The 1153433-nt window shown below is 37.7% G+C and overlaps 5 protein-coding genes across 6 annotated transcripts in view; 3 read left to right on the top strand and 2 right to left on the bottom strand.

Moving 5' to 3' along the window:
• TAB3 (TGF-beta activated kinase 1 (MAP3K7) binding protein 3) overlaps positions 1–1546 on the top strand; it is a 15055-nt gene extending 13509 nt beyond the window's left edge. Inside the window, exon 6 of the mRNA XM_086469309.1 lies at positions 1057–1546. Coding sequence (XP_086325435.1) covers positions 1057–1205 — 149 coding nt within the window. The 3' untranslated portion in view covers positions 1206–1546. The remainder of the gene's footprint in view (positions 1–1056) is intronic.
• Positions 1547–42898: 41352 nt separating this feature from the next.
• GK (glycerol kinase) lies at positions 42899–76259 on the bottom strand. Its single transcript, XM_086469202.1, has 20 exons — positions 76182–76259; positions 68367–68440; positions 67614–67720; positions 66943–67020; positions 65879–65958; positions 64559–64696; positions 63940–64049; positions 63269–63335; positions 62127–62144; positions 61083–61118; positions 60387–60454; positions 58761–58803; positions 57880–57960; positions 55863–55941; positions 53925–54021; positions 52148–52232; positions 47555–47675; positions 45626–45769; positions 44557–44637; positions 42899–42990 (listed from the first exon to the last, which is right to left on the bottom strand). The coding sequence occupies exons 1-20, from the start codon at positions 76257–76259 to the stop codon at positions 42899–42901; spliced, it is 1677 nt and encodes a 558-aa protein (XP_086325328.1).
• A 33171-nt stretch (positions 76260–109430) lies between these two features.
• Positions 109431–110309, top strand: TASL (TLR adaptor interacting with endolysosomal SLC15A4). The gene has a single exon (XM_009956195.1). The coding sequence runs from the start codon at positions 109431–109433 to the stop codon at positions 110307–110309; it is 879 nt and encodes a 292-aa protein (XP_009954497.1).
• A 108890-nt stretch (positions 110310–219199) lies between these two features.
• Positions 219200–221402, top strand: NR0B1 (nuclear receptor subfamily 0 group B member 1). 2 transcript variants are annotated; one of them, XM_086468995.1, is made up of 3 exons: positions 219200–219294; positions 219331–219806; positions 221158–221402. In XM_086468995.1, exons 1-3 carry the CDS (start codon positions 219200–219202, stop codon positions 221400–221402), a joined length of 816 nt encoding a protein of 271 aa, XP_086325121.1. The 2 variants fall into 2 exon arrangements, with proteins under 2 accessions (XP_086325121.1, XP_086325052.1); XM_086468926.1 differs by having other exon boundaries at positions 219200–219806.
• A 130319-nt stretch (positions 221403–351721) lies between these two features.
• Positions 351722–1022605, bottom strand: IL1RAPL1 (interleukin 1 receptor accessory protein like 1). The gene is made up of 10 exons (XM_086468817.1): positions 1022524–1022605; positions 709618–709897; positions 637678–637864; positions 635514–635667; positions 523184–523258; positions 381080–381212; positions 378999–379144; positions 367870–368013; positions 353743–353913; positions 351722–352440 (listed from the first exon to the last, which is right to left on the bottom strand). Exons 1-10 carry the CDS (start codon positions 1022603–1022605, stop codon positions 351722–351724), a joined length of 2091 nt encoding a protein of 696 aa, XP_086324943.1.
• Positions 1022606–1153433: the final 130828 nt, after the last annotated feature.

Here is a 1153433-nt window from a genome sequence, read left to right as displayed (position 1 = left end):
CCTGCTTAGGAGGAATTTGTTGAGGCCAAGCGCTGTTCACGTGACTATGCAACTTCTGAACTGGAGAGGGTTTACATCTAAGCAAGGAGGTTGCTTTTATTTTCTTTAAGTATGTCTCTGAAGACAAACCACCTGGCACATTTATTAGCAGATGATAGCAGTGTGTGCACTTTGAATTACAAATTGCAGTCCATTTTTAGAACATAAGTTCTCTTTTAATCTTGTTTAGCAGGGGAGTATCTTAGCCTTACCTTCTAGGTATGTGTGCTAATGTTGTTTCGAATGTTAACATTTTGTAAAATGTTGTGTTTCCACATCCTGGAAGTATTTCTCGCTTTTAGTAGATAACCTGAGTCTTCATGTGGTGGTAGGAGACTTCGGAAAACTGAGTCTTTCCGTGGGTTAATACCTAATGCGTGATTTGCATTCATACTGATTTTATGAACGAAAATAGACTTTTAAGTGCTGCTTCACATACACACATACCTGCTGCAACGCCATGAGGAAGAAAAACAATCATCATCTTTTGAAGCAGGCCTACCATTTTATTTGTAGATTGTATTTTCTTCAGCCTCGATAAATGCTAGAAAAAAATGTAGAAGATATATCATCTGTCAGACTGTTTGAAGGAACTAAGTTAGAAGTAGTCTTTCACTTCAGGTAAAGTAGGGTCGTTGGAATTTAGAATTTGGTAATAGGTGCTGTACATAAACCTGTGAAGTCGTTCCTTAACAGGATTGGGTTGCAGTGCCAGTAACAAACTGTTCAGTATGTTTTAAGCTAATAAACCTTTAGTACTGGCAGTGACCTAACAGTGTATTTTTAATGTGGTATGGTTAAATGATGCTCTACAGAAGTTAAATACTTAAATATTCAGATTTCACAAACTGAATTAGAAGTGCTTTAGCAAAAGACATCTAATGTTATCTAAGTGGAAAGGTTTCGGTGTTCATTTTAAGATAGTGTTTAATGAGGTGATAAACGAGTAGTATGATCTTGCCTGTCATCCTTCTTTTCCAAATTTAGAAAAAAATGTTTTCCTTTGGCTTTTTTTAGAGCATCAAACCAGCTCCAAACAGACTCCACGGACTCAGCCAAGAGATGAAGACTTTGAAGGGGCTCCATGGAATTGTGATAGCTGCACCTTTCTAAATCACCCAGCACTAAATCGCTGTGAGCAGTGTGAAATGCCACGATACACCTGAAAATCAGAAAGGGGCTGCAATTGGGTTGAAAACAGGATCTCGAGCCGACAGCTGTAGGAGAAGGAAACATGGGGAACCTTTCAGTCCATCTGCCCGGCCTTTGCTAGTCAACAATCTTCATATTGCAAGGGGTGGGAGTAATGCGTTAAGATGTTTCTGCTTGTGCTACACTAAAAAGAAATAAATTAAGGGTGAAATTCTTCCTTATCCCATTGCAGTGAGCAAAGCAGTAAATGAAACCTGAAAATGTAAAAGGATTAATTTTGCGAAGAATGTATACAGGAAAGCAAATAACTACTGGTGTTTAGTCCTGTGGTTATAGTTACTGCTTAATAGCTGTAAAAAAAAAAAAAAAAAAAAAAAAAAAAGGAAAAAGAAAACAAAAAAAACACAACTGTTTTTTTTTTTTTTTTTTTAAAAAAAAAAAAATATCATAGGACACTTAGTAATGGTGTGAAATGTTACACTTAACCAGACAAACTGAAGAGCCAGAGCTGACTTAACCTGGCCACAGCTAGCTGGAAAACAAAGGCTCCCTGTGCTTCTAGATTGTAAGCTACTGAAAAAGAAGGCAGGTAAATGCAACAGTAAATTTTGCAATGTATAAAAAACAAGGAGAAGGGTATTTGTAATTGCTGCTTTTTTTCAGGGTAACTTATGTCTACAAAAAATTGCTGTTTGAAATAGTAACCTAAGGTGACTAAATGAGATGCTGTATGAGTGTTACAGAGAGTTTAATCGGAGGTAATTTTTTACAATCCCTTTCGCTTGTACAGTGCTCACCTGGCTGTGTCAACACTGGTAATAAACTAAGAATGAATTCTGCCGTATTACGGATGAAAATACTACTGCATGCTTTCATTAGGCCGTCGTGTTTCAAAGCTAAAAGTATGCTTTTATATACAACAATCTTCTAAGCCTGTGCTCTGTAGCAGCACAGTGACATATGCCAAACACAGACCACTCCAAATTCAGTTTGGAAGATTCAAGCTCAGCCATGATTGTGTATGAGAGGAGTTTGTACCCAGTTCCTTAGGCCTTTTCAGCTTCCAATTTGTGAAGAATTCATGATGTTTACAGCACAGAAGGTACTTTGTGCCCCAGTTCAAAGTTAGCTGAAAAGTAATTAATCAATTAGCTCTTCAGTAAAGGTTTATTTGCACATTGTTAATAAACCAGCCTGTGTAAAATAGCAGATGCCAGATCCTGAAGAATTACACACTGCATTCTTTTTGTTTTGGTCAGGAAATACTTTTGGTAGGTTGAAGAACACAAGACTTGCAACTGCAAATCATACTGGTACTTTCATGCATATGATATACTGTATTATAAAGGTGATGTTCAATTTGAATGCTTCAGGTGGCTGTAATAAAGCACTCAATACTTGTGAAATTGAACCTGGGTTTGGGCAGCTGAATGATTATGTTAACGCAACTGTGCGACTGGGTAGGATGTTCCTGTGTACTGGTCAGAAGCTGGTACAGTGCATTTGAGATTTCACGGTATACTTTTGTCAAGATTCAGAGACGCAACCGAGCACGTCAGCTGAGTTCTGGTAATTTGCTTTGCAACTGTGAGGCAAAATGTGCCAGCTAAGCCTTACCAGAGGAGAGTTAAACTACTTCGTTTTAGGTTGTTCTTAGCTCATGGCAGCCGCGTCCATATGGTCAATTACCGCGATTCACTTGATGTGTGATAATGTGTTAAGCTGTGGTAGAACAATCATGTGTCTGAATCCTTATTTAAAATCAAACAGCATTTGTAAGGGGTGGGTGGAGGAAAACTCATCTTGACTGCATTACTCAATCTGGTGTCTTCTCTCCCGGCAGTTTATAAAGAGAATGGTAAAAACCAAGCTGTGATCTTAGATGAGGAACCGATATTTTATCTGGCATTTTTCAATATGTTCTTGCACTAAATAAATCTTCAGCATAATTTTAAATAAGCTAAGAGATCTCCAGTAATCAGTGTGCACCGCTGATGAGCAGAACAAAGTCAAAGGCATCGGAGCTAGTTCCCCTTCCCCATGATTTATATTACTATGTGGGGAGTTCGTCACATGTGGAAAGGTGTAAAAAATTTCTGTCAAATGAAGTTAGGAGGCAGATATTAATTTTGTTCATGGAAGTGGATGGTCTGACAAAACCGAGATAACTAGAAAACAGATGAACAGAAGCATTATAACCCAGGATAAGCAGTGCCATTGCTATTATCAGCTGTATAATGAATTACTCAAAACAATACCAGTAACTTCATGACTTTTCTATTGTGATGCCTTTGCCTTTGTATTATTTCAATTTTCTGTTCATTTGTTCTTCTGTGGAAGTTCTAGAAGCATTTATTTTTGCTGGAATTGCAAAATGATAGCAACTGAAATGATAGTCAGCAAATGAGAGTAGGTGCATCGATACAGTTGTGCCATTTTCAGTCAGAATAGATGCTACTTTTGAAGGGGGAGGGGGATGCAATCCAGTAACTCCCTGAGCTGTAATAACCGTAAATGGAGATTTGCTGACCTTAGCCGTAGCTTCAACAGAGGACGAGAAGGAAGGCTGCCATGACAGCAAGATGCTTCTTGGAAGACAGAGTGAGTGCCATCAAATTGCAAATGAATTCCTTCGTACCAATAATTTTACTTCAGTTTTTCATTTACTCTCGTTTGTTGCTTGTGCAAAACCCCCTTCTGTTGTATTCTTTTACCTGTAAATGCCCGTCCGTACTCAGCCATTCATAGTCAAGACTTTACATGGTGCTTGAATATTTCTAGTTTGTTAGAATGTAAATTGTATTTTGAATATTGGAAAATCCATTTTCCTTCTGAAAGCAGATGACGCTGTTCACACCCCAACTGAATTGTAGATTATGCCAAAAAGATTGGTTTATGTAATATTTATTGAATGCACATGAAACCCTAATGTCAGCTGGCGTACAAAATGCACTGTATTGTATAAAACGCGTGCGTGCGCGTGTGAGTGGTGGGATGCTGATGCCAGTGTGCTGAGTTAATGCACTACTTGTGTTTTCTTTTTTTCCTTAATGACTGAGCTTTCCCTCAACCGTGCTACTAGAGTGGTAGAGTTTGTAACTGACTTGGGACATTCAGATATTCGAAATGATTTCGCTGTTCATCGACATTTTATAAAGCTTATTTTATATTTGCTGTGCTATTAAGATGAATTCCCTTTAATTATAGAATACTGCTGTAGTTCTTTAAAAGTCTGTTTAGAGTGGGGCTTGTGGAAGACGATTCAGAACATAGTAAACCAAAAGAAATCCTGAACTTTGGATCTACTTTTAATTTGATATATTAGTCTTGTTTGGGTGAAGAGGAAAGGGATGGGAAGTCAAGCAAAAGGAAGTACTTTGTAAAATGTAGTCTTAGATTGACTTGTGTATCTGTGTGTCTGTGGTATGTGTGTGTTCCCCTTGAAAAATGGGAGGTGTGGTGAAAAGGTGTAATAATTCTTAAAAGAGCTGGTCTCAGTACTTTCTGATTATGATATGCTACTAAATCACTTTTTTTAAAAAAGAAAAAACAACCCTTTTCTTTCAGTTACTTTATCTGTCCCAGCTATACATGTCTCATTTCAATTTCTAAACACTTTTACATTTAATATTGATTGTAAAACCCTTTGAAACTGAAATAAGAATACTTGAGTTGAAATGGGGACAAAAGAAAAAAACAATAAAGAATGTTTTAAAAAAAGAATGTGAGAATATTAAATATGTTAAAAACAAGCTTGTCATCAGGATGATAGTTTTTGTTTTAAAATTCAGTGGTTTACCCTAGAATGTGAAAATGACTATCCTGACGAGAAGCGGACAGCTGGACATAAACAGTTCATCAGCTTGTTTGGTACCACAGAATTTACGAGCTCTGTACTACAGTGACTCTAAACCCCGTAAAGAAAGACGACGTGCGCAGATATCGCATCTTGTAGTCAGTACTGTCTCTGTGTGCTGCTGCATTTGTTTCGTTTCAACATGTCAATATTCTCTGAAGCTAGCCATGACTGAATTTTGCCAGATTTCTTCAGTTTGGGGCTTTCGTTGCTGTTTATGTCCATAAATATTAATGCAAATATTTTTCTTGGTTTTGAATAATCAGAAATCAATGGAATTAATGCAATATTATAATCCTGGATTTTCAGTACCTTTGAAACCGATTTTAAAAAATCTGTGTTCTTGAAACTTTATTTATTTATGGTGGCACCAGTGTATCTAATCCATATTTCCTGCTGTGTGAAACCCTGTTAAATTTTTTCATTAAAAAAAGAAGACACGATCTTGTTTAATCCTGTATATATGGTGTCTACATTCTAGATTTGTGTATGCTGTGAATGAACTCAATACTAAGAGGTGAAATTGTATAAAAGCATTCAGAGGCTATGCATGCATGGTACCTCCAGAAAGTGCATACTCCGAGTTGCAGATTCCTGCAAAAATAAATTAATAAAACTAAGCAAACATCACATCCGGCATTTGTTCTTGTATGTGGTAGGAAACGTTCAAAAAGTGCAGCCGTTTTGCTCTCATAGCCTGATTGGTTTTGGCCTCCCCCCCTCCCCCGAGCCCGTAGCCATAGCAAATTTGTTTCGGGGGCTGTTGGGCTTTTCGTTTTGGTGACCCGTGAGGCTCTCGTCAGGCGGTTGCTGGGTATTGAACCGAATCCCGTTGGTGCGAGCGTGGGCAGCCTGTATCAGCAGGAGCCCCATTCGGGTGATGGATATCCTGCGCAGCCGCTGGCATAGGAGCGGGACATAGGGTGTTCGGAGTGCAAAGCTGAGCTCGTGGCTTTTGTTTTCGAATGGAAAGTTGTTGTTACCGCCGCTAGCAGATGATCACCTCTTGTCTGCAGCCTTGGTCGCAGGCGTTCCTGCTTATCCTCGGTAGCACTGAGTGCCTGGGCTGCAAAAGTCCTTCTTCTGCTCGAACCTCTTACGGAAAGGCGCTGCCCTGGGAGAGGGTGGAGAAGTTGAAATGCGTACATCAGGATGCTGGCGGTTTCTTTGTGCTGGTGTGTCTTTGTCTTCTTGGTTATCTTGGCAGCACCAGCTCACCAGAATTAAACCTCGAACGCTCTGTGGCTGCGCTGCAGCTGTATCTTGTTCACGTATGGTTTCAGTCGTTAAACACATTCTGGTCTAACACACCCACCGCAACTTTGAACTTTTGTCAGCAAGTATGTAAGAATTTAGTTGTGCGTTCCTTTTGCTAAACTGAATTTAGAAGAATTTCAGGGTAGGTCTGTATTTTAATCAAGCGTTTGGTTCTTTCACTTTAGAAATCATTGCAATTGAAACCTAATTTTTTAAAAACGTTTCAAAGCTTTAAAAAAAAGTTTAAAATTGTTAAAGTACCTGTAAAATATATTATGTTAATGGAGAGCACACAATGCCAAAAGACAGTAGATCTGACAACTGGCGGTGGCCACTATTTTGTTGTTGTGTTTCCCTGAAGTGAGGAGGACCTGCCTGATAAAGTTGGTTGATTTATTTGTAAGAATTGCTTGGTTTTGACAGTCCTGCACCATGTCTTAAACCTGTGGCGCTGGGAGAGATGATTTGTCTTCTGATCTGGTGAGTATTCCAGGAATTAACCACTGCTGCTCCTAACCTGTCAGGGTGACGTAGGCATAGTGCTGGGTAAGTACTGGGTATTCTTTAGCTGCAACCTCTGATAACTGTAAGCAAACTGTTTGGAAGGAGGTGACTTAAATAACTTCATCCCACCTAACAGCCAGCCTCAGATCATTATGCGTTAAATAGGTTACCTCATGTTTTGTGGAAAACCTTGTAAAGGTGTTAGAGAAGGGGTATGTTAATTGTTAGGTAGAGGGCCTGTGGTTGTGACGTGTTCTAGTTTGACAGTTACAGCCAGGCCAGACCTGTAAAAGCCTCTGGCAGGAGTGTCACTTTATTTCACAAAATATTCTCTCTCTCTAGAAAACAATAATGTTTTGATTTAAAAAAAGCCGAAAATATTCAAAATACATTCATAAAAACACTCAGGAGATAATTTCTTTCCAGTTAGGCAGGACTTAAAACCATACATGTATTTGCTGATTTTACAAGTTCCATGTTGAAGATTTTTGACCAATTAGTTGTCCTTTACTCCCAACTATAATGATCTTGAAGTTAACAAAGGCTCTCTTGCTAGGTTTGCTTTAAAAAAGGACTAAATACAGTTCTGTAAATACTTTGGCACAGGTTGCCCAGGGAAGCTGTGGCTGCCCCCTCCCTGGCAGTGTTCAAGGCCAGGCTGGATAGGGCTTGGAGCAACCTGGTCTGGTGGGAGGTGTCCCCCCCCATGGCAGGGGGTTGGAACGAGATGATCTTTAAGGTCCCTTCCAACCCAAAGCATTCCGTGATTCTATGATTCAGTTAACTGATTTAGAAACAAAACCAAAAAGCCTCTCAATTAAAGACATGCAACACAGTTGCTACTTAATTTTTTACCAAAAGCTTCAATTTTTTTGGAAGGGTTTCAGGAAAAAAAGTTTTCCTTTGCCCTAATTAGATTTCTGTATACGCTTTGCTTTCTTCGTGATGAACAGCTGTGGTGGCGATCATCTTTCATCACCGCAGACACTGAAGCCTAATGGATTGGCTTGGTTGCTGTTCCAGGTAACTGATTTTAACAGCCCCCCCCCCCCCCCCTTGTCTCAGTTGTTCATAAGCCAAACAGACGCGCTTCCCTTTATTTAACTGATAATGATATATGACCATGAATCTGTTGCTGATCATTATCTTTTCAAACTGAAAATGTCAAAGCTACAGCGAGTAGGTAACGAGCGGTGTGTACATTCGTACGCCTCTTCACAACACTGATACCTCAGGTCAGTGTTGTACCACACAGAAAGAACTAGATAAATACTTTATAAAGCAAATCTTAAAAACTACATGTCATTTTAAAACTTACTTGAGGCTTTGCTATTAGTTTTTAATGAAGCTGTTTGAGAAACAGACTGGCTGACTTGATCCTGTAGCCCTTCTGAGAAACTCAAGCCAATGCTGCTAGTAAGAATTGCCATCTCTGATAAAACAGCAACTGCCAGACAAATTTGCATACCTTGTTTGGTACAACTGAAGGGAAATATTTGAATTTTATTTTTTGAATATGTATGTTGGCGTTGCTTATCACATGATTGATTAAATGAAAAGCTAAGTGATCTTTGTGCAAGACATTCGCATCTAGTAGTCCATGTATTACAGTATTGAAACAGGGAACCATCAATCATACTTTCAAGAGACTCATAACAAGATCCCTTTTATTTTCAACTGCAGCAATATTAAACTTACCGACCATGACACCATGTGCCTTTTAAATGTTCTATCGTGTTTTCCCAGTTGATTGCCTTCCACTTCTAGTCTAGGATGAAATGTATCCTGCTTTGGCCAAGGAGGTTGCCCAATATTTGATGGTTCCTTAACTGAGGTTATCTAATGGATAGCAAAATTGTCCCAAATTACTAACTCTCAGATCTGTAACAGTTCTTGGTGCAAATGTTCGCCTTGTGAGCGTTGCCTTCTCTCCAGCAGTGCTTCTGTAAATGAAGCAGACTCAGAAGTGGAAAAATCTAAATAGATTAACTATGAACTTTGAAAGACAACTCTTGACTGTTGAACAGCTGTGTGCATGCAGGATCTGTCATGAAAATAATCTTCATTATTGAAAGGTTATTCTGAGATGTTTTTCCATCTGGAATAGTGTCTGATGCGACTTGCATCCCAGTGCAAGAGCTGCTGTTCATGTAGATCTTAAGTAATTCACCCCTCCGAATTTAATCTTTTGGAAAAGCAGAGAATGGGTTAACTGTATCAATGCGCTTTTCTGACTGGCCCTTTCCTAGGTTGCTAGTTAGTCCCTAAATTTGGACTATTATTTTTCCTCCTCCAGTGGGACTGATGTGCAAAGCCCTACCATTTGTGATTCTTTACAGTGTCTATTTTTTTCTAATAAATCCTTAGTAGGAATTTTATTCTTATGAGAAGTTGACTATTTCAAATCTCAGCTATGTGTTCTTGATATCTAGAACTGAGAAGCAATAGTTGTCTTTTCTTCTTCTCTTTCTGATCTACCTGGATCAATGGCAGTGTTGAGACTCCCTGCAGTCACCTGGATTAGGTCACTAATCTCAGAGCACTGCTGTGTCCTGGCACCCTCTTCCAATACACTCCCCCTCACTGGGAAGCAAATGGAATTGCCCTACTGTATTGACAAGGTGCCCACCCTACTGGGGTTACGGAAAATAGGATTATTAGGATCCAAACCGTACAACTTCAGTCCTTGTAGATCAGGGTGGGTGGATACCCTGCCTCCAGCAAGGAGACCGAGAGGCCTGTGGAGGACAACGCAAGCGCACACAACTGTGTGCCAGGGGCCAGCAGCTGGGGAGGGCGGGGGACTGGGGCAGCCCCTGGAGAGACCCCGCGTCAGCCCAGCTGCCAGGGTGCCCGTGTTGGACATGCGTATGTGCGCACTCCCGCTGACAGACCTCCATCCTGATCCCTGGGGAGGGGACTGGGGTGAGACTGCTGGTGCTGTTTGTGTTCGTGTAAGCGCTGAGCGTGTCCTCTGTGTGGATCCACGTGCCCAGCCCTTGCGTGTGTACATGTGCCTGTGGGGAGTGCACATTCAGCCCTGCTGCTGGTCTGACCTGGGGGTGCGGAGCAGCTGCAGCCTCGTCTCCATCGGGCTACAGGGTTTGGCGACTCCATACCGCTGGCAGCATGTAGCTGTAGAAATGCACTTCAGAAGGTGCAGCCATTGAAGAGAACATAGCATATAAACCCCAGGAAAAAGACATAATCATACCAATGTCAACAGAGTAATGTTATGCTAAATATGCTAAGCTGTTTAAGTGTATTCTGGTTGTGACACAAATCATCTGTCCACCAAGGAGGGAAATATAGATGTTTTCATGAGCTATAAATGTCACCAAGTGTGTGAAATTCCCATGTGGTGATGCTTGGCTTTAAAAATGAAAGCAAGTTTATTACAGCAATAAATGTAGGCCGTGTAAATGTTTCCCAGTAGTTTTCAAAACTGTTCCTTAAAACTGGAAGTGAAAGATAACCACTTTGCTCTTTTTCCAGCTCACAAATTCTACTGACATCAAATTTGTCTGAGAGAGAAACCACTTTGAAAAAAATTGCCCACCCTGACAGATGAGGAACCTGTTCCTTATCCAGAGGAATAACTTATTCTCGCCCAGAGAATAATTTTGGTTTGTCTGGTTTTTGTTAACTTCTGCAGATAAGCAGACCTTTATCAAGTCATGCTGTTCCTCAGCTGCAACACTTTTTCACCTGCCTTTGCCAGGTTCAAGTAAAGGCCTCGCTGGCCTCCTGCAGGTCATTGGTCTGATGCTGGAGACCACCTGTAACAGAGATAAATGTGTAATCTAGATAGGTTTATTAAATGTGTCATGCCAGTTTTTTATGGGAAGAGGTCACTACTTTTGCTGTTCCATTATGATTCAGAAATCCCATTGCCACCTTGGGCGCCAGTTCTCTTCATGGTCTTGGTCACCTCTCAGAGCCTCTGCTTCTCTGTCTCTGATTTTGGGGCAACCAATCAAAACTACCCATTTTGAAACAATGCTGACCCAAGTGCAGGGTATTATCGTTAAAGATGTCTGAACATGTGGTAGTACCTGTGTAATGCCTTATAGCTGACTTTTGCCTTTTTTCCATGCCTGGACAGAAGAGTATTTTGGATCTCAGTTCTACAACTGCATGTGTGGGTCCTGCTGAAGAAGTGAGGATCCTGTTTAGTATGTGTATTTTGGCAGATTAAGATTTTTAGTAACAGAATGTATGAGAAACTTCAGCTAGTTGCTACTTATACTCACAATATTCAGTATTCAGGTCTGAGAAGAGTTAGATGATGGTGAGGAACACCAAGAGTAAAATATATTGTTTCCTTCGTGTATTTATTTAAATGAAATTATGTATTCAAGGCATTGTGATTAACTTTTTATTGGTAGAGGTTATCCTTCATGGTTAAAAACACAGCTCTCAAAAGAAGAGAGTGGGGAAATTTGAGAGAAGAGCAACTTCCTCTCAACCTGAAAACATTATAGATATGCAATATTGGTCGTGCACAATGGTTATATGAGACCACAGTTACAGATTTTCTTATCTGCTTATTTGGAAGGTCTAAACAAGACTTAGCACATTAAACCCCCTTTTCAGTTTTTTAGCTTTCTAGTTTTCTGCAATTATACTAATTTGTTTTCTTGTATTGACAAACCTCATAATTACTGAACATTGGCCTATCTTTCTCTCGGTAGTTAGTTATATTGAAAAACCTGCATTGTAGAAAGTTTGCAGAAATCTAGCTAAAGCTGGGATTTTCCTTATTGCCATGGCAAGTTTTGGGACTAACGGTTGTCCTTTATTGTCACAGTGGCAACAGTGCCTTTATTCACATCCCTAACTCTTCCCAAAGTCAATGAAAAAGGGCCATGTAGAATATAGATAAGCAGGTCCTCTAGGCCTGCCTCGGAAGAGGTAAGTGCATTGCTTCTGGGAGACCCACGAGAGATGGAAAGAGAAGCAAGATGGTCAGCACATCCCAAGGGTGCCGTCGCTGGCCATGTCAGAGGTGTGCAAAAGCCGGCGTGATTTGGCCTCCTCCCCCGCGTGTTTCCCCGACCCCAGCTGTCCAGGGGCTCTCCCAGCACGAGAGCTCGAGGGCTGCTGCAAAGTTGTGTTTCCTTTCATTCAATGCTCTTCCACAAAACCTCACAGCAAGAGCATGGGGGTGGTGGCGGGGGGAGTGTGAATAAACATCATAGGGAAATAGCAGCCGTATTTTGTGCTCCAGTGCTGCTGTTCAGCAACGTCTCTCGGGTTTCTTTCCTTTTTTTCTTTCTCCTCCCTTCCTTCTGTTTGTCAATTCAAAACATCTTGATAAAAATAACAAAGTTGTGAATGTATCCCATTGTAGAAATGAGCAAACAAATCCCAATAAAAAATGTCACTTTGTACTAATTTACTGCCGGAGTGTTATGAGCTGTGGTCAATAGGGACATGACTGGAAGCTGTCCTCACTGACACTCCTTGCTCCCTAAAAATGAAAACATTCATTGGGAACGATAGCATTTACTGCCAAGGGAATATTATTAGTTTCTAGAAATACTTAGTTTGTCTTTTGTTCTTGGTATTACACTTCTGCTCCTCCCCCCACACTGTTTACTTGTTGTTTTCTCACATTGTCTGTCTGGTACAGTTGTGGGGCTGTTCCAAGTGTTTGTGCCATAGACCAAATTCAGTGCTAACCTCAGCTTGACAGATAAAGAGTATTTTTATCTCATAATTTCCTAGTGTTGGCCTAACACACTGTAGTAGATTATCTTTGACTTGCCACCATTTGAAAAATCAGAAATGAAACCTCTGCAGCAGATCAAGACTATTCATGTGCTGTAGGAAGAGATATGATCTAGATTAAAGCTCTAAATGTCACATCATCACTGAAAAAAACATGACTCCCCCCCCTTTTTTTGATTCATTGTTTAAAAAAAAAAAAAAAAGGTGTCCTGGTGTGCTGCACCAATTCTGAACAGTGCAGAAAGGCACGCTAATAGCACTAAATCTAAATGATGTAGTTTTACCCATCATCTTTGACAGACAGTATGCTGGTAAACCCCCAGATATTCCTTTAAAATGTAGCTCTTGGTTCTCAGGTTACATTTATTCCTACATTGCAGTAGCACAGGCTTTGTAACACATTAATCCCAAAGGCCTTTTCAGATTTCAGCGGTTCCCTACAAAGAACAAGGGACTGTATCAATCCAGTGCTGAAATACTGGCCCTTCCTTTCCAGAAGGAGGAGAAATGGGAGGAGAAGGAGCCAAGAACACGAGTTCTGTGGGCAGAGGAGCAGCTACAACCCGCTGCACATCCATTGGGTTTATCACTGTGACAGATTTTGAAAGCAACAAAAATACAAATTAATCTCAAATTACGTTGGTGTGATGCACGGACTTCTCAGACGTAATGGTTTGCTCGTGTTTCTTACCTTTGCAATTACTGTGTTGCTGTTGAACTGCAGCTAAATCACTGAATTCAGCAAAGAAGTGTGTGTGTGTGTACACAAATACAACGGATAATCCAGTTTACTGATAGCTTGTAGCTGGTCCCAGTGGAACTGTACACTCACCTGCATTGAATTCCTGTGTCAAAGCAATAAGAAATACATTATGGTGTTGAAACAATAGGAAATGCACCAACAGATGTAGTAAAATATGGCATTTTAGCCAGATAATTCTTGGTCTAGCTTAGCAAGTCTGAGTAAATATACTAAGCTGTATATGTTTATCTGGTTTTGAATGAAACAAATAATAATTTTGCTTAGTAATTATTTATATTTGCTTTTTCTTTTAAAGTTGTTGGTGTGGTAAATTTTAAAGCTACGTAACTTGTTGCATTGTGATTAATCTCTTAAAATCCTCCAAACTAAACCTAAAGAAGCGAGACAACAGAAGAAAGCTGTTTAACCAACATGACACAGGCACAAAAAAACCCACATCACATGAAATTTCTGCAGACACGTAATTTTAGTGGACCAAAAACATCCTAAAGTAATGCCTGCTAAATAAGTAGAGTTTAAAAAAATTGTATTTCAGGAAGAGAATATGTGTACAAGCATGTACACCACTTAGACGTTAGCTGCAAAATATCCAGGCGTTGGCATGTAATCATACAAACATCACAGCACAACTTGCAGTCAGAAGTCTTATTTTAGACAAGCTGACATCAAGAAGGCTGCCTTCTCTTATTGTTCATATACAAAGGCTGTATTTTGGTTTAAGAGCAAAAAATCCCTATCCCACCTGTTGCTTTTGTTTTCCTTTCACTGCTCTAGTCATTCAGCGGGTGCCCAGGCACCCAAACCCTGTAGCCGCAGCAACAGCACTAGGACAGGACAGTGGAGGACGGGCGTTGTGTCGGCGAGAGCCGCTGCAGGCAGTGGGCAGCTCCAGCCCACGTCTCCAGCTGCACCAGCCACCGAGTACAAAAGGGGCTTTTTGGAGGCAGTGCTCTGATGCTAAAACAAAAGGGAATTCTGACATAAGAGATTTGTGAAAATAGCAGATGTATTGCCCTGTGAAAAGTTCGGAATTACACTGTTACATGCCAAGGTGCCTTTTATAATTGGCTAGCTTTGAAAAATCACACAGTGCAATTCCAAGTGTCTGGAAAAATATAAAAAAATCAATATTAAGGCTCTACTCCAATGCCTGAGCAGTAGAAGGGATTCCAACGTAAAATTAGAAGCAAGTCCTACCTCCCTTCTGTAGCAGTCTCTTTTGCTACTCAGTAAAACCCTGGTTTTCTTGACCCTATGGATCTGGAGGTGATGTCCTGTGCCCTCTCCCACATTCGTACCCTAAGACCATCCACGAAGCTGTCAGCCCAGGCTTGACAACAGCATTACTAAAACCATGGTTATCACTATCTTGTGACTCGCAATTTGGTCAAACCCCAGAAAGCTTCACTTTCTTCCCGAGCTGCTGCCAGTTCCCTGCAGGGGTGTGACGCTGTCACCCACCCTGGGTCACCCAGGCACCTACTCTCACCCCAGCCTGGCCGGCAGCAGGGATCTCCCTCAGGCTTCTCTTTCCTTTCAGCCCTTTCATGCTGCTCCCTTCAATAGGAAACCAACAGAATAGAGGTCAGGCTTTCTTCCTTACCCCACCCCCCCCGCCCCTTTCCTTCTCATCTAACAGGCATTTAGGTTTATTCATGTATTGCTGGGGAGACTAGGTGGGGAGGTGACACCAGCAACATACTAAGCTAATGGGCAGAACCCACAGGTTGACTTCTTATATATTTTACTATTTGGGTAAATAGGAGATTTAGAGCCCCATGAGCAAACAAGGTCCCTGGGAAAAGGCTCCTTTTGAGCAAAGGCAGGCTGTCTGGGTTTGCACTGGGTGCTTTTTCTACACTTCTGAGTGCAGAAGTGCAACCTTCGGCTCCGTCAGCATGCTGAACAGCTGGTGCCGCTTCCTTTTGCTCATGTTCCTTTGGCACAATTTGCTGCAGGACCCAAGTACATATTGGTAGGAGGTTTCTTGAATTGGAAAGGGCTTGCAAGAGGTTCAGAGATTTCCTTGGTCAAAGTAATTTAAAGAAATTGAAAATATTGAAACCTTTAGGTATTGAAGCCCAAGGGAGTGATTCATATGGTCTGCTTTGCAGCATCACCCGGCTCCTGAAGGTGTTTAAAGGTCATCAGCACTTCTCCAAGTGCCCAGATACGTGCTTCTACATCCTAAAACCCACACCGGTCTGGAAAGAGACAGAAGATAGTGTAAGTGCCCAGAGAAACCTGATAAGTTGAGCAATGCGATGTTTGCATAACATCCTAAAGATTAGGTAAAAGAGGATACAGAAGCTACACTTACTATCTTGTGCAGCTCTGTGTAATTGCAGAAAAGCCAATATTTTGTCTTCTGGAAATTGAATTCCTGTGCTTAGAACATCTATAGTGTTTGTGTCCTCAGCATCTGAGACTACAGTGGGTATTGATCTATAAGCTGTGCCTGGCTAATGTTAAGGCAGTTGCAGATACACACTTGTAACATGGAAGTGCCACTCAGCAAAAGCTTTTCATTCTGAATCCTGACCAAAACAAATATATAGGGGTTAAATTTCTGGAATATGACACACTGCATCTCAATTGTGTCATTGTATAAAAGTAATTTAAATTTGCAGATAGGCAACAGATCTAGCAAGTACAGCAAATGAGGAATCTGAGGCTGACATCCTCATCTTTCTAGTGGTGCAGTGGTCAGTTTTACTTAAGCTTCATTAAGATCCATATGCCTCAGCTCCTACGCTGAGCAGATGTGCTGATATCAGCAGTCCTTCACTAGGTGCAACAAAATTACAAAGTATAAACATGCTTAGTAGCCCTTTCTTGAGGTTACCCCTGAGACTCAGCTTAAGTGATGCTTGTTTAAATATACTGGAGGAATGATAAACCTTGATGCTCCTCAAGAACAAAAGTTTCCAAACAGTTTTCTGAGAAGCTGCACCCCAAAAAAAAAGTAATGATAATAACAGGAATCCCTCGAAACGCCAGGTCTGTCTGCACACAACATAGTCTTATGATAATGCTGGTCAAAAAGAGTTCATGTACCAGCCTGAAGTAGCCTGCATATGTCTAATATCATGGCAGCCATAGGGGAGGACACTCCAGTGTAGAAAAGCAAGTCCATACTCTGTGTTTACTCAAAAAGTGCTTTCAATTAAACAGAAATGCACCACCTGCAAGGCAGAGTAGCAAATACTGATAGCGAGGCATTGGGGTGGGCGTCGATGATCAAAAAAACCCATTGCACAGGCACAATGTGATTTCAACAGTCTGACAAGAGGTAGGCTTGTTCCTTTTGGAAAGGCCAGTCATCTCAGGAGCCCTCTACCCACAGGGGTTCTCCAGCTATGACTCTGGGTCATTTGGCCAGACAAATGACCTTGAAGACTATTTTCCTTTTAAAGAAAAAATAAATTTCTTTTTAATTTCAGTCCACAAAGCCGTGTTTTGAAATGCTGAAGCTCTCTAAGGAACTGGAGCTAGCTGTCCCCCAGGCAGCTGTGCTGCCAGATCTCTTTGTAAACCTGAGGTAAGCCATAAGCCAAAGAACACCAGGAAATGTTTTCTTTCCCTTCCTCACAGCCAAGCCTACCAGACTTATCAAACAGCTCCATTAAAACTGAGCTGGGGTAAGAAAATACTTACTTTTTGAACAAAACAAGAGAAGAAAAATATTTTTGAGAAGTTAAGCAGCTGGCCTCCAAGAGGACAGCATCGAAGCCAACGCATTCCCACAATATTCGCCAGCGGCAAAGCGTTACCGCTTTCCCCACTTCAAGGGACAAACCACAGAAGCAAACATTGAGTAACTGGTCCACATTTGCACAGCATACACGTAGCAAAGCTGGGAGCTGAATCCATAACTCCTACACACATGACATAACCCCAGCCCTGATAACAGGGGCATCATGCAAGAAAATGTCATCACTGTTTTCTTAATCATTCATATAAAGTAAAATTAATACTGTACAATCCTCATCTTAGTACAAGTTATTAGACAACTGCTGAAGGAAATAATTTTGAACAAATCACAGTACTGGTTAAAAAAAACCTGCATCAACTTTCTAGGTACTATTAGGAAAATCTGCTTTACTGAAAGCCAGTATAATATGAATTAACTACTCTATGATTTACATCTGTTAACTTCTTAAAGAAAGGGTTCAATATAGGTAGCAAAAGCCTTGGAAATTAAAGAAAACATCCTTTTTGCTACATCAAAATTAGAAGCAAACAAGACTTAGCATTATTAATGTTGCACCGAGATACAGGTAAAGAAGGTAAAAGGTAATAGAAGTAAAAGAAGGTAAAGGTAAAAGGGAATAAAAGGCAAAAGATAAAAGAAAATAAAACCCTCCCTGTGGACAGATACGATATGCATTAACTTGTCCCTATTAGTTTTAATGAAATTAAAACAGCTAAATGAAAAGTCTTAGAAAACAGAGAAGAGCAATATAAAAGATGCTTGCCTTCAGTCCATTCAAATCAAGTTACTGCCCACATTGGATGTGCATTAACTCAGCCAAAAATAACTGTGAGATTGCTTGGACTGAGCCTGTGCAAAGCAGGCTCAACTGAACTATCACTTTATTACTGTTTGATGCATGAGTTTGTGCTCACAAAAAATCATGACTTCAGTACCAAGCCTGCAATGGCATTTTTCACACTTAAAGAAAAAGCCTCTTGCACAAAATTGATTTCAGTAAAAATTCTCAGGATGAGATACAAGGAGAATGTTTCAAAACCCAGCTACAAAGGGAAAAAGAGCTCCCTTCCTCTAAAAATGTTACCAAAAAATCCAGTTTGTCACAGGCATGCTGTGTTACTGCCCCGGATTAGAGCATCTGACAAAATAAACAGCAATCTCATTTCATCTGCTTATGAAACTATGAGGTCTAGATCATGACTTCATAAGAAAAATGGGCCTCGAATGTAGGAGCCTATGCTTTCCCTACACCCATTTAAAGAGAAAACAATATGTGCAATAAGATCTGTATTGAAAAAAATTCCAAACTCAGACCCATGCTCAAGGTGCCACTGGAGAAGACAGCTCCAGAGCACCTCCTCATATCTGGACCATTCCTAGTGCCAGGACCCAGAGTGAGGTGTTATCAGCCTCAACCCAGCCTTGCTTCAGTAAGTGAACAGAAGCATCTGCCTGTAAGGGTATGGCCACGGCAAGAAAATTATAGACTCATAGAAGCATTGAGGTTGGAAATGACCTTTAAGATCATGACGTCCAAACATTAACCCGACACTGCCAGGTCCACCACTAGACCATGTTCCTAAGCGCCACATCTACATTTCTTTTGAACACCTCCAGGGATGGTGACTCCACCACTTCCCTGGGCAACCTGTTCTAATGCTTGACAACCCTGGAAAGTGCACCCACTGCTCGCGTAGACATACCTCTGCAGGTGGCCAGGGCGCTGACAACTGTACACGGGTGCTGATGCAAAGAGGCACTGCAGTGAGTTGTCTGGTATGTTCGAGAAGCTGCCCCTGAATTCGTGCGGGGAAAACCCGGCACCTGGCTATATTTTAACTGAAAAGTCTATGGTTCACAGAACGGAATCAATCAGTCTGAGGCCTCAGAGAAAACACTGCTGTTTCTTTTTATCTGTGGGTTTGATCCTATAAGGTGCAGACATCTTTATCTTCCCAGCGATTGTGGTGGCAGCTGGGAAACTCAGCACCTTGCAGAGCTGGGCTGGCGGGTATAGGATGGTCCACTAACAAAAGCAAAGCTGGGCAGCAGCCCTTAACTGGGCAACCCAGTTGGTTTCGACATCCTTCTTTTTTTCACTGCTCTTTTCTCACTCATAAAAAGTCATCTGAAGGTACATGAATTTATCATATTCACATAACTCTGCCTAAAAAATGTAGAGCCACATAACGCAAGTAAAACATTTACTGAGAACTGACTAGCGCTGATTTGGATGAATCACAATTCTTAACATACTTCACAGGAATATTTATGAGAATGCAATAACGGTAGCATCCAGCATTCAATGTGCATTCTTGAAACATCTGAGTTATAGTACTTAAAGAGATTACAAGGTAGAGTAAAAAGGTATTAGACTGGAACATAAAGTTTTCTTTTATTTATAGAAGCCAATTTTATTTTACAGGAAAATACGGAATAAATCAGCTCTAACACTAGTGCAATTTCTTATTTCCAGCACTAAAACACCTCTGCAATAATGAAAATTCAGTGAAGAATATTAACAGAAAAACTCATTTTGGTGTTCAGGTGCTCAGTTCTCCTTTCAGTAAGAAGAAGCATTTTTCTGTCCACATCTTCCCCAAATTTCAATGCATCCTTTTCAATCTATTTGTTACTTGTTTTGACAGTTAGAGTGTATACTGTTGAGAAAGGTACTGTAGACAAAAGTCCAGGCAAAAGAGAGAATGAATAGCAAAATTTGGTGCCAAAATTACTTTATCTTGTAAACAAAATGACAAGGCATTTAGAATGAGGTTGAGTATCATCAAAGTAAAGAGCAAATACCTAGCAGTCCATTTATTTTCCCTTTCTTCTTATCAGAAATAACTACTGTTTTAAAATCCCTTCCTGAAGACCTATCATCTCTAGAAAAGATCAACAGAAATAATCACATCCTTCAAAATTGTTAAGAAGTTAAACTGTACAAATTAAATTTTCCCCATTTTGTGTGGCAAAAACTGTCAATCATATAAGATCCAGCAAACAACTCTCTGACTAAAAGAGAGAAGTAGATTTTTTTTTTTTTTTTCCCCAAAGAGAAAGCAGAAAAAAAACTCACAGCAGATTCTATGTAAAATATAGACATTAGGATCTGGGAGAATTTAAAAGATGCTGTGGTTGAGTTTCAGATTTGCTGTAACTCTTTCTTTTACTGCAGTTTATAGAAATATTAAAGCAGACACTCAGCACAAAACCCTTTTCATAATTCCCTATCTGCAGGGTAAGTTTGACATTTTTCCTCAAATAAAGCCTCTACACCATATTTCTTTTCTATTAACTAGGGCACTGAAACCTGAAATAAAAACTACTGAATAAATTATAGATACCGTGCTATTTTTTTAACATTCAGATCATCTTTTGCCTGGTAAAAAGAAGACCCAGTAAGGACTAAACCACTGGTGGCAGGTTTGGGTTTTTTTTTTGGGGGGGGCTAACATTCCCAGCTCCCCAAAATAACACAGAATTAGTTTGGCAAATTTAGTCTTGCTTTATTCACAGGATCCAGGTGGAGCTGTCTACTGATACCTTGTCAGATACATCCAAGCAGCATTAAGGGTTTGGCCCACTGCAATGCTGCACAGCCCTTCCTGGCACATTCCTCTTAATCTCATTCATGCAGTCAGCATTTCTAGTAAATTTAATATGAAGTGTCAAGGCTGACATTTAAAGTTCCCTAAACAATTCTTTTTTCCCCTCAACACAAGCATTTAATCTCTGTTGAGGAAAAAAGTGTTATCTGGAGCAGTTTATCATGATGTCGGTAGGCTATTAAAGGAAAAACTGAAATGAAGTTGTAAAGCAGAATGAGATAGAAGGCTTAATTTGGGGATTTCCTTGTTCTTTATATCCTACTATATGTTTCATATTCAAGGAAAATACCTTCTTCCCCATGAAGCAATAGAACTAAAAAAAAAAAGAATATAACTATAAGAAAAAATATAGTCATGAAGCAGAGAGAAATTAAAGACTGGCACCGAAGTGAACATGAGCTATTGGAAGAGAAAAAAGGATAGAGGATTTTTTTTTTTTTTTAATAAAACCCCATGCATTTAAGTTTAAAGTGTAATTAAACAGAAGGCTGGCTGGCAATGTCATACATATAAGATGTCAAATAAGCATTGCACGATGGTAAAGTGTTTTGGCTTAGTCAAGCTGTTGGATGAAATAAAGGTGGAATGTCCCAACTCTTAACATCACCAGAAATGAAGACATATCTGAATTGGCAATACCACTAGGAATAAAGTCACTCAGATGCTTACCCTTCCAGAGGCTAACCTAATCATCTACCACACTTATTTCCTAGCTAAATGTCTGATATTATGTTACAACACTGCCTGTGTTGTCCAGAACTCCTGATTTAATGATGTTAAATATTTTCATGCCTTGAAGCAATAAACAAACTCAAGTAAATGCATTAAAAAAGATACTAAAAAAAAGTTTTTGAAAAGAGAAAAAAAAATTCAATTGCAAGCAAATGCACGTTGACTCCAGCTTACTTAGACACCTCAGTGTCCAGCTAAGTAAGCAGCCTCATGGTCCATCTCCCACTGCCAACCACCTTGCCCCTCTGCAGCGGAATGTGGGGCAAGTCCAGGTGCTAACTCAGCTCACTTGAGGTCCCAACTGAGCTCCAGCAGTGACGTTCTGTGCTGAACACAAACGGGGTCAGAGCCGTGAAACTTCAGAGTACCTAAACCGGGGGCATGACATAGCTGCAAAAGAAAATACTTTCCACACTGGAGCTTGAAGGCATTTTAGTATGCTTTAGTTAGAGAACATGGTCCCCGCATCCAAGAATGTCCTCATTTGGAGAAGGAAACCAGCAGGATTCAATACCTAGTGCAGAAGCATCAGTCTCACAAGAGCTGACCACACAACTGCTGCTGCAACAAGGCTGCAGGTTGACCTTCGGCTGGCCAGTCTGTATGGGAAACCGATGAGTGAACGGTCCAAGCCCTGAAACCCCACACACAAACACAGAGGTTATGAAGTTTCCTTCAGGAAGGAGGAAATTTTTAGCCATCAGGCCACTATTTGATCAGCATATTTTCTTTTACAGCATGTCTGGTTGGTCCAGAATTTATTTATACAGGAGTCCAACACATAAATGCCATGAGTTTCACATAAATTTGTAATAAATCAGCTAACGGTGCAATGTAGGATAATGATTAACTGAAAAGCTGAAATAATAGGACTTAATAAATGATCATGTTAGGGCAGAAAAAAGCCACTTTCTTTTCAAACATAAAGGACTATGTATGAGCCCTCACAGACAGTAACAGAAACATCAGGTTTGTTGTCTGGCAGCTGGAACTGTTCCACACTATGTGGAACTAACGGTTTTCCAAAAACAAACAGTTGCTGTGACCTTGAGAAACAAATATGTAGCTTCTGAGAGTGGTAAAAAAGTCCTTAACTTTTCAGGGTTCTTCTATCTAATTCAGTAATGAACTTCTAGTGCCTTTCAAGGGAAAAATGTAACATAAAAATCAATACCGAGTTGCAGAAATTCTTGGTACCTTTCCCATTATTGATTAAACTCTTTTTAGAATTTAAGGCAATGAAATATTTATTATTTTTTCAAACTTTTTTTCTTGAAAAATTCTTAGTCTAGTTTTTCCATCCTGTCCTTACATTTACAGGTTTCGCTTTGCTTCAGGCAGTCTATATTTCAAAGAGTCTGTGATGTGAGATACACACCAAGATTTTCCCTACTTAAATTTGTTCTATCGATTTTGCTAAGTCTCCTAAAAGGACAGTCGTTTAAAAGACTGCTGAACTGGATCTGCATATTCAGTGTTCTCATTCAAGAAGGAACCCAGACCTTTTGCCCCTACTGGGGAGAAGGATTAATCGTGCAACTTGTTCCAAGTTGATTTCTTATTCTGGAAACACACCTCTACTTCTTTCTCATCAAAAGAAGCGTGGCCAGCAGATCGAGAGAGGTGATTCTGCCCCTCTAATCTGCCCTGGTGAGACCCCACCTGGATCTGTGGGGTCTGCTTCCAGCTCTGGAGCCGCCAACACAAGAAGGATGTGGACCTGTTGGAGCGGGTCCAGAGAAGGGCCACGAAAATGACCAGGGGCTGGAGCATCTCCCCTGTGAGGACAGGCTGAGACAGTTGGGGTTGTTCAGCCTGGAGAAGAGAAGGCTCCGGGGGAGACCTTATAGCGGCCTTCCAGTATCCAGGAATGCTGGGAAGGGACTGTTCACAAGGGCACATAGAGATAGGACAAGGGGCAAAGGTTTTAAGCTGGAAAAGGGTAGATTTAGGTTGCACATTAGGAAAAAGTTCTCTAATATGAGGGTGGTGGATCACTGGAACAGGCTGCCCAGAGAGGTAGTGGAAGCCCCATCTCTGGAGACATTCAAGGTCAGGCTTGATGGGGCTCTGAGCAACCTGACCTAGTTAGAGATGTCTCTGCTTATTGTAGGGGGGTTGGACTAGATGGCCGTTGGGGGTCCCTTCCAGCCCAATACATTCTATGATTCTATGATAACATTAAAACACAGTTAAACACCTTTTCTTAATGGAGACACTTCTCTGGGTCAGACCTATTCCATCCAGCACTTTGTCCTGGGTATTTTTTTTAATTGCATTTGCCTGTCCTGAAAAGACAAAGAAGAAACGGACGGTCAGTGGCAACTAAAATCCCTTCCTGTCCTTCAACTAAAAGATGTGAAAACACAAGAGGAAATACAACAAAAGAAATTACTAGACAACTTTTTATTTACAAATATTTACTCATCTTAAATCATGTTTCAATTATAAATATAATAGCGATAAACTATTCCTTCATTGTTTTTTTTTATGAGACTTTTAAGCTATCAAATGGCAAGATGCATCAACAGTTTTGTTTAGTTGCAAATCAAGGTGCCCCATATTCACAACTCATAAAGACTTATTATGGTAACTGCTCTAATTTTTATAATTCACCTTTTAAAAACTTACATAAAAATCAGCTGCAGTAGACAAAAAAACACTGAGAGCACAGGCTATGTTTTGCACTTTGCATATTCATTTTTGGATTTGTATGAAACAGTATCAAAGATCCGTACCAATTTCAAACGAGAGGTTCCACATTTACTGCTGTCCCAGCATACCAAGCTATACACTCCGTGCAATTTCAAACGGAGATGCGGTAGCAGATACCAGCAAATTGATGCTTTTGCTTCAAACTCCAGTTTCATTGCATAGAAAGGATGCAGCTGTGTTTCAGTGGTAGGTGAAAGGATCTTACAAATTGTCTGGAAAGCATTGATGTATCTTACAAAATTCAAAGGCAATAGCTTTCCTTTTCTTAAAATCAAAGTACAAATCCTTCCTCACTGTATTTAAGTACATAGCAAGCATTGAAATAAATGCTGCTCTAAGATGGGTTGAATATTTTCCCTGTGCGAGTTAATATAAGAACAAAAGCAGAATTTATGGCAACTGTTTGAGGCTTGTGCTCAGGAAGGAACAGGGTAAATCACACGTGCACTGCTGTTGTGAGAGGTCTATGTCAGGCAGAAAAGGGTGACTGGAGCAGGGGACTGACTGCTGTTGCTTCATTTCATTGTCATCACATCGTCGTCATCTCTCAACAGCAGCCCTCAACTTCGCTCCACCAACACTCGTAAAGCAGAAGGTGGAATGGGGCCCGCACCAGCCAGTGAAACCCCCCAACCTGCTCTCCACAGCCTCACCAAGTCTGTAGGATGACTGGGAAAGTGTTGCCGTGCAGTGGGAAGTGCCACCAGAGTCAGCCATGGTCAGCGGCACTGTGTGAACGTCACTTGGCTGATTTTAAATGACTCATCATGGCGTGGAATAGCAACGTTCTCATCAAAAAGTGTTTCTTGCCAGCAATTAAGTTCTGGGGCTTTAACTGTCTTTGGGGGTGTTTTACATAAGCATTGCTCATCAGCCCCATCAGGAACAGCAGAAACATAATGAAGGTTATTTTGAAACTAAAATGATCATGGAAGGAAACAAGCACTCTGGCTCAAAACTTAATCTGCAGCTGATGGGTCATCACAGTTAGTATGTAATAGATCCGTGATACAATATAAATAATATGAGTCCCACCATCCAATCTGGAAAGAACAATAATTACAAGAATTTTACATATTCATCCACGTACTCACATTTTTACTTTAAAATAGTCTGTGAACTTCTTGCATTCTAATAATGAGGCACCTTATTCACTGTTCTGTCCCCCCTCCCGAAAAAAATATCAAACTGCAATTATTCATCATGTTACAGATTAAATCCTAGACAGCAGGAAATACCATCTAATTAAAAAATAGGGAGTCAAGAAAATGAAAATCAACTATTTCACATATTACGACTGTATGAAGCACTATAGTGTAAGTTTCTCTTTTAACATCTCACGAAGGAAGGTAATGGAAAAATAATTAACTTCAAGTAGAATAGTCCTGATGTACTCACATTACTCTATATCATAGAAAAATAAAAGGTACATAGAAATAAAGAGAAGATAAGCCCTACTAGACCCAGCAGACCTTTATCTAAGAGTTGTTTTTCAAAGTACAGTTGGCAGACAAATATGCTGCCAAGTCCAACAGCACAAACACTGCATGATTTGAAAAATAGAATAATTTTTATCTTCTTGAGCTTAAGAAAAGGTGAAAACCAGAAGCTTTAAAATCTGTATATATAGAAACATACTAGCAAGTAATAATTTTAATCCAGAACTCTGGATTAAAAGAGACATAAATAAAAATAAATTATTTTAATACAAGTTTCACTGTGAAACTTGTATTAAAATAATTAAAGTTAACAATGACAATCCCATTAGGTGGAAAAGTGATCCCTAGGGAGGGAGAAAGTGGAAAAGCAAAGAACCGATGGCCAGACAACGTGCTGTAGTCCCCTGGAGGAAGGAGATAAATCCTGTATATTGCCCGTGCCCCTTAGGCTATATGCCTACCTCCATTTGGTAAATATACTGTCCCTGGGGCAGTGACGAGACATCAGGACTTTCCTTACCAGTTAAAAATCTAATAGCAACAGAGAGGTTGGTGGCAGTGAAAAACATCCACCCCTGCCCCACTGGGATGAGTGATTTCCTAATGAAGAGCTTTACCTTTCACCCCAGAATCACGTCTGTCTCCTTGAAACCCGCTTTGAGTAATAGCTGTAAATAATTAAATGCCACTGGCTGTAAATCATTTATTGACCATCTAGGAGTGCCACCAGAGCTTTTCCTGATTCTTGAATAAAGAGCAGCAGAGTCTCATATTGCCAAATGGATGGGCAGTAGTCTGGAAAAAAACGTGTGCATGCGGTGAAGGAGTGTGGCAGAACAGAGAAGAAGTTCGTCTTTAATATAATACTGGATATAGGAATATCCAGATAATACTGGATCCTGACTATATAAGGGAACAAAAAGAAGCAGGCTGACAATTCTGTTTGAGTGAGTTTCGTGACCTTTTCCAGACATACCCTCAGTAATGGCACTTTAGCTCCGGCTGGAGCTAATCCTGCAAAATCTGATCTTCACATGTCAAACTGCCCAGAATAAATCCCTTTTTGCCTGACAAAATCTCTTTCCTGGGGAGAGCAATGAACAGCACCTGTGGCAAAAGGCCAAGATATTTTTTTTCTTATTTCTCAGAAACCATCAAACTCCTTTATCTGCAAAGACAAACACAGAAAAACAGCAGGGAGGAAGGCTAGACCACATAAAAACATTTCTATTTGTCCTTTCTCCTGCCAATGGGGCACAGGAGGGAAGACGAACAGATCTGGGATAAGAGGTGGAAGATATCCCCTTGGACTGGCTGGAGGTTTTTTTGATCATTCTTGAGATTGGCTGCCTGCAGGGGAGAACAAGGTCTGGGCTGGAGGGCCAGCTCGCACTGTGCCTGGGTAGCCTGGAGCCCCTACGCTCCCCACTGCCGCTGGGTGGGGGTGGCTGCCTGCCCTCTCACACCCACCCTCTCCCCCTACACCTTCGGGGCAGAGAGGGCTGGTAGGTTACTCTGACACAGAACTACCTGCATTAAGTTATGCTCTTCGCTTAGAAATAAGTGGTGCCCGTCATGCATGAAGTGTGCATTAACCAGGAAGCATTAAAAAGGGACTGTTAAACGGGGCGTTTTAAAGGAGGAGCTACTTCTTACTTCCCTCTACTGTGTATGTAAAGAAACCAGGTGCAACACTATAGCTGTGACCCCACCAGCACGAGAGGAGCCGTCACTAGGGCTGGCAACGGCCAGGACATCATTACCCCCTGCTCGCCAGCTTCTGCCTGCCCTATCAGTGACATGCCACAGGTCAGCAGGGTTTTAAGACTAATGGACACGTATGACAACTCCCTGGTTAGCTGGCAGCGTGCGCGCTTCCTGGAGCAGCGTCAGACAACCTCCGTCATGTTATGCCAAGGGACGCGACCGATGGCTAAACCTGCAAAGAGTTACCATTGGTATTTAGTCTGAGCTGAAGTCAGAGCGCACTTGCCGAAAAAAGTCTTTTGTGAAATTTTAGTGTGCTTGGCCATCACCACCCGCTCATAGATTAACCTAAAAATTTTGCAAATTATGCAGCTTTGACAGCCTCAATGTCACGGAGCCAGGCCAGCACACAGCCTGCCTTATGCTGCAGCTGTGGCTTTTGGGGCAGATTGAGGGGAAAACAGAGGGTCTCCCGAGCTGAATGCACAGAGGGCTGCAGCCATGGTTGCAGAGCCAAGTAATGTCTATGGAAAAAGGAGGGAACATAATAAAAGATGTAAGTCCTCTTGATATAAAAGTTACAGCTCTACTTGTGGAGGAGCCAGGAGAAAGAGGGTTCAAGCACACACGATGTAGGAGATCTTCTCTCACTCTGTTTTTGCACAGGTGGTTCAGACAATGGAAGGAAACATAATCCGAAAGAAAAGAAAAATTGTTGAACATTACCCACAGGAGCCTTGCTTGTCAAAATATGGAAGGAAACCTCAGAAAATCCAGCTTCATTTTGCCAGAAAGCTGTAATTTGTAGTTAGTTAAGTGAGAACAGGGAAAACAAGGTGATGGGTCTGAAAATGGTCCAGAAGGGAGGAGAGAGGGAAGGGAAAGTGGAAGTGATGAAAGCACCACCTCCACTTTCAAGCTGTTAATGATATCCAGCTGTTTTTCACCACCGAGGACTTTACTTTCCTCCCTCTGAACGTTAAGGTAATGCATCCTATGAAACAGGAAAGGGTTTGAAGTGATTAATACCCACTCTTATGCAGAAAGCTTTTGGCATGGTGTTTCTATTCTCCGTCTCACTCCATTAGTAAAGCAGCAGAGAAAGCCATGTTGAGTAGTGTTACACAATTAATGCAATTTACACACTGGCATTTTCCATTAAGGTCCTATTGCCAGGATTTAATCATAAAACTTAGTGGTCTCCTTTTATATACTGAAATAAATTTCAATTAAAACTTTTGTAGTGTTTCAAGTCAACATCCTTTACACAATTTACTTGATAAATTTAATAAACGTGAACAGTACTCTGGACTTTTAAAATTGACTTTATTTTTGTCAAGAACTCTAGCAGGTTTCTAAATGTCGCCTGGGCAAAGCTGACTTGATGTGAATGGCTGAGTGGGAGCTGTCCTCGGCTGCCATCCTGGTTAAGGGCTCAGTCTGTGATCAAGCTACGGGTGTCTGTCACTCTGTTGTTTGACAGTGACAGCCCTGAGCGAAAGCATCCCAGACTCCTGGTGTGACCCTGGGGGAATTACCAAGCACTATCATGAGCATGGTGTCTTGCTGTCTTTGAAGGTCCAGAATTAATCCTCAAAGTCCCTGAAGTCCTCCCAAAAGCACCATCTTGCACTGCACATCAAGCACGAGTTTAGGGCAAGCTGCTGGTCCCACCGCTGTGATGCCCAAACACGAAGCGGTGGGGAAGGCGGCCCCTGCGGGCGCGTCAGGGAGGCAGTTCATACCCTGCCTGCCGGCTGCTTCCCACGGCATCTGCCGCCTCCTGCCGCTCTCCGCAAGGTTGGGTGTCAGCCCAAGCCAAGAGAGACGGTCACTCATAGCCTGTCATCTCTGCCGGGGTGCTGAAACCGTGTGGCTTCAGCCAACGTGCTCGGTTTTTAGGGGAAGCAAGGAGAACCCCACACTGTTAGATGTAACAAATACACTGAAGTGAGAATCTTTTTACTGCCTTGCGGCTGGCTGGAGCTGGCGGAGCTGGCATGTTTGGCTTGCCGTGGTACTACATGGGGGGAAGCATGATTTTGCCTCCCAGGGCTGGCTCCATGCTCCCAGGGCACTTGCACTCAATCAGGGTGATGGGATGAAGCCAAGAAGGCTTGCTGGTCTTGACAGGTTAAGAGCTAGGCTTAAATTTACACACAACTGCAGACATAGCAAACAAGATGATATCATTCATAACTAACCAGGGGTAAGAGACCCTGCCCTTTTTCTTCTCTATGCAGATAAACAATATGGTATTTAAAAAAAAAAAAAGGAAATACAGCAGAATAATGAATAACTGAGTGACATTTCCCACGCTGCAATGGTCCAGCACAACTATTAAGAAAAGGGTTACTCTTATTTTGAGTCATTTAAACACATAGGGTGTGCCCACAACAAAACAGCCAGTGAATGAAGAGAAGAAAAATAAAGGAAAAAAGACGACTGAATGGGATCCAGCACGCCAGGTTGTTACCCGACTGATTCAGCCACAGGTTACCGACAGAAGACCGGTGTCCATGGCAGTTGTTCACCCACTTACTGACGGTGGGGTTAGAAACTCCTTGGGTATCTACCAGACAAGTAGCTACGCAAGGACATAGTGTAATCTCAGTAGACATCTTAATGCCCAAAGAGATGGTCCCAGTTTAATTGTCAACAAGAATCTGCTTCCGTATGCACTGCACGAGGGCAAGAGCGTAAGTCTTAGTCTGCTGCCCATGCATGGCTTGTTTTGTGAATAAACAAAGGGCCTCTGTTTGTCATACTGCCAAGTGAGCACCTTCAATTATAATTGAATTTAGCTTTCCTGAGAAATTAACAGAGTCAACAAGTGTCTTTTTAAAAATTATACACAGATGGTGCTTTTCAGCAAAGGCAAAATATGATTAACAAAGCTCACTTGTTCAGAAAAATACAATTTATGCTTTAAAACTTTTGATCAATCAAAAGCTTCAGATTTAAAACAGACCTTACCACAACCATATAGAAGTTTATAAAAAAACTACATAATCATTTACAATTTTCTCTTAAGTCACTTGTGGCATTAACTTAATGCTAACCTAGGTGGCACTAGCAAATGATGAAAACACCAAAGAAGCAAAAGGAATGCATGTTTGTTGAAAATGAACATAATAAATATCTGTGCAAATGGCTTTTGAGTACAAAACATACCTTGCTCAAATAGTAGCAGTCCCACACATAGGGCCAGCCGTATCTAGTTACTCAACTGATCAAACACAAGTTTCATTCTTACAGTTAGGACCACTTTTCTTTAACATCTGCTCTGGTAGGAAAATGACAGTGGTGACAAATTTGGGCTTTTGTTCTTTGGAACATTTCCACTGTATGGGATGTTAGCAAAGATTAATCTAAGTAACAAAGGGGACTGGAGGAATCGATCTTGCCTGTGCACGTATCCAAATGAAGTGATACCATCACTGGCAGCTTTTTTTTTTTTTTAAACTCTTACCATTAATTCCTTTCTCATACACTTTAGAAGTTTGTCTTCACTGAAGAAAGATTACTTTTGAATAGACTGTATTTATTTTACTTGGTTTAAATTAGAAGTATTATGTGACTTGCCCTGAAAAATGAGCTATTAAAATTGCTCTGGTAAAAGTCTGGTTTAGTTCAAGCACAAGATGCCAAAGCTACGTCTGCAGAAGGATTTCTTAATGCAGAGAAATAAGATATCAGTAAATCAATTTTGCTGTGGTAATACAGAGATTTTTAGATCAGTCCCTACCTAAAATGTCAATAAAGCCAGTGAAAGCACTGCATTGCCATTATGTCTGATGTCTGTGGGTGCTAAGATATCAACCAAGCAAAGTATCCTTATACCCATGGGTAGCTCAATGGGGCCAGCAAAGGGTTACAGTGTGGGCCTGACTTCAGCACTGGAGTTGTGATGGAGAGGGAGCATTTGAATTTATACAAATGAAAGTATACAGTGCATGAAATAACTTTTTTTTTTTCCTCCTCTCCTAAATGCTGCTTTCCAGAAGCAGCACTCTGTTCTTGTCATGGTAGAAGCCAGATCCATAAAAAACCCCATAAAACCCCCTAAGTTACTACCCTGAATCCCAACAAACACCCAGTGTGTGGACTTCAGCATAACTCTTATTTAGCTCATCCCTCTGTACAGTGTTTCTTTTGAACTGTAGCTACATGGCCATCTGTCGAGAGGGAGGATTAGCTCTATAAAGGTGGGTAAGGAGTATATGCTCTGAAGAGTGTATCTTTAAAGTATGACAGTGCCTGGCATCTAGATGCATGATCACATGTGTCCTAAGACTGTCAGACATTGTCTCACTACAGTAGCAGGGCAAGGGGACTGATGGAGAAACCCAGCTTATTGCTACTGTTCTGATACAGGAATGCTGTTTACTGACACCAAGTCCAGGCTCAAAGTGACAGAATAGATATGCAAATCCAAAATAATGAACCAACAAGTGTTAGCAGCTTTCTGAACTGGTGTAAAGTGTTTGTGGGTTTTTTCAGGCCCAGAGAAGAGAGAGAGAGAGAGGTACCTTGGAGATGCCTGTGCAAAAGTTGCAGCTCAGTGTAACTTCAAGCACCACAATAGTAAGAACCCATGTCTTATGCACAAAAAATCCTTTAACTTCAAAATAAAACTAAAAACCAACCAAACAAAACAAGCAAACCAGAAAAAAAAAAGCAAACCAAAAAACCCCCCACCAAACCAAAAACGAGGCATGGATATTACCTACATCTGTTTTCTTCACTACGGAACATCAGTTCATTTCAAAGTCTAGTCAGTGTCCAATATTAAATATCCATAGAGAGAAAGAAATTACCTAATTATACTTTAATGGCTACTTTGTGCATATGGACTATTAGGTCCACGTGTAACTTCAGTACCGGAACTTCATGACTTTTAGGTGAACATTCATAGCGTTAACAATCTTAGAGGAATTCCTGTAAACAGGAATTACCACACCTCTTGTTTTTTATTTTATTATGAAAGAGCTTGCTGTCTTTCCTCATATGTGTTTAGTGCTACACATTTACTTCAAACTAGTCTGGCCATACTGATCTACAGTGTGTAAATAAATGAACTGCTCATCTGCTGATATTATCTTTGTTTCTATTGTAAGGTAGTACAGCTGTGACTCATGTTTTTGCATAAATATTTAAATTACAATTTCAACATTTTCATTTGGAGAATGCTGTACCAAATGCTGCTGTGATAGCTTCAACAGATGCTACTTTGAAAGGCAAGTGGGAATAACTTATTTTTTTCTTTTTAAATGAAACTATAACAAAATCTTCCAACAATTTCAGATACTCAAGGATATTCTGTAAACCAGTATCATCCTACTGTTATGACCTTCAACCATCCCGTTACATTGTTCTACTACTGTGTTACACTGGTTTCTAAACTGCTAAAATTCTGGTATGTTTTTTCTACCTTTCCTAAGTGCCTACCTCACACAGCAAATAATGCAGGTATGGCTTTATATTCCAACATACAGCATGCCTCATTTGCACATCAACTGGGACTTGGTATTTCACATACTCACAAATAAACAAATAACTTATTTCAAGATTAGCAAATAAAATCTTTCAGCACTATTACATGTTTAATTAATTAAATATGAATTTTACTTAACATTAAGAAGTTCGACAAACCTTGCATTTTAGACACTTGTTTGTTGGCATAATATCAGCAGTCAAACAAAAAGACTGGTAACAGCCAAAGTAGGTGATCGCATGATCCAAAATCTGTTGCTGGGTAAGACAGCCCGTGACAACTCTTGAGTGGGTAGTTTGTCAGTGAGCTGAAATGCAAACCAAGGTAAGGTACAATTTGTTTAAGGCTTTTGTATTAGGGGGTCACATAACAGAGGCATCGTGTTGCACATGAAGCGGTTCGCACCTTGTTGTAGACTAAGTAGAGTCCAAATAAGAATAGCTTGCATTGGGTATACAAACCTGTTTCCTGGGGGGAGTGTCTTAAATACGTGTCTTGAAGTTGAACTGAGACACAATAATCATTATTTAGAGAGCAATATTATAGTTACCATCTTTTATTTTGCTTCACGATGAAGACAGGGTTCTTGCACTGTCTACACTTAGCCTGTACCCAGGGCTTAACTGTAACAGTCACTCTATCACCCGACGACCCCTCACCAGCCAGGGAGGGAAAAGGAGAACAGACTCATGGGTGGAAGTGAAACAGATTTAATGAAAACACCACCACTGCCAACAGAGATACACAGAGTTATACTCAGCCAAATGAATATGCAGCTGTCACAATCAACCCAAGAGCAGTCCTTGGGAGAAACCAGAAGAGGAACAGGAGGAATCCCACAGGAGCTCCCTTTCCTTACCCAACCTTCCCCCTTTATAATGCCCATGACATTACGGTACGGGCTACACCTGTAGCTCACTCAGGTCAGCTGCCCTGGCTGGCTTGAAACTGCTAATGGCCTGCCTGGTATGGCTGGCCTAGGATTCTGTCCCAGCCAAACCAGGACATGCATGTTCCAGATAGGTCATTCTCCTCCCTTTTCCCCTTATTCCTTAAAACAAATCCAAAAAAACTTGGAAAGTATCTGATGCTTCTCCTCTCAGCAGTGTGAGAGTTCTAGAAGCTTTTCTTCTTGTTAAAGTAGTTTTTTCTACTGAAGAATCAGTTCTTTGGAATTGTACAACTGGAGAATCAATTCTCCCTGAAAAATCGAGGTTGACAAGCAGCACCGGCACATTCATTTCCTGAAAATGCTGTCCACAAAAGACTTGGAGTTAGATTCTAATTATAAGCAGATAGAGACTGAAACCATTTACATAGTTTTTCAGGTAACCTCCCTTCATAATGGGGCAGCACTTGGCTTCAGTATTTGTGGAAGAAAGGCATGTTGATACTGAAACATGCAGGGGAGGGCACTAATATTTGTGTTATGAATCCTCTCAACTGTAAGCTGACTCCTGTTGTTGGACATGGTGTGGTAATACAGAAGGAATTTCTGTGCTCATAAGAGACCATGACAAGCAGATCATGAATCTTGAGTTCCTCTGGATCAAACAGTAAGCTCTATGGCAGGTTTTCAGTACTCTGTTCACCTGCAAGACAACGTATGCAAGAAAGACGGATAGGACTGATGTAGTCAGAAAACTAGTACAAAATAAGTAGCTGAAGTGATATACCCAAAACTCCTGAGGCTGTTTATGAAGTAGCATAGGAAATGTGGGTGTTGTTGAGCATGCTGACTAACCCATCCTGTTGCCAAAACAAATAGAAGACAACTGCATTGGCTTTAGAGCTGGGAGGGAAAATGCAACAACTGGTCGCCAAAGCTGTCCTGACTCCAAGATCTTTCCAGGTTGCACAAGACCCAAGAAGTGTATCAGGAATCTAGAGCTGCTGGATCTTCAGTTCTCGGAGTGCTCTAGCCCTGCGGAAATAAAAAGTAGTGAAGCAGCAGATCCTTCCACCTGAAGAGAATGTGCCTTCAAGGATAGTCAGAGAAGAACCCCCAGCCCATGGATTTAAAGAAAAACCACCACAGGCAAAAGGAAGCGACTCCAAAGCTGATGTCTTCCCATCATAAAAATTTAAGGATCCCATATTTTTAGGTTTTGCTAACTACAATTTAACTGTGGAAGAATGTTATCCCATGCTTGAGATTTGGGCTGCTTTGTATCATCTGGTTGTACAATTCCCTGTGAAAAACTGGGTATTAGACTAAAGCAATTGGCAGTCTGAAAAACAGTCATCCTGCTTAAACTCTCACTGCAACTGCTTAAATGATTATCTCTCAAAACTAAAACAAGTAAGATAATAAGCCCACACATTAGGGCTGACTCTTCCAAAACAAATACATACATAGGATAACATAGTAATAACTCCAGTTGAATAATTTTGAAATAAACAGTGGGTTAAAACTGCTTCATACAAAGAGAACTGGTTTTATCCAAATAAACTAGCATTTCATTTTCCCTGGCCTTCGTTATCAGCTGGCTCAAGCCTTCAGCCTGTGCTGGGGACAAGCTGTGCCTGCCCTCATCACAGAATCACAGACCGGCTGAGGCAGAAGGGCACCTCTGATTGGCTGGTCCAAACCCCTGCTCAGAGCAGGGTCAGCTCTGAGACGAGGACCATGTCCCATCAGGTTTAGAGTATCTTGAAGGATGGAGGCTCCACAACCTTTCTGAGCAACCTGCTCCTGTGTGACCACCCTCAGGGTAAAAAAAAATGTTTTCTTTTGTTTGAACGGAATTTCCTGTGTCTGAGCCTGTGCCCAGTTTCCTCTCCTCTTGTCACCGGGCACCACTGAGAAAGATCTGGGTCCATGGCCTTTACTCCCCACATCAGGGATTTGCACCTGAGCTTTCTGCAAGCTGAGCAGTCCCAGACCTCTTTGATTCTCCCCTATGAGAGATGCCCGAACGTTTTAACTATCTTCATGGCCTATCACAGGACTCACTCTGGTATGTCCATGTCTCTCACGCTGGCGAGCCCAGAGCTGGACCCAGCACTGCAGATGTGCCTCACTGGGGCTGACAGAGAGGAAGGATCACCTCCCTTGACCTGCTGGTGCTGCTCTGCCTGATGCAGCCCTGGGTGCTGTTGGCCACCTTTGTTGCAATTGCTGCCTCACGTTCAACTCGGTGTCCACCAGGACCTTCTCTGCAAAGCTGCTTCCCAGTCAGTGGGCTGGCCCCCAGCATGTCCCAGTGCCTAGGGTTGTTCCTCCTAGAGGCAGGACTTGGCACTTCCCCTGGCTGAACTTCACTAGGTTCCCATCAACCCATTTCTCCAGCCTGCCGATGTCCCTCTGGACAGCAGAGGAAAATCATTCCAGTAATGTTCCTGTGCCATTTTTGAGCTTTAAAGGGCTCCTGCTCATTTGCCTGCCCTTATCTCCAGGACTGATGGGTACTACCTCCATGAATGCCAGTTGATTATAATAATAAGAAAAAAAATCATATGGGCCCTGTGCTACAGCTCGTACTGGGAGAGGATGCCAATAGCTACAGATCTAGGATTCTTCAGCTGGAGAGATTACAGCTTGTTTGGATAGAGTTCAAATAATAGATTAGACTTGTATTAGCTTTTGTTGAACAAAAATTCTTTATACATATAAATTTCTGGTACTAATTACATTAACAAAGTTCTCATCTCATAATACTCCAGCTTGATGAGTCATGAACTTTGAGTGTGCTCTCGTGCAGCGCAGCTAAGGGCAAGGCTGTTAATTTTGCCACGTGAAGGGAAGACACTAGGCTCTCACAAGCAGAGGGAGGAGTCTGATATTGAGTAATAACACGTTACCTACGATTTCTGTGCTGACACAGTATTTAAATGCCTTTTTTTGTTGTTGTTGGTTTGTTTCTGACTGTCACAACCAGTTTCAATACAGAGAACTGGAGATTTTGTTTAAGGCTACGGATGAAGGCTATATCCTTGGTGCAGTACTGGGTGCACAGAATACAACTGGGAGCTCCACGGAGACAGAACAGACAAGAATCTGGCAGGCACACTCTGTACATGCACCCTCTGCATATACACCTACCCCCACGCTGCTTTCTTAAAATAACAGAAATACCTCGCGCCCCTGGCTAGTGCCTCCAGCCAAGCTTTCTGTGTTTGATGGACATTTCCTCCCCCAGCTCATAGTGGCTTTTTAATCTGCGGCGATTTCCAGACCACGGGGTAAGAGCAAAACCCGTTTGGCGTATCAGCCCCTCCGAGCAATGCTGTCCGAGCCCTTGGGATCGAACTGTGTCACAACTGTGTTCCTTCCTGTCGTTTTAGTTGTGTTTCCTGCTTTTTTCCCCAAATATGGAGTGACTTGAGGAAATGGAATTTCTAATCTCGTCCTTGAAATTGAATGTATCACTGGAAAGCAGAGCGCGGTACCGCGCGTATTTGAGCCGTGTGTCCGAGCAAGCCAGAGCAGGGGTGGGGGTCACCTGCCCAGAGTGCCCTGGTGTTCAACACGCACCAGCGTGTACCAACGCCTCCTGTAAAAACCATTAATGAAAATGTGTCTGAAAGATAACGCGCAAGAACAAACTGACAGCTTCCATCGATTTATTTATGGCATTTTAATACCAAGTTAATGCATTTCTCAAGTAAGAATTTATAAATCTGGTAATTTATAGAAAAAATAAATCACAGCTTCACAAAAAGCTAACTTTCCACAGTTTGTCCCCTCCCCCCAACACGTAGTTTACAATGTATTTCAACTATGTTGGTAGAAAGTTAACAGTGGTGTGAAATTCTTTAAAAATATTTGCAACAGCAATTGAAAATAAAATCATGATTTTTACTCAGTGAAAAGTAATAGGAGTTGTGTTTCCCAGTAAAAGATAAGTCAGAAAAGCAGCAAAAATTCCCCCTCCTACTTGTTACGTGCTACCCTTCCCCCCCGCTGCATACGTCGCTGGCAAAGGCAACACTCCAATGTTACTTGTTCCCAGGCTCAGTACTTCAGTGTTTTTGGCAAGAAGACATACTCAGGAGTCCAGTGCCTGAGGCGTGCGCTGCCCTTGCCCTGCGTGCTCCAAAGGCTGCTGTTACTCCTATTCCTTGGGGTAAGGTGGGATTGGCAACAGGTCCTTGTAAAGCTAAGGAGTATAAAGATTTTTTTAGGGGTTCATGTCCATTTTGCACTCTTCACCTCTCCGATATAAACCAGAAACCCCAGAAATTTTAGTTGTTGCACCTCACATTTCAGTATTTATAGGAGATACAGGATTTGAGTCATGTTGCTCTATTTTCACCCGGGCACAAAAATCTCCCCTGCTGAATTTACACATGCAACCACAGAGAAGGAACATTTTTCATCCTAACTTCTTAATTAAAAGTCACATTTTCAAAGGTCATTGCACTTGATAATAAAAAGGCAATTAATATACATTTAATATTAAATATATTGTACAGACTTGAACTTCTGTGCAATCCACTGCTTCAGACAAACACATATTTAACACTTTTTAAAAATTAAGCTTCTAATCATAGTTTAACAAAGAAAAACAAAAACTTTGCTGAAGACTTTTTTTTAAGAAAAAAATCTTTATACAAAAAAAACCGCTCCCTTTAACTCCTAGTGCATTTAAACACATCTTCGAAATTCTCCATGTTGTTCCCACATTTAACCTCGCTATCCCTCTACGCTGATCTAACGACGCTACACAAGAACACATTTTCTCTGACCTAACCAGTAAGGCTGGCATTTGCCATGCTCTTGGTGCAAACAGGAAAGCTGAAGATACGATTATTGCCTTGCTCCTTTACCTGTGGAGGACAAAAAGTTTCAAAGATGACACAACTCAGTTGTCACTCACGTTGCCTGTCAATTCCAGTGGCCTGTTCCAGGTGCCAAAGTGTTTACTCTTCCAAGCCAGGGTTTTGGGCTGTCCCAGCGTGTTTTGCAACAACTTTCTGTTAAAATTATGGCCATGGAAACTGAAAGGGAGATTTTGGTCCCTGAGATACCCTAAATGAGATCAAGAACTAAAGCACTGATATTTGATTTGGAGCAGACCCTCTTTAAGGAAAGCTAAGTTAGCTTCAACTTTCAAAAGTTTAACAAATAGTCACTAAAATACCCTTAAGGAGGGTGACAGGATTTATGTAGTATTGGTTAAGAAAAGTGCATTCTACAGAGTAGTTTTAAGAGTTATCAGAGTTGCTGAGGACCACGAAGCTGTCCTGTCAATAGCATGCTGTATCAAATTTGCCTTTCCACACTAATACAAAAGCACAAGAACATGAAACATGGCATTAACCAAACCACCTATTTACTCCTGTCTCTTTAAAGGTATCGCTACAGGACTAAGTGTCTTAAATACTTTTAATGGGCAAACTGACTACGCACACCAGAAGTCAACCCCAAATTCTAAACTTTGTAATTGGTCGTTTCAACAGTACTCTATGGACCACATCAGCAACCTCTTCGTTGCCAATCTGGTGGTGATGTAGGCTACCGATAATACATCTTGAGCTAGTGTTCAAAAGGTTTGTACCATTGACGGTGTTTCAGACCAGTGGCCACTACAATAAAACATCTTTGGCAATGACAGACATATGAAAGGTAATTCACGGCAGCTGGAAGAATCGTAAGACGCCTACAAAGCTCTACAGTGCATCACTAACTTTCTACAGTGTATTGTATAAAGTACCAAAAACCCTGAAAAGTGATAGCTAAACATCTGACAGTACCTCAGAAGTCGCAGGGTTTTGTTACGCCAACTTTCTCAAACAAAGCTAGGGCTTGTGAAATTTTAGAGGATGATGTGAGATAGATATAGATAGTCCACGCAAAGGCCTCCAGTGCAGTCGGGGTTGATGGGGAAGGGAGCAGAGTAATGAAGGGCTGATGACCTAAGTTTCAGTGTACCACTGGGAGGTTACCCAAGGACTGGCAACAGACGGATTCATGAATGGATTCGGTCACACAAGTAGTATAATCACATTGGTGGTGGAATCTCTTCAGACAACAAAACAAAATGAAACAAAACAAATCAGCTGCATCCAGAGAGTCCACTAAGTAGTGTCATTTACCAGTACCTTAAACAAGAAAGAATGTGCATTAGTAACGAAGACTTTGCTCTAAAACATTAATAACACTCTATAGCACAGCCGAGCTATAACAGGAAATCAGTATAACCATCTTTTGTTTTCAATTAATGTAATTAGGTGTATCTTGTGACACCACATAAGCCAGCACTTAAGCGTGTGGGATGTGCCTATAGTAGCAGAGACCACACTATTAAGATGGGTAAATTTTTAACAAGTAGAAGAACCGAAGGAAGGCACTCTAAGCTGGTTTTTTTTTTTCTGAATACGAGTTCAGCTTTCAGAAATTTGGGAAATATTATTGCAACTAACTTGCAGAACTGCACAGTGATCCCTATATGTAAATTAGTATGGAATTTGGCAGTAACTGTCACAACACAAGGAACCAAAAAGGAAAAACAGACTTAAAAAAACCTGCAAAGGATATTTAAGCAGGAAGAATATAGTATTACTATCAGCACTGACACCTTATTCTGTGAGAATAAAGTCAAAGAACTTTATACCCCAAATGTCACATACGATCCCATACATAGCTAATCCCCCCTTTTACCTCACCCGAGGTGTGCCAATTTAAGCATGCAAAGGCATTTCTTCAAATTTGAGTAGAATAAAATAGCACTTTCAGTGAACTCCCACCCTCTCAAAAAGTAAAGCTATGGAATGTGATGAAATCTCTCAGATGTCCACTTCCAAAACTGGTGTGAAAAACTTAACAGAATCTTAGCATAAGGACACCAGTCGCTACATACAACCTGCTTTAACAGTGAAATAAACCAAAATACTGGCCCTTTCTCCCAGGCAGAGAAGAATGAAGATCATAAAATAAGGTACAAGTAATTGACCTGATTTTGACGAAATTATGAAATGAGATCAAGAAATACAGCATTGTTCTTCATATTCAGTCATCAGGTGCTGCATGAAAAGGCAGTCAGTTTAGCAGTTCTGTAAACGGGGTTTTGCCACGTTAAGTGTTCTCTGTTCTGTCACAGCAGATTTTTCCTTCGCATTTCAGTAGCTGTAAAATCATGGCCCTGCCTTACAGAGACATGTTCAACAACAGCACTGTTGCCATGCAAGACTTACTGCTGTTTCAGCACATGAAGGATGAATTCAATCCTCAGTAGATTCAATCCTCAAACCTATTATATTGATGACTGCGTAGGAGTTCCAGTGTTTCATTAAAAGATAAAATGTAACAAATTAATTAATGGAGTTCCTGTACTGAATTAGAAGGAAAGTCTGGTCAGCTAGTTCCAGATTTTAAAAGCAAAAGGATATTTACTGGAGCACATGTCTGAGGGGGAAGCAGCCCTGCTCCAATCAGCAACACAAATTCTATATATCATGCGCTACCCTACGCACAGCTGAGCAAAACTATAACCTGTGCATATCATCACTATTCATTATTCCTTTTTAGACATCATAGTTTTTTAAAACAAGCAAGAGCTGGAAATTTCTTGCAACTTCTCCTGTCCCCAAGCTTACCATGTAAATAATATATTAATATATTAGTATATAAAGTAACAACATTGGTATATATAGTAACTATATATATATATAGTAACAGCAACTATATCAATAGTTACCGTTGTCTGAAAACAAGGCCAAAGTGAGTAGAGACGAATGTGTTTTCCACTCGTGGGTCAGAAAGGCACTGACAAGCTTAGGGATGGGAGAAAAAAAGTAATTTTTTTCATGAGTTCCAGCAGTTTTATCAGTTCCAGCAAGTTTAGATATTTATATGCAGGTTACTGATTAGTTGTTTTTAAAAAGCAATAAACTCAGAATTTGCTTATCTGCCCACGTAACATTGATCTTCATATTATTTTAGGTATCCTCCTTGTGGTAAAGAACTTGACCTGGAATTAATGTTCAAGTCGCTTAGTTCAGCTTGTTAAAAATTTACCCACTTATTCACCGCTGGTTTTATTTTATTCTTCATAATCAAGACTGTTCTCATTCACAGATACATTCCAGAGTTAGTAAATCAAGGACAATCCATTTGTTTGGTTTGATTTTTGCCTAGCATTTGTTTAGTTTGATTTTAGTTCTCCTAAAAGCTCAGCCAGTCTCTTCCATGCAAGGAAAATTACAATTGAATAGTTAATTCAGGCTGAATGAGTAGAAACAAAATACAAACACATCATCACGGCAGCATGCTAGAGTCCTCAATTGTCTGTTTAATTAATGCTCCCCGCCCATCCCGCCAAAACCAAAACAAAGAAAGAAAACTAAACAACCACCCCCAAAAAGCTTACTAAGCAGCAACAATGCTATACTGTAAAATATTTTCTTTGGAATGAAATTTTGAAACACAACAACAAGAAACAAATGACATCAAACTTCTTTTTCTTACCATAAGAATATCTTAATGAAATGTCTTACTTCTGGCATAAGTAACTAACACCGTCACCCATATTAAGAACTTTCTTTTAAAATAAAACATACATTAACGGGTTGAAGATGCATCTTCATTGCCTATGCACACAAGTCCCTTTCCCCAGTTTTGCAGACAGGCTTCTTGGGGGTCTGTTCTCTTTACACAAAATGAATTCACTTATCCATCAAGATCCATGTACAAAAAGGATATTCTACAGATTTAGTAGATGAAGATTTCTAACCAGACAATAGCTCCAAGGGGACCAGAAAAATGAAAGGGGTGCACAAAGCCTTTCAAGGACAGAAGAAAAGTCTTCATTTTATTCAAACAAGATCCTCAAAATAATTTTAATCGTTAGGAGCAGAAATACAGGATAAAGGGTGGCACCTTCTTCTAACCGCAGTGCACACTGTAATGCAGCAATGCAAAACTCTGCTGGGCTGCTCCAGCCTAGATCCCTTTCATGATCGGTGTACAGCCTGCACAGCTAGTCGGAGGGAGGGGAGAGTTCAAGGTTTCATGTGCATCTAACAACTCAGAATTTCATGGCACATGAGAATGAATTCAAGAGGACATTCACTCGGTTCCCTTAGGTACCATAAGTCTAATTCACACCCTCAAACACCCGTGTGCATGAACAACAAAAAGCATCAGTCGTTTTTGCTAAAAATAAATGGAATACAAAAAACCCAAACACAAACTACTGTAGGTAGCTTTTAAAGTGATCTAGTTCAAATAATAACTAACCTGAGACGTACTTTGCTCCGATTAACATTATCATGCTACTCATAATAAAAAAACCCAAGGGCAGACTACAGAAGATACTAGTGTCACCTGATGTCATCCAGGGGAGGGTGTTTCCAGTCAAGCAAATCAAAAGAGAAATATATATATAAATTGCAATGTATGTGTTAAAAATCATATGAACAGCAAAAAGTAACAAATGTAGTGACATTTGCAGAAAAACTAAAAAAGATTATGCATAACCCCCACAATAATTCAAAACAGGCTCTCAATATAAGAGTTCAAATCCAAAGTCCACTGTTAGCACTATCTAGGTTGAGGCCATTTCTAGTATTCTTCAACCTTAAACACTCCTATAGCAGGCAGGAGACAAAGTTTCAAAGCAAGAACTAAGAAGAATAACATTTACCCCCCAGTGTCAAACCAGATAATCACTGAGGGTAAGTTTTGATAAACATATCCCTTTTCACATGGGCTGAAGAACAAGATCTAGTTTTATTTTCTGCAAGGCAGTATTTCCTATCCCTCAAAAGGAAATAAAGATACACAAGTAAGACACGCATCAAGCACTTGGGATTTTAGGATACAGAACACAGAGTTTAGACGTGCAGCTACTGAATCATGATGGACAATACTGAAGTGAATCTTGTTACTCATGCTAAGACACCTATTTCCCTTCCAAATAGCCTTGACGGAATTGTTCGTATAACCAGTGTTAAACAAAATACTTAAGCCAACATATAGGATGGTAAAAGGAAAATTTTAGCTTTAACTCTCAAGAACAAAGTAGGAGACTTTATGCAGCTTGAGGGTTGCAACTGTTGATTGTGGCAGGAGTTTACATTTTGAGGATTTGTTCCTTAGTAATTTTCATTCTAATAGTTTTTCCAACAAAAGGGAAATAGAATGAAGAAAAAGTCCATACATTATGTGTTGTAGGATGATTCACGACTAAAAATTTATCCTGAAATAGTGCTGAAATATCAATCCAAATTACAGATCATAGAAGACTGCAGGTTTTATTTAATTCAAACCTGATAGATGGAAAAAGCCCTCTACTTCAAAAGAAAGCTCTTGTTCAGTCCCTCAAAAGTGTCTGTATATTCTCTGTGTGTGAACAGTAGCTCTATGCAATTCTTCACTTTATGATAACTTCTTGCTCTTAGCCCTTGGGGGTCAAACAGATGTTGACATGGCTATCAATCCTTCCTTCCTATACAGCAAATAATAAAGGAAGTTCTAGCAAGAGAAATCACAGGATGAAAATTTTCTCCCTTGAAACATGAGGTTATACTATAAGAAAGTTTATGAAACCCCTGCATTGTCTGAGAATTGTGCTGCATCTCTTCTTCTAGGTAAGATTTTTTTCTTTTATAAACCAATGCTATCCTGCAAAACCTGCAGTTAGTCTTGATTTCATGCCTTTTTTTTTTTTTTTTCAGAGCCCTCCAAGATACTGCTTGCGCCCCCCTTTCAAGAGGAAGGCCTGTCTGTCTATTTTTCCTGCTTTGTTTCCACAGTGGTTTTAAGGACTATTTTTTAAATCATTGATCGGAATAGTCCAGAGATGGTATGACCAGAAAAGGTCAAACTCAAGATTAACTCCCTAGGCTAACTGACTAATTAATACTTGACCTGCATTAATTTCTGATTTACCGTTTGAAGCAGCTTCAGATGTCTCCCAGCCCATAGATTTCATCACAGCTTTTTTCCATCTGGCATAGCGAAATTCACTTTCTGAAATCGAAAAATCAGCCAACAGAAAAGCCTCTCAATGCATATGAATACAACTATTTAAGAAGCAAAGACCACAATATTAGCTTTCCACTCTTTTGTACAGTATAGCTTGACTGCACAGAACAACTATTATAAAATGTGGGTTTGAATTACAAAAACCACAAACCAAACTAAAACAACCTCAAACCCCACAGTTATGCACAGTAAAGAGAAATAAACCTTAAAAACCATTCTCTGCATGTTCACCAACAAGAAGATTTACAAGTAGGACAAAAATGAGGCAATTGTTATTCATGTAGAAGCTCTTCAGTGTTGAAAATACCGTCTTGAAGTAGTATTTATAGTAATAATTATAATCAAAAAGGTAAGATAAAATTCTGTACCAAAAATTAAGAAATAATTGAAAAGACAAGAATGCATTTGTCTTGCACATGTATTAATTATGTCAAGTACATGCTTTCCATCTCTAGAAGCACTTAAGAATGGATGAGAAAGAAAGTTAGCTACAAAACAATGATTAATACAGTCTTTTTAAAGCCAAAAGTGTCCCCAAAACAGTCAGTCTGTCCTTTCTACGCCTGTGAAAACTCACAAGCGCACAGGAGCTCTAGGAGGCATCCTTCTCAGTAAAAACTTTAAGATGTCTTTGGTTTTACTTGCTATAAATCAAAAGCTACTAACTGCAATGCCCAGTGCCAAGCTTCTTTCAAAAAGAAGAAAAAAAAAAAACGCCCACCACATTCCCCTGTGGAGTTATGCTGTTTTAACCATTTTCCAATTTTACCTGTCAATAAATGGACAAAACAGCAAGTGAAAACACACTTTTCTCTAAACCAAACACTACAAAGTTGATCTTCAACATTTGTCAGGATATTCTTATATAGCTGGTTTTATATCAGTATGTTAGACTGCAACAAAGAAATAACCCAATCTGTTGGACACAAAGTATTAAGTTTGCAACTTCTTAGATAATACGAAAGGGTTTTACCCTCCGGGTTGATCTGTGGTTCAAATCGTTCACATGTCACTGCTGTCAAATCTCCAGGATTCAGACTCCAAATTCCAACTCCTTCTGCAGCTCCTGCTGCCATAGCAGCTCCCAGAGCTGTTGTTTCAGGCATTGATGGCTTTACTGAAGTAAATCACAGAGAAGGCCATGATGATTTTTAATGACAGTCACCTTGATGACATCAGAACGAAAGATTTACATATATACCTAGAATGGCATGTATTTTCTACACCTACTATATGTTTCCTTTAAGTTTACAACTGCAAACCTCATTTCATTGCCATTCACATGGTTACGAGGCTACCTTCACCTAAGAGTCATCCAAGTCTTTGAGATACCTCAGATCACTACTTCCTTCAAGACTGAATGATGCAATTGCCCATTTTCACACCACATGCAGGGCTGCTGACCTCAGCTGTCAGTTTCCTTAGAGAACTCCTGTTAATATACTTTTAATATACTTTTTTTTTCTGGTCTTCTCCCTCCCTCCTCAAAGCAGTGATCACTGGCTAAGCTACCAGTCTTGTTCACATGCTCTAGATACAAATGCTTTTAATAACACAGTATTTCAAAAAGGCATCTTAAAAGAGGCTACACACCTGCACTTACCAGCTTATTCGCCCTCCACAGAAGACCATCCCACCCCCAAGATGTCAATTAACTCTGGAACTGTCTGCTTTTTTGCTTCAGGCAGAGGATCCTTTAAAATCTGATTTTATTGATCATATAATTTCATCTGCTAACTATGTATCTGCACTCACAGTATGAGCCCTGTGTATTGTGTATTATTAAAGGCAAGCTATAAAAACTCTAGAGTTAAAAACTTTCCACCGGTGTCTCACATCTATGCATAAAAGACCACATGATGTTATTCTAAATGATTTACTAGAAGCTGTGTATTAGGCAAGATTATTATGTTTATGCAGCAAATTATCAGTCTTCAGTATAGATGAAGATGTATAGCATCCTGATGTTACTCAGTGACACGCTGCATCCTTAAGAATGCTAATGTATAGCTTACAATACTCAGCAACTTGGGATCTGCTACAGGTGTTAAATTTGTCTTCAGAAAGATGCACCCTTTTCACTGATGCTGAAATGCTCCAGGTTTCAAGTGAGGTCTTTAAAGAGCTTTAGTGTATCGAAATACATCCTTCAAAAGCTAAAAACCTCCTTTTTATTATTCTAGGGGGCTTCTGTGAAAGAAAAGTTACATGACCATTTCTAAAACGGCTGCATTGCTTTCGGATCAGAATAACAGTATTCTAAACTTTCATTTGCCTCACAGAGGAACAACCCCATTGGGGTTTGTATTTCACATAATGCATGCCAAGAAAACTGGTTGCAGGATTCCCACTTTTGGTGTAACCTCTATTCCCTTTTTCGTTGCTGCTGTGGGAGGAAACAGAATGGACACTGTGTTTTGTGTGTCTTTGTTTACACTGTAAATGAAACCAAAGGTTTGTGCAGGCAAAGGGAACAGAAAAAAAAGGGTATTTCTTATTTGCTGAAATGCAAGAGTAAAACATGAGCAGCGGAGGTGCAAAGTTCTGATTTATCTCTGAGCAAGATTCTCAGGGCAAACATGTTGCAGGAGAGTATTAATTTCACTGATTTTAAATTTTTTAGATGTTTGCAAATTGATATGAAAACTTTAAAGTTCGATATCATCATAGTACTGTAATATTTCAACACAAGAAATAATTCAGTGATTCTCTATGAAAGTGCAACTCAAAACTGGATGCAAGATCTAAAAACGTTTTCTGAGAAACGCCGAACACTCTCAAGCAGTAGCAAAAGACCAGCAACAACAACAAAGCAAGTCATCCAATTTGCCCTCATTTGCCATTAGAAATCAATGCTGTTTCCAGCTTTAAAAAGAAAACAGGAGTTGTAACTTCATCTTACCTACTGGAATACAGAGAATGTCTGCTTGGAGTTGCATGAGGACTTTGTTATTGGTCATTCCTCCGTCTACTTGTAACTGATTCAGTGGTATCCCACAGTCCTTATTTATGGCATCTAAAATCTTAAGTAAGAGTAATATATATTATGATTTAATAGCAGAGAAATCCATTATACCCTCTGAGTGTTAGATCTGGATAATTCAGCATTTGCTGGAGTGTTAAGTAGTAATTTGCCTTCCCCATATATCAAAAGGGCAAAACAGAGCTAGTGACAATACAGTTGTGTTTAACGTACACCAAATGCATTCTATTTATTACAGAAATCCCAGTGTGGGAGATGTTTCTCCTCTGACACTCTATTTCTAGCCTACGTGTTGCTTATATGGTCTGAGAAGAAGAATTTTGAAGAAAAGCTGATGTCAGCCACAACACTTATCCAACCTAACAAAGGAAGAAGTAATACTGAATGGAGTCCTTTAGCTGATTACAGTTTGTCTAGATACTTCCTCTAATTCAAAGCATTAAAGAATTGAAAAAACAAAACTTGAATGGGTAATCTGGAAGACACTTCAACAGGAACTGTTGAATGTTGAACTGTTTTGAAAAAGCAGCCTCTTGAAATATTTTCAATTAGGTGTTGAAAATTAAAGAATTTTACATTACAGAGGATAGACTGCAAAAATGAACAGTGTAATTTTTTGTAAAATTATGTTTCCTTCTTTTGGGCACAGTGCATAGCTGAAAATAAACGAAAAGTGTTAAAGTGTTTGCAAGGGGTCAGTAACTAAGAGTGGAGTATTTAATTCACCAATACCTACCAACATGCTTTCCAGAGGGTTTCCTAAAAACATAAGACATGCCTCAAACCTTAGCTACTGGGAACACCACGGCATTATCCTGGTTCCTTATCAGAAAATTTTTAAAGTAACTAAAAAAACTGTCACAGGACAATTAATGGTTAAAAATTAGAAGATAAAAGGCCAGTTTTCACTGTGGCAGCATCTGTCCATGGGCCCCTGCACTGTTCAATACATTTAAAATAACCTGGAAAGGAGGATTGACAGCACGGCAGCAGTTTGCTGGCAGCGCTAAGCTAGTACTGCTCCGCACCACTTAATTCCTTCACATGAAAGAGGGGAGATTTAGATTAGATGTAAGGAAGAAATTATTCACTGTGAGTGTGGTGAGGCACTGACACAGGCTGCCCAGAGAAGCTGTGGCTGCCCCCTCCCTGGCAGTGTTCAAGGCCAGGCTGGATGGGGCTTGGAGCAACCTGGTCTGGTGGGAGGTGTCCCTGCCCTTGGCAGGGGGGTTGGAACGAGATGATCTTTAAGGTCCCTCTCAATCTAAACCATTCTGTGATTCTATGGGGATTCTATGTTTCATTTTACACTTGTCTATGCTGACTTCACATGCCTTTTGTTACCATTCAGAACTTCAGCAGTGACTCAGCTTTACACACACATTCAGTTGGAGGCTCTGGCTTTGTTTACCACTGTGCAAGAGCATGTTGGATCATATTAGGCACTCAGCAGAGATTAAAAAAAATTAAAAGAATGCTAGAAATCAGAAAGGGATGAAGAAACAAAACAAATCATGACCATGCTGCTGCTGTCTCTGTTGTACGGAGGCTGGATGAAGAGAAAGGTATCCAAGTATGTAAGTTTTGTCTAATGACAACATTGTACGGCTCTTAGAACTGAAAAACTGCCTTTTTTCCCATGCTTTCTGGAACAAAAAATGTAACAAGTGTTTGCACAAGGAAGGACTTTTTGGATAACAAGGAATAGAGACTTAGAAGGACTGGATGGCACAACAAACCAAGCAGAAAGTCCAATGAACATGAAATTTGAGGGTTCTCCTGAAGGATACAAAAGACTTCCATTTTAACTGGAATTAAAAAGAATTAACTTTGTTTCTGACAAGACAGAACTAACAATGTATCTTTGAAAAATGTACCTACATTTTAGTTGTGTCACTAGGACGTAATCTGTTAATTTAAGCATCTGGAACTTTTGCCATTGCAATAAAAGCACATTGACTAAAGTGCCAGAAAGCATTAGATCTGTTCAGACAGTTAACTTCAACCTCACTCAGTCCGAGAGCTTTACTCTCCTCCCTCCTACTCCCAGCCACATGCCCTGTCTCTCGTTCTGGTATTTGCTGCACTCCTCTGTGAGGCAGCTGAAGACATTAATCCAGCAGAAAAATAGACCAGCAAAAAGGGGGATAATTTTCTGCTGGAAAGTTCATTGAGCTGTCACGAGAGGCAACGGATGGGAGGAGGGACAAGGAAAGAGAGGAGCAGACAACAAACTAGACAATCAGTTCAGTTCCCTGTAAACTTTACTCTGATTTGTACTACCAGAATTAGAGATATATGCTACTTCCAAGCTCCTTCATGACTTTCTGAGGACTCAGAGGCTGCTAGCACAGCTTCAAAAGCAGATGTCTGAGTGAAATTTCTGTCTGCCTTTTTCCACATTAGTACTTTTTACTCTATTCTATGTCACTACAGAAACAGCAAGCTACTTTCCCCCCTCTCACACAGTTTTAGCTGGGTGTTATTTTAAAACTCATTGTTTAAGTAAGAGCAGTTTAAAAACATGCAATCAAATTAATGTTTGTCTGTTACCCTGTGGGATCTAGGGATTTCATTTTCTCCTATATCTCTATGGAACATAGGGAGTGTAAATTGGTAGTAGATGGTGATATAAACTCTAATGCTCAGAATGTACTGGTATCAACCTCTTCAGTTTGGTTGGAGGATTCATTTCTTCTGTGAGAATTTAGGTTTGCTGTTGCAGAACTCCAGGTAAGGCAACACAAGATGTAACTGGCAAGAAGTGAACCTGGATTTCACTTGGTATGTTTGCTCCTGTCTTGCCTTAACTCATTTTTGTTCCTGCACTGGAAACGACATAAGCCCTCTCTGTCATAGCAAACAATACAAATAATCACAGAATGGTTTGGGTTGGAAGGGACCTACCTTAAAGATCATCTCGTTCCAACCCCGCTGCCATGGGTAGGGACACCTTCCACCAGACCAGGTTGCTCCAAGCCCCATCCAGCCTGACCTTGAACACTGCCAGGGAGGGGGCAGCCACAGCTTCTCTGGGCAACCTGTGCCAGTGTCTCACCACCCTCACACTGAATAATTTCTTCCTTACATCTAATCTAAATCTCTCCTCTTTCAGTTTGAAACAGTTACCCCCCATCCTATCACCACACTCCCTGATCAAGAGTCCCTCCTAACCTTTCCTGCAGGCCCCCTTTAAGCACTGGAAGGCCGCTCTAAGGTCTCCCCGGAGCCTTCTCTTCTCCAGGCTGAACAACCCCAACTCTCTCAGCCTGTCCTCACAGGGGAGGTGCTCCAGCCCCCTGGTCATCTTCATGGCCCTCCTCTGGACGCACTTGAGCAGGTCCCTGTCTTCCTTACGCTGGGGGCCCCAGAGCTGAACACAGCACTGCAGGTGGGGTCTCACCAGAGTGGAGTAGAGGAGGAGAATCCCCTCCCTTGACCTGCTGGTAACACTTCTCTTGATGCAGCCCAGGATGCGATTTGCTTTCTGGGCTGCGAGCACATGTTGCTGGCTGATACTCAGTTTTTCATCCACCAGCACCCCCAAGTCCTTCTCCCCGGGGCTGCTCTCCATCCACTCATCTCCCAGCCTGTATTTGTACTTGGGATTGCCCCAACCCAGGTGCAGGACCTTGTACTTGGCTTTCTTGAACTTCATGAGGTTGGCCTGGGCCAACCTCTCCAGCCTGTCAAGGTCCCTCTGGATGGCCTCCCTTCCCTCCACCGTGTGTTGACTGCATCACACAGCTTGGTGTTGTCAGCAAGCTTGCTGAGGGTGCACTCAGTCCCACTATCCATGTCACCGACAAAGATGTTAAACAGCACCGGTCCCAGTACCAACTCCTGAGGAACACCAGTCGTCACTGGTGTCCACTCAGACATCGAGCCATTGACCATAACTCTTTGAGTGCGACCATCCAGCCAATTCCTTATCCACTGGGTGGTCCATCCGTTATATCCTTGTCTCTCCAATTTAGAGACATGGATGTTATACAGGACAGTGTCAAATGCTTTGCACAATTCCAGATAGATGACATCAGTCACTGTCCCCTTATCCATCAACGTCCGCTGTCACTCCCTTATGTTCCATGTGCCCTTACATAGTTTCCAGGAGGATCCACTCCATGATCTTGCCAGGCACAGAGGTGAAACTGACTCTGTGCCTGGCAAGATCATGGAGTGGATCCTCCTGGAAACTATGTTAGGGCACACGGAAAATAAGGAGTAGTCTCTTACACTAATGCAACTTTTTAGTTATGGCACTGGCCTTATCATTTTAATGTTTCTATGTTCTGACTCTCAAAATAGTCACAAAATACATTCACCTTAAAATGCTGATAAAAAGCAGCATTGCCACCCCAAAATAATGTACCACCCAACCCCATCATTGTAGCTAAGCCCACAGGAACAGTTTTTCAGCATCAGCACCATGTAAATCTTCTCTTCCTGAAGAGCTACAGCCCCTGTTATCATTCTATTTTACAACGAATTTAGGACCCAATTTGCCTTTACCTCTCGTGTTTGAAAGCAGACTGCTTCTAGTGCAGCAAAGGCGATGTGGTTTTTATTTGTAAACTGAGTAAGGCCACAGATAATACTGTTGGAGAGAAAAAACAAAACCCACAGTTAGGACATACTTCTTTACCAGACATACAGCATTACTCAGACCTTGGCCTTCTAATTCAAAGCTCATTCAGATCCATTGTACAAGGACTGCTTTTTAACATAAAAAAGCTAGTTTCCCTTTAATCTAAACTCTCTCATCCCTGTTTTCCTGCCAAATATCCTTTTATAGTTTCCAATCAATACATTGCCATAAATTAAAATTTTATTGCCAACCTGCATGCAGATGGGTCCATATTCACCCATACACACACAAACACACACCCAAATTCTTGTCTTCCTTTAATAAAATGAAAAGTATGATAGAGGATTATTTTTCTTTAAAAAATAATATCACCTAGCACTAAAATCTTAGTTAATTCTCTAGTGCTTTCAGTTCTTCAGGAAAAGCCCAGCTGGGTCAGTGTTGTGCTCTAAATGCTTACAATTGTTTTAAGATCTATTCTGAATATTAGTTGCTTCTGCACCTTCAAAGAGACTTTTGGATATAGAAATTATGCTACATCTAATCATGAGTAAGCTGAATTCTTTCAACGTACTCTGAACTGCAGAGCAAATAATCATCTTTTTATGCTGTCTCAGATCTGAAGAATAGTAGCGTACTACACAGAAATGCTGCCACATTTGGTACTGGATACATGATTAAAGGGAATTTTTAGTTGTTGTTACTGCAAAGATCAGCTTTTAACCATCAAAAAGTTAAGCATTGTGATCTGAAAAACTGTAAAAACACCTAACTCAAAGATTATTTTTTTTTTCTTCCTTACGTACAAAAAGTATCTAAACTCTAAAGATGAAACTACTCAAAATGTTGGGAACTAGATATTTAGATTTCTTTTCTCACTTTAGGAAAGTTATTTTACATTTAAAATTGTTATGTTTCTGTGATTCCCATGGCATGTTGTGCTTCCAGCAACAGTAGACAAGATCACAATAGCAGAAAAGACAAATAGAAGGTTATTGCTTGAACTAGTAGTTCTAACTAGTACCAGCTAGTTAAGTCTTAACAACCAGGAAAGGGACTGGAAGGAGAGAAGAAAAAGAGTGTTCAATAGACCGGAAAGAAAGCTGGACATAAGGGGAAGGAGAAGTAAGAGAAGTGAGGAGGAATTAAGTAGCCTGTATCATTTCAGATAGTGGATGCAGCAGCCATGGGAAAATGAGCTCAAAAAAAACCTAATCAGCATGAAATTCTTCACTTTCTACTTTTATTGCTTGACAGCTCACAGGTATGTAGACCTCCTCTTTCTCTTTTGTAAGATGAAAATTCTTTCAGAACCAGAAATGTGTGAAGAAAAAAAGCTGACCCCATTAGTGGCAAAACTATCTTGTACTTGTCCTCTGAAAAGTGCAACCCAGCCCAAATGTTTCCCCTGACCCCCATCCCCTTTTTTTTTTTGCAGGTGGTGGGGGAGAGGAGGTTGAGTAGCTGAACTAGCTAATCTTTCTTTTTTTCCCAGTAGCAGTTGCTGTTTTGAACAGACTAAATAGAAAAGAAAAACACTTTTGTTGAAAAACACTGTAGTTGAAGATACCACAGAGAATGATGTATCCAGACACATCAAAGGGGCAAAAAGAACAATTTCACATACCTGGAAGGGCTAGTGATAGTATTTGTAAAATCATTAAATCTCCCTGCAAATGCAGTGTTTAATCAGATCCTTACCCCCTCGCACTGGGTTCCCAGTATGGTGCATACAGTCCTGAAAATGCTGGCACAAAGTAGCAGCCATAAGAAGTCCCCACTTCCGCAGCCAGTTTTTCTAATGCACACACACAAACAGTCTTCATTTAGCTTTTCACAACTGTACCAACACTTAAATATAACACTTAAAGGTGTTATTATTTAAATGGGAAAAATATTCAGAATACGTTATGAGGCTACAAAAATAATCAAGCCACATACAACTAGAAAATACAACTAACTCTGGCACTCTGCTCCTCATTAACTAGTTGTCCGTTTGCAACAATATGAAAGGAAGATGGGGCATAGGGAGTTGTGGGAAATGTAAAATGAAAAATCAAAACTAAAAAGCAAAATCATGTACTCAATATTCTGATCTAGATTCTGGGAGGTTTTCAAAGGGTATCCTGTGGGTAAAGAATGCAACCTTCAAAGCAGTCCAAAAGGTCACACTTTACTCGCATTTAAGTCAAGGCAAGCCAGTGAAACTGGATCAAGACCAAAGGGAGTTCAGAACTAAATTCCCATTAATTTCAAATGGATTTAGAGTTCTAAATTCTCGGCTGATGCATATAATCACAAGGCCAGCCACAAGGAAATCTGAAGTTTCTTAGTAACTGAGTAATAACTTTGGATATCTGAACTCCTCAATATTAAAATATCTAGAACTGCAAAGAAAGTAATGCTAATGTGCAGCTCCTTCCTATAACAAGAAAGGAAAGGTTTTTTTTTTCTGCTTCTGTAGATTTCTTTGGTTTGCATTGATCACAGAAGCATAGCAATACAGAAAAGTAAGAAGATGTACTCAAAAAGTCTTTTTAAAATGGTACTTTTATACAGACACCACTTAAAAAAAGGAGTGAAGGGAGAAAGAAGGACACGTTCAGGGAAACAAGAAGAGATGATGAAGTCCCACATGACTTCAACAACTGACAAGATTAAAGTTCTTGAAGCTCAAACCTTCCAAAGGTCTAGTCAAACTTGTGAAGCCAAGAGGTACTGTAGTGTTTCAACAGCTGGTTAATTCATGTGACAGTAGTTTATATTCTTCTGTATGATCTGCGAAGCTTTCTTATAGAAAAACAGACTGATGTTCGAAGGTTTTCCTTAATCTTTGAAGTTTACATAAAATTTAAAAACTAAATTTTTCCACCTTTGCATAAGATATCAAACTATTAAAAATACGTAATGAATTGCTTTTTAATCCTAAATCTCATTAAATCAGTCACTTTCACATTCTTATACTTGTATGCTTCTGACTTTTTCCCCTTTTTCAAAGTTTGACATATTCCTAGTTTCTATAATGTCACACGCCAGTTTGTTTCAGCTCAGCTCAAGCAGAAAACATCAGCTACCCAAATGCTAAAGGATTACTGTATCCTTAGCCAAAACAGATTATCATCCTCCACTGTTCCTTTATGAGGCAGCTTTGCAAACTGAGGTTCCTAACTCAATGGATATGAAGCCTTCTACATAAATAGTTGCATACGTAGGGCCTCAGGTTCTCATGTTTATGACAGGAATGAGTATGTAGGTTTAGGATCAAATGCTCTTTGGGTTCTGTAACAGAGACTTAAATACTCTTGGCTCTAGAAAATTCAGTATTGTAATTGAAATCAGGAAATACACTGTTAGTGTAGTATACTATCTTCCTGAATATCTGCTTGCTAAGGAAACTACAGATTGCAACAGAACAAAGCTGACAAAGGGTTTCAAAGACTGAATTAATATGCTGTATGAAATACATTTATCAGTAAACAGTGATTTCATAGATGCAAAACAAATTGTTCAAACACAGCAAAATATATGTATCTTCTAGTTTTTCTTTACTTCAATATTTTGAGTTTTCATTCAACATTGGAGACGACATGACATCGGAAAACTCAAAAACCTGAACAGCTCCAACTTGTCACTACTCACCAACTTCCTGTGAAGTCTTAACAATACCCAGGTTGTCCCTCAGCCAACGAACAACAGCACCAGCTATCGCAACAGATCCCTGAAGGAAACAAAACCACCACCACATTAGGAGTCAACAACTGGTATCTTTGTGTTCCTTTTCACAAGACTGGAGAGGAGGGGCAGCTGCGGCCTTCAGTTGCAGGCTTACAGTCACAGCTTAAAGCTCCCCTGAGAATGCTCACAACCAAACCACAAGTTTCTTGGCAGATGGAGATTGCCATGAAAATAGCAGGCTGTCATACAGGCTCCATGTAGAAAAGGTGCATATTGCATGACTTTTTCCACAAAGGGGAGTTACCATGACATTTCCTAAGCAGTCGTCTTGTCTCTCTCCAATTCAGGTCTTCTCCTGGATATACAACTACGTGGTCCAGTAGCCTGAGCCTTCTTTTTCTGACAAATAAAGATTTTTATGCTTTGATTTTAAAAAACAAGACTGATTATGTCTAGAGTCCAAATACAAATGCCCAGAGAGACAGAAAATTAGGCACTTGCATTTGCCAGCAAAATTGCTCTGTTGCCTCAAATGGCCCTGAATGGCTCCATCAGATCATAAATGAATGGCTTGGCTCCCATCTCACTCTAAAGTCCAAATGGACTTCTCTACAAGACAGCCTCAAGTTTCAAGTACAATGGGAGCGGCATTATATTTTCAAAGTCATTGCTAGAAGGAGCAGCGGTGTTTTCTAACCAGCTGGCTATTACAGTTAGAAGCTTGACTAAAGTATTACAGTACGGGCTTGACTAAAAGAAAAGGCTGAATCCACATTTTTTGCCTCTCTGGAAAGTGTCTTCACCAGCAGATTGTAGATGATTCTAGCACGGATTCAGGAGAAAGGACACAATACCTTCTGTTGACACCATTTATTCAGACAATATCATTAAAGACTTGGAGATGTGGAAGAAGCAAAGTACACATGCACGTGTTTCAACATGCAGAAATACAAATCACTCTCAAGACAGTTCCAGTTCACGCTTTAAGAACATGGATTAAAAATAAAACAAACTTCTCAGACACCCACACAAAATGAAAACCCCAAAGTTTGCCAGAATATGGCAAATGCAAGATCCATTTTCCTTAGGGAAGGAAAAGGAAATGAACATAGCCTCCCACACCCTAGTAAAGCACTGTAAGCCACAAGCTATTCTCCCAGTGAACAAAATCCTGTGTGTTGTCTTTGTCTGTTTCACAGTGAAGACATAGGCTCCAAAACAAAAGCTCCATAACAGCAGAGAATTCAGTACGTGTGTTTCGAGAACTACTATTAGGTCAAGCCCACTAATTAACACAGACGGAAGAATCATCATTCTGTTATTCCCGACGAAGCTTTGGTGCCAAATAGGTGCTCAGCTGATCTACGCTTCAGAAGCGGAGCTTTAGAACATGAACCCTGAAGTCAAAGTAAAAATCCGAATTTCTACAGAATTTGTATGGCCTCAGAGTTATGTGGAGAACTGAGGAACTAAGTTCTGGAAGTAGGCACCTAAGTCTTAGTAGGTAAAAACCCCTCAATCGTTAGAGGATTCTTGACTCAGGAATTTGATTCAGATTTTTAAAAGTTACAAGTAAAATCCTTTACAATGAAATAAAAAGCAAAGACATTTAGTTATGACTTCTATTATGAAGATATCCAAAACACTAGCACTTTTTCCCCCTTTTCCAATTTTAGTATAAAATAAAATTTTGTTTTATTTATAACATTTATTAAAGATTTGAAAGACTGTGTAACAGAAAAAATGTTTTAGACATCATACCCTGGAACTGCAAATGATGCAATGTAGAAATATTTTTATTAGATTACATGATACAGATTGGAGACAGGGATAACCGAAACCACACGTAAGCCTTGAGGTACACAAGCTATAACACAAAGCTATTTTCATGCAACTGAAGATAACATGAGGATACTAGAAAACAGAATTAAACAAGAACATGTATCACTACAAAAAAAAAAAAAGAAATTACTGGACTTACCTCTAGTGCATAACAAACAGGTTTGTCTCTGCCCAATTTGTAAGCTATTGTGGTTAGAAGACCATGCTCAGAAAACACAGACTAAATGAGGAAAGGGGAAAGAAAAGGTAAAGCATGAACAGAGGCAGAAGATATTTAAATAAAAACATTCAAATGATAATAAAGAAAAGATAAAGCCTTCACTAAAAAAACGAAGTATGGAAAGTTTAAACAAAGTAATTTATCAGTCACTCTAAATAAACACCTAAGATAGAACACTCTGATCTCTGGTGTTACTTCTCATTTCCACAAACTACCTCAAATCTTTCCAGCAAAACCCTAGCAAAGAATCATAGAATGGCTTAGGTTGGAAGGGACCCTAGAGATCATGTAATCCAACCTCCCTGCCACGGGCAGGGGCACCTCTCAACTAGACAAGGTTGCTCAAGGCCTCATCTAATCCGGCCTTGGAGAACTGGAAGTCTTTAGAAGGAGATGGGAATAAGGAGGAAGCCAGAGCTTTGCATTATTTATTCAACTACAAAGAAACAACGGGAGAAAACAAAGGGAAGAAATAAAATAGTCAAGACAAGGAGAAAAGCATGTAGTTAACTAACACAGCACTCTGCACTTCTGGGTGAGGTTAAGAAACATACAAGGAAAGAGCAAAAAACTTGCTATGAGAAGTTCTTTTTGGAAACTTAAGGAGCTAGGAAATGGAGTCTTACTGAAACACCTTGAACAAATTATTACTTTCTATTCTTTCATACTTCAGTATGCGCTTTTCCTTATCTCTAGCAATACAATTGCTGTTAAGTTTAAGAAAGGCTAATACACAGTTGTACTCAAGAATTTAAAGAAAAATTATGTAAAAAAGTAAAGAACTAATAAATGCAACTGACCTTCTGACCTGTATTGCACAGCAAGAAACACCCTGTTCCGTACCTAGCACGAAAGCAAACGAAAGTTAAAACCAGGATGTTTAAAGGATAACTTGTTACTGCAGTACATGAATCCATGACTCCCCTGTGGAGAATCAAGGTATCACTTTTTGCCCCTTGAAGGTTATGTTATCATTAACTGATGATAAAACCATCCTCAAAAAATTGACTTAAATGCAGCCTGCAGTTCAAAAATCTAGTCCCACACCTCTCTCTCCAGCTATTTCTTGTACAATACCTGATCAAGGAGCAGATACGGCTGACAACTAAGTGTGAATTCCTCTTTGGTGTCAGTGTTTACTTACTTCAATTTAAGCCAATTAAGAAAGCTACTTCATAAAATAAATATTTCACAATATTAAATGCATGATTTTAAAGGGGTAAATTTAAGAAACTTTGCTCCTGTCACAAAGTCGAGGGTTTTCTTTAGACACGTTCAGTTCAAAAAATTGTAAAAATGCCGTATTTCTCATCTGAAGACCACATCACATATATGTGTGCATATACACACATACAAGGACACAGTTTAATAAAAGGAGTACAAAATGCTTATAATCCACTCTTAACTTATTCAAAGAAATTATGAGTTCCCTACCTTTTTTAATACCCTGAAAATTAATAGCTTTAAATAGTACTATGATTGTCTTCTGTTATATGTGGAAAGAAAAAGAGTAAAGTCATAACACAAATACGTAAAAAAAAAATTCTCACTTTTATCTTTCGGTTTATCTTGGTTTTTCTTCAAAAGGTCTCTTGTGTTATAAAAGTATTTCTTATAAAAAAGAAATTGTCACTTAATGACATTATTAATTAGAACCATGTTTATTTTACTAAAGTACAAGGCCACTAATCACTACATTTGTGTATAAATATAAAAGATAAAGTGAAGGTTAATTAGCAACAAGTATAGATTAATGTGTAATTAAATCTGTGAAAGTCCCACACTGTATATGTACCTACATGCTCAGTTAAGCACACGGTTGTAAATGGAACACTAAGTCATTTACACAGAGAGCTTTTCCTCAAATGAACGTTTGATTACACCAAGTTGCCCGATTTAACTAATCAGCTATTTTAAACAAGGGACACTAAGAGGCTGAGAAATAGGAAAAAAAAAAAAAAGTAAAAGTCTCCCTACTGAGCTAGACACAGAAGCAAAAGTAAGCACTTAACTGAAACGAACCTTTCCCATCTAGCAGTGCTGTCGGGGTTTTGTCATGCAAGTCTATGCACTCTAATGCACGCGGCCTGTATTTGTTTAACCTCAGGTCACAATTTAAATGACAATGCAACTGTTTTAATCTGTGTTTTGGAGAATTTTAAAATGAAAAACCTCCTGTCACACAAGAGATATTTCCTCACAGTGACTTTGTTCTAAAATATACCTCTCAGACTATGTGAATTTAATATCTTCACTATTTCATACAAAAGTCAGGACACTTTACTTTGTAGGTCAACACAGTCGAAAGGTAGAGCTGTAGTTATGCGATAACTACAAAAGTATTTGGCAGTTAGCTTGGAAGAGAAGATAATACTAAATTCAAAACAGAACAGTGTGTTTAGCTTACAACTTTCATAATAACTTACGTATTTTTTGCCTGCCCATCTTGAAAACACATTTGCCCAACAAGAGCAGCAGACTGGTCACCCAAGCACTGAAAAGAGGGGTATTTTTTTTTTTAGCAAGTGTCTGAACATGGATCACATTAATGAAAAACGAACATGAACAGATATATTTAACTATACTTTATTAGGAGCACACAGGTGCTTGAAAGTGAGGAAAAGTCTATAGAGACAACCTGTGCTTTTTACTACTGTTTCCTTTGTAACAACTGCAAAAGCGTTGTGCTACCTACGGTGGTCAATTTAAAGAAATCAAAATTAAAATTTACTATCTTTATGCACGTTGTATTGGAAAAAGCTGAGAATCTGCCCAACATTTCTGGATTAAGTATATACTGAACTCCTTTTATATATAAAGCAGAGCTTGCTTCCATTTTGTAACACTACTCATTTACATAGAGACCCTAAGTTTCCAACAGCACTACAGATAAGCATTAAAGCTGTCCACTGTATTTCCACAGCCAGACCTTAACTTAATAATAAAGAATCCAGCCAATTAATAATTCAACTTCAAAAGTTTACTTCATGTTTAACATGAAGTAAAAAAACCATCAGCTTAATTTGTAGCAGGATTCACCCATCTTAAAGCTTTTTCCAGGGAAGATATGTTCATGTAGTATCAAGATCTCAAACCAGAATCTGAGCTGAGGTGGGACTTACCCCGGAAATTGGTACACCTGTCAAGGCTCCAGATTTCTGATTCCCAAAAAGAGAAAGAAAAGCTCCAAATTAGCTTTCCATGACTACAATTTAAGGCAATGAAAAAGAAGCTAAACTTGTAATGCTCAAAGGAAAACAAAGAAGGGTCACGTAAGCAACATGGTTCGGTTCAGGTGTACACTGGACTTCAGCTTAATGCAGCTCATGCCTATAACACTAAAAAACAGAGAGCGGGAAGTTTACAAGTATAGTCTGTCACCTCAACAGTTTGTAACATAAATTTTCTTGACATCACAGCATACAGAAAATTAGGTTCAGTGTAAACTGTGCAGTCAGTGTCCAGTGTAAAATGCAAAAGTGCAAAATGGTAAAGTGAAAGGGCCTTGGAAAAACCGTGATTGTGATGACACTCTAAGCAAAGACAGATGCCTCATTTAAGATACAGCATTTTAAGTCTTCATATAGAATTTCTTCCAAACAGTACCACATAGTTTTCCAGTTGCATTCTTGCAATAAGTATCATGAGAAATTTTTACCCTGACGATTTTTAGTTCTTTCTTTAAATTTTCTGTGTGCAATTGTGAAAATGCATTTTCAGTGAAGCCATGCAAGTGCATTTCCAATCTGAATCTTTTTTTTTCTTTAATTCTCATTTTAATTAACTGGGTTTAAAAGAACTAAAACCCCTGCATGAATCTGATGTTTCAGTATAACAGAATGAATATTTGTAGACAGAATGGCCTGCTTTTCTCATTTATAAAATGAGACTGCTAACAGTTATTAGCCAGTAGCTGTATTTTTTACTTTAGTACAAAAAGAAACATTCAACAGCCTGCAAATTAAGGCAAACGCATAAATCAAGACTACATTTTAGAAACAACTTTGGTATGAACTGTAATTGTAATATCTCAAATTTGGAAATACCCACCAAATTTATTGGTCTCAAAGTGTGCTTTTACTAATCCTTAAGCCAATGGAAATGCACAGCATCTGAACAGAACGAGTAAGATATAGGTGGTCAGCCTAATGAAAGCTTCTACTCACCAGGCTAGGACAGATTTTCTACAGTCAGCAAAAGGAAGAAAAAGAAAAAAAATGGAAGGAAAGGGGAAAAGAAACAAAAGTTCACATTTAAAGTGACCAGCTATTCTGTTTCAGTTGCCAGCTAGTGTCTTTTTCCATTTACCTCACTCATTCAGCTTAATACAACTCACTCCCATCCAACCCTCACATTAATAAAAGTCAGTAATGACTTCTAGTGGCATGTCCATTAACACACTAGAAAAACTATTTACATTTCAGGCATGTTAGAGTTATATTTTAAATATAAAACTCGTAACTTGTCTTAATTACAGAATGCCTATATGTTCTTAGTAAACAATTGGTCAAACTACTGGGAAAACGAATGCTAAATTACAGCATCCAGTTTATCCAGTTCCGAAGCTAATAAATTAGATGCCACTGTATCAGAAGAATTGGTGCTGCATCAAATTAAACTTGAAGTCTCAGCATGATAGCAATTAATGATTTACTCCTAAGTAATATTCACAGCTGCACTGAAGGCAGTGTGATTAAAAAGACATCACAATATTCCCAAATATTTTTTTACAGAGTGCTATGTAAATAGATACAGCAAGAGAAGTTTATTTTTCAAAAAGTGATCTAAGGTGTCATTTGTGATTTTCCAGTTCACAGAAACTGACTAATCTTGCCTTCAGTTATGTGGAAACAAGATATTACACATCTTGTCCAGTCTTCTTACATCACGAAGTCTTCTATAGAGGCTTACATCTCTTCTTTTCAACGGTACAGGAAGAAAAATATTGTACTCCAAGAACAGCAATCTTGTTATTCTAAACTACTGATTATACATTGCATTCTGACGGGTAGTTTCAAAATCAATAAGTAACTAACAAAAAATCAAATATTTTTCCTTATCAAAAACCTCTCCCATCTTGTTCTGTCTATTTGATACTTAAAAGAGAAAGCAACGAATATGCAGCTTCATATAATATTATACAACAGTAGATAACAACATACTAATCATAAATCAAACAATACTGGTCTAGAAACACGATTTGTCTTAATCTATGGAAATTCTGTGAAATCTATAGTTGTATATATTATAATAAAAGATTATACATATTTTTACAAGATTAACTTCACACACACAGAAGAAAACATACCATCAGGCCATAAATCTCAGAGGAGCTTCGTACTTTTGGGAGTATTTCCATAGGAATATCAAAGAACCTGAACACAATACAAAATCATTTATATACACAGTTGGTGCTAAATCAGAAAGCATTTTGCATTTATTTTCTTAAATAAGATTAAGCTGTAAAGAAAAAAAAAAACCATAAAAGGAACTTCGATTTCCAGGGTTTAATCCATCACTATGTGTTTTTCCACTTGTTACAGTACATGACACTGAATTATGAAGTAAAACAGCATATATTTGAATATTTTGAAGACATAGCCAACTCTTTCATGTGGGAAGTCATTCCTCTTCCAACAATATCTTTATTGCAGTTAATATTGTTGTTAATAAATTTAAAATAGAGACACTATCATTGTAACTGACTTGCAAATTTGATTAAGGAATAAAGAAACCATTAAATGTCATTGCTTCCATGAACCAGTCTTCCACCTACAGAAAAAAATCTGCTACTTTTAATTAATCCAGACAATTGTAATCTGGACATATAAAGAACAATGAATCTTAATTATTAATGTTAACAGTAAGTACAACAGTAATTTCTGATCTTAGTCTAGATTAGAGATTCTTACTGAGTTTCTTCATACATCACTTATAGAATCTATTTAAATAACAGCGTTGCTGAAAAACTGAGCTTACTGGCAGAGCTCAGGATCCCATTCCAAGGAATGAATGTTGAACAACATTGTTCTGCTGGCATTGGTTACATCTGTACAGTGAACGCCTCCATTCTTCCCACCTGTCAAACTCTGAAGAAAAAAAAAATATCAACAGTATTTGCCAAGAAAAGACACAGGTTTACTTCAACAACTTACAAAAAAAGGCCTCTAAATTCACAAAGTTTTCAGATTGGGACTGGGAACTCTGGTATTTCTGCAACAACTAAAGAGGCAGACCTATCACAAAGGAACAAAGGGATGAGAGAGGTAATAAGGGTACAGGAGTACTTCCTGGATTCTTAAATTGCAAAAGGTATCTAATACACCTTTCTAAAATCCAAGATTTTTCCAAAAACATTTGGAGTGAATTTTTACAGCAACCTATAAATGGTAAACTACACATAAGCACCTAAAAAAAAATATAGCGATACAGGGACAGTAAAAGTTCATCTGGTAAGGAACTTTAATGGAATTTCTTTAGTGGCTTGTATTGACATCACTGTGATCAGCGGGCATCGTGTCACAGTACCTTGCACAGGAATTTTCATTATATGAAAATTCATTTTTAAGAGAGTGATAATAAACTCACAAATACATACCCATATAAGCCATGAATCAATAGTCCCAAACATAGCTCTTCCATCATCAACTGCTTTCCTAATCTCTTCCACATTATCCAAAAGCCACCGAAGTTTCACTGCACTAAAATAAGTGCTAAGTGGAAGACCAGTCCTAAACTGTAAAATAATAAAAAAATCATTTAAACATCATGCAAGCACCTTTTCCATGAATACTGCAGCTATATATAAAAATGGTGACAGTAAGTGAAAAAACAAAGACATAAAACTCAAGAGAAACTAAACAAACTCATTATTTAAGTAAGTACTAAGCATACAATACACAAGACTGAAAACATCAAAAACAAATGACAAGTGCATTAATGGACAAGGATCAAAGCTGATCTAAATGCAGTTCAAAGACCATTTATGCGGAAATAAGTGTTTGCAGAAGTCCTGTCTTATCTTGGTTATCTCTATGTGACCAGACAGCAAGTAATGACAATAAAAATGAGCAGCAACAGGCAGGAATAATGGAATTTGTATTCAACTAGAACTTAAAAATCAAATAAGTTTATATGTTTTTTTGACAACCATTTCCTGTCTATAAGAAATCATATAATATATAAAATATGTAATATTTATACAATCAACTAGAAGACATGGATCTGCTGAAGAAGGTCCAGAGGAGGGCCAGAAAGGTGATCAGGAGCTGGAGCACATCCCCTGTGAGGACAGGCTGAGAGAGCTGGGGTTGGAACTACATGATCTTTAAGGTCTCTTCCAACCCAAACCATTCTGAGATTCTAATAAATACAGATCAAAGAATTATGGCACCTTTTTGCAAGCATTTATTTTCCAAATTGTTATATATACACACCCATACAGAAAAAAAAAAAAAAAAGAATTAATTTGCTCTTTCTAAACTATCTTCCCAGTTCTCAGATTGATTGCAATTAATTTCAGTATTAAAGCATAAGATGAGAAAGGACAATACATTTCACATGAATAATTTTCCAAAGTTTTTTTTCTACTTGCTTTCAGCTTTTGTGTGCGTTGTTTACCTATTGCTGGATAGGCAGCACATCATTAAGTCTCACTAATGATTACTCATTTAACGTCTCTAGTGAGATATGTAAGGAGTGTTAACCACTTATTTTGAGGAAAATTAACTTTTTCCAGTCTCAGATCAGTGTACAGTATTATGCACATTTTTTTTATTATTTGACAAGCTTAGAAGGGTCTAGAAGATAAAACTGACTGACTTCGTTTTGGGAAATTTTAAGCACATTTCTCCAAAACATTATATACTGTAGCAATAAGAGTTCAGCTACTATTTAAATGTTCCAGAATCTCCCTTACCTTAAAAAAGGCTTTGTTTTTCCCTGGAATTCTTTTAAGAAGCCGTTCAACTGTTGACTGGGTTCTCAGGTCAAGCCACACTTGAATAAAATTAACAGATCAACTGATTTAATACATAAAAAGTGACATGTACAAGCTGCTTCTACAAAACTAGAGCTTTTGCCAGTAAATTCCTGTCTTTTTTAGCTTTTCAGGTAGCTGAAAGAATATTATATTGCCATTGTATTTTAAATGCACTGTTGTAAAAACTAAAAATAGTTAGATAAACTCATTTGATTTAGAAGAACAAATGATCTGAGAAATCCAACAGGATTTTCCACGTAAGAGGATATATACTTTTCTCAATCAGAACACAAGCAAATGACTAATATCACTTTGCTTACAGCAGATGACTGCCACTGAACTGAGGTTAAAACAAACAGCAGGTTGATTATTTACTACTCCTATCAAACCTTTGAACTGAAGTGCTATGTCAGAGTTATCAAGGTACAGCTGGGGTTAAGATAAAGCTGTTAACATACATTTGAATATAGAAGAGTCCTGTTTTTTCAGTGACACTATGCTAAAATAATTCTGGCAATTGACATGGCCTAAAAGAACAAATCTGGATAATTACCATTTCTCAACTGACATAATCTGAAAAGCTGAAGTAAGTTAAAAATAAAACCCCAAGTCAATAAGTATTCATTAAATCTACTTAACATGTTTTTGCTTTAAAGTTAAATCAAATGCATTCTGAAAATTTAGCAAGCTCCTTCATTTAAAAGGAAGTGATTTGGTGTAAGTCAGAGTTTCATTACATGCCAGGGATGTACAAAACCCCTCAGGAACATTGTTTTTTGTTAAAAGCACATAAAGTGATTTATTAAGTAATAATTTTAACAGAACAGTTTTTTTTTTAATTGCACCTATGTATACAAACACACAGCTTATGACACAGATATAAAATCTCAGAGAAGTTAGCAGGCTAGGCCACAATGAGATCTGCACAGGAAACTAAGAAAGCATTTTTCTACAACAAGCTCATTTTATGACATTACATATTCTGAAAGTATAGTAGTTACCAATAGCATTATAAAGAGGTTCTCCAGTTGTCTTGTCCCAAACCACTGTTGTTTCTCTCTGATTGCTGACTCCAACGGCTTCAGGACAAAATAGAAAGAAGTATCCTTTTCAGAAGGTTTGTTTTCCCCTTTTGGGGGTGAGGGAGGGAAGGGAGAGGTGAAGAGGAGGGAGGAACAGGTAAGGAGAAGAGGAAAGTAAATGGGAAATAAAAAGCTTCCAACTTTTTCTTGTTATAATCTAGAAATATTACTTCTAAAAACTCATCATTCAACTTTTGCTGCTTAACCTGTGTGCTTTAAATCTCTCTCTCTCTTTTTTTTTTTTTTTTGCTACAAACTGGGACAGCAACGACACTGACAGGGAAACTAGCTTTTCCCAAAAAGTCCTGATTTAAATTTCAGAATTTCTTCATTCATCACTTGTCTCTGTGATTTTGCAAGATTAGGTTAAGCCTAGTTTGCATATTCTGCATTGCTAATATACAAAAAAAGACTTATTTTCTCATTAGTCCTCTCAAACTGCTCTCAGTTCCAATTTAACATTGGAACAGAACTCTTGAGGCCAGGACATGCTGCCACCCTTCTGTTTACTGACTTAAAAACTAGAGAATCTGACTTGCTCAACCATGAGTATGTTAAAGCCCTCAGTTACCTTTAAATACTAGGAATACCTTTTATGTTAGTGATGTCTATGTTCAGTTGTTGCAGTTTCTCACAGGTCCTTTCCACACATTCATGGACAGACTTCAGTATTTCCTTTGGATCTTGTTCCACCCATCTTTAACAAACAGTAAAGATCAGTTAATTAAAAGGCAAAACATTACATTTAGGTAAAAAAAGATATTCTAATCTGAAAAAAACAGCTGAGCACTTTGACAATCATAACTACAAAGTACGTTTTACACGTCTAGGAAAAAGGTAATTAATTTCAAACCATTTTTAAGCAGTAAGCCATGTTTTCACAACAAAACCATCTGCAGTAAATAAAGAATTTTTTTTTATTCTATACAGAAGGCTTTGGCAGCAATCGGTAGCTCTGTTAAGAACAAACAAAGAAACCACCTCAGAGAACAAACTAAGAAATTTCTATGGACTGAGCTGAAGACTATGATTAAATTGTAAAAATGACCAGCTTTACCACTCTAAATGAGACTTTAAGTCTTGTTTAAACTTTATAGAGTTTAAATGTTAAATACGTTGATGAGTGGTCAGAGTAAACACTACGTATTTTTAGTTTATGTAACTTACATATATTGGACACCCAATGTGAGGCTTTTGATGCCATTTTTCCTACCACAGAGTCTTTTATAGCACATACTATGTTCTTAAAAATTATTAATCAACTCCAGTTTTGATCCTTCATAGATAAAAATACCTATGTTCTACCAAAATATACACAAATAAAAACCACAGACAATTCATACCCTTCTTTAGGGAATTTCTGCTGTATCTCAACTTGATGGTGACTCAAGAGCTCTGCTGTTTTCGCATTAAAAACCTGCAAATAAATTACATAACATTCTTTTCTATAAACACAGAAGTTTAAACAACAGTAAATTAACTTTTTTTTTTTGAACAAACACAGTGCCGTGATAACTGACAGTCATTTTCTATCATCAACCCAAATATCCATATAACCTGCTTTCAGATATATGATTTTTTGTAATTCAGGTAAGCAAAGAATATTTGGGTAAGCTTTGCTGTCAATTGTAACTGCTTTTTTTCTTGATGGATTGGGAAAGAACCATGTTTTTTCTTGTGGCGGTTGTAGAAATTCAACTAACGATGCATTTTAGAACATACCTCTCAGTAAAATACTCACTGCTAGCTATAATAACATTTTGTTAGATCCTGCTCTGATACTCCAATGCCAGAGCTATGCCTTTTGTTTGGTTAGCTCACTTTTAGGAAGACTGATTTGAAGAGACAAATAATCACGTGTAATTGAGAAATCACAGAAGGGATCAAACTGTGAAGAAAGAAAAAGCACCTAGGCAGAACCCAGTTTGTTTCCAAACAAACTACAAATACAGAGCCCATGAACAATCTGACAAGAATGTCACTGCAGCAACAGAATACATTACAAAAGAGGAGAACATGCAGAAAAGTTACTTACATTCAGATACACTACAATAAAAACCAGCAGAGTAGAGAATCCTGAGGACTACACTAACGGCTGTTCTCAAGGATACACAAGTCAGAGCCTCTGCCTTGCAGCAGAAGCTCAGCTAGAATACACAACGATCTTCGTTAACCACCAGTGGCAAGTTTCCAGAAGTAATCTACCACGGCCAGGCTAAGGTGATGCCTAGAAAACATCCAGCTTCATTGTACAATGAGTAAGCCAGCGTAACTGTCTGGGCAATGACAGTGTTCCTGTGAAAATGGCTCTTTCTCAATAGCACCATGCAGAATCTTTCCCTTGAAGAATATTCAGGGACCTAGAAAGCAGACTCAGGTGAACCGCAGAACATACCAGTAGGACACCACCCTATCTTTTCATGGCAAGCAGAGGAGGGTCAGATTTAGAAACCACTCTCGTGCTCAGGGTACAAAATTCAGTTATATCCACCCACTCCCTAGGACACAACTGAATGTTTTCTAGACTTCCTTGGTAATGTCTCCTCTCATTCCACAAATTTTTGGAATTTTTCTTAAAGCTTTTAATCCATAAACTCTCAACTTCATTTAGATAGTACAGTGTACTCTGAAACTATGAGAACAATTCTGATATAGAGCAGATGAAGTTCTGGTTCTCCAGTTTCTTTGAAACCTGAAAGTGTATCTTTAGAGTGAAACTTTGAAGTTTAGAAACATTCCAGTTTTGAATTAGAATCATAGAGTTATTCAGGCTGAGGGGGACTTTGAGAGATCTCTAGTACAACCTCCTGCTCAAAGCTGGGTCAGCTATGAGATTAGACTAGGTTGTTCAAGCACTTTTTCTAGACAGCTCTTGAAAACCTCCAAGGATGGCAACAGCACAACCTCTCTGGAAAATACTAAAACCCAATTTTTCCCGTCTGCTGCCCAGAAAAGAAGTCTTAAAAAGGTACATGTTCATCCTTTTCTGTTATCAGTTGGAAAGATTTCACCGAGAAAGCACTACTGTATTCTTTCTACCACATTTACTTATCTCTGTTTCATCTTGACACAAAGCTATACCAACAAAAGGCTAAGCTCTGCCCATACTACATGTTTGGAAGAAACTAGCATAATGGGATACAGGTCTTAAAACGCTATGCAACCTAGTTAATAGGAGAGATTAAGTTTTGCATGTATTCAGTGAGAGATTTTTTACTTGCAATAGCCTTTCTGCCAAAAGCATACTAACATCTACTAAGTTTATTATAAAAAGATAGAAAGCTGTATGTATCTGACCTACCAACAATGTTAAACGCCATTAGGTAATCATTCACCATTAATCATTCAGTATTCCTTGAAACAGAAGGCAGCGTGTCAGGATTCCTACTGTTAGCAGGAAATAAATAAATTCAATTAGACAAGGTCATTCACTGAACCTGGAGTGTGTGACCTGCAGATAATAAAGGGTGAAGTTCTAGCACAGCAAGGGCTTTTTGCCTCCTTCTAAGCAAGCTGTTCTAACAGCAATAAATTCTCAACAGAAGTAATAACACTAGAAATGCAGATTTTTTTCTGCTACAGATTTTTCCATGCCCATAGAGAAGAACTAGATAAACACACTTTCCTAACCCATTACAAACAAGCTTCTAACACCCTCAAGAAAAGCAGCAGACACTCCCTGTACCTCAGAGCAAAGGATTAAGAAGTTTCACTGAGAACAATACCATGTTCTACAGTGATAAAGAGAATTCTGATATCCAAAAGGATGCCAAACATAAATGAGTCATTACGTTTAAACCTAGAAAATGATAAACAAAGTAGGGAATAAACAGAACAAATGGGACCTCTCCTCCTTTCCTGCCCCCCCGCCTCCAAAACCAAGTCCGTTACCAAAAAAATCCCCGAACTATCCTTGTTTTTCTCTGACAATGGTGAGAGACATAGGTGACAGTAAGTATAAGTAAATTAGGTAAGGTCAATACATTTCTGTTGAAACAGGTTTGAAGTGTATTTCTGTCACTGCTTTCCTTCCTTTCATATCCATTAAGAACTGGTTCCAGTTTACGACACTGACCTCTCACTTCTTGTAGGGGGGAAAAAAAAAAAAAGTCAAAGTCAGTTTTGCCCTAATTTTATCAACGTTAGTCACAAAAGAATTGTCTAGGCTACTTGAACACGTAGAGCTATCTTGAACAGAGATGATTTGATGAAGGACAGTGAAAACCACCAGATATGTACTGAATTCTCTAGTGAGCAATTAAAGAAGAGAAATAAACAACATCCTCCTTCCACTCCTAACAAATTATCATACAAAGAATTAGAGCTTGAGCCTTGAATCTCAAGAGTGAAGGACAGAGGAAAGACCTACTTAGCTATGCTGTATGTAAGCCAGCAGGGAAGCACAAGGGCTGATCACTTAATTCAAGCTCTTTATAGGGTCTCTAATGTATGACATCATGTGAAGGGGTGCAAACAGCTGCATGGTATTACACTGAGTCTTTACCATCTTAGTGGAAAAGAATTCAGATCATTCAGTTGTAACAATTTTCAGAGAATGAAGAGACAAACAGAAACATAAGGCTCATGGAAGCGAGGCAAGAAGCTGCACAGCTGAAAACACAATAGCGAAAATATTTTAGAAGTAACTTTTCACGACTCTCAAACTTTGCCACGTAACTCTGCCTGCAGAAAAGCTACTGCTGTTACCCTATGCTTTATCTTCATGAGTTTCTGTTAACCCAGAACAGCTACGGCTTTGCAGGCAAACAAGCTCAGAGTTGAAGTTCTGAAATCAACCAAAATCAACCCAATTGGGGGAAGGATGACAGACAAACAATAATTCTACCTTCAGCATTTCACTAGGACTAGCAGGCAGGCAGAATTTATGAATAAGTACAGTTTAACAAGTCTAGAAATTACCTTGCTTGCAAGGCTCTTGATGAACAGACTCCCCTCCCCCCTCAAGGAGGTGCTTATGATTATGGGAATAAAAAGCAAAACTACAATGTATTTCAAGTGATAAAAGCCAAGAGTTAGGTAAAAATTGAAGTATTTGAAATATTTGTAACCCTTCTTGTTAGCCACACAATCAAGTTTTGCTTTTTCCCCAAAAGGTCACATTAATTCAGTAGAGGGGTGAAATGGATTCCCCTCTGAGGTCTAAGTTTTTCCTTATCTAAAACCAGCTTTTGTTTACTGAAAAGAATGCTCACAGTGTGATACATCTTTATTTGAATGTTTCTTCTGGAAATGAAGTAAAGGAAGAAAGAAATATTACACTGGGGTGGGAAAAGGTTTGTCTGTGGCTGACTAACACACCTAGAACTTGAAGTACTGTATATGTACTTTGCTGTATGCGTACTTCACTGAATATTTCAATTCTTGCTGTTCCTGGACAATATGCCAGAAAAATTTACCTGGCAAATACCTTTCAAGAGATCAGGCAGTAGTTCAGCTGGCCATTAGCTACTGATCCCAAAACTTGTAACAAAAGAAGTTACAGTGGATTTTTATTATATGAATCTTGACTAAAATAAAATGGAACACGAGAGATGCAAGTATTTGATGAAACTGTTTGGCAAAACATCTAGGCTGGAATTGAGTCATCTGGGTACACTTGTTTAGCCTACTCTATTTTCCTGCTTGGTATCTTTAAGAAAAGGAACCTTAAGTAATTTTACTGGTTCTCAAAGCACTGCGCTCTCCCTGGTAACTCTGAATCTGTTACCCAGCTTCCACCCAACTCAACAGAAAAACTGAGATCTGAAAAGTAATTACAGTTTATTTTGCAAAAGCAAGTAGCTTAGCAAAGAAAAGATCCAAGTTAGGATCCCCAGAGGGTAAAACTACAGCATAAGCTAAGAACTGTATGTGTGTTGTGTGTGAGAGGTAAAGATAAATAAGGAGTGACAGTAACAGAAATGCACTTAAGTTCTGGTGCTTCTTTATCATCTGTGCTCATACAGCCTCATTTACTAAGCAGGAGAATCTCTCAAAATTTATGTCCATACACAGAATAATTAATTCTGGAAGGAATCTCTGGAGGTCGTCTAGCCTATAAGCTTAAATCTAAAGTTAGACCAAGTTGTTCAGGGCCTTTTCTAGTCAGGTGTTGAGTATCTGCAAGGATGGAAATTCCACAGGCTTTCTGGGCACCTCATCCAGAGCCCCTCATAGTGAAGCATTTCTTCTATATTTATTTGAAATTTCTCTTGCTGCAACTTGTGTTCATTGCTCATTGTCTTTTTCTGTGCTTATCTGAGAAAACGCTGGCTCTGTGTTCTCTACAAACCATGGCTAGGTAGCTGAAGACACCCCTGAGACTTCCCTGTGACCAACCAACCCCTGATCTCCCAGCCTCTCCTTGCACGCCTTGTGCTGCAGCGCAGTCACCATGTTCGTGACCCTCTGCGGGATCAAGTACAGTCCTTCCACACTCTCTCTTCCTCTGCAGGGACCGAAACCAGACAGTGTCCTCGATGCTGCCTTCTGAGTGCCACACAGACACCAATAATTACTTCCTTTGATCCAGTCTGTGCTTTTCTTAATGTGGTTAATCTTCACCGTCACAAGGACACACTGCTCACTTATATTCAACTTGCTGTCCAGCAGGAATCCTGGTCCTTTTTCACCAAGCTGCTTCTTAGCCTTCCGTCCCACATGCTAAACTTCATCAAACTTCATGAAGCTTCTGCCAGATCCCTTCTCCAACTGGAATTCCAGTCAACTCCTCCCCCTGGTCTTCAGTCACCTGCAAACTTGAGAGGACATTCCAACCCATCCTCCAGGCTGTTGATGAAAATACTACAGGGTATTAGCCCTCACTACTGATAGATGTGGTAAACTGGCCACCTGTAACTGTAAATTAAGACTCTGAACTTTTGACACTATCCTTTGGCCCCAAAGGACCAGCCAGTTTTTCACCCAGACATCTTTCACCTGGTCAAAATTGTATGTCTTCCATCTTAAAAAACTAGGCAACAGTTGCACCGTACTACCGAATAGGCACGTGCAAAGTAACCAACAATTTGATTTTGACTGGTGACTTGTTGTGGATGAAAGTTGTTGGAAGCACTACAGGAAAAAAAAAATAACGTAGAGAGATGAGTGAGAAAGGTATGCAAAACAGCCAACACAGTAAAAGATTGAGAGGTAATAAGAGAGCCAAGGAAAAAATTCAGACAAGAAAAACACCACGCTACATTTTGGCTTAAAAGATTTCAAAGCAAAGCCTCTCTCTTCTAACTGTGGCAATCTCTTTCCAGCACAGAACTCTCCTGATAACGTGTTATTATCTGAATGACTGATGGGGCTTGTAGCAGATCCCTGCACCCTTTGCCCTTTTCTTCCCCCCTAAACCATGTTCTGATCTAATTCAGTGATGATGTATCCTTTTTGCTCAAATCTACATAACTTTATTATCATAATAGCTTGATCACACTGCCAAGTTTAAGACAATGCTGTATTTTGAAATGAACTGAGAGAAACTGAGATGGATACAAAAAGAATTTGAAAGTGTAACAGGCACAACACACCTTTTAAAAAAATTAAGGGAAGAATTATGGCCTCTTATTTATGTGTGTGAGGACCTAAATCCTCAAACAGAAGAAACATACCTCATGCAAACAGGAAAAACCCCCAACTGTATACAAAGCACTGATGAATGCATCTAGCGTAAGAAATTCCTTGTTAGAAGAATTTGTAAAAATACTTGCAAAACCAGCTTAAGAATATGTTTAAAGCTTGCAGTGTCTCTTTTAGTTCTACTAGTGTATCCTTTTAGGCTAAGAAAAAGTAAGCTCGGTGTAGCAGATAGAACTGATCTTCAGGTATTACAGGGAACTCTTCCAAATTCTTTTCTGAAAGGACTCCTGACTGGAATTCAAGATAACCCGCTGGTGTCATTTGTCAGTTTGAAGTTTCTCTCCGCCCCCAGATCTGCGTTTTGTCATTTGACAACCCCATGAAGGTCATGATATTGAGTCATAGTGGTAACATAGGTCAAGACAATATTCTAGTCTCCTGCTTCATGAAAGAAAATGCCCCATGAGGAAGCAAAAGAAAAAAAGAAAAAAGCAAGGGCAAGCCAAAACACTCATCTTCCCAATTCAACACCGTGCATATTTGACAACATTTTGTGTGTAGTCAGTATCTCTATTGCAGTTCCATGGTGGAAATTGCCACTGGGATCCAAGTTAAATTACCATGACTTACTGACTAGGCAACAGGATATTTGTTGAGATTTACAAGCAGGAAGTTTATATAGTAAATTTCACATATAATAACATTAGTTATTGTCTATTGCATAATATGGAAATAACTAAATCCTTTAACTAAAGGGTGCTTATATATATATATAATTAATATATTAATCATCCCAACCTTAAACAAGTTATTTCCCTCCACTGTTTAAACAGGCCCATCTTTCCTAAGGTGTACAGTTTCAGCCACCTGCTTACCTACAGCACACCGATGCACTGACACTAGGGTTGCAGCATCCAGAATTGCAGCAGTCAGCCCAACAGGCCCAAGTCGGTTTTAGAGGGGAACACAGCAAAGTCATCGCACTGCTTGAACAGCGGCTAATCACAGGCGCTGAGCTCTGTTTCTCCAGTGCCTGAGCACCTTGACCATTTGATTTCATTCAGGGCAAGGCACCCGACAGATTTAAAACGCCGTCAGCTCGAAGCAGCAGGACTTTGCAGCCCCCTCAAGCACAGCCAGAAATGCTGGCCTTCGGCTTGCGCTGGGGCCGGGCGGGCGCCGCTGGCACCGCGGCCCAGCCCGCTCCCCTCCCTTCTCCGCGGGACGCGCGGCGCCGCTCGCTCCCCAGCGCGGCGGGAAGGCGGCGGGGCTCTGCCCGCCGCGGGGACACCGCCGGCCGGCGGCTCCGCCAGCCCCGCGTCCACAGCCGCCCGCTTCTCCCGGCGGCGCGGCGGTCGCAGCCCGCGGGAGGCTGAGGGATGCCGGCCCGGGGCGGGAGCCGGGGCAGCACGGCCCTGCGCGGCCAGCTGGCCCTGCCCTTCCTCAGGGGCACAGCAAGGGGCCGGAGGGACCCCGCGGGGGTGTGGGAGAGGAACCAGCGTCTCCCCCAGGCCGCGGGGCGGCCGCCGCCTGCCCCCGCACGCCTCAGCGCCCGAGCCCCGCGACGTGCTCACCAGGAAGCGAGTGGAGCTGGTGCCCTGATCGATGGAGCCCACCAGCGGCCCCAGCACCATCCGGTCCGACGCGGCCATGAGCCCCGCTCCGCCGCCCGCCGGGTGCCCCCCCGCGATCCCTCGGCCAGCGGGTAACGGCCGCCCCGACGCTGCTGCCCGGGCAGCTCGCGGCCGGCGGCGCGTGGCTGCCGGGGTGAAGCCGACAGGAGGGGTGGGGCGGGGGGCGCTGCCGCGCGCATTGTCAGCCCGCAGCCAACCGGCGCTCGGGGCGCGGCGGGGGCGGAGAGGTTGGGGGCGGGGCCGGGAAGCGCAGGAAGTGGGCCAGCGGGGAATGGGGGGGGGGGGGGGGGGGGCGGGGTCACGTGACAAGCGGCGCGCAGCGCTCCTGGCGCCCCGCCCCGGAGCACTTGGGGTGAGGGGAGGCGGCGGGCGGCGTGGGAGGGCCCGGGTGTCCCCTCAAGGGAGCCCGCCCGCCCGCCCGCCCTCTCGGCGAGGGTCTTGGGAGGGCTGGGCGAGGCACCGGGGGAGGGAGCCTGCTGGGCGAGGGTCCGGGGCCCCGGTCTGGGGTCACTTCTGTGCTGCGGCGGCGTCCCCCGGGGCGAAACCTGTGTCGCCCGTGATGGGGGGGGGCGGGGGGGGGAGAGCGGATGGAAACCCCTCGCGGGCCCGGGCGGCTTCCCCGGTGGGGCCGGCGGCGCCGCCGCTCTGAGGCGGGATCCAGCCGCGGAGGATGAGTGCTCGGGAGGTGGCAAGGCGGGGTGTTCGCTGGAAATTTTCTGTTCAGAGCGAATTTTGCCCAGGAAGGCGTTCGAAACCCGAGTCACCATATAGTAGCCATGGCATCTGCTGAAAAAACCTTAGCGGCCCCAGAGGGCTTAGTTTCATCTTTCAAAGCTTTACCCTATGTCAGGCAAAAATATTCAGTAACTTTAAAAATGGGATCTTGATCCTCCTTTCTCTTCGTTGGTACTAGTGCTTCAAGAAAAACTGCTGCTGTTGCAAGATCTGTGACAGAATTGCAAAAGCTAATAATGCTGACTAAAGCACATGAGAAGTTACCCAGTGACAGACGTTGCCAGTAAGTCAGCCCCCACAGACACCATTAAATAGATTTGCTTCTGTTGTAACTCCCCACCAGTGGTAGTTGTCCAAACTCATCGTGTTTCGTCGGCATTGCTGCCTGAGAAGCAAACTGATTGCTGCCGGTTGGTAATGTTTTGTGTGACACCTTACCCAATACTTCTGACATACCCTTTTTCTGTTAGCACTTCAGCTGGCACCTAGGAGCCTTGGATGGGATGTGAACAGCCCTATCTGCTTGTGTGTAATAGATAGCGAAGGATTTAGTTGCAGCCCCTAATTACAAAATCTGAAATGAGACAAATACAGTTTAGTAATAAGATCCCTATTTTCAAGAGTGAGAGTAATGAAACACTGGAACCACTTACCAAATATTTTGAAGTATTCTCTATTATTCTAAAATTTTATAGCCAAGACTGGTATTTTTAATTAGAACTTAAGCTGTGGTTCAAAGATCAATTTCCTGAGGGATGTGCTGCTGCCCATAGAGAAGGATCCGCAGCATGTTGTACTAGAAGGTCATAACGATCCCCCCACCCCAGCTTTGCAAGAGACACCCACTCTACATCCTTCAGTTATCGTGGCATATGCTGCGGGCAGCTTCCACTCCACAGCAATGGGCAACAACCACAGTTGACTTGAAAAGCTTATGCAAAACTATAGCATCTCCATGTAGATTAGCAATTCAAGGAATTAATCTCATGGGATCTTAGTTAAGTCTGAATTCATTAGTATAATTGCTAGGAAAAGTGTGGTGTTTGTATTGTTTCTTTGGTTTCTTTTTAAAACTGCTGTATAGTGTTTTAACTCAAGACATGACTATTTTCAGCAAAGGCTGGAGTCTCTCAGGGTCCCAAAAGGGAGGAAGCGATATCGTGACTGATATTTACGCAAAACATGAAACACTCCTGCGCCTGTGTAAAACTTATAAAGGTCACGGAGTTACTGAAATTTTCTAGGAGGTGCAAATCTACCATTTTCTTGGGTGTCCTTTAGCAGTGCCTGTGTATTTTCGTAGACCGGGAACAGGAAGGGTGGCAGCGATAACCTGTGCCATTTCTTTAACCTGCAACAGACTTGCAAGCAAGGCAGATGGAAGGGGGAAAAAAAATACAGAGTCAGGGAGAATAGCTTACTCTTCCTAGCTCATTCAACAGTGTGTACTCTCCTTTCTTTTAGATTTCTGTTCAGTGTTTGAAGAGGAACATTTTTCCTCCGGTGGTATTTATTATACAATACATGAGTGTTACTGTTTGGCGAGTTGTTAGCACAGAGAGTGGGCACTGTCCCAAGGAAGCTGCCCGCGAGGGAAGGAAGGGTGGAGCTGTGGCTGTACCTTTACAATAAGATGGTGTGAGGTCACACTCTGCCGAGATAGTTTTAAAGGAATTAGCATCCTTTAAAGGAAGGAGCACAGATATCTGCGTGGACTAATTTCTTCTGCTTCTGGCTCGGATATCCCTGAGGCAAGTCTGCACGCTGCAGCTTAAGTTGTTAGCTATTCTACTCCCCTACTGAATAACATATAAAATGCGTTGGGGGATCAAGCTCAGATCTAGCAAGTGCTAGTTGGGAGCCTTGTATATATTATTCATTACAGAGGGAAGTTAGATATACTTACTATAACAATCTCAAGCCTGGCGGAAATAATGGAGGCTCCCATTGATTTTGGAGGGCTTCATTATCACAAAGTTAAATTTGGTTCTCCCAAATATTACGTTTACGAAGATGGTGCTTGTTTACAACTGCCTGTGCAATGCAGATTCCTGCAAATGGTGCTCTTGTTGCACATGCAGCTTTTTGACCTCTTGTTCTGCAGGCTGAACTCAAATGGAAGTTTTCTCCGCCTCTGAATATAGCCCCACTGTTATTTTGGGTATTTGAGCACATTTGAAACACCTTCATTAAGCACATAAATATTTACAATGCATTTTTCAGTGACAACATGATTTGGTTCCTAAAGAGCTAATTTCAATAGCAAATAAACCCAGTTGTTTGCTTTTGGTTTGGGTTTTTGGGGTTGGGTTTGGGTTTTTTCCCCACCTCAGCAGAATGAAGGGATGTCGGTAATTACATTCTGCTCTTTCTGGCTGATTCTTTTTTATTGGCCTCAAGTTAAGGACAAAATGTGACTGTGTCAGGCTACTCCAAGCATGTGACACAGTGTGAATTAAAGAGTGGATGCCAGAGGTCCACATGTCTTTCCCTTCCGCCTCTTGGTGACAGAGAGGGCTCCGCAGTCAAATCCTTCTCTTCCTTACTGGTGTCTGATCTTTGTGTTCCCTCAGGAAGAGCTGAAGGCAAATATTTTAGACTAGCCTGGAACAGGTGTAGGTATAAAGCATACAGTGTGGCACGGTAACGAGTCACGCTGTCACATGCACCCTTTTGCCTGCTTGGAAGATGAGTGGTATGTGTGAGAGTGTGTGTGCCTGCACACGTGGGGAAATTCAGTCTCTCTCACTGGCTCAGTGAGCAAACACAAGCAGATCATGACCTTGGCTGCCAATGCCGTTACATTTGTATAGATCATCTGCAGCACCTGCATGCAGGGAACCTTTTCACAGATCCAGAGGAAGGAGATTAGAACGAAGAGTTCTGCGTTCTGTCTCCTAGGTTTATTTTGGAAGGTGTCCACATGCAGTACTCTCACCATTTGGCAAGAACAGTTTTACTGTGAAGCCACGACCGCGGTGATGCAATGAATGTCTCGCAGGATGTGTTTTACTTCTGACCTGATATTAGACAATAGTTTTCTCTGAATGACATTTTATATTTAGAATCACTCTCTTGCTGTTCAAACCCTGAGCAAACGTTGTTGCAATTGCTGTCTTTCTGGTAGACAAAAATAAAACTTAGACTAAATGAATTCACATTTTAAAGGCAACTAATACTAAGTACTTTGAAAAGCAGTTATTAAACCAATAAATCTTTACATGCATAGTATTATTCAAATCAAAATGGGGAAATCAGAAAAAAAACGCAAGGATTTTATATAGATAAAAGTAAGCATTCTTGGGAATTAAAATGAATAATTCAGAGAAATATAAATATTCATTAGTGGTATAATAGATAGTCCGTGCTTTGAAATCCTTAATTCTGAGATACTTGGTCTTCTAGCTTCCATACAAAAATATGGCAACTTACTGCAAAATTTATTCCTGAAGGAAAATGTACACTGCATTGAAGGGCAGCATTAAAACTTAATTTTCTTTCGGTTTTATAGCAGCTGTATTTTGCTAGGGTTTTTTTACTTATTTTTATCAAATGAATTAATCTAGTTTGTGCTCCATAAACAGATGATAAGAACTATTCCCATAGACTCATTCTGTTCTTTACTTTAGCTTTCAAGTTAGCAGAGGCGAGGCACCTGCTACTCATACAGGGCATCTTTTCACATGTATCTTTTTTGCACTGGATAGTGGGTATTTCCAAAAATAAGCTTAAGTGAAATTGCTATGTATGGTAGTAGGATTAGAAAAAAAGAGAATTGCTCTAAATACTGATGTTTGACTGGTATTTTGTTTCTAAATCCTAACTCAGGATTGAAAATTTAGTGATAGACACTTCAGGCTCTGGATTCCATATGTGGTGAAGATATTAAAAACAAGAAGCAGCAGTGGAATTGTATGAGAACCCTGAGACTGTCACTACACTGGATTTAAACAAATTCTGTTAATCCTACTCTAACCTGAGCTCTTACATCATGCAGAAGAACTCAAGCAAAGAAGAAAAAAAAAATAAAATTCGAGTGAGAGGTGCCGTATGTCCACAGAGAGTACAGAAAGATAGTATTTATTAAAACATACCATCAAATATATGTTAATTTTGTGGAAATATATTTAATTATATTAAAGAAAATACATATTTAATATACTTAAGAAAATATATCCCATACTTTCGGTTTTCTGTTTCAGTTTGGCTACTGGATGCTGAATTGCTGTGCAACATCCTCAGAAAGGGCGTTGTGAATTTAGTACTGATTATTACGTAGTGGTCTAGTCATTTACTCTAGGTAATTAGATGGCCCGAGGATCCATACATTTCTTTGTCTGTGAACTTCAAAAGCTTTTGATGTATTATCTCTATAAAACCTCCTGTGGAAGGAACCTCTAGTATTTTTTTACAGATGTGGAGAAAGGCTCAGAGCAGCTTGATTACTGGCCAGTGGTCACGTAGCAAGTCTTTAGCGGAGCAGCGGTCAAGTACAGCTTTCTCTCAGGTCCAAAGGCACTGCGTTCCTTAGCTGCTGCCTTTCTCAGGAATCAGTAAGTGCATTCCTGTTGACCTCACAGAGAACAGGACTGAATAATCTAATAATAACCAGCAGAGGCAGGATTCCACAGGGTAAGCTGATCTAGCCACACATAGGTTGTAAAAGATGATGTTTTTACCACTACCGTCCTGATCCCGGCTGTGCACAGTTTCTACTTATTGTGCAATGGGTCTGGTTTTTGTTGGATCCTTTCTTGAGTTGTCTGAGCTCATTAATATGGCAGAAAACATACCCAGACAAAATAAAAGCAGATTGTTCCCTGCCAAGAAGCTGAATTGACTCACTTACTGTAATGAGTGCCAGAGCTGGTGCAAAAGCAGAGATTTCCACAGCTAGGAGCATGGGAAAGGTTAAGAGAAAGTAGGAGATGATGTAGAGGAGACTAGGGACAGCATGAAATAGTCAGCATCTGCAACCTCTTAGATTACCTCGGCTGCCCATGAACCTTCAGCCTCCATATGTCATCAAATCAAATGTTACTGATCTGCTGGGAAATTCTGGAGATACTAATGGCTACACTATTGTCGTGAAGACTGAACTATACTGTCTGGTTTTAAGAATAACTTTAATACATTGCTGTTTTCAATTTTACATCACAAAGCTAATTTATCTCGTAAAACTGATGAGAGAGCTCAGCTATAGAGAGGTCTTCTGGAGTTTCTTTATGCTCTGGCTATATCCTAAGGCAAAGTGATGTTATCAGGAGCTGGAGTTCTTGGGAACTGGTAGATAATGTATGGGGAGCATCTGAGAGAGCCATGTTTGCTCAGCCATAAGAAGAGAAGACCTAGGGGACATCTTACTGCTGCTTATAGCTACATAGTGGGAGGATATAGAGGAGATGGATCCATTCTCAGAGGTGCATGGTGACAAGACAGGAGGGAAGAGACACCGGTCAGAACACATGTAATTCTGTTTAGATGTAAGAGATGGATAGAAATAAGCAACTTTTTTAAAAAAACTTCCCCTCCACCCCCTCAGTCAGATCTGTCAAACACTGGAGCAGATGTGCAGAGAGGCTGTAAAATCTCCATCTTTCAGGATACTCAAAATCTGACTGGGCAAGGCTTGACTGATCTGCTCTGGCTGGGCCTGCTTTGAACAGGAGGCAGGACCAGTTGGCCTCCAGAGGTTCCTTCCAGCATACGTGGTTCTGTGACTTTTTTTGAAGGTAACTGCAACAAGCACTCAGTACTGAGTACCTGTAGCTGTGTCCCAGCTCTACTCCCTTTGACTCCATGACAAGTCTGTAGGTAGACTCAGCCACATGCTTTCAGTTCCTCTCCATTTATAATGTAAACAGAGACCAGTTGGAATATGAAATAAAGACAAAGGAGAGCATGAAGCTAGTGTACTAGTGGATTACAGTTCTCAAGCAACTTAAGTTGAGGCTTACTTTCCTTCAGAAGTACTGCATGCCAGTTTCCATGTGACATGTCTCCAAGCAGAATCTGAATCAATAAAAGTGCTTCAAGCAAACAGTGACCTCAGGACTGCTGCCACTACCTGCACCATTTCTAAATGCTTTAGCAGTTGTGTAGTGCTTCGTAGTCTGTAGTGGTTTAATAAAGAAGCTATAGGGGGCCATCCTATAGATTCTGAAGTTGGAGACAGCCCCAAGATCGTTCTGAGATGGTCATTCACTGATGTCACCTTTGTCCTAAATACCAAAATCAAAAATACCTCTGTGGGGCTGTGTGTTAGTGATAACAACGAATGGTATTGGAAAGCATCTGAAAGTTTTGAAATATAAGAAGGCAGAGCCCCTTGGACATCCAAGAGATACAGTGATTCTTCCATTTTAGAAACTGGAGGGCTAGGAAAGCATACAATTTCAGCTAATCTGCTAGTAAATTTGTCTACATTTTTACACAGAAGCATGATATGTGTGTGAATACCTCATCAGAAAAACAGACTTGTTAGAATGATCTTCTGTAAGTACCTAACTGTCACCTACATTGTAAGTGGAACTACTGATAACTGCGATCGTTACTTCCATATCCAGATCATCAAGGACTCAGAAGTAATATAAACCCCAACCTCAGATTTCACAGTATCAAGGAATTTGTCACTGGAAGAGGAGCATGGCACATGCCTTTGCTTCAGTTTTTAACTTTTCTGTCAGTTTCTAACAGCTGAGGAATGGTGGAAATTGCTGCTAGATTAGTAGTTAAATAGATGTATAACCTACACAGATGATTCAAAATAAAGGAATGAAGACCTAGGAGCAAAGCTTGGTATGATCATTGTATAAACCCAGGCTTAGGAGTTGCTGCCAGATTAAAACTTTTCCCCTGTTTTTATGGCTCTAATCTCTTTGTGCATTTTTGCGTTTTCTAGCAATTTCCCTAAATGAAGGAAGAGGGTGGGTGTTTAAACAAAAAACCCTGTAGTCCCAGCAAGGACTTGATATTTACAGTCCACTGCTTCTGCAGAAGACCACTGAGTAGGTAACAATCATCCAGCAGAGCCTTATTTATGTGTACAGACATTCTGGTGAGATTGGATGTTGGATATTGTCCTATAAGCCTTATTCAGTGTTGCTGACTCCTCCAGCAGTACCATAACATTTGGGAATACCTTCCACAAGAGATTATGAAAATACCTGAGTTTATGTTGTGAATCTAGGCATTCCATATGTAGGGTGAGAAATTTCTTCTGACTGATATTGGGGATAAATGGGCCATTTTCATGAAAAAAAAAAAAAAAAAAAAAAAAAAAAAAGGCGGTATTTAGAAGTGCAGAAAAAGACTGGGCTTCACAGAATCCAGGGCTGATCGTCACCGCTATCAGGACAGAAGAGGCTGAACATCTTGTATGAAAAGCATCCCTGCTCTGATGGAGTTTGGGTACTAGGAAGAGGAGGACCCCAGACAGTCCTAGCCTTAATGTCAGAAGTAGCCCTGCCCCGTGGCCTTTCTTTTTGAGGGAAGTAGTGCCAGTATTTTTCTAAAAGGCTGGACTGAGAGGTGTAAAGTTTTAAGTGTGATTCTAAAGGATTCCTAGAGACTGAGTCCTGCACAAAACCTAACAGGTTTTCTTCTTAGTAACCTTTTTTTCCCCCTTGCTTTTTCTTTCAGCAGTACTAGCTGATGTGTCAGGAGCTGTAAACAGTTCTGGGGGCTGAATCAAGCCAAGCATTTGGACTTTCTTTTCTTCTTTTACTTCTTCTTCAAGGCCTTGCTGCTTTTGGTGAAGGGCTTTGAAGCCTAGCCTAGAACCTCCTGAACTGGCAACTGGATATTAAGAAACCAAAGTTCCTTAGACATCTTCAGTCAATAGTCAAGAGCTGGGAGAAGTTGTGGAAGAGGATGTCTGATGAGGAGGTCTCAGTTCGACCGATGCTTCAGGGACCAGGCTATGAAAGGACTGATCTAGAGTAATGGATCCTTTCTGATGCCTGACACTGATGTGATGGCACACACCAGCAGGAGCTATTCTTGAAGCCTGTGCTCTCTATTTTGGAGTGTTCTAGATTCAAAGAAATAGAGACAGACACGTGTAATGCACAATTTTTTCCTGAGTGAGAAAACTCATTTGCTATGTAAGCTGGCAAATATAGCTGACTGGGGACACCAGAATGAACACCGACCTTTTCAAACTTCGTAAAAGATTCCTTGCTGTCTTTGAACTGAAAATTGAACTGGATTTGAAATTAATTTGGAAGATATTGTATAGATTCCACAAGCTGGAATCTGGGCAGAATCAAGGAAGACTACAAAGCCCCGGAGGTGCAAGCAAAAAATGTTTGTGCCCAAGTTATCTTTTCTTCAATTTTAGCAGTTAGAGGAAAGCTGCAGCCAGAAATAGTCGTATAATGCAAATCAACTTCTGGCTTCGTGGTTGGTGCCATAGTGAGGGTTTTGGCTTTTACGACAACAGGACATTCTTTGATGACTGTAGCCTGACAGGGAGGGATGGGATCCCCCTGTCTAGAAAAGGCAAGGGAATCTTTGACAGCAGGCCTGCAAACTTGGTGAGGTGGGCTTTAAATGGAAGGACTTGGGTGACGGGGTCCAAAGTGGCAATGCTCATGCTATTGCAACCAAGTGGGGAATAAGCCAGGCCAACCGGACCAGTGACCTAAGACGCCTTAGCTGCCTCCCAAGATGAGAACCAGAAGATCAACCATCTCAAGTGTATGTATACCAATGCACACAGCCTGGGGAACAAACAGGAGGAACTGGAGCTCCGTGCCCAGTCAGAAAGTTATGATGTCATAGGAATAACTGAAACATGGTGGGACAACTCACATGACTGGAGGATTGCGATGGATGGCCATAGGCTCTCGTAAAGGCAGGCAAGGAGGAAGAGGAGGAGGAATCGCACTCTATGTTTAGGAGTACCTTGAATGCATACAAGTCAACAACGGCAGTTGTGGAAGCCTTGTCGAATGCCTCTGGGTCAAGATCAGAGGGGTCATCTTCAAGGGGGATCTTACAACAGGTGTCTGCTAACAACCTCCAAACCAAGATGATAAGGCCAATGAAGAAATATTTGGGTCACCTGAGCAAGCTTCAGGTCAACAGAACCTGGGTCTTATGGGTGACTTCAAATACCCAGACATTTGTTGGAAGAGCAATATATCAGCTCACATGTCATCCATCAGTTTCCTGAATGTTTGAAGGACTGCTTCCTCCTACAAGTATTAGATGTGCCAACCAGGAATGAGGCACTGCTGGATTTCCTACTCACAAACCAAGAAAACCTGCTCTGTAATATCTCATTTAGTGATAGCTTTGGCTGCAGTGATCACAGTATTGTGGAGTTTGGACCCTGCTGAGCACGCAGAAGGTTAGTACAAAGACAAAGGTTTTAGGTTTTAGAAAAGCAAACTTCAGCTTGCTCAGAGCTCCATTGGGAGGGATTCTGTGGGAAGCTTCCATGGAGGACAAAGAAGTTAGTGAGTGCCAGGAGTTTTTCAATAACACTGTCCTGGAAGCACAAAACCAGTTCATTTAAAGAAAGGTAAGAGAAGTATGAGGAGCAAGAGACCCCCTTGGCTTAACTGCAAGCTTCTGAGTCTGCTCAAAACCAGAAGAGAAGCCCACCAGAGATGGAAAAGTGCACAAATAGCCACTGAGAACAACAAGAGCACTGCCAGGATGTACAGAGATGCAGTTAGAAAAGCAAAAGGTCAGCTTGGACTGGAATTGGCCAGAGATGTCAAAAACTACAAGAAAGGGTACTTCCAGTACATTAACAGCAATCAGAAACAAGGAAAGTATTGGCCCACTGTTAAACAGAGGAGGTGAATTAGTCACCAACAGCACTGAAAAGACAGGGGTTCTCAACAGTTTCTTCACCTCTGTCTTTACCAGCACTGTTGGGCCCCAGGCCTTGGGAACGAAAATCTAGGTCGGCGCAAATAGAGACCCACTGTCGGTGAAGGAAGAGTTGGTGTGTGAACTGTTACAGGAGCTTCACCCTGTAATGGGCCCTGACAATATCCACCCGAGGATGTTAAGAGAGCTAGCTGATGTCATTGCATGTCTGCTCTTGATAATCTTTGAGAAGTTGTGGAGATTGGGGGACATCCCAGAAGACTGGAAGAAGGCTAATGTCATGCCCATGGAAGTTCTTAAAGAAGGATCCAGGAAATGAAATGCCCATTGGTCTTACTTCAGTCCCTGGGAAAGTTATGGAATGAATCCTTCTGGGGGCTATCACAAGTCAAATGAAGCATGTGATTGGGAAAAGCCAATGGATTCACCAAGGGCAAATCATGCTTGAAAAACCCTGATTGCCTTCTATGACACAGTAACCTGCTCAGTTGATGTGGGGGTAGCAGTGGACACTGTCTACCTGGATTTCTCCAAGACTTTTGATATGGTTCCCCACAGCCTCCTCCTAGAGAAACTGGTGCGTTATGGTCAGACAAGTGGTCTGTGCGGTGGGTGGGGAACTGGCTGACAGGCCGCACCCAGAGGGTGGTGGTAGATCGCTCCTTTTCAAACTGGCAACGGGTCACAAGTGAGGTCCCCCAGGGATCTATATTGGGCCCAACGCTATTTAATATCTTCATAAGTGATCTGGATGATGGGATCAAGTGTGCGCTGATGAAGTTTGCCAATGACACCAAACTGAGTGGGGAAGTGGACACTTTGAAGGAAGAGCCACCCTGCACGAAATTCTGAATAGGCTGGAAGAGTGGGCTAACAGGAACCTTAGGAAGTTCAACAAGGATAAGCATAAGGTCTTGCACCTGGGGAAACATGATCCAGGAATGCAGCACAGGCTGGGATCTACCCAGCTGGGGAACAGGTCTGTGGAAAGGGACATGGGAGTCCTTTTGGACAACAAGCTCAACATGAGTGAACGGTGTTCTGCTGTGGCAAAGAAAGCCAACAGGGTGCTGGGTTGCATCAACGAGGGTATCACCAGCAGAGATAAAGTCGTCATTGTCCCACTCTACTCAGCGCTGGTCAGGCCACACCTGGAACACCATGTTCAGTTTTGGTCCCCGCTATGCAAAAAAGATGTAGTCAGGCTGGAGAAGGTCCAGAGCACGGCCACAAAGATAACCAAAGGACTGGGAAGCCTGTCGTATCAGGAAAGGCTGAGAGAATTTGGTTTGTTCATCCTTGAGACAAGGCGGCTTAGGGGAGACCTTATCACCATGTTTCAGTATTTGAAGGGTGGCTACAAAGAAGATGGAGACCCTGTTTTTACAAGGAGTCACATGGAAAAGATGAGCGGTAATGGGTACAAGTTACTCCTGGGGAATTTCAGATTGGAACCAAGAGGACAATTTTTCACAATGAGAACAATCAACCATTGGAATAATCTCCCCAGGGGGGTGGTGGATTCCTCAACATTGGACACTTTTAAGATTCAGCTGAACAGGATGCTGGGTCATCTTGTCTAGACCACGCTTTTGCCCAGAAAGGTGGGACCAGGTGATCCTTGAGGTCCCTTCCAACCTGGTATTCTGTGATTCTGTGATTCTATGATATTTCTTTCTGGGTTTGCCAAAGCAGAATCCCAAAGCTATGCTTGTGGGGGAAGAAACAACCCAGATCTATAAAGAGAAGAAACTCTCAGATGGAATCAACTGAAATAAACTACAAGAAAAAGACAGGGAGGAAACTAATGAAGATATCAATGAAGCTGCACAAGAGAAAGGTGCTCTTCAGCAGCGGAGAATAACTAAGGTTGTGAGGTAAAAAAAAATGTAGAATATCCTGAGGAGAGCATGAGAAAGTTGAAACATATCTAGTGGATACCATTAGGGCAAAACCCCCAGTCACGCAAAGAGAAAGTGTGTATGTGGACTGATCTTCAAAGACTGAATTTGTCATTTTGATAATTTATTGTGTGCTTTCTGAGCATCTGCTGAGACTACATATCTTAAACATTACTTAGGACAGCTAATCTAAAGAATGCACTTTCCGGGTGCAATGGTGGAGGAGCACGCCACACAAAAAGAAGAAAAACGCTTGTCTGAAGCGGTTCAGCTATTCTTGCTCCTCTCCTGGAAGGCGCGGATGAGCTGCTCACCACACACTCCTGACTCAGCACAGGAACCAGCCTGCTGCAGTCCAGGAAACCCAGGGTGATGCTAGTGTTAATACCTGCTTCTGTCAGAGCCAGCTGGATTACAACCAAGCCTGGAGGGCAGGATGCTAGACCAGAGGAAAGCATAAGGGGTGTCTTCTCCTGGAGTGACCATAAGGTAACACTTTACACATACGTAGGGTTGCAGGCAACCAAATCAGTCAGATTGGCATACTGGATTCTGAAGCACAGGCGTTTGTGCAACAGGAGGTGTTCGTTACAGGCTTGTATATACAATGTGAAGATGGCTCCACCTATGCTATCAGTTATGGCTACTTATGTAGGTTATTATGCAGTTCTGTACATGGTCAAATCGTGTGAATCTTATACACTGGCTGAATGGTTTTCCAACAGTAGGTTCCTGTTTTTCTTTAATGTATACCTCAAAACATAGTTTCCTGCTTATATTTCCCAGGGTAAGTTTGTGATAACTGCAGCACACAGTAGTCATGTGATTCTCTCGTGTTTCAGGGCCTTTGGCATTTCAGTCTACCCAGCAGTGGTTTGTTAACAGAACGTATTTATATACTCATATTGCAGCTACTTGTCATCAACTTCTGTCTAATTCCAGTAATGCTCTTGGTCCGTTACCAGAACAGCTTACAGGCATTTGGTTCTCCCCAGGTTACAACTCTCTTCTGCAGGAGCAGAAGCTCCTTAGAGGGGCAGAGTTGAGAGCTGGGATGGAAACTGCTTCAGCTGCCTTGTTTGTGAGTCATCACTGTGAGTGCATTAACTTCTAGAAGCGGACTTGATTCTTGTATGCAATTTAATAAGATTCTAATGACTACAAAAGAGTGATTTGTCTGTATATACTCCTTATTGAGGCTATTAGGCCAGAAGATACTAGGGGCATAGATAAAATCCTAAGGCTAGACATTCAGCTGAGGAACATCAGTGTAGCAGTGGTAAAATTCATCTACTTATTGCAGAAGTAGAAAAATTACCTCTCTAATGACATTATAAGGTTCCTATTATGCTAAGATAAGTTCATAGCTGACTGTTCATTCTGTATGAGAGTATATTTTTGGTATAATAACAATACTACAAAGAATTTTAATTGCTAACCTTAGCCTCTTTTATACATTCAGTTCTACCATATCATTTGAGACAGGGAGTCAGCCTGAGGCAACGCACTGCTCCGTTTGATTTCATATGCTATAGATGTAGTTTATTCTTTCTGTTCTAGGCAGAAATAGTTATCTGGCTAATGATCAAGACACTGCACAGTGAGTGCATCACAGATGAATGTTCTGAAAATACTTTAGGAAAATTCTTGCTCCCCCTGCAGTCAAAGGAAGCTTTTGCAGTGAATTTAAAAAGGAAAGGAGATAGGCATTTCTCCTATGGATGCCCTAAAATATGCTTGATGTTTGTGTATGTGTGTGTGTTTTGCTTTGTCACTGCTTACTTAAGAAAGAAACTTGATTAAAATTTTAACATCAAATACATTTCTCACGGATATGTTTGCTTACTAACTTTGTTTGCTGTACTTTTGTAAACAAGATAAGCAGTGAGCAAACAGAAAAACCTACTTCCATGGTGTATTTTGTACCAAGTTCTCAGATGATTAATGGTGAAGCATGTGAGCCTGCTAAAACAAAAGAGAACAGAGAGTATTAGAAATCTCAGAGACATTTGAAATGTAGGGAAGTACAGTTCTAATTAATTCACAGCATTATTTTAAAGCACGATGTGAACTTTGAAAATAAATGGTATTGACACTAAATAATTATAATCATTGCATATGTATATAATGCAATGCATATAATTTAGTAAATGTCTTCTGATATGTATGTATGTGTAATATGAGCATATATACAGTTTTGTATAATTATATAATATTTCCAGATATTAAATTAAAATAATACCACAATATACATCAAATAGCATAAAGTAATAAGTTGTTTCCTAAGAGTTTAACATCATTAATTTTCATTCATTTAGGTTGGGAGGGAAGTCAGAAGGTCACCTCATTACCCTCTTCTAAGATTAAAAAAAAACCACCATTTTTTTTTCCCTAGAGATGCAGTTATGCTATTCCTTAAGTTCCCAGAGGACACAACATCCAAATAAAAGGATCTTTTTTCATACCTTCTCCTGGAAGGACTGATTCTTATTTTCTTTTTGTCTCTTCCTCTTTAAAATATTGTAATAATTAGAAGACTGATATAAAACAAAGAGCTCTTCTGTGGCTGAAATGCTATGTTTTCTTTATACACGTCAGCAGAAGGTTTTACTTTTTATGATTTTGACAACTGAGACAGCATATGTGAAACAGGTGATCCCAGCTAACAAAGCATATTTCTATGACAGCTTGCTGGGCAGGAGAGGGAGGATTTAAGAATTGCGTAACAGAATTAAGCACTGAGCATTTCAGATGCTTTAAAGTCATTTCAGAGCTATATATTTTGTCAAATAAAGGAGAGATTTTTTCATCAAGATGGATTAACTCCAAGAAGTTATTTTTAGCTTGGAACATTAGCTTTTCTCCAGGCCAGTCCCATAAAATTTGAAGATAAGATTTATACTGTCATACAGAAAATACCTCCTGAAAGAAACACCCTGCACACTGTCTTTTGGCTATGCAAAAAGCCCTCATCAGGTAAACTTTAGACAGCCAGCCCCCCGGAGAAATCTGATACACAGTCACTCACTGAAGAAGAGGCTGTTGTGGAAGAAAGGTGAGAAGTTGTTTTCCTTGAATGTGTTGTGTCCTTCTGCTCGTAGAGCGGCTGGTGCGTGGATACTGTATTTGTCACGCAGTCGCTCTGCCTCTCTTTTGTTGGCTCGAGTTCAGAGACTATCGTGTTTATAACAAATTTCTCTGGTCATGGGAAAGTTCATTCTACAGTTTTATGAGCAAGGCTCAGTTCATTTATCGCAGGAGGCAAAGAATGAGGAACTGGAATGTGCTCTGCTGAAGAAGTAGTTCAAGGGTGGAGTGTCCATTTCTTAGCAAATCTTATAAAATATGTCTTATCTCAGTAATGCAAATCTCAAGAGGTCCAAACTCTTCCTTTCACCTTTGTGCCTTTAAACATGGGCCATGACACCTGCAGCGGGTGAGTCCAGTATTCTGTGGTTGTGGGCCTGAGAAATGGAGAAGTAAAAAAAAAAAAAAAAATGTAAAAGGAGATTTCTTCCAGTCTGCAGGTAAAATAGCTTCTCAATTCCCAAATAGTTTCATAACAATCATTTTTTTTAGAGGACAGGACAAAGTTCCCTCCCCACTGCGCTACAAAGACACCCACTGTTCCTCATTTCAGGCTCGTGTTTGTTGTATTTACAAACATTTCACCATTTAAGAAGTACATCCAACCTCCTAATCATAAGGAATTCAATTTACTACTTAAAACAGCAAAGGGGACAACTTTGACACTTTGAGGCAGATCTCTCCTCTCCTCTCCTCTCCTCTCCTCTCCTCTCCTCTCCTCTCCTCTCCTCTCCTCTCCTCTCCTCTCCTCTCCTCTCCTCTCCTCTCCTCTCCTCTCCTCTCCTCTCCTCTCCTCTCCTCTCCTCTCCTCTCCTCTCCTCTCCTCTCCTCTCCTCTCCTCTCCTCTCCTCTCCTCTCCTCTCCTCTCCTCTCCTCTCCTCTCCTCTCCTCTCCTCTCCTCTCCTCTCCTCTCCTCTCCTCTCCTCTCCTCTCCTCTCCTCTCCTCTCCTCTCCTCTCCTCTCTGTTATTTCATGAGGACCACAGCCTACCAGTACAGAATGGATCAACCTAGAGCTGCCAGGGTTGTGAATCAGGGTGCTGGTAGTTTTTCCTCTTTCCTGGGCTGCTCTAAGAGCTGCTATTGGGTGGGAAGCGCCCTTCAATTGCTGTGCAAAGCTGATCAGACTGGCTCAGTTCATCCCAGAGGTCCCATGGCTTGGCAGAAAAGCAACAGAGTGGCTGAAGTTCTGTCTTCTCTGTCCTCTCTTTACCCACAACTGAAAAGCAGCAAGGCAGTGACCAAGCAGCTTCTACTTTTCAGGAGAGCTTGTGCTCCATGCTGGAGATACAGCTGGGTCTGTGGAGAAGTTGTGGGGTGTAACTGGGGAGATACGCCCCCCTCCCAGTCTTTTGTTTAGAGTGATGTAGCTGATTCGAACACCTCAGTTAAAAAAAAAAAGTCCAACACTTCAGGGTAGTTATCAGAGACCGGGCCTTCTGCTCACACAGTTGACCTTAGCAGTTGTACTCCAGAGCTCCTCAGGGCTACCAGAGAACATTATCTATAATATGACCACTTCCCTCTGCAGTCCAGAGTCTGTGAGTGATAAGCAAACAACGTGCTTTAAGGGCAGCAAGCAGCCTTAATCCTGAGTTTTGCCTAGGCATGGTACTAGGGGGTTCAGAGTACTGTGTTCTGGTAGAAGACTAGATACAAATTTCATTTATCACACAGGGGTGAGTCAGGGATGTTGTGAAATATTCCCTAGTTACTTGTAACAGTAAATCCATAGCAGAATGTGAATTATGCTCTGATGCTAATTGCTCCTTATCTTAACACAGCATCTGGGTGTGTATAATTATTTTATGAACTTCTTTTTTATTTTACCTTGGCTGGCTTAGCATGAATGGCTCCTCGGTTTGGTGATGGTACAAGGTCACTCTAATTTTTAAGTTACAATTTATGTGTTGTAACTAATCATGCTTCTGCAGCTGGTGTGATACAAGACAAAGAAAATTAGAAATGGTGCAAATACTAACCATCTCTAATTTCTGATGATTTGTCTGGCTCTTTCCTAATAAGTGTCTTTATGAAGTCATCAAAGATGTCAACTACCTAACACAAAAAGAAAGAAGATAAACAATTTGAAGGAAAAAAAAGGAAATATCCAACTTTGCCTGACAGCACAGCCCTACATTTTTCAAAGTTTTTAGAATGGCCAGAAAGGTATAAACATTCCATGTCACTGCCTTAGGAGTTAAACTTTTCAGTTTAGTACGTGCTATTCTTCCTGGTTTCATAATTGCTTTTTAAAAACAAATAAAGAAACAAAAGCCTGTGTCATCCACATTGTCCTGAACTCTGAAGTTTCCTACCTCTTGATTTTTAGAAATCTCTCTGCTGTTTTGGGATTCTTGATACCAGCATTCAAACTTGTTCCAGTGATATCTTTTAGTATGGAAATGTAATTACTTGGCCTGTGGCCTCCTTTAGTTAGCTTTCTCTTAGTTTCCAGTTTTGCTTAGGAGTTACTGAAATCACTTGAATTTGTTTCCCTTTTGTGTAACCAAATCCATGAGGTTGTCTTGTTTTTCTGAAAGTGTTATGTAAACTGGCTTGCTATTAAGTGATTTTACAAATTGAGAAAATAAGTCACCTCATATTTACAGATCTCAGAGGAAGTTGGCAGTGTTGTCAATATAGCCCAAAGTATCAAATGCCAAATGTTGCTTTGAGCACAAAAATCTTTCTTTACCTTAAGTCTCCATTTTTCTCCTTTGTGGTTATTCTAACACCTCCCTGTCTAGTTTCACATCCAGCTTTTATCTATTGTGTTGTTGTGCTTACAGTCACACATATTTGTGTATTTTATCAATGTGTTTTCACACATCACTGTTATTTTATGTTGCAGTAGCAACAAACATTTGCAGAGAAATATTTGTTGTCTGTTGTACCAAATACTGTATTTTCTACCTCCTTCCTATTTAGAATCACAGACCAGCTGAGGCAGGAAGGCACCTGTGAAGATCATCTGGTCCAAACACCTGCTCAGAGCACAGTCGATGAGAGCAGGTTGCTCAGAGTGGTGTCCAGTTGGGTTTTGAGTATCTTCAAGGATGGAGACCCTACAGCCTCTCTGAGTAACCTGTTCCTGTGTATTTCAGTTTGTGTCCATTACCTCTTGTCCTGTCACTGAGCACCACTGGGAAGAGTCTGGCTTTGTTGTCTTTACTCATCCCATCAAGTATTTATGCACATGAATAAATCCCGCTGAGACTTCTCTTCTCCAGGCTGGGCAGTCGCAGCTCTCTCAGCATGGCCTCTGATGTCAGGTATTCCAGTCCCTTAATCACCTTTGCAGCCCTGCGCTGGACTCGCTTTAGTACGTCTGTGTCTCATACTGGGGAGCCCAGCGCTGGACCCAGTGCTTCAGATGTGTCTTAGCAGGGGTGAGCAGAGGGGAAGGATCAGCTCTCTCGATCTGTTGGCAATGCTCTGCCTAATACAGCACAAGATGATACTGGCCTTCTTGCTACAAGGACACATTGGTTACTCATACTTCCAATTCTTTAATTTAAAATGTCCTACCTTGTTGCTAAATCTTTGTATTGTTTCTGACCCAGTCTTCCTGAACATGTATGTGTATCCTCAGTAAATCCTACAAGCACCGCATCAAACATAACACTTTTCATTAACTCACTGTGTTCCACCTTAAAGCAAACACACTTGATGTTTTCAGAAACCACACTGGATCCATTTTTCTTAAACTGTTTTCCTATTATTTATGTAACTAGCTATCAGTTTCCCTTGCAAAATCTCAGTTTCAGCCTCCATCTGAAAATGCTTCTTTGGTTCTCTGTGCCTGTATAATTGCTTGATTTAATGTTTTTCTGCTCCTTACCAGCAGCTATCTCTTTCAAAAAACCAGCTCAGCCACCCTTAGCTTTCAATCTGCTTTGCAGAAACTTGTCTATGGCACCATTCCTCCCTCTCATCCCCTCTGCCAGGCCTCATGCCCCTGGATGTTGCTTCAGCAGCAGTGATGAGCATCGTTTCTTTGTTAGCAGATGGAACCGATCATTTGTCCACGGTCGTTCCAGCCGGTCACATTTGCTGCTTTTCTTTTTTTTTGTTTGCTCATGGCATGGTTACCCAGGAATACCTAACTCAAACAAAACCACAGGCAGTGGTATGCTGGCATCTGGTTTGTATGGGCCAAAGTACAGGAGGGTTTTCTATTATTATCTTGTTAAAAGTACTCAGCGGATCATCTGCTTTTTCTGTTTCTGCTTCCAGATTTCCCCGATCACCTCCATTGTAAACCTCCTGAAGACAGTGTCTGAATTCAGACACAATTTTCAATTGAACGTTACTGGCAGAGAATTTGGGATAGCTGAAAAAGTTGCTGGAAAGACGGAAGAATAAGAAGTGAGGGATGTGGAAATCAGAGTCAAAGTAAGAGTCAGTACTTGAGAAAAAGATAGATGAAATTCATCCAATTACAACTGGATGATTCTACCTAGATATTACAGACATGTGACAATACACCTAATGTAACCAGACCTCTGCTATACCTCTGGGGTTTTTGTAATTTTTGTGGTATTTCAATACACTATCAAAAAAATCCCTTCTTAGTAGCCTGACAGCCTTAAATTTTATTATGTTACTGAGGCATAGTAAAAAACTAAAAAAGAAGCAGCCCCTCATCTATTGCTCAGTCCTGTTTTCCAGTGCCTGATCCTCTGTGCCTGATCTTAAAGCCTCACCACTACTGACTAGTTGTCATTGAACCAAGAAGTACATTAGCAGTCTGACGCATGATTTATTTTTAACAAAGACTCAATGCAAGGATTGGAATTACAGTCTGTGTCATATGGGAGGATTTTATACAGGTAGGCAGTGTTCCAGCCAGTCTGTATTGCCTTTGGAAATAGCATTTGAAACTTTTATAATATAATTAACTAGTTCCTCCTTTGGAATTATGCAGAAAATCCTGGCTTATCCCAAAGAGTCTGTCAAGCCACAGTGGGAATCTGACGGGAAGCTAGGAAGAAAAATGCCAATATTGTACTGAGCTAGATGTACAGAGGTAAATAGTCTTCCTTGTCCTCGAGATGCAGACAGGTGAAATAACAAGCTCCTCCTCTTCTCAGCTGAGATTTGCTGAGGCTTAGAGCTTATTACACCTGGAGACCTGCTGAGAAAGGAATCTAGAGCTCACCCAGAGGCAAAAAAGCAGAAAAAGATTCTTGGGGGGAAGAAAGCCAAGGGGAGGAGAGAAAGGTAGGCTACACCTTACTCTGGCAATATTGATAAAACAACTCTGCTGCCCTCTTCCTGGTAAGGTGTTGCGGGCTGCCAGAGTCTCTGCTCTACACACTGCATCTGTAAAAAGACTCCTTCAATAAAATGTGGAACTACGTTCCAAGTACCAAAAATATTTCCTCCCAGACCTACTGGTTAGTCTTATCGCTAATCCAATGATGTGCATTTCTACCTGGTACATAGGATGTAATTAGCTGCTACTTAATTAAGTGAGCATATGTGAGTAATCATTTCAGACTTGTGAAGCAAAGAATGCATTATAACATCCCTGGGGAATTCCTGCGGTAGGAAGTGATCTGACATAGGGCCTCAAGCACTTTTTTTATTCTGCAGGAGACGCTTTGAGATGCAGGGATCTGGGATGGCCACTTTATTTGTTTGCCACCTGAAATACTAATTTTGATCACTCCTATTTGCTACACACACTCAGGTTTACAAGCAAAAAATAGTGATTAAGAATTTTTTTCACATTGTTCACTGAAATGATTTATATGAATTTCAAGCATTTAAAGAAGTTTTCAATGTATGCAAAGCATTAAATAAAACTAACCACTGGGAGAAACCACCAAACCTTCAGATTATATATACATTTTTTGCACATTTGGATACAAAGGAATGATGCATCTCGGGGAAAAATCCAGAAAAAAAAGTCACTGAATTTCCTCTTTGAAAATGGACTTTTAAAGAAATGGATGAGGCCTACCACAACACAAATTCTATGAAAGGAGCAGAACTAATGTCTTTGCATCCTGGAAAGCTTAAAAAATGACCCCAGAAGACTCCCTAAAAAGATCTGGGAAGTGCAAACATAAGCAGGGTTATATCTGCTGATAAACCCTTTAGCCGAGCTGGCTGGTGAGATGGGGAAGAACACGCTTCGTCACTTAAAGAGTAGTTGTGGTTTGCGCTCTGCCCAGCACACTGCAGTTTCAAGCTCCTCTCTGTTGCTGACTAAAATACATCACACCCTGAGGTATTTCAGTCAGCAGCAGAGAGCAAGCTGCACACAGTACTTACAGTGTACTTTGGTATGTCAGTAAATATATATCTATGTATATATACATTGTGGACCACCTTTTATCATTGTTATTTGAAGCTAGAGGACTGTTAAAAAGTAGGTATCATTTAGATTTTTTTGTTTGTTTAAAAACATCCTTTTCTAAGTTATCATGCTACTAGTTAAAAAAAAAAAAAAAAAAAAGAGGAAAAAAAAAATATTTGGCTTTTGGCCAGATGCTGACAATGGAAAGAGGGCAAGTCGCCCAGCATGCTACCTTCTGATGCTTTACAGGCCACTTGTGATTCATGCACTGCAGACTACATAACAATGCATATATGCTTATGTGCCTATGTGTGGTTATGCACGGAAACCACAATATACTCTCTGCCACCGATGGGATCACTTGTACAGTAGGGTACTTTATACAGAATGCACTGGTGCAGCATTAATTATGACCTTCATTAAAAAAAATATGGGCAGAACAGTTTGACCACTAAAAGTAAGAAACGGATTATGAATGAAAAGAGGTTGAGATTGAAGGGAAAGATTTCTGACCTGTGACAAGACCGGTCCCCTAGTTCTTGTAAATTAGTGAGAGGAGAAAAGAACATGAACTGAAAAGACTTCATTAACTGGCTATTCATTACTAAAAAAGACTAATGCTGGGAAAACAATGTAGAACAGCTTCAATATGTTACGTCCAATACTCCTGTCTTTTCTCATAGAAAACTCCCTTTGGCCTTGGAGATTTTATCAGAGGGTGCAATGATCTTTCTTATTATTTTCTCATATCAAAGGCCTTGCAATTTTTTCTTGATTTTCACATAGATAGAACCTGTAGAGATGACTGGGTATAACTAAAATATTTATGTGAGCCACAAAAGAGAAATTAAATTTAACACAATAATAAATTGTATATTTTATTGACTAGAAGGAGCATGTAGGCAGCAAATGTCCCCTATTACACTGGCACTTGAAGTACAAAAAGCACATTATAATGCAACAAGAAATCAGGTAATTCACGGCCCTTGCCTCTGTAGATAATGAAAAGATTTAGTGGTCATTAGTATGATGAAAAGACTATTTCATTTTGAAGTATGAAACTCTGGGTGTAAAACTTGATCGTTTTAGCCATGTGGAAGGTGCTGTACTCCCTGACTTAGGTTCCAGGAGTTAAGACTCTGGGGCCCAAGCACAGGCAGACTTCTCAGTGCTGCATGGGCAGTCACTGGCCACAGGCAGCTGGAAACAGTAAATACAGGTGGGCACCAGAACTTCCTCCCATTTTCCAGAGTGGCAAGGTGCTCTGTGTGTCTGTGCCCCTTTTTTTCGTCCTTGGAAGAGCGTGGCCAAGAAGAAAACCATGCCACGACCACCTTTCTTCCACTTAACAGGCAGAAGGCTGGAGTAATTAATCCAGGAGACTCCCTTCAGCCTGAGATATATCAAAACCAGACTTGCCTGTCACTCATTTGGAAGATGGGAATCCTCACATTTTACCTACAAAGTTATACTGATCTATTTTCTACTGCCAGCAATGAGGAAAGAGGAAAGAAAACTGTGTATGATGGAGGTTTCTCCCCTGTTTAAAGACTGATGTTTTACTCAATTGACTATACTGGTGTAATTAATGCACTGGAAATTGAATTTCAGGCTCCGATCAATTATGGCATACTGGGAAGCTTGAAATATAACTGATTTTGCTGCTGTAAGGAACATAAATCATTCATTATTATTCTTTATGATGAAGTACTGAATAATCTACTTATCTACTTATGTACTTCCCATAACCTCTTCCCGTCTAAAGACCAGAAGAATTCAAAATATCCCCTTTGTCATATTGCACAAAGTAATTATAAACTAGGTGGTAGTCTTAAGGTGTTATCTTTAACCTTTTGAGTTTCAAAATTCCTAGTTAATGGTATAAACATACCAAATGGGGTTAGAGCCAAAATTGTTTGATAACCTGATAGAGCTTACTGTGTGCATACCTGCTTAAATATATGTATAGAAAAATTAATTTATTTTCTGCATTTATTCCTCCTATTAATTTTAACAAAAAGCTAGGGAATGTTGGTTCTCTCAAAGTCTCCCAATTTATAATTTCTAGAATACAAACACTTCACCGACAGGCAGCTGCCTTGGCACTGTTTGACAAAACAAGCCCAAGCTAATCAGAGATTTATTTATACTAAACCTCTGTGGTGGAGCCTGTAGCTACATGGAAGGAACTTCAGCCTCCTCTTGTGTTTATGGCAGTTTAGCATTATCAGTTACAACATGCTGAGACACACTAGCTGAATGGCATCGCTGGGCGAGGATTACTCGGTGAAGAAATGATAAACTGTCTAGTACTATCCTATAGATGAGTCCCTTAACAGCATTTTTCTGTTCTGCTTACAACAGCCAATAGTGCACCACAGTCAGAGCAAATGTGGACAATGAAACAGCTGGTGCTGAAACGCTACCTCCATGGTATGCGTGCTCTGGGGAGGTTCTTTTGGACTCATTCCGCTGTGGTCCCATGGAAGCCCATGAGGAAACTTGCCTATGGCAAATTTCAAGTTTCAGATTTCAGTACAGGCCAGGATGCCATTGGCCTTCTTGGCCACCTGAGCGGGGATCTTTGCAAAAGGCGTCAGGTGCCACTGTATTGTGTAGTCTCCCAACTCATTCAGCTCTGAATCTGGCCCTCAGAGTGATAAACTCGGGGCACTTGATAAGCCACAACATAAAAATTCATATAGGACAATGCTTCTTAGCAGAGGATAACCCTTCCAAGGTCATGAGGGAACAGGGAGAAGGTCACTAGAATAAACAAGTGTCCCCAAAGCCTAGACTGTCAGCATGCAAATGTGCAATTTGTATGACAAGAAATGAGATTTCTACATCTCGCTTCCATAGGCACATGCGGCTATTATGCCGAAATATAGACAGTGTTTGACTTCCTCTAGAGCACTAAAACATTGCATGTGCATGACTGGGAAAAAAAAGGCCACCTACTTTTTCCAGATTGAAGCGCCTGAAGGTAAGTCTTAAATCCGTATTTAGGTGTCTCTGTGAAAGTAGCTTGATTTTTCAGTGGTTCTGGGTAGCTGTGCTTTTCTGGCTGTGGAAGCACTTTTTTCACTTTCAAAAATCTGTCCATTTGTATCTTGCTGGTTTTACATTAGTTTAGATTATTTAAATTATATTTTAAAAACTCTCTGAGGACTTTTAGAGAAATGCTTTTTTATACTACCAAAGTTATTTCCTAACAGTCTAACTAGAAATATTGAGCTCCTGTGTACGTAGAGCTCTCTAGATCTACAGAAGAGGTAAAACTTCCTAGTGATTTATTTCTTGCTGCTCTCAATTCTATTTCAATCAGATATGGAAACACTGAAAAAAGCATTGGACCAGTGTAAATTTGAAAAGGTCCACAGTGCCGATGAAAGATCAGAGAAAAAAATACAATAATGTTAATATTAATGTTAATGTTAGGCATAAAAGAATTGTCTGCTACTACAGTAGCTTTGTTTCCACAGGGAGCACTTTTACAGCAAAGATATCAGTTGATATTTGTATTAAACTGCCAATTTTGTCCAGTTTTTGTGCTTTTTAGATGCTGTTGATCCTAACATAGCATATGATATGGTACAATATTATTTGATTAAACTGTTGCATGAATTAGCTAGGGATATGTAGATAGGGCAAACTGATATACGTACTTTTTCCATGCCTATGGTTAAGAAGACTTTGGTTACTAGTCCTGATCATATATCATATCGCAGTGAATATTTAGCAAAATTATGTTAATAGAAGCATTGTACTACAACATATTTTCTGGCTGGCACAGTTGAAGGCTTCTGAGAAAAAAAACCAAAACAAAACACTAAAAAAAAGATCCTCAATAAGGAAGTTAAAATACTTTGAGAATAAAAGTAAATTTCACTTATTACTGCAATGTATGGGTGCCTGATGATGCCTTTTTAAGCAAATTCTGTACATCCTATCGGGATCAATTCAAACAGTCCAGTTACAGCCTTCAAACAGTACTTGTCCTCTGTCCTTTAAGGAATCCTCCAACACCAATCTCAAAGCCATCTTCCCTGTCCATACACCTCAAGCTTGGAGGGTGAACTGAATACCCAAGGTATTTTCATACCCTGCCCCTCTAAGACAAGCTGCCTGCCTGGGTACAGCAGGCACTGAGATACTGAATGCCCATCAAGCCTAACTTGCCTCGTGACAGGTTTTGCAGATACCAAGCAAAACCTGATAAACCAGCAGAGATGTGCTGTTTGGTGGAAGGTGAGATGTATGAGGGTCCGAAGAAAACAACATAGGCCTGCTGTGAAGTGCATTTCTGCTTTGGCATCTCGTTCTTCCTACCTATCTGACACGGCAGTCTTGACGTGTCTAGGTATCTTGCTGTGTCAGGTAAAAGGAGAACAACAGAAAGTGTTTGATATGGGGTATACTGTAAGTTGCCAACAAATGAGTGGTTTCTCTAAGATTGTTCTAGGTTGTCAATTCACCACTTCGTTGGTTTTTTTTTACAAGAGTTATCAAAGACAAGTCCGTCTGCCTGGACTGAGTGTGTTGCAATCAGCTATTTTAACAGTACACAGTTTCACAACGAAGTTTCATTTAGACATAAAAGAGGAAGCAAGTTCATCATGTTGCAGTTCAGTCAGTTATAAAACCCCCTCATCTCCTAAGGGACTTTCTTTCTATACTTCTGTGCTGTAGGGCACTAGAAGTAAAGCACATGTCATCTTAGAAGTGTGTTTTAAAAGGAAATAAAAACAGAACATTGCATTTTGGGGTGGGACAGACACACAGGAAGCTTTAAACTGGTTAGAAGACAACAAATTTTCTGTTCCTGGTCTGCTGCTGTATCTTTGGAGGTAAGAACTAAAATATACTATGTGTTACATAAATGTATGAAAATGTTGCTCTTGTTTATCAAAGTGGCTCAGTTCTGTACGTGTGAGATTCCAGCTGGTAAAAGGAAGATGTACTTTTTCTGTTTTGAGTGCATGTGTGTGTTTGCAGCGTCTCAGGCACTGTCCACATGCAGTTTTTGCAGCCTTAAGAAGTGATGACAACATTGCAAAAGTGCCATCTTCACAACTGTGACTGACTGTGATTGTAATGCAACTTCAAAATGCAAGAAAAAATTGTTCCTTTGATATTTCTGAAGTCTTTCATAAAATCATACTAAAAATGCTTTTCAGAATACATAATTATGGTATTTCTGTGCATGTTAGTGTACTGTCTAAATAATGTCTTTGGAGTTCTCTATTTGTAGATTAGAAATAAAAATAGGAACCATAATAGATAAGCATGGGCATCATATTAAAAAAAACCTCATAGAAAAAAAGCTGAGACTTGTCTGAAAACAAGATGCTGTTAAAAAGTATAAACAAAGGAGCTTTATAATTGTATTTTCCTGATTCAGAGTGAATTTCCTGGTACGCTGCAAATTCACAGCTTGACATGGGAGTACGCACGCAACCTGCACCCTCCCGCCTCTTTTTTATACTGTACAGCAGATGTGACAAACCTTTCAATGCTCGTTAGTGCACCATTTCCCTCACTCCTCCTGGGAAACCCCTTCAGCCTTTTCTGTCTTTCTTGCTTTACCATTTATTCTTTTCACTTCTAGAAAGTGTATTCTCTTCTATATGAGCGCACATAAATTTATCTCCCCTTCACTTCAACAGCTCAGATACAAAATATTGCAGTCCATATAGTTCAGTCATGATAACAACTAATAACTCATTAAAATAAACACAGAAATCAAGAAACATTAAATGATTTCCACCCTGGAAAGACATACAAGGACAATGTAGAAATATCATGTAGTCAAATCATCCTTAGGAATGTGGAGCCTGATCCCTTCCTGCCTCACATTTCATGTTGTTGCTTACAGCTGTGGATATGAGATGTAACATGCTCTCAAACCAGACTGATGGTGTCCTAAAACAACTTTGTATGGGTGTAGATGATTAAGAAAGGTGTGGAAAATGATGAACCAGGCTTGCTCTGTACAAAACTTCAAGGAACATGAACTGATAAAACATACTTGGATGGGATATTATTTGAGAGCTCAAGAAGCTGTATTTACCCACACAGAGTTTTCATTGTATTTTTATGGAAGCCTGTCCCCCTAAACTCCACTTAAAGATGCAACAGCACTCAAACATACAATAAGAATGTATTTTTTTCTAGATGAAAGAAACCAGCTGCTCCTGAAACTCACTGCCATCCATTTATCGTTATTAAAAATGGGTAGATACTTGTATAATAAGAACATTCAACAGCACAATAGACATATAAAGTATAATGTGTTCTTGGGTAAGATGCCTCTCCTCACTTGCTTCCTTCAGCCTGTCCCTCAAAGAGATTCCCTCATACCCTTGAAATACGGGTTATTATCCTCTCAACCTAGTCTACTTGTTCCCCCCAAGACAGTCCGTATTCCCCCGTGGGAGAGGTACTCCTAGCTTTCCTGCATCTCTTGAACTGTTGACATGTGAATAAAGATGAGCAGGGCTCATGTTTTCTTCTTTGAGAAGACCAAAAAATCAGAATGAAGAGAGCTGTGGGGAGGGGGCAAGAGGGGTTTGGCTGATGACCACTGCTGAAAGAGCCTCACGGCACAGTCCCACAGGTCCCAGATCTTCCAGAGCAGCAGCAGTAGCAGTGGTGAGAGAAGGTTATACATGCAGCAGGTAGTGTTCAGATGCTTGTGCAAAAGCAACTCTTACCTATTTCTCTTCTCATCTACCATGGGCAACATGGGACAAGTCCTACCTCAAATAGCAGCCACTGTTATTATAGAATCATGGAGTCATAGAACAGCCCAGGTTGGAAGGGACCTCAAAAGACCACCTAATCCAACCTTTTGTGGGAAAGAGAGACTAGATGAGATTATCTAGCACCCTGTCTGATCACTTTTTGAAAATCTCCAGCGATGGGGACTCCACAACATCCCTAGGGAGATTGTTCTAGTCATTGATTTTTCTCACTGCAAAAAATGTCTTTTTTATATTAAGATGAAACCTCTCCCAATCCTACTTGTACCCATTGCCCCTTGTTTTCTCCATGTGGCTACTTGTGAAAAGAGAGCCTCTGTCCTCTTTGTAGCTGCCCTTTAAGTACTGGAATACTGTGATGAGGTCCCCTCTCAACCTTCTTTTCTCCAGGGAGAAGAGTATTCTCCTTCAATCTTTTCTCATAAGGCAGGTTCTCCAGCCCTTTGATCATCTTTATGATCCTCCATTGGACCCTCTCCAGTCTGACCGTATCTTTCTTGAATTGTGAGGACCAGAACTAGACATTCCAGCTGTGGCCTGACAAGCACTGAGTAGAGGGGGATGATCACATCTCTGTCTCTGCTAACAGTGCCCCTGTGGCTGCAGCCCAGGGCCTAATTTGCCTCTACTTTTGGTGAAGGACCTAATTTGCCTCCACCATTTGCAGCAGTGCACTGCTGAGCCATGTTCATCTTGTTGTCCACCAGGACCCTCAGGTCCCTTTCAGCAAGGCTGCTCCCCAGCCACACAGTTCCCATCCTGTACTGGGCTCTTTGGTTATGTCGTCCCAGGTGCAGGACCTTGCGTGCATCTTTGTTGAACTTCATACTGTTATTGCTAGCCCACTTTCCCAGCCTCTCCAGGTCTCTCTGTAAGATGGCTCTCCTTTCTGACATGTCCACCCCACCATGCAGTTTAGTGTCATCAGCATTACCTTTACCCAAGCCAGCCCTGGGCACTGGAGATAGCGCTTATCAAATGGGGTTCAGATACCAGGGTTTCAGTGGGTTTCAGCCATTAGGAAAAGGCTATACTTATGCATATGCACAGCTCATTATGCTACCTTCTTCACTCTCCTGATTTCCCTATGCTGGTGGCACTGAGGCTTCCTGGCAGCTGTTCTGCACCAGCCCCTGTGGAAGGTGAGATATGGGTCCTGCAACATATGCAGGCTTCCTCTGCAGCCTATCCTGCTTGCCAGGTGAACTCTTGCATGGATGTCCTGCAATCTGTAGTAGATCCCAAACCTCACTGAAGGGATCTGTATGTATCTCCACAGCCTGGAAAAGTGTCTCTTAAAATGGGGAAAAATGCTACAGATGGATCCATAGGATTTGAGTTCCCTCAAGACAGGGAGACTTTGTCATCTGGGGTCCCATCTAGTAAGTCAGCTAGAACTTAAGGTGTACCCTGTGATAAAACCTGAGCTCCAACTACCAGTAGCACAAATTTAGTGCCATTCAGAGCCTTGCTCAGGGATCTGAAAGCCAGACAGATTCAAAATAAGCATGTCCATTCTATGAGTTTCCATCCCTTCCTTTTGCAATGCAAAAGAATGTCACACTGAGCTGTGATCCCAGCTGGCACCATGTTCTTTCTGTTCTCCCTAGCAACTTTTCACCTTGTTCAGGTTTTTATATAGGACACAATTTATCATATCTGTTTGTGTATGCTTCTCAAGCTTTCCTTAAGTGTTTTTCTTATCCTGAGCCGAGAACTCCCGTCCTGTTTGCCTGCTCCCAGGTGCTAATCTGAGGTCTTTATGCAAAATCGGCACCATCACCAAGCATTATAACCCAGCAAATTTGCTGCCACTCAGAAAATACTGGCAATACCACTGGATTCTCTACGTGGCTGTAAACATTCATCCTGCCTTTAGGCTTTTCTTCTGCTGAAGAACTGAACAAAAACCCCAGTCAAGACATATGAGTTTTTAAGATCATCTGACAGTAATAAAGACTATGTCAAATAGAAAAGGCAGTGTAAACCAGACAGTCTTTTCCCTCTGTCTCCACTAGGCTTAGATAGAATGTAGTCAGCTCCCATTACCAGGACAATAGCCACACAAGGAAAAATTTGTTTGTTCACCTCACACGCAAAATGCATCCAATCAGAATTGTAAAAGGGACTGTTTCTCTTTGTGCAACAAAAGTCGTGCAGTTATTTTCAGGAAGAGGGAAGTGAAATCTGAATTTGAGGAGCATGAAACCCAAAATATTGAAAGGCATTAGATACAATCCCTGTGCACTTGGAATCCTGGTGTACACTTGTGTCTGTGGCATGGAAGGGGGATTAAGGTAAGGGGCACGAGAAAGTAGAATTAATGAAAACTGTCATCCTTATCAGATGTAAGATGCAAGAACTAAAGGTGACCCAATGGTGCGACCAGCCAGTGGTAGTGATGGAATAGCAACTTGATAGGGCTGTATGTTATGTTAAGTACTAGGACCAGAGATATATACACCTCTCTTTCGCATTCAGGCTCTCAACACTGCCTATCAAAACTTCAATCAGATTTTCTTGCAGAGCTGCGAATAGTCAGATTAGTGTGACAGCCCTTGCCAGCTTCAGAGGGTAAGCTTGTAACTCATTCAGCACAACACACAACTCCTGAGCACAATGGGAGCCTAATCTTTTTGAATTTGCCAGTTCTTTTGTTTCCACTCCTGTCTCAGACAGGGTGCTCTAAAATTCTTAAAATAAGTATTGCAGAATGCAGTGCAAAGAAATGAAACCGACTGTTTCATTTCCCTAATGTATCACCTTATAACAGAAACAACATACATCTGGGTAGTAGGAAAGACAGAAGTGTCACATGATACTTGAGTACAACTGGCTTTGTGTATGTTGGTTGAGCAGTGAACAGGCCACATGTTATATTTCCACTCATTTCTCAGAATCCACATTAAAAATAAGCATAGGAATAAGTGCGTAACAATTCCAGATGCTTACTAGCTGAAGTCGGTGGTGACTTTGCAATAAAGCCACCTGGGCCGTGGATGACTGGGGGCAGGGAACAGCCTTTGCACTGCAAAACGGGGAAACAGAAGCAGGAGAGAGAGAGGGATGAGTTGATAACCTGAATAGCTCTAGCATTTGGCTAAGATTTCTGTGCTAATTACAGCTAAAAACTAAAGCAAGACAACAGCATCATACTGCAAGGAATGCCAAGCCACAAACAAGATTTTTCCCCCTCTTGTGTAAATAGATCGCTTTTCATTAAATGTTACCTGCCTGTGGGAAATCTCACGCAGCTGGCAGCAGCAGAGAGGATCCAGGGTCACCAAAGCAAGTGTTTGGACACTTGTTTAATTTCCATGAATATTTCCTTCAGAAGGAAGTTTGTTTTCCCTCCAACCTCCTTCTTCACAGAGTGGAAGTGATTTTCCCCCCCACCTGAGGAAAGTCTTTTCTCACGCCGTCTCCTTCCTAACATCTGTGTAAAGTCTATATCCATGCTTAGGCAAGATTTAGCCAATATTTATTATTAGTGCAACATTTTGCACTAGCAACTGTGACACATTAAATACTTTAAGAAATGAGAGTCCAGCTTTTGAGACTGAGCTGCCTGCTCAGAGAGTGGAGAGAGTTAGTGACTGCTGGCACCTGATTGTGCCTTTGTAGAAATGCAGTGGAAACTGATTTCAGAGCTGGTGGTACTCAAAACAAATCCAACAGTGAAAGAGCCTGAATACTGCTGAAATGTGCAGTTTCCTATGCATTGCACTGAAAGATGTCTCTTCAAAAGTACACTGCAGATTTCTACATCTAGGGTAGTCAGTTTAAGATCCTTTTGTAGTAACTGGAGAGTGATAAGCAAATCTAGGGCACAATTCATCTTGTTTCAATTTAGGTGTCTAAAACAGGCCAGCTGAATCATGCCTCCAAAAAGCCTTGCTTTTGCCACTGACATTTTTGTGTCTAAAAGTTAGAGACAATTAATTCCACCTTGCTTGACATGCAGAAGTGCAAAGTGCTAATTTAATGATCTGAGATTTTTTAAATGACAAAGGAACCACACCTACAGTCATTGATTAGTCTGGAACAGAAGGGGTGATACTCTCAATATGAATCTCAAATCAACATAAGTCAGAGGCAGCTGACAAACCACACACAACAGAAGTTGCTTCAAAGCATACGAGAAAAAGGGGGAAACCCCTTGACTTCTTAGTGAAGTCAAGGGCAAAAAATATACATATTTAAGTGTAAGCTATTACAGCAATTATTACCACAACAAACCACTTCTTGTTCCTCTCTTTCCAACTCACTTGTTGTTGGGTGTATTGGACATGCCCTACATAATGTTACACAGAATATGCTTGGATGTGATTGAGTTAACAGCACAACAGGAAGACTAGCTGGTCACTCATGGACTCAAGTCCTCTGGAAAGACAGGGACACTCTTGTTCATGTCCAAATCAGAAACATCTCTCTGCAGCTGGCAACAGAGCTGCGAGTGTAATCATCACTCAATGAGTTTGTAATGAGCTAATGGTTTCTTCTTGTCATTTTTCTGTCCACTGGCAGTTCCTTTCCTTTGTTGAAGGATGCTGTCAGAAGGTTACCTTTACAGAATTGCCTACCTTTGTGAAGATCTGAACCCTGAGCTCTACAGCAGGAGTTCGGCTGAGGAAGTGCTGTATGAAATGAGGTCCATTAATTATTCTTCCACAGATGAAGCACAAGGAAGAAACCTCCTTCAGAGATGCAGATCTGCTGGCAAGTGCATTTCCTCGGTCTGCTCTAGAGGTAACAAGCACAGCAGAAGGCAGAAGGAAAATCTCCTACAGCCTACACAGCACCCCGTGCCTACAGGGCAGCCATCTCCGGCTATACATGTCTGTGAGGGGCTCACAAGGAAAGACACCTACCTGGTTCCTCCTTCCTGCAAAAGCATTTGCAAGAACTACAACGATTTGCATATAGCTGGGGACTACGTGGTGCCTATTAGCTCGGTCACGACAGATTTTACCTGCGACAGCGGTATAGGCCCCTTCTTGGAGTCTTCAGAGATTCCTCCCCCCATGGAGTCCGTCAGGGTCCCCCCCTCCAGTGACACCAGCCGCAAGCCGGTCCAAGGCTACTCCTCATGCTGGCGGCTGGCGAGCTTAGTGCCCCACCAGCAGCCCCTCTCCGATTCAGCCCTCAACGACTACCTCGAACAGAAGCTGGTGGAACTGTATAAGCAGTACATCATGGATAGCACAGCAAACAGGGCATCCTCCACTCAGATCCTGGCCTCGGAGCTGATCATGACTAACGTAGATCAAATCAGCATGCAGATATCACGGGAGAGGAATATGGAGACCACCAAGGCCAAAGACATTGTCATTAGCCGCTTCTTACAAATAGCCAGTGAGAAAATATCCTCAGAAATGAGCACACCTAGTCTGCATATTTCCCAGTATAGCCACACTAATGCATAATATTTGAACGTCTGCTGCTAGAAAAGTTTTATGTTTTGCAAAGTCGATTTTTAGTTTCTTAAGACATTTTTGTGCTTCATAAAAATGCATTTACTATCTACCACTTAAATTAAACCTACCAGTATATATTAAATAAGTAAAAATATTGGTACTGTGCAGCCCCTATTGTGGACCAGATGATATTTTCTTTGGTGTTTTTTTTTTTTTTTTAAAAAATTTCCCTAAAGGCTTAGTTTAGTGAGCCTCAGACATTAACATTTTTGTAGAAAAATGACTAAGAGCATATGGCACTCTTCCAGGTGCTCAGGTTTTTGCTTTCTTCCCCACGTGCTTGATATATCATTTCAACTTTTCTCTGTCTGGAGTCTGCCATCCCGCCCCCGGGTCTGCGTGAAGCGAAGGCTTACACCCGCACAAGCACAATGATGGCAGAGCCACAGAAATACAGAATTTGGAATGCCATCTAGTTCATCTCCCTGCCCCAAAGAGCTTTACTTATGACATCCCTCACAGAAGGGATAGACACTGTATGGTTTCTTCTATGCTAACCCTAATTATTTAATTGGTGTCTTCCTGTTCAAAAGTTACCATCCCTTTATGTGAAGCACAAACTCTGGTTGCAAACAGACTTCATCAGCAGGAGCATGAGCCTATAGCTGTGTGTTTTGCACTGAACCGAACTGTTACAGTGGACGCTGGTGACCAGTGATCACAGACAGACACCACCTTTGCCACCTGCTTACAGACCTGCAGCTGTGCCGTGGTCGTGTAGGGACAGTGATGATAATAAAGGGGAAAGAGTAAGAAGAATTTGCCTTTGTCAAGAGAGTTGCATATTGAAAAATAAGGGCTAATCCCAAGCCCATTTGATTAATGCAAACAGGTCCTTTGAATGCAGAAGGAAAGCTGCAAGGGACTGCTCAGCAGCATGGCTAACGACTTCTTTTGTTAGGAGCATTGCTGGGTATCATAGGTCAATGTTATTTGAACCTGATGTATTTCTAAAAGGAAGGTCCTTTTTTTGTAAAATTCACTAGGTCTTAAAAAAAGAAGAAAAAAAAAAAAAAAAGAGCTGCCTTGTGGCAAGGATGATTACCTACTTGGAGTCTGTATAATGTATAACATATTGTCAATGCCAGTCCATCATTGGCTGAGTTTCTAAGTATCAGTATAATAGAAATACTAATTTATAATAAATGCTCATAAAATGTTTTCATGTTACTGATTCCACAGTGTCATTTTGGCCTTTGTGTTCTTTTGCCTTTTTTTTTTTTTTTTTTTTTTTAATGTAAGGCATACCTTGTTGTATATGTCAAAACAAATGTAAAGTAGTAAACATGTCACTTTATTCTATTGCTGCCACCTTTCCAGAGATTACTGGGATAGCTCAGTGTATTTTCCTCCTTGTGCAATGAAAAGGTATCCGAAAAAACAGTTGCTGTAAGAACCTTTGATGTGTGAATCCAGAGACTGTACATCTGTTGCCATAGCAGCCTACCCAAATACTATTATTCAGCAATTCAAGGTAGATCATTTCTGGCATATAATATTTCCATACTGTGATCAAATGCGATGTACAAAGAGAAAACCCCCGCTATTTTAAAGAAAAAATAACATTCATGGTAATGCACGGGCACACAAGTGTGTTCTGCATGCAAAATCCATTACTAACAAATCTCTTAAATCTCTTGAAACTCTCAGAGTAAAAGGATACACTAGAATCTGTGAAAATGGCTTGTAGAGGACAGCAAAATGAGAAAATGGTTGTTTTTATGTCCTACAGATATGGATTCAGGCTTTTCAAAACATGAGGGTTTTGTTCATGCCTATTGACATTCCCATCACTGAATTTTAGTAGCAAAAGATGTCGCAGAAAGCAACTTGCAGAGTCGAATGCATAAATCAATACCCTTGCTGAAAGATCTGGCACCTTCGCCAGAGAACAGAACCCATTCTTCCACTCAACTCCACCCACTTCACAGAACGCGTCCTGTGCAAACAAAACAGCATTTTATCGTCTGTTACTCAGAAATCCAGACTTTGATTTTGCTCCCAGCAGATAGGGCTGTGACCGAGACCTGCAGGCAGCACCCACTCCCCACAGCCTCCCTTCTAAGAACTGATGCGGGAAACAGCAAGGGGGCTGGAGAACAGGAGCTGAGGGGTCTGCCCAAAGCCATGTCAAAATGTCCTCTCCTTTACTGGGCTCCCTCCGTAGCCGCTGTGTCAGAGGACTGCAATGGGAGCTGGGGGTCGGCACTGCGAGGACAGTGCTGTTACAGCAGTGCACTACAGAGCAGTGGAGAAGACAGACACATTTTAAATGTACAAAAGCGTGGCCTATGCATATAGAGGGCATGTTGGATACTTACATTTGACTAATCAATCAACTACAAATCATTCCGTTCTCATGCAGCTTTCTTCCAAGCAAATCACTTAATATAATCTTACCTACTTTCAAGTAAAGGTCTTATTTTGTACTGTCAAACTGTCATTTATGAATTTTATTCATGGAAGGGTCATCATCATTGCAGAAGCTGATTTATTCCGGAAAGGTAGCATCAACTACTTCTTCCCCACATGTGGTTATATTCTTTTCCCTGCCTAAGTATAAATCCCCATTTCATTTTGAGCCCTGTAGTGTACCTGCTTCTCACATGAATTACATACCAGCCACATCCAATTACCTGAAGCAATATGAAGTAGCTCTTGGATTTAAAGGCAGTTTCTACATACACAAACAAACAACTATTTCTTACTTTCCACTGTGCTTAACTGAAAGTACACATATCTTTGTCTTTCCTCCATTTTAAACTAATCTTCCTCTGCACAGGTGCCTCTCTAGGTGTGGCTGTTTCCTGCTAAAAGCACTTGGATAGCAATTAGGCTGCTATTACCATGAGTCAGGTTGTTACCTAAAGGGATTATCATCTCTCTCTTTCTCCCTCCCTCCTCTCCTCTTCTGCCTCAGGGTCAAACGTTTAAAGGGAGAGATCTCATTTTTTTAGTAGCTCTGTTAAATAACTAATTTTTAGCCAGGGGCGCATCGTTTCTTGACACAAGCTTATCAAAATGCTGATGGAGTCCCGGTGGCTGGGGAGTGTGTGTTGGAGAGGAGAGTTTGAATTCTGCCCTCACAATACTTCCTAATAATATGGCTATGTTAATATGACTAAGATCACTTAGGAAAGCAGAGAGAATTGTAATGAATATTTCAGTAATTGTTTGCTGATATTTTGACCAACCATCGAGAAACTGATCTCAGAAGGATACTGAGATACCCTTCAGCATACTCTAGCAGCTTCCTTAGGCATTTTTTACAGAACTTATTACTCATTGCTGATAACATGATTATAGCAGCTAGGAGTTTTATTGTTTATATGTAGTGTGACTGTGCCCCCAAGAGTCTGAGCCCATCACTGTGGCCAATGAACACTACCTATGTGTCTCCAGGAAGGCTGGGTGTGCAGTGTGATGAGAAAAATCCTTAGCAGGGGGAGAAAAGAGAGCAAAAAAAGGAGGGTGCTAGATCTGTTGCAACCTGTAGCTCCTGCATTTGGGTTTAACCCCTTTGCTGGCTCTGATTTCTTGTCCATACTAAGAAGCAGTGGGGGGAATAAAAAGGGATATAAAGTGCAGGCTGGGCTTTGTGCTGAACATGACAGTGAGAATTTCATGCTCCAGTTGCTGTGTTCAGATGAAGGCAAAAAGCTAAGCACCTAAAACTGGAATAACTGCAGCTCTGTAGCACTGACTCCAGCCAGGCATATTGCCGGGGTTTCACCTTGGGGAAGCTGCTGCAGGGCAGAAGCAGTTTGGGACCTCCCAGTACCAGTGGGTTTGATGCAGCACCCCGAGGTTCAGATTATTCCCTTTCTACTGTCCTTTCAAGGGCTGAAGCAATGGGGAGTTCTTTAGGATTATCACTTCCCTGAGCTTCTTTCTACCATGGCTTTCTCTCAGAGATTGGACCTGCTGAGGAAGTACCCAGCTGCCAGTATAAATGGCTTGGGCTGGAGGAGGGTAAAGGGCCTGCAGACTTTGCTACCATATTTATCAGAACAGCTGTGAAGTGTCTATTACTGGTGTGGACAGGGGAAGCATCCCTTGTTCTCCCAGATTCAGGAGGCGGGATTGCTGATTCAGGGAGATCACCATGTTACAGTGATGACTTACTACTTGCCATACACCTAGTTAAATGCAGCCTGTATGCCTACAACAGCGGGTGGGCATCCACTTGGCATCTCTACGTTCACTCTGACAGACTGGTACGATGGTTACAGACGGTGCTTAGAAGGGGCAGAAATTTCTCCAGGTGCATTAGTTACACACAGCATGGGCACAACAGGAGGTTTAAATCAGTATATTGACATCTGCTGGTGCAAATCGGCAGCGCTGGCCTCTGGTCGGTGGAGCCATGGTAGCTAACATGGACTGAGACCTGGCTCCCGAGCTGTGTTGTGTTGGGTAAAACCATCACTGTGTTAGAAGACTAACCTCTTTAGTTTAGAAACGTATAGTAAAAAAATGATTGACATGTAAAGGAACAGAATTTTAGGTCAAAACAGAATTATTCTGTGCATTGCAGTATTAGTTCTGCTGCTGCCGTACTGGGAAGAGCTGGCTTGTCATCTCCCCGGTACTAATGCCGACAGGATTAGGGTGACTTTTCAGAATATTAAGCAGACTTTCTAAAGGCTGAAGGGAGCAATGTTCCTGAGGCTCACTCTTAGACTTCCTTACATCTCTGTCAAGGCAGATGTTGGATGAACTGCTTTGCCTGACGTGGAAATCCCCTCAAGGAATATTAGCAGTGCTTCATTTTGAGTTAACATCTGATTATTATTTACCTCCATGCTGCCATTCCCCCCCCCCAGCATTATCCTCCCATGTTATCTTTCCACAAGGCTAGTCACTGCAGGCTCCTCACTTCTGCCGTGTCAAAACCTCCAGGATGCCCCTGAGGTTTTCCTCCCTCCTCTTGCTGTGCTACCCCCCGTTACATGGTTTTAAACGCTGCTCTGGGCCTGATCCTGTGCTCTCTAACCTCTGCTTGCCCCTATACCCCCTCTCGCAGAAGATGATCCTGGCTCCCCCCAGCAATGAGGATAAGGACCAGTAAGATGGCACAGCCAGATACTGAACATCTGGAGGGAAGCACTGGTGAAGGGTGAGGGTGATGGGGAGACTTCAGGAAGGCTGGGGGTGGCTACAGACCTCCTGTGGCAGAGGTGGAGGAAGCCCTTGCAGAGCAGGGTTTGTCAAACATGCTGGGAGATGGTGGGGAGCTTAGGAAAGAGGTTTCACAATTTTATGGTGAAGAGAAATCTGAGGGGTGGCAGCGTTTCCAGTCACTCCCTGGCTGGAAGGAGCGCCTCCATATTTAATAGACAGCGATCTTGTCAGCTCCACCTGTGGCATTTTTCAAGCTTAAAGAGTTGTAGCAAGCAACGGTGGGGTTTCATTCACTCTCTCTGCAGCCACAGCTGAGCAGAAGACATGAGGGACCTATGGCCAGACTGGTGCCCTACCAGCTGCACCAGACAGCCATGTGCCAGCACGGGCTCCCGCTCCCCAGGGGTGATAGCAGGGACCGGAGACTGGGGAGCTGCTGCCACTGCAGCTGGAACAGCAGCTGCCCAGTCACTCCATAAGCCTCCTCTGGAGCCCCACGCTGGCTGGCTCAGTGCTGACCACTAAATATTTCACTCCTTTGCTGAAATTTGCTTGCCAAACACGAAGTGGAATAGGGGAGCTCTCTTAAGAGTAAACAATGGGAATGGAAAAGGCATGAAGCACAGAGCCAGGCCATGCAGCAGTTTTTTTCCAGATTTATTTTTTTGTAACCAGAGCTAGAACTATGACAATAAAATCATAGACTTTGATGTTTTCGTCGATGCAGTTCTCCAGTTTTCATCTTTGATGCAAACTCCCTTGCCTTCCTTGCCTCCCGCTTGGAGGGTAGGGATAGAACAGAAAACCAGTAATCATTTGAACAGCTCCATTCTAACACAGGTGATGAATTCCAATGCATTTCTACATAGAAACTATTTATCAAACGAAAGAAACATGTTCAACATGGTAGAGATAGGCTTAGCAACAGTAGGATCACTGGTTTTAAGAAAAAGAGGTTAGAGGTTGTCAGTTCTGGCACTTTAAACCAATTAATCTCAAGGTGTTATTGACCTATGTAGCAAAAGCTGGCTGAAGTGCCACTTCAGAAGCACAGTGCTTGACTAAAGAGGTACAGCTGAGAAGTTAAAAAAAAAAAAATCTACTGAGCAGTCAGTTTTTCCATTAATGAGGCCATATTAAAAATGCACACCTGTATTCTTTAAATTCTGGAGAAATCAAGCAGAAATTTGATTATTTCATTATGTGTACCTTCAATTTATTATTTTAAAAAAGCATAATCTAACAATTAGGGAACAGATATTCTATCAAAAGACATTTTCCAAATATCAGACCACTGACCAGCAACTGATCCTGAGAGGATCTAGGCAACAGAAATCAATGTGCGTTAATATTTTAGCATCAGAATGTACATAGCATAGTTTCAAAAGTAGCCCCTAGTTTTGCATCCATCCTTGGGAAAGAAAAGGGAATCAGGAGCTGGTGGAGGGGGTAAGAGGGGGTAACAGCTCTTACTGTACCTCAAAGGTTAATTTTTGCGGCTTCACAGATGAGAAACATTTAAATTGCACATCTAGAAGCATCCATCCCTAACTTCTAACTACTTGAAGAAATGAATGAAAGATTCCCTATTTTGGCAGCGTGTGGCAGCTAACATCACTTTAGTGTTCGCAGACCACAGCCAGCTTTTGGTACTGAGCCCCTGAGCTACTGGCTCACTCAAGCACATCTAGCAGAGAGGTCCCCCGGGGGTGCTGTGTCCTCCCTTGTCTGTGTGCATCACTGAAAGTCGTTGTGGAGACGTCCTTGCTCCATCCATGCTCCCCTCATGCACCATCCTTCATCCTGGCTACCCTGCCTGGTGTGCACAGTTCCTTTCCCTTAATGTTCTTTGCCATCTTAGCAGTTCCAGTTGTTGGGAAATACTGGTGGCTGCAGTTCTTAGTCCCACCAATCCTGAACCTTTCTACAAAAAATCCTATCAATCACCATAAGATTCATGGTATATTCCTGAGAAGCGCCGTCACACTTGTCATCTATGGCTCCCAAACTGAGAGATGGGTTTAATGATAAATAGGGAAGGAACAGACAGCAGCAGCCAAGAGGCAGGGTGAGCTGGCAGACACAAACAGCTGGTGAGACAAAAATTCATGTGGACTTAATCAGCATTACTTCTACATTCTCTCCAGCATATTCTGACCCTCTTGTTATCCTGCTTTTGGTTAGACATCCAGTGTTCCCCAATCCTCTTCTTTCTAACTAGGTTCATGAATCCTAGTGAAATTCCAGGTTCCTGCTCTCAGTGCCTCTTCCCAGATGACATCTCCTTCTTCTAGACACCTTAGCATCTTTCAGACTCAGGGAGAAATTTTCACACTTGACAGAACCATGGCTCAGGACAACTTCTCTCTATTATTCACAGCTCACATGTACCAGACACTGCACATATCACTACTACATCTCTTTATTCTTGCCACTTCATGCATGTATCAGAAATGCTTCACCTTGCTTCTGTGGAGAATTAAGACCTCCCCAGCTTCAGTGTCACAGTAGCCAAATTTTATCCAGACTTATTCTGATGTTGAAAAAATGGTACACTCAAGGTCATATGCAAATTATTTGGAAGGATGCAACTCAAACTGCTATTAAGACATTCAATTTCGTATGAAGCTGCTCAGTTCATAACAGAGAGCTATGAGATTAAGATTGGGTGGAATGGTAGAGAGGTATTTATTAGCATAAAAAAGAACTAGGGGAGGTTATTTTTAATTCACACAACTACTTTTGTTTTGCTTCAAACTGTGTTCTAAAACCCATAGCAACAAGTTTATAGTTTTAAATCCAATGAGGCTCTTGGCTCTTAGAAAACATTTGTTTTATCTGCTTCTCTTAGCCTTGATCTGTAAGCACTTATTTAATTTAATTTTATTTCCTCTTGTCTTGCCATTTTCTTCTTCTTTTACTTTGCCCTTTGGATATACCCTTTTGGCCTTGGCAACTTTTAATGTGCTTTTCTTTGAAATAAGGATGTCATAACTACATTAGACAATCGAAGCAATGATGATATACTGAGGAGCCCTAAGGCACCTTTTTTTTCCTTCTCCTTCTATTAAATTCAGTCCTTGACCAACTAAACTTAGAAAAGAAGCTAGAGATTTAGTCATTGGAAAACCAATTAAAATGAATCAATTAGGACAACACACAGTTCTTAGAATAAGTATGGTAAAGTTTCTTTATTTCTGTTAGCTTATGGACTACTGAAAAAAAAAAAAAAATTCCGGGCTGGAAACACAGTCCAGAGGAACCCTATGGAAAATAGAAGGTCTGGTAATAAATATACTTCTGAAAACTGAAGCAAAGGAGAATAGTACCTGGTAGAATCACAGTCATTAAATTAACTCGAAATAATTAAAATAATACATTCATCCTTTTGTTAAAGAATACATTACCTTGCAGGCATGAACATGATTATTTCCTAATGATTTCATCGTATATCTAAGGTACTTGTGTAAAAGTGAATTAATCTGATGTCAGTTGTCATTACATACACTATAAGGGTTATTGAACCATTTATGTATACAAAAGGTCTAAGGCAGTTGTAAGAAAATAAACCGGTTTGAAATTACATTCAGTTTGGCTGCCAATTGTGATATACTGTGAAATTAAGTTAATTGGTGACTTTTTTCTTTATTCTGCTCACAACATAATGAACAGCATATTGGAAAAATGCATGATACATATTCTTTTATCTAATGAAGTCATATAGCTTCTGATCCTTGTTTATTAGATGTGACCAACATATTTTAAACTGCAGTAAAGCAAAAAAAAAAGGCAAAAAGAGTGTGTGATCTTTCAAACACAAATTTAAAAAAATATTTAAAAGATGAGTTTTGTTACAGGCAAGTTGTATCATCTTTACTTCAATTAAATAGCACTGTTATTTGCAAGCCATTAGCTCAATGGACTGAGTCATGAAACAAAGTATTATTCAGTTTAAGTAAGTCATCAGATGCAAGCCTTTAATAAACAAAGAAAAAAAATTTCTCCAAAATGTATAAACAGTAACATCAGTGATGTGATCGGAACTTGGAGATAAGCTCTGGGTTCAGGTGCTCCTACTTAGATTGAAGTTCCCAATATGAGACATCCAAATCTGATAATTTTGGAGGTAGCGTGTTTCCATGCATCTGTTGCTGTTGTTACTATTTGTTTGTTTATTTATTTAGCTTTTGATAGATGGGATAGGGTTATGCTGTGAGAAGATGTAACCCTGTTTATTTTTATTCATGTTTGGTGACATGGAGGCAGGACAGCAACGGAGGAATGAAGAGAGAATAATGATGTGGTCAAAACAAGAAATTAGTAAAACGGTCTTCATGGAAAGATGGGGAAGACAGGACTGAATTTTTCAAGGACATTGTAGTGCTTGAGAATGCAGAAGCTGAGAACTTGGACAAGAGCCATCTGTATCTGTTGATGGACAGATATTTTAAATGGCACACAGAATACACATAAGGTAAAAGGAGAAGTGAAAGATGTAGTTGTTGGGAAAACAAATAGAAATGAAGTGGTTTTTAATTGTTTACACAGAAGAGAATAAAACATCTTTGTACTGTGAAGGTAAAGATGCAGAGGAGACATACAGAGAAATGCAAAAGAAATTATACTGGGGATGTGAGGCCACAAACACAGGAGATCAATTTTAAAAAGAATGAATAATTGTAAGAGAATAATAAGAGCAAGAAAAGGTATAGTGTCCTGGAACTGAAAGGTTGAAATGTAATTTTTAACCCTTGACAGGTGCTCGACAGTTCTTTTATGAAGAAAAAAAATGGAGGGGTAAATAGGAAAAAGTGTGATGTCAAGTGAAAGGTGTGAAGAGGTCTGGAGCTGTGGTCAACTGAGTCGCAAAAGTAGTCATTTGTCTAGGAAGACTGAGGAGTCATAACTGAAGCACAGGGAAAATCAACAATTATGCTCGTAGGAGAAAGGAAAGAGGATAGGAAGGAGATACTTTAAGATGAAAAAATATTATTTAACTCGATGTACTGGGTAGCCATAGAAAAGGTCGTGGTACTGTTGGCTAGGGACAAGTGGGAAAGAAGGCCAGGAAATTACTACATATTGGAAAAGCACAAACAGCAAGAGATCAGAGGAGGACCAGTGTTTGGTGAAAACAGCCCTTGAGACCTGACCAGGGCTGCCAAACAGCGCGATGAAACGTACGGCAGAGGGGTTGTGTGAGTAATTACCATGGGAGCTGTAGGCAGGTTTGAGCCTGTGGAGAGAAAAAAGTGAAATGAGAATGAAATTAGAGAAAAAGACTGATGGATTTGGGAGGTATGAGGAAAGAAGAGCTTAAAAAGTTGCATTCAGATGAGGAGAGAGTGCAAAGAGAGAGACTGGAAGTGCTGAATAAAAGAGAGGAACCTGAGAAGCCCAGGAAGTGGTTTGATCCAGGATGCACAATGTAGATCTGCAAGGAAAGGCAGCTACATGAGTAGGACCAATTTTAAAGACGTAATTCCTTGAGACAGCCAAGAGCTGAAGGAAGTGTCCAGAGGCTCCAGATGCATACTAACTTTTATAAATGGAATGGTCATTCCACAGATGGTAGGAGACTAGAAGGAAATAGAAATGAAGAGATGTAATGGTTCTGATGTAACTTGTCATTCTTCACACACGGCTTCCACTTTTTGGCTAGAATGCAGATTACTACTTTTCAGTATTTCCTCTACAGATTTCTCTAGATATTTTCCTATTGCGGAGTCCAAATGTCAGAGACTTAGAGCAAGTAAAGAGGTCATGATATCGTGCCAAGATTCTCCTGAGCTACCTAGGGCATGAAGTCATACTTACAATTTTACATTACCATTCCAATTTTGTTTTACAGTGAAATAATAATAATAAAGAGAAAGGAATGCAGTTGAGATGTATACTAGTATTATGTGGAAAAAACTTGATATTCTGGGATGGGGATTTTCTGCAAAGTTTAAATGAATTTTTTGGATCTGAGCAATGGTTTGACAATGGAAGCATGCCTAGCTCCGACAGCTAATTCCCAACTCCCCTGTAGGCAGGGAGAGCTGGCAACTTTCTTGACAGCATCCTTTTCCTGAGTTTCTCCTTCTCTTCAAGTTCAGGTCTCCTTGTCTTGAAAATGAAGCTGGAGAAGAGAACAGAAATAGCTAGTCATTTCTCATTCCTTACTCTCACTTACCAGACAACAGTCGCATTGATGGGAAAGCTTTTCCTAGGCAGTATGCCCTGGAGACTATTTTTAACAACTTGGAATTAGCTGGATTTCTTTTACATGTACTACATATCATGCCTGACTTCTCTGATTCTCAATTATCTTACTCTGGCCTGGGTGACCTGACTTGTCCCGCAGGAACACAGATGTAGTACTGCTTGCATCTGCTGTAGTGGGAACCAGAAATAGGAATGCTTTTGAAAATCAGGCCTCTAGATTTCAGCTGGCCGTGGGAGTGGGACACAAAGAAACAAATAATCAAAAAAAAACAACTTCAGAGCAGCTTGTTCCGATAAAAGGCGCGTTACCACAGAGGCCTTGGTATCCAATGTCAGGGAACCTAATCCAGCACACACATGGTCCTTACAGCCTGCTGTGACTGCATGCTGTTTTGCAGCCTTTGAAGGAATGGATTTATTCAAAGCATAGATTTTGTGTTTGTCTTCATTTCTACATTATAGACACCTGTAGCTGTAGCCATGCAGTCTGGAGGCAACTAAATGAAAGGCACTATGCCCAGATCCATTTGCAAAAGGAAGAATTGAATTTGCTTGTAAGGTAGGGAGAACTGAAGACCCTTTGATGCTGTATTCTTTCATTGTTCAGACTGAGTGATGAGTTAACCTAGTTTTGATATTTCACAGCACTTGGTAAATAAAGATCAGTATCTTTGACAGAAAGAAAGGTAGTAATTTTGGTGTTCCTTGTATGGCAAGCCTTGTAAGGGGAACCGAGATTCTGATGAGTATTTCTGAATTTTAGTAAAACTAGAAGCCATGCTTGCTCCCTCCCTTGACAAATATTTTATATAGGTACTCAAGAAGGAAAAAAGATAGTTTATTGCCTTGGAGCTGTGAGCTCCAAGGGAAAAGAATAGGTATGCAGCACTGTAGGCAGAAAGCATGTAGAAGTTGCTGAATATTGGCTTTTTTTCTCTCTGATCTGATTTTGTAGCTGGATGCATTTTTATATAAGCTCCAGGGAAGCTGTATAATACGAGCAATATTTTGCAGCCACATTTAGTACTCTCCCTTCTCTATGTCTTGACCCAAGGCTTAATTTTGGAGTTTTCCTGATGCATATCATTAGCAGTAATTGAATTGATTTTGTATCCTCTATCAGTTTGTCTATAAATTAACGCAAGAAAGGCCTACTACATCTAGCGTGACATACTTTGATGAATGTAAAATGTCATCTGGAAGACTTCTCATTTCTTCACAGTGGAGTTAACTGTTAAAAAATACTCTCTAGAAACAGAAGACCTATTAGAGTGTCTACAGAAACAAGCAGAAGCTCGGACTGATTGTAGCACCTTGGGGAATAAAAAGACTTTGGATCACTGAACTGTCATCTCTTAATTGTATATTCCTTTTACAGATCTCCTTGTGAAAAAAGACTAGATAACTTTTCATTAAAAAATTACTATTTTAGAAGTATCAATTAATTTCTTCATACAAGGGAAATACAAGATGGCATGGGAATGGAAGAGCGCTTTGACAGCCTTCCATTCTGTTAAGCAATTCTTCAGAAGTGTATTGCAGTATGGGAAAGTAGATAATTTAAATTGACTGACTTCCATATTTTTTCTGCCTCTCATTAAATTTAGTCATGACTGCAATTTTGTTTTACAAGAAATAAGGAGGGACAACAATCTAAAAAAAATTATTATAATGTGAACATTGTGGGTGGGCAATAATCATTAAGCATTTTTTGTGTCTAATCACAGAAATGAAAACAGGCTTAAATCCTCAAAGGAAACTAAAAGTGAGTGATATTTAAGTCATGCAAAGGAAACACAGTTGAAAAAAACACTCTAGCAAGTTGCCATCAGAACCCCTCCACAGGCAGGTTAAGGAAAAAAATCTCTCCTTGGACTTTTCAATCTTTCATGTTGAATTTATCTTCCATTCTTAAGAGGGAAAATATAGACTCTACCATTATTTACAAACATCTAGACTAATTGTTAAGCTGATGTGTAAGGCCATTTGAAAACATGGGAAACATTTGATTATGATTATTTGTTCACAGACAAGTCTGCACAATAAACTGTGTGTATACCTCACATAGCTTTTGATTCAGACTCATGTGAATTTTGAAACAAATACTGCAAGTGAAATGAGAGAGAGAAGCTGAATTTTATATCTACTGCAAGTTTACAAGCAAGGAGTAAAATACTCTGTGAAAATTAGACCTTTAAATTGTATTATTTGTGTAAAGAGTTTTTAGAGAAGTACAGACACATTTTCTTTGACAGTATTCAGTACCTCAACCAATAAAAACATAAGTAATTAGCTTGACATTTCCTGTTTCTGTTTATGCTTGCAGAAAATCCAGGGAGGATAGTGGTTTTTACTTGCACTTATACCTTTGAAAATATTTCTTAATGAATTACTATTCACCTTTTATTCCTTTGTGAATTGACTCTGAAGAGAGCATTGTGAGTACTCGGCTGAAATTCAAGCTGTGCGTGCCAATTGGCCATGTAAGTGGACAGATAGCATTGATTTCTTGCTCTGATTGGAGCCTTTCCATAAGCTATCAGGACATCAAATCACTCAGGAAGAGATAGCAGCTAGATTGGATGAGGCAAGTTTAGAAAATTTCAAACCTCTCCTGTCCATGCAAGCCTTGTGTGAAGCATCTTTCCTAGAAAGAAAAAAAATAGAGTCAAGGTTAATTGGTTGGATGCAAAGTTTAGGTTTAATTTTCCACTGCCCCTTCCACCCAAAGAAAGGAATTCCCGTAGCAGTGGCTGGGCTGCTCCGGGAGCAGATGCTTCCCTCTCTGGGCTCTTCAGCTCCAACAACACTTTAAACTCAATGAGCCTACTCAACTTCTTCAGTGATATGGGCACGTGAGGCTGGGATAAATGGAGTGTGGTTTAACTATCCAGGGCTTTGGGGGTTTCGAAACTGTCCTAAGCAGTGTCCTGTATCATATTAGTTGTGTTCTTTCTTATGGGTTGAATGGTTGAACATAGGAACATACAACTTGCTTTCCACAACTATTTGTGTGAAAAAACATTGATGTTTGCAGAAAACTAAAATAAAAAGAATCAAGCACAGCCAGTGTAAGATAATTTTGAAGCTGAGCAAACAGGAGCTTTCAGAGTTAGTTTTTTTGTCTTCTAGTAGACAGATAGCAGCCCTGCAATAAACAAATTGTCAATAAAAGCTTTATTTTCATGAGGATTTTCATTATTAGTGAACAACTATATATTAAGAAATCTATGAATGGAAAATACGGTGCTAAATATGAAGTCATGGCACAGAAGCTAAACAGCATGAATGAGCTTTAAAAGTTTGGTAGGTCCAATGGGCACATCTCATTTTTTCAATCTCTTCTGCTTCCTTTTCATTGCATTTGGTGTCGATAAGCTGTAGAGTGAGTCTTCACCTGCTGTACATCTCCTTCACCTGCAAGTAAAAAAAGCCCAGATTTGCATCAAAAAAGCTAATTTTGGACCAGGTTTTAATTTAGTATACACACTGTTGCAGTGGTAGAGGTATCATTGCACATAAGACATTAAGTGACTTAGTTTTGTGTAAAAATCTAAATAACAGTCATTAAAAGAAATATGAAAGCAAAACAGCCAAAGTTAGTAATCTTTTCCATTTCATGAGTGACTGGAGAACTAGTAAGCATTTAATCTGTGAAAGATTGAAAGTTGAGCAAAGCAAAATAAAAGTCTTTTCATCAGAGTATTTAAAATGGTTTGGTTTCATTCAGGTTTGGGGGATTTCTGTATTTGATCTTTAAACTTTTGTGCCTGGTGAACAAGTTGAACAAAGGGCATTAATATTAATAAAGCAGAGGTATTTGGGTACTTCTCAGAAATAGAAAAAACATATTTAAGGGATTTTGGCATTAACATATGCAACAGCCAAAATTGAATTTGGGAGCTAAATGACTAATTCTGAGGAAATATGTAAATGGTCTTCCTCACATTAACAGTCTCATTTAATATTGTGGTTATATTTAGGGTAGTGAAAATATATCTCAATGCGTAGCTAAAAATGTACTGGCTTTCACGGTTCAAGCAATTTGGTCTTAAGCTCTTTTTGTAAGGTTTAAGCCATAATGTATTTAGCAACATGTAAGCTAAATTGACCTGTGCAGCGGTAACATTAGTCCACAGCTCCTGTAATTGAAACACATTGCATAGCATGGTTTTAAAGATGGAATATTTGATGGCTTGGATGTGTCTTGATTGTAAGATCTGATTCAAAGCAATTTCCTTTGGTAGCTTTAGTCTCAGATGGATCACAGTTTTTAAACAAACCTCTCATCCTCCCAAAGAGCCGTGTGAATTCGACATACCTTTTTATTATGGACAAGTTCGTAAAGTACAGAAGCGGGCATGCTGCTGTGATTTATTTGTTGATTAATGTGCAAATTTGAAGCTAAAATACATGTTTGAAAATGAGCAGCGAATAGTTGAAGTGAACATAGAGCTAAAGACAAATGAACATGCTTACCCTCTGATGTGATCATGCATGAATTCCAGCTAGCTAATTGAAAAACTAATTTTTTGTACAAAATGGTTGTGAAGGAAAGTTTGAAACTGGATGTGATCATAACCAATATTTTCTTATCTATCTGAGTCTGCAGAGAGTCTGAAACAACGGCTCCAAGCAAAGAAGCCAGCGTTACACTTGCCAAGTATAAGCCATTTCCAAAACTTGTTTTTGATATGTAGAACACAAGAGAGGAAGAAAGAGCCAGCAAAACAAAATCTCCTCTGTTGCTGTTTCAAACCCAGGGAAGCCAACCCAGCTTCAGTGCTGCAGACACTACGTAGGGGTTCAGGCAGTACCTCTGCCAGCTGCCCTAGTCCACATTTCCAATCTCTTCAGCGGTGGACCCACCTTCATTTCTTACTGGTTTCACCTCAACAAGGGCCAAGTGACTCACAACATTGCTTATTTCACCACCCGCAAAAGGAGGCTCACCCTGCCTCTGGTTGCACATGCTCTGTGGTTGCCTTGGTGTAGCAGGCAAGGTGAGGGTGTAAGCAGGGATGACAGGTTGAATGTAAGGGCATTGAAATGAAGGAGAAAAAAAAAAAAAGTGTTCATTACATATTGAACAATTTCTCTGTCCCATTGCAAGATGGGAAATCTGAGCCCATGCCATCATGTTACATGCCAGGTGCTAATTGTACCCAGGGATAATTTTCCAGAGCTTTTCCTGTGGCTGTATCTTGATGTGAGGACTTCTGAGCTCTAGCAGCTCTCAATTCTAGTTCAAATATTAGTGCCAGGCAGCCCATGGAGAGGAAAGATCTCATTATTTTTCTTTAGGATTCCACATTTGTCAGGAGCTGTAGGAAAGGAATTGTAAAACGCTGGTGAAAGGACACAGCATCATTCTGACATGCAGTTCACACATTGCTTATGTTAAAATGTCATTACTTCTCAAAGGGATTTTACTAGGCAGACAGATTTTGGAGGCTTTCTGAGTGGATGACATACGGTCTCACTGATGCCTGAAGCTTGCAGCTTCCAGATATTTCCCAAACCAGACTTCCCTGAACCCCTGGTTTACATAGCGAAGCACTACCCTTAGGACTGAGGTATCTGCAAATCAAAATATAGGGAACCAAGGAAGCAAAAAGTCAGAAGAAACAGAGGTATTTGGGTACTTCTCAGAAATGGGAAAAAATATATTTAAGGGATTTTAGCAGATTCTGTGTTTCTTCATCTGCTTTTGTTTTTAAGGTGATAAAACATTAAAAATGCCACAGATGTAGTTCACAACAGGGCCAAAGGGAGGTTAAATTAATCTCCAAACTCACAACAAGGACAGTTAATTCTTATTGTGAGCTGTGAAAGTGCCAGGTTTTATTCATTCCTGGGACTTTACAAACAGAAGGTGACAACAAAGGAAGAATGGAAGACTCATTTGTTTTTTTTCTGATGTAGAAATTAATGTTCATCAACTCACTTTCTCTAGTGACTCACTGAGACAGCAAGAAAGTAAAAGCATCTCATTTGCTCTGCAGATCAGGACATAATATTCTGTCTTCATGCCAATGTAAGAAAGAGGCATTGCACATCTCTTTTTTTTTGGAGTTGCCTGGCTATTTTACTGTGCATAAGCATAATGACCGTTCTTTTCTGCCATATTCCAACATTTTTTGTTTCTCTATGTTCATCTTGAGGGCGCTCACACGGCATGTGCAGGACAACCAGGGGAACAGGCCCAGCCAGCATGAGTTCATGAAGGGCAGGTCCTGCTTAACCAACCTGATCTCCTACTGTGACCAGGTGACCTGCCTACTTGAAGAGGGGAAGGCTGTGGATGTCATCTACCTGGACTTTAGTAAAGCCTTTGGTACTGTCTCTCACAGCATTCTCCTAGGGAAGCTGGTGGCTCACGGCCTAGACAGCTGTACACTAAACTGGGTTAAACACTGGCTGGACGGCCGAGCACAGAGAGCGGTGGTGACTGGAGTTCAATCCAGCTGGCAGCCTGTCACAAGTGGTGTCCCCCAGGGCTCAGGATTGGGACTGGTCTTGTTTAACATTTTTATCGACGATCTGGATGAGGGGATTGAGTGCTCCCTCAGTAAGTTTGCCCATGAGACTAAATTGGGTGGGAGTGTTGGTCTGCTTGAGGGTAGGAAGGCTCTGCAGAGGGACCTGGACAGGCTGGATCAATGGGCTGAGGCCAATTGTATGAGATTTAACGGCTGAGGGATCTGGGACTGTTTAGCCTGGAGAAGAGAAGGCTGAGGGGAGACCTTATCGCTCTCTACAACTACCTGAAAGAAAGTTGTAGTGAGATGGGGTTTGGTCTGTTCTCCCTAATAACAAGCAATAGAACAAGGGGAAATGGCCTTAAGCTGCACCAGGGGAGTTTCAGGCTGGATATTAGGAAGAATTTCTTTACTGAAGTGTTGTCAGGCATTGGAACAGGCTGCCCAGGGAGGTGGTGGAGTCACCATCCCTGGAGGTGTTCAAAAAACTTGTTGATGTGGCACTTTGGGACATGGTTTATTGGGCACGGTTGTGTTGGTTTGACAGTTGGACTTGATGGTCTTAGAGGTCTTTTCCAACATTAATGATTCTATGATTCTAAAACACAGGCATGCAAGCAGTTGAGCTCCGTTGTTTCTACTGCGAGGGTAAACCCAGAAATCTTCACTGAAGTCAGTGACTTGGTATAAATCAGGATGAATACAGAACATACACAACTTAAAGACACAAGATACAGAGTGCTACAAAATGGCAACAAAGCACGTGTATGATGATCATGTGAAAAATCTCCTGCCTGTGAGCTTCATAGCACTTCTGGATGCAAGAAATATTACAGCACCCGGGTGAGTTGGGATGCAGGTGAGGTGAGAATGGGCATAAATAAGCAGGAGGTGAGAAGAGGCTTGGCTGTGACGAACTTGCCCTTGGCTCTTCTGCACCTACATGAGAGCTGGCAAAGCAGAGATATAACTGAGGACTGGTTTAGTCTCTATCTGTGGAGCAAGTTTACAGGAACTGAAACTGGGAGCTGTAAATTGTCACATCTTTGCCCCCCTGACCAGCAGCACCACTCAGACAAGAAATCTCACTGCAACGCTCTGCATACTGGCCCCATGTTGATGATTAGGTGCAGGGTGTCCCATGGTAGGCTATGAAGTTTGAAAGGTGGGAGACGTGGCTGAGCGCATGCCAAGGCCTGTACAGAGGTCCTGAGCACTGTGTGAGGGTGGGATTTCTGGTTTAATGTGTGTTAGACAAGCTCTGTGATTTTTTGGATGTGTGCTGCCCGCAGCAGCAATCACTTAATGCATCATTAGATTTTGCAATAATTGCCTAGTACGGTCTCCTTTACAAGAGAAGAAGTGATTTTCCTGGCATCACATTTTATGTAAGTGCGCTATTAGTCATATGCCGTTGCTGGTATATTTAACTTGTTTGTTGTCTAATGTTTGAGGTGATTACTATTTAAGATTTATTTTGTAATTTTCACTATACCAATATAAAACATAGAGTTTGTTGCTACCATGTTGGAAAAAAAAATTACCTCGATGCAGAAAGGATGTCAAAATTTGAAACTGCCCAGTGATGAATGACAGAGGCACCAAATATACCTTGTTTCTGTATATCACTTCTTTGATTATGATGTGCTTTTCATGTAACATTGTGCATTTCATTCTTGTCCCCAGAAAACCCTTGGAACTGAGGAGTGCTGTCCCAGCAATGTTATTATGCTGACAAAAAGATTTTAATTTTTAGACAGTTATAAAATATATGAATGCAGGCATAATGTTTTAGTTGCATAATGTAATGCCAGGAATAGCTCACCAGTCATCTTAATCAGATCATCAGTCACTCAAAATCCCAATAATTTGCAGTATACCTTGTCTAAATGGAGGTCAGAGAAGACACTGGCAAGTTCAGCAATTTGTGCTGATACTGAAAGCTGGCACTCAGTAGATGGGACAGTAATTACGAACTGTACAAACCTTGAGATATTTTACATGAGAGGCTGCTACAGTCTTGGGGTCTTTTTTTGGTTCCTAGGAATTCTTATCCACTTACACTCACTTATCTTTCTGATTTGAACAGATCCACAAATTAAAGGAAGAGCTGTCTTCAAATCATTAGCTCTCCAGTCTTTTCGAGTTGATAGAGTTGATACAAAGTCATTGTTTTCAAACCTTCCAAAAGCTGATCAGAGCTCTAAAATGACATTGCACCACATCTGTTCTATTCAATTATGCTCGTTTAAAATAATTATACTAGAAATTCCTCCCTCCCTGCTGAGAAAACTCTGGACAGCTGGAGTCTTCACTTTAACCTGCATAAAACGAACAGGCATCGCATCTTTCTTGTTAGCAAATCTGCACAGTATTTCTCCTACCAGTGCAATTTAAAGCACCTAGTTGCCTGAAGTAAGGTCAGGAAGATTGAAAAGACCGACAACTATGCTGCTTTTTTAATAATACGAATATATTAGGTAAGTGAAAATATTTATTTTTTTCATAGCAATAATAGTTACAGAACTAACTTGGAGGTTAGCTATATTCCTGAATAGCAATTGTCTAAATTATTCCCATCATTAGAAGGATGCTTACAAATGTTGTAAACGTTGTAAAAAAATGGTAGCTGAAAACTTAGCATATCAATAATTCAAAATAGGTCTGAGGAATGCAACCTCTTTATTGGAGATGCTTTATCTAAAACTGTGTGGCTGTATGGGTTTGATTGCTCGTCTGTGCCACAAGATGTCATTGTTTTACCAGTATCAGCTTTTTAAATCCACACTATAGGAAAATATGCAAAAATTCCTTGGCCTGGCGTTTTAAGAACTTGGAAACATACACAGATCATTATCTAGTTCTTAGCTGCTTGAGGAATGTAGAAAATGGCAACCTGTCAAAGACTAAATCCAAAAGATTTGACATCTATTAATGTACCAGCAAGCTTTCAAGGTCTTCAGGCTGGTTTGTTTTTTCCTTTGTTGTGTAAAGCCATGCTGTGTGGCCATTCGATCCCCTTACCTCGAGATGTGGTAAGGAATTTTAATTTAAATCTATTTTGGTGGCTTGGAGGATGACATGGGGCATTTTGACAAACCTAGGTTTCTGTCCCCCTCAGGCGAAGGTCAGGTTCACAGCTGCTGCAGCCCCCGCCTGGCTGTGGGCCCTGGGAGGGCTGCCCCGCTGCTTGCTTGACACCAGGACCTGTGTGTGTGATACCTGTATGTACTGGTGTTATGGATGCAGCGCTTCCTATGACACCGAACCTATTACACAGACATCAGTTAGGATACTGTAAAGAAGAAATTCTACTATTAAGCACATACAGGAAACAAACGGGCTCGAACATCAGTACTACAATATTTTTTGCAACTGCATCAGCCAAATAAAACCCTAAGAATATTTATCCATTCAGGACGTTTTCCAGATAGATACTTAGTTGGCCAAACGTGGCTAAATTTCTCAGAGAAAGCCTGGGCGGGGGAGATATCCATCACTTCTACGGGGCTTGTCTGGTGCAGTGCTGGGATCTGGCTGCTCAGCCGGGATTTCCCCTCTGTTCTGAATGGAAACCACAGAGGGAGCTGCTCAGCCATTGCACTATTTGCTCTGTGCTCAGGGCAGCCAGAAACCCTATTTCAAATCGACTTCATTATGCAAAAACCTTCACAAAAGCTAGGGGATGAAAGAGAGGGAAAAGGAGGGAGGAAGATGAGTTGGCTCACAGATGCAGCAGGAGACCTGGCATTTACTTGCAAGGCTGGTGAAAGCTCTGGGAAAGGGAATGTAGTAAGGGAGTTGTAACGGAATGTTGTGCAGTGGATGAGGAGGTAGTGCTTGGGGTTTTCTGCCCAGGTACTTATGACCTTGGAGAGGACATTTGAGTTTCCTAACATGAGATGATTGAATAAGAAACTTTGATGTGTTAATTAGGAACTGGTTGGTATTTTACACAGGCATTCACTGTTGAGACCAAAGATGATGAGCTGTGAGTTAAGAAGGCCAGACACAGCCATCCTAAGCATATCCATAGATTATAAAGCTAGCAAACTATTGCTGTAATAAAATAAAATAAAATAATTAAAATAATAAACAGGTATCCTAGGCATTAAATCATATCACTGTCAGCTGAAAACAGATATTAAAGAAAATTAGTCATTTTGTAATCCGTCTTGGAAATCTCAGTGGGCCTTCCAAAACTTCAAAACCATTGGAAATGTTTCTTCATCCTGGGATAAAGATTACTGACAGAACAGCATGTAAAAATCTTGCTGGAAATTGCTGTCTAAAACATTACCTTTTCTGTGCATAAATAGTGACACTCTCTGAAGAGCATTCAAGTATAGAAAAGAGGGAATTTATCCACAGGAGTTTGATGGATTATAGAAAGACATTAGGCTATGTACTTGATATCAGTCAGATTGCTGTAGGGAGAGGAAAATATGGCTCTGTTGTCTCATCTTTTCTTGTGAATTTTAGCATTGGTTAGTTAGAGATACATTTTTTCAGCACCCAGAGAGCTAAGCTCTGGCTGAGGATGAGGATCCCTTCTGTAAATTTGGATTGATATTAAAAAAGTCAGTAGTAAAAAAAGCACACAGATTCTTCTCTCTAGGTCTCCTGCTTTTCTTTTCTTACCAGTGAATGTACCAAACATGGGATTTTTGTCTTTGATTTCACACAGACAACAAACCACACTTCTTTACTCAATTTCTCTTACCAGGAGCTTCTGCAGGTCTTGTTGCATAGCGTTTATTGGCAGCAGTGGCGAGCAGTGTGGCATCCATTGCACTACGTGCTTGTGTCCCACCTCATCCCGCTTTCAGCTTATGTGGGTGCACATCTTCTCAGGCAGGTTTCCATGTGTTTAGCTATTTCACCCTGCTTGTATTTCTGCTTTCATTAGGTTTCACTAGCCAATGTATATATACTTTTAAGTATTTAAACTGAAAATCCATCTTCACCTAACCAGTGTTTACAGTAGCGATAGTTAAATCTCGTACTGGCAGACAGCGCATGACTCATGTCTCTGGGGTGGAAGGTAACCTAAGATCTTTATGAGCTTTGTAAAATCTTTTCCCCAGGCTGCCAAGGGTGCCTATCACCTTTGCTAATGATTCCCCAAATGTCACTGTATTAATGGTCTCTTTTCAGCTGAAACTTTAAGCCACGGCCATCTACTTCCCATGAGATAGATAGCTTGCTTTGTGTATAACAAACCAAATGGAAAATAATAAATAGCAATAACATTTCTGATGGAAACTGCCTTGCACAGAAGGGCTCAAAATGTCATGTAGTAGTTACAAAGATAATATCTCATCCATTACCAAAACAAACACCAAACGAGGAGCTTTTACTATGCACTTTATTTGGTTGGCCCAGGAAGAGGTGAAACTTCAGCCTTCTCTTTTGCCTCATCATGTGCCAGTGTGGATGCAGCAGTGGTAGCTCTGGCCACCATTTGCAGCTGTGGCTGTGACAGCATGATGAGGATTTGTGGAGTGAGACTTCAGAGACCCAGACAGTTGCACCCTTCAAGGTGACACCATCTACTGCTGGCTGAAGGTTACAGCATGGCCTTTTTCCTCTGCAAGCCTGGGAAGAACAGCCCAAGTGTCCAAGTGCTGCTTCAGCCTCACTGGAAACATTTCTCTGGAGTTCAGAGCAGCAAGGCAAAGAAACGCTTACATTCCTGACAAGCCTCATTTCATAAAGGCTTTTTACATTTTCCAGATTTACAGTAGCTGATCGGGAGCTGTTTATGCAAGCGCAGCTTTGTCCCTGAATACCTTCCAGGCAGTGTGTTATCGTGTACTTGGTTTGTATAGCCTGCCTTTTACATAGTGGGTAGTCAGTAGATTCACTAAGTACAGTCAAGCTGTCACGCATCAAAGAAAGGGACAAAAAATCAAAGTATTGTCTTTTCAGAGTCCTTCCAGGCTAAACAGGCTGCCCCTAGTAACACACAACAACAACACTCAGTGCTCAGTCAGATTTTGCTCTTGAAATACGTGTCCATGTACAATTACCACTGACCATGGTGAGGGCTGGCATGAGTCACACAATGACAGAAATATCGGGGCAGTGAGCACAAAAAAAGTGCCCAATTTTGGTACTCCCTTCACCACATCGTGCAAAACATTCAAAGAGAGCTGTGGGGACACTGAATGCAGAAACAGGTGGGATACAAGTTAACTTCAACATGGGGAAGAGAAAGTCAGTATGATCAGAGATTAGTCAAGTTTTGCACTCACTAGGTTTAACGTGCTTTTTCAGCTCCATCCAGACTGTATTGATTAACTGGACAGGTGAGTCAAGTGGATTATTTTAATCTGTGGAAAAGTTAGAGAAAATGAGGGGATCCCTCGAAATAACTCATCTCAGTATAGAGGCTGTTACTGAAGACTGCTTGAAAACCAGGTGTCTAGTGACCAAACAATTTTTCATTCTTTCCCACTGTCATTATGTTAATCAAGAGATACAGATGCTCATCTACCAACTTCTCACTAATGTTCAAAGGCACTTAACTCATATTTTTGCCTTTGAAAATCTCCCCCCATGGTACGTAATACATTTCCAGCAGTTCTTCATGATCAACATTTATCACATACTCAGTAATCCCTATCTTCTCCAGCTTCTGTGCTGACAAATGTTAGCCCTATATTTCAAAAAATTAATAACCACAGGGACACATTTCAACTTAACAGAAGCTCAGGATTGTCTTGGTTTCCCACAGCAACCATCAGTAATCCTGGAAGAAAATGGGTCAAATGAAAACATTATATCGCTAAATAGCAGGCAGAAGTATCACAGTCTTATTTCTGGAAGATGGCTGCACAGTTGTTAAGATGGGATGTGTCTTACACACCAATCCCTCTAAATTATTCTAATAAAAAAAAAAATCATACTGTAGGAACACTTGACCCATTTTGGATAGAAAGAAAAATGAATGGGTCAAGGAGAGCAGCACGTACCTTCACTTCTGCATGGCATTTTAGCAATGCATTTTCTAGAAACTTATGCACAGAATTAATTCTGGTTTTCTTGATTGGGTCTTTGTCATGAAGTTTATAAATCTGACAGTTAAAACAATCTATGGTCAGATAACAGCAAAATATTGATGTAGGAACAATAGAAATTTAATTTTAGGCCATCTTTCTTTAACACTATCCTTGGTTAGTAATGTGAACACCTTATGGTTTTTTATTGCTTTTCTTGCTGCTGCTTGTTATTTTGTCACAGAAACATTTGGAAGAATCTGGGATACTCTGGAGAACTACTGTATAGAGTACAGAGAGCAGAGGTTTTTTAAGATCCTTATGGCCCTTCCCCAAAGACAACCTGTTCTTTGCAAAGGATAGGATAAAGAAAAGTTAGCAAATGATGCTAACTTTTGAGAAAGTGTGAAACAAAATGAACATGGCTTAAATAGATCAGGTACTTGGATGGAAAATAAAGTAATACTAAATTTAAAAATACTTTATTTAATGGATCAAGATAAAATCCCAAATTATCAGTCAAGTAGATCAAGCTTGGGAAAATACACAGGTTTAATATGGCTACCTTATTTTGAGTAGGAAGTGATTGCAATCTATTGAGTTCAATGAGGAGAGTAAATGTTCCTCTTGATAAGCTGACAAACTGAATTTCAGATCATAGGCACTATCTTTATAAGCTTGGGAGAGCAAGACTCTTCTCTCCATATAGTATTTCACTTTGGTTTTCCTCAAAACACTTCCCATGGGAGAGCACAACCAAATGCCCTCTACAGAGTTTCTCATTACTGATATGTTAGCTGCTTCCACATTCACTGGACTGAACAGTGTGAATCATTATTGAAGAATGGTTTGAGTTTTGTTTTGTTTTGTTTTTTTTTTTTTCCTGGAAAGCATCGTAATACTCTAGTCTTTTATTTCCAGTTACATGCATTATGAAACAAACCCAAAGATGACCTCTTTCTTCTGCTGTTTCTGTTCAAAATCATTTCAGGAGAAATGTAGCATTGAAATTTTGTAATTTTTGTTTGTTTGTTTTGTTTTGTTTTGATAAACGCTTCCTCCATCCTTTCTACACTTCTTGATCCTCTGATGACAAATGCTTATTACTGTCTACAGAGTTCTTCCTCTTCCCATTTGGCCGGGTCCTGGCTTAAAACCTGTTTCCCACCAAGGAGCAGTCTGGACTGAGCATTCCTCTCTTAGGGCACCGAGTAACTTGTGCCACAAGGCACATCCCCTTCCATTACCAGGACCTGCTCAGCCACCATCCCAACTCCGTAGAAATACTGCCATAGGTCTGAGTGGAGATGGGTGAGACCTCTTGCTTCTCAGACACTCATCCAGACTCTCGTATCCTTATGACAAACAGGAATCTTTGTTCTGATCCATGTTTTACAGGCATATGAACTTGAGATTATTTTCTATGCATAATTTAATACAGTTATTCTGCTTTTATGAATAAACAGGAAAGAAATTAAGCATTAAATACCAGCTGTTGAGTTTACTGTCAGCTATTTTTGGAACAAACTATGACTAAAAATACGTAACAAGGGGACTTGCATAATTGAATTTACTTTATTCTGCATTATAATGTAAATCTCTGTGTCCTATGACTGCAGCCACAGTATTTTATATCAAAAAAGCTGATGATGCAAACCAGATTTCACTACTGCTGAGACCTTGCTCTCTGATCTTTCCTCCATTCATTTGGGGAAAAAAAAATTCCTTCCAAATGTCTCCCCAAAAGCTTTTAAGAGATAAACACTCCCCTGCTCCTTTATTCTAATGTAAACTTGAACCCATAAAGTTTCGTTAAAAGAGTGTAAATCTTTCCCCTCCAGAAGTTATCTGCCATGTTTCTTCTTATCCTTTGGATGACTGCAGTAATTTTTATACCATGCTGTCGGGAGTGTAATGTTAAGTGCTTCATTAATGATGATTTGTGCCATTGAAAAGTTTAAAATGGGCAGATCCTGGCAAGAGCCTGACATTATTTATTTTTGTTCTTTGTATTAAACTCTGCAAAGAATATTTTAAGAGCAGTTTTGCTTCTACTTGGGGATGCTATAAGCAATATTTCACATGCCATTGCCTCAGAGACAGCATTAATCAGGAGAACAATAATAATGGTTGCACACATTGCTAATAAATATTTGCATTTATTTGTAATAAAAGAGATACATTTCACTGTGTGAAAGGAAGGAGAGAAGCAGAGAGATGCTTGTCTGCATTTGGAAATTATGATGATTCCAGAGATTTGCTGCTTGAAGGGTTAAGAATAATTGGATCTCAAGGACCCAGGTCCTGCAGAAAGTGATACAGTAGTGCAGGAGAAAGAAAATATAACTGGAGCTGGGGATTGCCCTAGGGGACAGGCTGGGGCTCCCTGGGATACCTCACTTCAAAAGAAAACCAGGAGATCACACCTTACTTTAGAGGTGGGATGGGGATAGGGAGGAGCAGGAGGTGGGAGGGGATGCCTCTACTCTGTGATGTGCTGATGGATTTAGCTCCTGAGCCGGCTCCTGGTCCTGGATTTGGGGGTGTCCAGCTTGTTACTTGCCTGGAGAGTGAACCAGGGGGCAGAACTCATGCTAAAACACAGGCGGGATAAAATAGTCACAGCACAACTTAATGAATGAAAACTGAAAGACTTTTTTAACATTTCACTGTCTAGTTGAATATTAACTTTTTTTTTTCTCCCCACAATATGTTATAATGTAAGAGGAAACAGCGGCTTATTTGCTAAGCAAAATTCTTTGTACTAATACCAACACAGGGTGGTATAAAATGCATATGTGTTTGCTGCTTAACTACAATTTTTGCAAGATGTTGTAAAAACATGAAATTTATTGGAAAAAAATCTGGAGGAAATGTCTCTTTTTGTCTGTTTGATATATAGACATTTTATTACAGCTTAAATTTCACATGACCTCATTTAAATACCAGGCATAGGGAATGTCAAATGATAGGTAGTTTCATTTGTGTGTTTTAGTTCACTCTGACTATATTTCTCTAGGCAGACTGGGGCTTAAGTATGTACATCAGTAAACAGGGGAGAATTACTTCTGAAGATTTGAGGCTCTTGTCTGTGAACTCCGAGGTGGCTTCTGAAAACAAAGAATGAGAATAAGCTGCCTTTCACAGTCAGAAAAAAAAAAAGGTTAAAAGTGCAGTGTCCCAAAATACAGTTTTAGGAGCAGTATTGAATAACTTTGCAGGAAAGGAAAGGTCAAACACAGTATTAAAAGGCTCTGAATTAAATACCCTAGAGAAATTAAATTGTTAATAAAGACTCTAACAGCCCCTTTACGATTAGCGTTTCTTGGAACTTTGAAGAGACCAGATTGCCTGTGCAGTGTAAAATGTCACTGGAAAAATATTTATTTAATCAGCATGAATTAAAATATATGAATCTTTGCCTGGCTCTATCAGCTGCAATAATTTTCCAGCACACATCTGCAGCAGTCAGATATCAGCCTAGCTGGGTCTGTGGTTCATAGTTCAGTCATTCATTGGTTCCCTTGTACTGGAAAAATCCAGCAATCTGTTTTATAGAGTGAAATTCTGCAGAAATTACAGTTCCCACAATAGAAATAATAACAGAAAACTAGATGTAAGGGGCCTTCACCAATTTCAGTGGCCAGACTGCTTTTATTTCAGTATGACTGAGGGAAAAAAAAAAACACACACAAATGGGCTAATGACAGAGGAATTATTTACTACAGATTGTATTTAATTTTACACTTAATCAACAAACATAATTTCATTTAGCGGTAGAGCAACAGAGGCTACTTGGCACAGGGGGAGGAAGCAACCTCAGGAGGAGTCTGCAGGAGGGAAGAGGAAAGAGGGAGGTCCAGCTGGAAGAGCATACCAGCAGTGATATGAAAGGGGATAGAACGTGCGATCTCTCACAGCTACCACACTTCTCCTGACAAGAAATTGATTAACCTCTCACCGTCTTTGCAGGATGCAGCAACCTTGACATGCTGCTAGTCTGTGGGATGACAGGAAAGACAATAAAAGAAAGGAATGTGTTCACTCTAATTGTCAGGGAAAATAACTAACAAGAAGCAAAGAAATTTGTATGGACTAAAGCTTGTCAGGGGACGGGCCCACCTTAAGTGTTGTCCAGGCAGTGCTATTCCAACAAATCCAACTAATCTGAAGTATTGACGTTATATCCAGGATTATGATGACCTCATGTCAGCAACAATTTGCTGGCACTGTTAACAATGTCAGAACCAATACTCAGAAACTCCCAAAACATTTAAAGCAACACAGATGTCATATGTCTACTCCCAGTTAGCAGCACAAGACATTAACAAGCTCAATGATCTGTTTAAAAAAGTTTTATAAAGCCTATATACATCCATTTGCCTTTTGACTAATAAAACTGCCTTGCGGGTTCATTTTCCCCTCCCATTTTCTCCATCTAAAAGCAGCAGTTTAGGAGCCTCATTTCCATTACAGATGCTGTTGGTGCATAAAAGGAGAGTGCCTGTGGAGAAAGCTCTGGATTAGATGTGCTCCCTGTGGAGTGCTCAAAAACTATTTCTGATAAAACATGCTATTTGAGTTATTTTTCCTTTGTAAAGAATCTTATGCAAAACCGTGCTGCATTTTGGTCACAGTACACGAAGTCTGCAGTGCCCAGCCCTTGGTGTACTGAGAGAAGCTACAGCAGAGCTGGTAAAGGCCAAGTACTGGGTCTGCTCAGGAAACTGTGCAATCACAAATAGAGCTATATGGAATTATTCAAATTAATAAATTACTCCCCTGAAATGTATCTATAGATAAATCAAAATAATTCGTCAATGTGTGATGAATTTCATAAGTAGTTTAGCCTTCCACACCATCCCTCCTCCCCTACTAGCATGCTGAATTGCAATTTTTTTAAACGCATTTTTACCTGGTTCTTCTCCCACCGTAAACCTGGATCTGTTTGCATATTTCAGATTGACCATACTGTGGAAATCTCAATTGTTATATTTTAACATATTAGGGAGATGGGTAGATGAGGAAAATCCTGTACAGGCCCTCTTTGAAAAAAGGCTGGAGTTTGTGTAAAGTGTCTGAGGTTCCGTATATAGAGAAAACAGGATGCATGTCCCAAAGGAAGGAAACATTTCAGATTGAGTTAATGCCTCATCACCTTAGCCATCAGAGACTCAACTATAAGAAACTAATCCTTTGGAAACCAAATTCATTAGTTCCAGTCCTCACAGGACTAGAATCTAAATAAAACTTCCTGACTTTTACATGTCAAATGATGTTTTGAGATCAAATGGATATCTCCCTCTCTGTCACCACCCTACTCATATACACCACAGGTAAATATCCTGAAAATTAAAGAAAATAGTTAATCTCAGATGCAATCTTCCTTATATTAGGAAGAACACTGAAAAATAGTTCTTTAATGTCACGCAAATCAATTTTTTTCCATTCTTTTTTTCTTTACCACGATTTAAAGTGTTTTATTTAAAGAGTCTCGACCAGAAACTGGAGTCCCATCTGCTTTGCCATGGTTAGTGCAGAACAGCATGAGTGATAACACTTGTCTTTTATTTTGTGTAGTGTCTGTAAAGAAATACCCGTTTCCTCCCACACCACCAGACCAGAACTACTCCCTCTTTCTGAATCCCATGGTCCAGAAGATGTGGGGAGCACAGCGTTACTTCACATGCAGTCTTCAAATTTGGGCAGGACTGGGACTGATTAGAGCTGTTCTGCCAAATCAGCCTCCTGTTGTCTGGCAGAGAAGGTGATGCACTTAAAAACTCCTGCGTGACCAGAGAAACAGAAAGAGGCTGAAGGAAGACAGAGAACTCTGCATTTAACTCTGGTATGAAAAAGAGAAAAGAAAGAACAAGTGGTATTGTTGATGTGCTGTTTTAAACCCCTTCAAGACCAGTAATAGAAATAATGAGGCCTTTTGATTCCTATATTTTTTGCAGTTAACACATTGTGGGCTTGTACAGGTGGACATAAGGGTGCTCTGGAAATGCTCTCTGTAGTCTGGGAACTATGTGGCTACACTAGGTCCACCAGTGTCCTTAACAAGCCTGCCTGCTGGAAGGATCACTGCCACACCGATGGCTGCATGAAGGTGACAGATGATACCAGTTTGGGCTCATGACAGAAAATGGGCAAAGTAGCATCATACCTGTCTGCAAAACCTCTGTCCTTTGTCACCTTCATATATCAATCTTAAAAATAATGAGGGGTTTTTGTCCTCATCAACAATGGGAATGCTACTCCAAGGTCCCACTGCTCTGGAAAAGTGGGAGGAAAGCAAGCAGCAAACACGTAAAGCAGAAAAAAATGGAAAGTAATCATGAAAACAAAGGGGTAGGGAGAGAAAACATCATCCTCATTCGAGAGGAAGAACTTGGAGAAACTGAGAAGGGTCCTAAAGCATGACACAGAGCTAATGGTGGGCAAATGTAGATGTAGGTGTTTCTCCTATACAAGGAGAAACTTTGAGAGGTGACATTTATCTCACAAAGTTGTTTAGAGGGGACAAGTCAATAAAGGAACAAAAAGCAGTGTACTGTAATGTGGCCCAAATTTGGTATCCTTTTTGTTTTTTTTAAGAAAAAGTATTTCTGATTTTTTAGTTCCTGGTCAGGGAATGTCATGGTTCCTCGGTAAATCCATGGATTATCAGTTTGCCAAGATTAGTGACAATTTTGACGGACTGAAAGCTTTTCAGTCATACATTAAAGAAGGGAAGAAAGTTTATAAAAAGGGTTTTTTCTTCCAAATTTTTACTTAGTCAACATAAATTCAATGTTTTGTGGCAGTTTGAATAAAAAAGCCATATACTGTATGAATCAAACTCATGTTCTCTTTCAATACTTGGACTACAGAAAATGCAGAAAGCCGTACAGATCCAGTATATCAACATGCCGCACTCATGAAATGACTGTTTGTCTACTTTAGTATTTTAGTTTGAACCAGGATTGCATTTTTCTCTCCACTTACTGTGCTTCACATCAGAGAGTTGTCTCGGAGGACATAAACTAGGTTCCTTGATGAAAGTGAACTGTTGCTAATGAGCAATTAATCCATAAAGCCAGAGTAAAGTTAGTCTGGCATAGCCCCCTCTGAAATGCTTATGGTACGTATAACAGGTGCTTGGCATCTACTGCCTCAATCAGCAGATCCCCTCCCATTGGTTTGCATTACTTGCTAACGTAGACATAGCTTGAAAGTCCCAGCACCCAGCACTCGAGTGAACATCTAACCCGCAGGGCTAAAGTGCAGTTCCCAGTTCCCAGCTCTGGATGCCCACCCTGGTCCTATTTTTTCTGTGTGCCACAGTGAAATCTCAATGCGCAATGTCATGGGGAGATCTGGACCCGTGGCCAGAGGCTGAAGTACGGTATACCCAAACAAGTGCTTGGTCTGGCAAACTCAAGAGGTCTGGGTATACTATGCTAATAGAGACCACCTATCCAGAAGCATAGCCACAGCTGATGAGAATAACTGCTCCTATGCTGAGTTGGAGACAGAGAGGATGAGTTATTTGGGGCCAGAAGGTTTGCCTTTATGTCAAAATATTTCTCCTGAGAGTCCCACATGTCATTCTGCGTGGTTTCTGTCTGACAAATATAAAGCTCTGTCCCTGCTGCTTTTTGGAAGTCACAGCTTCTGTAGCCAAACAGGATATCTGTTCTGAACATACATTAAGCATTCTTATAAAGTCTGCTTTAAATTCAAATTAAACAGATAATGTATGAGAAGCCATAAGTTACTGGTAATGTATACAAGAATGTTGTACATTCTTCAAGGCAATTGCAAAATTAAGGAAAAATGTAACAGTGAATAGAGGGAAGTCTCCAATTTACTAAAATAATATTTTCTCTTTTTTTTTTTTCTCTCAAAAAAAGGTCTGCGTTCTCAGGTGTAAAGCTTCATCCCAAGGGCTTTATTTTTAACAAAAAGAAACCTCCTCAAGGTTAGCCTTGAAAAACCACATACTACTATATAATCATACTAGACAGGCAGGTTTGTTAAATGATTTTTCCCTTCACAGATTTCTGAGGCTTCTTAGACTGTATGTGTGAGCAATATAGCACGTACAGAAAACAATTTTTCTGGACACAGAAAAAGAGGTAGGAACACATATCACCATATAGACATTTGTACTCACTCATAAACATGCATGTATACTCACATGCGCTGCCAAATAAGCATCTGTCTTTTGCCATTCTGGTGTGCATACAGCTACAGAAGTATCAGTACCTATATAATTTTGCCCATCTATATTTCTTTCTATGAAAGATAAATAATTAGTGGTGTAGCTATAAAGCTTATGTATTTCTAGCCAATGACACCTTCAAGGTCCCTCCGCTGCCTACTGCTTGACCTTGGTTTAAAAACACACAGAATGGAAACCTTGAAACCGAGATCAGCAGGATTCATTCTGACAGAAAACAGATGCAGCACAATAGAGAAAAATACACATTTAATTTTAATCTTTTTTTTTTTTTTTTTTAAACAGCCTGCCTATTACCAGTTCTTAAAAAAATCCTAAGGTACAGACTGTCCTTCACACAAGTAGCCACATTTTAATACTCCAATTACATTTGGATTGCATAACATTGTAACTGCAATAACTATAGCAATGTCTACATTATTCCTCCCTTTAGACACGGTAGCAGGAGAACACATACATACCTGTGGAAGTAACATAACAAAGGGTTACGGCCTTAAGATGAGCCTTCTTAATGAGAGATCCCCGACTTCATAAAAGTACAATAAGAAGCATTTTATTTCATAATATTCAGATGGGGAGGTTGTAAGGCTGTAGCATAGACAGATGATACAGTGATGTGACCTTAAAGATACTGGTTTTGTCTTATGTTACTTTTCAATGTTATGTTTGGTCTCAAGCCAGCTTAGGTAGGGCTTAATAGGCTGCTCGTTTTCTGAAAGGGAATGAAAACAGTATCTTTACAAAGCAGGGAACAGAATTTGAGATCGTGTCACATAACACTGGTGCAGGTCTGTATGAAATAGATAAAACCATGCCTGGCTCTGCAGCTGCACTTGTCCGTGGGAAATGATCACTGAATAGAAGTCTGTCTCAAGCCTTCCCACTAGGATGACTGCTTGCCCCTGCATTATCCAGTGCTTTTATTGGGAAGAAAACATAAACCTTTGCTGATATTGGTTGTCAATGTCACAAAGATGAAAGTGGTGTTTAAATAATAAAAAGAGGCAGATCACTCATACAAAGCTGCCTGGATTGCTTAAACTGCTCATGACCAAAGAAGCAACATCTTAATACTGCTAGAGCATAGGAACAAAGGATATAGAACAATGTTTATAAAGTTATCCTGGAAAACAGCAATACTTAAAAGAATTAACTTAGAATAATGGTAAAAATGACTAGCATTACATTTGGATGAAAAAAGAGGGACATACTAAAAGAGTAGAAAAAGATACTTATAGTGGCATCTATAGGAACAATACTGGAAGACAGTGCACTTATCCAAAATCTATTCTTCACAAGAGTACGTGGAGATGGTTTGTAAAGACAAGAAGGTTTTGAAGACATTTCTAATGATTTGTGTAATGTAAAGAATTGTAATATGAGCATCTGGTTTTTGGAGGCATGTGAAAATTAACTACATTCCACAAATGGTTAAAGACCTAATACGACAGTAATTATTGATCCTACTCTGACAAAGTAAGAGGTGGCTAACAAATTAAAAAAGTGGGTGGTATGGATTGCTGTGACAACTGAATCTTTCTGACATGCCGCAAGATATTTCTGCAACAGAAAGGACTATTCCTTCATTTTAAATGGGCAAGCATTGTAGAATCTGGTAATCCATGATTCAACTTTTTTCAATTTGTGGACATACAACCATTTTTCAGAGCACATGCACAACTTTTCAGACATTTCACATATGCAGATGTTTAACAAATTTCTGAACTCTTCTGTTCTGTGAATTACACAGAAGCAGCACACAGGCTTCCAGAAGTTTCGTCATCACATGTTAAATATCATACCGTTCTCTTTTCTGTAATGAATGTCTTTATGGACCTCAAATCACCGATGTAGTCTCTTTCCAAATCCTTTCTCAATTTTTCTATTTATCCAATTCAGTGCTAGCTCGATGGCAGTCTTAGCCCTGTAAATCAGCCCAATACTTGCGAACACGAGAATTGCCTGATATTCCATTCTTCCTTCTGGTGTTTTCAGGCACCACCATGTTATGACTGGTCTCTCCGTTCAGTACTGAACAGAACAAAACAAAAACTTTAATTCTCCGCTTCCTTAGGGATCACTGTCTTCAGGTATAGCCAGACAGTCTTTGTCATACCTACTATAGTAAGCTGCTTTTCATCTTTGCTTCCATTCCTGCGTACGCAGTTACACAACTACACCCATACCTGGATATTTCTAAAGCTCAAAAAAGTTTGATTGTAAAGCTAAGTAAAATTTAGGAAAGAAAGTGCTTAATTTATTCTAGGAATATGGTTATGTATAGTTGAATAAGAGGTTTATCTGTTTGTTACTATACACAGCCTTTTTTTTTTCTTTCTGTTTTCTTCATTATAAATTGAACTTTTCTGTGGGAAAAAGTGCAGATAATAATGAGAGCCTCAAGCACAAAATGTCTGATAATGACAAGAACAATGAGAAGAGAAGCAAGACGGATAAGAGAATAAAGAAACTGGAAGAAAGGCAGAAAAAATCCTGGAAATCTGCACAGGCCTGGGAGCATATTATTGAATCTGAACCATAAACTGTATTTAATGCAATTTCATCCATTGCATCTAACTACGAGGGTGAATGCAGGCAGAGGTAGGAAATATTTCTATGAATTGTTATGCTTACTGTTTCTCTCTTCTATTTATTTCTATTGTTAACCGCTTTAAACTAAAATAACTTTTAGTTAAGACCATTTTGTCTATAAAACTATAGCATGTTTTTGAAGGCAAAATAAGTTCTTAGCCTGAGAGATGAGTAAGAGGAGCCTGAGGTCTTTTCATCAAAGCAGCCTAAGAAATGGTGCATTGCGGACTTCAGCTAAGATAATGCAGTTAAAGGGAAAGTCAATTGATTACAGGAAAAGAAGGACAAAGATCAACAGTTTTTATAAATTATATTTCTAAATTGTTGTGTGGGATTCACACTTCACAGTTTTGGGAAAAGGTTAAAGCAAGAGATTTTGTTATGCAAGAACAAATATCGCTTGGGAAATTCATCACTGTTTAAAAGATCCTCTGACGAGTTTTCCACCATTAGGTTGCTGGACCAAAGCCTGGGGACCAGTATCCCCACCAGGGTTTATTTTCAGGCTGGATAGGATATGTCATTACTTCTGCCTGTACTGAAGCACCACAAATTAACTAGCACATGATGTATTCCACCCTTTAAAACAATGAAATCATGTGGAGATTATTTTTTCTTTTTTCTTTTTTTTTTTTAACATGAACTGGCCTTCACAGGCTTATGCATTTGACTAAACCTTTGTTTTATATTTTAGTTTTAGAGTGTTTCTTTAAGATGCACAATTGTAAGTAGAAATTTCCCCTCAGAAGCTGCTTATGGATTTTTTGAAGAACTATTCATGAATGGGGCAGGTGTCAACTTCTTATCTTTTGAAGTGGTGTATCTCAGGGCATCTCTTTCAGCTTTCAATTAACCTACAGCTCTTGTAGGCAAACACAAAGCACTGACAACTCCATAAATAAAGACAAATCTAGAAATGTATCACAGAGAAATAAGAAATGGACTTCAGAATATTGAAATACATAGGAGACACTTTCTTAATCAGATTCTTCTGTCAATTTAGAGCTTAGAAGGGCATTCTCAGAAGTCTTGCTTCAAAAGGAGAAAACCAATACCTCTGATTTTCTAAATAACAGCTGACAGTTTCATTTTACTGACATCTTCTGGATTATAATTTAGTAACAGGTTGTTTTTAAAATGAGGGTCTATAATAAGTCCTACATTACCGTGAAATAAAATAAGACTTTAGCTTTGTCTTTATTCCAGATCTTAAACCCGAAATAGAATTTTTTATAATACTTATGATTTATCTTGCGATTAATATATTCAAATTGCTGTTTAAATATTAATTAATATTAACTTTGCTTCCAAAATAATACGATTTATGTAATACCTGAAAATACGGAACAGAGCGCAAGGCTCCTGCTTATTGGCTGAGTTAAGCTTTTCTGAGTTAGTCTTAAGGCATTTAGAAATTTTTAAGAATTTAACAACTCAAATCTATGCTTCCCAGTCCATATATGTATATGGACTTCGTCATGCCTCTTCACTGATAGTACAGCTGTGTTGAAACTGTAATGGCAGCTGAGTTAGAAACTGCATGGAGGCTGGCTGAAAGCTACCAAGCGGGCTTGTTGCGGAGAACAGAGTCCCCTTCCCTCCTTCTCTCTGCCTGTCTCGTGCTGACATCTCTGATGGTCCTTGCCAGGCAGCTCCTGGCACTCCAGCATGCGAGTCATACCGTGGAGCCCTTACGCTACTTGAGAGCTTTATCGGTTGTATCTCCAGGGAGCTTTATTGGGGTGTAAGACATGCCTCTGGACATCCCTAGCCATGAAACACAACAAATTCAGTTTCCAAAGCTATTGGGTATAACAACGGCTGAGACAGAGCCAGCGTTACAGAGCTTCAGAGACCTCAGGCAGCTGCCTCCCTTGTCTGTGCTTACCTCCAACCAGGTAATAAAGTGACCCGAGATCTCAGAATCCGTAGTTAACCATAGCATTACAGTTGTTCTATATTTACACAATGACCATAAGTCACTTCGGGCAGTCCATTTTCAGGAAATGTCTGCCTTGCTTCCCAGACTGAAATCTCTATTCCCTCAGCCTTGTGACTCATAATGCACCTTTAGTCATATTTTAACCTTCAGCACTGTACTCTCTGTCACATCTTATTGCTTAATACATGCTGTTGAGCACAGCGGCATCACACCACCAGACAAACCTCAGTGACTTCTGTAGGAAAAGCAAGTTCACTTGCCTGTTTTTATGAGTTCTTTTTTAATAGAAATGCTTAATATGAATGTTCTCCTTTAATACGAATGTTGCATGCATGCCCTTGACATACTTGCTAGATAATAATAACAATAATGTCTGTATACACAAGGGCAAAACAGGGTATTTTTTGCCATATTATAAAACCAGGCTGGTTTACTGGGTTTCATCTCATTAGATTTTAATAATTACTTTTTCAAAGCCAGTTGAGCTGTAAAACACAATACATTTGGAGATGTTTCAGGAATTACTTTAATCTCTTTACATTCAGAGACACCTTCCCTACCTTCTACGTATTTTATATGGAATCTAGTGAAATAATGGTAGCTATGGAGAGGTAAAGGAGCCCTGAAATGCTGTTGGTATTTCAGATGTATCAATAGTTTATTCTATGGCTTTACAAACCATATGGCTTTACAAAATCGTATTCCATGGCAAACAAAATGTCCTATGCTCTTTCAAAAAAGAGAAGCTGTTGAGGAATATGGTATGGGGCTGCTAATTCTCACCAGTCAAACATCACATTTCTTAAAAGGCAATGGGAATTTACTTTATATAATCTTTAAAGGCAATTTTCTTTTTCAATTTGTCTATTGGTTGTTTTCAGCCTTTGGAAGGAACCTAAATGTTTTCAGAAGGGTATAAAAAGCCTAGAATCAATCTTCAGACTCTAGCATGCACAGGCAATAGAGACCTTGCTGTTTATTGCTTGGGAGATTTTCTTTTTCTTTCCCTGTTCCCTGGCACGTGAGAAGTTGCGGTTTTCATTACCTGCTGTCCCTCTGGCCAGGATGCAGAGATGATCCATTCACAGCTTTTTCTTGGAGATCTTGTTTCCCCACATATGTTGCTGCTACACTCGCTTGTGATCATCCCAGTGCTGTCAGAGAGCTTCCAGCTCCCACTGGCTCCTTCACACCAGTGGCTGCTGCACACTATCCCTGGCAAGCCCTGACTACCACTGCTCATTCCTCTGCCTGCACAGCTCTGCTATGGGTGCCTCCAAATTCCTCTGACCCCACATTTGTCTCTCATGTGGTCACCAAGAGGGTTTCTCACATCAACCAACTTCAGGAACCTAACATGGCATGCTCTCCTTAGGCTCCTCTGGGAGCAACTGCCACCTCACCTACAGACATTAGAGAACTGTGCCTCCAGTGCAGCTGGATACAGTAGATGCCTGAAACTAGTTAGAAGGAACAGTTGTCATTGTTTCTGAGATCTTAGACAGCATTATTTTAACTTCTCCAATATATGAACACAGATCTTATTGCTATTATGGCTACAATTGTATTCATAATAAAAAACTGTATAATTTTAATTATTGTAATAATAAGATAGTATAAAGCTATTTTATCCATTTAAGTGAAAGATTTGATACTCAAAATAAGGTAACATTTACTTTTCTATCACAGAAGAATGGATTGCTTTCAATATAGGCCAAGATTTTTCCCTGAAGGCCCCACTAGTTAAACACCTCGATCTGTTTTTAGGAAGCCAATTACAGATTCTTGCTGCTCTTAACTTTTGACAATGGGTTCACTTATGCGCTTACAGGGACAAAAATTTTCATCATAGCATAAATATCTCAGATTCATCATCAACATTTAAAACATAATTTTTCTGTTTAGAAAGTATAAGCCATTCATATTCCTCAAATGAACATTGAATGTATTGTGGATTTTGCTGAAATGTGACAGAATGCAACTCTACAGTACAATCTATGGTTAAATAAATACCAAACAGCACTGGATAGGGGAAAACGAGCAATACAATCCAAGTGGTTCATTCCAGGGACACTGCTTTTGTTTCTAGATAAGAATTTCTTGTACTTCATACTGATAATCTTTATGAATATTACATCACTAATGCAAAGATAAAGAGATTAGAAACTGTCTTTCAACCTGCCTTAACCTCCTGTCACTACACAAAAAACCTGCTTATCATATTCAAAAAAACAACAGAAGATACTGTTGGCCAAAGACCCATTCAGCTCTTCATATTATTAATAAAGGAGAGATACAGATTCAGTAACAAGTTTAAAGTTAATAGAATGTGCCTTGCCCCTTTTAAAATACCCAGTTTTAGGCATTCCTAATGGAGAATAAAAATATCTGTTGTATTTGGTTTATCTGTTGTGTGCTGGAGGGGGTGTGGCAGGCTTGGTAATTTGGAAGGAATGTTCAGTGACAAACACAGGCCTAGCAGGTGGCCAGTACCGTCCAATTTTCAGCCTTTTGGAAGATAATGGTAGGGCCAAATTCTCTACACTTCCCCATATTCTTTCAGAGAAGATAATGCTTTGTTCAGTGTTTACCTCAAGTGTAGTGCCACTCAGATTTCAGAGCCTGCTTATAAGGATTTAGGGAAATTAATTGGAAAACCTCCTTCTTGAAAGTTTATGGAAGTGAAGACCTCACTGAGATGATAAGCTTCTATTCATATCCTAGTGAGAGACAATGAGAGACTGTGTGGGATGCTAGCAAGCACAGACTTATCTCTGCAGCTGCAGCCAAGGAAAAGCATCATTAAATTCTCTAGCCTTTGCTTCATTAGCAGGTAGCACTTGTTATGGCCTTAGTTTCTCACAAGGAAGCTTGGCCAAACCTCTGCAGAAGTGGGCTGTCGTGTGGGAGGCATGGGTCACATTGCTGCTCCTCGGGTTACCAGGCAGGCACAGTTCCCTCAGCTGCATTTTGTTTCGGTGGTGTCTCCTGTAAATCCAGATGAGGGGATCCTGAGGAATATGGTGATGGAGACAAAGAACTGGTTTCCTGATAACTCAGACAAGTTCTATCTTGGCTCTTATTTTTATGAGGAGCTCTCACTACTCCTTCCCTTTTAGCACGGGCCACAGCACGATTACATATGCCTAAACTGAGTTACTATAACACTCTTAGTAGCTCTTCAACTAATCAGAAGATTTGCAAATAGCTTTCTTAGCTTTAATCTGTTTGCTTTTACATTTTCCTGCTGCTTTGATGGATTGCCCAGACAGGATAAGCAAGTGACAAGAGAAATACTTTCAGAGGTGGGAATTAACAAGTTCACAGTGCAGAAAATGCATGTCTTCTAGTGCTGCAGTCTGAATTTTAATTTAGGAACTCTTATTTCTGGGAAAGAGTAAAAGGATGTCACCTTTCATCCGGCCTACTCAATGTGTTTCAATGAGCATTTTAATTTGGAAAGTAAACTTTTGAAGCAACTTTCTCAATCCTTCTCACATGTGGTGCTTTGGTGTGCACCATGGGACAGTCTCAGTGTGTGAACTGGATTTCCTTCAGCTGAAACCAAACCCAAAGGAGTGATTCAGGAGCACACCTACTAATCAGCATTAATGGACTCAACTACAATTAGTCTGAAGAAAGCATGCTTTGCACTCAGAGGGTGAACGCCGAGTCTGCAGCTGTAATGGTTTCACTTTATGGATCAGTTCCCATTGCCCTATTTCACTTGTTATGTGGCTGTAAGCAGGCATAACAATTGTGAATCATTCAAAGATCAGACATTAGTAAGGAGTTCTTATTTATGCTGCAATAGAGCTGTCATTCTGCTTAGGTGTGTGTGAATACATAGAGGCACCTCAGGCTGAAACTGCTTCTATCAAAGACAGACTTTTGTGAGACAAAAACAACACTAAAACCTAGGAAAATCAGGATTCCTGCATAGGAAAAGCAAATCTACTTTGCTTTCCATGTTTGGAAGCCAACAGTGTTATTATCAGTGAGACAGAAGGACCTATGCTATTTTCTAGGCATGTCCAAAGACTTCCTATAGGCACCAACAAAGCGTTGACATTGTTATGTGAAATCTGCAGCAGCAGATGGGATGATGTTCTAGCAAACAGAAAGTCAGAGTGAGGATCTAGAGCTCAGAACCATATCAAGTACAGAGGAACTAAATATGCAATTGAAAGTGGAAGTTTAATGGTTTATGAGGGTAAGACATCTAGATCGTAAACCAGAACATTGTGAGACTAAGGCATGCAGGAGCTACAGGGTCCTGAAAAACATTCAAGGAGGCACTCATAGATATTGACAGATGAAGAGATGATCAGGGTTGCTGAAATTGTCTTAAGCAGCAGTACTTGTGACATTGCTCGGACTAGGAGAAGTAATACTGTCAAAAGCTAACACTGATTTCTGTGACTGATAACAACAAGCACAGCATCTATCTGCTTGTCAAGCTTGGTAGACTCCTGTGTGAAATCTGAGCTAATTCTGGGCTGCCTGTTTTTTTTTTATCTTGGGCCAAAATAATGGAAAGAAGTGTGGAGAAGGAACTACAAAATATCAGCTTCCTCCAAATATGATTAATTGAGCAAAAGGATACTGAGAAAGTGGTAACAAGATCAGACTGTGTATCTTGAGCCATCAGAGATCGTGCAAAGTACTTCCAGCTCTGCCTTAGATCCGAAGATGTGTGAGTGCTCAGCACCTTTCTGAACTCCAGAGGGGATAACATAACCTGCAGTAGACTTCTGGTAATTAAATACAAATATGTAAAGTAACTCCAAAATGCTTTCCAAAATGTACTTTTACAGCTTTAATAATTCTATTCAAGGCTGAAAATAAATTTTGTTCTTTCATCTGAAATTCATTAAGATTTTAACAAATCAAACACAGCTCATTAAACAAGGACATAGTAAATGTTATCTAATTCAGTTTCACCTTGGAAAAAAACCAACAGTCTCCTCAAATCACATAGGACTTGTGAGTTCTGGTGATAATAAAAGAGAACTCATGAAAATTACACAGAAATACTGTCTCACCACACACTTTCCCTAACTGGGAAAGAAAGTGTGGAAATGAAGAGTCGTGTTTTCTCTGCTAGTATTAAACAAATACTATGGAACTGGATAATAAATAATACACTCCGTTATCTTAAAAATATCTACTACAATGTCACAAAACATTGTAGCTCTGTTAAAGAATTATTTGAAATAAAAACTTATTTTCTTTTAATTCTAAGGGATTTTTCTAAAAGGTGAAAGTATTTTGATATTTTTTAATACTTCAGTGAAAAAATATTCTTTCTCAATAGAAGTTTCAGGGGATGAAAAGCTACCTAAATATTAATCTTTCAAATTATGCACCGTTAACAGAACTAAAAACTCTCATATTCTGCATGGTTTTGGACTGCAGCTGTAGAATACCCAGAGCACACCTTCCAGCAGCAGAAATTAAGTCAGTGGTTGCATGGTTTCAGACAGATCTCAGCTCTATTATTCAAAAGGTTACTTACTCAAACAGAAATTTCATCCTTTCTCTTCCAGACATCACCAAGTCAGGTAAGCAGATAACACTCACTTTAAACCTGTACTTACATTGTTTGATGGATTAGGATCATAGCTAGGGCCAGAATCGTAGAATTGTGTAGGTTGGAAAACATCTTTAAAATCGTCAAGTCCAACCGTTAACACAGCACTGCCAAGCCCACCACTAAACCATGTCCCGAAGCGCCACATCTACTCGTCTTTCAAATACCTCCAGGGACAGTGACTCCACCACTTCCCTGGGCCGCCTGTTCCAGTGATTGACAACACTTTCTGTGAAGAAATTTTTTCCTAATGACCAATCTAAACCTCTCCTGGTGCAAATTGAGGCTATTTCCTCTTGTCCTGTTGCTTGTTACTTAGGAGAAGAAACCGACCCCCACCTCACTACAAGCTCCTCTCAGGTTGTTGTAGAAAGCGATAAGGTCTCCCCTCAGCCTCCTCTTCTCCAGGCTAAACAACCCCAGTTCCCTCAGCTGCTCCTCGTAAGACTTGAGCTCTAGACCCTTGCCCAGCTTCGTCGCCCTTCTCTGGACACGCTCCAGCACCTCAGTGTCTTTCTGTTCAGCCAGACCGCTGTTCGAGTCGTCAACAAGCAACATAGTTTTCCAGCTGCACAATGGCTTCCAGCTCCTCCTATTCGTTGCCCATGCTGCATGCATTGGTGTAGATGCACTTCAGCTGGGCTATTGATCCTGCTACATTTCTGGGGAGAGAGGCCTCGATTCCTACATGACCATTCTCAGGCACTTCCATGGTTGCTAACACATCAGCCCTTGGTGAAGTATTATTGAATTTGTAGCAGCTGTATTTATTTTAAAAAAGCTATTAAAGTCTTTTGTGATCTTTGGGGAAAAAAAATCAAGAAACTCTTACCAAGAGCTTTTCTCTTGGTAGTCCTGAGTGCTGTGATTTGAAATATGGCTTCGGTAATGCACTCACCTTAGAAAATTCTGAGCATTCCACTGGACATAAATAAAAAGACAAAAAGGTTCCTGTTAAACAATGAGATTTTTAAAGATATGAAGAATATTCAGACCTTGTTTATGAGGCTGAGGAAGAAACATATGAAGGAAAATGCTTATTATGTTATTATTTTCTAATAAATCAGAATAATCTCCTGAGCCTTAAATAATTGTTTGCACAACAGTGTGGCCTGTTTATGATGGAGGATAGGGGAAGAAGAGGGAACTAGCTGATTCCCTCCTTTCTCTCTAGAACTGGCTCACTCCACAATACTAAAATAAACTAAGATGCAAAGGACCTCTGGAGACCACCTGGTCCAGACTGCTGCTTAAAGCAGACTAATTTTGATAGATCAGGTTGCTCAAGCCTTTTCCAGTCGAGGTGTGAGCATCCATTTCACCATGTTCCTGGGCACCCGCCTACCAGCAGCACCGGAGAAGGAGGCGACCACTCTACCTCTCTTAACCATAGCCCCAGGCTGTGTCTGAAGGAGCCTCTCAGGAAAAGTATATCCCCTTTCCTCGAAGGATCAGAGAAGTTTAAGCCCAAATCTCCATCCCTTTCAGCTCCATATAGGATACTTCACCTGCCTCTATAGGCTTCTGCAACAAAGATTTGTAGCTCCTCATCCTCCCATCCAATACAGTGAGGACCCTGTCCTGCTGCTGAAACACAGACACATTCTTGCTAACTCAAGTAGCGCAGTTTGAAGCAGTAAAAAATGTGATCTCCAACGCAGTCATGTCAGCAGGACTTTCTAGTGAGTTACACTTATCCTGCCAAAACCGCAGTGAAAAAATATAGCTCCCTTTCCTCAAAGTTCATGGCTTTACTGTGCTGGTTGTTCTAATAGGCACAATCCACAGACCTACCAGTATAACTGCAACTGTTTTGTTCCATGGAAAGCAGCTCCTAAGATAGCTTCCCTAAGATAAACAAGACAATTTATTCTAGGAAAAGAATGCCTACACCAAAAATTACACTGATGTAGCTGTACAGATGGAGCAGTAAGTTTCCCCAAGACTGATTCTTCACTGTACTTTCAAGACTCGTTGCCTGAAGTTAGATCCCTAAATCTGTTTTCTGGCACATAGACAAGTGACCTGATTTTCAGGAGTGCTCAGTGCTTGGCAGATTCCCCAGGAAACAGTTTACTTTTTAGTCACTACTGCCACTTTCAGAAATATTGCAAGACAGACAAATCTGGGTTGCAGGGTTTACTCCAACTATTTACATATGTTTTTTTTTTTTTCCTGCTCATCTTGCCTAAAAATAGAACAAATGCTACCAATTTCATTAATTTTCATTCCCTCAACCAAAAAAAACCCCATGCTTAAACAGCATCTCACATTATGACTCTCCTCTAGCATCCGGGAAATGGTACAACTGAAATGACACTCCTATCCCAAGTGATATATGATTCCTCCAGGGAAAGAATGTTGAGACCACAGATAATACGTTTTCCCTTTCTAACTCTTATAGACATTACTTAGTACTGCATACAACTTTTTGTTCAAGTATTTGTAAATGCTTTCAATGAACTTTAACACAGAATCCTTTGAAATGAAAGATGCAGTCATTATGGTTAGGTAATGGAGAGAAAATTAATAGTCACAGGTGGAGAAAAATATGGGTTTTGATTTGTTGTTTGTTAACTAACCAGTGCACATGCAAGCACACAGAGATTTTTGTAATGGTACCTTCATATTTTTAAATAGTTTTATTTGCTTCTATTTGAACACAATGAAGAAGTCTGTCTGCCTGCTCTAGTTAGCATTTGTTGTGGGGTTTTTTTAAGTAATTTGTGACCCTGATCATGTTGTTTTGTTTGGTGTCCTTGAACTTAGCTTTAATCTTAAATAAAAGCACAAGAAATGCTACATTTTCAAAGACAGAGCTGAAAATCCATTGACAACAAATATTGTAATATTTTTATTCCACTTTACTAAACTCTTCTACTTGTTAGGAGCTCTGATTCAACCAGGCTAACAAGGTTATCAGATTGTATGTCTATTATGTCTTATTATGACTTCCTTGGCTGAGTTCCTGTTGTAAACAATGCTGATGTGATGCTTTGTTCAAGTAGCAGAACTGGAGGGAGCTGGCAGGAGGGAATGGTGCTGGGACGAGGGTCATGGAGCTGTCAAGGCCTCCACAGCAGTGGTGCAGTGGGGAGCGCTACCTGTCGTCAATATTAATCAGTCCCTTGTTATGTGTGCTCTAGGTAGTCACTGCCGGCCTGTGACAGATGAGGAGCCGGGTCCAGGAACCTGCAAAACATCCTCACATGACAACAGAGATGCAAGCAAGCAAGCAGGACATCACAGACATTATTTATCCAAGCTGACACATGCCAGAAACCTTTGAAGGGAGGTAATTAAAACAAAAACCTATGCATTATCTTAAAAATACATTTCCACTCATCTCATCACATGCCAGAGTGCTGAATGTACAAAAGAAACTGTTTAAATTACCAATAAAAAAGGAAACATGATTGCAATCTCCCTTTCCTCTCTTCCGTATAAATGTCATGTGCATTCAGATTTCCTCTAAGCACTGTCATAAACTTACTGTCTCCCTCCTGGCATAATTAATATATGCAACTGTTGCTATCTAAATAACAGAGGATGCCAGAGCAGCAGCTGCACAGTTGGAGAACTCACATTAGCTTCATGCCAGTTGGCTAGTAATACTGGTCGCTTTTCGAACTGTCACGATACTTTGAAAAACAGAAAAAATATTAACTCTTTCTACAGTATCAGTTGGTAATATGGAAGCAACAGGAGTACTTCATGGGACTATGCAGGATTTACAGCAAAATTCAGTATATAATTTTTCCTGGAATGGTGTATGTGGAAGTACATGAGACATCATGGAAACCCTTGATACTCTTTCCCCTTCTCCTTCCTGCTCCCAGTAACTTTCAAGCAGCTAATGTTACTGTTCATATTCTCACCAATAATCAGGAATTAGTTGAAGGCTCCAGTGGTCCCCTTGCAGGCACCAAATAAAGATAGGAGAGCTTGAAAAATTGTAGACGTTTAAATTCAACACCTATAAATGCTAAAATTTGGAGTGTTTCCTTGAACATTTTATGACTGAATGATAAGAAAACTCACTGTGTTCAGCTCTACACTGACAATTAAGTTGTGGTCAGCATCCTGCTTGTGGACAGGATTGTTCAAAAATTTTATTAAAATATGATCATATCGTTTTAACACACCCAAATTAGTGTTTCTTGTAGGAAAAATGGATGCTGGCTAGGACCAACAGACCACTTGAACTGTGTGAAGTGATTACCTTCAGCGAACTCTTAGCAGGTGTGAAGACAGCACTGGCCCTAGAGCCTTGTCGTGTAAAAGTGTGTCCCCAGCACCCTCCCCTCCACCCATCTACCCCGTTTCTCCTCCTGTCACAGCTACCACTTGCCCTTGGCATTGCTTGCCTGGCCCTGTGTGCTCCAAGTGGGCGCCGGCTGCCCCTGAAGCTCTTGGAGTCAGCTGGAAGCAGCTGGAACCACCACAGGGAGGTTCATGGCCTCCTCCTGCCTGGGCACCCCCCAGTCCCCCCAGCCAGCCCTGCTGCCCCACGGCCACATGCAAACTGTACCACATGCCTCAGCATTTTAGCTCCTTTTTCCACTTTCTTCTTATATATGTGCTGATTTCCCATAACTAACCAGCGTGTTTCTTCACTGGCCTCATTTTCTAAGTGATCTCTATCCCTCTTGTAAATGCTTTTTCCAGGGGACACTACCTCAGTTTGAGCTTGCGGCTGCCTGAATTCTTTACGTCTGCTGTGTACACTCTTCCTCACTCTTTTAATTAAATCGTGGCTCAGACACCACTCAGTCTCTCGCATCACCATAACTCTTGGCTTAATTTCAAAGAAAAAAAAACAACCCAACAAACAAAACCCTGCTGTTTTATTTCGGTTGGGTGCCTTTAGGGGGAGCATAACTTGGGAGAGGCAGGGAGCACAGAACAGCCCTGCTGTGTGCTGCCCGCGGGCCTCAGCGGGTGCCAACAAGCCCCAGAGCTGCTGTCAGAGCACCCGAAGTCAAAACCACCAGAGACTTACCAAATGAAATCACTCAAATGCCTTTAAAACCAGGGGCAGACCAGTGTACTCCGCACCCTTTCCAGTTCTCTGTTGTGCAATAACATTGGAGGCTGAAGGCAGAGAGAAGCCAAGGCAAAGAACAGTTACTTCCTGCCATCCTTCCACCCACAGGGAGCCCTCCTGGGGTGGCACCCGGCCATCCTCCCCACCTCCTCCAGAGAGGACCTATCTTCTGCCTGTCCCCTTCTCTCTCCGCGCCTGGGAAAGAGTCAGATGCACTGAAATGGTCTGTGTCTGCACCCAGGCATGCCCCTTGTTAGGACAAGAGCTTCTCCAGTTAGTATGTAAAAAGAAAAGCCTACTAGAAAATGCTAATGAGGGTGCTTCCAGACTGCTTTTTTGGGTAGCAAGGTTCTCACACCGTGTGCGTACTGTGCACAAGAATAGCTTTATAATTTAAAAAAAATGCTCTAGCCCTGACAAAGCCTTGCAAGGTCACGTTCATTTCAGGCCATTGCAGTAAGGTATTTAACGCTCTTTGATGTTTCTTGAGTCTGAACACTTCAAAATCTATTTTACTTTCAGGTCAAATACAAACAGGGCACTCGCTATTCATTACAACTAGGCATGTGTTACTAGCATTCATAGTGAGTCAAATGTGATTTTTTCAAAGGAAAATGTCAGAGGATCCAGAAGGTTTTGTGTATGTATTTTTCTTTTAAATGCCAGTTTTCATTTGACCTTCACCTTTGGCAATACTCTTTGTGCCAGTAAAGTTTCAGTGAATAGAGTTGAAAACAACTCACATGGGGACTTCACCAAAATGTCTTATCCTTATCCAGAACACATAACTGAGTCCAGTCTTTGTGATTCGGGTAACGGTGATCTACACAAAGGATACCAAATGCTTCAGAGGAGTCTTTGAGTCCCCAGTCCCTTTGAAGATTTTATCTTCAAAACACAGGAAAATTGTGGCATGAGAGAGTCATTACAGAGATGCAGGTGAGTAATTCATGACTGCCAAGTAAAGAGGCATCTTCCTCATTTGGGATCCACAGCCTGAAATCCCTCTTGAATTGCACCTCTAACCTTTCAAATCAAACACTGTGGCATCCCCTAGTACTGCCCATGAAGCACATCCTCATCAAGTAAAAAGGAGAGAGAGAGAGGGAGAAAGAGAGAAAAGACCAGGATTCTCTCTCTCTGTTTCAGATAGGGAACACCTGGCAGTTAACAGGCCTTCAAAAAAGGTTCTGGGGAGTACAGTGGGTCACAAATTGAATGCAAGTCAGCAACGTGCTGTTGTTGTGGAAAAGGCATACTACAAACTAGGGTGCATAAACAAGGCTATTGTTTTTAGAGACATGTCAAAGACTCTTTCATCTTTGCTCAGCATAGTGGGAATTTTGCTATACCTGGCTCTGGACACTGTGATAAAAGTACACAGAGTGTGTGCAGAAGAGTAACAGGATGATCCATGTGGTTCTTACATTGCTGGTAAGAAAAAACACAGCAACGGGGTGCATTATTTTCCATTCAGGAAATGACAAGAAGTCACTAGCTTAAATTGTCACAAAAACGGTGAAAAGACAAGATGGAGAAATGTGCAGCAGTAAAGCAAATTGCCTTAGGAAGTCAAGGGAATTCTGTCCATGTAGGTTTTTAAGAACAGGATACACACACCTCTGATGGGAGTGACATATGCAGCTTTGGTTTCCTCAGGCAGAAGAGAAAACCTAATTTGTCTAATTCCCATTTTGCATGAGAGTTTTAATCACCAAACTTCCAGGTGAAAGGGAATGAGATATGTTCTGTGAAGTATGCTTCACATGATCAGTTGGGTCTGGAAAGGGAGACAGTTGGAACATAGCGTTTGTTCAAGTGAATTTTCAGTTTTTTACTTCACACTGTCCAAGCTAGGGTTTTTTGCAGCACATCCTGAAGTGACTTCTGTGGTTTTTTAAATAAGTATTCATGAAAGCTGGTGGTTTTAGATGTCCTCAGAAGTAAGTTGAAAACAAGAAGAAATTTTAGAGATCTGAATTTTGGATGTGGATACTCAGCAGCTTTTGGCCTCCCTGCATCCTTTAGAGCAAAGACTGTCTTGGAAAGGTGGTGGGCAAGAAGGAAGATCAAGGGAACTACAGGCTGCTCAGCCTGACCTCAGTCCTTAGGGGACCAATCTTCTTGGAATTCACTTCCAGCCACATGAAGGACAAGAAGGTGATTTAGAGCAGAACATGGATTTACTAAGGGCAGATTGTGCCTGACCAACCTGATTGCCTTCCCTAAGGAGATGACTGACAGCGTGGATGAGGAGTGGATGTTTACCCTGCCTTTAGCAAGACCTTTGATAGGATCTTCTATAGTATCCTTAAATTGGTGAGTTATAGACTGGATGGTAAGGTGGGTTGCAAATTGTCTGGACTGCTGGGGTAACAAGATGGTGATCAGCAGTACAAAGTCCAGCTGATAGCAGATTGATAGTTGTGACCCTCAGCGTTCATAATGGAGACAATACTGTTCAATTTATTAATGACTTGGACATCTGACTGGGGGACCAGTCAGTACAAAGGAGGAGAGCAGGTTCATTCAGAGGAACCCAAACAGGCTGGGGAGCTTCGTGAATTCAGCAAAGGCAAAGCCAATGTGCTGCACCTGACATGGAATAACCCTATGCAGCAGTACAGGCTGAGCTGAAAAAAAGCTTGGCAGGAAAGGACCTGGCAGATAAGAAGTTGCATATGAACCAGCAGCAGGCCCCTGAATCAAAGAAAACCAACAGCATTCTGGGATGCAGCAAGCAGCTCTAGGGAGATGATCGTTCTCTTCTCTCTGGGCACTGCTGAGACCACAACTGAAGTCCTGAGTTTTGTGACATACAAGTACAAGAAGGCCCCAGTACAACAGGGGGACGAGACAGAATGTGAGGAAATGGCCTCAAGTTGCACCAGAGGAGGTTTAGATTAGACATTAGAAAAAATTTCTTTGCTGAAAGAGTGGTCAAACATTGGAAGAGGCTGCCCAGGGAAGTTGTGGAGTCATCATCCCTGGAGATGTTCAAAAAACATGTTCAGGTAGCACTTTCAGACATAGTTTAGTGGGCATGGTGGTGTTCAGTTGATGGTTGGACGTGATGATCTTAAAGGTTTCTTCCAACCTAATGATTCTAAGATTCTGTAAGGACACTGGCACCGGTCCAGCTCAGGGCTGCTATAGCACACAGGGGGCTGAAGCACACCGTGTGTGAGGAGTGGCTGAGAGATGTGTGTTTGTTCAGCCTGAGGGAGAGATATCTCAGGGGACATCTCACTGCTACCTACAACTACTCGATCAGAAAAGATGGAGCCAGGCTCTTTTCAGAAGTGCACAGTGGGAGCATGAGAGGCAACAGCGAAAAGGGAAATTCTGACATGATGTAAGGAAGAATGTTTTTATTATAAGGATGGTCAGACAGCAGAACAGGGGCCCAGGCAGGTTCTGAAATCTCCATCCTTAGAGAGATTCAAAACACAACAGGACACAGCCCTGAGCTACCTGCTATAACCAGACCTACTTTGAGCAGCATTTTGGGCCAGGTGGCCTCCAGCAGTCCCTTCCAGCCCACAGGGTCCTGTGATTCTATGAAAAACACTGAACTGGATTTTCCTTAACCAGTTTTCTTAACACAGGGTTTTGTTTTGTGGATTAGGATGAGTAAAGGACAGCAATATCTGGACTAGATGACATTTAATGATCCCTTCCAGCCCAAACTATTCTAATATTCATGTAATCCTTCTGTTTGAAATTAGTGCTTAAATGAAAAGTAAATGGTCAGGCAATTGGGGATTAAGATGCTTTCCCAGTATTGAGGCTGCTATTATTTGGTATATTATTTGGAGCAGAGAAACTACCAGCAAACCCTGATGGTGCGTCAATCTTAACGACACTTCACCCTCATATCTGCTTCCCAGCTGTTTGCCTGAGAGGTTTGAGGAGAGAGAAAAGATCTCTTTGACATTACGTGTTTTGCTTTAATGTTTGATTAGGCATGAATTTCTTAGCCTTTTCTATCCTGGGACCATGTTGGTGTGCATCTTGTTTTGCAGGAGGCGATATATGCCTGCTAAATGTGTACCTGCTCACCTTCCTTCCTTCCCTCCCTTACTTCTATTACAGAACCAGGAATACACAGCATGAGTCCATAATTTATTTAATATTATTACATATGTTTCACAACACAATCTGGATGGCTTGTCATAGCTAAACTCCCTATCTTCAGTATTCAGCAACAATAAAGTGTATCTTTTACTTGAAACAAGTTTTAATTTGAATCACAAATTCTTTCGTGTCTGGTTTATCAGAAGTGTGTTGTACAGTAAGGGTATCCAGGAGTGAAACAATTTCCAATTCAAGTTCTACAATACTACCAGCTTATTGAAATTATGTATATCATCCCTTTCAGGCATTTCAGGTGTACTGCTAAAATTTCAGTAGACTGTTCCACAGCATGCAATATTATTAAGATGAGCTGGTGTTTTATTTGAAGTTCATGCCTATCAGCCATAAGGCACATGGCTCTGAAGGCAAAAAGATTTTTAAAATAGCCTTTTTCAAAGTTTTTGAAGTATGACTACCAGACTGAGTCATTTGCAGCTGAACATAGATGACATGCCACAACCTGATCAGTGAAGGTAACTTCTTTATATACACACTATAGAGCCCAACATAATCCTGACTGGAATAACCAAACCTTTGGAAGCCATCACATGCAGGGCCTATAAACTGATTAAGAATGGGCTAACAGACACAGGTGAGATCTGAGCTCCCGTCATATCCTAATTCCGAAGTACAAATACGTAAAGGGCGAGTGTCAGGAAGATGGAACCGGGCTCTTCTCGGTGATGTCCAGTGACAGGACAAGGGGCGACAGGTGCAAGCTGGAGCACAGGAGGTTCCACATCAACACAAGGAAAAACTTTTTCACTGTGAGGGTGACAGAGCCCTGGAACAGGCTGCCCAGAGAGGTTGTGGAGTCTCCTTCTCTGGAGACATTCAAAACCTGCCTGGACGCGTTCCTGTGTGACCTACTCTAGTTGGTCCTGCTCTGGCAGGGGGGTTGGACTAGATGATCTTTGGAGGTTCCTTCCAACCTAAAATTCTGTGATTCTGTGTGATTATTCGTGACACTAGAGTTTGGTACATGTTTTAATTTCTCCAGCAGAATTTCCTAGCAAAATGAAGCTTTTGTGAGTTTGCCATCTGTCTGTTAGTCCTTCTTAAACAATTTTTTGTTGTTGAAATTGTTCAGCAATTTCAACAACAGTGATCGAGATTTAAGGGTCTAAGAGATGTAGCATTTCTGTCTCTGGCCCACATGTTTTATTGTTCCAAGCTATCACTTCTGATTGGTCTCATGCAGGATATGCTTCCTGGGTCAAGAAATGAAAGGGCAGAAATTCCGTAAGAAATGGTATTCCTATAACATTTCCTCCCAGAACGATACAGGGGAAAAAAAAAAAAAGCCCACATGGGTGCTAGGCTGTAAGATTCTCAGCATAACTTTTTAGATTTCAGACCTTCATACACACAAAAACACACACACACACACACAGATTTTAGTTAATTTCAATGTTCAGTGAAATCTAAAATATAAGATTTAGTTATCTGTGTTCCTGTTTTAGATCAGAGCTGCTGCTGGTATTAGATATCAATAAACATAATAATTAAACACTATAAAAGGTTCTGCAAAACTCTGGGCAAATAAGTCTTTTTTGGCAGACCTCCCCTTCCTATTTCTATCTTGTCTACTTAAATTGTAAGCTTTTCAAGAAAGAGACTGTCTCAAAATCCATTTTTGGACGACTCTTAGGATCTTCAGCTTGGTCCTCTAGGCATGAAAATAATAATAAAAGACCCCAGTAATAATATTTTTTTTCAGACTGCTATGTGGGAAAAAAGACAAATCGCTTATATGGGTAGGGTTAATGTTCTGTTAGGGGGGTAGGCTCATAGCTCTGTCTTGTGTGTGGCTGACTGCTGAATAATGTGTTTACTGAACATAAATAGACCTTTGCAAAATGAACAAAACAGAAATCTTAATTTAAACCTCAGAAAAAAAGTAAGTTCTTATTTCACCCATTCATTCTCCCATCTTGTTACAATTCAAGTCTTTAGGAAAGCCAAAATATTTCTAGGCAGTCCAGATTGTTTTTCTTAGTGCTATTACAAAAAATAAAAAAGTAGAAACAAGAACATGAAGAAAAAAATAATGAGGTTTATTTCTAAGAAATCGAAGTGCTTTAATGAATATATTTAAAGCCTTTAAGTCATTCCTCTAAGAGGGGCACACCTTTTGCGAGAATTATTAATCATAATTATAGGGATGTGACATGTATAGGTTTGACCCAATCACCTTGTTTGGTTTTTTTTTTTATAAATGACTTGCCTTTAACCTCCAGACTCTTTGGGATGAGAACTGTTTTGGAGACCAGTGTTTGCAGAGCCTAGCAATAAGCAATACATTAATTATAATTTAGTGTAATTTATGCAGTTATAAATCAGGGTGATAGTTGGGTCATCCTGTCCCAGAAACATATTTTTTACCAGTGTGGATTTGAAGCATTTTTGGCATTTCATTATTACATTTGTTCTGGTTTTGTTGGGAGTCATTTGCCTGGGAAAGATTTCTTGAGGGGATCTGGCCACAGGGTTGACTGATGGGCATTGGGAATGCCTGCTTTTTCCTATCATGGAGATAAAGGAATGGGACAATATGATTTCACATCATCTCAGTTTTATGGGATCAGGGCTTGGAAGTGCAATATTCAGGTGACCTTCCATGGCAAATTGGGAAACAGTATTGTGCTCTTTCACTTTCTCAAGTGCCTAGGAAATTAAATAGGTCCTCTAACTTTGTGTGAGGTGTTAAGGTATATTTGGCAGTTATGATGAATTAAAACATAGTACCCACACGTATATTCTGACTTTGGCCTTTTGCCTTTGGAATTTGACATGCTGGACCATGACTCAGACTGAGTCTGAGGCATAACTTAAGGTTGTTTACTCCAGCACTTTTGTCCTCCCCGAGAAACGCTTAACATGTTTCAGTGTAAAGACTATTTTAGTTCTGGATCTGAAGGTCTCTCCTGCAGCCTTCTGGAAAAGTCTCTGAAGTGCTTTCCTGACTCCAAGGTGTATACAACAACAACAACAACCAAGAATCCAAGTACCGAAAGAAGTGGCACATTTTTATATTTGTCTGTCTGTCTAGTTAAATCTCCCTCTTTGCGGCACCCAGAGTCAAAGGTTGGAGGATGTGTGTACATTCTAATAGGTGTTGAAAATGCCCATGATGTCACTGCACGAGTGGGATGCATTTTTGTGAGATAGCATGCTGTGGGTCATGCCGCACTGTTATGCTCTCACAGACATGTGCTCTCCTCTTTGCGATATGCACTGTAAAATCTTATCTTGTCCTTTGTCACTCCATGTAGGCCAGTAGAGGCAGGTGGGAGGCTAAGGCTGAGTGTATAGTTAGACAATAACAAAATGTCCTTTCAAATTTTTCAGTGTGTCCAATCTTTCTCTGGTGATGGAAATGTGGTGATGAATTAAGGTGGAGTTTTTTTGATTGTTGTTTTTTGAGGTGGTTTTTGGTTGGGTTTTGGTTTTGGTTTGGGTGTTTTGGGGGTTTATTTTGGTGGGGTTTTTTGTTTTTGTTTTTTTGTTTTGTTTTTTTTCTGTTTTGCACTTCTAGTTACATCTTTTTCTATAGAGGTATAACCGGAGATGGACCTTAAACTCTTTCCCTTTTTCCCAGGTCCAACACTCCTGAATTTTGTCCATGTTTAAAATCAAAGCTGTATCTAAAAATGATAAATTGTCTCTATTTTTACAAAAAGTCAAATAAAAAGAGGCCTTAAGCTGGAACTGTGTGCAACACTGATACTGGAAAGGATGGAGTTGGGGTAAGAAAAGCTGCCTTATACTATCTGAGAAGCCTGATCCCATGCAGAAATCTATCAGATTGCATCTTCAAATCCATATTCATATTAGGTGGCTTGTATTTATCTCATGTTATCTGTGAGCAGAAGTTTTAAAGAGCAGAATGATACTATTTGGCTATTGACACCAAGTTTCTTGTCTATTATTGAACTGAACACTAAGAGTGACTTTGTGAGATACAATTCAATCCTGGAAGAAGCTGAACAGCAGCACACACAGATTATCGGTGTTCTTATGGTTATATACATTTGCGTATCTCCCCTCACCTTATGGCAGCTTAACAGCAGCTTCACAGTATCTTAGTACTAGAAGCTAAATGACACTGATGTTACATTGTATTTCCTTCTTTTTTTTAAAAAAAAAATTTATTTAGTGACCTTAAAACTACTTCAGAATAACATTTGCTTTGGATTAAACTGTAAAAAGTAAAAGGTTAATGCATTGTCATCTCGTTCTACCGCCTATGCTATGCTTTTCAGTTTTAATTATCTCCTGCCTCTTAAAAGATTGACCAGAAATTAATGAATAGAAATGCCAAAGCTGAATAGATAACGGTCTTAATCAGCTGACTTTTTGGTTTGTTCTTCTTCACAATTTTTATTCATCTTAAGCAAGGATGAAAAATCATATGGATATAAATGTTTAAGGCATTAGGCTAGCCTGTGATTTGGAGACTCATTCAGTTGGTTGCTCTGAAACATACTTCTTGTATGACCTTAGGCTCTTGTAAAATGAAGATAATGGCACTCTGTGGCTCACTGAATGTTGTGAGAACGAATACATTACATGTTTTGAGATACTTCAGATGGATGGGGATTAGATGGGTAATGAAGGTAAACGGGCAGGTGAATTGATATCTTGTTTTTTAGGAGGAAACTAACTCTTTTAAAAGCACTGAGATGATTACCTAATAAATCAGTAAACCTCAGTTTCACAGTTTCAAGTTTATATAAAGAAATTTGGAGCACAAATTTCGTAAAAAGACAGTGGGCTTATGTTTTCAAATCTGTGGAAAAATATACCTTATTTCTTTCCCTTGTCCCTATAAAATGTGAGACGGCTTTATTGCAATGTAGAAATAATTACCAAGATTTAGAAGGAGCTTAATACAATTTCAGTTTTCTCAAGTAAGATTTTCTGTAACACCCCAGGTAATTTAAAATGTATTTGGACTTATGACCTGATAAAATAAACTTGTGCATATTAGAAGGTAAACCCTGGGCTGGATGAACTTGCAGAATGGAATACAAAAATCGGTTTATTTATTCCTCGTAAGTACTAAACAGCAAAGACTTGAGTATCACAGAAGACTAATGAACAGCAGATTACATAAAAGTGAGAGTTCAGTGCAGAAGCATAAAACAAATGACAAAATATACTGAAGAATCATGATTTGTTTTAGAGATAATTTAATTTGAAGGAGTTCTGCTAGTAGTTATAATTGATTAAGTATGGCCTTAGCATATTTGTCAGGAGGAAAAAATAATAAGCTTGTTTTCATGGTATCTAGGTGAACAAGTTCAAACCAGAGCATGAAATAAGATAATACCAATCCTAGTGTAAATATGAGAACACTTTAGAGGCTAGTTAAAATATTATAATGACTTTTCCAAAACACACCTCTCCTATGAGAGGTTTTCTCTGCTACCTTTAAGGGTATGTGTTATTCACAATAAACCAAATAAATTGTTTATAATAAAGCCAAGAAGTTCTAGTTCTAGTTCTAAGAATAATCAGTATCTATTGTTTAAGCAATTAAACATAACTTCCTTTCTTTGGAAAGGAGAAGTGCTGTTTTTTTCAAAACTTTCAAATTCTGTACTAAGCAATGTTGCTGTTGGTACTGCTGCAGGATGTGCCTACTGTTATTAACTAACAAAATAAGAAAGGCGATGGCGTTTCCTAAAATTTACTGTTGAGCACTGCTGTCGATTAGGATGGCAGCTGAACCACAGGAACTGCAAAGCGTGGCAACGCGCAGCTCTCCCCTTTGTTACCGTTGTGCTGGCTCTGATGATAGTTCACCCCATGAAGCGCTTCAGGTGAAAGTCCAGTGCTTTGTTCTGTAACATGGCTAATGTTAGCCTATAATATATCATAGTGAGAAGACTGACATTTTGGATGATGGCAATTAGTTGATGAATAGTTACCGTAATTGCTTTCTCAGCTATGGCAATTGCAGATGCTGTTCTTTGTATGCTGGAGCCTTTTAAAAATCTAAGTCATTTGCCTCAAGTATTTTCTATTTTCTGTTTGTTACCTTGTGTTTTCATAAAGTGCCCTCTTGTCCTTCAAAACAGGAAGGCTCGGTTTGCCCTCTCTGTTCTCTTCATTCTGTTGTATAACTGGCTCATATCTGGTTTTGTGCTTTCTTTTCCCAGAATGAATAATTAATCTTTTTTTATCTTGTTTTAAATGGGAAAGCATGCCCCCTTCATTTCTATTCATCATCCCACAGTCTCATTTTGCCTTTTTTTTTTTTCTTTTTAGCTTGGTTTCCTAAGGCTTGCATGTGAGTTTTCTTTCTGTGTAGGTGTATACATACCCTTACAGGTCAATTTATGACAGCATTCAATTCACTGACCAATTTTATTTAATTTTGTTGAGGGACAGAGGTCTCAAAGACAATTAGTTTCCTATAAATAACTTTTAAAGTAGTGGTTAAGAAAAGGTAGCAATGTGACCTCATTTTAGCAGCCATCAGAGAATTCACACCTGACAGGGCTTGAGAGTGCTCCTGGGGAAAGTCTCATTCAGACGAGCTCGGATGCCCACCTGCAGGCGGTCACCAGGACTTCCTGGAAGTACCTGTTTTTAATGAGGGGCCTAACTGAGAAAGAATGAGGAGCTGCCAGCATGTACTGGAAAAATACTTGTATTTTCCTTCTTCACCTTAAATAGCTTTTTAAGTTTTGTCTTTTAGCTCTCCGCTGTGCAGTAAGGGGCCAAATCCATCTATAGTTCAGTTCGTTGTGAATTTCTTTAATCTAACAAGACAACCCAGCTGTACCAGCCCCACATGGCCAACCTCCTTGCCTCTAGCAGAAGGTGAGACCAGAGCAGCTCTCGGGGGCACTGGGAACCTCTGTGTCCCAGCACAGTCATGGTGACATTGCGAGGAATTCACAGGCACGCAGGCACCTGTTGTGGTTGTGGCTGCTGCTGAATTTGCTCCGTGTTAGTGCCAGAATCAGGAACCTGTAAACAGTTGCATAAAACCTCGCAGATGCAGTGGGGACGGTGTCAGTGCAGCAGAAGCACTGTGTTATAAATGAATGTATGTTTAATGTGTAAGTCTTAGGAGGTGTTAAACCACCTCTAGAAACAAGCGTTGCCTCATAAGCATACACTTATTTTATATCAAAACAAATCACATTTTTCATTTTTACACTAAATATATTCTATTCTGTTAATTCTGTAATAATAATATTAGTTATATTCTGTATGTGCTGGAGAGTAAAAAGGGTCCAAATAGAGACATATATATTGTTCAACAACAGCCAAACCAGAAATACTAGAGGAGGTCAAAGAGGATGATAATGGTCTCTGTTGCCTACAAGCATACTTAAGGAGGATTTTGCACGTCTTTTTTAGTCTTTTCACCTTTTGTCTGTTACTCTTACTACTACGAAATTTCAGCTTCGGGAATATACTTGATTATTCCTGGTACTGCTACATGCTTCTTTGTGTGAACCTTCTACAATAGATGACTCTAGTGAAAAATAATGCAAGGACAAGGCCTGTGAAACTGAATAATCCTTACGCATGTGAGCAGTCTCAGAGAAGAGAATTTATCTAACAGCTGACTACTCAAGTACTTTTTGCTTTGTACAAAAATTAGTTATTTTCTTTGCTTACTCTTTTTTCATACAAAACCTGTTCTAACTGCATGTGTTATTTGACAAGCGACTTGATGCTTACCGAGAGAGAGACTAATCCCCACAATACATGCTGATCGTAGTAAAGAAGATGCCATTTTCATATAACTGGGAAAAAAAGTTGCCTATTTCCACTTGAAACACACAAACTGCTTTCACCTTTCCAGTCACTAATACTTGTAAGAAGTTACCAGTTACTAAGGTAACATTGATCAGGAAACATGTTTACTTATCTTTCAAGGCCAAAAGGTTTTATCATAGTTAGGCTACAATGTTACATTAAACTAAAACCTCTGCTGTGTGTAAACAATCTGAATTATGTTTTGAATGTTTACTATTAATTATATGTAACAACACAGCTTTTATTCTAGTAACAAGAGGACTTGTAGTATAGGGTTTATTTAAAACTATTCCACCCATTTGTATATATTTGTCATTGGTTTTTCTTTAACATTAAATGGCTTTTAAAAACAGATAATTCTGGTGTGCATTCAACTCCTATTGCTCAAAATTTGCCAGATGAGCCCCTCCTCAAATGCTGAGGGAGGTGTAGGACTGCTCTGTCAGGCCCTGCAAGCAGGTAGGGTAAAGCTGTCAGCCACTGCACCAATTCACCCTTTGCACAGGTGATCCTGCTGTCTACAGGGGCTCTCCTGAATTCCTGAAGAAGTTAGTCTTACCAGCCTGCTTAAGTAGGTAAGACTGGCCCGGCTAAGAAAAAGAAGACAGGTTTGCCTTCTCTAGCAGTAGTATTGAAACAATTTTCAACATAATTTTTTATTTTTACAAGTCAAATAAATGTCTTACCTTGCTCACAGAGATACTACTGGCACATCATTCCTTTGCAGAAGCATTGGAATGACTATACCCAGCAGAGTACCGTGTAAATCTTCCCAAAAGAAGATTACATTCATAGGAATAAATATAATTATCATGTTAACATCTTTACAGGGCTCAACAAAACAAAGGCATTTTATTTGGAAAATAACATTAGGGTCATATATGCAGTTGAAGCAATATTTTCTGAATTGGAGAAATTTGAATGTAGGCTTTTTTTCTATAACTCAAACAATTTAATTGATTTTTGCCTTATCTTCCACAGAATTTAGAAGAGAGTTGCATACAAAAATCATCATACAGCAACAGATTTCTTTGGACTGGTTTCCATAACTTGTCTTCATTTAATGTAGTTTTGTAGAGAAAAATGCCCTGCTGCTAAAATGTCAGAGCTCTCCCAAAGCCAGTGCTTCTGCAGTTGACTCCCATTGAGGAAATGCTTTATAGCTTAAGAGTCTGAGCATCCTCCACAAACAGGTAGCAGCTATCTATATGGAGTCCAAGAGGGATGCAGTCTCGCAGCTTTCCTGTGAACAGGAAAACCATTTGTCTGAAGCCAGTTCTAAATGAATCAGACACATTCAGATACATTAGGATGAGATTGTATTTCAAAATGTGGCCATATGCTTTTTTTGGAATGTATGAATTCAGCATAATTTTATGTTGTAATGATTTAATGATTTCTATTACAGAAATTTTGCTTCAAAAATAAAAGTGTTTTAAAAGTTGCTGTAACTGAAAGGCTGTCCCTTTCCAGTGGTAATGCTCATCTGGTCCTTGGGCCAGCTTTTCTTCTGGCAAGTTAGAAGTGTTTGCATTTAGTCAAAGATGTAAGTAAGAAGAACAGGGAAGAACACTGGAGTTGTGATACTGTTCTGAATGTCAGTGATGGAGCAACAAGGTGGATGGATCATCTGGCAGAAACTCCAGTAAGGCTGCAGCTGGCCTGCCAAATGGGCTGGGTTTGTGAGCCTCCTGCCCCAAGAAAAAGGTCTAGGCCTACCAGAAGCAGCATGGCTCCGAGAATAACGTCTGCAAGGCTCTTGTATCACTAAGGGGGAAGCTTGTGCAAGCCATCAGACAAGCCGCAGAAGGAACAAAGTGAAATACCTAGGAATGAGAAGTCGATCCAATGGCTGGAAAGATTCTGCCTTTAGGAATCTGTGGTCATTAGAAAATTTTCTTGGTTTTTATGAGAGGAGGCAAAGTCTGGGACACTCCATGGACTAATGCTCAGATCTTGTGCTTAGTAATGCCTGAAAACCACTGTTGGTGTTGGATGTGCTTGTTTAACTGAGTATGTGATTTTTCCCTCTGAAGTTCAGACACTGTTGGGAATATTATGGGACAATGAATGTTGCAAATCACACCCAGCTGGGGGGCTATAAATGCAGAGGTTGAATACATGTGTTGCTCAGAGTAAACGGGTATTCCTTATTCAATGCTCATGTGAACTGTATTTTTAAAAGGATAAAAAGAAGCACAGGTGATTCAGAGCCACGCAAAGATTTCTTCCTCTCAGGGCTTCCTGTGAGCACAGTGCCAGGAGCCTGCATCCTGGAGCGCTTTTTGGGGGATGAGTCGCAGTCCTCAATTATCTGTGAAATGTTCACAGCAGTCAGCCTTCCACAATGCCCCCCTTGCACGGTCCCGGGTGTGTCATGGGTGATTCCTGAAGTGGAAGGGTAAATTGAGATTTGGCATTACCCATTCTGCTTCTGACACTTGAACTGGCTTAATATCACTGCCTACAGTGGATTGCACAGTCCATGCCCACTCTTAGGCACTCAGTTCAGACCCCTGTTCCTTAAGGGACAGAAATGTCTTTCACCATGAAGGAGACCAACAGCTAGAGTGTTCACGCCTATGAATCTGCTAGTAAATCAGAGCACATTGAATAGGAATAGCTAGCGTAAAACAAACAGCTCTGCTGTCCCACGAGCCAGTGGTTATGAGCTCCTTGCTGCCTATCCTCCGGAACCATTTTGGGGGATGGGTGTGCTACATGACATACAAAGCACAAAGTTGGGGGGATGGGTGTGCTACATGACATACAAAGCACAAAGCTTGTGTCTGGAATCTGCTCTTCAAGCAATGCCCTCATGAACTGAAAACCCCCACAATTTCTCTGGACAACTTCAGCTCATCCAGAATTGTTTCCACTTCTACTGCTTTTATGATCATAATTACATTTACATTTTGAGTTCTTATCCATGTGTTATTATTTAATGTAGGATTTATTGAAATTCAACTGTGGTTACACCTGAAGGGGTACTATTTTTTTTTTGGTCTACCTATATCCTATTTTGCACATGTTGCCAAAGCGAAATTAAGAGTGCTCGGTATCAGGAGCACGGAACAAAAAATCTAGGGCACATGTTGTGTAAGAGCTTACTCAGGAGACTACAGTGGTTCATTTTATCTTCTGTGAACATATGAAGCTATTACTTACATATGTAGTACTTGGTAAGACAGCCTTATATGTTTTTCAATAAATATCAATGGTTTCATGATGGATGTTACCCCCCTGAAGAATCAACCATTAAATTTTTTAATTTCAGTACAAAAGTCAGTGAAAAGTAAAAGCATACTGTTATGCCTATATTAAAATACTTTCACAGCTATTTACTTGAGAATATTTATTGTTTGGGTCTTAGAACAGTGACTTTAAATGGGGCTAGAGGGCAGCTCTGCTGTCAAAGCTCTGCCTACCATGTATAGCATTTCTCAATCTGGATAAGTTTAAATAAGAAAGAAAACACATGTGTATGTGTTTCAAAGACATGTTAGCCAAACTGATTTCATTAGAGATTATTAGAGCCTGGAAATTAAATTTTTTTGAGGTTTCTTTGCACATGGGACACTGCTGCCCAGAGATTAGAGCACAGGCCTTCCTGACAGTGCTTGCCTCTGGCTTCAAGCATCCCTCTGTTCTGTGTTAATAAAACTGGAAAGAGGGTGTATATCTCCACTATGTACTGATCCTTCTCCCTGCCAGGATTCGAGCAATATGGAGGAAAAGAAAGAAGGAGCAGTTCATCAATTTGCAGTGTTTGACTTCAACTTCTGCAAATAGCAAAAGCTGACATTTAAAGTAGGGCACACTGGAAAGGCTTAATGTTATGAAAAGGTAAACTTACACCATTCCTTCTTTTTCTTTTTGTCTTTTACCAGAAAGCATTAGCAAAGTGCTTCTTGGTTGGTGATACTGTTCATCAATTGCTATTGAAAGTCTGATCAGGTGGTGAAGATACCCTTCAGACAGCAAGAAGGATTACAGTGACAATGACTGCTTTTGGGACACAAAGTAAAATTAACTTCTAGGTTATCCCCGTCAAGGACCATTAAGTTCTGAACTATGAGGGACACTGTGAACAAGTCATATTTTAACCTCCTGTGAGCACAAAAGCAGGCAGGTTCTTCTTCCCCCAACAAATCTGACCTTCGCTAAAATTTATGTGAAAATGAAAAAATAAAAGGATGCTGCAGCACTGCCAAACTCTGATGATGTGACTCATTTTAATTACTGGTATTTGGAAATTAAATGGCCTGAGTTTCATTTGGTAGTTTGTTTCAGGAAGAATGATTTAAGCAAGCTCCACAGTTGCAGCACCTTTTACAGCAGGTGTGAAGCAAGGCATTCATTTTTCTTTTAACAGTGTCCTTGTAAGCATAATAACAATTAAGAAGCTAGGCCTTCACATCAGAATCTTCTGTTCACTCTGACATTACCTCCTTGAGCTACTTCATCACTTCTAATTTTCTTGACAAGTTTCTCAAATACCAGTTTCACTATGATGACATTGAACATCAGATGTACATGATTTCTTTAAAAGCAAAACATGTAAGTGACACAGGCAGCTAGAACGCACACACTGTTAATGTAAGCTTCTTCATTAACTCAACTGCTTTCTCTTTGAATGCTTTCCCCTCATCAGCTTCATTAAGCCAGAATATCCACTACAGCAAAATAGTGATTCTTCACTCAATGTATAGAAGAGCTGAAGAAACAAGAACTGTCTTATGAGAGTGGTTCTGGGTTTCCTTCCTATTGTTTTTTTTTAGTTTTCTTGAAACGGATAGAAAAGGAATGAGAAAGGATCAGAGGAATATATAGTAGCAATAGTAACACTGCCAACTAATTCTTATAGAAGTCACAATACATTTGTTCTTTTTACAGCTAATCTAGCTGTGTTTTAACAGAGTGACTTTTCATACATTTAGCCTGTCTTTAAAAAAGCACAAATCAGCATCAAAAGATATGAATTTGCAGTGCTATCTCAAAGAGAGATGATGAACTTGTTGAGAACTTTTGATACTGTATTCTGTACATCATCCAACAACAGTAGGGGTTAACCAAGGTATTTCTAACCATGTGTTTTGTAAATTATGTTTTAAAAACAATAGAAGTGAAGTTGGTACTTTATACTAAAAGTCATGTTTTCCTTCTTGCATATCAGACTGAAGGACAAGGCCAAAGGACTTAAATACATTTTAGACTGTTCACTACAACAACTTCTTAAAAAGAAACAAAAACCAAATCAGATTTATAAATGCAAACCATGAAGAACCATACTGAGAACCTTTAGATATGAGACAGAAGTGAATGTGTATGCCTGATATGTGTTGGTATTTCATTTTGTGAATCTGCTACTGTGAGGAGAACAGAATATATCACAAAAACAAGCAATATATACATATGGCTCATCTCAGCTGTGCACTATAAATACAGGTTTTTCAAAGTAAACTCATTTCCTCATTTACCTGTGTCCTCATTTCCATGAGAACAAGAAGTGAAAAAAATGTCATAAAAACTAAAACAGGGAAAGATTTAAAAATTAGTTTTGTAAAAAGAGGTAATGAAATATTTTCAGGAAGACATCATTATCATTATGATATATCAATCTGTACTTAAAACTACTTTTTGAAGATCAATTAGGAATTATTTATTAGAGGAATGAATTTATGGCAAATCAAACACATTTTACTGGCAATGCATAATTGCTGCATTATAAAGAAGGATCTTTCATCCTCAGTTCCATCCAGCTTAAAACTTCTTTTCTTTAAATGTTCTTCAACACTCTTGAACCATTTCGAGTTCAATCCTAGAGTCTACTGACTCAAGGAGAAGCCATGGAATAGTACACATTGCATATGACTCCAACAAACTGCAGAATCCTGAAGCATCTACCTTTAAGATATTTTTTTCTATATACTTAAAAAACATTTTAAGCAATAGTGCCTTGCTACAGTGCCTCAGATATGTGTTCCCTTCCTTGGTGTTTCTTCATATTTAGGTTTGAGGAACTGGAGTTGTACTTCTCAGCAACAGAGCTCAAAATAGGATTGGAAACAGCTATTGATCAGAGGGGTATTAACACACACCTACTTTTCTTTTGGATAAGAAAATTTTATATCATGACTTATCTATTTGAAAGCTGACACTACAGGACTACATTTAAAATGTTAGTGCTATAGTTCCAATCATTATGCTACAGAAAGCTTTGGAAGTAAAGTATACTGTATCAGATTTCACTTACGGAGCTACCCAGTAATTCTATACCAAAATTCTGTAAGAGTCCAGATTTACTAATGGTCTAGATAATCTGAATAATGAATGGCTGAAAAACAAGTGAGACAGGAAGGGTATGCAACATGTACAGATTAAGGTGAGATGCTAACAGCTGTACTCTGAAATGAGCGAAGTACATTGTACGCTCTAAAAGGGGGATCTATATTAAATGGTCAGTGAATACATAAAATGCCTTATTTAACTGAAGTATTCCTGTCCACTAATATCAGAAAAAAATTGGAAGTGAATATTATAATAGGAAAAGGTGAGAAAGAGATGGATATTGCAGCAGTGTTTGCAAGTATTGTAGTTCTGAAATTAAATTGTACTCAAAAATTACCTTGTTTCAGTGAAGTAAAAGCTAGGAAATGGAGAAGGAAAAATATGTCGCAAAAGTTTCTAAGAGAGAAAAGATCTATACTTCTCTGTAGAATGTTTATTTGCACTGATATAACCACATGCACATTTCCATTCCTGCATTTTTGGACAGCTGAAATTTTCCTGGTGTACAGTATGAATTTTTGGGAAGGTTAGCAAGCACAGAGGAATACACCAATGAAATGAGATGAGTTTGTTATATGGTAGATCTTATGTTGGGTTGATGGTTCTTGACCCTCAGTGAGCACCTGGTCTGCTCCCCATCACTACTGGGCTTTGGAAAAAAAAACAGAGCAGAGCATTACTTCATAAACCCTTGGGATGGAAATCGATTAAGTAGGAACTTAATTTCTTTTATACAAAGGGTAGCTTAATCATTGTTCTGATGACTGTACTTTGACAGCTACATGCTCCATTGATTCATATTTCAGTTGTATTCTTTGGCAGAAATAATTTTATACTCAATTTTGTGTTGAGTCTATAGTTCGGAAAGAGAGCACTGAGCTATGTCTGATGATTTTGTTCAGCTAGAGATTCATTAGTGTCAGGTGTCTTGTGATGCACGCACCTGTCCTCTAAAGCTGTAACTCAGCTCTCAAATTGAATAACAGCATAATTCACAAAAAGCCACTCATACAAGTATTGGTGGAGATTATGTCCCCTTTGGCGACATACAAATTAAGGTGTCCTATGAAAAATCATGCCACCATGTATCCTAGCACTGGGAATGTCAAAAGACTGATAAATTTAGCTTTTTCCACATTTTCTGTTGACTATTGAAAAATACGTAATTCAGTTCTTGTAATGCAGATTGTACCAGAAAGAAAAAGTAGGGAAGAAGACTGGCCTGTGTTTATTGACACAGCGCTATCATGAGATATAGCCTATCAATGTTAGGTGCATACTTATATGGCCATTCAGATGACATGCACATGAAAAGAATGATTTTTCACATGAGGTAATCACCTTGAATTATTCAAAGTGCAGCTTATTCCTTCCCTATCTATCATATATTACTGCTGGGTCAGGTAAGTCAGTGTTAGATGGTAGTGACATATTTCAGTCCAAAGTGGGCTTTTAAAGATGAATTATGCACCCCTAAAAATAAAATAGGAGTTTATCATGGGACCTTCAACTACAGAAGCACTAGTAAGCATAATTAATACTGAGCTCAAGAATGGGCAAACTGCTGCAGTCCTCCGCTGGAGAAGGAACATTACATGAATTAGAATGCCTCAGGTAATGAAGAGAAAGAGATCTATTATTACCGTAAACTCTTTCTGGTTCCATTATTTTCACCTCCAAATCTGTATTAACTACCATAATTATATCTATGGAAGGAATATGATAGTTGTACACATGGTTGTCTCAGGAATTCTTAAATAAATACAATCTGTGCTAAAGCTACAGTATATAGTGAGACAACAGCCTTTAGTTAACTGCCAAAAAAGATAGAAGCATCAGAAATTAATGAAAGGTTAACATCAAGGCTGAAACTGGGAAAATTCTACCTGTACTATAGCTTTGTGGAGGGATAAAATTGGACTGGCCTTGCCACTCAAGCTACAAGGACCCTGATTAGACAAGATGAGAGCAGGTAACAGGAGAAGTGCTCTTAAGATCAGGCTGAATCATAGCTCTTTGGAAAAAGTACTTTTAACAATGAAGAACTTTATACAGAAGAATTTATAAGAGGAGCATCTTTTGTTTGGCAACAGCAAAACACTGAATGTCAAATCTACCTTGATCCTCATACATGGATTCCTGAACAGTGGATTCTACTCATACTTGACCCGTCAAAACACAGCTCTCAGTTTTTCATACACCTTGCATTATTCTTGTATCCCTGTCTATAGAACTATGTGTACTGTCACATATATTACTCACAACAGACAGAGGCAATATTTTGCTGTATTTCTAAATAAAACAGAAATACAGATAAAGTTTAAAGCTAATTATATGTAAGCCAACTGGAGATCTTTATTACCACCAAATATCAGCACAGGCTAACTAAAATATTAGTCTAAAATGTGGGTAAGTTTTCTTTGAAAAAATCATACAAAAATATGAAACATTTAAACATGCCTACATCTTTTTCTCTTTTCTTCTACATTGTCTTTAAAAATTACGCATGAGGAGATAGGATAGTAAATCTTACTATTCGGAAAAAAATATAATACAAAAAAAGTTTTCATCTCTTATTAAAAAAGATCCCCACCAGCCTCTTCTTTCTTCTTCTGTAATCTCCACATTACATGGAGCTTATGGTGCAGCTCTCCCTCACTTTTACGTATTTATCTATTTTAAGCATTCTTCCTTTTTTTTCAGTTGTCATTTATACTTTTCCTGGCCACAAAACAACAGAATTCTCTCCACTGCACCATATAAAATGATACAGCTTTCTTTGTGTGTAATGTTTTTGCTGCATTTGATAGCTATGAATCTTAACTTTTGTATACTCTTGTAGTAGAGAAGGGACAAGGTTTACAGGGAGAGGGTATATCTTTTACTAGAACATCAGGATGAATTTTCAAAAATACAATTCTCCAACATAACATAAATGCAGAAAATTTCCTTAGATATGGCACTTTGGGACATGGTTTAGTGGGCATGGTGGTATTAAGTCAACGGTTGGACTAGGTGATCTCAGAGACATCTTCCGACCTAATTATTCTGTGGTTCTATGATTCTATGATAGTTACAGCTGCAACAACACTACAACTGCAAAATTGCAAACATGTAAATACAAAAACATGCATAAAGAACAAAGAATCTGAATCAAATATTTTGTTTCTGAAGGACGTATTTTATATTTTTATTATACTGATTGACAGGAAAGTGTACCTTATAGCTTATTTATTTTTCCAGACGTCTCAGTCAGTTTTCATAAAAAAATTTCCTTTAGTACTTATACTACATCTTGCTTTTGTCTATCATGGCTGTAACAATGCTACTACTTTTTGAATATAGCCTTCACCTTGACTGAGCTTCACTTTATTGTTCCTCCTGCTTTCTATATTCTATATATCTTACTGTACCAGTAACTTTTTGCTATTGCTATTTCATCCTGATAAAGCAGATACATTTTTTCCCTTTTCTTTAAGCCACCCAGCTCTTGAATGTATAAAGGTTGAAGCTTGAAGTTTGGTACAGTTTGGTACAGCATCCTTTTATCAGACAAGCATAACCTAGCTATAGGCATATCCATTATATTATTGCTGTAATCATCTTGATTTATCCACAAATACATTAAAAGGTCACTGAAAAAGACTGAATGTCAAAGGGTGATTTTGAACATTTAAACACTTTGAAACAAAAAAGCTGAGAGAGTTGGGGTTTTTCAGCCTGGAGAAGAGAAGGCTCCGGGGACACCTTAGAGCGGCCTTCCAGTGCTTAAAGGGGGCCTGCAGGGAAGGTGGGGAGGGACTCTTGATCAGGAAGGGTAGTGATGGGATGAGGGGTGACAGTTGCAAACTGAAAAAGGGTAGATTTAGATTAGATATTAGGAAGAAGTTCTTCACTACAAGGGTGGTGAGACACTGGAACATGTTGCCCAGAGAAACTGTGGCTGCCCCCTCCCTGGCAGAGTTCAAGGCCAGGCTGGATGGGGCATGGAGCAACCTGGTCTGGTGGGAGGTGTCCCTGCCCATGGCAGGGGGATTGGAACTAGATGATCTTTAAGGTCCCTTCCAACCCAAACTATTCTATGATTTCATGATTCTATGAGTCTATGTTTAAAAGCTCCATTCAGGAATCTCACTTACCTTGCACCTTGGAGAAGAGGGACTGGGGACAGAACTTTCTTATTTTAGATCTATTTTACTGCCTAAAATGTCTTAAAAGTTTGATTTAAGAAAAAAAAGGCTTCGAGCCTATTATTCTGCTTGTGTTTTGTTATGGTAGGATGCCTTATTGCGGGCTTTAGAAACAAACAAGGAAGAAAAGGCAGATGCATATTCTGTTCTATTTGCCATTTCACATCAAAGTGAAACAAATCCAGAAAAAGCGGTAACTTCTCTTCTCTGCAGATAACACTGTCAACAAGATTTCAGCCAGAGTAAAACTTCTGTACTGGCCAGAAATTTCATCTGTCTTGGGAGTTTTAACAAGGTGGTCACCAAGTCCCTAGAACTACAACTCTGCAACACCTCTGTAACAGCAGCAGAAAACTGAGTTTGTGCAAAGAGGTGCTGCTCCAGATGCTCCATCATAAGACAGTTCAGCCAAAAACCATTCTGTTTCCAGAACAGGTTCTTTAAACCTCCTCTATTGGACAAAATGCCTTTTCATCTGTTTTTAAAGACAGTCTAAGTGTGTGTTGGACAATAAGAACATTTGTTAAATTGCTGCACTGGAAAATTCAAAAGTTTTTCTCTTTGATGAGATACATGAAGCAATTGGTCATGCCCTGTTACTATCTGTCTGTCAGATGAGATCTGTATGAGTGAGGTGGGAAACGGCAGTAACATCTGTACTGGCTCAGTTGCCTCCATGAGACAACAGACATTACACCCTGGCCATCACGTCTTACAGGCAGTACAAAAATGTAGGGAACAAAAGTACTTATGGAATGAGGGAATGGCCAGCAGAACAGGAGCTGAGAATACAAGCTCCTACTATGAGAAGGAGGGCTGAGTAAGCATGGGACTAGGAAGAACAACCAGTTTGGCAGGGGACAGGGAAGGGGCTTGAAATGAATTCTTACAAGAGGGGAGATAGCAGCTTTTAACCTGGACATCTCAGGCTGCGGATCTCTGTCCTTGGAGACACAGTTTGTCCTTTAAAGATCCAACTGCACAAAGTCATGAAAAATCTGGTCTGAACTCGCTGTTGAACCTAATTTAAGCAGGAGGTTGGACAAGAGGGGCCTCAAGACTGCTTCCAAAATGAATGTTGCTATGAGTCAACGATAGCTGTGTATGTGCAGACCTGTATTGGGAGTGCTGTAGCACCAATGGGCCCAAGCAGGCTGAACTGACTATGCAGATTAATCTGCTAAAGCAAATGGAGTCTTATCCATACCACATTAACAAGGTGGTAGTGAGACCGTCTACACAGTTAGAAAGGAGACTATTGTGGCACAGGAAATTAAGTATTCAACTTGCACTCTATATACACAAGGCATTTGACTTATAGAAGCAACGAAATACACAAATTTTCCACTTAGAAACACATTTAATATCATCTATGATCTTGGAGAAATTTTGCCCTTTGCTTCCTGCCTCTCTCTGCTCCCTGAGTTTGAGAAGCGCTGGACTGACAGACCACTCTCTGCATTGCTGACATGCAGCCGCTTGTTGCTGATGAACTTATGCATGTTACTAGTCTGTGGACCCAGCTGTGGACCATTTTCCTATTGTCTACTGCTTTTCCCAACATTTTTGTGCTAAAGCTACTTGTACCCTTTTATTTGATGTACTGTTTATATTTCTTGACACATTTTTCAACTTCTGGCTACTGTTCAGTTTTCCCCACCTAACTCATTCTCTCCTCCACAAACCAATGTGTTAGTCACGATTTACTTTCCTTGCATATTTCTCCTCTCCAAAATATTTTTGTTATTTTGTATCAGTTAATTTTTTTTACTTTTTTTTTCAAGGATATTCTATTTTTCTTCCACCTTTTCTCAGTAATTTTTCAATCATTTCAGGATGTCACAAAGCCAGTTACACATAAGGGTTACAAATGCTTAAATGGTGTTAAACTTGTCACCCTTCTGAAAGCATATCGCCACCTGTGAGAACATATTGTGTAGACCAAGTATGGCTGCAATACTGTTCAAATTTTATCATATTGCAGGTAAGATACTGGAGGCCATAGCCTTGACTAGACCATTCATAATGAAATGTGACAAAGGAGATGGAGAACACTGTCATCCTGGTATTCTATATTACACATTGTCATCCTGTCAAGTCAAATCTAATACAAATGAATCACATTAATCAGAAAATGTGAATTTCTATTTGACAAGCTAAAGGAGCATAACATCTTCAATTAGACTAGCTACCTAAAATTAGCTACTGACACAAGCAAGTATATGTGGTCAATTCACCTGCCTGAAACTGAAAATCAAGTAAGACATGTTGGATAATAGATAGCCCCAGAATGAATGCAAGGCTGTAACTCATCCAACGGGCCATGCTGACGTCACATGAAATGAAAACTAATTCAGCTATATATTCAGTTTGGAGTCCTCTCTTGGTGTATGATTTATAGTACATGTTTTAACCTTAAAGGCTTTAGGCTCTGTTCATCAATAATTCAGTTCTCTGGTTACAAAAGATGGTAGAAGTGGAGCTCCATGTTACAGGTGTATTCTTAAATACTACTCTGGGATCCCAGCTAGGAAATAATGATAACAGGCTGGATAGATTTTGAGGCCTGAAGGGACTACGATGACCATGTAGTTCGACCTGCTATACAATGTAAAACATCATCTACTGGTTGCTGCATCAGGTTCTTCATCAAGCTTGAAATCTCTCACTGTAGTCATGTGCTATAGAGTGAAGAGTTTTCTCTCTAGTTAGCTTTTCTAATATGGCAACACCTCTTCTCACTGTGTGATTAGCTGTTTATCTTCACTTTAAGAGGAAGGTTGATGAATATCAGAACTTGTCCTGTGACTTTTCCAATATGGTCCTGCTAATACATTAGGAAAAAAAAGAATGGCCTCAGGCAAAGATTAAATACTTTGGGAGTAAGGTAGGCAGGCAAACAATTGTTTTCCTTATTGAAATTGGACAAAGACAGAGGAGAACAGATGAATCAAGAGACAGAAGTTCAATACATAATGAGACAGAACATGTGTATTGGGCAGGTGAATTTCCCCTTTCAAATGTCTGACCACATCTACTATATGAAATTTTCCAGAGAGTTCATCATGCTTATACTAGGACGGCAGTCTAGGATGAGATGAATGATGGCAAGAGTGCCTCTCCCTCTGCACTGACTCTCTCTGAAGGGACCCTAAATTACTTTGATTAAGTCTGCCTTTTATTTGAGATGAATGTCACCTCATGCTCATGCAAGGTGTGAGCTCATCCTTTTTGTACTGCTCAACTTAAGTATCAGAGGTTTGCCCTGAATAACAGAAAGGTATCATGCAGTTACATTGACCCAGATGATGAACAGTAATATAATAGGAAGCTACAATTTGACTGTCAGATCCTTACAAAATGGAGTTCTTACAACCTTTTTTAGAAGAATTTGAACCTTTGTCTGCCATGTCATCTTTGCTTTGAGAGCAGCAGTTCTTCATAGATAGCATTTTCAACCATAATTCTTTTGAACAGTATACTAGCAAAATAGATAATGAAGAGCTTCAAAACTATATTTGTTAACTAAACCCAAAAGAAGACCTCTAATAAAAACATCATTTATCCTTTTCTTGGCAGGGTTATGCTTTCGAAAGCTCCAGAAAATCCCACAACTATGGGAAAAGTTTGACCCAGCTTGGATCCCATAGTTAAATCAATCAGTGGGGTTCAGAGGAGGCTGAAAATCTCACTGGAAAGTTTTCTTTAATCACAGAGAGAATACTGTCTATACAATAATTTATGCTATTATTAGCACGGATCATTAAAATAGACATTCATCAAACAATTTTCACAAACTTGACTTATATCAACAAAAAGAATTCCCAACACCAAAGTCAAAATCATTATAACACTGACAAGGATGTTGTTGTAAAGGTATTGTTGGTTTTTTTGCAAGTTCGCTTCTCCATGACAGGAAAGTCAAAGATATTCATAAAGTAGCAAACAATGAGAAAATCACAAAGGCTCTTGCAATAGGGATCCTCAGATTTTCAGCATTGTTGGATTTATCCATTTCTAATACTTTGCAGAACTGCCAATAAAAAGAAGGAATGAATATGTAATGTTAATTCTAAATATCTAAAATGAACATTGAAAAAAAAAATCAGATAATTTTATTTTGAGGATATAACTTATCAGCGATGTTATTTCACATAGTTCCTAGAGGTACTATGAAGCCTGGGCAATGAGTCTGTAGAATATCACTCTAAGCAATAAAAATCTCCATAGAATTTCAGCCTCTTAAGTGATACAATCTCATCTGTACAGTGTGGAGGACCTACTACTTCTGCTGAAATCAACAGGAATGCAAAGCATGAGCACTTTGCCAAATAACGCTTTCAAGTCTATAACTTGTTTGCTTACAAGTAGAAATGAGCAGGTCTCCCCTATTCCAGTCAGCTCCCTATGATTTTAGCTCATGCTTTAGAAACCTCACTCTCCTGGAGTTTCTGTGGAAAGATTGCTCTTCTATGGCTTGCCTAGGTTTTAGAACAATAGGTTTATGTTGTAATAAAAGCTGAATTTTCCACCATATTAAGACAGCTGTTAACATTCAACTTTTTCTTCACAGGAATGGGTTTTTACAGCCTTGAGAACACACATATCAGGCAGGAAACAATTAGAAGCTAAACATACATTCCTTTAAAATTGGTAATGACTGTACTGCTCAGAAAGGGAAAAAAAAAAACACTTTAGCGGCCTTTATGCCAATTATGGTTTTGAGCAAATAATAAATACCAAAAAAAAATATAATCACTTTACTGGTATTATCAGGCACTGAGGAAAAAAAAGGAAGTTTATGGGCTCATTCCAGGATAAGAGAAAGTTTGAAGAATTTGAACTACTGCTTCCATGACTAGTTTGATAGATTCTGAGTGCATGGTATTGCACCAGCATCTGTTCTGAATGAGAGACAATACATCTATAAAACTTAATAATTGAAGATGTCTGGGTGAGTCAAGAAAATCTCATGTTTATAGAGTGCTTTTATCAGGATAAAATGAAACATCTTTAAGAGTATTGAAACACTATATTTTCCTTCTCTCTTTTTCTTCTGGAAATTCATCCCCTCTGGATCTCAAATTTCAGGGTTGAAGAAAAAAAAAAAGTCAACTTTTGAGAGGAGAACTCAATATATTCTTTCCACAGAATTTTCTAAGACAGAAGCCAATCGCATTCTTGGCCGCAGAAAGAGAATAGTGGCCAGCAGGTTGAGGGAGGTGATTCTCCCCCTCTACTCTGGTGATACCCCACCTGCAGTGCTGTGTCCAGCTCTGGGACCCCCCGATGTGAGGAAGACATGGACCTGCTCGAGCAAGTCCAGAGGAGGGCCATGAAGATGACCAGGGGGCTGGAGCACCTCCCCTGTGAGGACAGGCTGAGAGAGTTGGGGTTGTTCAGCCTGGAGAAGAGAAGGCTCCGGGGAGACCTTGTAGCGGCCTTCCAGTGCTTAAAGGGGGCCTGCAGGAAAGGTGGGAGGGACTCTTGATCAGGGAGTGTGGTGATAGGGTGAGGGGTAACGGCTTCAAACTGAAAGAGAAGAGACCTAGATTAGATATAAGGAAGGAATTCTTCACTGTGTGAGTGCTGAGACATGGGCACAGGTTGCCCAGAGAAGCTGTGGCTGCCCCCTCCCTGGCAGTGTTCAAGGCCAGGCTGGATGGGGCTTGGAGCAACCTGGTCTGGTGGGAGGTGTCCCTGTCCATGGCAGGGGAGCTGGAACAAGATGATCTTTAAGGTCCCTTCCAACCCAAACCAATCTGTGATCCTAAATCAGATATGGTCTTTGATTTTAATCACTAAGTTCAAAACACGAACCTGAATATTTTTAATGGACAAAAAGAAAAAAAAAAAAGTAATTAAAATAAGACATTAGGAAATAAGATTTTAAGTAATTTTATTTCTTCCACTTAGGCACTGACTGTGCCCTAGACTCCCACAGCTATTTTGGTTATCCTCACCTAAAGAGGGAAACACCTAAGGAAAATGCTTGGAAGCCCTCCAGATCAGCAGTTGTTGCTGTTTCCCAATTGTTGTAATTCCATTCATATTCTTTTTTACCCCCACCCAACAAAGCGATTTATTTTTCAATTCCTTTAATTCAAAGGGATTTCCAGCACGCCTGTATGCATCTGAGGATCTTCAGTTCCCAAAATAAACTCTGGAATCCATTGTCAATGACCTCATGAATTAAATAGAGAAAAACAAAGACTGATAAACCAAAAAGCAAATCAGCAACAGCCACCAATATGAAAATAAACTGCCAGACAAACAAAGGAATTGCAAGCCTCTGAGCTGGAGCCCACAAAAAGCTTCAGAGTTCATACTGAAAAAAAAAAAAAAAAAACCTCGGGATATTTTGAAAAGGATGATGCAGTTTTCACCTGTGTAAGACATCTGTGACTTTAATGATGTGACTATTGGTTATATCTTCATTACTGCTGGATCTCTAATTATGTGTAGCCCACAAACCCAGGAAATATTCTGATGCCTAATTCTGTTCCACAAGTTTCTCTCCTCTTCAGTGTTACCCACCTTTCAGAAAGTTTAAACTTCCTTGGCTTCAGTTACTTGAGTTCCAGCTGTGACTCGCTCATTGATGACTGCAGTTTTGCTCTCAGCCTTTACACTTTGGCAATAAATTTTGTTATGCAATTTTTGCTTTTTTTCAGGAACCTTTTGTACCTATTTAACTAGGCTTAAAGCAGGGCAAGGGTTGGAGGGCCAAAGCTAAAGCAGGCATAAAAATCTGTCCAAAGTCACAGGAAACCTGGAACACTGCATACTGATGAAAGATTACAAACTGATCTTCACAGACTGGATGCATCTCAGCCACTGAAAATGCAGAAAAGATACGGTGTCTGTTTGCTGAATAAACATCACATGGAAGTCATAGAAAACCCTGATGTGGCTTAGGCAAACATATTTACTTAGTTCACCTTGCCCACGGATTTTCCACAGTAGGTTTGACAGGAAATAGATTCATTTAATGAAGTTTCCATTCATTTACAATCTGATTATTAAGGGCAAATGAATGTTTCATTTTCTCAGTCTATGTACTTCAGGTCACATATCTCACAATAGCTGTCAGCTCCACTTAGAATATAACCTCTAATTCATAGGAGAACAAATAATGGAGGAGTGGTGTAGGTAACAGGTATAAACTTATTTTTGCAACTGATAGGTTTTCTGTATCAGGCACTGCAACTTCTCTCAACTTTTCACCCCCAGAAAACCCATATATTCTTTGGTCTAGCCTCAGTTTTCTCTTGCCACCTTGCAGGACAGAGAACTGCTCAATAATGGTTCTTCATAGGATGCCAGTCCTTTCTGCAGCTGCCCTTCTGCTTGCTCAAACTGTGCTTTCACCCACCTTTAAAATTTCTACTAAAATCTCTTGTTCCTCACAGGATCTCAGCTACAGGAGGGGAAGCCAAAAAACATTTGGTTTGATTTTCTCTGGTTTGAGGGATTTCTTGCAAAATGTAGAATTGCTGAAACTCAACTTCTGCTTTCACTTTGATAAAAGCACTAGGTCAGTGATCTTTCCTTATGGCAAGGATTAAAAATCATAGGAAAGGTTTTTATTTGAAGGCATTTTATTTACCTGCAGATTAATGAGAAATTTTTTGGCAGCTGCCCTCTTCCTTCTCTCCAATGGCTGTTAATGTCTATACAAGTAGTTTTGACATTGATGGAATTTATTCAGTCTTACAAAAGCAAAGCAATATAGTTAAACCACCTGCTTAAAACATATCCTTTCTTCTGACTACAGCATGTGGTTTATCTTAGAAAGTAGTAATCTACACATAGGTTTACCTCTCCTTACTCAGACTTCTCATCATACTATCCTTAGCAAGCTATTCTCATCAGTTGCTGAGGAATCTGGCATAGAGGCACACTGACCTGAGAGAAGACTGAATGGGAGAGAAAATGACAAAAATTTAATGATCGTATTAAGACTAGTATTGGTGTGTGAAGAAAGCATGCTTTTGTAAGACTTTGGCATTACTGATCTTTGCAGGTAGCTTCTGTGACAGTAATTTTTAAATCTTCAAAATACAGTTTTTAATGTATTAATTTTTAGACATTTTTAATGCTTGGTAAAGACTTTGGACCTACTGAAGGGCATGGATAAAGCAGATGTTGTGAGCAGCTTGGAAAAAAAGAGCAATGGCTGTCTGGAGATACATGGACCAACAAGAGTTGCATATCAAGTCTCTGTGAAGTACTTAAAATACTGTTCTATTTCTATCCAATGCCATAATTCTGTGTGAAAATGCACAATAAAGGCTTTTCAAGAAAAGAACTAGATTTATGTTTCACAGAAAGCCTATTCTGAAATGCAACTGTAGCTGTAGAATCACTCTCAGAACATTTTAATACCTACATATCTGTCAGTCATGCTCCTCAGCATATTGAAGAACACACAATCTTTTTTTTTTTTTTTAAATAGGATTGTACAAGTTCTCACCCCTTTTATTCTTCCTTTGCAGAAGTTTGCTTCAGAGAAGTTCAGTTGCCTTCTCAGAGGAAGTTGCACATAGAAATTTAAGAAAAGCTTTTTTAGCTAAAACTGAGCCATTATTTCTGTTTCATGCTTATTACTACAACTGTGTTCAACATTAATTTTCAAAGATCAAACAGGATATTTACAATCTATTTATGATTTTCCATCTTGTTAATAACATCTTTTTTTAAAAAAGGAACCCTTCAGAAATCCCTAGATTTTTACTTGCATTTCACTTCCCCCAACCAATATTAGGTCTGACCCTGACAATAAAATAGATACTTCATTGAGAACATAAGATATGGCAGTGTAAACAAAAGATCCTCATTTGTTTGTAAACTGATGTACTTCCACTAAAATCAATGAAGCTATGTTAGCTTCCTGTTGATCCTAAGGAGTTTCCAACTGAAATTTAGAAAAATTAATGTGGTCTTATTTATTTCAAATAAATAGTATTACCTATCCATAACATGGAAGGTAATCTGCTTCTATATCCTACCACAGCAAAGAAAGACATATTTTAAGGTCATTAACAACAGGCAGTAGCTGATCTAACACAAACTAATCAGGCTAGCACCGTGAGAAAGGTACAACCCTGGAAAAATGCACCCTGTAGTGTTCCTTGACATTATATATGTGAGTAATGGAAGTAAGGACAGGTGACTTTTGAAGGACACTGCTGCTTGCAGGAACAGTTTATCATATATATCATATATATATCACATATAACCTATTGAAAGATAAGAATATGCAGCTTCTCACAGCAAAATATAGGAGCTATTTTGATTAAGGCCTGGGCAAAGTAAAATTACTTCATTATTTACTCATTGAAAGAAAATCAATTGCTGCAACATAATCCTGTTGACAAAACCTGCATGGACACACGGTCTATCAACAACATAAACAATTACAACACTAAAATAAATAAGCATTCAGACCTTGAAAAAGACAAACTAGTCATTTTGGTTTTAGCATTAAAACTATCACACTCCTCTGCCAAACAGTCACCAGGTTAACAAGGATTTATTTCAATTAATTCATGAGAATGTAAATAATTCTGATTCATCTCTACTATCCTTCAGAAGTACTCCAAGCTATGACCTAAGGACTCATAACACTGGTTCCTCCTAAAAGGAATACTATTTTCGGTATCACTAGTATGTAGCACAGAAAGCAGACAAGGCTATTTTTGTTGAATACATACACATTAGAGCTGTCATGATTCTAGAGTGGATGATCCAAACTGGCTTGGCAGCACACAATTTTTTTTAAGCAACACAGGACTTGGACATTACAAGTCAACTCTGTGAGCTTATACAGTAAAATGCATTAAAGCAGAATGTTTTTGGCTATAATCCAGGGACAGAAATGTGTGAAATATTTGATAATCCATTATCAACTGTTACTCCACCTGCATTTTAATCTGATTCCCTAAGGAAAAAGATAATAATTAGGCAATCACCCCAAATTTGCTCACCAGTCTGCTTGGCAGTACCCCATCTCAGAAACTTTTAACTGTTTGTCCAATTTCAACCAAAGTTGACACGAGTCACAAAAGCACTACATTCCTATAATATGTGAAGTAAGTAGGTGGGAGCAGAGGAAGGAACTCTGTTAATGGTCCGGCTTCAAAAATGTCTGGTTTATGTGTTTTTTCTCTCTTTAGATACGAGAAAAATTTGTACTAGTAGATACTCCTGAGACCCAAAGGCAGACCTTGCTTTATTTTTAACTCACACTGAGAACACCGTGTGGGATGCATGCTTGTGCCACAAACAGGAAGGATTTAAACACCTATTCTTGGGGCTTTTCCACTTCTGAATGTTTCAGAAATGCCTCACTCTCTGATAATCCTGAAAATGGTTTTGCAGTATCTGGATGTCCTCCAACAAACTCTTCAGGCAGTCTTTGAAGAAGTCATACAGAATCTCATTTTGCAGGACAGATTCATTATGCTACTGAATACATTCTTTGATGCAATAACTTAGCAACTCCCAAAAACAGCAGTTTCGGAACTATACCCACATTATTAGAGAAGGTAAGAGGCAACACTGTAACTGCATCCATAGAAGTATAAAATGACTGGAGCAGCACCTTGGGAACTCCATCATCACAGATCCCTGGAACACATTTGCATCATAAAGCATCTATACAACGATCAGGTGGGTATGGATTTTAAAACTGTTTTCACTATAGAATACTTGTTTGAATCCTTGACCACAATTAAAACATTTCTTGCCTTCAATACTCGCAATTCTTGGTAAGATTTCACTGTTCTCTTTAAAGGCTTTTGAAAGGGAGTAGCATGAGTTTTGGTCATGTAAAAATTCATAAAAAATCAATAGAAGTCTATCAGCATTTGGAAAAATTTTGTGAAGGAATCAGAAACTCAGTCAGCTGTGAGGGGCTCTTCAAAAGCTTCCTGAGCCATTAAGTGCTATCACAAAGGCAAATTTCTTACAACCAGTAAGAAATACTTAGATCAAATTACAGAATTCACTGTAAATCTAATACTCTTATTCTTTCATTTTGTTGTATTACTTGTTCAATGACTGCATTTCCTGGATAGTTCAGAAAAACCAAGTACTTTGTGTTTTTCACACCATGAAGGCTTTTTGGAATATCATGCATATGTTCATCTTGCAATAAAGTATTGAGTAATAAATTGCAATAAAGCTAAGAGAAAGAATTGCACTTAAATAAAAATCGGAAGTTGGTGTTGCATCCATCAGCAATCTCTATAACATCAATAAGAAATATAAAAAGATGAATAGGGCATCTGAGAATACATAAGCACACGTACAGTGTTGGATATCAGAAGTTTCAAAGAAGTACCAGTGTGGGTAAGAGTGTCTGAGAGTTAAATTTCTCATTAATTTTAAAAATTAAGTTCTGTTAAAGCGATTCACGGAAAAGTTTTTAATGGCTCACAAGTTTAAATTACTTCAGTGTGCTGTAATATCCACTTTGTTGTGATGTATGTCACATAAGAAGCCTTTATAACAAAAACTGGTTTTGTCTGTTGATCAGTCATTGGAGGAACAATACAATTTAGGGGAAGAATCCATTTAGAGAAAGTACTAAGTGACATGAAAATCTGTGCTTCAGACTTTTAAAGCTGTCCTGAATTCTGAATGCAGCTAGATTTGCAACTGCTGTCCTCTCCAGAGCCCAACCTAAACTTGGATGCTACCAAAAAATATGAAAAAAGAAGGATGTAGATGAAATTTAGGAAAAATTGAAACAAATTTTAAGCTGTACACGATGGTTGGAATTCTTCAAAACACCTGGAATAACCAAACTGGCCTAATTCTGTTCCCAACATTATAAAGAATGCTGGGGATAACGACTGGAAGGGATAACTCACACAGTGAGCTCTGTCCACTCTCGTTGCAGAAGACATTGTTGTATAGCCCCATATGTATCTGTTCATGGATGCAGAGTTAGGCCAATGCCAATGTCAAGAAAACCATTTCTAATGCAGATTATGTATGTCTTTTCTTGCCTCCATACATTAGGGTTGTCACATACCTGCCCAATTTGGTAAGCTACTCAAGGAACAGTGTTTGTCATTATGTGCAGATTCCTCATGAACAAAGAGTAAATGTTCATCTACTTACCTACCTTTGTGTAAAATGTGGTTTCAATAGGTGGGTTACAAAATATTATATAAATATATAGCAGCTGAAAAAGATTAGGATTCTCAGGTTAGGAACAGAGAGAATCTTACTTGCAGAAGCCTGATTTTGTTTCTGATAGTCCAGATTTAGAATATCATCACTTTTTTCATTAGCATCAAGTAACAGTGCATTTACCATTATCTAACTACTGTATTTAGTTGAGTCTGCTTAGCAGAAAGGAGAATTTCAAAGTTATTTTATGTAACAAACATCCCTGGTATTACAGGACAAAGGAACTGAGACATGAGTTGATGACCTGATGAAATCAGTTATCAGATCTAAATAAGGGAAAGCCTATAGGTGTAATTTTATCTTAAAAAGACTCTCTCAAGAAAGGGGTGCTGAAAAGGCTACACATCATGTCCTTTCAGTAAAGAAGGAGGATTTAAAACATTTTTCAGGATTTTCTACCATTAAACACTGAGCCCTTCTTACCCTCTGGTAAGATGCAAGTGCATCACCCAAGCAGAAGCAAGTCAACCCTCTTTTACCTGGCCCTCAAGAAAGATCTTCTTTACCTCATAACTGAAGAAGTAGGCAAACCTTAAGGCAGGAGTTGAACAAGAAGAAAAGGGTAACATCTGGGATGTCAAGAAGTGGGTTTTCTCCTGAGATGAATGTTTCCCACATGCTGGGTGTTTGCGTGAGGAACAAGTTACCTGCCACAGAGAATCCTAGGAAGAGACCTTTTCTTCATCTTTCAGCAATACATATCTCTGGATTTCATTACAGTATTAAGTCAAACCTAATTCTTTACAGTGAAGCTAGTGAACTTCCTTTGCACTTTCCCTTCCCACTAGTGTATGAACTGCACCACTCAGCATGGTGTCATCTGTAAACTTGCTACTGGTGCACTCAATCCCATTATCTATGTCATTAAAGACGTTGCTAAAAAGTATTGGTCCCAGCACGGATCCTTGAGGGACACCACTCATTACTGTTTTCCACTTGGACATTGAGCTGTTGACAGTAACTCTCTGGATGCAGCCACCCAGCCAATTCCTTATCCATTTAATAGTCCATCCATCAAATCTATCTCTCTCCAAATTAGAGGTAAGAATGTTGTGGTGGACCAAAAGCCATTTAACCAGAAATGCTCCATTCACATAGTTCCAAAACATCATTAACTTCATCTATGAATAGGAGCATTATCAAAAAAGAGTAATCTTCATATTGATCATTCCATATCTTCAAAATTTACTGCACTTAATGGTAGAAACATCCAACGAGAAGTGTTCGGTTTCACACTGCAGTCAGTTGATGATATTGTGAAGGTCTTAGCGATGTTGGCTTTGCTTTCCTGGAGAAATGTTCCATGTTTGTTTTTGTCATGAGGCTCTTGAGTGTAGTACAAGTGGTCTGTGACTGGGCTAGAAGCATTTCAGCATATGTGATAGCTGTGGCTTGGCAGGTCATCACACAGTCTGTCTGCAAACGGTGATACTTTTGTCCCAGCCTTCAATTCAAAATCTTGCTCAACACCAAGTAAGTTATTTTTAACACACATTGAAGAAATATATAGGAAACTATTCACGATGGTTGATGCTGCTGAGAAAAATTGCATACAGAGGAAGAAGCAGCTCCCTTCTATGGCTGTCTCTTTCCTCTAATAACTTTATTCTTTCCAAAACCAAGATAGAAAACATGGGAGAAAGCAAAGACGTTGCTGGCTTCTGCTTGCATCTGTGCTTTTTCTGTTCTATCTGTCCCTGAACCCTGGTGTGGCCACATAAAAATGCTTCTTTTCTAAAGAATTGTCTCCTACTGCTGATTCACATCTCTTATAGGAAACCAGTTTACTCTTTTTCTCCCTGGGTCCTCTATAGAATAGAGTTCCAAAATCATCATCTCCACTGAGCAATTTTAATTGTTGAAATGTAGCCTTAACCTCCCTTCCCATGGAAGAATTTTGTTTCTCATCATCTGCCTCATACTGGGATCCGCTACAACTCTCAGGCAACAGCTGTGTGAGGGATGGATAGGCAACATCATATAAAGTAGGAACAGAATCACGCTGTATCTACATTAGCAAGTGCTGCAGTGCAGCACAGTGGGAGCTGATGTGTAGAATAAAACAGTGCTGAGGATTCAGCACCGACACTGTATGCATTTCAGGGGGTGTCACTTTGGGCTAGCTCCAGTTTGGTCTGTAGAACCAATCCCATTAGCAGTTGGAGAGCATCAGGTACATATTTGGGGGAAATCTTTCAGTTTAGCTTCACCCAGAAGAATCTAGTTTGCACAATCCAAAACCACTATGCAATGCAAACCAAAACATAGGGGGGTTTTGCTGTTCTTACTGGAACTACTGCTTTTATTTTTTATCTGACCTGCACTCAATTGTTGATGAACCCAGTAGGGAAAATGTCACAAGAAAATTCCAGGACACACTACAACTAAAGTGGCCATTTTTCACCTCAGGACCCTGGAAGAAATTCTGAACAAACAAATCAACTAAAAATGAAGTTGATGACTTTTTTCCCTTATAAATGTAATTGGCTTTATTATAATATTCCAAATATTTTTATTGATAATGCCATTTATTGAAAATGGCTTTGTGAAAAAAAGTCAAAACTAAACCAAAACAACTTGCACTTTGACAAACTCTACTAGGTAGTCATTAAAGACTTTATAATGCCCATAAAGAGTCTGCTGCAGAAGGAGAATGAAAAGGCAGAAGCATTTTCCATAAGGAAAAACAACCCTTTTCATACATCTGGTTGCCACCGTGTCAGCTGCCTGCTTCTGCCTGCTCCTTCTTTCAGAGGTTATTGTCCCCAGCAGGCTGGGGGCTGAGCTACTTATCCAAGCCCTCCTTGCACGGTTTTAGCAAGGTGAGATGAAGCAATAATGATCACATATTTGCATTTTATGGGGAAAATAACAGATCATGAGGCTGTACTGCAGTAAACTGTCTTGTCCTGGGTATTAAATTTGCAGCCCCCTGCCTCTTACTTTTCACTCTAAGAATCATGGACTTCCAGTGCAGGACCTCCTTTGGATCATGTAGAAGGCACATCAGAAGAGATACATTATTGAATGTATGCATGATATCTGAACCTATACAAATCCAGTAGAGCATCACAGTTCAGGAGATTTGATGCTTCCCTTCTGACTTTGCTGCTCTCCATTACCTTCCCTTTTAAAAATCCATATAAAACCAATGTTTTCCAAGCAAAAGTTTAGAATATAAAAATTACATGGTATTATGGGTTAAACATATAAAAGACAATTTAGATTTCAAAATTTCAAAAATCTCGTTAAAGCTTTACATGTGTGTTTACTGCTACACTTTTTTGTGTGCATAAATATAGGCTGAGATCAGTGTACCCATGGCAAGCTGTGCTAAGGAAGTAAAGGGATTCAAAACACAGACATTGGAAAAGAGGCAAAATCAGATTCACAATGCATCAGTGCACATGCACTTCTCAAATGGATAGAAAGCATAAATTGGCAACAAGATTTTGTAAGAAAGCTGAGGTCAGCTTGCCCTTGTGTGCTATTGAAAGCTCTCAGTCATGTAATGCTAAGAATACTCTAATAGGTTGAACTGTTTGGTTGAAAAACTTTATCCCTTGACGGATCCAAATTAAGATTTTCCTGGCCTTGACAGAAAGAAGCAATTAACTAGGAGTTTTTACTCCTCTACAGCCAAATTAAAGTTGGTCAGGCATGCTGTTATAGTATCTTTGTGAAGCAAACATAGCAACAGTAGAATAACTCTTAAAAAAATTATTGAATGCTAGGAAACTGGCTGTGTAATTCCAACACATAGGCCTTCCCACAATTAATTTTGCATAAAATGTCATAGTTAAAACCAAAAGATTCCACAACTGCATTTGGCCCAAATAAGGTCAAATTCTTTTTATGTGTATCAATTTTCTCTGTAAATTCCCTAAGGAAACTAAGATTTCATATTCCTAGTCTTTCATCATAATTACTTTTGAAACGGAGAGAATTAAACTAACCACAACCAAGAAAAATTTTAGAAAACATAACTCCTTATCTACGAAAGACTTGGGCTATTTACTAATTTAATCAACAAGAAAGTAATTTCCCTCAGCAGTTTTTAAACATTTTCACTAGTGCGGACCTTAATACATATGTCTCTATATTTTGAGGAAAAATGCGGTCAAACTCTTCAGAAATGCTAGAGCACAGGAGAAGGAAGTGCTATGCACAGATATACTGCAAATAGCTCTAAATGAACTACCTTATACAGTGAAATTGGTAAGAGTTTTGACAGTGCGGCTTTCCAACCTGCTACTTGGCTGAGCCATATCAATACAATCATACTGCACAGTGTAGTGCTGTCAGAGTGCCCAGATTAGCTCTGCCCGTGTTAAACCATGCTATGTAGCCTATTTCACATTGAGAACCTTAACTCTATTATAGGAAGCAATTGGAACCTCAGATTCAAATTTTGTCCAGTTCTGGGGAATTTCCAAAATAAATTCTGAAACCAAGGTGGATTCAGGCAGACTCCATCTGGATTTTCAGTAAAATCTTATTCACTCCATTGTTCTCACTGATTTCTATTTTGTTCAAAGCTTGGTACTTCTTCCTAATTTTTTTTTCTTTTTTTTACTCAGATCTATATGTTTTTTATGAAACAAAGATATTTTTTACACCGTCAGATAACAGTTTGCTGTGCAAGTACAGCTGCCTTTAAATACGTTTTGATGTGAATCGAAAGGTGTGAATTATGAGACTGATAGCAACAATTCAGGGAATGCCTAGGGCTATTAAAGTAGTAGTAGATCTCATGTTCTCTGACAGGTATGCAATTCTGAAAGCGTTATGAGGAGCTAAAGGTACTACTGGATTAAGGTTAGTACTCAGCTCTTCAACTATGATTAAATGCACATAGAATTGGGCTGTTGAGTGCACTTATTTTTAATGTAATCTTTCCTTATAGCAGACTCTCGCCTTGAACTATGCTTCCTCCAGAAAGTCTGCTGAATGGTTTTCTCATTATAAGCACATGGTCTAAGGGGAAAATTCCTCTAAGTTCCATCCACTCACAGTACACAAATATTAAACAGTAGAAATTCTTAATGTAGCCACTGAAACTATTTCAGTCCAAACTCTTCCTATGCCCTACTGGAAGCTCATGTGCAATACAAACCATGGATACCACAATGGTGATATATTTTGACATATTTTGCCTAACTACTGATGAAAGAAAACTGTGGCTTTCAGATAGGAGAAAAATTTACAATAATAAAAAAGCAATGGAGAAAGGGATCTAGTGAGGTTATCCATTGTCAGCTACATTTAGAGCATCTGGGCACATCATCTTTTACTTTTGTTTACCACAAGATATGAACTCTTCCCAGATTTGTTTGTAATGCCTAAAAAGAACAGTTAATGAAAAAAACAGAGATTTGTAGATATCAGTAGCTGAATTTTCTATAATTAATAATTTTTTTCTTTACAGATTACTAGTGCATAGTTTAGAATCATACTTTCAGTCAGAAACCCTCTATGAAACCTGTGAATTTCAGCCTTCACATAAACTCCAAGCTGCAAATAAACTTTCTTAGACTCATTTGAGAGAAAAGACTGTAACTGTTCGTATCTACCATCAACAAAGTGGAAAATATTTTGAACAAGACGCATCTCCTTCCTTCCCTCTTTCTACTGGGTGTCATTTCTGACCCATACTGACAGACCAGCATGTATTTAATCTTAGTAGTAAAGAGATGATTCTTCAGCACTGTTTGGAGGCAATCCATAACCAAGCACCAAGTGTAACACTATAGTTCCTGTCTGGAGTGTACTCTACAAAGACATACTTTTACACTTTGAAGTCTGCACATGAACTGTTATCACAAGAAGCTGTTAAGAGTTGTCCTTTTATGTTCTTTAAAATATAATGCAAATCCTTATCCTATCTGGGATTATTTTGATAATCAGAAGTTAGTCACACACCTTGAAATTAAATAAGCATTTGAAGAACCATCTAATTCTGCAGTGTGGTAATATTTATGTTTAAATTAATTTCCATAATTGATCTTTATATGGAACACCTGTTTCGGACAGTGTGGTACCAGCTGAGGCCTACATCAGTATGACTATTTACATTTTATACACCAGTACAACTTTTTTATTGCCAAGAATAGCATCTCTCATCGTCTTGCAGCTCTTGTTATACAAGATGCTGGCCACCCAAAACACGAGGAAAAACAAACAAAACTGCCAGAAAATGAACTCTGCATTGCAACTAAAAACTTTGGGATGCTTAGAGAATTGCTCTGAAAACAAAAGAGAAAATCTGCACATTAAAAAAGCCATTGTGTTCAGAGATCAAAACTGTTGACGGATGCCTATTAAAAGGCAGAGGAATACTTACTCCAAAGCTTATTTTTAGTCACTCGTGTTAGCCACCACCATCTTTTACATGTTTCAGAAGCTGGGTGTGAATCAGTGTCAAAGCCCAATACTGTCTGACCAGGTTCTTTTAGATATTCCACATATGGAGGGTGTAATGTTTAATATCAAATTTGCTTATTTAAAGATTATGTTACATGGGATTTCAGATTATAGCAGAGTGATACAAAACACATTATGTAACACAACACAAATGTAAGTTACACTTAGCAAAATGCATATATAGCAGTTGCAATGCATGGTTCAATCACAATACCAGATTGATTCCCATTACCAGTCTCTATAATGTGCTCACCACCATGACACTGGGTATCCCCACTCGCCAGGAAAGCATATATCAGTTGAAGCCTGCTCAAGCCCATTGCTCTCTTCGTAATTCTTTTGTTAGTTGTCAGGTTTTATTCTCTATGCTGGGCTGAGCCAGGCGCTCACTCCTCCTCATGCTAGTCCGGCTAACTCAGGGAGACATTCACACTCCTTTAATGAACTCAGGGAGAAACATTTACACCACCAGTCGATCCACTCAAGTGTTGACAGCCGTTTACCTAAAACAAAGGCCACTCTCTGGTCCCCTTGGTGTTGAGATAAGTCACCTTCTTTCAAGATCTGTGGCCAGTCACACTCTACATTATTCCCTGAGATTCGTGGGCACATCCCAGTGCCCTTCTCCTCTGAGCCTTCTTCCATAGTAGGGCTTTATTGGTCAGTCACAAGTAGTCTTATTTTGTAGACTTAAAAAAAATCATCAGGGAGAGTAAATTCAAATACAACTGAAAAACATGGGACACAAAGTGCTAGAATCAGTGGATACAGTAAAAAAATAGAAGTATGAATATAAAGATGATAAAGCTGGAATTTAGCCATGCTCTGAGGTGCTACACAGGAGCAACGTGTTCTAGTAGGTGGAATACCTCCTTCCTAGGCACACTATTCATAACCTCTGTCACTGCCTGGCATTACAGCTGGTGAAACAATCAAGTATACATATAAACCTCACTGAGTAACTGTCTCACTGTCATGAATAGACATCATTTTCAAAACATGCCTCTGTGGTAGGAAGATACTAGTCCCCTTTCACAGATGAGAAACCGAAGTCTGAGACAGACTCTTTTATCCAAGATCAGTCACAGCATCTGCTGTCCGAGCTGGGAAATGAACAGAGATCTCCACTGTCCTACACACCAGTACTCTGCCAACATCCCATCTAATGCCATCAGTATCTTTATATTGAATATGACCTTAATTTAGACTTGATATCAGCTTAAAATAAACTGCTGCTTGCAAGCCTAGAAGCTTGTAAGGAGTTACCGTGGTTGAAGCTAAAACTTTAAGTGCGAGTTCTTTTAATCACAGCCCACACTATGATATTTTTTTCTCCAAGCAAAAGGCCATAAGTCTCTACACAATAATTTTTTTTAAATAAAGCAAAGAATAGGTCAATATCAAGGATTAAGTGGTACAGCAATGCAAAGTTAATCAAAGTTAATATTTAATTCACCAGGAGAATAATACTGTTTTGTTGAGTTCCGGACTATACTTTTAAATGAGGTACTAAAATGGAAATAGAATAATGTTTCACTTTATTTCTTTTCAATTCTTAACAATTCTAACATGAGTTCTGTAATGTCACATCTTCCACAGCTTTTAAAGCACGTAATACCACAGGGGTCCATGATTCCTATAGCACAGTAGAATGTTTTAGATCTAAAACCTGAAATTTATAGTGCCAAATTCGTATTGTTAAGCCAACTATATGGACCTTTATAATCAAGGTAACAGTTATAATGCTTTTGGTTTATATATACATAATTTTCATTTTGTTTGCATGAAGAAAAAACTTCAGAAATAAAAATAGAGAAAACCTCTTACTTTATGCTTTAAGATGGTGATGACCTAGAAAACCTTTAACACACGGAAAAAAATAGTGTCTAATGGCAAGCAGAGAGGTGAAACAGGAGGTAAACAGAAATACATAAAAGTACTATTAGGAAAGCACAATAGGCAAATTTAATTCACTATTTAATTCACTATTTAATTCACTATTATATTATTACGAATTTCTTTAATTCCTTCAATGCACTGCCAGCATTTTTCTTAAACAATGCATTTTTTTTTCTCTCCAAGGAACGTTATATTTCTATTGTCCTTGATATCTCTTCAGTTTTGTTATTATGAAATAATTTCAGAAGAGTGTTTCTAGTGAAAAGAACACTTGGTTTGTCACTGTCCTTTGCTTTCTGAATAACGCACATCACGTTTTTAAAGGTCATAGATGGAACTTTTAATAAACTTTTCTTCACACAAAATCCCCTTACCTAGGTGCACAAAGTCATAAACATTTTTGGTTTTCATTTTTGTTTACCAGACAGTCAAACCATAGATACTAAGATCTCTTCTGCTTATGTTTTTGAGCTGACCATAACTATTCTAAATCTCAGAAAAATATGTTTTCAAAAATCTCAACAAAATCACTAAGTCGATGAAATCAAGGAAACTGAACAATAAAAAGAGTGGGTACAAGATACCTTTTTCCATTGCTGAGTTACCAGGAAAAAGGCAAATCATGACATTGCCAACAAAGTCCTAGTATCTGTTCTCACTATATAGAATCACAGAATCATTTAGGCTGGAAAAGACCTTTAAGACCATTGAGTCCAACCGCAAACCTAACACTGCCAAGCCCACCACTAAACCATGTCCCGAAGCACCACATCTACACCTCTTTCAAATACCTCCAGGGCTGGTAACTCCACCACTTCCCTGGGCAGCCTCTTCCAATGCTTGACAACCCCTTCTGTGAAGAAATTTTTCCTAACGTCCAATCTAAACCTCCCCTGGTGCAACTTGAGGCCATTTCCTCTTGTCCTGTCGCTTGTTACTTGGGAGAAGAGACCAACCCCCACCTCACTACAACCTCCTCTCAGGTAGTTGTAGAGAGCGATAAGGTCTCCCCTCAGCCTCCTCTTCTCCAGGCTAAACAACCCCCGTTCCCTCAGCTGCTCCTTGTAAGACTTGGGCTCTAGACCTTTTACCAGCCTCATTGCCCTTCTCTGGACACAGTCCAGCACCTCAGCACCTCATATGTTATGATGATGTAGCTAATGAAAGTCATAGGAACTTAGGAACTGTTATGCATAATATTCAAGAAAAGCTCCATTAATGCTAATAGAGCTCAGAGTAGCCTGGGACACCTGTAACAGATGCTATAAACTCCTCTGGACAGTAGCCTACACTTTTGCAATTCTGTGAATTACCACACAAATTTATAATATATTAAAAATTATCAGTATCATATTTTAAATATAAAATATCTGTGCTTTTCCATAAAGAAAACGTATAAGTCTATTGCGTACTTTAAATTTCTGGACTTTTGCTCTTTTTTACCTTTACAGCACAGCACAGTATAATTGCATATGACAATTAGTCTGTGTGGAATACTCGAAACCATGAGACTGACAACTATGCACTATAAACTGCAGTCTAAAAATATCACTGTTCACATGCTGAAACATTATCTTGTTAAGGTAATTTAGAGCTATAACAAATTTCCCTTCAACCTTTTCTGTGTCTATGCTCTGTGGGTGCAGTTCTCAAGCACTGTATTTCCATTGTCCAGTCATCATCACGAAAGTGAGTATACAATAAGGTGAATTTCAAGTAAACACAAATGAAAAATTCACTCAAAGAACCATGTCATAAAAACAATGGATGTGGTGCAATAGACATTTATGTGCTTCAACAAGGAGCTGTGCAAGCTAATCAGAAAAAAATAGTGATTTTCTGAGCAGTTCATGCAGTATGGATGGACATAAAATTGAAGAAGTGGCTCTAACATGGAATAAGAGTTTACTTCTCTATTCTGTTGCTTAAATTTTGATTCCTGAGCTGGTGGCTAAATTTAATTTTAATGCCATTCTACAGCAGATACAGTTTAAACTATGTGCCACTATTTTCCAAAGCCAAAAGAGACTGCAGTCTTAGCAGTGCAGCAGTTGGCATACTTAAGACTTTAATGATCTACTCTGAATCAGTATTTGTGAGTATCTGGAGGGTTTATGTACTGAGAAACATGAAACTGCTGTATCCTTGATTTGCTTGGAACAGTAGATAAACTGCAGGTACCTATTTCTCTTTCTGTAATTTGTTATAAACAATAATGAAAAGGACAGGCTTTGTCTGTCCCTAATTTACAACACGTAAATAGGGAATTACAAGGAATTAGCAAAATGAGGTTCTGATTTACAGTGAAAAAAAACCAAAACAAAACAAAACCCAAATGAAACCCAACAGAAAAACAGAGGGGTAGAATTTCAGGATATGTTGGTTTGAGTAAAGAGAGACTGATTTTATTTTGTCTTTACACAGATACTAAGCTATTTACCCTCTACTGGCTATGCTGAATATTATCTCTAAATATCACTAGCTTCATCACTAAAGTCACAAGTTGCTCATTGTATTTTAGGAGGCGTATTGTCCTCTAATGAATCAGCTTCAGCTTTCACTGGAGTATGGACAAATTTTTCTCTACAAATGGAATTTCAACAGGTAATTTCCAGACAATAGCTGTAGAAGGCTGGGTACTCAAAAAAGGTACAAGTCACCTACAGCTGCCTACATGCTAGCACCATGTAGTTTGGTAGTGTTGTTTTCACTCTGCATAGAATTTGCCCTTCCTTTGCTGATGTTATGAGAAAAACCTTATACTCTTGTACTAAAAGTAAGAGAAAGCCAGCACAGTTTCATAATGTGCTGCTGATAAGAATGTCTGAACTATTACAGTCTATTTGAAAATGTCCTTGGAGCTTTAACTTAAGATTCTCTGGGGGAAAGAAAAGTCATAATAGATCATTCCTCTAATAGTAATGATAGCAAATAGAACTGATACCAGTCAGCTGCTGTATATCAGGAAAAATTGCCTCCTGTTTATTTTTAAATGGCACAGTCAAACCACATCTGCACTGTCTCATCTCACATATTTTCTGGAGAAAGGGCTTCTCCTGCTCGTTATTTAGTAAGGGAATAACAAAAAAAAGAAGTCAGTGGAAAATGGGCACTAAAAGCCTTGCTGAAATAACGTGGAGATTCATAGTCTCTCCGCCTATGACAACATTAAGTTGTTTGAGACATTAAGTGAAACACACACTGTAGTCCCGCTTCAACAGTGATGCATGATGGAGCCTGCATTTCTCTTTACCCAGTAATGACAAGAACATATTACTGTCTACTAACTGAAAAATGGCCTAGGCATTTTTGTTTACTGATGAAATTTTTTTGAAGAAGTGAAAAATATTTCCCTGTATTGTGGTAAGAAAAATGGGTTTGAGTTAGGTTGAGTTAGGCCTGGCTGGAACAAAGTAGGGAAAAGCAAACTTGAATAGTGAAAGCTACACAGAACCCTGAACTAGGAATCATAAGGGAAGAGAAGGCTGAAGATAAGGTTACTGTCTTGCTTTGTTTTCTGACTATCATTAATACAGTTATGTATATATGTTCAGAAACACCTGCATTGTTTCAGAATGGATAAAGTACATCCATATGGTGATACATATGAATACATATTTCCACGGCAAATTTAATGACATATAAATCTAAAATTTATGGAAATTGCTTCTTTCTCTTGGCATAAGCAAAAAAAAAAGAAAAAAAAAAAAAAAAAAGCTGGTTTCTTTCTTGAACTACATTTTCTCCATTGCCTTGAGTTAAGCACTTAATTCTCAGCACCAGAAAAAAGGACTAAGCGCACGAGGCCATATAAGCATAGAGTTAATAAAGCTACTTAAAGTAGAGCATAACTGTACCAGTTTACTGAAAAAAGTCAACAAAAGAATTCAGTCAGACAAACTCATTTAAGGGTGAATGTAATGGAAATAAAAAATCACATACATTTTTCTGACTATTTAGTGTTTAATAAAAAAAAAAAATCACATCTCTCTTACATACAATTAAGTATCAAATAAATCTTTTGATACTCAGCAAACATTCTTATCTACTGGGAAAATATAGATATGCTTTGACTATACAAATTTTGCTCTGCCTGCCTATTCTACCCATCTTGTTTGCACTCCCTTCTGCACGGCTTTTGGCCTGCAATGAAGAGGCTAAAGAAATACTGCTAAAGCAAAGAGCAATGTGTTTGTCTATATCTAACTCCAAGGGTTAATTGTTTTTATACCTGTTTTCATCAGTTCACTATGGGACTGTTAAGCCATATTGTTTCACTGACCAAAATCGCTGGGCAGAGCAGAGTTACGTGCCCTGATAATAGACATCCAACAAGGTTATCATGCAGGCACAGCTTTAAATTGGGAAAATAAAGTCCTTCTTCATTAACCTGCTATTTATCACTGAATTAAAACACTGAAGTTTTTGCTTGTTTTTAACAGTCAAATCAAGGACAACAGTATGCAAACTGTGTGTATTAACTTAGATTAACACAATTTTGTTGTTTTTTTTTTTTTTTTCTCCAAATAATGTCCTTGAGGATATTAAGGATATGCTTAATTTCAGCATAATGCTAGGTTTCTGCATTGGAAAATCTCTGTCACTCGATCTTCTCTTCCTGTTTGTTTCTGTTTTCATTTAACTTAAGCACTGTAACACAAAGAACTAAAATACCACTCTGATGGCTTTACATGGTTATGAAAGAATAGGCTCTCCTACCCAGCTTTCCTAACCGTATTTTCTTCTCCCCAGTCCCCCTTCCCCAGGAACAGTGCACGTTTTCAAGAAATGTGACACAGATGTGAGATAGTATCGTCTATGTTTTGGAGAAAACTACTACAGATATGACTAGATCCTGAAGTAGGGGCCCTGTAATGGCTACACAAGCATTTTGAGAGAAAAACTCAGGTTTTAGAGCGTGAACACCTGCATGAAACCGCCATACAAAGAAACAAAGAAGATTAAGGAAAGTGGAAGGGGAAGTTTTTCAGAATTTAATCTGCCCTGGAACACTTACTGGGTGGAAAGGGCTGTGGCATATCATCAGCGGAGGCCAATGTTCCCGATGGTATCACTAGAAATGCTCATTACTCCATTGATGTTAACTTCCACTATTTCTCTGAAAGTGGCACTTTGATCCAGAACATTTAATAACCAGCGTGATTCAGACTGTTGTGAATAGTGCTCACATTTCTCAATGCTTCATTCATGAGGAAATGGGCTGACCTCTGTTTCAGCTGATTAGAGAACCAAGTTTCCAATTTGTTTTTGTATGTTCAGCCAAATGAACGTACCGTACTGAATATGGCCTGCGATATTTTAACATTAAGGTGTATGTGAGGCCTGGTGTGGAATGGGGAACGAAGCAGGGGAGCCATAATATGTGGGATGAATCTTAGCCTCACTGAATCTAGGGCAAAATTTGCTGCTGGCTTGAACAAAGCCATAATTCCACTGGCAGATTTGCTTCCCAAGTTTGTTTTTGATTTGCTAAATAACCTCAGGCAAATAATTTCAGCTCTTTGTTGCTTGTCCTCTGTGGCTTTGATCCTCTTCAGTCAATTGTGATAGTCCCTGGGTCAAACTGTTGACAGTCTCTTACTACTAGCTACAGAGTTCCTAAGCACAACGGCACTCTTATCTCAGTCTTTAGTTATCATCATCCTACATAAATGACAATATAAAAGCAGACTGTATCATGAAATCCATGAACACTTCGTATTTTCACTGGGGCCAGTTGCAGAATTGCTGGGGATAATGATGAGTACTTACACATGAACCCTCTCTGAAGAGAATCTTTTGATAGCTACAGACAACAGCGAACGCCTAATCCAGAAATCTGCAATACCCTGGAACACATGGCATTGAAAACTGTATTGATACAGAGTACCCATAAACTAGACAAGGTGAGAGAACTTAGAATAGGCTCTCTCATTACATTCCTTCCCTTGCCCTTATAGCACAGATTACAGATGATATGTCTGTTTCTCTGTCACAAAGCCTACTGCATGTCAACACTTACTCAGAGCAGGGCAATTTAGGGTGACAAGTACTACTTGAAATATGTCCTTTAACTTTCCTTAATTGTCAAACTTTAAGGGTTATCTTAAATTTAATTTTGTTGCATTTAAGGTCCAGCTTTACGATGATATAATTTATTTTGGACATTACCGGTGACATTGTTCTGCCTGTCAATGGAAACATGAAAGAATATCATTATAATGAATATCCATGGATACACATAAATCACTCAAATGCTTCAGATATGCATAGAGATTTTCCATTGACCCTGTAATGACTTTAATAAAACTGTTTCAACATGAGCTGTGTCAGCAACAGAGACATGAAATGATGGTGTTTCAGCAACATCACCTCAGCTTTTAAATGTTTTGAAAAAACACTGTTAATTTTCTTTTAGTAGCTTATCATCCTTCCCAAATTACAGTCTCGCAGTATAGCATAGACACCATATGCCAGGAACACATGGGATTTCCTTTTTATGTTGCTTCATAACATCAGGGACTTGTAGTTATTACTTGGATCAAATCAAAGATACATTAGGAATATATCTACTCATCAAAATGAAGATGTGAAACCACTGTAGCTTTAATTTAGCCATAACTGACAGTCTGGAGGACTTGGACAGTGACTGTCATTTCCATCATGTCATTGTTACTCCTTCTAGACTTATAAAACTACTTGTTTAATTTTGTGGGGAGGATAAAACCTTAGAGGACATTCTTTGAACAGTCAGAGGCACTGCAATTTTACATCAGCCCTAACACTGGTGTAATTCCACTAATCAGAGAAGAATGCCATGGATCAGGGTGGAGTTCAGCATCTACCATGGAAAGGAATCAGACTCTTCATATCCTTTGGTAAGCAAGGCCTTGGAAAAAAAATAAAGCACTCACCCAGTTTCAGTTATAGTAAGGTAATTTTTCTCTCTCCTCTTTTCACATTTTTAATTACAGTCTGACCTGCTTCAAAGGGAACTGCTCTTTGCTTACCAGGAAAGACTGGCAAAAATCCAGGCTGGCTACGACATAGAAACTTTTATAAGAACTGAGCTGCTATGGGATTTGGAGGTGGAAGGGAAGACTGTTGGGAGGAAAAGGAGGTCTCCAAGGAAATTCTGGGATTTGTGTGTGTAAAGGACTAACCCTTGCTGAGTTTGGTAAAGAAAAGCACACAAGTTCACTTTAGGAGAAGAAAAAAGAAGCTAAAAATATCAGAATAAGTTTTCTGTGCTTTATGTGGACAGAAACTGTATTGTAAGGACAGAACACAGCTAATTAAAAGTAAGAACCCATACCTCAAATCAAAAGTAAATATGGCTGGTTTACTCCAAACTATCCCTCATGCAATTGCTAAAAGTTTTAGATATTAACATCTACAATCAGCAATATCCTCATTTCTCATTCTCAGACCATGCTCCTGAAGTTCTGAGATTAAAAGTCCGAGGTAACGATGTGATTTACAGTGTTACAGGTGTACAGAGCAAATTTGTCCTTGAAAAGAGTGAAAGATTTAAACTGAATATGTTTCTGGATGCAAGAAAGAGACAATGAAGTTCAATGATGACATTTTAGGGTTTGTTGAGTTTTCTTCCACCTTCTGAAATGGACCCTCTGCATGGTGCATACTGGTAAGCAAAATAAATTACGAAGGTGTGAAAGAAAGCATTCCAAATCTTCCTCTTCTAAGGCAATCACATTTTCAAAGCCAAAACCTAAAAAGACATGCCTTGAGACGATAGCAAAATTAGTGAATGAGCACAACAGTCACTTTCTAGTGAAATTTCACTAGAGAGAGGTACATGAAGTATGGTTTCCACAGGTTGGAAGAGGGTATGCAGCCCAACACGTGAACAGGACATGACTAAACAAAAACTTTTAAGTTCTGTCATTTCCTCCTGCCTTGTTTTTGCAGCTAGTGATAACAAGAAGTGAAATTATCTGTCCACATGACTCTGCTGACCTGGCTAATATTTTTTTCCTCAGAAATACTGACTATGATGTTCTCTAATGATTCAAGGTCACGGAGTAAGCATTGCAAGGTGGCATCAGTGCAAAGCTTGGGGTGCACATCTGAGATGGAAGTGCCTGGTGCAATAATATCTACAACCACACATGCTAGAAGTAGGAGACATACAATGTGTCTTAACAGCTCTAGAGATGCAAGAGGAATTATACTAAAATCAACATACTACTGGAAAAGTGAAAGAGGGCAACTGAGAAAAAACACATCTAGAGCTATTGGCAAGAAGTATTATGAAGGTGGCGATAACAGCTAAAAAAAAACCCCAAACAAGTCAAACAGTTAAAGGATAAAAGATAATGAAATAAAGTTACTGTGAAAAAAGACATATATTTGACTACTGTACTGAGTCACTGTGTTCCAGCAACACCACAAGGGTATTTTTAAAAATAATTGGCAAGTGTTGAATCAATGTTAATAGTTTTGCAATACTGTACACAGTATCTTAATACTTATCGCCTGTTTAACAGTTGATGATTACCACTTTAATGTTCCACATCTTAATACCCAGCACAAAGTGGGAAGAAGTTTGCAGCTTTGCCTGCATTCTCTAACAACCAAAGCTGACTTACAATTCAAGTGCTTCACTATAGGCTTGCAATTCTGCTTGTCATTACATTTCTTAGTTACACTGTACCTGCAAACCTACCCAACTGCATCTTTGTTTAGCTGCTTCTGGGAATGCCTAAACTGTCAGAGCCAAGAGTACGTCTGAGCTCTTTGACAAGCAATGTCCAGCTTTTGATTTGGGTGAACCCCAAGCATGCAGCACTTTTTTCGCTTCCCTTCTTATTCCTGCACCTTGGTGTCCATGGGAAGCAGCCTTGTGTCAGGAAGCAGCAGGAGCAGCCTTCTCGGCAAAGGAAGGTGAGCCAGAGGCTGAGGATCACAAGGTGGACAGGGGCTGTTTCCTCATCTATAAGGTGTGCATTCCCACAGTACCTCAAGTGGAGCAGAGCAGGTCCAGTGACGATGACCAGGGTGAGACATAGTTCAGTAATCAGCAGGCAAGCCTCTAGCAGGCCCAAGGTCAAGCCAGGAAGTCAAGGCAGAGGGGTCAAAGTCAGGATGAGCAAAGTACAGGGCCAGGCACAGGCATATTTACAACATAGCTCAGACAAGGAGCAAGGGTCTGAGCATAAAAGCAACTCCTGAACAAAGCGGGGGAGGCCCCCAAAGAGGCTTCTCCCAGCTCTGTCTCACATAGCTCTGACCTAAGGTTACACAACTGCATGTATCAGAGCTGGATTTGAGCGCAGGCAGCTAAACCCTAAGGGTGGGGGGAACGATATTGCAGAACCTTTGCACCTCACTTAGGGCCATGGCACCCTGCGTGCATGGATTAAAAGAAAAGCACAGGGTGTTGTGGCCAAGTCCCTGATCTGGACAATATCAACAGGGGGATCGTGGAGTACACTGTTGATACAAAATTCGGAGCTTCCAAACCCCCTTGCTTTCTAACGCTCCTCACCGAGGTGGGAAGCTAGGTGCGGCTGGGTAAGGATTCCAAGATGAAAACCCAATAACAGCAGAGTGTTATTAAGCAGGCATTCTTTAGTGCAGCACTGGGCAGCACTGGGGATCGTTCCACCATAAGTGCTCCAACGAGTTAGCAAAACATGTTTATATACAAAAAAATCATACATATTCACCAGATTTCCTGAGAAGGGCAGACTTACGGGTGATGAGTTCCCGGAATTCATTCACATAGTCCAAGCATGCACAGTAAATTAAGGGTTGGGGTCTTTTCACCCTCCAGTGGTCGTTCATAGTCTTCCTCACGCTGTCCCCTAGCTGAATGTTCGTTCTTGAGCACAAGCCAGGGCCCCTTTTCTGATGCAACCTCTTGTAACTATCAGTTGTGTAGATGTTTGTTAGGCTTCTCCTTAACATCTGGCATGTGTAGGTAGCTTTGTCTCCTTGATGTTTCCTTAATGTCTCCTTAATGCCTCCTTGATATCTGGAGCTTTGTCTCCTTGATGTCAGACAAGTTGTTATCTATTTATCAACTTTGCTCAGCAAATAGCTAAAACCATCCTTGTGGGGGAATTAAAACTCAGGAAAAATGCAAGTAAAGCTTTTATGTATTACAGTGAGGTCTTAGTCAGGGATTGTCAGGGGTTTAACTCTTTCAGTGTAACACACGACTCTGTCTAGGTCCAGCCTAAAGTAATCACTCAGATACAATACTCTCTAGATTTCTGGTAAGGAGGGCATTTTCTTGAGTGACATGACATACCATGTAAAAAACACCAGCACTATGCAGTACCAATAAAGGACTTAACAAAGTTAAAAATTGAATGGACAAAACACACTTACCGAGAAGAATATTTCCATCTCTAAGTCAAAGAATGCCTAGGCATTCCTGGATGATGGTAATCAATGGCAATGAGGAGAAGTAACACTAGGCCAAAAAAGCTCTCCTCTTGGATTGCTCGACCTGTTTGTATGAAATGCATTACAATGCAGCCAAATGCAAAACTGAAACACGAAAGACATCCTACCTCTGTTAATAAGCAGTTCTGTTGCGGAAAGAAGGAGATCAGAAAATTATTTAGGAGTCGCAGCAGACAAGCAATCTAATATGAGTTCCCAGTGCAATAATGATTCAAAAAGGCTAATATGATCCTGTAATGTATGAGGCCCAGAGCAACGAATGTGAGTTGGGGAATGACTATCTCTCTACAGCACTGGTGAGAACACTATGATTGGAATGCTCCGTGCAGTTCTGATGTACACACTTCAAAGGGTGTTGGAAATCAGCAAAAGTGTTGCAACGGCCACAAAGCATATCAGTGGAATAGGTCTTAAGAGAAAAAAACCTCAACATTAAAAACGTTAGTTTGCAAGCTCTGTCTATAAGCTAAAAATCTGGTTTACGTATTAAAAAATGAGTTACTATTGACAGGGGTAATTAATGTGTTCTTGAATTAGTAGGGAAAGTTGTATCAGGACCCTAGGAATTATAAAATTAATCTGGAAAGTAGTAGCGCAGTGCTAATTTTATATAGTAAGAATGATAAAATCCTGGATAAACAGCCAGTGGGGTGGTGGGCTTTTATCTCTTGGACTGAGTTTTCAAATTCAAATTGAATGGTTTCCTGCAGAGGCATAGAGATGAACAGAAGTTGCACTCAGTCAATAAAAGCCGAGTGTTTAACAGTGCCTTTAGGAAGTCCAAAACAAGGGGAGCTGATGGTTCCAATCAGCCTTAAACTCTCCGAATCTCAGACTAGCCAAGGATGTCGTCTGGCTGCAGCCGAGACAGATTAAGATGTTAGCACTTCTTGCTGTACTTTGGGCTATCAATGGCTGCAAGTACACCAGATGTACCAACATAACCGCCAGGTCACTCCCTAATCCAGTTTTGTTGAAATGATCTAGGTTAGCAAAATCCTGTCTTTAGAGAGGCTAAGCTACCCTGATTATTTTGACAAAACTGAAGATGTAGTCTATCTTGTCTGCCAGCAGAACAGAATGCCAAATGATTTTCCTGTTAGCTACAGAATGTGTATAGATTTAGAAACCTCGTGGATTGTGATTGAAGCAAAGAATGTAGCCAAAGAACTGCAGAAGTTATTCGAAGATCATAAATATTTGAGATACAGATTTTACACTTTAGAGTGAACCTATAAATCAATTACACATCTGTCAAACTCATGTAGGAAGAATGGCAAAAATGAAAACAATACTTTTCTAATACCATAACATGAATGTGATTTAATGAGAAATTATATCACTGATTCACCAAAAGGACGCTATTTTTTAATATCCAACTTGGGTGAAACATGTCTGAATTAAAATCCATGGAAAGATGTGTGGACTTTAAAAGCCCTCACATTGATTTCCAGATAAAATGCATTCTAACTTCTAGACCTATTTAAATGTAAATTTTTTATTAGCAGCATATTCTATGATATTACTCACAACTGTTAAGTGTATCTGTGAACTTGTCAGTCTCAGATAATCAGCTGCAATATGATGTGTATTTATATAGAAATTTCAACTTAAGTATTGGTGTAATGGATACACAGTGTCCTATTGCCAGAGTAGCAGTGCTAGAATGTGTTTTATTCTTTATGCCACAACCTAGAACAGTGCGTTAAAAATCTTAATTTGCCAGCCTGTTATTCATCTGTTGTTCTGCATCAGCAATATATTCCTCAAGGCAAATGTAATAAGCTTAGTAATTGAAAGTTATTTCTACACTAATATTTTATAATATAATTCCCTTATCAAAGTGTCATTACAGATCAATTTCAGAGGGTATTTAAAAGATTAATTTAAAACCAAAGATTGCTACGAAGCCTCTCTCTCTCCTACTGCTAGTTTTTCTGCTCTCAAGCTTTAGGTTTTTACCTCCCTAAGGGAGCAGTTCCATGCGGTGGCTGAGTGGAATAATGGCTTGCAGCAGTGTTCCTGCTCTTTCCCCTTTCTCCTCCCACTCCTGGAAGGGAGATCAGGCCACTCCTTTCCACCTGCTGTGGCACTCATCTGATCCTTAGCTGAATGAGTTCAGTTCAGTAAACTGGCAGAAAACTACATGTTTTTTCTTGATGGGTTAGGGTTTTTGCTGATTCAGCCCAGCAGAATTCTGCCATATCACATAAGTGTTATAACTTGTCAGGTTGGAGGAACTGAGGAAAACAAAGGAAGGAGAGCACATTTCAAAGTATCTCATTTTCCGCTACCTTTCTTGTAATGACTGTTAATAAAAATGCTGCCAACTTAGTAAAAGGATTTGGCTCACCAAGAAGTCAGGTGAGTGTCAGAGCTGGCACAAGGAAAGCAGTGGCAGCAAGTGCATCTGTGGGAGTCGCCTCCTTTAGCTCCAATGAGCTACTGGATTGGCTCAGCCAGTCTTAAGGGACTGCACCCTTAAGCATGCCACACTGGCAGATGTTTGGAAGCCATAAGAACTCACTTTGGACAAAAAAAAAATAAATTATTATTGGCCAGCCCCCCGTGGTTTTAGATTGCTGGGATCCACAGCTCTTTACTGAGCCCAAAGATCAATTAATCTTTTTTAATGGGAAGGAGCTGAATGTCTTTAACTGGAAAAAGTTTACAGTGTTGCTTCCTTTCCCCTTATTTTGTTTCCCCCAAAACCTCCTTGCATTAGCTGAGGTGAATTAGCATATGGGTGCGAGAAAAAAAACGGGATGCGTGAAAGCCTCCTTAAATTGTCTGTCTGCCAGTGGAAATATGACAGTGAAGTGCATGGTCCAGTAACAGTAAATTTAAATTCAGGATTCCTACTTCTACATCCAAAATGCCACAGCCATGTGATGCAAAGTACTAATCTGATCAAAAAAAAAAAAAAAAAAAATTAAAAAATCCTTTTTGCAGGTTCAGGTTTAAGATGTTGAAGGGTCGATTTTGCATCATTACAGTTTAGAGCAGATTAGACATCACCTACTTTCAAGCAGCTGGCAGAAAGGTCTAAAACTGGTGTAATATCTTTTTTATATACTCTGGCTAATTCCATAAAAATGTCACCATCCGGGACAAACACATAGTGCCAGGTGAGCTGGTGGTGGGATACAGTAACACAATCAAATCACAGCCTTATAGCAGGCGCAAAAGCTCTGTAAATTCAGGTCAGCACCATGAGATGGGTACATACATCAACTATCTTTGGCTCAGGCAGCACCAGTCAGGCTCCCAGTATGATCCTCCCAAGGAATTCAGTGCCCATCAAGGAAGGAGGCAACAGTGCCTAGATTGTACAGTGTATAGGTAGAACATTGCTCATGGTGATACATTTCTCTTGAACGCCACTTATTTTCAAGTAAACACCCCAGTAAAATAGGGGAACTATGAATGTGGTCAGTCTAAAAACCAGACAGTGACAATGAGAAATGCATAAAACCCAGCAACAGACCTACCCTCCAAAACCTTGTTTTAATGGAGTATTTCTCTTATACAAAAGACATTTTGCTAATCATATCCTCATAACATATTCCACATTCAACTCTTTTTTTTTTTTTTTTTTTTCCAGAGGAATAGTTAACTTCTTTTGTGCTAACCACTAAATTCAGCCTCTGTTTTACGTCTGATCTTAAGATCAAATTTTATTTTTCAGCGCTTCCACTGGAAGCAATACTAGTTATTTAGAGGATACCAGGATCTAACTTCCCACTGGAAAAAAAGCTCTCTCTCAAGCTAACAATGCACGAAAGGACTGACAGCATAAAAACAAATGCTTGTTTGGTCTTGTTCTGAAACTGCAGTCTTGCCCTCTGGCCAAGAACCAAATGTGCTACCAGATGTACCAGATGAGTGATACAGAGACACCGAACAGCAATATGAAACAGTAAGCTGCCAAGACCGTGCTGTATCACCTTCATATCCAAGGCTTTTGTCTGAGTTAAAAAAAAAAAAAAAAAAATCAACAAAACCCCGTAAGAAACCAAAACAAAACCCACCAAAAAAAAAGTCACAAATAAGTAATCCTTTGTCTACAAGCATGTAAATCTATTCATGACTGTACCACAAGGAGTTTGATATAAATCATGTAACATTAGATCTTTTAGCAGAAACTGCACACATCCACTTTTTGCTAAAACTGTTTTCATGAATTTTCCATCAAAACATAGCTACCTGTCTGGGATGGATTTGGTTTTCTTTTCGATTTTAAATAGAGAGCGTTGTTGCCTTTAATTTATCTTGAATGCTATGGACAGGCAGAACTCAGACTTGAAAATAAAGACTGTTCAAATTGCTAAAAATCAACAAGAAAAACACTAATAAATATTTCTAGGACATTTTTGATGTTTTATCTGGAAAAGAGATGATCTACCCTGAGTAAAATGCCATGTACATTAGGACACGCTAAAAGTCAGAAAGAGAGAAATGAGTGCTTACATTCAATTATGAGAAAAGGTGGTACACTTACAGCTACAGTAACATAATTTCTAGCACTGTGTAGTAAATCAAGTTTTAGTTTCAGTATGGGGTGCCCATGTTGACATAGGTATCAAAGACAAAGCCTTTCTGTATAGGTTAGTTAAGAAAATTACATGTCAGAAAAATTACATGACAGTAGAATTGCATCTACATTTGAGACTTCGGTGAAAAATTAAATACCTGCAACCAACATTGATACATCAGAAAAAAATTATATTGTAGATCTGGTATAAAAGTTAATATCGCCCTTGTCTATGGCCCTGTGTAAGCAGCATCCTCCCATAAGAAGCAGAACGTTCCCACAACTGGAGTCCAAGGTTGAAACGGCAAGATCTGGGTATGATCAACTGTATCCCACAGATAACTTCCAAGTTACAAACATGTAAAAAAACCACAGTTAGATTCCACAGTCAGTCTAATAATATGTACCTCATGGGAGAAGTGCTAGTGAAGCAAATTAAAAGCTTAGGGACATGCATTTTCTAAAACTTGGCAAGATTTATCTCTGAAGTTAGTAAACACCCCCCCCCCCCCCAAAAAAAAAAAAAAAAAAGAAAAGAAAAAACAAACCACAAACTCACAAAAAACTAAGAAGGAAAAATACTAGAAAGGCAAAAAGAAACCCTCTAACATCCTAACATAGCAATATTGAGAAAACACTGATGAATGTAACAGGAAACAATCTAGAATGGCAAGGAAATATTCTAGACAAATAAATGAGTGTTTTCCCATTACCAGTGATACTTTTCAAATGGAAAAAATTGGTAGCATCTGATATTATTAAATTTGTTTTGGAATTCTAAGTTGTTGGGTTTTTTTCCTTAAACGATGATTAGTGAAATGTCATCGTTTTCTACTCCGGGGACGAAGTCACCTGTCTGCAAACTGTAAACATCCCTTCACTGGTGTGATGTAACAGTTCTCCACCACTGCAAAGGCAAAAAAGGGTCTGTGGAAAAAAAATGTATTTTGTAGGTAAAACCAGAGGTATAATAATCCAGATTTTGGACTACGTGCATTTGGAAAACAAAGTTTACTTGAGGCAGATAGCTCATCAGTGCTTTATATAGCTTTATATCAGAGTGCCTTTCATGCCGTTTGTAAAGAATATCCCTTCTGAGTCCAACTGTGAAGAAATAGAGAGAAATTACTATATGGCTCTGTACCTATGTAAGCTAATAGGGTAGGATTGACTTCATAGGGAAAAGAAATTGCTGAGATCCAGCCTAAAGTTATTTTGTTTCTAAGAAATCCAAAGCACTCAATGGTATTTGCTTAAAAAACATGCATATTTTTATTGAAAGAAAATGCAGTTTTCCAGGGGTGATTTAGACATCCCTTGGTAGCTGATACTGACGGAGCAGGTATAGAAGGTTCCTTGGAACTCCCTAGTTTGCCTAAATCTGTGCCAAGGTTCTTCCAGATCACATGAAAGATAAAATGTTTCTGGTTTGGCCTCTATGTGGCACACGGGAGTAACTCTTTCCTTCCTGTGGTTATTAAATACTCCTCTCTGTTGCACCAACTTTTAATTAGCCCAACTGAGAAAGTAAACGTGCTTATTTTGCGTTCAAGAGTAAAACCACATTTGGACAATCACTATTCCCCTATCCCTCCTCTGTAAACATCAAGGCCTGCAAGGATTATTTCCTTGCTTTGGAGTCCATGTGCCTCTCAGGGGAGACGGGTCTCAGAGAAGTGGACATCTAAGCCCAGGAGAAAAGATTTGCTGAAAGGAAACCAGAAATGTTTTAAACTGATGGAAGGGACAATGTGAGATCAGAGAGATGGGCCATGCATTGCAAAGCAGAGGAAGCGAATCGTTTTACAGGGGATCCACATAGATGCTGGAGAGGGAACCTGACAGGGGCCTTGCCTGCACCCCAACCTCAGAGCCACCCTAGTTCGGGCAGGAACAAATCTGCTTCTCCCTCCTCGCACAGCAGCACTAAGGTGGCAATGAGGTGCATGGGGCAGAGCTCCTTAGGACAGGCGTAGGCAAAAGCCCCTGGTATCATTAGAGGCGCCACCTTTTCCCCCTCCTGCGGGAATGTTATTCTTTGGACCAGCTCTGCAGTCCTTCCCCCCAACACACCTTTCCCCTCTCCTGCCTCGGGTCGCTTGGCTTCACATCGGGGAGGGCAGCGCGGTCGGTCGCCATTTTGCGACCAGGCTCCGCGGGGGTCTCGGGGGCGGGGGGGGGGGGGGGGGGGCGGCGGCACCTGCCCCGCACGGTCGCCAAACGAGAGGGCGGCGTGAGCTGCCGTCCTCATCCCGCCCTGCCCTGCTCCAAGAAGCCCGCCATAGTACAAAACGGGCTGGGGCCCAGGAAACAGCGGGAGAGAAGGGGCGCGGCGGGAGGAGGGGGCCCTTTCGCCGCTCATCGCGCCGCAAGATATAGGCAGGGGCGACCGGCTCGCCGGCTCCCTCTAGGTATCGCTGTCTCAGGAAAGGAGGAGGAGGAGGTTTGGGTGGTTTTTTTTTTTTTTTTTTTTTTCCCCTCCTCCCTCTCTCTTTTCCAGCCAGTAAAGAGTGTCTGACCCTTTGAACCGCTGGTACAGCGCCTGCGGCTGCACAAACACACACACACGCACACACACACATACACAGCCGCCGGCTATAAATAAGTTAAGAGCCGGGCAGAGAGCGAGCAGTGCGCGTCTCCCGGCGGGCCGAGGCGGTGGGGACTGCTGCCGTACCCGCTGGGCGCCGTACCCGCTGGGCGCCGTACCCGCTGGGCGCCATGTCGTGCGTGGAGCGCTGCCGGTGCTGCGCGGGCAGCCGGCGGCCCAGCAGCATCCTCTACAACATCCTCAGGAGCGAGGAGCGGGCGGCGGCGTCGCCGCCCGGGCCAGGGCCAGGGCCGGGGTCGAGGCGGGGGCAGGCGTCCCGCGGCTGCCCGTGCGGGTCGCGGCGGCGGGTAGCCCTGAGGAGCCCGCAGGTGGCATGCAAGGCAGCCTCGGCCGTCCTGGTGAAGACGCTGCGCTTCGTCCAGAACGTGCCCTGCTTCCAGGAGCTGCCCCTGGACGAGCAGCTCCTGCTGGTCCGCAGCTGCTGGGCGCCGCTGCTGGTGCTGGGGCTGGCGCAGGAGCGGGTGCACTTCGAGACGGTGGAGAGCGCGGAGCCCAGCATGCTGCAGAGGATCCTCACCACCCGCCGGCAGGGCGAGCACCCCCCGCCGCGGGGACCGGCGCCGGGCCGGCCGCACCACGGCCCCGGAGGCGGTGGCCCGCAGCTGCCCTCGGCCGGCGACATTCAGGCTATCAAGAGCTTCCTGGCCAAGTGCTGGAGCCTGGATATCAGCACCAAAGAGTACGCTTACCTCAAGGGGACAGTGCTTTTCAACCCGGGTGAGTGACCGGGCGGGGCGGCGGGGGTCTTTCTGAGGGGGAGCCGGGGGCGGGCGGGGAGCGGGATAACGGGGAAAACCCGCCTGTGTCCCCAGCGAAGCGGGGCAGACCCGGGGCTTTCCCTCAGGGGGAAAGAGGTGGTGGAGGACGGGGACGCGGAGGGAGGTTTCACCCCACGATCCTTTCCTCAGGGCTCCGGCCGGCGGGCAGGGAGCCGTTCGCGACCGCCCCGCCTGCCGTTGCCGGCTGGAGGGGGTCCGGCTGCGGCTGGGCCGGGGGTCCCGGGGGCTGGCGCCTTCCACAGAGGCTTTCCGCGAACAAAACGAACCCGGGGCAGTCGCTCAGAACGAGTTAGGAGCTAGCAGCGGTTCCCTGCCCGCTTCTGAGGGGGGGCGCCTGGCGGCGTCTCCCCAGAGGCAGGCGGCTGGAGCGGGGCGGGGGGGGGGGGGGGCTCCCGGTCCCCTCCAGCCGCGCCGCCGCGGGGCACCGACCGCCCGAGGGTGGGGGTCTAAGCGTGCCAGCCCCGGGGGGTTTGCACGGCGTGGAAAGAGAACACGACAAGGCTCAGGGCTTCCAGGAGCAAAGTGCTGATTCGGCTTTGTGTGTAGCACTTGGGGTGGGTTTATTTTTTTGTAGCTGTCGTCTCTCTTTGTCGAGACTTTCCTAGATGCAGCCCTACCAAGTGACCGCTTGCCATGTCGGTGACTTACCTGAAAGGTAACTGGCAGGCTGGGTGCGGCACTACCGTGCCGCGGGACATGGCTCTAACTGCGCTCCCACTGTCAAACTGTTAGACTGAAAAGGGGACGTTCTGCACTCTCTGTCCTTCGGTAACCGTGCCGTTGTTCACCAGGAAACTTTTTGTCATACGTTGCAGTTAATGCGTCTTGCCACTTGTAATCTGGAACTACTCAGAAACAGTTGTCAAAAGATGCCTTAAACGTGAATAATGGGTTTTGTAGAAGTGAACAAGTTAACAAGTTCTTTTTGTTGTCTTCCCCACTGTTTGCAGATTGCATTTATCACTTTAAAGGTGTTTTGGAGAGTGTTCTTCCATCAAAGTTTTTGTTTTATCAGCTAATTTAACACTTAAGTGAATGTTGGCAAACGTTGTATTGCAAGTTTGTGTGGCAAAGAAGAGTATTGAACGTCCAGAACACCCACAGGATAAGAGTTTGAACTGCCCTATAAAATTTTGCATGTTGATCCTGCATAGAGGAAGTCCAATTAATTTGTTTCATTCCTTGAGTGATAAATACAGTCTGTAAGCTGTTAGTAGTTGTTCTGTAAGAAGAATGTTGTTTTGTAGATGAAACCCATGTAAAAAAAAATCACTTATTTTTCTTTTCAGATCTGCCTGGACTGCAGTGTACACAGTACATTGAAGGACTGCAGAGGGAAGCACAAGCAGCTCTAAATGAACATGTCAGGCTCATTCACAGAGGTGATGAAGCCAGATTTGCCAAGCTGAATGTTGTGCTATCCTTGTTGAGATCTATCAATGCTAATGTGATTGCTGAACTGTTCTTTAGGCCCATCATTGGAGCAGTGAACATGGATGACATGCTTTTGGAAATGCTTTGTGCAAAACTATAGAGGCGTGTAAAATAATGAAAATAAATCCAATGCAAAGGAAGCCCTAGAGCAGAATAGTGTAAAGAACTGTAAATAAACTAACTTATTGTTTTTACATAGATAGTATTTTTGTATTCCATAATAAAATATTCTTCAAGTTCTGAAATTAATTTTTATTAATCACAATGGTTTTTGAATAAGATTACAGTCATCAAAACAAGCTTTAATGTTGTGGAGAATGTTCATATCCCAAGTCGGCTGGCCATTCTTTTACCATGTCTCTGAATAAAGACCACACTTACTATGTTGTGCTTTCAAGGTGAGTAATTCCTGCTTTTTCAAAATGAGCAGCAGTCTAGGTTTACATTTTAAACATAGTTGGCCTACTGTGGGGGGATTAGAATAGGGTACTGGAGTCAGTTCTGCTCATAGTTAAAATACTGACTATCAAAGGCTTATTGCAGTCAGAGAACTACTTCTATTGACCTTAACAGAGTTGAATTCTAGAAAGAATATGAAAATATCCACCTAAGGTTTTCTTCCATATAGGGAAAATGTGTTAGAAATATTTTGAGACTTAAAGTACATTGGCCAACTCTAGCATTTGCTGTAAATCATTCCATTCAACACGTGTTTGGGTTCCAGGTGAATAAAGTAACTCTATTCCCCAAAACAGCAAGCAAACAAAAACACCTTTAAAAATATCCAAACAGCAAATGCTGAGTAGGGTCAGGGGAACCACTGGTGTGCTCTCCACATTGTTCTTTGCTTTTCATCTAGGTCGTTGCTAGCTAGGGTTTCAAAAGCCAGGTTCTTCAGACTATCTGCTCCTATAGAAATACAAAATTATGCTGAAACCTGGTCTACCACTGGTACATCCATCCGAACTTGTCAGCTAGCATGAAGATGCCTTAATAAAGCATCGAGCTTGCACATTGTTATTTTTTTGTGTCTTGGACTTGATCCTTTCTCCCAAAGTTTTTATTGAAAAAAATCCTCTTTTAAAGGGCAAAATCAGTGATGTAAGGAGGATTTGTTTCATTGTTTTCTTTCTCTGTGCAGTTTTCTAGCCTTTCTCATGGAGAATATTGGTAAAAAATGGGAAGTGTGACAGTGTTCCTGAAGTAAAAGATATCAGTAACTCTATGTCTCATTCACATATGTATTAACCACTAGTAGTAAGAGGCGTTTTTTAAAACACAATAAAGTTGAGGCAGTCACTCTCCTTAATAGGAGGTGTGCAGGGGAGAGAGGAGAGTTTGAAGAGCTTTCTTTTGCTGCCACCTTGCGCAAAGGATAATCGCAGCTCCTACACTCAGGTAAGGAGCAGGGGGAACTCTTGTCTTGTACCTACCTGGATAAAACTTATAGAAAATAGAAGTGGCTGTAGAAGTAGCCAGACGTTCCTAGAGGGACAAGTTCATCCGTAAGTATTATCACTGAGATATGCATTGCCATGGCAATAAGAATCTCATCGTGGGCTAGGGTACAGTCTCTGAGCAAACAAAACAAAGCAAGAATCAAAACCCCTGTCCTGAAAAGCAATGGTGTGGCTTAAATGCACACTCTTCTGGTGCTCACATAACTCTGGGCAGGGTTGTGTGCCCTGAGGAGCTCCCCAAAAATCCCAAAGAACAAGAAGTATGTAAGTGAAGTGCTCTTCACTACCAGTCCAGACTTCAGGCCAGTTCAGACCGTAATACAGCAGGCTTATGTTAAATTGATGCTTTTATATGTACACAAACATGCATGTAAACATATATAGCAAATATAATGTAGGCATTTGGAGAATATTTACTGTGTGTGTATAAATGTTCTGTGAGTTTACAATAGCTTCTGAGCTTATCTCATATCTGTAACATAAATACATGTATATGTTTCCCTCTTTCTCTGTAAACAGCATATGAGCTTACAATAGTTAGCTTTCAAGGATGCCCGACAAAGAAATCTCTTCACAAAAGCACAAAGCACGACGAGAAAACATTTAAATAGTGATTACTGGCAGGCAATGAATCTTGGGTAAGGACTACAAATAATTTTGCAGCCTCAGATTAAAACAACCTCATTGCTACTGTGAATTTGTTAATACGCACGCTGGTGTTCAGGCTCTTCTGCTGAGTGGCAGAAGAGACTTTGTTGGCAGTACGCATAACAGTGGATTGTAATAGCTGAACCTTGGTCGCAGGCAAGGACTTTTAGCTCAACAGTCACCTTGAGACAGTTTGGATCTGTTGTGCCACTAAATACAAAAGTATTCGTGACTCGGGTGGACCTGCTTACATCTCCAGGTTTAATACCTGGACAAATTCTGTATTCTCAATTTTCTGAAGCTGTTATAGAAATACTGCTTCTGTGCGCAATGAACCCACCTTGAACTCACTGTAACCTATCATATTGCTCTTGGACTAGCAACACCGTTAGTCATTTAGCTGCTGTCTATTCAAATGGCGGCACCTGGGAACAGTAAGTAGGAAACCTGAATGGAAAAAACAATTTCTGAAGGCTTTCTGCAGAGAACTAGCAAAAAAAGTGTCTTTTCACAGGTCAGAGGAACAGGAATGACAAAGCAAGAAATTAAAAAAAGACTTGTACGAGGAACCAAGCTGAAGACTTGGAGATCCACGCAGGAATGGGAGAGAAGTGACTAGAATGGTTCTGGAACAGAGTGGGGAAGGGTCTGATTTTAGGGTGGGGACAATGTGCCAAGAGCTGACTGGAAGCAGGTGGAGAGAGATTGTAACTCACAAGGCAAGCCAGAGCTTGAGCAAAAGTATACCTGTAGGAGGGCTCTGTGTCAAGTCCAGAAATCACTGCAGAGCAGGAAAGATCCTACCCCAGAAGCTGACACAGAGGAGGACACAGGCATCCTCACCAACCTGCTGGGGCTGGCTGGCTGGTTCACTCCTCCACTGGTGCCTCTGCTGCAGGGGCCATAGTGGCAGCTGTGCAGGTGTGAAGAGCGAGCTACTCAGTCTTTGTCGGTGAACATGGTGCTTGCAGAAGTAAGCAAAACTGTGTTGCCCCAGACCTTTGACCGTGGGTGCTCTATAGCACAGATTTCCACTGGGTTAGGAGAAGTACTGGGCTAGATCCTTTTCTGCTCTAACCCTGTCAAGTGCAGGGTGTGTGAACTCTGAGTTGGATAACCGCCATGGCCACTGCTGTGACACAAGAGGTGATGTCTCTGGATAACCCTGGCAGCAGGGGTAGGACAACCTGCTCAAGGCCTCAGGCAGGCAGGGGGGGAAGAGGAGGTTGGGCATAGGAGAAGGATGCTTCCATGGTTATGTAGCCTTAAGCAGAAGGAGTAGGGGTCAAGACCTTCCTGCAGCTTCTGGTGCCTGAAGGAGTAGTGGATGAGACCTCTGCTTGTCAGCTATCTGGGACTCCTGCGGAGGTAAAAGCCTGCCTCCAGCCTCATCTTCTGCTGAGCAGTGCTGCACTGTGCTGTGAGCTCTGTGCTGTTAGATGCAGCATAACATTTCTGCTCATGCTCTTAAATGTACTGGTCAAGACTACTTTCCAGTTCAGATATTAACATGACATCCGAGGATTTTTAAACATTTTCTCTGTTTGCTCTCTATCCCTGGCATTCTGAGCATGAATTTTCTCATGAGCACATTTTTTTTTTTTTTTTGCCCTTCAGGATGTTAGAGACGTTTAAACTAAGAGCAGCCTCTCAAGCAATTTAATCCTACAATCCCCACAGTGACTGTCTAGATAGATAGAAGCAGAGCTGTACAAAAAGCCGTTCCCACCCACCTCAGCGTAGATCCCCACTGCTTGTGGTCAGGACTGCGACACCAGCAGTCCAGACGTCGGCTGCTAATCTCAAAGCGCCATTCAGCTGCGGTTACTGCTGCGTGATATCCTTTTCTCTGAAGAGATCTGAGAAAGGATAATTTAGAATCAAACTTGCATTTCCAGTTAATATGGTTATGAGTGTTTCTTTTAGATAAGAAAAAGCATGGCATTTATTTACGATCTTCCTTTTCCAAGTTTAATATATAACCTTTGTTTGGGAGGTTATTAACTAATAGTTTATTTTAAACTTGGCAGCAGTTTGCTGTTGTGGATAGACTATGAATGCTGTTAATGCCTAATGAACAGTAACTTTGCTCCCAAAGGTGTGGTTCTGCAACTTAAATTTTCTTGTTTTGAAGTGACCTTATATACTGGATGGAATTTATTATACTGTCAGTCATTTTCATTTCTCTTCAAAGACAGAACTTATTCCTCTAGTGGACCTTCTGGGCATTGCAATCTATGGCAAAATAAAAATTAAAAAAAAAAAAAAAAAAAAAAAAAATAATAAAATGTCAGAAAACCAGTTGGTGATCTGTTTTTCCTTCATCAAAAAAAGTCCTGAACGATGTAAGCAAATATTTCATCAAGACATTTTGAAATTTTGACATGCAGCTTGAGATCTGCACACACATCTTGCCTTAGCACTCTTAATATTAATTTTGAATTATGGAAGTCTAGTATTTTAATTCTGAAATGTACACAAGTGAGATTTCAATAGCTGAAACAACTAGAGACTAGCAGAGGAACTTTAACAAAAATGTTCTTAAATTGACAAGCACTGTGAGGTCACAGGTCTATAACTTGTTAGCTGGCACTGTATGCAAATCCACAAATCATTTTGTTGTTGATCCAAATCAATAGTCATTTCACTGCTTATATCAGCAATGAAATTGGCCCAGCTTCTTTTAGATATTCACACCATACCTAGATCTAGGTAAATAACCACACAAGTGTTTATACGAGCACTCATGACATACAGACACCTTTTCTTCTGTGTACTCTTACGTTATTTACTTATTTTACATAAGGAAAATTGCACTAGATTCATGTTCAGAAAAAAACCCTTGTACTTTAATTTTATATAACCACTCACTATTTTGTCACATAGGATGAATTACACCTTCCTTAAACTGAGCTGTCTGAAAATTTGACATCCAGTCTAGTTGGAGCATCTAGGCCCTGTCTGGAGTGGACGGAGAGGCACAAAGGCCTCCAGATGGCGTTTGATCCCAGCATACCTATTTTAGGGTGGAATCATTGATTTGTACTTTGTAGAATAAGCCTAAACTCAGATTATACACTGAACCGTCAATCACTACACTTCAGCAAAGTGAAACTTGGAGCCTTTGGAGTCATCCTTACTTCTGGCAAAGCATTAGCTGTCTTCTCTCAGCTGAGACCGTAGTCCAGCTTCTCACATATATACATGCGCATACACAGCATAATATAGCAGGAAAATTCATATCTTCTTTCTCTAATGAGGCTAGGTTAAGAGAAATAACAAAGAAGTCAGTAAAGCCTGCAAAAGTAAAAGAGACATATTTAGAAAGGAAACTTCTATACATGTAGCAATGTTCATGCTAGGAGCTAACAGGCCTGCTGCTCCAGGGTTTAAGTGCATGACTAAGATCTGCCATCTTTAAATAAGAATTAGCTAAAGAAAGTGAATCCATTTCTCAAGGAAAGAGAGAATTCAGTTTATTTTGTCTCAGTTTTTCTTATGTTTGAAATTGAAATGAGCAGTTAGGACTGAGTGACCAAATGGCCAAAATGATCAATACTGGAATGAGGATGGGTTTTTTTCTTCCTTTCCTTTTTTTTTTTTTTTTTCCAATTTATTTTTTCTTTTCCTGTCTTTTCTTTACCAGGTCAGGAAGTCATGGGAACAGATATGACTCTGTATTCTAAAGGCTGCAATTTAGCAGGCAGCAGCCATCCAGTGTGCTACTTCTTTCTTAAGGACTCTGGTGTCCTGATGAACCAGAGCTAGAAGTGATCTTTAGGGAGGATTTCTGGGAAGCTGAGAAGCAGTGTTGTATTTCTAATGTCTAGAAAAATTAGGTGGAAACCCTGCTTCTCAATTAATTGACTCTCAAATAAGATAGAGAGAGCAAAATCCTGTTGCAGGTGGCATCCGAGCTGATCTGAGCTGGGAATATCAGCTGTTCCCAAACAATATGAAATGACTGAGGAAACATTTATGACCTGTAATGTATAAGTTATTTCTATCTAATTTTCAGACAAGCTAAACTGCGTGGAATTGAGGGATGTAAGAATGATGGCTGAGTGGGCTCTGATAAAGAAGTCTCAAAGCTCAAGAAATTACCACTTTTAAACTGATTTGCAACAGATCCTTTCTATCACTTCTGTGATATTTGAGTTGTGAATAGAAAACTTGCACTGACATTTGCTGTGGACAAATCATTGCAGCCCAGTTAACATGCAGTAACTCTTGAAATTAAGGTTAGTGGATCATACAGCTGAACTTTAAGACACTTAACAGGAATCAGTTGGAACTAGTTATTCTATCCAGAAACTCTGCTCAGAAATGGCTCAGACGTTAAAAGTTCAGCTCAATTAGAAGAACTGTGCCCTCCTCTGCCTGAATGCACACCCTAGCTACAGCCCAGCTCTGGGGTGAAACCACAGTGCGTGTGCCAGCAGTTTCCTGTCTTGGTTCTCTTCCTCCCTACCTCACAGTGCTTTGGTTTTTGCAGGAAGGGCATCAGATATGTGGGCTGAAAGTAAGTTGTGACTCCTTCCAGTTAGGTTGTTGAGCTGGACAACCAGGAAACTAGTCCCTGGGGACACACTGCAGCCTGCTCTGCTTACTCAAGACGCATTGTGGAAGGGGCAGATGACTGCTTTTCTCAGTATTGAGCAATATGTGTTTCTGTTACCCGTATCTTTCACCTTTCGTCACTTCCTTGCATGGTGGGACAAACATTTGAAAGTATTTGCTACCTTATTTATGAGGCAGACCTGGAGCCTTTGTAAGCGTAAAGCAGTTACTGATAGCACAAAGTGGGCATTGCTTACTTAGTTTTGCCTGCCTCCCAAAGAATCCAGTACGTTTGGACTTGCGATGCTCTCAATGTTTCCTTAATATAAACCATAGAAGGGTAATTCAACAAAGAAACCCTTCTTCCCTCAGTTATTTTATTACAGAACACTAAAGGTTACAAGAAAAAATATGAAGAGAAGCAGTAAAGCTGAAACATGTCTTAAATTATAGTCGGTGTGTAACCTGTTCTAATCATATGGCTGGAAGGGATTTCAGGTGATCATCTAATCCATCCTCCTGTCCTGACAGGATGAATTATATGCCATGTCATACCTGACAAGAGCTTGTCTAACCTGTCTTTAAAAGTTTCAGTGACGGGGTCTCTAAGACACCCCCATTCCTGTGTCACTAGCCTCAAAATTTAAAAGTTGTCCTGGCATATAAGCTGACCCTTCTGTATTGTAACATAAACCCCTGTTTTCTTAATTTATTCACCAACCACACAATTAAAGTTTGTGGCAGAAGAACCTTACGTATTTGAAGGCTATTAATCTTAAATTCTGTGGAATGCTACTTGCCTGGATTCTTTCAACCACCCGTGTTTCCTAGACCTCTTACCTCCTCTGGACATCCATTTGATCAATGTCTTTCCTGAACTGTAACTGTAACATTTCTGTTGGAATGGAAAAAAAACCAAAAACAAAACCAAAAACTAAAGCAACTAAGAATTATAATCCTCTAAAATCCATTTACACTATTTTGTCATATTTTTTTAAACAACACAGTGAATTTTTTACAGAAGTATTTTATACGTGTTTCTTTTCACTTTCTGACAGTCAATAACCAGGTTTAAAACATATTTTCCAGCTGCAGTTCTAAACATTCTGGATAGATATAAATTGCATTTTGGTAAATCAGAACACTTTTCTAACCTCATGGTTGTAGTATTTTATGGTAAATGCAGATATATTTGAAACACCTCTTGGATTTTCTTTTTTCAAGGTGGTCTTGACATTGTGAAATTGTAAAACTAGACTGGTCAAAACACTTAGAAATATCCTAGAAAGACTGTTCTTAAACTGTCAGTGTGGGTGGGTAAACTCGGTGGATGGGTAATTTTCAGTGCCTAATTGCCTTGAGTCTATGAAATGCAGTGCGTTACATCAGTTCATTACAATATCAGCATGTGCCATTGTCTCAATGACCATTATTATGTTTTCCTGAGAGAAACAGGTTCCACTTAACAGTGGATTTTAATTTACTTCTTTAAACTGTCTTTAACAATAGAAGGGAAAGAAAAGGAGAAAATGAACCAAATGCTTGTGTAGTGTAGCGGTTCTGCTGGAATTAGTATGCAGAGAATATGAAAGGAAAACAGCTAATCTCATTTGCAAGAAGCCCAAAGAAGAATGCTTTACGTCAAAAGTTAAACACTATCATTACTGCAGACCTTTTACTTCACAAATAACACAGGATTTTATACACCAGAAATTTTGCTACAGAAGAGGAAAAATGAAATAAAATAAAAAGAAAGCAAAAAGATTAAAGGAGCATATGATGGCTGCTATAGAGCCTGGCAAAATCTGCAACACAGCAGGTCTCTGTGTCTGCTGTGCCATGCTCTGTCAAAAGCAGCTCCCAAATGTGGTGAAGGAAACGTTAACATTTCTAATCTTGGAAACATTCAATGGTGCCATCTCAGCTTCATCAAAAGCCTGTAATAAAAAGCATCCAGAATGCTTTCTCTCATGAGAGCTCAGTGAAACACAGATGTTGCTGCTTCATATTTTCCCAGAGACCTTCACCAACTCCTTTCACAGAGAATCTGGGCTTCCCATAGCCCCATCACTGCCTCTAACAGCAGCCTGCCATTTCCATCAACATTTGCTCTGCAGAATTGCTGACATCGTGCAACACTGTGCTTTTCTGTACATTAAACTGGTTAAAACTAAGGCAGTAGTAACATATCATTGCTGTTGCTGGGGAAGAAAGCAGATACTGTTCATATGCATTCTAAGAAATGAGAAGAAAAAAACGCAGATGAAGCCTCTTTCAGAACTCCTTACAGAAATGTAAAAAAAATCACAGTCCCAAAGGCAAGGGAATTACACTAATCAATATTCACCTTATGCCTGTGAAAAGGCTATTGGGATCCATGCTGACATTATCAAAAGCTTTCTTTCTTACTAGTGTACTTTTCAATAACAGGCTTATTTTCCCTCTCTCTTGAGACTGGAATAGCCAATTAAGGTTTTTAAACATCTATGGATTTTTCCAGTAATCTGTACAGTGAATATTAATCATCTTCTATATCTTACAGTGCTGCTTCATGAAAGTCAGCATTTTTAGCTGTTATGTTCTGTGGCATTCTTCAGTTTGCCTTGAAATCTGATTATTTTTTAATTTCTATTTAAGTATTATTTTTTTTCTTATTTTAAATAATTTTATCCCCCAAAGTATTTTGCATATGAATATTGGTATAACACAATGATTCGTGCTGAACACCACTTTCCAATACTATCATATGCACATGCAATCACACAAATTTTATGTGTCTAAGCAAGTCCTCATTAATGTGCATCATTTTTCATTTAGAAAACCAATCACTGCTTACACACAGTTTTGAAAGTTAGACATACAGGACAGTCTTTGTACCTTGAAAAACCTTCTTCCATTTGTAACTCAGCTTAGTTTGACCTTTCATAACTTAACACTTAAATGGCGGGATATATTAAGATGTATTGTTGTATTTGAGTAGTTTTAATGGGGAAATTAAAATCTGCACATTATGATTGCCAGCACTGATTGAGGATTTCATGGCTATCGTGCTGACCGGTGGACTCTTGGGGCAGACATTGCTTCTGACAAGTGAAATAAATCTGCACTGCCAAATGAAAGAACTGCATTCAGGAAGCTAAGCAGCAGACCTGCTCAGACTTGTTGAAAACTGGTGGTTTTTCTGTTAGAGGAATTTAGAATTGGAAATTCCAAATATGTCACAATAAAGTATATTATGCCAGATCTGACAGCTCGAGGCAGGCAAGGCTGATGCCACCGTGTCCCCAGGTCCAACTGGTAGTGAGGCTGAAAATGTATTCCCAGCAGGGGCCGGCACACAGGGCACATGCATGCGCGACACATATACATATAAAGGCAGACAGTTGGCTGTGCAGGTCACAGATGGACACTCAGGGCATACACAAAACAAAGGCAGCACTGACAGCCTTATCCTGCTGCCCTCTCTCTCTGGGCAGGACAGAGGACTGTTAGTGGGAATAAATACATATGCACACTCAATCCATCTAGCAGCTCAGCTTACTCAGTCTCCCCTGTTGCCGCACCTGGATGTATGAGGTTGCAAGGCTGCAGCCCCACTCCAATTGCTGGCACCAGAGATCCCATGCAGACAGACAGACAGACACACATACACACACACAGAGTAAAGAGCCTCTTGTCTGGAAAGCAGTTGAAAGAACTACTGGAGAGAGTCCAGTGGAGGGCTGCTAAGATGCTGAGGGGACTGAAGCATCTCTCCTGTGAGGAAAGGCTGAGAGACCTGGGGCTCTTAAGGCTGGAGAAGACTGAGAGGGGACCTTATCAACGCTTATATAAAATATCTAAAGGGTGGGTGTCAAGAGGATGGGGCCAGGCTCTTCTCAGTGGTGCCCAGCAACAGGACCAGGGGCATCAGCCACAAACCGGAGCACAGGAAGTTCCGCCTCAGCATGAGAAAAAACTTCCTTACATTAAGGGTGAGAGAGCACTGGAACAGGCTGCCCAGGGAGGCTGTGGAGTCTCCTTTGGAATTATTCAAAACTTGCCTGGACACAGTCCTGTGCAACCTGCTCTGGGTGAACCTGCTGAGGAGGGTTGGACTGGATGATCTCCAGAGGTCCTTTCCAACCCCTACCATTCTGTGATTCTGTGATTCTGTGATTCTGTGGACTTTAATAAATACAGGCAGACTGTGATTTTTAGCTGCAGGCAGGGCCAGACAACTGCACTGACCAGCCCTTGCTTATGTGCAAATGGACCCATTTACTTCCTTATCCCTCCTTTTGTTGCTCCCCAAATCCCCTTGCATCCCATAATGTGTCCCACCACTACACAGCAATCACCCTTGGTCTAAAAGGTGATCCACAGAGCTGCTCCCAATGGCTCATTGTTGCATGTTTCACACCTGGACACTGGGGCTGAGGCTGTGCTGGGGAAGGATGGTAGAGGTCTGCACAGGGTGCCCTTCCCTTTGAGTCTTCAATTTTGGTTCCCCCTGTCTGTCGTGGTGCCCCTGTGCTCCTCAGGGCTTTGATGGGCTGATGGCTCCTGAGATGGGCCTGCTAGTGGCTGGGCAGAGTAGTATTTGGGCTTCCCCCCTCCATTGTCTCTCTAAGCCCCTTTGTAGATGTGCAGATGAGCTTTTATTAGATAACCTAACACATTCATCTTGTCTTGTAACTACAGTGACCAAAAATTCAGTAAGACTGAAAAAATAGCTCAGCTGCAAGAGAATAAAAGAGATAGCCTGTCCTAACCACCTATCTTCTGAGACAAATTTGATATACTGTGTGCTTTTGTTTTAGTGATATACAGCAGCTATGGCCATTCTATTACAGATATGATTTGCATGTTAGGGTGCTTTACTGCCTGTCTTTCAAAATGCACTCCCATCACTACAGAAAATATTTTTTTTCTATATTTCTTTGAAAGAGTACAGGATGACAACATCTCTTGAATAAATTTTGGTAGATCATAGATAATTTCATCACCAAAATTACATCAGTTATCATCCTGTCTACATTTGTTAGTTTTGGGGGCGAGTTACTGAGGAGATGTGATGATGGTGTGTCAATGCATGCAAAGGCAGCTTTTGATTCCTAAGCACTTTATAAAAGTAATGTTCCTCCATGTAACTTCACAGTGTTATTCTTACCTCCTCCATTATACTTATCCAACCCATTTTACCTGCAAACAATGTGAAGCAGAAAAAATTCGATGAACTACTGTGTAATTTCAAGGCAATGTCAGTAGGTCAGCAAATTCAGGCTAAGATGAGACCCTTAGTTAGTATACATTCATGCAACTCCACTGATTTTTCTACAGGCAGGAGAAGTAACTTGAACAGAACTTGGCCCATGCCATGACCGACATTTCGCACAGCCATGGTTCCACATCGCCCACCCCATCCCCAGCAGTATTTCAGCATAGCTTCTGAGCACCGAACTCACTTTCCAGCTTCCATCCACAGTTGTGCTGTGAGAGAACTCAGTAAACTCCTTCACATTTGAAGAGCTTACCAGAGTTTCCTAAATGGCAAATGTGTTAAAGTGGATCTGAGAGACACCTATCCCGGATTGCAAAGTAGTGTTAAAACCAATGGGTAAGGCATGCTGTCAAGCACCTGAAAAATGTTCTTTTCTGTTTTGCCCCAGAGCAGTCCATATTAGTTCTCGTTCAGCGTTGTGTCTAGTGGGTGTGCAAATGCTTCACAGAATAGTAAGCTGTAAGTCATATTATATTTACCTACACAACATGCTGAAAGTATTCCCAGCTGTGGTGCAGCTTGAACTTGTAATTAAGGTCCTCTAGCACAACTGAATTTGTAGTTTGAAAAATAAACCTTGACTTGAACTGCAGGACATGGCATAATTTGAAGAGACTATAGAGATAATACTAACAGTGCTAAAGGTAAGACTTTCTCAATGGATATGTATAAAAGTGAGCTTTTGCAGTCCCTAGTACCCAGGACAAAACCCCCTTTCTTCTAATACAAATACCCTCAACTAATTGTCTGCAAAATGCAGTCATAGCTGTTTTATATTGACGGCAGTTCTAATTTGCTCCTTTTGAAAATGAAATGGGCAAAAGGAAACAGAATATAATGAAATTGCTTGAGCTGCAATATAGACATGATATCAAGACTAGTACTGGAGAACATATAACATGATTTTCAACTGATACAGAACTTGATCTTATCTCTTATCTTCAAAGGAAATACCTCTAGCAAGCTGGCATCTGCTACCATGGTGAAAGGCAGGGATGTAAGGAGCAGACCTGAGGGAAGCATACTGCCTAGTGAGTTACCAACACCTACACATTGCAGCATTTAGATTTTTTTGGAAGCTTCTCACCCAGATACTATCCAGCCCCATCTGTGCTCAGCTTGAGAGCTCTGCTGTAGCCAGAGCTCAAAGCTGCAGGCCAAATTGGAGATGCATGAACTGATCAAAATTTCCTCTAATCCTACCTCAAGAATAAGTGACTGAAATGAATTCCATCAGCTCTATACATCTGCAGTAGTGCCCCTGGCACATTCAACCTGATTGGCTTATTGCCATAATGGTTTCAGAAATACACTGCACTATAAATGCATGAGTTCTTCACGGTAGCGCATTACAATCAAAATTCCTACACATCTACACCTATTATTTAAATCGCTCACTGCAACTCTGTTAAACATGGCACTTTATTACAATGGATGCTTAGCAAGAAAATCAAATAGAAGAGGACAAAGGGATAAAATCATAAGAAAATGGGAGCACATAATCAAAGAAAAAAATATATAACACTTTGGGATCTCCACTTTTATCCTCACAATATTAAATCATTCTCTTCTAGTCAGTAGGGGAGAATCTGAATGACTAAGAAGGCTAAATGCAAGTTTGCAATGCTGAAATAGACACTAACAGGTGAAAGAAATCATGACTATTTCAAAATCATGATTGAGCCTTCCAGAAACTCAGCATATCAAGAATTTCATTCCAAGTGACTAAAAATGTCCTAAAAGAATTCTGAATAAGTTTAATATATTTTCTTATTCATAACTTGGAGCACTACATAAATCATACCCTCCCTCTAGAGAGGGAGAATAGATTCAAAAATACTATGTATATCTACTGTATTTTTCAGGGCTACACAGCATAGAGTCTCTAGGGGGCCCATTCAGCAATCCAGCTGCATGAAGTCTTCTGCATCTGTATGTAGCTCAGTCCTGTGGCTCAGCTGACACACCACCATCACATGTCCTTATTTTTTTTCCTAGTATATGGGCCCTATTTGCTACCTTTCTTAAGATGAAGCTTCTCAGTCAGAAGAGCTAAATCCTCCAATAATGTACAATTCTAACAATATGAAAATTTCAAGAATTATGTGCATTTGACAGTGATTTTATTTGAAATCTATGATTTTTTTAATAGTCAAACATCCTTCTCAATATCTCTGAAACAAGAGATCCATTTTTGTTTTCAAATTGCTTGTCTATTTTTGTCTCTATCTTTTAACTTTGATGAGCACTGATATGAAATAGCAAGAAGTAGGTTTGATTGAGAGACAGCATTCTTCTCCTCCCTCCTCAATGAGCTCTGTTGCAGATTGTGTAAAAAAAATCCTGTGTTTCATTCCAATTGAAAAGAAAGACAATTTTGAAATTCTCTGTGAAACAGAATTTCTGTATTTTATACAGCTTTATCATTAGACTTCTTTTTCACTAATGCTTGGACACATTTGGAAAGTGTTTCCAATTGGATATTCTTTCCTGGCTAATGATTCTCCTATTAGCCAATATATTACCTTACCTTGGCCTCTCTCAGGCACTCTGATCACAGAAAAGACACCTTGAAGTCCCACAGCAAGAGGAATTATTTAGTTTAAAACCCGTGATGATAAGGTTTCCAATGGCACATTAGTACTTGAATAATAATAACCATCTTTATACTGTCTCTTCATAGTCCATCTGATTGTGCTATTTTCCATTTAATTATCCAGTTGATTTATAAAAATAACTTGTTAGTGAAATCTGAATTCTCTAAATATGTAATTTCAGTGCTCTGCTTATACCTACTAGCAGAGAACTGCATGGCTGTGTAATAACCTGCTGTATGCCTTTTCCTTTGCTACACTCACCTCCCTCTTTTAGGAATCAATCCATGTTCTCAGATATATAATAGCAACATATAACTTGCTTGATATCTTTTTCACTATTACATTTCCATGCCATTTTCATTACTGACTATTCTTGAAGACTCAAGGGCCAGAAACACTTTGTGCCTGTATTCTAATTCTTAGGCTGAAATGACTAAAGCTCATGATTTTGTATATTTAGAGAAACATTTTGTTCCTATCTGAATATCGAGTGCAAACAGTAGAATGTGTCAGACTCTATCGATATCTCAACCCTTTCCAACTCTTTCTCTATAGGCAATCTGTATGGTATTGTTTGTCATAGCTTAAAAATGCAGACATTTATGTCTCAATAATGTTCAGGTAGTCAACTTGAGAACTGGAATACTTCTCAGTTTTAGTATAAGTCTCTCTCCAGGAGCTCAAGTTATACTGAAAAAAAAAAAAAAAAAAAAAAGTAAGTTGATCTGTTGTCTATGTATTCAGTAAGATCTTTGCTATATTCATTTCCACCCAGCCCCACTCCCCATTTGTAAAGCATTCGTGGGTGGATCAAATACTTGACATCTGAATTGTTTAAACTTTGCCATGAAAAAAAAGTGCTATTATTAGTTGAACAAATATACTTTGTGACTTGGCAATAAAACAGGGTTATAACTGAGATCCATGAATTGCTAAACATCATTTGAATTATGCATGCAAACTTTATGGAAAAGCCTATCAACTGATCATTTCCTTTTTGTCATTTGATGCATATTAATTTTGCGCTCTACTGCTTCAGCTGCTATTTCATTAGAATGTTTACTGCTGTTTAAGGTATATTACTTCACAACGAAATAAAAGTTGTTACATGCCCATATTCTTTTCCCCTTCAGCATTGTAACCTGTGTAAAATTTATTTCCTTCAAAATTAAATACAAGAAAATAATGACTCCAGTGTCGTAAGTTTTGTGATTATGCAGGTATATTGTTTTATTTTCTTCCAAGTTTTTTAAAATTAATTTAAAAATCAACAATGGAAAAAAATCCAAGACCTCCTTCTTAGGTTACGTTTTGAATTTTTTTTTTTTTTAAAGATGGGAGGTAATGGGAAAGTTGGGAACCAACAGAATTGACTTGAGCCAGGCAACACATAGACAGATGACATAAATATTTCATTCAGAGCTCCTGGATTTTTAGGCCTAAATGAGAATTAAGTTAAGTATGTGGAATTCATATATATAGACATGCCCTACCCAAATAAAATCTGCCCCCAATCCATCCTCAGACTAGTTTAAAATATCTGCAGTTTTTGAAGTGATATTTCAAGAACCAAGTAATTTTGCTTTGCACCTGAAAATATTTTCTCTTAATATGGTGCTGGTGTGCAGTCCTGTATTCAAAAAAAGACAAAAAAAAGGATATCTAAGTGTCCCTGTGCCTTCGCACTGTGTAAGAGTGGTCAATATTAGCAGAACCATTTGGAATGGGAGTGTACTTTTGAAGTGAATTTTCCAGTCATTCCCATTTACCATGCCTTGGCTCACACTGTGGACAGGTCTTGAAGAGCAGGAATTGGATTCCCTTCAGAGGAAACTAAGCCGGGATGTGAGCTTCAGCTGCTTGCAGGCATCCAGTATGTGGGACTAGGCTAGAGTCAGTTCAAAGTAAAGTATCTTGAAGACGTGTAGTGTGAATAGTAGGTCTTCAGTGCCGTGTTTCACTCTGCAAGTCCTCCTGTGCTGCTCTACTTCTAGCATAGGCTTGGTCTTTGACCCTGCTGTGTCTTAGCTTCTACCACAAGCAGGTTTTGCTGCAGTCCTGGAGCCTTCGTTCTGTCCTTACACAATCTTGTCAGCCATCCCAAACAATAATCCTTGAGAGCTGGTGGAGAAAAACAAACCAACCCAAACCTGCTGATTTGGAAACCTTGGAAACATTCAAGGTCAGGCTGGACAGGGCTCTGAGCAACCTAATCCAGCTAAAGATGTCCCTGTTCACTGCAGAGGGATTGGACTAGATGGCCTTTAAAGGTGCCTTCCAGCCCAAACTATTCTATGATTCTATGATATTTGTTAGGTTAATACTTTACTAAATCTGTTTTGGAAAAGCCAGCGTTACACGTACTCATTGGTGATAGAAATTATTTCTCTCTCTCAGCTCTGATTTTGATAATATACCAAGGAAAAGCAGAATGAAAGATCCTTTGATCTTACGCACTTTTTGTGAGAAAGGATGACACTTTTCGCTCCTCTGTTTTCCTATTGCCCTCTCAGAGTGTGTGCACTGAACAGTCCCTGTGGTTGATGCCTTCAATAATCACAACACTATAGTCCATCTGGCTTTATAAACAGGCTAGGTCAAAGCACTTGTAAATTTGCTGCTTCAAATTTGTAGGTATGATCTCCTCTATTTTGTTACCTCCTTAGCCTGATGGATGGAAGCTGATGCTTCTAATTAACAAACCTACATGTCCACAGGAAAATGCAATTACAAAGTCTGCATAACAAGATGACATCTACATTTGCATGATTGCCATAAGAAATTAAAAGAAATAACTATTGGCTACAGAAAATACATGAATAATGTGTGTAACCTGGAAAGCTGAGATGTCTTGGGGAAAGAAGGGAAGGGAATGCAGGTTTTCGTAATTGAGTACTGCCAGTTCTGGGGGCTACAGGGCAGGTGCATATGTGAACAAGGTCAGTGGTCACCTGCAGGTCACCCCACATTGTCCAGAGTGGCTGGGTCACAGTGGTTCCCTCCCCAGGATGTCCACTGAAGGTCACACAGGCTCCCAGACCACTGGAAAGTGGCTTTTGTATGGCACACTGAGGTTCAAGTTCCTAGGAGAAGTAAAAAAAACCCAACAAATCCTTTTGAAAACTGTTTTGTTTTGATAGTTATGCATAAAATTAGCAGTTCCCTGTATTGCATATACTTGTTTTAAAATATTAGGCATATTCTTGTAAGTCAAAGAAGGTATGATGCTGCCACCAAAAGATACAGAAGAAATGAGGAGCATCTTGTTGAACACAGTCACTACCCTCAGAGGAAATTTGTAATGTTTTACTGTCAGGGTTTAAACCAATAAGAAGATGGCTTCTCCTCAAGCAGTGTAATTTGTCACAAGGGTGTTTAACTTTTTATTTTGTTTTCTCATGCAGTATTTCATGACTGCTGTTTCCCTTACTTCAGTGGAACACTAAATTTCATGGAAGTGTGCCTTTTCCTTTCCAGTTGAAATATTAGGCAATATGCATTGCAGCCTGTTTCAGGAAAATAAGCAAAGCGAAGAGCTCAGATTTTTTTTTAATATAATACTTTCCATTTTTGAGATAAAACTTGTATTTTTAATTTGTAAATTAATAAGGTGTCTGAATTTTCTGTTGTGAGAAAAAAATCTTCTTGAAATGTTGCTTTTTATTCCAATAATGTTAATGCAAATGGGAACCATAAAAGGCATGAAAGACATAGTGAATCAAACTGCATACCTGAATTAGGAGTACTTCAGTTTTAATTCTGTATCCTATCGTAAATTGCACAAATGATCAAACCTGACATGAAATAGTTCTGTCATGGCTGCTTCTAGTACAGGGAAATACCTCAAATACAATTCAATAGATGACTGTCCTATGGATTATTGGTTTTTAAAGTATGTGGAAAACGTAGCTCTGAAATTTCAATCAGTTATTTCAAGATGAGCATTTGTATTTGTATACTTACATTTACTTCTTATAAATACAAATATGTAATGCATTTATGTAAATATAGTTGTATTAAAGTAAATTTATCTAAAGTTATGTGTTTGCATATATTTACATTTATATGATACTGTTGGAGTTAGTTTTTATTCTTGACTCGATTTGGGCTCTAATATCATATAAATAGTAATTGGCAGGAATAGTAAAATAGCTGAGCTTCTTGTTTTGGCCTTTGTAGCCCTGACCACATGCTGCTGCACTGTGATGAAAAGGTCTGGCCCCTCGCAGGAGTATAGCTGCAGCACATCCCACATGCCTCTTTTAATTGCTGAGGATATGCTAGGCTCTGTCCACTCACTCTTTTTGAGGTCTGAGACCTCTGCTTTAGCTGCAGTGTAAATTTGGCTTTGATTTCTTACTGGAGCATCATATATATTTTAGCTCTGTGAAAGAGTGATGCGGGATAAAGTCACTGAACACTTTGCAAGTAAAACTAGAACAAAACTTATCCCCTGCTTTGGAAAACTGAAGTCACGTATTTTGTACACCCACATCTGAAATTTTAGTTCCTGTCTTGCTCTGAATAAAGAAGATACCTTGAACAGCCACCTGGGTCCCTCAAAAACGCAGAAATGAGCTGACTGTATACAGGTGTTTGCTCTTGAGGTTTACCTGAAGGGTAGAGTAACACAGCTTTATAACACAATTTTACTACATAGTTCTGGTAAAGATCTGTCAAATGGCACCTCCCTGCAGACAAGCTGCTAAGGAGCAGGGTACTTTAGTGTGCTTGCATGGGAAGGGGTTAGAGGAGGTGATTAGAAGATGCCTTTGAAATCTATGTCTAAATTGTCTGAGGACTCATCCTTGGTTGGCATCCATTTATTATCATTATCAAAGCTTCCCTGCTTGTGAGACATTGTGCTCTGAAGTCTCAGATCTAAATTCCGTTGTCTTGCCCTCTTGCCAGATTTCGGGCACTGAGATACCGCTAAGCCACATTCAAGACACTAATTTTCATGTAAGCTATCTGTAGCCTACTGAGAAAGTACAATGATCTTTGCTGCACTTGTAGTAAAGAAAATAAAAATGCATTAAGAAGGTGGCAGGGGAGAGAACAGATCACTGATTTTGGGAAGAACAATTAAACATATTCTCTTCTGCTTTGGTGTGGCAGATGTGAAATGTAAAACTGGTAAAAAACAGGTTTTGTACTTTAGGCAATGCTTTGAAAACTGAGCAGGTGAAAGAGTCAATGGGATGCTGCTAAAATATTGGAACACGGGGCAAGAAGTGGGAGGATTTGCAGTATCAACTTTTGACTGTGCTTGAAAGCGAAGTGGGAGGATTTGCAGTATCAAATTTTGACTGTACTTGAAAGCCCTGTAATTACAATTTTGAGATAAACAAACAAACAGACAAATATGTCCTGATACATGAAATTTATTGGGGACTGACAAGAAATGCTCATTAGCATATGGAAATGAGAATTTTGCAGACACATGGGAACAACAGCGGCAGTAAATGGCATTATTAAATGGATTGTTTATCCATCACCTCATTTTCTGTTCCTCAATGTTTTTAGATGGCTTACTACAGCAATAAATAAAAGTTCTGTATGCTCAGAAGGATAAAAAATGTCTCTTTAACTTCCCAATCTTAAGACTTAAGGATGTTATTTAGTACATACATTAGTATTTAGGCACTATTATTTTTCAAGTGTCAGTAAAACATTTGACTCCTCATAGGTAGCTTTCCAGATTTTGTGTTCATTACTGGCTTTAATCTATTTTGTAGGGTAGGCAGGACAATTTTTGTTTTGTATTAGCTTCCTAAATCCTCTATATTTTTTTTCCATTTGACTAGTGTTTCTCATAATTTTTTACATATTTTCTAAGAAAAAGTTATTGCAAATTATTACAAGTTATTTTATTCTCTTCTTTATTATTTTGTTAGTGTAGCTGAATACTTTTATTACTTTACCTCAAAGCCATCCTGTTTATACTAGTAAGCTCTCCTTCCCCTGACATAATATTGCTTCCATATCTAAGTCTATAATTTTTATTTTTGAAAAAATCAGAATTTGCACGTACCAGGAACATTTTCAGAAGACAGCAAGCAAGCACTTCAAAGCACTGAGGGAAAATGTCAAAACGTAACAGAAACATGAAAATAGCTTACCATTTAGACGGGAAGAGGAGCAACCCAACCTACAGCAACACACAAGTCAATCACCTTTCTGGCTGCTAGATTTAAAAGACACCATTGAGAAAAGCACACTGGGAAAATCCCTGTCAGAATACAAAGCCATACTGAGACATTCACTGATATCTGCAGGGAGAACTAATAAAAGAGATATTACTGAGGCAGAGACAACTTAAGTTTGGCAAATTGAAAAATTTGAGATGACTATGTCACTTTGCTTCTAGGTACCATCATGATTCTGTGGCAATAAAATCTAGATTATTTTAAACAACTTTTTTATACATAAAATTTGGTAGCATAGTAAGTCTCTTGCTTTAGTATATGAAACTTTCATTCAAATACAGAACATATCAAAGTCCTTACCTACTTCAGAGTATACTAAAATATAGCATAAAAATAGCTACTTAAATACTGTATCTGCTCAAATACATAATAAAATTGGATTTGTTTTCTTGTTTCTGCAAGAATCTTAAAAGGATATTTAAAAGACAGTAAAATAATTTTCTCCAATTAATTAAAAAATTATAATTAGAATAATCATATCTCTATATATAATTTACTATAATTAAGTAACTTGAAAATTTGATTTCATCAATTGTAGCCATGATCCTGGGGATCTACACAGAATAGTCTAAAAATTTAGTAGCATATTTGAAGAAATATTATGGTAAACAAGGAAGCTAAATAAAACTGAATTTTGTCATAACAAGCTTAAATTTTTGCCCAGTAACAATAGAATCATAAAGAAAAAGTTCATCTTCTGAACTTTGACTTTTTGCTCCTGAATATTTCACTATTGGTTGATTATGACTGTATTGTTTTTATAGACTAGTGCACAAAAGTTTTTCATTACCTTTTACTCTGTATATTTAATGAATTTCCCCATCTTTTGGCAACTGTAGACCCTCTAGCTCTTCAGTTTTATAGGTCCACTACACTTTGGCAAATTACTATCAAATACCTAATCTTCTGGAGAAAAACATAAGCAGCCTGCACTGTATATATCATTATCATAACAAGACTTGTATTTCCAAGTTGACCTATACATGCAGGCTTACAAGATTCGTTGGTAAGTCTTTTCATACAGTAAATTACAAAAAAAAAAAAAAAAAAAAAGGGAAAAAAGGGAAAGAAAAGGAAAGATATCAGAAATATAAATTTATTGTAGGTTGGAAAAGATATAAAATATAGTCTACTAAGCTATCCAGAAATATTGCTGTGTAGGAGTATGCAATTTAACAATAAAGATATGTGATAATAAGGATATGTAATAATAAGGATATGTAATAACAAGGGGAAGTGCTGTCTCTGTGACCCTGCACCTTTTTAATTTCAACTGCAGTCAATTGCTTATGCACATCTCCTTAGTACATTCAAAACCTCTTCATGGCTGGCAAAGGTTCACATTACTTTCTGATTCAGAGTGGCCTAGCTTCTAGCCCCTAATCACAATCAGCTTATGAAACTGCACCCTTTAACCCCTACGGAGTTTCAGCTTTCAAGGCACATGCAAGGGAATAATTATCCATTCATTGCTCAGGTGATGCCTGAAAACTACTTTTTGAACAACCTCTTCTCCTGAGCTATATTGGTATAGGGCTGGGTTACGTGAGGCACCACTGCAGCCGCATGAGAACAAAGGGTGGTAAGGATAGTCATCATCAATGTGTTCCTAAAAATGTTTGTGCTATTTGTAGTTCCTAGTAGTCCATACTAGGTGTGTTCCTAAAAAATGGCACCTAGTTCATACTCGGTGTAGGTAATTACTGATGAATAACCTTGACTTGTATAATCCAGAATGCACAGCATGCCTTGTAAAATGCAAATAGTTGTTTGTTCAGTCCTTCATATCTTTATGTTTCCAGTGCAAGGAGGGCAAAATCCTGATGCTGTTGAAGTCAAATAGCTGTTTTGGCATTTTTCTCCAGCGGGGCCAGCTGTTCGGCTCCCTATTTCCCTTAGGAACGGAGATGCATTCCTGCCTGGAACAAAAGTGCAGATTTTCAGCTTAATTTTCAGATAAAATTTCAGAAAGAACATGCATTCACCCACACACACAGTGCAAACACCCCCACAAAACTAGTGTATATTAAGCCTGATGGTGGTGTAACTTATTTCTGGATAATGAACAATATTTTAAAAAGGGAGATTTTCTGCTGTAAAAATGGAATTACAATAATGACAGGGGAATGGAAGTAAAAATTGATGACTAGTCAGGAACATATTTGGGTGTGGTGAAAAGATATTCAACTACCATTCATTTCAAGGTTAAACTATCAAATGTTCAAGTATGTCTGCAAATGACTCAACAGTGTTATAGATGAATAGACACTATGCGATCAGAATACATTATATACCTACAGAGACAGCCCAGGAAGAATGATGCTGATAAACATGCCCAGATTAAGAGCAGTGACAGAAAGACTAAAAGTAAAGGTTTACAACAATGTAAAAGTGCATTTTTCTAAATATTTTATTGGAAAAGGCCATGTTGGATCTGCCAGCATAAAAGATTATATATAATTCATGGATATCAGGTTCTGTTTCTTATTCTGACAAAGCATCTGACTAAATTATAACACCAAGAAAGTATTTCAGAACAGAAATCAGACCTCAAAAAAGCTTAAACTGTCCTGCAACACTTGGTGTGATTCTTCTCACTCTTCCCCCACTCTTCCACTCATTCCCAGGGTGGTTCAAGAGAAGGCTGTGCAAGGCTTTTTCAGTTGACTGTAGGCAGCTTCCATACACTTGGGTTTTCTTTCAATCAAAGCTCCCCTGAAGGACACCTTGTGCTGCAAAGCCTCAAAAAGAGCATAATCAACTTCTAGATTTTCATGTTTTCTGAGGCAGATTCAATAATGTTATCTCTAGTCTGGTAGTATAAAATGAAATATTTACGGATAGGGTAATTTTGGCTAGTGGCTTGTCTGAAAAGTGTAGCAGGAGGAATGTAAACTCTCTAAATTTCCTGTGATTTTTTTCCCCGTTAATTTTCTCTTCTGCTATAGTTTAGTGTGTCATAGTTCACTCATGCGAACTTTACATGAACCAAATTTGTATTACAGTTAATTTGGTAGAAAAAAAATTAAAATGGACCAGTCAAAGGGAAAGTGTTAGGCCGATGAGAATGACCAGAGCAAAATGACCCAGAAAATCAGTGAATTTATAAGGTCGTCTTGGGATTACATTCTTGTTCTTCAGCATCTGAGCTCTGGGGCTCACATAACAACACATTTGCCCCATTCTAATTTGGATTCAGTTGTGACTGCAACTGTTTTAGTTTCAATTCCAGTACAAACCCATCAGAACTTTGAAATAGGGTTTGTTTTTTTATCCTGGGTTAAGCCAAAAAGGAAAAAAAGAAAGACTGCTGTTCAACTCAGTGTTATCCATTGCCCTGAATTTTGACTTTTCAAAACATGCATATTTTAGGTGGACTAGGTGGTAGGGCATTACTTTTTCTAATAACATTACCTTAAAATTTGAGTCTGTGGATTGTTTATTTCCAAAGAATACTTGGGTGAGCATCAGTGTGTCCCAGCACAGATGAGATGACTAGATAAGTAGAAACATCTTCCGTAAAGTAGGTTTTATCGTATTTGAAAGTGGCTGGCATATTTGTCTAATTGAAGATAACGGAAGATCCATTCACAGCTGCTGTTTATATCTCAGATTTTTGTTCCTGCAATACACTGAAACACATCCTTGATTCATCAACAAAAAGTTGAATTTACACAAGTTATTTACTGTCAGTTCTAATATCAGGGATTTAGCTTTGCATAATACCGACTACTTATAGTGGTACAAATGGTACAATGAACATGGGAGGGTCTAAGTAATAATGAAGAAAACCACTGAGTTTTACTTTGGTCAGATTCAGTAGACTATTATTCATTTACCTTTGTCCCCACTGTCTGATTTCTGAACAGTTGATTCTCTTGTGTATCTCCATGTTTTAGCTGTCTTCAGTTTGCTTTCCCATCCAGAATGGTTTCTACGTTTTTGTTCATAGCAGCTAGGGAATACGTGAACAATATTAAGGCGAGCAGAAGGAAATGCGGAAATGGTGCTGCACAGAATATAGGGACCACGTCTTCCTCAAAAAGCAGGGTTATTTTTTAAGTAACCAGAAACATGCATCAAGAATTGCGCAAGTCCATATACAGCAAGCAGCAAACAATATGGCACATCTTCTTATTGATTACCACTTCCAGACCAGATATAAGTACTTCACAACTGAAAACATGCCTTGCATTAAATTTTGATTTGTCCTTAAAGTCCCTAGTGGGGACAAAATAGTTAGGGAAAAGGATATATATAGTCTTTGCAATAGAAATGGTCATTCGGTACTGTGCGATCTAATGATAATGTTAAATCAAACATGAACATTATTAGTGATGATAATAATAAGGAAGGGAAACAGGGTGGCATCTTAACAAACAGTGTAAAGCTATAAAATATTTCTACCCTGGAACAACAAGCTTAGCATAACCCCTGTCCCTAAGTAGCAATCAGTCCTGCTGATGTCAAACTGAGATAGGGCAGTAAAATTTGCATTCTTTTGATTAAGCAAACTGAGATTAACATTGGAAGTCTCCTCCGATAGTGTCTGAGAAGAGGGGAAGTCCTATGAGAATCCCAGAGGGAATGTGATAGCCTTTAAATGAACACATTTTAAATGGAAGCTATCAGGTCTCTCATTCCTTTGAAGGCAGAAAAAAGAATAGCTTCAGACTGGTACCATCTCATGCAGCTTATCTGATGTTGACTAACCACTTCAGGGCTGCTGCTATTCCAAAGGCCAAAGGAAAATGTGATAGTAAGAAGTCAAACAAAAGCGAAAACACTCGTGGTGGGCAGCACACCCGTGTCTGCTCCAAATATGGAAGAATCCTGAACTGAATAAAAAAAATAACATTCACTTTTATGACTAGTTGTGCTGATGTGTTTCCACTAACAATGAGAATTTGCTTTTGGGCATAAAACTAAATGAAAGAAAATACATAAATCCTACCAACAACTCTTGATGACAGGGGGTGCATACATTTCTCTCTTACAAAGCCAATTACAGACTCCTCACAACTTTAAAGAATTGGGGTAAATGTAGGAAGATATCTATTTGAGTTCCCCCCCTCAAAAGTAATAGATTTATTGCTGCAATAACTTTTGTAAGTTCCTTTTATCTCTATGCTATATAAACTCAGAATGGCAAGATCTCTTTACTCATGTTCTGATATCTTCTGTTGTTGCAGTTTTCTCAGCCTCCGAGCCTGCATGTCTATCTTTTGGGGTGTTTGGGGGAAACATCTAGCAAGATAAACTGTTTTTTTCCACACGTTACAGTGGAGAAAGTTCCATGCATAGGCCATTATTTTGCTTAGCATTAATCGTGATTTACCAGACCTACATTGGCCTTTTTTATTCCTTTACATCTGAGATGTTAATATTGTATTAGGATTAGTTCCTGCAAGCATGCTCATCTTTTTCTGCAAATATAAGTGTAATGGATGCACTGAATCAGGAGAAAGTCCACTGTACTCAGTTATTATGTCCTTATTAGAAGTAAATACAGAAGTCTAGAGAATGAATAGAAGTGACAGTGCACAAGAACTCACAAAGGAGCTCAGAAATTTAGGGTTTTCCTTGAAAAATATTGCATCCAGATCACTTTTTAATAGCATTTAAGGACCAGTTGCTCTCATCTGTGCAGTGGTCAAACCCCTTTCTGAACCCACCAAACCCTGGGTCCACAGTAGCCTCTGGCAGTAAGTTCCACAAATAAGTTGTGCTTTTTGTTTATTTAAATATTCTGCATAATCATTGCTTTGGTACCTACCAGGGACATTTTTTCTCTTGATAGGAAGTAGGAAATCATGGATGCATGTTACTATTTGATGTCTCCTCACTACTGAAGATTTTTTTTTTTTAAAATTTATGTTATGGAAAGAATTATTTTCCTTTCAACATTGAAAACTCTTGCTCTCAGGGCACTATGTAGCCCTTCAGAGATTTCATTAAAAAATGCAAAATAAAATACTCTTCCTTCTTCAGAGAAACCCTCAGATTGTTGGGCATGCTATAAAGAGCCCATAGCCGGAAGAAATAATGTAAACTACAGAATTTATTCTATGCATCCCCAACAGATATTCAGATACATACTGCAGACTGCTGAGAGACACTGTTCTAGTTATACGTGACTGTGCCTGAAGGAGACGACCGTGATAACTAGCCTGTTCAGGGATACAGGAACACAGACTGTAGATGGCACTGCTCCCTCACTATTTCTCTTTCCAAGTGAGCCATGACTCACAGTTTGTACTGAAGGCATTATTTTTTCTCCTAGGGACATGTTTACTTTGTGCATCCTGAGCCACAAACAGGAAAATGAGCTCTCCTTCAATGTGATATTAGAAATGAAAATCTTGTTAAACCTTTAAAGATCAGTATGGGCCATGTTTCGCTTACCTTTTACATCAGACCGCTCATACAGTTTTAATAAAATTGCTCTTCCTGGTTCAATGGACTAAAGCCCTTGCTTTCTGTCCAATTTAATATGGAATTCCTTGGTTTCTAACTAAATAAAGGCTTGCAGTAGCCCCCTTTAGAAACATACAGACCTTGAAGTAACAAGACTTGACTGTTTCTTTAAGAAAGATAAAAATAAACCTTCAATTGATAGCAAACAGATGAATTAATGAAGGAATAAATTTACACACACAAAAAAAACACAGAGAAAAGTAAACAAATGTGTCCTACTTCAAGCAGCAGCTTATGTTTGATCAGGCTTCCACTGGAGATACAAAGCCAGCAAGTAAATTGGACAAGGAAGAGTTTTCTTCTCTATTGTCTGCAGTGTGGCACCTTTGTAAACAATACTGCGTAAAATTTTAACACCAGGCTGTGGCAAGGGAAGCAGCTTACTGTTGTGGCGGTTGCATGCTTTCCTTTTATTTATCACAAGCAGAGATAGCAGTAATGCTTGCAGTTAATGTTTCATAATGGTTTCAAGACTAAAGTTAGATAAAGAGATGATCTGCCTAAGTTACAGCATCTTCAGTTGTTTCTTCAAAGAGCCCTGTTGTCTCTGTTGTTTAGACAGTGGATTTCAGTGGATTTCAATTTTTGCAGAGGACTAATCTTGAGAACGTAAAGGTGGCCATTACTTCTGCTTGATTATTTGCACTGATTTGAACAGCTTATAAAGCCTTTCAAAAACCGTGTTCTTACATGCTTAGCAGAACTCTTTAGAGACTTACTGTTAAAATCTCACAGCATTCAATTTGCACTAGGCATACACTGAACTCTACAGCAGGCTCTGCAGGTCATCTGTCTTGAGCACAGCTTAAAAAACAGGATTGAAGCTTGCTGCTGCAAGTACAACTCCTAAAGCTGTACAGAAAAAACTGCAAAGCCTGCCTGCCTTAAGTGAACATGCACGGGGCAGGGTACCAGCAAGAGATTTGTGTACCACGTCCAGATGTCAAAGGTTGGTATGAATAGTTGCATTTAAGAGCTCCTAATAAGGCAGTGACAGCTAAGCCATTTTATGAGGAGACATAACTGGACAGATATGTGCTTTTTTTTGTCCCCATATGTGCGCTACTCAGTAGTGAGGTTGTAGCCACTTTACTATGCTGCTTATCACAAGGAGTTTGCTGTGTCCAGGCAAATCCATCGCCGCTTCTGCTCCTTCAAGTACTCAGAAGAACCCCAAATTCTAGACTTGTTACGTTTCTTTTATGTCCAGTAAATTGTGAATCACTGTCAAACTGGGAGGCATGTCTCCTGTTGAAGACAGAAACTCTAATGGTTAGTTTGCTCAGACCTTACCTAGCCACAGCTATCGTTGACAGTAACTAGCTGACTAAAGTCGGAAGCAGATTGAATCTAAGATATTCCAGAGGAGTTGCTACATATTTCCATCCTTTGCCTTTTCTCCTCGCATTCCTGCTACTCTTTTTCTGCTCCCTGCTTGATTTCCTTTTTCCTTGTGTTTGCTTAATGATGACTGCCGTTTCCTTTCTCCTGGCTCCTCACCATGAACAAACAAGCTTACCATTTTCTTTAATGTTCCTATTTGAATTATCTTTGTGTAAATTCACCAGGATAATAGAAGTGTTATTTTGCTATCTACTCCAACTGTGAGTCTTGCTGATTTAAACTCAAATAAGCTAAAATGAGTTTCAGATGATGATTCTTTGTTCTATTGTCTTTACAGAATTCACTGTTCTAAATGCATTACTTTGGGAAGAAAAAAATTTAATATTCTGTGCTTGAGGCACTCTTGGAAAAAGCCAGTGCCCCATGAGTATAATGGGGAGACACTAATCTGAACAAAAATATGCCTCTTAGACATATGAAGATATTCTCTGCGCATTCTGCTTTGAAAAGCTGTCCTGTCTCCCCTGCCCCACCTCGTTTCCCTCTGGCTCAGTCTAATCTGACTCCTCTGAAGTTTCCTTGACCCTTCCTTACTACTCTCTCTTGACTTTTCCATTTCACGTCTTTATGTGCGGTAGATGAACAGTTTTCTTTGTACCTCTGAAAGCTTCTTTCATAGCCACCCCTGTGGTTTTGAACAGTATTTATCTGTGGGCAAAACGGCATATAACTGGATTATTTAAAACCACAAAAACAACAAACCAATTTATATGATGTTCCAAACCAAGCTTTTTAAGCAAAAATGAAAAGGAAAATATTTAGCAGGGCTGAAAGGTAAGCACTTCAGATAATGAAAGCTGATTGACAATTACCGTTGTCTTTTAAAGGGAACAATTGTACTGAGGTATTAGGAACAACTATTGTATCAGCTAACACCATAAGGAAAAGCTTAATTTACTGATACGCTAACAAAAGTAAGTACTAATTGCCTTTTAAAATGAGTAGGTTTCAATACTGAGCAAAAGAAAGTTGACAGAGAACTTCGCAAGCTACAATACTCATTGTCTACATACATTGTTTTGTCAATGCTGTATCTATGCTGGCTTCAAGCATTCAGAAAAAAGGCAGTAGAGTAGGTCAGCAGAGTAGGAGTAGGGAAAAAAGAATTGGAAAGTGGCCACGACCCACTGATTACTCTGCCTTGGTTGAGGTCCTGCTAAGACAAGCTGACTTCTGCTGTGGCTGTGAGAAAATTCAGGGGATGTAGGCCAGTAAGTGTGCCCATGAAGAAGAAAAACTGCTCTTGGAAATATCAGTTGTTCTTTCCACCCCTCCTGCCCTACCTCTGGTTGCAGTAGGAGCAGCAAACCTATTCTTCCAGGATCCATTCAAATCTGACTCTTCCAGGAAGGAAATTTTTTTTCTTTAATCTTCCTCTGAGACACACTCATAGCTGTCTCTTCCTCTGGCTTCTGTCCCTGTGGCAAAGCAGCCCCAGCTTGGCTCTGCCGCCTTGCAGAAGCAAACCACCAATTCAGCTTGACTCTGGATTTATATCTTTGCAACTGCTGTGAATGCATTGCACACTATATGGAAACAGATTATCAAAACTAGCAAGTGAAAGCTTGTCAGGTAACATAATGAAAATTATTGTCATTTTTTTGACATGAATCATTCAATGTTGAAGTCCAGAGCTTTCTGTAGAATGGGGTTTGATTCTTTCTCGTCTCAGCCACCACTGTGATGATGGAAGACAACTGTCAAGCACTGAGATACTATAATGCACGTAGCTGTAGAAAACCTTGTGAGGAAACTAATAACGCTTTATTTTCATAGCAGGGATCTAATAACAGTGCAGTAAACAAGGCACAAGGCCACTGTTAAACAGCGAAGATGAATATGCAATATATAAATACATACAAATGCACACACAGCACACATAAATAAATACATAAATATATCTATAAAACAGTTGATTCAGTTAAACAATCATCTATTGCTGTTAGTGAAGTTGGGTTCCCGTGGAAAAAAAGCAATAGTGTGCAACACGTAAATAAAGATAACCATATCTCACTTCTGTGCCTGGCAAGATCATGGAGCAGATCCTCCTGAAGGCTGTGCTATGGCACATGGAAAATGTGGAGGTGATTGGCGGCAACGAACACGGTTTCACCAAGGGAAAATCATGCCTGATGAATCTGGTGGCTTTTTATAATGGAGTAACAGCATCATCTGACAAGGGAAGAGCAACAGATGTCATCTATCTGAACTTGTGCAAAGCCTTCGACACTGTCCTGCATGACATCCTGGTCTCCAAAGTAGAAAGACATGAATTTGACGGATGGACCACTCGATGGACAAGAAATTGGCTGGAAGGTCACACTCAAAGAGTCTGAGTGAATACTAGTGACAAATGGTGTTCCTCAGGGATCAGTACTGGGACTGGTGCTGTTTGACCTCTTTGTCGGTGACATGGATAGTGGCATTGAGTGCACCCTCAGCAAGTTTGCCAATGACACCAAGCTGTGTGGTGCAGTCGACACGCTGCAGGGAAGGAATGCCATCCAGAGGGACCTTGACAGGCTGGAGAGGTTGGCCCAGGCCAACCTCATGAAGTTCAACAAGGCCAAGTGCAAGGTCCTGCACCTGGTCAAGGCAATCCCAAGAACAGATACAGGCTGGGCAATGAGTGGCTTGAGAGCAGACCCTGAGGAGAAGGACTTGGGAATGCTGGTGGATGAAAAGCTGGACATGAGCCAGCAATGTGTGCTCACAGCCCAGAAAGCCAATCGCATCCTGGGCGGCATCAAGAGAAGTGTGGCCAGCAGGTCAAGGGAGGTGATTCTGCCCCTCTACTCTGCCCTCTTGAGACCCCAGCACAAGGCAGACATGGAGCTGTTGGAGCGAGTCCAGAGGAGGGCTACCAAGATGATTAGAGGGTTGAAACACCTTCCCTAAGAGGGCAGGCTGAGAGAGTTGGGCTTGTTCAGCCTGGAAAAGAGAAGGCACCGGGGAGACCTTATAGTGACCTTCCAGTACCTGAAGTGGGCCTACAAGAAGGCTGGGGAGGGACTTTTTACAAGGGCCTGCAGTGATAAGACGAGGGGTAATGGTTGGAAGCTGAGAGAGGGCAGATTTAGACTAGATACAAGGAAGTCCTTCACCCTGAGGGTGGTGAGACGCTGAAACAGGTTGCCTAAGGAAGTTGTGGATGCTCCATCCCTGGAAGTGTTCAAGGCCAGGTTGGATGGAGCCTTGAGCAACTTGGTCTAGTAGGGGCTGTCCCTGCCATGGCAGGGGGGGTTGGAACTAAATGAGCTTTGAGGTCCATTCCAACCCAAACCATTCTATGATTCTATGATTCTACATCTGCAACATCCACAACTAGCACTAAACAAATTAAAATCATACATGGTACCAAATTCTTACCCAATCATTAACAATGATCTTTTGGATTTTTAGTTTCTTGAGCTGAATTTTCATTTTATAGGAAAAAATAAACCAACAAAAAAGAACAATAATCATCTGTCAATCGCAGCCTATATCTCTGTTCCAGAGGTCTACGCCCTTTAAACTGACAGAATTCCAGATTGAAGAGTTATCCTTTCCTCGGCAGAGCAACACTCGTCTATGGGTAAGATGCTTTACAGTGGGTTTCACAGTTATCAGCTGATAGCAGAGAAACCTAAAACCTGTTTTCTGTTCCAAGCTCTGGGCATATGTTCTGCTGGGTATGTGTTCCTCTGCTTGTTTGTCTCTGGTACCATCACCTCTCCCCTGCCTTCTTCAAAGTTTCTCTCCCCCAGTCCTATCTCCTGAGATGCCTCAGCCTCCTCCTCCGAGCAGCGCTCCCCTTCTCCCTACTGCTGTGGGCTGTGGGACCCTTCCTTGGCCCAGCCTTGGACTGCTCCTCCCTTATACATGAAACTGTTCTGTATTTGACTTTGCCACAGTGCTTGTCAGGCAAGAAAATGTTTAGGGCAAGAAAGTGTAGATTTTAAAATCACTCTCACAAAGTGTGAGAGCGAGACAAGAGGGTAAATTTTCCACATTTAATTTCATTACCTGAGTTTTCTCCAGCATACCTGGGAACAGTCCCTGCAGGGAAGCTGTCCTCAAATCCTCATAGTCATTCACTGCAAGCTGCTTCTCTTCCTGCAGAGATGGTGCACTCACTGTCTCCTCATGTGTGTGGGTTGAGAAGGGACAAAGTTATTTCCAGCTGAACAACCTAATTCTTTGTATTTTCAAAAGGTTGTGTTAGTCCAAATGTCAGCATATTTTCAGAAGAAGGCTCGTACAAATCACAAAAGCCTCTCCTAATATTGCCAAATACGAAACCACAGCATAGCCACAGCATTTCAAATAAAACATGTCTGTAATTTTTAATATTTGCTAAATAATGTGTTTGCCCTAGCTGGGAATAGATCAAATTTAAAAAAGAATATTACAAGCACCTGAAAAAGGGCCTTCTTACAGAAAACACTGGACGAGTATAACAGTAGAAGTTTCTACCTCCCCTATGTTTACTAACTAAATTATGATATATTGATTATCTTTACCTGCATATCGTTTAATATTTTCTTTGTGTTTGGAAAACATATTTCTAAGCACTGCTCTAAAGCTACTTGTGCTGTCCCATGGAAAAAAGAGGATAGTGTTGTAGGTAAAGAGCTGGAAAGCAGTACAGGAAATTAGGTTTTTGGAGCTCCCACAAATATAAACTTAAGTATGTCCTTTAATCTTTCCAATATTTGTTTGCCAAAATATAAACATCCTTCTATTTACAGTAGTTTATGCTATTCTTCTAAAATAAAGGCTGCACTGAAAGGAAAGAAAAGTCAATAAAAACTGAGCTTACTAGCCACAGTTAGATGTTAGGCACCTTGTTCCTTTAGGCTTTTTTTTGAATTTATAAATCTAACTTACAAGCTTTTAACAGGAGTTACTTTTTCTATTTATTTGTATTTATATTTGTTTGATTTTATTGTCCACTACTTTTAGCATTCACAGTAGTAGAGGAATGGTAAGCTGAGTTTAGACTGACTCCTGTTGCAAAATAAACAGGAGACAACTTGTAAGTGCAAATGGCCATTTTGATATATGCCTGTATAAAATCTGCCTAAAAATGAAAATGTATATTTTCTCACAAGAATGTGTATATCTTCAAAATGCTGTCACAGTTTTAGACGTTCTGCTTGTAGCTATGTCCTTGATATCTTAGGTCTTACAGTTTTCCATGTTTCAAAATGTCTTGCTTTCCTATCTTAAGTTATGTTACAAAAGCATACAACTAAGAGGGCAATTTTGCAAAATTATTACAAATTGAATTACAGTCTGACAAGACTGTAGGATTTAAAATACCTGATTTCTGTTTTTATCTACCCGCCCTTCTGTATGCCTCGCTAGGTAGTATCTGAGTTCCAAGAAAAACAAAACATTTCTATCATCTATTCAGTCAATCATACAATGTCCAATGTTGTGATACTGTCCTTTGTAGCTGTATTTCTGTATCATCTACAAATTACTTTCTTTGCTGTGTCTTTAATAAACCCAGTACCAATAATGACACATACTGTTTCTCTGAGACAGGCTGAGGCTGAGAAATATGCAGAGCATGATTAATTAGCCAAGTGAAAGAAACTACCCAGCTGACAAAAGTAATCATTGGCCCAAATGACCTTTGATGTCTCAGTGCTTTTGGCCAGAGGGGTTGGCAACTGCATGAGGGGGAATGCTAAAATAATCTACAACTAACGCACATATTAACATTCTGAAGATAGGCTATTTTCACTGAAGAAACAGTGTGTTTTAAGAGAAGCCAGTTCAGTTGTTGTAAAGCCTGCTGGATTTAGTACTCCAGTAAAAGAAAGAAGAATCAGCATCTTAGTTTTTATATTCTCCATTTGTACAGAGAAAAAGAAGCACCTAGACTTTTTAGTACAGTCAATATATTCTCAGGCTCTGACACAATGTTAAGCCTGTGTGATGGTAAATCCCACCATGTGGCAGTCAACTATGAGAGTGATACTTTTTTAATAATGATAAACCAGTTTTCACTGGACTGAAATACCACATACTTCTAGGAAACAAGAAAATTGAAAGGCAGGAGCTTTGAAAACTTGCATAGTCAAGACAATGATTGTTAGCCTCTATGGTTAATGAGAGAAAAAAGCATTTTTGGAGGGTGTTTTGATATGCCTGTCTTAGACACACATTTGAGAATGGACTGAACAAAATTCTGGCAGTGCTTCTTTTCCTCTCCACTGCTACTGACAGACTAGGCGGCTCACTAAGACTAGCCATCTGACTTTGTAGGAGTTAAGTTTGGTGAGATGAATCCACCCACAATTACATTGGTGCAGTGATCTGTAATGTAGAGGTGCGTGTATATAGATACTATGCATAATTAGTGTATAGAATTAGTATTGCACAAGGGCTTATACAAAGGGATCACGATTCTGAGTTGGACCTTTTCTCACCACAACACAAAAGGAACAGAACAAAAATACATACTATGTAGAAGGGCTAATGTTTTGCAAGAATGTCTTAAAGGTGTTTGTGGGATTAGTCCTGGAGAATCCCAGTGGCTGCTTTACCACGACTGGGATCTCAAACCACTACTGAGCACTTCTCACTGGAGTTCAGTTTTGGTTTGGGAGTGTGCTTTTCACTTGAATCTTTTGACCATCCCCACCAAGTGTTCTTTTGTTTATATCACAGAGCTGTCTCATCTCATGAACTTGTTTCCTTTGGGGTAAAATTAAACAGGAAGATGTGCTCCAGAACTGCACCTATTGTGCTCCAGCCATTATAGGATGTACATTTTTCAGGGCTGGAATAGAGCTAGCCTTAAGCAAAACTGCAAAGCGCATCCCATGTGAAGGCCATCCAGCTGTTTTTGTATTTTTGCTCAACAGATCTGCTCTTGTAGGGCTGATCAAGCTGATAATGTAGGCATAGCCATTACATGTTATAGATCATGCCTGTTCAGTCATGCCCATCCACAAAATTTTACTCAGCACTGGATGTGTCACTCAGGCTTGTTTTATTGAAGGAAGCATGGTAAGTAGAAAGTTTATCATTCCACTGATCAAAAAAGTCAGTTTGTACAGCTGAACTAGTCACTCGGATGCAAAGATCCTGCTTGCCCGTAGAAACATACCTGATTATTTCAATTTAATCCTGACACACATCCAGTGCTTGGCTATAACCTCCTCTCAAGTATTGGTCATGTATTTCTTAATAAACCATTTTACTCAGTAATTTCCTTAGCATGCAGCCCAGCAAATGTCATGTGACTGGTGATGCACGTGCCATGTTGCTCTGAATGACACTTTGGTCGTTCCCTGATCTGCACATCTGCCTTTGAGCCCTACTTTTCCTGTGGTTGAAAAAAGATATTACAGGTATCCTTACGGGTTTGGTACAGACTCAGCAGTGTGCGGTGGTCAGTGCCTTCGCTACTCTGTCGTTCAGCTGTAAGCAGTTAACCATGCACGTAACTTAAATCCTTTTCCATCCAGTGTGTTAAGTCTCATCTCTTTCTGCCAGTTCTCTGTTAAATCACAGTGGTGAGAAAAAAGTGCTCTGGGCTGCTGTGAGTCTGTATAGCTCACCCGCTGTATTAAATGAGAGTCTTGGCTTTTACGTCGCTACTGGCTGTTGCCTTCTAGCCTGCATGGTGTAATGGAGTGACATCCTAATCTGTAAGTATTGAAAGATGTGAAAATGGTAATGTTTGTGACAAGTGAGATAAAAAGTGCATCTAGCTTAGATTTGGACTGTGAGAAACAGGTGGCCACTGTTAATACTCCAGCACTTCATCCTGTATAAAACTGGTCCAGGAATGCCTGTACCTGAATGTGTATATGTATAAGGACATATACAAAGTGCAACAGAATTAACCTCGTATTTCTTGGGAATGGCTGACTTACAAAGTGCTGCTCAGCCGCATCTTCCCTGCCACAGCTTAGAAACTTTTCTGTTAAAATAAAATTTAGTCCAAGTACCAAAATCAAGCCTTAATGAGGCAAGTGGCAGACTTCGAGAGAAAAGAGGCGGGATGTATTTTTACTTCAAAGACTACAACAAGCATCAGCTTTAATCTTTGCATAATATACTGAGGGACTATCTCACTGCAATGCCTCCATTTGAGAGCCCACTGCCACAATTATATACCCAGTAGTTTTTTGTTTTCTCTTCCCCAAAGATATAGGTATAGTCTCAAGGCCAGCAGGTCCAGAAGATGCAGGAAAGGCTGCCCGTTAGCATGCAGCAAAGAGCAGCAACTCTTTTGCTTGCCTTGCTGCAGAAGTCACAAGTCTTTAAGACTGAAAATGTAAATGTATTAGAGATTTGCTAGCAAATGCAACATATATTGTTGCTAAAAACCTGAGTAGACCTACAGGTATAAAAATCAGATAGTATGACTTGTGGATGTTTTAATAAATCATGACTTGAGAAATTCTGTCTTATTTTATAGCATTAACTGTTGTTTTGTTTAAGGAGGATTTTTAATCGACTAGAGAAATTAAAAATGCAGTGCACCAGCTATTGCTGTCCAACACAGACATCTCTGATTCTTTGGGAGCTGATCTTTTTTGGATGACCTATGCCTCTCATTTGCTACTAGGAATAACATAGTGACTTCCTTGGTATTTAGATAAAGGTAAAGTTTTTATGGAGGTGGTCTTCTCAAAACTATAGCATTCTTGTGAAACTTGTGGCATAGCTGACCGTTCAGCACTGTTAAGCTAACAAAACTATTTTTTCCTCCCAACTTGTGCTGTCTTAGAACTACAGCCCTTTTAGGCTGTCCAGTTGTCCTTCCTCCTTTTTTGAAAATACCTGAAATTCTTTAAATACAGAAGGTCAGAGAAAGGCCATTATTTCACTTACCTTAATTGTGTCTCTGAATGCCTATTAATTCCTTCCCTAAACAAACAAGTCACTCCAACCTACTGCTAAGATTATTTTTTTTTTAACTGTGAGATGGTTCTGCAGAACATTTGATGTTTTGCTGGTTAACCAGAGCAACACCTTGGACATTCTTCCTATTATACCTACAAAGTGTCTACCTTGTGAAGCAAGTGAAAGGGAAGAAAGATAATTAGGATATAAAGAATTCCACTATACCGGTGTTATTCCAGACAGCAATGTCTAATGAATGAGAACACAAAGGCATGCAGCAGCTGTCAGTTGAATACATGCCACAGTGCAGAGCAGCTCTATAAATGCTTCTGAAAGATTTATAGACTTCTATTTCTATTCTAGTATTCTGTGAGCGTATTTTATTTGGAGGAAAATGTAGGGGGAGATGGGATAAGGGTGGAAGAAAATGAGATCCCAAATTAGATCACAGATTAAGATGAGGGGTAGAACTGCTCATGAATTATGGGCGCATAATAGAGCTACTGTATATTCCACACCCAGAAAAGCACTTAATACATTCTGCTCAGTGCCAGGGTGATTTTGGCTAAAAAAAAATTTGAAAATTAGATTGAATTACAGCTTGCCTTAGCTAAGTACACATTCAGTAATTAATGCATATTTGGAAGTGTTGCTCAGGGCTTCATTACACTTGTGAAGCTGCTGAGCTGTTGCTCTGGAAGCCCATATACTGGGATACACATACATGTCACAGTATGCTCTCTCAAGGATCAGAACAGGTGTCTGTGCATGAAGCCGTGTCTGCAGGATGATTAAGGCAATGACTATGACTAGAGCATATGGTTATGGAAGATATATTTGCTTCTTTTGAATTATGTTTCTCTTGTTTCTGTCTGGCATTATCTGTCAAGTTTCCATGCTTAGCTTCGTCAGTCTTCATTTCCTTATTCAGGCTCACCAGGAGGAATACAGCTTTAGAAATCACTGTAAAACTTGCTAAATCAGAGCTCAACTAAACTATGTTTATCTGTACCTCATATTTTTCATGGCAATCACTGAAATAACAGCTTAAGAAAGGTTATCAGGAGTTACCTAGTTTATCACTGTGCAGTAGGGCAGGATTTGCTCTTGGTATTAAACCCGTGCATGTTTTATCTAGTCTACTCTGGAGTATTTGTAATGGTGGTCCCTCAGTTACCCCTCCTGGCAAATCTTTCCATTGTCTAATTGTCCTTGCTTTTAGCATTTTTATTACTTACATCTAACCTAAATTAATTTTCTTTCTTGAAGTTTCAGCCCATTACTCCTTGTTATATTACTCTTAATCACTTGAAGTAATTCCTCCCCATATTTTATGTTACTTCTCCTGAAGTAGTTAGACACAGTTATCACATCTGCTCTTTGCGTTTTTTCTCTCAGCTATACAGGTTACATTCCTTTCCTGTCACTTTGTAGATAAAGCCTGCTAAACTATTTATTGTTTTTTGTTACCTTTCTTGCCATTTTCTCTAATTTATTCCTGTCTTTTTATAGTCAGGGAGCCCACCATACACAGACAAAATAAAACCTGTTAAATAAAGGAAAAGTGAATGTGGAATCTCGTTTTGTATCAGCCATTTTAAGAAAGTATTTTGAAGGTTTATCAAGGTATTACGTACCTAATTAGTCACTTTTACGAGTACTGAATCACTGTGTTCTGTGTCAGCATAATTAACTTATGTTAATGAATCTAATAAGTACTCTGAATAATCAACCTTCTTAAAAGTACATATATCATTTTATGCACAGGTTTTGTTTGGTGTCCTGGCAGAATCATTCAAAAAATAATTTAACCTCATGAACATTGCTGGATTTGTAATTATTCTGAGTTCCACAAATAGTCTTGAAAAGAACAAACATTTCTCAATAAGAAGGCTGGAGATGACATTCAACAGGAAGAGAGCAAATTCACAGGTGACAAAAGTCAGCTGGTGTCAGTAGAGATAACTTCACCTACAGCAGCGAGGAAGCAGCCCTTATTTGTGTCAAGAGTGTCTTTCATGCTGCTTCAATTTGAGAAAGAGTCATATGTCAGACAAGTCTTTATTAAAAAATAAATGTTATATAAAAGTAAAGCTTTGATAATCTTATTTTGTATGACCTTATTTTGTCCTTGGGCAGGCAATTTCAGAAAGCCACTTTATATTTCAGAACTGGTCGTGGTGCTTTAAAACCACACCAGTACTCTAGCCAACAAGGTGTCTGAGCAGCAGCAGCTTAGATGAGGCCCGTAGCAGCACAGAAAGGCTCCAGAGACTGTGTGATTGTCTCTAACACTTCTTGAGCAGTTTCATACAAACCAGAGTGAACTTGGGAAGGTTGATCAGGAAAGCTGCAGCAATTAGGAGCCCTTTGGTGTTATCGCTGGATACTAACAACAGGATATTCCCTTCACTGAAGAGTTTATAACCTAAATATAAGACAAGGGACGATGTTTCGGACATTAGGAGAAACTTCTGGTTACATCTACTTTGTGTTCCCAGGTTCTGGTTCATGCTGGATTATATCTCTATGATAACGAAGGAAAGACAGGAGGGTGCACATCTCTTCCGGTTACAAACTTGGTTTCTACTGCCAGAGAGGAGCCATGGTATACTCACAGTATCCCGATGTTCGAGCACGACAGAGCTCAGCCAGAGCAGGAGATCTGGCCTGCCATCTAGGAGAGTTCAGAAATGCCACCATACTATCGCAAAAAGCACTTGCTAGATTCTTCTTCACTTCATATAAATAGCAGTGCAGTTTGTAAAAGATACTTCAGGGATTTCATTTGCTTGCATTCCAAGAACAAGAATGACGAGAAGAATGAATCACAACTTTACCCCAAACTGTTGTTTCTAGTGACAGGCTCCAGGGTGCTTCATCACACAGCTTTGATCAGAAGAATGACTGTGTTTTATATTTTAAAGAAGTAAAACCAGCAAGACATACTAACATCAGAGTTAGTATGAGTACATATGAGTTTTATGAATTTGCATTTTGATAAAAATAGATTGTGTTTTCATAAAAATCTTTGCAATGCACGTGACCTTTGATTTGGGTATTTCGGTTTTGGGGTTTTTTTTTGAGAGCTAATACACATGAAGACTCCCACACTGTCATTTTTTCAGCGGAGTCATGCCCTAAACAACATCACTTAAATAAGCACCTCTTACAGAGCAGTGCAATTACATGATCAATCTTGCGGCTCAAAGAATTTGTATATCCTCATTAGAAAATAAATTGTAGTTTTAAACTCAGGACCATTTAATACTGCATTAGTTACACTGCCCAGTCCCTGGAAAGTGCCAACTGTATGTGACAATATGTGATTTCTTAATTGAAATCTAGACTATAGTATTTGCAAATGCTATGCATGGCATTATAGCACACTAACCATTTCACTCCCACTGAAGCAATTCATTCAGGAGACACACGCCTGTTTGGCTTCTCACTGGAGCTGGCCTGACCTGAAGCATATGCTTTGTGGACGAGGGAAACAGGATGAGAATGCGTGGGTGGGAGACCAGACTGAAATTTTCCCAGATTCAGGTCCTTAGAAAAGCAGGGAGACCATTTCTCTAATTTAATGTCAGTGTACCATGTTGGCAGCTTGCAGTCATTTCAGAAAACACAGTTGAGAGAAATGAAAAATCAACAAATATCATTGTCCATTTGAAGGGAACTATAATTGAGATAGAGCTCAGCAAATGGATTGCTGTTATTTAGGATCTGGCAAAACCTTCTCATAGTGCAGAGCTGAGCTGTACAGGCTGTTATTCCACATTAGCTGATGCATTTCACACCTGATCAAATCCAGATTTACTTTCAAGAACAGATAAATCTATCTATAACCATCAGTCTGACTCTACTTTCACATATGCCATTAAAAAAATAATGTATTTCATTATGCCCATTGGAAAATCTTCTGATTTGACTCAGAAATTTAGGTCACAATAATGCCCTAACAGCATGTCATTTGCCTGATAGTCAAAGTCAGCATTCTCAACTAACCTGAAAGAGAAAAGCTTAAAAAGAGGAGAGGAGCTAAAGATGGTGCGTGTCTCACCAAAAAATGCTGATAATGCTTGTCCTCTCCTCTGTTTAAAAATATCTCATTTGGATAACTGCTTCATAAACTCAATGCATGAGAAAGTTTTTAATAAAGTTTTTTTGTAGATTCATAATTAATGTAACTAATTTTACATGAGAAAATAGATAGCAATTTCTGGATTAAGAAAAAGAAAGGAAGCAGGTCTTGCTGGATAACATTCTCATAGTTTCTCCAATTATTACTATTAATTCCTTTCTCATTGTGATCTGGCAACATATTTAACAGTGTTTTGTTGTTTAATTTCTATGACATTTGCCTACGTGTATTTCAAACATATCAAGCATATTTACAAAACTTTGGTAATGATCTTAATTTTTTTTTTTCCAGAATTCACCCTATTTGGAAATACAACCTCAACTTAATTGGTGTTTGGATATTTGGAAATTTAGCATGGTGCTGTCTTTTCAGTGCTCTCAGTAAAGCCACATTGGAATTAGTTTCTTCCAAATTTTTAAGCATATATTTGTTTACCTTGTAGTCAACTGCTGTGGTTCTGGTAAATAACTAAATTTGAGTTTAAACTAATCCTTACTGAAAGCCTTGGGTTGGCAAATGCCTTTTATATAAAAACCCAAATGCTTAAATTTAGTTTTTCATTATTCTAATGGAAAAGAACTAGTAATACACTGGAACTGTGATAATGCAAATTGAACAGACGGAATTGGATGAAAATGGCATAAAATTCTGTTTAATTATATTTATTCCATTTTTTTTCTTTTACATGGAAAGAACTTAGTTTGTTGTTTAAATGAAAACAATGAAGATTTTGTAGAAAATAATAAAATTTAATCATATTTAATATGAAATAAAGCATTGTAAAGCAACTCAGTTGTTATTGAGAATAACTTTGTAGGGAAGTCCTCCACTGTACTCTCCCTCAAGAATACAGATAAGTTACAAAAGAAGCAGGCTATATTCTTGCAAAGTTTGTTGATATTTCCACAATAAATGTTAATGTGTTCATCAGTCTCAAAATGAAGTATCTCTTGTTTTCTTTTTCATGTTCCACAAACTTGAAAACAGCAATAAACAAAATAGTAAACTCTTTCAGAATGATTAAGTCATGGTTGTGCTCTCATTTGTGTGTTTATAACAGCAAATTTATAAACCCAGATATTCCAGTGTGCATTATTCTCAGCTTACATTACAGGAGAAAAATTAAAAAGATCATTTACGGTTTTTCTTTTTCATACCACATTAAGTAGAAGCCTTAATGATCTATTCCACAGTAACATCTGGAAGTCTCAGTCAGATAAAATGCTGTTGTGTGAGGTCCCCTACAAACATACGGTTGGAAATAGTCCAACTCCAAAGGAGCTCTCACTCTCAGAAATGCTTGAGGAAGGAAAAATAATGATTCACTTTTTGTAGCTGCAGACACGAATCACAGAAAGGTGATGTGACTTGCCCAGGGATATACATGGAACCTCTGGCAGAGCTGGGATTTATGCTTTCATCTCACTGCTCAGTGCTTTAATCAGAAAACCTTCATTCTTCTTGCAGCCTGAAAGTGACCCAGCTTATGTGCAAAACAGTTCTGGTTTTGAGGAAATAGTATTGTCCAGCATTTCTGAGCCCTAGTGTACCTTGTGATCTGTCTACATGAGTTCTGAGTCTCAAAATCTCCCTAGCCGAATTAGGCAGAATTTAAATTTGAGGGTCAATTTGTAGTTTTCACAATAAACATTATTAGAGACTGAGGGTCTTTAGCACAACTCTGAGAATGTATTTACAGCTGCCATCACACACATTAACTGTAGGCACTGTCTGAGACATCTTAATCATTAAATTAGAAAAAGTGACCGAGTTTGTTTTGAAAGCATTTCTTTGTTTATACATACTCGTATAGCTCTTACTCTGTGGTCTTGGCAAGATACCCTGTTCTTTTGTAATTAATAAATTTGTATTCTATGCAATATAACAGCTGGGTTTAGCTCTTATTATTACAGTATTTCCATTGATTACTAGCCATCACCATACAATGAGTTTTGATATCATATTGGGGTGAAGGGACTGAATATCTCTGTGGTTGACATGCTAACAGCAAGGTTTGAAAGGGCAGATTTTTAAAACAGTGAGCAAAATGATTAACATGAGACTGAAGGACAAAGTAATAAAACTTTAAAATCGCTAACTAAGCCTGGAGGCCATGTAAGAACATTGTAGTAGAGGCACAGATGGTATGCATACCGATGAGCAGGAAAACATAAAAGAGAGAGCAAAACTGTATGGCTAAATGAAGAATTATGTAACTTTTACTGGGGCAACAGATGCATTATTTTCTAAAGCAAAACCCCGCTGTAGACAGCAAAGAGAAACTCAGATGGAAAGCTATTGTAGATTCACCACAAAAGAAAATCAGGGATTGAAACTGTGGAAAGAATGGATAATAAAGATGGAAAGAAATGAAGTGGCAATGGGAGATTTCGAGATACAGAAAGGAGTTGTGTATCCGGTTAGCACTTCTAGGAGCCTACTTCTGAGATTTCAGAATCTCCATTGATGGTATTGAATCTCAAGGTGTCTATAGTCACCTTGTTGGGTTGTCTTGGCTGAATGCTGAAGTATTGCAGACATGAGACCATGATCTCATTCCTTTTCATCTTCTGAAACTAGTGAGCTTCTTTTCTTTAGCCTTTGGCTCTGAACTATGAGTGTTGGTCAAGCTAATGTCACACAGTAATCACTCTGGAGGGAAATTTCTAAATCAGTCCTTTTTTTTCAGTCCAGCTAGGGAATGGATGACTCCATCCATGTTATAACAGTAGCAAAACATTCTGCCCTCCTGTTCTCCTAATGGTATACCTAGTGGCATCTTCTCTATTTTAAGGTGATAGCTCTTGCCATCTACAGAGATTAAGCTAAATACAGCAGATAAAGGTGCAAATTTTCTGTAATTTCCTTGGAATAGCTGCCACTGAACCTGAATTTTCATTCTAAAGATTATGAATACCAGTAACATCTACCATCATGAATACCCCCTGGTCATTAATAAAGTATTATTAACAATATTTATTCTGAATCCATGCTGCCAGAAAGTCCGGAGAGCCACATTATTATACAGCACCCTTTTCTGTTTGAAAGACTTAGGTCTGGATGGGAATACATCCCTGGGAGTGTCAGCTGGACATACATGAAGGAGAGCAATGGAGAAGGTCAGGCAATCGCAGGGGCTGATGATCCAGCATTTCCAACAGATCTTCCGAAAAGCCTTAAAAGCCTCTACTTATTGGTTAAACTCTTAAATGCTTACTGTCTCCAGGGAGCACCATCAACAGATGCTAATTACAACTCTTCGGTTGCTGTTACTTAATCTAGCCTATCAAATGCACCGCTTCACAGCAATAGAAAAAGATTTTCCACTGAAACTGAGAAAGTATTCCCAGTCCATTTGTAACATTTTTAGATGTAGTGTGGTTTACTTCACAGTCTTGAGGCATCTTGTTCTGGTCACTAGCTGTGTTCAGATCCTCAAAGTCAGTTCCTAACTTTCCTTCATTTTTAAGTTTATTGGTATTCTGCCAAAATTTAATCAGTTCTTTTATCCCCCTCTTCACTGGTCAGTGCCTACGCATGTGGAGCTCTTTTTGTATCTCCAATTTAGAAAACATTAAAAATTAGCAATATCACCCCTTCTATTCTCAGGCTGATACATTACTCCTTGACCCTTGGGTATTTTCTTAGTGTCTCAACTCTGCATCTGAACTCTGCATGAAGAAGGGCCATGCACAATGAGAAAGGCAAGTAAAGGTAAAATTAATGCCATTTCACATTCATCTAATATCATACTGACAGTAATTGACCCATGTCCTTGTGGATGCTGCACTTAGCATCTGCAACTGGATTGTTACCTTCTAAAGATGACTTCTGTTTTATTATTCCTTAACTATATATAGTTGTAAAATAAATTGTCTAAGAATATATATATGTGACAAATAGACTGCTGAAATGATGTAAAAGCTTTAGAGATGTCTTTGCAGTCTGTGTTAATGGACAGGGTTTCAGTAGAATTTTATTTGTGGCTTCAAATTTCACAGCATTTTAAAACAGATTAACAATGTTAGAAATATGGGTGAAATATACTTAAGGAAGCTATTCTGTGTCAAAACTAAATCTCTGCACTAAATTCAGTGGCTGTAACTTCTGCATCTTTCCCATATTTTAGGCAGGAGGGATGAGAACCAGTGCCATGACTTGGCCAGTGGCGTTTATTGACTTTTCTGCTACTGTGAAGCCATGTGCTAGTGTCTGAGGTCTGAACACACTCTCTGATCCCTGTGTTGAGAAAGTCCAGTTATCTATAGTACTCTGCCTTTCACACATAGTGGAGATACAGCTCACAGGACCATGGCATCAGTACCTCCTTGAATATTGTGGAGGGCTTTCAGCAAAACCAGGACATGTTACCAGAAGCCTGAGATATGGTAGACAGCAATATGAGTTAGACTTAAATAGCTGAGATACTTATGAAAATGATAAACATAACTACATAACTTGCTTGGTCCTTCCACATAACATTTCTGAATTCACTAAACTATACTCATTGGGTGCCTTTTAATAGGCAACATATTTCTGTTCATAAGCACTTAGTTCTAATATGAAATACAGAAAACTTTTTGGAGATAGAAACAGTGACAGTATATCTGAATGAGTGCTAGATGAATCGCTCCTCTACCATAATATTGACAGTAGTTTGTTGACGTGTTTCTACATCTTGCAACAGGCTCTTTATGACAGGCTTTCCCTGTTCCATTTATAAATCATCACACAGAAACCTATCTCAAATGTCTATCGTCCCAGCACCTAGCAATGCATTTGGGCAATCCTGGTCTGTCAGATCTTGCTTGGATCTGCTGTTGCAGCATACAGCTTAGCATGAGAACCTCCTCCCCACCATCCTCGGACAGGCTGTCCTCTTGCTGCTCCAAGGCCATTAATGCAGGGAAAGGGCAGCGAGCAGGATACTGAGAGTTACTGAGAGGGGCTTTCTTGCTGTTTCATTTTTTCCTTCCCAATACATTTCTATTCTCTGACCAGTATATGATCGTTTACATTTATTCCTGAAGTGGTTTTGGGAAATCCTGGGTCGAACTCACTCCTGTATGCATTGACACGTGGGAATAGCTCTTGGTGTGCCCTGACACCATCCCTGGTCCAGCTCTGCTCCTCACAGATGGTCAAGACTTCCAGAGAAGGCCCCCAGCTGCCACCCTTGCAGCCATGCACCCTGACAGGAGACAGGAGGCTCGAATCCAGAATGGACACTGGCAGCTCTGTGCTGCTCATGGACCATGAAGCTCTGTTCACAGTGGATCAGAATACCCTGTGGGACAGTCATATAGATTTGCATTGTCTTAGCCTTCCTGTCAGAATTACTTGTAATAGCGACAGGATGATCTAAGAAGGCTAGTGATCATAAACGTCACACAGAAACAAGAGAAAAGCATCGAGGGCATACATGCTGGTAGGTATTTATAGCAAAGGAATGGCATTTTAGAGTGGGTTTTGCTGCTTAGTTCATCCCGCTCATAATCTTCTTTCCCTGCTTGAGTATCTTTCCCAAGAGCTCCTCAAAAACTATCTGCAGGCTTGACAAACTGCTCTGCTGGCAGTGAGGTCTCATTCTCTGTCTTTAGTTTTTCCTGAGGGCCTTGTGACCGCTCTTGATTGTATGACATGCCCAGACAGGTAGTCATAAAGAAGAAAGGAATAAAGGGCTTTTAGAATGATAAAATCTAGGAAGGACCTGCCTATGCCATTGCCAAAGCAATCATTCTGGATCTTCCCTGCATTGTGTCTCTGAGTAGTTCCCAGGACAGGGCAGGGCTTGCTGCAGATCACATGGATTGCTCTGCTGGCTGCAGCTGATTTTTGGTTGCTCTCTGCTCTAGTACACCTCAGAAGAAGGCAGGGTTGAATACCAAGATGAGTGGATGTTGCATGGAAGCTCTGGAAATGTTATGGGGTCCCTGTGTACAGGGTTTTCCATAGAAAATGGTTTGTGGCTCTTTCAGATGAAAATTAAGTACCACTTACTTCTAGCAGCCCCTAAGAGCTATCTCCTGTTTAGATCCATGCAGTGCCAGGTCCCAAAGACACAGCCAAGTTCAGCATTTCCTCAATTTGTGAGGGGTCTGCTAAATTCTTCATGTTGAATTCCTTAGCTGAAAAGAAACTGCATTTTAAATGCTTAACTATTTCCCAAACACTGAAAATAACTATTAGGTTCCCATGAATTTGGGGCATTTCACTTTCTTTGTGTGGTAATGGTTACTTGGGTTTCATAGATTGGTTAAGTGTTGATCCTTACTTGTTAATACAGGTGTTTAGCATACATAAAGTTAAATTCAATGTAACTACAGTAAAAGCTGTATCCTGCCGAGGGGGTTGTGTGTGTCTGTGTATTATGTATGCATCTTGTTATCTTACAGCAGGTTGTATAGTTTAATATGCAGACACTTATAGAGATCTCATATTCATGGTTTTCTTTTTAAAGAGAAATTAATGAGCTAAATAATAATCATTCTAAATACACATAACAACACAACTCAACAAAAGAGATTTTCATAACTAGAGCTGATGAAGATGCAGGACTGTGTCGCTTTGGGAAAAAGAAAAAAAAAAAAACAAACAGGAAGACTTGGAGTGAAAAATATTCCTAGACCAGAAAAAAGGCACAAGGAAACATACTGATTAAAGAATGAAGTGTGCTCACCTTTTGATTACTCCAAATCCTTTATGAGCCAAAAAAAAAAAAAAAATTACATGCCTAAAAATTCTAAATAATCAGCATTAGATAATATTATCTTCTGCAGTACATAACTACTGTTTCCATCTGGTTCATACCAGGACTTCCTAAATATTCAGCTCGCCACATCGTTTCCTCCGTAGCTAAACTTGATGAAGTATAGTGAATAAATAGAGTTAATATTTTGAATATTTTAAGCTAAGGAGACTACTTTCCTTTGCTTAGTTAGAGTCGACATATCTATACATAAAGCTCTTGGAAACAATATGAGTAGTGGTGCCAGGTGATATATCTTCGAAAGCACTTTGCTTAAATATTGTAGGTAACTAATGAGTTGCTTACTGAATGTTACAATTACCTAAGTATTCTGCAGCTGTAGAACTAAGAGTCTGATCCTTCTCAGTTCTCATGTTCCTTTGAACAGCGTATCTCTTCTTAAAATCTTCTAAGATTTTGAAAAAGCGGAATGAAATATTCAGTAGAATAAAATCTTGAAAAATATTGGTTTATGATAACAGTATTAATAATTCCAATACTAAAACAGATCTTTTCATCTCTTCATAAAGAATTTATAGGTGAAAGCAACCTTTTTGATTATGCAGTAGTTTTTAGTCCCGAATGAAAATTCAGTTTGTGCTTTCATGTTTTTACAAGGTACATGCTGTGTATGCAAATATTTGAATACATCTCTTCATCTTTTATCCTCATCGATAGTATCTTTGTATTTATTTTTCAAACTTCACCAGGCACTCCTGTTTTATTTTAACCGTTGGGGAACTAATAGAAAAAGGTTAGGTCCTTCTATATACTTAAGGACATTATTGTTAGCTTTGTTAATGCAGTTCATAAAATCTTTAGCTCTTTGACAAGAAGTGAACTTTTAAATTAATTCAGAAGTATTCATGGAAGAGGAATTGCTTTCATTTGAATGTTGTTGCAGAAATTCAAGCTTCGTTTGCAAAAAGTTGATCATTGCTGTCTGAATTTTTTCATTATCCCTACTTTTAAATCTTGTAATTAGAAAAATCAAACCCTCCTTCCACTTCACAAGCCAAAATATTTTTATCATCTATTTTTGTGTTTATTGTGAAAAGCATCTTCACTCCACTTCAAAAAGGTAAAGTACAGCTACAGCAGGATTGTTGAACAACTCAAAAATCTTGGACATCTATCCCATGAGGGGGAAAAAAAGTAATTTAACTCAACAAGTTCATTGACTCTTAGTTGCAGACATAACCATATCTTTTGATATCTTTATAGCCACAGGGGGAGCTGGTTTATAGTGGTTAATGGAGCTGTGGGGTTTGGGGGAGGAGTACCTATTGCCACATTTCCTTTCAGGTGATGGGAGAGACTCAGAAGACTGACTCAAACCTGGCCCAGCTATGTGTACCGCTGAGATGCAGTTGGCAACCTCCCAGCAATGGCTTCAGCAGTGCAGCTTAGAAACCCAGCCCGCAACAGACGTGTTTGCATTGAAGGTTTGACACAACAAAAGGATGGGCTTGGTGAGGTTATATCCTACCAGACCACAACTTTTAGACAGTGGCTCTCAGTGTGTGTCACAACAGCTGAAAGACATCCCAGCACTGGCTGAAGATGGAAACTGGTATTCTATCCTGGGTTACAGACTTAATAGACTATTATAATTTCTGCAGATGCTTCCATCTGGGGATGGGGACTGTGCCCCATTAGCCCATAATGTTGTTTGAAATGGCTTATTGCACGTGAAGTTTTGTCAGCAGTCAAGACGCCGGCTGCTGAGGCGGGAGTGGAGCAGCATAACTCTCTGAGTAGGTATAGCAGGAAGAAGCATCAGGCAGTCTTGACAAATACATCTAGGAATATCAAGTCTTTGTCTCCTTTGGAAGTGTTGGTCTCCTGAGGTAGGACTGTCTTTAGGAAAACGATTTTAAGCAGGTTTATGCGGTCCACAGTGGGCTTTTCTAGCATAGGCAATTTCATTTAGCAGTGGAAGTTCCAGATGATGGTGGATATTTTTGTCTAAGAATTCCAGATGCAAAAAGATGTCGATGGACAGAAGAATGCCTTGTGTGGATCTTACGATGTCCTAAACATGTAAATGCAGCCAGGACTCTTTGTTATGAAATGAACAACTGTGCTGCACACTGCAGGACCTCCAGGCCAAGGAAACTGTGGAATACTGGCAGAAAAAAAAAAAAACAATGAAGGCCTGTTATCACCCTTATTTCAATTTGTTTGTAAATGTGGGAAATAATGAAATAGAGCTGAAGCACTGGGCTCAACAGAAATTTTTCTGGTTCATATCGAACAGCCTTACAGGCTCTTTCTGCTCAGGAAAACTAGTTACAGGTGCATAAGAGGGACTATTCATAAAACAGAACAAACCAGTTTTGATACCAGTGGCAACAATCACACAAGTTTTCTGATCTTGTAGGCAACATTTCTTTGACTCAGTGTCAAACTGAAATTACGTAAACTCACCTGTGATGTCCCTCAGAAGGTGAGTGGGCTCTCAGAAGTATTTTTGAAAGAGAAATCAGAACAGTGCTGGACACGGTGGTGACTGAAGAGTCAGCTAGTGAATGGCAGGCGACTGATGCCAGTACAGTGTGGTATAGCTCAGTTCCAGCTGAATGCCAATGACATCAGTCCATGCCTCACAAAATCACAGAATCACAGAGTGCACTCATCTTGGAAGAGAACTCAGCGGGTCATCTAATCCAAACATGCTGCTCAAAACACGCCTCAAGATAGTCCTTATACAGACATATGACTACAGTGAAAATAAGCTTGTGTGCAAGATTCTTAAGGAATACCTCCTGCTGTATTTTGTTATAGTCTATGAGTTTCAAAATAGTATTTACCCTACCTATGGGTGTCTTGGAGGTGGTAACTGATGTGGCATGATGCCAGGGAGTGGACTGAGAAATAGTTCCATGTTATAATTAAGTCAGAATCTATTTCTCTTTGACAGCAAAACTAGTTATATGATCTCCCAAGTAATACATCCATGCTGATCATGGATTTTGCATGACGTTGGTGGCTGAATTGCACAAAGTATGTAAATGACAGAGTTATGAACCGGCATGTTCATTTATGGTCTAACAGTAGGCAGGGCAGGTGAACCAGCACACCCATTATAGTAATATTTCCTTAGAAGAGTTAACTTTACAAGCACCTCTGAGCTGGGACTCTCAGTCTGTGAGACAAGCCACATAACTCCATGCTTCTTGTTCACATGTTGCTAGATGCATAGCAAGTCAGGATGCAGGTTGCTGGCTGGGGATGTGGCAGATGACCCTGACTGTAGCATCCCCCAGCCAGGGGGGAACACCTTCTACTTGCAATGTACTGGCCAAGTCCAGGGCAGGGAGAGGGCTATTGGACTGAAAGGAGAAGTTATCCTAGTTCTCCTGGAGTTCTGATAAAATGATCCATACCAGGATACTAATTTTCAAGTTTGTGTTTAGTTTTGACAGTATGCCTATTGTGTTATTTCTTCCTGACCTGTGGAAAACTGGGTTGAGATTGTCATTTTAGAAGGCAGCAATAAAATCTGTCAAATGTCTTTCTTTCCAAATTTCTGTAGCATATCTTCTGCATTCTCATAGTTTAAATCTGAAAAGTAAAAAACCCCAAACATACTTCTCTCCCAGGAGTATAGTATCTGGGTAGATAAGCTGATGTAAAAATATCTAAATATGAGTTGAAGGAACATCTAGTAGTGGAGTGTATTTCATAATCCAAATAATCCCAATCTTCTTGCATAGCATACAGAATTAGTATGCTTATGTCTACACTTTCAGTTTTAGACTGAGGTCATCCTTCTGATACAGACAAAATCTTTTCTTTATTGTGTGTTAGGACCTAAAGTACTGGAGAGTTTTGAGGTGAGTCCATGCAGGTCTTTCCTATACAGAGACCATTTTATGTTCTAGTAAAATATGGTGTTTTCCTTTATGCTTAAACTAAAACAATTAGTTTTCTGAACAGAGAAAACTAAAACTAACTGGTAAGAAAAAGCAATTAGTAATGTCTTAAACACGACTCTACCTCTATCCTTTGTGTCCTTCCTTCCAGTCTTATTTTCAGCTCGTTGTCTTGCCAAGTTTCAAGAGGTTCTGCATACACAAGCCTCCTCTTGTGCCTAGAGAAATTTGACCTTGAGACCTGTTTTTTTTGCTTCTTACTGAGAATTTTATTCTCCTGCCACACTCTGCAGCATCTAGAACCGTTTCTCTCCCAAGCAAGTTCATCTACCCTCCAGGGTATACAAGCTGTTGATTTTTTTTTCTTTAAGGAAACCAAGAGCAAACAATTCAGATTCTGTTCATCCCAGTCACATTTTTTTCATTTCTTGAAATCAAATTATGTGGTCACTGCTGAGTTTATGTGTGTTGCATTATATCCAAGTAACTTCTTTGTCAAAACCAAAAATATCCCTATTTCATTTAAGTCTAAAACTATCAAAACAAAAGTTCAGCAATTAAGATTTCAGTAAATTATCACTTTAAGGTTTATCTGTGTTGTACTGAAAAAGTGATAATAAACTGACAAACATACAACCAGGGGTCCAAGGAAGACCTACTCCCTCAAAACCACTTACAAAGAGCTGCAGAAGAAAAAAACAAAAGAAACAAAGCAAAACCTTCATTACAACACTCCCAGTCTGAATACAAGCATAAAACCCAATCATCCTGCTTTTTAAATCTGTAGATTTTGGTGTCATGCCAAGATAATCAAGATAATTGCCAGCTCATTTTTTCTAACATTAAAATAAAATCGTTCAGCAAGCTTCTTCATGGTAATCAGGAGCACCTCACATCTGCATTATGAAACGGACAATTTAAAATATTTAGCTTAAAGCCGCAAGACAAATGGCATCCTGTATTTCACTCATCAAAACAACAGGACACCTGACTGAGAAAAATAAGAGATCATCACATCAAACAGGACAGCTGGCATCTTACTCTAACATTTGAGTTGTAGATATGCTTCTCAGCTTCGGTATTATCAGTCAAAGGCCAGGAATGCCTTCTCTTCCTTACTTAACTTTTGGAAATTAAAAGGCTTTATCCAAATATCTGAGGAGAAGTATTTTTTGATATCCCCTTATGAACTGCTTCAGGACATCGTGTGCTTGTGGCTGTGTGGAGGTAGAGGGTGCCTGATTCTACAGAAATACTAACATCAGCTCTCAAAATGAGGTCACTTCCTCCCACTTGGAAGCCACCATCCCAAGTTGAGATGAAATCTCTAACATTCTCCTAGACAGAGGGGCATTCCTTGGTACTATCAAACAAACACTGTTAGCTCTTGCTGAGACATTGCCCCAGTCCTGTTTCTGGGGTTGGAAAAGGATGTCTGGGATTTTGTGCTCATCCAAGTCCCTGTCACTAAAAGGCAGATGAAAAGTCCACTTGCACAGGAAGATTGTAGAGTCCCTTTGGCACTTTTCCATTCTGCCTAAATACTTAATTATATCTTGGATTTGGGAGGAGGTGTTACGTATTCACTCCATATCCTGATATGCAAAATAATCCTTGGATGTGGATGATCTTGGTTCAAATCGGTGTTCCAGACCAGAAAGAGGGGCTCAGCCCCAGCCCGAGTTGTTCACATAAATGAGTGAAAACCAGTCGGCAACCATGCTGGAGCTGTCTGAAAGCACACTTGTAACTGTCTTACGGAAACTTTCGACTGTTAAAAATTTCCATGTCTAAGGGACCATCATGGTGCAGTATGGCTGGAGCAAGCAGTGGTGGGGTAGTGAAGCAGGGACCTCCTGCAGTGGCCCCATCCCACCAGAGGTGGAGAGCAGAGTTGGGCTGGGGATGGTGACCAGAGCAGGTAAGGCAGGGGCAGGCAAGGGACTGGGCTGTCAGTGACAGCTCAGGCAGGGACCAGGGAAAGGGCTGAGTTTAGAGGCAGCTCCTGGGCAAACAGGACATGAGCGCATGAAAGAAGGCCACTGGTGAGGCTGGTCAGGGTCACCAAGACCAATTAGTGCACTCAGGGCCCTGAAAGTAAACGTGGTTCAGAAATACTTGCTGAAGTCAGCACCAGTCAAACATCCTTTTGTCTCCCACCGAAAGGTGATGGTGGTAAGCAAAGCAAGAGTGCAGAGAAAAGACTGAAACCTCTTGCCACACATGAAGTTAAAATACGTTCAAAGTTAAACATGCACATTAATAAAACATATCCTACAGAGATAATTCAGCGTATTATCTGTGCAAGAATGAAACTAGCAAACTGTCTTCATTTTCATGTAAAATGAAATAAACTAAAGTCTTTTCAGATCAGTATGTAAATCAAAACCTAAATAAAATCATGTAATTGTTGACCATCTGCTTGCAGAGAAGGTTTTTGACTGTGATAAGCTATTTAATGATGTTGCCCACACTAGCAATGCCTATGAATTAGACAAGTCATGTGCCTTGCAACAGTTTGATCTTATATGTTTTTTCCTAAATATGTTTATTGTTGTTGTTAGACTCTGACACTGGAATTTATCCAAAGCAATGGGTGTAATTAAAGCTGGCTGAGAGCTCAGTTCTCAGAGCAGAATGTCGAGCTTGGTCAGATGAATGCTGTTTCAAGCTCTGCCAATGACAACTGAATGATATTTCAGCAAAAGGCATCATTTAAAGTAATATAAAGTACCTGGTCATGTTTTGCAGTACTGTCCACAGTTTATAAATTCTTACTTGAACTGAATGTGATTTACTTTATCCACTGTCATGTAAGGTTTGATTATCCAGCTTATCATGCATAAGTGCAAACGTTGCTTATAATATTATCTACTTCTTTTTAAACTCAGCTGTAGTACATGGAGGCTTGAGCAACTCTAGCAGTGGATTGTGGAAAGCTTATCTAAAAATCATAAGTTATATTAACTTTAAATACACACACTTGTTATTAAATGTATAGCATGGCCCACATGACTGCAAGAGAAACTGAATAAGAGATTTCAAGTTTTCATTCCAGGACATAACATGAAAGAAAGTGACACTACTGCCAACACATGGCAGCAGCTGAAGCAAAACCTGGGCTCAGGGACCTAACTCCCTGAGAAAAAGAGGTATATCGACTCTGTGTAGGAGGATTTCTGAACTTGTGGATAGTATATAGGATGAAATTCTCCAGACATAACTCAAATCTTCCCAGGATACTTGGGTTTGTACATGTAGCACTCAGATTAGTGGGTTTTATGAAAGGGCTGGTTCACTCACCACATTACTAACAAAGGGGAAATAAAACAAAAATGAAGGATCCAGCAAACTTAATCTCCTAAGGGGTTCTGGGGCTGACACCACCTCATGCACACTGCAGTTAAGTCCTGTTGTTGGTTGCTTGCTTGGCTTGCACAAAATGTTCCCAGTAACAGTCCAAATGATGTGAAATATGCTTGTTTCTCAGGTTTCATTGCAAATGAAATCATTACAGTGGTTTTGTTGAGATTCACTAAAACCTTTTAAGTATAAATAGGTCTTTGTTTAGAAGAGAGGAATTCATATTTGTAGCAAAAGTATTGAAAAAATGCTAGTCCTTGCTATTCTGATGTGAAAGACAGTAAAACTTACCTGAGCTTTATTTTGTATTCTGTGATCCTTAAGATGAAGCTCAGGAGTTATAAACATAGGTGGAAAAATGAAACATGAGGCTCTAAATGATAACTTATCACATTTCACCTTGTTTTATTCCTACTACTTATAGCTAAATTAGTAAGAGAAGAGAATTAACTCATTAAAGGGGTAGAGATGATGCCTTACAGAACTTGAAAAGTCTCATTACTTGCATGCAAGATAGAGTGGGCCTAATTTGCATTTATGTAAATCCACTGGAAGAAATGCAATTATGGTAGCATAACTTAATGTGAAGATGAACCAGACTTGATGTCTTTCTTTATAGCTATGGGGAAAAAAGCTGGGTTTCACAAAGACCCTTTAAGGTGAAACAGGGTTTCTAGCTGATGGGTTATTTCAACGTTTCTGCCTCAGGAAAACAATTAAAAAATCCTCTTTATTTATTTATTTTTTTTTAAAGATAAACTGGGGGATTTACTGGAAGTTACTTTTAGGTTATGTGTGTATTGGTCGTGTGTACTTTGTAACTGATCTAGTGGTCAGCAAAGCTCAGGTTTGGTAGGGCTACCCTGTAAATTCTGCCCTTTGCAGGCAGTGACATCAGGCTTTTTTAGCAGGCACTCAGAGATACCTGGCCTGCCTGATAATCACCACATGGTTTCACCTTAAAGTCCTGATTAGAGACTGCAGCATGCTGGGACTCATCCCCACAAATGAGTAAGCCATACACATAAAGCAGGGATCACAACCACCGTTCCCCTCACATACGACCTATGGCTTAACTGGACCAAATGTCACCTCTGAAGGGAAATAACCAGAGTCCTGAGTCCACCCTTGGGCTACTGGAAACCAGCAGTAGAACTCAAGGCTTCTTCAGGGACAATACTGCCCGGAAGACAGGGCAGTACCATGCCAGCACAGAGACCCTGAGCCAAGGCTCTTGGCTGCAGGCTGTGTACCGCAGAGTCTTTCCCTGTGCTGCCTTAGTTCCCACAGCAGATCACAAAAACACAGCAGTCAAGTTTTTGGGAGACTAGGGGAGGGAGAAAGAAGGACTAGCTAGTATGCAATTGTGCTTATCATCTGATAATAGAGTCCCTGTTTGAAAAACTCACTCACTAGGAGTAGGCAAAGATGGACAGATGCTGTGTGCTACCCTGGATGCCCTTGGTCCCTCACCCAGCACTCCCTCCCTTCTTACAGTCCTATTTGTGCCCCTGCTCAGAGGACCTTCCCTGTTGGGCTCTCTGAGCATCCTCCCTGAAGCCCTTTGCATCCAGACCCCACATAACTATTAATTTCTGTCATTTTGTTTATCTGGTCGCTGTTTTTCCTGTCCCTCTCAGCTCACACAGTTTTCCAATGGTGTCCTGGCCCAATTCAGTGGCTCACCCACATTACATGTCAACTCACAAGATAAGCCTTTCTACCCTGGAAGACATTTTAAAAGACTGAACACAGGTGCTTATGCAAACTGTTAACAAATAAGGCAAGAAAAAAAGAGAAATCCCCCTCACCATCATCAGTGATTTTATCAATACATGGATGAACAAACATCGATGCAATTTTTTCGCACAAGTAAGAACCCATGTTTTACATGCTTAAAATAAATTTTTTTTTGAGAACAGGTGTTAGAAAACAGTAATACAGGGAGACGTCTCTCTCTTCCTTAAATTGTCATTGCCAGGGAACAAATCCCTGGGAACCTTGGTCCATGTTTACTGGTCCGAATCTCGTAGAGGACTAGCTTTTTGAAAGAGGAGCTCTTCTGGACATTCCTCCATATTTTTTGCTTGCTGGAGTTATTACGTGATGTTCCTAGTTACAACCAGTTCTCCGGTGAATTTTTGAGATGGGGCAGAATCAAAAAAAGCTGTCACTCATTGAAGTGACTCCTTAGAGTCATCAAGGAAGTAGTTTCTGAAGCTATATTATTTTCTGCACTTCAGACCAGACTTCTAAACCATCATTCTGCAGAACAACTATGTTATTGTTCTATGTCAGAAGCAAACATTTCAGTAAGTAAATTTGGCATACTGTATTCTAGAAACAAGGGTCAGGAAAATTGTGTCCAAAATATCTAACCTGAATGACACTGATGTGTATCTGGCTGCCTCTTTTATATATATACTATGTACTTATCTATATTTATGTAAAAGTTACACATTTATATATAAAATATATATGAACATAGATATATCAACTTATCAACAATCAAATAGATCAGCACTTATATATATGTGCCTATATCAGTATATCAACAGAGATACAATAGTATAAGTAAGAACAGATGCAGCTTCTTGGAGTTGGTTATTTTACCCAAACAGTTTTCTAATGTTTTCATGGATTTTAAGACCAGAAAGAAAGGCCATTAAGTAATCTTCAGCATAACACAAGAACATTTGGAAGCCACCTGTGAAAGTCAGAAAGCACGATTACAACAACAAGCACTAAGAGGCTATGTCTATGTTTCACCGTAGTCAGCTCTATCTTAGTTTAGCTCAGATACCAGAAAAAATCTCTCTATAATATACTGAGCATACTTTGGGGTTTCCTCGACATGTGTGTTGCTGAAGACACACTATTTTTATGACTCATACTGGTCTGTTTACAACTAGCTCAGCTGTCCCTAAGTGTGGGTGAGGCATAGATAGGGTCTATCCTTTGATATGCTTGGTTTAATATATTAACCCAAGGAAAAGAAAATCTAATGGGCACCCTGTCCCAATTACCGAAACACTGCCTCAGCATCCTTGAAGGTGCTGCAGAATCCAATTGGAGGTTTCTTGTCTATGTTACCAATTCAGCCCATTGTTTTTTTGGCAGGAAAATTTTAACAGGTCAGTAATCCTGTACATGATTTGTACATAATGTCAGAGACATAATAATGTGACAAATGCAACTAGGAGTAATGTAGTTTATTGCAGTCTGAGAACTAAATGGGGATCAAATTAAGTAACAGCACAAAAATCAACAATAGGAATGTACAAGTCACCTGATCATAAGTTGGTTTTCTGATTACATTACCTTGCAGCATAATCTCATACACAAAATGCCAGACTTAATCAAGTTACACTAGTTTAAAACTTCTATCAATTTCATGTGTCCTCTTCAGCTCAATTATATCAAACTCAAACATAGCAAATACAATTATGAAATTTTCATAGAGACTTTTATGTACTGCCTTGTACAAGTAAACCCTCTGTCTCATTGTTTTGACTTGTGAAATAAGAAAATGCAATGTGGAAATCATGGTTGGAGAATAAATGTAGTATCCTGCAACGCTATTTTTACTGCCACTTTTCTATTACTGAGATTTAAAGATCCCCTGGTTTTGATCTGTGACAGAAGAACTGTTTTAAAAACAAAATTTATTTCCCCAATGAAATTATTTGGTTTAGGCAATTGTCCTCTGGCTACCATGCTGGCTGTCCATATGTAATAACATGCGATTAAGGTAACCTGGGAAACCAGTATTAGCACATGTAAAGGTCTACTGTTTTTCATCTTTTCCCATTTCTTGTCTTGTCTCATCTCAGAAATGTTGATATAGCACGTAATACAATTCTTGCTATTGAACCAACAAATATAAAGATGTTGTAATAGGCTATTGGGACAAAAAGATTCCTTCTCCAGGTGTGTAGAGAAGATATGAAATGTGCTGGGGATTCAGAACACACATCTATACAGCTGTCTCAGGAATGAATAGGGAAGATGTTTTTAGGATAGCTGCAAACAATGACAGTTCCAGCTATGACTAAAATTCTGAAAGCAGGGAGCAGAAAGTTGTTTTATACAGCTATGCTACAAGAGACTGAGTATAGGCTGATTAGTTGGATTATCACACACTAAACTTGTGAGCGGGTGAATATAATTTCCTGTTGAAACAAAAACAAAACTCTGTGGTGCTCAAATGAAGAGCCAACTAGAACATTGGTTCAACCACAACTGCTCTTTTCTACATAGCTCTAAATAAGTTGCTGTTGTCAAAGAAACTTGGAAGTTTGATTGGGGAACCTCTTGCTTTCAAGGGGAGGTGGAGGGAAGGGAAGCTGAGAGATCTACTGATCCCCCCCTCCTCTCAGAATGAGTTGTTCAAGAGGGGCATAGCTAGCTACCAATTTCCTGACTTGTCCTGTCTTAGTGAGAGTGTGTGTGCAGAAAGAAAGCTGCATGTCCCACCATGAAACTTCTCTGGAAGCCACTGCCTCTCCATAGCTATGTGCTGACCAGTATCTCTGTACTTCTACTTACCATAACAATTATTGTACAACCAGGCATTGACAACTTACAGCTCGATCTCAAGAGCACACTGACCAATTGCCTTTGGAAACAGATATTTTTAGTGAAATTACTGTTTGAAACGGCCTGTTCCGTCTTCAGTGTGAACCAATGGTAAGTATGGGATGTTTGCTGGCACATTAGTAAACAGTTGACCAATATTGGCTCCAAAACTTAACACAGAATTAAGTTAAATATAATAAAGAAGGAAAGAAAATTAAATTTTCTCAAGTAAATACAATTTTCTATGTGTATCTGATATCTGTGGCACTGTGTTACGTTTTTTCCTTGTATAGTTTGTTGCAAGTGTGAGTCTTCTTGGGTGGGTGTGCAAGAATTATATAGAATTTCATTGAACTATCCAGGCTTACTGAAGTAACTTATGTAATTTCCTAGTGACAAAGAATATGTACTACTTCTCAAGGCAATAGGAAAAGATTCATATTCCCTATCTATGGCCATGATTCCTGTGTGGATTTGATCTCTCAAGAATCCCTACAACCCTGTCAATATCTTAGAGTCAAGCACCACTGAGACTTGCATTTATAATTAAGATCTGAGATCTATCATACCAAATACTATACAAACACAATTTGAAATAATTCATGAAAGAGGCAAAATGAACATATAACGATGGGGTGTGAACTGCATGGCAACATGGTGGGTTTGAGGGTTTCTCTTTCTGTGTAGTCTGTCTTTCAGGTATATGCTTCTTCCACTAGCAGGGATTCCCAGGGCTCTGCCACCAGCCCCAGTATTAGCCTTTCCTAAATTCAATATCAGTTATGGATGTTTATTGCACTTTATATGCCTTCTTCCCTCACCTACCAATTGTCTGGATGATTTAAAGAAGTAGCTCTCCCTTGCTAGCTTTTCCATTTTTCCTACTGCCATCTAATCTTCACAGCTCATCCTCCCTCCTACAACTTTAGCCTTCTTAGAAGTATGAAGCACGTATAGCTGATGAAAGGGAAAATGAAGATGGAAAACACTAATATAGCATCATCTTTTGTCAACTTCACCCTTTTAGAAACTCATCAGGGGAAATCATATTGCTTAGGCAGAGTTTAACATAATTTTCAACCTATCCTAGCACAACTGAGTTGCATGATCTATTCTAATATATCCAGAGCCAGAAAGAAACATTAAAGGCCCAGATGGAGATCATGGTTTGGTCTCATGCAGAATGTGGATTGAAATGTAGAACTTTACAAATTTTGGATCATTTCTTCAGCCTGAAACTTGAGAAGAAGGACACCCACCAACATACTGTTCGTATCCCAGAAAAGATCTGAACTTTCCTTGCATCCCACTAGGAAGCTGTTCTGCTCCAAAAAACCTGGATTCCCAAGGTTTTCAGTTCACCTTAGGAGAATATGGTTGTCAAATACAGGGGAAAAACTGGGTTCATGTAACAGTACAACACAAACCTCTGGTCCCTTCAAGTTAAGAATCCACCACAAACATCTGCCACTCTGTACCTACGGAGCTGACCAAGGAGATTTGTTAGATGAGCAAGAGATAGCACAGGCAGAAAGCCACGGCACTCATGGTATTCCTTTGCAGGAAGAACAAATGATCAGTACTGGGGCTTGTTCCTGAAAAGGAAGCTGAAATCCCATTTCTGCTCCTCCAGAAGTCCAACACAGCAGACTCACGGTCAGCAGAGCAAGAGGGTTTCTCTTTTTTGGTAAGCAAGGCAGCTGAACAAAGCAATGAAGTGCTTTTGGTGTACTTTATTTGACAAGGAAAAAAACCCCTAGGGAACTTGGGGAACCTTGTAGTACAGTGCCAGAAGACAAGCAGGAACTAGCTTCAGAACAACTTTCTCTGCCCCTCATCTCAAAAAACCCCACCCTGCAACCCAGTAAGAGGAGACTGTGGGAGGAAAGAAAGGTCTGACTCACAGAAGAAACAAAAAAGTAATGCAAAAAGAACAGCCTCCATATGCCATAATAAAGAGACCCCATATGTCTTTAATTAGCTCATTATAGAAGGATGTAAAGCAGATAAAGGAACCCAGTATGGAATTATTGAATCAAATGGTGTTAGAAAGAAAGCAAGGAGGAAAGAAGTTGCTCATGATACAAGTTGTGCTGTTAGCGTGTCATTCTAAGCAGAAGGGAAAAAGAAGGGAATCTGTAAAGGGCAAGGAAGAAGAAGGATGAAATGGAATAAAAAATTTTGGACATAATCTGCTGTACTAGAACTGTCCATAGGAAGTAAACGAGGAGATTATATTACTGCCACCAGCATTTTGCTTACGTGTCTGTATTCCTGAGGAGGACTCCTCTTATCTTTCCATATCCATATTCACTTTCAATTCTCCAAACACCATAACACCCCAGGTTAAAGAAATGTTAAAAAATGATGTAGTGTAGCACAATGTGTCAAAATGTAGACATCAAGTGTAACATTATCCTGACATTTAAAGATAAATGACACTAATTTCATTCTGTATCTACCTAGGCTCTTCTGTTATATGATCTGCAATTCTGTACCAAACGAAAAGAGATGAGCACTTTAGGTACTGTAAGTGCTCTGGCTGCAGCACACCATCAGCATTATGTTATACTTTTCAACTCTATGGTCACAGAAATGACCTGCTAGATATTTTGCTTCGTGCTTCTTTATACTCCTTTGAGTTGTCAAAACAAAGCAAAAAGGCAAATAGGCTTTAGAGACCATAGCATAATGCATTTTAAAAAGTTCAGCAGCTTTTGGAAAAACAAGAAATCATAGAGTAGTTAAGAAACACAAAGCAATGGAGTGGGAGGGTGTTACACTAACCTCCACTGTGTCTCTGGATATGAGCTATGCTAGATAGTAGTTGGCATGACCTGCATCCTAGGTGACAAGTATTTACTGCTTTGATCCTTTTACAGCTACACAAGGGATTGCATGTGTTGTACTCTTTTACCACTTTGGCCTGCTGAGCTCTTGCACAGGGGAGAAATGCAGGATTTCCTTCCAAGCAGGAAATGTCCTACTCGTGAGTAGATATAGGACTTCCAATACACCTACAATACAGTAATCTCTGCTGTCTTCATTATCAACCAGAGTAACTGAAATCATGAATAATACCCAAAAAAAAAAAGATCTGAAAAGGGGAAGACATAAACTCTCAGTCTAAGGTCAGAGAGAGCAGGGGGAAAATTAAAGGTCTCTGCTGGCAACATAGTTCTTGGTGCACCAGATCAAGATGGATAATACAATGCTAATCTATCCCTCTTGTACTTTTTACTAGCTAAATTACAAAGCTAACATCTTCCTGGAAGGAAACATAGGGCTTTCCACTCCTTTTGGGTGTGCACTTTAAAATAAATAAATGTTGAGTATATTAATACCTCAGAGACTGATTTGTGAGGGCCTTCTCCTACCTTTCAGCATCTTTGAGCCTGTCCCTGTGATGTATCCCGTCCTGCAGAGGGGCGATTTCTGGTTAGTTATTGAAAGAGTAAGCTACATGTGAGCCAGGTGGTTTCTTATGAACATATGGTATCCATATCTGTAGTGCAGGCACTTGGTATACAGTTTATGCTAAGCCACCTAGATCTGCAAGTACGTGACAGCCTAACACTTCATATAGATCTCCAAGTACCCTACAGGCTAACACTTCACATTTGCTCTGCACTGACTGGTAGGAGCTGGATACCAAATAGGCAGTTACTGAGAAATAGTGAACTTGATATTACCCATACATAAATAAATGAAAAGATGCAATGCAGATGAGAACAGGATCTCATAGCTCACAGTCAGGACTTGTGAGTCCTTTACAATTCTCTACACAATGCATATCTGAAGAAGTAAGATAGCCAAAGCACCACTTACCTCTTAGCATTAGTTCTATTTTGATGTTTCTCTTTCCACAATCCCTAGTCTCATGAGACAATTTACCCAACTGTAAGAAAGCCCAAAAGAGGCAAATTCACTCTAACATAAAAAACCATAAAAATTTCACACAGTACTTAATGTTGTTATTTAAATTGTATGTGCAGCAAAATAATTTAAAATCAACTCCAGTTATGACTTCAAAGTGTTGCAGTTAAAAATAGCGTGGGTATTATATTTCAGAATTAAAATATCATCAATTTGATTTACACTAATTTACTAAAATTTTAGATCACTGTGTTCTGAATACTGAATTTGGAAGTTGTAATATCTTAAAAATCCTATCTTTGTTTGTTTGGATAAATTTTTCTGATACTTCCTGGATAAGTCTGGAATTTTTATTCATTCCTTGCATAAAGAATTTAATTTAGCTTTTAACTAAACTGGTTACACATACTTCATGACTCTCAAGAGAGAAGAAACTCTTCAAACAGGAAAACAGAATCTGTGGAGCTGCCTATGAATTCCACTTTTTGCTCCATTCCTTTTCTCCACTCTTGTATCTGTCAGAAAATGGAGGCAAATAGGACTCTTCTAGTTTGTTCTGTCACTGGAAACGAGTGTCTAATAGGTGTCCAGCCACGGCTGAGAAGTGCTGGTGGTTTTACATCTAATTACTAGATTGGCCTATTACCTCTCAATTTCCCCCATTCATCTTAGTGCAGCCAAAACCACCAACCCTTCTTATATAGAACATGATAAATCTGCCCCCAATTCCTGCAGCTGTAGGACTTGGTAAACATGAATGTATTTATTTATACAGTTCAGTGCCCACAGTGCCACCTTTGCCGCAGCCCAAAGCATGGGCAGTGAGTCAGCCTCATTTCCAGATCCCCTTGAACGAGTGGGGGTGTAGCCCCATACCTACAGGTCTGAATGGTACTAACTTGCATCCTTATGGTTTGGAGCCTGATTAGAGCTAGCTTGAAACTGCCTATGCATGCCTTTTGGGGAGAAACTTGCTAGCTTCAGTGGCTCTTACCGTTATTCATGGCTTATTCTTCCTCCTGTCAAAACAACACCACAGACCTCAAGGTCAGAGAAGCCTGTAGGAGGGTAACTTGTTCACTTCTCACCTGTCCCAGGCTCTTAAGGCAGTATCTCATTTACCACAAAAAAAAAAAAAAAAAAAAGGAAAGAGAGAAAGAAGCGTAACTGCTAGTCTAGACAAAGGAAAAAGCCCAGATGCATTTAGACTTTCAGAAAAACAAGAAAAAAACATGCTTTGGTATGTCAGCTTCTAAAAGAGCTCTTCTTTAAAATGTGCATTTCCTGGGGAAATGCTAGGAATTTGTAGTGTTTTGGAAACCATGGCACATGGTCACCCTGTTTAACTACCTGTGACATTCAGAAAGCAACATGGAAAATGTGATATAAATATCAAGGGCTTGATCCTGCCCTTTGCTACAGCAGTTAAGCTTCATTTCCAGTTGTTTAAAATCAGCTTCTGACTGCATATGCCCTTGACATGCGGAGGCGAAACAGGAAAAACTCCTTTGGCTGTGCATATCTCAGCACAAAAGGTGATGGCATTTTATTCAGCAACTGCTGCAAGTGATTTTACCTTATTTTGTTATGTGATGTTCAGTTTTAATTTACACTGACAACACAGAACAATAATGCCACCACAGCAAAAATGTAAGAGCAGGCTTTGTAAAGAAAACAAATCCAACCAGCCAAATTAACAGTGCCAACACAACACAGTATCATTCAAAGCCACTAGCATTGTACTTATTTTCTCACCATCATTTTTCAGATGTTGGTTAGGATTTTTTTTTCACATGGTGCTCATTCCTGACATCATTGAGTTTCAGAGAGGTCTGTATTTTCAGAAAAATAGTTTTAAAATTACTCATAAGCGTATTTTGGAGGCAAACCAGCTTTATTCACCTGCCTGAAGACTCCTTCTGTGTCTGACTCTATTCAGCCCCTAAAAAATCCAGAAAAATAGGCTTTTCCTACATGTGGCCAAGAATCCATAATATCTGCTGTAATGGAAGAAATGCAGAAGGAGGGAAGAAAAAGGAGTGAGTAAAAGGAGGTATGAGACAGGACAGATCCAAACAAGTAACATTAATAAAATGCTTAAAGAGAATTAAGGGAAACAGGATGAACAGAGTAGAGTAGAACAAACGATGCACTGAAACAAACTAAGCAAGGAGTTAAAAATCTAATAAGGGCACAGAGATGACAGAAACAGGAAAGAAAAAGGAAAGAATTAAGTGAAAAAAAAAAAAAAATCCCAGAGGAGAGGCAGAAATCCAAGTGCCTGTTCCTTCATTTGTGACACAAGCACTATTTTTCCATTTACTTTGATGGGAATGAGATAAGACCCTTAATAAAAAGAAGAGAAATAGAAAGTTTTCTTGAAGATGAAGGAAAGGCAAGAAGAAAATGCTCCTAGAGAAAAACAATAAGCATTAATTCAACATTTTGAAGATGAAAAGTACTCTAAACCTGATATATATTATTATTGGGAATTGTAAAACTCACAGAAATTGGGAAACAGAATTTTTCACTCTATTTTAACAACTTACAGTGGATTCTCTTTCTGTCATAGAAAAAGGTCTCTGAGGAAGTGCTGAAGTCAAAGAATTGGAGCTTATATTTCTGCCTCTTGTAAAGTTTTTGCCTTTTGTCTCTTCTTTCCTTCCCCTCTCCCTGATAAGTTCAACTGAAAATGGGTATCACTCTATGGAATTCACCTGGTACGTTGATCAACAGGGTATGTGGCATCTTTATGCTCTTAAAATATGCTCAGAGGGCACAGGAGAAATACTTGCCAGTTAAAGCTTCTTCTCTGTAGCAAATCTGGAAAAAAGATCAGTCCCTGACATGTCTTTGGAGCTGAAAATATTATTTTTATGATTACCCTCCTATACAACAGTGCAGCATGTAAACCTGATGAGGGAAAGGTGTTTTGTTACTGTCATTGTATGGGTGCTCTAGGTCTTGTCAGTCCAATCAGAAGGGAGAGTGTAAGGATAGGAGAGGGAAGAAGTAAAGAGATATATCCAGTTCACTGGTGGAGTTAAAAATGCATCGCAGCACAACATTTCCACTGACTCATGGATGTATTTGTGTATGTATATTTATTTATATTTTTATATTTTATATATTTATATGTGCATGTCCTCCCATTCCCATTGACTTTGCCTCTCCATAATAGGAGTTCTTTTTTTTTTTTTTTTTTTTTTTCCTCTGTTGTAACTGCTTTATTTCCTTCATAAAGGGTGATAGACCCCCAAAAGTAATGGGGGATATAGCTAACTGACCACCCTGGGGAAAACATAATAATATGAGAAGCCCTGTAGATTTGCCTCAGGACAGGAGGAAAGCAATGGACATCACCTGAAAAGGCAGGGGGATGGAAGGCAGCAGGGTCTGAGTTGCAGAAGGAGGCAGAGAAGACAAAGAGGGGTTCGAATCAAAACCCTTTGCTGAGAGGAGTAAGTATGAGCTGGATTTAATGACAACACTATTAAGTGAAGTGTTTCTGCTGCAGCAAAGAAGCAAAATGTTGTGGGAACACATGTTTTGCTCATAGGGACAGAGAGGAATGACTGAATTTCTCAGATATATAAGAAATACCAGCAGGATTTAATGGCAATACTGAGGGGAAAAGAAATTAAGAGAGAAGTTAAACAAAAAAAGCACCAACTTTGTGACACTGGTGACTACAGGAGATGAGAGAGTTGCCAGTGGTGACAAAGCAGAGGATTTATGTGAAAAATGTGTAAGTTAACCTCCAGCAAAATGTGAAGTATCAGCAAAATCTGGGAAAGGAGGTCTCTATTGAATGATTTATCTTGCTGAGGATCATCTAGATGTTGTGATAATTAACTTCTGAAATCCTCAGCTTCAAAATATTTTAGACACTTACGTTCCTGGGTTTTGCATTATTCCTCGATTAACCAAGAAATCTGTACTTTGACTAATTTTGGTTTTATCTCTGTGACATATATGAAATATATGAGATATGAAAGTAGTTTAAAATATAATCCTTCCTGGGAGTGATAGTGCTAGTTTAGAAAGTGTGGAAATAGTCAACAGCTCTGTCGAATTAGAAGTTCTAATGACTCCTTCTGCCTCAGTTTGCCATTTGAAAAAAAAGAATGTTAATTTACCTGCACTTTAGAGATACTGTGGGAGGTGACCTACTTAAAACTTGCAAACCATTTTCCTTTATAACTTTTAAACGGTATTATTTAGCTAGATTGAGAGCACTTGTGAACCGTTGTAAACACGGGCTTGAGTTCATAATTGTAAGGCATCATTTGTTTAATAAATTCATACTGAGAATATTTCTATTACCTTCACTGGTTTTGAGTACCTTAGTGAAGGCTCCAAACCAAATATATACCCCCATCTTAGTGAAAGACCCTTCTTCTCTCCTCATTAGCCTAAGATCTACACAATAGTAGTAGTAATAAATAGTAATAGTAATAGTAATAAATAGTATATAGCAATAGCAATAGGAATAGTAATTAATAGTAGTAATAACAATAATAGTGGCAATAATCATCATCATCACGATGATGAAGCACTCTGGTTTTGGTAACTAACAATATGCCCATTGACTTCAAGATCAAGCCATCTAAACTTAACCTCCTTGACTGGATCTTTGTATAAATCTTTGTGTGGAACTGTTGATGTCACTGTTGTAGCAGGAATTCACAAAATATAGCTTTGAAAGTCTAATGACCTCCAAAGGTACTAAAAGCCATAGAGACAATTGAGATATTGGTTTTGTGGCACACTGCAGTTTTCCCCAAGCTGTTTCCCAATAACTCAGTGTTCCATAGGTGATAATTACTAATTTCTCTTTTCGTCCCACAGGAGCTGATGACCTTATCATCTCTTCCTGTTCTACTATCCCCTTTTTCCTGACTGATGCCATCCACATTTTCTCTCAGATTCTCTAATTGACTAGCATAATTAAATTAAACTCAGAGCAGTTATTTCCAATCTAGAACTGCTTTGAAATTACTACTTCTATTTCAGACCAAAAAAAGTCTATTCTTTTCCTCTGTTTTTTTTTCTACAAATTTATCCATGTTATCACCTTTCTTAAAAATCTTAACTCGTTGAGGTCATTATCACCGTAACTGTATAAAAGAAAAAAAAAAAAAAAAAGACATATATATCCATGTTTTAGACTGTATTCTGAGATTTTTTTAAAATGTTTTCTGTAGTCCCAGTTGTGGTCTGAGCAGTGTTATTACAGAGAAAAATAGTCACACATTATATAAATCTGACAAAAAAAGAAGAAAATGGAAATGCCTGGAGATGGTCAATCAAGGCATCAATTTTCTGCTGAAACCTTTAAAACCCTGTATCTGAATGGAGTTTTTTTTCTCCCTATAGACTAATATAGTTGTGGAGAGAAAGAAAAATCAGAACATATATCTAACCCAAAAAAGTAATCACAGCCAATTTAAATCCAGTGAGCACTTCTGGCGTAATTATATGCATATAGGTAGGTATCATCTGACTATGCCATATTACATTTCTCGTTGTGACCTGAAATAAATATTTGTGAAACTGTCTACTCTGGCTAAAGAACAGACCAAACATGAGAAAGTAGGGAAATGTAAGTGTCATAGAGGAAAAACATGGTTTGGAGTAGCAACTGTTTGCTTGTTTGGTTGTTTTTTTTTTGTTTCCTGTAAATGACACAGCTTTTTTTTTCTTTCTTTTTTTCTTTTTTTTTTTTTTTTTGTATTACTACCATATATCAAATTCTGAGTTAGTAAGTGATCTGGTTTCCAACCTATGACATTTACATTATTAGTCGTCTTGGTTTCCAGGAAATATTCTTTCTCTACTGTTCCTTAGGGAAGTTAAAGAGCAGCAAAGACAGAAGCCACAGTTAGACTTTTTTACACCAGAGCTCGCCCTGCAGCTGATGGAAAGAGCCTGGCTTGAAGGATACCTCTGGGAGCAGCACTGGGCCCCAGGGGAGGAATTGCTCAGACGCTGTCTATGCCTTGGGCTTGGTGGTGGTTCACAGCAGCTCAGCGGTACTGCCATCCTGGCAGTTTCTGCTGTCAGCAGATCCCTCCAGACTGAAATACAGGCCTGTGATTACTCTCGTTACATCTATTATCCCAGATCCAACCAGCTCAACACAGGAACACAAAAAAAGTGTAAGTACTCCCTAGTTATGAGTGTTGTGGGGTAACAAATTCTTCCATATTAGAAGCCATATCAGGAAAGCTGGTGAAGCTTCAGAGAATATAAATAAAGTGCTGACTTCCTTGGCAAAAAAAAATCATGTCTCATTCAGCTTTTAAAAGAACAAAATTAGCAAGAGCAGAGAATCTCTCCTGTCTGTCTGCATGCCAGCTCCACTTGTTTACTTTTCTGGTGCTTCTGAAAGATATTTTATTTTGGGATCAGACTCCAGATCACAGACCTCATACTTTTTTTCAGTGTACCATGAATGATGATTATGGGCTTGATATGCTAACAAGTAATTCAGAGACTGGTAAGCCCACCTGTATCAGCTAGGTAATGATTCCTGTCTCCTTTTTAGTTTTATTACATTAACATAAGAAAGAAACTGTAATGCAGAGGCAAGGGGATGTGCAAAACTTGCTACAGTGTATGAATTTACAGACAAGCAATTAATCTATAGTAACTGCCCTGGGCAGACTTCTCTCCCACAATATATTTTGTGGTGGCAAACGCTGTTTTCACTCAAAGGCAAGCAACTTAACGTGAATTTGCATTTACCAAAGAATAATTGTGCAAATGATCTGACTTTGCAAATTCACTCTCTAGCTTACTTTGTGGTCAGTTGTTCGTAATTTCATATACAAATGAACCTCCACATCATCATCTTCCTTGGCAGTGTAAGAAGTTGTTTATAGTGGGAAAGTTTGTATGAGAAAGTGAGCAAATTGTCTCAGTAGGAAGCACTGGTACACCAGTATAACTGCATTTAAGCTGGGGTTGTAGCACTATACTGCTAGCTCCTTTGCTTTTGTTGCAATCAATGCAGGCTAATGCAAAACTTGTGCATAGATTGGATCTAATATATATGCTAATGTACAATAGAAAACTGCCCCACCTCTTCTTAAAAGGGTGGAATAATACGCACACAGATCACCTCTCTAAGCAAAAACCTCAGCATTTGGCTTTTGAGTGGCCTCATGATTACCAGAACAAAGATGGATTAAAGTTAATTTGCACCTTGTTACCTTCATAGAATTGACTGCTTGCATTTTGCATGCGCCAAATTTTTTGTAGATTGAAATACAGACTAATTTCCTGAAAATTGATCCACATTATATGACAGTAAATGAACAAACAACTAATAAGCAGGTCATTATTTCCTCACTGAAAAGCAAACAAACAGAAAACAAATTATTTTCTTCATTATTTGAAGGGTGACTAACGAACCAGCTCCTTTCAGTTTATTTGGAATGCAAACAAATAGTTTTACTTTACATGCTCCAAGTACCAGCAATTTAATGGTAGACATGGTCCTAATTTCAGCTCTGGTGTTTTGTCAGTCTAGCACAATGTTCTCAAATGGAGGATTATAACCTTTGTGGGCATCACAAAAAAACGCAGAGAGCTGCAAAATGTTAGAAAAAGCAGTGCTTTTCTATTTCTTTTCTATTTGCCTAACGCCTGCCTATACCAAGAAGAGGAGATGCTGCTGTCATTACTAGTTATAAATATTTATATAAAGATATGTCAAGGGTAAAGCAAAGTGCCTTGGAGTGTTGCCCCCAGTATAGTTCCCACAGGGCAAAGGAATTAGCATTTGCGCGCACACTGAGTAACTGTATAGAGCTCTCACTTTCCTGTCCTGGGGAAGCTGATTTCCAATTGTCCCAGAGATTAGCTGGGAAGGGACTGCTTTTCTGAGAAGTCTGAGATGCTCTAGTACATCCAGTGTAGCCTGATACTTAAAAAAGCCAAGTGCACAGAGGAGCAAAAAGTCAATGGCAGTGACAGGTACTTAGCACCTTGGGCAACCAGGCCAGAAGGTGTTCAGCTTCTCTTAATCTTCCCACAGGTGGATCAAGTGGAACAGAGGCCATGAATAGTTCAAAGCTGTTTGAGAAACAGGTGTACTTTGTCATTTTTTCAGTTCTGCGCTCTCTCTCACCTTGCATTTCTGACATCTTTTCTAACTAGAACAGCAAGAGAAACAGCCTGCCCTGTAGCTGGTCTCTCTAGTTTAATCAAAAGCTTTATTTCAGCTATGTACAGACTGTGTGTGCTTACTGGCAGCAGTGTCAGCAAAGAAGAATACTGTCTTTGGTCCCACCAGTCATCTCCAGGTCAACAGCAGAGGTACGATCCAGTGGAGGAACAAGGACAATCGAGATTACTTTCCAGCTCCAGCCACTTGCACACTTGTTTCATCTTCAGTTCTCTTCTTCCTTCTCCCTCTCTGTAGAGGGCAAAGTCTTTTGCTCTGCCCTTTTTTCAACACGTGAAAGTGCTTTCTATATTAATAAACACTCATTTCCCTTGTCACTGCCCAAACCCAGGCAGCACAAAACCAATGCAGTGGTTAAGAATTACTTCTTGAAATTCTCCCAAATGGCTTTAAGTGGCTACAGTCTTTGATGACTCTTTACAGCTGTTTAATACCCACCATAACTCTCTCATACAAAGGTGTCTATTGCTCTTCTGCATCTCTGAAGGTTCAAAAGTAAATTTACAGGAGCAAATATATACAATATATATAAAGGTCAATTGTCTTAGCAGCTTAAATTCCATTCAGTCCTAATGGAATCTAACTGGCATGAGCCAATACCAGACATGGACTGCAAGTGTCAAGAATATCTGAAACATTTGCAAGAATAACATCACAAATGCCAATGGCATTTCCACATTTCAGTCCCTCACCTTCAATCCATTGTTCCACTGCAGCTCCACTTTTTTTCTGGGCCATGCTGAAGAGCTCATTTTGCCATTGCTAAAGCAGGATGCCAAGTATCATTGACTAGCTTTCTGCACGGATTTGATGTTTTCTCTCTCTCTCATATGCACTCAATGTTCACTGCTAGCTTTGAATGGTAAGCTCAGTATAAAACGACATTTTTTTTGTCCCAAATCTGTTTACTTTCTTAGCTTTAAGTATGTAAATTTGGCCTCAATCCCACACATCATTTTGAATAGCATTTATCTTCAGTTTGAGCTTCCAGTATGCAAAAAACTTGCTTTTTGCAATACATAATAGATTTTATAACTGGTTCAAGTAGACTAAAAATAAATCATTTTGCTGGACTAAAAATGAAAGCAATAATATGTTAGTTATTTTAATCTTTCTGCTTTGTAATCCATTCAAAAGCCATCTAGACATGGTTGTGGGCAACCAGCTCTAGGTGGCCCTCCTTGAGCAGGGGGGCTGGACCAGATAACCCCCAGAGGTCACTTCCAGCCTCAACTCTTTTATGATTCTCTGATTCTTAAGGGCTAAAAGGAAGCACAAGAAATGAAAGGAACATCTCAGCATTCTGAAGATTTTTTAAAAGAAATTGTCAAGACCACAAAGATATTTGGTCATTATAACATAATGATGCTTTTTGTTAGTGGGACCCAAATATTGATGGGTTTTGGGAAGCAGAATGATGTTAAAAACAGGAGGATCAGGGTGCGCTTTTTTTGTATTCAATGAGCATTTTTAACGTTAAGACTGTTCCTGTTCTTATCTCAAAAAAAAAAATCTTTTAAAGATTTTCACCCAGACAACCAGAAAGAGAGAGACAAAGTAAAGATCTTATTGCTTAGGATTTCCAGCTGACATACAAGGATGTGCAAGTTCTATGCCATATCAGGACTTCCCACCTTTCTTATAAATTGGTATACTCAGGGATTCTTTTGGGTTAGCTGTTTCTTTCACAGAAGGCTACAGAGTACACTTAAGTGGGGGCTTTTTTGTCATGCAATGTTAACTGCAGGTGATGGTTCATCCTGTTCTGTCTCCACACATCCTTTCCTCCTGGTGAAGGCATATGGCTGATGTACAAAGAGTTCCAGCCAAGAAAGTCTTTGATTTTTGTCTCCTGAAAAAGTGAATAGTATTTCTCACTAGCTAAGTTGTGTCTTGCCCCTAAAGGTGTTGGGGACATGAGGCACTTTGTCATATAAACTCAAATACTAAAGGCTGCTCCTGGATTTAGCTGGGTTAAACAGGCACAGATGGAAGACACTGAGGCTCAAGACCCTGGTCTGAATGACAGAATTAATTTGGAATGTCAAACTGCGGGTTTTCTCTCTTACCACTAGGCTACTGTCTACTATGGAGGTGTCTACCAGTGGGTGGTTGGGCGGAGGGGAACTCCAGGAGCTCAAACATCAAGTTGGGAATATTTTCCAAGCACTCTGAAAACAGCTAGGTTGTTTTTGGCACAATAACTTTTTCAGCTTAAAGATTTATTCATTATTTTCTAATTGATTCTAAAGGTGAACAGTTGGGACTTACAGGATAATCATATTAGGAGATTTTTACAATGATCATCAATGTTAATTACTATTCTAAAAATTAATTGTATGCAAATACAGTTCAAAACTTAGACAAACAGCATTCCCTACCAGCACATAATATTTATTTAAGACACCAAACAGTTTAATTTTGGAAGATATTTTAAAGGATGTTCTTTCTAATGATAAATAGTAAAAGGATCCTCTGACAAAAAACGGATTTTAGGGCAGCTGCAAAATCATTAAGGACAGTGATAGACATGTGTTACAGTTTGGTATAATTTTGGAGTATCCTTTTCTGATTCTGACTTCACTAGTGATTTTGCCTGGGGAAAAAAAAGCAAATGAGGACTGAAGAATCTCAACCTTTTGCTGTCAAAATGAGAGAGACACAAAGGTGTCATAATAAGTTGCATCTTATCAGCATGTTCCTTGATGCAACTGCTATGGCTGAAAGCCCTAAGTGCAGCAGAACAACAGTCCTATCCATTTAGCTCTACTGGCAATAGCTGAAGAAAATCCATAGTGAATACCTCAAACAAGGACATCTCTTGTGCATTTGATGAGCTGGTTTATCCAAGTCTTACCTACACTGAATAACAATTTATGTTAACTGTGTAGGACAAATTGGGATAACCACCCTAAAAGTACAAGTAGAATATGGCTGTGTCCGTATGTGCAGCACCTTGCAGAGCACAGGGACCAAAATGACAGACTCTGGCTTAACTAAAAAAATTTAAAAAGTAATGACTACAACTGAATATGAAAAGCAGACCTGTTTCTTAGGTAACAGAATGAAGAACAAAGCGATATCAAAAGATATTTGTGACTGAAATGATTGTGCTTAACCTCAACAAATTGTGTCACAGATATATACGTGTGTTTCAGAGAAGTCAGGAAACCCTAAGCTGACATTACAGCTCGTTTTGTCTCCCAGTCACCGGTCTGTCCTCAGCCCTTTTTTCTGCTGAAGCCTCGTTGTCAGGCCCCATTTTGCCACTTAAGCTATGATAATCTGTTTCTGCATCCAAGACAGTGTTTCAATATCTCCAGGTGAGCAAATCCCTATTTCTTTTCCTATTTATTTTTCGTCCATCTATAACACTAACTGGAAGCTACCTTGATAGCAGTTTTCACCCAGGGCTTGGAAAGTAATTCTCTCAGCATACAGGCTTCTTCAGAGGCATGAGAAGTGTACCTGTGAGACCATTTCACCTCCTGTTGGCTTTTTCTCCCTAATGAAGTCCTGATAATATTTATATGTTGTCCCAGAATGATGTACATATTTCATGAGATGGATGGGGGTGAGGAAACTGTTGGAAGTCCTCTCTCAGCAGTCCCTGTTCTGCATTGCTGGCATAATCAGCCAGTGTGGAGATGGCCCTCAGCCGAACCTATGTAAGCCAGATGGGGAACAGGGAAGGAGGGTGGCAAGACCGACGACTTCGATGCGTCGTTCCCAAGGAAGTCCCTGTGTGGACACTCTGATTCTGTGAAGACACAGACACTGATGTAATCGGTGGCAAATGAAGGCTGGCAATAACAGTTATAATTGCATTCGGTGCTGTTTTGCTCAGGTGCAGTAGCTTTTAACTTCCCAAAACAATTGCAAATGACTCTGATTAAGTGATTCAAAAAGCCCCAAAAAGACCTTCGCATAATATGAAACTGTGTGCGGCATGTGCTGTGTTTGAAGCGCTGCCTGCAATCACAGACAGGTTCAGCCCAAGACAAATCATACTGAAAAATCATACTGACGGTATGTGATAGTTCTCACAATGTCTGGGGAGAGACAGAAATTACTTTGGACATTGAAATAAACATATTTTCTCCCTTTACAATATAATTTATTTTTCTCAGCATGTAACCAATCTGAAGGCTTGTTTGAATACAGGGAGACATGCCATTACTCTGCATTAGGAAAGATTTCTTACTCCAAAATATTCCCCCTTGCTATTCCCCTGACTAAAGGAAAAAAGTGGATAGAGCAGCCTTCCCACTGCTTTCTTTATCTCTCTCCAGCCAATTATTTCATATAAACCTTCAGACAAATGTTCTGTCTATTTTGTCTCCTCTCTTTTGCTTCGTTTATTTTCACTCTGGAGTGTGTTTGGTACCCGAATTACACGAAGAGCCCTATGATGGGGAGCTGCCTCAGTCAAAGTTCAGATTTTACAGTCATCATGGGTGCAGAGTTTGCACATCATGTGTGCTCCAAAAGGAAATTAGCTTCGGGACTGGAAATGTAGCAGTTTTATCAAAAAGTACTGCACTGGAGCTAGTGACCCCGAATCACTGGGGCAGGGCTTTTTATCTCATGGTTACGCTGATACCAACTAATAACTCTGCTTGAGTACCAACAAGGCTGCCCTTACAGGGAATTTCCAATGTACTCTGTATTGGTATGCAAATGTCCCTAGAGATCATAATTGTGATTACTGAAAAAATATATATATAGTGTATGTATAAATTCACACACATCTATATGTACACTTATATGTACATATATATGTATATACCCACACATTTGTACACACATGCGTACTCACATCTTCCCTATCAGTTGCGGTGACACAAGTAAACCAACTTTATTATCAGTGAGACAGATATATAACATGAACAGAGGCATTTGTGTGATCAAGTGGAACAAGGAACAAAGGTAAATTAGCCAATTCAAGGACAGCATCTTACTGCACTTAGTATGTTAGATAGGCATTTTGTTCCACCATCTCTTCTGTAATACAGCTAAGTCTCTCGTCGATTTGTACTTGCAAGTGTCAGAGTTCATTTAAATAATAGTGTAGAAGGGGAAAAACTTTTCGGAGATGGAGCTTAAAAGCATCTACAGGATTGAATCAAGGAAGTGTTGTTAGTGAACAGGATCTTCTACAAGGAACAGTAATTTCAGTTCAAATAACATCTCTCATAACTGTGAAAAGAGAACACTTTACAGAGGGAAAGCTCTTATACGATCCACAAAACCAGTTTTTAAAATTGAATCTAAGAAGTTTAGTGTTTTGGTATGGGAAACTTACTTGGTAATGTTTGAGGTTTCCCTGACCTTTACTTGCCTAAGGGAAACTTTAACTGGAATAAGCACCAACTGTGCATGTGTGTATCATCATATATTATGAAATAAAGGCTTCCTTTCATGCCTTTATTTGTGTTTGTGAATTAAACATTTATGAAAAAATATACTCCTTGATCTGAGGTGTGATTTGTGTTTTGTTTCATGAAAGAGACTGAGGCTCAATTCATCCTCCATAAAGTGCCAGATTTGTTAATAGAATCAGCAAATATAAGACCCTGGTACCTGCCAGCAGATATTTTTTACAGTGACACAGGAATTTTAATGATAAATTTAAAAGAAATCCTCCTGTCCTGCAGATTAAATAGATATTACAAACAAGCTCCTTAAATGTGAAGACCTATTTCTCCCAGGAGAACTGGTAAAATCCCCAGTGCTTGACCCATGCCAGATGTGGTTAGCAAAACGCTGGAAAAGGTTGTAGGATAGGGAATAAGTCTGCGTAGGCCAGAGAATAGATTGGTGGACTGAATAACCTTTGGCAGCCCTTCTTTGATGAGTTAACATCAAAAATCTACTGGAGAAATCATGATGGGATTAGCACCAAAATATAGTTTTAAAGAAGTTTTAGGGAAGGAAAATGTAACAATAGAGTCCTTAAATACTCTTTATCTTCTTGGCCTATGGATGAAAATTCAATGTAACAAATGAAAGTCTTCCATTAGACAAGAAGTTTTTCTGAGAAGCATGTTTTGGGAAAAAGAAAAAAGAATTTCAAATTCTATCTTTGATTTGACTATGTACCTTGGATTGCATCTAATGACTATTGAAGTTTAAAAGAACAGTTTTATTCAATAATGTTTAGTCATTCCAAAAGCTGTATGTTAAAGTTTCAGTATTTTATACTTGAGGTTGCATATCGTATCACTTAATTTCTACAAAGATGAGGTGTTTTTTTTCTGCTTTGCTCACTGCTTAGTGAAGGAATGAGAGGGGTGAAGTTTACACACAAGCGCTTGACAAAATAAAGATTATACACATGAAAAATAATTACTTAGATGCAGAAACATCACAGTGACTAATCGTTACTATAATTTTATGAAGGTGTGACTGATGTAACAGGCACCCAACCTGACAGGCAGAATCACAGCTGGAGGAACTATGTTTCCAAGAGGAAGGAAAAAAGGTCTCAGGAATAGGGTAGGGAATAGGAGTGTAAACCTGTAGTGGAGGCAAGGGGTAGAGTGTCCTGCTGTGTTTCTGCCATGAAAATAACCTCCCGGTTAACCTGCTCAGGTGGGAGCAGTAATGCTTCTTTTGCCTTAGACCAACCTGTGTTCCTACATCCAACTTGCCTCCTGCTATCACCTTGAAAGCCCATAATCCTTTCCAAAATGCCCTAGACTGGTGCCCCTTCCACTCCAGAGGCTGCCTGCATGACCTGCATTTGGTCATACCCTCACAGTAACAGATTGCCCCCCACACACCACCCTGCCCTCTTCCCCAAATCCCTCATCGTTTCTGTGACAGTGTCACCATCTGGGAAGACCCCCTCCGTACCTATTGGCCTGTGTCGGACCTCAGTGCAACACCCATAATGTCATGGGTAGGTGGTCTTGCTTATTCTATAACAACACACACACACACACATACAGATAGAAAAGGAAGCAGTCCAGGTAGTATAGTACATATGCTAGCTCTGCTCTCACTGATGCTACAAGGCTGCAGATTGGACTCTGTTTTAGTATGCTCAGTGTCATGGCTTTTAATATTCTGTTATGGTTTTGAAAACTTTCAGTCATGAAGAGTATTAAGCTGCATTTTCAGACTTTAGTCCAAGAGTCCAATGCAGTTAGAGGAGGGAGAGGAGTGGAACTGTGAAGCATCAGATACAGTCAATCATTGTATAACGTGTGGCACAGGCCACTGGAGAGGGAAAGGTAAGTTACAGCTCTGTGAGCACCTCCACATCTCACAGTAAGTTTGTGCCTGCTGATGTACTGGTGCAACTACTTTGTACCAGGCTTGCAAAACCCATGCAACTTAGTCACGGGAATTTTTTCTTCATAATCCAAAAGAATTATCATATAAATTCTAATTTAAGGATGGGGCTTATAATCTCTCATAATGCGATCCTTTTCCTTTGGGATTACCCTGGATCACTGTAAGTATGTTAAAAATTTTTGAGGGATAGTTTTTAAAATAAAAATAAAATTTTATTAAAAGAAGTTTGCTTTTCTAAAAAGCATGGTGGAACATTTTGGATCAAAACACTTATCCAAAGAAAGGGCTACTTTTTAATCTGTCTTAAATCTTTGTACTCCAATTCTTTCAAGTTTTCACTTTTTGAAATGAAAGAAAAAAGGACTAAGATAAACTTGTGGGGAAATAAAGAAAGAAAATAAAAATCATGAAATAAAAAATCAGAAAAGTTTGAGTTAAACAGTCTTGATGTATTATTTTTCATTTGTTTCATTTCTTTTAGGAAACTGACATAAAATCATTCTGTTTTAAAGGGAAAATCACTACAAATAGCAAAATTTTCAGCATGTTTTAAAAGTTATTTTCCAGCAAAGAAATAATTGATGGAAAAAATATAAGCAATTCTTACTCCACTGAAGTCTATACCACTTAGCTCGAGTCACACGAATTCTACAGATTAGATGTAAATTGTCTAAAATAAACATTTTCATTCTTCAGTTTAGAATCTGACACTTTGTAGATGTAAATTGAAATAAAGAAGAATTCTAAAATTATTGATTTACTGTCTTGGTTTGAAAAGACAGGTGTCTGTGGAGGAAGGCAGGAGCCTCCCTTGAAATGGAGAGTGCAACTCCCTTCCCTCCAAACTATTATAATTTTGAAATTAACGGGCCTTCAGGCAAAGATATGGGGAATAGGAATAACAGTTCTTTACTAATATATATATATAACACAAGGCAGGGAAAAACAAACAACCCACTGGTTTACACTGACAGAGTCAGGAATACAACCTGACACCCTGTTAGGGTGGCAGTAGCAGTCCGATAAGATGCTGGCTGCAGTCCTCCTGAAGTGATGGATGTAGTTCAGTGGAAGCAGCAATCAGGTAAAAGAGTCTGGTCTTCCTCCGAAGGTCCAGTGGTAGGTAGGTAGCTCTTGTCCTCTGGAACTCCAGTGGGGGGAAAAGCTCCTCTGGGAATCCAGTGGAAGAAAGGCTGCTAGGGTGTTTGAGATCTCAGTTTTTATTTAGCATGGACTGCTTGGCTCCTTCCCCCCCTCCCCGGGCGGAGCATCTCACAATGGGATGGGGAATCGTGAGGCAGTTCCTTGATGGGCCATTAACAGGAGATAGCCCAGGAGCGAGTTATCGCTGGGTCAGGCGATAAGGCATTGTTGTGCCCAGTAACAGGAGATAGTCCAGAGCGGGGAGGCAGGGAGCACCGCCCCACCTGGTCTCAACAGCTCCTGAAGATGGTAATAGAATATTTTTTTTTCCTTTTGGCACATTTTACACTGTAACCCAGGACATTTACCAACTACATACAGTTTTATCTTGTTCAGTTCGTTTCCACAGTAAACAGTCCTCATCTTCTTAATTAATCTCTTTGTGACTTTTTTATGCTTATAATAATTATTATTTCTTGTCACTGAACAGTCTCAATTTCTATAACGTTATATTTAGTTCGGATAACCAGAGCCAAATACAATATTCAATGTGTGGTTGCACAGTTTTATCTGGAGACTTTATAGTTTCAGGATTATTTCTATGCCACTATTTATGCTTGCAGATTCCCATGTGCATGCATGTGCTTTTACTGCCTCAGCCACAACTAGACTGAGGTTTATTTTGAAAGTGAAACGGTCCTTTACATTCAGCTAAGAGGTTAGTTAACTTAGATCCCACCAAATGTACTGGGCTATGTCCAATTGTTGTCTTACATTTATGAATATTGAACTACAGCTGCCTTCATGCTCGGTACAAGAACTAGCCAAGCAGCTTAGGAGTGTCCCTAGCCTTGAGGGGGTCCTTCACCTGGGTCTGGTGCTGCCTTGCTCTCTGGTCTCTTCTCTAACTCACGAGCATTGCTACATGTGTGTCTGTGAGCAATCTCCACCATTATCCTTTCGCCCTGCTGAAAATTTACCATTTTTTTCTATTTTTTTTTCTGTCTTTAGCTTTTCCTGATCCTTGACAGTACTTTATCTTTCATATCATGACAACTTACGTTCCTTAACAACTTCTTGTAACGTACTTTTTCAGAAGCTTATGAATAATATCAGATCAGTCACAGATTCAAACTGCTCTCTGAATGTGCAGGGGCTAGGAAACAAAAGGGAATCAGTAGATGAAAGTAATTTTTAATTATGTTAGTAAATCCAAAACCGACTAGGCCTCTTACTTAAAGGAATACTCTACCTGCTGTAGAAAAGACATAGGTTCTGAAACATGAAATGGAGTCTGAAGATTTTATTTTGACACAGGCACTAATGCACCAAATTGTTCATCCCTTTAAAAGCCAATTGAAAAATATCCCACCTAAACTTCTGTGCTGGGTCTCTGTTTTTAAGGTTACAGACCTAGGTCTATGTGTCTGATGGGTGGTGCTGGGAAGGGCATGAAAACAACATGGGAAACTGAAGTAGGGAGATTAAGCACAGTCCTCATACTGTCTAATGCTTAGCTCCACATATATTAGTGACTGAAAGCCTTTGACAGAAGATTTGTAGAAACACAATGGGAAATATGACTACTGCTAAGGGCAGGCTGCATCTGACCACCATATGATGAACTGTTAATATGGTAGTGCTTGGGGGGTCCAGTTAGAAGCTAAGTTTTATTTCATCGTGTGCCTGCACATAGAAAACAGGTGTCTTCAGGAATGTTTCAGACACCTGAGATTTAGAGACAAAGCCATCATTTCCTTCTCCCTCAGCACAGAAATGGGAGCTATGTACACTGCTGCATTCAGCGGGAAGCTGAGGTTCACCAGAAATCAGAGTGATAAACTGGGCTGATTAGGAAATGGTTCTCTCCTTCCTTCATGCTTTTCTCTCACATATCAAGAAACTGTGGCACTTTGCTAAAAAACCAAACACTTAACAAATCCATGAGAAGCAAAGTGTATTTTGCCATGAGATGATATCACCATGTCATCTGAAAGTTGTAGATCACGGACTTGAAAGCCCAGGTGTCCCTCGAATAAGCAGTCAAATATTAAGCTATCTTTTCCCAAATTCACTGTAGTTTCCTTACCGTGATGGCCTCTGAGACATTGTCAGCCCTGTATTCCTACATCTAGCATGTGTGAAAAAGAGGGAGATCCAGCCCTGAACCATTTGTTCTGGGAATACACTTATCTTTCTTCTATTTATCCTTCAGGGCAATTTAAAATTTCTTTTAAGCCTTGAAAACGGTACTCATCTCCCTTCCACTGTTCCTTTTCTTTTAAATGTTAATTCTGTAATGAGATCGTTCAGTGCTCCAGCTTTCCTCCTAGATTTTTTCCCCTGGTTTCCCTAGTATTTATCAATGCAAACTACTAAATGAGAAAAATACAGAAATGGCTGCCAAAATAATGTCTGCAGTGGAGAACCTGCAGTAGCTACAGATTACATAGGCATACCCAAAGTAGCTCTAAAATCTGCAAGTTTGGGTGGTAATAACAGCTGCTTCAGTTGCTAAGACTTATTGAGCAGCTTTTATAACACCTGCAGAGTCCTTTGCTGCTGCTGCAGAATCATCCTTGTCCAGTGCTAAAACTGTAATGAGTATTCAATTGGCCACTGTGACTGCACTTCTAGGAGGTGCAATGGTACCTTTGGCTAAAGTGCAGACATGACCAACAGAGATGATAAATCACCACAAGTAGTAAAATTGTCCATAACTTAAGGATACAGAATGAAGCTGTTCTCACCTGCAAATTTCCATTACAAGGATGAGAGCTTTTCTAAAACATAATTTCCTTGAAGGATAAAAAGACAGTGGTTCCCATGGAGATGAGAAAAAGGATATTGGAATGAAAATGTGGAGGTCTCTTGAAATAACTAGCAAACAAATGATCAGTAGTGTTGATGAAATGGTGAGTGAACACAGAACTATGGAAATGAGTAGCTGAATCAAAAGAAAGGTGCAAGATATGGGCTGCTGTAAGGATCAGGAAACACTTTGTTTTGCGTTGGTTAGAGATGTATGAATTTTGCGTGTAGAAAGTTATATTAATTTTAAAATATAAAGCATAAACCTCATTTTCATTGCTAGATATGGATGTATATTTTTTCCCTCCAAGCATATTTATCCTGAGTTGTTTCGGTTGTAAAGAAAAAAAAATCTTAATTTTACATGAAAGTGGTCTATATTACGTTATTAAAGTCCTATTTTAACAACCCTTCAGAAATTGCTAGAATTATATTGATTTTTTGAGGGTTGTCAAATATATTGAGTCTGAATTTATACATCCAGGGTTTCTAGAGATCATAGTAGTGGTATGAAGTTTAAGCTCAATCTTGAATTCTTGAATGTACCAAAATTTTAAATACAGCACATCCAGACTAAATGTCTGTAAGCAGATATATTGTTAACAGAATATTTCTGTAACATTTCTTCCCGCTGCTCCTCCCAAGGAGTTAGTACATGTTAGAGAGTGTATGTATTTTGACTTTTAAAACGGCTGGAGCATGGTAAATCACCAGCTAATTTTCAACTTTTTAGACATGTGCAATCACCAAATTTGAAGCATAATGAAGGAATGAAAAATCATTCTGTGATTTTGCCAAAGAAATCAAGCAAATCAAATGTAGATGTAAAATTATTTAGTAGAAGAAAAAAAGATATTTTAAAGGAAATGTAAAATCCCTTCCAGCGTAGGTGAGAATGAGACTGAGAAAAAAGCCCAGGGAGCTAGAAAAGAGCAACCCGAGATCACATATCCACATCCTTAACTGGTCAAAAACTTCATGGTTTATTCTGGTTTTCGACAACTTGAAAGAGAGTTGTTGAAGGTGCACATCCCTTCTTTGAGTCTCCCACAACCTGGATTGAGCACTGCAGGGAATTGGCTTAGCATGGGCGCTGTATTGTGCCTTTTAACTGAAGCGGTATCAAACTGCAGCCTTTTAAAAATATTAGCAGATTCCTTGCTTGCCTTATTGTTCCTCTCCTAGGAAAAATCCACCTGACTTTGTCTTGGACTCTGCTGCTGATGATTTTAACCAGCCAGCCTTATTCGCATCTTCCTCCTTGTCTGTTCTCCAGCTTTTAGGATCTCATGCAGTTCCTGAGAGAGAGTATTTAGAACTAAATCTATCAAATGACCTCACACAGGAAATAATCCATTTTATTCAATTTCCTTTGCCATGGATTTAGCTTGCAGGCTTGATGTACAGAATCCTCATTTTGGTGTACTAAACAAGATCAAAGGTGACTCTGACTATTCCAAATTCCTTTGAAAAGCTAATCTGAATCATTATGCTTTAGACATCTCTCCTAGGAGGCTTTTCTTTAATGAACCATTATTCTACATAGCACAGAATCTGCTCAACTAAAATAAACCCAGGCGTCTTAGGATTTTACAGCTGCTGCAATTAAAGAGACACTGTCAGGACAAACTTTTCTGGAACCATGGAGCAGAATTTTTTTTTGTTAGAAGTTTATATATAAATATATATATGTATTAAATTTAGTGGATCAGTCAAGAATGTTTTCAGAAATATTTTAAATCCAGATATAATGGTCTGTTGCCAGTATGTAAAAATGGAATAGGGAGCCTAATTCAGTGTTCATTATGACAAACCACTTTTGAGTTCATTGCTTTGTTCAAGCAGAAGGCAAGAAACAATCTTATGAAATGGTAGGGCCTGATACAGTGGAGCTGAATCAAATAGAATTGAAACCTTTAAGCTCTTTGTTTTTCAGCAGGTGATGCTGCAGTTAGTGGTAGCATTAAGAGCAAGTGATTTCTTCTGAAAATATCTCTGGACAAGAATATCTCTTCAGTACTCCAAACATGGTAGCTGTAGGTACTAAAACATTCAAAGTATTGTCATGAAAATATTCATAACACTCATGCTTGAAAAGACGAGAATCCATTTTCCATAAGAGAGGCTGATTCCATCATCTGATTTCCTTTCAGAAAATATGTGGTTAAGTTTTCATGTTTATTTATAGCTTCTGCTTTCATTATATCTTGCTTTCTTATGTGCCATTTCATGCATTATGCAGGACCAAAAATGAAACAAGACCCAGTGGAAATCTGGCTACAGAACAGCCCTTTTTTTCACCAACTTAAATCTCCTGAAGTCTTTGGAAAAGGATATACTTTCTGCTGCTGGTGAGAGAGGCATGGGCCGAGCCAGGGTGGTACCCAGGAGCAGGCTGGGTTCCCCATTGACCAAGGAGGAGGAGGACATCAATGCCCATCCTCTGGGGAGTTCACTGAAGAGGCACCACCCAGAGGTTTCACACACAGCAAACCCGTGTCTCTGTGGCAATAAATGGAGAGCCATGTCTGAAATATGGCCATTTTTAAGTACATAGGGGAGGAAAGCACAGTGGCTTTCACTCTCATTATCCAGAAAACCTTCAAATATTACTGCATCTAATCTGATGTACAGAATTTCCAGCTGCAGGTAGTTAAAGCCTCCTTGGGCATGCCGTTTATATGGTATCATTGATAGCATGTCTCCACAGATTAACAGCACTGGATATGATTGACCAACTCTTAACATCCCCTTTAAAAGTCTAGGGACACCTTTTGTTTTTAACATCTCCTAAAATGAACATTTTCTCTCTGTCTTCTCTTTGCTGGACTTCTAGTAATTAAACAAAAATATCCACTCTAATTCACATGACGGTTTCTAGTCATTTTTACTCCAGCCAGACTTCAACCACCAGAAAGATAATTTTATTCTTTTAACATTTGGTTTCACCAGTCCTCTGTAACTTTTCTGTTAGCTGAGAAAGCTCCATAAGGCATTTTATTACAGGTATTAATATGACATCTCATTAATACAGCCACCACTATAATTACAAAATCCTTGTTCCAAGAAGATAATTACATTTCATTTTCTTTTGATTCAATTATATTAGTATATTACACTTGCATTTTAATTTTCCATTTTTAAAGTGTTACATTATGATGGGAAAGTTTGCTTTCTTTGCAATTTTGAATGATTTTAAATATTATATTTGGCCTCAACAATTAGATAATCAACAGAAAATTTATAGCTGTATATAGAAGAATCTGCTGTTACCCATACTACTGTATTTTTTTCTGTAACTTGTTACTTCCAGACTTTGGCCAAAATCCACTAGAGTAAATGAAGTGCCCAATCAAATGTTAAAAATGAATCACTTTCTGCTGCGTGGCAACTGATAGTGAGCTGGCCAAGAGAGACTGCCTGAGGATATAGCAACCTTCAGTGTAGATTCTGTGAACAGAGTGGGCCTAAGTAATTATTTGGGTCACTATTTTTTAGATAAAAGAACATTATAATTAACATTTTAACCTAAGCAAAATGATAAAGTTACCAAGAATGATGTCTTCTCTTCAGTTGATGTCTTCATGCCATAACTACCTGTCTCAGGCACAATCATAGAAACACAGAATACCAGGTTGGAAGGGACCTCGAGCACCGTCTGGTCCAACGTTCCTTGGGAAAAGTACGGTCTAGATAAGAAGAATGATGTGAGTCTTCAAAAGGCATATGCACGCACAAGAAATCTGGGAAGAATCCTTAACATAAATAGCCTCCCATGAAAAATGTCATACATGCAACCAGCTCTTAAATCTCTTAAGGCACTTCTGACTGTGGCAAAGTTTTAAAAGCCAGAGACCCTGTGAGAATTTCTCTGGGCAGAATTGTCAAGAAATGTCAAGTAACTTGAAGTAACACAATAGTTAGACGACTGATGAAATCAAGGTTGAAAGCATCAAATGCAAGTTAGATTTTTTTTTTTTTTTAATCGCTTGATGGCTTTTCTTCTTCCTTCCTGCCCACACAATCATGTTTGTTAAAACCCTTCCATAGGGTTTCTGGAAACCTGTTTCTGGAAAAATACCAGACTGACATTTTGGAGACATTACGGTCTCTGGATGTGCACAGAACAAGGAATAGCACAGGAAGAAAAGTACAAATATCAGTGTACTGCCCCAGAAATGAAGTGTCAGTCTGACTCCGAACTTTTATAAATCAAAGTGTGAGATTGCTATCCACTTGGAGTTTTCCTCTCCAGGGTACCCAAAAGCATGCCAATTAGTGCCAGTTGTGCTGACAGCTATTCATTAAGTCTATCAGGAAACTGATCTGAGATTTAGGGGTTTCATTAATTCCTCTAAAAACATCAGAGCTGGTGCTTTATCCTTAGTAGGAAATCCAAATGCTTCCTTTTAAGATAGCTCATGTATGCTTCAGTGTGGTCAATAATAGTTTGGTGAAGGTCATAAATGGCAGAATACACTGTTTGCTTTGCTCTTGCCTGCTGAAGTAAAGTACTGGCGCTTACCAGCTGTTCTGGCCCTGGTGTTGTCTACACATCATAGCAGAATCTCACCATGCACATGTTGTGCCCAAGCATGTTATACAGTCTGTAGTTTTCAAGGACAAGTTCAGATCATACAGGGAAGCAAGAAGAATGACAGAAAGAACATTTCTGCTCTCAAGGATTTTCCTGTACTTCAGGGAAGAGGACTTGGGATTTTCCTCCCTCCCTGCTCCCCAGATGAGTGCCCATAGCACCAGGTGGCTCACCCTACAGAACCTCTTCTCTTGTGAGGCAGCGTTTATAAGCACAGACCTCGACTATTCTGTGTTCTGGGATTCAGTTGGCTAAATTCTCCCTAGCAACAGAAATGACTATGGATGATTTTCCTCTTCAGCTTATGACATGAAGGATGAAAATTTAATGCCTGATACTTTTTCCTGGCTGACACAGTATGGATGCTATTATTACCCATATAAATCTCAGTTTCTTGTATGTCAAATATTTGAGCTTTGAGTCCCAATGATTGCACTGCACCTTAACAAAGGGGTTTTGGTTTTGGTTTTGGTTTTCTCCCTGAAAGCATTAAATGTAAATATCTACCTTGACGTCATTGTTTCAAAAGTCATTGTGTAACTCTTCAGGATACACTGTGAAATCCCCATTGATGTTAATGGGAGCAGAACTAGTTTCGTTAACCAAACACTTCTTTGTGAAGACTCTACATGTACAAATGTTTGCAGGAACTCTAGAAGGGATCCAGGGCTTTTATTTTCTCCTTCTACAATTTGTTAATGCATTAAGCTGTACTAATTTAGATTTTTTTTTTCTCCTTCTTGATGTTTATGACAGATTTTTCTGTAACTTTTCCTCACATCTGGAAAAATAAATGACTTGAGAAAACATTTTACCATTCAAGTGAGTGTAATTAATATCATATCTCTTTTTGTCTAGTATTTAATAAAGCTTTGAGTTCAGCTGCTTAGCTCCTATCTTTTCTTTTTATTTTTTAGTTGTTTATGCCCTTATTTCTTTTAAATCATTCAGAAGGTGACCTTGAAAATTATGAGAATAAGGATTTTGAAAGAAATAAAAGCACTGTATAAACTCTAAAGCCTTGTATTACTATTATTAAGCTGTGCAACTACCTTGTTGTCATAGGTCTAGACCAGCCCCAGGGGGACTGGATGTCAGGAGGGCTCAGCTGCCTCTGGGTGCATTCTTCCTCCAGGGACCACTGCTTTAAGTCTTTATTACCTCTAAATTAGAATGTCCACACAGGCTGCAAACAACCTTATTTATTGCATAGCCCCGTGGGTGTGTCTTTGGTTTTGTCTATGTCTAAGTCCAATTAGGGTCTGTTACTGGTCTCCCTCCCGAGGAACATTACAAAGGTGTGAAGTTAGGGACAGTTACTTGCAAAATTCATCCATTGTTTCTTTGTTTTTCAATTGGATTCATCTGGCCAGTAAGACCTAAGCAGATCTAGTCCAGGGCCCACTTTCCTGGGCAGTACTTTTGAGTGGGCTTTTTCACATGGCAAATGCCTATACAGTTTCAGAATGGGAATGTGGCCATTTTTTATCCAACCAGTGGTAACAGGTCCATTACTTGATGGAGTACACACTTTCATATGTGTACTCAGGTCACATCACATATCCACAAAAGAATTTTTAATTCTTAGAGGAAAACTGCATTCCTGCTGAGAAATGTAAAAGCAAGAACTAGCCCCGAGACTGGAAATATCTTGTTATAACCCTGATCTTTTCCACTGTAGAATAGTGAATTTTAGCTGATCAATTTATCTGGGAAATGCTTCCTTATACCATAAAGTACTACAGGGCAGGATGGACCCTCTTCAAAAAACACATGGGTACTGCTGACAAAATGTCTTTTACTTGAATAGAATTAGAGTCCACATCTAATGATGAAAGTGCTTATGTGTGATGAAAGGGCTTCTGTAGTTATGCTGCCTTTCTGATTAACACTTCCCAGCTACAAACCAGACTAACCAAAAGTAATGAATTTTATTTAACTGTTCCAAAATCATGACAGAAAATAAGATTTACAGTGATGTGAATCATTCTTCTTCTCCTAAAATAATGAAACACTTTGTTTGTAATACTAAAAGCAGTAATTTCTTAAGTTCAGTTGGTAATGGGCACTTGAACAAAACAAAGCAGGGGAAAAAAAAAAAAAAAAGGAAAAGAAGAAATTTTCCAGGAGATATGTAAGTTTCCATTATTTTAGGAACCACAGCCCTGGATCAGGTGTCTGTATCCTGACACCCGCTTGTCACAAATGGCAAAGGAAGGCACAGAGCTGTCCAAGGCAGCTAATAAGAGATTTTGAAAACCAGGAACTGTGGTTCTTCTTCTTGAATCTGGTTTGAAGTTATGAGCTTATGTTGGCTCTGTCTTATAATATATGGAGAGGTGCCTATCTCTTGAGGTAGAGAGAGAGCAGAAGTGGAGGTGGGCAGAAGAATGAAGAGTTTAAGAACCCACACCACCGTGGTGCTGTTTGCTCAAGCAGGGACCCTCTGCCTGCCTACCTTCATGCATATGCCTGATTTAGTCATAGAAGAGTAGCTGAAGTCTTGGCCCCTTCATAGCCTGCAGGAGCTTATGCACCAACTTTAATGGAAATGGGTTTTCAGTCAAAACCAGGAAACTTTTTTCACAAGTACGTTTATTAGATTGATATACAGTTTCCCATAGGAAGCGTCAAAGGCAATAATACAAATTCACTTCAAAAGCTTTTTTCCATTCAGCTTCTGTGATCCTATGAATATTTTGTTTTCCATTTCACTTACATTAATATATTTTTAACTCCAGCTTTAAGACTAAGAAATTACATGTGTTATACGCCCTATTGGAGAGACTCTTCCTTACTAAGCATCACATTTTCACCAGATCAAATGAAGCAACATTTTGTTTAATAAACATGAGAATAATGAAAAAATCAGTAGTGGATATGCTTAAATATATAGCCAGAGCACTAGACACAGCTGACATGAGAATGTAATAAAATGGCATTTAAATTCTCAGTCTTACAGGGAATCACGGTGACATTTAGAAATAGATGTTACTAAATGAAGGATTTCAATTTACACTAAAAAAAAAAAATCAAAATTTTCTGTAGAGGAAGTAATAGGTCCAATTTTCCAACTAACACTACTTCAGAAAACTTCAATTATGAAGACCATTAGTCTGACCTCATTTAGCACCGCAGAATTCACTTAAAACTGATTATAGTAGCAACTTATCTGTCATGCTCTTTTTAAATACGAAGAACAAGAAAAATCAAATCAATGTAGTAATTATACTAAAATATCTCAATTTTTCATAATTGTTTCTATATGTTAGCAAGAAAGAACAATGTAACCAATGAAGTAATTACTTGTTTCTATCTGATCCCCATTTTTGTGTAAGAAAAAAAAAATTAAAGCCAGGAATTAATTATTTTAAATCTCTTCTTTTACCCTGTCTTACTCTCTATATCCTCGAGAACAAAAATTGATGTGTTCAGTGAAATAATTAACCTACATGCTCCTCTTTTCAGCATATATTCATGTAATGTGTGTTGAAGAGAGGAAACAACAAACAGTGCAATGAATGGACTACTGTAGAAATTGAAATCTTTCTATTCTTTTCCACTTAGATGACTTACCTTAGGCTGAAAGGAAATACAATTTGATGCCTTTTCTAACATGGTTTTAGATAGAATTGCAGCTGGGCCTCACCAGCAAGCCACTTAGAGGCATTTGTATTCTGCTCCCTTCCTTCCTCCTATGCTGCCTGAGTAGAGCAATACACTGCAGACAGTGCTCAAACGCTGATGGGATGTGCACAAATACTGCTCAAGTCCCCCTCTGAGCTGTAGTGGCTACAATTTTATAGGATGTCACTGGTTTAAGCTGAGGTTAAAGTCAGGATTTGCATTAGATGTAGGCTAAGGGAAGAAACCTGTTTCAGGAGGATACAATGTGTAGGTTAAGATCAACATTGGTGCTTGCATTCACTGGTTTGTTAAACTGTGTAGTTCTCTTCTGCGGTGAACAGAAGTCTCTAGCTATGGCTAAAGGCGGTGCTGAATTTTACTGCGTCTACAGCTGCGTATAGCAACCTGGTCTAGCTAAAAATGTCCCTGCTCACGGCAGGGGAGGTTGGACTATATGACCTTTAAAGGTCCCTTCCAACCCAAACTATTCTATGGTTCTATGATTCTATGACATGCACATTTATAACTGGATGCTGTATATGTTAATGTCAGAGCCAGGTGACCACTCTCTGGCTTCTGAAGTGTATATAATCTGTTAGTGTCTCAGAGACATGATAGGACTTTCAGAATTCGGCAACAAGTCCATGAAGGCTGCCAGTCTGTGAAGGCTGCCAACTTGAGTTCTGCTGCCACACTTACTAACACAGACTGCATCAAACCCACTTCTTTCTTCAAGAATTTAAGGAATTGCAGATATAATATGCACTTATTCACCTCCTTCAGTTTGAAATGTCCCTGAAAGCTAACTTAGATTCAGTCCTAAGTCAAGATTTGACTATGCAAATACATACATATGTGTGTATATATACATATATTCTACATACATATGTATCTTTACATATACACACACATGGAAACACCCCCATTCATGCAGCACGGTGACCACTATTACTTTGGAACAACAACAAAGTATTCAACTTACTGACAGTTGCCCTGACCCAGTCAGGACTGGCAATGAACCTAAATCATCAGTCCCTGCTCCTCTGGAATGAATCCCTAGTGCTGAATTTACTGCCACAGCCTTGCAACCCCATTTCGTTTGTCACTAATCCTCATTCCACTATTAGAATTTAGAGTATTGTCCATGTAGGCACTTCTGGCTCCAAGCCTGGCTACAATCCACACTAAAGCCAAATTATCCTTGTAGCAGAGAACCTCACTATCCTCTTAGTTAATGGTAATATGTTTTTACAAACTCTGATACTTGTCCTGTGGTGCATGGGCAAGAAACCTAGCATTTCAGATTCTGCTGAGTCCTAACTCCAAATCTAACACCAACAACATCAACGTGAAACTCAATTGCTTCCAGAGGTGCAGTAAATCCTACCTGCTCTCAGAATTGTGCCACAACTTTTTGCACTTTCCAACAACAGGTGTCACGTGAGCCCTCAAGTCCTTGCGCTTCCCAACAGAATATTGAGGTCTCTTACCTTTAACCTGAACCTCACTCATAATGCAACTTTAAAGATAATTAGTCTACAACTTTCCATGGTTTACTACAATAACCCTAAAAAACAGAACTGATTTTCAGTTATTTGCTTCTGCTGATGACCGTGGTCCTAGTATTAGCAGCTTGAGAGGATCTAGAAATTAATGTACCTCAACTGCTTCTTTCAGCCTGAGACCTGATCCATGTTACTCCAATATCATAGCCTAGCTGCACCAACACAAGCTAGAACCGTAAATCTTAATCTCAGCCCCTGCTGACACCCAAACTCTTAGCTCTACGAATTTAGAAGAACAGAGATACAAACCTAACTGCTGAATCGTAATCTACCTCTGAATGCCATATACCATCCTTTAGTTATTTGTACTCCAGCAACATTTTCTTGTTCAGGACTACCCTTCAAATTGCAACTACACCAGTGCAGCTCAGCCTAACCCTGCAAGCCTTGTACATTCCTTCTATCATGAAGCAAAAACTTTTTCCTCTGCCCTTAGACCAGAGATTTTCATATTCCTTGTTACTAAATGTAAGCTTTCATTTGACCATAGCAATAATCCTAGCTATTCAGTCTTTTGTGTCCTGAACCCTAAACTGAAGCTGAGTCATATTGTCCTCATCCAGAAATTATTAGAGATGCATTAAGATATTCTGTAAGTTTTCATCATCTTAGCCATGAGGATATAAGATGATTTAAACAGTAAAACTATTTCTTTAGATATTACTGCCTCTAACTCTAATAAGCTTTGCTGACAAGTGGACCCTTCCTGGTCCAGACAACAATATGATATTTATTCCTCTCAGCCAGAGCCTTCTCACCAGCCTTGCATGACCCACTTTATTCATTATTCTTCTCTCATCTGGATTATATTCAAGACACAAACCTAACTGCAATTTTAACATAGCCCAGTGATCTAAAACCTCCTAAAATACAAACCTAACCTAACCCTTACCCAGAAACAATCGCACATCTTAAACCAGTAATTTCCACATCCATGAACACTTTTCCTTCCTCCTTTGGCAAGCAGATGAGCGTGTGGTGAGATCAGACAAGGTCTTATTGTTGAGACCAGCAAGATTTGGGTTAGAACTAGATTTTTTTTTCCCATTTATGACAGCAGGGGTTGGGAGGGAATGAGGTTTAATATACGAAGGCCCTAACCTTCAAGGTAACCAGCATCAGAGGCTATCTTAGCCAGTGTCAGCTCAGCAGATGAACAGGTATAAACATGTAATCATGTGTAAATTGGAAAGTTGTGTAGACATCTGCTTTATGTGGCAAATAGAAAAATTGTAAGTTTTCTTTCTTTTTTGGGAGGGATTATGGTTATATTGCTGTTTTTATAGTTATTTTTATAAATGGTCAGACAAAGTGATATAAGTGGAAAACTAACAGGGAAATGTTTGAAAAGCTCATCTAAATAGCAGTGCCCGTGGCTTACTAAGGAGTAAGAATTATACTTTTATATATAAAACATCAATGGAGTCCAACATTTGTTTAACTTGTACAGGAACCAAAGAGGAGCTAGCTGTTTGACTGGGGGAATGGTTCATTGAGCTCTGGGATTATTTGGGAGGCTGAGATTTAACAATCCAGACACTACTGTTTATTAAATAAACTTGACTACTACCTCTATCGAATATGCTTGCCTCCTGCCTTTATGAATTTTACCTGTGTTTCTTCTGAAACTGAAAAATTGAAAGCACAAGTTTCTGATTCTGGTAACCTGTTTAAATCCATAATGACAGTACAACTGTCTCTGGGCTAGCTGAGGGCTGTGGCCAACATGACATCTGAGGACTGGCAGAGAACTGGAGACATGAACAATAGTTTTAGGATTTCATCAGGCAGAATTTGTGTTAGAATTCATGATTAGCCTGGTGCTCATGATTGCTGCCCCTCATTGGGGCAGACGTTGGTTTTCCCCCTGGAGTCTGTAAGAGCTAGGGGAAGGGAATGGTGCAATCAGCATATAAAAACTACATCCTGACTCTGTGGGTCTGGCATGATATAGAAACATTTGGTTCTTTAAATCCTGCTACTTCTAGTCTTAACCCTAATGAAATTACAGTGTCACCACCCATCAATTCCTAACAGTGTCTTAAAACATTCATTTTTGAAAACCTCCTACCCCAGCCTCACAGGAGCGAGCAATAAATCTTGTGGTGCCTTCTTGCTCTCCTGTCCCCTAACTCTAGTCTTAATCTATCTGTGATAATATACAGCAGAATCTGTCGCTCGCTCCAGAATTAACATTAAGCCACCCTTGCTAGTACTGTGACTGACTTCTCTGAAAACACCTGAGTACTTTTTGTCAGGCCAGGAGCTGGCAGGAGGTTCCTGCTACCACTGTTAGAGCTGCAGTAAGATTCAGAACAGTGAAGCCAGCTGTATATTTTGGTCCTGCTAAAATCAATAAAGGTTATTGCTGACATGGGCAAATACCTTATGCAGAATACAGAAGGAGGATGGTTTTCATTATGGCTGGGGACAATCCTGTGCTTCTGCCTGCAAATGCTGCTTGTCTAACTATGATGAGCAATGCTAGAGCAGCGAAGGTCCATCCTGGGGTGTTTGAGGACTACCAGATCATCCTGGGAAGGGGAAGGAAGGCTGACCAGGACCCTGCAGGATATAGGGAGGGATTTTGTTAACCCAGGGTTAGAACTAAGGATAGGAGAGGCTGAAGAACTAGATTAGCTCCTAGATTATTACTACCAGGTTCGGTTTATAATTGATTCTGAGACTGTGAAGGGTGAGTGCTTTACTGTGTCAAGGCTATGTTTAGGCTTGTAGTCAGGGTTTGGGGCAGCTGAGTTAGGAGAATTAATGTTAAGTATGAATTCTGCATGACACAGAGTCGGTCCTTCCAGAAATATTTTGTGATAAGGTCAGGGTTAGATGGAGCTAATAAACTACTGTATTAAATGTAGGTTTGGCATTAGGCTTTAGGACTAGAGGGAACAAAAAATGTTGTATTGTATTGGGCTAGGTAGGAATGAATGCCTATAGAGGTAAATGCATTGAGATTTCTGCCAAAAGGAGGGTTGCTGGTCGACTTTTTTGAAGGCAGGTTTACATTGAGTCAGATTTAATGTCAGTCTTCAGGAAACGGGCTGGATTTAACTAGGGATCAGCTTAATTGCTTGACTGTATGAGAATAAGCTAGCATCAGGTAAAAGCCACAGTATGGTTTTAAGATCCAGATAACTGCCACTGGAAGAATAGTATGTCTGGAAAGCACTGAATAAAGGTGAGCTGTATGTTTGCGATTACTGCTTGGGCTAATCAAGGTCATTATAGTATCACGTTCTTATATTAATGTCAAAATTTGGTTTAGGATCAGCTTCAAGTCTGACCATTGTGGTTCACTGACAGATACTACAAAGCCCGCGGAACTAAGATGAAGGTCAGTGCCAGCAGTGGCATTTGGATTTTGATTGATATTGGGACTCAGGAAGGTCGCTGCACTTGAGTGTTAATGGTTATGTTAGGGCAGGCATTTGAAACAGCAGAGCTAGGTTTATTGATTGAATTCACAAGATTACTAGGGCTAGGATGATATCGTAGATAGGTCATACTTACTGCAGGGACTAACAAGAACTGCTGCTCTACTGTGTTAAGTTTGTAATTAGAATTTGCTGTGTCAAGGACTAAAGAGCTGAGGCCAGCAGGTTGGAGAGGAACCAAGCTGAGAAGATAGGCTTGTTGTTTGTTCTGGACATAATTATCCCTGGGCTGTGGGATACCTGATAGGATAACTATGTAGATGAGTCTTCATTTAAAAAAAAAAAACAAAACCAAACAAGAGTAGTCGGGTAGTTCAGGTGACAGAAAAATTCTGATCATATCCGTGCCCTGAAACCGATTGCATAAACTTACTTCTAGTCTATTACAATTTATGAAACTCAGACTACCCTGAATGCCCTTCACTTCAGAGCTGGATATGTTGCCTAGCTCAAGTGTAATGTAGCAAACAGAGTTAATCTGCTCAGGTACAGCACTGAATTCTAACTAATAAGCCTTCTGAAATTCAAAGCAGTGGGCAGCTCTGGCCAGGCACAGACTTGTTCTGCACCTGAGACACATCAGTATTTATTATTTCAGATGTAGCTGAGATTTCCCCAAAATATTTTTTTGTTGTAAAGCCTGAACTTCTGGTGAGTTCTGGAGCAGATTTTGGGATAAAAACAAAACACAAACCACCCAACCCCCCACCAAATTAAAAACAAAGCATCCAAACCACAAAAATCCCCATGATAGAAAAGTTCAGGACACATTTGTGAGTAACTTAAGAACAGGTTACTTTACAACCATAGTGTAACTATTCTAACTAAAATACTACACATGTGTAGTACTCAGAGATGCCTTCTACATATACAGATATGGAAGAGGACTTCTTTCCTAATGTTTTTTGTAAAAGCAAAATAAACAACAAGAAGAAAATTTATATTCATAATTCCATTACTGGAAATATTAATAACATACTACTCTGTCTTTGTTTCAAAAGGAACTTTCACTTTCAAGAAATGAAACAAGCATTGCTAAAATCCTAGAAATTTTTAGTTTTGCTTTGGCATATGTATTCAATATATTGCCATAGAGTGGTTGAAAGGATCCGAATTAATCTGTGAAATCATATAAAAGGAAAAATAAGTGGTAACAAAAAACTTTGTAAAATGGTTTTCAACACTTGTTTTAAAGAGAGGTAAACTGAATTATAATGAACCACTTTCTCTCCAACAAATTAAAAGAACTCTCTATGTATTCAGAAATAATGTGATGTAATTTTGGGAAGGATGTACTGTCTTGTACATATACAGAATAGCGGAATCCCCACTTCAAAACTAGAAAAATTCAACTGGGTAACCATTAGGGATTCTTTGCCTTTGATTCTGTGATGAGTGAGAAAGTACATTTGCACTGAAGCAGCGCAGAAGACCTTCATTCCTATCCATGGCGAAATGATAAATGCACCAGGTAATCTGATGTTTAACATTTCATGTGGGGCAATGAGATTTAGTAAGGTGCTGAAGGCAGCAGTGGTTATACTGTTTTTACCTTTTCACTTTGTCACTAGTACCTACAGTGTTGTAAGGAAATTAGTAGAGCAATGAAGGTCATGCAATGCTCTGAGGATTATAAAACCGTAAAAGACACTGCTCTCTGATGACTCACTAGTGACCCAGAAGACCGTGGTTCCTTGCTGACTGTGGTCTCATCCGAGCATCAGAGAGCAGCTGATGTGAGTGTTTCCAAGCAGCTCAGTCAGACTATGAAACAACATTGACAATGGTGTTTACTTAATGAGGTTTGGGATTGTTCTAGCTGTAAATGACAGGGATGAGGCTGGGAAGCAAGAAAAGCTGATGGCTAATGGTGAACAGCATTGACCTGAGCATAAAAATCTGATCAAATGCCCATTCAAGTCAATGGAGTGATATATGTGCATCCTTAATAAGTGAAAAAGAAAGGAAAGGGTTAGGATTTGAAAACAGAAATTAGCACTGATGAGAAAGATTTTTAAGCGAATTTTCTCCTTTGCCACAAAAATTTTAAGTAGGCACTGAGAATGGTTCTTACCGAACTGTGATTATCTAACTATTCAGCATACATAACAAGTTATGCTCGCTTTTCAACTGGGAGAGAGAGATAGGCATCCCCAGAATGGAATGAATTCCTCCTGGTTTAGCTATTGCATCGTGTTTGGATGGATTACTCTCTGGAGAGACCTTAGCCTCCCAAGTTTGTTTAAAGTAATAAGCAAACAGGGAAGACAGTGTGTATGTTTTTACCTGAAATTACCTATTTGGTTATTAGAATTGAAACACAATGTTTCAGTTGCAAGCAAGCCAATATTATCATGGTAACAAGTTCAAAGAGGTCACAATCCTGTCTGAGACATTTGGATAGATTCCAAATTAAAAAATAAGTAAATAAATCTCAGCAACAGAATATATTGTTTTGATCTTTAATGTAGAGAGCCAGCTAGATCTTCTGCAGCGTGCTTTATTCCTCTCTCGCATTATTAGTGCATTCATCATCTTACAACTGCATGCAAGTACTTTTGAAAATAACATATGAGGGTTGATGGGGTCTGCTTTCTCTATAAAAGCATTTTGTCTGACATTTTTACAAAACCTGCATCAAAAGTATTCCCATGAGGCTGTACCCATTTAGGTGAGGCCAGTATGTTCCTGTTGCTGTGTGGGAAACCTACTCTTCTTTCCATATATGAAATTATTTTCTGAAAAAAGTCAATCGTAAAACAGTCTTAACTGGGGTAGTGCAGCCTGTGGTAGTGATGACTGGTCTCCAAACAATTTTGTGTAATCTTACTCACTTAAGTGAAAAGTAACACATGCGTGTATTGGCTATAATCCTGATCTTTCAAAAACACCAGTCCAACAGATATTAAGCAATGCCTAGTCACACTAATTGTATGAACAGACATTTGCATTTCATTACATGTGTATTAGTGTAAAATGATTGACACTGATGTTTTTCAGAGTTCATGCTTGCGGGCAATTTCATTTCCATTTCATAACAATTTTGTTTTGTAAGCACAAAGAAGGAAAAGGAACAGTTACGTCTCTGTTTTCCATTCAGGTGTAGCAATGTGAGCAGACCTGGAGAGCATACCAGACGGTGCTGAGAAACCCATGCCCATGGTACGCACATTTCAAGCAGGGAGAGGAGGAGGTTTCAGTTCAAGTTTTGTCTGGTTCCACGGACTAATGTCCCACTTGCATGTGGGGCACTTTAAGTGAATTCCTGGAGAGTTCATTGAAGTTCACTTATATCCAAAGGGTATTCAAATCAAGTTCTCTGAGCCACCTCTGTGATGTGCACCAAAGCATAATAAACAGGGAGCATTGGAGGAACACTTTGAAGGAGTACTCCTGATCCAAGTAAAACAATAATGCAGATGCTCAATGAGAATAGGCCTCAGGAAAGTGCTGATGAAAATAAAATAAACATTGTTTTCACCCACTTTCAATGTTGGAAACATGAGTCAATTTACCTCTCACCATCACCAGCTGGCAAGTGAGATGAAGCAAACAGATTCCTTTCCTGTTTGTCTATAAACATCGAATTATCTTAATCTTCTTCTTAAATTCTGCTTGCTGGGATTATCACGGGAGCTTTTAAGACTTAGACTAACACTTCCAGTTGCAGGCATAATACCAAAAGATATCCAGATGTGGAAATACAGCCCTTATTAGGTAAACAGCTGCAGAAATAGCCCGTTTCTCATTGAACAAATTGCAGATGAAGACATTCAAGTTATTCTCCTCGTTCTTTATCAGCAGGAGAAGTGCTATGGGTAGCAAGACACTCTGGGACAAAACTGTTGGGCATACAAGAAAAGGATGCTCCTTTGTCAACTATTGAAAAAGCTAATGCTACCTATTCTATCTGTTCTCACAAATCTTTGGTGAAATCATCGAACTGGCAGCAACTAAAGAAATGTGTGATATAAGAAGCAGAATGTCATTTGAGCTGGATATATAACATCTGGCCTGAGTAAAAAATAGAATATGAGAAAATTAATTAAAAATAAGTTAAGCAGAATAAATACAGACCATGGAAGATATCAATGTGAAAAGGCCTTTTTCAGATTAAAAATGTAATTAAATTTCCAAATGCTCTTCTCCAGCCAAATGCTGAGGAAGCTCTGTTGTGTATTCACAATTTCCTGGATGTCCTAGAACTGATTGATGACAACCATGTTATCATTTTGTCACAAGAGACAATTATATATGAAAAGAAAAAGGAAGTATTTTCTCAACATGAAAACATCAGGTGCATTTAGCAAGAAACTTGTTTTTAATATAGTGCCATTGTATTTTCTTAAGAGGTCAGACATCTGTGATCAATCAGTTAGGCCTGAACACTCAAATAGATTTTGAAATGCTACCATTCAGCAGACTAGACCGTAATTATACAGGGGATATGAGTTTAAATGCTCTCATTTAATTAATAGTAACATATTATGATGTAATCATACACAGAAGCAATTGATTACTGTTTGGGATAGCTAACGTTTAATTTTGAAAACTAATGGCTTGGATAAAATTAAGAGTAAAAGCAGAAATGTAGTTTGTGAGTAAAAGTGTAAGTTTCAATTACATAAAGATGCAAATTGTTCAGAGAGTGAAAGACAAGAAAATACCACTTCAATCACTACAAAGATATAATCTCAAATTATAGGGTGCTTTTTAAGTACTGCAATAAGCAACAAAGAATGATAAAAAGAAAATTTGTGTTAGCCAAAGCAGAAACCAGTTTTTTTACCAAAGTGTAACAAAGTCTCAAAGAAGACACTGTTTTGGTTGATGAAATCTACAGGTCTCAATGACATTTATTTTAAAGGATTTCATGTGATTTATAAGTCATGTAGCCATAGTCCATCATGAAATTTGAAGTATTAGCAACTTTATCAATTAATATTGGAGACAGAATCACAGGGTTTATCATCAAACCCCTGGGGTTTTGTGTTTGGGGTTCTTTTTTTCTCTTCTGCTTTGCGAAGACGTCCTGAACAGACCATCACCTGAAATGAAGAAGCAAATAATATTATTGTTTTTATGGCTACTAAATCATACTTGCTACTCCTCCCATGTCAACTTCCATTTTATCTTCCACAACCTACTGCATTCACTTGTGATTTGCTATGAGCTTGGCTAGCTATCAAAATAAATCAAATGTGATAACTTATTCACACTAGATTGTCATTGTAAATATCAGTTAAAAGAGCGATATTTTAATTTTAAAAGGATAAGTCAATACAAGCCAACTTCATATGCTACAGAGTGTCCAGAAAAATAGTCAAAACAACAAATTTTTACCTTTAATGCAGAAGAAAAATGTAAGATGGCATTGTGATTAGTGATCTTCTGATACACACTATGCCTGTGCTTTTCAGGAACTAATAGATCTGAACTTTTTTGCTATTTTATATTTAAACATTAGAAGAGTAAAATCTGGGGGAACATAATCAAAAAGTGACATTAACAAGATTCTGATTTACTTTCTCCTTATTAAAGGCATTAACATCTCTTTACAACAAGCACACTGTTGGAACTTGTCAAGTCAGCTTCCTGTTAGGTAAAAAAAAGACCAGTGACATAGCACTGGGATATGTTCTTAGTATCACTTGTTTCATCTAGATGCTGTGCATGTCCTTTGTAATGTGGATGGTCATAAATGTCAAATTCCATTGGAAGTCACATCCCAGGTGGAGCAGGGTGCAGAGGAGGCTGGATGGCTGCAGGCAGCCCTGACCATGACTGTCAACCTTGCTGAGATGCACGCAGTGTTTTCTTCAGAGTCCTCAGCTTTGACACAACACCCAAGGGCTGGAAATAAGTACCTCTGAAATTCAATGTGTTCTAGGAAATTAAGGCAGGTAGCTTTCTGTCTTCCCATATCCACCCTAAAGAACTAGCTATACAAAATCTAGTAATAAGAACTTTTTTTTTCCCAAAGCCTTGCATGTAAATTCTACGTGCTTACATGCAAAAGCTATATAACTATATCCATCACAGTTTTGTCTTCATGAGAAGAATGAAGTTGTAAGAATGAGCAAGAAATTGCATAACTGCACAATTGCTTTCCTGAAATTACTCATGTTTTTGGAGACTAGTTGTACCTACAATGAATGCAAATCTAAGTTGAAGAGGACTGTGGAAAAGAGGAGATGAGGGGAGAGTGTCACTGTCTCCACTGCTTTTCCCAGTAGCTGCCCACATCAGGGAGTGGCAGGAATAGGTCTTGTGCCTCTCTAATACCCTTAGGCAAATATGCAGTGTTTTGGTACATAGGGAGAGCATCCAGACTGCAAGACCTTCTTCAGGGGCCACAAGGCAATCTATGCAGGCTTCTGTGCCTTCATATTTGGATGTTTCTGCTCTAATTCATAGGGATTAAGGTAGCGCGTCAAACATATCCTTCCTGTAACTGCTCTGAAGCGAAAGCAAATCCTTAGTCACGATTTGAAATTATAAAGGTTTATCCTTTATTGATACTCTAAGTTCCTCCAAAAATTTTGAAAAGTATTCTTTACCAAAGGTTAAAGGAGAAGCTAGTCCCGGAGACAAAAATCCACGGGAGACAGACTGAAACAGGAAAAAAAAAAGAGTAACGTGGAGCTGGGGCTTCAATCCTCTGCAACATGTATTTGTGCCTCAGCTTATTTTCAATTGCTTCTTCCATTACTATTGTAGATGTCCCTGTTATTCCTGGCAAAACCAGAAATATTGCCTTTGTCTCACCTTCATCCTTATCATTAGGAGTTCTTGAGGGATAATCCTCTCTTTGATCCTTTCTATAGCATATAAATGGAAGGCCACTGAAGCTGAATTATCTTGTATTAAAAAAATCACTTATATTTAATCCAATTATATCCATGATATACTAGGTTACATATGTATAGGCTGGTTTACAAAGAGATTAAAAATACTGTTGTACACCCACTGTTGTTGGGAATGTTCCCAAAAAGTCTTGTCATGTTAGATCACTTGTTCATGGCAAGCGGCCTGAGTTCAGCTGAGTTCCAGCTGCTGACAGGCCCAACGTTGCTGCAGCCAATATCAGGGAGTTTCTAGGAAAGGCTATGACAGTCTTCTGTATCAGATGCCATGGCTGCAAGGGCATTTGGAGGTTTCACAGAGCACCAAGAAAATCCATTTGATAAGCATGTGCTGGAAAACATCCCAAGGGACACAATACACTGGAGGTTTTCCTAAGGACCTACTAGTACGGGTTACTCCAGAATATGGCCCAAAAGCATTCTCGAAGTTATGTAGAAATACAGAAAACCAGTTAGCTAGCATGCCTGCAAGGCAATTCACAGCTTTTCTGATGTATGAGCATGAAAATAATAATAACAATCAACCCCCTCAACACACTAGAGAGTGCTCTATTTTAGAGCCCATGTTATTCCATTTCACATAACACACTAGTAATGACGTGTGGAAACCATAGGCAAGACATAATAGAAAATGTAGTCCATGGAATCATGTAGGTATTTCACCTGAACCATACTCCCTGTTAATTCACCTGGGCATTAGTTTGGACCCTGAATGGCTGCCTAAGCAGTAAGACAGTTAAGAATAAGACTCACTGAGTTTTATACTTAATATAATTTTTGTTATTGTTATATATAACACAACAGGTGCATCTGATGATTGACAAGCAGGAAGAGCTACTCGGTTAAAACTGTCAGCAATTTCCATACAGCTCTTCTAAAAATTGTATGGAATTAAGCCAGTAGAAAGCAGAAGTTTCAGAAACTTGGCGGTGGGTACAGCCTCATACTGAAGATGACTTTCCATTCCAGATTCTTTGAGTACTTCTGGCACGGCCCATAACAAGGCCTCTCGCAGCCCTCCCTCTATTTCTCCCAAACTAAGACCATACTGTTTTAATCTAGATGGTGACATGGTTTAAGGTAATAGTCTATCATGATGTTCATTGCTTTTCTGAATTTTGACTCTCATCAAAGTTGTGCCATTAGGTTCTAGTGAGTGCATATGACCTTTCCTAGCAAGGATCATGTGTAGAGTGTTATAGTGACTAAAAGTGATGGGAAAGCCTATTCTGTTACCTTTCTCTAGATGCGAACCAAATGACAATCGCAAAGTGTAGTTTACTTTGTTGCTGTTTTTAAAGGAATATGTGCATATAAATAGATAACATCTAATACTCCTGGCCACTTAAGTTAATAATATTTATAGATAAACTATATTAATAATATTTCAATTCAGTTCCATTTTCTGCACTGCTCAACTGAAGTTCAGATTCTTTATCATTATTGAAAGCAGATATAAACTCTGATAAAAAGTGATTAAGATATTTATCTAGCATTTTGGAATTTTAGAATGTTCAGCCTTTAAATAGCTGTAACAAATTCAATTCTTCTTAAAGTTATATACTTTTACATTTAAACTTCTAGTAATGTTTAAGTTTCAAATTATAAAAACAATTAATTTTTATTAATTTAATAAAAGTGTTTAAAATATCATATTTTAAAAGATAATCATCAAATAAATTCTAAACCCGTGAAGTTTGCTGTTCAGTTAAGAGGGACTAGTGACTGCTTAGGTCACATATGTGTTGTAATTTGATAATTGCTGCAAAATTAGCTTAAGACATTGTGTTAAAGATGCTCCAGAAACACAACGTACTGCTTATTTGTGTGAGTACAGGAATGAACACAGAAAGAACTTATAACTGCTTGTACCGCTTATGAGGGTGCTGAGTTAGGTTCTGCTGTATGGTAGCCTGAGAATCACTCCTTCTGTCACCAAAATGGATTTCTTCTTACTAGCAAGCAGATGACATTGGCAAATACAAATAGGGAGGGGGGAACAAGGGACAGACCAGTGCTATATAAAAAAATCATCCATCTGAAAAAGGAATGAACAAAATTCTCAACAATAATCTCTTCTGAATTACCTTCAAAGTACACAGTCTCTTGTGAAATTTCACTCTGACCATCCTAATTGGCAGACTCCAATGCCAAGCATGCTCCTGGGAGGTATCTTCATATTCATTACAGCTGGAGTAAGAACAATCAGACAGAAGAGGGAATATGGATGCTGAGGCTGAGTATGCACCATGAAGACTAGGGGAAAAAAAATCATTTAAATATATGTATGCATATATTTTAGATTTAATTTTGCAGCTGACTTAATCTAACAAGAAATTGTATGCCCATACATCACATTACTTAGAGATGCTTTAGAGTTCCTTTTAGTATTCAGTCACTTACCAAATGATTGTTTCATGCTTACAATGCTTTAGCTTGATGCTACATTTGCTCAAATCAGGATCTGTTCTTTTATTCCTGTGGATTCTGCCTTTCCTTTTGTGAACCTTTCATATTAGTGCTATAATAAGCCACTTCTTTGCAAGGTATGTCATGTGTTCTTCACCCAATAGATGCCAGAGATGCTATACTTGGTTGAAACATTGCTGAAATCATTGTGCCTTATTCATGCTAGATGGCTGTGAGATCTGAGCTTGCTTGGTAGCACAGAGCTTGGGCAGAGTGCGTTAACAAGGCTATATACAAAAGCTATACAAAATCTAACACGAGAAACTTAAGTCTGAATGCAGACTTTACTTGATTTTCTGTTCTCCATTTGTGGGAGTAGTACAGTGGTGACCATTAGTGTCAGTACAGTACCACCCAAGAAAACAAGAAGCTAAAGATAGTAAAAATAAAGGTTTTTCTGAAGAAAGCTGGAAGCAATTTTTGTCCTATTTTACAGTCCATACCACTTTCTTCTATAATGCTTCTGCCATCTACGTCATGGTGAGTTTTAATAAGTTATGATTGCTGTGTTTGTTTTCTTAATGTATCTGAACTTAATGACAATGAAAAGCCCATTAAGATATGTATCTGACTCACAGTAAATTACAAATTATTATGTAGTCATCTTCACCCACTTGAATATATCAGTTCTTGTATTTGTTTGCATTATTATTCCTGTTATATAGTTATAAAAATCTTTGTTCCTGTTGGGCCTAATCTTTGCCCTTTAATCTTTCAGGAAATTTGGGAAGGGAAAAAAAAAGCCATTAAAAGCAATCAGCTTACTTCTATTCAAAGAAAAAACTAGCAAGACATTCTGAGGCATTAAAGGCAAAAGGCAGGTATGTCATGCAAGGAGCGAACAAGAAAATGATTTTAATTAATGGATGTGAAACATTCTTGAAGGTAGTTAGTCTCAACATAGTTTTCCTTTTAATGCCTGAAGAACTACAGAATTTTTCTCAGCTGTAAGGCCAGTAAATTAGTGAATAAGTACATTTGATAGGTTTTTATGAAAACCATTTACTTTTTCATAACAACAAATAAGTTAAACAGAGGAAAGCACTGTAAAGGAGTATGACCAAAAGAGAAGGACTCCAGGGAGATTCTGACCTTTAATCAAAGCTGTAAGAAATCTCTCCTGTTTGAGACAGATTCCTAGACATGCTTCTCAAGAGGCAAAAAATCCCACCTATGGGATTTTCTGGATCCTCAACTTCCACTGAAATCTTTGCATGTTTAAGTATATCTTCTCAGGTATTAATCTCATACTTTGTCCCATTCAAACATATGTTGCATGGATTTACAATGAAGTCATGAGGGACTTCTGGAAACTCAGCAATAATCTGGTGTCAAATCATTAAAGAAATTGTGTCTAAGTTTCTTGATCTCCAAATAGAAACAAATTGGGAAAAAATAATCAGCAGTATTTATTATCTCGTCTTACAAAGCTAAAATTTACTGTTACTAATTTCCTTAATTGTTTTGGGAAGGTGTGTGTTTTCCTGTGAAACAGTAAGTGACCAAAACAAAGAACAGTGCAAAAAAATCCATCTACAACCAAAAGGAAGGTTAAATTCACTGAAAAAAACAATATATTCTGGGATCCGATGCCTTTGGCTGTCCCATGCTACCATTTAACATGGCTGCCCACATTAAAATAATATTTTGCTAGAAAGGCTGAACTTACAAAATTTAAGCAAAGTGGGATGGAAGGAAGGGAGAAGGTATATGAATTTAGACATCTTCTTCATAAACAAGGTCCTTACCCATAGGCTACGAAGTCATTTTTCCTGTGCTTTCTTTGGAATACTGAATATTTAATTACTGTATGTGAAGTGGAACAGCTTCAATAGAATGAATTTATCCTGCCTGAAAAATCCTTACCTGATAATGCTTAAATCAGTCCCATCACCCTGGGCAGGAACAGAAGAGGAAGAGAGCAAAGCCTTCGCCACCCTTGCACCAGTCTGAGTTTGAGAAGGAGTTTTCATAGATGCTCAGCTCAGGGGCTGAATTTCTGTTGAGGACAGACAAATTGTACTGGCCTGAAGGGATGTGTCTACCTCTGAGAGAAAGGTACACTTTATTATATGTGTTTGTTCTCATCATTTTGTATCCACTGGCATAGATGTTCATTACTCCATGTGCTATTTCCTGTGATTCACCTTCTTAAACAAGAGGGTTTCTTCCTGCGCAGTGCAAAGAACACAAACCCTTAGGAAGGGCTGTGACTATTGCTAGGGAACTGTATACCTTAAAGATGGGCAGTGCATTGTCAGTGCGCATGCTGAGACTAACTTCTCTTGAGCAGTCTCAAATTCCTCCATAAGGACACGACATACACTTGTGTTTTGACAAGTGGCAGTGACTCTGGCACTGAAAGATCCAGTGATGGGCAAAGCATGCTAACAAAGTTATACTTTTGTTTTGCCTTCTCCATCCAACTTGAGGTATCAAAATCTATCTTTTCCGACCTCCTTCTTTATTCTTTGTAGTAGATGTACTCCAGGTCAAATCATACCCCTGTATATATTTTTGCAACCTCACTGATTTCCCCATTCCCTTGGTGACAGCTGTGTAGTCACATTACCTTCATTTTATGTCAGCTGTGGCAACTTGAGGACATCAGTAAATTGGATCTTTGCCTCAGATTGCTTTATACTGCAGTCTGTGTTACTTTGGTTATTTCTATGGAGAAGCCTTCCACTTGTACCCAGCTGTAGCTACCTCTGCAGGACTGATAACAGCAGAAGCAATAAAATCTTACATTTGTTACCACATTTAACAGGTATTACACTGAATAAGCATCAGAAATACTCCTGCTTCATAGGAAAAAAAAAAAAAAGAACATTTTAATTTAGGCACTTTGCAGAGCCACCTCCCTGTTCTCCGCCCCAGTGCATTTCAGGAGTTTAATTTAAGTTGACAGAAGATAAGAAGATTTGAAATAATGCCTGACACTTCATCCATAATTCTCACTGTGGTGCCACCTCCTTGTCCTCTTTTAATTTAGTTTAATAAAGTGGCAGGTGGCAAGGACATGTTAGGTGCCTTCACTTTGGATTTCGTGATTCTGTTAGACCACTGCAGTCATTTACATGTCATTGGTACATTTCATAACAAGCAACATAGTTCCTCCCGTGTGGAAAGACAGTAAACATAGCCACAAAGAACAAACAAATGATTTCTAAATTGTGCGTACGGGGTTAAGCTAACTAGGAAATTCCATAATTGAAAGGTGCTTCACCAAGGTGAAGAAACCAAGAAAAAAGTTGAATGACTTGTGCACAGATTTTGCAAAGGAAGTATTGAAGAGTTAAAATTCAATTAAAAGTACCTTAATTGGTATTTCTTTGGCTTAGATAACCAGAGTAGGCACATTTTGTGCTTTCTAGAGAATGCAATCACTTTTCAACATATTGCGTACTATTTAACCACTGAACCTCTGTAAATTGTCACTACTTTCCTTGATAAATACACAGAATGACAACTTAGAAAAGAAACAGGAAAGTTTCCAAACAAATCATCAGATGGTCTCATTGCAGATTGCACTAGTGGAATGTATTGGATGCACCCAGCAAAGTTTTTTGGAGCATGGGTCTGCAGGAGTGGTTTCTGCTAGAAGATGCAGAAGCTGCCCCCATGTTGGACAGAGCGAGTTCCAGCAGGCTCTAAACAGACCTGCTGCTGGCCAAAGCTGAGCCCATCAGTGGTGATGGTAGTGCCTCTATGATAACACATTTAAGAAGGGTCAAAACTGCTGTGCAACAGCAGCTGGGAAAAATGAGTGAGAATACATGAAAGAAACAACTCTACAGACACCAAGGTCAGTGAAGAAGGAGGGGAGGAGGTGTTCCAGGCGCTGGAGTAGAGATTTGCCTGCAGCCAATGGTGAAGACCAAGGTGAAGCAGATTATCCCTCTGCAGCCCATGAAGGTCCATGGTGGAGCAGATAACCACTCTGCAGCCCATGGCAGACCCCACAAGAAAGCAAGTGGATGTGCCCTGAAGGAAGCTGTGACCCCATGGGAAGCCCCCACTAGAGAAGGGTCTCATCAGGGATGAAGGATCCATGCTGGAGCAGTCTGTTCCTGAATGAGTGCACCCCATGGCAAGGATCCATGCTGGAGCAGTTTGTGAAGAAATACAACCCATGGGAAGGACCCACAATGGGGAAGTTTGTGGAGGACTGCACCCCATGGGAGGGACCCCACATTGGAGGAGGGAAAGAGTATGAGGAGTCCACCCCCTGAGAAGGAAGAAGTAGCAGAGACAATGTGTGATGAACTGACCCCCACCCCCATTCCTCGTCCACCTGCGCTACTCACAGAGAGGAAATAGAGAAGTTGGGAATAAAGTTGAGCCTGGGAAGAAGGGAGAGGTAGTGGCAAGGTAGCTTTAGATTAGTTCTTATTTCTCGTGATCCTACTCTGATTTTGATTGGTAATAAACTCCATTAACTTCTCCAAGATGAGTCTGTTTTGCCCGTGACAGTGACTGCTGTGTGATCTCCCTGTCCCTATGTCGACCCTCAAGCCTTTCACCGTATTTTCTCCTCTTGTCCTATTGAGGATAGGGCGTGAAAGATGGGTTTGGTGGGCACCTGATGGTCAGCCAGGTCAACTCATTACATGAAAATATAGAGAAAAATCAAGATTCTACAGGCATAGCTCCTCAATAAATAAATAAATACATAAACACAAACAATCTCCATAGCAGCATGGATAGATATATGTTAATTAACAATCTGGCAAATTCAGTTAAAATTGGAAGAAAATATCTTTGGTGGTCTGTCCTCCAAACTTGTAAGAAACAGTTTGATTTTTCAGAAATTCTTTGTGTGTTAATCCAGTTTAGGAATTTTCTTAAGATACTCAAAATTCTTTTCAACAGAATCAAATAATGTGACCGGAATAACATGGTATTTTTGTGCAATGGGAAGCAGGGAGGCCTAAATCATATCTTGGAAAAGCTTGTTGGGTAGAATAACAAAAAAAAAACCCCAAACCAAAACACCCCACTGACTGTTGTTTCAAACAAAGTGCAAGATTTACTATCATATACCAGGTTTTTCTCTCTTTTTCTCATATTACACTACTAATAATGGGTCTTTGTTTCAGTTTCTGAATTAGCTGAGTCTCGTTTTTAGATGGCACACAATAAATCTCATGCTTTGCTTTCTACTTTTTTTGCTTGCAGTTGGCTGTTCGTTCAAACCCATGAAAAGCACATTTCCAAATATTACTTGTGTTGTTGTTTTGTGCTTTCAGTTAATCCATAACCTGTCATGGTCTGATATTTCACATCAGAAGATGCTGCAGACTTTGAAAAGCATATGTGCTGACTCATGTCCCAGTTCAGTTTTCTCTGGAAAAAGCTGAAGATTATAGTTAAATTAGGTCAGTACGTTTGACTGAAAATACAGAAGAAACTACTGAAAACAGCTTTCTTATTTCTTCGGTCTTGGTTAAGTCTACTGGTATAGAAATGAGGAGAAAAAACAATCAGAGTTCAGAATATAATTTATGGAAAGATTTGTGTGTAGTGATATTTTTTCTTTCTCTATCAACGAAGGCAGCTACTTTCTATATACTTTCGAATATAAGATTAATTCTTTCCATTAAATCAAAATATGTTGAAATTATATTACGGTACAATTTCAGCTCCTACGGACAAGGAGAGTGTCAAGTGTGCTCTAGGCTGTTCCAGATTCCTTGCTACCTCTTCGGGGTCAGAAGATCCTATGGCCTTCATACTTGACCCCACAAACACAAGTAAGTTGACTATAAGAACTCATCTGAAATCTGCTTGGTAGCAAGCCAGATGATGCTTAGTAATGTTGAAGTTGTGTGAAGTCTGTGGTCTCAAGTGATCTGCAGTCTCAGGTATTCAAAGCTGTAAATTAGACCCCTCTCATCAAATTCACAAGACATTTACTATTAAATGGGGAAACATTTCAGGTCTCAACTTTTATTATGTTGCCACTTAGTATTTTCCAGATGTTTTTTGAAATCTTGAGTATTGGGCAATTTTTCTCTGAAAAGGATTGTAAAATTATCCCAAAATACTTCCTTCTGAGTGTTTAAGCTTTAAGATAAACTCTGAAATGTGTGAAACTCACTATAAGATTGTGAGAATTAAACTTTCTGCCCTCCTTTGCAGTGAATGCGAAGGAAGAACTGGGGAGCACAGTGACTCATCTACACAGTTAATTAAACATTGCCTGTGGTGCTCTACTATCTCACTCTCACATTGTTAAAAGGGTGTCTGGCATGATTTTGCTCTGGGCCACCAAGGGCTCTCCTAGTCAGTGCCTGAGCAAGTCTGCGTGACCGTTCCTAATAGACAATTTGGATAAGGCACCTCTTTTGAATGCCAAAAGATTTTAATAGTATGGACGCACCAGTTGGCCCCAGGGCCAAAGAATGGGCCTAGTCACTGTTTAATTTGCTAGTTTCAAGGTGACAAAAATGACGAAGACTTGCGAAAACATATGTGGAAAAAGTATAAGGAAGAGTGGCAAAAGAATAAGAAAGAGCAGAAGACTCATTGGGAAAATCCCTTCCTCAAAAAGAATTAACAAAAACCTCACTAAAGAATGGAAAAAAAAAATAAAATATATAAAGTGAATTTAGAGGTCTCTATGGTCACATAAAATCAACAGTGATGAAATTCAAAGCTGAATTAGAACTTGCAAATGAACTTATACCATAAAAACAGTCATATAAATAAAAAGAACAAGGAAAAGACATCCCACTTCCACTCCCACCCCTGCTACACAATGAGGATGAAGCAAAGACTAAAGGCATCCTCAGCATGAATCCAAATAAATAAAAGCTTTGTCTTTTTTTCTGGTATGATTAATGAAGGTGACTAGCCAACTATACAAAAAGAAAGTGGAAAAACAGTAGGCAAATGAAATTACAAAATCCAAGACTGAAGTAAAACTCAATTTGGAAATATCCATCCCAGAGGTCTAAAACACCTGCACAGTAAATCTAAGTCAAACAGTAAGAATTGTTAATACATTTATGAAGTTGATAACTGTACCTCTTGGCTAAAGAATTGGAATTGTAGTACCTACCTTTAAGGAATGGAGAAAAAACTACAGCTGACTCCAGACTCCATTGTCTGACTTCAGCAGTAGGCAGCATTTTGAAATATTTTAGAAGAGACTACCGAAAGTTATGGAAACAAATGAAAAGGAAGTCATCTATGCATTGTGCAACACCATGAATGTGTAAGGCCTCTGCTTTTCTAGAAAATGGAAATAAAATAGATCTAACCAATCCAGGTTGTAGTAAAACATTTAATATGATGCTACATGGAAAATTATTAGTCAATAAAGATAAATTCATGAAAGAATAAATAAAGGCAATTATGTTGGATTATGATGAAAAATAAATCTTTTGGTCAGGAGAAGCTGGTAATAGTGGTCTTCTTAGATCAGTCTTGTGGACAATCTTAACAACGGTGCCTTTGCTCTTAGCTGGGCTGAGGAAAAGTTCTGATTCACAACTTTGGGATGCACTGTCAGAAAATAAGTCTAAGAATAACATGTAAAAACAACAGACTTAACCAGACTTAACCAAAGACTGGAAATTGATGAGGGATTGTAACAACCATGTCCAAAAAAACAGCAACCAAAAATAACCCCTAACCCCAAACCCTTACATGTAGAGTCCGTAGTTCATCATGAGGCAATTGTGGGTTATTGTTCTAGACATCTTTGAAAAAAAAGATTATTGTAGTCGGGATAAATATGTCGAAAACAGCGAGAGTTGTATCAGTGACATTTTACAAAACCTTGGTGGAAGATTTATTACAGATCATTAACAAGATACTGCAGGTTCAACCATATTCAGGAAAGATATTTTCAAACCAGAACCATCATAGAGAAACCTTAATTATGTTGAGTGGGAAGAGTATTACAGGAAGACTAGACTAACTTGTATTGTTTATCTTGAGAACAAAAAAGGCCGAGGAGAACATGAATGATACTTAATACCCCATTATTTTGTGTGTAAACACAGAGAATGAGATAATTATTTGAGCATAGAAACATGGGCACAGAAACAATATATTTAAGATAAATATTTAATGACTTCTGAACAGTAGAAAGTGATGGTCTGGAACAATATATCTAAGAGAGAAATAAGAACAAAAATTAGTTGGATTTAAACTTAAGAAAAGTACCACATTGGGTACTGATAGTGAGGACCGGATTTGACAGCCAGTAGTGTTTGTCCTAGTGCAATATTTATAGGACTGTCCTTTATTCCTACTCAGTGGCATCATCTAAGAGCTATCTGAAGCATATATCAAGCCTTTTTTTTTGGACTTGTCTGGGCTTCTTTCATGGTGTGTCTTTTTCATGACTGATAGAGGACACACTTCTACTCCACAGCTTCACAACTTATTTTCTACAGTGGCCACATCCTATGAAGTATTTTAAGACATCAAGGATCTCAAGAGAGAAAAAAATTTCCTCAAGAATAATTTCCCAATTGAAGGAAGGATGGGAAAATTACTTCACACCCACTGCAAATTCATTCATTGTTCTGGGAAGAGGGTGAAGGTCTCTCCCTCCTGTGGTTCACCTACAGGCCGGTGTCAGGAGGAAAACCAAAGTCTTTTCTGCTGTTTCTAAGTGAATATTTTTTTAATCAAAACTGATATAAGGATGAATAGTTGCGTAAATTCCTGATCTGTGAGCATAATCTCTCCAGGAACAGACCTCCCCCTTTCCATGTTGAAATAAAAGTCCATAACACTGTCATTTGTGCTTCAGATTCTGCTGATGTATAAAGCATATTAGATGGAAAATATTTTAAAGTATTTACTTAAAGTTAATTCAGCTTCAGATAAAAATAGTTTTGTAAAGTGGTCCATGTAAGTTCGAAGGCCAGACCTCATTTCTCAGTCTCACAGGACAAGCTCTGAAGGGAACCTCCAGCAACTGACATTTTATTTTAGCAAGAAAACAGAAATCAAGAATGGAACATCCTTCTGGTTTTTTAAGTCTGATGGCTTTTGTCACTTTTGAATCAAATCCTTGATGGTATTTAAGCATTTGTTTAAAAGAATTTCCAATTCTTCCATTTTTAATTAAAAGCTATAAAATGCATTATGTACCCAGGAGATTAGATCAGAGCCATTCCATCCTATTTACAACAAAGAGAGCCAGTAATAAGTCCTTGAAACCCCTTCTAATCTATTATATAAATATTTATTTAATCAGTTTAAAAATGCTAATTATTTACCAGAGAGACTGAGGAAACTTCTACAAAGTTACTATGGATGAAAACAAAGTTTTTGAGGGTTTTTTGAAAGTATCGTGTACATAATAACTTGAAACAGTTTCTTTACAAGATGCTTGAATCTTTTTGGCAAATGCATATTCAGCTTGCTATGTTTTTACTGTATTTCATCTGTCTATAATCTGACGAAATATTTTTCCAGGCATCTATTGATTACATTAATTGCTAATTAACTATTTACTTAGAAGTGTATATATTGTGATTTCAACCATTAGAAGACATGCTGCTTTTCACTGTAGGAGTAAGAATGTGTGAGAGTAATAGCTCTGCAGCCACCAAGGTCAGTGAAGAAGGAGGGGAGGAGGTACTCCAAACACCAGAGCAGCGATTCCCCTGAAGCCCATGGTGAAGACTGTGGTGAGGTGGGTTGTCTCCCTGCAGCTCATGGAGGATCACGGTGGAGCAGATATCCACCTGCAGCCCATAGAGGACCGCCCACTGGAGCAGGTGGATGTGCCCAAAGGAGGCTGTGACCCTGTGGGAAGCCCACACTGGAGCAGGCTCCTGACAGGACTTGTGACCCTCATGGAGGACCCATGCTGGAGGAGGTTTTCTGGCAGGACTTGTGACCTCATGGGGGACCCACACTGGAGCAATCTGTTCCTGAAGGACTGCAGCCCATGGAAGGGACCCACGCTGGAGCAGTTTGTGAAGAACAGCAGGCTGTGGGAAGTACTCACATTGGAGAATTTCATGGAGGACTGTCTCTCATGGGGCGGACCCCACACTGGAGCAGGGGAAGAGTATGAAGAGTCCTCCCTCTATGGAGGAAGGAGCAGCAGAAACAACATGTGATGAACTGACCGCAACCCCCAGTCCCTGTCCCCCTGTGCTGCTGGGGGGAAGGAGGGAGAGAAATTGGGAGTAAAGTTAAGCCTGGGAAGAAAGGGAAGGTGGGGGAAAGATGTTTTAAGGTTTATTTTTTATTTCTCATTATTCTACTCTGATTTGATTGGTAATAAATTAAACTAATTTCCCTAAGTCAAGTCTGTTTTGCCTGTCATGGTAATTGGTGAGTGATCTTTCCCTGTCCTTATCTCCACCCATGAGACTTTCATTACATTTTCTCTTCCCTGTCCAGCTGAGGAGGGGGAGTGATAGAGTGGCTTTAGTAGGCACCTGGCATTTAGCCAGTGTCAACTCACCACACCACCACATCCTCGCTTCTGTATACTCAAACAAATATACACTCCTTAACTTTACAACCAATATTTTCCATAATGAGAATGTCCTCTTAGATGTATTAAAACAAGTAGGATATCAAAAGCAAACACTATCATCCCAGAAGAGAGCAAAATAATGTAATGTATTAATGGTACATAAAATGCTATGGCCAAGTAGAGCATATAGTTAATAGCTACATCCAGATGAGTTTTGGAAGTTAACTTGAAGGAAGTCACCTTGCAGTAGGGAGGGTAGAGGTGGCTGAGCTAGCACTGCATGGAGGAGTTCGAATGTTATGGCTTAGCATTGTCTGTCATCTCATCTGTCTGGGGCCAGAAACTGGGACCAAGCAAGGCCTGGTGGAGGCAATGAGTAATTTATCATGTGGGATGAGATGTCAATCAGCATAGGAGGAATAGCTCTTTCTCTTGCATCCTCTTTCATGGTATATTCCTACTTTAGTGCTTTTATACGCTTTCTATTCTCTCCAGTGCATGTGGTGCTATTATGGGGTGCAGGTTGGTGCTCACTGGAGAGCAAACAGCTCGTGGTTGTTGTTGGCAGCATATCCAGTGCTGCTAACAGCGAAGCTGCAGCATATTCCCACATCAAATATTTGGGCCGTGTTGCTTCTGACAGCTGTCTCCACCATAGCCAATATTAAATCTGATGATAATCAACACCTAATTTCTCAAGACAGAAATGAGTGCACCAAATAAAGTAACCATAAAGCACATAGGCTTTGTCCTAGCTTCACCTTGCTCAGCGCATATTCCTTGACAATATAAGTATGGAGAACATACTAAATTGGTTAATGTTCATCAGCGTTCATAGCCTAGAAGAATACTTATTTGATTCTGTGTTATGCATATAATATAAATGAATAAACCTTGAATATAACTGGAAAGTAACGCACTTTAAAGATCTCTGACTATTTTCTGGAGCCTATTTTTCAGTCTCTAGGCAATGCATTTAGACATCAGGTCTATGTTAGTTTTATCTCCTCTGATAGCATTATTCTCAGTACTGTAGTTCCTGTTTTGCTGAAAAATATGCTTACTGTTCATTTTACTTTTGACATTTGCTTTCACTGATATTTGAAACTAACCTGTGTGTAATCCATGAGTCTATTTCAGGTGAGGATCTGTTTCCCAGACCTTTTGGAGAGATTTTGAAATCTTAAACTGCAGTTATAGATCTACCTTGCATTGTAATGTCTCTTTTTCTTATTGTCAGCACCACCTTTGGTAGTATATCACTATCAGGGTGTCTTTTATGATTCTTAGTAGCTTATTTAACAGATGACTTTGTATATAGTCTTCCAGTTGAAATAAACCATCTCCTTTTATTTGCACTTCAGTGGATACCATAAATAACTGAGCATTTATTTTTCAGTTATGTATGTGTTACTTCAAATGACATTCTGATCCCCCTGATGTGGTAGTTAACATGTAGGCTCACAAACATGTGAATAGTTGCATTTCACAGCTCTGTTCAAGAACATGTTTCAATTACAGATACCACACTGAATTCCTAAGAAGGCAAACTTAGTACTTATTTTTTCATTAATTACCAAATATCTATGCAAAATAAATATGAAAAAAAAGAGCAAAGGGGAAAAACACAAAGGGGAAATAAGTACTCATAAAAGGAGAGTTAAAATCTATAAACTAATCAATGTATGAAATTGATCATAGTAATTTCGTGATCCAAAAGACCCTTGAAAGCAGAGATAGCTTCCTACGCTCAGGAACTTGGTTTCCAGTATTTGAGTTACAGCATACTGAAGGGGAGAGCCGTGTGAGTACAAGTGCTCATAGGAGAAGAAAAGAAAACAAGAATGATTCAATGATTTTTTCAGGAAACAGCCATCATGAAATGTAGAGTTCCAGATAGTCACTCTAAATTGCGCAGGTCAAGAGTCTCTGAGAAAGCTTTCCAGAGGTACTCTAAGTATTTCAATGAACACTGGAGCTTATTGGTGCTTTTGCTCTGTCTTTCTGTTTGTTTGTCTCTTTCTTTCTTTCCATTTATTTATTTATTGGAACCAGGACTCCAGTGCTCTTCCAAGCAATCTTCTTGTTTACTTACTTTTTCCTGTCATTGTCTCTCTTAAAGCATGTAGCCCTAAATAGCTTCCTAGTCTGTTTACATATGCATGATTTTGGGAAGGAATACTAGCAATTAATAACATTTCTGCCTTTGTACTTGTTTCAGTCATGAGTCTAAGAATTGCAAGGAATGCAGAGTAATGCAGTAAAGAATAGAGCATTGTGTTCTTGATTTTTTTTTATTAATTTCTGTTTAATAGCAACCTTTTTAAAAATATGACTAAATATACAGAAATATTTTTTGAATTTGCAGTGGATGCCATATTTCTGTGCACTTGACATTCTGGTAATTGAGTAATCATAACTGTTATGACATCTAACAGAATGCTAAATGCTTTTCCTGTCACCATACCAGGCCAATGAATCATGTTGATATTGGTGAAACCATGATCATTTAACCAGATGATCTTACTGATACTTCGTATAGAAAAGAAAAAAATCTTGTGATAAACAGGTGTATCAGACATCTTCAAAGTTCAAAAAGGTGACTGTAGAAACAATATTTTGTAATATAGGCCACCTTGACTCGAGGCTCCAGGCACTTTGCTGCAGGTACAAAACAGAGTGGTTATGTTAATAATGCATTTAAACATGAGTTGCTGCAGGTAAACTCAGAGTTGTCATGTCTTAAAAGTCTTGTGATATTCATAAGCTACAAAGACACAGGTGGTCTATGTCCTGGGCCTACGGAGCAAGAAGGTCACTAGCTCTTTTGCCAACTTAATCTCCAGCTATGGCATATGATCAACATTTGTAAGAGCTGCTGCGCCCTGGTGCTTGTCTCTGATTGCAAAGCTCCAAATTCTTGTGTCACAGGTTCAAATTTGGAGCAATTCCCCTGGAATATGACAGGATACACAAATAATGAGAGAGTGAAGCAAGTCAAGCATTTCTTGCACCTTTCAAAAACTTGAGGAGGGGAGGGTCTTGATAAGAAAGCCAAAAGGAAGGTGATTGCAGTTCATGTGACTGGTATAACATATGTGTAAACCCATTGCCTTGGATAATGACACCCCTGATTTATGCCACTGCAGTCGAGAAGAGAACCACAGAACTTAGTCCATTCAGAAAACCAAGGACAGAATTTGTCTCGACCCAGGCATGATGTCATATTCAACAAACTTAAGAAAGTAAAGCATTCATTCATGTTTTCATTAATGACTTTTTGGATGTTTTCATGTTAGCTTTCATTCGTACAATGACAACATTGCTGTAACTTGAGCTGCTTCTGTTCCACTACAGTTTATGTATCAGTTAGGGTCTTGCACTCTGCTCACACACACCAAACACACACACACACTGCTAAAAAAAATTAGTCACTGCCCTGTGACTCTATTCCCCTGTCATTCTGTGGTTCCAGTGGAGCTAAACAGTCACAAAACTTGAGCAATGCAGTACCAAATCAAACATATATGCGTGCACACACACACACACACACACTCTTTCCCTCAGAGAGTTATGAGACTGCATTACTTGCTTTACTAAAGTAAATCCATAACCCTTCATGTTTTGAAGAAAATAGAATATATACGTATATCTGAAAGAAATATCTTAAGAAATAAAGCAGCAGAACAAGAGGAAATAACAAGAAAGAAAATATTAATGGAGGGATATTCACTAATAAAATTATTCTTAAGCATCAGGTTGTCAGCTGGTGTAAGCTGGAGCAGCTCCATTGCCTTCAGTGGAGCTGTGCCAGTTTATGCAATGCGTATGCTCTGGCCCAGTATGTCCTGCAAGTCAAATCACCAAACTGTAATCTTCAAAGCCTTCCCTACCATGCTGTTAAATTTGTATTGCTATTAGCAACAATTTCTTTTAAAAAAAGTTTGCATACGCAAATTATTCACATTGCTTTATTTTTTCTTTGTCAGTTCACAAAAAAAAAGTATTTCAAGTTGTCATAACCTTGCATTTAGCCAGTGAAAGGGTAATCTTGAAAGGAGAACATTTTTTTACAAACTGGACGCATACCCTGTTTATTTTTCTCTAAAATTTGCACACCATAAAGCAAGTAGGGTTTTTTGTTTTGTTTTAAAACCTTCTTCAGATATTATTATACAAAAATATTCTTATGCAAGTAATAAAGATTCTTTTTAACATCCAACCTTTTTAAACCTAGAGCAAAGTCACACCAAAAGGCTTTTTTTGTTTGTTTTTGTGTTTTTTTTTTTAATCTAGACAAAGTACATCTTGTGCTTTAACAAACCTACGGCATCATGTGCTCTTTACAAGGATTTTAGTGAATATGCTCATGTGTCATTATTCATTAAATAATGCAAAACTTGCCTACTTTTGTGGATTTTTTCCCCTTAATCCTCTTTTTTTTTTCCCTTTGTATGATATTTGTGTTTGTATATATGTATGGAAAAGTTAAGGCAAGTGCAATCAAAGTTACAAAAATCAATATTTCTATTGCTAACATGTGCAGCATTCATATTTAGTAAGTGATGTCTTTTCTCCTGTAAGAATAAAAATTGATGAAAATACAAAAATGTTTAATAAGTTATAGTTGTTACAATAAGCTGTTCAGTTTTATATACCAGACTTGGTGAATTTTCCAAAAGTTAGGGTAACATAAACCATGTTCTTTTTAAAGTAACATACACTGAAACTAGGTAACATTTTGATCACAACTCTCTTGCTTCTCAGCAATCTGTATAGTATTACTACAAAAATGCAATTGCTTTTAGCTATGACCCACCTAATTTTTTAAAAAATAAATATAAGTTAATCTCTTTAGGTAAAATATTTAATATACAATAGACATAAATATATGTTGATGTATCTCTACTTAACTTTAGTGCTTCTATTTTAACTTCAGTGATTTTGAACAAAGTGTATAAAGGAAGAGGCATATTTTCCAGTTTTTAGTCATATCTGTATGTAGGCCTTCCTTAAAGAAAGCCTTGATAAGAATACATATGTTAATCTATGGTTTGTATGGCAATAGTAATGAACATTTGGAAAAGGCAATGATGCTGAAACTTCAATTAAATTGTAGAATAAACAGAAATCCACTTTCACAAATTCTGGGCCTGATTCTGCTCTTTCTTGCACCAGTTATACACAATGTTAATTCTGCTGACTCGAGTAGAATTATTTTTGACTTTTACCAACCATTAAGCTAACTAAGAAGTAGCCTACCACGGCACTTGCTTGTTTCATTCCATCAATGCAAAATATTTTAAAGTTGGTAAGTACACATTTATGTCTTCAATGTATGTGCACGTATTCAATAGGAGCTACAGAGCACCTCAGCTATGGTTGTTCTCAGGATTACAGAAGGCAAGCTGAGAGCCTTATTAACAAAGTGCTTTATCGAAATGCTTGTCCGGCTATTAACCTCGAATAATGTGCTCCCAAGAAGGGACTGTTTGTTACGGCTTGAGTTGTGTTGTGCACTCTACTTATGGACAGCTAGCTCCTCCTGAGCTAAATAAAGTAATGGAATAAAAGTAAAGAAACTAAATCCCCTAGAAAAATTGTGGCTGGTAAAAAGATACTGCAGTTGACTTTAGAATGAAACAATTATGTACAGACTTTTGTTTCTTTATATGTATTACATTTGCAGCTTTTTTGTAAAAGTGAACATGGTGAAATTTTTCTTCACTATTGCAACTAGGCACATGTTCTTTCTTATAAAAGTCTTTTTGGTAATTTTTTTTCCTTGTCTTCTGAAGAAAATGCAGTTATGTACAATATGCTAATAAAAATATTTACGTGGGAAATGGTGCGCATGCTTTATTTTATATATTATGAATAGTCACATGACACTGGTAACTGCACAGACTTAACGGTGTGCTTTTGTTGCAAAACTCATATGTGACTCAAAATTGGTGTGACAGCAGTGGATATTTAGATGTAATGTTGGGAAGATAATTTAATCCCATTTTACTGTAAGAGCTAAGATGAATAATTTGTCTTTTAGCATCCTCAATTCACTAACTGTGTTGGCTGCTCCACCACTGCCCAGCACTGGGCAGCTGCTTATTTTAACTTCATTAACTGATGAACAGGTATAAAGTAAAAACAATCAACAAATTTAAAAACTTTTATGATGAAGCCAAGATGTTATATTAAACTATTTCTGAGTCTATTGACTAATACAATAATAGAAAAACCTAGATCATATTTTTACAGGACATGTAAAATAAGATATAGACAATGACTATCTAGGGCAGGACAGGAAGAGCTACAGGAAGAAGGGCAGATATCTGCATTCTAGTCAGCTATTTAAAACAATCGATGATATTATACATTCCCATTGGTTCATCTTGACTTTGAAATATCTGATTTTCTTCTGGTTTTTGAGTCTTAGGAAAAACTTAGCAAGCCAACAGATGGCAATCAGAAGGCCAAAATGAGAAGGAAACCTCAAATTTCTCACAGAAACCTCATATCACAGTGAGCATGTGATATCAGACTCACCGTGTCTGAGACTCCATGTATTATAGCACCTGAAAGCACCATTTTCCCTTTCAAAACGTCTTTGTTGGAGTGCCTGTGAAGTGGAGAACTGACTGAAGTGGGAGCTAAGGAAATCCAGCAGCTCTTTGAACAGTTACAATGTGCGCAGGTAGGAGGCTTTCAGCCTAAAACATTTTCTACTTCTAACAAGGCAAAGGATGTCTGTAATCTCCTGTGGCAGCAGGACTAGATAGTGCTAGTCATGTACCACCTACCTGTTTGCGACATGACCAGGAAACTTCACTATACTTCTCCCACTCTATATCACACCTAGCTACATATCTGTGTCACAGTGTCACCTAGCAATGACCTGGTTACATGTTTGTCATCTTCTTGCAGCACATGGAAAATGTTGTCCTGAGAACAAACCCAGGTTTTTGGGACTTCCTTGAATTTTTATGTGAGTGCTAGTCATTTTATTTGGTTTTACTGTTCTATGAGTAAATGATTACAAGCTAAAATACTCATGTATAGAAGTAAAGAAGTATAAAGTGCTTTTTTGTGATATAACTAAGATTTGAGAGTGCTTATTGCAACCATTTTTCCGCAGATATCCGCACATTTTGCAGATTCATGTGTTTTTCTGAGGTAGGCATAGGTTAGTGATCTCAAAGAAGGAGCCTGCTGTCACTGAACTATTTTGCTAAGATAGATGGAGAGACAATTATGCCGCTGTTTTCCTCTCTGCTTTATATTTATATAATTGTTCCATTTGAAGTTGCCTGGGTTTTAAGAAGACGAATGCACAACATTCTAATGTGGTGTTCAAGGTACACATATAAAACTAATTATTTAAATTTTCTACTGAAATGTCCCTAAGAACTTAATTAGGGCTGCAGGGAGGTGTTCACCAGAAACTATTAAGCCTGGCAAACAATTTATTCCAAAAAAAAAAAAAAAATCTCCCTGTGATTTACCTGTCATGCAAAGAATGAAGAGGAAATTTAAAATAGTCTCTCACATAACTTCCTACAAAACAGCTGGAGAAAATAATCTTCCCCGGAAAAAAAGAATCTCTTCAAAAGAGTTTAAATAGAGTTTAGTAATTGCATTGCTATTTTGCTTTGCTTTGTTTATTTTTGGTTTTTGAGGGTGTGTGCAAACCCTGTGGCTTAATGGCAGATGCAGATGGTGAAAATATTTTGAACCCATGACCAACCTTTTCTTTTTACTTCGCAAAAGGTTCAGGACAGTACCAGATGTTGCTTTACATGAGTGCTCTACAGGGATGTGAAAAAAGGTGTGCAAACTGAGAAAAAAACCCCAACATATTGCAAATCAAAGCTTTGCTCCTGGCAATCACTTCTCAGGAGAGAAGACATTTACTCACCTTAAACACCTCTGCAAAGAGCTTTCACATGCACCCTAACCTGAGGGCTCACAACAAGCTTTGTGTGTTTGTACTTTTAATACACCCTGCAAAGTAAATGGAGAGGAGAGGACAGGACTTGACTGAATGGGACGGAATGGGATGGGATGGGGTGGGATGGAAGTTGCTGCAAGTGAGCTAAGGCGTGGTGCCAGTCAATTGAGATGGCAATTGCCCGTAATTGTCATTTAATGGATTGCACACTAATCCAGTAAGTTAACTTCTTTCCATGCTCAGTGCTGCCTTTTACTTTCCACACTGAACAAATAGGAAACACTGTCAGCTATTTCTACTCTTCTGGCTGCTTTGCAATAGGGTACCTGTGCTTAGCCAGCTGACAGCACTCCTGTTTACTGTCACTAACATCAAGGCTTCCTGCCCACCTTCTCTGTGTGTTGCCTGTAGCAGGTAGAAGAGTGGTGATGTACTGAGCCTGTAGTTCCTTCTGCACCCACCTGACATAAGAGTAACTAAACACAATAGCCAAAGGGCCCTGTGCTCTCACTCTCTGTGCACAGGTGCATATGGTCTCCCCACTGTAGAGCTTCTCAGTCGCAACCGTGTGGTGCAGCCACTCACTCTGGCTTGTACTTCTTTATCCTCCACCAAATGTGTTTGAGAGTATGGGGTTGGTAGGTATTCTTTCTTCTTGGATGATTTTGTATTTTTGAGGGGGGCAGAGAGAGAGCTAATATTTGAAAAACAGAGAACAAGAAGGTTAAAAAGCACATCCATTTTATTTTTGGAGTAATTTTGTGCTCCTTCTGTCATGCCTTGATGGTTAAGAGAGATGTCTTTATAAAAAATAACAATAATATCTCCATCAAATTCTCAGCTCTCAAATTCTGCTTCAAATTTTTTTCTTAACACTAGTGACCCAGCAATCAGATGTTTGTTCTTTCTGTAAGCTCAGTATTCAATAAAGATTATCTATTTTATTTAACATTTAGATCCTAGAGAATCATGTTACCAAAATAAAATATTTTAGTTGACTATTGAATGTTTCTGAAATTATGTTACCTAGGATATTGGCTATTTAATGTAAGATTGCTGATAAGCCTTTAGCATGAGGCTGGTTGTAATAACAAACAGAATACTTTCCTTCAACGACCCTCAAACTCAATGTACTCAATTTTTAGCAATCTGAACAGCTTCAGAATTTATACATTTTCCAAATAAGGTATTCTGCTCTGACTACTTCATGACTCTGTGGACTCTCGACCTCCCACCTGCAGAGCTTATTAGTCCAGAGCAAAGATTAAACTTTGTCTTAAACAGAATTTAGACAAACAAAAAGCATAGGAAAACTCTTAAAAGCTGAAACAACTCTAATAATTTCACTCCCCAGGGCAACAACTCTGAGTTCCGGAACACCAACACAAGGCCAGCTGGAGAAGATCGATGCTGCCAACACGTCATCTTGGAGGATATAGCCGGTGTCAATGGGAAATAGCCCAGCAAAATTACATCACAAATGACAGCTCAGTATCCATATTAAATTCAGTGAATCTCAAAGGAAAGACACAATCATGTCCTCCAACCTCCACTCAGTGGGCTATTTAGGAGGTGAAGAGTTGTGAAGGGAACTTGCAACATTCGTTATACAAGGAGACTGATTGCTATGAAATTGCTTACGTTCTTTCTGATGCCAGTCACATTAATCTCTTGCTTAGATGAGAAATGGGTTAAAAAATGTGTTTTAATAACAGCAAATCAGATAAAGTGTGGGTGTGAAGGAAGATAGTTACTCTGGATAATAAACTAAGCCTGTTATGGAGATTTTTTTAGCACTAACAGATTTTTGCCATCCTCTGAATCACAACAATAGAAGACACACCAAAAAATCTTTGTGCTAGACTATCAACAAGCACAAAATCTTTCTGAAGTCTATTAGACATACAGGGAAATATTTGTGTTGCTGATCTGTCTGGATAAGTCCCAAAAAAGCCAGTTGCTTGATGTAGGTCAGCCAGAGTACAGAGCTTTGCATGGCAAAAAAGTCACAATACAGTCAAAAAACATGTGGGTATTTCGACCTTTCTTCTCCATTGACCTTTATCCTATTTTTGAGCTTACTTTACTGCTGTGATTTTTTTTGCTTCTTTGGATTTTAATTAAACTCTCCTTAGGCTTGCTAGCTTGACATTTTCTTCTTGGTTTTGTTTGGGTTTGGTTTTGGTTTTTTTTTTTAATTTTTAAATTTTTTTTCCAATTTAAGAATGAAGGAAGCCTGTTTACCAGGCCAGTTTTCCCAAAATCTCACTGCTTTTTCTATAATTTAAATGTATCATTAATGCACAATATCCAAGTAAAACTTTGTGAATTTTAATCAGGTGGGTATAACAAGCTTTCTAATTATTTTGAAGCTGATTATCACCCGTTATGTAACATACACATGGTTTTCACAGCTGTGCAGTAATAGAAAAATCTTAGTTAGCATCTAAGCCTAACAGTATTTAGCTCTGAACCAGATCATATTGAGAGTGTTTGATGTTGACTGCCAGGTGAGAATTGGGTCCCTACTAAAATGCAGAAGACATTTTGTTGCTGCTTTCCTTGCGGCCAAGATTTCATCTTGCACGGACTGCAAATATGAATTCCTTTTCTCTTTGCTTTTCCAATTTTCTTCTCCCACACAAATCAATCTTACACTTATTCAACTTTATTAGATTTACTCTCAAATCATATTGCTGCAACTGAGAACAGAATCAGACCCAGCAATGCACTTTGCCTTCAAAATAATTAGCTGCATACTGTACAGTCCCCCGTTTCTGTCCAGCTATATGTGCTGTCTGGAGAACCCATACACTGGATTTCCACAGGTTGTGCAACAGAGTCCTTTAGTTTTATATCAAAGACTACCCTGATTAGAGAAAGCCTTATAAAGACAAAGCACCACATTCAGATAATTCATGTGCATAGAATCCACATACAGACCCGAAGTTATTGACCAGGCAGAGTAAGTATTTCTGATCATGACACTGTGCAGTTTTTAAAATAAAGTGCTATTTGCTAATGGCTAAACCTTACACGTGGCTATTGCATGAACACTTCAGGCTGCATTGTCTGGAACACCTTCACCAAAAAAGGATGGAGTCTAAGCACTAGGGCAATGACAGGTTAGGTTGTTGGGTTTTGGTTTTTTTCCATTTTATTTTGTGTTCCAACAGAACTTTTGTCAAACATAGAGCACGTGAACACACAAGTTTCCTTCATTGTTCCCCACACAGAGTTGTTCATAGAGGAGGAATACTAAGGAGGAATGTTTCTAAAGCCATAAACAGCTTCTCCATTTATTTTAGCTTTCATTTTGTGGTTTGTTTCATTTGTTTGTTTGTTTGTTTTTCTTGTATTTAATATTATGACAAAACATTATAAGAACATCTTTTTTTTAGTGGTGTGAATATCAAATAGTATCCATCAATCCCTGAATCATGCTGTTCAAAGTGCTTAAATCTACACTAAAAGTAGAACAATGGAAAAGTACTCCCCATGTGGCTAAGAAAACACCTACTGATCGTCTAAATGTGACTGCAGTCGGGTAGTTATGTCCTACATTTATTCACATCCCAGTCTTTACCCCAGGGCATGTAAAAGGGAGGGAAAGGGGAGAAGATTATGCATTACTTTCAGAAGTTACTGGGGTATTTGGCATCCAGATGAACAAAGGCAAATGCCATCATGCCTAACAGGTGTCTGTAAGAGCAAATAAATAATAACTTTCTTAGACTACGAAAATGATCAAATGTGCAAAGTTCTCTTAAAATTTTATCTGGCCTGGCAGCTTCATTTCCATTTTGTGAATGTCTGGCATATGTCCAGAGGGAGACACCATAATAAAGAACAGACTGTAGAAAAGGATTTGAGCAAATTGTCAGAGAAATAAACATTTTAAGCAAATAAAAATCAGTGCACATCCCAAAGCTCTATTAGCTTGTTATGCGGATACTGAGATTTCTTGACTTTCACAACAGGAGCATAGTCATTTCCTCCCACAATGTCAGTTCTGGATTACTCCCACAAACATCCCCCAAACTGCAGTTTACTCACTCTCTACCCATCACTTCTCATTAAGAAGACCGAAATATTATAAGCTTTACTTTTCTCATTGTGACAATCAGAATGAACAAATCCCACGCATACCTTATATATTAGCCAATATCATTCAGCTACCATAAAAATACCTAAAGCTAGTTAATTACATAAGTGGACTATAAGGTCTGTTTGCCAGGATACCAGTTACTTTTCTGCCAGGATGAATCAAACCAATGACTATAAGACAGTAAGCTGCAACCAGTAACTCTACCCGAACTCCTCTGCTTCCACTAGCAGAGAGTAGCAGAGAGCTTGGCCTGAGTATGTTGTAGGGCTACAATGCCATTCCTCCTCTTTCTAAAATAGAAAGGGCTTTTCTGTTATTTAAAACATAGGTATGCTTATTTCATTTGTCTTAAAAGTGTCCAGACGTAAACATAGTGGGGTTTTTTTCTTCCCTGACAGCCATGGTACACGCATTGTTTGCAACTCCTCAAAGGTAGAATCATCCATAAAAAATAAAACTAATTTATTTATTCATTAAAGTGAATAAATTGTTTTTAATACTTCCAGGTCTGATTTAAATATTAATTTTGTATAAATAAAGTTTATTCTGAAAACAATGATATTTGTTGGTACTCATGTCATTTTTTCTGCCTGAGTTCTTACTGAAATCATGTTGAAATTAATAAAGTTTTACTTATTGTTACAAGCTAAAAACAAATGAAAGATTATTTCTTAACCCTGAATATATCATTTTAAAGCAAATACAGTTCTTGGAACATTAAAATACAAGGGGACTCTGTAATCCACAGCAAAATAATGTTTTGCTCTTACTTTTTAGAAAATAATACTTTCTATAATACAAAGTGACAAACCATCTACAATACTGTCTTTTTATTCCCCTTTGGTTTGGAAGTCATCACTGTAAATAGCAGGACTCTCTGCACTTCAGTGCCTATTGCCTCACTTGTTTTACTTGCCTGACAATTGCAAATGATCTTATTTGCAGGATTTTGAAAGAGGGAAAAGAAAAAGTTAAATGCTTAAAAATAAAATCCACAACCACATTAATAATTTTCCAGGAAGTGTTAAAAATAGGGTTTGCTTTTATATTTATAAAAGGGATACAATCAATTCATTCTTAAAATAATAATTAAAAAAAAAAAAAACAACAAACCCAAGAAAGCAAAAACCAAACCATCTCTAGTTTCTACACACTCTGTAGTGACTACTGTGAAGCAACCGATACAGACTGGGTATATTCTGTTGTTTGACAGGTATCTACCAAGTTACAGGTTAGATGATCAGACTGTAGTGTTACCCCAAATGGGGGTCACTGTAAGGGCAGGGAAGCAGCAGTGCACATTATGGGAGTAGAAATGAAACTGGAGCTCTCAGTGAGGGATGGGGTCCTTCTAAGAACAGATATTCTCCGAAAGAGGTGAACTGCAGCAAGCATGGCCTTCAGGAATCAGGCTAGGCAGGCCAACAAAATGGATGGTGCTTCTGATATCAACATAGCTTTGTCCAAGCATTCCCAAGAGAGGTTAAAAACAAACAAACAAAAGTCTAAAACTATACTAATGAAGCAAAAAAGTTTCCTATCTATACAGCAGTCTCTTCATTTAAAAAAATGTAAATATACAAATCCCAATGACATATAAAACAAAGTCAAAAATGTGAATGGGAAGAGACATGGGTAAAACAGGAAGACTGATGCTACAAAGAAATTGCAAAAAACATATGTACAAGACCCTGTTTTTCCTCGTATGTTATCGATTGTAATGCATGTTTAACAGCAGCAGTCGAGGATGTAGTTCCAGGCACCGGACTGCAGACTCAGCTCCTACTTAAGGGGTTTGACAGCCCCTTGCATTTCGGTCACCAAATGACACTTGATATACTGGTCTCCCGTGGCAAGAGCGGCAGTATCGCACTGTTTGTGTGGGCCTCTTCCGGATTTTGCTCCCTGTTACTTTTTGTCTGTGGCCGCTGCCCATTTATAAGTGTCATAGGGATGTTGCAGTAGGTATGCTGGTTACCTATTGAGGTAAGTGGCAGGGTGCCGGTAGGAGGTACATCGTATTCATAGCTTCGATAATAGTGTTTCTGGCGCATCTGCGAATGATATGTATTATGAAAGGTGGAGCGCAGGTCTGGATGGGCAGTGGCAAGAGCAGTGGAGGTGGCAGCAGCCATGGAAATTGCGGAGACTGTCTGCAGTTCCCCAAAGGGCCCCTGCTCACTGACGTCTAAAACCTGCTCATGTGTGATGGGTTCAATCCTCTTAAAAGGCATTTCATACTGTAAACGTTTCCAGAACTTGGAATTCAACTTGTTGCATTTTGGTCCGTGCCACTTAATGACAGTGAGGAGCTTGATGGTATGTTTCAGGGCCTCGACCTCCTGGTAGTTCATAACTCCTCGTAGTTCACTGCATTCAATCAGTATCACTTTAATTTCACCTGTGACTAACATGTTTCGAAGCCTCGTTTCCAGCTCGAAGATGCTCCAGCCTCTTCTTACCACATAATTTGGAGTCATGACGATGATCAGTCGCTTGCTTTGGTCTACACATCTTGCCACGTCTTCAATGTAGGCTACAAAATAAGAGAATTGCTCAAAAATCAGTCTAAGAAAACACTCTGCTCCCACAAATAGGGAGAAACAACAGAGGCAAATCACTGCTCCCAGAAGGGCTCACTGAAATATGCAAAAACATCACCTGCAAACATGTCAGGTTTGCTTGTCAGGACATGGTCCTGGGCAACCTGCTCTAGGTGATCTTGCTTGAGCGGGAGGGTTAGACAAGACGACTTCAAGAGGTCGCTTCCAACCTCAACTGTTCTGTGACTCTGCAAAGCTTCTATTCCCCCATGTGCTATGGATTGCGAGTGTTTGTTTATGAGTTGTGGTTTTGTGTCAATACCTGTATCTTTATTGGAGCAAGTGTATCCATCACTATTTTTTCCTTTAGAAAGGCAAAGTCACCCAGGTAGGCAATAGGGCAGCAACTATGTGCTTCAGGGGCTCAGTCTCAAACCCAAATGATACTCTAAGGTGTACTGCAGGGTTAGATTCTTCTTTTCCTTTCATGGCCCCAACATAAAACCGCAAAAACAGTGTTATCTCCTGCAAAGTAATGATCTTGCTGTAGACTTAAAAAATATCCATGTGATTGTTTGATATTGTGCTTTGCCCATACCAAGCATCCTTTCTTAACTTTAGTAATAATTACTGAACTTAGTAGCTGTCTATATGGTTACACTGAAGTTATGAAGAATACTGCGGCAACTTACAAAAAATTACTGGGCATAGGTTGGAATATGTGAAAGAAACATGAAAAAGACCTACTTGTACCAGCTGGAATCAATTCTAATTTTCAGTCTCTGAGAATGATCCAGAACCTCCACTACACATTTATCTGCAGTGGACAGCAAGAGAATTCGCTGCTTTGCTCTGCTGTACTACTCAACCCCTGCCTTGGTCCAAACACAGCTTTTTCTTTCCTGTCTGAATTTCTGTAACAAATACTTAGAATCATGGATATCTTGCCAGGCAAACTTAAGAAACAGAAGACAAACCCCTCTGTATACATTCCTAGATATGTTAGCTCTCAAAAAATCTGTGAAAAAATGTTGGTCTCATTCGTTTCCTTTACTTATGCGTGCCCTTTCTGCACTGTCTCACCTTGAATCAATATACTACAATTACTAAAAAATAATCCTCTTATCTGGGAAATACACATTAAGTAGTCTGGTGGCTTATCTTCACCATTCTCTAAGACAAGGGAGGAAAGATGGCAATTCTGAAGGAGTAGGTATAGAAATGATACCAAAACAATCACTGCAATCACTGCATTTGCTGTTTAGGAAACATCCAAGCATAAGGGCATGACTTACTTCCTGTGGGAATCAAATCTCTGTCTGGTATGAACAATTTGTATCCATAATGCTTTTCAAGCATATCTGGTAGGATCTCAAGAGCAAATCTTTCTTCTTCTCCAGTTTCTTGATTCCACTGGTCAGGATCCACTTTGGTATAAGATAGATATGCATCATAGTCTTTGTTGTCTAAGGAAAGAGAGGAAGAAAATAAATTAGTATATTCATTATTCTTTCAGATTTCCTAGATAATTCCCCAGGAATTCTTTCTGGGAGAATTTCCCAGGAAAAGGAAGTTGTTTAGATAAAATGGCAAGCTTTCACCCAATCTCTGGATATGAATCCATTCACCTTCCCTGTTTCACCTGGTAGAGGTAATCGTTATTTACACAGATGCAAAGGAGAAGGGATCCATGTACATGGATTGAAGTCAGTTTGTTCATAACATTTCTGTATGGCTCTGTATGAAGGAAATCCAGTCAACTGTGTGGTGCCAGCTTGTGAGCACAGGAGAAAAAAGTCACTGAAAAGAATTTGAATTCTTCTCTAGCTTTAAAAGGTAAAAGAAAAGCACGGAAATACCCAAGCTAATGTGTAATTGTCTCTGTTGCATAGTAAAAACATTTCAGTCTTGCCAGATTTTTACAATAAATTTAGAGCCAGGGGCTGAAATATTCAAAGCATATGTGTAGCTTACTTGTAAAACTCATCAGCTTTCCAGGTCTGAAATTATTGCCAAGCTAAAATCTTTGCAGCATCAGCTCCTGATAATGCAGTTTAAATCTCCTGAATTATGTGTGCTTAAATTTGCAAATTTAATGTTGCATTAATGTACATTTCGTTACTTAACAGTGTGCTATTTCATTTCAATATGAGAAATAAATGTGCCTATTTCTTAAATGCGCTTGGTGTGTTTGCTTGAAAGACTGAATCAAAAGAGCCATCATTAATTTTCATTAGGAGGTCAATAATGCCAAGTGCTCTGGAACTAATTCAGTGGAATAAGAGGCCATGTTTTGACTTTTGTTGTGAAAAAAGAAAAAAAAATCAATGGCAAGAGTAGTGAAATGTTAACATCCTTCTAATTCCCTCGACAACACTGTGCACAGGCTATCGAGAATATCAATTGCTTGCAAAAGAGACCTGATTGAATACTCAACTGTGTGTCACAAGTAAAGTTATATTCAGTCAGTGCTGACTTCAGTTATTTACTGAGCCATTCCTTTCCTCATTTTATACCTTTTTGTACTCTGGTAGCATTATTTGGAAAAGCCTGACAAATACAGGATTGGTGAAAAGAGTAGAAATGAAATTAATGAAACAGTGCTGATCTTGAACAGTCCACTCTTCCTTCTGAGGAACCATACATGCTCACTAACATTTGCAGGTGACAAAATTAAAATGATAAAACTGTAACTACTTTAAATTTTTCCAAACCCATGAAATGAGCTCGCGCTCATTCTCTCCCCTGCACACTTTTTGTTTGATATTATATATGGTATTGTTATATCCACAGAAAACAAAACAAAAAACCAAAAACAACAGAAAAAAAAAGAAAAATAAGAAAAAATAAGTAGCACTGCCTTCTATGGTTCACTCTTTCCATTGTTTTTCTTTGGAGTACTTGTGAAACCATGATCTTTAACAACAGACAAGCACCTAATGCCTTTGACAATGCCTTGAAATAACAATGAATGGACCAAGTAGGAGGTAAAGGGAGATTACATACCAGGTTTTTGCTTCTACAGTAGGACAGTGCTAACCCAGCAACCGAGTTAACACACAGAAAGGTCAAGAGATATATGGGAAATTATGACAACTGACAAAATGATGATGCAGTAATGTCATTTTCTGTTATCACCTTAGTAGTGATCATAGCCATAGTACGTGCTCAAGAGCAGTGTTGCTCTGTTGAAAGTCTTTGAATAAAGAATGTATCATTTCTCAAAGGCATAAATAATAAGAAATAATGCAGTGTTCAAACTGTTTTAAAGGCTCAGGGGATTGTCTGTTAAGATGGTTTGCACATTCTTACTTAGGGGAAAAATTATTCATGCTATGCCACTGTTTTCTTGCATATGTAAATATCACGCTAATGCATTTATTTGAAATATACATTTTTTATATCATGGAGGCTCCAGCGTTTCCACTGACTACAACTTCATTATCCTGCATTGCAGGAAACATTTCTTTCCACCCTAGTTCCCTAGTTTCAACAGCATTTGAAGGGCAAAGAATGGCCAGGATCTAGGGTATGTCTACACAGATGGGTTCAGGCAATCATGAATTTATTCAAATTACAGTCCAGGAAGATGTGTACTCTGGTTTGGGAAACTGTTAGATGCATTAGCAGAGTGGTTTCCCTGAGCTATTATACTCCCCATCTGTCAGGGGTTTTTAACTTTGTTTGATGAATAGTAAAAAGTTCAGTTTACAGCAAAATTAACTTATGTGGTAATTTTGTTATCTGATGGGCTGACATACTGGCATGAGCAGGCAATTTGCAAAATGTGAAATGTCTGAGATACACAAGGGATGATCACATATGCCTTTGTTTTACTTCTATGATATTTATGTATTAGCCTGCTTTTAGTTAACTAAAATTATTTGGCTTACATTGCCAACTCTGTGAAACATTTTAAGAACTACAGCAGGCAGATAGCTATGCAGCCATCAAAAGTTATCTATTCTGTGATGTAATCAAAAAGCAATGGCATTATTTATTGTTTTCCTTAATTGTTATGGATAGCCAAAAAAAAAAGTGGAATATCAATTGTAATGAAAAATGGGAGAACTCGTAAAATTGTTAAAAACTCCCATCTCCAGGAAAGTATTTAAAGACACAGTAGACAAACTCTCTGCTTGTAATTCTTCTCAGTTAAATGGTCCCACCTACTCCTGCTTGTAATGGGTGGCACTGATGCCCACATTTGAAAGACCATTTCTGATCTTAATTCGTGTTTTCTAATGTGCTGTCCCAATGGACTGAGAGGGAGGGATGGGAGCCTGCAGACATCCAGATCTTATGTCTGAGTCAAACTGCAGGAGCTCAGGCTTGTATCTTGCCAGTTTCTTGGCCATATCACATGGAAGCAGGAGGCTTTCAGCATTTTTCTCAAGCCCATTACTCTCAGGCTGTTTTCTGTGTAAGCCTTCCTTCGAGCAACACATCCAGGAGTCCCCAGACTCCTGGTAAGCATGAAGGAAGTCCATCACAGCTTTTTGTTTTCTTGACCATTCACCGGAACAGGTATTTTACCATGAAAATATTTGGTGTCAGCACATCTGCCTTTTCCAGCCAAAAATACCTCACCAGAATATTCCTGATCTGCTCCAAGTCACAAATTAAGTCATAAAGGACTTGATATTACTACTTATATTATTACGTAGTACGATAATTACAGATTTGGCTACACAATAATTTCAGATACTGGCTGGATCTAATATTCAGTGTCAATATCAAAAAAGGCAAAAATCCAAAGTCAAAACAAACAAAGCTGATGGCAAGCTAAGCTTTTCTTTAAAAAGAGAATTTCCTCATTTTCCTTTCATCAGCTAACAATTAAGACTTCTATCCAAGCATCCTCAGAATGAAAATGTGATTGATTGTTGCATGCACTTTGGTTTTAGATACAGATTATGCTATTTCAAAGATCTGGTTTTGTCAGGCTCCTGTGCATTAGCAATAAACTGGAATATAGTTACTCATTACCTGTTTCCTCCTACACTTAGAAAGAAAAATACCTGCTGATAACCAAAGGCAGGGATGTTGATCATTTCATCTGAAACTTTTTTTCTTTCCCATGGAGACTGAAAGCAATTACCTAGATATACTTTTGTACCTGAAAGCACTCTTACTCCCTTAACCATTTAATGATTCTTTTTTTTTTAGAAACATAACAGAATAAGTTGATCTTGCATTGTCTCCAGCTATGTTGCAGAGCTGTGTTATGTAATGGCTGTCCATTCATGTAGTGAACGCAGCTGAGAGTGACGTACACAATCATGCAACAGCAATACTTTGAAGCATTTTGGTGTAATAGGTTTTCTCTTCCATTCTTTTTGAATGGACAAGTAATCCTTTTCAGCTACGTGGTTCATAGTTGCTTTCTGCTGCCTGCAGGTAATATACATGTTGGAGCTCTTCAACTCAACAGCCTCCATTTCTGTGAAGTTTTGTTGTATCCATTAACCGAAAATATTGAAACAAAACCTAAAGCAGACCTTGCATGACCAAATTCAACCAGACTTGATGCAAAAAATTCTTTGTTATTGTACTGTAGATAATCATAAGAGCATGTGGAAACTCTGGATCAGTTCATCATGAGGGGGTGAAATACAGCCCATGCTCAATGTATGATGCATTCAGTCCACAAATGTTTCAGTCAGCTCAAAACCAGCACTTCAAGACTCTGGTCAAAATAGACTGAGGTACAAACCTTGCCATATCTTTTCAACTGTTCTATGGAGTTGAAAGTGAGGACACTGAATAACGGTCATGGAGCTCAGCTCAGCCACGGGTCTGACAAAATTGTTCGGATCGACCTTACGGGTAAACATTGAGGGTGAAATCCCAGCTTCATTATAGAATCATAGGATCATTTCGGTTGGCAAAGACCCTTAAGGTCATCAAGTCCAACCATTAATGTAGCACCACCGAGTGCACCCTGAACTATGTCCGGAAGCACCACATCTACAGTCTTTTACATACCTCCAGGGATGGTGACTCAACCATTTCCCTGGGCAGCCTCTTTCAATGTTTGACAACCGTTTTGTTAAAGAAATTCATCCTCATAGCCAATCTAAACCTCCCCTGGTGCAACTTGAGGCCATTTACTCTTGTCCTATCACTTGTTACTTAGGAAAAGAGACCGACACCCACCTCGTTACAACCTCCATTCGAATAGTTGTACAGACAGATAAAGGCTCCCCTCAGCATCCTTTTCTCCAGGCTAAACAACCCCAGTTCCCTCAGCTGCTCCTCATAAGACATGTGCTCTAGACCCTTCACCAGCTTCGCTGCCCTTCTCTGGACACAGTCCAGCACCTCAATGCCCTTCTTGTAGTGAGAGGCCCAAAACTGCACACAGTATTCGAGGTGCGGCCTCACCAGTGCTGAGTACAGGGGGACAATCACTTCCCTACTGAAAGCTGGCCACACTATGATATACGTAATACAATAACACACAGAAACATTACTTCATTTAGTGGCTTAGGATTTGAGCCAAAACACCTGTTGCATTATTGCAACATGTATTCTTTAATGCTGTCCATTCCTTTCATTACTCATCCAAACATAGAATATGTTATCATATTCCTTTAACTTTCTACAGTGTTAACCCAGCAGAAGTGATATAAACTTCTAGGGGATGAAGTTGCAAATGCTGCTTGCTATTCCAAGGATGTGTTTAGCAGCAACCACTCAATGTAAGTATAAAATGAAATCCATACGCTATAACCATCTACTCTGCCACATGCAAATGGGATCTCTGGGTAAGTAAATTGCTATCAGACATCCAAGAACTCATCTGTATGCATGCTCTTTTAACAGCTACACATGAAGAAATGGTAAGCTGGTGCCTACAGAAAGGTAGATAAATCTTCCTCTTCTACAGAGCCCAGCAAACATTCAACTTTGAATGTGTGTTATAGATGTACAAGTTTCCTAATGATTTCCATGTTGCACTCTAAGAAGCCAGTACTTTGGGCCTTCAAGGGTTTATTAAACCTTGAATGTTGCAGATACATCTGCTAATAGGGGACAGAAGAAGTATGTATATGGATGAAAAATTAAAAATTAAAAAAACCCTTCATAGAGTCAGGGTTTTTTTATCAGTTATGTTCATGCAGATGACAAACTCTGATTTCAGCTGGCATGATATGTTTTAGTACAAGACAGATTAACAGATCAAAATAAAGAGAAATCCCAAAATGTCAGGTTTCATAGTGAAACTTATTCTAACGAAGCTGTAATACCTAGACACCAGGGTCAACCTGTACCTCTGTGCATCCTGAAATCCTTCTGAGTAATTAGCAGTGCATTCAGAAACATCCAGTGCACTGAAGGCAGCTGACCACGCTCAGGCTGCTCTGGACATAAGTGTAGCCAGCAACAACAATGGTTTCGTCAGATCTTTTGTATCAATAGAAAACTGGACAGCTGATTCCCCTCCTTCGCCAGAGCACATGCCAGCCTCGCAAAGACTCAGATACTCATTACTGGAGCCTATGAGCAATGAGCTGATTTAACTCAGAGTTTCAGGATTTCAAGTAGGGTTCTTAGAAATGACAGGCTCTCCAGTGCTGCAGGGAGTTGGAGCCAAGCAGATGGAGGAGGCTTTCCTCTTTAAAAAACGTGCTGTGTTCAGAAAAGTTTGCAAAGTACTGCATTTTCAAAATTTCCCAGAGACTGTAGTTGCTCCAAAACTATAATGACTATGGCATTTCATAACCTGTATTTGTTTCATTATTTGTGGGGCCACACTTAATGTACATATTGCAATAGTGTTCATCTCCCTTAACACAATAAAAAATGTAATTTAAATACTTAGTTAAGTAAAATGCCCAAATCCTAACTCTTTCAAAATGCTATACTTTTCTTCACACTATTTACTGTTGTTTATGAAGCTCACCTTAACATTTTCTATTTCTAAAAGTCAAGACCTTTTCACATCAATAAAAATTAAAGACTAGAAACACTACCTTTTTCCGTTGCAAAGTATTTAACTGTATCATTCCTAATGATAGTTCATACCCTTGCGCACAGTGGGTAATGGTGAATTGGAGGGAGATTTTGTAAATGTAATACTGGGAAAGAGGTTAAAGAAATATAATCAATTCTAAATAGGTTCTGGAGTATTCTCAGCACTCCATAGACTAGAAAAAAAAAATTCTTTGTCGCTAGGAGGCACATTTATAAAAGTATAAAAGTATTAAAGCAGTGGACATGCACTTCTTTTTCCCTTCTTTTCCTTTTTTTTATCTTCCTCCCCCCCCCCCCCCCCCCCCCCCGGCCCCCCCCCATTAAGCCATATTGAATTTAGGAAGTCTAAAGAACATGAAAAAATAAAAGAAATACCAAGTTTAAAGTTGATTTTATAGGAACATTTATGAACATCCCAAGATATTAATGCTGTATTTGACATTTCTAGAAAATTAGGAGTGATTCCCAGCAGATAAAAATTCAGCCAAAAAATAATACAATGATATGATTTCAAGTGCTAAATAAATTCTCTCTGTAAACTATATTTTCCCTAGTTTTCTATAGATACAGCTCAAATTTGTCATTGATAGATACATGAGATAGAATATTACTTATTTAAAGTGAATAACCTATTATTAATTTTTTTCTCTTATATTTAGTCTGATTTTCTATTCCTAGCTAAATGAAGAGTGCATCTCAAATGCTTCTCAGTCATTCTCATTAACATGGAAGTTTAAATTTGTTACTACTACTGAAGGCATTCTACTTTCAATATAAAAAAATTATGAAGCATTAGTCTTAGAAGTTGCTCCTGACAGATATGAAAACTCAGAAGTCCTTATGAGAGTTTCAGAACATTAAAAAATTATGAAAGTTAAAAGATGGTGATAGAAATTATTCTCTTGGTTGCTATGAATTATTTGCAGGTCAAACACCAAATCAAGAAAAAATGTATTATTAGTAGATATTGAAAGACTGAAGGGTAACTACCTAGCTGAAACGTAGCATAATAGTTATCTGTGAAAGACAGGAAGAAACTAGCTACTATTTAAAAAAAGAAGAAAATAGGAAGAGGCACTGATAGAGAGTGTAATGCAAAGTCTGAAAATGGAAGAATACAATTTTTTTCTATACTAAAGAAATCTCTTAAAAAACAAGTGTCAAGAAGTGATGCTTTTATTATGGTCCTAATTCAACAAAGTATCTAGTTACCTGTACAAAATACATGCTTAATTTTGTGTATATTTCTTAGTTCTGTTGATCTCAGTGACAGTACTTGTATCTCATCATTGGGTTAAGTCTTTTGAAAACTAGAGCTAAGACAGCCTTGATCTAGGCAAAAGCAGTGAAAAGTTAAGTAAATAATTATAAAGAAAACTCAAGGGAGAAATGGCTTGAAAACAGACTTTCAATCTAAGATATTTGAAATCAGATGTCAATATTCTGTGTTCATCTCACCTGTAATGTGCTTTGGCCTTTGATAAAAAGCCTGCAAAGCTTAGAACCATTTGACAGAGCTGCTGGCTGAGGAACAGGAGATATCTCAGTCTTCATTGATTTATATATGGTAGGCTTTTTTTTTTTTTTTTTCTACTTTACATCTGGAGTTTCTAACCTATAACTATCTTTTAGTTTGGAATTGAAAGGGGTTCTTGATGAGATTGTTATTTTATTTTGTTATATATATATATTAGACATGTACTTGAGATTCTGTAAAGCACAAAGACAGAAAAAAGCAGGAATTTTTCTTTGAGTTAGTAAGTTTCAAGGACAGAATCTAGAAAATCCCATATTCAGTGAAGACATAAATTGAGATTTTATTGTTTGAATTGCGTTTCAGATGTAAATAAGTAGCATAAGCATGAAGAGTTAAGAGAGGCAGTTCTCCAACAATAAAATTGTAATTAAATAAGAGGAAAATCCCTTTTTGTAACCATTAATATTTAGAAAGATGAAAGCTGCATTTTTCTAAATGTGATTTTAATAGAATTTGAAATTGATACTCATAGAGCAGGATTTCTTATTGCCACAATTTGCCAATAGCCAATAAGAATACATATGCAGTGGAAAGGCTGCTGTTGCAAACTTATTCTATGGGTCCTCAGGGAAGATTCTGTAATTGCAAAGTCACTAACTTCAGCAGTAATTTCAGTCTAGCTATGCCTGCATAGCATAATCATTAACACAAGTGCTTTGGCGGTGCCTAAACCATTGGTAAAATTTATATTTGAAAGTTATCAACTAAGTCATACTGAAACATTAAGAATCTCCAAGTGTTGCCTTTCCTTGCTGTGTAAGAGGTTTACTGGGATGAAACCGAGGAAAGAGTGTATTTTACCTGTTCTTGTCTTATACTGTTAATAAAATATTATCTGGGCAATCCCATAGGTCTGTCCACGAACCCTGCTAGACTTTTGCAGCTGAATAATAGTAAGGACAAAAATCATGAGTACCTAAGGTCTCTCAAGTGCAACAGAGACTTCAAGGCAGAAAATGTTTCATCAATCTCCTAATTTTAGCATTGATTTGCTTCCACTCAGCAAGCAGCAGAAACTCATCTCTTAAGAAAGTGTAACCAGCACAGCCAAGAAACAGACACTATAGGTGTCATGTACCAAATCCAAACAAGATTTCCTGAATTTAGAGAGCTCAGCAGTGACACATTTTAATCACATTAGGAGCACTTTTTTTAAATTATTATTATTATTTCAGCAATGTAGGGGGGAAAAAAACCAAAAAACCAAGCAACCTCCAGAACTGAAAGCGAAACCTGGAGAAACTCCCCAGCCCTGGCTCTCAGGCGCCTTCCCTGCCTGCACCCCAGCTGCACAGAGGCTGTTTCTTCCCTCAATTCACCAAGTTTTCCTAGGCTGTGAAAGCTGAGAATAAGATCAAGGACACCATGGAGAGCTCCTGTCCAACATTGTAGAAACAGCTGATGGGACCTAAAGAACCAAGGGTCATTGTGAGGGTCATCATATCAGGTTCTAAGCAAAGCTCTCACTTTCTAGTTATCAGCTGCTTACAGGGTTTTTTGTTCTTAAGGCTGAAACTTGACTTTTCATCAGCCTAGCTGCAAGAAAAGGTATTTATGTAAATTTCATTACAAAACTATTTACAACACATTTGTTCAGACTTTCTCTTTAATTGCTACTTTTTTATTCTTACCAATTTTAATGCCAGCCTCTTAATGTAAATTTTCTTCTTTTTTACGATACTGTTCACCTGTTGCTTATTAATTCCTTCATACAAAAACTTCCACCAATTTAAACGTTTACTAAGGAACAAAGGTTGGTCTCAATGATCTTGAAGGTCTCTTCCAACCAAAAATGTTCTATGACTCTAATGTACCTAGGTAACCGTAGGAGCTTGTGCATGTAGACTGCTTCTACTGCTAACTGTACCATACGCTTTTTTCTTTGAAACTGGAATCTGGAATGTAAACACACATTTAAGTTCTTTATTTTGAGTAATTTTGCCTATCTGACCATGTCCAATGGTTTTCAGCCTGTCATCCATAGACTTCCGGATTTATCCTTAGTATACCTTAATGCCGGCATACAGACATCTCCACATCCATTGGGATCTCTCAGGTCTTGAAATGTCAAGAAAAAGATGAAAACAGATGATTTGGTCACTTTGAGCCTCCTGTCCACTTTAAGGCAGAATCGTAAATGGTGCTGCTTAGAGAAGTGGAAGTGGTCTGACTCCCCTCTCCACCCTCATTGTCTGCTGTGGCTGTCATGCCTGGGGACTGATCTTTTTGCACAATTTGATGAGAAGGAGCAGTCTCACAAAGGAGAAAGTTGTCCCAGGTAAAATCCTGGGAAAATTTCCATAGATTTTAGGGGGCCTGGAAGTCAGCTCACATGTAGGCAAAAAACAGATTTCTATACAGTGATAATATAGCTTCTGATACAAATAGCCTTTTAAATTCACAGAGTGCAAGGTAGAAAGAAGATAGGGCATGTATTGATTGCAGATGCTTCTAAATGTTTACATTCATTTTTACTCTTTGTTCATCAAGTCATTTAAAAACTGAAAAAGTCAGCAAGAGAAGATCCTTGGAAAATGAAAATACATAAAGAGTAACTGCTGAAACACTGAATGTGGTAAAAAATCTCTTGTGTTGGAGCTCAACGTATGGCAAAATAGAAGAAATCATCACTTCTAAAAGTGGTTTTCTCTAATAATGTGTTAGTCCTTAAAGTGCACTTCATGGACAAAGCTTTTTAAAATAAGCTTTTAAGTTTAAAAGGGCAAACCTAAAAAGATTGCCTGACATTTAACAATGATCAGCCCTCAGAAGTTCCCAGAATTTTCTTCTTTCCAGAATAATATTGGACATCTCTTTGTTTGCATACCACTTCAAGGTATCATGTTCATCATGTATGGGGAGAGATCTTGAGCTGAAATTCTCCACTTAAAGAGATTTAGGAGTTTCTGACCACCAGACTGGTAGGGGTGAGCTTTATCTCTGAGATGCAAGGTCACAACAAACACCTGCAGGTGAGAAAGTTACTGCTTTGCCAAGTGTCAGAGTATTTTTCTTGCCCCTGTGTTCCAGCTCCCAGGGGGATCTATCAGACGTTCACAGTGAGGTCCCCTGACTAAATGCTGGCATGTCACGTTGCTCAACACTGGAGGATACAATATGCTGTTCGTCATGCAGTCCCCTGGTGTGTAGTCAGCTCCCAGGCAGCTGGAAAGCACGGGGACAGAGTGGGAGGAAAAGCAGTAAAATGTGAGCTGGATTTGATTATATTCCAGTTTAGAAGGAAAAGCAGGGAATTAACCATGAAAACAAAAAAGGGGGCTTTGATGCCCGTTCCCAGATGACAATAAAGGCGAGACCGAGCTAAAGTATTTGCAGGAGACAGAAAAAAATGGAAGGAGAGTCTAGTCTCCAGGATGAGAGAGAAGATGCGAAAGTGAAAGGTGCAAGTTAAAGAAATGAGGAATCAGCAGCTGTGATCACTTGCTTAATCTGCAGTACACTTACGGAAAGTAATAAATTAAGTTGCATTAGCTGTAAGGGTTAAATACTTTGTTGTCAAATATTTCTCACAATTTACCCCTGCCTCCCACAGAAATGCATATGTTATTCTGAGAAAAACTGATGTGTCTAAGGCTTGGAAAGGAAAGAGGAATTGTGATGAGATCTGACATCCTGAAGGGCTTGTTCTCTGATCAGGGTAGAAATGAAGCAGTGCATTTTAAAAGAGATTTTCAACTGAAAATTGTAATTGGACCTCATTTGAAGTGTTTCAAATCCTCTCTGGGTACAATATAGTGCACACAAAAAAAGCTTGTGATATTTTGATGTTTGCTTATCTACATGCTGTCCTGAAGTATGACAGAACATGGTGTAAATTATGAATAGCACGTGGGCGCTCTGCTGTTGCACTGCAGGAGATGTAGTTAGGAGAAGATTTTAGAGTTCAGCATTTTGTGTCTGTCGCTAACAAACTAAGCCAAGGGAAAGTATCGAATGTATGTCTGCAATTTATTTCTTCACAAGCTGTGGCTTGGTTTTCTGTGGGGCATTTTCTCTCTGTCTTCTTGTTTTTCAAGAGTGTAAGTGAAAGACATAGAGTAAAAAGTCCAGCTGCAGTATCTTCATCGGCACAATGGGTTTTATCAATGTTGCTAGCATATTGAATGCAGTAGAAGTTACAAGCTTCCATTAGGCTCCTGCAAGTAGTATTTTTCTTCTTATATTACTGTGGTTAAGCACCCAAGCTATCAGTGTTTACACTGGTTGTCTAAGAAGAATCCATACTTTATCTTCTTTAATAATGATCTGTCAGAAGGATAAACTGAATGGATATTGGTTTTCCTCCTTTTGAATCCCAGAGCAGTGTTCTTTAGAGGTCACTTTTTTGTTATTTAAAATGTGTGATGAAAGTATTGTTGTTCCCAGGTCAACAAAGTTTGGAATGGGAGGAGAGTGAGGCAAGCATGTAATACCTGGTAGAGTAAGTTCGCGAATGAATTAGAATGATTTGAGATAACAATAAATGGCACTGTAAAACTAAGAATTGCTGATACTGATAGAGAAAACATTAAATTGCATCTATTTAACCAATAATTATTAATTAAAATGCCTATTTCTGCATAATATAATGTGACTATTATTAAAGACACAAAATTCATGCAAGTAAGCATGTCCATTTAAATTGGGGGATGCTTTGTGGAGAAAAGAGGATCTAGCCTCTGAAAAAGAATGTGTCTGCCAAAATCCTCCATGAGTCACAGTCCCTCCGGGCCTCAGTTTCTTCCTCTGTAAGATAAGTAAAATAACCTGAGTTTTCTTCCCTCACTAAGCTGCTATATTAATGCATCCTTTCTGTAAATCCAGTAGAAGGATACAAAATGTTCTAATGTTCTTGGGCTTGTTGTTCTGAGCATTTTCTATTTTGAATCCTTGTGCATTTTTAGATGGGAGGCAGAAGTGGGTCATTCCCTAGTGATCTTATTATGGGAGTCTTTCCCTTATATAAGGATCTCTAACTCTGCTGCTGCTCTTCTTACTTGTTGATGACAGATTTGGCCAGCACTTGTTCATCAGTATGTATTTATTTTAATATGTTACAGTGGCTTCTGTCCACAGGCTATTACCTTGAACTTTTATTAGTATTTCAGTAAAAAAGAAGATCCTGTCACCAAAGACGTAGTAGTAGCACAAAACATCAGGAACTCTGACCCAAGAAACCAAACCTAATTATCCAGAGCCTGCAGCTCAATCCAGTTTGCTGTTCAACAGCAGTTTTGATTAGTAGGTGTAGAGGCAAAGATGACCTTTTTTCTTCAATGCTTAGAAAGAGAAGAAAAGAAAAGGCATGTATACATTTGACACAAGCCGGTGCATACATTGCAGATTACTTTTGTTTAGGCTGGATGTCCTTGCATCACAGAACAACTTTAATGATCATTAGCCACTCTCTCAGTGATTAAGTAAATGAACTCAAGAAAATGAATTGCTGGGTACATTCCCAAACACTTGGTACAGTTTATTGAAACTGATCAGATTAAACAAGGAGTAAATTGAGATTCACTTCAACCTCTACCTATTTGGAGAATACAATTAGGGAAGACACTCCTTAGCTTATGGAGAAGTGAAGCTGACACTCAGTATTGACAGAAAGTGAAAATCTTTAATGCATCTATGTTGGTAATTTATATGCAGTGTCGGGAATAAAATCTAAAAGACATAGGTGTCTTCTGGAGCTCCAGAGAGCAGCACGCACATCAGCTCAGCAATCACTGCAGCTAGTGTGCTGTATGAGGAATGCATATTCAAGTAAGTGTCTAATGCAGTGAGAAATAAAAATTACAGCTGTTAACGCATCTTGAACTGAAATTAAATTTGGGCCTTGGCAGAAATAAATAAAAGACAGGCGTACTTAGAAAGTAAGAAACACACTAAGAAGCTGCCTTACCTCCATCTAGTTCTTCAGCTCCAAAATGATTCCTGTAGAAGAGCATAATCTCTATCTTGTAACACTTGTAGATAGTCACTAAACAAACAAGCAGCAGCAGAATAGCACCAAGCCCACCAGCAAGCTCAACTGTGTACATCAGCTCTGCAAAGAATTACAAAACACAGTAACAACCACATTCCAAACCAGAGAAAGATTAGTAGCAGACCTTGCACTTATGTTAAACTTTAAAATAAAATGAAGAATGATGGGTTATTTATTTATTTATTTTGTTATAAGGCCCTTGAAGAAATACCTAATTAATAGAATTTCTTTTTCCTTTAACAAACTAGTTTTTCCTCTAGTACACCATCTGAATTTCTCATTTAAAAAATAACAATTGCTGTCGATGTGTGTATGTGTGTATGTGTATGAGTATGTGCATATATATAAGAGATATTTGATAACTCTCTTCCTTCTCTCTGTAGATGGATCACAGTTTGGTTTACACAGATAAATGTTGATGTTCTACTCACAATGAAAACAGCTGGAATGTTTCTTTTTTGGGGACTATAGTGCAAACAGCTCCTCCCTTATTCCACACACAAATAACATGAGTTTCAGTCTACTGGATAAGATTACACTAAGATGTTTTTTTTTTTTTTTTAAATAAAAATGAAAGTTGTTACACAATCAAAAAACTTGAGAAATATAAAGACAAATTGCCCGAGGAACCTTGCAGCCTCACATCCCCATTATATGTTAATATCTTTGACACAGTTTCCCAATGGTCTATAGTTTATCTTTATTCTCCCCCTTCCCTCAGTGGAGTTGTCTTGTGTGTAACCCAATTTGTCCATTCTGACATTCTCATTCAGACTGTGACCCCATGGTATCTTTACCACACTCTAACCACTGGAGACTCACATGATGGATTGAGATCTTTGCCATGTAGCTCGGTTCCTGAGGATGGGGACTCTGGTCAAATGTAGCCACAACTGTCTACCACCAGACAGTGAGGCCACTTATCAGTGTAGAAGTAATATGCCATCGTGGACTTTCACCCTCAGTCTTAGCTGTTGCACGTTCAAGGAAGCTCAGATACCTATGTGGCATCCATTTTGTTGTTACTTTTCATGTGCTTGTTGACCAAAAACTAGCAACGTTAAAAAAGGAGGGTGGGAGGAGGAAGAGCATTACTAACAACTTTGTAATTTGAAATGAGTAATAGATGGCAAATCTTAAGACCCATACTTTTCCAATACCTTTCAGTTTTGAGGAATGCCAAGAAATCAAATCTTGGAAATCTAAGATATACAGTTTGCTTCATAAAAATATGTACTGGAGAAATCTCAGTTCCGTTGTTATTTTCACAGTATCTTCTTCCAGTGAACAGCTTCTGTCTAAGTGAAGCAGGGTAGTCCTAAAGTAACCTCTTCTTTCTGTGTGTGTGGTTATGCAGATATGATACTCCAGCACAATACAATTCAATTAAAGAAATAGAAGGTTAGAGGAAAAAGTGACAATTCCATTTATTTTGGCTGCGTCTACTGAGAATCACACACTTTTTTATTATTTTGAGGCCACTGTAAGAAGATTTCATTGCTCTCTAGAAGACACTAAAAGTGTAATAAAAAAAAAAAAATAAAAAGGCATTTATATTCCATGTCATTCTCTCCAAAACTGTGCTAGAAACTCCTTTGTGTTAGATATTTTTAAGACTGATATGGTTATTTCAGACTTTCAATACTTTTCTGGTCGAGAGAGGGGAATGTTTTTTAAAACATCCAACAAAAAAATTGTTTGCATAGATGAGTAATACAGTATTTTAGAATATAAATGGAAAAGGAAATTACTCTGCACTGGCTTACTATACCCTGTTTATCATTTTGTATTACAGGTGATGCAGCTGTTCAATGGTAACTAGAAGAAAGGCTTTAATATTTCGGGTTGTTAGGCACAAAATACTCTATTTATGTGCCTGCTGTTATGACTCATTAAAGGCAAGGAAAAACTTTACAGGTGGAAAACAAAAGTTTTTCCTACATTAATGATTTTGAGATTAAATGGAAAAAATAACTGCAGGTAGTCATCTGTTCTTTGTCACTGTGTATGAAATCAGAATAATGCACTGCATCACTCTTGCCATCAAAGAGTCCCTCTTAGTTATCTTTTTCCCCCAAAATAATTCAAGATTATGCCTATATTTCTACCTCAGTAAAGTCTATCTGCACACACATGAAACTTCTAAATTAGACAACCAAAGCAAACAACATTCTCTAAGTCACGCTGAACCCTGCTAGAAATTACCTTGTCATGTGCTGCTGCTGAGCCCATCATGATCAATTATGAGCACAAAGACAAGGCAGTTCTTTCTTAAACAGATTTGTCTGCAAAGTTTCATGCTCTATCCATCTAGGATATGAAGCTTGTATTTTCCTTAGTGCTGGACAACATCTATCAGCGCATGTTTGCTCTCTGTCTTGGATGCTGTTTGTCAGGGTTCAGAGGCAGAGAGGAGCAGTGATTAGCCCAGCAGAGTGCTGCATCCTTACACCCATCCCTGCAAGTGCCTGAGCTAACCCCCAAAGTGCTGGAAGTGGGACAGTCACATCTGTGCAGCGCCATGGAAGGCAGGACGGATTGGCCTGGGCACAGTGTCACACCAAGCTGATTGCTTTCAGGACCCTGAGTTAGTGTTTCTGCAGGATGCTAAACCGTGCCCTACAGGGACACTGTCTGGCTTTGAGCTGCTGCAGGGATTTTGTGAACAGCATTACCCTGTGTTGCTCTGAACTGAAGGTTGAGAGGTGAGGAGCAGAAGGCTCAGTCCTGCCTCTGCTGTTGGCCCCTTGGGTGACGGAAGCCACTTCACATTTCTGTGCCTTGGTTTTCCCAATAAGAACATGGGAGGGTGCTTCTGACTCCTTTGTAGGAGAGGATACTCCTGAAAGGTGCTCTACAAATGCCAGGGGTGTTGGTGATGTGTATACCAACAACGTCAACAATGATGTAGTGACTGTTAAAGCTAAGTTAAAGTGTAACAGCAAGGTTAGAGCGTCAGGTTACCTTCACAACAACAATTTTTTCTGCCTCTTTATTCTGCCTTTTGCATTGCGATTTGAGCACAGTTGCTGCAGCAGGCATTACACTCCCTTTGAAGTGTGATCTGTTTTTCCTGCTGAAATTCAAGTTTCTTGTAGTGGCTACGTGCTAAAAAGATTCAATTTCAGCACAATTCCGCATCAGAGGGGAGAGACGAAAAGTGCAAACCTTTTAAAATCTATTTAGCCTCTGTGTTATGTTGCTCAAATTACAGACCTGGCCCTCCTTAAGGAGGTGAGACTAAATGTAGAAAATAGTAGAGGAAAATTACTTGGCTAACCCTTAGGGGGACAGGCATTCTGTTAAACACAACAAATGAGCGAGTGCCAGGGAGTTACATCCAGAAGCACAGCAATCATTTAGTTACAGGCAATTAGCAATAGTCCTCAAGTAGCACAGGAACATTTCTACTCCAAGGGAAAACACATTGATTACTGCAGCAATAGTAGATTGGTTTCTGAATAAATAGCTTCAATTTAAAACAAGATTTGTTACAAGCATTTTGACCAATGGCTACAATTTTTTTTCCTTATCAGGAGGCCAAGCAACCCAATGAAAGAGACAGCTAATTAAAACAAAGTACGCGTCCTCTCCAAACATCCGGCATGATACAGCCGGTAATAAATGCACTCATTTTATACTGATTCTATCCTAATAATTAGGCATATTTGTAGGATATATCTTTGATCTTCACCTGGCTTTAATATTTGATAAACTTCCTTTCACTGTGTCATACAGGTGATTCACTTACCATGGCTGGAGTTGTAACAAGAAAGTAAATAAAAGGGTGCCTTCAAAGATTAGTATCTTTTGGCTTATACAACATGCTTCAGGGACTTTACATTTAATGATCTGTAATAATTTAAAATTAATCTTATTCTATTCATTACTCCACATGCAACTGAGCTACTAAGAAAAATAATTATATTTCAAACATTCCTTTTTTGTGATTTATAACTATTTGAGGACATGTGATTTATAGCTGTGTATTCAATTTCTGAGACTTTTTCAAAATCCAATTACAGTCTATCTAAGGTTTCAACTTTGCAATCACTTACGCAGATTGCTTAACTTCATGGACTGTAAGTAATCCCTCTGAGGTCAACAGGACTATTCGCAGAGCTTCAGGTTAGTGCATATATAAATCTTTGCAACTCTGTGGCCTAAACACTGCTTGTCCTAGATGATTTAACTCACAAAGCTACAAGGTTTGGTTAAAGACAGTTCTCAGTTTCTCTAGGTATACTTTCATAGACTTCAATTATTAAATTAAAGGTAATGTATATAATTTGGAAGGGAGACGTTGAATATGGTACTAAAGCTCTCGTGATGACACCTGAGAGAAGCTAAAGAAGGCAGATACTGACAACTAGCACGAGACTGATGTGTCATAACATGGAACTTTGGTTATAAATGTGTGTGTTTCTTCTAAAGGAAGAAGGAGGCTGGCTAACACAGAAGTGTTCATCTGAGTCTCATTTCAGACATCAGCAGTAAGAAGCACGCAGAGTTTAGGTTAGGAAGAAAGAAAACCATACTCACAGTTTAAAAATGGAGAAGTATGTGCTTCTTTTCTATTTTTTTTCCCCACTCAATACAATATTTATTATGACATGGCTGTAAAACAATTTATCTTTCTAAAGTATAGCATATGAAACCATAGCTTTATACAGCATATACAAATCCAATATGCACATATATGTATAAAACCTATTCTCTACTTTTTTAGGATTTTTTGTTTGTTTTGTTTCAACATGCCAAACAAAATCTGTTTGTATTTAAGGTATGTAGATGGCTTTATGGACACTGCTGTGAATAACTACTGATGGATATTGTAGGACAGTAATATTTTTAATACCAGTAGAAACAGATTTGAGATGTTCATTAGCTTGATTATGAAATCATTTCCTAGCACAAAGTATATGCTTTCTGCCAGCATAGGCCATGCATTCCTGTAGATGTCTGCAGAGTTGACTTCAGGTGGCTAAATTTAGTTACAGCTTTTAATACGGCTTTCAATGCAGTAGTTTCATTTTATTTATTACAACTAAGACCTACTTATCTCACTTTATTTTTTTAGATCAATATATAATATATATTTCCAACTCATCTATGAAAAAGAACTAGTCAAGTTTGGAATGAGATAGATAGATAGATAGATACGTATACATGTGTGCAAATTAAAGACAGGGATCTTGTTAACCTATTCATTAGTATGGCAGGCAGCATATCTGAGCCTTGATGCTGTTGAATTTCCAGTGTTATTAGAATAGAGATAGTAAATTATTATAATAGAAGTATATTCTTATTGATGGAATTTTTATTTCTTCTGAGAAATGTGGGATACCTGTTCCCAGCAGGAGAATAATTACACTGTCTATCTCCAACAGTATGTTAGCTCAAAAGAGGATAAGGTTGAAAAAAACCACAGATGCTGCAATGTTACTGAAGTTTATTGCATTTAAATACAGAACTTTTAAAGGTAGTTAATACTTTACGTTGAATGAAAAAAGTGTCATGGTATGGAATTGCATTTATCTCTAGTTAGCTTCCCCAAGTAAATGAATTGTGTATGACTTAAAACCTTACTGATTAGGAGAGCTTCTATTTGCTTATTGCACTACAGAAATCAGACAGCCCACACAATTACTTCTTTTAGATCTTCTGAAAGAAATGAATGTAAGAGGCACTGAGAGGTGCTAAAATGTGGGGAAAAACGGAGTACCAAGTTCTAAGGATGTAAGATCATAAAACATACTGTTTACATTTTTTCTGAGGATAGCATTAATGAATAATTTAGCTCTGCATGGATTATGGGAACAATTTGTGACATTTTATTTTAAAATACTTTCATCCTTGCCAATCAAGGTTAAAATTGCACTTAGACATTTTATAAAGAGAAGAGCTTTGATAAAAGTGGTATAAAAGCTGTTTTTAAAAGGAATCTTAAAATCTTAAAATTTTAAAAGGGAATCTTAAACAAACCAACTTGATTGACACTTTGTCAGAGGAAAGTTAGATTTAGGCATATGCTAAGTAATCTGACTAACCTTTTTACTCGAGATGTCTTAGTCCAATTTTCTAAAGGATGAGAAAAATCTTACTGATTAAGAAAATGAAGAGTTTCTGTCAGGCCATGGTTAGAATTCTACAAATTTACTGATTTTAGATGAGAATGAGTGTAAAAAAACCAGTCACTTTCATCTAGGTTTGGGACAGGAAGGGAGGCAATATTCAACTTTCGGCTCTGTGTAATGAACCTCTTGGGCAACTGAACCTTTGCCCTGTCCAACAGTGACAACCTGAAGGCTTCTTCAATGGCCATAGGGGGATAAAAAATCAATTCCCATCAAATCAAATATAATTTCAACTTCAATTCTAAAACCTGGTGATGAACTTGGAAAAGCTTTTCCTGCAGTCAGAATAAAACCCCAATGCTTTATACACTGGAAGTTATACATGTATAAGGTCTTAACTAACTAAATTCGTCAGTTTTACAACAGTTTTGCTTCCACCAAGACTCAGAGATTTGCTGGAATATTCAGGTAACTAGAACCAATTAACAGAAAGTGGAATATAAAACTCACTGCTCTTGTATCTCACATGATGAGCTCCCATTCAGAAATTTCAGAACCATCGTGGAGATTTATGGCAAAGGGAGCTATAACACCTGCGACTTCTTTGCAGAAGTTAGAAAAGAAGTAGTTACTTTTCTCTTTTAAGTCTCAATTGTCACTCATCACTAGCACTGTGTGAAATCGTGTCCTAGTGACTGAAAATGCTCACAAGATAAAAAACTTAACACATTCAAGTCATTAAGTAATAAAACAGATATACACTATAATGTGAATGACACTTTAATTTAAGGTGCTCATCAACAATTCCGTTATTGTTAATAACTGTATGAAGAAAATTCAGAATTATTTGTTATTGAGAATTTGCTATTAAATTGTACAGGAAATATTAATATGATGTTTATATATTAATAAATTATGAGTTTAAAGTATGCCTACCTATTTGTAGGTTTCCTCAAGATGCATTTCCTATAGGAAATATGAACCTGTTTCTTTTTCAAACATATTCCTGTGGGCAATTTCAAACAGAATATATCTCTTCTTCTAAACAATATATTTTAGTGCAAGTCCTATTTTGTCCCAATAGAAAAAAAAGTTTTAATCATCTCTTATTAGCTTATAGTCAACAAGACCCATATATGCCCACTGAGAACACCTGTGACAGAGGAAAACAAACCCGAAACATAAAAAAGACCTGGGACAGGAAATTAGATAGCACTGAGAAAATGTGAAGAAAGGGGAGGAGATACTTTGAAAAAAATGCATGAAGTATGTTACCTGCTCTTAGTTCTGGTGTCTGTCACATGAAAAATACAGGTGTATTATTTAGCTTTTAAAATAATATCAATAACATTTAAAAAATAATGCCAAGACAGAATTTGAGAGTATTTTTGCTTTAGAGTTTTAGTTGCAGATTTGCAGAAAAGGAATTCCACAAAAATAATCACATAATTAGATAATAATCTGTATTTTCAGCATAGTCTATGAGTAAATGACTCTGCAAAGGCTTTGATCCAGTATGAAAGTCGTCCTTTTCAATACATAACATTGTAGAAGAGCATTCTTTCTTCTTATGCACTACATTTTTATCTACTACATTGATAGACTATGGGCTTGTCTTCTTGAATTAAAAAGCTTGTGGAAAAAATAGAATTACAGTGTGTGATCTGCTCCTTATAACTTCTGCAATATGTCGTCTGTCGTTAATAAATTTGTGCTTAGCTGCTGTCAGTACTACTCACAAAATCACTTTCTAGAAGATTCTTCTACCTGGCTGAAGATTAACCTGCAACTGCTACAGATGATAGATGACAGGTATCACTAATAAGTAACAAAATCACCCTTCAATTATCACAAACAGATTTTTTTTCTTCTCACACAAAAGAGAAAATAACTTGATTATTGTAAAGGTGAAAGGGTTTTGGTGAACAGTTGGAGGAAGGGAATGAAAGTTAAATCTCCTAGGTTCTGATCCCTCTCTTTTTCTCATTATTTTTGGACAAATTTTGTAGGAATGGGCCAGAAAAGGAAACAGTATTGGCATTGTCATGCATAAAATCCTCTACTGCCTTTAGCTCCGAGTTAAATGCTCCCTACACACAGCGTTTGAGGAAAGTTAGGAGTCTAAAAATGGCTAGCTGGCTGCACAAAAACATAGACCATACATTTTCTTCACTGGCAGTCAGAAAGTAAAAGAAGCTCAGAAGAAAATTGGGGCTCACCTCCCCAAGATGCAGAGCACTGGCATCTTTGCTAGAGGAAGGTGACAGGGGCCCCAGCTTTCTCCAGGTGCTGGATGCCCAAACTGGGTATGCTTTTCCTGCACAAATGGTGCTGGAGCCCAGGGAAGCTGTGTTCTGCTCTCCTCCTGAAATTTCTCTTGAGAAAGGGGAGGCTACGGTTTTCAATTCCAGTGCCACATCAGGGAAAGAGCAGAAGAACCCTCTCCCTGGCTGAACATACCAGGTGCTGGTCTGTGCTGGGGACCACCATCAGATGGACCCTGCTTGTGTTTCCTGTGAGGTGAGCGTGTGTTCCTGCTGGGCTGCCCAGTGGGAAGAGTGAAGAAGATGCATCCAGGTTTTTGCTGATGATTTAGACTCTGAACTTCTTGCCCTTTCAGGGCCTGTGTAATAGCAGTCGTATCCAAAAGCTCCTCCTGGAACTTTAAGTTTACAGACAATATATTGATCACGGTGAAGCGGCAGCTGCAAGGGTGTTTGAAAGGCTTAAATTTTGCGCTTGAATCCCCACTGCAGCGTTTAGCCCTAAATACCTCTTTTCCCAAGAACGCTCTTTGTTCAGTAGCAGAGCTTTCTGCTTTCCTGTACCTGCTGATTCTGCTGATAATTTACCACATATGAAGTTTAAGAAGGATTATAATTTCTTTTTAAGGTATCTAGTGAACATTCCAGATCCAGCATTTTTGTGGAAAGACAGATCACTAACTAGAAAACCAACCAAAACTAATTCCTCTGCAAATGCGTTGGCGTTCAGGAAGCAAATTTACCTAATTGTTAAGTCCCACTTGTTCTAAGTAAGCCAATAATCAGAAATTAATAAACAGCTAACTCATTCTTAGCAGAAAACTAAACGTGGATCTAAACAAGCAAACCTAGAACGAGAACGAAATGTTGTCATGGTGATATACAAGAGACTAAGGAAGCAGTGCAAAGCTCCTTTTCCTAGGAGACCTGAGAGACTAGCTCAGATTTTATCTGTCATGGTTAATTTATCATTTCACTGAAACAGTTGTCAACATGGAAAGTACGTAGAAGGCTTGTATCAGGTACATTTTGGTTTTTGAGGGCACAACAGATTTTGTTTCCAAACCACAATTTCAGATTCATCTGTACCTAAAGAAGGAAAAAAAATATGTAGGGAAGTTTTTCCTGTTTTTAGCTTTTTACTATTTATAAGGGCAACAAAATATTGAGATTACTTCCTCTTAAGCATGTCATCATGAGGCCACATACTGTGGTGCGTTTGACACACTCATTTCTCTAAGAAAGGAAGCAAGGGAAGTAGACCCTTGCAAAATTTATGCATGCACACTGTTAGATTAAAAAGATGATGGTCACAGAAAAGACTTATATGTTGTCAGTCTTGGAGCTACTGCTTGTATGGAAAGGAAAATAAGGACTCACCATCAGCATGTGACTTAATGCATGTCAGTTAATTAAGTATTGGTTCTAAAGTAATTTAAGCCTTAAAATTTCTTTATTTTCAGTGTACCATGCACTAATTTCATTATTAAAAGCAAGCCATTGGATTCCAGTGTTTGTTGGGTTAAGCTATCGCTCTGGGTTCAAACATCTCTGAATTAGGAGTATATGACTACCAGCTGGTAAATTGTTGAGGTTCAATTAAATTCCCATATCAGTAAATTCAAGAAAATACGGCAAATGCCAGGCTAAGAAGAACATCTAGTTATTTACATCTACATATCTTAAGAAGCAATGACATGAGTTCAGAAAAATGGCTACAACTTGTTTCTCTTCAATTATTTGGAGGTACAAAAATACTTTTGTATAAATAAGTCACACTATCTTGATTTATGGTTTCCTTTTAAACTTAGAAAGACTTTGCATACTACAAGACTAATACTAGGGAAGACATCACTGCTTTGATACAAATTGAGATGCCACAAGTAGTTCAACACCACAGTAAGAAGCTGGTTTGCTCACCTTTACAAACAGTTTTAAAAAAAGCACAGTAATGACAGTGAAGTACAGACACTGCTCCTGATTATTCTTTGATCTCTTAAACCAGCGGGATGCTGCATGAGGATGGGGAGCGTCAAGCCCAGGCATGTGGAGCACCCTCTGGGAGGTAAAACGAACAAAGTGGATCTGGATACCTCACTTTGCAAGAAAGTGTCCACCTCTCTGTAATTATCTCCATGGGAGATGGCTGTGGCCTTTAGGAAGGCTGGAATCACAGGATGTGAGTGGTGACTAGAAACAGGAAGGTCCTTAGAACTTTCTCTCATGATACTTCACTACAGAAATGTTGGTGTTAAATAAATGTGTTAGAAGGAAAATGTCCACAGTCAGGCTATGCAGGAACTCCCCTGGCATGGGGTTTAGGTGGCATTTCTGATAGAAGTGGAATGTATTTTGTTGGCTTTTGTATTATTTGATTTTATTTCTTACAGAAAATTGTTACAGTTGAATTGCCTGTGGCTTCCTATTTTTTTCTCTGTTGAGCCTTTATTAGTTTTAAAGTTCATTTATTATTAAATGCATCTTTTATATAATTGAAAAGGTGTTACTGTTTTTTTCCTAGTGACAGCCATAGCTAACAAACAACTTTGTTTTATTTTGAAAGTTGTACAAATGCCTGGGGAAAAAAAAATCATTGCCTATTAATATCTCAGGAAGCAAAAATTCATGCTTGCATCAGAAGACAGCTCTACAAACCACCCGCCCCTATAATGTATCATCTCATGGAGCAAAGCTGCATATTTACCTCTTTTATGTAGAAGAATACTGGCATGTCGGCGTCCATTTCCATTCTCAACATAGCACGAGTAATTCCCCAGGTCTGCCTCTTCCACAGAATCAAGAATCAATGAGATGGAAACCTCCTGTTCACCGAGATGTTCCTTGAGAACCCTAAGAAAAAAGCAACCATCGCTGCTATTCTGTTTGTATCATAGCAGAGCATTAGATAATCATGACATAATAATGCCACTCACAATCCACAATTCTGTGGCTTCAAATTTGGCTATGGTTTGATGAAATCTTAATTAGATTATAACATGCCCTTTTCTTCCTCGCTTCTAATGAGGAGGCTTGGCTTTGTAAATGTTAATGAGAGCTTCAGTTAATTGTCTTCTTTAAGCAGGATGATGCACACACTGATAACATATTGTTGCACACTCTCATCGAGACCCTGATCAGTAGTATGTGAAGTCTTGAAATGTTAGAAGAAGGAAAAGTTAAAACAGCTATTTTGGGGTTTAGGGTCACACTAGGATTCTGGGCCAAACACTATTTGTGCACTTTCTGAGGCTCTTCAACATGTCATTCAAAACAGTTCATGCCTGGGTCTGAAAAATTATTTATAGAATGTATGATAAAATTTGACTGTGCATTATAAATCAGTAGAAAGAACTGGCATACCAGATGCCACTTGTTCATATAGACAATACATAAAAGACTTGCCGCATAAGACTACCTGTCTTCACATTGCGGTCTTCACCTCTTAGCATGCCCATCAGTGGTTTTAGAAACCTGGCAAGGCAAATGACACACTGCCCTATGCTGCTCCCTCAGTCACACCTGACAAAAGAAATGGAAACCAGCCTTCCTACTCCTTCCTCCACAAACCAAGAAAGTTGTAACAAGGTTTTTGTCACCTTTTTATCAGCCTTCAGAATGCCAGGTCTCTGGCTGAAGGGCTTGGGAAAAGCTTTAGATGCGAAATACAGCTGATCTGGTTGTCATGTGCCATTTAGTGTATTGGTCTTGAGCTTTACAGAATAAACTTGAAGTAGACTGGGGCGAAATATGCTTCCATTTTGCCTATATGTGGGGACACGGAAATGACCTTGAATGTCTATGTGGGCTTCTTATTTTGGTAAAGGAATTGCCTCTATTACTTTGGTTACACTGAAGAAATCCAAGGTTAAGCTGAAAATGAGCGTGACTTCGTATCTTTTGAAGAGATAGTAAACTCCTGTCTAAGAGGTGAAGTGTAAATAAGTTCATTTTGTTCTGTTACAGACAATCACTATAGATAACACATCTGTCATTATTTAGCTTCCTTTGTAACACACATTTAGATTTGCCTTCGTTTCTAGGTTTATCCTTGACATATATGCACAGTGATATACACACATATAGAATTATAAATGAAAAGACAGTATCTTCAGATCCAAGTAGATACTCCGTATTGGATAGGAGTTGGTACACTATGTGAAGCCTGTAATTCCCAATATAAAATTACTTTTTTCTTAATTTCCAAATGAGGCAGCACTTTAGGAGCAGTAAAAGTAGATTAAGCGAATTGCCAGATCCTCTCTAAAACAAGTATTTCAGCAGATATAAGCAGCCCACATAACAAGATGCTTGGCTCTCACAGGCCAGATAACATCCCAGGAAACTCAGTTTTTTCCTTAAAGAAAAAAAATCAAAACATTCCAAAAGAGAAGCCAACTTCAGCATGCATTTAAGGCTCCATGTTTTACAACACTTTTTTTGAGCTGGTGGTTTTTTTGGATGTATTTATTTTTCTTTATTTCATCTTAGTAACTGTCTTAATGCTTGTTATTGTACATTGCCACAATTTGAAAAAGTCACTATGCAAATTCCAGTTGGTTAACACTACCGTACTTGTCGGGCAGCTATTGAGCTTTTGCAGCTTTCTAACATCAGATCTGTCTGAGGCGTGCATTTTTCTGCTTTCTACTGATGTAGATGAAAAGGTAAAGAATGGATGTTGTGAAAACAGGAATCAGTGTTCCCGAGTTAGTCTGTGATAACAAGTATTACATTAACTATCAAAAAAAGATATTGACTGAAAAAACAAAATGTTTTTTCTTTTACCTGATGTCACTTTCCCAGACTCGACTATCATCCAAATCTTCAATAAATTTCTCCCCTTTCATCCAGTAGATTAAAGGACTGACATCTCCACTATATCCAAAGAAAGCTCGGCAGGTCAGATTAGCAGAACTGCCTGTTACAAAAGAATGTAAGAAAACATGTTAATTCTAAATTTGTAAAAAAAAAGTTTCATTTTTTAATCACTTGTGGTTTTTTCTATTTGAAAATAGTTATATCTGTAGACACACTCAGTTTCCGGCTGCTGTTGAAAATGTCCAAAAGTATCTACTCATCTTGTCATTAGCGTTCAATAAATTTTCTGAAAATAAATACAATAAAAATGAGATTCAATGTTACATAGGAACAGGATTTAATTTTGTATTCTTTCTGTGTTTGGTAAGGAAACGGAAGACTATGTGTTTTCCAAAAGAGCTAACTTAACCAAAGATTTCCATGTTTTCTCTGAAAACAGATAAAGGTTAGGTAAAATAGATGTGCAATTACATCTGTGTTCGTTCAGCTTTGAAATGGTTGCTGCAAAGAGGCCAGTAGATTCCTGTAGGTTATAATTTCCAAGGGACAGTCAGTAGATGACAGAAGTGTGCTCATTGCTAAATTATCTTAGCAGGAAAATATTAAACACTGAAACTTGAGAAAAGAACACATGTGAACTCACTCTGTACATTGTGGGACACGTCTCACTGTATGAATGGGAATAGCCATTAGGTATGTGCAGCAGGGAGCAGAAATTCTATATATGTGCAGCATTACTTATTTAATGATTATAGTGAAAATTAAAATTGTGATATGCTTTCACTTTATTTTATTTTCATCGTGTGGTCTTACATTGTGTTGGTACCCCTTGGCTTTGGGGTTTCAGCTAGAGCACATATAGGGAGCAAAACAGTGCTTTGCATTCACTGCTGTAAAGATGTTTGTCTCAACATGCACCAACTCTACTAAACTGCTATATGCATTTCTTTAGTGGATAATTACACAGTGATTCAAGGAAATGTTGTGAGTTAAGGAGTGCTTTTTTCCTCCCATTTTCATGAAGTTTATATTACATAACTTCTGAGGCCAAACTCATACTTTATTTACACTTTTGATTTTTGATCTTAAGATTTTAAAGCTGACTGACCACAGCACCTGGGGAAAAAAAAAAGATGTATTGTTAACACTTCATTCTGTACCAAGATGACATGAGAAGTCCATCTGGGTTCAACTAATTTCCTTAAAAATACACTGCTTTCAGTCAGGACCTGGACCTTCTCAAACATACGACATTAATATTTGAACACCTTATTTACTTTTTAGTATGGAAACAAATGCAGGATGTTGATTACAAGATTAGTAATTATTAAATAAATGTCTTATTTGTCTGAAATGATTTAGTTTTTCTGTGAAAGCACACGACAACTCTGTCAGACTTGAACTCTCACCTCCATGCTATAAATGGTGCAGAATTAAAAGTCTGTAATCAAAATGTGCAACATTGAGGCAAGTACCATCTATGTTGCTTTCACAAACTGTTTAAGAATTGAGTCCTTTTAGTCATTCCATAAACTTTTGGTTGGTGCCACACCCATTGCCAGCAATGCCTGCTAAGAAGACAGGAATATCCCAGTACTTGAAATTCAGATGGAGAGGAAAGGCTCATTCATAGTCAAAAAGTATGAAAATGAATCTCTAGCTAACGAGACATTTTGATAATCTCATCTCATTTAGAGCAAAGTTACCAAATGTAAGCTGAAAATCTTCAGTGAGAGGGCAAAAAATCTAAAGACAGCCACAGCTCCTGTTTCCACACCCCAGGGAGCAATGATGAGGGCACTTCCCTGGAAACCCACCTCCTCAATCTCTACTCAGCTTAAGAAGTGCCATTTGGAAGCACTGGAGAGATTTATTTTTGCAATCTTGAAGCCATTTCCAGGCAATGAGATGAGCATTGGGACACCCCTTTATGTGGGTCAAGTGCATGAGAACCTGTAGTGAAACATGATAAACTTCCTAGTTGCACCCAAGACATTATAAAAAGATGCAAACCCAGTTTCTTACAGCAGTCGCATAGCAGGTATGAACTAGCTGGTTTTGTTTTGTTTTTTTTTTTACTTTGGTTTTGCATCATAATTAAGACACACAAACATGGGAAAATGAAAATACAAAACCTTAAAGAATTATGTATATCTTGGCCACAGTCATCCAGTCTAGCACGCGTTCAGGGCTGTGAAATGTCTAGCAACCACGGCATTGGTGGATTCTGAATCACTCTCAAAACAGGAGAAGGTACCTGCACATCTAAAGCAAAAGGAGGCTCCTGTGATAATTGGATAACCCCTATGACATTATCTACCATTCTTAGAGGGAAGAGTGCTACCTAATGCATCACTGCCACTTCTTGAGCTTTTTCTGGAGCTTTCCCACGAAGTCAAGGCCTGGTTGAAATTTTTTAGCTTTTAAGAGCTGGCAAGAGCACAGCTGGAGGGACTGTAGCTTCTGGACAACTCATCCATGATTCATAGAGATTAGGCACCACAGGTGCTGTACCATCAAAGGTCTCCAGGCTCCTGCAGCTTAACAGGCACCCACTGAGAGTTGATTTTTGCACCGTGAAGGCCTCTGAGCCTTTTACATGTGGATATTAACATGCATAGGTTTGTTTTTTAAAAATAAACATCTTTTGTTAAGAGCAAAATATGTCAGAAAGAGGAGTTTGTAAGATTAAGGTTTTTTTCCTCATTAAATTCTTAAAGAAATTTCCCCCCTAAATAAAATACATAAAGATATTTTTAAACACAGAATCCAAAGTTTCCATTCAACATGAAATATTTACACCTGAGAAATAAATTAGGAAGGATGTAATGCTTCTCAGTAGTACTGTGCCGATCACAGTCGCTGAGCAAAGGCCATTAGCATGCTGGGTGTTCAGCTATAAATTACCTGTACTGTCTACCTTGGCCAATGTTCACAATAAGCCAGTGGGAAGTTCATTACCAGGTCATCAAGAAAGATTCAGTGACCAGCTAATGACCAACTGTGACCATTAATGAGGAGGTCTGTTACTCCAGCACTCACAGCTCTTTGCAGTGGAGCTCACTTGGTGGAGCAGAGACACTCACAGCTGCAGGCTCAGGTAAGTAATGGGCAATGGCTGACTGAAGGGCAATATTACGAGTGGACAGAGTATTTTGGGAGCACATCTTGACCTCCACTCCCGAGCTATGCTCATGTGACTGAGTGTATGCTGTAGGATCGGCTGCATTTTCCCTAGAAGTGCACCTTCGAAGTGAGCAGTCAGAGGATGCGGCGCTTGGCACGCAGAGCGGCTGCTCTGCATGGACAGTCTGTTTTTAAGGAGTCTGCAGATTTTTAGAAAGCATGCAAAATTTAAGTAAATAAATATAACAGCTGCTTTGCCTCATGTTTAAGCTAAAGTATAAACAACCTGTCAGCCAAATAGTAGAAAACATTCACAGTTAACCCTACAGAACTATTCTCTCCATGTGTTTTCTGTGCTGAGAAAAACTGTAGAAGTGATTTGAAAACTATAAAGTTTGATGAATGGATATGTAATGCTTTCTGTGCCATTAATTTAAATTTTCCTGTAAATGCTGCATTATTACAGTTTCATAGTCTACCTTTGAAGGAATTTAAATACACATTTTAAATTAACTACTAGGGAAATCCATCTCTCGCTCTCTGTCCCCTTTGCTGTGAGATATTGTAAATCTTGAGAATGTTCTGTCTCAAGTTGCATCCTGGGTAAACCGCTTTTTTTATGGACACTGGAAAAGTCTAAAGGCATGAGATTAGAATTATTAAGTGAAACTGATAGTGTTGGGGTTCTTATTCCCCCCCCCCAAAAAAAAAAAACAAAACCAAACAACCCAACCCACAAAAAAACCAACCTCAAGAAAGGAAAAAGAGAAAAATGACACTTTCAGCTTCTCAGTATAATTATAATTTTTTTATTGTGAAATAATGCAATAAAGACATGTAAGAGAAAACCTAAAAGTAAGATTCAACTGCATATTTCTCCATCGTCCTCATTTCTGAAGATGAATATACTTTTGTTCTATTGAGCTGCTTTTTGTAAAAACGGGAATATATATCACTACAAGGTTCTGCTCCTCACTGTGATGAAAGTTGCACTGTCAACTCTAGACAACTAGGTTGAAGTTAAATTAATCAAAAGCTCTTTGCCATCTAAACTGAGAACAATTTTTGTTAGACAATATGCTTTCAAGTAGAGTAGAATGCAAAGAGGGACCACAACAAAGTGTACTTCCTTGAAACCAGCAAACCACTTCAGCAAAGCAACGCACTATTTTTGTGTACATTTTCTCTAATTGGCAACATTTGGGGCACTTTACAAACTACTGGAATGAGCCTATGTCCAGGAGGGGGCACTGTCTAACTTCGAAACATTTTTTAAAAATAAAAGTCAAAATATACGCTCTAATTAAAAACATCAGCCTGATAAGAATCTGCTAGTTGTAATTAGCAAATAGTGAATGTTTTGTGGTTAGTGAAATGTCATCTTGTATGGGCAGTCTAAATTACACTCACACCATTAGCTACGTAAGTTAGCATACACTGTTGGCACCTCTTCTAGCCTTTGATTTGACAGATTCTTCAGCGTAGGACAATTATTTTTGTTGGAAGCAATGACAATTATCAGACATCTCCTGCAACCTCTTTTTAGAAGAATCCTCAAAGACGTATTATGGAAGTGAAGGGCTTGAGAGCCATACTCAGCATCTAGTAGTATTGATGGCAAAAGAGTGGAAATGTTAAGAGTAGTGAAATATGGGACTTTCTTTTACTGCAGAATGTAAACCGATTATAAAACTTACACACAGGCAATACCTACATACTTATAAGTATGCCATTTATTTGTAATGCTAACACTTCAAAATGAAATTATAAAAGGCCAAGGCAGACACAATCAAAATCTCTCACACACGAATTAAATACCATCCTTTCCATTCGCGTTAGAGAAAAAGTACTGACAAAATATCAGTCTTCCAAGTGGAGGTATGTAAAATCTGTTAACTTCCTAGGTGTGACAGATAGGTGGCAATTCCTCACAAAGTCAATAACCCGCTTGTTTTGCCAATGTCACCTGCCAAGTCCAGCAGGCAGTTAGGTAGAAGCTGCTCATGTTTTCAGAGAAGCCTCACATCCTAAAGCAGTTCAACAGTTCTGGAAAGCCTTCTTGTAAACATGATTAAGGAAAACAAACCACAAATGAAAATAAGGTACCATATAGTTCTGAGTCATGAGCCTTGACCGTATGATCATATACTCGGGATCTGTAAGTCTTCCCTCTGAGCAGGATTAAGTGCAGAGATTGCTCTTGATTCCTCCCTTGCCTACACAAAGCATCACCTACTGCTATGTTGCCCTCCAGTTTACATACGTATTTTCACATCCTGATATCTTGTACTCTCCTACGAGATCGTAACTGTCTTGCTGCATGTTACATATAGCATGTTAGGACAAATTAAAAAAAAAAAAATAAAGAAAAAAGCTGTTTTCTGAAATATAACTGCAATCTGGGAACTGATAAATTCTAGTCTCATTATCGAGTGGTGAAGTCTTTGGCAAGCCATCAGGTCTTGCATCCATACAGATTTGAAGATACAATGTGCAAATTCCCTCTACTTTGAATTCAGCGGATGTAGGTTTGAAAGGTCTGGGTATTATCATTCCACTAAATATTATCATGCGAGCATCATCCAAAGTGGCTGAAAGTGATTACAGCTATATCTGTTCATTAATAGACCTGTCCATATTTTGCTATGCTGCAGAGCAGAATGTTGGTTGCATGGGACTCTGAATTACATATTGAATAAGTTCTTCAGCCCATAAATGTGTAAATTTAGAGTACACACAACCATCCCTCCACAAAAAAAAAAAAAAAAAAAAAAAAAAAAAAAAAAAAAAAAAAAATCAGCTAAGGTTTGCAACAAGATCAGAGTGAAATTGTAGCTTTTGAACCTTCATTGAACTGGTAGATATCGATATTTATTGGACAGGTTACAAAATTACTTCCTTCAATTTCTGATTTTTGTTATTATTTGTAAAAATGCCTAATTCTCGTTCATTACAGTTTTCTTTCTTTATTTTTTTCTAAGAAACTAGCCCTTATTCACCATAGGGCTAGCCTCATTTCCCACTCATAGTCCACTGCCATATGAAAAGCCCTTTACCCTGCCAGGCTTCCAGCTGCTGAATTACAGTTAAACAGCAGGACACGTAATGGAGGTGTCTGTATGTTGCTGCTTATATGTTCCCTGACATCAGCCCTGAGATACTTGGGTCTGCAACACTTAATAGGGTTCTATGCTGAAACATACATGGTAAGAACTGAGATTAATCTAAGAATATTAAAAATTTTTGCTGGACTGCTTCACAGTTTGTGAAGGAAAAGAAACTCAAATCCTTTCTGCTTTGCGTGGACTCTTTAGCAGCAGGACTGTCAGAGAGAGAGTCAATGAAGACAGCAATCACCACAGCATACTACAGAAAAAGAAGTGATGTATGGGACTTGGGCTCAAAATGCCCAGAACATCTCTCAGGTATGTATATTGTTAAACTAACCTTCATTTCATAAGAGGTAACAAAATCCCTGAACCAATAATCTTGATTTTCCTAGCAGCAGGCCTCTCCTGATAGATGGTAATGTCAGGCTGATAAATTAGTTGTCCAGCAAGTATTTTTCATTCCTTCCTCTTCAGAAGTAGAGACTGGAGTGGAAGACAGCGACTATCACAAGCATAAAGCAAGAGTTGCTAAAGAAAAGTCACTGCAATTGTTTTACAAGCTTGACTTAACTTTTACTCTAAAAGCTTATATTTTCTCATGGGGTTTTTTAGACAAATGCATTTCTCAAACACTTTTTTCTTGTGCCCTCTTTGTCAGACCAAAAAGTAACTTCTGTTTTAAAAGCTTAGCTGTTTTTAGATACGTCACAAGAAAATATCCTAGGTAACAAAATATCTCCAATGGAAAAAAAACCAAAACCAACCCAAAACCAAAAAAACCCCGGTTACTCTAAATGTCAAACTTTACATGGTTTTTAGCTCTTACTGACTTACAATTTGGGAGCTTTAAACCATGCATAACTTAATATTGTTCAGTGTTTTGTTTCTGGATTCTTTTTTCAACTGTACTACCTCTGAGGCCTTGAGCAACTTAGTGTAGTTCAGAGGTGCCCCTGCCCATGGCAGGGAGGTTGGATTAGAAGATCTCTAGGGTCCCTTCCAAGCTAAGCCATTGTATGATTCTATGATTCTATGAATATGTTGCTGTGGGTTTTGCATTTTAATGATGCTACATGGTAAGAAAACAAGCTTAGCTAGCAGCCTGAAGTTCTCTTTGCATAAAGGATTCCCATAAAGGGGACCATACTCCTTATGGTCTCTCTCTGTGATGCAAAAGCGAGGCAGGTAGGTCACGCACCCAGGGATGCCACTGCCCCTCAGCAGATACTGACACCCAGAACACCCTCTTGTGACTTTAGCCTTGTGAAGTCCTGCTCTGGGTCAAGTTTTGGGAAACTCCTAGAAAAGCAGGAGAGAAATAGCTGATGTTTGCTGTTTAATTAAGTATCACATGGACTAATATCTGTTTATATAATTTAAAAGTTCTAATACATCAAGTATTTCTATTGCATAAAAATGTGAATGCATGTTGTTTCCAACAGCACTAAGTTTTCCATTTTTACACTGCAGTCATTACACCATGTAGTCTTTCTGTTTCTCTTGCATGTGTGAATTAATGCCCTGTTTTCCAAAGAAGCTCATGAAACAAAATCCATGAAAACAAAACCCTCTCATTCACAAAGATGCAAACGGAGAAATTCAATTTCTTGTCCATGACAAATATGTTATACTCTTGGATCATACACGTGATGGAATCTACTACTATTGATCAGCTTCCTTTCCACATGAAAGGCAGACAGGCTTTTTCAGTATATACTGCTATGTAACTGCATATTGATAAACAACACCTAGTGAGGGCAGCTGCCCAACTGTCACCAATGGAATAAAAAGAATCCAACTAGCACTGTATTTGTGTTACCTGTCTTTAAAGGAAAAAAAGTACAGAAATGCGGGCAAGCTTGAATTCTCAATGCTGTACTCTGCTTTCCAATCTGCGAGTGTACAAGTGGAGTGGAGGACCTGTGTTATAAGCAGAATTCCCACAGGAAAAAAATGGGTTGGCCAAAGGCAGGATTCCTACTGCACACTCCTGGGCCACACAGCACCTTCTCCCTCCAGGTCCTCGCTCTACATGAGAGCTTCTGCTCAACGGCAGGGCCTGCCCACTGCTCCCAGCCCCAGAAACTTTCTCATTCTAATTTTGGGATAGGTGAAGACCTGTAACCTCCATCCTACTCCACAGATAGCAGCTGTTCTTGCACCACACAGGCAAGTGGGAGACAGTTGTTGGCATACTCCTAAACAACACCTGCTCAAGGGCTGGCTTTACATTGGCTATCACTCTTTGACAGGAAAATGGGCTGGCCAGGCTGGAGGTACAACAGGAAGAAGCAGAGCCTGATGTTCCCATCTGTGTTTGAAGCAGGTGCAGTCCTGAGCATCATAAAATGTGACTCTTCCAAAACAACTTCCTTCTCAAGAACATTTAATCATCAAATCATTTTGGTTTCTTGCACACTTTTGTCAAGAGGAGTTATTCTTGAGTACTGGAAAGTCTGGACAACCGCAAGGCTTAAATGATTTATCTCCTCACAGCATCCACACGGGTTTAATTTCTCTAGTCCATCTTCATCCTGCTTTAGTTGTAATTTCCATAGATGCAGTGTACAGGGTCTTGCCAGCAAAACTTCTGAGATTTAGAGCTCCTGTATCTGAAGTCAAATACCTGAGGTCAGCAAGCAGGGTATCAATCCTCATTACTAGCATATTTGTGAATTTCCTGATCAATTTACACAACCTACCCTCCTCCTCCTGCATGCCCACCAACACTGTTATTTTTGTTTTAATTTTCTAAGTGCTGTGAGAGGCATGGGAGTTGTGAAATTTCTTAAAAGTAGAAGAAAGTGAAGGAAAATTTCACTTTGCTCCATTCAAGCCTCAGGAATGCAGAACGTTGTCTACAATGTTGTTTGTGTTTTTTAACAGTTTTTGCAGGTCTCAAAGCAAAGACTAAAAGCAGAGTTTGAGTGACGCTAGAAATATAAGGTACAACAGCTGCTGGTTACAGGAACAGAGACAAATATTCATTATGCAATATTTATGATACAAACTGTGCAAGGAGGAAGGTGGCAGGCTGGTGTCTCTGACAGTGCAGCTCTCCACAGAGGTGCAGGGTGCCACCCTGAGCAGCCGCCCCACTGGTCACCCAGTCCTCTACCCCTCCAGGGTTGACGCTGCCAGTCATCCCAAGCTGCATGATGGCTTTTTAATGTGGACATCTGTCCACGAGGGATCAGGGTAAGTTTGCAAAACACCTTTTCATTTGTCGCTTGGAGTTAGAATTTTCATCCAGGTCCGGATAAGAAGAAGAGGGTGTGTTAACCCTTGCACTATGTAGCTCATCTTCAGGTCTAAAGAATACCATTGCAGCTTATAGGCTTTGATTCTTATTGATGCAATAATCTGTAAGTACTGTTACAAACTACTTGTTAACAAAGCAATGATGGATTTCTAGAAAGTGCTTAGTACAGTGTTTACTTGCAGTCCTTTGATATCTAAATATATCCCTATAAAAATGTGTTAGAATTGCAGTCATATGAAAATGAGTATTATTTATAAAACAGCCCAAATTGAATGGCCTTAGGCATGTATTGAATGATTACATCTCATTTCCTAAATGTATAGTGTACACTCTCAATGGAGTTTAAATCCATACTTATCTTAAATGACTTCATATGGTTTATCTGAAGTGTGAACAGTTGGGGAGGGGGGGAACCCTTTAAAATTCTCCTTCTTTCACAAAAAAAAAATTAAAACATTAGTGTTATTTTGGGATTATTAATCTTCAAACACAAAAACAAGGAAAGAGTAAAACAGCTACCCATACTGAATCAGAGCAAAGATCCACTATCCCTGCATCCTGTACCTGACAGTATTCAATAGTAGGAGGGCAAATGTCTAGATACGAGTGTCATAGTCCCTGAAAACAGTTTTAATTTATGATGAAAACGTTGACAGACTTTAAACTACAACAATGCCAATAATAAAAAGCAAGATCATGCAGCTGTCCTCTGTAGGCAATTAATCTGTCTGTTCCAACAGGATGCACATATAAAACAGGACTAGTAACCAGTTTCATTAGTGCTAGGAGATAAGAAAAAATAGCCTTCTGATAGAAGTTCAGCAATGTGCTTTTTAACAAAAGCATGTGCATTTATCTGAGAAGTCAAAAGATGAAAATTTATTGGTATGATAAAAAGCATCTAAGTGAGCTTATCCAGTTGAATGCTTTGCCCCCAAATTGCTATCTTTTCTTTTCTCCAGGTTCCAGGATAATCAGGGAGAGTTATGACTAAAGTTTGGCAGAGTTGTTTGGTATTTTTTTAATGCATTGGATAACAAGTATATTAAACTTTACTTTATATAAACCATTCTCCTAAAACACTTTGTAGTGCAAGATGATAAAGTTCATGTGTTACATAATAAGAGAATTTGAGAGGCATGATAAAACAGGGAGAAATAATAAAACGCAGAAGGAAAAAGGCAAAGTGTTTCTACTCTAGGTGGTCATTTGAAGATGAAGCAAGGATTTTTTTCAAGACTGTGATGGCAGGAAGTGTTTCACTGGTGTCCAAGGCAGGTAATAAGATGACATGTGATGGCTGATTCTGTAACATTTCTATTTCCTCTGAGTCAGTCTCTAAAACTAATATCTGTCCTGATGAATGTGAAAGAAAAGCTAACTCAATGGGAACAACAGTAACTTCTAAATGTCCTGCTGAGTTGTATACCCTTACACTGCAATAAGGGATTCTTGTAAAAGCTATTTCAATTTTTAATATTTAGGTCAGTATGGTGTGGAAGGAGTAGCTCTGAAGCAGAAAAAGATTGTTGCTGTTGAGATTAGGACCTGACTTCTTCAAGGGTGTGTATATGGGAAGGTGGACAATGGTAATGAGAAGACATCTTCTTAGGGCTGCTGGTACCTACCAGGTGATACTGCAGTACCTGAAAAGCAGGTTCCAGTAAAAGGCTGAGCTGAAAGAGGAAGATATTGCTTTTTCTCCTCAAAACAAGAGCCCACAACACTCCTGTTGCCCCATATTTCCACAGTCACCCTTTCTCATCCCACCCTCTCCTCCCCATCCTGAAAGACCTCTTGCAATTGCCAGCACCTCCCATGGAGATAGATCTCACACCTCTGTCTTTGCACATAAAGTTACGAATGCTGGAGCCTGCCAGGCCCCTAACATATGAGATCATCAAAACTATGAAATTAGTTTTTCTGAGGAGTGATCAGGAAGAAAGAAAGACCCAACAAAATAAAGAAAACACTGCAAAAGAGATGTGGGAGAACTTACTGACAGCAGCTACTTTCCTTCATCCATGAGAAAGATACTTCGGCTGTAGGTTTAAGAGTGGTGTTAGAAATAAGTACTAGCTAGGAGAAGCAGTTTGCCAACCTGAATAAAATGAATCATTCCTAATATGATTAGCACGTTACATACTAGAATGAATCTGAAATGTAAGTTTGAAAAGAGCATTTGTTGAAAAGGCAAAAGAAAAGGTTGACATGACATTTTCTGCATAAATGAAGACTTTGAAGAAAAAAAAAAATCTGCTTTTTAAGTTAATTTAGAGATATTTCTATTAAAAAGCTATTAGTTACTCAAATATCACTTTTATGAATAAAAACTTGTCTTGGTGACATGGGAGACATTGCAAATAAGCTGTTGTTTGTGTAAAGAGCTACAAACCCCCAGATTTTCATTAAGAAAGACAAAAAATGCAGAGCTACTAGCTCACAATTTTACTAAGTGGGAGCATGAAAAGCTCAATAGATTATTTAAAATTACCAAGGCAAATTGTTAGATTGGTTACACAAGAACAAAACCATATCTTCCATAGAATTTTTACAGGTTTTTTTATGAATTGACCATAAATGAATGATTCATAGATTGGGCACACTGTGTTCAATAGAATTAAGTTTCTGTAGTTTAGACAGTGGGATGGAAAAGCAGAGGTTTTCAGGAGAAAGGATTTATGATAAAAAGGACTTGCCATTCTGTTTTCTTGGATTTTTTTCCTGTCTGTTAGTTTATTTAATTTGAATAGAATAGAACCTCAGAGCTGTTAGCCCAGGGTAGTCCCAAGAGCAAGGCTGGCCTGTTAAGCCAAGATGATGGGATCTCTCCCAAGACTTGCAGGCTCTGAATTCAAGTGCTGCAGAAGGAGACTTGGAAATCCTGTTGGACTTAGGCTCACCTATGTTCTGAGAGTTTTAAAACTCTCTGTTAAGGAAAGTAATTTAGTTGGGGCTGGGGATCCCAAGGCTTTACTGCTAGCAAGCTTCACATCAATGATCTTGGAAACTCTTCCATGTCCTTCTGCCTGGAAAGGTGGACTTTGGAATTTCAGCTTGAGCTTCTTGAAGCTGTAGCTTCTAGCTTGCCTCCTTGTTGACCATCTCAAGACCAGGGATGCAGAAAGATCACTGTCATACCAGTCATGTTGCACAGAAAGGCTGCTTCTGAGATGACAATTGTAGCCCACAGGAAATTCAGACTTCCAGCTTCACTGGTCAGATGTGAAATACCCTACATGACTGTCAATATTCAAGACCAGGGCATTTTAAGTTTGCAGATCTCCACTGAATCGCTATAAATCTAAGATGTTTGATATGCCAAAATGCTGTGAAGGCCATTTGTTCTGGGTGAGACTATCTTTTACAAAACAATTCTGACCTTGACATTTAGGTGCAGTTCCAGCTCTGCTACATGTGTTCTGAATGACTTTGGGATTCTTACTGACACTTTCTGTTCTAATTTACCTGCCATGAGGGCTCAGATAAATTCATTCTCCCATTCTCTGTTTTGTTTAATTAAACTGCAAGGGCGGCAAATCAATGAGATTCCCCAATTGAGACTCCCTAGCATCAGCTTCATGAATGTGTAGGCCTGGGTACATTCCATAGTAAAACAACATGCAGATATAATAGCTAAACTCCTGAAAGAAATATAGCGGTAAAATGCTGTATTAGATTGTCTGTACTGCTTCTGTACCAGAGCTTACTCATTCTGAACCACATCAGTGATATAACTGTAGGGCGTGTTGCATACTGTAGGTCTGTCCTTCTGTATAAACCAGATTAAAATTGCAATGGATCCTCCTGCTGGTGGAGGCCATTAAATGTCGCTGTGATAACAAGTATTGCTAGCTATATTTGTGATTGTTCATTTCTTCATTCACTGTTTCTTCATCTGTTCCTCAAAGAGGTTACTTGTTTTGGCAGGCTATGTAAAAGTGTGAAGAAAGGAGAAGATTTATTAATGCATTTATATAAAGGATGTCAAGTTTAATTCAGTATAATCTGTAGGGCAATACTACTTTTGAATTATTAGGAAAAAGAATAAAGCTTGAATGGCTAGATACTGGAGAGGGCTCTAAACAAATTTCCAGTGAAACCTTAGAAAAAAGCACCCTTGTTATCACTCCAGTCTAGGCTACACTTCTGCAATGAGGAAAGTGCTTAACGCTCTGTAAGCCACAAGATGACTCATATGCTTCAAATTAAGCATTTACATAACTGTTTATAGGCTGGGGGCGTTGGATCATAATCTTCACGGGGGAAGAGAATAATTTCTCTCATGCTCATCACACAACTAAAACTTCATTCCTGTTCCAGAAATCTTCCTGCTTCTAGTAGGAATATCTTTTCAACATCAGTTATAACATCCCAGATATCCTTTTACTTCCTTTCATTTTCACTATTGACTTGCAGCAAATATAGTGCTTTCTGGATGCTTTTGTTCTAAAAAGAAAGGCATAGGTAAAATGAAAAAAGGCAAAGTAGTAGAGATAAAAATCAGGAAAACTTTTGGTAATTTAATTCATTGTATTAGAGAAGGAATTACAAGTGGAAGAAAAATGTGCACTGCTAACTACTTTGTTAAGCTTATATAGATAGTTCATGTCATTAACCTACAATCAGGATGAAATTTACCTGCACGTGATCTAGAATTGGATGTACATTCTTGCATGGGTGTCCATGTGCTATTTAATAGTCCAGGTACTATTAATTCAACAGTTCCCATGTTTCTTCAGTCAGTATGTGTGGAAGTCTTTAAAAATATATCCTAAGGGCATAATCACTGTTGTAGTACTGCTGGTATTATAATAGGGATGAATTTGGACCCTAACAATATAGTCTGATGAGTTTTTATTGGTTAGAGATTATATTTGCTAGAAGATGCAGATGTGAAGAAATTGACATATTCATCACATAGTTAGAACAAACACTTGTCCTGTCCACCCCTAATTAAAAGAATTCTTACTTCCATGTTATATAGCCTGTGTACCCCATATATTTGTTCACCTTTTTCCTATTTCTGCAGTCCAGTGGGAAAACTTGGGACTCCAAGTTACATAAACTTTGACCTCTTTCCTTTCCCAAAATTATTCATTTCACCTCTGCTTTTATGCATAGCATTTTGGATTTCTATTCTGCCTTCATATTGACCATCTAAGGTATTCTACAGTGCTGCTAAATAGCACAAAAAATTTTCCAATACAAATGGCTAGTTTTATGATTTCTGCCCAGTGGAACATAATTAATACACTTTTATGATTGCTAGCACGATGAGAAACGAATTGCTGAAGTACTGCCCAGACTGACAGCAAAACTCCCATCCTAGCCTGGGATTTCACCCACTGTCTTCACAGCACCACAGCATTTTGCACAGTAATGTGCCATCTGTTGATGACTGGCAAAATAACCCTCATCATTACCACTGCCCAGCTCAACAGCTGTAGTAGTGTAATGAAATATAAAAACATTTAAGGCTCCTATTGCTGTGAGATAAATGCATGAAGACAGTCCATATTACTCCTTCCATGCAAAAGTATATCATCTTGGAGTCTTTAATATGGATGAACAGTAGGCAAATGGAATTTGTGTGTTTATGTGGACTAAAAAGAAGGGGTTTAGTCAATCTTTCATGCATGGGTCACTAAACAATTTTCACTACTTACAATTACTGATGTGCTGCTTGTATTTCTGGCTCACGTTATCAAGGTAAGCTCTGTTGAACGCTGCCTGTCTTCCACCCCCAAACGCATTTGTGATGACCACACAAAAAAAAGAGTGTGGTCAACTGGGGAAAGGATTATCAGAGTAGCTCCTTTGAGAGCCAAGATGAAAAGTTAAATCTTAGTGAGCTGGAGAAAGCAACTAATTGTAAGGAAAGAAAAACCAAAGCAACCCATACCATGCAAGAAAGGATTTTATTTCTGGTGATAGGGGATGAACACTTACTGTTAATGCAAAAGGTAGTCATGGAAACACAGTAGCTGCAGCAGAGACCTTTCAGACCACTGAGTCTGAATCCTTAGCGCAGGATATAGACTTCTATCCTACTTAGTAGATATTAAACTGATGTTTTGCTGGAGCTAGTGAAAAGACCAGCAAGAAAGTTGCATAACTATGAGAGAGATTTGGACAGAAGCCAAGACAAATGTTTTTGGATTAAATACTATATAATTAGTTTTTATTCACTATAATGCTTTAAAATTCCCTAGAATTAATCCCCTTTATTGGTAGATTGAAATATATTCCCTTAGAGAGAATTTTGGAGAGAATATTTGCCCTCATGAAGTAAATACTTATTCTCATTCTCTTCTCAGCTGCCTGTTAAAACAATTATGGTAATGGTTCCTTTTCCAGCTTTGCCAGTAATGTCTGTGGTTTGCTTGGATTCAAACTATATCTTCTTGGGGGTGTATGGGTAATAATTCAGTTTAAATATTAATTCTTTCTTCCTCTTCTTCCAAATTCACAGAGAACAGAAGGTTCCTACACGTTAAAGATGTGATAAGAAAACCCTCTGGGTTTTTATGCATAAAAAGGAGGACTATCCAGAGATTATAACATCATGGGAATTGACCTATTTAGTAATGCTTCCTAACTAATTCTTGTCCTCCTAAGAAAGGCATCTTAAGTGAATTAAAAGGTTCATGTATATAAATTGCCTGGAACTATTCTAGGGTGATGATAATAAAAATAAGATGAAATCTGTTGGTAGAGAGGGGAACTTCTTCACAGATGGGAGAGAGTGGAGTTGGTAAAAGGAAGTATTAGTCATGTAAGGCAGGAATACAGGCCCATTCGCAGAGACAGGCAAGATCTGTCCAGATGCTAAGCAGGGTGCATTAACTCTCATTCAGAATTGTGACAGTTCCACTTACTGAGGAGACAGCAAAGAACAAAATTCCCAGTAAAAGACCATATAGAACATGACTATGCCTCCTTCATCAGATGTACACAAAGCTTTTATACAATTCACTTTGCCTTGACCAAGGCAATGTTTTTTCAGTCAATATCTAATTTTAGAAAACTAAGAAGAAAGATGAAAAATTATTTGTGAATTCAGATGCGTTTTGGTTGACAGACTACAGAAAGGTAGAAAATATCAATAGAGTTCTTTTGACATTTTCAAATAAACTTTGTCAATATTTCCCATCCTAATTTTTTTTTTTTTTTTTTTTTTTAGAAATGACCTACCCTGACAAAGGAAAGATTTTTCAAAGGGGATTAAAAAACTGTAAAGGAAATACAGCTTATTGTTTTGTGCTGAATGAAAGTGTCGGCTACTCCAAAAAAACATTACAACATCATTGTTGCACCAAACATTCCTGAAAAGATCATTTAATTTCAAACCTAAAAATTGCACTAATTTCTTATCCAAGTGTTGACCGTCATCAGATTCAAATCATGAGGGTTGAACTGTGCTCATTAATGTGAGAACAGACTTCTTTAAGATATTGAGTTCTTGTATCTAAATTATCCTTTCACCATATCCTAGCCTTTCAGGCAAATGGTATTTGGTAGAGCAAGAGGGGAGGGAGAGGTATTGCATCTCTAGATATTTGAGTTCTGTCAAGGGATGAGATATGTAAACACAACCAAACACTCTACATGCCTTCGGGTGCCTTAGACTTGTGCAGAAACATGCAGAACTTCACTGAAAACACTATGTAGGATTTTTTTTGTGCCAGCCTTTATACCTCTAGAAGTGACAGAATGGAAGTGGTATATAACAACCCTGCTTAGAATACACTTACTGGAAAGACCCCAATCTGAAAGTCGTTGAGGAACCTGCAGAGTAAGGATTGTCTTGGCTAAACTATCTTTCCTTTAAAATATGCCATGTGAGTGATTTGTAACAGATTACTTGTTTTTATGGCCACTATCATCCTGCCGGGATGAAAAGCAGAATGTGGACACTAAATTACACAGAGTCTAAGAAATCATGGAGGAGCCTGCACAGATTTTAATTGACTGCTCAGTATCCTAAAAACAACAGACCAAACCAAAGGACTTGGAGAATCAATATGGAAAGATTTTCTGTAGGTCCTGATTTTGTCTGGGCAACATATCTCCAGAAAAACAAATTCTACAGTTTTTTAGCCAAGAGAAGTTTATCTGTTGTGATCTATAACACAAAAAAAAAAAAACATGAGAAAAAAGCTTTTTGGTAGTCTATCAAAATTGAAATAGACTACGAATCCTTAGCCTTGGAACAAAGTGTGCCATCACAGAAAATTTTCTATACAAGTTACAGTGCTTTCAACATCTCAAGTTGAGGTCATTCTGCCTTTGTTTTAGCACTTCTATTCTAATATAAAGCCAGGAAAATTACTTGTGAATGTCATAAGAACAGACAAAAGGTGTTAAAATTTCCTGAACCGTTGAGACAATGGTTTGTATTTGGAGTTTGCCTTGCATTTCAAATAAAAAATTATTTTCTGCCCTGTTTCATGCATCTCTGTAAGTCAGATTTAACCAACTCAAACAGCGTATTAACTGGCATGAATGACTAGTACTCGCCGTGTGGATCATTCTCTCCATTTATGCCATATGTACCCCCGTTGTATGAGCTAGGTAGAATTATATTTTTAATAAAGGTTTGCTTAGAGAATTTTGGTTTTTAATGCTCAGACTGCTTTGGATTCATATCACAGAAGCTGGGTTGAAGAATTGCCCCAGGCATTTGGAGAGCAATGCTGGGATTTCTGCCCTATAATTCATCAGAAAATTCTTCACCACAGAATAAGGTTACAAAGAACTTATCAGTGTAACTAGTAGAACTAACAGTAGAACTAACAACGACTATCAAAACTCTCACATAATGACATAAACAAAGAGGTAATTTACTAACCAAATGTGCAGCTGATTTTTCCTGATTCTGAGGTGCTATGAGGAATCTGGTGAAAATGTCAAACAGCCATAATTAACCACAGATGTAGGACACAACCTTTAACACTGATTAAGCCTAAATACTCTGGAGACATACTCTTGTTTTATAGCTGATGAAGGTTTTGATTCAGTAGCATGGTAAAGAACATCTCTGTACTGTCTCTGCTGTACTCACACAAATGAAAACAATTAGGCAAAACTCACAGTTTATAAGGGAAAGGACATCATTAAGAGCTAAATTGAAGTGGTATCAAACTATCTTTATCTAAGGGGAAAAGATCATTTCCATCCATGTGTCTCAGTACCCAAGTAATAAACATTGTAACAACACTATAGAATTATTAAAAATACATTTCACATTTTTTATCCTTGCTTGTAACAATCCTTATTACAGATGTTAAATTGATTCATCAAAAGGTTAGAGGTAAATTATAGAAATAGATTACAGATGTATACAGATGTATGTGTTTGCTTAAACTTAAGTACCTAACTAAAACTTAAGTACCTGACTACCTCTACTGAATTATTCAGATTCTTTACGTTGAACATTTTATTTTGCTGGACAAGTATCTCACAGGACTGAATTTTCTCAGTAGAGATTCTGTGTAATTAAAACTACATCAGGTTTTAAATTTCAACTGTTCTTAACTTCTGGAAAAATCCTTTCATCCATTTCTAAAACCTTCCAAGAGTGATCTCAGTCTCACGCATGACCATTACCATTGCCTAATTAAGAATAAATTATCTTTATACATTAACACAAGAAAAGTTAATCCAATAGAAAATTACACTTGGCAAAAATAATTATATAGGCTATTTCCAGCACTGTGAGAAGAAAATACTATTTCTAAATCATACCGAAAATTTTTATTCATGAGCATTTCAAAATTTTTCATTGTAGTTTCAATTCATATAGAGAGAATACAGCCATGGAAAACAAATTTTAAGCATAATCAACCATGTTAGAGATACCATATATCTGAGTATAACAAAGTAGCACAATCTTTCAAAAAAGGGTGAATGGTAAATATTTGGTAAAAGTTACGTTTTTAATGATGTTCAGATTAATTAAAAATGTTTCAGATAATCAAAATATATAGGATTAAGTATGTAATTTAGGGAAGATTACACTATTGTTTCATAAAAGATATTTATGTAGCACATGTCAAGAGGATACAGAGAAATACAGAGTTTTATATTCTAAGCATTGGCTTGTTTAATACAGATTTTCATAATAGCAGGAGACTGTCCTTGCTAATCAAGAAGTCCCTCCAAAACTATAGTCTAATAAAGTTCTTTTTTCCTGAATGGAGAATAATTATGAACAAAACCGTACATCATGTAACACAGGAAGATTTGTATTTTAAAGATCTAAAACACAGGAACTTAAAAATATTTGGCTCAGCTCTGCCCACATGCTACCCCTTGGTTTCAAATGGAAGTTGTAGATGAAAAGAAAAAGACACAGTCTGCTCACATGCAAGTTACTCTGAAATTTTTAATTTGTACAGTTCTGGCTTTCAGTGACTGAAGGCTAAATATTTGAATTATTAGTATGTCCGTATTCAATGTGTCTTTTATTGAAGTGTGAATCATTTCAAACGACTGACAAAATGTTATAAAAAGCCATTTAATCCTCCTCTATCTTTCCATTGCTTCCTGAAATGTGTGAGTCTATTCAAATATTATTCACATATGACACCACTTCCTGAAAACAGACATTAGGCTTGAGGGCTACTGTCATTAATAAAATTCAGAGCAGAAGGTTATATGTATCCTATAAAAATGGGATTTCAGGTTAATAGATCTGAAAATTTTCCATTGCTTTTTGCAATTACCTTTGTTGTTGCTCTGTTAAAAAAAAAAATAGTTGACTTCTTCATGGCCACAATCTGGGTATGACATTTGTTTTGTATTGTTATAACAGGAAGCTGGAAATAGATTGACATGCTATGGCAGATACTACCACAAGCTTCCTGGGACCAAACACTTGCAGAAATGGTTCTGTTGCTAATGCAAACCATAATTTCACCTGAATGCTAGGTGCAGTTTAAGCAGGCACACACTCACTAGTCCTTGCTAAGTGGGCACTGCAGCTTTTGTCTCCTTGCCTGTTGTTTCTGAACAACTTCATAAAAGAGTTTCCCAGGGACGAAAGACTGCAGGCAGCAGCACAGAGAAAAAGACAAGAAAAATACGACTGCACGTCTTTCAGCAGGCTCTAGAGTATGAAAAGATACTAACTAAATACTGTGGTCAGATATTGTGTAGATCATGGAAAGAAATAAAAAAGAAATCTAGTAGTATGGAAAGAAATTGTATTCAATATAAATTCTGCATGGTCACAGCTTCAAAAGTCTTCATCAAAACCCATGCTAATTAAAAAAAAAAAACCACATGGACTTACAGCACAGTAACTCCTTTCCATAGATGTCTGTGCAATCATGGTCAACTAAAGAGAGACTCCATAATAATTTGAAATCGATTTACATTTGTCCCTAAACGCAGAGATCTAATATTCTGCCTTAGCAGGTGCTCTGCTCCAATTATTGGAAATAAATTGCAAATTCTTTGCTAGTCCTAGACTTCCTTTGATGCATGATTTAGGAAGAACAGTGATCTCCAGTACCCTGGGATCTGACATCTTTGAATTAAAATGCTGTAAACACATTGGTCATAAAAATGAAAAAAGAAGACTCTGAAGAGAGCAGATGATGGGGAGAGTAAAAAGGGAAATTACATTAAAGAAGTCAAAAGGAAATAGCTGAACAACTTCAAACATTTGGACGTTTGGATGTTTAGGTGTTTCTAAAAATGGGTAAGTCAGAAGTGGAAGTACCACTTGCTTTCTGCACCCACCCAAGGGAAAAGAAAGCATAATACGTCCTTTGATCGTAATTGCTTCTGTGTGACAGAAGGAAAGCAACTGTGAACAGATCCAGCTCTTGCTCTTTCTCATGTCATGAACATAGAATGCGTCTAAGTCTTCTTATTTTCTTCCACGGCATTTGTGATATCTGCCCTTTCCTAACATCCCTAACCTCCAAGATCCACGACATCTCATCTAATTTCTGCAACAGCCTTCTCTCTAGCAGTGCTGTAAAATGTTCTTACCCGTTGCCATAAAATCCTGGCTACTAAGGTCAACTTCTTTGAAAGCAGCCTTGACTATCAAAATCCTTCATGACCTCACCTGCAAGGCCATTCAAAAATACTTTTATTCTCTCCTTATTCAATCTTCTTATTCTTCTCTGTTATCTAAACAGTTTGCCACTCCCAAATCAGCCCAAATAATGAAGTCCAGCACAATCTTTTAATAAGGTAGGCGTTTTGCTAGAAAAAAAAGACATGGGTGTTTTGTTTAAAAATGGAAACAAAATTTTAAAAGGATCAAATAAAAAAACTATCTTGAAAAGTTTTGACTGATCTGATTTATCTTGAGGTTTTAGTTCTTAAAAGCTTTTATAATTTTGGGAAAAAAAATCATTATAGGACATGAAAACTGCCACTTAGCCAGTTGTACAGATACTCGATTTTAAGTGGATATGTACACTGCCACTCGACAGAAAGTGCTTTTACTACTTCCTTTTCATCTTATTCCTTTTTATTAACCAAGTTAGGAGGGGTTACACTGTCAAAACAGAAATGATTGATGTATTACCATGGTTTCAATAGATTCAGGATAAAGGCATCAATATCTAGTTCATAGCTTTAACTCCCTCCCTCCCGCCTCAAGTTGCTGGTCTAACAATTTGTAATACCAGGTAACTTGTATTTCTGGTTAGAAACTTTCTCAGACAGAGTTTAGCTGTGATAAATAAAGTTTAAAAACATTCAAGTTTTCAGTAAGGGAAAAACTCCACTAGAGACTTAAAATAAAAAATTAGAAGCATATTTCTTGATTGCCTACTACTGGGCTTTAATCTTTATTATCAAATGGATGAATGGACACAATTTTCATTATTCATTTATCTATCCAGAAGAACTATTTCAGGACATTTTTATTACCTTTGGAATTTGAGATGTTTACAATAGCTATTTTATAACTAAACCCATCCTTTCTGCAAAGAAGTACACAAGGAGGTGTACAGTGGGTAGAGTTGGCTCTGTGGAGGCATGGGAGCAGAGGGAAGAGTAACGTATTGCACAGAGCAGAGACATGAAAGAGATATTTAGGGCAGTGCACAGAAAGTCGACCAAAACAAACTGTTCAGCTCCATCTCAGGTTATCAGTAACCTGTTGCTCAGCTACTGATACCACAGGAGAAACCACATACCTGATCTTTGCTAGCTATGGTTTGCAGTCTTTAGTTCACCACCTGGCTGCTTGTAGAATTCATGTACTACTAAGTGTTTTATTCTGAGAGGAGCTGGTAACTCAGCAGTTAAGCTAACATGACCGTCTTGAATATAACACATTGAAAACTGGCAACACCTGATAGCTTTGTTGAGTGGAAATGCCATTTTTTCCAGCCTGTTGTATTGCAAAGTTGCAGGTTTGTTGTACCTTTTATTCTCTAGGTCATGCAGGGCACTTCGAAAATAAAAAGATGGTTTTTACCTAAATTCCCAATCCTCCAAACTCACAGTGGCGTCCACTACACCATTTTCACATGCTTGCTGTTCAAACAAGAACAATGTTTTAAAGGTTCTCTCGTGACATATCAGGAAAAATTCAGCATAAGCGCCCAGCTGGACAGTGTTTAGCTCTGTCACACCAAGGATTTGATGTTTCAGTATTCAGCTTCATGCTACTATCCCTTCAAACACTGTGGCCCCCTTAAATTAAAATTCACATTTGAACTACTTATTGGTATTGGTACTTGGGTAGAAGTAGATGGCATTTTCATTTTTTCCTTCAGAAGGTAGCTGTGTTGGCTCACTGTAGAGTTAATCTTACACAAGTTTATCATACGCAAGATAACATTTGAATCACTTAGACCAGTAGTTTTAAAACTGTACTGTTTTAGTTATCCTGAAATAACTTATTTTTTTCCTTCATAACAAAACTCACTCAAGGGATATTAATATTACCAATTTTTTGAACATCCACTTGCAGTTTGAATAAGATGCAAATAGCTACACCCTGAGAAATGAAGAAAACTAGGCTGCCTTTATATTTTACAGCACAAGGTTGAAATTTAAGGTGCCATTTTCCACCAAAATATTGTTTCCCATTACTGAAGAGAAGTGATGGGCCTGAGGGCCTCATGCATTACAAATCTCATGTGCTTTAAATTGCTAGTAAATCACTTGCGGTTTTGCCTTTAGTAGTTTCTGCCGAGCTCAGCATTTATTGCTTACAGCTGAATACAGCCACCTAAATCATCCATCACATTTTTATAACCTACTGTAGCTTTCCATTTCATACACCAAGGAATTGGCGTATCTTCCGAATGGGAATGGGTGAACACACTCTATAGACACTGAATAGTACTGTATGTGCAGTTCAACATGGTGTTTTTAATAGCATGGGGAAAAATACCCTTAAGTTTCAGCCATCAGCACCCATGGGCATTTACACTCACTCATGGGGACAGGGATTCAGTGCCTGACTCTCCAGCACAGACCCTTCCCCACAGGTTGAAGTTCATACTTCTAGTGCTTGCTGGCAAGGAAAATATCTGTTGTTAGCTTTTAAATCCCCAAGGAGGTAATATCCTTGTGAGAAGTGACTGAATATAGAAAGAAAATTCAGTTCTGCGCAAGAGACTGGCACCTCTTTGTTCACCCATGAGTACTACTCAAATCATGATTTATATGGGAAATGAGAAGTTCTGGGTTTCTGGAGCCTGATAGAGTGGTAAGTAGCAAAAATTCAAGTCTCAGTGGAAGCAGTTTTTTACCAAATCCAAATTTGATGCCACTATGTAGCGCTCGTAGATCTGATTTAATGTCATCACTTGCTGTTGAAGGCTCTCTGCCATAGACATATTTTCTTGGACTCCAGACATACTAACTCAACCACATCGAGATTATGGGCTTACTTCAAAAGGGTCTGATCCAAATTCCTAAAATGTTTTTTTTTTTCTCCTCAAATTGCTCATTATCCTTGCATAACAGCAGCTGAGTCCAAAACTCTGAGGTTACACCTTATTACTCCAACTCTGAATTTTCCAATGAACAAATCAGGCTGTAGAATTTTTCAGAAATTTTTTTTCTACAAACTTCATTTTAAAGACTCATCTATCACACTCTTTAAGAGTCATCTTTCCATACTGTGTCAAACTGCCTTTTTTTCCTTGAATGGGAATCTAAATGCATAACGTAATGGACCTTTCCACACATCTATTTTAAAGTAGTATTTTAGATTATTACAAGCACATTGCCTGAACAGCAGAATCATGTCCTGTCTGCTTAGATTCGGTAAAAAATTCCAGCAGGAATTATAGAGACTTTTTATCCAAATGGATATTACAATCAAACCAAAGGCTCCATCCATTTACTCAATTCTAAAGTCACTTAGACACATTCTTAAAGAGAACAAAGGGCTTATTTCCCTGTAATTTGACTGATTTGTCCTTTAGACACTGCGGGGATAGATACTTACTGGAGAGGGATAAATATTTTTAATGCAGATACACTACAAGTGGAATTTGTAATTATCATCAATAATAATTAATAATTGCTATTAATCATTAGCCAGTTACTAATCAGTATCAACTAATCATTATTTAGCTATTAATCACACTCACCTAAGTATTAATTTTTCATTAATTGATGAGTATTAACCATCTAAGAGTTATAATAAATTATTATTAACTACCCAAAAGCAATAAACTTTTCCTTCACAAAGGGACACTTTGCACATTTTTCAAAACTTCTTTCATATTTATTTTCTTCCTCATACTTTTAAGCAGGGAAACCTTGCTCCCAGGGATATGTTCTCTGATTATTTGGTTGCACAGTCTGTATTTGTGTCAGTACCAGCCTGACACAAAAAATCCTATATCCTTGATTTGTCCTGGTGAATTAACACACTTCAATAGACAGTGATGCTCCAAAAAAAATAAATAAATTAAAAAAAAAAGCCAGTCACTGAGTTTGTGCTTCAGTATTTCAATATAGCTTTTGTCATACTCCAAATAACTGAATGTCACTTCAGGAAATTCCAAGACATCTTCAATCAAAGCACTTCAGAATTCTTTCCTTTTTGATGTTCTGACATACACCTTTAGCTTTCTTAATCCTGAGTATCAAAGAAGTATCTACAGTGGTGCTAACAGGATATGCCACCCAGGAATTAGAAAGCCCTTTCAATGTCCTGAGTGCTATCCAGACAGAGGCAATCTGATGCCTAATAGACCTTGCAGATTAGTTTGTGGAGAAGTGAAGATTAGAGTATCTGTTTCTTCTAAGTATATCTATAGCTTTGCATATCCTAGAGTGTGGAGAGTCTGTCAGGAATACTATTTCATTTTCTTTGGGCATGATAGAAAAATATTAAATTTGAGGGAGTTGTGCCAAGCATTCAGGCTGTACAACGGCTATGGAAATCCAGGAGTCTTCATCAAGAAGACTTTACTAAGGAAAAACAACATTAAGGTTTTTTTAAGGAAAAATGGTATTGACATTCATTTTCATTTTTTAGCTCAAGTTGCTTCTACTCACTAAATTCACGTAAAACAGGATACGAAAAGAAGGAAAATGAAGGTAATAAAACTGAAAACTCTGTGATTTCAGAAGCCATCATGTATTACCCAAGGTTAGACTGTGTTCATAAATGCATACAATTCACAATTTAATACGACTAATACAATTTATTGCTGCTGAAAAACTTTAAGTTTCAAAAAAAACCAACACAGAAATGCAGACTGGTATATGATGACCCATTGCTTTAGGCAAAAAAGTACAAAACCAAACACACGGGAACTAAATTTGTTTATTTTTAAGGTATTCTACAAATAAAATGAAGGTTTAAATGATCCTGAGCTGAACGTACCTGCTTATATGGTAGGCGGTCAATGACACATAATGTGAGGGAGATCATTGAATCTCCAATTAACTGACTTCCAGTTGTAATTTGGGTCTTATCCTTTTCTTCAAGTAATGGAAATACTGTAGCCATGCTGGATCTGTTTCAATCTATATTTATTCATTTGCTTTTTAGAGCATAGTAGCTTTTCTGGCTATACCTTCATTCAAATATTGGAAAAAAAACATAGGAGGAATAAACATGCCTGGTCCACAGCTGGTATAAATCAGTGCAGCTCCTCTGTCTTCAGTGGAATGACACCAATTTATAGCAGCTGAGGATTTGGCTCTTGGAGCCAAATGATGAGCCAGATGAGCACAATGGGATGTGAAAAGAAGGCATAATGTGGCCATAAATTTGCTCAAAAGCTCTTCACATTTCAATGATAGTCTCTTTGTAGAATTCAATTAGCATCGCTATTCCTACTCATAAATAATATGCCCTTCCTGAATAATTTTTTCTTGTTCTTTTACACTATCCAGAGGCCAAATCTTACAGCTGCTACCGAGACTAAATTCTATCGATTTCACAAGATGCCTTCAGTATGTAGGCTGGACTCTTTGAATATCTAAGTTAAACAATATGAACTTGGGAAGCTGTCTTTGGAGTGCAGAATCTAACATTTGTCAGATGTCTCAGCCCCTCGCAAGTTCAACCCACAGTGCTGCCTTATTGCAGTAATTTTATTTTTGCAATTTATCACTTACATTTCATGTTGTGTTAGATTTCATGTGCTGTTTTCCTGATGTTGTGCTAAAAAAAGTGCATTTTTGTTTGTTAATAGTATGCTATAAATCAATAGATAACACAAAAAAGAGTCAGAACCAAGGATCTTATTTACTGTTTGGTAATATCATGAAAAATTGTCAGAAAATTACAGGAATGGGGATTTTTTAATCTTGTTTGTTGTACAGCAAATGAGAAAGTCATTAAAAACAAACAGTTTCTGTTAGTGTGTCACTTGCAAACACTGCTGCCTTTAAATGTTTATTAGAATTTTCAGTATATGTGGTGTTCAAAACTAAGAAAAACAGATCCAAAGCCCAGCAATACATCATTACTGGTTTTATGTAACTTCCTGCCTATTTAATCTTAATAGCTGGTTTGAGTATTTTGACCGAGTCAACAGCCTAGGAGGAGCAGTAACTGTGATCAAATTATAGTCCCTTCCCTGTCCTTCCTGGGCTGAAAAGTCATGGCAACTGCAAAGATCAGATTGTTATCCACCTTCTATGCTGCCATTGCTTGCATTATTTAGGTACTAAATCAAGACTCCTTTTCCTGCCTAGCAGAGAGTGATACCTGCATCTCAAAAGTGGCTGACTTTCTTGAGCCTCTTCTATGTACCATGCAGAAAGTTTTGCAAAATTATACTGTTTGTTGTGCCACCCTAATATTCCACTTAGGGCACATTGCATGTTTGGCCTTTTCCCAATTACCTCTCAAATTTCATCTTTTCACTTTGCTTATCCTACTTTCTCTTTCAGTCCACTTTTTTTTCCCCACACAGTTAGTAATGCAACATGTGCCTGGTCTCTCCTCTCTCCTTTCAAATTCCTCCTCAACAACCCTTCTTAGAGATCATCCACAAATTCTAGCCAGATGTTTTAATGGTATTACTAAGGAAACAACATGAATGATAAAAATAAAAGACTAACATCATCCTCTGGATATGAACCTTTCTAAGAGCATTACAAAAGATTTATCAGCATTTTTGTGTCTAACATATATGTCCAGTCATTGACCATCTACTTAGTCTGTAAATTCGCAGGGCAAGAGCTATGTCTTTTGCATTCTATAGAATATGGAGCTGGTTGCAAGTGCTTCCCAAAGACACATAATCACAATAAATGACAAACAGTGCTCAGACTCCTAAGCAGTCCTTGGGCTAGGAACACGTAAAACTTAAGAACATTCAAAAAAGAAACTACAAGAGCTGGAGGATATAACTACAAAACCACAACATAGCACATTGAACTGTTGAAGAGAAAATAGATCACAGGGTGTAATATTTAAGGAAAAGATATCCTTCAAAATAAAAATTTACAGTGTATTGGAAAACTCTTGCCCAATATAGAAAGTATATTAAACCATGATAGAATTAAAAATGTTCTAACAGTAAAATTAATGACAAAATTAATAGTGCCAGAATTTATCAAAGTCATAGTGAGTTTTAAGATGAACTCTACAAGATTTTCTGTTGATTTTATTTCAGCAAGAAAATCTTCTCAGGAACATTTTAATCAATGAATATAAATATCCGTTAAAAAAAAGACCCTCTGATTTGAAGGACTAAAGCTGCTATTTGCTTCTGTGGTTTGTGATTTTTCATTATGTCTGATTTTTGTTTTTTACACCCAGTCTTATAATTCTGCAAACACAGAAAAAACTTGCAAATTTTGCATGTCAGTTTATCCTAAACCAGTATTCAAAGTGAACCACTGTTTTTGTTTGGTGCTATTGACTTTGACAACTCAAAATGAATTGCAGCAAGTTTTGGATGGTCTTATCTGGTCAGATACACGTCAATCTGCTTCTTTAGCCATATATCAGAAATGGTGTTTTTGTTCTTTCCTCTGACAACAGCTGTTACATACATGAGCAAAGAGCTACTTTAGTAAACAAAATTGGTTATGTATTTATCATCTTACTCTGGCCTTCATTCTTTACTGCCTGTGGCCGTTTAAGTCTGAACAAAATGGGCATAATGAAACTGTTTCATTTTGGCAGTATTTTATTCTCATACCACTCGGTAAGCAATCTTTAAGCAACAGAGATTTGAGCACATTCTTTCCTCTTACCCTCATTTTCCAGCTAGGGTGCTAGTCCAGGATTTTCCCTCTTCAACAAACACAGGGCAATCTATTTTAAAAAAACTGTGAGAATAGAGGGTAAATTTTTGTTTCAATTTCTTTTTATTTTCAGTGATACCAGTTAGACTTAAAAAATCCAAACAAAAAGTTTTTACTTCAGTTTCCCATACTTAAAGCTTTAATCCTGTGCCAGATTCTAAGTGAATTTATTCTACTGGCACTGCCTAGATGCCTGAAAAGAAATCACAGGAGAACCAAAGTATTTTTTTCTTCATCAGGCAGAAAAAGAAAAATTATCCCTTTTCCTCTCAACTTAACTTGAACTCCCTAAACTGCAATGTTTGCCAAAAGAATGTCCTCCAATCCTATTTGATTTTTTAATCTATTACTAATTAACTAAATTAACTAAATAATGTAAAGATACTGAAAGTGGAAAATAAATTATTCCAAAATTTATTGCCAAAACCATCAAAATCTGGTGAAGATCTGTCTTTTATATTTCACTGGAGGCTAACAAAGGCTGTAAATAACATACGGTTAAAAAAAGAGTCAAATGAGCACAGTAAATAATTGGGATTCACCAATAAAATGTGACAATTTTCTATGGGTCTGGATGATCATATGGCAAATTTAAAATGGGAATTTCTCTTACTTCACCAATTTGCTTCCCATTACAATGTCACAAATGGGATGAAATCCAGATTGTGAGTGAAGCTGTGAATTTTCATGTCCAAATTATTCAAATTCTTAATGTTTGATTAAGAGGAAATATCAATATAGAGCTGTGGTAATCTTTTACTAGGCTGATGATGGCTATATGCTGAGGTCCCACAACTGACTGTAAAGATGAAAATTATTATATCTGAAGGAATCTCTCACAGAAATGTCGAAATAAAAACCTCCTTTTCTTTTCTTAGAAAAGCCATTACAGATTTGTCTTTTCTAATGAATCAGATTATGAAGATTTTTAAAAATTCTTTGTAACTTAAAACTATATATAACAAAAGCATTAACAAACACAGAAACCAACATTGTTACATGAGACTTTTGTAAAGAATTCTGCTATAAGGTTACCACCATATCCCAGACCTTAGAAAGGAATAAAGGAAAAGCAAAAACTGAAAGCTTTTGAGAAACAATTGCCCCTTAATCATTTTTGTCTGCTCATTATCATCTCAGTATCTCAACCTCTGACCTGAAGGTAATGCTTTATATTCTTTCTTCAGGTTTTCCCAAGAGATCAGCATTTGGAATAGAATACAGATTCTGAAACCACCTTCTGAAGCTCACCCCAGTGCTTTGATTCCTCTGCAAGGCTCAGAAACAGGAGGAAATAACCCCCTGGATGTCAGAGTCAATTCCTAACACCACTGAAATCGGGGCGCCATGATGAACCCCCAGGTCTAGAAAAGTCATCCTGTGAAATTTGCAGAGAATCTGTGTCCCGCTTCCCTGGCTCTAACAAGATTTGGACCTGTGTGTCTGCAGAACAGTTTATGCATTCAAAATTGCTTGTTTCTAAGTTGTTTTACTAAGTCAAGAATGACCTTAATAATATCAGTCTTGGTTAATTTTCTGTTGTTTGAGTGATACTATTCCATAATGTTTCAAAATAATTATATGCCTAATGTAACTATTTCTTCACACAGAAACCTTTTTTGTCAAGGGAAGTTTCTTTGAGCAAGAGGACCCTTGTTCCCAAGCCATACACCATTTTGTATTGTGTGAGATGTGAAAGGAGAACACTGTAGGTCATGTGCATTCTTAAACACAGGCTATTAAACACATATTGAGGCACAGAAACATATATAGATGGCATTCACAATTCCTGCTTAGTAATATGGTATTAACATATATAAAGGGATAACTAAAGGATATTGGCAAATATTGTGCCTTTTAAACAGTCTCGAACTTTCAAATATGAAGGAGGCATGAAACACTCAATTCGCACTGTGACATTTGAGATCCTTACAAGAACATCTTAAGTAATAATTTCATCTAAATATAGATATTAATTAGGCAATAGTTGGCTAAACTACAAGTTCGATGAGTTTACTAGATTAATAACTGTTCTAGGGGATTTTACTAATTTTTTATTTTACATTCTGATACTCCTGCAGTGTTTTTATCCGGTTCCACAACACAACGTTAATGTCAAAGCCAGTGAAAATTGCTCATGTGTTTAAGGCTAGGTATATGCTTAAGTGTTTTGCTTCATCAAAACACTTTGCATATTGCTGCAGTCAAACATCCCTGTACTTTCTGTGCTTCTTTTGTGCCTTTTTTTTCTGTTTTTTACTCATCGATCTGTGATGTATTCTGAGATAGGCAGTTTGAAAGAGACATCTCAGTGACCAAGCTCCGTGTATCTGCTTGTTGTCTTATTTTATACTCTAAGCCTTCCTGGGGAATGGTAATATCTTTGTAATGTACTTGCCTATTGTCCAGTACAATTGCCCCAGGGCACTAACACAATACAAAGAAATACAAAGTTACATAAACAACAAATACAATATTGCAAGACTCTTCAGACATTTTTTTGATATGCCTGATTTTTTGAAATTTTGTAGACATGGGATTAATAATCTGTTGCTAAAGTTTTGCTTTAGAAATTCAGGGAAATATTCTTGTGCATTGAATTATTTATATATATCATTTGTTATTATTGATTTTGGCTCTTGTTGCTTATGTCATGCTGTCTTTATTTTTCAGACAGCTCATCAGGATGAGAACACTTCTTCTTTAACTCCATGCGTCACTATGATTATTTTCAGTCGCTGAGTGCCACATGAACTGTGTCATCTTGGTGCATTGGACTCACCAAATCTTTAGGACCCCTGTGTTGAAAATCTGTCTCAGAACAGCTGGATTCTATTCACAGCCCACTGATTTCAAACAGGTTTCAGATAAAATCTATACGTTTTCATCTTTATCACTATATTAGCAAGTTTGCTGAGGACATCAAGCTGTGTGATGTGGTAGACACGCTGGAGGGAAAGGAGGCCATCCAGGGGGACCTTGAGAGGTGGGCCCGTGCAAACCTCATAAAGTTCAATAAGGCCAAGTGCAAGGTCCTGCACTTGGGTCAGGGCAATCGCAAGCACAGGTAAAGGCTGGGTGATGAGTAGATAGAGAACAGCCCTGCAGAGAAGGACTCGAGGGTTCTGGTAGATAAAAAACTGAGTATAACCCAGCAGTGTGTGCTCGCAGCTCAGAAAGCCGATCGCATCCTGGGCTGTATCAAGCGAAGTGTGGCCAGCAGGTAGAGGGAGGTGATTCTCCCCCTCTACTCTCCTCTCACCTCACCTGGAGTGCTGTGCTCAGATCTGGGGCCCCCAGAATAAGGATGACATGGACCTGCTCAAGTGGGTCCAGAGGAGGGCCATGAAGATGACCAGGGGGCTGGAGCACCTCCCCTGTGAGGACAGGCTGAGAGAGTTGGTGTTGTTCAGCCTGGAGAAGAGAAGGCTCCGGGGAGACATTCTAGTGGCCTTCCAGTGCTTAAAGGGGGCTTGCAGGAGAGATGGTGAAGGACTCTTTATCAGAGAGTGTAGTGATAAGATGAGGGGTAATGGTTTCGAACTGAAAGAGGGGAGATTTAGATTAGATATTTAGAAGAAATTCTTCACTGTGAGGGTGGTGAGACTCTGGAACAGACTGCCCAGAGAAGCTGTGGCTGCCCCCTCCCTGGCAGTGTTCAAGGCCAGGCTGGACGGGGCTTTGAGCAACCTGGTCTAGTGGAAGATGTCTCTGACCATGGCAGGGGGGTTGTAACTAGATGATCTTTAAAGGTCCCTTCCAACCCAATACATTCTATGATACTACATGCACACACTCACGGTTCCTCCAGTAGTGAAAATGTTCCCTTGAACAATCTTTAAGGTCTTTTCCAGCTCAAACCATTCTATGATTCTGTGATTCCATGATTCTGTAATACTTTTCTGCATGAAAAACTAGAACTAGAGACTCTTCTTTACAAGCTACCTCATAACTACTTCGGCTACTTTAAGTATGAATGATGTTCTAGCACTATTTTTTTAACTATAAAATGACCTAATTAAAAGACATACAAAACTTTTTTTTTTCTGATTGATCGAACTTCTAGGTGGTAAGTTAATGCAAAAAATATACCTCAGGTGTTTAGGAAGCGCCTTAAAATCACCTTGGTTTCATTTATTATGCTCTTAAAATTTTTAATTTCAGGGATCAGAACATTTGAAACCATGTTATTCTTGATGGGAGAGTGCTGGATAAACTTTTGTCTGTAATAAGGTAATGTGTTTTTAGGGAGGTATAGACTTGTAATTCAGATTTTTCTTTGAGAAATATTTATTAGTCTCCTACATAAAGCTATTGAGGGATCTTCAAGTTATGCAAGCTGTTTGATCTTTACAGGGGAGATTATATCGTGAATATACAACAAAATTGAGCAACTGGAAATATGTCCTCTTGACACTTTCTCATTTATAATACATCCAATGGCAAGAGGAGAAAAAATTACATTAATAAGGTAAAATGTGCTGATGTTCAGTGAATAATTCCTAAGAGTCTCCAATTTTTATCATATTTTTTTGTGTTGTTGCTACTTCAGATAATCTAATAAGAGACATTGCTTCTTACCTCCAACCTCGTCTAGTGCTTGATCAAGGTACTGTGAACACTTGTCACATGGGGACCTGTATTCTGAAGGATTCTGCATGCTGGCAATGCTTGACTGAAAATAGCAAAAATGCTACTTTGGGGCTGGAGCAGTGGGCTTGTGAAGAAGGACGATACTGTACTCCTCTTGCCTAAGCAGCAAACTTCTGCCTGGCTTTTCCTGGACAGCTGGGGAGCTGTGGTACCCCACTTGCTGTGGGTAGGTAGAGCTACACACTGCCTCAAGTAAGAAAAAACATCCATGCCCCAGAACAAATTCATCCAAATTATAGTGGAGCTTTTTCATTCTCAGCTTGGTTACTTCTGCTGCCTGTCCTGGGAGGTGCTGTGGAAGCATGTCTGTTTATCTTTCATATTGGCTGTGAAACACCTCTCTGCTTTTCAGCTATCATCTTACGGAAAGCTTCATCTTGAGTTCATCTTTTAAGGCCGTTATAATAACAAGTGAAGAATCTGAGATAGTCATTAAAGATACAGTTTTACACCCTTTCTGCAGGGGAAAGGAAAAAACAGATTGGTGCTTTACCTGAACAATTTTGGAACTGCCAGTTCTCTTTTGGAAGATGCCCTTACCTTTCTGCGTAAAATCTCTGGTTTTGGTAATAAAGGTTTTAAATTCAGCTCTCACTGTGAACGATTGATAACTAGAATGAGTACGCAGAACAGAAGGATTATGGAGAAAAATACTGAAACTTGTAAGAGGTCTGAAGGGATTGACATACAAGAATAGATTAAAATTTTAATATGTGTAGAGTAGCTAAACAAAAACTAAGAAGGGATTGATAGTCATGCAGGGAGTAAACATAATAACTTGAGGCAACTGAAGGAAATTAATCAGAAGAAAAATTAGTCAGAGCAAAAATAGGAAAAGTAGAATTGATTAATTTCCCAGAACAAAAGGGGAATTCCCAACACTTCAAGTCTTAAATCCAATATAGAGGAAAAACATAATAAGATGTTCTCTTGGGAGAATTCCTGCATTGCAAAGAGATACTACTTTCTGACCTACTAGGTCCTTTTTATCACTAATTTGTCTGTATATGTAATTAACTTTTGGAAGAATGCCAGAGAAAACACTGCATCAAATCCTATAGAATACTGTCCCCTTATTTTCATATGGGCAAATGTGATAGATATTAACCACGACATACAATGGGAAACACGTACCGATTCTGTGATTTTTAAGAAAATGGTGGCAGACTGTAAGACAGGCTGGAAACTTAATGAATATTCAAGTTAAATTATCTTTTTTTCTTATCCTCCCTGCTTTGCCACCTGTACATTGTAATGTCTGTTGCTCAAGAGATTACCCAGAAACAAGCTTTGGGAATATATTGTCCCTTGAGAAATGTAATTAATTACTATTGTTTCCCCCAAAGGATTTCACTTTCAGATCATTTATTTTCTAGAGTCACTGATGAGCTGACTGGGAAAATGAAACACTTGAGTTTAATTACCAGTTAAAATTACAGCTTTCTAAGCAGGTACTTCATCTCATACCCTTTTTATAATTGTCTCTTCTTATGATATAATATGCAGTTATATCTGCTGCCTTTCACACTGTTACAATGTCTTACTACTGCTTTCAAGACAAAATGAATATAAGATGATTGCAAGATGGCTTAAGTGTGGCTTTAGAGTGCACTAGGCATAGTACAGTTTAATCTCTCACAGATGCTTACAATTTTCCCAAGACTGGCGCAGAAATGAAGAAAGGAAATGACCAAATAAATCATCTGAAATGACATATTGACTTTAAAACTTTAAGATCTTTTCAAATTTTAGTTTATAAAATCTAATGCAAATGAGACAACGGATATAAACTGCATTATTAGTTTCAGTGATGCACTTCAGTGACCACTGAATGTAGCACTTGAAACCAGATTCCCTTTGGTGAGACCAAACCCCCAAGACCTGAGCTTTGCTCTGCAGCGTGAGCATCTTCAAGGTAGGGTCATTTAAAACAAAACACGTCAACACTGTTAGCCACTAAAAGACTAAAAATGTCAAGAAGTTATATTTTATTTACCACTGATTTAGTAAGATCTTATTTTCTTCCTAAAAAAGAATAGTTTTCTTCTTCCTTGCTAACTTGCTCAGGTATTTACAGACATGTTACTCTTTATGTTGCTTATGCTGAATAATTAAGTGGAGTTGCAGCTGATTAATTAGCTGAACTAATAGTTCTGCAGTCTTCTGACCTCCATCTTCTTATGTTGCCACTCCTGTATTCTCTGGTACAGTCTTTACAGCACTATTCTTTCTCCTAGGAGATGGGAGGGTGGAATTAAGTGTAGATGAAACTGTGAAAATCAAATTTAGGAATGGGCCACACCAGCAGCCCAGCTGAAAATGCAACATTTGGTCTACTCCAAGTAGGAAAATGCTTATTGCTGTGACCTATACCTTACAAAGCATCATTAATTCTGGTATGTATCTAACCTTGCTTCAGGAATGTATCTAATCATAACCAGGAATTTTCTGTTATTTTACAGTTGTAGTGATGTTAGAATTACTGGAACTAAGCGAGCTGCTAATGGGAATGAGTTATGATAAAGTAAATAACTGCATATCTTTAAAGTACACACATAACTTAAAACTGAAGATTGCCAATACCATTACTCTTCATCTAACTGGCTTCCAATTTCAAATTATTCTAATCCTTCCACAAATAAGAAAAATTTATGATGCTCAGTTGTTGGCTTATGTATCACAGACTACATATCACTTTACTTCTGTGTCCAACAAGAAAATTATACATGCCTTGATTCCTCCAGAATTCTCCATCTCCTCCATTAAGAAAAACCCAACCCAAATCCACTGAAGACACAAATGTCTCTCCAACGTACTGTCTATAGATTGCTGCATATTTCTTACAATTCACTTCTTCTAGCTAATACACATGGTCATAGGCCTGTCTCAGTTACCTCTCAACTTTTACCATTGTTGGTTTGGGGCTAATAGGAAAAAACCCCAAAGAAACAACCCCCCAAAAAGGACAAAAAAGTGCTGAAATCAGCTGTAGAGACCACCCAGAGGAAAAAAGTAACACACACATCCCCTAGCCCTCTCTCCTTCGTTCTAGGATGTTTATCCCTTTTATTTTGATGGTATAAAGTTACTAGGGTTTTCTCCATTGGGCTTTTTTTTTGTTTGTTTCGTTTTGGTTTGCGGCATTTTCTTGTGTCTCATATGCAAGATATTTCTTAAAGTTTTTCACAGATAAACTTTTTTTTCCTTATAGTTGTTTATTTGATTTGCTAGATTTGGGAAAGGCTACAGGTGTTTCAAGTGAGCAAATGCTCAGAATAGAGAACTTCTCATAATGAGTAAGGGATGCTCTTGGTAGTTTTGTTTGTCATCCCTCCCTGTCTCCCCAGACTCCTCCTTGGTACTTAATATATTATGCTTTAAAATTTCTGAAGTTTTTATATGATTTTATATTTTATACTAATATTTTTGAAGGAAAAATTAACTTTTTCATTAGCATTTATATTGTTTTACTTTCAGAAGACAGAGGAGATAACATTATCCTACCTATCAGGAAGGATAATAAAATCTTAAAAATACAAGGATCCAAAGAAGCAGCACATAACATGTAAATGTATTAAATTAAATAGAATCCTTTGAAACATAAGGTCACAGCATATGATGTATCTTATAGAATATTTTGCACAAAGAATGGTTTACGTGTGTAGTATTCAAGTTCTTTATAGATGTCAGCTAGACAGTGAGTACTTTAGGAGTGAAAGCACTTCAAGAGAAAACTCCGCTTAAGATTTTGATCAGGAGTAATTTGCGAACAGAACAGAAGAAAATATTAGGTCACCAAATTAAATTCTCTCATCTTGTTGGCAAATAAAGCCAATAGCCAAAATGCATCACTGTTTCCTTAGAATGTGCAGCATCTATACCTTCAGGTTTAGATTAAAACCTTCGCTAAACAACAGAGACTCAAGAATTCACAGTAACTTTTAACTAAGAGAGAAATGAAAGAACAGGAAATGTGCTTGCTGTCTGTTTCCAGTTATAATAAAAAAATGGGTTTATCCCATAGATCATTATTGACCCTTGCAAAATGGAATATCCCTCCTTCAGAAAGCAAGATTTCTGTAAGACTTTTGGAAAGCCTGATTTCTAAAACAGCTTCCCCCCTTTTCCCACTTTCATTACACCTGCAGTGGGTATGTACTAATCTTAAGAATAGTTTAAAGAAAAATAAAAAACCACTTCCAGTCATTGCAGACACAGTAACTTGGGAAACCTTGTCATACATTTTTATAAGAAGATGCAACAATGTCACTTGTTAGGCCGAGCTAGAATGGGATAGTTCATATTAACGAAATAAGGAATACCTAACTGTGAGGATTTTGATCTGCCTCAGGCATTTTCCAGTGTTTGCTCAAAACCCTGAATCTGGGTGTTTTTTTTCTTAGTCATGAAATGTACCAGACAGAAATGCAGCTGGTTTTATATTAAAAAAAAAAGTATTAAGTTTTTTCTTGTTTTCCCACCATAACAATGAAAACATCAATTTATCATTACTGGTTTTACTGCAGTAGCTAAGAAGGAAGACTGCCACATTTCAGCTGGCACTGCATAAGCACAGGTATAGACATATTCCCTACCCTACAACGTCTAAAGTCACAAGCCATTAAGTGGCAATCACATCCAGCACCTTCCCATTTTGAAATCATGGGAATTTCAAAGCTTAGGTAAGGAATTCTTTGGCAAAGCTTAGACCTAACAAAGCTTTCCTTTACCTCCTGTTTTCAGGAGGGCAAATTCTCATCAGCTGTAATGTATTTCTGGCCTAACCCGTTCCTTTCATGGCTCACAGAGGGCTGCATTTTCCTTATCCCAACCTACCTCATTTGAATGTGCTGTTGGCATGATAATATACCATCATCATTAATTATTAATTCAGGTGGAGTGAGTCAATGACTTGTCTGTATTATTTTTTCAGCTCAGATCTTGCCCTGCAGAGGCACCTAGTGAACCATCAAAGGCAGCAAGATGTTATGACATCTGTAATGCCGCACAACTTTGATATGCAGCACTCCCCGACACCTCATTCAGGTGATAAATACATTAGAAAGGAAGCAGACAAGTAAGTGAATAAGTGAATTACTACATAGATTCTTATTTATGAAAGGCTTGCTCCCAGATTCTGTTAAAAATTCACTTATTAGAGAAATGGAAATTTACTTTCCTGAAATGACCATCAGCCTCTCCCCACTACAGAACCGGTGTTGTGAATGGCACAAAGGCTAGGGCAAAATCTCTTTTTGAAGGGAAAATGCTTGCCCTGCATCAGAGATCAAAAGCCCTGACAAAATTGTTCCGGTCTCATGACACCATTTGTGTGAGCAGATATGCCTATCATTTAAGAATTAAAAAAAGTAATTTATTATATTTATGGCTCATTCTCCTTTGACTTTAATTAACTTATAGAGGGGTGGAAATCCCATTTATGCTTCAAACAAAGCTGTTTTACCCCTGTGAGACAGTTAGTCTCAGTCAACTTGTTCCCTGATAACCATATGGTTGTGTTGAGGCCACCCTTATATGAAATACTATTTCTTTCTCTATCTGACACTTCCGTCACTTAGGAGATTTTTTTTTTTTTTTTCAAAATATTTATCTATGACTTCATTACTGATTTTGATCTGTCATGGAAACTGCATATATTCCTATTTCTCAAAATACTTACCAGGGAGAACTAATAAAATATCCTTATTAGAGGCCAAGGTTAATGCATTTTAGACTGTCCTGCTACATGAACTGAGTAGAACAGACTATCTGAGAGAAGTTTTCCCCTGCTCCTAAAGCAACAGGTATGTCTGCACCATGAAATGCAGGAATATATCATTACTTCCAAAAAAAGAGGATTTATCTGTACAACACAGCTGTGCAGGGATGGCAGCTCTTGTCCAAAATATGTTACAGGCATGCTAGCAGTTTGTATATGCAGTCTTCTACTCTGAATGCAGTTGCTAATGCTACCGCCAGTTCTTGCGCTATTCCAGGTCTGTATATGCAAGTGTTGTACCACATGGTGCAGATTTGCTCAGAGAAATGCATTTCGTTCCAGCCAAGGATATTTGCCTGAGCGATATGTGGTAGTAGCACAAGCGAGATGTCTGAACATTTTGACTTATTTTTTTCCCCCTATTTTTCTTGTCCTCCTTTGACTTTGGATGTTTTTAAGTTCTTTCTAATGGATATTTCCCACTACTGCTTCCCATTTCCGAACTATGACTTACTGAGTCAGCTTTAGTCTGTGCCCTGTAACATCCTTCTGTTATTAGCTGTCCCATGGTCCCTCTGTTCCACTGACATTTTTTCTAACCTTCTGTTGTCCCTGGGAATCTCCTCTGCTTCTCACCTTCCCACAACTTGCAATAAATGGACAATACATGAAAAATGTTCTGTAGTCTTAGGAGCCACAGCTACTAATCAGGATTTCTCCCCCTGTGGTTGGTGCCCTCATCACAGGCCAGAGAATCATGCTCTTTCATTGCCGTCTTTCTGGCCCAACAAATGTTGCATTATTTCTTGAAAGCGACACATACTTCCTAGGAGCTTGCAGCTAACATTCAGCAATCTTTTGGAGACAAAGGCAAATTTGTGTCCTCCCAGTCTAAGGATACCTAGAGTCCAGTCCTTCTCCTTCCAGCATGCAACAGCAGAGGTAACAGCAGAAATGGTGTCACCAGCATGTTTCAAAAGAAAGAACTGATCCTCCACTCCATTTCTTTTAAAAGAACAGCTTCAGTTTCAAAATCTGTGACAGAGTTTAGATGCAGGAATCCAAATCTGACAGGAATGCTTCTCTGCAGACCTGAGTTAAGTACCAAAGCCTCTGAGAAGAGTGACATTTAAGTTAAATCTTGCTCTTCAGTATTCAGAAGAGGTACTTGAGGTGTCTCTCTGCTGCTATGAAGCTTACTGCAAGCGTCTCATTTTCCTCAGATAGGCAGTTTATGGGACTATGTTTTCCATTTTGGATTCCAGCAACTAAAAAATAAGACACGGTAACATTTATCTCTGCAGTGCCTAAGACAGTTTTTTGGATTGTTTTGAATATTCTTTACACTCCTTAATCTTCATATTACAATCTTAATGTTTTCACTGATTGGTGCCACAGTGGACTGAAAAATCTCTTCATTCAGTCAAGTTGCATCTTATTTTTCAAATCAAAATATATACCACTGTAATCAGATTGATTAATACAAATAATTAACCAAAAGAAATGGCCGTAGAGCTCTCATTGACTTAGTAATTAGGACCATATACTCTAATCAGAAGAATGAAAGATGGAAGGCTAGCAGGCAGATAATAAATTTTTAGCTGAATTACAGGTCATTTATGTTTTTCTCTGTACAAAGCTGAAGACAATAGATCAATTTTCTATTGACTTTTAACACTCCGGAGCAGAATGATGTTGAAGTAGATACGCACGCATTATTTCTGTGAGCATAAGTCTCTAATTAAAGGTTTGCATTATTTTAGTTGTGATCACAGACACTGTGAATAACTCCACAGGACATCTGGCCCTACAATGTACAGTATGCATAATATTTCCCTATGAGCAAATGTCCCATGCCAAATCATCTGTCTCTACAGTTCCATGATATATCTTTCGTGCCAAAGCTTCAGAATAGAAACAACTATGAACAGAGATCCTGGAGCTGAAAAAGTCTAAATTCTGAGACAATTAGGATTTGGAGTTGGGCCTTTGGAAAGCATGACTCACATTCTCCAAGTGTGGGTATTTCAACTGTCCTTTGCTTTTGGTGAAGGAATTGAAGAACTTCCTGACAGTCGCTCTTACTTTTCAGTCTTTATTATTTCCTTTTTAGTAAGCCAGTAACACTGAGAGATGCTGGTTCATTGTAGCCATCACTCCTTGATCAGTCAAAAACTTGTCATACTTTGTACTTTTTTCTTTTTTGTTTCTTCAGTTTGCAGCATGGGATATAAACACACATCTCTTTGTGTGAATCCTTTAGTTGAGACTTTCTTGTTCTGAACTCATCTATGTATCCAGGAACTGTTAGAATGATACAGTGAAAGTTTCTGATATTTTCTTCATCATGTTCAAGGTCTTTCTTTGATATCCCATGGGGTATAAGCTGACATTATAATTTAAAAGGAAAATAGCATCTGGAATTAAAAGTTAGCAAAGGGAAGAAGTAGAAAGCGTTGCATGTTTGTAAACTTTAGGTGGGACAGGGTTCTTTGTTTCTGTGATATGAAAAGCCCTCAGCTGGACTCATATTTTAAGAGAATTAATGACGGAAACCTTAGCCATCTGAAATGATTTGATTTCATTTCAAAAGCAGGACCATAGGCTCATAGCTACTATGACCAAAAGAGAAGAACTCTCATTCCTTTTAGCAATATATTGTAATTTCAGTGCATGTCAGTCAAATTGGGTAGGCATTACTCTGAGCTGACTGAATCTGGGGAGAAAGACTGTTCTGATATGTCAAGAGCAGAGCTATAGCCCATTTACCTCTCCTTTTCCTCTATCTGTATAAATCTTTGCTTGAAACAGTAATGATATTATCACACATTTTGCATAAAATTAAAAAAAAATTCTGCAGATTCTAAATGTATAATGCATAGGTACGCCAAAAATCCTGCATGTCAGCTCAATTTTTAGTGCAAACTCCAAATACTTTTAAAATAAATCTTTGGGAAAAGCTCTGCTTCATTTTTCCTTTGATACGACAAAGCCAATTAAGCAAGACACAGTACAATGCCAAAAAGGAAAATGCCACCTAAAAGCATATTAATGGCAACAAATACTTTGTTGTGAATTCACAGCAATATTTCCTTTCAAACAATCTCCCATTCCTGAGTGCTAGAAATGACCCACTCTTGAAAAGCTGTGTGATTTGTGACAGTGGTTGTGTGAGAGTTCAATGTAGGAATACGTAAACAGACTTCAATTCTGTTTCAGTAATTGCCGAAATGAGCATAAAAGATCATTTTTAAACGTTTTAGGTGTTTGTATTTTTCCTTCCGTTTCTTAAATCCATACTTAAGAAGGCCACAAAACTTCCTGCTTTTCATCCTTATATGGCACTCCTCACAAAAGACACCACTCTTCCGGAGAGCATTAAATTGACAAGTTGCAACTAAATATACTCAAAAAGAAACACATTGCAATTTATTCAGGGATACAAGCATGTCTCACCTTGTCAGCTTTCAGACTGTTGAGCTGAGAAAAATAGGTGCAACTTTCCATTAAAGGTCTACTTTAAGCCTGGTAGTTAAGAGCATAAAAATGGTACCTTAAAGATGGTTCCTAAATCCTAACTATAAAATGCTTAGAGTATTGATTTTCCTAAAGTGCTGAGCACTCTATGGTTCCTTTTAAACTCATAGTTTGGTCAGGGCAAGATAAATGCCTAGCGATTTCTGTGTGTCCAGCTTTATGTGCCCATACGTATGGGTGCTTTTGGTATTTAGGCTACATGTATAGGCTTAAATAAAGACATTTCTCCCTTTTCAGTGAAGTTGTTCTACAGGGAGTTGTAGGCTACAGACTGGTTTCCCTGCTTTTCAAGGTGTCAGATTTTGTGGTCAGCTAAAAAGCCCTGTGAACAATTTTCAGATGTAAATTCTGTGAGTGTAATCAAAATGGAAACATGTAATAGAAGCATAATGGAGAATGACTGCAGTTTGTTTCCCGTGTTTACCTGATGAACCTTGAGTCTGCTGATATTCACAGCAGACCTAGCTTTACATGAACTTTCTCTGAGTAAGCTGTAATAGCTATGTAGTGTGCTTACTGTTTACACAATATTTTACAAATATATTGCAAGGCATTTTCTTAAAGAGCTAGCAGTGGAGTCAGCTCAATACACTAAGCAATATTGGATGGGGTGATTATTCATGATAACAAGAAATGGCTGAAGGAAGATTGCAAGTGATCTCTGAATGCTAGGAAAGAATGCTGGTGGATGAGAGGATAGGAAGTTAAGTCAAGAGAAGGAGAAGAAGAAAGCAAGGAAGGAGTAGGGAATGTGCATTTGAAAAGAAACTAGAAATAGAGACATCAGTGAGATTATAAAGGGTTTTGTCATGAAGAATTAATAGCTTTACCATGATACAAAGAAGAAAACCAGTCAATAAAGGGATCCAGAAAGGAGAGGAACATGATCAGAGCAAGAGCTAGGAAGGGAAGATTCCTTTCGCAATGTCATTTAAAATGCATTAAAATGGGAGAAAGTGGTGGGCAATTTGGGTGGATAAATTCAGGGAATTAAATGCAGCCATGCTCAACTCATAAACTTAACAGACCAGCGATGCAGTATTGTGGAAACAGTGGCTGACAGAAATGTAAGAGGGGAAGAAATCACATATTCTAAGTGTCCGAGTATGTTTGTGTTTCAAAAACACATTAAAAACATACTGTCAGTGGGTCTGTACTTCACTGAAGGACACATTTATACTGCAATATTAAATTTATTCCAAGAATCCTGAATCAAGGAGATATTGCAGTCCATCGTCTTAAACTCATTACCTTAATGGGTTTAACTTACACCTTTAATTGCATTTAATACTGTCCATATATAATATACTAATATTCCTCAGTCATAGAAGGAAGATGCATGTTGGCAGGCTAACAGTACTGTTGGCTGTAGCAGGCTGTTTTGGCCTGAGTTCCTTTGCCTTGGCATCAGGGGTACACAGCCACCCCCCTCACAAGTCCTGCTGTTCAGCAAAAATATTAAGAAGGAGGCTACACTCTGTTTGGTGGCCTGGTACCTCATTTTTTCTATTTGCCGATTCTGTAAGGCTGGATTAGTGAAACTCTGGGAGCACGTTCCTGTTTTCCAAGTGAGTGAGTCCCAGGTAACTGTCATCAGTCTTTACACCCCAGATGCCTGCAGTCTTGCTTTGCTAATATGGTGGGATTTTCTACAAAGGGAAAAAGCATCAGGGGAAAGAGGTTAATCAGGCAGAGGAGACTTCTATCCCTAAAAGTGAAGCAAGCACCATAATGAAAATCAATTTTATGAGTCAAATAGGATGAACTTTGACACAGTGATCATGTCAGGTGGGTAAAATTACCCTGCTTTCCTTGATAAATAGAATACAATTTTAGCTAACAGAATTCTTAGCTCAATGTAAATATTCACAAATACAGGAAAAAAAAGTTGTTCCTTTAACTTGTTATTAATTTTTAAAACGTTCTCTCCTGTTCTCTGAGGATATGGTCCACAGGTGAAAGGAAGATCGCCATTTATTCACGTGACCAGGTAAAAGACTTGGCTGTACAGCCCTTCCTGTTGGAGGTGTGAGTAGTCATATTCCAGACAACAGTTTATGTTTGGGAAACCTCAGTTAATTGAAACTATTTTGCTCAGGTGAGTTGGCTTTTTCAGCTCTGCTGATGTCTATAGAAGACTTCTTTGCGTTAACTTAGCAATATAGCTTAAATTCAGAGAATCTTTTCCCCCTCAGAAATATCTCAGTTACCCCCAGAGTGAATATTACTGATTATTCCAGTACTTTAAAAAAGTCAGTGAACTATGTATGTTGTTATTTATTTTGTTAAAACAGACTCTAATTTTTCAGAGTAAAATCAGCAAAGCACCACAGCAAAGTAATAAGCAACTAATTTCCATCCACTTCTAAAAATAAATGCAAAGAGTAATTTTAGTGTGAAAGTAAATAGGGGGGAAAAATGTATCTGAAACCTCTGAGGTAACTGGCAGTAAAATCAGGTACAACAAAAGCATAAAACCAAAGTTTCAGAAGAATCTGGCCTTCATCTCAGTCAATTTAAGAAATCATAGAACTTGCCATGATAAAGCATTTGTACGACATGATATCTGAACCACAGTCAGGTTTCAAGGTTAAAGCCATATTTTTGTTTTCAGAGTTTTTCTTAATAATTTGTTAGGTTATATCTATGAATATTATAATATCTAATCTGAAAATTTCTAAAAGGTTAAAAGGTAATCTATCATCATCTTTTAAATGTGATGTTAACAGCTTTACAGTTAAATAAGACCATGAAAAATGGCTAAAGGTTGTCTACAAAAAAGCTCTTTTTTATTACAAAGATAATTGAACCCATAGAGAGGAAAGTATAAGCTGAAAATGATTTAGAAAATTTATCATGAAAGTGTGTCATTATATTAATTTAGAGAGAAAATAACTCTTTTTATTTACCTGTCTCTAATGGATTCATCTTTCTCCATGCAGACAGGCTAAGAGAATGTCAAAATGTTAATGATGAACATGTCAAAAGTTAGACTTTAACCTTGTCCCATTCTGCATAAGGCTAAGCAGTTAAAACCAGTATTTGACATGCTTGTAAAGCAACATGAGATGAATCTTTGTGAGCCTTTTATTTTAAGGATAAGAGAATCAATCAATTTGTAAGCTTTTTTTCTCTCATAGTGATGTTTTGTGCAATGAAAGAATGTTTTAAGAGCACTGAAAATTTCACTTCATCTTGCATATAAAATGACTTCAATTATTCACAAAACGTGGTTCTTTATCACCACAAGATAATGAAGATGACAGAACAGAATATGAAGAAGGGCATTTCAAGTTCTGTTACTGTTTTTTAGCTTTGAATATTAGTTGCAGTGCACACTGACTGAAATTTTTCCCATTTTATTAGTGTTTGTCAAGTAATTTATAGTCAATGCTATTAATTGCCCTGGTAATGAAACCAATAAGTGTACTTCTAGAGCGAGCAATAATTAGGCAGAGCATCCAAAGTACTAGATGATAACTAAGATGTGTCAGACCCTGGAACACATAACTTTATTTTAAAAGGAGTATTCAAATATTTAACTGTTCCCTTAGACATTTTTCATCATAAACCTTCTTCATCATAAACCTTCATTTCAGTTCTTCATTTTTTTAGTCTTCAAAGATAAAAAAACATTTTGAGCATCTTTGTCTAGTGTTAAGACTCCACAGAATTTTGTATATTCTTGCAAGAAACAGGCATTTTCTTTTCATGACAAATGATGGATTTTAAAAAATGAGTATGGGCAATATCTCTTTTAAAAAGAAAAAGAAAGAAAGAAAAGAAACTAAAAATTTAATTGAACTTACTGGATATTTTAGTGGTGTTCACCACTCATTAAATAAAAATTTTGCTATTATTTCTATTTTACTGAAGTACTGATTCAGCCAGGAAAGAAATTCTCATCCTGAAAATGTAGTTGAAAGATATTCTCTTTGGACAGATTTTGTAAAAGAAAGGCATGTATCTGGGGATATTTAAATTTGAACTTGTATATCTCAAAAAATCCATAAGCATTGCAATGGATTAAGGTGAACTGCTGACAGTTAACAGTAGAAAATTGAGGCTGTTTCTGTTCTCATTTACATTGGCTTCCTATGGTATACACTGTTTACATCTGTGAAATCCATTTTCATTTAAATAAGTGTATGTAAATGTAAAAATGGGTCCATTTGGATTATTTCTTTCCCCATTATGTGCATATTTCTATACATTTCATTATAACCAAATCACAGCTAAGGAGCTGTTATAATTCACTTGGTCAAAGTTCATGGCTGTTATGTCTCTGCTTTGTTCTCCTCCAGTCTGCTAAACTGAACAGATCAAAAAATATCTGTTCAGAAAAGGACAGGAAAATAAAATATGTTGTTCTGCCTATGCTTCTGTGGCAGTAGCTGAATGCAGTGTAAACTAATAACTGTGATGATCCTGCAACATCTTAGTGTTCCTTCACAGTAAGAAAATCAATAGTTTGATCAAACCAGCTATTAGGACAAGAAGTTCCCAAAATATATGAGAGAAATGTTTTACAATGAGAGTGGTGAAACACTGGAGCAGGCTGCCCAGAGAGGTGGTAGATGCCTCATTGCTACAAACATTCAAGGTCAGGATGGACAGGGCTCTGAGCAACCTGATCAAGTTGAAGATGTCCCTGCTCACTGCAGGGGGGGCTTAAAGGTCCCTTCCAACCCAAACTAGTCTACGATTCTGTGAAAACAAATTGGTCTGCAAAAATGGCTACACATGCATTGCATCATTTTTTGGTGTGGATGGAGTTGTGTATACAGGGACACAAAATCAAAGTATATGTCTTCCATGCACAGTGGATTTAAATCTAATGTTTGTCATGGGGATACTTAATTAAAAAAAATATTTTTAACCAAGTTAAAATTCATACAGAAGAAAGCATATAGAACAGCACACAAAAATTTGTAATTTATTTTTTTGCATGAGAATATAAAAAGTATGAACTTGCTTCAAAGAAAAAAACAGTTGAATAAAAGAGTTTAATTCATTACCATTTTTCATAGGTGATAAAATCTTGCCACAAATGGAAGGTCAGATAAGCAAAAGATATTATCCCGAGTATAATTTGCAAATGCTTTTGATTTATTTCCATAACAAAGAACTACATATTAAAGATAGGAGAGATGTTGCACTTTTAGATGACACTGTCTGTAAAGGAGAGCTAGCTGCAGATACTGAATCAATGTCCCACTGCTTTATGAAGCTGAATTGTGAGTTAAAACACGCATTTGGACATAAATTTTGAGATCTCTATGTAAACACAAGAAAACACAAACCACAGTAATAACTAAGGTGATTACCATTATCAGAGAGAAAAGAAAATTACCACTGTTGAAAACAAAATACATGTGAAGTACTACTGACAAAAAAGGGGCCCACACCCCTAAATCTAAATCCATAAAGGATGATACGATGCCAGAGAAAGGAGAATCTACTAGTTTACAGCAATTCTCTTGAATATGTTTTTTCCAGAGACATTGATTGTTAAACCTGGTTTAAATTATTTTTCTTTATAATTATGAACTAAATAATGTTATTAGAACAACGCTCTTCAACAATTCAAAGTAGTTTTCTCCAAAAACATAATTACTGAATTCTCTGCATGAGTTGCAGAGAAAATTCAACCAATCAAGAAGCAAAGGAAAGTTTATCTTTTACATTTCACACTAGGCATATTTTGTCAGGGCTGTTAAATTTTGTTAAAAACTTTGCTGTGGATTAAATTCCTGTTAACTGGTTGATTTTTGCATTTCATTAACTGAGATCATTATTAATGTCATGATAAGCACTAACGAAATACAGCTTCTTTCACTAATAGACTGTCATAATGATGCTCAGATAGATCTTTTTCTTGGTAATCTTTCTCTCAAGTAAACCTGAGATGAGGAATTGCCAAATAAAGACATGAGCATCCTAAAATCATTGGAATGTGTATCTTACATCTATGCCTTCTTTCATAGAGGTCAATGCATAGAAGAGCAGGAAAGCTGTGAATTCATCTGTCCTCAGGAAAGAGGAGACAGTACACAACCTCTCCTCCTTGGCTACAATTTTGCTGCTAACAGAGAATGGCTTGATGTACTTCAATATTTAAGTTTCTATGTTTTTTTCCAAAGATGCTTTTAGGTGGATAAACTGCATGTTTTGGAGTGTAAAGAAACCATAAAGACAGAGTGGTCATCATCCCTCAGATAGTCAGTGTGGTAAGCATATATGTGTATTTTGGGTGTCATGGGTCTCTCGGAAAGACGACATTGAATATATGTACATATACAACCTTATATGAATTTTAGACTTATTAGCATATCTACTAGGAATGACCCCATATCTAAATAAATATTTAGGGTTTTCTCAAACATGTCAATCATGAAACACGATTCTTCTTTACATCTGGGCATAAGTACAAAAGGTGTCACTAGACGACCCAGCACATCGTATTGAAAGAAAAACGGCTACAAATGCTTAGCTTGAAATGTGTCAGCGTGGGTAAGCTTGTATTAAGCCCCCAAAATGGCAGTGCAGAGTAAGTATCCTCTCATGGCACATTTACATTTCATAGACAAAAGAACTATCACCTAAAACTGTTTTTCTGAGTCAAGAAAAAAGCAATGGATATAACTAGTTATAGTGTCTAATTCACAATGCGATGAATAACTTTCTGGAGTCCACTGTGTTAGCTACACCTGTATTGACTACAACAGGAATGTAGGAGCCTGGCTCACATCTAGACATGCACAGGTAGGTATCTTAATCTGTAAGTTCAATATCAATAATGAAATTGCAATATCTGAAGAATTACGATGAGGGATTTTACAATTTATGAGGAGATGCTGACCAAAAATTAAATTATCAAGCTGTGTAAACATTCATAAACTGAGATAGTGGGCATAGCACCATAACTTGAGCAGAGTATTTGTTTCTGAACCTGTTCTATCTTGGGTATTTTGTCACAAAACCCAGGGAAATACGATACACATGCGTCCTTCTGGCTTTTAACTAAGCAAACTGAATGTGGAATAAATTGTTCAATTTTCCCTGGAAGACAAACCAAGTTCATGCCCAGGATAGTCCCAAGAAATTTATGGAAGAAATCACAATCTGTAGCATTTCAAACAATTTATTTAGAAGCACTGCATGTTTATCACAACTTAATTAGAGATAGAAAAAAATAACAGTAATAGCTAATTCATGATCAATCTATTAAATGCACATATCCTGTGCCCTTATAAAACTAACCCCAAACCTCCTTTTCAGAGGACGCATTTGGACATTTTCCTTATGAAGGTACATAGCAACTCAGAGATTCTTAAAAGAGGTGGTTTCAAGATACATTTTCAAAAGCAAGATAGCATCAAAAAAAGCAAGGTGTTTCTTTTTTTGCTTTCTTTCTTTCCTTTTGTTTTTCCTTCATTCCTCATTACTTGGACAAAATGCAGGAAAGTTGAATATTATGTTAACTGAAATTACCAGTTTTTCTCAAAGCACTTGTTATTTGAACTCTTTCAATTACACGTGAAATCATTGTAATCACTGCTCACCCGAGTGCCTTGCTTTTTTTATCTTCTGTTACTCACTTCTCATTGTGACAGTCTAGATAGAGGAAGCATTTTGTAGGATTTATTCGAGCTTTTTCTTCTGCTCTTATCTCCTATTGCTCCAAAGGCAGTTTTACTAGAGTTGCCCAGCAACACAAGCGAGAAAGTTTCTTCTGGATTTAGTTCAGTCCTTCTATTTGCTTCAGATTCCTCTTCCCCAATCTCACTAAGTCTTCAGATGATCTACGGTATTGTCTGCATTTCACATTTCAGACCCTTGAGTCTGTTGTTCCAACCCAACAAAGTCACAAAGGTTTCTATGCAAACAAATACTAAAACGCAAATCCTGTTTCTAGTTGCGATAAATTGAGAAGAATTAGAGTGAAGTACTATGTATCTAGGCCAAAATAGCTTTTATTTTCCACTCGAGATTTTAAGAACCCAGTTCTACATATCAGTTGTCTATGCCTATATCAGCGAAGACCAGGATGATGTTGCCCTGAGATAAAAATCTGTTCTGCAGAAAGAAGAGCAACTGACATCATCTATCTGCACTTGTGCAAAGCATTCGACACTGTCTCGCATGACATCCTTGTCTCTAAATTGAAAAGACATGGAATTGATGGATGGATCACTCAGTGGATAAGGAATTGGCTGGATGTTTATATTCAAAGAGTTGCAGTTATTGGCTCGATGTCTGAGTGGCGTTGGTATTGGCACCGGTGCAGTTTAACATCTGTCAGTAATACGGACAGTGGGATTGAGTGTACCCTCAGCAAGTTTGATGAGGACACCAAGCTGTGTGGTGCAGTCAACACACTGGAAGGAAGGGAGGCCATACAGAAGGACGTTGAGAAGTGGGCCCATGCAAACTTCATGAAGTTTAGTAAGGCCAAGTGCAAGGTCCTGCACCTGGGTTGGGGCAATCCCAAACAAAAATACAGGCTGGTGGATGAGTGGACTGAGAGCAGCCCTGCAGAGAAGGACTTGGCGGTGCTGATGGATGAAAAACTGAATATAACCCAGCAATGTGTGCTCGCAGCTCAGAAAACAAATCACATCCTGGGCTGTATCAAGAGAAATGTAGCCAGCAGGTCGAGGGAGGTGATCCTCCCCCTCTACTCTCCTCTCACAAGACCCCACCTGGAGTGCTTCATTCAGCTCTGGGTCCCCCAGCAAAAGAAGGACATGGAGCTGCTTGAGTGGGTCCAGAGGAGGACCACGAAGATGACCAGGGGGCTGGAGCACCTCTCCTATGAGGACAGAGAGTTGGTGTTGTTCAGCCTGGAGAAGAGAAGGCTCTGGGGAGATCTTATAGTGGCCTTCCAGTACCTAAAGGGGGCTTACAGGAAAGGTGAGGAGGGATTATTGATCAGGGAGTGTGGTGATAGGACGAGGGGTAATGGCTTCAGACTGAAAGAGGGTAGATTTAGATCAGATATTCAGAAGAAATTCTTTACTGTGAGGATGGTGAGACACCAGAACAGGTTGCCCAGAGAAGCTGTGGCTGCCCCCTCCCTGGCAGTGTTCAAGGCCAGGTTGGATGGGGCTTGGAGCAACCTGGTCTAGAGGAAGGTGTCCCTGCCTATGGTAGGGGGGTTGGAACTTAAGGTCCCTTCCAACCCAAACCATTTTATGATTTTGTAAACGGGGATACAGCACAGAATGTCCTGTAAATAATATATTTCCTACACCCTGTTTACAGCCTTGTGGACACTGGAGTGGTTTAATTCTTTCTGCAGGTGATTATGTTTAACCATGCATGACACAAGAGTCATATTCTCATTCTGCCTCCCCCCTTTTTTTTGCACACAGATCATCCCAATCCTTATGAAGCTTGTCTGACAAAAGAAGGCACTTTTTTGATACAGTTGTACACTCCAATTAAAAGAATTTAAGCAGGATATGCTTCACATGGTTCAGGCTTAGAAAGAACTGAGACCCCTAAGCATAACTTTGTGCATGCTTAAATGAAATTGTCTTTCCCGAATCACTAGCTAAACCACTTTCATAACTTAAACGACAGTTTGCTCTTTTTCACATTCATGGTTTACTCATATATCTACTCCATGATCAGCACTTGACCTTAGTACATTTGCATTTGCTGTCTGACTGCAGAGCAATGTTAAACTGAATAAGGAAGGATTCAGGTATCACATGTTGATGAAAAGTATCTGCACACAACAGCTAGTACTTTGCTCTTTTCAGCATTCGACCGTTCCATCATGGCATGAGACAGTGCATACAGCTCAGTTCAGACAGTAATGCATATGCATCGAGTGCCATTTCAGTTGCACTTATACAAGACACTGCGGAATGGGTTTGGGAGACCCGTGTCCTTGCAGTTGCAGAATGGATGGGATACCCTAGGCTGTCTCAAATTACATAAAGGTGATTGAATCCTTCTCTATCTGTCTTACAGGTCAGTTCATCATCCACAATTTCCCCTTAGTCAAGAGTCAGAATTTTAACGTGGTTCTTCTGTTTATATTGCAGTAATACTCTGCTAGTTTTAAAAATATGACTGTTGTTTAAGTCTTCTTTTAGTGGAGACTTTAAAACTCGCTACCACCTTCTTCTTCAAGTAAAAGGGTCTGGATGATAAACTAGAGCAGTAGTTTTGGTGGGTTTTTTTTTTGTTTATTTTGTTTCAGAGACATATGAACTAGAATACGCTGGGAAAGATGTCAGTCATTTCTGGAACCTTAGTCACAACATAAGCACTATGAAAACAGTACCACTGTCTTCACTGTAAAGGACTAGTCAGTACAGAGCTCAGGACACAAATCATACAGAGCCCATACTCTGGCAAACTTTGGCACTTCTGATGAAGTGCCAGGTTTACAACAATGCAATACTAGTGAGTCTGTCAGTGGTAACTGGCACTCCCCACAAACAATCATTTTAAAACATGTTTTAAAGGTTACTATGATTGACTAGGGCTGAGACTGTTCGTACTAGGTCAGGTCAAAGTTCCCTCTGTCTCAGTATCCAGGTTCCACTGGGGGTAAATAGCAGGTACAGAGGTCAAAACTGAAGCAGAAACGATCTTTGTTTTGAGATTAAGGAGATATCACACTGCATGTCAGGGCACGTAAGTGCTTGCTTGACCTTGCTTTCTATTGAAGCTTGTGAAAGTTTCCTCTTCCCTTAGCATTTAAATCTGAGATATTCTGGTTTAGCTATTCCTCCACTATTTTCTGTAGGGTGAATTAATACAAGGAGGAACGTATTAATAAACCATGAATCCACAGTCCATTAAAAAAAATTATTCTTACAGATTTCATCAAGATGTTCAGAACTGCAGTGCAATTCTGCAGGTAGTCCTCTGCTCTCCTACATTTACCATGCATAGCCAAAGTTTTCAGAGGAGTCTTTGTGTGAACTAAACTCTTTTCAAAGAGAACCCCATGTGTGCACCAAATTTGCTCCCTTTGGGCAGCTTTGAGCCACATACATAGACGGGGTATGCAGTCCCAGGGACCGATCTTAAATCCATTCTGAAGTAAAACTCCAAAACGTAAACATTGTCAAAATGCAGGCCTCAACACAAACCATCTCAGTCTATTGGACTGCTGACATTGCACCAAATTGTCAAGGTAGAGATACTCACTGCCTCCAAGCTTCTGATTTCAGTTTATAAGCTCCAGTATGAAAGTGATTTTCAGCTTCTTAAATCTCAGAATTCCCCACACTGGAAGGAAAACATTAGGATTGCGTATGTTGTATCTATCTTTCAGCTGTCAGTATTATTAAACTGTTCAGGGGCATAAATATAACTTCATATTTGAGATTAAAAAAACAAATAGGACACTTAATGGCAAGTTGTATGCTAATAAGAAACCAAAAGATGATTTATGAGTTGAAGTCCTTCCCAATCACCTTTCAGATTACTGAATTCACTCTCCATTTTTCAGTTTCGATTTGAACACAAAACGCAGTGTAATTGTATGGAGGTTTGCAAAGTTGTAGTGGAACAGAACATTAGCTATAGATATAATATCTCTTGTGGAAACTGAATAAGGTAAAATTGATACATAGGAGACACAAGGGCACTTGAGAAAAGCAAGAAAGCCAGCAGTTTAAAAGACTACTGTGAGCTGATCTATGAAGTTTTGAAAGAAAAAATAAATTGATATTTCTTCTGGAATGTCTAACAGTCTTCAATGGGGAAAGGATGGAAAATGTAATCATTTAAATGTATACCACGTCAGACCTTTGGAGAAGATGATTTTCCTCTGTAGAAAAAAAGCATTGGCAATAATGGTGTATTACAGGAGTTAATTATTCTTTTTTAATTCTTTAAGTCCTGTAATTATATTAGCACTAGGAGGTTATGGAAACATCAGTTAGCAGCTTCCTGAGTGGCATGGTGTATTCTAGTATTAGCTATAGTGCATTCTCCTTTATAAAATTACTTAAGCTTTCTTAAACATAAAGTTATTTATTTCAGGAAAAAGCATATGGTATCTTGTGAAATGAATCCATATAGATGCTGGAGGGACTGCAATTGTGAACAATTATATCCAGTTTAAAATAGAATATCAATATCCTGTGGACACTCTCTGATAGCATGAAGAGGCTTGCATTCCCATCATTTTGACTGGTGCTACTTCACAGGGTAATAGAGCAAGAGACATTGCAAGAGAATCTTCACATGCCAGGAGGAAAAAAAATCAATATAAAAGTGACAGAGCAAAAGGTCACCAAGTAGTGGCAGTTATACAATGGCTTTTGAATGTTAACTAGCAGCATGAAGGAGAAAAAAACCCAGGCTATTGTGGTCCTCAGTCTCAGATTCCATCAGTAATGGAGAAACAGGGAAGGTTAGTAAAACTGAAAAAATGAACAGCAGTTTTCTTGGCACCATTCAAGCTGATTTAAAAGGTATCAATGCAAAGCTGCTTGTTTTGTTTGAGCTTTGGAGAAAATGTTCAGAAGCAATTCATCCTCATGCTAAGAATTTGCAATTTAAGATTTACCGTGTAAAGCAGCCAGTGACAAATTGGTTTACCTATAACCTGAACATGTTAAAGCTTGGAAACATTTTTCAAACTCATTTTTCTCAGAAGAATTCTTATTTATTTCTCTCCCATTCCTTTTACTTTCTGTTTTAGACCAGTTCTTATTCCATACTTGGAAAAAAGAGAGTGTTACAAGGTCCTTTAAAGACAAAAACTGGAGTCGTAACAAATGTGGCCATCACTACAGGGACAGTAATCTACAGTCACATCTGGTCTTAGTTATGAGCCCATAATGAAATGAAGTATTAACCTCCTTTATTTGTATAAATTAAGTTTGCACAAATCATAGCTATTCTTTTATATCTTCATGTAAAATATAAAGTTTGAAAAACTGAAATAATTTCCAATTGAAATACCTGTAATGTTGTACTAGGTGAGAAAGAACATTTTACTCATAGGGTTAATGACTTGTTAATTGTTTAAAGAAGAGAGAAAAGATGTCTGCACCAATCCTGTCTAAAGGACTTCAGCATTTAAAGAGAAATAAGAGCAACTGGCAGTCCAGGGAGGAAACTTCTTCTGGGTAAATTGTCTGTCAATATTTTCAAGGACAAGAAGAGATTTTGAAGCAATGGCATAAGTGTGCAAGTCAGCATTCTCTTCTGTCCAAAAGATCTTTCTCATGAATTTAGGCTGAAGATGTAAGGCTGGCAGGAGGAACAAGTTCCTGACAATGCAAAGTAAGTATGTGCCTACAATTTGGTACTAGTCCTAGGGAGAACTCCATCTAACTTTACAGAGGTCTGATTCTGATATAATCCAAATACTTTCTTTTCTGACACTTCTATCTTTATAACCTTTGCTGCTCAACTTTTTGGTTTTGTAAATTAACTTGTTTTCCTAATGGCATGGCTTTAATTTAGAATGATTTCAAGATAGGTGGGTAACATAAACCTGTGGGATATTGTATATTTCCAAGACATTCCTTTGGCACACCAAATTGCTGTAGAGAATCCACAGCATACTTCACCACAGATGGATTTGAGGGTCAGTAGCGCAATGTCTAAATGGATCAAACACAAACTGACAATGATTCTCAGGTAAGAAAATTCTCTGTTCTGAAGGAAGTTACACTTAGGAGTACATTTAATTCTTAATAGGCCTATTGGCATTTATAATACAGGTATGCAAAATGGAAACTAAGATGGAGGAATCTCATAAAGATTAGATGTTTCAAATGTATTGGATATTCTCCAGCTAAGCCAGAGGACAAAGATATCATTTTATACTTCTGAAATTGCATATTGCTAGGGAGGAATAACAACTACTTTTCAGCTACATAAAATAACGAATCTGCAATACTAATACTAATGTTTTCTTCTGCAAAGTTTTTGTGATTTTTTTTTTTTTTTGGACTGCAGTGTTGTTAAAGATGATGTGTTAAAACCTATAGTCCTTGGAGGGAAAAAAAATTAGAGATAAAAGTTATATTTCTACCAAGACATGCCAGGTACATGAGTGCAAGATATTTCAGAAAGAATTAATAATGTAGAGGAAATGCTGGGGGTTTAAATTATTTTTTTTTAATAGGAACAAAATAATTATAAACACTTTGGGAGGGGAATGTCTGTAACTAAAATTAGATGTATCAAAGTTAAGCATGCATAGATAAATGAATTATTTATTGCTATATCTTTTATTATTATTATTTTTCATTTCATATGGAAATAAAGCAGTGCAATAGTGCAAGTAAGCAAATATTTATATTAGGTTATTAAAAGGTAGAATAAGTGTACTAGAGAAAGGAAAAGAAAGAGCAGCGATATTACTGTCTGTACTGACTGCAAATTTATGGAAGGTTGTATGACACTGACTGCTTTTGAGATACAGTGAGATTGTCTCCACAGAGGAACTGGTCAAGGTGAAGCGAGCTGGGCTGCCTTGTACATGCAACGCAGCTAAACTGCAATGCAGATCATCCTCCCACAGATAACTGAGAGTTAACTGCTTTGTGCATCCTTATTATCACTACAGTTATCTCACTTACTTTTATAATAAGTATGAGCTAAATATGGGTAAAGAACAGTTCGGCATTCTGAAGATTTAAATTAAGCTGTATTGCTGATTTGTCTATGACTGTGTAATGCATGGGATGGGAGTGGGTTTATAACAATTGTTTTCAGAAAATGACTAAGGATTAAGTCACTTTTAGTTAGGAAACCCTGCGCATTGTCTCTCTAGATATTTTTAGGCTTCTGCTGTCTGATACAAAGGGAAGTACTGAACATATATGGGATAAGGCAGACCTATTATCGTAAAAATTGATGTTTAAAAGCACTAGATAGTTTGAGTGCCTACACATTTGCATATCTAACTTGCTAACAGTTTTTCTAAAGGGCACCTTGTCAAGACCTTCTGGAAGCAGCCCTACCTTTCCCTTAAGTTACCTTATCAGCACCTCAGTGTAGACAAAGAGCACAAAAGTAGTTGCTTTTGAACATCCAGGCCATATCTATATGAACTCCAAAGCATGTAAGTCAGCAGGGACGGTGGCTCTAAACTCACTGAAATAATTCTATGAAAACAAATGTCCTTTTCTTTCTTTTTATTTTTCCCTGAGAACTCCCACTCTCCTAAGGGGGAAGAAAATGAAAAAAAATAGGTCACTTTTTATCCCAGTAAGCAGGAGAAAACATTTTCAAAATGTTAGGTCCTAAAAAAATTTTTAAAATTTTAAAAAAATTAAAAAATATTAAATTAACAATGGCATCTCATTGCTTCAGATTGATTTCAGACTCATTAAAACTACCACTGGGAAAAGAACAAGAAAATTCAAGGACAGGAAGAAACACTGGTACAGATCCTAGAGCAAAAAACACTGTATGTAAGAATCAACGGCTCAGACAACAGAAATAATCATTATTATTAGCAGCAGGTTTCCCAGCAGTGTCAGGCTCTAAAGCAGATGAATTTGGAAAAGTGACAGTAGTAAATGGCCTGCAAAAATGCTAGTGACAGGAGGTCTTCCAGGCTGGTGTCCAAATGTCGGATGATGCCACATCAAAATAAACTTTATCTATCAATAGTTCTATTTCAGAGATCTCCAACTTTTAAATTACAACATAAAGCTTCTGCATATACATAAATCTTACCTAATCTCATGTACCAGTCCTGAGCTCACAATTTCTTGAACCTCTATCATTTCCTGCCCTTTTGTAGCTCTGTGCAATAGAGATGTGGGCAAATCTCCCCTTCACACGCCCAGAGCTGAGATTTGAGCCAAGCCCTGCAGTCGAACCCAGTCACCATCACTTCTTGATCCAAGAGACTCAAAGGATCTTTAAAAAACAGCCTAAGCCATGCTGATATGAGAACTACTGCTCTGGATCAGACCCAGCCTTGAGTAAGAATACGTAATGTGTACAGCATTACTCCCCACCTATAATTCCAGTTTCTAAGTCTCACCAGCTTATAAACTTCCTGAAATAGCTCTTGCATCTGTTGAGGAGCTCTTCCATGAATTTGCTTCTCCTTCCTTGAAACCATTTGTATTTTTGCTTTTAGACACATCCCAACACACTAATCTTACAGCTGTTGAGTGCTGGTCGCTAGGAAATACTATGGACAGAAGTACATTCTAGTATCCAGCAGCATTCAGATATTAACTATGAGCTGCGATTTGTTCCCTCCCAGTACCCAAAAATCAGTTATGTCTGTGTTGTTTTTTTTTAAAAAAAGAAACTTAAAACTAAACACAACACACCCCTGATTTCTATTGTCTCTAAAAATAAGGACATTGTAAAATATTTAGAAGTTAATTGAGACCATGGATCCATCCACTCACTTCCAAATCACTTCTTTTGTCTCTCTTTTTGTCTCCTTGATATGTAGGCTAAATCATTGCAGGTTTGCTGTCTTGAAAAAACTCCAGGTACAGGAAAAAATTAGAATTCCTCAGATGTTTACTTGAAAATTTTGCTTGTGGGGGAGAGGACAGAGGGACTCCTGAGTTTATTATGCTTGTGACCCCTTAATGAAAAACACTGTCAAGAGTCAGTGAATTTCAACTCCTTTTATAGCAAAGGAGTAATTAAGACAGGATCTTACTTTTTTTAACATTTGTAAAGTCTACATTTACATGGTCTACCTTGAAGCTAGCTGACCCTTGGTCAATGAAATTAAATAAGCACTTGTAAGATGCAATTCATCTGACCTATTTTGGACGCCGCTTGGGTTTACTCCAAAGGACATCCAGATCAATAGATCAGAAGAAAATATCTACATTGCAGATTCCTCCATTTGTTCAGATGATTTTAACCCCTTCTTTGGATAATAAAGGACTTCACTGTACAGCAGAGACAGTTCTGGGCACGTGTGGAGTCACAGATGTGGCTGGTAACTAAAACAAATAACTGTTCCCAAATGAAGCTGAGGCATTCCTGCTTGAAGTAGCAATGAATTGTCATTTCAAAGGTTACAATTTTCTATATAGAAGGCCTGAAGATCCCCTACACCTTTCAGTGCCTAAATTCTTGTACCTAATTCTTTGTAGGAGGCAGAACTCGCTTTTAGGATGCCCTTTTGTTTATTATATCTTGTTTTCAGTCTTGATGTCAGAAATAGCTGTTATTGGAGAGAGTCGCGTCTGGCATTGTGTCAATACATTGCAGATGAAATACTCAGAGGTTAATGGTTTGACCCTTTCTCCATTGCAAATTATCTTCTGAGACTGTTTTACAAGCATGTTTTTTGTTACTTCACCTACTTCTAAAAACTATATTGCTTAGCTTTAAAAGCCAAGCTAAAGAACTATAAAAATCCTTCAGCAACTTGTGTATTTCCTGCTATTGGGCAAAATTCATTTTTTTTATTATTTTAATTTTAATATGTAATAAAGATTAGAAAGCCATATTCCCACAGAGAAGAGCAAACTCTAAAATTGGCACAGCTAGGGTTTGCTGTAGATTCTAAAGAAGACAGAGCTGCCTCATTTGGTTTTAAAATGGATACATTGAATATAGCACATGTAGGGAAGAATTAACTAACTGTAGCAAAATGTTTTTCTCAACTGCTTCTCTCTGCTGGAAATCCCACCATCATACTTAGAATCTAAGATAATGAGAAAGCCTCTAAGCTGAAAAAGTACTACCTCTAATCATTTCAATCCCAGTTTAATATACAATTTTATACAACAGAACAGCCTTCCTTATCCCCAAATCAGATTGAAATATTTTCTTTTTAAATATTAAAACATTATTTTGTTGCAGTTTCTTACAATGCACTGCTACCCACACTTGGACCCAAGTAAAAGCAAACAGACTTTTGCTACACTTGGCAGACAAAAGTGGACATGAATGTACAGCAGCCGAGTGAAAAAAGCTGGAGGTAAGATGTGGGGTACATGCTGAGGTGTGACAACAAGCAACACATTGTGCCAGCAACAGACAATGAAAAGATCACATGGATATATACATATTAGCAGAACCTAATCTGAAATAGCTGAGGTACGTGAGAAATACTGCCAACTCCACTAAGAGTTCTACTTATTTGAGAGGAATTCCATTCAGCCGCAGGCAAGCAATACTCCAGTATCGCAGAGGTGGTGACCTTCCCCTTCTGCTTACGGCACCATGGGATACTTAGGACAAATACAGAGAGTATAGGAGTATATGATTTTCCGTGTGCTATTTATAGTGCCTAACATTAGCCATTTAAAGATTGGGTGTCCAGTTAAAAAAAATCTAGGTTCCTTCTGTTACCGTAAGTAAACATCTGCATCTTGGGGAGAAATTAGCTTTTTCAGGTTTATGTCTAAGGTGGGGTAATGCTCCTTTGGGAGATGTCCCTCTCTTGCCCTTAAATATATTGCAATTCAGATATATTTCATATAATCAATAATAATATTTCAGATAATCAAACTAGGAAACTGAGTCCTGTCATGCAGAGAAGCAGGAGAAGGCATGGAAGAGAGAACAAGGTTTCTCATTAATTTTTATGTTCTTTTTCTCTAGTATCTAATACTCAACAGGTAAAGATTAATATTCATTCCTGCTACCAGCACATACTGTACATGAAATAAATAGTATCTTATTTACAAAAACCCCTCCAAACTCATTGAGAGGCATTAATATTCCAAAATGATGAAGAAATGAAGTTCTGCATGCCTGAAAAACCTGGAAGACACTTCACTTGTAAGTCTATTGGATGAAAGTAAAAATAACTTTCAAAATCTGTTTCTGTTCCACACGCTTTGTCCTATGAAGTAGCAAAATGGAAAAGGGAGTGTATTTCAATACGCAGATTTCCAAAGAAATCCAAGGTTTTCTGCACACTGTGCCTTCCTGATGCGCCCTCCCACTGAGATAGCATGCCAGGAATTTTGTTGCCATGCTGGGATATTGACTGGAAATTTATTTATACACAAAGTAGATCAACCTGACTTTCTGACAGAAATTACATCTAAACTGCATGCAAAATAGGTGAAAAGGGTACTGAATGCCAGGTGTGGTGGCCTTCATTGATGAGCTTGAAGGATAGAGCTTTCATTGCTTGATAGCATAAGAACTTTTTATTTGTTGTACTTTTTTTTTGTCACCAAAGGGCCAGTGTTTATAAAAGTTTGATTTCACACCATATTTACAGAAGCTGCATTATGGAGCTGAATTATTTCATTAGTGCATAGTTAGGCAAAATTATGTTTTCTCATTTTTTTGGTTGGGATAGAGTTAATTTTTTTCTTATCAGCCCATAAGTTGCTGTGTTTAGGATTTGTGACCAAAACAGTGTTGCTAACACAGGGATGTTTTAGCTATTGCTGAGTCAAGGCCTTCACTGTTTCTCAGATTGCTCCAAGAATGAGTCAGCTGAGGGTGCCCCAAGAATGAGTCAGCTGAGGGTGCACAAGAAGTTGGGAGGGGGCACTGCTAGGACAGCTGACCCCAACGGACTAAAGGGATATCCCACACCATGTGACGTCATGCTTAGCATATAAAGCTGGGGGAAGAAGGAGGAAGGGGGGACGCTCAGAGTGATGGTGTTTGCCTTCCCAAGTTGCCATTATGCGTGATGGAGCTCTGCTTTCCTGGGGATGGCTGAACACCTGCCTGCCCATGGGGAGCGGTGAATGAATTCCTTGTTTTGCTCTGCTTGTGTGCCCGGCTTTTGCTTTACCTATCGAACTGTCTATCTCAACCCAGGAGTTTTCTCACTTTTATCCTCCTGTCCCACTGCAGGGGGAGTGAGGGAGCAGCTGTGTGGTGCTTATCTGCCTACTGGGGTTTAACCATAACGCTATATGCTGTCTTATTACCAGCTTTACAGAGGCAGAATTTTTACATCCAAACACACTTTATGAAGTGCAATTTCTAGTGCGGATGTAGCGAAGCTTTTGATGGATAGATTATTGTAGTCACTTGTTCGCAGAACATTCAAACACAGGTTAACATAATTTTATATAATTATGTAATAATATCCATATCTGGGAGTATTATTATTGAATTGCACCACAAATGTTTGATAGGATCAGATCGTTATGGAATAATTTGACTCTTCACATTTAGAAAATAAAAAGGAAACATTAAGTAAATATAAAAAATTAAAATAATGATTTAAATTAAGAATAAAAGAGATATCATCTGCACATATGAATATATTGTATACATATGACTTGGGTTATGTGCTGGTTATAACATTACATGCTTTAGATAGAGCAGCACTATAATGCAAGCATAAAACAGAGAGGCAAGTTAATAACATTTGTGCAGTATATTCTTTTAGAAAAAACTATATGAGCTATTTCAAAAGCATGTTCGCAGTTTGCTTGTTACTGCTTCTGGAGATAGTCCCATAAAGTGAGTGCAAGCTGCTCTCTAAATTATAGTATAATTTTCTTACTTTAGCGGAAGGTAAGCATTTAGAATACCATCTTGTTTATTGCAAACAGGGAGCTCAACGGAAAATTTTAATCAGTTAAGTTAAGTTTGTGGATTCAATTTAACCTTTGTTAGGAGTCTGTTTTAAATATTATACTAGAGAATATGCTTCTGTTCAATTGATGAAAGTGACCCGTCTGTAGAATTATTGTTATTGCACATGTGAATATATGCCCTGCATGAGAACTTTTGTATGCTGTGGCATCAACCATGCCTACCCGACTTATTTCAATGAGTTACAAAGAGAACATTCCAGAGTATAACAAAATAGGTTCCCATAAAGGATAAATAGTATCCTCAGACCCAACACATAGTCTTATCTTTCATCTAGTTTCCCTTGTTTTTTCTGGGAGGGAGAAGCAGGGATCTGGCCATTTCTCCAGCTGCTGCACATTTGGGTATTTACTCGTCTACGATCTGTCCAAGATATGTTGGACATGCGGTACTTGTATGACACTGATTAATTATTATGTCTAATTGTTCATATGCGTTTAATCCAATGTATTAGCCCAGGCAAACTTAATGAGACTGCTAAGATCACTTTCTTTGTGCACAAGCAACAGTTACAATAGGCCCCAGATATGTCAGTCCTCTGCCCTATGGAGCTCTCTTTATTTTATGCATGTTTTGCACATAAGAACTTTTATGTCCCAGCATAACATGGTCTTTCTATTCATGTATATGTACTCAAGGCAGAAATATGGCAACCCTGTCTGGAGAAGGTGAATCATTACTCTGGGCAGTCATGTTTGGGTCCACTGAAAGCGGACCACAAACAGTGACGCTATCCAGCTGTTGTGGTACTAAAACCCAAAGTAAAGGGAAGGTTTCCCTGTAAAAGGGACGTTTCAGTGGCTTCATTGAGTGGTTCTCAGGATGATTCAGTGGCTACAGTAACCCTGGGTAATCAGGGTTAAAAAACCCCAAAGGGCTTTCTTCTCAGTGAGCAGTGGTCAAACATTACCCTGCACAAAGGCGTGCCAGAGTGTAATGTATAGGGAAAAATAATGAATTAAAGTTAAGGACAGTACATCAATTTCAGTCACAATTATAATACATGTGAGGACTATATGTCTTACAAATTTTAATGTTATTTTGCTTGCTAGAGCTAAAACAGAATGAGGTTGCAAAGCAGTATTCCTGAGAGCCAGAATCTGTAACGCGTATTGGACATGAGGTGTCAATGGCTTCAAAAGAGATTAATTACAAAGGAAGATAATGTTCAGTACGAGAAAAGACAACAGAACATAAATCTCAGGAGTTTCACAGATTTTTATCCAGAGGGAACCATTATGATCATCCAAATCTGATTTCCAGCAAACAGCCCCAAAAGCTTCAACCACAAATTCCTTCACGGAGCTCACAATTCTGGTGGAGTTTGAGCACATCTTTTAGGAAGATAGCTAATCTTAATTTAAACACTTTAAATGATGGGAAGTGCATCACAACCCTCAGCATATTGTTACACAGTTTAATTACAACTTACTGCTGAAGAAGTCTACCTCATTTTGACTCTGAATTTATTCGCTTGTAATTCCAGCCACTGGGTCTCATTCTCCCTTCATCTATAAGATTAAAGAGCCTTCTACTACCAGAAAACTTTCCTCATGTGGGCAGCTGGAGACTACAAATAATTCACCTCTTAACCTTCTTTTTGTTTAGTTAAATAGATTAACATTTTTTAGACTTTTAGAGTTGAGACAGGTTTTTTTAACCTTACATTATTCTTTGACTTCTTTTCTAAATCATTTCCAAACTGCTGACATCCCTTCTACACTCTAAAATTAAAAGAATTTCAATAAGTTCTCATTAATATTGTGGATAGCACTAACCACTTTACACCTACTTATTACTCTCACCTTTATAATAACAAAGTCTGTGTTTGGCTTCAAAGCCACAAAATCACTTTGTGACCTCAGGTTCAGATGTTTGTTCCCTGTGGCTTCCAACTAGTCTCCTGGAATGGGTAAAGGTCCTTTTGAAATTCTTTCATTTTAGATAGAGATCTTATTAAGCTCTACTTCTAATAACTTTCAGACAGAACCATATTAAGAAATGCTTATGTATATATAAAACTGTCACACGTGGAAAAAGCCATCTGCTCTCATGCTCATATTATTCCAGGAATTAAACCATTCATTATCTGAATGGGCAATAATATAGTGCTAGATATAATTAATATTTTTATTAATTATAAAAATTGGCTTAATTAATGAAAAATATCAAGTGGCTATAAATCTTTTCTTCCTAGAAACAGTTTCCACTTGGGTAATGTTAAAGCTAAAATCAGGGGGTTTAACTGAAGCTGTTATATATTCAATGCATAAAACAAACTATGCTTACTAATATAGACATTGAAGTATATCCTGAACAGTTCTGATGAAGAGACGTTTTAAACTACAAACTCCAGTCCAAGAAATCAGCTTATGATTTTAAATATCTTCTCTCTATCTAGAAACTTTCTACTTACTTTCAAACTGAAAGGAAAACATTACTCCTCCTGCAAGTAAGTAAGCCAAAAGGAACACGGATATTTTCATACTTTCTCTTATAACATTTTTATCACCCATACTTTGGTCCCCAAGCAGCAAAGAGATACTAGTTACAGTGGTTACTCATAGCAGGGTTGTTTAGAGCAGAGTTTGTCTTCACAAAATTTTGATGTTTTAGGCTACAAGACAACTGTTTAAATAGGAATTAAATTTTTAATCAGTGGCTGAATTGGTTTTGATCCAAACAATTTTGAATATGATTTTACAGTTCTTAGTTCTAGGGTGAAGAAACCTTGTTCTTGGCTTCTACTGCAATGATTGCTCATTTTCCTGAGAGCTAGACTGATCCTCTCCTCAGCATCATTTTTGGGCTTCCTTCTTCTGAATGAGAATCTAGGGAAAATTCCTCTGTATACTTCTCCCTAATTCCTTCTCACTGTGTCTTTGAGGAATGGACAAAGGGCAGTCGTTAGCTCCTGATTTGAAGCATACAGAATCTCCCTCTGTGGGACTTTAATTAAGTTTGTCAAGAACTTGGAAAGACAGTCATCTCCCTTCTCTTTCTTCAGATTCTTTATGGACACACACCCACACAAACTTCGATACAATGCCACCGGGAATGAACATTATTACTTTCCTATTCCTACTTCCCCACTTATTGTAGACATCCAGGGAGAACCTACAGGTTGGGAAAGCCTTGTGCTTGGCTTGTGCTGCTCCATCTTCCACATGTCCAGACTGGTCCTCAGAAAGCAATACTATGGTTGTTCAGCAGCTCATATTTCTTCAATATAATTGCTGACATTTAGACATTCTGAGATAACCTATTATTTCCACACAGGTGAGAGAAACTGCTGCACATCTAGGGACATTTGGTAGATGCGCTGTGGTTTCTAAAGAAATTACTAGTAATTGCTTCAATACCACAAAATCGGGGAATTTTCCTTTCCTTCCTCATGACTTTTGGCAAATATTTAGAAAAATTATTAGCTGCTTTCTCAACAGTTTGTACAGCTGTGTGAAACTGAATTCCTCACTTGCTGGAAGCAGTGTATTCAGGTTTAGTTTGATTTTTTCATTGGTGTTCTGCTTGCACATGTTGAGATCTCCTGTGAAAGGCAGATGATAACAGATCCTAAACCTCAAACAGGATTGACAAATTTCATTTGCTTTTGTATATAAAACTATGTAAAGCCCTGAACTCCTCACAGAATTCCAAACAGCATCTTACTACATGGCTCACAGGCTTTGCAGAGCAGAGCCAAATCTGGATGAATTCCCAGGATCTGCACAGCCCTGCAGCTCCCCTGTAACTTTGTGAAATTACACTTGTCAGCTTAAAGTTCTGCATGGTGCTAACAGGTAACCGTTTTCATAGACAAACATGAGATTTGCAAGCCTATAGAGTTTTAAGGTACTCTCTGTGGGGCCTATTTTCAAATATCAATTGCAGTCAATTAAATAAATTGTAATTATAAGCAATGCTGTAGTTAGAAAGATATCTCAAACTTGGGTCCTATTTTTAAGAGAAAACAAAGCATTTATCTTAGAAACATTCAAAACCACGCAATGAATTCCAAGTACAAATATTTGCTGCTATTTCTGAGGATTACTTATCAAAACATCACAGGATGCTCAACTCTTTTGTTGTCCCAGAGCAGTATCCTAGACTGAATGCAAGTTCTGCACTGCTCCACGCTGAGATACATATAACGCCTGTCAGGCTCAGAATCGAGTTTTGTTAGCCTTCTGAGCACCTGTATTACATAGTAGATTGACTTCACCCACTGTCCATCATTAAGGTCTCTGGAATAAATTCTAGAATGTTGCTAGACTTCATGTCTTTAACTGATAATGCATTATTTTGCTGGAAGTGTATTTGTTCACATTTTTTTTGAGTTGATATTTTTAGGCTAAATTTCTGATCTCCATATAAATGCTAAATCTCAATATAAATTTTATTACTTCTTTGTAGCAATGTTACCACTGATATTTATTCTCTCTCCTGTTTTATATGTGTTATCAGTAAAGACCATTCATGTGAGATTCAGTCCATCTTCCACAGCAAAAATTAAGATACTAATCAAGATGGATAATAAAATCTATTCCTGTGGAAAGCCACTAGACACTTCCAGTCAACAAAATACTATTTATCCTAATGATCAGCTTAGCTGTCTTCTGAACTACGTAAAGCAATTTGCTGACATTTCCTGCACAGAATCTTGCCCTCCATAAAATGACCAGAATCTGTTGTCAGGAAAGAAAAAGGAAAAAATATTTGTGAGAGTACCACAATTAGCTATATATCGTTACTATGGAAACAAAGCAGAATCAAATAAGCACCAGAGCTTGTGTGATTAGGCTTTTGTTCACTTGACAGTGTATTGAACCATAGGCCTGCTTTTCATAGCATTTTCTTTCAAATATTAATACAATTTTGTGCCATGGATTTCACATCCAGGAGTATCCTGTTTGATGATAATAAGTGGAGAGATAGGAAGGCTTAAATGCTGCTAACCTATAAACACAAACAATGTGCAATGTAGAAAGTTTTACATGTCTGAAAGATCAAATCCAAAAGTAGGTTACAGAACAGAAAATGTTGCTGCTCTTTGCCAGATGTTCTTTGCTATAAAAAAAAAAAATATTATTGCTTTTTCAATTCATGAAGATGATCTCACAATCATGAAAAAAAAAGTATTTCTGTAGACCTTCTTGGGCTCTATGGAGTAGCTATGTCACAGATAAGAAGTTGGAAGCTTTTCAAGCTATGCTCAACCTCATGGATATTTTTATGAATGGAAGAACTTAATCAAAATGCTTTACCAGTTTTAACTTATTTTTGCTAATAATACAAACATCATAAAGACAATGATACATGGGGGAAAGATTCCAGACAACACTTTTGTTCCAGAATACATTTTTGCTTGATAATGAATACTAATCTGATCATTGCCAAGTCTTACTGCAGATGCTCATGAAATTAACTCTTCAGCTGTGTAACAAATCAACTGAGAAAATTAACTCCTTAAGACTGTAAGAAATTTATAACAACACCAACATAAAAAATTGCTTTCTTCTTTGTACCTACCTATCCACCGACTTTTAAGCTAAAGAAAATTTGGTTTTAGCTTTTTACATGGTTTTCAGACAAAAGACAACATACAATATATATGTGTACATACAAATAAAAATTGCATATATACTATAAAATTTGCTTTGTAGTTCAGTTTTCAAATAATTTCTGCTTCCTCAGTTTATACTTCACTTGTACTGTATTTTTATATTATATTAATATATTATATTTTGCACACATATAACTTGTGTATAGTAATAATTTGCGTGGAGGTAACTGACGAAAAGCTTATCCAGCAGCTCTATCATTCTCACTAACACCACTATTTATCTCTGCTCCCTGAGGCCTATGTTGATTATTGGACAGGAAGAGTTATCTAATGATAATAATCACTCCTAAAACTGTGAAGGATACTAGTGAGATTTATACACAAGAGTCTTCCCTGCAAACTGCAGAAAAAGTTACCTAGCGATGAAATTAAGGTTTATTGGTTTTGATTTTTTGCATGCAGTAAGTTCACTGTCAGAATTTTAGGACTATCATTGCACATCATTCAGAATCTTTATTCATGAAGAAGTTAGATGGCATCATTTCTGGTTTGATTCTTGAAAGATTTCAAACACTACTGCAATAAACCCATAAACAATACCTGAATTTTTATGTTGAATGGAAATATTTTGTGATATAAAGTTTTCACCAATTCTTTAAGAAGGAATTTTGCCATCTAATAACTTCACAAACATTTTTTTAATATTCTGATAACAACTATGATCTTAATTTCATCCAACTATGTAACATGTAGTCATGAATACGATAATAGCTTCATTTTTGGTTTAACTTTTTGCCCAACTGAACATTGTCTGAACAATGCACGGATATTTTATTTAAATATAGCAAAAGATTGCGGATTCATTTCCACCATAATCAAACTCCTCATATAGCTCTTGGAAAAGGTAACCCCACAAATAACCAGGAAGACTGGAACTACTCCAAAAAAGTAATATCAATCATAAGCAGCTGCTACCTATTTTAAATGTTAGCTCAAGCCCTGGAATATGGCATTAACTTGAAAGGGAACTTAAAGTTATGTATAAAAAGAACTCTTAATATCAGTGTATAAAAGGTTTTCTTAGATGTGGGAGGAGGGCTCAAAATATACTTTCTGACACCTCAGATACACATGGTTTTTTGCACTCAACAATTTAAGTAAAAAAAAAATAATTTATAGTTTAGATTATGCACCTAAAAAATTTCTAAAATTTTACATTGTGCCTTTGTTCATATTTTTCTGAGCTCAAGATAGCTAAAGGATGTAGCTTGGATTTTTATTTGGGAGGGGAGCAGGTGTGTCCAAATATGAAACTTGGAGAGATACTGATGTGTAAGGTAACCTAGAACATGTAGTGCTCATGTTATACAAATGAGTCACCAATTGTTGAGGAATCCAGTGTTTCTCACACAGTTATTCCCTGTCACCGATATGGTCCACGCAATTAGTGTCTCTCCTCCTTAAGCCTGAACAAGAGTATCCAGTTCATGGAAATAGAGGAGAATGCCATTCTGTTTCTTTGTGTTTCAGGATATTTACATTCTGTCCACTGTGTACTACCCTTTTGCAAAACACAAACCCCAGGATTAATGCTTAGGGAAAAAGAAAGGACATGCTTTAACTTTTGACTTTAACTACATGCTTTTAATTTAATTTTTTGTGTTATCTTAGAGGTGAAAATATGGGTTTACTTATAGGACTGATGCACCCAGTCATATGAAATCACTAAAGATGAACCAGGAGGTAGATTAAAAGGAAGAGGTACTTAGTGATGTCTATGAAATATTAAAAAAATGTGGAGAGCACAATTTAAATGTATGAAAACAATTGCGGTATTTTACAGATGCAACTCATTTTAAATATATTAATTATTTTTGAAATTATCTAAATTTAAGGGTATTCAACTATTAAAAACATTACTATCAACTTACTGTAATTCACGTGTTCAGGCAGGTAGAGGAATGTCCCTGACATTCAGCAGAGATTCAGATGTAGTACATGTATTTACCACTCATGGGCATTACCATGGCAGTAACCCCTCAGGATCTGTATCATGAAGGACAGTCAGCAACAGTTTGCTGTCTCACACATACGCTCTCCATCAGTCTGCTTTCCTGGGACTCATTCTAGCATCTTAAGTAGCTTCTGATTTTTCTCAGTTTTGTCTTTACTCCCTTTCTTGGAGGAGGAGGGAGTTTGTCTCCCCACCACAGACAGAGAAGCACCAGGCTGCTGCTGCCGCGCTGCTTCGTTCCTCCTTCCACAAAAGATCACAGTAATAAAATACGTTAAAGGAAAGACCAAGCTATGGATGAAACCTGGTGCGCACACACACAGAGGCCATAAGTTGTAATTGTAACTGTAGCTTTATGGCAAGAAGAAACAGAAGCTCTTGGTTACTACACTTCAAATTGCTCTCTCACCCAGAAAGATTCTGACTACACCCTATTCTGTATTTCAACTAATCGCCAGTTCAAAGATCCATCTCAGTCATGTAGAGAGAATTATAGTGATGGCAGTATCTAACTTTTTTAATCACAAAGGACTTGTAGGTTCTAAGACTGTAATCAAAGTTTGTAAAAATATTTTGACAGCATATGCAGTGCACATTAGTGTGGTGCGATATAATGCTTTTATTGTTACAAGTTTGGAAAGTGTTCTATCTCCCTTCCCTTCCTTCATGGTGATAAAAACATCATAACTTAGATTTTTTTTTCTTTACCATGGTTCTTGATTCTAGTTCCTCAGCTGGGCTTGTGATAAGTTCTGTATTTAAATCAGCTTTTCACTTAAGAAGGAAATTACTTTATGGATGACATCCTGGTTCAATTTATGTCAATAGCAATATTCCTCTCCCTTCATTGGAGCCAGAATTTCGTAATACAAGCTCAAATTAATTTAAAAATTATTACTGTAAGAAAGGCAGCTTCCAGAGGCAGAATTTGTCTTGTTTCCAAATGCTTTTAATAACATAATAATGCACAGTATTTCACACTTTCCTATAAGTAAAGTGTATCCTTATCCAGAAAAAAAATATTTCTTATGGTGATACAAAAGAAAGGTGAAACCAAATAATTTAAAGAATAAATTTAGTATAATTTTGTACCACAAATGCTAAAACATACTAATCAATCTGGTGGTTTTTTATAATGCTCTTTCAGAAGAATGCTATGTTTTTATCTATGACATACTTCTATATGTCCTGCTTTTCCATAGTTTAATACATGGGCTTCATTTTCAGTATGATTAGAACTCCTGAATTTTCTCACTTTAGAAGTATCATAAAATCCTTGTAGTGTACTTAGAAAAGTTTCCAAAGAACAACAGTGACTTGAATCTCTACTTAAATTCTTTTTTGGACTGAAAACATACTTATATGTGTTACTATGCTACTAATCGTTAACATCACTCAAATCCATGCTTGAAAAATAATTCCAACATTTTGGTGATGAACCTGCTTCAGAAGTCTTGCTAATACCTTAATAAATAAATCTCTTACTATCAGATTCAATTTTTTTTTTTTTTTTTTTTTTTTTCAAACTGGAACCGACATACACACAAAGGTCTTTGAAGGGCTGAAATTTAGTAAAAATAACTGCATTTCTTAGCCTCTCTTTCAGGTCTTTTTCACATTTGCTTCTCATTTTTCTGCCAGCTTTCTCCTCTAATTTCTGACAACATCATGTTTGATGAAATTGAGTGAGTCAGTAAGAAAGAATGTGTTGCAGACTTCTGTTTATAACCCAACATCTGACGATTTACAATATTAGAACATCTTGTCAGCTATGCAAGGAAGTAAAATGTGTTTGTAAGCTGGATTCTTCATTTAGAATGTTTCTGGTTTTGTTGATAAAAAATATTATTTTTCCAAATCCTGTATCATCAGGGAAAGGAAAAAGAAATGTTTCCTCATCCTATAACAATTAAAGAAGGCCTTCTGCTACCAACAAATGTACATGTGTTTGCTTCTAAAGACATAGTCCTTAAGAAAGAATTACAATAAATACATTTTGGTTGGTTTAAACAACAGATGGCTGACATCTTTTACACTTTCATTTTTCCAGTGGTATTTTACCACCATCTGAAAAGCTTGAATTGTAACACTATTTGTGTTTTTGTTGATTTTGTGATAGAAACCAATCTGGGAAGGAGTAATGACATCTCAGTGAAGGGTAAACGTTTTGCTGCAGTAAAGTCTGAGACAGTGAAAAAGAATAGGTAATCTGAAGGGTTTAACTTTAGTTATGAAGCTCAGCTGGAGAGAAATTGGAGCAAAGAAAAACTATGCTGGCACGAAATTTCTAGAAATGGCAGTGTGCCTCCTTTCTACTTATTGAAAAATGTAAGAAATTGTTGTAAACGTCCAGTTCTTACTGCTACAGCAAGACCTTTGACTTTGGAAATAATTGACATTTTAAAAGCTCATTTTTTTCTCTCTAAGCAATTTAGAAAATGGAAGACAGAGTGGAAAGTGCAACAGGGATGGAAAAACTGAAAGTTTTCTAGATGAAACAGAAACGTTCAGTCTGAACTCAGAAACTCCTTAGGCATGGATTCCCCAGTGAAAGCATTCAGATCAATTAGTAGAAGTAAAAATCTAAAACTTTTTCTTTGTAAACAAATGTTAGTATGACCGACCTTCCTGTGAAAGGAAGAAAGTCATGCTACACAGCTTTCATCTCATGTTTCAAGTCAGGCAATGGTGTTCTCAGCTGTAGCTCCTCAGTAAGCAGAGCTCACTTGTCACTGCAAAACACGGGTAGCAGAGATGCACTGGGCCATGCTGCCAGTGCAGGCAGGAGCAGGGACCCCACTGTCTCTGCGCCCTTGCACCACTTACCTTCTCCTTCCTTTCCACCACCCTCAAAACACCTTTCACACTTCCATAGGCTTTAATCTGTCACAGATGATTCAAATGGATCCTGGGGAAGCTTACACAGAGCAGATTATTGGCAAAAGGAGAATAAGTTGCTTTAAAGCAGAGTTAGTCAAATATTTTTGACAAGTGAAAATTCATCAAAAAGTTGTTTTTTACAAAACTGAAAAGCTGCCCAGATATGTGTCAGTTTAGACAAACATGAACTTTTTTAATAAGAAGTGTGTGAAGAGAGAGAGAGAATTCAAGGTACAGGAATAAATATACCCACATTCTTACCCAAAATGCTCAGCCAGCATAATTCTGTTATTTTAAAATGTTCAGGGGCTTTGTTTACCTTCCAACAAGCAATTTCAAAAGAAAGAAAAAACTAAAACCAAAAAAACCCCAGCACCTTAGAATCTGACACAACTCTAGCTTAAGGTGAGACAATTCAAAAGAAAAAAAGATTTTTGGGGGCAGCTTTCAAAAAAACCCTGTAGTAGTTTACCTGTAGCAGTACTAAAATAGAACTTTTTAAGCTCAATTATTGCAGCCTTTAAAACTGCAGGAATCTTACAATAAGAAACGCAGGGAAACACATGCAAGTATTACCTCCTTGTAAGTGAAAATTAATTGAAGATCGTGCTAATTTGAAAAATCATGTAAAGGGGCAGGATGAAATATTATTACATTTGAACACAGTGACATGTAGCTGCTTTCTTGCTTTCTTCCCCCCCCCCCCCCCCCCCCATTTCTTGAACAGTGTTCCTTATCAAAAGTATATCATGTTATCATCTGATCTAAAGAACAAGCTGGAAAAGAGCTACATATAGATCATACTCTGTATAAGCTGTCATCTTTGGGGGGAGGAAAACAAGATTGAAGCATTCCAAAGTGCTTCAATATCCAAAAATCCATATTGATTCAATGTAAAGATGCACTAGGAACTATGGTAAGTGATACGAATTTACAACTCAGTCAGCAAAGGAAGAAATATCTTGGAGATGAACATTTCCACTGCTCATTTTTCCACTGCTCTGCTTGTTTAGAGACATTTTTAATGAAAACCAATTGGCTTTAAGGACATTGGATAAAGTAGAGTAATATAGTGCACTCATCTCTGAGATCTACAAAATTATGCAGATGCTTTTGGGAAAAGCAGTCAGCCATATTGACCTGGAAGGAAAGGAAGGAACTTCCCAATAGAAGAAAAGGATATAGAACTTGTACATGGCTCTTAGAGATGAGGGTAGAATTTGGGCTGCCCTACACATAAGCATGGTCATGCATATATACTGTTTTTCCAGTGAGAATTCAAGGTAGCTCCTAATGTTTAGTTAAAGTAGAGATAAATACTCTTTCAGCATTCGGTTTGGATTTGTGTTATTTTGTGTAAAGCTGGCTTGCCTTCCTTCTTGACAGAAATTAAGAGAATGAAATAGCAATGTTTGTAGAAGCCTTCTAGAGGTACATCCTGAGTGAGACTTGGCGGAGTGGGAAGGTGGAGTGAGAACTGACAGCTACAAGGAGATCACAAGAAAAGTCTGTCTTGCTACCAGAAGAATTGTACCAATTCAAATTGGTCATCACAGCGATGGAGAGATGAAATAGAGTGGGACACAGCCTTTCTCTTTCCATGGTATACAAAACATCCGCCACTTTGGGAGGTCCTACCTGGAACCTCAGAGCACTCCCCTTCTCTCTTTTTTCTTTAGCAGATGGATACTACTCCAGATGCAGACTCACAGATGCCCAATGGAGAGGAAGGCTCACTTCCACGGACATGCTGGCTCCACCACTGCCAATATAGCCTGGAGTGCTGAGGCTGCGTTTGCCACAGGGCTCACTGCTGGCTCCCCGGACGTTTCCTGCAGAGTGGTTTCTGAGCAGTCAGCCCCTCCCTTGCGCTGCTCCATGCCATTATTCCATTCCGGATGCAAGGTTTTGGATTTTGTTTTGTTGAACTTCCTAATGTTTTCTCCCACTCATTTCCCCAGCCTGTCAAGTGCCACCTCCCAGCCCTACATTCCAGTAAATCAACTGCTCCCCAAAAGAGAGATGGAGATAACAAGTCTTCAAGCCCGATAGGGATTTGTTTTCCAGACGAGGGCCTGAGTTTGACGGCTATGCGCTTGTGCTATGGCAACAACTGCAGATAAAAGTTGTCTCATTATTAGCTGTTAAACTTAAAACTAATTCTGCTTTTCCAAAGCAGGCCATAAAAGGATTCTCCCTTTGGCAACACAGAACATCTTTCAGTGCAATACCTTCAGCTTTTCCTTCTCACCTTGAGAAGGGTCTATAGGTCACGTGAAAGGAGGATATGAAAAAAAAAGCAGGAGGCAACATTATGCCAGCCCCATTTTGAAGATAGCATTAACTTTACATTTTACAAACTGCTAAAATAAAGGTATCCGTATGTTACATGAACAGTCTCATTAATACACAGAGCACAGAGTGGATTCTGCAAACAGTTAGATTAAAGGCCAGCTGCTGGTACCTCTCACCTGATATCTTTCTACACGACTCCATGAAAATGCATTTTGTCCTGCAAAATGTAGCCTTACAGGTACAACACTGGGGTGTACTTGCCTCCATAGCCACAGACCCAAACTTTTATCACTGGGCTCAGTGAGCAGTGAACAATGGTTCGAATTCATTGCACTGCTACCTATGCATGAAACTGTGAGTATGTGATAGAGCATTTTCATTTCTTCTTCTTTAAGCTCAGAACTGTCTCTGTTTCTGTCTCTCATAAACAGACACTGGATAGAAATTCATAATGCAAATAATCTCCACAGCCAGAATAAATTAATCATCAAGATATACCTGTTCTTTAGCCACTTCATCATACTAAGGTAGTATTCATACAAAAGTTTATTTTAAAGTGTGGGGAATATTGGAGAACTTTTTAATTGAGTGGGTGGAGTTATTCAACAAAAATATACAAATCTAAAAGAAAAAACAAGAAACAATGCAAAGTCTTGATGAATATAATGCAAAGGAATATTTTGATTTAGGACTTTAAATATGAACTACATTTAGTACACAGAACTTGTTAAAAATTATAATAATGACATGCAAGTACTATTGTAATTGCTTTACTAATCATAAGGGCATTATGCAAAGTTCTTTAACACGAACAACATCATTTGCATGCATGCTATTGCTAATTAGTTTGATGCTTTGTGTTAGCAGAATGATCACACACTAGGAGCATACATTTAGAGTATTTGTAACAAGGAATTTGTTAAAGTATAGTCTTCTATGTTTGGTTATGATGTAAGACTTCGTAACTTTGTTGAACACCGAAGGCTGTCATTGCCCTTTCCTGACTACAATAAAGGAGGGCAATGCATACTCCACAGAGAATAATGCAAAGTGGTGACAAGAGCCATTTATGTAGTTAGGAGAAAATAACCCATAGCACTTTGTGAAAATGACATTAAGCAAACAAATATTAAAAACGACAGCTACAGGCTATTGAAATTCATATCAATAATATTCTTGTTTTCCCCTAGCAACTAAGAAGAAAAAGAAACACAGTAAGTTGGATTACACAAAAGATCCTTTCAGAAGTTTGATTCTAGGGAAGGACACCATCACCAGGAGGGTGAAGTTGGGTTGGTATATTCAAGACACTCCTCCAGATGTAGGCTATATCCAGAGAACTATTTGAAAATGTTAAGAAGATATACAAAAACATCATGCTGCCACTAAAGAATTTTCATCTACTTTCAGTTTGACAGAAACCAGGTTAAAAATAAATATACATGCTTACTATTACTTTGAATCAGGAATTTACTGTTGTTGCATTGAATATTTTAATAACTTTCATGCAGTAAACGCTGCAAGAACATTACAGCATACTCATTCATTTTAATTAGTCATGTTATAAATTATGTGACTGACACTGCTTAGCTGCCTAGCAGTAAGTAAAATGCTGTTTCTGTATTCACATGTAAATAACTGCGGGTGGCGATTAAGAAAATCTTGATAAAGGAGTATATAATTACTGCTATTAATATTACACCTTAAAAACAATTAAGGACTGAGTTATAGCTGTTAAATTATAAGTTCCTTTGAAAACAAAACCCAAAAGATTATTTTCATATGCTTGTTTAAATCTAGTTGATTATTATATGTTTAATGAAGTCACAATACAAACTAGTATGGAATACAAAACAATAAGGAACAATGAAAAATATTTTCATTTTTCTGATGATTGCATGGAGTGAAGTCTAACTTACTGTAATACAGATTTAATTAGTCTGTGTTTGATACAAAATAAGGATGAGAGGCAACTGCCTTTTATTTAAATTTTGCTTTTCTGTTGACATATTTGATTCAATAATCACACAAGCCTGTGAACAGATATGGACAAAACTCCTGTAACTATGAAATATTTTGTTACTTCATTTTGCAGTGAAAGACTGCTTAGATTAAAAAACGTATTTATTAATCAGGTCAAGATATTGCAACTTACTTTAAGAGATAGTTTAATTTTTGGTTTTTTGCAGTTTCTTCAGATCTTAAGAAATGTAAACAGGATTTAATAAAGTAGACTAATTTTCATGCAATTATCTTGTTTTATGCTTCAGTTCATCCAAAAATAGTAGGTTTTAATCGTCAGCAAATTGAAGCATTTTATTCATCCCTATTTATATAATAACAACCCCAAGCTTTTGCTGATGCTTTGGCAAAGACATGAGATTACCTGCATCAGTGTCACATCAGTGAGATTTATTAAAAAGAGTCATTGTATGGGATGGCAATATATTGACAAATGTTATGAAATGTTAAATAATGATTTTCCTTGTGTATTGGCTGGGAAAAAAAACCCATTGATAAAGTCAACCAGTTTTGGGGTTTTTTGAGTTGTTATGTAAGTTGTTTAATTTCTATTGACCACATAATTCACATGGTAATTAATTCCACATCATGGAACGAATTAACCCTATGTGCTCAGAAGAGTAAAAACAAATATACATGGTATCAACTCCTATCTACAGTGACCTTTTGTGATTCTTTCTGTAGTGTGTCCATACGAGGGACAAATATTATCTACTAATTTTCCCCTCCCTCCCTCAAAAAATCAAAATAGGATGAAGTCACAGTTCTTTCCAAAGCACATTAAGCCCATCTGCATTTGGGAGGTCCTAATTGCTTTTCACCATACCAACAAGGCCATCCTGACTCACATGTTATTTATAGACCAACAATTCTGCCCCTAACTTCTGCTAAATTTTTCTCTATCAGTCACATCAAGTCACAAAAATACACTGAGATATTTCTCTTGATGTGTAGCAAGGACAGAATCAGCTGTGTTGTACATGGAGCACTGTGTACCACTAATGCATTTTACTCATCTCTTAGCATATAGAATGCTGAACTAGTCTTGTATGGGTCTCCTCTCAGTTACGGGTCATAAAGCTATGCCCAGTCATATTAAACCTGACCTGTAAGTATTCCTGAATATTTAAGGTGTTCTGTCTGAAATATTTTTAGAAATATGGTATTTCAGTCATTTTCGAATTGCCCTATGTTTATTCAGTTGTCCTTAAAATCTGACATCAAATTGCCATTATCAATAGACGTGTAGAGAAAGAAAATCTGTGCATAGCAGTTCCAAATGGAAACACTTCAACCATAAAGATATGAGAGCTGCTGGGAGTACTTGCAGCAGTTACTGATTTGGTTATAGATTGATCTCCTTTGTGCAAGCCAAGCCTACTGTCAACAATAACTTGTCTCTTTTTTGGCTGCTTTCAAAAGCATCACGCACATCTAAATCCCACGCTACACCACCTATGATACAGTACTTTGCACCGTCTGGCAAATGAATGCCAAGCAATGAACTTGCAGGTGAAATTCAAGAGTGCACAATGACTTCTAGCTGGGGAGAGATGTTAGAATTTACGACAGAGACAAACCATGGTTGCCTATGGCCCCTGGAAGTTGGGGAGGAAGTAGTTCAGGTAGGGCTACAGTAGTCCCTGGAGAAGTGAATGATGACCAAGTAAAAAAGAAATGCAGGAAAAATGGTCTAATATTTGCTTTTGAGGACAGAGTGGCAATGACAATGTCCTGGTGGATCATTAAGCTCCCAATCCAAATATCAATGGCAGTGGCAGAAGACTCTTATTAACCTCATATTAGCCTTATCTTATGTTTTGACATATAAAACCCAAGTTTGTTGGAAGACTTTGTCCGAAAATAATTTATTTTAGACATTCCTTCAGATTCCTTTCGGTAGAATTCAAAAGCTTTGAGAGTGGGCATGAATTACAAAGTATATAAGTAATTTAGTGTGTAATGCTTATTTGCAGTCTTCTCTTTTTGCTAACAAATGGCACAAACAGTAACACCAAGACATGTATTGCAGCAGTATACTATCAAACTTCATTGTGGATTCAAATGAAATGGAAAAGAAAATCAGAATAAATTCTACTTGTAAATTTTCTGTAAAAAACAGATGAGACGTCATCCTGAAAAGTATTATTTCTGTGTTCTTTCTTTTCTACAGAGATGGAAAGGGATCATTAGGAATATATATAACCCAGCAAGCAAGGGACTGTTAGACACCTCTGCAAATAGCGCATAATAAATCAGAGAACAAAATCCATGAAGACTGTTCAAAATATTTTTTTTTAAATCCCTGTTCCTGCTATGACAGATGTAACTGGGTGGTCTAGCTTAAAAAAATATCCTAAACAAATGAAAAAGGTTCTTCCCAGCAGCAGAGTCCTCTCATTATTTCAGAATTCAGGTTTGAGGCTTGAAGGAGAAGCAGTAGGGTTATTATCCTCTGTAAGATTCAGTCTCCTGTGACAATTTTTTGACAAACTCTAACAGGATAACAAGGTATGCAGGGCTGACACAGGAGGATGATAATGCACTTGAGATTGCCTTTTGAGTAATTATGTGATCCCAATTAAATTATTCCAGTATAGAATGTCTTAAAAGGCAGGTCAAAATTTGGTATTCATTGTCCATCTTACTCTAGAAGTTGAAGTCCTGCTTAATACAGTGCATAATTGCCATGAAAGTAATGATTAGAGCCTCATTGTCAGGCTTCATTACTGAGCTTCCTTTGCAGCACTCACAGCTTAGGTTGCTCCCCAGTTTTTCTTGCATTAGAATGCATGAGGTTCTGGTAATAAATGTCATTTAGGATATATATAAGGTTACTGTCACCCCAGAGGTAACTTCAATCCTAATTAAGCATTTGCAGCATTTATAGAAAAAAAAAGGTTACTATTTATGCTTGTTCTTTTAAAAACTTACGAGCCTGGTCTCTATATAGTCAAATACATCTTCTGATCATAACCAGAATGTGGATGCACTTTGGGAAAAGATATCCTTTGGTTAAAAATGAATTGCTTTGCCAATTTTGTCTCAGAGTTTTTGCACTAGTATTCCAGAAGTAATCTTTCAAAGAAGCACATTTCATCACGCAGGCATTTTTGATTACTTTTCTGCACAAAGTACATAGATTATTTGTCCTAAAGGACTGCAACTGACAGTAAAGAGACTGTTTCATTTACTTTAAAGAAAAGGATTAGCATTCAAAGTATCATGGGATATTGGATGCTCTCTCTTTTTAGTGAGACACCAAATGACTTGCATTTGAATATAGGCATAACTGCTATGTAATTATTTTGATCAGTGAAAAATAACTAATTCAGGTCTACAAGAAATGTGGGCCAGAAGTGGTCAGTTAATTTGTTTTTGTAATTAACTGTACCCTCCTATGGTTCTCTCTTCTTGCTTCTACAGCTCAAAAATATCCTTGTATTTAGCATCAGTTATATAGTTCATCATTCACGTGGAAGAAATTGGTCTGTCTAACAGCAGCGCATTTTCAGCTCAAATGTCAGAGAATGAGATGGCACCCAGCTATTCAATAGCAGATTGGATGCAAATCCCACTAGGCCTGCAGTGTCAAATTGGTCAAGGCCTACAATTACTACTTCACTTAAATGATGTCTTTCTATAATTTGAATCCAAAATATCAAAAGCTCCATCAGCCTGCCTGCATGATGGTGAACAATGTTTACATCTTAGAAAACCCTCAAACCATAACCAAGCAAAAAGGCCACTGTCAAAAAAATTAAGAGGGGCAACCAAAAAGCATTTATTAATATTTGCATTAAGTAACAACCTCATGAGCTTTGATATTGATTCTTTCTCAAACACAAATTGTTGCAAAATTATTTGTTCACTGTAGTGAATAATACTGGGAAACAATACCTGACTTGTTGGCTTGGAAGGCTAATGCCTTCTTCTGGAAGGAAGGGGTGCTGATCAATTTTGTGAATAACATAGTAAAATTGACTAAAAATATTAGTTTCTCATAATACAGATTTCAGCAATTTCTTTTGTGTATATAATCTTACATTACAAACAAGATTTGGCGATTTGCTATACAGTTTAAGCAATAATCATCTACAACAGTTCAAACTTCGTAAAAAGCTTTCATAATCCCAAGTATCCCGTTAGATCAAAACCATAATCACAACAGTGTTTAACCAAAAGCTTTTCTGAGTATACATATTTGGATTGCACAACTGGAAGCTTTAGTCAACCACAGTGACAGCAAGGGGAAAGGCTCCAGGGGCTTGACATATGGCTTGCTACAACCCTTGATAATGAATTGCTACCATTAATTTTATAACTCACTTGTGAGTTGAAATCCAGAGGTGAAGCCAAGGGCATCTTCTAACTTCAAAGATGTTGACAGTTGGAAAGCCAAGTTTGGTAAGCTATTGTTGTTTCCTTAAGTAAATTTTCAATTCTATTAAAAATAAATAAAAGCCATCTTTTTAGGACCACGTCTAGTGTGTGCAGCTGGAATTTTGTGATGGAAAGAGTATGGTGTAACATTTGAGTGGATACGAGACTGGCCTTTCCCCAAGAGAAAATTATAGATTTTTCTACCAATCACAATGTAACACACAGTTTGCCAGGCTTTAAGTGCTTAGCAATATTCTTGGCAAAGGCAGATATGTAATCATCTGTCAGTTACACTACTGCTGTGTGCAGGAAAAAGAATTCATTTTGATACATTAAAATCAGAGCTCCTTAATCCAGGCCTTCATATCTTTGTTCTAGAGGAATACGTTTTTCTAAGCAACATAAGATAGAGATTTCAAGCTTTTCAGATTATTCCCACCGTGCATTACCTGGAGTAAAAATGAAAAGGGAGGGAACCACTTTGCCATTCAAGTTACAATAAAGCAAACTACTAGAAGCATAATTTGAATTTTCTTTCAACAGAAAAATGCATCAGTTTTAGTCCTAGCCTGGCTCAAAGAAGGAAATCCAAGATTATCCAAAGCTTTAGGGAAAAAAAGCTGTTGTTCACCGTATCACTTCACAGGCAACAGAAAGTTCTCTATTGCAACAAGAAAGCACGTTTGTGCCAGAAACAGAGCTTTGGTCCTCTTAGATTTAAATAATGTTTCCTTAACATAATTTATGTCCCTTGGTAGCTATGGAAAGCTTTGTGTTTTTCTGATTTTGTGCCTACATATGTGAGCATCCCTCTGTACTCAACTATAATAAACTAAAGTTGTTTCTACTTTATGCTTGAGCTTCATGCAGTTGAAGAGTTTGTGATTCAGCCATGGTGGCTGCTTATTAAATTTCTGATCCAACTTTCTGCATTGAAATATATCAATGTGTGCTCAATATAATGTCATTAAGGAATTCTGAACATTCCCAAGTCTCCCTTTTTTCAAGAATTAGATTTGCCTCTTATAATCTAACACGCCAATCCCTGGATTTTCAAAATTGCTTTCTTTAAGCTTGTTTCTTCTGTTGTGATGTCCTTTCTTCTTTTTTCCTCAAGAACCATGAGGCCTCACGAGTCCATGGTCAGAGTCAATTCATTTCAGTGATCAAAGTCAAACTGGAAAGGTCTTCCTGTCTCTCCCTTCTGCAATAAAAAGCCAACAACTTCAAGCATTCTCAGGCACTTTGTGCTTTGCTGCACTCTTCATCTGGTAACTGCCTGAATATGGCAAGTCCTCTCTTACTAACAGATCGTATATCTCTTTAATTGCTGGGTAATATCATCATCTGTAACATTCCTCCTTCCACATGATTCTCCATTTTAGCATAAACAGACATTTTTCTTCTGTTGAACTAATAAAATGAGAATTCAGTGTTACTTCTGGGGGTTTTTTTTGCATACACAAAAAAATAAATCGATAGGTAATTAGGATATCAAAAGATTTTAAGTAAACTTTAAATGGAACCTCAAATCTTTGTCTTAGAGCTGGAAAGAAAAAAGCATAAGTTGAGCAGAAAATTTCTTGCTCACTCAGCACACAGAAATAGTATGTTTAATAGACTATTTGATTTTAATCTTGAAGCATATTAACAGTCTTTGCATAAATACTACTCTAAATCCTAGAATTTTATTTGCTTGAACACTATTCCATACAGTGATGAGTTCCACAGACTATTTACATGTCGTATAAAGTAGAACCTCTCATTTTAAACATGTTGAGTTTTAATTTTGAATGGCCTCTTCTCCTTCTGGTACTGAAAACGGTTAATAGAATTTAGTCTATATCATTCGTGACAGGTAATAGGTCGAGGGAGGGGATTCTCCCCCTCTACTCTGCTCTCACCCCACCTGGAGTGCTGTGTTCAGCTCTGGGGCCCGCAGCATAAGAAAGACATGGACCTGCTCATTAGTGTTCAAGAGGAGGGCCACAGAGATGATCAGGGGCCTGGAGCACCTCCCCTATGAAGACAGGCTGAGAGAGTTGGGGTTGTTCAGCCTGGAGAAGAGAAGGCTCCGGGGAGACCTTACAGTGGCCTTCCAGTGCTTAAAGGGGGCCTGCAGGGAAGGTGGGGAGGGACTCTTGATCAGGGAGTGTGGTGATAGGGGGAGGGGTAGCAATTACAAACAGAAAGAAGGGAGATTTAGATTAGATATTATTAGGAAGAAATTCTTTACTGTGACAGTGGTGAGACACCGGAAGAGGTTGCCCAGAGAAGCTGTGGCTGCCCCCTCCCTGGCAGTGTTCAAGGCCAGGCTGGATGGGGCTTTGAGCAATCTAGTCTAGCGGAAGATGTCCCTGCCCTTGGCAGGGGTCTCTTCCAACCCAAACCATTCCACGATTCTATTATTTTATATATTACATCATGTAAAGTGTTGCTTTTCTTCCCGCAATAAATAGGATCAGTCTATATACTCATAAAATAAAAGCTTCTGATGCTCCTGTCTCCAGATATATTTTTGCAGTACTTCCCCGAACTTTTTAATTCTATATATTTGTGAGATTAATTAAAACCAAACATGTTCTGTAATCAAGACGTTGTATTTTAGAAGAGGCCACCCTACTAGTTGCTGACTAGTAAGTTAACTTTTGTAATCAACTAGTAAGTTTAACTTTGCTAACTGAGTGTTGTTAGTTCAAGGTGGATTATTTTGGAAAATTGTGCTAGTAATTTTAAACTACAACTTCATAACAAAAAGTCTTTTTTGTGATGGTTATTTAACAGACTGACTTGTAAGTCTGAATCCCATTGCAAATCACTGACACTAGGCATTATTGAAACTGCTGCCTTAAATATTCCTCTCCTTACAAGGTGAACAAAATCTAGCATATTTTGTCATGGGCTAATGAATTTAATTTCACAACTAGCCTGTTAATTTCAACAGCCTTCTTATTATTAGCCCATCTCTTTTGACAGGAAAGAAAACTTAGTATTTTTAGAAAAACAAGAGAGGTTACTGGACTTCAGATCAGAAGACTGAGTTCCAATGTGAATTGAAGAAGGAAAAGATGTTTAAAACTCCATTTCTTTTATTTGCCTCTTTCTCTAAACAGCTTAAAAGGTCCCTGCTTGCCCTTTGGATCTCTTCTTTCCAATATGGCGCATGGTTGGTCCCTTCACCTGAATCTTTCTCCCTCTTTAACTGTGAAGAAGAATCTGCCCCTTCCTTTTCCATAAGCTTTCTTTTTTATCCTTCTTGAAGACAGGGCCTCTTTTAACTCTCACCTTCCTGCTCAGGTCTCTCCATGCCATGCCATACAGGACTCTTTACCACTGAGGACCTGCAGGAGAGCCATGAGTATCCAAACAGTTACACATACATGCTGTTTCCAGATTCCATGGTGTTTCATGGTGTTTACAGTTGGACTTGATGATCTCAAGGGTCTTCTCCAACCTAAATGATTCTATGATTCTATCTCTGCACAAAGGATGCACCAGTGAGGCTGGCACTAGCTTAAGGATCATTGCATCTTATTCTACTTTTATGTGGGCCAGCTTTGGTAGACATTGCATAACTCCAGGAAATTGTCTGATTCTCACTCTTCATAACTTTTATTTTTGATATTTAGTTTATTTATATTATTTTTTGTGTAGCTGCATATTAACATATTAAGCAATCCCTCCCTTCACACACATAAGCACAAACACACAGAATCTGCACCGAAAATCTTGGTTTCCCCTTACAAGTAAACCTTCCATGAACTCTCCAGGATAATTTCCTGGCTGAGTGTCTGTATATATTTTCCCTAGGCACTTTGTTAAAATATATTAAAAAAATCATTATTTAGACTTAAGTCACTCACAAAAGCTGCTTATTGTTTAATATTCTGTCATCACTAATTCTATACTTCAATTAATTTTCTGCCTTATTTATAAATAAGGTTATACGAGAAAAATATTTGTATGAAGAAGTCATCTTTTTAAAATTCATTTCATTTTCCTAGCTGAAATAGACCATCTGCATGAACATGCTGAGTAAATGAAAGGAAAACGTCACATATTTATTTTTATGAATCAGAATTATTCATATGATTAAGTTTTGTTGAGTTCAAATAACAAGCTGATTTGACATGCCCCTAATCAATTGGCGTAACTGTTATCTTAGGAAAGTAACAGATACAGACTGCCTGACTGTACACTGAATTAAGCACAGGAAGCCTTGCTGGAGGGGTGGAGGGAGGGAGAAGGCCCTCCACTCTTTCTTATTGCACAGGATTTTATTTTGCGAAGGTGGGTGGTTGCCAGGAAACAGTAAATACAATTGAAGAAATGGATTCATTTGACATGAATCCCATGAGCCAGGCGAGGGAGCAGAACACCATACAATGACTAAGCTGAGAATCAGTTCAAGAAATCCACATTTGTTCAGGTGATTACTGAGCAAGCTACACACAATAATTTATTTTCGCATCCTTTCCTACACTGTGTTTGTCCTCTGCAAAAAAGGAAGATGAGTGTAGCACTGGCAGCCCCATAGTCTTTGAGGGCAGCTTTGCTGGGGTGACGCCTGGCACACAAGAAGTACCCCTACTGCTCTCACATGCCACTGGGGACCCTGTGGCAGAGGAGCTGCCTGGCAGTGCCAGCTGAGCACCAGGGTGCTCCCCACAGCCCCGGCTCCATTCCCACCTCACTGAATCATCTCCTTCCTACCCTGCTCTTACCTCCTCCCTCATCTCTTCTTCCTTCACTCCCGCTTAAAACCATGGAATTAACATTACATTTGCTCCCAGCTCTGCTTACACAACATTAATTTCCCATGCATGTATTTCATCCAGACTGAAATCTGCTGGATTCAAAGACCATATCCCTCTTGGGTTGTTGGGGTTTTTTTTCGGTCTGGTAAAATCAGGCACTATTCTTTCTTGTTTCCATGTATCATCACTGCAATAAACGTAAATAACAACAGTACACACAAATTATCCATGATTGTTTTGGAGGTGAGATTATCAGTTCTGTGGGATACACTCCTCCCATAAGAAGGCTGTAATCTTGCAGTAATATTAAATCATTGAAATGATTCAGAAACATTAAAGCAGGAAGACTTCAGCAAAGGAAGCTGAAATCTGCAACTCCCTAATAACTGCTCTGACATTTTAATGTAAAGATATTTTTCAAAATACATTTTAATTGAAAAATTTTGTTACAAAACTTGCAGATATCCTACCCTAGTAATTATATGTACAATTAATTTGGAAGTGTGCTGGAGAACAGAATTAATGCAATTAATTTCACTGTAAAAACAGGTATCTGTGGAAAGACATATAATTTAACACCACATTCAAAAATACCACATTTTCTTTATCTATTCATTTTTGACACGATATCTGGTGAGAAATTTTTGTATCATATTTGCGATTTGTCTTTGTGGTAATGTTGTAGACACATAGTATTCTAGGAAAGATGTTTTGAATTGAGTAAAAGGATATGCCTATCTAAGCAACTAAAGTTACAACTACTGTTGCTCCCAGACTTACCATATTTTATTCAAAGACTCTCAAAAGTTTAATTACTAACTTCGATCTCAGTAGGGGTAATAGCTTTATCTATTCAACATATACCTGTAATTTATACAGATTTGAGGACAGTAGGATCTTGACCTTCAGTTACTTACTCCCAGAAATATCAGGTTTCAGGACTAGTAAAAGGGAAGATTTTTCTCCAGTTAAAAAGAAAATCTATATTACACCTATAAGAAACTAAGCTTTTTAAGAAACTGGAAATTCAGATCTGTAAATATATTTTGCACTGTGTAAAAGCATCTACATCAGTTTTAACATTAATGCATGCCCTCTTACTGCACACATTTTGCAGAGTTTAAGACTTTGGAAAGAAAGATCAAAGTATAAAATCTAGTCAGTGCTTATACAGCCCAGGCCTATGAGAAAATGGGGAAAAAGCATAACTTCTCATCAAGTCTGGAAAAGAACTGGTTGGATGTCTTTGATGGCTTATGGAGCTGAAAAAGACAACATTTCCTGGCAGTGGTACCTGCCTTGCTCCCATGGAAGCATGTGCTATGGAAATCAAGCACATGTTTACCCTGAGTAATGTGGATGTCCACCAAAATAAAAGAGATGTCATAGATATACAACTTACCCCAAGTGACTTTCCTCATGTCAGCACATATACTGTCAGGAGCACAACGACCAGAAATCAAAATTTCCTGAATTGCAACCCTATATCACTTCTCTCAAATCCCATTGCCATAAGTGTTCACAATCTTTACAGTAAGATTTGCCATAGGGAACTACTATGAAGGTAGGTCACACTTCAAGCATAACAATTTTGACAGTACCCTTTCAGTACATTTCTTTCTTTCAAAAGATCAGTGTGAGTGACTGCCACTTCTTATCATGTACAAACACTTGCTGATCTTACTACAATCAACTTCTTCATTGCATTGCTTACTGAAGCTGTGGTGACAAGGTAGAGCTGTCAGGAAACCATGTCCTCTACAAATATCTGACTTTAGCAAAGTACTAATTCATACTATATCCATTTTATATTTGTATTATATAAACATATGTGTTCCAATGCGTACTTGATAAACAAAAATATTATTTATACAATACAAACAACCATGGAAAATTTGTTAAAGTTTCATGATGTATATACCTAGTTGCACAAAATAAATCTTTATTGCGTTTTTTTACTGTTATTTTTGTTGTTGTTTTTGCTGCTTTTGTTGTTCTTCTTGTTACAAAATATTACTTTAATATTAAGTTAAATTTAATTTAATTTAATTTAATAAAACCACCCACTAAATTGCCTCTTAAGTATATGCACATGTGTGCATATACACAAATCCCTGAGATGATGATGACAACCTTAAAATAGTGCTTGCACTGCTTTGGTACCTTTGATGCTCTCACATGTTTATCATTGTCCTCATCATGCTATTCAGAATACCACCCACATTTTATTTAATTTTTTATTTAATTTTTATATCTTAAAACATGAAAGTACTTTTAAAAAGAGGTCAATGTTATTACTTCCATTTGTCGATAGGAAAAATGAGGCAAAAAAGATGTACTGATCTATTAATGGTCAAGCTTGTATTTGTCGTGCCAGAAGTTCACCTCTCAGTCTTCTACACATAGCAAGGTGTTGCCCTCCTCTCTAGCTTTGTCCTCAAGGAGCTTAACATCTTTTCTGGACTGTCCAGTAGAGTAATTTCTTAAAAAATATTTAGGACAAGAATTGTGCAGAAAATCCTGATCTAAGAAAATTCCACGGAAAGTTTTTTGGGTTTGTTTTTTTTTTTTTTTAACCTGTTTATAATGTTCAGATGCCTTCTAAAACCAATATTCCCCAGCTATTTAGAATGGGGAAGGTGTTTCCTTCCAGGGAAGGTATTTCATTCACATTTGTATATGTTTCCTTGTTTAGTCGGGAGGCTCTGTGATGGCTGTATAGTTAGGCATTAGGCAGTTAGAATTACATTAATTCTCTGCTTCCAGATATTGCTCTTTTCCTAGCATATGTCACGAGAACAAGGCTGTGCATTCTTTCATTCGTTTTGTTGTCCCTGCAATATAGGAAATGCAGTGTCATAGCTGTGCAAAATAATTTCGTCTGCCTGCTGTGGAAAAGCCTGGATAGATTTGACTTCAACAATCTGGAGTTGTGGTTGTGCTGAAGTGAAGCAGATATGGGATGGTAGAAATGCATTGGAGGGAATGTGAAGGGAGTGAAGCAGAGGGAACAGGGCCCCCCATTCACTCTGCTACTTTCTTCTAGCTGCTAATCCCATGGATACAGATGTCAATAGCATTCTTAGTCTGTTCAAGCTAGAAATCTATTACCTGCTGCCCTGCCAGATCCACTTAGTTCCAAAACAATCTGTTCCTATAGTTATTCCTATTTGTAATTAAAATCAGAGCTATATCTATATAAGTAGCCAAATACCACAGAATATTTGATGGTGGTAGTTTCACTTACTAGTGGTATAACCTACAGCTTATTTTGTAACTTAAAAATAAAAATTTTAGTATTTGCAATTGTGTTACTAAAAAATATGCATTATTTCAAAACACACTATCTGAAAAAGATACTTCTTGAGAAGAAATTAAACTGCATGCTAACTTAATAAAGAAATAAGGGTTTTTTCCAGATCTCCTTTACAAATTTCTGAATTTCTTCATATTTTGGAAAAAGAATGTCAAATCAGGAATGTCTATAGGTCAGGACTGATTGACAAGCTTGTTGCAGATCAGTGTGCTAATTATCTAATGAAAAGAAGAAGAGGAAGTTCAGTCTACATACATTTCATGTACCTTTTCACAGAATCATAGAATCACACAGAATGTTAGGGGTTGGAATGGACCTTGAAAGATCATCTAGTCCAACCCCCCTGCCAGAGCAGGACCACCCAGAGTGGGTCACACAGGAACGCGTCCAGGCGGGTTTTGAATGTCTCGAGAGAAGGAGACTCCACAACCTCTCTGGGCAGCCTGTTCCAGTGCTCTGTCACCTTCACAGTGAAAAACTGTTTCCTTATGTTAATGTGGAACCTCCTGTGCTCCCACTTGCACCTGTTGCCCCTTGTCCTGTCATTGGCCATCACCGAGAAGAGCCCGGCTCCATCCTCCTGACACTCATCCTTTATGTATTTATAAATATTAATGAGGTCACCCCTCAGTCTCCTCCAAGCTAAAGAGATCCAGCTCCCTCAGCCTTTCATCAGAAGGGAGATGTTCCACCCCCTCAGTCATCTCTGTGGCTCTGCGCTGGACTGCAAGCCGTTCCCAATCCTTCTTGAACTGAGGGGCCCAGAGCTAGACACAATATTCCAGATGGGGTCTCACTAGGGCAGAGTAGAGGGGGAGGAGAACCTCTCTCCACCTACTGACCACACCCCTTCTAACACACCCCAGGATGCCATTGGCCTTCTTGGCCATGAGGGCGCATTGCTGGCTCATGGTCATCCTGCTGTCCACCAGGACCCCTAGGTCCCTTTCCCCTACGCTAGTCTCTAACAGCTCAGTCCCCAACCTAGACTGGTACATGAGCTTGCTCTTTCCCAGATGCAAGACTCGACACTTGCCCTTGTTGTATTTCATTAAATTTCTACAGTTAAATTATGCAACTTGCTCTTACTTCAAAGATTTTTGTAGAAAAGCCAGATAATGTCATCCTCTGCTGAAATTTGGCACAAGCATCAAATGTTTCTGACAGCACATGCTGACCTTGCATGTTACTTTTACTTTTTGTTATATAGTATATAATCAATGGCTGTAGTATTGTTCCAAAGCAATTAAAACTACAGCCTGATTTTAATTAACCAGGGGAAAAAACCCAGCAAAACTTTCTTAACAATTTTTTGGCTGAAATGATCAATTTCTGTCTCAGTAATAAGGGATGGGAACTTAAAATAATTAAATTATTTTAAATATTTACAGAAATTCAAGAAGTAAAATTTGCTTCCTTTGAATGAAAACTTGACACAAAATTAGAGAAGAAAATAACAGCTCTCTGGACCAAATATAAATACACAGATAAATATCTTTGCATATATTTCAAAACATCCTTAAAAGCAGCAGTTAGCTTTTCAGAAACATATGTAGTAAGGAAACTGGGGTCCATTTATGAGCAACTTCACTCTGTATTATGGGCTTAAACTGTTTATGATACTGTAGTGCAGTGTGCAGTGAAAGCAAAGAACGAATAAACCAGCAAGACCACAAGAAAAAACACCTTTTTCTTCTGAACTCTGCCGAGAGTTTATTCCAGAAAGGAGATTGCAGGCTGCCCTTTTACATTGCCATACTACCAGCTTGACGTGATGCAAGTCCAGTCCATGGTCTCACTGGCGTAAGATGTTCGTGTCACACCCATTGAAACTGGTATTGGAAAAACTCAAATAAAATGCACCCTGATATAAATCTGGGAAGTGACATTGGTATCATTGTTATTGACTGTGAAATAAGGAATACAATGACAATTTATTTATTTTTTTTTAATCAGTTGAGTTTAAAGGATTGGCCTGTGTGGTGGCTTGATCCTGGCCAGTAGCTAATCACTCACACAACTGCTCATTCACTCTTCCCCTATGACACCATGGGGATGGGGGAGAGAATAGGAAGACAAAAGAGAGAAAAGTTGTGAGGGAAGGATGGTTTAACGAGTCAAGGAAAGAGAAAAACCCATAAGCAACACAAACTGCAAAAGCTGAAAGCAGTCACTTACAAACCCTGGAATTGAATGTACAGTAAGAAAGGGAGTGAACAATGGATCAGGTGAAGGAGCAAATAAGTCAACATCGGGACCAGCATCAGAAAGTAACAGCCTGCCAAGTCACAACTAAACAGATGTAACAGCTATAAATTCAGTCTAGCACACTTTGATCATGTCTGTCATTATCTTGAACACCTTGAGCCCCACTTAGGGCACCAAAAAGAACTGCGGTGGGTTGACCCTAACCAGCGGCCAAGCACTCACACAACTTCTTGCTCACTCCCTCTCTCCAGGGGAGAGAACAGGAAGAAAACACACTAAGAAAACCTGTGGGTCAAGACAAGGAAGTTTAACAAGTGAAGGAAGGAGAAAAAAACATAAACAATGCAAAGGAAATCACTCATCACCTCCCATAAGCAGACTGATGCCCAACCAGTTCTGAGTAAAGGCCACCTTGGACGCTAAAATGTAAGTCCCTTCCCTTTCATCTACCTCAATTTTTGTTGCTGAGCATGATGTTATGTGGCGTTGAATATCCTCTTGACCAGTCTGGATCAGCTGTTCAGATTGTGTCCCTTCCCAGCTTCTTAACCACCCCTAGCCTGCCTACTCACCTGGGGGGAAGGGGACAGAGTGGGAAAAAGATAAATTCTTGAGGCTGTGCAAGCACAGTTCAGTGAGAGCCAAAACTTTTGTTACCAGCACTGGTTTAGTCATAAAGCCAAAACAGAGCACCATACAGGCTGCTATGAAGAGAGTTAACTCCATCCCAGCCAGTGCAAGTATAACTTGCTACAGATGATACTTAATCACTTATATTGCAAAATTAACAAAAATTATTAGCAATTAACAAAACAGGACTGCTACAGATGTCCATCAATGCAACAGGGTTTGTAAGCAAAGAGGGCCAAACCAAGACAGTTTTAGTCCCTGGACAAAGGCCCAGGAGGTTCTTGGACAAGCTCTGAAGGCCCCATGACCTGCAAAGGAGGAGGCTGTTTGAAGGAAGTACTTCCCCACATGGCAGGTGCTTGGATGACTACAGCATTGGTTAACCAGATCTGACTCACATCCTGCTATATAAATATCTGACTTGATACAAAGACTGGATTCAGGGCCTTCTTGAATTTGAGAATATTACATGCTTATACAGGAAATGCAGTGCTAAAGTCGCCTGACTTGAAATCCCAACTTAATGCTAGCTTATCAAAGACCCATCTGTAGTCACTGAAGGGTATAATGCATTCCCTTAGGGAATTCAGCCAGCTACTTTACAGAGGTGTCTTAGGATGGAATGAATCATCCACTTTAGGTACTTATTTCTCTCCAGGTATTTGGCACAATAAGTGCCAAAATGAAGTACCAGAGAGAGAAACTCTGAATATCACTAATTGAAGAACTATCTTAAAACAAGGGTACAGCTCCAAAATATAACCTGTAGCAAATCTGCCTAATGTAGTCACAGTTCATCACTGATTACTGTTTATTTGCTGTTACTGACTTTAATGCTTGTTCTCCAAAGGGGAAATAAAACCCAAACAACAAAAAAAAACAAAACCAAAATCATCATCAAGAAAGATATATAAATGTAAAACAAGAAGACAGTTGGACTTTTCCAATTGTAAAGTAAATTCTGGCAACCATTTTCTGTCTTTTGAAAGGGGTTTGCCACACTAGCAAAATGAAGACCAGTCCTTTGTCTAAAGTGAGTTTACTTCAAACAAGCTGAAATGAGAAATTGTACAAAATGAACTTTTATCAAAACCAGGTGAAAAAGAATTCTTTTAGGCTTATTACCCAAGACAGAACATTTCTAAATATTGAGTTAACATTTCTAAAAATGAGTTCACTTATTTTTCTTAGGTTTCATAAAGAAATAGAAAACAAAAAAGTATTTTGATGGTTTTTATCAGATTCCTTTACTCCAAAATCTCCAGTGCATTTAATGCTACTAGTTAGCATGTTGCAATACTGTCAGAATAGCAAATAAATGACACAAAATACAAGCAAGCCTGGTAAATAAAATCACTGGCTAGGACGATCATATATACTATGATCATTAAAGGTGAGCTGGCAAACAAAATTATGAAAGTTTCATCCACTTAAGTAACTCATACTCACATGAACCTGGTGAAGAGACCCATTCAAGCACATAACAGAGACAGACTGTTCTTTCCTCAGGCTCAGAAGATTTTTTGTTTTCATTATGTTAAACCCTTGTTCTGTTTGGAAATGTATTAAAGATCATAGCAATATCACACGGTTATAAAATTATTTGAATTATTCTAAAGGAACAAACATATGGCTGGGATTGCAAGAGGATGGGGAACAACTATTAAAAAAGTTTATGAATATTACCTTAGTGACCACTCCTTAAAACCATGGGCAACTTTAACCTGGGTCCAATCTCCCTTCTTAATTCAAGATAATATGGAAATGCCCACCAGAATATACACTGAGAGGATTCTGGCCCTTGTTCCAAGGCTAAATGGCAGCATAAACTTTTGCAGTCAGTCTTTACAACAGGGGAGAGCACCTATCTGTAAGCTGTGAGGCAGGAATCATGCAGGCTTCACTTCTAACCCGACCTGCTCTTCCTTTTACTCTATATCTTGCTAACCTGAACTGGGGGTGCCAATAGAAACGACAGGTATGGACAAGGTTTCATCTACCATTTTTGGGTTTTTTATCAAGAACATTCAAATACTTCTTGATATAATACTTGGATTGTTTTTCTGGTAATTTCTTGGGTTTTTAAGAAAATGAGTAATTCATATCCACAATTACAGCTAGTAAAATAGCATTAAAGAGAGGATAACAACATTTTTACAAATTAGAGCTGAAAATTTTTCAGATGATAGTGACAACACAGAGATGTTTTACTGCTTGTAAAACATACAAATAAATCACAGCGTAGAACTAACAGATTCTTTCCTTAAGTGAGAGAGTGTTCATAGTATATTTTCAATTATAACCTCATCAGTTTTATATTTATTTTCATTTTTGGCATTATTTTTTAGGGAAAAATATTCAGTAAAAGGTACAATGACGAAATGAACAAGTTATGGTTTCATCAGTATGTCCTGCTGTAAATACCCAACTCTGGAAAAATAGTCTCTAGTCACTAAAGTAACAGACAATGAGGAAAATAGACAAAATGTAATCTATACTGTTTCTGCAATATTTTCCACAGTTGTTTCAGAAGCGTTACATGGTCTGTGAGAACCTGAAAAAGTTGGAGACAAAGTGTAAATGGTCTAGTAAATCCCAAACCTTTCATTTCACAGATTATCAATTGTCAAATATGTGGGCTGAAATATAAGCTTTACAAGCCAATAATTCCATTGCAGGGTTTTTTTTTGAATGTGGTATTATCACCTGTCTCCTTTTTTTCCTTTAGGTAAAAAAAAAAACAAAACAAAACTCAAAGCCTTTTCCATGATGCAGCCTTTCTGAAAACAATTTTCCATAAAGCGGTTAGTATTATATCTAAAATTATATGCAAATACACAAATGATGTTTTCATAATGAACGTAGAAAATAATAAAACACTTAAAAATGATGTGACTGAGAAACTACACAAAGCTCATCATATTCCCATAGAAGATATTCAGCAACTACGAATATGAAAATCAGTCCTCTCCATCTTGAAATTTATGGCCCACTGCCTCTGCTGTCTTCAGTGATACCATTCTCAAGGGTCAACATATTTCCATTCAGTGTCAGCACTCGTCTGAGAATAGGCTATACTCCTCCTCCTCCTCCCCCTAAAACAGGCATGTGAGCTCCAATCTTTCCTATATTCAGTTTTCACTACCTGGAAAACCTGAACAGATTTAGAATTTTATCGGCTGTTTGACAATTATATGTGACAAAACAGTTAAGATTTGCCAATTACCTTATTTTCCAGAGCAAATTTCTGAAAGATGTTGCGGATATTCTTCCTTTTCATCAAATTCGTAGATTAAAAAAAAGTCTTTTGCTAAACTAAGATAATCTTTAAATTGCTCCACTCTCTCCTCAACTCTTGAGATTTAATGGACAAGATCAGATTTACACATCTAAAAAGAACAGCAACTACTATTTCCATGACTGTTCATTTTTATCTAATTAAAGATACAGCTCAACCACATTCAGTCTAGTCAAAAGATGAAGTGGGTGGCACCTGAACAAGCAAATGTATTCCCAGTAAATCAGAATGAAACCAATAAGATTCTATGGGAAATTAACAAACCACTACCTGTTCACCCAGGAGTGGTATCCTCTGCATAGAATTTCTGAATCATCCTATAGGGAGCATACATATCTATAAAAGGGATGTAATTTTTAAATGAATGCTACAGGATCATCAAAAATTTTTCAATTACTTATGAAAACCTCTTGGATGTCTTGTTGAGATGCTATATGGAATAACACCGCTCTTTCCTGGATATAAAATGAATTTGGATCAAATTGTTCCAGTATAATTCACGACCTTGACCTTGTTTTACACCCTGTTAGTATATAGGATATCAGAATATATCTGGTACTGCTCAGCAAACAAGACACATGCAGGACATTCTGGTGGGTCCAGAGCCCTACCCTATGTTGTCTTCATCTCTCTCATTAAAGCAAAACAAGACAAAGGGAACTAATTGATGCAGGCATCATGAGATCACTGCACTGGTTTTATAAATTTCCTAGGTATTAAGAGAGAAAACTAGCAGATCATTAAGACACTGCTTTTGATAAGAGTAAAGAGTTTGATAAACTATTTTTTTATCTAGAAAAGCTTTTTTATTTTAGTAAAATCATTAATATCCTCCAAATTGAAATAGTTATTCTCATCCTTAAACTCAAAAAAATGCACAAAACTGCCACAACAAATTTATCAAGATTTGTCTTAAATTTATATATAATATAAACACCACAGGCACAGCAGTTTTCCAAAAGTCAAAATTTCATTTAGTATCTCATATCCTCTTCTGAGCTTATTCTTCTAGACTCTCACAGCTTTTGCAGTTCCTGTCATGCCAGATTCTCCAGACTGAGGAGCTGAAGGGTTTCTGGGAATGTGATTCTAAATGTTCATCCCTTACAAACAGGATTTCCAAATGTCAACACATTCCTGAATGTATCAAAACATTGAGAACTTCATAAAGGAAAGGGAATCAGAGCTGTAACCAGGCAATATTGGCGTCATTCTGGTTGACAGGATAGCGAAGAACTTAGCTAAGAAAAGTAAAATTGGAAATTTTGAATCTAAATTCAGGATTCCATAGCAGGAAATGAGTGGTGGAGTCCCACATCTGCAAAATGTCAGTTGCGTGGGCCCCTGGAACGGCTCTAGGTAAGCTCTGCAGCCCTGAAACATGGAGAAAGAGGTTTTCTTTCTCAAGGAGAAAGACATAGTTCTACATGTCAGGGAGATCCAGATAGTCACCAGTCTTAACTATTATCCATTTACCAAGCTAGAACAAAACATTGGTTCAAAAAAACAACTGAGGATTTCTGTTCAGGAAACAAAGGCTGTGGTAAAGGTTACCTGACATCAGCTGGTTAGAATGCAGACATTTACACCTGAGCTAATAATCCTATTTCCTCTCTACAGCGAACTGAAATGATCAGTTACCTGACTTCTATCAGTCATTGATATTAGGAGGAAACATGTAGTCTTTCTGTTGACCATACAGAGTTCACACAAATCAAAACTCTGCTTTGCAGCAGTCCGTATTTGGCCAAATGGATGATATCCACTATTTCTAAGGTCACTTTCTATTCAGTGAAGTTACATGAACTAGATGGATGCAAAGTTCAGAATCTGCCATAAGCAAAGTGATTTCCTTATAGAAGTCAAATCAAGGAAGAACATTTGTAGAGATACTCTGGAATGTCTCAAACTCAACAGAAATGTAGAGAGTTAGGGAATACAGTAATTTCTCATATTTTGACTTTAAAACAACATATTAAACATGTTGAAATACTTGTTCAGATTCAAGCTATTATTTTACAAATTTTGTACTTCCTAGAGTTATTTTGCAAACTTCAGAATTTGTCACTAATATTCATATGCTTTTATATGTTTAATTTTCTTTACACTTTTAATTATATATTTATTTTAATATGTATTTATAAAAGTAGGTTTTATCACATGATTTTCTGTGTTTCACATATGTCTCAGTAGTATTTCCTCCTTTGTCAAATACACTGATTGACACAAAATCTCAGCATTAATCAACAATTAAGGATGTTCACATAGTTTGTGATAAAGCAATATTATATATCTCAGATACCTGAAACTGAAGTCATAGATTGGGATACAAAAATGTGTTAAGAAGATAACTTAGATAAATAAATCATAGAATCATAGAATCATAAAATCATTAGGTTGGAGTAGACCTTTGAGATCATCAAGTACAACCTTTGATATGGAATGTTTTGAGTAGTTGAGGGTTTTCTGTGAAAGGTCACTTGAGCTGTTAAAAATGAGACAAGACCTCACTTTGAAAGTAGATCAGAAGGTTGTTAATGTCTTTATGTAATGTCTACAAACTACCTACCTGCAGAATATGTGTATTAACCTTTCTTCACTTCATTTGAGTCCTAGAATCTTCAGTGCTTAGAGAATGTTAAGATTCTTGGGTAAGCAGTAAGACAGCAGTGTAAAGCATTTTTCCGAACCAGAATAATGTGACAAATGAGCTACTCTATAAAGAGTATTTTAACAGTTGCAACAGGAGGCAAAGAGACACCCCATTGTCCAACCTGTATATCTCAGGGATAGACATCAGCATGATTTATTACAAGAGCTTGAACTGAGCCTGCAGCAAAGGAGTAGCAGTTTCTGATCACTAGGGAGGGCTGTGCTGGGATGACTAACAATTTAGCTAAAGTCGATCACTCTTACACAAAGCATCTGTCAGGACTCTGCTACAAGACATTCGTAAATTGCGGCTCATGACAAGTACATAACGTTCTGTGCTCCTACGTCTGTTTTTTGCCTGGTTGAAGTTAGCAGTAAGATGATTCGTATTCAGTACTCTTGTTTTTCACCATGTTACACACTATTTAGTTTTAAGTGCAGTTCAAAACTTCTCACCACAGCTAGCCAAATTAACTCAAGTTCTTCCCTGATTTTCCTTACGTAAAGGTACTATGGGAGGGACCACTGGGAACAGACACTCTGCACTTGTTTAATGGTACACGTAAAAGTTTATTCCTCTGCCATCTCTGCCTTGTAAACTGATACAGTATATCTCCTGAAGCCAAACTCTGACATGGAGCTGACTTCATAGATCATGGTTAGGGGAAAAACATATTATATGGTTATCAGTTGCTTAGCTTCTCACTTAAAAGTATTGCCATTTTGACCTCCACATTTGCCAAATTCTCTGTGTTCCTCCATGCTTTTGTCTAGTCTTCTTTTTCTTTTAGCATCTTCTGATTGTGATAAAATATAATGATACATAATGAGATAGATAGCACCATCACTTTAAGATGACTGGCAACATTGCATTTAGAAAACTATATTGGCTGCCTGTATGATTGCACTTCCACTGCTGCCCCAGTGAAGTTGGCACTAAGGTTTGCTAGTGATGCTTTAATGGAAAATCAGGAGATCAGGTACCAAAATACAAGAACTTGTACAACCCCCAAGTGTTTTTAAATGAAAGATGGGAACAGGCCAGAGACTTTCATGCCTAAATTTTAAAAAACTATATATAGTAATTAATCCATTTAAACTGTGCTATACTTCTAGTATACTAGATACCCATAGGGTTTTTTTAGTTTGTTTATTTTAATGAAAAACCCTAGGAGGAGAATTGGTAGGGCACTTCCATTATCATTCAAAATGTGGTACATATTTTGTAAGGCAATGTACCATATATTTGGTATGCTAAGTGAGATATAAATGCCTGTAATAATGTAGACTGTGCCTATATTAATGTAGGCCAAATCAGGCTGGATATCATATTCTTGATGCAAGAAATTAGCATGTTTCAACAATTATTAAAGCAACAAAACCAGACTGCATTTTCTAAAAGCATGTCTTTACCCAGAATGAGTATGAAAAGCACACTTAATTTCTACTATTCTTATACCGAGAGGTAAAAAAGACCCAGAAAACTAGGTACAAAAGAGTTTTATATTATTGATGGACTCATAAATAGGTGTAAACAAGGCTGAACCTGGCTGGATTACAGAGTATAGTCCAGAGTTCCTTCAGTGTGGATGATAGCACCTTTACTCATTCTGACTTTGTAAAGGACGGGAAAAGCGACAATTGTCAGTACTTATGCAACACTTTGCCATACATGAAATGTGCCCCCTGCCAGGAAGTGTCTTTTCAGTTTAACCTCAACATGTCAAAATCGCTCTGTTTCCCAAGTTTTCTGACCAGCCCTTTTCCCATGAAGTCTGTTCATAGCAGAAGAAAGGAAGGAAGTTTTAGTCTGCAGCAGAATGTGTCTAAGGATAAATGTTCTGACATTGATTTCAAAAGCTTAGTTACCGGCTTCCTTACACTGATTTTATAGTCTCATGTTATGTCCAGCAGAGATCTTTGGGCCATTAAGCATAAAGAACACTGAAACTTAATATATATATAGTTGCCAAAAAGTAAGCTTATGGATGGAATACAGTATATTTCTGCCCGAGAGCTGACAAAGAAGAGCTGAAGGTTTTGGTGGTTTTGTGCTCCAACTGGCAAAAGCACAAAGCCTCCACTCCAATTTCAAGATCTGCTTCCTGATTTCAGCTAAGACATCACATTGCTTCGAGACAATCACCTAATTATCCATCTTCCAATGTAGCCAACAGATGAAGCATTCATCCTATACTTAGACAGAGTGAAAAACAAGGCTGACAGCCTACAGTGCTGTTTAAGGGTTTCTTTTGTATTCTGTCCCTAGTAATGCAACTAGCTTTCCTTCTGTTCAGTCTTTCAGTCTTTAGTACACAGGTTGCATTGCAGTTAATCTGCACCGACAGATTGAAAGAGGAAGAACTGCAAGAACTATGTTCTGAGGGGTGATTCTAGAAGTCATTCTGCATAAGAACTTAATTAGAAATAAATAAAAATGATGGACATTTCAACAGTTGAAACAGATTTTCTAAGTAATTTGGTTTTACCTGCATTAATCAAAGACACGATATATTATTCCTCGTGAAAAAGGAACACGAAAGAATCTGCCTGTGTTCATCTCTCCCGTACAAGCTTTGGAATGAACATAGAAGAAAAAGACTAAGGAGGTTTGTGGTTTTCTACTGCAAACCTAATGCCAGTAGGGACACAGAAAAATCTAACCAGGATATCAATAATCAGTTTTGTACAATGGAGCCAAACTTTTTTGCTCTACATTAGAAAACAGGCTGCGGCTGAAAAACACTGAAGTCACTGCAGTTGCACTGATTTACACTGCTGGGAATATCTACCAGCTTTTATTAGGCTGGCAATATTAGAGCTTTCAGTATGTTGCTTTTAGGCCTTAATATGGGTCTTCTTACAAAGAAAAATCTTCCCTAAATCTGCTCCTATTGATCTTTTTCGTTACGATTTTTTAAAAACTTTTGAATGGGAGAAACATCATGTATTTTTTTCCTGATGGGATGTTTGTAGAATGAACTATATTGACTGATACACCATATAGCATTATTATTATTATTAATGTATTATTAATAGCTGTACCACCACTGAAGCATATTTGTAAATATTTGTATTTATTTACATACACAAAACCACATATGTCAATATACATATATATACACACATATATTTATGTATGCCTGTATGTGTGTATATATATGCATTTATATTTATTTCTCTAGAAAAGCAACTACATGTATAACCATATATACACAGACAGACCCCAGGAGCCTCAAAGTCCTTAATCTGAGAAAGTGTGTAAAAGCAGACACATAATTCCTGTGGCAGCCTAAATTATACACTATGCATGATAAGAGAATCAGTATTACATGCATTTGTGACATGACAGGTCACAGCTTCCTGGGACTGAAACAAAACTCCAAGCCTTTCTTATTTTGTGTGTTCACTGTATTTTAAGTGTAAGAGTATAGTATTTCTGAAAAATGTGTCAAAATTAGAAACTAATAGAACCCACTGACTTTTATGGAAGAAAGCTATTTCTAATGATAAAATATAACATTTTCTTCATTTTCATTTCTAAATGAATAATAACATAAAATAGTAGTAAATTTCAACATAACTATAACAGTGAGATGCAATGTAAACCCTGATGGAAAAATATATATTATACATAAAATTTCCTATGACAGAGAGACTTTAAATCTTACATAAATGAGGAATTCTACATTTTGTCTTTTAATGTGATTTATGACAATCATTTTTCTCATAGACGTAAAAAAATATTAACTGAAAATGAATTTATGTTATTAAACACTAGCTTGAGTAAATGCTCTGCCTCATTTTTACGTATGTGTTTATCTAAGAATTTAATGTAAAAAATACTTTCCTCACTATTAATTAAAATATTATACAAACATGATAAAAAGTCATAATAAAAAACTGATTGAAATATTATATAATTCTTCATTTAAAATGCTACTTGAAGAATAAGAGTATATTAGGTAACTCATGCTGTTTCCTTATAAATTGGCTTTTATGTCCAAGAACATGGCAAGTATATCACACTGAAAAAAAAAAAAAAAAGAAAAAAGGACACATCTTCAAACATAATTTCCTTAAATTTAATTCCGTAAGGTACCCCTTTTTCAACAATTTCATGAACTCTAGTAAGCTCATAAACTGTCATTTAATACCAATACTGAACAGGTTAATTAGTCTCATGAATTTTTCATGTTATGTCAGAACTTCTGTGGCTCAAACCAGACCATCAATGGCACTAGCTCTTTTTCCACAGATGACAAAAAGACAGGAGTAAATTCTTAACATCTAAACTTTACAGAATAAGGATAGCTCTGTGATCATCAAGGAGTACAAAGAAAGCTTGTTGCTGGGCTAGTTATTCCACTTTTTGTTCTGCATAAAGCATTCTTCAGTTTTCCTTGGAGATCAGAGGGACCCCTTATTTGCTCAGGCAATGCACCCATGAGTGTTGAGGAAGCTTGCGGATGTTATTGCTAAGACGGTCTCCATCATCTTTGAAAGGTCGTGGAGGACAGGAGAGGTGCCCAAGGAGTGGAGGACAGCCAGTGTAACTCCAATCTTCAAGAAGAGCAAGAGGGAGGACCCAGGAAACTACCAGCCAGTCAGCCTCACCTCCATTCCTGGGAAGGTGATGAAACAGCTCATTCTGGCTGTTATCTCCAGGCATATGGAGGAAAAGTAGATTATCATGAGTAGTCAGCGTGGATTCACTAAGGGGAAATCATCCTGGACCAATCTGATAGCCTTCTATGATAAAATGACTGGCTGGTGGATGAGGGGAGGGCAGTGGATGTGATCTACCTTGACCTTAGTAATGCTCCCGTCGCATCCTCACAGGGAAGCTTAGGAAGTGTGGGTTAGATGAGTAGACAGTCAGGTGGGTTGAGAACTGGCTGAAGGACAGAGCTCAGAGGGTTATGATCACAGGTGCCGAGTCCAGCTGGAGGCCTCTGACTAGCGGTGTTCGCCAGGGGTCAGTCTTATTCCATATATACATCAACGACCTAGATGAAGGGACAGAGTGTATCTTCAGCAAATTCACTGATGATACGAAGCTGGGAGGAGTGGCAGATACAGCAGAAGGCTGTGCTGCCATTCAGCAAGATCTGAACAGGCTGGACAGCTGGGTGGAGAGGAACTAGATGAGGTTTAACAGGGAGAAGTCTAGGGTCCTGCACCTGGGGAGGAATAACCCCATACACCAGTACAGGTTGGGGGTCGACCTGCTTGAGAGTAGCTCTGCAGAGAGGGACCTGGGAGTTTTGGTGGATAACGGGATGACCATGAGCCAGCATTGTACCCTTGTGGCCAAGAAGGTCAAGGGTATCCTGAGTTGCATTAAGAAGAGTGTGGCCAGCAGGTAGGGGGAGGCCCTGGTAAGGCCACACCTGGAATACTGTGTCCAGTTCTGGGCTCCCCAGTTCAAGAAGGACAAGGAGCTACTGCTGAGAGTCCAACGGTGGGCTACGAAGATGATTAGGGGGCTGGAGCATCACTCCTACAAGGAGAGGATGAGAGACTTGGGGCTCTAGGCTGGAGGAGAGAAGACTGAGAGGAGATCTTAACACTTATAAATATCTAAAGGGCAGGTGTCAAGAAGATGGGGCCAGGCGCTTCTCAGTGGTGCCCAGTGACAGCACAGGGGCAACAGCCACAAATTGGACCACAGAAAGTTCTGCTTGAACATGAGGAGGAACTTCTTCACTCTGAGAGTGGCAAAAAACTGGAAAAGGCTTCCTAGGAAGGTTGTAGAGTCTCCTTCTCTGGAGATATTCAAAACCTGTCTGGGCGCGTTCCTGTGTGACCTGCTCTAGGATAACCTGCTTTGCAGGGGAGCTGGACCAGATGATCCCCAGAAGTCCCCTCCAACTCCTATCATTCTGTGATTCTGTGATTCTGTAATTCCCAAAGTGCTTCCCACTGAAAGTGTCCATAGCCAAGAAGCTCTCTAATTGTAGCACACACAAAGGAACATATATTTTTGCTAGCAGCCTGCTCGATGGCCTGAAAGATGGTAGAACATCTCCTGGAAGAACATAGCAAAACTGTAGGATCACTAATGCAGGCCAGCCCATGCTCCATGCGTGGCTTTTCTGTGATCATGCCACGTGAGCTATTTCTCCCAGCCCCTACCCTATTACATGTGGTTACACAGCACGTAGGTTGTGTCACAACTGCTACAGATATAGTTTCTGTGACAAGCAGAGCTGATCAGCTCTAAGGGCTACATGGTTTCATTTATCATCTCTCCCCGCAGCTGTTTGCTCCTAAACCGCTTGGATGTCAGTCCCTAGTTGTAGTTTCTTCCCCACCATCTATAGATGTCCACAGGACTTCACTTTGCTTAGTCACCACACCACACAATAACAGCAAGCGCTCAAGGATTTACTTGCTGATTTACTGCATCCACCAGTCTGTCACACTGGCTTTGCTCTGCACAGACTTTGTAGGTGTGATTTATCTCCATGAGATCATTCTCCAAAGTTCTTAATCTGCCATTGACACCAGGAAAGACTCTTCACTGTATTGGGAAGTCCTCCTGGCCATTCCTCCTATTAAAAATAACATTACTGTTAAAAATAGCTCTCTTCCACGTCCTATAGGGCTTCAACTTTCATCATCTAATGCAATCAATTTTCTTTTCTTTGTTCTTTGACCTCTTGGTGGAACAGGGGATTGCTCAGAATGCTTAGCTGGGCCTGAAAGTCATCTACGTAAGCACTTCATGAGACAGTGCCACCTCAAAGCAATTAAATATGCCTCAATTTAAAACTAATAAAAATCATCCTGACTGGTGTATCTACAGGCTACTGCAATAGTCAAGGCAAGTATAGACAAGGTCTAGGCAAACATATGTAAACTCAAAATATTCAATTCCATTTAGCTTAAAGACACAAAAAGTACGATTAAGCCTTAGACACCCAGACCATGGAACTTCCTCTGCCTCTGCCTGCAGGCTAGATTTGTTTTTTACCCTCCATCAGAAACAGAGACTTTGCAGCAAGAAAAAATATCTGTCCCAAGGCTGCATTAATTTTCCAGTGGTTTCTCTTCCTCCTAACAAATTGAACCTCCTTTGTGGACAACTGCTGCTAAAGGAGTTCCACTTGCTGTCTTGAAAACCAGGACAGCTGAGTAAAAAGCTAAACCTGGCTTCCACCTTGTCTCTGGGGGAACCAAGAACCAGCCTTGTCAGAAGTGAGCAAGATGGAAAAGATGGCAGATAACACTCATATGCTGAACAGACAATCCTCAACATCTCTATCAAAACATTATGTTACACTATATAGGGCTACAATCTGTAATATCACATCAGGGATCACATATTGAGGGGGAAGTGGAAGGAGGTTGTTGGTCACTGCAAAGAAAGTTACCTCAGGAGTGCTTTTGGCTGTGGCAAATGTCTCAGTCTTACATTATTGATAAGCTATTTTTATCCATTCTGACAAACTTTAAGTAATGGCTATTAGTTTTAAAGGAACAATTTTGTTCTCTGCAGAAGCACAGAGTTCATAAATTCAGGGGGAAAGTGTTGTAACAAGTAATTCTCTACTTCTGCTCAGAGTTGCGTACTTTCGTTTGACAATAGTACTAACAGAAACAAATAAATAAAATTTTCCTTCACATGTGATAACAATTATTTCTGGAGACATTAAGCTCCTGAGGTTAAAACTGTATACAAATATATCTTCCTGTACCCTAGGAAGCATGTTAAATCCACATTATAGAGCTGAGCACCTGGCCTGGGCATGCTGAGGTGGAGGTTTTAATAGGTTTCAGACAGCTTCCTTAAAGTTATGATTTTGGCTTTGGGAACCATCATGAAGACTAAGAAGTCCTTCCTGAATCCTGGAGAATCAGGAGTATCTCAGAGGATGCTCCATGACAAAGGTGAAAAGAAACTTTCTCATTCCTCTGGAAGGCAAGAGTGGGGAAATTAGAGGAATTTATGACTCAGAGGAGGTACAACTTGTGTTCTTGCCTAATCCTGAGACTAAATCATTTTTTTTGGAGCGTGTTATATTGTTGTGAAGTACCCCTAATATTTTTTTTTTTTTATGCAGTAGCAATGCAAGGAAGCCTTTTGTTCTGGATGATGGTTGTAACAGGAATGCAAACATAGACACTACAGTTACTATGAGACTAACCTATCTTTCAAAAAGAAAAAAAGGTTGGAGGTGGTTTGTTTGAAACAAAAATATAGAACTTTCCTTACTGACTGCTCAACACTAATCTGCTCCAAATATTTCAGGGAAAGAATCTCAAATATGTTAGACATGTGAGAGATCAACTGTTATATAATAAATCTATTTCATACCTTTTTTTAAATGAATGGTTTGATACCTGAAGCATAAGATTAACATCTTCTTTTCTAAAACTCAACTTCTCTAAAATTCAAATTATTGTTTAACTACAGAAACTCTGTTTATTTTATTTCATAAACATTTCCCATTGCTTTCCAGTTACACAGCATTAATTTTTACAGATATGTCCATTATTCTAACCCACACATTTTGATTAAACTCGATTTGAGCTTGAGAGTTGTCTCAAATGTTTGACTCTCCTCTTACTCCTTATTTCACTGGCTTTGGGTCTTGCTAATTACCTGAATCAATATGTTTATATTTCTCTTCCTGATCAGAGCTGCTAACTGATACACCGTTTCAACTACTAGTGCCACAAAAGACAAGTGTTTAAGCAATAAATAAAACTGGTCATTACATTGACCTGACAGTGGAGGCTTCTTCACTGTGTGAAATGTGGCAAGCACCCTGCATGGAGAATGAATGTGAATGTAAGAGGTATCCTGAGGTTTGAGACAACACATTCCCTGGTGCCATTCAAAACACTTGTCAGCCTTTGCTACTTGGAAGGGCAAGCAACTCCCAAGTACAGGGAAAGCAGTGATCAACATTGTTAGGACTTACTTTCTAAACTATAATTTTACTTGTAGATATTATCTTTTAGGAGCTTCTTATATCTAGCTGGTTAACAATTTATAGTTAAAAGTCAAAATTTCTGATTTTATTGCAGACCTTTTATAAACATGAGCTGCTATTAAAAACAGAAAATTAAACAGATTTTACAAACATTTTAACCTGAACATTCACATTAGTTATCTGTGTATAAACATTAGGGTATCTATTCTGCAATAATTATTTGAAAGAAAAACAACAAATTGTACAACAGAAAGAAAGAAACAAATGTAAGTTTTTAACTGAACATGTATTCATGACTTTCATGACTTTTTTTTTTTTCCTGATAGTCATTGAACTCTGCTGGCGAGCTTTCGAAAACCTTGCAGAAAGATAAACAGAAACAAAACCAATTCTTCTGTGAAATTCACTCCTCCCAAGATTTTGTACATCACTTATATTTCTGTACACTGTGTAGAAGCATGTTGCTGGAGGGTTTTCTGTAGCTCTTCTTAAATTGAGAACCTTTCAAAACACACTGAAATATTTCCTGACTGCTAGGTTGCAAAACTTGTTGATATTGGAATATATTCTATATGCCTATACTCAATATATATAGCCATGAAAACCATAATAAAATAATAAAGAAAATTATTATTGTGCAGTTATTAAAACAATTTCATATTAAGTATATATACTTTAATAAGGTTGAGTGTGTGTGATTTTGGTATACTCTGCCTGAGACTCTTTAAGTGCTTTTTGGACATTAATGCTTTCTCACAACAAATCCCTGCAACAGGAATAGTAAATTATTTTCCTCATTTTGTCACAAAGCAATCACATTAAAAAACCCAGACACCTCCTATTAGATGACAGAACCATTGTATAACTTCGTGGTGAAAGACTTCTTCATCAGAACAGAAGCTTTTAATTTAATTTTTTAAAAATATTTATTCTTTTTATCTTCTTTATTATTTTTTTTCCTTCACCTGGAAGGGTGGAATCCTGGCCAAATAAACTTCTGGTACTCTCTAGGTCTGCATGTAGAAGTAGCATAGATAGAGCTTCATGCTTCTGTTCGATTCAGTCTCTCCTCACGTCTCTTTTAAAGGTATTTTACTGTGCACGAATAAAAATACGTTGTTTTTTTTTTTTTTTTTTTAAAAGCAGAAACAGGAACTTGTCCCCTATATCATACAAAGCTTTTCAGAATGAGGCAACTGTGGCGAGGTATGATCTTTACTCATTGCTGTCTTTTCCACAATGTTATAAACAGTTTTCATCCTGTTGATGAAATCTTAAAACATTTTATGAAACAGAATTCTCATGTTAAACTTTCCAGCTTTTAGCTCTAAGTGCAGGGGAAAAAAGTCCTTATTTCTGAGCTCTGACAGATGATGATAATTGACATTACCATAATGTCTAAGAATTCCAGCCATGTAGCAGAACATTATCATGGCAGACACTCTACAACATGCATAGATGGTCTTAAGCTTGATGATCTTAAATCTATAATCTACATTTAAGACGAGAGGCAACAGATTGATATAGGCAGATGGAAGAATGCAAGAGAAAATGAGGCAATGGCATTAAAAACAGCCGTTTTTGCACACAAGTAACCTATGTTCCCAATTTCATCACAGCATCATAGTAAAGGAGAGTTTTAAGGAGGAATTTGATCAAGAATGATAACATAGGTCTGTGGGAACTCTTCTTAGTAGCAGGGACATCACAAAAGAAAGCAGAAAATACTTTCTTGGTAATTTGCACCAGGTAGGTGAAGCATTCAGCTGAAGGAAGAAATGGTCTGAAGTCAGGGCAAATGTGTACTAGCTTACAAGTCTAGATGGGGCTAACTAGCCATATATGAGAAAGGAGAATGAGACTTTCAAAAGAAATCAAAAGGAAAGAAGTAATAATGAGGATTTAATGTGTGACACAAGAGGATAAGTTTGCAACTGAGGACATAAAAGATCTTGTGCCCATCAGATCCCATCCTAATCCAGAGTGTAAAATGACAGCTCCATCTCATATCAGTCTCACCATTTCCCATACTTGTTTTACAGTATTTCCAGGCAGACGAAGACTTGCTTTGCCCATGGTCTTCACAAGCCAGATGAAAACCCACTCTGAGTTGAAACGCAAGATATATTGGCTTACTCACTCACTGTGCCAAGTGAAGCTGCATTTCTACCTAAGCTGACATTCAAGCAGGTAATACTGGCACCCAATTAGAGGGTGGAGGAGGTAGCATTGTTCTTCTTGTGAAAATACCTTGTAGATATGTCATAAAAGTCCTAACTATCTAATGTTCAGACTATATTGTTTGTGTTTGGTATGTAATTTGCCTTACAGGATAGTTGAACATTACCTAACACCAGCACCCAAACAAAAGTGTGTACATACATATACATATATGTTGTTCCCCCCCCCTCCCCCTTGCCACGGCATGCAATAACAACATAACTGTCACCACTTGGCAGAAAGGCACAGGGTTTGATTCGACCTAGAAGTAGGAGAGTGGATCACTGCAGGTGAATCATTACTATTTCTCCTTAGTAGGTGGCAAGGTGTTTCGGTGTTTCCTGGACTCCCTATGGGCTTACCAGTTTGATGTGAACATAGGAGAGGAGCCATCTGCCAAAAAGTAACTAGAGATTTCCATAGAAAATATTGTATACCCTACTTGATAGCTGAAAAAGCAGGTACACTTTGTACCTGTTTCTCTCTTTCACACTTTTTCACTTATTTCATCAAGCTACTTAGAGTGGCATTCTGGAAAATATTATTTTGAGTTCTCAAAGGTCACTGTGAGGAATGGAAGAACATTTGGGGAACCTAAGAGCACTCTCCAGCGAGAGAACGACTGTATATTGGAAGCAGAGCAGAAGAAGCTTTGACTTCTAAACACTGTACTATAACAGCAGGTGTTGCCAAGAAGCCACTAACAACTAAAGACCAGGTTAGGTGAAGCTATAGAGGCTTATGGAGGGAGAGGGAGACGAATATGTGCAGAGTTTTAAAGGAAGCAATCACCTTAACCCATAAAGATAACCCACGAGTAATTTGCCTGCTTAGAATATTTAATCAGTTCTATTATTTTAAAATAACTGTACAGAGCAACACAACTTTCAGATTTAAACATGTATAGGCACACAGAAATGCACAACCGAAGACGGCATATGAGGGTGTATTTGTCTGCAGACTATTTGGTTTACCAGTATATGTGTGAATAAAGATGCCCTGATAGCAGCACAAAGTTTACGTATATATTTTTTCAAATACTGTGTATATAATTTAAATGTAATTACAAAGTATGCATTTGGTATAAATATTGATAGAATTGACATACAGCAGACAGCGTGAGCCAAAATTAAAAAAAATATATAATTTGTGACTATCACTGCCCCCGAGATGCTTATTTACATTGGTATGTACCACTTGACTTAAATGAATTCTAATATAAAGCAAAAAAAGGATATATATGGTTAATAATAACCATTCATGATACTGCTAATATTTAAAAGGCCGCACTCACTCAAATGTTTGACTAACTTCCAGTTTTGCTTGCTTTTCCTGGATGTTAGATGTTAGAGAAAACAGAAGCATAATTCATTAACTCACACTATGGTACTCTGACTAATTCAGAGAACATAAAAAAATGTCTGTGTTTTTTTGCATCTAGTTCCACTTGTACCTTAAAAATATGGGATTATTATTATACACCAGAGGGCCACAGATGTTAAGGAATGCTTACTTGTTCTTTCTTTATTGAAAACTTTAGTCAGAAAACTTTTACAGAATTGAAGATTTTACAATTTTGTAATGAAATTTTAGGTTCTGAAAGAAAAAAGAAGTGCCTTGTTACTGTGTTTATTTCTTTGAATAATAAACCTGGAATCCCTGAATTTTTCTTTTAAATGGCAAATTTGATTATTTAGAGCCCGAAGGAGTCTATTAATGCCCTGCTGTGCAAGTGAAGGTCCTGTAAACATGAATTTATGTTGTGCGTGTATCAAGGTGAGAACAAATTCTTCTTACATTTGGAGTGGTTAAGCAAATTCATCCACCATCATGCAACAATACTAATAGGAGAAATGTATGAAATGTATAAAACCAAGCTTGCAGGTGAAGCTGCAGAAAATGTATGTTCAAAGATGCAATTTTTGTGAACAGCTGTTTCTTGATATTAAAGCGAGAGTTTGTCATCCACTCCCACGGACTCCTACTAAGAAAGGTTGCTCGATTTAAGTTTATCTCCTATCAGCATTATTCTGTATTCCTACACACTGGACTTCATCCATTTCCTTTTCTAGCATTTCAAAGTTGACATCAACTCTTCCTGATAAAAGATACTCTACTGGTACATGTGTCTCATTTTCCACACTTTTCCACCTTGTACTCCCCATCTTCCTTTCACAGTATAAGACTGTTGTGAGCTCTTAGAAGAGACATGAATTTTACCTTGAGTTGGTCCCTTCTAGTACAGACAGATGTTAACCTTGCTTTAAGGCTTATCTATGGGCAGGTACACTCCACCGTGAGAATGTGCTAAGCTTTTTACACTGACTGCAACATTGCTTTGTTCATAAGCATACTTCCAGGCTCTGACATCCAAGACCAAATTTCAGTCCACGGTTTCCTAGGAATAGCTTCACTTTTCTATTGGCACCTTGCTTAATCTTTACTTCACAAGGACAGTTGAAGAAGGAAGCATGGTGTCAGCACAGCCTTTCTCATTAATCTAGCCCCTGTCTGTGAGCCCCACGCAGAGAGTGATAAAATCCCTCCAACGAGTCACTATGTCATTTGTACAAGGTGGACAGGTAATGGACAGGTAACAGAAGAAGTAGGTCTTCAGATTATTAACATGAGGTAGATAAATAGCTGTGAAATTTGTGTGCTTAATCTCCCAGGTCGCCTACATAACCAGTGAAGAGAAACAGGTATTTCCAGAGAGTGACGGGGAGTAAGAGCCTAATCAAAATGCTCTGTGCTGCCTTTTGAAAGTTTTTGGCTCTCAAGGGAGATGAGACACCTAAAGAGCTGCACAGAGAAGGGAAGAACAGATATCCCAAATCCTTCTGAACTTTGAAGAAACAGACCACAGCATATCCTTGGCTGAGAGGGATGGGCAAAAAGGTCATATACAAAGTACTGGGTAAAAGAGCTTTGGGCTTTCCTTATAAAAATGGAGTTCACTACTGACCAAGAGTAAATCGTACTCTGGTATCATCCCTAAGGACCAGACAGCAATGTGTGACATGAATCTGTACATTACAAAAAGAAGGTAAATAGGCAGACAGGGCTTGGGGCTGTTTCAATTGCTGTGCTGATGTTTCTGGCTTTTTTTTCTTCTGAAAGAGATAATCCCCCTTGCAGTGTCAGCATGTCCCATAAAACTCATTATAGAAAGCTTATGTTCTTGAACATGAAGCATGAAAAATCATTTAAATGCTAAACAACAACAGAGTTTGACCTCAAAGCTAAAAAATCACTTTAAATTACACTGTTTATCAGATGTCAAAATACTGCATGTTCTCATGTAAAATTATGTTATTCTCTAATCAATGGAAGCTAAAAATAAATATTTTTATTGATGACTGAAATTCATAAAGCAAAATCCCATGAAAGCACATTTCAGCTCTAATTAACAGATGAAATCTGAAACCTATTTGGTTATGTTATCACAGTAACAAGCAGGGATTTTTCTTCTGTCATTCTCTATTGTGTTGCAGGGCAATGCATCATCTATCCTAGAGCTGAGGAGAGAACAACAGCAAAGCAAGAAACTCTGTTTTGTTGTAAACTCTAGCTATCTGTATGTCTCTTCTAGTTTCATTGTTGGTTTCCAGAGTACAAGGCATTCTTATTCTTCCTCCCTGAGAGGTAACAATGTCATTTCTTGATAGTATATCAAATATGTTCCCATAAAATCTATTTTAGTTTTGCTAGCCTTCTTGCCAGACTTGAAGGCTGCAGGTTTGTCAACTGTTTCCAATCCCCCTGCAGGAAACAGAGAAAGGGTGATCGAAACATTTCTACTGCCCTTTTTGTTCTGTGAAGGGGAAAAAAATCTTTAGCATTCCCAAATGTTCAGCTAGACCTATTCACTCATCTCATGTTCTCTGAAATGCAGTGGCAGCACAGTACAAAGATTCAAGCAGACATCGATCTTATTTCATTACTATCCAGCTCTGATAACTCTGGGTCAAAATGAATTCCAGAGTGATTAGAACATACGCTTTTATTTATACCTTCCAGCTCCATAACTTCTGCAATAGGGGACTCATGTAAGTTCAGATTCAACAGCATTGTGTGAAGAACAGTGGAACTGGCCTGTAAGTCATCCTCATTTAAGCTTTGCTAGCTAAGGAGATTGTCATCCACTGAGTGACTCCTTTGGCCTACAGTGCTAAAACTGAGGTGGAATACATAAAGGTCTTGCAACAGTTCTTCGTGTACGTGCTGAAAGGTTTGCTTTTATCAGTGGAGGTACAGTCAATAACACTATGGAGACTACAGCTACAATGTGAACAGGTATACAAAATACTTGCGTGATTCAAAGAATACTCTGTCTCTTACCAATTGCACTGAATGACTTTAATGCAATTAATAGATCACATAATCTGCTCAGGTTTTTGCATTTCTGTCTACACTAGAACAACTCATTGTTTACAAGATTCATATATAAAAGTATTATATTAACACTGGAATAACTGTGTAACAGTTTGCCCAACAAGGACACGTCTGAACTTTGACAATTCCATTTCTATTCATCAATAAATAGTAATTCAGTCTCAAGAACAAGGCAAAAAAGATGTTTATGAAGGCAATTGGCTGCAAGAAGTGGTTACACAAAAGTGGCTACATATTTTGCCTATGTCTAAACCTAGGACAACTGAAACTTTTCCTTAATCTATTTATGCGAGTCAGAAAATATAACTGTGCCTATCTCATGGTTGCATGTCTAAGTAAATACAATAAATCAAGGAAATACGGTCTTTCAAATAATGCAAAGAAATCACTTTCAGTTACTCTGCAAAAAGAGTTGGGTATTAGTGACTTAGTTTTCTAATCTACTGTCTTAAGCAGGGAAAGATTCACTAATATTGTATTCTAACTTCATAGATTTAAAATTATTTTTTCAATTATCTTCATACATTAAGAGCTTGAAAAGACCTTACAAAAAAAGAAGACCCTTCAGGAAAATAAACCTTAAATACTTAGAGACTTTATCTGAGAGCTACATTTAATTTTTTTCAATTCATGCTTGCGTTATGTGTTATTACATCTGCTTAGGCAGCAATTAAAGTCTAATTAATCTGTCATTGCAATTCAAGAAATTAGAAAGTTTAACTTGTTTAGCCAATGGTGGCTGTCTGTCAAGGTATGAGTACATTTTTAATGGCTTTGTTGTTTCTTTAATCTGTTCTATTGTTTCCCTTGAAAAAACGATCTCACCAACCTGTGAATAACTCTCACGTATTCTTCTTTTCTTCTCTCTGACTTTTATTTACATTGGTGTTGCTAGTAGATACATATGGACTGTATGCACGTAGGAGACTTCTCTGCTATTGTAAAAGACTCCAGCACACAGAACAAGGAAACAAGCAGATATCCAGAAGAATCCGCATTTTCTTGTTGTCCACTGAGAAAATGTGTTTAATTTCTATGACATGGAGGCCTGTATCTAGTGGAGTCCCCCAGGGGTCGGTACTGGGACCAGTATTATTACATCAGTGACCTGGACGAGGGTACAGAGTGCACTGTCAGCAAGTTTGAGCTGTTAGAGAGTAGCGAGGGGGAATGGGACCTCAGGGTCCTGGTGGACAGCAGGATGACCATGAGCCAGCAAGGTGCCCTCGTGGCCAAGAAGGCCAATGGCATCCTGGGGTGGATTAGAAGGGCTGTGGTCAGTAGGTGGAGAGAGGTTCTCCTCCCCCTCTACTATGCCCTGGTGAGACTCCATCTGGAATATTGTGTCCAGTTCTGGGCCCCTCAGTTCAAGAAGGACAGGGAACTGCTTGAAAGAGTCCAGCACAGAGCCACACAGATGATTAAGGGGGTGGAACATCTCCCTTCTGATGAAAGGCTGAGGGAGCTGGGTCTCTTTAGCTTAGAGAAGAGGAGACTGAGGGGTGACCTCATTAATGTTTATAAATACATAAAGGATAAGTTTCAGGAGGATGGAGCCAGCTTCTTCTCGGTGATGGCCAATGACAGGACAAGGGGCAACGGGTGCAAGCGGGAGCACAGGAGGTTCCACATTAACATAAGGAAAAACTTTTTCACTCTGAGGTTGACAAAGCACTGGAACAGGCTGCCCAGAGAGGTTGTGGAGTCTCCTTCTCTGGAGACATTCAAAATCCACCTGGACATGTTCCTGTGTGATCTACTCTAGGTGATCCTGCTTTGGCTTTCAAGGTCCCTTCCAACCCCTAATATGCTGTGATTTTATGATTCTGTGACATCTCTGATTTGAAGTAAAACCTGTTGTTATGTCCTCATCCGTTTTTTTTTCAACATCAAAATGATTTTGGAAAGGGCACAGTACTTGATATTGGTTAACTTTTTGTTGTTGTTGTTATTTAAAGAAAAAAAAAAACTTCATTTTTTATAGAATGTAATGAAATGTGGAATAACCCTTATAGCAAATGATGATACATAGCTACAATGTATTGGATAACTATTTCATCAATCTTCAAACCTTGATCTGGTGCTACAGTGAAATTCCAAAAATGTAAATACAATGGAAGAAAGTGGAGCATAGTTGTTGGTAATTGAAAGTCGATATTTCAATAGCTCTTTTAAAAGTTCTATGGGATTTTCTTCTAGCCACCACTTTGTTTCTTACTTATAAATGCAATAATCTTATCTCTATGAATGCTCCCAATAACAACTTGCTAGCACCCGTGGCAACATCAGCCAGTACTGCAACTGTGAGTCCAGTGAACTGTAAGATAACACATATGCACAAGAGCCATGCTAGTCCTGCTGCTCAAAGACAAGCTATTATAGCATAAGCAAGAGATACACAAAAATTTTTGCAAGTAAACCCAAGTTTCTTTATCTTGTTTAATGGTATTTTGCCTCATTGTAACAGAATGCATAGGAAAAAGAGACCAAATGTTTAATAGCCCAGTGAGAAACCTGACTGTCCCCTTACAGGAACAAACTTTCAAGTGTGTACTTATATTTTTTAAATTCATGCATTATTCTGTACAAAAATACACAATTCTCTGTTTTGTCAACTTGCTAATAGTTTTGATTTAGTTTTTGGTTTTCTTTAAGTTATCCAGAACAGGGACCTCATCACAGCCACTGCTGGCAGATAGATGATGTTCCTACCTGTGCTTGGTGCTGACCCTCAGTCCATTTGGCCTTTCACAGCGTCACAGTGGTAGCACCTGGTATTTTCTATTCCCTGTTCACCACATGATGGCATAGGTCAGTAAGCACAGTGTCTTTGCAGTGATCAGACTATGGGTTAGTGAAGATCCAGTCCTCAGAAACACCTTTGTTTATCTCACACCACAAGATAAGGCTGAGCACGCCTCTCCATTGGGCTAGCTGAGGAGACTTGGTTTTGCCTTCTGGCCCTGAAAAATGCATGGGTTTTAGGCAGATTTCCCAAGTGGGACACCTCAAAAGCAGCTTTTCCTGAGCTGAAAATCAGGACTCTGAAGAAAAAATAAAAAAGCCAATGTAAACACTAGAAACGTGAGATCTGATTTTTGGGATTTCAGTAAGTTGGTTGTAAATCACAAAGCTCCAGCTTCCTGCCAGGGCTGTTCAGTGCCTCGTGCAAGAGCCTCCAAACCTGGGCCTTAGTACAGGCTGGACAGTGCAGGGTGGAGCCTGATGTGTGAAATGACCACAAAAGCCTCAGCAGGAACACAGTCATTTTAAAGTCCTTTTTCGCTTGTTTATGGGCAGTCTGAGGGTACACACACGGTCACTAGTGTATAAGCCCATGACCATAGTTTAGGTGTGCTCATGGTTGTGACAGGATGTTACCACTGAGATGTTTCATGACTTTCATATCCTTCCAAACACCCACTACCACCACCACTGATGCTATCCACGATATTTTTTATTTCTTATTGAACTTCTTGCACAAAGGACTAAAGTAGGTTAGGGAATTAAGGTGTACTGTGATGTCTGTCTCATCCCTAATGCCCTTAAGAGCAGAAGATGCCCCAGGGGTAAATTTCTCCCATAGCCTATGATGGTGCTAGTGGTCCCTCCTTCCCTGTCCATTGTTCAAGTTATTGCACTCTACTCAAATCATTCTCAGGACCCAAATCTCCCCCTTTGTGTAGCAGCTCCAGGATTTTGCTGAGGAGCACCATTATTGCAGCAAAGGGGAAACAGTAGATCTAGCTTCTGCCTCCCCAGAAGGTGGGGTGTGAGTGAGAGTGTTATTGCTCTAGATCTAGGGAAAGAGAAGAGGCACAGAACAAGGCGAGCCTGTGCAGTAGAGCATGGGACACAAGGTGAGTGGGACTCAAACCCTCTTTAGCAATGAGCAAATCTGGTGTCGTTCAACTAATGCAAATTTAAAATCACCATACTACCACTTTGTCGATAGATTGCTTGTCATAAGTTTAACAGCTTTTTGAGACAAACCATAAAGCAAATAATAAAAGAACAGCATCAGAAGCATCCATAAAGCCAAAGAAAGTAATAGGAGAGGAAATAATAGGAAAAGAAATGAAATCTCTCCAGGATGGTGAAAAAACACAGTATGAATATGGTGGAATCATCCATCCCCTCAGTGTAACTGAGCAGCTTGTATAAATAGAGCATGTGGCTACAGCAATTTATTGAAGGAAGTCAGAAACTATTCAACTGACACAAACACTCAGAGACGCAAACGGGGTCAGTTTGAAATATTAAATACTTTTGAAGAAAAAATGGACTACGTTTCAATTGTTGATTCTATTAATTTACAATATTAAATTCTTGAATACTTTGAATGCATATCTCCTCTATGAAAATAGAAAGACATTATCATAGTGTTAACTACTGAATTACGATTTGTTGACCTTTTAGAGTGACAGACAGTTCCTATAGCTGTTATTCATGAATGGCCACGTTGGACTTCTCTTCCCCCAGGCCACTCTGACAGATGACAGTGCAGACAGATCCACTGGTCCTTTACAGAGCAGGTGGATGTGATGGAACAGATAGAAGGTATTTGCTAGTATAAAAGGAAACATTGACATCAGGTTCAATGAGAGTATCAGCAGGTAGGCTTGCATGTATAGAGCTGGAGTGGTTTAACAAAATACCTCCATTACTCCAACATGCACAAATGTAGGCATTAGCATGTTGCATGTGGTGACTGAAACTAAGGAGTCATTACCCTAGAGAGGGTTAGCTATATTTACCCATGCGGATCGCAACCTGAGCTAAGCAACAGAAACAACCAGTTAAGGTAGATCTACAAGGAGTTTTTCTCCATGTTTTCCAGTTAGTTTCATTCACTCCATCTGGAATTAGGGATAGATCTCAACAAAATATTTCCATTACAGTCTAAAAATATCTATGGGGTTAGAGAAAATCTTTGTACACACAACACATGCAAGTGATCCTTCAAATCAAACCGCTTTATTTAGGTTCAACATTTGCTAAATGTTGGATGACTTTAAGGTTTTATTTATCTTTAAAAACTAGAACTTAATATAAAAGAATTATCTTTGCTACACTAGTAGGTGCAAAAAGTAATTTATATCCCCATAACTCAGGACATCAGAATCAGAAAATCCCTAAACTTTTCTGCTGTAAGGGAAGGAATTTTATCAATGCATCTGGGGAAGCATTGTTTCAAAAGTTGAGGACAAAAGTGAATAGTGATTTATTTTTCCATGGGGAGGCAGCATGCCCACAGCTTCTCTAATGTCTTTCCACGCTGTGTGCACAATAGAGCTTCATGTCCAAAGTTTTCCCAGCACCAGCACAACAGAGCTTTATATCTCCATTTTTACTCTGTCTAAAGAATAACACAACATTTTTCACAAACTGTGAATCAGTAGAGAATGCGTTGCCCCTCTTTTTTTTTTGTCCTTAGATCATGTTTTAAGAATTCATTACTCATCCTCTGAAAATCATGAAAGATCACAGGAAATATAGCATATGGACAAACTATCTGATAGTTATTCTACTTACAGACGTAAGAACAAGAACCCATAAAAGCCATGTGTTAAAAATGAAAATGATTTATAAATATTTAATTAAAGCTTACTTTTTAATTGCATTTTTGAAAAGACTTTTTTTTACTGTCTGAGGACATTCTACAAGGAGTAGTCACACTGAAATAATCGAGGCTTCCTATTGCATTTCCGCACTGTACTTCTCTGATGTTAGCCCCTTACCCTTTTAAAGGTGTTTTCCTGGCAACATGGTGATTAAGAGAAAAAGGGGTGAGTTGTTAAATATTTAGCTTTCATTTCTTGCATTCTCTTGACAGAGATCTGTAAGAGCGACACAGACTACAAAACCCTTTGAAATGTTGCATTTATAAATAATTTTCTAAACATTTTAACAATTAAAAATGGAAAAAAACCCCAAACCAGTAGTTATATACTGTGAAAATGCCAGTAAAGTCTGGGAATTTATTACTATTTATTAACCTATGTTTAAATCAGACAGAGTGCTACCAGTAAATATGCCCAGCACTATCTCCTATAGCTTTTAATGGACAAACATTTCCCAGCTATCAAGCCCTGCAGGCATAAGAGGAAATGACTACTTAACCATGATTTTCTAGTATTTTCTTATTCCTTTATTTTTAAAAAATGTATTTTCATTTTAAAAGTACGATTTGACAGTGCTCATCCATTAACACCCTATTTTGTTTAACCACTTAGACACAAGCGGCATCAGTGTTTCTTTTTCTTACAAGTCTCTGCCATTGTGTCTCACAGGTGCATGGCCACAATCGAAACTACCACTACAGGGCATTTTTCATCAGTATTTTTCAAAGTAGGTTATTACAGGGAGACTGAAGAAACTCCTACCAACTAATGAAACCACTAACCCTAAAGAGACAGCTCTATGTAGGGAATTGATTAGTCACTAGCAGCTCTGCAATGTCTCCTTCTGCTCTGTCCTCTTTGCCAACATGGGGATAGCCCTGAATGTGTACAATGAAAGTGGAAGTGTGGCAGGGAAGAGAAAGTAATTTGCCTGTGGTCGGCCACCAGGCTCGCTGTGGAAGTGTCCACAGCTCCTAGCCCTTGCCCATCTTGGTAGATGACAGTAATTAATTTTCTCTAAGTAACCTAAGCCTTTGCCTTTCTGTGAGGACTGCAAAACAAATGCTGATGGCTTACGGTTAGACCCCACGTAAAAGCCTTCCATTACAGCCTTTTGAGTTATCGAGTTGCATTCATACAAGTGACTCCCAGGAAAAAAAAACAAACACATTATATGTTTCTCAGCTGTTCCTGTGAGCTGAACCAAATCTTTAATGAAGAATTAGCTCCTGGAAATTCCAGGACTTAGGTTATCAAAGCTTTGCTTAAGTGAGGATCAGCATGACAAATTCCCTGACAAAATTCCTTTTTATTTAAGAACCGTTTGTGTGCCATCAGTGGGTGAATACATATATATGTAAAGGGGCAGGGGTGGACACCAAGATGTCAGGAACAGACTCTCTACCTGATGATAATTTCAAAATTACTTCTGTCCTCTGATAGTATTCCTGGCCTGCATGGATTTGATGACTGCACAGATTTTGATAGCAAACATAGAAGAAAGTGTAAGTAACATAGATAATCCAGCACAGGCTATCAAGATCAATACAATACCAAATGCCATTTCCCATGGTCAATGTAGTCCAGAGAAGTACGCAGTCACTAAAAGGCAAGCGTACCCTTGTTAAAGCTAGCACAGAGTTCTCCTGAACAGGATCTACATCATTCTCCACTGCTGATTTTAGTCATGACCAGTCATTCTCACAAATCTTATGTGACAGTAATAAGCTTAAAACTGAAAATGGATAGTTAAGATAAAAGGATAAGGAAATACTAGAGCTTCAAAGGCCAGACGAAGAGTGCCCTATCAATCATTCTCAAAAGATAGAGCACTTGCTGACCATCTTTCCCATCTTTTTTCCTCTTTTCCTTCTCTCCCCCCCCCCCCGCCCCCCCCCCCCCCCCCGCCCTCCCCACCAGGAAATAGAAGAATCATGTGTTCTGATATATTCATCATATTTTCTGATACTTACACTTACTGAAATCTGCTTTTACGTATAAGTATGCAACAGAAACACAACTGAATAATTAAAACCCAGCATGGTCTAATATAATTAGAAAATTAATATATTGCCTGCAACAGTATTTATTTACATTTCTGTCCATTTTCATTTAATAAGCAGAAAGAATCAGTATTAGCCTTGCAGGCTGACATTAACCCAATTAGAAGATTATTAAGAAATCTCTCACTTGATATCTATTGTAATCCTGGCAGCATGAAAAAGACAGATTCTTTCTGCTATGCCCTTCTGCCCTTCCATTACAGTCATAACAGTCATCCAATACACATCCTCCTTTCTGCATTTAGTTGCTTCTTGTAGCACACCATGCTGCACCAACAGAGGGAGTCTGTGGGTTTCCCTTTCCTCTGTCACACAATGGGGACCGTGTGTTGTCCTAATGATACTCTCCATAATGGGCTGTGGCTATGTTGTACCCCACGATTCCCTCCTTTTGTTCTGCTGTTTCTCAGTCTTTGCTTGTTTTTCCACAAACCCTGAGAGGACCTTTTTGCTTGTTAGCAGAGTGTTTGTGTGCTTCCTGCATTCTCACTGTCCGACGCCTGAACTTCTGGTTTTGAATAGTCTTGATTTTTCATTCTGGTGGAGGCTCTCTGTTTATGTCCAGTTTCCCAATCTACTTCTTATTTCTTACACTAATTACCATATACATCTTTTCTGCTTTCTCAGAGCCAGCTGTTTGGGTAGAGATCTTTGAAGGACACCTCAAATACCTTTGAATTTATTTCCAAAGTTTAGGCTGTTATTGAAATTTGAACAGAACACCAGGCGTGACATATTGGAAGATTTCCATTCTAAATATCACACCTATCATTAAAAATCAAGGTCTGATAAAGAGACAAGGAATACAAGAAGCACGCAGGGAAAAAATCTGCCATGAATATGGAACACAGCAAAAGATGCTGGGAGCATGTAAAAAGCTCTTTCATGTTTCATTAAGCATTTCTACACAATGGTTCTTTCCAAAACTATGTAAACTGCTAATGAGGAAGTTTGTGTGTGATGTCTCACAAGCTCATGCATGCATAGCTCATTAAGTCACAGAAACTATATTGCTGATACAAAGTGGTCTAACAAAAGGCAAGCAGGTGCACTGAATTCAGCAGTATGCATTTTAGCATTTCTCATCAGAAATGCTAAACCATTAGCTGGTTCCAGAAGTAAGGTAGTGTCAGAGACGGGAACATGTTCTCTGTATTGCTGAAACATCAATAGGCTTCTGCCTGCAAATAATGATCATTTGGGATCAGTGAGGAGAAAAGTACTAATAAATACTGCCTTGAAATCTGTAATCACTACACACAGTTTTTACTGCACATCTGCATGCAAAAGATTTCCTCTACATTATTTCCTATTAAAAATGGCAGTGTGGCTAGATGGTGGATGCACCCAAACACATGGTCTGATTCCTTGTAGAGCTGCTGAAACAGCAAATTAAAGCTATGCTAAGCAACATGGTTTTGGATCTTAGTGCAAGAACTCCTTCTGAGATTACACTGTGACCTGACAGAGTTTTCAGTAGCCAGAAATGTCAAATGAATACTACAAAGGATCACTAGTGGCTTCCATCTTCATAGAGTACTGCGGGGTGCCTGGCAGTTGCAAAATGTCTTCTGATAAGAAGGATATTGCATAGATTGTGTAGAATTTTTTATTTATCCAGTTTAATTTTTAGAGATATATGTACTGTATGGAATAAGTTTTGCTCTTCTTCTCTTCTTTGCCTTTCTTTCTGTTCTTGGCTGGGAAGATGAGGCCAAGGAAAAAGGAAGAAGACAGTGTCCTTTACAGGCTTGAGACATTTATAGGGTTCATAGAGAGGTCAGCACACTGGAGAATGAGGGACAGAGGAGCAATAATTGTAATCTAAATCTTTTTTCTAAGGAAAGAGCAAAACTATTATTGCTGTTGTGGAAGCAGCTACCATGACTAGGTATCACTACTTGGGCATGGCTCTAGACAGTCCATGCATAGCAGAAGCCTTTCCTCCAGAAGTCTGCAGGTTTTGTGACAAAAAAAAAAAAAATATGGAAAAACATGTGGAGACTGAACCAAGCAAGTTTTAATAAATTCAGTCACAGTTTGCTCTGCCTGGTAATGTCCTGGTTTGAGCTAAAACAGAACTAATTCAGTTAAGTCTTTTCTAAGTAACTCTTTCTGAAGTTAACAGCATTTTTTTTTTTCCCAGAAAGTGTCTGCTTCTCATAGTGGTAGAGTTTGATGTTTGCAGTTATACCAAGGAACAGAAACAATCTTGCTTATACTTGCTCTTGTTAAATCCAGTACTCCGTGTTGGAGTGCCGTAAGTGAAAAGGGTTGCATGAAAAAGGTCGCACCTGGAGGGAGGAGTGAACTGGACAGGTGAACCAAACCTGACCAACAGAGTATTCCATCCCATATACGTCATATTCAGCATAAAGCTGAGAGATCACAAGGGTTAAGCTCTCTTATCCAATGGCCAGCATCTGAGGAGGAGTCTGTTCTTCTGTCTTTAATCTCGATCTGTGTGTTCTTGAATCTAGTGCCTGAATCCAGCTCCTGTATGCAGTTTGTGTCTGCTGCCGAGTCCAGCTTGGGACTTCTCCAGTGCCAGCCCTACAACATCAGTGGTGACATATCATCAGGGGGCTTGGGTTCAGTATTGGTTTTGTATATATTTGCATATATTTGTATATATTTCCTTATTTCCTTATTTCCTTATTTTTTACTATTAACTTTTACTGTTATTATTTCATTAAAGCTGTGTTAGTCTTATTTTCCATCTGTAGGTCTCTCTCCCTTATTCTCTATCCCTTCCTCTTCTTGGAGGGGAGAGGGGTTAATAGGGAGCACCTGTCATTCGTTAGTGGCCAGCCCAGCCTCAACCCCTGACACTGGCCATCACTGGTAAATGTACTACAGCAACAAGTTGTCTGAAAGAGGATGATAACTGCCTTAGATATTTCTGCCATGTATGAAATGTACGAAAGTTATCTGAGTGAGTGTCAGAGGAATTTTGATGCTCCTCTGGTGAGTTCAGGTAAGGATGTGGGAAGATGAAGAGGTTTCCGAGATAATGACTTCCTCTTGTTCAGTGACTTAACTGTCAGTTTTATGGAGTACCCTGGGGAAGGAGAAAGTCTCTTCTACTCTCAGAGTATTTGGGTGAAACTTCAGCAGGAGAGGGAGCCCCTTTTATTACAGGAACTACCAATTGTAAAGCTTTTGCTGTTCCAAAAAACGCTCTTTCATGCAAATCTTTCTTGCTTAACTGCTAAAGTGTCTGTCGCACCTCTGCTAGTAGTATAGCCAAAGACTAATTGGAAACTGAATACTTGTCTTTTAAATGTCTCTCAGATAGACAAGTGGAAATCAGTCCATCAATGGCAGGTATTCTAGCTCTGCAAAAGGCACAATGTTTGAATCCCAGATAATTCTTTGCAGTTACACTAGAATAACTCTCAGGAAATAATAACAGTAAAAGAAGGCAGAGCCCAGATTAGAAAAATCATCATCACAACACGAAAATATTTATGATTAAGGGTAGGTAGGCACTGTCTAAATAGGTAAAGACAACTATTTTCAAAGAGAAATGTAAGAAACAGAACTAGAACTGATGGCTTTGGACTGTATGCGATGGATATATATGGCAACAGTATCGCATGTAAAAGTCTCTATCATCTACAGCAGTCAGGGAAAATTACTAAAGAGAAAAGTGTGCAACCCTCTAGAGAGTGGAAGCTGGCAAGTAGAGAAGGCAAATTTTACATTTAGATAGAATAAAATGTTGAGAGTGCTTTTTAATCTTTTTAAAGCAACAATTATATTGTTTTTCCAATACAGAATTGATTCAATTGTCCTCAGGCTTCTGAATCATTTACATCCACAGAGAGATGCAAAATCTTGAATTTCTATATATCTTATGTAACTGGAAGGGCTTTAAATTGCAAAGGCATCTGAAGATGATTGGCTAAACAGAGTCAGAAAAAGTTTCGAACTGGAGAAACTCCTAGAATTCCTTCCAGTGCCATACTTCTGAAATCAGTTTTATCATTACTTACATATGCCAGACTTCTACCTCACTATTTTTTTACCTTGCTACTTCAAGCAGTGTTTTTAGAAAGTGAAGTTTTAAGAGAAACATATCTAATTTAAACATACTTAATAATATCACCTACTGTAATCAGAATTAATGTAAAGATTCTGCCACAGACACTTTTCCCAGCATTAATCATTATTAGAAAAAAACCCTTAAGACTAATGCAACATAAATTATTTCCTTTAGCTACATGTTACAAATTCTCCCTCAAGCCATCTACTTTCAGTTTATTTCTGTTACCCACTTACGCTTTTAAAGAGGCAGCACAGATATTTACAAGTCTTGACCTTTACTAATAAGTAACTGATTCTTTTTCTTTCTTTTTTTTTCCTTCTCCAATCTTTTCTTAGGGCAAAATAAGTATTCTTCTGGTTGGTGTTTTAAGTAGGCAGAACAGAGTAGCACAAGTATATAAAGAAGAAAGAAACCTATAGAAAAAAATTTCCTTTTATTGTCTTTCCCCAGTTTAAGTTCCAATATTAAACTCCAACTTTAATAATAATTTATTTATATTTTTTTCTTATTTATTAGAAAACAGTCAACAGATAAAACTCAACTTCTCCTTGTCTCTTAAAACACTTTTATGGCTTACTACCACAGGGACAATGACGCCGGTGTGATTTTTCATCTGTGTGTAAGATAACTTGTTTTTTATGGATTTATTTTTATTCCACACAGCCTGTAAAATCTCAAATTACTGTAATCTGGTCCTACGTGAGTAATCTACACAGGCAACACGTGGATGCCATAGCCCAACATTTTCTCTTTAAAGAGCTACATTTAAAGGTAGACTGTTGGCTTAAACCAATATATCCTTCATAAAAAGAACAAACATTATTCTTTTAATGTTAGAATTTACTAGTGAATAAAACTGATGATACCTACATATCTTGTCGGCTTTTCATTATTTAGACTGTATAGTTTTACATTTCCTCTAGTTTGAACTGTAAAATTATAACCAAAAAATCAGTTTTACTTTTGTTCTGATTTTGTTACTTTTGTCTTCTGACCTAGCTGAGTATATTTCAGTGCTGCAAAACATGAGCTGCAAAAGCAGCTGGTAATAATTTTTAGATCATTTTATTTGATTGGTAGTTTTTCTAGTTAATTTGAAATTAAACTTAAAAGTTTAGTTCAAATACAACAAACAAAGTAAATTTATGTACACATATTTACCCGTATGGTGTATAATGCATTTGGGGGTAGGTAGATAACAAAATTTTAATGTATGGAAATATATCCTTCAAATCTGACATATACGTTATCATTCTGTAGGCAAAGGTCATAAAAAATACACATAAACAGCATCTTTTATTGACTGTGTGTATAAGATAGAAAGACTTAATGGTATGTCACTGCTTTAAGAAGAACTAAGGAAAATAATGGGACTCCTTAGAAATGGCATTCGTGTATGATAAATTGCAGTACTGCTAGCAAATAACAGAAGCGAATAGAAAAAAGATTCTGAGGTTGGAAGTAGAATATAACTTTTGATGTACTTTTGATGTACACAGCAGCGTGTGTGCACTTAAAATTCAGTGCTTTCCAACAGAAGTTAAAATGGTCCAGACAGTCATTTCAACTAATCTATCATTACTAATTGTGAAGGAGCTGCTACATTCAGCAATATTTTACCTTGAATTTACAATGCATTGAATACATATTTCAGGAAAAGCTGCTAGGGGTCAATTACTGAGGCTCAGTCACACTTGAGACCCCAATTAAATGACTTGGAAATAACCAGCAATTATACATGCACCACAGTTTCCATCTTCAGTCATCACTAACTACTGAAGTCCCCCTTTTCATCTGTGGATTGCTTGTAAACTGCTACTGGCAGTCCAACACTTTTCTGTGTGTGTGTAGGTTGAGGAGATTTAGAAGTCGCCCCTAACATACCAGGCACTTGTACTGAAGTGGAATCAGCTCCACTCCTCTTTGGCATATCCCTTACCTACAGCTACCTGAGATCAAGATTATTGAGGAATCTTACACTCAGTAACAACCACTGTCAGCAGTCTGGTAGTTAAGGCTTCTCCTATAGCGCATTAGATTGGTCCACAGTCTCTCTCAGCTTTGTCTTTCTATGCTTTCCTCCATCTGCCTGAAACCTCTACTTTCCTGAGGATTTAGACAGCTCCTTGAAAAGCTCAAACATGCTGAATACAAACCTAGAAATAGGCTGCTTTAAATTCTCTTCTTTCCAGGAAGAGTTAGAGTTACTTCAACCCTAAAGCATGGGCTGCCATCTGGAGGGTAATCCAGCCCCCAGATTAATATGACCTTTATATAAGCCATGCTTAGATCCAGTGGCGCCTCCTCCCCTGTGGGGGTTCAAAGCTGCCTCCAGGCGCAGCCCTGGCAGTGACATATCCACCCAGCGGGACGACTGCCAAACACCCGCGTGGGTCCCCTCATTTGGCTAATTCTGAACGAAGCATACTGAATTTAGGACACAGAAACTCATGAATTACACTTCATGTCTTGGGATATTATGACAGCTCAGCAGAGTTGGTCCACACCCACACTTGTTAACAGATTGCCACAAAACAAAACAGGAGATGGGGCAGGGATACTGCAGAGTAGTGGGTGATAGATCAATCAGTGACACCATCTTGCCATAATAAGGATAACACTTCTAAATGACAAGCAGAGTTCAAAGGAGGAGATACTCAAGCTCTGAGAGATACTGACTTCTCTTGGTACAGTCTTCTCTTTTGGTCTACTTCAGGCTGGAACTTTACTTCTAATTACATAAAAGGCTTAAGCAAAATGGAGTTGAGACATTTGCTGAATGAAGTAAGGGTGGGGGTTTAGCAGTCTGGCATATATGATGCGGACCACAGCAGCTCACTATTCTTACAGAAAACTCTGGTTTCCACTGTGAAGAAAAAAGGGAAGAATTTGAAAACCAAAGTGATATGCTTTTAAAATTATTAATTTGTAACCATTTTCACCGATGATTGCCTATAACATAAAATCAGACTAAAGTAAAAATAAGATATCCCATAATCCTAAGATTAGTTACGCGATACCTTTTCAGTGTATTGTACAGATAAAGTAGAGTCAATAACCTTACTTGTGTAGGCTGTATTGAGGTCAGCATATTTTTTCCATAACAAAGAAATATTTCAAAGGCTGGAACAGACTTGAGATTATTTTTTTCATGCCACTAAGAGAAGCAACTAAAAAACATATGAAAAATAAATCTTCTGACATGACAATATTAAAAGACTGAAAGTTTACCAATGAAAATATCATCCGCTAAAATTAAAATTGTCTTTGACGTTTGATGAACTGTATACGTATGACTAAAAAAAAAAATTAAAAAATATTTTTTATGTTGTTCTTAGTATCACTAATTTACCATATATACTTCAGCTGAAAAACCAGAACCATCAACCAGTATGCTTTTTACTCATATAAATGAGCACAAAGGAGATGAAGCAAGAACAACAGATAAACAAAATTAACTGAATGTCTAATTAAAGAGTTGATATGACTAATATACTTCTTCCTTTTATCACAGTAAAACGTATTCCTTGCTCTCAAGTTTCCGTAGCTGGGTAACAGATAGTCAATTAAGTAACAGTGTGATTCATGTATAGCTTTAAATAACATCAAAATAATGATGTAGTTATCTCTTGTGTTTGGTCATGGTAAATCATTAACACATCTCAGTTTATGGAGCTACATTTCAATGAATTTAACAGTCAAAAAATACAAACACATCAGAAGACCTGGGCTATAAATTTCTGTGATATACCTATGACATTTCCTTTTATAAAATTAATGGTGCTAAACAGTTCAGTGTAAAAATGTTTCTGAAAGCTCTATTTTAAATATTCTTGAAAGCCTGGCATTCACCTGCTATGTATGGATATCATGAAGGAAGATATTCAGACACTCTAACTTCAGGTTTGTCATCACAGATGTTTAAACAAAGAGTCTAAAATCCTACACAGTGAATGGAGCCATTTGTCATTGTGCCAAAGTCCAGACCAAAGCTACCTTGACGGGAAGATAGCAGTTCCACTCTGATGTGATATGATTTATGCCACACAGGTGCTTCTTGATCTACATCAACCCTATAAGGAACCTACTGTGACCAAGTATTAACTGAGAGTGATGTTTCATAATCAGCTTGAGCCAAAACACCTTTATGCGTTTTTCTCCTCACTTTTCTCCCTGGCTATGCACTCCCACTCTCACCATGTCTTGGCACTGGGGTTTGTTGCACTCATGTCACTATCAGCATAGCGAGCCATCTGGCTTAAATTGGTTTTCTTTCCTTTTAGATCACTTTCAGCCATGTCATGAACTCTGTGAGCATGAGTGCTGAAGCTGGCTGAAAGAAGAGAAGAGTGACAGGAGGCAGGTGTCAGAGCAGGACAGATTTACACCACACTAAAGCAATCATGAAACATCACATTATTAATGGCTAACCTAGTGGTCAGGTGAAATTATGGGCCCTCGAAAGGCTCCACTGACTAATTCAAGAACCTATTTGAGCCAGAGGTCTCAAGCTGGACAAGGTGAATATTCTTCATAATATATAAATAGTAGGAACACAAAGGCATTGACAGCAGCAGAAGTTAGGCATCTAAATGGTTTTCGTCATCTGACCCTAAATGGATTTTTATGTTCTTGATAACTTCCTCTTTCAGGGTGACTATGCGAGAAGTATTCTAAACAACAAATAATAAAACCAAGGGGTTTTCATGTCCAGAGATTGCAGGAAACAGTTGGTAAAAAAATTTGCTTCCTCCACAGATTTGTCCGTCCTGTAAAAGTAGGAGCTTGGGCCGTCCCTCCTCTCCTGAACTGTTGGTGTGCTGCTCAGACCACCCTGGAAACCAAACTCCATGTTCTACCTACCCTGTTCTTACCTCAAGGAGAAACTGAACTCCCAAAATTAATCAACTCTGAAAAAAGGGTGCAAGTATTCATAGAACTAAAACACAAGGCAGGGAATTGTAACAGGTACCAATGCTCTTAGAAAACTCTTTCAAATACACTGAGTTTTTCTTTGTATGTGTCCTTCCAGTAAATACTACAATACCATTTTAGTCCTCATTTTATTTTTTATCTTAAACTAGGTTGAACTGTTATTGCTGGTAACACATTAGCATATACGTCTACTATAGGAAGTAAATTATTCTGAACAACACTCTGGACAAACTAAAGATCATTCATTCCCTAATACTAATTCCAAATAGTTTACATTTTGGACTTTGCCCTTGTAAATGTAACTTTTGTTTGTTTGTTTATTTCTACAAAGAAGAATAATCTCACCAATTTGAGTACTCACATGACAGGAGGTATTCGCATTTATAAGCTTTTTAAGATGCCTGATATTTCTTAAGCACTGGGAAAATAAAAATGGCACCTTGGATGCTGTATCTATGACAAAATATCTGTTTTGACATTGACTACCACTTGACAAAGGAAAAAAAAAGTTTAAAAAAGAAAGATTGTACAATATTGGGTGCTTTATTTGTAAGTCATCTTTCTTCATATGGGAACTGAATCTCTATATTAAAAGTTGAAAATGTCTTCCAAAGAGAAATCCTCTAATTTTGACTCAAGTGGGAAGAATACTCTGCTTAAAAGAAACTAGTGAGAGATTAAAAACACACACAAAACCCTCACAAAACTCTCTACTAATGTTTAAACTATATCAAAACTGGAGGTATCTTTAGTACCGACCTCTAAAAGTATAAAATCAGCACCAGGAAGCTAGTCCTCTCATGACTTTTAACGAGCAGAAATGTACCATACATGCTTTTAGAAATCCCATGAAAAACCTGATTATGAATGAACTATTAAAAATACAAGCATTTATTATTTCAGATGAATTGCCTAGAAAGCTGTGGAAGAAACAAAACACATGACCCTACAGCCTCGTATCTCCAATCTATCCATTACATTAGTGTAGAGAGACCTAATTTTGTAATGCTTGTTATAATTTTTTAATAACCCTAATGGGGGTTAATTGAGGTAAGCACTTCATTTGTTTCTATAGTGAATATGAATAGTCACTTGATACGTTTTATTTTACGGTAAGTATGACTTTTTTCTAATATTTCCTTTCATGCAAATATTTTCAGTTATTATAACCGAATATATTCAGTTATTACAAACTAGTTATTGGCATGAAACCAGTATATTTCTAATACAGCACAAATCTACTTAAAAGATACTTTAAGCAGCTGAAATGACTGATGCACTAGAAATGTGCAGAGTTCAAGGCAGATACCCAAGACAGGTCTCACAAATAACTAGATCCTGAGGTGTAAATTTAAATTCTGGTTTTACTGAACTGGATGCCTTCTCTGTCTTTATCTCTCTAGCTCCATGGCTCTCAAGAGTTAGCTCTGAGTTCAGTGATAAAAGCGTTTAACACCAGTTTCTTTGTATTTGGACTTTTTTTGTATATACTTGCAGAATGGCATGAAAACTAAGCACTGAATCAATGTCTTGTTTCAGGTAATAATTCACTTCCTTGTCTAGAAACAAGAAAAAGTAACTAAGTAGTCCATTGTCAGAATTTTACCTCAGGCAAAAGGGTAAGAAATTAAAAGAGGAAAGATTGTGGAAAATACTGCTGTGTTATTTTTGCTTATAGCTGTCTAGAGCATTCTGAGAGGGATACAGGGCACAAATTATGATTGGCATGTGAATATTGAACACATTGCTGGTAGTTTATTGTCAAATATGAAAATTGGTCTAGTTACCATCTATATCCTATTATCCTCAAGGTTAACCCAAAGCAAAGGAGATCACTGACCTATCGTTCTTGATCATGCATTCATCACTACAAAGGTTGTATATGAGGGTTTACAATACATGCCATAAATAAACTATTGTTGGAATTCTCTTGTTTTTAATCAATTATTCTATGTACCATCAAATTGAATTTCCATGAGTTGTTTTTTTTATTTGCAAGTTCCCTGGATATTAAATGTAATATAAAATTAAATAGCTAGTGAATTGGACATTTATAACAAATGTGTATTGATTGTATCTAGGGACATTATATGCTGTGTATTCATCCATAATATGCTATGTAAACAGAAAACAATAGCACCTCAACATGCACAGTCTTTCAGTGTTCCACACCTGTAAAATTAAAAAAAAAAAGAACCTCTTCAACTGATTTTTTCAAAATATTCAAACTACTATGATGTTCTAAACTGTGAGTTTATCACAAGCATTTAAGACCTTCAGCCTCTTGGTATTCCTCCAATTAACCTTCTGTTTTCTATTGACATGACAAACTCTCAAATCCCCAATAATTATTGCTATTAAGAATGCATGCAGATTTAGATGGATTTTTCAGAATGAAACCTGTGTACACTAAATCTTAATACAATCTACAAATCCACAACATATCTAAGACAAAACCGAAATTAAATACAGCTTTTTGTAAAACCACTCCTCGTTTGGAATGCATGAACATATGCTGACTTCACCAACAATGCTGGAAAGCATTTATTCTAGAACTGGAAAGCAGACTAATTCCTGGGAGAAAACTGTACTAGCGGTTGTTGTTCCACTGACAGCCCAAAGACAGCCTTATTGAGATCAGCTTTACATGTGAAGACCATTGCTGCTCACAAGAGATCTGTATCTCTTGAGCAGAATATCCTGGAGGAGTTCATTAACTCAAAATAGTCATCAATGATAAGTACTTAGGACACAGTATTAAATTTTGGTGTTGACATTTACTACTTAACATTTTAATGCTTTTGCATAGTACCATTAAGTGATGTTCTATTTTTTTATATGCAAGTAAACACTTGTGTGTCTTTCAACATTAGATATGATGAAGTGCCTACATATAATTCACAAACACAAAGTATAGCTTGAAGCCAAAAATCCAGCAAAAATTATCACAGACCAATGTGATTCCTGATACTTCAAATTTACACAATTACAGTCTGTTTAGGACTATAATTTCACAGGGTGGAAATCATCTACAGTATGTGCCTACTTCTAAATGGCATTTCTTGGTATAAGGTATTCTGTATTTATTATGATCTTGGTGACAATAATTTATATCCTGCTGCCTCCCACAGAGAATTATTTTGTTTTGCTGTATCTGATTTTATTCTGCTAGTAAGAGACATGATTTTGATCATTTAAGGAACTTTTGGATAATTGTCCAACTGATATGGAAAACCTTTTGAGGTTCCACAGTCTTATATTATAAAAATAAACTGGATGTTTACCTTCTTAACAGGAAATGTGAAAAATTGTACAAACAATCTGAAATAGAAAATTCTCATATATCTAATCCTTACATAAAGAATGAATTGTTTATAGTTGCTGAGAGGCTGAACAGACACTTTTTATTACATTAAAACCTATTTAGATGCTTAACACATAAAGTAGCTGAGATAAGTATGGTGTGTATCTATCTATCTGCCTATCTATCTATCTATCCTCTAGACACATTTCTCAATGGATTAGAAACTAACATGAATACAGAAGTTTTATTATTTCACCATTAAATCAGACAGATGTTTCCCAGACAAAGCATTAATCAAGTGAGATATAATTTGAACAAATGCATTGTCAATTTTTGTCAATATGTATATATATATGTATGTTATATATAGGGAAGGATTAAGTATACATGTATATATATTTATTCTCAGATGCACACAAGTTGGAGAAAGAGAGAAAAGTAAACATTTAAAATATATAGATACGCTATTTCTAATATTTTTACTACGATCTTTTAGGGTTTGATTAAATCAGGAAAAAGAGTGGAAGGAAAATCAGTTGACATGTTGTCACTGAGTTGTAACTGCAAACTTTTCCTTAGTGCAGCTGAATGTTTCTGACTCACTTATTGTCTCTTTTTAGTAAACTATGTTTGGCTCTTCATGGACAGCCTCAGCTAAATAGTTGGATTAATGCAATCTGAAGCTTGAAAATCTAGAGAAGAGACTGTAGGGAACCTAGAAAACTTTTTTTAAAAAAAATAAATAATCAGATCTTAGTGATTAAAATCTCCCTTATTACCACGTGTTTTTTTTCTTCACTAGGGTTTTGTGGGATTTTTTTGTCTTGAGTCAAGACCTTTGGAAGTCCTCAGTCCAGTACTCTGGGATCACACTTCTATGCTATACTTCTCCATTTGGAATTGGAAAGCTGAGCTGAAAATGTCAAGAAAAAAAGTTGAAAATTATTTTCTCTCTTTCCAATAGAACGTGTAGAACAGCATGTATGAGATTTTGATCAGCTTGTGTCTGGTTAGATTAAAAAACTACATGTACGGTAAAGTAGATGTTCTGATATTCTGAGTTTCCTCATAGTGCTGCTTTGGAGACAGAAATAAACCAGCTTTTTTCTGCCTTCCAACTCTGCCTCACTGAATAAAACTGCTGGAACACATTTATAAAAAATAGAAGATAATACTTATATTTACTAAATTGACTTAAATTGATCAAAAACCCCCACTGCTGTTATTGCTGCTGCTTCTGACACTTCGTGGGCCCTCCAGTTTCCCATGTGTCCACAACAACAGGGCTTGAAATGGTTGAGGTATCCAGCTATTATCATTGACAAAAAGACATAAAAAATAATACAAATAGACAAACTTTTGCCAGGGTCAGAGTTAGGTAAATATTGTCCTGTACATGATTTTCCTGAATGGTTGGTTTAGATTTTGGTGTCTATCTTTTAGGGAAAAATGATGAAAGACACTTGGGGTTTTCCCCGGATGTTGAGAACACACATATTCTTCATCCATTTACAGAGTATTTCAAACATTTGAGTTTTCATGAAGCAGCTTGCAGTTAAATCATCAGCTGGGCAAGTGAGTGTTTAAGCAAATCTTTTCCCATTGAAAGTCCTACTATTTGACTAGGTGAGTATACAAAACTGAACTTTAGCCCACAAATTACGATATAACATTAAACCAAAACATTTTAGAACAGTGAGGCTAGGAATTTTTCAATGAAAACTTTCTTTTAAAATATTAATTTTTTGCAAACTAACTTTTTACAATAGTGCAAACAGAAAAAAAAAAAAGACTGGTTTTAATTTCTTTAATTGTTTGTTTGTTTGTTTTACCTTTTCAAAACACCCCTAGTTGTTTTCTGAAAGGAAACCCCCAGCTTTCAGGTAAATGAAAAAATAGATTATATGTGTGAAGTGAATTTTGAATTTACAGTTTTGATTATTCTCACGTGAAACTGTTGCCCATATTATGTTAATCTGATCATAGAATATATGAAAGAATCAGTGTGCAGTTGAATCATATGATTCAAAAAAAGAACAGTTTGATTTAAAGAATGTTGGTGTAATCAAACAGATAAACTTAAAAATTTCTGTATCATAATAAAAAAAATCTGTTCCTGTTAGAGTGAATACAGCATTTAGATCAAACATGTAGAGACAGAAATTTATAATTTTAGATATTCCTTCATTTTAATTTTCATCCTGAAAGAAGGCACAGATTGACAGTTATTTCATAACACTTTATTTAATTTATTTATACAGCTACTGATTAAGCTAGTTAAGGAGGGCTTTTATCATTAAGAAGGCAAATTTGTATGGAAGATTTTTCCGACAACACAGTGCCATAAATGAAGTAGCATTCTCCTCTCCCTGATGATTTACCTCTGGAACTTATTTGTATTCTTACTTTAGAAATTATACATTAAAAGCAGTTTTAGTGACATTTTTTTCTTGAATATGTGTGGAGGAGGGGGAGAAAGAGGGAAGCCCCAATTCACGAGGTAATAGTAAATTTAGTTTTATTGAAATAATGCCCTAAAAACAAATAGTAAAAACCATTCCCTGCATATTTGATCACAAGGGTAATATTTTGATGTTGGATGAAATTCAGAAAAATTCATTTCATTCAGATGACAGAGAAAGTGTTTAGGTGCCTGGCCAAACTTCTTTTTTACATCAATTCATATAGTGCTGGAAATCCTTTATTGTTTTTATTTTCTTTTCTCTAACATCAAGCCTAGTCAAAACCAACTCTGTAATTGCTTTATTTTTCTAGGGGAATTTTGGCATTTCAAATTACAGCCTTGTGCAGAAACAGAAAATATATTGCAAAATGGGGAGATCACAGGCTAACTAACCTGTGAGGTGTTTAAAATAATTATCACGCATTTTGTTGGTTTTTTTTTAAGTTCAGATCCATTACTGCCTGTTGTGGAGACACACCTGTCTTCTTTAGTAACAAGTAGAGTGACCAACTGGATACCAAAATCAGGTTTTTCTTGAGTCAGACTAAAAGCATTCTTCCTGTTTCCTTGAGGAGGACAGATATTTGATAGTGCTGGTGAGAAAAACAATGTTACCTGAAAGACAGGTGAAACTGAAAAGACTCAGAATTTACCAATATAGAAAAACATATAAATATTCATATGATGACCATATAACATCTGCACGAACCTAGAATTAAAACTACAGATATCTGAAGTTCTACGATTTTTCATATGTAGGAAACAGTGTTAATTAATTCCTTTCTGAACATGTCTGAACAGAAAGCTTTGCATTTTTAATATTATTTCAAGGGTTTTTTTTAATGTTAGCAGGGATACGTTCACTGGATTTTGTTAGCATGTTGAAGGTAAGAGGAAGAATATTGTAGGATGCAGTTCCTTGGGCTGTTATGTTGTTCTTCATTAACTGTACCTTGCCTCCCCCTGCCTCCCATTCATTGCCTGCTTTTCTCCCCTCCCTGGCATATGCTGCTGCCAGCCCACAGAGTGGCTCAGAGATGAGTGGGAAACACTCCTTGTCTCCTTATAACTCCAAGCTTCTTGCAGGCTGAATACTTTTGAAGACTGGACTTGACATAATATTTTATATGGAGTCGTTGTTTCCAAAGAAGCACTTTATATTGAGGTCAACACAGCTACCTAGGAACCCTTTTAACAGGAGAAAAGCTTAAAAAGAAAAGAGTATTTTTACCTTGCAACAGGATTAAGTTATTGATAACAAAATTGGAAGGGAAGTTACATACAAAAAGCATTAAATGCAGAACAGGATAAGTTGAGAACAAATGTCTTTCCTTGTCTAGGATTCCTCTGCTTCATGCTTTGGCTGTCTCATGCTGTCTTTTAAGAACTGCCTTTGAGAAATGAATTTCTCCTTCAATTTCTATCCTGTGCTTCTATCTTGTGTTTTTCTGGTTACTATTCAGTGTAATAAAAAGATATTTCAGATGAGGTCTCAAGATTCCTGTGGCTCATTGCAGTGCAGCCATGCTTAACACTCTCCCAAACATGAGGTGAATACCAGGACACCTTTCCCACAATCAACTACAGGTAGCTTAAGCATGATGGGAGCCTGTAAGTTCATAAGATTGAGATGTGCAGATTCTCCATCTCCAGTTTCTTTCATTTTGTCTTAGCAAGTCAAACCGCAGTTGTCAGCTTATGCCATGACACGTTACCCGTCACCCCTTACAGAAACTCCTTCCTTAACATGCAATCAGCTTTTGGTCTGATGCTGTTTTACAGAATCCATGCAACCAGTCTGTGGACCCATGGCATTAATTTTAAATGCTGGTGTATAGAACAGACCAATATATCTCAGCAATAAATGTCAGATATCTCTGCCACTCAGCAGTGCTGGAGTCAAATGAGTAAGATACACCTGGAGTCCTCCCACCTTGTTTTACACCACACCGCATGGAGATGCCCTCTTTAAGAAGTGAACACCAGTAGCTCCTTCAGCAGCAAACACACTGGGGTTACTGAGGCCTTCCTCAAACATGTGCCCAGAACCACTCCCCAGAGGCCTGCCAGCAGGGGGTGATTTTGAGGTGAACCACCACTATTGACGTTTCAGCACACTATGTGCACCTGCCAAAGCACACACATCCCTGTAAACTATGCACTCGCCAGGGCATGCCCTGACACTTGCAACCCACTTAATTTCCAACTCAAGGTGTGTGGAAAGAGAGCAGGGATTGTACCAGCTCCCCACTACACCAACTCGTGACCTGCTAATGAAATCCTGGACTATCTCAAGCTCCTAGTTCCTTGCTCTGCCTTTTCTGTGCCACCCATTCCACTTCTGCCCCTTCCACGAACACATTTATTTTTATTAAATAAGGCACATACACGCCATCTCAAACACATTCTGGAGGACTAATGTGTTTTCTAGCAGTGCCTAGACCAGTCTAAAATGTGTGGTCGCCCCAAGCTCCAAGGGTGGGTAGGAGGCTGCTGGCTTGGGTAACCATCTAAGGTTTGACGAAGTGAATGTCAGTGTTATTCCAATATTAAAATATTTTGCTTTTTTTGCAGGTTATGAACTGGCCCCCTGAAAGGAATTCTAGCTTTCCTCAGTGAAAGTGAAACAAAGACCTTTCAAACTTTATCCAGCAGGTTCAAGACATTAAATCTAAGAGTGGAACAACGTAATTTTCGTGTACTTTTTTGTACTTGCTCTAGTTCTCACAGGCTTTTTCACAGGCTTTTAAACATCAAATTAATATATTCTTATAGCTTCTTGTTATAAGGCAAAGTATTGTAGCTTCACATTCACTTCTGGTCAGACTTTCCCATCTGTGTCTGAAAGCCACATTTTCAAATTAACTCTTTCATATTCATCAATATCTATTTATTTTTTAAGAAAAGTGGCTTTTTCAAACTAGCGCTTCTAAAATTATTTAATCTGTTTCTTAGAACTGTGGGAAATCAAAGATATAATTAATTCTAAAAATCATAGATAAAAAGCCTCTAGCCAGCCATTAATTATTACACTCTTATTGAAATAGTGTCACCTCTACAGTATATTCAGTAAGACAACGCCAAAGCCCAAAAATGTTCTGCCTTTTGTTTTTTTCATCAAAAATATCTCAGTAAGCAACATTAGTATGGAAAAGAAGGAGTAGAGTCACTTTGCTTTCTGTTCCCTAGGCTTGTGTTCAAATGAAAAATTAAAACCAGCTAGGATTGTCATACAAGAAAAGTTTTCTGAGTTGGTATACCAGAAACAATACCTTCAGAACAAGAGAAAGTATATCTAGAAGGAAAAATGTTACATGTCCCTTTTTCTATATAATTGTTTCTGAAAACTTGTATATCAGAATGTCAGAATATTACCTGAATATCATGAATCATTATAAGTAATATTTTATGAGTATCAAAATAAAAATTAATTATTCTCTGGCCATTATTAGCCATAAGCTGGCAAGCGCCATAAAATGTTCTGCCAATGACTGTCAGAATTAATTTGCAAGCCTTCTGCTTCTTCTGGTGTTGTGCTGCAGAATGTACTGAGATTTGCTTGCTTTACTTTTTTTTTTTTTTTTCTATGAGATGTAGACAACCACCAGATTTGTTTCCATTTGTTTCCGTGGCTGACACACTAGAAGATCTATGAATAGGTTTCTGTTCTGACACTAAAGCACAATTCTAGTGTAACCTACTGAAGACTGTTTGTTTCTTACAAGTTGCCCTTTGTGTCAATTCACAAAGGAGATTTATTGTTATAACCTGCAAACTGTAATAACTCATGCACTTAGCTTCGGAGCCTTAATTACCTCTATTGCAGTCGGAGACCAAAGTGACAAAACTTATCCACCATGTATGAAAATGTGAAACAAAATGGTTTCTGCATGCATCAGTTTCTCTCCATTGATCTTTACATATATATTCGTACATCCCAAACAAACAGATGCTATCATGTTAACTTCTTACTGTTTGCAGGATGGTTTTAGACTAGTACAACATTCATAATTACAGAACATCTTTGCAACTTTGTAAGTAATCGCCAAAGCAGTCTTGCAAGCAGAATTTAAACCACAAAATCCCACAGTAAATATATATATATATATAAATATACAGAAAAGAGGAAGTTTAGAAAGAAAAGCTCAGGTACACTTATAACTACAGACTTTCAGCAAAGGTAAAAACCAGTATCAGTAATACTCAAGAGCTTAGTATTCACTATTAACTACCACCAACTTTTTTGTGAATAATCTTCTAGATGGTATATGATACACCTTGGCATGGAAACAAAGTGCGCTTAATGCCTTTTCAATGAAATTATTAAAGCCAATTTACCATCACATTGCCATCATACATTAACATATAAAACACTTTCATACAATTTGAATAGAAATTATATGTTTGCTACTTACCTAACTGGGTCTCCTGAATCGTTAACTTACTCTCCAAGGGGTGTAAAAGCTTTGGTGGTTTATCTGTTAGTGGTGCTAGAAAAGAAAAAAATTCACATATATAGTTTTCTGATTATCATTGTGTAGAATATGACTTGATTTTTATACCTATTGTTTCAGCAATGTTTCAGTTTTTCTTTTGTTTAAATAATGTTCATGCCTTCAGTAGCTGTAAATGTTAATGCCTAGAAAGTAAATATAACACCAAAATTTAGAATCTTTCACATGCTAAGGTATTGAAGGCACTTGTGTTAAAAAAAGTCATCTTTTTAAACCCTTACAAAAACCATGCACTGACACGCTACAATTTTTTATTTCCATAAATATTATTCAGCATTTCATAGTTTGCTATAATATTTAATTACCTTTCAATCAAATATAGTCATTAATAGATAAATAATATACACTAAGTTACTGTAAAACAGTTTGAAATATTTGATGGAATTTTTATTTTAAAAGATATTACCATCACTAAAACTTTTGAAAGTGGAGTACGAGAAAAAGACTCATTTTCAAAATCCGTGGGATGGATACCATGAAATAATGTTAAGATTCCTAATAAGATGCCTCACCTCCTCCCTTTTGATCTACCCTGAAATAATATTAGTAGACTTATGGAAACTGTGGAATAGGAAGAGATTTGTAGTGGTCAAAAACCTTCTGAAGGTTGTTAAAGCATTTTCAAACCATGCAGCTAAACAGTGCAGCTATTCTACTAGATTCATCATCCTTATACTTAATTCATAGAAGTGACATTGATTATTATTACTTTTGTTGTTGTTATCAAGTGTACCCTTTACTGATCTCTGACAGATGAGTGCATGCTATATGAAAAAAAGGACATTCATTTATTTTTTTCTTTAAAATTGATAGTAAATGTTCATGGGAAAGCTTCAACTTTTGTAGTCACCTGGAACATTTGATATTTTGCTTTTCAACATTAATTCAGTCTTTAACACAGATTATGGGCTGTCAGAGATTTAAAGTACATTTGACATTTTGATATAACTCTATAATATTTGTTCCCTCCAACTTGTCAAAATTGCTATTCCCTTTCTTACTGACACGCACACATCCACATGTGTATGGGTTTAATCTACTAAACACATTCATCTCCTGTCAGCTGAAATGCAGGAGACGTTTAGCTGCATTCTCTTTACTATGTTTCCTCTGCTCATTGATTAAATTATCAATGCCCTTTAAAATCTACAGTATTAATTTCAACTTTGCAGCAATTACAGAATGGATCCATTATCAACTCATAAGTTTCTGCTTTACAGAGGTTTTCCTTTATCTGACCAGAGCACAAACCCACCCAATTGGTGTCTGGGAAGCCGACCCATCAGATCTTGGACTGAATCAAAATATCTCTTCAAGGATGAGAAAAGAACTGGATTTGGTTCGCAGACCCTCTTTCAGGTCATTCTTCCAAGAATAGCTTCTACTCTTCTACAGGAAATCATTCTGCAGTATAGGCTCTGGGGAGAGCCACAGCTGTGAAAGACTTTTCAGCAACATCTCTGTGTTGTTACTTTTCTTTACATTGATTTGAATGCCTTTTTAGCTCTCTTTGGGCTTTTTTTGTTTTTTTTTTTTGGTTTGGTTTTTTTTCCCCTTTGGGGTTAAAGTAGGTGGAAGGGAAAAGGATTCAAAATATATTTTTTCTTAAACTGCAAAGTTAGTCATTCCCATTTCTTAGCTTCTCTGTAAAGGTTCATAATTTATCAGCACATTACCATTTTTTAAACAGCATCCACTATGAATTTAAATTTACTTTTGCAGTTCTGTCATTCTCAACTCAATTACCATTCATCAGATAATGTCTTCTGAGTCACTGTTGTTCTAAATCTGTTTTGAAACTCTTCAAGCAAACAAAGTTCTCTCATTGTAAGTAAAGATACAGTAAATGGTAGAGTTAATCTAAATGCAACAAATAAGTAGATTAGAAGACACTATTTTTCTCAGATTAAGCAAAGATAGACATTACTTTTGTGGTCCTGTACCTCAGGTCTCTAAGAGACTTCCTACTTTTAAATGAATAGGAAGAGGACGTTAATACATGCAGATAAATCATCCTTCAACAACAGGATGAAGTTATGATAAAATTTGTGCCCAATTTAATTTTCTCATAACTTGTGAGATTCAATAGATAATTTAACAGAGAAAGCATTACTGACAGTAAATGACACATAACTGATGTATCAGAATCACAGGAGCATTTAAGCTGGAAAGACCCTCTGGATGCCAAGCAGTCCAACCTCCTGTTTAAAGCAGGTCCAATATCAGGTTGTCAGGACCTCATCCAGCAATGTTTTGAACATCTCTGTGGATGGAGATTTCACCACTTCAGGTGTTCCAACCCATAACCACCTTCACTGGTGTCAATCCAGTATGTCCATGTGTTTTTGTGCATCATGGAGCCCAAAATTTGACACAGCATTCCAGGTGTGCCCTCACAGATGCTAAATAGATGTGAAGGATCACCCTCCTGGACCTGCTAGCTAAATTCTTGTGCAGTTGGCCTTTGCCAACTCATGCAGAACTTATTGTCCCCCTGGGCTTCCAGGACCTGTCCTGCAAATCTTTTTCCTACTCAATCTGTCCCTGGTTCTGCACTGCTGCACAGGCTTATTTCACTCCTAGAACAAGATGTTGCATTTGCCTTTGTTGGACTCCATGACTTTCTCCATCTTGCCAAGTTCTCCCTAAACAGCAGCCCTACCTTCCAGTTTGTCACCCATTCTGCTGAGAGTGCATTCTGTCCCATCATCCAGGAGTACAGAGAAACTCTAATGAACATTAAAACAAAGATACACCAGAGATTAACTGTGTTGTATACTTATTTTAAAGTGAGTTACCAGTATTTGTGGCCAGGAATAATTAACACTTAATAAGACAGTGCAACTCTTAAGTTCTCTAAACTGGGGCAAATATTAGTATCTCAATGTTGCATTTCATATTGTTGCCTACCAACCTAACACTGCTGTGGGTATTTCTATACTACCAGCGACCACATCTCCCAGGGCCAACTCCTTCACCCGTCTGGAAAAGTGAAAACATCCCTGGGTATTTTGCATTATAGAGTTTTAAACTGCAGGGAAATACTGTGAATGGGAGTAATATAGGAAAGCAAAATAAGTTTAATAACTTGGTATACTTAAAATATCAGGTTTTCAGAAGTGTTTTGTAATGCACCCTCAGTCAATCAACACCTGTAGTGTCTGTTATTTTATCTGTTTTATCTTTTATCTAAGTCTGCAAAGGTACGTGCGTTTTCCTGGCAATTAATCCATGTTGACTGAGGCAGATGTGGGAATTTCTCCAGCTGCCTCTGTCCCTTTCAAGTTTACACTCTGCACAGATAGTGAGACAAATGGACAGCACAGAGTTTCTGCAATCCTCATTTAGTTTAGAAACTCTGAATCAGACCTATGGATCTCCTATAAGCTGTTTCACATCCTTCAGACTACGGGGTGTGGCTTCTTAACTGGGTCAACCCACCACGCAACAGGCTATTCAAAATCAATACAATTTTCTGATTGATATATTGAGGCACAGTTATCAACTAAACTGAACAGCAAAACCAGAATTTAATATTTTTTCCTAAGCTTTTACTAACTAGCAAGAATCAAACAAAAATTATGAAACTTACAACTACAGCTGGTCTCTAAAACAAGTTGAATACCTTTTTTTTTCTTTTTTATGAATAGATGTAGAAAGGCAATAATTTTCACATCCTATAAAAATACCCATGATTTCAAAGCTCTTCCTGTTCTGTACTGTATGCAAAAAGCCAGAATTCTTTTGAATGTGTTTAAAAAATAGAGGGTCCTCTTCCCACCCAGTAGTAGTTATCAACATGGTTGTCATACAGGAGGAACAGAGTGTTCAGATTCCTATTCTTGCATGAGGGAATTCTCAAGTCTCTTGGCAAGATTCTCAGTTCCTGGATATTATTATCTACCGATGCATGGGTGCACTTCTCCCTCCCTCTCTCCCCTCTCATTTCCCTTTTTCTTTCTCTTTCTGTCTTTCCCTATTGCTGTCTTTTTTTTTTTCCTTGTCTTTTTTTTTGCTTTTTCTTTCCCACCTAAAGAGTCAAGAACCTTATCCGAAACAAAGCTAATCAAAACTGGTATATTCCTCTCCAAAAAATGCGGAGTTGACAGGTCAGATTCTTTCAAAGAAAAGCTTTGGATCATGAATCAAGTATACAGCCCATCTTATTTTTGATTTATGAACCATCACTGATGAATGGTTTGAAAACAAGTATGTGTCAAACTTAGTTTTCATTAGAACAAAAGTGAAGTTAAAAAAAACCCATGAGTGAAATAACCGATTCTGATGCTGTATTAAAAATTAATATTTAACTTCAGAGATACCATTCAGCTGCAGACATATTGATCCTGCTCAAAGAAAAAGTGCCTAAATTCACATTCCATGTCTGTCAGATCGGATGTACATTTAAAACATATTGAACAATTTGTCTTGTGGTAAAGAAACTGAAAGCCACCACAATCAGTCATCCAACTGGAAACTAGCCAGAAGATAATATTTTTACATCAGCCACCTACTTCCATACTCCTCTTTCTAAGCTGCCGCTTTAGGTTTAGATGTTTATGGTTACATGATACATACAATTGCTCTATGCAAAATTCTGTTATTCGAAGAGACAACCCACCTGTTAGAATTTCACACAGCTAATGAAGAAAAGCTTAATAAAAACTGTACATCAAAATATCACTAATCTGGACATCAAAAAATGGAACTGCCTAAAACCCCACAAGCTTTACAATAGAAAAATACTAATTCCAAAGATCTATGTTTATATCTGTTTTACAAAGTGCTCTCAGATTTGTCCTTGGAAATTGTAATGATTACAAGTAGTTTTAGGTTTTTTAGAGGCAGACAGGGCTCTGTGGAGTTGTCTGCAACTCAGAAAGCCAGTTTATTGGCTGGACATTTCCTGCAAGGACAAAAATTCACAGGAATGGCTGCCTTACCTGGCCAGTCTGAGTTATCTATATTTTAGAACGTTTCTTGTTCAATGTTTTTTTACTGAAGTAAAATTTAACATTTGAGGATGAAAACCCTTCTAAACTTTCTGAGATTTGAGATAATATAGTGAGATTAAACCTCTTATGTTTATGAACTTACAATATTTTTAGAAAAAATGACTGAAATGTCCCTGGAAGATATTGCAACTATAGCACAGCATTAAATAGGGGAAAGAATTCATTACTATGCTATGGCAAAACATTCCTACAGTTTGAAATCAAAGGAAAACAGAGAGGTGGAGTTCTTTTCTTGAAGCCCATACCGTTTCTTCGAATTCAACTCACAGTTCAGAAAGTTCCCCCATGTCTTAGCTTCCCTCTAGAAAAAGAGAATTCCTTATCAGAATTTCCTTTCCTGCTGATTTTCTGAGCCTGGTTTTCTTTTTGTCCTCTCATCATTCTGCCATTTTCGGCACAGACAAATGACATCAGGGACAAGGCACCTCTGTCAGAGGAGGGTTATTATGTCTGATTGACTATAAACTTGAACCTCCAGGCACTTCTGAGCATAGTGCCTGGCACTGATGCCTACTCCTCATGCCTTAGGAGATGGCTAGTGCTTGGTTATGAAGTGTGTCTGGTGTGCTTACCCCTCTAACTAGTACATCTCAATATTTAGCCAAGCATTGTCAAGCATGCTAATCTTATACCAACAGCAGTGGAGGAGATTTGAAGGGAGATTAAAACAATAGATTTGGGTTTTAGATAGCTACGTTAAAGTGTCCGCTTCATGAGAGGGCTCTTGAAATAAAGCACTGTCACTGGAAAGCCATCATTTATGAAAACCTGCCATAGATGGCAATATTTTGCAAGTGCAGGAATGATAAGGAGGAAAAACTATAGCATTTCAGTTGATATCTGCAGTACCTTGGAAAACACTGTATACTTTTGGGTTTGGTTTCTTTTTTTTTTCAATAGTGATGCCTGTAAAATAAATAATGCAGTAGCAGTAGTCTACAGTAGTTTGCAATAAACTGAATTATGTGCAGCCTGAATCTGTAGTCTTGAAAAATTAATAAACACAGTCACTGTCCAGATGAATATTAATATTGAGAACTCTGAGGTTCCTCAGAACAATTGTGAGCAGAGCAAAACTTATGTAATGAAAGGATGTTGGGTTTTTTCTTTATTTCTCCTAACATAGGTATAGCTTTATGTTTTCAGATATATCACTGGAGAAATCATTGCCTTTTAAAAAATAAATATATGGCAAGGTCTTTCATAAAAAGGGAATTCTTTGTACCTGTTAGAGACTTCTAACAATCTTAAATCTTATTTCTCAGTTATAATCAGATTAGTTTTCATTCACAAGGGCGTCATTTAAAATCACCTATGCCATGAATTGCACAGCAACCCTGTAAGAATATCCTGCCTCACTGTGTGAACAAGCCTGGTTATACCCTGAATCAAGCAGTTCAAACTGAGAGCAGACGCACATAAGGATACTAAGGATACGTGCGTGAAGCATAGGCATAGCACTGTAAATGAGCTGCCTAACGTGACTTAGTTATGACTATGACTGATCTTCTGAAATGTTCCCATAAATCTTGGATTGAGAGAAAAAAAGTCCGCCTCTTCTTTCAGTTTATGTCTTTCTCATTGTCTTCTCCTTAACACAAATTAAAAAACCCTGAACCCTATTGCTTTGGGCATACAAATGAAAATGGTTTTTATTTCATATAACTAATCCTTTCTTCTGATGTTCTTCCCAAAGTGAAGCTACAAGCCTCAATTTTTTTACAAAAGAAAATTTTCCCAAAAGAACTATATAAGACATTAAATACAATATTAGCACTTCCTGTGAGAAAGTGCAGAAGCAGATAAAATGGTAAGTAACAAAGACGTCATTATTATGCAAAAGTTTCTTGATGCATATTGAGAAAATAAGAGGCATTGCTAAAATGAAATCTTAGAAGATGGGAAGAATATTTCCAAGAAGACTTTTAAAATGTTTTAAGCTTGTGAGTCCCCTGTGATTAACGACAGGTTGAATACTGGAGGAGAAAAGCAAATGCAGCCAGATGTTGGGGTTTTCATTATCTGCTCATCTCAAATTGAATCTGATGTGACACTTGTGCTACCCTTATGACTTCAGAGAAGATGTATATATCACTTTTTTTCTCTCCTGTTAGTTTTCTTGAACACACAGTGACATTTCCCAGTGGTCTCCAAGGAAAAAGTATAAATAATCAAAATGCTGTCATCACAGATGCTAATGCAGTTTTGAAATACAAAAGAACCAAAGAGTATATGTAGTTAAAACTACTGAGTAAAATATCAACCTAATATCTTGACAGTATTGGTCTCTTTGTGTGACAGAGTTAGAATTTATATTTTGATCTTACAAAGAGGAAAGAATAAAGCAATGCTTTGATCCTAAAAGATTTTTTATTATAGAGACAGGATTCCGCCCCCCCCCCTCAACAAAAGAAGAGAATCAAAATACAAAAAGACAAATAAAAATATTAAAGGATTTAAAATATCCAATTTTTTTTTTTTTTTTATCTCTTGCATAAAGTTCCTCTGCATTACACCATTGTTTCTGTACAAAACTGATCTCTAAAGCAAGATAATGGAAATGAGATTTTCTGTGTAGGTCTACAAAAAGGGTGCCATGCTAAAGCCTGGTCTGTCTGCATGGTCTGTTAAATTTGTCCCTCTACTTCCACCTAAGAGACATTAGATCATCTGAAAAAAAACCCTGAAATATGATGAGTAAGATGATGGCTGCTGCTGTTGCTATAAACAAGTATGTGATATATTAGCTGTGCATTTAACTAGAAGAAAAGCTCTTGTTAGCAAAAGAATGAAACCGTGCATGTAGGAGCACTTCCAGCAGATTTTGTGATGTTTCAGCTCAACGGTGAAGCTCACCAGCATTTCATTCAGCAGACAGTTGTCTGTTTTGCCACATTTATATTAATCGCTCATATGAGTCCTCTAGGCCAAAATAACCATCTCTCTTCCTGCCAGAGTGCCATAAGTGGATGCTTCACGTAGCCGTGTTTATACTTCTGCAGGAGAGTGCCCACACTTGTTGCTGACGTGTAGCAGGCCACTCTTCTAAAACATGTCGATGGAAACTGGCATCCTTCTGCTTTTATAGTGACAACAACCAGCAGACAAAATAAACCGAGGACAGAGAAGACCACTACAATTGGCATGTTCTAGTATTGATGCACTATGCTCCTGGTTTGAATTCAGCTTATTCTCCAATTTTATCTACACGGATCTTTCCCTAAAACATCCTTGCCTTTACCACTGTGTGATAACAGGATTAAGCAAATCCAGTTCACCTCAGTTAAACTGTATATGCTGCAGTTTCTGCTATTGTTTCTATTCCAAAACAAATGAAAAGTTTTGAGAAGTTGTTTCCCAGCACTTTTTAATTCTGAAAGCCCATACTAATGATTTTTGGAGGGATTTATATGGATCATGACCCTTACTGTAGCTACTTGCAGATGTATTTATTTGCAGTTAGAACCCATAAGAGAAATTTTTTGCTCCCATGTCTATGTGTTAGGTTATGTCTTCGTTTAGAAGAGTCTTCAGTGAAGCGGTGTGTTGTATAAATCTTGTATAAGGCTTGTGAAACAAATAGAAACATATGCAGTATTCTTAACAACTGGGCTACCTGAATAGATTACATATTCATGAAGGAAAACAGAGTTATATAAATCATGAGGTTTAGGCAAACAAGTAAGAAAAGCCAGACACACATTTCACATCAAGCAAGCATGTATGATCACAGATTCCATTCTCATGTTGTTCCCTTGATCTATTCTCTTTCCTTTTTTCTCCAGGTTAAAATATAGAAAAAATGTCGGGGTGGAGGGAGAAGTATCATAAGGTTATGTTCTCTGTGACTAGACCAAACACACGTTTTCTTAAAAATTAGTCTATTATTCTTATCGGATGAGCCCCAGAAAATCTCATTCATATTGTCTGATTAATTAGGGATACGTACATTTTCTTGTTCAGCCTCACTTTCAAAATTGCCAACTGAATTTTAATATTCACTATAATTTCTTTTCCTCAGTCTTTTCACAGTCATTAAAATTTCCCCCTGAAACTTATCATTAGTTTCTATTTTTGACCTATTATTTTGTATACCCTGTCTCAGATTTAGATTTCAAAACCAAGTAACTGGAGAATCTTTTCCCTCATTTAAAGTCATTTATTGTAGGACACTGATTTTAGGAACTGAATAGTAATATGTGTGAATCTGTTCCTGCCTTGCTTTTATTATTTCCTCCTTTTTTGAGAGATAGGGCAGATAGTTCTTGGAAATACTGTAGCTCATGACCTTTGAACAGAAATTCTAGATACTCTATGCTTTTTTTTTAAATAATTAAATCTTTCTGCTGATAATGCTGACATTTCAGAATAAGATTTCTCAGCCTCTGAGGAGGTCTTGTAAAGGGAATAGGACCCTATGCACCCTGACCACTTCAATTCTTCCAAAGAGCTGACATTTAAAGGCCTTGCAATTAAAGTTTTTTACATATTGCATAGACTTTCCTCTTTCAGAATTCGTAGTCGACCTTTTAATTCTGTTGCTTTGTTTTAAAGTAAGCTGATTTTAAAGGTGACCTGCTCTCATTCTCTCTGTTCTGGTTCTGTTGTAGACCTGTACACCTCTTTTATTTGTTCTCCGAGTCATTTCAGTGATTAAGTCTTCTGAATCTGTCTTTGCTCTGCCAGAAATACGGACATACTATCATTTCTTGTGGCCCAAAAATTAAGTGAGAAAAATCCATAATTTCTACTTTGAGTGCACATTAACTTCTCTGTCCTCTCAGGCAGGTATTTTTGAACTACTCAATTCAAGTGGGATTTTTCCTTTTAAGTTGAGAGATTTTGGACTGTGAGAAAGCAAATGTTATTCCCATTTCAAGAAAGGCAAGAAGGAGTATCTTGGAAACATAGGCTGGCTGGCCTCACCTTGACCCCTAGGAAGGCTGATGGAGCAAACAGCCTTGGAAACCGTTTCCACACACAGGAAGGTCAAGAGGATGATTTGGAGTAGTCAGTATGGATTTACAAAGGGGAGATTGTGCTTAACAACTTGATATCCTGCAGCGATGTGATAAACTGATGAAGTATGCACGAAGTACATGCACAGCGAGAAGATGAAAACTAGGTGAACTGCTGGACTTAGAGGGTTGCAACCAGCAGCACAAGACTTGTGCCCCAAGGCTCAGTGCTGAGGCCAACACTGTTTAACTTCTCCAGTGACCTGGATGACAGAACACAAAACTGGGAAGAGTGGTTGATGAATCAGACATGTGTGCCACCTTGACAGGCTGAAGAAATGGTCTGACAGGACCCTCATGAAGTTCAATAAGGGGAAATGCCCAGTCCTGTCCCTGGGGAGGAATAACCCCAGGCTCCAGTACAGGCTGGGAGCTGAGCAGCTGAAAATAAGATTGGCAGAGAAAGACCATGGAATCGTAGACATGAGCCAGCAATGTGCTCTTCCAGCCAGGAAGACCAACAGCACCCTGGGCTGCATTAGGCAAAGCATGGCCAGCAGGTTGAAGGAGGTGATCCTTCCGCTTCGCTCAGCTGTGATGCAACACATTTGGCATGGTGGGTCCAGTGCTGGGCTCCCCGGTATAAGAGAAACGTAGATATACTGGGACAAGGACAGTGAAGGGCCACAATGATGATTAAGGGATTGGGGCATTTCATACAAGGAGAGGCTGAGAGAGCTGTGACTGCTGAGCCTGGAGAAGAGAAGGCCCAGGGGCATCTTGTCCATGTGTAAAATACTTGATGGGGGAAATAAAAACAACAGAGACAGATTTCTCTGTGGTGCTAAGGGACAGGACAAGAGGCAATGGCACAAACTGAAACACAGGAAATATCATTTAAAGATAAGAAAAACATTCTTCACTATGAGGGTGGTCACACACAGGAACAGGTTATCCAGAGATGTTGTAGAGTCTCTATCCTCGGAAATTTTCGAAACCTCATTGGACATGACCAGGCAACCTGCCCTTGCTGACACTGCTCTGAGCAGGAGATTGGACCAAGAAATCTCCAGCAGGTCTCCATCCGCTTTTTCATTTCTAAAAAAATATTTTGCACAATCAAGTCTAGAAAGTCTGGAGAATTCCCAGGGTGCCCTGAGTAGTTAGTGTTGATGTGGCAGATGGGACGGGGGACATGCCATGCAAATTGCACAGCACCACTCTACAATTTATCATACAGATGTGCTGTCTGGTTCTATACTGTGTGTACAAACCCTCCCATTATAATAGCAGACATCCTGGCACAGGAGACTTCAGGTTTGCATTATCTCTATACAAATCTTCTCTGAAGTCTAAGCCTTGAAGTTTTAGTTTCTATAGCTTTTCTTTTTTGTAACATGGTAGGGAATCAAAGTCTACCATAGGATATTAAAACCAAAAAACTTACACAGTCCATGTAAGGGGAGGGAGGGGAACATGCCTGACAAGAATTATATCTGACACTTGTTGTCCATTTGATGTACCAAGCTTTAAATAAAGCTCGTTATACAAACCCAGTATGGCAGATGTTACATTAGCACATATCATACGGTTACTTGGCAACAAACAGAGATTAGACATCATAAACATTTGGTCTGCAGAAATGTCACCAGAGCTGGTGGTTACACAATCATAATTTAATGCTTGGTGCATAAAAAAACCCTGTAGTTGTAAAAAATGTGTATATACTTATATACTAAAATGTCTGTAAAGCAAGCTCCAAAAAGAGAAAATCTTCTTGAAAATAATACTTCGATTACATAAATTTAAAAAAAAAACAACAACAAACAACCCACAACTCCCCCTCTTTTAATTACAAACAAATTGATAAAAAGCACCATTGCTGGCAAACAGTGTAGATCATGTTGGACGGTTTCTTTTTCAGATACAGTGATTGGGAAATGATGACAGACTTCTACCTACATTTTTAAAAGAAGTTTTCTCTTACTTTCCTTTGGAAACAGAAAACAGTGACAGAGTTCATTTTACAAATTAAGGAAATTAACGCCTATCAAGCATTTGCACATCAGTTTTCTTTGGCTAGAAATCTATGACACCCTGTTTCTTTGCAGAATCTCTACTATCATAAATTCACATTAAGTCTCTTGATTGCTATTACTCAGTTCCCTTCATGATGAAACATCTTAAGCCAGAGGAAGTGAAATTGGAAGGCTTTCCCTTAGTTCCCCAAATTTGTTATTTCTTCTGAATGTAAGGAGGAATTCGTAATGGAATGTATACATTGTTTACATAGAAAAGTACAGGTTATTCAGGAATTTTCTAATTCTAAATTTTCCAGTAGAAATGTCTAATTTTATTCACAGGCATGTCTATAAAAAAATTACAACACATTGTTTTGTGATTTCTGGGGTTAAAATAGAAGTGTTAATTTTGGATATAACATTTAGAGTAAGGAAATACTACAAACTCAAATTTCAACTGAGGGACTAGCTATCTAGGTTAGAATTTCCTAATCTATCTCGGAGTTTGTCTACAAGGCACTATGCAGTATCATACAGAGCTGTGTGAGCCCCATTAGAAAGAACATATTAGGACACCATTGTGTCCGGGCTAAAGTACTCTATTTAAGAAGTTCAATAATTTGTGCTGGTGAGAGAGGGAAGAGCAACCTGGTAACAAATCTGTACGGCTTTCAGCATCTGAGCTAACTAAGTACCACTGAACAATACTTCATTGTAACATATCATTGGTGACTTAGGAGCCTTAATCCAGTTTTCAAAAATGGTATAGGTACTTAGGAGCCTAGGTGTCATGCCAGTTCTCAAAAACTCATGACTTGGTATGGATCCCATTCATTTAATTCCTATGCTTTTGTAAATCCCACTTGGTACCATAAACCTTGTGTAAATCTAGGAGCAGGAATCTAAATCCCTGGAAAGCAAGTGACGTGCCTGAAAAGCTTTCTTTGGCTGAAAACTCAATTTTACAGCAAATTAGATGCTTTCCCAATGGATAAATCTGTAATGTCGAGTTTGCGTAGAAAGTATCAGCATAACTCATTTTGCATACAAATACTCTTTGCTTCTGGTTTATATGTCTGACTTTCTTCGCAGCATAAACTGCCATGCTGGAGAAATGAGAAAAACAGTTCTCACTTCAGCCACAAGTTAATAAAAACAAACCTATTTAGAAGCTAAGAATGCAGAGCTGTAGCAACCTCATAACAATCAAAGTTGTTTTTACTGGGAAATAAAGAATGAATCAGAAATATCGCAGCTTTTACAGATGCCAAATAAAATTATAGAAAGAACAGGAAAAGTTTGTTATAATGAGAAAATCCTCATTCTTATATTGACTAGAAAATTGTTCATTGGAAATAGTTCATCCTCGTGGCTTCTGTGTTCAGTTTTGATAGAAAGGACTAAATTTTCATCCCACAAACAGCTGTGGGAAGTAGCTATTACGGTACATGGCTCCAGCTCCTTTAAGCAGAGAAAGAAGGCAAATGAAAGTTACCATCCCGCAGTAGTAGCCGTATCACTGTGATGTAGGTGCACTGGCTAGGAGCGGTCTGCCCAAAAGACTGGCATCTCTGTTTAACATCCCTAAATTCTCAGTAATCAAACAAGTTTGCTGGTAAACATTAGGACACAACAACCCCCCAGACAGGACAGCAGGCTACTATATCAGGGGAAAAGAAGAGGATCTTCTGAGTCAAATGAAGAACAGATGACACCTTCTGCTCCTACATTACATTTTACAAAGTAAAATACACTCAGAAAGAAGCAATGCAGTCAACAAAAGCAAAAAGACTAATCTCTCCACTTTTTCTTATATTTTAAATAAAAGCAGGTATATGCTAATTTAAGCATGATTTTACAGATGTTTCATATTCATAGTAATTATATTACTAACTTCCACATATTAATAAGGGTGAGGGTTGAGAAATAAGCATTTTAAAGGTGTATATTTTAATTACTAAAATATGCTGACAGACACCTAGACGGATTTTCAAAGTCTCTGGGTATCACATTTCCACTGTACCCCACAGGTACTGAGTATTTAGGAAAACTGAGCACTCTGTATCATGTACAAAGGGTCAGAATACGTGTCAAAAGTATAAAGACTGTTCTAATATTTTCTGTCTGACTCTGTTATATCTCTCTTATGCATAGTCACAATATTTGTTGTTTTCTCCCATGTAGCTTCTCCACAGAGGATCCAGAAATTATTGCCTCCCTCAGAAGTTTAATTTACCTGCAACACTTGCTGGCGGCACATATAGAAGTTCTCTCTTGTATTGTGTCATACTGCCATCCAGCTAAGATGGCATAGTTTTTGCTATCACAAGTGGGTTTCACTTGGACTTCAAAAGCTATCACATGCCCTTCTCACAACTGATTCATAATATATATGCCTGGGAAGAAACACTGAAAGTATCAGACCAGTGCCAAAAGAAAATAATGACATTATTTTTCAAATCAACTAAAAAAAGGAAAAGGTAATTACTTTTTTTTAGCAGTTTGAGAAACGCCATGCTTATGGTGTCACTCTCTGCTTCCTTCCCCTCTGTTCATCTTCCCTATTTGCCTAATATAAACCAAATTAAAGTCTCATTATAGTTGTTTAAAGCTGATCACTGGGGAATATACAATAAAAGTCAATGTAACAAGGAATGGTACCTCAGCTAGGGTGGTGGCAAGCTTAATAGGCTGTAGTGCACTAACTCAAATTAGTCATCCAGGGAACAGAGACCAACACAATGGAGGCCCAAAAGAAAGTAAAAAAGGACTCCAGAAAAAGGAAACTTGAAGGTACTTTCTGTGTTAGGAATATGTATAATTTTCAAGCATACTCAGTGATAGAGAGGAGTAGAATGAGAAAGGAAAGCAAATCACTCCCAAATTCACTTTGCATAAGGAAGAGTGGAGGAAAGCATAACAACATCACACATTTCTCCTGAAATTAGCTGCTTCATGTATAAATGCAGAGTTTCAAATTCTTGCAGCACTTGAAGCTTTCTTCCCTATCAGTATTTTGCTACTTATTTTGATAGAACTGAATTCATCAAGTGTTTGTGGGGTCCCAAACCAATACTATATGTATATATCTATCTCTCATGTGTATTTCAAAAATATTCATCAATATGCTACAAGTCAAGCATTGTTCAGTCAGACTCTCTTCTGATACATTTGAAATGAATATATTTCATTTATGACAACAGAAAAACAAGTAAAGAAGAAGATAATAAAAATGGTATGAAGCCAGACATATTATTCTGTGTTTCCATTCTGGTGGTACAACTAGTTTTAAAGTATAAGGTGGATTCAAGCTATCAGAAATCAATAAGCAGGAAAATGGAAAAATTTCTGGTGTGAAAGAATGCTGGAGCCATGCCGTAGTCATTTTCCTGGGGAAAACCTCATGCTAGAAAGCAACGTGGAAGGCAAAAGAAGTCACAATGAATATGTGTACCTTGATGCATGCACATCTTTTCTGCTCCTCCCTCTTTTTTTAAAGCTAAAAAAGGAGAAAGGAGGAGATTTAGCTTTAATACATACTTCAAACCAAACCATATATGCCAGAGAACAAAAAGTGCAGTGCAAGAAAAAGAAAAAAAGAAAATTGTAAATATATAGCAAATCATGCTAGAAAATTATCATGTGTGATGTTGGACAAGTTTCAAAACAACATATTTCACAAAAAAAAAAAGTAAATCTATCAAAAGCAGGCTGCAATAAATCTTTTTGAATAGAAAGTGTCACTGAAAGACTTGTAAATTTTGCAAGTATTTGGTGCCTTATTCATACATCAATCAGAACGCCTCATCAATATGTGGATATTTCAAAGACAGTTTCTAAGAGTGTACTCATTGTGCAAAATATCAGAATCACAGAATGGCTGAGGTTGGAAAGGACCTCTGGAGGTCATCTAGTCCAAAATCCCTGCTCAAAGCAGACTAAAATAACCAACTCATGTTCAAGGCACCTTAAAGTAAAAATCTTTGTTGTATTAATAAATTTTTATCTTCCTAATCATCTTGCTGTACTTTCTACAATAAAGATGTTTTGGATGAGGCCATTTCCTTCCTGTCCACCTCCCCTTTGCCCGTGACAGAACACCCTTGCACTGGAGTTCAGACACAAGAACCCACACGAGAAAGAAACTCTTTTCAGACTTTTCTAAAACGGGTTTTTGACTGTTAAACTTTTTACAAAGAAAATAAGGGCTAATTTCTCTGCCAAGCTTTGTCATTTTTTGAAAAAACAGACTTACTAAAAGCTGCTTGTAAGTAATAGCCAAGTTATTAATAGCTTAGCATTGGCAGCAGATTTAGGAACACCTAAAATATGTTTTTAATCTCAAGAATTACTTCATACAATAGACTTTCTTAATTTTATAATCAAGATCAGAAAAAGGTACTTTGAAGTTAAGAACAATCAGATATTCTGAGATCATTTGCATGCATGTTAGCATTTCTATTATTGTAAACGCACCTTAAGATGCATTTACTAAAATGGATTTACCTCATTAATAGGCATTTCCACTTTTGTAGTCTTCTGTAAAGACACAGTCTGCAGATATGTTTTCGCTTCTCCATTCCCCATCCTCCCCAGATATTTAAGTAGCTATAAAGTGCATTTTTCTGGTGTTTCAGAAATACACAAACAGAAAAAGACAGGAGTTCAACACTGAAAAGACAGACAGATGTGCTAACTGCAAAATAAATAATAAACTGTTAAAATAAATAAAAGATGTTCAGATAGGGTTAACAATTACAACGATGCATTTCTGTAATCCTGGGATGGCTAAAAGTTGGAAAAATTAGTAGATAAATCCTGCTGACCTCTAATGAAAGCAGGAGATTCAAAGAAATAAAATAGACCATCTAATAGCTTCTGTCTATTTGCAGAAGGAACATTTGTTTTCAAGAAAATTAAAATGTGCAAAATCCCCATCGTCCTTCTATCTGCTGAGAATTATTCGCTTATAGAAGTATTAAATTACTCTGTCATAAGGTAACTGCTAAATATATTCATTTTCCTTAAAGATTTTCCTGCTACTCAGCACCTTTGTCTGTATTTTATATTCAACCTTATAAATACTCATATTAGTCCACACCGACCTCCTCGGCAGAAACCATTTTGACAGATTTTTAAAGTGGATCTGTATGCAGGACCCACAGCCCCACCTGTGGCTCTTTAGACAGACCTAGAGGACTTTGTACTAAAACCATGATCAGTGCTTACAACTTCCCTACTGATTTACAGAGAGCAAGCACTGCCCCTGGGCCTGTTGGTCCAGTCTGAGATCATTCTCACAATGTGTCAGCTAGTGCAAACCCAGTGGTCTGGTCTTCTGTATTATCTTTAGGTAACAGGTCCACTGAGCAATCTAACTCCTCAGCATGGAGCTCCTCTTAACTGAGTTGGTTGTTTCAGCACAAATGGAAACCGAGGTCCCAGAACAAAACAAAAAAGGGAAATGAATATTAAGAGATATAGACACACACTCAAAACGTATTTTCCTACCTATACTGCAGAGGTGACAGTGGAGGGGATGGATGGAAGAGGAGGAAAGTGTTAAAACCACCTCAGTGACACCAGGAGTGATTGCCTAAAGTTAGCCTCATTATTCTTTTTCTCCTATGCATCATTCGTTTGGGCATTCTGAAAAACACTTTACATAATAAATGAAAATCAAATGCTTAATTGAGACTCGGAGTGAAGAATAATCATCAAGAGTTCCACATTTCCAAAAACTGCAAACAATACTGGGTGCAAAACTTAAAAAAAGATGAAAAAGTTCCCAGTTTGGACTCACGGTGAGAATATGGGAAATAATGTATAAGTTTTATCTACAAATTTCTGGATCTTTTTATTCAAGCAATTAACATGATTAAGTACAGTTTTCCCATCTGATTTAATTAGCAGTAATCATACTGAACTATTGTAAGTTGGGCATCAAAGACGTATGACACATCTTTTCAAATACGTGTACAATTATTGTGAAAATGAGTGTAATAGTAGCATTCACTAGCCCAAGGCAATTACAATTATGAGAAGTAATTGTTTGGTAAAAGGTCACAATCTGATGTCTTGTATTTGCCTGAAATAGTCTTGTCACTGCACAAGCTAAAACAATGAAAGCATATTTTTAACAACCATGATTTAGTAATTCAACTTTAGAACTAATTCCTTGTGCTTATGAATATTTTAACAGTGCAAATTTAAAATATATTATCTTGACAGAAATGATGGATTAAACTTTTAAACTGTTTTTTATTTTTGTACTCAAGCAGTTTATACCTTTACCTATTAGGCATATTGCTGAATAAAGTATGCCAGTTTTATGAAACAGCAGTGCTATGACCGTGATAATTCCTTGATGCTACGTGAATGGCAAAGAACTTTTTTAATGATGCTTTCAAAATTACATTGATCTTCAAGTTTCTTCCCACTGTGTCCTGATTAATTCCCTTGCATTTTGCTGGAGGCTACTTGCATAGAGCCTTTGCTTTCTGCTGAAAGGCTGGGGAGGCTGCTTTAGGTACAGTTCACATCACATCAATCAAGCATTCTTCCTCCACCCAGGTATTAGTGACCTGGTTCCTGAAGCCAGGATTCTTTGCCAGAAACCAGTTTTCTAGCCTGCATTGTAACACACTAAAGCCGCAGAGTATATGCCACATAATTAGTCACTTAAACATTTGCTGCCAGCAAGTTGTCAAACAGCATTTGGGGAGAGAGGAAGGGGAATAGTACGGAAATTGAGAGAAATCTTAAAGTAGATTATTATGAAAACAGTTATTTTTTAAGCATCATACGTCTCAAGAAGGAAATGGAATGAAAACGGAAACTAAGCTGGCTCCTGTTTGAAAAACATGCAGAAAATTACAATGAATACAGTTCCTGGTTCACATCATGAATTAACCACAACAAACCTACCAAACTCATTCAATATGCAAAATCTGTTGGGGTGTGGGGGAGAAGAAGATATAGTGACAAAATTATATCAAATCAATGAAGCATCTCTACTAGAGTAAATAATGGTTATTTGTAATGGGTTTTGCCAACTCTGTAGTAAACTACATACTTCTTAGGAGATTGTTTCACTGCTTGGGCTTTTTTCCTTTTGATTTATGAATAAAAAGTCAAATATGCATAACTTAAAGATGTCATTACACATTGCTACCAAAAAGTGCTGCAATATAGGTGCATACTGAAAAAGTATGGTTTCTGTCTTACTGACTATACATACACATGAAATATAACGTAAGAGTGCTGTGTTTAAACATGGCATAGCATATCAATGCACAGTATGAATATTTGGATTGACAAAGTACTTTAACTGTACAAATAAGAAGTAGAAAAGAAAGAGAACACAATTAGAGAATTTACAAATTAAATAAAAGAATCTACATCTTACTGAATTAAAAATCTATTACCTTGAATAACCTGTCACACATGGTGTCCTGTGTCATTATTTTAACGATATTATTTCATCTTTTTCACCTCCTTCTTCATCTTTCTTCCCAGACATTTAACAAGTATAGTGAACATCACCTGCCTTCCTATGAAATCCTATATCCTTTCAAACTTCTGTTTTTCCTTTGGAAAAACAATTCATCACCATCTGAAACACCTCTGTAATTTTAAAACCTAAATATAGCCAACATTTAATCTACAAAATGCTTTATCTTCTGCACTAGAACACACAGCAAAATATATTGAAATCCCATATCTTAAAAGTTTCCCAGCTATTGCCCACATATGTCCCCTGGGAATTTTCACACAAAGGAAGAGGCGTTTTAGCAAGAAAACCAAACCGCGGATTTTGTTTCATCTATGTTTTCTGAAATAGAACCAAACTGCAGACTATTTGCCAGTAAACTAATACAAGTGTCTAGCTAATTTTCTCTACGATTGAACTATTTATTGATTCACAGACAGACACACTGTAACTAATAATAGCTTTCTACTTCCCTCTGTACTTTCCTGTAAGTAAAAATAAAATCAGGCAAAGTATTCAATCTTCTTATAAAAGTAATTGGCAATGACATCTGAATGCTTTATTACCTCCAAAAAAATTTGTCTTTTTTTCACGGAATATATTCTTCTGCATAAGAATCTACAATCTCTCTTTCCTCTAAAAAATAGAATCAGTTCATCCATGACTTATAAAACTGTCTTTGTATTTTGAAATTATTTATCTTGCTTGGACGCCCAGGACAAACAATGATTAGTGTTAATGCACTTCTTATTCACAAATATGTATGGAAGTGTTATAGGGTTATATAAGTGAGAGCAAGTTTGTGAGCAATACAGGAACATCAGAACAAAGCTACATCAAATAAGTTATTTATTCAGCTTCTTTATGTAATATCCAAACACCTGGTCTCATTTGGAAATGCTGGAAGTGAAGCTGTTCAAAACTTTATTTATTTGAATTAAAAGCAGTTGCAGTTTGTCTATATTTGCAACATTTCCTTAGTCATATTTACTTTACTGAGCTAAATATTCACAAGAATACATCTTAAACCATGCTTGTTTACTAATTCCAGTTAAGCAATAGTTAAAGATGTGATTTTCCCATCTTCATCAGATGATTAATCATAGCATAAATGAAGCCTTTCCAAAGTTTAGATACAACAAATATTATCAGATGGGACTCTCTTTCTAAGTAGTCAGGTTACGATCTTGGACGTGAGCTTGCCTTTCTTCTGTTGCTCAGAGAAGAAAGACAAAACTGCCACTCAAGTATTTTGTCTTTTCTTCTTGGGAAAAAACAAAAACAAACCCCAAAACCCCACCAGAAACCCAACAACAACAAAAACACAACAAAAAAATCCATCCTGACTAATAATGTTGGTTTTAACACTGAAACGTCAAAGCTTATCAGTGATCCTTATCAGTATCAAAACTTTGAACTTATTTTCATAAGTGTAACAGATAGAAAGGTCAAATGTAAATATAAAAGTAAGTCAAAGCAAGTAAGCAACAGAACAGCAAAGGAGGACAAAATCCTCATACACTTCCTGTTCCACACAATATCCAAGTTCCATATTAGTGCTGAAATTTATAGCAATCACAATGCTGAAAATATCATCAGCACATGCACAAACATGGGATCCTGGGGCACTTGACTGTGGTGGGTTTGTGTCTGGCAGGATTTTGCTAGTGGGGAGAGGGCTACAGAGGTGGCTCGGGTAGGAGGCTTCGAGAAGCTTCCCCGGCTCCAATTTGAACGCACCTCTGACCAAGGTCAGGCCAATCTGCACATAACCCTATGTAAGAGTATAAAAACTTGTTGGGCAGATTCTTTATTTGTGGGTCTTTGTAGGTGAGCAAAGGAGAGGAGGGGGATGGGAGAGAGACAGCCCTGCGGACACCCGGGTCAGTGAGGCAGGAGAGGGGGAGCTGTGCCGGCGCAGGGGTTCCCCTGCGGCCCGCGGTGGGGGGGCGGCTGAGCCCCCGCAGCCCCTGGAGCCCCGCGGCGGCCCAGAGGTCGCCCTGCAGCCCGCGGAGGGCCCCGGGCCGGAGGGGCAGGGACCGGGCCCGGAGCAGCCGCGACTGCGGCCGCGCTGGAGCCGCCCGTGGGTGGGAGGGCGGCAGCCCCGGGAGGGACCCGCGCTGGGGGGTTCTGGGGAGCTGCGGCCCCGCGGGAAGGGCTCGCGTTGGGGCAGCGGGAGGAGGAACGTCTGCCGTGAGAGGGACCCCGCGGCGGGGCAGGGGAGGGCTGCGAGGGCCTCTGTCCCTGAGGGGGAAGGAGCAGCGGAGACACCTTGTGCCGGCCGGACTGTGACCCCCATTCCCTGCCCCTGCGCTGCTGGGGGGGGAGAGGGAGCAGAGCTGAGCCCGGGGAGACCAGAGGGGTGTGGGGGGGAAGGTGTTAAGACCTGGCTGTATTTCTCATTATCCTCGTTGGTGGTGGTTGTTTGTATTAAATTGATGTTGTTTTCCCCAAATTGAGTCTGTCTGTTGCCCATGACCATAGCGGGTGAGTGAGCCCTGGCTGTCCTTTGTCTTGACCCTCGGGCCTTTTGGTTGCATTTTCTCCTCCCCACCTCTCAGGGGATGGGGTAGGGGTGAACGAGCGCCTGCGTGGGGCTTTGTTGCCGGCTGGATACGCTCAGACCACGGCAGTGACAAACGCGGTACAAAAGCTGTAGACTCTTTCATCTGCTTAGTAATAACCATGTGATTATATAATGGAGAGGACTCATGAATCCTTCACATAACCTTACCTGCTATGCAGCCAGCATTTTGGAGAGTTGTATTTTTTTAGTACTTCATTTATTTTACTGCTACATAATTAAAAAACAGACAAGCATGCATTTCAAAATCAAAATATACTATCTAGCTTTCAGGTGCTCTGTTGCCTTAATGTAAGGCCTGTTTTTCTTTAAAGAATCACTAACTGAGAGGAGAGCATGAAGAAGACTTTAGGAAAAAAAAAAACAACAACAAAAAAACCCAACAAAACGAAACCAATATTTTTAGTACCAGTGCTGGGAGCACACTTTCCCTGGAGTGGTGGGGAAGCAAAGACCAGAAATCATAATAAGGAGTTACATAGGCGCACACACACCAGCTACCAAATCAGACATTTTAAGGGAGGATGTCACAAACAGGTCACTGTCAGGTTCTGAAAGATGGTTAAATAGGAGTTCTAAAACTAACACGACGTTCTATCATCGACCACAGATTTTGAAATGCAGTCACTACAGACATTTATAGGAACTGTCTTGTCACAAGGGTGAGCAGGAATCTATGAAGATTTGTTCCACTGCAAAATACATGTAAACATGCATATATGTGTATGCATATATGTTCAAAATCACATTTGCAAAGGAACTTCACTGCAACTCAACCCATTTTCTGAACAACCAAGGATCAGAGAGATTTCTGAGCACTGGAACTGCTCTGGAGTAAGTCTCAAACAAGGGATACTACAAACTTCTAACCTTGTGAAAGACATAAACCTCGTTTTTAAAATATGATTTTTCTTTGCAAAGAAGATTATAGAATTAAGGTTGAGATACCTGGCACAAGGCTTCTTCAACACATATCTCTCTACAAATTTTATTCCGTGTGTCCCATTCCCTTGAAATAAACATGCTCCTAAAGTGTAAGGTCTCTTTTAGAAGAAGAAAAAGAACATTCTTTCTCTTACAATTTTGAAATAAGATATGATATGAATCAGAAATAAACAGAGCAACAAAACTAGTCACGCCTCTAACAGCCTGAAATCATAAATGCTGAAAGTATTATGTGCTCTGATTCATCACAATGAATTTCACCAGGAATCTCAAAAAGGTCATTCAAATATTAAACATGCTACTATTTAACTGAAGACAGCCTCAACTAAAAGCATACTGTACCTCTGTTCTATAATCCTGAAATGGCATCTCAGCTGCCAAACGTCCCTGATGTCCCTAGTTGCAGCTTAAATAATGCTAAGCCGATGAAACTTAGTTTACTTCTTTACTGCCTAAACTACAGCCAGATGTTGAAACAGAATCACAGAATAGTTTGGGTTGGAAGGGACCTTTAAAGGTAAGTGAGCAGGGACATCTTTAGGTAATTCAGGTTGCTCAGAGCCCCATCCAACCTGACCTTGAATGTTTCCAGGGATGGGGCTTCTACCACCTCTCTGGGCGGCCTGTGCCAGTGTTTCACCACCCTTATTGTAAAAAATTTCTCACATCTAGTCTACATCTATCCTCTTTTAGTTTAAAACCATTACTCCTTGTCCTATAGCAACAGGCCTTTGTCCTATCACAACAGTTTGTTCCTATCTTTCTTATAGGCTCCCTTTAAGCACTGAAATGTTGCAATAAGGTCTCCAGGTTATGAGAACATCAGTGGTTAATAAACGTAACAGGAATAATTTAGGCATTTAAATCTGGGGAGTTATTTGTAACTGAGAACTAGAAACTCATAGACTGAGGTGACTTTGCTCCCCACCAGGGCCAGGAGGGTAAGCCTCTAGAGCAGCAATCTCTTAGATAGTTCACTCCCCACAAACTGACCACCAGTCGCTCTGTATAAACAGGAATTAAATATGCTCTGGACTAAGGAAGCTTGTTCCAAGTTTTATAGGTTTACAATATGCAAGATTGTACACGGTGCAGTAGATGTCTAGTGGCAGGAGCTGTACCTATGGCATCTGGCCTGAGTCCCACAGTCCTCTCTGCCCAGGGACTGCAAGCTGTACACGTGCATGTGAAAAGGTCATCCGACTTTCCAGCTTTGAGCAGGTCTGCCTGACGACGCTGCCACACAGACCTGAAACGTCCTGTTGACCAGGTTGAATTGTCAGTTCCTGTCTTAGCCAGAAGACTGACTTCTAATCACAGTCACCCTGTATTAAAATTTTAAAAGGTTAAACAGATGAGCTTGAGTAGTTTTAACTTGATGACACATCCTTCAGATCATTATGCCCTCATCAAAAACCCAGAAAGTCTCATATTGTCATTCATTTATCAACAGATTGGGGGATGGAGACAATAGCAAATGTCTTGAATACAGTTTCCTTGATTGTTTGCAAATTTGCTGCCATATACTACCCATATATCACATTCATTTAATTGGCTAATTAGATGTCAGCGACCTTTGATCTTTGCTACAGATTATAAATTATTAAAAATATATTTGTTAGTGAAATCTGTCTTCACTACAGCTCTTTGGAATGATTCAGAATATCTAAACGAAGAACATAATGTTTTTATCAAGTTTACTGTGGAGACTGCATTTCTACAGTTGTAACACTACTATGTCCTATATTAAAGCCTGACTGATAACCATTGCCATGGTAACCAAAAAGCTTCAGAAAGCTTATAAGAATTCTCATACGAGAATTTCATAATAACAACTTCATACTTTCCTTTTTTTCCAAAAAGTCAATCAGCTCTAAGCATTTGTTTTGTATATGTATATGTATTTACAAATATATTAAAATATGAAAGTGTCTTGCAAAATTAATTACATCCATGTATTTATTGCTAAAGTAGGTAGTTAGATAAATTCTTCTTTGCAACAAATACAGATTTTGCAGTAAAATTAGAAAATTGATCCTTTCATTTAGTCCAATAGGAAGGTACTCATAATTAGCTCAAAGCTATCTTCTATCATTGGTCACAGGCAGCTATTAATAGATACATTATACAATGATATTTGACTTAAATTGTTGTACTGTTTGTCAGCAATTATATCAGCAGACAGGGTTTTTTTAGGTTATCAAAAATTATTGAGGAATGCAGTATCAAACCAAATGGGATGAAGATGTATGTCTTTGCTGCTAACAGATTTGTGTCACTTTGCTGCTTAATGTGACTCCGATTGGGGAGAAGAAAATTTCAATAATTTGATGTAAAGCTGGCTATAAATCATGAACTTCATTATTTAACATTTCCTATTGGAGCAATTTCATACTCTCAGCTATGACAAATAAGGGAATAGACTGATTCCAGCCCCTATTTTACTTCAGAAAATGGTAAGCCATAGATATATTTTCAAAAATTCTTTTCTCCTCCATGAGTTGTTCTAACGTATATTCTAGACTTCAAAAGGCTAATCTTTTTAAAAAATCAGCAAAATAACATGTATATATTAGATATAAAAGTGAGTATTTTAGCTAACACCAACCTTGCATGTATTATCTATCATGCTTACAACTGCAATAATACACCTCCAGTAAAGCATGTGGAATACGTTGTATGCTTTATATCCCGTACAACACTATCTATACTTACAACTATACATTCCTAAATGTGTTATATTCAGTTTCAAAATCATAAGCATCAAAGCATTTATATTAAAGCTCAAATGAATACAATAAAAATTTCAGTGCCATACAATGGGTATAGATTATCTTATCAAACACTCATAACATGCATTGCTATTACGCACAGGCAAACAACCTGAATCGAACAAAATATGGGATTCCCCTTGAATGACCAGCGAATGTTCAAAATGCTTGATTAGCATTAAAAAACCCCAATTCCTTTCATATTTTCAGTTCTTCCTTTTTCCACTTGTCCTTGTTCCAGTCCAATGAGAAGTGAAGGGAAAATTGTTCTTCAAGGGTTTCAACAGCCATGATGCAAAAGTGGTGGTTTAGAAGAACATCCAATAAACATTCAGTATTTTAGATGTGTATCGAATCAGAAAGATATCTGAACTCTGTGAAAAGCACCCTAGCGATAATTTCTAGATATGTGATAACTTATAGCATGCAGATGAATACAGACACTTTAACATTCTTTTTTTCAAAAGTCAACACTGTCAGTCTACAGTGTTAAAAAGAGTTGATACAGGGAAAATAAATGTAGCTGCTGTTCCTGTACTTCAAGTTCTTCATATAGGTTAAAAATAAGAGCTATTTCAATGACGTGGTTTTGATGACTTTTTAGATAAACAGTTGAACATTAATGGTCTAAAATTATATGGTAAAAAGCATAATGAAATGCTGAAGTATTACAAAATTATGACTCATTTAAAGAGTAATAAGCTGAAATCACACCATCATGCATGGCAATCATATCTAGAGATTTCCCGTATATTACTTATAAAAGACTATTGCTGTGTAACATCAGAAGTCTAACATAAATGGGCTCCTTGCATATTCATTAACTATCATATATGCAAGTGGAAATGAGAAGCATTTAAAAATATGACCACCTATAATTTTCCGTTAGAAACCCACATAGATTTCCCTCCAAAGCAGAGATAAAAGATTAACTTATTCTTGGCTTTATGGCCCCCAGTAAAAATCTTCCAGCTACAAAATCATGATTGCTAGTGAAACCTTGGTCCACCTCAAAATACAGTTTTCCAGGGGCTGCCTTCACAACGGACAAGACAATACAGAATGATTTTTTTTCTAAACTTGCCCCCTCTATGCATCTTGTGTTCATCTAGATGTGCAAGAAGGCTCAGTGATTAATATGGACACTCAATCATGACGTCAGTGCTCAGGGCCTATTGTTAGGTAGGAACACCTGAATTAGCTGCTCAAATCAGCTATAGTCTGACAGAACTGTCAGTGCAAAGCCCAAAGTCGGTAAGGCACCTTCTTCTTAACTGCTCTGCTGAACAGAAATGAAACATAGCCCTTAAGATTCATTCCTTCTCAGGTGATTCAAATGATAGGTCCACAAACAGGCTAACTCAAAAGGGCAGACAAATGAAAGATAAGAGGTAACAAAAGCAAATAGAAACCCAGCTCTCTTTAATTTGGGACAATCAATCAAACAAACAAACATGCAAAAGATAACTTTTTTTTTCAGAAATGGCTGGACCCCAATAGGGTATTAAAAGCTGTATCTTAAAAACAATGGGATTTACCAGAGTGTATGTTCTTAAGTCCATATATGTTTATCTTGTGCTGAAACTCAAAATGTCCCTGAGTGGCTCAACACTCTCACTACGTTTGTGTAGTGCTGCTCTTTGTAAATACTTTGCTAATTAGCTAATGATTCTGAAGTATTTTTAAGTGTTATGAAAGAGCCAATTACGAGTATAGTTATATTATTATCTATGGATCACTTAATAGACACATGTATACATGTTTTCCTTTCTTCAATTATCTAATGGTTTAATTTTCAGGTTCTGACTTGCAATAGGAGAATGACAGAAAGTTGAATCATAGAATCATAGAATCCCAGGTTGGAAGGGACCTAAAGTCCCTCTGAAAACAAGTGAACCCAATTCTGCCAACAAACCTAATGATGATTTTCACAGTGCATTTGTTTAACCAGTTTGTTGTAATAGACATATTTGAAGGGGAATGATATCCTTCTCTACCATGTCCTGTACAAGGCTGAAATCACTACTATATTTTAAATTTTATATGATAATAATGCCTATCAAAGATACATAGTTAGACCTATTTGAAGAATAATATATTTAATAACTAATATCATGTCTAACGAGGCTTTATAGACAACAGTTAAAACAAGGGCATTCTAGTTCTACACGCTGTCCTGCTAGAAGCAGGTTTCTCACTTGTACCTCCAGTCATCATGGAAACACGTTATTAGTTACTTTCCACAACAATTCCCAAAATAGTCAACTTCTACACACTGGTATCTTTGCTCTTAGCAAAATATCACTCTTGGATTAAACTCTTGAAAGCATGAAACCATCTTTGACCACATGAATTAATGTACCTGAAATAAGTTACTTGAACTGAAGTATTTGAAAAATCAGATGTTTACACTTATTGGGATGCTACTGTCATAGTTACTGAACCCGGATCAGGGTACAGGACTGTATGTGGCTAGACACAACGTCCAAAGATGTATCAGTATGCAAGCTGGCGTCCAACCCAAAGAGGAACTTTTGTGACTGCCACCACTTATACCAAATAGTTTTAGTCAATAAAGTCCTCGCCACCATGGGACTAACTCTCTGTGTAGTGACCAGGATACATAAATCCCCCAAATTCCCCCCAAAGCAAGTTGCATCAAAAGTTATTATCTGTATGAAATCAGATAGCATATTATTTTAATTTTTTATTTATTCCAATTCTAGTTCTAGACAGAGTAAAAGACAAAACTCATTTTTGCTCTGTGGCTTTTGAATTTTTAGCCTTTTTTCAAGTTAGTTCTGCTCCTGAGCATTTCTCGTTAGAGTTCAAATGAACGTCATTAATAGCGGAAACATCAGTCCTGGATTTAGATTTTCATAGACGTTATCAATCCATATTTTCTGGTGCTCGGAAGAAGCACCCTGCTTTTGAAAAGCATAAAAATTTGAAAACATGGTGATAGTCATAATCACGGCAATATGTACTTTTTTATTTTACAACTCATTATTTAAGGAACTCTTCTAGTATGGTCACAGTAACTGGTGATCACACAGTGTTGTTAGCATGTCATCCACCTTACTCTGAATACCCTGCAGCAGATCTTCTGTGAGGGTGATTAAGCTGGGATTTTTCCTTCTTTCTACTAGACATTCCAGCATATGTGTAAAATGAAACTGGCTCAAACAGCAGGAAAAGCACAGGATTTTCCTACTGTTTGAGCCAGCTTGATCTTAATCCCTTAAATTGTTCACCAAATCTACAGAGAAAAAAATTACAAAGCTAGATTTTCGTGCTGAAGGACCACCAGTACATTAAGCAGCCATCGATCTTTAAGGATGAGCATTTGCAGCAATGTTGCTTCCACTTCCTTCCTGGTTCTTTCATAATTTCTGGTCTTCCTGTCCTGATGCCTAGGAAAGGCTCCTTTCCCAGTGTTGAAGAATTTACTCTAAAAGACTCAATATGTACTTCAAAACACAGCTAACTGCTCAGCAATCCTCACTGAGTTTGGAAAGCTAGATATAAAATTTCCTTAAAGGGGGTCACTCACTATATGAACAGTTCATTATTCTCCTCCCACCACACCAACAGCTTCTTTACGTTTTTTTACAGTTTGATGACATATTTAAGCTCCATCCAGAAGCAAGAAACATGGACAGTTACAAAAACTAGGAAAACAAATATTCAAATGTTGGCTTTCAACATCTAAATGAAATATGTATTATATTTAAATAAAGCTCTAATGCAGGATTGCAATTTGTATTGGAGAAGGACATCTAACAACAATCCCTGCTCAGACAAATGTTATAGGTGAAGATGTTTTATTAGAGAATATGTATGCCATTTCCTGTTTCCTACTCACATGGCCAAGTCACTCCCACCTAATGAAAGTCTTTTCTGAAAGCTTGAGAGAATGGCTAAAATTATATTTTTTGCTATGCAGTTTCTCCTTAATTAAGTAAAGTGATAATCTGTAGAACAGCTGTTTTAAAGCATTGTATGTGCTTCAATGAAATGAATCAAATAACCCACTTCTGTGGGTTTTTTTAAGTTGGTAGTGGCCAGTAAAAATTTTATAATATAACTGGAATCATTGTACAGCTGTGGTTTTGTAATGGGTCTGCCTGAGATGCAGCCCTCACCGTGCTGTGCAGTGGTAGCTAGATAACACACCAGTGTTTCGACTCCTGCTGAGCAGGGCTCACACAGCACCAAGGCTGCTTCCCCAACATTTCCCCAGTAGGCTGGGGGTGGGTAAAAACTTGGGAGGGGCTATAGCCAGGACAGCTGACCCAGACTGACCAAAGGGATAGTCCATCCCACACGACGTCTGCTCAGCAGTATAAACTGGGGAAAAGAGGAAGAAGGGGGGGGGGCATTCGTTTCGTGTTTGTCGTCTGGAGCAACCGCTACGCATACCGGAGCCCTACTTCCCAGGAAGTGGCTGGACATCGCCTGCTGATGGGAAGTAGAGAATTAGATCTTCTGTTTTGCTTTTGCTTTTGCACGTGGCTTTTGCTTCATTAAACTGTCTTTATCCGACCCACGTGCCTGTTATATTTTCTCTCCCCTGTCCAGCTGAGGGAGTTAGAGTGATAGACTGGCTTTGGTGGGTACTTGGCATCTGGCCAGGGCCAAACTGCCACAGTCTTGCATTGAAGAAAAGTGCATTAGAAATATATCTAATTAAATACTTTTGCTTATTAAATTTTTTTTTGCACTAACAGATTTGCATTTGCTTAGTTGCTCAAAAATTAGTTGACATTTTATTTAGATATCATGGTGAATCATTTGGCACAATGAGATATGAGCTGAAACTAATAAATATACAGAAAATAGGATATATAGCTAGGATATATCTCAAACCTCCTATAATAAATTCACATTTTCTTTCTTACAGCTTACAGTGACAGGAGCTTCTGTCATGAACCACGGTATTCCATTTGCTGAAAGCCTATATACCTTGTCAGATGATGTCTCCTACATGAAACTGTCTCCCATGCCAAATACTTAATAAATCAGATGAAGTAATTTCAGAGTGCAATATTCATCCTGTGGAAGTTTTGTAGAAAAGAAACGGTAATTTCTGAATTGTATTTCTATCTCTCTGATGCAAAGGAGCTCTAAATAGATTTCGTACAGCTTTTCCTATTTACTTGGATTTGAGCTATTGATACCAGCTGTGAATTAATAGAACCAGGAGGCACAGGATAGCTACTTGTAAAGTTCATCACAAGGCAGGTATTTCAACTGTACCAGTGTCCCGTTGGTTGTTAATCAACGGCAGCTATTCCTAAGTAAACGTAACTCTGCAAGACCAGTAGACAAGTAGCAGAAGAAATTCTACACAGCAGTTTTACCGATAAAAGGAATAATGTCTGCCTGTGTGATAGATATAATGGAAATATTACTTTTATCTGCGATTTGTGTCTGAATTAGTGACTTTTTTATTCAGGAACTTGCTGAACACTGCTTTTTGTTTTGATTTCATGCCTTACGGAAATATAGTGAATTCCAGCCTTTAAGTAGTTGAAGACAAATATTAAAAAAACCATTGAATTTACAGTGGACAAATTTATGAATAAAAGTCTCACCAATACTGTACTGGACAAAATTATTTTGGCAATCTTACGTTTTTTACTCACTGTGAACCAGTGAAAAGAAGGGAAACAATAAATCAGAAATATAAAAGACTGACCCCATCAGCAGAAATCCTAATGCTGCATAAGATGCACCACTCTAAAATGAGTGGTGGAAAGATCAAAGATGAACAATAAACAAACAGTCAAACACAGCGAGATGGCAGAAAAAAGTATACAGCAGAAAATTGCTTAAAAAGGCCAGCTGGAAACAGAAGAACAAAATCTGAGGATTGCCTATGGTTTCTACTTACATTGCTAGCTTAGCTTCTAAACAAGCTTAGACTTTTCTTTCTGACCCATGCATTTCACTGAGCAGTATGTAACATGAGTAAACCAGGTCTGAGAGCTCACTCTTTTGTGGAACAGTAAAAAACATTATGACATTTTCAAAGAATGAATGATCATTGTAAAAATAAGTATCTGACATTCCAGATCGGGAATGTTTCTGTGCTTTTCTCAGCTTTCTTCAAGGAGGTCGATTTTCACAAGGTGATCAGCACAGCAGACACATTCTAAAAACTTTCTGAGAGCTAAATCCCACCTTTTTGCCTGCATTGACTTTCAAGTATATTTGCCATACAGAAAATGCAAATTAAAGTAGCATGCAGAATTTTTTTGATAAAGGTAATATAAACCCACAAACATAAATGAACACGTTTGCTTGAGACCCCTCCTTCAAGAATATATTTAGGATTCTTTTATTTTGAAAGACTCCTACAATTGAATGCTCTGCGACTCATGTAAAGAACGCTCATTGCCATAACTTTAAAGATTCAAATACACCTTACAAATGTGGTCTGAGTTTATGCATCCAATTTGAATTTATTTGTGACCCTATCATACTTGGACTTTGTTACAATCTGTAGTCAGACGTACAGCATATCTGATGTACAGGAGATGAATCAGGTAAGGTGTCAAGTTGCAATTTCATTCGGTTAATGTGTCACATTTATCAGAAGTTTGTCCATGATGATCCCATGGATTTTATTTTTTTTCCTCTTCTCCATGCAAATAACAAAAAAAAAATGAGCCTGCCTAGAACAATTGTTATAAAAGCAACAGAAAAATCTCTCCAGTATTACGGAAAGTAATCGGTCTGTGTGCATGTCTGTATACATTTATGCATATGTTACTTTGGCCTATGGACTTAACACTTACTTTGCTTCTTAGAAAAAAAAAAACAAAACATAATTCAACTTTAATTTTCATTTGTGAATTCACTGCAGAGTAACAAGTTATTACAGAAACTATCTAATAGAATTTTATAAATGCCGTCAGTTCTCTCTAGACTCTTTTCCATCTGTAGCCTGCTCTTATAATCCTCTTCAGATGAAGTCTTGCTAGGGAACTGAGGGAACAGAGTGACTAATTTCAAAAGTGTGATAAACGAACGACATCACACTCACAGCTCTCTGCTCCTGTTACTGCTAAACAATAAAATTTTATGCTAGCAATTGATGGTTCTAGTACGGTAAAAGTTTACCAGATAATAAGCTTAGTTTTGATAGTAAATTTTTTTTAATTGTAGTTTGTCTAGGTAAAACTAAGCTGTAAGGCTCCCCAGCTCCTGTACCTTAAAACAACCCTTCAACAAGTTTTGCAGGACAGAATCTTTGGGTAATCTGTTCTGAAGTATGCATACAACATACATCCTTTTCAAGTTGTATTACCACGTCATTAATAAATTCCCACAGCCATGCTGCACTGTAATCAACTTTGCTATGATGTGCTGCTATTAAACAAAGTTATTATGCCTGTTTTCTTTGTTTCACCCCTGAAGTCAATTACACCATCAGGATACTTAAGTGCAGCTCACAGTTCATCACAGCTTTCCATTCAGATTAAAGTAGTTGCAAGGCCTGAATGTGACCAGAATGGAAATCCGCGGAAAAAAAATATGTAACTTAATAGGGTTTCTCTGTTATGGCTAACAAAGTTGTTATCAAGAAGTGTCATATTACACACACACACCAGGTATGTTTTTGGTTATCAGCTTCTGGGGTGTTTCCAAACCATTTTACCCAGAATTTAAAGGGCCTACTACAGTACAGAGAGGAGCAGGGAAGGCTGAAAAGAACTGAGAGAGGAAATCAAAGACTGAGAGGTTTCCTTCTGAGTCTGTAGAACCTGCTAAGCCCTATTAAAGTACAGCTGGGGACATAAAAGGAAAATTGTCAGGTGGGAAGAGGCAGAGAAGCTGGCCTACACGGTAAAGAGGATGTACTTCATTTCTAACCAGTATAATATTTATTTAGCCAGTATTAACATCTATAGAGGAATAATGTGTGTCACGGGGACACAGGGAGAATATGAAAATGTAAAAAAAAAAAGATTTCTTTTCAAACAAAATTATTTTACAAGGTAAAATCTACCTGCCGCTGCCAGATTATGGCATTCATTTTGTGCATCTACACTTCACCACAGTTTGTTAAACTCTGGAGAAAGAAAACACTGTGGAAACTTTATGTTGTAATGGGCTGACTGAAATCAGAACAACTGATGTTCTCTGTTTTCACAGATGCTGGAAGTTGAAGAAAATCCCCATCTGTACATTTCCAAAAGAATCAAGCTTAAATTACATATATTTTCAGAATCTTAGCATACTATGCTATCATACTATCACACTATGAGATTGTCAGCACCAGATAGGTGGTTCTGTACCATGTATTATCTCCTAAAAGTAGGCAAATAGAAAGTGAGTTATCCAACAGCATGCATTGACACCTAGGGCCAAAGCGGCACTTTGATTACACTGTATTGCAGTTTGAAACCAGAAAAATCAGAAAGTGTATGCCAAAACCCGCAGTCTGGTGTATCCAGTAAGGGTGCTTCATTAAGGTATTGAGGGAAACATAATGAGACAATGAGTATGCAACCTCCACAGCAGGATCGATGACTGTCCACATGCTAGCTTGTGTGCTAATCATCAAAGATGAGTCCAGATACAGTGTACTGTAGCTTCTCTTTGTAATGACAATAAGCTATTAATTCAGTTTTGGATGAGAAATAAATTATACTGGTGCAAGCTAGCTGAGAAAATTAAAATAACCAAGCATAGAATCAAGATTTATATAACCTTCAGTGAAATGAAAAGGCAAACAAAATACTATGACTTTTTTTTTTTTTTTTCTAACAGAGGAATAAGAGAACAGAAAATATGGCTTTATAGGATTTTTTTTAATTTTTTTTTTTTTTTAAAGAACCTGAGATTCTCTTAATTCTGCATTTTGCAAGTACTTTAATAAAATAAATTCTCTCCTCAGTAAAATTACTCAAGTACATTTGGATAACATATGAACCTATGGAAAAAAGTAGCGACTCTTTGTTTCCGCTTACACAACTCACACTATGCATATTTGAAAGTATCTGATGACATAAATAAGCATATATCTTATGCAAGCACACAGTGTATCAGAAGATACAGCATATGAGGTTGACAGCTGCATTACTTTCCTCTTTGTAATGGCAACATGAAATAAACACACAATTATGATTAGTGCATAAAGAAATGCCCCAGATTCATTAAATTGATTTTTAATGGCAAATTTCTTCATTTTCCTCTCTGATGGTATCACTGCAGGGCAGAATTTAAATATATCTCCATTCCTTCACATACTTTAAATTATTTTTCACTTAATCTAAGCAATGGATTGTCTAAATTTACAAGTAAACTCCTACTAATAACTGCTTTATGGATTTCCCTTTTAATTCATGAGCAGTTCCGTCCATAAAACAAAGATGATGGAGATGCTGTACAGCCCAATATTCATAGGTCATAAAGAAAGTGGGAGGATGAGAAGGATTCCAGGCAAGATGACTGGAACATCTGGCATGGACTGGAGCCTATCAGGATCCCAAACCCTGTTGTGTTAATAACTATGTATTAGCTGTAACAGTAACTCTGCATCTGAGAGACACTGAGACTAATTTTAGTTTAAATTGAAGGAAGTTTTGCCCCTCGACACTGGGGAAATTGCTATTGACAGCTACTTTAACGCATATTGTAGATCTAGGTTGATAAAACTAGGAAATATTTTTAGCATTTTAGAAATGACTGAATGACATTTAATAGCTTAAAAACAATTGGGAGGAGTGCAGTCATTGTTATTATAGTGAACAATACAATTTTTTTTTCTCAGTAACCAGTATTTATACATGAATAAGTAATTAAACAAAGATTCTACTAGACAGTAATTTTGAGGAATTGTTTGTTCACACACATATTGCTTTTATATGCTTGATTTAAGTAGAATTGAAAATTCTGATACATGATTTTAAATCAAACTCTGTCTTAGTAGCATTTTTTTCTTCAAATATAATGTAAAACTATTGAATATATTTGCAATCCTCATAAAGAGGAAACAAATGCTAAACCTTCCCTCAGAAGACATTATGCACTGAAGTAAATACACAGCTTTTTATGATCTGTTTGGACATTAGTCAATTATTTTAAAATCACTTAAATGTATGTTCACAATTTCCTAATCACTTTATTTTAAAGACCTGTTTCTAGCTCTCAGAACTGATGAATTTGTATCTTCTGTCTAAACATAGAGCTACACTTTGTTATTCAATAACGTAATTAATTTCCTGCTGAATAGGAAGTAAACTGCCATATACAAGAAAAATGTACTAATGCAATATGAAAGTGATGAGAAACATCAGTTGTTTTACTCTGTTTATAATCAGCTTCAAGGCTTCAGATTTTCCACACTAGTACCTCACCATTCTCACCTGTTTTCTACTTAAAATATTCATTGAAACAGACACATTGGGATATGCACCTTAGGATGAACAAAAGTGTGAAAATTGAAATAAAACCTTTATGTTAGTGTTTTAAAAAACAGCAAATCCTTTCAGGCAACTTAATCAATATTAAGAACGATATGGAAATCATAATACCTTGACTGAGAGTAATGGATTGGTGGCTACAGTAGGATAAAAAGGAAACTTCTCTTTCAGTTAGAGCTGCATGTATGGAATACACCCAGGTGCAGCAAGTAAGAACATTGATTTTCATTTGCTTGGATGAACTAATGGAAGTTCTGATCAAGGCACTGGTATTGCCATCTTCTATTTGACAATACAACTTCACATGTTCCGAGAAGGCCTGGAGAAAGGCAAATATAAATGACTGCATGTTCAGAGCCAAACTGTAAAGTCTTTGTAGCTATGTAATTAAATTAGAAAGTTCCCTTTTGTTAGACTAACTGCTTAAAAACTCCACTGGTTTTTACCATCTTCCAAAGGCTGAGATTACCATGTGCTTTATAGTCTCTAGAGGACAGATGTCCAATTTTTACAAGAAACTGACTAACTCCTTTGTTCCCGTAGTATTCATACCAAATCAATCCCTATAGCAATTGGGAAGAACACCTGTCACTCAGTTTCTCTGAGGCAAGGAAATAAGATATCAAGTAAAGGCTTAAGGAACAAAAAATAAAATAAAATAAAATAAAAACCAGAAGCTTTTGAAGATGATTATGGCTAAAAGACTTAAGCAAGTCTTTTAATAATAATTCATACTTCAGTACATTTAGTTTATATTGTATCATCTCCATTTCACCAAATGGCTGCAGTTCATTTAACAGGACTTAGAAAAGTTGAATGTGAAGACTGGCAAGCCAATGTAACAAGAAAGCTGACGAAGGAAGCTAGCATATTACATGTCTTCAGTTATTAGGTCCTTTCAACTTTTTAATCTGTGTGTGAACAAATGTCTTGATGGAGACTAGAAAGAAATAAATCAGAAAGAACAGAAAACACTTAATTCTTTAGGAAAATTCTGTCCCAATCAATTAAACCAAATCAAGATTGTCTGCTTTAATCACGGACACATCTTTTTGGACATGATCAAAATAAAGTTAGTAGAACAGATAAAAAGTAAAAGCTACATAAAATCAAGCTAAAAGGAATAAATAAAGTAGATATACAAGATAATTGATTTTTCATGTAACAAAATAAGATTTTAATCCCAATACAGGTTTTACTGCCAAAAACTTGACTGACTCATTGCACATTCACGCTGCAAGTGTTTCTTTGTTTCGTTTCTAGTCATGATGGATGTGCTTGGAAGCATCTTCACACAACAGTTTTCTTAAATGAAAAGCCACAATCTGATAGGATAGATTGCACTGCACCTCTAAGTAAAGATTATACTATTACACACGTACACACATACTCACTGCACATACTACACTGTTGCAATGCTACAATAAGAGGAGACAGAACTCATTTGCATATATTTCAGATTTGTTCAGTACAAATATTCCTCTGTTGTATTGTCCTACACTGCAACATATCAAATTAGCATGAAAATAACTAGCAAGAAGAAAGCATCACCACTTGAATGTTTTCCAACCTATGGTTTTCAGCATGTTTCACTCAGTGTTTACCAGACATGAGTATTCACCAGACAGCACTATTCTTTATCCTGCCTTGTGTACAATACGTGGATTTTCTATCACAATTTCATAACCTAAAAAACCATATTTTGCACCAAACCCAGCATTTAGGCTGAAACACGGTAGCCTTCTTTCAGCCTAGACTCATTACTACCAGAACTCATTATTACTAAACATTCCTGTATTTTAATGGCACACTTTATAAGATGTCCAGCATGAAAAATCTAAGATCTACCAGAAAAGATGGAGACTGCATTTACACATTGATACCATGCCAGCCTGCAAGAAAATGAAAAACGGGTGGCAATACACATTCCTGCATGAAAAAGACATTAAGCCAACCTAAAGAGGTAGCGAATAATTGAGACACCCAGTCATGTGAAACTATAATGAAATTAAAACCCTGAAAACAATCCTTCTTCTACCCTCTCAAGTTGAAAGATAATTGCAAGAACAATAGCTAGTATCAAACAAAATTATTTTGTCTAGAGCTCAAATTCTGTAAGAAAGTTCCCTAAAAAATAACAGGAAAATCAAGACTAAGGACAAGATCAAGAATATTTATATTTTCTTCACACTTGGAGCCAGATTTAAGAAGGCAGTAGTTTCGTAGCATCAAATACCATTTATACGCAATTTGACACCAAATACTTTCTGCTGATTTATGTAGAGAAAGAAATTTTGCATTCATTTAGAACATGTAATTTTTTTTTTTCCTTTGCAGCTGTGCAGTTTGGGAAGTTGTATTACAAAAGAAATCTGGCAACAAAATACAAAATAAAAATATAAATTAAAAGCAAAGAACAAACAATACATTTGTAGTGGAATAACCAGAGCACTCATAAATTCAGATTGTCTAAATAACTGTCCTTTAAGAAAGGTTTTAGTTGCTTGTTGGTTAGTTTGGACTTTTTCCCTCCTTTAATTTGATAAGTATCGATAACCAGTCTCACACCTTATTTATAATTCGATTGTATTCTCCAGTTCAATAGCTGGATTTTAGACTCATCTCTTGGACTTTACTTTATATATTTATACTTTTGACATCTATTTCACTTTTTGCAGCTGGAGCAATGCAGTCCAAATAAGATATGGCCTGGATATGAGACTTAAGAGAATTCTCTCAGCCCAGTTTCTCATGGGCAAAACCCTGTCACTACATGTAAGCATGTTTCAGCACTATATGTTTTGGAGTATATTGTCTCAGGAGAGACAAGTCTAAAGTGGCATGAAAATAGGATTGTTGCTCAATAATATCCAGAACATGTCTGCTTCTCTTCCTCAGGACTGTAATCCCAGGACACAAAATTTAAAGGTGCTCACCCCTAACAAACTAGAACAAAATAAATAGCAACAGAATATTTTTGCAAATTTTGTGCTTCAGTCTTTGAAAAGAGAATTGTTTGTACATGATATGAAAGTAATGGGAAACCAAACTGAAGTATTTGTCTGCTCAGAATTGTAAAGGAAAGGCATAAATAAAAGACAGGACTTAATACAGGAAGAACAGCATATAGTTACTTACATGGATTTAACTTTTCCACTTCAAGTTTTATACTTACTGAATATCTGCTGTCCACAAATACTAAAATGAATCTTTTTCAATGTACCTGCAGGATGACTCTCTCTTAAATAATGATTTGTTTGGAAACATATGAAAGGGAAGTAAGATTTAAGGGAGTATACACAAAATGTTCCAAACCAAGATTTCTGGATAATTAAAGAGAATAGAAATGTTGCTGAAGGATTTTTGCACTATGAATAAGTGGAATTTTTACAAGACAGAAATCTCACAGTTTTTTGACATGAACTGTAATTTTTCAAGTTCTAGTATAATTTGTCTTGTGATAATTACACATTGCTCTGGTAAATAACAACCACTGAATTCTCCTACAAGATAGTGACATTGCTATGTTTTCAGTGGAAGCTCACAATGCCTTCAAACACTTGGATTTGATGGATCTTGCTGAAAATTTAGTTACATGCCCATATATAACCATGGTAACAATGAACATGTTTATCTAGCTAACAGGTTCAAAATTAGAAAACTGTCTTTAGGAGAGAAAATTTTACCCTTAACTCACTAGCTTGACATTTTATAGGAATGAGCTAATTACAAAAATGTTAATATTTAAATTATAACAGCATTTGCATATGCATTGCATACATTAAAATATCAAAAATGTAATTGTATAAGGTGTTAAAAGACAATTGCAAACTATCTGATGTTCTTGTAGAAAGTAAAGATGAAACACAAAGCAGAAGAATATGTAAAATGTTATGTTTACAGTTAGGAGCTTTCAGAATTTAACTGTAAACGATTGTCAGTGTTTCTTCCCCACAGTCCCCCAGTTTCTTTCTTGTAAAACTTAGTGGAATGAATGGCTTATCTATCCTTCACATTTCTTATTGATTCATTAGCATTAAACATGGATGGTTGTGACACAGTAGAAATTAAAGACTATTTTACAAGAACACTGTTCAAACAGAATAGATGCTGGTTTGATCAAGTCATTTCACTATTACTGTATTTACAGTAAAAGATGAAAATAATTGCTACGATGGGTTTATTAGTTCAGCAAGTACTTTGCCAGGTCTGTGCAATGTGATTTCAAAATAGTTTTTTGGCTTGCTTTAAGGAAATTTGCTTTCTTAAAAAAAAAAAATAAAAACAAAAGAAAAAAACCCCAAACAAATCTCAGACTATGCAAGATGAACAAAATGTAAAAAAATAATTTCCACACTGTAAACTTAACCATACGAGTATTTAAAGATAGTCACACTTACAGGCATAATCTCAGCTACATAAATGTCACTGAAATTAATTTTAAAATAGCAGTATCTTAATTAGATTTATGCAAGCATCAAAGTATTTTTATATGGAGCAAATCACAGCTCTGAGTTTAATGATTGTACCTGGACAAAAAATGAAAAATATTTGAAATCCAAAATCTTTTGTTTTCTTAGGAAAACATAGTTCATCTGTGCCCTAATAAGTGACATTTTATGGCCAGAGTAACCATAAATTCAAGCAAATTCAAAATAATACATATTCAGGTATACAAATCAGTACAATTAAAAAAAAAAAAAATGAACACAACAATAAAAAACCACAAAACCACACATTTAGGTATTTTAAAAGATTTTTCATTAAAATATGTTACAGTATAGAAGTATTTACAGTATGATAGTACTTTATGGTGTAAAAATACTTTTAAAAAGTGTTTTCATTTAATAAATAGAATAGTAGCCATAAAATGAATTCTAAAGTATTGAAAAAGCACTATTCAAGGTTACAAGATCTTACCCTTATATTATTAAGCTTAAGAAGGCAGTTCAGTGCTTTGAACTTACAACTTCCTTTTGCTATTGAGGTATGTGGTGGAGAGTTGTGGTGAAATAACTGGGGTGTTACATTTAGTCCTTAGATTTTCCTCAGTCTTTTTCAATGGAAATTATGGAAGTGAAACTGGTCTCATTAGTTTATAACCCTTCCGTGATGTTAGGCAACTGTGATGATTTCACATATGTCGGAGACTTCCATAAATTTTTGATGAAGTAGCATCAGTATGATGGGTCTTCCATAGTTACATGGTATTTCTCTATTCTTTTCTCCAGTAAGACCTTGGAGGATATCTCCCCAAGTTTGGGAGCTGTAGAAATTGTATCACCTTCCTGTTTATTTCCTGTACGAGGCTGTTATTTTTCTAATGCCCCTGTGTGTCAGATAAATTTGGGCTTTCTTAAGTGTTGAACTGGGATGGAATCTGTAAATTATGATGAACATATGTAGGAAGGTTGTTTTGGCCATTTTGTTCAAAAGGACTATCCTCCTTTTGAACACATGTCAAAGGTAGTGTTAGACTTTGGGGATGCATGTTTTGGTGTCTGTGGACATCAAACTCCTTTGTCAGTTTTGCACGATAAAATTGCTTGAAAACTTTGCTCATGTTGAAGGCTTTCTACCAAATCCTACTAATACAACATGACAAAGCAGACATGATAATACAACTCAGTTTCATGTCTGTGTCTACCAATAACCAGGGAACCACTGCGAGCAGGGCTGCTCCAATACAGATTTCAAATATAAGTAATAAACTTCAAATCTGAGAGAAGTTATTGAAGCAGTTTGCCTGGCTGTAATCCTTGAGCTCAATGTGCAAAACACATAATGGAGAAATTAGATCAAGCAAATCTCACAAAAGAACATTATTCTTATGGTACAGCAGAGAAACTCCCTTTGGTTATAGGGCTTCACTTCAGACCTTCAGGGTTCTCGATGGGCAATGCACTCTTCCACTTATTCCCTGATCTCAAATACATTGATCACTTCTAATTACTAATTTTCTAATACCAAAACTCCTGTCAGATCCTTCCAAAATTTGCTTTGATCAGTGTTGCGTTCTGCATCCTAACATACAAGAGATACTGACAAAGAAGGAAAGGATTACCTCTTTTTACATACTACTACACAACACTGCTGATCTTCAGCATCTGAAACACTGACCAGCTAGGTTATCATGATTTCTCACTGATGTAGACAAAAGTAGTCAATGGAACATATTCCAATCCCTGTACATATTTGAAGGAACGGGGAAAGGAATGAGAAAAAGATAGCAATTTCATACAGATATGCTGCAGGACGTTGAAAGAGGGAAGGACAGTGGAAGCAAAGCTGTGGTAGTGCTGGCTCATTATTTCCTTCCTGAAGTGTCCCTCTGTCACACATTATCAATTTAAAAGAAAGGAGAGGTTATCAAAGACTTATTAAGGATAAACAACAATTACTGTTTTCACAAAAGACAAATACCTCTGATAATTGTGAAAATTACTCACTGCTCTTTCATTTCTTAAAAAAAATTCTTTTTCTGTTGAGAATATTTCCATTTTGAGTAGGTTCATACACAAGAGAATTATTCTACTTAAAAGGCTATACTGAGTTCTGTTCACCTTTTTTCCTAGTAAAAAAAATCCCAACCAAACAACACAGAAGTATCCCATGAAAAGAAGCATCTACAGGGGCACCAGTCCTCTCCTAAGTATAAAAAATCTACAGCCCTGATTCAAAAAAACCACAGTAAATCTCAAAATTATACGTACATTTACACATTTACAGCAGACTGAAAGAATTTTGAATTTGTCCAGGCATTCAAAGAACAGTGATGTTTCCCTTTGTTTAGCAGAGATTTGTCTACTTAGGTTGAACGTAGTGGAATGATCTTTCCTAGATTAACTGACAACATCAGAAAAATGACAGGTGAATAGAAAAGAAAACAAAATTTCCTATCAGTCCCAAGTCATAGAAAGCATAAGTAGCTCTTTTACAGTGCTGCATGCAGACAGGAGAGGCTCCCATGGTCCGCAGAGCAGGGAGAAGGCTACATTTGTTCATGTTCCCTGACGTTAAAGAGGATCAAAAGAAGGGCCTGAGGCATCTGTGAAAGCATAAGGAGTTGCCAGGAGGGCAGCAGCAAATCACCACGTATGTCTGCAAGGCTGAAGGGCAGGAAATATGTCACCGTTTGTGGGGCAGCACATACAGCACCGACAGCTGGGGACAGGTGGGGCTGGGAAGGCAGTGGCAGAGGGTGGGATACCCTCAGGTGGTCAAAACCACGCTGAGATGCTGCAAAAGATAAGTTCAGAGGGGACGTAGGGATGAAGGGGAGAGAACGGGTGACCTAAGAAATGGAAAAGAAGGAGGTAGAGATGACAGTTCTGGTACTTAAACAGCTTAAGCACTGTCTGTACAGTTTGTACAACCCCCAGATACAGATGATTAAAAAGTGTGGCAGCACCAGGTAGCCACCAGTATTTTCTCCTTATTGGATTACAGTGCAGAGCTATCAGTACAGTGCTTTTAGCCCACCAGACTCAGAAAATGGATGAATAGTTCATATTTGAAACCAAATCAAATACTAATGTTACTTTAAGACCAGGGGACTTCACAACACAATATTCCCTTATCTCATGCATGAGGTACGAAGTTCTTATTTTGTAGGTTCAGAGACTTTAATTCATGTACCCAAGATGCTACAGGAAGTCTTTGGTAATATGGGAAAGCGAGATATGTCACATGCCTAGGCTGGTATGCTAACTACTAACCAAGCATTCAGAACAAACATGGTGCGCTCACTAATCTACTTCTGGTTTTTTCCTCCATACTGTGGAGATGTATACTCTACTTTCTTCATTTAGGTCATAATGCAATGTAAAGCATGTGTAAACACAAATCTTAAATGGAAAATTGTCAAGTAAATTTTAAGAGAAGAAGATGAAAAAAAAAAAGAAGAAAAAAAAAGATGTACTCTCCTGCAATCAGCTTGCACTTAAGCTGACATTGTTCATATATCAGAAAAAAATCTGTGACTAGGAATTTTCTGAAAACACATTTTATAATGAAGCCCTTGTTGGAAAACACTTTTCCTATCAAATGCCTGGTAATTAGTTCTGCGGCCAGAAACAAGCACAAATTTGGCACTAATCAAAGACATCAGAGATGCTGTTTGAACTGCCAGTAGATTTTATCAGAAGAGGAATATTTAAAAAACCCTCACAACATTACAAAACTAATTGTGAAATTCAGTGAGGTTGGTCTCCAGAATTCATTCTCATATTCTCCTGTCACAGGCATGGGCAGAAAAGAGCTGTATCAAAGGTTACACACTGTCCTCCAGCTGCAAGGTCAAATGCATACAGTGCTATGTACCTCGGCAGCTCGTGGAACTGCTGCAAAGGAAAGGTGGGCTGGGGATACAAAGTGACATCAGCAGGCAGAATAAAATAACAGAAGGAAAAAGATCTTACTGTCACACTGAATCAGAATTAAACTGTGGCATATGGCAACTGCACATGAGATGTTATACCCTCTTGGCATGGGCCCTGGTTACAGAAGTGGAAAGGGAGAGTCTGTGTCTAGTTATTGGGCCCTGCTCTGTTTCAGGGAAAGAGAACTGGGCTGGAAAATAATAACTAGCATAAGTAGTAGTATTGAAATATACTTTTTAAATCACTTGTCAGAAAAACCTGAAGAACTTTTTTAAAAAAATTCCTCCCTATTTCCTTTTTATTTCAACTGAGGAAAATTGTACTCTTGGATTCTCCCAGCCATCCCACCTCATTAGATCTTGAAAAGGGTAAGGAAAAAAAAAAAAAAGAAAAAGAAAAAAAAAAAGTTGTCTTTTGCTCTGCTTTCCCCAGGGGAGTGTCTATCCCAACATAGCTTTTGCAGGCAGAGTATCACTGCACCTGAGACTCCTGAAATTAGGCACAGCTGGGTGACTGAAGCTGGCTTTCAAGAAGTAGTTGGCAGAGTGGGTCTCTTTAGGCTAAGGAGGGAAGGACCAAGTGAGATGAGAAGTGAACTAAGCCAAGGTTTCACTAGAAAGCCTGGCTTCTCCATCTGTCTTTTGCTTAGCTACCGTTATGCTTTCATGTGCACTTCAATAATTATGGACACAAATATACATTCCTGTAAGAAATAACTCCAGTCTCTTTAGTGGTACTAAGTTTCTAGCAAGCTTATCTTATTTCCAGTGGCCTGTGTGTTACTCTGTTTTGGCATGTGTTTAATATAGGATATTCAAGATTTGCATTAACAAAAAGTAATTTATTATAAAAAAATTCAAAAATAAAAAAAATGGAAAATGAGCAAAAACATCTTAGTAATGTAAAATGTCTAAGGATAAAAGAAATTTAAAAATTTACACATTAAGAATAGAGTTAGTACTATGCGACATGTGGTGAGATTTCTGGTTTTGATCATTAGTATTCCTACAGCTTTGTCAGCTCAGGAATAATGAGGATAATGGGGTGCTTTTCTCTAGCTGCAGTCACAAGGTATAGAAATTAAAGAAATATCTACAGAGTCTGAAATCTGAAACTGTAAATAATCATGAAAGTCCTTCTGGACCCTGGAACTAGCTAATGACACATGCACCTTTTCTGAGAGGAAAAAAACCAGTGCCCAGCACCACGCCAAATGTCTTGCTACTGGTGCGTATCACACTTTCCAGCTCCCAGTCTCATTCTGACTACGGAATGAGCAAAATCTCTTCGATGCACAAGGATCTAAGGTTTTACATGGCAAGGCTATCTAGTCACATTTTCTGCCCCTCAATACTTTTTTCCATGTAGATTTTCTTTTATAGGTCATTTGAACTAAGTGTCCCAGCTTTACAGGAAGTCAGACACAAAAGCATGGACCCAAGGGTAATACTGAACATGCTGCAAATGTGAGAAAAGGGTGCTACTGAACCCTCTCCTTAAATCTCTGAGGTAAGATACCTCATTAAGGAATCATTTCAAGATCAGGTTGAGAGCAAGGAAGATGCACCTGTGGATCAGTGGCAGGAAGAACAAAGAAATTCTAATACGACCTTGGGTTGGAGACCTTGAAAAGAATAATCTTTCTGATGTACAGTGTAATTTTTCTATTCCTTTTCTAGGGTTTCCAACAGCTGTCTTTCCAGAACTGTTATATACCATTTGTTTTAAAACGCATTTTCATTTCTGAAGTGAATTATTTGCTATAAAAGAGTTTGTAATGACATTTTTTGATCCCTCTGTAAGAAATAAGGAAATATATTATTGCATTCATGACATATAAAATGTAATTCTCACTGGACTTCCAGAGTGACTTCATCTGTGTATTAACAATCTTTTCCTATGAACAACAGCAGAAAACATTTTCACACCAAGATTCTTATGCAAGCCATTTTTAAATACACTATCTTAGCAAATGAACTGTAGATTAACAGTGCAGTTTGGAAAAAAAAAAAAAAAAAAAAGGAAAAAAACTTAAAAGCACACCTAGGTGAAAACAATGATGAATTCCTCTTTTCAGACAAAAAAGTAAAAGAAAATAGGAGGACTTAAAACAATGACACAAACAGCTTTCCTTTTCTGTTTTTTTTCCTTAACAAAGAAGTAGAATTAAAAAGTTCCCTGCAGTCACCTCTAAGATTCTGAATGTGTTTTTTATGGAGACGTTTTTGGGAAAATCCCTAGTTGCAGAGATGGAGAAAGTATAAGATGGAAAATAGGCACCTCACTGAACGCACTTTTTACTCTTTTACTTTCTAATGTCTAGAAAATGCTTATGAATTCAAATGAACATAATACTGGTCATCTAACATTATTTCTTATTACGTGAATTTTGAATATTGCCTCAATTCACACATATTTCACAAGACCCAGCTCACCTTTACCAGGCAGTCATCTGAAAACCTTATAAACAGTAATTGGATGTAATTTTTTTAAGAGTAAACTTAGCTTAAATAAACAACTCCCAAAGAGTATTTGAGAAAATAACCCATTGTGCTCATAACTTTTGCACAGCTTTGAGTTCAGACAGCAGCAGAAGGGATTCCCACATTACCCTCAGGAGTCTCGGACTTTTTGTTGAAGTACCATCTTTAAGTATAAGAATATATATGTGCTCAGACAAAAACCTAGTGCAACAGGACAGCATATGAGCTAAAAACTGTATGTTGGAGTAGTATCTCATGTAGGGGCTTGCCCAGTGGGAACTCTGGGGAAACCATGCACCTCATTCCATGTGTGGCTAATGCACCTCTGCAAAGGCTGCTCAAACTAATTGCCGTGTGGGCATTTTGATTGCAAATATAGCTGTCAGCAAACCTGCATTTTTACAGAGTTCCTGTTTAAATAGCTCTCAAAATAGGGCATCTCATTTGTCCATTTTTGTAATCTTGGTTAAAAAAGATTATATCAGCAGTGAAGGGAGTGCAAAGAGCCAGTGAAATAATGAGACAATCCAGAAAAACCTTGTAAGGATTACAAGACAGGAAAACCTCGGAAATACCTCTAATGAATGACTCTGCTTCTAAAGGACAAGTTATCTTTTAGAGCAATGCATGATTTCAAATGACAGCTGCAAAATGAAAATTAAAGTAAGAGTAAATATTTACATGTATACTTATGTGTAACTGATACATAAGCGATAGATTACTATATGTATACATAAGTACATAGATACATAACTATGAGCTCAAGTCTGACATTCAGAGTCATCTTGATCTTTTTTTTTCTGACTTTACTCTCATCCTAAATCAACTTACATTAGTAAAATCTGACGTTATACTTATATCTCAAATTAATTACATTGAATACATTTCATTTTAGGTGTACATTTCTTTAGTTTATGTTTGTATGCTTACATCCTTAAATGACTTAAGCATGTCTCAGTATTAAGATTTTTGAAAAATACTGAAAATAATGGAATTTAGGTTAAAAAAAAAAAAGAGAATGACAGAGTTGATTTAACTGGATGTCTTTTATGTGGAAATTGTACAAGGTGTCGATGAAATGGAACAGTTGGGTGGTTTTTTTTTGGTTTGGTTTTTTGTTTTTGTTTTTGTTTTTTAATTAGCACTTTAATTATTTATTCCTTCCCCTATCTTCCCTATTCAAATTGTGGAGTGTTTGGATACTAATAATTTATTTCAGAAGTCTGGACGGTGTGGTGACATTTAGGTTGCATCTTCTAACTTTATTGACTAAAAATATCAGGATATTCTGAAAATACATCATCTAAACATATTTTTATATAGCTGTTGAAAAGTCATAAAATAGTATACATTATTAGAAAGTATTGTTTGATACTGAAGAACAGAGAATGAAAAGCAGGGTTGGCTAAGCATTTATAACAGAGCTAATGGAAGGAAGGTTTTCCACTTAATTTCTGCTTCGACAAGGAATGGAAATAAAGATGGTGGCTTCAAATACACTATAGATGAAACAAATTTAACAGATACTGAAAGAATTTGAAGTTTTATCTTAGTTTGACCTTTTTCTTGTCTGTCTTCATGGTATTATCTTTGTGAATAAAATAATTCACAGAAGTTAAGGAAGAAGATTACTTTTGTCCAACAAGGATTTATTCATGTAATTTCACTGAATTGGAAGTAAGTTGGTTAAAAAAGATACACAGTATAGAGAAATGGAAGGCAGAATGAAAGACAAAAATTAATCTTCTCTGTGGAGGCCATGTACAACATTATAATAAATACATAAAGTAATGTTTTGCTACAATAATAATTTCTATTACTGGCCTCATAAGCATTTAGAAAGATCAGAACATTTCTATATATACCATCCAAGTTATCCTCTGCTTATACAAAACAAGAAAATATTATTTGACATGTCATTTTCTCAAAAATTAAAATTTACAACCATTCTGAACCATTTAGAATAACATATCTTGTCTGAGGCACCCCAAGATACCTTCACTGAGCCTAGTACTTTCAAAGTTGAGTGTAACAGCAGCCAAAAAAAGGACACTGCACAATAGATATTAATTATTATTAATATTTTAATATCAAGAATAAAGACATAGTATGTAGACAATGTAATGACACTCAGTGGATTGAGTTAGAGGAAAAACCTTGTGATCCAAAGGAGCTACCTAATATAGTATAATTTAAAGTAGTCCCATGACTTTATTATGTAGATACAGCATCTGGAAAGCAAGCTGATAAGGTTGTTATATGTACCATAGCAATTTAAACCTGAAATCCATAACAAAGTTCTTGGACTCATTCTGGAGATAGTTTGGATTAAATGGACAAACCCTATAACTACAAAGCAATTAACAACTGCTCAACAGACAGGACAAAAATCTTTTGTCAGGAGAGCTGGGTGGATCTGCCATAGGTTCTTTGCTACATGTCCTGAAAAGTACAATGGCGTCATTTAAACTTTAAAAAGAAGTTTAAAAATTATGTAAAATATCATCATCAGTAATTCAGTTCAACTGTTCACCTCATGTGTGGGTTGTTGGGGTTTTTTAATATCTTTCAGTCAGTTGATTTTGTTATATTTATGGGTTTGGTTTGGTTTTATTTCTTATTTTGTTGACCGTTTTTAGCATGACAAAGCATGCCAAAGCATGCCAAAGCATGCCCCTGCTGTGTGTGGGTTCTCCTACAGTGCAGAAGGGATTGAAGTGTCTTTCAGAAAGTGGTGGAACTAGCGTGAGGTAGATGTCTTCAGCACTAGAGCAGTCTAAAATGGCTGTGCGGAACTCACTGTGGGCAGCAAAATTTGCCTTCTGAAGTTAGTGCAGAGATATAAGGAGGTTTAATTGAGCTAGGAACAATTTGCCTTTGCTTGAACATACAAAGAGAAATTCCTGAAGGTACATGGCTTGTCTTTAGGTGGCAAAATGTGTTAACAAGTCAATTTTAGCAGACTATTCCAGGACATCTGAGAGAAAGCTTGTGGTAGACCATGGTATTGTGCCCAGACCCCTCACACAACTTTGTCTTGTCTGTCCAGTAGACTGAAATTCTTCTTGAAGTTATGGGGTTTGTACATTTTATCAATATTATTGCATAAGGTAACACTTATTGATCTAGACATGTCTTCACGGCCATGTAAATATAGTTGTCTATGAGCAAATATATCTTATTCTTCATATTCAGACTCATGATTGACTACATGAATCAGCGCTAAAAATACAGTTAATCACTTTCTACTCTTCTGCAACTGACAGACCAAATGTGACAAAGATTAGCCATCATAATGTGTTAAATATGCTCTAAAGTTCCTACTGAAATGTATGATTCAGCTGCTTTGATATGCACATTTTGCTGAAACAGCACAATTAGTTATCTTCAGAAATGTGTACAATTGAAAGAGCAAAGTCTGCTTTTGATCACTGCTTTGAAAGCTTCATTAGCACAATTTTATTCAGAGCTGCAGCTGCTTCTCTTTGGTGGTGGAAACTAATCAATCAAACTGCAAACTTATACTTCTGAAAGAGTACAAAGCAGCATCCAAGTATCAGTATATTTTTGGTGTGGCTTTAAAGCACACTAATAAGGAACAGAATATGTAATTCTCTTTATACTAAATATACTATTCACAGCAACGACAGTTAATTAGCAAGTAAAACACAAAAGTAAATATTTGGCAAGATTACAACTTTGAGAAAAGGAGTATAAATGAACTCCTTGGGCAAGTAACAGATGTTTCCCTATTGTGTACCTGACAGAAGGGCTTTTTAAATGAGGTCAGTGACAAATTCTTTGATTTATGTTTTTTGTTTTCATTCAGGTCAGAAAGGATTACTAACTTGTCCCCTGTGATAGTCTGTAATTTATTAACTGGAAGTTTCTTTATAGTTGTTCGTTTTTATCTCTTGACTGCCTCAGGCTACAGGCGTAATTGAGACTGCAAAAAACCAAAATTAACTGGAGAAAAGTTGGGAAGAAATTTACTTGGTTTTCCATCAGCAAATGTCTATGTACTAGCATGACCAAAATTCTAGTGTGATCTTTGGCTGGACAAAGTTGCCTTCCAACACTTATGAGGAAGATGATAACCTTTTATACAACTTTGATGAGGATCTATGAATACCTAGCAAGCAGCAAATTCTATTTTGGATACTCCTTTCCATGAAAATGTTATATAATCTTAATAAGTTCAATGGAACAGAGCAGATGTCAACTCTAGCTATATTAATTGGTTATAATATAGACATGGGACAGATACAAGTGTCTTTATATGGCCATGGGGTGCACAGTGGAAACACACTCCTTATGAAACAGAATAGGGCTGGAACTAGAGACATGTTTTGCAGAACACAGCACTTTCAGAAAAGGGAATTACAAATTATTCAGGGAGGAGGTCAGATCAACTTCAGGTCAAGGGCACCCATCAGGAAGTCTGCACAGGTCAAGGGCACTCGTCCTACCTGACCCTCAAGGCAGAATGGTGGGCACTCATCTGAGAGCAAAGGCTGCAGCTCCCGCTGGAGAGTCTGCACCATCTACCCCAGAGGTGTCTGATGCCTCTACCCAGATGGTGCAGCTGAAGGGAGAGGCAGCGGTGCGGACCTCAGACTGCAGGAATTGCTTAGACCTTTCTCCTGGGGCAGGAAAAAGCAGCATATCTGCCCGCAAAAGGTGTGCCCAGGTAGAAGACCTCCTGCAGCAGGTGGCTGAGCTGCATGAGGCAGGGAGAAGGCAGTGTAAGATCAAGGAGGCTGAGAAGGAGTTAGATAGCTGGTTCCAAGTGCAGTCTACAGTGGACCCACAGCCCATGGTCAAACAGCCAAAAACTCCTCCACCAGCACACACAGAAGGGAGCGGGGGCAATAGTGCAGAAGAATGGCAGCTTGCAATGACAAGGACCTGCAGGAGTAAGAGACTTCTCCAAAGCCTGAGCTGCCCTTGCAGAACCACTTCATCGATATGCAAACTGAAGAGGAAAGACCTGTCACGTCATCGGAGATGCTGGAGCTGAGCAAGCCAGCCCTAGCTGCTCCCCATGTAACAATCAGTGCAACTAAGAAAAGGCAACTGGTGGTAGTAGTAGGCGACTCTCTTCTGAGAGGGACGGAGGCACCCATCTGCCCACCTGATGCACTCTCTAGAGGGGTGTGCTGCTTACCAAGGGCTCATATCAGGGATGTCACTGAGAGACTACCAAGCCTTGTGCAGCCCACTGACTATTATCCACTGCTGTTATTTCACGTGGGCAGCAGCGATACAGCCAGCAGCAGTCTGAGGAGTATCAAGAAGGACTACAGAGTCCTGGGAGTGGTGGTAAGGGACTCTGAAGTGCAGGTAGTTTTTTCATCAATCCTCCCAGACAAGGGGAAGGGGTCCGAAAGGGCTAGCTGAGTCTGCTGAATCTGCCCAATAAACAGTTGGTTACATGACTGGTGCCACAGCTGAGGGTTCGGCTTCTTAGACCATAGGACTTGCTTTGAGAAACCCAGTCTACAGGGGTCCATTTGTCAGAGAAGGGGAAGAACATCTTCGGTCATAGGCTTGCCAAGCAGGTGAAGAGGGCTGCAAACTAAAGTTGCCTGTGGAGGGAAACCTTCATCCGTCCCACTCCTAGCAGTCTGATGCCAGTGCCAGCAATTCATACCCAGAGCCTAGAGGTGGATCACAGGTCAACAGGAGAGCACTGAAAAGCAGTGCAAAGGAATTCCAGCCAGTACGACAGCTTCATCAGAGGCCCAACTTAAATGCCTCTATGCAAATACACATAGCATGGGGAATAAGCAAAAGGAGTTAGAGAAGTGCACATGCCTGCAGGGCTATGATCATATTGACATCACGGAGACATGGTGGGATGTCTCCTATGACTGGAATGTTGGAATGGAAGGATACAGGCTCTTCAGGAAGAACCAGCAGGGGAGATGAGGAGGAGGTGTTACACTCTGTCAGTGACTAGCTGGAGTGCATGGAGCTCTGCATGGGACAGATGAGGAGCCGCCCAAGAATGTATAGGTCAGGATTAAAGGTAGGGTAGGGACAGGAGACATTATAGTGGGGGTCTGGCATAGGCCACCCAACCAGGGAGACCTAGCAGATGAGGCCCTCTATAGACAGATAGAACAGCCTCAAATTCACAAGCCCTGGTCTTCATGGGGGACTTCAAACACCCCAATATCTGTCGGAGGGACAACACAGAATGGCATAAGCAATCCAGGAGGTTTCTGGAATTCATTGATGATAACTTCCTTCTGCAAGTGAAAGAGCAGCCAATGAGGAGAAGAGCTATATTGGACCTTATTCTCACCAGCAAGGAGAGTCTGGTGGGGATTGTGAAGCTCAAGGGCAGCCTTGGCTGCAGTGACCATGAAATGGCGGAGTTCAAGATCCTTAGGGCAGCAAGGAGGGCGCATAGCAAGCTCAATACCCTGGACTTCAGGAGAGCAGACTTTGGCCTCTTCAGGGAACTGCTTGGCAGAGTACCATGGGATACAGCCCTAGAGAGAAGAATGGCCCAAGAAAGCTGGTTAATATTGAAGGATCACCTCCTCCAAGCTCAGGAGAGATGTATCCCAACAAAGAGGAAGTCAGGCAAAAATGCCAGGAGGCCTGCATGAATGAACAAGGAGATCTTAGAGAAACTCAAACACAAAAAGGAGGCCTACAGAGCACGGAAACAAGGACAGGTATCTGGGAGGAATATAGAGAAATTGTCTGATCAGCCAGGGATCAGGTTAGGAAAACCAAAGCCCTGAGAGAACTAAATCTGACCAAGGATGTCAAGGGCAACAAAAAAAGCTTCTATAGGTACGTCTGTGATACAAGGAAGACTAGAGATAATGTAGGCCCTCTCTGGAAGGAAATGTGAGACCTGGTTACCCAGGATATGGAGAAGACTGAAGTATTCAATGATATTTTTGCCTCAGTCTTCACTGGCAAATGCTCCAGCCACACTGCCCAAGTTGCAGTAGGCAAAGGCAGGGACTGGAAGAATGAAGAACTACCCACTGTAGCAGAAGATCAGGTCCAAGATCATGTAAGGAACCTAAAGGGGCATGAGCCAATGGGACCTGATGAGATGCATCCACAGGTCCTGAGGAGACCAGCGGATGAAGTTGCTAAGCCACTCTCCATCATATTTGAGAAGGCATGGCAATCCAGTGAAGGTGAAACATCACCCCCATTTTTAAAAAGGGGAAAAAAGGAAGACCCGGGGAACTACAGGCCTGTCAGTCTCACCTCTGTGCCTGGAAAGACCATGGAACAGATCCTCCTGGAAACTATGCCAAGGCACATGGAAAATAAGGAGGTGCTTGGTGACAGCCAACATGGCTTCACTAAGGACAAATTGTGCCTGACAATCTTGATGGCCTTCTATGACGGGGTTACAGCATTCGAGGATAAGGGAAGAGCAACTGACATCATCTACCTGGAATTGTGAAAGCTTTTGACACTGTGCCACATGACATCCTTGCCTCTAAACTGGTGAGACATGGATTTGATGGATGGACCATGCAGGGGATAAGGAATTTACTGGACAGTTGCACAGAAAGAGTTGCAGTCAACAGCTTGATGTCCGAGTGGAGAACAGTGATGAGTGGCATTCTTCAGGGGCCGGTACTGGGACTGGTGCTCTTTAACATCTTTGTTGGGGACATGGACAGTGGGGCTGAGTGCAGTCTCAACAAGTTTGCCAATGGCACTAAGTTGTGTGGTGTGGTTGATACGCTGGACGGAAGGGATGCCATCCAGAGGGACCTTGACAGGCTGGAGAGGTGGGCCTGTGTAGACCTCATGAAGTTCAACAAGGCCAAGTGCATGGTCCTGCATCTGGGTCAGGGCAATTCCAAGCACAAATACAGGCTGGGCAACGTGTGGACTGAGAGTTGCCCTGTGGAGAAGGACTCAAGGGTGCTGGTGGATGAAAAATTCTATATGAGCCAGCAGTGTGCACTCACAGCCCAGAAAGCCAATCGCATCCTGGGCTGCATCAAAAGAAATGTGGCCAGCAGGTCGAGGGAGGTCACTTTCCCCCTCTACTCTGCTCTCGTGAGACCCCACCTGGAATGCTTCATCCAGCTCTGGGGCTCCCAGCACAAGAAGGACATGGAGCTGCTTGAGTGGGTCCAGAGGAGGCCCACGAAGATGATCAGGGGGCTGCAGCACCTCCCCTATGAGTACAGGCTTAGAGAGTTGGGATTGTTCAGTCTGGAGAAGACTCCGAGGAGACCTTATAGCGGCCTTCCAGCACTTAAAGGAAGGTGGGGAGGGACTCTTGATGAGGGAGTGTAGTGATAGGACAAGGGGTAACGGTTTCAAACTGAAAGAGGGGAGATTTAGATTAGATATAAGGAAGAAGTTCTTCACTGTGAGGGTGGTAAGACACTGAAACAGGTTGCCCAGAGAAGCTGTGGCTGCCCCCTCCCTGGCAGTGTTCAAGGCCAGGCTGGATGGGGCTTTGAGCAACCTGGTCTGGTGGGAGGTGTCCCTGCCCATGGCAGGGGGTTGGAACTAGATGATATTTAAGGTCCCTTCTAGCCCAAACCATTCCATAATTCTATGATTCTATGAAGGTATTGTAATTTTGGAATAATTAAGAGGGGAAGAATTAGCTTGATCAAGCAGGGTTCAGCTCACTCTTCTGCAGCACTCAATAAACACTATAATTATCAGTAGAAAGGCAAACATGACCACAAAAGGAATTCTGTTTAATACAGATCCCAAGCTGTACCTGGCTGTGCATAGCACAAGTTTTGGAAGTCCTGCTGGGTGTCCCACAATGCAGGGTGTACCATCAGCCAGGGCCCTGCAGCGAAAAAGGGCCATGTGGTCTAGGCTGATTTCATGATGACTTGCTTGGGATGCCACTGCATTACGCCTACCCATTTCATCTGGGTATCTCAGCCCTTCTGACTTTACACAGACAGATTTGAAGCAATGAAAAACAGCAATAGCAAGGGAATTTTGCAATGCTAACGAAGTATCAAACACTGTAGATAATCAGTGCAAAACCATTGTTGCATGGAAACTTAAGATAACGTAGATGTCTCCTTGTTTTCACTACATGCATTCAAAATAGGTACAGTAAAACTGAAGACAGCTGAGACTGCAGACATGTCATATTCCTTTTTCTAAAGCATCTTTAAAGATGTGAAAGAAGCAAGTATATGAATTCATCATTTTTAGGATGGTGACTGAGAAGTTTCAGTGATTTTAGCAAATTTGCTAACATTCTACAGCCATTGAGGTAGTTGATAGTGTCAATGCACTCTGAAATATTGTAACATGACAATAAATTGTTTTGTAGATCTGCAGGTCAAAATTATTGCATATGCTTGCCTCTATTCTCTGAAAACAAACTATCCACTGATGAGATTTCCTTTATGACAATCTGTTTTACGGTACCAAACCCACAAACTGGTAGTGATTTTCCCAACTTCAGCAAAGAAGCTGTAATAAATCACCTCAACCTAAAAACTGTGGACTGCACATATTAGAAAGCTACAAGCCACTGAAAAAAAAGCCTTTCAAAATGGAACAGGCAACATGAAATCCAATAATACTTTCTTGGAAGAACTGATGCAAGTGAATAATCCTCGTTCGGACATGTAGTTCAGCTAGCCCCTGGGATAAGTAAATGCTGTGTCAATGAAGAAAAATTCTTAGCTTCTCAAATAGTGATCTTTATTAATACAACGGCTACATGAATAATGAGGTAAAGTCCTCCCTTCTATTTCCCTCTCCAAGACTCTTTTCAAACAGATATTGGGTTCTGTCATAGACAATCTAATAAAAGAAAATATATTTTTCTTCAGATACTATTAAAGTAGCCTGCATAATTTTTTAAAAGCAATTTGCAACAGACATTTTATTGTTCCAGAATTTTCATAGATGCCAGCTACTATAAAATAATGGGCATGTTACTCACAAACACAGGCTGCAGACAAAGAGTTTTCCCAGAAATCCTGATCTCATTCTGTCATTCAGAAAGATTTCTCATTTTTCTAATATGTAGAAATCTTCACAGTTAGCACAACATGTACACCTATGATCAGAAGATGTGTTAATTTAAATGAACAGCAAGAGGTCCAGCAGACTTTGACCCTTTTCACTGATATTCCTTTGAGGATAACATAAGTAATGAACGGGGGGCAATTTAATTAAAAAAATGAACTCTTCCCAGTTATGCATGATTAAGTTCACAGACCAATAAAGATTAACACTTAACATTTGCTTGTTTCAACAATGCTCCATGGGCCTGTAGAACTGCGTGAGGACAGCATTTTCTCCTGTAAGAGCTAAGTGTATTACAGTGGTGGATCCAGGCTGACTCTGAAAATGGTTGGTATGTAAAGATTTTTAGGTGAAAAGTTATCATGGGCACTAAAAAGCATTCTAAGACTTAAGAAAATTTCTTTTTAGATTTCAAATGAGAAAACCAAACCCAAACCAGTCAGGCTTTTGATGTCATCCTTCCCATAACACATTTCACCACCAAAGTTACAGCATATGTAACTGTGTCAACAAGGTAGGGTTTCTTAATCTTTACTTATGTGCAATTTCATATGTATGCTAGCAAGTCTGGAGTAACAAATGAAAACCTCATTTTTTTTTCATGCATCTTCAGTGTATACATGATCCAGATAGAGAAAAATTACATTCCCTTATTGCTGGAAATTAGTTTGACTGTTAATAGCTAACAGAAAGTAAATATTGTTCTGTTTTAGTTTTTTTAAACATATATAAGACTAGATAAAGCTGTCCTCAACACATGCAAATAAGAAACCAAGACATTCTGCCAATGAGAAATTAAACAGCACTTATAACCTCATGAAATACCACATTGACACAGAATTCTAAAGCTGTAGCAAAACCCCCTAAAGTTAATGCAGCATTTGTGCTCTTCAGCTTCAGGAATACAAAAGGTAAGCAACCAAATTAATGTAATCAGCTGGTTTTCTTCTGGAGTTCCTAGCATCTTATCCTAACATCCTGATACAGGTGTAACAGTCAGATGTGATGAAGCCCTTGTACAGATGCCTATCTATCTCTTGTGGATATTGCAGGACTTATATACCAGATTTTCTGTGTTCAACTCCCATCACAAAAACATAGTCCTTAAGATTCCTCAAACATATTAGACTACTAGACTCTCAAACAGAAAAAAAAAATATTAAAGCTTCTAAATCATGCTCTCTAAACAGACTCAGAGAGTTTGTCATATTGTAAGTAAATCTGAATAGATTAGCAAGCAACTGGAAAAGTCACAGTTATGACTCAGCAGCTTCCACAAGAAATTTCAAAGTTTATGTACAGCCATAATTCAGGAGCACACTGCAATATTTGACCATCTGAAAGTCTCTGCTGCCTCAGGTGATGGAGGAGCACAGGGAGGAAATTTTCATGTAGCCCGTATAACTCCAGACCAACTAGATCTTTCATAGTAAATACGCCTTTTTGTGAGTTTGTAGGTGCAGTGCATTCATCTTCAGAAAGTATTTTGCTTTCCAGTGAACTGAAGCTGGACTTACAGATAGCTTACAGACAAATTATATGCTTACAGAAGGATTTTCCATACTGGACTTTAAAATCTTACCATCCATTTCACACACTTCAAATGAAGAACAAAATGTACCCTATTTGGGAGGAGTTCAGTTCTAGGTGAATGCTTATCAGGATCACAAAGCTCATTACTGGCATGCTTATAGTGTTGAAAGACTCTTCCCATGCAGCACCAATTACATAAATATTTGTGTAGGAAGGGGCTTCTCCCCCGTAATCTACTCTGAGGATTCATTTCCATTGTATTCAGCTAGTGATAATTTTACCAATGCAATCTCCCTGGGCGACATGATTTTTTGCCAAAGTATTCTCATTGCAGCTCAACCATATTCAACGTATTCAGTGGAAAATTAGAATGACTGATCCCTCTCCCATATTTTAAGACTCTCTTAGGCATACCGCCCCTGAAGTCAACCATCCCCAATAGGTTTTTTTCTTTTAATCAGATGTTCAACCATTTTGCTGCTCAACTCCCTTTTTTCTACATACCTAAAATGTGACAATCAGAATTGGATATAGTGATACAGTGGATGTTTGACATAAAAAATAAGGGATATATACATAATATAAAGCTGTTTTGATGCTGAGTTTTAGAATTAAACCAGGTTTATTCAGTATGTTCTGGAGAAAAAAAAAACACAAACAAACCAACAAAAAACTAATGAATCTAAAATTTGGTGCAACTTACTGAAAAACTGTGTGAAAATGATACTAAAATTAGACTAAAATGTAGAATTTTTCAAAAGCTCTCATGTAACTTGTTTTTAAACCTGAGAAAATGAGCCAATACAGCAAGAAAAGACCTTTAAGATCATCAAGTCCAAATGCAAACCTAACACTGCCAAGTCCACCACTAAACTACGTCCCTAAGCACTACATCTACACCTCTTTTAAATACTTCCAGGGATGGTGACTCCACCACTTCCCTGGGCAGCCTGTTCCAGTGCTTGACAACCCTTGCATTACTTTAAATAAGTGTCTACTGACTGAGAAAAAAAAATTAGCTAGCTAAAGCCAATATTCATAAAGGTGATTAGACAAACAAGATAACATGTTAGAGTACACAGATCCCATAGAGTTGTATCTATTTAGTATCTCATCCAAATTATACCTTTATCTTCCTCTCAGCTTCTAAGGTGACTCTAGGAAATTAACAACCAGAAGAACACTTGTTAAAACTTAAGCAAGCTGTGGTTGCATTGATATTTGTGGAAAGATTAGGAAATACCTTCTAAGCCTATGCTGATGGCCTAACTTTCAAAGATGGTTATGCCTACACCTGCCCTGTGACATCTTCAGGATAAATTGAGGGGTTTGCTTCTTGATTCTGCTGGTAAAGGCTACTCAGATATCAAAGAGAGCAAAGCAACAGCACAGGCCTGGCCAAGACTTCACACCCTCTTTTATCAAAGTCCTGAGTAGGCCACGTATTTTTGTGTCATGAAGCTTGATTACTCCAGCTCAGCACACTCAGGTACAAAAGCACCCATCTAGAAGAAAAGCAATAATTAGCACAAAATGCAAAAGGCCATCTGCTTAGCAAACCAACCATAAGAACACATTATCCCTCCTTCTGTACACTTTCTCCCAGATGAATTGAGAGATCAGCTCAATCTATCTGTTCTGATATCTAAAGCCATCTGTAGTAGTTGCCTTCCCATGGTAGTTATCACCTCTCCCCTTGTAACCTTCTGCTGCATTCTCCCATAATAATCATACTGTTGACCCACGTGAAGCCCCATGAGTACAGAGGGCAATCTTTGTATTTCAGATGGAGCATAGCATGACCTTTCTGTTGCTAAAATGCAAGGAGGACACCAAATAGCATAACTTTTAGAACGAAAAATTCAGTATTTCCTAAATGCAACTGTCCTTTCAAAATCTTTCAATAGATAAAGCCCAGCCTCATCCTCCACAACATAAAAGATCAAAAAATGATCTAATAAAGCTAATTTTAGCCTCTAGAGATATTTCTATTATAAATCCAGGCACCAGAACTTTGTATAATATCATCTAACCTCTTGCCCAATACAGGCCAGGAGACTTCATTGTTTTCTTTCCACTTGAAATAAAAATTATCTTCTGCACATATTAAAAAAACAAATCCCCATTTAAATGGGATTAAAACAAAAAAGGCAAATAAAAAGAAAAAAAAAAAAGCTCTAATTGCTATTCTTCCCAGTCAAAAATTCATACATAATACAGGAATACAATGTTTTGATAGCGCTTAGATTCACTGTATTCTCCATGCCACTGCTTTTACGGAAAATATTCTCTGCCAATTAAGAGAAGTATTAAAAAATGATTGCTTGGTAAAATCAATTTTGTATACTCTAGACTTCTAATCTACATCCCTTCTGAACTGGAGGTTCAGAAAGCATGTAGAAACAATACTAAGCTAGTTGCAAAATAAGTTTACTTATTTACCAGATAGAGAACATAATTTTTAACTACATATGCCAGCACACCCCCAGACACCAAATCTCTCCTCCAACACCCATTTTAGACTCAAAAGTGATTTGCTTTATTAGATTAAAATGAGAAGTTTTAGCTTTTTACAAATAAAAACTTAAAGTCATTAGAGAAGACACAGCTGCAACAAATTATTTTCATCCTCCTGTGCCTTTCTGCAAGGCAGAAAGCCCTGTATTTTGCCATCTTGGACTCACCTGGGCGGTGGAGTAGTTACTCACCTGGGCGGTGGAGTAATTACCGGTTGTAACTACTACATCCTGCTCCCCATGTCCCCAGGCTGTGATGGTAGCTGCCCTGGCTGCAGCTTAGCTGCCTCCTCTGCCCAGTCTGGAGCAGGGACCACAGCAAAGCCACCAGTATCTCCCCAGACTTTTTATACAGAAGTGAAAATGAGCACTGTCTTCTACCATGATCTTTTAGCCTGCCTTTTCTTTAAACACTATGCTACTGAGAATTAATCTTTCATCTATGGAATTTTTTTCAGAATACAAGTATAGTATATGGTGTAGCTCAATCTAAGTATATTAAAGTAAATATATAAATAGAGGACAAAGTAAAACTTTCTAGATCTTCACTGTGAGGACTTAAAACTATGGAAACATTTATTCAAGAAAAGAACTCTTATAACCTTAGTAACTTTATTTATATTGATACTGTTTTCTTCTCCTACAAAGATATTAACCATAAACACAAACGGGCCATGATTTACTGAAGTTGTTTTTTATTATATTATCATTGTTTTCATTTTGAGGAGTTTCACGAGTCATTAAATTAGTCAACAGTGCGCACACAACAAAACATCAAGTAAGAGGAGATAATTTAAAAGAGATACAGGTTTGTTAGTAACAGCAACAACAACAGAAAACTCACTATAAATGTTAATTTCTCATTAAAAATTGATTTTATCCCTATGCTGACTATTACATCTTCTTCTATGCATTGCATGTCAACACAGGATGCTGTACTTCTGACTGTTGGCCCATTTACAATCCATGCCATACTAAAATGTACTCACTTTTTAACTAATGAGGATACAATTTTAACACAAATACAGAAATATTGTGCAAACCTGAGAACATTTTTATTTAATTCTTTAGACAGTTAATCTGAACAATATGATTCAACTTAAGCATTAGTAATTTGATGTAATGAAGATTATAAACACATTCTGATTAGCTTAATGTAAAGCCTGGATGTTGGCAGTGCAATTATCTTTTGCAATTAATTATCATTCTTGTTTCATTTGAGATAAGTAGTAAAACATCTAATAATTTTAATTTCCATACAGAATTTTGGAAGAAAAAAGGCAAGTGCAAAGATACATCATAAAATACACAAATAAAACTCTTTCATATTAATAGTAGTGATTCTTTTCTCTCAAATTTTAGCAATATTTGGAATTGCAAATATTTATATCAGTGTATGAATACTGGAACTCAGTATACAAGTTTTCTTACTTGTATACACATTTCAAATATAAATGGGGAAAAAAAAAAAAGCTACTAGGTATTCAGAGGGATACATTCCTAAAAGACTGTTAGTGCTATATATCCAACTCTCCAACTATTTGAGGGTCCTTTCAACATTTCCTGAAGGATACATTAAAAACTCCTTGTGATTTTATAATTAATTCTTCATATAAGTCATTCTTTTCTATAGAAACAAGAATTTGGCAAGCGTACCATGACATAGAAATATAAGACAGATCAGTCCTAGTAGGAATTTATGCAGAGGTGTAAGTGTAATATGGGCTTGGGAAGAACTTTGCAGTGTAATAGACAAGACCACAGAAATATTCAGCAAAGACTAAAACTATTGTTATACCCAAGGATGTGTTTATTGTCATTAATGAAGCCTTGAAGAACTGGGTGTTAAATAGAAGCATGCTTGTGTAGATTAGCTTAGGAAACACATTCTGTATGCAGGGGATGCCTTGGAGGAAAGGGTTTGATATTTCCAGACTGATGTTGTGCCTGGAATTTAGAAAGGGGGATAAATGATACTGAGAGATGGAAACTAAGTGTTTCCAATGAAAATATATAAACAAAAAGAGATAAAACGAAGTGTTGGATATAACTATTACATGTGGCTGACAATTGGCGTTAAGAGTGGATTCGTTTATAATAGATCAATTTTTGTTTAAATCATAAATGGAGGGATTTGTGTAAATCAGGGCCTTGTTTAAACACTTTTCATTTTTCTTTTTTTTTTTTTTTTTTTTGTAGAAAAATCTGGTTTTATCTGGATGTGAATTCTCAGTTTGCTGGTATAAGATATGAGATATAACCAAACACTCCATAATCACTTTCAGTCAGTATTGTTTGGTCTGATTTTTGGCAGATTAATCACATCAATCAAAATCTTAGAGACTGTAGATATTTTCCCCAATGTATTTACATTATCATGAAAATATCAATGTTTAGTTTGTATATGTATGCAATTGGATAAAAATAACAGGAGCAGTTATTACATCTGTACTATGTCAAGTAATACAGACATATAGGAGAAAAGCTGTCAAATAAAACAGCTGGTGCTGAAGACCTGACATCCACACATCCACACACATTTCATGGTTTTGTTTTGTGTGCATGGATGAGTGCCCTTTTTAAAACACAAACTAAACCCTTCAGATTAGCCCTATTCCAATCCGATAGACTGAATGACTACAGCGTTTACAGCTGCAGGGCATTAATATGTGCAACGTAATGTGAGAATTGATGTTTATTGGTTGAAACACTACTTAAACTCAAAGCTCCTCCGGTATTTTTTTTAATCCTTTTCTCATCAGTGTATAGCATTTAAACTAGGTAGATGACATCAGAATTCCTCTTTGGCTTGCCTGGAGTAAGTTTTTTTCGACATTTTTGTCATAATTCTGTATGATGACCCAGACTTCAAGGTTACTGCTGATCAGTCACTGTTTAACAACCCTAGCGTAAAAACAGTAATGGGAATAGATATTGTGAAATGGGGCTGATCACCATGTCTCTGCTTCTTCAGACTTACACAGACCATAAAGAGTTATGAAAACTTTTAGGGTACTGTAGTCTAAATACGGAAATCCATTATGGCATTTATATTGTATTGCATATGACACTTTTAGTTCAGTGCATAGTTAGTGAATTATCAATGTGTGAATTTCTATTTTCTATATGAAAAACAAGCAAACAACTTTACTATGATATACTTTTGGCTAGCTCTACATTTCAACAGAATAAAATAAATAATTTTAATTTACTATGTTTATCATGCAATAATACTGCAGTGACATAGGTTTGTTTCCAAACACATTACCAAACTTAAGAGTCAATTTTAAAAAGAAGTGGAGAATAATATAAGCAAATTGTTACAGAATAAAAGAACAGAATAAACAGAGACAGAACCAGTTGTTTATAAATAATTAACAGCTATTTAAATGTATTTAACAACAGCTAAAAAATATGTAACAAATAGCACTCTGTAACACATGAAACATAGTTATGGAGAAAATTACCTCTAAACTCACACTTTTAATTGCAATATATTTGAACCATAGTGCATATTAATTAGATTCCACATTAGTACATTGTAAAACTAACATTTTTTTAAAATAAAAAATAGATGGAAACAGTTTAAATATTATTTTGAAAATTTTGCACTATATCTATATTCATTATACCTTTTTTGTGCATCCTGGATAATATAGGCATACAGCAAAATACTAAGCATACTAAGCCAGCACATAATACTTTAAACCACTTTCCCTCTCTTCTTTCCAAAGAGACTATTTTAATGCAGCATTTAAATCTTCCCCCCATCTCGTCTAAAACCCTTAGGTTAATCCAGCAGACAGTTATTTTGAAGCTGATAGTACATTCTACTTTGGGTTTACAGGTCTGTAATAGACTATTTGTTGACAAGGAAGAAAAAGAGAGATTTATCAAATGTGGTATTTTGAAATGGCACTGATAGCCCAGTGAACACTGCACTAAAAGCACAACTGTTATACATATCAGCTCCCCAAAACCAAATAGTTTTCTGAATATATAAATAAAAGTACTGGACTGGTGCAAACAAATTTAAGACAAACCACATACAAGAAAATAGGGCAAAAACTCTGACTCATAAGAGAAAACACTTGAAATGATCCCAGTATACAATACTCTGATGACAAACAGAATTTCCCCCTTCCCTCCAACCCACTTCTCCAGCAGGCCCATTTTTGGCTTTCATCATGTTTCTGCTCAGAGTGGCAGTGACTGTCCACAGCTTCTGTGAGACCTGTATCACACCATCAGAAGAAATGACTGCACAATGATTTTAGCACTTCAACAATTTTGCTTTAGATTTTGGGGCAGGGTCCATGCACTCTAGCATTTGATTCAAAATGAACACATTAAACAGGAAAAATATATTTGATAGCACTATTTCAAAACAGTGAAACTCCTCCAAAAAGTACTGAAAGAAGATATTTAAGACAAAATTTCCTCTTATGATGTATTTTTAAACTTCAAGTTAAAAAAATTAATTATTTGCTTTGGTTTAATACCCCTCAATATCCCTGTTGTCACTAGCTGTGATGATTATTAGCATGAAATATCACTAAAATATCTTTATATCAGATAGCTTATTTAAAACAAATTAAATCATATTAGTTTGTCATTTGGAGAATAGTGTGGACTGGATTTTATTTTTTAATCTTGACTGCATATAATAAATAATTTATGCCAAAATGCAAATGTGGCTTGATCTTATTACAAGCTGTATTGTCACAGAAGTGACTGCTCATAACTTGTTCCAAATTGGATCTATTCAGCAAGTGATCAATTCTGACATCTCAAGAATCACAATATGTTAGCAGCACACTCCAAAATTATTCTTGCTGTAATTTCTAAAGGTTATTGCAGCCAGCTACAACTTTTCATCTAAACTGCTTGACAAGCACTGTGCATCAGTACTCAGGGAAATCACAAAAGCAATGATAATTGTATTTTACAAACCAAAAAATATATTTTGAAAATGATTAAATGTTTATACTTAATTGTATCTTCAACTATTTCACTATAAAGGTGCTCCTCATAAGTTATGAAAAACTATATATTAGTTTTGCAAAAACAGAATGAAAATTCAAGTGTACAATTTAAGACTTCAAGTATAGTAGAAACTAACATTCAAACTTTATGAACTTGGATGAGCTTTTTTGCAGTTTCCTGACTGAATTAAATAAAGCACTCAGCCAAGAGCAGATGTGTAATGCTGCAATGGCAGTGGGGGCAGGGTTGCTGAAAAGTCAACATTATTTAGTGGGTTTTCTCGTTCGTAGTCTAAAGAATAAAGTCTTTCATTGACTGCAGTACTCATGACTCCTTCAGAATTTTCAAGGCTAATTATTTAACAAATGATTTAATAAGTTATTCAGACATTAAGCTGTGCAATACATTCAAAAGTCAAGAATGGAAGAAACTAAGCATTGTATAAGATAGAAAAATTTCTAAGTAACAACATCACAGCTTCAATGTGATTTCATGAAAATGCGTTTTTATGTGTACATTTAGGAATCCGTATCCAGAGAAATATGTTAGTCCTCATTAAAAAAACAGAAAAAATCTGTACCTATTGCAAATTTCATTCTTGAGACAGCAGCTTGCTAAAGCTTTGTACACAAATTGTCCTAGAAAAAAAAATAAGCATCTTTGCCTTAAATATGAACATTTGAAAATCTAACTTTAAAGGTAACAGAGCTTCCATTCAGGCTTACAATAGTTCATCCACCAGCAGGTGTTATCTGTTTGACAGGATGCTTATATTCCAAATAGGACTGCTAGAGAGGGTGAGAGAATACTCAGTGCTTTAGTGCATCTGAAGACTGGAAACCAAATGAAATTCATATGGGTTCATGCTCTATTTAGGAGACATAGTTTTAAAAGTGACTTGTAAATAACTAATAGGACCTTGAAAGCCAACAAATATCTTCTGTATGCCACCACTGAATAATGAACTATTCAATAACATGATACTCAGAAAGACTGCGGGTTATGTAGCCTAGATGAAGATTGAGCTGGCAGGGCATTTTGATGCTGCCCTGTGTGGGTACGGGTGTGTGAGTGAAGTGGGGAGATCCCAGCAAATGCTCACACAGAAACCCTGTGCCACAGCGTGCCAAACTCTAGTAGGCTTTCCAGGCAGAACTTGTCTTCCCATTTTGTTTTTTTCTGGTGAAAGCCAGAAAGAGAGAGAATTACAAATAATCTTGTAAAACAAAAGGGGTGGGGTTGGTTTCGGTTTTCTTGTGGAAAAAAAAACATGACAGATAAAACATTGGAGACGTCTGGCACACCTTACAAGACTCAACGTGGGTCTGCCACAGCACAAGTTCATGGTGTTCCCCACACAGTTCATTGCTGTTTTTTTTTTTTTTTTTTTTTTTTTTTAGTTTTATGAGGAGTTTTGGGAGGGTTTGGTCAAAACGTTTAAGAATTGTTTGTATTAGTAAGTTTACTGTGCAAGAAAAAGAGATACCTATAATTTCCTCCTGACATACCTGGCTAAAGAAGATACAATCTCAAGCAATTACTCTATTTTTATATCTATATCTATCTATCTCTCTATATACATATATTTTACTATTTAAGAAGGAACCAGACAAACCCATTCCAGAACAGCAAATTGCTCGTGTTTACTATAGGAAGCTTAAGTTCAAGTCCCTGATTTGAATTGCTAACATGCCTTTTAGTCAAACAGGCTTTTTTCAGGAAATATTGGCCTACCCCTGGGCTCTTCTAGCACAGTTACTTTCCAGGGAGTACCAAACAGAGATTAAACATTTTCAGCCTGCCCAGGTTTAATTTTGTAATAATTTCCTGATGTGTTTCTAAGTTTCCAATATGTTTTGAGGTGTAGGCCAGCTCCTGGAATTTGTCCATTCTTTTTTCTTCCCTGTCTGCTTTTAAAAGAACCCAGATGCAGCAGACAGTAATGCTTTCATTACCTGTCCATATTATTGTGCTCCTGAGAAAGATTTTTCTGGCTCCCATTAACCTTTCCTCTCCCAGTGTAGGGATTAAGCACTCAATCCCTTTCGCTCTAAAACATACTGCTTCTGCTCTGACAAAGGAAAATGATGCAACCTTATTATTATTTTTTTTAACATTTGCTAACAGCAAAATCAATAAAAAATGGCCATGGAAAATCTTCTAAAATAGCTGGGTTTAAACAAATTTGTACATACCATCTTGATCTTTTGGAGGCATAAATTCTATAATAAAACATAACTGCAGGGTTGGTAAAACGTGGAGATTACAAACTGTTTATGATAATTTGTTATACAAAATGAATTTTGCCATCACTCCTTGTAAACAGCTACCATGCTGATTCATTTGTCTTTTTGTCTAACTTTCATATCAGGAAAAAAAAACATTTTGGTAATCATATGTTCTCTGAGGTGCTTTCCAGAATAAATGTACTCTGTTGAATTAAGGATCGGCTAGAAGATCAGTGGACTACAGTGGAGGAACAGGAAATAAAGCAAGCTTGACTAAATGTGTTTGGTTAGTCAGAATCTCATGACTTTTCTAGAAAGCTGACTGGAAAATAAGGTAAGTGCACACTGTAGTCTCAACATATCTGTGATGGGAAGATAGTTACATATTTTGTACACTTAAATGTTCCTCCTATAGGTTATTCAAATATGTTCTTTCCACTTGAACTTTTCAAAAATACGTCTATGTAGGAACTTTGTGTTGTAGACTAGATTGCAATACAGTCAAACCAAGTCAGCCAGAATTTCTGGGCCCATCAACTGTATCAAATTGTGTTTCAGAAAGATGATGGTCACTAGTAAGCTACTAATGCTCATCCTTCCAATTTTGATAATACATTAGATAAAGATATTTCTTAGGCAAATTATTGTGGGGTTTTTTTTGGTTTTTTTTTTTTAAATGAAGAGTGAAGGCAGTTGAGACAAGCTAATAGGTTGGTGCTTATCATGTTCCTCACAGAACCATGAGACCGAGGAACTGTACTCAGTTCAAGGAGAAATTAAACTATTACAATACAACTGTGCATACTGTTACATACTGCATATATGTTTACATCAACTGTCATTATCATTGCCAGTCATGTCAATCAGAATCTTTCCTTTCCTATCTTTCTACTAGTTACTATCCACCAAACTTTTTCCTTTGTTTCCCACCTTTCATTATAACCTCTGATTCATGTTTACTTCATGTGTCTCTGTCTTCAAAATGTGTTTCAGTTATCCTACCTGCCACAAGAACCTTATCACGGTAAGTATTAACAACACAGTGTTGTGGTTACTGCAAGGACTCCCAGATCCCTTAGGATGGGTACTCCCGGTTTTCTGAGTTTGCCCCAACCTGCAAAGGTCTGCAAGACCTCTTGGTCAGCCCTGCAAGCCCACGCATAGGCACAGGGCATCAGGGCGTATCACTAGTGTGCAAAGGCTGCCAGGAGAAGGTGTTCACCTACCCCTGTATCAGTTGATACTCAGGCCCTGGGGATGCAAGGCTCTTTCTCCCCTGCTCTTCCCCACTGTACTGCAGCCTTTGCGCTGCCTTTCTAGCTCCTCCCCCTTCTGGGACCTGTAGCTTTGTGTCCTTCCCCAGTTTCTCCCGACAGATGGTTCACTGTCCCCACTAAGCTAGCTCTGAATCCGATTGATCCAAAGCAAATTGATTACTTGGCTCTTGGTTGCAGTTCTCCATCCTGGTGTTGCAGCTCTAAGAGTGACCCATAGATAATCAGTTCTGCAGCTCTGTCAGCCGTGATGATGTCATGTTATTCACTTGTGGCACAATAAACTGGTAGCTATGTTCATGCAGTAATTCAGCAAGCAATAGTTAGCTTTTGTCTTGCCATAAGCAACTCTAAGTTTGCCATGGGTTGACAATTTGTTTGCAGACCTGTCTCACCTCAGCAGCTGCCATTCCTCCTAACTATGGATCAGAGGCCTTTCCTGTCATCAAAATAGATTTAAATTTCCTATTGCAGCTTATCATGCCAAATCTAAATTCCTCCCCACATTTCTCCTTTAATTTTCACTGTCCTCAACTGCATCTTACTCTAACAGCATAAGCAATGTTCAGCTGTGTCAGAACAACGTTGCACCTAGCTCAGCAGCGGCAACAGGAGATGTTATGCAGAGCCTTGCCACTTTCTGCAAACATTTCTCCTGCAGTTTATCACCCTTTGTCTCCTTTCACATCATGGTACAAACATGCTCAAGTCCCCTCCATTTTCTAAAGAAAAAGGTCTTCAAATTTCCTCTCCAGCAACTCTTTTTTATTGTGCTTTCTCTTCAATTTCTACGAACACAGAATATTGCAATGTCTACCCCTAACTTGGTTTCCATATGTTTTCCAGAAACTATTAAAGTCCTTAGTATCTTCTGTATATTCTAATATTAATGTAAGTGGCCAATTCTCCTTCTTTCATTTACTAACTTCCTTAAGCCACATTTCTTCCTTTCTTTTCTTTCTTTGTTTTTCTTCTGCTATTCCGTCCTTTTTTTTTAACTTTATTTTTACCTCACCTGAATCACTATTTCAGTCTATCCTAAAGGTAAAAATATGATCTCAAATCCTGTCTCCATGGTTAACAGAGTCCTCTTGGCTTTGTATATTTTCTGTTTAAATTATTTCTTTCATGAAACCTCTCCACAGAAAACAAATTTAAATTCTATTGTTACATGGCAACACATCCCAGCACTGTATTCTTGCTGAAAATTTACCACATTTATCTTCAGGCATCTGCAGTTTACATATCTTATACTTCTGCTCGTAAACCACATCTCTCCTTAGAGTCATTTCAGGAAAAAAATCTCCAATAAACCCAACATTTTTAGGCACTGATCTGTTTCAGATGACTATTTTAGAAAGAATGGTTTCCTAGTTGTGTCTTATTTCTCTCAGCTATAAAAGAGTTTGGATGGTTAGCTCAGACGCTCGTGTCAGATAATCCCACTCACACTGTCAAAGCTCCATTTGAGTTTCTGATCCACGTTTTACTGGATGCCCAGCTATACCTTAAGTTCAGTGGCCTAAACCAAACTTTTTACCACTGTGCCTCCTTGCTACCTTGTTCTTATTGCCAGAAGTTTCTATCCTTCTCCACTGATCCAGGCTTTTGGCTTGGATATCATCTTCAAATTACATTTCTTATTTGAGTCATCACATCTAGGCTATCTATATCTTGACAACTTTTATTTTTACAACTAAGACAATTTTGAATTTTTATAATTTTAATCTTTCTTAGCATGAACCCATTTTTTTCCATCTCGAAGGAAAAGATATTCAAGACGCTTGTGCCAAATTCATAATTCACTCTTACAACTCTGATGATATGAATTCCCTCTTTTTATTTCTCTGTTGAATTCCTCTCTCTATCTTGTCATAAATGAAAGTGGTAACAAAAGGCTTCACAGTGTATCAACAGTCTTATCATTTCTCCTTCGGTATCAAGGATTCACACTGCACTTTCCACTTACTCACAAAGTACTTCCTTCTCCATGCCCTCAAGGGCAGTTAACTATTTATAGTTAACGATAACTTATTGTATCATTCTGATCTATTATCATAATGCTATTATGGATTCTTTTTCACCCTTACATGAAAAGCTATTTACAGAAAGAAGAGGTTTTCTTCATTATCAAACACCTGTTAATGACGTCTGGACAAGACACCTTCTATTGTGAAAGTAGATATATAAAATTCTATAGTTAAAATATATTTAGTTTTGCTGCATTATTTTTGGGTGCATACTTTGTATAACAGGAAAGATCCGCATCAAAAAGTCATTCTAAGACAAGGGGAGCCATTAGCTCTCTTCCTCAATGGGTGTTGTGTGGCCCATGGTTAAGTGTTTAAAACTATTGCACTGGGAGATTATCTGACGCATTTGTACAGGGAATAACTCTACCATGGTATGATGCAATACATGAGATTTTCATGAAACACCACAGAAAGGGGAAGTTACTGTACGCTTCTTACCAAATTCACCCTTTTGGGGATTGACATGGAAAAAGCTGTCATACACAGGTCAGTTACTGATGTTCTGAGAGGAACTTTATTTCTGGTAACTAGCTTTAAATTCCCAACTGGACTTAGTGGCAAGGTGCTTACACAGCCTATGAGACACCTACAAGATTGCCAGCCTGGCCATCAGTGTGAAGGAGGAACCTTTCAGATTTGGCTGGTGTCATATAGTTGCACAAGGCACATGAAGCACATGAAGCACATGTACATGAGGCACAGCCATGTTTCACGGCATCAGAGCAGGAAACAAAATTTTAACTAAGAGCTTAGGTACCATTCGTGAAGGGCATCTTGATGGATGTTTTTATTTGCTGAATCCTGGTTAAAAAAAAAAATACCTTCTAAGAGCTGCAAATTATCTGCAAATCAGATCAATCTCTATACCTACGTTCTGTGGATATCATTAATGAGTAAATTGATATTTTCCCCATACAATTTCCTGAGTATTTTGTATAATGTACAAAAGTTGCCTCTGGGGATAGAGGGTGGAGACAGGAGGTATACCAAATTAAACATATGACTCTCTGAGTTTATAGAAAAAAAAAGGAAAAATAAAACTGATGATTGATTACAGAAGTTTCCTTGCAACTTCCACTTTGAAATATCTTAATATATCAAAACTACCAGGACATTCCTTAAAACTTTTGGCTGTTATCAACCTAAGGTTGAAATCAAGAACATTATTACTTGTTTTTCACTATGCATATAAATTAACTTTTATCCCCATCACAATTTGTTTTCACAGCTGGTCTTTTGACTTCTAATCCTCAATTTGGCTCTTGAACAGAATATACACTTCAGGTTTTTTATTCCATACTCAATTCCCTTCCCTAACCCTGATAGAAACCAACTTTTCAAAACTAGTATTAGAAAGTATATAAAAGAGTATTTTAATTGTTCATTAAAAGCCTTCTGTGCAATATTTTAATTACTAGGATACCAGAAAGAAAAACCAGGACAGTCACATCCCCTTCCATAAGTTTGTGGATTCTCACAAAAAAGTAATTTTGCAGTCTTTTCTACTTCAGTTTTCAGAAACATCTGCTAACTGCAATCATCTATACTTCAGTCAACATGTAAATGAAAAGGTTTTCTTCTTAAGTACTTCATTTATATTAACTGTGTCTTTCTTTCTCAAGATGGATTAATGTGCGTAGACTAAGGAGAGATGATAAAATACTCTCAACAGTATCTATACATGAAGTTCATAAAACAAAGACATTCTTTTTATCAGAGCTCAGTTATCAATATTTATAAACAATTAAACTCTAACCATAGCCATTCTGTAAAAGCCTGTTGTGGTATTACAAGGAAAAGGACTTTAAAATTTCAGATTTCAAAATAAAAAGTAGACTTAATTGTAGATATTCTTTGTCAGTGGCAAATAGAGACTCATGAGAAATAGAATAAGAACCATGTACGTGAGCTGATTGGATTCTCAGACTTATAAAATCTCATTTTTACTTATATAAAATATACCAGTACATACACACATAAAAGACACTGCATTATTACATTAATGAGTTGTTATAATCACTTTCGGTAAGACAAATGAAGTTCAGTTCTGTTCTTTGTTTCAATTTATTAGTTCTTCCTTTCCATCAGCAATTACCAAACTAGAGCAATAATGCAACTTCACCATGTTACTTTATCCTATGTGAAATATATTATGTATGTAACTTGTCAGCTTCTTTCAGGTGATAATGACAGATCCAGAAGAACTGCATATTTTCCTCCATTATTATTTGTTTTGGCCTTTTTTTTTTAGCAGCTCAAAAAAGATGCTTTAATTTTCATGATGCAGTTCTTAATGTGCCTTTTGTTTGAACCACAAATCGGGAATTCAAGAAAAAAATACCCATTCTTTCAGCATCTGATCAACGTCAAAAATGATACATAGAGAAAAAAATATTTGGATCTTAAGTATATATTCTTTTGTCATTATTCTCATTGTTTTGTTTAGTTGGTGAGTTTTGTTTTGTTTGGGGTTTTTTTGAAGTGTAGCTATTGAATAAGCATAATGCTTACCGCATTTCTGCTTTGCTCCTCCAAAATAAGCATGGGAGATGAAACTCATTAATCACGAAAGGGCTGTGCTTTACATTGTGACATTGGACATGAGAGCTCCTAATTGACCAAAAGCACTGTAGGGACATTTAACTCAGTTTGAGGTCTAGAAAGGAAAACTATACATTATTCAGAGATGTCTGGAACTCAAGGGTCAGGAAGACAGATTGCACGAAGGAAGTGCAAAAATTAAGAGAGTCTTAGGTTCTGACATGGATGCAATAACTTCAGAGAAGATGAAGAGTGCAGAATAACAGTAATGAAAACTATTTATTGACAAAAACTCTGTAATACAAGTTTCCTGTCTTAGCGAGGGTGCTGGTTTTGGCTGGGTGCCCTGTTTTGGCTAGGATAGAATCATAGGCCAGCCATGCTAGGCAGGCTCAAGCCAGCCAGGGCAGCTGACCTAAGTTAGCTACATGTGTAGCCAATACCATAACGTCATGCTTATTATAAAGGGAGGAGGTTTACCAAGGAGAAGGAGCTACTGTGAGGTTGTTCTTGCTGTGGTTCTGCTTCTGCTGAGGACTACTCTGATGACAGCATATTCATTTGCTTAAGTATTTTCTCTTTGTACTGGTGGTGGTTTCATTAAATCTGTTGTACTTCCACCTATGGATCCTCTCTCCTCTTTTCCGGATTCCCTTCCCTAATGAGGGTTTATCAGGTGATAGAGTGACTGTTACATTTAGACCTGTGTACAGGCTAAATTTAGACACTGGGGTAGAGTTAATTTTCTTCACAGTAGCTATTATGGGTTATGTTTTGGATGTGTGCTGGGAACATTGTTGATAATTCAGGGATGCTCTCATTATTGCTGTAGTGCTTACTCTGCAGTCAAGGCCTTCTCTGCTCCTCACACCACCCCACCAGTGAGTTGGCTGGGGGGGCACAAGAAGTTGAGATGGGACACAGCTGGGACAGCTGACCCAAACTGACTAAAGGGATCTTACATACCATATGATGTCATGCCCAGCATATAAGGCTGGGGGAAGGAGGAAGGGGGAGACATTCAGAGTGATGGCAATTGTCTTCCTAAGTCACCATTGGTGTGATGGAGCCCTGCTTTCCTGGTGATGGCTGAACGCCTGCCTGTGGAGAGTGGTAAATTAGTTCCTTGTTTTGCTCTGCTTGTGTGCCCAAATTTTGCTTTACCTATTGAACTGTCTTTATCTCAACCCATGAGTTTTCTCACTCTTTCAATTCTCTACCTCATCCCACTAGGGGGATTAGCAATTGGCTGCATGATGCTTAGTTTCTGGCTGGGGTTAATCCTCCACAGATAATAATCTTCAGATGCCATTTACCTGGGTGAACTTAAACTCATGACCTGAAGGTGACAGACCATATATCCCACTATGTGTTCTCAAAGACAAATATTTGGCTTTGGTAACTACTTTTTTGGAATAGATAAAAGCACAATAATCTTTGCATGGCATAAACAGGGATCACACAATAAATACTAAAAGCTTTGTAAAAACATGTTGGTTTTCAGCAACATTTTTGATAGAGAAAAGTAACAAATTGATAAATGGCCATCATCTAACAGAACTATTAGATATATATCATGTAAGTTATGGGGAGGACACAAGTTGAGAAGCATTCATAAAGTTGCCAGCTAAAATTTCAATTATTTGTTATACAGCTCCTCAGAAATACTTTGAAAATTCAAAGCAAATTTTAGAAGTAATACAATGCAAAAAGTCTGAATGAGACATTTTGATAAACCATCATTTCAGACTGCCTATATTACATACTTCTGTAAGTCCTAAAACAGAATCATGGAAGAGGGTTAGCTTCCCTTTTTTTTGAACAACAATGAAAACGTAAAATGAGAGGTTATCTTCTGGATTTCACTGGCTACAAGTCTGTGCAGGCCCCTGCTTCACCCAGTTTACAGTTACAGTATTCTAGTACTAGTTCTAGTCAAAATAATTGTGCAGATAGTAAGTAAATAAGCAAATGGGGATTTCAGTTCAAACTGAATTATAGGAGAGGCATTTGTTACCTTATTGGACAAATAAAGATGTTTCTCCCAAGTGTTTTTAACATGATGTAGAAAAAGTGGCAAATGCAAAAAAAAACCCAAACAAAACAATCCCAAAAAACCCCCAAAACAAAACACCCAACATACCAACTTCCACTACCATCTGTTCACTTCTATCTACTTCTATAAATATCTACATATAAATAATTGTTATATATCTGTTTTAAAAAGTAAAAGTAATTATATTAATACAGTCATTGCAGAAAAAGCTCCAGACTTAAGGACTTCTTGAGGAGAAAGCTTTTTCGGCTGTGCTGTTCTTTTAACATAATGGCACTTCCAGGACTTTAAAGAGGGTAATGAATCATTTTTGGAGGTGGCCAGGTATCAGGGTTCATAATGATGTTCTCAAACTCATAGGTTAACTCTGTATTTTGATCTAGCAATATTCAGTCTTCTACTAGGAAAGGCTAGACAGTGTCTCACAAAGGGAGTCATGGTCTTCAGGTCATGGCTCCTTCCTTGCAAGGTATGGTAGTATCTCAACCAGTGTTGCCAAAATCACAGAATGGTTTGGGTTGGAAGGGACCTTAAAGACCATCTATTTCCAACCCTCCTGCCATGGGCAGGGACACCTTCCCCTAGACCAGGTTGCTCAAAGCCCCATCCAGCCTGGCCTTGAACACTGCCAGGGAGGGGGCAGCCACAGCTTCTCTGGGCAACCTCTTCCAGTGTCTCACCACCCTCACAGTGAAGAACTATCACTACACTCCCTGACAGAGTCCCTCCTCACCTTTCCTGCAGGCCCCCTTTAAGCACTAGAAGGCTGCTATAAGGTCTCCCTGGACCCTTCTCTTCTCCAGGCTGAACAATCCCAACTCATTCAGCCTGTCTGCATGGGGGAGGTGCTCCAGCCCCTGATCATCTTAATTACAAATCCTCTGGTTACATGTAGTTATGAGGATGCTTTTTGTGGGGCTGACTTGTGCTTGTTGCCTGTCACATCACAAACAGGAGATCCTGCGAAAACAAATCAAAGAGAGGGTGGTTGCTTGCCATGATTTACATCCAAGGGGCCTTTGGGAAGGCAAGTGCCCAGATGAGCACTGCCGATGTGATAAAACACTCTAATGGGCCTTTCAGGGGCAAGGCATTGCCATGGTGATCAGCAGAGAGTTGACGCAGGTCATGCCAGTGTATTATTCCTCTTACAAGGCAGGCTTCAAAACTAAGGTTTGTTTAATGTATAGCTCCATAATGGTATGTTCAACTGGAAAGCACAAACAAGACTGATGCATTACAAAATGATTTTGGGTTCTCTACAGTTTTAGTGAGTAAAGAAAAATGAAGTAACCCATTTCATCCAATTTTGCGTAATGAATGTTCTCTAGATGTGTGTGGAAAAAAACAAAACTAAAATATAACCAGTAAGTTTGTATACATAAACAAAATTCTAGGTCTTTACTCATTTTTCTCATCACTTATTTTCATTTACCAGGCCTCCTCTTATAACTATACTTCCAATACCTCACTATGGTACTCATCCAAATGAGCTTTACAGGATCAGTTTTACAAAAGTACCTCTATATTCCAGACTCCTTGTCTATTGTACAGTATAGAAATTTCTACTAGTGCAAACAAGTATTTCAGTATGATACCTTCCTTCTAAGATTAAAGCTGATAACTTTCTCTTCTTGTGGAATCCTCTTTGTCTAGCAAATTTCAGTGCTTGACCTCTCATGCCATGGCTGACAAGCTTGCCAAATTTTTTTCAATGTTTTATTTAAGGGTTACCTGAGGTTATCATTATCTTGGTCTGTTTATATTGAATTAATCTACTTCAGCATGAACAACCATTCTGCAATGCCAGTTATTATATTCATATATCCAATTTCTTTAACTGGCTAAAATGGACAGAAATTGACCTTTTGAGCCTCCAGAGAACATTCAGCACTCCCAATGACTTGGTCTGCTTTCTTAGTGAAAAATTGATGATATCAGCAATCTCTAATCAGGTACCTCATATTTAAATAAACAAACAAGCTCTGTTCAGGAAGATTTATATGTAAAACAAATAAGAATACCAGATAAATCTGAAATGAAAACATACACATAGCAAACATTTAAGACATAAGAAGTTATATCTACCAATTTGTCTTTAGAAAAATTTGACTAATTCCTTCAGGTATGTTGGAAAATAACCGTTTAGCCACTCCAGACTTTCTCAGCTGGTCTGCTTGTTCTTATTTATTTATTCGTGTCTATATCACTCTTGTTCATTGATAAGCAAGTAAAACTTCCTTTTCTACACATTTCAAGGGCACAAGCATCACTTTAAAAGCATGGATACCAAATAGTGTTCTGTCCTTCAAATATGCAGGTTGTCCTACTATTAATTTTAATAGAAACTTCAGCTGAAAAACCTCAGGTCTTTATTTTCATCTCATTTAATTTCTGATTGCTTGGTTTCTTGTTTCAGTTAATCTGACAGACTGCCTGTTAAAAACCCTGATCAAACCTTATGCAAGATGGCTGGACCCCTGTCTCTTCCCGTGATGCAGACTTATGCATAATAAGATGAAACTTGATGCCTTCCAGCATTTTCCTATAATCCACTCTTTTAATTAGCTCTAATAAACTGTCTTAGTAATGAATTATTACTCTTTAAATTTACAAAACAATAAAATAGCAAGTGTTTTTTTTATTGGTGACTATGGGTGAAATGCCACCCTAGGATGATCCAAAGGTTTCATCGGTAGTTTCTGATAGAACTTCAGTAAGAAATAAATACTTGGGTAGGCCTTTGCTTTCAGCAAGAATTTCATTTGACAAACCAGTGAACTCTCTCCCAAGAAATCATCATTCCCTATAAACTCCTCAAAAACCAGTGGGATTTTTCAGTCAGCTTTCAATGCACATTATCACTCAATATGTGTTGTGACTTTTTCAAAGCTCTGAAAGTCACCCAAGGTACTTCTAGGTATCCTCTGCTCTGCCTGTACTTTACAAGCACCAAGCACTCACTTTGTGCACAGCAAACAACCATGAAAGAAAAATGTTATAAACTTGCCACATGGTTGGCACTTCTTTTTCTAGTCTGTGTTTCATCACTTCCTCCAGTATTAGCAAAGTTTCACAAAAGTTTAATAATCCCTCCATCAAAACTAGCCCTCTATAGTAGCACAATATTTGTCTTCCAGAATTTCTTACAGCTTGGAAGGTGTCTCCAATACTCTTCTAATTGAATTTCCATTTAAATTGATGTTATTTACATCATCAGGATATAGAGATGCAAATAAAATCTTTCTCAAAATATCTTTACATGATATATTGATGCACATTTACAGAGTTCATCCAAAGCTCAACAATATTAAGATTCATTTACTAAGCTGTGCTAAAAATCAGTAACCGCTTCACCTTCCCAAATCTTGGGAGACTTTTAATGAAGCAAAGTGTCAAATATATAGATAGATAGATATACACACATGGGATATATCCATGCATATATCCCCCACATACAGAATATATCCCTGAATTATTTACAAAGTGAAAATCTCTCTGCAATTGCTCACATAAAGATTTACTTAATTATTACTGTCACATTAATGCATTATACAAACCACTAACACTGGCATACAGAGGGAGAAAACATGCCCCTTTAGTCACTACTAATGAAAGGTCAGATGAAGTGCATGTCCAAGTTCTTGTTTTTGTGGGACTGAAGAACATGGGATGTGTTTCCCCATTTATTACAGTGGGTGCCCTGTAATGCAATTGTTTAAAAGATTTATTCCTTCTTTGTTTAAAAAACAAGTGTTTCTTGAAAAAGACATTATATGATGTTTTACTGTTTAAAGAGTTCTAGTTCAGAGAACGTGAATGGTACTAAATTCATCAGTGCCACCCTATCATCTTTAGGCAGAAGGATTATAGTAAAGAAATTATTTTTTTCTGTGCCTTATCTGCAGTCTCACAGGGAGAGGACTATGGCAAACCTAATTATATTCACAATGAACTCAGAGCAAAGTGGTTCAGAGGTGAAATTTTCATTAAAACAATTACTCTTATCTCCATATGCTAATTCATATACAAATGCTGAAGTGTAGAATGAAGAGTTTCTAAAATATATATCAACTGTATATGAGTGTTAATGAGGTTTCTGAGTACTTGTCATGAGAAGTCATGTACGCAGAAATTTGATAAATCCCAGTGACAGAGAGAAATAGACCCATTCAGACAGTAAACCTTCAAATTACATTCAAAGCATGGCATTTTCCTCCATGATGTATCCGAATTACCCATTAACCAAGGTAAGTGGAAACAGTCTGACACCAAATGTCATCAGCAACATACATAAAGGTCATTAGCTTGTTAATGTTATACTTAGCACTTGTGCAACACAGGATGGTATTACTTGCATTACGTGCCACAATAAGGGGTTTTTTTTATAAAAAATATTTTGTATTAAATGATACAGAGCAATAAAACATCATTTGAGGAAAGTTGCAAGTAAGTGTTTAATAGTAGAAAAGAGAATGATGATAATTGTGCTTCATGTGCAGAAGTTAAAATTTAAGACAGAATTTTTGACATTAACTCCCCCCTAAAATTTCTTAACCATTTTCTTCGTGGTTATCTTGAACAGTATTTAGTGATATCTAATATTGCATGGCAACATATATATATATATATATATATATATATATATAAGTTCAGGTCTAATAGCTATTTCTCAGTGACATGACTAGGACATTACAAACTTTATCATCTCTCTTCATATCAAGTAATCCCTTCAGCCTGATTGATACTGCAAAATCTGCTCCAGGCATCTTCTTTTTAGCACCATAAACGAGTTAGTGTTCAGCTCTCTCACATACTTATGCTGCATATGAAAGTGAGGAACATTTATAACTATTGCTGACATAAAGTGATGCTAAGAAGTTTAAATTTAACCCTAAGAAAAGTGAAAAGCTATGCATCTATTTCTATATTTTCACTCAAATTAAAGATGCTTACAAAATACAGAGGATCTACAAATGTCTGGGTGAGTTCAAAGAAGCATTAGAGAGTCCTGATGTCCTTAGCTGTACGTCTGTGACCAAAATCATAAATGAGATTAGGGTACCAAAAGACAGTGAAATAAGTGATTCCTGCATGTTTAAAGTTTTTAGTTATTGTCAAATGCATTATTAAAAATAGGGAAAGTTAGGCATCTCAAGATCTTTGGGGATCTGATTCATGGTAAACAATAACAAAGCAAACTAAATGAGGTTCAGAATGTCAATCAGGGACAGCTATTTCAGAGGAATTAAAAAAAAAAAAAAAAAGAAAATCACTGTGGATTGTGATCAATACTGTTACTTTTTCCAACAAAATCAGTATTCTTACTTTAGCGACTCTATTGTGAGCACTTACGCACAAGCTCAAGTCAAAACATGTGGTTTCCATGAATGATTTATATCTTTGGGAGGAAACACTCAGGCAATTTTCAGAACAGACCTGCAGGCTCAAGCTATGTAGTAAATTTTCTCTATACTCATCTGTGTTGGAAGTATATAGCTTCAGTCTCATTTAAAAAGACAAATTACTTGTCCCCAACAACCTCCCCTACGTTTACCTCTGAAAATCAGTGGCTGATAGGTATGTCCTCTCTGCTATTTTGTTTTAATTTTATCTTGGTCTAATGTGTCTGTCTGAGATGCAGCTTTCGTAGTGGTAGCTAGATAACACACCAGTGTTTTGACTCCTGCTGAGCAGGGCTCACACAGCATCAAAGCTGCCTCTCCAACATTTCCCCAGTAGGCTGGGGGTGGGTAAAAACTTGGGAGGGGCTATAGCCAGGACAGCTGACCCAGACTGACCAAAGGGATAGTCCATCCCACATGACGTCTGCTCAGCAGTATAAACTGGGGAAAAGAGGAAGAAGGGGGGGACATTCATTTTACGTTTGTCGTCTGGAGCAACCGCTACGCATACTGGAGCCCTACTTCCCAGGAAGTGGCTGGACATCGCCTGCTGATGGGAAGTAGAGAATTAGATCTTCTGTTTTGCTTTTGCTTCCACGCACGGCCTTTGCTTTTGCTTTATTAAACTGTCTTTATCTAACCCATGTGCCTGTTGTTATATTGTCTCTCTCCTGTCCAGCTGAGGGGGTTAGAGTGATAGAGCGGCTTTGGTGGGCACCTGGCATCTGGCCAGGGTCAAACCACCACAGTCGTTTTGTTGCCCAATGTACGGGCTACCATTAGATGCCTTGATGCTGTGTGAGCCCTGCTCAGCAGTAGTCAAAACACTGGTGTGTTATCTACCTACCACTACACAGCACGGTGAGGGCTGCATCTCAGACAGACCCGTTACATTTGTATTAAAAATATACTTTGTCTGAAAGTGTTTCTATAGAGGTACACGGGTATTCCAGATTTCCGCAGTATTGCTAGCGTTGTGCCCTTTAAGTATCAGTTTCATCACCACAGACTTAAAGACTTTGAAGTGGCCAGTGAGACACACAGATGATGCAACACATTATTTGCATTTTTCAACAAAGCTACTGTAACTGACATAGCTAAGGTATACCTCTCCTATCACTCAATGTAGCTGAAACATGTCACGCTTTCCACTACCGGAGAGCTAAGATATTAGCTATTCTACTTGCCGCTCCCTAATTCTCTTTGAAATACTTGGGAAAGCAGTGCATCTGAAAATGATTAAACTATATAGCATAAATAACTGACAAGCTTTATTACAGTCGTTATTTAGCAATATCTTGTAGTAAAAGTAGCCAATTGTGTTAATAAATATGCACACATGTACATCCAGAGAGAGAGGAGAGAGGAAAGTGAGGAAGGGATGGAAGAATCATTTCACTTTCTAAGAAAATACAGTGTTCTCTGGAATAAAATGAAGCAATTAACAACAGTTCACAGAACTGCACAAGACCAGAAGTGAATACCACAGCAAATTAAAAATGCAGGAGATAATTACATTCAGCAGACTGTAAATACCCCTACTGGAATCTGTCCAGAACACAGGGTCCAACCCAGCAGCTCAGTCAGTCTCAAAGCTGGCTCCAAAGAGTAAGTGCCCAGGGTGACTGTGCTGAACACTGGCTTTCACGCAGGCAGCTACTTACTCATGAGCTCAGAGATAGTCCCATAAAAGCCTGGCCAATGAGGCCTGTCACAAGAATGGTGCAGCAAATAGAGACTGCTAGCTTCTATCAGGCAACAATAAAACCTCGACTCTTTATTTTTTCAGGCATGTACTTCCTTTCTGTGCATCAGCTGACTAAATAACTGCCACAATTAAAAGTGCTTCAGTTAACAGACATTCCATCTGATGGATAATTTCAATGAACTTACACAAAGCTACCACTGACATAACTTTCTCTTTTTCTGACTGGTGTACCAAAACTCAGGAAGCTATTACATTGACAAACAAGTTTAACCTGATATTTTTTGAACGCAACTGTCAGACATTTATTTTTTGTTATGACATTTACATCTTATTTGTCCTGTGTATGGATACCTAATGACCATGAAGAACTCACAAAGTAAAAAAAAAAAGGAACATAAAAAGTTCTGACATAACCTAGAGTCAGGAGTTTTGTGCTTTTCTGCCTCCTTTTGTATTTGCTTGCACCTGACCTCAGCAGCACCTATATAAATAAATGAAAAGGATGAGACAAGAAGCATGGCACAGTTCAACACTCAACAAAGGCAGGATTCTTGGACTGACACTTCTTATCCACATCTATTAATTTTGACATTTTTTGTTCATTAATGTATTTTCAAAGATTTGTAGACCAGCTGAGGCTGGGAGGCACCTCTGGAGATTGACTGGGCCAAGCCTCTCCTCAGAGCAGGGTCCATGACAGCAGGTTGCTCAAGGCCATGTCCAGTTGAGGTTTGAATATCTCCAAGGATGGAGACTCCACAACATCTCTGGGCAACCTATTCCCATGTGTGATGACCTGTGTAGTGAAGAACTTTTTTCTTATGCTTAAGTGGAATTTCCTGTGTTTCAGTTTGTGCCCATTAACTCTTTTCCTGTCACTGAGCATCACTGAGAAGAGTCTGGTTCTGTTCTCTTTACTCCTTAATCAGGTATTTATGCACATGGATAAATACCCCTGAGCCTTCTTTTCTCCAGGCTGACTGCGCCCAGCTCTCTCAGCCTCTCCATGTATGTCAGATGCTTCAAGTGCTTAATCTTTGTGGCCCTTCACTGCTCTTGCTCCAGCAAGTCGACATCTCCCTTGTACTGGCAAGCCCAGCACTGGCTTTATTTTCTAAGAAAAGAAGTATGGCTGCTCTGTCGCAGCCACCTGAGAAGTAGCTACAACTTAATGTTATGGTGTGAAAACAGCAACAACACACCTAAAATACTGGTGCTGAAATTCCTTCTCACTCTCAGTAAAACACTATAACATTTTACTAAAGGTGTTTTCTAAATAACTGTATGAATATATTTTGTACTGAACTAAGTTCTTTAACTAAATTTCTGTTCTTGTTATCCACAATTATTCATTTTACTGTGAATCTCCCTTAATTTTGTAACTTTGTTTTTGTTTGCTCCTTAATGGAAAAGGGACTTTTGGTACAGCTGATTCTGTATACGCCACTACATATGTAATAAGCTATTCAAACTTCTCTGATTCATTTTTTTTCATGTAAAAAAAATCTTTATAAAAGAAAAGGCTTAAATGGTGTTCAGTCTCAAGGTATATTAAACTGTGACAGTTTTATGAGTTTTCCTCCAATTTGTTGCTGAGGTTAAAGAATATTTGTAATGAACAATGAATGATTTTGTCACTGTAATATTGATTATATGATACCTGAGGGTTTATTAATGTGTGTAGAGCTTGCATTTACTAGATAATACATAAAATCATAAAAGTACCCACATCATTTTCTCATCTCAGAAGTTTCAATGTTTCCAGTATAATAAATGGATTTGAGGAGGAATGAGAAATGTAAACGGATAGAAACACTTGTTATAAAGTAACAATACTGATGTATTCTAAAATATGTAAGAACAATATAATTATAGTCACATCTCTTTTTCACCATGTTTATTCAAAAAATGTTGGCAGAACTAAGTACCATAAGACCTATAAATGCCTATAAGAATTACCATAACTGCCTATAAGAAATTAGGTGGTTAATTGAATCAACTATGTGAAGCTTTTCTTTCCATTCCAGGATGGATCTAGCAGAGAGTATTTTGGAAAACACAGTAGGTATAAGGGTATATGCTGCCCTACGTGAACCCATTTGACCTACATATGGGAATGTATTTATGAGAAGATGTGGTGCTGCAGAACTGGAGCAACCATGTCCATTTCATGCCCTTCTGAATGTCAGCATTGGTATGTCAAAGCATAAGGAAAGACAGTTCCACTGCATGCCCTTTGTGAAAGCAGGAACAAAGATATGTATTGTACCTTGAACAGAATAGAAGTATCTCTCATATCCCATTCTCTTGTCTTTCATACTGGAGAATGCCTTTCAATTCCAAACTACTTTTGCACTTCTGTAAAGTTATCTGAGGAAGAGGACCATCTTGGCAGCATTCAAACCCTTCATAGGCTCTTACATTCTGTAACTCATTCTGTACTCTCTGCTCAGTACTTTGCAGTTCAGTCAGAAGATGCTCCTCCTTCCCACTTAAATAGTAAAAAGCACTGGGAAGATATAGAATATATTTTCTATTTCCTTTCAGATGGAGCTAGATCCTTAAGAAATCTTACAAATCTTACATCAGGAACTATACATGCAGAGATGACAGTTTGGAAATCCGGACTACATATGTTGGATTGCAAGCACCTGTAGGCTTCTGCATGTTAATGGGCCCAGTGAATTTAAAAAGATGCTGCATAGAAACATACCAGGGATCTTGTGTGGGAAGTCAACAAAGAGTTATGTGGAATTCTGCCATTGATGTGTTATTGTATTACAAGTTAGGAGCATCTAGCTGATTATTTTTTCTCAGGGAGAGCAGCTAATAATACCCACTTTGTTTTCAAATAGTATTAAAAGAAGAAACCAAATAAGAGACCTCAAAACCTTTTTTCCTGACAATATTTTGTACTTTATTGGGAAAAAGGAATATGTGTATACTGCTTAACTGATTTCAACACCTAAGTGTTCAAAAAAATTCAAGAAATGACTGACATTTGCCAAAAACCTGTAAGACAGTCTTTTTCTTATAAGCATGACACTCTGAAAAATTCATGCCAGTACTTGAACTCAGTTTTTGCAATTTGATTGATACCACCAAGAGATACACACTGTTTAGTCTTCCAGGAGGTAGATAAACAGGAGGCAGGAGTTGAAAATATGAAATAGGGATTCAGCAGTTAACCACAGAAACTAATGTTAACTACATAAAAGTAAATTTTTTGTGCTCATATGATTGTCATCAGAGGAGTATCAAAGAGTAATGAATAAAATTCACCTTGTTTGTCATCTATGTCTATTCTACTGAATTCTATTATTTTATTCTACTGGAAAAAAAAAATCTATTTTTTTATATAACATCCAGTTATAGTAAAAGAGGATAAATTACATTTGAATAAAAAGTAGCACATAGCGGTAAACTCTATCCAAACACCTTTAAGAGGTAAAGGGCAGGGTTCACAACAAAGATACTTTGAAATCTTCCTAGATGCTTGATTTTGTGCTCCTAGCAAATCTTCAAAGCCACTTCTCCATCACCTTCTTTATGGATGAAAAATTCCATCCCAGGCAACTATCCACAGCAAAGGAAAATGGTGAACAGAGAGACGAATTTGAGTACTGTTCTTAACACCAGCTTTGATGTTTGAAAGCTACTGAACTTCCAGCAGGTCTGCATGTTTCAGTACAGATTACAGCTTTGTCAGTGGAAAACACTGAGAGATATAGTGTTATAGTCTGAAAGGATGATGACTGAAAGCTGGGAAGAAAATATTCATTCTCTGGTCCTAACTGCAATTTTTATTCTTCATGCCATATGAATTAATCAGCAAAACTAATATGATAAATTTATTAGAGTGTCAAGAATTCAAATATGTCACAGTTTTAATCTTTGAAATTCTTATTATTGTCTCTACTTTTATTTGGAACACATTTAAGTTTTCCATTACAGAAATTCTTCAGTATTAGTTGCACCAAGTAGAATATTTTGTAGGCTTCAGAGTTCAATTTTCAGACATAAGCCTAATCTCCATTCATTGAGTGTTTAATGAGGCTAAGATATGTATTACTACCAGATGGGAGTATTTCTTACTAGCATTCTCCTTACAATAACTGTGTTGTACAACAGCAACACTGTAAATTGTTGATCAGTTTCAAATCCTGGGCTGAAATATTCTTTTTGAGTAGTCATCTTATATGACAAGATCTTGATAAAGCTTTAATTCCTATATGCCATGGCATCATTCCATGCGATGTGCATGGTCTACATCTCTCCAGGGTGCTACTATAATTACTTCATGCTGGTATACATATATGAATGAGAGTAAGGGTAGAGTGGAAAAATGAGGAAATTGATAAAATAGAAAACCTTGTTCCAGTTTACCAAGTGCTGGAACTCTTTTGTCTTGCTTAATGACAATTATACATTGGTCACTTTTACTGTCTTGCGCAGTGACAGCTATGAATTGGTCATTTTTACTGAATAAAAAAAAAGGGTATTTCATTTTCCTTCATTTGATGCTGACTACTGTGAAATCCTTTCATGAGAGCAGCATTGAAAACTTAGATTATTTAGTGGATTCGGATATTCAGATATGTGAATAATTTGCTGTGAGCCACTTGGTATTTAGCTTTCTATCCTGTCCATTTCTGGGTTGAGAGTGACAGGGAAGGTGGGTTAGAGTAAATACTGATGATTTCTGAGAAAGCTGATATATCTTAAATCCAGCGTATCTGTTAGGGAACACTGTCATTTAGTATTTATGTTGCAGAACTTGCAAGAGGCCTCAACAGACAGTAAAAAAGTAAAGGACAATCTAAAGAGATACACTGACTGACAAGCAGGAGAAGGAAAGTACAATTATGTCCTTTTTTCAAAGGGAAACCGAGGTACAAGGAAGGTAAATGTCAGAATGAAAAACAGTAGTAGAAACATGGCAGCACCTGAGTCCTTCAGCCATGAGTCTGCTCTTGATCTTATAAACAGGAATTGAGTTGCTATAAGTTCTAAATGACTGATGTTTTTTGCTTACCCTGAATAGATATAATTTCACTAACCACAGCCGTGTAAAGTGTATACAGTCCCTCCTAACCAAGGTAAGAGAAAAATGAACACCTGTGAGTGTGAATCAGTCAATCACAAGATGTCCTCCATGATCCGCTGCTGCTCTCCAATGCTTATGGCAAAAGCCTAGATGACTGAGACTAAATACCTAGCATTTTTCTAGAAAAAGATGAGACAAAACTACACACTGACAACTACCATACACATTATGTGTGTTTGTCTGTACTTTTGTGGAGTTTATTTCTCCTGAAAGTCTTCAAGATAACTTCAGTCTTTGGGAGCATATCTAGGTGACTTCCTTGTACTACTGATGTTTTAAATTGATTACTATTTTATCCGTATGCTTAAACTTCTGTAGCTCTAAAAATAACAACAAATTTAAGTAAAGCCAGGCATAAATGCTGACTGATTGAAGAAATCCAAACTAGCCAAACAAATATTGCCTTGATCTCCTTCTTGAGCACATTTAAAAACCCAGGGTGTAGACTTCTTGAGAGCTAGTTTATAACCCAGAGAATTATAAAGTATTTTCATTGATTTCAGCATGCTTTGCAGTAACATTTAGTCGAAGACATTTGAAATCACATGCTTTCAGATTTTCAAACCAGAATATTCTACAGCATGGCAAAAGCATCTCTTTGAAGCCTCTGTGTTACAACTGTAAAATCTACTTTGTCCTTGATTTTCAGCAATGTAAAATAGAATAGAATCAGTCACTGTCAATAACTATTGACAAATATTACATTTCCTCTGAACGGCTTGTACTGATCATAAATACCAGTTTTCTCACTAGCATACCTTCAACAAGTGTCTTAACCTTTGAACAGTAAAACTGACCTGTTATTCACATTCAGCTCTCTAGCTGAATTCAAGATACCCACCTAGAGAGAACAGACACTTATGACCATATGTATATGTTATATTTTTATCTTATCCTGTCCTAAAGATGATACTGGAATCTCTTATGATAAGAAAAAAGTTTTAGATTTTTCCAGATGAATCATTTTCAACATCAAAAAATCCTAAAAAACACAAGAGATGTGAAGAAATAAATTAAGAAACAGATCAGAAGTAACTTAAAGTATTTATTTGGTCATTAAAAGATTTAGGTGATATAGAAAACTAAAAAGAAAGAGAAGGCACAGGTAATGGAAGAAATGACAAATCTCAAGTAACATATTTGATCTTAAATAACATCTTCAAATATTTGTTTTCAATTGTTATACCTGAATATTCTTTTACAAACGTACATTTTTATCATTCTCTTCAACATAAGAAGCAATGTTCATATGATGAGTAAGTAGATAATCTGAGACTTTTCACCCAGAAAAGAGGTGGCTGAAGGCAGATATTAGAGAGGGCTATAATAAAATCATGAGTGGCCAGAAAAGAGAAGAAAGACCATTCACTAGCTTTTCTTATACAAAAACTAAAGAGCATCAGACAGAACTAACAGAACAAAGTTTCAAAAAAAACCCACCATTTTTCACACAATGCTTAGTTAAATTAGTGGAATTCCTTCCTGCAAGATATTGTGGAGGCTTAAAGGCTACATAGGGGTGGACAAAAAAGTGAAATAGAGATTGGGAAAAGACTATTAGGTACAGACAGCAGTGGAAGAATTCCCTGAACTTCAAGTAAGAGAAAATGGGAAGATATTCTCAGGACATATCTTGGTCATGCTTACCATGTTCTTTCATTTCTCCTTATGTAACTACTATAGTCCACACATGGAGATATAGGCAGAGTAGAATTAGTATTTTTAAAAGGAGCTTCTAAAAAGTTCTGTAATTAAATTCTAGAATCTACTAAGTGAAAAACCATTTCCCAAGGCTAAAAATGAGAAGAAAGCTTACTTCCATGAGCTCCAGTACATGATAAAAGGAGTTTTAAATATTAAATGATATATGCAACCAGTATAAACACATTCTGTATGAATGTGTGTCCTATTTAAATTTCTCAGCCTTCAATGCAGAATTCAGTAGCTACTTCTTTTGTCTAAGAGAAAACTTAAACACACACTGTAACTGCTTTCTTATTACTTCAATGAAAAATTCATGTCTTAGACTACAAATCTATGTTTTGTTCACTGACTTTGCTATCTATTGGGATCTTAGTGTTGCAACTCTGCATTTTGAAATTATTTGGGTATTCAGGGACAAGGTTAAGAGAGAACATGAAGGAAACCTGATTAGTCAACTTGTTTTACACACATTTAATCCAATACCACTCATATATACTACTTATTTATAGCTCTATAGGCAATATAGCTATTGGCAGCAGAGTTTCGATAACAGGGACTTTTACTCAACTGGATTACAGACTTATTTCCCCAGAGAGGATCAAGCTATGCTGAAAGTAACTGATAGATGCAAATACTAGTCAGTTCCAGTGCCAGCTAACAAATACAACAGCCTCACATCAATACAAACCTTTAAAGATTCTTTTGCACTAATATAATTTTTTTCTAATGGAAGTTTAACAAAGTACAGGGTTCCTGATGGACATAAATGCCTCATGAAGGAAGCTGGTAATTGTAGCATGGATATCAGTATAACCAGGCAATTTATGAGATTATTTTTTCCCCCCTTCTTATAGCTAAACCTTATCTAAAATCATAATTAGGGCCTGGCTAGAGATCTTACTCTTTGAAACATAATTCCGATACATACAAGGTAGTAATTTCAGAGTTTATAAGGAGGCAGCCACCAATCAGTCACAAATTGAGGTCTGGCTTGCCAAACCATGGACACACTATCTAAAATTGACATTTCTTCCATAAAATATGCTACTAATACTAACATATACTCATCTGAGAGGCAGTACCTTTCAATTCTTTTCACACAGGAAATGCCCTACTGACTTCCATCTCTCACCACGAGGAAAGAACCACCATTTCTCAGATACTGTGAAATAGTACTAGGGAGGAAGCTGCTGTCACAGGGACCTTTAATATCATTCTACTTTTGTCAGCACAAATTTCTCTTCTTTGAGAATATAGGTAAGATTATACACAGATACATGCTCCTTTTTTCCCCCCTCTATCATTACTACTTTAACATCTCTGCCTCATAAAAAGCAATCAGAAAAGAGGCTGTTTGGAAAGCTTACTGTATAGTGTTCTAATAAAAATTTTAGTCCAAATTCAAAATTATTTACTAAAAAAACCTAAAAAAAGCCTCGAACAAAAAACCCAACAAACTTTCTTGGAATTTCATTGGTAGTGATTACTATTAGAAATAACAATTTCAGCAGTAGTTTAATATCTCTTATTACCTTCAGCCTTCATATTAGAAAAGCCTTTTGCCAATCTAAGATCTTTTTTAAACACAAAATACAGAGGAAATAGCCCTTCTACCTTCAAGCAGTCGCTTCTGCTTCATATTTTCACAGATAATTACGTTTCATTACAATTTTTGTATAGGAACCAGAAATAAAAGTATTTTCCTTTTAAGGAACAGAAGAAAATGGTGAAGAAAATACATTTAGCCTAACATCACACCCTTTTTTTCCTCTGTCACTGTATTTCTTCTATTTCTTCCTATTTTTTTTTTTTTTTCAAGGAACTGGAAACCATTGCAGACAGATAAAAATGCACTGTTTTGAGAGAATAGGACTGTCATTCTAAGGCTATTCTGCTGCACAGCCTCTTTCCAAATGGATTATTTTTTAATCACTTCCTTATGAGTTTATAAAGCTTATTTATTTACTTACTAATTGCAAAGCAAAATTTAAAAGATCACTCTCTTTTTCAACGCAGTGGATTGTGCTACTCCACTTTCATTATGTTCTGCTCTTTCAGATGAACACTGTTCTAAACTGATTCCACAAAAATTTAGTGAATTCATAAGAGAATACAGTGTTGTAGTAAAGGGAATTACTAGAACCAACTGGGTATTTGGAGTTAATATGTTAAACATGAGAATCTTTGACAATTAAAAATAGTTGCTAAGAGCCCAAAGTACCATGACGAGCACCAGAGATGACCAGGAAATATCTAGTCTTTTCAGTTTGGGTCAAAATTAGGATAAATATTGGGTTCATAGGAAGTATGCTACAAACAACCGTATTTATTCTTGCTCCCTTGTATCCGTGTGTGTATCCTGTATGCATACATGGATCTATGAATCTTGTGCCAATTTTTCACTTCATAAGGTATCTAGTTCCCTGATTAGCAAGAGCCAGAGAGGAAAGGATTACCTGAAGAAAAGTCAAAGTTTATAGGCAGCTCGGTCCTGATCCAAGGGTCATCTTTTGCTTGCCCCAAAGCTGCACTAATGGCAGAGAGAGGTTGTGTTTTTTTATACTAAGCCTTGACCTCCTGGGGAAGCAAAGTGTCATTTGACCAACCCTTTTGCTGCCATGTGAGGGAAAGGGAATGTTGTTCTAGAAATGGTCTGAGGGTCAGCAAGGGGCTAATAAAAGTTTTCCATGAAGGAACGATCCAGGAAGGAACTGCAGCCTGCACTAGTATGCAGGCAATACCTACTGAGTATATGTAGTTGTAACTAACTATCCTGTAGCTCTTCATATTTCATTACTTTCTCTTTCTGTGCCTGCAATTTGTAACTAAAAGCAGTATTGAAAATGTTTTATTTTTTGAACTAGTTTGTTTAATTTTTTTTTTTTTTGAAAAAAAGTTCTTTCTATAAATCATTCAGCGTGAATGCTACATTAATTTGAAGTTCACATGCTGTTTGGAACATTATAAAGTTATGAACCTAGCTGGACATACAGAATCTGAAGTCAATATCTGGAGATTATTCTTTCCCTCAGAATGTGCTCAGAAGAATTTGTGACTGGAAAGACAAGCACACAAAAAATGTTGCATATCTCTACTTGTAATAAAGCAACCGAAAGATGCTTTTAGAGAAAATTTTCTGCATTTTACTGAGTACAAAGCTAACGGTTGGTCCTAGCACTGCCACATCCAACCTGACTTCATAAAAGCCTGCAGTTGATGAGAAAAATCTAGATTAGATAGAAATGAGTGGCTATTCCCTGCCAACACCACTCCTTGAGGTTTACTTCAAGTTTTGACAGACATAGGCAATTGTGTATTGTGTAGTTTTTCACTGTCAGTTTGACATGTTGCCTAGTTTAGGTTTAGAAGCACAGGCATCTTTAGGAGAAACAATTACCAAGTGTGGGTGCTGCTGGAAAGCTTTTTGCACAGCTTGCCTCTGAGGAGCAGGGCTGTGGGCAAGATCCAGCAGGGAGAGATACTGGGAGCAGCACAGGAACATTTCAGCTGACCTTTCTGGAAAATTTTGATATCTGTCTCAGCTCTCACAGCAAAGTTCAGTGTTTCATTTTGCAGTGACGTTGATGAGATAGGCGCAGTAGAAGTGCAAAGCAGCTGGGAACTTAAAGGCAACGTCTTTAAATTTGGGCAGAGCACTGACAGCAGAGCACAAATGTTCTGCCTTTTCACATTTTGGGATAGGCAGGACAGGCTATCACTAACAGTTATCCTGTTTTGCTTGTTTGTTTTGAAGTAATACTGCCTTTCTTAATGCTAATACTGATTTTCACCCTATAAATTTCTATTTGAAAACAATTGTCTAAAAACTGAGTAAAAGGATGAACAGTTTAACCAGTTTAATATCATTAAATATATAAATATACCCACACTGGTGTCATAATTGTCCCCAACTTCATTTTAAACCTGCAAAATTATTTTGTGAGTTTTATGAGGCTTGCAGAGCCTCCAGAGTACCAAGTGAACTCTAGGATCCTGATTACAGCAATGATGAGTTTCAAATTTAAATGGCAAAGACTGATCATCTCTTCAGGACATTATTGAGAGTTAGTGCACAAACTAATTCCTACTGTTAGTTTCTTAACTATGTGGCTGCAAAATACAGCTGGGCTGAAGGGATCTTGTAGTGACATAAGAGAATACCACAACTATCTTCTCCCTTTCTGTGTGAAAAAATGAATCTGAACCAAGGCAACACTTTAATAAACACCTTGATTTGACATTCAAGAGTTATTTTTCCATTTCTGAAACAGCTGCAGGCAAACTATTGAAAAAAGTTTAGAAACAGGACATAGCCCATTTAATTTTAAATTAATTTGTTTGTGCTGAGTAGAAAATGATCACAATGTCATGAATGAAATTATTTTATTTATCTACAAACCTGAGCAGAAGAGAAGGTTTCTCCACCCTTCCTTGGCTAATGTAATTTTGTGACTTTTCCTAATAGTGAGGCTGGTAGTGCAGCCTCCAAAACTATTCAAGACTCATCTCTGCTGAGATTACCAATGAGGGTGCCAATTATTGCTGACTGTAATGGTATTTTCTGTGATGTAGACATTTGTCAGACAGGAATCACAATGAGACAAGCCTGTTCATATATAAACAGAGATTCAGTGTCTTTTTCTGTCTTATGAATCTGCTACAGATGGTATTAAGAGAGATTTTTAGTTTTGAGTCTTTGAATTAATCAGCAATGAAACTAAAGAAAAATTTTTAAAAGATCTCTGAACCTGGAACTGTCTAGATACATCCAGAAAGCTCTTTCCTGTTACCGCTCTTGTAATGCAGTATTACAGCAGCTGCTTAGAACCTGTCATTTACTTGTTGGTAACAAAACCCTGTTTTGCCAGAATGACTGCCAGACAGGGGTGACCCTTCACCAACTCTAGCAGTGTCACAAAAGTCATCATTTGATGGAACCACTGTTCAAGTAACAGAATTATGTCACTCAGAAAAAAGACTTTGTGAACAGTGTGATCTTTCAAGCAGCACATCCTAATAATTAATCACCAGCAGGATTACTAAGATTTTTTGAGCCTCATTTGCTGCAGTATCTCCCTTATTTAACATATGACTTCCTCTCAAATTTCCTCACTTCCACACAGTTTAAGTTTTCAATTATATTATTTCATTTACTTCTGCATTTGTCTTTCACTGACCATTAAGACTTGACTTATGATTCTGAAGAAAAAAAAAAATCTAAATAATTTTAGCTAATTTTTCCTGCTGTGTTAGGCAGAAATAAATCTCCTAGAAAGAAAACAAGGCATTAGCAAGCTATGTTTAAAAGCCTGATTTATACTTGAAGCATTCACCTTCTTACAGATGACATATGAAAAAAAGATTAGAATTCTAAGTGCTTGTCTAGTTGTTGAACTTCTTCAGGCTCACATTTACAATTTTTGCAGCTTGTGATCTAACCCCTATAACAATGCCTGAGTGGAGTACCAGACATGCGGAATCAAGTTCCAAAGGCCAGTCAAGATTATTTTAAAACAATGTCATATGTGGATGCAAAAATCCCATCTTACTTTTACCAGGCAAAATAAACATATTTCTGGTTTTGCCTAGCTAAAGTGTTGGGCTTCTTTTTCAGTGCAGTAGGGGGAGGATGGAGGAGGGCTTACAGGCTATGACAGGTTATTTGGATAATAAAGTCACATTAGACATTAATTTAATATCTTAAAAAAACTATTCTGATATTCTCCAATTCTTCATGCATTTCTTTTCAATATTAGTTAACATTTGTGCATAAGATGCACAGGTATTTCTGAAATGTCTGTATAGGTAGCCAACATAACCTTAGGGAGGGAGAAAAATAGGTTCATATTTTTGAGTGTTGTTTGTTTTGCTATAATGCCATTTCTAGATTAAAAGCAACTAAGCAAATAAACCAAAATCATGCAGCACACTACACAGTAATAGTTTTAGAGGCACTCTGAAGCCTCTCACTTGTTATGTTACTTAGAATGAGGACAACGATTATAAAGCTTTTTAAACAGCAAAAGGCTGCATAATGCAGTTGAAATATTTCATGATGACAGGTAAAGGCAAAGCTGACAGGTAAAGGCAAAACTCTTCAATGGATTTCATATAAATTCTAAAATGATTGTGAAAACTACCCTTTAGGGGAAAAAATCATTATTTATTAAATAAGTAAATGATTTCTTGCTCTGCTTTTAGCTGATGATTTCATTGGATCAATCTATGCAAACCTTGGGCAGTCAACTTACATGAAAGCATCATTTCAGTGAGATTCAGGTAGAGTACATTCTCCACCAGCTGAATGCAGAAATACATACTATAAAAAAAATAAACTAAATAGCCATCTTCTTTTAACTTATCCCAGAATCTAACTACTCATAATTTCAATCAAGCAAATCCTGTAAAATACTTGTTATAGAGCCTCTTGGTACATAAACAATAAATTAAAAGCCTTACATAACCCTTTTTTTAAACAGAAATTAGAATCAAAATTCAGTGTGATACGTCTGATAATCATAACAATATCTCAATATACAACATTAAAAACCAAAATCCATTTAATAGTTTAAAGAGTGCCAAATACTCTTCACTGTAGCTGTAGCAGTATTTTACCCTTCCCAAGTATTCATATCTTTAATTACTTTTCACAGCAGTTTGCCTTCTTGTTTTCTTCTCTCTCTCTGCCATTTCTTTTATAAATCAGTTGTAAAGAGTAAAAAGAAATCTAAGCATATTCATTTCACTTATATTGTTTTCTTTAATGGAATGTCGACAACTATTGTACTTCTGAAGAGCTCCATTGTACTGTGGACTGTTAAAATCTACAATGGGTTTTAGAAGTGTGATTATAGCAGCCATTCACGATGGCAGACACAACTGTATTCACTTAAATATATTCCCACCTTCTGACTATCTCACCACGGTCTTCAGTGTCAATACTATCTTGTGAACAATGGTAAAGATTCCAATGGTACAGTAGAGAGAATCATAAACACATTTACAGTAGGCCTTATTTAGAAAAAAATCACTGTCTTCTCTATGTGTGTTTTTCTCATTTCTACTACTGGAAGCTTCTTACTCCTTCCATCTCACATATTCATTTTCTGCCATGCCCACTAAGTCTTTCAGGGTGTATTGTTAAAGTCTTCCTAAGCTCCCATTCCACAGGAGAAGGAATATGTTTGTTTCAAACAAATACTCTGTTTATCTACTTATGCTTGTGCTACTGTCTTGGTTTGAATTCACAGCAACCCTTTCCCCTGCCCCCAGCAAAACTGTCATCTTATTTAGGAAAAAGAGTTGGTGCATCACTATAGGTATGAAAATCTGTCCCTTATCTCTCAGAAGGGCTTTCTAATAACATGTTCTAAGCAAGATTTTTAAATTATCTTTCTCCTGTTAAAACTGTCTTTTCCTTCCAGGGCAGAGTCCCATGTATTTCTTCAAAGTTGTGTTACTCAAAATTTGATAAAGGTTAAATACAGCTAAATACTGTTAAAAATATGGGGGTTTTTCTCCCCACAAAACCAACAAAACACACACACTCCTCTCCTCTCCTCTCCTCTCCTCTCCTCTCCTCTCCTCTCCTCTCCTCTCCTCTCCTCTCCTCTCCTCTCCTCTCCTCTCCTCTCCTCTCCTCTCCTCTCCTCTCCTCTCCTCTCCTCTCCTCTCCTCTCCTCTCCTCTCCTCTCCTCTCCTCTCCTCTCCTCTCCTCTCCTCTCCTCTCCTCTCCTCTCCTCTCCTCTCCTCTCCTCTCCTCTCCTCTCCTCTCCTCCATAAAAAAGTTGGCAAAGATTTTGGAGAAGGAAAAGAGAATTTGTTTGAACTGGTTCTGTTGACTGGTAATCAGTGAGCTCCATTCAGATTTAGTGAATGACTGTGCACACGTGTTTAATTATAAACAGTTGAATGTTTTTAATGAAAAATACAACAGGAAAAAAAAAAATTAAGTCATGTGACTATGCTTTATATTTTAATAAGTAAAAAAGCATCAAATGTCTCTTAGTTGTAGATGAATGCACTTTTCAGCGTCTTTCAAAGCTTTTAACATAACAGCCCACCACTGCAGTGTGAATTATTTCAGGGTGGGTTTTTTTTTCAAAATCCTGTACAGACTACAATAAATCAGGAGAATGCAAAAAGTGCCAGTGCAAACGCACTTCAGTATTTTGATTCCATGACAGACCTATTCCAGCGCTGGCCTAGCTTCTAATAGCTGAAATTGAAGAAAACAACTTTTTTTCCTATCCTAACATGCCACTGATGCTGAAAGGCCTCTAACAAAACAAATATCCTTTTGCTATGCATGGTGAAGAAACAATCCATACCCTGAAAATTTAACAGTAGTTCAGTTAATTTAACTAGATGTTATAAACTGCCATAAATAAATAAGAATTAAGGCCTCCTCCAATTCAGTTCTTGAATCAGAATTGCATTTTGTACTCTACTCAATTCATTTACTGTTCCATAATGTACATGAGTAGGAACTGTAAGAACCTTTTACACATGTAGCTATTCATTCTGTAACAATTTACTTATTAAAAAAGTCTCTGTTCTGCTCACAAAATCCTTTTAAAATCCCAACAGTAGATTCATCATTTTTTTATTTACTCAGTATAGTATTTTTAATCAAGTTAATGCAAGTTTTCTGTCCTTTGATACTATAAGGCACTTAGTTTAATAAGGAAACTAGGTCAGCTGGCATGTTTTTTTTTTTTTCCAAGAGTTACGTTACCATACATTCAAAAATGGAAAGAAAATTTTCATTAAAGTCTTTTAGTTTGGCCTGTGAGGCCTAAAAGCATCATTTATATTGTTTGGGTGTTTTATCTTTGCTGGGCTAAATAACATTTTTCAGAATTGCTGTTTTAAAAAGACAGGTCAGGGAAAAAAAAATAACAATGCCAACTAAAAGAAATTATCACGTTTCTTACAGAACTATTAAGTAATAACATAACCTGAATGTATGTAAAGATAATATTTTCTATCAATTTACATAAAGTACAGCATAAAGTCAGACATTTTTAGAGCTTTATGCTTTTTGTCCACCCCATAGCAGGCATGTATATCTGTACATCTTTTTGAGCAGAGTTTATAAATCATTGTTCCTGCAGCTTTATGTGCGTATTAAATCTACTATGGCTGATCACAAGAGTGTTCATGAACCGCATAAACAAGAAGACACATAGAGCAGAAGAGTACAGAATTAATTTTTGAAAATATGAGATGTAATCTGCCAACTAGTATTTATAATACATTAGAATAAGACATTACAGAGGACACGCAAAAGTATTTTGAAATGTCCTTGACTTTTCAGAAGCCAGAATAGCTCTTTCAAATATTTTTCTTCTTCAATCTTTTGGTCCTGTCTTTGTCAGAACAGTAGCTGCGTAGGACTATTTCCTATTAAGTGTACACTTTTTTATTTGTGCATAAAAGTAGGGAAAAATAAATGCTTTTCCTGTTATGATCACATCATTTCCAGTAAATGTCACATTATCCACAATTTGCAAGTGCCTTTTCTTCCTTAATCTTTGTTCCTGCCCTCCCATGCATCTTAAGAAACTGACATTCTTCAAATGTGACCAAAAAGTCTAGACATTGGTAGCTGTACAGAAATGAGAGTTTACCTTGCGAGATTCTTCTTTTTTACTGAAGGTGTCGGAGTAGCTCCTCAGAAAACTGAATTTGCTCATAAAAATCTATAATTTTTTTTTTTTAAAAGTATATGCAACCCACACAAAGGAACAAGCCTATTTCTATTTAAATTAGCTTATCACAATGCATTTTTTGCCCTTTACCAAGTTATTCATGAGTGACTTTTTGAATTCTGAATGCTAGCTCAAAAATTCTGAAAAACTAATGGAATTGTTTTGAAGGAACAAAACACCTCAAAAATCAAAACAGGATTTCAGCAACGCTCTCCCACTGCATGGAGCGATGACTGCTCAGCCAGAGGCTGTGGCTCCTCTCTTTCTCTGGTGGGGATGTGTAGGTGCTCCCTTCAGCCCCACAGAAGCTGTGGTGCCTGCGGCCTCCATCTGCATTGGGTTATTTTGGCACTGCCTTCCTACCAAGCTTTGGCTTGTCCACTTCTGCTGTCTGAGTTTTGCACAGGGGAAGATGCGCAGATGGATGGTTTGCAGGAGGGCAGGAACAACCACAGCAGTGTTTGTGGGGAGGCAGGGTGGCCTCTTTGGATGTCCCCGCCGCTGCTGCTGCCGAAGCACAGCTCGGATGTGACACCAAGACCCAAAGTGCATTGCCAGTCTGTGCTTTCAAAGGGCAGGCTTGGCAAAGCAAAAGAGGCCTGTTTTGGTCATTGAAATCACAAACTGTCAGATTCAGGGAGGGGTGGTATGTTAGGACAGGTCCAGCATGGGATGCTATAAGGCAGGTGGTGCTTGGGCTCTAGAGCCAGGCACAAAGCTGTAGAAGAAGCAGGAGGTGCTCATGCTGAGTAACATTTGCCTCCTGTGCTGTGCATGGAAGAGACAAGATTTCCTGCAAGAGCTGTGTGACAACAAAATAAAAATCACATCTCTTTTAGGTTCTTTATGCACCTGGGCATTAATGCCAGTTGATAGCGACATTAAAAATGCCCTGTTAGAAGACACATGTAAGTAGTGAACAGGAGTAGTAGTTTAAAATAAATTTACTAACCATAACCCACCTACTTACTAATACAATATTTATTCTGTTTACTGCAGCTCTTAAATCAAAACCTTCGTTTTTAGAGAGGACTCAATTTTATGTTTAGTTTGAGTTGTATTCAGAAGAGTGAAATAAAAGCTTTCAGTTGTCTCGTAACCACAATCATCACTTTCAAAGAAAGCACAAGATGGGAAAGGGTACACTCTGTGTTACATGTGAAACACAGTTCATTCTAGCTGTCAAAATGAATCAAACCAGTAATATTTTAATAAAAACCCCTATACTTAGTTTGCACAATGCAGCTAGCTTAAAGAAATGCATGCTGTGTATCCTAAGAAAACTTAAATACCATGAAAAATAATAATATTAGTGTTGTTGAAGACATGATGGCTTAGACAAAACAAGGTAGAAGCAATACATTTTATTAGAGCAGCTGGTATATTAAGCCCCTGAGATCTGAAGACAGCCTTGTACACCCAAAAGCTTGTTTATATTTTTCAGCTGTACATCTCAGTCTAAACCACAAATAACATTTATACTACAGATTTGTTCCTGTCTGCTTCAAAAAGCTGTCATTAATTTTTGGACTTGTTTTATAACAACAAACTATTATGTAGAGCCAGCTTACCATTTCCAAAGATTATAAACATAAGAACTATGAATCCTTAAAGTAGGATTCATATAATTTAGATGTCTATATTATAAATCTACATTTTCATTTGTCACCTAAAGCTCCTTTGATAGTCAAGAGATGGAAGTGAGACTTTGTATAACACAACTCATCTGATGTTTCACACATTGGCATTGGAAGGAGACAAGTCATGCCATGGAATTGCTATGAAGAGCAACTAGCTCATAGGCAGATGGGTGTAAATATTAAAGTTAGTGAGAGGAATCTTACCTCTAGAGAAAAAACACACAACAGATCATATACTCACCATAAATAAACCTCCCATAACTTGAATAGAATTATACTGTGGTACTGTTGACTCTATAAAGGGCTTATTAAGACTGAGAATGTTTCTTGTTATATCCTGTGTCTGCAGTAATATCATCATCTTGTTTAACATAGGAAGGATGCAATGAGGACACAATGATTTAGAAAGGGAAAAAACTCACAGGCATCTTTCTATCCTATTTCCTCTCTCTCCGCTTTTTTAAAAATGTGGAGGAAATCCACTGATTTATATCGCTCCTCAATCTTGTATCTATGAAGTTATATCTCATATTTTTTAAATTAATGCAGTTCTGGATTTGCATATAAAACTCCAAAGTGAAAGGAAAAACTGTATTAAAGAAATGAAAAAATTCATTCCTACTTCCAATTTCTTTCTCATATTCAAACAATTACTGTATGTTATCAACTTCCCACAGAAGAAAGTAAGTTGGTAAAATTATTTTCCTATATTAAGCTCTCACACAGATAAGTAAAACATCAGAAGTTATGATATAATTTTGATTTATTAATTCCTATTCCTTTTCACATATCTTTAATTTTTAAACTTTTCAGATAAAGTACTCTACAATAGAAAATTTTTTCTCTTGACTCTTTATTTTAGCCCAGTACTTTTTCCAGTAAGCCAGCAGGTGTTCTATCCATACTGATTCCAGTGAGAACAGTATCAATCTATTCACCAAGTGAGTAAATTAGGAGGAACTGTAGTTTCAGCCAGGCCCAAAATTAAAACCTGTATTTTAGATTCATGTAGAAATAGATGGACCAGTTTTACCCTTTTATTATGGTAAAAAAAGGTTTCATCTACCGTTCATTCTGTTTTGGATAGTCACTATGTAGCTATAATGCCTTTTTTCCTCTTAATAAAACATGATGAAGATATTTTTAAATCTCTTTTAAAAAAGTAATTGAATAATAGATTGAAAGAAATTGCTTGAGAGAAAAACCAATAAAACATCAAGGTGATTTGAAGAGTTGGCTTTCTTAAAAATCTCATTTCATTTTTTAAAATGAACCTGAGTTCTGTTCTTTCTTAACAAAAAAGTCAAAAGATGAAATATTGGCTCTAAGTCAATGAGCAAACCGCCACTGATCTCAAAGAAACCAAGATTTCACCCTTGATTCATACTTGTAAAAGAATTCTAAGTAAAACTTGGTTTTTAAATTTGATATGCACTGTTTTACTATTGTTTATATACTATGTTAATAAACACTGTGAGGCAACAACATGAAAAAAAGCCTGATCACTTATTTTTTTGGGGGTGGTGAAGGGGACAGGACAATATTTCTGAGGTCATCTCAAATCATGAATACTCTTTAAGCAGACTTTTGATATAGTGGAAACACCTCAGATACCTTCTACGTGATTTTGAGGCTACAATTCTCTCAATGCTCTACCCAAACAGGTAATGCTGCAGGAAGAATGAGATGTCTTTCTTCTTCTTTAAACAAAGTTTTTTCTGTCTGTAATATCAATTGCAATGATTTCAGATACATGTATTATTTGGAGTATCTTGCTGAACATATGTACTACCAATATCATTTCACTTAGTAGCTCTGAGTTAAGAATTTGACTAAGCCAACTGAAAGATGTTGAAAACAACGGAAAATTGCCCTCCATTTTAAAACTAAATATCCATTTATTGTGATTGTGTACAGACTGTTTTTAAGGACATATACAGATTGGTTTTAAGGACAGAGGCAGCACAAGGTCCATATGTTATCATGCTTGTATATTTTATAGTCTAGTTTACTAAAATACCATCCTGGAAGACTCCACTGTACACATAAATTATCTAAAGCTTTCATAGAAAAGCTGGGGAAATGATAAATGCTCGGTTAGGACAATATTGTTGGATTTAACATGCTCTAGGGGAACATAAAAGTAAAATGAAGTGTTCTGATTTCATAGCAATAACACAAAACATTAACATTAAATGTCATTTAACTACATTTTAAAAGGTTGCTTAACAAGCATCTTGAGTGCCTTAAGAACAGATGTATTTAATTTTTGTAACATCTTATGGAACTAAGGGTTTGTAAGTCCTTTATGTTTTTAGTAGTCACTAACACTTACAGTTTTGTGATAAACATTTTTGTCTACAGTTTCTCTCTGTAGAATGGAGCTTATCTTAACAACTACACCCCACTAAACTGAAACAATGCGAAGCAGCACCATGGTAACCACGTCCACTCAAAATGTTTATATTTCAATATTCTGATATGACTCATGAGGAAAGGGAAATTGACTTACACAAATAAACTCTTATCACACCAGGAAATGGCATTTCCCTAAACTTTTCATAATTTTAACAACAGTATACACAGCAACACACTGCACTTGTTAGATAATATCTCATTTAAGTGGAATTCTTCATTTTTGTCAGGGAATAAGATTTATTCTACTGATTACCTCATGTTAAAAGATTCCTTTGACTTTTACCGACACCTTGTTGTCAACAGGGAGTACGGGACGCTAAGAGAAGTCATGACTGCACCATCAATTATGTTGTTTTGTAGAATCTGCCCAACTATCACAAGTCACACATTTCTTTTCCATTCATTAACACTCAGATAAGCAGAGGCATCAATAGGCATGACAGACAGTGAAAAAGGATGATTAAAATAAGCTTGTAAATACTGAAATTCACTTTAATGTATTAAAACCAAAACTTTCTAATATTTCTTAGTGTTTTATAGCTAATGTTCTATTTTTATTATTATCCACACAAAAATCCTGAAGACACTGATCACTTCTTCTCTTCTGAAGATACAGTATCAGGTAGAGAGGCTATAGCAACAGAAGTACAAAATAATGTGTACTTGTATAAAAAGTATTAGTAAAATAAGAAAAGTCATCAATAGTACAATGTCCTTGAGGATTTTTTGATAAATAACAGAAAAAGACAGCAAATAAGAAGGATAGAATGTTATAGAAGGTATATTATGCATGAACTAGGACTTCAACCAGAATGACAAGCAGGTAAATGTATCACCCAAAAGGAATAAGTTATTAATCAGATCTAATTTTAGGTGGAGGAAACTCTACTCCTTCTAAATACCAAAGAGACTGTATTATAAAATAAGTTCTGACCAGCCGACTCTTTCTACTTCTCTGAGTTACTGTCTAGAGGATCTTCTCTCCCTCCAGTGTCCACAGATGGCAATAATCTCCAATTATAAAGCTGGCCTTTGTGAGCACCCCAATTCAGCATATCGCAAAGATTAGAAATGTCAGAGGGTCACCAGCAACAAGGTTCAAAATAGAGCTGGGAGTCAGTCTTTCTTTAACTTTTGCATCCGTTCTTTCACTATGTTGCTGAAGTTGGTTTTCTAATTCATAATTTCAACCTATGACATACAGTACATGACATCATTTGCACTTTGAAGTAAAATACATTAAGCTTTGCTCATTTCTGTCTTCATATAAGGCTAGTCTTGAATAACCCACTAAACCCATTTACAATGAATATCTTAAATGAACATTTATAGAGAACGTTTTAATCAAAGCTGTACATAACGTTCTGATTATTTTTACTCAAATGCACACAGGAGATTAATTTAGACCCCTGTTTTCAGCCATACAAAAATGATTGCAGTATAAAAGAAGATCACTTATTTCTAATTTAAAAAAAAAATCCAACCCACTCTTCAGCCATGAATTTGTTAAACCTACAGGTTTATATGTATTATAAAAATGTTAGGTTGGTATTTCGAACATGCTGCTTTCATAATTAGTCTATTGTTTGCTTTATATTTTATTAGTCTTTGCACAGAATAATGGTAAATAGAATTTCTATCTGAATATGTTCTGGAGCTGAATTAAATTCATGATGAACAAAAGGAATGAGCATCAGCTCTGATAATTATTAGGATCAGCTGAAGCAAGGAGGGGCTGGGTGCCTTCAAAATGGTTCATCCCTGTCATTAACTGCAGAAACCAACCAGAGCCTGTTCTCAAGCTCTAAATGCTTGGAAAACAACCCTCTTTGTTCTTTAACACTTTTCTCACTTAGCACCTGCTAAAAATAAAGAGGTACATGCTTCTTGCAGCACCTTTCTGCATTCCGATGTCTTAGTGAGAAAGAGCAGTAGAACTGGAAAAAAATTAAAGCAAATATTCTGGGGAAAAAAGTGTGCTCATTTTGCCTTACACAGAATATAGACCACTTAAAGCAGGCTAAAAGTGTATCTTCAAAGTCTACCTCCCCTTTTTTTTTCCTTCAAAAAATATGGTGACTAGCCATGTATATAAGATCCAAATGTAGTGAGCTATGAGGCTAGATATATAATTTAATTATAATTATTTCTTCATACTATTTATTTCCACAGACTTTTCAGCAGTAAAAAATATGTGTGTACATATAGTAATTTAAGATTATAAGCTATGCTAATGAAGACTAATTCTGTCAGGAAGCAAAAGACACAAAAATGATTCAACAAATCCCAACCTTTAAGCAACACTAACAGTCAACTACTGTACAACTGTGAAACAGATAAATTATATACCTTTTTTTTTGCCATAAAAATCTAAAGATGAAAGAATCATGGGTAGCAGAAGGAAAAAAGTAAACTGGAACTTTCAAGATTATTGCAGAAATATTTTAAACAAGCAGGCTAAATTTAAATAATAAGAAGACTTGTATCAATTTACATTAAATTTAGTATTGCTATAGCTTGATTGTGAACATGCTTAAATCTCTAAATCTAAGATTCTGCTTATTCCGGCAGGAGATGTTTTCAAGGGGACTTTAAGGGGACTAATCAATGAATAAAGACAGTAAAGGGCATGTCAGAGGAAGGGCTTCAGGATTAAAAACCCACTGATTAGCTCTGATTCCGTTTGTGAGGTATAAAGGCTTTTTACTTTTGACAGAATGAAAAAATATTTTAATATTTAAAACTAAAAAGTGTCATGGAGGAATTGAATAGGTAACACTCCAGCTGCAAGGCTGATGGAGTCTGTTTGCTTTATGATGTTCATCACGGACAACTATTTGATGTTGCAGTGCGGACACACACTCTTTCTTAGAGCCAAACCAGACTTTGTTTGACCTGAATGAAATTCTGCAAAAGCAGAAAGAACTTGTGCTTACAAATATCTTGGTACTATAAGTAACAAAAAGAACATCATTAAACCTAACGCTTAATTAAAAGAAATCACTGTTGGAAAATATTTTTGACCCATGTTGTCCACTCTGACTGAATTAATACTATGCTGTTAAAATATGATTATTTCCCAAGTCTGAACATACACTTAATTAAGTATGCCGCAGACAGCAGGTATGCCTTAATTAAAATTGCACATATAAAGGAAAAAACTGCTACTCTGACCAATCTGAAGGTATAAATGTCTACAAACGTCTTTGTACATTGCAGGACTTTTTAGAATGTGTAATTACATAACCACAAAACAAGAACTACCAATTATGGTGTTTATGTAAATATTTTCATTAGTTACAAGCTAGGATAACCAGTGTATAGTTTGTATTTTGCAAAGCAAATAATTTCTAAGTCAGATCTCAGAAAAATGAGGAAATTGATTCAAAACACTTAGATGGTAATACATTGTCAGTGTGAGATATGGATCTTCTAAACAACATTAAAATCAAAGCAAAAAGAATTACCCTAATAAAAACCCTGGAAGATACACTCATATTATAAGAAATTATAGTCTGGAAAAGTAGAGTATATACTTATGTTTGGTAAGGAATAGGTACCTAACATTTTAAGATTTTGTATATTATTTACATTTTTTACTATTTATTATAGTTTATTACTAATGCAATGCTGTCACCATTAACAAGACATTTTTCATAAAACAAAAAATGTAAGCACTAACAAATATACTATGTTTGTTACTTTAAAGGTGTATGTAAGGTGGTGCTTGCAATTTAAGCTAAGAAAGGGCAATTTGTTTTCTTATTCTTCAAAAGGAAGAAAATAATCTTTTTCTATGGCTAAGGGATTTTCAACAGCTATACTTAGATGAGATGAACATCGCCTATAAAGTGAGTCTGGCCTTTTTCAAAATGCATTAATTTCCTTCTTGTTTTTCTTTTTTTCAACTTTAATTCTAAATCACAACATGAGCCATTCCATATTTCACTATGAGGTGCATAGGTAGGTAGGGTGTAAAGGGCTGAGGTTATTATAACAAGCATACACAACATCAATATTGAAAATAATGTTATAATTCCAGCCATAGTTTAAAAGTCTATAATAGCAACAATGGCTTTGCTAGAGGAGACAGCAAGGCTGCCAAAGTGCGTTGTGTGGAAATATAAAGGGGATCCTGAAGTTAGCGACCTTTCACAGTTGCCCGGAGAGAAGCAGAGGTGAAGAAGGCAGGCTGTTGCCTCGTCCCACCAATGTCATTGCCGGCTCACCCTGTCTGCCTTATGTAATCCAGGAGCTGCTACTTGATTTACAGTATTGCAGTTGCTTTTACATATGGCCCTGTTCTTCCAACAAACTCTTGTGAAGATGTTCTGACTTCTACTCTAATTCCTATGAGCAATACTAGAAAGAGCCTTTTACGACTGTTTATAAGGCCAAGAAAACTGTTTCTATCCTTTCTCATATTGCCTGAAGACAACCTATTTTTTCTTGTCCAGTAAGTTATATGTTATTCCTTTTTTATTAAGAGAGCAACCCACTCCTCTCTTAAAAATCATCAGATTACTCTGAATGTCAGTGTACTTTCAACATACTTACAGGATATATTTCTCATATGTAGATACGTGTGTATGTCACCTCAATATTAGGTCTGCCATTCTAATTTGGGTAGATCTATACTGCTCATGACTTGAGAATTGGAGATTCAAACTGGTATGTATTTGAAACAAAGAACAGATATATTATTTGCATAAAGTAGAAGAAGAAGTCTGCGAGAGAAATATTTAGAACCTCTCCTACTCCACAATTTTGGTAACGGATCATTCTTAGGAGGTCTTAATAGTTTTTGTTGTCTTTTTTTTTTTTTTTTTTTAAATTTCATTTACACCAAAATTATCATTTGCAAAAAAGACTGTATACAACAAATACCTTTGAGACATTTGTTCAAATGACTGCCTAGAACCAAACTTAGTTTCCAATCTGAAGGAACGTTTTTAGTAAAAACTGTTCAGAGATAGGCTACCCACTGAAATAATTCTACTTTCCATTTTTATCTTGTTTATTCCAATCCAAGTTTTGGAGACCCAAAGGAAGAAGAAAATTGTAGGTAACTGGAGAGCATCCCTATGACTGTGTAACTCTGTTCTCTGGGTATTCTGCTTGTTTCTACCTGCCTCTGTTAGGTAGAAGGAATGACAAGAATGCTGCTTTAATCCAGTTCTGCTCTCTGCTTAACACACGTATGATTTCTTAGCAAAATAATTACCCATTTGATTTCTTACTAGGCAATGGTAATAATGCACAAAGGCTGATCTTCAGCTTCTGTAGAATACTACAAATGTATACATACATAACATTTGGCTCATGGATTTCTTGTGGCAGAAGTGGATTTTTTTCTATTTCTAGAGGAAAGGTAATATATTCCAGGAAAAAAATGTAAAAAGTCCAAATTCCAATCTTACCTAAACGCATACATGGAAACATAGCACACAGAAAATGGAAAAAAAATAAGTGACTGTATTCTAATGATGTGTGCACGATGGTGCACACCCACCATTACCACGTAAGGTAATGCTAGTAAAAAGAGAGTTATTTTTCATAAATCCCATTTTGATAAACACATTACAACTTCCCAAATGTTCTGAAAAGTCTGAGGCAAATTGATAATTCTTACTCATATTTTTTAATTTCTTTTATTCTAAAAAGTATATTTGGCAGAGAAATTTCAGATGTCTTCGAAATGATTTTTTCACTCTTTGTGGAGCTGGGATTTATTGATGGAATTTGTTCTTAGCAACGGTTTATACAAACTTCATCATTCATTGATACTGCCTGGAGACATGTTGGAGACTGTATGTCAGAAAGATACATCACTCCTTTGTTTCAATTAATTATGTTTTCATTAACTAAGCAATCAACTATCAATTTAATTTTCTACTTTTAATTTGATATTTGCAACATTTATTTCTCTCTTCCTGAATTAAAGTTTAATTCTTTTTTCAAAACAAACAAACAGTCCATTCCATCTCACATTTATTCTATATATTCCTCAATGTATGTCCAGGGCAACTCAAACCGTTTTTCAGTTCACAAAGAAAGCGTAAGACAGGCACCTAAAGCATGAATGTCTTCCTATAAAGCATTGATTAAAAGTCTTATCAAGATATCAGAACAGATATAGTATAAAATTAGTAGTACTATGAATAAATCCATTTGTTCTGTTTTGTTACATAATATTATAAAGATGATACGGAGACCGACAGTACTACCCAAGCAGTTTACTAATTTGGAGGTTGTCCTTACATCTGCTGGGATTTGCAGAGGTGGAAACCGAATAATTCCATCCATATGCATTCATTCATTTTTAGCACATCAAAATCAGCCAAGTCTGTTTCTGTCTCTGTCTAGTTGAACATGAAATACTGAACTCCTACCTACACCACAAGTGATGAATTGCATTTTTTAAACTATTACTACAAATAGTAACATGCATCTGGTTCCACTGCTTTTTTTCTTTCTCCTTTCTGTCAGTCTGAGTCTGCTTGAAATATGGTGCGCAGTGGAGCACCAACCATAGGGACAGAAGGGATCACCTCAGGACTGAAGGAATACGTGCTTTTCAAATCCATACATCATATATTGCAAAAGTTAATTGACAACTCCTTCTGGTATAAATCAAACTCTTGAAAACTCTGTTTGCTTTCTTCATACGAGAGTTAATCAAAGAGAGTATATGGATGTTTACTGTAAGGTTAATCACTAGACAGTAACTGCCTGTCTGTACTGACCAAATAAATCAATTCCATGCAAAATAAAAATTATTGAGACATCCTGGATATTGAACTTAAATAAACATGATTGATTACTTGAATTCTCTCAAAACAACATAAACAACATGATTTCCAGACTAATCTACTGGAAAAAAAATTACAAACCATAATTCACTATAATATCTGATAATGTGGAGGGCAAATGTGATACATCAAAACAGAAAGCAAACTTTTCACCATAAAAGGAAATTGTTGTAATTCAGCCTAATGCACAACATAAGTGCTGTTACTAGTTGTTGGTGTGCAATATATTTATATATTAGATATTAAAAAGGAACAAGAAAAGCCCATAAAATTCCTTCGCTAAGATTTGTTTCTTGGTTCATTAGCTATTTTGAAGGGGCAAGAACTTCTATACGCAAGCATCTTTGTTAAGCATATGGATCTAGTTCACCTCTAGTTTGCCAGTAAATTCCTGTTTCTGCTTCTTTTAGGGAATATGCTGTGGAACTGCACTGCATTACATCGATCATGACGTACTCCCATCTTCCAATGTCATCCTCTAGAGGCTAACTTTCTACCTCAGGTGTATGTTCAGCTATATGCTTTACATGTTCATAAAACAGAGGTTAGAGGTTTGGTGAGGACTTGAAAATTTAATGGACCATTCTTCATACTGTTCTGCTGCTGTAGACATTGCTATTAGAGTATGTATTTTGTTTTCATCTATATGGATTTTCCATATTGATATGGCAGTTTTAAATTCAGATTATATTAAATGCATCCCCTTCAGTTGCTGTTTGCTAAATTACAGAGTTTATTTATGTTATATAATTACTCTGCGGAACTTGATACTTCAAAATGTTTTTGAAGCCAAGAATGAATGGATTAAAAAAATAATCAGACTAATGGAAAACAGGTTAATTGGTAAACACGACACATGACAGTTGAGATCAGGAAGTTCTTGTACTATAAAATACAGAAAGCTGGAAGAGAATACCAGAGGAAGAATGCTACCATCCTTCAGTCATGCGCTGCTCAAACACTACCACTTACATACCTGTCACCCAGTTGCAATGGTCTCACTGGGCTAGAGCTACTGCTATTGAGTTGCAGCTACAGCCATTCTCATCTCCAAAAGCAATTAGAGCTACTGCTATTAAGTTATAGCTACAGCTGTTCATACGTCCCAAAGCAATTAGCCACATGAAGAAGTATAACAGACTTAATGATCTTATTTTCTGTTAGAGGTAGTGCTTGCCGAAGTTACCTGTTCGTTGCCCACATTTTCCGTTCAAGAACAAGACCTACCCACAGGCTTTTGCAACAGACCAACACTCAGACCTGTTCAAAGTGTTACACATACTACTGTGAAGTATTCAAGACAGCTGTAATGTGTTAACCATTCATACCTAGACACACAGCAGTTTTGTGCAAAATTGGTTTATGCAGGTATAATGACTCCAATATACACAACTCAAATCACAATATTCAATGTTTTTTTCTAAATATAAGAGGTAGCAAGAGCCTGTAATTACCTGTTACTGTTAATTCCGTAGTTCTTCTGACCACAAAGAATCCATATTTTAATTCACAAGTGTAATTTCCAATGTCATCCTCTCTAACTTCCCGAATGACAAGAGTGTCCTTTTTAAACACAATACTTGATCTCCATGTCTTTGACTTGCATTCCTGTTTAAAGATAATATAATACTTCAGTGACTGTGTTCTCACACTTAAGTTGGACCACTGTTGACAATGTTGCTCAAGAGCCCAGGCTAGTTGTGAACTTTGCATACACTAAATATCTAAAAATCCAGTTCAGTTACATGTCGATTATAAAGAAAACAGACTGTAGAATTTTATTGGCCCACTTAATATTTGCCCTCTGACAAGAAAAAAAAAAGAGGAGTTGATTCCTTTGGTGGTTTTCTTTTGACATTAGTTTGATGATGGACTCTTATTTCATTTACTTATTTGCCATTACACTTATGTCTATGATACATTACTGTTATATTACCAGTAGCTACAGGTTGCAGGGAAGAATTTATTTTTCTTTTAAATCTATTTTTAAAAAAACATATAATTAAAAGATGTAGGGAAATGGAACAAAATGAGAATGAGGAGAAATTAGGATAAGTTATATATCTCTTTCTAAAAACATCTAGAATCAAAGCTCTCTGAACTCTTAGTAAAGTTTTGTATCTATGAAAAAAAGAGTTAACATTTCAATTATTACTTCTAAAACATTATTTTTTATGCTATAAGAGATAATATACACTTTTGCATGCATGTTTCTTAGGTGCCTAAAATGATTAACTTATTTTCACCTAATTAATCTAGGTACTATTTGAAATAGCTTTGACTTTTTTTAGTGTTTCTAGGTTTTTCTAATAATTTTTCGTGTTGCAAACCAATATATTTATGAATTATTAGAAAAAAGGATTGGTGCTTTTCATAACAAAAATGTCTTTTGATTGACTGTCACAAATATTGTGCTTGATTATCTTAGCATAATCATTGTTTATACAGTAAAGGCATTTTTAAAACATTAAAGTATAAGAGGTTGGTTGAGTTCATTCATACAAAGACTGTCAACGACACTTTAAAAATGCCAATCTTTTAAGCTCTTGTTTAAAAAGTTTTAAATTTGATAAAACTTCAGGTATATATTATATTATAAACACAAAATCCAAGATAAGCATAAGCAAATAATTGGTTATACACCTCCTATCTTAGACATGCTGTCAGTTAATTCAGCCAGAATCCTTCTGGGCCACTAGTTTTTACTTGTTAGATAGAAGTCTTATGTACTGTACTTAAAAGCATTTCTGTTATCAGGTGAATTATCAGACTTTTGAAAAATAATTAGAATGCATACCAGCGCATAATTAATCTAGGACTGCTTATATACACAGACATCTGTAGATGTCTACGTAGACAAAATATACAGAATCTAAATTTCAGATTTACTGAACTATTTGGGGACTGTAATTGTGCGCATTACAGCTCTGAAGTACTGAGTATTTCCTGCAGATGGTAAGAAACCCAGAACTCAAGGTGCTGTTCATAGAAGTTCTAGTGCACTGCCCACAGGCAACACTTTTTGCAAGAACTTGGCCTTTAAGTAATGATCTAGAAATCAGTACACAATATTGAAATAAAATCATTAGTAACAACAATGAAATGATATTTCCAAGTAAAAGCTAATATGTAAAGATCAAAGTTTTGGAAGCCTTTGCTTAATTTTATGCTGCAAAATTAAGCCATTCATTCAGATAACAACATGCATAGCCATCCTATTTATATTTTCACAAATAGATTCTATGTCTGAGTTTCTAGAAACACACTCTTTAGCCCGATATAGAACAAGCAGTTGCTGTATAAGCAGCTCATATGTCTTTACCTTAGCATATTAAACCAGTCCCGCTTGGTAACACTTTTAGCCATCTTGTTAACAGAAAGCTGCCAATTCTTTGTGACATCCATAAAAGGATATTAAGAAAACACCAACTCTAAAGTGTACCAAAGGAAGCATTTGAATTTTCTCTCACTTAGTTCATTCTTTTCTATCCTTGATTCTGTTGTTTGTTCTTAACAAATTTTAAAATAATGCAAGCTTCATATCATATTTAGATCATAAAAATCATAAGAACATTGCATAATACCTTGCTGAAGGAGAAAATCCTTTGCATTCCTTACCTTATACCACAGAATTTCAGGCTCCCTAAATGGAAATAAAAAATCTTCAATTTCAGGGCATGAGATTTCCTTGCTTTTGCTAAGTTCGGCTTTTTCAAAATATTTCATCTTTGAGTTGTAGCAGAGTCCAGTGTCATTTTCACCCACCGTCAGCGAAATGGACACTTTCATACAGTAAGTTGAGTTCCTGTAATGTAATAAAAATAGAAATAAAAGTATAATATGAAAAAAATAACAAATCCCAATGTAATTGACATAGTTTTTATGTCATTATTTTCATCTCAAGCAAAAGATAGAAAATCAGACATTGTATTTTGTATGTATTATGTAGCTGTTCATAATTGTGCTTCTTTCTCAACTACTAACTACGATACTTGGGAGGTGTTGGTTGGCTTTACTCTATAAGTAAAGGTTTATCTCTTCCTTTCGTCAAACTCCGTCTAACATTACTGTTTTTACTGTGTTTTTGAGAACAATTTCCCCAAAAGTGAATACGTAATAAAAGCTCCATGTATTTACAGTGACGCTCAACAACCAGCTTGCTGACAGACACCATTACGACAGCTTTCAGGGGTGAAGAGATCATGTTGTAGTACCACAGGCAAACAGCAAATTGGAACTCAAGCACCACACCAAGAAACACCTATTCATCAGATCTGAGCATGCTTTAAAGTGGAAGTGGCAACCTTTTTGCAGCCTTTAATTAAAAATAGTCCTGTGACCTTTCCAATTATTGAATAAAGGATATTTTAACCTAACAGGCTTCTAACTTGTTTACTTTCGCCTTCAATACCCATACTCCCAGGCCAAAATGTTGCTTCTGCATTATCTAGTGCCTTCATTAGCTTGGGCTCTCTCCTCAAACTTGTTACTTCCTCTGCAGCTAGATGTTGATAAGCCAGGCAGCCAGAGACTAGGGAACATCATCTTCCTTCCCACATTTCACTATGCACTTTAATTAGGCTCAAAGACAAAATTACTTGAATTTTCTTTTTTTTTTTTTTTTCATTTGAGCTTCCAGGTGGGCAGCAAATGAGTGTTTAAAGTTGAGTACTCCTCAGGAACACACTGTGACAATGCAAGATTTCTCTCCTACTGTTTTGCAAATGCATTTGACCCCTGGCCTCCTGAAAGAGGATCCTGCAGAGAGCACTGAGGAAACATTAATTTCCCTATCTCCATTCTCAGACTCTATGAGCTGATTGCTGATTTACAACGATGTCATGTGTATTGGACATGGCACAGTCTCAAAGATGGCTACATTTTCTTGTTCTCTTTAGATTTCGTAATAGCTGTTTACTTCCTCTGTTCAAGAAGAGGGGACAGAAATGCTTAAGGACAAATAGTATGAGGAACTTCATCCAAAGAACTCTATAGTCCAATTTTCTAGAGAAAATGTAAACCTGAAAAGGAAGATATATGTGACTATCAAATTAGAGCATATTCTTAGAAATGTAAATTCTGCAATGGAATGACCCTTAGCTATCCAGCTAATTCATGGACTTGTAAGGAAAAAAATCCCACAAATTTACTCCCTTATAATGAAGCTGTAATTATAATTTATTACACCATTCAAGAATCTGGCTATATAAAGCAAGCAAAGTTGTTTAAACTTTATGCAAAGCAAATAATGCATCCACTGAATATGGATCACTCTTGCTGCTTTTAAGCTGTTTAAGAGCTGATCGCCATTTTTAAAGAACACATTTTCATTACTGTTGTTCCTCCATTAAGGTGGTACTTGGAACATTTATTTATTGTGTGGCTTGAAAACACCATAAAAAGTCACCTAAGACAGTTTTTCCAAATTGCTAAAATTCTCTTTCTCTGCTCTTGAAAGGCCTATCCCTTGGAAACAGGAAGAAGGTCTAAACAATCCATCAAGTTCTGAGGGTCAAGAGTACACTAACTAGATAAGAGGATTCTGTTATTGGATGACAAGGAGCAATACATAAGGAGGAAATGACTATTTAATTTGCACATCTAAATATTCTCTTTTATTCCTTCCCATGTGTTTGAGCATTATGTTGTGTTCATGTTTCTAAATCTCATGATTCAAAAATTTCTAGAAGGAGCTGGGGGGGGGGGGACACGACCACAAAAGCCACTTAACTGTCATCCCATTCTCTGAAGAAGAAAGTTAAGTAAAATTGTCATACATGGGGTTTTTTTTTCTTCCTTCAGTATTCAGAGTGAATTGGCCAAAAATTCTGATTTATGTTTTGGTCTACTAAGAGCTCTGTTCTGCAACAGTGGCAATGTAAATTGACAGAGCTAGAACTCCTTCTGAGGCACATCCAAGTTTCCATCGCAACAGCATATCCTTTACCAGCAGCAGCTTAGGCTTCCTGCTCCCTAAGAGAGGTGTTTGGGAAATATCTCAGAATGTTTAAATCCATTGTTTGAAGAGGATGTCAGTATTTAATGACTCAAAGGTGTGTGCGCCTGTGATTTGAGTCATATGGATATAAGCCTCCTGCAGACAGAAGCACAAGTTGACTGGGCTTTAAGGTAATTATGTTCTAAACTGTTGGATATAAGGAACTGAAATATTTTGGGTGGATACTTTGTCAACTGAGTTCCCTAACAGAATTTTCTCTCAGAAGCTCAAAGTATCATCAAAATAACCTAAACCTCCAGATGCCCCCTGGTGACACAGACTTTCCTATTGTGACTCTAAATCCTAACTGCACTGTCAGTCTGACTCATCTTGTACTCTATGTCAGAAACCACCACTCAAAAGTACAATATAAAAGGCAGAGCAACACAAGCAGTATGAGCAAAGGAAACCAAGGTAATGGGGTCACAGAACAGAAAACGAGAAAGAAAATTAAACAGTCCCCAGGTGAGAACAAAGAAGAAAGAGGAGGTGAGTTTGCTGATTACAGCTGGAGCATGATGGATACAGTAGATGTGGAGACCCTCAGGCAGCAGAAAAAGTGGCAGGCAGCAGAGCCCTTCAGCAAGCATGCATATACTACAGAGGATAAAAAATGTTCATGTGTTAGAACTAAGAAAATTTTCCATATGTCTCTTACTGGAGGCACCAGATCAAACAAACAAAACCTATGTTGTGAATTTAAGGAAACATTCATTATTAAGAGCAAATGCTACATCCAGTTTTTATCCTTTTGTTCTCCAGTGTGGTCCAAAATGGGGACCTTTATCATTGAGCAGCTACTCTTCAAAGCATTACCAGTCTAAAAACTCAAATCTGTAACAGCTACATAAGTGAAAGTCAGGCAATGAAGAGCACATTGGTTATGAATACATTGTAAAGGGCTTACTAGAACTCTATGTATTTCTTCTTTCTTGTCCACAAGACTAAGTTGCTTATTAGGACTGGGAAATGCTCATCTACCTGCTACCACTGATGAAAAAAGAATTAGTTCATATGGTATGACAGAGGCTGCCCCAGTGTTTGACATGGACCCACGTGGTCTTCTTCACCCTAACATGCCATTTATACACCTCTGGTCTATAAGCATTAAAGTAAAAACAATATAGCAATTATATCTACTAAATATATTGATTCCACTAAAGGTCTTTTACTTTTGTAGCCACTTAGTATCCCTAATATTTCAGCATCCAGTAGCAACGGATGCATGATTGAATCCTGTGATAATGATAGGACAGAAAAGTTTATAAATAGATAATTCCTCAATGACTCCTATATCCCAGGAGCAATTGTGCTAATGATCAGCTTCCCACAGTTCCCTTGAATCAATGGTTCACCTTTTCTTATCTGATATTATTTAATCACTTGGTTGTACAGCAGCCATGTGAAAGCATATAGAGCACTGACTAACAAGATTCTGTTTAAATAAGAAGACTTCTGCTTTTTACTCTTTCCTCTGCTTGAAATAGCATCCACCTCACCAGTTCATCAGTATCTATTTCACCTTAATGTTAGTTGATCTGCAACTGTCATAGATGTACATTCATATAGGATAGCTGTCATATGAGATACCTCGATATTCAGACCCTGTGACAGAGAAGTGTGACAGTGTGAAGAGTGGAAAAGCTCTACATAGAGAACTAAAAGAACATGATTAAGTTTGTGGAAGAGTATGAAGTATGGAAAAGGCTTGTAAAGGAAACAAAAATACAGTTGAGTAAAGAGGATGATAAAAAAATCTTGATGAAAAGCAGGAAAATGTAGGTTAAACAACCACAAATACAGCCACATTAGAAAATCTCTTTCTTCTCGAGACAGTGACCCAGAAGTCACAGCCACAGCCTGAAGACTGCTTAATTCATGAACCAAGTTAGTAGTTTCTAAAATAAGATCAATTTTTATTTACTGTCTTCTGAGATTCTCAATTACTATATACAGCTATATCTTCCTTGAATTAAATGGAATTATAGCAATTTGTAATAGACGGGCCTCTGCAACAGCTTCCTCTTACAATAAAATGCGTTAGCTATACTGCTTTTCAAAAACCTTAGGATTCCAATTAACTATTTCTACAAAACAAACGTAAAACTTGAAATAATTATTAGCAACTGAAAATGTTTTATGGCTATCATGCATTCATCAGCTTAAGGAATTGCAGTACTTGTTGCTGTTTAAAAACTTCATTCTTCGTATTATGCATTTAGAAATTAAAGTGAGCGAGTGGAGTAAAGCTTGTCATCTACTTATGTAAGCCATGCTTTAACATCAGTATATTTACCAACAATGGCATTATTAAATGGTTTTCTTCAACTGGGCTTTTGCGCTGAAGAACCTCCCGACATTTTGAAGAAAAATATTTGTTTTCCTTTCTCTGTTCTTTTCTTTGGTTGGGAAGAATCCACTTCAGGATGTCTCTTTAAGGTGTAGGCTGGGAAATACACATATGTATTTCATGGGTTTTTTAACTGAAGAGAAGATGATCAAAGTAGGAAAATACAAAGGAATGCATCTTGTGTTCTAGGTATCTAGTCTAGAAGCATGGCCCACCTTATTCACATGGATCCCTGTACAAAGGAAAAAAGACAACTAAGAAACAGCCAAAGGAAAGGCTGTGTGGGACAGCCTTGGTAAAGTATCTGTCTCCATTGTTGTTCATGCCTAGCAAAACAAAGACTCTTGTGAATTTTATCACAAAATACCTATGAAATCAACAGTGCCCAAACATCTGCAGACTACCAGGATGAACAGGTAAAATTCTCTAAATATTTTCCATGTCTCAGCTTTTGAGTATTTTACATATCTGGAAGGGCAAAGATGTACATATTTCACCTCTAGGTATTTTTCTTTTGATCAAGCATTGTGATTACAAGAATACCTTGTATATCTTGTATAAGAGGATACTCTTTTGATCACTGTCAGTCAAACAAGTAGCAGAGAAGAAAATATGAGCTGTTGACAAGAATGATGAACGGTGAATGGACCTTCAAATACAGGACTTCCACTAATTAATGTAAGGCTGAGATCTTGTCTATTTGAATACTTGTGAAATGGTTCCTTATTGAGTACAAATTATAAAAGCATGCATCTGAAAATCTTATTTCCAATAGATTTTCTTATTTTATTTTTTTTAAAAGAAAAAAGGCAGAAGTCTGTACTGTAATCCAAAATATCCATGAATGGCCATAGATCAACTTGTAAAACTTCAGAAAAAAGTCTATACAAAGAATAGCTTTGAGAGGCTTAAAGAAGGTAGAACTTTAGGAGCAGAAAGTTTGAGAATGAGTTTGCTTTAGAAAGATTAGATTATCTTTGTTGATTGTTCTTATTTCTTTGGGGTTTTCCAAAAGCTTTGCATTTACAAAGACAGAACAAAACCATCTTTCTCCTTCATAAAATCAGGTTCTTAATCTTCTCCTCTAATACTAAACAGCACATAACATTAATTCACTCTTAGAATCAAGAATTGAAAAATAATTTGATGAATAAATATGACAGGACTTTTGAAAACTGTTCACAGCAGCCTGTGAAGACAAATTTCACACACAGCTGAAAATTAACTTTGCCTCTTTCTGCCCCATGTGAAAGAATACAAGGAATATAGATTAACCATATTTTTCTAGAAAAACGGGAAGCTTGTCTTCATGTTTACAGCATTAATATATCTCACTCCCCTTTTTAAAGGCAAGTATATAAAAGTCTCTTGTAGCTGATTTATACTCTCTTTCCTTTTTGTGGTTCTGAGGACGTTTCATGGGGGTTTTCCCTCACATTTTTCATTCTAGCCTGTATTTCACCTGTAAACAAGAATTGATTGCATGGAAATCATCTCCTTTAAACTTGGTGAAACACCAAGCAGAAGAGAGAAGAAAAAGGGATGGATTTATCAGTTTTCAGAGAAAAAAATATATCTCTCTGGAAAATGTCATTTGACCAAGCAAGTTGTCATTTAAAGTAGTAAGGAGGAAAAAAGATGGACACAAAACTCTAAAAAGTAACTAAACTCTAAAAAAACTCTAAAACACAAAACTCTAAAAAAACATTATAAATTATTTAAAAAAAAAGCCAGACAGATAACCAACAAAATAGTAGAAATAAATCTCTTACAGATTACATATTGAGTCACTGCATTAAATTCTTTGTCAAGCAGACAATAGATAATAGTAAATATTGTACTTCCAAGTTAAAAAAAAACAACAAAACAAACAAAAGTGGTATATAAAAGACATGTATGTTTTCTTCATTTGGCGTTGCCTTGCATTTTTGTATTGTGTGTGAGCCCACTGAACATATATGATCGGGAACATTCTGCATATCACCTTCATACTTCAACTTTTGCCAGGCTACTGAGTTTTCCTTTCCACTGGAAGATATAGAATCCCACAACAGCGGATGTGGGATGTATGTATGTACATTTTGCCCTCTTATGGAAACTGTCTGGGGGCAGCAACTTAAGCATCATCACAAGAAAAATCAAGGAAGGAAATTATTCCAGTTTTTCTAAATTCTACCATGTCAAATACCTCCAAGACCTTTTTGACCATTATATAAGACACTGCAATTACATTTTCATACACTTACATATTCTTAAGTAAGGTCTAAAATAACTCTTGAAAATAAACACTGATCAGCACTGATGGTTACAGTAATGCCAACACTATTTCGAAATTAATATCTTTATAGGCCTGTCATTGTGCAAGAAACTTGTTTCTACTTTCCCTATCAATATAGTAAGCAAAGTATTAAAAACAAATAAAAACCACACACAGGCACAGAGAAAATCATAGGCAGTAACATCAAAAAAGCTTGGTGGTTTTGATATAATGTTACTCCAGACTTTTTTTTCTAATACTATTGTACATTGTCCAACGTGGTATCAGTTAATCAAATACTAAAGGGTCAATACATCTGCACAACATGAAAATACAATGAAGGATTACATTAGGAAAGAAAAAAAGACACGCATTTTAATCCCTACTGTTATATTAAATTTTGTATATAAGTGTTATAATATGTAGCACATAAAAAATTAAAAGCCATTGAAAATTCTACATTAAAAAAACCTAAGGAACAGAGGGAGGTGACAAAATTACTAGAAGTGTCACAGTCAGCATAATGTTCAATATTTAGTAGTTGTTAACACACTAGAGACTCAACCATGTTGCTAAATTCTGTGTCTAGGAACAGAAGAAAGAACAATCAATCTGAATGACATTCATTTAATTTTTGATACAGATATATAATGAAGACAATCATCACAGAATGTCCATTAATTTTTTCCATTAATTATCATTGACTAATGATACCTGTACCATGTCACCAAATGTAATTATATTTAAAGCAGTAACAGATCTGTTCCATCTGAATTCGGTTACATTCAAATGCTACCATATTTCCTGCATGTAAGTGAAGCTTCTAATTTATTATTTTATTCAACAAATTTTAAGCACTAAAAAAATGAGATCTAAACCACACAAAATACAAAAACAGGAAGCAAGAAGCTGTTTGGGGCCTTTATTTAAAAAAAAAAAAAAGTGTTTAAATCAAATTTATCTCAAAAAGAAATTAAATTAGCAGGTAAATTGTCAGAGAGAAAAGAACAGGAGGAGGAAGAAGAGGAGACACAAGGTGCAAAACAGACAAGATAACGCACACAGAGCAAGAATAGTTTCTCTAAACTTCAGCACTTAGAATGTTGAACTCTGCATTTAAAGGAATTTCTTAAAGAATTAGACATTTAAAACATAATTTCTTCATAAAATAGATCTCTAAAATAGGCCAGATGTGTTACTCTTACGAAACTCCACTTTTTTCCTGCATTGAATAAACCCCGGTAATCGTCAATCTCTCCTTCAGCCTCACCAGAAAGAACTTCGTGGTGGATTTATACAGCTCAGTGATCCCCAGGCAGTGTCCCTCAACATCTCTATTCATGACAGAAGAAGGGAAGCTGGGCCCCTATCTCTTACTTGTCCACTCTTGTGCTTTGCCATGCCTACCCTTCACCAGTAGGACAATTCAGGGGAGTATAGCGTATGGCATATACACACTGTCTTTGGGACTAGAAAGAAGTGCCATTTGGAAAGTCCTCACCACTCCCCTGAAGAAGCAATTTTAATCCAGCTCCTGTTTTGTTTCATTGTAGAGTGCAGCCAACTTGCAGCCAAGGTGTTCAGGATAAGACTATCTTCATCCAGTACACAAAGGCAGCACTCAAAAGAGCGTTGAACAGGGCAAATAGACCTCTGTTGATCCTGGCATTGATCATCAGACACAACAACATCTTTCTGCAGTTCTAAATAAGGTGTAAAAGAAAAGCAGCACAATAACGGTACTCATGAATGCAGCCAGACCCTCTAACAATGTTTTTCATTTAAGACAGCAGTCTTAAGTCTGTTCATTCCTCTGCATACCCTTTATTTCTCTTTCTTTTTCAAGGGACATAATACTTGTAGTACATGGCCTGTCATGACAACGGATTTTTGCAGGGTATATTAAACACGAGGACTAATCAGGAAGTTAACTGGCAGAAGAGCAGACATGTTCTTTCACTGTACATCATGACAGCGAATTCAGTGTTTTACCCTTTCAGTAGCATTACTAGAAAAATTGCAAGCTTTGCATTAACAGAGATCAGTTGTTTGTACTAATTTATGTTATAATATTATACTATTTATGAAGGTAAACAAACCAGAGAGCAAACAGGAAGCAAAAAAATCTCTTTTATGCTTCCCCTCATCATACAAGCTGAGTTGGGAAAGGAACTTATTTCCAACTCCTCCTAAACTGGACATTGAAAAAGAAAGCTTGAGAAATGTCTTTTCTTCACAGTATTTTAAATTTTAATAAGTAAACTTGGCCACTGATGTCAATGTCCACTTTCTATAAATGGTCCATCCCATTTCAGGGGAAAACTTTTGTTGACTTCATTAATTAGTTTTTTCATGTTTTTGTAGACACAACTCCGTCCTTTTTTAGTCCAAGTAACTTCTGTGAGAGTTACTCGGATGCCTGAAAGCTGGAGAGAAAAGCATTCATTCAACAGAAAAACAAAACCATGTTATTGATAAGCTACTTGCACTCTTGGCCAGTGTCTCCAAAGGCTCTTTGTGAGCTCTAAAACTTTCACAGAAAAAAATTTAAAGCCTTTGGATAGCAGTGGGGTTGTTTGAGGACACGCCTGAGGTCTTGGGCTGCATGGCAAGGGAGGAAGGCCAGCGTACCCTACTGCAGCCAGAATTGCTGTCGCCTAGTGAGGGCCCCTCGGTGGTGGGATCTGAGGCCCTAAGCTGTCAGTGGATTCTGGACCATTTGTTCAGGATAGCAGTTTTCAAACCTTTTATGCAAGGTTCCCTTTTGTTGTTGTTTCCCCCCACCCCCCCACCCCCAGACTCTGGGATGACTGGCTCCCACACTCCCTGGCTCTGATAGCTGAAATCACAGATTGCCTTTTCCACAAAGCTTTCAGAGCCAACAGAACTGCAAGTGCTGGGGCAGTGCTGCAGGAGCGGGGGAAGAGAGAGGAAAAGTGGCCAGCTGGAATTTTCCTCTGTGCCTTAGAAACTATCTTCTGCTTCCACACCCTGGGGGGGCAACCCAGTTTGAAAACTGCTTTTGACCTCAATTGAATTACATAAGCACTGATTTCTTCCCTCAAGGGTCACCTAATTAAGTGCCTGATACTATGAAATAACCCACTGCACACAAGCCTCCAGGACTATTTGAGTATCAGTGCTCTGCAAGATACTTGTTTTAATATGTTTGAATTAGTCACACCAGAAAATATTGTTCAGTTTGAGTGCCCGCTTCCATCCTTGGAAGCCAAAACTTCCACATTTTATCTTCTTTTGACACAAGTGGTACATGCTGCCATCCCAAGATTCCCCTTCTCCTATTCAACACTGCCAAAAGAAAATGTCAAAGTACTAAGTCTAACTATGTTAGAATAACTCTTTCCTTGTGCTAGAGAGAGCTACTGACAGACGTGAAAGGTCTTTTATTGGTGTTCTGGACAATAAAAATGAAATACAAATTAGCCTTTGGAAAGGGGATTGAATCTTCTCATCCTTATAACACCTTAAAGGTTCTTTTATGAGTAAGATAGAAAAAAAAATGTGTACACTTTTATATTATTGACTTTTCAGTATGATCTCTGTCTTTTGTAAAGTCTAAGTGAAACTTATCCGTTTGCGAGAGCTGGAATCAATCTGACATTGATTTCCACATTTTAATAAAACCTCACTTTCTCAGTACAAAATACTTGAACAAAATTGTGACAATAATCTTAATTAAGACTTGTACTGGCAATTACATGAAAGGCAAAATTGCATAAAATTAACTAATTTCCTCATAAAACATGTTCTTTAACATTAAAGTTTCCTTTCAGATAAATTAAAACAACAACAAAAAAAAAATCCATACTCTTACAGTACAGGAATATCTAAATATTCCTGTAGTATAACTCTGTACTACAGTATAGGAAGACATATCTAAATACTTTTCATTTGAAGTTAAAGCTTTCTTTCAGATAAGTTTAAAATAAAGTTCCCATATGCTTACAACATATATTCCTATACTCCATGCGTCTACACACATATATATACACGTATAAATCAGTCATGGGTATATTAGGGATTCCAAAAACTGTAAAACTAATCAGAGTATGCAATTTAAGAAAGTTATCATATAAAGGTTTTTAAACCATATTAATACTGTACCTATATGTTATTTGCTGTGAGTAAAGAACAATTTTAAAAACAAGTTTCTATTAAAATATTTGGTATGCAAACTCCTTCAGAGAATAGCATTTACATATGAATTGCAGGTAAAAACATTAGAGGTGGTTAAAAAGGATGGGAATCAATCAAAAAAATATTGTACTGTACAGATTATATAGGGTGAGTATGATATGGATTACCACTAGTCTGAATGTAATAGTACCTTTAATATTTTAGTGCTACTTACAAATTTAGTGCTAAATTAGCTGCTCATTTCAGTGAGACTTCCCAGGATTGTTAGTGAAGAAATTTTGGGCCAGTGAGTTATAAAATGCTAAAATGGAGACATGTCAGAATGATACTAAATGTTTTCCCTGCAGCAGATCAATGTATATTCCCAAAGGAGACATGTATGAAGAGCTGTGTGAGTATACCCTTATAGATGAAAATCCCTTTAGCTTTCTATAGCCTGAAGCAGGGAGATAATACCTTAGCATGAAACACCTCTAGGTAGGTTATCTCCTCATAATTCAGGAGACGACGGCACTTGCTTTCTCTTGGGAATCAATGATCATGAAAAAGAGTAAATTTTATGCCTTACTTAGCACCATATGCCAGAATAGCAGAAATGCAGTACTATGGCTTCTTTGGAAAATTACAAGTTAGCAGTTTTATTATTCCTCCCATTTCTGTCATTTCTAGAATCACAAAACGGTTGAGGTTGGAAAGGACCTCTGGAGGTCATCTGGTCCAAACTCCCTGCTCAGGCAGGGCCACCTTGCTCAGGAACATGTCCAGGCAGCTTTTGAATATTGCCAAGTGGGCAGACTCCACGATGTCCCTGAGCAACCTGTGCCAGGGCTTGGTCACCCTCACAGTGAAAAGTGTTTCCCAATGTTCAGATGGAACCTCCTGTGTTTCAGTTTGGGGTCACTGCCTCTGGGCCTGTCACCACTCAACACTGAAAAGAGCCTGGCTCTGTCCTACTTGCACCCTCCCTTCGTATATATATGTGGACGAGAACCCCCAGCGCCTTCTCTTCTCTAGGCTAAACAGTCCCAGCTTCCTCAACCTGTGCTCACAGAAGAGATGCTCCAGTTCCTTAATCATGTTTGTGCATCTTCATAGGACTTAGTCTCTAAGTCTATCCATGTCTCTCTTGTACCAGGGAGCCTGCAACTGAACACTGTACTACAGGTGCGACCTCACCAACACTGAGGAGAGGGGAAAGGTCACCCCCCTCAGTCTGCCAGCAACACTTTGTTTAATGCAGCCCAGGTTGTCATTAGCCTTCTTTGCTGCAGGGGCACGTCGCTGGCTTGTGTTCAACTTGGTTTCCCTCAGGACCCCCAGGTCTTCTTCTGCAAAGCTGCATAGATTGTTATTGATGGAACATCTGTTTTCTAGGGATTTTTTTACTGGGAGGAGGTGGAGGGGAATCATTAAAGGAAAATACTTTTTCCAAGGATTTATATAACAGGGAGAGGGAAAAAATAACAGTTGGTATGACAATGAATGGGGAAAAATGTTCATTTATTGAAACCAGAGGCCCTTAAAATGGTGTCTAACATTTGGTGCAACAGTGTGTGCCCAAGCAGCTGTGCCTACGCAGAGTTCTGCATTCAGGAACAATTGAGTGTTAACTATATCCTGATGACTCAGAAGGTCATCAAATATTGGAACATCTTTATGACCAAATCATCCTTTTTGCAAATGCAATCTGCCTTCTTTTATAATACTAAACCTGAAATTATTTGAAACAAAAGAAGATGCCGAATGGCGTCTCCCTTGTTCCCTCTCTTTGCTTGATGAATTAGCACAAGTGCAACCTACAGTTCGCAACTAGAGCTATAGCAGGACAGATCCTCCCATTCAGTCTCAATGCTAAGTTAGATTTTTCTTTTGCTGTTAAGCAGACGCATAAAGAATATCCCTCGAAGTTTTCTGTCTTGTTTCTGAATGATTAGTCATTTATCTTTTGTTAACTCTGCATGAGTGTGTTCTATTCTGAATAGAGATTTCTCATGTTCATTATTAGAGATACTCATTAAAGGTAGATATGGACAGAGATATCCAACAATAATAATATTTATTATAGACATTAGAAGAAAGACCTTTTCATATGAATAAGATTCCTTTGAAATTCTCTCCATAACTCTTTCCCATATCTACTCAGTAAAAATGGGAATAAGTATGACACTCTTTGACAGCAGACACTAAACAAGAAAATTCATCACATTTATTAGGTTACTGCTTCAAGGCTGTTTCTTAGCATACTGATGCCACTTCTCCACACTGCTGGAAATTCTCAAATGAAATTGCATTGCAACTCTCAATTTAAAAAGTAAATAATTCCAGTACTTATGACTGCTACATTTCTTAAGAAACAGTTTTAGTTATTGTTTTACACTTACTTTCCTATGAAGAAACAATTCAGCAGTCTTCTCTACTAGAAGCAGAATTAGAGAGAAAGTCTCTCAAGTAGTATGACATCCCGCAGATGAATATAAGAACGTTGCTGTGTGCAGATTGAACTAGAACTCAAAAGAAAGTATCAAGTTTCTGCAGAAAAGTCAGTCTTTGGCAATGTATAATCTGCTACCAAAGTAGAACTTTAGAAAGGTGCAAGAATTTGATGAAATTTATATAACCAAATACCTCAGAGCAAGTCCTGAATTCCCAAATAAAAAATGTAAATGCTGAAAAGAAAGCAGGATTCAAAGAAACAGATCGATAAATAAAGACATGTAATATAATATGGCTGTGTCTTTCATCCAAAGACCATAAAGTACATGGGAAATTTATCTATTAACTATTTTTGGCTGTGTTCATATGAACAGCCGTACCACAAAATAGTTTCCAGAATTGCCTCAGTGTGATCTGTATTGACACAATAAATATTTTTAGTTCACTCTAATTTGGAGCTCCAGAATGTTACCCTGCTTCAGGCTCTTGCTGAAGACCAGAGTCATGGAAGCTCAGGAAACAGAAACCAGAACTCAAATTATATTCATATTATGTTTGTATCAACAGCATCCCTGAAGCCAGATATAGGCCAGCAAGAACTTCCACCCACCCTAGTTACCTACTCTGTCCAATGTTGAAGTTAGTTCTCAGTCCAGCCTCCAAAGCTTCTTTCCAGTCTGCCTGTCTGCCCTTAAATGTACTAAAAGCCATCTTTATGTCCATACATTCAAAGCAAAGCGTAGAACTGTAAGCTTTATCCAGCATCAAAGCACTCTCAATAGTTAAAGCCATGAAATCTCTTTTGGTAAAGAGACAGTGTGTCACTATTTCTTCTCACACCAACACAGAGAGGAACTGTTGTCCTGTGGAGAGCCTCCTGAAAGTGAGATACATTTATCTGCATGTTGCCCATAGTCTCCAAGACTGTAAGCATAAAAATAATCAACTCCACAGAGAAGAAAACAGAGTTCATTAAGCCATTTTAGGTAAACATTATTCAAGGATCCCTTGGAACTAATTTATTGAATCGGCTAGGACAGCCAGAGTGGCACACTTTTTGTTGCAAGGGTCTCAAAGTACAAGTGAGTTGAGACTCTGTGTTAAAGAATGAGTAATTCCATTCTTCTGCAGCATCCTCAAATAAATTCATTTTTGTTTTCCTGATCTTCTTCACATATTGTAAAAAACCCAACAGCTGTACACCTTCACTCAGTGCCAGGTTTCCATCTCCAGTGCCAGCCCCAAGCAGCACATGATGCATTTGAGAATTCTGCAGAGCCTCACGTTTCAAATATATGAATCCATACTATTCTTTGTCTCATATTATTATCAGCCACTAAAGTAAATAACTCTGAGGTGAAAAATGAAAGTTACAGAGGCTTCAGCTACCCCAACGGACAAGGAGGTATGAAGATAAGGCACAAGCAGGTGACAGACACCTATAACTATATATAACACTTTTCTTGCTTTAGTTTTCAAGCTTGATGCAACCTCTCATCCTCAGAAGCGTGAATCATCCAGAATATCCAGACATAAAAATCCAAAGTCATGTGACCAGTGACAATATGAATGTATGAAAGCATTTCTGCACAGGCAGCTTTGAATAATTTTACCTAATTCAAGTGTGCCTGTGTAAGCTATTTTAGTTTGACAGAAAAGAGTTTTGCTTTACACATTTTAATTCACATCTCAAACATGAAAGGTAAACTGAACAAGTCTAAATGAATTTCAGATAAGGGAAAGTCACAGGCTCTTCTTTTTCACTTGAACCCTGGCCCAACCTTTATGCGTCAGTGTCGTTGTACCATGCTTTTCAGCACAGATACGTGAGGGACAGTAGCAGAGACCTCTCATATATTGTTTCCTGGTGGTGGTCTCACAGAAAAGTCCACTTCATTTGTCAGATATGCAAAATCTCTACTTTGGCTTGTCTGGAGGCTTACTCCTGCAGCAGGACACAGCTTCCAGCTGTTCTGGTGCTGCAGGCTTAATCATCTGCTGTTCCTTGTGACCTAGCTTCATCCCCAAATTCCCTGTTATCTAAATATAGGAACAGCTGTATAACACAATTTAGTTCAGTTTATAAATACACTATGGCTCAAAACCTTGCCATGAGTTTGTACAATTGGTATACAATTGCATGAATACGTAAACTCTTCTGAATAGAATATTTAACCTATATTGTAATTTATGTACCACATTTTCTGTTTTATATTTTTATTTTTGCAATCTATTTCAGTCACAACTTTTTTCTTCAGATTAGGAAGGAACAAATAGAACTTGTAAATTCCTGTATCATTTAAACATTTTGTCACATTTTTCATGGATGAATTCATATCTATTTGCAAGTATTTTAATATTCAGAACAAATTGTGTTCAATAGCTATTCTCTTGCCATTTGTTCAGAAACATTACTTCTGCTTGCACTCTTGATGTATTTGTCAGAGGCAGCTGAATCCAGTAACCATACAGGTGAGAAGATGCTGCAGCTCTGTGCACCAGGTTTAGCCAGCAGTCAGAATAAGCACACGTACCCAACAGGTCAGCATGAACACACACACGCACGCACACACATGCACACACGGCTGCCCACACAGACAGACACCTACACAGGCGCACAGTGCTCACAGAAACATGAACTGCAGAGCTGGCCCAACCCAGTTCCTCCCCTCCAGCTGATTAAGCTGAAGTCAGCTAGTAGACTGTATACGTACATGTGCACACAACACGGGTGCCTCCAGCAGCTGTCCTTAGACATTCAGCCCAGGAGCTGGCCCCAGGTCCACCACTCTCCTTAGCTGCTGGCACTGGCACATAAGGTCTGCAGCCCTCACCAGCTGCTAGAGCTCAGACATCTTATCCTATTCACCTGCCAGGCCAGCTTGAAGCTCTCTAGCATGCATCAACACCTGCTCAGTGTAGACAACATAGTCACATGGAAAATAGAAATGCCCTTTAATGAAAGGATGGGACAGACTACAGGGCTCAGACAAGAGTACTCATCACCAGCCTATTTACACTGGACAGCCTTTCATCTCCTTTTCCTCCTGTCCCTTTGCCTTTTATCCTCTACTCCATCTATTTCCTACACTTATTCTTGATATACCTTAGTCTTTTTCCTACCTATGGTCCTTCCACTAAAAATCCCCAAATAAGTTCCGTCTATCCTCAGAATCCCCTTAAAACATAGTTCAGCAATATTTCTTACAGGAAAAAAAAAAAAAAAAAAAGTGTTTCCTCCCTACATCCCAAAGTATGTCACATACACTCTTCATGCTGAAGGCCTTACCAGGAGGGATCCTCTCCGAGTGATTTCTCTGGGTGGTTTTCCACTCACAGGTCATGGGGCTTTCTTACCCATCACTGCTCCTCTGACCCTCATTGAGCCTTTGTGTTTTCCATGATCATCTTTAGGCTCCAAACAGTCTGACTAACTTGATACTACACATAAGATAACAGACAAGGTAACAGTAGATCTATATTAATACTGAAGACAATCAACCAGCTCTCAGAGATGACATTCTTGACAGACCACAGGTACCTTCTGGGTCCTCTTTGTTTTCCCAGCTAGGTCTTTCTCTGCTTCTCTTTCTAACTGGTCTGTTCTTGCTTGGTCACTCTCCTGGACAAATCTCCCATCAGGTTTGTCTCTAAGACTGGTTTTCTATAAAGTGTTCACTGTCCCTTCTGTGCTGTTTAATCTATAGACTTTCAAATCATGGTATCTTGTGGTAAAAGTAGTCAGTTTGTGAGTGTGATCAAAACTACTTTTGAATGCATCATATTCTGGTAATTCCATTGTTTAATGATTTTCTGAAACTCTGAAACCCAAAGTAAATGCACGAAAAATGTCTAATCAGTTTCTGTATCCTCCCAGAAAACTTGAAATACTTCTGTTTTCTTAATGTTCAGTTGCATAGTAGTATTTCCTCTACTGATTTTTCTCTGAAAGTTATGATTTCCTTTTTACTTACCAGTTTTATACCCACTCCAATCTATTTCAAAAATTTATTTGTTTACACTATGAATCTCATTATAAATCTATAGATAACGTAACAATATAACTTCCTTAAATCCTAAATATTCTCAAAACATTTCTTTTTTAGTGGCCAAGAAAATAACAGAAATATTTATCTTCTAAACTAACCAGTTTTGGAGCTGCTACAACTAAACAACTATAAAATAGTAGCAAAAATGCCAGATAACATTTCAGGATAGCATAATTATAAATGTCACGAAAAAAAAATGGTACTGTAAGGAGAGAAAGAGAACATATTACAAAACCCAGAAAAATCTGTTTCTTTCTGAGCAACTTGGGGGTTGTTTGTTTTTTTAACAGGGCTTGTTATGGGAAATCTTCCATTGTAATTATGGATCCGCAACTGCTACTCCATATTACTGAAGCTTTCTGTATAATTTATCTCTTTTTCCTCTTTTTTTTTTTTTGAGCAGAAAAATAACTCATAAATATTTCAATTTCCAATTACTGAAGATGAAAAGCAACACTGAAATGCTGGGATCTTGAATAAGAGTGCAAATCGTAGTACACTAAAGGAAATATGCAAAGAAAGGGCTTTGTTGGACTGTGCAAAGCACTGACGCAACACAAATGTTTTGAACACGATTTCTATGCCCTCACATTATATTCTGCTTCCTTCTTCTGCCAGCTGAAATTTATGGGAGGCTCTTCCTACTATTGAGATCAATAGCAGGAGTCCTAGTCTTCAAACTAGAGAGGCAGATTCTTCCCTTTTATGTGTATGCACTGGTGTTAACGACAAGAATATGTAAAATGTGTTGAAGCAAAGTATTTGGCCCTTAAGAATTTATTTGCACCTCTTTAAGGATCCACATAAAATAACAGACTTTTTCTGTTGTTATATTAAATAATTTTCAAAATAGTTAATTTTTGAATCTCAGTCATTAGAAAATACCAATAGGTGTAGTGCAGCTATTAATCAAATGCATAAATATATGTATATTGAAACGTAAATTGGCTCAAGAATGTAGAATATGTTATCAAAAGTGGAACAATAAATGAAAGTTTTCCTCATTTTATGTATGTTTGAACCAAGGAATGAATAAGCTCATTCCTTATAACACAGTCAAAACATCTGAAAGATGACAGCTTTATGTAAGAAGGCCAGAACTCAAAATTATGTTCAAATACATTGCAGCATAAAAGGAAGCATCAATTCTAACATATGATAGCTCTGACAAACATCAGTATTATTCCAAGAGCCTTTTAGCATGACAGCAACCCAACCTATTATTATGAAAAGAGAGTAATTACAAAACCAAAGTTTTTTTCACCTGGTAAAAACCACTGATAGGAAAACAGTATGAGAACAGGTTTCCTGGTTTCATATGTGTTTTTTGTTTTTTACAGCTATTTTGCAATGAGTGTTAATGATACTACTCTTTCACAGTAAACATGGGAAACTGCAAAACCCATAAAAAACCAAACCCAAACTGCATGTATAAGAACTAGCAGCACATGGTCATTATTTATTACAGCAAGATGGAGGTTCAGTAGAAATAGAATATTTGATTATTCCTTATCCCTGCAGCTTCTCATTGCAGACTACCCAGCACGCAACTACTAGGATGACTTAATTCCACAAATTGTGATTTCCGGAAGGTGTTCCTTCAGAGCATCATCACACATAATTATTCAAACAAGATGTATGTTTCAAGAAAAAGCCATATCCCGTGGTTATACTTTGGTTGGAAATAGTCAAGACTATCTCAGGTGTCAGTATTCATAGCCCAGGCCCATGAAGCTCTTGAATTTCAGGGGACTGTCCCTCCTTTTTAAATTAATTGTAAGGTATCAGTTCTAGAGAAGCAAGACTGAACACAAAAAAGTAAGTCTTGTTTGGATAGATTTTACTTATTTGAGCAGATTTTCTCAATTTTGGTGCAAGCTAATACAGCTTCTATCAGCAGTTATGAATCTCCCTGCAGAGAACAGAATTAAAATTTTTCTTGTGGAAAAAGCTGTGTAACGGAGTTCTCTTTCCCATATCAGTTCAGTGACAGCTCATCATTTCTTTGTGACTGAAGGCTGTGCTGAACACTTGGCAAAACTGGGCGTATTCTGTTAACAAAGCAGAATTTCTCTGCAATCTCCTGAAATGCCTAACCAGAGGAAGGATAGGCTGCCTCTTCCAGCACACAGGTTTCTCCAAGACAGCCTTGTGCTGTAGTTTGCCTGCACAGCTAGCAGCTAGACTTCTAGCTTAAATAGAAATATCATCTGTGATGGTTTCAGACAGCAAGATGGTATGTGAAATTCAGAATTATAGAGAAGTACGGTGGCATGCAGCATATGCACATTTATATACATAGATATTTAATGTTTTAAAACTAAGAGAAATTTTATGAAATTATTTATAAAATCATTGTCTTGATAATGATGTCATTAATACAAAAAATAGCAACGCTCTAACTTAAATAATGCTCATATTCCTTTAGTTCTACTTTTCTGTGTATTTACAGTTTGAATCAGTTATTAGTTATACATTATTTTTCACTGCGAACTTATCTCATTTGCATGCCCCGTATAGACTAGTGTTTCCTAACTGTCTAATGCTTAACATTTCAAACTATGAAACATTCCTTTCAACAGTTTCTCTAAAAACACCATTCTCAACTACTAAATCTCATTGGACATCTTGGAATTCAGAGATGTGTCTATGAGGCATGCCATGGTGAGGCTGAGGAGCCCTAAATGTAGATTTGTTTATTTGGATGGGGGAAAGAAAAAAGAAGAGGAAGAAGGAAAAAGGAAAAAGGAAGCTATTTCAGAGCAGAGGAAAAGCCACATTATTCTCCAGAAGGTCCCCTTGGCTAGAGTCCCTCAAGCTAAAATACAGGCATGGAGAGACCCTGTATATCAAGTGCAGCTCAAAAGAAAACAAAGTGATTATATAAACCCTACATCCTCTCTCCCCACCAAAAAATCCAAGAATAAGATTGTTTTTGTAGGGAGAGTGACAGATCTGACTGCAGCACCACTAAAATATCATTCTTTATCACTTGCCCTCATTTCAGTTTTAATAAGCTCTCTTGGCTCGCTTATCTTTTTATGTTCACTCCACAGCAATTAAACAGAAATGCAAATGTCATACCCATTTTTATAACGGCGCCTCTTATAAAACTGCAATAAAGTCAGCAAATGATATATTTGTTAAATGATCTATCATGTTTTTGTCAACAAAATCTAGCTAATATGAGGATAAAGCCTGTATATGTACCATATGTGTGTTTGCATGTTGTATAAACACGGGGAGATTATTAGTTACAATTCTAGCACAACTTCCGAGGAAGCATTTGAAAGACTTTGAAAGCTCAAATCAGTTAAATAAGGCAGGAAAAGAGTTTATGAATATTCAGTCTGGATTTCAAAACAGCTGTTCTATTTGATCATAAAAAATTACCACTTTTTTATTCACTATATGCAAACATCCTGTAAAGTGAGATTGCGTTCACACAAATATCTGGTAACTACTTTAATTCAGATGTGTTTTCACACAACCCTCTTCCCCCTTTAAAGGGAAGCCTCATCATAGAACAAATGAGAGAATTCAGATTTATTTTTCTCTATATTTCCCTGTTTTTCTCTGAAACCAATCTAGCATTACAATCAAGAAACAAAGAGTATAGCACACAAAATAATTCAATAATCAGCCGTCTTGAATAATGAACAACATGCTGTCACAGTGATGGCAGCTGATCACTACAACCAGTGGAAAAGACCTCACCCGAAGTATGAGTGCGCTCTGCCATGAGACATATTCTGACAAAAGAACCATCCATCTCCAGCTCAGGTAGTTGCCTGTGACCTCAACCAAAGGCAGTCAAGTGTTTCACACTCTATAATACATTTGTCTCATCATCTGTGAAGTGTAAATGTGTTGTTTTGCAGAGGAGGAACTGACATGGAAAGACTACGTCCCCATTCCTCCCAAATAATAGTATGACTAAATACCACAAAAATAATTTAAATCCAATTCTGAACACTTACCTTCCATCATCAACTCAATTTCTGAATTAACATGTTACAGAATGAAGGAGAGGAGCCAGAAAGAACATATGAAAGAAAAATCTACATTCACGTTTTATTTTTAGCATATAAATATAACCCTTCCTTGTGACTCTAGCATTTTTTTCTCCATTCGTTCAGCCTATACACAAACTACTCACAGCCATGTGTAAAAGCTGGGTGGTAACATCAGGAAAATGGCAGGAGTGAAATCACGACACAGGTAGCTAAATAGCAGTGACTGACCCTGTGTCAAACTGCAACACATCAGGGTAGATTAGAAGAATCAGGCAAAATAAAGGGGTGTATTGGTTTTACACGGCAAGGTGTTGGTAGCAGAGGGCTGCAGAGGTGGCCTGCGTGAGAAGAGGCCAGGGGCTGCCCCATGCCAGACAGACCCTGTTCGAGTCAGCTCCAATAACCTACCTCAGGACAAAGCTGAGCCCAGCAGCCAAGCTGGCCATGCCCCTGGGAAAGCATATTTAAGAACGCGTTTAAGATAAAACACTGTGCAGCAGCTGTAAGAGAGAGGACTGAGAAAAAACTGCGTGAAACAGCCAGGCAGACACTAAGCTTGGTGAAGGAGGGGAGGAGGTGCTCCAAGTGCTGGAGCAGAGATTCCCTGCAGCCTATGAAGAACACCATGGTGATGCAGTTTGCTGCCCTGTAGCCCATGGAAGATCATGGTGGAGCAGATATCCACACTGCAGCCTGTGGAGGACCCCATGCTGCAGCAGGTGGACATGCCATGAAGGAAGCTGCAGCCTGTGGAGATCCCACGCAGGAGCAGGTTTTCTGGCAGGAGCTGCATCCCATGGGGGACCCATGCTAGAGCAGTCTGCTTGTGAAGGACTGTACCCTGTGGAAAGGATCCATGCTGGAGCAGATGTTGAAGAACTGCAGCCCATGGGAAGGCCCTAAATTGGAGCAGCTTGTGAAGGATTGTATCCCGTGGGAGGGACCCCACATTGGAGCCAGGTAAAAGAATGAGGAGGAAGGATTAGCAGAGATGAACTGTTATAACTGACTGCAACCCTCATTCCCTGTCCCCCTCTGCTGCGCTGGGTTGGTGGGGAGGAGGTAGAGCTGTTATTCAAGGAATGAATTTGAGCCTGGGGAGAAGGAGGAGACTGGGGGAAGCCATTCTCAGTTTTCTATTTGTTTCTTACAATCCTACTCTATTTTTTAAAAAATTGACAATAAATTAAATTCTTTTTCACAAATTTAAGTCTGTTTTGCCCATGAAGGTAACTGGGAAGTGATCTCCCTGTCTTTATCTTGACTCACGGGGTTTTTCATCTTATCTTTGCCCCTTATCCTGTTGAGAAGGTGGAGTGAAAGAGCAGCTGGGTGGGCATCTGGGAGCCAACCAAGGTTAATGCACCACAAAAGCAAATCATTAAGTTCCTACTGGCACTGAAAGTAATTTTGAATCTCCAAGGTATGAGAAAAAATTTGGTTTTAATTTTTCCTGATGCTTATTCTCTAAGATATTTTATTAGTCCTGCTATCCTCCTCAGTGATATACTCATACATTAAAAAATGACTTTGTTTTAGATAGGTTATTATATATTGTAATCTTCAAAAAGTGTATCCATTAGACATGAGTTGCATGATTTTCTGCAGTTACAGAAAAAGGAGACAGAATCAACACAAAGAGGACATGGTAGGCAGGAGCACCACTTGTTTAAGCATCACTTTTGAAGACTAGACAAGAACATTACTTTGATGTATCATACCAAGTATTCTATTATAATTTTGAATACTAAAAGGCAGAAAAAGACCATAAAACGCAGCCTGACTGAAAAGCTGTCTTTAAAAAGACCAGAATAACATTACATTGCAAAAGAAAGTTTGAATCAAATATGATCAAAATCAGTATGCACTGAGAAAGGACTGTAAAATACATTACATACAGCTGGCCCAAGTCAGAGTTCAAGTTTTCTAAATCTGAAGTAATTTATTTTGTCTATTAAGTTTTCTTAAAGATGTGTTTGCTACTTTCTCTTCATTTTGATTATGACTTGACATTTTAACTTTGTCTTCCTAAAAAGTTATAGTCTTCTCTGCTTTGCTCTCACTTTTTTCTTTTTTTTTAAATCTACACTGCATCAATAGCAAAGACATCTTGAAAGTAATCCTAATCTGCCACATAATGTGATGAACAGAACAAATGGTTACTGCTTTAGGTCCCAAGAGGTAGCGGTGTTACGCTGCACTCAAATAACCTGGCCCACTCCCTAAAAAAGAAGACTGAATGGAACGTATCATTCAGTATTTCTAAACGGTTGAACCAAGGGTTTGGATACTTTCACTGTCTAGCCAATTGACGCCAATTGCCTAGCTCCTATTTACTAAGCAGGCTGGCCTTTATGATTTGTTTAATAGGTCACAGTTAGATACTCAACAGTAGAGGCATATAAATGTTTACAACAAAACACAGATTTTACAAATTCATATCTCTCTCTACACACCAATTTTAACCCTGCTCGTACAAATGTCTTTACACTGAAAATAAACTGAAATCCCACATTTTTCCTGCAGTTGAAGTCTTAGAATTGTAACATATTATTTGTATTCTAGTAGTGTCAAAATGCTCCAGTCAAAATGAATGCCTCCCTGTTTTAGGTGTTGTGTAGAAACACTCAAGAAGAAAGAGCATGACTGAAAATCTTATGTTAGAAAAGAACTGACCTTTCAAAAAGAGAAGGAAGAGCTACATGGTTTTTGTTTCTGAAATTTTACTTAATTTTTTTCTAAAACTGCAAAATAAGTAAGGACAAGTGTGATTAGACTACATCTGGCAACAGGTAGATCACTGAGGAAAAAACCTTGAAGTTTTAAAGAAGTGTCTGAAACTGTTTGTATCTTGTGGAGAAGACGAACGTAAGCAAGGCAGGCAGAAAGGCTGGCATGAAGGGAGGCCTGGAGGAAGCCCGGCACTAAGATGAGTGATCTCTTAGCATCACAGAAAAGGATTAAGGTCCTTTGTTCCTGATATAAAGTTGGTTGCAGTGAACAGGAACTTTTCCACTTAGTTTAATGGACTTGGAGCAGGGCTGGGTTTTGGTAATTTTCTTTCCTGCCTGAGGAGGAAGAAAAGGTGAAACAAATTTTTTAAGAAGTCAGTCAGCTCACAACCATGTGCCTTCACAAGAGCTTAATTAGACTTCAGGTGTCCTCATCTCATCCTGCAAGAGGCAATATCGGAAACAGGAGAATAAAGTCTCCCGAGTCATCTCTCTGCAGCTCGCCCTGCAGATGCCGTAAGGTAGGTGCACTGGTGCTGCTCTGAGACCAGGCTCCTACCGGCATGCCCCACAGAGGAGCCAGCACTGCCTCATGTAAACAAGACTTAAGGCTGCTCTTCATGGCTTGGGTTGCCTTTCTGAGGACTTCAATATCCCAATATCTTGTTACAATTGGTCCAGTGGTAGGGAATTGGACTCTTAAGGAAACTATTTCTCTAACCTAAGTAGCCAGGAGACGCTGGTGCATGATATCCTCATTTCAACCAGCATTTTTGTCTGAAAAGCTGAGGACAGAAAAATCAAAGCCCTTAAAATAATATTAAATTGGTTTATAAAATAAATCCATGAAAAGTTGCTGCAGAGTGTAAAGACGCATACAATACTTACATATTTTGTGTAGACAGGAACATGATTGGTTGCAACATGAAGCACATGTGTTCCAGAAACAAGGATGAAAATACGTGTTTGTCTGTGTGTTTAACTTATAATTAAGTCAGCATCTCACGATACACAGGTTACAGAGAGACTTACACTTCCAAATAGCATATTTATAAAACATGAAAGATAACACAGAGAAGATATGGCAAAGACATCCTAAGATATTTTTTTATTTTTAAATACCTTTCTGTACCACGTTAGTAAAAATGCTGTGACTATAGAATTTCTTGTTTTCAGATAAATGAAACAAAACAGCTTTGAAAGCAGAGAGAAAAAACTCACTTTGAGAATTATTGCCTGTGTCAGCAGCTGTTACTCAAACTTCTTACATATGGTGCCAAGAAAAAATATGCTTCTTCAGACATATTATAGTACATTGCATCATTATGTAATTTTGACAGACTGAGAGATATTTATTTCTTGAATTCGGTTTAGAACATATACAAAAGCTGAGCAGAATTTAAAGTTATTTAAAAAACTCAAAGCTAAAACAATAAAGACCCAAATGTCAATATACAACCTCACCTCAAAAAATAGCATTTGTGTACACAGACACAAAATCATACTATAAAAACCAAGTCTTGAATGACTGCAGGCAGATGCTCTTTCAAGGAAAATCAAAGAGTAAAAAGAAAAATTTTTTCATGAGGAAAAAAAAAAATCCACAATGACTCTGCGGAAAACTAAATATTTCCAATAATTAAAAAAGAACCAGTAGTTCACTCAAGTATGTTTTCAAGTCACCTGTGTGAAGACCATTCCCATGATTTGCAGCAGAAGGTACCCTCTGGAAAGGTGGATAATTTCAGTAACCTGGGATTAGAGCATTAACCAGGATGATGAAGCTCAACTATGGAACTACTCAGAAACCAATATAGATTATAGAACAAAAATTCGAAGTACATCCAAGCAGCCAAATGGTGCAGGAAGCACTATAGTTTTAGGTGGTAAAGTACACACTCACAAGATCTGGGTTTGTTTTTTTTTTTTTCCTCCACTGCTTTTACTGGTCTGTCCCCTGTTGAACTGTTTTTCAGTTTTCCCATGAATAGATGGGTTATATTAACACATATTTAAGATAACAATAGACCTATACAACAGTTGTGTCAATTAGGTCTCAACCTTCCAAGGACATTACAGGATGTTTATACTGAAAAAAAAATTTACAAACTTGCAAAATGCAGAAGGTAAAAGAAACTTTTTAGCTTTAGCAATTACTTGATCAGCTAAGAACATAATGCTAATTTTAAAAAAATTCAGTAAAGCTTTTTCTTTGCTGACAAAATTTGTTTCACAACACTTGGATATTACTATTTTTAAAATTAAATAGGATTCTTAGGCTTTGCTGAGTCTTGAAATGTAGTCAGAAATGATGAAAACAATCACTAGTTATGAAAATTCTATTTTTCTTTGACAGACCTATGGTGTTAAAAATCTACAGTATTTGGAACACAATATTAATTATCAGGTACAAATGCTTTACTAGTATTCAAATGTATACAACCCAAATGCTTCGTGAATCTCTGTGCCTAATGTTTCTTAGAGCCCGTTATTAGGTGGTTCTCAAAGATACCAAGTTATAGGAAATATCGCCTCATAGACCTCTTTGGGAATTCTAGCAATTAAATATAGTTCTAGACTACGTTAGAGTCAGAAATGTAAAACATTTCAGTAGATGAAATTGCAATATACATCTTCAGTTTATTGAAAAAATTAATTTAAGATTTTAACTATCTATCTTCTACATTTTTCAGGCTGTAAATGCAGGATATTGCTGTTATACCTTACTGATAAGAAATACCAATTGTACATAACAATTTATTTGCCTTTTGCTAAAAAGGAAGTTGTTAGATTTTTTTTTTGGCTGTAATATATGAAACAGAGTAATTACTACTGGTGTGCCAATGCATCTTATTCCTTTCATAACCACACCTCATAAGGTCCAAAATGTTCCATGGAGAAGCAGTGTGGATGTCTTTAAAATACATTTCCACAAGTAGAAATACTGAAAAACACACTCCATCACAATGATATGAGCATGGTCACTGCTGTTAAGCCATAGCTGGGGGAAGACACCTCATTTGCCAGTATACGTTTCCTTGGTATGTACTGTTATGTTTTCTCATGGCCTCAACTGCCCTTCATGTCAAAGTCAAAACAACTAATTACAATTATTGCAACTAATCTGAGAGTACTAGGACTCTTGCACCATCATTTATTAGTAATGTTTCTTGGACTTCATGCAGTTTAATAATAATAAATGTGAATAATGCCTTCCAGTATTGAAGGTATATACATTCATTGTAGTAGCAACTTTGCTTATGCTTCTCCGTCAGCTGTTCCTTTCAGGCAGGTGGCCCCGTAAAGCAAACCCACAAAGGCCTATGGAGGCCATTGGGTTCCTCTGTTTCTGACCACCAGATCTTCACCGGCAGCTGCAGGATCCTCCACCTCTGGATGCAGTTTGATGGCTGCCGGGAGGTGGTTCACGTGCGCATACCTACTGCTTTCTCCCCCCACGGCTCCTCCAAACTACGATCATTGCCAGCGTCTCTCAGGCAGCTGAGAAGGTCACTCTTGGTACGGGTAAACTTGTGCATTTGGTGTCCATGTCTCGGCAGCGGTGGAGCTGCGGGGGTGGCCTGTGTGAGAAGAGGCAAAATGCTGCACGGCAGCGTGAGGAGTGAGGAAAGAAGTGCGAGGAACGGCCCTGCAACCGCCAAGGGGGGAAAAAGGAGGAGGAGGTGAGGAGGTGCTCCAGGCAGCAGAGGAGAGACTGCCCTGCTGCCCTTGGAGAGGACCACGCCAGAGCAGGTACCCACACCGCAGGCCACAGAGGAGCCTGCGCTGGAGCACGTGGGCACTTCCCGAAGAAACCGTGCTCTGGGCAGAGCCTGTGCGGCAGCAGGTTTCTCCTCAAGGACTGTGGCCCTTGGGAGGGACTCCACGCTGCAGCAAGGGAAAAGTGTGAGGGCGATGGAGTAGCAGAGAGAGGAGCTGGTATGGATTGAGAAGAGTCCCCATTCACCATCATCCTGTGCCCCTTGGGGGAGTGGGGAGAGGAAGCAGGAACTTTTGGTGGAGTCAAGTTGAGCCTGGGAAAAAAGGGTGGGTGTGGGAGCGGTGTTTTGCCTTTGTTCCTCGCTTCCCTAAGTTTTTAATAGGCAGCAAATTAAACCAATTCTCCCCAAGCCAATTCTGTTCCAGTAATTGTAAATCATCTATCGAACAGAACAGAACAGACCAGACCAGACCAGCTGGAAGGGACCGACAAGGATCATCTAGTCTAACTGTCGACCTCCGCAAAGCCTTCGACATCGTTTCCCATGGAAGTCTAGTGAAGAAACTGGCTGTTTGTGGCTTGGGTGAGCATACGCTCTGCTGGGTCCAACACTGCCTGGATGGCCGGGCCCAGAGAGTGGTGACCAACGGAGTTAAATCCAGCCGGCAGCCAGACACAAGTGCTGTTCCGCAGGGGTCACTACTAGGGCCACGTTTTTACCAATGATCTCGACGAAGAGAAAGAGCGCACCCTTTGTAAGTCTGCAGACGACGCCAAGTTAGGTGGGAGTGTTGATCTGCTTGAGGGTAGGGAGGCTCTGCAGTGGGACTTGGGCAGGCCAGATCAACGGGCCGAGGCCCGCCCTTGGGCCAACACAGCCCCATGCAATGCTCCAGGCTTGGGGAAGAGTGGCTGGAAAGCTGCCCGGCAGTAAAGGCCCTGGGGGTGCTGATTGATGAGCGGCTGAACATGAGTCAGCAGTGTGCCCAGGTGGCCAAAAAAGCCAATGGCCTCCTGGCTTGTAGCAGGAATAGTGTGGCCAGCAGGAGCAGGGAGGCGATCGTCCCCCTCTACTCGGTACTGCTGAGGCCACACCTCGAGCACTGTGTTCAGTTTTGGGCACCTCAATACAAGACAGACATTGCGGTCCTGGAGAGGGCATGGAGAAGGGCAAGAGAGCTGGTGAAAGGCCTAGAGAATGAGCCCGATGAAGAGCGGCTGAGGGAACGGGGGCTATTTAGCCTCAAGAAAAGGCGGCTGAGGGGAGACCTTATTGCCCCCTACAACTACCCGAGAGGACATTGTAGAGAGGCAGGTGCTGGTCTCTTCTCACGGGTAATTAATGATCGAACGAGAGGGAACGGAGTCCAGCTGCACCAGGGTAGGTTTAGGCTAGGCATTAGGGAAAACTTTTTCACTGAAAGGGTTGTCAGGCATTGGAATAGGCTGCCCAGCGAGGTGGTGGAGTCACCATCCCTTAATGTGTTTAAAGGTTGTTTAGACGTGGTGCTTGGAGATACGGTTTAGGGGTGTACTTGGCAGAGGATGGTTGAGGGTTGGACTTGATGATCTCAAAGGTCTTTTCCAACCTGAATGATTCTATGATTCTGTGATTCCATAACAGATGAGACTGTACAACATAGACTTTAAGAAGGGGTATGGGCATATAATTTACATCATGCATAGTATTATTGTAGTTTATATGCTTTTCTCTAAAAAATTAATAATTGTTCTGAGGAATAACACTAGCCTTTCTAAGCCATAGCCATGCACCTCAGATTGGTGAGACTTTGAATGAATGGAAAGTTTCCATTTGTATAAGCATCTGCCTGAACAATAAAGGAGATGAAATTATCTTGTTTGTTATTAAATGATACCCAGAGGTATGGCTAAGGAAGTGTACTTCTGGAATTCTTTTAAAAGCTACCTAAGACAAATGTATTAACATCTAAATATCTACCATCCTTCCACCCTGCCCCAATACTAGAAATAAATATGTTTTAATGACATTTTGAATCTTGAACAACATTTCAGAATTTCTTAAATTGCAGCTGGTAAGTGTATTTCCAGAGTATTTCAATACCTAAGCACCACCGTGCCCTTTGGGATGTAGCACTTGAAGATTATTTCACTTATTCTGAAATCATGCTTCCTTCAAGTCAGGTTAAGCTAAAACCAAGTAATATTTCTTTTCAGCATATAACATAGAAATATATCCACAAAATATTACTAATAGAGAGATTTACAGGACTGAAAAGACAATTAGACACAGGTCTAACTTGTACTTATGTCAGTTCCAAACAGTCCTTTCACTTCTTACCTGTTCAACTGTACCTGTTCACAGTACCTTGGCTGAGGAGACTTGTTCTGCAGTCCACTATCTTCATGTTACTCTCATTAATAATATCTATTTTGCAGATAAATAGAGCTTTCCAAATCCTAGATTAATCTTTAAGATTGTTCAGATGCTAGATGTGTACATTTCTGTATCAAATTTCCTGCTCTTTATAAACAGAAATTCCTACCTGTAGATAGAACATTATCTGCTCATTCCAGCTTTAGAAGTCAGCAAGCTTTTATATCACAATATGCAATAATTAACTGGTCAGAGAATGGTAATGATAAATGCCACATCTTGGAGACTATTAAAAATCATAAAAGAGGTAAGACTCACATTCTCATCAAGCCAGTATCAAAAACTCACTCTGACACCTTCCAAAATCTAATTTGATACTTTTCATAAAGAAGGAAACAGACATTTTATAAGCATAAAAATGAAATTAATGGACACAGTTAATTTATATAAAATACGTTAAATTCAGTAAAATGATGAGTCAGCATTTGTGAAGTGATAGATCTGGATACGTTGACCCAAGATGAGTTAACAATAAGGCTTGTTTGCCCTTTCCTGAACATTCCTGTGTACGTGCATTTTTCAATGTTAAAACTACAACAGCTGAACTATGAAATCCTTATTCCCCTCCCAAAAAGAAAGCAAAGCACAAGAGTGCCTATAAAGCAAAATGTTTAGTGTTTTAAAGTCTGTATCAGGGAACTGAAACTCCCTTTATCAGAGTTTTGAGTGTTATTATTAGATGGAGAAATTTCAGACATGGCTTCTTATTAAAACCCTTTTTTTTTTCCATTTCAGAGTAAATTTCTGAAAAATGTTCTTCCATTTTCCACCAGAACAAAAATTTCAAAATATTAAGTTTGTTTGAAACAGAAATGACAGGTTTGGAATTTGTCAGGTTTGGATTTTAGTATCGTTTAATTCAAATTACTTAGTCTTACGGTTGAAGAGTTTAAGAAAAGCTATCTGAATAAAGTAACTCAGTTTTTCAGAAGGAATGGTGTACTAGGAATCCTCAAAGGCAGTTCAAACACATTATTTCCCTACCTATGAATATTCCTCATTGGTATCTGAATCCCTTCCAGGAGAAATTAAGTATAAGGATAAAGTTACACAATACTTCACTAGCACAGTGTGTATTTTATGGTTTGTTTGGAGCTCCCTGCCATCCTCAGACCAGGGACTTACCTGTCTTATCTGTAGCCAAATGTGTGCAGTGCAGCTTTGCATCTTTGGCTTAGTTCTGCTGAGAGAATTGTTTTAAGATGTGAGAGTATATGTCATCTAAAGACATACAAAATTGGAAAAATAACTGCATTTGTTGAGAAAATAATAGCTAAAGATTTCCAGAGGAAACGCACCACCATGAAAGCTGCGATATCTTGCAAAAAAATCGACAGAAACCAGAAACCCCAGGAACATAGCAACTCAGCATGCCTGAGGATCAGCCCACCTTAAAGAGCAACAGAGGCCAACTTTTCTCTAGCCGATGGCTGACTCACCCTCAGCATCTCACACGTATCTGGGGTCTCATTCGCGGTGCGGATATATTAAAGCTTAGCACATTACTGTCAGTCATCCGCCGTATGAATTGGTCAATAAGTAACTGCTGAACTTCTCTGTACCCTTAGCTTGTGCATATACCATATGCAGTCTACACACAGCATAAGAAGCCTTACCAAATGTGACCCACTGACAAATTTCTCTCTCCTCAGTGAAAGCTTCTCTGGAAAACTGAGTGCTATTTTTGCAAAATATAATTAACCAGATTATTAGATATGTAAAGGTCTTTTGAAGATCTGGACTTCAGTCTGAAAAATTATACCTGTGTATGTTTTATAGTCTTAAAAGTTAAGCTCTTCAGTAAATGTTGTTTGAGAAGGAGGAAAACCAAAGAGTTAATCAAGGTACTGGTCTAGGGATTCAACAGAGGCAGTTTCAACCTCCTCTGCCATCATACATATTCTATATGGTTTTGAGCTAGTTCAGTTAGATACTTTTAAATGTTTAAGCACTTGAGGTTCATACAAAGCAATGGGATTTAGGTTCCTAAGTAGCTAAATGCAACCTCCCTTCTCTGCGTGTCGGGTCCCTATTCACTCCCCTTGCCTCAAAGGAACGTTGCAAACATGAAAGATAAAAAGCTATTCAGACAATGTGCAATACTATATACTACATTAAAAGTAATTAAAATCAACAAACTTGTGTCAGCATCTATTTTGAATGGGGGGAAAAATATAAATATCTAAATACTGTGCTGTAGAAAAAGGAACTCTGTCTCCAATATTTACAAGCATAATGAATACGGTCAGTCAAAATACAGTTAAGTGATTGAGGAAAGTCACTTTCCATGTGAATTTTAGACTTGCTAATTCATCTTTTCATTCTGGCCACTTCCGAATTTTGTTCATGAAAGTTTATCGTTTCCTATTTTGCCACCTGTGGAGTAAGTACTTTTGTTCTACTTCCAACAAGTATCTGGTCTTTATTGAAAGTAATGATCCACATATGCAATCACATTCACCAACTCCATACAGCCATTAAAAATTATTCTGGTGTTTAACTTGACCACAGCAAACATAGAATCATAGATTCGTAAAATCATTTATATTGAAAAAGACCCTTAAGATCATCAAGTCCAACAGTTACCCCAGCACTGCCAAGTCCACCACTAAGCCATGTCCCTAAGCGTCACATCTACACCTCTTTTAAATATCTCCAGGGACAGTGACTCAACCACTTCCCTGGGGAGCCTGTTCAAGTGCTTGACAAGCCTTCCCGTGAAGAAGCTTTTCCTAATATCCAACCTAAACCTCTCCTGGCACAACTTGGGGCCGTTTCCTCTTGTCCTGTTGCTTGTTACTTGGGAGAAGAGACCGACCCCCACCTCACTACAAGCTCCTCTCAGGTAGCTGTAGAGAGCAATAAGGTCTCCCCTCAGCCTCCTCTTCTCCAGGCTAAACAGCCCCAGTTCCCTCAGCTGCTTCTCATAAGACCTGTGCTTCAGACCCTTCAGCAGCTTCATTGCCCTTCTCTGAACACACTCCAGCACCTCAGGGTCCTTCTTGTAGTGAGGGGCTCAAAACTGCACACAGTATTTGAGGTGCGGCCTCACCAGCGCCAAGCACAAGGGGACGATCACATACATTGAAAGAAACACTTTAAATGTTACAGATAAAAACTGTAAATGGATATCATGGTTTGAGCCTACCCTTCTGGCTCCAAAAGCCCCATGCAGCTGCTAGTTCACCCCTACCCCATCCCCTGAGAGGTGGGGAGGAGAAAATGCAACCAAAAGGCCCGAGGGTCGAGACAAAGGACAGCCAGGGCTCACTCACCAACTATAGTCACAGGCAACAGACAGACTCAATTTGCAGAAAATAACATCAATTTAGTACAAACAACCACCACCACTGAGGATCATGAGAAATATAGCCAGGTCTTAACACCTTCCCCCCCACACCCCTCCGGTCTCCCCGGGCTCAGCTCTGCTCCCTCTTCCCCCCCAGCAGCGCAGGGGCAGGGAATGGGGGTCACAGTCCGGCCGGCACAAGGTGTTTCCGCTGCTCCTTCCCCCTCAGGGACAGGGGCCCTCGCAGCCCTCCCCTGCCCCACCGCGGGGTCCCTCTCACGGCAGACGTTCCTCCTCCCGCTGCCCCAACGCGAGCCCTTCCCGCGGGGCCGCAGCTCCCCAGAACCCCCCAGCGCGGGTCCCTCCCGGGGCTGCCGCCCTCCCACCCACGGGCGGCTCCAGCGCGGCCGCAGTCGCGGCTGCTCCGGGCCCGGTCCCTGCCCCTCCGGCCCGGGGCCCTCCGCGGGCTGCAGGGCGACCTCTGGGCCGCCGCGGGGCTCCAGGGGCTGCGGGGGCTCAGCCGCCACCCCACCGCGGGCCGCAGGGGAACCTCTGCGCCGGCACAGCTCCCCCTCTCCTGCCTCTTCGCTGACCTGGGTGTCCCCAGGGCTGTCTCTCTCCCATCCCTCTTTGCTCACCAACACACAGACAGCAAAGAAACCCCAATCAACCACTTCCTTCACTCATAAATATATATTCGTAGATTGGCCATTGGCCTGGCCTTGCCCAGGCCCGAAATTGGAGCTGGGGGAGAAGCCACCTCCGTAGCCCCCTCCCCCAGTACCAAAACCCCGCCAGACACCAAACCACCACAATGGACAAAAAAAAAAAAAAAAAAAAAAAGTTTTTTTTTAAAAAAAGACCTTATCAGTGAGAAGCCACACAGGCTGGACATCAGAATCATTGCATTTTCATGAAGTGAAACTTATTCACAAAATGTAGACCTCAAATGAAAATACAGGGAACGAGAATACTGTTTCTTTTCAGTTTAAAGGAGACAAGAATGCTGCAGTCATCAGAGAATTTGAATATTTTATAAAGGGGAATCATACATCTGACTATTTTTTTTTAAAAAATATTATGACTTGCAATTTCCACCTTTTGCAAACATAAATACTTAAAGATTATTGGAGAATACAATTCTAATAAACTTTATTAATGAAAATGTGTAAATTTACAGGAAAAATGTCAATGTTTGTTCGTCTTGTTTTTAAACTATCATGAAGACTCATAAAAAGCTCAGCAAAAGACTTAAATGTTAACAAATTTCTGCTACTTCTCCAGCTCAAATCACATCAGGCCCCTTTGTACATTGTATTTGCAAGTTTCATGATATTTAAAAATGGAGACTTGGCATCTAGTCTTGTTTTCAGTATATTTTCTCTAGGAAAACAAGGAGACATTATCACATGCCTCTACTTAACCCAGCTTAACTTCATGCGCAAGTGAAGTTTGTCTGTGAAAGACTTGGAGATCCTCATCTGGTGCTGAATGAGAAAGTTTTGCTATAGTGTTTAAACCATTACAATTTAGGATTTTTCAACAGCTAAATACAAAATGTGGGCAGTTCTGCGTACTCTTTTCACACTGATTTTTTGAATAAAATCCTTTAAAGATGACTTAAACTGAGAGAAGGTGTTCCTTACTATTAATAATTTTTAAAAAATAAAACTTTGGTAATATATTGTATCAGACTGCCTAGAAAACTAAGAAACAAAATCACTAGCGTCTGAATAATTTTTGTCCATGACACTCTTTGTCTGTCTTTGTTTCTTTTTCTTAAATATTAATAATTACAAAATCTTGAGAACTATATGCTTGTCCTTTCCATTAGGACAGGGGAAAGTAACAGCCAGAATCAACTAAAACTCTGAAAGATATTCTGCAAAGCAACAGAATGTCATCAGCACCAGAAAAACCTTTGTTGACTGGAGTGCTGTCTACCTTTGCAAAAGTCTATGCTCATTGTATACATGTGTGCTTGTGTATTATGCTACATGAAAACAACTTCTGTCATTATTCTTCCCTGAGCATACACCTGTGACTGCAGCCCCTGTTGATTTTCCCAGTTAGGGACAGGAATCAGGCTGTGCACAGAACTACTGTATTATGTCCCCTCGTTCCTCAAACAGGGAAAGGAAAAGCAGCTTGGGGAAATAAAATCATTGTGGGAGGTAAAATGTGAAAAAAGAAAGAGGGGTAAGGGTGAAAAATTAAATATTAGGGATGCCTAAGGATGTGACATAAGAAGAGAACAGAAGTTCTCAGGGGTCTGCCCCACCCCTGCCCCAAGCTTTTTCCCTTTTGACCTATTGTAGGCCCGATTTTAAGGCAAGGAGATGCAAGAGATGATGGGCTTTCAAAGGGAAAGGAAAAGTAAAAAAAAAAAAAAAGAAGGGAACACAAAGCAGGGTACTCAATACATATGTGCACCAGGGTTTTGTCTTCTTCCTGCAGGACAGGCATGAGTCAGGACATCCGTGAGCGATGCCATGAGTTTATACCTGCTGCTTCAAAAGGTTTTCCTATTTTATACTCCTCAGCTAATGTCCTGGGTTACAGTGTAAAAAGTGCCAAAAGGAAAAAAAAATATTCTATTACCATCTTCAGGAGCTGTTGAGACCAGGTGGGGCGGTGCTCCCTGCTTCCCCCCCCTCTGGACTATCTCCTGTTACTGGGCACAACAATGCCTTATCGCCTGACCCAGCGATAACTCGCTCCTGGGCTATCTCCTGTTAATGGCCCATCAAGGAACTGCCTCACGACTCCCCATCCCATTGTGAGATGCTCCGCCCGGGGAGGGGGGGGAAGGAGCCAAGCAGTCCATGCCAAATAAAAACGGAGATTTTGAACACCCTAGCAGCCTTCTTCCACTGGATTCCCGGAGGAGCTTTACCCCCAATGGAGTTCCAGAGGACAAGAGCTACCTACCTACCACTGGACCTTCGGAGGAAGACCAGACTCTTTTACCTGATCGCTGCTTCCACAGAACTACATCCATCACTTCAGGAGGACTGCAGCCAGCATCTTATCGGACTGCTACTGCCACCCTAACAGGGTGTCAGGTTGTATTTCTGACTCTGTCAGTGTAAACCAGTGGGTTGTTTGTTTTTCCCTGCCTTGTGTTATATATATATATATATTAGTAAAGAACTGTTATTCCTATTCCCCATATCTTTGCCTGAAGGCCCGTTAATTTCAAAATTATAATAATTTGGAGGGAAGGGGGTTGCACTTTCCATTTCAAGGGAGGCTCCTGCCTTCCTCCACAGACACCTGTCTTTTCAAACCAAGACAGCTAATTAGGCCATTACCTGAGCCCTGGTATTCACAGGCAGCAGAAGCTTGCCGATCAAAGTGCCCTTCTTTGATGAGGTGGGGAGGACCCAGGATTGAGAAAACAGAACCTATCACACAAGCCATGCAGAAGGGTTTTCAAAGGGCCGTTTGGGTCTGACCAAGTGGGTGTCACACCACTAGCTAAGGTAGTTTGTGGGCTTTGAGGGCCCCAAACAGATGCCCCACGGGTGTGGGTGCGTGCTGCTGTCGCCCAGAAAACCCCAGACACAGGGGAGGACTGCAAATTCAAGAAGGTCCCCACATCTCAGAATAACAGGTAGGGAACTTGTCAGGGTTTTCAGTGCCCACAGCCTTCATCTGTGGTGGGAAAATCTAGGAAAAATATGCTCTGTGGCTGTTCCTGGCCAGGTTTGTTTGCAATAAGAGAAAGAGAAACACAGTATGAAACTCATATGGAAAATTAAGCAACTCTTTACGTTTCTCATTCATTCTTGGTTGTCTGACCCCATTTATGGATAGGGAGGAAGAGAAAGGATAGATAGATAGATACATACATACATATATACACACATAGATCATTACCTACTAAGTCTTTTTAAGGCACCATCATCTGAACTGCAAGTCATCAAGTCAGTCTTTCAACTAGTGGGGAATGAACTAAGTTTCTATTGCATCTTTGACATAACCATCCACTGAAACATTCATCTTCACGCACCCTTGCACATACTTAGTGCAGGAGAGGCAGATTCTGGCTAATTCTGTAGCTCCTTATAATAATTTTCATCAGACAGGAAGGAAAAATAAACAAAAGCTATCTTAGTGATTAGTAAATACAGTGGAACAGAATATAGCATTGAATAATTGAACTTGTACGCAGACAGGTAGATGTACACTCTACCTTTGATTTTCATAATTAGAAATTTCATTTAACCTTTAGAACATAAAAAGGTATTTGATCTCTCTGCTGCTATATAGGTAAGCAGATCATTGATAGTAAATAAAGATAGAATTGTTTTTCACACCTAGGCAGTTCCACGCTATAAAGCTGGTTCCATGCTGAAATAAACATGAGATTTCCCTCATGTGATTCCTTTTATGAGATATATTGAGTGACAATAATTGACTGATGACCTCAGAAGCTCTGTGCACTATGGTGAAAAGACAAGCTATATATTTTTGATTGTATGACATAAAATTTTCTGTAGGTTATCACTGACTCAAAATCATTCCTCTCACAAGGTCATAATTCAAAGACAATATGTAGAGTGGGAAATAGCCAAGTATGGTATTAAATGTAAATTGCTAATACAGCTGCTACTGTACTGATTGGCACTTGATGGTGTGCTTTGCATATGGACAAAAAATAATTAGTATATTCATTATGAGTGACTCACAATAAAAGATAATTAGGAAGTAAAAAATCATGATGCAATGCCTAAGGAAGAGTATACAGATAATAGAAAAAAGGAGGATTCCAGGCTTGAATCCAGGCTGTTGGATAGTTTGACTTCAATGAGCACTACTAATTTCATCATATGAAAAAAACATAGTATATATGTTTGCTATTATCTATTGTGTCTGAATAAGTTGCCCTGTGTGACAGGTCAAGATTTAAACCCGCCTTTAAGGTTTACCAAGTAAGCTAAGGATCTTTTTTTAGCGGAGCCAAATACAGGAGTGATCAGTATCAATCGTAATTGTTTTCCAAGTGGCTGATCCTGAAAGATCCCGGATTAGCACAGGATCTTCAATATGCCGAGGAAAGTAGCAGCCAAAATCCTAAATTAAAATCCTATAAAAGGATTGCATGAGAAAGATAAGCCTGAATACAACATCATCATCATCATCATCATCATCAAAAGATAAATATTTCAGAATTTAAAATTCCTCATGATGAAAAAGATTTTAATAAGTTAACTCAGGTCCTATCAAAACATTATTACGGCTGTGCCAGGAGAGACAACACCCAGGCCATCCGTGACTTCAGAAGTGTGGTCTCCACCATCACTGGAAAAAAGGTACACTCATACTCCTGCTACAGCCTTTTCTCATAGGTTTTGTGGCACAGCTCAAGTGAAGAACATCTCACCTTGCCTAAAAATATACTTGAAGGAACAGATATTGCAAAGTGGAAAAGAAGCATGTTCGAATCATGGGAAAAAGCAATAACGGCCATGGAATATTTCCCAAGATTGAGCCATTTATTTTTCAAAAACTCATAAAACTTCTTTTAATCTTCGTGTCTTCTAGGTTGCCCTCAAGGTCAATCAATTTCTTAAGGTTGTACGATGAATTAAAGATGAAATTGCTGCCATATGATCCAAAATTATAAAAACACATGCCTCTTGCAAGTAAATATACATGTAAATGGTTATGACAAAATTTGAAAAATGTAAGAAGAATTTATCATAGTCACTTTATAGATTTGCTTTAAATGCCTCCATTGACTATACACATAATGTCATTGCAAAACTATGGAGACATCATTATTTGCATGCTTTTTAGAGCCATTTTCATGTAGCATTATGACTGAAAAACAATTAAAATTCAGGTCTTCAGAGACCCAATGGCAATGCTGTCACAATGCAATTTTAGACAATTCAATTTAGATGCAGCAGCTGCTTTTCAATGAGATTTTGATGTTTACCCAATTTTGCTGCTGGGTTAATTGAGTCATATTGAGGTCAAGTGGCTCGTCTGCAATCACCCAGATGTAGGCTCAGTAAGAATTACAGCTCAGGACTATCACAGCTATAAACCTCTCTTTCCTCAAACAGGGCAAAAATACAAACAGAAATAAAACAATCAATGAAACACTGTCAGTAGAAAACTATGTCAGCTGCCACAGCAGAAGATTACTTGGGTTACTTGTATTACTAAAGAATAACCATTAAGTAAAATAGAAGAAAATGCATTAACATGAAAATGAAAATAAAAGAGCTAAATACTTTAGAATTTATCTCATCTTAACAAACTGACTTATTTTAAACATGCCAACAAGTTAAACTTGAGTAATAACCAAAGCAGTAGAGCTTAAATAAAATCTCTTCCTTTTGCCACAGGACAAAACAATTTCTTGCTGAACTTATTACATAAACTGACTGCTCCTTTGTCTGAAAGTAATACCCAACATTGTAGGCAATGTGAAAAAAACACACGCTCGAAGAGTAACTTGAGCTTCTCAAACCCATTGCTGAATCCATTTCAGCTGAAACTGTGCTGGGGAAAGGTGTCACGGAAAATGGATCAATGTGCAGCTGCAATCTCAGCTGCAGCAATAAATAATTAAAAATTGTAAGCTTTACAGTGGCACACATTAATAATTAAAATTAGCATATATTCACTCTGAATATCATATTCCTCTCACAAAACCATACTTTAAACTGTTAAGTAATCCTAGTTTGGAACTTAGCTATCCATGATTAAGCTGCAAGTAACAGTATGCATTGCAATAGACATGAGTTTTGATAGAGTTTTGGAGTGAGAGGGGAGATTTTGAGTGAATGTGTTCCCATGCACAAGTACAGCTAAACAGGTACTCCAGGACAGAACTGATGGCTCAATTAATAGCAAATGTGATGGATAGAACATGGCTAAAAAGTGCAAGGTCAGAGAAGTAAGAGTGGTATATTAGTTAGAGGAAGAAAATAGAAGTACATGGTGGTGTCATCGAGGAAACAAGCTAGCAGCAGTAGTCTTTCAAAAGGCCTTAAGACAGGTGACACCGTTAACATCAAAATGAGGAAAAGGGAGATGAGAGCAGGAAGAGAGCAGCACACCTCCATTAGCATTTTAATTCGGATCAAGAGTGCACTTTCAAAGGTAACTTCTTGATAACTTCTTGATCGTGCCTATTGCAGTCTCAGAGTGTACAAACCAGGCCCTTTCAGAGAAAACGAAACTGAAAGATTGCTCCAAGATCACACTTAATGTGTTCCAACCACCACCAACAGAAGTTCAATCCAAGGAGCTAGACTGCATCTAGGCTAAAATAAAACACCAGAAATACATGTAATGTAAATGTCAGATCCACAGCACCAGTTGCTTTGCTCTATATCAAACCCCACAGCCCTGCATTAGTTGCAGTCAGGCACAATCCTTTAAGAGCATTTAGGAGTAGGTAGAACCTGAAATAGTTTCATTTTGGGGAAACTAGAGAAAAGCAAGGCAAAATTCTTTGCAACTCGGGGTTAGCATCACCTTTTTAAAAATTAGAAAAGGAGAGAGATTCACTATAACTGTCAATGGATTAATGTAATCATAATTTATGTTGACCTTCACAAGTCATCAAATCCAAAGCCCTACTCAAAGTGAAATTTAATACCGAGCAAATTTGCCAGTTTTTTGACCATCTCATTTATTTCTGAGTACAATAGAAGCCTATTAGCCCATCATGGCCTACTCTGACAGTCTCTTTTTTCATGACTAATGTTCATGCACATGTGCTATGTATGAATGCTCAGTCTATCATACACCTATATGTACATTCCTCAATACTTACTGAGACCTGTGGGATTTATTTCTTTTTTAAGAAAAAGAAAAATCTAACTTTGTTCGAACAATTATCCAATCACCGCAAAGACACTTCAACCTGCATACTTCTGTAAATAATGACTAAAAATTATAAGAAAAATTTCTTCCAGAAATTCATTAATAGCCTTCCATAATAAAGCGACTACATATCAATATTCTTTTGGAATTTTCTACCTTTGTTGCAATAGTTCTTGGAACCAGTGCTGAATCATTAACCAATGCTATTCCTCAGAGACCTAGTTGTAACACTGAAACATTAAGAAGTTATAATAGCAATTACATTTTGACATAATAACACCTACTTTTCACTGGTTGCAAATCAATAGTTATTACACTGATGAATATAAAGCTGTGCTTAAGAGGCAAGGAACAAACTAATAAAGAAGCAGAAATCAGTCTGCCACTATTTAGTTTATGTATATACATATTAGCATACATATATGAAAACATGTACACATATATACATGCATATACATGAAAGATGTTGTCGGTATTTCATTTCAATAAAACATTGTGGAATGTTTTATTGAATGTGGAAAACATATTTCTTAAACATAAAATGTAAAAATATAGAATATGCCAATATGTTTCCTTTTGGGCAAAGAAAGTGAAAGAAGTATGGATATCAGGTGAAGCATTATGCATATACACTCATCTTGAATCTCATCACTTGAAACTTGTATCTGTGGCAGAATCCTTTAGTTTGAACTCATACTTTCATGAAAAATCGTAACAAACCAGTATTAAATTTCCCTCTGTTTTTAATTATCAGTTGTTGACAACTACTGAAAGTTGCCCCACTCAAAAAATATTTTTACAATATAGAGCATAGCTCTGCTTTTGTAATCCTTTGACAACACCAACTCAAAGGTGATGTATGGAAATAAAACTTAACACCGTACAGAACCAGGTAAGGACCAAAACAGTTCTTGTCTGTGACTAAAAAATCCCATCTTTTTTTTACACTGGCACAGGAACTTTGCAGACTTAAATGCACAAACATTTTTTCTTTTATTTCAAGACTAGTTTTAAAGATATTAGAAACATTAGATTTTGCTCATATCGTCATCTACAGTATTTCAGCTGGTTCACCAACTTGTTTCCATGGAATTATTTTGAACCAGAGACATCATGGAAAAAACTAAACATTCTCTGATTTTCAAATAAAGTTTTAAAAGTGATATTTTATGTTTAATTTAATGATTATGTGGAAATTTGATAAATACCACCTTGCAGTTCTGGTGGTGATCTCTGTTTAAAACAACCCACTGTTTGCCATTTAGGTATTTGGCAAGAAAAAAGGATAGGAAGATGACAGAGAGATGACAGGTAAAAAAGTTATTTATTCTGGTCACATTAAAGTCAAAGAGGGAATAAAAGGCTTAAAATTCATTAATCAGACAAAAAAAGTTATTAATAAAATAAATGTGTTTTCTGTTTAATTTCCTGGCTTATAATGTTTCATCAGTTGAAACATTCTTAATCACAGTTTTTAACATTTACTTGTAAGCATAAATACTAAAGACAGAAATAAGAAATCATATTATCCTGCCTTTTCTACTTTATTTTAGAAGATAATTTGAGAGTTATTATAATGATTTTTGGGGGTGAAAGTCGTGCATATGAGAACTGGCAACGGACAGCCAAGTTCAACTATTTCCAAATTGTAAAAATCCCCATGTTTGTAAAGAATCATTAACAACTTGTTATTGAAATATGCTTTTAACTAATTTACACAATTAAGCACTTTCAGAATTTTAGAAATTTTAACCTTCTGAACTATTAAAACTCTAAACTGCTTCTATCACAGAAATAGATGCTGTAATATCATACACGATCAATTAGAAAATTTCACTTAGACTGATAGAATCATAGAATCATTAGGTTGGAAGAGACCTCTAAGATCATGAAGTCCAACCATCAACCTAATACCACCATGCCCACTAAACCACGTGTAGAAGCACTACATCTACACATTTTTTAAACACCTCCAGGGACAGTGACTCAACCACTTCTTTGAGCAGCCTGTTCCAGTGTTTGACTACTCTTTCAGTATAGAAATTTTTCCTAATGCCCAATCTGAACCTCCCCTGGTGCAACTTGAGGCCATTTCCTCTTGTCCTGTTGCTTGTTACTTGGGAGAAGAGACCAACCCCGACCTCACTACAACCTCCTTTCAGGTAGTTGTAGAGAGCAATAAGGTCTCCCCTCAGCCTCCTCCAGGCTAAACAACCCCAGTTCCATCAGCTGCTTCTCATAAGACCTGTGCTCCAGGCCCTTCACTGGCTTTGTTGCCCTTCTCTGGACACACTCCAGCACCTCAGTGTCTGTCTTGTAGTGAGGGGCTCAAAACCACACACAGTATTCGAGGTGCGGCCTCACCAGTGCCGAGTACAGGGGGCAGATCACTTCCCTAGCCCTGCTGGCCACACTATTTCTGATACAGGCCAGGATGCTCTTGGCCTTCTTGGCCACCTGGGCACACTGCTGGCTCATGGTCAGCCGGCTGTCAACCAGCACCCCCAGGTCTTTTTCTGCCAGGCAGCTTTCCAGCCATTCAGTCTCAAGCCTGTAGCGTTGCATGGGTCTATTGTAACTCGAGGACAGGACCCAGCACTTGGCCTTGTTAAACCTCATAGCATTGGCCTCAGCCCATCGATCCAGCCTGTCCAGATCCCTCTGCAGAGCCTTCCCACCCTTGAGCAGATCAGCACTCCCATTCAATTTAGTCTCATCTGCAAACTTACTGAGGGAACACTCAATCCCCTCATCCAGATCATCAATAAAGATGTTACACAGCACCAGTCCCAACACTGAGCCCTGGGTGACACTGCTTGTGAGGGGCCACCAGCTGGATTTAACTCCAGTCGCCACCACCGCTCTCTGTGCTCAGCCATCCGGCCAGTTTTTAGCCCAGCTTAGTGTACATCTGTCTAGGCCGTGAGCCGCCAGCTTTCCTGGAAGAATGCTGTGGGAGACAGTACCAAAGGCTTTACTAAAGTCCAGGTAGATGACATCCACAGCCTTCCCCTCATTGACTAGGCAAGTCACCTGGTCCTAGAAGGATATCAGGGTGGTTAAACAGGACCTGCCTGTCATGAACCCATGCCGGCTGGGCCTGAGTATCATGGCTGTATATATTGTGGAGAAAATTTTAAAAAACTCTTTCTCCTTCGCACTTAGGTTAGTGTTAGTTTTAGTAGTTTAGGGATTAGTTTTCTTGAATCACCCAAGTATTGTCTAAACTAGTCCTGAAATTTCTTGGTGTTCCTCTGAACACAGATTTTCTCTTTTTCATGTTTTCTACTTTTGAAACGCCTTCCAAAACCCTATATGGTAAGGTAAAGTCCTTATTGGGAAACATGGACCAAAGACTAGAGAGGCAAGAAGATCAGAAAAGATGTTACAGACTTGAGATCAGAGAATGCTGATGCAAAAGCAGAATTCTTAGTGCATGATCATTATTTCACCAGAACTTTATGACTGCAAAATAGATAATCAAGCTTTTAAAAGTGATATGGCACTGTTTCATTTTTCAAAAATCCTATGTTTCTTTAGTGACTTTAGTTACTGATGAGAAGAGTTTGAAACTTTGTTGTTAAAGAAACATAGGAAAAAAATAAATATACTTGCACAGGAAGGCCTTGTTGATTGATAGGGTGCTGTTTACTTCATTCTTTGGCACAGAGTTAAGTTTCTGTGACAGAGGAAAAGAAGAGGAATAGAAAGAATGGACACCTTTTGTTTAAAAACTGAGTGAAGCAGAGTCCCTTAAGAAAATATTGTGAAACTGCAGACTAAAATAACAGACAGGTGTTAGAAGAACGATAAGCTTTTAGTTATTTTATTTAACAAATGCAGAAACTGCAGGAATACCTTAATTCAATTGAAACCTACTAAGACAAACTAAGATCCTTTTATTCTACACAAAACTTGTGCTGCTTTGAGTGGAGATTCCAGCAAACTATTCCCATCCACTTAACTCTGTACCACCTCTTCCCTTTCTTTTAAGGTGGGAACCCTGTCCTTAACTATGGTATTGCTCTAGAATGTGACAGGAAAATGCCTAATTTTCTCTTTAAAACTGTAGTTTCCATTTTAATCTTCATTTGGTAGAAGAGGAAAGAGAGGTAAAAACGAATTTGTTTTATCTAGAGAACACCTAGCCACAGTAATGTAACAACATTTTCTTTAAAAAAAAAAACAAACCAAAAACCACAACCAAAAAAAAAAAACCCCGAATAAAAAAAATCCACAACAAACCAAACTACTCATACTCCCATAATAATCTTATTTATATCAGGTTTATATTCTGTAGTTCAACAAGGAGAAGTGCAAAGTCCTGCACCTGGGAAGGAACAACCCCAGTCACCAAAATGTGCTGGGGGACACCCAGCTGGAAAGCAGCTTGGCAGAAATGGACCTGAGGGTCCTGGGAAACACCAAGTTGAACATGAACCAGCAACATACCCTTGCAGCGAAAAAGGCCAATGGTATCGTCAATTGCATTAGACAAACCATTGCCAGCAGATTGAGGAGGTGATGCTTCCCCTCAGCTAAGCACTTGTGAGGCCACACCAGAAGTACTGTGTCCAGTTCTGGGCTCCCCTGTACAAGACAGTCATGAACACACCAGAGATCTCGAGTCCAACGAAGGTCCACTAAGATGATTAAGAGACTGGAGCACCTCACATGTAAGGACGGGCTGAGAGAACTGGGACTGTTCAGCCTGGAGAAGAGAAGGCTCAGGGGGATCTTGCTGATGTATATAAATACCTGAAGGGAGGGTGCAAAGAGGATGGAGCCAGGCTCTTTTCAGTGGTGACCAGTTACATGAAATGAGACAATGGACACAAGCTGAAACACAGGAGGTTCTGTCTGAACATTAGGAATCACCTTTCGACTGTGAGGGTGACTGATTCCTGACACAGGTTGTCCGGGAGGTTGTGGAGTCTCCATCCTTGGTGATATTCATAAGCCATCTGGACATGGTGCTGGGCAACCAGCTCTAGGTGGCCCTGCTTGAGCAGGGGGTTTGGACCAGATGACCTCCAGAGGTTTCTACAACCTCAGCTATTCTGTGATTCTGTAATTCTGTTAGTCTGTGATCTACTCTAAACTGATGTCTAATCAGATGTAGGGAAAATTCACTCACATTGAGGTCTGCTTTGCTAGACATGCTCTTAGGAGTCTCCAGAACATCTATAGAACAAGAACTTCATTCTCTGTTTTCTTTTCTGGTGCAATTGCAGCATTATATGTAGGATATCAAGCTGTATCAGGATTCAGGAAACATGGCTTCCATTAACCCTCCTCCACCTGCTCTCTGATCATGCTGAACTCAGTGTACTTTTGCTCTTAATGTGAACTTTTATCTATCTAATTTTTTATGTCCTATGCTCTTGAGATTAAGGCCGCCATTATGAGTCAGGTCCCTATTTGCTATGACATGTCAGTTGCAACAGGGCTTAGTTATAGTCAATTAGGATCTTTTGCTTGCAAACATCTCCATGTCAGCAGTTTATAAGTGTAACTGCAAGAGAATTAATGCCTAACTTTAAATGCTTGTTCTTAGCACACTACATACACTAATTTCCATGACACATGCTTTATATCTTTTTTTGGGATAGTTTGGTACAGTTGAAGAAGTTTAGTTATTCTGGATAAGAGAGGATAAGCTGCTATTTAATTTTTGCCCTTCTAACTCATATTGCTGATGCCTCAAGACTTGGATGGGTGCCCCTTCTTTTGTCATCAAAATTAATTAATTAATTCCTGTGTCAGAAGAACTACTTTCAACCAGAAGATGAAATTGATCACAGTATTTAAAAATGTAATAAGAAATGGGGTGGAAAGCTTATCATTCTGACCTTGTAAGTGACTCATGAAAATAGTGTTCAAAGGGATCTTCAAGTCATTACACAATGTGTACTGTGATTTTTTTAAAGTTGTATTAATAATATTTGAATTTAACTTTTCGACTACAAACTTTGAGCTTTGCTAATGAGAAGTACGATAACAGTAGTAGAGAACTTCTCCTAAGGAGAGTAGTTTTCTTTATTAATGCATCATGGTAGCACAATCTGATCTTGACTTTTATGTACACAGAGAAAAGTATGTATACACGGAGAACAAATTAATATACTAAAATACTGGAGTTTTCTAGCTTGCTGACTCCAGAAACTTTAGCATTTGTTTTGTCTGTAGGAGCAAGATGAAAGGATAATATTCATGTTGCTTGGGTATGCTAGGCCATAAATTGTTCTTGCAGTTGATTAAATACTAGACCAAAGCCAAGACATTTAATCAATGCATAAAGCCCTCTGTTGCCTGCACATTCCATCGTCATGAATTTTACTGCTACTCTGACAAAAATAAAATACTTACGGACAACATGATTTTATAAGCTTACTCTTTTTATAAGCTCTCCTTCTTATTTTCAAAGCTTTAAATGTGATGTGATAGTGACACAATTCATAATCTGCAATGTTATCCACAATCCAATCTCAAAAGATGACTCTATCTGCATACATAAGATTTATTCATTGATTTCACATTATTTTTGTCCCTTGCACATACTATCACATGTGGATGAAAAAAAGAACATACATTTTCAGATAAAATCACAATGAATCAACCTCATTCTTTCCATCCACATTATTTGTTTCATTTCAAAAATCCATAGGCTACCTTGGCTGCCTGTCCATTAATTTCAGTGAAGCATCTTGTTAAAATCACCTATGCAGTTTGATCTTTTTATGTGTAATATGAATTATGTACAGACCACAAACAACACACGAGACAACTGCATATAAATTCATGTCCTGGGTTACAGTGTAAAATGTGCCAAAAGGAAAAAAAAATATTCTATTACCATCTTCAGGAGCTGTTGAGACCAGGTGGGGCGGTGCTCCCTGCCTCCCCCCTCTGGACTATCTCCTGTCAATGGGCACAACAATGCCTTATCGCCTGACCCATCGGTAACTCCCTCCTGGGCTATCTCCTGTTAATGGCCCATCAAGGAACTGCCTCACGACTCCCCATCCCATTGTGAGATGCTCCGCCAGGGGAGGGGGGGGAAGGAGCCAAGCAGTCCATGCTAAATAAAAACTGAGATCTCGAACACCCTAGCAGCCTTCTTCCACTGGATTCCCAGAGGAGCTTTTCCCCCCACTGGAGTTCCAGAGGACAAGAGCTACCTACCTACCACTGGACCTTCGGAGGAAGACCAGACTCTTTTACCTGATCGCTGCTTCCACAGAACTACACCCATCGCTTCAGGAGGACTGCAGCCACCATCTTATCGGACTGCTACTGCCACCCTAACAGGGTGTCAGGTTGTATTCCTGACTCTGTCAGTGTAAACCAGGGGGTTGTTTGTTTTTCCCTGCCTTGTGTTTTATATATATATATATATTAGTAAAGAACTGTTATTCCTATTCCCCATATCTTTGCCTGAATGCCCGTTAATTTCAAAATTATAATAATTTGGAGGGAAGGGGGTTGCACTTTCCATTTCAAGGGAGGCTCCTGCCTTCCTCCACAGACACCTGTCTTTCAAACCAAGACAATTCAGGATCTGGTAAATATTTGCAAGAATCTGAGTTAGAACTCCCTGAGTTGTTCAAGTGATGTATGGAAATATATTCTATGTCCTGTAATTCTTTGGAACATTTTCTTTTTGTTTATAGTTTATTTTTCTTTTTTCATCTTGTATGACTGGACATTTACATGTTATCATATACACATCATGTCCTCCTTCATTACACTATTAAAAAAAAGGATTGAATGAAAGAGCATTGAAGAATGAATGAGAAAGAATGAATAATAAGGCTACTGCTCAGACATGAACACTCATTTAGCACAAGAATACAAACCAACAACTATTTCACAGCATTATGCTTGCCACTTTCTTCAGACCTATCAAAGCTCCTTGTTAAGTTTCCCAGATACAACTATTTCAGGCTCCTTCTCAGGGAAGGATCTGTTTCCTAATAAGGTGCATTTTGAGGAATAAAAGCTGTTGTTCCATTGTCAAAGATTTTAATATTTTTAGTGTCAAAAGGGGTCCTACTATAACCCTGTAAACTAACCACCTGGATGATGTACACTATAAAATGCACAATTCAGTACTGGAATGTAACTTCTGTTTGAGGTGTAGCATGTATTTTACAAAGATAATTTTACTCAATTTAAGTGTTCCATCAAATGAATAAGTCACCAAAATACTAAGTAAACAACTCTAAATATAATAGTCATGAATCATTGTTCCTAGCCTGAGTGCACGTTGCTCAAATTTCCTACCACAGAACTTTGTCCTGCCTTTTGCTGATCTATCCTTCTTGATGTTCCCATCCTCTGTCACATATTTAGGATAACATATGCAGAAACAAAACAGGAGCTCATGTCTGAGCTCTATTTACAATGGCTTCATAGACCTTTTCAGTCACTGCACTCCTAGGCAGTTTCTTATCCTGTACAAGTGATGCATGCTCTCTTCTAGAAGTTTTAATGCATATATGATAGGATTAAATATTCACATTTTGGAAGAGACTCCACATTATGAGGGTTAAAATAAGTGTTTACACCTATCAAATTTATCATCTGCCAAATGTATCACTTGCATAAATGTGCCAGGAATAATTACATATTTTCTCTGGGAAACATAAATCTGTAATGGCTGGAGAAGGGATTGAAATGTTTAAACAACCTGTTACAAATACACAGTGCTAACACAACAGGGTTATCTCTGACTGCTGTCTCTCTATCAAGGTTCTCAACTTTATCTCCATACTTTCCTGGAGGTAATTTAGTTTATTAATTACCTCTGCTGGACATCACATAACTGGTGCACTTCAATACATATTTTATGTCAACTGATTTCCTAATATTTTCTCATTAAAAAAAAATAATGACCAAGTAACTACATGTTAATAGACTTGACTACACACTTAAACTTTTTGGAAAGCAAAATTTTCAAATTTATTGCAGGATCCTTTTCTTCTAGTTTTTCAAGTTTGTAGTAGTGGTAGCTATAGTAGTGTTTGCACAATAAAGGAAACCAGAAAAACATGGATCATGATACAGTTTTGTAAAATAGCTGTTTTCATATTACACTGAACATACGTATTCTAGAGAGAATTCTAAACATGTATATCGTTCTCTCCCTCCTTCCCTATGCATAACCCAGAGAACTGAAAACATTTTATGTTATTGTTTTGAAGAGGTCGGTCAGTTCTCCAGCTGAAGCCATTTATTATTAGCAAGAATCTGACCTGTCACATTTACACAAGATTATCATGCCTGTGCATACTGCCCCTTCTCTGAGTCATAAACGATTAAAAGCGGGGTGGGCATGATTTTCATTGCCTCTGAGGAAAAAATATGAGCTATAAGAAAAAAATCCCGCAGAGATCATAGAATCATAGAATATCTCAAGCTGGAAGGGACCAACAAGGATTGAGTCCTACTCCCTGCTCCTCACAGGGCTACCTAAATCTAAATCATATAGAGATACAGTGATAAACATCGGAATTCTCTGTAAATATAAATAACATGAATCATGATATCCTTACTTTTTGTGATCTTTGGAGTTTTGGCTCATTTTGAACAAGATGTAATTATTTTTTGCATACTTTCCACTTCCATCACATCTAAATGCATTAATTCATATAAAGTTCATCACCTAGCCAGGATCACAAATACTGTAAATAGGGAAAGACCTTTTTGACATACTTTGCATGCCAAACCTCTTAAATTTGTTTTAACCTATGTGGTAATTTGCTAATTAATGAAGCCGAAATGACTGAAAAAAATAGACCCTTCAAGGAGTTAAAATGAGAATAGAAAAATAAACTGCAAAAATTCTGAGTGTAGTACAGGATGAATAAACCATCCACATTTGATTGTGATTGCTAACTACATTGCGACATCAAAATTACTCTAAACACATGAAAATTACTTCCTTACCAATTTCTATCAATTGCTCCATAACAGTTATTCAGTAGCAGATGATGGTCCCCTTACACTAAATATCTTCTCCTTTTTTTGGTGACAGAAAATCAAAACCATCATCCTACTCACAGTGATTACTTATACTTTTAAAAGAAACAGCATCCACAATGCCATTCAGATTTACACGAATATAAAGATATATCGTTTCTGTATTGTAACTTGCAAAATTTGAGAATTTGATATACAGTGCTTCAACAAACATAAATTTGTCTCTCACATCTCTTCTGGATAGATCTATTGAAGAATCAGAAGGAGTTAGATGTCAGTGCATATAAAATACTCAAAACTTTATTAATCATGTAGCTGTTCACTCAAAAGCATTAGCCCTCCTTTAGCAGACTTTACACTGCTAAAACAAGAGAGTCTGTAATAGTTATTCTGTCACTCAGATTTCTTTGAGATGAGACTTTGAGAAGACAACCTGACAGTAGGATTTGCTAGTTTCCCAAAGTTAATGTTTTCGTGCAATATTTGCTGTTACGTTTCATGCAAGAATGTTACGCTATAGTCTGCTATAGAGCCTCATCCTCATTTTTACTTCCCTCTCCCATCACTTTAGAGGGAAGACTTACATGCTTTGACACCCCCCATATCCCACATAGGACAACACCTGCTATCCTGTGTAAATCACTTTATGTCAAGTCTTATGTGTGAGACACAGCAGGGACTCACTGTCCAGCACACTTTAACTCATCCAGCAAACAGCCGTGTCTGCTCTGCCCTGGTGGGACTGAAGGACTGATTTTCAGTGCTTGAAGAATGTCTCAGAAAAATCTGGATCAGAACATATTTTTCTTGTATTATTTTGTCCATGCAGTTGCATCTTACTTTTTTTTTCACTGACAGAATGTAAGCGTCATGAAAGCTGGTGCAAGTCACATTTTCAGAACATATCAAGTCCACAGAAATGCCATTTACTGATTAATCTCATTGGTTTTACTATTTTGAATATAAGCACATGTTAGAAAAAGGAAGAAAAAAAATCATCCAAACTATTCTATTTTAGCCGATTTCATTTCATTTGACCTTTGCCAATTTTCCTCATGCACTGAACACCCACAAGATTTGAAGATGTGTGGGAGTATTTTTCTCATAAAGAATAGGAAAGTACAGCTTAAAAGTATCACTCTAAACAACTTGTACATTATTACATACACTGCTCGTTTATTGCTCTAATTAACAACAAGGTATTTTCTCTCTGGTGAACAATATGAGAGGTTAACAGAGCCCCTGTTTTCATTTATTCCTCGTTGGAGAGTCCCTGTGACCAAAAGGTCTAATGATGGGACCTGTACTGTGTTAGAATGATTCCCTAAATAAATACACTTTCTCATCAAAAATAAATAGATAAAAATCTGCTCTGATAAGGAAAGCTACTCACAGTGGAAAAAATGTCGTTTTTCAAAAGCAAGGGGCAATATTTCAGGCCAGACAACTGTTCTAATATAACACCCCTTGAATAATGAACAGAGTTGAGCCTGAGAGGGTGTTGCGGGGGCCCATAAAGGAGTGTGCACGCTGTTTTGGCTTCAGCGCTTGAGAGTTAAATGGAAAAAATAGCAATTTCAATGAGCACGAATGGAATATTTACTGTCAGTGTAGCATAACAGTCCAGCAGATCTCACATTTATCTGAGGGCATTCTGCTCCTCATCTCAAGTGACAAATGGATCAATGCAACATTGCTGTCAGCAGGAAAAGGCACTGTCATTTTCCAAACCTAAAAGCAATTCTACTGTAAAGGAAATCTTTTGGGGACAGGGTATTTTGGCATATAGCAGCCAGTGCTCTGCAGTGGGGAGATCAGTCGCACCCCTAGTGTCACTGCTGGCATCAACTGTGCCTGCCTGGGGACACCTGCCCAGCTCATTCCTATGTAGGCGCCTAAGGGAATGATACAACCTAGAAACAGGAAAGCTCTGTGTGTCACTATTAAAACTCATCACCATCTCAGAGAAGTTTTTCAGAAGGAAAAGGACTCAATATAATTTTGTATAATCTGTTAATTTATACTGTTAAATTATATATAAATTTTATACAATCTGTTAATAGCCTTTCTACCTATAGTGCTAGAGCGCCTGGGGTAAAATTCATAGAAGAGTTGGAGATGACATATTAATTTTAACAAGGTATATGCACCCCATTAAAATTAAACCCATAAAATTCTACTGCCATGGAATCTGTAAATTTAAAATACATGAACAAAAAATGTGAAGTAAAAAAATTAAATGTAAAGGAATGCAGTAATTAAAGTTTCCTTAATCCTGCCACCCTCTGTGTCTATATTAAAATGTTATCTTTAAATAGAATAAGCATATTTCTTTTTCCCCAGTCTTTCCTCCACTCAGACACTTCCTCTTCTTATTCGGTACCCTGGACGTACAATGGATGTCCAGTAAATGTGCTCTGATCTCATCTTTCTTTCTATCTTACCACTCAGTATGCAGGTCCTGGCTTTACTTACTGCATACCCTGAACTGAATACAAAGGGTTTCATTTCCTTGTAAGCTCATATATAGTTTTATCACTGTACTACCCAAGTTCTTCATTAACCTTTCACCTTTCAAACTAGAGTATTTGACGGCAGTCTCCCAGGAAAATTATTTTTCCTTTTTATGCCCCAACCTGAAAATTTGAGCCAAACAATTCATAAAGAGCTAGTTGTTTTCACTGGAGACTTAACTGAAATTTTCTAATCTTAGATTAACTCTGCTCAAATAAACCTTGACTGACTGAAAGTGACCACTAAATGACATGTACCTGGGAATGACTGCATGAGCAGCTGAAAAATCTTAGCTTACTCCATCTGTAACGTATGTAGGCTCTATTCCTGAGTTCCAGCTGCTGAGTACCCCTACATTCAAGTTAAGACTCTGTGGTTAACAAAGACATTACCAGCAACACTTGAATTAGACTTCAAATGAAAACACATTAATGGTGATAGAAGAAAAGAATGGTTTCATATTTTTTAACAGCATTGCAGCTTTTAATACGAGCTGATAACTGCAAATCCAGTTCCCACTGGAGTCATCATCCAATTTCCAGTGACTAAGAAGTCAGAATCTCAGTCAAAACTCAGGCACTTCGGGAGGGAACAGTTTTCTATTGAAAAGTACTCATGTTTTCTTCACTTTGGTAATAGCATAACCTCTTGCTTACTGGCAAAAGAATTGTTCCTAAAATAAGTGAGATTTAGGTGCCTTGAAGCCAGTGGCTACAGTTAAAGCCTTTTATTGCTGCATTAGCTTCAGTGTACATTCTCAAGGTATTCTTTTCCAGCTCAGCTGGGAGTAGTGGCAAAAACTAATGCCTGTCAGTCCTGGAATATTGCATATCCAGTGCTCCTGTAGAGAACTGAATGAAGATGTTTGTTTAGAAGCCTCATCTTTTGATTTTTACAATTTATAACTAGTGTCATGCAGCAACATACTGCAGGACACTGCATCCCACATGTACCTTGTCTGCATTCTGGTAGAAAGACCTTGAGTTTGCTGAGACTGACAATCTGGTCTGTTCAGGTGCTGAACAGACACAAAGCCAGGAGTTCTAGGCACCTTAGCCTTCTTTCCCCCAGCACTGAGTGAAAAAGAGATCTGAAAGCACATTTCCATTAAAAGGCAAGGTTTTCGGTTTTATTTTTGATTTGCATTAATCGTAAATATTATGCTGAAATAAATTCAATTTTTATGAGACCTTGTCTTTTGACAAGAATCCACAAAGAGAAAAATAATAGAAGAAAACCGTATCCAAAAGCAAAGATGTTACTAGCATAGCTACTTTTAGTATGTAATATTAATAATGAACTCATCTTTGAATTAATTCGATTTAACCTTTGGCAGTAAAGTGTCATATTGAAAGTCCTACTTTAAACAATACTGAAGATACAATGAACCACAGTTATTTCAGCAAATATAATGTCACACATACAGAAACTGCCTATGACTGTCATTTACATATTATCTGTAATAACACACCGTGACAGTGTATTTGACTATGTGCTCTTCATTTAATAACATACCACAGATGGGGGTTACTGACTGCTACTTGTAACACGGAAGAATAGTGGCATCTAGGTTGAGAGTAGCTGTGAACCTGGGCCTCAGTCATTAATGTTATTATTACCTGCATATACATATGCATGCGTGTATATTTTATATCTATGTATTTATCTTCAAATAATATACATATATGCATATCCAAATCTATGCATGAAGGAGAAGAGTTCCAGTTATTAAGGCAGAAATAATGCGGAAGAACCTTTCCTAGAAATTATGGGGGAGAGAAATAGTTTTTGCTGGACCAAGAAAAGCAACAGTAACTGAAGCCCACTTTTGAATGAGAGCGCACCACATTAATGCAGAATAACAGATGAAGCAGGAAGAACTGGAAATGGCTTCAATGGCAGCTCCTAGGAACAGGTGAAAACATGTAGTTTCTTAAATTTTGCCCTTAAGCACAGAAAAGATTTCTCTTGAGGTGCCAAAGACATTTTCACAGTCCTTTCCATTTGTTGATACCTATGGCACACTTTCCCTTCCTGGATCATCCCTCTATCTTCTCCTCCAGGTCCTGGCTGAGGCTGACCTGCCTACAAAAGAAAAATCACTCTAATCTTTCCTAATATCTTATGACATGCAACCCTTCTTCCTGCAGTTCTCCCAAAGCCTTTATTGAAATATTGTCCCATCAGTTATTCAGGACACTACAACACACAGTGAGACCAAGAGATACAGTGCTGATGTCTTGTATATTGGACTTTTTTTTTTCCTCTTAGGCATGCCCTTTAGGCATCTTACTTGGGCATTGATTGTGTAATCCAGAGCCTGACTTATACCATACAAAAATCCCTAACTTGCCTGGCATTGGCCTGAGGCTGGGTGCCACACACTGGAAAGAAGAATTTCCTTCAGTTGTCATATTGTCATAAAACTTCACAAAAATGCAGTAGAGTTCGAATTAATAATGAGGCAGAACTACCGAGCTGTTTATATTGAATGGGGTTAACTGTAATGTCCAGAAAATGTAGACAGACATTTCAGGAGAAAAAAAAAAACAAACAAAAAACCCACAACAAAAACATGTCATGAAAATGTCACTGAAAAGGCATTAGTACTTGTGCTCGTTTGAGCAATCTCTCTGTCACTTTAATAAACCATGGTTGAAGGTGATGAACTTTAATCTGTACTCTCTGCCCTTAGAAGCCAGCCAACTTGATCTTAAAAACTCAAGAACATCAGAGAAATGAAGTTGATTGTGTAGTTGATTATTCCTGGCTGCTAAATCTATCCAGTTTGCTTGTGCTTGAAAGTGAAAAAAAAAATCATAACTGTCCATTATTTGTTCTTTTCACTACCTATTGTAAATAACTGAAAAGAAAGTATATAAAAAGCATTTTCTGTTGTTCAAGGCTATCATAAATCAACTTAACATATCAGGCAAAACACAGTAATTTTAAATTTCCTTTTTAGAGTACTTTTAAAAAATTTATTTTTAAATACAACCCTCTAATTAAATTTCATTACATAACTGCATTAAATACAAAACTTTGGAATCTTTTCCACTCTCAGGCAACAGGTATATGTATGAAAATCAATCCAGATAAAACAGCTAAACCATAAAAGCCACCTTATGTCCTTATATGTTGCCATATATTTTAAATAGTTTATGTCAAGTATAACATGAAAGGCTGAAAAAATAAATGCCAAAACTATTGAAAGGTCATATTATCAAGATTTCCTGCTGACTGACAAATTTAATCTGCATAGTTGTTATTATTATCATTATATCAAAGAAAACTTGAAATAATGCCTTACAGGAGTTTTTTTAGTGCAGCCTGAAAAAAAGTGGCCAGAATCCACAGTGTAACCCCAAAAATAGAAAGGCAAAACTCGTTCCAATGACTTGGTCATATTCACATAAGAATTCTGTGACAGACAAAAATTAAATCCAATTTTCAAGCATGTCCTAATCAACTGTATTCAGACCATCCCTTTTTGCCTTTAATTCTCTTTCTTGGATCACTGTGCACATATATAGATATATATGTACGTATATGTTGCTGTACAGATGTATAGATGTGTGCGTATGTGTGTGTATATTACTGTGTGTATTTACATTCACACACTAACTCCTGCAATAAGTGAAAACAGGAGCCCTTCTCACTGTCCAATCTTGATTCATTTTCTAGATGAAGTCCAAATTTAGCACTCAAAGGCTGTATCTTAATGCTTCTTGCATTAAAAGGCTGAATTAAGATTATAGAGACAATCTTGACCTTTGACCATCTTCTCAGCCTGTGCAATTAAATACCTCAAGATCTGTTGAGTCAGTCTTGTCACCTTTGAAATTAGCAGCACCACGCTATGTCACTTTGACAGATGGTAGCACTAAGCAAGCACCAATTACACAGATGTCATTAGTCGCCCCCTATAGTGGGAATATCTGCACAATATCATTTTCAGTGTTCCAAATAATTTTTACTTCCTAAATCTGCTTGTAAACTTTATGTCTGGAAGACATTAAAACAATAATGTTGTAAATTCACCGATTTCAGACTACCATCAGTTCTGGATATATTTACAAAAGTTATACTTTAGTCACTACAGTCACCACTGGAACTGATGAAATAAGTAATTATGAAATATGGTCATTGCAAACATGGATCTTTACTTATCTTACGCTTACATGTGCACTCTGACTTTATCAAAACAGAATAAGAGAAATATTATTTGAATCCAAACAATTTAGGTGTTACCAGATCTAATTTTATTACCTCTAGCACATCAAACCTAAAGTCACTTTGAGGTTTCGCATGACTTCTCCAAGTACTCTACCCTTTTCACACTAGACTAGTGATTCATGTGCATCAGCACTTCTATGGAAAAGCTGCTATTTGACATTGCCAGACTCAGTAAGTAACTTGCTTCTTTTCATGCCCTACGTTTCCAAGGCAATATTTCATTAACATACAGGCTGTGTAACGAATATCTGTTGCTTTTTTTCTCCAGTTCCCTCCATGGCCACCAGCTATCAGCTATCTCATAATGAGATCATGAATTATTTGGGTCAAATATCTTATCTGTACATACTTCAATGGACATGAACATTTGAGAATGGATGCTACTAAAACAAATTATTATTGACCAAAATGTTTTTAAAAAGTATTTAATCCAAATTCCCCACTTTCTCTGTCCCAGGAAATATACAAATGTAATAACACCCATTAACTGTTTTTCCAAGTTATTTACTAACTTGAGGGTCTGGATCTTAATTATTAACACTTGCTGAATGAAAATGATCTATAACTATCTATAATCTCAGTGAGAGGGGGAGACTGTAATTTACATTTTGAACAAGAAACAAAAAACCCCCACATAAATGGTCAATGTACTTCCTAGCAGAACAATGATGCATAGTCTTTCCAGTAGAAGTAGTTTATATATATTACAATAATGTATTATATATATTTATATAGGATACTGTTAATTAAAAATTCTGTATATAACAGAGGCTTGCCTTAGCATCTATTCTCAAATTTCTGGTTTTGTTAGTAGACTTTCAGATCAGCAAATTTTGATGAACCCATCTTTGACTATTGGAAGATATTCTTAATCACAGGGATAATGCATCTTAATAGCCATCACTGTTTAAAACAATTCTATGTAAGAAACCCTTGCCACAGTGAAAATAGGTAAAATTCACAGTGTTCATGAATATAATCCAGTCAAAAATTGTTTAGAGACAAGATTAGAGAAACAGAGGGATTTCTTTTTTCTTTAAGACTTTAGAGACTAAAAAAGCAGGCAGAACAAAATTCAGTCAGAATAAGGCTTTCCAACAAGAGAATATGGACAGCTTGCCTTCAAGATTCTATAAGTAATACATTTATTCTTTAATTTCTTCTTCACTTGTTTATCCCCTTCCCTGCAAGTCATGCTGTTCTGTCTTTCTGATGAGAGATATTATTTCTCTTTCAAAAGGATGGTCACAAAATTTTTGATGTTCAAAACCAGTGAGATAAGTCCTCATAATAATCAAGACAGTTTTTAAATCTGACAATTATTCCCTTTATTATTATTTATTTATTTTGTTGGTCTTCTTACATTTAAAACTATGTATTGCCGTCACGGTAATGTACCATGCTAATGGTACTTTACCCCTCCAAAAACCCAAAATCAAAACCACACAAAGAAATCTGGAGGCATGTGTATGAGCTGAGAGATATCTTATATCCAGAATCTTATGATTAACTGCTTTCAAGATTTTCTCTGGAACAATACTATTACCATTAAAAGTTCTTAAGAAAAAAAAAAAAACACAAACAAATAAACAAAAAACCCCAAAACACACCACACCTGAAATTCTCTTACTACTACTTTTGTCTAGGAGCCAGAATTTCAGTAAAATTATCTTCTGGACTGTCAAAAAAAAAGAGAATCTGTTACATATACTGGAAAACTTAAATGAAAAGATAAATTTTATTTCACTACAGTCTACTTATTTTTCATTGATACTTTTAGTACTGTTTTCCCCCCTCAATGATTTCGAGTACAACAAGTTTCCAAATGTCCATTTGATTTGCAAGTAGATCTTTTGGAAATATTTCTCCTCATAGGTAAGGAAAAAAAAAAAAAAAAACAAAACCCAAACATTTTTCTCTTTTTTTAAAGTTTCTATCACCATGCCATGCTCTTGTATCTACTGAATTTTCCAATAACACACATGAACACTTCCTTTACAAATAACAAAGCCCCAGCCTGAAGACTTGCTACAAAGATGTTTCTCCTTTCTTCTTATATCTGATACAAAGGGAGTCACAGGAGTTTTTGTGATTTGATCATAATAGAGGAGAAGCTTGAAGAGGGGTAGAGGCCTCCACCTTTCCAATCTTCTGTACGCTGGGGACCACACAACTTCTTCTTAATTTTTAGTAATATTGGGTGCCTTTCTCTGATATACGAAGGGAAAGGAGAGAGAAGCAAGGATCGGAATAAGGACTGTAAAAGAACTTCTGAACACTGCTAGGACTTCTTTAGATCAGTCTTGGTTTGGGGGAAACAGTCTAATTGCTGTGGGAAGCAAGGGTTGATTGAATTGTTCCAAAGATATCCTGAAAACATACCGTCTTCTTCCCATATTTACTTATTCCTAACATAGTGGAACAAGAAAGTAGTTAGGAGGCAGGCTGTCTTCAGTCTCTGTTTGTAACCTTTCTGGGTTACGGCACACATACACACACCCTTTTCAGATTCAACCTTTCTGAAAGACTCATGCAAGACTTCACCACAGATCATCAAATATTTGATGCTTCTTAGAGTTTGACTAAAGAATGTCAGCTGCTGCTTTTCTTTCCCTTTTATAAAGGACCATTTGTGATATTTATTTGTTCAGAAACCTTGGAAATGTTAATCTAATTACTGAGAGTCTTGTTTGCTGAACTGATGGCTTTTAAGTCAGTCTGATGAATTTTGGGAGCCTCAACCACTATTTTAGGTTTGCATTTCAGAAGAACTTAGATTATAAATTAATTTAATCACATTACATTCTTACCTCATAGACTACTGAAGTAAGTTCAATATTTTAAAATGTCAGTCTCATGACATAGCACTGAGCACAGATACATCCCTTAACTTTCTACATCAGCCAATGCATTTCAGTGTATATGATTTGAATACACAAATGAAGCTAATTTAGTTTGGGATTCAGTTTAAGACATTCCAGTTCTGTGATCCACTTACATTCATATACCTGTGTGCTATGTCTAAACTCTTACTGCAGCTATCAGTCTGGCTGATCGGGCCTAGCAAATTATTTAGCTGAAAAGCCACAAAAAGCTCATTTTATTTACCTAAGAACGGGTGCATAATGGCCTGTGGCTGGCCCAAATGTATCCCACATTCAGCCTTCTCCGGATCCAGTACCATATATGTCATTCCCTTCCAAATGTCTTGGAAATGATCCTAGTGCCTCCAAAGTAGTATTAGACACCTATCCCTGTGTAACTGAATCAAGTCTTAGCTATGTTTTAACATTAGCTAAATTACTTTCTGGCCTGAGACCAATAGGAATTAAAGAAGGAAAAAATTCACATGCAGCTATTTAGTATCTAGATGCTTAAACTGATTTTGATGCGCGCAGGGTGTTTGTATACACAGAGGTAAGCATTTGCAGGACAGAGATTCAAAATACAATTTGAAATAAAATATTAAGAGCAAACGTAAATGACCATATAAAAGGTAGGAGACCCATATTATTACAAGCTATACAACTTGGTAGTTTTGAATTATGTTAGAGGAAACAATAAAAAAAAATCTAAACAAACTTTGGAGGCAAAGAAAAAATTGAAACCATTCTTTTGAAAATATGTGCAAGTCATTTTAGTTCTTTGCCTTTGTCTTCCATTTTCTCTAGCACCTGGAAGAAAATTATCTACCCGTGGCTTAAGTATCTATTATATGGAGTTAACTCTATCTGTATTTACTCCTTCTCCAACATTTGCTAAAAGGGCAGCTGATAGGCCACTTATTCCATACTGTTACATGGGACATTTAGGTTCAGGAGAGGGTGCAGAGGCAGGCTACCAAGCTAGTAAAGGATTTGGAGCATGTCTCGTATGAGGAATGGATAAGGGATCTGGGGCTGCTCAGCCTGGTGAAGAGAAGGCTGAGGGGAGACATTATTGCTCTCTACAACTACCTGAAAGGAGGTTGTAGTGAGGTGGGGGTTGGTCTGTGCTCCCTAGTAACAAGTGATAGAACAAGGGGAAATGGCCTTAAGCTGCACCAGGGGAGGTTCAGGCTGGATATGAGGCAGAATTTCTTTACTGAAAGGGTTGTCAAGCATTGGAACAGCCTGCCCAGGGAGGTGATGGAGTCACCATCCCTGGAGGTGTTTAAGAGACGGGTAGATTTTGTACTTAGGGACATGGTTTAGTGGTGTTTGACAGAGCTAGGACAAAGGTTGGACTCGATGATCTTGAAGGTCTCTTCCAACTGAAACTGTTCTATGATTCTATGATTCTATGGCTTTTGGTCCTTTTCTAAGACAGATGAAGTTAGCAGTAGAGTGTAAAATGGACAAAATGCTGCCTGCTGTTTAAAAGAAGAGAAACCGTGTTTCTTACTACAAACAATGCATATTAATGCAACCTGATTACATGTTAGTACTTTTCCCTCTAAAATTACAGCTGCATAAACAAATATCACAGTCACATTTTACTATTATATTGAAATGAGATCTGAAGTGTTACTTTTTAGGTCAGAAATATTAATTTAGCTGTGACAAGAAGAACCTTGACAATCAAAGGCCAAGTGAAACTGGTTTGTTAAAAGTACTCTTAGGGAAAAACAAACAAACAAACCTCTAATAAAATAATGGAAGCAATAGTCAGACTAAGTTACTTGTTACATTGCTGTATTTCAGAAAATATCTCAACAACAAAAGAATGAGTAGTAAAATAAACTTGACATCACATAGAAGGCTTTTCTTCAAATAATTCTCTCCTCAAGCATTGTCTATGCTATTCCTGTAAGTTCAGAGCTGTTAAAATAGGATGTTAACAATGCGTTCTGCTCAGTTAAATACACAAATTTCTTCTTCTTTTCCAATATCAACAGCCTTCCTTATTTTCCCCTCAGTATAAATTAATACATCCTTTAATGAAGTCTTACCTAAAACAATTCTCTGGACTAAATCTTTTAGTTCTCAGACTTGCTTACAACTATTGCACCAAGACTCTTCACTTAAAATCATAACTCTACCTCCTGTAAAGATTATATTGTTCCTTTATCTACTTACCACCTTGTCAGCTTGTTTGTTTTTCAGTGTCAAGTTCTCACTGGGACAAGCAAATAGCAAGCACTCTCTGGAATTTAGCATTGTGCATAGCTTTTATCAACCTAACAGTGAGAAGATGTACCCTGTGCCCACCTGTTTATCTCTTCACTATTAGGCATTTGTTTTGTCCTAATGCACATGTATCATGTACATTTATCACAAACAATAAAGATACTAATGTCAGACAGTTGACCTCCTGCAGTGTCAGAAATACAGGGGCAATGGAGAATGAGTAGATTTCAAATATCTGACTTCCAACAAGCATCAATTTTAGAAGATCCCAGATCTCATTGATTTCTACGAACTAGCAACTGCTTTTTCCATCTGTACAGGACACTTAATGTAAGCTGCAGCAACCCAATCTGTATAAATTCCTAATGTTAGCCTGAAGGCTTTTTCTACTCACTAAGGCATCCCTAAGTCACAATGAAAAAAATTCACAGATGTCTGGCTAGTCTACCAAGCTCACATTTGAAAAGGAGATCGATCAAAACTTGATCGCCATAACAGACAGATTCCTTGTCATGGCTAACTCCTTCATGGAAGAAAAAGACCTTGGAAAAAGCTCACACAAGCTTACAAATGCTGTATAGGAACAATGAAGGCACAGCCAATTGCCTCCCCTACTCTCTACAAACAAAATCGACATGAAGGAGGACACCAAGGAAAGTCCATCTCCTGTGTGCAATAAAAGTTCTCCTGAACTTCCACACCATTCAAGAGGATGTCAGAGTTGTTGACTTCTGTAGTTGTTGACCTATAATGGTGGTTCAAACATTTAAAAAACAAATGGTGCAGACAACTAAATCCTTATTTTCTTCTGTTTTCTTTTCCCATCCCCTCAGTTTTCTTGGCATATACCTACGAATGCCTATTTGCTAAAAGATTACAAAACTACTTTGTTTGTGTGGGCCAATGCTCTAATCCAGGACTTCTCTGCTTTACTCAAAAGCATCTCCACTCATGAGTGCTGAGACCAGGACAGGCAAACTGAGCATGGCGCATCAGCCAGGGCGTTGCATGGCAGTTGGCATGGCACTTTGAGCTGGAGGACGTGCAGGAAGGGCACCTCTTTGAAGGACGGACATTCCACTGGCCAAGTGGAGAAGCTTGAAGTACACATAACCCAGTAACTGGGCACCGTTCTGTGACCATCTGCACAGGTCAAGGGCACTCGTCCTACCTGACCCTCAAGGCAGAATGGTGGGCACTTATCTGAGAGCAAAGGCTGCAGCTCCAGCTGGAGAGTCTGCACCATCTACCCCAGAGGTGGCTGATGCCTCCACCCAGACAGAGCTGCTGAAAGGAGAGGCAGCGGAGCAGACCTCAGACTGCAGAAATTACTTAGACCTTCCTCCTGGGGCAGGGACAGGCACCAGATCTGCCTGCAAAGATATGCCCAGGTGGAGGACCTCCTGCAGCAGGTGGCTGAGCTGCACGAGGCAGGGAGAAGGCAATATAAGATCAGGGAGGCTGAGAAGGAGTTAGATAGCTGGTTCCAAGTGCAGTCTACAGTGGGCCCACAGCTCATGGCCAAACAGCCAAAAACTCCCCCACTGGCACACACAGAACGGAGGGGGGGCCAATAGTGCAGAAGAATGGCAGCTTGCAATGACAAGGACCTGCAGGAGTAAGAAACTTCTCCAAAGCCTGAGCTGCTCTTGCAGAACCTCTTGACCAATCTGCAAACTGAAGAGGAAAGACCTGTCACATCATCGGAGATGCTGGAGCTGAGGTGTCCTGCTTACCAAGGGCTTGTATCAGGGATGTCACCAAGAGACTACCAAGCCTTGTGCAGCCCACTGACTACTGTCCACTGCTGTTATTTCACGTGGGCAGCAGTGATACAGCCAGCAGCAGTCTGAGGTGTATCAAGAAGGACTGCAGAGCCCTGGGAGTGGTGGTAAGGGACTCTGAAGTGCAGGTAGTTTTTTCATCAACCCTCCCAGATAAAGGGAAGGGGTCTAAAAGGGCTAGCCGAGTCTGCTGAATCTGCTGAATCAACAAATGGTTACATGACTGGTGCCACAGCCGGGGGTTCAGCTACTTAGACCATGGGACTCGCTTTGAGAAACATGGTCTACTGGGGGCTGATGGGGTCCATTTGTCAGAGAAGGGGAAGAGCATCTTTGGCCATAGGCTTGCCAAGCAGGTGAAGAGGGCTGCAAACTAAAGTTGCCTGTGGAGGGGAACCTCCATCCATCCCATTCCTAGCAGTCTGATGCCAGTGCCAGCAATTCATACCCAGAGCCTGGAGGTGGATCACAGGTCAACAGGAGAGCACTGAAAAGCAGTGCAAAGGAATTCCAGCCAGTACGGCTTTGTCAGGGACCCAACTTAAATGCCTCTATCCAAATACACATAGCATTGGGAATAAGCAAAAGGAGTTAAGAGACGTGCGCATGCCTGCAGGGCTATGATCATATTGACATCACGGAGACATGGTGGGATGTCTTGGCTCTTCAGGAAGAACCAGCAGGGCAGATGAGGAGGCGGTGTCGCCCTTTATGTCAGTGACTAGCTGGAGTGCATGGAGCTCTGCATCGGGATGGATGCGGAGCTGACTAAGAGCTTATGGGTCAGAATTAAAGGGAGGGCAGGGAGAGGACCCATTATAGTGCGAATCTGCTACAGGCCACCCAACCAGGAAGACTGAGCGGATGAGGCCTTCTATAGACAGACAGGAGCAGCCCCATTTTCACAAGCCCTGGTCCTCATGGGGGACTTCAACCACCCAGATACCTGTTGGAGGGACAACACAGGAGGGCATAAGCTATCCAGGAGGTTTCTGGAATTCATTGATGATAACTTCCTTCTCCAAGTGATAGAGGAGCCAATGAGGAGAGGTGCTATGCTGGACCTTGTTCTCAGCAAAAAGGAGGTGCCAGTGGGGAATGTCAAGCTCACAGAATCATAGAATCATTTGAGTTGGAAGGCAACTTTAAAGGCCATCTAGTCTAAACCCCCTGCAGAGAGCAGGGACCTCTTTAGCTAGATCAAGTTGCTCAGAGCCCTGTCCAACCTAATCTTGAATGTTTCCAGGGAGGGGGCATTCACAACTTCTCTGAGCAACTTGTTCCAATGTTTCACTACCCCCAATGCAAAAATTTTCTTCCTTGTATCTAGTGTAAATCTGCCCTCTTTCAGTTTGAAACCATTACTCCTTGTCCTACCGCAACAGGCCCTGCTAAAAAGACTGCCCCCATCTTTCTTATAGGCCACCTTTAAACACTGGAAGGCTGCTATAAGGTCTCCCCAGAGCCTTCTCTTCTCCAGGCCGAACAATCCCAACTCTCTCAGCTTTTCCTCATAGGAGAGGTGTTCCAGTCATATGATCATTTCTGTGGCCCTCCTCTGGACTCAGTCCAACGGGTCCATATCTTTCTTGTGCTGAGGATCCAGATCTGGACAAAGTACTCCAGGTGGAGTCTAAAGGGCAGCCTTGGCTGCAGTGACCATGAAATGGTGGACTTCAGGATCCTTAGGTCAGCGAGGCGGAGGTGCAGCATGCTCAATACCCTGCACTTCAGGAGTGCAGACTTTGGCCTCTTCAGGGAATTGCTTGGCAGAGTACTGTGGGATAGAGCCCTGGAGGGAAGAGGGGCCCAAGAAAGCTGGTTAATATTGAAGGATCACCTCCTTCAAGCTCAGGAGAGATGTATCCCAACAAAGAGGAAGTCAGGCAAAAATGCCAGGAGGCCTGCATGGATGAACAAGGATCTCCTGGACAAACACAAAAAGGGAGACTACAGAGGGTGGAAGCAAGGACAGGTAGCCTGGGAGGAATACAGAGAAATTGTCTGATCAGTGATCAGGTTAGGAAAGCGAAAGTCCTGAGAGAATTAAATCTGACTAGACACATCAAGGGCAACAAGAAAAGCTTCTATAGGTACATCGGAGATAAAAGGAAGACTAGGGATAATGTGGGCCCTCTCCGGAAGGAAATGAGAGACCGGGTTACCCGGGATATGGAGAAGACTAAGTACCCAACAACTTTTTTGCCTCAGTCTTCCCTGGCAAGTGCTCCAGCCACACCACCCAAGTCACAGAAGGCAAAGGCAGGGACTGGCAGAATGAAGAACTGCCCACTGTAGGAGAAGATCAGGCTCAAGACCATCTAAGGTACCTGAAAGTGCACAAGTCCATGGGACCTGGTGAGGTGCATCCACAGGCCCTGAGGAAACTGGCTAAGCCACTATCCATCATATCTGAGAAGTTGTGGCAGTCTGGAGAAGTTCCCACTGACTGGAAAAGGGGAAACATCACCCCCATTTTTAAAAAGAGAAAAAAGGAAGACCCGGGGAACTACAGGCCTGTCAGTCTCACCTCTGTGCCTGGCAAAATCATTGAGCGGATCCTCCTGGAAAATATTCTAGGGCACATGGAACATAAGGAGGTCACTGGTGACAGCCAACATGGCTTAGCTAAGGGCAAATTGTGCCTGAAAAATTCGGTGGCCTTTTATGACAGGGTTATAGTGTTGGTGGATAAGGGAAGAGCAACTGATGTCATCTACCTGGACTTGTGCAAAGCATTTGACACTGTCCCGCATGACATCTTTGCCTCTAAACTAGAGAGACATGGATTTGATGGATGGATCACTATGTGGATAAGGAATTGGCTGGATGGTTGCACTCAAAGAGTTGGAGTCAACAGCTCAATGTCCGAGTGGAGAACACTAATGAGAGGCTTTTCTCAAGGGCTGGTACTGGGACTGGTGCTCTTTAACATCTTTGTTGGTGACATGGACAGTGGGACTGAGTGCACCCTCAGCAAGTTTGCTGACGACACCAAGCTGTGTGGTGTGGCTGACATGCTGGAGGGAAGGGAGGCCATCCAGAGGGACCTTGGCAGGCTGGAGAGTTGGGCCCAGGTCAACCTCATGAAGTTCAACAAGGCCAAATGCAAGGTCCAATGGTTTGGGTTTCAATCCACTATTCCATGATTCTATTATTCTGTGACATACTAATGCAAAACTCTGCCTGAATGTATCATAAAAACCTATTTCATCTTTTGCAATACAACACATTTTAGGACTTGAGCATAAATCCCAGCTCAGTCTTCCTCTCAGGCCCCACTGACCTGAGCTGATGTTAGGTTGAGCCATTATTGGAGATACTGTAATAGAAGTTTCCAGGCAGGGAAGGAAGAGATGTAAACATGAAGGAAATGACAGTTTTATGGGAACAATATTTCAGCTTGTTTGCAATATTAAAAAGGGCAGAAAGTTTGACAGAAACTATTTAGTACTTACTGTTGTATTAGGTACATATATATATACACATAATTTCTGTGAGCTTGATTTGAATATACACATTAACTCTTTGTGCCGCTTATCTAGTTATATTTACTGCCCATATATCATAAACCAACAAACAACCGTGTGATGAGACATCCACTGAAAGACTTAATATTATATGTCTTCTGTTTCCTTAAAATTGCAGCACAGAAGTTGCAGCAGAATAGTACAGTGCTATACCTGAAACAAAGTACAGTATTCCTTGAAAGCAGGGTATCAGCCCGTACATTTTCTACCAATCAGCTCATAGTCCTTGTATTAACCATAGTAAGCTGAAAGCTATTTCTATCTGTCTGTCTCCTGCAGCTATGGGTGTGCAGGAGTGCCTTGATAATAAGGTTCAGTCTTGATTTTCTCAATTCCTTTACGGCAGCCAGCTCCCCATAGGAAGAAAAACAGGGATAAGAAATTACAGGTGACAGTATTGTGAACTGTAATGAATAAGGTTGAAGGTGATTTCTTTGCTTCTGAAGGACAAAGAGAGCCAGCCTTCACTATTATCCCTAGGTTAATTTCACTGAACATGTGAACGTATCTGCTCCATAAAACTTCATGTTTCTACTGTAATGTAGTCACTGTAGAAATTAGTTTAGTCCACTAGCTACCCTTTTAATATTGTTTGTTTAGTGCAACACAATCTGTTCCAGCATGTTGTTCTCTACACATGCCATGCAATAGACATATTCCCATTCCTTACTGTTGGCACAGGTAGCAAAGGCACAGAACTGTCAAGAAAGGAGCTTCTGAGCAAAGAAAATAGTAAGTACTGGACTGTTCCACTCCTTCAACTAAGTTTGAAATAAAAACTAGGAAGAGATATTTATTCAAAGCACAGTTCTGCTTTTGCCCATTTACCCTTTACTGCCTGCTCTCTTTACCTCACAGGTACCTCTCTTCACCTTGGTCTCCTCAAGTTATTGCAAGCATCACACTGAACATAAGTTTGCTATTAGGTAATTTTAAGCCTAGCAGTAGACAGCTATTTGATGTGAGAGGTTTTTCTAGATATTTCCGTAGCAATAACTGTGGAAGTGCAGATAGAGTATGCAATTTTGCCAGATGGTGTCAGTTCAGTCACTTAAATTTTTTGTCAGATAATCAATCATTTTATGGGGTAAGAATCTGAAGGAATTATGGAAAAAAAGGTAATCACTATAGTGCTGAGTAATTAATTTTATTTCAGACTAAAATATCACATACATATTTATCTCAGGCATGTAAAGTATCAAGTTTTAAACTTGATTCTAAATGGACAAAACTATTTGAGAGTATCATTTGATTGTATGCACCAAACCATGCATAAAAGAATATATTCCTCTGGTACTGAAATGAGGATTGTGTCTTCTACCAACAACTGTCTTGAGCATACATTTGAAAGGTTGCATCCAACAAATCTAAAACTGAAACACTGATATAACCTCAAGGTGAAAGGCTTTGTAACTATTCATAAGAGTATTCAGGATCACAAAGTAATTAGTACTGTATTTCTTTAAATCTATCATCAGTCTGATAATGTATGAGCACTGAAAACTAGAAATTCAACAGGTGCTAAAAAAGCAGTATGTAGCTTAAAGATTAGAACACGTCCTTACCTACCTCCAGATTAAAAAAGAAACCCATTCAGAAAAAGAATGAATATAGCTTGACATGATAAACGGGTTTTAATGTATGTTTGATTATCTAAATTCAGCATTTATCTATAGTTGCTGTAAAGTGCAGTATCAGATATTTAAGGTTTTCGTTATCTAAAGAGAGGGGATTAATTATGGTATGTTAAATAGGACTATGGAATAATTGACAAAGTTGTTGATATTTTCATGGCTACTGTTACTTATCTGAAAAAATATTAATCTAAATGTTCCTCTTAAGTAGCTTAACAAGTAGCTTTTTGTGGTGTTCTGTTGAAGAAAACCATCATCACCAGAAGTACCACGTTGAGAATGCTATTGAACAAATGATGTGATACAAAATGTCTCACAGATTAAGTAAAGGGCTTACAGAACAACTGTTTCATCATCTGGTAAAAATCACCACACACAACCCAGGCAGTATTCCCTGCCCTGCCCAGCCACCTCCCCACCACCCCCAATTAAAAAAAAAAAAAAAAACATAATAAAAAAATGAAAGTGCCAGACAGTAAACATCTCCAGGTGCTGGTAAAACAATTTCCTTATTTTCCTTGCAACATTGGAATAGCTTCATCGTGCATTCCTTTTCTAGCCACTCAGTTGCCTCACTATTTTTGACTTTCTATTGTTTATGAGTAGCAAGACCATTTTTATAGATATACAGAGAGGAACACTGCTTCATCTGTTCAACTAACTGCAAAACCCAACTGTTTCAAAACTTTGAACAATTAGTAGCTACTCTTCTCTATACATTCTATGTATACATTCTAATTCACATAATTTCACACCTAGTGGAAATCTAGTAGAAGGCTGTGAGACAATATGAAAGTGCCTAGATGATCTTTTTGATTGCAAAGGGATAACAATATCTCAGTGCAAACCATTTTAAAGATGCAGAAAGGAGCTGAACACCTGTTTTGGAAAGCAAGAAGTGGAATCTGGTCCAATTTATGGTGATAAAGTTTGATACATCAGAAGGTTAAATACCTTTGGAAGATATCTGGCACCCAGCCTCTATTATCAGGTGAAGCCAGATGTGATTCTAGAGAATGTATGTCTGTTAAAATGCTGAAATTTCACCTTCCATTTTCCTTGATGCAACTACTTTACATCAAATAACTTTTTTTTTTTTTAACAGAAAAAAAGTGAATAAATTTAAACCATTTAATAAAATATATATAAATTTAAATCTGAATGTGAAAAAGAAACTTTTTACTCTAGGATAGTGACTGTTAAGAGTTAACCCAGAATCAGAAGCAGCAACACATCACATGCATCCAGTCCCACCCACCTTATAAATTTTAGATTTTGCTATAAATGACCTAAATTTATATGAAACACAATTATAAATGTTAAAGACTTTCAGTAGTAATTTATACTTGAGCATGAAACACTTCAGGGAAGGGAATACCAGGAAAAGAAGAAAAAGGAACACGCTCAGAAAACATTTTTCTTTGGCACAAAAGTCTCACTATTAAGAGCCTTGTTTCGTATCCGGTTAATTAAAACGCAGTATATTAAAATATAGTACCTTATAACACATGCATAGAGCCCGCTGTCTTGTACCACTGTTGGTCGGAACCAAATGGAGTCTTCTTCTTTGCTCATTCTAGTTCCATCAAAAGCTATAGGTTCCTCAAAATCTCCGGGTCCAGAGCTTTTGTACCACATCAGACTAAGTCCAGCACTTTGGGCTAGGGAGTAATTAGCTCTAATATATCCATAAAAGAGTGCACATTTTATACGAACAGGTTCTCCCACTAGAACTTGATATTTCTTGTAATCCACAGACCAGTCAGTGCATCCATCAGCTAAAAGAGAAGAGAAAATGAAACGAGATTATCAAAGGCTTCACAGAACACTATTCACACAGCAGCCTTTATTGTGGGAAACCATCGCATTTGAGAAAAGGTCTATTGAGTGACTTAGCAGCACTCTTTTGATCCCCTAAAAATTAACTGCATTTTTGCACTGTTAATGTCACGTACTTGTCTGTGCAGAACAGTTATTACAAGATTTTGTGTTAAATGTTGATAATTTCTTCTATAACTGAGCAATTGCTTTTTTTTTTTTTTTCTTTTGTGCTACTCCTGTATGATCAGTTATAAAATCCTGGAGTGAAATTAATGCAACACAGAGGCCATGTGGTGTACGGGGTGTCATAATCTGTGAATTGCATCAATCAAATACCTTCAGGGTAACCATGTACATAAAGAAGGTATTATTAAGTCTCAGAAGACATGGGGACAAGGACCTGTGGCCTGAATCAAAAAGCGTGAAAGTTTGGGGTAGATTTGAAGGAGAAGAAACTGTCTTAGCAATAAGAACAATAAGATCAAATGTGCAAAAATATACTGCCAGGAAGATTACTGTCAGTATTTTTAACGGATTATTCAAGAACAAGTTAAGTAGATCTTACTTGGAATTCATGACTTTCTAGAAGTACATCCAAATTAATTTAAAATATTAATGTTATTTTTCCTGTCCTGATTAGCCATAATTCTGCAATAACTTTCATATTCTTCACCTGCTGAATAGTGTCAGCCACTACCAATACTGTTCATCAGAAAGCAATACTAGGTTTGTCTGACTTTCTGAACCCCAGCAACACAACCAAACCCCCAAAACCAAATTACCAAACCCAAAACCCGCCATAAACCCCTCCCTCTTCCCCATTATTTTTAGCTAAGAATACCAAAACAACAAAAGAAGAACAGATACTTTCTACAATGGCTTCCTTAACTAAAGCTTATTGGTTTTTTCCTAAGTAATTTCAACCATGGAAATTCACCATCAGGTTCATTCACTTAAAACCTCGGTGCCCAGCCTCAGCTATTTAATCAGGCCTCTCATCCAGTCAGTAGAAAGTAATCAGTACATCCAAAGGACAATTTATTTAATCTTAAAATGAATATCTATGACTCATACAAATATTTGGTCTTTGAATTTCCCTCTTCTTTTTATTAAGTTCTGAAGAGTTTGGACAGCTAGCTAGCTTAGAAAATCAACTTTGACAAAGCTAACTCTCCTTAGAGTTGGTTAAATACTGACTGTAATGGAGAATTCAAGCTACTGTGCAAGATAAAACACAATTCGCACTTTAAATGTAGACAATGTTTTCATCTCTTATTTTGGAGAATAGCATGCCAGTTATTTTTGAGATTTACATTTGGATAATACCACAGTACTTATTATACATAGCAAAATAAGAAGGACACAAACATCTCCACACACCACTGTGTAAGTAATAACCTAAGTTGCTACAACATTGAAAGACAGAGGAAAAAAAGACTAAAAACTTTAGAATCAATGTGCATTGTGAACAGAATTCAAACAGAGAAATATTTCATATATATTTGGATAGTCTCCTCCTATGTTTACTTTTAAGACCAGGAAGGGACAATAGTATGTCCCTGTTCCAACTTTCCTACCCAACTGTCCTTAAAAATTAGTAGCCTTTACAAGGCCCTAATAAGACATAGATGTACTCTTGCAGAAATTGAAGTGAACTAAGACATGGCTAAGCTATTAGCTCCCCATAGGACCTAAGAAACTAGCTTCCATATATTTCAGAATTCATTTACACCTTTGATTATTTAATTTTTTACCTTTCTGAAAGAGCATTCTCTCTCTGATCTGATTCTATTTCTCTCTGCTTCTAAATCCCCATGTCAAAAATGAATTAACAGGCACCTCTAAGCAGTGTTAATTCCATTATATAAGTTACCAAGTAATAGCTTCTTCATCATACTATATTATCAAATTGTAATCTTGCCTTTCGTTGCCTAATTAAGTTAGTACACTTTGGTTTATAATATTAGTCTGCTTGTCATATTCTCTCTCTCAGGATATTCAGTTCTAATGGTTCCCAGTTCCTGGAGCTTGATGAATCCATAAGAACATACCGCAGAATAACACCAACTCTGTTGAGAATTGTATGAAGTTTCACACTGAGACTCCATATCACAAAGTACAACCAACTTTACATTTTAAGGTAACTACCTAACGAACTATTTGGTCATTTGTTGGCGCTAACCACATCAATATGTTCCTCCAGATAGCTTAAGAGAATTTCAACTTAAGCAAATATGAATACTGCCATGCTTATAATATTATTGATTTGTATTTTATCTAGTGGTGTACCCCAGGAGTCAATACTGGGTCCAGTCCTGTTTAACATCCTCAGTAATGAATCTGGATGATGAGGCAGATTGTACCTTCAGCAAGTTTGTTGACGACACAAAACTGAAAGGAGTGGCTAATACATCTGAAGGTCATGCTGCCTTCCAGAGGGTCATCAATAGGCTAGAGAAATAGGCTGACAGGAATCTCATGAAGTTCAACAAGAAGTGTGAAGTCCTGCATCTGGGGAGGAACAACAAAATGTGCTGGGAGACATCCAGCTGGAAAGCAGCTTGGCAGAAAGGGACCTGTGGTCCTCACGGACACCAAGTTGAACATGAACCAGCAATGTGCTCTTGCAGTGAAAAAGGTATGAAGAGCTATGTTGGTCAAAGTATTGCCAGCAGGTCAAGGGAGGTGATCCCTCCCCTCTAACTTAGCATTTGTGAGGCCATACCTGGAGCTCTGTTTCCAGTTCTGGGCTCCTCAATACAGGAGAGACATGGACAGACTGGAGAGAGTCCAACAATGGGCTACAAAGATGAGTAAGGGACTAGAGCATCTCTCCTTTGAGCAGAGGCTGAGGGCTGAGACTGTTTAGCCTAGAGAAGAGAAGGCTGAGGGGGGATCTTATGCAAAGAGGATGGAGCCAGGCTTTTTCCACTGGTGCCCAGTGACAGGGCAAGAGGCAATGAGCACAAACTGAAACACAGGAGGCTCTTTCTGAACATTGGGAAACACTTTTTTACTGTAAGGGTGACTGAGCATTGGCACAGGTTTCCTAGGGAGGTTGTGGAGTCTCCATCCTTGGACATATTCAAAAGCCAGCTAGATATTGTGCTGGACAACCATTTCTATGTGGCCCTGCTTGAGCAGCAGTCTGGACTGGATGTCCTCCAGAGGGCCCTTCCAACCTCAACCATTCTGTAATTCCATGACTTTATTAAGATCAGTGAAAATCTTAAGAGAACATGTGTTCTCTTCTCAATGCAGTCTTTCAATAAAGTGAACATGACAGTGTTTCTCTTCCTGCTTTCAGAAACATTATATCACTTAAACTCTGCCAACACTGACATTTAAGTCACTTAGAACTGTATTAACCTTATTACAGCTGGAAGCTTTAACACCTTAAAAATTTTCCAGGAAATACCTCACACTACTTTTCAGCCAATGTGCCTTCATCTATGAGAAGGTCCTAATGCAATTTTGACACATATAATGGAAGTTCATCATTCTCAGCATAAGACACAGACACCCTTCTGTGATATTTTGTGATAACAGCAATATTTCAGCAGATATCTATCTGTGTTTAAAATGCTACTATTACACTATAACTGAGGAGTATAAACATGTGCATTTTTCAGTCGAGGAAAACTTGGATGTACCAGAAACCTAATTAAAATCCTGATTTCCAAACTCCTTGAAGCATGTAAAGATACATTTTTAAAGACTCAGAAACTAATTATATCCATGATGCCTTTTACATTCATAGAAGTCTTCAGATTTTTCTATTGACATTGGCACCTTAAAAATGTTACATATCTGCATGGTAAACGCTTGTGTTACTGCCTTCATAAATAGGGACAGAGAAAAGTAAAGGCTTAACGTGCATTCAGACTTGTTAATATTGAATAGATTGAGGGATTTCTATTCAGTTTTGTATTCTAACTGTGGTCTATTTCTATTTTGACTGGATTTTCTTTCTTTCTTTTGTGTATAAGTAGAGCATTGACCAAAGAAAATATATAGTATTTCCCTTCTTATGGCTGCTACCAACATACAATCAACATCTACATTTTGAACACAGTTTGAAACAACTGTGGGAAAGACAAATACACTCAAGAGTTTTCAATGTTTTTATTTATATCATCACATTATCAAGCAGTCAATCATCTTTTATTTTATCTTATAAATTGGAAAAATCTTGAATAATTCAACAGCTTTGAAATTTCAGAACTACCTTCAAATGAATGGTTGTAGTCCCTGATCTCTATTTTAATATGCTGCCAGTTATTGCTACACATAACAGCACAACTCAGCGTCCAGGATGAATATCATTCACTCAGTTATTTCCTTGAGTGATTTCAGGGTATGAAATAAACCACACTACATCACTGTCCTAATAATGAGATCGTTATGATGGATAAACAAGCTTCTTGAAGGCTGGACCTGCTGATAGGACCCAGCGCACAGAATATTTAACATTACTGAGAAGGTCTTACCCTTCATTTTTCAAAATCATATGTATCATTTTCAAGGCAAAATTCAGTGGTGAAAAGGAGAAAAAAAATAAAGCTAATAACTCCTCGGTCCACTGCTACAGCCTGCCTTCATTCAAAAGCTTCAATTCAATTTATAAGTTTCTGAGTTAGTAGAGGTCTTCAAGTTTCCAGTACATTGGTGGAAATCTGAATTCCGGACATCTAAACAATTTAGGTCTGACAGTTTGAAACAGTCCTCTTAAAACATTTATAACAGTAACAGTAAATTTTCCTAAATAAAATAAAAAATAAGATTTATCTTTTCCTGCTTATCTGTGTTTGCAGTTCTGTTCTTCATGTAATTTCCTACAGAGAGGTTTATGCAATGTCACTGTGCCTTCTATTTATTTGTCAGCCACTTCAGGGGTTTTGAACACATTAGGTATTTGCAACTAAATCTGACAAAGTGATCTAATAAATTATGAAAAATAGTTACATAAAGGAGGAAGCATCAGGTCTTGTTCCTAAAGCTGAGAACTTGTCAAGGGGGCAGTAGCAGATGCAGAAATAAGACGGTAGTATGTAGGGAGAGTAAATATGACGAGTAGAGAAAGTGAACGAAGGACATTGTAGCAGTGCGGCTTTGGGTAGGGTGGAAAAGCATGGGGCATAATCTGTGAAGAAAACAGGCTTCCCTTAAGTAGCTGTTCATAGAACAACTTTTCAAAAGTTTATGAATTGATGCATAAGATTCAAGATTACTTTCTTTAAAACAGTTTTCACAATATTTTACCATCAAAATCACAGTCTGTTCTGGATGATCTTTTATCCTGGTTGTTTCTTTTTGCTTTTTGCTTAGACTAGCTAGCATTAAAAAAAGAAAAAAAAAATAAAAATTTATATTTTATAGCACACCCATTACAGCACCTGGGCCAATTAGCTCTGTGCAACACAACACATGGTATTCGAGTGTGTGTTCTCATTAGGAAGAAATGTGAAGATTGTCTATTTTTGGTTTGTGTATCCTTTTATGTGCTATAAAAATGAACTCCGACAGGAATGAAGAAGCAGAGCTTAGAAGTGCAACACACTACGGAGGTGAGAAAGAGAACGAACATGGCTAGTTCTATTCTTAGACCACTGCAATTTTGTACTTTCTAAAAAGTACCAGTATAAAATGGAAATACGGAAAAAATATGGATTTATGATTAGTACTAATGTTTTCAAATGACCACGCCAAGTATATTTTATACATGATTAAATTTCCCTTTGCACTAAGACTGCTATTACAGCTTTGCACATTACTATGCTGCACTTCTGTTTGAGATAGTATTTTCATTTTGAAATGACATTTTTCATTCTCTTCAAAACTCTTGCCAAAATTATGTTGTAGGCTGAAAACTTACATATTTCATCCTTAGTCTAGAAGTGTGTAGTGGCTGCTATAAGGGGGGTGCCAGTAAGGGAAAAAGATGTTGAAGGACATTTGAGGGGGACAGAAAATTTGTTTTGGATCCCATCATCTACTAAAGAAATTAGCTTCTAAGAATTGCAATTGTCCCAGACCCACCTGAGAGAAGTTTTAACAGTGGCGGATTTGGTAGTTGAGGAACCTCGGCAAATGCAATAGCCGACAGGAAGAGGAGCAATGGAAAAAGAAAGCTATGGATTGCCATAAATTAATTAAAAATGCTATATTTCTTGGCTTCAGAATACTGTACTAACACGAAACAGAGTATATATGCCTAGGCATTGGACTACTTAGAGGCAGAATAAGCATGAAAATACCTTTATGCCTATCTGGTGGGAAGTTTTTATGTCATTCTCTTTTATTACCTAAAATAAGCCAAATGAAATAGTATTTTTGTCTGAATTAATACTAGTCCTTTAATTACCACTATTACATTGTGGAAGTTTAATCATGAATTATTTTTAAGGAAAAAAAAATAGACTAAATACACTATGCAAGACAGAGCAACCAAAGGAAGAACAAATGCATACTGAACTTCCTAACTTCCTATTCTAACCCAAGAACTCTTCCCTGATGTTCATTCAATCCCTCTCACTTCTTTCAAACCCTTCTTTTCTGGTTCAACACGTCATATAAAATACCCATACAGCTTCTCAATCACTAAGCCCACATGCAACAGCACAGGAGATAGAATAGGAAGAGCAAAACTGAGAAAATACATTGGTCAAGATAATAAGTTTAACAAGCGAAGGAAAGAGAAACAAACCAACCAAACAAACAAAAAACCAAGTGATGCAAAGGCACTCACTTACCACCTCCCACAAGCAGCTCAATGCCCAGCTAGTCTCTGAGCAATGGCTACCCTGAAAGCCAAAACATCCCCATTTTTTTTATTTCTGAGCACAATGTTATTTGGTGTGGAATATCCCTTTGGCCAACTCAGGTCAGCTGGCCCAGCTGTGCCCCCTCCCAATCTCTTGCCCCCCACCCCCAAGCCTACTTGCCTTTGGGAGCAGAATGGGAAAAAGAGAAGCCTTGATGTGGTGCAAGCGCTGATCAGCAATAGTCAAAACTCTGGTGTGTTTTGAACACTGTTCTAGCCAAAGATCCAAAACACGGCACCATGCAGGCTGCTATGAATAGATATATACCTCCAGCCAGCCAGAACCAGTACACAGGTCCCTAATCTTTTGTGTGCTTCTGTCTTCTACCTTCTTTCCATTATCCATTTGGAACTCAGAGACAATCTGTACATTTACAGTTACAGCACAGAGATGGCAGCGTAATGTAATCAACAGCCACAAAACACAAGAGTTTGTTTACTAGATTAATTTCCAAAGCCTGATATTAAACTGCATTAATGAGCAGTGCCCATCTGATATGAATTGTTTCTTGTTCGTTGTATTTACTACACATCTTTATTTGAGGACAGTTTTACATCCTCTGTATCTTACGTGGCTAAACTAGAGTATCTGCAGTGCTTTTGGGATTTTAAGAATACAAGTCTTTTTACTCCCTACTCCCCAAAAATACTATGATTTATTTTGAAAGATAAGGTCTACTCAGTGCCACTGTCATACAATTTCTATGATTTAGATATGGAATCTCAACAGTACTATGTGAGGAAATGAAGCCTGGTAAGTATTTGGCCTAGATTTCCCTCTGGATTTGCAAATGACTGAAACAAAATAGTAACCCAATCTGAAGAGAAACTACCATCCAAAGTGGTTACACTAATTTGTAAAAATTGAAAAAGCACATGTAAGGATGTGTTTTAGAAAGAAGATTTCCAAGAAAAGAGAATCTCTGGGTCATACTGGTGTATCAAGTTGTATAGCAGATGGCAAATTATTTAATCTCTTCCATAATCTCTTATTATTGAAACTGATTGTGAAAATACATTCTGTTCTCCAATAGCTTAATTTTGGAGATTATGAGGAAGATCAAGGATTTCTTCATGTTGGAATTTCAATAGCACTTGAGTAGCAGCTGCACTTTATACCTTTAAACTTTTTTCCTACAAAGAACACAACTGCTGAATATGACAAATAAATTGCTGAATATCAACTGAACTGTGATAACTAAATATGTGAAGACTCTCCACTGAGTGAATAGGAGAAAATTCAGCAGATTAGTCCACAATACAAAAGGATTAAAATTAATCGAATTATGATATGCATAGGAAAGTGCAAACACCTTGTTGCTGTGACTCAGCTGGTGGAAATTTCTTAAGATGCATTATCATGACTACGTGCCTAGGACTGTGCAGAAATGAAAAGGATTGAAGTGAGTGCTTCAGAAGAGCTGAGACCCAAAAAAACCCACTATTTATTTCAAATAGACTTTGAATCAAAGGATCATTTTTTACTTTAAAGTTTCAAAGATTAAAAGTTCTAACCATATAATTATTAAGAATACGTAGGCCATCAGGTTGCCAGCAATAGTACATATTAAAAAAAATAATTACACATTTTTGTTTATTAATCTGTTCTACATTATTTTCACTCTTAAAATACTGGGAGACAGTTAATATATTGAAACTGTAATCTTGGATTGACAATATCAATATTCTCTGTCAAAATACATGTTAGCTGCACACAACTCCTAGTGATTTTGATGACTATTTATTGCCTACAGGTTGTCCTACTAGACTCAAACTGTAGACACAGATTTATTTAAAGCCATATATGTCAGATAGACATTTGTATCTATACCTGCAATTAAATAGAAAATAAAATACCGTGCAACATTTGACAGCATAGAGCAGTTCTATGAAGGTTTTTCTTTTCCTTTACTCAATATGACAAATTTCTTTATTTCTCCCAAAGCTGACAAGAATTTCTAAATAATCTTCAGTGCACATCACTGCTTCAATTAGATTAACTGTGTGCATTTGCATGCAGAAGAATGGACCTAGTACATTACAGTGTTCTTGGACAGGGATATGATGTCAATATTTACAGCAATAAATTAATACAAATGTATTATGCCATCAGGAATCCATTAATGAAGGCTTTGGTAATCATCAGTGGTTTTGAGACATTCCAGAAACATTTTAAATGCTTGAGAGAGAATAATGCCTTCCCATAGACATTCTTGGGCAGGTAAGTGAAGCAGAAGTGTACCCAAGAGCAGAGCCTGGGAGGAGGGAGGGAGGCGCAGGGGCAGAGATCTGGAAGGGCAGCTGCTTTACGTCCTGGTTACAGCTGTTACAGCACCAACGTGTGGCCTGGAAATGAGCACCGTTGCACTGGGAGACAAGAGGGATTTTCCACAGGATAGAGCAGACCAGGATCTGCATTGCCCCACCATCAGACAAGGGTAATTAACAAATAAAGATGGGAAAAAACCCACAAACCTCACTCTCCATGTAGCTGTCTTCATCAGGTGACACATTTACTTTAAAAAATAGTTGTTCTTTTCAACAGAGATAAGTCTATTCTATGTTGTGTGATTACATATCTTAACAAATGGCAAAAATTATACACTGCTAAGAGATATTGCTCAATTTTTGGCGTACTACTTTGTGTACATGTATACAAGCATCCAAGGTTCAGAAAGGGACACACTTTCCTTCTCTTTTGCATTTCTTTTTAATACCAAGAGCCCTTTAAAATTTTCTGTGTGGATGGCTCAATGGAAAAACAAATTCTTGACATTACTCAGAAGATGATGACCAGCACACAATACAGCACCCAGTACCATAATAATTAGAAAATACATATTAGCCGAAATAAGAAAATGAGTCATGGTCAGTTTTGGAATTCGTTAACTAAAAGTAGATTCCCTTTTATATAAAAAATACTGTTATTTAATGACTACTAAAAGTGCAATATAACAAACTAGGAGGGGGGGGAGGGGGGGAGTAGTATGTTTCCACAAAACTCTAAGAAAAGCTTCCATATATGTGCAACACTACGATAAATTATCATCAAACTGCTAAAGAAAGAACACATTTGCTTATGAAATAGAAATTAATTTTTAATTGAAGAAGTTTTAATGATATATGCTCTTTTCCTGCAGATGTTACCAAGTACAAAACACAGTAGTTTAAAGCCAATAGGAACTTCATGAAAGACTTAGCAAGGAACAACAATATTAACTGAACTTTAAAGAGAAAATATTAACTACAGTAAATCTGCACTCTATGGATTACAAAAAGTCATTATAAATCTGTTTGTATACTTTTTTCTGATGTAGAAGAACCCATATTATTATAGCATCTGGCATTTTCCTCCTTTTTTTTTGTCCATATTAAGTCTAGAAGCTAAAGCTTATGAAAGATATTAAATTTTGTAAATCTTTGTTCCCCAGTTTGACATTTCCTCTGTTCCCATATGCCACATGCTTGCCACACTTGAGACAGCTTACCAAAGAGAAAGAGGTCACCAGAGTAATACAGTAGTTCAGTACTTTAATCTCATTAGGCAAAGCAAACGAAAATCATTACTATTTGAGTTTGAGAAGAAAACTTTACTCCTTTCACCAAAGCTTTAGAGCTTAGCATGAATGTTTTGGCTGAAGCAAATCTAAAGAAAAAGGATGGATTTAATTGAGTTAGGAATCCAAATCCCACAAGACTCAGATAAAAAGCTTCCTCAGTTACCTTTGTGGATCAGGTAAGCACGCTGATGTGCCTAGCTGCATTGAATTTGAAAGGTGAAATCAAAACATCAGAGCATTTCCCTTTCCCTCCTTATGCTATATCCTAGAATGCATCCAAAACAAAACTAAGACTTGTTGGATAAAGCAAGCAACATACATTCTTACATTCAAATACATTTTTGCATCCTGACTCAATGACTACCATAGAAATATTTTTGGAATGAAATACTGAGAATATTTTGAATCAGAAAAATTTGTCATCTTCAATTGAAAGACAAATTTTTGATATATGAACAGACACAGAATATTTGTTTGACTGTGCAATTGCTTTTTCCTACAGTGCGTCTGGGACTCATGATCAGGTCAGATGGCTCAGATTTGCCCTAGCAGCACACTTCTTAGTGGTCATCTCATACAAAATCCTTGCAGCCATAAGACTTCCTGATGAATGATGAAAACCAAGTTACACCACTAGACACAGAGTTCAGCATGAAAGTTGCACAGGGGAAAGGATTTCAACTTCCGACATCCAAATCACAACTTCCAAGGTAAAAAAAAAAAAAAAAAAAGCAATTTTATGCTGATTTACTTCAAGAATTGTTTCAATAGCCCCGTACTAGCTACTATGAAGAAAATTAACTCTATCCCAGCCCAAACCAGCACAACATCAAAATTAAATTCCACAGATCGGGTCAAATAAACTTCAAAAGACATGTTTCAATGTTATTTTCTTCACTCTAAAGCTATGTAAAGTAGCAGACACTCATTGAAAAATTCCAAAGATCAGAAACGGAATCTCTATATATATAAAAATAAAAAAAGAATCTTACTGTCTCTATAGTTATAAGTTTGCACGCTAGACAGGCAAAGTGCATACTGAATGCTTATTGACATTTCTCAAGGCAGGAAGAATTCAGCCCAGTGGCGTTCTTCAACTTCATACATTTTCCTGGGTGTTGAAGTTATGCAATAAAAATGGTTACGATAGTTTTGTGGTACTCATTACCTTCCTATGCTTGTTGCTAATCAACAAGACACCAAAGTGAAGGTTCTTCTTTCTTGGTGTAACAATATGGCTGGGAAAAGGGACAGCATTTGCTAGGAAAGCAGTGGTAACTAACTGAAGACAGAAAGAGCACAGGGAAAGAAGCACAGATATCTCTAGAGAGTAAAGTTCCACATGTGCCAAAATTGAGATTAAATTAATAGATAAAGTTGGCATCAATGGCATACATTTCAGATTAAGGCTAGGGGGGGATCTTTTTGTTATTGCTGTCATCTTTGTTTATGCTATATAGCATAGTTAACTTTTTCAATAAGCAGAAACAACAAAATACCTGTGTTTTAATTGTTTTCTTCTGTCCTAAATATTAAATTTTCCTTAAAAATGCTTTCCAAAGCAAAAATTACAACTCCGATTTTCAGAGTGCTACCCCTTTGCTTCAAATAAATTGAATCTTATGGTTCTTTCTCTTCCATGGACTAGAGAGTTTCCTTAACTATTTTTGTGAGACATTAGTATGCCCTTTCTCAGTCATTAGATGGATCCTTATAGGATATATCATCCAAAGAAGCCTGGCACACAAGACCAACAGGACTACAATTATTGCATCATATAGGATGGCAGCAATATTCTGTGCTCCCCACCATCCGCCTTTTTTTTCTTTAAAGGAAGAATTATTTTTCCTGTGAAATGCAGACATTCTAAAATAAAAAAGAACTAAGTATAAAAAACCATGTTTCCAGTTAAGCCTAGTACTCACATGCCTGTCTAAAGATGATGTTTCTTTAATCCAGAGTGGGCACTAGCCGTGACTGTACTGGAAAAATATCTTAAGAAATTTCATACTCTCTATGCTTTTAGTTAATTGTGTAGCATATGGTCATATTTGAGTTACATGAAAAATCAAGCTACTTTTAATAAGTGAACAATTTTTCTGAATATGTTCAAAAAACCACTAGTATAAAAAAATTAAATAGAAATGTCTATGTTTTAAATTAAAGAAACTGGCCTACAAACTCATGCTACGCCTTTCCAGTCACTGAAGGAATGAACATTTTTGTAAAGGAATTCAGTGAAATTAGAAATGGTGGTAAGAACACCTTATAACCCAAATATTCCACTGAGAGCAACTTTTATTGAGTGATGCTTCACTCTGTTTGATCTCTGTGCAGTCTTTTTGGTACCTCAAATGCACCAAGGTAAAGAAAACACTAGTATATTTTTCAAGATAAGGTCACAGAGCTGAAATAGATTTTGATCTGTGATTATTTAAAATTTCTTCAGGGATTGTTCAATTTAGTAACCAATTCACCTTCTATCTATCCTCACTGTCCTCCTCTGCACATATATGCACACTTAAATACACAGTTTAATTATTTAATTTTGCTGCACAGTGTAAGGAATACCAATGAGACTGAAACCTGAGTGCAAACTGGAGCTGTGCAATTTGAGGGTCACTGGTGTCATAGCCTGCTGCTAATACTGTAGGACGACAACATGTGGAGTGTACAAACATAGACTCAGATTTATGCCAGAAAAGAGATGTGACTGAAATAGACAAATAGACATAGATCCCATCATCCGTACAGCCAAAGAAGAACTTGTGTTTATATGTCCAGACTGAGAGGAAAGAAGGACTAGGGACTTTTTCTGTCAGACAAAGGAAACAACTTCCCTCTTTTTCTCTCCCAAAGTAAAAGGCAAAAAAAGAGGGAAATTAAGAACAAAAAAGAGTATATTAAAAGTATCAGAGACAACCAAGACTGGATAATCCTGGAAGACAGCGAAGAAAACGTGAAAAAATAACATAGTTAACAAAGTTGCGTATGTTTGTTTATGAACACCAGTGCTTACACTTCTCCCTGTTGTTTGTTTTGTTTTGTATCTCCTCAGCATCTGTGTCTTTTTCATATAAATTCAACAACAAACAAATGAAGTTCCTGGAAGAGTTCATATTATCTCCCCAGTTTTCCTTTTCTGGGATAAATAATTTATATCAATTTAGAAAATGTTCCACCACTAAGTTTATGCACGAACATGTTTGACTGCTTTATGATGTTTTAAGATCTCTCTCATTTTCTTTCTGGAGAGGACTGCAATTTCTGGCAGAAATCTATAAGAAGATATAGAAGAGCCTAAAATTGCAACATTCTGAATTCCTAACAATTCAAATATGGGGAGGAAATTTCACCTGAACACAAGACCCTTTTTGATAATCATATATATTCATACATATTCATATTGCTTGGACTTTCTGCAGTTTCTGTGCCTTTGGATGAAAATACTTGGGACATTCTAGTTGTTTCAATGGGTGTTTAGACACCAAGTTAACTGCCTGAAATGGGGACACAGCAGGAGAGTGATAGTCTACCAGGACTCTCTAAGGAGCCAGGAAAAAAAACCACCCCAACATATGTAAATATACACTTATACATATTTTCTTCCCCACCCCCCCACCCCCGCCTTGTATAAATAGTCACACCTATTCTGAGTGGAAAGAAACAGCTCACACAGATTTACAAGGCAAGGTGAGGTTGGCTCACTTAAGCCTGGCCTTAGTTGCCTAGACATGAAACAGCCTAATATTAGCACAGTAGAGTGCGCAAGCTGTTAAGTTTTGTACTTCAGGTTGGGAGCAACTCTGTGCTAATGAGACTGCACAGCTTCCAGTCTGGAGAGCTGCAAACCTCACAACTGTCAGCGCAGGCATCTCCAAGTAATGCATAATTTCTACTTTCCTTTCGAATATCAGCTCAGTCTCTGAAAGCAGTCAGAGAAGCTCTCAGAGCTTTTCAGCCCCTCATTCATTTTTTCACATATCACCCCCAGGGTTTTTTGACTAGTGCCATTCATTGTTCCATTTTATACTAATAAATTAGTGCCGCTCCAGTAGCTCAGGATAGCTGTTCACATGGTATTTTTCGGCACATTAGCCAAACAGTAGGAGAAGTCAAATGTGTCTCCCATTTGACACTTGAGTCTCATTTTACACTTGGGTTTGTAAACAGACCAAGAAATAATATATATCAAGCTTCTCATCATTACAGTCTTCTAAATATCAAGGGAAACTTCTCTTTGAGAGCTGAGCAATGGCTTTGTACAATGCTGTGTTGCAGTCTGCAACTAAACTTAGATCTTAAAGGGTCATCAGCAGTTCAATTACCACCTTTCTCTAAGGCTTCATCTTTAATGGTAATAACCAAACCTGAGGAAAAGGTTTAATTTTGTTTGTGGCTTAACTACAGCAAATGAAGTCTTCCACCAGCATGAATAAAAAGATTATAGCTTTAGAGAAAATACCTGATTAACATGAATGATCCTGATGTAGAAGATTTTGATATGAATCTCTTTTAAGGCCAACATTTTTGTAAAGGATTATTTTTATTTAGAAAAATTCATATTGTGATACCCAGAGCTACAACAGCAAGACAGAATAAAGAAAATCTAAGATAAGACTATATGCCTCCTGAAATGGCAATTGCAAATCAGTTCTTTATTGTGTCACTAATCAAAAAGAGTAGGCAAGGAAATAAAGCTAAAACTAAAACACATTCCCTGTGTAGTATGTGTGAAATTTGATGGGATTAAACCTCGCTGTATGGCATAGGGTGTATTATTTCACCCATGTATTAGAGCAATTAAATGGGATGAGGCACATAATATTAATCCCAAGATTCTCACAGCCTTCATCCTCAGGAGTCTTGTTTTCTGTTTCCTCAGATGTGATTTTGTAAATCGTGACAGAAGAAAGAAGGAAAGGCTATTTTTAATTGTAGGAATGGAATGATCAAAATTAGTATATTAATTATATTTCTATTAATTAATAATGACTGCTAAGTATTATATTAATAATTAATTTTGAACACATTACATTATTATATATGAACTGTAGATGATATAACTTTTTTATTATTTTATTAGTCACTCCATAGTTAAAGCCACATTGAGATTTGCACTGAAAGTGGGATTAAAATTCTTCCATTTCACGCTTCATTGATTGAATCTCTTTTCCAAAGTTAACACAATAACTTCAGAGCAGACCAAACTTTTTTTTTTTTTTCTGGAAAATACTATCTCTCAGAGACAAAAAATATAATACTAAATGATCCCTTCTGGATTTCTCTTTCACCTCCTAGATGCCTGCAATTTTTCTTCTCAAAGTCACAATAGTAACACAGTTCCAACTTAAATTATATAGGCATGTATATAGATATATTTTAGACATCATATTTTGATGTACATTTTATTCTATGTATGCATTATAACCCTCCCATAATAGTGGAATTAGAAACCTAATAGCTTCTTTTGTCTTTTCTACTATTCAGCATCCCACCCTAAGTCTATGACTAGCTTGTATCTTCAGCTTTTGGGAGAAGAGGTAACCGCAGAAGCTTTGGCAGAATTATCTGTCCAATTCACTGAAATCAGGGTGCCTGCAAAATTGGGTCAATGTTAATAAAAAATGGTTTTGAAAGTTAGAAAAGAAAACAAGAGGACAATATTAAATATTAATCTCAAAAATATTTTCACTTCTCCTTTTGAAATCATTATTGTTTGTATTGATAATACTGTACAACAACATAGAATTTAATAAATAAAACATTTACTAGACTTGAAATTTTTCTCTTTTGTTTGTGACAAAATCATCAAACATTGTTATTCATACAACAAATGCAGATTTTAAAATGAACCCTCCTTCACAAAATTGTATTATCAGCCTCTGGACTTGCCATAATCCAGTAAAAATTCCTGCTTTGCTTTCATTGGAAAGCTCCTCCTCTATAAAGAAGTTCCCTGACTCACAGTCAGGAGTTACTTGACTACCTGCAAAGAGCCTGCACAAGAAACCAGCTGACCTCTGAAGAAAGGTTTTACCTTCCCTCCCAGCACACTGCTTTTGACAGGACTGTCCTGTCCGACTGGAATGTGAATACATCCTGAAGATGTATTGTGGAAAGCATGTTTAAAAGACCCATTTCAATATCTGGTCCCATGAAGGCATTCAAACATGTGGAATTATTAATTCCTCTGTGAACAAGGCCCTCAGGAAAAGGTGACTACATAATGTAATTGTAAAAGAATTAACCACTGCAGATAAAAGACATCGAAATTGAAGTGTCAAATGCTAGAATTAAAAAAGTTATAGTAAACATATGGTAATGAAAAATCATTCAAAAATAAATAAGAAATTCAGGATTTCATAAATTCATAGTTTGATCTTTTTCTTGAGTTGCCAACAGCTGCTTAGCTTTTAATTTAATCTGCATATAAATGAATTTTTCTATCTTTTATTAGACAGTTCTTGACATCTTAAGATCTGTTTCACTAAAATGAAAATGTAGAGGTACTGAACGTTAATGAAAATAATGAAAATTTCACATGAAAATATGCAAAATCTATTTGAATACTAAATAAAATTAAGTATACACAAATGAAAATTAAATCCATCGAGTTGTATTATTTGTTAATAAAACTACTCCTAGATGCTATTATAAAGTAGGCCTACCAGGTATAGACTTTGAAAGAAGAAAAAAATGCTCACTTTTTGTCTTCCTTAATGACATAACCCACTGTTCTTAATGGCAGGACTGGGCCAGGTCTTCTGGGTCAATAGTTCTAGCTGTCTATCAGCTCAATCAATGGGGGAAATAGAGATCCTTACATCAGTTCTTATCTCAAGACAACTTAAATACTTTTTTTCCGAATCTCCTGCTAGAAAGTGATTCATAATCTCCTTTCTCTAGTGTTTAGAAACTATCTTGTAATTCATAGCCCAAATTTAATTTATACCTTACATTCACCTGTGGTCAGTTTATATTTGCACTCCTTTGTGCAAGTGTACCTCATTTAGTTTTGCTTATTTATGACTAGCAATTTGGAAAAGCCCTACAACCACCTAATGGTCATCTCTTATGCATCTCTTATGTTAACAAAATAATGTTTTATCTTTTGAAGATACATTAAAAGTCTTGGAAAAACTGTACTTTAAAGACAAAATTACAAAACAGCAGCACTGAAAATAATTGCTTCAGCTACTGATGCTACAAGTTGGCCTCTATCAGATGGGTTCTAGCTTTGTCAGAAGAAAACCACAATCTTACTAATTTTAATAAGTCCTTAAAGAAGTCTTTATCAATCCTCAATACGGTCACATCAGACTATATCCAGTTATTTCCTTTAAGGGTTTCTCCAGTTTGATGAAAACAATTCAAGTTTATACTACAGTCTGTACAGTCGATAGAAAAATGTTATTACGTCTCCTCTGCTTAATTTTTCCCTTGTGTTCCTAACTAAACAGATTCACAACTATAGATTCATAACTGAAAACTTGATATGTTGCCTGGCTGAATTTGAGATCACTCCAAGGGAACAATTACATATAATTTTCATTCTCTGTTTGGTCATTATGATATATTATTGACATTTTAGACCTATTGCAAAAGTACACACACAGAAGCAGTGGATCCAAATACAGCAATTTGAAAGGCTGGAGAGATGCACTTGTAAAAGAGAGAAAACAATGTCATAAGCACTCTATTTCCTTTATTTTACCACGAGATGATTCTTAAGAGTGATCCAATTCATATATTGTAAAACATTAGGGAAACTAACACTTTGGGGACTACTCAGACTGACTACTTCAGGTATCTAATTTCGGTGCCTAACAGAAACTTGGTTTCCTGTCTACTCAATAGAGAAAGATCTGTGAGGGGGAACCTGAATGTGAAAATTAACCACTTAAAATTAGGTGGTGACTAAATTGCCTGTATATTCAGATGGAGATCTGAAGCATTAAATCCTGGGAGAAGAGATTTCACCTTAGGGTGACAGTAGCAGCACCTGCCCCTGCTGTCCTGTGCACCTCTGCTGCACGGACAGATCATCTGCCTGCCTAGAGGCTAACGAACAAAGACAAGTTACAGCACAACAGATGAATAAAAACCAAGCTCGTTGCCCATTTATCCAGTGATACTAAATTATGAACTGTGATGGGTCCTGCAACAAGGGTAGGAAAACACAAAGGAAGGTTGTGCTGCATAGCCACAGACAATAACCACTACAATTTCTAAGACAGAAGGTCAATACTTATTTAGCAAAGCACATACCCATGTTTGCAAATGAACTTTTCCTTTTTGCTAAAAGGACAGAGTAATCCCCTTTCCCAGAGAAACATAATCGTATCTCAGCTTTTTAGTTTTGTAGTCCTTAAATACTTCCCCACAAGTTACTTCCTCATCTCTTTTCCCACACCCTGCCAAGAGGAGCATTGGAGGAGCAAGGGACAAAACCAAGGTGGCATTGCTTCTGAGAACCACTGGTTAAGCATGTTTGCTCTCCTTTCAGTAAAACACGAAATTACTCCTCTCCATGAGTACCAGTCTCCAAAAATCGGCTCTCGGCAGCTGTCAAGCAGGAGCCAAGCTAGCTAGCCTGTGTGAAGAAATCAGGCAACTGAGAGGGGCCGAAGTCAACCCTCAGTGCTCCACTGATACTCTGCTCAAAAACACTTCAACATCCACACAAAAATACAACACAGTAGATCGGTTTCACCCAGTGAGAAACAAATTAACATCTGTCTAGAAAATGATGTTCTGTTGTACACTTTGTCCTTCTCTGCAACTCCTCCTCCAGTTGTCATTCAATTTTAATTCCTCCTCAATTCTGTTTTTCTGAACAGTAAACAGCTCAGGGATTGCAACTCTGAACTGCATGTTTTCTAGCTAGTGAAAAATGTATGTGTTCTAGTAGATGTTCTTGCCAAGACAAGCACAATGTAAAAACATAGTGATTTTCATTATTTAGCCTGCTTTGTCAGATACGGGATTTTCAGAGTCTCTAAATTCAGTAATAATATTATCTGCTATAAGAGATTAGGTAAGCAAGTGCTAATTAAACTGCTGGACAACAGCCAAGCTATCACAGCTAAACAGGAGTTGCCTGAACAGATGCTTCTCCAAGGCAAGAGATGTTATTTTAAATACCTGTCTGGTTTTTCAGTTCACCAAACCTTTCAGAGCATATAGTCTGAGGCTTGCAAAGATAATGAATTTTTTTTTTTCTTTTGGTTTTGGAAACAATTAGTGAAAGAGTTGAACTTAAAAAAATACAAATACAAACCAACACTCTCAATGGCATAAAAACTGCAACACAACAAACGTGATTTCTATAAATTCTGTAAGTTTCTGCAAGAGAGTCCCAATACCTTGACTCTTTCAGCTGCAGGAAAAGTTTATCTTTCACCCACCCATAGATCAATGTAATATAGTTAGTTAGAGACTCAGAATGTCACTTACTAATTCCAGTACCCAATAACAATAACAACTATAACAACAACAACAATAATAGTAGTAGTAGTAGTAGTAGTAGCAGCAGCAGCAGCAGCAGCAGCAGTAGTAATAGTAATATAATAAATTAGAAGACAAACCACAGGATGGTGAAAGCAAAAAAAATCATACTTTCACAGACATACAAGCTACCTCACTGTATCTCACTAACCATTTTACAAGAGTCATTAGCTCTCATGAATTTAGAATCTAAAGATATCTGTGAATACAGTCTTACAGGCAGTTTCCTGTTACCTATTGTGACAATTAGAAATGGGATTTCAGGACTATGATCATTTGACGTCTTTTAAAAGTCTTTACAATTTTCAACAGGATCTTCACTTTGATAGCTAGATCAGTTCAGCCTTTTTTACATGCTTTTTATAAATGTGATGCAGTGCTTGTACTGATGAAAAGGAGTACTTCTAATGCATAATACTCTTTCTCAAAGGGTAAAGCTGATACATACATTTTCAAAGACAAAGATATTATTTTACCATTCCATCAATCTCATCTGCACCCAAAGTATAAAATAGTAATTAATGAAAAATGAATGGGAGATATTAATTAGGTGGGTTTGAATACCTGCTCCAAATCTGCATATCCAGATAAATCAAAAAGTTGTCAAACCAAAGTGTAAAATACCCAGCACAATAACCAAAGTTGTTCTGACATGTGCAGCCTGGCTATTTCCTAAACTACTGAAACAATTGCAAAAAATGAAAGCAACTTGAAACCAGGCCAGAAATGAACAGAGAGGGTAAAAAAAGTGTGTCAAAGTGGACATTTCCCAGTGTTCTAAGTAGCAACCATCAGTTGCGAAGTACAAGGTTGGCAAAAAAAAAATCTCAGAACTTTTATACTAACCAACAGTACTTTAAAGTGACTACTTTTATTCTGTATTGGCAATGCAAAGTTTTATTCTTTTATATATATATATATATATATATATATATACTGTACCTAGTATTTTTCTTTTTTTATACTTGGAAAGGAGGACATAGGATAATTTAAAAATTAAGTTTCTGATACTACTGTTTTCTTAACATTTACCTATGCTTTTTGACCTTCTTTGAAATAACTTAAGAAGAGCAGAGTAAGAACTAGCACATGGATTTTGGTTCCTTGATATCTTAAAGTATATCTGTGACAACTTTAAGTTTTTAGGAAATAAGTATTTTGATGATCTTAATTTTGATATTATTTTGATTATATATTTTGAATATAAATCAAATTTATGACATTCCCAGCTACTAGGAATTCATGATGCAACAAGTCCTTTATAAATGAATTTAAAAGGAAAAATAAGATGATTCATGGAGTCATTAGCATTCACAGTCTACAAAAGGAATAAGGTATTCTTACATTGCTGGATAGCAATTCCTCCTCTCCATTCATTGCAGAATAAAACTTCTTAAGGTAACATAAGATGTAATCTTGGTTTTCAGACAAAAAAAGCTTTAAAAGGAAATATTTTTCATAAAACAAACCCCCTCAAGTTAACAGTGTAGCTGTGCAGCTCAGTAAATCACAAAATCACAGATGAACTAAGGCACCCAAACCCCTGCAGGAGCTCTTTTCAGAGCAGGGTCAGTGAAAGCAGGTTGCTGAGTCGTGTGCAGTTGAGTTTTGAATACCTCCAAGGATGTAGACTCCACAACTCTGAAGAGCAACCTCATCCAGTGTGTCACCACCCTCATGGTTAAAGGCAGTTTTTCTTATGTTGAAGTGGAATTTCCTGTGTTTCAGTTTGTGCCCATCGATCCTCACTGTGCACCACTGAGACTGCCTATTTATACACATGGACAAGATTCCCATGAGCCTTTTCCTCTCCAGGCTGAGTAGTTCCTGCTCTCTCAGCCTCTTCTCATACGATAGATGCTCCAGTCCCCAAATGATCTTCATGGCCCTTCACTGGATTCACTCCAGTATGTCGATGTCTCTCTTGTACTGGAGAGCCCAGCACTGGACCCAGCACTTCAGTTCTATCTCACTAAGAGCGATCACTGACTTCAACTTACTGGCAACACTCTGGCTTACACAATCCAGGACACGGCGTTCTTTGCTGCAAGGTCACACTGCTATCTCATGTCCAACCTGCTGTCCACCAAGAGTCCACAGTCCCTCTCTGCAGAGATGCTTTCCAGGTTGGCCCTGGCCTGTGCCAGCAGCTGGGGTTATCTCTCCCCAGGGGAACGATTTGGTATTTCCTTTTGTTGAACTGCACAAGGCTTCTCTTGACTCATTTCTCCAGCATTTTGAGGTTCCTCTGCATAGTAGTACAACCAGCTAGTGGTAACAGCTACTCACCACAATTTTGTGTCTTCTGCAAATTCACCAAGGCTGCACTCTGAGCCATCATCTAGGTCACTAATGTAGACATTGAGCAGTATTGGCCCCAGTGTTGACCCCTGGAGCTCATCACTAGTGTCTGGCCTTCAACTGGACTTCACACTGTCAATCACAACCTTTGAATGCAGTAGTTTAGCCAATTTTCAATTCACCACACTTATATAGTTCTTGTTTGGTCAGCTTGTCTATAAGGATGTTATGGGAGTGTTGAAAGCCTTACTGAAGGCACGGTAAATAACACCCACTGCTCTCCCTTTCATCTACCAAGCCAGTCATCTCACCAAAGACTAGCAGTTTGGTAGAAGGTTATGAGGCTGGTAAATAGCACAGTATTGCCATTGTTAGTAAAAGGTCACAAGCTTTCTGCTAGTTCTGCAAGGTCACAGGGCTTCCCAGACTTGTTTGGGCCTCTCATGGCCTTCCTGGAGCTTTGTTTCATCTGTTTAGCAGTAACAGCAGTTTTGAAAGAATGAGGTGGCTATTGTCTAATTTATTTTACCTTTGTTTAATGCCATGTAATTATATGAAGTACTATGAAGCATAATTTTTATATATATCAACAAAAAGACATGGTCAATGAGGTGGTCTCATTCAATGCTGCAGCAAACGGGGTTCCCGGCATCACAAGGCATGTAAGATTGCTGTCTACTACTTCTATTCTTTATACAATAAATCAGTCAACAAGTTTGACTGTTGGTGACTTTCCTACTGTGATCCCAAAAGAATTGACATCTCCTCACTACCAAACAATGACTAAACAAAATGCCTTTACCTCTCCACTCGCAGTGAAGTCAATGGCCTCATGACTCAGAATAGCAGTGGAAGGATGAGCATAAAAGCAGGGACAGGCATGGATGTAAGAACATATGTGTACAGCAATTTTAACTAGAGTTTCAATTCTGTTATATTTTTTTTTTCTGTACTAGTATTATTATTTTTTTTCCCCTCTGCTTTTCCTGTAACAATCAGATATGGACTAAAAATAATTCCTTGATTTTCAGATTTTAACTGTTCTTGGCTTTGCTCTTGGCTTACATATCGTAAGTAGTCCCCTTTTTGCCCATAACAAGACTGAGTGCAACATATCACTGGAGAAGGTAGAAAGATTTTTAGAGTAAAACCAGCTGGTTTTAAAACTAAAAATCAGTTAAAGCATGAACGATGGACTGTGGAAATCACTTTGGCATACGTATGTCTTCAAAACAGAAACAATTAGGTTATCTGTGAGATACTGATGCTCTTTTGTCTTAAGTCACTGCACCATCATTAGTTTATAAGTTGCTATCAAAGGTGTCAGTGGGAATGAACAAAATCTGTATGTGCATTGATGTTTACTCCTTCACACAGCAGAAATTGCCAAATCCATACATATTTTAGTTTTGGTATAAAACCAATTCTTCCTGTTGATCACCTTCAGGCATCCAGTCCAGTGACAATGAATTACAGTGTGAACCAAGAAACAAAAGTTTGTAACACACACATGTGCCTTTACAAAAGAACATTGCTCCAATGTATGGTAATAGTGCAATAGTAATTTAAAATATTAATAATTAAAAAATAATAATTGCAATGTATTAAATGTATGGCATATGAAGTATCACAAAGGAGTGGTAATCCCAAAACATGCTTTCTCTCCTTTGACACAGAGGCTGAACTTCACAGATATGTTATACTAGGGCCATGTCCTGGGTTTGGCTAGGATAGAGTTAATTTACACAAGAAGCTGGGAGGGGGCAAGACAGGACAACTGGCCAAATCTAGCCAAGGGGATATTCGATACCATATGATGTCATGCCTAGTGTACAAATTGGGGGAGTTGGCCAAGGGGAGGAGGGATCGCAGCTCGGGAATGGGCTGACTGTCAGGTTCACAGTGGTGAGCAATTGCATTGTACATCACTCGCTTTATACATACAAACCCAAAAATTAACAACGCTTGTAAACAAACTTTTATCTGTATTCAGTTTCCCTTTTACACAGGAATGATTAGCTCAATTTTCATAATTTCAGATGACAAGCTGTCAAAACCATGCTTTTCCCTCTCCTGATTTATCTTGAAAAGGCACTACTGCTCTTCTATTAGATTATTCAAAATCACTAACCAGAGTATTTAATGTGCTCTTTAAAAAAAAAAAAAAGAAAAAAAAAGAAAAAGTGCAATACTGCAAGACAAAGCTGTGTATGATGTATATCAGTTTACACAAAAGTGCCATTTTTCTTCTCCCAGCCATCAGATCAAGTACTGCACATATACGTCAGGACTCTCAGAGGGTGGTAAGAAAGTATCTACAGACAACAGGTGAATTAATGTTAAAAACCCTAAGTATTGATTTATAAATCCAGTAAAAAAAATTGGTGAAACATCTATTTCTTGAAATAATTCTGATCTTGCTTCTTTCCCACATGTCTTAAAAAGACGATTTAGATATTAGATCATAGAATAATAGAATTATAGAATGGTTTGGGCTAGAAGGGACCTTGAAGATCACCTAGTTACAACCCCCCTGCCATGGGCAGGGACATCTTCCACCAGACCAGGTTGCTCCAAGCCCCATCCAGCCTGGCCTTGAACACTGCCAGGGAGGGGGCAGCCACAGCTTCTCTGGGCAGCCTGTGCCAGTGTCTCACCCCCCTCACAGCGAAGAACTTCTTCTGAATATCTCATCTAAATCTCTCCTCTTTCAGTTTGAAACCATTACCCCTCGCCCTGTCACTACCCTCCCTGATCAAGAGTCCCTCCCCCCTTTCCTGCAGGCCCCCTTTAAGCACTGGAAGGCCGCTATAAGGTCTCCCCGGAGCCTTCTCTTCTCCAGGCGGAACAACCCCAACTCTCTCAGCCTGTCCTCACAGGGGAGGTGCTCCAGCCCCTGATCATCTTTGTGGCCCTCCTCTGGACCCACTTGAGCAGCTCCATGTCTTACACTGGGGTCCCACAGCTGGACGCAGGACTCCAGGTGGGGTCTCACCAGAGCAGAGTGGAGGGGGAGGATCACCTCCCTCGACAAGGCACTGTGCAATGGCGATATTCACGTAGGGAAAAAAAAAGTCTACTCCCACTTCAACTGTACTATGCTGGTAGTCAGAGTTCAGGATGCATACAAAATACTTGATTTTAATTTCTATTTTCCTGTTCAAATTTACAGTTCACTAGAAAGTGTATTTCTCTTTACTGACTTCTGTTCTTAGTTAAATACATTTTTCTTAATGTTTGTAGTCTGGCTTTCCCACTTTAAGGGTTTGTTAAGGTCCCTCCTGGTGGGATCTGAACCTGGCAAGGAACAGAGGGAAGAGATGGACGCACAGTTTTCAGTGACTGTCACTTTGTGCTAACTGCCGTACTCTTGGCAGGTCTTCTCTAGATATTAAAACTTTGATCCTGAAATACTTACACAACGGCTTCTGTTAAAGAATTTGAATGGCTAAAGTTAATAAGACCTCCCACATGCTGAGGGTTACTCAGATGTCAAACGAGCGCAAAACTGAGACCCAAGAGACTCTCCTCAACTTCTTTTCTTTTCCTGCTTTTCCACCCTCCCTTCTACCATTTCAAGCAGGCAAGAAGGTGCAAAGCAGATTTGATGTGGTAAAGCACATGAACACAGTGAGCATAATTGTGAATGGTATCTACGCTCTAAATGTGATGGGCAGAAGGCGATCTTCTTCTATTGTATCTTTGGCTTACCGAAACCCACACCGTAATTCGGTATGCCTTCCCATACATCAGTGAGGAGTCCCATTTTCTTAAGCTTTTGCTGGAACAGGCACAAATGAGTCAGCATCATGCAGCATAGAGACTCTCAAAAATCTTTCAATGCCTTAGACATCAGTAATTATTTAGTCAGGAAGCATACAGAGGAATTAATCCCTACCTGAGAACCATTTGTTGTTGCGGCAGTAAAACCCCTTATATCAGCATGAGTTGTCCATACTTCAGTAATAGAGCTCTTTTTTTCTCTCTAAGCTTCATGTAATTACATATTCAGAAAAAATCAGTGTAGCAGACTTCAGATTTACCTATCATATATGTTACAGACCTCATTAGGGAAAAAAAGAACTTGTGTGAAAAAAATAGTTAATCTTAAAGTTTCAAACACATTAAATTTGCAGGTGGATGTTAGAATTTTGTATCATTTTTATCTGGCATGTGTATTCATTGTGTCTATGTAAGTTTAAATGTCAGTGTGAGTATATGTGTGACAGTTTAAAGAGTGTTAAGGATGCTTCTAATCTAGTAACAATGAACATTAAAGCCAGTAGAATTTTTCTATTTTCTGCTATTTCCTTCCTGATTTCAAAGAAGGTCTTCTCTCTCTGTTGTTTAAAAAGGAACAAGGAAAATTCTTCTCCGAAAAACAAACAAACAAACAAACACATAAACAGAAAAACCAATCACCAGTTCTGAGACTCAGAAATTAAAAAGCTCTCTAAGACCACAAAATGAAAAATACCTACTCATATATAAGCTTTTCCTTTCTTGGTGCTCTTATACACTTGTACATTGGGTTTATGACTTTATGATTATGCAAGTACATACACAACACTTAACTATATCCTCGCCTTTCTTCCTCCTATTATATTTAAACTGTGCCTCATTTTGTACTATTTTTTTTTAAACACAGTCACAAAAAAGCCACAGGATTCTCATAAAGTCTAACTAAACACAGTCAAAAAGAAAGGAAAAAAAAGCTCATTGAGGTTGAAATGATTACTTCATCCAACTTGTCCAGCAGCTTTTGTCAGATATATTATGGAGGTATCAGTAGCAACACCAAAGTTAATGCTGTATTGAGATGCACACTTAAAGAAGGATTAAAATTCTCCTATTTCATCCTTCGGTGATTAAAATTAGACTCCAAATGATGTAGCAACTCTTCAAAAGATAAGTAAGTACCAGGCAATTTACAGATGAACATTTGAAAATAACTCCCTATTAAACATTTTCCCCAAGAGCCTCAATGCGCTGGCATCACCTTAATATCACAAATATAATTATTTTTTACAAATATACCTTAGTCTTACAAGCTTTCAAATTGAAAATGCTTTTTAGGTAAGCGTTTAAACATTGTTATTGATCTTACTTCTCTTCTTTCTTGTAAAAGTCAAACAAGACCATGTGCTGAATCTTCTACCTGCACCTAAGCCATGTAAATACCTCCCTGCTTTATTTGTACTAGTGCCTGGTCACCACCATAGCTCTGGCTATATTTTTACTATAGTCTTGCTCCACATTAGAAATTCACGTCAGCACTGAGAAGTCCTTAGATGCTCCCAAAACTTTTTTTACTGGAAAACTTTTTACTGTTTCAAAGCAGTGGTATCTTTTGTATTGTGTTCAAGTAAGGAAGCAAGGAATACTGGATAAAACCAAAGTTTTTACACTGACAAAACTCAAATGAATTAGAGGCCTTAAATAGAGCATTGTGAAAAACTGAAGTAAATCCACTGTGTTGATAAAATAACTGCAAATAACACAAGGTATTTTAAAAAAGCTTTTTATGTCCTATAGCAGAAGGTCTTTTTCCTACAGAAATACCTCATAGTTTTATGAAATTATTGTGAAGCTCATTTTAATGTGATTACAGTTTCCATCCACGGATACCAACATAATTGAAATGACACGTGTGCTATTGAATTTGTACTGTCCTTTTTGTTGAAGGCCCATGGTGTTCGCCAAAATGATTAAAAATTAATACCAAAATAACATATTCCTGCAAAATTTATAGGATCTTACCTAGTAGAGTTACCAGTGGCTCCTTGAACATAAATCCTAAGTGCAGTTATGCTGTGCAAACTGTCGTTTTAACCTCCTTAGTTTTTTTAACTACTCACCATGCCTATATTATTTGTTGAAACCCCAACAAGTTTCTCTCTGGGTGGTGTGCAATATCACATAATAAAGTCCTCATACTAGCATCTTAATGTTTAAAAGATGGATTGTTAGCATAGAGTGCAATAAATGTTTTCCAGTATACAATGTCTTGTATGCAAACATTAAAGCCAACAAAAAACCTCTGACTTTTATATTGTTATTTTGTCATAAAATAAATTTTATTCCATTTAGACACTCTTACAGTGCTAAGTGTCAGTGTGAAAACTACCAGCAGAATGCACGAAAGCCCAGCGTAAATATCTGTGAGACCACAGTATGCAGCACTTTAAAGAGAAAGACGATGGTGTGTACTCAGTGGTTGGAAAGAACCATTGCAGGTTGTGAATCTTAGGTGCTCTATAAGAACTCAAATTACTTCACGGTTAATGTTTGACTTCAGTCTAAGGCAAATCCATCAACAAGACTGCAAAACTAACTGGTAAGCACCTGACTGTTGTCAGCTCCATCTTTGTTTTACATGAAAAGTCACAGAATAAGCTTTGGACTTCTCACAGTGATCTCACACATGGCTTCCCCTAGACAATTGGTTCTGGTTCAAGACCTTCTGAGGGAAAATTACATAAGTTCAAAGACATTTAATTTTATTCACTTTATTTAATTTATAATTTGTTTGTGACCTGTAGAGGTACTGGAATCATCTCTTTCTCTGAGATAAAGTTCTCTGAGTATAAATTAGTTGGAAATCCTACCATGCCATTCTTTCCAAGGGGTTTTAAATTTTGCACCCTGCTCTAGGTCTGCTTAAGCTTTGCATTATCCCAAAGCAGCTACAAAGTCTACTTTTAAGGAACCTGACATCAAGGCAAATAAGGATGTACTTGAGGACTTGACCAGTACCTCAAAGGACCCTGAAGTGTATTTCCTGTAGCTATTCCCCAACAGTGATGCCAAATAGTTTGCTGATGAGTCTTTTGTGAAACGTTCCAGTATCTCAGTCTGCCTCCCAACCTATTTAAATGCCACTGATTTCGAGTATAGCAAAAAAGCTCCAGTCTAAAATAATAACATGAATTGGCCTTGTACGATTACTGAAGTACTTAGCCATCACAAAAAAAGTTTTTTGGTTTATTTTGCTGCACTCAGGCACTCATGCTGCCAAAAAACAAATGGCTCTGCTGGAAATCATATAATGTTCCATAGAGATGGCAAGCTTTTTTTATTTTATTATACAGAAGCAATTGTAGAGGCTGCTCTCCTTTCCAAAAATAGATATCTGCAAAACAAATTAATTTTACATTTGCATTTTATAGCCTCTCTACTGAAGTATTTTCAAAATACGTGAGTTCAAGAAAAGTAACACATTATTAGTCTCTTTTTCAAAATGACCAAACATGCAATATATATTATCTAAAAGCCTCTGCTTTATTTCATAGCATAAGTTTCTTCTTTGAAATGTTTTACATGAAATACATGACAGAATTGTCAGCTTATTTTGAGGTTTATGATATAAACAAGGTCACTGTACAACTCAGAGAATAAAAACTTGTTTTCTGATGAGGAAAAAAATTGAGTCAGTGCTACCCTATAAAGTTAATTGGACCGCTGGGAAAAGATATTTCAGGTAAGTAGATACAGTAGATATTTCTTTGCCACCATGTATAGATATTTTTTTTCTAAATCCATCAGTTTGGTTGCATTTTCTCTGAGAGTAACTTGAATTATGCATAAAGCTTCTCTCTAACCTATTTTATACTAATATCTCTCTAACCTATTTTATACTAATATCAATGCAAATCTTCAGCAAGATGCACTTGCTGGGAAATGCAGTTCACTGCAAAAAGCTAAGCTTACAAGGGGTTGTGAAGGCCTGTTTCTTGTTTTCTGGACCTGTTCTCAGCACTGATCACTTGAATCTTTGTTTTCATTATGCTGGACTGGATAACTGCTACAGCATGCTGACATGAAGTAATTTGCCCTTATTCTAAGCAGAAGCACAGAGGTTACAACCAGATCAGTTGAGCCAAGTGATTGCTCCTCATTTATTACTTTCCATAGTAGTAATAGTAACGATCCACCTTAAGCAGAACTATTGATTATTTGTCACAACTTTTGGTAAAGTTGAAAACAGAGGAAGAATTAACTCAAGCTAACAAGATAGGTGACCGAACCCTTACCGGGTATGATTTATCCAAGGAGGACTCTTTTGACTAGGATTAAAACTTACAATAATGACATCACCAGATGAGACTGATGTTTCTTGTGACACACATTTAAAATAAAAAACGTTAGCTTAGGCTGGAGGCACACAGCCAAGTTCATAGTTCCTTTAGCTCTACCTCTTGATCTAATATTAGCCTTAGCTAACTTGCTAAACTTGTCAGCCTCCAGATGTAAATAACTTCCTGAAGAATGAAGAGAAACACAAGCTTCATGTTCTCAGCAGAGTAAAGCAGAAGATGGTAGTAAGGACAAGACACAAGAACAGGTTTTTTTCCAAAGCACTGACATAGATCTTAGAGCTTTCACCAAAAATGCACCTTTGAGCAGGGTTAAAAAATATTTATACTATCCTTTAAGAAAATATGCAACAATCTATACAAACACAAGTACATGTTACATATGCAACATTTTCGGTGCTAATTCTTTCAATCAGATTTTTCAATTATAATATTATGAGGTACAATCTGGAATAAAAAGAATGACTGTAATAGTGAATAGTAAGTTGCATTTGAAAGTACTTCCAGCTGGCAATGCTTTGCCTTAAGTGACTCCTGGAAAACGCAATGCAAATTAAAGGCCAGATTGTGTAACAGAATTTGATAATAGTTCATTGATACTTTTTTAATAAAAATAGTCCTGTCCATGAAAGCTCATATGTAAATATCTATTTTTAGGCAAATGTAATCATGCATCTTCACAGCCACAAAATTAAAGAGGAAAACAAAACACTGAAATAACGGATAGAGATTTAATTTACATTTCCTTTTCTACACACGTACGGGAAAAACACAAATAATTTTATGCAGAATAGTCCTTTTTATATGTGTACATATAAGAACAGTCTCTTAACATCCTTCCAGTTGCTCTTCCCCTCTTCACTCAAATGACACCTTTCAATGTTAAGACTGAAATATCAGGCAGTGAAGGCCTAGCTGTATTGCTAGAATTGTCATACAAGAAGCCCACAGATGGGCTGAAAAACATTTTCTGGATAAATGATATTTATCGGACACGGAACTGCTTGAAAGAGTCCAGCGCAGAGCCACAAAGATGATTAAGGGGGTGGAACATTTCCCTTATGAGGATAGGCTGAGGGAGCTGGGTGTCTTTAGCTTGGAGAAGAGGAGACTGAGGGGTGACATCATTAATGTTTATAAATACGTAAAGGACAAGTATCAGGAGGATGGAGCCGGGCTCTTCTCGGTGATGGCCAATGACAGGACAAGGGGCAACGGGTGCAAGCTGGAGCACAGGAGGTTCCACATTAACATAAGGAAAAACTTTTTCACTCTGAGGGTAACAGAGCCCTGGAACAGGCTGCCCAGAGAGGTTGTGGAGTCTCCTTCTCTGGAGACATTCAAAATCTGCCTGGACGTGTTCCTGTGAGACCTACTCTAGGTGATCCTGCTCTGGCATCTTGGACTAGATGATCTTTCAAGGTCCCTTCTAACCCATAACATTCTGTGATTTTGTGATTATAATCGTTAATATAGCTTTCCTTCCCCCAATTATTTTAACAATAGCAAGCTCTCTCCATCTGTTAGAAAGCATCCTATTACCAAACTCTTTTGCTTTTTCTTTTCCAAATGTTGATTTTTTTCCCCCCACCAGTTCACATTATTGTGAGATCTAGGACAGGCATCACTCAGTCCTGAGCCTGAAAAAAAACGAGAGGATCTCTTAATCCTGCTGTGTTAGAAAAGGTTTCTTTATACCACAGGAATGGAGTACCTGACAGCTTTATAATAGGATTCACTACAGGAGGTAAACACAAAGCAGAGATGTTACTTCATGCTAGGTACACTAGTTTGCTGATTTCGATTAAATGATATTACTGACACACAAAGAAACTCAAAGGTGAAAAAAATCCCTTCAAGACTATTAAAGAATATATTTGTAGAATTAATTATCTGATTACTAAAGCTACATTCACATAAGGAAAATTCAGCATTAGTCCCTTGCTGTGAGGCAATATAATATTAAATCACAGAACAACAGGCACCTCAAGGCTGGGGCAGAGAGAAAATTTTTCACATGTTTGATGGCAAGTCAAATGAATAGCAAAGGTACCTTCAGTCTTTTTACCTTCAGAAGGATGTCACTGATAGCATTCTGTAGAGTCCGACTACTACGAGCTTACAATGCAACCTTCAGAAAATTCTGCCCTTCATTGGTTCTTCATATTGAAAATCCTTCTGTCGTAGCTTTGTTTCATTTTGTTCCATCTGATTTGCAAGGTATTTAGAGCTGGGACAATGTGTATATGAGTATGTGTACAGTGCTGACAACTTCCAGATTCTGAGCTGTACCAGACACTATAGTAATACCATGATTATGACTTATTATACTTTTTTCATCAACAAACAGTGTTACAAAATGACTTAAAGTTCTCATTGCTTTTGATACCCTATTTTTTTTATTATGACAAATATGGGAAAAAACTTGTAACATGGTAACAGCCTCTTGAGACTTAAAAAAAGTACTAAAACTCCAAAAGTCAAAATGAAATGCTGTTTTATGATAAGAACACAAGCAGGCAATTATGAGGAATCGAGCATTCCTTTTAAATCCCCCTCTGTCAAACCTGAGATATTTTAATTATTATTACTTAGGGTATACAGATGAGAAATATTACTCCAATAAGGATGGAATGCCTACAAAATGGTATTTCTGCGAAAAGAAATCCCAGCTAAAAAGAATGGTACTGAAAGAAACACTGTGTAACATGAATTATTTTTAAAATAAATTTTATTGTCTTGTTCCTTAATTTCCAGTAATGTACAAAATCAGTCTATGGGCTTCAGCACTCAACAGGGTTGATAAACTTGACCTAGAACTGGTTTACAACTGAAAAATAATGTTGGATAAAAGCCTTCTTCTTGCTCTCTTCTTTCCCACAGAGATGATCTATTTCTGCAAGTCAAGCTGTACATAATCTGTGCTGTCAGAAAATGCACTCACACACTCACGCTGTGCCACATAACTAAACAAGAGAAGTTATAATAACGATAATGCAAGACACACCCACTCACTAATATTTCAGCTTCTCCCCTGATTTGCCTTAAAGGAAGTGGAAAATCCGTATCAGTTATTAGCTCTTACTGTGATCATTTGACATAAGACGCTTACTCAGGTTCAACAATATCTTACTTTATGAGCAGATATTATTGTTATATATCCCTTATCAAGAACATCAGTGTTGTAAAAATTTCTGCTTTTTTTTTCTAGAGTTGTGAAGTCTGCAAACCTTGTTAACATACATGAATATTAATTTACCTTCACTGTAATCTGTCATAACAGCTACACAGTTGTTAAACAACTTTTTCTTGGCTCTCCTCCTATCCTTTTTTTTTTTTATTAACATGCTGCGCTCTTATTTTGGACTTTCAACCCTGTGGCCATGACCATCTCTTTGTGTCTGTGTTCATGCCACAGCTACCTGTAATTGTCGATGTACTAATGCAATATAAATATCAAAGTGTAACAGTAATGTTTAAACACCTCAGTATCTTTGTCTCCCAATTTTGATCCTATTTGTCTATCCACATTCAGTAAATGTGGTTTATATAGTATTTAGATTATGAGCTTTACCACCAGCAGTTGTTTACAAGTATAATCAAAAGCAATGATAAAACAATCATAACTTAGCAACAGCAACCTTCTAGGAAAGTAAACTTAATTTCCTGAAAAAAGTGAATCTTCCCTCCTCCCCCCAGTATTTCTTCAAACCTCTATTGGCTTCAAGATAACATCAAAAAAGCTACTAAATCCTTCTTTTGTAGTTTGAAAGAGACATTGACTTGAACTGAAATTTGACTAGATATTTTCAGAAAGGTTTGGAGGTGTCTCATCATTGCACTTGTAACTGTGTTGCTGATGCAAATCTGAGTACACAAATCTAATTTGAAAGGCAAAGCATTTTTCTGCCCAAAGTTAATTTTATCAGCACAAAAATTAAGTTCAAAAAGAAACTGCCTTCCCTCATCTCAGACTGCCAGAAAGCACAATGTTTACAGTGCATTCTCCACTTCAGCTGACTACAGAGCCTTCCATTACAAATCCCGTATTTTTACCAGAATGCTAACCCTGCAAACCGTAAAATCACATAGCTCAGTAAATATCTGTACAGTGATGTACTACAACTCCCCAGATTCCTGATTCCTCTTGTTACCCAAGGCTAAGAGGTAATGTTACAATAAATTTTCTATGTAACTTCTAAGAGGCCCACTGGATTCAATGATCATCTTTCTTTTTACGTAAGAATAACAGGCACTGGGGAAAAAAACTGGCAGGTTTAGTATTCTAAGATGTAGCCTAATTAGAACTTGTTACATACTTGTAAAGGATCCTTCCCAAATAAACAAACTTGTTGGGTTTATTCATTTAATGTATTTTGCTTTCTTTTCCTGATCATTTGTACTTTCTTAGCTAGTTTACTTCGCAATTTATCTACTGCATTTATTTTTACCTGTATACAATTCCTCCCTTCCCTAGCCTTCTTTCACAAGGCAACAATTTTCTAATACAACGTACTATACTACAACTTATGTCAGCATTCTGGGTATGACTTTCAAAATTAACACCCAGGAGAAAAAGAGGTTGGTAATGCAAAACATACATTTGCAGTAAGAGATATGCACATACAGGAATACCTATATAGTGTACTCTACTCAAAGCCTGTCTATCATTTCATCAAAATTCTATAAAAAATTCAGAGACAAAAATCTCTCCTGTCATCCTCTTACGTAAATCTTCATCTCCTGCTAATCTGTTTAAAGTTACCAAAATTTTGCACACAGGCTAAATCTGAATACTTGAATTTTCCACACTATATCCACAAACTAAACAACTGACCAATCTTTTAAAATCAACAGGAGTAAATTAAATTTTTAGTGATAAAAACAATAATGTGAATCATAAAATACATGTCTGGAAATTATCCAGATTAACCTGCATAAGAGGTTACCTTTTAACAGTAGTGTAAGTGTGCTATAGGGAAGGAAAAAAACCCACATTTATATTCCTTGTATAAAGTTCTCGTGCGCACACTTTAGAAAAAAAAGTCCTAGCCTGCAAATGGAAGGACAACTTGTTATCTTCAAAAACAAATTATCTCATACATAGCTCTAAACACCTGATAACTAGCTGTTGAGACATCAGTTGTAGCAACCAAGAGGTTTCTTTATTGTAAATAGTAGAAGTTTGAGTATTATGTTCCATAAAGAAAGATTAGGACAATGAAATGCTCTTTCCAGAAAACTGAGAAAACACCTACTGCAGATTTAGGGGGCTCATTTTTTCCTTTTCCTGGGAGGAGAAAAAACCAAAGGTCTGGGAAATGATGTGCCATTCTACATGCACACAGGTATCCAATTGGATGCTCATAAAAGAACTGTTAAAGAACAACTTTCCTATGCAGCTAAATAAAAGAGCATAAACAGGCTTTCACGATGAATCACAGCCATCTGTGCAGGCCAACATATATAGAATTAAAATATGGTTCTGGAACTATTATAATATCCCAACTTCAATCTATGGAAAAAAAGGAAGTGACCTACTTCAGTCTCTCCCTAGGTGGATTAGACAGTCTTTTCCTTGAAAAAATGGAAAAAAATAAATACATTAAAATTACTATTAAACAAATGTTTTTCTGATTTTTAAGGTCATGTACAAAAGAGTATAACTGTCCCCCTCCACCCAAATAGGCATGGATTCCTGCAATTCTGACTGAGTCTTTTTGATATACTTGCAGAAAACCATCCAGCCTGCATGTTGCGCTATAACCTTAACCCAAGATTGCTTTGGCGAGAGGAAAGCACTAAGGCATTGAAGAAAATATTTTTATATTTGTATTTTTACTTACACTTACATTTAATTTTATTTAACCAGGTCAAGAAGTGAAAATTAGCTTTCATTCATTTTCTTCAGCTATGTCAGGCTAAAACAGAATTACATTCTTTCCCATTCGAGAAAAAACTCACAGACTTTTTTTTTTAAAGCAAAATGCTGAAGTCCCAGTGGATTGTGTGACTGCTATGAGAAGCTACCTAAGGAGGGTAAGCAGATCAGAAATTTGGCAACTCAGAAATGAACTATAATTTCTTAAATTCAGGCACCTGTTCATAGCTCAAGCTTACTAGCACTAGTTTGGGGGCCAACTTTCCTTTATTTCTAATCAAGCTTTTCTATTTCAACCTCTTCAGTGCTCAGAAGTCTCCACATGATGGCACCATAAATATCTGAAACTGCTTTTCTTGACTGAAATAAGGGGGAAAGCCTGGTGCCAGCGCATCGAAGTGTTGAGAACCATTGTTACACCATAGCTGTGCTCCACAACATTATACACAGCTGCTGGTTAGTCCCTAATATTCTTAAACACTTTTGAATGTTTCTCATTAGTCAAGAAGCAGAGTACAGTCTTGTTCATCCTTTTTTGTTCTTTGACTAAAACATATGACAAGCAAAAATTTTTCCTCTTCAAAGACAAATTATCTAACTTCAGTAGTTAATCTGGAGAACTTTTTTTCAATAACTCCGATTAGCCACAAGATTTTTTATAAAGTAAACCAGGTGGGAATAGCTTACAGGTAAAGTCATTATTTGGATTATGCAAGAGTAGTTTTATGTTTTTTAAGATAGAGAAGTTGCTAAAAAATTTAATTCTGTCCAAACCACTGAAGAAAAAGTAAGCTGACAAATAGCTTTTTAACTGTTTCAAGCAGTAAGAAAGAACTGGTTACACTTCCATCTAACAATTAGGAAAACTTGGTATTTTTTGTTTGTTTGTTTGTTGTGTTGCTTATGATGATAGCAAATTTTGCCTTACCTAAACGATATTTAGAAGTTCCATGAGTCATACCTTAACTGAATATTTTTTTTTTTCTTGCAAAGTTTGAGAATTTCAGTTTATGAAAAATTAGAGACAAGATTTTCAAAATAAAGCATGGGAGTTTCATGTATTTACAGCAAGTTCCAGAAGACTTCAGAGAACTTTCATCAAAATGATTTAAGAGCGTAACTTTCACTGAAGTTACTCAGTCATTTTCACTTCCTTCATTCTCCCAAATATGGCCTATGCTTGTCCTAGAGAAGCAGAAGGTGATTAAGTAAAACAATTTTTAAGATAGTACCAGAAAAATGTCATCAATAGCGTAAAGAATTTATATTATGCTACTGTAACAATGGCTGGCCTCATCAGAAATATTAAGCGTGCAATTTACTTTAATGAAATTAGAAAGTGATTTGAAAGAAATTCAACAGTCTGTTTTAACCCAATGACAGAGCATTGGATCTTCTGATGTCCTGCCATCTTAGGATCCAGAATGAACATTTGGTCTACTACTTTCCTTCCATCTTCTTTTTTTTTTAGCATCAATAGATCTTTCAAGAAGGAAGTGACTCATGAAGAAGCCAAATAAAATGTTGACCATGCAGTCCCTCAAGCTTACCCACTTGTGTGCTCTCCAAAATCAAATTACTCTGCCTCCCTCTACCAAGGTTCAGAGCATGACTCTCCTACTGACATTTAAATCTCATATCTCTTCACCCTACTTTTTTGCTGAATTATATAGGTACTGTAGGAGCACCTCACAGAACAAAGTACATTATAGTGTTTATCATCACTGAGGACTATGTCAACACTAAGAGAAGGGTTCTGTGTATACCTAGTTTGTTTCTGAAAACTAACCTACAGCTGCTTCCATCAAAGGAGCAGAGCCATTGGATAATGTTCACATCGTGATACATAGCATCGTTTTTCCTCTCATTTATGACGTAACTCAGGGCCTTTTAGCACAGCCTACAAACACGATCCACTAGAATTTCCACCCTGAACATATTTATACAGATGTGTAATAGCCACAACTAAACTGAGATCTGACATTTACAGTTTCTTAAAACTGCAAGGAGCTCCCTGTTCCTAACCATAACAAGAACTAGCTCGGTCTCTTTGCTAACAAGCTGTACATCTTCTCGTACTGAGAGCCATGTGTGAAAGCAGAAAAGACTTTCATACTATTCGAAGAAGTTATTCAATTGTTTTAATTGTCTCTAGTGTGTGTGCAGGGCAGTAAGTAATTTGTTTAAATGCCTGCAATGATTTGGAATATAAAAGAAAAGCCAAAATCGAAATAGAATATTTGTTAACTTGTTGAATATATTTACATTAACATCGATTTGAAGCCATGTAAAGTGTAGTTCTCTAACTCAATATACAAGAAATTATCACAATATATCAGTACAGAAAGCATAGTGACAAAAAGTTAATGTCAGTAAAATCCAGTACAGCTTATTATAAAATCACAGGCAATTTGGAACATGAGTTTAAAATAGACTCTTTCAAATACAGTTGCTCTTGAGTGACTTATTTTATTTTTGCTAATGGAACAAGGTTAAAATGACATGATGATAAGGAGTCTCAACTTTTTAATTATGTATCTCATCTCATTTTAAGCCTCCATTCTAGTATAATTTCTCTTCACTGACATATAGGCTCTGACTAGGCTGATGAAAGCAGACTCCATCTGCTGGTACTCATCAGCTGCACATTCACTGCCTGTGCCCAGGCATGGGAAGGCTGATGCTACAGGGATTAGAGACTGTGGCTCAGTTCTGGAAATACAGCCTTGCTCCAGTCATGCCAGGTCTCCTCTAGGGACATCATGGTCCTCCTCCTCCTCCTCACTGGACCTCAAACAAGTAACTTAATGTACTCCCTTAGGTAGAAACCTCACACAGTCCTGCTTGCTAGAGGTTATATGCGACATCACCAGCCATTAAAAATAGAAAGGGTTAAAGCAGCACCACTTTTATGTAAAATTAAAGCATTTAATCATTCTGTATAGTGCCAGGACAACCCTGACTCTGTACTTAAGTAAATTAGCATATTTCCTAACCATTTTTATTAAAGAAATATTTTTGAATTTTTAAGATTTATGCAATGACTTGTTCATTCATTATTAATTCTCACTGAAATACGTCTCTTGACAAGTGGCAAAAAGTATATTTAAGTTGAAAAAAAGGTTAATTCACACACATTTCTGTCCTTCCCCTCAAGGAGCTGAAGGAGGGAGGGAGAATAAGGGTGTCTTTACATTCCACATTTTCCCTCTCACACTTTGAGTCCCTTAGTCCCCCCGCAGTGACAAAAATTCATCCTTAGGGAAGCTCCTAAGTGTGGGAATGTAGAAATTCTGGTAAGAGGTAGAAGGAATCAAGTGCTGTACTTTGCGGAGGCTGGGGTTACCCAAGGGTAGTTAATTCTAACACAGGACATGAAACAGCTCTGAGCAGCCGAGTGAAGGCACATGGAAATCCTTGGCTTCCCTCACGTCAGGCCCTCCAGGGACTGTGCTGATTTTTGACAGGCTGCACCATGAAGCACCTTGCCAAGTCAGTCTGTCAAAATGTCTGCTAGGATGCTGTTCTAACTTACATAAATGGGAAAAATCCATAACTAGAAATAGCAAAAATGACTGCCATCATCCCACCCAAGACAACTGTGAGCCTTCAATATGCTATTAATATATTAGCTCTTAGAATATATGTTCCAATAGCGTACTCCTTGAAGTAATATCTGCTGACTCACGTTCTCAGTCCTCTATTGCAAATGCATTCAGCATGGCTTCTCTAGAAATCAGTTAACATCTGAGAAAGTCAGAGGAGCTAAAAACAACGATACTTTCATGACTGGAAGCCCTATCACCTTTCTTTACAACATGATGAAATTAATCAGTTATTAGTGCTTGTCAAAGGATGGTTCCACTTCCCTTTCATCTGCTCCACAGAAAATGTTTTGCTTTCTGTGAATAGAGGGAGAAGCAGAAACATTGGGAATGTGATGCTATTGCTATGGCTCGTGGGAGTTGCAGTTCAGAAAACAGCCACACAGCTGTGAACAGTTGTTTCCCAGATGGACAAACATATCTTGATTTACAATGACTTATGTGAGATAGACTGGATTCCGATCCTAGAATAAAACTGAAATAGGTGTGTATGATAACATAAAGAACAGCATAAACACATACTTCATATTTGCGTACTTATATATAAACATTGTTTCCCCAATCAGCAAAATTTGCATTTGATTTTGTAAAACTCTGAGGAACTCCATTTATTCCTTCTTCAATCAATATATTTACAGCTTTTAAGAAAAGCTATTATATTTTAAAAGTTTTCTCCTATGAAACAGTAATCTTAATCTTGACAGGGAAAGGGACACCCCTAACAATAGCAGTAATAGCAGTTCCACGGATGTCAACAGTCACTTTTCATTATTAATTGGATATATAATTTCAGTTATTTAAATTCAGATGTTCTTGACCTCGTTTCCTTTTATTTTTAACCTAAATAACTTAAATTTCTAGGAAAAGGCTGAAATGTTTCTGTAGAGACTGACGACATTGAGCATATGATGATATGAACATGCATACATGTACTTATATGTTACCACCCTGCCTGAATACAGAAAGCTGAATCAAATGAGGACAGTAAGGGACAGGCAAAGCAATGTCAAAGATGACATTCAGCACATTGTTTCATGACGGACATGAAATAAATAAACCTCAGCCTGACACCTGCTCAGGTGGTAAATTTTACTCAAACGGAAGGAAACACTGCAACTATAAAGATGTTAGTCTGGAAAGCAATGGAAGAAAAGAGAGGTGCACCAGGGCTGAGTTACAAACAGACCATTGCACAACAAAGTCAATCTATCTAAGGAAGAGATGAGGTTAACTGGGCTAAAAGGAACTGACAAAAGCAGGCAAGGAAGGATCTCATTTTAGGTAAGACTTGTAAGTATTTTGTGCTTTCTGGTTTTAATCTCTTTGTTCCATAGGATATATAACTTTGGATGAATGAATAAATCATATTTTGTGTGGGAAAATCTTGTGGTTGGTTGGTTGTTGAAAAACTATTTCATCACACATTTATTTTTTGAAGGCTCATGGGCCAAAACTGATTTGGCCTCAGGCTAACGGGTTTTAAAACCAGAAAGACTTCAGCCTAATGATGCATTTAAAAGCAGCTAGGTGGTATGGCTTCCACTCAGAATGAGGACCAGAAAACAAGATTTGTCATCAGAAGGTGCACTCAAGAGTAATTAAAACGAACTTGAAGCATAGCCTTCTCTGGTACTATAACATCTGTTTTGTATTACCATGTATTTGGAGTAACAGTTGGTCTTTGCTCTTTATGGCTTTCATAATGAAATGAACCTTAAGAACTAATTCCTAAACATTGCTGGTTTGGATTCCTAAGCATGCTCCATTATAAGCATTCTCATGTTCAGAAAGGATTACTATTTTCTTATTATGGATAAAATATAAATATGGAGGATATTACCATTTTTTTGCCAAGAAATAATGTTTTAAAAGAGACTCATGCATAATTTGTACTGCATGCTACAGCTGCAACTCTAAAGCAGCGAAAACCACTTAAATCTTAACCCTCCTGTCTTTTGCTAACATAAGGTGGCAATAAGCTGTCATTTAATCACATGAGTTAGTGGGGTATATTTCAGTAAAGCTAAATATTATGAAATAATGCTAGTTCTCAGATGGGTCTAAACTGGTATACATTCATAAGCCAGTTCTAAGCAGCATTTGATTTGCATCTTTTGTCTAATTTGAAAATGATCAATGGGTTTTGTTAACATTGAAAAGCTACTGAATGGATGGTTCTTTGTAGAAAGCTGTATGTTTTCAGAATATGCTGAGCATCCATCCATATAACTTAAATGCAAATGTTTCACAAGACATTTTTGAAAACTAATGAAATGCAAAGGCAATCTCTCAAAATACAAAGGATAGTATGATACTTCTGCTTAAAGAGTCACAGTTCAGATTCCGAAACACAAAATGTTTAAAAAAGAGAAAGGCAGGAAAAGGAAAATGAAGTCATCATGTTAAACTGATTTAGTTAGAACTTTATTTTATATTCATTGAACTTCACAGCAAACTCCCACTGGCATCAATTTTACTGGATTAGATATTAAGTGACACCTCTACACTCTGCAGACTGCCAAAGCCAGTCTGCTTTCCTACACCGCTTTTAATATTTATTTCATTATTTCTGACTACTTCTTATTGATATTCCTTAACCACCAATAATAGTGCCCTAATTTTTAAATTGCTGAGGTCACAGGGGCTTAGTTTTAAATAGAATTACTCTGCATCAGCTACCAGTGCATCTGTTCCTCTTTTTCTGTTACATTCAGTACACCTAGCACATGTTATCATCACACATTTTAAGGAGCTTTAGACAAATATTTACTTCTCGCATTTCTTTGATTTTTTAATTTAGATTTAAAAGCTGTGTTTGGACATAATTTCACAATGATAAATTGAACTAAAGCTTTCTTGGTTTTGCTTTTCTTCCTCTGAAATGAAGAATTATATCCAGAGTGGAAAAGACTGTTCCCTGCACAGACTGCATTCGTGAGAGTCGCTATAGTCTCAAAAACTGAAAAAGACAAAATAAGCTACTTAAGAAAATTAGTTTCACTGGAGTGTCTTAAATTCAAATTTGCTGATATATTTTGATAAAGTAAATATCCTCATTAGTAATTTAAAAAAGAAAAACAACAAAAAGATTTGATAATACATGTTATACATCATGCAACTCAGCTGCAATTCAGAGAGCTTTCAACTTAGCTTTTGTTATTGTGTCCATTCATCCATAGGAGAAGATCAGGTTCAAGACCATCTAAGGAACCTGAAGAGGGACAAGTCCACAGGACCTGATGAGATGCATCCATGGGTCCTCAGGGAACTGACAGATGAAGTGGCTAAGCCACTATCCATCATATTTGAAAAGTCGGGGCAGAGTGGTGAAGTTCCCACTGGCAGGAAAAGGAAACATAATTTCCATTTTTAAAAAGGGAAAATAGGCGAGTCTCACCTCTGTGTCCAGTAAGATCATAGAACGGATTGCCCTGGAAACTACGCCAATGCACATGGAAAATAAGGCGGTGATTGGTGACAGCCAACATGGCTTCACTAAGGGCAAATTGTGCCTGACAAACCTGGTGGCCTTCTATGACAGGGTTACAGTGTTGGTGGATAAGGGAAGAGCAACTGATGTCAGCTTAGGGGAGACCTTATTACCACGTACCAGTACATAAAGTGTGTCTAGCAAGAAGATGGAGACTCCCTTTTTAGAAGGAGTCATATGGAAAACACAAGGGGTAATGGGTACAAGTTACTCCTGAGGAGATTCCAATTCAACTCTAGAAAAATTTTTTTCACAATGAGGACAATTAGACATTGGAATAATCTCCCAGGGGAAGTGGTGGATTCCCCTATATTGGACAGTTTTAAGACTCAGCTTGACAGTGTGCTCGGCCATACAATTTAAACTATATTTTTATATTGAAAGGTTGGACTAGATGATCCTTGAGGTCTATTCCAACCTAGTATTCTATGACTCTATGATTATGATTCTATGATCTACCTGGACTTGTGCAAAGCATTTCACATTGTTCCGCACGACATCCTTGCCTCTAAATTGTAGAGACGTGGATTTGATGGATGGACTGTTCAGCAGATAAGGAACTGTCCAGATGGTCACACTTACAGAGTTACAGTCAAAGCCTCGATGTCCGAGTGGAGACCAGTGACGAGTGGTATTCCTCAAGGGTCGGTATTGGGACAGGCGCTGTTCAACATCTTTGCCACTGACATGGACAGTGGGATTGAGTGCACCTTCAGCAAGTTTGTCGATGTCACCAAGCTATGTGGTGCAGTCAACATGCTGGAGGGAAGGGAGGCCATCCAGAGGGACCTTGACAGGCTGGAGAGGTGGGCCCATTCAAACATCATGAGGTTCAACAAGGTCAAGTGTAAGGACCTGTATCTCAGTTTGGACAATTCCAAGCACAAATACAGGCTGGGAGGTAAGTGGATCGAGAGTCACCCTGAGGACAAGGACTTGGGGGTGTTGGTGGATGAAAACAATAGGAGCCAGCAACGTGCACTCACAGCCCAGAAAACCAATCACATCCTGGGCTGCATCAAGAGAAGCGTGGCCAGCAGGTCGAGGGAGGTCACTCTCCCCCTCTAGTCTCCTCTCATGAGACCCCACCTGGAGTATTGCGTCTAGATTTGGGGCCCCCAGCACAAGAAAGACATGAACCTGCTCGAGCAGGTCCAGAGGAGGGCCATGCAGATGACCAGGGGGCTGGAGCACCTCCCTTCTGAGGACAGGCTGAGAGTGTTAGGGTTGCTCAGCCTGGAGAAGAGAAGGCCTGGGGAGACCTTAAAGAGACCTTTCAATACTTAAAGGGGGCCTACAGGAAAGGTGGAGAGGGACTCTTGATCAGGGAGGGTAGTGAAAGGATGAGAGGTAACGATTTCAAACTAAAAGAGGGTAGATTTAGATTAGGCATTAGGAAGATATTGTGAGGCACTCGAAGAGGTTGCCCAGAGAAGCTGTGGCTGCCCCCTCCCTGGCAGTGTTCAAGGCCAGGCTGGATGGGGCTTTGAGCAACTTGTTGTAGTGGAAGGTGTCCCTGCCCATGGCAGGGAAGTTGGAACTAGATGATCTTTAAGGTTCCTTCCAACCCAAACCATTCTATAATTCTAAGATTCTATGATCCTCTTTTCTTCTACTCCCTCAGAAACACACTACATGTGTCCAACAGAAAAAGAGAACACAAAAAGATCTAAGTTATATCTGAAACCAGTCTAGAAATTATTCCAGAATCTCACCTGGACCTAGATACTGTCACCTTTTTAGGCAGATAAAACTGGCTAAACATCTAATTTCATCTGTTTTCTAAGGGAATGCATATGAATGCTCTTTCAGAAGAGCATACTGTTTTTATTAATAAACACATGGCCTTAGGTAAGTGGTCTAGTTCTTCTTTGAGTTACACTTAATATGTTGGATAACTTTTAAATAAGATGACTATGTTTTCTGGATATTGTCTATATGCTATAGTACATGGATACCTATCTAATCTAGTTAGGAAACAGCTGTATTTAATTTGAAAGAAGAAGCAGTCTGAAGAGACAATGATTGGCAAGCACATGAAATGAGAAAAATGTTGTAAAGTGTTTTAGATAATTTATCATCCTTATCTAAGTTTTTTAGTCAATAAAAGATCTGTGCAAGTAAGGAAAACATCAGTTACTCCTTATGAAGTGCACTGATGTGAAAAGCTAAGAAAACAATCATTAAGCACCTACATTTCATCTTTCTGTGAAAACAGAAAGAAAACATAAAAGCTAATATATATGCATGCACAAACACACATGAACTAGACTACAGAAAGCATACAAAATTTCTTCAGTGAAGCCGGGTAGTATTAAGATCTGATTATAAATCACAAACACAAAGGCTCCATATACATAATTACTTACTGCTACTACAGTACCTTCTTTGGAAATTCAACACCCAACAACCGCTATTGAATTAGGCTTGTTAAAACTAGGCATCTAATAGATGTAGAAAGTAGATTGTGGAAAATACTATGGTAATTATTTTGTTAAATAAACCCATTAACTCACATCACTCTAACTAGTATCGAACTCCCAAACTGAAGATATCACGAAGTATTCCAGTGATCTCTCAGCATTTCACTTAGTAAGTGAGCTATGATTTCCTACAATGATGATGGTCATAAAAATTGAAAATTCTTAAAAGTCTTGCAAGTCAAGCCTCCTTGCATGGTTAAATCTCAAAATACTTTTTATTCATTTTCATTGTCATACTTAGCAGTAAATACTCTAATATAAAATGCCTCCTTTGCCCACAATGCGTTCACCAGCTCACAAAGTGTTTTTATGACAAAATAACAAACCAAATTCTTTCTGCTTTCAAATAATCAGCGTTTCAAAATATTGTCTGAATAGGACATCCACAGTACAAGGAAATCAAAATCCTAACCTTTTGTGAAGAAATTTAAAAAATAGCTCTTCAAGAGCTAGAAAGTTTGCAGCATGATCTATTTGCACATGCATGCTTCAGTTAATTGCCAAATAGATTGCTTTAAGTTCTGCGAGGTGTTTTTTTTGCTTTTTTTTTCTAACACGTTCCACAGAAATCTCCTTACTGAGGAGATTGCAAGTGAGCAGACATATAGAGTCATGAGTAAATACACTGTATTTTAGAAACGGAAATTTATGTATCAAAGTCAGGGAAAGATGTCTGAATGTGTGCTGTAACATCAGAGATCTGCAGACAAGTTTTGTGATGGAGGTCAAAGGGTTGGTATGTGGCTTTTACGGGAATTTTTAAAATAAGCAAGAAATATGAATAGCAACCTTCTGCTGATGTAGACAGCCGGAAATTATCTAATGGAGTTGCATGTGATTCTTTGTTCTAACTCAGCAGAAAAAAAATCTTCTGAAATCAGGATACACATCACAAATATTCAGTTTCCTCAGCAAGGAGAGGCACCCCTTTCTTGTCTCTATCTCACCTTCTCTGTTCTGCTGAATTCTGTGGATGGGTTTTAAAATGAGAAACTTCTCTCATGCATGTAAGAAGCAACACTAATAACACCCACTGTAATGCAGCAACAGTTTATAGGTTCTGTCCCACACTTGATTAGAGCTCCCTTGCCTCTCAGAAGTGCTCAGCATGCATCCGCCTCTTATACATGCTCAGTTAACTACAAGTCCAGAGCCATTGCCAGTACAATTCTTCAAAGATGTCAAGAAAATATGTTCTTGCCTTATTTAAAGGACTGGCAGAAATTCCACTAATTTTGCTTGAAACAGGATTTCACCCAAAATGTGGCAGTTAGCAGGTTAAAGAGCAATGGTTTAAGTTTCATTGACCTCATTCTGTGTTAGTAACATGCTAGTCCAAAACAGTTACATGAGCTGAAGTTAAATCCTTTTACTTTCTGATACCAAAACACAGTTATTAGCACAATGTCCTTTGAAGTCTCAACCTGTCTTCTACAGGTCTGAGATCACACTTGTTTGAAAAGTAAGAGAGGAAAGAAATCAAACAAGCATACTAAAATTACTGTGCCACAGTATTTTATTCACCACAGTTATCTTTATACCCAAACACCCTGTAATGCTCGTGTTGAAAAATGGAAAGAACTTTGCAATTAATTTCTCTGAAGAATCGAGTTTCCAACTTGACATTATCATTCAGGATTCCCTGGGTAATTAGTGACAGCATAAGAGCTCTTAGAATGAACTAATTTTAATTACATTTTCATCTTTTCTTGTGGGAAAAGATATTACTGTGTCTTATTGTGTCAGGAATGGTCATAGTGGTGGTGTTCAGCATTGAAAGAAAAGCATTTCTTAAAATTCAAAAGGAAAAACATGATTGATCAATCACCAAGTTTGAAGCAAACAGGCACTGTCCCCATGACAATGAGAAAAACAGGTTAGGAAAGATTTAAAAATGTCTTTTATGAAAGAAGAATTTTTGATTGCTGTTTTGACTCCACAGTTCTCACCATAGCCTTTTTTAAATTCCTAAAATTTCAGCTTTTTATTAGAAAAAGCACAAGGATTTGACTTTTAAATCAGTGGATTTTTTTTCTAATCCAAATTTGATTTAATTTCCAGAAAAGGGAGAATACTCATGTTACGTTTTTTAAAGTTACAATTATTTTGATCTTGTTTTGAACATAGAACAAAATGGCACATGTCTCTAGTTTTAAAAAAGATTTTGAAACACTTCCATAAAGCAAAATGACCCATCTCCAAACCCTGTTGTTACATGAAAATGAACAAAAATGAAAGTGACAGTAAAGATCTTCCTGCTTTAATTGTTTTGCTTAAAGGTACAAGGCAAGGAAGAAAATTTATTACACAGTACAAGTGCATATGAATAGCTTCTCAGGTTGCTGTACATATAAAAGTTCTATTCAGGATAACTCTGGAAAGGAAATCAAGAAGGAATGCACAAAACCAGTGATATCCAGACGGATATTCAATATATCTGTTTCTAACTTGTATTTTAAACTGTAGGATAAATGAGCAACTTAGGCAACATTACAAAAATGATGGACAAAGACAGGTAAACTCTTAAATGTGGTTGATGCATGTGCTATAATGCATGATGATAGATAGGATTTTCCCTTACAGTACAGAATAACTGAATTCAGTGTAGTGGTAGCTACTATTTCGAGAAAAGCACAAACACTGCTTTTCAAAAAAAACCAGATCATTATTTCTGAGGAGATGAAAAATAGCTTATCAACATTTTAAGTCAAAAACCATTATGGATCCAAAAATCACCACAGGAAAACATAGCAATAGCATTGCTGCACCAAAAACTTTACGTTGAATAGTTTTATGTTTAAGACCTTGCAGAAGATTGCTATTTAAAAAGTTCTTGCTATATTTTACTAAACACCAGAACCAATTTTCTTCTGCATTATCAGTTGAATTTCCTTCTACATTTTCTCCAGGATGAATGTAGATTGATCACATGCTCCAAACCAAACTCCAAGGAAGTAACAGTGGAGATAAACCCTCATATTAAAGGAAGTCAGTTTCATTTTCCTTAAATTGTAACAAAGTGAGAAAAGAAATCCTGAAAAGAATTTCTTGAAGAACAGTTTTATAAATAGCAGTGAAACTTCTTAACAGGCAGAAATGAAGTTTCTCAGTAAAAGAAGCCACCTCACTGAACACATTTTTTGTTAGCAGTTTTCTTCAGGTTTTACTGGAGAAATGTGTTTAAAATCTAAATATAACGACATATTATTTTCATACCAAAAAAACCCCACAAAACAGATATTTAACAACCTCTTCCTAAGGTAAGTAGCCCAAAGAACTTGGCAAGCGCTACAGACGAGCAGCACAATGGAGCTGGCCAGCTTTGGGTCAGCCAATTGGAGATACAGCCCTTCAGGGAGCTGCTGCTCAACAGCCCTGGTGCCTGAGTCTCTCTGAAGCTCGGTGAGACTGCACCTGTGTCTGCCTGGGGACCCTTTGCCTCCACCATGCAGGGAATGGAGAGAGGCAAGCTGTTCGCTTCCTGGGCAGGACTCAATATTTCTTGCATAAATGTGTCGTGGGGAGGTGTTTGGCTTGGGGTGAGTGTTTTCCCGAAAGCAAGTTGACGAGGCTGGAATCAGACTTCCGTAAAAATATCTTTTAATGAAAATTGGTAATTAAAATAGTTTAGTATTAGGAATGTAACATATCCCTAAAAGTAATATTACAAGTATCATTAAAAAGGAATGTCTAACTATCTAAAAGAGATAGGTTAGCTATATTTGCAAGGTTGCAAATGAAAATATTATCAAAATGTTGTATTATTCTCATACGGAAGAAAAAAATTATATGAAGTTTTAGAACAAAAATGGAATAAAGTCATTAAATTGCCTATGTTATATTCTTCCCCTTCCTGCATTAGATCTTGCTTCTTGTAATACTCTAGCTAACGCTCCAAGATGCAGACTGCTATGCAATTACAAAGTGTCAGCTGGCAGTTATCTGAACGAAGCAGATAATCCTGGTTCACTTCTATTACAGTCTAAAATCTATTTTTTCTTTTTCTTTTCTCAATCAGATGCTCTGTGTCATCTAAAGAAAACAATTTGATGACATAGGAATGAAAATCACTATGAAACATAAGGCCTGGCAAATGATACAGACAAGTTCCTCATTTCTGAATATTTTAGAACAGCAATTTTTATCCAAGCAATGTCTTTCATGATTTCCATGACTTTTCATATTTCTTACTTCTCCTCTTTCCCCTTAAAACAGAAACTACTCAAAAAAAAAACCCCAACCAACCAAAAAAAACCCAAACCCAGAACCAAAAGTGTATTTTTGTAAGAAGAGTTGGTGTTTATTGCCAGTTGTACATTCTGCTTAATAATACAGGGTGCATGTGGCAAGTTAGTTTCATGAGGCCACCCTTGCATAGGCCAAATACAGATAAGAGAACTCCCACTATTAATCATCCTCTGAAATGCCGCCTTTGTAACCCAAATATCAACTATTTAGACATTGACCAAATCAGTGTATTTTATGAGAGATACCTGAAGCAAAAGCTTGCAGGGGTTCATGAAATCAGTCACTTATGAACTCCTAATGTTAGGACAGACACATTGTAGTCTGCTGCTACTGAATAGGTTGAAGGTGCTGATTAAAATTTTAATTCTATTGAAGTCACAGTAGGATTTCCGATATTAAATATCCAGTACCTTAAAAATTCTACTTTCATCTGCTGTCTTTGAAATGGAAAATAATCTTGAGACCTGCACACACCTCATCACTAAAGATGTTAGAATAGTTCTGGTGTTGCAAGACCAGCGTATCCCTACGCAACAGAAGAGAAGCACATTCTGTTTCTTCTCTAAAGTTATTTTAGCATATGACTTCTTATTACAAGGAGACAAGTTTCCTCTGTTAACGTATATGATTTTTATGAAGCACTTCCCTAGAAAACTGAAGGATATTTTACACAGCAAGTGACATAGTAGTGCAAGTACACTGCAAATCACAGCTTAGTAGCATATAGTGTCAGTCATGAGATTTTAAAAAAAAAAAAATCATGCCGTTTAAAAAATTTCGGGCCTAACACAACTATCTATAAACTCTCCGGAAGTAACTGAGATGATATAACACCCAGCTGGAAAAGCACTCAATCTTGACTTTAAATTTCCCAACAATAAAGGAAAATAAAATTTTGGAAATCACTCTAATCTGAAAAGTAGATGCTCTTAATTGACTTTAACCCCTTTATAAAGTGTCTCTAAAATGTATGATATTGAAAACTATCAGGTAAGGAAGCAACCAGAAATAGCAATTTGGAGTTCATCACAGAGTAATCTGCCACACTTCTTAGGGTGAGTTTTCAGGCAAATTGGGGAGCCTGGTAGGTTTGTACGTACAGAAATCAGTGCAGCCATGGTATCATTTACTTTTATGTAAGCTAATACATATGTGATTGGTCTAAGAACCACACATTAAGTATGTATAAATTTTTAAAACTAAAGAAAAAGCTTGTCATAGTGCATTCAATACCACTGAAACCGGGATTTAGTAATGTGTGTCCAATACAAAGAGAATTATGGAAATAATAAATCAACTAGGTTTCTTAAATGTTTAAGAGACAGGTATGATACAGAGGATTTGCTTACTTAATTCAAGACTATTTAAGGGAATGTACTGCCATCAAGCCTTCCACAATAGAGAAAACAGATTTCTTCTTTCTAAATGCACAGGTACAGGCTGGGGGTCGACCTGCTGGACACCAGCACTGCGGAGAAGGACCTGGGAGTTGTGCTGGACAGAAAGTTAACCATGAGCCAGCCATGTGCCCTTGTGCCAAGAAGGCCAATGGTATTCTGGGGTGCATTAAGAAGAGTGTGGCCAGCAGGTCGAGCGAGGTTATCCTTCCCTTCTACTCTGCCCTGGTGAGGCCACATCTGGAGTGCTGTGTCCAGTTGTGGGCCCTCCAGTTCAAGAGGGACAGGGAACTACTGGAGAGAGTCCAGCGGAGGGCTACAAAGATGATGGGGGGACTGGAGCATCTGTCTTATAAGGAGAGATGGAAAGACTGAGTGACCTGGGGGTTTGTAGCCTGGAGAAGAGAAAACTGAGAGGGGATCTTATCAATGCTTATAAATATCTAAAGTGGGTGTCAAGAGGATGGGGCCAGGCTCTTTTCAGGCAACAGGCACAAACTGGAGCACAGGAAGTTCTGCCTCAACATGAGGAAAAGCCTGTTTACATTGAGAGTGACAGAGCACTGGAACAGGCTGCCCAGAGAGGCTGTGGAGTCTCCTTCTCCAGAGATATTCAAAACCCGCCTGGACGCATTCCTAGGTGATGTGCTCTAGGTGGTCCTGCTGTGGCAAGGGAGTTGGACTAGATGATCTCCAGAGGTCCCTTCCAAACCCTAACATCCTGTGATTCTGTGATTGCCCTGCCCAACCACATAATGAAGGAAATGTTAAGGCCTAGGAGTATAAATTTAATGTTACGTTCTAAATGCTTTTCATTTACTTTCTGCCACTTTCAAATGAGACGACATTTATCTAGAGCACAGATAAAAATGTAAGTTGAACAGAATGTGTTTCAGAAATAAACCTGAAGTTTTGTGGGGGATAATACAATAAAAAGTATGTCTGAAGCAGAATAAGCCAAAATATTTTATGTGGTTGATCAAGAGGAAAACACATAAGAAGTTTTCAAATGGTAACATCACCCAATTTTTAGAGCACACTTATAACCTTTGTTGCATTTACATTGTGTTTCATGTCTGAAAACCCTTGTTTCGAGCTATCTGTGCGACAGTTGTGATTTTTATTGATAAATATGTCTGATGAAAGAAAACATGAAGATTCAGTAGAAACCTTTTTTTCAGAGAGAGGAATTATATAAATTCTTCAAGTTTGATTTTAATTTCAGTATGTTTACCATATGATTCTTCTCAGAACAGTGTTCCAAAACTTTTAACACTTAGAAAATTTATCAATTCTAACACATTTATGATTAATTTATAGCCACTTGATCCTGTACCAGCATTGCCTTTTTAAATTATGTCCTTCTTCCTTGGTGTTTATCTTTTGGACAGCAAATCATATAAAGATTTAACCTTTAAGAAGGCTAACAACTTGACTATTTCTTCTCATACAAAGAGCTGTGATCAGTCCTCTTAACCTATTCAGCTTAAGCTACAATTTTTGATTCTGAAATCCTGTAATTGTACATAATATTCCAGATAAAACCTTGCTAAATGTAAATTTATTTTATCTAGACTTCCACAGTACCCCTCTTTCTAACATGGTAAAACATAGCAACATCTACACTAGAGAAGAGATTCATGCAGCCTAACTTATAAACTTCACAATTTAGTATCTTATCTTCAAAGAAAAGCCCAAAGAAATATAAAAGTGAAGGGTAAGGAAATGCAGGTTTCTCAGTGGATGGCATCTTCCCTGAACATGCAAAATAGTGTCTTGTAATTTTGTTTTCATCTTAACTCAGAAGCTGTGGGATATGCAACGAAAATAAATAATTCCTTTTTGTTTTGAGCTGTCAAAAAAGTATTTGGCTGCAATTTAAAATCTTAACATAATGTATTCCATGTTATAATTACACATAATTCATGTTCAAAACCAGCACTCAGTTTCTTGACACTTACAAACTGGAGTTTTCAAGTTTTTGTATCACAAGATTATGAAATTAAGAGATCTAACCTAGTACGACAGATTAGGAACTCCCCTCCAGACATTAAAAATAGATCTAATAATGTTTGGTTACTCACTTAGTAGGTAGTTACAATATTAAGATATGCAGGAGACTTTTCTAAATTAACAAATTATTTTATTTTGAAACAAAGCACATTTTCATAGACCACAGCAGAACACACAATACAAATTAAATAATCTATTAGTAATATTTAACATCATGCACACTAATGAAAGAAGTATAGAAAGTTTTGAATTCCTTTGTATTTCTTTAACATTATTATGATTAAAACCAGATCTCTTTCCAAATGGATACGTAAGGGTTATAATGTGTTTCTACTAACTCAGCCTTTTTTATCTTGATTTTAAAAAGCATAAACTTACCAGGAAGGACTAGAGAAAGTGAGAGAAAATACTTTTCTTTTTTTTTAATGTAGCAAGTTATATATATATACAATGTATATTGCATGGGGATATCAATGCCAAAATTGTCATACTAAAATTCAAAACTGAGAGTTACAAAACTGTTTCAATTTTCCATCCACTTAAAATTATGTAAAAGAAATAACCAGATACACATTATTGACCAATGTTCTATATTATATTTCCAGATCTCAACTTGGGCATACTCATGGTATAAATCAAACACTCTCTTCTCACTCCCCTATACTTTTCTTTCCCAGTCATAATGATACTATGAGAATTATTTCCTAGAGAAAAAAATTTTTATGGCTACTTTTACAAGGCCCAAATACCTCTGTATGATGAAAAAAACCCAAATGAAAACAAAACCAGTATTACTTTTTCATGTATTTCTACAAACAAAATTTTGTAAGTGATTTCTCTTTTTTATTATGGTACAAGAACAATAAATTAAAGAAGCACAGCTTCTGAAACACATACTTTCATTAAGTGAAGTAGAATCAGTATGACTCCATTAAATTTACAAATCAGTAAGCATATAATTGTGATACTGAACTTGTAGAAAAATGTTTCCATTACCTCTGAGTGAGAGAAATTTAACTAAGCTTTTCAAAGAAATGCAATAATTTGTTACAGAATTGTGGTAAGCTTAACCAAAGCTTTGGTTAATCTATTCTTTAGTTTAATCATATTGTAATGCAGTACAGTGCAAATGACTGAATAAGATCAGAACAAAACATAAATGTGTCCAAACACGTTTTGGTTTTGTTTGGGTTTGTTTGGGAGTTATAAAGCACCAGAGACATTTATTTTTTGTTTTGTGACAAGGTATGCTAAAGAAGATAATCTGAAAGCTAAGGAATGGAAAAAGGGGAGATGAAAAAAAAAAAAAAAGTAAAAACAAATGGGGTAAAAAAAATTGCAAAACTTTTTTATTTTCAAAGCAGCAGAAAATTATTTATGATTGAATAAAAATAATTTTTAAATTCTAACACAAATTACTGAAACAATTCAAGGTGTATATAATCTTTAAGCATAAACTTGATTTAAAAATTTAAAATTTTTAATGTTCTAATAAAAATAGTTATCTCATTAAATATATACTTTTATTAATGTATCAGATGGTAATAAAATTAAGCCTCACCTCATTAAAACTTTATAATCTTAGGAGACTTTTTTAATTTTTTATTTTATAAACATCTGGTAGCTGGCACCAATTTCCTACTATGTCACAGATAGTCTTCCAGAGTAAGAGGCCTTGAAACAAGACAGCAACTAAATTCATAAAGACTCTAGAACAGAACAGAAATTATATTCTCAGTATTATCCATAAGCCTTTATTCAGAAACATGTTCCTAAAGCCAGCTCCAGAAGAAGGTAGACAAAATGCTTCAAAAATCTGAATTTATCATCCATCATGCACAATTTTTATTATGTTATATTCAAAAGCCTTTTGGACTCCTTTCAAAGTTATTAGGTTATATTTGTCCTGTCACAGCTCTCTCATTAATGTAATACAGATACTTTCTCCAATATATCATTCACCAAATATTGGAACAAGATGACCAAGAAATCTATAGAATCACTAACACTTTACTTAATTTGTTACACATGTTTACTTAATGAGTCTTGTTAAAGCTGGGGCTTCTTTGAGTAACTCTTGACATACTATCTCAAAACCCTAGTTAAAAGCTATGCCTTTCTGACAGTTCTGAAAAAACTGTGAACAAATTTCTGATGTAAAGGAGTAGTCAGTCACTTCCACCATCCCTGCAAGGTTACTTATTCCAAAATACTACATTATTATTAAAACCAAAAATGATTAAAAAAATGTCACAAATGTTTATTTTGCATCAGAAGCTTGACCAGGCTAGCATGTTCCTTACATTTATTACTTAACAGATCTCTGCTTTTTAGGATTTCTGATTTCTAGGGTCAGGCTTTTTAAAACATTTAAGAAAGCATTTTACTTTCCTTAACAATAGCCATGACATGTTGTGCATATGTATAGCTTTCCCTTTTCATGTGCAAATAAGTGTTTTATAATCATATTTTAAGAGAAAAATTAAAAAATATTTCAATCATAAAGAAGAAATACAAAACCCCAGGTACTCAGCCTGTGTCAGAATAATAGACACTGTGAATCCAACTATTTTTGTTGATAATTCCTAGCATAAAACTAGTTGTTTACAATTCTGCCTTCTAAATGCCTCCCATAGAACACAGATTGATCTGTGGACAGCTGAGGTTTGTGATAAATATCTAATGAAAATAAATACACCAGGATAAGTCATGCTGAGAGGCCATTGTATTTATTTCAGCTTCTGTCAAGATCTGAAACCCATATGTGGACACAGTTCATACATTTTATGCCACAAAAGTGTTATAATAGCTTAAATTGTTATTTGCAATTGATTAAAAAATATCTTGGCAAAGTTATAAGCAACCCATTCCAAAAAAAGTTTAGCTATGTTTATACGCCATAAGCCATCATCATGCATCATCTTTGTAGTCCTCCAGAGAGCTTAATTTTTTTTTTAATTGTGTAACAACACAACAACAGTAAACATCTTTCTGAGGTGTTGTACGTGAAAAGAAACTGAAGTTTCTATTTTGAATGGGCTGATTTACGATCAACATAAGAAACTAACATATTAGTATTTATTATCCAAATGACAAGTCACTAAACTGAACAATTAATAAATTATCCTCCCTCAGTTGTAACAAAAGACATTTATTACTGAAATTTAAAACCTTAGTGTGCTTTTTTTTGTGCTGGGTTTCGGAATTTTTTTTCTTACTATTTCTTAATTAGAGCTTTATCAAACAGAACACTCCTCAACTGTAGAAAGAAAGGACTATCTCTGCCTTGTACCACAGGACACTTTAATGGTGCTATGCACTCTGGACCTTTATTAACAAGGCTACACAAACACAAATGGTCGGCATAAACAAATATTTGAAACTTTGTTTTGTACCTGTGCTTTTGAAAAATAAAGGTCTACCTTGGCAGAAGGCTTGTGAAGCTCCATATGACCCACAGTTTCACCTGTTTTCATAATCTTAATAATTTCAGATACTGAAAGAATATAAAATAGTTTTTTAAGCAAGTGTCAGACAAACCTTATAGACTATAACTTCATAAATCTAAAGCGAGACAAGAAACATTTCTTTAATTTGATAGCTAGCTTTGAAATACAAAATTATGAATCCTGTTTTAGTGAGAATCAGTTTCTTCAGGATAACCATGAACAGGACATATCTAAATAAGCTATAAAGTGACCAACATCATTATTATATATCATTTAAAAAATAGGTGTAGCTAGCAGGTGTAGCTCCTGTTGATTTCAGTTAAAAGATGTGAAAGATTCTCTTTATACACTCTTAGGAAAAAAACTGTCCTATATCACTTCAGCTGTCTGTGAGAAAATCAGTATCTTCTTAACTCTAGCCTGGTACACAAACCCCAAGATCAACTCTTCTCTCAAAGATTATTCAATTTTATCCTTCTAAAAGCATTAAAAGTACAACTTCATCATAACACAGTTCTCTTCAGAACCAGTAAAAGAATATACAATGAAATGAAATATTTACTCGTACATGCAAGAGAAAGCCTACTGGTATTTTTGACAAGAAAGTGTCATTGGGAAGTGAGCCAAACAGGAACAGGAGCCTCTTACTCTACATATTCACATGCATGTGATTACTGCACAGGTATGCTTGTCAAAAAAAAAGATTTTGCAGTTTGAATTTTGATTCTGGCTGTTCAGAATCTTTCTGACAGATTCCATTACCATTGCCCAGGGTCGAGGCCATGCCACTATTTCTTTTTTTCCCCTTGCTGTTATTATCAAAATTAATTAGATTAAAACCAGATGGTGGTATTCCTGGCATCTCCACTTTCAACTGCCCAACAGGACTGACCCACAAAGAGTAAAAGTAAGAGATTAAGATGGTCATGGCAAATTTCTGTAGACGCAGAGACTAGATTAACTTTCTTACATGATAAAGGTGGTACATTTATTTTTATAATGAACATAATAATGTGTATGCTTGTTCATTTACTTTTATTTCAATTCATTGATATGGTTAAAAAATGGCTTGATGATGCACAGAAATTACACTTCTTAACTATCCTTCTATTGACCTACTACATTCTCACTGGGTGAGATTCATCCCACTCATTAACTGGAACACGTTAAGTATGACTTACCCTACAATTTAGCTACTCAGAACAGTTGGGCTGTGAAAAGCAGATCCATAAATAATAAAGCAGAGATGTACAAGGCTATACATTCATTATAAAGTAATAACCCAGCAAGTGTAAAAAACCAGTTCATATTGAAGTGATTTCAGTGGAAATTTCCTAATTGATTTCAATTTGGAGTAGGTTTTAAAACAAGGTATTTAAGGATTGGTCATGCTTTCAGTTTGGGGATATCAACAATATAGGAAATATTCAATTTTATTTTAAATTGTGCAACCATTTCTATCGAAAATTGGCAGCTGCCAGCATTCCAGAAAATGAGACTGCTAATTTACATGCCAAAATAGGAGCATTTAGCTGCTGAGAGACTTGATAAATCTATCTTTAAATGACTAAATCAAGTACATATTTATAATTGTGTAAAATTATATTATTTTTCCCAGCATGTAACTAAGAATGAGAAGTTTTTCTGCATAGAAACAGATCCACTGGATTTAGCCTGATCCCTTGCTTAATCTTATACTGCTCAAAATGTTCTAATTACAAGATACAAAGTTACCCAGATAATTTTTTATCTATCAAAATAGAAAAAGAACACTTTGCTATAACAATCAAGGATACTATTTAATGAGGCAAGATATAATTTAGAGTTTAGACTTAAGGAACAGTGCTAATAATATTAGTTTACTGTCCTTAATAATACCTAACATTAATAACCAAGAATATATCAAAAGACATTAGAAGGCATTTGCCAAACACATTACGTAAAATTTATCTGGAGGTTTCAAAGCTAAGATTTCATTAGTTAGCAAATAAAAAAAAAAGGCACTTCAGTTACTTTGGAAATATAAACAGTGTCAGAAAACATGTAACATACTGGATTAGAGTCCCTAAGCTTAAAACAATTTTTTTCTTATTTCTTCTTCTAGTGACTACAGTCTGAAGAATAAACTGAAGTTAACAGGATAAACATACAAACCCCAATTCAATTTTCATGCATGTAATTTTGTATCAAGTTACAGTGGCAATCATCAATGTTAAAATTCTAATGAAATTAAGTTCATTTTTATAAATTAAGTATATTTATGTTGTCAAACAGCAATACCCAAATATTTCATATCTTAAAGCTGGAGGTAAGAGTATTCTGCTAGATTTCTCTAGTCATACTTTTCAGCATCTTTTTTAAGTGCTAGATGTTATAGGAACCTTTAGATAAACTTTTCAACTAGTTGATACTGAATGATTGTCATTTGCAGTTGAGTTAGAATACTATTATTACTGTTACTGTTACTGTTACTGTTACTATTACTATTACTATTATTATGTTCCTGGTTTACCTGTAGTCCTTGAAAGCTACTCGCACCTACAATGTAAGTTACACCAAATTCCTTTCATCTCAGATCATTCTATATCTATAAGAATGGAATTAATATCAAATACGAAATGGTGGGCTTATGGTAAAGCCAACGTTGCTGTAGAGTTATTTCAAAGAAGTCACAGATAATAGCTTTACAGTCATTTTCCCTGAAAACTAGTTTTTCTTGCCAAGCTTGACTACAGCAATCATTTCCATAAGTGTCAGACAACACAGGTGGTGTAGTAGGGTGGCTTGATATAAATAAGCCACCTTGCCTTTCTGCATCGAATTTGTTGAGTTTCCAGAATTTCAGTTCCTTTGTGAGAGCTATAAATAAATGGTCTCTGGTGATCCTACGATTTTACTTGTTTGCATAACTAAAGGTGCAGTTAAGTTTGACAGTCATGACTGGGAGCTGGTCAATTGATATCCTTTCTTGTAATAACTATTCCCATAGAGAACAAAACGTGCATTTGTTCCCTCCCTCTCCTTCCAAATAGGTCTCTCATTGGTCCATTAATTTTACTCAGGATTGTAAGGTCACAACTCATATTGTACGACACAGAACCAGCAGTTCATAATTCCACTATCAAACACATAACACCTTCAATATATATAGTACAAGCACACATTCAAGAAGAAATACACGACTTACTACAGAAAAGAATGCAAGAGAATGCAAGGGGAATGCTGTGTTTGTATACACACACATTTCACTCTCCTACTGATGATTTATGGAGCCTTTCTTCTTCAAGCCTGATGGCGTTAACCAGCTTGATAATAATCTGTTGAGCATCTAGGTTAAGACAAGCCTTTAAAAGAAATGTATAGATAGTAGTGAACTTGCCTCTGTTTTGAGTATTTTGGTGAATTTATGTAAATGGTTTCAGCAAGACGAGTACAGCAAGATTTCATTCAATTAATAACTTTAGACTGATGAAGGTTTACTTTTCATAAGTCCTTCAGAATTCATACTAGATATTTGGATTTCACTGTATTGTCAGCTCTTTGCATTGCAGCAAATATAATGGCAACTGCTAAAGTCAGTGCATGACATGAGACAATTGTTTTCAGTTGTTTCAAGGACAGCTGAAAACTGGCTATTGCTACTGAGGGTAGAATTTCAGTATGGCATTTTTTAATGTGTTTAAACTTGAGCTCATTACAATGTTTCTCAGGAAAATTAATTTTATTTATACACAATTTCAGACAAATTTTAAAATTTGTTTTGGCATATTTTCTCTGCAACTTAATAGTGAATATTTTTACAGGTTCTATGTCTTCTTTTGTCTTGGGAATACTCGTCCTACTTCTAACAAACTCTATTCCTGTTTTTCCTTCTCTTTTCACTATGTATAGTAGCTTTGTAGGATTCTATATGTTCTGATTAGATGTTATTTGTGGTGCCAAGCTTTTGCTTAAAAGACCTTTCTCTTTTCAGTCTCCATAACCCTAGAAAACCACTGAAAGGCATCTTATAAATACAGTCTTGAGTATTTCTCATCTTACATAACCAGTCTCCAGTTATCTAGGAGAGTCTCTATTTCTTGTCCTTACCACATTTCCTGCATTTTATGCCTTCCAAGTTTTTCTTAAACCAACATTCCAAAAGACACAACCTTCAATTTGACAGCCTATGAAAACCTCTCAAATTTCTAATTTCTCAGAGAACTCAATGTTCTCTTAGTTAAGTTGACCTAATTATGACAAAAAATAAAGAGAAAATACTTTGCTTTTTGAAGTGTCTTTAAGGCACTTTAGCACTGAGCTGGTATTTAACTAAGGCATTACTGGTGAATTCAGGTATTTAAGCCCTGTTCTAACAGTTCCACATGTTTTAGAAGCTTAACACCTAGGCACAAGCCAGTTAATTCTCATGGAATTAATCCTTTTATGAAAGCCCTTTAGCTAACATTGTTTCAGTTTAAGGCTTTAAGGAATCCGTTTTGATTTAAATTAAATGAGGTTTTGAATATTTAATGTAGTTTATCTGTTATTTTTCAGCTTTTGGGAATTCCAAACTTGAGTCTCTTTTAATAAGACTTACTGTAAATTGCAGAAAAAACCTCAATATATAGTTCAAGCAATTTATACCTCAAGTTTTATCAATGTTAAACAAAAGAAAAACAATTTTGCCGTGCCTTCCCCCACGATTAACCCGATCTTCGCCCACAAATGCAAAGCCTGTTGACATCAGACAATGCCCTCTACACCTGAGTAAACCACAGAAATACCTTTCAGGAGCACCGCACAGGAACAATCTGCAAATATAGAACCTTGTTAACAATGCTAACAAGGAATTTGATGATTCATGAGTTAAAATTCTTCTTATCGTGCCTGAGCTAAGCTAGATCTATAGAGTTGATTAAATGACAACTAATAGTAAAATTTTATTTCTTTCTCAAAGAAATTAGACGTGATAGATAATATACAAGGAGCAGATCTGATACTGTTTATGTAGGACTTTCTTAATTAGGTCCCGGACTGCACATCAGCTTAATTTAACTTGGTGAAACTCAATTAAGCTGTTTTAACTCAGCCAAACCCTTGAACCAGTTGAAGTCCTTAAAATGGTGTGCAATTTGCTTTAAAAGTTTAATGAGTTGTAAGGTAGTGATTCAACTCCTAAAATGTGTCTATTGACATTTGGCATTTTTCTTTTAAATAGGTCTTACAAATATAGAATCATCATTTATCTACTCATTTAACTGACTAAGCTAGTTTTACTTTTTTTCCTGTTCATTTCTGATGGCCCTGAATAGCTGATCTGCTGATGGGAAAGCCAGCTGGAACCTCTTATGTTTTATGAATGGAAAGGCAAAATTCTGACCTCAGTTTAAACTGTGCAGGATCACCAATACCAACAGGAAAAGTGGGAATATGATTTTAAGACAAGTGTTCTGCAGTTGAAACAGCATAGACAATTTGGCTTGGTTATCTATTTCTGTCACAACATTTCATAGTTTTCCATGCAAACGGAGCAATCCCACAATTTATTTTGAATTATGCCCCTCAAAAGAACCCAAACGCAGAAGAAAAGTGAAGCTCTTGGAGGAGAACACAGACTAGCTTGAACAAAAAACAGTTGTCTGCATCTATAGGTAGTCATTAAACATGATACCAGCAGTTTTATGTTTCTACAATGATTTTACAACGTGCATTGCAAAACAAATCAGAACACAGCAAGATTTTTTCTTGGTTTCTCTGCAGGGAACACAGTTTAAAAACTTCATAATATCAAGTGCAAATTCAAACAGTTTTGAGCTGAAAGTCAATGACAGGCAGCAAATATGCAATCCCAAAAACGCCAAATTAGGAAACACTTTCAGATGAGAGTCACTTGTGAGCAGGAAATGCTGTCTTAGTAGCTAAAAAAAATACAGCTTGTATTCAACATCACTAGCTTCTTCTGAGGACCTAATAACAGTTGGGACCACAGGACTGAAAGATACAATTCAAACCACCCATGCATAAAAAACTTGAAAACAATTTCTTTAGTCTTCATATTTTCCCCTTGAAAACTCAGAGTTTTCCAATTTATTTTTTTCTTTCTAATTTTTTCACTTATAAACCTCAGATGTACCTTGTATATTGCTCACATGTCATTACCTGGAGAAGCTATGAAGATTATGCTTATTAAAGTATAATTTGTGCTGTCTTTCTCTCTCCTCCTCTCCTGCTCTCTTCTTAGCCTACTGAGAACCTTCCACCCAACTATGGAAAGAGAGAACTGGGGAGCTAAGTGCAGAGATGCACACCATTCTTCTAGTCCCATTCAGAAATTTCAGTGAAAGCCACAGCTTGCATCAACTTCGTTTGTAGCTGAAAAAATACAGCAAAGTCTCGAACAATTTTGTTTCACTGAAACCGGAGCACTGAGGAGGACCAGTCGCGTCTACAGCCTGTCACATTTGTCAGTCTCATGAAGAGCCATAAGGCCTTCCTACAACCATCACACCGAGAAGAGCTCTGTAGGAAATACTAAAAAGATTTCTTAACCACTCATTGTCACACTTTAGGCAATGGCTAGAAGGCTTTACAAATTTTCTGAGCTGAGGCTAAGAAAAATCAGACATGGGCTGAGGGTTCACAGTATTAACCAGTAAAGCATCAGCATGTTTTAAAAAAAGACTTACAGAGGTAAGGGGTTTAAGTCACAGGATTTAGACAAGTTCTTGAGCTTTAAATAAATTTTTCATGTAATTTTGAGCTAGAACATGACATTGAGTGTACCCAACGTCTTACAAAACTCAACCACCTACAGCAAATTCCAAATTTATAAGATTTCCCCAATTGTGAACACATTCTTACTGAATATGCTGAATACCATGTTCTCTGAGGGAACTTAACAATTTTAAAGAAATATTTTTTGCAGAAGCAGAAATAGAAAGAAGACCAAAAATTGCATTAGAAGAGTCCAATAAAAATAAATCTGGTTTATTATTTGGATAATTCCTTTATTTTGTGGGATGATCATGGCAGAGAAGAAAATATCCTAAGGACTTTGCTAACATCTAGAATGCTTCTTCAGTTTACTTTAGCAATTAACAGTCCTGTTGACAAATCCCTAATAAGCAAAAAAGCCCATGTCTTATTAACCCAGTAAGAAGTTTCAGCCAGAGATATAATTTTATCATATGAAAATTGTGTTCCTTGAAAAATAAGACTGAGGAAAGTTAATTATGCTATTTGTAAAGTCTACAAAGAAATGAGTGGCACTCAGGAATTGTATAGACTTGTGACTATTACACAGCATTTTAACTACCAACCTTACACGATAAAAGTGTCAAACAAGATGTTCATGATTCACACATTTGCACTAATTATTTAACCTGTGTTAGTAAACCTAAAAAGTAAAATGACTATCCCACTGAGGAGACCTACAGTCTCACTAACTGTTAGCTCTTCACTCTCTTATTATGGCATGCTTCCTCTCCAGAGCTTTTTTTTTTTTTTTTTAATAACTCAGAGAAATAATGCTCCAATAAAGGGTCGTGTTTTCAAGTCTTATCCCATACTCTGTGATGGTTAAAACATCTTCAGGGAGATTAAATGAGATTTATGAGCCCTTTTTACCAATGAGAACCAAGACACAATATAGCCTTCACTGTAACTGCCATGAGGGTGAAGTAATTGAGATTTTTGAGGTATTTGGATCCTTTGACAACAGAAGCTCTACAAACTCACAGTTAAATTGCTGCAGTAGTTAGCTTTCTACCTCTGCCAGTGGATGCTATCTTCTCTGATCACACAGTTCCTCATGACATTTTAGAGAGGAAAACAATCAGGTTAATTAAATTCATCTTGTCATATTTCTTTTTTTTTGTTTTGTTTTGGTTTTTTTGAGTTTCTAGTGTCCAGGCTTGTCTGAACAATTCTGAAAGCCTCTGCTTATTATGTAGTATAAATTTCCACTTAGCTTCCATTCAAAATCCTTAGGATCACATGATGTGACTTGATAAAAAAGTGTTTCATATCTTTTATATTCCACTATCTTTCTTTTATAACCTAGATACTTTTTCAGTTACTGTGTTCTAGCAATAACTGTTACAGTGCTGTGCATAAGCAACTTCTTAAAGTGACAAAGAAAACCTACAACGAGAAAAATTGGTTTTACGTGTCTGAAATGGAAATACTTACAAAGATAGGTATAGCACATGGTATTTCATTTTTTTCCTTGAGCTTGGGAACAGGAAGAGCTCCTGTGAGACAAAAATGAAATTTTCCCTCCAGACCGTGCCCAGTACAAATTTTCCGTTACTTTTTCCCCAAGTGCCTTTTCGTATAGGCATGCCTTTTTTCATTGCTGGAAACCTTGAATAGCTTTCCCCCTCCCACCTTTGGTGAGTTTTATCAAACATTGTGTATATGTCCAATTGTTCAAATGTCTCAGAAACATGTTGACAGAATTTTCTGGTCTGTCTTTCAGGTCATATAAGCAAGTATTGGAAAAAAAAAAAGCATCCTGGCATACTAAAAGGAATGTGAGATGCTTCCTGTAAATGTAATTAAGATCTTAATTCTGAACATTTTTTTTTTTTTCATGGAGATTTGCATTCCCTTTCCAAATAATCACTCATACTTAAGAGGAACAGAGGTAACATGGATGATATTTTAGGCGAGACTAACAAAACAAAAAATAGCAGAGATAGTAAAAAAAATTAAGTGCAATAAAAGAATGTAAAAGCTGGAGATAGTTTGGGGACCACCACCAGGAAGCTGGTGAAGGAGGCGGGAACCACAGCCACCATCCACCTCTTGGTGCTCCAGCCCACCACCTGCTCCAGTGGAAACTGAAAAGGTTTCTTTTCCCTCCAGCCACTTTGCCTGTTAGTAAGATCCCACCAGATCCCAGTCAGTACAGAGCATCCTCTTACTGTTTATTACTCACATTCACCTACCTGAGATTCTGCTGGAGCACACTGGCATAAGTCTCTAGAAAGCATGTCCATTTTCTGGTTGATAAGGTCTGTGTATGTGCATTTCTTTTGCCCCACCATATTCGAAGGCAGCCATTATAACCAACATGCACTATATTCTCGTGGATTCCCAAACCACCACAAACACCAGAGATAAACTTGGCTTTTTAAAATACAGAACAATCCTGTATAGTGTGTTATTTCTGGTCTGAGAAATCACTGGATACTGCAGTAAAAAAATATAGCAATATTATTTTCTTCAAGTTGCATTTCAAAAATCCTACATACTGAATGAATTAACCCTTAATTGTGTTCTTCATTCCTCCTCTGTTTATGTGGCTATGAGGCATAACAAAAAAATGGGAAATCTAACAATACTGGCCTACTAAAGATAATGTAATTTTATAATCTAAGTCAGGTAAAGAAAAGTTCTGAAATTGGAGATTAAAACTAAATGGTATAAAGGAGAATTTGAAAAGAGCATCTATAGTTTTGTACTTTTTTTTATTCTGTGGACAAAGTAGTTACTAAATCACAAAATCACAGATTGGTAGGAGTTGGAAGGGACCTCTGGAGATCACCTAGTCCAACTCCCCTGCCAAAGCAGGTTCACCTAGAGCAGGTCACACAGGAATGCGTCCAGATGGGTTTTGAATATCTCCAGAAAAGAGACTCCACAACCTCCCTGGGCAGCCTGTTCCAGTGCTCTGCCACCCTCAGAGTGAAGAAGTTCCTCCTCATGTTCAAGCAGAACATCCTGTGGTCCAGCTTGTGCCCATTGCCCCTTGTCCTGTCACAGGGCAACACTGAAAAGAGCCTGGCCCCATCCTCTTGACACCCACCCTTTAGATATTTATAAGCATTGATACGGTCCCCTCTCAGTCTTCTCTTCTCCAGGCTAAAGAGCCCCAGGTCTCTCATCCTTTATTCAATGAGAGATGCTCCAGCCCCCTCATCATCTTAGTAGCCCTCTGCTGGACTCTCTTCAGTAGTTCCCTGTCTCTCTTGAATTGGGGAGCCCAGAACTGGACACAGTACTCCAGGTGTGGCCTCACCAGGGCAGAGTAGAGGGAGAGAATAACCTCGCTCGACCTGCTGGCCGCACTCTTCTTAATGCACCCTAGGATGCCATTGGCCTTATTGGCCACAAGGGTACAATGCTGGCTCATGGTTATCCCGTTATCCACCAAAACTCCCAGGTCCTTCTCTGCAGAGCTACTCACAAGCAGGTCAACCCCCAACCTGTACCGGTGTATGAGGTTATTCCTCCCCAGGTGCAGGACCCCACACTTGCCTCTGTTAAACTTCATCTAGTTCCTCTCCACCCAGCTCTCCAGCCTGTCCAGATCTCGCTGAATGGCAGCACAGCCTTCCGCTGTATCTGCCACTCCTCCCAGCTCCATATCATCAGCAAATTTGCTGAGGATACACTCTGTCCCTTCATCTAGGTCGTTGATGAATACATTGAATAAGACAGGCCCTAGTACTGACCTCTGGGGAGCACTGTTATTTGCAGACCTTCAGCTGGACTCAGCATCCCTGATTTCAACCCTCTGAGCTCTGTCTGGTCAAAAGCCTTACTAAGGTTAAGGTCAACCACATCCACTGCCCTCCCCTCATCCACCCAGCCAATAATTTTATCATAGAAGGCTATCAGATTGGTCAAGCATGGTTTCCCCTCAGTGAATCCACGCTGACTACTCCTGATAATCTTCTTTTCCTCCATATGCCTGGAGATAACAGCCAGAATGAGCTGTTCCATCACCTTCCCAGGAATGGAGGTGAGGCTGACTGGATGGTAGTTTCCTGGGTCCTCCCTCTTGCCCTTCTTGAAGACTGGAGTGACATTGGCTTTCCTCCATTCCTCAGGCACCTCTCCTGTCCTCCATGACCTGTCAAAGATGATGGAAAGTGGCTTTGCAATAGCGTCTGCCAGCTCCCTCAACACTCATGGGTGTGTCCCATCAAGGCTCATGGATTTGTGGGTGTCTAGTTTACCTAAAAGATCCCTAACCCAATCCTCGTCCACCAAGGAGTAGTCTTCCTTTCTCCTGACTTCTTCCCCTACTGCCAGGGTCAGGGATTCCTGAGGGCCAGCTTTAGTAGTAAAGACTGAGGCAAAGAAGGCATTCAACAACTCCGCCTTTTCCATATCCTCTGTCAGCAGGGTACCCGCCTCATTCAGAAATGGGCCCACAGTTTCCCTGGTCTTTCTTTTACTACCAATTATTTGAAAAAGCCCTTCTTGTTGTTTTTGACATCCTTATGCAGTCAATATCTGCAGTTAAGCTGGTTTCAAATATTTTTCACCTAGTTCAGACCTGAGCTTTAAGCTATATTTACTCTGACCAAATTCCAAAGCAACATGGTCTTCCTCTGCATACAAAAGACGTGCAACCCCCCCCCCCCCCTCAGGTTACGTATTACTTGATACAATGATATTTTCTATTTCCAGGTTAACAATGACTTCAGAAAATCAGCTGATAAAGAAACATCCAAGTTTTTTTTTTTTTTTTTCCAGTCCACTAAATCACCTTATGATTTTATGGGTAATAAATAATAACTTTTATTTTAGACACACTGTCAGGAAGATCTATATTTGTAAAGTCATATTTATATATACATTCATTGAATAGTAAATTCTAAAATTATGGTACATGCTGCCCATAATTTAATGAGATGACCTTGTGTTTATGCTCTCTGAAGGGACAAAAGGAAGAAGCTTGCATTTTAAGCCAGGAAACATATGATCACCATTTTATAAACCATGGTTCCAATACAGTTCCCACTTAACTCATTGTAAAAGTTCTTCACGCTTTGAGAAGAACATGATTTTCTGTGCACGTATCACTTCCTCACACTTTATTTGTGGATTGTACGGTCTGGAAGAGCAAAGAGAATTCGTTCTATGTTCTCCCTGCACTAGCAGGAAAGATCACTTTTGCTTTTGTCCTTTTATAGGGACATCACGATACCTGTTTTGGAGAGTTTTCACCAGCAACCAAAAATTTTTTTCACTGTTGCAGACAGGACAAGTAAGCAGTTTAAGCTCTTTTCAGTGCCACTACAGGCATCCTTGATCTCATATTCTTCCTCCAGAAAGCTCCAACCAGCTCATATTTTTCTGGTACCACCTTGGTTACAACTTATAAACACAAAACAAACCTAAATGCTTAAGGGAATTGTTTATTTATTTAAGGTTTCTATTTGTCTTTGGCATGGGTAGCGCACATATTCAATTCAACCACAGTAATCTGCATTCAATGTGGTTAAACAAACAAATCCATTTCTGTCTTGATAAGAAGATCAAATACTTTCATTGGGTTATGTGATAAAATGAAGGAAGACAGAGGCACATGGGCAAGGGGGGGATCCTGCTCTGGCCTCTACTGATGATGTCACAGGAGATGACCAACCCCATGGCTGGAGTTGACACCCATGACTGTCAGCTCCTGTCTCTCTACTCTGGACAAATAAAAATGTGAGGATACACTGCAACTTGAGGAAAGGAGAATACTTGGTCTCCTTCCCTTCATCAGACTGTCCAGTATCTCCAAGTCTCCAAAGTTCTTATTAGACCAAATCGGACAGGTACAGGAATCTTTTCCTCTTCTGGGCAGCTCTCTCGTTTGTTATTAGTAACTGTACAAACTTATTTTCCCCATTAACCCCCCCAAACGGCTTTCACATGCTGATTAGATCTTTTCCAGCATTTATTCTTCCCTTCATTGTGGGAAGAACAATGAGATATGGGATATTTGTAATGGGATAACCTGACAATGGAACATCTAAATATTCATAAATGATAAGCAGAACTTGAGTCTGACAAAAATGTAAGTGCCTGCATAGGCAACACAAAGAGTTTAAAAGTGAAGCTGTTTTTACTGTGAATTCATTGAAAAGGGCAAAGGAGATAATAAAACCAGCTGAATATTGAGTACATTTTAGACTTTTCCTATTATTAAAATAATTACGCACAATATAATGGCAGCACTCAAATCACAAATGCCTTTTAAATAAAATCGCGTACTACCACAGTAATTTAATGCAGACAGTTGTTTTACATATCTCTTGAGATCTCTATTGTTTTAACTGTGTTTGTCTTGAGCAGATACTGTGAACTGCCTGCTTTGAACTTCTGTTTTACAGTATGTCATGCTACAACAAGGCTACTCTAGTAATCTTTTTTTACTTTAAAAACAGGGTCTTCAGACTGTAAGATCAATAAAATTCCACATCTTTACAAAAAATTTTTTAAAAAATCTTTCTTCGAGTATTTTTGCAGACCTTTCCATACATGTAAGTACTTGATGTTCACAAAAGTAACCACTTGATGTTCATCTAGTAACCACAAAGCAAGGGATACTGGTTTTATTTACTTAGCTTAAGAAGGACCTGCTTAATGGAAGCCAAGAAGAAATTCAGACTGCTGTAAAGAGAAAAAACATAGGAGAGCACTGAGCAGACAATGTGTGGGTTTTTTGTTTTATCACACCAGAGCCAATTCTCAGTGTGAAGCCTACAACAGCAATGGTTGTTGAACAACTGCCTAGATGTAGTGATTCAGACCAAGTTAACTCCAGGAAAACAGAAGCAATGACTTGTCTGCCACAAAAGTTTATATCATCTAAATTATTTTGTTTAAATCTAGAAATAAAACATATAGCAGTAGGAACAATCACAAAGTTTTACCAGTTCTAGGAGACACAACTTCCAATGCATCTCACTGAAGTCACTCTTATAGAGAAGAGTTTTTTACCTTTTCCCCCATAAAATACTATATACTTTAATTTCTAGCATTATTGTCCAGCGATACTTACTCAGAAATGCTCAAGTGGATGTGCATTTTTAGCAAGGGCATGTCATTCTCTACAGCATCTTTGCAAGAAAGATACATAGTAAGTGTGTGTGTATATTACGGAGTGCCCTTAACATGGTCTCACTTCTGGACCACCACTACTTCTGGTCACCTTCAAGATCTAACATAGATTGGAAGGTCCCACCAGACCCTTTCTAACAGATGACTGAGCACAGCTATGGCAGAGGAAGACAGTGAATTCCAGTCATTCTTCAGTTGGCTTCCACCTTGCAGACAGATGAGTAGAGGGAGCAATTTTCGAGAGATGACTTAAAACTTCTGTTGCTACTCATAACCTTCTTTATTTGTACACTAACTCCTTCTCTGTGAGGGAACAGAATTCTCTGTCTCTGCCATTGTTAGCATAGGTCCCTAATCTACAGAGATACTGTCAAGGGTCGAGGTCTTTAACATAGTCAAAATCCATGCCAATACACTGTGGGATTAAAAAGAAGTCGAATTTGTAAGCGGACAGGTACTGCAGATAGCATGTGTGTGAATTGTAACAGAGAATGATTTAGAAGTTTTGTTCTGCTTTAAAGTACAGATAGGTTTTACTGTTGTCCCAGATGACCTGTTAGAATTTCCTATGTGCATTTTTTATATACAAAAAGAAAATTATTGTATGGTAAATTCCTAAAAACCAGTGTACAAATTGAGTTTTATGGATGCAACATTAGTTCTCGCAAATATCTGTGATGTTTATTTGCAACTGTTGCTTGTTAACATGATATACATATTTAGTGACCTGATTTATATGCATCGATAGCCATCCTGAAATGACCTGATTATAAATCTGGAGGGCAGCTATGAAGTTTGTTTTCCCAAAATATAGATCAGTTTTTCTCTCTGCAATCTTTTCAACTTTTTGACAGCAAATAATGCTGAAACATGTAGTGCTTTTGTTCTCTACCAGATGTATTATTCTATCTCTTTGCAAAGTACTTTCACTTAGACTTTGTTTAAATCAGAAAAAAAATTATTCTGTCCTATCAGAGTTCAAAACATTCTTCCCTTTCAGTGAAACTTTGCAAAAAAAAAAAAAAAAAAAAAAAAAAAAAGCGCACCTGCATTATCATCATGCAGTTTTCTTACTTTGTCTCTATTTTGGAGATACTTGGAAGCATTTTGTTATTAACATGTATCTATGCAGTCATTACACTTGTAAACAATAATTTCCCAATCATATCTCTATATATGTGTTTGCATGGAAATGGAGAAATAATGATTAAAGAAAATTGACATATTAAGATGGAGAAATAGTATTCTAGGAGCAAAAGTCCATGTCTTCTACCATGCCAGCCTTGTTATACATCTACACTGCAGCTGGATTGTAAAAGGTGTATGGTCACACAGTTGACAAATTAGACCTGTCATAGCTACAAAGAGAGGAAAATGCAGGGGATTTTACTACACAAGAAAACAGCCTATTTTCTTCTTTGAACTGAATTTACATAGAAACCTAGTGTGTGGTTTAAAACAAACATATGTAAATAGAGCACTTTACAGAAAACAGGCCTCAGACAGAAACCCTTAACAACAATAGCCTACTGAAAGGAAAACTGAATCCACCTGAGTACAGAAAGCCTACTATCACTCTCTCATTCTTTTCCTCCTGGTCCAGTGAAGCAGAATACCTCACTGCCTGCGCAGTCTTTCTGTTCTAGTCTAGGAAAAACATACACTACCTGACAGAGCACCAGATTCCCTGGTGTCAACCTTCAATTTAATTATACAGACAGAAAGGATTCTGAAAAGACTGATGTGTCAGTAGCTATCAAGATCATTAAATCCAATCCCTATAAAAAAAAAAAACGTTGAGTCATTTTCAAGAGGCTGAAATGGAATGGCTCCTGGCCTTCATCAAACTCATTTTGAATCAGCGCCCAGTCTAACTCTGCTTATTGCATACAGAATCTGCTTTTATAAAAATCCGAGCTGCAGAAAAGTGTTTGGGCCCCATGCGAAGAAAAGGCTCCGGGGCTGCAGCCTGCACGCTGACAAGTTATTCTCCAGGTTTGCTCTATTTGCATCCCACGCTTAGATGAGCTCATTTGGTAGTAGAGCTCCCAGGTGTACATTACTTTGATTTCTGGACCCTGTGACTAACCCACATGCATCTTCTAAAGTCTGATTCCATTTCCTGACTTTAACATTTGCAGAACTAATGCAAATTCATTATTGATTAAGTTAAGGTCATGAAAAAGTTTTAAGTCCTGATTCTACTTTCATTTTGGTGTTCCTCCAGCGTATGGTCATTAAGACTATTGGAGTCACTCCTGATTTATGCACATACAAGAAGATTTCTGACACTATGTGAAGAGCAGATGTAAGCATTGGCCAAAAAAAAAATCTTTGTGCACAAAATTTAATTGAAGGCATCAAAGAACCTATTGGCATTTAACCATAGATTCAATTATATGCATCCACAAGCCCAAGAAGATATAGGTTTTTATTTAAGTGAAAAACTGAGTATCTCATAGTATTGCAGAATTCAGTAGACCATGTCTTTATTTCAAGTTTTAAAATATTTTTGCTATACACAGCAATAGAGAAAGACAGTATAAGGAAGAGCAGGCATATTTTGTGAAATCTGCAAAAGAAGAGAAGGCACTAATAATCAGTTAAATTTTAAAGTTCACATTTTCTTACAGGTTTTTATACTGTTTTGCTGAAGTTTCCTTTCACAAATTTTTAAAGAAATTGACCCTGAATATATTTGAACGCATGGCTTCCTGTTACAATTATCTTAACCAGGATTTCACAGTTCTCAGCTTGAGACCTATAGACTTAAATGAAGTATGTGCCTAATTTGAATCAAAATCTCTCCAGAATGCATGTAGAAGATTCAGCGAGCTGAGTCAGTATAATCTAAGCAGTATGCACACATATTATTTGAGGACATAAATGGTCTGCTTGCTTCAGCCCTCTCCTCTAACCCATGAGGACAACAGAAGAAGGAAAGCACATGATCAGATCATGTCCTCTTTCACCTTCTCTCATGAAATACCTACAAACTAAAATGGAGATTAGATAGCCTATATGGTATCCTTATACTCAGTATGGGAAACCGAGATCATTATTCTAATGGAACAAGACAACTTCTTTGAACATTAATCTACTCATAAAAATAATTTAAAGAATTATAATTACAAGGGGAAAAAAAGTTTAGTGAATGCAACTTGCCTCTAGTATTTTTGTAACGTGTTTATGTTCACAACCTTTGATCTATGTATCCTTGCAATGAAAGCACAAGATGATCTTCCTATTTTATGAATCTCTAAGAAAAATAGAGATCACATCTGAGCTACAGAATTTGGGAGTTTTCAGCCACATTATCTTTTCATATCAGAGCAAGCCCATGTGTGCACAAGTTACTCTGCATCTCAGCTGAACCATGGTTTCTATGGAAAGAAAGTACAAGTCTGTGCCTTGGATAGATTATCTCAGAGGGTATAAGCAGATACATCGAAAGATACCAAATAGCATAACCTAAGTGTATGGAAGTACTGGAAAAGTAAGTTGGTCATGTGTAAACAAAGGTCAAAGGACATTCTTTGATATGGATGAAGAGCAACTTGAAGCAAGTGGAATTTCTCCAGAATTAAAAATGTGTCACAGCAGAGGTGGACTTTCTTTGTTCTCTGTCGTGAGTTACCAAAATAAAAACTGGAAATATAGCTTTCATTTTAAATGCAGCCAGTTGAGATTACAAAGTGTGCCAATCATTTTCCCCCTATAGAGCAGTATCACACATTAATGGAAATTAGGTCAAGAAAAAACTTCGCATATCTGGCCAATTCTCATATATTACAGGACATGACATTTCAAAGATGTATATATCTCTTAAACTTAATAACTAGTAGTCAGTTTTCTCGAGTAGGTAAATACAGAGGAAGTCTGGATGAAGGAAGACTGCCCCTTGGTTGAGGAGGATTGGGTTAGGGATCTCTTATCTGGACTGGACACACAAAAATCCATGGGCCCTGAAGGGATGCACCCGCGAGTGCTGAGGGAGCTGGCAGATGTTATTGCTAAGACGCTCTCCATCATCTTTGACAGGTCATAGAGTACAGGAGAGGTGCCTGAGGAATGGAGGAAAGCCAATGTCACTCCAGTCTTCAAAAAGGGCAAGAGGGAGGACCCAGGAAACTACCATCCAGTCAGCCTCACCTCCATTCCTGGAAAGGTGATGGAACAGCTCATTCTGGCTGTTATCTCTAAAGAGGTGGAGTAAAAAAGGATTATCAGGAGTAGTCAGCATGGATTCACCAAGGGGAAATCATGCCTGACTAATCAGATAGCCTTCTATGATGGCATGACTGGCTGGGTGGACAAGGGGAGGGCAGTGGATGTTGTCTGCCTCGACTTTAGCAAAGCTTTTGACACTGTCTCGTACTACATCCTTACAGGGAAGCTTAGGAAGTGTGGGATAGATGAGTGGACAGTGAGGTGCGTTGAGAACTGGCTGAAGGACAGAGCTCAGAGAGTTGTGATCAGTGGTGCTGAGTCTAGTTGGAGGGCTGTCACTAGTGGTGTTCCACAGGGGTCAGTACTGGGTCTGGTCCTATGCAACATATTCATCAACGACCCGGATGAAGGGACAGAGTGTACCCTCAGCAAGTTTGCTGATGATACTAAACTGAGAGGAGTGGCTGGCACACCAGAAGGCTGTGCTGCCATCCAGCAAGCCCTGGACAGGGCAGAGAGGAACCTAATGAGGTTCAATAAGGGCAAGTAGGGTCCTGCAATTGGGGAGGAATAACTCCATGCACCAGTACAGGCTGGCGGCTGACCTGCTGGTGAGCAGTGCTGTGGAGAAGGACCTGGGAGTCCTGGTGGACAGCAATGTGTCCTTGTTCTGATAGAACCTTTAAATAACAAGACATCAAAAACAGATGACATAAATATTGCCCAGTAAAATTGTTTCTATCAGCCATATCTCCAGTGATCCCATACTGCAACCTATGACTATAGTGTTCTCCTTCCCCTCTTCTCTGCCCTGGTAAGGCCACATCTGGAGTGCTGTGTCGAGATGTGGGCCCGCCAGTTCAACACGGACAGGGAACTACTGGGAAGAGTCCAGCAGAGGGCTATGAAGATGATGAGGGGGCTGGAGCATCTCTCATTGAAGAAAGAATGAGAGACCCGGGGCTCTTTAGCCTGGAGAAGAGAAGACTGAGAGGGGACCGTATCAATGCTTATAAATATCTAAAGGGTGGGTGTCAAGAGGATGGGGCCAGGCTCTTTTCAGTGTTGCCCCGTGACAGGACAAGGGTCAACGGGCACAAACTGGAGCACAGAAGTTCCACCTCAACATGAGGAAAAACTACATTAAGTGTGACAGAGAACTGGAACAGGCTGCCCAGGGAGGCTGTGGAGTCTCCTCCCCTGGAGATATTCAAAACCTGCCTGGATGCAGTCCTCCCATGTAACCTGCTGTAGGTGAACCTGCTTTAGCAGGGGCGTTGGACTAGATGGTCTCCAGAGGTCCCTTCCAATCCCTAACATTCTGTGACTCTGTGATTCTTTCTTCCTTATACTTCTTCTATATTACTTTTCTCCATAAAAGAATATTTATACAATGAAATAAAGTTACTACTTCATTTTTTTTTTCTAAAAAAAAGAAAAAGCTGAATAGACGGTGCCCTTTCTCAACGGCATTTTCACTAGGTTTGTTGACCACTTATGTGGATTTGTTTATCCTCTAGACTTCTAAATCCTTCAAGCAACCTGGTGGTCATAAATGCAGAAATACTGGCCACACTTGTGGTCGGCAGAGAGAACAGAGTGTGGACTGGAAAGTTTTCTTTTGGTTCAAAGTTTATTTTCAGTCTGAGGTTGAAAATGTTATTTTCAAACTTCATTCACCAATATATTTAAATATGTTACTTACTATTGTTGTTTGTTATATTCTTCCAGGATGCAAACTAGTATACTGCAAAAGCATATAATGTCAGGGTTGTATAATATGACATAATATAACAATCAAAATAATATTAAAAAAAAAAAAAGTAACTTCCAGGTGGTACAATTCTCCCTATATTTTCCACTTCAAATTATCTGTAAGTAAATATTATGTCACTTTTATCTTTTAATAAAATAAAAGTGTGCTGAGGGACTAGGAAGTGAAATAGTTTTCAACAGTCAAGAAAATAATCCAGGTTAACACAGGTATGTTGACGACATCTGTTCTCCTAATTAGTATATTTAGTGATCCTTCTGCTTCACTGTGGAAGGTGTCAAGATGTCAGAACAATTTCACACCCAGTTCCAGTACCTAAACACCTGGCATTTCATGTCTATTACTCCACTCTTCCATGAACTGCCTCCAGATGCTTCTCGGTCTTCACCTCTCCTCATGAGAAGCTGTGACCAATGAGCCCTCTTTGTATTTCCTAACAGACTGGTGGAAATAAAGGGCATAAACTTGAACTCACTATGGAAAGGAAGATCTTAATATGCAGAATTTGCATTCTACTGTGTGCCTATCTGCCTGCCATCCCAGGTTTTCTCAATGATGAAAAATATTATGCCCTCACCAATCCATGTTAAAAGCAGAATCAAATGCACTATAAACATGATAGGAGGCATTCGTGTATGCTTATTGACTTCAAATCAGGCATCGCCAAACACATCAGTGAAGCAAAAAAGGATTAAATGCAGGGGATAAATTTCCAACTATGTTGTAGGAGAAATGCTGATCTAGATATTAATGTCACTTGTCAAACTGCTGACTAATGAGAAATTTTCCACCTATAGAGTTCTTATACAGCACTGTTACTCCCACGCAGTAAACACGTGTTACATGTGGCTTTAAAAAAAGATCTATGAGTAATGGACCACTGTTTCAATAAGAAGAAAAATTCCCTATCCGTCAGATTTTCATCTTTTTTTTCATTCTCTCTTATTAGTTAACTATGCTGTACATTATAAACCCAACAAACTGGAAATTATTAAAAGAAAAAAATGCAAACAACTTTGTTGTTGCATGAATTAATTTTGTTATATCCAGGCTATTGTAAAATTAACAGATACAGTACATTTTCTGATATGGCCTCTTTTAATGGCCTCTTGAGAGGCCTACTCTCATCTAGTTTTCAAGAATTGCTGACTTGCTTTACTGTCACTACTGCAAAATAAAGGTTCACTTCCTGCTTTACTTTCTTTAAAATTATGTTTTGAGTCTAGTGAATTTGTGTTTCATTACATTGGAATCTTAGAATAAAAGTTTCAAGAAATCGTCTTTCCTTAATGTCCAAAAGATCTATGGGAAAATGAAGAAACTGGGAAGTTTCTAAAAATAAAAGGCAAAAGAGAGACCATTTCCATAGTTTTAAGAGTTGGAGAAGGATTCTGTAATAAAGAGGAAGCAAACAGAGCAATCTCTTGAAAAACCTTATTATAAACAGCTATGGTTTCTCCCTCTGACCAAGGGAAGAACTTGTGATACTAATTTTGTAATCTATGTGTTAGTGTTGCAATTTATAAAAAAAAAATATTCTAAATTAACCTAATGAACACTACAGACCTAGTCTTCATTCCGTATTATGTTCTCTTTCTTCGTATTCAAATAATTTTATCTAGTACCACATGTTGATTAAAGACCTTTGGGCAATCTCGGGCAACTTGACTAGAATATTACAGCTTCCTAGGTAGAATATAACATGTAAATGACTTTTTCTTTTTATCCACTAAAATTTTCAGTTTAAGTATAGATCTATTTGAACTCCCACATACCTCCCTTTACCAAACATGGATAAGACAAAATATGTCTGGTTTTGTCTTTTATGTTTCAGGCAAAGTATCTACTTCTTCCTTGAGGTTTGTTTTGGGATTTTTTTTTTTTTTTGGAGGGAGTGGGGTCACAGATGGGAGAACAACAGGCTGAGGAAATTTTTATTTTAGCTATCCTTTTCTTGTGATGGATTGGAACAAGAAAGCGCAAGTAGCAGCAGCACTGTTTCATTTCTTTTCTCCTGGACAATATACATAATTTTCTGTTATCTGTGGCTATAGCAAAGATCATTTTTGTACTACCCATTTGATAAATGTACCAAACAAAAATGAAAGGTACTTATCAACTATATTGAGATAAACTAGTTTGCACTGATCCCCCACAGAAATAAATAAGTAGATAAGAGAGATTTTAAAAAAAAAGGTGTGTGTGGGGGGAGAAAACTATTTAGGCTGTATCATTATAACTGTGAAAACAGTACATCCGCAGTTTATCACCTGCAAATGACATTTCCAATTTGGAGATTGCCATGTTATTTTAAAATGTACTAACTTTTTGCTTGTGTTTCATATGAGCTACTTAGCTGCTGCAGTGAACTTACATAACATTGCTGTTTGATGAACAGAAAAGAACTTATGCTCAAAAAATTCTCAAAAATCAGCTTGTTAAACAAATATGATTCAACTACACTATCACTAGCTAAATGTAGTGTATTAAAAAGAAACTATCCTGGAAGAATCTTCTTTTTAATATATTTTGGCAGTATTGCACATTCCCAGCTGAAGTTCTCAACTGAACTGTATTACAGATAAATGGAGGTTTTAACCAAGTCATGCAGTAAGTGTTTAATTTTTCTGTTTTCCAATAAATTAATTTCTTGCTCTATTAATTTTTGCTCTTTTTTAATAAATAAAACCAATTTTTTAGACTAATTTTAATCTTTTCTTGGAGCCTTTAATACATATAACATTAATATCATCTTACTTTCAGATAAAATTCAAGGGAGGAGGATAAACATTTTTTTAAATGAATACCCTAGTTTCCTAATGACAGATGACTTTATATACCATGAAATTATCAAAAATTGCTAAATTATTTTAAAAGTCTATTAAAATAATATTTAGCAATCACTGTTAAATTACCATTATTACTCTATTTCATAACAAAAGGTATTATAATTGGTAAATTATTAAAAAATTAATAAAGCAGGGACATCCATCATGATCTGAAGTTCATAACGCATGCAGGTAACACTATGCGTGCTTCCCCCAACCTCATAAAATAAAAATACATTAGAGAAGTAAGTTCTTCTAAAATTTTTAAAATATAAGTTCCCCCTTTGTTGTAGTACAAATATTCCAGTATCCCAAGGACTAATTTTATTGTTTAATAGATAACTTTATTGCAGCATGCTTCCAAAACAAGAGTTTTCAGGTGATTTAGTCAGCCATTCAAGTTTCTTGCAAGATCTGATATATTTTACACAGATGGCAAATTACTCTGTGCTTCTGATTATGACAAATTTGTGAATCTAACAAAATAATTTTCTCCCTACAAACTGTCTGCTTGCAACAAAAACACTCCTTTGAATAACCTCAGTGAATGAGGAATGATCTTTTTCTTCTACAGCATGAACAGAATATCTGTATTAACAGGAAGCTCTTTCATGACTTATTGACTATGTTCTTTTGATCCACCCCCTCCAAGAAGCTGAGGGGGGTAGGTCATGAACTTCTTTGTGCTGCCGGAACATTCTATGTATGTTATAAAACTATCTTCAGCAATACTTTTTTCTATTACTAGTCTTTTATCTAATTTTCTCAGTAAGTTTTGGTGAAGATACTTGGTTTAATCTGTTCCTCCACAAAGCCTATCTCAGAGCTGAAGGAAGGAAAAACTTATATTATTCTGAGAAACATGTAGTTCTGGATTTTTTGGCTCACATTCTGTTTTCGTCTTGCTGTGTTTCTTTTCATCAAAGCTTTTCATTCCTTTTGTTTCTCTGTAGGGGGCTTTTTTTTACCATCTTCCCTTAAAAGTTCTTTATCAGATAGAAGGGGTCAAATTTCAACGACAAATGGACCAACACACAACTCTAATTTGAGACCAGAGCTTTGCTGACCCTCATTACTTTTTCAGACATAAATGCTTTGCTTTCCTTCACTTTTTCATTCTCCTCTATCTGCCCCTTAATGTCAAAAGGAGGATGTTCTCTTATCTCTCCCATTAATCATCCCTTATACTCAGCTAGAAGCCTTATCCACAGCAATCTTTCTGTAGCATGCTATAAGCTCAGTTCACCTCACCATAGAAGAAGACATGGAGTCTTTGACACTGTGATCTACAGGCATAGTCTAGGTGCACTCTTTTGCTCTTTCAGTGTTATTTTTTGATGTGGAATCTTCATTATACAGTGTCTTGTCAACCTGCATTACCTAAGCGTGACAAAATTGAAGAATATCAGCCTCGAGTATGATAGACAGGAAAAGCTTTCATACTATTGTGCGGTGACACTGACTGATAAAACTGCTATAATGAAAATTATCAATCTTTCCTTAAATTAATTTCAAGAAAAATCTTATTGCATCTTTAAGTGCTCTTTTTTTTTTCCCTCTTACAGACAGGTAAACAAGATGTAATAAGAATGTTATTATATATCACATACACAACTGCTTATGTACATTTATGTATATAAATATACATATGTATGTACGCAAGTGAATGTACATTTATGTATATAAGTAGATATATACTATAGGTGTACACTTGTATTTATGAATATATAACTTTCTATAAATGTCACCTACCAAATTTCTAATACTGAAAACAGCTTTATATACTTAAAATGTTTTTTTATCTTATGTGGGAGGAAATCTTACACAATCTTTGTCCACGAAAATGTCATAACTAATATGTCTGAGATAAAATCTGGTTTGGATTGCCAAACGAACATAAACATTCTTAATGCGTACCAACAGAAGAAAAATGTGACTAATCTATGAAACTTGGAGACATAATCTTACCAAAGGATAAAATTCATGGTCTTAATACCAGTTATTACACTAAAGAAAATATTGCGTATTTAACATGTTAATTAGAATTTCTTTACCAATTTACTTTGTTCATATTGCAGGAGAACACTACTGAGTTGGTTAATTAGTGTGAATGTTTGCAACAACACAAGCATTAATGCCCCTGAGTGGCACAGAATACCCATTGGAAAGCTACATTACAGTGTTTATTACTTTACAGTGCTTCACAGTTACTTTTATTAGACTTAAAAAGAAGAACACCATTTTCAAAGAATGTTAAAAATACACAATTTTCAAAATAATTATATGTTCACAATTATGTGCACAGAAAGATGTGCGAGGGGACTTATGATCAGCAATAATGAGAATTTTCCCTGGCATATGTTTAGTAACTGTTGAAAAGACTAATCTGCAAAGACATAGGATATATCTAAAGTAATAATTAGTATTTAAATAAAATAAATTCTTTAATAGTCCTATCTAATATTTCAATGTTAAGAAATAGTATAACGAACACACAGAGAAATTGTGTATGATTTTTAACATGGCTGTTGCTCCAATGTGCTTTTTACTCTTGGCACAGTTGAGCCATAGACCATGGTCTATGAAATGCAAACCTCAAAAAAATCCTGTCGGACAGTGTCTTCTGAGAAGGGTCTGAGCTCTGGAAGGGGGCTCTGCTATAAATCAGTGATGTTTACTGTCTTAGTGAATGAAGGTAACCTACACCATGCATGTAAAGATCCAAGCTAGCTCTGTGTGAGCTAATGCTGAAAGCTGGAAATCAGATGCAGATGCCTTCAGCTAGCTCTCCTTGAACTGCTCCAAACCTGGAAGCAAGCCAGGTGTGTCCACACAGTACTGAACAGAACCCCCCAAAACTAGCCTGCTTCCAGACACGTACTGCCATCTCTATAGGATGCTGTGCTGGGTGGATTTACCAGCTCAGATTGCTCCTAGCTAAAGATCATCAGCTATTTAAATAAATCCTTGCATATGCACTGGAGAAAAGCAGCAATGCTTACCCAGTCCGTTAATTAGGAAAAAAAAAAAAAAGAAAAAAAGAAAAAAGAAAAGGCAGAAAAAAGTGCACAAGTTATGAGTCATTTAAAGATACAAGTCATAATCTTTCTGAAAATACTAGTCCAAAACTGACCTAAAAATCTTTTACTCTCAGGCCCTGATGCATCAAACCAATATGACTAGTAGCCCATAATGAAAACAAACATACAACCACAACAACAAAAAAACCCACCTCATGATATTCTGTATTGGCAAAGGGAGGGAAGGGAAAGGGCTGAAACTCACACCAATATTATGACTGTTGATTTCTGAAATATATCACATCAGAGCAGCCAGACAACTATATTTATCCCTTTGAAAGAAGAAAAGACATAGTGCATAACAAAAAATTCTGACTCATTATAGACCTATCAAAATGTCATTAAGAACTGTAATATAAATAAAAAATATGGCCCACAAGTGTTGCAGAAGAACTCCTTGTGGACCATATTAAATGTAAAAATAATGCTAAACAGTGATAGAATCTGAAAATCCAGTTTCCCACCAAGGACATAGCAAAAGAAATATATACTGCCTAAACTCCATAACTCATGATTCAAAGCATTTCTGAAGTCCTTGTGTTTTCCCAAACTAGCTGAAGTGTTGTCAGTTCCTAAAATATATTTCAGAATTAGGCATCATTTTGGAAATATGCAGTCATTTCAAAACATAGTGACCTATGGCATATTGAATCATGAACATTATGACCTTTGGTCTATTAAATAATACATCTTTTGTGTAATGCTTTTGGACACTGTCTCCAAAAACTATGTATACAAGGGCATAAGTTTAAGACTAGAAAACAGAGAGGCTTTCAAAATACAAGCTTTTATTATGGAATCTATCAAATAATTAAGAAAAGGAGGGGGAGAAATGTCATGTAACAGAAAAACTGCTCAAGATTTTATTGCCTGTAATATAGACATATTCTAATATATTGTAACCTGTTTACCAAATTGAAGAATACAGAAATGAATGCAATGCATTCATACTGAGAATAAGAAATGACAGGACTATAGGATACAGGCTTCACTTTCGAACTACTGCAACGTGTGTCTGAACTACAGAAACCAAGTTCAAGAGTCTTTAGTTTCAGTAGGTCAGACAAAACTTTCTGTCCAATTAATATTTTGACAAAGCATCTTTTCTCTGAACAACGCTAACTGACAATAAAGTCCTGTATAATATTAGCAGCTTGAATTTAAGTCTTGGATTACTTCAAAGTTTCCAGTCTTTCTCAAATGTTATGCACATTATTCAGTTGACATGAATGGACCAAGTAACATGGTCTAGCTGGAAGCAGATGTCCTCAGCAATGTTTGTTTTTTTTTTTTTTTTTCTGTTGGTTTGGTCAGCTTTAAGTCTGACCAACAGGGCCATTCCCAAATGCCATTTTCTCCAGAAAATGGTCCAGATTCTGACAGAACCTTTAAATAACAAGTCATCAAAAACAGATGACTTAAATATTGCCCAGTAAAATTGTTTCTATCAGCCATATCTCCAGTGATCCCATATTGCAACCTATGACTATCGTGGCTTGCACACAGCCACGCTCACAGTGACTGCTGCTCTGAGAAATCCTCTTGAAAAAAGTTCTCACACAATTACTCTCAGTTTGGCCCCAGGCTTTATCCATTTTAGTTTCCTTAGTGTCTCACGTGAAGTTGTTCCCTGGGAAAATCAATATGCACCCCAAAGACAGGACATAATAGGATCAAGGAATTTTGCCTTCTTTACTTGAAAAAAATATTGTATACAATATTTTCTCTATATAGCTGTGCAAATGGAATCACAATCTGGTCTAACACTTACAGAGGAGTCATAAAAAACTGAGTAGAAAAACATTTTTCTGCACTGGTTTTTCCAGCATTAAACTGATCTTGTTCCTTTAAAGAGGTCAATGTAAAGTGTTTATGTTACTGCATCTTAATACTTTCCATGCGCTTCTGTTAATAGCAATGAAAGAAGTAACAAAGTGTGAATTGAGTTACAGACATCAGTAAGACGTCATTTCAGTATCAGAATTTTTTTAAGAAGAGAGTTGCATTTCCCAAGAAACAGAGGCAGGAGAAAAATTCAATAAAGTTAGGCTTAATACATGAGTCATCTAAGCAAATTAACTATTTCTCCTGTATATAAAACATTACTCACTTAAAGCCATAAATATATCATTAAAAATATAAGTCTACTAATAGAAATGCAAACACATACTTAAAGTTTTCTCAGATAGCTCCAACACCTTACCTTAAACATTTCAGCAAGCCACTTCAGTAATTTCTGAAGTCTGTTTTGTGTAAGTATTATAATTACTGTATGGAAATCTATTCAGGGTATTACACAGCCAGTAGCTAATCACTAATGTGTACAAGTCTACTCATTTGGAAGAAACCAAAAAAACCCCAGAAAGTACCTGTGCTTCAGTAAGAAACTGTAATTCTGTAGCAATAAAAGTAAGCTTGTATTACATTAACCGAGTTGTGAAACCACAAAAAGGATATAGATAACTCAAGCCTTTCATGTGAAGGGGCCATGCGATGACACAGAATCAGGGTCTCTCTGTCAGCGCTGGGTTTTCAAAACTAAATTCCCCCGGGATAGTATACCATGCAGTCACAGGGCATGACAGCTCTCTAGGCAAAGAGAACCAAACTCAGATTATGAGAGGTAACACAGGAGAAAGGGGCGTGGCATTGGCTATAGAGACAATTTCTTTGTCCCAAAGTCTCCATGCTGATCCCTGTTTCCAAGCAGAGAATAGGGAGGGTGGAGAAGGAAAGTCAGTGTCTCGCTCCACTGTCCTTCCTAGCAGAGGTGCCAGACATGCTGGCAGGGCACACTGCATCACACTAAAAGACAAATTATGCCCCTTATGTACCCTGAGCAGCTCAGAGAGATGTTCTGTGCTTCCAAAAGCAGTAACTCCCAGTGCCTCCACAAGATAGAGATCTGCATCACCCCGGCTTGATCCACCCCCAACCAGTCTGGCACCTCAACAACTAATGGACTTCCAGAATGTGTCATAAGCACTTTATTTCAGTGAAAGTAATAGGTTTATCTAATTCATCAAGCAAAAATTAGCTGAAAAATTCCCACGGAAGAGGGTTTCAGTCCAAAAGGCACTACTACCCCATGCTCTCTGTGAGTCAATCCACATGAGGGAAAGGATGTCTGAGTCTTGTTAAAGAAACATTATTTGATGAACCTGTGACTGGGACTTTGGCTTTTAGCACATGTAAAAGTAAGCACAGTATGCTCTGCTTTATGCACATGGAAAACTTCCCTAGTAAACACTGCACAAACTAGATATGGTTATGAAGCCCAAGCACCTCCTTTCAGTGCCTACTGCTTTTGAATGACTCTCCTTGTTGATCAAGTTTTAAACAAGAAGTCTTTCAATAAACTGCTATTAAAGTTAATGTGGGTATAGAAAGGGTGAGTATATTTAGAATACAAAAGGGGAAAGCAAGAAACCATAAGACATATTTCTACCTTGTGATTTAAGCAAACGACAAACTGCTGATGAGGGGAATAAACAGACCACACTGTAGGATGCAGCACATTTATATAGTCTTGATGCGTAAGGGCACTTACACAGAAAGATTTTTATGCTGGGAAAGAGCCAAAATCGTGTGCATTGAGTGCTGCTTATGTGCAACATAAAAGCTTGAATAGAGGGAACTGTATGGAGTGCTGAAGGAAGCTGCACCTTTTTTGAAAAAGTATTTAGTACCTCAAAATTATTAAGTAATGCAGGACACCCTGATGCATAGAATGCTCACAGAAGAAAAACCAAAGGAGATGTTTTTAAGCACTTTTTAAGCACTTGACACCCTACATACTTCAGAAGTAACAGATCATTGTCCTAAGTGTCGTAAGTGTCAAGAGTCCCGTTCTGCACTGGAGTGCCCTCAGAAAAGGGCAAGGAAAGTCATCTCCACCGGAACTGTCAAAGTATGCAGGGATGGATCATGTTCAAGGCTCTGAGGATGAGAATGCACATCCATGATTGCACATGATTTCAAAGTTAGGAACAGAAAAATTTTTTTTAATAACCTGGTAGGCATCTATTCAACCTTTGAATGGCTAAATATATTCTGTATCTGTTCCACCCTACCAGACAAACAAACAAAACCAGATAACTTTTCTGTATTTCTTTGCTAGCTACAAAATTCCTCTAAGATCATGGAAACCTTTATACACCCAGCACAGAGGATGGGCCTTCTGGGCTTTGCCAGCTGTCTACAAAGCCTTCTTCAAAAAGGCTTCCTACAAAGGATTAAGAGACTCAAACAATCTGAAAACAAGATACTTTTATTCTTTGAGTTGTAGGATCAATCATTCACTGTTGCATATTGTGCCCCTGTATATTCTTTCCCTTTTCCATCATTTTTATTTACTACATAAGCTTCTTTTCTTTGTCTTCTGCCTTCGTCTTATTTCATAGGATTGAATGGCTGAAAAGGATCTAAACAGGTCACCTAGTCCATAGTGATGGGTCAGTGTCAACTAACCAACCCCTCTGGGTCACTTTTTCTCCCTTTACTTCCTTTTCCTGAAAACTGTATCTTCCTTCTCCAGATCAAGTGGGTAATTTTACAGCTCTCCAAAACACAGTAAAGTTTTCAACCATTTGTCTGCATATTAAGAAAAAACATAAAAACCTTAGGTTATCAAAAATTCAGCATCCAAAGGCATACATGGCTTGTACTTTATTGAACTGAACAAACCAAAAAACCTTCTGAAATAGGTATCAATGTACTTAATGTATTTGGCACACATTCTTCCTGTAGCAAAGAAACATTCATTAATAAGTGCATCTTTGTGTTTTCTAAGCAAATATCCTACAGGCATTGCATAAAAAAGATTCTGAATGTGCTGTGTTGCCCCAGTATCTTCAAGCAGTAGAACAACAAATGATTTATGGACTGAGAGAGACTGAAGAACTTCCACAGAAAACAGAGAAGAATAAACAATGGCAGAAAAGGTTGACAATGATCTATCAGTCAAGGCATTTTTTTTCTCAGTAGACAAGGTACAACCATTTTTCTTGTAAATAGGAATTTCATCATATCTTTGGTCAAACTGGTGATATCACCCTAGCCTTGATAAAAAGTCTATAACATGACTGAAGAGTAAGTATCAGACACTAAATTAAATCCCCTTTGTGGGTGCACTAGAAGGCAATGAAATATCATCAGAGCAGTACTTCACAGTTTCCTTTCCTATTTCTTGTTATCTGAAACAGAGTAATTTAGCTTTGTTTTTTCAAAAAAAAAAATTCTAACTTTCTAATATCTGGAAGTTTCCAACAACTAAAAATCAGAACACAATAAAGTGGTATTCCTCAGGGGTCAGTACTGCGACTGGTGTTGTAAAACATCTTTGTTAGTGATGGGACTGAGTGCACATTCAGCAAGTTTGCCGACGACACCAAGCTGTGTGATGTGGTCGACACACGGTGGAGGGAAGGGAGGCCATCCAGAGGGACCTTGACAGGCTGGAAAGGTGGGCTCAGGCCAACCTCATGAAGTTCAACAAGGCCAAGTGCAAGGTCCTGCACCTGGGTTGGGGCAATCCCAAGCACAGATACAGGCTGGGACAAGAGTGGATTGAGAGCAGCCCTGGGGAGAAGGACTCGGGGCTGCTGATGGATGAAAAACTGAGTATGAGCCAGCAATGTGCGCTCGCAGACCAGAAAGCAAATCCTGGGCTGCATCAAGAGAAGTGTGGCCAGCAGGTCAAGGGAGGTGATTCTGCCCCTCTGGTCCACTCTGGTGAGACCTCACCTGGAGTGCTGTGTCTAACTCCAGGATCCCACCATAAGAAAGACATGGAACTATTGGAGTGGGCCCAGAGCAAAGCTACAAAGATGATCAGGGGCTGGAGCACCTCCCCTGTGAGGACAGGCTGAGAGAGTTGGGGGTGTTCAGCCTGGAGAAGAGAAGGCTCCGGGGAGACCTTATAGCGGCGTTCCAGTGCCTAAAGGGGGCCTGCAGGAAAGGTGGGGAGGGACTCTTGATCATGGGGGGTAGTGATAGGACGAGGGGTGATGCTTTCAAACTGAAAGAGGGGAGATTTACATTAGATATTCAGAAGTAGTTCTTCACTGTGAGGGTGGTGAGGCACTGGAAGAGGTTGCCCAGAGAAGCTGTGGCTGCCCCCTCCCTGGCAGTGTTCAAGGCCAGGCTGGATGGGGCTTTGAGCAACCCGGTCTAGTGGAAGGTGTCCCTGCCCTTGGCAGGGGGAGGTGTAACAAGATGATCTTTAAAGTCCCTTCCACCCCAAACCATTCTGTGATTCTGTGAGACATTGTTCTATATTTTGTACAAGCTTCATTTTTCATTGTCCTGTATTTCGCACAAGTTTCAACTTTGTATAAGTTTATACAAGTACAGGAAAGTTCTAAAAACTTAGTTTTCTTTTCTGAAAAAAATACCAACATGAACTCACTTCCACATACTTAAAAGCTTGATGTATGTGTAAGCATTATGCTGGATTAAGGCTGTGATTAATTAAAACTTCCGGTTTTGCTAATCATCTCAAAATTTCATATTCTTCAAAATCCCTCAAACTTTAACATTAATATTGGAAAGATAAGCTGAAGTGACTTTTGTTTATTTCCTAATCAGCCAGAATGAGGGCCTGTCATCAGCAGTTTTCAGGCAGAGAAAACGGATGAAATGGGGAGAGTTTGGAGCAATATCAGAAAAATAAGAGGGACAGATTTTTTTTAGACATACCCATAGAGATGATATAATCGAAAGATACAAAGAGGCAGGTAAAACGGGATGTTTCTGGGTTTTAAGGTTCTTGGAGCAATGCCTTACTCTTCAGTCATATAAGCAGCAACAACTAACACCCCTAATCTGTCTCTGTGCCAGCAGTCGTCAACCTTAGCCTAAATGGTCAGGTGGCCAAGAACAGACAAGTACTCCTTGGAACAGAAGAAATAATATCTCCAGAAATTGCATCCATTTGCCATATAAAATAGTTGTGATAGCAAGGCAAAGTTCCTTATGTGTTTTTCGCTTCACATGTATGCCAGCTTAGATATATAACTGTGTATTAAAATGCCACCATGCATTTTGATAGATCAATAATTATTATAATTTTGGAAAATTATATTTCTTTTCAAAAGCGAGAAAAATGTAAAAGTTACATAAAACCTCAAATCCAGTTTTCATTGGATTTAATGAAAGTTTCCAGTTATTCAAAGTGAACACATAATTAAAAGGTATTAATTTGGTTTTGCGTTGAAACTATTTATACAAAGCAAAAATCGGGTGCACTTTGCAGCTAACATACAAAATGAATGACAGAAGGTTCAGTGATAATTACCATAATCACATTAGGGCTAACAGGCTAAAATTGACTGTTTCCCAACCTAATAAGGTAGTTGTAAGTTCAAAGTAGGTCCAGAGAAAAATATTTTTCATAAACTTGTATGTTTTAGTTTTGATTAGTTCAGTGAGTAAAGAACAAAACTTTCTATTTTTGGTGTACAGAAAATGACAACAGAGAATGCACCGGCACTGAAGGAAAAATGGCCCATTCGATTTCTGATGCATTCTTTATTTCCCGAGTCTAAACATAACTGTATTTTAGGTGTCAAGTAAAATTATGTTAGACAAGTTTTCCTTGTCCTTGTTTGTTCACATCACAAAATTGGCATGTTTTTCTAGTTCAGCTGGAAAGAAATAAGCAACTTGAACTAAGGGTCTCAGGTTCGAAATGATGACAGGAAAAGAAGGAGAAGTCTCAGCAGTATTTTTCTGCACTACACTTAACTATAAGTACCTTGCAAATGTGTCTACTTTAGGGACAAAGGGCTAGTTCAGAGTGGCCAATAACTACATCCTGAATCCTTGCATGAGAGACCTAAATGCTTTACTTTGACCCCATATGGTAAAAAAGCATAGCACAGAAAAGTCAGGATCTTCCCCCCACTGATCATACAGATACACAGTAGAAAGCACAAAATGCTTGACAGTGGCTCAATACAACATATTGTTTCTCATACCTCCTCCAAGTAGGCAGCTTGGCAGAACTCTGACATGTAAGTTTTGAAATGTTTCTTACAGAGAAGTGAAACTTTAATAAACTCTAAACTAACAATCTCTGAGTAATCAATCTTTTTCTTTTCTTTTCCTTTTTTATTTTCTTCCTAACAAATTTATTTTCATTCAAGTTTTAGAACAGCCTAAAATAAATTTATTTTGAGTTTCCAGGGCTTGTTACCCCTTTGAAAGCATCCAAACAGCAGCAATTTAGCATCATTCTCCTGACACATATTTCCAATATGAGGGATGAATGGAGGATATATCTAGAGTTATCTAGATATATCTGGAGCTGTCTAGATATATGTAGATATAAATCCAGGAGAGGTGGGAGAGTAGAAACCTAGGAGGACAAAGTGGCATAAATTTCTACTTCCCATCTCTCTCAAAGGACCTTCCTGTCTCTTTTCTCTCTGGAAACACATATGTAATGATACTGAGACAAGTTATCTCAAAAGGACAGATCCTACGTATATGTCTTTAAGAGAAAGTATCTCTGATTACACTGCCTTCAGTAGGAAACCTCAGACTGACACACACCAACCTAAAGTGATATATATAACTCAGAAGACTACTGCATTCACAGTTTTTAGTACCTCCTTTAAAGCATGAGTGAAATCTTTACTTTTGTAAAGTTTAGTGAACCTCATTCACTAGCGACCTGGCTTTCCAGCCCCTAAGTCAGAATGCTACTGCATGTGTTTAAAAGATATTATTTTACTATCCTGATGATAAACACTGTCATCTGCTCCTGCCCTGCAACCAATATTGGGTAATATTGGAAAACAAGTTTTGATGTAAAACATTTTCCCTGACCTGTGAGGGAAACACAGAGTTATTAATCATAAATATGCTTTCTGACGAAGCAATATCTTCGCTTGACCAGCGCCTTTTTTTTGTCATTGCTGAAGATTGACTTGGATTCTTACCACTATCTGTAAAGGATATTGAAGAATCTTTCAGTAATGAACATGATTCATTTATAGACAATGTTAGTTCACAGTCACATTAAGTCAAAAGAGAACGTTTTATTACCCTTACATTAGTAGGGTGATTGATTTTTTCAATATAGTCCTGAAAATCATTAAGTATTCTCAGACACAATATTGATGTCTCCTTTATGAGTTTGAATTTGTTGTGTAGAAATACCATTCCTTAACATTTTCAATGGAAAATTCATAGAATATCAAGACCAATTGTTATATCTTATCTCAGTAAACATCCCATCGCTGATCCAGTCACTTCAGAGGAAAGTTCGGTGTATTAGACAATCATAGAGCAGCTGTGAGGAAAGTTTCCTCTTAAATCTGCAAAACCAGAGAAAGTCTGACATGCCTTACAGATTGTTTTACACATTTCTACATCAATAGTATAAGCTTTAACACCAAATAGTTTTGCATTCTGTATCAATGATTAATCCTTTTTACAAATGCCTGATAAGACACAGTGGCCATGAATTGCACATTTTGTGGTAAAAATGCTTTAATTTTTTTTTTTTAAATTTCAATTACTATTTTTTCTGTTATTATTATGGGAAAAAACTCTTTACCTTTCCATCTACCTTTCTTCTTCCTAATGTAAACCAGTATTTTTTCAGTCTTTATTTAATGTCTTCCTTTATTTCTAGTAATTTTATACTCACTTCTCTATTTCTTCTATAACTTCTAAAGTGAAAGATCTAATAGCTACAAAATATTTGAAGTGTGGACTATGTGGGCTACTGATTTATTGTTTATTCCCCCACCAAGGATTGTTCTGTCTGTCACTCAGGTAATGTATCTTGTGGATGACTGTAACATTAATTAAATTTCTGTCAGCCTCATGAAGGTTCTTTTCCTAGCATCTAGTCAAACAGGCTCTAGATGACGGGGAGAATTTTCTGTGTTTGATTCACAGATTCTTCATGTTCCAAAATTACTATTTAACCTGGAAGAGAAACTTTTGAAGTATCTGTTTATTAAGAGGAAACTGAAATGATATTACAGGAAGGAATGAGTAGATTTACTGAAACACAATATCTGAAAGACACCATAGGGATTTGGGGCTACATAGAGGTTGATGTTGGTGATACTGAGATAAGTGGTGGAGATAGAAATGGTTTAACTGAAAGGTTTGAAATATATTTTTCAGTTTGTTGCTGTTTTTTAAAACTTGAAAACATAAATAATCATGCTTAAATTCTAACCAAAAAAAAAAAAGTGTAAATTCTTTGTTCCTATTCACTTTTCATCTGGCAAGAGTGAATCTTTTTATTCGGCATTGCCAGTGATTTCATAACGCAGAGTCCTTATACCTGAGTATCTGTGCATTAGGGATATGTTACAAAGGGCGTGGTTATAACTGTGACTTGGAAAAGACCTGAGGAGTAGGTATCAAGGAAACTGCTGTTCCAAGAGCTGTTCTGAGACATGCTGCCCCTCTTAGGTGAGTTTGTGGGTCATGATTCTTCCATTTTGCCCAGCTTTAAATTATGATGTGCAAATTTGGATTCAGCTGTTTGAAGCAGCTGTAAGGTGGGTTAAAGCCAAACATACCCTGTGTATATACCCTAGAGGAGATCTCTGAGGACACAGGCCAAGTTGCAGTCTAGCTCTTTGAATGCACCAGAAATTAGTGAATGAAAGCAGAAGGGAAAATTTTGGTTATAATTCTTTCAATCAGCCTCTTTCAATGGCTTACTGCACAGGCTTTTGCACATATCTCAACTTTCTCTAATTATTTTCCCTATCTGTAAAATAGTGATAGCAGCAGATGTACCACAGGCTGAATACAAATCAAATTCTTCTGAAGAACTTTTGAGATTCTGAGGTAGAAGGCATCTTGTAAGTCTGAAACATTATTATAATTACAGCATAATTATACCTAGTAATATTATCTTTTTGTCACTGTGAAATTACCTTATTACAGCAGAATTTTCTTAATTGCCATATTCCACCCTGGTGAAATCAGGAATGTGCCATTTGACCAATTGCCCTAATTATTTGAGATGCTGAGGAATATGTAACACTGGAACATTTTTTTAACTACTATAAAAATAGGCTTAGGTGATGGAACAGACATCTTTCTCTATGTATGTGCCTGGTAACAAACAAATCGCACCAAAAAATTAAGTCAGAAAGAGTAATGCATTTTAAAAACCTGAAATGAAGTATGTTTTATTCAATAATCTTCTCAACAGAGTAGGGAGAAGCTGAACCAAAATAAAAGGCCAACAAAGTAGGATATCTATGACTGTGTAGAAAGCAGTTCCTGTTAACTTCAATGAATTAACTTTTGCACTAGATGAAGTGTTCTGCCATTTAATCAGATCAGCTATCACCTTCATCCACTGCTTTTAGTTAAAATACTCAATGCACTGTTAATTCATTTTGCCTCTCCACTTTTACCTATTTCTTCAGACTGGACTAGGAGCTTTCTCATTTAGGTGTCTTTAAAACATTGGCAGTTACAAAACCCTGGTATATTATGCATAAGAAGTGGCAATACAAATAAAAGCCACACCAGAGTACCTTAATCTCTTCAAAATAGTTCTCTTTATTAGAGTATTGCATCAGCTGAATTATTTTATACCAAAGGACTGATATATTAATCTAAATGGAAGTAATATAATTTCATTTTATTATTAACTTTCTTCTAATATACTGGTAGCATTCCACATGCCTCTCTCCCTCTCTCCTTCTTCTCCTTCTTCCCTCTCTCTCTTCCCCTTCCTCCCTCCGCTTTCCCTCCCTCTCTCTCACCTCCCTGCATGGCTTCTTTAGGAATTCTGAGAGTACAGAAAGACAACGGATACGAAAAGAAGAATGAGCACCTCAGAAACTCATTCTGATGAGACTTTGAAGTGAGCGCCATGTAGACTAAGTCTAAAACCTCAGAGTCATAGTCTTGTTATGAAGAAGAAAAAAAGTATTGGGTTTTGTACAGTCTTACAGACAAAGACACAAAGACACAAAGCATCCCAAAGCACTCATCAAAGCAGGGTATTAGCTACTGCACTGCCTGTGATGGGTAAGCAAACAGAGAAGCAGTTTTCCTTCATACAAATGGGGACTTTAAAGTATCTTTCTAAAAATACTAATGCTAGATAATGCACAGGGACCTTCCTTGGGCTTCCCTCCCCCCGCTTGAAACTAAATAGTTAATTATTATTATTCTGGAGAGTCATTTTGAAGCAAGGAAATGCATTCTTACGTTGTACCCTAAATTACACAATTTCCTAAATTCTACTCGGCATGAGCTGACCCCTCCATAGCAAGTGAGATGACTGCCCCTCTAATATGCAGACAGCAGGAAAATACAGAAGTGAAGGCCTGGAACATGATTTCTATAAATAATTCAAAAGGAGTAATTAATTTAAAATTAAATTTCACTAAGAATAGATAAACACTTGTGTTCATGAAAAAAAAACAAACAGTTAAAACCCACTAAGTCTCACACCAGTTACAGACAGTTTCACAAATGCCTTCCCATCCTGTTTTCCATGTGAGAGTACGACTATCAAAGAAAGCAGACAAAGTTCCCTCTAGGAATGAGGCTTCATATCTTTGCTCAGTGATGGGGCTTTCCACTATAGGATATGTTGTTATTTTCTGTTTCTCCTTTAGGATACATACTGCACTCTCAGTTACAAATTTGCATAATATGTTATGGTACCTGTTCTCACAGACTAAAGACAATACCACCCTGAAAACTATTAAAAAAATCCAGTTACAATCACATATGTCCACAAGCTCCACAATCTAAATCTTTAAACTCACAGCTTAAAGGTCTCTGACCAGAGCCCTGAGGTCAGCATACCATGCAATAAAAGATTCAAGGGTCACATTGCCCCTGTGGCAGCTTCCCAAGCCAACAGCTTCCTGAAAGAGGAGATCCTTTCTCCAGACAGTGTGATTTTTGCTGCATTACAGGAAGTTCAGATTGGACATTGGGAAAAGGTTCTTCACTGAGAAGGTTGTCAGCCATTAGAACTGGCTCCCCACAGAAGCGGTCAAGACATCAAGCCTGTCAGAGTTCAAGGAGCACCTGGACGATGCTTTTAGTCATATGGTATAGTTTTAGGTAGTCCTGCGAGGAGCAGGGAGTTGGACTTGATGATCCTTATCGGTCCCTTCCAACTTGATATATACTATGATTCTATAAAATCCTGTGATTTCAGGCACAACTCAGGGGAGACAGGGCATCCCTTTCCCTGGCTTTAAAAATACATTACTTCGAAGCCTGTAGATATATAATGATCTGTTTATGTGTTGGCAGTTTGACTGAGAACAAGAATGTGTAATGTCTGCAAAGAAAACTTTCAGTTTGCTTCTATCAGTTTTTTGCTGTTGCTTACCAAGCACAAAATGCATGCAAGCCCAATACCAACATATCTCTGGCAATTTAAGAATGGGGAACATGGAATTTCATGCTAGTTACTTAGAAGAAAGACAAAACTTTCCTGATGTATATAGAAAATATATAATTATTTCTTCAATCTGAAAATAGGACATGAAAATGAAGAAGCTAGGCAAGTTTACAAAAACCACCTATTGCTTGTTAACAAACCCAAGAACAACAGCCCCTGGAGCTATGTTACAAGCCACTCATACATTATGTAGCAGAAGTCCTCTTTTTTCCTTTCTTTCTCTTTTTTTTCATTCTTTTTCTTCTCGTAAATCTGAATTTTAGCTCAATTATTCTCTGTTTGCCTAAAGTATTTATCAAGGATTAAGGATATCTTCCAAAAAGCTGCATAAAATAATTGGTTTTGATTAGGAGGTATCTGTTGAATTGGCGTGTTATATTTCTTCCATTCTAAACATTAGCTAAAACATGCAACTAGTTGGTTAATTCTAATCTACTGTTTCATATAGTTAATGAATTATTCATAGACTCTTGCAGCTGCTGAAGTACTGCAAAAGTTTAAATTTAGCACTGGTGGTAGATGCGGCAACTCAGCAATTATTATTTTTTGGAATATAGCTTTTAATTTAAATTCATATGTGATTGATGTGATATGACATGCTGAGAGTACAACAAATAGTTTAATCAACAAATGGTCCTTATGAATAATGTTGATGGTAGAAGTTCTATTCAATTTCATGTCACCTTCCTCATCCTAAAAACAAATTTCAGTTCTTGTTCAGCTCTTGACATTCAACGTATTGTTTTCTTGCATTACAAAACATCTTAAAACACTGAGGGAGGATGGACAGAAATGCAAATACGAAATAGGTCGTGATAATATTTAGTGTTTTCCATGAGTTCCATTTCCGTTTCTACTTATTTATCTTCACCGGCTTGGACTTGGTCCAACATTTTCTACCAATTACAGTAAGGTTTTAGATCAGACTCTATGATCTATCTATATATAAAAATAAGGAAAAGAGTTGCCCTAACTGGCATGACTATTTTTGTTTATCAGAAGAGGTTCTAATGATGATTAATAAAGTTCCTTAACTCATAAAGGTCAAAATATCATCAAGAGGCAGAGAACTTATTTTCATGACACTGGAGAGGGGTTTGCTATCAAGATATTATGGCAGCAAGAACCAAATTCTTAATAAGCTAGGTACTTCCATGGAAACAGAGAAGTGGCAAACATCTTTCAAGCTAAATTGTATAAACTCTTGTTTTGTAAAAGCTAAAACTCAAGTACCTATTCCTTTGAAAAGCAGTGCAGAAAATAAAGGTAGGATTATGCTTCTTAGGTTGTCACAAAATGGTTATGGTCTAGGAAAGGTAGAAATCCATGCATGATCTTCGCATATGCAGGTCAAGGGAGATGCAAAATGTTACCTCCAGCATAAATGTTATGCTGTCATTTATAACTCAATAAATAACTGGCAAACCTCAAAAAGACGACTCTAAAAATGAAGTTGAATACAGATCTCAGAAAAAAAATTCACAGGAAGTGATTGACAAGCATTATTATTATTATGCTTTTGCTCACTGCTACTGTGTAAAGACACTGGGTAAAAGATACAGTAGGCTTACTTTGCCTTTGGATGTCGCCCTGAAGATGTGCCCCCTCCTTCTGAAACCCCTTCCCTGACGTGGGAAGGGAGCTTCCCACAAGCTTGCATCTGCACCCCCTTTCAACCACTGCTGCTGGTAGGAGCTTGCAATCCTCCTTGCTGCAGGTGCTGGAGGAACTTCCAGCATCTTTATTTTTCATGATCCTACTCTTACCCCCTTCCCATTATAGCACTAAAGCATCTGACTGGCATCTTTCTCCAAGAATGGGAACTAGGGTCCAAATATGTGCTTGGTATGCTGCTTTATGTTGCAGGTAAGAGTCCTATGAAGAGCCATCCTTTAATGTTTTCAGTATGACTGGAGTGTAACCATGTCATCTCTCCGAGTTATGACAGATATGAAGAACTAATTGGATTTAAAGACATTATTGTGAAGATAAATTCATTGGTGAGGGTAGATAAAGGCTGACAGTCTCAGGTATTCCTTCTCTCAGCAAAAGGCTAGATAAATGTTTTTAACTACTCATCTCGTTGTTTTGTGCCATCTGTAAAATTTAACAGTTCTAGGAAGATTCTGCTTAAATCAGAAAAATGAATCCTGTTTCCTACATTGACTGGGAAAAAAAATCCCATGATCTTCCAAACACCTAAATTTTAACAATATATAACCTCATCTTTCACAAGACTGCCTTGTTTTTCTTGATACAGTTGATCAAGATATTTTCCCAACTGAATATTAAACTGTTTTATTAGTATTCAATCTTAAAAAATAAATAAAAATAGAGAATCTAAGATAACGAGGAGTCAGTTTCTTGACTAATTCTGCTCCTCTGTAAGCACCTAGATGAATAAGCCTATTTAAAGAAGGACTTATTTTTCTTCAGTAACAGTGCCGCTGGAGATTTTAGTTTTACCTAGAGATAGGTAAAAAATGAGTATTCCAAGCAGTTGCAGATGCTAAATATTTTTTGAAAAACTGAATCTTAGCCTGTCCAGAACAAGGTAATCAGGGGTAAGATTGATCTTGAGATCTTAATAGACACTGCCAAGTATCATTATTTTATATCAAGACACAAAAAAAAATAAAGGCAGGCATTGAACTCTACATTTGTCTACCATTTTCTTTTTGGGAGCAGGCATTTAGAGCATGGATGTTCTAGAAAATGGTACCTATTCAAGACATTGAAAAATGCAATGCCATAATTTGCTAATTAGACTGACTTGTTAAGAATTCTCACTTAAATAGGCTGAAGAATTGTTCTACATGGGGAGTCTCTCTGAGACACAGAGACTCCTCAAGTGCGTGAGAAGATGGCATGATCTAAACTTCAATGTCGGGGCTCCATTCTCTGCAGAAGAAACTTAACAGTGTACTTATGCTCAAAACCTTTCTATTAGCAAAAGGATAAAAAACCACCAACACACCTTTTATGCAATTTCAAGAATTTATTGGTTGTGTAATTGAAATTACACAAAGAAAATATAAAAGAAAAAAGCAAGCTGGGGAGGTGGGGGGAAGAAAGAACACTATTTGAGGAGGAAAATCTCAATAATAATAAAGTTGTAAATGTTATAAATGCAGAAATCTCTTAGTTTGCACCCCTTTCTGTGGGGTTATACTCACCATTTCACTGTTACTATAGGTCCTACAGTCTGCAGCATCAGTCTGGGAGTGGCAGACTGTACGATATCAGCAGCACCCCCCATGTCTTTCCCTGAGGAGTGTCATGTTGATATTGATAGCTTCTTGCTCCTTATTTCAGGGTCAATTGTATATGCTTCTAACACAGTTTTTTGCACCTTATTTATTTTTTTGGTTTTGGGTTGTGTTTTTTCTCTTGTTTTGTTTTGTTTCTGTTTGGTTTGGTTTGGTTTGGTTTTGGTTTTGTCTGGAAGGCCTCTACTATATCTGAATTTAGTACATGTCAAACACCTTTCATATCTTGTATGCTTGTTCTTTGTTCTCCTTGTTACTTCTGAAAGCCGGTTTTACCCAGCTCTGAAGGCTGCATTTCTTTATCAATATGTAATTGACCACTGATGAGTTGTTTATAGCCCTGGGACTTTTCGTATCACTGTGTGCCACCTCTTTTATCATCCCATCCCTGTATTCTCTCTACACTGCATGCTGCTTGTCCACTTTTAAGGGCTCTGCTTCACTCCCATTCTTTTATTCCATTACATTACATCATGGTAGGGTCATAAATAGTTCATTCTACACAGAATAATTACTTAGTTGTACTATCTATATAAAAATTATGGTTATACTACACAGTTACACAAAGCTCAGCAAAAGTAAAACAAATTAGGAAACAGGCATGTGGTCATTAGAATATTGCTTTTACAGCTAAACAATGTGAAGCATAGCTCTGAGCAGGCCAAGGGAAGTCCTGACAAAGGTTGAAAAGTCCTGAGGCTTTGCAGAGCTACTATGCAACCTGAAATTTGTTATTAACAAGGTCAATACTGTATTTATTGGGTTATAGGGCTTCATATTTGGATTGTCTCATATACATTCAGAATAGCAAGACTTGCCTAGAACATATGACTGATTTTTGCAGATTAATATAAATCTGTATTAATTGACTTGGCAATGCAATGGAATAATACACAACAAATAATTACTGAAGGTTTACAATTTATGATATGCTACTGAAGAAAGAAAGATAACTGAATGGCTCATCTACAGTATAAACCGAATAATCATAACTGGATATTTTTGCAGCTGAAAATTACTTTGATTAGAGGCCAAGCTTTGCCCTTAGTTACATATGCACAGCTGCCTACTGATGCCGATTGTAGTTATGGGGGTGTGTATCTGAGGGAAAGATCTCTTTCTGAATAGGGTTGGAAATTGTATTATTATTTGCTTTCAGGAAATAACAGCATTCTGGAACCTCAGATATTTCATATGTAACAAAAGAAATCGCTTGGTAGGGCTAAAAATTAATTGGAACAGATTCTATCACCTTTGTGCAATACTCCCTATCTACCTGTCTGATAAATGATCTTTCTGATTCTTTCTGATGTAGAATTACATCCTGTATAAGAAGTACTCAACATGAACAACAGAAAGAAATGAAAAATCTTAGTAGCTATAAATGTTTCGCAAAGTTTAAGAAGTATTATTATACAGAAAAAGCAGAATACTTTAAAAGAACTCATCTCTTAAACTCTTTTTATAAATTGTGTAAATGCAGACTCAATCATTTTAGATTCAGGTAGAGCTCCCATTTATTTAAAGCATTCCAAATTTGAAACAAAACCTCTTTGCAACTCGCTCTACAGAAAATTACCAGTACATATCTGAGGTGTATATTGACAAACTGGGCATTAGAAACTGAGATGACTGAAAAGACAATAGCACAAATAACCCAAAAGAACATACAATTAAAAACACATGGTCTTATTCTCACTTGCATTTGCAGGATATAAATAATATATCAAAATACTCGGTTCTATACAAACATTATTTTTTTTTTCTGTGTAAAAGTAAACAAGCAGCTACGGGAAGTACACCGAATTCACATTACCGTACTTTCAAGTCATATTTGGTTGTTAAAAAACAAACTACAAATTTAACACTCCTCCTATTGAACATATGTTGACATATACAGGAAACAAGTACTAACATTTCTCCTCTCCTGTGAAGTTTTCTACTAGGTACTAAGAAGAGAGAATGACAATTTCTCTAACTTTCTTTTAAGATCTGCTGTGTTTCTTGTTAATGTTTGCCAAAAGTCTGAACTTTTCAAATTTCACCTGGGAAGTTCATCCACTCATGCAATTTGATAAAAACCAGCCCCATTTTAACGTGCAGCTTATATCTCTATTTTCTCAAACTCAACTTACAATGTCAGCAAAATAAGAATGCCTATTCACAGTGCCTTGTAATAAAAGCAGTTTAATGCAAACAAATCAAACCCTTATTTTTCTTCACATATAGACAAGATCTTAAACTTCATGGATCTCCACCAAAATCATTTCACTCCAAGCATTTTGAAAAACACAGTCACTATCTTGCTGACTATACCATCTTCATGCAAAACAATCATTTATTTCAGTTACTGAGTGGGAAGTTGCTCACAGCTGTACTTGATAATTCAAAGGTTCTCAGATATAATTTGTGCTTTGTTACCTTTCTAAAATATACCTACTCTTCTTTTACTTGTACTTTTGCAGTGGAAGTGTGGGCCCCTGAATTTTCTGGAAGTATTTCTATACAGTCGAGAGGGTAAATGTGGAGAGGCAGAGAATAAGGTTCAGGTTTGCACAGTTGCACATATTCTCCTTATGCTTCTCATATGTACACTGTAATAAATACATGTGTGTAATAATTTGCTGTACTCATAGTAAAAAAATAGAGATGTATTTTTAGTTTGTTTTTAGGCTGGTCATGAGAATGAGAAAGACCTTCCTGTATTCTCAGCACGGACACCTGTAGCATTGTCATATGAAAAGGGGCAGGCTGCTGCCCTCTCCCTTCAGTTTCCTAGGGCTATGACTGAAGTGAGCGTAGAACAGTTTTCTGGTCTTTGCCTGGCTCTTTGCTGCAATTCCAAGTTATTTTTACCTCCTGTCTTTATGCATGGGAATTTATTTTAATAGTAGCGTAAAACTGGTAGAGATGAAGCAGCACTTCGGTGCTGATACCAGTGAAGGCAGAAGGAGCAGTAAGACATCGATAGTGGCTGTGAGCTGTTGCAACAGCTCAGTTGTTTGCGGAGCTAAGGTCTTAGTCAGCAATATGCCTTGGTTGACATGAAATCTGATGGAAATAATAAAAACTTGTCAAGCTGACTGACACAGCTCATTCCAGAGCTCTGGCTTTTATGTCCCATTGAGCCTCCAGTATTTAAGGTGCTGGGACTTGAGCGTCATGGGCGTGCAGTCACTCATGTTAGCACTCACCTTTGTCTGCATTCTTAGCTGTTGAATTTATTAACAAAGGGAAGGAGATGTGACTTTAGGTCTAATGCCTCATTTTTCCGTATTTACAGTGAAAATCTGATGTTTGATCTTCAGCATCTGGCTGACCATGGAGGAGCAATAGGCTTGGTGTGCACATCAGCATTAGATATGCAGACAGGGATCCAGAGTGACAACTACCTAAAAAACCCAAGAGTGTTTGAAGGTGTGTCACTGTGAAAGGGGGGGGGGGGGGGGGAGCTAAGAATTACACGTAAAACCAGTTTGCCACTTTATTATGGAAATATCGTTTCTATGGTAATACCTCGCTGAATCGATGCACAGCACTAGACTTCAGAGACAGTGCATAGACAAGGACAGAGCAGTTCATTATATACCCAGCAATGGTTTGTTTTATCTCTGTTTCCTCTCTGCTTTCAGACATGCTTCCACACAGGCACAACCTAAATATTTTGCAACCTCTTAAGTGACAACCCCAAAAATAAAAATTCATATTTTATCGAGTCGCTCAGCTGAAGTTTGTATCAGCCAAAGATGGTATGGTCTTTCAAGGCACTACATCCATAAAGTAACAGAGTCTATATTTGGGTATTTTGTTGTTAGAGTTCTACTTTCTGTTTTAGCCACCTAGATTTAAATATGGTATATCGTATTTTGGAGAAGAAAAAGAAGAAAAGGAAAAAGTAAAAAGTTAATCTGTGGCCAGCCATACCCAGCTACCAGGAGGGAAAAAAAAGCAGACATTAGGCACTTGCTAACTTTCTAGCTTAGCTGCTAGCACCAGTGTATTAAAGCATGCGAATGTGTACGCAAACTCACAATTTGGGAATTACACAGCTCTCTACTGGCATGTCACTTTGCAAAGAATTAATTTGTTCTGGGCTTTACTATGTTGTGCCAAAAAAAAAGTGTATTGCTCCTCCATAGTCTGCTTCATCAGGCTGCTGGGAATGTTTGCTAAAATATGTAAAGGACTTTAAAGATATATAATGACATAAAAACTTATTATTTTAACTGAACACGGAAATGGAATTTTGAAAAACAGAAGGGAAGTTTACCACCCGGAACAAAGTTAGTGCTTCTGAAGTTTTCCCTAATATTAATTTGTCCCCTTACTCTGCTGTAGATAGCTAAGAAATAGAAAAAACCAAAGCTCTCTACTCTAGGTTTCTTGTTGTTTTGGTTTGGTTTCATTTGGGTTTTTAGCCAGCCATACCTTCCTGTAGCTTTTTAAGCAAATATTTTCAAAGCCAAATTGCGGTCCTTTATCTACCTCTGATACTTTGAGGAATTGACCTTGATAAATTCACAATGGAATAAAATTAGATGTTTTAAAGTAAGCTATTATTACTGTTATCTCAGAGACACACACAAAGATTCCCATATGCATTTCTAAGAAAATCTAAAGAGCAAAAATTAATACATTCTATTCTCTTGTTTAGAAAACTGAACAGAGATATCAAGTTGAGTGTCCTGTGGCATGATATTGTGGCAGATATTACCTATTTCTCTGATCCTGAGAGGATAAGACTGCCCAAAAAAGCAAAAACAGACATGAGAAAATGTTCATAGGAGCTGACTACAGGTTTTTTTGCACCCTATTAAGAGTTAAGGATGCAAACAGAACATTTTTTAGGAAAACTTATGCTCTGAGGACAGTTGATATAATTCTGTTAAACAGTAGAGGATAATCAGGCTAACATCCCACTCGGTAGTAAGCCACTTAGAGATGTCAACAAATATATTTATCTTGTTAGGGAAATTGCCTTGAACAAATGTGATCCTGAGATACAGAGAACAATCTCTCCGGACTAAGCTGCTTTTAGAGATCGAGGAGTCATCTACACACCAGCACATCGAAGTGAAGAGTGAGTAAAGACATACTGGGCAGGTTTGAGTATTTAGTGGCATAGCTTTAAAAGACAGACACCGAAGGACAAAGACAAACAACAGCTACTGGTTCTGGAGATGGATACTGGAATGCTCTAAGCAGGAGAAACAGAAATACATTGTGCCATTCTGTCTGTGCATTTGAGTTGGGGGAAAAAACCTGCACATCCAGGAGGAGTTCCTGCTTCTGGAGAAGCAACATTAAAATACCTACAGTTCAGCACAGCTCAAATCAGCCAATGACTGGTAACAGTAAACACAATTGGCAAAGCATTTTGAGAGTGTTTACCTGAGGATATCTAATATAAGTAATAAATAAATTAGGGTAGCTTCTAAAATATATATATTGTCCAGATGGAATAAAACAAGACTATACCTATGTTAAATGTTGGAAAACAGTGACAAAGCAAAAGTAGTAGAAAGGGACAGGGAGAAAGAGAAAGAGGGGTAAAAAAGAGCACGATTATAGGTTTGCTTTAGTAACAGCCTGAATTTTATCTCCCTTCATCCTCTGTGTTCAGTCTGTATGTTTTTGCAACAGCCAGATGATAAACCGCATTTTGTTTTGTTCTTTTCTAGTAGTCTGGCCTATTTAGTAGCCACAGTAAGAAAACAGAAGTCCTCCAGAGAATGACAGGAGCCACTGAAATGATTCTATTGGGAACTTACAGAATTACCAAAAAAACAATAAATCTAAAAATAAGACCAACCATCATAATTTTATTGAGATAATTCAGAATAAAATATTTCAGCCAATCTGCTGGAATATATTTACAGGTTTTATTATGCTAGAGTCTAGAATGTCAAGATTTTCAGGGTTTCTTAAACAATTAGTAAAAAAAGAAAAGTATTTTGTAAAATTCTGCAAATCAAATTAAGACCTCTGGAAATTTTTTTAAAGGTTATTTTATTATTTTATTATATTTATTTTATTATTTTTTATTTTAGTTTATTTTTATTAAAAGAAAAATCAGTTCTAAATGCAATGCTTTATAGTCTTTCCATAATTCAGGCTTCCCAGACAAACCAAACATTGGCAGTTGCTATTGAAAGCAGTCATTATCTTATTCCAAACTTTAACAGGTAGCTTACCATTCCTAGTCCAAGAAAATTAAAAAAATATTATTTCTATTGGATAATAATAGAATTAATAGAATAATAATAAAACCTCTCTAGGTAGCTTACAAAAGTTCTTTACAGCTTTATACTCTTTGAGTAAACTAAAATAAAATTTGAGATGAGATAAGTAGAATTTATTTTCAAGGTACAAAATGAAAGCTAAGTGTTCAATGTTTATTATGCTTTTGCTTTCTTTAACCTCACTAGGCAAATCCCATATGATCCTTTTGTACACAGAAAAGGGTATATGTGTCTCTATCCTTTGTTGGTTTGTATCAATAGGCAGATGAGCATGTACTATTTCTGTATATATAAAGATAGTATGGATCAATCTCAGTCAAAATGCAAGACTTCAAAAAATGGCACTGAAAAATTAAGTGTGTGTGGAGTGTGTAAATGCTGGGGTTTTTTACTGTCCTTAAAAGTATCTCTTAGAAAACAAACAAACAAACAAAAATCTAAAAAGGGCTAAATACAAAGTTCTGTTCCATATACAAAAAGCCAGAAAGGTATGGCAATGGGGAAATATTTAGCCAAAAAAGAAGGTTCTTGCTTTGATAAGTACCCAAGAAAAAACAGAAACAATGTTTCAGAATCAATGTATTATATGGGTTGAAAAAAAGTAAAGCTTTCTTTGCAAAGGTTTGTACATAAAAAATTATGAATATGCAATTCTGCAAATTTTTGTAAATTTCACATATTTCAAGGCTGACACAATTCCTTTGACATAGTGAAGAATGAGCATCAGACAACTACACTGAATTACTTCATTTTTAAAGATCCTAGCCAGCTAATCGTTTCAATGATGCCAATATTAATACACAGTCAGGCTGACTTTCTCCCTTGGAAAGAATAGACCAAGTGCTAAGATGTATCTAAATCACCTTAACAATGCATAAACCTAATCCAGGTCTTCCCAGCATTTAGCCACAATGGTCTCGGAGGACCTACAGCGAAAAAAAAGCTTATCAATGTTTAACAGACCTCAGTACAATGTTGAATATAGGATTAGAGACAAACAGGAACACACATCACAAGATCCTGAGGGTTTCTGGCCACCAGCCGTTAAATTTGTCTGTAATTGGTGCATATGAACAAAACAGATACATAAAACATGTTTATCCTCCTCCTTATTTTTCCTTCTCTCTTTAACCAAAAAGAAAATTTTATCTACAAATTCTTTCATTCTTCACTCATTTTTCACACATTTCAGCAATATGGGTGTCAGGCAAGAGTGGACAAAAGCAGAACAGCTGATCACTTCTTGCTTTAGGAAAAAAATCGTAGCTATAAGAGTTGTCACTGTTCAGGCTTGACTTCAAAGTAGCATTTATTAAAGGTTCTCTTTAACAGAGTTATTTTCATTATAGCTGTAAAGCACAATGCAAAAGATTATGCCTTTGACAGCTAAGGATATGCTTTTGAAAGTTACAGGACTCCTGAAAACACTAATAAAGCTGAATGAAGCTATTTGCTCAGAGATGTAAAAAAAAGGTTGCAAAGTAGTTTTCGGTTTATTTGCAGCACTTTCTAAATGCTCTATGCTATTTTGTCCTGCCCCTAACTGTGCCAAAACTAGGTTTTACTTTTGCATTTGAAATTGAAATACACAATTATGTCTTTCTTTCATTAAATATAGCCAGTTTGTGTAGATTTTTCTAAATGCAGATATATGTGCTTGGTATTTCACACTCACAAAAGGATATACTCCCAAAGTAGAAGGAGTTAAAGAAGTAAAAAGGTTGAAAACTGAGTAGAATTATTTCAAATTAAATGATATCTGGAGGGTAATATGATAATAAAATAAATTTCTGAACACATGAGAGGGCAGTGAAGTTCCAGGAAATTTGCTTAATTCTACTAATATACATATTTTTTCTCTTTAGGCTTTATACACTTTCCACTTTTGGCAGAAGGAAAAAGTGCTGCCGTTGCTGCAAAAAGCATTTCTACAGAATTTCAAACTTGACCCTAAGGATGGAACACTATAGATCACATGAATTAATCATCCTAACTTTTTAGGCTAGTTTTGAAAACTTCATTGGCCTGTGACATTCGCGTATAATTAGTTGAATCTCCAAGCTTCGGATCAATACTCTGAATTGCCATGCCTTTGAGATTTGTTAAATCATTGTCTTAAAACGCCATATATACTCTGAAGTTCTTGGTGAATAATTTATTCAAAGCAACTTCAGCAAGTCACTGTATAGTAAGTCTTACTGATCTTGACAGCATTGCATGAGACATATCATGACCTGACTGAATTGTTCTAAAAGACTTCTGAGAAGCATGAAGGTTTCTTCTTGCCACTCTTCTTCCCTGCTTGAGAGAGACGATGCTTGCCATGATCTGTGTTAGCTTCAATTTTTGATGGAAAACTTTTCACATATTCAATTTTGCATATTTTAAAATAGAAATTATGAGTTAAAGGTAAAGGTAAACGTTTATTCTATTAATGCAATTAAATATCTTAGAAAGAAGAAACTTAGGAAGCACATCATCTTATCCTTTTATCTCTCTGAAGTTATTGTGAAGGATTACAATTATCAAACTGAAAACCTATTTAGAATAAAGAAATCACAAAATGAAGAGTACAAATTTTGTTCAACATCCCCCTTTTTCAATCTTTTCCTGAGTGATTTCATTGCACTGGTTGCCTGTTTAAAAAACCAGAATTGTCGGATATAATTTAATTTTAATTTCAGAAGTCTCTCAAAAGGGTTTCTATTTACTTTAGTTAGGCTTAGGAAGACTGGGTATTTTTGGTTATGATGTTTTGTTGCAGACCAGAAGAAAAAGCAACACTATTCTCCCTTGACAAATTGAGAAGAATTTTCCAAAGTAGCGTAACCTCTTACAGGTTTTGCATTTTCTGAAGTCTGTATGTTCAACATTAAACACTTTAATCATTCTACTAACCTCAGTCTTAAAAGTCTAAATTCCAGCTAGAGGATGGCAGCCAAATACTAAAAGCCTATTTCTAATGGGAGGTAGTCTAATAAATCACTTCTTATATGCTATTGAAAATATTGCCCTCATGAACAGGTTTAAGAGGAATTTTCTCCTATGGACGAATTACGCAAAATTTCCACTACAACGTTTTCTCTTGCTTCAAAAGAATAATCTCTGACTTCTGTTCCAGTTTTTCACTCAAGTCTTATTTTCCTTATACCTCCTTAGAAATGAAGGTATTACAGATTATTTTGATACACAGAATAATTTCTGTGAGAAGATCAACTGGATGTCAGAAGATCATCTGGTACAACCTTCCCTCAAGGCAGAGCTAATTTCAAGGTAGAACAGGTTGCTTTCAACTTGTCCAGTTGAGACTTAAGTGTCCAAGAATGGAGATTTCACAAGCTTTCTGAGACAACGGAGGAACAATTGAAAATGTTACTACGTTAGTAATGCCCTACATTAGTCAAATAGTCCTCTTCTGCCATGACTAGTGCAAGTGCTTTGGCTTCATCAGTGCTTAGATGATAGTTTGAACCAAGACAATGATCACTAAACTTTCAAAGATTTCAAATTATGGGTTTTGTTCCAAGAACTGTACTTAAACTCTTCTTCATATTCCTCAGTCCCTCAAGCCTATTCCTGCCTTTCCGTTCCAGAGTCTTCTCATTGAAACAACGGTATCAGCTTTATACATAAAAGAAGCTCATGCCCTGCCTTTTCTGAAGCCCAGATTTATGGGTGCTTGTCTTAATGTACACTGCAGGCAAGTATAAGGAGAATTTAGTCTATAAAAGCTTTAACATATATGGGCATCTAGTTCCCTTACACCCTGAATATATGTTCTGGTTTATTACTAACCATATTCTTATAAATTTAGTATTCGCATAAGCAATGTCATATGCTCTTATTTGTCCTGAAAAGGGCCCATACTGATATAAGCTATATATTTTCAGGAAGAAAATTATCAAGTTGAACTTCTGCTATTTTTTAGAGAAATGTATTTTCTTCCTTCCACCTATAATGCAAATACAATGTTGATGGCACTACTATATATGGATCAGATATGGTAAAAGACTATGGCTTTTTTGTATTTTCTGAAATGGTTTATGGACGGCTTTACTAAGAATGACTGCTGTCCTCAGGAGGTGTATTTTCTAAAAAATATAAAAATTGACATTTTAATTTCAACTTTTGTTTCTATGTCACTTTACATAGTACTAGTTATAAAACTATTTAATGCAAGATGAAAATTGCTAGTCCCACAGACATGTAAAGCATCAGGTCTGGTAAAAATCTGCAACTTTCTTCCAAATTCATTTATTGTTCATGAAATGCGCTGGATTGATAGAACTTTGTGTCTGATGTGTGGCTAGCTAGGCTAGGAGAAAGATGGCTTGCGACATTTCCTTCTGGCAGGGAGTGGGAAGGAGAGAGGGTTAGAGAAAAGGAAGAGTAAAGAACAGGAAGCAAAACCTTCCATTTAAACTAAAAGACCAGATTGACACAAAAATATATAGGTGCAAATAGCCAGGAAGACCGGAGCGTGATTTTGGACTAGTCTTCTAATAGGGTAGGTAGACGAGAAAACTAAGGCGGACCTTTATCGATTGCTAAAGATGTGATATCCCAGAATTCAAAAGAATTGGACTCAATTACCCTGAATGTTCTCTTGTCCTGAAGAAGCAAGATTATCAGAGTGTCTCTTCTTTTATATTTCAATAGAAAACGAAATGTTGATTGTCTATATGCTGATTTAAGTATGCTTGCAGATCTATAGTTGCCAAATGTATGCGAAGCATTACAGTGGCAATTTGCTAATAAGATTTCCTTCCTTAAGCAATTCGATCCTGCCTGGCTAAGTCATAAATAGAGTAAACCAGCAATACGTTATGTACTTGGATAATACATGGAGATGAAACAACAGTTTCTGCTAAAAAAAGGCTCATGTGGGCATCGCAAGGAGCAGGGCTTACTTGAAGCTTGCTACTAAAACCTTTTCTGATGCTGTATTAGCAGTATTTACATATATATATAACACTTCATTTGATTTCTGTCATCTCTCTCCTCATTATTACCTTATTGTCTAGCACACTGTCATCTTTGACAGATAAAAGATTCTTTGCTAATGTTTGATTTCCAAGTGCACAATACAAACAAGAGTAGGGAAAGTCATTCGAGGAGATAGCAGCTGAAGTTTAGTCTAGTACAAGAGCTCTAGCAAGTAGCATCAAGAAGTTTCACTACTGAATCATCATTGAACTTCTGCCTCTGGGTATGTGTATTTGCTTCCTACATGACAGCATAGCTGATGATAAAATAAGAAAGAGGATTGTGAGAAAAAGTGTCTTAGTGCAAAGAAGCCTCACAAATATATAATCACCCAACACAACAATAGAGGAAAGGTCAAATTATCTCACTGCACTTGGAAGGATACTGGAGAAGAGTACTAATGCACATTTATAAATGGTGGAAAAAAACAGCTGATCCAATAAATGCTAAATGCTCCCTCCTCTTGGTTCCTCAGGGAACCCATCACTTCATCAGAACACCTACAGCACTTTGCAGAACTAAGCAAAGTAAATACAAAATCCTTCTGAACTAAAAATAGAGTGATCACTGAGCTCTAAAGACTAACATAACCTACAGTAACGCACCTCTTTTATCATTTGACAACAATGTGCCTTTTAGATGAACATCTAGTGAAAAATCAACTGTTGCATGCTGCTGATTTAGAGGGGATGAAGGTCAAATCGTTGAGGAAGAAAAGAAGAAACAAAATCCTAAAATCAATCAGTGCATTCCAAAACCAGGGAAAGAAAAAGTAATCCTATATACAATCAACAGTGAACAGAATTAATTGATTTTACTTGTCATAATGATGCCAATAATTATTGTTTTATAAGAGCTCAACATTTTTTTTCTATTTTTTTCTTTAACAAAAAAGAAACTGTAAGAATCTGAGCTTCTATTTTCAAAGCTAAATTTCTAAATTTCATAGGTTTGGGAAAAAGTTTGAAATACAGAAAACATGACTCCTAGAAGCTCTAAACCAAACCTAACACAAAGAGCATGAACAATGTTATTTACAGGTTTTGTAGTTTAAGATCAACACCATGATAATTACTATAAAAATTGTGATTTTTGGACAGTATTTTTCTTATCAATGGAGAAGAAGAGCTTTCTCAAAAATGGCAGAAATGGTAAAGACAACTCAAAAACTTCATGGAAGGATGTAGATCTGACAATCAAGACGGCAGACAGATTTTTTTTAATATAACAGTCTGAAAATAATTTTTTTTCATAAGCAACGTCACACAGATCTTCCCTCAGGAAAGCATACTGGTGCCAACACTGTTCAGCATTATCATTAATGATCCAGATGATGGGACAGAGCACACCCTCAGTGAGTTTACAGATGATACAAAATGGAAGAGTGGCTGAGGCACCAGATTGGTGTGCTACTAGCCAGGAGAACCCCAACAGGCTGGAGAAATGGACCAAGAGTTTCACGAAGATCAACAAAGGTAAACTCCAAGTCCTGACCATGGGGAGGAATAACCCCAGGTCCCACTATATGCCCCAACTGGAAAGCAGTTTGACAGGAAAGGCCCTGGGTGTCCTGGTGGACAGCAAGTTGGACATGAGCCAGCAGTGTGTCCTTGTGGCAAAGAAGGCTAATGTTATCCTAGGCTGCATTAGGCAAGCAGGTCAAGGGAGGTGATCCTTACTCTCTACTTAGTACTAGCAAGATGCATCTGGAATGCTGGTCCACTGCTGGGCTCCCCAGTACAAGGGAGACATGAACATAGTGGAGTGAGTTCAGTGAAGGTGTTCAGGGACTGGAGCATCTGACATTCAGACGCTGAGCGAGCTGGGACTGCTCAGTCTAGAGAAGACAGGCTCAGAGTGATCATAAATACTTGATGGGGGGAGCAAAGAGCATAGAGCCAGACTCTTCTCAGTAATGCCCAGGGACAGGACATGAGGCAATGGCCACAAACTGAAACACAGGAAAATCCACTTAAAACGTAAGAAAATAACTTCTTCACTATGAGGGTGGTCACACACAAGGAACAGGTTGCCCAGAGAAGCTGTGGAGTCTCCAACCTTGGAGATACTCAAAAGCCAGCTAGACATGGCCCTGACTAACTGGCTTTCGCTGACCCTGTTCTGAGCAGCTGCTTGGACCAGATGTTCTCCAGAAGTGTCTTCCAGCCTCAACCAGTCTGCAAGTCTGTAGTTCTGAACAAGTTATACAACTCAAATTTCTTTTCCAGTGGACTAATTGTATCTCTAGATTGCAATCTCTTCTTCCGTGCTTCCCTCTCATTAAACTTGTCAGTATGACAGATGTTTTTATATCACTGATAACAAATTTCTGCCTACCTAACGCACACAGTACTGCATAAGCCCAGGTAACCAATTCCGGTAAACAGTAGCAGCTTCATAATCACTACACTCTTCTTGCTTTCCATCACAAAAGTGAATTCTGACTATTTATTATCTAGAGAGACATGAAATTAATCTTTTCAACCCACTTTTCTTTATGCCCTGTGTTTCAATATTTTTATGCTATACCCACACTGGCCACTGGCAATGTATATGCATATAGTAGAGGGAATGCTCTGGTAGGCACAAATAGTTTCTAATAGATCCACAGCTACAGAGAAGACACATATATAAATATGAAAATATATATTTGTAAAATACATCAAAGTTGTGGCAAATCACTCTATGATTCTATGAAACTCCTGAAAGTGAAACTGGGAATTTGAACGCTGCAGCAGGTGGAAGAGTTGAAAGAGATTTTTCATGAAACATCATATTATGTTGGGTTTTTTTTAATCTAAATACAGTATGATTAAGAAGCAATTTATTTAAGATGATGTTGTTTTGTGTCCATCTGACATACCAGCAGCCCAGACGTCAGTCTTGAGAGCAGGGCTGTTATTCCCAGAGTAAGAGAACTGAGCTTGATCTGACTAGAGGCTTCTTGCTGGCCTCGACACGGGTAACATAGGTTGCTCACATGGACATGGTCCAAGTCTCAGAACAATGTGAACTATCTTATGCATGCACCTGTTAAAATAAAATCAGCTCGTCCAATATTTGGAAACAACTGTTGCAAGTGAACAATAAGGTTTGGATGTCTGTCTTCTGCAACAAGTTCTAAAAATTGAGAAAGGAAAAAGACAACCTAGCCACTGTGTATGAGGCAAACATAGAGACAAATTGTGAGAAATCCAGGTTAGTCAGGACATGATGATTCCAACTAGTATGAAGCTGTTCATAAGTTTACCTGATTGAAGAACTGTTCACAGCTTGTCAGAACTTCAGAGCTCTGTAACAGAATTGAAATGAATATGTAGCAGCTTTCATTACACAGAAGCAAAAAATAATTGACATCGACCACCTGCTGAGAGAACATCAGCACTAATGTAATGAACTTTAATTGGCAGAAGACAAAAAATGCTTTGTCACAGTGATGAACAGATACTGCTATACACTTGACTTCCGAAAGCGTCACAAAGTGCTGGAGTCCTTGAAAGGAGCACAGAAAGAAAATCATGCTCCATGATAGTTTTACAGAGCTAGCCATCCTGGCAGCTAGGGCCTATGCGCCTCCTTATATGCCTAAATATGCTATTATGAATATCCATAAATGCATATTCTAAATATGTTATGCATATACACGTATATAAGTGAATATATCAATGTTTGAAAATTTGGCATGCCCTCGTAAAGGAAGGAAGAATCGGGAGGAACAGTGAATTCTGTATAGCTCTCCAGAAGCACCACGCAAATGCAAAACTAATAAATCTACAAATCAGTCTGTGGAAGATACTGAGAGAAATTACTCCAGAGCATAAAACGTCACTAAACTGTTTAAAAGTCAGTCATCCCTTAAACCAATGGCAGTTAGAAGAGAGAAAGTATTTCAATATTTGTCTACAGGCTGAAATCTTTAGAACTGCAGATGATGCTGATAAATAAATCTATGTCACAGGAGCACTGCCTTTAAACCAAACGAGAATTTGACCCGCTAATGCTGAAAACGTCTCACGAGGAATGACTCTGGAGAATTATACTTGTTAAAAAGTCAGAGATTTTGGGAAACAATGAATAACAGTCTGTCTCCTTAATAGTCTATTGTTATGAAAAAGCACCCCTGCAGTTCTGTCTGTGGGCTCTAATGCAAAAGCTGCTAAAAGCCACGAGCATTCTGGTAAGCACTTCTAAAAAAGATCAGGACTGAAGCAGCATGAAAAAAAAATTCTTTTTATTTTCTTATATACCAGTGGTTTTTCCTTCATCTGACATATTTCTTACTCAAGCTGTGCTGCTTACTCTGCTCTACGCACTGAAGAACATCAAGCAGAGACCCCTTTTTTACAGAAATTTCATACAGACATGTTCTGTCCTTGCACACATGCAGGTGAGAGCAGTATTTGGATGCATTTGTTCACTGACAAGGGAACTTATACAATATTTGGCATTCTGTCCACGCTATGTTGGTTAACATAACTTTGAGTCAGTCTTTGATATTTAGGCTACCTTTTGGTGTGAAATTGTGAACATTTATCCGAGTTGTATATGCTTGTTTTCTCTGTGCTCTATATAGAAGAACTACGTCCAGTGATTTGTGTCTTTGATGGAATCACAAGAAACTTTGAAAACTAGAGAACCGAGATAAGGCTACTGGAAGTATGTGATGCAACAATGCACTCTTAAAATAATACTTAACATAGTGTGTAATCAAAACAAAGACAGTCACCCCTGAGTGTATGGAGTTTTCTAACAGAAAAAAAATCACAGTTAGAATTACATGAGCAGTAATATTGTAAGTGACACCATACAGATGATCAAGAAAGACGTATCTTTTTTATGGGAGACTAGTATCATGCTTCACAAGGATATGTAACTCTGTATGGCAATGACATCTAGAAATGGCATTTGTTCAAATTCCCACATTAGACACTACTTAAGATAATTTGCAGAATTAAAAATCTGTGATGTGGCAAATTGATTAATTAATGCAAAATTGGACTGCTCTACCCTGCCCTAAACTCTCTTCTGAGCTATTTTCAACTTTCATTATTATAAAGACACCAAATTTAATTAACTGCAGATTAATCTACAAGAATTATGAAGATACTTTGCAGAGCTCTGGAACAACATGTTTTGAAATACATATATATGAGACTATAAACAGCTGAATAGTTGAATGCAATAGGAAAAGAAAAAAAAAAAACAGTCTTGTTCAGGTACACATTACCTGAATTTTCCAATTCAGGTTTGGAAATTATGTAAGTATTATACATTTATTTCTAGAGTAAGAGAAACCGAGCTGATAGACTTAATCCATTTAATAAAAATAATAATATATACTCATTAAAAACAGAACCTTCAGTGTCTCATGTTGTTTTGAATGTAGACTTGCTGCCATTTAAAGCTGGGACTGTATCTTGCACGATACTCCCTCCTATTCATTGGTCTCATCGGAAATTTTGAAGTAATGGTACCCATGTCAATCCCCTTTTCCTCCACAAAATTTGCTGTATGCCTGTTTGAAGCGTTGTCACACTGTGTAGAAAAAACCTTCATATTAAAAAGGTTGAGGTCCTGTAATTCACATCCATTCCATGGAAAACAGTAAATTGTTTCCTCATGGCTTAATTTCCAAACTAGAATCTTTTTGGAAAATGTGTGCTAGCCAATCCACAAGTCATTCTGTACTAAGACAAAATTTAAAGGATTTGCTGAATGAATATCTTGATATATGGCTTATAGACAGACTAAATGACCTAATGATCTTTTCTGTACATAACTCTGTAAGACTATGAAAACCATAAAACATTTTAAAAAGTCAGCAGAGGACTCAAGATTGCTTCAAACACTTTGAATCCAATTCATAGTATAGCCCCAAATACATGCAAGCTATCAATACATATTTGACTTTTCTGGTGAATCAATGTGTGTCTTCTGAAGCAGTTTAAATCAAGGACAGCCGAGGATTTTGACTGAGAAAACTATGCTGGATCAGGATGATCACTGGTCTCAGATCTTTAATCAGACAATCACTAGTGTGATTAGTGGCTTTAGTGTATCTATCACACCACCTCTGTGAGTTAGAAAGATATCATTGTCCCCATTTTTAGTTGTCAAGCAGGTGCTAAATGATTTACTGAACACAGAAAACAGATTTACTCAAAATGGAGCAGGAAACTGAACCATCCCAATTTTTATTTGTTTGTTGAAAATATTTTGTAGACAAAGAACAATTATTTTCTTTGGTTATTAGAATGGCACTTTTAAATTAAAGAAACAGTGACAGTGATCTGCATTTCTTGTCTGCAGTTGACTTCTCCATTCCACAGAGACAAGGAAAATATAACAAAAATTGTAAAGCTTTTTCTTATAACGAAGTTGTTTGAAAATATAAGAAACAATAACACTGACTGCCAGCAAAAAGACGTCTTAATGATACTTGCAAAGCTTGTATCAAGGGTATGAAACCCAGTATTATATATTTATGGATTTCATACCAGTATATATATTTATATCAGTATAAGGTATAAAATGACTTACAAGTACAGTCAATTGGCTTTTTGATATGTATTACTATATGTTTTCACCTAGAATTACGTACTATAGACAGGAAATACTGTACAAACACTGGATCATCTGCTATTTTATAGGAACTGCTATGCTGGAGCAGACCTGTGATTAGTTCAGCACTCTGTCTTTAACACTGGCCACGGCCACATACATCAGGGGAAGATGCAATGTACACATGGAGGAAAATGATGGAGTAATCTGCCTCCTTAAAACATATCTTTGTGCTTCTGTCAGTTAAAGATTACCTCGTGCCCTGAAGAGTGATAGTAATGACTTGAACGATGAAAGATTGAAGCTTCTTGTTTCAAGCTGTAAAGTGTGACAAATATAAAAAGAACTACACTCTCCAAATGGGTTGTTGCAAATATGCCTGCTACAATACACTCTGAAACATATTATCTTCAACAGTACCAAAGAGAAAATACTAGACTAGATGGACTACTAGTCTGGTCTTGTCTGCTTTCTATTTCCATTAAAATATGGACAATCACTTACTATCCTTCAGTTATTTTACTATACAATTTTATACTTATAAGGGAAGCCAACAGTGGTGAGGATTAGTATTTTATAGGGTACTGGTGGATGAGAAGCTGGACATGAGCCACCAGTGTGCAATTGTAGCCCAGAAGGCCAATCACATCCTGATCTGCATCAAAAGAAGCGTGGAAAAAGTTCTCTAATATGAAGGTGGTGGATCACTGGAACAGGTCGCCCAGAGAGGTAATGGAAGCCCTTTTCCTGGACACATTCAAGGTCAGGCTTGATGGGGCTCTGAGCAACCTGACCTAGTTAGAGATGTCCCTGCTTATCGTAGGGGGACTGGACTAGACGGCCTTTGGGGGTCCCTTCCAACCCAAGACATTCTATGATTCTATCATCTGTGATTTTGTAGATCATTATCTTCTAGGAACTGGGGTAAGATATGCCATGTCGCTTTACTGACCATGTTGAAAATCTGCCAATGGCAGAGTTAAAACACTGAATGCTTTGTTTATTTTTATATTTAAATTCTGAAGCACATATTCAAACAAATGAACAAGACATTTTTAATAAATGAGTAGTCAGAATGTTGAAAAAATTGTCAAAAGGTGCAGAAGAGTAATGTGATAGTACCTGATAGAACAAAAGATAAACCAAAACTGAAAATAATAAAATTACGCACACTGGAGAAAACAATCCTGATTTTTTTCATGCAAACACTGCAGAGGAGTTGCTACTGGCAGCTAGAAACTACCAGTTATTAACCTTTCTACTTAGAAAAAGATCTTGCAATTATAATGAAGAGTCCTATGAAAATATAAGCTAAAGGGTAAAGAGTGAAAAAAATGAGTAAGTGAAAAATAAAACAAAAGTGTTTAAGAACGATAAAGAAAGGAAGAGAGAATAACATAGTTCTGGTCCTCATATCCCCAAAGAGATAATAATACTTGAAAAGAAGGGCAGCAAGGATTCTCAAAGGTATACAAACACTTCTGTATGAGATCTGACCTTTAAACCTCACGTAAGTAACAGAAGCCTGTAAAATCACAGATACCAAGAAGGTGGTGAATAAGGAATGAGTGTTTACTGTTTGTCATAAAACAAAAATGGAATTAAAGGACTGAAATCATCAGACTGGAAGTTCAAAACAGGAGAGATGCTACCACTTTGCTCATAGTTGAACTCTGTGCATGCAGGTAAAATGATTGCCTCAGTTTGCATACACTCAAAACATTTCTCCTAACTCATGGCCCCTTGCATCTTCCCTGTCTGCCACAGACTGGTGTCAAAATTCAAGTACTGAACTAGATGTAATTTTTTTCCTGACCTGATATGGCTAATCTCACACAATATTATCAGTTTAAGGTAATTACAATGGCTTTTCCCCATATCTGTTTCCAGGATTGCTTTGTGTATCTTGTCCTCTACTAAGGAATCATCCTTGCTTTATTTCCTTCTTATTTTCTTAAGCTACTGCATTTAATTCAATCTTTAGGGCTGTCTCATATTCAAATGTTACTATATATTTACTAATATATAAATTTTATACATATATATGGATACATATATATCACATATATGTATACAATACATATACACACAGTGTATATACATGATACAACTTTATACAAATGTAATTATTCTTTGTAATTTTCTGCTTGGTTCAAGGGACACTTTCCTATCATTAGGAACTACTAGGTAGTTTAACGATAACAGGTGGCAAGGTTATAGAATTCTGCTCTAAACTTTAATGAGGAATTCATATCCTTGATGAATCAACTACTGAAATTCCAAATGTCAGGAAAATAACCAAGAAAAACAAAATCTTCAGTCAGAAGGTGGTTTTGGATTCAGCTGCAAAACTTGACACTGATTTAAAGCTAAGCATTTTCCTTTCTGGCAAAACATATCTGCTCCAAAATAAAAACCATGAATGACAAGGAGATACTTGCAGCTTCTGTAAGAGAATGTGTCCTAAATTCTGATAAGACATGCAACAGAGCTGATTTATGACTTTCCCATTTTATGATATAGTCATGTCTATGATTGATACTCTAGGCCAATATTTTCAAAGACACACATGCATTTTTCTGACACAAATTTTTTTTTTTTAATATAATCTACAGGTAGAATGAAAAGAAATATACTTATTCCATTGACTTTAGACTTCAAACCAAACCAAAAATTTTTCTGTGAACCTTCTCCTTTCAGGTAGAACTTCCCAGCTTTGTCTATAGTTCTCTTGGAATAAATTTTTAATTAGAAATAACATACAGCTTTAATCAGGTAATACAAATATCTCATTTTTCTTGTTGTTTCTCTGGTTTGTGTTTTAAAATTAATATGGTACTTATAAAACTTGCCTGATGCATTTCTCTGGAGATTGTGTTTGAAGATACAACCTCAATTTGCTCTTTATCCTATTCGTGGTAATCAAGACATACCATTCCTTACTGTTTTAACAATTTGAAGAAGCAGCAATACAAACTTACTTAAAAAGCGATCAATGCAATCTTTTTGTTATAGTCAGTGAAATTATGATCCTTAGAGAACCTTATGTTTTCTGAAAGTCTTCTCTATTCAAATGTTTATTATACATATACAGGGTAATACTGCTTGTTTCATTTACACAAATACACAAATATATGTGACTTAGCCAATGTTAGGTGACATGATACCTCGTAATCTGAATTCATTTAAAGTTTTACAGAAACAAACCGCTTGGCGTTCTCAAGAAGATATCATTCTCAAATATACTAAAGTACAAGCTAGATTAGGTGAGCAAAATGCATATACATTCATAAGTGACAAGCTATACATAAAAGAACACTTTCAGTTGAGACCTTAAATATGACCCAAACACAAATTTGGAAACTATGATGACCAAATTTAATAAAAAAGTAAGACTATTACTTGAATTCCATTTTATTCAAACTGAAATGTAGCAAGTGCTGAGTCACATAAGTGTTTTTTTCAGAATTTATAGTTTAAACTTAAACCTAGATCTTCTACACAGAACAAGGTAAAATTTCAGTCCAATAATGCAATAATGGAAGAAGTTTATTATATGCTTAGGCACTTAGCCTGAGCACAGCTCCATCCTACCACCCTTATCAGAATACTGGGAACTTCCTACAGTAGGAACAAAACCAGCCAGCTGATAAAAAGCTGGCCAAGCCAGGCTTATACTCCAGTGGCAGAATTCCTCCCTGGTTCTCCCCTTTCCATCTCTTCCACTTACATCCTCAGAGCAGACCAACTAATTCCAATAAATAAAAAGCCTTTTAGCAATTCCTGCACTTCTTTCAGCAGTGCTGCGCTGCCCGGCCCAGAAGCTGACAGATGGCACACACGCTCCCTCCCAGTGGCCACACAGGCCCCAGCCCAGCCCTGGCTGGCCGCTCTTCGGCCTCTGGTCACCGCTACCCATGCGTGGGTGAGCGCACCCAAAAGAAGGGCTCCTGTGACAGTTCCCACACATTCTGCTTGCCACTCATTCCATTGTTTTTTGCCTTTGAATGTACCACTTCCTTGCAACTGCTCAACTGTTTTTCAGTGGCACAGCAGAAATGTTTGTTGTTTGGTTTTTTTTCTAATCTTAAGGAAAAACGAAGCATAAAATTGGATACGATTATAAAAAGTAACTTCCCCTGTTCTTATTAAGAACATGCAAGAACATATGAAGAGTCTACAGCAGGAGTGGTTTTCCTGGTAGATATATACATGAAGCACTGCCCAAAATAAACAAACAAAACCACAAAACCAAGGAAAAAAAGACCCCAGAACCCTCCTAAAAAAGTTTATTTTCTAAAGTGTTTATAGTTGTGGAATGGCTTCTATGTTTCTGTTTTGTTTTGAACATAAATTTAAGAAGTCCATCTGTCTTGTTACCTGGATGGTGTCTTCCTAGTTTTGATTCAGCTAAATATAATTTTCCAAGGAAATTCGTATTGCACCTTATCCTCAATACGGATTGACTAATGTTCTTTCCTCAACCCTGACAACCCAACGCGAAACCTAAGTGCCTGTTGCAGGAGAAATGACCACTGTTCAGTTGCCAGGTGCCTTGTAGCTTTCCAATTCTCTTTACCAGCTCCAACTTAGCACTGAGCTGCGCTCAAGCTGCACATCACAAATGGGTCTGTGAAAACTTCTTTCAAATCCATCAAGGTCTTTTTCCTGGAGAAATATCAATCATAGCTTGGTGGACATTTTCTCACAAAGGCCATCCTAGAGTAGATGTTATGGTCAGCCACCTTGGCTTTTGTGTTAGTTTACGCTGGCTGGGTGAAAGTGCTTAAAGCAGCATAGTAGAGCAATGAGACATAGCCAATGCATGTTTTCCATCTCTATTTTTAAATTGTTGTTTATTGTTTTGCCTATTCAGTGGGTTTACATATCAATGTAACATAGAAGAAAAGGTAAGTGTGTCAGTGGTGGTCAGTTTGATAGTGCCAAAACTTAGCTTCCCTAACAGAACTTTGCAACTTTTTCTCCAGTTGAAAGCCCTACTTTCCACTTAGAGGTAAATAGATTATATTTGATGTTGTTAATAAAGCAGTTGTTTGACTCTGAAGTAACTTCTGCTGACATAATTTTAAATACCATGGCATTGCTGTCTTGCAAGGTAACCCACCCCCTCAAAAAACCCTGAAAATACACTAACATAGTGAATGACTAAGTTAAAAAAAATCACATATAGAATTCCAATCTAATGGATTTATTGATGCTAAAGTGAGAAGGTAAAGGTCAAAGAAATTGTAATCCTTTCCTCTTCTGAATGCAGTATATACATTTTATATTAACTGCTATATTCGCTACCTCTCATGATTTACCATCTAATAAATGTCACCATATAAGAAATTTTACCTTACATTTAGCTTTAATCATTTTGAACTTCTGCTGGGCAGTTGAGGACATCAGCATTCCCAGCACAAAACAAGCTTTCACTCTAGAAGCCTTAGTCAATACAAAATCAGCTGCCATGATGGCTGTTGACTATTGCTTGGAAGACTGAATTTTTTGTTCAATCACTTGCATGGCACTGGGGTAGAGTGGCAAAAGATTTTACAATTGCAAGTCCTATTTCTAGTACACACACAAAACCAAAATCATCACAAAGCTAACAGCAGGAGAAAAGCTGCTATTAAGCAGAGAAATGTACTGATAAAATATGAATTTGAAGGTTAGGTTTGAACCTTCTCAGTTCTGTCAGTGCAGCAGTTTCAAGCACAAGGATTTTTGATATTTAATACTTGTAAGTATCTGCTGCTAAGTGTCTAATAAAAGTCACTGATTAGCATGTCATGAAGGACAAGATTACACACCATTTCTTTCATTCCTCACTTCCAGAGTAATTTCAGCATTTAGATTGCAATTTTCCTTTCTAAAGTTCAACCTATGGCTCAGAATGAGAGCCGTGGTGAATGCATTTGTATCTACTCTCTATTTGAAAGTAATTGGTAGCCTGCCATGTTGTAATTCAGCATTTTAAACCTCAATAGGCACTAAACTATTTTTTTATTGTTGTTATTATTATTATTAGTGGTAACTGAAGGAATATGTGCAGAAAGGTCTGTAGCTTGGCAATAACAAGGAAGAAACTGCAGGTGATGGCATATTTTTGAAAGAGCTGGGAAGCTTTCTTATTCGAAAATACAACAAATATGAGATAATCACTTAACTATGCACTTAAGGTAAATGACTTCAGGGAAAGAAGTATGAGCAACTCACATCAAAGATTTATAATCCTTATTTTCATAATTCATTCTGCAAGTTTTTCCATTTGAAACAAATACACTCAAAGAGCAGGACAGGATTTCCACATTGGAAAGTATCCACTATTCTTTGCATTCTGGTCTGTGAGGTACTGCTTACTTTAAAAACCCACCTTCAACAAACAGAAATGCACACAGAAAATCCACAAACTTCTATTTCCTCATGGCAGCTATGCCCACTCCAAAAAAAATAACTCTGTCAGCCTGCTGGGAATGGGCATTGCTGCTGGTGGGGTACAGGAGACACAATGGGCTCTGCTCTCATCTCCAGTAACACAATAGATAATACATATAAGAGTGACAGTTAACTCCAAGCTAATGATAATCAGATGATAACTAAATATAAAAGTGGGTTACCTGACCTTCTGGTAGCATTTACAGGATTTTGAATAATGTTATTAAAAAGGTCCTGTGGAAGCAGAAGCATGTTCTAGGCTGCTAACTGCCTGGTTTATTATAAGAAAGGATGCATTATTTCTATATATCAGTAAGTCATTAGAATTATTCCCAAAATAATGGAGCCATATCTGAAAACACCTTTCTTCCAATACTCACGTTTCTGTCTTATCTGAGATAGGTAAGCGTTCCCACACCTACTTATGTTGGTTAATTTCAACTATATTAAAGCAAACACAAGTAGTCCAACCGTTAAGGGAGGGATAGGTGGAAATTCTAATGATGATAAAATATATTAACATTTATTTATTGATGTTAATATAGGAAATATCTCTAGTAACTTAGAAATACTGTAGCACGAAAAGCTATCATTCCTGGAGATACCAACTTTTTTCAGCATCTAATATTTTAAAGGACATATCACTAGACCACAGAGTATTTCAGAGTTACATATTAAAAAAATCTGTAATTCTTTCTTGGGTTTAAAGACTTTATTTTGGAGAATGCTATTTCTTTTGATTAACAAGTGCTTCACCCTGCTCCAGTGACTTGTGATAGTCAAGCAGTTATAGATAAATTTGATAGACTTAAGGGTCATGATATTTTGATGTAAAATAGTCAGGCATTTTTTTTCCCCAAAATTTACTATTGTAAAAGAATGTGGGTTTTTTTTTTTCTGTTCAGTTTTCCTGTCTGCCTTTTTGCTAGAAAGTCTTTGTATAACCCGAAAGTTGAAAAAGACTTTTTTACTTCATTAGCTCTTCATATTTTTATCACTTTAGCAAAGACAGGAAATGAATTGACCTCAGACTATCCTAAGCCTTCTTTGCAGCACTCTTGAGCTACATATTGCTGTTTCACTTAGTACCTGGTTCAGATATGTTCAGGACTGTATTCAGTATACCAAACAAAAGAAAAACAGAGGCTATGTTTAGAAGAAAGTATCTCATTTTCTAACATTAACCTGGGGAGGTGGGGGTGGGTTAAGTCCATGCACAAATAGACCACAATAGAAACTCTGCCTCAGTACCAAAGCATATACATTTAATTTGCAGAAAAAAAGCACAACAGCTAGAAATACACCAAAACCTCTAAGTGGCATAGTCAGTCTGCAATGATGCTGGAGATGTCAGCTGAATTCTGCACAACACACATACCAAATAAAATATCCATCACGAGCACCCACTCACCCACTAAACAGTACCCATTTTGCACGAGAGTTTTCAGGGATGAGGACGGTACCAGGAGTTTCTTCGTCCCTCAGCTTCACTGCTTACTGCCAATATGGTTACACTATGGAGGCAAAACCGCCTCCTGGGGGACTTCAACCTCCAGCTAGGGCCACACTCCAAGGAAGCTTTCTTGATTTTCAGATTTTGGACTAACTACACAAGAGTAATTTCCTTCTTTGTACAGGGTTCTCCTTAGGACTCCCTGACTCCAAAGACACAGCATCTCAGCCTGACACAATCCTCTAATTGTAATACTGTGTATACAACAGTCCTATTTGTACTTAATAGTTCTGGCATTGTTTAGTATCATATTGACCTAAAAATGCATTATATTTTACCTCAGAATCCCATCTTTAAATGTTTTACACCAATAACCCAGCATAACTTGTTGTCTTCGGATCAATACACTGCCAAAGAGTTAAAAAAAAATAATTTTTGGAACGGGCATTGCTATTACATTTCTATTGACATGAGAGCTAAGCAGTTTTAGAGGTGGAGGAGGAGGAGAAAGAATAAAGACTGACCAGTAAAATAAAACAAAAAATAGTTGCTTCTTTCATCTGCCATCTTAGCTACCTTTCAACACTTATTTACATACTCTTTCCCTCTCTCCTTGTATTGTCTGTGCTCCTTCAATTGACCGCTTCCTGATTTTTGTATCCCTTCCTCATTTTCTGTCCCTTGTACATGTCTCTTTATCTTCTTTTTCCATGTGTCTTCTTCCTTGGTTTGCAGTTAACCTTAAAGCCTTCTTTAAGACCAGCTCCGTCCTGCATGTCAGCTCCCCTGTCATTGCTGAATTATCAGGCAACAGAGATGGAAGAAGCAACAAATGCCACCCAGTCTAGCATTGGCAAGGATGGGTGAGACATTTTTGCTTGATTTATTTGATAATACACTGAAACACTTTCAAACAACCAGAAAGACACAAAGAAACAATATTGCTTAATCACAGAGAAATATTAAGTTAATATTAAGCAAAATTAAGTTAATATGTAGTAAAATAATTTTATTGTTTGTTCAGCTCTAAATATGATTTCAACCTGATGGTGCTCTTTTCAACTTAATGTCACCCCACATGCTCCAGGCCTACTGGTTTATTTATGTTCGGTGTTTCGAAATCCGACTATCATTATTATTTAAAGGTTAAATTTGTGTTTGCTGTTTATCTTCTTACAGTTTAAGGTGACTCAAAAATATTACTCTGAATTATTTATTGCCTTTTTTTCTTGTATTATTACATACAGAAAGCATTAGTTTGTTCTAAAAATGTGAGTGGTGAAACCTTTGCCCTTACTTTTTGGCTTCAGATTACAAGCCCCACACAAAAATGCTCATCTCCCTCCTAACATGAGCTATTCACCATTCCACTCTGTGCCATCAAGTGTTAAATTGGTTTTTACAACCTAGTCTGCGCTAGTGCGTGAAGAACAGTTAACTGGTTGAGAAAATAATGTTATTGCTGTTTTGAATCAAATTATACTGTTAGTACAGGGGAGTCGAGTGTTTCCAGACCCATTCCCTGTAAAATATTTTCCATTTTCTTTTTGCTTTAGTATGATGATATGATTATTTAAGGCATGACTTTTCTGTGTTAGCCTTTTCATTAGATATGGGTTATAGAGATATGTATATAAACATATTTATATGTATAGATAAAAATTAACACCCCACAGCTTTTCTAAGAGTTTGAAAAAGCTGAGAATGTAATGGAATGTGTAGTCATGGCCCAATTTTACCATTCCCATGCTGAAGTCAGCACATAATAGCTCATACAGTGGAGAATGCTGAGATGCCGACTTGTCAAAGACTAAATCGGGGATTATCTTGGTGATGCTTCTGTTCCTTTGCGCAAGATTCTTTTGGTGCTCAGTCAAGTAGTTGTTCAGTTACATATTTCTATGTCTATCTGTCGGTCCCTTTTAGAACATAATGCACTATGGAGTTTTGTGAGATTTTGAGGATTTTGATTTTTGCATCTTTCCCTACATATTAGAGAAGTCATAATTATATCCTTACATAAGATATGAGGCTGGGCTTTTTTTTTTAATTATTATTTTAGTAACTGTCATAAATATTACAGAGTAAAATGTGAACTCATTATTCCTTTCTACTTTGCATGCCAGGAATTGCAATTCCTCAATGCTTAAGAACTCTACCACAGTTTCATCTACACTATACTTCACATCAACACATATTAACAGGATCAAGCTTAATAATATAGGTAGTGTCTCCTCTTCAGCATGGGAAGGAACAGATCTGCAAATGAAACTGCATTATTCTCCATTCACTCCACATCTGAGAAAGTCTCCTTCTGAACTCATGCCTTCACACAAGCCACACCTTCCTCTAATGTAACACCCTCTTATATTTCTTACATATGATTTATAGACTACTGTCCTTCTGCATGGTTTGTTTTTGCAGAGGAAAGAAAACCATTTCCTTCATAAAAGTACAATCCAACAACTTTCCTAAGTGAGATAGGATCAATGCTATTTTTCTTACTTAGGTACCTTATAGATTTTTCAAATGCATACACATCTAGTTAGCATTCCTCTATCAAAATTGTAATCATATGGGTTTCAGTACTTTTTTACTTGAACTATAACGGCCTTGCCAGTGAATCCTATGCTTTAGTAGACAAAACGTCATCCAACTACATTAGAGAATAAATCACACCAGCCTACCCTTCTGAAGAGTAGATGGAAAGTCAGTAGATTGAACAATACATTGATTAAAATGTCCTTCTGATGGAAAAGGTGCAATATAATATATCACAAAAACACACCAACTTTTTACATACCCTGATATCTCAGGGAAAGCTCAGTTTTTGCCACAGTTTTGTGTTGCTTTTTTTTTTTCTCAGGTAGTAGGTTTAAGAAAGTCCAGTGCTGAAAATGATCAATAGACTACATTCATTCCTGTTAACCCTCACGTCACTGTAATTCTAAGGTGGGAAAACATATGCACTGTACTTAAGGGACAATGCAGACAGTGAAAAAAACCAAAAAATCAAAATTAAAAAATCCTAATTCACGTTTTAAAAGCAACCAAGGAAATGCAGTTTTTGTTTGTTTTTTTTTTTTTCTTACATCATGCCTAAATGTGATAAACTGAAACAGGGAGGATTTCAACAGGTTTTAAGTGAAAAAATTTCCCTGTGAGGATAACAAAGCACTGCATCAGGTTGTCCAGAGAGGCTGTGGCTCATCCATCCTTGGAGGTTTCCAAGACCTGATACGACAAAGCCCTGAGTGACCTGGTCTGAATTCAGTATTATCATTGCTTTGAGCTCCTGGTTAAGCAAATGTTGGGCTAGAGACTTCTGCAGTCTCTTCTCTCTCGAGTGATCCTATGATTTGTCAGTGAACTAAGATGTTTCAGATCATTATTCATATCATTACACGTCAAGCAGTCAGTAGTTCAGCATGTCATCAGGGATGAGCTGCTGCAAGTCTGCATTGCAAGAAAGAAAACTTTTACCAATAACAACATTTTCACATTTCAGTCATTCTGCATTTGTAAATTCTTATTCTGTTTTCTTAGTGCTTTTATTCCAGCTCCCCCACCTCCATCAGTAAATTCAGTGTGATTTTAATGACATGTACTGTCTGGACCAGATGATTATTAGTCTATGTACACGTGACTTTCTAACTCATAAAACTGATATCCATGTTTTAAAGCTTTTTGAGAAAAAACCAACACTCCAAAATAAAAATAAAATAGAAATACATTAGGTACTTATCTAGTATGATGGTTTTTGTGATGGTTTAAAATACATTGGGAAGATTGCTGAGAGCTGAAGATCGTATTTTTACAAAAACTTAGATGACTACAACGCAGTTAGATACTGGGCTATTTTCCAAAATGCCTAATTACTAAGATTTAATGGGAATTATTTGCTTATCTCATTTCAGTTCTTCTGAAAAATACAGCTATCCACTTACCTTCATTTTAATGAATGTATATACATCTTGAATTAGCCTTAAAGTAACTAGTGTTTGATTTAAAGGCTTAAATTTTTCATTACTCAGTCTAAAATCCTTTTTAAAAGATCTATTTTTTTATCTTTAAGTCCACTGCTGTAAAATTTAGCCTTTCTTCTGTCTTGCGTTCGCTGTTTAACACGAGTGATTGAAACTACTACTTACTTTTGAAAAAAAATATAATCTTGGCCTTATAATTTTAGGTCTCCCTGAAACACTATTGTCCCAAGGCCATTATGTTGCCTGTCTTACACAAGGAAGCCCACAGATTTTTCTAAAGCAACAAAGTTTGTTAGACAATCACCACGTATATCATGTCATCACAAGGATGAATCTGAAGGGTGGGGTTCAGCTGCTTACACTCAGATTAGGCATGTCTGATGGTGCTTAGATTTGCTGAGGTATGTAGTAGACATGGACTGTAGTAGGAATACCTCAACTTCTGAGCAGGCAACTGGAGACCAGAAAGGTCACTATGGAGTGTCTAATATTATGCTAAGTGCTTACATTAAGGCAAATTAATTGCTCCCTAATAGCCCTTGTGCAAGATTACCTCATCAAATATAGTGGAAAATAGCAGAATGTTAGTTGACAGATTTTATCTGTGACTTCACAACGATTTTATTTTAATTGCAGAAAAAAAAGACCTGACCTTGTATATCATCTATGGTTGTTCACTACAAAACAAGTAATATACCTTAATAAAGTATTTCTCACCGGTTTATATAATCTCCTTGAAAAATTAACATATTACATAGAAAATAATGAGAATCTAGAAAGAAGTTATTTTGTGACCCTCCAATCAGTATTAGATATTCCACTTATTGGTCTCCCTTACAGGCATCTTTTGTAACTCCAGTGGGTTTGTAAGTGATTTAAGAGATGGTTTCTTAAAGACTACATTTATTTCAAACTTCCTGTAGTTACACAGAATTACATAACATTCCAGAATTGCTCCAGGGTACTATTATATTTAATTGTGTCAGTTTTACCACAGATTTTGTTCTTTTGTCAACATTTTGCCCACAAAAACTTACCCAGCAAATGCAACCACTGTGGATTCATCCAATGAATAACACATCAAGCTCCGTCTTCTCTGAGGTGGAAGATGCAGTAAAGTACTCTTTCATTAATTATTCCTTCCATGTTTTGTGGGCTTGTAGTGTATGAACAGCACCTTAGGAGCTGTTCTGTAGTAGCACTGTTAACACCACACATTTTTTCTATGTGTATTACCAAAGAACATAGTATTGTAACTAACTGGCATCTCTGTTATGAGTTTGATATGTCAAACAGGTAAAGGCAGGGGCTGGGAAAATGAAGAACCGCCCACTGTAGGAGAAGATCAGGTTCAAGACGATCTAAGGAACCTGAAGGTGCACACGTCCATTTGACCTGATGAGATGCATCTGTGGGTCCTGAGGGAACTGGCAGATGAAATTGCTAAGCCACTCTCCATCATATCTGAGAAGTCGTGGTAGTCCGAGAAGTTCCCATTGACTGGAAAAGGGGAAACATCACCCCCATTTTCAAAAAGGGAAAAAAGGAAGACCTGGGGAACGACAGGCCAGTCAGCCTCATCTCCGTGCCCGGCAAGATCATGGAGCAGATATTCCTGGAAACTCTGCTAAGGCACAGGGAAAATAAGGCGGTGATTGGTGAATGCCAACATGGCTTCATTAAGGGCAAATTGTGCCTGACAAATCTGGTGGCCTTCTACAACAGGGTTACAGCGTTGGTGGATAAGAGTAGCTGATGTCATCTACCTGGAATTGTGCAAAGCGTTTCATACTGTCCCACATGACATCCTTGCCTCTAAACTGGAGATACACGGACTTGATGGCTGGACCATTCAGCGGATAAGGAATTTGCTAGATGGTCACACTTCATTAAAGAGCTACAGTCAAAGGCTTGATGTCTGAGTGAAGACCAGTGACGAGTGGTGTTCCTCAAGGGTCGGTATTGGGACCGGTGCTGTTTAACATCTTTGTCAGGGACATGGACAGTGGGACTGAGTGCATCCTCAGCAATTTTGCCGACTACACCAAGCTGTGTGGTGCAGTCGACATGCTGGAGGGAAGGGAGGCCATCCAGAGGGACCTTGGCAGGCCGGAGAGGTCAGTCCATGAAAATCTCATGAAGTTGAACAAGGCCAAGTGCAAGGTCCTGCACCTGGGTCAGGGCGCTCCTAAGCACAGATACAGGCTGGGCAACGAGTGGATCGAGAGCAGCCCTGCAGAGGACTTGAGGGTGCTGGTGGATGAAAAGCTGAATAGGAGCCAGCAATGTGCGCTCGCAGTCCAGAAAGCAAATTGCATCCTGGGCTGCATCAAGAGAAGTGTGACCAGGCAGTCAAAGGAGGTGATTCTGCCCCTCTACTCTGCCCTGGTGAGACCCCACCTGGAGTGCTGTGTTCAGCTCTGAGGCCCTCTGCATAAGAAAGACATGGACCTGTGGAGTGGGTCCAGAGGAAGGTCATCACAAAGATGACCAGGGGGCTGGAGTACCTCCCCTGTGAGGACAGGCTGAGAGAGCTGGGGTTGTTCAGCCTGGAGAAGAGAAGGCTCCGGGAAGACCTTAGAAATGTTTTAATTACTCTTTAAAGAAATATAATTTATTTTAATTACATGATCTACCTGGTTTTGTTGCTGGTGGTGGTCCTAAGTGATGGTGATTATTTAGTAATATGCCTTTTCTTCTAAATGGTGATTTTCACATGAGATTCTGTAAATAGGAGGAATATTTATTTTTTTCAGTGATGCCCTTTTGTATCATGTTTTAGTTTATTTTGCTTTCGTTTTTAAATACATAAACTGCACTCATTTTAGGTTTAATCTGTATGCAAATCTATCTTATCATTTGCTTAGATGTCAGAAGCTTTATTTATGTTAACATTGAGGTCTGGCCTTTTGTTCTTTGTGCTGGAAAAGTTGCATTTCCTTGTAACTTTTTACAAGTTCCCAAGTACTCCTAACAAGAAACTGGCCTTGAAAAATATAAATATTAATGTTCACTGCTCAAAAGAATGAGGTGATCGGCTTATCTGAAAAAAGTACTAATCATTACTTGCTTAAATGTCAACTCGTGCCTTTGAATGTGAATATTCTATTTAAGCTTTAGAGAAAATCCTAAAATAAAATAGGAAAAATGTGTTAATAAACAATTTTAACCACAAAATAATTACATTATCATAAGGTGAAGTGAAATTTCTGTGTTTAATACAGAACTAATTTTTCATGACTCAACTTGCATAATACAATAGATATGATGTAACTATTGGATAAAGTTAGGTATGACACTGTACCTTTAAGTACACATGAAACACATTTAGGCACAAGTCTATGGTTTTAGAAAGGAACTGTAAGTGAATCTATAGCTTATTAAAATAAATAATTCATAAATTGACAACTTTCTCCAATTTTTGTCCTTTCTTTTTCATTGATTGGCTTGGTCTCATAAGTTACAGAAACATACCATATACTGTACCACATTTTCTGGGAAAACAAGGAAAATATGCCTTCAGAAATTAATTTTCTAGCTCGCCCTGGGCACAAACACTAACTATTCTACAGTAACCAAATACATTAGTGTGTAGATTTGGAGAAAAAACATCAAACTCAGGTGCTGCCTCTGGCAGATACTGGAAGAACTTTACAGAGGTATCAACAGGTATATCCTCCTAGCATATTCTGAATGACAACAAATTCTCCTTTCTACTGAAACTTCAATAACCAGAAAATATTTTGTGATTTTGGGTTTTTTTGTTTGGTTGGTTGGTTGGTTGGTTTTTTACTTGATTGCTCAAATATATCTTAAAAAAAGTAACAAGAAAATTATTTTTTGGTCCCAGGGGAAATATCTCCCTGGGACAGAAACAGGAACACCCTCCAGAAAAAAAAAAAAAAAAAAAATATCGAGGGGACCCTGTATCCTCCTCCTGCCAGGCTGAAGGCAGCGCCTTAAAGGGAAAGGGGGAATGGAGGCAAGTTTATGCTCAGGGTGGCAGGTGAACTCCCCTCTGTACAACAGGTATGAGGCTCTGGGTGTGGAAGGTCAGTCAATGGATGATATGGATGATAATCCCTCGACACCAAAGGTGTTGCCAAGGTGAGAAAGGCACACCCCTGTATCACAGCCACCTCCATGAGGAAGGCAAGATGGGTTATAATTGTAGGAGACTCCCTTCTGAGGGGAATAGAGGGTCGAATATTCTGGACAGACCCTCTTCTTACAGAAGTCTGCTGTCTCCCTGGGGCCTGGGTTAAGGACTTCACTAGGAAACTACCTAGTCTGGTACAGCCCTTGGACTATTACCCATTACTACTCCTCCACGTGGGTGGCTATGAAGCCGCAAAATATAGCCCAAGAGTGGGCCTTGGAACAGTTGGTGAGGGAATTTGGAGCACAGGTTACTTTTTTGTCTGTCCTTCCAGTTCTGGCCAGCAACATTAGAAGAAACAGCCAGACCCAGACAATTAATACATGGCACTGGGGCTGGTGCCACCACCATAATTTTGGTTTTTTCAATAATGGGATGACCTACACAGCACCAGGCTTGCCAGTGTTGGATGGGATTCACCTTTCTCAAAGGAGGGAAGAGGGTCTTTGCTCAGAAGCTTGCAGGGCTCATTGACAGAGATTTAAACTAAACTTGAAGGGGGACAGCAATTATATCAGGCCTGCCTGTGACAAGCTGTGGGATGACATACCATAGTTACACAGACAGGGTGCTAGCCAGGGCCCTCAGCCTGTCGCACTGAGGCATGCTGGGTACACTGCAGCATGCTTGAAGTCTTATGGAGGAGAACCAGGGGCTCCTTAGGTAGTAGGAGACAACAGGGAAACACTGGTGAAATCCCTCAAAGGACTTAAAGGATGCTCCTCTAAGAAGGTGACATGGCCAATAGCCCAGCTGAAGTGCCTCTACACCAATGCACACAGTATGGGCAACAAACAGGAGGAGTTGGAAGCCACCATGCTGCTAGAAACCTGCGACCTGGTTGCCATCACCGAAACTCGGTGGGACAAATCCCATGCTTGGAGTGTGGCTATCAAAGGCTACAGGCTGTTCAGAAGGGACAGGCAAGGAAGGAGGGGCAGAGGCACTGCCCTTTACATCAAGAAATGGATAGAGTGTGAAAAGCTGTCTCTGAAGAATAGCCACGAGCAGGTTGAAAGCTTATGGGTAAGAATTAGAGACTGAGGCAACAAAGGGAACCTTGTGGTTGGGGACTACTACAGGCTGCCCAAATAAAGGGGAGCCTATGGATGAAGTCTTCTTACTGCAACTACAGGAGGCTTTGTGCTTGCAGGCTCTTGTCCTGCTGAGGGACTTCAACCACCCCGACATCTGCTGGAAAAGTAGCACAGCAAGTTACAGGCAATCCAGGACAACTCCTGGAATGTATGGAGGACAATTGCTTAAGCCAGGCAATAGACAGCCCTACCAGAGGGGATGCCACACTGGACCTGATGATCACCAATGCCAGTGAGCTAATTGGTGGCATCAAGATTGGAGGCAGTCTGGGCTGAAGCAATCAGGCACTGGTGGAGTTCACAGTCCTGAGGGGTTATGGGTCAGGCAAAATGTAAAGTCAGGACCCAGGATTTTAGGAAAGCAAACTTCCAGCTCTTCAAGGAGCTAGTCAATAGGATCCCCTGGGAAACTGCCCTTAGGGACAAGGGAGCAGAACAGAGCTGGCAGAACTTTAAGGTAACTTTCCACAAAGCGCAAGAGCTCTCGATCCTCAGGTGTAAGAAACCAGGCAAGCAAGGGAAGAGGCTGGCATGGCTGCATAGAGACCTGTGGTCAAACTGAAGGGCAAGAAGGAAATGCAGAGGCAATGGAAGCAGGGACAGGTATCCTGGGAAGAGTACAGGGATGCTGCCCGGTTGTGTAGGGATGGGGTCAGGAAGGCCAAGGCACAGCTGAACTGGGCAAGGGATGAAAAGAATAATAAGAAGGGCTTCTACAGGTATGCCAACCAGAAAAGGAAGGTTGAAGAAAGTACCCGGTTCCTGTTGCCTCAGTAGGAATATGATAGCCAAAATGTTATTAAGGCATCTTTTTCTCCCCTCTAAATATGCAAAATTGCTTATGCACCAGCAAGTCTGCAAGGTGTGTTGGTGACAATGCCAAGTGCAGGAATACAGAGCAACCATTTTAACAGAAGTAGATGGATTCCTGAAGTTGTTTCAATGGAGCCAGAGCTACATCCGTACACCTAAGTTCAAATCAGTCTGCTGCAGAAAGCTGGGTAGAACCTGTGACTAGTTATGTTGTACTCTATCTTAAATGTTTCTTCTGGAAAATACACCTCGCTAAAGTTTATTTAAAAGGAGTTCTGGCCCTTTTACATAAGATAACAAATTAGACATGCTCTACACATATGATCGCTCTGCACATTGATACTTTTTCAGCTGGGTAGTTGCTATAGCGGAGTATCAATTAATCCATTTACTTTAATTAACTCAGAAAGAAAAGGAAAGACAACAGAATAATGAAAACACAATTCTTACAAAATCAAACAGAAGATGCAAAACCAGTGGTTAGCAGAGGATTTTTAGGTTCTTTGTGTGTGCCTGTTTAGAGTATATAAGGGGTCTGGAGAGTGAGGGGGGTTATGGACCCAAACCAGGCAGATCATGTCATGAAGCACACCAGCCTGGGAGTAATAAGACTTGCTGAGATACAGATGACAGTCGGAATGGAGGAATTCCTTACAGGGCATACTCTTTCTGCCACAGCGATGGAAAAGTTGGGAGAGGAGAGGGAGACAAATAAAAGAGAGACAGATCAAGTGATGCAGGCCAGCGGGACAGAGCTAATTACAGGGGAGGGAAATAAGAGAAGATGATAAAAACAGCATTTGTAAACTGCTATGACAGGAGCTGCTCCTACAGCTTCTTTCTGCTCCACCATCTGCTATGGCTCGTCCTTGTGAGAAGTGTCAATGTTTTCACGGGTTAAAACATGCAAAAACCATGCTCCTTCATTGGTGTGAATACAAAAAGCACCACAGAAGTCACTGGGAGTGAAACCTGTACACCTACAGAGAACCTATTGTTTCTTACTCATAGTTATTAAAAAAAAAAAAAAAAAAAAAAAAAAAGGAAAAACTGTGAGGTGTTGGGCCTTTCCCTGAGCTAGAAAAGAGAGGTCAACTCAACTACTTAAAAGATAGCTAAGAAAATAAATATAATTATCACGAAAAAGTTAAAACATAGGAGGGAAAATGACCACTGAACTACAATAGGGCAAAGAATAGCAATGTGATTCCTATACCTTCTAGAAGATGAAGGGATGAGCTAGCCCTCCACAGCACCCTTCAGTTCACATCATCATGCGTGTTCATAAGGCGCAGAGCTTACACATAAGCCAGAAGCTCTTGGAAAGGAAAGTAAGAATAAGCCTAACAAGTTCTCAATTTAAGGGTAATACATATCAGATGACGCAATATTTTATGAACTTTGTCAGGGATATGGTAGGAGTATCATTTTATAAAGGATAAAATAATTTTCATCAGTTTTGTCTTAATTTCAGCACCAACAAACAATCAGATAATTTGGTATTTAATAGAATGAAATGAAGCTTATCAGAATTAAATGTTCCTCTTTTAAACAAAAGCAAAGAAAGTTATTTCCGTTGGTTGAATTAATAGCAAAATATGAAATTAAAAATATATCTACTGCAGTGCATGTCTCCGCTTTTGCTTATGTCTCATTCTCTTCAGATGGTTGGTTTATCTTATACCAAATTTTGTCTAAGGCAATGTCTTCCGTTTTTTAAAAAAAGTCCCAGAAGGAGTGATATCAAATGAAAACAGTACTTTACTGCACTGAATGTCCTTTTCCCCACCAGCAAAAATGGTAAGAACTATTTGCACCACCATTTCAGCCCAGGTAAGGGCACCAACCACAAGGAGTGCAAAAGTGAGAACTTGTCATTCATTGAGGTAACTCAGATGCAACTTATGTATGCCTAATTTCAAACAAGATAAATGTCTATAGATAGAGGAAAAACATCAACTGCAGAAAGTTTTCAAGGGCTTTATTAAATGGACAAACACATTGAGCAATACAAGGAAAAAGATTTATTTTTTTTAAGAAAAAGTCTTTATTTTACTATGCATTGTTATATAGCATTATTATATCTGAAATTAGTTGCCATTACTTATACAAATTTTGTTACTATACCAAAACCAAGGGGTTTTATACTGTGCAAGCCTTTCTGTAAACCTTATGGGATAATGAATATCTAGGATTCTCTCTCTGATGTCAGAGTTTCTATGCATTTCTACTCCTAAACCTCGTATTTCCTACAAAGCAGGTGGAATGATAGTGTCGGAACTGTCATTAGCCTAGATATTTCCACTCTTAAAAAAAAATAAATAAAAAGCCCTGTTTGAGGAATTCCTTATCTGAGAGCAAACTCTTTCATTCTGTAAGGTTTGGATCAAACATCTAAGAAACATTATTTCTTGGTTTCATGTAAACCCATTGAAATTTGATGAAGTTATTTTTCACTTTCGTGAATTGGGAAAGTACATGATCATGTAATTAAAGATTACATTATAATGCAGTTATTAAAGAAATAAAGAATGCCAATAAATGCTTTACTTTTAAGGATTCTCTTTGTAACCATATTATCTTTTTTTTTTTTTTCACCCATGCTAAAACAACTTTCTATGCCTGTGCTATCTCTTTCTGACTGGATCTAGAGATGTTTTTGTGACAGAAAAATTGCTTGTAATTTCTTAGCTGGGATGAAAGACTGTTCCAGTGTACTGCTCAACAAAGTAAAACAGGAAAGAGAAAGGCTGCAAATGTATTACTAAAGAAATTCACAGTCTATTAGCACAGGAGCAAAGACTATGACCCTAGAAAGATGGAGAGCTGTTTGGCAAACAGTTCATTTGAAAAAGAGAATACAATACTAAGACTATATGTAGTAAGCTAAATTCTCTTCTTTAAAAGCACGGTATCTATGCTGCTTCCTTTCTTCTTGTCTCCAGATAACTTTGTGGAGAAATTTTTACACACACATACACACACATAAGGCCCTGTAAAAGTGATTATCACCAACTGGTAATTTTAATTTTAGATCCCTGAGATACAAGATCCTTGGTCTCTTCTTCCACCTTAGTTCACTTATGGTTGGAGTACTGCTGTTTTTTCTTGTATAAAATTATAGTGCTCTGTGTAACAGCTGGGAAATTTTTTCATATTTGCTAAAATAGTGCTGAAGAAGAGCAACTGTCCGTCATTTTAGTCACAAAGATGAGGGAGAATTTTGTAAACCGTGTTTATAAAAATCAGTATCATTCTAAAAGACCTCACTTCAATTTGTGTTGTGACAAGCAGAAAACTGTCTACACCAAAATAGTTTTTGTACATTACTCATAACAAAACAGAGAGAGAAAGTCCACAGAACTGTAGAGAAGATCTCAACTACAAGTTTACAGCTGCAAGTTGTCAGATAGCATAGAACTGAGAGAACAGGTATTTTGATAAATGAGAAATTTTCTACCTCAAAATGCTCTTGGATAAAGATGACTCTGCTGCCCTGTTGCCAAAACTGACAGATAAGCAACGAAGTTCTGTGGCAGCTCATATACGCTAATGACAAGCAAACATAATCTAATGCTGGAGAAATGTCAGTATCTATATTTGGCCTGCAGGCTTATTCCTGACTGTATTTGGCCTATATAACCTCCACATAAACCATTCACATTTAAATGTTAATACTCTTCCACTACTGTACTGGAAGTTGTTGTTGGGTTTTAGTCTTTTATTTTATAGATATATATATACACACATATATACACACACACATATATGTACAGTCTATTCAGTGCTCACTAAATCCTGGATAATGTCAGTCCTCATGGTAAGAACACTTATAGTAGCCAGCACCAAAATCAGCCATATATACTTCCTTAATATATGTTTGCACCAACTGCATCAAAAGCTCTTCTATTTTGTCTCTAGTGAGTCGATCATTCAGGATGGTTTCACCTCAGACTAACACATCTATAATGCATGTTACTATCAGTTGAAAGAAGACTGACTTTTCCCTGCATTTCCTTGTATATTCTTCACATTGCTTCCTAAGTTTTTCTAGCCAGAAAGCACAACTAGTTCATGCTATCCCTCAGCAGTGGTTGTTGAATTATTACTGTTTGTATGTGTTAAATTTAGCTCTTTCTGACAGCCAATCTTCTTGATATGAAGGCTGCAAGAGATGAAGAACCTGTCATCAAGTGGCAGCCTGTCAGCCTTTGAATCTCTTCTTGTTCCCAGTACCAGTTCCAGGGGACACAGGGGAAGGAGAAGTGTTTTCCCTAACTTTGTGTTCTCAGAGACCTACATTTGTGTTGCCTGAACTGAGGTACAAATAGTGCCCAGGGAAGAAGAGAATAGTGAGGCTATGTGGCCATGAAGATATTCCTACAGTGTGTACTGTAGAAAGAGCATAAATAATTGAGCAATACTAATGGTGGGGAAAGATGTCAGTCCAGATATAAAGTCTTACAGAATAAATCTGTACTTGCCTTAATATTTAATTTTCTGGTTTTTAGATATTTAAATTTGGTAACTTTTTGCCCTCCAAATGCGCAATTTTTGTTGTCAACAACATTTTAAAGTAATGATTAAAATGGCAGGCTTTTTTTAGGGTTTTAATCCACGGTGTGCTGTAGAAGTGATTAAAGATGAACATCATGAAGTTAGTATCACAATTTCTTCATTTGACAAGAAATAACAGTAGCTCAAAATACCCATCACCTAGGAAAAGGACAAACAAGGCTTCCAGTTCCTTGCTAACATGATGGTAGGAAGCAGGCATCGCTTTTGTCTTGGAGGTAAAAAGCCATCTTGTCATACATATGGGGATGGGTGTGGAGATGATTCCAGATACTAGAAAACACCTGTAGAGCCAGAAGAACAAGCCATCCTGCAGAATAGCAGCTAGAAGCGAACTAACAGGGAGCAGAGAAGGGAATTAATTTATCATGTATAGCAATTATGCACTTCTGTTTCTTGGAGATTCTTGAATACTAGTATTTTCCTTTTTTGCTATGATTTTGAATGGTTCAGCTCAAGTTTTCTAAAAGTGTGATTGCCCTTTTTAACTTGCCATCTTTTTGTAACCTCCTAACGGCTCAAATTTATAGAATGTCACTGTCAGATAATAAAGTGAGGCTTACTTTAGGGATTGATACATATGATAGATATAGATAATACAGATACATAGATAAAAGTTCCGTATTCTTATTCTTAAAGAACCCAATATTTTCCAAACACTTGCATGTACTTTTGAACCCTTTTATGACCTTATCAATGAAACACTGAAGTGAAGTCACCTCTCTGAGATCACCACTTTGCAGTCTAGCAAGAAGGTCAATAGGTATTTCAGACTTGGTAGGCAAAGCAGAAACAGAACATGCCAAAAGCAAATATACAGGGTAGGAAATGTATTTTACTCAAATATGAGTTGACTGTATGCGTCTTACAGTTTTTCCTCATCATTTTTTTTCCTGACAAATGTATTGTGAGCATTCAACGAGAGGTCAAAGGCTGCTTGATGAGGTAAAAGCTTGTATTTTTTTTGAGCTTGCCAAGGCACAGTGTACCAGGAACAACATTCTCAGAACACACAAACCCCACTTTAACATGATGCATTGTGACAAACTTGCTTAAACACAACATTTTTCTTACACTAACATCAGAAGAAATCATAATATACAGAGTTTAATCCAAAGTTTTCTGACAAATGTAATTTTTCAAATATTTGCTTGTAAACTCTAGGCAAGTTTCATAGACCTTTTACACAGAGAACAAATATTTCATTATGTTACTTATGTTATAATGTTCTGATCACAGAGATTTCTTGTCAAAAACTGACCTATTAAATAATCTTCTTAGGCTTTTCTTTTGTCTCTCAGACATTCATAATGCCCTAACAAAAAGGCTGGCAAAGGTGCTTATCCTAAAAGAGTTTGAGATCAGCTATCCCAAACTGTAACAAAAACCAAACAAACAAAATCAATGTGTTAATTCATAATTTTCTGCTACTAAAATTCAGGAATGTTTCACATGGATATTTATCCTTTTACTTCTTTTTTTTTTTTAAGCATGCAGTAATTATACTACCAAGTTAAAGTGATCGGGAATAAAATTAATCTTTAATTTTGAAAAAGAAAAGTTCTCATTTTCATGACTTTAAGACTTAAAAATGATGGTTTGAATTGCAAGTTAAATAAAAAAATGGCTTTTTGAATGAATGATACCTCTTTCCAATGAAAAATATACTCGAAAAAATCCTACCCATCCCTCTCACCCAATGTTCTCTTCTTTTCCTTGCCCTATTAATTTGTAACAATGTTTTCCTCACTAGAATGAAATTCTATCATATGGTAATGGATTTGAAACTAATGAGGAAGTCAAATGGAAGAATAGTCAGAATATTGGAAAAAGAACGCATGGTTCAAAGAAGAAACATGAACTTTTCACAGTGAATTCCTAGACTTCACTCCAGCTCTGACACCACAAAATGGTCTGCTTCCAGGCTCTCTATCTATATTCGACCTAAATATCACCTCTGAATTTTACATAAATGGAAGACAGAAATATAAAGTAATATAAAAGCAATATAAAGTTGCTAATTTCAACAGGAAATAAGAGAAGACTTAAGGCATGAAGATGAGAATAACTGTACAAAGGAAAGGTAGATGTTGCATCAGTTGTTTATATAAGCACAGCAAGGGGAAGGAAGAGCTTTTAGGAACAGGGTTTTCTGCTCCGCAATGTTAGGTTAGCAAATAGGTAGAAATAGCAAGATTAGTGGCAGGGTAACAGGGATAGTGCAACACTGGCATTGATACATACCACAGAAATAACAGAAATGTCTAAAATTACATTGATAAAAACAAAGAGGAAATTAAAAAAAATAATAATTAACAGTCATCTTTTTTAAAAAATGGATAACTAGCAAGAAGGAGAATTTCCCTAAATGAAGTTATCTCCTGAAGGGGTCCTAAAACCACTTTAGGAGAAAGCTGACACCACTAGATTTTCTTGGTTTGTTTTCTCTCTTCTCTCTTTTTTTTCTTTTTCCTTGCAGATGCATTTTACATATGGCATAAACAAGATCCGTCTCAGCAAGATGTACTTTCTGAGAGGTATTTCAAAATTACTACAGGTCTTAGGAAAGAAGAATGAATTTGCCATTGAAAATTCATTGGATTTTGTGTAAAAGGAGCAAAAGAAATTAGTGGTTTCTGCAGGAGAATTCTGCGCTAAACAGAGGTTTCTAGCTTATTTTTCAGCACATGAAATCACACTAATGCAAAAATTTTTTTACAGAGTCCATATTGAAAGCCTAATATTTCCACTGTTAGTCTTCCAAAATCTCCTTTGTGCAGCTGAGCTATTTTTCAAAATCCAACCAGAGCCCTAGAGACCATGTTTGAACTCCAAAACACCCAGCTTCTTCTCAGCTTTTTTCTTCTTGGTATAGGTTTGCACCAATTTTTAGTCTCAGCTTGTTCCTTAGACAACCTACTGTTTGAGAAGATTTTGGCATAAAATACATCTCAGAAGGAAATAATGTATAATAAAAATAGCAAGGATTTAGCAGACATGAAAGGCTCACACTCACTTGTGTTTATTTGTATTTCCTCTGAAGTCTTCATTCCAAGCTGTAGATGCTTTTATGAAACACAGAATAACAAAATCATGACATATAAACTTACCGACTGCCTTTAACTGCATGTTCCCCCACTATGTTTCACATAAAGCTATTTCTTACAGAGACTACCTGGATCTTTTCCTTTGTATTTTCCTTAATACTTCATTCCAGCCACCATGGAAAGAATGAACAATGTTACACTATTACCTCGAAGTCATCAGCTCTGATTCTGTCACGGCAGAATAGTGAATACCTAAATCTAGGGTATCTCACAGAAAAAAACAAGCCATCCTGAAAAGCAAATCAATATCATGTTGCTTGTATTTCATTTTTAATGCAGTATTGAAATAATGATGAATTTACGCAGTGAATAACACAGTTTGCATTGAAGGGAATTTCAATGTGTGAGAGTTTTAATATTGTAATTTATTTTCCATTTGACATTTTGTCTTTTTCCTCTGTGAGCCAAGCTTATCGAAAGGGTTTTTGCTTTGTCTTTGCTATAACGTATCTTTGGATGCATTATTTTTTTCTACCCTGATGGATCATAGTCATTAGCTTTGTGATTCTTAATAGTCATAAGACATGTGGGATGGTCATGAAGTAAGCCCAGGGTTATGTGTAGGCCTGGCCCTAATGCTGAGAGATAGAGCAGTTTTTAACTTTTTGTAATGAATGACTGTACAAATTTTTTTTCAAAACAATTTATAAGGAAAGACTACTGTAGACACCTAACCTTTTCAAAAATTATTGACAACTAAAAAGTTGTTTAAAATCTTATCAAGACATTTCCAAAACAGAAAAAAAAAAAAAAAAGGTTGATTTGTAAGATAATGAATAAAAGGAAAAAATAAAAAAACCTGCTAACAGAAAAATGCTGGGCTTAGTTTAAGGCTCAATCCAGATCCAGTGAAACATTTTGACTTGTCCAACATATTTTAAATTTGTTGTTTTATAATGCATACCGTTAAAACTGTTAATTTTTCATGTCTCTGATACACTTATAAACACTTAAAAAAAAAGGCTGAATTGTATGTGTTTTCATTGAGTTTTTTAATTGTAGCAATAGGTCCAAGCTTTTATAAACACATTTTTATTATAAAGACTTGTGGTCCTAGAGGTCACAGTACAGTGAAGTAGTCCTAGCATCCTCATTCTCTTTTCTTCCCAGTTGGGGAAAAATAGACAAAACTGTGTGGTTTAACATAATAGTTATAGAAATCTTGTAGTTAGACACTGCTGACAGTTGTTTCGGGAGTGTGGCACCGCCTAAAAGGCCCAGCTGACCTATCAGAGCACAGCTTTGGGCAATCGGTGCCCTCAGCAGACAGCGAGATGGAGTAAAGCCAATTCTCTAAGCTCAGATCTCACTCTTCTTTTATTTTTTAAGCACTTTGATCAAAATAAGCTCTTGATCATTCCTGTCCTTTGGCTAGCGGAGTGCACATCGTGCTGCAGCTCGTACAGTATGAGATAGCCACAGCGGTATAGGGAGCAGCAACATCTGAGAAACAAATCTGTCACCTGGTCACCTTCTGATTCTTCTTGAGCATTCCTCCCTTACTCAGTGCGCCAAGTCTGCCAGTGCCTTTCTATAATCAGCGACTGAATTATCCTAGTACCTACCCTAATGAGCAAAGATTGATCAGCATTTAAAATGTGGAAGTTACATTATCATTAATACAAATAATTTGGTTCCCTCGAATCTGATCAAATTAAATAGAGAACCAGATTCACCAGTAATTAAATTAGGCAAAAAGCAGAATGCACAGTAGAAATTCACACTTTATAATCAGTTCTTTACACTTAGTAAAAAAATATAATGTAATTGCACAGCTGCTTTGTTTTCAGAAATTCTTATTAGAACTGTAAAAGTATTATTAGATTTCAAGGGAGATGAAAAATTTTCACTGGTGATAAAATATATATATATATATATATATATATATATATATATATATATATATGTAAGTATGTATGTATGTACGTATTCATCTCAGTTCAACAAAGCCATAAGCCTGGACTTAAATTTCTCCCTGCTTGGTAAAGTAAATAAAAGTGCATTTAAGGCATGTAGAAGAGCTATTTCCTTTGTTGCTGGCTTATTTGCTGCTCACAGAAATAGGAATTAAATGACTGCTAGATCTCACAGTTCCCACTCATTTAGTACCAGTTAAAGTATTTCCAAGATGCACGAAATAGGAGTGATCAGTGGTGATTTACATGGGAGTGTGTGTGTCCTGGGAGAACCTTAAACTGTGCTGCACTTAAAAAAATTACACAAATCCCTGACAAGTAGCGAAGTGACACATCCTATTTGTATTTCAAGAACTTCCTACCATCAGGAAACTGAGGGCAGAGGGTGGGGGTGGTGTGGTTATCATCTTATCCTTTGCCAGGTGACCTCTACCACTGAAACAGAGGGATTATAAAGTTTTGATTCTGAAAAGAATTCTGTTGCTCTAATTTGGACAACAGACGTTATCCATCTTACACTGCCTGAGACCTGGAGTGCCCAAAATGTTTCTCAGAATGTTATGTTTATGCCTCTTTGCCCCATTTTAACCTGGGTCACACAGCCACGCTGACATACTGTTTCTGGTCGTGCATGCCACATTCCCTCTGAATACTTCCTTCACCCTTCCTTGCTCTGCAAGTTTGCCCAGCATCTTCGGAAATGTTCCACCTGACCTTTTCAAAAGGACAAGCCTATAGCTTTGTTATACCACAGATACCACAGACCACTGAATTCCTAGTCCATGCTTGTTTTAACCGTTCTTTAATTAGATAGCACACGGTACACAAACCCAGATTTTATATGAGATTACCTGATTCTGAAGTCTATTGCAGATATTTTGAAACTATTTATTTTTACTTAAAAGGAAGCATTTGTCAAAAAGTTCAAAAGATACTTAGCAAAAATGTACACATTTATCTTAAGCCCGGATTGTGTGTATTAAACCTGTTGGATAAAATTCATTTGTAGCCTCCAAAACTCAATTCTACTGTTATAACTCTAAAACTTGGCCTAGAATGTCACATGTTTCTCCATGTGCCTTCTCTTTGGCACATGATACTTTGCATTCTTGCCTTTACAAAAAAAAAAATCACCCATCATGGGTGAATGACCACTCCCACTTCAGAGCAGAAAGAAGGCAGATATAGGCTTCAGCCTTTTGTACTGCGGAGGGCAGAGCCCACGTCTCCCACAGGGCAGGTGAGTGTAATGCACCAGGAAGCTTTCAGATTATAGCAGAGGGACAGAGGATTAAAGAAAAACAGTACTAAATTCCCACTGTGGTTTAAAAGGGACATGTAATCTCTGTTCTATTTTGAAAAGAAGTAACTTAGGTCCCTAAACAGAGACAATTACCCAACAGCACAGGGTATTTCTGCACTCACAAGTTCTATACCAAAAACCCTCAAAGTCCAAAAAGCACCAAGACGTATGACCTGACATTTCTTATTGAATGAAAATTTAGCATACAAGCTGTTATGGCTTTCTCCCTGAAATAACACTCTCCAGACCTTGTACGAGAAAGAGCCTAATTAGCCGAACCCATTCATAGATGCGGACAACAGCCTCTGAGTGCTCTGGAAACAGTCAGACCAAACACTCCCAAAAGTCACCTTCTGAAGGCAGGAAGGGTTTATTGAATCCGTACAAGTAGTGCAGGTCTGTTGTCCTACAATTCTGAGCTCTCCCACAAGCTATTGACCACTTTTGGCCCACGCATCTCTGTGTCCTTTCCAGAGAAACCAGGGCAAAGAGAAAAGACTGCATGCCATCCAGCCTTGCCTGCATGGGGACAGGATGCAACTGAGACATTGTTTGGAGAGATAGAAACTGGAAACTGTTCCAGTATATCCAGTTGAAACATAATCTCAGAGAATTAGATCTTTAAATATAATTCTACAGCCAATGTAAGGCACAGACTAAAAGCTAGAAATTGATTTGTATGCTATCAGCTTCTGTTAAAAAGGAAAGCAGTAATAAATTTCTCACGTGTATCTAACTGACATTTTAGCCCTAAATTGTGAAATTACAGTTTTCTTAAGATATCTAAGTATGATCTAATTCCCAATAAGGATCTTAGCAATACAGAAAGAAAAACTGGGACCAGTCATAAAATCAATGTGAAAACAGACTTTACCAATACCGTTCCCACAAATCCTTCCAGGCAATGACAAGCTCAGTAATTAGATATCTGACCTTTCTTGTTCACACTACTGAGTGTTAAACTTCCCACATTATACATTACTGTTATTTTTAATGATTAGGTCATTCAGATGTATAGCATATTAACATTCTGCCCAGGAATTGAAATGTTTTTTCTTTCACCCACTCCATTTTCGGTAGTTTATCAATTTGCATATGACAATATTTGCTTTTTACATGAAATGTCCCCGATTTTTGGCTCAAATTTGCAATCATTCAGAATAAATTTTTTGTATGTATGATTTCAGTGCTGCAAGTTGTTGTGTTAGAGAGGAATAACAAATTTGAGACTAGTAGGAAATATAATAAAATAATAAATAATTCATTTCACTCTAAACTCCCCATGTTATGACTAGTTTAGCTCTGCAGCATATAAAGTTTGCTTCCTCAGATATTATTTTTACATGAAAAAATGTTCTGTACAAACACGTTATTATTAATATTATGAATAATAAACAATTTTATTGAGAAAGTAGAAATCGCAATTAGAAATTTTGTGTATGTCACCACGTAAGTATGATGGACCATTTAAAGCAAGAAAATAGAAGTGTAGTACACCTACTTCCAATTGGGCTGGAAACATGGCTTACAATTTGCACAATGAAGGAAAGTTTTCAGCTGTAGAAGTTGGAAAGGGAATATATATTGCAAATGAAACAGGAAATTAAAAATAAACAGGAGGCTATAAATACTCTTGCAAGCTATTTTATCCCTATACCTCAACCCCTTATCCCCTCTGATTTTCCCCAGCTCATTTGAAGATGTTGCTGCAGCACTGAGGACAGATTATGCCTTATGCAAGGAATAGTATGTGCACAACTTACTGTTCAAGTTTTTTGTTTTGTTTTGTTTTTTATTGTGTACAGTGCCACCTTGTTTAAGGTTTTCTGCATGGACAATTACTCATGTTGCCTCTGTAGACTAACATACCTATTAAAGGGAGCAGGAAGCTTAATGAGATTGATCCACACACAAAAGTGAATAATGTTTTCCTACATACAGTTTGACCTTAGAAGTTCATTATTTTTAGAGCCCTAGTATCTCTGGAAACACGGAACTCTTTTATCTTGACCACTTCTATGACTTTGAACTTTTAATCAATATATTCCTTGAAATGGAAAATGTAACTGAAAAAAGTTGTATTTTATTAATTTTATTATATTTCTTTGAGATACTCTATGAATTTACCCACACATACAGACATACACCTTTGCATGCCTCATTTTCATGGACAATCATCAAGATCAATCAGAAGTAACTTTTAAAATGTAGTAGTTAAACTATATTCAACTCCTGTCTGGACACTCTCATTCAGAATTAAAAAGGCTTGCATTTCGTTTAATTTAATTTATTCAGGATATGAATCCACTAATCTACTTTAATTATGGTGCTCTGAATTCACAACTTTAGTCAATTTGGGTTAACTTTCCTGATTGCCTTTATGTAGACAAATTCTAACGCAATTTCAAACTTAAAGCAGGATTACCTTATAACCAATTCTCACTGTACATCCAAAGACAAGATAAACTCCATTTGTTCCTGGATGGATTTCATGGGTTTGTGCAGCTAGAATGACCAAGATGCAATCTAAATTCACAGACGGCACAGCATTTCTCTTGAGTCCAACAAAAAACCTGTTCAAACTGCATCGAGATAAATGCTTCTAGCTGTAAGATAGGCGTGATGGACACTTTAACCATGGGGATCACTAAGTATCCCATAACACTTTTCAGAGCATTAAAAGTGTTATTCCTGAGATACCCTGAGTAACTACCTTCTGTCTTCCTAACTCCCCTTACAATCTCGACTGGATGCAGTTTCCTCTGCTTGGCAGCGTAAGAAAGGGAATGCTGCTACGCGCTCCTGAGCAGCTGCCACTTTGCATTTCAGTCTTGGATTGAGTGACCTGTATAACCAGCTGAAATATGGTTAGCAACCTCAGAATCCTCAGAAAGCAAAAATATATAATTCTTTATATGCCCTTTTTTTTTTCGTTTGCTGTAATCCCTGAACTGAAGAGCACTATATATTGGCATTTCGGTAACGGGGAGATTTGACAGGGATTCTGTGCTTTACTTACCTAGATATGAAAAGAAGCCTAAACAGGCATTAAGGAAATGTTTTGGCGCAACCCCCCCACCTCCAGGCTGCACTGCGATGTCAGCCCTAGCCAACATTGTCTCCTTGTTCTAATTACAAGTGCAGTGAGCTGGGACAACCTGGCACCTTCTGATCTTATGTACTGAATCAGTCAGTTGAGATAATCTGGTACCTTCTTGCCCTGGATACAAGCACAAGTGAGTTGGGATGATCAGGTACCGTGCCTGAAGCTCCCATTGCCTGGGAAACGTCCCAAAAACTCCTCCTGCCTGGGTCGTAGCCCACTCTGAAGGTTGCCAAGATTGCCTGACAGGAATAATGGCCACAATGGAAAAGTACCGACTGAAGTCAATCATCTTGTGACCCTATGGGTACTGATCCTAAGTGAGGCCCTTCAAGTCCTCTGGGATCACAGCAGGCTGTGAATTGGCATCTCCCCCTGACTTGGGATGCCTCTCAGGGCAGATTTTCATGACGTTCAACGCAGACTAAATGACATAACTAGGATCATCCACTGGTAAAAGCTGACGAAGGGAAAAGTGAGTTTTTCACAGTAATCAGATTTCATAAAATTTAAAAGACCATTGTGTACCAAATAGTTATTGTCATCTGCAGGAAAAGAAACATCTTAATCATAGGTTAACCTCTATATTGTCCATTCTGAATCTCATGACTCAGCAGGAATGTCTCCGTTGCCCTTCTCATCTGCAATCTCTCTACAAATCATCCTAACTTGAGTGTAATTCAATTCTCCTTTGTGTATTTCTTCCATTTAGTAAGTAATAGAGTGAAACTTGCCATCAAATTGAACCTTGATAAATTTGTTAAACTTTGTTAAATTCCATCAAATTCATTAAACTTTGTGAAATTATCATTCTACCTCAATAAAACATGTTGCTGCTTTCCTATTCCGAGTGAAGTGCGTTCCACCCATTCTGCAGCAAGCAGGATCCAAAATCAGGATTCTGCAACAAGTGATTTAAGTGATTTAAAACACTCACCTGTGGCAGGAAGTCACTATTAAAATTAGATTAATTAAACAGACATTTAATTAACTTTTTAATTAACATTTTAATTATAAAAGTATCAATGCTTAAATTTGTTAAATAACAACTTTAAGAAACTTCAAAAGTTTAAACAATATTTTTAAATTCCATCAGCCTAAAAATAACTGAGTTCTTCTCCAGCTACTGAAAATAAGCATATTTCTTTCACGCCTGCATTTTTCTTTATGTCTGTCACTATAACAACAGATTTTGATGTTTTCTTAGGCCAAAGCCTTAGCTAACACTATACCTGTTACAACTAAGCAGAAGATATAAATGTTTCAAAGTCAAAAGGTATTTTTGTTCTTGCATCTAATCACTTAAATAGATAAATGAAATATAATGTTATATAGATAAGCATAATGGCTAAATGACTGGACAAAAATACTAAAAAATAACTGTATTTAGATATAAAGTTATTTAAAAAGTGAATTACTGTTTATATCCTAAGAGCCCCAGGATGATACAGCCTCCCATACACACACAGAGGCTGGCACTGTTTTCTAAAAAACATTCAAAACAGTAGAATATCTGCTTTCTCCTTTTAAATAAAGTCTAACTATTGCAGTATACTGTACTATAGTGTGTTGTAAAACTTATAAATTCTGTAAGAGTCTCTAAGTAGATAGAAAACAATATACAACAAATTTCAGATATATTTCTCTTTTAATCAAGAAGCAAGAAAAATATCTTTTTTATAATTTTAAAAGAAAGGCATATTGGAGTTATAATTTCAAAATCTCTTGCATGTTAACTATAAATATAGGTTATTGTTTTCTTCACATGGAAACAGCTAAAAGCAGCAGGACACCGAAGGCAAAGTCCTGGAAAAAAAAGAATCACCTGTTTGGTGAATTTTATCTTTTCTTACATCCTAAGTATTTAACTTACTGCCACTAGAAGTGCTTTTCTGATTTTTCTCCAAGAAACAGTCAGGTATTTTTTGAATTGCAACTAACATTGTTAATAACGTATAGTATAGTTTGGTTTTGTTTTTTTTTTTAAAGGTATTATGTGATGGCTCGGACATCACAGCATGCTAACATTTAGAAAATTGGTTAGTCAGCAAATGGAAACCTTGATCTGAAAGCCTAATAAAGGCATTATCTACCTTTGAAATTGCTACTGTGAGTGTCTTCTCACTATATATGCAGTGATGGTGAATGCAGTGCTTCTACTTGTACAGAACATTTTAGTCCAGGGATCTGAATATACTATACAACAATAGGTAAGTAATCTTTTTAAATACAGAGTAACTGCTGCATGGAGAGATTAAATATTTCATCCACAGTCACACTAAATGGCTTATTCTCCATCACAGAATGGCTCAGTGGAGGTCGTTGAACAGGACACAGTATTTCGTACACCAAGGATGTTCATTTTCCTACCTAAGTTGTTATCATCTACCTGTCACATAGAGATGCTACTGGGAAAATAATTCCAGTTTAAAAAGTTTAGGATGCAAGCATGTGAGTTAAAAACTTGTTGTGTGGAAACTGCTCTATCAGCAAAAGCTCAGAAAGATTATTAACCGGAGCACTTGAGCAGGTCAGCTCTGCTAGGGACCTGACAAATCCTGCGCAGAACAACTAAATAGGTCCCTTATGAGAGATCAGGAGGAGGCCATGAACACAGTGCAGAGATTCTGGGAATTTGTAACTGGACCACTGTGAAGTATTATGAATTTACAAAAGTACTGCTTCATACCTAGGGTCTAAATGCAGGTCTCACCGAAGAAGCCAATGAGACATAACAATGTTTAAGAGTTGATATTTTGAGTCTAAATTCCCCAGATGGATGATGTGTCTTGCTTTTTTAAAAATAACAAGGGGACTTCTGCCTACTTTTGTCACTCTTAACATTTATTTACCATTTCCTGCAGCACTTGAAGGCTTTACAAGGAGGTTCTTTTAAACACTTTTTTTTTTTTTTTTTGGTCACCTGGTTAGTCATCTGATCCAAATGTTCAGAAGTCAAGCTACCATTAAATACAGCAGTAACTACTAGGCAGTTAACAGGACTTCTTAGGAGTAGTAGATGGGATTTTTCTAACATAAAACATAAGCAATAGCCCCATGAGGAGATATTTTATAGCTATTTTTGGATTTCTATGAAATGCCGCTTATTTTAATTGCAACTTCATAGGACCTTGGACATAACAAGTAGGGCTAACATGGCTTTTGAGCTGTAAGGCCCTAGGAACACAGACTATTTTTTCCTCCTGGTGTAATTAACAACAAGAATGAGGAATCAACACTTTTTAGAAACTTTGGAAGCTTCTGTATTAATTATCTACCTAAGCAGCCATAATTCCTGCAAGCAGTCAAAATAAAAGCTTAATAAATAAACATACTGGCATTGATTTTTTTTTACTTTTTTTTTAACTTCCACATTTTAATGGTATAAATCTGCTTTAGTAAACTACATATTTACATATTTCTTAAAAAGTATTGTATTTCTAGGATGTATGTGCATATGTGGGAGTCAAGGAGTTAACAGACCTGAAAAAAAGCTTTAACAAAAATGTCACTGTCACTATAATCTTTTTTCCTTCTATTATTTTAATTTTCATAAATAGAAATTAATCTTTCCTACTGAGCTATCAGTGATAAGATAACCAAACATATTTAAAACACACACACAAAGACAAGGAGAGAAAGAAGAAGAAGAGTTGTTTGATGTGATACCCTGATTTATGCTGTCAGGAAAGCTTATATGTGTCCTTTTGTTCACCTATTTTAGCATCTGTTACTCAGTGTAGAACAGATCTTCAAAACACTCATATACAAAATAATTTTAAAATAAGGAACAATGGGAAATTCTAAGTTCTGACTTCCAGGAAGTGAAAATAACTGGTTGCCCTCTGAAAATAATCTATATGCTTGTTTTTGATTGGCTTGGCCCTTTTTTGGAGAAGGTACATGAACAGCTGGAACTGTAAAAATCACGTCTTTGTAGTCCCTCTCTAGATAACACATTGAGATTGTATTGTAAACTATCATATATCTCTATATAATAAAGTCACTCAACCCATTTACACTCTCAAAACAGCATCGATCACTCTGATGATAAAACTTAAAGCTGCTCAAGATTATTTTTGCATTCATTAAAATTACCAAGGGGCAGGTGAAGTGAGCTTGTGGAACCATTGTTTGGGTTACCTCAACACTTTTGTTAAAGTGTTAATTCTAACACTGTGCCGTCAATTATTCTTAAAAAGGCTATGACTGAAGTCCCCTTAGATTGACCACAAGGACTTCTCAGGAGAAATACGATTTCATGCAGGTCTAATAAGTACACTTTTCATTAGAGCAGCAGGCAGGAGGAACTGGTTGCTTAGCAATAGGAACATGGAAGAAAAAGTGTCTAGTCCTTTAAATGTATATAGGGGTATGTGTGCATTTGTGTGGGTGCACCTTAAGATATATATACATCTGCCCTGTTGAAATGTGTATGGTATTCATAGTTATTTTTCAACAGATATGCTTAATGGGAAAAAAAAAAAAAAGAAAGAAAGAAAGAAAAAGAAAGAATCTTAGTTCAGACAGGATTTAAGTTAATTTTCCTAACTAAAGATTTATTATCTTCAATAATATAAAAAGGGACCTTTTCTTCCCCTTAAATGCTTATGTAATTTAATATTGTTGAAAGGTGGGGTTGGGCTTTTTTTCATTTTTAAGGTTTTTAACTATTTTGGTAATACAAACATGAGGGCATGGATTTTACTGAAACATATTTTCATTTTCCCAAAAATAGGAAGTTTTGTTACAGTGAGGTGCATTCACTTCAGTGCTCATAAGCTCAATAACAGGTACAAAGTCACACTATACCCAAACGATACTTACTGGTTTTGATATAGTTATATAGAAGATGTTAGGGATGTTTTTTATGTCATCATTGCTGCTGTGATGAAGATCCCTAAATCATCACTAACCAAATGAATTTAGGATGATCACCTACAGCAATGCTGCAGTCTATGACAGGAAGTACAGTAGCCTTAAGAAGCAAGAAAAGTAACAGTCAATGAGCCAAATTGAAACACTAGGAAAAAAAGGTTTTCTCATTTACAGCAACCTCAGGCAAGACGCTTCCTTGTCTGTCACAAAGAGTTTTATCAATAGCGAATGTAACAAAGTTATAGATAGCACGGATGGCTTTTCCGATCAGTGATTGTACAAATCAATGTTCATTAGTGATTGGCTGCAAAAACTAAGGCGGTTTATCTAATTTCCTTTGTCAGGCAGTTTATTGCTCTGTACTAGGAAAACTTTAAGATGAACTCTTCCTTAACATTTTGAGAGTGCAAAATATCATTCTTCACTAAATTTTAACATTTCAGAACAGAAATGATCTCAAAGGTTAGCAGCATCAGATTAAATTAATTTGATTATTGTTTTACAAAATGGCTTTGCATAGTCAGAGTCAATATTCAATTTTGTATTTGTTTATTTTTTTGTGGACAGTCACTTAGCAGCAGCCGACACAGAAGGCTAGACATAATGATGCTGCTTAATCTTACAGGTTTTATAGAAAATTCTTAAATCTAAAAAAAGCAGACTTTACAGCTTAATTACTGAAATCCAGAGCCAATTTTCACGCATAATTTTGAGATCAAGTCTGGAAAGGAGTTCCAAGTTCTTCCTCTTCACCTGCCCTGTAATGAATATTTTTTCTTCTAGAACCATGAGTAAATGACCCTAAAACAGCTACTGAAGAAGACCCTTTTAAAAAAATCAAAACCAAACAACAATCATCCATTGTAAAGCCACAGGACCCACTAATTAGGCTCAGAAATTTATTTGAGATTGAACTAGATAATCAGACCCATTCTTCCAGTTTGTCCAAACATAGGTGGGTGCCCAGTTCTTTAACCAAACGGGCTTTCATGTGATACAGGAAGCCAAAGATTCAGAGAATGATCTAGCAATTTCTCCTGTTATTTCCTATGGGTTTCATCTTGACATGGAAGTACATGATTTAAGAGAAGGCAATTAGCAACATTTGTGCAAAGCAGCGCATGGTATAATGGATATGCATATACAGTTCCCAGTATAAAATAGAATTTAAAACTGGCATGTAGACAGATTCCTCAAGTCATTATGCAAAATCAATATTATTCTTCTTTATATTAATTAACATAATCATACAGAAAATTTTGTTCTTTGTAAACAGTAAGAAAAATATTAATGAATATTTCCTGAGCCATAGAACTGCCCAGGTCAGAAAGGATGTTGAAAGATCACCTGGTCCAATCTTTTATGGGAAAACGAGTCCAGATGACATTATCTAGCACCCTGTCCAATCCTATCTTGAAACCTCCCGTGATGGGGGCTCTGCCAAGCCTCTAGGGAGGTTGTTCCAGTGAATGACTGTTCCTACTGCGGAAAGTTCTTTCTTATGTCAAGCTAAAACTTGTCATGATGCAACTTGTACTTGTACCCATTGCCCTTTATCTTGTCCATGTGGCTCCTTGTGAAGAGACAGTCTCCATCCCCTTTTTAGCCACTCTCTAAGTATTTTGCTTTGGCTCCTCAGTGCACTTATTTTCCAAGAATTTTGTACCAAATGCATCTACATGGAACAAGATAAGTGACATCAATATCCTTGAATATCTTAGTATTTTTTTTTTTTTTAAATTTTCATATCAGCTAGAATGATTTATTTTTTCAACCATATCTGCACTTTTGTCAGTTACAGTTCATCTCTTTTTTAGCTTCAGAGACCAGAATATACATAGGTCTATAAATGAGGCCTCATCAATGCCTAAAATCATGACAGACTTTTTGAGAGATATATTATATTTGCAGTTTGGCCATCCATAAGAGACTGATTCAACCAGACCTGTTTCATGAACTGCCACCTCTAATTGACGTGCTTTTGGTTTGTATTGTTTTCTCTGATGATTAGCTATGAACTGCCTCAGCTCTCTTCAATATTACCAAAGTCCCCACTGGCACATTTCTTGTTCTTTCTAATGTCATTAATCAACATACTAATAAGGATGAATTTGAAAAATTATCCTTGAGAAATTTCATTACTAATCCCTGTCCAGAGAACACTTTTATTTTTTTTTTTTAATAATATAAACCCTGTGCAGTCTCTTGCTTAGCCAGTTCTTTATCTCCTTTATAGCTCTTCTCTTTACTTCCATTAGCTACACCTTAAGTCACTCACTGTAGCAATTAAGTAAATTACCTATTTAAATCTAGGTAAATTAGAAACCCCACGTCATATTTGTCTCAGAGGTTATTTTTGTTACTATAAAAGCATATTTAAATAATTAGATGTTATTTAACTTTGATATAATCTTGCATATTTTATCACACTTCCAATTCCCTTCCCTGTGCTCCTTTGCCCTCATTTAGAATCTGTTAAAAGATGTTTAAAAACTGGGCACCTAAATCAATGTATTTTTTCAGATTCCTAATTAAATGACCAACATCTTCATATGACGGTCATCCACTTCAAATTAAATCAACAGTCTGTTTTGAATTTTCAAATTAAGATTGTGTGCTCAAATTTGAGTATCACAGTTATTTTGAATAATACAGCCTTATTCTTAAAAATATTTATAACCCATATTTATAATCTTATAAATGTTATAACCCATTGAATCAAATATATTTGCAAATATATTTGCATTTATCTACCATCTGACCTGTTTCTAATCACTGTTCCGTAGCAAAATGGCTGAGATAAACAGCAAACAATGTTGTTTTTTGCTATCTTTACTTCTCTAATATACTATCATATTTTCCAATAGTTCTTTGCAAGTCTTTTCTAAACAGTAGTCACCAGTGACTATAAAAAAAAAAGTTCATTCCCATGATATGTCAAATACTAATCCAAGTTAAAGAAGCAGCAGGAAAAGAACTAATAAGTTTCTAATGATATTATTCTTATTTTTAAAATCCTATTTGTATTAATTATTCTTTTTTTTCCTCATTTTTAAAAAAAAATGCAATATGAGGGGGGGAAATGAAAAATATATCCAATTAATATATTTCAGTTTTTAATAATTTTCCAAATTGATAACATTTTAAAAATAAACTTTTCGTTAAAAGTAGACTTGTTTCACTAACATCCATTGTGAAAAATGGCCAATTTGAGTCTTTATTTTCTTTTTTAAATTATATAAAATCGTATTAATAATTATAATTTTGAAAACAATTTCATTAATTTTTTTTGGGTGGAAGCACAAAATAGGATATATAGAAGCTCCACTTGAGGGTCTTTAATCAGCTCATAAATGACATGACAAATTGACCATGAAATGATATGACCAATTCAGATACAAACTGAAACGTATTTTCACGTTCTTCAGCTGACTGTAATTATTGCAGCAGTAATATGTCATTTGCAAGTTAAATTTTTCCATAGTTACAGAGGCTGATCTGAAGGCTTGCAGAAGCAGAAAAATATTTTCGTATATTGTTGCCTTTGTGTAAGACCTTATATTCAAATACTGATCAAAGTAAATTGAATGTTAAGTAATAAAGCATAATTACATATCCAGAGAGCTAATAATAAAGAGTAAAGTAAAACAAACTGTAATCTAATCACAAAGGCGAAGCATGCAAATGAAACAATCAGGTTAAAGATGCTGAATTGGCAGTGTTAACAAAGATTTATAGAGAAAGAACATCATTTAGAATAGCAGAAAAAAAAATCTATTAGCAAATATAATCTCCCTGATGCATTTCCTTTTTGGTGCATGCTAATTCTTCTATTAACAAATCTCTGATGATTTTGCATTGAATATTCAAGGGAACTGAATCAATATTAGGGAATCATATTATTCCCTGCCAGAAAAGAAAGAATTCATTACAGCTATTGAGAATTTATTTAAACATATGAAACAAAAAATTGCCAAGGCACTGTATCATGTGATAAGAGGATCCAAGTGCTCGAGACCTATGGAGGTCTCATGGTAGCCACCACCCCTGAATCTAGGATGTGTGATATATAGTCTGGAAGTAGTCTGCCTCGTTGTTCCTGTCTGTCTTAATTTAGATTTTTGTTTCATTCAAGTATTATGTTTCAAAGTACAATCAAGCTTCATATGTACAATAAATCAAAGAGATCAAGATATTGTATGTTAGAACCTAATGAAGAGTACCGTGCCCCATTTCTGGTTTGGAAAGCTTTAAAAGACCCTTAACTTCTATAAAATGACATCCCTACCTCTTAAATCGAGTATAACACAACGAGTCTTGGACAAGTTATGAGTGACTGATTGTCTTTGTGCACAGATAAGTTGAGCATAAGTTTACATTTAAATTAAGTTTACTTTTGTATATAAGAAAATACAAGAATTCAACACACATCCATAGACTATCCAGATTTCAGAAAATCTGGCAGAAAATCCTTTCTATTTTTGCGTGTATCTATGACTAGGTTTTGACGAACTGCAATTAAAGCATACCTAACTAACATTACCTAGAGTAGAATACAGCTAATATGATATTTAATTGGCAAAATTGACTGGACAAAATTTAGATTCTACAGTGATATCCTGGATTATTCATACACACTGCAAAATATTTCTCACTGTTGATGATTTCTAGCCAAAACAAGCATTAATTACACTCTGAGAATGTTTATCATACAGCTACTGGGATTCTCCACTAACAACAAGTGATATGCAGTGCCTGCCACTTCAAAAGTGCTCTTTGGCCTGAGTTAGGGAAGGGGTCTGCTCTGTAAGGTGTTAGCAGTTGAGGTCCAAGCTAATAACCACAACCAACTTACAAAATATGATTTCCTAATATAATTTATGTCACAGTTGCAGAGGGAATAGAATTTCAGCTAGAATTCAAATATCTTAATCTGGAACACAAAGTGGCTTAGAGTTGGCACAAATCTGTAAGCATTTAATCTTCCTGAGGGACCAGAAATTACGTTAGATTTTCACAGGGTATCCAACACTGCCAGACCGTAGTTACTGCTGAAAGAGTCAGCGCGAGACCTGAGCCCCTTGAAAACCAAGGGTGATACTAGGTATGAGTGCTTTGCCACTCCCCAGATGGGCTTTTGCCCACTCCTTGGGGCTTGCAACATGTTTTCACTCCTCCTGTTTCATATTCCACAACTAAACAATGAAAACCTACATGTTAGCACTTAACAACTAGGGAAAGGGGCAGGTGAAGAGCAGAGAGCACAACTGATAATTTTTATAGCTCTAATAAAGGTAAATATGTCCATCTGCTAATGTAGTTAAAAATCATTCCCTCTATAACCTTGTCCAGAAAAGCACTTAAACATTCAAGATGTCTCTGAAATCTGTGGTGTTATTCACACTTTAATGCTAAGTGCTGTGTTGGACAAGGGTCTTCATACAGCTAATAAATTTACTTTTCCTATTCCCATCCAGCAGCTCAGGAACTTTCCTTTCGGAATAACTAAGAAAATTTTTTTGGAAAGCCTTTGTACTACAACAACAAAATATTATTTTGACTTAGAAATAGGACAGAAAATTTCTGCCTTCAGTGAAAAGGCTAAGCATTTCATCAGAAAAATGAAAACCAAAACCCAAATACTGTTGTCTTCTGCTTTTAGGTGCCTGCTTTCTGTATATTGCAAAAGAAAAATGTTTTGGGATATTTATGTTTTTTATACTCAGCCAAAAACTACATTTCATGGGAGGGAGGGAATGACACTATCAAAGTCCTACTTCAATCAATTCGAAATTGTAGACAGTGGTTTTGTACTTCGATAAGGATTTTTCATTGAGCTAGTTTTACTATGGTAACAGTCTTAGATCCTGTAAAAGTATTGCTGTCATGGTGCATGTGTTTGAGAGTCTGCACGTGCTTTCTGCTTTTCTTTCTTGATAGGAAAGAGGAAGCTTCTGTGCTATGACAGCTCGACTACTTACAGTCATCCTGAAGTCAAACACAGAGAAACAGTGAACTTGGCAGAGTCAGGAACAACTTGTCCCTCCAGCAACTGGGTTGCTAAAACCAGAGTAGTAATGTAGAAACCACAGTAGTAATGTGGAATCACAGAGTTAGGGGATCAACGAACAATAAGATATTCTCATATTGAAGTAAATTTTCACACGTCTATTATAGTGAGTACATTACATTCATTCATCTATGTCAGACCTTAATTGTCAACCTGCATTTGCGGTTTCACAAGGCTTTTAAAAATACCTGTCACCTGAACATGTGCATTATTACAAGTTTCATTAAAAGCATATTTAAGACATGCCAAATTGGGTTCTTGGTCACCAAAACTTAATGGTCCATTGCATATTTATCTTGGCTGCCAGCTAATCAAATGAAATGAAAAGTGACACAGCAATGCCTAGTTGGTGAACAAAAGCATGCATTTTTAGGATTAATAAAGTTCTTATGATACTGACTACTGTCGGACTTAGCCAGTGATCAAAAACAAATAAAAAAAAAATCAGCTCTCCTTACTGGTATGGAGTTTTATTCGCATACATATATGTTTTAAAAACTTGAGTTCTCTGTATTTCTTAGGTGGAACAAAACTACAGTGAGTTGGTGATCTTCAAGGTGTCCTTCACAGAAATATTTAGTATTTCTGCAAATGGAGATGAATCTCCTAGCTGGTACATTCCTAGTACTGCATTCAGTGTACTGTACTAGTACTACTACTGTGCTGTATTACAGTGTACCGCAGCATGTAGTTCTTCTACACATTGCCTTAGTGCAAGATACAAAATATTAATCAGCAAATCAGAAATATTTTCCCAAGCCAGAAACCATAAAATCATAAATAAAACTCAGTATATTTCATGCCCATAGCTATTAAGAAACAAGTCTGCAACTCATAGCAGTCTTCTATCACAGGGTCCATGTTAAAAATCCCCCTGGAGTAACTTTTCCAGCAATAAAACTCCTTTGACCTGGTATTCAAACAGTGCTGTGGGGACAAACCTTGGTAGCATGCGCTTCCCAGAGTCATAGTTATGAAAACATAACACAGATGTAATTTCTTGTATGTTTTTGCAGGCAACTATAGTCTAATTGTAGGACAGATTCAAGCCACCTGATTTCAAGGCAAATCAAAGCAGAGAGGAGTAATTTCCTGCCTCTTTGACAGGGTCACAAACTCTGAACAGAGTACAGTCACATTCTGCCTGGAAACTGCAACAGCTGCAGCAAACATAAGGAGCTGCCACGGAAGAAAAGCTGTTTGGTTTGTGGAGTGAGACCCTAATCAAGGTGATTGATGCTGGATATGATGCAGAAATGCAGCAGACATTCCTTTTGAAGAAAGAATCTCAAGAGATAATAACAAAATGCTCTAATAAATGAGGCAGGCTGAAACACCTATAATACCTCTAGGACTGATGTTAAAATCACTTAGAGTTATATTAGCAATGAATCATTTTCCTTAATACAAAATACAGAAGAAATAAAGTAAAAACGAATCACTGGTTCAATACTAACCACAACACCTGTATTACAGCCATTCTATCTTCCTGCTGTGTATATCTGATTTTTTTACACTATTATTTCGTCCTTTTGCGGTAGTTGGAACTGTTATGCTACTTACATACCAGAAAAAGGTGTGATACAGTAATGTTTTGTTAATAGGATACAAAAGTAGGGTGTAGTCAGTGAATCTCGTGTTAAAGACCAGGTTCTGGTAAACTTGCTTGCACTGAATAATACCATCAAAGTGTAACTATATTAAAGCCATTGGACCTTTGCCATTCCTGTTGAGGGAACTGTACTTTTCTTTTTGAGTAATTAGAGCAGGATTCTGAAGAGAGAAGGTGAGGTTTCCTCCTAATGAATCAACTACACATAAGTATGATCACTCACGATACTTTCTGTCTTTGCTAAATAGTCAGTAGGATGAGTGACAGCAGTTGCAGTTTCAGAAGTTCATTAGAGACTAAGAGAAAAACTGAGAAAGGTATTACTGACATATTATTTTCATGAAGAGTTGGTAAAGTCAGGGTCCCTTTATTCCACCCATACATAAACTGAAAATATTATTTTTGTCTGAAAGTGGCATGTGCTTGTTTTCTAAAACAGTTCTGACTGCCTTTCATGTTGCTTTTTTTTTTTTTTCCCCCTGTACCTTTTATTTATTTTCATATGTAAGGAAAATGATGATTCGTTCATATCAGATGTTCATTTGACTGGATAGGATGCTATTTAAAACCAGTATTTGGGAAAGTCATACTGAGACACACTATTTTTTAGTTTCTAATATTATTTAACATACTTACAAACTGTGGACCTTAATCTAATTATAAAGAAAATTGTATTAGTTCATGTAAAAGTCCATTTGCTTGAGCAGGTCCAGAGGAGGGCCATGAAGATGACCAGGGGGCTGGAGCACCTCCCCTGTGAGGACAGGCTGAGAGAGCTGGGGTTGTTCCGCCTGGAGAAGAGAAGGCTCCGGGGAGACCTTATAGCGGCCTTCCAGTGCTTAAAGGGGGCCTGCAGGGAAGGTGGGGAGGGACTCTTATCAGTAAGTGCAGTGATGAGATGAGGGGTAATGGTTTTAAACTGAAAGAGGGGAGATTTAGATTACATATTCAGAAGTTCTTCACTGAGTGGGTGGTGAGACACTGTCACAGGCTGCCCAGAGAAGCTGTGGCTGCCCCCTCCCTGGCAGTGTTCAAGGCCAGGCTGGATGGGGCTTTGAGCAACTTTATGTCTGGTGGGAGGTGTCCCTGCCCATGGCGGGGGGGTTGGAATGAGATGATCTTTAAGGTCTATTCTAACCCAAACCATTCTGTGTTTCTATGTAAAAGATTAAATAAAATCTCAAGTGCAATTGAAGTATTCTACTGTGTCTTCAGCTCTGAGGCCAATGGGTGCGTCTGGATCCAAGCAGATAATGTGCTGTGCATCCTCAGAAAGTGCCACCTTGACTATATATACCTGTTGCTCTGCTAGCAATAGTAGGCTATAGGTGAAGAAAAGACATTTAGAAACTACTATGAAACTGGATAAGCACTGCAATGAATGTATCTGTATGAATGCTAGGATGCCAAAAAAAGCTGAAAACTAAAAGTATTGTGTTTAATTAGGGTGAAAACTATCTCTTATACTCCAGGTACAAAAAAAAAATAACATGGCTACCAGCAAAAGTTAATCAAGCGTTATTAAAATTTCATTACAAGACTCCCTACTGTGAAACACCAAAAACGTTTTGTTTCTCTGTTTCCTTTATCTAACTTCTGATACTTGCTTTCGAAATATTATATGGAAATGACCTTCTCAGAAAAAAAAATAATTTCCCCAAACTTTATTGATATGCATTAGAACATGCACATGCACTGACCCATAAAATACAATAAGTACATAACTACAAATACATAGCAGTAATTATGGAATTGACAAAGAATGTCTTCTTAATAAAAATTCAAAGTAATGGATCTTTCAGTGTAAATAATTAAAGAGAATTCGCAACAGTAAATATAATCTATAACAGACAGAAAAGCATGTATGCAGATTTCAGTAAACTTATAAGAAATCTCCCAGTCAAACGAGTCTCACCTCCTTTTAGATCATTCTAGTGTACCGTACATCGTTTTAAATTAAAACAGGTAATTACTTCAGCTACCATAGATAAGAATAGATTTATAGTAAAAAACACTTCCTTTAATGCTGCTATTGTTTTCAGTTTGATTAATTTTCTTGCATTACAGTTCCATTTGGATTACCAGTGAAGGGAAATACTCTTTTTATAAATCTGATGTTAGCCTGTATCGCTGCGGTAGGAGCTAACAAAAAAATAAGTCTACATGTGTAGTTTGGGAAGATACAGTTGGACAGACACATTCAGAATTAACTAATTTTGAGGCCGCTAACTTAGTTCAGTTCACGTCATCTAAGTTTAACTATTTTGTCAAGCACTTAGTCCAAACTGTTTGTCTAAGTATTCCAGCTGTTTAATGAGGACCAAAAGGGCAAGGAAAACAGAGCTGAGGTATTTAAAATGAGTGAAACAAATTTGCCTCTTGGAAGTTCCAGTTTCTCTCCTTGACTTTAAAAGATGTCTACACAGTTAACTTAGAATAGATAACTAACATCTAAATAGCTCCGTTCAGGGGAGATACTTCTCAGTCACTACATCAGAGTTTTCAGCCGTCTTCGAGGAGTTTCCTATATGGATGAACATATTTTCGGTTCAAATAGTCCAGCTGGTAAAGTGATTGGCAATAAAAACTAGTGCTTCCAGACACAGTAGAACTCTTTTATATATTTATGATATTTGGCAAATGTACTGCATATAAAATCCTGAGTGCATTTACCTCCCACTGAAGTAATTGAAAGCCAACAATTCTCAGGGTAAGTACAGTCAGGATCAGTAACTATAGGACTCCATAAAATTATTTCAGTTAAGTCTTTTCTTGTTTTATCAGGCTTTACCATATACAAAATGAATTTTATTTCATAAATAGTTTAATCACATAGCAATCTGACTAATATCAAGACGTCTTTGCAATCAAAAGCAGCAAAGCCTTTTGGACAACCAGCAAAGGCGTTAATTTTTCCTCGCAATACTTCTACTGTATGCTCCAAGCAATTATAAATAATTGAACACATATTACATTCTGAAAGGAAAGTCAATAGCTTTCCTGTCTTCTGAACCTTTAAAATCTGATGAAAAATATCCATGACAGTGTCAATAATCCTGTATTTGGCCAACCATATATCTAGGGATGAGATTACAAAAAGGTTTATATTATAATTTTCCTCCACTCCATTCCTCTATGGAATGATTTATTTAGTTAGGGATATGCAATTGCCAGTCGTGCCCTCACTGCACACACACTCATGCTTTATACTAACCTGAGCAGAAAGCAGAAAGAATAGCTTACACCGAACTTCTCCCTTCATATCCTAACAGAAAAGGGAGCCAAATTTCATAACTGCTGAAACTGTCTCATGATTGTGGGACCCATGTGCTGTCCTTTCACTAAAGGAATGTAAACGTCAACTAGTAAATTGTAACTAATTTTTGAAGCAATATTGAAAAACAAAAACAAAAACAAAAAGCCCCATTGCACTCAAGGGTAGTTGTCCAAAGATTTCTCCTCTCCCGTGCGTAGTTACTCACTTCAAAAACTGTGAAGAGAGTCTTACTGATGAATGCTGTGTTAAAATCTCATCTTCCATACACTTTTTCTAGATACGCTTCGAACTTCACATATACACAAGGCTATTGAAATATTGAAATTGCCCTCTACATCAAGAAATGGTTAAAGTGTGTCTAACTCTCAGATATCTAACTTTGTATTTAAAAGTCATTGCTTTCAAAGTAATACATCTGTAATAGGTTGTCATAGACAAATGAGTTTTTAGGGAGCTGAATCAAATTCATTGACAGGTAGAAATTACATTTGTGACCCTATCTAAAGCCTATTCCCTTCCTAAGACAGTTCCTTCTCTCCCTCCTCTTATCTTTCAACTTCTTATACAAGCTCCTATAGCTTGCATTGGATTGATTTCCTACGTCCAAGGTTTCCTAGTTTTGCAATACAGGGTTTTTTTTCCCCAAATCCCTGTAGGTTTGCCATCTTGACCTGTCCTCATTACCCTCTAAACATTATTCTTTAAGTTCCTTAGCAAGACTCATATCTTCAGTCACTTTCAGTTCCTACAGACTTTAACCATTTCTGTCTCTCAAATCCCATTTAGTCTCCCAAATCAATATAGTCAAAACATAAGATCTTATTAATTCTTCCTTTTCCCATCATGACTAGTTTTTGCATCATTCTCCTCCAAGGTTTTATGAAGCTTAAAGATAGACAAACTTGGACTTACAGAAATCTAGAATACTACTTTCAACTAAATACTATTCTTTTTAAGTACTGAGTGATATACATATATAAATACATACTGATAAATATCATTCTCAGATATGTATCAGTATCACAAAGCCTGAAAATATTTTGGTGCTAAAAATCCCAGTGGATATATTTAAAATGTGTTAGGATATTAACTGTTTGAAGGGCGGCTGAATATGACTGACATTTCTGAATCCTTGATTCTCATTTATTCAGCGCCTATGAGAGACGTAAATTCCCAGGAAAGTCCAAACTTGAGTTTGAGTCTCTTTTACTTCTCTACTTCTATTTCAACAGGTTTCTATTCAACTCCTTTCTCCTAAATCCTTCTATTTTCCTTTTAGGTAGAGTTTTCACTCGTGCATGGTTAAATGTCAGACATACGACTGCAGCTTCAAGTTAACATATGCTTGTCTCCCATGACTCAGTCAGGTTCCAGAAAGCTGATGAATTATACCAAGAACTGAACTGCATCATGTCTGTCTAAGGAAAGTATGTACTATTACCACACATAGTTTTATGCATATACTTTACATATGATTATTATGTGCAATTAAAAAGATGTATTAGTTCACTGTTTAAAAAAAAAAAAAGTAATTATGTCTTACACTCCTGCAGAAAACAAAAGTTACTGGTTAATTTTCAAGCAAGTTATCATTAACAGAAAAAAGGAATGTGAAACTCCTAACTAGCAAAACAAACAAGGAATTTGATACAGATTTCAGTAGGAGTAGAGCTGGACCTAAGTTTGATAAACTAGTAAATTCAAGATAAGATAGTATAGAAGGTTCTTAAAGAACATCGAAGTTGAATGTCCAACTGTTTCCACCTGTTTTATTCACTTGGCTTCATTAGTAATTCATCCTTTTCTGAACACAAAGCAAAATCAAAGTGTAAAATCTTCTAAACCTAGTCAAGAAACTCAACTGAAAAGTAACACATGAAAATAGCAACACTTCGATTTGGAACTAGGTTTCTGCACATGTAAGTGAGAGGATAATCACTTATTTGAGAATTACAGCTGTATTTATTTGTCCTTACGGATTTTGCACAAATGAGACTTCACATTTATAACAGTTTTTGACAATGTGCTATCTGTATTGTAACACTACACAGATCATTAGCATTCATTTTTAGCCACAAACACAAGTCATACCGCTGAATATATCAAAACCTGTAAAGCCTATTAATTAGTAACACTAGCAGTTGTGTGATATCTTATTGTCATTCATCAAACAGCTTTATTTTGGTTTAAAATGATATAACTAAAGGGCTTTCTTCCTCTGTCATTCTTCATTTACAATCTCATGCAGGTACAAGCCCACACAGACACAAACCCACACATAATATGGCCTTATTAACTGAAAGCAAATGCATCTGAAACAATCTCTGCTCATAAAAATAATATTTTAGCAATTTCTGACAACACAATGGACAAATTGCTAATCCAGCAATTCAAGATGATGCACATCCTAGAAACAAGTGACTTTAGCCGATAACATTGTAAATCCTAAATTTCTTTTGAAGTAACATTCTTATTATCTCTACATAAACTCCAATAATATAGCCTGACTGAATGCTGATTGTAATAAAATCAGACATTTCTTTCTGTATCCATTAGAAAAGTTTCTATCTGTTTTATTTACTTGGCTTCATTAATAAATCACTGTCTTTTACCTTTTGAAACAGAAAGCAAAATCAAAGTAGAAAATATTCTAAACCTAGTCAAGTAACTCAGTGGCTGTACTGAAAGAAAATCAAGATAGGTTTTAAAGCCAGTTCCTCAGTTTTAACATGAAGTCAGGATTATAAAACCATGTAAACGTAAGAAATCAACACGTGTTTCTCGTAAGAACTCACAACTCATTCTAAAGTCACAAACATCTTTCACTTGGAGAGGAATAATCTTAGTTAACTAGAATGACAGAAGCTTCTACCACAAAACAGTCATATACCTTTAAAGAGACATTATTAGGTAGCAATATTTTCCAGTGGATTAAGCATTGCACTGATAGTCGGGAAACCCTAAACGGTAATCTAACACAACTGCCTAAGCATATGCATCTATTGCCAGATGAGAGGTGATGAGAGGTATCCCTCCTTCACATCATCTGTTGCTCCCAGAGAGGTGCAATTCTCTGCAGACCAACTGTCACACATGCTGGCATCAGGATGTCTCAGATACCCCAGCACACCTCAAATGGCAATAGAAGGCTACAGGAAAATCCTACCCCTAGTCAATACAGGCAGTGGACCGAGGCAGAGATCCACTTTACTACCTAATGTGACCACTCCAGGAGAAGAATCCTTGATCCTTGAATAGACTGATTTTATTTAGCACGTCTCCGTTTACGATAATTAAATTCTGAACACACGGCGGATCTGTAGTTACTCATGTAGACACCTGAAGACAGGTATCTTATTCTTGAACGGTATCCCTGCTTCAGACATCCAGTGTCTCAGGATCCTGCCTAGAGTCCCCAAAATAAATACCAGTACCAGCCAATGAATCTTAAATGCATTAAAGATTAATGCGAAGTGTCAAAAAAAACCCTGAAATTATATAAATTGGAATCTTTATTACACTGAGGATGAGTATGAAAGCCTAACTAGAACTAACAGAAAATAAAAATCTCCAAGAATGAATGATTTCCAGACTATGGAATACAAATCTGCTGAAAATTATCAATGTAACAGATTAATTGTGAAGGAGCTGGGAAGCTCTTCTGAAAGGCAGAAAAAGAAGTGTTATTTTCTTCTATTTATCTTCAGAAGTCTTAGAAAATGCAAGCATTTAGAGATTGAAAGGTCAAAAGTAGATTCCCCAGTGCCTTTTCTTCCTCATGAAGGAGAAGCAGAAGTTGTATATACCATTTTAAGTCTAAAGAACAACTTAAATATTGAAATATCACATCAGAAGTTCATTAGAGAAGCTCTATTTCAGAAAGGTCTTCTTTTGCGATATATCACTAACATTTCTCAAAATAACTGTCTTCAAAAGAAGGAAAAATCCTTTCTTCTAATGAGTAGAAGCACATAAACTATGCATAAAGTTAATTTGATACAAATCCAAATGGTGGATTCCCAGCTACACTTCAGGTTTTTGACACAAAACTTAAGAAATTGTTTGGGAAGAACATATCAGCATCTAAAACAAGCATCTCCATATTGAGATAGAACTCACAAGAACTCTCCTTCTGTAGTGCTAAGAAAAAGAAAATGTTACAAAATCTTTTCTGCTAGAAATTAAATATTTGTGCTTAGCCAGTAGTTAAAATACCCAAGCAGAAAGAGCTTATTGTTCAAAACCATGTACTTAGAGCCAGATAAAAATCTCCTCTATGACTTGTATAATAGTTTTGTACCTACCAGACTAATATTTGAGGCTTCATCTCATAAAGCCTCTGTTTTCTCTCAGGTAGCTGTTGCATTTTATAGAATAAAAGAAATTAACTAAACAATGCCCCATGAATTTCTGTTTTATCATACTGTGTGTGATCTCTAACTTCCTTATGGCCTGCTCAGTGTCACTCTGCGTAAGAAGTGAAAACACACTTGTTATGACAAGTATTGCCTGTGGGCTGTGGAGTACCCTACTTTCTACATAACTTTTGTCACTGTGTATAATTTTTAATATTTGACTGGGAATTGTCACAGAAAAAACCTGAATGTGTGATCTTGCACAGTGAAATTATACTGGCTTATTTTCAAAGATGAATATCTTGAATTTTATTTAAAATGAGATGATGTTCAATGGCAATATATAACAGCCATTCTACTGGACAGATGGAGGAAAACAAAGGCATTCATCACAAAGAGATCTGCTTCCTTAAAGATAAAATGGAAAAGCAGCACTGATACATGGATTTCTGTCCACTGGTCCAGAAGCAGCAGCATTTTTGCTCAAGTCACAGACACTGAATTCGAGTTATCCCTAAAATGAAATGATAAAATGGAATCGCGATCCAGTGCTCTCTGAGTCTGAAGTACTTCACTGTCCCAAAATATCTGCATTTTCTTAGGAATTGCTCTAGTATATCTCTCTCTCTTAATTTTCAAGAGAGGAGAAGAGAGACAAGGAGACAGAGAAGATATTATTCTTTAAAATGTTAATCTTTGTCTTTCTACTTGAAACCACTTTAGTCCACTGAAATGAACATTAAAAAAGGGCAGACTGAGATTATATTCTGCTGCAACTCTACAGAGGAAAAACCTAGTGAAGTAGAGGCGCTGTCATGACACACCATAGCATGAATTCAGAATTGATTTTCTGTACTTGCTGGACAAAAGCACATTTTTATACAAAGCCCTGTTCATGTCCCATAGCTATTTAGGGTCTGTAGGAGGAAATGTTGACAGTCTCTTTCTTAAGCCTTCTTGTAGCTAATACTGCAGCCACTGCCAACTTGGCATTGCTAGGCTTCTATTGGACTCTGTGTAAGATTTGTAAAGCCCAACAAATCGAGAAAAATACTTGCCTCACAGCAAATACAGGATTTCTCTTACAAGATAAGTATTATGAAATGTTGCTTTAATGATTAAAATTTTCTAGCCACAAATCTATGGACTCACACTGATTAAAATCTATACTCTAAAATACATCTTTGTGTTGGAAAAATCAATTTTATATCTTTTAATGTCTCTGCAGTGAAAACACATGAAGATTTGCAATGACTCTCAAACAATGAAGAAGTAACAAGTACCATTTCAAGATGCTAAACTATTTATTGTTTTAATTAAATTTACAATTAACATTATAGTACACTTTATAGAGGTCTAACTTTTTCCTCTTTTCAGTGAAATGGGCCCTTGCAACAGAGAGCAGATAACTACAGATCATTTTAGATGTTTTAATCTATAGTAGAAATACAATTTACAAATATTGCCACTAAAGGCAGTGCGCTGCATGCATTGTTGAGCTCCGGAATGGTTAAGTAATTTGCATTTTGAATAGCATAAGGTTGCCAAAGAAGCAGAACGAAGGGAGAAATTACTGATATTTTTGCTGCAGAACTTTACTATGTATTTCTGGATTCTCTTTTGTCTCATGAAAGATCTGTTCACACTGTACTTAACACATTTTCTGAAGGTATAGAAGAACACAGAAATGCCTGTGCTGAGTCAGATCAAAAGCCCATCAAGCCCAGTTTCCTTCCCACAGTAGCCAACAGCAAATGCCTAAATCAGAAAAAAGGCACCATAGCACGGTATGTGCGAGCACTCTTCCAGCCTCCAGTTCTGTTATTCTGCAAGCATACCTTTGTTTCAGGTTTCATGAGAAAAGAAGAGATGTCTAGGCTAAGTATATGAAGCCACTTAAATATTCACTGTCACAAAGTAATCATTGGCCTCCTTTAGCTAACACCAAGCTGCAACTAAACACCAACAGGTGATAGGAACAACATTATTTATTGTAAAGGGGAAGGAAAACAGTCAGGATAAAAGCTGTTTCTTGACTTTGTACATTGGAACTGTGTTATGTCCACAGGTTTTAATTCACTTGTAAAAAGCCTGGGGAAGGAGCCGCAGCAACAAAGGGAGGAGAAAGCTGGTGTTGGTGAGAGTGCTAACTGTGAAGACCCTTGTGGCTTTCCAGGCACTGCGTGTTCATTCAGGTGAACTTTTAACGTAATGCAGTACTCCTGCTAATACAGTTTAGAACTGACTTAAATCAAACTACTGAAAACTGTGGCACATGGTTAGGCCATTGATCCCCCTCCTGGTATTCCAGTGAATACTGGGATGCAAATCTAATCCTATGCTGTATTTTCAGCTATGAAACTGTTATTTTAAAGTACTCTACTGCCATTCAGAGAGTAAAGACATTTTCTGAAATGCTTACCACTTCACAAAAATGTTTTCAGTTACACTATATTCAAAGCCTTGTCAGATCATAAGATCCAGTGCTACTTATTCTTTTCCTAGTCCTACTTTTTCTTCTCTTTTTTGTTAAAGTTGCTGCTGTTACGAAAATGAGATCAAGCCTTTAGGGATATTGGGACCTGTATTTTGCATAGAAAAATCAGCTGCTGCTTTTACATGCCCTTGTCTCCTTGTTCAGAGACAAAGAAAATCATTAGTGGCAAGAATTTATCGTGATATGCATCTCTATTTTCTCACCAACACAGTTAAAAATTTAGAATGGCAACGATTTGTGAACAGCAACAGTAAGTGTAATTGATAATGAAAGTCTCTTCTTAATTGGCTTTCTAACCACTCTTGTCTCTTTATATATCTTCTGTAAACTTTATACTCTCTTCTGTATGTTAGATGCATGTTTCACATTTGTAGCATTTGGGGGTGGGGGGGGGGTGGGGGGGTGGGGGGGGTGGATGGGAGGACAGCTTATCATCTCCCTAAACTAGGTGCCTGAACTCAGAAGCTAAACGGAATCATCCACTTCCATCACTTCCATCACAGAAGTGAATCTGTTTCTCCATCGTCCATAGAATGACTGAAGTGACATTAGACTCATTCTGCCATTACCAAGAGTTGGGCAGTGAATATGTAACACATTGAAACCTGCTTAAACAACCATGATGATGCCGAATAGCTCCTGTAAAGTTCCATGAATCGTACATCCCATTAATATTTCTGGGCACTCAATGATCTTGCTCAATTGTACATGGACATGTTTACAGAAGATGATAACGATAAAAAAAAAGGGAAGGAGAGATGTAGTGTCTACAGTATTCTAAAATGGAAGGTACAACTCTAAACTGTAAATTTACTTTTGTATACACAACATTTATATATACATATGAATACATAAAAGAAGTGACAAAAAAAATAGAATAATCTATGTGATACTTATGTGCGGGCATATCACAGAACGTTATCCAATGAAACAGTTGGTTTAGTGTTTCCAATCTAAGTTTTCACATGAAATTGGCTCTCCAAAGACCATACATATATTACGGACTCTTTGCTTCATCAGCTTGTCTAATAACTAAAATTAATTTAAGAATTTGTAAGTTCCAAAGACCTTGTAGACTGCCAGTAACACATCAGAGAGTTTCCTTAATAACAGCTACCTAATGCAATAATTGAATTTACTCCGTTACTGTTCGTGTGGACAGGAACAAATTTAATTGTAAAAGCAAAAATATACAGCTGTTAGCAAATTGCTAGTTTTATTCATTGAAGAAAAAATAAAATAAAATGCAGACTACACACTCTTGAAATCACAGAACCTTGGTTTCTTACTGCTACAACAAATGAACACAGTATTTAGGATACATCTGCACAGCCAATAGGAACTGATGCAGACAGTAAACCAGTTTGTGTGGCACACCTGACATCTATAATGTACACTTTTTTTATGGGTTTTAGTTTAGACTGGTTCTAGCCTAGCTCCACAGGCTGGCCACAGGATCGTGACTGGTTTAGTTACATGCAAAAAGAAGCGCAACTGCTCATTCCAAGGCTGTCCAAAGATTTGAATCAAAGTACAGTGAGTAGGGAAAATAAGGACATTCACTTTAAAAGATCTCTCCTAACTCGACTAAAACACTAAGGTAGGTGCAGACTAATTAACATAACAACTCCTATATTTATTGCTGCTTTAGTACTACTGTAAAATGAAATGTCCTCACTAAGTTATTTAATTTAGTTTTGGTATGCATTTAATGAAAGGGGAATTATTCTAACCAATTACAGTTTACAGCACTTAGTTAACCAACTCTTGGCTATTTATGCCTCTTTGAATGTGACACTTAAATTATCAGATCAAAGGCTCAAACCCACAATACCTAAGTAAATACCATCTACTTCAAGAATAAATAAGATCCATACTCTATAAATCTGGAGTGTCTGAAGACTTGTAAATTTGGACAGAAAAAATTGCAACCATTTTGAAAAGAATATGCTGAATTTTATTTGTAATTCAGAATTCTGCCTTTAAGCACCGATCAGCTAAACATGAGACTAAATGATGACAGTATATGAACAGACTGATTTTTCATTCACAGGTTAAGAAAAGGAAGTTTTAATTTTCTTAGAACAATTGCTGAAATCAATTATCTATTTTCAAATCCATGTATAAAAAATTAGAATGCTCATCTCCTCCTGAAAATATCACTAAATTTTCTGGAATAGTCTCTTCCAGTCAGGTATATGCCCCAAGGCCTAGAGCATATTCCCATGACGCGCCATCCTCCCCAAGGTGCATCCATGCTGTCAGTTAAGCCATGTGGGACTCTTAACAGTGCACATATGCCCTTATAATTGGAAAGAGTAATTTGATGTTCCTTTTTTTATTCCATTTCCAAAAAAGATCCAACTCCCAATACTACCGTGCAAAGCAAAAGGTCGTTAGGCTGAATAAAAAACATACAAATGTCCAGTTCAGTAGTACAGAAGCAAATTAATGTCCAAACATTTAGGGAAATGAGCCATCATTATCTGCATCCCAAGTCATCTAAAAGTCTGAAGAAAATGTTTACACTTTCACTTTGCTGACTATTTTCTACAGATATTAGGATGTGATAATTTAAGTAATTTTAGCCCAATCTGTTATAATCAAACGCGTGTGCTTGTTTGGGTAAGGGGAAAAAAATAGAACTTCTTTCCTACTTGAAATAGTCTGCTGAACAGAGAATACCTGTTGGTAGTACTGAGAGAGACAAGCCTTTTCATAGGTAGTAGTAGGGTCCTGATTCTTCTCCAAGTCCGGAAGCTTTGAATGGAATGTAATTAAATGCCAGTTGGAGGAATAGAGAACCGAGATCAGTTATTTTTATTTGACTGTAAAACATTTCAATTGCTTACAGGTCAGCATATCATTTGGGATAACTGATACAAAGAAAAAAAAAAGGTGACTGACTACAGTAATTTTCGTAATGCCTTGAAACTGTGCAATTCAGACTGATAGAAGACTTTCAAATGAAAACAGAGTTCATTAAACAAAGAGGCTGGGAGCTACAGAGCCCTCAATGAGTCAGGAGCCTTGATACAGGATTTTTAGGGTATCTGCAATGGAGCCATGTGCTCAGCCAAGCCTCTAGACTTTTAATCTATTATTTCGAACCACTCTGTAGTGCAGCCATAGCGGACTTCCAAACTCCTTGCTACGCGCTGGGAAAATATCCCCCCCCCAGCCTGAGGATCTACCATACTGAAGTCAAAATATTGAAAACCTTGAACACGTTCCTAGTGCCCCCAGATCTTGGGATGCCTTGCCATGCAATTTCTCTTGGCATTTTAGACTTACAGTACAGCTGATTCCTGGCTCTATCCTTTCTCTCTTCACTTTGGCTGTGGCAAAAAGTACAGTCAGATATTTTCATAGCCAATTTCCCCTTCCAGAGCTAGGATGCTCAGTCAGAATATTCAAGCAAAGTACAGAAGGTAGCATGAAACTACTTCTGCAGAATTAGCTGAAATATCCCATTTTTTTTTTCTTTCTTATAAAATACTATAGATTGTGCAAATTTGCTGTCTGCAACTTTGGAGTACAATATATTTAGACTGAGATTTGAAGCATCTGGTTTGTTGTTTTCTATTTTCCAAGTTGAAATACTAATAGTATTATTCAAGTCAAATGAAATGTAAGAAAAACACATAACCAGTACAAAGGCAGTTCACACAGTAAAACATCCATAAAGAACTAGTAGCTACATTTTCCTTGAAATTTACATGTAACAGTTCCTAGTAATATAAATCCACAACAATTTCTTTCAGAATATAAATATGCCATTCATACATACACATATATCTTTTTAGTAATATTAGTTTCTGTTTATTCAACCAATCTTCCTGGCAGAAGACTTATATGTATGACTCATTGTTAATGGGTAAAAAAGTACTAAATATAACTCTGTTTGGTAGTCAGATTATAACGAGGGGGAAATTACCATACATTAACTTCACAATAAAATATAAAAAATTACCAAACTGAAATTTTGTTCTCATACAGTATTGAATCACTATTTTTTCTGGCTAGTAACTATATTCTATACAAGATATCTTACCCCTATATTAGACTGTGATTTAAAGAGAGAGAGAAGATATATAAAATTTAACCATGAAAAGCCATGCATAGAGTTGAAAGATTTTATGACAATACTATTATCACAATCTTCTCTGATTTTCTGTTGAAAATTTCTATTTAAAATGTTAACAGACCATTCAGAAATTTTTTGAGAAATGAATAAATAAATACGTAGTGCTATCTCAAGTTTTGCTGTCCAAGTATTTAATAGTTATTACCCGAGAGGAAAAAAAAAAAAAGAAAAGTTTTTTATCTGGCCTGACAATGCCTTAATTTCAGTTCTGATAATTAGATATTCTTTTATCACTATTTGATATGTCATTACTTTCAGACACCCCTTTTTCATTTGAGTGCTTACCTCCCTCCTGCAAGCCAGCTATCTTGAGTATCTTTTGGATGCATTAAATAGACTCTTTAGTCTCCTGATGTTTCATTCTCTTCACTTTCGTCTAAGACCTATATAGACATGAAAGTGTTTTTTTTGGAATAGCCTGGCTTATTATATTTTCTTTTATGTTATTATATGATAACAGTAGCTTCTTTGAATTTGTATGATGTAACTTAAAAGCCCCAAACTCATAGCAAATAATATTTTTCACACAATGAATTCTGAAGAATTAAATCTACAGTAAGTATTAATGACCACACACTACAATTTGCATTACTCTGTTAAATTCCCCCCAAAAGCTAACTCATAAGCAGGAATCATGTGGGAGGAGGATTTGTTCTTTTTTTGTGAGACAGTACTTGTCTTTAAAGTACCTGCCTATGTTGGATAGTTCTGAAACAGGTAATTGCTAGAAAGTCTATTCTTGCCTTTAAACTCAGCTACCGTACAAGCTACCAGCAATTGATATGCAATCTAGTGATGCTGTTCCATTCCAGTCAGTAGAGTTATTACTAGTGTCTTGAACTGGAAATTGATTGAATCTCGAATAATATGCTGTACAAACAGATTTTACATGCACCATTGAAACTTATATCATATTCTATCCCCACAAAGTCATTAATACAGAAGTTTACAAAACATTACAATCCAGTGATTTGTGCCACAGTATTTAGGAAAATGTCATGGACAGTTAAAAAACCAAACAGTTATTTTTTACTGAAGGTGCGTAATACAAAAATCCTACATCTTCTACTCCTTTTTCACGCATTGTACTTTGTTCTAGTACATGATAAAAATAATATTGCTGTGAAGATGCTAAATGAAGACAATGAGTACTTCAGTTTTTATTTGTGTAGAAAAAATTAAGAGCTTGATTCTCTATTTCTTTCCATTTGCAGATGCATAAAGCAGTCACTTTAGAAAATAAACCCTGTTAAATTTATAGCCAGTGTGTTCTCATTTAGTCTAATCTCTGCTGGCTCAGCGTAACATGCTGCCTTTACAGAGTGCCTGCTAGAAAACACACCCTAACAAATTTTGTAACAGCTAAAGGAGAAAAGGAAAATCCTTCCTTTAAATGTTAGTATACTTTATACAAATAGAATGGTGAAATATTTGCATAATAAAAGTATCGTAAAAAAATAACATAAATAAATTTATAATGTGTCCTTCCATTTAGTAGCTGAGCACTTGGACACAGAATTGTTTATTTCATAGCAGATTGATGACAATGTTTAACTTTTTATATTAACAAGGACATAATTAATTTTCGCAAAATCATTAAAGAGCCAGATAGTATACTGTCAATTGTCTCTTGCTGTCAGATAAAGTACACTGCAAGCTAACATCAGCTATAATCCTTGGAAATTCCTTTCATAGTTCTACATTGCAACTCTGGAAAACCATCTTCATGAATTAAGTTATCTAGATGTTGGATGCCACTAGTTAATCTAAAAACCAAAATTTTTCTTCTAGCCTCAGAACACAAAGAATGTTTACAGTCTAAATGGTTTTAATCGGTAAGTACTGAACACCTCTGAAAAAGTTTTGTATTTTAGATCATTTTTGTATACTGGAATGTTAACTTTGCCAGAATGCATGTCTAAATAAGCTCATCAGGCAGCAATGACATTTCAAAGTAATGTCACTGGCTGGATCAAAAGCAGATATTAGTTCAAATATCCTCAGATCACTGTTGCATGGAGATAAAAAGCTCAGCAAACGTTAAGTACAGAATTGGCTTGAACTTCAAAGTTTTCTGACTCCTGCTTGTGTGTTTCAGACTGTACAATTAGGAACTCACACTCCTGCAAAATCCCCTTTCATATAATAAGTTGCTATGAGCTTCCTGGACTTATGCCCTAGCTAAAATTACGTTTCCTTCTTTATGCCCCAAGCACCCTAAACAGTCTTGGAATCTTCCTCCTTCATAAAAAAAAAAAACCTCTAAGATGTGATGGGGACAGCGGACCTGATAAGGTGCAGATCACTAATGTAAATGTAGATCAGAGGAAAATCTGGCCTTCAGTATGAGAACAGTCTCTGTTTATTCATTTGAACATTAATGATGTATTTACTGTTCCGCTCATTCGCTGCTGTGAATCAGAAAACACAGCTTCAATTCTTCATGTACTTCACAATAAAAATGTCCAGAGATTATATTCTAGATTCCACACATGTGGGCACAGGTAAAAGTTAAATCCCTTTATCTGAACAGACCATAGCTATAAAAACAATACTAAAAGAAAGAAGAAAAAAAAAAAAAAACTACTTCAGCTAGAACAGAAAATGCTCATTTTTTTTTCTTAGAGAACATAGACTGTGAAATACATCCTTTCATTTAGCCCTATATTATGTATGATTGTGGGTGTAGAAGGTAACCAGGGAGTTCTAGGTATACGAGCAAGTTAAGCAAGCCCTCTTCCTCATCAAGTGATTCACCTAAGGAGCATTTCTCTTTGTTTAAAAAAAGCTACAACAACAAAACCAAAATCCACTACAGAATTTCGACCTTATAAAATAACGTGTTCTCAGGCATGCTTTCCTGTTATTTTCCAAATTTCTGTACCTAAACTACATACTAAAAACATGATCAGTTTTTGTAAACCTATGGAACTGATGCTTGACTGTGAATGGAAATATTTGGTATCACTCTTCTATTCCTTTCAATAGAATTTGTTTCTGTAATAATAAAGTTGAATTATCATCCCTGTTAAATAAACATCAAAATAATTCTCTGATTTTGGAGGCTATCCACACTAACCAATCTATGAACACCGCAACCAATTATTTTTTTAATTATTATTTTATTCTAAGTAATGGAATAAAAACATCTAATTTGATTTTCAATGAAGTTTGTTAAGTTTAGAAAAAAACACAGTTGTAGCAAACGGAACTTGATGACTCCGTTGGAAGGGGGTTTCTATCTACTTCAGACTTTTTATCTCCATACATCTCTCCTTCACATAGTTAGTTAAAACTATTCTAACAAAAAAGCACTAGAGGTCTGGGGTGGCATCAAAAGACATATCAAGCATGTTGGAAAAGTAAATCCTTAAAATCTTACAATTCTCTACGCAGGACCTAATTAAATTTTCTTTCACATTGGGTTGTGTGTTTTTTCTACTCCGTACAACAGCCATGCAACTGTAGGGAAAGAACAGGCAGCACCTTAAGGCTAAAGGAGGAAAGAGCAACTCTACACATACATGCACACACCCCACCCCCAGCCCACAAACAAGCCGAATATGAATATAGATAAATGTTGAGTCACCTTTGTAATTTCTTAATTTGCTTCTCTATTCCATGGAGCATACTGTACACGTATCTATTAACTTATCTCTGATACAGCTTACCCATGCCTCCAGTACACAAAATCGGTATGTCTGAATTCTCTTTTACTTAATTTAAAATTAAGTATAGAGACTGAGTTTTAAATGGTCTCCCAACATATTTTTTTAAGGGAAGCACTATTGATGCAGGCTTTTAGGGTGAGGTTAAGTTCTTCTTCTTTTAAGCAGATAAAGTCTAAACATAAGTGATGTAGGAACACTATCTCTCCCTTCCCATAGTTAGGAAGGTTGAATTTTGGCAATGCTTTTGAATTATATAATGAATAACTTCTAGAATGAAAATGTCTCAAAGAACAAGTTCAGGAAATCATTTGACAAGAGTGGGGGGATACTATTGTGGGATTGTGCCAAGACAGAACTGAATAATATTACAAATTACTTTTAAAAACAAACAAAAAAAGTCCATGTATGGTGCTTTTACATTACATTCTAGGTCCTCAGACTTGACAATAAAGAAAAACTGAAGTAATAGTGATTGACAGTGATAGTGACAGTGATAGTGATAGTATAGGTATCTTATTTGGTTCTTCTTATGCTCCAAATAGGAATTAGGAAGTGGGAAGGGAAGAAGGAAAGACAAGAAGAACAGAAGAAACAAAGCTTAACGTTGGAAAACATGGAAAACATCTCCTTACTTCAGTAATGTCTCAAAAAACCTTGACCTCTATTCAATGTTTTTAATAGGATCTGCCTACCAATATATTATGTTTTTGTTTTTCTTTTGTCATGGATACTAACATAACCATCTGTGTTGTGCATTGGGGACTTTTTCCATGATGTATGTCCATTATTTCTTTTTAATATTAGATTATTTAAATAGCTGAAACAGAAAACTTAAAAAACACCAGATATATCTGTGATAGCAGACAAAGAACAAAAAGCTACTATTGTTATTCCAGAGAGACGTTACTCTTACCTTATTTACCTGAATTAGATTAAATAAGCCCTTTGAATCTGAAAAAATGAGTTAGAAATCTAAGTTCTCAAATTGATTATAATCTTAGCTCAAATAATGAGGCTGGTGACATTATAAAACAGTCTAACAGTAAAGAAAAGACAATCATGGTTTTGGTCAGTACACTTTGGAACGTAAGAAATTTAAGAATATTTATTCCAACATCAGCAGCCAATACATCATAGATCTATCAGATCTATCAGAGTTGCTCTGTGAAATAAAATTCTTGATTCATAAATCTGGAAGAAATACTGGAGCAACTATATTACATTTTACAAACAGATTACCCTTCTTCTTAATTATATTAAAACGTTAATGGTTTAGGGAGAAAGCTTTCTATTCCATAACAACCTGTCTCCCAGCTACCTGGGTACAGCTGACAATGACCAACAGTTTGTCTACAAACAATCAAATTAATGATCAATAGATGATAAGCAAGACTTTCTGTAATGTTGGTTTAGGTCATGCACAATTCATTCAGTCTCTCACAGTTCAATAATCACAAAGCTACTAGCGAAAGTATGTGTTTGAATTTTAATATATGAGTCACAGTCTGCTGATTTGTGCCTCAGTACTTTTGCAAAATTAGGCAGTAGTTTTGGTCCAGTTCAAAACAGGTAAGTATCCAAGCCATGATACTTGGATTGGCAAATACTGCAGCGACTGAAACAAAGTTTGCACTTGTACAAAAGAGAGCTCTGTTACTTCACTACTAATTAGCCTGCATTCATGCCTTACATATGGTAGTAAATACCTACGATCTTTTAGAAACAAGTGCTAGGGAAAAAATAGGGTAATAAAATGTTTATTATTGTTATGTCAGAGCTAATTAAAATTTCTCTTCTATGAAAGCCTATTTTTTCTAAAGCACATAGCAGTATATTTACCAAAAGACAATGTGTAGCTCTTTAAATATAGTGATCAAAGCCTCTTGTCTTTGAAGGCACAAATAATATGTATAGTCTTATGTAAAGCTTTATTCTTCTTTGTTTCTCTTGCAAAACAAACAGGTCTTCACCTCAAACAGTTGAAACACTGACATATGGAAATACCTATTTAGTATCACATCTGAATTTCTGCAAGTAATTTATTTAGATATTCAAGGATAAGTGCACCAGAGACGGTGTGGTGCTTGTAGCAGTGACACGGAAACTGTATTTGTGCAAGATTCTAAGGATCAAGACCACCAGTTTTTGTTGTTAGTTTTGACTTGCTAGTCTTGGGCAAGCAACTTCATAATTTTACGTCATGTTTACAATAAGTGAAATAATAAAAAACTTCTGAGTTGAGAGAACATAGGATTCTGAGCGAGCTTAATTGTTCAGGTTGTATTCCCAAACCATCACAGTGGGGACAGAAATCAACTGAATCCAGAAATCATGTTAGATTTAAAGTAAATTGTGAAAAAGGTATTTTGTTAACTAGCATCAGGTATGAATTCTGTGGAGAGTCTGTGGTATTGACGGATTCTGAGGCCTTTTACAGGATTAATTCAATAGAAGGTGGTTTAGTGTCCTAGGATTTGCAAGACATCTATGTGGGCAGATATGAACCTGTGAGAAACCTGCACTGCTCTGGAAAATAAATTGATCAGATATATGCCCTGATGGGATAACCTAGGGAATCTATGACACTAGACACTGTCTGAGGGCAGAGCTTATTATCTCCTTCTTTTACAGGAATATTCACTATACTACTTTTAAAAGTTTCACTTTACATTTCTCATGATCATTTGTTTTAGCAAACATGAAGGGTAAACTTGCCTAGAAAAAATTTATTTACTATAAATTTTCTGTCTTCTTCTTGGACAGTTTGCATGGCCCATGCTGTAGGGTTATGATAATGTTCAATGTACACCTGAGAGTGGAAATACAGCAAATAATATCACAGATCAAAACTCATTTCCTCAAGCCAAACTGACACAGCACCCCACCCCCCCCAAAAAAAAAAACCAACCCAAACCCAAACTGCAAAAAAAAAAAAAACCAAACAAAAACCTATTTGGCACATACAGCTCTAACCAGTAATAATCATTGGTATATTCCACTTAGGCACAGCAGCCAGAGGTTAGTGGATATGACTTCTGCAGAATGTGTTCACAAGTAAAAATAAAAAATGAACATGACTTGGGAATTTCAGGTTTCACTATTTATCCCATGTTTATGATATGAATTTCTTCCCACTGATAGCATTGAACTGAGAGAGATTTTGTAAAAAAGAAAAATTAAAATAAAATCTAAATACAATGAGGCCTTTAAAAGGGCAGCAAGACATGAAAACAAAAAGTTAGAAATGGACATATTAGAGACATATTAGATGCCTATTGTTAGACATTCTAAATGTTAAAAATAGACGTGTTGACGTAGCACTCATAGACACGGTTTAGTGGGCACAGTGCTATTAGGTCAACGGTTACACTTGATGATCTTAGAGGTCTATTCCAACCTAATCACAGAATCACAGAATGACAGAATGCTAGGAGTTGGAAGGGACCTCTGGAGATCATTCAGTGGTTCTGTGATTCTATGATGTATTTCTGCTCCCAAATTTCAATGCCACTGAAGTGTGAGGCAAAGATTGGAGCTGACTTTAATGACAGCATGATTCTTCTAATTTAATTGCAGAACTTATTCTTGGGATCCACATTTCTGAAGAGTCAGTTGTTCTGCGTTGCTAAAAGTAGTCTCATTATTAATATTTTGCCCCAGTTCTACCTGCTTATGATGGCTTTAGTTTGAAGGAAATTACGTAGCATCCAGAAATTAGTTATACTATCTAAATCTGTAGCTATTTAAATCCCGTTCTTTAATGTCTTTTAGAAGTCATTATTTAAACTGAAGCCTCTGAAGTCAATACAATACATACCATTACATTTTGAATTTTACTTCTAAAATTTTAGAAAAATCTGGACTTTTCATTATGCTGACAGTAAATAAATATACCTTTTCACTTATATCATCTTGTTTTCTAACCTGGAGGATTGCAGACAGCCTTTTAGGGTGGAGCAGACACAGGAACAGGGAGCAACCAGATGAATTTAGGGCGTTCACACCTAAACCTTGTACAGTTCTGCTTTGTGGCTGCTTCTTTCCTTAGGGGCTGGAGTAAAAGGAACAGCTAGAAACAGAACCAGATGATTTATGAATCCAGGATGTTATGGCTGTGAATGGCCTTAACAGGATTTTTTTGCAGTACTGGCATTGCTGCAGGGGTCACAAATGATTTACTTACATCATTACTCAACTTGGAAAGACATGCTCTGTTTGGCTGCATGAACTGGAGGAATGTGTAGACACTGAACTCTTTGGAATATGTTAGAAGAACACAGTTTCCACAAAAGGGTGTCTAAATGTTATATGTTTTGTGAATCCTGCCAACCGTTTGAGCTATATGGATATTAGACGTAGCAAAATTAGAGAGTATTTCAACAAACAGTGAGTGAATTTAGCAATAAAACGAGCAAATAACAAACATACAAAAAACACCCCACCCTCAACAGTTTCTAGGAAGTGACATTGTTCTCAAGCAAACATCATGCCAACATAATTCCTGAAAAAATGTAGGTAGAATATATGTTAGAATATGTGGAGGAAAAGGAAGTCTTTATGTCACCAGAAGCAACAAAGAGGCACAATTGTATTTTTAAATACTCAGTTTTCCTCTAGGTAATAGGAAAGGCCATTCTCTAGCTACCTCAAAATAAAAAATACCATGGGAAGAGCCACCTAGCCAAATGGACACTGGGAAATAAATGTATAGTGTAAGCTGCTGGAGCTGGATGGAAGAATGGTCTATGTATGGCACCTGGCTAAGTCATTACACCTACCTTGGGTTTTAATACCTGTCGTCATTTCTTATACGAAGGTAGCATTGTGAGAGCCATTTTTTATTGAACTGCTATTAAACTTCTTTTTTTTCTGAGAAATTTAAAAATTAAGCATGGATTGATTGATGGATGGGAATTTTATCGTCACTTCTTAAATATTTATTAAGTTAACCACTGTTTTCCACTTTCATAAAAGACATTAAATGATACTCAGTTCTAATACGAACAGGATGAATGCATATGAGTTCTGGAACATAAAAACTTCTGTTAAAATATTCCACAAATACTTCTTCATATGACATTTATATTTGTCTTCTGAGACAAAAAAAATTAGTAATACAGATATGATGAATTTTACTTCTCAGTTGAACTGCAGAACTTCAGCAGTAGGGCCTGTTGCAATAAGACAAGGGGTAATGGTTTCAAACAGAAGAGGGCAGATTCAATTAGATGTAAGGAAGAAATTTTTTTACAATAAGGGTGGTGAAACACTGGCACAGGCTGCCCAGAGAGGTGGTAGAAGCCCCATCGCTGGAAACATTCAAGGTCAGGTTGGATGGGGCTCTGAGCAACCTGATCCAGCTAAAGATGTCCCTGCTCACTGCAGGGGGTTGGATTAGATGGCCTCTAAAGGTCCGTTACAACCCAAACTATTCTATGGCTCTATGAACACCGTATTAATTGCATAGGACATAGTTAGAATGTTTTCAAAAAATTCTGGTCTGCAAAAGTGAGGTGAGACACAAGAAGTGTGACGTTTTCCTAAAATTGAAGAGCAGGTAAGTTAGGATCTCAGACTTGCATCTACAACCAAAGCTGTCAAGGGCTTCCCACATTGACCTCCTCCTTTTAGCACTACATATGAAAAAAAAAAAAAAAAGTTAATTAACAAATAAGTAAAATGGGTGGTTACTTGATCATAGAAGAAGATAACCTGTATTTAACAGGTTTTTGTTTAGCATATATGTATATTTATAGCAACATTAGCTATTATAGCTGTTTTTCAAAAAGATGTTTCATGTAAAATGGGAAGTATTACCAGAATGATCCACAAACATTTCTCTTTTTTTAGGGCTGTATTAAGTCTGATAGACCACAAAACATTGCAGATGGAACATTGTGAATGTACTTAACACTTTACTGTAAAGAAAAGAAGGATGTTCTCATCTGAAAAGTTTGCAATGTCTGTGAAGGTTATCTAAAATAACAATATGAGAAGGAAGAAAAACTGGCAACTAATTGTATTTTCTCTAAGGACTGAGTAAGCTTCATTACTAAGTAGAAAGTTATTCTCATCTTAATAATTTTGTGGAAAGTTAATTTTAATATATAGAAATAGAATATAATTTTCTCTGATGTAGTACTAAACAAATTAAAAAAAACCAACAAAATATCTACTAGATAAACACTTATTTCTGCCCTGGAACTATGCTCCATCACTAAAATACTCAATCTGACGTTCTAAAGCCATAACAACTGCTTCCATTTTTGAAAGTACAATATGTGAAAAGAATCTTGGTAACCTAACCAAAATGGGTTAGGTATTTCAGGCTTAAAAGAAAATAAAAAACTGGGATCTTTCAGAAAATAAAATTAATCATAATTGGAAGATTTAATCAAGAAATGCCTAGCTTTATACTCAAGTATTTTAGTGCAAATTACAGATGAATAAATAAAATTTAACAGATTAAATAATGTGAATCTATTGAGCATTATTCTCTCGGCTATGTAACAGAAAGTGACGGAGTTCAATGTACAAACTCTTATAAGTATCAATAGAAACCTAGTGGCATCATCACTTTCACTTCTCAGATCAATCTTATATTTTGAAATATGAAAATCTATCAAATTATTGAGACTCTATGATGGTTCCAACTCCCTCTTGTGCCTAGAACTGTACTGCTACCAGAGCTGAAAGTTCATGGGCAGATTCTCCTCTGCAGGTAACAAAGGTAGTCCAGTTTATGGCAGCCAATTATCTGGCAAAAAGAAAGCCATTCTCTGAAAACCGTATCATGAGAATAATCTCGGGTACCTTTTTTAAGACACATCTTAAAAGAAAAGGTATGATTCTGAGATATTTACCTTCTCTTCTGTCTAACCCTGAAATACCATACTTAATTATTAGTATCATTACTATTGTCTGAAAAGCTTCATAGGAGCTTCTCATTCTGATGTGCATTCTACATTTGAACTTGTTCAAAAATACCTTGGTCTTAGATCAGGAATAAAATGAAAACATGATCCAGGAACCTATATTTTTAAGCCTAAGGGAATGTGGTATGGTATGATGACCATTAGTAGTATCAGATGCAGTTGTGTTTTAATGCAAAGATGTAAGAAATGTTTATAACTAGCAATTAGGATTGTCCTATAGAGGAAATCTGTATCACTCCTCTGTCTGAAATTAAAGATGGGTCACCTTGCCGAAAGGAACACAAGTATCAGGGTTACAAATAGTCGAAAACCAGGAATTTGACTTTGTTGCTTAGTGGTAAACCTCTTTACTGAGGAGAAGGGAGAGATGAGATCTGATGACTAACCTCTTGGACTGGTTTCAAAATAAACCTCTTGGACTGGTTTCAAAATAAATTATTAACTTCATATAAATTTATCAATGTCGCTGGATGCAAGAAGTAAGACTGATAACTTTCTTAATCATCTGAATGATTCAACCATTATGCTACCGGGAAAATGACTGTCTTTCATATTCTCTTCCCAGCCTAATGAAACTCCCCTTCTTATTCAGCACAGGATTGCTGCACATGGTGAGAGTGCCCTTTTGCACAGGTGTGGGATGAAATCCCGCCCAAATGTTTCAGACATATAATCTGAGCGTCCTGGATGGAAGCTCAAGACATATAAAGGAGCTATCTAGACCTGTGGAAAAAAGGAATTACAGAAACACCTATTACATTTGTGTCTTACTGGGTAGTCTGAAATGAGACAGATACTCATTTCAGACAGTTATCAGTTAGCTTTGTGGTGTTTTATGATCCTACTATAACATGCTCAACCATTCCTGTGCAACATATGGCACATTTCTCTAAAACAGAGATCTGTCTCATCACTAGAATTTTGTTCTAGTGATGAGACTCTCTATGTACTATCACAAGCTTTCAGGAATACAGAATACAGACTCCTTAATGGATGTAATCCTAATTATTCCTCTACTGAATGGCATTGCACTCTGTCCTACCAGCGGTCCTACAGTGATCCAGTTAATAGCCATTGGGATACATTGGCCTAGTGGGATGGGACATCACCCATCCTATTACCTTTTGGTAAGATAAGGACAAAAAGGATGGGAAATCCAATAGCTGAATATCTCCCTTGTGCCTGATATTTATCATTGAATTCAGGTAGCCCTAAGCTGGGATCTGGACCTTCTTGCTGAACAGACTGTACTACCCAATAGTATGCTAAAGGATGATGATGTCCTTTCTGAAGGTAATGATTCTGTCTCAAAAAAATTAACATTATTTTTGTATGACTCTGTTCCTCACTCCCGCCACATTACAGACGGAAATACCACAAATACTGAAAACATCCAGGTTACTTGCGTTTTTTACTTGTTTAGGACACCCAGACAATTTATAAGGCCTTCCTATACACATAAGCTTAAAAGTATGAATTTGTGAGAAGAAATTATTTCCATTTTCAGTCTTCATGCTGTTTTAACATATTTAGGGGGTTTGAAGCTAATTCCCAAGTTTACAGTCTGCTGTTACGAGACTGCTTGGAATAGCATACGCTTTGTCTTCCACACTGTAAATCTTACCAGCGCAGAGCACTCCATGTTTCACACACAACGTAAAAGATACATCATAGCCATTAACCTTCCCCTTAGTTGCTGATAAAGTAAAATAGGCCCATTCTTTACCGTAACAGTAATGTATCTGTTCAGAAAAATATTCCTCTTGCTGCAATAAAGTGTAGTATTTTACAGCTGCATACCATCTTTGCAAACTATAAAGTGGCAATTAAAATTGAATATGAACAGAATACTAAGTGAAAATTTGAAGGCAAAAGGAGACGAAAGAGCTTTTCATAAAATTTTCCTCATCAAAAACTGAAGTTGAACATATAAATCAACTAATGTTTGCTCATGTGATTTTTTAATCCACAGCAAAGATATAATATTAAATGAATTCTTAGTAATCACTTTCTGAAGGCTGTTAATTTGATATAGTTAAGCATCCAACATTTATATGGCTGGTACTTTTTTTATTGCATGCGAGCCAGTTACATCAGAAGGCTGTAACTGAAGGACTGGTATAAAAATTTAAGAAGCTGTTTTGCAAATATATAAACAGGGTTATACTTAATATTAATAATTTAATAAAATGTATTATGATTTCACTATTGTTCATAATTTTAAGTCTAGCAAGAAACTGAGATTCAGGAGCTCTAGCTTTGTCTCATTTACGATGTAGCCTTGTGCAAATCACTAACAGTTTCTCTAGGTTTCCCACAGGAACAAGATGTAATTTAGCACCTCCCAACCAAGAAGCATATTTAGGATCAGATCAACACTGACTGTGAGGATCAGCTCATCACACTCATGCTCAACAGTTAGTTGGTGGCCAAAGACAGTGAGATCCAGAAAGGTATAGATCACCACTTCCTTCACATTTATGTGTACACGGCACATTCATACATGACTGATCCCAGATAAAGATTTGTGATGCTATAAAACCTGAGGAGATATCCAGGATTTGCACAGTACATTAATACTAATACTCCTGAAAAAAATTCGTTCATGGATCTCATCATACAATCTTATAGCCACATAAATTTTTTACTGGATGTGGCATGAAAACAGCCACATTACCTGCCTTCTTCTTGCACATTTTCTTAATTACTATAACACTGAAAGACTTTTTTGACTTACTTATTTTAAATAAAAGTTAAAAGAGATTATGGAAAAGAAAATAATAACTTCAGAAACAAAGTAGCAGAAGGAGACATGCCAGTTTATCAGTTTGTGAAACTACTGAGAAATAAATGCTCAAATACTGTTTTGAGATACTTTTCAATTCAGGTGTCACTGTCAGTGTAATTTTAATCGCACATATCAAAATCCACTTCAATCAGCCAGAAGATTTTTTCAAAACAATAATTTCTCACAAGATACGTGATGGACAAAATAAAAAGACAAATTCTTTTTTTAACGGCTTTCTAGCTGCTTATCATATAGGGCCACAGTCCTAATGCCACACAGAAACTCATAGCAACACACTTTACCTAAATACATGAACCAAGAGAAATTTATAGGATTAGAGCCTAACCATTAGTCCATTTTTCTTTAAGTGTACAAACATGAGATGCTAGCATTTAATAGAAGGCACAAGAACAAATGAATGAATATAGTCAGTTTGACATATTCCTGGTTTCAAGGGTAAAATAACAAGTTTCTACACATGCCCATGTGTTTCTGCAAAGTTGTGAAGTTTAAAGGCATACTGAACTAATTGTGAAACAATTCTTTTCTCTGTTGCTCTCTGAAAAATGTAATTCCCAAAATTAAAAAAACAATCAAACAAACAAAAAAGCATGAAGTGAAATGAGCTATACATAGGTCACTCCCAAATATATAAGGTTCAAAAGAAAAAGTTAAAAAAAATTATATTTTTGCCAGTCAAAACTATTCCAATCACAGTCCTATTACGCTTCTTGACATAGTACCAGATGAAAAATAAGCAAGCAATACAACAACTTTTCCCTGCCCAATCCCCTCAACCCTTAAATATTAAGATTATTTAAAGTGTAATGGAAATTATCGATATTAATTACAGCATTACAAGTGATCACAGCTATACGTATGGGGGTACAATAAGGTAACATGTTCCCTAAGATGACACACTGGTTTTAGGCTTACAGCTATTCAACACTTAAATATACACCAAAATATACTTTAGACAAATGCTACCTTGCAGCCGAATAAAATAACTAATTTAATAAGAAATTGTCATGCATCTGAAGGTAGATTAAAGCCCCACGTGCACAGTCAGAAAGACATGCAATATGATGCACATATATATTAAACATGCATGACACATGCACATGTATGATAGATATGCATATATATGGTACATATGCACATAGATGAGATACCTGCATCATACACGTATGATAAACATACATGCAGGTTTAGCTCCTCAGTACTGCTAAACTGATTCACAGATGTGAGTATGGCATAGCACTGGAGCTGTATGAAAATTAATACAGAGGGCTGCAGGGCTTTTTGTTTCACCTTGGGTTTTGTTGCAAATGTGGAGTGCTGCATATACAGTAGAATTTAAGGAGAGAATGTAGATTTTACTAAAGGCCATAAAAATACTCTCAAGCACTTGTGTGGGCATTATTAAACTGCAGATCTTGAAATACTCAAAATGCTTGAAGTACTTATTTACTGCTTCACCCATGATCTTTTCCTGACATTTTTTCCATTTCTTTGCTTCCAGCTGCCATGCATTTTCTTCTATTTTAACCATACCTAAATGCAGAATTTTTGCCTGAAAAAACTTCAGATCCCAAACCACCCACAACCAACCAACCACAGATTTTATTTGAAAAATACTATTATTAATAATTATTAATAATCATCATCATCATAACAACAACAATAATAACAATAATAATAGTACCCTTATAAACAATAGGCATCCGTGGCCCTGACTGACAGAGCTTTTCACCACACATCCCTCTTTCTGACTTTCCTGTATCATGTGTGAATGCTGTAGGAACACCTTCCACCTTTTTCGTCCAGTTCTGAGTTTAGTTCATTATTGTTCTATCGTAGTATTATTAACAGTTTTCTGTTAATCATCTCCTGTGACGGAGATTGGAAGGTTTAGCTATTAGCTGTTGTGAATTATACTGGAAATCAAAGGTGTCAAGGATTGTAACACCTGCCATTCAGAATCTCATGTTTTAGCTATCTTGTACTGCTGATTTATTAATTCAAGCTGTGAGTGATGATTTGCCTGCAGTCAGTCAGCTCTGAGAACTTACTGACAGCAGTTGCGCTATTGTTTTAAGGTGTTCTACACCTACAGCATTGACCAATACGTAAAATCTGACTTCTTTCCTTGTGCTGGCACAGGCACTTGCACACCAGCCCACTGAGTCAGATTAGAGACTTGACATGGTACCAAATAACCTTCATTTCTTTTCCATTTCTTCTTTAGTTTCCAATTTAGCTTTTCTAATAAGGTCTCTCTGGGCAAATTAAAGTTAAAATGATATCTAAGAATAAAACAAAACTCAGCATAAGGCCTATGCTGGTTTTCCTTCATAATTTTCAAGAAGTTATATGTGTTAATCCCAGACAAAATTGCACCACAAAGAGTTAGAGAGCATCACTAGTTATGAAATTTTTCTAATGATTTTATGAAAGCAGTAAAAGAGAATGAAAAAACTTCACAAACTGGTAAAACGCTTTGGGGTATATTGTTTTATGTAACTACTGTGGAAACCCTGGACATCTGATTGGTAAAAAACAACCTTTTAAAAGATGACAGCTGCTGCAATCAGAGCAGGAAAAAGAACAAAGCAATTGTGAGAACTGAAACAGAAAGCAAAATAGTTGTTTTAGTGGTTAGGACAGAATTTTTGATAAATGCTATCAGCACATCAAAGCCTTTTTTGTCTTTTTTTTTTTTTTTTTTTGAAGATATGAAATTTACCTAACATTCAAGAAAACAAAATGTATTTATGATAGTCATTTATTAGTTCTACTGTTAATTGATTTTACTTCCTAAGAATGTTTTATTCTTCCATACGTTCTGGCATAAGCAGGCCTAAGTTGCAACATATCCTTCAGATGCGAATTGTTAATCGCCGATTCAGTACCTAATGCATTGAAGTTATTCATAACATCAGATTAGAGTGTCAAGATGAAAGGCTAATTACAAAAGGGTGGCATCAGAACAACATAGTAGTGACACTCCACAGTATTCAGCCCCTTAGCAGAGGCACGACAAAACATCTTATGTTAGATTTTGCTCATTGTAGCATTTTGCACCTCTATCACTTCTTCACTTTTACACTTACATGTAACAATTCTACAAGACTATGTGGCTGTAAGTAAAGATCTAAATACTCGTCTCTGCTTGAAGCACAGTTACAACTTGACATCAGTATCTCACAAGTATGCACATCAGTCTGTAACAATGGCATCATCAAGGTGGTCGAAATACAAGACTCAAGAAAGACTGTAGGTCTTTAAAAAAAGAACTTTCGGCATATTGGTAAAAAGAAGTAGCAATCTTATTTTTTTCTTTTTTTTTTTTTTTTCAGTAGAGGTATGGAAAGAGCAGAGTTGGGAATGAAGAAGACGGAAAATAAAAGCAACAAATGAAAAATATGTTCTGGTTTCTGGTTTCTGTAGCTGGGATTTCCAAGAAGCATCCCACCCAGATGCCAGCAGATGAGGGACTGATGAAGTTCGAATACCAGATACATTTAGTTCGGTATGGCAAGGCACTCCTCTATGATTAAAATTAAACACAAATATACAGTAACTATGCTTAATTTAAGAAAAATTGTAGCTCAACTAGAAGAGAAAGGTTCAATATAGAAAGTTTTTCAAGAAACTCCATCAGTGGCATTGCTTTTTGTATGCTACTACATCCTCGTGTAAGGAAAGTCTGATCAAATGCAACTGTCTCTCAGTTTAAATGTTATATACACATCCATACCTGACTGCTTTACTACATCTGTATTAAAGGCTAGATCTAACTCCATTCCTCATTTCCACTAATGTCACCTTGTTGGCTTGTAAAAGGCAGGGTCCTGATGCTCTAATCACTTAAGAAAAATATTATTCCAAGATAGACTCAAGAATTTCATGCTTACAAAGACAGCCACTTGTATGAATGAGAAATCTTCAGCCTGGAATATTACATTCCATACTCCTGAGGCACGCTAAAGTCAACTCTCTAAGCTATTTGAACAATCTTTTTCAACTTCTTTGAATTGCATTATTCTAAAATTTTATCATAACGTATTTAATGTAAGTTTATAGAAAATGGTTTTGTTACTGAGCCAGCATAAAATTATTCCAATGCTCAGAGAAACAGATCTTGCAACAAAGCGATCCTTTACTGATAGTGATTAATTGTACATGCTATCAGAAGGCAATTGAGGAAGAATAGTTAGAAAGAATCTTCATTTATAAAGATTTACAAGACTTTGCATCCTTAGTCACGACCTGTGGGAAAAAATACTGAATGATAAAGAATAGCTTTTAATCTGAATTAAATGTTAAGTCACAATTTGTAGGCCGTACTCATAATCTTTTAGCAGCTTGGATGCTCAGTCATTTTTATCATTTAACAAGATCTTTTCCTACACTTCAAAACAAAGTAATTTAAAAAAAAAAACCAACACCAAGAAACCAAACATAATCTCTGCAATTCCCTTTTGTTTCTCTTATCGTTACCTGGAATTATCAAAAATGTCCATTGTAAGCTATTTTCGGAAGCATTACTAAGACCGTACAACAGTAAGGCCAAATGGAGGAGGGCGAAACGGGCGGTGACTGATAGTTGAACAGTTACCTAGTGAAAGATCTGTGCTCTGCAAATCTGTTTAAGAAAAGCAAAGGTTTTCATTTAACGAAGTCCAGATTAGATTTGCAGAAAATAGAAATGAAAAAAAAAGGCAGGTAGGTCATCTGCTCCCATGGAAATGCGAAGAAAGCTCATGCTTACTTGTTCTGCTGTGTCAAGGTTTATCAAGTTCACATACATAAGGACTCCACTTTATCCTCTGTTTATTTGTGAAAGTGGTACTATCAGGAGCACATTAAGTTATTTTACTGAACAACCTTTTTAATGTCATTCAGTCAAATAATTTAAATTTATAGGAGAATTTTTAATTTCCCCAGGAAAAAATATTTTTTCACTGTTCTTATTGTTAGGTATACCTTCTTACATATTTTCTATTTCTGTGGATTTTGATTTGTCTCGCAAAGCATTTGTGATTCTGATTGTACAAGCCACTATATAGATAAGACATATTAACAAATACTAAACATCAAAGCAAACAATATATCATAAACTAGGAACATGTCTTTCCCCTGTGTGATACCTCTATCACTCTTTATCTCTAAATCATCATTTTTCTTTCTAAATCATCCCAAGTTTTATTTCCTATGACAAAAAATTTGATTGTAGAAATACTGGTCAATAGTGATGGTTATTTATTTCAGTTTTTGCTGTTTTCTCCTCTTTTGCTTTCTCAAGTTTTTGAAAAATAGCTTTGTTTGCTGAAGTTTGCTCTCTCAGTGGTATTACAAAAATCTGTTACTATGGTTGTCAGTTTACTGCAGAAGATAAGGAATGGCATAACTATTCCAAGAGCTCCCTTTCTGAAGGAAAAAAAAATCTTTTGCCAAGAATGACTGTCAGTGTAGTGTTTGCTATGAAAGCGAACAAAATATTAAAATATCAGTAGACACACCATTTTACAAGGCTAATGGGACAAGGCTAATGGGACTATCATGAAATACAAATACAAGACATAGGGGTATGCTTAAATGATTTCTGATACAGAGCCCTGGCCATTCAAAGTGACCATAACAAATTATTCTTCAAAAAGAAATTCTAATTTTTAAGAAATAACATGATCTAAATTTTTCATTAGCAGTGATGAATAAGCATTCCAGACATTTAAGGTATGTGGGGAACGGTAGGGATTTTGTAACAAAAGAAACCAGGTAGTTATAAAGACATACAATTCTAGTTTACAAATCAAAACTGAAATACCTGCAGGGAAGGCTCCATTTCATGTCTAATGTTCAAGAACTGTAATTTACATAACGTTAGGAGAAACCTAGAGCTGGGATCATACAGTCAAGAACAGTAGATAAAGAGGATACCTGAAGGAGTAACTGGTTGAGCTGATGTATTACCCACTAGGAGTCTGACAGCATTGCCATTGCAAAGCAAAAGTCCTGTGTTGCAATTTTTAATCCATGAGTAACAAACAAAACCATGTGCAATTCTCTCAGTATTGGGAATAAAGTACATACTGTCCTGTTCTTAAATGTTAGAATTGTTTCATTTCAATTCACTAAAATGATAAAATGCTATGTTGATAAGAATAATATATGCAGAGATTAAAAATGAAAAATCCACAAATCTTAATCTTTCTCACCACAGAAAGCAGAAAATACTTAAAGGAGCAACTTCCTACCTGATCTGTGAATAATGGGAACATTTGCACTGTATTTATTGTTATTGTGTGCCTTTATCACTTTTATTGTTGTGCTGCAGTGTAGCCCTTTGAAGGTCTGCCAAACCACTGCAGCTTGCTCAAATGCAGCGCTGAATTTTAATTAAGCTTAGCAAAATACTGAATTTGCTGAGCCTGATTAGGCCAGTCATCCTGATAGACGTGCAGAGGGCATCTTGCTTACTTGTTTGAATAACTGACAGAGGCAATTAATAGATTTTTGTAAAACAGTCAAATGTGAAAAATACAGGCTGTCATCACCTCTTTTCACTGAAAATCTTAGTTTTCTTTTTTTTTTGTATTTATCATGGCTACAAAAGATTCCTTGGAATTATGAAGTGCTGAAAAGTAATTCAGTATTCATATTTATGAAGAGTAACTCATGAAATATGAAATTATGAAGAGTAATTATGAAAGATATGCATTTTGTTTCGCTACAGTATTCCCCATAATATCACAGTCCAGTGAAGAGGAGCTTCCATGGTCTCTGCAGAGTAACGTTATATATGTGAGTGGATGACTTCTTACAGACAAGTTTTTACTTTTTCATGTAAGTGATACTAAAGCTTCCCTCCAGCTTATGCAGTTAAGGCATCCCCTATATAGATATATATCTGTATCTTCAATCTTTCCTATGGAGCATGACTACAAATTGCAAAACCAAATACTCTTCTTTATCTCTTTTCTCTGTGACAGGAACAACTTCACTTCTTTAGAAGTTCAAGAGTCAGGTGGGTTTTGACATTGTCCTTAGGACACTGCTTAGGAATGCTGGTTTTGCTGTTTCCTTCTACCTATTCCCACAAAAACTTTAGGGGAAAAAAAGCTTGTGATGTATTAAAAACAAATGTATAAAAGCTACCCAGCCAGCCAACCAGTTACCCCTAAAACATTGTAAGAAAGGAAGAATACTAGATAAAAAAGGTAAAGAATATGTAGAAGGATGAAATGTGACAGCATTCACAGGTCCTAACTGAGGTGTGAAACATCAGCAGGGTAGTAAAGTACCCTAACCTTTTGTATGTCGAGCAGGAGCATTGATGGTTTTGAATCTAACTTCAGTATCGCTGTAAAGAAAGAATATGAAAAGTGCACCAAAATTAACAGACAGAATTTCCATTCACTTCGAGGGGCTTGGTATCAGGCTATAAGTAAACACGTTTTTAACTATAAAAATAAAGATTCCTTATTCAGAGACTGAACTTTAGTGACCAAAAAATCCCAGAGAAAAAAAGAGTGACTTGCATGAGAAACAACAGCAGTAAATAAATTACCACAAACCACACCACTTAAAGACTGAATCGCAGAGACCTAAGAGCTGTCTTCCCTCTAATTGAAAAGGTAAGAAAAACAGAAATAGGGAAGATGTACAGTTGAAAGAGAGAATATGTACAGTTAAAAGAAGGACAGTAAATTCATGTTTTAATATCCTACAGTACAACTACCAGTTTGTCCATGGGCACAGAAGTAAAGGGTGGAACAGATGGTGCTAGTGTTTGATTTCAATGCTCAGTAGCAGTTTTCAGAAGTTTCAGTGTGCAAATTCTAAGCTGAGGGTACCAAAAATACAGAAGTATTTAGAAAAAAAGATTCTGCTAAAGGACTTTGTCTCAGGCTACAGATAAATGCCCAGAAAAAAGAGTAATACGTTTTTCTAAAATGTTGTTCATTACATGCCCTTCCCCAGCCTCCTGTAATTAATCTTCTCTGTTATTAATCAAGTTAAGAAGACACAAACCTATGTTATTCTTACTATTGTCTTATTAATCAGAATGTCTGTATGTCTAAGCTTTTAATAAGCATGCCAGAATTGGACAAAAACATCAGAAAACAAACAAACAAAGAAAAAACCCTAACCCAACAACACAAAGCCCTTTTACTGATTACTTAATCTACTGATAGAGAGAAGCTGTATGGCAAAGGATCATGTGAATTGTTTTACAGAATCACAGAAACACAGAATGGTAGGAGTTGGAAGGGACCTTTGGAGATCATCTGGTTTCCAGAAACGTTCCAGAAAATTTCCAGAAACATTAGCTGACAGAAAATTTTGCTTGGGGTAGAAGTATTTATACTTCTTTTCTACCATTCTATTGCCACATAAAAGAGGAAAAGAACACTTACATGTACCCTCATCACTGTGTTCACTGCAGCTATCCATGGCAGCTTCACTTTGTCATGCTTACAAAGGTCAGCCACATCCCCAGGGTGGTGTCTTAACTGGGGTGAAGTGTTTATTGTTCAAACAACTGATGCAGTGTAGGAAATAATTAGCATATTCCAAACTGACTTTACTATGTTGTTTACAGGAATTTCCCTTTGATAGCTATATCACTGGTAAGGAAATTCATTCCTGTGTCACTGCCTAGCTTCACTGTTACCAATTCAAATCTATAAAACAAACCCCACCATTATTGTTTTTTAACAAGATATATAAGCTTTATTGAGCTTAATGCAGTTCATTATTTCAAGTTTTCATGTTGTACCTCTTTTCCACAGACATATCATGTATTTTTTAACTTAAAATCTAGACAATTAAGATAAATATTACATTATCAGCAGACAGATCAAGGTCACACAATAAGTAAGGAAAGCAGAAGTAATATTTACCTTCTCAAGAGGCTTCAAATAGATAATAATTATTTAACCTTACGGGGTTCTTTCAAAAAACTACCTGAAAATTGCTAGCATTTCTGGTCTATGCCTAGAAGAAAGATGGCATTGTCCAACACATTTAGGAATCATTCATGTAAAAATTAGTTTGATACAGATATAGATGCGTTTGCCAACAGTAATGCTTTATCTTTTCTTTTTTTTATAAGTACAAATAAACATTTTTTTCAAGAGGTGTTGTGAATTAATTTAAATAGGTTGTCTTTGAACATCAAAATACGGATTCCTCTTTTTTTTCCTAAAGTAGCATTGTTTATTGCAAATTTTGTGTAATCTAGGTAGCTATCAAACTATTTGTTCACAGCAGGTGCCTGTCCATCACCATCATTATCATTTTGGCAGGCTTCCAAGACAGACACCCTCCATCTGTTACTGTTTCATAGAAATGGTACCTTGAGGTCCATTTGACCTATGACCCCTCAGACTCTTCAGCAATTTAATATCAATTTTTTCTCAGTCAATTAAATTGACAAAAAAATGCTGCATGGAAACGTCTCAGGTTCTATGCCTTATCCATGCACAATTCCCTGATTCTGGGGTTTTCAGGACCTCTCCAACAAGCTAAGACTTTCAGACTCTCACTTACGGAGGGAGTACCAGAAAGCCCTAACAAAAGAAGGTGCCAAAATTTTCCCTAAACCCTAAAAAGAAACTAATTCAAGTATTGTAAAGCCTGGGGCTCTCATGATTAAGGGTTGTAGTCTCTAATGACAGAATGTGGAAGTGCTGAGGTTGACAGAGTCAGATGGAGACAGGGCTTCTGGGATCCTTCCTTTACAGCTGGAGGCTTGGAGATTGCCTTTAACAAGGGGAATAAACATTGTAGTTTCACAAGCCATTCATTTGTTGGAACTACTTGAGAATTACAAAGACAGGGAAACTAACACAAAAATTCTGTTACCACAAGCATGAATAATTCACAAGTGTGATGGGATGCCCTGCTTCCCAATGTTTAACAGAGCATCAAAATTAACTTTTATTCAAAAATACTAATCATACCAATACATAACAAGAGATTTAAGATGTGGGACCACAAAAAATGTGCTTTTATTGTTGGGATAATAAAATGCATAAGGCTTTTGCATGCATGATACATTTTCTGGTCATCATTTCTTTTGCACTTAGAGAATCTCTTGATGAATACATATTGCAGAACTCTTCTTATTTTCAGAGGAATCATCATGTCATGGGTTCAATTAAGAAACTCTAAAAGCTGACACTTTGACTTAGGACATCCCTATGTTAGATTTCTGATTTGTTGGCAAAGTCTAATTGTTTGATTGTGGCATCATTTGTCAAAGATTATGTCCTGAATTCTGTGGTCATCTAATGAGCTTCAAAACTGCCAGTTACACTAGAGCAAAATACTAGGAAGAGGAAGGGAATAGTAGGAATTAAGGTTGATTATTTTATTCTTGTCTTTTCTCTGCTCAACTCTGAAGACCTGGGCAAACACACTAGATGGGGAAATTAATAGAAATGGAAGGGAAAAAATATGAGAAGGAGAGAGGGGAAATAAGCTAAGTGTTTCATTTTATAATTTGGAAATATTCTACATTCCCACCATTAGAGACAAGTTCTGAAAATAGAATGTGTATTTTTTAGCATGTCTACTTTGTGTCTTGAGAGCATCTGATGTAGCCTAGTTCCAATTATATCAATGAGAAGCGAAGCAGTCACTGACATCCTTACATAGCTCAATACCATCAGACTTCCTTGGCAAACAAGTAAACAGAGTATGCATTATTTCAGGATAGGAAGAAACCTCAAGGAGGGAAAGGCTCACATGCACGCACACACAGATGCACAAACTGATTATCTGCAGTCAGAAATGGTACTAACAGAATATTTGTTTCACAACTATTAAATGCACATCTTCACAGAAAGAACATTATCTATTGCCAATTGTTCTGAAAAGGGGAGCCTTAAAGCTATGAAACCAACTTTTCTTAAAGTCACTCTTCTTGTAAAGTCACATGGGAAGTTTAAATAACTTTCACAAACATTTCTAAGCATTTTTATCTAGTACAAAATTTTTTTTTACTTATGAAATTATATGCACGAGTCAAGACGAAGTACATATAACAAACATAAGTCAAGCTGAAGTAGGAATTACAGTAGAGATAGTTTGGATTATCTGTTTTTATACATGTACTTGCATAGGTGTGCATGCCTTTGTGCACAGAGAAAGCAAAAGAGAAAGAATATGCTGCAGCAGAAGCTTGTTCTGAGGAGAGATGTGAGAAATCATCACTTACATTGCAACAGCCATGTAAGAACTACATCTGGATTGACAAGTGAAGTCCCCAAATCTGACATAAACAGAAGCTAGTCTACTTTTCTGAGAATAATTAGTTTATTTTTGGAAATACCAAGGAAGAGCACTGACATTCCAAAAGTTTACATTGACAAAGCAATAAAAATTATAGCTTTATTTTCAAACGTACATAGGCGTTTTATTCAAAAGAATTTCCTTTTTCTTACTTATGTCAAATCAGCTTTTATATCCAAATGTCTTGTTCATCTGGCACATACATCAGTACTACAGGAAGAATCTGAGGCATCAAATTTTGCTTAATGTGGCTGGCTGTTTTTGGACTTTGTAAGCAGAAGTACATATTCCTGAAATGAAATCCTGTCCTCACTCAAGTCAACTGCAAAATGTTATGTCGCTACCTTGTCATCCATATTTCATGACAAGACCCTTTTCTAAAAACATTATGACTGACCAATAAAGCCCTACAACAGAAGAAGGCTCAGAGAAGGGCACTGGGATGTGCCCACAATCTCAGGGAATAATGCAGAGTGTGACTGACCACAGCTCTTGAAAGAAGGTGACTTATCTCAACACCAAGGGGACCAGAGAGTGGCCTTTGTTTTAGGTAAACGGCTGTCAACACTTGAGTGGATCGACTGGTGGTGTAAATGTTTCTCCCTGAGTTCATTAAAGGAGTGTGAATGTCTCCCTGAGTTAGCCAGACTAGCATGGGGGGGAGTGAGGGCCTGGCTCAGCCCAACATAGAGAATAAAACCTGACAACTAACAAAAGAATTTCGAAAAGAGCAATGGGCTTGAGCAGGCTTCAACTGACATATGCTTTCCTGGCGAGTGGGGATACCCAGTGTCATGGTGGTGAGCACGTTATAGAGACAAGCAATAGCAATCATGTTGCTGTTGCGAATGAACTGTGTATATTGCTATATATTGCTATGTGTAACTTACATTTGTACTGTGTTATACAACGCATTTTGTATTGTTCCACTAAATCAGAAATCCTGTGTAACATAAACTACCCCTCCACATGTGGAATATCTAAAAGAACCTGGTCAGAAAGTACTGGACTCTGACAAACATATGTAAAGAAGGTACTCAAAGGAGTAAGACAATTATTTACAAAACATGCATCACTCAATTTGCCATGCAGAAAATCACAGCACATCTGGTTTTCTTAGGAAAGGGCCATGGACAAGACAAACTCATTGCTTGAAGAACATAAATAAGTTTCGACGAGAGAAAGCATTTCTATACTGAATGACAGAAATCTATGTCAGTCTCCGGATAAGGCTTAAACAATATACAGCAAAGTTTTGTTCACATTATCTTCGAAGAGATAAACTTACCTATGGAGGAGGATACAAAACATTTTTCTCTGACTGTATGTAGCAACAAGAACATGACAAGAAAAATAAGCAAACAAAAAACCACATAGGTGTAATCTTCCAGGTATTTACAATGGGACCAATGCATGGAAAAAGAAGCAGTGTGGGTAAGAAAAGAAACACTTTTTTAACAGGGACAAGAATCTGCCTCAGCTCTGATCAATCTTTCACAGAGACGTACTATAAGCCTTATCTGAAGTCCGTGTCACAGACTTATAGACAGGATGAGGCACGAAGGCCCCTTCGGAGATTGCCTAGCCCAATCCCCTGCCCAGAGCAGCATCAGTGACAGCAGGTTGCTCAGGGCTGTGTCCAGTTGGGTTTTGAGCATCTCCAGGGATGGAGACTTCACAGCCTCTCTGGGAAACCTGACCCAGTGTTTGCCTTCACAGTATAAAAGCATTTTTTGTGTTCACAAGTAATCTGACGAGTTTCCTTTTGTGCCCATTGGCACCTGTGGTATATTTATATTTAAAATATTTACTGAAACTTGGCTAAGGCACAACCATGTAAAAAACATGAGGACATACAGGAGAAGTCATTAGAGAAGGGGAAAAACATGAGGAGAACAAAAGCACAGAAGCTATGAAAGAACAAGATTCAAGAGAAGTGTGTTCAATTGTGCTGAAGGGACGGAATGATGAGACTGAAGTAATGGTTCTGTTACCTGGCGAGGAAGAGATCATTTGAGTAGGACAAAAGGCAGACTGGAAAGGGTCTGGATGGGGATGAAAAGAGTGGAGCTCTAGACATCCATCAAAAACAATGTTCCATAAATTTAAGAGGTTAAAGCAGTGAAAGGGATGGTGCAGTCATTGGAGAGCCAAGTCAGGTGAAGTGTATTTCCTTTTCAGCCAGGGAAACCAGGACACGTTTACCTTGCAAGAGAAGAGTACCAAAAGAAATTGAAATGTTGAGGAGAAAAGTAAGGGAGAGGTGAAAAAAAGACACAACACAGACCAGCAGGAGGTTTAAAAAGAACCAGCAACCATGTACATGGAAGAAGGGAAAGAGTTAGCAGCAGTGCATGAAATTCACCAATAATCTTATACTAAAAATCACAAAAAGGTTAAGGTACTGATTCAAACAGTTTCAATTTTACCTAGACTTTGCATTTGCTTTGTAGCTTTAAGCCTTCAAAGGTAGTGAGGAATAGTGAAGCCAGCCGAAACACAGAATTTAGAGGGTGTGAGCCAGCTGCTGACCAGGCTAACAACTCAAAACCAAAAAGACCAAAAGTTGTATCAGATGAGGCTATTGGAAATGACAGAGATAGGGAGCATGTAGCTAATGCAGGTCTACCTGAAGTTAAAAGTGAAGTACGTTATAAAAGAAAAAAGAAATATACTAGAACTTCCAGAATCAGTCCTGAAATGTATATTATGCAAAATCATTAAAAAATACACATACAGGTCAAATCGCTGAATATTCACAGCGTGTCCCAGTTATATTAACTTCCTGCATGTTTTACAATGTAGGTTATTCAGGAAAAAAATAACCCTCCCTATCTGTAATTCTAAAGATATAGAAATATATATAAAGATAACTATGTTTCTTACTCAAATTAGAATTTATTAACAACGGAAACACTAACATCATCAAAATAATAGGATTTTTTTTACCTGAATAGCACCCGAGATGCAGTCCCTTTTATTTAAAATATGAAATGCATAATTCCTTTCTCTGTGTTTTCACATTCTAAAAGCAGTAAGAAAAAGGATATCTTGGAGTGAAATTCTGTTGCTAGTAACTTGTTTCTAGTTTCACATGGATGTTAACAGAACGAGGATTTTAAGTAAGGTATTAGCAGTTTCCGCTGTTATACATATATCTGTTTAGTTGTGCCTTTAGTTGTGACTGTGTAAAGGAGAAATTAATCTTTCCTCCTCTGAATATAAACTATGAATAAAGACATTTATTAGCTATAAACCAACTATTCTAAAAGAACACTTACTGTATTGAAAAACTAACTCACGCCTGTATATTCAAAGCCCTTTGCATACACATGTTATATTGACACGGTAATATAGAGGGGTTTTCCATAGAACCCCTGCTGCATTCAAACATTTAATGGGCAGTGCTTGTTTAATGACAAATTACTCAACATCCTCTTTCCTCCTTATTGTTAGACCCTTCAAACCATTTTCTGAAACAAATTGCACCATCTCATCAGCTTTTTTGACTCTTCATAGCTATCAGTAAATTAATGTCTTCACCACTATGAAAAATAGTGAATAAATAAATACAGAATAAATAAAGACAGAAAATAAGTAGAAGCACAGAAAGAAAATTAGAAGTATCTTATGATTTCAGGTGTCTAAATTTCTGACAAACACTTGATATTTTCAGTGATCCCACTGGTCACTAATCAGTTTAAAAAGAACAGGCAACCGTGTACATGGAAGAAGGGATCTTCTTCAAGAACTTCAAATCTGAAGTCCAAAACTTGAAAATAATGAATCATTCATTAATACACAGCAAAAAAAAAAAAGTAGTTCTAAGAAACTACTCCCATAGGTACTCTCTGGCACAGATAGACAAAATCTAGCAATCTAGAGAAACATTTGATTTCTTTAAGTGTCTCTTCTATTTTTTGTTCTTGTACTATTTTTTTCAGTAACAATCACCAATACAAACCCATAAACCAGTAAATATCTCCACTTTTTTTTTTTTTTAGATCAAGGTGGGCTTTTTATTTTACAAATTGCTTACTGACATGCTCCTACTTCAACAATTATTGAAGTAAGGTGTTTAAAAAATTTCTCCTCCAAATATCTTTCTTCCTGCTCTTGCATGGAGGCTCAGCCCAAGTTAGACCATACTGACCACTCATATCAGTACAGATTAAGTGTTTTTATCAAAGAATAATAGTAAATATGCAGATATGGCAGAACTGAAACTGTGAACTTCCAAATGACTTCCAATAGTTCTACAATATTAACTAAAACAGCATTAAATCTATTGTTTTAGTACATTTTATACACTTAATTTCTATTATTTTTATAACAGTAATTTGGACAAAATACATCAACTTAATCATGGCTAAACATATGAATTAGTCACAGATTTCTGAAACAGAAAACTAACAACAGTAGCAATTTACCACCTACAAACTACATAGTGAGACACTATGAGCACTAAGAGTGCTTGAAAAATACGTCAGAGGAATGGTGAAACATGGACTTATAAGTGTCTTCAAATAAACATATACCCTTCTACTCCATTTTCTCTGATCTTTCACATGTCTCAACTCCTTGCTTCAGACAGGAATTTTTATTTACATGCTTCATCCAAACACCACTTTTTAGACATCGTAGTCTGTTTCCTAGTTTCTCCCCTTTTCTTATACAGTCATCCCCTCATTTTTGTCTTAATTCGTTGATCCACTTTCACTTGCCCAGATGCCCCATTCCTGCATCTGCTTTCCCAAAACTGGCACCAACAGTTATGCTTCTGCTCAAATCTCTCCTTCCAGGCACTACCCGTGCCCACCTGCTAACATCAGTCTCAGTCCCTTCGGTCCTTTGTCCACCTGGGTCTCCCCATCAGACCTACCCTCCTGAATGCCTTCTTCCCTTCTCTTCGTCCTCTTGCTCAAGTTTCTCTCAGCCTTCCAGTGGGATTTCAAGGATGTCTCCCTGCTCCAACTCACCTCCCACGAAAAGGGCCAAGATCACTCCCTGAGTTTTCCAGTTCCTTTAAGAGTTGTCCATTTCCTCACACCACCCCAGGGTGCCTCAGTGTGGGCTGTTACCCATGGCCACTCCCCTGGGACCCACAGACCTCCCCTGCCAGTCACACTTTAGAGAGAAGTATCAGTGGCTGCAGGAGAGAGGGAATGAGACAAGACCCTACTACAGCCTTTCCCTCCTGTAGAAAACAAGTTCAGTAACCCTACAGAGGTGGCATGGCTATCTTTGGAAAACAGGAAGGCCGTGCAGCAAAATACAGAATTGATGAGATCAAGCATACGCAGGTACAGCAAGAGAGCAAGAGGACTGCAATCAATAACATTTCATTATTAATAACGTCAATATCTAATATACCAGATTGTCATCGGTATTATCTACAGAGAGGCAGGATACGGATATAGTGTCTGTATAATGCTGTCCATTACTTAGGGTAGGAGGCTCTTAACTGCCAGCACAGAAGAGTTTGTCTCCTTTTACTTGGCTTTTGTTCAGGTGCCTGCATCTAGACATAGCATGACCCAAGAGGGCCACACTCTGGGCAATCCAGGGCTCCCATTGTGCCCTGTTGAAAGCTCACACCTTCGTCAGCCAGGCTTCAAAGGCCTAGGGAAGGCCGAGTGCCACCCTGTACGAAACCCCTGGCAAGGTTCAAGTCTCTGCTCTGCAACCTGTGCTGCACCTTTCCCACAAACAGCTGCCAAGACTATTACTTTTAAGCAGGTAACGCTGTATCTTTTTCCCTGCTTTTTGCCTTGAAATCTGCTCACCAGTTCAGACCAGATTGAGTTAAAACTGCCTTGAGGTAGATTAGCAGTTGAGCATTAATCCCTGTGCCACAGAGTCTAGAAAGTAAGTAAAAAGGCAAGGAGACAACTTCCTACGTTTTACTGCAGGGCCAATTTAATTTTTCTTAAGTATTTATTCCGTACATAACACTTGTACACCCATAAAAACTATGCATCCGTTTCAATAGTAGTGGCTGCATACTGGATCAATAACTGGTAATCTAAAGAGTCTCAAGAGGTTTGCTTTACATCAGCTTTACATAAACACACTATGTTAGATTTTGTTTCTTTGTTTTCACTTAAATCACTCAGTTTCAGAATTAGGGGGTGCATGGGCCTAAAATTAAGGATTTTTTCTTCTTTATAGCGGTTTGGATTACTCAGCAGAATAAGAGAAATGACATGGATTTTACTTCCTTTGCTAAATAAAAATAATGAAACATAAAAGCACATTCTCAAGTCCAGCAGTCTGGTGTTGGTCCCAACAGCATAAATATTTTTTTATTCTTCCGACAGCATCCCCTTTTTTCAGCTACTGAGTGTATGCTATTTTCTGAAGCCTATTTTCTCTTAATCATTGCACCGAGTTATATCAAAAGTTTTGGTACATGTTCCTCAGTCACAAAACCTAACCTAACCTCCCATAATCACACTGCTATAGGCATTTTGCTTTGCCTACATGGTCATAAAAAACTTAGAAATTTCCAGATATTTCCATTATTATCAGTAAATTCTAAATTGTCTTAGAAAAAGAATCAGGTTTCACTCTAGCCCCACTAATATTTTAACATAATAGTCTATATTTTTAATCTAGTATTTGCAGGTTGAGTAACTTGAAGTAGATGTATCCTATGACTCACTAACGGTTAATAATTCAAAAAGCAGTAATTAATATTCTGCAAATTCCACTGACAATTCCAATTAAATAGCACTGTATTCTCATTTGACTACATCTCAGATTATGAAGTGGAAAGAAAGCCTGTACTCCTTATTCTCACTTTGTTTTGGGCTCAGGAGGAATATACGGGCAGCTGTATATTTATATCATTCTGATTCAACGATTTATTAACTCCCTGGCTGGAATGTAAATGATCAAAATTCTAATTACAGACTTTCTAAATTTTTGCTTATCTTCCCCATCATTTACAATAACAAAGGCATTTGGGGACCTCCATATAATTTGGCATTGTCAATTTATTTTCTTAGTTCATAAGTCTTTAATGTTCTTTCCACTAACAGTTTTGATATGCATGATCTAAATCTGTTGAGATCGGTCAAAAAGAAAAGGGAATGATGAAACTTTAAAATGGAAGCTCAAAATTCAAAACACATAAACATGTAATAAAAACAGATATTCTAACAACCAAATATATTTTTAAGAAAATATATTTTCACTACGTGTTTTCTGTGAGTCAAATTTTTTTTTTTTTTGAATGACTGTCTTCATAAGCCACTAGTTATATTTCAATGCATACAGTGAGCAAAAAGCAGGGAATGCATTGTGTATGCATGTGTGTGTGTTTCAGCTTATTGGATGAAGTCTTGTTGATTTTGTGAATTTATTCTTCTGCATTATACTAATTTTTACTCTGCTATTTGCCTCGCTCAGGTATTTGCTGTTTTGTTAAGTAGAATAGAGCAAAAAAAGTTTTCTTTCAGTATTTGAGCATCATTTCAGGGAAGTTGGCACAAGTCAGAATCTGAGAACAAAGCTGCAAAACTGAAAACCTGAAAAGTGTTTCACATTAGTTTATAAAATATTAAGTTGATCAAATTATTTACAAGCAATAAATACTACAATTGGTAGAAGTTTAAAAATTCAAGTCACTTTTTAAATCCAACACAAACATTAAGATCTCCAATGAAGACAGCAGAGTATTTCCAACTTATGTCAGTCAGTGCTCTGCCTATGAAAAGTAATGATTTTGTCTTCCAGCATATGTAAAACAGACATGAAAATATTTCATAATTATAATAGAGTCTTAAAATTATTTTAATTATTACAAACCCAACATACTTTGTATGAATTGTCTCCTTAAGTTCAGGAAGAGCGCCAGTGTTTTGTGGAATTTGTTGGTGCTTTGTTCATACCCAGTGACACATTATGCTGGTTCTGAAAATGTTTTCATAAAGTTCTTATATTTCCATTAAACCCTGAGGCAGAACAAAAAGATAACAAAACCCCAAAGCAAGTATGTAGTCAAAGGTCAACTAACAAAATTTGGAGTACCTCTAAACTGTCCTGAATATTCATTACCTGCTCCCAACATCTTATAGTAATAAATAAGAAGAAGTGATATCATTTTATATGGTGGCACTCAGTTTGAAACGGTGAGGAGGTAAGCAATCACCTTAGGCGAAGCCTTTTTATTCTCTGTTTCATAGAAACATTCATAGCTTTTTCAACAAATAGAAGAAAATACAATTATTTCACTGTATTACGAAAAGGACAGCAAAATAGTATGTTCTCTTGGTATTTAGATCAAACCAATTGTTAAAAGTAAGACCTGACGTAAACATAATACTTTTGATTAGTAAGAGAAAATTGCATTGTCGTGTTTAAACAGTAATTGATTTTCTTCATAGAGAAAGAATCTTTTTATATTTATGATGGTTTATGGCCTAATAGCAACCATGTTTGCTTATTCTGTATTTCACAGTGTGGATTAAAACTAATTTAAATAACTGACTGCATTATTTTTCTATATAAGAATAATATCCAAGCTTGAATAAAAATATAGTTTTAGTCTTTATCATTATTTGGTTGTAAATATACATATCACTGAAACACTAACCAAATATATTAATGCAAGACAAATGTTTAGCCAGTATTTGCATACTCAAAAAATATTGCAAATTTTTTTGCTTTTTCACTGGCATGCAATTTTACGCTTCTACATTTAAACTGGGAAAAAAAAAAACTAAAAAAATTATAAAGTATAAAGTTCACTTTATTTTATAACAATAGTTTACACGCAGATTCAGTGGTGATGAACATAACTTCTCCTTGAGAAGGTACCTCCCAGGTATCACCTCACAGTGTAGATGTCAGTGCTGCTCTACTCACACAAATTTTTAGTTAAAATGTTGTCTCAGAGTAGCACAGGCACTGGAAAAAGCATTGCACTTTGCTTCAGAAGTCTGTCGTTGCATTTTGATTAAATTTCCTTAAAAGCCAGAGGTTGAAAATGCCATGGTTACACGTCAATTTTGAGGACTGGTATTCCCAGTGGAGCTGAGTATCCTCAATCTTGAGTGCAGAGATTTGGGGTTTGGGGCTTTTTTCCCTGAATTTTACGAAGTTTAAGTCTTACATTGTGATGCCTGGTTGCACAGTTTAGAACAAATACAGGAGACTTAGATAAAATACAAAGAATAGTAGCCAAAAAGGATAAAGAGGGTAAAATGTGTGAAGAAAATTGAGAGAGAAAGGAATAGAGTGTAGTCTACAAAATGTGAAAACTCTGGGGGATGGATCATATCTTTAAGGTAACGATACAAATGAAGGAAAAAAAATACCCCATTTCTGAAACAGTGAAATAAAGAAAAATCACCCACAGAAGAAAAAGTGTGGCCCGGGATGAACTAAAAAATAAGAACATTATAAATGAAAATGGATGAGAAGCATCATACAAAAATATTTACACATAGTATGGATGTAGTCACTGAAAATGTTAGTTGTCCTGCAGTGGCCAGGACCACAGACAAGAGACCTTCTCTCTTATGTTCTAGAGTCTAAGAGTAATTACATTAAGTCTAAGATTAACTCTAGATTAATCCTCTATGGCCATGATAACCTTCAAACCATGACAGCTCCCACTGGGAAAACAGCATCTCTAGGGAATGGGGCACTACAGCTGAGTCAGAAACACATGCTTGTTACTTGAATCAACTCAGACAGAAAAAAAAGAAATGAAAAAAAAAAAAGAAAAAGCATTACCAAAATGTAATGACCCTTTTCACAAAATCGTCTGAAAGCAATTTGATGTAATTAATTAATTAACCTGTGACATCTTTTGGAGACTAGAGCAAAACTGATCTCAATTTTATAGTTCAAAAATTTTAGAAGAATAATTTTTCTAAAGACACTTTAAAGACTAAATACTTAAATACACCCCTGAATCCCTTTCTTATTTCATCATTAGATATTTACAACACTAATGTTTCAAAAAAAACGAAACATAAAATATGCTATTATGGACTGCATGCTCATTTATCATGATGTCAATATTATATTACAAGGGCTACAGGGAATCACAAAAATAAAACAACTCCCCAATTTTTGCATGCCTGTCTTTTCTGGAGCTAAACTTTCCCAAAGTGATACCTCAAAGGCAGCTTAGTTCTAAAAAAGCCATGACTCTAAAAATCCCTGATAGTGCAGATTTATCTGCTTATTATTTTCTCCTCAACTTCATATTGAATTTTCTTATTTTCCCACAGAAAAGATACTGAGAATTTTCAGACTTTTAAATAATATGGCAAAAAGTAACGAATCACAATACCTCTCCTTACAAGAAATAAAGTTTTAACTTAAGTCATACCTCTTTCAATATTTGTGTAATCTTTTTCTACCCAGACATCTCACCTGGACAATCTTTCAGAACATCTTAAAAGGGTACTTAGGACTAAGACACGAAAAACAGTGTTAAAGGAGACTCTTGTGAATATTAAAAAACTATCCTCAGGTTAATTTACAGCTGGTCTATAGTTATCTGTCAGGAAGCAGAAAAGACTAGGTTACAGTCTCACTACAATCGGCCTTAGGGAATGGAAGCATGCAGCTAAACTGTGCAGGCAGGACACTGGAGAATACAGTGTGAAGCAGACTGAGAGCTCTGCTCCGCTTCCTTCAGCTCCCTGCACATCCACACCGGCACCACTACCTCTGCTGATGAATAAGAGATATTTATTATGTACAGTAACTGCCCAGCTGCTGTTCACTCTTGAATAATAATCTGGAGCCTTCTAAAGACACTTTAATGTGATAGCTCTAATATAAGCATGTGTTTAAATATGCTTAAAGTTATGTATGTTCACTTCACATCTTGAGTATTTAAAATAATTTTAATTAGGCTTATTGACTTTATCCATGAAGATGATTCATTTGATTTCTCTGAATCTTGGTCTTAGTAAGATCAAGCAGTAAGGTATGTTTACGTTTATTCTCCTCACAACAGAATAACCGCTAAAATAGTTAATCCCATAATTAGCCTCAGAGGTGATGGATAAGATACAGCAAACTTGGAAGACTGGATCTGAAGAAAAATCATGACACACAATTTTAATCAGTATCAACAGAAATGCATTTATAGAAAGAAAAGAATATAATTTTAAAAAAACAATCAAGCATGTATACTCTTTATCCGAGGGGAAAATTTTATGCCTCAAAAATCTTGTTATTCAGGAAAGAGATTTCCTTCCCAGTTTTTGGAATAAAATGTTTATTATTATTTGTTGAAGCTGCAATTATTATGTGTGCCAACTCTACTGAAGAAGATAGAAAAACTATTTGCTTGAGATTAAACTAATACAATTTTTTATTATTTTATACTCACAATTTATTCTGAAAATAACACAAAACACAAAAACTTCTCCCTGTGTCAACTATTTTGATAAAATGAGGTATTTGATAGACTAGCAATGGTAGCAATTTGACAGACTGGCAATGTTTTGGCTTTAGCATTCCTCTGGCAATATAAACAACGTTCAGCTGGCTGTTTCAAGAGATGGCATAAAGTGAGCTCAGTGTAGATGTTCTCACTGTATTGAAAGTGTAATGATTGTCCCCCAAGTCAGTAACATCTCAAAAAAGCCCTGATATTTTACTTACTATTAGTTAGTTCAATACCACTCAATTTTATGAATGCTACAAGGTTTTGAAATATGTTAGCATCCAAACAACAGTAATAGGGGAAAAAAGGGACCAGAGATCCACCTCCTGAGTACATCTTGCTAATCACCACACTGAAGGATTATGGAGTATTGTGACTCTCAGTCAATTCCTTAGTCTTGCTCCACATCCTTTTTTACATTTAAGTCACAGAATTCCATCTTGGCCCTAAGAAATTATTCTAGCATATAAAGAAATGCATAAATATAAAACATTTTTTTTTATAAAATGGAAGTTTGGAATTTGGTGCTTAACTCCTTGCTTAATTCTTAACTTCAGAATCCTGCTTCCAACCTCAAATAACATATCATAACCATTTATTAAGGTTTAAATAAATGTAAAAGAAATGGATTGTTCCTCTCTCAAACAGTCTACTGTTTAATGAGTTATATATAATTTATACTTTGTATGTGTTCTGTTATGATAAGAACTATAGAGGGTTGCATGAGTTTTCACCAACTCTACAGAAAGAATAGGATGTGAGAAACGAAGATTAGGAACCACAGGAAAAAAAAAAATAAAGGAACAACTCATCAGTGATTCTGCCCTTTGATTTCATAGAGGAAAACGCAGATCAATTTAAAGACTAGCCCATAGTTAGACCATAGCTCTCTGTAATTTTCAGTATCTGCTTTTCAATTATTAATGTCTAAACAGTGTCAGGAACAAGTCTTTGAAGTGTACATCTGAATAAAAGAAGGGAGAGATCATGCTTGGTAGTTTGTTAATTATATTGGTTTTATGATCCATCCCCTTTTGAATTTTCTTCTGGAGTAGGGACGATAAAAAACCTCTAATGCTGGGTCAAATGTGAGTAGCTGAAATGTCTAAAATTCATATATTGAGATCCGCATGGTCCACTGGAAGAAAATATTTTTTAAAGGATCTGCAAGCAAGATTGGACTCAAAGATAGGAACGTTCTATTTATTTTGTAAGAAGCACAGCATGTAAGCAATAAATATGGCATAAAAAGTATGCCAACTGACCTTTCGTTTAACATAAATTTTAACATAAAATATGTTTTTGTATATTCTTTGCTGACATTTTGATGCATTTATTAAATACCAATATTTTAATCTGTGAGGGTTTTTTACACAGCAGGATATATATATTGCATCAACTATAGATATACTAATTCTGGAATGCCTACGCTGCAGCTCATTTAGCTGTGTAAAACACTTCTTTCCAATGTTGCTCCTTTATAATTTGCCCAGTAGTCAGCCATCAGCAGCAGAAAGAAAGAGGAACTCATTTCACAATTAAACACTAGGTAACAAAACATTGGTAGAGATTTCCCCTAAGGCTTGTATTCCTTGTAAAAATTGTCCTTCATCTTACTCTTAAGAATAATTCCATAATTACAGGAATTTGTCTACTCTGTGTACCATAATTTCATTATTTCAACTATTTGAACTTTCTGAATTCAGTTCCTACAGTGAAATTCTTTTCCATGCAGTATCTTCTGAAATGCTTATCACCATGGTATTTGAACACCAAATTATTATTTAACCAAACAGTGTCTTTACTCAAAATTATGCATAGCTAAGGAAAAAACTTTTTTAAACTGTACATTTGATAATAATCTCATTATGGAAACTCTCTAGGAAGTAAAGATATATCATTTTCTACTTATATGCTGATTTTTTTTTTTTTTATCTAGGCTTTGGCTTATTCTGATTCAATTCCCTGACATATGTTGGATGTTCTTTCAAGCTCTATGTTGTTGTAAAAATACATTAATGTATGTCCAAAAGGAGACATAGTCTAAAAGCATAAGTTTTTCAGGAACTTTTAATAGCTACTCTCAGTTGTGCCACGGATCTACTCTTTTGCCTTGGGCAGGTAAAACCTGTCTGCATTGGAAATCCCCATGCATAAACTGTATTACAAGCAATCATAGGAATATAGTTTTGATTTTTTCCTTAGAATTTTCTGCTACTTTAATTATGAGAGGTCTGTTTCTGTAACTAGTGTCTATAGCTCTCATTTTAAAATGCCCATGCACATACATAAGCAGCTCTAATTGTAGTTTTAGTAAAGTTATGTCTTTCTAGAACTTTCAAAACTATGTGGGGTTTTTTTTCTTCTTTTTTCTAACTAAGCCAGAGATGATACAAACTTAAACAACATGGTATGTGATTTCAGCAACAAAAGGAGATTCACTACAAAGTTTTATTTACTGGTACTTTCATTTTTCAAGCTAGATCAATGTGAAACCAATGAGTCACTGTCATTCATAAGTGCTCCAGGAACATGTCTCTGGCCTCTCCAGAGAAATTATCTGCAGCCAGCTACATGGCAATCACAGCCAAAAATTCAATGGAAAACAACAGAAATAGGGCAGAACCAGTACAAGCGTGAGATCCCATTGCTAGCCCTTCTGAATTTGGCTTTTTTCTCTAAATCTTATCCATGGAAAAAAATGTGGTTTTTATTGAATAAAAAACCATCAACATGATTTTTATCCTATTTATGCATTTGATTATTACTTACTAACATCAAGACATCTGCACTCTATGAAAAAATCACTCATAAAATATGGCTTAACAGTATATGAGCAAACGTTGCCAAAACAAGTTCTACCAGTCTACTTCACAAATAAGGTCTTAAACATTGGTGTTTCTTTGTTTCACCTGGGCAGTGGAGCACTATAAAAAATTAGCAGATAAAAGCAGAAGCAAATCCCAGAGGAAAGAGGAATATGCATGATTCACACTTCCACAGGAAATAAGTATCCTTAAATAAGAATATTTTCCAATCTATATTTTGTTTCAAAACATGATGGTTCAAGTATTGGGGATATAAACAGAATCACAGATTATAATAAGTAGCTCAGATGTTACCAGTTTCTAAGTGTTGGTCAGTTTCTTAGTTTAGCGCATATGAAATAACAAAGCGCTCTTATATGTAATTCTACTCCTTAATTTCTCATTTAAAGCTTTTTTGTTGTTGTTTGGGGAGCGGGGTTTTTTTGTTTTGTTTTGGTTGGTTGGTTGGTTCTGCTGTTTTTTTTCATTGTTTTTTAATGAGCCATACTGAGGCTTCCTTCTTAAAATGAAGTTTCTAGAAGTTCATACTTCATGACAAACTTTCAACATTGAAAAAAACCTCAAGTAACTCGATTAATCATCATTTGTTATTTAAACCATTATGAACTGACTAGAGGTAAGAAATCTGAGTGCTTTTTAATGTCATTATAACATCTACTGCATATATAATGGGCACTGAACATATTTATAAAGGAAGAGAAAAAAATAAGGGTTTCCTAGAGGCTTTGAAACTGAAACAAAAGCTTGAAAAGTACATTTGTTTACCAAAAGGGTTTTTTTCTTTTTTTTATATATATTTTTTTTTTGCCTAGTGATGAACAAACACACTAACAACTTAAGAAAAGCGTACCATACACGAGTATGTTTTCCTCCTTAGTTCTCTCTCTTTCATGTAATTTTACCCTTGCTGGCTCAAGGCTGATTTCTTTTTATTATTTTTGTAGCTATGTAATAATATATGGGAGTACCCATGCATGCTTATATTTGCTTCTCTGTGATGGTTCTGAAGTGCCTATGGGCTATACATTTACTTTCTGTCTGACCTCATGCCTAACTTGTTAATTTGCTTTCCTTCAGGGACTTTCTTCTGGTTTTATTTCTAGTTCATCGTAAACTAATTGAAATGTAAATTACATCAAGGATACTGAGTCTGGAAAAAAAAAAAAATCCTTAAAAATAGTAATACATACATGTGCCATGGATAATCTGTGCACACAGAGCCACAAAATTTATGAAAAGAAGTATTTTTCCCATCTGCCCACTCCTGTAAAAAAAGTTCACTTCAAAGAGATCCTGGAAAGACCAATACAGAAAGAGCAGAACAAGAAGGATATTCATAAAATATATGAATAACATAAATAAAATGTATTAATAACTATCTGAATAACTTGATACTGAAATTATACTGCAAAATTTAACAACTACTTCACTGTACATAAAAATTAAACAAGAGATTCTGAAACAGATAATTTACAAATAGAAGCACATAGAATAGCCTGCAACGGATACAAGTCAGAGAGACAGTATTTCAGTTTTCAACACTCTTCTTGAAGAATGGTCAGCATCACACCTAACATGGAAAAAAAATCTCAGAAAAAAAATAATGGATTAACTGTAAATAATCACATAAAGTTTTATATATGAATTTTCTGAGAAAAACAAGTCTCCACTTGTAGGAGCATTTTGTGGTCTGACACCTTTGTAAACATGTTAGGATTCAAAGCTCAGCAAGAGCACTGTGCAATTAAAATATGTAAAGTTTTAGTTGGATTCCACAAAACCATAGGTCACGGATAGGCCTGTGATGTGGCAAGCAACACGGACAGATATTCTTGCATCTGGAAATGCATATGAGGGTTGAATGGGATTTGGGTTTGCAAGCTTCAGCAAATTCTGTGTGTCACTGGTAAAGAGTATGACAACTGGGTTAAAGACCTCTCCACAGAAAAAGAATGGGCAGGGCTTTAGCAAATGTGAGGATATGGTAAACCAGCCATAGGCATCCCACTATGGAATAGGTTACAGGTGCCGTACAACATAAATGTATATATCACTAGTGTACAGTGATATTAATACCAAGGAAAAAAGACACAGTGAAAGGTAACTGGGTTAAACATGTATAGAGGTGTCAAATAGAGAAATATGCTGGGAATTTGCGAATTGCAAACATACATAATAAGAATGTATTATTGAGAGAAAATTATGCCTAATACTTTGTTTCACTGTGAGGATGGTTTGTCTTTGAAATGTGCTTATAAAATGCATGAGATAGGAGGAGGGATTTCCAGCTACCACTTGGTAAATCAGGAAATTTCAGCACAGTACCATGCAGAACTGGACAGGTCCACCTACATGAAGTCAAACGTTGTTTTCAGTCAAGCAACACTAACACTGTCTGTTTCTCTTAATGCTAATTAAGTGTTATGTTTAAGTGACTATGAACCATGTAGCACTATTACTAGAGGAAGAGACTAGCAAGGCTCTCTTAAAGCTAGAGACAGGTATTTATTTGGAACTACAGACACACAGTTGAATTCTGGAGTGATATGGCAGGAATAAGCAATCTCACAAAGGAGTGTTTGACAGAAGAGCAGAAGAGCAAATTTCAGAGCTAGGCTTTAGACACTTCTGAAACAAAGGGAAAAATAAAATCTGTTTGCTTTGACTGCTACTGTCTGTAATATCAGTTAGGATGGAACTCTAAAGAAAATAATTAGGGAAAGCAGTAAAGAATACCTGGGACACTGCATTCTCAACTCTTATCAATTTAACAGAGAGAGAGCAAAATATAAGGTAGTATTTTACTTGAAGGCACCATGTTATTGATTCTTAAAGTGCTACAGAAAAAAAGAATGTAAAAGAATTTATTAAACTCACTTGAATACTGAGAAATACAGGAGATAACACTTCATACTGGCCTCCAGAAAAACTATTGCTTTTTAAGAAAAATACTGATGCTTGTTTTGTGTAAGCAGAATTCAATCCATATTAAGCAAAGGAATCCAGGCTCCTGGCACACAGCAGCTGAGGTTTTACAACACTGTTTCTTCACAGTAAGCTCTCCTAAATGACGTAGGGAAGGTGTTGAAAATTAGTGTCCTTCCTTTCTTCTGTATAATATTTTATTTTAAAGCTGTCTCCAAGTTAATAGACAATCTGAAGAATACATTGTACATAAGATTCTCAAGGATTAGTAGAGTTTTTAGAGTCTCTATTTAGGTTTCCTGTTTTTCAATACTGTTAAATACAAGGTCAGGCTTCAAAAAAGACAAACAGTAGTTAAGCTGAAAACTTCAATGAAAGTCAGACATTTGCATTTTATGATTCAGAAACATCCCCCAGATCCAGTTTTGAATAGGTCTGATTACTCAGTGTGTGCTATAGCAGTACTTGATTTCCCACATCAGAAGCTGCTCCCCATAGACTAACTAGTATAAAAATGCTAAAATGACAGTCTTTATCCCAAACAGATTCTGATCTACTAATGAACACTGCAGGACTCAAAACTGATAATTTGCAATAAACAAATATGTTTAAGAACTGGCATGGCAAGGGAAAAAAGGTAGAAGAGATCTGAGATTACAGTTTGAAGTGTGTAATGATTTACTACCTGCCAGAAAAATGTCAGGAAAAACAAATGCATTGCAGGACTTAAGCAAATTGAAAACAAAATACCTAAACTCTATGGTCTTCACCAAAAACAGTGTGAGATTTTTTTTTGTTTTTAATTAGGACTGTCATGTTAACCTATAACTTATACAGTCTTAAACTAATTTCTGATTTCCAGGATTATGGAGACTCTTGGCTATACATGAACTTGTGGGGCTGGGACTCTCAGAAGCATGATGAAGAAAACCCAGACTAAATATTCCTATGCTGTGAATATCAAAAAGACAAGTCTCCTTCTCCACCCAACTCCAGTACACTGCCTCTTTGAGAGACTGTTTTGGCTAGACATTACAATTACTTTCTTATGACTGCCTGCCTGTGATTTATAGTTCTGATTAATCTCTGTTGAAAATTTCAGAACAAGGAAATGAGCAGAAGGGAAAGATGTATTTTGTTTGGACCATCTTGGCTTAGGCAATATTGAAGATTATTTTGCTGAAATGACAAGAATCAAGCTAGTATAACTTGAATAATTCCAATTCCAAAGGAAGGGTGTTTATCACCAGCTACCAGTTCCTAGAGATGGAAATGATGGTGTCCTTACCACCATGTCAAGAGACATGCCTCGTATGATAAGCAGCGGGCATTTTATATCTGCAACCGAACTACCTGTTAGTATTACTCTAAAGTATCTATTTTTAAACATTTAGCCATCATTTAACTTCTAGGATTCACTCAAAGTTATTTGGTAAAGAAGTGAGACCCCATGCCCAGCCTTGTAGTTTGTTTGGAGCACTTGCACAGTAGCTTTAATCAGAACCTAAAAATTAAGAAATCATAGACAGTTCTAAAGTATATGGAAAATTGAACTGCAGAAAATATGAGTGGTCTGGATGAACTGGAAACTTTTAGCTTATAATTTTCACCGAACACTCAACAACTGTACACACATTTCTATCCAGAAAATCACAACAGTAAAACTGTATTGCCAAATATCCCTGTACTCTCTGACTTCTCAGACAGCAGTCAGTGCCTAATGTCCTACCACACATACTAAAGTGTGTTCTCACACCTTTTATCTCATCTGCTTCTTCCTGCTGGAAACCCAGCACCTCACACCAAAACCTCCAGGCTCTCCTCTGGCCTGGAAAAAAACCAGCCCCATGCTTCTGTTCCATCCTCCCTCTCCCATGATGAATTAGAAGTTCAGGCCCCAGGAAAGGATATGAAAGAGAAAAAGTACACCCACTCAAATAAACTGTGAAATGAAAGAACCAAAGATTTGCGCCCAGCCATCATCTTATACCTGGTCTCCACACATATGTAATTATAAATAAATGTACATCTTCCTTTTTCTCCTGTTAAACTCTACCAGACATTAATAATTTCTCATTTTAGTTTCAGAAAATGTTCATAAAGAGGTATACAAAATCAGTGTTTCTAGTTTAATAAAAAATATTTGATTATAATTAAATTTGTAATAGATGACAGTGTCTGACCTTCCTCCCTCTTTTCACTTTTGGAAGGTGAAAAATATATTCTGGATCCCATAAATGCTTCCTTTCATAGTTTTTCTCAAACATTCTATAGTACATAAGCTAGTTTGACCCTAATCAATGCACACAATTGCACCTTTTAAATGTCCTGAGGGGAAAAAAAGTCTGACCTCTTGTTGCAAATCCAGAAAGAATCTGTGATGACAGTAAGTTATTATCATCATACTCTCTACCGAGTGATTGCTGATTACACCCATGTTTTGAGTACAGACGCTTTGTCCCTGAGTTCACAGTTAATACAGAAATATAGAATAAAGATTCTCAGCTGTTGCAAATCAACAGAGCCCCAACAACCAGGGCAGTACCAGCAGGCAGCTGAGAGCTGAGCTTCTCTCCCCATGGGCAAGACCATGAAAGCAAGGACTCAGCTGGTGGAGCATCCGTCTCCATCGCTGGCCAGTGGCCTGTGCCCAGCAAACCCACTGAGAACAGCAATATCCCAGCACATCTCCAGTTAACCCTGTCAGCTTCCAGCCATTGGTAGCTCAAGGACTTCCCAAGCCAGTGGTTATATCATTTTGTTTTAATATCCCTTAATGGACTAGTGTTTCATGTGCTCACCTTTTTGCACCCAGGCAAACTTTAACAATGCTCTGTAATGAATTGCTTCCTGTACCTTTGCTCTGTGATAAAAGATCTCTGTGAATGGGGGTCTTACAGAAATCAAACAATATCATATCTTGTGATCAAGGATCTAAGCACAACCTTTATAAAAAGATAAAAAATTAATTTGTTAGTGTAGGAAAGCACTGTGAAATGAATGGAAACCCAAAGACTTTGACATCTAATTAAATTATTATGAAGTGGTGAAATTTTAGTAGTACTACTTCAGTTTTATATAGCTACACATTCTATGATGTGGGAGTTACATAGAAAATATTTATGATGTGGGAATGTATTATATCAATTTAAAGATGCTTTACTTTCAATGCAACAACAAAGAAACACCACGCTTTTTTCTGAGAGAAAAAAAAAAAAGTAATTTGATTATTCTTTTCTGCCTAAAGGTAACTTCATGCAGTACAGTCAGTATCCAGAAGTAATCTTAAGGACTTTTTAATTGAAAAATAATTCTGAATTATTTAAAGTGTGACAGTGATTTTTAGCTGACACATTAACAGCAGATCACTGCACTCCTTTAAAGACTGTCTTGATTTTGATTACTAGGACTTCCTAAAGAAGGCTTGACATGAGTGATATATAACAATACGCATTTTAAAAACTGCCTAACATGTCTGGTTCAATGAATGGATTTTACTTCTTTAAACCTTTATTAAGTATGTAATGCTGCATATAACTTTAAAACATAGTAAAGCAGGTGCAAGGGAAAGATTCAATTTCAATCTCTGCCTCCAAAGACAGATAAATCAATGTATAAAAGAAGGTAGAGGTGAGAAGAAAAATGAAATATCAGTGCAAACGCTGTTCTGAATTTCAATATGCGTACTAAACTACTCTTCTATATTTTGATGGGAATGCTTCAAGGACAGTTGCCTCTTATTAAAAGCAATCAAGATTCTCTGTTTTAACATGGTACTTTACAGCAGCAAATCTGAGATAACTGACAGAACATGCTTATCCCATGTTGTAACTCTGACAGTGCACCAGTGGTACTGCTGTAACTACTAGGTATTAATAGCAAGATGGTACCAAAGCATTCACAGAATCACAGAATGATTGAGATTGGAAAAGATCCCTGGAGGTCATCTGATCTGACCCTCTGCTCAAGCAGGGCCACTGATTGCCCAGGATACCATTAGCCTTCTCTGCTGCAAGGGCATGTTGCTGGATCGTGTTCAACCTGGTGTTCACCAGGACCCTCAGGTCCTTTTCTGCCAAGATGCTTTCCAGCTGGGTGTCCTTCAACATATCTTGGTGCCTGGGGGTGCTGATGTCCAGGTGTAGGGCTTTGCACTCCTCCTTGCCGAACTTATTGTACTTACATGTTTCTGTGTATCTTCTAATAGATTGCTATTTTTGTAGTCCTGAAAAGTATGAGCACAAAATACAGGCAAAGACAAGATGATATCCGAGTCCCCACAGCTATAAAGACAAATCATAAGTTGTCAATTACTGATCTTTAAAGAAAGATCAAGCAACCAGGCTGTGTTATCAAAAGTATAAACATGACCCCAGGCAAGTCTTCGACGCCCTGCAGCCACATCATGCTTCTACTGGTGAAGGACTGGGGACACAGACCACTTGCTGAAACTACCTATTTGCATTTCTGCTTCTCCATGGAGAATGCTGTTGATGATTTGTTGCCATCAAATTTGGGATCCAGAGGATCAGAAGAAGGGTGAGCATAACAACAGAAGAAGAGTGAATATGAGAAAGTTTATCAGTTTTCACTGTACCACTATATAAAATTAACAATATTATAAGTTAAGACAATCTCAAATTTGCTAGTTTCATTGTAATTCATTGTTCTAGAAGAGCTAGACCTCCACCTGACTTCTCAGGCCTGTGGCATGGCAGCGCTGACCTAAAGCAGAACTGGACATAGCAAGCACATTTCCTGCGAGGAACAATTCAAATGTGTTTTCCCATTTGGTGTTAATCACCAGTAGAAGAACACAAGAAATGAGATTATGTATTGAGAAGCAATGAGAAGACGGTGACCACTTAGGAATAAAGCGAATGAGCAAGTAAGAGGAAGAAACCTCAGCCAAGTCAAGTCTGGACTGATATAAAACCCTCTCCAGACAACAAATTGCAGAGCTTACACTGTGCTGAGGCTCTTCTTGCCTACTATCCTGGTTTGGCTCGGACAGGCCATTAAAGTCATCCAGGGCAGCTGACCTGAGTGAGCTACAGGTGTAGCCCGTACCGTAATGTCATGGGCATTATAAAGGGGGAAGGTTTGCTTCGGAAGGTAAGCTCCTGTGGGTTACTGCTAAGGTTCCTTCTGCTCTTTGTCTGGCTTCTCCCGAGGACTGCTCTCTGGTTGATTGTGAGGACTACATATTCATTTGGCTGAGTATAACTCTGTTGGCGTTGGTGGTGTTCTCATTAAATCTGTTTTACTTCTACCCATAGGTCTGCTCTCCTTTTTCCCAGTTCCCTCCTGGCTGGTGAGGGGTCATTGGGTGATAGTGCCACTGTTATAGTTTAGCCCCAGGTACAGGCTAAGTGTAGACACTCACACAGCCCAGAAGGATCTAGGGATTTCAGAGTGCAGGCATAAAAGATCAAACAATTGGAAAAATAATGAATTGCAGATGGCTACATCCTCTTTGTTCCTGAAGTAAGGAGAATCCTCATGCCTTAAGAAACTAGACTATTTAAATTGGCACTGCTTGGAATAACTTGTACTAATAGTAATTCTTTGATTAGAAAAATATTGAATTCTCAGCTTTGCATACAAGGTATGCTTCTTTAGTTCTCATAAATTAGTGTATTGCACTCCTTTTGGCACTAATACAGTCTAGTTCTAATCTAAAGTGCCTGGATCTTAATTTATAAATTACTTACACTTTTGAATGTATTCTTCTCAAAAAATTTGTACTGTATTATTATTATTACATGCATGCACAAACTCCTTAATCAGAAATAACTGTACAGAAGTCAATACAAATACTACAGGTGTAGACATGTGTAATTAAAAGCCAAAAGTTGCCTTTCTACTTTCTACTTTTTTAACAATAACAGTATCTCTATATCCTTTCTCAAGACAACGAATACTGGTTTTCAGCAAACACATTACAGGAAATTGTAATCTTAAAATTTAAGGCAACCTAAACTCCTAGTGGCTGGCAAACTTCTTGATATATGGCAGACAGTGAACAGGTGTTAAATACCACACATTTGATAATTTTCAAAGTTAATAATGATGTGATGACCAGCATTTCAAGAATTTGAAAGTCTCCGAACTTGAACCTATTTTTAAGACATATGTATGTGACAGATTATTATTTAAATTTATTGACATATGAGTATACATATATTTGAGATAGGAAAAAAATCTATATTATCAATGAAATTCAAAATTGGCTTCAAGAAATAAATTATAGGGATTTTATTATAAATATCTTGTAAGATATTTCAGACTCAGATGTGTACATGGCTCTGAACTCCACTGCATACTTAAGTAATCAATCCACATATTGAATACAATGCACAGTATAGATAGTTTTATATTTCACACTTGTCCTCTGAGTTACAAATATCACAAAGTCCATTAACCTCAGACAAGAACATGGGGGAGCAAGTTAAAAAGTATATTCCAGCAACACTTTTTTTTCCCCAGCAATATTTGTTTTTCCAAAGGGGAATAGGAAAGAAGTGTGAGGATTTTGTTTTTCAGGTTTCGTGTGTCTTTGTTTTCTTAAACGACTAGGAAGACAGAGAGTAAGTATGACAGGACTCCAGCAGACTTGCAGGGTAGTTTAGCTCATACTGACATTGAAGTTGAAACCCTAAGTTATCACTCTTGCAATGAGCTAAACAGACCTTGCTTTTCTCACTTGTTTTGAGCAGAAATTCTATTCAAATAATCTCAGAGGCTTCATTGTGGAAATCTTGAAACTCTCTCTTAGTAAATTTTCATTTTAATAAAATAAATGCTCTGGTGAAAATTATTAATACACAGAACAAAACAAGAAACCTAAAGTGAACATGTCCAGCATAGTCTACTTAACAGTTTAAAGGAGAAACCCTCAATGTAAACTATTTCTTCACCTGCCATCAATTATAAGAACACAAAGGCAAAGAAATACAAGACTGGTTATATAATTTAAACAGAAACTACAAAATACAAGCATACATAATGAGGTAGAGAGGACTTTGGGCAGAACAACTCAAATTTAGTTTTGTATATTTTACCACAGCTTTAATCGTCTTCCCTCATGGATAATGAAATATGGCACATATGACATCATCTTAACTACTTCTAGGGCATAGATTAGTTATTTTATTATGTAAAGGCTTATATTGTTAAGTTGTGTTTCATAAAGATTTATAGATCATTAGTTAATTATATCTAACATGAAACATGTTAATTAAATTCTCATTAATGACAGTTAATTTGATGTTATTAAAAAAGTGATAATTTTATTCTATTTAATTTTAATGCAGGAATGAAGTGCACTATAGCTTAATCACTGCTATGCAAATAATTAAACTAATAACTCAGAAGTGTTCTAATAATAGTATCTTTTCCCCTTTTAAAGACACAATTATTTATTTTGGTTTTAGTCTGAAATTCAGTAACTTGCATTGTACTTTCTTAATCAATGAATAATTCAAGAAACCACAGAGCAAGTATTACTGAGAGCGCTGGAGATAAAGTGTTCTGGTATAATGTATTGTTTTAAACATTTCCATATAGTAGGGAACTGCTCTCTCTCTGATACATCAATTCTACAATGTGTTATTTGCAAAGAAGAATTTCAAGCAACTCTCTACCTATTAGATGACCAAATACATAATAAATACAGGAAAAAATGCAATGTAGATAGCACTTAAGACATTCTACGTTGTCGTAGTCATTGATTTTTCCAGGAACATTGTTGATGTGCTCTAAAAAATTGTATTTACTCTAAGGAGTAAAGCATTGTTCCTCCAGTTATCTTCCTAATTTTGAAATTAAAACTCTCTCTTAATCTGAATGTATAAATCATCTTCACCTAAATTAAATGACCCAAACTCTTTCCATGTATGTACTATCTAATTTTTTGCTGTTTCTGAGACCATGACATTACAGATCTGCAGAGCTCTTTAGGTCTGCATGACACCTTATGGAATCAATCAGTCTGCCTGTGTGCATGCCGGATCCAAAGAGAAATTCTCAAAATTCCAATTTGCTATTCACTAATTCACTTATTTCCAAAAATAGTGATTGAAATATCAGCCCAGATGATCAAAGGAAGGAGAAATCAATGTGTCTACTTTCACTAATTATAGCTATGTTCACATGTAACATTAACCATTAAATCTAATTACTGGGAATTCACCCAGGAGGAATCTATACAAAAAGAGTTTCTACACAAAAAGTAACATTTCATATTTATATTGAATATACACAATCAATGAGATCTTTCAAGGCGACCTCTATAGTACAAAAAGTTTCATAATGAAAGAGGCACCTGTATAATGAAATCTCACTATGTCCCATAAATTCAGTAAAATATGCATGCTTAACAAAACTATGCATTTAAACAATAAGCAGGACTCAACAGCATAATTAATTATTGTTCAGTAATCATGGATGAATGTTCAATAACCACATTAAAACAAACTCTTTTTATCATGAGGCATAACCAAGCAGCCATGGGTCACTTTTTCCTTCTACCAAATGCATCTCACTGATTTTTCTTGTTTACAGTTTCAGTTCAACCACACAAAGAGTTCTAGTGCTTTCAGAAACATTCTTCATCTATGAGGATTCAGTTTTGTGACAATCTTTCAGGTGATATCAGGAAAAAATGGAATTTATTACATTTAGGGAAAACTGAAAAAATATGACATTTGCAGTTCTGGTACTGACGCTGAAGCACAGAAATTTCTGATATAAACTAAAGCAAATGGGTTTTGTTTAAAAAACAACAAACGCAAAACTTTTTTTTTTTTTTTCCAGTGTTGAATAGGTAAAAGGGATCCCTATGAAAAAGAGAATATAGACTGCAATTCAAACATTCTCACCTAGGTTTTCAACAATAAAGGGGAAACTGTATTTGCCCGGAGAATACACTTTAAACATCAATGTTTCACAATGAAATCTGTTATAAAATCATGGTTGTAACTTTTTAAATGAGTGAAAACATCTACCTTTAGTGATTGCATGTAACTAAGGATGCAGTGTTTCCTTTTCCAGAAAATATTTTTTTACAATCTGCTTAACAATTATAAACATTTCAGTGTTTAATATTGAATAAAATACCTGATTTTGTAACAATGATTTTTTCACACTTCTTCAATTACCACTGAACATTTTCAGCTAAACAAATCAACAGCAAAGACTAAGTAAGCCTGCTATAGTGTAGCTCTCATCCAAAACCAAAATGGTCAGGTCGGGGGCTGGTAGACGGTATTTTTCTCCCTGAATCAGTGACAGAAGTTCTTTTTGCATTTTCAGAGCTCAGGACCTGTGGCCTGCAGTTCTTCTTTCATAATGCAACTTGATCATCTAATTATTTTCTACCTAACAGCTTGAAGCCATGAAGTGTACTTAAGCCAGATAAAGAACAGCGAACAACAGTATTGCAAACTTATCAACAAATCAAGCGTGAAGAGGTCCTCCACGTAAAGAACTTGGTCATCGTGACAGCTGAAACTGGAGAATAAACTTCATACTGCTGCAACTGTATTATGTTGAAATGTTTTATAAAGTAGAACCAAATTCAATTTCTTGAAACTTAATTGGCAAAGCAGTTGCAGCTCAGTTAATTTTGCAACTCTATCAAATGGTCTCATCTGCTGTGAAAGCAAAAACATTTTCAAACACAAAACCCCCACCGGTGAAGCAGAAATGCGTATGTTGGGTATATGGCAGGTCTTAATGGCCTAACAACTTCAAAACTTCTTTGGGATCAACAAGGCTTTGGTTCAGAATGTTAAATAAATTTAAAACATTTAAGACTATAGCATATAATACAAATTAATCCTAGGGTAACCAGTGAAGCATTATTGTTGCTACTAGTATTTTCAAAAGCATGGGTTGTATTTTGGTAAATCCATTTTACTAATTAGATTATAGGCACATTTTGTTCCTAGTTCTTAGAAGAAAAAGAAAAATTTTAAAAATGAAAGCACATTAATAATGTGTCAAGCAAAGGAGAAAACCAAATTGAAAACACTTATTTTCTTGAATTTTACCTGTTTCTTTCCCAATACAATTTCATTCCTCATGTGCTTCAAATAAGCATATAATCTATTAACATCAACAGAGCTATGCTACAGAAATTTCCTCCTTCGCTGCTATGGCCGACCAAGAAAAAGACACAAATGGCACCTTGCCTTACGCATTTGTGTCCAGAAGCCAGTGAGTTGCTCCTGCGCAATACTGGGAATATATGATTTGTAAGCACTGCAAGGATGCAATAGGAAAGGAAGGGTTCAAAATTCATGGGGCTTGATAGGGCTGAGCTATGTGATTTGTACTTTAAATACTGCATAAATCTGTAGATAACTTCTTGGAAGTTATCTTGGAAAAGAAAAATTACCTACAGAAGGAATTAGGAATTCATTTTTCTTTCCTGGACTGAATTTGGTCTACTGTGTGACTATCAGCAGACAAGTAAGTAAAAAAAATAATGATGTCATCAATAAATGTCTGTGTTCTCATGCCCTTTTTCTATGCAAGAACAATGAAGTCAGTGACACATTTTTGCATACAAAACTTGGAGGCACAGTTTGGGACTACGTTTATAGAGCACACTCAGGCCCAGAAATATAAGAATATAAAATACTCTTCTGAAATGCTTTGTTCCTCTTGCTACGTTATTTACTTTTACTGCTATTCTCACTTTCGAGTCAAAAGATTATAAAATACATTTTAAATAATTAAGACTAAATTAATGTTTTTATCATGCCATTGTAATCTTTTCTGCAGTCTTCATGTTAATTTAGTACGTTAAAAGAAAAACTCATTAACTTATCACAATAGGAAAACTAGATTTGTCACAGTGTAATATTTTCTATAGTTAGTTACGTACTTATGAAAAGTACTACTGAAGGTCATCTGAGAGACGACCTCAAGAGTATTTAAGTGGCTTTGTAAACTTCAGCTCGTATGCCATAATGTTTTTGTCCTTAAACTGATAGATGAATCATACAACTACACAATGAATGTATGCACCTTTATATAATTTTTGCACACATTAAGATATATATTAAGAATATACATATATTCTTGAGTCATTTCACTGCAACTATTTCTTTCATTAGATATATTCTGAAGGAACAAGGGCAAGATTGTCAAAGACATTTAGGCGCTTAATGATGCAGTTCAGCCACTGCTAGGTTTCTGGAAGTATGAAAGTCAGATTCCTACCTGTAGATGCCTGCAGGAAATTATTTCCTAATAGACTATGGTATTTTTAACATTTTCATGTGAAGCTTCAGGGGTCTAAATCTTTTTGCAAATCTATGATTCAGTGAGCCTCTGGTAATTTTGAAGTGCCTGAAATTTTTATTTTGTTATACTAGATTTTTTTCCACAGCATACCAGACAGCAGCACTGTATTAGAAGAAATGCACAGTGTGAAGTATAGACTCTGACACGTGGTATTCATCTCTCTTTTCTTGTTTTCTTTTGAAGTAAGGAGAAATATAACATCTTGTAGTGGCAACATAAACTTGAACTCTGACAAGGTATTACCTCAGTGTGATGTTCTAAACCAAATACAAACCTTCTACAAGAAAGTTGTATTTGATACAAATGAAAAGAAATGGTGATATAAAGAAAAAGAAACAGCCCTGACCTGGTCTGGCTGGGATAAAATCCTAGGCTAGCCATGCTGGGCAGGCTGTCGGCAGTTTTCAGTCAGCCAGGGCAGCTGAGCTGAGTGAGCTACAGGTGTAGCCTGTACCGTAATGTCATGGGCATTATAAAGGGGGAAGGTTTGCTGAGGAAGGGGAGCCCCTGTGGGGTCTCTGCTGATGCTCTGGCTGGGGTCCTGCTGGAGTTTCTACTCTTCCTGTTTCTCCCTGCTCCTGAGGACTGCTCTCCTGTTGATTGTGACTGCTGCATATTCATTTGGCTGAGTATAACTTTGCACACCTTTGCTGTTTCATTAAATCTGTTTTAACTTCAACTCATGGGTCTCTTTGCCTTTTTCTGACTCCATTCGCTGGATGGTGAGGGGTGATAGGGTGACAGAGCAACTGGTATAGTTTAGCCCTGGGTATGGACTAAATGTAGACACAGTCTGTAACTACTTGTAAGTAGGAAATGTTGCTCTGAGATGTAAATAGATATTTTGCATTGAAATTAATGATCTCAGCACCATACTGTTGTAACTAAAAGAACAAATGAAACACAAAATATGGTGGAAAAAAATCTCAGGTAGCAAGGTTTTGGTTTGAATGGAGTGCACTGGAGTCTATTGGTATTCATAAAACCTCACAACTGGTAACTTGGATGTGGCCAAATGAACGTTTGTCATCATGCATGTATTCTCTAGTTCTTCCAGTCTCAAAACTGAAAATCTAAAGCACTTTGCAAATCCTCAGTGTACTGAGTTTATACTGGTATTCTTCAAATGCTTTCTCAATTGGAGATTCAAGAGCAAAAATTCACTATTTATCAAAAAGCCTAAGAAGTGAGGGTAGGATGGAAGTGGGAAGAATCAAAAGAGGAAATTGGTAAGCATTGCTAAAAACTAGCTCATTTGTTCTTGCTTCTGTATGTGTACATTTGATTATCTGTTCAAGACACATCCCTAAACAAATCCAGATACCCCTACTGAAGCCAGTTATACTTTACAGAAATCCTAAGATAATCAGATCCTCATAAATCCTATAGCAATTTCCTCTTGGTGCTTTTGTAAGTGGAAGTTGAAAGAAGTAAAGATTACTCATATTTTTAATGCCATATTTATGAGGAGAAGACAACTGGGGATGTAAGAACCAGTCGGTTTTCATTATACCAAACTGTCCTGCTGGAGATATATTCCCCTTATCAGCTGTGAAAAGATGGATAAGCAAACATGTGAAGTAAAGTTTTTATTGGACTGATCATTAATCATAAATCAACTTACTTGAAGGGTTTTACAGATCAGTAGAACAAATGCTTCTTAACCCTATTTAAGCAGGTTTGATTAATAGAAAGAAATAGAGAAGATGCAGAGGAAGGAGTTAACCTGTCTTCAGTAAGAAACCCAAATGGAAGTTATTTTCCAGAAATATTGTTGTTTGCTGATTCGAGAGTAAACGATGGAACCATTAGAAGAAAAATGAAGAAGCAAGAAATATAATGATATAAAAGACGATATAAAAAACTATTCTAGAATGGACATTATACATAAAACATACCTTGGGCTTTACAAGTACATGAATATTATTTTGTTCTTATATTAAATAACTGGATAATGTAATTTGTCTCAAGATGCCCAACATTGTTAAATAACTTCACAATAATTAGAAATTATAAAATTAGTCAGCCAGTGAGATTATGAAATTACTTCAGTTTAGAATTTCCTCTGAGTATGTAAGGGGCTAAGTTATTGAGCACTATTTGCAGTATAAACATGTTTTGTCTAAAAGGTACACTTTATAGAAGTCCTAATAACAGTGGTCATCAGTGGAGTAGTTTAATTACCCTTTACAGTTCTAAAAGTCCTGCCTTTCTACTTCAGTGTTCATTTTATTTCTCAAACTATAGTCTGGAATGTATGTGTGTTAAGTAGTTTTTCATAGGGTTTGTCATGGTTTTCTTTTTTTTCCTTTACTGATTTTAATACAACTACACCTAGGAAGTCTGCTTTATGAGAAAAAATGGGGTTACCTTTCTATACCTATCTAGGTTTCATGCATTGGCGATGTTTCAAATGTAGACTAATTAAAAAGGGACATAACTGAAGATGAGGAATTGCAGAGACAGAGGAACTATACTTTGTTTCTGGAATAGAAGAGTTTCAGTTTTGCTCCACACACCCCCCCCCTCCCCCGCCAAGTTGCGTATGGATTAATCTCCCTGTATGTATTTGTCATTAGAGCATGACATTTTAGAAGATATATTTTTTCCTTATAAGAATGAATCATATTAAGTATTTTGATAATTTAAAAAGTCTGTGTTAATTTATGTTTTTGTCTATATTCAAAGAACATATTCTTCCTCCTCCTCTTCTTTTTCTTTTTTTTTAATATTAATTATTGGTAGAAGCCCAGTAAGAGAATGTCAGCTGTGCATTCATTGTAGGAATACATGAGAAAATACGGTTAATATACCAATCAAACTGCTGCTCTGAACTGTAAACTACAATACCAGTTCTACAATAAGATTTAGACTACCCTATGCTCTGAAAAACTTTAAAAGAAAATTTTATTTTCCTAAAAATATATGTATTATGCATGTCATAGATTCCTTAAACTTTTCAACCTGTATATCATTGCAATGTGGACACCATCTTTTGTGGTCAGTGATAATGAAAAGGTTATTCCTCCATTTCCCTTATGGATTTATCATTTGGATGACAATTATTACTGAGAGACAAAACGTGTTGTATCACATAGTGCAAGAACATGTAGCACAATTCTGGACATGACTCATAAGAATTCTGGCATCTAGCATATTCCAGGGTTACTCCTGTGTAAAGACCCCAGGCCTTCCCTTAGGCACTGGCATTTTTTTGTTCAGAATTTCTGAACAGTAGAACGAAGTCGGGGTTTTTATGCTAAGTATCATCAAGGGGCTGCACTGAACACAAATGACTTCTCATTCAGTGAACGGGAATTCATGTGCATTTGTCCATGTGTCAGTAATTCCACTGTTTTCACCTACATTATTTCATTCTGATCAGGTAAAACTTTGTCTATATGGACAAAATGTAACCATGTTCATCTGTTATGAAAATTCTTTCTAATTTATGCAGCTGTGATAAATAAATTACATTCTTCCTGAATTTGTCCATTATTTGCAGGTGAGTGCTGGCCTCTGTTACTGATGGAGCTTTAGCATTTCCCTAATCAGATAAAATTTTATTCCTTGAAATAGGCAGACCTTTTCAAGGCCTTAAAAATGGAAAGGATATGCAGAGACTTTTAAAAAGTTATTGTTCATTGACATACTAATGAATGATACATACACCGACAGTCCTTGGCCCTGATAGCAGAACCTAATTAATCAATCTAATTTATTGATCAATTTAGATGTAAAAACCTTTCAGAGATAAAATTAGTCTTTCAGTCATTCTGAGTTATGAAATACAATTTATTACATAACTTCCATAACAGGGAAATTGAGAAAAAAAAAACCCAAACTATCACTCATCTAAAAGGTGCTAGCCAGCCTGGTAAATTGGTTTCTAAAAGCTATACTGGGCTTTTTAAAATTACAGTACTTTCTATTTCATGTCAATTTGTAATGGAAATGAATCTGCTAGATTAATGACTTTCTGTACCTTCTAAGTGGTATGGATACTAGGTAACTGCAGTGTTACTCATGTTTTCCCGACAGGAAGTTAAACAGCCACTTGGAAACATATAAAAGAAAAATCCCTACTTATCTAAAGTTTTGAATTGTACAATGACAGAAATGGTTTACAGTACTTCCTCTGATGCTCAAAAATTCTCAAGAGAAAGAACGAAACCACGTGTTGCAATACACCTTGACACTTAAAATAGAATGGAGTTTGTAGTTTAAGAGAACTTGAGTCCCAGCAGTTTCACGTACAGATGAGTCAAATTGCTATGTCATGGCTCTCTGGCAGAAATAAAGACATTTTCAAAACATGCCTTTTATTGTGAACAATTACCTGTGATTCAGTTCCAAAGTCTGAACAAGATCATTTCGAGTACTGTAAGCAATCTTAATGATATATATGAAGACACAATATAAATGTTTACACCCACACACACAGACTTATGTATTCGATTAACACAAAGATAGGCAGATAGCATTTTTTTAAAAAAATACATACAACTTTCAGCACTTCAATTTAATTGATGGAATTATTTCAGCCCACACTACCATCTTAGTTGCCAACCTTCCTCATACCCTCACAGCAACACTAAATCTCTGCAAGTCCACTAGCACAAGCCTGAGTCTGAACTGCACTTTCTTGCTTTTTTATGACTTTCTGTGCTGAAATAAGAGCAGCCATGTTATTTACCTCTCTCACAGGTATCCTCTAAAAGATACCTAAGTACTTATTTAGTATTAATTTACCCTGTGTCAAGAAATGCCTCCAGCACCAGTAATGACTCAATTCTTTAAAATAAATAAAATAAATATTTAAGAAATATAATTAGAAAATAAAGCTCATATTTCTCCCACACTTAGAAAGAAAATAACTTTTTTAAAGCACTGTGATATTTCAGGGATGTGGGTATTATAGAAATGCAGAACTGCAGATACACTGTCCTCCATTTGATGTAAAACATTTTTGGGATTTCTTTTATACTAGCAGACTATTCAGCTTGAAGAAAATGTGTCAGAATTACAGCATAGTATAGAAAAATAATCTCTATCCATATGTTCTCTTAATTACTTCATTATTCTTTTCAAGAACTATGAACAAAAAATAAATTGTTATGTCTCATATTTGAAAATTCGATAATGGTAAGTGTTGTGAACACAAAGTGAAAGACGTAGCATTGCACTTTGTAACAATGAAATGCATCCATGTCAGCAAAATGTCTGAAAAAACCAGGAAATGGAGGATAAACATATGAATGCATACAAGCACAACTTTGCATCTTGAAAGAACCAATCAATCAAAACTGTCTGCAGATGCAAGTTCTGTTAACGTTATTACATGAAATGACGCAGAATTATGATGAGATTAACTGAATTAACACATAGGAGAATTGTGTGTGTATACGCATATTTTTCCAGCGGCTGGATTTAAAGCACCCTGGTTAGATATTGCTCAGCACAATCCCACCTTACATCCCTACAAGTCAATCACAACAACTGACAATCAGGAATGGATATCACTTATAGTGCCCACACATGGGCAAGACAACATCTTTCATTTCAGACCACCAGTCTACTGCGCCTTTTTATTCTTTTGGAAGCCATTTTATCTAAATTCCCTTAAGATGACTAGAGGAAGAAGAAATGCTGCTTACTAGATAGAATAACAGAAATATGAGACAAATTTGCATGCAAACTGATTTTAAACTTGATTTTCTTTTTTGTAACAAACTTTACAGCAGCTTTAATTGTTTATAAAAATAGATTCCCCTGACTCATAATCACCTGCATTTGGAGAGTGGGGAAGTGGGAAGGGCATGGCTAAGTAATCATTTAATTAAATGTATCTTTTATTTAATTAAACATAAAGTAAATCCTTGAATCATAAGCTGTTCTGTCTGTCCCTGCTTTTTTTCAGGGACTATGTCAAATAATCAACTAGATTTATTTAACATTTAAAATTAGAAAGAACAGTTTTGTTTTCTTAATAACTATACTTAGACACACAATTTCCATTAAAGCAAGATAAGCAACATCCTTGATATACTAGTCGGCACTCTTCATGTAACAGGTAGAGAGACCTTTAGCGCTGTGCAAGTTGTTAAAGGATTTCCTCTGTGCTAGGAAAGATGCAGTTATATGACAGAAAGTAAAGGCCAGAGGTAGTTTTCAAGGGCATTCCTAAAAGAACTAGATGACTTTCTACCTCTAGTTATATAACAGATTCACTTAACAGCCTTGAGCATGTAAGATTGGATGAAATTCTGCTTTTTTTGAGGCATTTTCCTTCACTGAATTGTTTCCACAGAAGCTAGGAAGAAACTGTGGGATGCATCTTTTTGAAAGGGAGCCTGTAAGGTAAAAACGAAAATCATTCCAACAGAAAATATAGCTAGGAAGAAGGACAGAACATTATCTTCTGAAGGAGGGTCCAGCTCGGAGGACAGCCAGAGGAGTGCCTGCATGGGTTTGTGCAGCCAGGTCCCAGATGTACCTGGTGTGTGCTCCAAGTCTGTCTGGACTTGTACCAGCCTCCGATGGTAGGCTGTCATTGGCATCACACTGGATTTAAGTTACAAGTCCTTCGTCTTGTGTATGATGCCCACCATCACGTGTAATCTACTACACACTAATAACGTAAACACTCAGGTCAGAAAAACCACTGGGTCTGTGGGGGAGAGGAAAACCCAGAGCAAAGTGTCAGAGGCTGCGTTTCAAGTGTGTGTAAAACAAGGCAAAGGTGGATTTTCATCTCAAACCTTGCCATCACAGACGAATCTTCTAATAGCATCTTTTTTAATGGACTGTCTTTCTCTTTTATTCCTTTATGTTGTGCTTTTCTTTCTCTAGTCCTCAGCTTCCACCATTGCCAAATATTTGTTCAAAATCTATGTATTTCTACATGAAGTGGCAGGAAAAGCAGGACTTGCTTACAGAAGTTGGCCAATAAAAAGACATTCTAAATGAGTTAACGAAATAAAATAGTAAGAGCAATCATTGCACTACTCCATAACACATCATGGAGAGGTTTAGTTGAGAGCAGTGACAAATGGTGTATCTCAGGGGTTGGTATTGGGACCGGCACTGTTTAACTTCTTTGTGCTTTGGTAATATAGTTCTGGCTGGTAACAATTTTCTGCCTCCTTTGCTTGTTGTTACTTAAAAACTGTTTATGAAAAAACCAAAACAAAACTAAAATCAAACAAAACCCCCAAAGTAATATTAACAGTTTCTGTAAAAGGTGAAAGGTGCTGAGAAAAATTTATTTCTGAACATAACGAGATGAGAACAGGACAATCAAAGATGTAGTTCATAAAGATTTTTATACATGTTCCTTATTTTAAGAAACTAAAAAAAAAAAAAATAGGGAAAAGAAGAAAGGCAGCACACCTTAATAAGGAATCTAATACTTTATCTCGATGTAACTATCATTCTGTAACAAATATCTAATATAGAAGAACTCTAGTAAATAACAAAGAAGTTACTTTATATATGTGTTAGAACAGTAGCTTTAGGAAGAAATCTTGACTAAGGAGCAGCACAGTGAGTATTAAGCAGAGCTACACCCCACTTTAAGGAAAATACAGTCAAGGGAATTGTGAAGGAAAGCAAATGCATCCTTTTATCATGGCAGACATCCACATCAGCCTACACATCAGGATTAAAACAGCCAATGTCCTTGGAGAAGCTGAGCTGGCAGTTATCAAGAACAGTGTAGAAGGTTATAAGCCTTATGTTGCTTACACAGGAATCTAACAGGAAAAAAAAATGATGTGATGAAAAAACTTTTTTCTTTCTCATTTTTGATGTTTCAGTTACCATGATGGGATCCTCTTTCACAGGGCATTACATGAGATACATACATACGTATATATATAAACATACACATGTATATAATACATACGAATATAATACATATGCATTTTGAATATAATACATATGCATTTACATTAAAATGCATATTGTATATTTCATATAATAAACACATATTTTTAATATATTTTTTTTCTCAGTATTGCTTTACTCTCCCATGTTATTTTGCTTTTATAGTGAAGGAAAACTTCCCAACAACCCGTTTTTTTGTTCTGTTTTTCCTTTAAATATATAGAAGAACATATTATGGCATGAGTTTGACATATGAAAGCATCAAAGTTCTGAGTTTCTCCTTTTCATCTCAAACACTAATTGGAATGACTAACTTATATCAAAAATCTGGTATTAATAACGATCTGAAAGTCAATTTTAGCTCCAGAAATATTCAAGTGGTTATTTTTTATTGCCCTAAACTATTTGGAATAAAATAACTTTCTAATCACAAGTAACAAAGTTGTTATGAAGCATCTTCTGTGCAGGCATCTCACCAAACATGTTTCTCAAGTATTGCTGTCATTGCAGGAGGTTGCCATAGATCATCATCACTAACTTTTCTGGAAAGGCTTCTGTAGGGTGTGCATGAAGCAAAATGAATAGCAGCAAAATGACAAGTGGCAACTGAAGTTTAGTCTTCACTGAGGAGAGATGATACATTTTGTCTGCGTGTTTTCCTGGCTGGTAACCACACGCAACTCAAAAGAGGAGAAAATTATACATAAATTGGAGGAACACAGAATTCATTCTAAAAATGCTCTTTATTTGTTTCTTCCTAACTCTATTAATCACTAAACCTCGATGTCAGATACATAATCTAACCTGGTGCAAAACAGAAAAGAAGGCTATAATGAAACATTCTAGCGCTATGAATTAGCGGAGTGTGAGAGAGAAATAGTGTTTCATAGGTATGCTCCCTAGAATATAGCTCACACTAGACATTCTTTTGCCAGTGTATCTAAATCCATAAGTGCCTGAATATAAATCACTTTGGGTAAAATATCAACAGCAGTGATGGATCCCTAGAGCTCTGATTCTTGTATCACGAGTCAAATCATCAGCTGTTCCATATAGGCTTAGTTGACTTCAGAGAACAGGTCCTTACATCAAGGGACTACTGTACATTCAGATTCCCTTCAAAATGTAACCCTCTACATACTTTTTTTTTCACAATATCAACCTGAAATAGAATTTATTTCCCTTGAGATAACTTCTCTTAGCACAGCTGCACATACATAGAAATAGGATTTTTTTTTTTTCTCTTCATATACATAGAGCCTAGCACAATGAAGTACTTACACTTGACTATGACAGCACTACAACACCACTAAGGAAGTAGTTTTCAAATTTCTTATCCCATGAGAGAGCAGCAAAATCAAAGCAAAATTGTACAATCCATTAACAATTTAAGGTTTTTATTTGTTCCTAAAAAACCTTTCATATCTGTCTGAATATCACACTATTTTCTCCTGCTTTACTTCCTCTGTCAGAATATATTTACAGAAATATTTAATAACTGAATAAAAATACTATTATTTTCCTCTGTTATTCTAGGGTGCGTATCAGCAACTGTAGGTGATTGGATACAGGTATAGGAAAGGTTCCATTGTGTAGTTTTGAGACCAAAATTACACAAAACAAAATATCTTAAAACCAAGTGAATTTTCTAGTTGTATTTTTGACACTCAACATGATAAAATCAAAAAAGATAATGATAAAATGGGAGTAAGTAAAAAAAAAATAAATATGCTTCTGTTTGGCTACGATAAAGCTACACTGGGACAGTGGTAATTAGGGTTACACCAAGCACATCCAAAAAGCAAAGACTATCAGAATTACTCAGCTGTCGCATTTCCAGTTTTCAACATTTCAATGCTACGACAAGCAGAAGCTAGACGGCCTTTTTCAAAACTCTTGGAAATCCCGCACCCTTGCAGCTGAATCTGCTTCATTGTTTTCTTCAGCTACATCATAAGGAGAATCCTGGCATTTCATTTATGAAAAAAGAAAAACATCACATGTTAAATACAGGACTTAAAAGAAACTGAAGTAAATTGAATCGTAAGTAGAGAATTAAAATAATATCCAAGACCATCAGAAAAACACAGTCTGTCACAGAGAAGCTTGCACGAACGATGATGACCTTTCTCTTCATGTTGGCGTACTTTGTCATACAGCAGAAAACCAGGTTTGGAATTGTAATCTCTCATTTTCCAGATTAAGACGATTTGTTTGTCCTGGTGGTGATGAGCTATTGAGCCCATGTATCTGGAATTTTCTTTTTGGTATTTTCCAATCTACAAAGTGAGTAAGTGTTTAACTTCAGGAAAGAATGCTAGCCAGAGAAATAAAAAATTACTATCATTAGAGAAGAGATAAAACCAAAAGGTCTATTGGTGAGGAATAAAAGAAAGGCAGAATGAAGAGAAAGAGAACTGCAGTATGTAAGGATGCATCAGGTCACTCAGGAAAATTAAACGTGGAAAAGAGGCTTCTAAATTTTCACACTTATTTTGTTCATTATTCAAGTCAATACAAGACCCCCATTATACTGTGGTGGAGGAGGATAAGGAAAAGGTATTCCCTACCCCAAACACTTTGCAAAATACATAAATTAAACAAACAAGCCTAAACATCACATGAAATGCACTGGAACAGGCTGCCCAGAGAGGTTGTGGAGTCTCCTCCTCTGGAGACATTCAAAACCTGCCTGGATGCGTTCCTGTGTGACCTACTCTAGGTGGTCCTGCTCTGGCAGGGGCGTTGGACTAGATGATCTTTCGAGGTCCCTTCCAACCCCCAACATTCTGTGATTCTGTGCGATTCTGTGAAATTTTGAATTATCTATTTCGAGGACTAACAGTAGTTCTGCAAAAAGGCTTTCAAATACAAACAAAAAAAAGAGTTTGTACAAAACACAGAATCTCTGAACACTGAAAGAATATGAGGATGAACAGAGCTTTTTTTGCTCATTAGCTTGTTTTTTGTTCAGGACATCTGTGTCTAGTATAATAAACTGTACTGAAGAGACTCCTTACCGTAACAGAAATTTTATAGGTATTAATGAAATCCCAGGCTTGCGTGTTATGTATATAATTATACAAGGTACTAATCTTCTACCAGCCCACACACATACATCACACACAAGCTTGTCACCAACGTGGTGATTAATAGAGTTCTTCCTATTAGCGTTGGACGGGTAACTTTTTCTGACTCATGTTGGCAGGTGTGCCTCTGTTGCTGGAGGCAACTGTGATAAAGACAGGGAGATGTAGAAAGAATCACTGAAACAACCAGGTTTGGGAATGAAATCAGAGATTTGCAATCCATTATTACGATTTCCATGATGAAGGAAATAAATCCAAGGATCCAAGCACTCATCAGTATGAGAATACAACCCGCTCAGAGTTTGGTGTTTTCACACATGGGCATTGTGAAGCTTTATTGTTGCTTCTGATAGCATAGGGATTGTGAGACTCCATGTGGCTCTGCCCCAGAGTCAGTTCTCAAAAGCCCTACTGTCTCAGCTATGAGTCACTCAGACTGCCTCTGGCAATCAGAAAGGCTCAGTGGTGCTGATGATACCATGACTCTCTGCCATCCAGATGACATCAGTCCTTCAGACTGGTGCAAAATGGAAAGAATGAAATGTGGTTTTGCTAGCATCCTCCTTACGTCTCAATGTTCACACTATGCACCTAGGCAGGAAAAGCCAGAAACTGGGCTGAATGAGCAAATGAAAAGCAGAAAAAAACCCACTTTTAACATGAATAATTAAATCATGATAAGCAATATATGATCTACCTACAAACCATGATGAATAAGCTATTTATACTATTCTAGTCTTATAAACACATAGGAAAGAGACTTCTGACGCACACAGAGAGAGACTATCTCTCTGAATAATTCAAATTGGACTTTTAAATGCCAAGCTGACACACAGCTGTGCTAGCTGGTGACAGGAAGCACTCATTTGGCTACCAGGAAGACCAATCACATGAGCAACAGCTGGAATTTACATGGGGTATTAATCCTACAAATAGTTACAGATACCATCAGTCTGGTGGTTTTTCCTGTGAGATGCAGCAGACTGTTGGCACAGCAGACAAAGCTGGTCACACTTCTCTCGCATGCTCAAGCTGTGCTTCACAAGCCATATTGCCATTTCACAATGAAAAATAAACTGACATTATATAAAGTGCTGTGCAACCAAAGATATTACTTATCGTTTTTCTCCTTCTGAATTTTAAATTTTACACGGAAACACACTGTGATATAGGCCTCTATTTGCTTAGTTATCTGAGGAAGCACCACTGCATCTTTAGAAATGTTAACCCAATTAGTAAACTCTGAATGTCAGAGGAATAAAAGAAAACTGTGAAAGCCTAGTATGTATAAACAATGCACAGTCTGAGCACATACACAGAAAAAAAAGTGCATCGAGTTCATGTGCTAAAAGGTGACTAAGATAGAAAGACTCCCAATTAACACACATAGATGTTATACCATTAGTCTTGTAATGAACAATTTTTTTTACTGTTCAGAATGACTTTAATGTGCAAAACATGTTCAACAGAAACAGTTTTTACACCATATAAAAATTTAAAATGTGTATTTTAAATGTATGTCGATTATAACCTTATAACCTAGAAAAAAGTTTTAATAGAAACTTCAGTTTTTTAATTAATTCATTCATTTTTCCCATTATATAATAAGGATGGGAGTGCAAACGTGTTTTTTTTTTTGTCCTTGCCCAAAGACAAAGAAATAAACAGAAGCACTGGATGGATAGACTTCCATTTACAACCATCAAATAAAAGCCACTAACAGTTGCTTGCAGGCATGAAAGACACCTTTGGGATTAGCACTTTGTAAAATTCTTTTGGCTTAATAGACAAATGGCTTTTTATATACAATATATATAAATTCCTATTCCTCAGACACTTAAATCCTCTTACTCAGAGAAAAGGTTCATGCTTTGTGATTACATATCCATTGGCACACTTACCAAGCAAATAGCCATAAATAAAAGTGGGAGAGAAGAAAGGCTGTATTTCAGGCTAACAGATGTTACTCAAATTTGGGGCTAGATTTCAGCCACAGTTACTCACACTTTTTCTCTAAAATATCTATTTGTTTTACACAAACTGATTGCATGTCCTATATTTGGCACTGAAACTTCATTCCACTGCTCTCTGCAACAACTACAGCAAAGTAAAACTGGAAAATATGACAAACTTCAATCACTAGGGTTTTATCTGAATCTCAGCCCCTGATTTCCTGAAGTCAAATTACCTGAAAAGCAAAGGAAGAAAAAAGATGACACTCTCTAATCTGGCTGAGATGGAGAGAGAGAAGGGGGTGGCAGGGAAGAGGATGAGCCCCTACTCCAAGTCTAACTGTGTATTTGCACTGGGAAATATGAGGGAATGTAGGGATGAAGATTTAAAAAGAAAGAGATTAAATTAACCTAGACAAAAAAATCAATAGAATACATAGAAAAAGACTTGATATTTCTAACCAAAACTTTAACTTCCAGAAGTCTGTAAGATAATCACAGAGCTTTGAAAAAATACTGAGTCCATCAGTGTAATAATTATTATGTATCATCTGAAATATTAGTATACTTCTTCAAGAGATTAACAGATTGAATCGGGAAAGAAAAAATGTTCTTTGACATTAGAAACATTCCCACTGAAAATTCAGAAATACAGAAATTATTTTGTCAGATCTGTTGAAACTCTTCTACACATCTTGGGCAGAGTAGACAAAACAATGCTGTATTCATTCTAGCTTTTTAAAAACTAACGTATTATTTTTAAAATGTATTAGAGATTAGATTATACTGGGAGAATGTGGAAATGTAGTTTTGCAATACCATGGAGTACTATCTCCAGCTTTGAGAACAACCTAAAACTGCCAATGTGCTGTTGTTCTGTATTTATCAACAATTCATAAATCCTGAAACAAAAAAAGGTCCATTAATATGGCAACATATACATAAAACTAGCTACAGGACAGTTTTGAAATAATTCCTATTTGAACCGGAAAATATTTTTAAGAGGAAATAATTCCTTGTGGTGGGTCAGTCTTGGCTGCCAGACACCCACGCACCCATTTTTATCAAAAAAGAGAATCCACCACAGTCATTCTTCCAAAGGTTAAACAATCATACTATAACATTGTCTGCCTGATAGCTAATCTGGTTTTCCAGCTTTCACTTTCAGACATGATGGAACTTTCAGTATTCATGAAAGTTACATGAATGCTACATCATGGATCTTTATACTAATAAATGTCAGGGTGTATTAGAAAGAATGATGCTTTTAAGCATTCATTTTTTATAAATTCATTTAGTATTCACTGTAATAACAGTAGTCGGAAGAAATTTGTTTTCTAGTAATGTGGATGTCATATCTATTTTCAAAAAAACTTTGTTCCAATCTAGCATTATTATACTATTAAAATTAGGTGCCACTGGACACTTCAATAAAGATTTATGATGTAGATGTGTAATGTAAGAAAATCATTGCCTGATTATTAGTTAAAAATTATATCATAGAGGCTGTGTAGGTCATCTCAAAATTTACCATCACGAATGTTTAACTGATTAAATTCAGGCATAATTTCCTATAAGAAATAAAAAACCTGCAGCACCAATAAATTAATCCCTGACTGCTCAGCTTCCGCCTAACAAATCCTAAGTCTGAAAAATATACATACAGAATTATTAGCCTGTCACCTTTCAAACACTAAAATGCAATACATCTGCCCTTTCCGCTGAAGCTGTAATGAACTCCAAAGATCCCTTCTCACAATGATCACATACACTTTAATGAAGAAAGTACTGTTTTGCCACACAAACACCTTTCTTTTAAATGCAACAAAACCCAAAATGCAAACAAAATGCCAAAAAAAACAAAAGCAAAAATTAAATTTGTTTAAGAAAAAAAGTTAATGAAAATGAAGGAATAAGGATCATTAGAAGTCCTATTTTAAATACCGTAGAAAAGTGATGACAGATCCCTGAGATGTATTTTTGGAGACTTTTCAGTCTCGAAATTTCTCCCAGTACTTCAACATATTTTTTCAAACTTTGTCACTTCTTTAAAAAATTAAGAAAGATTAAATGCTAGAGGAATAGAAGGTTTTGGTTGCGTTTCTTTAATGCATAATTACCAGCTCTTCAGAATCATTTAAATGTCAATGTCATGCTTGTTTTAACTAAATCTTTCACCATCACATAGTCAGTGAAGTAGAAATCAGGTTGTAAAACAAATGAGGAAAAATCTGCCCTCTACCAGCTGTTTGAGTGAGTCACTGATTAAAGTTTTTTAAAAAAAGAACAAACCAGAATTTCATGCCAGATTGCTCAGGTTAACTAGTTTCTCTGAAGAGTCAGAGTATAACCTGAGTGATAACATGTAAAAGAATGAGTTATCTCTTTACCACAGTAATTGTCAGGACACAGGAATATACAAATCTTACGCATGATTAAGACTGTCAAGAAGTGACAATAATTCCACGAAAGGACTAATCAGTTCTGCACATCCATGTAACAACCAGTACAGCAGAACAAACCATATTGTACTTCAGTGACCTGAACGATTGTTGAGATTAGATATTGGGGACAGAGGAAGGAATAGACCAACAACAAAAAATTTCTCACGTTCAGAACAGTGTAGAAATGAACTTTTATAATGCTGAGGTTGTGGATCTGCTTTCATGGGAGGTTTCCAAAGATGAGGACACCTCCACTGAGCAGGAAAGCTACTATAACAGGCTGGAAGCAGAGCCTTAACCTACAGCCTTCAGCAAACCCTTCTTTTACTACAATCCTCTGTGGACATTTCTGATTGACTGGACATCTACATCTTTGAGGATTTTTTTTTTCTTTGTTGAATTACAGGTATTCATGGAAATATGTGGGGTTAACTGAAGATTTTTCTAAGTAAGCAACTTGACTGTATCTCAGGAGGATCTATTTGGTTCTTCAGTACCTAGGAACATCACATATAATTGCAGAATTTAAATTTAATACAGCCTGTGTGCCTGAAGTTGTTAATAACCAATGAACTTCATAAATGTCTAAAAACTTAGCTGCACAACTTTAACATTAAATTTCCATTATGTTAGTATTTTAGCTATTGTGCATTGTCATTCAGAAGTTTCATAAACAATCCATTAGCTGTTGAAAGGATGAAACATAGAATTGAACAGTCAGGCTAAATAATTTTGGTTGTCTTAGAAATATTCATGATTTAGAATTTTTGTTAACGGCAAAAGCATCAGGCTTCCCACATCTGGCACTCTATTCCCTGCCAAAGCATGAAAAATGATAAAATAAGATGTTCTGAATACTAACATACCCCACATTCCGGATCACAGCAGAGTATTGTCAATCCAACAGGAACACCTGTTTAAAGATTACTATACGCTTATTGCAAGAGCTCAGGATTTTGAGTCACAGTTGACTACCTTTCTGTAGAGGTGTATCAGATTAAAAGTTAGAGGCGCTGGAGGTTGGGCTTTTTCATTTGTTTGTGGCTTTTATTTTTTTACAAGCACGTAGCTGTACACAGGGAAAGTTTCTCTTTCATGGTATACATGATCTAAAGCCAAGCTGCTAAGATGTGCAAACTTAAAAGGATCTGGACAGGACAGATGCCAAAAAACCCTAGCTGATTCATGTATAATGAAAAATGTCAGCAAATTAAAATATTACTGGGTTAGTGCAAAATATTGAAACAGGACCACATTAATCATACTAATAGGCAAGACATTAAACAATAAAAAATTATAAGCAAATTGAGAGTATTCCTATTTTAGGTCTATTAGGAAACTGTATGTTAGAAAAGTAAATAGAGAGAACAAATTATATCACCTTTAATGAAGATAAGTGCTGTTGGGTTGAAATGTATTTTTATGAGAAGGGGATCTATTTGTTATGTACATACATTTTAGATTTCCAGTGGATCTTTAAATAGAATAATTTCTGTTGAATCTATTGAATCATGACAGACAAGGATCAAAGAAGTCATTGTGTCAACTGTTCATTTGTATTACTGTCTCTTGCAATTTCTGCAAAGCAGGAATCTACCAATTCCATACATAATTCTCCCCCAAGGAAAACTAAGCCAACAAAAAATTGGATTGCACCCTCCTTGGAAGTGTTAAGGCCAGGTAACTTGACCTAGTGGCAGGTGTCCCTGCCCATGGCAGGGGGGTTGGAACTAGATGGTCTTTGCAGTCCCTTCCAATACAAACTATTCCGTGATTCTATGAAAACAAATTTGAGAGATTACACTCTCTTTTTTTCTGAAGGTAATTCTAATGTTAAAGCAAAATGGAAGCATTGGATAAAAAGATGTTTGTCTAGTTTTGCCTTCTGTGTAAAAATCACTTTCAGTTTGTCTGAATAAGTGAAGAAATTTCAGCACAAATGAAACGTGACCAGATCAGGTGTCAAGCCTTGATGCATTTGTCAGAGACAGTGCATGACTTGGCTTCATAATTGACAGACCTTGTAGTGATCTGTAAAAAATGAAGGAAAAGATAAAAAATTGGAATCTGAGCACATTTTCTCTTTGTATTCTGGTTTTCCTCCAGTGGAAGTTAACATTTGATAAACAACTACCTCTTTCTAGTGAAACAATAAACCACAGAAATGCCAAGTCGTTTGTGATGAAGTGAGATGCCTGAGAAAATGTTTGTACAACTTTTTCCTCTATATTTTTAGCATTGCTGAAGGTGCTCTATCTCTGATCAAGTTTTTTTTTTTTTTTGTAAAATGCCCTTTCAGCACCTCAGGGGTGGGAAAAAACTGAACAAACAAAAAGTCAGGAGTGTGTTGGAGGAAGAAAGCTGTAGATCCATTTAGTATTTCCTTCTTAACTTTGGGAAAGAAATCAGGAAAAAAGAGAGGCATGACCTAAACCACTGGGCCGGTTGGCACTAATTAAAGAACCAGGGAAGCTGTGGGATTTTGACTCTTATGCATAGGTAAGCAAGAATAAACAAGAGAAACTTGGGGCATGGGAATAATTCCCAGGTTGCCTTAAGGAAATTTACATTGACGAATGGGAAGAACAAATGTCAGAAACAGATCTGTTCTAGGTTTATCAAACTGTGCTGGATTATGTTATTTTAAAATCCAGATAGTTAGTGTAATCAAATATGACCTATAAAATGGATACAGAGAAGGCTTAATTACATTAAAATGTGAATGGACTTCACGAATGTGAACTGCAGTACAATTCCAGAAGGCAAAATATGTGATTATGAGCAATCTGATAATATCTCAATAACTGGTCCTCCTACTTGCTCCAATTGATTTCTCCAATTGATTTCTCCCATGGAGTTTAGAATGAGTTATACTGATAAATACTTATGGAATATCAAGTTAGCAATGACGTTGAGAAGTTGCCAGGAGCCTTTTGAAAATGTTCCTTTTTTTTTTTTTTTTGTTAATTTACCCCAAAGAGCTACACTGCTATCACAGTTATAGAATCAGTTTAGTACTTAATAGGTTTTTTAACACATTTTAGAGGAAAGAAAGCTTGTCTATGATTTGTCCTGTTTTTCAGGATAAACTCATTGCATTGACAAAGTCCAAGCAGTTACTAACTGGATCTAGGCAATCCAAAAATCTGACTAACTAATGCATTTAACTTTGTTTTCAGTTTAGGTGTTTCTGAAAAGAAAGCTTTAGGGAAGACAGTAAAATATTTTTTTTATTTTGTATGCCTGCATGAAAAACAAATAATAATGTTCAATGGCCCAGTGTCATGGGAGTCAGTGGAGGGGGTGGGGTGGTCAGAGGGGAACTCTGTTCTGCTACTGTTTATATTGAGGTAACCAACCCTGTGACATGATCCAACAAATATACCCAGAGGATTTGGCAGGTCTCTTATAATAAGGATTTGGGAGTCAACTTTGTCAGAAAGCAGAGACAGTCAGAAGCTAGAAATTTTACTCTAGTAAAGACACTTCTCTCTTCCTCAACCTTTAATCTTAAAATAAAAAGAAGGGAATGTGTGTATGAATATTCAGGCACTTAGTCTCACACTTTCTTTTGTGGTCTTCAATTATTTTATCTATTATTTCTAGGAGCACCTAGGCATCTGTCTGAAAGCAAGCAATATGCAGGCAGAAAAAAAGTGATGATGTGTCTCTAGTAGTATGTGAATTATTGTCAAATGGGTCCTAGGTAAAAGAAGTTAATAATATTCTGACCTAGTTAAACTACAGACTGTGAATTCTAACTTTCTTCCCAATTTACTAGTACAAAAAGAGAGTCCCTCCCCCAAAGAATCTACACTCTAATCGGTGATTTTTATACACATTTTTACACACTTATGTGTAATGGCATTACTTGCAAGCTGATGGTAATTCTGTCCAAAGCACAACATTTTTGGTAGGACTTGCTCTCTCAGCAATATAGACACCTTTAGAATTGCCATCTTCACAGCAGGAAGTCTATGCACTGGTAATGGTATCAATATTCATAGGAGAAAAATCACTGATACTAAACCAGCACTCTATACAGACACACATTATGAGATACTAGGTAACACAGTGAATGCCAGAAGAAAAAGGTTAAAGATGCAGATTTGCATTTGACTGGAGTTCTGCAGAAAGTAGAAATAAAAAACAAGGGTTATGTCACTGTTTAGCAAATGCAATTTTTTGGCCCATTGGCTCTGTATATTTTATTTTAGAGTCCACAGCTAAAGAACATACATTTTTCCTCCTTCTCAGGCTGCCTTAATTTAATTTTTTTTGTCTTGTTTTTTATGTCTAAGTAAAATGGGTTGATAATCATTAGTAATGATAGAAATAATTATATGTTCACAATTACTTCAGTGAATAAACTGTAATCATTGAGCTTTCTATGACAACACACTGGACATTGAATTCTTCAGGTGTAATGTATACCATGTGTTCTTAAACATATGATTATATTTCTTTCCGAACAAGTACAGGAAAGTGTTGATTTGATTTACAGTCTATATCCTGCATTACTATGGTCTGTTTCTTATATTTACAGCTGAAGGAATGACTGCTGTCCCAAACCTTGGTAATATAAGTTGTCAACATTTATTGCAACCAATAAGGACAGTGAATTTATACGAACGGAAGATGCATCTACCTTTCTTAAAGGTTGATTTATAATGTAACACATAAAGGAATTAAGATAATCTAGTTGTAAACTTTGTTTTAATGCATTGAAAACATACCGGAGTCCTCTGTAAGAATAGAGAAATGAAAATTAACAGGAAAAACAAAAAATAGAAATAATGAAGGATATTTATACACTTTGTCAGCTGAATAACTTAGTAGAAGATGGATATCACTTTAGGAATTTAAGTTTTTAATAAAAAACTTTTCTTTTAAATAGTCATATTCAAAGGAACATATTTTTCACCAGCTTCTTTTGCTTCCTACACTCTCGTTACTTCAAAAATGCTTTGTAAATGAGCCAGTATCTTAGGTGTGCGATGCAAGCCTATTCTTTCCTATTCTGCAAAGTGAAGAAAAAGAATCCACTTGAACGCATTCATCTTGTAAAGACATCCTCTATTACCGCCTATAAAATGGTACTTCTTGAGTAAGTTTCTGTAAAGCATGCACTCTGATAAACTTCTTTACAAAGGAGAAAATACTACTCATATGAAAAGTGAACAGTATAAGACCTTGGTCTGATAAATAGAAAAACCTTAGTTAAATATTTAAATGAGAGGAAACTTTTTGCTGCATTAAGAATAAGGTTTTTAGACTAGGTTGCAACGATGTAACAGCAGTATATTGTAGGGATTATTCATTTCATAAACTGTGTTTTCTTTGATCCTTACCATAGAGAAGCCCTAAACCCAAACATCCTTATCATATCCATACTTAACCCAGTAGTTTGACCACAGAAGCTCTTTCTCCTTCTCTGACCATTTCCCACCCTTCAGAGAGAAAAAAAAATGCAGGAAATAGAAAATTTGACCTCTAGAAAGACTCTGCTTCACCATATAGAAAGCACAGGTTTTTTCACACAGCAGGCTAGCAAGTGGGCAACACGTATCCTAGAGTGGGTGAGGGTTGTTTCTGAAGATTATTTTTTTCAGTGTATATGGTGTACCTGGCAAGGTTTTGGTAGCAGTGGGGCCACAAGGGTGGATTCTGTGAGATGCCAGAAGCTTCCCCCACGTCTGACAAAGCCAGTTCCAACCGGCTCCAACATGGACCTGCCACTGGCCAAAGCCAAGCCTATCAGCAACTCTGGTAGCACCTCTGTGAAAACATATTTAAGAAGGGGAAAAAACTGCTGTGTCACAGCAGCTGGGAGAGAGGTGAGAATATATGAGAGAAACCCAACTCTGCAGACACCAAGGTCAGTGAAGAAGGATGGGGAGGAGATGCTCCAGGCACCAAAGCAGAGATTCCTCTGCAGGCTATGTTGAAGACCACGGTGAGGCAGGCTGTCCCTCTGCAGCCCATGGAGGTTAACGGTGGAGCTGATTCCATCTGCAGCCTATGAAGGACTCCATGCTGCAGCAGTTGGATGTGCCCTGAAGGAAGCTGTGACTCTGTGGAAAGCCCACACTGGAACAGGCTCTTGTCAGGACTTGTGACCCTGTGGGGGAGCCATGCTGGAGCAGTCTGTTCCTGAAGGACTGCACTCCATGGAAGGGACTCATGTTGGAGCAGTTCGTGAAGAACTGCAGCTTGTGGGAAGGACTCACATTCTGGCAGTTCATGAAGGACTCTCTCCCATGGATGGGACTCCACGCTGGAGCAGGAGAAGCGTGTGAGGAGGAAGAAGCAGCAGAGCAAATGCATTATGAACTGACCACAACACCCATTCCCCGTCGCCCTGTGCTGCTTGGTGGGAGGAGAAGCCAGGAGTGAAGTTGAGCCTTGGGAAGAAGGAAAGGGTGGGAGGAAGGTGGGTTTTTTAAGATTTTTTTCTTATTTCTTATTATTCTACTCTCTTACTAATTAGCAATAAATTAATTTAAATTTAAATTTAACAAGTCTGTTTTGCCCGTGACAGTAATTGCTGAGTGATCCACCTGTCCTTATATTGACCCATGAGCTTTTTCTTGTATTTTCTCCCCCTGTCCAGCTAAGGAGGGGAAGTAATAAAGCAGCTTTGGTGGGTACCTGGCATCCAGCCAGGGTCAACCCACCACAGTATCATATTGTTAATCTTCTATATATTCCTGTTCTACGTTCCATTGTTTCATCTGCTATTGTGAGACACTTTGCGCATTAAACATGCACTCTTTTTTCTCCACTTTTCACCATACAAACTATCATCTCTGAGGAAGTATTGAAAAGTCAGATTCTTTGCCTAATTTTTTGAATTTGAAACTTGACTGCTGTATTTTGAAATCAGATCCTTTCTGGATTTTTTGGTATGACAAAGAGGAGTTTCCCACAAAGCTCAAAGTGCACCCTTTAAATACAGCAGACACAAACACCTCACTCGCTCACCAAAAAAATCCCTCAAGCCCCACAGCCAGGAGACAGGAAGAGAGTCAATTACTTTAGGGTATTAATACTAAACATCAGTCAAGAAGCAATGAAAAATAGACATAAAACTAGTCATATTTACAATGAGTTACCCATTCTGCTATTTCAGCTCATGCTGCACTGGGTCTTAGTTAATAAGTATTGCCACCAAGATGAATTCACTAAACACTTAGAAAGTGTTACTATTAGTAAGACTGTGAATTTTCTTGGCAGTAGAAAAGACTTGGCTTACATTCCTCTGCTTGTCCAGAACCAAATGAAATAGAAGGTATTGCTTTTTCCCTCATATTTTTTTCTAATATCATTCTTACATACTTTTATCTCTACTAGTTCAAATAAAATTCTTCAGATTTCTTATGTTTTCTTGATTTACTAACTTTCCCAAAGAACAGACACAGGGAGTGTTATTTGTGTCCCTTACTATACATGATGCATTTTCATACTACAAAGAAAAGTATAGATTGCTCAAGACATTAGGGACATTTGTTGGCTTTCTCATATTTGTCCTAGGTCTACATCATTGATTATACAAAAAACCTCTCTTTGCATTTTTTAGAATCTGTTTCATTCAGTTATTTACAAAATTACATAGATAGCAAACAGCTTTTAGAGCAAATTACATGTTCTCTTTCCCTTAAATATAAAATGGATATTTTCCATTTGTATGGTATGTATGCATATTGCACCAGGAACTAATTGCACTGAGTAGCACATTAAAGAACACATCAAGAAGACACTGATACATCCAAAAAAAAATCTGTGATGGTGATAGCCTTTTTTCACCCAAACATCTTTCATCAACTAACCCATTAGAGGCTTGTCATTCCTTTTTCTTTATTCCTGTTACTATTGAGGAATTATTTGGGAAAAAAAGCAATCTACACAACTACAGCTAGTAGTGGTATATCAAAAAAAAACCCAACCCCAACATAAAAATCATACAAAAGTTAGTAACCTTAAGGTCTAAATCTGAATATGAAATGAGTCAAAGGTCAAAGGCCCAATTTTGCCCTCCGATTTTACCATGCCATGTATTTTATAAGCCATTTGCACATACTGATTAAGAAAGGAACAATAATACTCAAGGAATCACCCTTTCTTTCCCAGGTAGTATTTAGATTGAAATGCTAGGAAGCCCTTTATAGCTTCAAAACTGCAGTGACTGAGAAATCTTCACAGCATTTTTGCATGAAATAGTGAGAATAAAGTATGTATAAAAGTCATTTTGCCTCTGATCAGCAGCAAGGGAAAGGAATGGAGGATAGAGAAGCCACAGTAAGATTTGTTCAGTTCATCAAATTAAATTAAGCCAAACACACAGTGAGGCTTGACGGTTTTGATTTTTGAAGAAGTCAACAAAGTTACACAGATCAAACTCTAAAACACAAAATGCAAAACCTACATACTATGGATTAACTGCCCACGCATTTGGTACTGGTGAAACACCACTTCTGTGGAAGTTTAGCTCACTGACATCTCACTGAGTTGGAACATAGATCTGCTTTATTTGTTTGTTCAACATTTGTTGTGTAAGTACTGATTTTGTCTTTCTTTTTAAGAGTAAGGCTGGACACCAGAAAGGCAAGCTGCTTTATCCTGACTGCTGCCCTGTGGCTCAAATGGGACACTTCTGGAGGAAAGGGGCATAGTTCTCTTCTTGAGAATAACTGAGTGAGCTCAGAAATAATTTCTGAGTGCAAATGCACAGCACAGAATAAGGAAAGCCATAAACATGGGATCTGTAGAGCCAGTGAAGGTGAGAAATGTCCTGTCAAGGCCAACAGTCCCAGAGGTCTCAAAAGTAATGAAGATCATAAAATTTTCCTAGGGATCCAGAGGAGACTATGAAGTTTTTGTAAACCAATGAGTCACTGAAAACTACTGGAATGAGAAGGACCCCTCTTGAAAGAACACAGTGGATTGGGAAAGATTATTTTCAAACATCTTGTATTAAACTGCCAGATCCAGAAGAACTAAGATTTGCCTATTGACAAAATTGCCTTTTGCAGTTGAATTTTAACAAAGATGTAGTTCAGACAACTAGCCCCTTTCACAGTGTTACTGGCCTCCATACTTAAGGGAAAGGAAAGGGGTCTTCCTCCTCAAGGTTTGGTGATTCATGATCCTGTCGCACATCAATATTAGTAGGATAAGAATTTTCTTAATGAGCTGGAAGATTTGGTAACAACTAACAGGTGCTCATGTTGGTATAAGAAGCCTTTCCAAAAAAGGGTTGTGAAAAATTAAGGGGAAGAATCTATTCTTCTGAAAACAAAAATTCTCCCTACATCATCCTTATTTTTTATTTTTTAGCCAAAAAAAAGATGAGTTTTTTTCACAATAAAAATAGTATCATATTATGCCTTTTATAGTTTATGCCTTTAAACTTTACCCATGACTCAAGGAGATCACTAAATTGTAATGAAGGAGTTGCAATGAGGCTTGATGCCAAGCTGAGGACAGTAAGGAAAATGTGACTAAATCAGAGGCTGCAAAGGCAAGGCATAATCAATGTGAAAGCTGGGAATTCACAGAAGGAAAGTAGAAAATTGGTTGAGAGAAAAGTTTTGGAGAGCAATAACCTCTATGAATACTGCAGCTGCTAAAGGTTCTGCTTTGTGATCTGCTTCATTCTTAGATGACAATACTTATATAGCCTTTTATACTAAACATCTCTGTAAGTTTTTTTTTTTTTTAAATGGAATCAAACAACCTGACACACTGCTGAATAAAAGACTCTCCTCATACGTAAGTATGGAATGCTGACTTCATCCTAATCTAAAGCCAAAAGTAATTCTTTTCACAGGAGTCCTATCACATCAACATTGTATGGAGAAGGCCACGGAAAGAAAACAAACTCATTTTTATTGCATCATATCTGTTGTCCATGGCAGTCATGAAATGGCCAGGCACTATCTGTCATCCAACAGTGAGGAACAGCAAGCCACTATGACACCTTTGCACTGTGAAATCCACCACACTGACCTGTGCAAGAACAGTAATAGCTTGATCTATGGAACAGATTTCTTCAAATGGATTTCAAATCTCTCACAAAAAAATATTGTAAAATAACTGCATAAATTTTATCATACAAGTGGTTTACATAATAAAAATTTTCATGGCTATTATGCAGCAATGTGCTGCAACAGAAGCCAAACATGGATAAGCTCTTGATCAAACTTTTGCAAACCTAAGGCCTTCTTGGATATCGATGTTTTAGTTGATACATAATATATTAGCAAACACCGTGGTCTGGACTGGAAGATCACGAAACTAACATGAGCAGAAAAAAAGTTTGCAGGAACCACTATCACCACCAGTTATATTCCTCAACCTGGCATCCAAGCCATGACTGATAAGCCTCAGGCTGAATCTTCCTTGCACTTTGTTGTACGGGCATAACAACACGCATGCAAGTCTTACAAGGAAGAATCTCCTACTAGGAGGTGTTAACAGGATCTGTCTCCTTCCACTTCTGTTAGCACTCCTTGTTTCCTAGCCAAGTCTGAATTTTCCAATGTTTTCCAACAGTACAATGTTCATCTGTACCCAACCTGGCCTACAAGCAGCATAAGGAAAGAGACAGGCACTAAGGAATGATGTGCTTCATCCTAAGAGTAGGGAAGTCTCCACCTCTGGATAGAATTTTCTCTCTCCAGAATTCAAACAGGAAGCTGGAATGACTTAAACCAAAATTAGGGGAAATCAGTATCACCACTCAGAAACATCCGTTTCCATTGGCTGATCACACCAGTCATAAGATAACCTGATTTAGGTATAGTTCCAAACAAATGTACACAATTTCATATACATATTTCTAGAGTTGACGCCTCTATAATTTGAATACTTTATATTTTTATTTTCATTTCAGGCCTTTCCAGGATGTCTGCAAAACAATCTTCCTGATGAAACTCCAAGCTCACAAAAGCTCCCTTGAAAACAGTAAAAGAAAACAAAATAAATTGCATCTCTGCCTTGCTGATATGCCTGAGGGTTCATTCATATCAGCCACATCTGGGAGTAATGTGTGCATCAATGTATTTAATACAAGATTTCTGGCTCCTTGTAGAGGCTGTTTTTAGGATGCCTGTTTATTGGGAAGTGAGCTCTACTCAGGTAATACATGCAGTAAACAGTTGCGGTTCTGAGGCATCAATAACCCAGCCACACCTGATGTTAAACTTTTCTGTGAAATATGTAATACATGATTATAATATTTAAGTTAACCAGCTATTAATACTTTTAAATATTATTTTTCAGACAACCCGAAAGGGAAAAAAAAACCACTTCTTTTAAGCATTACACCATGCATTTCACTGATACAGTCAAACATTTTAAGAATTAAATATTCATGGCTAACTCCCACAGATCCTTTGTGCCAAGACTGTGAGAAAAAATATATGTACATTACTACCACAGTAGGATTGTTTGAGAAGTGAGTCATGGAAGAATGAAGATGAAAATATGAGATACCAAAAAGATGCAGCATATAATGAGGGCTAAGATAACACCCCAAGCACTACTAGCTTATTATCATTCCAGTATCTGTGCAATGTCCTCGCATCTTTGCTAGTACAGAGTAAAAATTCCCTTAAACACTTAAGGTCACATACATAAGCAACATAAATAGTGCTGTGTCTTACTGAAAAGCTGAACAGTTTGCTTTATTTTCTTTCTTTGGCCTCATACACATTTGATCTCAGCATGTTATGCATTTGTTTCATGTCCTCGGTATAAAAAATCAGTACAACACATATCATTTACATGTGTCCTCTGAGCTATTTACCTGTGACAAACAACAGCTTGAGACCCACTTAAAGCTGTTCTCAATATTAAATGAATGGTCTGTCACAGATAAAATAGAACAAACTGCATTACAGAATTCCAGCAGGAAAGACTAAGCAAGAAGGTATTTATTCACTAATGTCACCAACAAAGTTCCCTTTAGTATACACGAATATTGCTATTTTACTTCCTCCAACCTCTTCACATACCACACTGGCCTTCTACACAACCTGCCTGAGATGGTAAAATAATACGAAGCACAACACACGTTTTCTCTTAAAAATCATTTTGGCGCAAGCAAACATACTTACAAAATTCAGGCTGCTAATTTGCATTGCATCTTGATAAAGGGGTACAGAAATGTTGCATTTACTCATCAACATAACAAAGTAAGGATCTCCACATTCCGGGGATATCTTTAAGTATGTAAATGGATACCACCTGGTGGTGAAATTCCAGGCAATATCAGGTTCTTTTGTTAAATATTGTATTTTCATCACTGTTGGTGAAGAGACTAGTAAACATACTGAAAGTCATCCCTAAGTACAGCCCTCAGAAGTATCACGAAATCTCAGAGGCTCTTTAAACACTAGAAATCTTCCAACAGGCCTTTATTATTTTTCAGATCCATATTCCTAAAGGCTTTTTGGCACAGTGACTGCCAACTGCCAATATCCAACCGATATATGAAAACAAAGAAAAAATAGCTTAATTCAAGTACCAGGGGGGTTTTTATTTAAAAAAAAAAAAAAAAAATCTGCAGGAAAAGAAAACCCTACTTGTTTAATTAATACACTCCTCAGGACTTCATTTAGCAGGTAATCCTGAAACTTGAATTATCATTAAGTAGTCATGTTGAACATACTAATTTTGTACAAGTCAGTGTCAATATTAGTATCAATTTCAGTGCATACTGACATCAAAGTAGGATGCAGAAAACAACTTGCAAAGGAAAAGAAGAGATACAAAAGGCTGGCTATTTTAACTGCTGGCACACCCATCAGTGCCTGTTATTTTTTAATATTTTTTTTTTCTCTTATTTATCTTTAATACCTCTTTCTGGCATGGGTCAGATTGTGATATTTTCAGTGTCTGAAATCAATAAAAATGTTATGTCTGTCACAGATACCTAGAAAAAAGAATAAAGATAGAAACTTTATTTTAGTTGAGATGTTTTCACTTGGAAAATTGCTTCTCATATTTACCTAAAGATGCCACATTTGACTTTGAAGTGCCCGACCAAGCACCCACTGAAGTGTACTACATTGATTTTCAACAGACTTGAGTTTAGCCTCTAAAAAACTGGCAACTTTTATTCAGAAAAACAGTGTGTTGTTATAATGACCTTTACACTTACAACAGTTCATTTGATTGTTTAGTTTTTAATTCCAAAATGTTTCTTCATTACTTTGCTTTCTCAACTTAAAGCTTTTCAACCTACTCTATAATCCTGCAATCCCTTCATAGAAGTATATGTTCAGTATCAGGAAATATCAGGTTCAGAATGAATTTGGCAAACTGAACTCTTTTTTTTCAGGGTTAGCATAAAATCCCCTTAAAAATTTTAAAAGCAGTAAATAAGACAGATGGTAAGAATTTACTGGAACTTGTGAAGTATCTCAGTTTGTTTATACCTGATTTAGAGACAGAATTTCCAACATATTCCTTTGTCAAAATAAGACTTATAATTAATTAAGTTAGCAACAAATATGGAGATAAAAATGAAAGGTATTACACTTCAACAATAACTTTCAAACAGCTGTGATTATCTTAAAAGCCAGTTCACCTGCTTTTGTCTTAGAATAGAAAAGTTAAGGTCTGGAGAACAATAATTTTCTCTTTCCATAAGTTACCTTAGAGACTCTATGCTGCACATTTCACATACAGGGTAACACTAACGTTACTGCATTGACCAAACACAATGAGACAACTTCCCTGTGATGTCTGCTGCCAATGCTGAAGGAGCAGAAACTGTAGAGCTTCATGCAACACCATGTACTTTAAGTTTATGAAATAAATGAAGCAGAGAGACAGCTTACCCTTAAGTATTTTAATTCAGGAGAAAAATTGTATAAACAACACTTGAAACTAGAAACATTTTAATGACCTATAGATAGAGATATAGAAATACATAAAAGTACATAAAACTTTGTGTTCATTCCATTCTCTCTTTTTTTCTTTTTTCTTTTCCCCAGAAGCAAGCATCTGAAAGTTAGGTATTAGCCCCTGTTTAGGAACCTTAGTAAAGTATGTGATTTTCAGAAATGTGCAAAGACCACTTCTAAGATGAAATAAGCTTTCAAGTTGAAGATTTATTTTAGTACCAAATTTGAGTTACTAAAAAACTTGACTGAATTCTTTCCAAAATAAAGATCTTCATCATTACTTTAAAAAATGGAATTTTGTCATGAAATTAAGTTTCATAGGTAATTCAGCAATGTTCATGAACATCTTTTTACTGACCTCAGAGAACACCGAAACAAGTACTTATAGTGGACTGATTTTAACATTTGACTTAAAAAATTCAAGACATGTAAATATCAGGGAATGCTGTAATCATCATGCAGTGCATATGTTTGATAAAATCTAACCAAAAAAACTCTTCTAATGGTAGGTAGCAGTCACACTTCTATTGCATAGCAAATAAAGATTACAAACATTAAAGCTATACAGTCTAGTGGCACCCACATTTTAACTTGGATAGAAGGAACCGAACTGATTCAGAATGAGCCCCTCCACGGGATCTCTCATTGGTTAATAGTAACTGGGTAAATAGCAACTGATCAAGATTAATATAGGGAACTGGAGACAGGATCAACACTGAAAGCATTGAAAAGTTATTTTAAGAACAAAAATAATAATTAAGAAACTGAGGCCAGCAGAATTCAGTCTCCAATAATACATTCATACACTGTTGGAGAGTGTAAACACTGATAACAGCAGGGAAAAAAAAGAGAAAATTAATCAGGTTACAGAAAGAATTTTGGAATACTTTCAACTGACACTATAAACTACCCTAGATAAAAAAGTTCCATGTTCAGCACAGTCACTAAAAGCTATAGGAGCGCCAGAGTCTGTATGCTGATGACATATCTGATACAAAACTATACTGGTCAGGTGTCATTTCTGGCATCATAATGATCCCAAAATACTATCTTCAGACCTGTAGATGTGCTACTTCGGTTATACCGAACTTCCTACTCCATTGCCATTTAAGATCTTCCCATCTACTTAAGAACTTCAGGGTAGTACCATGACTTTGTCTTGTTTGTTTGCCATTCTGCTCACAGTTTCACACAAAAGTCAAAAATTCTAGTCCACAGTCCCACATAAATATTGGGGGGGGGGGGGGGGGGGGGGCAGGAGGTGTTGCCTTTTAAAATTTCTGTTTATAATGTCTAAGGTAAGACTACCTGTTTATAACTGGTAAAGGGGATACGTGTTTCCTCTGGAAAATTCACAGTATGAGGAAAGTTATATTTACACAACGATATAGAAACTCGGAAAGAAGAATGTCATATTTTTCTTTTAGTGATTGGAGTTTTACCAGGTTGTTTTAAAAGGAAATGGGTTGTTCAGCCCCAAAACATGGAGATGATCTCTGACCATTTACGAGCAGGGAAGAGCCTCTACCACAGAATTTATGGCTAGAAATTGATTCTAACTGCAAATTCTTTGGGTGGCTTCAGCAAATTGTCTAAGGAGTAAGCAGTGATAGAAATTAAACAGTTCATCAATCACGCCAGAGCAGTCTTGAGTACTTCGGTATCATAGAGCTTCCAACAAGCTATCTATCTGGGAAACAGAAGACGAGAGGTTTTGAATTTTTAATTCCCTTATTTTCCAAATAATATGTTTCATCTCATCTTTTGTGAAACTGTAGCAATATTTCTTCAAAACATAAATGTGATACCGTCATGTTGACTCTCACAATTAAAAGACTGAACACATGGTGTGTAGTTGATACATGTTTTGCTTCAGGAACTAAAGTACACAGGCGCAGCTGTGCTCACTAAGGAATCACACAACTGGAAAGTCTTAATGATTAGCCTTGTAAGGGAAATATATTAAACTATTGTATTTCAGTGAAAATATGTCTATTAAATTATTAAATTCTTTTTCTTTTAAAATGTTCTATTAGATTATTAAAATATTCTATTATGTTCTAAAACATAATGGTACGATGCATCTGACACTAGATAGCTCATTATATACATGTAATATGCTCTTAGACATAATTCATTTGGAATTTTATTCTCCTTTTTTTTTTTCCTCCATCATTTCTTCAGCAGTTCTTTCATTGGAGAATGGAAATTATGGCAGCCTCCTTACTGATCAATGTAAAAGAAATGTCTGACTTCCTGGCTTCATGTGAACCTCCACTGTGAACTCACTCACTCTAGGCAGTGCCAGATAGCCCGGCAACTCCGAATGTTTCCTTATGAAGCATTAACTTCTTGTGATCACTTTATGGTCACTAATCTATAGAGCATGTATACACACAGGGTACAAGCAATTGAAAAAACCCAAATTAAAAGTTGTAAATAAATTTGTAAACATTAAAAAACCTTCTGGATAAAAAAAAAAAATAATAAACTCACAATAGAAGATTGGTCAAAAACTGAACAGTAGTCACTAACTAATTACCATGAATGACAGGGATGTTGGTATCACACTTCTTAACGTCTAATGCTGTAGTCATCTCAGGTTTTCCTCTCCAATTCTTTTGTTGGCTAAACACAATTAACAAGATTTATTTCCCTATCTTTTTTTTTCTTTCAACTTTCATATTAACGACATCCTTGTTTTCATTATATAGTCTCTTAACTGTCTAAAAACGTACTCAGAGCTGGCAAATTGGCATCATGGGCAAGAAAAATCCAGTCTGACTAGTATGATGTACTTTGTATCATAGATCCTACATAACAATAGTTTTTAACTACAACTCACCTTTAAAAAAAATGCATTGCTTTACTTGCTTCCAAGTAGCATCCCAAAAATGTTTAGTATCCAATCATCTGTCAGGATACTGCCACAGCAAAATGCACCACTTGTTTCAGCAAATAAATCTTGCATTTACTTGTTGACTTTTTTATTGGTTTTGGTTTTTTTCTTCTTCCATTTACAACTATTGATACCATAATCTATAGTAAGGTGAAGTACACCATTCATCAGAAATAAAATGTCAGCAGTCACCAAATGTTACCATTCTGGTGTGTCTACCTTATTATATTGACTTATTTATATTTCGGTGCCAGAATTTCAGGTCAAAGGGGAGAACTTGAGGCTTTTCTGCACTTCAGTGTGCTATTTATGAGCTGACCACAGGGGCTGGGTGCTGCTGTTCCCTGTCTCAGAAAAGGAAGAGAAGGGAGGTAGTAATGCACCAAATGTAATCCTGTTTTGTGGGGCAGCAGTCTGCTGAATTTGCTTGGTATAATGAGAGAAAGAACATACGGCAGTGATCATAAGGGAGTGATCATTCTATGATAGTCAGATATTAAAAATGTTTTAATCAGTACATGATTCTACTTAAGACAGAAAATACCTGAGCTTCAGGGATAAAGGTAAAACACCAAGAGAAACACTTTCTACTCACTCTGAGGAAAAGACATAGAATTGCATAATTTTAATGTAAGATAGCAGCTATTTACAGCTGTGAAGAATGGTATTGCTCTGTTAAACGTAATTCCCCGCCTTTAGCTAATCTAGGCCAAAATGAAGTTCCTAAAACTCTACTGTTGGCAGTCAGAGCGGGGATTATCAGATTACATGTATTCACTCATCCACCTAAATGTGTCACAATCTTAGAGATATCATTATTCAGCTTTAACAGAATTTTTATTGAAGTAATTTATCCTCATTGCATTTTGAATTTTGAAGAGCTCAAGTCTGCCTACAAAAAGATTATCTAAAAACCCAGGATGCAGCAGACTCAGTCTACTGGCAATGAGTGATTTTGTAACTGCTTTGATTGGCAGTTTAGGACAGGGTCACACAGAGACTGCCCCTTTCCCACATTCCCCTGTTCTTCCCTAGTTACTGAAAACAAACCTATACTTGATGGCTGAGTTACCAAGTTTGCATTCTACATCTAACAACATGTTGCTTGCTTTCAGGAAATACAACATCAATAGCAGAACTGTATTTTATTGAATGATCCTCAGCCATTTCTTTATGATGTGACATGTTCATTTCATTTGTGCTAACAATACATAGTGAAAATATAATACATGAGCTTTTCATATTGACTGTATAAGTAATTATTTAATCTTCTCTATTAATGTTTCCACCAAGGATCACAGTTACATGGATTTACCTGTAATAGAGGTACTTAGAAATAATTTCTCTAGTGAAGAACCAAGAATATTCAGATATTTCATAATTTTACAAGAAACAAAGGGGAATATTTAGTAGTGGATACACACTGAGCAGTCTACCAAAGAAAGGAGAGGGAAGGAAAATAGGAGGTAAAAATCAAGGTAATGAGAGGAAAAATAATGGCAAGAAGTAGAAATGGAGGCAAAGGAAAAAATTCTTGATATTTAATAGAAATGAAGAAACTGTACAAAACAAGTGAGAGATACCAATGCATAAGTTAAAAGAGTGTACATTGTGTATAAAAGCAGTCGGTTACATTTCCAGCAGAGCTTGACCATTTGATATACAGTCCTGAAGAGGAACCAAGGTAATGTAAAAACAGGTTACTTGAAAGGACTTGAAGGAACAGAAATTTGCCAGAATGCATTTTTACTACAATACTTTAGAAATTTGAGAATTTCAATATGATACAAAACTGCAAAGTATCCATTAGCTATTTCAGACTTTGTCTATGGGTTTTTTTGTGTCGTGTCCTCCCCCTCCCAGACAGTCCAGTTGTTTCAGCAATCCAAACACCATAATACAGTATTTTACCCTAACTGAAAGACCCTTTTTTTTTTTTTTGAACGGTTGTTTTTTGCTTATTTTTCTGTTTTAGGAACCCCTCCCACACATTATTTCAGGGTCACAGTGTTCATCAAGAGGAAGAAAACATGAAAAAAAAAAAAATTCTATTTAAAATCAAAACTGAAATGAAATACTTGGGACCAATACCTGCAACAGTAGTGGACTGACAACACAGTATTAACGGACCAACAAAGGTAGTAGACTTCCAAATGGTCCTCCTCTGATAAAGAATTTAAAGGCAAAAACATTAAAGGTGAGTGAAATTTGTTATAAATTTCACCTTAACAGGACAAGAAAGACTGTTTAACACTCACAATGTTTTGGCTTTACCAGATGTGCTAAACTAGCAGGATTATGCACAGTATGTTGCCCTAATCTTTAGTTTGGTATTTGATTAGAGATCAGTGTTAAGATAGCTAGGTTTCTTGTCTTCTTAAATATAATTAGACGCTCATGCTAGATTTAACAACCTTCCACTTTTGCAGAATAAACTACATCAGTTTTCACACCTTCTTAAATATCAAAGTTGGCAAAACACTTTAGCAGGTATACTGTTTGAACTTCTGAGTGGCTTTAGCAGAAAACATCTGCTATTGGAAGATTTCTTCAACAGCCTCAAACTTATTCGGATTTATTTGCTTTGTGAATAATCAGTGATGTCAATTCTACCAACTTTTTCAGGAGTGGGAATATTAACTCTTACCTACTGGCTGTGTTCCAAATAATTATATTATCCCCTTATCTTCTGTTTTGGATAACTTATTTGCATATTACAGAGTTCTTCAGGGAAATTATCCTGAGCACTTACAGAATGCTCTGCCAATCCTGTCATTAACATGGAAACCACTCCATTGCCAATTTATCAAGTGTCCTATTATCAATGTAGGTTTTTTAAATATAAGGATGCTATTCATTGGAACTAAATATGTACAAACTTATTTTCAATGAATGATAGACATATTCTAAAATATCTATTTCAATTACTTAGTAAATTTCTCAGTCGTAGTAAACTGCAAATGAAATGGTTTTTAGGCACTTCTCTGAGTTAAAACTCCTAATATTTATCTCTGGGAAGGATTCCATACTTACATCATTTTGGCATTCATTGTGCTTCTTGTACTTCTATAGACCATCACAACCCATCAAATACAAATGCCACTAAATTCCACTACATCTATTTTCTTTCCTAAACTAAAATGAAGAAAACCCACATATCAATAATTATACAATAGGATTTAAAGTAAACTGCCTATCTTTTGAAAAGATTTTTTAATATATGAAAATAAATTTATTTCAGAAAAGTATTTTAAAATGCTGGAATAGATGCATCTAGTAGTTTGCGATTAGAACTAGAAACATGATAATACCGCTTCACTCTCAACTTGGATCTTAAAACAGTTCAGAACTTTCTCATATTTGGACCAAAATAAACAGTTCTGAATAAGCTCAACAATGTTATCTTTTTACCTTACCCCTCTTCTCATTTCCTCTTTACAACTTTGAACAAATTCTATCTGTCTTATTTAGGAAGGAGGTGAGGGGGAAAGGAGGACCAAAAAGGGTAATAATTTTATTGAATCTTGATAAAGAAAACTGTACGCAGGCAACAGTTAAGTTTTCTTATTTCAGTCATTTTAGGCAACATTCCTGAAATGAAAGGATAAGCATCTGAGGGTGTGCTTCTACGGCCTTCTGTGATGGAGTGGCTTCATCAGTGGACAAGGGAAGAACTATAGATGTCGTCTACCTGGAATTCTGTAAGGCCTTTGATACAGTCCCCAACAACATCCTTCTCTCTAAATTACAGAGATATGGATTTGATGGGTAGGATGTTTGGTGGATGAGGAACTGGTTGGATGGTCACATCCAGAGGGTAGTAGTCAATGGCTCAATGTCCAGATGTAGATCGGTGACAAGTGGCATCCCTCAGGGGTCCATACTGGGCCTAGTAATGCCTAATACCTTCATCAATGACATAGACATTGGGATCAACTGCATTCTCAGCAAGTTTGCCAACAACATTAAGCTGAGTGCTGTGGTAGACACGCCTGAGGGATTGGTTGCCATCCAGAGGGACCTGGACAAGCTTGAGAAGTGGGCCCTTATGAACTTCATGAGGTTCACCAAGACCAAGTGCAAGGTCCTGCACCTGGGCCGGGGCAAGCCCTGATATCAGTACAGGCTGGGGGATGAAGAGATTGAGAGCAGCCCTGCCGAGAAGGACTTGGGGGTGCTGGTGGATGAAAAGCCAGACGTAAGCTGGCAATGCACATTCAAGGCCCAGAAGGACAACCATATCCTGGGCTGCATCAGAAGAAGCGCGGCCAGCAGGCTGAGGGAGGTGATTCTCCCCCTCTACTCTGCTCTCCTGAGAGCCCACTGCAGTGCTGCGTTCAGCTCTGGAGTCCTCAGCACAAGAAAGATATGTACCTGTTGGAGTGAGTCCAGAGGAGGGCCATGAAGATGATTACGGGCCTTGAGCACCTCCACTTATGAGGACAGGCTGAGAGAGTTGGGGTTGTTCAGCCTGGAGAACAAAAAGCTCCAAGAAGACCTTATACCAGACTTCTTAAAGTCTTCAGTACTTAAAGGGGGCCTATAAGAAAGATGGGGGCAATCTTTTTAGCAGGGCCTGTTCAACAGGACAAAGACTAACGGTTTCAAACTAAAAGAGTATAGATTTAGACCAGAAGAAGAAAGGAAAAAAGGAAGTAAGGAAGAAATTTTTTACACTGAGTGTGGTGAAACACTGGTACAGGCTGCCCAGAGAGGTGGTAGAAGCCCCATCCCTGGAAACATTCAAGGCCAGCTTGGATGGGGCTCTGAGCAACCTGATCCAGCTAAAGATGTGCCTGCTCATTGCAGGGGGTTTAGACTAGATGGCCTTTAAAGGTCCCTTCCAACCCAAACTATTCTATTATTCTATGATTCTATGCTTACTTAAGATTTTGGGTTGAAGACATGTGGGGTTTTTTTCCGATCTTCAAAGCTATGACTCAAGTAATAATTTTGACAATGCTTTCAAAATTCTTTTGCAGAAAAGCCTATATTTTCTTATCTCTTTCACATTGTGGACATGGCCTTGGATTATTTATTCCCAACATGATGACAGTAAAGGTAAAATGAGTAATCAAGTATGATGTTAAGATTATTGTACGACTGAAAGTAAAACTGCAGCTGCTCTGAGGAAACAAAAGGCATCTTACGGCCATTACTTTAGCATATTCTACTCTTAAGGGAAATTGCTTTTCTGACATTTTTGCCATAAGAAAAGACTTCTGTTAGAAATGTAACAAAAATCTTCATATCCAAATTGTAGCTTATGTAATGTACATTATCGTCAAAATGAAAGTTTTACTCATCTAGTCAATGGAAGACTAAAGAACTTTATAATGACTTCATCAGTAGAAGGTTTTAATTGATGTGAGAATTGCTTTTGTACATTATTTTTAGGATCTTAACCTCTTGAGCCAATACCTACTGAAGTACCCTAGAGAAAATCATAGCTGTAAAATGATAGAGGATAATAATAATAATAATAATAATAATATCTTGCCAAAGCACAGAATTATCATCAGGGTATTTCACTACTTGTCACTGACACAGATCTGAAACATATGCTCAAGTTAACTCAGAAGACACAGTGTCAGAAAGTAGGTTTTGTAGTCTTATATTAAAGGGTGGCAGTTCTTTGCAATTTCTTGGTAGAGCTTGCCAGTCATATTTACTAAGTAGAGTACTAATGTAGCTGAACAGTAAGAAAATGCATGCACACTATTCATATTCCTAGTTGGAACTTAGCAACGCATGCAAGAAAGTCTTCAGAAGTTAAAGTTTGTTTCCTTTAAGCAAAGATAGCCCAGCTGAAGTTAAACAGGTGTCCTCTTGACTCAATTTTCTGAAAAGATAGCCCAAGCGTATTGAGGAAGTCTTCAGGAAGATTCTAGGAACCTGTGACCTAAAGAATGGAAAACGGTTCAAGTGTAAACCTAATAGTTTTAAATTATTACCTCCACCATGCTCAAAAGAACCATAGTCTTTATGTGCACAGATATTATTCCACTGCAAAAAAATAAAAACAACATATTCTTAGTGTTTTTATAGCATCAGCATCCTTGCTTTTCATGTTTTCCCTTGAACGCTTTAGTCTAGAAAGCCCTTCCACAAAGACAAACCAAAAAACATTTTTAATTCACAGATGCCACCAAAGTTAGCAAAGACCGCATTCTCATGTCACACAGCTAAATATTAGAAATTCTCTGACAATCATTAGCTCTTTATTTCACCTCTTTCCTTCTCTGAAACCACATAGCATTTCCTTTCCTCTTGGAATCAAAGTGAGAAAAAAAATCATTACCTAGTTTCCATAGCAATAGGAAAAGCACACAGAAACATTCAGAGTGCAGTAATTCCTATCTTGCTCTTATTTCCAACATTTTTGAATTTTTTCTCTATTTGAATAGTATGTCTATGATTTAAATATTTTATGCAAATTAGAAGTTAGCAAAAGAGAGAAAACAATCTAGTTGACAAATTAGCCAGTCCAAATATCTCTCTCATTACTTGCTTCAGAAGAAAACTGAATTTATTTTCTTTTTCCTGCCTTTTACTCCTGCTATCCCCTAATTCAAGAACAGGTAATAGGAAAATAAGAAATCACTGGGGCTACAACCCTGCATATATGTAGTGTTTGATTGTTCTTAGAGTTACTTGTAAATGAAACCAGTGAAAAATGTGAAAATTTGTAGGATCAAAGTCCATAATATTTGATGTAATTTACCTAGATCAGTATGAGTCACCAAGATTTAGGAGGGAAGTTTAAATATTTTCTTTTAAATAAATCCATTCTAACTGACTATCCTAAGATTAAGAACGTGTTTTCTGTCTCAAAAATCATACATTAATTACAAAAAAAAAAAAGATAGAAAAAAGTTTTGGTAAAACTATTTGCATACTAGTTGATGAAAAAACCACAGGCAAGCTTAGGTTACTTTTTTCACAGAACACCAATTATAAAATTTTAGTCTCAACCTTTCAACCATCATTTCAAACAGGTCTCTTATTAATATCACTGAATCTTCATTTAGTTTCACTACTGATTAATAAGTTGATCCAAATCGAATAACTTAGTTACAATTTTGTAATATTGGAAGCTTTCTTATAATGTTTGTTTCAATAACTGCTGGCTTTGACAAAATCAGAAACACACATAAATATCAACCTCCACTTAAGGTGATTTTAATCATTTGGTAGTTCAACATATAACTGTCCATTGCTTCATTTATATTCATTCCTGCTGACCTAAACCAACACAGAGATACCACAGGGGATACTGTGATGGTTTTGATGGATGGACCTTTTCTTTAAAAACTCAGTTTGCTTTTAGGCATAAAGTGGGTTAAAGTAATGATGCAGTGGTTGCAATATTAATATGTCATACAAAAGACAAAGAGAGAATAAATGTCATAATATTTTCAATGTGTATCACTAACGTATTAAAATATTTATTATATACCAAATGAAGTCCAGTTAAATCATCAAAAGGCAACAACTAAGTTTAGTGTAAAAATGACAGAGGTTGAAAGTGTATTTTATTTTTTAATCTTTTTTCTTTTATTTTTTAGGTTATAAATCCAGAAAAAATTATAGAATTGAATAGCATGGCAGTGAATCACCACAGAAAAGACATTCAAACTGTTCCTGACACTGAGGAAGATTTTTGAGCTCTCATAATTTTATGCCTTGCATTATTCACATCAGTATCCAGTGGTACTGCAGCTTATCTATATGTACAGCACCAATAATTTCACTGAATTTAGAATTTCAATCATTATAAATTATTTTAGTTGGTGGATTTATAAAAGATTCCATACACTAAAGCAATATTTGGTCAACATTAAGGATGTCTGAGTAAGAATAAATCACTACTCCCATATTGAGTCAGCAGTTTTATTACCCTGAAGTAAAATGCAAGTAAATATTGTATAATATAGCCATCATTAGTCTATGGGTCTGAAATGCCATTTCAAAGTGCTCCTTTTTTTTTTTTTTCTTTTAATTTCAGTGTCTGCACAGAACCTCTTTGTGAAATCTCTAGGTTTTGACAGTAAAATTAGTGATTGTAGATTGTTATTCTCTGGGGTGATTCATGCTTGCATTACATTTTTCATTATTTCCTCAAGGTCCCATTAAACATGGTTGTTACACGCTGACTGTGACTTCTTCACTTTTCCTTCTAAGAAAGTTAACGGGGTTTTACAGAGGCTTCTCTGTGAAAAATATGTATTTATCGAATACCTGTACTTCCTTAGACCTTTAATGAAAAGAACTGACATTAAACAAACCCATATTTGTCAGCACAAGAAATAGCAGATAGATCCTCAGATGATTGCACTGGGCTAAGGGAAGGCATTACAAGCTATACCACTGCAGGCTTACAGCCAGAAACTAAGCTAGATCCTGATTTTAGTTATACAAATCCTTCAGAGGTAACTCAAAGTATTGACGTAGGGTCCACTCTACAACTCATAGCCATACTAACTGATACATAGAGGAAACAGTACAAGTACAGTTGCTGTACTTCATTTACTCCATCCTTGTTCATTCTTCTCTCAAACTCCCAGTCCAGAGAGTGAAGAGTTGGCAGAGCCTCCTTTCCCCATTCCTCAATGATCTGTCCAGCTCAGATCTGCCTCTGAGGTAGGGAGAAGTAAAGGTCTGAATTTGCTCCTGAAAATTATTATTATCTCAATAGTGAAATAAAGGGGAGTACTGCAGGGATGGGCTTAGAAGGATGAAACATTCACATCTGTTCATATTGTAGGATTACATGCGAGCCTTTTGACCTTGACCAGCGTCAGGGCTTCCTTGCCTCTGACACATTAACTGTACAGGACACTGACTGGCTTTTTTCTTCGCAGAAGGAACATGGACATCCAATGTGCAATAAGAAAAATATTTTTTGTAGATAAAAGCTAACAGCCAAGTCTCTGACAATTTGCTATTGAAGTCAGAATTGTATTCCAGATGGATTTCAATACCAGTTTCCATCATCTATAGTCAAACAGATTTGTTACAACATTAGTTCCTACCAGTCTAAAGACAATCCTGCAAATCAGACACTAACTTCAGCAGGGCTGAAACATCTTAACCTGCTACAAGACAAAGACACAAATCCATGATATGCAGCTACTATATTGCAGAGTCATCAAGACCCTTGATGTTGGTGAATCCCATCGCATAGAACAGCCCTTCAGTGGGAAAAGGAATGTCTGCACGCCCCAAGCGAAACACCAGAGCAACTCAGTCCTAGGCCAGAGGGGTCGACTATTAGCTGGAATGCATCTTAGTGAGGATGCTGCTGTTACTGTGCAGTCACTACTGTCAGATGGAAATCCTCTCACAAAGGAGAGACAAGTAAGCTCGCTGTGGATTTCTACCACTAAGCAACCATAAGTTAAATCACAAAATGAGAAAATCAGCATTTGCTTACAGCTGAAACCATTAAACTCATGTCTTTCTAACGGTACCCTGACCATTCTTTTCTGTTTTAAGATACTAATCATAGGCTCATACAGATGAGGTTGTAGTGAGAGATCGTATCTAGAAAACAATCTAAAGATCAACTGCAAAACAGTCTTCTTTTTGCTTATGTCACAGATACTTGTAATTAGTGAGATCAAAACATCAGCTGCTCCTCCATCAATTGTTTTTCCACAAATTTGGGTGCAAGAATTATATCAAACTAGAAAAAATTCAGATCACCACACCAGCAAAGCAAGCCTAACTATTGTGGTAGTAGAGTATGACAACAGCATTTTTATTGCATATGGAATTGCAGTGAGCATTCTCAAGGTAAAATATACTTGGTGTTTAAATCCTACAGTACAATGTAGTTAGTTACAAAGCCTTCACAGTCTCCAACTTCATAAAATGCTCAAGGGTGAATCAAGTAACTGTAAATGTGTCTGCTCTGCAGTCTACTGGAATATTAAGCATCATAGTAGACTTCAATACAATAAATATTGAAAAAGAAAAAGATATTTTGTGGGGAAAAAAAGAAGGAAAAAATAAAATGTCCTTCTCCTGAGAAGCTTGAAGCATCAAATATATTCAAATAGCCACATTTTGAGTAGAACTCAAACATTCTTTTCCATTCTATTGAAAAGTTGTCCTTCCCCTAAATATCTCTGATAATTTCCTGGCACGTCGCATGCAACTTAATAAACACAGAAAACAATTTAATACAAGAATATGACAGCACATGCAACAAGACAACATGCTTGAAATACACAAGCCTCTTTGACACAAATTCTGCTAATAAAATGTATAATAAAAAAAAGGGAAAGAATCTCATTTGTTTGCGTATGTATTCAGAGTTTTATCTAACTCATCAATATTCCTTTTAATAATGGCAGTATCTCTGCCAGATAAGTGGTGGCTATGAATACATCATTTACAAAGCGCTTCTTTGCCATAGTGGAATGAATTTCGTCTTTTTTAATTGGAATGATGAACAACAAATTCTACTTATGCCTTCTATTTTAAAATGTCTTTGTGCTCTTTTTCTATGACAACTGCAATTTTATCCATTTTTTTATGGAGTAGATTTCTTTCCTAGCAATATACTTTGGATAATGTGCATCCTATGCAGCCAGAGTCCTCTGGCTACTTCTTCTTTGACCTTGGGAAGTCACAAATTCTTTGAATAGAGGTTTCCAAAAAGATATGATTTATGAATAAAAAATTGGCTAATTCCCTTCCCACTAGTTCTCTCATTATTTGTTTTAACGGCAAGTAACTAGTTTATGCAGAAATGACCACACTATTTTTTTCCCTTAGTATTTCTACTCTAACACATTGATGTAGAGTTTCAGACAACCATATATTTGCTGTTCCATTCTTCTGTGTTGTTTTATATACTAAGCTTCCTAGGTGATCTACATTTTATCCCTTCATGAATCCTGGAGATGTACAAATTTCCATTTTAAGAAAAGATGATTTGGTTCAGAGTAAAATACACGGACTTTGTATTTCCAAATATGGAAGTACAGCTCCTATAAACTGCCAAACATCCACAAGGAAGTCTTTTCAAGCTTTGACTGGCATATTCTAGTAGAGTAACATTTAAACTCAAATGTGCATATATACACAGATGTACAGCTACACAGTTCAGAAGAAACTTAGATCTCACAAGCTTTACTTAGAAACATGTGAATTAAAAAAAAAAAAAAAAAAACAAAAAAACCCCAAAAAACACCTAGATGTAGAACTGACCAGAAAACCAGTATTTTGTTACATAAAAAATCATCATTTTAGATTCTGGTATAAATTGCTAGCAAGAGAAAACGAGACAAGATTTGTGGGTTTTGTTTTATTTTGCATTTATCCTTCTGTAAAAGGGCTACTGCCAACAGCCTCAACCATTTACATAAAACATAGGAGACTCAGATTCCTGTACCTGTTCTACATTAGCCAACTAAAAATTTCCTGCATCCTGGATAGATGTCAAAAGCGATATTAAGGTATTGGCTATTCTGAGCCATATTTCTGTCTTTTGAATAGTCTATTTCAGTTTGAAAATATTTCCAGTCAAAGTTTTAAATTTATATATTAGTATTTTCTGTCAAAAGAAAAGAAAACAAAAAAACTCAGAACAACCATCCCAACCAAATAAAGTATTCCAAATTTGCCTTTTGGTTTTTTTTAATTCTACACTTTCTATTTCAAGACCTTAATCTGTAAGCTATATGGATATGCATCATATTTAGGGTGCTGCAGGCTTTGCGATATTTTAATACTGGAAAGTTTTCTCTTGCTTGCCTCTTTCTAACACAAAAGATGCCCAGTGGGGATTAGTTTTGTATTGTAATTAAACAGTAAGGTGGGTTTTAAAGCTTTTATTCCCCCACCCCCAAATAATTCTGTTTCCTGAGAAATAAATTTTTCATATTCATGCTCAACTGTATGTGACTACTTCACCTATTTACCAATTTTTTAAACAGGGAAACCCAAGGTTTGGGTAACAACTGTGCTTTAGAGCTTACAGTTAAGTGTCCTCTAACTAACACCACTTTCTGAAACAGCAGTGTGTTTTTCCAGACAGTGGCTGCTTCTAGCAGTGCTAAGGCCTGACGTCTATAGTTCGTACCAAGGAATGGTGTGCAGAGAGGCCTTTGCTTATACTTGTTCTTATGGCGACCAAGGTCACTGCTAAATCTTGTACTCCCTGTTGGAGTGCCAGGAGTGAAAAGGGTCGCAACTGCAGGGAGGAGCGAACTGGACAGGTGACCCAAACCTGACCAACAGAGTATTCCATCCCATGTACGTCATATTCAGCATAAAGCTGAGAAATCACGAGGGTCTCTCTCTCTTTCTCTTCTTCGATGGTCGACATCTGAGGAGGACTCTGTCTGTTCTTCTGTCGCCAATCCCGACCCGTGCATCCCTGAATCCAGTGCCTGAGTCCAGCTCCTGCATCCCGTCCCTGTCTGCTGCCGAGTTCAGCCTGGGACTGCCCCAGTGCCAGCCCTGCAGCGTGGTGGTGACATATCATCATCAGGGTGAGGGGAGTCGGGTTCGGTATTGGTTTTGTATATATTTGTACATGTTGTATATATTTCCTTATTTCCTTATTCTTATCTTTTCTTTTATTGTTATTGTTTCATTAAAGCTGTTTCAGTTTTCTTTTCCAAATCGTAAAGTCTCTCTCCCTTGTTCTCTCTCCCTTTCCCTTTTGGGAGGGGAAAGGGGTTAATAGAGAGCGTCTGTCATTCGTTAGTGGCCAGCCCAGCCTCAACCCGTGACAATAATTAATACATATAATACCAATGACTTCTTTTTGCAATGGAATTTGCAAGAGAGGGACCAGAGACTGCCGAAGTTCATGTACCTCATATTATTTTTCTTCCTCCTAAGTTAAATTGATCTAGTCTTCTGCATAAGTTTACTTACATACTTCTAATCCATTTATAAGGATTTAAGTTCACGCATTAATAAACTGGAGGAAATAAGAAAAGTAGGAGAGGGCATTGGATTATTCTCTTTTCTTTCACCTCTTCCTGCTCTCCTCCACAATAGTAATTTATGTAGCACTTCATATTTTCAAAGACCTTTACAACTTAATCTTTCCTACAACATTGTTTTTAAGAATATCTATATGTTGTGTATTTCTGTTTTAAATTCAAGGTGCTGAACTTGAACTTTAAATCCATAGAGAAATGTAATATGGAAATACTTTCCTCAATACTTTACTTCAGAGACCATAGCTCTTGAGTGAAAGGACAGTCTTCCTTTATGTGTTTCATACACAACAGAAGTTAGATAAGGGAATCAAAAGTATGCACAAAGTAGATTAGAATAATGTTATATGGATGGTGTCTTGATGATGGGGGTATATTTAAGGTTGAAAAGGCTAAAACTGAATACTAGAGTGTACGACAAGAGCGTAGTCTTTTACTGAAAATTACGTTAGAGAAACATACTTAAATTATTACTAAATTAGTTAATTGGCGAATCTGTTCTGACTTAAGAGTATTGGACAACCATAACAATCACAAAATGGCTTAGTCCTAGGCTCTAACTTAGAGGATGCTTAAATGAATAGCATGAAACTATCCTGGATATAAATAAAAAGGGCAAATATTTTTTCTTTTTTTATTAGTTGCCTTGAGATTTTTTTTATTAAATGGAAAATGTCAGAATTCTTACACCTTCAAGTATTAGGTTTTTTGCTAAACTACCAGATAATCATACTGGACATATACTCTGAGTTCCAAATATTCTATCTGTATTTAGATCCATTTCTGTTTCACTCAGAAAGAAATAGAAATCATTACAGCAAAGTATATATTCTCCATTCTGATCTGTAGCTGTGTATTTTTGAGATGTGCCTTACTCCAGCCTTATATCTCCCATCATGTAACCAAGAAAGAACCATTTTTATAAACTCTCTTACATAAAAGTTATAAACATACACCTGAACTCTGAAAACTTTATATATACACACACATACAAAAAATTACATGTAAAAGTTACACACGTACATGTATGTACAGATATGCATACACATATACGTAAGCTCTTTATATAAAAACATGGAAACTTTACCACCAGCTGCATGTGTTACTTGGAAGCTAATTAAAGTGTTAATACAATATAACACAGAAAATGTCAGGTTTATCTACATCAACTTTCTCCCCAAATTTTTTTTTCTCCAGTATGCCATGTCAAAAGGATAGGCCGATGCTCACACATTTACAGAATCTCAAAATTTCCCACCTGCATGCAGCTGGCAGATGTGATGTAGGAGCGAAGGGCAGCTGGAGGCCAGGCTGAATTCCTCAGGATATCTCAAACAGTGCTACACACCCATGTTTAGGTACTTGAGTAGGGCCCTAAAAGACTGTTCCATCAGTAACATGAACCAAAAATTTTCTTAAATCTATTTAAACAAGAAAGTTCCCAGAGACCTCTTGTTTGTTCACCAGTTGAAATACTCAAACTTCATTTTCTTTATGTAGTACCATTATCCCTAATATCAACAACACATTCTTCTAAAAGACATTTTACCACCACTAATTACACTTAGTTTGAGGTGTTTAAACAGCTTTGAAAATCTGCCTTTAGATTGTCAGATATGCCACAACTCATACAAGCAGCCTAGAAGGAGAAGGCAATTGGCTCCATGTCTGCCCATATCCCAGGCTGCTTCCCAGTTATGGATTCCCTCATTCCACTCCGACATTTAGTGCAATAAATTGGCACTCTGCACTCAGCAATGCTGATTCTCAGTGGCCTTGCCAATGATTTAGCAATGAGCAAAGGGTGATGTCAGGAATGTCAGGAATTGGAAACCTATCCCTAACAATTTCTGGTTTGGTATGTGGCTACCAATGAAGTTGTTTAAGAAGAGGATTTTCTAAGAAGAATACTCTTTTCACTTTTAATATCTGGAAGCAAAAAAAAATGGCTCAGAGCCATGACCCACTTCTACAACTCACTAAGTGCATTTCAGCTTATCTTTCTCCCTACTTTAGTATTTTTTCAGTTACACATTCAGCTTCAGAAATTTGTCAAATACTTTTTTCCACATTGTAACTTTTTAATTATTCATTTTGTCTGTTAGTAAATGCAAACAAGCATCTGTATACACAATGTTTACAGTGGTGCATTATTCAGTCTATGTACTTAAATGACAACTAATACTAATAATTATGAATGTACACACATACTAATAGGAATATTGAATAAGAGAAAACATCAACGGGTGATAACAGCATATCCCATACAAGAGAAAACTATAAACTAGGACAGCAGAGGAAAGTTTTCCAACATTCCAACGTTTTGGCATACTTCCTGGCAGTCTGTAGTAACGCCTGTACTTATTCTGAATTGCCTTCACCACAGTCACATGAGAGTTACATTCAACTTCCTGGATTCTCTCTAATCAATCTGAAAGCAGTTTCTTTAAGCACCCTACTGATTCTTAGTTGCAAGACACCTAAATGTTTGGGTTTTTTAAAAAAACAAAGCCCCCTGAAATTCAAATACCTATGTGCTTATAGTTGTTACCCTCATAGTAATATTTTTACATGAAAGCTATTTGTTTCAGAGTTTTCTTAAAAAATTATTTATCCTAAAGTATTCTGCTTATGAGAGTATACTCCAAATTTGTATCTTGTTACATCATCATATATTATTCTAAATTGGGTTCTGAAAGGTCAAGAAAATGCCCAGCATGTTTAACTAAAGAGTTAGTAAACTAGATGGCACGAAACTCTTGTATTTCACCTAGAAGCTTTTCAGTCAGAGCACAACTGGTCATTGTTCTCCTGAACTGGCTACAATCCCACAGGATTACTACAACACTAAAAAGCTCAATAGATGATAACAGAAATGGGCTATTAAGAAACAATACTCTGAAGAGCAGAAACGTCTACATAGGATAAAATCTACACAGAGATAAACAAGCTTTTGTATTAAGATATGTATTAAATATTCCCTCTGTGGAAAGGGACCTGGGGGTTGGCGGACAACAAGCTCAAGATGAGTGAACAATGTGCTGCTGTGGCAAAGAAAGCCAACAGGATGCTGGGTTGCATCAACGAGGGCATCACCAGCAGAAATAAAGAAGTCGTTATCCCACTCTACTCAGCACTGGTCAGGCCACACCTGGAACACCATGTTCAGTTTTGGTCCCTGCTATACAAAAAAGATGTAGTCAGGCTGGAGAGGGTCCAGAGGAGGGCCACAAAGATGACCAAAGGACTGGGAAGCCTGTCGAATGAGGCAAGGCTGAGAGAACAGGGTTTGTTCAGCCTTGAGGCAAGAAGGCTTAGAGAAGATCTTATCACCATGTTCCAGTATTTGAAGGGTGGCTACAAAGAAGATGGAGACTCCCTTTTTACAAGGAGTCACATGGAAAAGACAAGGGGTAACAGGTACAAGTTACTCCTGGGGAGATTCCGATTGGACACAAGAGGACTATTTTTCTCTCTGAGAACAATCAGCCATTGCAGTAATCTCACCAGGGAAGTGGTGGATTCCTCAACTTTGGACACTTTTAAGATCTGGCTCGACAGGATACTGGGCTATCTAGTCTAGACCACGCTTTTGCCAAGACAGGTGGGACCAGACGATCCTTGAGGTCCCTTCCAACCTGGTATTCTCTGATTCTGTGATAAATTATCAAAGTATTGTTTTTGATATAAATATTGATGGGAGAGAGAAGACAACATTTCTAAAACGTCCGCTTTAGTGACTTGAGTCTTCTTCTTGTACAACTGCAATGCAAACATTAAGCTGTGTTTTCTATACTTTTTGAAGAAATCTTTGCTGCACGAAGCTAATGTTTATTATAAAATACATGCCTATAATTCGTTTATTTTTTCCTAAGTAGATGTGGCTTCAGGACAGAGCATATTCATGGGTTTTGTTTAAAATTATGATTGTTCCTGCTCCCTATGTTTCTGAAAATAATCTCTAAATGTATATGCTGTCTACTTAGACTGATTAAAAAAGCTAAGCCTGAAATTCTTGCAAGAGACTTGATACGCATGGCCATTCTTTTTATTTCTCCAGAACGCTCAAAAGCACATTTTAATTATAGAATTTTAAGTATGCCAACCTACAGCAAGAAATTTCACCTTCATAAATCAAGACTGAATAGTTATATGTTAGGGAATAAAAAAAAAGAAGACATATATAGAAAAGCAGATGGTCCCATGTAGAGGCTTCTTGGTGGGAATTCCCAGTATTAGCTGATGTGCTTCAGCCAGCAAAGTTTCTACACAGTTACTTCTTTTAATTTTATTAGTCGGTGACTGTCTATTCGGTTTTTTGTTTGTTTGTTTCAGAGGAAGCATTTGTCTTTCACCCTCTGAGATGACAGGCTCCCTGTTCTCCTATTTAGCTCTCCAGCTCCAGTCTTAACACTGCTGGCTCCTGCCTGGAGGACTCTATAGCTATCATCTCAGTGCCTCCTCCGGCGAGGGAGGTGCAGGCTGTTTTAGCACTGCCATTTAACAGTGTGGATTAGAGAGCAAAGAGACTGGAAATCAGTCAGCATGGTATTTTAGCAAAGCATTTAATTCATCCCATCAGCACAAGGCTAAGGAAGAAAGAAAAATCATTGTGTGTCCATCCCTCCTATGGCTTTGTACACTAAAATGGAGTATTGCTTTGTCTTCGCCAGTATAGTTACACTTCCTAGGGAGGGATTCATTTTTTATTAAATGATGCTTTAAGGAAGCATAGGTATTTTCACACGGGAACAGGAATTATGCAGGTAGACAGCACACTTTTACTTGAAAATTGAAAATCCTTCCATATTAAGTCTCTTTCAGCATGGAGGAAAATTAGATTACACTACTGTTTAAAGAGCAGTACTTCAAGTATAGACACTTCATTTAACACAAGAAAAGGGAGGCAAGAAGTTGATATGTAAACTAAACATGGAGTTTATTACTAGGATTTTACACAACAGCAAGAAATTTTTACCAGGAGGTTTGATTACCTTAATTATACTATCTTTATAAATGTGTGATTTTATTAATTGAGATCCACCATTAATAAAAAGGCAGCAATAAATCTTTGTTTTGTTTTTTGAAGAAATCTGATAAAACATCCTTCCTTGGCCAAAAAGAAGATTCTTGGATTAGAAAAAAAACCTTGTATAACATGTGATAAACAACTCTCTTTGGCTCTGGAAAATCTGCTGGTGGCATAGATTACTTAAACTTTACAACTTTACACAGAATACTTAAAACATCCTCAAACTGATTGTGAATATTTTTAACCTTTCCAGTCTTGAGTTCACAGAAAGCTATCTCTCATTGCCCAAACCAGCATAATCTTCAAGGCATACAAAGTAACAAATCAAGTTCAGTTTCAAGGAGCCTAAGCAAAAGAAAAAAAAAATCAATTAAAAAAAAGACCAATAACAATATGTCCACAAATAACAGTAATCTTTAGGCATTTTGTACTGAATTAGGCTCATCTTTCTTGAAACACTTGGATTTTGTTCCTCTTTATGGCAATGGCAACCTTCTAGATAGAAATTTTCACAAAACATGCTGGAAAACATTCACATGAACCTAAAAGTTTCTGAAGGATAAAACGTTAATTTGGCCCAGGCAACCCTGAAACACCTTTGCGAGTACAGTAAATGTAGTAGTGAAATCTTTTAGGCACAATATGCATAACATGAATTAAAGCATGTTTGGTATGACTTCTTGACGCAAAAACTTTCATCTTCTACAACTTTGGAGTAAGACCATCTCTGCTGGACACAAAGTATATAATTTTGCCTTTTTGTTTTTTAAAGTAGCATAATTAGGCAGCATATATTATGCTTTCAGGTTGATTAAAACATCTTCTAATCTGGGATGTTTTGATTTACAATAAAAAAGTATTTTTTACCCAACCAAGACCACTATCGCAGCACATACTGAGGACAGAACAATCTCAATCAAAGCAATTACTTATAGAAGTTAGGTCTGAATAAAATTCAGTCTGTACTCTTTCACAAAAAACTCTGTTTATTTATTTTGCCCTTTCATGGCCACCTCAGCAGTACTCATAGCTTATTACTTCAAGAAGCTATAATAAAAATAATTCATTACAATCTTTGTGAGTGAAGCAATGCATGTTTCATGAAAAAGAGTACATAAATTAAACAAGCTCAGCTCTAATTTAACTCAAATCAAAATATCACCATATGGCAGATTTAAAAATTTTGAGAGCCTCAAAAGTAAAGTGTGGAGGACATCCCACAGCTCCAAAGCACTGCCAAAAGTGTAAGCACACTGTAGAAAAGGCCCAGTTAAAGGATACTCAATCTCTTCTCAGCAGTTCTCTCAAAATATGTTTAGTATGAGTCTGGGAGAAAAGAACAACCCAGAATTAAACATGAAACATACTAAAACAGTGCTCTCCATTGGAGATAACCATTTAGCCTCACTGAAGAGCATGAGAACTGAAAGAACAGCATGAGAAAAGTGAATGCTGCAAAAAGCTCAGTATATTTTGCAAATGCTGCAAGTAACTTACTTTCTTTCCTTTTATTTCAGTGGTATACATATGTCTATGATTTTGCTCCAGAAATCAGACTTGTACAGACAATCATATTCTGACAGTACATTCAAAACAGGGGTATTACAGTGTTTCTGGAACCATCTCAAGTAATTGCAAGGAAAGAAAATTAAACCCTCCTCTTTGTGACAGCCTATGGTAAAGGTTTGTGAATCACCAGGGATTTTTTGCAATTTAAAAACAATGATTTTCAGCTCCTCAGCTAGGTCAAATTGGTTTAAACCTATTGATTTTAGGATTTCAGAGTATGTTAACATCATACGTTGCTCCCTAAAGCCATATTCACACCAAGAGAAAATACTAAGGCACAGTTTTAGAGTGTTAATTAAGTACACCTCTAAACAATAAAGGAGTGTCTTGGTCCTAGCTACATGGTTTGGAGATTTTGTAAGTTAAAACAACTAAACTGCAACTCTGTATGTATTTCAGTATATATTTTAATTCTCTAATGAATTTCTCTGTTTCAAAAAATTAACTGACATCGCTAAATTAATTTGGTTTTGAGAAGCTGACAAAGTTTTACTTGATTTCACAATGAAAGAAGTTGGTTTGGAGTCAGGAATGTAGCAGGTTGAATAGCATAATGGTTACGATGTGTTCTTAAAACACGTAGAAGTAGGGGAGATTTTTCAGATTTCTTAAGTGACAAATATGAATTCCCTATTGCACCTATAGGAAAAAGTGGTTTGTTTTTTTTCTTTTAAGAAAAAAGACCAACAAAAGTCAAGGAGAAAGACAAAAGTACCTAAGTAGACTCGTTAACAACTCTACAATAGAATTCAAATCCTGATACGTTGACCTATGTATAGACATATTCCAATTTAAAACACAATGCATTTGTTTTTTAAGTGTGAAAAAAATACCAAGTTATTAGTTGAAAAGATTACTGACTAGATACTAATGTATTCAGAAAGGAGTAACGTACTTCACCTGCCTGCTACTATTTACACAAGACATGAATGCACTAAAAGCTGCCGATGTGTCCTCTCATCAAAATAAACAGAACTTACACACTTCTTTGTTTTTGATATTTTGTGACTTTATTTTCTTATTTTATTCTTTTTTAACTTACTAGTGGAGCATTAGAAGATCAAGGGAAAGAGCACACTTTCCTTGTCCCTTGAATCATCCGTTCATTGTTTCTCTCTTCCTCAAAGATCAGCAACTTTAAGAAATAATATTTTCATCTTATTTTCCTCTTTCCTTTTTTAAAAAACCCAAACAACTAACTTGTGTGATTACAGAGCAGAGGTTAAAAATTGAAAACTGAAAATTCAGAATCAGAGGAAGACAAAACAGTAGCTATAATTCTGGACCACGTTCTCATTACACAAGTATGCAAGTGACTGCAGAAGTGACTACATGGAATTTTACAGTTTGCACCATAAAAGATCAGTTAATATGATATTCCCCTTCAGGCTTCATTTCATAGATTTTATTAAAACAAATCTTTTAACTAAAAAATTTTGTCCAGTCTCATAGTGATCACTGGAATTTCATACAGTTATATAGAGAAGGTTATTTTTCGATTATTCCATATGGATTTTTATTATTAAAAGCAAAGTATCAGTTGAGGACTCTGTTTTCGAAAAATAAATTTGTCTGAATCCATTTCCTCTGCACTACTAAACGAAAAAAAGCAACAATAATAGTATTTTGATCATCACGCAAGATGACAGCAGTCTAATTATGAGGATCAGGAAGGAAAAGACCACAGCACAAGGATATTTTTTCCACATGTGAAAAGAAAAAAAAAAAACAACCCATGGTCGTTACAGGGTATATTACTACCTAATGAAATTTTAATTACTCAATCTGACAAACATTGCTTAAGTGAGTTGCTTTTAATTAAGCTAGGAAAAAAAAGAGGGAGAAGATATGCTAAAATGTTAACGTTATTCAATATTTGTACTAAGAGATTATAGAGTTTGCACCATAATTACTTCCCTAACTTTATCCTAGCTGCACTTACCAATAAATAAGTCTTTTCAATACTGCTGACAGGAAGATGTATTTAAATGTATGTATAGCTAGACCATAATATAAATGTTTTCAAAAGCCTTGCCAGTAAATGTAAAGTTATGAGATTTTTTTTTGTTTCCTAGATTTCAGGGAAACAATGAAAAAAGATGAAGACATCTTTATATCCTTTGATTTTAACAAATGGTTGAATAAGCTAATCAGGTCATGCAAGCTCTCTGCACGCTATATTGAATCTATTCTTACTACACATGAAATCCTGAAAAAGAGCTCTTAAAATCTAAGTAAACAGCCTTTAATTATTAATTGTATGTGTAGTCAATTTTGTATTGTAGAGGCAAAGTCTAAAAGGATGGGAAAGACTAATTTACTACTGCATAGATCTCATGCAAACTAAGATACAGTCTGCCAAGTTCTGAAGTCAGGCTCACCAACTGAACTTTATCAGAATAGTAATACATAAACTGATTCTGATACTGATTGCTGCAAAGAGATAGTCCAAAGTGTTAAAAATATCATTACGTTATCATGTATGTAAGATTCAATTCGTATCAGGATAAACTTTTATGTAAAGCCACCGTGATTCAGTTCTGAAGTATTTCTGGACAACCTTGTCTATCTCGTGAACTGAATGTATTTAAAAATCCGGATTTCAACAAGTATTGGCTGCAACTGAATTTATTTATACACTAGTTCAGAGTATCAGGCTTTATATAGGAATACTTCTCGGACCATGCAAAAATGTATTGATAGAATGAGAGGTAAAATCTTAGACCATACTTTACCTTCTCAAAGCAAATCTTGCTAAGCTATTAACTTTTCAACAGAACTAAAATGCACTGTCTGTTTTCTGGTGGAACAAAGAGCTTTTTACAGCAGTAAGAGTTCGCAGTGCAATAGTCCTGAAATAATATTCTTTAAATCTCAGGAGAGGTTATGAGGATCATGTAGCAACGCCAAACTGGCTACATATCATTTGAGATGCTGCTAAAGAGGATGTAAATTTTAATTTTGCCAAGAATTACTCTTTTAAATTCCCCCTACCTTCAAGTTACCTAACATTTTAAATTAGTATACTGTTCATTAAGCATAAAACATTTTAAAACATGACCATACACCAACTCCCTATTTTCATTTCTGCTGAATATAACTAGAAATACCTGAAATATTTCCACTATCAGAAAAAAGTGTATATCAACTAATTTGACACAGCAATACTACAGATAACATCCATATAACAAACACTGTAAGTTAAATGAATCTATTTTCTTGAGTATCATCTAAAGAATATTATACTATCCAGCACCAGTGAAACTCTTCCATATGGTTTTGGGGTGGCCCAGGGTCCTAACGAAAAGAAACCCCTTACCTTCCCCACAGAAGTGCCATAAGTAGTTTACACTGTACTTTTTCTCTCTCATAGTAGCTGCTAGGATCCATAAATACTCGCTGGTAGCAGGAGTTCACACTATTGTCCTATTTGTCCTAAAGCTGAAAAGAAAGCCCTTGCCTCACTTCTTTCCATTAAATGATTTCCCAGTTACTGGTGCTTATCTTCTCTGAAAACTAGAGTCCTAAAAACTGATATACCTGAATCACTCAAAAATGCAGAATTATTCAGTACCTCCAATAAGACCGCAGACTAGAAATATTTTTATTGCAGTACCTCCACCAGTTCCTTAGGAGTTTGAGGATACTTTGGGAAATATCTTTCTTTGCTATAATTGCATTTTCATTGTGCTTCACTGTGAGTTGACGAAAATTCATACAGCATGGTGAAAAAAAAAAAAGAAGAAAAAGTTATCCTCCACTTCATTTTCCACAGTGTTACCTTATCAGCTTCTTGGAAAGAGCAGGTACACAGCTCATAACCAAGCTTGTACCCACACTATGCCCTTGATCAAGGCAAAGGAACGGAAGACAGGGAATTATGTGAAGTATGAAGAATGTATTTTGTTTCTGTTTGCAAATTTCATAAGGCAAGCTGCTATACAATTTTTAATAATCAAAGATTTTAAAATGGTTTTAATGATGACAACTATGGATGAAACTTGGAAATCAGAATCCAGATTCCAGTTTTTCCTTGTGATACTTAATTTTATCCTAAGCTTGAGAGCACCTCCGTCTAACAAAAATTAATCTTGAAAACACGATGAATTAAATAAACGAAGCAAATAATTAATTCTGCGTTCATGGACTCATATTAATAATCTAATTTCATTTTATCCTAAAATGACACTCACGTAAGCCCTTTCTAGAAAAAGAAAATAACAGCTTCTATAAATGTTTTGCTTTACAATCTGAAAGAAAAGAGAAGAAAGCCAGACAAATAATGTATCCTCAATTAGTGACTGTTTTACAACAACTTTGATATAAGACATAGTCTGGTGGGGTTTTTTTACCCTTGGTATTCACATACGTGCATCACACTCTTTTTTTCACCCATTAAATGTTCTCTACCTTAACTGAAATCCTTCAGAGGCTAACACAGACTGAATTACCTTTTTTTTTTTTTCCCTCCTTTCTTTCTTTTCTTAGTCCCTGTCATGTAATAAAAAAAAAAAAACTTAGTAAAAATTACAAGATGCACTGGTAGAGTCCATTCATTTTGAGTCAGCTGCAAATAACAGAATTGTATACTATAGGGAAAAGGTGAAGTAAATCTATTTTGAAAAGTAAAAAGTAAGGCTCTCGTATTTGCCGACATAATACTGCAAGACTTAGGAAGAGCTTTATCTTCCTTATTTTTCTCCTCTTCCTTATTTTTCTCCTTTTCACTACTCAGCAGCCTTATGAGTAAGACCATAGTCAATTTTCTGTTGCGTACTTCTCTACCTCCAAGCCTTTATTCAGCAATTTCCTCTTCCCCTTTTAAAGTTAAGAACCAAATAGCTATGTCAAAACAGTCTTTTGTTCTGTATTCGTGCACAGTCCGCAGTAAAAGCTCATGCCCTGTTCCCAGAGCTATATTATCAGGGTGTTAAAAAGGAAAAAAAGCAATTCTATGTGACTGCTGATTTGTGTTCCCTCAGAAAAAAAAAAAAAAAAAGAAAAAAAAAAGATTACAGTTTACCATATCTGGAAGGACAATACCGACAAGAATAAAAAATACCTTCAGAAGTCCACAAGAAGGCACAGTCAATAACAAAGTAGGAATATAACTTAAAAAACCTCAACCAAACCACCAAAAAACATGTTGGCGCGCTGTCTTTCAATTTATGATTGTCACTCTCTGTTGTTTTTCATTAAGATATTGAACAACCACTTAAGCTTTCAGAAATCAGAAATCATGACTGACTATTTCGTGTAAAACAGAGGAAAAAAAAAGACAGTATAATAAAGATTACAGAAAAAACTTGCTTTTCCTTCTATTACACTAAACTGACAAAGACATGTGACTGACAAAGTAGCTGAGAAAAATGTAGACCCTGTGGCAGTCCTGAAGTAAATGATTTCCATTTAAACTACAGGAAAAGGAAATTCCTCTGTGATGACAAATTAAATCATCAACGAGTTATCAGCCAGTTTTGAGCTGAGTGAATGGTCTTTGTAGTTTTTATGTTACTGAATGCATTGATTCGCCTAAAGATAAGGAGATGATGTCATACATTCCACGGGAAAAGTCAGGAATAAAATGTTATTTTAAATAGTGAAGATTTACTATTTTCAGTGTAGAACCTTTAAATTATGCAAAATCACATTCACGTCTGGGGGTTACTGTGGTGGAATTACCTTAATATAAAAAGTCAGCATGGGAAAACAGGATCGGACAGAGCCAGAGATCTGCACTTGCACAAAACCACATGCAGAAATAGAAAGATTGTTTGAACTGAAACTTCTTGAAGTTTATATATATTATTATTCTATATATTATATAATGTTCTATTTCAAGTCTCTTTCTACCCTTAGAAAAATCATAAAAGGAATGAATGAGAACAGGTAATAGCATTAGATTTGCTGTATACTTTCAAACAGGTCTTTGCTTGTTAAACAAGACTGCAGTAGGTTTGTTGTTACATTTACTATTATTATTACTATCATCTTACTAACAGATAGGCAACAGTTCTATGGAGGACAAATTAAATTAAATTATATTTTTATGCTTTCCTTAAAGTGGTTTCCTGGGCCTAACTCTTAGTATCTAAACACACAGCCTGACTTTTTCAAAAGTGGTCAATGGCTAACAGTTTCTTTTACTTCCAATTCAGTTACTGACCACAAACAAAATGGTGAAAACGAAGTGATTTACACACCCCCCTAAATTCAGTCTTAGTCAACCTTTCTGTACAAGTTCTGCTGAAAAAAGTTTTAAAAGCATTTTCAAAGAAAGTTCAAACAAATAGTAGAAAGATTTTACTCATTTCAATTTTTTATGATCCATCAACAACAACAAAAAGTCAACAGTTCCACATTACAATGCTAACAAAAAATGCACATTTTTTTTGAGACAAGATCTGGTTAATAATAGATACATTTGTATCTTCAAAATGTAATTGGTAACAAAGGATCTTTCTCATTAAAAAGACGAAGCTGAAACTACAAGTGCTACTAGTTTCATGTTCCACAGATGGCACCTCCAGGTCAAGTATAAGGCTCACATTTAACTGCATTTACTATAATTTTCACTTTCCTTCCATTTCTCAAATTCATTCTTTCACTGAGACAAAGAGCTGAATTCTGCTTTGAAATATGAACATTAATTACTGACAAAAGCGGAGACCACGCTTCCATCAAAATGTATTCAGCCAAGTCCTGAATTGTCCTACCACTATTGCAAAGTTTTATATTTGTAGGCAAGGAAGAAAGAAAATCTGATTCTTGAAAAAGGGTAATTAATTCTATTATTTTGACACCCAAATTATTCATATGCCTTTTTCCAAACACAGCACTATTTTATTTGTTTTCAGGAATTAACTGTGGAAACAGTTAAACAGTTATGCCACCAAAAAAAAAAAAAAAAAAAAAAAAAAAGAAAGAGGAATGCTTTACTCTTCCCTTTTCCTTAACCCCTTTTTTTAATTTAATCCTTGCAAGGAAACATTGCTATGAAACAATCTGTCATTTATCCAAATGGAAGAGTGACAAGCTCAACTGTAATGATCTCTTTAAAAGCACTAAAAATACCCAGAGATAGCACAGTCTGGATTTGTCCTCAGATTCTTTAAAATTCCGCAAACATTTCTGCTTCACTCAGGTGGACAAGACTACAAGAGTTTTCATTCCAGTCCTCAGTTAATGAAATCTCCAACACTGTTACGGGCTATAGAGCAACTTGGATTTATTGCAATACTGTTTTTACAATTATGAAGAAGAAATTATTTCTATTATCAAAATTAAAACCAGAATTGACTATCACAGAAATAAAATGAAACTGACTCACACATTAGTAGATTGCTGAAATAGTACTAGTTCTGTGACTTAGCACATTTCTCAAAGAGGACCTTTGAAATAATCTTATAATATAATAACCTTAGGAAAAGAAATTAAATAAAATTATTAGAGCAAAGCGTATGCATTCCTGAAAATCTGAATCAGTCTTCTCCTTAAATGAGTAACATGTAAAGGTGCTGCAGCATTTCATTTTTCAATTTCTAATCACTTTGAAAGACTTTTTAAAAAAAGAGTCATTCTACTATAAAAAAAGTAATGATGCACATTTACTGTAGCATCTCTTATTTCATTAAAACATGAACAACTAAAACCCCGAGAATTGTTTTATTTCTAGTTATACATTGAGTTCACATTACCTAAATCTATTGGAAACAAGAAACGTCGTACTACCAAAGATTTCTTTGCTTGTATAGTAAGAAAGTATTTATATTAAGTATCCTTTACAGACTTTTTTTTTCCTAACCACTTCGTTGCTTTCAAAATTAATTCCACAGAATAATTTGTTCTTTGCTATTTATCTTAAATTTACTCTTGTTAAAAGGATTGTGCACAAGTGTGCACATAGATGTTTGATTTAGCAAGAACCCACAGTTCCTACAAACTTAAAACAGACACAAAGATTAATTTTCTCATGAATGGATAGAAATGACACTGGAATGCAGATTTTGTAAATGGTTCTGAACATAGAGAAGCTAGTATCAAAAGCCATTTTTTAAAAAAAGTAGTTTAATGAATTCTGTGAAAAATGTTATCCAGTTCTATTCTTATAACTACTCTACAAAATCCATTCATATTGTTAGCACAGGAATTACTGATGTTTTACATGCTACAGAGAGTATACATGAGAAACATGTTCTGGAAAAATAAGGTGAAGACCCATATAAAGGGTGCATCAAGCATGACTGAATCTGTGCACCACAAGTCAAAGCTGTGCCATGGATCATGCTGTAAATGGTAACAGTTCTTGATGATGATACTAAAAAAGCAGTCACACCAAGAAAAGAGAGGAGGCAGTAAAACACAGAATGATTTACATAGCACAGGGAAATAAGCAGCTTATACAAATCATCATAAAGAAATTAATGGAGAAAAAGGAGGAGGAGTGAATGCATTGTTCATGCTACGGACAGACACTGGGAGACAGAAAAAAGTATCTTGGAATATAAGCAAAATTCATACTGTTTTGCACAGTTCATAACATCAGTAAATAAAATAACAACAAAATTCTAGCATGAGTAAATAATAATATTGATCATATCCCTGACCATTCTATTTTAGGACTCTAAGAAACAGCAGCCAAGTAAAACAGGAAATACTATGTTCCAGTGTGCATCGTGAAAATCAAAGACATAAAAAGCACAGAAGATAGAATCCACAGACTTTTAACTAACTCAAGTTTAAGAAAGGAAATAGGATATTTTGAAGACATTTTCCACTTTTTCTAGAAATCTAAATTTCTAAATGCAGGTACTAGAAGGTGCTTAGAAGAAACCCCAGGGATTACCACAGCCTGGAAGTGCACTGGTAGCCTAGCAGTGTTATATATGCTGGTTAACAGAGATTTTAAGATATATTGCAAGCTTATGGAAAAAAATAAGGTAAAAGAAATAGCCTAATTATTCAAGATATTCTCGCCAAACACAGGCTAGAACTATGCAACACAGAGTTTGAAAGATATAGAGAAAGGAGTTCCAACCTATGCCATCCTGTAACCATAACTAAACCTGTCTGCAGCAGATACAGCTACTGTGAAACCACAGCTACTCGGCTTTTACACCATAAAAGGTCTTTAATGGTTGCACACAGTTAAGAAAAACTACACCCAGCCTGGCCCATCTACAGTGAACTACAGCACACAAACACAGGATGAGTCTTCATGTACCTTTTAAAGCTTGATAACATGCAGAACTTGATATTTGATCACCTTCAACACCTTCTACTCTGTTTCCTCAGGGCACAGGATCAGCTCTCAGTGTTAGGATAAGGTTCTGGATACACAGCAGACAAATGCCTGGAATCAAGCACTGGGGTACCAAAACAATGAAATAATGGTAACAGGTTCCCAAAGGATTTACAGAAGCATCCAAAAGGAAAAAAAAAAAAAAAATCAGACCTGAGTTAATCTACAAATTAGAATAGTTGACTAATCCTCAGACTGTCTCAATTAAAATACAGTTTAAAAGTAGCAATAATAACAAGAAATGTATGTCTATGTTAAAAAATTTCCTTTCTTTGAAGACCATGTCTTAGACATGCATATTCCATTTCTCTATTCTATTTCTTGTAACATTTGCTCCTCTGAACCTCAGAGAAACCCTTGAAATGAACTATGGAATGCTTAAATTACATTTGCTTGAATATCATTCAATTGCAAGCCATTCTGATTCATTTAAAAACCCTAAAGAATCAGGTTAGACTTTTTTTTTAATCAAATCACTGGTATCACAGTAATTTCCCTTGACTTATCTCTAGCACTTATTAAAATATATAATATAGCAATTTAGTTTCCTACTAGCACTGCCATATCAGACCTTTGTCTGAGGGTCTGACTCATGAGTAATCAGCAGATTATGAGAGTCAGGAAGACCCTGTTAAATTGGTGCAAATGAGGAGAATCAGCCTAAACTAGACTGATATTTTAAAATAAGACTCAATTATTTTTCTTTTCAACTCTCTGAAGCTTTAGGGTAAGCAGAAATCAGAAGACTAAATCTGGTTTCCATTATAGAATAATAAACATGAAAAATCTCCATATGTGAAGGGAAGGAAAACATAGGAAACAAAAAATTGCCAGAAATAAAAGGAGAAATGATTGAAACTTACTTGATTATATTTAGACATATAAGTAATCTGTGTAACCGAAAAGCAAAGTGTTCCACTATTTTCAATGAATGTACTTAAGTGAAAGAATATGCTAATACTGATTCCAGAATATAGAATCAAATACAGCAGCATGGAGAATCAGACATCATACAATACAAAAATTTCCATAATGTCAACATAGTCAAGGAAGAAAAATTAAACCTAAAGAAATCATAACTCTGTGAATTTTCTTACACCGATTTTTTATATCAATGGGAGAAATGTGCACCATGTCCTCTTCATCATTTGCTTTACAGCACAAGTACTTTTCCAAGCAGATTGAAAGGATCTTCCTATGAATTTTTCTCTGTCTAAAAGAACAGGGTTTATCTATTGATTGGCAGTTAAGCCAAGAAACTTCCTGGGTTCTACCAGCTAGTAGCTAATGAATGCCTAATTAACTGTAAAAAGTCATCCCCACAGGAATGATTCAGATGAACACTGGTCTTGTGATGAAGCTAAATTGGCTAAAGATAAATTTAAATGATTAAATAGAGTTCACAATAAGTTAGTGGTAATTAGAATAGGTGGTGTCCTCCATTCAACAACAGAATGGGAGAATGTGGAGAATGCGACAGAGTATGTTGTAACTGAATCAATCATAATTTTTTACTTCTGACTAAAATAATGTGCCAAGTGGTTCTCTGACAAATCCATATGTAGCTTCAAGTATTCATCTCTTTTATTTACAGCACTGCTCAGATGTTGTTTTTTGCCTTTGCTCTAGCTTCTACTGAATTCTTTGGAAAGATTCTTGCACAAAATGCCTGTGAGTGTTCAAATGTACTCTCTATGTTCACAGATTAAACATGCGTCGTCTTGATGGAAAAGAATCTTATAGCTTTTATTCATATACATGGGGAAGTACACAATCATAGACAGATGTACTCTTCCGGAAATTTTAAGGTAAATGTCTACCTTAATATGGTTAAATAAAAATTTTTAAAATAATTTTGTTTCTCTAATTTGGCATTTTATTACCTTGAGATGTCACTAGAGCTTGCATTTGGAAAATAAAGTTAAACACCTGCTTCCTTTTGTAAGGGACAGGACTGAACAAAAGACATCCTAATTCTTCCAAAAGCAGTGACAGAGGACCGGGCAGATACTCCCAGAATACACCAAAATAGGTAAGTTTAGGCAACATAATGCTAAGGATGCACAAGTGACAGAAATATGGATGGACTGTAAACCTATTGGAATTTTATTTACAGTAGTACCTCATGAACATACTTACAGTGCTTGGAAGTAAAGACATAACTATAGGCACTGATCTTTCAAAAAAAGAAAAGATACTTTTTGTGGAGGTGATTTTTTTTCTATTTCAGATGCAGAATTTAAAAATTGATGTTGATAGAAAGATGCAGCTTTTAAAGACAGTTTTGTAGGTATGCTAACTTCAAAGATAGATGAATTAAGTAATCAAAAGAAACAAAAATATTGACTTAATTTCTCAACCTTTTAAAGAAAGCCTGGATTTTAAAAATTAAAAGGCAACTTCTGAGGGTTTAAAAAACTGATAGTTAAAATTAAAATTAGGTATTTTCAGTGATTTTGATCTTCTCTTTACTCTGTGCATACATCATTTAAGCAAGTAGGAATGGATGTAATTATTATAAAATTACAATCCAGGAAAATATTTTAAAATAATATCATATATTCATAATAAACAAACTCTGAGAACTGTAGCTGAACAAAGGGAGATAAATGTATTTAACAGTCAGATCTTGCCTGGCGAAAAGAAACATGAAGCAATGAGCAATGCAGTCAGGAGGTCAGAGGCAAAAAAACACAAAGCCTTTTTTTTCCTTGGAACACTGAGATGAAGTATTACATCATATTACTCAGCAAAACGTCACCTTCATTAGACCACTCAAGGTTCTTATGTGCAATGAGACAGATGTTAGATGCTTTAGAAAATGCTAGTAGGGCTCACATTGCTGATGAAAGATGAAAAATAAGTTTGAATAAACAGCATTGGCTTCTGCTCTGCACATCATGGAAGAAATGTGTCTACTTGTAGACAATCAGATGGTTACATTGACTGAATAAATATCGGAGGAAGGGAGAGAAGGAAGTGCCTCAAACCATGGAAGTGTATGATACCAGCATCGATGAAGCTGAGATTTGTTACGGGATGTTGGAAAGCCTCTATGGCTAAAGATCCATAGAGGTTTCCTGTCATGTTCCCTTCTGAACAAGGTGCCTCTTGCATGGCATCTCTCAGCCTTTACGGAATTGAGTGTTAGCGTCTTAACTGGTCCTATGGCCTTGATGGTAAAAATCAAGAGCTCCCACAAAACCACCATTGCTTAGACCTCAGTCACTTCTCTCTGCATTTCTCAACTTTCTTTTTTGAAATGAGGATAGCATTTTGAAAGGTCCCCAAACCTGTCACATGTAAGATAGCTACATGCATTACAAAATAGTTCATTATGTCCAGACCTAAAAATAAAATCATTGCCTTTAAGCTGAGTAATATTTAACTCTTCCCTCAAAAAGTGAAAATGCTTCTTTGTGTATGAAGCCTCCTTTACTTAACTATGTTACATTGTTTCAGTACAACATTGTAAATTAAAATCCGCTATAACACTACCTGCTTCACTTTCTAAAATTAGAAACGATAAAATTTATCCCTAGACCAAAAATAGTCCATATCCCCGAGTCCTAGCAATAACACACAGAGGAGTAAGAGAATTCTGAAATATGCAAAAAACTGGCGGAGCTGACCATGATTTTTTCCTTCAGGCATTAATTAACTCAATATAGTTACAACGGCTGTTGGTTTTAGGAGAGCTTTTAACATTTCAATTTCATATCCGCTTTATGTGACCTGCAATACTCACAGCAATTTTTTATGAAACTGCAAGTTTATATACAAATCCATGTTCCAGTCTTTCCTTCCCTGCTCTGTTGAACACAAAGTCTAAATTGACTGCCACCTTTATTTTTAGAAATCACTGTAAGTCAATTCTTTATCTGATGGTAATTGACAGGATCTCTACCATATGAGCTCCCATATCAGACAAGGATCAAAAATAGCTGAGGCACGTTCTGAGATATTTAAACTGAGAAGGACCTGACTACAGAATGCTACATAACTTTTAATATCTAAATTTTGTCTCAAAGTATTTTGTAGAACCTGCCTTCAGCTGAAGGTTATTTGCTTAACTTCATTCCTTGGTAATATAACACTGCATGGTCACGGCACTGAATTATGGTACATTTATAAAAGTCAAACATCAGAAAAGAAAATTACTCCTCCCTGTGATCATAACATAAATTTATAAGTGGAGACAAATTTTATGGGATTGAAAATGATGTGGCTATTAATTTAATACAACGATTTTGTAGAAATGCTAAATAAACCATGCAGTCTGCCTGACTGGTGCCCCGCCAGTCCTCTCCATCACCAATCAAACATATTATCCCATTGTGTTATTTTTGATGTACTAACACATTTCAGAATAGAAGGCACAAATATACACTACACTGAGCAGAAGAAATAAATGTGATGCCATATAACTGAATCTCTCCTAGAACCATAACATTACATGAAATGTTTCATTACTTTAGAAAAAATTCTCAGTCAGCATATCAGGGATATGCAGCACAACACAGCAAAATAAATTAAAAGGTATATAGCCATGCACGGAGGGAAAAGAAAAAAGAAAAAAAAAAACCCTCAAAAAAAAAAAAATAGAAAAATCCTCTTTGATAGTCGAAAGGAGAATTTCAGAAGTCAAATACTGACTTCTGACATTTAACTCTAAACAACATTTTGTTTTCAAAGCAGTGAGTTGGACTCAGTCCATGGCTCCACTGATTTAAATCTGGATGTGCTGTATTGCAAACACTGAAGGAAACCTAGCCTGTCCCTTAAAGATTAGAAATTGTCTTTAAAACATTAAGTAAACACATGAAAAACGCGGAAGTTGAACATTTGTCCATAATCTAGTTGAACTGCAGGCAAAACTAATTTAACTCTAACATCACCACTTCATTATTTGTCATTTTTTATACACATTTATAAATGTCAAAATATGATAAAGCTCCTACTGGAAAGAGATGAAAAATGAGGGGCTCATCTGTTACTGAACAAGGCACTTCCTCAAGACTAATGCAATGCAACATCTCCCCTCATTCTCTGTTCAGTTTGTCAAAAACTTGGATCAGCATTTCCTGGCCAGAGAATTGGAGCTACAGAGATAGGAAGAGATGTTAGAGGAGAAACTGGAAACTGCGCTAGTAAAATTAAGCCAGCACCAAATTGCTACCCTACTTGCTCAGAGCAAGAATGACACAGGAGCTGTGAGTCAGATATTATGTGTCCAAATTTTGATGCCTCTAGGGCATCTCATGAAATAACGCAGCTCAAATATTGCACTTCCTGTGCTTCATGAAGCCAATACAATGCTAGAATCAACTACTGGGAGAAAGTACATAAAAGTTCAGGCTATTTTAAAACATATGGATGATCCCTAAGGGCTATAACTGACAAATAATTTGCCATTTTGTTTCTTCTTCTGAAGTAGAAGAACAAATTAGCATACAATTCATTGGAATCTGAGTTTCTTAACTGAAGAGATTTACATCTGTTGTGAACCTGTTCTAAAGATTTTTGAGGAATTTGATTGTCAAGAGCAGCGATCTTGAAAACCAGCTGGAGGAAGTACTTTCTATTCACAGACAGTCAAGTTGAGAGGCTTAATAACAACTCATAAGCAAAGAGGGAAACTTGCCAAAAGATCTGGAGTGTGGATATAGCTATTGTTGAGTAGAAACAAGAGAGTATCCAGGAAGGAGGAAAGAGTATATTTAAAAAGGTAAAGAATATTAACATGCATTTAATTAAAATCTTAAGAAACTATCTTGGTAGACTAAAGATTGAGATTTTTATGTTCTCTGCTTTTTTAAAAATCTTTTTTTTTTTAAATCCACATTTCTCATGGAAGTACTTAATTTGGTAAGTTAACATTTTCCTTATAAAATATTTTGTGTGGGAATGTATTTGCCATGTTTAACTATACTAAAGTCAATATGTAAGTTGCATCTTTCACTTGTTCAGGATAAATAGTGTTTCGCAGATCTTCCAACACCTGAAAAAAACTAACGTAGCTGTCTTTAAATAAGGATGGCTTGGCTGTTATACACAACTGATTGGAAGATTCTAAATTATTGTATTTGGAGATCTCTTCAAACTGATGTCTTGAACAAACCTGTTTTACAGTGCAAGTTTTATGTAGTAGCCCTAAAAACAGTCTGCTTTGCAGTACAGCCTGCTCCAGGGAGGGAACAAGCTCTGCAAAGGTGGAGATAGGAGGGTGGAGCGGTGTTCTCCCTTCAGCAACTTTAGTTAGGGTGATCAATAAAGGGGGCTTCAGTTGGAGCAGCTACCCAACCTCCCCTACCCAAACAGACAAACCCTACAGAAAAGGGTGTTTCTGGACTTGGGGAGGTCCACTCCCTTATCTAAGTGGACAGAACCCCCTTGGACCCTCCAAAATGTTGTATACTGAGCCGTGATCCTAATTAGCATGGAAAGCGAGAAGAGAGGGGGATAACATGAACAGGACTCACTAATATTAATAAAAAGGGACAATAAAAATACGAATAATAAAGACATAGGTGCGCACCCACCACTGAAGAACCAAAGATCAGACCGGACCTGCAAGATGTCGCTGGACCACAGGAGTGGTCATATCTCTTTCTCTCTTTCTCTCTTTTTATTCTCTCCCCATATTATTAGATAGAACTTGGGAAAGCCATACCTATTACCCAATCTGTGAAATATTATTTTATCCAATCTGTGAAATATTATTACTAATAAAGTGTGTTATTGCTGCCAATCTACTGACCAAAGAGGGTTATTAACTCACTACCTTTGCCGAGCAAAGGGTCTCTGCTGTGCAGAGGAAAACCCTTTTAAAAGGGAGGATACAAAAGATTCACCTACCCCGAAACCCACTGAGTGGGATGGGACAGTAGGTTAGGTTTTTTCCAAAGGACAAAGTATGATGATGCTTATTATTGCTCTCTTTTATAAAGTCATATAAGGTAGCTAATGAAAACCTAAGCTTGTTACTCAATAATCAGTGTCATTGTTTCAATTAAATGAATGAGGTATCAAAAATCAATATGTATAAACTTTAAAAAGTTTTTTTGATAGTAAAGGTTTTATTGACAGAACTAGCTACACCCCATGGAATTAAAAATATTTATTCCAGTGATCAAAAGAATTATGAAATTTAAAGCATCTCTGAAAATTCTCTAAAGTTCTTCCCAATCACACAGTGTTTCAAAGGTCTAACTCTAATCACTAATATATTAGAGAAATCAGAACTGTGATTTATTTAAAAAACCCACATTCCATATAAAAAATTTTGAAGGTATTGCAATGAAATTAAATACCTTTCTATGTCAACAAAATAAAAAATTGAGGGGTCCATCAGGTTTTTATTTACAATGGGAACTTAATTTCCACTAGCCTGTAACAGAAGCAATATATAGCCTTAAGGAAAAGAAAGAAAAAAGATTAGATAAAAGAAAAGCATACGTGTGGAAACAAATTATGCAGAAAGTTGAACTAATTGAATATTAAATTATCTCTTTTGGTTTCATCATGGAGCTTCCTTTAAGGATTTATTTTTTTTTTAATTAATTCTTTTTTGGGATTTTACTGCAGCTGGATTTTATCAATCAAGTCTGTACCAACTAACTAATTTTGCATGTATTCTCTTTTTTTTTAGTTTTTTTTTGGATTTTGGGGTCTACACCAAGCATAGTTTTTAATTCGTGCATTAGCTCATTCTGCACTATGATAGAATACTTTGTAATAGGAGAGCCCTAGCAGAAGGCAAGGGTTCAAAAGTAACCGAGTCCATTGCTCAGAGAATTTTTGCAACCTCTATCCCTGGAGGTTTAAAAAGTCTCACACAGATAAAGCCCTGATCTTTAAGGTCCCTTCCATCCCAAACCATTCTATGATTCTGTGATTCTAACTAAAACTAATATTTCTATTGCAAAGAAAGTTTTGTGCGTATGTATAAAACACATAAGCAGTAGCATATATAGATATAGAACTCCTTTTAGTCTGAAATACTAAAAGCTGTATAATTTTCCACCAACAAACAACCTAGTTTTTTGTGTTCTATTTTTTCTTATTTAAAAGTGGGTATAATCACAGTTGCAGTCTTTCAAAATGTTGAACGACGTTTTCAACTTTATTAAGTTTCCAAATATTGCAAGATGTTTTCCACGTCATTAGGTTGAACACTGGAATGCACTGAATAGGGAACAACGTGTCAATGTAAAATTCCTAAAAAAGTATTAGAAGAACAATCCTCAGGGTCAGAATGCAGACCTCTTGCTCAAGTTAAGTAACCAGCTGTAATCAACTCTACTGAAGTTAATTTATACTTTAAAAATTATCTAATCTTAATAACGAGATCAGACTTATTGGAGTAAAACCAGACCTAACTAAAAAGGTTAATGGTAATTAAACAAGTCTGCCTCTATTAAAAAAGCTAAATAACCTAAAATGTGTGAAAAAAATGGTAATGGATAATCTACTGTTCTGTCTGCAAAAAACCAACACTAAAAGGTCAGCAATGACTGAAAAAAATATTTATCTTTGTGAATTCTCTCAGAATATTTGCTATTTGTCTATCTTATCTTTTTGTCATAAATCTTGCTGTGTGAATTCTTGTTGCTCATGACTTCAGGTTCAGGACTGAAAGCTACACAGTATGCATAATTTATCAATAGGTATAAGATGACTGGTTTTGTAAGTATTTTGAAAGGAGGATGCATCTTTAAGTGGAACTAACCATCACAAGTACAAAACATACGAAATAAAAAATGCAACATTACACAAGAACCTGTCATGCCACTATTTCAGTAAAGTTATAAAATTACAACCTTCAGACTTAATAATAGCTAACTACAAGAAAAAAGAAATCCAAACCCAAAAATAATCCACAAGCACATAATACAGCTCAGCAAGAAAGAAATAGGTCTTCAAGAAGGGGGGAAAAAAGCAAGAATTTCACCTTTGCTTTAACTGAAGTAAATGTAAACAGATAATACTCTCACATGAGACTTATCATAGAGAATTCATCACAGCAGCAAAGGACTGTGAACAAAACATACATAACACATTATTCTGCTCTCTAGAGTGTGATGGAACTTGATGTCTGACCTTTCCCATGAGAGGCAAGATTTAAAGTCTTCATGCTAAATTTAGCCTAGAAATTAAGATCAGGCAAATGGGACAGAAAATAAAGACCTGTTTTCAACGAACATATTAATGAATTCAACCCAACAAAATATAAATTAAATTCAGTTATTTTTAATAATTTCAAGTAGAAAAAGAGGAACTGCAAAGTTTTCAGAGTGTAACAAAGCTGTTTTGATGTAAGCAAACAATTAGAGAATCAGCTACTTCTTAAATTACATGGCACAGTAATTCACTTCCAAGAGTTCCTATATATTACTAACAGCTGCAACTGCTTCTTTCAGAAAACTAGATTCCTGTGACTTTCACTGTAAACAAAACTGAAGTCCTGCTTGACAGAATTCAGAACTTGGACATAAAATCCTCAACAGCAACGTTTTTGAGTACCACGGTTGTTGCACTGTCTACAGCTATGTAGGAAATTATGTGCAGGAGACAGAGGCATCTTTCCCTCTATTAATCACAATTATCAATACCCTGAAGTTGATGACCACATCCTGGCACAGAAAAACAGCTTTTAAGCCCTTTCTCAAGCTTCTCAGCCCAGGAATATCTAACAATTTGCTGTTCAGTGATGGGCAACTACCATACCTTGTTATATCTTTCACCTTGTATATCTATGCCAAAGGAAGGAAATGGGAAAAAGTCTTAAAGTGCCATGGAACGTGCATTTCTTCCTCATCTAGCTTTTAATAAAAGACTGAGTCATAGAGAACAACTAAAACCAAACAAACAAAGAAACAAATGAAAAAATCAAGTCTCTTTTCTCCCCAGAGTTATCAATTCTGGAGACTTAGCACAGGACTTCAGTATTTAATTTGGATCTCACAACTAGACTCAGCAGAAAGGAAAATTTCAGATGTTTCAAATGCAGAATACGTTGATAGTGAGAAAGCATCTCTGCTGAATGGTCTTATTCAAGCACAGTTTGAAATGAATGATTGATTCTCCCCACTGAAAACAATAGCATTTGTAGGTATGAGTTTGTAGGTATGAGTTATCGTGAATCCTACGCACAGCACCTACTCTAGATTTGGTAGCAACAGCAGCGTTTTAACATGACTGTCTTAATACCAAACACACACAAATCATGCTGGCTTTGTACACGTATGAGAATAATATGACCTACTTTGAAATGCAGGTTTATTAATACATGCATCGCTTAACAGTGACAAAGTGAAACAAAGTCATGAATGAATAAAGCAGTCTACCCAGTTAAATATCAATAAAATTTCAATTCTTTTAAGGTTGCCCTGAATTACAGACAGCATAACACTAGTCAGATGATAGGAAGGGCAGCTGCTTTTTGGTGGAATCTTATTCTGAAGGAGAGCTAAAACAGCTTCTCTAGGCCCTGTAAAAGTGTAATCACACTGGAATTCAGTCACTGCATTACCTCCTAAAAATTAGCCACTGCTTTTTATAGCAGATTAAGTCTTCTTTTTTTTTTTTTTTTTTTGGGGGGGGGGGGGGGGCAGGGTGGCAATGACCTCTTGCATTTTGATGTACTGATACATTTTTAGGTGGTAAATGACACTCTGTCCAAATTAACTTTCGTTAAATCATCTCATTATTTTTATGCCATTGCACAGACTTTTGATAATTTAACTAGGAATTGTGAAAAAAACCTCCAGGTAATAGTAACAGTTGGCAGTTATTTCAAGAGAATCAATAAAATTTATTAATAGACTGAATAATGTTTGCCATGGATTTGTTTTCTTTGAAAATTGAGAAAAAGAAATAATAGGTGTTTTCCTTAACTCAAATCTTATATATGAATTAAAAAATATAAGCCATCCTATTGTCTCATTCCTAATAACCAGAAGCAATTTGTTCCTCCTCTCCTTGATGTGACACCTACTTTTCCCAACAAAAATGTGTTTTCTGACAAACATATTTTTCCATCATTTCTTCACAGACTTTCTGTTTTAACTACTTCATCCATTAGCAGTCCCATTTTACTAAAACTTCAGAGCAAGTAGTATACTATAAAATGAATGCATACATATTTGTAACTTATACCAGCTTGCAATTCTACTGAATAATTGTTTCAAAGTCAATTACCCAACTAGAATGTTCTGTTACAGATGCTTATTCAATTTCCTAGAAAAATACAAAGCTTAAAACGTGATTTTGTCTCTCAAATTATAAAACCAGAAATTATATTTAAAACACTGCCAATGGCAAAAATAAACCTACATATGAAAAAGTAATTTTGTTGCAAAGTGCTTAAAGTGGCCTGGTGCAGACAGCAGAATGGAAAGCAGGGCATTCACTGGTCTCCAGGAGGCCCCTCGTGAACCCACAAGGTATGCACTCATCACTTCTACAGAAGGCAGCTTGACTCCTTGTCGTATTTGGCTCAGCCTGCTTGATTAGAAAGGGCTCAGAGTTTGACAGTATTGCTCTATGTTTTCCCTTCTCCTTTGCTGTGCTACACCCAGGCAATCACCCGTGCAATAGCTCAACAGCACCTCTAAGCCTCCCTGTTCTCTAGGAAAGAACTTAGCCTTCCCTCATAGCCAGATATCGATGCACACTTATAGTCAGATTTTGCATTGTTCCTTGCCTATCTCTCTGTTTTGCCTTCAGGAGTCACACTGGGTTATATGGCCAATGACATTCAGCAGAAAATTTGGAGTTTCAGACAAGCCAACCTTGTACTTTTTTAAAAAAAAAGTATTAAGAACAGCTTTATTTCAGGTTGCATTCTTATCTGGACAACCCATGTATTTTGTTGGTTTTCTTGAAAGCTGTTGACTTTATGACCTGCTCTTTAATTTTTAATATCCCAAGACACTGTCTTTGTTCTACCTACTATGACAAACCTCATTAAAAAAAAAATCACAGTGAATTATACAAAAGTGCGTGAAGGTAGCATACCTAGTATTAGCCAATTACTTTTCCCATAAGAAAATATTATTTCTCATATTATCAAGGATATAAACTATGGTTAAAAGTGAGGTGGCAAGGGAATGGTAAAACACAAATTACGTATACTCATTTTTCCATGTAGCTTAACACATTCCTCATGTATTGGCTTATGTTTCAATGGAGTTTGAATACATTTGTAATTTCCAATAAATAAATCATCTTACTGTGAAAGAAGCTGAACATCCTGAACAGGTACCAAGTAATTTTAACTAATGCTGCAGGTCAGCTGATCATAGAATAGTTTGGGTTGGAAGGGACCTTTAAAGGCCATCTAGTCCAAACCCCCTGCAACGAGCAGGGACATCTTTAGCTGGATCAGGTTGCTCAGAGCCCTCTCCAAGCTGGCCTTGAATGTTTCCATGGATGGGGCTTCTAACACCTCTCTGGGCAACTGGTTCCAGTGTCTCAACACCCCCAGTGTAAAAAATTTCTTCCTTTTATCCAGTCTAAATCTACACTCCTTTAGTTCGAAACCATTACTCCTTGTCCTATCACAACAGGCCCTGCTAAAAAGATTGCCCCCACCGTTCCTACAGGCCCCCTTTAAGTAATGAAAGGACACAATAAAGTCTCCTTGGAGCCTTCTCTTCTCCAGGCTGAACAACTCCCAAGTCTCTTAGCCTGTCCTCACAGGAGAGGTGCTCCAGCCCCATGAGCAAAATAGGCCCTGTTTTCTCCTACTTTCTTCCAGTATTCCTTGATTCACAAAAAGCAAGTCATGCCTTTTCTCCTAACAATGATCAGGTGGGTTTTCTCCTTCATAAATTAAGAAATTTTAGAATCTGACATGACAATAGCTCCAGGCGTTTCCTTGGTACGTTGCAAGTCCACATTAGAGCAATTTAGAGCTACCATCCTCAACATGCCCCATTTTTCACTGGGAGTTGAGGCAACCCACAATGAGAGAGATGTTTAGGGAAGTTCTAATCTGGAAAAATCAAGAGTCAGGGACTACAGCATGTGCATATAGCCTCTAAAAGGTTTGCCTAAATTCCTTTAAAAAAATTGTTTAAACAGTCCTGAAGTCACATAATTTAGCTGCACACAGTCCTCAGCAACCTGCCATAGCTGACACTGCTTGAACCAGGAGGGTTGTACTAGATGATCTTAAGAGGGCCCTTGCAACCTATTGAAATTATGAATTGGAACTATTCTAATTGGAATTAAAATTGATTTAAAAGAGAATTAAAATTGCTTCTTTTTGCCAAGGATGAAAAAGAGTCGTTTGTGGAAGTGGCCTGCTCCAAATGAATTTGCAGATTGCTTCAACACAATTGTCTGCTTTGCATCTGTACACCCGACAGTTTCCTGAAATGAGTTAAGCATTCAGAGCAATGCGATAAAATTACAGGAGCACTCATCTTTCAGCTAACATAACTGTGTCATAATTTACCATTACAGCAGTCTGATAACTCTCCTTATAATTGCAAAAAACTGTTTTGAAAAACATATAAAAAGGTAAGTCTTAAAGTAATGATGGACAATGTGCATTTTGCATTTGAAATTAACACCATTACAGCAAAACCAAGTCTGAGCAAGAATGGTTGAAGATTTCAGTACTGAAATCTAAAGGACAACCTTCTCTTTTCATGTTAAATTGCTTCCCATATATAACTGTGTATGCAGCACAGATAGTACTTTGTCCCTTCACCTTTCAGAAATAATAAGTCAGCAAGCATTTTAATCTAGAACAGAATTCATCCACTTTAATTTTCTTTAAGTGTAGCAACAAAACATATTCTAATGGGCAAAAGTTGTGATCACAGCTCTTATTTCTGTATTTTAATAATATTTCACAATTGAATGAACTTAAATAAAAAAGACAAATCTATCAGATGGCCATTACTTCCCCTTGAGGTATTTTTGCCTCCTTATTCTCCACAGTCATTATTCTACACAAAATTGACAGCATAATATTCAAATAAATAAATCTTCTGCAACAGCTATTTCTGATCAAAGGTCACTTGTTCTTTTACATCTTCTAGGCCATTTGCCAACAGATGCCAATCAGTGAAACAACTGCTAACCGTTCCCCAAGGAAAATAGGGACTGTGGAAGCAGTGAGTCATTCTAAACAGCAACTGAAACCCAAACTATGTAAGAATATCTATTACTGTCCTTTTGGCTTTAGATTTTGTTTTGTCTCCTTTACTATCATTAGTCATTTCTTAATATGTATTGCACACTATAAAACATTGACCCTTTGCTACCGCACAGACAGTCTTTTCACATACTGTGGTATTTATTCACCATCTCCCAGGACTCTGAAAAGTATCATTATAGATCCTAGCAACAACAAAAGGTCATATAACTATTTTTAAAATGCCAGCCATCCTGTTCATAAATGCTCGCAGGACAAGTAACAGTTACTGCTTTTATACTGCCTCTAAAATAAGGAATGTGTCACAGAGGATTTATGCTTGCGATGTGATCATTCCTTACTGCCCATACCGTCTAGCAGAACAGAATTGTGTTTCTTTCTTTATAATAGACCCCACTCTCCTGCACTGTAAACATTCTGTATCATTGCATTCATCTGACATATTGAACAGTGTCCTCAGATTAAAAAAATAGAGCAGAGATCATTGGAGCTGAACCATCCCTGTGGCCAAGCACCTCTTCAAGCTCACTACCAAAACTAGTGTTCTTTCTAACAAGATTATTCTTCAAGGTTTTTCAAATGAAAACTATACATTGAAAATTACTCCATAGCAATGCAACACAAACAACATTCTGTAGCTAAAGAAACACAGAGTATTGTAAAGGATCATGCTTTCAAAAATACATGCTTCCCATATATAGTTGTCATAAACCACCAAAAAAACCCCCACGTTTAAAACCATATACTAAAGGAACCTTCTAATTTCTGACTACGCAAAATGTTACTAAATAAGTTAATAATTAACTCCTACTTTCTTCCAGTATTCCTTGATTCGCAAAAAGCCAGTCATGCCTTTTCACCTAACAACAATCAGGTGGGTTTTTTCCTTCATAAATTAAGAAAGAAGTCGGGGATCATGTCAAAAGTAGTGTAAATGGCTTTGCCAGAATTGGCTGCAGGATGGGGATATAGAGACTTTTGCTGTCTAATTAAGGTGCTCAAGGACACTAATTGCTCTTTTAAAATCCTGGTGCCACGTAGAAATAGTAAATTGTAAAACTTTTCTGTGGGCTATATTAATTCCAGGAGGCCTCACAGTTCTGTCAGATAGACAGCAAAAGTTCAGGACAGAGAGTGAAAGCGCTGAAGGAGGCAGAGCATTTGCAGAGTCTTCACATCTCCAGATCATCTAGACCTCTGTCCCAGCAGGCATAAGCAATCATTCATCTCAGTTGACTCCATTACTATATATTCAAGGGTATTGTTGTTGGAGATTTTCTATCTTTAAAAGAAATGTGCAAGTAAGAAAGCGAAAAACAACCTCCCCCACTGACACATACTATACAAGGTGTATACCTTGTAAAGTAATTCAACAAAATCCAAGAAAGTGGATACACCCAGTCAATTCATTCTTCAACTATGATGAGAAGGCTTTAACATTAAGAATAAAACCTGTTGATCTCTACTACACATCAAAATGGGGAGGAACAATCATCTTTAAATCGGACAAAAAAGGTGCAAAAGGTAAACTAAAACATCTTTTACGATAACAAGTGGAATAATATTAGTGTTAATAAAATCTATATGGAACGGATTAATAGATGAGGACATAAGAAAGTTGCCTAAGAATGAACAACAGCGACTTCTGTTATCTCCACTGTGGTTTTTTTAACTGTAAAGGTTTCCCCTCATCTTTCTCTCTCTTTTCCCTCAAAAAGAAAAATGTTTCAGAGTTTTTCCCATTCAGTGCCACAGTCTATCCAAACAAGGCTGCATATTTAAATGCCAATTCAAAATGAGTTCTTTTGAAACAATCCTCCTATAAAATAAGGTTCACTTCTTAATGAGGTCATGATGCAAAAATACTCCTGTCCACCCAGTGCAGTAAGAAAGGCATATACGTCTTTGCTTAGGAGAGAATTTCAGTACATTTTTACTTCTTGTCACTAAACAGGGAAACAGAAAAAGGTTTTCATAGTAATAACAGTAGTCTTAATTGTTCCATCTTAAAAAATCCTTGCTCATACAAGTTAATCTTGTACATCAGATAGACATAGATACACTCTAAATATTATATCAGGGTCTGTGCAACCACCCAAGAAGCCACAAGCCTCATCAATTAATAATGGAAAACTACATTCTGTTCAGAGTGAAAACAGCAACTAGAGGCCATTAATATCAATTGACACAAACTCCTATGGCTTACAAGAAGCATATCCTTTAATTGTTGTAAATGCTTTGCTCCAGGTTCAGTGTACTTGGGGTACTGTATATGCAAGTGTTCTGCCTATAAATTAGATAAGAAAAAGTACAACAGACGTACTTTTTTTCATTTATCTTTTGAACCTACTGATGACTACTCAGTGCATATCAGATCCAATATGACATCCATCAACTAATTATCTTTTGACAAGAATCCAAAAAGAAAATACTTAGGCAATCAAAACATGGGGAGAATGAAAAAGAGAATGGCACCACTGAAGTACTATGCACTTACGACATCAGGTCTTACCCAGAAGGGTTATGAAAGATAAATAAATAAAAACTACAAATACTCAAATACTAGGTACCAGACCTCTGCTAAGCCTCAACACTTAATTGTGTGCAATTTCTGAAAGCATTTTTGCCACATAAGCTGTATTCTAGATAAATTTATTAAATTATTTGGTGTAAAATAGTGATAATTTAATTATTAGGTACAAATGAGTAAACTAAATTCAAAAGTTCTTCCTATGTGAAAGGAGTTCTCAAACTCTTTTGACTTCTGTAGATATATTCCTTACATGTAGTACAGGTGAAGAATTTTCCTTCCATGGATTTTTTTTAAAATTTTTTTTTTTTTTAATAAATTGTTGAATTCTCATTATGACATTTGTCATGAGATGTAAAATCTTTGCTTTGCTGATTTAAGTCCTACATTGCACTGAACATGTATTCCTTTTCCAGTTAAAAGAAAAGTTTTTGGAAAGTAAAATCCATCTTGTTTGCGCAGAGATATCCTTTAAACATCCAATACTATTCTCTAAAATGTACCTATTCTTACATAAGAAATAATTCATAAAAATTCACAGACGACCATAATTTAGAAAAATGTCAGCTTATAGTTCTTAATGAGTATGGAATTTGTCAAACAGAATAACTACTTGAGATTTTAGTATATATTTCCAGTTTGTTCCTCAGATTTCCAATAGTCTTAAAAAAAAAAAAAATCTTGAATTATTTTTAGCTAGTTAGAATTCGTATTTTCCTCCTACAAAACAAAGTAACATTCAGAAATATCCATGTCCCAATCAAAGTTCTTTACTTTTTTCATGTTGAACTTCCATTTAAGTACAACAACTAGAATTCAAAATAGCTAAGGCACAGAAATACTAGACATTAAAAAGAGACATAATCTTCTGCTACATAACAAAATACATTTATAGACTTTAATCTCATCATAATGATGTGAAGGATCTCACACATATCCATAATAACTCATCACCGGAAAGATTGTCCTCCCAGTTGAATTATTACATCATAGAATATATTTGACCTAGAAAAAAAGATTTCCATTCACAATAGCAGAACTGAACACAGAATATTAATTAATTAACTTATAATGCATAATAATTTCCAGGGGAAAAAAAGGGAACTACAGACAGTAATAACAACTCTCACCTTTTTTTGATACAAGGCAACACCAGTTTATTACTAGGCAATGTGTCTAAAATGCCACTACAGTACTACTGTCTAATTATACTGATCAAGTCATAATTCTTTATGTAATAAATCTTTTTTTTTTACATACTTTTCCTCTCATTATCCCCTTTAATAGATTTGGTTTTTAACAACAAAAAAAAACTTTCTTTCCTTTGTCTGTTCAGCATCTTTGGAAAGAATCACCAGGTGGCAATGCAGTGTTGAAGTATTTTATTTAACATACATGTTACAGAGGAAAAAATCTGTAGGGATCAGCATAAGGTTCTCTCTCTTAACCTACTTCCTCTTTGATGAATATTAAATAATTTAAAGCAAAACCTCTATTCACCACAAGTAACTGATCAAATATCACTCAACCTGAAAAGAACAGACTTTAAGAAACCTGAATTTCTAAGGATGTAAAACCACATGGCTGAAAAAAAAAAATAAATCTACAATGTATTTCAATCTATGAACCAGGATAATTTCAGGAAAAGTCACTGAAAGGAAAACATTTAGAAACGCATTAACCATAAGGTTCTCAAAATACTATCAAGGACTGCATTGAGCAACAGACGCTCAGTGGACTGCACAAAAAGTAACCCTATGCACTTTTTAGGCATATTGTAAATTTCTATGAAGTTCAGCATTATGCAAAGAAACAGGCATTATTTCCTATGCTTTTCAAGTTTAAGCCAATTCCAGTAAAACCATGTGCTGAACAAATCAAAATAGGTAGGCTTTAAGCATGTATTCTTCCTTTGCGTCAAGCAGGACATGGTGTTCAAACAGATGAATTGTTTCATGAGGCAAGATGCTTTGAGATATTTCAAAGTATTTCAAGAAGTAGTGCAAGAGTCAGCTTCCTATTCAGCAGGTCACTCTGCTATCCATTATGCGCTAAATTAAAGTTCATCTTTGCACTTACTGTTGCAGGCTCTGAAGCCTCTTCAGAAGCTCATGGGGACTCAGTGAATAACTAAAATACCCCGTTACGTCTACTCTAAAGTCAGCAGTCGGTACGTCAAAGCTTAAGCAAAGGATCTTTTCTTTCTTGCTTGAGAAGGCATTACAACCTGTAGGTGTTGTGCATTCAACTGCCATTGACAGGAAAAGTTTAGGTGTGCTTAAGTCTAATTTAGTTTCTGCATACGTGGATATAGGAATAAGTTTCTTGCATCATTTCTATTTATTAATGGAATTGTTACTGGAATTGCTCATCCAGCCATTCTTATGTAACAAACACAGTTATTACATGCTTTAAATGTAAAATAAATCCATTCTGCGTTTAAAAGTCATTTGAAACTGTTCATTGTACTACAGAAATTATTTAAAATATTAACTGGGAAAAAAAAAAAGGTGTATCTTCTGTCAGACAGAAACAGAATCATGCATACAAGACAGTGTTAAACAGGTACATCATACAGCTGTAAGCAAGCTAATTTAAAGCAAGTTTTCCTGCTATTGTAATAAAGTATTTGATCAATACTCTTCCCTTTATACCCTGTATTATTATATTTAACTGATGAATAGCACACTGTGGTAGAAAGATTCAAGGAGCGCCTTTAAGTAATGTCATTTAAGTGCTTTGCATAATGACAGCTCTTATGATCAAAGATTTAATCCAACGCAGCACAACCTAAGCTTTCTCTTGCAATGTTTTCTTAACCTGCTTTTCAATCAACATAAATGAAGACAGGAATACTATATTGATCCTAATTGTTTACACATATAGCTAAAAATAACTAAATATTTTACACATATAGCTAACAACCTCAGTCCTGAAAGCCAATAGGTGGTTGGAATTGTTGCCCATTTTTAGAAATAAAACCAGAATTTGAGCCTACAAATTACTCCACATTTTTGGCATGCTGTGAATCCTCACTGACTTTCTGAACGTAGATTTTCATGTTCTTGACAGATCAGAGAAGCGGTTGGAAATGTATTTCTACCAGATGGAGAAACTCATACTTTTATTAATCACTATGTTTTTAGCACAGCTGATAAAAAACTTATAAAAGAAGAGAGATGAAGTACTCTAGCAGAAAAAATCAAACTGACAGTATAGAAAAAACATATTTCCGTATTTCCAAGGATAGATTTTTTTTAACATAAAATACTGAAGTTATATATATAAATAATATAAGATTTGTGTTTTCAGGTTTGGTACTTAGAAATAAGCTCAACAAAAGTGAATTAGAAGGAATAAATCACAATTAGGGCAATTATTTAGCATATTAATGCAACAACTTGTTTACTCTTAATACATTCCTTTAATTCATAACAGAGTTAAGTACATAAAAAGCAACACATCTCTAAAAGGTGGATACTACTATGCCATATTTCTGATTATAACTTCTCATAAGTATAAAAATATGCCAATATCTTTCTTTTGCTATTCATTTTACTTTAATGCTGATATTTCAAGGACAAAATGAAATCACACGTAGAACTGACTAAAGAGATGAAAATCATGTCCTCACCACCCTCTGCCTCTAGTTAACATATTCACCTAAAACTAAACTTCTGTTTTCCAAGTTGATTTGTTTTTCCTACATTCAGTTATAAGTTGCATTAGTTTTAGGAAACCATTTCTATTTTCACAGTACAGATAAGCAAATCTTATTTTGTTAAAACTTCTGTTAAAGTAAATAAAGTCTTCTGTGTAGAAACACTTCAGGATTGCAAATAGGCCTCCCGAGCACCCAAGGGAGGAAAAAACCAAAACAAACCAAACAACAACAACAACAAAGAAACCAAAACAAGCAGCATCACACATGTTGTTACATTCTACCCACTTCTATGGATGATCTTCAAGTTTAAAGTCACTAAACAACAGGACCAAAGGCAGCAAGATCTGAGATTTCAGGAAATCAGAGTTTTCTCCTTCACACATACAGTACGACAAACAGCCCTCTTGGTGATACCGCTAATTAAAACTATATACAGGATAAACAGATCTCATGCGAAAACATCAAGAACCTCATGTTACAGTAAGGTATGATCCAAAGATTTTCATTAGTTTTTGCTTTTTATTGCAGCATCAGTATGAAAACATATTCTGTACATCTTAAAAAGTATTGTATGCTCTTCTGTTTGGTGAACAGCAACTATATTACTTCCCCAAACAGAAATTAAAATGTATACTTGCTGCTTTCCTTTGCATTGCTTAGCCAGAGGAAGAGGATACAGGCAAAAATGAGGAAATAAAATACAAGAGGCAACCCTCTTCCTGTTGTCACATTCACGTGACAGGTATCTGATGACTGGCTATTTTTTTAGTTCCTTAAAAATGGACATCATTGTAAAAGTTACTTTAAGAAGACGCAGAAGAATTTTGGATTAAGAGGCCTTGACTTAAACCTTACAAGTATTAAATCTTAATCAAATGGAACAACCTCACCCAGACACATTCAAGTCTATCTGTGATATCTGTCCAGGCTTCAACCCATCACCAACTCCTTTGCTGTGCACACAGTCGGTATACTCCATTTTTCTTGAGTTTAAATAACCCCAAATATATTTTAGTCTCATGTCTTTGTTGAGGAATATCTTACTTCATAGTGGTACTCATTTGCCTTCCCTCCATCTACATTTCCAATCACTAAAATACTGGAGACATAATCCATTTCATAATTTTGTTACATATATAATCCACTGAAAATACAAGATACAATTTAAGCTGTCGCCCAAAGACCTGTGTCCTCCCTAAGCATTAGTTTACAACAACTGCCAACCAACTCCAACCAACAGTTGAAAACAGATTTAAAAATATACGAAAAGAAATCAGAGCCAGATTTCTGGAACAGCACTACAGACACTACCTAAAACACTCCAATGCCAAAAGAAAAATGACTAGCAACAAAAAACCTAATTAACTAATTCCATTAACATGGTTTTAAGACTTCCATTAAGGATTTAGTGTCTTTTAGTGTCAAAGAGCAAGACAGTTTGCAGAAGTAGTATCCTATAATTTGTTCATTGTCCAATAACAAGTGAAAGAGGGAAACATTGTAATTTCAGGGTGACAGACAAAAAATAAACTCAAAACCACTCTCCTGCCTCAGTATTGGTGTTCCCTTTAGTTACATATGAATATAATTCATCTATAGTAACAGTATGAAAGATGTTTGGTAAACCTGTCACCCTCTGCTTGGTTTCTGAAAAACTGCCTGTATTTTCTTTGCTGAATTAAACTCTTCAACCATGTATCAGGTAGCCCTTTCAAAAACACATTTTGCTGTTCACTTTTCATGGTTATTAAATTTAATGTGCTTGATCTATTTGTTGTATTACAAAAATCATTAGCCTAAACAAAAACTGCATGATCTTCATTTCCAAAAGATTCTTCACTGTAAAGTATATAGCCAAACAGATAAATCTAGTAGCTCACATTAAGAACACTGACTGCAACAAAGTCTTTTAAGTAAGTTAAATCATTCTGGAAATCCTTCATTGATTTCACATTACATACCTGATTTTAACATTTTTGGGTTTTCATCAAATTCACATGACACAATATAGTCGAAAAATATATAGAAGCTACTAAGTCTTTTTGCTGCAGAATTTGAAATCCTCTCTGCTATGTTTCAAACCACCATAACAACATCTTAGTACATATTTGCAAATATTAAGCACTTCTTTCCAAACCACACTGTAACCACAGAGATAAAGATTTACTTACCTGATCCCCTTTTGGTCACAACCTTCAAGCTCTGAGTTAGAGTAGCATACAAGAGAATCAAGTTGGGAATAGGAACTTTCATCTTCTGTCTTTCTGTGGCTGCTTCCTAGAGTACCAAAGAGAAGAAAGAGACACAGATTTTATATTGGTGCCAGAACAACCTTGAAGTAACTAATCATAACACTGGCATTATGGAAAAGCTGAACACAGTGTTTGTGAGCAATTTAATGCACCCAAAATTATCTATTGTTCCTGAAAAAAATATCTAAACTGAAATTAACATAAAACACACAGATGCACGCACTACCTTTAACCCTGGAGCTTAAGTTCCAGTTTTATCTACACATTGAAAATTCATTGCGCCCCTGTTAAAACTTCCTAACAGATCTCCTGAATGGAACAATTTTGATCAATTTAGTCTACAAAGAAAGTGTGATATTTTCACTAAACCTGCAAAATAACATCTTTCTTTTTATCATATAATCTACACCCCCCACCCCCCACCCCCACTCCCACCCCAACAGGAAAAGGAAAATAACGCCCTTCGTTAGTTTTGCTTCCATTTATTAATTTCACAGATTGAGCACAAGATTCACAATGCAATGAACCACTAATTAAGAACAAATGTGGTCATCTTGTTAGGAACAGCAAGAAGGGAAACATAATAGTGAACCAGAGGAACCAGCAGAGACTCCTGTAACTTCCTTTGTAGATGAGCTGAAATCCCACGAGCAAGTTCAAACTAACATGTTCACTGCACTAAATCAGAAGTGAATGTCATTAGGATGGGAGAGAGATGGATCACCTTCGCCTCTAAGATGTGAATAAAAGTTTTGCATTTCTATTACTTGTGTCCTCTGGGGATTAAGTGGGATGAGCAGATGGTGAAAGCAGGGACTAAACATTCTGTTAATTCTCCATATAACTAAGAGGGTGTCATATAGTCATGAAGATTATCAGCTTTGTTCTGAAATGGCTGATAGGACTAACATCCCACATTTCAATGTGTTAAAAGCAGAAAGCGAGGCCCAGTCTTCAGTCTAGTCAAGCTAGACAGTAGAGTCTATCTATACTATTCATTATAGTATTTTATGCAAAAATATTCTTATCTAATGGGGGGAAAAAAGGTCTGTGATCAATGGCTCTTTAATATTATAAATAAAGACCCAGATGAAACCAATGTCATTTTGATATTGACCTCTGTTAATCACAGAACTGTACAGCAACTGGAAAAACTCTCAAAAGGGACCGCACAGTACAAGCTTTGATTTCAAAAGAGACCATGAATCTTTTGCACTTTCCTTGACAGTCAGGTTACTGAGTACCCAAGACATTTTTTGAAAGCAGTATCTTAAAATATCTTCATCTTAGAAAAGAATAGGTTAGAAATAAAAAATAGTGTAAAATAGGACATTATGGTAAGAATCACTTAAACAATGACTTCATACAGAATCCATATTATAGGTTTACATTTCCAGACATTTGAGAAGTAAGCACAAATCTACTGCTTTCATGATTACGGCTTTATTAAAGATGAGGGAGTGAAAGAATACAGTCAGACAGCAACAGTTTGTGACATTTTTTATAACAGTATCTATACTCACAGAGATACGCACAAACATTAATATGTTTGCTCATTCATTGGCTATGACTAAACTTTAGCATTTTAGCATCACACGTGAAGGACTCATTATCATTTACCTACATTCATGTGCAACTTCAGAAAAGTTAGGCAATCAATTGCTTACCAATGTAGAAATTAAAATATGAAATATGAGATTTCTGTGAGTTAAATTATGTGCAATGCTAACATTTTCAGTTAAGTTTAAAATTTAACAAAGTACCATGACTGCTGGCAGTTATAAATAATATAGATCCTTGGAATTTTAGAAGCTAGAAATGAAGGTTAATTTCCCAGGGGCACAGTGAGTAGGTATCACAAACCATTATGCCACATTTTACTGCAGACCCGAGTCAAGCTTTCTGAAATCAAAATCTCATTTCTCAGTCACTGCACTAATGGATGCCGCAGGAAATCCTGAGCTGATATCTTCAGCCTCCAGGGTACCAGCAAGAGTCAGCTCCTTGCTCTGAGTGAGCCTAATAAATACTGTCCAAAGAACCACAGGATCCTACTATGCAATTACAAATTCTCTAAATAGGTTCTGACTGTGAAAGCAGATCCAAACACACCTTTTTTGACCATACATCAAAAGATGATATAGCTGATTACTGTGAAAGAAATGCAAATATATACATACATACATACATTTGCATATATGTGTGTATGTATTCATATGTATTTATAAATATCTTTGTAGGGAAACCATGCAGTAGCTATAAAGCTTAAAGCTACCAAAGAAAGCCTCAGTAAATACAAGAATACTAATAAGAAACAGTTGAGTCAACTAAATCCTTCTTTTGGTCCATGTATATGTCACTTATTTAAGCTGTCAAGGAGAACCATATTTTATTACAATGGTATATCAAGGATCGCATTTGAAACATGTGATGCCAGTGTGGAAGCCATTCTCAGTTACATTCATTCTCAGAGACCCAGGTCTAACTTAAAGGCATAAGCAAATGCTGCCTACACTGCCTGCGGTAAGTCCCTAGAAAGTAAAGTCTGCTACTATCTTTGAGATACCAGAAAGAGGGGGAAAAGAAGGGAGGGGTGGCTCCCAGCAGCAGCCACTGCCTCCTTGAAGCAATACAAGCAACAAAACAGATCTTACATGGGCTCTCGCCAGAGTTTTCCAGCCCTTCTCTTTTGTTTCCACTCACTTTTCTGCAGGAGAAGTTTTTCTGGTCTTTTCTTCATTTTAAAAATCAAAAACTCAAACAACAAAAATAGAAGGAGTTCAAGATCAGTATAGTGGAGCTGGTGCCTTATGGCTTTGCAAGTTGTCTGGGAGGTTGGAAAATCTGCCTCATGTCATTCATATAACTGATTCAAAACACATACTTAACATCTCATGTCCCCTGTTCCAGGCGAATACCTCGGCAATTGACTGTTCTAGCAAACGTCACCCTAGTGAAACTGCATGTAAAAGCAAAATAAGAAAGTCAGAAGAAAATAAAAAAGGAACATCTCAAGGGGGATCTCACAAGTCCACAGAAAATGCCTTCACTGCTGCAATGAGCATGCCTGAGGCCTAGATGCTGTAACATATTCAGTTAGGTTTTAAACTGAAAAACAAAATAAAAGGCATAATTCTGAGAAGTCAAATTCTTAACATTAGCTGGAGTGTGATACCTCATGAATTGGAAAGCGCCTTCTTTCAGCAATGAATTTTTTAAGGAAGATATTATTTATACTAGTCACTTAGCTGTACTTTAATTTTTTTAAATGACATTAAGAAATTCTGGGTTTAACAAGTAGAAAAAGTCTGCTGTTTCTTTAAGCAACAGGCAGATAAACAGCTTACATGCACATCTACAAAAGCCCTTTTTACTTCTTTGGGTTTTTTCTGGTTTTCAGTTACTTCCACCAAAAAGCTAAGACAACGTATGGTAGTTATAAACTTAATTGCTGCTTTTTAAGTTAGCATGTTTTACATACTCTTTGGCTATGAGACTGCTAGACTCCACGGATGAATAGTAGAGTAACAAAATCTTTAAGAACCAGTGATTTTTGGTTGCTTTTTCTTTATACAAAAGCAAGAATTGAAATATTTTTCATTTTTAAGCAGTATTCACAACTCCAGATTTTCAGTAATAGGTTGTTTGTCTGCATGAACCATAACACTGAAAACATGTTGAATATTCCTGGATAAATATATTCCACACAAATTTTAACTGGGCATATTATTAAATTTCTTATAAAAGTATTTTCTGTGGAAGGTGTCATTGCTTGACACAAAAACGACATAGAAAGCCTCCAGCATCTCTATCACCAAATATCTCATTTTCCAGTTGAGAGAAAAATAGAAATACAGCTGTATCTCAATGCTAACATTCTTTGGGGAATGCCAAGAATGCTTTTTTTCTTAAATTGTCATAAATACTCACTGTGAGGAAAACACATACACACATGCTTCCCAAAACAGCTCAGCAGAGATTAAATTAACTACAGTAAGGCAATTCCTGATAAGGCAGGAACATGGAAAAGAAAATTCTCATTTCCTAATTTTATTTATGTTCATTTTGGGCCTTTCCCAAAACTTGTATTAGACTTAATTGAAGTAAGAAAATGTCCATTGGCTCAGTCCCTTACAATAACTTTAAGGCGTTGTTTCTCAGTTAGCCTATAAATGCCAGCTTACTTCCATTACCTAATTATCTGAAAATAATTTTTCTTCCCATGCTACCTTTCTAACTTTGACAGATGTTCTTTTATACATGTTCAAGACTACTTCATTATGCTCCTCCACCCAAAGGCAAAAAAAAAAAAATTGCAGGACCAGGTGAACTATGCAAAATATTTCATGACTGTTCTGTGGCAATGTCATGAAAGTGCTGTGTTAGCTACCAAGATTAGTCTGTTTTGAAGAAAAAACAGAAAGAAAGACAAACAAAAAAACCAAATGAAGCAAAACTTCATTGTGTAATTTTGTGTGGCAGAAAAGCCTTCGAACTATAGTAAAACTCTCACAGTTTTCAATTTCCCTTCCTCAGAAGTGATAACTGGGGTATGCACTGAAAGTTTCTTTCTTGGTGCCAGTATTGCGGAAAAAGGCACAAAACTGTCCCTCATAAATTATGAACAAGTAACAAAATTACAAAGAAACATCACCTGAATACGTAAGAAACAAGCAAAGAAAATTGCCTGTTCAGTAACAGTCTCTTTTTATGTGGCAATTCTTTACAAACGCCTGAACAGCATGTTATTAGATCTCATAAAGTGTAAAGAACAGTACAAAATATTAGTATCTTTGCTATGTCCAGAACACAACTCAGCTTGAAAACAATCACTTTAAATTCTTAAATTGCAAGGAAAAAGTAAGATTAGAATCACTGTGAAAAAAGTGTCAATTCATTGTCATGATCTGCTATGTTACTGTCCTAGAACAGAAAGAGAGCCCTAACAATACTTAAAATGCTAGGAAAATACAAAGACGAAGGTCCATAAAAATAGTCCTTTCCAGAGTCCCAGAAAACAAAAAGATTCAGCAATCAAACATTGAAGAACTCATGAGAAACCAGTCATAAGCCCCAAGAAGGCAATAAGTTACTGGGTTTCCTTTGCAAATCACCGCTGTTCCTCCATGCCAAGCAGCGTTCCTAAGTTCAAGAATGTTGTAACTGTTGCGACAAAAAACCAAAAGGACATGGTTAAAAAAGCAGTGAGGGTTGAAGGAATGGTGACAATGTTTTAAGTGTGATAACCAAAAGCCAATATGCCACCTGTCCAGCAGAGCAGGCTGTGAATAGGAACTCAGCAGAGTTTTCAACCTGGAGAGGTTTCCAACCTACTGCATCATCACATTTTCCATTAAACCTGGCACTCATTACTGCCTTCTTTTAAAAATACTTTTTATTGCTAAGATTTTTATCTCCTTAAGACTCCATCCATCATGCAAGGTACAGTACACATGGCAATTTGGCTGGAGAAATTTAAGATCATTCCATATATCTCTCTATATAAAAATATAATCTGCCATTCCCAAAAGTTTCTGTTAAGAAACATGCATCACTTAAACATATCAAGTAGTTAGAAATTATTCTACAAGCAAGAAACCTTCTGTCAGAACTAGAAGAATCCTGATGTCTGGCTCAACATCTATTTTCCCAGTCTTGTGTAAAACAGTAATGTCAACAATAGTATTTGCACTCAACATGATGGACTACCAAACATTCATATTTTGCACCCTGTTTACATTGCTCAATGCGTTCCTAATTATTTCATTAATTGGCTTTTTTGTGTGGTCGGTAATGGATAAGATTTCTGGATAGTGCTTTTTCTATTAAAAGACAAATAAATTGCAGCAGATTGAAGATACCTGAAATGTAACACATCATATGCTTGAGAATCCTCTATTGAAGAAACAGTTGAACATCTTGTCCCTCTAAACCACAGATTAAAATAGTTACATAGCTGAAAACTATCTGACACGTACTTTGGGGAACTGCTGCAGCTAAGAAGAGAAAGTACAACTTTAGGAGAGACATAAAATAGGGAGAGGACAGTAGCTTCCCAATGGCATCTTGTGGGATCCATGTCAGCAGAGTGTCCTTCTCAGTTCCAGATAATTCACCAGGGTTGGTTCAATCAGGCAGAAGTGCTGGTGCAAAAAGGGCAGGAAAGGAAACCCTTGGATAGTGTGTCAGTGAGTTATTCACTCTCAGGGTAAGGGAACAATGGACGGACAGCGGTCTCTGTTCATTCCTAGGTGCCTTTACATGCGATAAAGTACATCAGCCTAGGTTTAAAACAATCTAGTATTGTTAGTATAAATAGTTCACAACTCATGATCTCAAAGAAACAAGAATCTGAAACTGAGGAAAGTTTTTTTTTGCCACAAAACATATAGAACCAAACTGCACTGAAATACTTGATGGAAACAAGGTATCTAGTAGAATATATCAGAAATGTGTGGTCATGATGCTAATTAGGCCAATGGATTAATGGAAAATTTGAAACCATCATTTCTTTTTCCAGAAAGGAAACCAAAAAAATTATAGCGAACTGGTGGCAAAGTTGCAGACAATACTCAAAACGTAGCTCAACAGCAGTGTTTAAAGAAAGCTAGTTGGAAAATGCTTGTACTGATACTTCATTTCTAAAGGGAGGTAGACTAGCAGCATAGAAGACAATAAATAAAACTCTCCTCCCTTTTCATAGTCTTACGTACGTAAAGTTAGATGAAGAGGAAAAATTCAAAGAAGATCTTCAGTGTGGCTTTGAAATGCTGTCCTTCCAAAGGGGAAAAAAGGCTCCCTTCCAGATCCGCGTGCATGGGTAACCAGAACTGAACTTACTACGGCACGGTTTTGGCACATGAGTTATCTAACCTTAACTATCTGCTCTTGCACTGGTTCCTTGACCACTCCGTATCTTTGTTTTTTGGGCTTGAGTAGCCTTGTTCTGGTAGCGAGCTGAAATTCCATCTGTGCCAAAGCTGACAGAAAAAAAGTTTTAATACTGCAGAAATCACTTTATTGGATAATTCTAACCGGCTGTGTTTTCAGGCAACTAAATGAGCTCCTGAAATGTTTATAATAGCAGTAGATTAATAACCTTGCTATGCTAAGTATATTCACTACATGTGTTTGCAGAAACCAAACTCCTTTTCTACACACGGCAAATTTTCAAAGACTAGCTATTTGCAGAAAAATCAACAGCAGAAAAGAAAAGCTGGAATTCTGTAGTTTTCTGTATCAGTAGTTTTCTCCCATTTTCTACTTAGTGAAGAGTAGCAGTTATGTAATAACACAATACATTTGGAAAATAAACCTGCGAGATGTAACAAAGTAAGAGAAGAACTCTAATTTTGAGTTCAAGTTAGGATAAAAGCACTTTTTTAAAAGTTCAGTCTTCCTGAAATTTTCTTAATAGATACTTGATAAAATAAGCATGATGTTCCCCAGACATTGACAGAAGATTCTAGGTACTTTGACTAGCAATAAGCATTACAAGAAGGATTTAATTCCAGAAAGTCTCTAAATAATACCTCCCATCTGATTCACTAATGAGAGAGATACTGTCCCTCAAAATGCAGAAGGACAGAAGGATGTGGAGGACAAAGCTCCACTGTGGACATTCTGACAGAATGTTACACTCAGGATAATAAACACCCCTCCCCATCACTAACATTATTGGTTTACATAACACTAACATCAATGGGTTTATTTTATGCTATATACAGTAGGCTATATATTTTCCTTTTTCCACAATTGATACTTGAAACATAATTTTACTAATGCAACGTTATCTTAGAGAATGACCTGTTTCTAATTTGATGCTTACTCTACCCTGCCATATTAGATGTCAGGAAAGTGGTCAGTGATTTACATCATACTTCATACCGTATGAGCTCACTCTGTACTTTCAGAGTTGTGAAAAGGGAGAAATAAGCGTTTTATTTGCCCCTTCTCTTTCACAGGCTAACTGACATGCCCTTTACACTTGGGTGAACCAGATTTTGATAACCTGCTGTCAGACCCTGAAGGCACTACTGAGCCTGACCGTCTCCACCCAGCCTGCCCTGGGGCCTCTGCCCATGGGCCCAGAACTCCATTTCAGCTTGTCCCGGGGCCGCAGTCCCCACCTCAGTGACACTGTACAACTGCTGGTCTCCAGCTCCACATCTGGCTCTGCCTCCTGGATGCTATCAACACTGCAGGTAGCTCATGTCGGCACGGACACCTCGTACATATGCTCTTTCCAGCCTTGCCTCTGGCATCATCTCCTTGTGCTCCTGGCTAGTGCCCCTGGATGGACCCTGTCCCTGGCTCACCTCTTGCTGCGCCAGGGGCTGTCAACAGAGCCCATAACCAGCGCCCACACACAGAGGCTGTGGAACTGCACCCCCTGGGTGAGGGCACAGGCTATGCCAGTGTCACCGATGGGGCCTCGCTTCCCACTGCAGGGGGGCAGTCAGCCCTCACTGCACCCTGACACCTTGCTCCTCAATAGGGTCTGAAATCCAGAATGACCAATGTCTGTCTCAAACCTGTTTGTTTACAATGGCAGAATATTTTTCACATTCTAATGCTATAAATAGCCTGGGAAGAGTCACTACTTCCCCTTGAAAATGCAGCGATTGTAAACAGTTCTGTGTTTACAGAAATAATAACGGGTCGGGGCAATCCCAACCAAAAATACAGGCTAGGTGATGAGTAGATCCAGAGCAGCCCTGTGGAGAAGGACTTGGGGTTGCTGGTGGACGAAAAACTGAGTATCAGCCAGCAACATGTGCTCGCAGCCCAGAAAGCCAATCGCATCCTGGGCTGCATCAAGAGAAGTGTGGCCAGCAGGTTGAGGGAGGTGATTCTGCCCCTCTACTCTGCCCTCATGAGACCCCACCTGCAGTGCTGCGTTCAGCTCCAGGGCCCCCAGCATAAGAAAGACAGAGACCTGCTCAAGAGCGTCCAGAGGAGGGCCACAAAGATTACAAAGGGGCTGGAGCACCTCCCCTGTGAGGACAGGCTGAGAGAGTTGGGGTCGTTCAGCCTGGAGAAGAGAAGGCTCCGGGGAGACCTTACAGCGGCCTTCCAGTGCTTAAAGGGAGCCTGAAGGAAAGGTGGGGAGGGGATCAGGTAGAGTAGTGATAGGATGAGGGGTAACAGTTTCAAACCGAAACAGAATAGATTTAGATTAGATATTAGGAAGAAATTCTTCACCATGAGGGTGGTGAGACACTGGCACAGGCTGCCCAGAGAAGCTGTGGCTGCCCCCTCCCTGGCAGTGTTCAAGGCCAGGCTGGATGGGGCTTTGAGCAACCTGGTCTGGTGGAAGGTGTCCCTGCCATGGCAGGGGGGTTGGAACTAGATGGTCTTTAAGGTCCCTTCCGATCCAAACCATTCTGTGATTCTGTGATTCTGTGGTTCTATGAAGTACACAATTTTACCAATTTCTTTAACTATCAAAGTTATTTTAAATGTCAGCCCAGTACAAGAAAGAAGATCACATATAAAAGCACTCAGGTATCAGCAATTCAGCATCTGTATGGGATTTCACAGGCAAGGTACTGCCTGATAAAGATAAAAGAATCCATATGATGAATGTAGCATTTGTACAAGAACAACAAGGACCTGAAGAGGAATACACATAAAAAGGATAAGTCAGATTTACTATTCAGATACAGCATCTTGTGTATAATAATTAAAAGCAGAACAATTTCTTTTTCATCATCACCGAATTGGTTTGTAAATGATTCAAGCATTGATGGTATATAATTATCATGTATACCTTTGCAGTTCATTAAAGTTGTAGAGAGAAAACTTAAAGACTGGATACGACTAAAATTTGTTATGTCTACACGACAAGTTTTTATGCCACATAGGACTACCCAACACAGTGGCTGGAAGATAATAATTATTTCAAAGGATACGGAGTCCTCAATTTTGTTTTATTTTCCTACAACAATGGTGGGTATAGCCATCATCACAGCAGCTCTTTCTGCTCTGTTCTGTACCCCATCACTGTGATCCAGCTTGCGTACAACACTGGAAATCACATCACAATTTCAAAAGGTCCTGATCTTTTATTATAACAAAGACCAGAAGGGTAAAAGGAAGAAAGGATTGTAAATGGTGCTAAAGATTCTGGGTCTCTTTAGATGGGAGAAGAGGAGACTGAGGGGTGACCTCATCAATGTTTATAAATACATAAAGGGCGAGTGTCAGGAGGATGGAGCCGGGCTCTTCTCAGTGATGGCCAATGACAGGACAAGGGGCAACGGGTGCAAGCTGGAGCACAGGAGGTTCCACATTAACATAAAGAAAAACTTTTTCACTCTGAGGGTGACAGAGCCCTGGAACAGGCTGCCCAGAGAGGTGGTGGAGCCTCCTTCTCTGGAGACATTTAACACCCACCTGGATATGTTCCTGTGTGATCTACTCTAGGTGGTCCTGCTCTGGCAGGGGGGTTGGACTAGATGATCTTTCGAGGTCCCTTCCAACCCCCAACATTCTGTGATTCTGTGATTCTGTGATTCTGTGATTAAAATTGGAAAGTGTTTAGCTGCACTGAATGAGCTAACTTTGAAACTGCCCAGTCTCATCATTCAGTTTGGAATAACATTCCTTAATCCTACTTCATTTTTAGTGTTGATTTTTTCATTTAGTTGTTGCTTTGCTTGGCTAGTTTTTGAAAAGCATGTCTTGATGCCTTTAATTTCTTAGCCAAACTGTGCTCGCTACTTCACTGCCCTAGCACCAACCAGCTACATAATAATCCCAATGCTAAGGAAATTTTCGTTGCTTGAGTAGAAAGTAGCAGACCTAGGACTCTATTGCTTACCCTCAGCTGTGATCGGAAACGGTACTGAGATCCATGGTCAGAAATGGATGTCGCTGGCCCAACCAACTACAACTGTGTTGCTGAACAGCACTGCTTATTAATAGCTGCAGTTTATGATTTGACACTAAAAGGAAGAGGATATTTTCAGAAGGGGCAGAGCTTCCTGTTTACCAATGATGTACTACCAATGTGTAGCCATGAAATATATGATATCCAAACTTAAAGCTATAATAGCGTGATGGATTACAATGGCTGTTCCAAAGTCTTCCAAAATTAATTTCTGATTATAACAAGGGAAAATATAAACCAATAAAGCTTTACATATATATACATAATTACATATATATATATACATACACATATAGTAGCTGGAAGCGACTATAATGACATTCTTCAAAGTCTTTATTTGAGAATAATGATCAAAAATTAAAAAACCTTCTCAAAACTAACTTCCCTCTGGAAATTAGGAACATTGTCTTCCATCATGGCAGGTACTCACCTACCCCTTCAAAACTGCAATTTCAAATACTCATGGATCAGATCAAGACTGAGAACCACTCTGCTCTCAGCTGTGGTGGATCATACTTGCAATCCCAAGCCCCCAGTTCAATGGGTTTTGTCTTAAAATGGATGAGACGTACAACAGAAATAACAGAAGAAGAGACTGGAATCCTGGAACTCTTCCTTTCCTACAGAGGTGTTACAACTCTTAAGTCAGAATTTGTCTCCATTTGCTTCTTTTTCCAGGGCCCTAAATTTAGTATGCACAGCTGCACAGCGCCTTGTTTTCCCCAGAAATTATAGAGATTGCTGTCATCAAAATAATTGGATGAGGCATTTGGGAAATGTGGGTTCAAATCCTTCAAATCAAGAAGACTTACAAAATAATGCTCCCATTTCCTGAGCATGTGCTGTAACTCCGTAACACATATAGACATTGTGCGCTTTCAAAGGAGTAGTTTGTGCCTAGTAAAATGTTATTGTGTAAAATAAATGCAGCAAATGTTTATGGGTAGCTCATTCAACACTATTCAGTTAATTTCTACCCTGTTGTACAGGGTAGAATGATTCTCATCATATTCACTAAACATAAAAGTAGAGCATTCCATAAAACTTTATCAGCTCCTATTGTAAAAGCCCCCAGGAAGTTTTAAAAGCTCACTAGAAATGCATCTAGTTTCCACAGAATTCAAAACTGAGCATAAATGTATTTGTCCATGAATCCATGCTATTGACTGACTACTATTATACCAACAAATTACACATATAAAATCTACATTTAGGATAAAACTGCTGAGGTTTTACCTCTTTCAAAAATTGATGTCTAAAATGTAAGATTTTACGTCCATTCTAAAAATATAGGTATCAACAGCTGATGCTTACATTATTTCCACAGGATCTTGAATTCAAGCACATACTCCCCTATGCACACTAAGATCTCTCACTCTGTAGCAGCAGTCAACCCAGCCTCAGACAACGACCTGGGAAGTCAGTATTTTTGGTGTTGCTGCAGAAGTAGCAGAAGACCCACAAGAAGTGACAGTCATCTGGCTGTTCCCCTCTCTCAATTGTTCAAGGCTGTTGTGTTCACACATTAATTGGAGGATTAGAAGTGGATGAATGTGCAAGGTAAATTTATTTCACAGGCAGTGAATTGGATACTATACACACAAATCTTATTAACTTTTTTATGACACCTGGATATTAATAAGAGCTATTACAGGTATTAAATAAGCTAGGAATAGAACAGTTTATGAGGTTCCCACCCTCTCTTTTTTTTGTTGTTGTTTTTTGTTTTTGCACTTATTTAAAGGAGGCTATTCTAAGGAAGGAGTTTGACCTAGAGCTTCAAAAAACAATTCTAAATTCTTGCGTGAGAGTCTCCCATTGTTCCCTCAGGATGACCAAAGGACAACAGTTTGGCAGGCCAGATACCAAATGGACTTCTACACAGCCTGTAGTTAGCTCAGTATTATTCATTAATTGTTTACATGATGTGAAAAATATTTTGTTTATTATATATCCAGATTAAGCAAGGTGTGATGAAATGCGTAACTGTTTGAGGTCAGGGTCAGTATTGAAAATTATCTTGACAGATAATAATATGAAAAAATACATAAAACTCTAGAGACACAAGTGTGAATTATCGAATTAAGCAGATGTAATCAACCAAATACAGAAAGGATAAAGAACAGCTGGCTAGCTATTGGTTTTGTAGAAAAGGATCTATCAATTATAGTAGATTAGAAGCTGAATACCAGTCATACTGCATTTTGTAAAAAAGTTAATTGCCATCCTGGGATGTGCACAAAGATTGTGGAATCTCTACCTTTAAAGATCGACAGATCTTTAAAATAGTACATCTAATGTTTACGCACATTGCCTCAGTACAGCTGACCCTGGCATCGGGCATCGAATAGTTTTATTCCACGCGTTTTTCCTATGAAACTTCCTCTGAAAATAACCACGGGATGACTATGAAGTGAACAGACTCTGGAACAGAGTTCTTCAAAACAAACACACAGGAAATAAATGAGTTGTTAAGAGAGAGAGCAAGAGTGTAGAGCATAGATAACCATCAGTTCACCAGTACTGGCAGTAGTCACTGCTCCAAATGTATCATTTAGAAACTAATCATGGTCCTGTAAGGACTCATTCAACAGCCAGTGCAGCCGACACGGGTTGAAATACTGGTTTCATCTGACCTGTTCAACATTATTCAGTGACAATAAGCTTTCCTAGAACAGATATTGGCATTGGTTCTCCTCAGTTTTATGATATGGTGACACAAACACTAGAGGAACATATATGACAGTAAAAGGACAAGGAACACCAAAATAACCTTTAGATCGTTTACCAAACTGCATTACTTTAAAAACATTAAGCAAATTTTGTGAAAAGCTATCTTCTGATTCGACCGAGGGGTCTTACCCGTGTCTCAGGGCATCGTGAGGGCTGCAGCTCCCCATGGGCCAGGACTGCAGGGCAGGGCCCGGCAGCCCGGGCCTGTCCCACCTCCCAGCCAGGGCAGGGCAGCCGGGGGCACCAGGGCAGCCCCAGCCCTGGCCACCACCCGGGGTCGGGGCTGGGCCAGGCCAGGCCAGGCTATGAGCCTGCGCGTGGTTCTGGCTCAGCAGGGCCCACGGTCGGACGCGGCTGGGGCTGTAGCTCCAGCCACACCAGGCCCCGCAATGGAGCCTCACCTGGAAGCAGCTCCCACGGGCCAAGATCGCCGCGCCCTCCCCTTGGCATGCCTGGGAGCCTGTCCTTGATGTCACCAACAAGAAGGGTCTGCCCCTGGTTGGGTCCTGGGCCCCGCAGTCAGGACTACTGCAAGGGCACGGGGCCACGCTCAAGGCCAGTGCCCAGTAATAGGAGTCCGAGTCCATTGCTCGATTCCTCCATAAATCTGGACACATGTCACTGCGCAGCCCTGCATACAGCTTAGTTGCATCCCAGTCAACCCTCTTATTTATGGCTTTTTAGAAAAATACGAAAATGTTACAGAAGTTTACAATTCACTACACTATTCTATAAGAGTTAGTATTTTCAAACCACATGAAAAGGGGCTCTGAGGAACCTGATCCAGCTAAAGATGTCCCTGCTCATTGCAGGGGGGCTTTACCAGATGACCTTTAAAGGTCCCTTCCAGCCCAAACTGTTCTATGATTCTATTCTATGAAAACATCCTGGATACAAATCCAGTGTAAAAGGTAGATGGATGTACGCACTGAGGAAAACCTCTTTCAAAATTTCGGTTTGATTTAATGAATTGATAGGGTCCTCATTTCTAAAACTGTTTTTACTCTGCCCTCCGTCATGCTCCATAAGATGAGATGGAAGTTGTACCAAGGGTCCTGTCAAGGACTAGCCTGACATCAGCATAAGTATATTCTTTTATACTGAATAATAGGAGCACTACTTCGGATCTGGGAGAATAAAAGTAGAAATCACATTCCAGAGACAACATATTTTCTCCAGCCTTTGTCTGCAAGTACGGTCCAAAGGACAGCAGTCACCCAAAGCAGAATTAAAACCTGTTCTTTTGAAGAAAAAAGACATCCTCCCCACCTCCCAAAAAAATAAAGGACTTGTAAAGGCTGACAGAAAGGACTCCAACAATGTAAGGACAAATATGGCAGAATCAGAGGCACAGACATAGGCTTGAGGTACCACTGCAGACACTGCACAGGAGTCTTAAAAAGGAGTCTTAAAAGGGTGTCTTGCTCCATCACCTGCTGCCTCTGGTTCCCCTCATTGTGTGCTAGTTAAGAAGTTCTAAACACTTCAAAATATTTTTTTTTGCCAGCATTCTGGTGCATCCCCAAAGCCACAACAAGTCTCTATCAGATACAACACAGATATATGTGGTGGTGTGGTAGGTAATTAAGAAACTTTGCAGAGCAGTCTAAAAGAGAGGGTGGAAGGCAGAAAAGTCAGGTTGCAAGATCACACTTCAAATGAAGTGGCTAATTAGCACTACATGTGACAGAAGGCATGGCAGAAGCCAATGCAAGATGACCCCAGACTCATAAAGTTTGAAGCACGGAGACTTAGTACGATGAAACTCTACAGCAGTTTAACAGGCGTCCACCAATAGAAATTTCACTTAAATTGTCACAGGTAGATAAAAAGATTGATTTGTTAGCATAAAACAAGTCAGATCCAACATAAAGATTATAGTCTAGGTACATCCCTATGCTTACTTTGGTAGACATTTGTCTTCAAAGCATGTTGTTGAAGGGACCCAAAGTTTCTGCTGATTTTACATCTTAATTTTTTCCTCATTTGATTCTACAGTTGAAAAATATCTACTTAGCAATTCTACTCAAATTTTTGCCCTCACCCTCCCTTGTGCCAGCATTTAGCATACAGTTCACCGAGCTGTCTGTCGTGCTACTCATTTTTGCTGTGAACAAGGAAGGGTCAGATGATGTTGGGGGGGAAGAGGAGATGTAGGTAGGTAGCATAGCTGCAGCCATCAGCACTTAGGTCTGCTTAGAATATCACTGAACCCCTGGCTTAACTCATCTACAAAGTTCATGATGCCATCCTTTTACCTTGCTCACTAACCTAACTTACTGCAATGTCTGAGTACAGCTTTGCATCAGCAAAGCAAGTAAGGTTAGTGTTCAATGCATTTGTTAATTTTACATTAATATCCTATCTACATAGTTCACAAACATGAAGTTAGCTCCAGACAAAACAGTTACACTGAAACAGAATTACATATTCAGCTTGCTGAGAGCTCTCCCCAAGCATCCAGTAAGTGTTTGTGAAGTGCAGTTTCTGAAACTAAAAGACTGCATTTGGACCTATAGAGCAAAGCTCTTTACCATGGATTTAAGGGTATGCTTAATTACACCACTATTAAACAAAATAAGAAACCTTAGTTGACTAGTCTGCAGTTTTTCCACTTTGCAAGTAGATGAGACAAAGTATTTTTCAACAGATGTGGCTTAAAGAAAATTTATAGTGGTACGAATCAAGATCAAATCAGACGGAATAATTCCTTTACTGGAATAATTACTACTAAGGTATGAAATACACATATTAGAATTTAAAAATATACAAGTTTTTTGTTGTGTTAGGTCTACCTTAGCCGGAAAATTTCATGCATCTCTTCCTCTAAACTCTGCACATTAAATGGAAGCTTTGCATATGTTAAGTAGACTAAGAGTATGCAGCCTGCATGATTAGGACATTCAGTTAAATATGCTCGTTAAAGATTAGCTAAGATTTGGGTTGAATGGCTAATCCTGAGAGTTTTCTGCCACTGTAAGTCTGTCATCAGTAAAGGTTAGTTCTACGTTTTGCCAACAAGAGTTAAAAATCTCATCCATAAAACCACTCGTCTGGTTTATTATTCACACCAATTTATCAATAATTTTGCCCCCCCCCCCCTTTGAAAATATCAGTATTACAGCCAAGAAAGTCCTTCCTCTGACTGTTGCTAGTTTAAAATTATTTGGTTTACAATGTTCTCTTATTGTCGATGGGAGTTTTATAGATAAAAGGGATGACTTTCTTCAAATTGTAGCCTCTATTGATCCCAGTTAGTTAAAAGTTTGGACTGGTGAAGAGCAGACCGCAGCTCTTGTTTAAATTCATTAACACTGTTATGAAATCATTTAGCTGTTTTATGTATTACAGCAGCTGCTAGTGTAGCTTAAAATAAAATGGGAAAGGACCATTCTGCTTTCACCAGAACAGTCTTTATAGGCTTGAATTTGGTATAGACATCATGCTATCTTTTGATGCCTGTTCTCTGGATGACTATCTCCCTAACAACAGATGATGCTTGTGTAATATGGTCTGAAACAAAAGGGCTTCAGTTTGTAATCCTACTTTCAGCACAATTTTATTACCAAACCAGGCCAGGAGCCAGATCACTTAAAAGTATCACCCTCTCACCACCACCCCCCAAATAAATCTGAAGTTCTTACTCAGATTGTAGCTCAGCTTAACCACGTCACTTCTTAGAGTACAAGAGAACAGTTTTAGGATTAACAGATCTCTCTTCTTGCTTCCCCCTACCCTTTTAAAGGCAAATTGTTTCCAAGAAGATTAGAACTCCTGTTTTATTCCAATAACCTGCATGCTCATCAAAGTCTCTGAAGACAGTCATCTGTATAAACTCCAGCAGAATATATTCACCCATTCACTATGCATGAGAGCATAGACCTAAAATCTCAAGGACTTCTTCACAATTTATTTTCTTATCATGATCTCCTTTTGGAATTAACATGTTCTTAAATGCATCTGTTTTCCATGTTTCTTACCCTTCATTTAAATCAGGAATCTGATAAGGAAAGAAAGTTTTTAAAATATCAATGGTACGCATTGATGTTTTTATGAAAATCCAGACATTTCCTTCACTCATTATGGTTCCCATATATCCAAAGATGTACCCTAAAGCTACTAGCTCAAAGTTCTGCTGCTGTATAATGCTCCCAATAAATACAACTATATCCACAATGCTTCTGATTTAATATTAAAAAAATAATAAATTTCATTTCTATAAGGGTTGCACATCCTCTTCTTTACTACAAATAGTAGCCTCTGTGCAGAACACGAAGGGCAGATTTCAAAAGAGCATGGAAATACTCTCTGATAACTAAAACAAAAATAGTAAACTAAAAAGGAAAAGAAGGAAAACAAAACCTAACAAAAAAAATCTGAACAACAAAATTTGCCAGCTTCATGCTTATTCAAAGGTTGCAAAATAAAAGCAAAGCTTATTTGAATATGTTCTGAATGACAGCCCTTGTAAGGGACTGAAAGTCGTTAATGAGATTTAATAATTAACCTTCACAGAGAAAGTACACCATGCCAGAATATCTTTACCCTTCCCATGCTCTGTCTTCTGCCTTCAGATTTTTATACTTTAGGCAAAAAGTCTATGCGGTACACACTTCCCTGAGAACCTACTTAGAGACCCCATTTTCACAGAAAAATACATTTGCCAAACAGCATCACTTATTCTTAAGCAAAAAACAATGAGTCATTTAGGAGTCTAGATTAGAAAAGCTCAGAGTAATAAAGCCTTTACAAGCTGTCAGATGGTTCAATGTTTCAGCATGTGACTTCTATGAGGGTAAACTTGGAAAATCCTGAATAATTCTGCTATAATGCTGTTTGGAACAAGCCCTAACCTTTCAACCAAATCAATTATTTATGAAAGAGTGAATGCTTTGTTTACAATTGCATCTATATTTTTAGGAAGTGCTGGAGTAAACATGATTTTGGTGTTTAATACCAGCCTAATAAATTCTGAGTGCTACAGCAGAATGGACAAGAGAGAGAATAAGTTCTCCAAAGTTTTAATTAAATGCTAATGTGGTTTATGATTGTAAAAGTGTTTTAATAAATTAAGGATTACAAAACAAAGAATTCAATTTCTTCCTTATTTTAGAAATGCAGTAAAGTGTGTGTGGAAAAGAAATCAAGTAACAGAAAGATGTCATCTGTCAGACCTAACGGGAGGGATGTGCTGAGCCTTGCAGGGAATCTCCATTATAGTGCCTCATTCCCTGCAGGCTGTGCTATGGCATCTGCAAGAATGCACTCTGAACTTATCTTTTATACCTAGCATAGTTCTGAGTACATGTTCTCTTCTACAAATGGAAAAGGATTTTTAGATCCATGTTAAATTGGCAAATTCTGACCTGACTTTAGGAAAGATGTTCTACGTTTAGAACAATCAAAAACCAAGTTTCTTTTCAAACTTTTTATTCCCTGTTCCTGCTTGTTCAAATGAAAATGAGTAAATGGTGAACTCAGTTTAATGTTTAGGATCACAGAAGGATTTAGTTTTAATTTCTGGTTAAATTGTACATGTGTACCCATCAATTATTAATTTTAGCATTGTTTCCCTTAATGTTCCTCTATGTCCTTAAAAAGTTTTCCTGTGCATTAAGATTTATTGACCATCTCTCCAATTACAAAGCACATGTATTTCAGCCATTTTCACGTAGGAAATATTTACTATATAGGTGTAAAAAGGAAAGTACATGAGCTAAGTGTTAGTCTCTCTGCTTCGTTGATACTCAGCAATAAAAACCATAGTCCATAGTAGAAACTGGAGTGAAAAGAAAAACTCTGTAGTCAGGGTTGGCTTCATGCATCAGAGAAGCCATGTGCTTTTATTCTGCTCCTTAACCATTACAAAGGGCAGAACGGTGAGCTGGCAAAGTATGTAGTTGTCAACTCACATCAACTGTCCTCATGGGAATTAAGAATGACCTCCATAGCATGCCTTATTCCTAGATAGTCCCTGCCAAACTGAAATAATTTTATGCCATTTTAAGAACCCAAACCACATTTTGTATTTCATCTTGTAGATCAGAATAAAAAGAATACAAGAATTACCAGGGCAAGCTTTCAGAAAATCACCAATGACCCGCTTTATGAAAGAATGCTACCACACTGTCTTGAAATGATTACTGGGATTAGAATTTTGAATAACTGCAGTGATTTTTGTATAGAAGTGTTAGTTTAACTTGCTAAGCCCACTGAATAGCCAGCAATCATTAAAAGGTTTTCTAGTTTAATGGCGTTATTTAACTTTCAGATTTCTAATGTTTAAAGGATACACAAATTCTCATAAAAGCAGAGAATAATCTTCTAACATAGGAAATGTCTAACTCTCTTATACTAGCAGTGAATACTCTTTCAAGGGCTACAGCAGAACGATGAGACTGGACAAATCTAATAGAATAACAGGAACAAGGGAGATAAGTTGGAATCATGACATTCCACAGACTTTTTCAAAATGTTTCTTTCCACAGGACTGTATTTTAAAAAACGCAATGTAGAAGGAAAAGCTAGTCTTTTTAAGATATAATCTCTATGGCAGCACTAGGAATAACTGTTCATTTCAAACAATAAATAGTTTCTAGATGAATCTGGTTTTGTTCATTCCTTTTTACAAATATGACCATTATGTCCTTAACTCCTACAGCAGAATAAAAATAGTAAAAACCGCCCCCTGAATATACTGGAGTAGGTGTGAGGGGGCAGAGTCAGATAATGGTCTGACAGAGCAGTCGAGATGTTCCACTGACAACACCTCTTCGGTGACCTTTGGATAATATATTCTTCTGGGACAGGTACCAACCTCAATATATTCCCCTACAGAAAGCCATACAGAAAATTTCTTGAGTGTGTTCCCTTTTCTTTCATTTACATAGGAATTTGACCAGAAAGATTTGTTTTCCTCTCTCTCCATGTATCATCCCAAGGAGACAAGAAAATGAAAATAATGTTGAAAGAGTGAGACCTCTCTGCCCTCCCTTAAAAAACCAAAACTTTTTGATGGGAGTTGGATATTTTTGAAGGTCAATACAGTATGAGATTCTCCAATAATTTATTTGGTTCCTAACTTAGAGAATAAACCGTTTCAGTTATATTTTTGCTAATGAAGAGCTGCTTCCTAGCTCCTGGACTAGCAATTGTCTTCCTGACTTCTGGCTATCTTACTTAAAAGTTTTTTATGTAAAATACAATTGCTCCTCCCCAGCCCATTCAGTTCCCAGACTGATACCCCTGATAGTGTGTGTTCCACATATTAGTGTAAAGTAATCATACTGCATCATGAAATCGTGGTGAAATGGAAGTGGACCAAAAGAATAATATCCTGTCAAAAGGGATATACTCGTCAATAGATGCAGGTGGCTTGGAAACCATATTTAACTATCTAGTATACAGGTAAGAAAAGTCAGGAAACACAGAATCAACTATTTAAGCTACTGCAGCCCTTCGCCCAGCGCCATGTCTCTGTACTGCATGTCACATGTTAACATGTTGTTTAACATCCTGTATAGATGGGAGTCCAGTCTGCATAATATAGCATTGCCTTTCACCGACTCCTCACCAAATAGGCTGACATTCAGGGATTTATATTTTGATGCTCATTTTTCTCAGTAGAAATCTGAACAGTTACATTCTCAGAATACTTTCTTTTCTATCCGTTTCCTCTTCAAGCACTGAGAGGAAGGACTGCAACATCAAATGAGATGTAAGATAACACATAGCACCAGGTCTTAGCACCACAGTTTAGAAAATCACCCTGGTCAAGCTGTAGACCTAAAGAAGACATTAGGGGGATGCACAAGTGGAGATACAGCAGGAGACGCCTGAGCTGATACAGCCCCCAAAGGGACTGCGGCTGGTGGATGAAACCATGCTGGAGGAGCTGAGTGACAAACAGGGAGCAGCAAACAGCAAAGGAAGCACAACACACAGACCCCTACCTGCTGCGCTGACCATCACCTCACCAAGGGCATGGAGCATGAAGTGTGGCAAGGGGACTGGAGACTAGAGGGGTGTCTGGAGTGAAGCTCAAGTATTATTCTCTAAATGTTTAATTGTTTATCTATTGATACCAGAATCAGTATTTAAAAGTTTGTGTTAACTGGCAATAAACTAAATAAAATGAAGCGAAATTCCCCAAGTTGAGATTCAGTTTGGCCCACCACAGGTACTGAGAAGAAAAAGGTTGAGGACTATTAATGTAGTTCATTTCCCGACTTTTTTAAATTGGAAGACTGTTAGCTTCAAAAAAATTGTTTAGTTCAACTGTACGAAAAAAACAAAACAAAACAAAACAAAATCAGTTCCCCAAAACTAGATGAAATATGTTCTTACGTATCTGGGGAAAAAAAATAAAAATCATCCTTTATTATGCATTCCTAAAAACTTTTTTCTCTTGCACTTCAAAGATTACAGGGTCTATCCCTGTTCTCAGATTTGAAACAATGACCTTTCATCCACTGTCTTAACTTCTATGCAGCTTAATATTCTGATGTAGTAGCCACACCTATATTCTTTAAAAAAGAAAGATAGAGAAAGAATGGGATAAGGGTAAATAATCTTTCTGAAATTATTCTTGCAGGTTTATGATATTTACTGAAGCTTTAAAGGCAAACAGAGCTCAATACCACAACCATTAAAAAGATAAGAGTATTATTTAGGTGAAGCTAGGTGGCTGGCATTTATCATAAAAATACGTTAAGTCTGCTTAAGCAATTCTGCTGGTCACAGAGCTCTGCAAATTACATTTTACAAGCTGTCTAGTGCAGATGAGCCAGAAAAAGCTACATCAAATGATTTTTAATACATATAAAGGACTTGTATTGAACAAACAATAAATGAATCCAAGTGAATGAGACCTGATGTATGTAAACAACGTATTTCAACTGTCCTTATACAGTATTTCTTTCCTATGTTATAGTCAACTTTCTTACTATTATAGTAAATTCTTCATAAAGTAAATGAACAGTTGGAGCTTTTCATCTATATGTCAAACTAAAAAAAAGTGTTTAAAACAATAAAACATGTTTCTGAATTACAGAGCACAGTACATTACATTGCAACTTAATCCAGACGGGCTTTAGCACATCAAGGAAACTAAATTAGTTTTGTGGTTAGGAGAACATGAAGACAGAGGAAGAGAAGGGTAATAGTGTTGCATGTGACACGGAGCATTTTTTTGCCTTTGCCATTATTTGTAAAAAAGGCTGTTTCACCTTAGAAAGGTTGTTCTTGATGTGTATCAGCCCAAGATAAGGATAACACGAAGCTTCAGTGTTTAGAACATACACGCACCCACACACATAGGCAAAGGTAATTTAACAGATTTCTATAATAGAGCAGATACACGTAAAACAGACTAGCAAGGATAGTTCATGATAACTGAAAAATGAAATGAAGCTGTGTAGAAAGTCTTGTGCTTGCCTGAATAACACAAATCAAGGATCACAATGATCTCTGCCATGAAAACTTCCTTCTTTTTTTTTTTTTTTTCCTTAGGAGGAAAATGAAGAAGTGGAACAAGATATTATCACCTTAGGACAGTCTTGACACATACAGCAGTAATTATATAGCCTGCTAAATAGATATATGAGCTAAATAGCAGAAAAAGTGCTGCAGCCAGCGATACTTAAAATCCACAGTAGAAAGTGTACGTCCAATGAGGCAACATGTACTAGCTTAACAAATATTTGTGTCATAGTATTACTGGCATAAAAGTACGTTATTTGGCTGACTTGCACGGAGCTGCTGTTTCTGTGAGACAGAGTGTGAGCCGAGGTACACGCTTAATTTACAGTGAAGTAACACACATTTGATTCAAACAGCCATGCAGACACCAGATGCTTTATAAACTGACTTTACAGAACATAAATATATAGTAAAACAATTAAATCCTTCCCCATAACATTTTGTTTGATATACTTCTATATCATTCCTTTGGAATTGACCAAATCAGGAATGGTGTTTAGATACTCAAGATAACTCCCATGCATCACAAGATATCCTTGCAAGGTAATGGCACAGTACTTTCCTCCATCAGCAGTATATCTGTCTAATACCGAGATCCGATCTGCTCCTTGATAGCTCCTGCCAAAAATCCCACTGTACTGTGGAGAGAAATTCAGGATGGAGAACTGGAGTTCCCAAAAGACAATGCTTATTACAATAATACTCTGAGGGGAAATGCTTCGTACGTTTTGCTTGTAGAGTTGGATATATGCGGGAAACCACTCCATAACTCTGTTTGCTCCAATAACAAAGAAGACACCCCCCCTCCCAGCATCACTCACTTTCTGTCTCATGCACACATATGCTCACTCACTCATAAGCATAACTGTGTTCCAAAGACTTCTTTACTTAATAATTTTCTAAGAATCATTTAATTACGTTCAGTAGAAGATGAGGATATGGGTATGTAGTTAAGTAATTGAAAGGAGGAAATTAAAAAAAAAAAGGAAACGCCATTCCTTCTTTGGTTGGCAGCTTTGTCTAAAAGTAAGGCTGCATGTGAAGCACATCAAAAAGCCAGATTATATAATTAGCTAATAGCCACTACTGACATGTAAAATCAATTTATGACAGCTATCCTAGCAAAACCAAGCCAGTTTAATGCAATATTGTGCACCATTCACTTTTAAAGTTTAATCATAGTCAGTATCATAAGGAAGATGTATTACACATATACACCCAGTACGCATACGTACAGTAGGTACCCAGAAGCCACGACACAATACAACCTAGAATGCAGCCAGCCTACATATTCTCCTTGAGAGACCAGAAAATTCAGCTTTGGCACTGCTGTTCTGCAAATAGTTCTCTCCAGTTCTGAGAGCAGAACTGTTTGGTAAAGTCTATGCTGGGACTGAGCACTGTTGCAGAACAGTCTGGGGATGAGTGCCAAATATGACCTCAGTTCTTGCCCCAACAACGAAGGTCATTGTTAAGGCTAGTATTGACAAAGTTCACATTTTCTTTCTTCTTTCTCCTACAATCAGCAAGAAATCTATAAACAGCCATGCCTTTCTTGAGAATAAATGCTGTAAAGTGAGGTAAACAGCAACGTCCTAAAACATTGAAGAGAGAGTTATAATATTCAAAGCAAGCTAGATTTGCTTTCTCATAATTTTTTTTTCTCAGTTTATAATTGGCTCTCTACTTCTTAAGCCATACACTTGTCAGCTTTCAAAATATATATTCACAGCAAGAAAGCATTCAGCTGGAAGGTTTTATCAGACAAAACTGAAGCAAGCCTTTAGCTGGGGGGCAGAATACAATTGTCAAGATCCACACAACCTTAAAGTATGTGAGTAATTGCATTGTATCTGGGAGGTTTAACTTCAACAGGATTGCTTGTGCAAGTAAAGATTATACAAGTGAATAAGCATTGGTAAGTCAGTCCCAGTATGTATATTGTTTGAAGTGTAGACATTTCTAGAATAGAGCTGGGAACGTGTCTCTTGCATGCAGAAGTATACTAAAGGTTTTTATTCTGCAACATCGAAGATTTGCTGAAGCCAAAAGTTTTACATGAGATTATCATGTTATCAGAAAGTGCATCACAGAGATTTTTTTTTTTTCAAATAAGTTAAAAATACTCTCTAACACTTTACTGTTACAAAAGTTATTGGGACAAATTTAGTACCAGTATCTGATCTCCAGAATTTCACCTATTTCAGTGAGATAGCAGAGGATATAAACCAGTATAAAATATGTTCTTCCTGCATTCAACAGGCACGAAATAATAGTATCAAGGAGACAGGAACAAAGTTTTTGAAAGCAATTAGGAGAGGGAAACAGGCATATATCTGCTTTTTATGTTATGAATCTTTATGAGACTGATAACAATGAATGAGCATTGAGGAAATCATTTAGTTTTCTGTGTACATTGATTTTACTCAGCTTTCAGATTAGTGTTGATAACAAAGCGAAAGATTTCAATGAAAGTTAAATTAAAAATATGATGTCCCTCTCATGGAATAAATTAGTGCCTTTACTGGGAAAAGCTACATAGCATTCAACAGGAAGTAAATTCCTCACCTTCAAACACCAATACGAGTATACAGAAAGGTGAAAAATAAGAATCAATACAGTCAGACAGAAAAATTAGCACTAAGAACTAGCATGCATTGAGGTAGAACTCTCATCTTCTCCCCCAAACTCTTAGTTTCCTTTGTCTGTTGAGAAATAAAGTTTGCCTGTGTTTTTTTTAAGACTCATGATGTAACAATTTGCATTCTCTCCTCACAGGTTAAATATTTTTCATGAAGCATTTCCACCAAGGCAAGCAAAACAAGTATTTGTCTGCTCATGACAGCTGTTCTTCCTGTGACCAGAAACATCTTAAAGGGTGAAAGTACTTACTCCAGTCCTCCCTGAGACACACAAAAGGCAAATAAAAAAATATTTCCTAAGTGAATTCTTACAAATCCTGGAGAATTTCTATCTCCAGACCATAACAAAAGTTTTAAATTCATGTTCTATCTATCACTTCATATCTGCATGATCCATCATTTTCCCAGACCTCTCCCACTCTCACATCCCCTTGTAATACACACCTTGTTACCTCCATGGCACCTCCTGTTCCAGCTTGGAGCAGCTGAGAAATAGAAAGGCCCACAGTGTCACTATGTCCCTTAATCTTGTAGATGAGGGTGTGTAATGGGGTGGAATGCACTTCAAACCTAGTATTCTCTAATTTTGGCTGAGCTGAGCTGAGCTGAGCTGAGCTATGGCTGTCTGAGAAATTCAATAAAGCCTATTTATGTTTTCAGTATCCTAAGCACTGGAATACCCCAGAGTTTCTCAGGTCATTCACAGATGGCTTTATCAACACGCATCAAAGACGACTGTTACTTATAATTCATCAACACAAGCTCTGAAACAAATATTGAAAACAAAAGAAAAGTGGAAGACAAGAGAAAATACTTCTAGACTTTATTTCATTTTTATCTGACCGTGCTGCTTCAGCATCACTGCTTGCAGCTACCTGGCCTCTCTACAGTACCCTCACGCTCCCACCAGAGCACCCCTGCAAGTACTCCCTCCAGAGCTCTCAAGCGGTAAGGCAGATTGGAAGCACTATACAAAATGGGGTGTTCTTACTTCAATGGCTAGGCTCTCCAAAACCATGTAAACGGAACTTGTAAAACCAACTCTAGACTTTATCTGAAAATTGTCTGGAAACATGTAAGGGATTTATTTTTTTCATGATGGATACAGATACTAGATACAAATGAAGACTGCACAACTGGCTATATTCTAGAACAGTGTAAGATTTTAGTTATTCATGCTAAAAGGAAATCTTAATGTTGTTTAAAAAGACTTTGGGGACATAAAATTCATACTCTTTCTTGTCTGTTTTAGGCACAAGGAAGCAATAACTTTGTTAACATAGAAACATACTAACCTTGAATAATCAGGTCAGTGGACTTTATGTCAAAAAGGCAGTAAAAGGTAGCAGTACAAAGTTGCTAAGTTCTTTCATAGAGATTCACTGGAGTGGCAACGTGAGTTTTGCCAGTACATATGACAGTACTTTAACAGAGCTACTCACAACTCCACATTTCCGTGACCTGCAAATATCAATGTTTTATTATTTATAGAATAGTTTCCTTGTCTCCTAACCTCTTCTGACATCCACAGCTCCTGCTTAGTCTGTGTCATCAGTACTACTTACCAAATCTCAGATTCCTTTTCCAAAGCATGGAGATATTGAACATTTAAAAACATAAGCAGTTTTTTAACTTTTTTTAGAGTGTTGCATAGCTTTACTAAACATAATTTGCATTACCAAGATAATCTAAATAGAAGTAATTTTATAACTACTTGTATCTAGGCTCTCAGATATGACTCTGTAGCATAAACTGAAGATCCAAGTTGCACTAACTAAGCAGCCATATTCAGAGGTGACATGCAAGCAATATTAGTAATTCCTTAACATTTTCCACTGTCCCCTGTTTCTAACTTGATTCTAAACAGAAAGTTTCTTCTCCTTTAATATGAGAATAAGCAGCAACAGAGAGATCAAGGCAATACATAGTATCATGATTTCACTCAGTTCCTGGAAGCAAAACAAATTTTTATATGGTACCTGTAGAGGCACGTGTGCTCTAAGCGTTTTCTCCAGCATATTTCATGTTATAGCTCAAACTACAAAACATGGAATCTGAAAACATCAGCCGCCAGTTGTTGATGGAGACAGAAATAGTTGAAATCACATATACACAAAACACATTTCACATAAATACAAATTCTGTTTTCTGTATAAGAAGTCATCCACACAGAGATTGGTAGTGCTTTAGCGCTTTAAGGACAAGTTTATTAAAAAGCAAATGAATGAATGCAATTAGTTTTCTTTCCTTACAGCTTATGAGCTACTATCAGATTTTCATAAACATAGCTTGGCCTCCATTTAGGGTTTACAAATCTTGTCCTTTTGAGGATGATGTCTGTTCTCTCCATACTATTTTCTCTCTTTCAGAGCCTCGCAGCATTTCAAGAGCCAGAGCTGTAACTGAATTATTTCACATATTTCCCTTTTCCTCCAGTTCCATATTCTTGGTTGCGGGGGTGGGAGCTGGATGGGAGTGGGGCAGAAGGAGAAAGGAAGAGAATTTAAAAGTAATGCCTTTTTTTTCAGGTCAGTCAGCACTCATGGTCTTTCTCAGTCATTACCTCTTGATTCACTGATGACTTTCTAGCCAGCTTTTTTCCCTGAAGTGAAGCACACTGTCTCCTTATTTCTGCTGTTACTTCAATGCTTTCTTGACACTAAAAAAATGCCTTTTTTTTTTTTTTGTAACCAAGCCTGAAGGTTATTACAGTCTGCCATGCTAATCATTGACAACAAAAGAGGCCAGCCACAAGGCTTTCCGTAAGGCTTTTTGCACACTTTAATAACTTGTATAGGTGTTTGCACACACCCAGATGGATTTGCAAGCTTAATTCTATCGGAAAAGGTTTGTTTGGACCAATTTCTTCTTTTGCATTTTCCTGCTGTACAGTGTCACTCTCTTTTCATTTGAGTAATTTAGAATAATAGAGTTTTATCTTAAACCATGGCAGTTCAGCACACATTGCAGAAGGATGGCAAGGATCACGAGAGAGTAATAGCAGTGATGCAGCCTTCATCCATCACTAAAGCCATTCCTGTGATTCAGTACAAAATTGTTATGAGAGGGGGAGCTTACACAAACACCAGAGAATAAAGTTTTTGAGAACAGATAACGCGTCACCCCAAGAACAGCACTAAAGGCAAGCAAGGAGAGGGCTTGTTTTTATCTGTTCAGAATTTTTTCATCCAACAAATATTCACAAAGATGAGGGACTGCATTTCATTCTTTCTTCTGCCTCTGAAAGGCCTAAGTCATTGCACTTCCTAAACCTCCACCTTCTTTCCTGGTGACCTATTCTTGTCTGAAAAGCTCTGTCCTTGTTTCTGAGGTTCAGGAAGGAGAAAAGAAAAGGAACACAGAGAGTCTTTAAAGGTGTTATTGTCCCTCGATGGTACATTTAACTCCAGTGGAAAAGATGTAAATAGCAGCACAGCTGAAGGCTGGCTGTTGATTCCTCCTTTTAATCTGCTCCAGCGCCAAAGAGAAGAGTCTGCCTCCCTGAGCTCAGCTTTGCATGTCTGTGCATCCTGGCTTTGGAGAAACCTGCTTGGGAGGTGCAATAAGCAGACAGCCTGTATTGAAGGTATGGACAGTACTACAGTGCTACAGGGCTAAAGTAAACCCATGGGTGTACTGCTGTTTTCCTACCCCTACTGCTGCTTATCTGAACTGGAAGACTTGTGAGGGAACACAGTGCTGCTTGCAATAGAGAGCAGTTCCACAGCAAATTTTCAGAGGCAATGGAAAGAAGGTGTGATCCTTATGGGGCTGGAGGTACGGCACAGCGTTTGTTGAAACTAGAAACTCATAGCAAGTATTCAGGCTGAGACCAAGACTGAAGGAATGGATTTTCCTTGCCATGACAAAGCTGACGTGGGACAAGCTCGTTCTCAAACTTGCTACCATACACAACAAAAGGAGAAATCTACTCAAACAAAATTTTAAAGCTAAAGCAAATGCAATATACACATTGCTGTGGCACTACCTACCTCACTGCTATTTAGGTAATAACAGTGCCAGAAGAAAACCTTTTCTGATTCACCTTCAGATGAATACAATACTGTATTTTCCTTCCCAGAGACTGAAAAATCAATTATTTAATTATCAAAGTGGCAGGATTACTTATAGTGACCAAAAAAATCACTATTTTTCATTAATGATAATAAAATGTTCACTGTGGTCCTGATTATAAACAGTTAAGATATGCTAAACTATTCTTTTCTCCTAATTAAATTAGAACTACTTCAGCTTGTAGTTTTGAAGAAAAAGAGCAATCAGATGTCTACTGCACTCCTTTATATCATTTCAAATCACAGCTCTGTAACAGCACATCTACTGTTTTGGTTGACTTAGGAAAAGGCAGAGGAAGACAAATTAATTCATAATTAATTCTTAATGATCAGGCAGTTAATATACTGTAAAATGTCTCCCAGGAAAGTATGACGTCTGTGGAACATGTTAAAAGCAGCATGGTGCTTTCACACTATTTTATACATTAGTATTTTGTACCATTACATGAATTAGTTGCACGTTCATTAATCATTTTTGCAGCTGGAGTGCTACACTTAATTTATGCTGAAAGTGAAAATGAAGCAATTAAACAGTTACAGCCCTTTTGTGAAGAAAACAAGTTGAAAATGGTGTTATCCATATATTCAGTGAATTGGGTATTTTGCTAATTCATTGATATGTCCCACTCTGTGAACTACGTTTTACAGTTCTGTGAACTACATTTTACAGTTACATCCAATGGGCAACTGCAGTTCACTTGCTGAATCTCTATAGTAGCCCTGTGAGACAAGTGATTGCTATTCTACCTTATAAACAGAGTTGCTGCAGATTATTTTTTTTAATTACTTTTTATTTAAACTCTGAGTGGTTTAAGCAGCCCAAGTAACCTACAGGCAGCAACGCCACAGAAGAAGATGAGAATTTATGACTCAGCATTCCACGGTCAAACCCATCACATTATGTTGTTAGGCGGACTTCACCGGTCTGGTTTGCTCAAGGCTATTTACAACCGGCCATACAGTGTTGGTCATGTAATTTAACAGAGCTCAGCTCAGGTACACAGAAGCACTAGAAAGCTACTGGGAAAGAACAATGTTTTTGTTGGGTTGGTGTTTTTCACTTTTCCATGAATGAACCATTTTAAACTATAAACTGAGGAAAAAAAAAGAAACTTTTATATAATAGTAGTTTTAATGTTACTACTTTAAATATTTCAATTAAAAATTATGAATTCATAAAAGTGTAGCCAAATACATAATTTATCCAAAGTAAGAGGTAAGCCTAAGAAGTTTTAGTCTTCTAAATTAATTTAAATTACATTTCCAATTACTCTCTATATATGTTATACAACAATGTATAAATTAGTCTCTTTTTGAATCAGTTTAATAGTCTTTATTTACCAAGGAAAAAAATTCATTATAACTTTCTCCTGTGGGCACAGTAAGTTATAATAGTATAAAAGATCAAAACACTATACATACTTGAAACTGAATTCAAATTCGCCACCTACTTATTAGTAGGATGTTTGTCACTAACTGGTGATGGGGTCTTTCTCTGACTATTTGAATATTGTCAGAATACTTTCAAGGAGGTAGAGGAAAAAGATAAATATGTTGGCAAGAAAGATACATCCAAAACGGAAAACAACCTTGCCTCAGACAAAATGTATTTGAATACTTCCTCTTATGTGATAAAGATCTGGGTCCTCTATTATGCGTTTTTAGTATCAGCCAAGGATTTATACACCTAATTAGCATGTTGATAAATTCAGATTCATTCAGTTAACAAAATTAATACACTAAAATATTCTACCCTCTATGAACCTACATTTGAATAGGTAAATACTCAAGAGAACATTCTTATTAATCAATAATGCTATGCAAGAGGGGTCTTCTTTTATACACGGAATGTCGTCTTCTTGTTTATCTTGATTTTTAATCCCCAATACTTCTCCTGTTCCTCTAGTTTTCTTCCTGGGTAACCGTAACACCTGAATCCTGACAGCTCTTTTATACAGAACGCACTACGCTTTCCTTGTTAAAAGACATCAAATGTTGAAAATACTTGCTCAGAGATAATGATAACGACTTGAGTAATGTTACCAGTATATGACACATGTAGAGAAAGTCTTCACAGAGGCAGAACAGATTAATTCATATTTCTTACAGACACTTTCAGAAGTGCTACACTGCTATTCCCTATTGCCATAGAGAAAAAAAAAAAAAAAAGAAAAAAAAAGAAGAGAGAACCTTGCCCACCCTTGAATTTTGAAACACAAATCAGGCCAAATCCTGATAGGTACTGAGCTCTTCTGCCTCTTGACTGGAGCTACTGTTAGTATTGAATGCTCAGAACCTCTTGAAAGCTTGAGAAGGACTGGGAAAATTTTGGCTGAGAAGTAAGGTGTACTCCAAGTAGTGTACTGCTAATCCAAACCCATTACTATTCTGTTCCTGCATTAAATAGCACATTCGTATGTGACATTTTATGATGGTATATGAATGTCAAAATCTTTTAATAAGGATGCTGTATCTGCTTACATAAACATGGAATTGCCAGGGTGCTGAATGCCATGAGCTGAAGCCAAAATATAAGGGAATTAATCACAGCAAGTCAGTTATAGCAGTAGACATGTTTAGTTTTGTCTTAAAACAACTTTTAAGCTGCATGTAGCTATTAATGGGGGTTTTATTCCTATGTGTCAATTTCCTGCCTAAATTTTCCACCAAAAGGAGATTTACGAGCTTCAGGCTTATTTTTTTTTTTCTTTTCTACAGCTATATCTTCCTAAAAATCTTGATTACTTTTCTTTAATGTTTGATTTGCATAACATAAACCAAACTAACAACTGTTGCTTTCATTTGAAACTAGCTCCTCTGCTTAGAAATGCTACAGTCCACCTTCCTGTAGAAAAGCGTGCTGTTCAGCACAGTTCTCTCCCTTTCTCTCCCCATGCAGACTTATTTGTTATATTAACTATTCCTGAACATCTAAAATTCATACATCTCTATTAGCACTTTGCTGCCTGGTAATATACCTATCTCTCTCCCTCCCACCTCTCCCTCTCCATGTTACTTTTTTGGAATAATCTATGACAAAACTGTCCCAGAGATGACTTCACTCATACCCACTGTTGTGAGAGAAGAATGGCAATCTATAGATAATAGCATATAATTGTGATGGAAATTTATTTTGGTTTTCATAATCTACTGAAGACATGTACATAGTTAAGAAGCTTAAATTATACTCAAATCTTGGAACATACTAATCCTTTGTAAGAATAACACCAAGACTGTATTCCTTTCTTTTTGTTAGTTGTGACCACACTAGGGACAAGCCTGAAACCCAGAACTGAGCACTTCAAATACAAGTTAAGATCTGACCCTAACCAAGCCTAACCTGTATTTCAGTTGCCAGCCACACTTGTTTAGCTGTTCTGAAGCACAAAGCTTTTCTTGCTGAATGATGCAGCTTTTCTCGCCTTTCTTCTGAAAGGTAAATGATGACTGTAATATTCATCCTTTTGACATTTCACCAGTCACCTTGTATTTCTCTGCACTTGCAATCCAATAAAGTTTTTATTCAGAACTATGAATAAAATATGTCTCCATTAGGTTATCCTAGGTGTATAGCAGTTCATCCTTGATACGATACTTAACGGCCTGGCACACAAGCCTTTTGTGCAGCACTCTATCTGCACTTTTTAAAGTCCACTTACCTTCTGTCCATACTCTCCTGTGCCTTTCCTCCCTTTTCACACGCACATGCACACACATACCCCCACACACAGAGAGGCACAAGCTTTGTTAAACATGAGTCTTTCTGTTCCTTTTGTACCTCTTCACCTTAATAATATCCTACCCTCAGGAGCAGAGGGGGAATACTGTGGTGGTTCACGAATATTTCTTTATTTCTTCCACTGTACTGCAGGTAAGGGTCTTTGTACAGCTGCAAACTGCTTAGTTCCACTGAAATGTTATATATATCGGTAAGTTCCCAAAGGTTGTTGCAACTTTTTCAGCATTCTAAATATGCTTCATATTTCTTTGTCAGTCATTAGACATTTTCTTGATCACATTTTTTCTTCCATGAAACTGATTACTGTAATTATTTCCCCATACTTTTCTTGAGTCAGGTATTACCTCTTTTAGTATATGTCACTCATCACCAAAATTTCCAAATACCACAGCAAATAACTTGCTATTTTTATTCTGATAAGTAGATGTTATGTTTACACGAGAAGAATCTCAAAGCACCTAATCTTTAAAACAAACCACAAACCTGCAAATAGGCAAGATTTCTCTTCCCGGTGGAGAAAACACCCAGAGAAAAATTATTCATCCACTGTCCATTCTCCTTTTTCTCAAATACTCAAGTTTTATTGAAAAAATAAATTACTTCAACATAAGATCACTGCATCAGTCATGACCTTTCCTCTGTGACATGATTCCCTACACGGTAATATTTTAACTATTATCTGCCTAAGGCACTTGCTTTGTCTCATCTTATTCTCTTTTCTACCCTGCATTCAGAACCGCTATGCTACCTTCATGTGCTTAATTTTAAGCCCCTTCCTGAATCAAGATCCACATGAGAAGCATTTAATTCATAAGTATAACAACTGAAGTAAGAATTCTTAATTTTCAGAGGAAATTCGAAAACTGAAAATCAGAATTCAAATTTTGTAGTGGTTTTACATATCAGGAATGAACCAGAATTTTGCAGACCACTAATTTCAGGCTCATTTTTTGTGACTTAATGGAGTTTAACTGAATCAGTGGTACTTAGATGATAACGGTTTTAAGGAACATAGGGAAGACATTAACTTCATCAAGTTAGAAAGAGAAAAATGCACTAAATGATTGAAACTAGGAGACAATTTAGCAAGGCTTCATGTAATTACCAGTGTGACTAAGACCTCCTTTGAAAACTGCCTGGAGATATCTAGTAGCTTGGAACAAGTAGCCTTTACCTCCTGATTCTGTATTAACCCTGAATATTATTTCTGTCAAGAATCCCACTGACTTACCACAATAAGATAAGTTATAGAATTTGAACATTTCTAAACTATTATAGCTGAACATCTTTTTCTTAACATGCTTGTTTAAACGTATGTTGAGCACCGACTACTTTGAATTGAAGTTTCAAATAATATTAATATTTCCCTTCCATCTTTTACATGACAGTCATGGGAATTCAAGTAAAGATCCACCTGGTCTGGACATGCAAAAGGTAAGTTTAATACTTTGCAGTAAGGTATTTATACTTGACTGTGACTGACCGTGAAAGGTGAATTACTTGAAATCTCTAACAAAAGGAGTCCAAACCCACTACATTTGCCTACTTCCCATGAAGTTACTCTTCTCTGGTGGGGTGGGTTGACCTCGGCTAACTGCCAGGTGCCCACCAAGCCACAATATCATGCCCCCTCCTCAACAGAAGAGGGGAAGAAAAGACAACAAAAAGCTCATGGGTTGATACAAGGACAGGGAGGTTACAGGGACAGCCTGCCTCACCACGATCTTCACCATAGGCTGCAGGGGAACCTCTGCTCTGGTGCCTGGACCACCTCCTCCCCCTCCTTCTTCACCGGCCTTGGTGTCTGCAGGGCTGTTTCTCCCACACATTCTCACTCCCCCCTCCCGGCTACAGCTGTGCAGTGGTTTTCCCCCCTTTTTAAATATGTTATCACAAAGGCGCTACCACCATTGCTGATGATTGGCTCAGCCTTGGCCAGCGGTAGGTCTGTCAAGTGGAATGGCTCTGTCAGACGTGGGGGAAGCTCCTGGCATTTTCTCACAGAAGCCACCCCTGTAGCCTCCCTGCTACCAAAACCTCACCAGGTACACCCAATACATCTGGTTTAACAGCTTTAAAAGACTTGGCCTTCTAGTTATTACAGCATTCAGAAACTACAGGTTTCAGGGTGGAAGGACTAGTCACTAGTAAGTACTAGTCAGTCTGTGATGAAATCACCAGAACTCACTGGTTTTTGCACTATCTGTATATCTGACTAAATAGTTATTTATTTCTGTCTTTACATAAAAGCATGGTTCTTTCCTATCTCCAATAACAATGTTTTACCTTGACAGGACGGTATATTCATCCAAATAATGCCAGATTAGTCTATCCCTCGTAATATTTTGGAATCATTTACTGGAATCTTTCAGATTATCTTTAAGTCATCTTTCAGAATTTGGCAAATGAAGTTCTCTATTTTCAGTGACAAGGGTAGGACTCATTTCGTTATTTTATTTTTCTTTTGTGTTACCACGTAAAATAAAACAGTTTATTGTTATCTTGTAGACACTTCTTCCAGTTCCATCCTGCCCTAAAAGAAGGATGAATCAGAGACGGGTTCTTTGGTGAGCCATCACCTCTCCAGCCCTCATATAGAGATGAAAATAAGTCATTTTCCCATACACTAACCCAGGAAAAAATAGTTCTGCATTAGAGCATTGCACTTGAAATGTAGAATTCTAAATTATTTTGTGATTTGTGTATTGTGATTAAATTGTCTTGTGATTAAATGTCTAGAACTCAAACGCAGAAGTTAGAGGATTTCTTGTGCATCACATTTCAAAGCAGTTCAAAGTCAGGCAATGCAAATTTGCATATATAAACAAACAAATACATAAATATCCAGTACCAGAAAAATTTCAACCCACTGTTCCAAAGAACTGATGTCAGCAGTCAGGAGACTAAGAGAGTAATTTACCACTGACCAAAGCATCAGAAATCTTTGCATGACTTCTAGCAAGCAAATATGGATCTAACTCTCTCAACTTTTTTCTTTACTCACAAAAAAACCATCTTCCCACCTGATACAAACTATCCTGCATGTTGTAGCTCTGGCGCTTTCAGCTATGGACTTAGTATCATTTAATTACTTCATCTATTAGCATTTACTTCTCTGAAACACTCTATACTGAGGCAGGTTTGCTTTCAAATACTCTTATTCTGGAGTTGAGAAACACATTAAAGAGTTTTCTCTGAATGTTTCTATCCAGGGAGCAATTCTGTTTCCTACAAGTCTATAAAGCATGTATTATAAAGATTCTATATAACCAATTCCATAAATACACTTTCTGATAATTAAAACTACAGCCGTGGGATGTGTGAAATACAGACTAAACATTCATTAAAATCTTGATATGTAGAGATGGAGAAGATACACCCAACCGTTTATCTAATCGTTTGGAAATGACTCATTTGGTTACCTTACAAATCCTCCTTGCTATATCAGTACCTAAAACTGGCAGATTGACATGTTGATTAACACTCAACTGTTACTATTTTTGAAACGTAATAAAGATGAGCAAAAATATAGATAGCACATTTATATTCTTTTGGAAAAAATATATTGACTTCACTTCTGTGTGATTTATGAAACCGTCAAATCACTGAATATTCCCATAGATTATTTACTCATAGGAACAAGTATCAAATTCAAAAACAGACTAGTGAGAAATTAGTATCCATATGAAGTTCTGCACCAGAGGACACTGCTTTCAGTTCTCATAAATACTTCTCTCGCTGGCATTCCCAACTTTCTATTCCATAATCAGAAAAAATATGAGAAGTTACATAAGGCTACACAGATTACAAGTAATAGCAGTCTAAAATCATAACTGTGATAGCATCACACTTCCCAAGTTGAAATGCATTAACGTAAAATGTTTAGATACCAATTTTCAACGCATTAAAAATCTGATTTTATTTACTTAACCCCACAGTTTTTTAACATACGACAAAAATATTTCTTCTCCCCAGGACTTTCATAAGTATGACTTGACCAAGATCAAGGCATCATGAACATTGTTTGTGTTTGCCCTTAAAGGAGATTTGAACACATTGCCTTCAAAACCTTGTCCTTTGTGTTTGTCAGGAGGAATAGCTGATTTATTACTAAATCATTGTTTGTCACAATAAAAAAGCTGTACTTACCTCAATTTTTCTGTAGATCTTTCAAGGTTTAAAATTGTAAAACACCTGGAATTAAATTCCAAAGGAATGAAGTAGTGTGTGAAGCATTTCACACTTCTCCCAGTGATATGGAGAAGCCAATTAGTCAAGTTCCCTCTCCTCCCATTCTCTGTGCATTTGTTTTACACCTTGTATTTTACAATCTACTTGTATAGCACCACAAGTGCCAAGAATGTTAAATAGTTATCTCCAGTTGAATTTGATAGCAGCTTAATGTGAACTTCTGGTATTATTCCTGAAGTCCAAAGTGAGCGCCTAGTTGAATCTGTTTGATCTGAACAGTCACTCAAGGATGCGTATATTTGAACTTTGGGAAAACAGAGAAATGATTATGAGACGACGCGCAGTCAAACACTTCTGCCACCAGCTGGCAGAAAATCTCGGTCTATTGCTTCACCTCAGTCAAACAGGTACCGAAGGAAGGAACCATTTCATTTGGAATGGGTGAAGTTCAGTGTCATCACTAAGATTTCCAGGCTCACCCAGGAGCTGATCTGCAGTGCAGTGAAGTCACTAAGAAACCCTCTCAAACAGACGGCACCAGACCAGAAGGGAAACAACAGTTTGAGGAGTTTTGAGTTGTGTGGGTTCTTTGAACTAAAGAAAAATAGCAACCAATATAATTTACTGTCGCCTTCAGGACAAAGAGATAGAATCCTTTCCTTTTAGAAAAGGTAAAATAATAGTAACAACATTGACATAACACTGATGGTATTACAAAATATATTATAAAACTGAATCTGAAAATCTGAAGCCAGACTACTGCTAACACTATACTATCCAGATTGTGTTCATGCTTCAAGTTATCCAGAGATAACAAGTCCACATGAGAGCTTTCTAATATTTCCCTTTCTATAGCTGCTTATTCCGGGAATTAAATATTATTTAAATACAAGAAACTCACCTACTTTAAATTCAGAATTTTCAACATACCTACATGAAAGAATGAAAGATTCTGGCTTTTATGAATTGAGATATTGTGCAAGAAGTGCCAAACTACTACAGATGTGATACTTGATAGGAAGGGGTGCTTAGTATTCTTTTTACTTAATCCTTGTAATCTTTGAGTATCCTTAGTCAGTTGATTTGGAAGGTAAATGTAGAAATTAGTGCACAGTGGTTTAACTTCAGAAAACACAAATTCAGCTTTTAATTTAGGTCACTTTATCTCTGCTTCCTTCCCGTGTGCTCACTTTCAGAAGACTGGAACATAATGTGACTCAGCTTGATTTTTCTGGCCGTATCTCCTCAACAGTGGTTCAATGTTAAGACATTGGGAGGTCAGGGCTGATGTATCCTGGTGGAGCATTGCAAGCATTAGTGTGCCTATCTGCTTGCAGTCAGAGCTATTGGCTTTTTATCAGGAAAAAGTTCATTCCTTTTCCTATTTATATATTGTTCCAATAATTAACTCCACAGTGACATTTCTATTTGCCTAATGGCCCTTTTTTGACACAATTCCAAATATTCCTACAATCATTAACCCTTAGTCTCTGTTCCAGATTAGCATGTAAAAGGCTTTCTGCAGCTTACTGCTTTAACACTTTACCAGTCAAATGTATTGTTTCTGCTGTTAACCAGCTTTTTAGCCTACAAATGGGTCAACTGCATCTACCAACCTAAATTGGTTATATGCAAACATGCATGCACTAATGCAGGTGTATTTGTGTGTCTCTGACTTATTTGTGGAGCAGAGGTTTTTGGATAGTTAAACTGCGATTTAGGTCACTTTGAGAGCGTGCTCTTCTTGGCAGGGATATAAGCAAAAAAATCCAGCATGTCACTTTTCACAGCCTTCTCTTTTTAAATTTTTCTGACATGTGCCTAAAGAAATGATCAAGATACAAGTGTCTCTTTGAGGAGAAAAGTAGTAAAATGACATAAGTGAGAAGAGCGAAAAGAGACATCAGACAATACATCAAATAGAAGCTGAAAAGCCACACAGACTCCAGAAGCACGAATCAACAGCAGTACATGGTCGCCTTACACTGAAAAAAAGAAAGCTTCAATAGAATAGTGACAGCATGAAGTAACAACACAGAGTTCGCACAGCAATGATTTTATGATTTCCTTTCAGCTTCACTCAGGGACAGGAGAGAGCGCTCTCCAGCTTTTCAAAACTGAGCACGCTCCATCATCAAGAACTTGCCTTTTTTTTCTTAACAAATTCACTTAGTTTCTCATTCTGAAAGATAATCTCAGCAAGATTTGTATTTTTTATCTTTTTTTTTTCAATTCTTTTCCTATCATGGTTTTTTAATCTGATTGCAAAGATGAAACTCATCTTCTTGCCTAAATGCACTAAAACTTCACCAATGAAAGCATGTTCATGTCAGTAGATGCATAAAAATCTCATTCAAAGTTTTCCAAGTAAAGCCTTGAACATAACTTATTTTTTCTTAAATTTGAGATACTCAAGTTATAGTAGTTTGATAATTTTCCTTGGGATTCCTCTACTAGCTGTTTTTTTTTTATTTCCTGTGGTTCTATGTATTATCACAAGTCACGTCAACCTCTAAAGCCCTTCGGTTACTTATTACCTTACTTATCTGTGTGTTCTTTTACAGTGGGGCAGCAGAGACACAACATAAAGTATAATACAGGCCCTAAAACACCCATGTACCACTGCTGAAACAATCCATCTAATTCATGTACAATGCCTCAGGACTCCTAACTGCTGAGAGTCAGCATAGTTAACCTACACATGGAAAGCTGTTGCACTGGGCTTTTATAGTGCTGTCTTTCTTCACTGACAATTTGCTTTTCTAGATCTCACTAGGTTCACACTATTACTGATCATTCTTACTAGCATGTCACTATTACTCTTCAAGATATCCCTCCTACGTTTCTAAAGCAAAATCCATGTCCTGCAAGTCTTATTCTTGATTTAGTTATTGACCTTATGAATTCTACAGAATTAAAATATAACAGTGTGCTAATTATAACAACAGTTGAAATGCAATGCCCTGAGATCAGAAGAAAGACCTTACCCGAGGACCCCTGCATAATAATTTGAGTTTATTTACTAAAGGCAATTAAGTTGAAGGTGTATTTTGACAAAAGAAACTGCAGATTGTGGATACGTCCATATAACCAGCACTGCTAATGAACACTTCAATAATTGCAGTACAAAATCAACATCACACAGAGCAATTCATTTCAATGAAAATAAAATGTTAGTGAAATACTAAACCATATACTCAGATCCTTAAAAAAAACCCCAACCAACCATAAAAAAGAAAAAAAAATCCAAACCATAGAAAGCCAGAAAGAAATAGCACAGCCTGTTAGTGAGCACTGTCACATCACTTAGGTACTCGCCCTTTCCAATACTAGTCCAGTGGAATTCACGTCTCTTCTGCTCATCGGGCAGGCGTGGCCTTACTTCATCTATTTAAAGGTTTATTACACACTTTCTTCTACACTCAATCAATTTTCTTCCAGCGTAGAGACCAAGAGGTGAGAAAAGCACAGGGAGAAGCTTCTTCACAATCACTCTGAAAGCAACAGTAGCCTTAAATCAGGCCAGCATTCTGGTAAGTGGGAAAAAATACGATAACCTTAACCCCTGAGCTATGGACATAAATTAAAGAGGAACCAGGGAGGAAAAGGTATTTTTTTACATCCTGTTTTTCTTTCTTTTATACTTAAGAGATTAATTTTAGAAATAGCCCCCCAAAGACTATGTTTGCAAGAGCATTTACTGTAGTTTTTAAGGATATTATAACTTGTCAAATAGGCAAGGTAAAGCTCATTTCCTTTGAGCTCAATGTCTTGCTTGCAGGGATCTTTGCAAAAAGTCAGATTCTCAATTTCTACATGAACAGTTTGCAGTTGGTAGTTTTCTGACAGACATAATTTGGAGAATGTACTTCCCTGTCACTTTCTGTTTGCATGTGCTTAAGCCTTATTGGTTTCAGGATGTTTAAAATGCTAGTGAAGTTTGCACAGTCTGGAACAGTTGAAATTTTAAGTGTTTCACTGAAACTCATTCCACACCCCGTCGTTCAAGTTCAAATTTATTATACTTTAATGTTAAAACATTCCTACTCCTACTTTACTTTCTCCCAAACTGACTTAAAAGAAAATTTGCATATAAACATTTTATAGACAATATAGTAAGATTTTCATCTCAGTAAGATGTTGTAGTTACCGGTAATTGTGTTCAACAGGTTTGACATATTATGGGGGTTTTTTATAGATGTGGTTGGTATATGTTGGTATTTGGTTTTCAGTGCTTTGGTCTTGTGTGGCTGCAATGGATAACCATGATTTGTACATTGAGTGTTAGCTTTTTTAGTAAAGATGAAGAGTCTAATTGCTTCAGCACTGCAACTGAGTCTTTCTGGTAGGCATAGGTATCTCTTAATATCATATTTCACTGTAAATACATAAGAGTTTTTGTTTGATTGTTTGTTTGTTTTTCCTGGTCTGTTAATATGTGTAATAAAGAGGAACAGTTTTTATCCAGTTTAGCTAGTCTGAAATGACATGTGAATAAAAATCTCATTAGAAAATCGATTGAGGAAAATCCACATTTCTGTATGACTAGATTTAAACCTACAGTCATTGACTCAGACACTCAAAACACTGAATGACAGAAAATAAGGTGTGACTATATTGCAGTCTGCAACCTCATAATCATATCCTTGGAGTCAAGCAGTCATGTGCCTTATGGAATGAGTACAGATGATGAACGTAGCTGAAAAGCTGGTCTGTGTGTCTCCTGGGGTTTTCCTCCTCTCCTCTCCTTTGAGCAAAATGTAAAGTCCACTACCCAATTTCCCAATATTTTATTCCATTGTCTGTATCTCAGCTCATAAGCCTGCTCCTGAATCTCTCACTTCTTAGGGCTGGCCCTTTGCCATTCAGATGAAATGCACTGTGCACCACACAGAAAGACCTCCTGATTGATACTGTGCATGGACAACCTTAAATTATGGGTTTTTTTCCTTATATTTAATAAGTTCAATTGGTCATTACACAATTTAGAGGCATTTTTTGCTTAAAATTTAGCTGATAGATGAACTCCATCATTACCAAATTTATCCAGTCAACCACAGTGTATTTCCTCACACACAGATTTTGTACTCAGCCATGTTCACTATCTAGTATTGAGTGTTTGTCACACTCTGATGATGAATCCTTGTCATCCAGCACAGTACCTATCTCTCTCAACTGTATCACTGACTAGATCAGATACTACAGCACTAATGTAACCCATCCACAGCAATCCAGTAAACTTCTTTTCTTTCCCACTTAATGCCATATCAGTCAGTTTTCTGAAATTTTTCTCATCCCACTGAAAATCTATGATGTCAGTTATAGGACTTCATGGCAGTAAATACTGATGTTGGTCCCATCATCCCATGAGGGAGATACAGCTGCGATCTCACCGGCCCCAGTGTAGCCATATAGCCACATCACTATTTTATATTTAAGGAAAAAGAGGGCTTTTTTTTTACTCCAGTTCTTCCTACCAAGGTATCACTGCTATCAAATTGGAGAAAGACATCTCTAATTCACTTGTTTACTGATGGCCTTTTATGAGCACACCATTCCTCTTTAAAAATTAAGAATCTAGCATGACCTGAAATTCCATATCCCCACCAAAATCTATTACTTTTATTACAGAAAATAATATTACATCAAATGATAACACTATTGTATTGACTCAGAAGGAACCCTGTGCTTCCTTGTCATCCTTTATGGCTTTGGTCATCCTGAGACGACAATGCATCCCAGTGCCCCAGCTGTAGTTAGCTCTCTGCACAGACTGCCTTCGTGAGATGACACTACCAGGCAAAAGCCCCAGTGTGGCTGGCAGTTTCCTAACTGCTTCCCACCTTGAAAATTAATTGTTTAACTTGCATCATGAAGAAGGTGGGATTTATCTAGTGTTCACTGCAACCCTGTTCCTGAATATTTGCTTCTGTGCTGGCTTTTCAAAGTTGTCATCTTTCCCTGTTTTCCTTCCTCCTCCTCCAGAAGTGCTCTGACTGCACCGAGCCCAGCCCTTCACCCAGAATGCCAGCTGGAGGTCTGACATACAAACAGATTAAAAGCCAGAACTGTACTGGACTTCCATAGGAGGCAGAACAGAGACTTAGCACTGCACTTCGCCGGGACCCCAATTCCTAATTGTAACTGCAGCCAAGGCAATGAATGATGAGTAATAACCCTAAGCAGTTGTGAATCAATGCTATCGTTTACTGAGGATCTGTAGAGGTAAGAAATGGACGTGGGCTCTCCTGGCAGTTTCATTCAGGAAAACAGAGCCTTTAAAACCTTACCAATTTCCCTTCCCACAGACACCCCTCCTCATACTCTCTCAGTGTCCCTTCCATTGACCGCAAATCTGTAGCCGTAATGTAATGTCTGACCTCTCATGCTACACTATATAAGACTGTCCCAAAGCCTGCCAACAGAGAGAAGTTTTGTGCACCTGTTTTTTATGGCAATTTTTTAAGAGACTTTTGTCAACACTCCTTCCAGCACATAGTTGTTTTTGTCTTATATTCTCCTGACTGTTAGCCCTTCCAAACCCTAGCAACTGCCATTGACCCTGACTCTCCCACACACTCGGCTGTTCACATTTTTTCTTCCTGGAGGTTGCCCTCCTGCCAGCCCCCAGGGAGAGCTCTGAAACTGAGCCCTACCTGCATTTGCTCAGCACCTTATTCCCCACCCAGTGTTCTGACATCCTGTTTATTGTCTGGACTACTAGTTGGGGCAGAAAAGCACACCTTCTCACCCTGAGAGGAACAGTTTGACTGCTCGACAAATAGCCATCCCAGTAAAGACCTGGGAGTATGCGGAACTATGCAGGAGGCACATTTGGTTGGTTACACACCCTGTGATTTCACTGTGCTAAATTCTACAGTTATTGTTAACGGAAGTTGCAACGACCACATCTAAAATGCCATTGGAAGAACATCCTTCTAGTATCTTGCTCAGCTGAATCTCAGTTGCCATGCTGACCAAATCAGAAGGATTTGCAAGTCTTTCTCCCAAGGTCTTATAGTGTCAAATGAGACTGATAATACTGATGGTCTCGATCTCCATATTCCTCAAGGCACTTTGTGTCAGCTACTTTGACAGGGCTGACCCTGGCATTAACCCCAACGAAATACTGTCACATAGCAGCAGTTTGCTTATCCTCATGCAAGGACCACTACAGAGGGTTACGTCTGTAAAGTCTCCCGAAGAAATAAGGAGTAGCATTAGTAGCCATGCAGCAAACATATGGTGCCGCAGAGCAGCTGGGAAAACACTGTGCTCCAGCTTTCTTGATGGAAAGCACTTTTCCTCTGCCAACTGCATTTTGTAAAACAGTTCAAAGCCTCTTACCAGATTTCAGGGAGCTGCTTGCCACAGGGAAATGCTTGTGAAAGGAGTGGGCAGGCAGGCACCCAAACAGCAGAAGTCATAAGGTATCTAGCTACATCTCCCCATCTTCCAGCTTCTTCACAGAGTGCTGGGAATAACTGCTCAGAGTGAAAATTGCTTAAGGTATTTGGATACAAGTAAGCCCCCTACAGCCACAGGATGGCCAGTTCTCATCATCAGATAAACTGAGCATCAGCCTTACAAACATGCATTCTCTAGGAATGGTATTGCTAAGTCCATTTCTTAGCCATTCAGTTCTTTTGACTATGCCCCACCGAAATCCTGCTTCTTCTTGGCCTACCTTTCTTCTCTGTGGTCAAACATCTCCTGATCCAGTACCTTACCCAGTCTGTATTCATACTGCTAACTTCAGGTCTAATGTTCAAGCAAATGAAACCCCTTGCTAGATCCAAAAGGTCAGCTGATTAGCATCTAAAAGCCCCTTTTCATCTTCTCCTCCAAGGTCACCCACCCTACTTTCATTTCTACTAGATTCTATAAAATACTGCAGCTGAACTTCAAGTAATGACACTGTCTGTCCAATTTCTTGTCCTAGTTATTGCAGTTCTCCTTTACACTTAGAACCACAGAACCAGAGAACAGCCCAGGTTAGTAGGGACTTCAAAAGATCATCTGTTCCAACCTTTTGTGGGAAAGAGAGCCTAGAAAGAAAGCAAGACTTTAAGAAAGGAAGAAGAATGTTATGAATATCAAGTCTATCAGTGGAAGCCGTCATACAGAGGACAGAGAAAATCTGAATCAGAGTCAAAATATTTTCTTAGGTGCACTCAATATAAAAATCCCACTCATGGGACAGGCACATACTATTTTACTTCCCCAGCTCAGAACAACAGCATCATACGACTGCTGCTCCCTCAAAGAGAATAACCAGAAGAAATATAGGACGACCCACAGGAATCATATGCTCTTTATGTGTCCTTAGTTAGTATTTTCCCATTCAGGAAGGGGAATCATATTGCACATTCTGAATCCTTGCTGAACATAAAGGAAAACTGTAAATCACAGTTTTCCCTCAAAATAAATGAATCTATCCCATAATGATCAAGATCACTCTGATATGTTGCAGTGAGACAAGCATTTTTATCAAACGATGTACTAAAATTCCTTTTCTCTCTCAAAATTTTAAAGAAAAGCAGACAAAAAGGAAAAGGTATGTCTGAGTCCTACATATCAACAGATACAGGCTTCAAGAGATTCAGGCAGCAAATTCCTTAGAAACCAAGCCTTTCCTCCTTACCTTCAAATAATCATGATTTTTTTAAAAAGATAGCATGCCACCAACTTATCCTTTCTGAAGCAGGGGAACTAATTTCAGCTGTGACTGCACGACATGAGTAGCCCTGAAACCAGGCCCTAAATCATATCGGGTTCCATAGGTCAAGACTGGCATCTTAGCCTCTATCCAAAATCTAATCAGCAGTCAGTGAAAGCTACACAGCATCATACGAAGCAGACCTTAAAAACCAGCCTTCTGTATTCTCGACTAGTTCTATCTCCCAGACAGTGACAAGATGTTATCTAACCACTTTGTACAAAAAAGAGAGAAAGACTCTACAAGTACATTCAACTGAATTCTTACAGTGTGAATGCACCTCTTTTCCCCCAATACCTCACAGATCATATAATGTATATTAATACACTTATTTTGAAAAAAATCTGGTTCTTACAGTCACGAATTGTGGTCAGGAAATCAAGCAGCAACCTTTCCTGCTAGAATAACAACTACTAAGAGTAAAAACAGACTAACCCAGCTTCTACTTTTATTCAATTCCATGTAACCCTTCTCTTCTCCTAAATATTCACATGGAGGAAAAAAAATTAGATCTCAGTATGGAAACTTAGTTAATATAACACTAACTGTATAAAAGAAGGAGTAATATCTCACTTTGAACCATATTGTCTCTGGAAAATTAGCATGAACAAAAATGTGAATTTGTCCTTGAAATGAAACAATAGGACTGAAAATCAAAGTAACACGGAGCCATCTTTACAACATGAATTTTATAGAAAAAGTGCTCTTCAATAGACAAATTATGTCAACGCCTACAGGAGTAAAAGAGAAGGGAGTGTATAATGAACCTCATTCTCCCTTTAGCACTATTAGTATAGGAGTTGTAATTCAGGTAAGCTACAACATGAACACCATAAGGGAATAGTATAGCAAATCTGCAAAAGCTTTTGCCATGGATGAGCATGCCTGATAGTCACATTTAGTCTCTGAGTGCTGCCAACTACCACGATAGCTAGACTGAGAGGTACACAAGAGCCATGCTGGCAACATGATTATGCTGTATACTGACATTTCATGTATCTCCTGATCTGTTTCAGCACTCCTCCCAGAGCACTTTATTGGGTCACACCTTATCCCAGTGTGCATCGTTGCAGGAAATCTGTATGTTTCCTGTTTTCTTTTACCGCTGGTAAATATAAGAAAAGTAAAAACATTTAGATGAACATACAAAAATATCAAAACTTAACGGATGATATTTCAAAGCTATATGTGTACAAATGTGCATTCACTTCTAAGAATACATGTATCAGCTAGTACTGATGGCCCTAAAGATTTGTGTGTCTGATCTGGCCCATTCCGAACACCTTATATTTATACTCATACTGTCTTTTACATCTTATTTAGTTAAACAAGAATACAAATTGTTTACCAAGTGTTTGAGTCTGTGAAATAGGCCTGAATTTCTGTTAGTTAGCAGAAGTGTTTCCCAACTCTTAAAACGTTGATTACTTTGATGCAAACACTCTTTTTTTGCTAAGAAAAGGTGAATCAAGGTTGTACAACTCCTACCCAGACAAAAATACTGTGCTTTTGTAATCTACTCATTGTTCTGTGATCCTAAAAACAGCCAGCACACAGTCTCATAACTACAGCGTTGCAAGGACCTACATTTTCTTAAATTCACTGCAATAACTGCTTTGACAGATAATGTCATTGTTTCCAAGAGAACAAAAAATTCTCCAGATTTTGGAAAAGGAATGATACCAAATTGACATGACTGAGGAAAGGAAAGTCCATAGAATATAATTTTCAGACATAATAATCGGTTAGGGCAAGCTCTATTCTTCTAAAGCATCCCATACAATCTATAATAACCACTTGAGGGCACCTCTTTATTTTAAGGTTCTTTTAAAAGACAACAGCTTTCAGAAGCAACTTAAGAGATTTTGGTGCCGAAAATATTCAAAGGAAAGACTGCCACCTACTGAGTCTTTCTGTCCCTATTCCTCTAAGACCTGAGAACATTTCGCATCCTTAAGCGCTGGAAAGTCCAATCTTTTCTTTGCTCAATTTATTCACTGGGCAGGATAACATCACCACCGAAAGAAAAAAGAAATAACTGATCTATTTTCATCCTATTGAAACCTTTATAAAGAGTTCAAAATTAAATATTGGACATGTGACCTTGGTTTTAATCAGTTTTTTTTTTATGATTAAAAAATAATACTTCAGGATGTAGATATATTCTGTGCTAAATATACATACTTTTAGTAACATGAAGCCTTCCAAAACCATAGCACCTCTACAGTAACTTCAAAGACTACCTTACAAAATAACCCACTTAGCACCTGCATCTTTTTTTCCTTGATTTAGTTTTCAAAGTTAGCCCAAGGCCATTACTTCAAATAGTGGCTTGGCATATTCTTCACCTTACACTCTTAAAAAAACCCCACAGTTCCAACAGAAATTACTGCATCATGGCTCCTTAGCGGTAAAGGCAACAGCAAGATTATCAGAAGAAAACCCTACTAGATTGGCTTTTGCCATTACATAAATAGTGCTTATCAAAGGAGATTAAAACTCAAAGTACAAAATACATGCTATGTTTGTAAAGTGTTAGATAATACACCCAATCTAGAGATTACTAATTTCTCAGGATTATAGATTCAGTTATAGATCGCACCCAGGGCTGTTACTGAGTTGAATGAATATACTTTGACCTACCAAATTGGGGAAGCTCTTTCTTTCAGTCTGTTAGCCCTCAGATGGACATACCGAAATATTCAGATCTCCATGAATTACAATCATTTATTCATTATGTAACATACAACCAAGAAGCTATAAAGTTGCATGGAACTGTTTCACATTGAATTCTATAAAAACATTTTCAGGAAAAAAACAGGATTTGTCCCAATGAATTTGTAATGCAGGCTCTTTGTTTCCACCTATTTTATACCACTGATAGATCCGTATTTAAAAGAAGTAAACATTTCTTTTACTGTCTAATCTGAACGGAAACATGAAGCTTTTCTTAGCATCTTTCATTTGTTTCTACTAGAGCCTAGACAACTTGCATCAAATTAAATAATTTAAAGCATTGTCTTCAGCCAAAACAAATTAAGTAGCTGGTTTTTTTACTCACCCTTTCTCTAGTTTGCACTACAGACATTAAAGAAAAGACCACAGAGTAGGTTTCATAGCCAAGGAATAACTAACATTACTTTTTTTCTACTCTTTTTTTCACCTTGTACTTAAGTTTGTCAGCTATACATAGCTCCTTTACTTAAATACAGGCTACATGAGACAATGTTTATACAGAATAAAAGCTATCATCTTTTTCATGAAGTTTGCGTCTCATTAATAGATCTGGTAAAACAATTTTCACATTTGTGATTATGACAACTTTCTCTTCAAAATACAAATTGGTGGCAAGGAGAGGGTAGATAGCATGTCCAAAGAAAGTTGTAAGCATGAATAAGGATGGAAGACCAGAAAGGTCAACGCTCCACATAATTTCCAGAATCAGTGATGGCCCAGCAGCATTTCTACTGATACGTTTACTGGAGAAGAGCTTCAAATTGTAATTAAAGTAATCCTTTCAGCGATTACTGTGGAGAACATAGTCAAGGTCAATAGAACAATAAATGTATTACTTGCGAGACATGATCTGATAGTTAGGAACTGTTTCTGATAATCCAAGAAGTCACGCCAAGTAATTTCTTCCTAGAAACTACACATTCAGTCAGTGAAAACCAGAGGTTTATTATGAGGCAATCAAATCAGTATGTAGATATCGTGATGTGCTCCTTGTGTTTCTACAGGATTCACCAGGAGCAAGACCCTGAGACTTAGCAGCTCTGAAAGTAACATCATGTAAAGGGATGATGTACATGGAATGGAATGGAATGGAGAAATCCATCTGCACCAAAACTGGGACTTAATAATCTAATAATATTTCACGGATACTATTTTGCCTCATTTGCCAATATATCCTAAAAATAACTTACCATAAATACTTCTCTTTTTTTAGGGGCTGAGGTAGCTTTCCTTTAATTTTAGAGTCCTTCCCTTCAGAGAAGCCAAGTCCATCAAGGAGGTTTGAAAACATAGAAAACAAAAGGAATTTCTGAGTGTTCTGATAGAAATGGACTTGCAAGCTTTTTGGTTTGAGTTATTTTTCTATATAAGAAGGCATCCTTTAAGTTTCTACTTTACCACAGACCCACATACTGAAGAATATAATGATTTTGAACTGAAGCACATTACCGTAGCTTTGTTAACACAAAACTGTATTAATAATGCCCACTTTCTCCAGATTCCTGATCAGGTAGCATGTATTAAGTTGTAGAGAATAATTTTGTGATTCCTGCATCAGAAATATTCTGAAAATAATTTCTGTGCTGAGCTAGCTTTCTCTTCTTATCAGTTATTTTTTTCCATAGCTCCCTTTACAGCACAATTCTTGAAGTTCAGACCAGAAGCATGTTCAGCTCACCCATCCAAGCACCAACTTGCTCTCTGTTTGGCATTGACTGCGTTGACTAGATCTGACTAAACTGGAAGCATAGGTTTTCAACTTATCTAAACCTGGGGTTCAATCTCATACCTATTGTCTTTTCTTTAGCTGGCTTATAACAAGTCATTATACCGGGGGGAGGCGGGGGGGCGGGGGCAGTGTAAGGAGGGAAAAGGAAGGGGTCAGACTGGTAACCTCCTAGTCACCATGAAGATCACTACACTTAGTCAAAAGCTAGCACACTGGTATATATTCCCTGTCATAACAACATACGTTGCTTAATCTGAAAAGTCTAAAATATCATAATTATCAGGTGTCCCCAAAATTTGGCATTGCTATACTATAAATGACTTGTAGATATAAGAATGTGGTTCCATTAATTGACAGATCTTATATTCTTCTACATACCTACACAAACATACCATCAACAACTCCAACAAATCTGACAAATGGCCATAAATTACACAAAATGGAAAAAAAGACCCTATAGCAAACTCTATACCCATACACATGATCAGCTCATGAATATTGCTCCAGTCTTATCTCTATGTCAAAGGGGACTAAGCAAGATACACACTTTATATTCCACCTAGCAAACGCTTTGTTCATGAGGTCAGAGCTGGTATCTGGAGACTGGCTGATAACAGTTGGAAGGTGTTAAGAGCTGGAAAGGATTTTAGCACTGCATACTCCGCGAGAAGGTAATCATCTTTAGATAACGACATATTGAAAGGCAGAACCAAATCAGATAGAAAGCCCAGTCAACAAAGATACTCAGTCACTGCAAACCAAGTCTTATAATGTTTCCCATTGGGCAACCTCCTGCCTAGCAGAGTTTGCATGCCTGACTTAAATGAACAGGTTCCTCATGGATGTAAGGAGGTACTTTCTGAATCTTACGCCTTCCATGCAGGAAAAGGTAAGACGAATGTATATTCTTAGTCTGCTCTTGGATTTGAGGACCACAACTAAAGTAAGATACTAAAGATGAAATATCGAAGCTGCAGTTAAAACCTGGGAAGAACCAGGTTTAGATCCCATCTCTGTTTAAAGTGGAAAACAGACTTTGAGTTTACATCACTCTCCTGCCAGATCAATGGTTTAACCACCAAACTGTTAGTGTATTCTGATAATTTTCCCCTAAAATACTCTCATATTGTTTAAAAGATTCCATATCTGACCCACTGGGCCTGACAGATACTACATATTTTTTAGTCATGGTACGTATCTGGAAGCCCTGAATTTCAGCTCTTGCTACAAGCAATACTTAAATGTTTTATCCAGTGGAGATTAAATTTAACAGGTAACATTAAGAAATTATTACCCAGAATATCCTGCTGTGCAGGCAACCATTTAGGATATCAGTGATCAAGTTCAGCCACTTGCTCCACAGTACTTGCTGCTTTACCTATGCAGAAGAGATATGAAATGTTTGTTCCATAGGAGTGCCTGAAGTACAACATGAAGAAATTCATCATCTACATCTCCTGAATGTTTGTGTCCGGGTGAGTCATGCTCTCCTTAAGGGGCATGCAACAGGAACAAATTGAAATACAGGCGATTCTCTCTGAACATCAGGAAACACTTTTTTACTGTGAGGGTGACTGAGCTCTGGCACAGGTCGCCCAGGGAGGTTGTGGAGTCTCCATCCTTGGAGATATTCAAAAGACATATGGACACAGCTCCAGCTCACCCTGCTTGAGCAGGGGGGTTGGACCCAATGACCTACAGGGGTCCCTTCCAGCCTCAACATTCCGTGATTCTGTGATTCACTACTACCGAATTTGCCTTCCCTACAGTTTAGGTGAAGTGGAATGTCTACATGGGGAATTTTGACACTGGGCTTCAACGGCAGGAAGATAAGCTTCGAGTTCTTTTGTTACTTCCAAACTATGATGTTACTTTCAAACTATCACCAATAGGCTGATGTTTTAAAAAATTTTAGAAATATGTAATGTTGCATTAAGGGGTTTAATGTGACTGTTATCGATAATGTTTGTAGTGAATTTATCCCAAAATGAATGACAAAGAAATCAGAAATATTTATTAGACTTCAGTCTACACAACCAAAGTGCATATGAGGAAATAGAAAAAGGATAAATGAAGGTAAGAGAAATGGAAATTTTACCTTCAAGGATTCTTTCTGAGATGTAACACGAAACACAGTGACTATTAAACATATTGTGATGATCAGAGTAACAATGCGCCCATTATATTTCTCTATACTCTGCTCTGATCTGCTCAGTGCAAAAGAGATTTGTGTTTGATGACAGCAGGCAGTGTCAGTGATGTCATACCAGAGTCGCTTCTCTATCAGAAAATACCTTAAAGTTACAACGGGGATTTAAAATTAATTTTCAGGCCAGATTATTGTAAGGAATAGAGACACTATTGCTTGGTCATTCCCCAGGCAGTGAAGGGCACAGCACTTCCAGGGCCATGAAAGGCTGCTGCAGACCTGACTGTGATCCTTCCTCCATTTAGCTCTTCACTGTCTCAGAAATCATATCCCATACAAGATAACTGACAGAAGCTGGAATTACCAAGGATTGAATGTAATTGCCAGCAGTTGTTTTCTGCCCCCTTGGCGTTACAAGACACACAAATTACGTCTGAAACTTGAGGATATATGATACAAGCACAGGAGAGTGACAATGTCATTGCTGCTCCACGTTCCAACAGTTACTTGACTGGCTGAAGCTTCTTTCCTTGTCTTGCTTCCTTGCTTGCTTTCCTTTCTTTCTTTCTTTGTCTCCTTTTAGTTTTTCTTTCCTTCTTCCTTTCTCTCTGTACACCTTGATTATTTAAAGGATAGGCAAAATCAATGCATCGAACACTAAATGATGCATGAAAAAGAAATGGAAATATACTCGCCCTCTGTGTGGTGCTATGCAATCACTGCTCTGCTGCTAGGCTCTGCTTCATATGTATATCTGCAATGTTAAGCTCAGACTCATGTAGAAAGAAAATAACTGTAACTATTTTCTCGTGTCTCGCAAGCAGCCAGTCTAAGCTCACTCTGAAGGGTTCCAAGCAACACAGGAGTGTAAGACAAAAATGCCCTTCACTTTTGCAGGAAGAGATGAAGTACATAAATCCAAGAGATGCTTCTTACAGGTAAAGAAGGCAGAGCTACTTTGTACTTCCATATTAAACACTCCAAAAAGTATTTTTCATGCTTGTATTTTGAATTTGGTTCCATTTCTTACAAGTACTAGGAACATCACACTCGCTTGCTTACAAACTAAACAGTGACACAGACAAATTGTTTGGCTAGTCTGCAGAAAGGGAGCTTTTACACATTCCTCTGCTGTTACACCCATCCATGGCTGGCTGACCTGTTTGATAAGCATAAACCAAAAAAAGACTAGGATTTTTTTCTTATTTTTTTCTTTTTTTTTTTTCAGAAATACTATTAGCATACCAGCATTTACTAGGCTTGATTCTGACTGCAGTCAGTACTATATAATTATATATTATTACAGCTCTAATGACTTCTATAAATTCTCTAACAGATGTGGAAATCTAGCTTTCTCCCTGTCTTCTTTAGTTTAATGTGATGGAATTTCTTGTACTATGAAACCTGAATTTAATCCAGGATAGAAAGAACCATGACTAAATATTTAAAAGTTTATGTGTGACACAGCAAAAAATGTCCAACTGAATGGAAAAATTAAAATGTTATCTCTTGATTCAAACAATACCTTTTCAATCCACGTGTTTGTTTGCTTTTTAGCATTCACTAGGACACACTCTGCTTTTCAGAATATGCTCATTCTGTGCTTCTTGCTCTAGCTTCAACCTGAAGTACAAAATACCAGAGGTGTACCTTTCTCATTTGCTACCTAGACCAACAGAAGCAGAATACATTAGTAATCTGTGATATTCCCACACCAATTGGCAGGTCTGAAAGGCTTTTGATAAACTTTGGCAATGGGCTTCCCAAAAACACGGATGAGTAAACACAACCTTCAGAAGTTCAGCTGTATCTCAAACATGCAACATCCATTACACATCCTTGATAAATTAACAGTCAATTTGTAACAAGCACTTAGAGAAAGAGAATAATGTATGTGTGGGGAAAAACACCACACTTCGTTTGTAAACACAGAGAAAGAACCTCTCTGGGGTGATATTCACATAGCTGTTGGATTTGGGTCCATACAGTGAGACATGAAAGACAACAAGTATTTTTGTCATCTCTTTCAGGAATAAAAAACAACAATAAACAGGCAATATATTTTTATCATGAGAGAAGAAGGGGGGGAGGATGTGTTGGTTGGTTGGTTTTGTTGGTTGTTGCTGTTGTTTTTTTTCTCCAGAATTACCTCTTAAAACAAATGCTGAAAGTTCAGTACATTCATAAAGAATGTGTCTGTGTTGCATAGCCTGTATTTCTGAAGGTCTTTCCACGAATTTCTTTAAACATGTAATAGAGTATCCATTTCTGAAATCGTAAGTACACTGGAAAATCCTTCTGTGAGAAAAAGAAAACAATGGTCCATAAAGCTCCTCTTGCTATGTGAAAATAAAAGCATCTGGTAGTATAATGAGTGTCTTGTTGACTCAGTGCAGTTGATCATCTCTCTTCTCACATGCACACACACTCCAATCAATGGAAATTACTGCAGGAAGTACCTGGGGACGCAATGATAATATGTCCACTCAAAATGTGTACTTTAGTCAATAAAAGGTAAATGTTACGAGAAAATATTGGAATGCTAGCTAGCAGGTGTGTATAAAATAATTTCAGGTTTTAAATAACTTTGAAAGGGGAAATAATTGCTAGCTTCACAACTATTCCTACTGATAGAAAATTGAGAAGATGAGTTTTAAATATTTTTAAAACAAGCAAACAAATGAATGGAAAAGTAAACGAATTAAGGTCATGAATCAGATGAGTCACCTTTACCTCAGATCTTGGAATTCTGTACAGAAAATTATAGCTGTGGGATCAGATGAACATCCTCATCAGTTCAGATGTAGTTTATCTTTTTCTTCTTCTAATTTAGTATAACTAGGTAATAGCTGCTTGCATTTGCCATTTAAATACATCTCTAGTCTGAAAAGTTATTAAAATGGTGTAATACAGTCATAATTTTCTTACCAATTATTTCCAGGTCAAACACTCTTGGATTTAAACTAGAAATATGGCTTCTTGAATTGCTAGCCCTCCATAAACGTTCTTGAATCTGAGAGTCAGACTGTTCCTCTCCTCATCTCCCTAACCTACTTTTTTTTCCTTTCCTTACTTAGGATCTTCTGCAGGTTTTGTAATACTATCTTATCCAGAATTTAATTTTGGTGGCCTAGAATAGAATGTCATGGTTTTACCTGAACTATATTGAATCCATAGGGCCAGTAGAAGTGAAAAATAGTCAAAATTATCTCAGCAAAGTCAGCAGAGGTGACATACATAAACACAAAGGACAGGCCTGTTGGAGAAGATTCACTTTTTGTACAGTGTCTATCTAAGGAAGGTTAAAATATTTCCCTAGAAAAATGTCTCCTGCTCAAACAGAAGCAAAACATGGTTGCTCATATACTCTCGGGGAAAAAAAAAAAGAGAGCTTATTAGAAAAAAATGCTGTTGCTACTGCCTTAATCCATATCAACATGCTATTTGTAGTTCCAGCTGACTGACATCTCTAGGAAGTAAATGCGTGTAGATAGGAGATTTTGGGCTTGCACAGTAAAAACAGTTTCGTCCAACATTTAAGAGTAAGACCAAATTGATTTGGCTTAAAGATTCCTGGAAAAGCTACACACTACCAAAATTCCTCTACTATATAAGCAATCCTTCCTTACAGCAGGAAATCTGAGCCAGAGCAGTCAATAAGCAACAAGGATCAGTTTGATACATTCCTGAGCATGGGCCTGGCTTACTAATAAAAAAACCCCACATTAATTTACTTTCTGATCCTCTAACTTAACTGTGCAAGGACAGGAAATGCTGCTACTTGGAACAAAAGATACAAAAGGGGCAACAGATTTAAACTGAAAGAGGGGAGATTCAGACTGGATATAAGGAAGAAATTCTTCAGTGTGAGGGTGGCGAGGCACTGGCACAGGCTGCCCAGAGAAGCTGTGGCTGCCCCCTCCCTGGCAGTGTTCAAGGCCAGGCTGGATGGGGCTTTGAGCAACCTGGTCTGATGGGAAGTGTCCCTGCCCATGGATCTTTAAGGTCCCTTCCAACCCAAACCATTTCACAATTCTATGATAAATTGGGGTTTATCAGGATCTTACCTTTTCCCCAGTTGCTGTCTCTCCAAATGTTATGTGTATACATTGACTTTTATATACTTTTAATTTTACCATCTACCTATACCCACGTTTTCCTTCACAGACATGGTAATGTTGATTCAGAATGCAAAGAAAGTTAACCATACACTTTGCTGGATCCTAGCCGTAACTCTTCTAGATGGCTACACGAAAACAAGCTTTTCTGCTAGAGAAACTCTTTGATCAGTAGCAGTCAAAAATGTTAACCTTGCCAGCTCTCAAAGTGGAGTTCTTACCTACAGTTGTAATAAAATATTTCATGTTTACAGGTTCAAGCCCTAATGACCATGAAGATTACAGCTGTGACAGCAGAAAAGGATCTTCTAAGATGTTTACAAAGCTATGGGGATCCTATCCTTGGATATCCTAGCCTTTCTGTATAGAAGTGTGTGGTCCACTGGCTCTTCTGTACACACAATGCTTGAGTCTGATACTATTATGAACACTTACTCCTTAATGCAAGCTATAGAAATTGCACTTGAAGGCCTGGTGTCCCCACATTAGCAACCTGTTTAAAACAGTATCAAGCAGGGCATTTTAGTACATTGCAACCAAAATTAGCCATAGTATGGCAGACAGGAAAATGTTAACAAATGCTGAAATGGAAGTTTTATCTGACGGAAGACAGTCCAATATTTGCAATTGACGTGTTCTGGTATGGAGAGGTACATATTTTTCATAAGGGAAATAATTAGAAAGCTCAAAATAAATAGCAAGCTGATTAAAAAAGTGGTGAGAAAGGGAAACAAACAGCAAAACCCAAGCAATACACGCACAACATGTATGCAAATAATAAAGCCAGTAATCCGGAAAATCAGTCTGTAAATGTTTGCATTTGGGGGAGGCTAATTCCCACCTTATCTAAGCATCTCTTGAAAATCATGCTGTAACTGTTGATGCTCAGCACTGGGAAAAGGATATCAGTGATTTTGTTTTCTTTTGGTTTTGTTGTGATCTGTGTAACCCGGAGCAGCTTGGAGAATCCACCTTCCTTTATAAAATTCCTGAATGTTGGAGGAAAGTATTATCTTACTAGTGTGGGGAACAAGTCCCTGCTACTATTTGCACTATTTCTACTAAATTAATATCTATCCATACTTAAGAGTGCTAGCCACATTCTTTTGGCATTTTCTAGGAAGACATGAGAGATCCTCTTTGCCCCCAGAGACTTACTGAAAATATACACGGTGGTCAAAGAACAGGACAAGATAACATTAAGTCCTGATAAACTATATAAGTCATATGTTTCAGCTAAAGTACGTCTCTAGAGCATAGCGTATTAACAAAAGACACATCTCCCTCTTTCCAGACCTTTGCATCATGAATTTCATGATACTTCAACTTGGTATGTATGATTGCTTTGCTTTATGTGCTCACAGCAAAACATATGAAAGACTCTAGCCTGTAACATTTCACATTGGAAGCTCTGAAAACATTAGCATAAATATCCAATTATAGGAATAATAGAGAAATTTCTCTTAAAATCAACAAACATTTAGGGAAAGATTATAAGACAGCATACTTTAATACCATTTGCAAAGTACCTTTTAAAAATGTGATTGCATGCCTTTTTCAGAAAAAGCCCCATGTTGCCCATGAAACACAGTAGATGTTTTAAATCAGTTGCTAAATAATGATCATATTTCAGATGAACTTGTATTTAAGATAGGATAATTATGCATAGTCCTGAACAGGAAACACTGCTAAGAAGCAGTATAATAAAGTTGGAACCAAGGAAGCATCATGATTCATTATTATTTTAGTGTATGTTACTACAATTTCTCTGCTATAACATAGACATCTTGACCAGTTATACTTTTTTGCTATAAACTTTCATTGATAACTCAGCTGTAAACATATACTGTAGAATAAAAATGCTATGGAGCTCATTGATAAGACCCCTTACATTTTCCTTGTTTGAAATTTTAACTAAGCATGTTCGAACGTTTGAGCATCTCAATTAAAGCTGTTTAATTTTTGAAATGATAACTTTTCCGATTTTCAAAAAATACCAGTTACAAAACAATAGTATAAAAACATACATAAACCCACCCTCTAACTTCAAATATTACTATTTGCATTGTTAGTGCATAAAGTTCTTCCCCACCATGACAGACTCTATACAAGTAGTTTGTCCTCATTCTTAGATACCTTTCACTCTGAGCATTACCAATTTAGGGCTAAATGAAAGAAACCTAACTTCCAGTGAATTTCAATTAAGCTGTTTTGGGAATCCAGCCTGCAACAACAAATTAACCTGTAGAACTCTCTGCCATACTGTTGCACTAATGTTTGCAGCCCAGTTAAATTAATGGGAAGAAGGAATAGCTACCTTTTTGTTTCTTCTTTTTTTCTTTTTTTCTTTTACCAGTGACACAAGCTGAACTGAAGTTCACTGAATACAAAACCTGAATGTGGTACTTCTGCTGACTTGTATTGCATGAAAATAAAAGGCAACTTCTCATTTACTAAATGTCATCAATTATCAAATATCTTCAGCTACACAGGTAAGCGTTTAAGTACTTAGACTGGAGGCACTCTGTCTGTGAGTCATGCCAGTAATTCTCTTCCGGAAGGCCTTAGGTGTTTGTGAAGACACCAGGCCTTGGCCCTATAACCACTTATCTGCATGAATAACCTCAGTTTCACGAGAGAACCTGATGAACTTGGCAACGTCATTAAAAACTCATAAAACTGGCTCTGAGACAACACATGAAAGCCAAGCTGATATTCAGATGGTAATAGAAACGATCCTCGCTGGTTTTCAAAGACATAAAATGAAAAGATGAACATATTTACCTAATCTATAAATACACAACATGTAACAGACCCTGTCTTTTGTCTTAATTAAAACACCTCTGTCTTTTTCCAAAATCGTCTGCCATTCTAAGAGTGAGCTCCAAGGAGTTCCTGGGGATGTTCCTGCTGGGGTGACAGCATGAGTGAGCCTGGCCTTCTTCCAGCTCAGACTAAAGAGCTGTTTGCCCTTAGCCCTTCCTCTGTCACATTGTTAAGTGGGGTGAAGGAGGTACAGATAGCACGGTCCTCACTTCTTCACCTCCCATGTTGCCTTCCATAACCTCACTATCTCTCTGGAAAGAAATACGTCTACATAGAAAACGCAATAGTAAATATAGAAAACACCTATAAGATATATATAGCAAATTGTATTGCAGTGTAGAGATGTTAAAACCAGCATGAAGAACTAATTGCAAGTGTCCTTAAAGATTTTAATAGCAGGATACGCAAGTGAAAAGAAACTTTCTGCAACAGGAAGTAAACAAAAATAAAAGTTCCAGGGCTATTCAAATAAAGGTATCCTGGCTCACGCCTTAAAGGCCACAGATCAAAGCAGACTTTCTTAAGGGGCCAGAGGCAAAATAAAGTCATTTGCCCTATGTCTAAAGGTAACATGGGTTATACACAATTGTGAAACTGCAAATGAAGTAAAACTGATGAGGTTTGCTAATCAGCATCACCCTTCACTACTGTGCAAAAGAGTGTGATCCACTCAGACACCATAAATGAGCACAGAAGCAAGCCCAGGCCCTCTTTCCCATCTAAAATACTTCAGCTGCAGTTCGCGTGAAGGGAAATTGTGCCATAAAGGCTATAATCTCCCATTACCATTTCGCATAGAATTGACTAATCGCAACACTATGGATTGCGCTTTAATATTAGATGTTCTGTTTCTTTACCACCCAAACCATTTCAGTGTCCAATGAAATTAAATAAAAGCAAAGGCTAAAAAAAAAATATTCAGCATTAAAAAATTATCATAATCAAATGCAGATTGAAAAAGGTATCAAGACATGCAAATATGTGAACCTGTGGCCTGTGAACACATCAGCAACAAAAGCATTAATTTACTCCACTTTTCCAACAGTAAATCTTTAAATTCATACTCTTCCCATCATAAAAAAAGTTTTCGTATTTTATTTGTTTGGGCCTGATATTCAAAACTTACTTTCAATCTTAATTCATTTTAAATTGAATTATATTTTCTTTCTCAAAGATGTTTCTTTACAGCAGATATTTCAATGAACTAAAAAAAAAGTCATAGCAGATTAAATCAGCAAAATTGTCACTTTTTGAGGTCTGGAAACAAAATTTAAAATAAACTCTGTCGTTCTGCAGAACATACATCTCCACTAATTTTTGCATATTTCATCAAGGTTGATGTGTTTTCATTGTCTGTTATCTATACAAAGAACAATAAAACTTGTAAAATAATGTATAGTGAAACCTTTTCAACAAGAGCACACTTTTTGAGAGCATGAATAGACCATCTTCCAAGTAAAATGTGACTTCAATGTAAAGTGTAAGAACTACTTGAGAAAGTCTTTTACAAGCTATTTCCAAACTGAATACAGAAAAAAAAAAAAGTTTTCCGGGATCAGTTATTGCAAGTCACTTGTTCTGCTTTGTGATAGTAACAGGGAACCACCAAGCATATCCTCATCCTTAACTAATTAAAGTCAGAGAAGCTAAAGTGATTCTGTTAAACAGCTCTTCCTACGGCAGTAAAGAAACCAACCACATTCTAGTATACTAACTATACAAAGAAGTATGTTAGGGTTATGATTTTTGAGAACTTTATTCATATCTCCATCCAGTAAAATTCTTCACTTCAGTAGGTTATGGAAGGCAATATGCTTAACTCTAACCACAAAGAACGCCTGAAGGCTTGAGTGAAGCCACTTAATGACTAGAGCATGTGCTTTGTTGCATGAAAGCTAGAGCACTTGGCAATCCTTAGAATCACTCTTTCACATGTAAAAACGACAACAAAATCCCCTGTTCTACTCAATAGTTACAATCAACCTCAGCTACAGTTAAAAATCAAAAAGCGTTAACTAAGAATTATTAACCAAGACATGCCGGCTGAGTTCAGACTGCTACAGTATTACCTTTTCAGGACTGCGACCTATTCATCACCTGTTTCTACACTGTTCATTTTCAAGCATGACGAATAACACCAATCTTCTTCAAGAATATTGATCAAGTACAGCATAGCTTTCTCTGAATGGCTACTAAATAGGTAAGCACAGGTTCTATAATTTTCATTTGTGAACAAGACCAAGAAAACTATTCATGAGAACTGTTTTGAGTATCTTGTGCAATACTTGAATATGTTTTCATTTTTATGCTACACAAACTTCACATAGTTCAATTTTTTCCTTACTGTTGTCTAAAATATTCTTTAAAAAAAAAACTTTTTTTTTTTTTGTTACCATGAATTAGCTTTCTTTAACTCATTAAAATGGTTGTCATGTTTAAGTTTCCTAGTTGGAAATTTATCATACTGGAGACCCCAAGACCCTGAGAGTACTAAACAATACACCCAGACAATACAAAAAGGCTCAGGAGCATATGACGCAGCTAAAGTTACCTATTTTTGGCCAACATAAAAACAGTTTAGCTAATGCAAAATCACCTTTAGAAACCAAACAAACAGAAATACACAGAGAATCAGTCTCGCAGATTTTTTAGCTCCTGGAGCTATCCCATGCGTGCACAAATTTGATTTCCAGCAAGAGGCAGTAGGACGTGCAGTGCTAAACCCAGGCCTGCTCAGACAAGCTCCTGCCTGCTCCCACCATGCGCTGGGGGCACGTCTTTCTCACTGGGCTGCACAGGAATTCGGGCTGCACAGGAATTCAGGCTGCTCAGTACCGGGCAGGAGCGGGACCCAGCTTCTGGATATTTTTCTTTCTTGGAAGAGTTTTATAGTTATTGCTTAGGAATTTGTTTAGTCAGATGAGAGCATGGTTGGAAAACAACGAAAAATGGGCCGGAGAAATCAAGTGTAACTGAACAGACCACTTAACGGGAGAATCGGATGTTCCGCGCACACAGGGTACGAGGTGCCAAGAAACTACTATGTACTCGGGGCTCAATAGCTTTTATTAAGGCAATAATAAAGTAAGCCTTGTTTGTCTATGCAGCTGGCGAAGTCTCCTCAAGTCGCCGTCTTCCAATTTCTGCTCTAACATCTCTTCCCCCAGCTCCCCTTCAGTAAAGGAATGACCGTCAACTAACCTTATTAAGACAAATGGCATTTTAGAGTTAAGTAGTGAACAGAATTTCTGTCAATAAATTCTGATGCATAAAATACCATTAAATTAATGTAACTGCATCTGGACTCAGCTTATGACATTCAATAAAGCAATTACTGCAATTAAAATAACAGGGACAACTGCCATTTGAAAAAAGCATATAGGTAATACGTGTTTACTGTAGAAAAGTTAAAATTTAATACATGCTTTGTCCTTTTACTATTAAGACATCATTTGCTATTAAGACAGCATTGACTATTGACTAATTCTTAAATTCGTGTGGACCTAATCTACAGACCAATTTAGGACTCCAAATTTAAATCTGGATATGAAATGTGCAATGGAAATAAATGCAATCTTATTATATAACCACATAGGCATTTCCAAAATTTCTTAGATCTTTGTAGATTGTAGTAAGTGGTGCTACTTGAAAAAGTCAGAAATGAAAACAAGCAGATGCAATTTTGCAAGTAACATATTAATTGCAAATATCACAGTTCAGCTGTACACAGTTCACAGCTGCCAAAATCTGTTGTCTTTGTAGTGCTGTTACTCTAATGTTGCAGGTCAAAACCAGCAAACAGCTGTTCAATATCTGAGGATTTTGCTAAATAATGCAAGACTACACAAACAATGGGATATGTACTGAACCAGCCTCAGAGGAAAGCAGAAAATGGGAAAATAATTATTTTTAATCCTGTTAAGGATTAAAGGGCTGTATTATATAATGAATTTCTTACAAAACCTGACAAAATAGTGATACAAAATGTGTAAATCTCCTCTTCCATTTTTTTAAACTTTGTCTTTCTTTTCTTTTCTTCCTGTGCCAAAGTATGATTTCAGCTTTTTTAAAACTATTTGCAAAACTGGGTCAAATTCAGTAGCCAGTTTTCTGCTTAAAAATGTTTGTTTGTCAGATTTACAAACCAGCTGAAGAAGTGAAAATCTCCTTTAACCTAGGAGGGCAGGAGGGGGAGGCTGGAACACGCATGCACACAGTTGATGCTCCTGTTTTAACAGGAGCAATGGCAGCTCTAGAAACAAACTTCAGGCTGAGTGCTTTAAAAAGACTAGCCCACATGGCAGTACTTTGCTAAATTTTTATTTTATTTGTTGACAGATGGTTTTACAGGATTATGTGAATGGTAAAAGTAAAAGCACTTACTAATTATTACTCATTTTCATTTTTTACTAGGAAGCTCGTTTCTTCCATAAAGTTAAAGGTGGTTCTTCATTTGACTCACTTCACTCTATCTTACCAGCCCACATATATTATATCGTTCATGTATTTACCACTATCCCCATGAATCACCTCCTTTTCACTCATTCTGGTTCCATATCATTGGGCTTTTCCTCCTTTCCACAAAAAAAACCCAAACAAAAAACCAACACCAACCTCCCATATTATCAGCTAATTCATGGCAATAAGAGTGAAACAATAATTACAATAATTAGATCAAGTCACGCGGCACGGAAGCCCCAATTTCTACATTGTGCAGTAGACTGCATTTCACAATAGTCCTTGAAACCACAGAATCATAGAACCATTTAGGTTGGAAAAGACCTGTAAGACCATCACTCGAGGCTGTTCAGAGGTTCAGCCAGCAGTTTTGCTCCATGCATGCCCGAGGTGAGGAGGTGGAGAGAGCCGCCAGCAGTGCTCCATCCTCCAAGGCAACCTGCTCCGCATGCTCCAGGAGCTGCCCCAAGAACTGAACCAACGTGCTGGAAGTGGGAACAGCCAAGGTATTTGTTTGAAGATTGTGCTACTGCTTCAAATCAAAGTGCTCAGGTAGACAGAGCGCAACGCAACAGATGTAACTGAGAACTTTTTTCTGACATTCAGCTTATTTACTACTCAGCCCATAGACATTCACTCTGACCCAGGAGAAGAACAGGCAGGTTTGATTGTTGGCTTGTTTTCATAGTTTTTCTTCAGTGCACTCCATTATTTGTTTTTATGAATTTTGAAGATATTATCTCTGAGCGAGAACTGCATTAATTCTCTTTAGAATCTCATGTAGAGAAAACACCGTACTTCATCTGCAATGTAATTTTTCTTGTATACAAGAGTGGCTTAAACTTTACTTCATTGAACAATATAAACCCTCTCTCATCTTTGCAAAGTGGAAAAGAAACATTGTGAAATTACTACTTGGGGAAACATGCTCATTTCCTGTATTCTCCATATAGTTTGTTTCCTCTAGTGATATGGAAATGTGGATGTTGTTTACCCTGAAAATATTCAAAATGATGTATAAATACCATGAATACAATAATCTCGCATTTATTAACTTGACTAAATGCACAACATAAATTTCTACAGTGGAAAGTAAAATCAACCGAAAATAACATTTAACAAATACCTCTCTATTTTTTCCCTGTAATTTTTCTTCAGGTGGTGTCTGGGGAGATTCATATGTCATGGCTGCATTACTACTAGCAAGTGACAAAACAGTTTTACCTATGGGGAGGGGGAGAAGACATAAACCTGAAAAATTACTGGCCTTCCACTTCTGGAAATATTATTTCACCCCTGGCTAGCTCCTCTACATTTCTGCAGTAGAAGCCCCAAAGCAATCCTTCCTCTCCCCGCTGCTTTTTTGGGCAATTATTACATCTTGTGCCAGGATGAATACACCTTTGCCTAGCTGATTAAATATACCTGAGATTAGTAAGAAAAGCAATTTTGCTATGCGTCCCGTAGTGAGACAGAAGTGTCTGTGAAGGTGCTTTCCGTCTAGATGTGTCTCATTTGGCTCTCCTCTGTCTGAAGAAGGTAAGAACATATTGTTTCTGGATTGCTTTTTCCTATCTGTCCTTTCCCATCTTACACATTAACGAAGAAAAATTACACCACTTTTATGCAACATGGGACTTATTCCTATATTGTATCTAGTAATTTCTTCTTTAAAACTTCCTCATTTACTTTAATAAAGAACGTTACGTCAGTATTCTCACCGCTGCATCATTCAGATCTATGTATTAGGACATCCGTAATGCCCTTGATTTCTCCTGCTCTCTTTCTGTGGCACATTGTAATTCCTGGGGCTTTTTTAATTCTAATTAATTATAGGATATGGGGAGTGACTAGCTTGGAGCTCGTGAAATATGTAAGTGGTGTGGGGTTGGTGCTCTGTAGTTCTTATTACACTAACCATGCATTATATTTTTTCAGTCACCTAGACTCCCTGGCTGCACCAGTGCTAAAGGAAATAAAGCCAGGAAGAAAGCTCAGGCACTAGATCTGCAGCCGTCCCCTGCTAGCACGCTCCCTGGCGTGGCTTTGGGTTGGGGGATGCCAACGATGTTGGTAGGGTGCAGGGGGTAGCACCAGGTGGGTGGCAGTCAGGACAAGAGTCCCTCTGCCCTGCAGAGTCACTGACCAACACCTCGCAAGGCTTCGGACAAAAGCATCCCTGAATGTCATCCCGTTACACAACACAAATCTTCCATTTATGCTGTGGAAACACCAGTCTGGCAGGCTGCAACAATGCTCTGACATCACATCCAACATCTTCAACTGAAAACAAAACAAAACAAAAGCCCTCACAAAATCTAATGATGATGTCTCAGGCAACAGGAGCCTTCCTCAGAGGATTACCCCTTTGGGCTGTAAGTTACAGAGCATAAATACAGCCTGGACTAGTCACCTGGCCATCTTGATCCTACAATTTAAAACTATCCGATATCCCCTCCCAGTCTTAGTCCTATACTTAAAGGCCATTCTGAATCACTAAGTGCCTGACATAACTGGATTTTTTAACACTGGTTATGCAAATTTGAGATAATACAATCAAGGCTGGGGGTTCCTAAAGCAGTTTTGTTCTTGTGTCTGACAGATGTCACTGTCATTGATGATCTTAACTCACATTGGCTATACCGTAATTTTACATCCTCAGTAAAGCTTAATTGTATGTAAGATAGAGAGCTTTTTAACAAAAACTTGGTACATGCTGAGGCCATGAGGCCGAGGAACCACTAATGAAATATTTAGGATACCAAACACTATGTTTACGACAAATACTCTATAAAAGCCAATTTAAATTAATCCTAACTAAACTTAGCCAAAACCTGTTTTTTATACTCAAAATCATGATGATATTACACTTTACCATCACATGACTTTCCTAGAATCCCTTCTTTTGGAAGCTAATACTCTTTCCATGCCAGATGCACTATTCTTCTATTTCTTGACTTTTTAATAATGATGTATCTGAGTATTTCCTGTCCTAAACATATGCCATGTGAAGTTTCTGTAAGTCTGAAACAAAAAAATCAAAATTTTTCTTAGCTGCATTTGTGACTTGCATTGAAATGCCAGATTTGCTGGCATGGTTTTACAGCTGAGAGGAGGGGATTTTTAAATAGTATCTGATAACTATAGGAACGAATGAGAAATACAGTGTCTTGTTATGGTAAGATAAGACATATTCTACAAGGTCTTTGCCTCACACATGTCACTATTTCTGGTGATTCAGCGAATGTACTCATTGTGAGTACAACTGACCTGTTCGATCTTACATACCTATATATTAGTGGCTACCATGATATCCTGTATAATATATCTACAAAATAGCACTGAAATAGGCAAACCTTCTGGTACCAGGATGAATTTTTATGCAGGCTTCTAGGAAAATTAATGTTGTTTCCGCCATCACCAGAAGAAAGACCACTGTTAAGAATGCTTACAGGAGCAGAGAGAGCAATACCTTTGGCTACTATTCAGATTCTAGGCAGATTCTCAGCATTAAATACATACTTAAGTTAGAGTGGTAAAGCGTCATAGATTGGCTGGGGCAGCCACAGACTCCCAGTAAAGCAGAATGCCACTACATGCTGGATGTCAGAAAAACTGGATGGGATAAGTACAATCTTCTAAATGACAAATCAGAATGACATGTCACTGAATAGCTGCAAATTTAGCATCTGTATTTTAAGACAGGTATGTGGGAGAACTACTGAATACAGCACTAGCGAGACCTATTCTGGCATAATGCAGAGCCTTCTGGCTAGTATTCTCCAAAAGATGAAGTCAGACCACAAGTGCAAAGACAGCTGCTAAAGGACACAAGAGGAATGGAAGTCTAACTAGAACAGAAAATTTTAGCTTGTTTATTGTGATAAAAAACAGAGAAGTTAAGACTGCTTTCTGTATACCATCAGGGAATAGACATGAGTCAGAAGAAGAGCCACGTCAATTAAAGGGAACTAAATCTGAGCTATCCAGTAAGTATTTTGTCCCTGAAAGCAGAAATGACAGTGGAAGGACAAACCCTAAAGAAAACTGTTTTAAGAGGGAGTTGGGACTGCATAACAGTAAGGCCCTGTCCTCTGTTCCTCAGGATGGTTACATATATTCAGAAGTGGAGTATATCGTGAGTAGCAAACAATAGGGTTTACAAAACAATTCACAATTAAAGTTTATGAATCGTAAAATAGATCTTAAAAAATAAATACAAAGATAACTTGCTCCAGTAATCATTCGTCTGCTGAACAATTTTACTGTATTTGGGTAAAAATTAATGTGGCACCAGGAACACGTATCTATAAATTCATGTGGTAGTTAGTACATGTTCCACCAGCATCCTGTCTTACATGGAAATAACTAGACAGAAAAAAGAAACTAAATATATCTCATATGTGAATTATGTTAATTCACACTAGAAATAGAAAACTGACTTTTTTTTTTTTTTAAAGATCTAACAAAAAAACTTAAAAAGGGCTTTCAGTAGCTGCTTTCTTACTCAGCTTTACTGTGCAACACCCATCATTCAGAAGACACCTTTCTACAGATTGCTTTTAGTAAGTCCTGTCTAGTCTGGGGATGGCTATTGGAGGACAATTTATAGGTCAATGCATTTTGCAGAAGCAGACATCATGATCTATGGGCAATACTCACAATTCAATTAATTCTTTCTGACTGATAAAGGTAATAATGATGATATACTCAATTTAGATTGTCATAAGGTGTTTCATTTGGTACCATGTGACCTTCTGATTATTAAGAAAGTAAAATGACACAAAGTCTGCATTAAAAATTAAATATCCTTCAAATTCAAATAGATTAAAACTTGCTTATTAATAAGAGGTCAAAAGTCCAGATTCAAACTAAGAGCCCAAATATTTTATTTAAACACTATGAATACTGTGTAATATGAAATTATGCTTACTTCCCCTCAGCGACAGATTAGTTTTCAGTTTTCTAAACCTAAAATGTTAGGGGGAAGATTTATGCCACAGAGTTCTGAAAAGATCACATGAATCTCTGCGGAAATTTCTTCTTCCATAGGTAAAACCACCTTACAGAATCAACATGATTTTGAGCAAGTTAATTGTTTTGATAGCCCAATGAAAACTGGGCTATTGATTTTTTTTTCTTAGGTGACATCCGCAGGTGGTCTGGCATCTTCATGCCCTTCCTACAGACAGTCCTCACCCTTTGTGAGAATTGCCTGCTACAAATTTAAGCTTGAGGTGACTTTTTATAGCCTTCCTCAATCATTCAAGCAGGCTAAAAAGACAGTGAACTCCTCCAACCTCTGTTCCTTCAAATCCCTTCTCTACTGTGATGCATACGAAAACTTGAGAAGTAAGTGGTAGCTGACAGCTACTGTCAATAGTGTTGCCAATACAGTTTTGTTATTACCTTGTGCTCCCCAGCTGCCCCTATCCAGTTTCTGTCTCTTGTAAGCTATATGGAACAGGTTCTGAGTATGCACAACATGGATGGAAATGGAACCTGGGTGATTATGGACAATCTTGTAATAGAAATAAATAATAATAATTCCTTTACCAATGTTAAAATCCCTATTCTGATCCAAACCCTAACCACAATGCCTGCCTGCTCCCACAGCATACACTATTGCCAGTTCAGACAGGGCAAAGTAAAAGATTTTTTTTCCATAACTTAATTATGAGAGCTTTCTAAGGATATAGGCAGATGCACATTTTATCTGTATAAAGTCATTGTATGGAGTTATGTACAGAGAAGAAAGAAAAAAATCTGCTGTGAAAAAAGTCCAGCCTGGCCTTTAAAAGCAATAACACCCTTAATTGAAATCTGCTGAACAAACATGATCTGCTGGAGTGCCGAGTGCATTTCGGTTCTCCAACAAATGGGAAATATGGCTGTGTCAAATTCTGGTTTTCAATGGAATTGTTTCACCTGCCATTTTTTGGCAGGACAATTTGTGGAAAGGAGCATACAAGACCACGGAACTTTGTAGCTTACTTCTGAAGAGCAGCTGTGTTACAGGGTGACACCCCAAATGGGACCTGCACTGGAGACCCCTTTGCCTTCCCAGTCCTGATTTGGAGAGCAGCAGGCGCACACCTGCCTGTCCTGACAGAGGCGAAACAGGCAGGGGGAAAGGTACACAGCTCTGCACTGACCTGTCTCAGCAGTGTGTTAATGATGGGAATCAGGTTTCTGAGGCTTTTCAAAGGGCAATAGAAAAAAAGGCATAGGCATCTTACAACACAGACATAGCCAGAGCTCCAAAGCATAAGACAAAGAGTGAGCTAATTTATTTTCAGGAAGAAAATATCTGTTTATAAATACGCTTTTCATATTTAGTTAGATTCCCCCTCTCTATTTCACTCCCTTTCACGTGTGCACGAATTTTACAGCGTAATAATTAGGAAGTACCATCTGCATAACAAAATCCCCAGAAACAACTGCAGAGCCTGTGATTATTAGCTCACATTCCAGAGGAAGAATATAGCATGCATTAGTGCTTTACTGAAGGAAACCCATCCGTCTTCTCAGACAGGAGTCTGTCTTTTGTGCTCTCCTCACAGAGCAAAACACCACATCTTACCGTATCTTAACATCTTACACTCTCTAACGTATCTACTCCCTTAGTGAGCCAGTGAGGTGAGAAGTGCTATCACCCCGTTCTGCTCGTGGGAACTGAAGTCAGGCAATACATCTGCACTGCCAAGTAAGGCAATCCTTGAGTAAACTCCCTCACACGGTTCCCAGACCATTTATACTGCGCAATGCAAGTTCATTGCTGGTGTCTGTTTGCAGTCAACAGAGGAGGGAAGACAGTTCACTCCAAGGGCCCCCTTTAGTATCAAGGTGACAGGCTTGGTTCAGTTTGTATTGAACTGTCCCTCTGGTACCACTCCATCCCTAATCTTATTCCTGCATAGACTAGGACACACAATATCTACCACCAGTTTCGTGCATGAAAGAAGTATCATGCTGGGGAGGCTGCACTTCACACAATCAAAACTAAAAATACCCCCCAAACCTACAAAAACCAACAATAGTAATAGTAATAACTAAGTGTTGGGACCACCACAGTTAAGACCAACTTCTCTGTCTGAGAAGAGACCCAAGGCCAAATGACAAATACTGCGGTCTTGGCCAACCTGCGTGAGAGGGGATGAGTGCTGGGCCATGTGGCTGTGAACTGCTCCCCACCACTTGGCCGTCACGGCATGGAGCGCACTGTCCCCCCTCCCTCAGCACCTGGCCTGCTGGCCCCAGAGAGCTGCCATGGGGGGGGGACAGGCTCCCAGCCAAACCCCTCCTTCACTTGGGAGCTGATGTTAAGCCAAGGCTTGACACTGGCTTAGGAGGCAGGGATCTCTCCCTAGGGATGATGTGTGCAACAGAAGAGTTTATGTGACCGATCCACAGTCATGCTGGAGGCCACTGACGCACATCTAGGACTTCTCAATTTCTTAATTATGAATAGCCTTTCTTTATCATCCATCCTAGAGCAGCCTTCCCCACGCCTGTCGGCTGTTACACAAAAGATGTGCTAACGACAGGACTGAACAAGACGGGGAGGCAGTGCTTTGCTGACCACTGCCTGCAGCTTTCCAAGCACCCACATGCATCGCCTGCAGACCCCGTGCCTACCTGTCTGGGGCACCCAACGCGCTCCCCATCAGCCAGGCTCTGCCAGTCCACAATTTGCCTCTAGAAAGAGGCTGAACTTTGTCAAAACCAGCCACACGATCTAATTGCAGAGCTCCCGTTATTATAACTGGCAGGTATACGGCTAATTGTCCATCTGGGTGCTGAAATCTTAGGAACAACACACTACATAAATACAGTATTATTGTATAACGTAAGCGATGTGTGCAGAAGGGAGTCACAACCACTGTCAGCGACTGGTGACTGCCAGAATGTCTCAACTGATAGAGTTAAATTAATTCCACTTTGCTGAAGATAATTAATGTATATATCACAGCACACAAAATACAGGATCATTTAAGGACATTCTCCCCTATGGCTTTGTTTTCAAGCGAAATTTAGTGCTCACTAAAAAAAAGGTGAGGACAGCCAGAGAAAGCGAAGTCCCCATTTGCTCATGGAAACTGATAAAGTAGTTCTTGTTTCATGCATCTATTATAGACTGTGGTCACCTTAAAAGCTGTGCACCATACACATCATCTAAGAGTAAAAGTGGGCTAGATTTCCAGACATCAACAAAACATAACCTCCTGCTGAAATTAGTGATTCCATAACAACTCCGTTATAAAACTTCTGAGTTCCATAAAAACTAAATTTTATGGAACCCCCTAGAAGTATACACTATCTTGATACTGAAATCAGTGACGGTGCCCTCTTCTGTATTTTAACTATTTCTGAACATCTAAAGGAAAGTGAGTGTTCCTGGACAGTATGTTTTGTTTCACTTTATTCTTTGATAAGGAATGAGCAAAACTGAGCCCCTTCATACTGGGGCTATTTTAAAAATAAGCTTTAAATAGTAAGAGGGTCTGTCTGCCCTCTAAGATAAGCAGAAAGACAATTTGCACTGGACTTAAAAGAAACATATATCTTGTCTTTTTTCTGGTGTGCCCCCTTCCCTTGTCTTTGGGAAGGGGGAAGGGGTGTGCGATGTGGGACGGTTTTTAAGTCTTAATAGATAACCCTTAAAACAAAACCAAAAGTTTGTGGCTGTAAAAAAAAAAAAAAAAAAGGTATTATTTGACCATAGTCTTACTCTAATATTTTTCCTCTATCCTGCAACAAGCTTTAGACTATAAATTTCCAGTAAAAGAAAAAAAGGAAAAAAAAAAAAAAAAAAAAAAAGAAGACAAAACCCCACCTTCCTTTCCAGGCTAAGAATACTGTGCCAATTTTGGCAGGAAGAACACAAGATAGTGCTATAGGAAACTGTCTCTAGTTGAAAATTCACTCATCCTCATTCATCACAATAAAGTGGAAGGTTAAAAACTCATCTGAGACCACTCTGCGGGGTTAAAATCAAAGCACCAAAAATAATAATAAAAGCAAGGATTGTAGAACCACAGTTCCTGCCAAACAAACAATAAATTTACTTATTTCCGTGTTTCAGGTGGCACTGATACAGCCTGATACGCTTTGGACTACATTATATTTACATTTCCATTTTTGTGTTCAGGTTTCATTATTAGATAAACCTCACATATACTGCTTTCAAGCAACAGTTTTCATACTCTGTGTTAGTGTGGGATTAAGCACACCAAAATATGTGTTAAAATCTTGACTCCTACTGTAATCTAAACCCATCTACACAGCAAGCAGCTCCTGCCAATCTGCGAGATATATTGCCCACAGCTTCCCCTATTTTATGAAACACAAGACTCCCTCTGAGTTATGAATTCAGGACTAACACAGAGCCAGCAGCCTATCTTGCACATGTCAAGATACTGTCATTCAGCTGACTGGTGGCCTCCTGACTCCTTGACTTTCAGAAACTTTGAACCAGCTCCTGTGGTAATGCACGAAGGAGCTCAGATGGAAAAACACATGTAGGTCTAAACCAGACACACAGGTGAGACATCGCGCAGTGAGTTTTGGTCAAGTATTGCAATGTCCAGTTCAGTGCTCCTGAACTCCACAAGAACAAATTAAAGGAGCATTTTCTGTCCACCAGTGAGTTGGACCAGGCAGGAAAGCACAAGAAAACTGAAACTCTTGTGGTTAAACAGCCCTGAAGCGTGTAAATACACAGATAAAAATAACAGTAAAGGTAACATATGAAAATTGACATTATAGTTGTATTTTTCAATATTAACACCTATGACTTTATAATAAAAGATGCATATATACACGTACACCTCTGCTTATATTTACATACAGGCATGTGTATATATATCTCAGCATTATTTGAAAGACATCAAAATAAACATAGATTAAAGCTAAAAGTTCATTTTGATAGCAGGCATTTGAGATGGCTGGTAAGCCTTATTTACACATTTCCTGTGGTTTTGTATATTTAAAAAAACATCAAAGGTTTTTAACAAGAAAATTATATTCTCACAGCCATAAAGTATACTCTTGTGATTGCATTAGAGCAGCTGTACAAAATAACTTCTTTGCTTGCTGACAATGGGATATGCTATGTTAATTAAATAAGTAATATGTCTGTGATCTTTATTCATTAAAATTAATGCAATAATATCTATGTTGAAGGTTCATATTGCACTCAATCTGGCAAGCCAAATGAAACGGCTTCACTGGACTTACTCTAAGCTTATTCTTGACGTAATGCAGAGCTCTGACAGGAGTTTCTGTGTAAAATCGGTTTACCCTCGCTTCGCTTAATATTATTCCCCATCAGCAAACACAAGGATCTTCGGGGAAGACAAAAATGTCTCATATTAAACAAAGCTACAGAGACCACGACTCTCCAGGCGACAGGTCGTGCTGGGCGCAGAGCCTGCTGGCCGGGGGTACTCTTGCGGCTGGCTGTAACGGGGGAAACGCTGCCGGCATCACCGTTGAGCTCTGTGGTCCGGCCGTGGACAAAAGCCGTCAGCTGGAATTAGCCCAAAGGATGGCACTGAGCATGGCTTGTCATTTCTAGTAACGAGACTTGAAACAAATGGCAGAGGTTTCATGTGCTTCCCCTCGCCTCTGGGATTCTCTCCCAGCGAAACAGGAACTGCCCTGCTTTGGCTTTCCCTTTGGAAATGCTGCTCTTCGCAAAAGCAGCACCCAGGAGCATAGAGCAGGTGATGGCCCTGCACCCACAGGCAAGTGCACCACAAGAAAAAAGAGAAACTTGCTGCTAAGATTTTAAGATTCCCAAATCTAACTCACTATACGCTGCGACCAACAGCAGTCTTTTCAGCAGCTCCTCAGGCACTAGATTAAGATGTGATGAATAGGAGGAAACATGGGGTTGAAGTTCTGCATCTAAACCAAAAAGACCTATTACTATCAATATTTGTTCTGTTAGCTAGGTGGGTTACACTCGAACCCTGGCAAAAAGGAAAAACGCAAGCTACCTTTGATTTATGCCCATCCACATTTTATCTACAATTAATTCAGGAAACATGAAAAAAGAAGATGATGAACAGCGAGGTAGCCTTCAATTAAAAAGACTGATTAGTATTTAGGAAACAGGCAGCTGACCCAGCCATCCCAGTGGTATGACTCACAGTAGTATTTTCATATTTGTATTATTTAGCATCCAAAGACCTTAGCTGAGAGTCCTGTTCTCCTAAGAACTTTCATTAAGTACTCTAAAATTATGTTCCCTGATTGATTTTCTACAGAAAAGAAAATGTTTCCATTAAAATTTTATGTGTAAAATGTCAATCCTCACAAAATTAAAGCACTAAATTAAAAAAAGGAAAAAAAAAATTAAAAAACCACCTTCTAACTAACATGGCAATTACGTTTTTTCTGGAGGAAAGCAAATAGTTTCCATGATTTTCACAGGCTGGCAGAAAATGGAATTTCCACTGAGGCGGGGAGAAGAAATTGACATTAACTCTTCCTCTAACCCTACTCCATATATAATGAAATAGGAAATTTAAACAAAGAGTTTGCATCATAAATAGATGAAGCACTTATAAAGACAAGAAGGCAGGAGGTGGCTTTGTCTTCCAGAGTTTAGAGACAGGAAATGGAAGCATGGATAGATTTAGTAAAGTTTTACAGAGAAGAAATATTTGAAACTAGTGAAAGGGACTGATTTCAGGTCTTGGAGTTCAAATACCTTTAAATTAATTTTATTAAATACAAACAGTTCTAGAAAAGTAGTATAGTAAAGCAGTAACTGGAATTAAATATCACTCATCTATAATTGTATTTTTATTTCTCTTGTGTTGAAGTATTCAAAACTTGTTGCTAAAGACTTGTTCCTTCGTTCCTATCAGGAACATTCAGGAAGGGAAAAAGCTTATAGTGACACCATGGATCTTAAAGATCTAAAGCCCTCAGTTGTCCCTGGAAGCACATCTCCCTTCAGTAAAGACAGAAAGGGCCTGAAGTTTTGTGAGTCTTTGTGGGAACCCATCTTCCTTTGCTACCTAACCTAATTGTTTCTACTATCTTTGTTCCAAACCTGCAAACTAATTTTAGGATGCCAAAGAAACAAAAGACATACATTACAGTAGCTAATATGGAAGTCTTAACATTAAGTCTACTAAAAATGGACACGATCCAGAGAAAACACTAATTAAGGAAGGTCCCTTGTAAGTGTATAGCCATAAATAGATGTACAGTGTCTGTCCATTGAGCCATGTGATTGTCCTTTCACAGAATATATATTATAAAGCACTAAAGAGGCAAGAAGAAGGAGGATATGTTAATCTACCTAAAGATTAAAACACATCTGTAATTTCATTAACCTGCCAAATTTTTAGAAAGAACTAGCTCAGGATATACACCAATACTGCACATATTTTTAGTGATTATTTTTAAAGGGCTTTATGGTTTGCCCATCATAGCACCTGAAAACACCAGAGATCAGCAATGGCCTAACAACCTTTCAAGAATCTAGACATTCCTTTCTACAAAGAAATAAAATATGAGGGTTGCATATCTTTTAATGACGGAAATTGATGGGACTGACTATGCTATCAATAACATGGCAAAGCTTTACTGAATTCTATTGAAGTTTACAAGACTTTCTTTTTCTAATCAATGTTAACCTGTTAAAAATAAAAAGCAGCATTAGGTTTTTCCACAGAAACTAACAAAAATGAGGAAATTAGATGATAAAGCTGGAGATTGAACCAAAACCTACTGAATGCAATAGTCATCTTTCCATTTCCTTCAGTGGGTTTTGGATCAGGACTTTAGCAATGAGGACTTCAGCAGACAAATTAGGTTGCCCACTCAGCACTAATAAAGTCTTTATTAAGCAGTACCGTAACTGCCAGATTTGTAAACTGAATAGGTAGTGAAGAACTATGGTCACAGGAACATGCTTACAGGCCATCTAGTCAGACAGCAGAGCTCCAAAGGAAGTAAATCCTTTCGAAGAAGCATCCTTAAACACTTTAGAAATCACAGACACACACATCCATTGATTACACTATAACTAGAAGTTAGCAGGTGGCCCTTGGGGCACACAAGGTGATAGCCTTCTAATCTAACCATCTGCTACACAGGCTGATAATCTTATCTAGCTATCTATTACAACATAAAATTTTAAAAATTTGTTTTTATTCATGGACTTCCTCAAGCTATGCTATTCTACTAGACCTTTTTTCTTCACTGTATCCTTGCCAGTGAGAGACAAAGAACTTGAATGAACTATGTAAAGGAATGCTTTCCTTCACTCATTTTAGATTTGTCACAATTTGACTTCATTGGTCATCAGGAAAACAAGAGATAAGAGAACCCAAAGTATCTCTCAATAGCCATCGGTATTCCCCACTGCATCCTCTGTTCTCCCACATCATATCTTCCTCTTTTTTCTTGAATAATACAAAACCTTCATCTCTTTCTTCAGATGGGAACCTTTTCATGTAGAAGTCTTTTCTTCTTGTTGTCATTCTCTGGTCCCTTCTTCTTTCCTTGGTAGCTTTCTGGATAAGCAGTGACCAAAGGCAGACAGATTATTTGGACTCAATATGAGAGTCAACAGTTGGTAAAGCAAGTGTTACACAAGAAGTACTAAACAAAGTTTTGTATTCCTTTTATAATATATATAGCTTGCTCCTGCTATGAACGGAGCAAATCCTCTGATCGAGCTTTTCCGTAATAATGGATAAGAGATTTTTGATAGTATCTGTTGTTCTGTCGAAGAGGTATACAGGAAACATTCATATTGTACCTTCCAAAGTGTTACCATGTATATTTCTAAAATAACAGATGATACTGTATAGCCCTGACTGGTGATCTTCGACGGTCTTTTCAAAGTATATTTCAGTTTTGGCATTGCAAATTAAACTTGTGTTGTCTTCAAATAAGCTGCATTTACAGAACATTAAAAAATAAACACTAAATCAACCCTCAAAACCAGATACCACCTCATGGTATGTTTGAATCACGTTATGTTTCCTGTATTTAACACAAGAAATAACTAGAGTACTTTCTCTTTATGGCTTGCTCTCAGTCTTCCTCTACGTACATATGCAATTAAATGCACATGTATCTGAGTAAATGCCTGTGTATGCATATGCATACATAGGCATATGTATTTGTCTGTGTGTACACAACTAAATATGTGTATATCCGTAGAGAGAGACATTGCCAGCCAGTGAATCCAATTTAGCACCGGTATAAGCACACGAACCTCAGCTACGAGACCCCCCCCCAAAGAAATGTCTTGTATAAAGCTGATAGGCCTTTTCTGTTCTGTAAGGGATGTTGAACAAAATAAACTCTATGTATAATAAATACGCAGATCTTATTGATAGATTGGTACACAGACATACACACATATACAACTTGCCAAAAAGGAAATGCCATGTATTTCCAGTTATGTTATCTTAAAATGAGCAAAGGTAAGATTTCCTGAAAAAAAAAAAAAAAGTTTAAATCTGGGAGGAGACAGCCAGAAAGCATTGAAGAGAAGTTGAGGATGCAGGAATGCCAAAGTGCTACATGGTAACACCTGTGCTCTGCTGCCATCCTGAAATTCTGTGCACTGAACAGCAACCTGACAGACACAGGGCTAAAATTGTTGCCAGGGATCAGTGCCACACAAAAGCATCCCGGCCAAACACATCCCTCTACAGACAGAGTGGCTCTATCCCAAGCATACCAACAGATCTTGGTGTAGGAATTAGCCTTGAGGCGTACGATCCACTGAGCTCAGCGTCAAATCCAGTACAGATGCCCTGCCAAATGGAGGTAGGCAGGGAGAAATGTGCATGCAGGTTCCTTCCACCATTCAGGCACAGCAATTCTCAGTCTGAGGCAACCAGTCTGGGAACCCAGGCAGGTCACTCCCAGTTAAACTCACCCCTAACCTCACTGACAGAAGACCTTCCCTGTGCATTACAACGATGCACATTACTATGACTTCATTTTCCTTGAAACACTCTAAACTTTTGGCTGGGTTTGACTTTACTGAAATTGCTACTGACAGTCCAAGCACACACTATTAAGCGCAACTTAATAGGTGAAACTGAGATATCGAAGTTTTACGCAGCAATTGCACCAACTTTGTAACAAGCAGTCTTGTCAAATCGTTGTGAGACTTTTGCTGGAAACTCCAATCACTTGTGCTTTCTCAGAGGAAAATTTGACTTGTGTAAAATATCCCTCTTTTCTAAAATAGCCAACAGGAAACATTCTTTCTCTCGTGTTCCTGACACTAATTTACTATCTTATGGAGAAGCATCTCAAGTTACCTCAACTGAGAGATCACAGTCTCATTGTGTGACTGGAAATTTAGATGAAAACAAAAAAGTGACAGCCCTCACACTGAAGAGTTTAAGAACTCCCCCCAAAAATTAGAGTAGTGGCAGTTGGGAACTTCAACAACTTTAAGCATCTAGGTCTCACGAGTGAAGTGAGGACAAAAGGAATATATAAATGCAACCCATCTCTGAAGAGACAGGAGCTACATCACCAACGTCCGTATATTTCTATGCTTTTCTGCCCCCTTTTTTAACCCATTCTGCTAGTCTCCATCTTCTTCCTCTTTTACAGTGCACTATTCATTGAGGACAGCTGTGAAGGACCAGAGAACAGAAAACTTTCTGACACCACTAGCCATCCATTCGCTAAGTAGTACTACCCATTGTTTGCCTGCTGATTGTATAGATTTGTATAGATTATACCAGTCTTCTCAAGGCGTGAATTAGGTTTCTGTGTTTCTTTTCAGAAGCTACACTGAGCGTTTCCTAAATTATGCCCAAAATTAAAAATTAAATGGAAATAATATCTACTGCAATGGCAAAAATCTAAAAGTTTTCATTTTCTCCCTTTCTCCTCCTTCACCCCCAACCAAAAAATCTTTGTGGGTAATTGCTGCAGTCGATGCCATGACCATTGAAGGACGATTGTATGTCTGTGTGCTGTTCTTATAAAGACAAAATTTCTAAGCACAGAAAGCAGTAAGACTGATGTCCTTGGTTCGTTTGTTCAGGCCTAGTTATTGAGGCATAAATAGTGTGCTGTATAACACCATGAAATGATCTAGGAGTGCCTATAATACACAGGTACAGGGAGACCTAGAAAACCAGAGTACCTAACGTTAAAACAGAAAACCAGCACTACCTGATTTCCTTGCCCTAGTCTTACACAGCTTTGGCAAATAACACAGAATTTTCCCCTTTTGCAATAGACGGAGCTCCGTAAGTGACTACCTTAGAGGAGGAACATGCAAAGCTTGAATATTAACATCAAAAACCCACAACCTTTCATCTTCATTCTCCCGTCTTCCCCCTGCCTCCAGAAGACCTTTCTTCCAAATGTTAAGCTATCACAAGTAAAATTCGTTGCTGCATTTGATCTGGTTTTGTTTTAAGCATATGAAAAAAATACAGAAGTGCATGAAAAATGATAGGTTAAGTGAGTCACTGTGGTCCATCATCTCATATTTAATTACATTTTAAAATAAAACAAGCATACATTTGAACGGATAGAGCATAATGGCTGCTTTGGTGCTGCTGTAGATGTGCATGTAAAGATTTAAAGAAGCACATGGATTACTGACCTGACAGGCCATGACGGTAATCCAAAACAGCCGTTATGGTCTCTACTGTAAATTCTTCTTCTTTCATGGACCCCTGACACAACGGATAGCAACAAGATAGAGATTTATAATAGAAATGCTGACACAACCTTATCTATAGCTCTGCAAATGGTGCCGCTATAATTAAACTTCACAACTTCAGCACCACTGATAAGTTGCTAGTTTTTAATCATATTAATCAGAGCTTGGATGTTTCAAACGCCATATATTATCATGCAGCATGCACTATAAAAATAAGAAGATTCCCAGCCGCTAAAGATCATAGCTGTTATGAAGCACAGAAGTATATCAAAACACTTGTCTAAGTGCAAACATAGTGAATGAAAACCTCAGTCAGTTATCTGTTTTTCCCTTTGTTTCCCAATACATGGATTTGACATAATAGCCACAGAAAGCACTCTGAATACATTACAAAAGTGTCACTAAATAGTAAAAAAGCTTCATTAAGATACTCTCTGTATGTTTCCAATTTTCCTATGAGCAGTAAAACAAGTCTACTGTTTTCAGTGATAAGGAGAGTCAGAAGCCTGCTCTTTCAGAAGCAGCCACTGAGATTATTCTTCATGCACTGCTGTTTTCTTTAAAAGCCAGCTTCCCAGTGCTAGCGAGAAGGGGGTGGCAAAACTCTCACTGCTTACAGTGGTCTGAGATTTGGAGCCTGGGAATGTTTTATGTAAATATTTCTCTTCACATTTTCTCTTCATTTGTCCGAGTGATTTACAGTTTTAGTTCAGCAAGGAAAGTTTCCTCTTGAAGACGCTGTATTTGGTGCAAACTGAACAGATACTGCATTGGAGCTGAAACTCTCTATTTTTACCAAGTGGATATTGCTAACTACAATGAAATCAATCTATAAACAAAACTTGGTTGCTTACTGCTCTCTATTACCCTGAATTTGGAAATCCTTGCACACTGCATGCCAGTTTACATGTACCATGTGATGTATTCCCACACCACCAATGCCTACTCTTTCACAGCACCAGTTTTAGAACACTTTCTGTAGGCAACTGTGCTTTCCTTTAAGGTGGGTGGTACAGGTATGTAGCCTGTGTGTCACAAGAAGTCCTGTGAGGAATTAAATGGAAAGAGCATGCCTGTAATCATGTGTGACGGAACAAGAGTGTGCCATGGACATTTCTGAAAATTGTAAGAGCTGTAGCAATGCACAGGAGTTGCCATAGTGTTATTCTGACCCCTGAAGGATGAAAACAGAGTTAACTTCATGTCTTTTTTTTTTCCAATTTACATAGTATACTCTATGAATGTCAAACTCTAAACTACATTAGCAGGATTTATTAGTGCTTGTTCAGACTTATCCTCCAGAAATATGAAAATAGTCATGAACTAATGGTGAACCAACTTTAAAATACTGATGTTTTCAGGGAAGCAGAGGAAAAAACGATTTTTCAGGCTAGTTCCATGGTAAAATTACTCAGAGTCTAATAGTGCATTAAATCTAGTAGGCATGTGAAGATCATGTTTTATCAAGAGATATAAAACCCACTCTGCCCTCACCTTTTCTTGACTGAAAAGTATTTAAGTGAAATTTTGCTAGAATGACTTCAGAGTGAAGTGGGGAAGGACACAGGCCAGTGATGATAAGATCACTCATTTCAGCCGAGTTAAGATTTCATCAGGCTTACATTTTTCAGAAAATGCATCTGTTTGAGCTACGGGGCCCTCAGCAGTGCCTTTGCAAGCTTATCTATCTTCAAGGAGTACTGTTCTCCCCCAAACAGGTAGGAACAGAGATTTATGATTCTAAAATGGATATTAGAGTAAAGCGTATCCTGATACTACTATCTTTGTGGACAATTTGCTACAAAAGTCCATCAGAGTTAAACCGACAGGACTCCTGTCACACCTTTGCTCTTCACCTACTCACTTCTGAGATGCCTGAAATGTGCTAATGGACTATCTTTTAGGTTCCCTGTAAATGTAACAGGTAGATTAGGCTGTTACATCTGACAACGCTTTTTCTTCTACAGTCAGTCACGCTGCCCTCTAAAACGCCGAAGCAGGACCCCGCTAAAGCTGCGAGGCAGTGACTGCACACACACCGAGAGGGAGAACGCTGCCTGTGTTAAGCGCTGCACGTACTCAAGGCGAAACAGCACCAGCTCTGCCTGGAGCGCTGGAAGAGGGGTCAGCAGAACGACGCGTTTGGAGGTAGGCGACGGCGAGCGGGGAGGGGGGGGAGGAGGATCAATTTTAATTTCGGTTTTGTTCCTCCTCCGCTCAGCTGTTGCCATGCACTGAAGTCCCAGGTTGCCGTGTGACCTTGCCGAGGAGCAGGCAGCAGCCGGATCCGCTCAATGGGACCATTGTGCAGCCTCGCAGGGGCATTTTCTGGAGCCCGCTCCGCGGGTGTGGCTGAATTAGCAACTAGGCAGCCTCCTCCTCCGTGAACTCCCTGTCCCGGGGAAACTCCGCCAGGAGCACGCTGATGGCAGCCTGCAAGAGGCAAACCCCTTGTCAGGAGCCGAGCAAGGATCTCCTCTCCTCTGCCCAGGTCTCCATCCCCCGCTGTTGGGAGTGCCACAAAGTTAACCCAAGTGATCGATACACCATATGAGCAGATTATTCCACTATCGGCGACTGATGCCACTGATGTAATCAAGTTACATAATCGCCGTCTTTGCACAAATACACCCATCTTCCTACAGATAGATCTGCATATCTTCTTCCATCCATTATGCATGAACCCACCAGCAGTACATAAGGGTATATATTTTCGCACACCCTGTATAACTTTAGCATTGCAGTGCATTGCACTGCACAACGTCATCACTATCGATTCCCTCAACCTTCCCCCATTCCCTCCATCGGAATTGATTTTGCAGAGAAAGATTAACAATGTGCATTGCCTGGATCCCTTTAAATCTTTAAAGGCTGAAGCGCTTCCCTTGCTCGCTTCTGTTCTTAAGACGACGATCTTTTCTCTCCTTTTTCTCCCTGTCTCGCTTCACACCACAACTAACAGAGGAATTAATTCACACAGTCCGTCAGCCAGATGCATATATGTATGAAATACCGAAGATAGCATCTCTGTTTGCAAATCTTCAACTCCCATACACGTGGTCTGAGGTTTCAGTAGGTAAGTTATTGGGTGAAAAAAATATTTTATAAGAACAGCTGGATGAGAGATTTTCAGGCTAGTGACAGTTATGATATTTCTCTACCATGGAGATGGGATTTTTTCCTCACCGTCCCTCAGTTTATAATTTCCTTGCAGGATTTACAGGAACAGTTGTAACCCCAAATTATCAGTGGCATTCAACCCCCTTAGCACCAGAGCACTGTACCACGATCAATAAGGACAGCCACCTTAAAGTTTAACAACTTGAAAAGCTGGATTTCTCTCCCTCCATTGCAGCTATGAAATGCAGCAGAATGCTGCACAGAGTTGGAAACATTTGTTTTAACCAGCGGATGGGATCCGACCTGATATTACATAGATTCCATCTCGGGGAGCTTCTTCACTATCACATACCCTTTTCAGTCAGAAATATAACAACCGGGGGGGGGGGGGGGGAAGAAGAAGAAAAAAAGAAAAAGAGGGAAAATGAAAGACTCCTTGCTTTTAACGGCACTCTCCCAAAACCAGAAGGTGCAAGAATAGAGAGGGAGGAGGAGATTTTTAATTTTTTTTTTTTTCTTTCTCGCAAAAAGCACTCACCAGAAGACCTACTGCAGTTATTGCACTCAACTGCCAAGAACGGCTGGAGCCCCTCGCATCAGGGTAATGCAGCAATCCCGAAAGTACCCATTCCAACCACACGCCACCAAGTTTAGCAATGCCGGGCTTTTGCCTGGATAAAATGACCTTACCCACAGGAGTCTCCCGAAATATCCCTCCGGTGCGATCAGTCAGCGAGGCGAGTGCCGGTCACCACACTGCGCACTCGGCCGGAGAAGCCCCGTGTTTACTCCTGGGGCTGAGCTGGCCGCCGGTGCCGCGGACGCGGCGCCCATCCATCCACCGCTGCCAGCTCCGCCGCGGGCGCAGGTAATTCCATACAGACTTCGGCGCCCCCCCCCCCCCCGCCCCCCCCCGAGTCGCCCCTTCCTTCTTAGTTCAGAAAGTGCCCGCGTCGCCGGCGGGAGGTACCATCCAGGTGCGCCGGGGGGGGCGGGGGCAGCGGGGGGGGGGGAGAAGGGGGCGGCCGGCCTGGGGGCCCCCGCGGGCAGCTCCGCGCCCAGCGCTGCCGCCGCCGCGGGCCGGATCCGCGCTGCCGCGCACAAGTAACGGGGCGAGCGGAGCGGCGGTCCGGCCCGGCGGGGTTTCCTGGTGCTGGGCGGCTGTGGGGAAAGCGCTGCGAGGGGGTGGGGGGGAGGGTGCCTGCAGGGTCCTAGCACCCTCACCGCCGCTTCAAAAAAAAAAAAAAAAAAAAAAAAAAAGGGGGGGGGGGAGGTTGTTGAGAGGAAAAAAAATCTCCAAAGGGAAAAGAAGAAAGGAAAAAAAAAATAATCGGTTGTCCGCTTGCCCCGAACGATACTAATCCCCGGTGAAAATGGCAAGTGATCAGCACAGAAGAGGAGGTCTTGATTGATAACCACAATCCACCCAAAATATCCTAAGAAGCAGAGGAAGAGGGGGAGAGAGGGAGAGAGGCGAGAGAAACTGCAGTGCATAAACGATCCCTGTGTTTCTACGAGATGGGCTCGTTCGGCTGAACGCGTCCTCCGCCGGGCCGCCAGCCGGCGGGAAGGGGCCGCTGCTGCCACCCCATGGACACCGCGGCGCCCGCGCCCGCTCCGCCGGCGCCGGCTTCGGCGGAGGGGTGGGTCTTGGGGCGGGGGGCGGCGGAGAGGAGGGAGCGGGGTGGGGAGGGGAGGGAGCCGGGCGGGGAGGGCCCTTCGGAAGGGATCCTGGAGAAACTCCCGGGGAGCGGGACGGAGGGCCGCCGCCCCGGCGCCGCCCGCCTCACCGAGCCGCCTCGGGCCGCAGCGCTGGGGCCGCGCCGCGCCCGCCCGCGGCTGGGGCTGGGGCTGGGGCAGGAGGGGCCGGGGCGACTGGGGCTGGGGCAGGGGCAGGGGCAGGGGATGGGGCTGGAGGAGGAGGCTGAACGCCGGGCGCGCAAGATGCGCGGGGGTCCGCCTGTTTCTCTTTTCCTGTTGTGGTTTATTTTTTAGGTTTTTTTTCTTTTCCCCCTTCCTCTCCGGTTTCCGAAGCGAAGTGTTGTTTTAGGAGAGATGATACATTATCTATTCTTGGATTTTTATAAGGCAAACTGTGGGCCTCGCTGTTGCCATGGGATCTTCTTTGTGCGAACTCTCTGAACTGTGTGGGAACAGTTTTATTTCCTTCCCTTCAGATTTTTTCTTTTTTTTTTTCTTCTCCTTCTCTGTAAGTCTTCTGAAGATATGTATCAAAATGTAACTGCATTATTGCCAATTAAGATTAACAGCAGGTGCAAGGTGCATCTAATTAGAAATGTTAATTACTTCATGAAATAAATAGTCATTTGCAGATGTTTGTAATACTGAACAAATGTTCTATAAAGTGTAAGTCTAAGATTCTGACGTTCCCCCCCAATAAATTTGATCACATTCCTGCTAAAAGGCGCAGGGGAGTAGACACCCCCTCTTCCATAACACTGGCCCTTTGGGCGCACGCTCACAGGAAGAGATCCACAGAGTTGCCTGTGCATAGGTAGATGGTTGGGGAAGGGACATGTCACTCTTACAACCCGTTGCGTGGGGTTGGAGGGTGGAGGAGAGGGAAATATCTGAGCAGTGTGAGGTAAACACATACGGTTACGTATCCGTTTATGTCTGTGTAAAAGGTGCTCTCCAAAGCAGGGCCAAGGCAACATTCAGTTACTACTAAATCCATCCCGCTTCCTTGTAGGGCCATAGAGGAGAATCCAAACAGCTACAGTTCTTAAACTCCCAACGTCTTACAAGAGAAGAGAGAAAAGAAAAGCAGTGCATGGGAAGGTGTGATTTTATTATGGAACATGATAAAGGATTATCGATAGGCAGATAATGTGCCATGCAGAGTCAGTGGGTTGCAGAAGGTGGGAGCTGTTGCGGAATTTGTAGAGCTCGCTCACACCCCACCCCACCTCCCCTTGTGATAACAGAACGTCATTCTTCTTATTGGATTAAAAAAAAAAAATAGAAAAAACCTAGAAATGAATGCAACAACCAGTAGTCAAAAATCCATTTTAAAACACAGAAATTAACATGACTGCTTAAACTAGGCATTCAGATAGTACTATGATGAGTGATCCATACGCGTGGGTAGGTAAAGGAGACACGAAAAACTTTATGGGATTCTCTTTGTAGATCAGTACAGGGCACTTTAAAGTTAGCTAAATGACTCATACTATCTACTTTAGAGAACGGGTTTGGGTGCTTGATTTAGAAGCCCAGGCGGCCTAGCTGTTTGAGAGACAGGGTAAGAGGGAGGGACTCCTGACTTCGATTCTCACCGTTATCCTCTGGGAGAGCTACTTCCTCACCTCTGAGGAGCAATACCAGACTCCCAGCACCTCCATTACGTGACATCAAGAGCTATCTTCACCCAGACAGAGCAATGACTGCTCGAGGCTCTTCCTGCTCTGCAACAGGCAGAGTGTAGGAAGGAGGTACTTGGGGTTAACACATCGGCCAGGCACTGGGCGCATTTGCCTTCAGTTCCTGATTTACAGATTTCTCTTCCACTGATAGGCATAGGCAAGTCGTTTGATCTGTCTGTCCTTTTGTTCCTTCTCTGTATAATGTGACTTAACACTATTCTTATTCACAAGGGTGCAGTGAAGATAAAAAGGCAATCATGTTTGCAAGGTGTTCATATACACTGGTCATGGGAGCTATGTAAGTTCCCAAAGAGGCTGATTAAGGGTCTAGCAGGAGAAAGGGAAAATGAAAAAGGGTGGAAGCCAAAAGGTGTGAGCAAAATACAATGTCATTGCTACAATGGCTGAAACTAGACTAATAACACAGAAAAGCTGTAGACCATTCACATGTGCAGAATACAAACTGCCTGCCTTCTTGGGTTAAATTCATCTCTGACTTAAGGAAACTGGATTCAGTTCATTTCTCAGTTACTGAATTGCTATGAATAGCAATGCAGTTGTATGGACACAAGTAAAAGGTATTTTAAGTATTTTTTTCTCAGCCACATACTGAATCTCTGTTTGGCTTTGTCCTCCCATGACTAAGTATGGCGTGTATAATATAAAAGGGGATCTCCTTTGTCCTCATCATGACTTGAGTGTTTTCAAGATATTTCACCAAAGAGAGAAGCAAAATCTATCTTATCTGTTTTCTAAACATTATTTTAATTCCGTGGCAGAGTATATGGCTCTGAAGAGCGTGAACATCATGCAGAATGCTTTCAGTTAGTAAATTCAAGCTGCTTGAATGAGTAGTCCCCAAGAGCATCCCTTAGCTTCATGGTGTCCTTCAAAACTTCCCGGCCTTGTGCTCACCTTGCTGGCAAATCTGTTCAGAGGGTCCAAAGACTGGCAGGTCTTGAGTTCTTGCTACCTACCCGTGAACTTCAGGTATTAAATAATGTTTCCATTTGCATATTTATTTCCCACTTTTTAACAAATGCAACGGGAGAAACAGTCTAAGTTATACTCAGTGTGAGTATGTGTGACATGATATAAATCTAAGAGCATGGAAAACAAGCATGGTTTTTCTAGATGAGAAAAACAGTAAAATCAAAATTTCTGAAACACACCTTCACTTCCCCACTAAACACCAAACAAAAGCCCTGCTGATGTAAAAATCTAAATCTGAACCCCATAAATTGCAGTTTCAATCTAATTACTAAACAGTTTTGGTAAATCAAAAAGGTCAGCATTTTTATTTTTTTTTTCTTTTCCCCTTTTCAAAACACAGTTGCATTGAGTTTATTAAAAAACAGCTTCCCTTTTTGTCCACTTTTGGCACGACTAAGTAGTCTGGAATGCTTCAAAGAGAACAAGGTAAAACCTGAAAACTGCTATCTGGTTAACTTCTCTGATTCTCCTTGAATTCCTGTATATTTTTTGTATTTTTAATTTATATATAATTGTATTTTATTTATGTTGTGTGCTTTGTATATTATACATTACATATTGCATATTTTTTAATAAGTGCAGGCAAGAGTGTTCAAAAGAGCAGATATTTTAAAAAGAATAATCCGTAATTCCATATCAGGTGAAAATTTCAAAAGCAGTTGCCTTTACAGAGGAACCTGACTCTAAAGAGTACATATATAGTCAGGGAATAATACTCATAACAGCGAAATTTAGTCACAACAATTCTTGCTTATAGTCTTAACTGCAATTGTATTTTTCTATTCCTGAACTACCTATACCTTTCCGTAAGTATGCTGTACTCACTGCAGTGTTGTCCCAGATGCTACAGTTTTACCGTGCTTTTCTTGTTGGTACCATTTTTGTGTGACTAATCCAGCAGCTTTGTGCAGAGCATGTCAGATAGCTCAGGCCATTTGATACACAGCTCTGCCGCGGCCTTGCTGTGTCTATATGCAGCCGAGATGAGCCTTCATGTGTCGGGCAAACATCAGTTGTAGGTGGCCTGAACAAAGCACTACAACACCTATAGATGAAAAGTGACATCACATAAAAGCTAAGTATCTTGTTACTACTTGAGTGGGAGGATAGTTTCATTCAGAAAGCCATTCCTTCAAAACATGCATTTCGTTGATTCTTAATGTTTAAAGATGGAATTTATATATATATATATATATGTATATATAAATTAGCTTGTTGTCCTGCAACTTGCTGCTTTGACCTAATTTAGCAAAGGATAATGTCAAGATAATTAAATGCTCATCTCTTGCACATTTTTAATTTTGTAGAGTAAATGGTTACTTGCTGTTCCTCTAGTCTCTCATTAGGGTATCTCAAATTAAGATAATATCCATCCATAAGCTACTTAGAACATATACCTCATCTATTTAATTAAATAGTACTCTATCACAGGATGCATTCATGCGTTAAAAAAGATTTGTATGTTTCATTTCAGAGTTACTGGCTTTTTTTTTTTCTCCCAAAGACCTAACAGAAGGCAGTAATAAGGGATTATTTTCTTTTGAGGATCTGTTTACTTTTAGAATATTCAGCAGTATAAATCTCATCCAATTCCTATAAAGTCAATAGAAAGGCTCCTTCAACTTCAACAGCAGTTACAGCAGGTCTTGCACTGTTATCCAATCAAAGATCATAAATCAGAGATTTTAAATATAAGCATTATTTGGAAAAATGTTGCATAAGAGCAACTGACCCGAGTTAGGAGAGTAATCCCCCTCAGCCAGCGATGTACGCCCAGCAGCAGCACCACTGAATGACAGTGGGTGAAACAGGCAGGGCTGATGAAAAGCAGAGGCGATACTCGCATAACGTACCTCCCAACTTCTGACGACCGTTAGTGCAGGGATTTTTCACTTATTTTCATGAGAAAATGCCGATCACGGATATGAAAAGTGCTAGAAATTAAGAGAGAAATGTGATCCAAATTAAAAAAAAAAACACAAAAAAACAAAACCCAAAAAACCTCTAGAAACCTAAAGGAAAAAGCAAGACAGCAAGCCAAACGTTGTGGAGTCATCCAGCTGCTTTGTGGAAAACCTGACTTCTAGTCTTTCTATTTTTTTTTTTTTTTTTCATTCTAAAAATTGCCGGAAGATGGAAAATGTGCCAGGAGAGCAGCTCCCGCAGCTCCCACAGGCCGCAGCTCCCTTCCAGCTGTGCCGCTCCCTGCCCAGCACACTGCCCAACACCTCCTCCACCGCCCGCTCCGGCCCGCTGAACCCCTCTGTCACGCAAAGATTTTTGCTCAAGAGGGAAGGGATTTTTTCCTGGCCTCCTGCCAGCCTGTGGGCAGGCCAAGGCGAGCAGCAGCGGGGCAAGCCAGGGCAGGCAGCGGCAGGGCAGCGTAGCAGGGACCTCCCCCAGCAGCCCTGTCCCACCGAGCCCAAAGGCAGCAAGCAGAGCCCGGACAGGGAAGGTGATGGGGGCCCACCAGCTGTCTGGCAAAATCCAGGGAAAGGCAAGGGCCGGAGTCAGGCCCAAGGTGAGGCCGGGGCCCAGGAGGCTGGGCAGGGGGTGTCGGGCCTGCTGGTGCCCTCAGGGCCTGGCGACATTCGTGCCTGGGGACGCGTAGTGGATATTATACACAATTTAAGAAATACTCATTATGCAGTCCTGGACCTCTATCAAAAGCTGCCCATTGTCACTCTGAGATACAATGTTGGTACTGTTTGCATGAATGAGGTTCACGTGGTCATCATGTAGTTAATGAGCACATAATACAAATTGTCTTCCTTTGACTGTGGGGTCTTCTGTTAAAGCACTCACTCACTACTACTAAAATGACTTCTGCATCTTTGGTGCAGGTAGACCCACCAAAACATGAAGTTGTGTAGGTCAGTGTAGTGGTGGGACTGCCAGAACAGAGCAGTCCATATGAGTGAATTCCCAAAGAAGTATGGTTACTTCCATCCTGATGTACGTTAAGTACTAAACTTTCATATATCAAAGAGTGTGACTGACAAAAACAAAATCAAATTCAGAAACTGCCTGTGTAGATGTAAGCCACTTTGACAAGGACAGACTAAAATTTACTGGTTTAACGTTCCTGAGTAAAAATATCCTTTGGAAAGTTATGAAGCAGAATAAGAGATCGCTAAAATCAAAGCTGTGTGAATTACCTACCTCACAGAGCTCATGGATCAATTACAATATAGCTATACATGTCAAAATTGATTAATGTAAGAAATGTTTATTATTCAGTGTTGCTGATTTTCTGTCTGTCTCCTGTTCATGGACATTGTTTACATACAGAGGCACTTGATTTTGTGCTTACCAATGCACCTGATTTAGCAGCTGCAAAGGTTTATGCCAGTTATTAATATAAGTTATTAGGATTTATCTGCAGTCAGTATGTTTTGTAGTGTCATTTTGCTATTTGGATGCCGTGAGGAAATCTGGACTTGTATGTGGAGGTATGGCCTGCGCTTGTGGGAATAACTTACCTGAGGGCAAGACAGGGACAACGCACACAACGGAAAAAGGGACGGGAAAATCAAGGTCTTCTTTAGATATATGTCAGATCTTGGTTAAAATACCTGGACAGGAAGAACGTACTAATACAGTTATACTATGGACGACTTATCTAAGATGGTGACTATGACTGTAAAGGAGATTAGAAGGATTATGAAGAGGAAAAATAAAGATACTGATACAAAACCTCAGTTACTGTATGTGGACTAGGGAAATGTTATGGTGGAACCTGATGTGGTGATTAAAGTTTAGGACATAATAAACAGTTGCTCTTTGGAACAACTAAGCAGAAAAGTCACAAGAAGAGAAGCAGCTCTTTAGTTTTGAAGAGTGCACAGGACCCAGTTCAAGAGCCAATTATTTAAGTGCCACTGTACAATAATCACTGTGAAGTATTCAAATTCCTGGAGCAAATCTCCCCAGATGCCCCCCAAAAGAGACCGAAACAAAGTCACCTTCCCTTACTGAAGTATTGCTTTGCTGTAAAGAGGGGCAATACCTAAAAACATGGAAGTTAGTTAAAATTAAGTTTAAAACCAAAAGGGTAAAAATGTTCATTGGTGCAAAGGACACTGTTCAAAGACATCATGTTGCATGTTCAGTGAACCCATCAGAATCCTTAAAACCCATCAGATCCTTAAAAAAGGGCTTGCTTGGTTCACTAAAAGAGTAAAGGGTCTTTTAGAAATGAAAAAAAACCCCTGAAAATCACAGCCTAATAATTGAAAAATATATGTAGTAAATTAAATATAAAGCTAGAGCAACTCATCCTAGACAAAAATGTTGAGAAACAAGTCAGTAACAGCATACAGCACAGAGAAAAAGTATTTTCAAAGTCCTTAGAAGATGAAGCTTGTCATCATTGGTAATAGCAGATGATTCAGTAGTATGAGAATTAGTAGAAAAAACTCAGTGAACAGAGCAATAGTAAGTTGCAAAATATTAAATTTATGGATAATATTTTTATTGTTCTAGCGTCTGTGAAATAAATAACCTTAAGGATGTTAAACCGGTTATAGCTACCACAGTTTCAACTGTTTTTGGTTCCATAAAAATCTGGTAGTACTTACAAAGGAAACTATCAATATCACTATCAAAGTTTCTCAAAAATGTCAGCTGAATGTTTCACAGTCTTCAACAAACAATCAAAACATCAAGAATGATCAGGACAGGAAGTGAAAACAGAACTGGAAAGAAACATTATGGCACTGTATTAATCCATAGTGCACTTTGATCTTGAATATGACATGTGATTAGGTTATCCTGTCTCAAAAAAGTCATAATTAGTAATTAGTATTAAGCAAAGTAATTAGCAAGGGAATAGCCAAGTGTGACACATTTACTCAGAGAGATGGAGGAACAGTGAACAGACTAGGTCTGTCTGGTTTGCAAAAGACAATACAAATGGAAATACACATGAGATCCGTGAAGTTACAAGTAGTGTAAGGACCAATGTTTTCATTATACAAGGATGAGAAGGCAGCCAGTGAAATCATGATGCGGCATGTTAAAAACAGATGCATAACAAATAAGTAGATTGTATAATTCGTTCATTGCCTCAGGATGTTTTGAAGACAAAAGTATAAATCAGTTCCGAAAGATTAAGTACATTCTTGTTGGAGAGGCCCGTCTTCTGTATTAAGCAGTGATCTGACTACAACTTCCCAGTCAGAAAATGCCCAAACTACCTGCGACCAAGGTGGAAGGACACGTCAGAGAAAGATCCCAGCCTGCTTCACTTGTTTCTTTCACCCTTTGCCTAGGCTGCTTCTACTACTCATTCTGAGACAAGACAGTGGCCTAGCTGGTGCTTTGTGCTGACTCTCCGTGGACATGTTTTTTTCTTTTATGGTACATGGACTGTGAAGGTTTTGCATTATTGAAAGAGTTAATGCACATTATGCAGGGTTAATGCAACACAGAATCTGGAAACAAATGACAAGGAATGTCGCTTGCCTGGATTTAGTGTACAGGAATTTAATTTTCCATTGGTGTTTGCTTGAAGCTAAAAACTGCTACCAGGTAGGAATTCCTGCCTTGATTCCATGCTCATTTTTACAGGTGTGAGTAGGCAGATGTTATGAATGCAAGAGGAAGAAGGACAAGAGATCCTGAAAAAGCAGGATATTCAGGCTGAATTTCAGTTCTGTATGTCAGGCACTGTTAATAATGTTACTGAGCTGCATTAGGTATACCAGTCAGTTAAAAATGGTACAAGTTACACTTTTACATGTTTTTTTTTAATCAGTTTATTCCTGCCCTACAATCTATAGTCTTACTAGCAGAGCTGGTAGTGTTTCAGAAAGGTTAAAAATGCTGTTTGAAGGACAGAAAGCTTTCCCTCAGGTTTGGAGTTGAATAAAAAATGCATTTGTGGGTGATGGCAGCATGGCAGGGCCTGTGTAGTATCAGAAGCAAAGGGGTTAAAGAAGGCTGTTTTTAACATGGCTGTGGGGGGTTTCTGTTGCTGGCTGAATCTTTCTTCATGTGTATAGAGAAACATGAGAGCCTTGGTGGGAGACTATTGTACACTACTGAAATGCTGTGTGGCTACAGGACAACTTTACAGCATAAACAAATTTGAAACTTCACACAGCTTAATAAGAGTGCCAGCTTTTCCTGGTGTGAAACTGTAACCAATTTTGTCAAACTTTTGTTATCCATATTCTGAAATTCAAATTTCCTAGATCAAACATTTTCTTTCTTCTGTCTATTTCTGATGTTGAATATTCTCTTGAAATAAGCAGCAGCATAAAGAAATGCTACAATTTTAGCATGATTGTTACAGAAGATGTGTGACAGCACAGAAAGCAAGCTACAGACAATGAAAAATGGAGGATCAGCAATTACTAAGATTTACAAGAACACTCCTGTGTGACTTAGTTCTGTGGAGCTGGGAGAAACATAACTTCCATTTCAATATGTAGTTTTGCCTTCCTTTATCTTAAAAATGCCAGTCTGTTTCAAAGGCCAATGTTCTTTCTTCTTACAGGGGGCAGCAAGCTGTTCTTTACGAGAGCAACCGTGATGGTGTAGCATTTCCTGAAAGAGAAGAGACGGCTGTCAATGCAAAGGAGAAAGTTTTGTTTTCAGCAGTGGAGATAGATGAATCGGAACAAGAAAGAAGAATAAAGGCAGAGGAGAGTGGCAGGGTCTGAAACGAAGGCAATGTGATCTGAATGTTGATGAAGAAGCATTGACAAGATGAAAGATCTCTCTCTGTCGCGCTCTCACCCTCTCGTTTCCAGTGTGTAAAATCTGTCCTGTTGACACACTCTTGCGCTCTTTTTATATCACAAAACTGGAACAAACGGGATTCACAATCGGTGGTGGTGGCACAGCCCCTGTGACAGATACTTGCTAAGGGAAGGGCTCTGCAGCTGCCTCCCATTCTCCCCCACTTTATGAGACCCTTCAGTCCGCAGAACTGGACTTTATCAAGACTTGAGAATTCTCCTCTGAGTAATTCAGGCTGATTACAAATAAGGGAGGTCTATAAGGTACTGACAATTCACACCCACTCTTCAGGGAAACATAGAGTATAGTTAAATACATTAGGTATTCTACCTATATGTAATTTAAGTGTATTCATAATGTAACGTAGTTCTCTGTAGGATGTCAGTACTCGGAGGAAATCCTGTTTTGGAAAAAAAAAAATCCCAAGCAGACATGTCATGTTTGAAAATAAGAGGTTGTCAAACTTTAAAAACCATAAAACACCTTTATAGTAAGTAAACTGAAAACTGCTGAAGTTCTTGCTTCAACATATGCTGCTACTATTGGGGAAAATGTCACCTTCCAGCCTTCAAGCCATTGGCTTTGATGTCAGTTCCTTTCAAAGCATCAGTCTTCAGACGAGCATGGCTGTTGCTCAGAACAGTGTGTATTTTCCCAGTAAATATTTTTTAACAGTGTAGGTCCAAATACAGTGACATATTTCAATATGTGTATAACATGGATCTAAATGGGTTGACATATTGTGAAGGACGCAATATACAGGCTACAAAATTGTACAGCGAGATTAGAAAAATAACTTTCTAAAGTTTACTTGCTGCCTGAGGTAGCACCATCTTAATTGTCCTACTGTATAATGGCTTTTTGTAGTACATCTGAAGCTTTTTAGTTTTCCCTCCTCTGTAGTACAACTACAGGGAAACTGTGATTTCACTGGACTCAATCAAGAAAATAAAGGAAACCAAGGTGCTATTTCAAATCCTGCAGTCTTTTGTAAAAGGCATGTTCACTTTTGTGGCTAATTTGCCTGACTAAGAAGTAAAGAGTAAAAATTAAATTATACATTTATCTGCATGATATGTAGTAGTCATGAGGTTTAGTTAGTTCATGCTTGTATAGCTTTTCACAAAGGTAAAGTACGTTTGATAATTGTTGCATATTTAACGGTAAGGAGTAGGCAGAACAGCTTAGTTCAAATTTTTCACAGGCACTTATGGTAGGTTTCCCTGAATTCCAGTAGGTCTTGGATGCAGTAAAGTCTGATTTACTGAAATGCTTGAATCAATGCAGATTTGTTACCATGATGTATATCCATGTGCATACTGTTAGTTCAGCATTAATAAAAAAGAAAAAAAAAAAAAAGTAGTTTAAATTTGACTAAGTGCAGTTTAAAAAAATAAATATAACTGCAGAGGATGCAAAATTGCTAAGACTTCCCACACAAAATCATTAGTGGGTAGGCGATTGCCTGGAGCATCAGACTTCTGGGTACTATAAAATGGCCGTAGCCTTGCTTCCTCCTTTGCCGTGTGGAGGAAGAGCCAGGTTTGTTTCTGATAGTGACCATGTGGTAATGTGGATGTGTGGAAATGCTACGAGTCTGGGCCTCATCTTTTGAGCAATAAAATTCAAAATTAAGTCTTCCACTGAGAAGCATAAATTTGCTCTAGGAGAAACTGTAACTGCCTAACCTTACCTCCATCGCCCTTCCCGCTTAAGATCAATGCTTTACAGTACTATTAGTGCAGCCTTTATCCAAGTCACACCTTAATCTGATCACACCTCTGTTGAGCAGAAGGCATGAATTACAAAAGAAGCTGTTGATGTTAAAACAACCCTAATCTGTTAGGATAATTAGGAAATTCTAATCTTTATTATTAACCATGTTTCGAAGACAGGGAAGATGCAGAAAAAAAACCAAACCAAACAAACAAAACCCCAAACAAAAAACCAAACTGTAACCCAAACCCAGTTTCTTTGGATGGATTCCTATTCACATTTTCAAATCTGAACTGAATACCTGTTAGGTGGAAGGACAAATCAAGTATTAGTTTTCAAAGGCAGAATGTCATCAAATTGGCATTGTCTTCTACATCAAGTTATGATAAGGATAATTAAAATTACTACCAGACTGAAAACACTTAAGAGCAATATCCCATTTACAACCAACAAAAAAAAAAAAAGTGCATAAATCACAGAAAGAAAAAAATATACATCTTTTCTATAACTGCACCTAATATTACGGTTTGGTACAAAAAGCAGTTAACTAGCAATGCATTTTCCCAGGACACAGAATTTGAAATTCATGTGTCAGTGAACACTTTGTATATTTGCAATAATTCTACTATCTCTGGTCAGAACATTCTCAGTGTATCACACACATTTTCATGTTGTGTAGTAGGGATCTTTTCTTGCTGACACACAGAGATACAATAGAGAAGGATTTAGCATTAATGATAAATTGAAGGATTGTAGATCGAGAGGTTTTTTTCAGGTCATTTTTTCCTCTCTCCTGTTTCTTTTCCCTGCAGTTCTTCCCCTCAATGCCTCATCTCTCACATATTTATTTTTTGTGGTTGACGTTACGTTAAAAATAAAACCAGTGAAATAAATGACCAAGATGCTACTGCCAGGTTGTTCTGAATCTGTGACTTATGTTTGACCGCATCTTTATGAATTTTTAAAACAGAAATACTTATATTAAAACAACCAACAAAAATTTGGAAAAAAACCCAAACAAACCACAAACTCCAAACCAAACCAAACCCCAGCTCCTCCACAACCCAAAATCTGGTTTAGTGCTATATCAGCAATGATAGAAACAGTTTCAGGTGTTTCCACAGGGGCTTACAGTGTAATTCAAATATATATATATATATATATATAAAGAATATATATATAAAGAATATATATATATATATAAAAGAAATTATAAGGCAGTTTCTTAAGAGAAAAAGTGAAATATTCTTAACCTAGTCCTTGGTTTAAATTAGAAGCATGACTATCATTAATGACAGTGAAAGTATTAAGCTTCTTTATCAAAAGGATCAGAAATTGAATAGTTACTTAGATTGGTTTTAAAAGATTTGTCTGAATGAATACCAAGAAAACTTTGCAATGTATTGTAACAAATTAAAACAAATTTTCTGCCACCGCAATTTGCGATGCTAACAGTGGTAATTAGGGCAGAACTAATCTTCCATAACTTTAGGCACTCAGAGTGTCGTCATCATCCTGAGCTCATCATCCAGACTACCTTTGTAGGCACTAGGGAGAAATAGGAGCTGCTTTAAAATGATTCAGCTCATTCTCATGTAGACATCTTAAGTGAATCTCACCTTTGAAGCACCTATTTCACTCTCTTTACTAGACAGGAAAATGGATGAGAAGCTTGGAAATAGAAGGTGTATGACAGATGCCTAAGTCTGCGTGGGGTTATTCCTGTCATTAATATGTAAAGAGGATATAAAATAATAAGTAGAAGTGAAATTGTAAATTTAGAAAGTAAGGCATTACACACACACACACAAAAGATATTTTCCAATAGTTCCAATACTGGCAGCAAGAAATACTAGTACAGTTTATGGAGATTTTTTTTTTTTTAAAAAAAAGAAGATTTATCCTATATTTATGCCCTTGCATGTAATACAAGGATTCCAAAGCGTTGCTGAAAAAGCTAGTCACTTGCAGAAATATCTTCTTCTATGCCCAGAAACATAGAAAAAGATAAACATAATTTTTCATTGGTTTTATGATGCTTTATAATAGCATACTTATATAGACATTCAACAACTTTTGCAAAATAGCAACTCAGTATTGATGTCCTGAAATCTAAACACCTAAAGGGCAAATAGGGAATTGTGACTAATGGCCATCAAGTCTAAAAATAAACCTAAAAGCACATGGTTTTTTAACCCCCAAATAAATCTCTTCTTATAACTTCTGATTACATCTGACATGATAGCTAAAGCCTTACAGGAAAAATCAATGAATTTCTTAAAAAATTATATTTTAAATATTTAATGTTTATATAATCTTCAAGTGAAGATTATAAACTTTCTAAGGAATCTCACTGTTGAAATGTACTCCAGCATCTACTGTGCTCTGGCAGTGGGCATCAGTGAAACTCAGGGAAACATTTTCACTTATTTTAGTAATTACTGCATCTCCAAATGGGAAACGACTGAAGTCTCTCTTTTCGGGAACAAGCTGTTTGATACACTTTCCCTGATTTCCTTCTGTTTTAATTAGCTGTGGCTGGGGAATGTCATTAACTCTGCCCTCAGCTCCTGTACTGAGATTCCATTCATACTGAGAACCCCCTTAACAGCCTGTTTACACAGAGCAAGCAAACCAGCTCAAGAGATCTATTTTAAGTTATATTTATGTTAAAGCACATTTTATGGATGGTTTACATCAGAAAGTAGGTATTAAATATGACATACTTCTGGTTTTGTGTGGGGTTATTCCTCAGGTATTTTAACTCATTTCCTTCAAATTTAAAACTTAGGTTGCTTTAATTTTTACCAGTGACTCTAAACACTTACCTAAACTATGTCAGAGATGATAGAAAATAGACCCAGAACTGGAGAAAGGCTCATGTATCTCTTACTTATGCCTACTTCTCAGGACATAGTCAAATAATCAGCAGCTATTATTTTTCCTCAGGGTTATGTCACTTTGCTAGTATGTTTTAATGACTTATAATCAACTTTAATTTCTTTCTCTCTTCTGAGTGGCAAGGTGCTACAGTCTTCAATGGGACAAGAGAACAAAATTGGGAAGTTTCAACAACAAGGAATGTTTTTTTTCCCTCTTTTCCAGACTTAACCTGTGTTTTCGCTCAGAACATTTATCTAGCTTCAGAGATGATCACTGCTAGATGTTATCATGCAATATTAAGAGTGTGATGGGCTGATAGGAATCTGCACGTATAAACAAGGTATGATACTGGAGATTATACTTCCATATGATATAATACTGGCGTCTAAGACTATTGTTTCATTGTGAAGAAATTAGCAATCTTTAAAGCTGTTTTATTACTTGAGATCATTAGTTTTGACACCTGTCACTGTCATTTTTCCCTGCAGCCATATTTGCAGATGTTCTCAAAGGTAATTATAAGAGAAAAGGATTTCACTTTTTAGGAAGGGATGTCACCTTTGTCCATAAGAGCCAAGAAAAAAAAAAATTAACTAATTAAAAATCTTTCCCCAAATTTCCCTCATCACCAAAAGGACAGTGTGACATAGCATGAATAAGTTCTTAACTAAGCTGTAGTCTGTCAGTAAGCTTCCAATTTAGTGGATACTGAAGGAAAAAGACATCAAAGCTAAGGTTGTAACTCATTTTTTTCTGTCAAGAAGTGGTTGAAACGGTTTAAGATATCTTTGAATTGTAATCAATGTCCTTTTCTTTCACAACTACACTTCTTTTTTTTTCTTGTGGTTACAACTATTTGGTCATTAATTGATTTTTTAAAGCTTCGTTAATTACAATTTGCCTGTAAAAATGGCAAGTTTAGACTAAGGTAGAGAAAGGCTCTTCTACTAAACTGGAGAAGGCAGAGAAAAAAGTGTTTTTGAAAATGAGTGCATGCTTATCATCAGGAGCAGAGGTCTAGGAAGAGAAAAAGAAAATAAGGAAATTCCTAATTCACATTTGAAATTTTTGTCAGGCCTTCCTCTTTACTTTTTGAACTCTGAACACAGACACAGATACTCTCTCATTATACTAAACTAATTTGATTTTTCACCAAATTAGTGGTGGAAAGTGGTAGAAAGGACACTCTCAGGCAGTAATTCCACATTTCTTTGTTGGAGAAGCTGACAGAAAATGACAGGTGAAACGTGACTATGAGATAGAGGTATTGTGAGGTTGCAGGTCATCTACTGGCAATGTGTATCAAAGTATTTAAGTCTTATATCACCTAGTCAAAAAAAAAAAAGCTAAACTGGAGACATGGAGAATAAAGGAAATACAAGGCCGTGTTTCAGAAAATGCTTTGTAAGGTGTTGTTCCAAGTTATTCAAAGCTGAAGTGACATGATAACTGAGACAAAGTGACAACAATTTTGCAGTTTGGTCTTCCCCATTAATTGTATTTAGAGCAGACATATTTGCATCCATTCCCTTCTCAGTTTGCTGAACCTGCCAGTTTCTCTGGTATCTAAATTTCCGGGACACTATGGGAGGCCCGAAAGCACTGACACTTTCCATTCATATCCCTAAGGACACATAGTACAATTTGCACATCTTCTGCCCTAGTATTTTTTCATAATCGCTATGTGCTGTTCAGAAACTCCAAGTGCAGGCAGGATGTGAGGCACTCCAACAGCACCACGGTGAGTGCTGAGTTTGTTTCTGACAGTGTTGAACCTATTACAAAGTGCTGAACTGTTTTTCAGTCTCTTCTCCATATTGAAGGAGAATTTAGGACTTTTGGGAATTTAGGGAATTTGGAAACGGCACCCTCAACAGGCTCAGAGAAAAAGTGTAAGACTGCTTAAACTGTGAGCATGAGATGTCTCAGAAGGTCCTCATCAGGGAGCCCAGTGTACAGCCTGTGGTCATGCATCAGTCCACCTGAGTGGATGAGTGGGAAGTGCATCTCTTAGAAGAGAAGGGAGTCAAACAGTGGCTGCTAGCCACTTGCCCCATCTCAAGGCTGAAGAGTGGCTGCTCTGTGGCTGGTGTTCAGGCTGGTTTCCCTGAGCACCTCTCTCACGCTGGAGAAAACGGGGCGGAGAACACTATGGCAATGCTGCTTCTTCACCCACAAGAAGAATTACAGGCTCTGCCTGGCAAGGCCCATAGGGACTCTTGTGGCCTCTTGTCCCTGTTTGTCCTTTTGCAGTTTCTCAAATGACGGTTTGTCACAGGAAGGGGTATTAAAGTTCTGTGAAGACACTGACAAGCAAATCCTTTCTATATAGGGGAAGACATGGGACTAGGTATGGACCTAAAGTGGAGAACAGTGTAAGTGCTTTGTTGGATTTCCTAGTGGAGCCACAAAGGCTTGTGCGGTGTGCATTGCACTAAGAAGGGCTGCGCCTTCAGTGTTCCAGAACTACTCCATGAACATGTGATGTTGATGCAGGTGGAAAGGTCCAGAGTGAGGCGACTACTACTGTCTTTGGGAATGTCTTCACTCCCATGTTCAGCTTTCTGACCTCTTATGGTTAACTACTTTTACTTAGAATTCCTTTGAGAGCCTCTAAATGGGAGAGGGGCTAGGGGTTGACACCAGTGTCCTTGTTTGTCCACCCAAGAGGGTGAAAGAATTTGATGGCAGCAATGTAGAACCAAGTATTCCCCATGTCAGCTAAACCCTGAGTAGGCAATCTCTGTTTACAGAAGAAAAAAGATTCAGACAAATTGTTAGCCCTCCATCAAGCACAAAGAAACTCAGGATGTTCTTGGCCCAGTTAAACAGTCATGCTTGCCCTAGATCAGTGGGAAGGCTGAAGCCGGAATGGGTCTTCTCAATTTTATAGCATTTAAAATAAGCTACATTTTGAAAAGTGGCGTTGTAGAATTTGTTAAAAGGCTGCATTTGAACTGCTGAGAAGGAAAGGCCTTTTAATCCTTTTTCCCCTCATCTTTCCCTTGGTGTTGTTAGCTAAGAACGCACAACAAAGAGAAGATATAAAACATCCTTCAACTTTTCTGTGACGAAGCGGGGTTGCCAAAAATTAATGCTCAATCCATCTCCAAATAATCCTCAGTAGAGCAGTTTTATTATCATGCATCCCTGAGGAAAAGGTAGCTGAGAGTGAGGTAGCTGTACAGTAGCTCTCCCTCCCTCAAGGTGTCTTTAGAAATTTCTCACTCAAAAGAACTAGGCCTGTGTGACCAGGGGATCAAGACAAAATGCATGGCTTCATTTGGCTCCATGCTATGGATCTTCCTAGCCCCAGGATTTGTTTCACAGCCATTTAAATTAACATAGCATTAAAATATGACAGGATTATGTTCTACGGACTCATTAACACATTCCTCTGGTGCAAGGGGAGACAAGGAGTGCTTGAACATTCAACCACCCGAGGCATGTATTAATGCGACTGACACCCCCTGCAATGTCTCAATACATTAAAACAGGGCTCCTATTGAATACAACTCTGCAATTTACATGCAATTTTTCAAATGTACTGTGAAAGTATTTATCTTTTCATTCCACCAAGTAATTCTCAGGTTTGTGACGGGAGAAGAAACACTTTTCTCTGTGAAGCTACTGTTAGATTGTAATATTTTCATCATTCATGCGCCCTTCCATTCTGTCATAATTTTCTTGCCTAACTCCCATGAATTTAGCAAAGCAAACTGTGATACTTCAGGATTTTCGGGTTTTTTTCCCTTGATGCCTTTGCCTGGCTGCTGCACTCAACAGCCCTTCAAAGGCAGGCTGAGATGCTTTCAAGCTTGTTTGTAGTTAGAAAGCTAAATGCAAAGTTGATCACTGTTCTCCACTTAGCTTTTAAATACAAAACAGCTCTGTATTTGTGTTTGTAAATACAAACAACTGTGAAATCAACTAGCCACCTCTGAATCTCTGTTAAGCCTACAGGCAGTAGAGGATGCAAAAACTTGGAACCAAAAGATACCAGCTGTAACCTGCACTTACCTACAGATCATTAGGTGGCACTCTTGCCTCTGGCTTAGCACTGAATCCAGAAGGGCAGAAAATGCAGGCTGGTATTGGAGCAGCCATTGTTTTAAAAATAATAAGATACAAAACTGAGATTATTAAGATGTGAAGTCACTAAAGATGTTCAACCATTTTGAAAGGAATAAGCTTGTTGAGCACAGTATCTTGATCGCATTCAATTGGAAGTTTCTCTATGCCTGGACATACCATTTTGACCTCGGCTCTTTTGGGTGCTACCACAGGTGATCATGTAACAAACAAACAAACAAACACATAATATATGAAATATGAAAATGCATGATGGTAACTTAAAACATAAGTAGGGATTGTTACATATGCCTACTATGAGATTGATGTTCAGTTTATATTGTTATGAACAGACGAGCATCCCCCCCCAAACAAAAAAAGAGCTTCTTTCTAAAATCCAAAGGCATTTGAAAACAGGAAAAAAAAAAAAAAAATAGTTGAATGTATTTCAGACGCCAGTTTAACACATTCATACATGCTTTTTTCTCTACACACATATGTACACACAGAGCAAATCAATTACTATAAGTCATAATTTTCCCTCGGTATAACATATTTTAAAGCCTAAGGAATGCATCTTCTCCTAGCTCTTAGGGGATAAAGTGGATTATCCCCATTTTGTATAATGTTTAAGCATTTTGCCAGTGGTCAATCAGATAGTTTGTAGCAAGGCCAGGAGCTGAAGCAGGCCCAGATGTTCAGGCCTCTCGTTTCCTTATCTGTTATTCCCTATGACAAGAAAGCCTTCAGTTCCCTCTGTAAGATGTTATCCAAGTACAACTTGATAATGCTTGGACTTTAAGTCTATGTTTGAGCCCCCGGGTATCTACTGAGCTGTTTTATCCAAGACTGAGAAGAGGAGTTCTCTTGCTGTCTTTTGCTGTAAATGCTGTCATTTACAACTGTGTCCTAAGTCTAAAATTTGTCAATGGCAGCTGGGAAGTGTTGATTTTTTCAGACTAAATCTTTTCCTGCTCCATTACTTGTGATCGCAAAAGGCAGGAGACCTTGAGCCTTCTTGTAAATTCTGGTCCTATATTTCTGTGAAAAAAGTTTTTCAACAGGTTTGTCTTCCATAATCAGTTTTTATCCTGCTGCACAGGATATCTGCAACAGCCTTGTTGCTTCTAGAAGAGAGCATGGCAAACAGCATTATACTTTGATCTTCCTTCGGGTTCGCTTTGACCTTTTTAACCTTGTGGGGCTGCAAATTACACTTGATGGTTCATGAGCTGAGAATTGTCACCTGATGGAAACCTCTCGTTACAACACAGACAGAAAGCTGTGAGTTAAGCTTCACAGAGGGAAATTGGATTGGACAGCAAAAATTAATTGGGTCCTATAGTATGAGTGAATAAAAAGTTGAAGGACATCCTGAGTTGGTGATGTTTTTGCACTTGGTTTCCCTCATCCTTTTATTGCCTACATAAAGAAGCATAAAGACTGTAGTAAAATGAATGTCTGCTTTTGAATTTTTGATTCCACCGTTTTATTTTAAAATCACACCCATTGACTTCAGTCTGTGCATGAAATCAAAAAGCTGCAGGGTTGTTTGCAAGTTTGAGCCAAATGTAGAACTTAAAGACTTCTAGTTTTCCTTGTACATGGAAAATTTTTAGCCACTTCTCTCTACATTTCAAAATAATGGAGGTGAGAACCTACCCTTTTGCCATCAACAGGTGCTCCTTTTGCAAACAGCTGCTTCAGTTAAAGTCTTTAACACCATCCAGATGCCTATCATCTTCAGCTATGATGGCAGAAGGATCACATGAGCAGTCTGTAATCTAATTTACATGAAGTCAGTCAGCTAAGTTTTTATACCAATGTGAAGTCAGCTGGGTAAGTTTATATACCAAATAGCTAATTTGATTAATTTACTTTACTTTGTCTGAATTACTCACATAAGATTTTATGCTACTACAGGTATAGAAGTGTAACATCCTGTAGTTCATGGTGTGTACAAGTAGAAGTAATATATTTAATCAGCTCTATATCCTCAATAAGATATTTGTCTGCTGAATTATTTATCCTTTGTTATTATTTATCTGACTATAAATGGGAAAAGTAAAAACTTATCTTGCCTGAAAATGGAAGTTTTTGCTACAACGATAAGGTATAAGGAAATGTTAAGAGATGTGAATACATTGCTTTAATCCTTATGAAGTTATAAGAGAAGAGTTTTGCTTGGCTTCTAATTCAGTACTCCATAAAATGCGTAATGTTTTTTGTTTTTTTTTTTTATTGAGGAAATGTCATCAGTTTTTAGATTTAAACTAATATAAGCAAGCCTTTATGTAACAGTAACACTTCAGCAAGCTGGATTGCCTACCCATTATCTCAGTGGGCTTTTCTTTGGCAACACATTCCCCCAAATTTGTAAAAGTATGCATGATAAAGCAAATTTTTTTTAAAAAAACCTGTTCTTCATTATTTAAATCTTTTCTTAATTATGGTTTTGTTTGCTTTTTTATTTTTTGGTAGTATCAAACATTGGTTCCTTGCAGTTATAGTACACCCAGTATCCAAGGGCAAAACCACTCCACGGGTCCTAATGCTTCTTGAAACGAAGTGATGTAGACTTATGCTAAACAACTGAAATAAAGTCTGAAAAGAGTGAGTCAAAAGTATGTGTACAATGAAATACTAGATGCCTTTCCTTTTTGCTTTGTCTGCTTTTAGGCCTTGAGCTGTTATACGTAAATTCAATGTAGTTTTGAAACTCATTTGTACCTCCTGTCAGCAACGTAAAACAGTAAACAGTAAATATTTTTTCTGACTGGCTAAATTAATTAGAGTTAGCATGATTAAAATGTCTGGTTGGCATTACAAATATATACACAGCTTGTACAACGCAATGTTGGGAACTGATTCATGATCAGTCATGCCTGTGGTCCTCTTTTGGATTCAGTGCTGTTAAGACCCTCGTGATTCAGTGCACATCAGCAGTTTTTGTGGGGTTCCCTCTGCAATAAATGTGAGCTTATTTTTGCTGATAGAACAAGCAAATGATGTTGAGGAAAAAACTGTCAAGCTTGTATACATGTGGTAAATCTTTCACTTTTTTTTTAAAGAACATAGTAAAATACATTTCTGTATTTCTGCGCTGTCTTTTCATAAAGACACTTGAAGTTACATTCTAAATCAATATAATTAAGGTATATAAATATACCTTGCATATTCTCTACAGTCTGACTGGAGATACTACATCCATGATGTTTGATGCATGGGCACAGAGGCTTTTCCCCATTCATATTAGAAAGAAAAATTATTTAAAAATATAGGTTTTCAGAAATAGTCACAAAGAAAAATTCTTTACTAAAAAGATTTTTACCTAAGCACTAAAGATAAAAAGAAAATGGTCTTTGCTGGAGAGATATGATAGATAGATAGATGGATAGATAGATATGCCTTCGGTTTCTATATATGCACAAGTTTATCCCTTCCTTTTGTAAGCAATGAAGAAGAAAAAAAAAAGGGAAAAAAAAATAAAATAAAAAAAAAAAAGAAGAGTAATGCCTGCCTTCATGCTGTCTTTTCTCCCAGGTGATACAGTATGAGCCTTCCTGTGTTTGTCGTGCATTATTTTTTGAATATGATAAAAAATGTTCTGAAACTTGCAGTAAGAAAAAACCTGGATGTTAATTTGTGAACGTAAGAGAAATGGTCTGTAACAGAAAGGTAATTAAACCTTGCCCTGACTGACCTGGCTTTTTAATTAGTACATTTAACTATATTTCGTAGAAGTAGCGTAGCACAAAGTATCCTGAGTAGCAATATATCATTCAGACATTCCAGTGCTTTTATCGACTTTAAAACAATGCTGGTTTAATTCTGAAAGAAATACTTCTCTGGTTCTTTATGCATCAGATCGTTTCTCCAAGAGTGGTTTGATCTCCCATTCTCCCAAAATTTCCATAAAGAATTTATATCTTTAACATTTAAAATAGGCTTTCAAATATTCATGCTAGAAGGAAACCACAAAAGGCAAGACTTGGCTATCTTCAGGTGACTGAATAGTTATCTTATAAAACATCCGTGTAAATCTGGTGAAATTATATATTGACCAACATTATTTGCTAGGAATAGAGGTTGTAGAAACTCAGAGTGTAAAAGAGGTGTTTGCAACATTAGGTATAAAATATGACAGTGTTCAGAAGTGGCCTCTTTTATCATTCTTATTGAACTTGAGAGAGTGAAAATATAAAATCTGTTATAGAAACAGAAATATAGAAAGAAATTTTTTATTACCTAATTATACATTTAAACTGGAAAAAAATCAAAGACAATTGTGATATATTTTCATTTATTAGAAATGCAATATCACTTCCCACCTAACCCTCCACCTCCTGGCCCCATACAAGGCAGTCTGGCTTCCAGCTCAGAGTTAATTTTATTCCTGTGCATCTTGTTTGCGTTATTTAATTTCTCATATACTGTTTAACAGAGGAATATGATAGTTCTGTTTTTCTGGAAACTTTCTTGAAGCAATTTGCAGATCCATTACCATATACTACTTCTCATTAATCATGGGTAGCCTTCAATACTTCCTATTCCTTCCATGTTTAAAGAATAAAATGCCAGAATGTCTTATTATGCAGCATCATTTCTTAGAGCAATTATGGTAAATTATGGACCTCTTCAATCTTCCACCAAAGAAAAAAAATTAGAAAGGGAAGATTACAGTTCCTGCCAGGGATCTGACTAAGTCTCCAGCTGTTAGGACAGATGGAAAATTCTGTAAGTCTTTGCATGGTAGCCCTAAGGATTGTGAATTTATAGTCAAATTTTCCTATTTCTTTATTCAGTCATCCTTGACCGAAAAGGCAAATAAGAGGAATAGAGGCAAAAATAAGGATATTTAGTATTGTCATTCCATGCTATTGTGGCAGATGAAGAAGAAAACTTAAGACAGACTACTGGTAAATCTTTTACTTTAAGAGGTCTTTTGTTAATTTTGAATTTTTAAAAAAAATGTAGGAAAGCTCATTTTGGGCTGCACATATAGCAAATAGAAATCAGCCAGTTTCATCAACTTTAGTGGAGTTATCTGGATTTTTATCAGATGAGAATATGTCTCTTTGCAAAGATTTCTGGTCTAATGCATCAACAATGTGTTTCTTGTAATTATTTCTTCTGAAAAACAGGAGAAATAACAGAAATATAACAGGAGATATAACAGAAAAATTAAACAGTTTCTACATTCCACCTCCCTGTAAAATATTAGTTGTGTATTGATCTGCAGGTCATATTGTATAAACATCCAACAATCCTTGGCATCTAATAACAGCTTCTGTTTATATTTTTCATCCCATGTTATTCTGAAAAGACTCTTAATGACTTAGCAAAACTGAAAATAAAAGAAGAAGAAAGTATATTGTCATATAAAATACAGAAAGTCCTGCAGTTAGTGGACTGTGACATGCTAGTAAGGAAACTGCTCTGTTGCTTTGCTGAATGCACTGTTTTTATTGGAACAGTGTGATTTATGGGTTTTTTTGTGGAAAAGAGGAAAAAATGTTATGACTAAAAGTTGTTAAATACACAAAGAATTTAAAATGTTAAGTATATATATGTTTATATACTGCTTAGTATATAAACCTGTTTTTGATGTATGCTTATGAATGTCTAAATGCTTTTTTCTCTCCCTTTCACTCTCAAATATCTTCCTGATTAGCAAAATCCACTGAAAGTCTGCTTTGGACCAATAAGTTTTGCTTTAAGGCCATGTTTTTAGTCTAACTGGTAGATTTTTTTAATTTTAGACCATCAGTTCACAAACTGGGCACTTGAATTTTATTTCTGAATTCGGAAACTCATGTATGCTACTTTATTGGCTGATTTACTGGACATGCATTTTTCCCTGTATCTTTAAAGGCAATCTGAGGTCCTTAGTTCAGACTTCGGAATTCAGAAGTTAGAGCAGATGACTCTCTGGTTAGATATTTTGCCCCACTCTCATAAAGGAAATAACCACACCTGTTTTTGTTTGGTTTCGGTTCCAAAATCTCAGTGTGGCTCCTGTGTTCCTAAGAACCTTTAACCAAGGTTCATTTCTGCCTTTTTTGTGTAGTGTTTTACTTCTTTGTTTCATGGGAAATTGATATCATACAGTCACTAAACATGAGAATTAGTAATACCAGTTTAGAATAGCTGTAAAATTGGTCAGCCTAGTCTGAGGAATTCCAGATCTATTACAAAAATGTTACTGTGGATACATGGTGTCTGTCTGTGCTGCATTTTGATAGCAACATTCTTTCTGTAAATCACTTTGCCTTTATCATTTTTCTTCTTAGTTTTGTAGTATGTGCTGTATCTACTCTGCTCATTCTCTCCCATTTTTCTCCAAAGACAGGTGGATAGATTTTACCACAACAGAATTTCTGCATGTAAAGGAACACTAGTACAGAAATCCATCCATTAGCTTGGACTTGTTTCACTGTAGATTATCCATTCCTAATTTCCACAGGTCAAATACACAAACTAAAAATTCTTCAACTGTTAAGAAAAAGTGAATTGCTTAAATACCTGAGCTGATAACTCCTAAGCAAACCTAATACAGAATGTGCTCCTGGAGGTCGCCTTGTCCAACCCCCCTTGCTCAAGCAGGGCCACCTAGAGCTGGTTGCCCAGGACTCTGTCCAGATAGATTTTTAATATCTTCAGTGATGGAGATTCCACAACCTCTCTGAGGATCCTGTTCAGTCCTCAGTCATCCTCACAGGGTAACCGGCCGATGACTAGTTGTCTGTTAATTGAATGCTGAAGACTTGAATGTAAATTAATAAAAACACACAGAGAATGTAATCAATTAATAAAAATACATGGACTGGAAAGAACATGCCAATCCACTGCTTTGGTAAATTAAAATTTATGCAAGGGAAATCATCTCTGGAATCTCATTGGGTTATTACACGTGGTAGATAGCACTACGCAAAAATAACCACATTTACAATAATAATTTATATGACTCAAGAAAAAATAATAGAAATAATGAAAGACAGAAATAATAAAGTTACTGCAATCTCTTTGTATATGTCTCCAGAGAAGCTATTAGCTTAAGTCTACCTCGCTGTCAGATTCAGTAGATTGTAATTCAAATCATAACATATGGAAATAAACCAATTTTCAAATATCGTGTTTGAACATGTCACTACTGAAAAATCTTTTGGACTATCTGAAGTAACTTGAAAACCTGTAATCCTTAAGTAATCTTATTCAATGGTATAAAACCATCAAGGGTGTATAAATTGAGGGAAAATAAGTCACACAAAGCACTGTCTTGAGATGATAAGAGGGGAAGAAAAGAAATAATTTCAAATTAAAAATCTTATTATTTCTTTTCTTCCAAATTTACTTCATATACCTTCTCCAGGATTATAAAATGTAAAGTAATCTGGGTTTTGAAACATTAACATCTTATCTATTAAATCACAGTAACATTTCTATATTTAATTAGTTATTACAGGCAAGAAAAAAGAATCAGTTCTACGGAAACGCACTGCAGCCTCATCTTAAGCAGCACCATTGAAGTCCCAGCAATGCTCTGAATCAGGAAGTTGCTTCCCCTTGATGTTGAAATGTAACTTTTTTTATTCTCTCTTCTTTTACCTTCCTTGTTGACTTGCTGACCAGTGAATATGATGAGCTTTGGTAAATGTTGTAGGGTATAAACTAGGAGCAGAGGGAAGACTTCTTGTTGAATTCAGAGTTTTCATAGCCTCTTCCCAACCTGTTTGTCTTTTACAGAGGAGAAAGAAAGGTACTCCTGCGTCATACTAGGCTGGCTGCAGAGTTAGTTTTTTTCACTCTTTTGTTAGCTCAAAAACTTCTTAGGCGTTAATATTTTTTTCAGAGGCACATGCATATTTTCTGAAAAATGAGTAACTGTGGCAGAAGGATGTGAGAAGAACGGGAAAAAATAATTGTCTTTAGTTCTAATCAGATCCCCAGCACATGAATGAATGTGTAGATTGCTTAATGATGCTCTAGCTGATTTTTAATAGGCATTGTTCTTGAAGAAAGTTTTCAGGGTACTCTGGAAAGTGAAAGGAATGAAAGAAAATAAACTCTTTCTTAGCCATTTCTTACTCTCAAGACTTCAGTAGGAACTGAAAATCTATTTCCAGTGAGTCCAAACAATCTTACCTTTATATAGAATCTTTTATCTTTGGGGAAGAAAAGTCCTTGAGAGTGAAGGAGAATACAATGTTTGAAACATTTCTTTAAAGTGTCCTGCTTTGTGTTATGTGGAGGTGACTGAATTTTTTCTACAGGAAGTAAGAGGCTTAAGTGTTGTCATATTTTTTATCTTTTGGAATTAATAATGTAGTTTTCTACCTAAATGTCTCCATAAAACCACTTGTTGTGATGTATGTAAATGTACGTAAACCAATTTGGTTTTATCACAGATAATGAGAAAACTAAAATTTGAATGCTGATGTGATGGAATACAATTATTTATACATTTTAAAGAGAGAGCGCTATCTCACACACAGAAGGAAGTGCTAAGAACTGCAATGTGGCTCAGAGATATCCAACAGGCAGAATAATCAATGTCTGTGAATGATTTCTCACCACAGATTTTCTGTTTGCAAATTAAAGATGCTTAGGTGCTTTGCTTGTAACTGGAATATATGCATTTACATTGGAAGTGTCCTACATAGTTTATTCACTTGATTATACCTTATTCTTCTAAAAGTCAGTATCTTACAAGAAGAGGTTCATTTGTTAAAGATGATAAGGTTGGTTATTTGCATATTCATATTAATTAGGTATTGATACAAGTTTTTATTTAACATTCTATATATGTGGCATAAGTTTTAGCCAGTATGTTCATACATTTTTCTCTAAACTAAAAGTAGAAAACAACAGTGAAGAAAAAATAATTAAGATAGAACTTATAAAAGCTGATTTCTCTGCTTGCATAAATACATTTGGGTGTTTTGTGGCACTTGAGACTGTGTTTGGGTAGCAAAGCAGAACTCTCCTAGAATGCATTTGACTAGCTATAACATTTGCCACTACAGTTTGTAAGCATTTTATATGTAAGAATAGTGTTTGCATCCTCACTGAACCTGAATGGCAGTTTGTGCTTATTTTAATGCATGTGCAGTTGTGTATCTTTTTTTAAAAAGCAACACTTTTATAAAAACATTGAACTTTTTATCCTAACACTTAATCAAGAACTTTCAAATCCCTAAATAATAGTGGAAAAATAAAATTATTAATTATACTTATTCTACTTGAATATATTTAATATAATTAATCCCTTTAGTGCTAGATATATTTTTTGGAGAGATCTATTTTGTAGTCTGTTTAGCATAACGGAAATGGTACAGTGTTAATATTTAAAAAAAAATTAAGACCAAACCTATCCCATCTACTTTTGCAATAATAGACTGAAAAATTGCAAAAGTAACAGGAAGGTCATTGAAACAATATTTTAAAAAAGACAGAAAAAGCACTGGAAACGTGAATGAAGAACAAGCCAAGAAATTTCTCTCGTTAGTTCTCGGTATACCAAACAACCTGAAATACCTGGTTTGAAGGGAAAGGCAAATAAGTCTGAAGACAGAGTTTAAGTCAGTAAGGGACTTGATTACTGGATACAGAAAAAGTTAGTCTATTGAAAGAAGAGTGAGAATTGACTAAGTGCCAAGTAATTCGAGTGCTGAAAAATACCTGCAAACATGTTCAGCAGACCTGAAAAAGGGGCTTTTGCCCAAGAGGTAATGGGGTTTTTTCCCTTTCCATTTACCTTAGCTGGACATATGAGAAACATTACTTCTTTACTAACATTTCAATATTTAGCTCAATGTGTTCCCTTGGCACTAGGTACAGTTAATCAGGGTGAGGACACTCCTAAATATTTGCTAGATTATGACTTAATATGAAAGCAAGAGGTCAGCATAAAAATAGTTCCAAATGCATTTCAAAGGATCATTTCAAATTCTCTGCAGTGGAACTACAGAGACTAATACAAAGAAGTAAACAGCATAAAATGTGCAAGTTATTGAATCATTTAAAGAAATCACTTTTTCCCCAGGTCTGTGATCATTAAAGAAATTAGAATATTTCTTTAGTTTTTAAATGAGTTCGGATTTGGGCAATACTTCTCCAGTGCCCAGAGAGGTCTTTGTCACTCCAGTGAGTAAATCTACTGTGGAAAAAGGGTATAAGACTGCACTGGGAAAAAAATTTATGTGGTTTGCTGTAGCTCTATTCCGCATCTCTAGTTCATACTGATATGCACTAATGCAGACTATTATCTGACTTAGAAAGCACATTCAACTGGGAATGGATTAGAGAGTGATGTGAAACCAAGTGGAAGCAAGCTGTATAAAGAAATACTCACATATGAGGTTAAGAAAGCACTGACTGCTCAATAGTCTTGGGAAAATCCTTTCAAAACCATTTTATGCTTGTAATTGAAAATGTATTGGTGGATTGTGATCATGATCGGGAAAGACGATAAATGGGTTTTTTAATCCATGCCATAATGGCTGTAACAGGATGCTATTACTAATATCAGTGTGTCTTTGAATGCATTATTACCACAATGTATCAATGCTATGAAAGCCAAACACCAAAACTGCAAATAGTTTGATTGAAACAAATAATTTCAAGTATAAAACATTAATCTAATTGAAACTCAAACTATGTCAAGAGATGTTCACAGAGTCAGAGACTGCTGTGTCTCTGCTGAACTGTATACACAGGCATATAACAATGACAACCAAATGTGTTACTCACTAGAAGCAAACAAAGGTATGTAGACCTTTACCATTGCCATTGGCTAACTTCCAGGTTAAATGCTGTTTGGGAAACACTGCCTTTATTTCACAGCTTCTCTCACCCACCTTTGTGTGACTTAATCAGCAAAGGATGCTTGTGGAAAGATGCAGACATCCAAAGTGAGTAACTTGAGACAAGGGACCTGAATTAATAATTAAAAGCATTAAGTGTCTTACCGATGTTGAATTGTCAGACTTCTAATGAAGCCCAAGTTGTCATCTAGAAATGACAAATACAACAGCTAAAACCACAGAGGTTTCTTCCTGTAGGTAAAAAAAAAAAAAAAGTTTAATTTTGTTTCATGTTCTATAGGGCCAAAAGGCTTGGATAAACAATTTTTAATGTAATTTGTATGCAAATAAGCAAGCCACCTGTACCTTGATTTCCTAAACTAAGAAATCGTTTAAACTATATTCATTCTAAATGTCATTAACCTAAGCACCTTTGCAATATTGAAATATGGGTTTGATATTTAGCTTCTACAGCCATACTAAAAGCAACAGATAAATGTATTGCTCCACAATGGAAGAATGCACTAATCCCAGACAATTCTTACCTAAGCAACAGTTACCAAAAAATGCAGATAAAGACAAGTTTTGCCAGCGGTGCACCAATACATTTGCCTTCAGATCAGTCAACCTACTCCAAAACGTTCAGTCTGTTCCAGGAAAAATTCTTGCTCTGGATTAATTCAGGCTTCCCAGCCCCCCCACCCCCACCCCCCCACCCATGCCCCAAGGATTTGTTTTAATAACCCTGTATTTATTACCTTTTTAAGGACTTTCACTTGCTGAGAACAGCTCTGTGTTGTAGTCCTAACTAAGAGCTCTATTTTACCCATTATACTCCTATTTTTGGGCCCTCAGCATAAGAAAGGCATGGACCTGCTTGAGCAGGTCCAGAGGAGGGCCATGAAGATGACCAGGGGGCTGGAGCACCTCCCCTGTCAGGACAGGCTGAGAGAGCTGGGGTTGTTCGGCCTGGAGAAGAGAAGGCTCCGGGGAGACCTTATAGCAGCCTTCCAGTGCTTAAAGGGGGCCTGCAGGGAAGAGGGGGGGAGGGACTCTTGATCAGGGAGTGTGGTGATAGGGGGAGGGGTAGTGGTTTCAAACTCAAAGAGGGGAGATTTAGATTAGATATTAGAAAGAAGTTCTTCAGTGTGAGGGGGGTGAGGCACTGGCACAGGTTGCCCAGAGAAGCTGTGGCTGCCCCCTCCCTGGCAGTGTTCAAGGCCAGGCTGGATGGGGCTTGGAGCAACCTGGTCTGGTGGAAGGTGTCCCTGCCCATGGCAGGGGGGTTGGAATTAGGTGATCTTTCAGGTCCCTTCCAACCCAAACCGTTCTGTGATTCTATGATTTATTCCAGTCTTGGAGAATGTCTGAATCTTAGGACTGTTCCCTTTCCCAGAGGTATCCCCTGAATCACCAGGCTGAAGTTATAGGTTGTCTCTCCTTTTACCACCAGCTTTGCTCAATGAATCCATGACTAATAGCAACTTTTACAAACGGCACTCATAAATGCACATCCGTTTCCTTGTTGCTGTGCTATGACTTCTTATCCAGACATTTTCAAATAAATGCATAAACCTTTTCCTGATGCATTCTTCCTATATGGATCATTCTGTACTGACTATGTATGTACCTCCCGATACCTTTATTACTGTGTTTGTATTTATGTTTCCAGACAAGGAATGGAGAGAAATAGCTACCCTGGTTATTGTTTGGATGGTATTTCAAAATAAAAGAAAAATTAAAAGCTGCCTTTCAAGAGGATGTTCCAGGTTCTGAACCTGACAACTGCATTTGAGTCAACCTGGATTGCAGTGATTGAATGCAACAGAGCATTCACTGGCAAATGAAGGACACTACAACATGATATTCAGGGTTTGCACTAGTTTGAACGATCACTGAAGTCTTTGGATGCATTTCTAGACCATAGTTGAATAAGTCAGTGAAACTGGCCCAATTTTATTTTAAGAACACCTCCTTCCTACCATTCCCAGAAAGGCATCATCTGGTCTCTAGTCCTTTTTAGAAAGCAGACATTTTCACTGTAAGATTTGCATTTAGCTGTTAATGTTTCTGAAACATTATTTTTGCAACTTTTTTCTATCCCAAGATTTTTAAGGCAGAGAAAGTTTTTGTTGGAAAATTAAAAATAATTGTCACATTTATAGTTAAAATCTTATTTTACTTACTAGATCAGAAAATTAAATTTTGAAGCCTTTACAATGCCTATTTTCAAGCAGGTAGTTTCTAAAAGAATTTGGCTGTGTTTCTGTTTGTTGAAACATTGAACTCATAAACCATGAAACAATTAGTTGGACTACAAATTAAGGAAGAATCTTTTTCCATTATTGTAATTAAATCTTGAATGCTAGCTCAACAGGAATGAAATGGGCTGGTAGTGGACCTGTAACAGACAGTGATAAACTATCTTTCAGCCTTTTGCCTAACACAGTTAAGATTAAGCAGCTGATTTGGCCAAGCCTGTTTAAAGCAGTAACAACTTTTTTGTAGGTAAAACAGTACTTCATTCTACATGAGCAATGAACTGTTCCACTGATTGTGAAGAGCAGAATACCAGTAAGTATTAAAAATAAATGAGAAATATTTTGCTAGTCCTTAAAATACAGCATTGAACTCAAGATTTACGATCTTCTTTTACACTGTTCATCTGGATAGATGTTAAGTGGCTAAATTTGTATGTAAAATGCTAATTAATATAAATCATAGAATCACAGAATGGTTTGGGTTGGAAGCAACCTCAAAGACCATCTAGTTCCAACCCCCCTGCCATGGGCAGGGACACCTTCCACCAGACCAAGTTGCTCCAAGCCCCATCCAGCCTGGCCTTGAACACTGCCAGGGAGGGGGCAGCCACAGCTTCTCTGGGCAGCCTGTGACTGTCTCACCACCCTAACACTGAAGAATTTCTTCTGAATATCTAATCTAAATCTCCCCTCTTTCAGTTTGAAACCGTTACCCCTTGTCCTATCACCACACCCACCTTTCCTGCAGGCCCCCTTTAAGCACTGGAAGGCCGCTATAAGGTCTCCCTGGAGCCTTCTCTTCTCCAGGCTGAACAACCCCAACTCTCTCAGCCTGTCCTCACAGGGAAGGTGAATAGATGTGATACACACAGGATCTTCGTACAGGACCTCCCCTCCCAAATATTGATAACTTACATGACATTTGGCAAGAATGGGATCCTGTTCCCTCCATAAAGTGCTAACATTACTGTGTTTTTGTAACTAGATAACAAAATTCAGGAATAAATAAAACTACTGGGTGGGCTGTCGTTTACGGTTATATGCTGAAATGTTGAGGTTTAAGTCCAAAATCATTGTCTTTAACCCCCAACCTCCCTGGCATTTTATCTCAAACAACGTTATTCCTTTTGTATGATTCAGTTTATGAGGTGCTATAGTTCAACTGATTACTATGAAACTTTCCTCTTTATAAAATACATTTCTCCAATATTTGACAGACATAAATACAAAGAAGACTCAGAATATTAATATCTGATTTACTTTAAGCTGTAATTTATAGCTGGGGCCCATGAAGTTGGATGGAGAGGCAAGGGTAGAAAACTTTTTCTCATTGTAGCTTTTGGAGTCATGTCTCTTGTAAATTAAAAGCTTAGGTATAAAGTGGATTGTACCAAAAGGGCAATACAGAGCATGGTTAGTGTACTGGATCTCAGAAATAAATATCAGGCCTAATCTAGCTCTCAAAAATGTGAATGGAAAGATTCCACTTTATTTCAGGAGGAGATGTATCAGGCCCATGCTTCTAATTTAATTTTAGCCTCGAGCAACGTTGGCCTGAAAGTTAGCCCTGGGCACTGCAGAGCTCCCTTGCATAGCTGGGAGTGTTCAGAGTGTTGGATGAACACATTCTTATCCATTTTGACACAGATAAATTTATGATTAGTCTCATACAGAAAATAGTTTATCTGTAGGCCTCAGAGACCTGAATTCTTCCCTATTCAGGGTTATACCCCTTGGCAGGAAAATGTACTTCCCTTGTCTTTGGCATTTGTCACCTCTTGGTCACAGATTTACCTCAGTTTTTATCTCTGATCTAGTGATTTTTAACTTCTCTTCATCTATGCTTCTGACTTTGTCCAGATGTCATTTTTTGTGATTAGATAATGAAAGCTCAGCTGCCAGCTTTTATGACAAGAACAGTGCTCTCTCATATGTATTCTAGTACCCTGCATCAAAGCAGACTTTCATTTCAGCACCATAGTAAGATGCACTTATCTTATTTTTTCTTCATCTCCGTAAGTCAAGGAAGTATTCCACACACCTTTCTGACAAAAAGAAAGCCTGTTAGACAAAGCTAAATATTCACGTCTGTCAGCAGTGCTTACTACTTTGAGAAAATCTAAGCTAGTACTCAGTGAAGGTAAATCATGCAAAGTCTTTGTTATTGAGCAGGTATTAAAGAAATAGAAGCTTAATGTTAAAGCCATAGCAAAAAATCTGGAGAAAGCTAAAAATGGAAAATAAGAGGAAAGGAAACTCCCCCACAGGTGCTACATCAAAGGAAATACCTCTTCAAAAATTATGTGATTAAGTCTCCTTTTACTCTAATCTGCACTCTTGTCACTCAGTGTATAATAACTTTTATCACTTATTTAACCTGCTGTGAACTGGGGAAAAATCAGGTTCATCTGTCAGCACAAAAAGTTTTTGATTGAGGATTAAAAGATTTATTCAAATTGAAAAACATGAAAAACAGAAAATTACAGAAAAAAACATTTCCATCCTCCATGCCCCTCTCGCATCACTAGCAGTTCTGCCAATAATATATAAAATAAAGTGTTCCCTTTCTCTAACAGACACTGAAAAAGGCAGGGCTCCCCAGTTTCAGTAGACTTACTATCCAGCTGGTACTTATTTCACAGCAGCCAGAAGAAGAAATCATCACTACTTTTTCTCCATAGGTTAAAGCACTCATCCTGGCTTATTTTCCTCATTTACCTGAGAAAATTCAGGCAAATCGTAATGCTTACCTATAAAATAGTGCTCTAAAGAGGTGATCAAATGAAGCTAAATTGCTAGGTAAATAGACACACTTTCTGCTTTTTCTGGTGTTGTAAGAGAAACAGGCAGAAGAATCCTTCTGAACTGAGCTCTGAAGGGGCTGCAGAGGGGAAACTAATTTAGCAAACCCAAAATGAATTGAGAATGATCTAGACTTGAACATGTCAGCATCTATGAAGACTGAATCATGTTTCCGGGCTCATGCAGAAAATGAAATTGAAGTGTCTGGAAATTTTGTAGAAAACTTGAATGCATCAGGATGACTGCCTGAAGACACTTCCTTCCTTATGTCATGTGTCATGCTGACCCCTGTTGGTGTCACAGATGGCGTGTTTCTATTCTCCAGCTGCAAAGTATCTGTAAAGTCAGCCTAACTTGAAGATACATACTTTTGTGAGGGCTTCTTCATCACAAGAACAATGGATTCCTGCTGTCGTGGTCTAGCATATTTGGTCCTTTTGCAAGCAAAAGAAACTGAGTTTGGCAATGTGTTTCACCTTCTGGGTGATTAATTTGCTAATTTGAGTTGGTTTTGTCTGCCTCTGAAGCTTGGATTAAGTGACCACTCAAAGGGAGGAAGAGTCCATGTCCCCTGCGCTCAGGAGGAACTCTGGCCGACAGGTACTGAAGAAATGCTATCATCTATACTTACCATGCTCTAGTCTTGATGCCTGATGTCCCTGCTTGAAAAGAAAAAAGATTAAGTTCCCTTTTCCGTATTAGTTTTTGCAGTTGATGATTGGCTTCCTCATTTTTGCAAAGCACGGTGAGATCTCCCGAAGAAAAATCAACCTAAATAAGACTGTGCGAGTACGTCTAGTTGCCTGAGATACTAACAAAGTTAGCATTTTGTCAAAACTAAGACCAAAATCTATTCTAGCTGACTCAACGAATGATAAAAGTACATACTCAGATTCTAAAATATCCATTGCAGTAGGCAGTGCTTTCTACATGCCAACAAAAAGCATCAGTATGTTCAGCTAGGATACCGAAAGCCTAGATTCTTTCCATTTTTGCTTACTTATTCATGTGTGTTTTCCTAATGAGCAGGAGTAACCTCAAACCACCGTGTAAAAACTGTGGCACACAGAGCTCTCCATCACTACTCTGTCTTATACAGATTAAAAGTGTTTAATGAAGAGACACTTTTCCTGTTGTCAGCATGCATAGTATAATATAATTAAACTGGGAATTCAAGAGGAAGAGGTTGCCTTACGTCCCACGGTTTCAAAAATCTAATTCCACTATAATTCTTCAGCTGAGTCTTCTTGGCCCATTGAAGCCAAATTTACTAATAGATTTCAGGGAAACATACTAACTTGTTTTTAATAGCAGAAGGCTGGAAATTAGTTAGTTGATGTATGTACAGATACACAGTTCTTACGCATATAAATACATGCATACATACATGATTCTTGAATAATTAAAGCCAATGTGATGCTTGAACATGTTTTTAACTGTGTAAAGATTACATAAAAAGGGTCATGACAGAGCCATGAAAAAAAGGTTATTGGTGTTTTATCCTTAATTCTGCATTCACTTCACAAACTTAACATGATGACCGTGCCAGGCAGTGAAGTCCTCATCCCTATACCAGAGCTAGGTGCACTGTAAATGTTATAGCTTCTTTGAAGAGCTACAGCAAGTTCACCCTAGCTAGAATTTATCCCTCCACTGCTCCCATGCGCTTTACTAATGGGAACTAAGTACTCTCTTTCATGCACGTGACAATGAAGAAGTGATCCCTAGGAGTCAGAAACGTTAGATTCATGTTAATGGATGCCGCTTTTTTTTGTTCTTTTTATTACTCTATTTATGCCATTGATCACTTCTGATGGTGCTCAAAGTCATGTTTACTAGCAACAGCAGAGCAGCAACTCCGCTGCAGGCTCTGCGTAAAAGAGTGCGCTTCGCATCAGCTGTTATTCCTTTTGCATTCATCAGCTGAGGTAGTGGCTAAAGCTTGAAAACCCTCCTCACTCGGGGCATTTACTTGAAAGAACACTCCTCATATATATTGAGTTTCAAAGCTGAAGTGATCTTCAATTATTTTTGACTTCTGATTAGAATTCTAGGAATTAATCTACTGCCTTTCAAGTGCATTTGGCTATATGTGCGGACACTGACTGAACACCTTTTGTCGTTTGAGTTGATTCACTTAAGATTTTCAATACAGTGCACTAGCAGAGAGAAAAGGTTCCTTTTAGCAGCTCTTATTTGGGAGATACAGAGCGTCTTAAGAGTGAACTTGGCAGCTTGCGTGTAATGTAAAATGATTGAATTTAACGATTACACTGAATGTAACTGAAGTCTTCGAAGCTTTCTACTTCGCATCGAATCAGGGGTATTTCCAACCATGAAAAATTGATCTGTAGAGATCGTGCACTTATTGTTAAAGCAAATATCTAAACCCTGCTTCTTGTTGGGTTACAAAGTACATAGCTTGAGATTTATGAGGTGGGGGAATCATTCACATCTTTAAAGCTCAGACTGAAAAAAAAAAAAGAGTATTATTTACTTGCAGTGGTAAATGCAGTTTTTAAAAACTATGCAATGTAAGTATACAAAATCAGATAAATGGTGCTAGTACTATTTATCAAATTAATAATCAAAACAAACTCAGGGTGGGCTGAACTTGTGCACACACACTACTGAAAAAAGGATAAATTATCAGTAAATGTTCAGAATACATATTTTTCCTGCTAATGTACTGGTGCAAAAAAGAATTTACTTCTGGGATAGATTGTCACAACTTAAAGTAGGTCTCAGTAAGCACAAGTCAATTGCTTCCAGTGCTGTCCATGAAGCTGTGCAGGTTAAAGCTGCTGAAAAGCCTAGCCCTTGTATGGATGAACTCTTCAAGTTTATAAAGGTAAGCTTGGTGCTCTACTGCTAGCAGCTTCAAAGGGATATTACATGACAGAATAGTTATCACATAGCTTGTCACTGCACTGTCAACTGTTCCTCATCTCTGGTATTTAATAGTGTAATTGCTGATGTATTCTTGGTGGCTTTCAGCTGCTTTGTATATTACAGAAGCTAGCTATGATTCTGTTGCCTTAGTTTCTCAAACGACTTAGTTACATTAGCAAACTACAGAGGAAAGTAGTACTCAATAAGCGCCATCAAAGCAATATAGAATGTCATTAGTGCTGTAGTCTGTGATTTTCGAGTTGTACTTAAAAAGTGCTTAAAAGCCACAGCTTTCTTTTGTGAATCTGCTATCTGCTACACTCCAACAAATACCAGTTTCTGAGGCCACTGAGAAGGTCTTATCCATGTAAATAAGGAAATCGGTGCAGACCTAGTGCTTTTCCTTTATATGTCTATACAGCACATTTTTCATTGCTTAAAAAAAAATCAAAACTAAAAGAATCTATTTTAATTCTCTATAGAATTAAAATTAGAGGGTTTAAAAAGCTTTTTGTTTTATCTTACCTAATTAAAAAGTCCTTTCGCTTTTCTATCACACCACACACATCTTCAATTATCACCCTTACATACTGTTACAGAGTGTTCTTGCACTGGTAGCAACGTGAAAAGTGAAAATAAAGGTATGTTTTCTCCTCTGCTGAAGAACATTAAACACATGCACGTACATGCAAAAGCGTATTACTAAACCACATCTTGCTGGTTTTTTCCTGTAGTTCTTTGTCTTAAGTAGCAATCCTTTCCAAATACACTTGTCTTCACATTCTAGGTCAGTAAGAGTCAGTTTGTTTTGTTTTCTGTAGTTGCAGCTTCAACCTAGTAGTGTGGTGGGTGACGATACTATCATTACACGCTTTTTTTCCTTAGAGCAAAATTTATTCCTTTTTCTTGGCTTCTTTAAATAACCAGCATACAATACTGCAAGGATTAACATAACTTTTCTTCCAAAAATCCTGTGGGGCCCAGGCCAGCACCTGGAGACACATGGCTCTGGGGCCAGCGAGTGGGTATACTGTGCGTTCAAAACCAGAGTCCTCTGTGTGTGTGTGTGTTGGATATCGTTGATTCAGCGTGAAGCAGAAAGCTTCAAAGACTTCAGTTACACTCAGAGTAATCGTTACATTCAATCATTTTACATTGCATGCAAGCTGCCAAGAGCACTCTTAAGAGGTTCTGTGTCCCCCAAATAAAAGCTGCTAAAAGGAACCTTTTCTTTCTGCTGCTGTACTCTTTTGAGAATCTTAAATGAACCGTCAGACAAAGGATGGGAAAAATCCCCTACATCCTGAAGTCCACTAGGTCTGGGTACCTCTAGCAGTAGTGAGCCTGTGTGATTACTTCATGGGTAGCATTGAGGAAAACTGAACCAACTGATCTGATTCACACCTGTCGTGGTTTAACCCCAGCCGGCAACAAAGCACCACGCAGCTGCTCACTTACTCGTCCCCTCTCCCAGTGGGATGGGGAGTAGAATCAAAAAAAGGTAAAACTTGTGGGTTGAGCTAAGAACAATTTAATAACTAAAATGAAATAAAATAAAAATAATAACAATAATAATAGTAAAATATAATATTAACAATAGTAATTGTAATGAAAAGGAGTATAACAAAAAGAGAGAGAAATAAAACCCAAGAAAAGACAAGTGATGCACAAGGCAGTTCCTCACCACCTGCTGACCGATGCCTGAGCAGCGATCAGCCCCTTCCAACCAACTCCCCCCAGTTTATACACTGAGCACGACGTCCTACGGTACGGAATATCCCTTTGGCCAGTTCGGGTCAGCTGTCCTGGCCGTGCTCCCTCCCAGCTTCTTGTGCTCCTGCTCGCTGGCAGAGCACGGGAACCTGAAAAATCCCTGACTTAGGATAAGCACTGCTCAGCAACTACAACATCAGTGTGCTGTCAACAGTGTTCTCACACTAAATCCAAAACACAGCACTGTGCCACCTACCAGGAAGAAAATTAACTCTATCCCAGCCAAAGCCAGGACAACACTATTACCCAGTACCTTTGTATTTCTCTTTTTTGAAAGTAAGAATCAAACCACATCTTGAAAGACTAGGTAGGCCCAAAGCTCTAGTGTTCAGACAACAAAATATGTCTATGTAAAAAAAAAAAAAAAAAAAAAAATTGACTGAAATACCGAGCACAGATGACTGAGAAAACCTCAATCATTAGTTTTATTTTAATCGCTTAAATATTCCACTTAGCTTCTTTTACTCTTGCCTTCAGGCTTCCAGCTGATATAACTCAAATGCCATCACTGTAATTACTCTGATTGAGGCACTGATTCAGCAATGTACTTAAATATATTGCAAAAATTAAGCAAAGGTTAAACTGTGAAGTGTATTGAGGGAGAATCTGGTTTTGTGTATCACAAAGAAAATGTTATTCTTATAACAGTTTATGTATGTATTTGCCTTCAGGACGGACATTCATCTTGCCTCCAGCAAAGCATCTTCAGGTGGGGTATCTACCCTTTATGGTGTTAAATCTGGTATATTATTCATAGAGCAGTGATATCTGTTCATTATAAGAAAAAGTGGTGAATTGCATGTGGATGATCTTTAGGCACTACAGTTAAACCATCTGAGATACTTAGCTACCAGGTCTATTGTCCTGTCTCGCTGCACTTTAGCATCTTGTTGATATATTGTAACACTCATCTTGGGTTTATATTTTAAAGGGATTTTTTGCCGTTCTTACAATTAAAAAAATACTATGACATAATGAAAGGTAAGATTTGGGAGAGCATATTTCAGATATGAGCCTGATAAAGATACTTACTTTCATACTGTTCCAGAGTTTTGAATTTATATGTGCAAGTCAGAGATTCCAGTGAGGTCATTGAGATTATATGTGTGCTTAAAGCTGTGACACTACATACTCCCCCAAGGAAATATTCCTATTCCCCAAAGACCTTTTAGTGACAGGAGTCTTGGTTCTGAGATACAATATATTACTATATAAAGATATTAAAATTTGATGCTGTTATTATCCAGGTTTAAAAAAAAAAAAAAAAAAGATAAAAAAAAAAAAAGATTGCAACTTAGAAATAATAACCAACGCTATCTGAAATTAGAAATAAAACCTCTGACATTTTTCAGGGATCAGATCTGAAGTGTAGGTAGTACCCCTCTCCAAAACATAAAATACTACAAGTGTGTTGTGTCCTTTCCTGAACTACAGATATTAACTGCAACATTCATTCTCTTCTTTTCCACCTGCATAGATATACACATATATAGATACAAACACACACATACAGCCACAATGTCACTTTAAAAAAGATCAGACCACTACCAAATGCAGCCAAATAATGTCTGCTTGTCTTCTGCAATCTACTTACATTTCAGTTCTATAATTTAAATGTAGACAATGTCGCTATTCAAATAGAATGCTCTGTAACTGCACAAAAAGTTAACAAATAAGACACAGCTTAAAGTACATATCAGTATAAAGAACATCTCATACACTGGTTACAAGATAAAATATCATCATGAAGAGGTGGGAGACCTGCATAGGAGTTGACTGGTTAAAACCAGAAGACAAAACAGTTCTAAGACATAATTGCTTCCAATTAATTTCCCAAAACGAGCAGAAGTCAGTAGAGGTGGCCATTTAATGGAAACAATTCAGTACCCTAGAGATTAGCCTTAATTAAATGGGTTTTATTCAATATTTTGTCCGAGGGGGCAAGAGGAAAAAGATATTGCCTCTTACTCAGCTTCAAATGATTTCCAGGCATCTGATCTGTAGTAACAGAATTTTTCAATTTGTGATTATGACATGGCCTTGGCCTTTTGCAATTACCTTGATTTTTCAGACATGATGAATAATTGCCATTCACATTAATACAGTGTTTCAGAAAAGGAAAACAAAAATAGAAAAATCAAACTTGCTGGAGTATTTAATAGCATAATCTCTTGATTAAGCAGTAAAACCTATTCACAGCCATTCAGTCAGATTAGAAACAGTTTACTAGTGCAGTTGCTGTGATGAACACTCAGGACACTTACTCAAGACAGTCCTTAGCTGATGGATTGCAGGAGTGCTAAAAGTCTGACAAAAACATTAATAGCAGAACCCATCTGTAGCGAGGCAGCTCCTAAGAGACTTATTGTAACAGTTTATGTTGTCACCTTCCACTCTTACTTTTAAAGCTACTCAGGGCAGAGTGGAAACACCCAGATTCCTCTTGCTTAAAAGCAACTGTGATTTCAAGGGCAGATCAAAATTAGGTTAGTTAGGTTATCCTCCTGTCCTTTCTCATTCAGTGCAGTGTGTTTGCAGACAAGCAACAGAATGAAGACATATAAAATGTCCCAATGTAGAAACAAATAAAATATAAACTAAGGTGATAAGTTTATCTTTTCCTCTGAAACTACAGTGTGACATATGCATAATTCAACGACCATTTCAAAAGTGAAGACTTTTACACAGTATGGCTTAGCTGATAAACAGAAATTAAACAGGCAGGGTGTTCTTAAAATGCTGCTCTGTTTTCCACTTGACCCTTAATACAGAAATAAGTAGCTCTGGTTTTGCCTTGCTTCATTTTCTTCCTAGAAAAAAGGTGAAGAGGAATTTGGTTTCTCTAAGCACAAGCTGTGCAGCTATCTCTTCTTACCAGAAGGCAGAACAACAAGCTTTGGATACTTACCTACCCACTTTCCCGTGAGATATCATTTGCCCCTTGCTTACAATAGTAATATGTGGCATTTTAAGAATATGATTATCTTTAAATAATTTTGTAGTTATTAATCTGTGTCATTAATATTCACTAGTATGTAGTACTGATGTAACGCAGTAATGAAGACCTAACAAAGAATATTATTTGACAGAAACCGTGACACAAATTAATGGAGTAGTTCAAAATACATCTTAAAGGAGGCTGGAAGTTAACACTAGGTATAGTACCAGTTTGTGTTTAGATCAAGATACATAATTCTTGACTTTACTAAGAAATTATAAATTAGAATTAGAGATCTAGTCTCTGCAAATACACAAGACTACTCTTTGACATTTATGTAATTTCTCTTCTAGTTCCTCATTTTATTTGTGACAATTTCCACATCCATGAACACTTTAACAATTTGATTAAATTTCAAAGTCAGCTATTTTAGTTTTGCCCTTTTAAATCTACAAAAAATCTGAATTTTGACCATATTCTCTTCCTACAAATGAGTTATACCCAGCAGTATGTACCTGTACCTTAATATTATTGAATATCTTGATCTGTTGGATTTAATGTCTTTTTTTTTTTCTTGTGGACCAGGGGCTCCAATGACTCTTCCATAACCTGCCATATTAGGACCGACCCCATTCTATGACTTTTACCATCATATTGACTATGCTTATATTTATTGCCAAAATAGTTCTGACATCATCTTTATCAACTGAATTCTGAAAATGTTTGATGTCTCTAACACCATCCTTTCTGTCATTCAGGCATGTAATTGATTTTGTTTTCACCTGAACTTTGCCTTTGACATGTGCATCTGAGTAATCTTTAAGTATTTTTGATCCATCTGCCATAAGACTTCCAAGATATAAACTTCCTTCTTCGTGCAAATACTTTTTGCTCTAAGTATTAGAACTGTTTTAAATAAGTGTTTCTGGTATCACACACTTTCTTGGCCTTACTTGTCTTTATGAAGTTTTTTTCTGTAAGATGTTGAAAAAGCCACTCATTTCCATGAGACACATGTTGAATATCCATTTCTCTGCTCTCTCAGCACACGTTGTTCTGGCACCACAGTTCCCATGACACCTTTAGCAGATGTGCATAGCTTCACTCTGTATTCAGCTGAGATTGAATTTTTCCTGAATTACAAGCAATCAGGAACTTCTAGTACACTTTTTTTCTAACACACTGTGCACCCATTGCACCCCAAATAGCAGCCCAAAGCTGCAATATTCTTCAGGACTGACATGTGCCACCTCAGTCTTTGCCAAGTGCCAGGAGTGCCTACCCTGTCACTTGCCTTACCTCACTACAATCCTGACACTAATAATTTGCATTGAAAGATGCCTGAAAAGAAATGAATGTATTGTTCCATTAATGACTCCTAGGACCCATGAGCCTAAAGAAAGGAGAGAAGTTATATTTTTGTTTTGTTTTCTCCTATTCAGTTGTGTCCTTTTGTTTTGCCTCCCTTCTTTTAAATAAACTCTGTGGATAATAAAAAAAAAAACCAAACACACGGTACATCTGTCCTTAGAAATAAAGTTAGCGCTGTAGAAGTCTCTTTAGAGACAGGAGGAGGTCTAGATGTACCCAGATATTATTTTTATGAACACATCACTGTCCTGGTAGCATTGTGTTACTATTTTTATAAAACACTCTTCACAAGTTCCCGTTTCTTTGAATCAACTGAAAAAGAAATCTCTACAGCTGGAGAAAATGGTTTCCTTCCTAGCAGAAGGCATCAGGCAGGTGCATACCACAAGGGCCATCTGAAGGGAGATCCCTTCCTGGCATCTTCACACTTTCAGTGGACAGGTCCTCTGCCCTCTTTGTAGTGAGACACAGGCAGTGGTGCAGAGTGCAAATAATCACCACAGAGGCCTATGTAAGGGCAAAGGATCTGCTGAATTGTCTTTTAGTAAAACTTGGGTTCAACAGTTGGTGCCAGGCCTGCTTCAGTCAGGTCCATGCTACCCAAAGTGGTAACGCACTAGCCCCTCCAGCATGTGCAGGCTCCCCTGCCATGAGAAGTTGCTGGTGTACGCTAAAGCAGAGGCCAAGCACACACTATCAGATAGACAGTATGCATGACTGGAAGTGATGAAACAGATGTTTTGAGGAGAAAAGTCAAGTCTTAATGTCATACTATCAAACCAGACTATAAATTCTTTTGCCCTGAAAGATATCATCTTTATTGCATCTAACGAGATAAGGAAGTAACTTGTACCTAAAAAACCCATGAGCTTCAAGTCCTCTGCTGTTACTGGAAAGACTCTCCAAATCTTTAGTGTGTTTCACTCCTGGTAATTCTTAAAGGTTCAGGTGTGTCTTTGACCCCAGAAATCTTTTTGAAGTTGAAGATAATCTTTGAGTTGAAGACAATTTTGCCCCATCATTCAAAATTGACTTTCAATCGTCTCTTCTCCTGTCCCCCAGCTTTTTCTGTACATGTGAATGTTAAAGGTCATAACATGTTTTTTGAACTTAATACATCAAGTGCTTTCTGATGCTTACTTTGTGAAACACAGAACTCCTAAATTATACATTACTTTATTTCATAGCTATTTACATGGTAATTGGCATTGTATAATGCATGAAAAATCAGTTCAGTGAGCTGAAATCCAGTTTTCAGTATGGTTCTGACATATATTTTATTATTAAAATTATTTTTAAACGCCCTTTGTCTATTTGTGTAACAGCTTTTTTCACAAAGGCAATCTGAGCTTCTGCACTGCAATGGAAACTATGGCTTGGTGACGTCCTGCATGATTTTTTTCCCCTTGACCTCATCTTTCCTCATGGTGGCACTTAATCCAGCACAACAAAGAAGACACAGACCAAAATTTAAACACGGCATAACACAGATTGTTGTTGTCCCCACAGGCCTTTCCTTTCCACCTGAGAACTGAATACAGAAGAGCTACATAATACCTGACTTCGAGAAGAATCTCATAGCTTCTCAACATTGAATGCAGTGCATGGATAATTGATTTTTTTCTGTATTGGGATTTGGAAGGTGGAGTGTACTGACATAGGTATAATGTCAAGCTTGTGCAATGGTTTTTTTATACTTAAAAATTATTCAAACAGCTATAAATCAAGTAGGTGCCAGATATTTTTGATATCTTCCTTTTTCCACAGTTAAAAAGTATCTCTTGTCAGGTAAATTAATCGTTGTATTTTTTTTTTCCCAGGCTTCTGTCTTAAAATGAAAATAGACACAGTTGCTATCTTTTATAAAGAGATATATGCCAGTAAGGAAAAGGAACCTGAGAAT

Source organism: Leptosomus discolor, chromosome 1 (genome assembly GCF_034619465.1).
Source record: "Leptosomus discolor isolate bLepDis1 chromosome 1, bLepDis1.hap2, whole genome shotgun sequence".
NCBI lineage: Eukaryota > Metazoa > Chordata > Aves > Leptosomiformes > Leptosomidae > Leptosomus > Leptosomus discolor.
This window is presented reverse-complemented; position numbering and strand designations above follow the sequence as displayed.

What these genes read in the sequence shown, in the direction of transcription:
- GK (XM_086469202.1), bottom strand. Translation starts at nt 76,259, where the DNA reads ATGGCCGCGTCGGACCGGATGGTGCTGGGGCCGCTGGTGGGCTCCATC. An exon ending in TCTGCTTTCAAACACGAGAG is followed by an intron (nt 47,676 to 52,147) that starts GTAAAGGCAAAT and finishes CTCTTACTTAAG; the next exon opens with ATTTTAGATGCCATAAATAA. An exon ending in CATTCTCTGTATTCCAGTAG is followed by an intron (nt 45,770 to 47,554) that starts GTAAGATGAAGT and finishes GATTTACTTCAG; the next exon opens with TAAAGCCATCAATGCCTGAA.
- TASL (XM_009956195.1), top strand. Translation starts at nt 109,431, where the DNA reads ATGCTGTCAGAAGGTTACCTTTACAGAATTGCCTACCTTTGTGAAGAT.
- NR0B1 (XM_086468926.1), top strand. Translation starts at nt 219,200, where the DNA reads ATGTCGTGCGTGGAGCGCTGCCGGTGCTGCGCGGGCAGCCGGCGGCCC. An exon ending in GACAGTGCTTTTCAACCCGG is followed by an intron (nt 219,807 to 221,157) that starts GTGAGTGACCGG and finishes TTTTCTTTTCAG; the next exon opens with ATCTGCCTGGACTGCAGTGT.
- IL1RAPL1 (XM_086468817.1), bottom strand. Translation starts at nt 1,022,605, where the DNA reads ATGAAAGTTCCTATTCCCAACTTGATTCTCTTGTATGCTACTCTAACT. An exon ending in GTCTGGGAAAGTGACATCAG is followed by an intron (nt 379,145 to 381,079) that starts GTAAAAGAAAAA and finishes CTTTTTTCTTAG; the next exon opens with GGTTCTCAAGGAACATCTCG. An exon ending in AGATTTGATTCCCACAGGAA is followed by an intron (nt 352,441 to 353,742) that starts GTAAGTCATGCC and finishes CTTATTTTGTAG; the next exon opens with CCTACATTGAAGACGTGGCA.